This window comes from Euwallacea similis, chromosome 3, assembly GCF_039881205.1.
Source record: "Euwallacea similis isolate ESF13 chromosome 3, ESF131.1, whole genome shotgun sequence".
Classification (NCBI taxonomy): Eukaryota; Metazoa; Arthropoda; class Insecta; order Coleoptera; family Curculionidae; genus Euwallacea; species Euwallacea similis.
In genome coordinates, this window is record NC_089611.1 from 271,388 (window position 1) to 1,329,309 (window position 1,057,922).

Here is a 1,057,922-nt window from a genome sequence, read left to right on the forward strand (position 1 = left end):
TTAAGAACTTTCGAAAAACCCTTTTTCTTGATAAAAAAACCATAATCGTAAAAGGGGTAATTGCGCAGTTTAGAATTAAGATTTGAATTTTTTCTATGGAAAAGGGGGCGTTATAGTTGATGTTATTAATTCACATGGCAATACGATAACATTTATCAACTTACATTTATAACTGCATACGTTATATGGGTAGTAACTCGATCGAGTTGTTGCGTCTCTTTTTGCAGAGGGTAAATGGGCAAAATAAGGAGTGATATTTCCTTCAGTATTTTGTTCAAGGACAGCTAAAATTTGTGATTTTTTAAACGCTTTAAGTTCAAGTATATTTATAAAATTACGTGTAGGACCTCGTCATAGGTTATCACATTTATTCTATCTATTAAAATTTTCAACATTGCTTAACCTAAATCATAATCGATATTGGAAATATTAGAAATTTGTTAAACAATTTGACTATGATTAGGTTGCTCACTATATTATCATGGACTTGTAGCAAGTCATTAAATAAACAAATTTTACATAATAAAGGCATTTGGAGGTATTTTTAATTTAATAATATTCTTTGAAGCATGCCCCCTTTTATCGATCATAGCAATTAAGTAGGTAGCTGAACTACTTAATTACAGTCACATTAATAGCGTTTTCTATTGGCGAATTTAGTGCTGAAGTAGTGTATTGCCGTATTATTTTATGGGCATTCTGTAGACAGGTACAAGAATGCATTATTTTTGCTCTAGATTTCCTGATAGAAACCGCTATAAAATGAGTGAAAACAACATTAAAATAACCAATAAATGTAGAAAACAATTAAATAATGTTAAACTACAATTATAAACAGTGATACAAGAAGGATTGAAGTTTTGGAAATTATATAACAAGTAACATTATCTTTAAACATTATATTATGTTAACTTAACAGTTGGTTTTATACATCTTGTATTAACACTACATAATATGTATATACTTAAATATAAATTAATCAATATCTTAAATAAAGTGTTTGTAATAAGTTTCTCTAACTTAATTTCGAATTATCCCTGAAATGTTGCCAAACCAGCTTCTGCTTTGATGTGAACAACTTAACATCAAAAAGGAAGCAGGTGACTGCAAAATTTCAGGAGTGCACATAATAAAAATAGCGAAGAAAGGTCTTTTACTTCTGTGAGGGGACTTTAAGTTAACATTTTCATAAGAAGCGGGAAGCATTTCCTTTTCATTCCATAGGATTTCGCTTAATAATTAAATTGTTTTGCATAAAAAATTTGCCTTAAAGCCGAAATCATTTGATGCTCAAAACTACTTTAGACAATTTTCTTGGGAGCTCATTGAATAAAAATTCAACTTATCTGTTTAAACTCCTCAAAAGAATCATGTCTTTATAAGAAATATCAGCGGAATAGAAAAATTTGAAGACTCGTCTAGATAGGAAAGCATGGCATGCTCACGATTCACTATACATACTGCAGATATTTTCTATTTTACAGTAATGTTTTCTAAAGTGCCTGAGAATGTTTCTAATTTCAGTTTTGTGTCGTTGGTATACTTTAGGTTGTATTAAATAAATATGTGTATATCTGAATGTTTATTTCCTATTTGATTTTGTATGTAAAGTACTATGAAGTGTGTGGTTGGCAATTGAATGAGGAAAATAGAAACATTCTTAATCTAGGTGCAAATCGTGCAGACATGCTCTAAAACTTCAAAAATGACGAAAGATGGAAAATGATTGAATATTTTTGGTCACAAAATATTTAACCATAATAAAAACAATTTTTCTTTCGGTAATGATTTTTTTAGGTTTTAAAACTTCCAATTTTAACTTTGCTTTGTCGTCAAAGACTTTTTATAGTTTTATTTTGTGACCAACATGATTTTCAATATGAGTGAACGAAAACAATGGTGTTACTTTACCTTTTCAATAGTTTTTTTTTGAAAACCTTTGAAACGTTTGATAGCACCTTAAGGATAAGGGGATTTTGACTTAAATCTAAATTAGTATTTTGGACCTATTATGGAAGGTTTTACTATCACAAGATTTACGTGCTATTGATTGAAGTTTGTAATGAAAAATACAAATGTTTGTGATGTCTGGTAATATGAATGACACTTCTATTGACACTATTTATTTAATATTCAGTTGCCTAAAGGGTTATTATTAGTTAATTTAATAAAATAATGGGAAGTAGAACAATTCATAAATAGGTCCGCGAAAATATCATATGTAGGTAACGTTATTGCCAATAAAAGTTCCAATTTTCTCATAAAATCTGCTCTTAAGTAGTTGGATTATAGAAAATTATATTAAATATAATTTTTTCGATATTGGTAGGTAGTTCATGTTTCTCATACGCATCTCTATTAAAATTCAGGTTAAAAACATAACGTTTGGCAAGAAATTTCTTTTTCCATAAAATTTTGTAAAAATTATGTGTGCCACAATCGTTAATGTGCTCACTATATCCGATTAACATCACTATTAATTTATTTATTAAATATTCAAATGTTAATATCTTTTGTGGTAGGGCAGTAATTGTCACGATTCTGAGATATCATCTTTGTCTTCCAATTAAAATATTATCCATTTTTAATTAACATCAGTTTAAATTCTCTTAAAATAGCGTTTAGTAGGATAAAGTATTTAAGTGATTGATTTCTTCAGATAAAAACAAATTTAATATGTATTGTGACTTCTCCAAGTTTGTAAAATGTCATTGTTGAGCAAAAACTTAGTTAATCATCATTTCATAAAAACCTTTAGGTATAGTTAAGAAGAGAAAACAACAATGATATGAACTAATATTGTTTTTGGTTTCTAAGTGATATGCTACAAGGTTTATAAAGAATTGAAAATTGCACTTATTCTAAAGTCAATTTTATGTCTGTTAGGTTAACTTTCATTTGATTGCCAATGTTTATCACCAGGATAAGTCAAGTTGCATAATATATATTTAAATTTTCTTGGTTAAAACTGGGCCTTTGATTATGCAAACTGACTTTAGAATTTCTCAAATGAATCCGTAATGATCTGCAACAATTCCTTAGCTATACAGTGACACTTCTTTGTCCCTATATTTTCCTGTAACATTTCTTCGGTCTATAACACCTCTGGATTATGAAAAGGTAGTAAGTCCAAGTCCTTATGTTGGGTTTATTACCTTCCATACATCTTAAGGGTGTTTTCAGTTGTTGACAATTATTGTTTAGTTATAAGATTGATTTAACTTTCAGTATCATTTGTTTTTGATAATTCCGCTCGAGTTTATTGTCTTTTATACTAAAAACCAAACCAACTCAATGGTCAACAAGGAGTCAATGTTCTAGGGCAAACCAAGACTCAAGACTCAACAAGGGACAAAATTCATCTGGTCTAACTAATCATGCAGCAGAGCAGGCGCAGCACTACAGCGGTCACTACTGAGGCGAGTGTGTGGGAAAAGCCCCCTTGGGGCCTGGCGCGGTTGCACATGTCCTCCTCACAAAAGCACATGTGACCTGTCCCGCTACTTTCCATCATGCACACATGGTCCACCATGAAGAGATTGATCTGTAGTTGGGAGGTGCAAGTTCGACGTACAACTTCGTAAGCTGAAAGTTTCGATAGGGTAAGAGCTCTTTGGAAAGAAATTTCATGGTACTACTTACGAGATTTGGCATTTCGGACCATTTTTACGCAGCAACCGTTGCAAGTCATGAGTGGCGGTTGATCTCTGGGCAGGGCAGTATAATTGAACGGGTCTTTACAACGCATATCCGACCAGCTGTCGCATTCATAACAATATATCTGTCGGGCTGGAAAATGATAGGTTAGTTTGGGTTCTGTAGGTCGGATTGTTAACATGGGTCACGACATTCAAATTAGAGCATTGCCATACTTAGGTTTGACTAAAGAGTAGGTTAACTGCCATCTCATAGTTGATATTAAACTTAGGTGTAGAAAGTGTTTATAGATTACAATCTTTATCAGCTTTTCTATATAGGATATCGTTTAAAGGAGATAATCATAAAAAATTGTGAAGAATCGAAAAAACTTGGGACACCTTGTATTGGGTAAATGAAATCAAAACTTACAAACGTAACATTTTCAATTAATGAGCCCAGAATTACCAAACACAGACTACATCGATCAAGTTTTGTTTTAAGAAATCATTAATTCATTATTAAGTATTTTCTGACATTGGGCCAACCATGAAGAACAGAATTTTCCTTTGACATCATCTGAATTATGTGTTGGAAAAAGTGCCATGAATGATAACAAAAATAAAAAAGTAAAACATGATTTCTTGTTTATTTGCAAGAGACAGACAATGTTTCATGTTTCATTATTAAAATTTTAATACTCTGTATGTCGGTAACGAAGTATTTGCAGACATACATACTTATGCCTCCACTGACTTTCTTAATGTTAGTCATGCCTATTTACTCCTAAAATGAAGTCTACTTATTTTTTGAACGGCTAATATCTTATATTTTTTAGAGTTTTAAAATTTCACACAAAACCTACAATTTTTTAAGTTGCATTGGAGTCATAATGTTACTGAACCCACTGTTTGTCTGTCTAGAAATCTTAGTTCTGCTCTGCGTTCAGTTACTAGTTACAACACAACTTTCCTATTTTTAATCCACACCCAGACGTTTTTGTTTTATATGTATAAATGTTTTCTAAAAGAAAACGTCTGTATTTCTAGCCTACATTGTCTCGTTCTGTATAAAAATATTATCTTATTCGTAAGTTTAAAATTGTTTATAATAACTCACTTTATTGACACACTTATTCGTTATTGTGCATTCATATTTCGGGCATCCTATCTTATGTCCAACTTAAATTGCTTTCTCAAAAACAGACAAGAAATGAAAGAAATCTAGATGGTAAAATTGTGAAAAGTTAATTTAGCAAGTGATGAAACTTCAATGTCAGTGTGAATGAATCACGTTAATGCAAACTCATGTGGACAGCAAGGAAAGTTTTTTACTAACATAAACAATTTTAATAGAATTTAGTTTGTTTTACCCTTAATATCCATAGTTGAAATTATCAGAATTATACTAGGTTTGTGACCCATGAAATATGATCTTAATTTTTCATAAACCTGGGTTTTAAGGCAAACTATAAACAAACATGAAAAGAGTTTAAGGTATTTTCAACTAAAAATAAAAATCGATGGATTTCAGCGTTTTTCCCACGTTTTTCCCATAACACAATGCAAGGATTTGAAATTATTTTTTCAAACCTTTTTGGGTCCTCTATACTATACTATATATATATATATATATATATATATATATATATCCTATATCCTCTATATATGTATATTAATCTCAATAATATCAACCTGTCATTTTCACAATAAAATAAACAGAATTACAATTATTATTGCAGCATTTTGAAATTTCTTTTATAATATGTCGTGTTTTATTAGATTTGCCTAAGGCTTAATTACTGAAACTTGATATTTTTTATTTAAAACGTTTACATTTTAAAAGTAAAAATAGAGTGGCATATTTCCTAAGTAACTTTAGCAATGTCTCTTAATTTCATGCAGTGCAAAACATGTATTATTTTCTCACTAGGAAAGTGTGCAACTCGATAATTTTTTCATGACACCTTGGTCAGATTAAGGATATAGGTTTAATTACTACCATCGTCGATAAGTGTTGATTTTTTTAAGTTATTTTTAATAATTAATTTATTGATTTTGTACAAATAGAAGAATACGAAACTACAAGGTATCATGTTTCATCATATTGAGTTATTGCAAATTCAGGACTGTGCGAACATTTGCTCTAATAATGAATCGACCTATTTTAATTATTTTGTTAACAAACTACTGCTCATATTCGGATAATAAAAAATAAATCACGTGTTTAGAGAGGAGCACAGTTAGTTATTGCCCAAGTAATCTTGAAAAAGAATCGACTGAGTGAATTTTTCTAGAAGTAAATTTAATAGGACAATAATTGCATTTTCATTGTTCAGACGTTGTAATAGGCCCATTAATTGACACATCGTTAATACATATAATCTGGTGAATGGAAATTAAAAATTTCAATAAGTACATCTTCTCACTCTAACTTGCCAATAATAAAATAATTAGGTCAGTAGTATCGTCTGGTGCAAAAACATTTTGCTGATATTTGGTATATTCATAATCCTTAAACTATTTCACTTTTATGATAAATATGAATATTTTAAAATTTAAAAAAAAAACAGATTTTTAATAGTAGTGAAGTCTTCAATTTCAACTTCGATTTTTCAATGCCGCGTTGAGTTTGTTAACATTTTCTTGCTTTTAAATGTTATATTTTTGTTATTTTTATGCTTTCGAATAGAGAATCTGATAAAATATATCATTTGAGATATGGTGTAATTTGAAATTCTGATGTGGGGGGCATCTGATTTCTTCTGAAACATAATTTCAATTCTGAACAACATGGCTACTGATTGTCCATAAACATTTTTGATGCTGACACATAATATTTCGTTTTGAGAGCGGTCAAAACTTTTTTAAGTCTTACTTTCACGTCGCAAATATGTGCGATACATCAAGCAAATGATCGGTAAAACCACTGCATCCTAATAGGAAAAAGTATTGCAAGTAAAAAAATGTTTTATTCAATAATTTGGCCAAAAAATTCCTGAACAGTTTTCCCTTACAATCCTCTCTTTTCTGTAGATTTGGATTAAACCTAAATGTGCCTCTCCGTTCCCTGTTTGACTTCTTGTGAATTTTCTTCAAGTATCACGTAAAACCCCGTAAAACTATCGAATCTGAGCCACAATGTACTGTAAAAATAAACTTTACTTTTGCAGGGACTTATCATCCAGCCTTATAAGAATGACTACTTTAAGGCCTGAAATCAATTTGATGTGCTGAAAAGGCTTTCTTATAAAATTTTGACGATGGCAGTGATTAAATTGACAGTTATATTTATTTATATTTAATTTTGCAGTAGTTTTCTCCTTACCTATTCGTCACGTTGCTTAATTCCCCTAGAAAAGTGCTATATACTAAAATGATCTACTACACATCCACACAACAGAAGTACAATAAATTGTGAAATGTGTGAAATGCAAATTACTAAACTTACTCTGACATTCCGCTTTACAAACGGTAGTTATAGCTAGCAATATTATCACTGAAAAACAAAGCAAAAAATAAAATTAATGTGAAAGTAGGCGATTCGTTAAGATAGCAAATCAAATAAAATCTCTTTCCATCTTATGATGTTAATAAAATAATTATTAGAAATAATATATAGATCATCTATACATTTGATTTGCCATTTAAATGAAAGGTGTCATATACAGGATGTTTTTACAATTTCCGCTAGTCAAGAAAGTCACGAAAACACCCTGTATAGCGCCCTACAGGAGAATTTGTACAAAAATTTACAACTTTCAATAAAAAATACCCAGTAATATTTTTTGTTACGGGAGTAAATGGTAGGTAAAATCACCCTGTATGAAGAGCAACCAAAAATAAACGTAAATATGTGATTTAAAGCGACTAGATATCTATTTGGTGGCTCACAAAACTTTTTTAAGAAAACGAGTAAGTAGCATTCGCTTCGAAAGAAAATACATAGCAGAAAGTAGTAGAAAACGTGGACTTATTCATAGGATACTGATTGCTAATGGCCGGTTATTAATACTGTATTTCGGTCGGTCCAGGGCCTTTGAATGAAAAATACATATTAATACCCAACAAAAAACATTAACGAGGTATTCTTATATCGAAAATATCAATTGACTGTCAACAGACTGATTAAGATAACTTGAGAAATTACCTGTCTAAATTACTTGTATATTTTTCCTTCAAAATAAAAAATTGAAATTGTTTTTAAAAAAGTTTTGTTCTATTTCTATATCTAAATTTCATCTAAAGGTATTTTAGACAACTTCAGTAATAGTAAACATTGTATGAAAATGTTGACATGAAAGGCTCAAAATATTGTCGAAATATTTGGATAGCCTCATGTTTTCTTAAGTATAGAATAATGTATTAAAAAATCTAATTTCTATTGTAAACCACTACTGGAAAGTTTGTTGGGCTTCTAGCAAAAAAATTGCACAAAACTTGTTAGTTACTGCTTTACTCACGCGCACATTCCCATTGACTTTTTCCAAATTGTACAAAATATACTGTAATAAAATAGGGTTGGGGTTTGAGTTTAGGATTAAAAATTGAATTGTTTTTTACAACATTCAAGTGTGTTTCTGTTTTGGGTATTAAAATGTTTTCGGTTCTAGAGCAAGGTATATGTGACTAGAGTTTGTTCTTTAGTGAATTACATTACGATTGAACATATCTATCTTGTATAAATTTTTTGTAATTACGAAAGGGTATTTGTTTTGACCATTGTGTATTATGTATGCCCAGAAGTTAGAGTAAGGAAGTGATTGGGAAATACAAATTGGATTTATTTTACGAAAAATCTTATATCATAAAAAATGTTTTTGAATAATTCAATTTTTATTAATAACTTTTGTTCATTAATATTATGAACAAAATTTGGTTCGGTAAATCATAAGACAAAAATGAGCATGAAGGAGGTAAAAATTACAAAATGCATATTTAGAAGTAAATCTACTTTGCGGAAACTTCATTCATTGTAATAAAAAATAGGATAAAAAGAAAATTGAGGAGACAAATAAATATAACTACTTCGAGGGCTAAAAGGCCTACTGACATTGAAATTCATTTAAACTACAATTACTATCAATGGAATTACCGCAAAGCATATTTGCCTGCAAATTTCCATTTTGCAATTTTATTATTTCATATTCATTGTTGTACCTACTTCTGCATAAATGTTAAAAAATGCAAAGTTAAACAAGAAGCGCATTTTTTATTGTTCAGATTCTCAAGTCGTTCGTCAATGGCAACTAATGGACCCACGTTTGGTAGAGACAGAAATATTGCAGAGTAACGATTTTTAATAATGTATCCTACAAACCGGTCATTTCTATCTCATCTCTTTCACTTCTCTGTTCATTTATAATGTGAATATTTTCCCTTCAATACTGAAAAAAAAAACAAATAAATTAGAATTCCTTCTTGTATTAATAATATTATTTTTCTTGGCAATCGCTGTATCACCTAAATATTATGAAGGCTTTCAAGGATATACGAGTCACCTCAAATTTATAGTTCCACGTCCACCAATCAGAAGTGATTGGTTGATCAGCTGGATTACCGATCCATTTTACGCAATTTTGAAAACAAAAAGTGTCTATACATAGAAAATTTAGGGAATTACTTACTTCCATAAGAAACATGTCAAATTTTATACGGTTTATTTTCAACTTTTTTCATGGTTCACATTTGGCAACATTAAAAGTTTTGAATTTATTTAGAAATGTATCCTTGTTTTTCAAATGTGGCCAAAAACGAAACTGAGTTTCACTGGATACACCAACTATGATCATCAATCTGCAATTCTCCCACATTTTAGAATATATTTTTTACCATACTATGACAATTCAGGCACCTATATAGGTTGGCTCCTTAAACACATTCTTTTCGCAGTGCTAGATTCTTGCTTCGAACTTTAGGTACCTATTTTAAATTTCTTCCATTTAAAATAAGCAATGATGAACAAGGTCTTTTCGAAACAGGTTAGTATTGAACTTGATCCTCAGTAATATTTTTATATGCTGCAATCGGAATAAGGTATACAGAAGCGTCATTACAAATTACTTCGAAAAATGCGGTTCAGAACCTCACAGGACCAAACCACGAATGCCATTCGAGCAACTCCATATTCGAATGAGGTCGAAATGACGCATTTGTGTCGCAATTTTTAATATCCAAGCGATGATATTCTTGTGAATTTTGATGTCGTTCATATACGGAAATGTTTGATTCGAATTTCAATAATTCAGAGCTAGGTCACTAGGAGTTATATTTGCTACTGAAATTATATGATTGGTGGGGTCAGTACAATTTTAATACTCACTTACAAACTTTAAATCGTTTTGACGTTTTCTTGTCATAAATTAAAAAGAAATAAGCGTTTTTCTTTGTAGTTATTGGCTAGTCTATTGTTTAAAACGTTACTTTAAGTGATATGTTTACTTTGGTTTTGGGCTCCTGATGGCGCCCACACAAACATGTGGCATTTGATGAATCTCGAATAACCCGAACTAACCTGACTACTCGCTATTTTGGAATCGGAGAATGCTACACGTTTGCATCCACCTTTATATTAATAAGAATATTCCGTGTCAGTTCTGTGATCAGCAGCATGTCAGTATGTCGTTTTTGTATATCTTATTTTTTTGCTGCAATGATTTATGATGAAGGATGTACCAAATTTATGAACGAAAGACATCTACTGTAATATCTATTTGTAATTGTTATATGCCAATCTTTCCTGAAAAAAAATTGTAAATCTACCCAATGGAAATCAGGGTTGTGATGAACATCGTGTTAAGATTTCGGTTTCTATGTCCTAAAAGCGAATAATCTACTGTAACAGTATTTTCACTTGAATGTATAATTCGTTTTGAAATAATGTATGTTTTCAAAGTATCCATATTTTAATGCACTCTCCGATATCAATTCCAATACCAATTTGTATTGTTTGACAATTATATAACAATGTTGGCTTGTATTATTCAAGTATCAAGTAGGTGTCAAATAAAATTTTAGGTTCTTTTTTTTTGCCTGGCCTTTGGGATTTTTTTTTAAATTTCATCTACGACCGTGTGAACGACAGTATCTCATTGAGGCCCAATGGGCGTTTTTCATTAATTCGTGTTTAGTAAGCGTCAATTAATTTTTTTCAATATTTTGAAACCCGTCCAATTTTCTGTATTTAAGCTAAACAAATTTAATCCAATGTAAATTCCTGCAATAAAAAGCATAATATTCTTATAATTTGATATTATTTTCCAACCTGACTCTAACTTCTGTTTCTGTGTAAAATTGTTATTTTAGTGTAAATTTTTGTCCATCTACTTTATTCAATCCAAGCATAACACTACAAACCCTTACCTAATACGGCAAACAGTTCCCTATACATCATGGTGACACAGTTTGCGGACAATCACAGGCATTGAATTCCAGGTAGGTACTTTAGACAAATATCAAATTATTTCGAGCCGTTTGACTATATCACACGAGTAGTGCATTTTTTGTCGATTATTGAAAGTAATTTTTGGCGATATTCAGGAAAAATCGCGAAGATGTTCGGTGCATTTTCACGGGGTTGAAATTGGAAATGGGTCTGTATTGATTTTCTTTTGCCAGACAGGAGCACTGCAGTAGCCTTTCGGGGGTTATCGTCGTGTTACGTCGGTCATTTGACGATAACGATATTCCTGCCATGCAAAACCATTTTTGTTATTTTATGATGTCTACACGGAATAGTTTATTTGTAATGATGTAGTGAATTATTGGAGAATTTATCAGTTATTTTCTTTGTTTAAGGCATGAACTTTATCAAAAAAAAAAATCATAACTTTGCTAATCTCTTCGTTTTTGCCGGTTTTTAACAGTAATAGAATTAAATGTTGGTTGAACGCGTTTTGGCGTATTTTAGGTTTTTTTTTTTTATAAATTTTCTGGTGCGTGCAACTTGGAAGGGTTTTTTTGAAACTCAAAAAAAAAGGTAGGTACTGTAAGACACAACAATTATACTAAAATTCTGTCTTTTGATTATCGTTTTATGAGATCAAAAATATACTATGTCGGAAGTTTAAAATGGCTTTTTTATAAATTTTTTTTCAAAACATGGGTCTAAAGATTTACTCTCGATGAAAAAGTAACAGGGCGAATAGTGAACGGAGTAACCCGGGTATCCACAATTGTAGTTTCTTAAAGATCTTTGCTTCTTTAACTCATTGGAATAATTTATCTTCATTGAATGAGCATGAATATATCTATGGTATATCGTATATACATAGGTCTTTTTGCCTTGCTTTTAACTTGCTACTTTAGAAAAAAGCATTTATTGCTGCTGAACGTCGGAAAATAGTATGTAAAATCAAGAATACAAAGTCGATTTTATGGAATTTCCACAATTACGGCTCGTTTAATGTTATTTCTTGTACTTATTGCATATTTCATCCAGCTGTTAACAGTTCTTATTCAAGAATATTTACCAAAGTAACATTTTAGATAATGAATACACCCACCAGTCGACTGTTTGTAATTGCTTCTTAAAATGTACTTTCAAGCGAAATTGTCGCAATCAAGCTGCAACTACCACACATAACATAAAACAAACAATAACAACTTCTCATATCGTCAATGCGTCTCATTATTATGTTCCCATATGTCTCATTTTGCCCATTTTTCTCTTGTGTAACGACTGACCAGTGGCCTATAGATAAGATAGCGTTCCTCGAGTGGTACCAATTGTTGGTACCATAGAAAGTGACGGCCAACAGGTGATATCTGTTTCACTATTGTGCGCGAGCGGCTTCACATTTAATATAGGAACAGTGCTGGTGAATTGTGAAAAGCCGCTTTGTTCTTTGGTGGAGGTGTTGGGTACGATTTAATTTAGTGCAGGGCAGGGCTCTCAGTTTTGATAATAAATTTAGTTTTGTATTCATATTCAACCTTGAATGTATATTAGTATTAGCCAATTTATCCACAAAGAACTATTGAATCTATATAAAATGGTTTCTTATCTGTTGTTTAAATACGGCATTAAGGCACAAATATAGACGAATACGTCGATTTGAAGAGCTCTAATTTATATGTGGTTATGTTTTAAAGGATGAATGATCTATTGACCCAACTCGATTAGAACACACTAGATAATCTGTTTTATTTATTAGCAGCACAATTAAAGATTATTTCAGAGCTTTCCTAGTTTGTGCCTTTTAACACCGGTTTTTTATTATGTTATTTTTTCCTTCTAGTTTGTTTTTGTTCATTAACTTGGACTGGATCAACGGCGAGTTGTGTTAAATTCCATATACCTAAATCTTGGGTGATGTGATAGGCTGTCTAGGGGTTTGAGTGTAATCGATTAGGGGCACCATCTCTTTCAGTCAAAGTTGATATGATAGAAAAAGGGACCTATAGGACTCTCGGATGCCAACACAGCACATATAACGGAGTGTACGCTTCTGGAATAGAAATACAGAATGAATCAAATCATCGGGCACCCTAGAAAGGGATCCTATACCGCAGATGGAACTCTCTCAAGGCAAGATATGCACTTCTGGTGATTGAAGGGAGAAAGTTACTTGGGATACTTCTAAAAACATAGCAGCGGGAAAGAAATTCGCCTCTTCGACTTTTGTCGTCCCCAAACCTAAGAGAATTGTTCGTATGTAGCAATATATCTTCAGCAAAGAATGTGAATTTGTTTGAAAATCTTATGGAAGGTAGATTATTAAGATATGTCAGAAACAGCAAAGGGCCCAAACTGAGCCCTGCGGAATCCTCATGCTTAGGATAAATATCATTCACGGATTCTCCACCAAACCCTATCGTCTGACTGCGACTCACCAAATGCAATCTAAATCATTGCAGAGCTATACCCTTAAAGCCACAAATTATCAGCTTTCCTAGTAACATCTAATAACTCAGACAATCGAAAGCCTTGCATAATTCACAAAAGGCGACTGCAACAGAAAGGTTTTTCTCACCTTCCTAAGATATTCAACAAACTGAGTCAACGCAAGCAAGAGTGCAATGTGACGAAAGTTTAATGGGTCACCCCTACAGCCACTATTAGTACGGTTATAACTCGAGATGAATGAAACATAACTCATGCAACATTAGATTTTTAATAGTGCTACTTCGTATGTTGCTTCTAGACGTATGGTGGAACACGGAAAACTTTAGCTGTCCAGGTATGAAAGTGGGATGTAAAATAATCTCATAAATCTTTAATGTAAAGCCGGACTAAGGATAGTTAAGATACAGATTAAAATGGACTCAAAACATAGACTCACAACAATCCGATTAAAACTTGAGTCACCCTGTATTTCTCAAAAGTGAAGACGCGATTGATTAGGTTTAGGTGATATTCATGTTCATCTAAAATTTCAGGCTACACACATAGATCCGCGAATCCGATATTCAACAAGGCAGATTTTTCTATTAAACAAAATACAACAAAACATTACAAAATTATCAAATTAAATTTTCGTTAAGTTCTGTGGCACGAAAACGAAGCATTTTCGCATATAAATAAATTCAGTTAAATTACTCTATTTTCTCCTTCTTATTATACGAGTTGTTTTTACCCATATTTTTTAGGACACGCTGTATTTATTTTTGTTACTTCAAAACCATGATGTCGACACTTGTTCTATCATTCTGTGTTGAAGTGAAGTTGGATGCCAAATTTTGATCTTATCTTAAGGTTATAAAGGATATAAAACCATATACAGGACAGCAACACAAAGTATTCTTCCCTATATTCTCTGTGCATTTTAATATATTTTTTTCTCATCTCCTAGGCTTTGTGAGGAAAATGGAGAGCGGCGATAGATAGGGGAGAGAGTTAACTACTACCCAAAGCTCATCTCGATACAAAACGATATACAGGGCAAGAACGCAAATAACTCACCACTATCTCTATTGTTCACTGTCAATACTATTGCTAGCTTGGAAAACGTGTGTGTTGATAATTGCTTTTTTCAATTTGGGTATTATGCTCTTATTTGAATAAAAACATGGGTATTTCAGAATTACAAGTTAATTTCCTTCCTTTTACCAAACCTTATAGACATAAATTATGCATTAAAAACTGTCAGATTCCAAGTTTTACGGGTACAACTGATATTTTTCATTTTTGTAGATAATGACTTAATTTTTAATGGATTTCTTAACACTCAATAACGATCCTAGATGGGCTTAATACGTCTCTGATATGGTACTCAAACCATCACAAAACCATGGAATACCACTTACCAGCCGCAGTTAAGTCACATCAGCCAGCTACGTCGCGCAACGCCGTGTTACCACGAGTCAAAATAATATCGACCTGTTCAATATATGTAAGAAAATTTCGATCTTTGGCTGCTAATGCGTTTTTATTGGACTGATTATCTCTAGCTATTTTCAAATGGTTCAGAGTTTTTGCAAAATTATCGTCGGCTTAAGTAAGCAGCTGGAAAAGTACATTCCAGACAACGTTTCGTCGCTTTTGCGGTTGAGTGTCTTCGGGGTGTACGCAGTTTCACCAGTGCGCGTTTTTCCCGTGAAAAATTTTATAAACAATTTTCTTTTGAAGCAACTATAGAAATCAAAATCTTTTTTAAGAATTTAGCCGCAGAATTAAGAAGTCTTTGCTTGTTGTATTTGGAATTTTTAGCAATATTTGCACTTTTATGCGCTGTGACTTATTTGTATGTGATTTATTTTATTGAAGGGCCTAATTCGAATCATAGGGACGAACTTTGACTTACCATTGTATCAAGAAGTGTTCAGTGCTGATAGTAGTGTGATACTCATCATACTCAGGAATTTCTTTAGTGGAATATGTTCTAAAAGCGACATTTTCTCTTTGGAGTAATTTCTACTTGGTATTACAGACAGTCAGCGGAAGAAGGTATGTATGTTAGGTGTAATAAGAATGCCCCTGTTTCCTAATAGTAAGCACAAATTCACATTGTCTATATGGTTTCAGTAATTTTGAGTGTAAATAGTTGGATGTTTTCAATTAGTGTTAGAATATTTGAATATCTACCTATACTTGTGTTAGTTCCCGATTTTTAATAAAATTGTGCTACACTATTTTGCAATTATATATGCGCACAATATGGTGAAAAACAGATCATAGTAGTTAATAACAAAGAGAGAGAAAGTTTTTTTGTGTTTAAAAGATAATCAAAACTTAATATGGATGTTCTAATTAGAATGCAGGTTTTTAATTTCCTGTAGATGGTGTAAAACAAGGAAATATCATCTCTGATAGTAGTTTGTAGAGAGGTAATGGCCAGTATTGTCATAATAATTCTTGTCGTTGGCATAATTTCTTGTGAAGTGATCGTTTCCAAGGCTAAACAGCTTTCAAATTCTTATCAGAGCCTTATATAGCTACTGTGTTTTTTTCCTTTCCTGTATTTCTAATAAACTATCTGTTAGCGACTAACTACAGAAATTGTATTAGGATCTATTGTCAGGACTGGTAACAGAAAGTACATACAGTCTTCAACTAATTGAGAGTTATGGGAATTTGTAACAATACGTTTGTTTCATAGCAAGAAACTTCGTAAGGCTGACAGATTTATACAGGATTTTTCTAATGCTGAGCCACTTATTTTAATAGGCTATAGATCTAATGGTTTAAGATACTTCACTGAAAAAGGAAAACATTGCAAGGAGACGTAGGTCCAGAAGGCGTGCATTATGCGCAATCCTTTTAAACATACAAAAATATCGCTAAAAAAAAACTGTTTACCTTTATTTTACTGGCTTTCAAATTTTTTAGTAATTATTTGCTTCGCATATTATATACGGGACATGTCAAATGGTGGCATGCCTTCTCCAAAAGTTAATATTTTGGGAAATATAGAAACATTTGAAAGTTAAAATGTTATTAATTATTTTTCCATTATTCTGGAAATATCTAAGTTAGAAACCTTTGTGAAGTTATGTTTTTTATATAAGGTAGGTGTTTTTCGCGTTGCATGATTAAAATACATTGTTGATTAAATCGATTTTTTTCTAAATCGGATCGAGATACTGAAATGAAATAATATGTAATTATTAAGAAAGTTATGAAGGTTGAAGCTGTATGGGAATAGACTGAGATAAATCTAGGATTTGAACCGTGAGAACTGCCAATTTATCATTCTTATGCGAATGCAAATTCTTCCCATAGACACATGAAGTTAAAAATGTCTTACCAGATATTGGAAGTTCAAATAGTTTTAGCCATCGTTTTCGCTTAGACTTAAATGAGAATTACTAAACATTTTCCTTTCAAACGAGTAGTTTATTCAGTTTTAATACGAGTCACTTATCAAGGTTTTGCGTTAAATTTGAAAACAATTTCAGAAATTTTTATATCGTAACTTTACGGTTTTTTGAAACTATAATAAAAATAACACAACTTCGAATCACTTTTTTTATAACAGTTGTATTGCCGCAATGTACCTCTTTTTGTTCGTAACAAAACATTTTTATACAAGATACAAATGTTTTATGGGCTGATGTAATAGTATGCCGTGCAACGGTAGATTGAGTCCAAAGACTCAATTTGGGCATGACTATTAAAATCCAGTAATTCATGAATTGGTTATTTCAATTTTATGCGGTTTTCAGATAATAGTTTTGTTCCGATTTTGACGAGAGGTCATATCATTCCACGCTGCCATATCATTTATCGGTTTTAACACTGTTTTTAGTTAATTATGTAAACGCATTTTATAGTTATTCCAATAGAAAGTTCTCGGATGAATATCCTAATGGAAACTAAATCTTTATGCCTATAGAATATCTGCAGCGTGCATCTTGTGGTCTTAAAGGAAGTTTTGTATTGAAACTGAGTCAATGTGTGTAATATCTTGATATGTTTTGATTTTTGGATCATATCTTGTGTGTATAACGAGAAAAAGAGAAATTATTCATCAAAATATTGCTCTACAGCTTTTTTAAATTTATTATCTGATGAAATTATTGATAACTTGCAATTATAATTTTTGGAGTTTATTGTTATAAACGTGTAATTGGTCCCTACAATGAACAGTTTAAATAATATTTAAGAAAATCGAAATTCTAAACATTCGTTTTGTTGTAGATATGTTTAGAAGTATTACGAATTAAAGCAATTTATACTTTTATGTTGTAACCTCTGTTATGTAAGTTTGTCCTCTTGTTGAATATTAATGACACAATATCGATTTAGGCGATTTGCAAATAATTATATTAGGTTGTTCGGAAAGTAATTTCGTTTTTTCCCGACAGAGGATTTAATGGTATTTTTTTGCACTTAACCTCACACTTAAGCCATATAATTTTTATATGCTTTGAGAGCTCATATAACAAGGCTTGTGTGTGAAACATTTCAATTAATTCTACGCAGTAGTTTTTGGTTGGTGCCCTTTTAAATATGGAGAGCGATAAGCAGCATTTTCGACATATCCTACTGTTTTACTACAGAAAGGGTAAAAATGCTGTTCAAGCCAGAAAGAAATTGACCGATGTGTATGGAGAAGGTGTGTTGACAGTACGCCAGTGTCAGAACTGGTTCTCTAAATTTCGATCTGGCAATTTTGATGTCGAAGATGCACCACGTTCGGGAAGGCCGGTTGAAGCTGATAAAGACGCCATAAAGGCATTAGTTGATGCGAACCGTCGAATAACAACACGTGAGATCGGATTGAAGTTAAATTTATCGAATTCAACAGTTTATGACCACTTGAAAGGCCTGGGATTATCCTCGAAGCTCGATATATGGGTTCCCCATGTTCTCACAGAGAGAAATCTGTGTCGCCGCATTGACGTCTGCGATTCGCTTCTCAAACGTGACAAAAATGATCCGTTTTTGAAGCGCATCATTACTGGGGACGAAAAATGGGTTGTATACAACAACGTCAAACGCAAGAGGTCATGGAGCAAAAAAGATGAATCGACTCAAACCATTTCCAAAGCCGATATTCACCAAAAAAAGGTGATGCTGTCTGTTTGGTGGGATTTTAAAGGAATCGTTTTTTTTGAGCTTTTACCGGATAACACAACGATTAATTCGGAAGTCTACTGCCAGCAGCTGGACAAACTGAAGGATGCACTTCAACAGAAAAGACCCGAACTAATCAACAGAAAAGGTGTAGTGTTTCACCAAGACAACGCGAGACCTCACACAAGTTTGGTCACTCGCCAAAAGCTTTTACAGCTTGAATGGGACACAATGCCACACCCACCATATTCTCCAGACCTGGCACCATCGGATTATTATTTGTTCCGGTCACTCCAAAATTTTTTAGACGGTAAAACTTTCATCTCAAATGATGAGGTCAAAAACCACCTCGATCAGTTTTTTGCCAGCAAAGACAAAAAATTTTATGAGCGTGGAATTATGCTACTACCAGAAAGATGGCAAAAGGTGTTGGACCAGAACGGCCAATATATAATTTAATAAAGCATTTGTTTATTATACGAAAACTGTCATTCATTTTCACATAAAAAAACGAAATTACTTTCCGAACAACCTGATATTTCGATATACAATATGTATATTAATAAATACAAAAATACTCATTTCCAATAACGAAAATTTGTATTTGTGATCTGTTCGTAACTTTTAATGATATCCTAATAAATGCCACGAATAGATTAAGATCGTCTGCTACCTTTTCTCAGTTTCAACACACATTTTGCCTAATTGTATTTTTAAACATTTCTTTATCTTACACAGTGCGCAAAGTTGATTTTACGACATTATCATCAACACCAGTGGTTTTAAATATCATAAAATTTAAATTATTAATGAATGAAAACAGTTAGCATTTCTCATTTTAAGAATTGCTTGGATCTAAATAAGCTTTTTCGAATATTAAGTTGTTAGCAAAATATGCTATAGTTGTTTACCTAACACATTCGAAAAGTGGTATTACACGCTGTCGGTCAGCAACAGAGTGCAATAAAGACACTTTCGCATATTTTATCTACAATATTTTTCTTACGAACGCATGTGTTTTAACTTTTTTGTCTTCTCAAGCCCAGTTAATTATTATCGTGAAATAAAACCTTCACACGCACACGTGCGATAAAAATTTTTACCGCACTTGTTAAAAAGGGGTTTAAAACCTACTAGCTTTTATACCCTTTTTAAAATTAAAATAAAATTTCACATTTTGCTTTTTCGCTGACCTATTTACAATAAAATCTACTGAAAACATCTGTTAGATCTCACAAAATGTTTTAATAACCTGAAAGTAAAAGCTTTATTATTACATAGCAAAACCTAACCCGTTTTACCTGTTGAAATTTATTGATCCGCAGGTTGCAGATACACGTTTATATATAAATATTTAAATTTTTGTCTGGTTAATTTGCCATTTTAAGGATCCCCAATAACCGGTTTTTGATACATTTAGTTTGCTTATAAGTTAAACAGTAGATAAATTGTCGATTGCAACAAATTCCCAAAAGTTAATAACTGGGGAAAGGTTCTTTCTACCATCTTTCCAATTTAAATTGTTGCCGATAATTCCTGAAAATCCCATGTCATCATCATCGCAATATCCACAGTCCTTAGTATAGTGTGACATTGCAGAAATTCCAGCGATCTTTAGTCGATTAACTTATAGTTAGCAGTAACAAGAATGCCATTAAAAAGCTGGTTACCTTCACTCGAAAGGCAGTTTACCTGCAGCCCAAGTGATTTTTTCGGCCACGCCTTTTAATAATATTATGGTTTGTAATTCCGTATACACCTGCAATGAGTTGACTTTAAATTTGTCTTTGTTATGTTATTAATAAAACATTTAAAGCTGGTCACACCTCATGCTATATGCCTGATTCTATAACGTGTGCGAAGACAGGGAATACATCATAAGTTAAAAACAGATGTATTCATTGCAAATTTTGACTAGTACATCTCCAAAAGCAGTAGTACTAATCAATTATGTCATGACGCTAATATGTAAAATAATTTAGCTACTTGTTTTGTTATCTAAACCCCGAATCTGAAATCGATCAATAGAAAATCACGGCATATTACCCAACGCTACTCAAAAACTCGAGTTACGTAACATATTAACATAATTTTTACAAACGCCTTGGTTAGGAGATGCATAGATAGATAGTCTAAATGCCTATGTACTTGACCAGGTCATGAGTGATGTTTTAATATATTATTTGAGTGTATCATTAGAATCGCTAATTGTAAGTGAAATCCAATTAAATACAGAAATACAGTCGCTAAGGACTTGTAGGAGTGTTGTTGCGTTATATGAAAAGAGAGGAGTAAAGAACATGTCTACTTTAGATACGTTAGTTTTGTTAAAGTTCATTAAATATGTTAATGTAAGTCTAGGGTCAAAGAAGGAAAAAAGAGTTCAAATCTTTATTTTGTCTTTAACTACTATTAAATACGCGTTATTAACGCTTCAGACTTTTTGGATATAAATTCTTATTTTTACACTTAGTCATACCTAAGTATTTTTAATAAAGTATGATTTGCTAGGTAGAGTTTTACAAGTGACTCGTTTTTAGTTCTCTTGTAAGAGTAAAATTAAGTGTTTGCTAACCTTCTGGAATCTACGTACTTTCACGGATACTGGCTGTTCATTCTGAGGTGCAATTCGAATGATTTTGCATTCGCATGATGTTAAAGTGGCTAACATCTTCTGAAACCTACAATGGAAGTAATCAATTTGTGAGAAATCAATGCTTGTGTCTAAATCGAACGCCTTATATTTATCATAAGGAAATTATTGACAGCTGCACAATTCTCGATTCACCCAGAAATTCTATAAACATTACATATAGCATACCATATACATATATATTTTTCAAAGTATTGTATCTAAGAAGTGTGTTGCAAATTTGAAATTTCGTTTCGAAAATTATTTTTATGGTTATGTGGTGTACTGATTAGCTGAGTTTAATCTGAATGTTTGCATGATATTATGTACATATATGTCGGAATATCATTTGAGACGTTTTCCATGTTTAATCGAAGGTGTTTATTAATAGTAAAAGAATAGAAATACAGACTAACAAATTCTCTACTCCATGACCGCTCGTCTGCCCATCTATCTATTAACTGCCTGTTCTTTGTCCTTCTTGACTTAACTTTCCCAATTCTGATGAATCCTTAAGATCTGTGGGAAAAATACTTGCCAGTCCCTGTTTAATATTGCCCTAAATAATTGCACACATGACCATTTAGGTGCGTTGTGATATTACTGATCTCGTTCGACAGTGCCTTACTTTAAAGTGGCTCTGTCAACCTGCCTATTATCTTATTATCAGCTCTAATGTTACATTTACAAAACTTAAGGACTAATAAATCTCTGACATACATATGATTCTTTTAAAATATTCTTTAGTTGTGGAACTTAGTCGTGAAAATTTTACAGTAAAATGAAAAATGCTATATGGTATTCTGAAATACTAAAACATTTTAATTAATTTGTGGGGTCATTAAGCTGTTCATTATAACACGTACACTTACAAAATGGTTTATTAAATACAAAATTATGCCGTCTACGTGGGCGCGCATGAAACAGCAAGAGCTAGTAGAAAATCGACAAGCCTTAATGTAGTGAAATTTAGCAGGTTTTGTGAATTTACATGTTTGTTCTAGTAAATTCTGCAGAGTGGCCAATAAGAAACTAAAAGATGGCAGAAATTTGAGTTTTAACGAGTTAGCAGCAAATTTGTATATTTTTCAAAACTTGAGGTTTTTGTAAACTCTAAAATTTTGCGACTCCAGAATGTTTGATATTTTTTATATTAACAGTTAATTTATTCATAATATGGTCAAAAGTTCTACGTAAATTCGCTAGAATTGCAAGTATTTTTTCAAATAAAATGTTTGAACGTTTCAAATTTTGTTTTTAATTTTTAATGAACATAAAAGGTCGTAATGTATCAGGTAGTTAAATTTCATTTTTCTTATCATCTTTTTTCTTACGGAGTCCAATGCATATCATGTGAACTCAACATATGTCGAGAAATTTGCGTTAATAACATATAGTAATAAATAAAAATTGTCCTATTTGACAGTGTCAGGGGAGAGGTAGGTAATAGCTGTTTAATAAAATGTCATTTTTTAAAATTAAAAAATATACTAATTCACGCAACGCAACAAAATAGATGAATTTTTATCGTGTATAGACGTGGCCTATCATGTCATAAAATGTGCAACTATGTAAAAACTAAATGTGACTTATTCGAGCATTTTCATTAAAAAAGTATTTTGCAATTTTAATCCATGTATGCGGGATATTTGGCCTTTTTTATATTCAAGAACATCGCTTTTTTGCTTACCGTCTTGAAATATCATGTTCCGGTTTTTTTCCCATGTCCGTTCGAAGTTTATCTAAGTTCCTTATGTATCAAAATATGAGAAAACTATGTTCATATTTTTATTATTTTTATTGTCAGGAATTGAATTCAGAAATTTCATTTGTCATTATAATTATAATGTCGGGAAATATAATTAATAATTATTATTTTAGTATATACTGATATATATGAGGAAGGACATTCAATTCGTTTTCTAATCAAATTATCGCTTGCAGCGTGACTTAGTGTCGAAACACAGAAGCCACATTTAAACCGTATGGAAAAGAAACCGTTTATGTATCGAGGTTCTAGGTTACAAAATGTGGGTTACCGCAATAACATATGAGGAAGGAACCTAATAAACTTCGATGCTTTGTGCGCACAATTACATAAGTACCATAGGTATGTGACATTACAGACAATAGCAGTGTTGAAGCTCTGCCATGTAATACTCGATTTAATTTTAATTGCAAGTATGTCCCAAGAGGTGTTCATTATACAGTTACTTTTCGATATATCTATTCATGACATTCAATATAAATCTTTTGGTCAATTAACAAAAAAAAATGACATTTTAATGGCAGAAAACTGACAATACTTTTATTGCTTAGGCTTTAATAACCATCTATGTTAGTAAATGGTAAATGATGTTAGAATGGCTCATAGCAGTAAATCAGCAATTACAAACAAGTGCTTTACAATGAACTTTCATACAATTTCGCAATATTATTACGCACAGGTGGCGTTATGTGTTAGCATTTCCATGACAATCACGTATGTTTTATGTGTTGTTTCGGGATTTCAGAATATAAATAAAATTTGACAACATGTTATAACATACAGAAACTATCTGTTGCTGGTAGAACAACTTCTGAGTATCTCTATCTTTTTTATAACATCTTAACTATTTTGAAATAACTGGTTATTTGGATCTAGTCTACTAAATTGAACTATATTAATAAAACTTAATAGTACTCCGTAGGTTATTATTGTATTTTTTTTTTATTCGAAAAAATATTGAAAGAAAGTACAGTGAATTATAAAAAATATAAAATATCACACATGACGTTTGAAAAAATATGATATTAGTTTTTTTTGACAAGAAATTGACCTAAACATATTGTGGGCCGATTGTCAAATTACTGAATATTCAACCATTTCTTCCTGCTTTTCAATTTTTAAAATCGGTTAACAAATAACGATTTTACAGCTTTCTGTATATGAGAAGCGACTCTCAGTCTAGGACCATCAATCATATTTTTGATTTGGCAATCACGGACCAGAAGGTAAACGTTTGTTAAAATAAACAAGAATCTGTCATTGTACACTGTATTAACTGGATTTGATGCACAATAATTATTATTTATGCAATCAGTGTCTGTAAAGGCTCTTTCAATACGCCACTCATATGTTACGTATCTCTTTTTACCAAATTAAAAGTAGCTATTTAACATGAGTGAATATACAGGGACAGTCGAAACCAAATACTTCTTCGCATTTTGGGATGGCTTATTGTTTAACAAGCAATATGCAATCAATGTATTGTGACAGTGTATAATAATGGACTTCTAGAATATGGTAAAGGTAACGGAAGTATTCGAAAGGCAGGTTCATTGTACCTGCTTATGTCTGCAGTTTGAGGACACGTCGAGAATTGTAAATGACTTAAGGGGTGTTCGTGCATGACCATACATATGATGTTTGTGATGTGTATTTGCTTTTTTGTTGTAAACCTTTGAACTGTTTTGGTCATCAACGCGATTCATTGTAATACGAGATGGGAAAATCTCACTCTTTACTCATGAGCTCTTTGTTTTACCTCCAGTATTTTATTTTATTCTCTAATAACCGATAATTAAGGCATTGTGCACGTGGAAACAGTACGTTTTTTGAACGAAACTGGACGTAAGAAAATTCTAGTGATCGTTAAGTATGAAGATAAACGAAGAAGTTCTCCCTCAGTGATTTAACAACGTAATAGATAGGAAGGTTTTACAGAAAAAAATACACCAATGAACTAATCACTGCCATAATCAACAGCTTTTTAATCTAAAAAATAAGTAAAAAAATATATTATCGTCAGTTCACAATATACTTACCTCAAGAACTAAGAGAAAATGATTTTCATAAAAGAATTAAATTTTGCGAAATTATGTCGGATAAAATTCGTTAAGATGAAAATCTTGATAGGCAATCGAGTTTAAATTTCTGTTTTTGACGTTCAGTTTAAAAAAGCAAGTTAACAGAAATAATAATAATTTTTGTCAGTATTGGTGGGACATCCAAAAACATCAAAAAACAAACATTAGCCTTAGTACCATATACACGTTTGGTTCATACTTCTTACATGGTAATTTTGTCTCTAATTCTATATCTCGTCTCAGTAACATGTCAATCCCTATAATTTTCAATGAAACATTGTTGATTGCTGTTAAGTGCAATTTATCATCAAACAATAAAACATTGATTGTTAGATCGTCAGTTATACCTATTGTTATGGATTACGATGATAAAACTAATAATGCAAATGCAACGATTCCTTTCGTAAAATTCTTTCGGTGCCCCAGCATTGTTAAACCACTGCACCTAATTTATAAAGGAAATTCTATAGAAGGAAGTTTATCGTCGTATCTCTCTTAATTATAGACAATGTCAATTCTTAATTGTTAATTTATACAACAGATTTGTGCAAGAACAAACGTAGCTTTTAATTTGCCATTCTTGTTTCATTGCAGAATGAAACGACCTCCCGGACTGTGGATTCTTCTGTCGGCAGGTAAGTTTTTTCGATTTTTTTGTATTTAGACGAAGAACTAATATGTAATTAATCAATTTAGCTTATTGTTTAGTTACTAACTCCTCAATATTCTTCTACTAATGATTATATCCCATAAATTAAATCCTAAGTTCTTTCTTTAACTTGGAAAATAGGATTGGTGGGCTTTTGAATACGAGTTGATTCTTTTGTTTGCAATTTCATTCTTATGTATTTATGATTTAATTTGAGAGAGTATTTTGCGTGTGAAACGAAAAAACACTGTAATTCTTATGTATTGGTGGCTAAAATGTTCACGATACAGTTTTCGCTGATTGTGCTTGAAAAGCATGCAAGAAGCCAACCTTCACCTACTAACGAATGCAAACGTTAGGCACGTCAAACCAACATGTCTTTTAACAATAAATTAGAATTTTTAGCCGCCGTTTGATGAATAGAATAATATGTTTTTTCATCGTTTGTGTTGAGAAAAATTAAGTCGAAACTATGATGTGTTGCTGTTGAAAGCACTCTTGGGGTTTAATTAACTCGTTGGATGTTAACACGAGAATTGTGTGGCTGATACGTTTATTGCACGAAGACAGCGCAATAAAGATTTTGTTGGAAAGGTGCCTGTAATTTGCAGTTTTCTTTTGCATGTCGTGTCAGCTTTTTATTTCTCCTTCAGTTCATCTGCTGCAAGTGCGTGCAATAATTTATTTGAGGTATTCGCATTGTGTCTCGATCTCTCTCTTCTCACAGATTATTTTTGCATACTCATTTTGTATGCTTCATTATTTATCGCTGTATTTCTGTACCTGCTTCAGCTTATCTTACTCATAAGCGAAGCCTCTTTTAATAGGAGTCTATATCGATGCCAATTCTTTGTATTAGTCAGAACACAATTCAACTCCTGATGTCTTAAAAGAACGTTTCTCCGAACATTAGTATTATTATGTGAATTATATTATTGTATAGAACATTAGCATTATTATTGCAATTCTTTGAATTCCTCTTAGAAATATCTGTTAATTGCATTTTCCTGAAGTCTTTGTTTATGTATACATGTAAATGATGGAATTTCCATATACCGTAGGAGCCGTGATGTATTATGAGCATATAAGACATACTGGGAGATTTTTCGCTAGAGTTTTAAAAATTTCAACCAAGAATTAAGTCCCACTTTACACATCTGACACTAGATTTAAGAAATTATGTGTTAAAGTCTTCAAATTGTTCAACTAAAATAAATACTTACATGTATTTAAACACAGGGTTTGCTTACACTTACTGTTACATTTAAACAAACAACGTTTGAGCCAAACAATTTCTTTGTATATCTTACAAATAAGTTTGGGATTTTTACCGTTTATGCAAAAATAGCTACGATGATTATGAAGTAAGTAATAAAGTTATAAAACGGAAATTTGCAGGCAAATCTGCTTTGCGACCATTCTACTGGTTAGAATTAATTATTATAGCGAGATAGTGAACGAAATTCACTATCTATCTATAATCAGTATAAGAGGATACCAAATAAAGCTACACAATTAAAGGTATTTTTAGATGTATTGACTGTAAAATCACTTTCTGCATGTGCCTAAATGAATTTGCTACATCGATGTCTTTTTTCTAACTAAATTTTAACAATATTAATTTAAATTATATTTGAATCGCATTCAGAACGATCAAAGTTGTCATAGAAAAAGGTTAGAAAAAGCAGAACAGAAAATATTTTGAAAAGGAAACAAATAAAAACAAATTTTTCAAAGACTTTAAGTTTAAGAATGAGGCTAATTTTAGATGTCTTTCATCATTTTTTCTATTTTCTTCATAATTTATTATTTCTATTCTGTTCTAAACGTTTCCCTATTTCCTTCTTTAATAGTTCTGAAAAATGAATTAAAAAAAACAAAATTTTAATTTTATTATTCAAATATAGTGAGATAAGGGAACTGACGAAGCAGGTGCGTTCACGCACCCGTAGAATGATTTTACAATTACACTGTCCAAAAATAAGTAAGTTTTTATCGCTTTATTCTATATGTTAACTTTGATTTTTTTCTTAATATCATCAATTATCTAAATTTTCTCTATCTGTAATAATAAATTGTAACCAGTGAAATGTCCGCCAAGTAAATTTGTTTGCAAATTCCTATTTCGCAATTTTATTACTCGTTTCGTGTTCGTTGTACCTATTTTTGCGTAAGTAATCACAAACTTAAACTATTTCGCGGAAAATAAATCTTCTGTTGAATTTTTTTACGAATACTATTCGTCTTCAATACAGTTCATCTATATTCAAATATGATAAACAACTGCTACAATTATACGAAATAGGTCTGCATGAACATATATTATATCAGCAAATGTATAGAAGTTCTGCTTTTAGTTGAATAATGTGGTCGTAACTTAATGCCATTTGAGTAAATTGATGCCATTGAGTAAATGGACAAATTTTCAAATGCACATGAGGTGCATTGTTTTTCAAAACGCCTCTACTTAGAACCAAAAATGCGTAGGCTGTACTTACAGAACGTACTAATTGCATCCCTTTTAGTTTCCTGCCTTGATTTGTTGAAATCAAAAACTCGTTATTTAACTCAATGCACACGTTACTACAAAATAATTTCAGGTGTGTTATGGCTAAGTCTTCAAGATGTTTACGGCATAAGGGCGACTGCACTGATATTCTCCAAATCAACGACCTCTTCTACCACGGAAGCCACATCGAGCTCGTTAGCCGAAGAGAACAGTAACACAGAGGTAAGATAATAAAAACCGTGTCTCGCTTTAAATTGCCATGAATATCTTTCATTGTGATTATAATTGAAAAAAATGGTGAAAAAAAAGTGTCGTAACACCATAACAAACTTAATTGTCTTCCAGACCATGTGCCCGCACTTGCGGTTTCATTGAGCAAGCGAATTTTTACTTTTACTTAAAAGCAAAAGTGACAAAACAGTCGAATTGGCCATACATGCGATTAAAATATTAAGCAGCCGTAATCGGTTCACTTGAAAAAATAATAGAAAGTAGATACACTGCCGCTGCAACACATTCAGACCGAAACGGAATTCCTCCCATTACAACAAGTTTAATCGGCCGCCATTATTCAAATTTGAGACATTTGCGTTGTACGAGTTTAGAAGATAGTTAGGGGATTTTATAATCGCAATTATCTTTTAGATAAGTGTGCGATTAACTAATTTTGGTATTATTATTTTAATTTAGACTTTCGCCTTGCACAGTACCCTTTTGTTTTTAATGCGATTCAACTTATACGTAGGAGTGCAAACCGTTTTTCGATTCAAAACAATTTCGACGTCGATCTACAACATTCATTCACTATTTTTAGCAATTTTCTCACCATCACCATCCGTCGAGAGTCTGGAATATTATCATTAACAGAAGTTTTTATAAATTTATTCATAATATATTTTTTAGGTATCATACTTATTGTCATGATAATTATCTTGAGGTTAGTATGTAAAAAATGTGAATATTAACACATTTGCACATATGCAATTTCAGAGCTAGCAATTTTGTAGGTAAATCGTCAATAAGTCTGATTATGCAAACTGTTATTTTTAATATATTTATCGGAGAAATAATAATTAAAGCTAGCTAGCTCTGAATTTCAGATTTATTATTTTCCAAATATCATAGACCGCTGCATTTCTTTAATTCGTTTCACTTCATTTATGAAAATAAGGCTCTAAATAATTTCAAATACTGTATAATACTCGAAAACAAATTTTTAATAAAAAAATAAAAATCAAACAGAAACGGATTATTAATTCACAAAAAAAATCCTACCGCAAGTCTTATGGTAACGGGTTATGCTCTATTTACATGTGTACCAAATCATATTGATCAAATCGGTGCTAATAACAACGAAACACTTCTTAATATTATGCAGTTTGCTTGCGGTAGAAATTCGAATTTAACTTGTTTCTTTTCTGAGTCGCTAATTAAAACTATACTTATGCATGAGAAATGCAGGCTGGAAGTGCTTTAACTGGCAAATATGCAACATGAAACCTTATAGGGCCATAATAGAAATGCTATTCCCGCAGAAATGGAAAAAAGGAGATTAGTTCAGGTTTCTGAACATGAGATACACAAAAATTATACAGAGGTAGAATCGAAATATGACATACAATAATCATATGAAGGAACAACAGAAATGCTGCCTTTGCAGAAAACTAAGAAAGGGGAATAGAAAGGAAATAAATAAGGTCTCAAAAAAGAGCGAATAATTTTGTTTTTGCTCATTTTTTATTTCTTTTCTTCTTTGTTCGAAACAAGAAAAACAACTTCCAGAAGGAAGTTCCGTAAAGTTAAACTAACAAATCCGTTCATTACGAGCAAAGTTGTTCGATGAAATTCAGAATTCGATTCTAAATTTGGTTTCAATCGTCCTCGTTAACCCTATATTAAAAACCGTAGTATTTATTAACAGTGTGGGTTGTCATTGTATCCCTGAAATCGATGTGAAAGCAGACCATCCCAAAATTCAATAGTACATCTAATTACAAGAGGTGATTTACAATGGCTATTGACATTGATTCGTATCCTGCTGTAGTACTTAAGGTAATTACCTACTACAGTCGCAATATCTTGTCAAATCGGTAGTTTGCATGTTTTACAGTTTTACTAACGCAAGAACGGCTGTCTACATTATCTGCGTCTTTACAAAGCTATAAACAGGTCTTTGGTACACTATGTCATTTCTAGTTTTAAGAAGTCAATTTCAAGGTAGTTGCTAGTTCCCGCGTTGCGTAGGATCTTCTTCGAAGCGCTTTATTGAATTATTTAACCTCTTTAATAGCACGTGTTACGTAATGCAACCATACATTGTCGGTTTGATTATTCGTATCCAATAGGCGATGGCACTTTCTATTTTGCTACTCATTTTTTGCAAATTTTGCATATCTGATTTTAATCATGTCATAGAAAATATTGTTAAATATGAAATGACTGTGCGTTACACACATAATAATAATTAGGCTTTCTATTGTTTCTGAATAAGTAAAAGACAATTTCGCATTCATAGAGTCTGTGGAAGTGCCTTTGATATATTAATTTATGCGGTAATTACCAACCTCATTAAAACTAATAATCCATATTGCAAAAATCCTACCCGTAATTGAAATTCAAGCAACCGCTGAGGTGCACTCAAGGTTGAAAAACAAAAGTTACACCTATAAATTTTACAATAACTTATTTCAATCTCACTTTCTATTGAAATGTCATTTTCATTCCAGAACAACAGCCTATTATTTTCTGCCATTATGCACTTTGTTTTTTTTCTTAAACAAGTAATTAGGTTTGCCTTTAGTTTAGCATCGATTGAGTTTCTGCATTAGTTAGAAACAAGATCGTGTTGCACAATTAACTGATTAAGGATTCCTCTGATATTGAAATTGTTTTTAAGGTTGCATTATTGACATTTAAAATGTCAAACGTAACATTATTAACGGCACGAAATGTCAAACATCATAACTTGTTGCGGAAAATGTATATTGTTTTTTGATGTTCACGAAAGGAGAAATAGGATAAATTAACATATTATTATCGGCCTTTGTCGTAAACCATAAAATTGACAGCCTTGTTGGTGGTAATTAGTAAGTAAGTGAGGGTCAAGATGTTTTAATGATATGCTAATAGCTACAACTTTGGGAAAAGACCGAGGTTGTACATTTTGGGTTCATATTCCCAATTTTAATACTTATTTTGACTGTGTATATCTATAATATTTAACCTCGCTTTTATATGATTTTTTTAGGTAATAGTCTCAATACTCAATGCTGCATTTTTTTCAAGTTTAAGGAAGTAAAAATTATTACGAAATGTAAATGTTCAAGTAAATCTGTTTTTGTCCTTTTACTCTTAGGAATAGGCTCCCGAAATACATGTACGTTGTTTCTGGATACCCTGTATGTAGTGCGCAATTAAATGTATATATGTATATTATAAAAAAAAAACATATCGAAAATCAGAAATCATCAAGTGTCTCTTGATATTTTTTCGTGCCTGTATATGCTAATTTCTTTGACACCTAATCACATAATTTGGTTTGAATTTGGATATTAAAAAAGGAATAATCTTTTAATCATGATCATCTTATTGATCAGAAACGAAAAAAATTATTTCTATGTTTACATGAACAACCTACCTTTAGATGTGCTTTTCTAACAACTCCGAATCAGAAATATTGGGGCAACTTGCCTTGGAGAGGACTCTGTTCTAGGACATTCAACCTGTTTTGAATGGTTTAATATACTTTCCATTAATTTTAATACCAATTGAATTTTTTTTTCATTTCCAGATCGTGCATAATACCTCCGAAACCCTTCAAAGTGCTAACAAAACTGGAGCAGAAAGCTCTAATAGTTCGGAACCCGTTCTGACTGGGAATCCTCAACTGGACTACATCTATGACCCCAATTTACCCAAAGAATTGAATGGGTACAATCTCTCGGAATACCCTTTCTATGAAAGAGTAAGTGTAACATTGTCATTTGGATCAGACCTTTTTTTAACATATTATATTTTGTGAATTCTATGGGAATTTTAATATTGATATGTATAATGATGATATAGCTATATATATGTATATGTATACATATGTATATGATATAATGATTGTAATTGAGAGCAATAATTATTATGGAAGGTAAATCTACCCAAGATTTTTGAAATAATCATAAATTGTTGGCTTATTTATTGTCGTAGTTTCATCGTTAGATTTTGAATTTTGAATTTCAATAGTAAAAAAAATGATTAAATAGGAAATGATTGCATAGATCAGTATTTAACCGTTGCTATTACATTAAAAGTAAACCAATGTTTTCAAACTTTCATACTTGGTTTTATGCAACTTCCGGACTAAAGCATCCCATATCAAACTGATTTCATACTAAGTGCACCCATTCATCATGCAGATAAACTTCATTAATATAAATTTCGACTTAACATGCAATACGCGTTACACCGATGTTAAATCATCTTGAAGCATAACACCCATATCTCATTTGTCTTCTTGCTTATCATCTGTCCAGAGGTGTGTTACTCCGCTTTGTCACGAAATACTTTCAGTACTTATATGTAAATTGCTTAATCTTGTCCGTATTAATTTTCTGTTTGTCGTTCAGGTACCCGAGGAAATAGATTTTAAATGTGATGGACTACATGATGGATTTTATGCCAGTGTACCACACAAATGTCAAGTAAGTAGAAATCGTTTTAAGATCAAGTTTAATAGGTTCGATTTAGAACCAGATCATCCAAAAACTCTCTTAACTTCTTCAAATAATTTAGCTATAAAGACCAACAGATCTAATAACTGATAGTAATTTTATGTAGGAGATAGTATCTACGGAATACTAAAATTTACCCAATAGTCTGCTCATTTTAGATTAATTCTCTGGAAATTATCTTTCCGCAAAGTTATTCATGTGCTGTGAACTTTAACTGCATCCATTTCCATAGAAATATTGAAGTAAAACCTGGCATTAGCTTAATATTAAAATTAACAACACATTAATAATTTAACTATAAGTTGGTCAATCGAAAGGTTAAATCAAAAGCTAGATGCCTGAATTACGCTACCAATTATAACACATCAAAATCGTCGAGAAAATTTCACCTTTAATTTTTTAGTTTTATTTCATGTAGTTCAATTTGCTTTCTTTAATTACCCTATTAACATAATTAATTATTTGAAAATGTATTCACTACAAAAACAAATAAATGTTAATTTTTTTCTATTCCTTTTTTTCGAGTAAATCGTCCATTTCAACTGCACGCGAATCGATTCGATTATTAATTCAAGCAAGAATCCGAAGATATTTGATTTTATGGAAAACATTTACATAATAATATACGTATACACAATTCATATAATAAAAATATACAGGGGGAGTATGTCAAATTTCAGGGATAGAATCAATCCAAATACATTGGGACCGAATTATATTACTTTAGTGCACTCACTTAATCCTACTGCTTAAATAAACTATGTCTGTAATAATATATTACATACTAAGTTGGAAAGTATTTCCTTACTATCGAGAGATTTGATAATTTATCGAGAGGTGTAGTGTCGAGATTCGCTATAATTTCGAAAGAGTAAAAAAACTCTCTATTGTCTTTTGTATACTGTTTTATTTCTAACTGCAATATGTATTTAATTTGGATTAATTATATGATGATGTTCATTGATTTAACATGAATAAATAAACATCATGAATTTTATCAAACGTTTGTTATTTTTTTAAAAATGTATAGAGTTTATACTCCAAAAAAGTATTTTGGTATGAGGTGTACGGGCAGCAAACAAAAAAATAACCAAAAATTTTTGGGCAATGGATAGTATGTTAGAAACAATTCTAGAAATAATCAAAATAGGCTAGGAAATTGGAAAACTGGGAATGAGGGCGAGAAGTTAAGGTAGATAATATGATATTTCCATACCTGTAATGAGGTTAGTAATATCAACATTACATACGTATATGGTTGTAAATAAAACAAAATACCTGTCTATCTACCAAAGTAGCTTTTCAAGTTTTAACATTTACATACAAACTTATATAATTAACGATGATCTAAACACTCTATACGTTGGAATATAAAGGTTAAGGAATTACGCGTAAAGAAGACTCGGGCTGAAACTTGAAAAACAATCATTTCTTCGGCAACAATACGGAAGAAATATTGAAAGCCGTTTTAATTTTCTGCCATAATAATGTTATTGTCAAGCATCGCTAACCATATACGTACGATGAAATAATTGTATTTACCAATAACAGTAAACAAACACGAAACCATGGCTGGTAATGAATTTCAAAAAGTAACCACAAAATTTAACAGTAATTTCAGTGGTAAGTTTTTCTGCACCGAAATTTTATGGGCAATTTCAATATCACAATGTGGGTTTGTTATTAGTAAGACAATCTGAAATTGCAAATATTGAAACAATAAAAGAGTAGTAACTTATAAATTAAGTTCACATACAATATTTTTAAACGTGTCTATAAAACGAGTGTTGAGGATTCAGACTATGATAAAAAACATAATCGATTTTTGAAATTGACCTGATTCTTATCATTTTTAGGTGATTTAAGCCATTTTATTCAACTGGTTAAAGTGATAAGTTAAGCTTCATAAAAAAAATTTACCGTTGCATTGTTGGAAATATTTCTTAGTCATCTTGCTTTCCAGGCAAACCTCGATTTTACTTTATATGACTTTTACTCAATTAAAATTTTTAACGGTTTTTCAGATTTCCTGGAATAATAACAAAAAAAAAACATTATATGCATATAGAAAGTATCTTCAGTAATTATTTGGAGAACACCAGCGGATTTTTAATACTGTTTTTACTCCCATCGATAAAACAACAATATTATTGAATATTCCTCTAGAAACCGCAATTATTTCTCTATTTAATAATGAATTAATGGAGAAAACCGAGCGGGCAGGTATGTAGATATTCGCATGATATCTAAATCTATTAAATAGTGATATTCAAAAAGCCCCATATGACCAGGCTTCTCAGTAATTTCACTGATCAACTATTACATGCCTGAGTGAAAGTGAACAATATTATATCGGTAAGGTTACATTTTTTGTCGCGCCAATTAAATAAGTTTTATGTTATTGGTAGATGAGGAAATACCATACGTAATGCAACGCAATCACATGCGTGTTTGTTAATGCATGACGAGGAATTGATTTGTAAATGACATTGTCTTGAATGTTTTTTACACCTACACCCTTGTGGTTCAAATTTCCGGCTATTGAATTGGTAAATTTTATTCGGTGAATGATAATTTCAGCAAATCACCGGGTGTCTAAATCAAGTTTAAACAGAACATGAATAAATTATTTTTACAGGAAATTGAGACAAGTACATTTTCTTGTTAGTTGCATCTGTGTCCAAAATTTGCATAACTGATTTCAACTACTAATGCATTTTGTTGGTTTAATCCAATTATTGCATGCATTAATGCCACATTGCAACATTTTTTAGGAAGTATGTAGATGTATTTTTTTTAGGGTGTATCAATACCATTAATGTCTTTAAATCGCGATTTTCTAACTCTTGGTAATGTTACCAGCAAGATAATTTCCGTGGAAATGGAGAAATTGACAAATGCTCTATTCTATAGTATAATGGTAAATTCATGAACATATTGCAAGTGTGCCCACATTTGTGAAGTTTGTGATGTAACAAAGTTCATTGAAGAATAGTAGTCACAATTATAAGAATGGAATTAGGTTGTGACTTAATTAACACTATTAATGAAAAATAAATAAAATTATCCTTTGGAGATTTAATGTGCATTGCAGACGATTTTCATGTATTTTTTAAAGTTATTTAGCCGTAGCGAATGTTAAATTAGAATAATGGCGCGACTAAGTTAAACGAACTTCTTTTTCCCCATGATTGATTAAATAGTGAACTTAAACTTTACACATATATTTCCAACTGTGGCCAGTTTTCACTCGGGAATCACAATGGCCCCGAACAAATTGCCTTTTTTCCAAAAAGTTTAGCTTTGAGTACCAGCATACGTTACTATTTTTTCCCTACATAGATTAAATAATTGTGGTTTAAAGATTACTTATTTATAGGTTTATCACCACTGTCTTTCTGGAACAAGATACGACTTTTTATGTGCCAATTACACTGCCTTCGATCAAAAAATCTTCAATTGTCACTTTGTCTCAGAGGTGGACTGCCAAAATTCCAAACAGTTTTGGCATAGGTGGGTTAATAATTATTCTATTTTACAGTAACATCATGAAATAAATTTAACATAAGGACATAAGGACGTGTGAGGCACTTTGGAGCAAAGCACTTTTTTTTTCAATTTCAGTTACCGATGGATGTTGATTCATTTGTTTGTTAGCTGATGATATGAACTACCTAGTACTTTGTAAAACCAAATAAATACTTGTAGATTTGGTTGATTTTGTAGAAATTGATATCGATGCTTTCGTACAAAACCAAATAAATCTATTTTTTAATTAAAACCGATGAAGTAGAATAAACTACATGCACTGGATTTACTTGATTTTATTCTAAAGCTCCTCATTTATTCTCAGCAACAGTAGAGTATTAACTTCCTATGTTTCAAGTCCACTTTATGAAAACCATTTTTTATATATACTATATATATATATATATATACATATATAGAAATGACGCCCTTTATCAAGCGCCCTCAACAACTACAACTGCTCCAATTAATCTAAGAGCTGCCATTTACACTACTGCTCCTCCTGAGGTTGCAGATCCTATAACACTAGGTGCAAGAAGACCCACAGGTAATATTTTTTAACATTATTTTATCTAACAATAGTTAATTTAAAATATCTATATCAATTTTATTTTGATGAAAAGCTCCAAATTCTCCAACACATTTCCCAAATATGTTGTAAACTTACGAAAATTTAAAATAGCTTCATATATGTATTTCTTCATACTCCTTCATCTATTTGAACATTCTATATAATTTGTTTAAGTTATCATTATGTTTTTTAAAAAAATATGATTTCATGGTACAAATCAAATAAGGCTCAAACAAAACAACATAAAAGCAAAAATATTAATTTGAATTTTAATAAATTATTTGTTTACATTGGTTTATTACATGGTATTCGGTATGAATGAATTTCAATGCGGCGATTAAAATAATGACGTAATTGCCATATGCGACTATAAAGACTATACTTAGATTTTTCTGGCATTAGGAGTGAGCCTTCTCTACTTAAAATATTTATTTCGTTTAACAAGGTCTTCACTCAGAGTTTGTTCCCTTTGTAGCAAATCATTGATGCTGATAAGTGATAGCAAGGTCGTCCGCGTAAGCAAACTTTCTAAATACTTGGAATGTAAGGACAATTTTTATTAGTATAGTAATTAGGTGGTTGGTAAAATTTTGGCAACTCGGCATCATTGCCTAGTTTTAAAATGACATTAATTTAGGTGTTTTTAAACACAGGAGGTAATCAACTTATCTGTAGTATGCGGCTGTAAAAGTTAACAACCCTTGCCCCTATTTGTTTACCAATGTGAAGCAGAAATTTGGGGTACAATTTGTTAAACCCAGCGCCTTATTCACATTAAAAACTAAAAAGAGTTTCTACCTCGGGATCTGAGGAATACATTCTATTTTTAACGATGTACCAGCAATCTGGAACATTTCAACCGAATTCACATTTAATCCCTATATTAACTTAATTAACCAAATCTTTTGTTGCTAGTGTTAAATTAAAAGTTTTAAACTATAAGCAGGTGGTGGAGGCGGCGGTGCTCGTCGTCCTATCAGACCGGGAGGCCGAAGGAGGAGACCTTACTATGATGATGAGTACTACGATGATGAATATGACTTAGATGAGTACTACGACGAAAGACCTAGACCTCGAAGAAAAAGACCGAGACCTCGACCAAGGCCTGTTTATGATGAAGATTATGATGGTTACGATGGGGATAGGTAAGTGAGGGTCTTAAGTAAGTTTCACTTTTCTACGACACATATTAATTCAAAGTTTTCAGCATGGTAAAGGGAATCTTAAACTCTTTTTCGTACACTTTACTTTTAGAGTTTTAATTTCATTATACGCAGTCCCCAACATTCCTATTTCGTTACAGAAAAACCAATACATGTATACATATGTATATAATTTATTATATTTTTATGTTTCCATAACTAGTTATATTATTATTGAAATCTAATCAAGCGAATTTTAGACTAAATTTAAGATTCGAAGACTCTAGAATGGTTTAACAAATTTTCTTTCGTGATACAATATTGTGTAATTACTCATTCGTGTAGTAACTTACAGGACGTTCACAGTTTAGCAAACTTCCCAGGTGCATTAATTGAATTGGTGAGTTACAGAATCTCAGATTAGCTGCACTAAGAATAGATATCCTCATAATCTTTTGTATTAAAACATATAATACAACATAAAAAATCGACCATTTCTGGTCTTTTGGTTTCATTTTTATATATTACTGCAGATCACCAGCCCACATATTTTTTTGCCTACTTAGAGTGGAAAAAATATTTTATATAGACATTCACTCATTAAACTGCTGTAAAGCAGCGTAAACCTTAGAAGAACTTTGAAAGTTACCTGATCAATTAAAGAATTCATCAGTTAAAATAAATATTATATACTCATATGAATAGCAGTATACTACTATTATATCTTATCGATGTTTTAAATCAAGGTTATTTTCTTTGTAAATTTGACCTATTCCCCTTTATGGTGTTAAGAATGTTTGAAATGCACGATTCCCAGGACGATAAAAAAATTATTCGCGTTCGCCATTGTGTCCAGCATATGTAGGAAAGTACTGCGGTGGCATTTTTAAATACCGAATAGATATTTTAAGCTTATCCTGAATGTTGGTCAAGAACTAGAACAATAATTATTTCATCTTCATGATTTTTCTATTGTACTGAGTACGAAATTCTCATGGACTCCGACTATCAGAATTTTTATATCGTTCTCCTGTATTATTTTTTCAGTTTTGAGATAAGAACTAAGAGAAAATTATGCTCTTTCTACCACGATATAAAAATTCTGATACAATGATGCACTTGGAAATGATAATACTTGTCATTTCACATAGAGAGAATGTGTTAAATTTTAAATCATGAAATCATGAAATTAATTTAATATATGAATACCATATGACCTTATTATATTGTCGTAACGTTTATTTTCATTTATTCCGAAAATCAAACGCAATAGAAATGTGCGACACAGACCTTCATTGTCTAGTCTGAATGCGTTTCTTTTAATAGCCAATAATGTATTCATTATGTTCATTCTTTTAAGTTGGGGTTCATTTTTCATCTTCAGATACGAAATCAGACGGGTTAATGGAAGACGTCGGCCTTATTGGAGAAGAAACAAGGATAGAAGACAACCAGACGTGGAAGACGAAGAGATGGATGACAGACTCCTGGACGAAAACCCTGCCGAAAGTACTGTTTTTTATTTTTACAGTTTTGATGACTGACAATATTATTTTCTATTTTAGGTCGTAGACGTCCAAAACCTAACGAAGATCACCGTAAGCACTTACCTGATGAGGAATCTGAAGAACGTAGCCGTCCGGTACGGCCAAAATCTACAAGAAAATCAAACAGAAGACCAACTCAAGACGAGTACGAGGACGATGAAGAACCCCAATCGAATGATAATCATGCTTACGAACAACGTCCACGCAAAAAAACGAAGGATTCCAAAAACAATGAACCACCGACCAGTTTAGATGGAAGACCGATAATCAAACCTGCTACTGGAACCATTTATGATCGTCCTAGAGTTGCGCCAAGAATCAATCTTCCTGTGCCCAAAAATGCCGCTGATAAGTTCGCCTATAAAGCAATCGGAAGCGGGAAGGGTACTGTTGCCACTACCACCACCACGGAAACGCCTCTGGAAGAAGAATATGAGGATGAGGAATATGAAGAGCCAGTAAGGAAACCATTGAGATCAGACACGCGCAATTCTAAGCCGGAAAATAAGTGGGAGAAGTCCAAGAATGAAGAGTCACGCACTCAGTCTAGTGTTCATAGGCCTAGAACGAGGAGGCCTGAGCCGGAGAGTGAAGAGAGGGAAAGTAAACCGAAGTATAGCGGTTCGAGGAACAGATATCGGCTGAGCCCAAAGAAAAATCCCCCACTGAGTGAAGAGTATGAAGATGAGGAGTACGCAGACGAAATTAAGGAAATCGAGACGGCGAAGCCGAGTTTGAGAAGCGAGAAGAAATCGGTGGGAATTACCACGACGACTACTCCAAGTACTACCATCAGCACAACAATAACAACCACTGAAACAACAATTGCCAGGAAAGAACCTCTAATGAGAATAATTAAGAGGCCGTTCCTTCCGAGTCGAGGTGGAAACCCATACAATAGCAGAGGTCTTCAGCCTTTAGGACTCAAAGCTGTGGATAGACCCGCTTCTGAAAATGAATCCCAAGAAAGCCGAATTAAAGACGAAGAGCCAGAATATGTAGATGATAATCAGGGCAAAATAGAGGCTCCTAAAGATTCTGCCCCACCAAAACCGATGTTCAAACCTTCTCCTGTTATAATCAAAGTGCCTGTGCGCTCCAAATACGTCCCTCCCAATGTTCAAGGGTCAGAGTTAATCGAACCGGATTCCCCACGACAACAGATATACAAATCCAAGAATTTCCCTGCTTCTCAAACCAGTCCGCGCCCCAAAATCGTCGAAAAGAACCCTTTAGATTTGAACGAATATGACGTAACCTTGAATGAAGCCTTAAGTCCGACGTTACCGAATTTACCAGTTCGCGGATTCCCGACAGGTTTTAGCTCTGGAAGTGATTATGGGTACACAACTTATTCGAGACCCAGGTACGTCTTGGAGCCCGTTTCAAATCTTCCGAATCAGAATTACGTCTTTCCGAGTAAAAGGTCTCAGCAGCGGTTCGAAGCGGTGCCTCAACCGCAATATAGTACCATAAATAGGGAGTATAGGCAGCAACAGCAAAGCCAGACGCAGGCAATCCTGTCTGGTTATTAAAGGGTTGGGTACTCGATCGAATGAGCCATATTTTCAAATTGTTTTAGATTAGTTTTTAATAATTTAATTTTGGAGTGTCGTCGCTGATGGTTGTGTATGTAAAATATTTTGTAAATTTTAATTAAAAAAATGTAAAATATTTTTTATTTTTTCCCACTTCCACTGATTTACAACAGTTCCTGAATTTTACGAAGCCAAAAATGTAATAATGACACTTGTCGCAGTTTCATCACCAGTACATTCTGAAGGCTTTGAGTTATAGTAAAATTTCTCCTAACAAATCGAAATACCATATTTGCAGGTAATCTAAAAACAGAATAATATACAGGGCTTTCTATATGAAATGAAAATGTCCAGATGCAATTTATTTTCTTGAAATGGAGCGGAATATTTGCTAGATATAGGGCAATTAAATAAAAGATTTCAACCTTTTGAAAATGTTCTTTAATTTTTTTTATTGCCAAAAACTATGCCCTGAGATATTGCTAAAACCACTAAATGATATTGCATAGATAGTTAAAAAAAACTGTGGTTACTAAATGCAATGGATTGAAAATTAACAATTTTACATGATACTTTTCTTTACCTTGGATGACATTGAGATTTTTTTCAAGGCAAATATTTCTCTGTTTTTAGAAGAAACAGACTTTCAGAATTTTTTGTCAACGAAAATCGGTCAAGGCGTTCTCGAATATGACGGAAAAATATGCCGCTTCCACTATTTTATATGAGCTGTTTATTTCACAATAAATGCCACAATATTGCCACGTTCAAGTTGACGTTGAAAAATAATAAAATAGGTCATATTACCTTGACAAGAAGAAAGAAAAAATCTGTTTTTTTTTATCGAGATAAAAATAATGTTTTTATCTAGAATATATGTATATCAAAAACACTTATTCGGCAGTAAATTCGTATTATAAGCTGAAAATCTATCCTTTTTAAGGATAAGCGCATTCATGAATTAAAAAATTTAGTAAATGATTGCCTTAAGAAAAATAACATTTAATATTTCTAGAAAACTGAAACGTCTTAAAATTTCAATTTCACAGGCAATTTTTCTCAATTAAAATGTTGCTTAAGACATATTTTTACAGAATTCGAATTTTCTCTAATTTCTCTAAAACCACATGTAGTTAACAAACCCTTTTTCCTCATGATGTGACTAGGTAGGTATCATAGTAGCCTATCCTCATGTATTCAGCTTCGTAACTTGTATAGCCTCCGAGATTCCAGTCCATGGAACACTAATTTGAGATATGAATCATATTACATGTTGATAAACCACTATTAAAAGGATTAATTTTAGAGGTGGCATGAAAACTTTGCAATAAATCGAAATGGTGTTGCGGTGCATGCAAGTATACATATCTAATGTGCATTACGCACTACACTTGAAAAATGAGTGACTATCTCATTCAGATATTTCATATACGCAGTTATACTCGTATATTTTCCATAAAATATCTGGATTTATACCCGTTAGCCATTAGGCTTAATTTTGATTAGTTTAATTATTTTTTATATTACTTATTTACTCGTGCATGACTAGATGTATAGTAGTAGATACCTAGAAGGAAGAATTTATAGACCAACACTTACTGGACCTCACCTAGATATTGACGAGCAATTTTTTTGTCTTCGTGTTGTTATTTTCATTCGGTTGGATCACAAACATAACTTATATTAAATTATTATTTTTATATAAAATGTATGGCCTTAATATTTACGTTTTGAGCAAATTTCGGTTGGTATACAAATAATAGGCTTATACTCCGGCCGACAATCACATATCATCGGTAACAATAAGAAAACCAGTGAGTCATAAGGGAAACGTCCTTGGCTGACGCCATCTTCGTCTACTACTAACGATCGGCGCATCAGCTCGCATTCGTCGATTTTCGTGCAAGTTCGCCCTATTGCTTCATGTTATTGGCTTCAGCTCTCCTGTTCCCTTCGGTTATTTTTAGTTCTGACATCACAAATCGGTCGGTGGTTCTGAGAAAGGGTATCCCTATGGTGGTGACTCATCCCGAGAGTATTTCTCGTCTCGAACAAGTGTCCGTGACCTGTCAAATTTGGTAAATAAACGTGATTTTTGGAAAATAGCGGGTTTTCCAGCGCGTTCGCTCGTTTGATACGGTGACAGCTGTTTGTTGTTTGGCTTCCAAGGCCGTCTGATTGCTGTGATAGCGAGTTTATACTCTCAGCTCACTATGATAGTAAAACTAGAAATGAGCGATGGAATGTCAAATCATTCGGATTTTTCGAATGACAGCGAAAACTCACAGGAGTCTACTGCCGAATTTAGGATCGAAAGTGGGATTTTGATCACCCCTTCAACGGTAAGTCTTTTTGCTTCTTGGGAATCTGGACGGTTTCTGTGATTTTTGTCAGGTGCCATGTCCAATGAACAAAAGTTTATGAACAAACAAATAATTGTGCAATTCAATTGAACATAAAAATATAGTATACTACGCCACGAGCATAATATTCTATTCTTTTTCTATAACTACAACAATTTTAGAAAAATAAAAAGGTTTCAAAATTCGATAGTTGTCACGAAAATTACAGTCGAGCAGTTGTTGTTTGTTTTGCTTGGTTGCTGTGGATACTGGCACGAAGTTGTGGGAAATGAGCTTATTTCGTTACCGGCATGTATGCAACTGGTAGGAAATGGAAGTATATGGAACTCGAGTTTTTCGATACCATTTTTGATTTGGTAATCATGTCAAATTTCAACAGACGTAGGAAAATCAATTTTTGCGGGCGGTAAAGTGACTTTACTCCACGCATTTGCGAACAGAAATTGGTATTTTCCCGCACGTGTGTGGAACGCATCACGAAGTGATATGTGTCAATGTCAAAAATTTTTGCGGCAAAGTCAAGTCAGCCGTGGACATTGATATGCATGCGGTAAGACTCAGGATGAAATAAACTTAACAGCAAGAAAAATGGGGCACTAGTTAATGTGGAAAAAATATGTATTGAAAATCTAATTTTCACATATTGTTGACAATTAATAAAATTTGTTTTTCATTTTGATTTGAGGCTGTCAAAAAATAATTCTATAGTGTCTATTTCCTTTTTTCTTATAATTTGGCGATTATAATTTTTAGGTATTTTGCAGCAGTTTACTTTCAGACGCATTATGAGGCGATCTCATTTCTTTTGATAAACCTTCTTACTCTTTGTTTTTTGTTTTTGCTTGTATACATTAAGAAAAAAAGGAGAAATTTATTTTGCTATTTTGTTAAAATGTTCATATTTAAAAAAAATAAAATTTATTTTTTATAGCCATTTAAAAATTTTTATTTCGTATCATTTTTTAATTAAATATCATAAAAACATTCTATTTTGTTCAAAAAATTGAATTCTTTACAAGACATATTGGAAAAGAAAATTGTTGATGCGTCGGTTTTTTTGCTGTCGAGTTTAATTTATCGCATGTGTGCCTGTTATAATTTTACCTCATGTTGAGGTTTATTAATTAAACTTACAGACGACAACAAAGTTAAACACCTCGGTCAGCACACATACACACAGTACTTTTTCACCTACCGTGGTTAATTGGCCCTATCGCACGCAATTGCATGTAGAAACTAGTATCTTCCCGCAGTGGACAAAATGTTTTCCCACACTAGTAGTATATTTTTTGTAGGTATAAAACTTATTTTCCTTTCTCATTTCTTATATTAGGTAAACTATTTAGAACATACGGTTGTTTAAATTTTAAGGGAACAATAACGTGGAAGTAAATGCAGTTTTTTTCTTATGCGCAGGTTCAGTTACTTTCCCTTCCTTTGTGATTTTCATTTGAGCATCTCTTATTACCTTTTTTCTAAGATTCTTTTCCTTTTTTTTTGGTTTTGTCCTCAGTTTCTTCCATTTGGCTACCTGTAGATCGATGCATCTTAAATGGTATCAAAGTACCGAAAGTAAAAATAGTCCAAGAATGCAATAAGTTCGATTTTCCCTATGATGGTATAACAGTGAAGAAACAATTTGATTCAGGAATATCAACTATCAAAGTAGCCATATTATACGTAATACTAGTTTTTTTCAGTTAAAAATTATTTTAACATTAACTTGTAATCCATTTTAAAATTCAGAGAAAACTTTCAATCGAAATATATAAAAAATAGGGAGTTCTATTTACAATTCTGAAGTGGGTACCTGAAGTAGAAGAAGTTGAATTTAAAAAAAAATCAACTATGACGTTATTTAGTAATTCGAACAATATCATTTTACTTGGGTTTTAGTTCATCTTTCGTTGATAAATAACTGAGTTATAACTTCGACTGTTTTTTATGAAACAGCCGTTATATGAGAGACAGCTTTCAACCAAGAGCATTCATGAGGGATCCTTATATTATGGCCTAGTTAATTGATGAGATAGAATTGAGGAAGGCTCATACGTTTAAGTACATATACATATGTACCAGGTATACCGGTATGAAATGAGCGTCAGGATATAAATGTCTCGATATAGGGCATTTGTTGTAAACAAACCTTTTTTTTGTTTGCTTGGCTGGTATACAAACTGACAAACATATTTAGTACAAATCAAGTCCTTGAACAAATAACACTATATTATTTCATTGTGCCAAAAATGTCGAATTTTGTACCACAAAATGATGATTTGCGGAAAGCATTAATTTTTTGCTTTCATTTGAAGAAAAGTGCTGCAGAGTCGCATCGAATGCTTGTCGAGGCATATGGTGATTATGCTTTATCAGAAGCAACATGCAAAAGATGGTTTCAACGATTCAGAAATAACAATTTTGATATGCAAAACGTAGAACGTGGCAGACCACCAAAAAAGTTTGAAGACGCCGAACTGCAATCAATATTGGATGAAGATGACACTTTAAGTCAAAAGCAAATGGCAGAAATGTTAAATGTTGCACAACAAACAATTTCTGATCATTTAAAAGCTATGGGAAAAATCCAAAAATGTGGAAAATGGGTGTCGCATGAATTGAATGAAAGACAGATGGAGAACCGAAAAAACTCCAGTGAAATTTTGCTTCAAAGGCACGAAAGAAAATCAGTTTTGCATCGAATTATTACTGGAGATGAAAAATGGATTTATTTTCAAAATCTTAAACGGAAAAAATCATGGGTTGATCCGGGACAACCATCAACATCGACTGCAAAACCTGATCGATTCGGCAAGAAGGCAATGCTGTGTGTTTGGTGGGATCAGAAAGGTGTGGTGCACCACGAGCTTTTAAAACCTGGTGAAACTGTTAATACTGTTCGTTACCGACAACAATTGATTAATTTAAACAATGCGTTGATTGAAAAACGATCAGAATGGGTCAGAAGACACGGGAAGGTCATTTTGCTCCATGACAACGCACCTCCACACAAAGCAACACCGGTTCAGAATACCATCAAAACACTTGGCTGGGAGTTGTTACCCCATCCGCCGTATTCACCAGACTTGGCTCCTTCGGACTACCATTTGTTTTCATCGATGGGACACGCATTGGCTGAGCAGCACTTCGATTCCTACGAAAAAGTAGAAAATTGGGTGTCTAATTGGTTTGATGACAAAGAGGCACATTTCTATTGGCGTGGTATCCATAAATTGCCAGAAAGGTGGTCAAAATGTGTAGAAAACAATGGTCAATATTTTGAATAAATTTTATTTTTCTTTCCTTGTTAAAATTGGTGTTTTATTTTCACAAAATAGCGCTTATTTCATACCGGTAGATCTGGTACATAACAAGCACCCACCTATTTTTTCTGCTTTCTGCACGATATTTTATAAATTTCGGATCTAGTGTTTACATGAGTATTTATCCAGAATTAGGATTTAAACCTCAATCTAAACATAACAGCGTACGATAAATGTTCCAAGTATTTTGTACTATATTTAACTGATTTAACTTTCACTTGTCTCGTAATAGCGGTTATCTCTTATCATAAATGTCTATGGAATTTCAGATAATAGCAATTCTGTTCTAATAGTAAGGTAACCCGATCCTGGCTCATTAGAAATATGCGCAATATACCGGTCGGGACTTCTTATCCACATTTCTGACTGCTTTTGACTATGCGGAGTGGGGTTTCTAGCCTGTCTCAAAGAAACTATGCAGGAAGTCATTTTCTACACTTCACTCATAATTATTGTTCATTAAGTTGATATAAAAGATCAAGATAAGTCCAATCACCGGATTTACTATCGTTTCATTTAGGATATTTTGTAATTAAAAGTAAATACTTAGGTAAACAACTCAGTAAAACACAGTTAATCCAGTCATTTTACTTGATCATGATATATGTATATATGTATGCATATAATTCGGTTTGTGACTGTCAACGCATAAAGATTTTGTTAAGTTGGCTTCATTTAAGTCCAGTTTTCAAAGAGATCGTTTTCTTGACCATGTCGAGAATAATGGAAAAATGGAATTCAATTGGTCAAGACGTTGTTTATTAGGATTTAAGCCTCTATTTGGCATAATGTAGTATAAGTTATTGAAAAACTGGCATTTAATCGTTTTAGAATATTATTATTTTTGGAAAACTGATGCATTTTGCAAAAAATATTATACGTAGGTGCAAGTATTAAATTATACTTATCAAATAAATTATCCCTGATTATACTATTAAAAGTAATGAGTCATCAATAAATGTTTTCAGTTTCGATTCGATTGATACAATAAACCATGAAAGTAACGACTTAAACCAAAAAATGAAGATAATTTCCAGGATAATCGTTTATACGCTATTATCACGCGGGATCTCCATTTAAATGCAGACCGTTGTCTAATTTCAAGAATAATGTTGGAATATTTTACGTTTATAAATATGTTGCTTCTCCATAGCAACAGCAATAGTTTTTTTAGAGAAAATCTAATAAATAATGTATCGAAATATTGGGAGAAATATAAAAAGCAGCGCTCTGTCATCGAAGTCATTAGTTCTAGTTCCAGTTAAAGTTTCACAGTTACCTTTCTGAAAATAAAAATGTCCTTTTGTGTTGTATCAGGAAACGAAGAGTATTTTGTATCTCAATTTTACGACTACGACCCGGCAAAAATGTCGGTGGAAACAGAAATACTAAGAAAATTGAATTTATTTCTTAGTTTATTGATTGATGATTTGTAACTGTCGATAAGTTCCAAAAAGTCGTTAATAATTCGTCTTTGAGGAGTTTTTTCCCATTAGCAACAGCCCCTTTCAAATTATAAATGTGCTCACTTCAAGAGAAACATACCTTAATTAATATAAATTTCGATAATCCATCAACCTCGTCCTTATCTATATTATAATGAGCACAACATTTGCCAAATTCAATGTGTAGTTAATTAATATATCAGTCCACAACGTAGTATCTTTCTCCTGCTTGCCAATAAATAACAAAGTTTTTTAGAGGTATTTCCCTGAATCGTAATCTATAAATGACTTGAAGTAAAAAGAATTAAAATAACTTGTATTCAAATAAGTAATTATAATATATTATGTTAATACAATGTTGTATTTATTGAAGTGATAATGATATTACGCATAAGTATCAACGAAATTGAATCCTGCCTGATGGTTCCTCAGTATCAATTGAAGTTCGGCCAAATTTGGCTGGAAATAAATTTGTTTTTACCTAACTTAGAAGTAAAGTTAATTTTAATTATGAAAAATCACCAAGATTATCATTTCTTCGAGGTTTTAATTTAACTTTAATTTGATTAGATACTTATTGCAGTATCTCAGAGGTAATATATGAAAACCGAGACTTTCCGAATTGATAATAATTATTTCTTCTGGAAGGAGCAATAATAGGAGCACCAGATGTTTTTTAAACAAACTTTTCAGCCATGTGTATAAATATCTAATCGAGGAAATATAACGTTAGATTTTTTTGCTATTTTCATTAAGAAATTTTTCAGACTTTTATTTTTAAGCTCAGCTGCGCATAAGCTCTAGTGCGATATATATATTTTTTAGAGAATGTCAAAAATGTCTCGGAAACTCTGTGTATTGATAATTTCATGGATTGTAATGGCAAGCTAATAATAATGGTTATGATGATGACTGAAATGTCTATGTTGATGTTCATATTTTTACTGCATGACAGAAAACAGAACAACCTAATAGTGGTTTTATTTAAATATTTTTTATACACTTGTTTATTTATATAAACAGGTACTAAAAATGGTCAATATAAACCATATTCAAGCATTCGTTTTTGTGTTGTTGGGATTTTTTGGATATTTTTGTAGTATAAACATACTAACAATAAAACGGCAATGTTAGATTAAAATACCAGCTATTTCTATACAGTGTCCTTCGAAGAATTTATCTTATTTATTCCATATGCCTAGAGCCAGAAAGCAAGCAAATTTTCATCAATTTAACGAGATTGAGAGATAAGTTTGTTAAAATTTCGTCGTTTAGAGAATTTGGTACTAAATGAATAGAAATTTAAATGCTTAAATATTTTAATATTAATATTATAATAATATATTGTACATCATTAGGTCTAGGAATTATTTACAACAACATCTTCTACTTCATATCAGAATTCCTCTGAGTACATTTTTTAACAAAATAACGCATGACGCATATGTATGTAGTCCTAAAGTTGGCCTACTTTCAGCAAATCGAATTTAATTTTTGTACTTCAGCCATCCAGATCTCTAAATCTTACACTTAGCGAATATATCTGAGACATTATAGGCAGAAGATTGCAAAATTTATCCCATTCTTACAAACCTTAGTAACTCTTTGAAATGCAATACAAATAGCTTGGAACGAAATCCGTCAGGTGGACATCAATCACATCATTAGGTCGATGACTTTTCACGAGTCTATACTAGGAAGGAGGAAATTTTTATTTTTTAAAGAATTTTTCAGGCTTTGATGGCATGCTAAAAATAAAAATAAAATCATTGTTACTGATTGATTATCACTGATGGATGTTCTGTTCTGTTCTTTATGTTGGGCAGTATATTAAATACGTATATTTTTTAATCAGAGATCCATATACGCATTTTCGACTTTGTCGATTTCGACGTGAGATCTTCAATTTATTGGCAAAAAATCAAAAGTATGTTCTATTTATTTATCATTGAAATTGTACGAGCTCAAACCCAATTCGCTTTTTAACAATATCTTCTTGTGTGTGATCAACTAAATTTGAATCCAAATAATAAGAATTAATAAATTCCTTATCGATTGGTTAAAGATTAGCTACACATGATTGATTTTATTTATTTTTCTAAAGCCGTTTTTTCAGGAATTCTCAAAATTTTGAATCTTTGCAAGTTTTCTTACACATTGTATGTATGTTTGTACTATTAAAACCGTTTTCAATCAATTTTGCTAGGCTATGTAAATCTGATGGAAGTTAGTTGTAACTCTTGGTATCTATCCAATTTTTATTCATAAAGGGTTTAGTTTGGAAAAGTAACAACTACTTCCATGTTCACACTTGTTTGGCTTTTGTATACGCCTAAATATGATAAAACACACAAATGTGACTTCGAGTCCCACTATTAGAGAATTGCCAATTTTGAACGAAACTTGCTAAATGCTAAAGACAAGTCATGTTCTCGAAGTTTGTGAGCCTATGTTACGCATCGGTTTTTTGGACACACTGTATATGCAGGACAGATGTCCTTATTAAAATGGTCCCTTTCGATTCACTTTGAAGTATAATTTCTTAAATCATATGGTATAAAGTAAAAAAAATGGACAAACCTCTAAGGGATAGCTGTCGGTACTATTGAATTCTATTCGACATCTCTTGTGTCCCCTCCCCCATTCTTTTAATGTTAATACAGAAGAAGGAGCGGGTGTCTGATATGAAATCTAATTTATTGCCTTATTAATCCTATGTAGTATGCTAACCTACAAAGTATAATAAAGAAGTAAAGTAAACATTTTTTTAAAGTTATTGACGACATGATTCAGGATATCTAATCAAACACAGGGTGTTTCATAAAAAATCATAACTACAGTTAGTTATGGCTAAACCATACGGTGCAGCAGAATTGAGAAAAAAATTTCATGTTCACATGGTTCAACAGAACATTATCGTATCTACTGTCTGCTAATATTCGAAATTATTCATTGACAAGATTATTGTTTGCTTATAAATCTTGTATAAAGTTCTAAGCTGAGCAGATGACACAACATCTTTGTTTTTGAGCCATGTATATTTACTAGTGTTTGCGCAAAAAGATGATTCCTATGATTCCAAATGCACATAAATATTCGGGTCATTCATTTAAAACATAACTTCGATTTTAAAGTAAAGGTATCGGGATCCAGACCAGACGCCCGTAAAAGTGACGCCATTTCTGGCACCAGACCTGTCGTCGCGACGCACGGCGCCCATGAACATGATTTATGTTAAAGGGTTTGGATGCTAACTTATTACGGCAAATACTGTAGATAACCATCACTCTCAAACATTAATCTCTAGTTCGTGTCAGAATTTCGCCGACCTTTACAATGAAAATTATGTTTTTAACAGCTTTTACTTTGTATTAATTCATGTAGCAGCTGCTCCAATTAGACCTTATTTAAAAAGCACCAACGTGCCCATAGGGTCAATGGTCAGAACGGTATTTGAACCCAATCGTTTGAAGCCACCATGTGCCTTAATTCCGAATATGCGTTCCTACCACCAGTTCTATAATATGACTTAATATGGCGTTTGTTAAGCAATAATTGTAACGTTTCGTTTAGTATATTAAAGGCAATTTTCTTTTTATAATCTCATCTTCATCAAGAGACCAGTCACGGAAAATGGCAACATTGCCATTGAAACATTTCAATTTAACTCATTAGCATACCTACTTATTTATTTATTCCCCTATAAAATCTAATTTCGTCCTGTGTGGACTGCCCTTTGTGCGTCGAGCGTCGGTCGTGTGTGCATTTTCACCCTCGCTTTCTCCGGATGGCCGTAACCTCCCCTAAAGTTCATTACAGGGTTGGAGGAAATTGCAGCGACCTTGGTGCTGATCAAAAATCGATAACCCACCCTATATAATAACGTGAGAATTCAACAATGCCTATAGGATTTTCAGATTGTGATAGAATCGAATATTACATATCGGTAGAAGTGATTTTGTATCTATTAGACATAAACGATCTTTAATTTCAAACTAAAGGGCTATCCAATATTTGGTTTCTCTACCCTTGTAATAAAAACACATATATCCATATGTAAATAATCATTCATAAAATGAAAGGAAACGAAAAAAGATATTTGGAAATGCTTCAATAGATTGGTCGAAAGGAAAAGGAAGCGAGATTGTCTTGTAAAACAAAGAGGGTTTATAAATGATCCAGTTGTGATGATTATTTTTCCATATTGCCTGAATTTGTTACAGTCTTTCAGTTATTTTTGACGTGTCTGTGCGTTTGTGCAGCAATTTGTTAAGTGCCTTTTCTTAGTATTCTGTTCCATTTTTTGTATACATTATTTAGTTTTTTTCACTGCATTTGCCCTTAGTATGTGTCATTGTTTTGTCCATTAACGTCAAGACTTTCTACCGCTTCTTCAACCTGGTTTTCTCAGTCAGCTGTTCTGTACAATAAGTGCAGTATTGTCAGTATAATGCAATATGTATGGTGTTGGGTCTATATGTTTCTTGTCTTTTAAGTCACGGTTATACCTATGCATCGTGGCAGTATAGATTATAAAGGAAGGGTAAAAGCGGCGATCACTCAGGAAGCCTTTATTTCGGAGAAGAAGGGAAAGAGAGAGTGTCGTTAATTAGTACTTTCAGCTGTCTGTTCTTTCATAGGTTTTTGATAATATGAAGTAGGTATTTTGGCATTTAAAGTTTGCATGATTTGTAAAGGAGACCAGTGTGCCAGACGTTGTCAAATGCCTTATTGATATCTCTGAATAAACTTGCTGATTTTCTACCTTTTAAATGTGTTATTGATATGTTATTGATGAAAAAGAGAGTGGGTGTACTTCGATTTTAAGTCAAATTGATAGCATGGTATATGTTTTCCAATCAGTATCCGAAGGCTGTTTTTCATTAAATTTTCAAAAACTTTGCTTAGTACTCGGAGTAATGTAATAGATCTGTAGTTTTGTGTTTGTTTATTATTCAGTTCATTTTTTGAGATAGGTATTATTGTTTCCTTTTTTCATGCCTCTGGGATTGTGTTGTTTAAAATACAGTTATTGAGTTGATTTAGTATACGCTTGTGAGTGTCAGGAATTTAAGATCCTCAGAACTTAACGTTTTATTTTCCCGCTCCTACGTTTTTCTATGTCATCTAGTGCTTCATTGTATTTTCTGTTTGTAATTAACTTGTATGTGTAGTCTAACGAGTTGTTGTTAAAATAGTTGTCGTACCAGTCGTTCACCAAATTCCAGATCTGTGTCCGGTAAATGCGTCAGCTTTATCTTTGTGTAATGTTCCACCTTCGTTAATTATACCACTGGTATTTGTTTTTTTGTATCGTGATAGTTTTTTTTTGCCAGTATGATTTTCCTTTGTCTTAATCAATTTCTTGGCATGCTTCCAACTATTTGTCCTGTAGATGTTGGCGTATCAACGCCTTTATATTTCTGTTGGGGGTTAATTTTTATTTTATTTTAGTTTTTTAAATTTTTTTACTCGATGGAAAATTTATTATAAAATTCCATTTTGTGTACTCATTAGCATAAGAGTGACATTTCAATTACAGACAGACAGACATTAAAAATAAAGAGTAAAGTGATACTTTTACTACCTACGTTTTATTTTTTGTTTTATCTGCTGAAATAATTCATACAAAACGTGACGAAGAAATTCAAGTCTATTAAAAGAAAAAAAATGTGAACCCCTCTAAAATGTCTTTGCATAAATGTTGAGATGATGAAGACTAGAAATCTTTGAATTTCTTTTTATTTTTTTCCCTAGTTAATCTGTATTAAAACTACTTTTCTATTACAGTTTTTTATAAGCTTCAATATCCTATATAGTTCGTACATTACAATAAAGCTATAGAAAATGACTGCCTTATCTTCCTTCATAGTCTTACGCCTTGACTTTGATTTGGCTATGAATAACAATGCGGCGGTATTAAACAACTACTATCTAAAAGCTTTCAATACGGAATCTTACATCTTGGAACCCCACGAGTGGGCTAAATTATAGTTTTTTTAGCCATTTACTCCCCAACAAAATTTTGTGTTAGGATGTAAGAAACGTGAAATTATTTTTAAAGTCTTCTTTTTTCTCATTTTAACTTTTTCCCAACTCCATTTTTTATGATAAAAAAAGCCTTACCTCATGAATGTCTTATTTAATTGTAATTAGCAATGATTGAACAGCATAGCACTTCGTTACTTTTAAAAGTATACAGCACGTTACTAAAATACTTTCTCGAACTTTTACATCTGGTCTTATATCAAAAATAAGAAAACGAGTTCTAACAATCCTAAATGCTTTTTTTAGGAGATATAGGTTTAACACGTATTCTTATGGGGCAAAATACAAGGTGTTTCAATAGAGTGTAACCGGTCATCTATTTTATTATTCCTTATTAATGAATTTTTTTGAACAAATATTTCTACATATTTTTTGGTTTAGAAACAACTTTAAGTTTGGTTTAATATTTTAGTTTCACTCATTATGTGATCGAGAAACCTTATGCTCATTTTATTTAATGTGACACCCTGTATCTAGCTACTTCCGAACAAATAGTTTTTAATGATTTAATTATTTTTATCAAATTATTTATTTTCTTTTTATCCTGAAATGTTTTTAGGTATTGTGGGCGTTGACATAATTATTATTAAATTATGTTTCTTAGAAAATTAGACTGGAAAAACCTTTGCGCTTCAAACAAATATATGAAACGTACCCACTTATGGAACTAATGTCATACTTTATCTTCACGATGTATTTTCACAATCGGAAGTGATTAATTTTACAGGAAATACCGTGTTTTCCCAGACAGCTTGGCTTTTTGTTCATGTATGATTGTATTGTATTGGTATTGCCTTTTCTTGGTAGTAATAAAGTTATCATACTATGGTATATTTTTATTAACTAGATGTTTACCAATATGCTACATTTTCTACCAAACGCCATCAAATATTTATTTATTTATTTTATAATTGCCGGTTACGGACAAATTTTCCAGATTTTCAAAATATTCTGAAAAAGAGATAATTAATACAATACAAACTTATACCTTGACTTTTCAAGTAATTATCAATTACATGCAAGAGTTAGTTATCATTTTTTCCAAAAGTGTTATCAAAATAATAGTTTTTTCATTTATTTTACTGAAGACCCTTTTTATTCTAAAACCAAATGCACTTCTTTGTTTAGAAAAAAAGGATTTTACATAATTTTAATGTCCTAGCATTTGTTTTTGACATGAAATTTGCGATGATTCAGTTAGATATTTAGCCTCATGGATAGTAGATACTAATTAGGATTTTCCAGCTTTTGATAGTAATACATACAAATAATACTATAGTACTTAATAATTTATGGTGCAGTTGTAATATTTATCAACTTAAGTACGTAAATACATTATATGTATATGTATAAAAGATAATAATAGGTTTTCATAGAATTCTTCAAGGCTTTTTATATCTTCATAAAATGGTATTTTTCAATCAGGATAATTGTAAAAGAGTTCATCGAACAAGTGTGTAATTACTTCAGTTAAGACACCTGACCCATAACCACTTTGAAAAAGACACAAAAGGCAAATTTCCGCTATTTGCTTTTCAATTATTGCAATCGTCTCGTCTTTAGCTTGTAGTGGTGTCATGTCATAGTCCCTTAAATTCACTCACCCTTACTTCCTCCAAAAGCACAATATAAACATCATTTTATTGTTTATTTTTACGGTCATTCGCTTCCTAAAGTCAGGATTTTTTTGAAGATTTATCTAATTTATCAACATATTATATAATAAAACTTAAATTCCGCATTTCTCGAAAAACTTTAACAATAAATTGGTTTTCCCCCTGGTTGTTTCTAGAAAAAAAGAAAGTTTATTTCTGGGATTATTGTATGACAAATACAGTAATCAATATAGTTTTACAAACATAGTTTTAGTTAATTAAATATGGCAATACATGATCGCTATATGTTTTTTTTCAGTTTTTCTATGTTGTTGATACAAATGATCTAAGTTAAACGTACAGATCCATAGGATATCCAGGTACTATAACATTAATCTGATTGCTGACGGATGTGAAGAAGTGTTATAACTAACAAATTTATATTATCTTTTACAATAGCACACTTTGTCTCTTTCATCGCCTTTCGCGTCCTTAATATGTAATTGCCCCTCACATACATATTCTGAAGAGAAACCCCTCTCGTTGTTATTGCTGATAAAACTTGTACAACTGACATAAAATTGTAAAATATCGAAGCCAAAAATACCATTATTTCTCGAATTACATAATGAACCCCACACGATAAAAATTAATAATTCACCTTCCTTTTATCCCTAAAAAAACCTGCGAAATAGCGAATAACTTTCATTTTTGCGACCGACCACTTATCAACTGCAAATCCACGGAAGGAATTTCATATTGCGTTCACGAGGGCAAGGGGATATCGCACCCCTCAGTCAACGAGGGCAGAAATGCATTCTGTCAAATTGAATAAAAAATGGGTTAGGGAGGGTGTCTGGCTGTCGGCGGGGGTGGCGGTCACTCACTGGAACGATTCCCGGTTAAGTTGAGGGGAGGTTTTAGCACGATTCGTCTTTTTATGCGTCTGAAGTAGGATTTCGTGTAAATAGACATTTTGTAATTTGAATTTTATATTTGAAGGGTTGCTTTTTGCCGAATATACAGGGTGGTCCTCATCTAATAGGTCAAATTTTTCTCACTTATCTTTTTCGAGAAATATAACGATATGGTTAAATTTATCTTACAATTAGTACTAAAATTGACGGTTTTCGATATAGAAAGTGTTAAAGTTTCACTTATTTTTTCCAGTTTTTGTCAAAAGTCAAAAGTCGTGAATCAAGTTTATTGACGTAAGCGTTGATAGACACTAAGCTTATGTTGGTACAAATTACGGTATAATTGGAGCAACTGTTATAGAAATTCCGACATTAAAAAAATTACATTATCACATTATATATCAATTACATATCTCTCCGAATTACTTGAAAACTTCTCTTCGTCGAATCCATTCAAAATTTTAATTGAGCACTTAACCAGTATTTTGCCAATCTTCATAAAAATATATGCGTTCTCATACGATACACACTCATAAACCCTGAAATCCTTTCCACGAATCATCAAAATTTCCAAGTTAATTTCCTTCCGAAATTCTAATAATTTCCTCCTACGTTAAATTCTAGAATGTCAGTCGATTATCTTCGTTCAGCTTTTCCTAGTATTATAATGTTTTCTCTTTCTAGTGCACGTAGTATACCTTGGTTACTTAAAAATTTAACTTGTTTGCGTGCCTGGAGAGTTTTCTGGCTGACATTGAATAACGGAGCTTGATCATATTGTTAGCAGAATGACTAATCATAATACATGTTTAATACTCGGTTGTTAGCTATTATTGAATGATCAGAATTATGTGGATTTTGACCCATATTGCGTTTACCAAATAAGTAAAGTTTACATATTCAGCGCGTTTTATGTGGTCACGTGCACCGGGAGTACCCAGTTTTAAGCAAGATTGCAAATGTGCAGTTATTGGGTGTCATGTGCAATGAACATATTGAATGTTCTAAGCATAAACATAGGAACCATCATTTGATTGTTAATAGGTCACGATTTGCCTATGAATAATCATTATTTATATTAAAAATATTAGGAACCAACAATAATGAGTGAAATGTGATCTGAGATAAATCTCCGCAACCTCTTTCCTTACGGATTAAAATGATTAACTTATTTTTAAGTTAGTCAGGAGGATAATTTTCACCAAAAACTTAACTCCCTATATTGAGTCATTTAAATTAAATTGATCCAGTTGTTTAATAAAGTTTTTGTTTTACCTTTTTCGGTCATTACGTTCTTTAGATTTTTAACTAATTTTTAAAAGTTTTTAGTTAGTAATTATCCAAATGTTTTCTATGCACTTGTGCTCTAACTAAACTATGCTTAAACAGTTATTTATAGACTAATCGATCAAATTAAATCGTTAGTATTTCGGTTTGGAAACCTTGTAAAACAAGTATAGGACATGTTATACAAAATATTTAGAGTTTCACGAGGTATCCAAAAATGCGTTAATACAAATTCTGTGTATCTCTAAAGTTGGGTTCCCACTGCCAAATAGAACTTATAACGTAAAGTAAATATTAACACTAGGACTTAAAGACGAATCTCCCCAAAACTAAGTTTTGAAGACGGAAGGAAAAGATCTGCAAAGATTAGAAATCCATTTAAGGTACATCTAAAGCTGAGTTCCCACGGCGCTTAATTTGAGAAACTCTCAAGCTGACACGGATCAATCATAAGAGATTCGGATAGACCTTTTTTTGCAACGCTTCTAGTGGAACTTAAATGTAAAGCGACACAAACACTTCATGATCATCTTCTTCAAACTTATGTATTGAAGATGAGACAAGAAACTGTTGTAGTGTTAAAAACCAACATGCTTTTAATGCTGTGTTTTTTACGTAGCGGGGATAATTTTCTGCGGGATCGGTGCGTCTTACTCTCCTGACATTCTCTCATCATACCTCTACACACTAAAAATTCCAACTCTTAAGTATCTCTCCTAGGAAAACCTTTAATTTATCTAATTCATCATTTTTTCAAAGGTCAATGAAATCTTACATCAAGTATTAGCTATTTTAAACTACTGTGAATCTTCAGAATTGTATTATCCAAGTCAAATAAAAAATGTTGAATGGATGTATGTGTAGGTAGCAAATACGAAAACTCATATGCGCTTTTCAAAAAGATTAGAGCGTACGTTCTAATCACAAACTAAACATATTCATTATAAATTAACAATTTGTACGCGCAGTTCTTCCTGTTAGTTAAATGTATGTTACTTCATAATGTAAGCACTAAAAGAGCTTAGATGGCTCGTGTGTGATATTTTAAGACTTATTTTGTGTACTTACTAGATATTTTGTCTTTCAATATGTTATTATAGAAACGAAGAAGCTGAAATGTTTAAAAACTTGTCGAACTCAGAGATTAAGGAAAAGCGAAAAAAGTTCAAGTTTGTAAACTTTCTTCAATTTATAATGTTTTGCTACATTGACGTCGTGGCAGAGCAGTTGGTTTGAGTTCAGGTAGATGAAGGGTCTTTTATATTTTAGTATAATAAACCCGAGATAACGTTTATATTTCAAATTTTTCGAGTCAGGTTCCTCATTTTTTTTAACCGTCATACGTAGTTTTCTTACTCCTAGAGAAAATTAGTATGGTATCGCCTCGAAACGGACTAAAATCCCTCTTGCTTTTACGAATAATAGGTGATAATTAGTTTTTGATACTGTATCATAGCCCAGCACAACGACTTGAATTTTAGCCATGAGGGGTTAAGTCAAAATTTACAGGATAATCGTCATCGAGTAGTACAGATTCTCCTGAAAAGATAACTAAATCAAAGCTCCTTTCCACGTACAAAATTGACTTGAGAATAATACAAATTGTATTTTTACTCTGCTCTCACAGCAGAGCAAGGAATGATAGATAATAATTAAATTGCTAGAATATTTCGGAATTGTTTTAGAATATAGTAGCCAGAAACTTCTCTAGCCTAGACATCTCAGCGTATAGAGTTGAAGGAATATCGTCTTATGAGGAGGTGTAACATGGTTGATAGTCGACCTGATGACAGTATTGATTTATTATAGGTTTGTAACAATGAATGGTTAAGTATATACATAAGTACGCAAATATGTATGTTAGTAAAAGGTTAGGCGGAAAGAAATATACGTTTTAAATTTGGTGGGTTTTAATTAGTGACTAAATTTTGAGTCTTATCAGCTAAAGACAAAAATTGCGTTTACAAGTAAAAAAAATTGTCTTTATAACGTATTTCGCTCATGGTCCATCATCTATGTTATATCAGCGTGACATTTAAAAGATAAGACGATGGCTTGAGAAATGCCATCAAGCATAGTAATGATCTGTGAATTATTGAGGTGATTAAAGTAACGGTATAGAGGGACTGATGATTGCGGGTGTGTAAAAATTATAAAGCAATAGTATAGGAACAGAGGAAAATACGAGGGTAAAACGATTCAGGTTAGATGCTGTCTGTGAAAACAAATATTTTTGTTGGCAGTGTAACTCTCATTTTCTGCGACTCCTCTGCAGTGATCAAAATCATGACTTTACTATCAAACGAGCAAAAGCTCCATTTTATCTAATCTTTGTGCTAAAATTCCAAATCACTAAAATCTTGAAAAACCTGCTTCTTGGCGATATTCGCATAAACTCCCCGTACTACACAAACTCAGTTTGAGCGAAACGGTGAACGAAAAATTTTCGGAATACATTTCACATTATTTTATCCAGCGCGTTCGTCGGTCCCCCTTTCCGCGTCCAACACGCGCATTCGTGACGTCACTTTCCCCACGAGCGGAACAAGGACCCCCATACTCGCATAGTTAAGTACGAGAGAGATAAGACCAATCGAGCGTGGCCAACCTTGATTGTCTTAAACGGTGGTTTTAAAGCGTGTTGTTCGCGAACTCTTGCCACTAGTTAAGCATTTGTTTCATTCAATACACGCGCGATACAGGATACAGGTTTTCGAGTGGGTTCGTCTTATTGCCTAACTGACAGTTCGCGTTGACATTTGAAAAGTTGTGTTTTAGGACGCAGAATAGTTTTTGGCCGACTTGATGTCTCAGCTAGTGCCCTATTTCAATTTCGGTCTGGACGATAGTGATTTATTTGACGGTGCCATGTATTCCGAAAATTTTTTGGGAAAATCTGGAGGAAGAATGGTGAGTAAGAAGGAGCTTCCAGCCTTAAAGCCAAGCCCAGATTTTTTAAATAAAACTTTCCGAAGGTCTCAGCCTCTGGACCAGACACTTTGAGTTTTGCCCTCAAACTGATTTTAGAATATTAATTCAAATGAGATAAAGTTTATTTTTAGCGGTTTTCTTAATTGAAAAACGTTTATTGGTCCGTCGTCTATCTTACGCAATTGTTGTTAAAAAGCGATGATTCATGCCGTCGTATCGTGCAATAGTAAATAAATAATAATCCAACGGTACTTATTAAATTATTTTATGAACATGTTTTTCTTATGTATAATTTCTCTGTTTGCATTAAGAGCCCAGATTTTGTTAGTTCAATTTACATTAATTGGGAGATAACGCGTTGAGCGTTTGACGTCAGATTATTTTATTATTTATCAATGAATTGTGGTGCATGATAATGAAATTGTCAAACAATTTATTAAGTGAGGCCTTGATGAAACTTGATTATTTCCATTTTTTTTGCACAAAAAAGATGTTCCCGAGGTTTCATTAATGCGCCGTTGCCGTTGAAATCTCAAGGTAACAAGTGATTTTTCGGTTTCGTCAAAATGATTTATTGGTGACAATATGAAATTGTGAGAAAATTGTTTTCTCTATAGTTTAAATTTTTAGCTAATTTTACAAATACTGTGTAAAATCGTTGCAGAACAATTAGAAAATAATACGTCACAAGCCACTCTATTAATTCTATTAATTCTTTCTGGTGATTTAGGTTTAACGTTAGCAGTTCAATAATTTTGTTACCAAGTGAGTTAAGTGACAAGCCAATATCCAGTAAATCCTCTTGAACTAAGGCCTATTGATTCTTGCGCCGTCTGTTTTATTTTTAGTTAAGGTGAAATTTGGACTCATAATGGTCCTCAAAACCGTAAAATTTTATTAAAATAGGCAAACATGTAAAAATTTATAGAACACAAGTGTGTATTTTCATCCCATCTTTTCTCGAATTTGCATGGTGGTGTGTTGAAATATTTGTGTCGCCAGTTAACATACAGCCTTCAAAGTTTATCTGCGTAGTATAAAGAGTATATAAAAAAATGTTCGGTCAACAATGCTTTGAAACAATTTTTGTTTGTTCTACGCATATTATAGATAAATTTGGCCTTAAATTCGATTTTAACTGTGACATTTCACCTGTAAAATGAGTTGAACTACGACATACAAGTCAAGTTATCTTCTATAGCACTGTTCATCATGAAGGCCGTACGACCTTCCTCTGCTAGATTTAGTTCCCCTAGGTTCCCAGTCGAATTCCCATAAACTTTTGTTAACTTTTAGAATCATTCAGTTTTCCCAAACCTGCAGTGATTTATTTTGCGAAAATGATTTTCTTTTAAGTTTTACTAGACTTTAAAAAATGACTGGCTCTCGGTCTCTGTGATATTTCAGAAAATTTTCCTGATTTTTCAATGCCAAATCTTTCGATCTTCTGTCCATCAAGAGAATTTTGTTGTTCTTTCAGATTCTTACTGCAGTCATTTTTTGAGGGACCTTTTATGAATCCCTCAGGCCTGTTTTTTATAAACACGCGCCATCCTGGCAAATATGCGAGTGTTGAAAGAATTTTATAACCTTAGGTAAAGACAACCCTAAACCTTCGTTATTATCATGGCAGATTAACACTTGTATCAGGCTGAATGTAGAGTTAAAGAGAGTGAAAAAACGAACACACAACCAAACCAATTTCTTTTATTCTAAAAGTTTGGTATTTTTTGACAAAAATTTTAATCAGTCAATGCTGTTTCACATATCCCATAGTAATTCCGTAATATGGGGTTTATACAGCGCATAACTCATAACATAATGCATAGCAGAGAAAGTCGGTTTTATGGTTATATCTTGGCATTATGGTATAACAAATGACATAGAAAGTTTATATGTTTTCAACTTTCTATGCAATGTTTATATACCTCTACCCAGCATAATATCAATTCGAATTTATAAATTCAGTCATTGACAGTTGACGAATTAACATTGGTTATTCTTCTTTCCCAAAAACAAAAGTAAATTTCTAACTTGCAGAGTTAATAAATAGGTTAACATGGACATGTAAAATTAATTTTTCACTATGAAATTATGGACACATGAAACAGTTGTAAATGTTACTCTACATTCAGCCGTGTTGTTAGTAGGACTCTTTCCCCTTTCAAAAGCGAATTAATACTCTAACAAATATCTACTAATGCCTACTAATACGCATTAATATCTCCTAATACCTACTACTACCTACTAATACACTGACGAAAGTCATCAAGACTCGCGGAACCATTTACCCCGATAATTATTTCCTAAGGCTCCCTAAGTATATTCCATCTTAAAGTTCATTGAAAATATTCCATTTTCATCACCTATATCTTTACCTTCCCTTTGCGATTTTTCTCAAAAGTCGGTATTTTATATTTAATTGCAAAATGCCATATCCAAGCCAGTATCGTAAAAAAAATATAATTAAAGGGGTTGCGAACAATACCAAATTTTGGCGATTCAGGTGGAAATGCTAACCCCTATCTAATTGACCTGAAAGGTGCTATAACGAGACTAAATAGGGCATCACGAAAGAACAGGATATTTACTATTTTTATTTTTTTATTTTATGTTAAATTTTATATGTTAAACAATTTTAAATTAGTTAGTTTAGATTAGATCAGTAATTCAGGTTTCAATAATTAAAGAAATCATCAATTAAAATTCTTAAAACCTTAATGTAAATAGTAGATTTTCCTCATCTAATTTTTGACAAACAATTTTTTGACCTATTTTTTAGTATGTCACTAGATGTGTAGCGTGAAGATAGTTCGAAAATATCATACTGAAAGTTACGTTTAATGAGTGTTTTTCCAGTTATTTGTTTTTTTTGCCTTACTGAATTATACAGAGTGCCCGAAAGTGGAAAACAACAATGCAATGGTGCTGTAATTTAGCAATGGAATTTAGTAGTATCCTAGTTTGTTGATTTTGTATATACTTGACTGCCTATAGTAAAATCATGTTATCGAAAAACAGCATGTGCGAGTGCGATTGGCGGTGTTAATAATAATTAAATTGTTTAATTATTATTAATTACCGCTTGTATCATGCATGGATGTAAAAAGAATAGTGTTCTACTCCTCGAAAATGAGTTTCTCTAATTCGAGAACCTTACCTGTTTTCTCAATGACAGAAAATGCTCTTTTCGTCACTCGTTGAGCAATTTACAACTAGATCCTGAGAGAACCTCTTGGATTATAATTATTGAGTTTCTATGTAGTTTAAATTGAATCGAGAGACTAAAACTGGAAGGTCCTAAACTACGAATTCTTCGGAAATATTCCGATATGATGCGAGATCTAATCTTTCTAAAATTTACTCTAGATTTTAGGAGTAGAAAGTTGAATTCCTGAATTATGAAATCACAAAAAATCGAATGAAAAATATTTTTGAGGCCATTCGAGAAGTCTCTTAAAACGTCATTGTTAAGTTTTAGATTAAACTACGGTGTATAACATAAAGAATCCACAAAATTTTCCCCGTTAATTTCACAATCAATTCGGTGTAATTTAAGCAATGTAAAGACACAAAATTAGTTGATACATATTATATTGGATTACATATATCTTTTTCTCGATGAAGCCACATCAAGGAATTTAACTATAATTGAAATTCATATAGCATCATTAAAACATCAATACAGTTAAATATAAAGTCGGGCGTCAAATCGTGGTTAAACAAAAGCATCTGTGACCCCTCCGGCCATTGTATGCAAAATCGGGGATTGTTTGCTTTATGGTGTCTTTTCTTTGTTATTATATCCTCATATATGCGTATGAAGTTGTAATAATGCGATACACACCTATTTTCAACAAACAATTAATCTTAATTTTATAGGTACTTGTAAGCACCTCAAATAAGACTCTACTATAAAGTTTTTTAACCTCATCAGAAGTTTCGAGAATATAAATTTTGTGTTTTTTGCGCTCATTTAACTTTATAACAATTGCGGTATATTCAACATTAAATGCATTGTAATCCCCTTATTATTGTTTATTATCAAAAAAAGAAACTTAATTAAATGTATTAAGGTATAATTAAGCAACAAGTTACATGTGAATTGTTATTACTCGCAATGTCTACGTCGGTTTTGGCGCAATTACTGGGGATTTTATTCTTGTTTTAGCGTGGGCAGACCTACCAGATTAGCTCAATTAAAAAATTAAACGTTATTTATATTCCAGTGCACTCCAGATAAAACACATGCCACTAAATGAAGTCAATTTGGAGGCCAATAAGCCGGGCAGTTTATGGACTGTCCTACCGTAATAATTAAGAATGAGGAAAAATGTATTTGTGTCAGGTCGAAGCATGTTTGTCCATGGTTAGAGACATGTAGATAATTATGAAAGCTTGGTTAGTACACACGTGAGTGTGACTGCTATCAAAGAAGTTAGTGTGGAGTATCGCAGAAGTCAAATAAGACTCATTTTTATATTATCCTCATAGCTTGCAAAACCTTGATTACAGCCTTGTTGAAACCAAAGATTTTATTTACAGCTCCCTTAAAAAGTGAATTGAGCGACAACTATTATGGTTCTTAACTACTAGAAGACACTCTGAAACCTCTAAAACTGATGGTTAAACTTTTTGACGACTTTTTGTGCCTTGAATCCTATTTTTTTGTGTGATACCAAAACTTTACCTTTGAAGTTTCCTTCATCAACTGAAGAATTTTGATTTCTTCCTTTACCTTACTATTTTCCTTAAGATTTCTTTTAACCGTTGTTATAGCCAGCCTAATACTTAGTAGAGTAACCTAAAAAACCTTGGCAACAGTGGTAATTTAGCCGTAACATAAATTTTGGTGCAAAGAATGGAGATTATCTTATCAATCTTTCATCTCTGTATCTTAGGTCACTGTAATGAAGTAATTTAGTATGTTTTATTAAGCCAAATAATAATCGTCATTTAATCAAATCTAGACTATTATTGATTTGGTTGAAATTAGTAGTACGTATAATCCTTCAATCGGTATTATTTCTGTAGTCCTGTACCGTTGACCCCTGATCCCACAAGGTTTTTCTGTATGTTTTTAAATTGATTTCTTACTTCAAGACTAACAAATATTATATCGTTTTTACAGGTCTGTTGAACTGATAGCGAATTGTTGTGAATTGTTGAAATTTGTGCCTTCAAGGTTGAAATGTCTTTGTTGGGTATATGACTAAAAATAGATTTGGTCTAGTGCAAATCAATTTATTAAAGCAGCACACTGCATTAATTTAGATACAACGCAAAGTGTATCCATTCAAAGTTTTTCCTCAAATTTTTCTAGGCTTGCTTAGGAGACCAAACCATTCATTTGATCCGAATAGAAAAGAGAAATACCAATATTCGCGTAAAAATATCGATTGTCCCTGGTAGAAAAATGGATTTCCTAAATTAAAATTTTTAGTAACTAACTAAAGTCATGATTTAGAAGATCTAAATGTTTTCTAGATGTAACACAAACCTCTTCGAAAACCTTTCATATTGACCTTCTCAGAAAAAACTGCTAAGAAAAGAAAAGAAACTTCTTTCTGAAAATTTGAATTTCTCTGTGATGTTTTTAATTAGTTCAAGTTAATTATACAGAATAATCTGACTTATTCGGATTCTTGTGTATAATTTGGAATTATTCGTCCCAATGTCTACATTTTCTGGTTGGCTCGTTGAGAAATATTTACATCGAGAAAATGGAGCCAATGGATTTCAAGTTAGTTCAGGTTAGGCCCCATCAATCAACCCTTGAGAGTTGTTTCCCACATTTTAAAAGATATATTCGACATTTAAAGAGTGCAATTAGGTTCTTTTCTCGATTAGATTTCCTCGATATAAAAAATCCAATTGGCTTCAAAATTAGAATGGCTCTTAGGGCTTCAAAGGAAAAATCCAACAATTCGATTTCGTGCTAAGGTGCTGTTAATTTCAAATTGAGTTACTATGTTTTGATTTGAATGTTTTCAAATTAATGCTTAATTTACGCAACATCTTCCAAAATTTTTGAGTTGTTTACAATTACGTATCTTGGATATTCCAATAAAGTCATTTGAACTTGGTCTAAGAACCAGTGAAAAAAATGTCCAGGAAGCGAATTGCATTTTTCCTCTTCGTCTCTTTCACTACCCCTTTATTATTAAGAGAGGGAGACCATGGAGAGTATTGGAATAGTAATAATGCCTCATTAAGAATATAGTACTTCATATTGTCAATATATCACGCATTTTTTCTTGATGAACTCATTGATTCACAGATTTTTACTGTTTCATTGAATTTCATCTTACCACTGACCTTCAGATGTTGCTACCATAGTATAGCCGTTACTTCATTGATCACTTATTTAGAATCTTTAGAAAGACATGTTGTATAATCGACAAATTTAACAAAAAGAGTTAAGTAAACCGGATACCGGTAATTCCAAGTAGCACCTAGTAATATCTGCAGTCGAAAATTCTTGCAAAACCGAAATGGCAAAAATACGTGCCGAAATAGGTGAAAGACAGTGTCCGTATCTCGGCAACTACCGAATGATGTTGCGAAATATGAATTTTATCGGGTTCGATACACAGCTGCGTGACTAATTTTTTCAGCTATGCCTTTTCTGGGTTTTAACAACTGGGTGCAGTGTGCAATTGCGCGATAACATTAAAAATTGCTATTGTAATCGGCATAGGCGATAATAGACGTTGGATAATGCGGTTTTGTTAAACAATAGTTCAAACAAAGAAACTATGTATGTCTAGATAGAGCGGCTGGTCGTGAAGTTTTAATTGTCGCTGACGATGACGATTCATATCGGCGACCAACACTAAGAACTACTGTTCTTCGCTTTTACTTTTATTGTCTCACCAGGTGTATGGCTGTTCTACAGAAATTGTTAAACATTAAGGTCAAGGCTGTTATCATGTTATAACAGAATCTCATTTACTTCCTACTTGTGTTACCAGGGTTGGTCATTTATTGTGAAATTTGCAAAATAGACATTCTGGGTCACATGTACCTTAAATTTGAAATTTATTCATTTTTGATAAACAAAAACTTTGGAAAAAGTTGAGCAGTGCTGTTTGTAAGTGAGAAAACAGATTTTAGCCCTTGAACTATTTAGAAACTTATTCGATCTTCATAAGAATTGCACTACTTACTGGTAGAGAAAAATCACAGTTTGTAATTTGCAACAGAATGAGTATTGACGCGAGTACCGAAGCATTTTCTTTTGTTAGTGACTTAAAATTTTGAAACAATGCTAAACAGTTCCGTTTACAATTGGGAACACAGCTTCTAATACTAAGACTGACCAGAAACTTGTTTCAATCTGCATTATTTGTAGAGAAAAATATTAGCTTTCTATTGATAAATGTGGTACTGAAGTATTTAAATCATAATTCGTGGACAATGTTGAGTTGTCCCTTTTATAAGTGAAAACACAGATTTTAACCATCGAGCTCATGGAATTACTCAGAAATTTTCCTGATCTTCTCAAAAACTGCATTATTTAGTGGATTATTACCAGTATTTTATCATATTCTTTTTACATAGTTAATCTTTCTCATCGATCACGAAACCATGATCCAAAATTTCCTAATGATTAAACTTTCCACTGCTTCCCCGTATTTATCGGAATCCAAAGTCACTCATAGTTTGTGGTCTGTTTCTTCACTCTTTGGTTTCCTCTGCTGATTTTCTCTTGTATCCTAAGCAGGTATTTACATATGTCTCAATATAATATCAATTCTTTCAACTTCAGAATTCTTTATGATGCCATATTGAATGTTTAGACAAGATCTTTTTTTTATATCAATTTTTTTACGTCTATTACATGCGAAGTGTTCACAAATCATTCGCCATGAAAATTTTAGAGGTTTTTATCATAAGTTCTAAGTAGAAAAGGTAACAATAATCAAAATGTTAACTGTTAAATTGAAATAGTTCTTATGTAAAAGGTTTTATTGATATTCAGTCTTCTTGCCTCTGTTGCAAGGAGACTCAATATTAGTTCGTTTCAATGTTCTATGATGTTTGCATGAAGAGTAAATTCTTGAAATAATTTTTTATTAGTTTACCTGTTATTAATTTTTTCACCGTAGATTAGAAAATCTTGGCATTTCAATCTTGGGCTGTGAGAAAAAAATTCTTAAGCTAGCAAGCTTTAGATAATATATATTTTCTTCATCAAGACTTCGCAATTATAGTCATTACAATTTTAAGTATGGAAAAAATATTTTAAGTGATTCCCTACTAGTTTTTTCACTTGAAAACAGATCCTTGAAGGGCAATGGAAGCATTGGCCTTCTCACATCATTAGGAATTAAAATTAAGTCTTAAAAAAATGTTTATTGAAATTGTTTTAACGAGACGTAAATTAACAAGGCGTGCTGAAGTCTAAAGTATTCTTGTTTGTCTTTATCATATCTTGCTTATAATGGCCTTGTTCAAGAATTTTAATTATCTTCTTTTTGTGTATTTATTGAAAATATAATAATAATAACAGTACCAAAGTCATAAAGGTAGATAAGTACATTTTAGTCTCGATTCAATGTTTTCATTAGGGATCGTGTAATAATATATTGTACACCAAGGTTATGAAGTACATTATTATGACCCCAATGTCAAGTTTAAATCCCGAAGCACGCAAAACGAGGGGATCTAAGACGTGAGGGTTGTAACTATTTAACTTAAATATTTCACAACCGCGGTGTATATTCGATTTCTTTTACTACTAGATTTACCTAAATATTTTTTAATTACAGTAGACTTACTTAATTTGAAGTTGAGAAATTTGTATTAGATTTTTTTAATTAAAATGTTTCAACAAATAATAAAGACGGGATCGTATATTTTCGATAACTATTCTATCTATGTATATTTTTCTTTCCAGCTACCGAAATTAATATATCACTGTTTTGGCAACTGTATCAAGTAGATAATTTTCATACAAATGGAGAAATCGATCAATGCTCTGTTTCGAGAATTCATCATTTTTATAGAAACTACTCTGTTGGCAAAGTTACCAGGAGTTTGATATATTGATATTATATTAACCTTTAGTGTTTTTAACATCCAACTGCATAAGTTTTATTTGAGTTTAATACTATGAATATGTAGTTTTTTAGTATATTCTGAGCATCGATAGTTTCCTTAACAGGCACTTTTTCTAATTGTTCATTTTGAACCAGGAAAAAGGTGCATCATTTGAAAATTCCTACCATTGATAAACTTTTTATGTCTTCAAATGTTGTAACAACGACCACCACTGATGTCTTAATAACTTACTAACTACGAAATACACAAGAACATATTTTATCCAATTTGACATTTAATCACAATAACTTATAATTTATCTTAAACACACTTAAACCGATTATCATTCACCATTAATTATTATTCACTACGTTAGCCATAAATATTGTGTTTGCCTTTTTAGACATTTTCAGTACGTATTTTAAGTTTGATTTATTATTTGTATTTGTTTCCCTATTTGTTGAATACTGATTTTTTTTTTTAATTTCAGGTATGTATTCATTGGAACAATATTATGAGGATAGTCTCGGAAGTACCCGACCTAACATTTAAAGAAAAAAAATGGACAATATTACATTATGTCTTAACATAGTCTTTTCTAATATTGACACACTTTTCCCAGCAATGTTCTATGGCTTCTATAATCTGTTTTTAGTAAAAAACTTCGAATGTTTCAAAATAGACATCAACTTCAGATTCCATCTCTTTATTATTGGTAAATTTCTTTTCACTGAGCCATTTTTTTATGTTTGAAAATAGAAAATAATCTGAGAGAACTAAATCTGGCAAAGAGAGGGGATGAGGAAAAAGTTCGAAATCAAGTTGATTGATTTTAGCCATCGCAATGACGGAATTATGGACTAGTTTGTTGTTTTGATGAAACAAAACTTTCTTTTTCAATAATTGCGGTCGCTTTTTCCTAATTTCTTCGCTCAAATGCTGCAATAAAATTGTATAATATTCTCCGTTTATTGTTTTTCCTTTAGAGAGATAAGCAATAAAAATGAACCTACATGCATTCGAAAAAACTGACGCCATCAATTTTCCTGCAGATGGAACGATTTTCGCCTTCTTTAGAGTCGATTCTTCCCTTTTAGTCCATTGTTTTGACAGCTCTTTCGTCTCAGATGCTAAATGATAGGCCTACGTTTTATCCATGGTTATGAATCGACGCAAAACTCGGCTTTATTGTTACGAAACTTTACCAAATATTCCCTCGAAACATCCTTACGGCGTTGTTTTTCTTAAATTGTAAGTAATCGCAGCACCTATCTTACGCACAGCTTTCTCATATCCAATTGTTTGGTCAAAATGCAATGTACAGTACTTTTTGAAATTCCTATCATGTCTGCTAACTTTCACAATTTTAGCCGACGGTCTTCCAGTATAGTTTTGTGGATTTTCATCAAAATTTCTGAAGTGGTCACCTCATTGGGTCGACTTGGCTCATACGATCGCGTTTAAACTCTGCCATCCAATATTTTACAATTGTTAATGAAGGACCAGATTCCCCCAGAGTAGAATCTAATTTCTCTTTGATCTTGGATGAACAAGGACCTTTTAAATGAATGTAGTGAATTACGTATCCATGTCCAATTTTTTCCATGTTCATAAAATCTCTAAAAGCATTCACTAAAAACGGCTCCAAAATAAACGTAGACGTAAACTTTTTAAAGCTAGGTCTTTCTAATATAGGCAAATTATTAACAAAAAATCGCCATCTCTATATCAGATCAGGTACTTCTGGGATTATCCTCGTAAAGTGGCTACTATGGATTTGACTCCAATGCGATGACAATGTGGTATGTACACCTTATTATCATATACATAATTGTAAATAAAGAAAGTATACTTCTAAATACTGCAGTTGAACTCTTATATATCATAAATGTAGTATACTTCTGTTTTAAAATCTATTCTAACAAATTGTCACTTTTCTGAAAGACATGAAAATTTTGAAACGTTTCCTTCATAGAAAAAATCTGGGATTTACTACCTACCCAAGAGTAGCATTTAAAGTTAAATGATGACATTTAAGAACTGCAAGACGCAAACCTGTCAGAAAGAAACCTAAAAAGGGAATTATGTATAAAAAAGAAAAGAGATGTCACAACCAAAAATTACTTTCTGTGGCTTGAGTACTTGAGTATACTAAACGATGAAGTATCTGGGTATATCCAAATTGTATTGGTATGAATATGTGTTGTCCTGACATACGGGACTATCATGTGGGGCCTAGTGGCGAAAGAGGCACTTGTTACTGGAAACAGTTCAGAGAGAAGGAAAGCGAGAGACCTCTTAGAAATAATCACAGGAAATCGTATAGTTTTGAAATCATCCAAAAAACTCCTATCGCACAAAATAACAACATACAAAATGTCACATTTAAAACTTTTGATATTTTTTCCTCTTGAACTGGAAGTACTAAAAATTATTCAATGATTGACGTAATGCACTTATATGCCAAATATAACAATTTCAATCAATAACAAAAAGATAAATAAGGATGACTCACTTACCACAGACATCCGGTATATCCCTACAGGTCTTATCCGTGCAAATTCGTAAGTTTTCCAAAATGCTCCTCACAGATCATTTCCGTTCTGAGGTTACCAGTGTTCAGGACACATGTTTTAAGCTTTGTGAGTCCTAGAAACGACGTTATAGACGTAAAATTAGCATTCCATATAAAGCTATAGTTGAAAAGTTAACTAAATAGTTCACATTAGTGTCATTTCTAGTAATTTTTTTTTGAAAATAATTGTTTTGAATTAAGATCAATGCTTTATATATTGTCGATGTTTATATGTATGATGTTTTATAAATACTCCGGTCTCAGATTTATTTCTATACATATTATGAATTAAATATTATTACTATCGTTAGTTATATTGGAAAAGTATGTTAATATGTCATAGTCATGATGTAATTACAATAATCTATTATAACATATTAATAATAGTCAAAATTACTGGAATTAGATCAATTTTCTTGACAATATGGTGAATGATAAATTTACAGTTTTAGTGGGCATATCTCGCTTAAAATTGATAAGATGCTGTTATACCACGTAATTCTTGCAAAAGTAATTATTTTTAAGCGTCTATATATTTTGATATTTGTCTCTAATTAATATAATAAATGAGGGGATTTTCCCATATGGCGTTTCCTAATACTCATTATTAAATTGTGAGTGTCTAATGATTTTTTAAGTGCCGCTACGTGTTAATTCATTGTAATGTATTTATTAGCCAAATACCACCATGCTATGATAATGTAAATAATACTTTCATCAAATCGGTACAAGAACATGCTGTCTGCTTTCCTCAATGAATTAGTCTGTTAACAAATTGGCGTTATTTTAAAATTTTTAAAGCTTCAAAGTTGAGTTTTAATTACACGACAACGACAATGTTTTCATGGCACTCAAATTCAGCTCCTTTTTCGAATATTCATATTTGATGTGAATTGTGAGTTGATTTACATAATTTCTTCTTAAACCTATACTGGATAAAAAAAAAACTATAGTTTTCAGAAACAAAACCAACATTCTAACACGTTTTAAAAATGATAATCACATTTTCAAATTTTAGCGAAAGAACGATTTCTGTAAAGTCATGTTCTAACCAAACCAAAAACTTTTTTCTGTTCCTCTCACTACTAAGAATCGACTGAACCGACGCATTAAATTCGCATTAGACTTACAATTAGATAAACTCAGTGGGAATAGCCGCTGGTCTTTTTCAATGACGTCAAACACGACGAACGCAACCTTCAATATTTATTACGTCATTACTTTTACTTCGAAACCTATAATGCAGCGAATGTTTGCAATGTCTTGGAAATTGTTGTCGTAACGAGATTTCTTGTTGAAGATTATCGTGATATTTTGCATAATTTCTGCGAAAACCCCGCAACTTTTTTACCGTAAACTTTATATTTACAAACAAAATGTAGAAAAAACAGTTGAGTTAAATCTCTTAACCAAAAAAGATTTTTATTATTATGTTGAGTGGCAACCTTTACAAACTTTACAAAGACTACTAAGGTCCCTACTGTTAAATTTTGTTTTATTATTATATACACTCTTAATATCTTCTTGTATGTAGGTCGTTGGTTTATTCGCGAAGGTACCACCACAATTCCAATTTTGGTAATCGTGTTGGCAGCCGGTTCAATGGTTTCTCTGATATTGTGTATATAAAATAAATTGGGCTGTTTATCCTTTGCCGAATACTCTAACGGTACCCGGTTTTTAAATTATGCATACTTCTTAAGGTGGATATGCATAAATTTTAAATATTTGCCTTTTAATAATAAGGTTTAATTTTGAGTTATTTGTTACCTAATTATCGCTTATCTCCAGCAGGCAAACATTGAGGATTTGAGTTTCACCGGAAAAATGTGCCAAATTAAGTTTGAGCTATCTTTATTGCAACATTTATCACTTATCTTTGTTTATATTCGTCCGAATATTTTAAATTGTTTATAGGCACTAAGAAATTAATTTCCTGGTTGGAAGTATCAGCCTTGAACCTCTTAAATTTTCCTGATAATTGAGTGTCTATCGGGTTTTTAGCGAAATATTGCATTCTTAGAACCCTCGACCGGTGGAAAATAGGCCACACGCATCAGCCTAATTAGATATTTTAAGTTAACAGAAAAATTATTGATTAAACTATCAAAAGCACGGCCTTATGGGTACCATAATATCGTGTTCCTAAACAAAGTCAACGAATACATTAACCTGGGCCGGCCTACACTTGTCCGGCGAACATAACAAAGAAGTTCATATTTACATTGAAAGGATGGAACACCAATTATCTTACGGGAGCGATAAAATTCAGAGAGGTCATTAGTCGTAAACGAGGTAGTCATTTTAAGGAGTTTCTAAAGTGTACAAAAATGTGATAAACGATTTGAAGATTATTCCATAGGTGGTGGATTTTTTCTACTCAGAGTGGGTAATCTTGTTAGTTTACTTGAAAATACCAGAGAATTTATAAAAGTTTTAATTAAATTAAAAACAAGTGGATGTAAAATTTCTCCAATCTTTTCCTTGTTCATGCATTTTTAAGATCAACACTTGTTTTTGAATAACGCCAACATCTCCAAAATTCTCCTCCCAAACCATCATATTTACTCCATATCATTTTAAATCCCACGCTTCGTTCTGAATTTCTTCCTTTAACATGAGGAACGTCACCACAAAACGTATATTTAACATAAAAAGCTCACTCGGCCTCACAGCTTTGTAAAGTTCTTGTTTTCGCCGCTTCCCAGAGATGAGCGAGGAAGGGATAGGTAAAAACTAGATTTTTCAAGGACGTATTTGGGTGTTTAGCTAAGTGAGATTTCTATGATAAATATATAATCGGTAGTAATAGCTCCCTTTTTACATCTTTATGCCCTAAATTGAACACGATTGACTATTATAGTCGTAATCCTGCATTGCATACCACGCTGTACTTTCATACCTTATATTACAAGTGAAGAAAAAAAACTCTTTTAGATAAAAAAGAATGAATTATTAATTGTAGATTGATTGAACCCATTCGCCTTAGCCTAGCTTAGGGAAGCTAAAAGTTTTATTTTATTTCAAGGAAAAGTATTCTACATTTCGAAGTCGAACAAAATCATTATTTATTAAAATAATCATAAAGAAGATTTTATTCGAGATTAAAACGATTACAGGGAATATTCTACTTTGGGAAGATATTCCAAATTCGTCATAAGATAACGAAGTGTTCTTAAAAAATTTATAGTTTAAGGGAATCAAATGCCTGATTTAACAATTTCAAATCTTTAAGTGCTTTTAGTTTTGAATGTCATTTATTAATTATTATATCAATTAATATACATTATAATTACAATAATTAATATATGTATATTAATTGTTGTTTTGTCCTTTCAATTTTGTATTACAGTTGGAAGCTTGGAGAGAGCTTGCTAAATACATTTTCGGTCGTGTAACGTATAATATTTTTTTACGATCCACTTTAATTGATACTTTATTAGTTTTTTATATTTATGAAAAACAACCTTTTAGTTACTAATAAATTATTAGGTTTTAATTTGAATAAAAAACACATCTATTTATGTAACTGTTTTTTGACGAATAAGATTAGAAATGAATTTTTCTCTCTAAACTAATATACTAAATACCAAATGTTTAGTATAGCATTTTTAATTATTTTTCTATTAATACTGAATGTTAGATTTTTGCCCGCTCAGCACCTCTTTTTTTTAACCCGGCTTGTAGCGATCGCCCTTATGATTTCAAATTGCTAATATTTGATTTGACAAATCAAGAACTTCAACATATTTAAACATATGTGAACAATAGTGTAACATTTGAGAATAACAAAATAATAGGGATCGGAAAAATAATATTAGAGAAACCGGCAAAATATTACTTTCAGGCATAATACTTTCTGGGCATCCTTAAAATTGTTATTACTTCAGATTCTGAGTATGTAAGAGGAATGAATATCCTAAATTCGACTTTTAGTGTGGTAAACTCTAACATTTATTATAAATTTGTAAAAAAGTCCTGAATTAATTTTAAGATGTCAAATAGTCAAATTGTTAATCTCTCTTCTTAAACGCCTTAATTCGATGTGGGCCTTGCATGAATGCACTTTAGGCCTTAACAAAGACGTCTTTCTTCAACAAGCAAAACCAAAAATTACTTGTCGGTGCAAGTTGTAGCACCTACCAACTCGTTTGTTTTGGTACCCAAAAGTCGAGAACCCATGTACCAAGTACCTATCCAACGTGGTGTAATATTTCGCATAACCAATAAGGAGAGACCACATGTTTTCCGTCTCGCTCGTACAGTCTAATCGGTGGTACCTCGACTACACGATGAAGTACATTGTTGTCAAATCTTGCAAAAAGATTAAATACTACGTTTTGGTTTTAATCTCTTGGTTACTACGTGTGGACCGACATTGCTTTATTGTTCAGTTATCAGATCAACCCGTTGATTTATTATTCTCTAAGATATGTTGTTTCGTGTTCGCAGAACTGATGGTGGGTGGGTTTTGAAAGTTGATGTTCCTGATTTAAAGATTTTTTGCTGCTAAATCCGACAACGTTGGTTCTTTGTGGTACTGCTCCGTCTCATGACGTCAGCCCCCATCGGTCACATGACGAGTGTCGCGCGTTTTATCTGCGACTGCAGTGTGGAACAACAATTTCAACAATTTTCGATAAGTCAGTTTTATCCGTGCGTTATTCCCAATCAAGTAGTCCGCGCTCTTGTTACTTTTTTTGTGTGTGCAATCGTTTGTTTTTGTAATTTTACGCGCTGTCAGTTTGTCATTCGTTCCAGTTTGTGTTGTGCACGTGCGTTTACACCAGATGATTAGATTGGAATCATTATAAGCTACAGTACCAAAGGTCAGTTGTTTTTTGGTTTGTCATTTGTTATTAGGATAATTTCTTTGTCTTTTAACCGAAATGTGCACAATGGCATTGAGGATGCGCTTTTTGAAACCGTTTTATTCGGAGATATGCCGGGGCAGAACGTGGGTTTGTTGTTCGGCTGACGCAGTCTAATCGTAAAATCGTAAACGTTTGGCATATTTGGAAAATCCCAGTGGCAAAGTATATTTTTCTCATTATAATTTTATGTTTACGCTAAACGCTTTTTTGCACAAAAAGCTAATTAAATAAGTATAGACTGGTGCATGAACTTTGCATTAAGCATTCACCCAAAACTCGGCTCCAAGTATCGTTCGTTAAAATTTGGTATAACATCAAAGGTTTTCAGTTCTATTCTAGTTTTTACTGAATTGCCAAGATCCAAAACACTACCCGATTCAAAGACCAATATTACGCGCTTGTGGATTTATTGGTTATATGAACATGTACGAATTTAAAATGGGATTTTCATGTATGAACAAGTTTGAGCTAATGCAATTGATACCTATTTAAACCACATACTCCAGAACGGTTGCCAAGGTAACATGGATGGTTACGATTAGGAAATTTTGCTTCTAATTACCCTCGATATTACCCGATCCTGATTGGTTGTCGCACTTGCTTTTGTTGGTGATTGGCATTGATTTAAATAAATACCCCGTACCCCTATTGTACAATCGAATGCAATTGAAGTACCTCAAGTCACAACTATGTTTGGACTTACAAACTGGGGACTTTGAATTTCAGAACGTTGAATTGGTGAGAGCCCGACTGTAGCGTTATCCCCATATTTTCAGTGACCTTGTTCTTATCGAAAAATGAACTGCCATTAAGAAGGATATTGCTCTTTATCACTTCTCTGAATAGTATGTAAAAGTGTTTTTATAACCTGTTTTCAGGAACACTTAAATAGTTTGGGCGTATATGACATTAATGTCTCTAAGTAAGATATGAATAGGTTAAACCAATTTTGATCCTGGTGGGGCTAATAATAGAAGTATGTACCTCTTAATTTTTCATTAATTAACAAAGGACACTTTCCTGTTTTGTTTCGTTGTCGTATGTTGACATGTAACTGTTAATAATATTGGTGCACAAGGTTCTCCGTTACTAAATGATTAAGTAAAATCTTGTAGGAGGTAATAGTTATTTACTTAAGGAGTGCGGAAAGTGATTCTTTACCACACGCTGATTGCAGCTGACTAAACGACGTGAAGAGATTATGAGACTCTTTGCATGCAAACTTGCGGTAAAGACTTTTACTGCACACACGTCAATGGCCACGGCCTGATGCTGCCCACAAAGATTTTTAACATTAATACTCCGCTACGAATCGTTCGGCCACGTGCAATTAGTGTACGGTAAAATATCACTTTCCACACTTATTAGATAATTAACTACCACCAGACACATGAGATAAAGAGGTAAATAGGTTTTTTCGAAATTGTGAGACTAAATTACACTTCTCATTTGTGAGCCGAAATCTTATCACCGGTATATAAAATGAATAGGGCCTGTGCTGGCTTGACACTCTGAGTCAATTAGATATCGCGAGATATTTTATGATTTGGAACTAATACAATTGCTACAATTTTTGTTATTAATTTTCATGTAAAATATTCTACATTTTTTCCTCCGTTTCAGTGCCCTTATAAGGAAACATGTTAACAAAGCATGCCGTTTGTTTAATTCCAAGAAGCCGGTCGGTATTTGCAAAATTTCTCTGTAAACGATGTTATCTTATCAGGCGTGGTTTGGAAATTCCGTATAAAGCCAGAGGAAACGCAAACACACACCCTGAATTTAATTTTTTATGGTTTTAACCTAAATATTTTATAATTAGTGTTTCGCGTTTTGTACTAGTTTAAAATCTGAAACTTCTTATTTCTTATTTCCTATTCTTGCAGAATCCTTGCGGTCCTTACTCTTTACATATTTCCCACTTAACTCTAAAATGTGATCTTTTTCCTATAGGTACGTAACGAGGCAAGTACTAATAAAATTAATGAACTGATGGACTTTGATGTAAATAAAAGGTTTTTATGTATTTCTTTACATATTACTAATTTCAACCTGATGTGAGTATATCTACTATAATATCTCAGAACTGGTAAAATACAAAAGACAAACGAGAATTTTGTTCTTGACCTAATTTCTTTGATGGGATGCAATTCCATAAAAGAATTTTTTTCTTATCTATCTTTCTCTTAATAATATTAAATGTGAAGCCATCAATAAACCTTTATCTCATACTTATATTGTACATTATAGTCTTGAAATGAGAGACGTAAATTTAACCATTAAATTCGTTGGCTTTAGTATTTTTGTAATTTGGTTTTAGACAAGTTGTCTACGTTTTTAGTGGTTTTAAAAACGACACATCCTATATTTGAATGTATTTTGTATGAAGAATATACACATGAAGAATTAAGATATTTTATTATCACGAAATAGAATAATGTTAGTGGTGAGGTCGCACAAAGATCAGAGCTCATGTTGTATTGTGGTATGCTATATTATATGGTTCTATTCATAAAAGTCATAAAAAATAAAATAACAATATCCACATTCTGATTTTGCGAGATTTCACTTTTTTTAGAGGCATTTTAAATTGCTTTGGATGTTAAATCAATATTATTGGGATTAACTGGAATTAAATCCTAAACACAACTATGGGAAGAACAAATTAAAACTGTTTAATTATACCTGAAAAATAATAGTCAATTATTATTCGGAAAACGCCAAGTGTAATTCATAATAGTCAGCTATTCTTCAGAAACTGTTAAGTGTAATTCAGTGTAATCGACTGTAATTACTCGCAAACCGTCAATTTTCATTCAGTTATTAAATAATTGTAATTTAAATAAAAATGTTTACTTGTAATTCCGAGAGCGTGAAAGGTAATTTAGCACATTAAAATCCAATGCAGAAGTCAGTTAAAGCAATTCAGACTGAAACTTGTCAAAAGTGTAATTTGTAGGGGAGCGCGAAGAGTAGTAATTAAGTCATTATTTTAATACAGAAACTGTAAAATATATTTCTTTAATTTTGTTATAAAACAGGACTCCATATCGCCCTTGTCAAGTGATAATCTGTTATGTGAAGACCAATCGTTTTCATCACATCCCGCATGGTTTACAACATCGACAATGTTTGAATTATAGAAATAAATATAGGTTTTCCTTAAATAGAAAATTTTTGCAACAAATGCCTTAACCTCAATTGTTGCGTTTTTTTGAATTCTTTGAAAAACAATGAAACCTATGGAACAGGTTGTGACTTGGCAATCACGTTAAAGAAACTATGTTTGTTAAAACTATCTACATCAGCCAGAATAAAAATAACTTAATGGAAAGCGGTCGAATGAGAAAATTTATTTACCCAATCTGAATTACATTTAATAATACTTTTTAAATACTAAATTATATTTTCTGAATTACACTTCACTATTTTAAATTACAATTGACGCTTTCTGATTTACAATTCACTAACCTTAATTACAATTGATTCTGAATTATCAACAGTTAACTATTCCGAATTTCACGCCACTCATAATCTTTCCTGAATTACAACTGAATTACACTTTGCGCTTTCTAAATTACAGTTCGAAAAGGTGTAGATAATATGGAATAAAGTGGGAGAACGTAAAATTATGTGAGAGAATGCCACGGAATGCGAGTAAGTGCGAAACAACTTTAGTTTATATTGGAGAAATCTTAAAAATGTTAAGAAATGTGCCGAAAATGGCTCTTTTTGATGAGAAATATATTGCAATGGGGCGTACCAAATTTGTGTTGGCAGTTCACTCCTGCTTTTTATTACTTATTGAAGTATGCGCCTACCAAAAATACACATTCTGTCTTTGTCTGTTGATTTTTTTCTGTGATTATTTTGTATTAAATATGGCGTTCTAGGACTAAGCTAGCCTTAACAATGCAGATGTCTACCGAGTGGCCAATTTTGGAGAGTAGTATCTGATTAAAAATACTCCAGAGCGTTTTCGGCATACTGGTGAATCTGATGGGAAGCTCATCCATAGGCTGGATATAACCAGTTGCTCTTAAAGTCTTAATTCAGTCTCCGCAGATTCACTCCCGTCTAATGACGAAATATATTCGTTCTTCAGTGGCTGGACTCCTTTTCCCCACCAACGTCATAAATATTACGTTTTCAAACCACGTATGTACGTGATATAACCTTAAAAATAGAGGTACGCGGAAAACTAATGCTGACCGATCGTTCCATGGCCGCGACGGAAATCAACAAACGATTGTCAGTACCTAGCCCTTGAAATCTGAGGGCTTTTCATAGAAGATTTATATTAGCCAAGATACAATTTTAAACTCTAACGACAGTTACGTGATTTATTGCTGACCGTAGTATCTAGCTCGTCACAAAGACACTCTTAACAGGTTTAAAAATTTACAACAGACCTTTATCTTTTCTTTGCTACCAAGGGCTTAACGGATCTAGCCATTACTTCATTATTGCTTCTACCTCCTGACGAGGATCAAACACATAAAATTAGTCGTGGCATTTTTATCTGTGCTGATAATGTAATTTTATGGCCTAGCATCGTTCACTGAGGCCGAACATGTTTATAGGGTAACCGATGATAGACCAGAAATGTTAATAGATTAAGTACAACACAGCTCGAAGATATGGCGTTATTACCACCCGTTACCGAAGAACGACATTCCTGGCAGTTTTTGTCTTTTTTTATTTATTTACACCAATGATTGTTTCAAATCAGGCCAATAGTATTTCCCATAATTCCGATTTTGTATTTGCCTCAGTGAAGAAAAATACTCGTACCATGGCACTATGTATGTATGTACAAGTGGATATTTGCAGTTTAACGTAAATAAATAAACCTCATACAGTTTATAATATACAAAAACAGAAAATCCTTGAAACGTTTTAGCGCTCGTATGGGAATTTTCAATCGTTTCGCAACTCGTTCGCACGATAACTCTGAATTGGATGTTTTTACCATAACGAAGCTTTTCAGACCAACTGTGGAAATCTAAGGTCGTGTGCAGTCTTTGTTTTATAAATACGCAGAAAATTGTTCAACGATCGATTATGCTGCCACTTCATTGTTGAAATTCTTCCTCATTGTTGTCGTTCAATAAACATGCAGAAGCAGAAATATTCAATCAGAAGCTTTATCTTAGGCCAAACAATATCCGATTGTTTCCATCTGTCCATTAAGAAAGATTGAGCTTTCTGTTTTTTCAGATTCGTGTTGCAGGCATTTATTATTGTAATGTTTGTAACACTCCGAGGTAAAAAAAGTTGACCATCAGGTTTTATGCGCCCCCCCCCCCTCTCCTCCTCCTCTTCCCCTTCCAAAGATACTATACCTAAGACTTTATCACAAATATGGTTTCCATTCATTTCCGGCAAGATGCACTTAATAAATCTTCCTTACAACTAGTTATAATTTTGGTTTTCGCAAAACATCCGTGACTCATGTATTAAACGGATCAAAGATGTGTTTGACACACACTTTCGAACGGAAATGGCGAGTTGTAAAGCAATAAGTAATGGCGCCACCTTGGCAGTTCAATTGTCTACTGGACTACTCTGCATTTTACTTTAGTCTTCCAATATCGGGCTTCCCCTTTGTTTAATTTACATTAAGGATTTAAATATTTATACATGTACTTAGCAATAGTTATTTTATCAACCTTAACTAGTTTATGACACCTTTTTTTCATTTTATGATAACTTTATCTAGCTAATCAATTTTCGAGGTTGACTTTTGCCTGTAAACAGACATTTTTTTTCTGCAATGACACTAGATTTATAAAGCACAATCTGGCAACCTTGTTGGAATGCGGTAATTATTGTTTGGGAGCCACTTTTCGCTGAGATCGGAAATACCTCGCATACCAAGATTTGCCTGGTTAAAAGCACGCGTCCTAATTACTTTTATGGCTTAATGTTTATGGAACTTTGGAATATTCGTGGAAACTGTAAATTTTGTCCGAAAAATTAATTGAACTTAACGGTAAATTGGAATTAAATGTCATGGGAAACAGATTTGCAGATGCAGAGTGATGCGCTTTAGAAAGGATATTATTTGATTCCAGAGATGAACGAACACAATCAAGAGTATGATTTTCTCCATAGAGTCTATGCATAAAGTTCGATTTATAGATTGACATATCGTAAAGTTAACGTAACGTAAGAAGCTGCATGCTGTGTAATAAATTACGGACCGCTTACGTTACTTCGGTACATATTTAAACTTCTTACTATGTTTTAATCGGTTCACTTTTTACGTTACGTGAATCAATAAACCCAGCTTGAAAGATCGACAGTCACATAACCCATTGCCTCTCACTTGTCATTGCTTTGATTGAACAGGTTAACAGAGATGAAAACCTGTGATGTCATGGTCAATACTTATTTTGTAGGCGTTACCCTCATTTGATTAAATAACTGTAACCGATTTTAAAACAAAAATCTTTTAACTGTATTCAGCAGTGAATTTCCTAAGTAAATCGTTGATTCATTCTATTTATTTATTCACAGTTCGTATATATGCAGGTGTGTTATGCAAAGTTCTTGACTAGCATCTGTAGTGTGTTTATGCGTAAGCCGTCGAAAATGTATATGCTACATATGTGTGTTTACTATAAGCAGCAGGTCCCCTTTAGTAAATGGCGGCATTTTTGACATTAGAAGATGAAATTCAAAAACCTTTTTTTTTTATTGAGCATTAGAAGGCCCATATAGGTGAATTATAATCAATGAATAAATATCATGTTGTAAATAAAAATTTATTTTATCGGAGTTATATCTTTTTCACCTGCTTAAGAGTAGTGAGCAAATTTTCATTAAACATTAATTTGGAATTCAGTTCACGGCCGTTTTCTCAACTTTGCGCCATCTACAAATCTGGATACAATAGGTAGAACCATTTTCAACCGACTGTACCGTTTCTTGATCATTTAGTGAAATTTGCAGAAATATAACAAAAATTATGGGTTTGGTGATTTTTTTTTTAAGAAAAAGCTTTTAATCAATGAATTTTAACTTCGCTAAACAATTTAGGCGCGCATGTATGGAATATATGCTGAATTAAGATATTAAAGGAAGTGTCAAGATTAGTAATAATATTTTCATCCAAATGACTGAAATAATGTCTATGCCCCCAACTGTAATCTAACTGGGCTGAAGAAACCTTAAGTAGGTAAACTATATTTTTAAAGTAAGAAGACAGTAATCAGGCTTCGAAAAATATTTTTCGAGAAAGCTGTATTGTTTGTTAGATCTTACGAAATTTTCCACTTAAACCGACGACATGGGTATCATAAATCAATTAATCAGCAAATTTCAACTATGCCAAGTAAAAGCCTTTATCACATCGACAAGGATTTCGGTTTTTACGTCTACCAAACGGAAAATCGAAAAATGTTTTTGAAGATTCAGTAATCATTATTTGAAGCGATTTTGAAATTTCCTTAACATTGCTTACAACCTTCGCAGCCAATAATATATAATGTAAAACAAGGAATTTAATTGAAACTAAGATCGATATATTATTTTATCCGCGACTACTCCATAAGAGTAAAATGCATGTAAACAAGTACATATAATTTTTCAACTGAATTATCACTATGATTTGAGACCAAAAAAGAAGTAATCTTCGTGGATAATATTTCTCATCAAAAATCTTTAGGATAATGGTGCAATTAACTACCTGAACAGTAAATGCTAGCTGTAAATTAAGTGTACTTATTACTATACTATATCTCCTAATTAATGTTCTTATTTAGTGGCTAACAAAACCTTTATCGCCTTGGGCACCACTTTAACAAATCAAGTGTTACGACACAAAAACTTCCAAGAACCGTGCAAATAGATTTCAATTACCAGCCTCTAAACCAACTTCCTGCGACAAAAAAGGAAATAATTGTTATACCAAAGGTCGTGCAACAATACGTATTTTTCTCTCGATTTTTCTTATTAGTTTTTCAACATTTCGCAACAGCGAGAGCGTTGCTGCTTTGCGGCATTACCAAGAAATAATCGCGGTACCATCAATGAAACTTTTACTATATCAGGCGGTCATTCACAAAACCTGGTAACATTCCCTAGAGTATGAGTCAAAATTCTTCTCGGAATTGCTGTGTCGTATCTTGATCGTTGCAGAAAAATAATGGGTTCCGGGGAACCTCGTCTATCTGCGTGTGGTTCAGATGCTGCCAGTCGTAGACTTGTAGTTCTTCGTCCCTGGTTATTCTTGTAGAAAATGATGAGTCATCTGAAAAAATTAAGCTTTAAGCCAAGCCATCCCTTTAAAACTTTCGCATAGTAGTTGGTGACTATGGAGACTTATTAACACAGTAAAATAATCCGCATAGTAAAATTTATGGGGTTTTGCATTTTATTGCTATGTTTTAGATTAATTTAATAGAAAAACTTTGTCTATTTTGAACCACAAAAACTCAATAACCATAAATCTCTTTGCAAATCCCAAGCTGAAAATTATTGTCTTCCACGTCTATTTCTGTCCGAGAATACTGCGAACATTTCAGCTGGAGGCAGTTAAAAGGAGTCTGGCACCGGACCAGGAAAAATTACCTACCCGGACGTTGATTAATTGATTGAAAGCAAACAGTCCGTTACTCAAGTGATTTTCCTCATTAGGAGACTAATTTCTTTTGTGTGATGTATTAATATACCCCAGCGCTGGAGGAGGAGAAGGAGGAGGAGGGGGGGGGGGATGGTAAAGTAGATACAGTATTTCGGCACTGCGCAGAATTCTAGTATTTCTTGGTTTCATATACTGTTCGTCGCTTCGATTTTTTCCAGCATAAATGTTTTCTCTGCAGGTTAACCTGAATAAAACCGTTTTCTTATTCTAATTAGTATGGGATCTGGTCACTTCGTCAGGAGCCGACTGGTACCAACTCATGGTGAGTCATCTGACTCCACACATTATTAAGTATGCGTTAAATTATTGTCTACGCTTGGTACTATCGGATCGAAATGTTATTATCATGTATATCAAAAATGTTGGTAATTACATGTTAAATTGTAAGATTAGTTAGGTGTTTAAAAAGTTTGGATTTTTATTATCATATAGTTTTTCGATCAACTTTAAATGAAAGGCAAAAAATCAGCTTAGTACATAGTACTATTAATGGTTAATCAGAAATTTAGCAAGAATAACTTGCTTTTGAACTGTAAAAGGGGACGTTTTTGTGTTTAAGAGGACGACTCGTAACTCGAAGAATTTTTCTTTGTATTCTATTCGCAAATGACGTCTGACACACAAGTAGAGGTTCTTGGAGCGGTGGAATAGCACACTCCATCATGTTCAGAAGAGGTCTGGTTGCTTAAACTGCAGAAAAGCTTAGAAAGATTCATGCAGTAATAATAGCGGGAAAATATATACTACAAAAATAACAGAAAGACGTCAACTCCAAAGGGTTCTTTATAAATTGATAGTGAATTTAAGATAACAAAGTATGTGAGGTGTGTATCGCACAAGTACGCATTGGTGCTACCTACTCGTTTCAGGTACCCAGAACTGACATTGAATCCTTTTGTATCGACAGTATAAGCCCGTCCAAGAAGTATGAAGAATTCCTCGTCACTCACTTGGTACTAAACGACCAAATCCTTGGATTTACTTGTTTGCAAATTTGGTTGCTCGAGGTTACTTCGATGTTTGCTAAATTCTTCAGCTTAGAACTCGTATGTAAGTTTTAACCCAAAGGAGCGATGTATGTCGAACAATTTGCTGCTTTCTATTCATAGGCGATATATTATCACAAACTTCTGTCAATTTCAACTTGAAAAATTTACCTTCTTTACCCGAAGCTACTTGCCAGCCACAATATTGTCGTTGTATGAATTGAAATTGCGCATTAACATCTGTCGTAAATTTGATCAAAAGCGAAAATATTGTTCAATCTGGTTGCCTAACAATTGCCTAGTGAATGACCACTTTTGTGTGTCCACCTCGTAGGGTATCATTCTCCATTTGCACTTTTTCTTTTAAGTCGGATGAACTTCTTTGGTCTTCTTTGAATTTGTACATATGGCCGAGCTTGAATTACCCATACCTGGTTGTTATTTGTACTATACTTAATCGTACTCGTATGTTAGTTCTTTCTACATGATACGCGCGATAGACCAATTAGTCCCTGAGTTTCCATGGGCTTTGCATGCACGAATTTGATGAGTGCTACCAGAAGCCTGAACGCATGGAAGCAATTAAGTGGCGTGATCCAACAGGTCTCATCTCACTCGATGTGCTTGTAAATTGTATTTGACAATAAATTATATGTTTACTGCTATCATAACTTTTTTTATTATTTATAACCATTTACTACGAGCAGTCTATTTTTAAGATTTCCTAGTTTCATTTTGATTCTCATTCTTTCATCGTATCGTGATGGTTTTCTTTTGACGGCTAAGGCTAAATAAAATGGCTCAATGATTATCTAAAATTTCATATCCTGAAGTAAGGAAATTTAACTGTAAAACTGCGTCGTTATTGGTTCATACCCCATCAACTCGTCAACTCGACGTTAAACGATTATATTATCAACAATGATTTGTAAATACGAACTGCAACAATACTAAACCTAATCCTCTCAATTATAGTAATTTTAAATTCAAATGCAAATCTGCACCTACTCGGTCAGCAGCAACAGGCCTGACAGCGACGTACGTGTCTATTTTTGCCTACTCCTGTGGGCGACGCACCAAAATTCCCAGCAAAATTGGCAAAAGTCTTATTTCAGTTTTAATCTCGAACTTGCCGCGATTGGAACGTTCGTTCTGATCAAGGCAAAACGCCTTTTTTTTCGAACGAACGACGATTTTTATCGATTACTATATTGACCACTGTTCGGTTCTTCGCGCGAAGATCGAATCCCGTAATACGCTTGTTTTTTTCAACGAACGCCTTAATTTTCGAAAGCGTCCTTTTTTGACTCGCTAAAGGACCTTGACTTTGCTCACATCCAGAAGCCTCCATTTGCAAACCTTCAAAATCATTCGTTTCTTTTATAGCTTCTACCGCTTCTTAATTTCTATTGATACACTTTGGTCATATAGACTCGACTACTCTTTTTTTGCCCAAAAAGGTAGACATTTCTGTGCGTTTTATCACAGGTGACGTTACCGCGTTGGTATTGTTGATTGTTATCATCAACGCGTGGTGGTTATAAATATTTTTTAATAATAATTTTTATCACGTCGATTTTTCGGAACTTTTCGGGAAATCGCGCGTTCTCTGTTACCCATTCGGCTTCGCTCACTCGTCTGTTCTTATTTTCCGTATTGGATCCTCTTGGTACTGCTGAAGGAATGGATTTCTTAGACCAAAAAGATCTTACGCATTTCCTGGCCCAGGAGCTGTTATATCACCAGGTAAATTGGCTGAAGCTCAGAACTGACTTACGTCAGCAAATTTCAACCAGTAGCGGCGTCAGACACGTTATATTCATTAGTGTGATTTTGTTTACAAATCTTGCTTTTTACCTTGACGTATCATCGAGTGGATATTAATGGATCTAGATCCAAAATCTAGAGAGTGTTAAAAGGATTGATTTCCTAATAAAAGGACTATTAATTATCACAGACTTTTAGAACAACATGAGCGGATTCTGACGAAAACTAACACGATATACTTAGAGTCCTAATTTGTTAATACATTTTATATGACATTCAATAGTTCAATATTGACTAAAATTGTAAGGTGTAATGTGACTATTTTTAGCAAGTTATCACATATCTACCAAGGTGTGGATGCGATAAACGATTACCTTTTATTAAGACGGAGTTGTACGTAGAAGGTTTAAGATATTACGATATAGAAAACATTGTAGGTTAGTTCGGGTTTGCAAAGTGAAAATGCGTAAGCAAAATCTGGGCTGATTTCAGCTCATGCATGATATTCCATTCTTGGAAAAAATGGGTGCAAATAGTGTTTTCTAAGAGTAGAGTCATGAATAGAACTGGCAGTAGATTATGATTTTACTACATTCTGCATTTAACATAGTCACAGGTGAATCAATAGACAAAATTAACTCGTTAGACGTCTGTACAGATTTCTGTAGGGTATAATCCAGTTTACATGGAGTTTAGGAGTTTAAGCCTTATATATTTTCTTTTAATCAGCAATCTGAATTTAAAGTAGCCATAAAAACCTCTGGTATTTTTCCTTTCCATTAATTACACATATGTAAACACTGATAATTAATTAATTAATTTGAACACTGCTTAGCAACATTTTATTACTCTGGCATGAAGGAGAACATCCTGGTATAAGAATCTTCGAATTGTTGTGAAAAAGAGGACATAAGAAATTGATGTAAGGCCAGCAGAGAATCACTCTACCGAGAAGAGCAATACTAACTTTTCTGGCATATTCCTTTGCAAAGCGGATTTACTTACTTGATCATTTTATTATCTTCAAACCAAGACTGTTGAGACATTGAGAAATATCTTTACTACATAAGACTTTGTTAAAGGGTTTAAAAGATTTGAATTATTTCGAGGTTTAGACGCTCGTTTTTCAGAGTTCAGAATTGTTACTTTTTTATCTCAAACCGAAAAACGGGGAGATTTTTTGAAATTGAAAAACCGTGACATGTCCCAACGAATATTCTGAAAACTGAAACAGAAGACAAATGAATCCCTTTTCTTTAAAATTGTCTTTTGGTGAATCCCAAATATTTAATTAATTTTTAGTTAAATTTTATTGATTAAATTTTCAATCAATTCAGGATGGTGGGCCTAAATTCTCCTCATATATAATGAAAAACGAAAGAAAAGGTTAAAACACTTCAAGGAAATTGTGCAAACATGAGTACAAATGATGAACATTTTATTTTAAGTACCTAATGTAAGAGCGTTGGTACGATCCTCAGAGCTGAGACCTGAAAACGAGCCATTCTTAACTAGCAGATATCTAAACCTGATGTAGTTGCTCGATACCTTCTACTAGCCCCCCACCCAATAATCCATTTTCTCTAAAGTAGACTTTCGTAATCTCTCTAATACTTCTTGTATTGTACCGTATGATTATATTTCAAGGGTTAAAGATTACCTTCTAGTAAAACGTATTTGGGCAGCTTCTTCAAAATTAACGAAAGAATCACGTGAATTTTCTATTGAATAATTGTTTGAAACCTTTAGGTTATAGAATTTACTTAATGATTTTAGATTCGCTATTGATTTGTTGGATATTTTAAAGCCCTTAATTGAGTTGGAATTGTTTTTCTTTCTCATCTTAAGATCAGGGTTGGGGTAAAGGACTTCGAATCATGTCTGGAACTCTACTTTTAATTATAATTGTTTTATGCCATTCAAACGCATGATACTCCTATAATTTGTAAATACAGGGATTCCTTTCGACAAATAGGTATATGGCCTTAATTATTGATGAGCAACCTATTGTTGAAGATTTTCAGTCGCACGCAGACCACTACCTTACAGAAATCATTATTAGACTGTTTAACGCCTAAAATACTGTAGTGAACGTTTTTCAAAACTTGGACTCAATGAGTAATTCAACGCTAATTGGACAGATTATTGTCTAAAAAACAGTAAGGTATTAAAAGCAGTTTCTTAGGATTTGAAAGGAAAAATTACTCACCTTTCGTCCTTAAAAAATGTTTAAGAGGTGTCCAACAGCATTGATTTTTATATTGTTTTAAAGTCCCATTATAAAACGAGTAGTTTGGTCTGTTATTGTTTAAATTTGAAACATGTGTTCAAGGTTAATCTTTTAGAGACACGCAATAGTACTCGTATATGCTTCTTATTAGTTTCAATTTTAAGGCGTCATGCTTAATCTTAGAAAACAGAAAATCCGAGACATTGTTTTCTTTCAATTATCTTGAGTTTTTCCAGTTGATTTATTAAGCAGAATTTTTAATATTAGCATTTTGTACTTTGCAGAATAGAGGGAAGATTTTAAACTAAAACAAACGATAATTCAAAATCGTTTTCCTTCTCTGTTATTTGTGAGTTTCTCCGGTAAATTTTTTCAGACCTTTTGGTATTAATATTTGGTACGTTTTACGTAATTCAAAGCTCAACTTACATATCGTTAGGACACATATTTCAATTGATCAGCAAAAATTTTCTACCTGAAGGCACGTATCTTTCGTTTGACGCAGTTGGAGGCCTTAGACAAATCAAAGGTTACTTCTATAATCTACTCTAATGAATCCATTCTAATGCACCGAACGATAAACTGTCGTAGCAGATTTACGTCTCCAATTGAAATCTGGTGTAATAAAATTTGGCGGCACAGACTGAAACAACAAATTTTTCCGCCGTAGTTAAAAGTACTTATTTTAACATGTACCACTTGCTAAATTTAAAGAAAACAAATATAAAAGTTTACTGTATACTGTAAACGTTGTTTCGCCAGTCGACGCCCCCCAACACACCGGTTTCACTAGATCACCTTTATTTATAGATGTTGGTACAGTACACAAGGATTATTGTTATTTTTCTTACTCCATTAACCTACCTAATCTTGAGATGCTGTATTGTCTCCATTAAGGTTCGAGGTTACGCAAAGGACACACTACTGAATCAGTGGTTAGTTGCAAATCGAAAATAACCATTTTTCTAGGAAGGAAATGCAAAGTTTATGTGATGTAAACTGACCAATTATATCACACCCTATTAAGTCATAGTGCAATTTATGACGATTAGTTTGCAATTAACCGAAGAAAAGAGCTTCTTTTATTTGATCTCGATGTAGCTGATTGATTTGGACGTCGGTTTTGCAATTTAAATTCAAAGGAGTGGTGTAGAAAAAAGAGCAAAATGAAGCATCATTTATGAAATAAATTCTTGCTGCTATAGCGTATGTGGCAATGACGTTCCCTGTTTGTGTCCTCCTTTCTGCAACGAATATGATCGTTATGAATAAATTTTGGCCAAGGAGGAAATTCCCTGACGTGTAGTTGGCTAGAATTTTAATATAAGATAAACGTCTTTTCCAAGGAAATTCTCCTAACTGGCTCCTTCATTAGATACTGAAAAGTCAATTGCGTTTAACCAAACAAAATTTCCCAGACGGTGCTACTCCTATAATATACCAACATAAATAATATAATGCTGTGGTTTTAAGCACCTATGTCAACAAAACCACTGTTTCGGTCTGAAAAAATAATCATCAATTTCCTTGGCGTATTTTCCATTATTGAAGCACTAATAAGGTTCTTTATTTTTGCAGTTCATAGCCCTTGAAGGTTTAAATTCAGGAGTACCGACCCGAACCACGCCTACGCTTACCCCAACCACTCTCAGGAATATCGAGCAGACTTTTATCGAATTGCAATCCAAGCCAGAGACGCACGAAAACGAGGCCGGGTTCGTGCCTCCACTCGTACATTCAATCGGTAAGTTCGACCAAATTAGCAAAAAAAATCATTTATCATCATTTTTTTGCAGGAAATAACCAGTACGTTTCAGCATCCGACGCCACGGATCTCTACGTGAACCCCCCCTCCAAATCGCCTTCGATTTGGCAGAGCAGTCTTTCTCAGTCGAGCTCGGACTCAAATACAAGGTCTACACCTCCTTTATCCCAGAAAACGAATTTTAACAATACGCCTCAGGGAACCACAAGACGGAATATGGGTGGAAGGTAAGTCGGTAGAGGAGGACATAATGTGCAATAAGACCAATATTGATGACAAAAAAAATTTAAATACTTAAGAGTATATTGCTGATTCTGTGCACATCATAATTGAAAATGAACAACAAAATATAATGAATTTAACTTCAGGTTAGATGTAATTTTCAAAGAATACTTTATATCGGTTAGTAAAACTTGGAGAAAACGTAGTTGTCCCAATTTTTCTGCATCTTGCAGTATCTGGAAAATCTCAGTCATTATCGCTTCTCATAGAGATTATTTAGATTATTAGTGAAACCCTTCTTCTCATTATTTTTTTGGATGTCGCTGATCAGGTCTTGAGTTTCATCCTCGCAGTTTCTTTTCAATTATCAGCTATAGAGGAAGAAGTTTTTCTTGGATACACATATAATTACAAACAAAGATATTTCCATAACCTTCCTTCCATGTTTAATTGAACATGGAAATATATCTTTTGAAATATTTGTATAGAAAATTTAATTTCTTTTAAGACTGAATCCTGACATGATTTTTATTGTCAATACACATGAAAATAGTTTCTTTAGAACTAAAATTTACCAGGAAATTGACCAGAAAAAAGTTAAAAGTTGACGTCATGGTATAAAATTTAAAATATTAACTCAGAAAGTACCAGAAGTAGAGAAATTACTTATAAATTGCTCCATAGGCGTGCACTAATTGTGGGCATTCGACAATGTCAGGACAAAAGGGTGAGAAAAATATTCGGATATTAGGTAACTCTAGTTTAAGAAATTAGAAAAAATTCCATTCATAGAATATCCATTTCTCCACTAAGAATGTCCTAGCATGATTTTTGATTTGTCATTCAAATCAGGTAAACATCTTAACTTTAGAAACTAGAGTCCCTTTCATCCGCACTAAGAATACCTTTCATTAAAATATCATAAGCATGAAGGATTCTGACAACTTCAAGTATTTAAGAGGATCTCTTCCTTTATTTTCGCCATTTTGTTTCTAAAATAAAGGTGCCTCAATGTTCATTCTCCAGGTTTCCCGTGTTCAAGTGAGATTTCAAGTTTGGGTATATCAGTCGATAAAACTAAAATACAACTAAAAATTTCTTGCCATTTTTTCCATAGCTGTGTTCCCACGCCACTTCTCAGCTCAAGCCGCACCGGACGGAACTATAGGCGTACTGGGAAGTGCGCATCAATGTGGCAATTCTTACTTATCCTAAATTAAAGAAACGGTTCTGCATGCCTAAGTTATTATTGGATAGACGGATACAGTTATATAAGAAGCAATAGCTTTCCTCGTTAGATCGTAAACTCGGAAGTCAAATCCGTCGATATAATATTACAATCTACAGTATCTATAGAAAAAAAATCTTATTGCATTTTTGACATAAAATTTCAATATTACTACTTTACATGGTAAAAATATTATTTTTCAATGATACGTTTATACGTATGATCAATTTTCTTATTTGTTTTCATTCTCGTTTCTTGTAGAAAACCTATAAAAGATCATAGCATCTCCCCAGAAGAAGAGGAAAGAAGACGAATACGAAGAGAACGAAACAAAGCAGCAGCCGCAAGATGTAGAAAAAGAAGAGTGGATCACACTAACTGCCTAGTTAAGGTAAACTTCTTGTTTTCAATCATTTGGTTTATGCATATGATGTTAAATATCCATAAAAAAGGGTGGTATCCATGAAAGAGGAATGAAGTATATAGTTTCGTTTAGTATTCCGGTTTTATTTAACTTGAGTATTATTTTCATAACAGTTTCCACTGATTACACTCTTTAATGAGATTTTGTTTGGTCTATGTTTTCAACCAAAGTTTTAAAAAAATCCCACGAGTTTTCCATTTGAAAAGAATGCTAAATTGAAGTGTTAAGGCAATTGTTAACGCAGCTAAATATCTTACAATAAACAAACAATCAACCAAGTCACGTAGGCTGTAGGTTTTCATTAGAACATATTTTTTAAATAATTTGCATCCGGGTATCTCTTTTTGATCTCCTTTTGTCGGTTTCGTTGTTCCTCGTGTGATTTTTATATTGACAGGAAAGCGTTTATTGAAAAACATCTTTCAGGAGGTAGATGAACTTGAACAAAAACGACAGAAGCTCATCGAAGAACAGGTGCAATTGAAGCAAGTGAAGGAACATTTGGAGTATTTGCTGGAAGCTCATAAAAATTCTCCCGAATGTCGCAGACCTACGTCCAGTCCTCCGGACGTTAAACCATTCGACCATATGTACTACAATAAACCAACCGATGCCAGAGTCAAAACGGAGATAGCAGAACCTCTGGACCCTGATGATGTATTTCTGTTACCTTCCCCTAAAAAGGTAAATTACTAATTTGTTTTTATTTAGATTAATATATTTTTATTTATCTATGAATTGAAAATATGAACTATTTAACAAAAAATCTTTGTCAGGTTCTAGGTACAATATTTTTCCTACAAGCGTATGTGTTAACTTTGTTGTCTTCTGTAACTTCAATTAAGAGCGAATCCATTTGCATGTTTACAATACAAGAGTTCCACATGCAATTTGACACATACAGATATCAACGTACGATATTTTTACGCATACGTGCGGTAAAAATTGTATTGTATATATGTATGTATTAAAAATTCTAAAAACTGAATTGCTCCATGCTAATTTATCTTCAAAGTTTGCAATATGGCCACACTAACACCCAAGACATCGTATTTGGTGCTACTAGGAACACCTAAAGTCCATTATCTGCTAATATTGTCCATTAGTTACTGTGTTTTTCATTGTCACTCTCTATGTGGGTACAAACACAATAAACTTTCAGTGTTATTTACGTACTTAATTGGGGCACAAACAGGTTTAAATAAATTACTTGGGAATAAGCCATTTAACAATTTCGTAAATGCCATTGTATCCACATTCTTTGTAATTGCACTGAAATATTTCTTTCCTTTTTTGCCTTGTTCCTCGATATTATGAAAGTTCGTGTTTAATAATAATCGCTAGGTATAGTAAATTTCAATGATTAATGGACATTAAGAATAATACCAAAATTGTGTGAAAGTAATTTTTATGTGATGTATTTTTTTTATTACAGGCACCGATGCTTAGTCAAACAATCACCTTCAACCCCAAACCATCCAGACCCAACACTCTTAACGTAGCAGTGACCCAAGCGCCAACTACGAGAGTCAACGAAGTGGGGATCCCCATCACTACTCCTTCTCACGGTCTTATCTTCAACTTTGAGTCCCTTATGGGAGGAGGAACCGGTTTAACCCCTGTTAACACTCCTCTAATCCCCTCTTGCAGCTCGCAACAGCGCTACATACCAATCAGCGTTGCTGATATCACTTCACCGGATTCTCAAGTACCACCGAAACTTGTTAGTTTATAATAGAGGGGAAAGTTGTCAGAGGAGTGGGTATTCTTGAAGAATCTTACTTTTAGAGATTTTTGTCAAACATTTGGTTGATCTCATCCGATGAGGTCTCTTTGAAATTTTCTTAAGAATACTTTGCTCCTTTGTCCTATTTGATGCCAATTACAGTTGTTTGTTGTTGAGAATAATACTATAGCTCAGTTTTTTTGATACAGTATACCAGTTTTTTGACAAGTTTTGCTAAGCGTTTGTATTGTTAAGCTGCGTTTTCTAATGTACCTACGAGTTAAGTACTTTTCGCTGTGACAGATGATTGACGCATTATCCGCAGTAATAATCCTATGATGCTAAAGCAGTGCTTTTCCTATAGACATATCGGGTTCTGCCTTAGCATCACAGAATCATTTTATGTATAGCAAAGTGGCTGTGTTACTTAGCAATCGTAACCTTAAACAGAAAATAGACAATCAGTAATTTGGGCAGGATTATTGGAAATTCTTGTCAAAATTCTTCCCAAATCCCGGTCTTCTATCTGTCACCGGATCAAACCAAAAAACTTAACTAGTAAAAACAAACCATTCGAAGTGTCATTTTAGCGTTAACGTTTTAAAGTATTTATTACTATTTGATAATAATGATTATTAGTAGAGATAGTTTTGTATTTAATGCTATGAATAACAATTGAGAAACAAAGTAATTTACCGTAACTAGAACAATTGTTGGAGGCTCTACATTTGAAATCTATTATATATCGGCCTTTCAACCTTATCTAGTCCACTTCTTCGCGTCGATAAATGATTGTTGCAATAAAGTAATATTTCCGAGGCAGCGGCGTGGCATCCAAAAACTCTACGTATACTTCTTTACATTGTCACATTAAGCTTACGTCGGCTACGCCACTGTCCGACGGTATGTTAGTAAATAAGTGCTCAAATAAATAATCGCTATTTTTGCTACTGCTGCGCGTTCCCATATTTTTGTTTGCGAAACCGAGAAAATGCCTTTTTCGATAGCCATAAATGCATATTTTCACTCAAATTCTTAAAACGAATGGGAAGAACTTATTCCATCCAGTGTTTTTTATAACTTAGTTTGTAAGATTTAACAAGTAATGGAAATTTTCAGGAAAAAAATCTTTATGAACGAGTCGGTCAAGGTGAACTTGGTCAACTTTATTTTTAGAGTTTGGAAAATGCAATGTTGTTTATGTAAATTTAGGCGGCATTTTGCCATTCAAAACTTAATTGAAATTGTATTTTTTTGAAGAATTATTGGATAAACAACACGGTCGAATTTCTCAATTCTGTACATTTTCCACACTGTATTTTTGAAAGCGAATATGTGTTACTAAATATAAGGATATGATATATTTAATATATTTCAGAAAAAGTACTTTATATTGAAAATATAGCAATATTTTGAGGTTACAATATTTGTAATCCGACAGTTTTTATAGAGTTATTTGTAGATTCATCAAACTTTTGTATTTATTTTATGCAATGCTAATATTAAGAAGAAATAAATTTATCTTTTCTGAAACTAGGTTTTTTGCGTTTTATTTATGTCTTTGAAGGACTAAAATTACCAAATACTAAATGATACCTATCTAATAATATATTTTCTTCACGTTCCTGGTTAGGTATGTATATAGATATTCAGAACCTTTGAAAATGGTCTAACTTTAAGAAAGTGAAAGTTTTCTACTTAATAACTAGTAATGAGTAAATGAGTTTTATTTCAAAACTGTGTTTAGAATTGGGGCCAGTAACAATAGTAATATTAACTTCTTTATTTACGTTTTGTTAAATTCCTCTAATCGTAATAACTTGGAAGTAATGCGTTCCATAAATACGATATGTGAATGAATGTGAAAAAATGATATGTAAATACAACTACTATTGTTAAAAATAGTAATAGTAATTTACTGAAAGATTCATTATTTTACATTTGTCTCACATAGTTCTTGGATTTACAAGACGATAAAGTAGCAAATTGATTGCCACAGTGAAATTCATAATTGAGTCTAAAACACAGCTATGAATTAAACTTATGTAGTAAATATACATTTGCGTTGAGTAAAACACTAATTTGTTTTCTAATTGGTACCGTTGGACACAAAAAGAGATTGAATGAAAAAGGAACAAAGGCATAAAACAGGTTGTAAAGTATCAGTCATGTTTCCGTCAACTGTTTGATCATTACTTTTTTAGCAAATATACTGGGCATGACTACATTATAGTATCAGTTATCCCCAAAATTAGAATTGCTCTGTGTAAACTAGATTTTACGAACATCCAAATTTAATTACATTAGTATAACTGTAATAGGCTGATAAAGACCAATTTTGCTATTCATCTAAGTGGTATGTTTTAAAGACATTGATAATGAAGTAGCTGATAATTGCCTTTTAGCTGTAGCACGCCTGTGTGTGATGGCCCACGGTTTTAGCAGAACTTTGTAAAAGGTAAAAACCCATTTTGGTCGAATTGTCACGTTGAAGTGTACTTCGTTAATCGAGTTTCTTCTTATTTCTAAACCTGATTGACATGCATTATTACTTAACAGTGAAATAAATTACCTTGTAAGTTGTTCCACCATCTATTACAAATGAAAAGAAGAAGTTATTTGTTACATAAGGGGAAAAGTAGTAAATTTTCTGCCACAGAGATATTTATAGCCAAGTCTATATAGTAATTTCCAGCTATTTTAATTAGATTGCAGATATAAATAACATTAACAATAACAATCTTCCAGCTAAAATCAAAAGAAATGTTTTTGAGGTTATGATGACACAACGAAAATAGAAATATCTGAGAGACGGTTTCTGATATTATCATCTTGTCTCTCTCTAAGTCGAACAGCTGGGAAACCCCAGACAAGGACGAATATATGATCTGGTCAGACGGTTCCAAGGACCAATCCGGTTTTATCTATTTTGACGTCTTTGTTTGGCTTTCATAGCGATGTTTTCGTGCTCCATCTAACTTACGGTGACCTACTAACCCACCCATCTTCTGAGCTATCTCTTTATTAAATAGAACATCCCCTTTAACAGCGCTAAAACACTTGACAGAGGAATGTGTGGAATGCAAGTAAAACTAGATCATGGGGGCGTCGTGTTCCTTGACCTTCACCTGGCGCTTGCGGTTGAATGGCTTCAAGGTCGATCGAATCGATTCTTGGAATTTGTTCATGGTAGCGCCATTTTCTTTTATTAAAGGGACGCCAGCATTTATATATTATACTCTTAGTAATTGTTAGAAGTAAATGAGCAAAGATAATGATAATGAATTATATTTGATTCAGTGATTTTATATATGTATATGTATACAGGGTTATTCACGCTATACGGCGCGGAATATTGTGGCTAAAATACGAGGCTTTCAAAAAGTTTCACTTTTGGGCTATATGGGGATCTATTATGGCTACTTTTTAAAATTATTTTCATATTATACAGGGTGTCCCAAAAGCCCTAAAAATATCAAAGTTGTGTTTTTTTTAATGGAACCCTCTGTATATTATTGCATGTTTGGATTCTCTGATCAAAATAAGTGTTTGTTTTAATAAGGTTTACTATACCTAAAACTTAATGATTTTTAAATAATTAGAATTTTATCAAAATTTGACCTAATTTTCATGTTTTAAACACTTAAGAACTATTTAAGTTATGCAAGTGTAATTTACAATGTAGTGTAACAATAGATCATATTTTATATCCCAATCATGATATGTATATTTAATATATTATAATAATGTATATGTATATTTCTTAAAAATCATGACTTCTTTGTAATTTTTTGTTTAAATAGTTATTTGTTTTATAAGGCGAAAAAAGAAATTTAGAATAACTAAGTTAAAGACGAGTGTGAATTGTAAACCAAGGTAAGGAAATAAATTCACATTGTTGCTGAAGAAAATCCGGATTTTTTTAGCTAACTAGCTGCTTACTTCTTTATATTTACTGTGCCTATTTCTACTTAAACATTAAATATTTGAAACTTAAACTATTTCTCGCAAGAAATAAATACTTTATTCGTTTAAAATGCATGAATTGGAAAATTCATTAAGGATACTCGAATAAATCAACTATGTATTCAAATAATGAAAAATAGACTATTGGAATATTTCTGGATGGTCGAACCATTAGAATTATTCGAATAATTCGAATAAACGATTCGATAATGATGCATTCTACAAGAAGGTTTTTTTTTTGAGTTGGAAGACGTTATGTCAAGCAACATTTTAGATTTGGATCATTTTTCGTTGACTCTATAAGATGATATAATCACATATCGGAATACTAATAATTTGTCCATGTAATAGAATAGTTTTCTTCAGTGCATCTTCATCTTGAATAAATTTGACAATTTTTTTCACTTATCATCTTCGGATTCTACAGGAAAAAACTTCAGAAATGCCTATTTTGGTTTTTCATATGAAGAAGTCCATTCCAGGAGAAACTGCCTTGTCCAATCATCGTTGATTAACTCTGTACCTACCTATCACAGTTTGCCTCAGATATGGTAAATAAAAAACAAGTTTTACATTCTTGTTAAAAATATGATAAAACTATATTCAAGTGATAAAACAATAAAATTATAAAAGGCCATTTTCTAGAAGAAATAATTGTATTTCGTCAAAATTTATTTCCTACTTTTCTTTATTTAATTCGCATTTCTTATGAACTCTCTAGTGCTACCTACTAAAAGCAATAAGTTAATAATTCTCACTTTTTTATTAATGAAGATTCAAATTCCGTTTAGTATTAAATATTTCGTAAATTATTTACAATAGAAAAGTATTAAACACTGTTCTATATAGAAATTTTTGCACAGAATACGGTAACATTCTTAAAGAAATTGCAAATAGATTCTCATTGAAATTTTGTGAAACTTTGCCTATTTAACAAACTTTGTTTAATGTGTTCTTATTAATAAAAAAGTTGCTGCTCATAGAACGATAGAAATAATTGCGATTCTGCACGAATGCGAACAAAAACGTACATAAAATAGGTGTGGAAAAAAGTGCTGCATATATCTTAAAATTATAAGGGAATATACAGGGTAATTCCGAAAACGTATAATATGCTTAAATAGTTTGTTAATGGAATACTACTTTTGAATATATGTATGTATTTATAAGGCACAAATATGTTTACAAACCACTTCGTGCATTCCTGTATTAAACGTTTTGCTCTAATTCTAATGCTAAAAAAGTTATCGATCGATTTCATATGTTTGGCGCAAATTGTGTACGCAAACACGTTTTAATAGAAATTAGGCACATAAGGAGTATGTAGAACATTAAATACATCATTGCGTTGAAATCGTATTGCATCTGACTTTCCGACTCTTTATACGATTAAAAAAACAATTTAGCCACATGCAACTTTTTTACATCAATATATTTGATAACAACCTCGTATTTCTTCATAATTGCATATTTTATGTTAGTGTCTACGACTTTCTCCACAAACTTTTCAAGTTGCTTTCGATCGTATCTTTCAAAATTAATAGGGACTTCCATCAAATTGTATACCCGTTTGTAGGACATATGCAAGATCGACGCCACAAGGAAATGACTGTCCACTAGTGAGTAAGTTTCGAATAAGACTGCACATTCCAGGGCAAATTTGGCACAGTTGAGTAAACGCTGAAAATATATACATATCTGGTTTAAGTAAAACCCATCAAAAACACATAGGATGCAGAGTGCAAATATAATAACTGCATACATATAGAGGGTGTAACATATTATGGAACTATTTCAGGGGTGAGAGTACTCCGTAAAAAATAGAAAAGCGCTAATAGACCCATGGTCAAATACGCACCATTTTCGGTAAGAAGTGCCTATAGGGTATTTGAATAATTGTTAATTGAATTAAATTAGAAATTTGGACTTACCCTGAAAACACTGTTTTGATCTAATTGAAACCATTTGGAAATTACGATCAAAAAAATGTCAGAATTGTTATATTACAAAAGGCAATATTTCGAACACGATTGATATATGTAGAAGTTGCTACGTGAAATATTTTTCAAATTTCATGATGCATCGAAAAATGCCATAATATACAGGTTCTATCATTTAAAAATGTATTACCGAGGTACTGCATAGTTGAAATATTTTGAAAATAAGTTGAGAATATTTTTAGTCTATGTACTTGTACCTTGTATAAGTTTTAGGCTTTTAGACTTTTAAAATTCTTGTTAGGAAATGAGTTGTGAAGCGCACTAAAGTATTCAACACTATTCTAAAGTTGAGGTAAAAACAGAATAATTAAACTTGCAAAATATTCATTCAAATTAGTTAAGCCACTTCTGGAATATAAAATATTTAAAGTTACTTAAAAAATGTCTCCCGTTACTTGTGGACGTCAGTTTATTATAACCAATACGCTATAAACAGAATACCTACATTGTTTTCCTCCAAATTAAATGATTTCATGTAGAAGTATAGAATATCAAGCGGGTCGGACATATTTAGGCAGAATTTGGCGGCTTTCACAATATTTTTCTCCATAGATAATATTTCTTGTTTAGAATATTTGCTGTCACAAAGGGAAAAGATTTTAGACGCCTGTAACGAAAAAAAAATTGCCCACACGTCGAAACACATATTTCCACCAAAAGTGACACTACCTTAAGTTTTCCACTATCTGTTAGATATTTATCACAAATCCACAATGCCACAATGGCAGTCAGATTATAAACCCTGCATCTAAGTTTCAAGCTAACTATTGAATAATCAAAGAGCCTTACTGCCATAAAATATGTGCTTTCGTGCTTGATATTTATAAATTGCTGGAAAAAGGAAATTATACTTTACCACGGGTATGGTTTGTCATATTTAAATTTTACTTACTGTTACTTGGCTCAACCAATTTAGAGTGTTGGTGCGTTCCCTCTTATCAATATACATTTCTACCCATTCGTACTTCAGCATAAACGATTTTCTGTTTAGAAGACTATAGGAAATCATGTCCTATAATAAAAGGTGCTTTTTATAGTAAAGCAATGTAAAAGATGAAATTATGAAACTGATATCGCTTACCTCCCCATATACCGGACAGTACCAAAATGGGTTCGCAGTAGACGTTTCTGAAACGAAATTGAATTTCTTGACATTTTTTTCTGGGGAAAAAATAATTAATATTTTCACAAAAGCTCCATTTACGGGCAAAATCATTGACATCAACACGTGAAATTTATATGTAAAATACTCGCAATTAGCTGTAGAATCTAATTCTAAAATAAAATATAGGGAGTTTTTTGAAAAAACTCATTTCAAATTCAGATTTTCTTAAAACATTAGATATCGCCCAATCTCTAAGGGATCAATATACGAAATTTGCATTATACTCATTGCTAGACCATTTTTAATGTCTTATTCCTTTTAATAATATTTTGAGAATTTTCATAAATTCTTGTCTACTCTTCGAATTTCGTGGATTTTTTTTCTTACTAGGGACTTTTAAGTGTAGTGAAGAGTGAGTTCAAATTAGAAACGAGTGTTGTTCTTTTAGCACTCCGTAAGTTGGTCCAGCCATTGACAAAATTCTCTCTGATAGCAACACAAACTAAGAATGGAACAATACAAACTAAGGGACTTTGATGTTTGAATTAGCACACTAATTAATGATTAAGGGGACCAGTGACTAGTATCAGGAAACCACTTACTTTGGCTTTTTCTCCTCTTTAAAGTGTTCTTTACAGCTGGAACTTTACAAATGCCTATTTGTGTTCCATCAGTAGACCCTGAAATTGATATGCTCCTTTTAGGAAGAGCTGGCATTTCCAACGGACTATGCATTGGCTTGGTTTTGGTCTTTGGACAATTTCCCCTATCCAAATCTGCAAAAGAGATTCCAAACTTTACATCCAAAAATTAATTAATTAGCTGGGTACTCACTAGAAAAGAATTCAGCCCCATTTATAAATGGTACGTCCTTTTCTGCTACAATAGAAGTATCTCTTGTAACCCTAACGAAACCCTTTTCAATGCCGAAGTACAAATCTTCACCCGAAGAACTCGCATGGAAATTTAAATTGCTTGGCTCAGTAGCCATTAAATATTGATTTACTTTTTTTATTTCAACTCTTTTGGGAGAACCAAAAGGTTCCAAGAATAATTCCTCACGCATGGAAGGAGAAAGGGTATTGCAAGTTTCTTGACAGAGAGACAAAAATTGCAGGCTGGGCAAAGTTTTGGCTTCTATGGGGTCGAGGACCACTGCAAAAGCTTGTTCTTGAGATTTTTCGGAGTAGTCTGAGGAATAGCCTGAGGAGTTGTTTCTAGTCTTATCGTTGTTTATGTAACTTGCAGAACTTTGTTCATTATTAATTGGTATTTTAAAATTAATATTTGCGTCATAGACATAAGTGTTGATATCCGAAGATTTTCTTGCTTTGGTTGCAGGGAAATTGTGGATGACTGTTTTGGTTTCAGCATGTTTTGGAAACAGCTGAAACATGCAAAATATTATTTTATTTGGTAATAACAATGTATGCGCTGAGAACCAGAGCAGAGCATGCCATAAAACGTCTAAGACTATGCCAAACCCTTAATTCGATGCTCCAAATGTTGCTTCCTGAAGTAATCTCCAATATTGTTCAAATAGTTTCGGATAGTTGGCCCACTGTGCTTTTAAAAGCCAACATTTGAAGCATTAAATAAATATTTGACTAATTCTTGAGAATTGTATGATAGAATGACCCGTTTTAGATCTTAAATTGTGAATAGGAGTTATGTACTTACGAACACATCGTCTATTTCTTTGTCATTTCTGGACCTGCCAGAATTGGGCACAGAGAAAGTTGCTGTATTAGCTTCTTTAGTTAGAATGTGGGTTTTAGCTTGATAGCACGAAGTGGATTTAGATCGCGCCTGGAAAATATTATATTGTAATAAACGTTCTACTTATTAGATTATTCTGGCAGAATCCCATAATGTGCCATAAACCACCCTATACATTATTATTATTCTCGTTATTATTATTATTTGTTATTTTGATCATGTGCTCTTATGTAATGAAGCAGAAAAATGGAAATTACTGTTTGGCGGGCTACCACATGAAAATAATTTTTTCTGTATATAAAGTTTCAATTTTTTAATTCCATCATCAACTTTCTTTTAATGCGAACTTGCTCTTTTTTTACGTATTCTGACAGCTGTTGATAATTAATAAATAATCATAAATAACCAACATTTGGCAAGTTGCAGACCTTTCAATTCTGCCTTTAATAAATTACTCCATAGAATTCAAATTAGAATACCTTTAAGATGCGGGTAGCAAGTTTAGTTTCAGATGAATTGAGGTTGTCTATTCTAGTTGATTCAGCTGCAGGTGGTTGCATAGGAGGAAATGGAGAATGAACATTTAACATGCTTTTTAGGTTAAGGATAGGTTGTTTTTTCCGGGATAGTGATAAAATCTGAAACAAGGAGAGGATAAATAAAATACTAATAGAGATAATAATGAAACGAAAGAAAAAAGTACTAAATACATAAATTCAATTTTAGAATTTTGCATTAATTTTAATTAGATCCAAAGGATGGATTTCAAAACAGTAGATTATTTTTGAATTAACTCGAATAAAACTGCAAACTTACCGTGATTTTCTGCGGTAATTGTATGACAGGAAGTTTGGATGCAGGTTTTGAAATCTTCTGGTCGGATTCTGAATTCCGTTGTTTTGTCGAATAGGAGGATACTGAAGGAAAAACAAACCTAGTGGGGCCTGAAGAAAACTTTTTTGAGCTACGCGTAGATTCCTATAACCAAATTTTATGCTGTTTTAGCAGATACATACTGCCATATACAAAAAACAATGTTAACAACCATGCGCTCGGAGGAAAAATATTTTACGTAACATATGCAGAAGTGTCATTACCACACTCTACGTATGAACAGAACGACGTGTAGTGAGTGCGGTCAACTGCAATCAACGTGCGGTAAAGTCTCGCTTTCTGTACTTGTTTGGTAAATGCTTACTCTTACCGTAGATTTGGGTGTTAACTTTAGAACTGTCAATTGCGATGTTAGTTTCACAATCTTATGGCCGACTTCTGAGTTGTGAAGTATTCTGGACTGAGAGAATGATCGAGGAGAAACATATCTGCTGGGACCAGGGTACGATAGTTTCTTGCATAGCTTTGGATTCTGTGTATATAAAAATGTAGTACAGTGTCACATATTGCTAAACTCAATGCGCAGCGGAATGTTTTGTAAGGAGCGCATCGATCCGCATCGTGTTTTGTAAGACGCAAGAGCAATAATAACACTTTACGCACAACTTGAATTTTATGAATAGTTTGATTAAATGCTAAATAATCCCGAATCCACATAAGGAAGATTTCAGTGGCACCTAAAAATATCAGCGTCATGTGAAGGGAATCTACCAGAGACCAAAAAGATTTAACTCTATAGAAGAGTCTGTTTTTCAATAAATTTAAAGATCTGTAATGTATGAAAATAACTATTCTTACCGTAGGTTTAGGTGTTGACTTCAACTCCGTCGGTTGCGACGTTGGTTTGATGAACTTATGATTCAGTTCTGAGTTGTGAAGTGTTCTGGGCTGAGAGGATGACTGAGGAGAAACATATCTGCTGAGACCAGGGCACGATAGTTTTCTGCATAGCTTTGGATGCTGTATGTATCACAATGTAATGCAATTTTTAAAAATATATTGATATTTCGTGTAACAAAAAAAAATGGGAAGATATACTTAAAGTTAATTTATAAAGCTTTTGACTATGACCAAATTGATAGTTAAAATATTTTTTTCAAAAATGATATGTGCGTCACCCTATGGAAAAGTGAATATTATTTCGGATTGTAATTTGAGTTGTTAATATTGATTTCAATTTTCTTTGACTAGTTTCCTCAGTTTCTTGTTAAATGATAACAATTTAATTTTATTTATATCACGTAAAGCAAAACAAATCTATTAGCTGTTAAATCGTAATAACAAGTTGGCGAAAGTATCTTAATACTATTAGTAATTGGAAATTAACTTTTTTATCAGGATTATTTACCATTTGTTCTTTTCCTTTCTTATCATCCAGACCTTTGTGGTGTAGGGCTTCGCACTGTATATTAGCCAAAGGAGGACGATCAGACTTTCTAACATATTTTTGATTATCGATACCAGGGCACAAACAAACATGCTTCGTCCTAATTTCGTATTCACGTGACATTATTGCAGACAGTTAAAGTTTTCTGAATCGAATTAACATTGGTCAAACGAGGGAAATAATAGTTTTAACCAAGAAGTCTTTGAGTAATAAATTAAATTTCACTATACAACCTTGGCACCTATTGAATATTTTTCACACACTGAGAAGGAACAGGAACAGAAAAAGTATCTAGTACTGACCGATAAGCATTTTGTAATTTTTTTTGGAGGAGGCAAAAACAGCAATAGATTTAGGAGTGGTTAAATGGGTGAATATTATAGTTTCACGATTTTTCAGTTGTTTTGAAAAAAGCCGGAATTTTCAACCGTTAAAATTTTTTTTTTTTGCGAGTTATGGGAAGGGATAGGTAAAAACTAAAACCAATTTTCCATTGTAGTTTTTTATAAACTTCAACATGACAGTCTTGATTTCATTCAATTACATTTCTTTTGTCGAGAATGATCCTCAAATTTTTTTCTAAATACGATCCTGGCAGCTTTTTATCGATTTTAAGATAATTTTTTAATACAAATTCATTTATGTATCACGTTTAGCAATTTACACTATGTTTGGGGTTTTTATTACTTTTTTATTATTTTACGTGGGTGTCTAATTTACCTACATGCAGTTAACATAACTAAAACGAAATAGCTAAATTACGAAAATTGTTGAAATATATGCCAAACTTTAAGTAACATATAATTTCAAAAACTTTGAGAACTCAGCAATTGTTCTCTCAATATACTTGTGCATTTAGTTGTTATATTTCGAATGAATATATCTATATTTTCCCAATTTCTTACGTGTGCAATTATTTTCTTACTGTTTCCAATAAAGGTAGTAAGTGGTCGAGATGACTAAAAACCAGAAATAACGTTGTTTTCTTCAATCGAGTGAAATTTCAGATGTAAAGGCGAATCGACTGATTGATTACATTATCGACCTAAATGAGTAAAATCCTAAACCAATTCAATAAAAAAATATCGGCAATTGACGAGAAAACCAATAAAACAAACGTAATTTCTCGAAGGAATATAATTATATATTTATAGTTGACGAATAGTACGTAAAGATATTTAACGAAACTTGTATATGAGACAAAGTTTAATCGAAACGATTCATGGCCCTTAAATATTCCCAAATTTATTAACAATTAAAATTTGGAGAAGGTCCAGTCACTTTGAAGACGAATAACAATCTAACTTAAGTAAATTTATCTAAACTTAAATTATAGTATCACATAAGATTGAAGGGTTAACAAAATTTATATCTACCATTAAATAACAGATATAAAATTAACATTAATCTCACAATATAAGAATACTGTTGGCTCAATACGAAATGGTTTAAAGGTTTACACGAACGCATGGTTGACATTAAAGCGTAGAAAGCAACTTACTTAAAGCGAAATACAGGATGCCATATCAATCCATTAGGTAACTTCTTTCTGTCTACAAGTGTCTAGAAAGATGAAAATAATGGTAACAACCTCAATATCAATGCTAAATAAGTCATCATAATGTAGGTTTTATTTACAATAAAGGTCTGAGACATCCTGTACAGTGTCAAAAATATAGATATAGATGAGTCGGCGCTGTGTATCGATTAGAACTACTTACATACAATGAGATATGAAACAAAAAAATATGCATTTAAGTTACAGTGAACTTGGACGTTACACGTAAAGCTATAGGACTTTGATTTGGGGGCACTAACATTTGCAGACGGTCAGCTACTGACACATAAGTCGACGTGAGAAATTCTTTTCAGTGTCCCACTTAACACAGACACTTATATACAGGGCGCGGACGAAAATGTCTTAGAGTCTACACATCCTACCATATACACGGTTTTTATTTTACAATTAAAGCTTCAACAGCAATAGACTTCTCCACGTTCTTGTTTATAGTGGCAGTTCTAAATTGATATAATAAAACGTAGATAACTTTTTATAAATGCATTTTATGCTTTTAATGTTGGTTTTTGAAGCAGGCTTGAAACAACGAGAATTTTGACACTACTCAGCAGGTTTTTCATTAGTTTCAAAAGGTGTTTGTTAATGATTTTGTTTGGAAAATATCTATGGAGTCCGTGCCAAAATGCAGTTGTGTCAACCTTGCTCGGTAATAAATTAATATCTAGAACATAAGATGTAACATCGAGACATTCAATAATTTGTTCACTTCTTTGAAAATGTTGTCATAGTCGATTGTTCATTCAAAATTCTTGACTAAAAGAAGCTTACTCGGAATCGAATAAAGATTCATTAGTTTCCGTAGCGAAGATATTAGTATAGAAGTTCTTATGACTGAAAAATCAATGTTCCTCAAAAATGTTTCCTCAATAATCAAGGTTACTACCAATGCCATTATCTTTGAACATCTGATTCGATGATAACGGCTTCAAATGGCCTAAACAGTATCATCCAACGTTCGTCCTACACATAATTTTAATAATTTGTTTGAGACCGCCGTGAGTTTGCCATAATCCAATTAGAAATGATGGTCTAGCCTGAACTAACCTATAAAGGACATTTTTAATAACTTCCTTAATTGTTGAACAAGCAATGGTTGTTTTTGATTGCCATTATTACCGGTACGTGATCAATTAGTTCTTCTGAGCGATGTACAATAATACCTCGATTTGAAGGTTTCTAGGGAATTAACGGAACACGTTTTAAAGTAAGTCAGATCTTCTGGAACAATATAGGTATTAAATGGATTTTGCTAGAGATATATAGTTAACAGAAAATTTATAGGTTGTTAGGGAATCGATATTGACAACACCTTCGAAGCGACAATTTCAAAAGAATGACCACTGGCCCCATAGTAGGTTGGGAATACTTTCAGAAGAATTTATAAAATTGTCTAATGTTTTTCTTGTTCATCGGATTCGCCATAAGCTGTTTCGTTCTTTTTGAAACAGTGAATTATTGTCGATGAAACCAGTAGTCTTAAATGACACCAATAAGTTACAGCGAACAGATAATATATCAACTATATTATTAACAACAGACATTTTAGATAGTTTACCATATTTAGTCACAGTTACTAACTTAGTTGGCGATAATCATAACATTCGCTTAGAACTCTTCAAACTTATGATGTAAATTTACGCTATTTGGAAGTAACAATCACAAGTGAGACATAGGTATTCTTGAGGCAATTTTGGTAAGTCACACAGCTAAATTAAATATACTTGATAGGTAAGGACTAGCTAGTAGCTGCCAAACACCGGGGCTAAAAAAAGGCGCCGATGCCGATTCAGTGCGTGATATCCTCCTTCGATTTGGCCCTGCCATGCCGTGCCGTGCCGTGCCGAATAGACCGTTCCGACACGATTCAGTGAGTCTACTGTTTCAATACTAATAAGAGCTATAGGCGTAACGCCATTCAGCAAATGGAGGATTAAAAAAAATAATTGCCATGAACTTTAACAATTATAACAATTCGATCTTGGAACTGAACTGTCAATTGAGCAATTACTAAAATCTTTTGGCTCATTAATTAAAAAAGACGTATAATTTGGAAAGTTTGCGAAATATTAACTTCTTATGGCTTTTCAGTGAAAAGTGGTGAAACACTGACGGAAAAGAATTACGGATACGTGTTACTTTTCTCATTTACTTCATGTAATAGGTGTTTTGTTTTTTCCCTGTATAAGAGGGTAGTGTTACTTTTTAATTTGTAAAACTTAATTTGGGATATCGCAAGATGGAGAAATCCAGAAAAATATTTTGTAAGTTTATTCAAATGTCCCTATAAAGCCCCCAGAAAAACCAAGGAGCTTAATAAGCTAAGAGAGAACAAATATTGAAAACATTTCTGAAAGTACAAAATAAGGAATCAAACGACAAAAAGAGCTACAAAACAAATAAAAAGTAAATTGGCGTTTGGTCATACTTCAGGTTAAGATATTCCCGAAGATTTTGAAACTGGTTCAAATGAAAATGCAGAGTGCTTATTTTGTACGGAACTATTTTCATACACATAAATTTTGTTTCTGTTGAAATAATAAATACATTAATTTTTATTAAAGTTTTCTTATGTAGGCCACTAGCAGTATATAATGTTTCTATGCTGGATCTTTTTTCAATACCCATAAATAAAAAAATTACAGTAAAAAACAAAAAAAAGAACCCAAACGATAGAATTTGTTGTCACCAATGCATTCATGAATCAATAAAAGAAAGTGCAGTTTTGTACCTTCACTGGTTCCAGCGAGTGAACGAAGCCAGGTATGAGCTGGCAATCAAATTATTAAGTAATGCATTCAGACTTTCAACCAAGTGAACTTTCGATGTTTAATACGTTGGGTGGCTCCAGCGCTATTGGTTCCATTGGAATCTTAATGTCTAGTGATTTATTTTTTCGGTGATGTTCTCTTGAGGTGAGGTACTTTTTCTAAATTTGCAAACATGACGGAAACGGAAAACAACTAGGACCTATAAAAATTTAAATAATTGGCGAATTGACTGATATTTTCCATTAGTTGCAAGTTTTTCGGAAAATGGAAAAAAATCACTTTTCTCACTTTCGGTTTTACCTGAAATTCAATTGTGACATTTTGTATCGTTGCTGAAAATTCATAAGGAAGCACTAGATGAGAAAATTGCGCATTTCTTCAAAAACAAATTAAAATCAACCAAAATATTTTGAAGCTCCAAAAATTTCTTGCATTATAAAATTTCTCGACCTTGTATTAATACTTAATTGTTCCAAAGTTTTACTTTCATCGTCAGAAAATTATAACGTACCTATCATGATTGTTGCCAAAAAAATACCGCATCACACCTATTGTTAGTACTAAACTATCTTTAACTCAAAACAACGAAACCAATATCAATCGAATTCGCTTGACAAATCTCTATAAACATAGTTTATACAAAACCACGCTCACAGCGTAATACTTAAAAGTTTTCTACTTAACGATGTATAGCTATCATCTGAGGTCCTACAATTCGCTTAAGAGATAAATGTTAGATATAAAAACTAGTGATTCCAAGAGTACTCTATTTCTAACTTGATGTGTATTTATGTATATCTTTCTTTAGTATAGTAAATCGTTTACAAGGCGGTAAGTTATAAGCGTTAAGTTTTATAATAATAAGGTTTTAATAACGTTCTTAAATTATTCAATTGGTAAATAATACCTACTACTAATGCCTAGAAATTATAGCTATGCAACCACATTTTTCTTCGGTAAGAAGCAGAGATTTATAGGCACTCAACTAGTGAGTATTCACGATTCAAATAGTGGATCTCTCTTAATAAAATTTTAGAGATATAGGAAACTGTCCTTAAAGTTGAGTATTAATGCGATATAAATTCTATAACTTTGATATTTTCATTTTGTAAGTTTAAATGTGGTTTAGCCAAATTCTTAGAGGCTCAAATTACATTTTTGTGTTTTTCTTGACGCAAAAATCTTGAATTTTGGCATGTGCAATGCGACTCATTAGGAGACTTACAATTAAAAGGAAGACCTTTCTTAATTATATTATGGTATTAATTAATTACTGCGTAGGTACCTTTGGCGGGAATTAGTTCGAAAGCAAGATGGTCCCTAAGATTCGCCTAGATATTTTAAACGTTTTATTGAACTACAGTTTTTACAATATTTATTATTTTATTGTTTAATAGCAGCCATCCTCAGCATTTTGTTTATAAGATTTCTAATAGTGAAATTATCCATAAGAAAATTATAGTCTTATACTCCGAATTTGAACTTGTGGATTTGCGTCATAAATCGTGACGTTATCTTTAAATGCCAGTATGTCCTAAATAAGATCTGCCTTTAATTATAAATTTGCTTTAGGTTTCCCTTGGGGGTAGTTTGCATTTATGGTTAAACTTAAACTGGCGCTATCCCGTTTTCCGGTAAATAGGGCTACGATTTTAAAACTAAATTTCTTGCCATGAAAATCAATGTTTTTTTGTTATTACTACTAAATTTCATTCTCGAAATTTCTTTAGGGCATTTACTTTCAAAAGTTTTTCGCACTAACTAGAAAGGCTTGTTCCATATAATATACGTACCATACACTATGTGGAAAAAATTCCTACAGTGATTTTTTTACAAAAACACTTATGTACACAAATACTTTAAAGCATTAATATCGAAGAACGCCACATCAAGTTATAATTTGCAATTATGCAGATCTGATAATAATTATTCATATTTTTTCATCTTCTGCCCATGCTCCTAAAAGCGATGCAGTAACTATTTATATTAAGGTTCGTTGTTTAATTCTCGAAGGGAAGTCACCGTTCTTTGTTCTTAAAGTTTCAAAATTTTCTCCTGGAACTTTCGTTTGGTTTAGCTCCTTGCATAAAATAGCAAGAGCTCAGGGAGACATCTGGGAAACCTTCTATTTTTACTTTTAATCGAAAAATAATTTTGCTATGTAAATATAGAATTGAGTTTAACCGAAAACTCTCAGAATACTTAATCTTAGTAAATACATTTTGTTTCACTATTTTCCATAACGTGGTTTTCATTAAAGACTACTCGCCAAAATCTATTTGCTTCTGCTCTAGATAACCTGTTAATCTAATTTTTAACTAAATCAGACTCGTAATTTATTCAATTAATTGAAATTTGATTTGAACTAGAAATTGAATTTCATTCAATGGTAGGAGATATTGTGAGTAATTGTTATAGGTGGTTTTTTCAAATTGCCGCTAGTCGTTAGTAACCTGAATAGTCGGAAATGCCTTAGATTACATATTTTTTATTTTTATAAAATTAAAATGTTATTATTAAAAATACATATAATTAGAATTCTATATGATAATTAAAAAAATAAACAAAAGCAAGATAATATGTAAATAGGTGTAGATGCTACAATAAATATTTTTGGCATTGTTAAATTACAGGTATTTTTCCGATTTTGACATAGGTTTGGGACATTATTTTTGTGCTTCATCCAGTAAAGATATGTTAGTGAGAACAACAAACCTATGATTCAATCCCACAAGTTCAACACTCAGACTTTACCTATGAAGCTAGTTGAATACAGGACATCAGTAACATTTTTACCTACAATATTTCTATTTTTTTTTCTTAATTATTGTAAACATTACTGTCTCGATATGTAGTGAATCATTTTTATATCTGATTTTTTTAAATTTAAAGAGAAAAAATTGCGTTATCCTGTATTCCTTTTGACTTAACCTATAACGTCTATTATACTACCCGATGAACAGCATATATTTCTCATAAACTCATATAAGTATCAACAGTAAGTCCTTACATATATCGCAAGATTTAAGAGATTTCTTACAATAATAAATGATTATTTACACCGTTTAAAAATAATACTGACTGAGAATACTCACTATAATCAAATAATACCAGAAGAAGTTTAATAAAATGTGCAGGTACATGAGAAATTAGTGCAAATAGTTAAGAGTTCTTAATAACTTTCAGCGAAACTGTAAATTAGTTACATTAATATCACTTTGAAAATAGGAAGAAATTGCGGTAAAATTATATTAGATCTACCGCTTAAAAAAACGAAAAAACCCTTTCTTCTTCTCAGTCGCAGGCGCCATAAGCATAGGTACTTGGTTCTTGTGGGTGATGCGTATCTGAAATACGGTTAACCCAGATTACAAAAAAAAATTCAATTTCTATTGGTTCCTATTAATTTCATTGGGGCAATTCAGATCGAATCAAGATAATAGTTTTCGAAATATCCAGAATTTGTTTAAATTTCACGAAATAAAGTAACGTTATATTTGGTTAAAATTTGTACATCGCAAAAAGTTACAGAGAAATTCATGATAACGATTTTTCCTGTCAAATCATGAGTTTCTAAATAACAAAACTCTTTTTTACGTGTGGTAAACAGGCGTTGCTTCTTACCGTTGTTGGAGGTTGCATCCAGGGCTCCCCATCAATTTGCATTGGAAATGTCTTTTTGGTCTTTATAGTTACTGATGAGCATTGGGCGAGTCTTCGACCACTTGCAGTAATGCCCATTTTCACTTGACCCATGTGCAGACAATTGTCCAGACCTATAACTTCTATTAATCCATCTCCAATATCTGAAAAGATTTATACAAATCAGTAGTAGTATACAGTTTAGATAAATGTTATTCGAATTGAATTTTATTACGTTCAAGGATTTCAAACCAATATCCTATATGTTCAAGATAAGAATGTTCCAAGGAGTATTCAAAGCCATATGATGAGAGTATTCACGGTATTTCCGCGAAATTTTATGAGCGTCCAACTAGAAATGAAAAATAATGTTGGGCAACCCAACGATGGTGTTTGTTCTTATCTGTTTCATTAGACATGTGTGTGAAGAAAGTAGGAAGATGGGCACACATTATAGAACATATGTATGTCTGGAGGTGTACATACATGCGGCTGTAGTCTGACAAGAATGAGTAAAAAAAGAAAATGGACACTACAAGTAGCTCTGCAATTGTAGGAATGGAAGTTCAAGATTTTGGCCCCAGGATTATATATAATTCAGTTCCTTATTTGACTTACTCTTCTTACTTCATTCGTAGGTTCCAGGGGGTGCGCAAGGCAAGAGGTGAAGGATTGATTTGCTAATGGCGTATCCGAGCGGTTAGGCAAGTGACGTTTCTAAAATTGTATATTTTCAGTGATAATACCTACCTTGCACTGCCACACTTAAATCCACAGAATTGAAGCTGCTAGTGCTGATATCCTTTTCCCTTCCTTTTTTCCTACTCCTCCTGGAAACTGCCAAGTGTTCACCCCAGAGATTCGAACCTCCATGAGTATAAGGTATATTCAGGAATGTTATCCCCTGTAGTGGTAGGCCGTTTGCTAGATCTAATCCCACACCATCACACTGGAAACAAAATCAACATCTGAAATACCAGTTGATAATCTTTAAAAAAGAGCGCGTGTTTTTAGGAAAATTATCACAATTTCGTTCATTTTTAACGACTTACTTCAATTTCTATCGATTGTTGCAGGTTTTTGCACGACGCGAATAACGTCTCTGTGGTGGCAAATTCCACATACCACAATTTATTTTTCATCCTACTGTTAAATCTATCAGGGTTTTTACTTCTTTCATTGTGAAATTTGTTGCAAATTGCGGCGTCCTGTAACAAATATCCCAAAAATAATACCAATACATTGAGAAAAAATTAGTACTTACCACGCCTATGGAAAAATAATTATTTATAACATTATATGGTATTCTAGTGTCCACTACTTTAACGTTGTTTGGATCCAATTGAGAGGTATCATAGAGTTCTATTGACCATCTAAAAAGGGCCTTATTATATTATTCGCTAGAACTTTAAATATTTCTAGTACCTGTCCATCATTATTGTGGAAGCTCTTTCAACTTTGTGGAGTATCTTATGAACAGATTCTCCCTCGTACCCCCCGCCCCATCGAAGACAGCGCGCAAGATCGTTGCCAGTGCCTAAAGGAATCACTGCAACTGCGGGTTGGCACTCAAGTTCCACTTTATCTGAGGAGAAATGAAGTTGTGCAATCTTGTATTGATTGCATGCAGTAACAGTTACCCATGGATTCAAGCACCCAGCCGACGGTTCCATCACCACCACAACAGACAACTTTAAAATTTGGCACGTCTTTGAACATGTTCAAGCCCTGCATTGGTCCTCCTTGACTTGATCCTAAAATGAGGTTAATAATTAATGGATACTTATTTCTAGTGCTTTCAGTTTTAGTGCTATACAAGGCGTCCTTTTTAAGGTAGTAATATTATCTCCGAAATAGGTATCACTTCACGTTCGTTCTATAATATAACATTTGTCTAGTAGGAATTCCTCCGCCAATACCTGGAATAATCGAAACGTCATGCGGAATGAGACTTGTTAATTATTAAACTAAACTCAATCTCCGTGCCCAGCAGGAATTAACACATTCGGGAGAAACCATTTTCAAGTCCAGAAGTCACGCTAATGACCAAATTAATGGCCGTGTCTATTCTCATTAGTTCGATTTATCGAAGGGGTAATACAACAAATAAGCTCAACATTCAACGAAATTACATAAACTCGGAAAGCTAGAAAATTCCCAACCTTAATTATTCTAATACATGCGTATTTAAAACATACACATAGATAATAAATTTAATTTCAGATTTTAAAAAATTAAGAAAAACGATAACGATCTGAGTAAACATACGAGCAAGAGAGAATAATCTGAGATCGACAATATTCTGAATTGCTCTTTACATACGTCATTTTCTTTCGCAGTTCTAAATGCATCAGTGCATGTGTATATCATGTGAATGAAACTTACCTAAAATGTGGACCTGTCTCGGGTTCAAAATATACTGGAACTTCCTTAATATCTTATATCCTTGCCTTCCCCCCGACTTGGGATTAATGAACACTAAAAGGGGAACCGTGTTGGGAAGTGGAGTTATTTGAAATGACATCGCAGGCTGCTTATTTTGATTTGATGTTAAAGAACTCTGAAAACAAGCACGAAACACTCAATTAATCCGTTTGAACTTCTTTGTAAAATATCAATGAGTACATAATTACTTTGAAACTTTGTTCTAGAAACTCTGAAACAAAGTGTGCGTAACCTAATCGAATGAGCAAAGAAATGTATGTGTCCAATGCAGCCATACTAAAAGTATATGTACATGTGCATTCTTCGAAAATTCACGTTATTTATTCAATATTTGTACAGACTCATAAATAATAAAACCTTGATTTAAATATTCAGCAGCGCGACTCAAGGTAATGGAGAAAGGGCTCATTTCAACAAGTTTGTTTTAAAGTCGGATTAAAGTTTTAAAATTCGGGAGTAGTTATGGAATGAACTAACCATCAGTTCGCGAAGTTTAATTTTGCAGAGGATTATTACCTGATAAAATAAATGGGATTTTTGTTGTACGCACATAGACCGTTTGTTATAAAAGCTGAGTGATATTATAATACATAGTATTATAGTTTTTCATAGTTTAATTTCTAGAGATCTCTGCACAACGAAATAAAGCCGACTTTAAGGAAAACTTGGCCAATACTAATCTCCTTGCTGAGATACAAAACGACAAGCGCCCTGGAAACATCTTGCTGAAACCAGATAATATCTGAAAACTACCAACAGCATTCAGCGTAATTTACTCAAAACATTTGTAACGTTTCGACATATTCCTCGACATTTCGTTTACATTGAAATATGGGCCCAAGACTCCAGCTGAACACAGGACGTATCAAATAGTGACCTATTTGGCATACAGAAACGCTTTCTTTCGAATTGTGATTTCCGATCAATATGTGTTGTGATTTGAAAATTACGTGATTTTCGATTTTGTCACGAAAGTCAGATACTCCATTTCAGAAAATACTTGTCAAAATGTGCAAGGGACAAATCGATTATTTGCTACTTGAATGGCAGTTAACCAGGCTGAGAAGGGATACACTACCCAATTTTGAACTGCAAGATTTATTCAGGTTAGTTAGGGTCACTACTGGTACTGTAGTACGGATCACTACTGGTTAAGTCCCTCCTCAACCTTTTCAATAATCCTCTTTTTTGATAACATGCGATTTGGAACATGAGTTTATTGTTTCAATGCAGAAACAATTTTTTACTCGCAAGAAACTCGTTTATAGCTTGACTTGATTCAACCGTAAAGAAGAGTTATGGTAGTAAAATGGATAAAATAATCCCTTTTCAACTTCTCAGTTTACAAGAGAAAACAAACACTTGAAAACAGCATTTATGATGAACATACAACGCTAATAAGTTATTGAACCATGAAAAACGAAGCTGGAGAATTACAAAAGAACTTTAGATCTAGGTAGCATATGGTTAGAATCTCAATATGTGTGCGTGAAAGAATATTGGAACACAGATAAAAAAAGCGATATACAGGGTGTTTCAAAAGTACGGGCCGCTACTTAGAGGCGTATTCTATACATTAATATAAGATGAAAGTTCAAATACTTTTTTTTCTAAATCGTTGCATAAGAAGGTTATGATGATTTAAAAATGGTTCCAGTAAAGTATGCTGTATCGATTATGAGCATCGATGAATAAGTCGAGGTGGTCCGGTATTTTGACCAGCTAGATCACCGGACCTTAATTCTTTGGATTTTTACTTATGAGGTCATTTTTTGTGATTTTTTACCTTTCTAATTTTTCATTAATTTTGGTTATGTTATTAAAATAATACTCTTTCCTTTTCTCTCTTTTTCTAATTTTATTTTTTTATACTCGTTTTTAAAACCCAATTTTATAGCTACCTACCAAATTTCAACACTTTGTGACTTCCCGTTTACCAATTACGGTGAAAAAACCACTTTACCGGCACCAACTTTAAATCGTCATAACTTTCTTAGGAAACAATTTAGAAAAAAAAGTATTTGAACTTTTATCTTATACTAATGCATAAAATACGCCCCTGAAGTTGCGACCCGTACTTTTGAAACACCCTGTAGAGTCGTAGCTTTACAGAAGGAAGTATATTCAGCATTTCAAGTTGGATTGGGTGTAGAATGATGTTCATTCTATTTTCGCTGGGCGGGAAATATTAAAAAAGCTCCTTTGAGCTTAAATCAATATTCGCTTGAAAATCGAGCTCTTTTCATACGAAAATAGATAGGTCGTATAAGGACAAAATATAAGGATTTTATGGATGATTTGTAATCTATTTAAATCTATATCAAAGACCATAAGATATCTTCTCTTGATAGGTCATGACACTGCAATGCAAATTTTTACTGAATAGAAAAGATGTAATCTAGTACTACCTAACAACACATAAACACGAATAAACATGAGATGAAAACATCACCAGTACATACAATGCTTACGTTATCTCCTCCATATCTGGAACCTCTCTTTTGTACTGACCGTTGCCTGTCCAGCACTATAGGGCAAATGGCTGTTGGCGGTAAAATATGAACAGAATGTTCTCCTAGGGCACACTCAGCCTTTACTTGTGATACACACTTGTTGTGCAGCTGAAAAAAAAAAGTTAAATTCAATTAACCAAACTAAATAGTAAATTAATTAATATTTAGTTTCAAAATAGCAAACTTTCCTTGAAAAGGTCCCAAAGAGAGAATTTCAACAATGCTAGCAAGTAAAGGAGAAATCCCGATAAAGCTTTGTCGATCTCAAAGGGCACATTTTATAATCCTGTAGGGTGTAAAATCGCTTAGTTTTCAGTTCCAACCGGAAAATGCCAGGAATTAAAACGCCCTATCAAAGTCAGTTTCGCCGTTTGAACTTCTCTAGTGGTAATTCTCAATTCGTATTGGCAAAATTGGCTCTTTCAATATAAAATGGTCAGACAATAAAAGAAAATCTCTTTTGCATGTGGATGTTTCATAAAATACAGGGCCACACGGGAGGAATAACCAGCACCTAATTAAAATAAGTTTAGTAAGCGCATGTTGGTAAATTAATGTGCTTGGCGTGTTTAGCATGTGACTTTGATAACGTATATGCTAAATTACAGTACATTGTCCATTAACGTTGGTCGTTCAAGATAATGGGATGAAAGTAATTACTTGGAAAGTTCGATATTAATAGGATATTATATAATGGTTTTTTTTTTTAATTAGTTTTTGAGAGAGGGGAAATTGTTGTCTTAGACGAATAGCATATAAAAAAGGAATAAGTAATAAAAACTGGAATTCAGAAAGAACTGTTCAATATTGGATATCTGATATCTAGAAAACGCTTTGAGCTTTAAAGATAGATAGGAATCTACATATAACACGGATAAACCTCTTGGGGTCGTATATATAAAAAAATCAATGTCGGTTTTTTTATTTGAGTAGATAAATAAATATAAAACTACAAATTATAAAAATTTCCACTTTATTGATTCCCGTATAAAATTCATCATGTCCAGAAGACAGATTGAGCATCGAATAGGGACAATCATTAGGCAAATAAGCTTGTTGACTTGTCTAGCATAAAAATGTTAAGATTTTCTCAGTTGCAAAACTGGTTTCATTGTTTTCATCGGTGGCATTTTGAAATGAAAATCCAACCAACCAAATAAAAGTGGAATTTCCTCTTTTGCAACAAAATATTAATTGACATTATTCCTGACCAACCAGAGATAATACTCAGCTTTCAGCTTCTGATTAAAGCTTCATAACTTAGATGTGTCTGAGAACAAATACCCCAACATTTCCAGAACGAAAAGCGTCATTACGTGGCTGATATCATTTCTGTCCATTAGTCTGCGAAAGCCACCATTTTCAGCAATGCGGTGCTTTGTAACCGGATATAGCTGATGTTTCCAAGTATAATCTGATATAATGCCAACTTAGACAGAGAGAAACGATGAAATTTCATCAGCCCTAGCTAAAACTCGGCTGATTCCAGCCAATATCTGCGACTGTGTAATACGTTCGAGTAATCCTTCCGAAATCCTGGATGTAAAGAGTATAATGCAACTGGGAAAAACGGCTTTTAGTCTGGCGCATCCAGTTTAGCTGAAAATGTTTGTTCCTTACCAAAATAAGCAAAAGTTTACTTGGATATAGAATGCCTTAAATGGTCGAAATTTTAAGTTTTTTTTTTCTAAAAAAGTAGAGCTATATTCGCAGTCGCAAAACTGAATACAAACTGAATTAGATGTACAGAGTGACAAGCATCTCAGTGGACACAGGACAGGTGCACGTAGAAAACCACAAAACAGGTCAATTTTTTATGTGGAAATTTTTCTTTATGCTCCCCAAAAAATTCGGAAACATTCTATATTGCAGTAATTCCATTATATAGAATAACCAAATATTGCTAATGTATTTGTTTTATAGACACCTTTAGTTGGTCGAAACTTGAAGAGAGTGACAGCTCGAGAAGTAGTGACTTAAAGGTAGGTCATCTTTTGAACTCTCTTTTTAATGTCTTCTTTTGAATTTTTTGATTAATGGTGGGCCATAATTAAGTCTGTAGTATTCAAGTTTAGAAAATTTAACAAACATTACTCTTTATATGAAATTAATTCAGTAATAGGAAAAAATTACAGCTAAAGATGCTATTTAAAATGGTTTCCACTTTCTTTTACACATAAATACACCCTTCGCCGAAAATTAATTCTCTATTAATTCATTAAATTCATTATTTTATAATGGAGCTTGTGTTATTGATGTAGTTCCATAAATCTTCCTCAATTTCAATGAGCGTCGAATATACAAATTATTTTTAAAGTCCCCCAGAGAAAAAAATCCCATTTATTTAAGTCTGGTAATCGCGGCGGTCATCGCTAAGGGCAGTTGTTTCCACGACTTATCCATAGATTTAGAAATTGTTGGTTTAACAATTCCCACATATTCATATTGAAATGTGGAGGCGCACGATCGTGCATAAACCACATTTCACGACGTAATTTTAGCCGTAAATCTTCTCATAAAAACTCAAAAAAGTGTTTTGTAAAAAAAAGTAAATTAGTTCAAGTGGTTTGGTAAAATAACTGAACCAACCCAGTAACGCCCAACAATACCTGCCCACACATTCATTTTAAACTGTCTTTGGTTATGATGGATTATTGGAGCATTTAGGTTTTCATCCGAATATTTATGACTTTTGTGGAGATTTGCAACCTCTCTTCGTGTAAAACAAGCTTTAACTGTGAAAATAACGGTTATGTAAAATTCAATGTTATGATCTATGATGAAATTACAAAAAAATCGTCCTTGGCCATAATTCTTATAATAGGTTTAACGTTTTTTAAGCTTTTTCGAAATCATACTTCAGGTACTGGTTTGGGGTTCATTTTATACTCCACAAAATGTGTTTCGCATTTCGTGTGTTTCCTGTGTAAATGCAACCTGCAGCGTTGCTTCGACAAAGGGAACCCGTGTCTCAAGCTTTGAAAAAAACTTCTCAAGAAAAATCGATCTATTATGAGGCTTTCCACATGCACCTGTTTTGTCTTCATGGCATTATGAATCACCCTGTACATGCTAGAACTTCCTGCATTTATTTAAAAAGCAATTTATTTTGCCCTGACTCAAACAAGTACCTGGCATTCTCATCACACAAATTGAAATTGTAAGACTCGAATTGTTTACCCTGATATCTTCTAGTAGACATTGCAGTGGATTCTCCATGACAATAATTTATTAGATGTTGCATCGAATGGAGATCCTGAAATAAATCCGTACACAGAGCATTGTTTTCGAAATAATTAGAGTAATGTGTTTATTGGAGATATAGTAGAAAAAAACATGACAAAGAAGTGTAAAAGTAACGAAAAAGGGAAGGAAAAACAACCCTATTTACTTTTAAGCCAATCAATTGTTTATGTAAAATGCCGATTACCACTTACCCTCGCATATGTGTTTGAACGAGAAATTAAATTATTCATGTGCTTACTTAAAGTTGCATTGTGCGTGTATTTGCGGGAAATGAATGTTTACATATGAACATTGTTTACAGATTTGGGATTGCTTTTGGGTTTGCATGGTGAATTACGGTCTATGAGACAATAAATCGTAATAACGCACAAGGTAAAACCCGTAGCAATCTTCAACATAAATTAATTGCGGGGTTGGAAATTGAAATTTAATCTACTCAGGAGAGAGAGATTATGGAACCTGGAGAACAAAACGTTCGCAGATTACTAAAAACAAGATTAGAAAAGGAGACACGTTTTTGCAAATTTTTAGTTGAAAGAAGTGAAGGAGATACGCGGGAACATGACACATAGCGTTCTTATTTAAAATCGCTGTTATTTTAGACGTTAACAAATATGTGTACTTTTTATGCAAATTTCGGGAAATGTTCTATGGAATTCTATTCTCATTTAGCGAGAATTCTATGTATAGGGAACGCTCGAATGCCGTTAACGTTATTCGGTAAATAGTCCTGCGGTTTATAACATCAATAAAAATACGTTTTTTTTCCTCTCAAATTCAAGAGTGTAAATGAGAGTTTTAATCATTTTTTTGTTGATTGTTATAGTATTTTTTTGACAATTTATTTACAGTTTGTATCATGTATGGTCGAAGAAAAAGTTTAGTTTTACTAGTCGAAAATCGTTTTAATTCGAGAACATTACTCAGTTCGGCGTGATTTTGTTTGAGAAACTATTTTTTTATCGACAGAGAATGATATTTTTGTGATGCGTTGAATAAAATAAAATTTTTGCACTTCCGAAGCCTGGTTTCATATTTCTGACTATGTAAATTCTCAATATATGAGAATTTGAGCGGAAAATCCTCATGCAATTAAGGAGAAGCCTCTATATCTGGATAACGTATGAGTTTAAGCAGTAATGAGCGAACTACGAATTGTTAGTCTAATTTTTTTTTAAGTTTAGGGTGTCTCATCAAAATGGAAACCATCTTAAGTGTTTTATTTCTCATTTTAGAGAAAAACGTTAAATACAAGAATTGTAGGTAATAACGTAGATTTCTACAGGAGCTTAAAGGAAAAACATTTGATCAGCCTGCTTTTGATATATGGCACAAATTGCACTCTTTTTAAATAGGGCACTTGATGTATTATTATTTGAATAGGTGGGGGCTTTTCATCCTGATTTCAAAAGATATAGTTATACCATTGACTGGCAAGTCAATTGCTAACATATGAAACAGAGTAGTTCTGATACAAGTTGAGTCATGTTATTTCACAGTTCTCTCATCAGCAGTTAAATTTCCCAGTAGAATAAAGTTTTCTTGTGGAATATGAAACATGAATTTTCAGGTCTTTTGAATGTTGTACGTTGGTACGTACGTAATTGTGTAACATTACTAATATGTATTTTATTTTTGACGTATTTTAGAACGTATCTTCACGGCTGACGTCTGCAAAGCAAATTTTTATTACGACACCAATAAGGAATCTTATCTTATGTTTTTACGAGTGTGTTAGTACTAGCAGGACTCAAACGACGAAGTCGTTAGACGAAATACGAATTTTCGTATAGGAAAACTCATTTATTTGTTTTGAAACGAAGAAAATTGAACCTTATTGGCAAACAGGATAATAAAAGATCGCATCGAAGTTCCATTCGCAGTTTTAAATTAGTGTTTACTCACCGTAACCTGGCACCATCTACAATGTAGTCCAGTGACGCCAGCTTTGACCGGTTTCCGACATCGGCCGCATTTTCCATGGCAATTTCCTTCGACCCAGTGATGCAGCAACGTTTGCGAAGACTTTTTGCTCTTGACGTATGTTGCGATGCAACTGGCTGGCGCTCTGCTCACACAACGTTCATGGACGGTATATTTGCAGACTGAAAATACGAGAATCGGATATTATGTATGCTGTTGAAGGCTCTATGTTATCCAAAAATCGAAAATATATATTGAAATTGAGCAAGCTTACAAGAGAGAAAATAGAAATATAGGTTGTAGAAGTATTTCGTGTCAATTTGTATGCTACACACGAAGTTGATTTTTCTGGTATTTCTTGTTAGATAGTTTATTCACATTCCGAATAAGTAAGTATTATAATTGTGGCAGATAATTGTAAAATGCAGTTTGTGGTTGTAAAATAGACATGTTTAAAGAACATTAATGTAGGATTCTTAAGTCGAGGCACAATCGGAAGTCGTTGAGTTGTAAATAGTGATAGTGCTCTAATACTGTTAATTAGGTTAGGTTTTAATTTAAGATGAAAGAATTGTGAAGGGGCTGATGTTGCCCCTATAGGACGCCTATGTATGTCGCAACCTGGTTAGAAGTATTTTCGTCAATTTAGAGGGTTTCGCAATCATTATCTTCATGCAATTCTGCTATTTTATGATTAACGTCTAGCCACCCTTTGTCGGTACTTGTGGGAAAGGATAGCCGCCCTTTGTCGGCGTGGATGAGACGCGCGGCCGCGCTTTGTCGGCATTTCTGGAAATGTACCGACAAAGCGTTATCAGTACCATGGTAACGACTCAGGTGGTGTCATAAGTCAGCAATTGCTTTCTAGCCAGGGTACGACACTGTTTTAATTACCCTTAGTTTAGTATTTAAGAGCGCCCCGAACCTAGAGGGTCCTCTTTCTTTTCGAGTGGCTCACCAGAACTGTTATCCTACATTTGAATCCGTTTCTTATTCAATAAACCCTATGATTCAAAATAAAAACCCTAGACAACTATATAAAAAACCTACATTAATATAGAATTCTATTGCCGGTTTTGTCAAAAATACGTCACATTTACCAACAGTATTAGATGTAGATCATATATGTAGACCTACTGGTTGATACTGACTGCTGCACGTTCCTAGAAACTAAAAATATTTACGTATAGACCGGTAGTACATCTGCAAACATGGCCATACTATTAAAAATGCCAGAGGAGGTGCATGGGCATTACTTAAACCAAAAGTAAAGCCAGGTGTCGGAGCCATGTGGGAAACTCGTTCCACCAGATGTCTGGTATCGGGATAGGTACTGACTGATAATCAGTGCCCGTAGATAAATCAATCCAAGGGTCGTTTAGGAGTCACCATGAGAGACCACAGGTGAATTCCACACGTGGCCCTCAGACAACCTGGAGGTCTGTTACATTGACCAGGCACTTGCAGTGAATATTATAAACAGACACAAATTGCGAAAACTTTTTAAGGTTTTGGTTTTCTCAATTAGTGACAGAAAACAGAATCATCAGGTGTGAGAATTTGCTTATAAGTGTCTTCATGGGTACCCCCAAGGGGGGGGTGGCAGAGCCGGGAGTCTCGGCCGCTTCCAAACAAGGCCCTTGGAGGGTATTCACTTTTTTGAATACGGGTGTGACACATTCATTATCATAAGTATATTTACCAGTTATTTCATAAAATCGACACTCTCTCGGATTTTATCCAGTAGTTATAAAATAAAGGACTTATTGTTTTAAATTTTCTCGAAGCCTTTTATTTAACGAACCGTGCTCCTGAGTATGGACGGGTAGTTGTACTTCGGGGCACTGAACACCAGGCGAACCGAATTCCCCTTCTCTGAATAATCTCTTGAACGACTGTCTTCGTTTCACTGTCCCCTACTGACTTAGACTGCCAAACCCATGTGTTCTTAGTGTACACACATTCGCTTTATACAAAAAACAAATCTCATTGACACAATCGATGAGGGTGGAATAAAATGTTATACGAACCAAAATAAAGTTGATGCATTTACTGGACACCATCAGAGGACCTTCAGCGTATCGACAAACCCTAAATTTGATCCACGTAACTAGAATTTGGTTAACAACTCGAACAACAAACATTTTAACAATCCATTAGGCCAAAAATTCAACCCAAATCTAGACATGTAATACGATAAAATTATTGATAATTGACCTTCGGAATCACTCAGGAATGTCCGATAAATTGATGAAAACATCCCCGATAATATTAGTGGAATACGAGTATATCCCAGAAAATGTCGTTAAATGACTAAATATAGTGGCTAAAAATGTCAAATAAATTATTATTAACCATCTTGGTCAGAAGTGTTAGAGAATACAACGAATATTTATTATCAAATGGTTTACAACTGTCGGATTAATTAAAACGACCCTCGGTACATTTGTTAACGCTAATGAAAACCACAATAGGTAAATTCATAGTGGACATGTAAACTATTTATAAAAATAAAATAAAAATGGCCGGGATTCCTCTGCAAATGACCCACTTACATCCACTAGATCAATGTAGTTACTGGTAACGTTGCCTGGAAGGTAATTTCCATGGAAACCACGAAACTGACCCGTCTCCTGTATCTCAATCCGAACTCTGTCTTTATTTCAGCGTTTGCATGGATATTATCTCCTTAGTAATGTTGCCGGCACTTTGGTCTATTTGTCGTTGTAGAAATAAAAAAAGTCAGAGGAATCGATGACCGAAAATGTTGTTTAGATTAGTAGCTCGAGTAAAAATGTCAGAAAAATCATTAATTCGAGTAGTACATAATGTACAAAAGTTCATAGGTAACTGACTGTTTCAAAGCCAAGTATGTTAGAAAACTCTTTCTTCTTTTCGTTTTTTTAGATTGATTGTTCTAATCGATTGAAAATCCCCGAAAACGCTCGGGCTGTGGTAAATACCTAACTAATTGAAGCCAAAACTTCAGGTGACTTATTTATCATTGAGTTTATTTCCAGTCAATCAAAAATTTCGACGAATATATATATATATATACCATATATATTCCTCAATTAAACCACCAGCAACCGCCACCTTGTTATCTACTGTGACATTATGTAAACGAGTTTTGTCAAAACGATTTTATCTTTATTAAAGTTTCTTCTTCCATCGGGGTAGCATTATAAGTTTGCAGATTTTAGAAAAGCTTATTTCAAAATATCTGCAAATGGTGCGAAGCAAATCTTTCATATTTTACATGCAAGTTCCTTTAAAAGGACCTTCAAAAAAGTCTAATGTAATTTTGCCCTTGAACGAACAAGGAAAGTAATATTGGATGGTATTGAAATTTACATGGGTTTTCCTATCATCGGCCCGGCGATGCAACACCCAGTATAATATTATAATGAATTTCGGTACGAAAAAAAATGTATCCTCCTAAATGGGCAAATTGGATTTTATAAATCCATGGAATGTAATCACTTTTACAATTGTAAAATCGTAGTAACCTACATGAAAAATGCCCCCCTCAAATCTTTTACTCACATGTGCAACATAATCCTTTCTTGCCCAACCCCACTAGCATATTCAAACACAAGTTACAGTAAGCAGGTCTGCTGAAGTGTTTCAGTCTCCACAGATGCTTTCCGTCTTCTTTCACATTAGAATCTAATCCTAGTAGTACTAGTAATGGAATCGTTGTCAAACCTCCTCTTTTCCATTCTTCGAGGGAAACCAAGCCGTCTTTGTTGAAGTCTATTTCTATCATCATGTCTTGCAATATCTGAGAAAGAAATGATAGCAATAATTGTAAAATGAAATATGTGTAGAATTACGGGAGTTTAAAACATTACAAATCTTATGATATTTTTGATGTCAATTTCATAAGTCAAACTTACAGGTTTCAGTTCTGACACGTCCCATCCTAGGTACTCAGCCACGCTCATCATTTGATTTACAATGCAGTCAACCTCATTTTTGTCCAAATAGCCGTTTCCATCAGTGTCATACAGTCTAAACATAACTAAAAATTTGAAAAAAAATGATAAAATAAGAACTGATTACAAATATGACTATTTTAATTTACAAGTGTGGAAATATTCGGAATGAGAGAGCAAAAATTGGTCAGACGTAGGCAGGGAGGTAAGGAAGAAAGAAGGTGGGGAGAGAGGTAGGGACGGAGGCATAGGAGGAGAGAGGTTGGATTGTAGAAAAAGAGAAAAATAGAGAATCATTAGAAAACTTCTTCATCTACGAGTCGGTTGATATAAAATTCTCCTTCTCTAAATCTGGCAATTTTTTACTTACATTCAAGCTTATCTTCTGGTCGCCCAGCTTCTAGTAAGGAGAGGTAACATACAATGTCTTTTAGGGATACTTTCAAACTATTCACTAACATAGTGTTTTCAATGATGTGTCTTTCCTCTGAAACAAAAGCAAAATTCGAGGACTCAAGGAACTCAAATATTGATTCATCGTTAAAACTGTGCTTTATGAAATCTAAACAAATTGAGTTATAAATCCTGAACTCTCGTATGATCGTTTCTTACTACCTCATTAAACCAAAATATTTCGCGTTCCCTCGGGGTTATGATAAAACTTTTATTATCTCCCCCACATAAGAACCATTCCACTTTTGGGACATTGCGCCAGTGGAAATAATTTGGCATTATTTCAGAATTTCTTCTGGCATTTATGGTTCGTTGATAAGAGAATTTATCCCTTTAATATGCCGGGGCCGTGGCCGGAAATTTACGTCATATGGTGCAGATTTCGGGATTTTATTCCTATTACCAGGATGATAATCTTTATGAGGTTACTTCGTAAACGATCGCCAAATGAATGTCTTTGTGTTGGAAAGCAGAATTTGCTTCAAGATTAAACTAAGTTATTTCTTTAAGTGGACAATGCTGAGCATGTTCCTTTTTTATCATCAACTTCCAGTATACGGTCCATTTCCTTACCTTCGAATTTTCCATTATTGACCAACAAAGAGTTATTGGATTTTTTCGAAGAGTTTCGTGAGATCTGGCTGTGCGAAGGGCTGGAATCGGCACTCTTTTTGCCAACGGTTTCGTGACACGAATACGATGTGTGCGTTATTGTCAACATCGGGTGAACTGTTCCTGAAAGAAAAAAAGGTAAGAATGAAGCGAAATGTAATAAAGCGCTTTCGAGGATTTTTCAGGCTTTGTTTGGCTATAAAGTTTTGTTAGGGGTTTAGTGTATCAAAAACGAGGGGTTTTTATTGAATGCGGATGAATGGAGAACAAGGAACATTCCCAGTTTCTTGTGTTCCAAGAATTGCTTGAAAGGGTTTAAAATAATGCAACATTACAAAATGCAACATTATACATCATACATTATACATATAAAATTAATTATCTACTCGAAATTCTCTACGTAACTCGTGATTTACATATAATGCAATCCTGCCAACAATGAAGGATCTATGACTGAAGTCTAAACATAAAATAGGTGATAAGTACTACGTTATGTTGTCGACAAACATGAGTCGATTGAATTTTTTATAACTGCATATTCCTTACTCCATTTGATTCATCCACTGGGACTTTATCGCAAATAGTAAAGACATAGTAAAGACTTTCTTATAGGCTGCTCCTGAAATACTAATTTATAATATTGTGCTAGTTTCGTAAAAAAATAAATTCTAGCGACATACGTGGAGAGCTAGCATAGCACCTACAGTGACTCGCATTATATATTCGGACACTATGGTATTTGTGGAAATATTAAGTTTTTTGCTAACTTATTATTAAGTAACAGTATTTATTGCGTAATCATTAGTTACAACCATGTTTTTAGTATATGTAAATACATTTTTGATCTTTGAAATTAAATTATATACAAAGATACTATCGAACAAAGAAAACAAGGCATAATTTTACTGTCGCAAAAATATTCGGACACGGAATGCGGTGCGGTGCAATGCAGGTAAAAAATAATAGAAAAACACTGTATACAGACTTTTTTATGATCGTAAAAGATTAGAGATGCATCCAAGACTCAATTTTCTTGTTAGTTGTATGCAGTGCGTTGAAGGCAAACTTATAACTTACTAAAATTCATATTATGGGGCGAAAAGGCAAAAATATTTCTTTTGACGTACGACAATTAATTATTTTTCATCACGCTAAAGGCAGATCTTATCGAGAAATCGGTAATTTACTAAAAAGTGCTGAAAAATTAGGTATACGCGACAATTTTAAATTTTACCAGGACAACGATCCAAAACATAAGTCGCGTTTAGTCCAAGAGTATTTATTATATAATTGTCCTAAAGTATTAAATCCTCCTGCACAATCACCTGATCTCAACCCCATAGAAAATCTATGGGAATTTTTAGACCGCAAAGTCCATAGTAAGCCAATCAACTCCAAAAACGAGTTAAAACAACGATTAGTTGAAGAATGGCATCGCATACCTGAAGATTACATAAAAAAAATAATTGAAAACATGCCAAAACGGCTAGAACAAGTTATACAATATAAAGGCAATCATACGAAGTATTAATTTGTTTATATGTTTTTTGTTTATATTAATTTTCCTCACAAATATTATGTTCCTGGTATGTGTCCGAATATTTTTGCGACAGTAAAATTATGCCTTGTTTTCTTTGTTCGATAGTATCTTTGTATATAATTTAATTTCAAAGATCAAAAATGTATTTACATATACTAAAAACATGGTTGTAACTAATGATTACGCAATAAATACTGTTACTTAATAATAAGTTAGCAAAAAACTTAATATTTCCACAAATACCATAGTGTCCGAATATTAATGCGAGTCACTGTAGATAGCAGTGGGAAAGGTATTCCCACAAACCAGATGCATTCACCATAACTCTACATGTGCCCAGTCGACACTATGAGCTCATCCGATTTTCTAGGAACGAACGCTATGAGAGGAACTTATTTTCTCTCAAAGCAAACTCACTTTTAGATTCCAGTAATTTTTCATATTAATTTAAAATTATTCTTTCAGTAAGTTTTTAACCGCTCTCGTGTGTTTAAAAACAAACTAGACTAGACGTAATTGAACCTTTTGAAGATTAAATGTTTGTGCGCAAACCTAGTTAAACTAGTCTTCTAAGTTATTTTCACCGCACCACAACAACAAAAAAAACTATTAAAATTCTTTAACAATGTTCAGCTTTCTGTTCAAATGTTTAATGCAATAACTGAAGTTCTCTGAGATCATTTCCCCGAAATAGACACAACAAATTAACAAGTTTGCCAGAATAGAACCCACCTGTAACCAAACTCCCCACAAAGCTCTCCAGCTTTCCTGAATAATTTTAAGAAGCAAGACATTTTCGACGGTACCACGAGACAGAAGATTGACTTTTTACTGGACTAAACACCCAATTTACCGAATACTCGAACACGATATTGACACCTCAATCGCCATTTGTCTTCGCGAATGGAAGGCTCGTCAATTTATTTTTTGCCGATGAATTGAGCCAATACAAGGGGGGGAATTGTATGGTTTCATATGGTTTTATTCTAGTTTCCATTACCAGATGAAAAGAATTGTCCTGAATGCCATTCAGGAATATTGTTATTCCTCCAAGTAAGATTTGACAATATAAATTTCCCTCGAGCTTATAGGTTTCTTGTTTCTTCTGAAATAATCTCAAAATCCGTCGGAGACTATAGCACAAAATATCTGTGTTATCATTTTTTGTTGCTAAATAAAATACGTATATCTGGTACCTGATTTCCCTTTCATAGAGCAATCGCAATCCGATTTATGATGGCCCAAAAGACTTTCTCCCAATCCTTGTATCCTCTCCACGAATGACTTGGGCTTCTCGCAGGGGGTGCTTAGCTCGCTGATGGCGTTCACGTTGGGGCTGGATCCTGCAAGTAAAATATTTTGTGCATTAAATATTCATTATAATTGACAGTTTAAAGCTAAAAATCGATAAAATCCTGAAATTTAAATTAAAGCGCATTTTAGTGTCGGCTTTTGAAGCAATCATTTTTAATTACGTTCGATAATTAAAATTGAAACGCTGGCGTATCCAGACAATCTGAAACAATAAAATTGGCTATCGTTAACATTTTGACATATTATAATAAAATACACATTTTCAGTTTACTTTATTTCTATTTTACATGTCAATAGGCTTTATGGAAAATAAATAAATATTTGTCCAAAATGAGGTTTAATTCGCCGAATGATAATTTTAGTAAAATAGGGTACCATCGTATTGTCAATACGGCTTCGATTCGAAATTCAATACGATGCGGTTGGATTTCAATTTAAGTTTGGAATCTTCAATGTTTACGCAGAAGTAGGTATAACGAAGTTGAAGTAATAAAAATTCCTAATGAAAATTTGCAAGCAAATCGGCTTTGCGACCGTTTCATTGGTTGCAATTGAATGGAATCTTTAGCGTATATGCAAAAGTAGGTATAATGAATACGAGGTGGGCAATAAAATTACAAAATGGAAATTTTCAAGTAAATCTGCTCTGCGCTCATTCCATTTATCGCAACTAATTAATACAGGCAGATAGAGAATGAAATTGACCATAGATAGAAATAATATAAATACATAAAACTGGGTTTTGAACTGCGAGTCAAAGCCAACATATGGAAGAAATGGATAAAAAAATTCACTCATCTATAGCGATCAATTATGATCAATGAAATATCTGTAAAGCAGATTTGCGTGCAAATCTCCGTCGTGTGATTTTATTGCTTACTTCATAATCGTTGTATCTACGTAAACGGTAAAAATTCCCAACTTAACAAATTTCTCGCGGAAAATAAATCTTCCATTCAATCCTTTTCAATGTTACGTGGGCAAAAAGCAATCACTTACTTTCGAACGCACGAACATTTAAGAGGAATATTCAAGATTGCCTATAAGTCAATTTAGTGCATAATGGAGCACACAAAGTCGCATTTAAGGGACTTTAACTAAATATTTGCAAAAATTACAGGAGCAGAAATTATCCAGTCGATCGTTCGAAAATAACCGTGCAAAAAGTTAGATGGAGAGTTAGTATTACAAATTTACTGTTTAAACTGCCTATCTAATGTTTGGTGTAGGGAAAAAACCATAACTGGGATTACTACCTCGGTTTTTGCAAAATGCCTTAATTTTTTCAATTGACGTCGAATATTGCGTGTGTTTCTTATATTTTCTATATGCTGGCGCTCTTGTGTTTGACATCATTCTCTAGGGAGTATTCTACTCCCCACATAACAAAATTGGGCCTTAAGACGATGTTGGCCGTAGGGTAAATCTTGCAAAGCCTTATTGTGAGCGTGTAGGAATCCACCGTTTCGGTCTTTTTCCTACCGGTGTAGAAAATATTAATTATTTACGTTACTTTTAGGTAATCCTGTATGTGAGAGGAGAGGCAAAGAACAACGGGAGCTGGGAAGGCGGAATTTTGGGGGACTTATAAATAAAGAAAAAGAAGAAATAAAAAAATAAACAAGATTCGTTGACAGTCAATGGTTCTAGAAAGTTGTGGCTAAGAGAATGTTTTTTTATATTATAAAGACAATTCTGGGGTATACTTTACGCGGAATCCCATTTAACATGAGTTACATAACGATCTTGGAAAGAGTTATGCCTTGACAACCTCTATATAGAATATCCTAGAATTTCGCTTAAATATCTCAGAATGTATTGAAATAGTCAAAATGCAAGATATTTTTAAGCATACAAGGGGGCTCAAAATGTATGACGCACCAACCTTGCATTTTCTTAAACGGTACACTCCGATTATTTTTATTTCTTTATAATCTGTGGTGATTCAGTGCAATTCTTATCGAGCATGTCCTATCACATATCTTCAGTCACTTTAAGAAATACCTTTTGAAATTTGACATTTTCCATAATTGTATGCCTAATTGCCAAACGTTTCGAAATAAAGGGTAAACGGTTTTCATCATGCAAATCAAATTCATTCTATCATGATTTAACTCAAATTAAGCGAACTTTACAATGTAAAATTTTCCTGATAATGACAAGTTCGTTACTGCCCATTGTAAGCATAACAATCATTACTAGCTGTTACAACTTTACAGTTATACACCATTTCCTTTGCAGCTTCAATCTGAAACATTTCCGGGATGATCATCGCATTTGTTCTGATTTTCCAGACGTTTGGCTTGGCACATTATAGCAGGAAATTGAGCGGTATATTTTCGTTCCGAGTAATTGCAGGAATTAAGTACGATGTAGCTGAAAGGTGATTGCGCCGAAACTACGTTCAAGGCACTTAGATAGTAGTAACATGTTATTAGATTAGGTCATGAACTTGCCGTATAAATTTCAGCGACTTAGTTACAAGTAATAGATAATAGATACTTTCGTTAAACAATACATACATAATTGTGGCCTGGAACATGATACATAATATTTTCTAATCGATCGATTCCTATTAAATCTGTCACGTATTTTATTTCTAAGTATTTCGCAAATTAATAAAATAAATATTAAAATAAACGTCGAAATATCCTCCGCGTTACTAGGGCCTGAACCCAGCTCCAGTAACGATCTATTAAAGTTGCATGTATGCCATGTAATTTAAACTTGTCTATTAACTTACATCTTCAGCCCTTAGTGTAGATACATCTTGTTCTGACAACATAATTAAAGTTTGCTTAAGAGAAATGCACTTACATCCTGGCTTCAAATTACTGTTAATAGTGAACGTCACTATAACAGCCTGATGTAATATTCCTAGGTACATTAAAACCTAATATTGATTATTGAAAAAAGACCTGAATTAGGCAGCTTAGTATTTCAAGTTTAACTTAACCAAATGCCCGTAAAGCAATCAAATAGATTTCATTTCATTAGTTTAACGCCTCGTTTAACGTAAAGTTAGAAACGGGAACGTAGCAGGGCTTTAAGCTTGCAGCGTGCGAAACTAACGGTTTCAGCACTTAATTAAGGGAGCAAATACGTTTATTAGGCGAGAGAGAAATTTCGTTTTGTAAGACTTTTAAGTAAGACATAGGTGGCTATTTCGTTGAAAAGATGATATTGCAGAATTCGGTTTCTGAGGCTCAGCTATAAACCCTCATTTTGAACTTCATACGCGGCCAAAATTGAGATTTTGCCTGGAAATTGCCGTTTATGTCACCAGCTATGGTGACCTAAATGGCCATATCCATTCGTTTTAGGAGTGGGATTCTGCAAGATGAGCGAAGCGAGGTACCGCAACATGACACGAGTTATACAAAATAGCACGTCCTAATGAGATTCATACATGATTGCTTCTAATTTTGCCGTATGATGAACAAATTACAGGGAAATGCATATATTCTAACATATTCAAGCTGCGCTCTGGATCTACAGAATTGCAGCAACCATCATTGCGACTGGTCCCATTTGTTAATTATGAGTCTAATGAAGGCACCTGCATTAATTATGTAATTAGTTGCGAAGTGAAACACGTTTATTCACCGATTAGAAATAAAAATGAGTTAGAATTGAAATTCGAAAAAATGATTTATTATATTTTAAGGTTGCTAAGTGCAAGCCTTTCCCACCCGGTATATGCATATACGACTTAACACACTAGATTTAATAAAATAGCAATAAATTACTTGAACTAAGAGTAAATTAAATCAAGAGCTCAAAAACACAACTTTTTTGAATCATAACATCAAAGGTGATGTTTTATTGGACACTCATTTCCAAGCCTTCCAAATCTTCATTAACTCGGTAGGTAAACAATGAATTATATACGTACCATGAACCTAACTAGCCTGAACTAACCTGTTTCAGAAACAAGAAATGAAAACTTGACTCACAACGATTCAACAGACCAAATGATATCTGTTTTATTAGACAATTAGGATTCTTTGAAAATGGAGACGTTTGGTGCTGTTCAACCAATTGTTCACAATTTTAGGGCAACATTCAGCTTCGCTTCCCATTTACAACTTGGACTCGTGCGACTTATGAAGTTGCCTTATGAAACTCGTATCTTAATATACTATTTTGCCACCAGAAATGTGCTTTAATTCAAACATAAATAGCAGATTTATGTGAACTTGGAAAGTTCAATACATTTTTAGAAAAGAATAGGTGAAATGAAGTATCTCAAAGTGAAAGCCTTTTTAAGTCATCAGCAATGTCTCAACGGATTAAAGGCCCGTCACCATTTTCGCTCGTTAAACTTTGTCCTTTTATATATCCCCATTTTTCCTGCACAATCATCCCACAAACGCACAAAAACTGGAAAAATATGAGTCACAACCGAAAACTTTATTACTGGAAGAATGCTCTGAACTAAAGTGCCAAAGTCAGATATATTTCAGACTTCCTAGTAGCTACGTGATGTTATATACCTAATTTATTGTCGAAGTAAATGTCGCGAAACTCGAAATTGTAGACAGGCATTATGTTAGACTTAACCCGAATTACTTATCCTTACTATTGAGAGAAGTATTAGTTTAAATAAAACAATTAAAATTAATAACCTCTGTTATGGGATGTTATTGGAGCACAAGCAGTAGTAGAGCTGAGCACTGTCATTTCCTTGAAAGCTTTACCTTCCACTTTAACGCTCTTCTTGACGAAGGACAAGAACAGGTGTTTGCAAAGCTCCCTGGGGGTCTCGATCTCCAGGTACGTGTCCAGAAATTCACAGAAGCCTTGAAGATCGATGTCCTGAAACAAAATTAAATTTTCTACTAGACACTTTTACTGAGCTTCCAGCATAATTATTCAAAATTGATAATAAGCTGTAAAGGCAGCAAACAAATTACTCCCTATACGGGCAATCAGGATTAATTTAGGGTCAGTCTGTTCGTGGAATGTTATAAATAAGGTCGCCAGTATGGAATTGCTTATGCTAATCATGTTCTGGGAATCGCATTAATTTACGGGATAAATTCTGGGGATTTGTACGTGTGATACCCTCCCCCTCCCGCCCGGAGCCAGCCTTCCCTAATTAAATTAAAATAAGGTTATTTTGAAAACATAACTGAATACCGGTGCTATGGGATTTCCCCAAGGAGTTGAAAAGTAGTTTCCATCCAACAATACAACCAGAATTGATTTCAGAAATCTCCAAAGCACGAGTTTGTCGCACGTCGACTTGACTTCAATTCCAATTCTATTTGGAACGTAGCCAAAATTGGGTCCCTGTCCTCATTATCTTATGCATTCGCCCTACAGGCCCTACACTGCGACAATGGAATATTATCATGGAGCATACCTAAAGTACGTTTAGGGAATTGCATGCTCTATTGTCGATACGAATTGTCGCTTAAGGGTGGTTGGGCTAGGTGTTGTTCACTTTAGTTGTTAGGTAACTGTTGTTGAGATGTATGTATGAAAACTTCGGCAATTGCAAGCTTGAAAAGATTCGTTAAGAGATTAGAGACACTGAAGTTAAGGAATTTAAATAGGGCTAGTCAAGAACAAAATTATTTCCACCGAACTGAACCACTTAGAATGGAAATTGCAATACACGGAACGAAATTAGTTTCTGCCAAAAAAGAGCTGGAGTGTTGCTTCTAAGCGACGTTGAAATCTAAATAACACTAATCAATCAAGCTTTGTACAACAATTAATCAACCACTCATAAGATTAAAAAACAATTTCAAACCATCTCTGAAGAGATTATTTAGGGTTAACTAGGTTTCCATTCTTGATCCAAACTTGTTGAAATTATTTTAGCTAATGCGGGCGAAGTCTTAGCAACAGCATCAAATTCTAAATTAACTTTTCGACGTAGCAACGTTGACACCCTGATGTAGGAAGATTGTGTTAAAGTAAACTTTGGGCAATAGAAACTTGGTTAAAGTACACAACAACAGGATAAACTTTGAGTTTGCTGCTGCATATAACAAGAGAATATTACGTTTCTTTGTTATTTCGTTAATATAAGTTGCAGTGGTTCTAGGTGTATAGTTTGGTAATTCAAGGAAGAAAATAGAGGTAAGTTCGGAGAAACATTTTGAAATATGGTTTACAGCCAATTGATTAAAGCGGAAACGAAATCTGGAAGGAATTCCCACGCAAGCTGGCGTTTATTGCGTCTTTCTCCTGTCTTTATTTCGTCATTTGCATGGAGATTATCCTCCTCTTGGAGTTGACTAGAGTTAGATAGATTGACCTTTACAATAGTAAATCCTGACTGGAGAACAAAGGTTGCGTTAAGCAGAACATTTATTTAAATTTTTGGAACAAAACAAGGGAAATAGGGGAAAGGCGACGGTCAATCAACAAAGGTCAACACAATGTATACACCGTGAAAAAGTGGGTAGAATCGGGTCTCCATTCAGCAGTTCACACAAAATACAGAAGCGCTATTCACGCAAAGAGGTGGTGCTAGCAATATTCTTTGACGTAGGACGAACATTCGATAATGGGAGAAACAACATTTGCGATGCCCTTATGGAAAAAGGACAAAAGCAATAAAAAGACAATAGCGCTGACATGGCAGCAGTGGATCACACAACATCCTTAGGAGTTATTCTCGAGTGAAAGTAGTCCTGGTCAAATCATAATGGCCAGCTATGCAGTAAACTAAACAAGGTCTCTTTTCTTCTCCGTTATTTAAATTTTATTTTCAGTCAAAATGCTCTTCTTACACTCTATTATGTTACAATTCATTATAAACTGTTTTATCGGATTGTTTGCTGGGGCAATAGTCCCGAAATCAACCAGCTTTTAATATCGCAGAAAAACGTTATTGGGCAAATGACTGGCACTGATAAGCGAGACTCGTGCAAGCCCTTTTTCATGCGACTGAATTTGCTGACAGTAATTTCAGTGTACATATTAAAATGCTCCTTAAATATAAAACAAAATAATCATTAAATTTGAGACAGAGCATGAATGAGACAAAACATGCATAATTGCGAACCTAGACACACAAAAATTAGTTAAATCTGCAACAATGTAGATCGACTTCGGCCTTTAACGAACTAGAAGCTGTTTGCATGAAAACATATCACTTACATGTAACATAAAAAACCCTACGAAATATCAACACCTTTAAATGCAAATTAAAGAAGTTTCTTTCAGGCAAATTTATACCTGCACGGTGGGCGAGTTTTGTAACGCCCATCTGCCAGGTCAGGACAAAGAAATAAAGATTTATTTATTAAAGCTTGAGTAGGGTATCTTTGAGTAGGGTTCACACAGTTAATAAAACACAGTAGGTAGTTAATTATTGCTTATCCCTAAATTACCAGTACTTCACCCAAATCCAAGGGAAAGTGTTAAGGAATTACTTCCAACATAATACGACTCGTAAACTGGACTAATCTTTCATGTTAATTTCTTTGAACCTTAGAAGAAATGTTATCCGAGAATTTTTTAAATTTTAAATGAAGCTACTTTTCCGGCACTTATTCTGACTAATCTCAGATTAGAACATCGAAATTATTTCTCAAAAATTGTAATTGATTTCAGGAAAGAATGTTCAGAAGTTCTTACTACTTTCACGAAATTGTCACAGGGGAACGATTTCCAGAACTAATTCAAAAGGGACTAAACTAGAGTAATATGAACTAGTTTTGAATGTTAGATAATTTACATTTTATGGCAATGGAAACTGCCTTTCCGGTAAAATTTCCGAAACGATCTACTTTGACTTTCGAAGAATTTGAATTGGCCTTAGGAGAAGTATTCAGAATTTTAGACAAATGGACTTATCCATTCCTTCCTTTCTTGCTTTGGTGTGTACAGGTTAATTCGGCACCACTGTGCAGGGTTACATTTTGACAAGTAAATATATACATACCAAGTAAAGCCAGAAGGGGACTTATATCAATATTTGGACTAGAAAAAAGACGTTTTTCCCCAACAGAAATAATGAACAGTTGCTAAAGTCATTTTAGGAACAAAATTACAATTAGGAATGCTTTAATAAAGCAGGTGAAAAGTATAACTTTAACAACTTGATACCTGGAAAATGGTCGAATTAGAGCACGTAGTAATCTTATTTTAAAAAACAATAAACTGTAATTAAATGTACGAGAGCCCTCCAACATAGTAGCGAACGATCGCAAAATCACACATAACATAAGCTTTCCACCAAACTTTTTGCTGATATAAGAGCTTTAATTAAGTTGAGATCAATCACCAATTACGATTTGAAAAACGAATATTCTATTACGAGCTTCACAGGCAAAATGCAATGCAGCCGTAAAAGTCTAGTTGGAAATGCAAAATATGCATTCATATTTCCATCGATCATAATAAATCGTGACAATTTTTATAAATGGCCTATCATTCTAAATTGAATTATGAACAATAGCTGGAATGGAATTATCATGTTTCGGCAATAATTAAATTGCAATTTTTTATATTTCATGTCACTGAAAAAGTTATTACTTAATTATTTATTGAATTTGAAGGATTAGATTTTGATATTATGTTCATGTAATTTTTTAAAATTTATTTTGGAGAAAACTGAACGAAGGGACACGGGACAAGGAAGTGATTCTAGAGACTTTTATAGATACAAATTATTGAAAAAATAAATATATAAAAAATTCTGTTAATTTTTGCTACTTCCGTTTACTACTCCTTCTTAATCACCTCAAAAAATCAAATTTTCACCTATTCAGCCCTATTAAGTTTAGTTTGGAAACAATCCCAATTCTAGTCTTCTGTCAGTCCTTCAAGTTGTTTTTGTCTGCATTTCATGATTAAAAGTTCATATTACTTGTACAAGGTGTCTCTTTCTAAAGCTCAACCATGGGGATCTCGGTAACCATAAAAGATACGAGGGCGGTTAAATTGCGGCAAAATTGTGCTATTTAGAGTTCACGAATATCCGGTTTTAAAGTTAAAAAAATTCTATGACTTTCAGAGATATTCGGAAAAAACTGAATTTTTAAAACACTTTTTTACTTTTTCTTCAACCTATTTTGTGAGGTAATTCAAAATTCACACTTCATCAATGAAACTATATTTTTTTACCACGACGCCCTGCATAACCAATGCATCAATTCACGAATTCATAATCACACATTCAGTATATCATCATTTATGCATATCTCTTTGATCGCGCTCGAAAGCTTTACCACTGTCAATTTCCATTAAGTTCTATATCGTTATAACGGAGGCCATTATCACGGGCTTGCAGTAAATCTAGGATGACAGTAGGAAGCCTTACACAGCAATTGCTTTACATTCATATATTACTGCAATTAATTCAGAATTCAGTTGAATAGGTACATCTAAAGCGGGCTTGAAAATTTAGTCTTTGAACTAAAACCATTAAAAGAAAAACGATAAAAATCTAAACTAATACGTAACCACTCTTCTTTCAAATTCAATCCTTTAAAGCAAACACGGTCGCACATGTCCTGCAAACTTGTGGTCAACCACTGCAAACTCACAAACTAATTCAATCAGTTTTAGTTGGATTATTTTGTACAGTTTGCACACTTGTTCCTTCCTTTTCCCACTTCTGGTAGGAATATTCGGAAACGGAAATCCGATTATAGCGAAAACCTCGGAATTTTCGAACAGCAACGCCGCCCAGTGACTGGAAAACAACTATAATTAGGGTTTTCGGCCTCAACGTTAATGCTATCCAATTTGGAGGGTCCGACGTAATTAAACAGCCCAGATTCTCACGTTGTAAGGATAAATCAAGAATTTGTGGCTGGCTGATCATGATAATGAACGAACTTAGTTTCACAAGAAAATGAGGCTGAGAAAATTATAGTTTAATTAAAAATAATTTTTCTTTGGTTTGGGATGAAGAAGTGGATCAATTTGGAATGGATTCAAAAAAGGGGGAAGATCTGCTTTTGGGTCCTTGAATTTCTACTGGCGTTCATGATTTATAAGTAATTGGAAAGGGATCGGGATTTACTTTGTTCAGTTTGAACCGCTAGTACGACAATCCGGTGAGGGATCGTTAATCTGTTTGACCACAAAGCTGTACGATTTCGGGTAGAGCTGGGATAATTTTAATTTCTGTTACATGCTGGTTGTGGTCCGACAATGCTCTTGGTTGGAAACTACGCATAAAAATTATGTGCAAAATTTTGAACGAAACCTGAACTAACCCTGATGACGAATTGAGATTCGACTTACTTTTAGCTGATATAACATCTCTAACCTTCAGGGTGACTAACAAAGCCATGGAAGCGGCGTAACAGGGATCACACGTTGCTTAATTAATTATTCCTTGATTGCTGTATAATCCTCTTGATAAAGTTAGCAATACTACCATACGGTTATCTTGAAGAGCGTCTCTATAATAATTGAGAAGTACGAAATTTGTCTATTCCGCAGAGTACTAATCGCGAACATAGAAAATGCATCCAACTCCATTTCTAAAATTATCCATTTCTCAGTATTGCATAAGTCGTAAACAATGTCGAAGGTATGTCTCCACGTGCAAGCATTTCCACAAAATCCCCATTCATTTTAGAATGAATCTTTTTATTTATGCTCCTCAGCTCACAACAATTCCTGAAAATAGAATCGAATTTCGTATCCTCAAAATCCACTAAATAAGACTCGTAAAAATGGAAACCCATTTAAAATATTTACTGCCCTGGCCAAAGTAATCCCACCTCATTATGTTAAAGGCGATCTTTTGAGTTTTAAGCCAATACTTAAATGCAAATAATTTTTGCTTGCAGCTTGGTACACGATTTTCTTGGCTTGTAATGAATATTTGAGTGTCGGAAGATTGACACAAGATGGGTGAATAAGCTGACGGTGTTAACTTCACCATTGGGCCTAATGTAAAGCAAAATCTTTCAAGGTTTGGATGAAATATTAAGCGCTGCCCTGAACAATAGAGTTGAATTTCTAGAATTGAGTGATGAGGGAGGAACAGAAAAATAGTGATAACTGGATATGACAAAACTACTGAAGAGTGTGTAATGCCTAAATTCAATAAACGAAAACGAAGACTTGCTTGGTGGAGCAAAAGAAAATCAACTAAATAGGTGTTACATCCCTCTATCATGCATTCACTCGTGCATCTAATTCCTCGTCGGTAACACAAGGTACAAGTTCACCATCTTTCAAATGTATTTTCACCGTCCCTTTCTCTTAAAAATAATCTTGCCATATTCGTAAATAGCTGAAATATTCAAAACGTTTTGAGCGAAAGGTGAAATTTTTGTTAATTTTAATGAATAAATCAACCGCCTTTCACTTTAGAAATGTGTAAAGCAAGCCCGTGGAGATTGAAGCGGGAGTTTTAATTTGGTTGTTTACTGAATACCGGGGAATTTTTTTGGTTGTTTGTTGCAAGTTCTCATTGAAATTTAAAACGATTTTTTTGAAACCTAGGGGAATAATCTGGGTTCGAAATTTGTTTTTCGATATTAAATAATGGGCTGGATATGGAGTGCAGAAGAGTTGTCGATAACCTGACAATTGAATAGTGTAATTTGTAAAACTAATGGTGTCCTCATTTTACCCAGAAATTGCTAGTTTTTGTCTCATAAATCATGTTCAAGCAGTTGTGTAATAATGTGTTCTAGATCATATTGATCTTTTCACACTCTAGCGGATTAATTTCATCTTTGCATTCTTCCTTGCTATATCTCATGGACGACAGGGGTGAATTTTTTGTAATTTATTACTACTCCATTTCGGGTCTAAATCGAAATGCAATAATATTCAATAACAGAGAGTCTAGGTTTATAATTATTTTAAGTCATCTTTTTAAGTATATACCCAGTATATCTGTCCCCCTCCCTCACATTGTCATGATATATTTACGATTTAAATCCAGTTTTGATGAATAAGAATAAATCGTCTAATCGCAACTCGGAGTGTGTCGTGTTCTTTTATAAAAGCTTCAGCTCTAGATCTGCCTTTTTTACTTTCCAATAGAGCCTTTCCTAACTAAAATCGTAGCATGGCATCATACTCGTGAAAGGGAATGTGCTACAAATTATCGAGAGGTTAACAGCACGTAATATAAACGTTTGTCCAATGAGTTACCAACTAAACCATGATTTCTGATGTATCAAGATGCCGAGTCGATTGGAAGAAACTTCTACAAAGAATACGTAACAATCGTCTAATAAAAAATAGTAAATAGTAAACCAAAAAACTTTTTAAACTTATATAAATGGGCCTATAAAAAAGAATGTTAGGTGTATGTGTATTGATTATGTTCTATTAAATTATTTTATAATTATTATTAATTATCATTATTAAAAGATTTATTTATTCAATTTCTTCCAATATGATAAGCCACTGACTCACTAAAAGTCCTGCAAATGACGATAACACTAATTCCTAATTTTTACTTCGAAATCATAAAAGTTGTCGTATTAGAGACTTTGAAAGTTATAAAGCTGTGCAGAACCCCAGAACTCGTTATCGTTATCGTCATTTTAACTTTATTGAACGTTTACTTTCACTTTAACATTTTAATAACAATTATTAAATTTCAGGAAATAAATCTCGAGAGGTGAGGAAGTTTCACAAATTGGATTTTTCAAAACAAGCAATCGTAGCTAATTTGATTACCATAGCAGGAACAATCGGTCCAGCTTTCAATAGTAACTTGGAGCAGTTGATTAATGCAGAATAGTATGGATTTATTTACGAGGCATACTCTTTTATCGACGAACTGAACATTGATTCTATGGAATATTCCTAATTCGATACTCATTTCCAGTAAAGAGTTCAAGATTAAAATAATGTTGTTGTTGGGGATTTGTATTTATCTTTTTATTTGAAACCACAAACGGAGTCCCTGAAAGTCGACAAACATGCCGATCCCCGGCATCTTGCCTTATTTACAATTCGCAGAAATTCATCTCAGAGCTCATGCATTTATTTGCGTTGCCATATTGAAAATTTGGACAAATAGAGGATCTATCGAATTATATTTCGCTTTTCGAAATCTTTTTGGTTAAAGTACTTTGAATTTTCGTTTGTGAGATTCTCGGTGCGACATGTATGGAGTACCAAGTACCTACTAAAACCGATATAAGGAGAATCGCAGTAAAAAATATTTCTAGGGACGCTAAGGTGTTCTCTAGCTGTGTGTGTAGGTAATGCAGCTAAGAGACGCAAGGAGTAGAATATAGAGTCCATAAAAGTAAACTTCTGACTTAACCTAAATAAGCAGTTAGGGTCTCCAAACTCCATAGAACTTCACAAAGAAAAGTTCTTAAACAAGAGCAATGTACACTCATGTGATTCTCCATAAGAAATAGCCTTTGCAGAAGATCAGTTCAATCTCCATAACATTGGTGTTCCCTTTCAAAGTTCCAAAAAACAATTACCTATCAGGTTGATTGGAAAACTTTTTCAATATCACTATCTATCACAACTGAATAATCTTAATTGATCATTAATGCGGCAGAAAATTCGAACTGTTATGAGCATAGAAGTTTAATTAAAATTGATAAAACCCGCTGTTCCATCGGCAAATTGGCGCTGTTTACCGTCCTTAAAAAATCCTAATTGCTAAATTTCTCTTTTACCACTTCAGCTCCGCTTCCCTTTGAAGAACATTGTCGTTTTAATGCACTTTAAAAAGGCGATAAAGATAACGAGCTCGGGGGTTCTAGAAGGTTCGCTCTTTCAGGAAGTCACTAATGCCGATACAAGTTTTATAAAGATTACGATTAAGTACGGTTAGGTATTAGAGATTTCGCCATTGCTGGGACATTTTATGACTTCAGAAATATTCGGTTTTACATGGAAAGCTCGTAAAAGTTGCTCCAGCGCACTCGATTTTATTATCTTGACACTGCATTAAATTTGTAGATCTGCAGAGGCAGATCTTTGAACGAGAAGCTTGATTTATCATTTCTCCACGAGTTATAAGCTCCATACTACTTTTTCTCAGCCAACGTACTAGAACATTTATTCTTGGATTGATGTTAGTAATAGGTTTTTCCCTTCCTATTGGAAACGGTTTGAAAAAGTAGGAAGAATTTGGAAAAATATTTCTACCAAGAACTTTTCCATTCCGTTAATGGGTCGCTTTCAGCTGGTAGAGATGAAGAGAACACTATTCATATGTCAAGATATGAAATTGCAGCTTCCGTGTTTGAGTTATGAAGGGGTCAAATTTACTTTCTTGGAGATGAAGATCGCTGGTAATAAATGTTTGTTCAGGAGTTTTTGTTCTCTATCATGAGATCAAAATTGTATTTTCTATCGTCCAATTTCTTCAGAGCATTGGACAAAAGAACCAAAAAAGAAGTGTTGACCTCAATAACGCAGTAAAGTAGTTGGCTTGTAGAGAATGAAATGGTTCAAGATCTGTATATAATGTAGTTCAAATCTGCACCTTGACAAAGAGTAGGGATTAAAGCTCTCTAAGAGCAAAATGTTGTCATGTAGGGTATTAGAAAGAAGAAATCTCTCTTGTACTGCACTTCACTCATCTAAATAGTCAAAAGTTACGTGTAATTTATCAGTCCACACAAGACCAATTCAAAATCATGAACGATTACAAACAAGTTTAGGTACATACCAACTTTGTGAGGATTATGCCGCAATTGCGATTCGTATGTTCATAATATTAAATAATATACAAGGCATCACGAAGAAGATATCGTATTTCCAAGACTTTCGGAGAACAGACAGCTTAGAAAGTCATTAAAAGTAGGACTCTTTATAAAACTGGGCAACCGGTTTCCGCTTCCATTAATATAGAAGTGTCGTGTTCCCACGAGCGCGCCTGGGATTCCATTGAAGCCTCTCCAGCTTTTTAGAGTTTTGATGAAAACCCAAGATCAAATAATATGTGTCAAAAGTTATAACCAATTTGCTTCTTTGAATTGATGGAGTTTCCATCTATAGGAAGTTATGGCAGAATGAAACCGCATTGAATCTGAATTAATTTGAAAGTTAAAGTGGCACTGAACAGGCTCTTCCTTTGTATTACAATTATGAATATTAAAAACCCATTGACAGTCAATCGAATATGAGTTGGAATGACTGTTAATGCACCTCTAGACCTGATTCAAACCGATATTGTGACCAATTAATGGATTTTCAACCGGGAATAATCCTACAATTGACGATTTTAACAAAGTTCAATGGAGGAATTCAGGTCAAATGCATGAATTTCTACATCAATTTATGGCTTTTCGATTCATTTTGTCCCTGGCGTTTAATTCGGCACAAATTGAAACTTTGGAAACGACGCAACATTACCACTGTAATACTCAGCTCATTTAATATTCGCTGATTATTGAGTTAGCGAATGCCGCAACCGCTGCAGACGTTTGCATTTTGCATTATTACCAGATCTAAATTTTAAACGCTTTCCGCAGTGTAAGCTCTATTACGTTTGCGGGCGATTTTTAGTTGATTGCCCGAAAAAGCGCTATTGTGGTAGAACAGGGGCTCAAAGTATTAAATTGGTATTATAAACCTCCTAAAAGCTCATTTTAGATGGAGGTACTTAGAGTGCATTTCGGAGCTTATCCTGAATTATTAAATAGTCTAGCACATGCCAGGTTTCGCATAAAATCACAGAAGTATCTGGAAATAAAATCAAACGTTCCGTATAGATTTTATAGGGACGTATACCACTGACAGTTAATTTTCTTAAGCCTAAATTTAGTCTCCCTAAATGCGAGGGGTAAATCAGAGAAAATAATTTTGCTCTTGGCAAATTTATTGAAGACTTCAAAATTATCGTGCTGTAGAGCACAAAAAGGCTTTACTGTATTTATGGAAAAACAAGCAATCCCGAACCCAAGGGCATCGTCAGACTTGAGATCGCGAGGGTGTTTGTTGTGTGCACGTGTCGAGCAAGGGAATCCTTTGATCTGAATTAATGGTAATTGAACGGCAGCCCTTAAATAGGAGAACTTGAATGTTAATAATATGTTACGAAATTTTATATGATTTAACTGGGTAGGCGTCGTTCGGGCCCATTTACATAATGGTCGCCATTATGGTAGAACATACAAGTTATACCAGGTATAACACGCTTTTTCTCATCATCCTATATATTTCTCTATAATTTTTGAATGCAAAGAAGGGCACATAAAGAAGTATTTGGAAATTTATTGAACCCGTTACGTTTCCGCAAAAAGAATTGATATTTGGATTATTCAATACTTAGGACGGTTTTAACCAATTTGACTAAATTATTAGACACGTCTACTTGAACCGAATTCATATTTTACAACCACCACAGGATGTCCCAGGAAAACCCGGATAGAATGATATCACCATGTTTGTAATGACTAAATAAACCCATTTGACCAAAATACATTTAACTGCTCATTTTGAAACGGTTTATTGTATCTTTAAATTCCTCATTAAAAATTGTATTTATGATTATTAATATTTACCTTTTTGCCATGGGTAGTTTTTAAATTAGTGAAAATGAAAACTGTAATATTTGGTTTTTTCGGGCATTTACCAAAGTGGTTAGAGCTATTGAAATTTCGAGACGGAATTTTGTTAATCTCCCAATTGTACAACTTTTTCCTAATTTAATCAACCTTGTATCTCTTATCATATCTGAAATTCCCATACATCATCATTCTTATCTTGCATCTTTATCTACATACCAGACATCATTATCTTGGACATGTATAGGTAAATTCATATAAATCCGGTTCTTTTTACACGCACAAAACATAAATTTCTTATTTTCTCTATTTCTTTTTGCCCATATTTTTCTGCAACACCCTATATAAATATAAATAATTCATTAATTAAACGCTAATTTTATAACACCACAATTATTTGAATGAACAACACAAAAATTTTTATACAGGGTTTGGTCTCGTGGTATATTGATACTCACAGTTTGCTCCAGACAGCAGTGATCTGAAAAATAGGGTAACGCCATTGCAGTGTGGAACTTTGATTAAACATTTTCGTGAACATATAAATGGTTTAGTGATAGAAGATCAAGCAAATTTGTACAAAACCCCGGAAGGACTTGTTATATCTCAGATTCTATTGAATTTCACATATATGTTAGATGTTTTTGATAACGATTCTAATTAGTATCTTAGCCTCTCAATTTGACTTTAAATATCGAAGACATTTTCGTAAAATACCTACCTGTCCAGGTCTATTTTTTTCCTTAAGCAATAGAATTATATTTTTTGTGTCTGAGTTGTTTGGGTGGATAAAAATGCAAAGGAATTTCATACAAGGACGACGCAAACGTTTTATTAGAATTACACTATAGTCTATTTAGATGAAGGCAGATGAAATTTATCGGTCTTGATATAGCAACTTTAATATAAAGAAACTAAATTCAGAACAGATAAACGGTTTAAAAAGGCTTATTTATCGTGAACATATATCGCATTAGTATAAACCACTTCAAGAAGTTTAGAAGATACAGTACTATGGTAAGTGATTATTTTTCGATTTACATCACTTCTTCTTACTTAGGCTTACGTGAATCTGAAAAATTCACCATCTCCTGTATTTTATATAATATTGTGTAACAAATTTGTCACTTAATATTATTATGGCAGTCATAGAGTTCAAATAGCAATTGTGAATGAAAATAATGAGTGAATCAGAAATGGATAAATTTTTTATCCATTTTTGGATAACATAAACATATGGCAAATGGTTCAATTCTAAAAAGCTAGAATTGTTTAGACATTTGGATCAAACTTGGGATAAGTACTACTTGTAAAAGACCCAAAAGCTCATCTGCCTAGTGTCTCGTAAATCAACCATTATCCTACCAATTTTTCTCCCTTATTGAAAGGTTATCTGATAGGCACCCTCAAAAGCAATACTCTAAAAAAATTGGTTCTAAAACTTTTAAAATTGAGTTTTAAAACATTTTGTTATTTTTCTTGCACTTGCAATTTACATTTATAAGCTTAAAATGTATTGCAGCTATTTGCAATTTTAGCGACTTTTCAAGTAATTTTCACTGCTACATCATCACGTCATGGATTGTTTAACTTCAATATTCTATGTCGTCACTTGTCAAATTTTTAAAAAATGAATTTGTGGCTTTCTATTGATTTTCGCTTCCATGAGCATTATATTATATTATGGAAGAATTATGGAATGATAGATTTGGACGGCGCGCACCATTCAAATGCCTTTTGCGAGATATTTGCAACTTTTGCTACAGCGTTTTATTGCAAGAAGCCATGAAATTTCTACTTACAAGAATAGTGGCAGCAATAAATTGCAGACGAAAAATTGCAAACTGTAAAGCGGGCTTGATATTATGGGTTTTCTACTATTATTAATAAAGGCATATCTCAATTATTCGAATACCCGTAAAATTATCTTCTACCTAATTCACTGCCGAATGGCAAATACAAGAAAATTCATTGATTTCATTCTACATGCTTCGTTTGAATTTTCCTTTTTACAAAATTTCCTTTGGAACGGCAGCGTTTCAAGACACTGTATCCCAAAACAAAAAGGGTGTAATTGAAGATAGGTCATAGAGAGGATTCTACACAAAAGAAATTCAAATAGTTTTATTTACAAAAATGCCATTTTATACTCTTATTCGCCAATTTTTTGAAAAAACCTACGTAATCCTCACCATTTTTGAAAACTCTTCTATTTAGTTATAATGCCCCCAAAAGAATCTAGCAACTTTTCAGTTCTCTAAGTTCACTAGAAAGTGTTCAATTATTGATGTTAAAACTTATCAGGAAATACTCTTGACAGTACTTTTGTGACAAAATCTAATTCTTGCAGAGCGAAACAGATTACCCAGTCGGATACTTTGTAGCTGGTTCATCAGTTAACATCCAGGACCTTAAATGCCTACTATGCAACAAATACTTATCCGTGTTTCTAGTTTACATTTATAAATCCCCATATATCCCAGGAGGAAATGTGTGTGGAAGATGCAAATTACCCGAAACAGAAGTTTTAATGAGAAACGTTGGATTCGAGGCGGTTGCCAAGTGTCTTAGATTTCCCTGTAGTTTCGCTCCGAATTGCAAAGAAATGGTTTGCTGTGGAGTTGATATGTTCATACATGAACAGGAATGTCTTCATAGGTTGATAAAGTGCTTACTATGTAATTCTGTAAACGAAGACATTGTGTCACAAATCACTACGTATACTATCCCAGAGTACTTTCATATAGTATACGCGTATGACACTTATGCTGCTACAAATATTGCTAAACATTTTAAGCAGTATCACCTTGATGCTCTAATCAATACTAATAAGATGATCACTATTATGAAAAATAATACGCACTTACAGTTTGTTCTAAATTGTTATGGGTTACAATTTTGGGTGATAATCAATTAAACCAAGAAGGTTGCTTGCCCTGAAGTAAGCATAATCAAAATCACTGGGTCAGACAATAGTAAAAATTACATTTTTATGATATCCATGAGAGACACTGAGCATTTTTCGGAAATGCTATGTGGGAACTTACCAGTAACACGTTCAATCTCATTTGTCAAATTAGCTCCTCCTTTATATGGTACGCATCCCGTGAGCCCCAAATTTACGTGTGGAATTCATATCTACATCGAAACCTCAACTGAACTGTCCCCAGAAACAAAGTTAAACATACAAACTACAGAACAAAAGTAAAATACTTTGAATATCATTAATCTTTGCATTTTCCAATTTATTTGAAAACCATGGAAGAACGTATTTTTATGTGCGAATTAGTTCACTTTGTATGTGAAACATGTAAAATAACTAGAACCTGTTGCTCTTCGTATCTCCAAGGTTACCATGAAGGGACTAGAAATTACCAGTTAGAAGAAACTCTGAAAAACTTAAACGATTTTGACATTTAAACCTTTTCTATTTCTTCTAATTTTAGTTTCATTATGTACTATATATTATATGTATATGTGGGATTCTTAAGTCAAATAGATCTAACCCTTTTGTATATACGTATTTAAAAACTTCTATATTTTTACGATAAAGTCGAGGCACGATCAGGAAATCTTTGAATTGTATATAGTGATAGTGCTAATATTGTTAATTAGGTTAGGCCTGTTAGTTTAAGATGAAAGAGTTGTGAGGGGGCTGATGTGCCCCTATAGGGCGCCTATGTATGTCGCAACCTGGTTAGAAGTATTTTCGTCAATTTAGAGGGTTTCGCAATCGTTACCTTCATGCGATTCTGATATTTTATGATTAACGTCTAACCACCCTTTGTCGGTACTTGTGGGAAAGGATAGATGCCCTTTGTCAGCGTTGATGAGAAGTGCGGCCGCGCTTTGTCGGCATCTATGAGAATGTACCCACCAAGTGTTATTAGTACCACGGTAACGTCGCAGGTAGTGTCATAAATCGGTAATTGCTTTCTAGCCAGGGTACGACACTGTTTAATTACCCTTAGTTTTAGTATTTAAGAGCGCCCCGAATCTAGAGGGTCCTCTTTTTCTTTCGAGTGGCTCGTCAGAACTATTATCCACAAGCAGAATTCAAGGTGTATCCGTTAACATTAATAAATCCTATTATTAAAACCCTAGACAACGTTAGAAAACCCTACATATATATATACAATATACGATAGTATATTTAATATATATTTATCAGCATTTAATCTAATTTAAAATTTCTTTGTATATGTGCCAAATTTATATTTTGAAATAAATCTTCATAAAATGAAATAAAAAATGTTTATTTAATATAACCACTGCTTTCAAACAAAATAGCATGAATTTAACATTATCGTTTATTATCACGTACAAGTAGCCTTAACAGGTAGGTCAAGCAAAGCAGATACTGCTGCCTGTCGCTGGTTTTGTATACAGGGTGAGGTCTTTTCGATAAATTTATGGGGCCTAGAAAAGACAGTAATAGATAAATGAAATCTAAGTGTATGTTCTCGGACCAGGGTTCGAAGTGAAACTCTGTAGTGTAGTTGTTACACATTTTCTCATTAGTATACAGGACATTTTTGAAAAATCTACTATTTTGTCACGATACCTTACCTCGAATATTGTAGAAAATGGATTAAAAGTTCAAATGACAATATTTTAGACATTTATGTACATATATATCATTTTTACTTTACCGCACGTGTGAGGTTGTCAGCTCAACAACAGCTTCTCATACAGAATACCTAAAAATACTTCGATGCTCGGCTAGCCTCTAAACTTCTTGAATGGTTTATATAGCTAGTCATAAATCACCCACCTCGATAGCTTCTCGACCGGTCTCGTCGCGTTTAGCGTTTTTGCACACCTTCATACAGTAAGAAGACTTGCACTCTTCGTAACAATGATGTCGTCTTGGATTACTCTATCTACATATGTAACTTCTAGAAGTTACTGCTTGAACTAGCCACTGCTGAGGAGGATATTTTTTACAACGAAAACCACTTCGATGGAGCAACTTTGTTTAGATCACAATCAATGGGATTGATCAAATGTAATTACGCAATATGCAATTCAGTTGAAATGCCGGGGTTTTACAAAATGGAATCCTACAGGAAGGGGTCATCAAGTGAAAGTCATAACTTTGAACTTTCGTAATTAAAAGGTCCATACTACAGTATTACGAGTACACCTATATTGTTGTCTGTCATACTTAAATAAGCGGATAAGTGAATAATACACTATACATTATAATATAGCATCAGGGAGTATAAGAATAGCCGAATAAGAATGTCAATTTTTTAATTAAAATCAAGCCGAGCGGAAAATTAAGTTGCGAAACGGTTATTTCATCGAGGGCACCAGCCATACCCAATGAACTATAACTCTGCACCAAATCGACTCATTAACTTTTCAGTCAAGTCCATGAATTTCCTAGGGACCCATCAAACACACATCGCATGGGGGGTTTTCGTCTAATTGATGCTTATAAACTCTGAGATAATAGGACAGTTAACATTTAATATTAGCGAATGGTGATACGTGTTTCTTCATTAGTTTAAAAGAAATTCATTTGGTTGGCGAATGTTTTAGGCTGTGTAAAGCGATTACTTTAACCTTTTTAATGCCTCCTAATATATGATGTTCTATTGGAAGGTTCATTTTGTGGCAGTTCACAGAAATACGAATTTCTGGTTATTGATTCTGTCCAAAATGAAATTACTATCGCAAAAAAATCCAATGTGCACTTTGTGAGCCGAGAAGTGTAAACTGGATTTTAAAAATGAAACCCTCTCAGTCTCGAAGATTTAACTCAATTTTAAATTAAACTCTGTTACTTGGGCGTAGTGGAGAGGATTAAATTGCCGTCCTCATCGGTGTATCTATTACCCTAATTACGCCCGAGAGATTGAGGGAAAGCTAATGGAGTTTTCAATTTTTTTTAAAAGAATTCCTCGAAGCCTTTATAGCTAATTATTTTCAATGTTGTCTTAATTACTTTTCCTTCGTTGCGATCTGAATAAATGGACAAAATCGCAGAATCAAGCAAATAATAAAGTACCAGTACAAATACTGCAGAATATATGAGTGAGCTTAAACCTGCTGGCAAAAGGAACTCTATAAATTGTGAAACAAAATTGTGCAGTGAATCATGCCTAAGATGTGGCAGGAAGGATTTATGGGTTTGTAAAGGAATATGAGATTAGGCTTACTGAACTGGGCGCATTGTGTTTGCGCCATTGGCTTGAATGATGGCCGGAAGATTATTGGATATTAGGAAAGCACACAATAGAACATTTCAGGCCTTCGGTTCATCTCCCTAAGGCCACATGCCTCAAATCATTCGCGGATCATTACCAATATTGAGATTGTAGGACTACTTGAAGTCAACAATTGAATGTTACCATGTTTTAGAATTCAAACGATTTGCTTAACTATGCAAACAATCGTTTAACATTCAATAACTATGCCTTAAGCGATAATTAACAAACTTACTGCACCCAACGAGGTAATTTAGTTTAAATTTGAAATGAAGTGTAAATCTGTTCCCTTGGTGTATGCAAACAACCTGGACCTAAATTTATCCTACATCGTGCACCACTTATTTCAAAGTAAACCCCTTCTAAATGTTGTAGTGGAGAGTGCTTTAAATTTTAATTAAAATTCAGCCTGGTGGCTACTTTGGACTTATTCGACGAGTACAACGTTTATTTTTAAAATCTTGGTGGAAAATTGTACACAAGATATGGTGCAAAATACATTAAATACTTCCTATGAATTTGTTAAAAGGCAAATTTCCCATTCGAAATTGAAACGTCAACCAGCCCTCTTTTACCCAGAAAATGATGTCTAGGTATTATTTGAATACACCGCAATGTTTTGAAACGTTTATGGCTGTGGCAATAGCCAAACTCAATAAGGATAGAGGAAATGGCCTGGTCCAGATTAGTTATGCCACTAATGCTGTTTTATAACTGTTAACAGGTTTGGCCAGAACTTGCACATTTTCAGTTTTCACTACTTCATGCTGCAATTTCCGATACTGTTTCTAGTGCAAGGAGATAGCCCAGATATGTTTTCTTTGGTGCTGCCATGCCAAATGATCGATACATTTTAAACAACAGAGATATTCAGACCAAAATAGCGAGCAATGCAAGAGCAGAAATTTCGCAAATTCATTCGCAACATTTGGGAGCTTTCCACAATTTTTCTTTTCAACATAATGTCTGGATTTCTTATATCATGACCAGGACCAGTCTAATCTCGGCTTCGTCTTGTTTTGCTGATTGCTATACATAAATTCAAAAACACTTTGATTAAGTATTTCAATAAGCGTTGAAAATAAGACGATAGAATTTTTAACAACCACAAATTCTCAGAGTTTCAATTTAGTTCGTATCTTTTAACAGACGTTGCTAGTGGAACACGTGATTAACTATGTGCATGGTACAATAATTCAAATACTATCAGCTTTGATGAACTCCGCGATTCTTATCAAAGGAACTGATTATTGGAAAAGGACAGAGGAGATGGATCTAAAACATTCGATATGCGAAATTTCCATACCCAGTTAGCCAACCACTGTTGAATGAAATCAGCTTTATATTTTTCGCCACGTACTCTGAAAATAGCATTTAGCTCTCAAAACAGTTCACCTGATCACCCTGTACGTAAAGTAAGCCTGAATGGTCTCTCCTTCTACAGTTGTCCAATGGAGATATTTTCGACATTATTGAGCACCTATGGTTAAGTGGGCTGAACCGTACCTAATCAAACTGAGTGTGGTCATCGCAAGAGTATAGTTTTTTCCACAAAATAATAAAAATATTTTTATTAATTATATCAACTAATTCCCCTCTCGCATTTAACTTTTTCTCATTAATCCAGAACTTCCTATCATTACTTTATAAAGCGCAATTATGAAGTTAATTCCCTAGATAATGCAATCAAGCTCTTGAGCACTTGGCCACACACCGCACATACACTATATTTAATTTTCTGTTCAAAAGGGCTCGTTACTAACTCCAAAACTTTCTGAAGAGTTAATCGAGTCGACTAAAACTTTCTAAATGCATGAAGTATGCCGTTGATGCTTCTTAATTTCATTACATGTGGATCGCAGAGGAATTCCGGAAAGTGTTTTTTTTAGGGTTCAGAAAACGTTCCTTTTTGAGCTTCCAAGTTGCGTGATGGACGAAAGAAAGTGCAGCAGAAAATTACTTGATCTAGCGCTTAAATAGGAGTTTAAGTGCTAAAGAATTAGCTTTAGGATGAGCTGTTCAGTGAAACGGTGCATAATCTGTTTTGATGCGTCATTCATCGTTTTACTCATCCAAAACTTTTGATAAAATTGACACGTAATTTAGGCTTCATCACTCTTCACATATGTCATTTGGCTCCCTCCATCATGCAGAAATTTGTCCATACGTGGATCCTTAATTCGTAAGCAAAGACGTGGGAATGCAATCAATCATGATGTTAAACAATCTTTCCGCCTCCGGATCGTATTGGACGAGATCTTGAGAGATTAAATGTCCCTTCTGACGCAATTTAGGAGACTTTATCTCATTTGTTTCCAAGCGAAATTAATTTTCCAGTTCCGATGGAATTACTTGTGTAATCCTGATGTTTATTTTAACTTGACTGTTTGTTTGTGCTTTTGATTGTAGATGGTGAGTTATGTTGCCTCAGACAGCAGTTAAGAGACTGTATTAAAATATAAATCCCGATAAAATGCAACATACATGTCTTAATGAGGGATGCAATACATAAATATTTACCCCCCCCTGAAGCCGTCACTGAACTGGACATATCCCTTTTTAAGAGTAATTCTGAAAAAGTTAGAGATAATTTACGGCAATGCCGAAATGCAAGGTTAACACAACGTATAATCTTTTTTCTCTTCCATCAGGTAAAAATAGCAACAAAAGGGGCGTGGGATTAATGAGGTGATTATGCTACCCGGGTGCGTAGGAGCGGAAGAGCCAAACAAAAATAAGGGTAAAATAAAGATAAATGAGTTGTTTTGTGGAAATGCTGTGTTAGCTATTGAATAATATCTAATGGTAATTCATGCTGTGCATATACATAGCTGGAATCATTATCATTAAATTGAAAACACAATATGGCTTGGTTATTTATTGTGCGATAAATAATGTGCGCTTTGGCTCTTGTTGACGGTCCATGGATGTAGAAAGTTTACGTCAGGGTGCACAAATGCTCTATATCAAATTGCATTAGCGATTTAATAAAAATCGAGACGAAATGTGTTATGCGTGCGACAATGAAGATTTTAAATGTTACAATTCATTTTGAGAAAGGTAAATTTTAAATAACACTAAAATTTTATACTGCGCAGTAATTTAAATGTTGTAGGTCAAAGCTAACAACAAATTAATCTTAAATCGCAACCAAAGTTTTTACTTTCAAATAAATGAGACTAGATAAACTAGACAAATATTAGCTAAAAGCTTTGCAAAAGTTTCCTTTCGGTCATCTCGAATTACGTTAGAATTTCAAAGATTTCTTAAGGTAATTCCAAGTTAGTCGATTTGTGACACCCTTTGTTGCTCAGAAGATTCGAAAAAGTTACTTTAGATCACTTGCAATTTGTCAGGATTTACAAAAATTTACCTTTTCGTTATTCCGAAAAATTAATCAATTCAGAACATTTCATTTTAATTTATGCCACGTTTTTTAGCTGTTATGGCTCGTTATTCAGAAAATCAAAAAAAGTCATTTAAAGGTACATCGGTTTACTAGAGATTTGCAAAAATTTATCTAGTCCAGGAAATTTGGAAAATTCAAATATTTTCTGGTAGGTTAGTCCAGGTTAGGTCTAGTATAAATTGAGGTTTGCTTTGACGAATCAATGTTGAACGAATTAAGTGGCACCGCAAATGGCTCAAAATTTGAACAGCATTTACGTACTTCTTAACCGGTGCAGTGACCATAAACTAACTTGAAGTAGCAACTTACTATCTACCGGTGGATTTATATTCTCACAATTTATATCAATGCCTGAATTTTAATTCTCTAACTTTGAAATTCATATTTCCCTACCTAATATTCTCATCTTCCATTCTAATAGAATTCATATTTTCTCAACCGTAACCCGAAGTCTGGAAACCCGACGCCAAGGCCGAAATTTCACTTCGAAATTACATTTTCCCAGTGTCAGAAAGTCACTGTTTCTCCGTTTTTATAATTAAAATTAATGAGAAGAGTTTCATGAGGAATTGAACCAAGTTTCGCCCCCCTTAACTTGTTGATTAAAATTAAGGCATTTTCCTTTTGAAGTCGTGAAACTGCGTCAACTCCTTTCGACTTAATACTTTGCAATGTTACTTAAATAGATTCTTATTTATTTTAACAAAAACTGATAATTATACGGGGCGTGGAGTGGTTAACTTGTTTCTCTGGGAGCTGTTTTAAAGGTCGTTTCCGTTTCAAATAGCACTTTTTAAGCTATTTGAGATGGAGTTTTGGGTAAACATTATTATGGATTCAAAGGGGATTTAAACATGAGTTGTTTGTGATTTCTTTTTGAAATTGCATTAAATATAATTAGTATAACTGCGATGTATTTCTATCCATAGCTCTGATTTTAAATATCCTCAAGTACAAAAATCATAAGGGTAGAGATCTGCAGATTTAGGAGGCCCAACACTACATTATCATTCCAATCCTCGAATTTTCAAACATATTGTGAAGATATTGCCTAACATTTACAGCGAAATGGATATAGCAGCGATCGTGCATATATAAAGGGATTTGTCGAATATTTAAAGGCGTTTCATTCAATAAATTTAGGGATGCTCTGCGAAAAATTGAAATATTCAAGAGCGTTTAGGAGATAATGTAATTCAATAGATCCTAGTAAGTTGAATATTATGCATATTAAATTTTCCTCTGAGTAAGCCATTAGAAAATGCAAGGTTTATTTATTTCTTTAAAATCCATTATACTACATTATATAAAAAAATTGAACCAACACCTTTAAAAGCAAAATTAAATATAGCAGCAGGATAATGCTAGCGTTAAAATCAGTTGTAATAAATTAATTAAAAAAATTTGAAGCCAGTCGAATTTAGATTTCGAAAGGACGCTCTGCAATATAAAAGTTTCATCCTTACATTTCCAGCTCTTTCCAGTAATAGGTGCATCACCGAAATTTTTAAATTTGACTTTGTGCCTAAGGAAACTTCATCTGAAATGGATTTTCATTCGCACACCGTATCCAGTTGAAGTGTGTTCTTTTTCATTGCCATGTGTTTAGCGTAGGAGATCTTTTACTAATTCCTAGACATGATTCAGGTTCATTGAAACGAGACTGCGAGTCCCACCTGGCCAACTCATCAGTGTCGTTTTAACCTTTTGTTGGCTTACTTTCAATTCTAGTCCTGTAGATGTACTAATCATAAAGTATAATTGAGATAAACAAGGATAGAAATGAGATGAGTAGTTCTTAACTTTCGGGACGAAATCGTGCAAAAGAATCTTTAACCACCGAAAGAATAAAATTTTACATCCAGGTTTGGATTGGTTTTAGAATCGTACGGTTGAACAGACTTTCTAACACAACTGGAAAAATTAGCTGGCAGCTTATCAAATAATAATGTGCGTCTTCAATTAATTTGTGTGTAGATTTTTTCAATGTAGCCAGTTTTTAAATAAATTTTAAAGAAACTGTCAACTTCTTAATTATTTAAAGGAACAAAATACGGAATCATACTCTCTTCCTTAATTGTTCTATATAAATTCGCAATTTTATTCCCAACCAGCTCTTTCTTCAAACGCATTTCACTTTTTCCTTTTCAAAACAAGGGATAAGTAATGAAAGAAAACAATACTCTGTTTTCCTGTTTTACTTCCCCAAGAATGTTAAAAATTAAATAACCTTCTTGGTTTAATTTGCTTTGTTTCCACCTTTTTTTTGGGCTATTTACGGTTTCCCCATTTTTCCTACGAAACATTTTGTAAACTCTTCTAAAGTTTTGTTTTATTTTCTGGTGGACATCTACTTATTACCTTTTTTGGGGAAATAATTCATAAACCTCCAGGGCCTTCCTCAAATTACTTATCCTGGGAAAATCAAGCACAAGTGGTTTTAACTCCGAGCCTGCAACTTCTTGAAACCGTCTGATTTCCCAGAGAGCCTAAACTTGTAAAGTCCTCAACTTATTTAAAGCGGGAAAAGCCGGATGAAAGGCAAACTTTCAAGATAAAAGTTGCTGCTATGTTGCGTCTGAATTTATGTTCTTTCTGGATGAGAATATAAGAGCCAGTTAGATTATTAGTTTGAGTACAATGCTTCGTAAAAGAAAGGCACTGACAAAACATCAACCATTATGCTTAGCTGGTAGCCACTTTGAGGCTAGCGGCAGAAGGAAATCGATTCTGAAAGAGCAGTCTGAATAAAAATGAAGGGGACGAATTGCAATGTCGTCTAGGGTGCTTAAAACGGAATTAGGTACTTCACAGAATATAAAACAGAGTCCAATTAAACGAGGAAAGAATAACAAAGAAGAATACAATAACTGTTTCTTTCTTTCGGTGCTTTACCCAGAACAACAAAAGTCTGTACTCAGGGCAGTTGTACAGATCATTTATCTATGAGCAGTTGTTTGGATTTTCATTCCTTCGAGACAGGCGAAAAACACGGGGGAAGTTTTATTTCATAAGTTGTTGAGAACCGCAGATAAATCAAATCGCTTTCTTGTCAAATTCGCTGTTCAGCGCCACTATGTGCGGTCCGGATCGTATTTTAAGTGAAATAGTTTCCGAAATAAAAGTTTCCGAGTTTCTTTGAAGGCCAACTTTGTGCTTGACGGTTTGACTAAGTTGGTTAAATCAGCGAAATATTCGTAGACTTATGTTACTTATTTAGAAGTTTTTCTAGGTTGCGGCTGAGTGGGGTTCTATGGAAGCAATAAACAGCGGTAAAAACTAATTAAGTACAATATTTTTTAGGGTTTAATTGCAAAATGGTTCAATCGATCGTCGAGAATAGGTTTTGCGTCACAGAAACTTTCGTACTGTTGTTCAACTATTGATTTTGCAAGTTAAATAGTAGTAAGTGGAAGTTTAAAGAAAAAAATACTGTGCCTTGAACAGACATTTGACCTGAAACATTTGTGAATGTTCGAACGGCAGGAAAAAACACAAAGAACTTAACCATATCAACGGGAGAATAACTTCCACCTACGTGGGAACATGACTCACCCCTATTAACGGGGCTATAAATCGGATACATAGAATAGACCTTCCTTGGATTTCTCAATCTCACTATTATTTCGAGCGTGGATTCTCGTATTCATTAATTTTACTACCATAAATTTTAATTGAACTAATCCTCGAGAAAAATTCCGTTCTTGACGGACAAAGTTGGTTAGATCTTGGTTAATAGTGTTAGGACGTTACAGCAACCTTAACTATTACCGAAGATCCATAACCAATAATTCGAGGAAGTATTTTTATCCAGTCTCTGCATATCAATTCTGATTGGAATTCGGTTTGTAAATGGGTTTAACAATGTTGTTGCCAGATGTTCATCCGCCGACATACCAAATTTTAATTACAATTCTCTCTTTTCATTTAATTTTTGGATGCAGCAAGTTAGACTCGCAGTAATAGGTTTTGTTTCTAACTGGGAAATGATATATTATGTAAGTCGTAATGGCTGCAAACAATGAAATGCAGATGTTAAGACTAGATGTGAACTGTTGAAAAGCGGTTTCAATGTTTTAAAATACATATTTGTATTCAATTCTTCAGTATTGTAATATAAATAATTAATTAGGAGATTTACTAGAAAAACTATAGATAATGCAGATAAATATTAAGACAATTTTATTGTTTCATAAAGAGGCTGAAATTAGACAAAACTGGGATGGTCCAAGTGTAAGCAAGCGTTTAGACCACAAATTGGGTTCTTCAGGAGTTTTCAATTCTCGCCTGTATACAAAACGACTACTAAAATATCTCCACGAAACTATCAAAACTTCAAAGAAGCCGACTCCTTTCTGGGCGTCACTTGATTGAAAATATACAATATAAACGGTCGTTTGTAAGGACCTTCAACCGTGGCGATCTGTAAAATTTTCAAAGGTATTTAACAGTTCAACAAACTTTACATTGAAGATCAATAGTTGAGCAATGATGAAAATATTGGTCTATGGTTTCTTTGTCATCTTAATTGGAAGCGTTGGAAGCATATTTCATATGTGCAATTTTGACGACATTACACTACGGGAAATTGTATTATGTATTAAAATTTATTGTATTATCATAATATAACTTCAATGTTTAAATATCTAAGAAATAGTCTTAAAAATACGAAAAATACATAAAGTAAAATTTATATCACGCGACCTCCATCATATACTAAAGGATGGTTCCACTGGAGGGTGAATAATGAAATACCAGATTTTCGGTATAGAAGTAAATGAAATTCTAAACATAAATATTCCCATTTTCCAGTAAAGATTTCTCATACCTGAAATCACATTTTCTCATTTCCACTCATGATAAGATTTTACGGTAAGAGCCTTAAATTTTGAATATTACCTTGTGTTCCTCTTCTATTCGAAGGAATAAAAGGAAAATATATAACAGATTTAATGGTGTGTAAAGAATTGCATCTATATTGAAATATCAATCAGATGAGGGAGAGGAGTAGTGAAATTAAAAATGCAAGGCAGTCCTGACCATCTCTGAACGTCAACGTCGATTAATCAGTCGCTGTAATGCTGAATATCAATTTATTTTAATCGGTTTTGTAGGCTATTGTATAGATCTCTTTTTGCTCAACCTCATAAATTTCATTTCAAAAAATTTGTTGCAGCATTCTGATTAGACTTCCGCACTTAGTCCTCCTATCTCTGATATCTATTCCCTTCTATTGTAGAACAGTTCGGGAATAATCATTTTACAAAAGTTTTTTTTTTATAGCAACTTAGAACTTCGGTGTTACAAATTAGAAATTACATTTTATTCTAAATAAAACATGTTAAAAGCTTGCGTAAGTGAATTGACCCATTAGATTAAAATTTCAGTTAGGAAATTAAAAGGAAGTTCCCTACGTATTTTGTTATACCCTTGTCAAAACATGCAGTCTGCGTACGAAACTTCCTAGAACATTTATTTGGGGTTGTAATTCACTATTTTTATTTACCCCTGAATTTCAATTCAGCTTTCGATGTCTCGATCCTGAAAATTTGAAAGATTGTTCTTGTTTAATCTTATTGTAAAGCCGAAGTCTGCATGGGAAGCTTCGTGAAATATTTCTTATCAGTTTTTACTCGATATGTGAACAGTTCGTAAAGTTCGTTTGAATAAAACGTAAAGGTTTGAAGAAGCATTGCTTTACCTTATTCAGAGTCCGTATTGTATTATAGGAACGATATAACTCACTAGTGTTATTTTTCCTTGAATTTAATCCACTTTTCAATACTCAAAAGCTAAAAAATTTTAAGAAACTTGTGATTTTTTGCTTTAATCAAAGACTGTATTGTGAATAAGATGTTTTTAGATGGTTTCTATTACCTTCTTGTTATGCATTTTAATTCAGTTTGTAAAACCCGAATTGTCAAAATCTTCAAGAAAATTTTGATTTCACCTTATTTTAGCACTAGTTTCCTTACATTAGAGACCGTTATTCTACATAGGAACTTCGTATAAGGTCTTTCAGGGATGCACCAATTTCTTGTGAATTATTCTATTAGGTTGTTCGGAAAGTAATTTCGTTTTTTCCCGACAGAGGATTTAATGGTATTTTTTTGCACTTAACCTCACACTTAAGCCATATAATTTTTATATGCTTTGAGAGCTCATATAACAAGGCTTGTGTGTGAAACATTTCAATTAATTCTACGCAGTAGTTTTTGGTTGGTGCCCTTTTAAATATGGAGAGCGATAAGCAGCATTTTCGACATATCCTACTGTTTTACTACAGAAAGGGTAAAAATGCTGTTCAAGCCAGAAAGAAATTGACCGATGTGTATGGAGAAGGTGTGTTGACAGTACGCCAGTGTCAGAACTGGTTCTCTAAATTTCGATCTGGCAATTTTGATGTCGAAGATGCACCACGTTCGGGAAGGCCGGTTGAAGCTGATAAAGACGCCATAAAGGCATTAGTTGATGCGAACCGTCGAATAACAACACGTGAGATCGGATTGAAGTTAAATTTATCGAATTCAACAGTTTATGACCACTTGAAAGGTCTGGGATTATCCTCGAAGCTCGATATATGGGTTCCCCATGTTCTCACAGAGAGAAATCTGTGTCGCCGCATTGACGTCTGCGATTCGCTTCTCAAACGTGACAAAAATGATCCGTTTTTGAAGCGCATCATTACTGGGGACGAAAAATGGGTTGTATACAACAACGTCAAACGCAAGAGGTCATGGAGCAAAAAAGATGAATCGACTCAAACCATTTCCAAAGCCGATATTCACCAAAAAAAGGTGATGCTGTCTGTTTGGTGGGATTTTAAAGGAATCGTTTTTTTTGAGCTTTTACCGGATAACACAACGATTAATTCGGAAGTCTACTGCCAGCAGCTGGACAAACTGAAGGATGCACTTCAACAGAAAAGACCCGAACTAATCAACAGAAAAGGTGTAGTGTTTCACCAAGACAACGCGAGACCTCACACAAGTTTGGTCACTCGCCAAAAGCTTTTACAGCTTGAATGGGACACAATGCCACACCCACCATATTCTCCAGACCTGGCACCATCGGATTATTATTTGTTCCGGTCACTCCAAAATTTTTTAGACGGTAAAACTTTCATCTCAAATGATGAGGTCAAAAACCACCTCGATCAGTTTTTTGCCAGCAAAGACAAAAAATTTTATGAGCGTGGAATTATGCTACTACCAGAAAGATGGCAAAAGGTGTTGGACCAGAACGGCCAATATATAATTTAATAAAGCATTTGTTTATTATACGAAAACTGTCATTCATTTTCACATAAAAAAACGAAATTACTTTCCGAACAACCTGATAATTAACCTTTCAGCTCATATTGTCAACATCTAGAAGGACTAGTGTCTCTTTCTCCTAATATTAATATAATTTCAATAATTCAAATAAAAAAAGAGCTTCTCGCTTCATTTTATCCAGAGCTTAGACCATGCTAAGGAAGGTCAAAACTATATTTTTGCATTTACTCATTTCTCTGTTATATTTATTCCAATTTGCAGCATCTATATTCAATAGATGGGAAAGCAGATGCTTAATAAATATCCTATAGTCCATCTAACTGAAAGAAACTGAAATGCAATACGTACTCATAAATAAAAATGATATTCAACGTTTTTAATATGAGTATTTCAAGGCTTTTCTGCGTCACTCTATAAACCCCTTTCAAAGTGAGTAGGAGCTCTTATTTGCATACATGCATACATAAACTATCGGGTCCTTGTAAAGTTCATTACACACTCATTATTTCGAGAGCGAAGTTTATGGAGAAACCCTGTCAATTTTCACGTCATGAGCTTCCGGCATGGGCAGATATTAAGCTCAAAATTAATATATCATGCACGTAATGCATAGCTTTAATGACCGGTTCTTCAATGTCCGGTTAGGAAGCGACAGCTGTCAATTAACTAACTGCTACATAAAGTGTTTTTAGGACTGAAGTTAAGGTTCTTAGTGCGAGCTAGTTATTCGTTAAGCTTAAATTTAACTAATAACTGAAGCAAGGACCGCCACTAAATGAGGTAGTAATGTGAGTCTACGAAACAGCGCAATATGAGAGCATCGCGGAGGAGTTAACAACTACTAGATGTTTTCTGGAAAACACGAAAAAAATTTATATTTTAACGTCAAAATTCTTTGAAATTTGTTTAGCATCTGCTCTCGATATTTCCTTAAAATTTACAAAGCGATAATTAAAGAAATTCAAATTTCCTTACCCAATAACACACGTGTTTGAAGTAGTGCTCTGAAATTCCTTTTCGAAACCCAATCTTTTAGTGAAATCTCCCCTTGCCTCTGGCTCGGGAAAATTGTCGTAAAAATCTAATTTTCAAATAAGTTTTCGGAAATAATTCAGACACTAATGGTATTATACATAACAATTCAATGTTTTCAAAATCCAAAATTTCCTTAACTAAACTAATCCTAGACTAATTATTATTGTTGCTCATCTACCGATCCCTTCATCGGTACATAATCCTGCTTTAAGTTTGACATAACGTAGCTCCGTGATGGATTAATATGATTCATGCCCCCTAGGATATTCCTACTCCTTGCCCTGGGTCTTTGTTTTAAGCTACAAGCCATATAAGATTGATGTTCGGCGAAGCTTAATAACAAAGCCTCAACTCGCATACATTATTCATCGAGTTGATATCAAATAAATGCCGTGAGGCAATGTTGAGTGGAGCAATGGAATGTTGGAGGAAACCATTGAGTTTTCATTTCTGAAGAGATAAGTTTGGAAGTCGGAAAATCATGGTATATTAACGTCATAGATTTTTTTCTAAGCCTTCAAGCGCATTGAGTAAATGATATCAACTTGCGATAAGCATAATAATTATTTACGTGTAAAGGGCTGAAAGAAGGAGGTTATGCCCGAAGCCAAGGGTTGAGGTCATACGAACGAGGTCATTGCGAAATTTATTCGGTTAAGGGCATAATCCTTCTTTCGGAGAGTGATACATAACAGATTTTATGCACAAATGATATTTTTTAATCTTATGCATGCAGGCAAAATAATAGGATACTTAGTTATTTGATTAAAGGCACTTAAAAAATTAACAGACGTTATTTTTACTTTACAGTCCGTTGCCAAGAGTGATACAACAACGCCCACTGATCATAAACTAATTTGTTTTCGCCATGGAAACTAAGACGTAAACAGACAATTTCGATTTAATTGAGTGTAAAATCTTTTTTAACATCTTCACCCTGCGTTGCTGAGAAAATCAAAATTAATTCCATAGATCGTTAACGATACTCCTTCAGACTACCTAGAAATCCACTTGATGAAAGCAATATCAGTCGTTGAGATACGCACCAAAAGTGCTCTAAATAAGCAAATTTTCGTTTTCAAATTCAAGCTATTTCAAGTTACGCATTTCGCATCAGCAGGATACATACCTGAAACAAAAAAGTATCTATTAGTTATACAATACATACAATAGTCGCAACTAACATAGTCAAGGTTGTCGTTTTTTGAGTTTAAGCGTAGAGATTTTGATTATTCGGAGAGATCTGAGTTCGATTAAAACAAACCAAAGTTGCTCGATAAAATGAACTTTTGAAATTTGTGCAAATTGCCGCTAGCTACGAACAAGTTTCTCCCGATGACCTCAAATTTTTGAGGAAAAAAAACATCAGTTTTTTCTGGAACAACGGACTGAAAGAATGATAGATTTCCTTCTGAAAACCAATATGATTCAATTTTCTAGACCGCAATCCAATAAGTGTCACCAAACCTAAATCCAAAATTGAGGATGCCGACGGAAACCCACTAGGGGACGGTGCTGTGATAACACACTAGATTCGACGAAACTGGTCGATCAATGCAGTGAAGGCGTGTCATGTATATCATACCTGAGCAAGCAAACTACCCGAGAAGTTCAGGAATTATCCGGTAATCGAAAGATTTTTGAGCAAGTATGTAAGTGAGGCTTTGGTTGACTGGAATAGGAAAAGGTAATCGAGCTATAAGAGTAAAACTGTAGTAGAGCTAAAGAGGTTTAACACATTCTTAATAGCGAAGTAGTGAAGCAGTATATGTTAGAGTTATTATCACTGACTCTATATAAGTTCTAAAGGTCGAAAAGAATAAATGCATGAAGCTACCAAATTATTTTTTTTTAATAGCAACAGTGTTGGAAAATTATTATTTAAAACTTATGGTGTTTTTATGGTAAATAAGCTTGTCTAGTAAATTAAATTGGGTCTATTTCGGGCATACAAATTAGTAACCTATTTCATACTCAATCTGTGATAATAAATGAACATGTAATCAATGTACAGGACATAACTATTATGACTATATATACATTAATCGTTGAGTAATGAATCTGCAGGGCAGAGTAGCTAAAATCTAATAACTGACCATAAATAATAGATTTGGGAGTCTGATATAGAGAGAAATCAGACACAACTGAAAGAGATATGCATTACATCGTCTGTCAAGGATTCATTCTTTAAAACGCACATACCAGATTCTATTGCCTTACTGTATGTAAAGTATAGTCAGTAAGAATTTAGAATAAAATGCTCGCATTTTATTTCTCGGCTTAAGCAAGGTTTTCAAATTTTATCGAAAAACTTATTAGAAAGGCAAAGAGACTCGAATGCTTGAACAGGTAGTTTGGGTGTCAACACACGTCCAACAACATTGATTTTTGCACTGTGAAGAGAGAATTGAGCTAATAACTCCGCTCTTTCCAGGTAAAAAATAACTAAGAGTAGTTTTACTCCAAGTTCAATCGAGACAGGAAGCTTTATCATAACGGAATTCAAATGTAAACTGAAAAGAATTATGTGTTCTATCTTTACTAAAATTACGATTTTTTGCTATTTTTATTTATTACTTCCATTTTTTTAAGTTTTCAATTTCTCTATTCAATAGATTTTTATATCTATTACACAGAGATCTACTGCAATCTGGCAAAATAACCATTATAGATAGGCCGAATGAGTTTAAAGTTGATATCATTTTCTTTGCTATAATCTTCATTGCCACAGTCTTAAACCGTCTTTAAATAGCAGCAATTAAACTTAGATACGCAACAAAGCAAATTCTTCCGATGAACCTGCTAAAAACAAAATTATGAAAAAATAAACTGACCAGTCAAACATAAACGATCGTAAAGTCAACAGAAAATGGTTTTCAGAAATCAGTTTTCGTTTTTGAAAGTCTACAGCAAAATCTGATTTAAATTCCTTTAGGTTTACTTCTACGCACCTCAGTTTACAAAAGTTTATTTGTCGACTTTAAATGATTTTTTTTCTATGGATTATTCTTTGCTAATGGCAATATTTTAAATTTTAATCAAGGCACAATAAAATTGACTTATTTATATTGCCTGAGGCTAATCAATACAGTATGGTCAAGTGCATGTAACACAAAAATGATGGCCAGTCATAAGACATTAGATAACTTACCCTAGGATCAGATAACAGTTGCGTGACCCACCACTTTCCTCGTGACCAAAGTTTATGGCCAGTAAAAAGTTTTCCCTCGATTTGGATAAGAATCGTCCGGGACGTTAAGTGGAGGGGAAAATAAAATGCAAATCGAGGCAAATAAATATCTGAAACAATTTGCCGTTTAAAATGTCAGGGGTCAAATGGACCATTACATAAAACACTAAAGTTGTTTTAGTGTAGTAGTAGTGTTGTCAATCTAGACAGCATTAAAATGCTCATTGATGTAGCTCTTCTATTATAGTCTACACCATTTCATTCGATTATTACATAACCACCAGAGCCTGTTTTTCCTTCTTAATATTGTTTTTTGCAACTAGCATAAAAATTCGTGAAATTTATGTATTTGTTTATCAATCTGTCCCATTTTTGTGGAAAGTTAATCTTGCTAAAGCAGGAATTGAGAATAACGCAATGAATCGTGTTGAAACAAATTGAATGATTTCAATACTATATTAGTTTACATCCTACCAAAGAAGAATCAATGATCTCCTTAGTATACCTTCTATTTTCAAAAGCAGCAAGATCTATACTCTGATGAACTACCTCATTTCAATCATCCAGCGTGAATTATGATTTCATTATTCACGTTTATAACATCAATTTCTTACAATACACTCCATTGCCCATTCACTCCTTTGCGCCACTCGCTTCATTCGTCACGCAAACTTCTTCATCGAGGATGATAGCCCCCTTTATGTGCTCGTTTATTAACTGCATAATTAACATCAATCAATAATTCTTGAAGATATTAAGTTCTATCCACTATATATATATATATATATATATATATATATATATATATATATATATATATGTATATATTCTAGGGCCTATGAAGCTGCATACAGAGAACTACGATTTTTAAATCGTCAAGAAAGCAAAAAGAATTGAAAATCTACTTAGCTCAATAGAAACATCTATCAATTGCAATAAACAGAAAAAAATATGAAGAAAAATAACATTAATGACGGAAATTAGAGATAAGGGTCGCTTCCTGTTTAAATCTGCTGACAGATTTTGCGTTTTTCTAATATCTTATCTTAGAAATGACGTCTATAAAGAACTATTAACTTCAGCTCTAATCTCGCTTTTTCTAAACGCGTTTTTCTCACATTGATTAAACCACATAACCCGAGACCACGTCACGTGAAATCGCAATGACGTCACTGGAGCTTTTGTTTACCCCATGGCCTTTACGAATGGGCCCTACTGTTTGTCGAAAGATCATTAGCTGGAAGAGTCCGACGAATTCGGATGAACATCGAAGTGATGGATCGGAAAAAACTTTTAAGGGAGCTCTTTCTGGGAAATGATTTTTGCCAGTTTCTGGAATTATAGTCCATTGAAAATTAAAAAATCGGTATGGGTACTGAATAATAAAACAAATTGTACGGTATTCAGTCGAAAATATAGCTAATGAGTAGTGCGAAATGTGCGGTGCTTTTAATATGATTCACCGAAATAGAGTTGCAAAATGAAACTTTTATCAAAAATTAATTTTTTTAATTCTAAATTTACATGATTACATAAACTGTTATAAACATCATGGAAATAATCTCAAACAATTTCTACAGAAGATCGATAAAGCTAATATTATGAAAACTTAATTTTGTCAGCGTAAGCAAACAAACTTTGATTTGCGAATTATTAGTTTCATTGAATGTTTTGTCTGTTGAAGATTTAAAATTTAGATATTAGGCGAAGTTAGTTAGGTAAGGTGAAACTTCAATATTTAAACCGTTTGAAAATTACAAAGGAAATAGTCGGAAGACGTCTATAAAAACTGTTAAAGTCTATTATTGTGAGTGAAATTTAATGATGATTCTAATGAAACCTTTGTCAGGATTTTCAAATCTTCCATCGATACATTTAAGAATTTATTTTTTATAGATAAATGGCTAAAATGAGCGAAGAACACATACAAACTAATTACAGACAGAAAATACGATGCCGCATCACGTGTTTTTGGTACCAATAAGATGGTGCTCCGCCACATAACGCTAGGAGAGTGGCTGATTATTTGTGTGAAACATTTTCCGGAATTTCAAACAATGGAGATGTATGTTAGCCTGTACGTTTTCTAGATCTTTCTCTACGAGATTATTATTTATGACAAACTGTGAAAGATCGCATTTATAAATCCGCATCCACCGATAATAACGAGCTGCAAAGGAAAATCATAACTTCTTTAAGAATCAAAATAAAAAGAATAAACGCTTTAATATTCTTGCTGAATTTACGAAAACGCATAAAGCTGCGATTGAAAGTGGAAGACAGAACATTCTTTTCAGAGAACCTCTTATAGCTTACTTTATTTACGTACGATATCCTCATGGTTGAGCTCCAGAAACCCTGTTACTGAAAAAAAACTAACATAGAATTTAACTTGAAAAATCTCATTCGCTTAAAAACGAATCTAAATCAAAAATACTATTCTCATAACGCTAATCACTTTCTGGCATAAACTAAGAACGAATCTATAGGTAAGTAAACACGTACAAAAGACCGCCCGAGGTAAAGCAATATTAACTTTGAATGTACGTATCTGTATGTATATCTCGTAGGTACATAAGTGGAAACAGAGAGTCGTTAAGAGAACTCAATTGGAATTGAGCTAGTAAAAGGTAGCATTATACATTCGGTCTTGGTTTAGTTATTTCGTATGGATTAATGCAGGTTTCACTAGTAGTTGAAACTTTTAATGGGCAAAGTTGGTTTCAGGTAGTAATGTTGCATAGTGACAAAGGTTCACTTGAGTGAAAAAGGAATTAGTAGTAGAAATCCTACTCGTACCACCATTTAGTTACGTCGATTGAAGGTTAGCAATTTGCATTAATTTATCTCAAGAGAGAAACAAGGCGTAACTACAGTATCTGAGAAAATTAGGTCGTAGCAATTACAACTATTGGAAGAGATTACGGTTAACGGTCTAAATTGCCTATTTCTGCTAACTTTAATAGCAAAATGAACCAGAAGAATTTCCAAATATATTTATGTTTTGAAAAATGCTAACATTCTGCTTTTATTTCCAATCATACAAATCACGATCAAGTGTGAAACAAAATGTTGTGTGCCTTCGTAGCAACACCCTGTATAATATAACAAGCATGACTACAGCTCATATTACGTATATAAAATTTCATTATATAAAGTAACAATATATATCATAACATTTTACGAATATATGGAAACCTAATGGCTATTAACTCAATTGATTACCCTCTGAATTCGCCTTGTGACCGAACACACAACGTAACGAAATCTTACTTAACATTATTAACGATTTATGGCCTAAATCAGAAGTTCCTCGATCTAATTCTGTTAGTAAATAGATACCACAACAGTAGGCAACCGAACGTCGGTGCAGGATGCTCCACAATTAATTTGACCAGAGCTAACCAACATTCATATGCCATAGAGTAAAAAATATGATTTAGCTCTAGTCGAAAGTCAACCATAACGGAGATACAAAACGACAAATTTATCTGGAATTTTATGATCTCTATCCGGCAAGAACGCCGACCTAAATGGAAGGCTCTTTCCTGATCGTGAAAACTGAATTGCCCGAAAATGTTTCTGGATAATAATTATACATCAAACAAGGTTCCGGCTCTTTCAATTACTTTCACATTGTTTTCCAGCATATTTACCTTCTTGAACGTTTCTTTATTATGTCCATGACCCATATTCCAACCTAAACAATAATATTCAAACGCCGTATGGCGATTTCAATGACGTCGAGGCATTCAGATCTCGGCACGAGTGACGTCAATCGTTAGGTCAGAAATAGAATAAAAGTGTACAACGCTGGCAGGAAAATAGTCATCGATGGGATGGAAAGAAAGGCGTCCTTTATAATCCAGTAAAGACTGGTTTCGGCACTTTCTCTTGTCCCACTACTATCGACTAACTGAAACTAACCCGAATTAATCGAGCAACACAACAGAAGAACAATTATCGCTTTTAACCTAAAAGTTTTCTCGGCTTCTTTGGACCTCCTACGTAGCTTGGAATATGTCTTATTGACTGGACTAAGTTGTTTTTCTCGAGAATAATAGGTTTGCTTTATGGACGATTCGTGGGCGGATGAGAGATAAAAGGAAAACTTAGCGGAAACTTAGTTGGAAAGGATTATCAGATCCTATTGGTATTTGCGTCACTAATAGGAATTATTACGATATAGAGAAACCATTCAATTTAGCTTGCCTCCAAGAATATTGCGTCTTTTGCTTGATTGTGTGCAAGTAAAGCACCTAAGAATAATTGAGGATATTCCGTTTGATTAGAATCACATATTGAATTTGAATTACCGAGGAAATGCTTGACTATGAGACTATAAAAATATATAAAAATACAAAACGAAAAAGGTTCTCTGTCATATTCAAAGGAATGAAAATAATTTTGAGCATCGCACTGGAATAAATTTTCTTTCAGAAAGGGCAAATGCTACTATTTTTTATCATCAGCTTGCTTCATTGAATGCTTTATGAAAAATAATTTCGTATCAATTTGGACATAATGAAGTGACTAGGACTGGCACACAAATCCTCCACGAATAACTTATGAGAAGAAGTCATGAAGTTTTTGATTTATTATCATAACTTCAAAGAATAGCGCAGTTTAATAAATAATCTTCTCGGATGTCCCTTAAAATTATATATAATATTTGAACTCTTTTTCTAATAGGAAATTTTCGTTGTCAACGAAAGGTATATCTCTATGAAAATATCAGAATGGGTCTGTTGGAACCTTTGCAAAATAATAGTTAATGGAACCCACAAAACATAACAGGAGTAACCAACACTTATCCAAAACCTGTTTAACTCAGCAAATTTTTTACCACCAGTTTTTCTTCTCTATTTAATCTCAGACACCTTTCAAAATGATCCATTTAAAAAATGTTTTTAATCCATTTCGTTTAATTACAAATTATTTACGTATTTATGTGCAAAAAAATGCGTTTTTTTGCACAGTAATACAAAAGAGCGTGAATTTTCCCGTAAACGTGATACGAACAGTTACTTTACCCCCTGATTTCTAAACATCACTATTACAACTGTTCATCAGAGTATCTGAGGTCACAATCTGTGGTAAAAAAAAGATCGTTGCTAAGTCTTGCGTAAAGTATCGGTTTTGTCACTTGTTATAAAAATAACTATTCGGATTAGGAATTGGTTTACTGGAATATAAAATTGAATAACTATGTCCTAATTTCTTCGAAAAACTGTAAAAAATCAGAAATTTTCAAATTAAAGGATTCTCTCTTTTTTCAATCAAGAAACTATGTAAAACAGCCACTAGAATTGATGGATAACAAAACTTAATGTAGCGATATTTTATCCTAAAAATGCATAATATTTTCAAGTAGGAGAAGAGAGATCTTTATGCTTCATTCAGGAAACCTTTCGAAACAAATATTGGGAACTACCGCTTATTAAGATTGACTTCATGTACATAAAATATGAATAAGCACTTTACCTACCTTTGTTGTAAAACTGTTTTATCTTGACAAAAACATTGAATAATTTAAAAAAAACAATAACTAATTTACTACTAATTAACGGTTAGTAAATAAATACGTTATTACGTACAAAGGGTGGTTACAGAAATATTAATTATTTAGTCATTTAACTCTAACAAACCATACAATTTAACTCACCGAATTAATATTCAAGCGTTTAAATAACATTAATTTAATATGTCTAAATGGCATTAAAACGAACAAAGGTTTTTGTGAGGACTCAAACATTATTCACGTATACCATTGAAACCTTTTGTAATTTCATTACATGAATTCCATAATTTTACTTTGGGACATAAATTTGAATATCAACCCTTATTAAAACTGTATTTATCAAATTATTATATATAAGTTAATACGTGCAACTTGAAAATTTATTTGAATTAGACATTTTTGTTTGTTCCTCGACAACAGCTGAGATACCGCTTTAAAGGATATAGTTGCCCAGTTACTCGCCCATATTTTGACAATTTTAAAATATTCGTCTTAACTGGACGAAAAACTAGAACACTTCATATTCCGATATATAGAAGAAAAATTAATGAAAGCGAGACAAAAGAACTCGTAGGATAACAAACAAAACCCAGCGCTGTCGCTGCCTTTTAATTTAATGCGCTGTTCCTTTCTTTGCAGAGTCTGTTGAGGACGCCCTTCACATAAATTAAATCCAGGAATCTGGATTCCGGTTTATATTTATATACTGGTGACACGACATATGACCTCTATTTCAAAAGGCATCGGAAAAAAGTCAAGCGTGGAGAAAACTTGGGGTAAATCCTGTAGTAGAGAGAATGTTATGCATTTATCATCGATGTTTCGTTCGAGCGATCTGGGAAATCTGAGACGATTAGGAGATTATGTCTTTATTTGAAAACAGCAAGGAATCGATACTTTCCTTTAATTTTTAGTATCTTTTTTATACTCATAGATGAACCATGAGATCCTGAAATTCATTTTCAAATCACGAATTTTTTAGTGAATTCGTGACTTGTAAAACTGTTTCGGTTTCAGTTGACTTCAAAGAGAGATAATGCCTCAAAGTCTTTCTCGGCGTCGTGGTGATTGCAGTGCTCCTAGTCGTTTTGAATCCAAACAGGATTTACAGTGAGTTTAAGAGGAAATAACTTTTATAAATTTCCGTCAAGCTTTTTCAAAACACTACTTGATATCCACTTAAGCTTGTTTGCATACATCAAATCAAGAACTAATTTTTCATATAATTCGGAAATGAAGTGAAAAGCTTTCCATTTCCATTTTTGTTTATCCTTTATGGCATTGAGAACATTTTTTGTCCTTCAAGATTAGTATCCGTCAATAATTCTAGAAGAAACGGCTTTTCAGAATTTTTGTTGTTGTTAATGGATGTTTTTGGTGGTCAAGATAGTTTTGGTTATAGCGAAACTGTGGCAATATATCTGAAATTGAAAAAATCATTAAAAAAATTAATTCAGGTTCATTCGATTTTGATTAAATCTAGTTCCCTAGAAAAATGTGAAATATGGCATTATTTTTATTAGTTTTCGTACTAAAATGCTGTAATAATTTAATAAAATGTAAATGCAATATACTTATAATAAGACTGAAATTGCTTCTCTTTGGGCTTAATTAAAAACCCTTAAAGAAGAATCTAGGATGTATTAAAATGTTCAGCTGGAAATAACGAGAACATCCTCTTAATAAAATGTTACACGATCCTGAATCCATTTATCATTTTTATGCCTCAGGATATTTACCACAAGCGCCGTCGGAAAACTAATAATTTCCTAGTTTTTGACAGGAAATTTGTTGTAATTTTTCCCGGAGATATGAATTCTCGTAGCACCAAATAGCTTTACTGGAATGATGATCCACCATTTACACACAGTCAAGCGTACTCTTTTGAGCTAAATTCTTTATGCAAACATAAAATATGGAATTTTTATTGAAATTGCTTGCTTTGAACTCACTAAATGTTGGTAAAAAATTCAATTTTGCTCATAATCGACAAGTCAAAATAAACCAAATCTGTCACACACACTCCCTATCGCCATTAACGTCTAGCAGAATTTATTCAGGCCCAAGTCCCATTAACGTTATCCAGACCCCGAGGTGCCCTCAAAGGATTTTATATTTTTTAGACAAAGTTTCCCGAAGAAACGCCGCGGAGGTTTGGGCAAATAAAAGCTTTGAAAAAGCTCGGTCACTTTGAGGCAAAATGGCAAAATCTTTTCGGAAAGCTCTTTGATTTGCAGACTTTTATGCCGAAAATAATGGGTATCTACCATAAATTTGATTGTTTGTTTATTCTTCTTTCTTGTATACGGTTGTCGACTGCAGAACCATTTTGATGTACAGTACATTCCACGACACCAGCGGTACGCACGCACCATACAATATGATATGAACAAACAGCCAGGTTAGTTTCAAATAACTTTGATAGCAAACTTTAAGTAACCTGGCTGCTTATAAGTTAACCGGCAACATAGCAGAGGTCATGCAGTACGAGAGCTGATCTCAACTATGTTTACTTCGTTTTTTGTATACTACAAATGGAAAATGCGCGGAAACATACACTCCTTCATCTCGCTAGTGTCGCGAATATACGGTATATACAAGATTGTTTTCTCATCCTATTTAAAAGTTGTGTATTTATATGAGACTTGTACAGCCAAATTCAGATGCTGCAGGCGGCACTCTACTTTCATCCTCACAGAAGCTGATCAAATCTACTGCCCCTTCAGATGCTGCTTTAGCTACGTTGGGAAAATAACACGCGCTGATCACTTAATTTTTAGATTTAAAGATAGAGTCGATATTCCTATCTAAGTGCTTTTACTATGAAGAATATAGAGGCATTTCCGGAGAAACGACTAAAAGGACCTCTAAATCCGAAGAGGGGATCATATAGGTTCTCTTAAAAAATAACACATTTAATTAGTAGTCCGGTAAATACCGTTTTGACGAATGGCAGTGTTTCGACCGAACGGAACGTGATGCGAACAGGGGAAATGCATTTCGAGTGCGTAATAAAAGACACTTTTCATTATTAAACTCAGTAAAGGATAAAAAATAGTACTTATCGCTCTAATTGAGTTAGGAAGTTATCCTGATTCATATCGCTAATTTATAGTCATAAATGTATTTTTTATCCATAACAACAGTTTCAAGCAAATTTATGTTTACGACTATGAATTAGCGATTTGGAATTGAACAATCCCAGCTTCACTTCATGTTGATTTTTTGTTGATTGGTAAAACTCTGCAAGGAAATCTCACTACATCGGTTTATCGCGCAGCGTGTACTCGTACTTAGAGCAGAAATCACTTCTGTAAAAAAAAGATTCATTGAATGACCTTCTCAGATAAATAAAGAGGAATGTTGTTCATGTAATCTTACACCCTCTTTTCTTTTTGTCATACAAACCACTAGTACCTACACATTTTCTTGATTTACGTATCTTTCTTTGAAACGTTGAGGTAACGACCAGTCCTACACTTAAAAATATCTTCCGGTATTTGCTTGAATTTTGAAATTCTAAGGGGCAGATTTAAAAACGATGAGGGAATTCTAAGTCGCACTGCTAAAATATTGGATGGAGACGGCGGTCAGTCGTATTTCCTTTGAAGGGCATTTCGCTTCTGTTTGGGACCATACCAATTTTATGCCCCTTTGGGGTCAAAGGTTTTCAAATTTGTACGGCAATCAATTATTAATGGAGGACTCTCAAACGAAACCTCCTCAAAGTGGTGGGAATTTTTAAATGAGAAGCAAATAACTTCTCACTTGGTATCATTGATCTAATTAATAATGGCTGGTAATGGTCATTATGAAATTAACACCTAATTGACCATATGTTAGAAGTACCAAAAAAACATGTGGACACATTTCTAATAACACATTACAAATAACCATTTTAAAAAATGTTCTACAACATTCATGCCGAGTAATTAACCTTGACTAAGTTAAAAAACAAATTACAATAGATTAAGATTGATGAACTAATCTTTCATTACCTGTTGGTACGTCGTCGTTTCCACTTCGAAATTGAACATTTGTAAGTTGCAGAGGAAATGTTGTCTTGAAGGTGCGAGATTGCTTTGAAATGCGAAGTTAGAGACAAGAAGATGAATAGGAAAATAAGGGATGTATAATTTGATGTTAGAACGTGAATTGAACAATTATCTAAAGTAGGATTTGTAAATCATTGTTAGCTGAGCGAAAATCCACATTTCAGATCCATGTTCTTTTGTAAAATTGGCTAAAGTAAAATTACAGAAAATATATTCAATTATTATTGTATTGTTTTAAATTACAGTTTTGTGGCGTCATACTTGCCCTTAGTCAGAAAATGTGTGAAAATGAAAAGTTGTTCTACTTCAATTTTATTGACAAATGGACCTATATCATATAATACATTAATCACTCAAGTTCCAATACGACAGACTTTAACTTATTACATAAGTCCTTTTATTTGTCTGACAATATTACTATTGCCCTTGAAATATCAAATTCTGTAGAATATTTCCTTGATTTCGACAGAAAGGTGAAATGGCAACTGGACAATGGGTTGTCCATCGCAGCAGTAGACACTGATAGTGACCAAGTTGTTGCGGTTGGCATAAATTCCAATTATAACTTGAGCAAATAGTAAATACTGCATATTTACCATAATAAAAAAGGTTTGTGCTTTAAAATATTCCCCCGTATTTATGACACCTTGTATACATAATTGTAGTCAGTGGTATTTTTACGTAATTTCTCATCATTTCTGGAGTATAACTTGATTTCAGGTTAAAAGTTCACCGTCATTTTGTAGCATAAAAAACATTGGTCATGACTCCGTAACTTTTACATGTATCAACAAACAGAAGCTTGAGTATCTTCAAAGTGTATTATGAAAAGTGAACTTCTAACGTGTTCCTGCGTTTTAATTCAGACTTATTATTTATGAAGATATTCCGGTGTTTCCAGAATTGTTTGGCATTTCGTATATTTTTTTAATATTTGACAGACACTTTCTTATTAGATACAGAAAAGATATAACTTGTAGAAGAAACCTTCATGAACTTCTCTTCGTGCGATATATTGGAATCAAAGTTAAATGGTTTATTTCGTAGTTAATGTTGTCCCCGATAATTATATAATTTATTACGAGGAGTTTATATTAAAAGTAAAGGCTTAACAGACTACTAAAACAAAGGTATACATTGTTTCTATTAAATTCCTATGCGAAAAAACACAAAAATCAAAAGCAATAGTCAAACACTGGAAATTCATGTTGAAAACGGAGCGTTCTATAATTTAAACTGCAAATATCTCAAAAAGGGAGGCTCTCGGAGGCTCTTACAAAGTGTACCTTTTTTACATAAAACATGTTGTGGAATACAAATTTTATTAGAACAAAGGTTTGTACAAGTTCACAAAAAAAGTTACGCTCTTTTAAAGAGACTCGATGTAGCACTGACGACACTTTCTTCGATGTACATAAAAAATTCAAACGGAATTCAACTCGTTGCCCATAGAAACCTTCAAATACGAGACTTTGCTCAAATACAATCACTACAAAAGGAATAATGTTAAAACTAAGGTATCTTGTGTCAAATAATCGTATTTCGGCTTCAGGAATCAGCGGTAGAGTTTTGTATACACGATTTTAGCATGCCATGAATTTCTTGGAAAGACGAAAGTTGAAGAAGTAATTTTTTATGAGTTGAAAATTATTGATTAATTTCAAGGCAATAGCATGAGTACGATCTAGGATTCACATTTTTTTCTGATTCAGATTATATTGCGTATTTATTCGTTATGATCCAGATTGATTACATACTTGTGACACCTTTGTAGAATTTTTCACTCGAAGGCATTAACAGAAATATTATCATGATAAAGTTTCTATCAGTGTCAATTACTGTGATTACAATTGTGACTTAAAAAAGAAATACTAGATTTTTAGCCAAATAGGTGGTGAATATTTATAAAATTTGGATTACTTCGTACAGCACCATATTCTACTTTTGCCTTCATCGTGGTTCTAGAAAATTATTATTACATATTGCGAAATATTTTTTGTTTAAATATACATTTTAAATAACAAATGTCCTTCAATATTCAGAGCTGTGTAATTAGACCAGTTATTAAAAAAAAACGTAACATAGATAAAGTTACACAAATTTACTTTACACGTTGCCTGCAAAAAAGCGTACCTGTCTACTGCAATAGCGACATTTTAGTTTAAATTCCAAATTAGCATTAAAGGATACAATGGGAAGTCTCTCTGCACAAATTTTATTAAAACATGGACCTATGGCATACATGAGAGTCACAAAGAACCGAGGGAAAGAAGTGTTCAACTTGCTGCATCGATCCTTCTATCGCAACGAAGACATTAGTGTTGCCTTAGGAATATCAAATCACGAGGAATGTTTTCCAGAGTTTGACAAAATGGTGAAGTGGCAACTCAAACAGGGATTATCAATTGCAGCAGTAGACACCGACAGCGACAGAGTTGTTGCTGTTGCCATAAACTTTATTTATAATGTAAGCATCTGTGTATAATTACTGTCAATTTCAGGTAGAAATGTGAATCCAATAAGATAATTGCAGATCGTTTGAATACCGAAACCCATTAAATTTCGTAATTTTTTATACAGCACTCAAACATTGAAGACTTTTACAAAGCCCAAATTGAAGCCTCCAAACACCCAGTAAGTCGAAAAAATTTCCAATTTATAATGGACGTTAACAAATTCTTCAACATCTGGGAATTCTGCAAGGTTGACATGTGTTTTGAAAGTTGGCTAGATGTAGCGCCAGAATATCGAAAACGTGGCATTGCAAAGAAATTGAGCGAATTGACTATTGATTTTGCAAAAGCAATGAAAGCTGGAAACGACATAACGTTTCCTATTGATGATGAAGAATTAAAGAGACCGCCTGACCAACCTGAAATCATCTCTGTTATAAGCACATCAGGGGTTAGTGAAAAACTTGTCGGCAAACTTGGATTTAAATGTGCTGCTAAAGTAAATTTAAATGGATTTGTTTATGACGGAATCCCGTTGAGTGATAAGATTCAGAATGAGGACTATCTGGGCTATTACTATCTCAGATTGTAAAATGAAATGTTTCAGATAAAGTTTTTCGCAAACTGAAGGTATATGACACCAAAACCTCAGCTATCATACTTTAACAGATTTAAAAGCTTTTGGGAGTATTTACTATGTGTACTCAACAAAAATATCTATCTCCAAATACAAATATTAAATACTTACTGTACTTTTTCTCCCCTTTTTACACACATGGTCACAGAGCGTATTCAATGAAGGATACAAATTGATAGAGACGAGGTAATAACTTGCTGTAAGGCACTTCGCCTTGCTCGTGTATGAGGCGATTTTGGCCGGTGATTGTTTAAAATGTTCTTTCTTCGTTCCGTTCATGGGATTAAATAAGGATAAAATATACCTATTTCAGACCAATTGCATACTACCCATAAGCCAAAATCGCCTTTGTATTAAACCCTTCACTTACAGGTATTCAACCATATGTATATGTACATAAATAGCTCTTCCTCTGGATACCAGCGCATCTGTGTCAATAAAGGATATTGGATCACACACTGTAAACGGATCTAGAATTATTTGCAAGAGATTTGTCGATAAGTATTTGCAATACCACACACACATTCTCTACTACAGATTTGGATACGTTCCTATACTGGTATGTGCATCAATGAAAAGGAATTCCTTTATGAGTATTTACACGTGTCACGTAGCTAAAACAAGTGACTAAATCAATTTATGTAATTGTTTATACATTTTTTTAGTTTTAATATTATTAATATTATTAATAGTATTAATAGTTGCTGTTAACATATTTTGACAAACCCGAGCACATCCAATATATACACTCTATATTGTATCCATTTTACTTAGGAATGAATATTATAATATGAATAACTTATTATATTATGGTTTCTGAAAGAATAAAAAATAATTAAAAGGCCCTTAGTAGAGCAAGAGACAGAAGCAATTTTTAAATAAAATCATTGTTGCTATAAAGGACAGCTATCCTAATTTAATATTGTTTTAACATTAATTAAGATAGCTTAATGTAATTTAATGTTACTGGTAAGAGGATTTTTTTGCAATTTTGCGAGCAGGAAGTTTAAAATCAAATTTTCTTAATTACTTTGGACGTTTTTAGCAAATTCTTTTGCCGTTGGGTTTAACATTTTTTTAAGGCTGTTTCTGTAGATCTTATATATGTAGATTACGTTTTGGGATTTTACGTATGAATAATCAAATCAACTTATTTAGGATGGTTTTGTAGCGAAAATTGCAGAATTATACATATATGCATTTAAATTAATGTTTTGTTTTTTCAGTTTTCGAAAACTTTAGCTCACATAAATGTATTCATTCCTCAGGTAAAAAATACATTATGGTAATGTGTCGAATTCACTTAATTCGTACCAAATTTGCTTAATGGGACTAAAAATTTAAGAATAACGTAAATTTTATCCTATTTTCAGCAAAATTATTCCATATTCCGCTAACGAGCATAAACAAACTAGCCAAAATATCTAGAGGTCAAAATAATAGCAATAAACAAAAAGTGAGCGGATCTCGAATAATAAACTGATCAACAAAAAATTTGCCCAAATTAATTTAAAACGTCATTTCAATTAGCGTTTATCTTTTTAGATATTCCTTTTTGTACTCGGTTTACACACTACAACGTGTTATTTTTTAAATTGCGAAGGTTAATAATTTACTTAAGTTCAAATGTTTTAATCAGGCAAAGGCCCAAACGTAAAATTTAAATAAAACACTCGATGGTCTGATTAATGATATGAAGTAAGGTTTATATCTCTCGTTATGGAGAGCAAATGGGTTAATATCAAAGACTTTTTTGTATTTTAAACAATAAAAGAGCCAATCCTGTACAGGCAATCCTTTCTCAAATATAGAACGCATTGATGAAGACAGCGATTGGCAGTCAGTTTTCTTGAACGACATAAGAAGTGCCCTACACTCACTAATCCCGTAACTATAATTGGAAACATCTAATATGAACTAACTTGGACATTGACAGGCCATGAGTAGAGATACACTCGTTATATCTCGGAATTGGAATCATATAGGTTTAAAGAATATTGGAATAACATCGCAGAATTTTTTTTGACCGGATACTGAAAGGGTTGAAAAACCCTTAATGTCGCTGAAATTGTATTATGCACTAGTGGACATCTTTAAATTGTGTTTTGAAGATTTCATTGAAAACTCTCTTTACACTACTTATTTTTTTATCATCATGGAGAAAACAAGTTTTTGGAAATTTCCAGGATATGAACAATGTTCTTACGTTGATTAGCTACTAAAATATCCAATCTGTTTAGACTACGACATTCCTTCTATATATTTCTGGCCAATTTTCCGTGTTCCCTATATGTAGAATCGGTGGTTCTTCTGTGATTTGTCAGTAACTCTTGATCACTTGTAGGTCTAATTTTGCTCATGGAAGTAATTCTTCTGAAATGCAAAACATTGAACGTTATAAAGTAGTCACTAAAATTTACATACTGATGTGACTTGATAATTACAAAAATTGTTTAAGCTTTGGAATAGGCCATCATCGCTCAGTATGCTTGATGCTTCGGCAGAAAAATACAGTTTCAGTTTCATCCTACATTTCGGGAAATTCTTGGCATCATTAACAGTTCTAAAGTGCGTAATATTCTCGAAAAATTTAATTACAATGTATAAAAATTCATATTTTATCCATTTCAAATAGGAACGTTAGTGTATGGTCAATTTTCCGTAACCTTGAAAATGCTCTCAAGAAAAAGTTAAGGATATTGAAAATGAACATTCAAATTTAAACACTCATAAATTGTGTGGAAAGATCCTCGATGTGTCTTTCATAGTCTGAAAAGTTATTTTATGGTCTTTGCCAGGTAGCCTTCAAAAGTTGATTATGGTCTATAAAATATTCGTTACAAGGTGACACAAAAAGGGATACAAAAATGTAAAGAAATAATATTCCTTCGTTTCCTTTAAGATGATGAAATTGAGTTAGTATAGCAACTATTATCTCGTGTTAAAAAAAGTTTTAGTCTATTCGGTAAAAATTTTATTTCTATGTGGTCAATGTTTTTTTCTTATACTTAACATTTCATTTAAACATTCTAGGTTGGAAAGTTTGTAGAGGTCATAGAAATATTAATATTATATAGCGCGGCTCAAGAATTAAGGATTTATAATCCTATTTTCATCATAAAACTTTTTATCCAAATCGGTACTGCCAGTAGTCTGATTATAAGTTCCATAACTATATTGCTATTGTTATGTGTTCTTTATAGTTTTAGGTATAATTCGCGTACAATTTAAATTGCAAGTCAAAAATCTGTCTTATTACACTTATATCCTATACTATAATTTTTGAGTTGTCCTGTACAATAATAATGTTTCTATGATTCATATGAACAATTTTAATATAAAATTTATGTTTGTTTAAAAAAATACGATTAACAATTAATATTAAAAAATACTGTTTTTATCGTGTAGGTTAGACTTTTTCAATTCTAAATAAATTTTATTGCGCGCTAACAGGCTTAAAAAAAGTCGTAGTTTAATACAGAAACTAAAAAGGAATACAATTCTACCACTTTCTAGAGAACGAAGGGATTTCATTTTTTACATTTTTGTAAACTTTTTTTGAGTCACCGTATAGGGAATATTTTATCGAATTTTTATAGTTATCCGTGGACGACCCTTTTCAGAGTATAAAAGACACATGCACATTACATCCGTCATAAAAAATTTATGACTGTTTAAATTTGGAAGCTTATTTTCAACATTCTTATATTTCTTTTTTGCCAACATTTTACTCTTTCCATAATCAATCGGTGCAGTTCCCAGTGCAATAATTATGTGTAATAATATGTGCTATGCATTAGTCATTTTCACAGATTGGATCAAATAGACAGTTAAAATCCAGATTGTAATGTTATGCAAAATTGATTAGTTTCCCCAAGGATTCAGTAGGATTTATTCAGAACAAATTTGTATAACTATTAAGGTCAAAATATTCAGATGATAATTTTTTAGGAGATCTACCTAACATTTATGCCGCATATGACTCTAAAATTTAATTTCAATTTCCAGTTCAAAAAGCCCATTATTTAATCAATTTTAATCCCACGCCAGAACTACTTTCCAGAAAACATCAGGCGTGACTTTTGTTATTTTTCGTTTAATATCTGCTAGTGGCTGATATTAAAACTTTGTTGAAAATCAATTCTTGCAAATTATGCGAAATATTAGTAGCAAAAAAAGATCATCATCGCAGTATTTACAATCTCTGTTTCTACATTTATGCTGCTTATGTTTGACACATATAAATTTCGATTTATTACTAAACACAACCAACATGAGATCACTTACATCTGAACAGTCTACTTTCAATTATGTGGGATAGATATTGGATCAAAATTGACACATCCTATCTTTCTCGAGAAGTTTTCCAGAAACTGGAAAACTAATAACGATAGCTTGCCTGCTGCCTGGAATTATCGTCACTCAAGCTTTATATGTGATCCAGACTTCGTTTCTACAGGAACACCCGCAGACTTCTTGCAGAAATAAAACTTTGAAGGGCTCGGTCACTGCGGGTCTGATATACCAGTCCCTTTGGTAACAACATTTCAATCGTGAAAGTTAAGTGGGTGGTCGTTAAAAGCTACTCGATGGGGACTGAAAAAGGCTTTAATAGCAGCTTGCTTTGGCTGGAGAAAGTTACTGTTGGGTCTAAATCCCCGGAAAAGCGACACGAATTTCGAGGCAAAATATCATGTATTTCAAAGAATGTCGTATTCGTCTAAATCCTCAATATTTTTGAATACACGATGGTAATTCAAAAATAACAAAGCTACAGTAGAAATGGGAGAAACATAGATTTTTGCAAAAAATAACAAAATTTAGTTGTTCAGAGAATGAATGTTAAAATTCATACTGTTTTCATTCTCCTCTACCAACCCCAACAGTTTTCTAAAAGTTCTTCTAAAATTTGATGTTGCATTATTTTTAGGCTATGACGACTTTAAGAGTCAGTCAAATTATATTTTAAAATCTTTATTTCTTGTTTTTTGTTTGTTGCTAAATTTAATTCCAAATGTTACAAAAGAAAGGCGACTTTGTATGGTTCGGTAACCTCGGTATGACAATGATACTCATTAGCCTCAAACATTAGAAAAATGCTACTTATTTCATAATTTATTTAAAACCATAACGAATTTCATAAGCAATACTCTTGAACAACAATAATTAACTATAACTCCTTTTCGGGTTTTCGCATAAACTCCACGATAATAAGTGTTATTTATTTCTTATCAACCTGGCAATGTTGTCAATTACTATTTATCTCAATGACATCAAAATGCCATTTAATAACAACGCTTAACTAGATAATTCAAACAATTTCTCCTGGATTATAAAAATTCAGGTAAAAAAAATAATTCTATTGTATATGTTTATAATATTTTACCATCTCTCATCGCTACGTGCAGTGTTTATATATTATTTTAGAAAGTTATTACATCTTTTTACATGTACAACATTAGGTATTTTTTCGTATTTAGATCTGTAAATAAACAGCAACTGAAGTTTGTTGATTATTATATCAAGCCTATAATAAAAATGATATCATCGGTTTAATTAATTGAAAGCTAAACTGCATTCAAATAATATTGCATAAGGTTTAATGGGACCATAACGATATTTTTACGACAAATAAAACTCTAAATTGGTTGTTAAGACTTTTAACTTTAAGGTATTTCACTTCCCAGGTACACATTTTATTAAAGATTTTTTTAAGGCGGTTTACGAGATATGGCCTTATATACGGCATTTTTCATAGGCGATATAATAGGCATTTAAACTCCTTAGGCTCAGCAATAGCGGAATTCTCGTAATTTCCCAAAGTGGATTTCGTCCCAAAAAGGGCTTTAATGGCTCAATTTTCATAATATTTTCTGCTATAAGATCCATATTTAAATGTTCACGCCAGTTTAACCGCTTTGACGTAATATGCTAAAAGTTCAGATTCATGGGTAAATTATCTTTATCTCGTTATTGCAACCCTCAACGTGGCACGTCCTTGACTTGTTAGCTCGTTAAGTTCCTCTCGAAACGCAAAAAGATCCTTTAATGGGGTGGTTAGCATCCGTTCTGTCCTTATTTGAGGCAAAATTAAAAGATTCCTTGCATACATAAATAACGAAGTAAGAAGACTTCGTTAAAGATAACGCAGTTTTCTCCGCCGACAAATTTGTCTAAACTTTAAAGTGAAATAGTACCAATGAGTAATTGCAACACCTACTTGTGTGAAGTAATAAAAATAATCAACACTATTAAATTTATAATGTAACAAGTGCAACGTGCATTTATTTTTAGGTGCCAGATGTTTACAAAATAAAATATTAAACTCGCTAATGTTTGAGCAAATTATTACAAATTTTATGAAATGCTCATAATGTAGCCAGTAAAAATAGATGGAAATGGCTTTTTCGCAGTTAATAAACTTCCGATATTACCGCTATTATTAGGAACAGGATCCAGGAGCATAAGCCAATGTCGAAGATCTTACTGAAATTGTTTTTGTGGCAACCGAGTGAATGAAGACATATTACATAGGCACCTATTTTCCTCGTGGAAAAGTATGAAAAAACCAGACATATTGTCGTAATGCGTCATGTCTGTACGCTCTTCTAGGACTAACCAGTGACATAATAAGACATACGACATCTTTTAAGTCTTAAGACCCCTTTTGATGGATCACCTTGCCATTTATTCCTCAATCCTACAGAACATTTTTAAATCCCTTATCGATTTTTACCCCTTGCTCGATTTTCCAGTGAAAAATTGGATTAAACGAGGAAGAAACTTGAATCCAGAAAAGCTACGTGTTTGCAGTATTGATAGAATTGCGAATTTAATCCATCGTTTAAGCTACCGTACATCATTAAATAATACTGTCAAATGCAAGAGCAAAATGAATTTACAGTTTATACACTCGTGTTCATCTCAATTCATAAATTATGTAAATATTCGTAGAAGGAATTTAAAGAGTTTCTGTGCAATTGGGGATATTCAATTTCAGGTAGCTATATCGAAGTCTTACCCCATCTGGATTATGTTTGTAAGGGGGTCCAGCTCCGCAAAATTCCACCAGAACATCCTGAAGTTTCTTGGTGGCATCTGAAACAAAAAAAATCATTATACAATTATAAAGTTAAGCATAAGTGAAATAATTTTAATTAGCATGCTGAGACTAGAACCACAACTTAGAACCCAAAGTTATAGATATGGCAAGTCCCGCAGCCTCATCTTGCTTTTAGAGGCTTAATGGAACTGAACTTAACGAATAAACAAATTGATTTGCGTTGCATGTTCATATGAAAGTACTCTGACACTAGTCAAGTAAGATGATGAGTATTGAACTCAGATTCAGCTTATGTATGCCACCGGGATTCTTCTCGACATTCTTCATCGCACAAATACATCGCAGCTTGCTGATCAGCTTATTCCAGATATTTCAAACTACATATGCTCACCTTCCCAGATTGGATACGATGAAAAGCTTCTCAGCAGAAGCTTTCAGTCTGATAGAGAATCATTTAAAAGCAAAAAAAGAACTCTTATTGCAGGCTCATGGCTTTATCCCCAACCAACTGGAAAATACGCTGAGACGCATGAGCTCTTCCAGACAGCTGTTTAAAGTAGGAAAGCGCTGAACATGATAAGTTCGTTTATAACGTCATTGCAACCATAGTAAGTTGGTGACAATTAATTACACCAATTATAGTATAGCGTTATAAAAAGCGAAATTTGAATCAACTGCGTAAATGATCTGAATGGCTCTAACTTGGTTACCGACAACCCTAGTCGAAAAAACTATACCATTGTTCAACAAAGTGTCGCAGTTTGTAATGTATAAAATGTGTAATGTATAAAAACAAAAGAGGTAGTGATTCTGTTCACTCGTGCCTCCCTTACTGGAAAACCTAGATTCTCAGATGGTACTCAAGGAATTCGCTTCGTTCGGCCGATGCTTTATGATTGCTTTGTGTTATTTTCTCTCAACTTATAGAAAAATCGAGAAATTACAATTATTAATATGAAATAAATGCAAACAATTTACTAAGAAAGGTCAAAAGACAATTCTACAGTATCAGATTGTAAATTCTATTATTATAGAACAGTAACTGAATACGAAAATATTACCATCCGTTTCATTTCTATAGCTCGAAAACTAGAAACTATTGTCCGGAAAACTAAGAGTTAGGACATAGTCAGTCATTTAGAAGTCCATTAAACAAAACTCTCCGTAAATATTATAATTGGCTAATTTTCTAAAACGTGAAAACGCAAGAAACACACCACACAAATATGCGTTTCAGAACAAAGTATGGACTACGCTCTAACTTAACATTTAGTTTATAAATTTAATCATTTGATTGCCTTATAGAAATCTTATTCAAATAAACACATGATAAGTACTAAAAACACCTTCTATTTGCCAGAAAAATTTCGTTGCATGTTCCATAAATCCTGAATAAACCCCAAAACCGACTACACTACGAGTGATACCCTAAACACCGACAAACATAAGAGGGCTGAAATTGGCTGTAATGTCTTCAATGAAAAACTATAGAAATCTTCCATTTGAGCTCTTAGAACGATACAGAAAAGGTGGAGGAATAAAATTCAACGGTTTATACCGTGAACTTGCCTCCAGAACTTATATTTCGTTACAATGCGGGAAGTAACAGTAGAATACTCTTCCTTTTTCAGCTTTTCTCGAAGTTTTATTGAATATAAAGTTTAGGCACGGTGACATTACGTTCTTATTCATATTCTAACAAGAATTTCCAAAAATAGGATTTAAGTGGAGAAGAAAAATATTTCAAGAAGGTAACTCAATAAAAAGACCAAGGAAAATTAGTAATGAAGACAAGAGTAACTTGTCTTTATTATTCATTTTCTTAGTTCTAAGACCAGTACAGTGGCCAAACAAATAAATAACAATAAATACTAATAAAAAAATACCGAAATAATTTGTTCCTTAAAATGGTTTCAAAATTCAGACTACGAACACAAACTTTAAATATTTCATTGATGTTTAACATAAACGGTTTGCCATAGCCTTAACACTGAAACATTTAATATTTTGCTTGTTAAATAGGTCCCTAATGGCAAACTGCATACTCCATTACTCCCTTGTAGCCTACAGGGCTGTTATCTGTATAGTGTTTGTAAGCTTTTGTATGTGGTTAAAGCGGATAGTTGTTTGGGGGTATAGAATATTTTATCTATAGAGCTATAGAAAATTGATTTAGAGTACATACAATTTAATGGGCTCTTAACATTGCATTATCACATTTATAGCAAGGCGTAGTGATAGTGTGGTAAGAATTGAATTATGCGAAACGATTTTGGGTAATAGTAAATAACTTTGAAGCGTTTCTACGAAGCTTTTTATTGACAAATTTATGTTTTTCTCGTTTTGGTTCAATATAATTTACATACTTTAACACTTAAGGAAGACACAAAAGTCTCGTCTGTTTCTTTTCCTGCGGTAGATATATAAAATATAAGCTGTAGAAAAGTGGTAATTTTCCAATAGGGACAATGGATGACAATTAGAATTTGATAACGGTTAGTGTTTCGGTTGTTGCAGGGAAGTACATTTCGAAATTAGAATGCATGAACGCTGTTAGGTCATCTTCTAACATTCCCGCCCCCATTTATAAGTTCGAAATAAGCATATGTATGTATAACTTAAAATTTAGAAGTTTTTAAAAGTTTTCTGATTCTAGTAAGGACACGAAGTGACCAACATTGCAAAAGAACTTCTACCCTTTAATCAATTTGTCAAAATTCGCTCAGATAATATTCATAAATTTATTTTAGTTATTACATTTGATAAAGTAAAACCCTTCACCTACATAAGTAAGAAAAAGAACTTTACGAAAAAACCTACAATTTCGATAACTCCCATATTTATCTTACCTCCAAATGATACATCTATATTGAAAGACTACTTTCATAAAACTTTCGGAATATTTATGTAGGGCTCTTAAATAAATTCGAAGAATTTTAAACCCCATTTCCTCGTATCCGTCGTTTCCCCACGGGGTCTAGAAATATATTAGGGATACAAGCTAGGAAGTAAAGATCTCGAAAACCCAATATATTACCATATTCTCTTTCTTGTTTTTGGAAGGATTTCCCAAGGATTCTCTCTTATATTTACTTGCTGAATGTTATGTATATTGAGTTATACATTTTGCATGAGATTCAGCAAGTTTATTTGTTTGGAAAGGCATTCTAATTTATTAAGATTCGAGGTTTGAAAAGCTGTTGAGGGCTTTCTTGTCAAATTATGACAAATTCTGAATACAAAACAGGAAGTTCAGTAGAAATAAGTTGGGTGATTTTGCTCGTGATAATATCGTCTAGATTTATGAAGTGAAGCGATAATTTGATAGTTAAATGAAATAAGAAACTGTGATCGATGTAAATACTGGTAAAGGTTAACACCAAGATGAGGAGTAAAACTATTTACAAGCCCAACAAACTTTTCTCTTGTTTAAAATTAGAGAAAAAAAGCTAATAAAACTATTTATTTTGTATTGTAATTTTTTTATTACTGGGTCCTTGATACAAGTCTACGAATTGCTTTAAAATCATTCAAATTTCAATTATGACATCTTTTGAACTGTAATGCTCGTGAAACGGTTCACATTTTCTAATAAAAACGAAGTTTCATCTATATCTCAAAAACTCCTTTTTGTGCGCCGCAAGTATTCATCATGTCGCTTAAGAAATAGCTCTTTCTGCAACATTGACATTGATGATATATGTTATTGTTTGATTAAACAATGTCATATGTAAAAGGTTTATAAAGAAATTAAAAATTTTATAAAAAAGCGATGTTCCCATCACAGCAAAATAACTGTAACGAAAAAACTTCAAAGACATCCCGAGATATGGGCCAACAATTCACCCAAAAGGGGAAAAAAGTTCTAGTATCCTTTACATTTTCCAAATTCTTTTCAAATATTTTAAATGTTTCTCAGCTATAAAATCATAGCCTGTAAAATAACAAAGAACTGCATAAAAAATACCCCAAGCCAATGATCGATAGACCTGTGCTCCGCTTTAAATTAGATTTATAATTTTTGAATAAATTAATAACACAATTTACATATTTGCCAATAATAGCGCGTTCTCCCTTTGACTGAAAGTTCAACATCAGCAAATAAACGGTGAAGTTGTAGCTAGGTAAAATACGGCAAGCTTTTGACTGTCTAAGTTCATCTAGGACTCAGTTAGGCTTAAGCTATGCTTTCCTAGGAACGCAATGCCGTAAAATAACGGCTGTAATATAACGTCAATAATAATTTCCAATGTCAATAATAATTTCTAACGTCAATAATAATTTCCAACGTCAATCGTGGTCTTACCAATTGCTTCCTAGATAACTGCATGAATATAAATGTATGGGCAACGTTTTATAATGGCCGCTGTCTTATCATCTTAGTTTCTTACGAATTCCTAGCTTTATAACAAATTCGGGTATCCAAAAAAAATCATCATGTACGGCAATATGGTCGCCAAACGGTAATACATTACATCAATTTTTAGAATAAACCTTTTGGGGTGGTTAATGATGTTGCTCCGTATAAACAAAACGGATGTACCTGTTACCGTACTGTACCGCATTTAAGACTGCGACATACTATGTATCAACCAAAAATCCACCACACCAAAAAATTTATTTTGACAATGGACGTGTTCTTACACAACATGATAAGATAAGAACAATAAAAAAACAGCCATATTGCTATGTTGATGGGTGCGCCTTCGCGTGGGTGCAAGAATACGCAATTACAGGTGGTTTTTCTGAAGCGGTGTCTGTTATACGGCAGTGTATGTGTTTTGAACTGGCATCTTAGGTTGGAATGTGGTTCTCACTTCCGACAGCTAACAAATATTTGTAATTAAAAAATGTCACTTGACTAAAGGCTTAACACCTCGACTGTCTTTACGTCTTGCCTCGCACACACGCTGGAAGCAGCCAAAGCATCAACTTTATTTACCTTAACGTGCGATGAAGCGATAAGAGTGAACTCAAATTTTTTAGACAAAAGATATCCCTGATCTATAGAGGAACGTGATATTAATTCAGAGGGAGCCTCTGGGTCCATAAACGATATTATATTTTTCATCCCGGTATTATTTTACGAAGTGTCATCGCTGCCGCTGCATGCAAAACATGAAAAACAAACACATTCAGATACACACCCTTAATTGCCCTCTTTTAATTACTATTTGTTCGTGTCACGCTCAATATCGGGTTTCTGAAAATGCCTTTAATCAGCCCTACAGGTTTTAATGCTATGTAAAGTTAATCAACAAAATGCGGGTTGTAATCATAGACAATCAAACACTCTCAGTATTACGCAGAAAACATTGAAATAAGCTGGTACTTCTTCATTCTATCTCTATAAAAGTCGACTGATGAAATGAAGCTCATCATCAATGTATAAATATTTCCATATAGATTGATTTGTACCCAGTTTTTTAATTTCCTCCTATGAACATTTTTCTTGTATTTTGCAGAGTTCGATTTGATTACTTTTACAATATATCAGTCATCAACGACCTTCTTTATAACTCTTTCGACGGAAATTTGGTTTCATGTTATTTACTACTTATTTAAATTTCAATTGACTTTATTTGACACGGAACGATTGTCCCAAACACATTTTTAAAAAATATAAAGAAACTGAAGGACGGAAAGACCTTGATAAATAGCCCTTCGCCTGAAATGCAAATATTACTTTTTACAAGCTGTTTTGCCTCTGCGTTGTCACATTCAGGTTCCCTTTCGTCTTTGTTATTAATACAATACTCATGCCCGTTTCTTTTGGTTGAATTAAGGGTGTTAACGTATCATATAAAATGTATCGTCACATGCAAAACGTGCCATCCACACTCCACTCCCTTAATTGACTCTTGTTAATTACCTACTATTTGTTCCTGTCATGCGATATGTCGGTTTAGCCGAGCATTACGTTCCTATTCAAGTGCTGTTTGTGAACGAGTTATTTTCATTTTATTGACAATTGCCATGAAATGTTGTCCTTTTAGTATCAATTTTAGTTGCAATGAAAGCAAAAAAGAAAAATTACGGTCCAAATTGTGCTTTTTAATCTCTCTGCTTTCACTGTACCGTTGTCTCGGCAAACTATAACGTAACCTGAGTAACAGCCAGTCCAAAGGAAATACCGGGCCTTACCAATGTTCATTTTGAATCTACTAATTTTGAAAGGAGATTATTTCCAGTGTTTTAATGCATTGCAGTAAACCTGGATTTTCATTTGTCGCTGCTTTTATTTGTTCTCGGGAATTGTTTACAGCGACTGAATCATGGACTTAATTCCATTGTTCTATTAACGTTAAAACGATCTGTCATAGATTATTAAAAAAGGGGCGCAATGCTGTAAAGTTATTCCAAGTAAAGTGTCAACAAAGCCATTAAGGTAATAAGAGAGGCGACTGTCATCCTGTCATATGATTTTTAAAATCATGATAAATTAATCTCAAAAAGCCTTTCCATCCAGCATCCATTTCGTTATCATCGTTAAAAAATCTTCAGTGAAGCTGAAAAAGATTAATGCATTAAAAAGCCTCTAGCGCTATGTATAATAGAAACAGTTGGAAGCAACGACTCTGAAGCGAGGATTTTGATCTACCAACTGAAAAGTTCTGAACTTGAGACATTATTAAGTATAATGAAACCAATGGTAAATTTTAAAACATAAAAAATATGAAAATTATCACTCGAGCCCGCTCTAGAAAGTTGTTGTATGGGAGAAGGCTCTGAGACCGGAAAAGTTTCTCAAACATCTTCAATCATAAATATGTTAGAGGGAAGTTCAATATAATGTAGAAAAAGAAGAACGCCCAGATATTCTCATGATATACAACTTAAACCTTTTTTTCCGAAATGAACCTTTATCACAGGAAAAACTATAGAAAATAACGCAAAGTGACTAAGTTCGTGAAGTGCTTATAATTGCGAACACAACCATAGCACTTCCATGGGGGATACATAGATGTGAATTTTGTGCTTGAAGACAATTTGTTCCTTTATGAATTAAGTAAGGAATTGCTAAGCCTCGATCCTCGAGTACTTTGACATTTAAACTAAATATATTACAGTATAATAAACATGATGTTTAGGTTACTTTTATCATCAAAATATATGAAAAATATTGAAATATATACAGGGTGTAACATAAGTAGAGGTTTTCCTTTTAACACGACATAGACCTCAAAAAACTAAGCAATATTTTTATATAACATTTTTTCGAAATCTCAAAAAACACGAAATATGCGCAGATGAGTTTTAATAAATGTTTGTATAAAATCTAAATCCATTCCGGCATAAAATAGTAAATTCAATGTAAACGAAATAAAATGTCCCACAAAAAATGATCCGCTATTGTAAATACGCAAAAAACATTTAATGTTTACTGTTTTTATGCAATTTACCCATGCCGCTCAAAAATCAGTTGTGAAGTTTAGCTTCAGGTGTTATTTTTAATAACTATCACTATTGATACTCTTAAATTGACAATGGTCCATAATTACTCAAATCACGAATTGGTGGACATGTTGTTGACATTAGAGGAAAACCATCTCTTCTAACAGCATGCACAGAGTCGTGGATAAAGCGAGCGACAATTTGTGCAAATGAAACCACTGGAGAAAATTTCGAACACCTTTTGTAGCCAGTCCCGGAGTCAGTAGTAGCTAAAGACATGGTACTTATTAAAACTTTCATAGGCGCATATTTCGGTTCTTTTTGAGATTTCGAAAAAATGTTATATAAAAATATTGCTTAGTTTTTTTAGATCTACGTCGTGTTAAAAGGAAAACCCCTACTTATGTTACATCCTGTAAACAAGTAGGAAAATCATGTGGGAAAGTACGAGTATAGTATATCTACACTTTAGTCGAAGAAACTTTCAGAGCGACATAATAGTAATATATTTAAGTTTAAATTTATAATATCAGAATTTGCAAATTAGATGCTATATGCGGATAAATCGATAGAGATATTGACACAAGAAAAATGAATGCCGTACTTTATACCTTCGCTGAATTTAAATGGCTTAATTTGGCGCAAAATGGTTTACATTTTCCATTAAGTATTGAACGTTCTAGCTATTTCAATGAAAATATTGGATAAGTATCCATTTGAATGTAGGTGCAATATCGTAGGGCTATTCAGAAGGTTTGCATAGACTTAATATAAAAATTTCCTTCTAATAAAAAATATGCTCTGCAATATCATAATCCCTTCCGCATAGTTTGGTGGAATCCAATTAATGTATAATTCTTCTTATATTAAAGGCATAAACCATCCAAACCAATGCACCAAAAATCATTCAAAACAATAGAAATTTCAACAAACTAATCGCATTTAGGTCTGTTATTGCGTATGGCATAACAAACAACTTCTTTATACTAAATAAACACTGACCTAACTATCGAGTTATTCAGAGCATATAAGTTGTCTGGATAACGTCTAGTTAAAATTTCTTACAGCCACGTCATGGCATTTAAGCAGATGTATAATATTGATCATTTAATATTAGGCTTACCGGTTTCAATAATATAACACAAATAAATTATTCACGCGTAAATAAAAATCTCATGAATGGTTTAATCGAGTATTGGTGCAACTTTGCGTGCAATAATTGAAAATATCTTATCTATTTATATTCAATCATTCAATGAATTATTTTATTCTGGAACTTATAGATATATTAATTTATTAGGAACTTATAGACTATAATAGATTAAAGCATTAATTATTACCTGCACATGATATACTGAAATATTAAATAAAAAGTAGAAAAAGTCAGATAAACAAATGGATAGATTCGGAAGATTCATTTAGTAACTAGACAATAAAATTGACAATAAATATAATCACTTTTACTGCTATCTTCTGTATCTGCTTTTCATGTAGATTCTCTTTTTCAGTTAATGGTGAGTTGATAAGTGCATGGTCTTCCATTTTTGAGCTTTTGGTTATTTATTTTTCTCAGTCCTTGTCTTTACAATTGGCAATACATACATATACATATGTATATAGATGGTCGAAAAATTAGATCATTTTGATATGTGGAACTATAATTCCCAGTTAATAGACGTACGATTTCTATCATATAAAAGAGGTAGGCTTCTATTTGTGTTGAAACTAGTAAGACTGAAAGTATTCATTTCGAAAAACATATGCGAACAAATATTTGGGCATTTCGGTTTTTCGTTGTTTTACCTCTTGGTAACTCACCATTATATATTTTTCTTAGTTGTTGATCGTATTTTTAAATCCTTCCCTGATTTTTCAGAGTTTTCGTTACAGCTAAAATCGACTTTCGAAAACTTCCGATAAACATCAGTCCAGAAAAAAACACTAAAACTAGGTCATCATTATGACAAAAACAACTGACTGTTAGTGCCCATTTATGCAAAATCCAATTATATGGATATATCTGCAAATATTTGTCTATTTATATCACAATTGGCGACCACGCCCGTTTAATCTCCGGACGGATTTTATTTAGTTTGGCAGCTTAGCAATGAACTTCGGGCGTTAATCTTGAACGCTATTTATATCATGGCTCGGATAATAATTGTTGTTTAGACAGGACGTCGAATTTAGGATACCTAATTACACATTAATTGAGTTTCTCCAATTTTACTGTAATGAAAGTTTATTGCCGAGCTGTGATTGGCTTGAAAATGGTCTTGAATTTTTATTCAGGTGATGCCGAAGTAAAAACTGGCAAAAAGGAAAAATAACATTGAAGACTTCGATAAAATTGGTTAGAAAAGAGTCAAACGGGCAATCGATGTCATGATTTGCTTCAAAATTAAAGTCGGCTTCCCACGCGGCGTAGAGATTTTCGAAGCACGTTCCTGAACTTAAATTGACCAAATTTAGTTTGACGAGGTTCATGTATCATTGACGCATTTTTCTTGGTTCCAAAAGGGACCACGGGAAGAGAAATCGTTCATATGCGGTGGTATACAATTTGGTCGAGAAGAAAACGGATTCTAACGAGGAAATTTGTTACTTTTCGCTCTTCTTCAATGCAAACCCTTTCGTCAGAGACGTTCATTTACATCGGTGCACCCAATAACAATGAACATTTTACGCGTTAATAATTCTTATTCATTCGAACCACCCAAGAGAGCCGACGCCACCAGAATCGCTCATGTGTATGTGCAGGCGCTTCTCTCTCTGGGCGCCACTTGAAACTGGAATTCGCCACTCGCTGCGATTGTCGCGCGTGGCAGTGGTTCGTCTGGATAGCTTAATTCAAAATCAATGGATTGAAGTGAGAGAATTTACAGCGACCGAGTGGCACTACTCAGTGACGTCACCAAGTCATCCGTCTGTAGGAGCCGTTGCCGCCTTAAGTCGGCACTTCAATGGGGGCATTCAGGAAAAAGCATCAGACTGCAGTGGTTTATTGCAGCCGTTATATTTCGCTGAAGCACTCACTAAAAGAGGTAACGCGTATTACTGCCTGAATTTATCCAAGGGAGTGCAACTGCTGCAACAAAGCGCTGTAGTGTTGCTGTTGCATGAAAGCCTTCAATTGAGAGAATGGCATTATTTAAGGCCGTAAATATGGGAGAAAAATACACATCTGAAAAGTGCAACTCAAACATTTTATCCAGTCTACCTATTGCCTGACACCTTCTAGGGCACTGTTTCAAAGTTCGATAGATTCGTCCAAATATTTGATCAGTCCTCCGGCACGATTGAAAACAATTTTCCAAATCCCGGCATCCCGTCGAAACAGACTAATATATTGACGTTTCTATTTTTTCTCTCTCTTTCACCCTATACCGTTTTATTGCCGCCTCGGTGACAAGGAAACTCCACTTAGGGAGAAAATGTAAACCATCGACTGGAAGAATTTTTATAAAAATGCCCGGGAAATTCCAATGAGGAGAATATACATACATATATCCCGGCGGAAATTGTACAGCTTATATTAAACGAACAATTCGACAAAAGATGAACATCAAAGGATGATCCGTTCTTTTCGAAAACTTTCCATGGAAATCTAGTGGGCAGAGAAATGACTCGTTGGAAACGTTGGAAAAGTTTTACTCGCTATTCAGATTAGATGAACTTCTTCTGTGGTAATTTATGACTGACTTGGAACTTTAGTAGGGCTTTCGTATGTAAAGTACTCTACGTTAAAAAAATCGGAATTTAACATTTAGAAAGTTTGTCAATGAATACTTAGCAGGAAAGAGGAAAAAAGTATAGACAGCTCTTCATACAGCTGCATTATCTCACATTCTTAATTTTTAAAATCAGATGTGACTAATGTACTTACCATTCTTCCATAAAATGAAGCATAAAAAAATTATCGCTTTTTTGAAGACTATTGTGCAGAAAAAACGACCTACACTTATTTCGATTCCTCAACGATTGTCAGTGGGCGAAAAGCAGTTCTTCTCCTGCGTAAACCGCAGCGACAAATGGAATTCGTGGCCTGCTTAACCACATCAGCAATTGAAGTTCCTTCTTCGATGGTCCCGTCAGTAACTTCTGGGCGGGTGCTAAACTCCGTAAGTTATTTCATCAAGGATATCGAAATGCATGGTAATTGGGCATGGTAGGATTTGCAAATTGATTGATAAGAAATCAATACTACATATGTCGGAGCTTGCTTGACGACACTACATGGCCACTCATCAGACATTACGAGAAGTTACGAAAAATACTAATTGTCCAAATAGAGGTTCTGCGCAAATGATTTTTTGAGAATATTTTGCTTCAAGCATTATTTATAAAAAGTATAATTTGCATTTGGTAAAAATTAGTGACATACCAGGACCATCATTTAAAAATCAATGGATTGAAGTGAGAGAATTTACAGCGACCGAGTCTAAAATCCATACTTAATAGAACCTACAAGAAGAGAGAATTTTCATGTGGTTATCCACATTTAAAACGCTTTCAAAAATGAAAATTTTACTAAGCATTCACAGTGAGGGAAAACGAGGAAACTCTTTCCATTATTTCTACCTTGTTTGTGTTAGAAATCGAGTTATTAAAGGAACAAGAAGAAGCAGAAAGAGTTTTACATTTTTCTAGTTGCTCCAAAATATAAAATGTAATCAATCCTAATAGCCGCTTATTTGAGATGAACACAGCTTTGCTGAATGGGAAACATTTAGCATTTTTACCATTAAAATAGACTACCTCTTAACTACGAAAAGTAATAGCTACGTAAATAACTTCTTTACTCACATTCAGCCAAATCCTGCAGCTGCTGAAACTCCTGTGGAGAGAGTTTCTCCCACTGCAGAGATGACATTGCTTCCAGACTTGACTCCAGTTTGGAGGAGGATGAGTCTTAGGAATTAATCAGGTCGGATGCAACATCTGCAATGTCAAAAAATATTTTTCCTTTATAGATACATCTGATTTTAGAATTTAATATTTATATCTTCTTTTTGTTACAGAACTTGTAGCTTACCACATGACAATAATAGTTCTACAACAGAGGGAGCAATAATGAAATAGTTTTTCTTTGCCCTCTTCATAACGCTTATTAAGGGGTTCAAAATATACGGCGTGTATTGCAAAAACAAATCTCATATATTTTTTTATTAATTTTCAAAGCTTTCAAGCATCAGTAGCACATATTATGACATCACAAAAGCGATATTAAACAGAAGATGGTGATTAATTATTTAATTCAGATATCTCTGTATATTTGCTTAGGCCGAAAATTCCAACAAAGGATTTGGTAAGTCAATATAATAATTGGCAAAATAAACAGAAATATAATATGATTAGAGTGCTTTCTAATTTATGATATTTGCTCAAGCGGATAGCGGATAAAATGTAAGTAATGAAAATTCGATTGGCTATTACCAGGGACTGCTGGAAATATGGAGTGGCTTTTCCCTTTCACGATTACTAAAAACGGTTGATTACATTGTGATGTCGAGATTCAGTTATTTTACTGGAAAATGGTATTCGTTTGCGGTTGCAGTAGGCTAAAGGAATTTAATAAAATTCGCGTTGAAAGCGGTTAACAATTGTCAATTCAAGAAAATCAAGAAAACCAAATTTCAAGCGCCTGATTCTTGCATCGAATGATTCGTGTACAGCCAACTCGAATTTCAATAGATAGACATTATTTCGATTTGATCTAATGGCAAATACTTGCTGAACAATCTAAAAATATACGCCAAATCACGATCTTAGCTCTGAGACCTATCACAAATCATATAATATGTTATATTTCTTCTAACTTGGATAAATAAAGTGATAATTTTCTGAATTAAAAGGGTGATTAAATTCTATAATTTCAGCATAAACCAAAAAACCTAACACTTTTCAGCAAACCAAACTAACCATAAATGGAACTCATTCAAAAGCTGTTAAAATTTTGATTTTAAAATCAAACGGATTCTTTAGAGAATTCACCATGTATTATAATTAAAGTAGATCTCATTCATTTCTAATCTCTTTATTGCAGCTATTAATTTACTTTTCATCAAATCTTAATCTTATTTACATTTTATTTTTCGCACTTGGCCTCATGAGACAACTAATAGGATAATCAATTTTAAATTGATGACTACGATACAATCCGAGACTATGCAGGCTAATAAAATATACATATTTTATTTTTATTTAACAATATCTTCTTATGTTGAAATGAGTACAGAAATAAACATTATCGCATAAGTAGTTGCAGGTTTTTTTAATTAACAACATTTACATAGAAATTATTACCGGTTTAGCGTAGGCATCGCGAGTAAAGAAGCAAATATAAAAGGAGGCACTTAAAGACAATTTGGAAACAGTTGTACGGTTCCGAAAGCAATCTTCAGAGCTATTTAATATGAAATTCTCGCTATTCTTATTGGTTTTCTTCGCCGGATTAGCTGTAGTGTTATCGGCCCTCGCTTTAGCTCCAAAACTTCCAGGTAATATACCAACATTGAACAAAACAATACGTGAAATGACCCTACTAAATTTAGGTAATAAACTCAAGAAAATTATATTCGATAACAATAAGCTAAAAAACTGCTTAACATTTAATTAATTTCTCAAACATGCCAAAAAATTTAGCATAGACAATAAGTGTTAAACAGTATGTTGTAGCAGTTAAATTGGCGTCAACTCGAACTACGAGACTTCCTCCACTTGTTACCACTACAAGATAAATAACTCATGAAATGTCTATAGGAACTTAAAGTTCCTATAGACTTAAGTACTTAATCAGCAATGATTTCGAATATTACGTATTAACAGCAACGTCACAAATCATACTACACAAAACTCACATAGTTACACAGTAAACACCACTTTTTAAAGTAAACTTTTTGGTGTGGTTGGAGATGATTTCTCATACTGAAAGATAAGAAACTATACATATTTTAAACTTTAATACAGGGATATAGTATAACATCTATCATAACTACTTACCTTCGAACACCGGAATGAGCTTTCCCGAGTTCCATTTTTTCAAATGCATATTCATTTTCAAATCGTTCGATATTATATTTGATTTTATCGATCATAAGGACAGGAAGACCGAAGACAATAAAAATCAAAATTGCGGAATCGTTTAAGTCGAACGGAACATAGTTTTTGCTCTCCCCTCCTTACGCAACCGTCCCCACATTATCTGCGCCCTTTCGAAAGTGAGGGGAGTTTCTCGTAACTAATAACAAATCGAGAAATGATCACGTGTTTTAAACACTGATCGTCATAGACTTTACGAGATTTGAAAGGAAGTATTGTAGCACTCGAACGTACTGCTTATAATGATAACCGGAAAAGCTACATCCTGATTACTTTAACTAATACAATATTTGGTTAATTTATATTTGGAGAACCACAGTATCTGCCTTAATTATTTTGTATTCATTTTTCTGAACCTTGAAAAAAACAGTGTTAAACATTTTGTTAACCAAAATTTAAACAATTCTACAATTAGTGTAAAATGCAAATTAAATTTTTCCGAGTATAATGAAAAAAACACGTTAATTCAATTTAATTTCCGAAAAAAGGAAACAGGAATATTACTGATCCGCAGAAACTGGACCATTTTATCGATCGCCAGGACACAAAGACCGAAGACAATAAAAATAAAAGTTGTGGATGGCAGAATGGCAAACGTTAAAGCGCTAAGTCGAACGCAACACAAAATACTTTCCCCTCCCTGCGCAATAGTTTCCTACGTGGTCTGCGTTTTTTCGATAATGGGGGAAGGGGGTGTTTTTCGTTGGCCAATAATCAGTCGAGAAATTATCACGTGTTTTTAATACTGGTCGCGATAGGCTTGACGAAATTTGGAGGGAAATATTGCAGCATCGAACATATTGTTTATAGTGATCATCGTAACAGTTATATTTTGATTGTGTGTTAACTAATACAATATTTGGTTAATTTACATTTGCATTTGATGAAGACGCAAATGAAACTTTTTCAAGTGTCATGGAAAAAACACGTTGACTTAATTTTATTTCTAAAGAAGCAAAATCGATACATTACTAATCGGCGAAATTGAACCATTGAATAATGGACCGCAACACAACTTAAAAATCAAGTATATAAAGGCTTCGGAAAGCCATAAATGAACTACAAACATAGGAACCTTAACAAAAAAAAAACAACCTTGTGTGAGAGCTTCATGCAGGGATGGTATAAGTATGAACCACTTTAGTGTAGATATTTGTATTTAATTATTTTTGGGTTAGTTCCTATTTCCCTTGCCGCAGGAAATTTAGTTTTTTGAATTATCGTCAGGCTTAGCAATACATCCTTTTAGAGAAAGGTGTATTTACTTTAGAAAAGTAATTCATGATATGCCATTAGAATTCGGTATTTAATGTTATTACAAATGTAATTCGAAAGAAAAGATTCGTCACATTTCATCTATTATTAAATGAGAATTGGGTTTATCCAGTTTTTTATGTGAATTTTATATTTATGTAGATATAAGTGCTCTAAAAATATATGGATAAGAGAGGACTTTTCATGCAGAAAAGGTCATTTATCTCTCAAATTTGATATTTTGACAATACAATTCTGCCATCGTGTTGTTACTCTGAAGCAGTCACCCACGAAATATACAAGATATCTCCAATTCGTGGGAATGTGTGGGAAGCTTCTAAACCATACAAGATAGAGGATCGATTAAATAAATGAAATTGTGCCGAAGTTAATGTTCATTTAGAATCTGCTTTAAGATTGAAAACATTTCGAGTATTTTCAAAGATATCCACAAGAAAAAACAAATGTTTCGAACCTCTTTTTCTTTAGTATGCAAGGAATATTTCAAATAGAATCGAAAATTGACATCACTGGGAAATTAATGTTCCTGTTTAGCGTTAAAAAGAGGTTTACCCCCTTAATTTGAATAACTCAAAATAGCTCTAAAAGAGATTTCCAAGAAATTTTACTCACAAATGTATAGATGTAACTGTTTGTTTACATCTTAGTTTCTATGACGCACACAATTCCTTTACGACCAACGGGTGTTGTTTTATTTTTACGAACCATCGCTCAGGGCAACGGGCCGTAATGTTACAAAAGCGTCTGTCACTCTTGGCAACGGGCCGTAAAAACAACGTCTTTTAATTTTTTAACCCCTTTAATCAAATAACTAGGTATAATATTATTCTACTTCCATATAGAAGTTTAAGAAAATATCAATTGTACGTTAAAACCGGCCGAAAGAAAAATTACTACGCCCTTGACCCAATAAAGGCCCTCTGTTTCGCATCGAGTCTCAAACTTCAGCCGCGGGCGTAATCTTTTTCTTTCAGCTCTCTACACGTAAATAACTGTTAGGAATCAATTTCCAAGTTCGTAAACTAAGCCAGTTTCGGATATTTTCGTTGAAAATGATGATTTGAAAGCTTTTCAATTACTGATTGGAGTTTTTTATTTAGACCAAAATCCAGATTCATATTGTACAAGTTAGTTTCGGTTATTCTTTATATATTTTCATATACGAAAATTCTTTAATACTAGGAACTACATAACAACAGTCTTGATGTCAAAATAACGTTCGATAAATATGATTAACGCACACTGAATAAAACTGCTTGTGGATTGATCGCAAAATATTTGCATCTATCGATTTGTAAATGAAAGTACTTATATAAATACACACCTCGGTTAGAAAAACCTGTTGTTAGACCAATACACTGATGAATTGGCATTAGAAATGCTGAATTTAACAATTTTGATAACTTTGTTTTAATCGGGTTTTTCTGGAAATTATTAAAACACAAAACGTGGTGGCAAGTACAAGTTTATTATGGATTATATGGGTAGATCCCATATAACTTTGAAAATAGGACATTTTTCTCAAGATATCCACTATTGTAAATTATTATATGAAGATTGGGTCACAGACAAGTATGTTATGTGTGAATCTAAGACCTAGTTATTAAATACAATAAAAAAGTGGAATATTATCAATTGAAATCAATTACTGCGTTTCCTAATATATGCGATGCTCTTCAGCAGGTAATCCTTGGGCAAAAAATAAAGGTATTAATTCATATGAATTTACGTCCGAAACTGCCCCCTTCTAAGTTATCCCCCTCCAAAAGTTGGGATTGATAACTGCTTGAAAATTGTATATTAATGACTTTTGCATATTTGGACATGGCCATAGTAATAAATTTTGGAAATCTAGTCATCTAGAAATATTTCTTTTTCATTTTTTTTCTTGCATGCAAAAAGAGAAATCTACTGCTCCCTTTTTTAGAATTTTTTAAATAGGCGAAATTAATTTATTTTAAATGTCACATTTCAAATCGAAAAAAAATTATCTTGGCGGAACACTTAACCTAATCCTCAAAAACGTTTCGACGACTTGACGCTTTCCAGATCAAATTAATCAGGAACAGTAAATATCCTGAATGATACAGCGAGATATATTAAATCAGTGTAAATTCCAAGAGTCTAAATTGATTTTACTATCAGGTATTGAAACATGTGCAGTGGTGAGGACAGGCGAGTGCAGTGAGGAGGAAATACCGAGAAATATGGGCATAAGTGAAAAAATCATTAATCAGGAACAGTTTGTAGGTACAGAGTGGTTCATTTATCTTGAAGCGCCCCATTGTATCGGAAGGTATAAGGTATAGTCGATGATGTTGAAGTTAGTTCGAGTTCTATTTACAACTAGTTACGAAATGAAACCAATTTTTTTCAACTGTTTTGAATAAGAAAACTTTATTTTTGAAAATTAAAAAAAAAACTTACTTACATTTGAGATTATGAAATTCCACTAACCCCAACAATTACACTCGAGTATCAAAAAATATTCCACATTGAATCAGTGGACTCAGGACCCCGATACACACTGTTAGCGATTTCATGCTTGTTGGCACTCATCAGACAGTCGCAGACCAATACTCCTACCAAAGTTCAACTGCTCTATTTTCCTCAAATATTTCTTAGGGGAAATACTTGAAATTTAAGAAATTCCACATGATACCAGTTTATGTTGTAGATTTTCTTCCTTTAAACCCAATATTAAGGTAAACAATACACGTTTAAGACAATCCATTTTTTATTAAACCTACATAAATCATAGCCGAATATAATGTTCGACATGATGTGAATAAAAACAAGCCAATTTAAAAACTGAATTTGAATGAGTCTTTAATTGATAGTTTATTGTATATTAGGTATTGTTTCATATATCGAGTAAACCTTTCTCTTTTCCTGAAAAGCAAGCGTTTACTAGCTTAATCAATCTTAAAATAATATGTTTACCTTCTTTCAAGAAAAGACAAATTAAATGAAACTTCTATTACTCAGTGGCAGATTTCTTTTGGAAAACTAAAGCTAAGAAAACCATTGAAAAGACATCAGCTAGAATAATTGACAAAACAGGGCAATTTTCATGATTACGATTAATCTTTCACCAACAAGTGATGTATTCGGATACTATTTATGAATTATGAAAATGCTTTCGCTTGAGCACCTTAATACAAAAATGATCTCAAAGAAGATACAAGTTAATATGAGACATGAATGTATAAATGAAGAGTAATAAAAATGTTTACTACGCAAAGTAAAACTAGCCTATTTCATATACATACATGTGTATGTGCACTGTAAATCCTGATAAATGCTAACAATTCGTCCATATAGAATTATTCTGTCGTATGTACATTTAACCTGTATCAGAAACAATGAGGTCCAAATATTTAACTGTATTATTACGATTATTATTATTATTTAATGACTACGTAATTCCAAATTTTTTACATTAACAAAGAAAAAACTTATTACATACGATATTTTTTATGAAGCTTTAGTGTTAGACTCTTCAAGAAAAAAAGAAATATCAGTTTTCAAGATTTTGACACTTACGACAGTATAATTCTATATAGACGAATTGTTTCAAGGGGGACATGTTTGACTGCAATCCTCTATCCACCACTATGTCCGCACCACTATTCATGTTAAAAATTTAAATTTGAATGTGGAGTCGAGTAGCATCTTGTTTGAAACTTTATATGTATAATCTGCTATAATGTGATAGAATAGTATAAACAACCTTATTCGAAAACTCCAAGTCTAGCAATTCTTTGGTATTAAAACTTGTAATTTATCGCCTTCGAAATCGAATTAATTATTAATATTATTTTATTTCGTGGCAACAGGCCAATTCAACAAAAATTATGTTGTTGAACATTAGCATTCTTTCAAATCCAGTACAGAAATTAATATTATCTTACTCGTAATTTCTGTTGTTTCTAACTGACAAACTATTACACAGAAAGTATTCTTTTATTACATAGACAAAAAACAACCCCGGGTATTTTTTATTTCACTTGATTCTAATTATGATAATTACAATTCTCGCCAATAGAAATATCTTCAAGAAAAAAATATTTAATTATATCCTTTGATATTTAATTTACCTAATTAAAAAAATAGGAAAACCAGGTGACTGCTGGACTGAGCAAACAGGACCGTTAAGAAAGGGTCAGGAATATGACTTAAAAGGCCTCTGTCAACGAGCTACCTGCAGCTCGGATGGTGTAACAGTATTTGAATCGTAAGTATTTCTGCAACTCTAGATTTATCATCAATTTATTTGTGCGGTAATTCTCCTTCTATTATGTATACTATCAAATCGTCAATATAATAAAGAAATACCGAAATCCATAATTGTTTGTTAGAAAGGAATTAGACAAAAATATCCGAACTTTATCTATATAACACTTACGTTGCATAATTTTACAGACTACCACTTGTCTAAAAGATCATTCACAGAAATCAATTGCATAAATATTTAGCTAATTATTTGCAAAACCGATAATTTTACTAACTTGGCGTTATTTCAGATGTGGTATAGCAGCTGGACCCAACGGCCCTTTGACGAATTACGATTATGCCAAGCCCTATCCTAAATGTTGTCCTCATCTCTAATCAGGAGCCCTCATATGATTAATCTGTGATGCTCCAATACAATCAAGTTCCCTGAAAATGACCTACTAATTGTCTAATAATATAGTCATATGTAATATAACAAGTGCAATGAAAATTATCAATAAGTTTCAAAGCAATTCTTTTCTGATCCAGATTCTATAAACGCATACTGATCTAAAAAGATATAACATTTTTGGAGAAGAATTTCGAGAACCAAACACTAAGTATTTGTGCTGAGTTACCTTCACAGAATTTTTACTCACAAATATTGACAGAAAATTTATCGCGATAAAATTTCGTTCTTGGTTACAATTGTTACTTAAAAAGTCGATAAAAATATTTTTACTAATACAATCAAGAAACAATTTTTTTCTCTGCGTTTTTAGTGTTTCTCAGTGGTTTTATACGAGGTTAATTAATAATAATCGGCGAATGTAAGTGATAATAGCAATTGTAGTCAAAATACGGTTTTTTTTATGAAAAATATATTTGGCAAAGAGCAGCTTTATCTAGGGAAATAAAATTCAATTAAATAAATGATATCTCATATTTAGTGTCAAAACGCTTGATGCCAGTGAAAGAAACAACAATAAAGAACACTGATAAGGGAGAGAACTGAATACCGGGAGACGCCTATAAGTTTTAAAACGTGGAACGAACAGATGAAAATATAAATCACGTTACCAAACTTAAGAGTTTACAAAATTACTCACATCAACATTTACAGAAATAAAATAATGTTAACTTTAAAAAAGATCTGGTAGAAGTAAACTTAGTACTTTTCTAATAGATATATGGCAAAGAAAGAAGTTAACTAACAATGGCTACGTTTATAAACATATGTCAGAATATTTTCGACAAACCTTTACGAATAAAAAGAAATTCAATAAATATCTCTGAACTTGAGACATTGAAATGTAAAGAGGACCTAGGCGTTTTGTATTGTTTGAAAAATAAAGATAACATATATAAAATATCATATACATATAGAAAAAGCAAATAGTTGATTGAAATACTGCAAAAGGAAAATATATGCAAATAAAATGATAATAAAAGTAAAACAACTTGATCCATAATTAGAGTAATTGGTAGAAGGCTGATTAAACCCTAGACAAAAACTGAGGATTGTAAATATACTGCATCTAATAATTGACACTTAACGTAGTAAGTAAACTAAACTCTGTATGTCCTTATACACCATAACAGGAAATTGCAAATATGTTCAGTTTAATGTTTGGAAACTTATTTTTTATGCAAATTTCAATAGAGACATTAAATGTAGGATTGTTATGTATAGAAGAAGTATAGATCACAAATTTTGGTAGAAGAGGAGGTTAATAATTATGTTAAACATAAAATGTAGATAATCTTGCAGAGGAACATTTAGGAAAATTGAGATTATGGCGTCTGCTGCAATATATATTTTGGAGTGCATATTTTTCTTATTTAAAAATAGCCATATGTACATATGTTTGAGAAGCAAGCACCTCTAAGTCTATAGTCGACCAGAACTTTAAATTACAAATACCTGGCACATAAAACAACCGTGTATCAGAAAGGAGCCTATTATTAATGCATTAAATTATTTAACTCAATGCTATTAGATGTAAAATAATGTATAGAACTAGTGATGAACTAAATTTTTTAAATAAAAAACCTCTAACCCTAAGTAGTTTATTCCAATCATGAAGCTACACAAAAAAAATAATTTTACCACATGAATCCTTTCTCTACAACGTGCTTTATCACAAAAACACTCCATTTTTTAACCAACCCCCCTTTCCGAAATATATTCAAAGCAGAAATTCAATTGTTTTATATCCTCCCAATCGGTCAAAGCTGTTCTCCCTCTTTGTGGGCATGCACCAACCCCCGATTTGCTATCCAGAGTTTATTCATCCCCGCAGGCATAATTAATGGTTAAACATGCTGACGTATTTGGTTTGGGGTAATTTGAAGGGTCTGTTGGTTTATTTCGAACAAAATGGGGGTGTGCAAGGTATATTTTCATGTTGTACAGGAAAACGGCATTAATTTTAGGCTTCTGGAATGTTTATTTCAAAGTTAAATTTGTAGAGCGACTATTACAAACATTAACTTGCTCAAAAATGCTTAAAGTATGGGTAAATAGATATCGTCAGAGTCAACAGAAATGCCGATTTAATATTCACCAATGGAAGGCAGAAACAATAGTATAAAGCGATACAAAAATGGTTCTGTTAAATTTATTAATAAGAATTTTAAATAAGCAAGAAAGGGTTTTGGTTAATTTTCTTGTAAGTGTTTTCAATATTTGATATTGTGCGACCAAAGTTGAAGTTTTTTTAAGACACGCTCAGATATGATTGTCCGGTCAAACACTAGGTATACTGGTGAACGCAGGACGTTTACTTTTCGAAAGTTTGAATACAAAGTACTTGTGTAATGTACAAGGTGTTCAAAATGGTAGTACTAAACTAACGAAAGTTATAGGGGACATTACGGTGAACAATTTTTACACAAAAACCCCTAGTCAAAAATGAGTCGTTTTAGCTCCAGAGTCATTTTTGTTCAAAAATGTAATGTTAACTCATTAACACCAAAAAGCTTCGATACTTCATTCCTTTTTATTAAAAATAACGCAAAGAAAAATTACAATAAAGTTTCAAAATGACGATCCATAACGTGATTACATAAATTTATTCTTTGAATCACTGAATCGAATATCCGATGTAAGATGTGCGGATCTATGTCTCGCAGAAAATTTCGATAGATATTACCAGTTAGCTGAGATGAAAGCAGGAACGGGCTAATTAAAAAGTCGCCAACAATACCGGCTCATCGAGTTCAGGAATACTACTAATCAACTTGTATCAGGAGACAAAAATGTGTTTATTTTGTTTGTTTCAATTTTATTAATTTAAATTTGATATCGAAGTCTTTTGAACAAAAATAACTCTAGACCCAAAAAGGCTCATTTTCGACTAAGGGTTTCTATGTAAAAATTGTTCACCACAATGTCTCCTGTAACCTCCTCAATTTTGGCGCAATCTGTTTAGAACACCCTGTATAAAATAAAGAGCAATCAAAAACATTATGAATTGTACTGGTAAGCTATCTGTTTCAAATAGGCAACTCAATTTTTTTGCACATTCACTTATTTCATCAATTCAGATGATCACTGTCAATTTTTTTTAAATATCATAAGGTAGGTTTAATGATTGTTACACGATAAATTCAAACCTACACTGTAAAATACTGTTTTTTAATAACGTTTTATTCAAATCTATATAGGTCCCTAAAGGAGTCTAATGAGTTACGTTAGACGTTAGACAGGAGTATGAGTGTTGAGTTCAATGCTCATTTTTATAATCGAAGCAATCTTATATGAATAATACATCACTGTTTCATTAAATAATAAAATAATGACAACAACCGTCATTCTATGTGGGTTTGCTTTCACAAGTAGAATAATAAATATAGTAATACCAATATGTGGGTAAATTCAATGATGAACTAAACGATTTCTGATGTTTATCTGCGCGTCTACGTTTACTGGAGCGTGTGCGATCACTATTGTCAAAACTTACAATACTTTAGAATTTACATAACAGAAACATCATTCACTATAAAGTCACACGACGAGCCAGCAATAAATCCACAACATAATTAATTTAAATTACCGTGTCTGTTATCTTCAAATTATTGGCCCCCCTTAAACCATCTGCGAATTCTGGCGTCAGTACCACCTACATGTCATATACTGTTTTATGTCTTTAACCTCTTCCGAATTTTAAATTTTATATTATAGTCTGAAAAGAAATGTCTTTTTAAACACCGTATACGATTAATTTAAATTTTCGGAAAACTTCGGTTTGCCGTGTTCAAAAAGCGTACGGAGGCCGCAATCACCTGCCGATTCGCGGCGTCGTTGCACGAGCTACACTGCGGAACCGGCAACGGCGCGTGGCTGTCGCGCTTCGAAGGATGCTGCTGTCGCTATGGAAACGGCCGGGTGGGCGTACTGAGGCATCATCTTGGAATGGTTTCTAAAAATATTGCGTTCCACAGCTGCTGCTGCCCTCTGTCGTCAAGTTGCCGTTTATTAATCATCGATTGGACTTCAGATTCCTGCTGAAGCTAATACAATATGGAATGAAAGACGAGTGTATATGTAGAATGGAAAACTTTATTTTCTATTCTCTTCCTTCAGACAAAGATCTGTGCTCCAAATCCAGTCCACGATTTTTATGAAATCGACGTCGAGACAACAGGAAAGTCATCGCCATTTTGATTTCGTATATACAGGGTGTTTTATAAAACTCTGCATGATAGAACTCCTTATATAGTACACTTGTAGTTAAAAAAAATTTTTAACTTAACAGACTTTGACGTTGTCAAAGGTTTACATAAGTGCTACCCAAGTAGGATAATAAAGTACATAGGCATTCTCTATAAACGATGCAAAGAAATTGAGAGGAACTAATCTTCCTTCGTAAAATCAAATCTCTTATCATCTTTAGGAGAATTTCAAAGCCTTCAGTCATTGTCAGACCTCATCAGAACGGCTTACCAGTTGTTAGAAAGTTTGGAGACTGAAGTTCATAAGTAAATAACTTAATTATTGTCTAATGTTCAGTTTAGTAGTTGCATTAATTTTTCAGCTCGCAGGGTCTACCGCAGATCATGGAAGACACAGTGATGTATTCCAATGTAAAATTATGATTGGCTTTCGCTTTGTTAATACTTCTTTTTTACATTAATTATGTAATAGATATTAGAGGCAAAAGTAAAATGGAAGAGTTGGTAAAATCAGGTCAAAGTAATGTTTTTCCCATAATACAAGGTTGCTGAATATTGGGTAACAACCAAACATGTTTATAACCAATTTATAATCAACTCTTTTATCACTAAAATATTCGTAACGTAAGAGATTAAACTTCCGATGAATAAGAACAAACTTGTCTCTTGGGCAATTGTTATGTATTTAACTTAACGGAAATAAATTACAGTTATGGACTAAAGTAATTAAGTAATAGTACATTAGTACATATTTGTAACTACGACTACATATAAGTTAAACCCTTTCTTTTCAATGAGCTCGCATTTATGTAACAAATTGAAAGTAAAAAATACAAATAAAGTACTTTAATTTCACATCTTTACCTATTGAAATTACCGTGCTTTTGTTCATATTCCACCATATTCATATGAAACACAAATAATCATTTTCAAGTCAAATTAGCATGACCTCGACTTTACCCGCGTACTGTATGTAATAGTGTGCTAAAAGAATAAAAGAATCTCTTAACTAATTATAATAAAATGAGAATATTCCACGAACGTCTATCGAATCTTAAACGTAACTTTGTAATAATAAAAAAATGAAAGAATTGCATATAAGCTTAAGTATGAAGTCAAAAATGAAAACAAATAAAAAACATGAATGTTTACTAACAAGAACCCTTTAAATGAAAAATGGTAATGATCAAAAGTATAAACTGATTGCACTAAGAATTAAAATTATTCTGGAATGGAAGCTTCCTTTGGGAGAATGGAGACTTCTCCTAGCAGTTTCTTGATTTGATCAGGAGTGGGCTCAATGCTCTCCACAATAAATTCTGGTGTTGGGGGAAGCTATTCGGAAAGAAAAATATCGTATTCCAATTTTATTTTCAAATCATAAACACTAATCTCACATTAATAGGTTGCTGTTTTCTGTTAGATGTACCATTTCCTAATTTTGAATTGCTTAATTCAATGAGTTCTGATGGTTGAAAGTTATTAAAACGTTGACGTTCTGCAAGTCTAAAGTTTCTTTTTATCGCAGCAGATTCTGTATCAAGACGACGTATTATAGGACGACTTTCACAATACGCCTTTGGATTGTATGTTGGCACATTTACCTTCAAAATAAAAATATCTTCATAGTGATCTGACTAAAGTTTCCGTCAATTTTGTTATATCTTATAAAACAAGTTGATAGAATATTAAGAAAACTTACATCGTCCCAAGATGAATCAATGGGTACTGTTGAAGCCTCTTGCACGTTAGATTTGGATTGGCGAATTACTAACGATTCTTCGACACAAATGTCTAATTCTATTACTTTACGGCTTGGGCAGTAGTGATGATGGTACTGAGTAAATAGAATTGAATATTTTACACTACACACATAGATAAACTGCGCCTTTGTGGCTTTAGAACAAAATGAATAAATGTAACCTCGAGGGCTTTAAATGCTTGACAATACGGTCGAACCCCCTGATTTACCGAATAGCCATTATCCGAGCTGCCTTCGGGTTCGATTATACGAGGTGCATAAATCTCTATGTGAACCAGGTAATGTCATGTATGTAGAGGGTGTTCCTCATATTTAGACTGGTTTGGTTGAATTTATTAATAGAGACGGGAAAAATCTTTAAATGTAAAAGCTGTAGGACTACTACTAAATCGCCAGAAAAAGTTGTTGAAACAAGAGAACATTGTAATGCCAAAAAAAAAGTTAGTAAATTTCTAATGAAATACCCTATATACGTAGCTATATATTCACGAAAGTGCATGGGGACCTTCTAAACTATAAGAGATACAAAATTAGTTAAATTAAGTTAAATATGCGAAAATAAATACTTATTGAGAGTTTGCTTTCAAATTGAAAAAACGTTGAATAATCCCGGAGACATCCGTAAAAAATCGAACATTTCGAATCTCGTTTTCGTAAATATTGTGAAAACTGCTCATTGTAGAAAGATGAAATTACCACATTGTTAAAACACTTTTTCAAATATTTCATTAATATTTGTTTAGGTGTGATAGTAAATTGATAAAATACCGGTGCGATAAAATAAATAACACCTACTGGTAATTCAGGCTCTGGGATTCGGTGTGTTGAATTGAAATCACAAATTGCAAACTTGTCACTGCTCTGGTGACTTTTCCTGCATTTTACCAAATGCATATCCATTCGGCCCTTTCGAATATAATGTGAAGAATTGTAGGGGCACATGATTTGTTCCTCATTACTGAATCAATTATAAAATCATCAAATTAGTAGGAGAAATGTTATAAGTAACTTGAAGACTTACTCTCTCAAAACTTCCATATTGTTGGAGGTGGCTTATGACTTTGTTAGGGAACAAGTCTGAAATAGCAACATTTTGTAATTAAAACCATTACAGTTTACAACAAATAAAAACAAATTAGTCCCAGAGGAAAAACAAAAAAGTCAGGAAAATAAATATACCGAAAAGACAAGTATATAAGGGAAATATTAACCTGACATGGTGCTATCTAGAGGCACAATTTCTAATGTCCTTATAGACATGTGATATGCCACAGCATCTTTGAACAGAAGTATCAACCAAACTGATGGACTAACTTAAAAAAAGGACTGATTTTGTGTTATTTAAAGTTTTTATTAAGTTTGCTCTCTAATTTACTGGATATTTCATATTTCTAGTTTCTAGATGTATTTTCTTTAATGTGTCTTATTGTAAATTTATTTGGCCGTAACAGACTATCCATTACAAGTCCATGCATTACAGTCAAGGCAAATATGATTTAAATCAAAAGGATGTTTTTCAGTAGTAGGTAACTAATGTTACTTTTTTGAGGCAAAGGTTTGCAATGAAGGAAAGCAATGTATTGAAATGTTTATCTCCAAAACATATAAATAGGATCAAAGTAAATTTCTTTTTATTAGAATGGTATTTAAGTTTTAAGTCACATCTATGGGCCAGCCTAAAGCCCATTTGTATAAATAAAGGGGCTTCACCATATTTTTTATAATATCATACTTAACACAAGCGAACGCAGGCGAAGAACATGAACATTCTTCAAAATATGAATTAATACTGGTAAAATATTTAATTACTAAATAATTACATATTACAATTTATCTACGAAATGCATGTTTTGCCACTAATATGATGTTGTGGTGAATACTTACGTCTTACACTTTACCTGATTTCAGTTATAACCTGTATTGAATTTAGTATTAAAATTTGGTTTGTGTTACAAATATTTCAAAATATCACAATACAAACTCAAAAAACTGTTGCAAACAGCTTACCGATTTTCTAGTTAATTGACATACAAGTGACATTGATGTGGCAGTGACATGACTAATGACAATTAAGGAAAATGAATGGGAATTCGAAACATATGATTTTACGATATTTACTATTTCTTTCATATTTTACACTTACCATTATCGTTCTAGAGAGTTTTCCAGCTATAAATAGCCGTAATACGTTACCCCGGTTAACGTTATTTCTTAACTCCCACATACCAGATGTCAGTTAACGTCATTTTTGTACATTTTGTGCAAGAAAAACGTGATTGTTCTGGATTAATACAAAAAGAATCGATTTCCATGTTTCTAATAGTTAAATAGTCAGGTTTTTCGATATTTTTCTTGACATTGCGTGATCAAACTTTCCCTTATAATCCTAACGGTAGTGAAAAACGACGACCAACACAAATTTTCTTCTTTCTTCTCATTTCGAGACAAATTCCTAAATAGTAGACACAAACCTTATGACCTCTTACACATATGCGACAATAAATAGCATATAAGTGTAAGATGTATGGTGGCCTTCTATTCAAACAATGGAACTAATTTCAGTGCAATATCAGCTATTGTTTGCTACATCCAGTCCCTATAGATCGTTAAATGAAATGATTTTATTTTTCTCAATACAAAACTTCCTCCAGAAAGATCTAAATGTTCCCATAATGTTCCTGTTTTTCACCAAAAAATTCTCTTCAAATTCACTACTCCGACTACTCCTAATCAATCTTTGTAACATGGACACTCAAACATTACTTCCACGTTTCGAGCACTTCATGACCACTAGAAACAAATGTGTTTGTCCCTGATAATTAATGGTACCACATTTTATATAAGAGCATTTTATTCGTTTTTCCAAGGTTGCTACAAATGTATTTTCAATGCAATTAAAGTCCGGAGGCTAATTTTCCCTTACGGAGCTCCTATAATTGAAAGTAACAAACATTTTTCCCTTACAAGTAGGGAAATTTCCTTACAATTACTATTACTCAATGAAAGAAAGTTAAAGCTACTTATCGGTACTTGTAACCAGGGATGGCATTGCGATAGTATCCGGTGCACTTCAGAAAATCGGGTTGAGCGTTTATAAATACATGCATCTTTCGCTTTCACCGGAGGAATTTGCATAGCTGTCTTATGAATATCATCGCTCTGTTGTACATATGTATATTCGTTGTCTGGTACTGCCCTATTAACGAAATACTTCCAGAATGATGGCGAATCATTTCGAACATGTTCGTCGTCTGTGAATCTCTAGGAGTTTTCTCGTATGCTTATACCAGGATATCCCGTATATGGGTATTTTTATTATTTGAAGGTTTATATAGAGGGTTGGGGTTTTGTATTAAATGAGTGAATTTGGTATATGCCCCATGTGGTGTTGCCAAGTTGTGCAACTTTTCTCTAGATTTAAGGATATCCCAAGCTCGACAACTGACTATTGTAATAATATATTATATCCGGCCATTTAAATCTAAATACATAAAAGTAAAAGAGATAGTGGAAATCTAAAATCTTAGATACTAATGAATGAACGGAAGATATTCTATCAGATAAATGGGAATTGCCGCTTTTCCGATAGCAATGTTATATAAATTAGTACAGGAATAGAGAATATGGGAAACGCAAAAAGTACCTTTGTAATCTATTATATAAGTTTCAGGTAAGAAATCAGTAGGCCAGCCACCTCATTTCCTGTCTTCAGAATCGAAGGACACGTTTCGTCCGCATGGAATTTTGTCTGGCCATGAATTCTTTAAGCTGTCGCATGTCATGGGCAGTTGCCTAACCATACAGAAACATGCGCATGACAAGTGTAACATTTTAATGTCGAACGTGGTATAAGTAAGTAAAGAACTTTTCTTGTACGGTGAAGGCGATATCAACCGATTACAACGAGATTAATGAAATTGAGGATAAGTTCGAGCTGGTTAAAAGGCACGAGCAACTAAGACAGAATAAAAAACGGAAAGAACAAGAACGCAGAAGAGAGGCACGAAGATAGAAGCAAGTTATTAAAGTCAATTCCTCGCAATAGGTCAAAAGTGAAGTATTTCGGTTCGTTATGAAAATTTCGCAAAAGGTCAAGAGAGTCGTGTGGCGCATTTCTACTGCGCACCACGTGCTTGAAAATCAAAAAAGACTGATTTGCAGACGTAGATTGATCAACTCACACTCTACTTCAAACATTTTTATATTACTCGTTACTTCCATTTATCCGGATTTACAGAACCGATTTTGGTACGCATGCGTACGATCCAATATATTCGTTAGCCGAAGCCATTGAATGCTGTGTTGGTCATTGGTCTGATAGTCCGGTTTGTCTTCGACGTCACGTTGTTTTATTTTAACGGTTACATATTCCTAATCACGGCATTGCCAAACATTATAAAATAACATGATACATTCCTAGTATTTTCTTTTCAAATCTTGTCTTCTTCAAAATATCCACATTCAAAAAACTTCATTTTTCCCTGAAATTTTGTTTGATTTGGAGATCTGACAATGTCGGACTTTGGTAACATTCCGCCAATCTGCGCTTTCGGTTGTTCCCGGCAACTTCGGCTAACTTCGTCCCGAAACAGAGGATCGTCTAATACCGGCGCCATTTTGCAAAAACCGCAATTCACCATTCATTTCCTTCTGAAGTTGCTCTCTGCCTGGCTAAAGATCGTTTCCGCGCTAGAAATTAGAAAATCTCTGCATTTACAGTCATAAACGACTAAAAGAAAAGCGATAATTGTAGAGAATTGTTTGCTCACCAATTAGCAACATGAGTGGCGACAAGAAGGGCAGTGCTCCGGCCGCAAACTTCGAAAAATGTTCGGTCGTTTTGGTAGACGTTCTCGGCACCACAACTTCTATTAATTTTGCTAAGGTAAGATTATTCTCAAAACATTCTATTTTTACATTGGTGTACTAAATGCACAGCCGGTTAGCAACAACTGAGATTTTTTTGTTTGTTTCATTTCATTGCTGTTTGGGAAATTTACTGTTTATTGCAGATTTTGATTACTTATCGGCAACCGGCTAGAAGGCCAATGCCTGGTCTGTTTGGTGTTTTTGTTGCTAAGTGGTTTTAAAATGGCCACCATTATAACTTATGTTAATGCCATTTACTACAGTTCCTCTTTAAGTGAAATTCCAAGCAAATATTCTTCATTCTGTATAAGCGGCTAACCTGTATTCCTACTAAATGTGAGCTAAAAATAAACCCGGTTTGTCGTCCTTGAGCCAGGTAAAATCTTAGGGTGCATTCACTTTATTGATATTTTTTGTCTAGGGAACAGCTGGCTGAGTTGGAGGCCAGGAATAAAGTGAAAGACGACGGTACCCATTTTCCTAACAATAGACGATAGGTTTCACAATACCTCTTTTATTTTTCAACTGGATATCTTTTAAGTTTCAAGCTTCCCTGATCCATCAGATTAAATTTGTGCTTCTATTTATTTATATACTTACTTGGAAATACATTAAAGATCGGAATAACATACATAAATTGGAAAGGAAAAAAATAATTCAGATCTGTTGTTTGAAGCCTTCTCTAATGTTTATGGTGTAACAATAAAAATAGGTCTTCTACAAGGTGGGCCTTCCTACTGGACTTATTATTATTGACAAAAGGAAAGTAGATAAGTGAAATTTGATTGCACATTCCCAAGGCCCAAGAAAAAAATTATGGTATCGTTATTTTTGGCCAATTTTAGTAGTTTCTGATATACAGGGTATTTTCAAAAACCTGCTATTTCAACACCGCCGTATTTTGGCTATTCTGGAAGATAGAACAAAATTTCAAATAGCAATATTTTAAATATTTGTAGGTAGAATTCAGGCGTGATTAAAATTTGCTATTAATAATAACTTTTAAGTTTCAATATAAAGTTTAGTTTTTTCTCTTAATGAGATACTATACATACATATATATTATTAGATGCTTTGAACCGTCTTATGAATAGTTTTAAAAAGGCAAAAAATTACACTTTTTAAAAAATTTATTGGGGCTAAAATATATATACAAGAAAATGAGTGACACAATTATATGCTACATGACAAAACATTGAAAAATTTCTGAAAACTGAAACGCCACAAGAAATAAAGTACCTAAGATCACTCTAGTATTTTATTTATTCATAAAAAGTTTTTAAAGTGCAATAAAAGATTTATGTGTTTTCTTTCATGCAACAGGATTTGAATTTTTATTGTGAAGTAACCTTCAAAGTTATAATTTTTTAGAAATAAATCTCTACTTCACCTGATTTGAATGCTGTGATATTCAGTAACTTTTAACATTTGTTGAATAAATATACATATAGGTTTGAACTTGTACAATATGTATTTTTTGAGGTAATGCATAGCATTTAGCAAAACTATAAAAAAAAATTAATTTTATATTTTAAAAACTGAAAATCGGCTTTGGGAAAACATTAAAATATCTACTTAAAAACAACGTTTTTGCCCTTTTGAATATTCGCCCGTTGAACGTATTTCATCAATATTTACAGGTTGCTATTAAAATAAGTAGTTTTGAAATTTTAATTTGTTGTGGTTGTCCTATTGTTTGAGTAAGGAAAGAGTTGCTGCTTATCTTAAGTTGCATCTCACAGATATGAAATTGTTTCAAAACAGTAAATAATAAACAATTTCGAATGAATTATGCGGTTTCGGTAAATTAATGTCATTATTTTATAAAACAACCTCCATAACCACTATTGTTATGGTAAGTATTATAGTTTTGCGGTATATTCCACTCATTTTGTAAACACGCAAACAGGCGCGTGAAAAAAAATCAGGATATACCCGGCGCATCGGTCTGAGAAATCGTAGATTTAAAAATGTAGGTTTTTATTATACATATACATATTATAATGTTTATACTTCTTCCGTTCTAAGAATACGGAAATGTATAAAATCTCAATGTTTTTGATTGTTTTTATTTAGTAAAATAATATTTTATTAGATTTTTTTAAATAAAAATGTTTAAAGAAATAACAGTTTCAAAAAATTCTCATATAAAATTAAAACACATTTTGATATAAACTTAAACATGCTAAACTTTTAAAAAAATCACAAATTATCACAACGTTGACGTGTCGAAGCAGTCATTACATGTAACACTAATATGTTCCAGACACAAAAATGTGTAATATCGGCGGCAGTAAAACCGAGTTTTTTTACTTTTTTTTTGAGCTACATATAGCACATCTTCCTAACTGACCCCCTGCAGGAGCATTTGCTGGTCCTGGTATGGGACAGGTTCCAATAATTTCAAGTAACCTTGTCCTCAATGTTTTTGGAATATTTTACATTGTTAATCGCAGAAATAAGTATGGAAGAATAAGGTTCTTTCCAAAAGATTTTAAAAATATTTGTCTCATATCGTTTGAATTAGGATTATTCGAACAATATACCACAAATAAGTTTGTGCCGGCCAAATTCAAAATAGTATAAAAGATCACCATTATGCCATTTTTGCGTATTTCTTGCAACGTTATAGTTGGAGCACAATCTATCGACCACATCAACACCATCTTTCGTACGATTATAATCTAACATAATCTCTGGCTTTCCAGTATTTTCATCTATGTAGTCGTCGTGATGCAAGGGAGAAATAAGTAGTACTTTTTTTTCCTTTTTGGAATATAATAAACTATTATGCAATTTCTTGTGAATCCGAACGTGCTTCCTCCAACTGGGTGTATTGGATTGAAAAACTCTGGAGGAAGTTCTCTTTTATTTTTGCGAATTGTTCCAATGACATTTACCTTATAGTTTTTTAGTAAGGTTTCAACTAGAGGAACGCTTGTAAATAGATGATCTAAAGTAACATTTCTTCCAGAACCTTTTATAACATCGCACAATCTGAGTATTACAACATTTGGACTATTGCTAACTTTATATCTACCATCAGGTTATTGGTCAATATATACTTCAAGATTACTTGTGTAATACGTTTTTGCGTCCGGAAGCGCAAACATTTTTATACCATATCGGTTAGGTTTGGATGGTATATATTGTCTGAACATACATTTTCCTCTAAAGCCTTCTAATTTTTCGTCAATAGTGATGTATTCAGATAAGCGGTACCCTGCCTTGCACTTGCTCACGAAAAACTCAAAAAAGTTTCGAATGGGGGCTAATTTATCACTGATCTGCCTTTCTTGGCGGCTATCTTTTCTATCAAACCTCAAGCAACTCAACAAAAAAAGAACTTTTTTTATTGACATTGCTAGCCTGAATATTTTTATCCTTGAGCCATTGGACTGCCACAATTCTGCTTTTAGACGGTTTGCCTTCATAACACTAACATACAGAAGCAGTCCTAGAGATGCAAGCATTTCTGCTGAGCTTCTGGGCCTAACGTCTCTTTTTCTAACAAAATTATGAAAGATGGATTCTATATAACTATTGGTGTTTTAGACAAGTATGTTCAACGTTTCGTCGCATATGAAGTACCTAAATATATCCATCCGTGTTTTCAGTGAATGTGCGGCTAGTTTGTATACTGGAAATCGACGCACTATATTTTCTCTTCTAGTTCTGACGTTTCGAGGAGGTGGATGTTTTAGCCATTGAGTTTGCTTATCTTTGCCTAAATAATGTGACCTAGGAGAGCTTTCTGTTTCTATTTCATGATCAGAGGTATCTTGTTCTGTGTCACTTTCTTCGCTTCTATTCTCCACTAAGTCATCTTCGTGAATTGATATATCATCCTCATTAAATATCTCATTTTCATTGTCGAAAAGAACAGTCTCTAGCAAATACTGAACCCGTATTTGCTCCCTTTCGTAATCTCCCATGCTTAAGAAAACCACTTATTTTTATCCTTATAACAAGAAAGTCATAATGGCACATAGAAATTATTTTTTAAGCTATTATAATAGCATGAATATTTATTGTTAATAATTATTAGCAATAAACTTATTTTAGTTTTTACCCTGCTACACTTTTACATAAATTGGCACGTATTGTCTCACAGACCGAAACTATCTAAATTTGACGATACACTATTTATTACGCCCCACTGCCCGAAAAAAATTATTATTGAGTTGTTCTATAAAGATACAGTGGGGGAGGGAGCACTGAATCATCTAATAAGTTAGAAATATTATTCTGATTATTTCGTCGGCCTACCAAACCGCACGCGCCTATTTCCGGGTTGCTACTACGATACTTAAGCGTAGTTCATGGTCCTCTTATTATACACTTTGTATCTTAATATGCGAAAGAGAACCATGAAAAATAAAGCAAAAACTAAAAACTTCTCGTTTGTCTCCCATACATAAATAGGTATTAAATTCTATGGTGGCAACGAAACGTAATTTTTGTGGCCATTTAAGTAATTTCGATTTGGCAAAGGTAATAAAGTTTAATTACGATATTAAAATTAGTCAAAAAGCACTACTTAATAGCACTTCTTGCAATATTTGGGCCGAGATATATGTAAGAAAACAATGTGCTTTGGGTAGTTGTTAAGTAGCTGCTTTGTAAAAATATGCTCTCAAATTTATCCAGCGGCTATAAAGTGAAAAAGAAATTATGGACACTTTATGGGCCAGAATTTAAATGAACTTAATCGATAATGTTCGTACGTATTATTGCAGTTGTGGGCGTTCGAAGGATTCCTGTTATCACCAAACTCTATTTATCAACAAACTAATACAATTACTCTTCTCCAACTAATAGTACACTAAAAAGTTACTATTTCACTACTAAACAGTTTATCGTTTATTACAATCGCCTCGTATTTATAGCTGTAGTAGACTTAGACTAACTCAGTCTTATCAACGGTCTCATTATATAGCTTAACTTTCTGTGATTAGAAGATCGTACAATTTTTTTACAAACATGCAGATATTAACATAAACAAAAATACGAGAATACTGGACATATATAAAATGCAGCAATAAATCACTCGGTAGAGGAGCGCCTATGAACCCTTTTTTAGTGCCTGACGTTAGTCGTAACAATATTTTCCCAATTTTTTTACAGAAGTTTGAAGTTTTACACTTTAAAATAATCATGTTTTACTATGTGTTTTCGTGTCTTCGTGTCTTCTTGCATATTAACTCTTTCATTTACAATATACATATGTATGAAAGAAATGATCTTTGAATGTGTTTGCTTTTATATATTGTATTTCAGAGTTGTATGATACGTCATGTCTAGGAAATATACTAGAAATACCAGTAAACGCGTAGGAAATGACTAATTAGTTGTAGGCATTGTTTTCGGTTGTTGCTGCCAAAACACGAGTTTGATGAACCTTTCCAGTGTATTTTCTAACACGAATTAAAGGTTATAACTTGCTGGCAGGCAAAGATCTATCGAACCGTAAATATGTAAATAGCAATTTTTACATAGCTCATTTGTGGATGAGTTTAAAAATAACTTACGGGCATATGTTTTGTTAAGGTTAAGGAAACGAAACGTATGTTGTAAGTGGAAACATTTCAGCAGATTGCATTGTAAAAAATATAGATTTACTTGCCGCAAATAGCAGTATTAGATAACCCTACAATTGATAAAATGAAAGCCGCAATTTTGTTCACGTGTTTTCAAGTATATTTATTATATTGTTAACTAACATTTTGTTGATAATGTAATTCCCTATAAATCTCACAAAACAATTTGTTTTTCTCTTTGATAAAATCTATAATCTATGGTATTTGATAGGCAGTAAGTAAATACATGTTAAATCTAATATTTGTTCGCAGGAAACACTGTTTCCATTTGTGATCAAAAACGCGGAAGAGGTACTGAAAGTCAAATGGGAGGAAGAAGACGTTAAATCTGCAGTAAAGGAACTTAAAGAAGGAAACGAAGAAATAGATCTCGAAACCACTGCCAAGCTCGTAAAAGAGCTCACCGAAAATGAAAGTGATAACCCTGGTTTAAAAGCATTGCAGGGAATCATATCTGAAAAGGGTTATGAAAGTGGAGACTTAAAAGCTCAGTAAGTATGAAATTAGATATATATTTACCTGAACTTTATACTCCTCAAGAAATCTTGTTTTTTTTTTCAAACAGAAAAGAAAAAAAATTGTATTAATCGTTTTTACGTCTTGGCTATTTTAAAACTCTTTTCGCTTCTATTTCTAATATTTAATAATTTTCCATTTAAATTATTATGTTATTTTATTATTCACTTTCTCCCATTCAGTGTGTTTAGCGACGTTCCTGCTTCTTTTGAATCGTGGGCCAAATCTCGCAAAATTGCCATTTATTCCTCTGGAAGCGCCGATTCCCAAAAGCATGTTTTTGCTAAATCTACAGAAGGCGACTTATCCCGCCACATTTCAAATTATTTCGACCAATCAGTAGGGCCCAAAACAGAAAGCGGGAGCTATAAGAAGATCGTTGAAGAATTGGCCGTAAAACCAGAAGAGGTTTTGTTTATAAGTGATTTAATCGAAGGTAAGTTTATATAAGAAAGTGACTAACTGGCGGTTGCAAAAAAATATGAATATTCTACGGTTTTGTAATGTTCATTTCAGAAATAAAATCCATAATTTTGAAAAGCAATATATGAACTCTGACTAATTTCAATCAAAATATTAGAACCATGCATAGGATAAAATCATCAGCTATTTGTTAGATGGTTGTTGATAAATAGCAAGTAGGTCAAAGCAAACAATGTCCTACGTTTGTGAGTTATACATAGAGTATAAGGTCTCAACCTGGTTATACTGCTTGGTAAATAATTTATTTGTATTTGAATACCACCAGTTTCTGAAAATCGGATATTTTCTGTAACGAAAATGGCCAGATTTTTCAGGATTACCTAAGCATAACTAAAATTGGAAACATATAGCCTTATTGTTTCAATAAAAATATAATCATAATGTGTAACTTAAAAATACACCTGCTTTATTTTTCTCTTTTAGAGGTCAAGGCGGCTAAGACAGCAGGACTTTCCGTAGCTGTGATTACCAGAGAAGGCAACGCCAAGCTGCCGGAAGATTCTAAGGATTACCCAGTCATTTCCAGCTTTAAGGAAATCACATTCGAAAACCCTTCGAAAAGAAAGAACGTCGACGAGCCGGCGGTAACGGAGGTTTGTGTTAACGCTAAATCCAGTAGAAAGAGAATTCGCTCGTAAATAAATAGTTGGTGCATTTTGTAGCCTTGAGTCTTGGTAGCCTCTTGTAGTCTTCAATAGCTGTTATATAGATCTGCCTTTTTTAATGTTAAGGCGCTTGATCTTTTATTTGCCACTTTTTGCTTTCTTTTCAGATTTTTTTTGTAGTTGATGGTATTAGCTCAAAAGTTGGTGTTTACTTTGTTATATCCTTTGGCGTCGATGGCTATAAGTTTATAGTAACGATTGGTGATTCAGAAAACAAATTAAGGTGATTTAAATAGTGTGGTTAATAATATAAAATCTTATGATTTTATATTATAAAGGTGATTTTGTAGAGTGTGTGTAGCATGTTAATAGGTTCTATAGATTTTGTGGTGTGTTTTAGTACAAACTATTTTCGAACTGTTAAAGTCAGTTGAAAAAAAAATAAAATTATTTAAGGTCACCTATAGCATTTTTTCTTCAATCATTTCCTCTTCCTTCTCCTTAGTAGTATTTAGTGCATGCTCTGTTTAAGTTATGGTTTAAGCAGGTATTTAAATTTAAATGGTATCGGGGTAAAGAGTAGATTGAAAGGTAAAGTTAATTAAAACCCGTTTAAAATTAAGAAGTCTGAGCATGATTTATTATTTAGGAACCTCCGTCTAAAGTGGCTAAAATTGAATCCGAATCTAAGGAGGAATCTAAGAATGTAAACGAAAAGCCAAAAGTGAAGAGTTCTGAAATAGAAGATAAAGCTATGGATGTGGATGCTGATGCTGCTGAATATGCTGAAAAACCTAAAGAAGGTAATATTTGATCATAATATATTTCAGCAATGCTATTAATTAACATAAAAATTGGCGAAACAACAAAAGAATACCACAAATTGCTCAGACAAAAATATGGCCACTTCCAGAGTTGATTGCACAAAATAATGTATTTTTTTAAATCTATAATTCTGAAACAAAGACAAATCTTGGTGCATTTTAATCAAATTTGGTGCGTCAGTTTTATTAATAGCCAACAGGGTTGGTCATGTTCCAAAACAACACAATTTAGCAAAGTAATTTTCTTTCTGTTATAAAAAACCATTTATTATTTTATAGTGCGACAATTAATGAAAACGTTTTTTTACTACGATTCAAGAGATATCCTGTTAAAGATCCATTCGTGTTAGGCACTTACGGACGAAATATGTTTCGGTTACCTTAAGTTGTAACCTGAACTCCCCTACTCAATCCTAACTTCAGAATTTCCTTTTTTTTTTAAATTTCGCAATGATCTAAGTTTGCATCATCTTTTATACCCTGATACTTTTACGCAAAAAAAAATACAAAATGTTATCTGTTCAACTTTGTTGGAACTTACTCACGGTATTAAAAAAACTTGTTATTTTCAGATGTCACACCTGATAAACCTGTGGAAAACTCAACAACAACGGAGACCACTGAAAAGACTGAAACCGTAGAGAAGACTGAATTGACGCCAGTAGAAGATGTAACTATGAAGGATGTAGACGCTACCGAAGAGAAGACTTCCAAAATAGAAGTCTCAAAATCAGGAGACAAGACTGAAGAAGTAGTTGATAGTACTGAGAAGACTGAAATTGCCGAGATAACTGCCCAAGAAAATACTCAAAATCAAACTGAAGCAGTAGAAGAAATTGAAGATGAAAAGAAAGTATCTGAAAACGCTGAAGACACTAAAAAAGAAGAAAGCAAGGAAGTTAATGGTGATGTTCTTACTGGTGCCGATGTTTCAGGTGAATGTTGTTCAGTTCGAGAGATTTTAAAAATGTAAAAGACATATTAAAATGCATAAATAATTCTTTTCTACAACCTTCAAAATATGATAGATGAAATTACCTGACGAATTAATATGAATTAATATACGGTGCAAATTTAGGGGGATGTACATGAGTCAAAATAATAAAAAACAACTACGCTTTGTCAAAAAACTGTACTATTTCGTAAGTACTATTTCGCGCACTTGATATAAAAACAACTATTTATTACTTACTTATATTACTTATATACTAACTATTTATTTCCATATTTCTTGAAATTATATGTGCTATCATTCTAATAATTTCGGGTTAAAATTTCCTTTTTCAGTTAGATATTTATTTCACATTTGCATTTAACTCTTAAGTTTGAAATCTGCTTTCAATGTTTCTTAGGTTTATCTTTTTTTTTCAGAAAAACTTGAATTGACGGAGAAGAAAGTTGAGGAGCAAGTTTATAGTCCCAGCAAAGATGTCAAAGACCCTATCGAAGCAGAATCTAAGATCGAAGAAACTGAGAAAAAGACTGAAGCAACGGTTGAGTCAAGTGAAGTCAACTCATCATCTGAAGAGAAGGACCAGGTTGCTGAAAAACTGGATGTAAATACTTTTTTTACACCTACATTTCGTTAAAAGTGCTCTTGTTTTTGAATATGTTTCATTGATTGTTTTTTTGTGTAGGATAACAAACCAGTCGCAGATTCGTCGGTAGTAGTCAATATCACCGACGAAGTTCAAACTACTATTGACTCTAAGGAATCGTCTAAACCTGTGGATGATACTCTCTCAGAAGAGAAAGTCGACAGTACAGAACCTCCAACAGTTGAGTCGAATTCAGCCAAAGTAGATGAAGAAAAAGAGAATAAGAAGGATTTGGCAAATGGCTTGGAGAATGGCGATACAAAAACCACGACTAACGGAGACGTAACTGTGAGTGTTGAAAGACTAATACTTTTAAATGAAACATAGGTGATGTAGGATGTTGCATGTTAAATTTTAAAGTTTTTAAAACATTTTTGAAACCAAAACGGCTTTCTAAGTCTTGCAAAATAATAGATAGCTTAAAATACATTTCTCTTAAACTTGACAAAGTGCGATTTTGCTGAACATATGCGTCCTATCCACCTATATGTATATTTATTTGCGACTTATTAGCAAAACATTTTTATTAGATTAATCAATCCTGCATTTTACCTTTCACTTGAATTACTCTAGTGATATTGAATATCTGAATATCATAGGGGTGGTATATATTAAGTGTGACGGTGGTGTAATTGTCAGCACGTTTTATAAGAAATTTTCTTATTATGAAGGATTAAAGTTAACTTTTAACGCTAATAAATTGCACTAATAACCATTGTACAGTATAAGTTTTTCTAAGGTTAGTGAAAAAATCATGGAAACTAGCAGAATTACCAAGTAATAGGCGTTGTGTCATACTATTTCAAAATTTAATTTTAATACCAAAAAATTGCTATACATATAAAAAGTATATTATTCAGGCACGCCCACTATTGCTATTTTCGGCCAACTTGTTTCCGAGATGTTCTAAAATATGTAAAATATCAAATTAGTCAAAATTTCATATTCAAAATATTTTGAAAACTTTCAATCTTATCAAGCAAAGTGCAATGTAGTGATTTTTTTTACATGGGCGTTGAACATATGAACTCACTTTTATATATAGACCTGGACGATTAATCCCTATTAAGGTCAGGTCATTATAATTTCCGACCCCAAAATATTTGCCTTAATCTAGTTTGCTGGTTGCGATCCCCGCTAATTGGATTATTTTCTATTGTAGGAGGAAGTAAAAGTAAACGGAGACTCGAAAACCGAAGGTGAGGTTAAAGAAGATACGAAAGAGAAATCAAAGGAATCGGCAGGTGCCGAAGAAAATGTAGATGAAATTAAAGCGAAGAAAACCGAAGCAACCGCAGCTGCTACCGAAGCGCCAGCAGTGAGTGTTGAGGTGTAGGACCGTACGTTGTAGTTATTATTTGTTAAATCTACATACGTTTTTTTATGGATTTACACGAGTACCTACTCTCTTTCTGGAAGATGTGGCAGCAGACTCTGCATTATAACGTTTAATGTAATGATACTATTGAGGAGTAGCAGGAAAAAATTCATATACTACTCAATGTTATCATAAATTATCTATTTAATGTTGATCTTACAAGCGAAGAATCACAATTCGCAATTCTGTGTTTAATGTTCGGTTTCCAGTTTTTTAATTACGCTAGAATATTAGCCTTAAGTTCACATCCGGTGTTTTCTAATACATAACAGCCGTGTCGGCATATCACACTTATTAACGATCCGAAACTGTGCCCTAATGCTGGAAAACTCAAATACGCATACATTTCATTACTAGTCATTTAAACTGTCATTACTAATGAGTTTCGACATGCCCTAGTTTTTCTGCATTTTCATAGGTTTTCGGTCGCACTATATAAAAACATCATAAAAAAAATGTTCCTAGAAGACTACTGAGATTACCAGATTGGTTCCTTTAATATGCATTTCGTGTGCCAATTAAACGTTCTCTCTTAAAACAAAGACTGGCTACTTTGAAGACTGGCTTTTTGGATTAATTTTTTAAGATGAAATACATACTCTAAGGAAAGTTCCAGTATTATTGTGTCGTTTATATCTAATTTCATGTTTAGTTTTTACATTCCAATTGCTCGTGTTGTATTCCAATTTTAAATTCTGATTTTAATTAAGACTTGCAAATTGTTTAGTTAATTGTTTATTGTCGATTTTTGTGATATGGTAGTCCGAAATTTTCTCTTGGCAGCTTTTTTCCTGATATTGCACACATAAACCAATGTCTGATAAGTTATTTACTTCAGTTCAACAGTTGATTTGTTTATGATTTAGGTGTTGCTGGCATCAGTAACAACCTACTTACTTTTATCGGATACCTTAGCTGTAAGGGAAGGCCTAATTATTTGTGATCGCCTGCTATTTATTACCTTGTATACGTTTTTAGCGTCATAACTTAATACATTTTGTAGGAATTCTAAGTAATGATTTTGTTTTTATTTCGTTCTCCTCGATTCAAATTGAGCACAAATTAATATGGTTCTAATGTGAGTTTTCATTGTGTCATCTTATTTAAATTTAACAGATGTTAAATTTAAAAGTTTAGTACATAGATGCAGGTGTAGCCGTGGAAAGGATTGTAAGAAAAAAATAGGGAACCACAAGCGACAGGGAATCATCTCAGTCTATTATAGACATCTTGCACTCATCTCCGAAACTGGGGAAATTTTGAGTTTCTGTCATAGGTTCAGCTGATGCCGGCCTATAGTTCTCTTTTTTCCTTCCATCTTCCAGACTACACCTGCGTATACATGTCTTCGGACATGTACCGAAAATGCTCAGCAAGGTGTATGAGTATCTGCTTTCTATGTACATATACCGGATCAAGTCGACAAATAGTAATACGTGCCTCCTGGTTACTCCCACATCCTATTTCCATTTCTATTTGAATTTTTTCTATTCCTTTTGTGGATTTGCCAATAACTTTTCCTAGGTTGTTATTTAGGTTATTGTTCACTAGTATTTTCTTAATTACGACTTGAAAATGCGGCCTTCTTGTGGTTTACTAATGTCCTAAAATTTCGTTTTAAATAGTCAAACCGTTCTTAAGATATCTCCTTGTAACATTTCACGTACGCATTTTATTAGTGGTAAGGGGTATTTTTCAGAAAAAAATCTAGTTAATGCTTACTGATTTGCGTAATTTATGACCCCTAGCTGTCGTTTAAAATAGTTTAATGTTGTTTTATACCTCCATTCCCATTTTATTTGCATATTTTCAACTTTCGCAATCCGCTAATCAATTTAAATCAAGTGTTAATGTTCGCCCCGCCTTACAAGAGACAAACCTTAGGAATGTTATGATTGTTTTGTTGTCACACAATAAGTTGAGAATGCTGTAAAAATTAGAAAGTAGGTACTATTATTGTAACGTCTATTTCTATTTATTAGGATCGTAATTTTTTTAAATAGAACAAATTTTTCAGAGTTAAAGATTATCATATATGGTCGTTTACTCGCTTATTGTACGTTTCCTTATATTGCTACTGGGGAGACTAGCATTACTCAAGTCCTATATCGTTAAAAATTATAGGAAAAAATACGGTATTGGTAAATTTCACATGAAACATTCTATGAAGCGATTCCACAGTTGGAGCGAGATCTTTTCATTTATTTTCGTTATTTATAAATCGTGATTTTATCATTTAATCATGCACCTTGGGGTGACACATTGTATCTACTCGACGTCCCTTTGATTAAATAGTTTAACACAGATGAAGATCTCTTCATTTCATAAACAAAACGGCAGTTTTGTTTGTATATTTTCTTTTCGTAATTTCATTACAAGGGCCAGAAATTAAAATTCAGTTTGTTGTTTATTATACGATTTTATTGCATTGCAAAGCGGTAATTACAAACTAAGAAGAATAAATAATACATTTTGCTATCATATACAGAGAGTGGGTACAGATTTTTATGTTCAAACACTGACATAGAAGAAATATGACTTAAGGATACCTATGAGTCCGCTCTAAAATGCATTTATACGAAATACAATAATTAATAAATTATATACAAATTTTTTGGACATTTTTTTAAACAAATATTTACAAAAACTATTAAAAATAATAAATACAAAATTTTAGATATAACAGGCTTAATATTTTAGGAAATACCCTTCTGGACGTCTCAGAAAAATAGAAGCTGCATTCTCTGGGTCCTTTGCATAAATATCCCTAAAATATTAAGCGACCCAATTTGGAAGGAAATTATTTTCTAGAATGTCAATGTTTTCTTGAAAAAATCCATTTTCAAATCGAATTAATTTATCAATTATACTGTAAAGGAAATTCACAACCAATACAAAGATGCTAGGTTGAGGGAAAAAAATACAAGTAGTTTATAAGTACGTCTGTCAGCTACATACATATAAATGGCAAATGGTGGTAACAGTTAGAATGAACCAGTTTTACTTCTATTTTAAAATTCTAGAATAAGATTAAAAAAATCGAATGTGTTGTTTAAAATTGGCAAATTATAGACGGATTAAAAAAGGTATATCTCAATTCATTCTAAGCGATACGCCACAGAGAAGAAGTAGTGTTTCAAGTGATGTGTGAACTCGGTCTATTTAACTCTAAACTCCTAAAAAATGGCGGCGCACTCGTCATCACTTCATCTATTTCCAAGGAAATTAATACTTTTTATTATATAACACAATAAAAACTAGGATTTTTTCAGTCTTTAATAATATACAAATATACGCGTCAAGATTCACCTTATATATTTGTCCGAAAATGTTCAACACTTTTTCTTTAAATATTATGTATATTAGAAATAAATAACTGACCAGGAAAAATATAACATTTACAAGTTATCGTTATCTCTTTCTAAAATTATACAGGGGCTGATAAGTGGCGGTTATGCAACAACGGAATGACAACGTAGAGATACAGGTAGAGAGACAGAGATCAAAGATGTCCTGGCCCTGTATAATTTTAGAGTCACATAAATTGGTCACTATGCTTGGCGCATATTCAAAGGATTCCTACGACGTAACATCAAAAAAACTGTACAAATACGTAGGTATTAAATAAAAAAATGGAAAAATATTTCAAACGTTATATCATTTACATGTAAGTATTAATAGGCCCGGATAACTTTGCTGATTAGGAACTCGGTTTGCGAACAGAGCATCTGTGACGATTTTGAACTTCCGTGGCAATAGCACATAAGGAATTCTACAAGTTTGTGGTAAACAGATGGCGGCCTCGAGTAATATTATAAATGGCGATCGCTAAACGCTTAATTCGCAAACATGAAAGTGAACTTATAGATTTAATGGATTTATTAGAGAGCTTTAATATATTGAAAAGAAATCAATTTCGCATAAATTATATAATAATTGAATTATTACAGGGAGGCTCGACATTGCAGGGGTCAAGTTTAAATTCAATTCAAGCGCATTTAAGTCGCTTGAATAAAAATATCAGACATATTATATGTAAAAATAACGTAATACACAATTTTGCACTGATATATTTATATTTTTGCTTATAGAGAAACAAAGTGAGATACTTTAGAGAAAAGGAAACGGCAAGGAATTCTTCGTATCAAATTATGCAGCAGTTGGAATAAGCAATAAAAGCCATCATCATCCTAACGTTTGGACTCCACTTATCTACTGCTTACAGACATTTTTATGTCCAAGAATAATACTGGCGTAAGCACCGCTCAACATCATTTTGTAAGTCTTTAATAAAATTCCTCATATTCTGGTGGACGTACTAAACATTTTATTTTAGGACTAGATGACCTTATATAACCAAAAATTGACGAACACCATGACAAGAAAAAAAATATTAAAAGGCCGTAGGAATTCAAATGATAATTTAGAAAAGCCAAGAAAAATTTAATTCGAGTAATATCATCATAAACCACATCCATTTTATGGGTAAGTAGTTCCTATTGAAGGAACTATAAAATTTACGGCTCAACAAGTCTGAACAGTCAAATTTACAGAACCACCTCCAAGTTTGATCTGGATTTTGCATGGATGAAAAATTACTAGACCTAGAGCCCTATGGATGAATCTATGATCACGAGATCAGAAGAAAAATTGCGACGTCACAGTAACGGTGGTTGAACATTAAAACGATTATAAAAATTATTGCAGAGATATTTCCAATTCCCATCTAAAGTAATACTTTGCTTGGTTAGACACATAGACTCTTAAAGGATGAGAAGGACAGAGTTACTTACAGATTTAATTTCAATGATCATGTAGAAAAGAAATTGTTTACAATAGATTGATTCACATAGAAGCAATTGGTGGATGTTTACGTTCAGGGGTGGATAACTAGCGGGTAAAGAGAAAAGCCATTAAACGATGAGGAAATTAATAATTATGCATATTAAGTTCGAATTTGAAAAGCATAGAATCAGAAGAAGCTATTCTGGTTTCATTAGTGAATAATATTGAAAATCTAACATGACAATACCCAAAGCTATAGTTTTGCATTGTAAAAGTACAATTTTAACATTTATCATTTGAAGAAAGTTGAAATGTTGATATCTATCTAAATGTAAATTTTATGATAAATTACTAACATTTAATTAAAGGAGCAATTCTCTCATAAATTCATCTGATAATGTCTTCAACTAAATTAGACAAAGTTTATAGTTTGTCGAGAAAAACGCAAATTTTTTATGCATATTTTTAAAAAATGGCAGCTTCATTATTATAATTTTGGGACTCAAAAACTTGTTTCTAATTTAAAAAACCGAATCTCATCGGTTTGAGGTATCAGATTATGAGTCATTTTCTTTACATTTAAACAATTCAATAATATGTTACATAGATGTATGTATAGTTAGATACAATACATTGTTGAAGATTATTAATCACTTTTCTTTGTGGAAATTTAACATACAGCTGTTTCTATGACAAACGATTTTACAAGGAACGCCTACTAAAATTGTTCATATTCAATGCAGAATTCAGATCAAAGTGAACACGGACGCGATTTCTCAAATTTAAATTTGGAATCAAAGTGGATGATATAATGACAATTTAATAATTTATTTTCTCTCCTAGAATCAAAGAGAAGCAATTGAAAAAGTAATATCTCGGCATTATTGGAGTCAGAAGGCACAAAGTGTCTATACAAGTCGAAGAGATATTCAGTCATGTTTCTGGATATTTTTGTCAGAGATATTAATCAAAAAGAAAAATAAAGCGCTCTATCTACCAGCATTATATGTGAGAACATGAATATTTGACAAATAAATCTCTGAGGTCAGTGAATTCGGCCGTGAAAAGAAATCATTCAAATTTTCAATCAAAACCACGCTTTCCCAAAATATTCAGTGAAATATGGAAGGAACTACTACACGACCTTATTTTCTTAATTTCAATTTCTTATAACTGAAATTGCAAATAATCTGAAGTTATTATATGCCTTCCTGTTCATTTGCCCACTGCAATGTTTGAGCTACTACCCAACATCTTTCCCTGAATGAATAAAGAATAAAAAGAAATATGCATCAATAAAGTTTCAGCAAAGTGTTGTAAAATATACTCAGACAGAAAGACAGAATTTATACTCTTGTTTGTAACATTAGGTCGATTTCAATATTCGTTCCTACCTCATAAATATTTATACACAATATTATCAAGTCATAAGGGGTTTCATCAACATTTAGGTCACCAGGTTTTTAGGTCCTCTTTCATACATCAACGTATCGAATATGTATAATTTTTCGAATATTTTATAAACATAAAAAAATCGGAAAGGACGTTTTTGCCCATATATTGTACATCAACGCAGCAGCAAATTCCTGCTGCTTGTATATAAAGGTTGTGTCTCGGCAAAACGTCCACAATGGGCGCACATTCAAGTATAAATATATAGGGTCATTTTTTCTTAGTGCCTATATTTAGTGAACAATTATTTGTTTAGTATTGCGTAACATAATTCTTTCCTTCAGGGGTCACGTTTACACCATAATATAATAAATAATTACTTTTTTATATGGACGATACAATCTTTCCCCCTTTTCGCATTTCCAGAGTCACTTTTTTTATATACATTTCTAGTTGGACAAAGCCTGACAAGTAGTGAAGACTTAAGTCTACTTATATATACACTTCAAAAGATAACCAACAATTTTATTTGGTAACCAGAGAAGCCTCCAAACTAAAGAGGTTCAACTTCAGAGCCTCGCCATACTTTGTCCATACGACACACTACCATAGTTTACAATAACACGGAGGAGGGAAGGGGGGGGGGGGACATTGTGAACAAATTGTCCATCACAAGTGAGGGGGGACATTAACAACAAATGGAAATCACGACTAAAACATTCACTAGTGTCCGCGATATGGACATGTCTTTTATATCCGTTTTTGTTTAACTACATACACTAATATATCACCAAGGGCGATTCAAAAGGGATCGCTTATATAAATTCAAAAAATTCATCGCATTAAATGGATGATGTTTCCGAGGACCACGACGCACAGTAGAATAGTGCTCGAAACCACCACCGAAGCGTCTGATGTGCCGAACGTCAGCGTATCACTTTTCACCACCTCGTTTGGATGTTTGTCGTACGGTTTCGATTTCTTCGTCGTTGATACGGTACTTCTACTCGTCGTGGAGGGCGTTGTCGGCGGGGTGAGTCTCGGGGGTGTTACCGACCACCTAGAACAAATAATAATGTATTTATGGTCTTAAAAAATATAGAAAACATTCTGCGATATGATCAGAATTCTTATGCAAAATGAATTTGGATTTATTTTTAAGGTCAAACGGATTGTTTATAAGCACTGTTCACAAAAAGGCCACGTAAATTTGTGACAGTTCTGACGGCGCTGATTGACACAGATAGCGTGTTCGCAGATTAAAAAAATGTCTAACCGATGTGTTGTGCATACAAGTTGTTCGGGAATAGTGTGCGTATAATCTAGGAGGCAATTTCTTAAGTTAAAATACGAAAAAAGTTATTATGAAATGAGTTATGAGAGAGTTAAAATCATTTGAAGATGTTGCTCCATACATGGTATCTTCTAAATACATATCTAGGACGGGAGGTTATTTTTTACTACAAATTCACTGAGTTATTCATGACATTTCACCACCCATTATCATTATTCAACCCCTGGAGAGCCAGGCTCGACGACGACATTATATTAAGCCTTTTCCAAGTTTATGCCAAAGGTGGTTCAATTTATTGCTGTATGGTGGTTGCGAGGGAGAGATTATGGTTTTTGTGATAGTCATGAGTACAGCAAGACCAACTCTGTAATGAAATTATTTGATTGAATCACTATAAAGTCAAAAAGTCATAATAAATATTTAAAAAGATACCTTTCCTTTAACCGCTGCTAAGATTATCAAATGTTAGTTTCTTAGACGGCTATTTCATGACCGTTTAAATTCTAAGGTAGAACGTCTAGTTGCGAATTTATATTCGCGCTTCTAGGGAAAATGTTGGAAAACATAAGAAAATGTCACAAAATACGTGTGAATTTCAAAAACGTAAGAAAATTGGATAAATACATATTATTAAGTGTAGTAAGAGATATGATTGCTAAAACTTCAGTTTTAAGTTGCCATTTTAAGGAAAAACGATTTCAAAAGTTTGAGCTGCAGTAGCTCCTTCTAGAAAGTTAATACCTATGCTAGTCAGATTCATATAATTTCTTACTTGGAGATATTCTCCATTAAAGGAAGCAATGTATGTGGCTGTAAAAACATCACTTTTAAGGTCGTAATTTAGAGAAAACAATTTTGAAAATTTAAGATTTTAGATGCTAGAACTGAAAACGGATTTTCAGACTTTTTACTTCCAAGTATTTTTTATTAAGAAAAGTGTGGGTTGCAAAAAACGAGTAAATTCATTCCAAAGTGGTAATACCGCTTTAATTAGTTCGCAACAATCGTGGATTAAAACATTTTTCGTTCCTTCCTAGTTTTTCCCGCCAACTTTTTAAAATTCCAAAATGCAATCATGTTGCCTTTTGATTTGCCCTTTTTAACTTTCCGCCCCTGGCGACCTCACATTCGGACCGTACGGTTAAGCCGCCCCTAGTACACAGCATGACATGTGACATCAGATATCGTTTAGGTAATAAATTTGCGTCTTAATAGGATTTTCAAGCTTGTGTTGCAACAATTGCATGGCCACCCAACAGCCCGGAACGTAGCTGCCATAGACACTTTCCTTCGGTATTATTTGAAGACTAAAGTCAGTAAAAACAGCAATGATCTAAATGACGAGGGAAAATCCTGTTAATTGCGACAGAAAACGTTTCAAAAATGCATTAGAAACGTCGCTTTTATGCTTTGAATGAGCATTAAAAGACGCACCTTCTCCAATTTAAGCGAGATTGTAATCGACGTTTAGAAGAACTCGGTGATGATTCACTCTAGAAAATTAAAACATAAATGTAATTACCATGTTGGTCGAGGTGGTGGTTGTGTTGGTGGTTGAGTGGGCGTCTGTGCTGGAGGTCCCCAAACTTTGAACACAATTTTCATGTTGTGAGTGGTGCACCTTCCCCCTATTCTCCTATGGAGATCATCAGAGGTGGACGTGGATATGAAATAGTAATCGTGCCCTGAAAGAGAAATCGTCTTTTAATAGTGGAATGCTAATAAAAAAACCTTAAACTGTAACATCCTTGATAAAAGAATTTTTACTTCAATTTCACAGCAGTTAGTCAGTGAATGAGTGCAGTAAAAAGAGAATATCATTCATGATTTCTAGTAGACAATGTCGTCGTTGTGAAATGTCTTCAAGCACTGGCAATACCAGCGGGGACAAAACATAAATCTTACGTACAGCGCTAATCAAAAAATGCTGGAAATACATAAAACAAACAAAATTATGATTAACCGCCCTAATTTTAAACAAATTGAAATCCGACCGACGGTAAATAGCAATTAACATAATTTTACGCACGGCGGAGTGTCAACAGATCCGCAGTTTGTTCAGCTAATGCGAGAACAATTAAATTGTCACAGCTTTAAGCAGGATATATTGCATTATCCAGTCAGGAAAAAAAGCCGACTCTTATAAGACTTAATTAAATAGTCACGGAGTGGTTACGCCCCATTGAGGGTCTCAGTTATAACCACACTCGGTAAAACCACAACATTCAAAAGTACTGCATTAAGACTAAAGTATTGATCATCACCAAGTACATCTCTTTGCCTTGCATCACACATCGATCTAGTCGCAGGAAAATAAAGAAGAGGTTTTTCTGAACATTTTTACGTATACATCAGGAATCGTTGCGAAAAACGTGTCGGAAATGTGAAATATTATTGCACCTTGGCCCAAGAAGTGACCCAAATACTTACAAACTTTAAGCAACACATTTCATAAATAAGTTGTTTTCCGACCAAATTTATTACCTATAGTTTTGTCACTACTAGTGACACTTTAATTCAGCGAGACGTTTAAAAATATACTTGATAAGTTCATTAGGAACGTCTAGACGCTTTCGAGCTTATTTACAAATTAACCGAGATGTTTTGTTGTTCTCTACAACCACAATCAATTATATTTTCGTTCAATGTGTCTATCAACTCCGAAATAAAAGAAAAGTTTGATTTGACATTTTTTACAATCTGTTTCAGGCATTTCTCATATACACATGGGGATGATACGTGGACAACATATGCGGGATGATAATACATGTCGGCGCCATCATAAATTTAGCGAATACCCCTAAGTAGACAGGCAGACAAACTCTTTGTATTGGTAGGACCCTATGTAATCGATCGTGGTTCTGGTTTTCTCGCTATTCTGTTCACATTGTACATGTAACATTCATTATCATTCTTTATGGTATGACTTTCAGGAACCCCGTGAATAAGGGACACACTTGTTTTTAACACGCAAGGGAGGCAAAACGGGGCCAGCGGACCAAAAAAAATGAAAGTTCAGGAAGGGAGGACAGTAATTATCGAGAGTTGAGATTGAGAGGTCTGGCCCCGGATTGTCACGTCTCTCATCCTTTGATTCGATTAACATACGGTCTACCTTTTGTGAAAGGGATCATTGGCATAAGACATTTATCACCATATACGGTAGTCAGTAAATATTCGTGTAAATATAAATTAGTGTAATCTTAGTGACATTCGTTCTTAGTAATAAGTTAGTGGTATTAAGTGACTTTTTCTAGTGTTTAATTTGCGACTCATGGCTTCTGGAAGCAACTCGCCTTCGGATCTTCCGACATACGTATATTATTGCCCGCCTTCAGTAGTAATTTTTGTGTCTAATGCCCAACACAAACGAGTTACGTTTGTGACTATGAATTATTAGTGATAATCCCAGCAATATCAACCTGAATCAAAACCTCTAGTCATTCTCCCCTAACGATCCCACCTAACATCATAAGAAGAAAATGAGACATTCTAAATTTACCACAGTTGAAAGCAAGTTACAGCAGCCTATCATAACAGAGATCAATATTTTTAAGGCTTTTAAGCTCTCTTTGATGGAGGTTCAAACCTACGAAAGGAAATTGCTTAGTGCTTTCGGTAATTTATTATGTTGGGGAGGCCGTTAAATGACATCAAGACATTTCCTAAACCTGTTCCAAAAGCAGATGTATTAAGGCGAACGATAATGGAGTTTAATTTTGGAAAATTTTATTGCCGCTTAAGTAAGATTTACATTTAGCCAATAGCATTCTTAAAATTAGATTGGACCAAGTATGTCGGGTCAAGGAAAATGTATTTGACTTGTCCAGTAAATATAAATTAAGCTCTAAATATTAAGGGGTGTAGATGGATCTCAAAAAATCCGTAAGGGTTGTTTACGTTGGGGGTTGGCCCTAATTTAGAAACTCATGATTAAAACACACAGATTTACCTTATTCAATATTTAGTCTGTTTTTTGTCTCTTTCAGTTCTCATCCTCGAATTCGTTACGTTTTGTATGTACAGTTTCTATTGGTATAATCAAAAACGAATATTTGGAGAAGCAGAACTAGATATGAGAAAATCTGTTTGCTCCCTCCGCTCTTTGTATCGATTCATGTTAGATCGGTCAATCTCATTAGGATACGCATATTTACCTCATTTAATAGTTAATCCGTCTTTTACGGTTTCCCAGATGTTCTCCTGTACGAATTTGTAGATACAGAACTAGACATGAGAAGACCTATTCATCTGCCATCTCCGCTCTTTGTGTTCGTTTAGATTCGTTCAATGTATTATTTTCTTTTCCTAACTCTAAAACTGGGAGCACTAATCTGACAGGCTTGAAAATGAAATAATATCAAGCTATCTCATGAATAAAAATTTAGTATTAACCAAGTAAAGACAATAACATATCTAATTAAGGAAATTTCCCACATATGTATTTCCTGCGACAATTCAATAGAAACTGGTAAACTTCCATGTAGATATACATCTAATGGCAAAATTGTTTGCAGAATTCTCCACAACATCAAAATCCAGATCAGACTAGGTTCTATAGAGTTGGATCGCAATAGTTTCAAGATTGTGAAAATATGGTTATATATAGTGTGTTCCTTAAGTAAAACTCCAATTTTGCCCCAATAAGCTTTTTTTTAGATAGGTATTTTAAAGATCATGTGTTTCTATCTGCAACCATGAAAGTTGATCTTGAAAAGGTCAGAGGCATCACGAGAAGGATTTGAAAATATGCAAAAATACAAGAGGAACTAAAAGTGAAATTTTTTTTAAAACTTCAGCTACACCAGTGATTATATAAAAGTTTTGAAAAATTATAACTTTTTTTTAAAAAGTCAACCCTTACAATTTGATTTTCAAATGTTAGGGGTAGATCGAGAAGGGTTTGAAAGTGTGTGAAAAATCGAGAGAAACCACAATTGAAAGGGTCTTGCACCTTTGAGAACTTTGAAGAACTATGTGTTTCGAGTTGGTGTGAATTCAGAGCTTCAAGTTGGTGAATTTGGGAGTATCCCCGATTTCGACATCGACCTTTTTTCGATGTCAATTTTTGACTAATATATCTAATAAAGTAAAGGTTACACATCTGGATTTCCCTTGCTCAGTCCAATTCCAATTCTACTACTTCCTTTAATTTCATCAGAATCTCAAAAGATTATTAAGAAGAAGGAAAGCAAAGCACAAGTTCTCTTCAGTATTCAGTATGGACTATTGTTACTACATCGCGGGCATAACAAATAATGTAAATTTTAGTTTAGATTTAAAGATCCTTCTGATAAGGGTTTACCTCTATTAATAACTACAGCTGTCATCATCTCATGTGGGCATGCAAAAGGGAAAACATCCGATTGACACTCTTTAATGGATTTTTTTTGTGAAATGTTTATAAATTGTCTATAATGACTAAGTTAGAGCTATCAGACTACATTAGGGTCAATTCGGCAAAAAAAAAAGGAAAAAACATTCCATGGATAAATAAAATCATTGACGGTGTATCAAACACGAATTCTATTATCCTTTTTTGTTGTAGTCTATTCGTGGATTGTTTTACTTGTTCCAATGCCCATTTCAAAGAAATACTGGCGCCCTACTAAATAATTCATTCAAACTGCCAAATATTGATTCAGTAATATAAGTGTCTGTAGGTAGACGTAATGGGTTATCGTGAGCCAAAACGCACGAAGGTTGTTCTAACATAAAAAAAACAGTCCTAGACGTATAGTTTATTTACCTTAACCTTGAATTAATTTATTAAATAAAGGTGCTACCTGTAACAGTTAGAGACCCTTCAAATAGATTCCGAAATATTCATAAAAGAAGTAATTGGGGACTTATTAAATTAACTTCATATCTAGGAAATGTAAATTTCAATTAACTTATAAAGAAAACGTTCTCTAAAGCGCCTAATGGAACCTTTGTGGCACCGACTATTGAAACGATACCTATTATAACGTGCACGTAGTAAGTTCCTTTATCTGAAAGGAGAACCTCGAATCTCGTAACGGTTTAAACGCATTCCACCATTCAAAAATATTTTAACTGTTCTCCGTTATGGTTATGGCACAATTATTAATAACGTTTTCCATTTTTATCGCCCATTTTAATGGTTATGTTTTAATTTCGAAATTACCTTTGTGTTATTTCTGCACTCTGAGGTTGCAGGAATTGGCCGATCGCGGTTTTAATGTTTTTGTGACTTTGTTAGGGATGTGCAATTTCACAATTATTTGCAGTAATTTCCAATTGCTGCAGAGTCCAAGTAACGTGTTTCCATTAATAGCCATAATGGGAGTTTATGGGTTTTAAGAGATTATCGGATTTTTTCTCTGGTAATTCTAAATGTTAAAGCGAAATTTTGCAGTTTTTGCTGTTGTGTCACTGAAAAAAGAAGCTTCGACCTTTTGATTTTGTTAGCAAACATTCTGGCTCCACTTTTTGGTTTCGTGCTTGCTTCTATCGTTGTTCCCTTGTTTCATTTCATAATTTTGTTTATAATTTTCCTTATGATTTCCTCTACGTAACTACACAATATTAGGTTAATCTACTTTGATTTTTGTTGATTGATTTTGTTCATTGATTTGATGTTGAATGCTCAAAATTCCTCACATCTTCTATCATACTCATTGCACCAGTTATTCTGGGGTTATGCGATATTAAATACATAATTCGGCCTATGTCTGACGAATTGTCTTGCCCCCCACTCCGCAACAGAATGGCCTAACCGACATAATGTCTCCCTGAATTCCCTTGTATATCTCGCGATCGTGTTTGCTCAAATCTACCATCCTCTTGTTTTATTGAATCAAAATTCGAAATCCGATTTCCGCTTCTATAAACCAAACCGAGCGCAACATTCCTAATTCACGTCTGGTGACATCGGCTTTCCAACTGTCTCAAAACGGTTTTATGGATGTTTACACCGTAACCTCTCTCGTAAGTTTTGACAGGAAACAATCGGAATCAGGGAGATAGCAACGGTTCATTATGCCCGAACCTCGTAAAGACTAGATTAGTTTTAGAAATAAACAAAAGTCTCGGGGGATATAAATATACGGTTACACGACAGCGCGACATTCACGAGACTGCGTGATTTTTATTCTAGTGAGACGTCTGGAGAATAGGTTTTAATGCTCTTGGGCGATTTATTGCCTAAACGTCGGATAAATGGGTGAAATTTAGGAAATGGTTGTAAACTCGGTCAGAGAGATATAGTGGGATCAAGAATGGTTTAAAAACGACCGATGTCTTTATTTAGAGCTCATAAAATCGACATTAATAGTTGAAGTGTTGAATATCTTAATCCTCCTTCCCTCTCGAAGAACCTCAAGAAGTTGTCAACAGTTCAAGACACTGCCTTGCTCGAAGCATTTCGCTCGTATCAGAGAGTGCCAATTTATTATCTTCTCGTATTATAAGTTCCGTAGGACTACAGTCTTACAAAGTAATTGTAATTCAGGTTAAAATCATGCATGGCTCTCCAAGCCGACAAAAGTCTCTCTTTGCCCGCAGCTGAAAGCAAGAAACCTTGGTGAAAGCCCATGCGGGCTTCACCGAACCACATAAGCGCTATGTCTTTCCAGTTGCTGCCGATAGCTACAGCCGGTTAATCGATGCTGAATGGATAAATCTAGCACCAGCTGGAGCTAAGGCACGTAGTACAATACTTATTACTTTAATATTATTTTGTGGCTCCAGATACTGTAGTAACAGACAACGGGACACACTTCATTTGGATTTGCTAAATTTTGCCAGGACTGGATATTATTTATCTGCTATCGTTACCACTACGTCACAATCAGACCGATCAGTTGAACGAATAGTCCAATCCATTTAAAAAGTTGCTTCGGCATATAGTTACTCGCGCACTCCAAATCGTGGATATCCTCTAAAGTTTTCTTCAGACACATAGTTAAGAATACAACGAATTCATTCAGTTCTGTTCGCTCAGATGCTGCTTAATCGAATTAAGTCCAGACGGAGATTAAGGACCAGTTGGTAGTTAAAAATCAATGTGCAGGTAGTAGCCATACAGTAATGGGTATCAGGAAATAGATGGAGAAATTTAAGGACAAAAGTAGGGACACAGCAGTATTGCTTACAATAGACACAGGGCCAGCCTTAGCTAGTGTGACGTCCTGGGCCGAATTTTTACCACTAAAGGATGCTACTGGGTAGGTTCACAAAAATACGACAACTTACAGCCTTAAGATCATTTTTTATACGTCTACAATTTCCTTGTGAATAAACATATATTTTGCCATCATTAAATGGTTTTTTTGCAATAATCGCCATAAATCTTACATGCACAAATAGTGTATTCCGGAGATGAGCAATTTAATTACGAGAAAAGCTAGAAAAAGAAAGTTACATGCATAAAAACATATAGGTGGTAGTTAATTAAAATCCTGTTCATAGAGACCATTTCAGCTCGGTAAATTACTTGTCAGATAAAGCCGAACATGTCCGCATTTTATACTCTAACCGTCATGAAAGAAAAGGGCAATAAAATTACTTCGGCGATGTTCAAAGCTTATAAGTGCCAGTACGAGTAACTAATAAAATTTTGATGGTAAATATGAAAACCTTTGTGCTCACGTAATGCTTCGGGATGACATTAAGCTATAAGAACATAAGACATAAAAGCCATCGTTCCCTTTAAATTTCAAACATAAATATTCGTGAGGCGTACATTCAAAGAGCGGCAAACGTCGTTACAAATTTACTATAATAACAAAAATCGATGGTATGGCTTCAACGATCCCTTTGATGAATAATTTAAGGTTTGCTTTGTGACAGAATGGTCGGAAAATTGCTTTAAGAAGATTTAACTGTATCTTTTCCTTTCACGGTGATGATTGGGACGAATTTGCTTCGAGACTAATTTTAAATCCTTCTTTCATTATCTGCTTCTTCGACTAAAAGGTCTCTGGCCTAAGCAAATTCTTTTGATAGAACCGGCTGTTACTGAAAAAATTCGCGTCGGAGGATCGATTTTTGTGCCAACTCTACCTATAGAATCTCAACACTTGCTATTTTGCAGATTATTAATGCCTTCATGTGTCTTTTATACACTCAGTAAAACTTATAATTATTGTTGTCTATTTAATGCTATATTTATGTGTTGGGGAATTTTATAGCGCCGCTCAAGATACAAGTCCAATAACAATAAAACCACTCGATAGACATCGAAATAATATTAATGAAAAACATATTAAACTAGAGATTAGAGAAATAAAAAGAGAATTTTGTAGTGAAGCTCTTATTAATGGGCGTGGTATAACATGTTGGATGTAGTGTGAGGTCATCGGTCGAGGTTTGTTAACGGGAAGTTGAATGGTCTCTAAAGTCATTTGGCTAAGGCTATTTACTAGCGGAACGTATAACCGTGCCTAAAGCACATAAAAATGTGCCATAAAACTTGCACCAAATCCTCGCATGTTTCACTAAAATTTCGACCCGAATTAAAACGGCCTTTTCCCTAAGTTCTTTGTTTTTATTCAAATTACACGAAAATAGGGATTGGCCTTATTTATTCTTAAATAAGCCGGAATGGACGAGTTTAATACACAGTTGTAGATTTCAGAGGGTGTTTAGGAACTGGAATTCGAGGTTCATCTTCCTCTGTTTTATAACATGATTATTTCTTCAAATTATCTCTTAGCCTGTTCGGATTATTCAAAAGCAACTGAGCTTTTGTGTTCAGGCCAGTTAGAGGCATTTCGAATACTTTCGCTAGGACTCGTTCCGGATACTTCGAAATTACTAAACCTAAATCGCTATAACTCGAATGACGTAACTTTTTATTCACGTCACAAAATGTAACGATTGAGAATCGCCTTACGTAAAATGACAGGTCATATAAATTTAATATGCTAAAAAAGAATAAAGGTATATTTGAATGTCTAAAAATAACTATTTTTTGCACGGTTGCCACTTAATTTATTGACGTTTTGGTTTAATTTGGTATTTTAAATTATTTTGTTTTTTATTCATCAATTTTGATGGTAAAAATTTGATCTTTTTAGAACTAAAATAGTGCTTCCGGTTATTTATTATCGACGTTATTATTATTATATAATGGCCAAGTTCTTAAACAGTCGGTGTAAAGAGCTTGTAACATCCCTTATCAACTATTTTGAAAAAGAATTGGTAAATAATAGGCCCTTGTTACCATTCAATTCAATTAGAGAGGTAAATTGAATTTTAATATTTTAGAATTGAGTATTATAACTGAATATAATAGAATAAACTTTTGTTTTATTTAGCATGCTTCGAATGCATTGATGTGGCATCACTGCTGATATGAAGCCTGTGACGTGCACAAAAAGTTACGTGATTTTAACCATATGTAAATATATGGGTGCCTTTCTGGACTTCATGCTATTCTGACATGAATTCGTCTCGGTCAACATCAAGATAAACACGTGAACATTGTGGACGTGCAAAAGGGCCTTCGCCTATACCTAGGGTCTCAGCCCACGCACCCTGTTCTGGCCTTGCTGACTAGTGGTAAGTGCTCGGTTCTCTTGAAGAAGAGTGATTTTCTGCTAATCACACTCAAACCCTCAAACTTTTTAGAAGGTAATCCCATGGAAAGTACACTTCTATAGACGTTAAGATCTAGTGGTGTAGAACTAAATGGACACAGTCATATCAAAATTTGAAATAAATATATCTAAAATCGCGGAAGCTACTAGCAAAACTTGGAGTCATAAGTGAAAGTTTGATTTTTTGCATCTCATAAACTAACTGCTTGTCTGCAGGTGTATCTTATGTGCACAGGTGGTTAATTTTTGAGATACACAACACACACTATGGCTTAATAAAGTGTCTTGTTCCGTAGTTTGTCCTCAAAAACCATATCATATCTCTTCAATATCATATCTTGTATAAATTAGAAAACTACTTGTCGGTGCTTTGTTCCTTATTGAACTTTCACTTTTACTTACAAATAAAATATTAGCAGGATCAAAAGAATTCGATCCTGAAATTCACAGAGTCCAGATATGCTTCAAGTTTGTATTATTCCTTTCCTTAACCTTATTTTATCACTCTTAAAAGTAAACTATTATAGAGACAAAATAAAACGAAATTCATAAAGCGAAACAGTGGTGCTGTTAAAATTATTAAAGGTAGCTCTCATTCTCCTTCAGATCCTAGACGGGCAAACCAGACAATTTAACATTCACATGTCACATAGGTCCATTAGTATATTTGCGCTGTACATTAATATTAATGTGAAAGTCTCCGGCGCATAAAATAGCTAAACGTCTTATCTAAATAATTTCGTGTTAGAATTTAATGAATCATAAAAGACTTCGGCAAAGTGTAAATGTTGGAGCCATAAAAGTGGAATTTATCGCTCTCTGCTGTGTGCTCGCTATCATTATGGGGTAGTGGTTCGCGTTCGTTCTCTTAGTTAGGCAACTCCATGAGACTGTCTGTTTAGCTTAATGTTATTAATACTGCCAGTTTATCGCACTTTCGGAGGAACTATAAATTACAGGGTTTGCAAAATGATTCGAAAATAATTCTGAGAGTACTACACTGATAGGGGAATGGTTCAACTATGGCAATGACGCAGTTGACTAATAACACCAAGAATGTCCATGTGTGTTATCTCCGCCGTTTAATAGGGTGACTTATCAGAAGAAGTCATATTGGGAATTTAAAAATAATGGTTTCAATGTGGATAAGACTAATAGTGCATGCTAATAGGGCTGGCATAACTGTGTGACAGTGATCTCAGAACAATTATTGGAACAAGTCATTAACCAATATCATTTTTTTTTCTTGAAATACGAGGACTGAAATGTAGGAATCTTTTCCCGTTCCGCCGCTTTTAAGTAGTAATCACAAAATGGAGACAGAGATTGCAATTTCACAGTTACGGGCTCCTAAGTAGATGCATTGTGGGTACCAATTTCATGAATAAATGGCATATGGTTCGCTGCTGTGCAGATCGTTTGATTGAAGCATAGAAATATGTTTTTAACGATCTTGGCTAAGTCAGTCAGTTTCTCTTCGATTATGTAACTAGGAAACGGAGTAATTACAGTTACTAATTTATGAGTACCTCGTTGAAATTTTAAAAACAAAATAGTTACGTATGTATTCTAATGACTAGCAACAAAGTAATCTAAATTATCAATAAAAATATGTAAAAGTTGCTTAAGTAGTACTTACTAGAACCTTTTCTAAGCTCAATAAAGAACGTCATCACTCGCAACTTTTCAATAAACAGATTGGTTTATTTTAAACTTCTTTGAAGTTGAAAGAAAGAGAGTAAAAATTCTGTTGAAAGCAAATTTAGCACAGTTTGATTTTAAAATAAATAGCTGATACCTAGATGGTTAAAATAGGTAGCTAGATAACTGTCAATATCTCCTAAACTGCTTTAAGGATCTTGTGACTCGCGAGAAAAGGGAGGAGAATAACAGAAATAAGTTCTCAGGACTAATGTGCACCTACCGGTATTGAACTACACAGTTTTTCCGATGATTTTCCGAAACAAAAACATGATATCGAAGAAATTTCCCTAACTTCAACTGATGGATCTGTCTATTTATCTGTCTAATGAGTGCCAATAAGCACGAAATCGTTGATGACCTCGCCTGGGATTCTGTGTCCACTGAGGCAATGCAACCTCTTGTGATATCGTTGGGGTTGGTGGAATTTCTTTGATTTCATTTCAATAGCAGTGTTACTTTTCCTCGTAGCAGAAAGTAGAGAGATGTTTTTTAAAATGTGTCGAGTAAATTTAGCACTATTAAGAGCATATCACCTCATTGTAAGCGAAAGAAAGCAGGCGCTTAAATTCAACAACAAAGAACTGACATTCTCTTTTTGTAAAGTATTATACACGCAGGATTCTCGAATCGTGCTAATTTTTCCGCCTAAATGAAATTAAAAGAGTTAAAATACCTATTGAAAGGCTGTTATATCAATCTAATTGGTAACTGTAGCTCGAAGACAATTTCTATAGAAATTACTACTGATCAACATTCTGTTTTCATTTCAATATTTTTATGGTAATTATCCTCTCGGTAAAGCTACCAGGACTTTAATCTATCCATACTAAGAGCTAAAAAATGTAAGAAGAGATAACTTTACCAAGAGGATAATTGCCATAGAAACGATGAAATAAGGGCAGATCATTCATGAGTTTGTAACCTAGAAGATAATTTTTGCTGGTACCCCAAAACCGACTAATACTCTATTTTTGTGTTCTGAATATCGCCCCACTGGTAAAGTTACTACCATACTAATCTATTGGTCGTAAACGATTCAACCTTATACCAAACTAATGGGTTACTTAGCTGCTCTTGGCCAGCTTTTAATAACCTCCGCATAAAAATTGAATCCACTAAAAAAACCCGAAAAAATCCTCTGTTATTTATAGTTTGATAAACAAGGAACTTAAATCCTAGTAATTACCTGGCAAGAACTCTAATCCTCCAGGTTGCGGCGTGAACGGCCTGAATGTTATCGTAAAGTACATAAGCTTGTACGGTTTATCGCAAACCGCGATAATTCTGGGATTGGGGTTCGTTATCCTACACGTCTCATATTCATCTTTTGACACGTTGTAGATGATGTACTTCTCCATTTCGTCGTCCCTCGTGCCTGGAGTGTACACCGGACAGATCAGATTCACCTGCAAAAGAAAAAAAATACGTGACATCAAATAACTCAAAAACAGGTACATTGAATTTTGATTAAAATTACGGTTTTTTGCGAATATTTTTCCCTTTGAAACGTGTTAGTACCACTAGTACGAGTTGATAAATATGATTTAAATAATTAACATAACTAATACACCAAAAATATTTTATAACAAACGCCCATTTTTTCTACGCCGAATTATTGCCGGTAAGCGGACCAGACCGAGGAGTTGTACCTTGTAAAAACATGATTGATCGAGCCTTTTCGTATTTTTTTCGTGGGTACTGCCGTCAAAAAATAATTAATGGTGGCACTCGGATCTGTAATTTTCATGCATTAGATTATTCGGTTTGAATGTTAATAATGATTGTCGGAGACGGGAATTTTTTATTCAATTTGGTTTAGTGCTCGACCTAGCTCGATGTAGGTTGTGCCATTCAATAATTCGTTCTGTTATCTTAAATGGAATTGTGTTGATTTGATTAAGGTTAGGGTCATTTACTTATATACACATTAGGGTCAGGTATTTGGGTGATGCGAGATTTAAATCTACAGTAGGACAGGTCAGTTGCTTGAGCTAGCTGCTACTTCACCTTTCATTACCGATTTTGAGATATTTTTTTGGTTATATTTAAAAAAACTTAAGGGGAGAAAGCAGGTTGATGAGATAATTCAAACAAGAAATGAAACGCGTAGTTGTAATGAAAAATGTATGTAATAAAATTATCGTTCCACAAGCTCAGTAGCAATTTGTACAGTTTCTGCGTTAAGTGGAGTAACACGGCTCAAATGAGATTACCTTATGTGTTTATGCCTTCTTAGACCATATTCTCTAATTTGTGAAGGGGATGATGTTAAAGTGATATGTATTCTATGTTAAAGATGTTTGCGAAACCATGATGGTGGATTATCATGAAGGTATATTTTGCAGGCTTAATGCAATTCAATTGGTGCACCACGACCCGCGGAATCTTGAATGGGGAGCTTGTTAGGTTATTATTTTAACCATAGGATAAAAATAGCATAATAAGATATTGCCTATCTGATTATCCTGAAACCGTGAAGAAAAAAATTGTCTACTGCTACTGCTAACCAAAGTGAAAAGCCGAGAACTGATTGAAGAAATCTGCTTATACATAGATATTAATGACGTTAGGTAGTAAACACGTTTTTTGCTCCAATCTCCATTTCCTAATTTCCTGGCAAAACAGTTTTTCGCCGAATCATTTGGTTCCCATCATTTTACGCTTCAAACATAATCAATCCTAGGAATTTCTCATAACTCACTAGTTCATAGACTCTTTCAACAACTCTTAAATTACACACGTTTTCGAGCAATATTTCAAGAGACGCTGGATATACTCCATCTCTGCAATACAATTACTGTTTAGAAAACATTTTCGGCCATAAATATCAATCTCTGGTGACTTTGACTTCTGAACGAGCCAAAGCAACCAAGTTTCAAATTTGGTTGGCACATGATTTATTATGTTGCATCTACCGTAACTGTAAACGAATTTGGCCATTTAAAACCTATTCTGGCGAAGCATGTAAAGTTTAATAAAGAAGTGTGAACTAGGCAATCTGGCCATATAATTGGCATACCCATACTCTTGGGATTGCTGAGTATGTTTCACGTTTATGCGCGTTTTATGTAAGTGTAAATTAAATAGTCTGAAGTGATACTTAAACAGAGTCGGGGTATGTTAATTTACTCGACAAGAGAGAAGTTTCTTTTTTATTTCGATCCATCATGGGAAACTTAATACCTTGCAATCGAATAACTGTAATTTTATCTTCGGTGATGGCCTATAAATTCGCCAGCCTCAGTACTTTGGGCAGCAATCACGAACATTAATATTATTCGTTACAAACAATCCTCAGTGTGATCATTAATAATTTTTTTGTTATTTTGATTGAGAATAACCCCCTCGCACACAAGCAGGGGTTGTTGGAGCGATGGAGTTGCGCGTTATTCTCCGTCAAAACTGACTAAGAATAACATTCACCGTTGACTAAAGGCTTGAACAAAAGCCCTTGAAAGCGTTTCGGTCACAAGTCGATCGCCGACTTTATAAATATGTATTTTTTTTAGGTTCTGAAGATGATGACAGAATCGTCACCGAAGCGATAAGAAGGATTTTCATCCGAGCCATCTGTGAAGGGCGAATGTTATAGTCAGACAGTTTCAACTGAGTATCAGGTGCAATTCCATCATCTCAGCAACCCCCCTACTCGTGTGTGTTGTCAAATAAAATAAAAGAAAAAATTAACAATCCACTTCAAACGTGTAGAACATATTTACATTAATAATTTATCAAAGGAAGTCAAATCGGACCTAACATTTTCATCATGAATTTCTCGACTCTATCACTTAATACATTCGATTTGAATATTCTATTCGTGTTTACATGTCAGCGATATCAATAACTTCGCCCGCGTCGATAAATCATCCTGAGCAGTATCAAATTTCATATCAGGCTCTCGTGAAACAAATATAAATTTTTATTAATCGGCTTTTAATGTAAATAATGCGTAGCGCACACGATACATTAATTAAATGGTGACAATACCTGTAGGCCACACACAAAGACTAGTAGACGTCAGTGTATTTGGCGGTTCTATTACTATTCTATAGATGCCCCAACATTATTCTATGGCTTAGTTCGAGCTGCATATTGTTGGAAATCCGGTAGTGGACAATGGGTTGTCTATTTAGTATCTCGTATTGAATAAAATAGGTTTGTGTTCGACTGCAATAGGCACGTTTGATGTAGAATGGCGTATTCAAAGCGTTAAAGTGGCAGTGGCTGATAGTAGAAGATCAAATTATGAGCATTGAATTATAATTTTGTCAAACACATAGTATCAGGCTACAGCAGCTGTTCAACCAATGAGTGTATTAATGGTTCATTAATTTTTATATCCCATCTCTGTCTGCTGAATAAGCGCCAAGTAGGACAATATTCTGTTTGTTGATTTTGTAAATGTATATTTGGTTGCCTACAATGAAATCATGCATTAAATTGAAAAATAGAGTGTTGAAGAGGATCATTAATTATCGGATTTTGTATACGTTCAATAAACGGGTCAATAGTAAGTCAAGGTTAATTGATCTAAGGCAACGTTTTGGAGGCTGTGCTCAGCGACTGACCAGTTTATCTGACTGAGACTAATAAAACCCTTAATGCTTGTAATGCTGACAATGCTTCTGTGCCGCATAATTATAATATTTAAGGAAACATTTTTGAAGTTTTTTTTTATTCGGGTAACATTTGACGCAACCGGAACATTGAAGTTTATCTTCTAATGGCTTGAATTTCATACATTCGTGGTTAACTCTAAATTTTACCCATCTCTCTAGAACTGTACATAAATCCTTATAACAGCGTTTTTCACTAGATCAGAACAAAGCGAAAATGCCTGTAACCTTATATTTATTACCGCTGAGTTAACAAATGATACCTTCACACAGTCCTAGTGCGATCAGTAAAAAACGCTACAAAAGTACGTATCTACTAAAGCAACATAGGAAAACATTTATGTTTCTGCTCCACGTTTATTAAAATGTTTTTGCAGGTTTCAATATGTTTCTTCTTGTTCCTGCAATAAAAAGTAAAGGCTCCCTTGTGCCCCCAAAGTTGTAACTTATTGTTGTCGCTGTTGGAACGTTTAGGCACATCGTCACTACCGTTTAAGTTTCTTTGGTGAACAGATACCTATCATTAATAAAGCATTGAAATAAAGACATTTGTTGAAGGGTTGAGTTAATGATACGGCGAGTGCGAAAACCGACTTTGCACGAGAATGAATTGAAAAAGTCGGCAAACACAACGTCGAGGAGTTATATGGGACGCTAATTCTCTAGGATAACCTGAATTAAGAGGAAGAAAGTATTAGAAGAAGATAGAAGAACTACTATCCGAATACCAAGGATAATTTAAGACATTTCATCAACTTCTGACAGTGTTTGGATGCATTAAGCTGCAAGAGTTTTAGGGTTTGCGCTAAATGAAATTACATAACAGACACAAACAATGTCAACTGAAGTAATTAATTGCTGAAAAGAACAAATTTCTGTCCAAATATCCACTCACCTTAGGTTCAAGACCGTGAAATTATATATAACAATTTCGAATCTAGAAAGCTCGTTTCAGCAATTTGCAATTTAGTTAAAGAAAGTAGCTACTACTTGATTCTTCCACGCTACAGATACATTTCAGTTTTTTAACCGATAGCTTTTTCAATTTGTTCCCGTATTAGTCCCCTCGCGTACATATCATGTTGATTTCTAATTAAGATTCAAAACGCTCTACGTAGAAAAAAGTATCTCCTATCCGGCTATCATTTTCGTATTTACTGTTGCATGAACCGTTAAAAAAGCCTATAAATAGTGATTAAATTGAAAGAACAATTGAACTGACATCTGAATCTCCAACTGGATGGGTAGAAAAGGAAGAAATTGACGACGGAAAGAGGAGATTAAAAACGAAATTATATCCCATTGTATAGGGAACCGTTTTCATCGTTGGTGGCGGCCATTAAATATGTATAATGCATTAAAATGATTAGGTATCTCTGCTGCCAACTTGCGTCCACCAGCCGGAATCCACATGCATTATGAACAACCTGCTTCCTTCCTCTAACACAGCAATCAACTGTCAATTTTAATATAAAATCGGAAAGGGTGAGCGTCTAAATAAATTATAACACTCCGACACCGCAAAAATGGACTTTCATTGTACCGTCTATTAACTGAAAAGTGTTTTATAAAACCTCTAGAACTCCGGGGAGAGTACTCCTATTTTATTACGAAACAGTATCGCGTAACATACAAGAAAAATGCACTTACCTGATCGTATTCAAATTTTAAATTTTCCCTATTTACATCTATAATATTATCTGTGTTGTCGATCCTGAAAATGGGATTCGATGAGTTCCAGTGTATCGTGTAGAAGTGTGCACTGGAAGGCGCTGCCGTTGCTGAAACGATGACATGGAGGCCGGCTACTATGAACATCGTCCTGGAACAAAATAAAACGTTTTAAACATCGTTTTAATGACTACAAGTCAGTTTTAAACTATTTGGGAGTGTCCAGGAATTTAACTGTAAGTTAAATCAAGGCGTGCTCAGAGCTTTGATTCTGAAGAGCAGAAGAAAGCTCCTCAGTATTAACATAAAAAAATCTGACTTCGCAGATATCTTTGTCTCCCAAATTCAACACCATTCCCGATTCACGAATATACAGAGCGGCACATCTCTTAAATGACGTCAAAATAATGTACGTTTGTCAAAATTATATGTTATATTGTAATAGACATGTACATTTTACTATTTGAAACGAGTCTTTTTGGTATAAATTTGCTGCACCTATGTGTTATAATTTGCGAGCAAACCGAGAGTGCGAATTTTCCAATTTGAAACGTTCGAATTTTCCGAAACTTCCTTGGTGATATGCGCGATTCACATTTTTATCTGCTCTCCAGAAGAATTTAGCGTCAGCTGTCATTGTTAAAGCATATTCAGATTGTAGTTTTATCTGTTTAAATAGATTGCTTACCTGAGGACGCTGGTGAAACTAAGACCTTGGGGCCAGAACCCCATATTGAGTTCGGACGATGGGGCAGATTCCACAGTGCCACCTGGCGGTGGCCGCTTCACGTGCAGCGGGCCCGGCCAGCCCTTACCGATGGCCTGAAACAACAAAAAGCACTTTAGATTCAGTTTTCAACAAACTAATGGTGATTGTCTTCTGATAATTAATATGGTGCCTATTATCTCAAAATTTGGGCCAGCTAATTATGAAAAAATGTTATCACATTTAAGACCCCCTTTTCAAATTCCTGGAATCTCTCCCAACAAGATGATTTCAACTGAAATGGAGAAAATTGCTAGTGTTCTACTTTGATTTCGTGACTTTCCATGGAATCTTCCTGGCAAAGTTATCAGTGGTTTGAAAAACTAGGCTTAAAGTTTCTAGTCTAAGTTCGGTTAAAAAACTAAGGTCTGAGGCCTAATGCCAGATTTTTCGAACTCCTGGTAACTTTGCCAGCAAAATAATTCCTGTTTATTATCCAGCAGCGATGGCCAGGAAAGCACGGTAACTCCATCTGTTTCCACTTCGTATTTAACGAGGTGGTTCTGGTAAAGATATTATCGCCAATGCTGTTTTATACACCCGGAGATCCAACAATTAACTATGTTACTCATGTGCACCTTGGTATTTTAATTCTATTGCACACAACAATGTCAAGTTCACCTCAAAGCAAATAATCTAGCACGAGTAATAGTATGGAATCGGTGTATAATTGTGCTAAATAGTCTCTTAGTCATTTTTATGAGGGGAAATCCTTAAGTTATTGTATTTATGGGGAATAATTGTATAGTGGAAGATAATTGTGACGCTGCCTGTTACAAGAGAAATCTGTAAGGGGAAGAAGTATTTTGTCCACAACTCTATAAGAACGTATTAATCCCTGCTGTGCAACAAATGTTATCCAGAGTTCATTATCCACGCTCGATAACATTTGCTTCTTAGAATATATATTCCATTTGGTAATAAACACGAAATACCCCAAGCCCTCACAAATATATCTCCCTCCGGAAATAAAATTATGCATAATGGCCGACTGAGTATTTAGTGGGCCTTAAATGACAAGATTCAGTAGGTCCTTATCGTGGATCCACATGTGCGTAAAACGTTATTGACGGACCGCTCTAATGAGCGTAGCGTATTGGCAGACTTGACACCTATGGCGATTGAATTAAAGTTTTGTTTATTTGTGTGGTCTATTTATCACCCTTTATTCAGTAGGTCCTTTGTTAACCAACCATTTAAAATTCTTTGAATAGTACTGAATTAACATTCGCGTGCATTTACGCTACTCTTACGCCAAAAAGTTGACTCTAATTCATCTTTGCGGTGTATGCATCACGTAACGTTAATGGCTCAAAGAACTCGTTGATATGATGATGTGACTTCGATGTTTTGACGTAGCGATGCGATGGCGCACCAGTGACGATATTATTTTAGGAGATTTTCAATTAATTTGTGGGAAATACGGATGTTTATAGTTGCACAAAATATAGTATTACACTCGCACAACATTATAAGCTCTTATCAGAGAGAACTTCCCTATCGGGAATGATAGCCTACATTATAGGCTCGTCCAATAGTATGTAATATTATTATTGATCACGATAGTCTTATTTACTTTGATATTTGACGCACAAAGGGTAAGTTAGTCTGTATAATCTCAAATAATTTTTTTCAGTATATGACTACATTGCTGCTGAACGTTATGAGATATTTTTAAGGAGAAATCTTTCTGAGGGATATCTGGTCAGTAAGTTTGTTAAGTTAGTTTCATCGAACTAAAATTTTCTTTTCTTTTCTTGACTTTTGATATTTTGGCGTTTTTAATTTCAAAATAAAGTCAATGCGGGGTAAATACAGTGACATTTCAATACTAAAAGCTGAAACATTTATAATTGTATAATTTTTCTGTTTTTTCTTGCCGTACAATTGGCGCTTTTTTTTTTAACTGACATGTATATTAATGAATACTTAATAATCTCGACTTCTCCCGTTCCTCGCTACTCTCACGCGTTAAACTGTTTCAACTATTAATCGCCGTCATTAATACACCTGTTCATTAAATAACTATTAATATAGGCGCGTAAACGGAAGCGAGATATTTATCTTTTATTGATGTTTTCATTTTATGTATTCATTTCTGTACTCCCTAGTATTCCTAGATATCATCCAAGTATATTGCATACAAGTATATGCTATACTAAACTGTCACTTTAGTCTCATGATTTTTGAACTTTGAAAAGCGTTTGAAGTACTTTTCGGTGACGTAATCCTTTTATTTTCTGAGGCCAGAAAATATGACCTTTTGGAATTATCTACTTAAGCAAAAATGAAATTTTGCTACAACAATAAGTTGATATTGATATTTCTGTGTAACTTGATACCTATGGTTTTGCACATATGTGACTTAAATGATGACCATTTGTCAAATTTCACCATTTATTGTCGCCTGACGTGTTTCTAACATCAACATCATCACAACAAAGACGTTTATTATTATATTATTATTAGGATTATCCTGGAACAGAATCGGTAATTGTAAGTTTGATGTTCTCACTAGTAGTTTCCCGTCAATAGACAGGATAGAGTCAAGTTCACTGGAAGGCCATTTAAGGCTATCTGAGGCTAATTCAGGTCATACTGAATTGAAAAGATTTCACGCCTTAATGTTCATTGGTGACTGTATCATCATTGGACGGATCAGAGTTTAATACCAAAGACTAAATCCATGAGTAAGTCAAATACTTATAACCTGTAGCCCAGCCATCGTTGCTATTTACCACCGGTGACGCAGAATACTCGTAAAACCTCGCTGCCATCTGCCGTATTATTATTATTATTATTATTATTATTATTATTATTATTATTATTATATCAGGATAAAGTAGATAGCACAGCTTGATGTTCTCGCTCGTAATTTCCTTCCGATAGACAAGACAGGACATTAGCATCAACTAATTAGTGCATCTTCCGCTAAAGTGGGGGCCCAAAGACATTGATGTGCCTATTTCTGACTTGAATTTCAGCACAAACATATTTAAAATTTACGGATCCTTTATAGCTAGTAAAAATAGACATAATGGAACCAAATAATGTTCCTTCGTGTCAACTTAATAAATTTAGAGCCAAAACTGCACGTTTAGCCGCGGCATCAAAATAGAGTTATAAGCCAGCAAAATTAACAAAAATAAAGACGATTTAGTTGACCGGAGCTCGCGGTGGGACAACGCATGCCGAAAACAAAACCAGGAGAACTGGAAAAACAAAGTGCAATAATTCTCTATTTCGCCAGTGGTGGACCGTTTTGGAATAGGCCCCAGGAGGGCAAATAAACCATCCCCCCCTGGTTGATTAATCGGCGTTATTAAACGCAAGCAAAACTAAACCGAAAAATCTCATCTGTTTTAAAATGATCGTCCTATTACCTTAATAGGACCAATGTAAAAACTATTTACAAAGACACATTAGCCGCTGACGAAGATTAATCGGCGTTTGTTTTGTTCTCATTTCTGCTTTTTAAAGGCTTTAAAATTGAGAGCCGGAGGTCTGCACTTAACGCCGAATATTTATCTCTTTGGAAATTAAGAGCGGATAAATATGATTTATTCCGAACGATTCGCGTGCTATATTTTTAGCCGAGTGGTGCGCAGGGAGCGTTTTATAAAACGAGAACCGAAAGTGGGCTCCTATCCGGTGAAGAAATCGGCTATTCATCATGTTCCGAAGCCGTTTACCTTTTTTGGATTTTGTCATTGTTGCATCTATTATTTTAACTCGGTGCTAATGACGCTCGTTCACTATGTTTTGCTGCCATTACATAGTGTCTTGCGTCACTTAAGCGGACGCCTACGGTCTACATAGCGCACACATTGCTCGTTTTGTTCTACATCTTCGAACGAAGACATTCTTTCTCGCCATTTGAGCACGACTTTCTGGCAAAAACACCTAACTTACCAAGCAAATGCGAAATATATATATATATATATGTGGTGCACGTAATTTAGTTCAGGTGCTAATTGTTAGTACCTGTTTTACGTTATTAATAATTAGTTTATTTATAGGTGTATTATAATCTGGTTGTTGTCATAGGTAGGTCTGGCAAACCACCAATTATTATTATTTTTTAGAGTATTTTGTGAATAGTTACTTTTTGTCAAATTAGTTTATTTAAGTAGTTGTCAAGATTAAAATCAAAGAGTTCCTTACAACATTCGCGATCATCAACATCTTTTAACCACACAAGGACAATTGGTGACCCCGATTCCGAACTCAACGCATCAACCCTCTAGAACACAAGCTATCTCATCCAATCATGCCACGTTCTAGAACCATCCAGCCAGAAGCTAACGTCATCGAGCCCTCTATGGATCAAGAAGCTAGAATCTTCATTAAAGCTCCACCATTTAGTAGAACAGATCCAGAATTGTGGTTTTCTCAATTGGAATCACAATTTTTTATCAATGGAGTGACTTCAGACGACTTGAAATTCCACACTACTATCGGAATTATGGACACAGAAAGTTTGATTTGTGTTAGAGATCTAATTATTAAACCTCCCATGAACAACAAGTTCCAAACCCTTCGTCAAAAGGTATTGGATGCCCTCGTAGAATCACAAGAAAAAAAGTATAAGAAACTTTTTTCGCAACTTCAACTTGGAGACAAAAAGCCTTCCATACTTCTATCTGAAATGAACAGTTTGGGAGGCTCTTCACTTCAAGAAGAGATGTTGAAAACCCTTTGGATCCAGAGATTACCTCACAATATGCAGACCATTTTAACGGCATGTTCCTTGCCATTATCAGAAGTGGCGAATATAGCCGATAAAATTGCTGATATAAAGTTTTCCCAAGTTTCTCAAATCAAGTCAGAGGTATGCACAAGCAGTCCCAATGAAATCAACAAAAATACATCTTCAGAAGAATTCAAACACATCACTAAACGTTTGGATAAATTAGAGAGGCAAATCAGATCCCATTCGAAATTAAGATCTTCTAAATTTCGACGCAATTCACCCAGCAGAGATCGTCAAAATTCTTCATGGTGCTGGTACCATCAAAATTACCAAGAAAAAGCTCGCAAGTGTGTGTCTCCTTGTGACTACAAGAAGGAAAACTAACGATCGCGTCGTCGTGGGCAGCAGACGGCGCGGGTACAAAGGACTGCCAAGTGAAGATCTCCACGAAGACCAACGAAGATAGACAAAAAAACATTAATATAATTAATCACAGGTTAGTTATCAAAGACCCTTTAACTGGTATTCATTTCCTTATAGATACTGGTTCTGATGTTTCGTTGTTACCCAAATCTTTTCAAATACAACAAAATCAATCTCAATACACTTTATTTGCGGCCAACAACACATGTATTTCCACCTTCGGGACCAAGACTCTTACAGTTAGTTTAGGTCTCCGAAGAACGTTTACATGGAATTTTATTGTGGCACAAACAAATCATGCGATTATTGGAATTGATTTTCTTCACTATTTTAACATAATACTAGATTTGGGCAGTAAACGAATTATCGACAGCACAACTAATCTGACAAACAATGGTAAAATTTCTTGTCTTTCTACATCATCAGTTCATGCAATTCCTTCTTCATGCAAATATTTTGACATTTTGGTTCAATTTCCAGAAATTACAAAATTCTCATCTACTCCCTCATCACTAAAACATAGCATCTCTCACACTATTCTCACAGAAGGTTTTCCTATTTCTTCCAAACCTAGACGCCTTTCAGCAGAAAAGCTTAAATTGGCAAAACAAGAAATTCAACACCTCATTAACTTAGGTATTTGTCGTCCTTCAAATAGTCCTTGGGCCAGCCCTCTACATATGGTTCCCAAGAAAAACTCTTCCGATTGGCGACCGGTTGGAGACTATCGCAGACTCAATTCAATTACTGTGGTAGACAAATACCCAGTCCCCAATTTACATGACTTTTCTTATTTTCTCGAAGGAAAAACAATTTTTTCCACGATTGACCTCATCAGAGCTTATCATCAAATCCCAGTTGAAGAGGAATCCATTCCAAAAACAGCCATAATCACACCTTTTGGATTGTTCGAATTTACAAGGATGCAATTTGGATTGAAAAACGCAGCACAATCATTCCAACGCTTCATCAATGAAGTACTTGGAGATTTGGATTTTTGTTTTTCTTATATAGATGATATCCTAATTGCATCAACAAACGAAGCTCAGCACAAAGAGCATCTCAAAACAATTTTCGAACGTCTCCACCAATATGGGTTGACAATAAACCTAAACAAATGTGTTTTTGGCGAACATAAAGTTCAATTTCTCGGATACCAAGTTTCTGAAAAAGGTTCTTCTCCTCTTCCCGAAAAGGTATCCACCATTTCAAACTATCCTCTTCCTAAATCAATTTCAGATCTCAGACGTTTTCTAGGAATGCTCAATTTTTATCGTAAATGCTTACCTCACGCTGCACATCATCAAAGTGTTCTTCATGACTTACACAAAAACTGTAAGAAAAATGACAAAACACCAATCAAGTGGACTGACGAAACTGTGAATGCTTTCAATGAATGTAAACACGACTTAGCAAACGCTGCTACATTAAATCACCCCAGTTCATCAGCCCCACTTTCTTTAACAGTGGATGCATCAGATTTTGCTATGGGAGCAGTTGTAGAACAAATGGTAAATTCCTCATGGAAACCCTTAAGCTTCTTCTCCAAGAAATTTTCAAAAACTCAATGTAATTACAGTACTTACGATCGCGAATTACTTGCACTGTATTCAGCAATCAAATATTTTCGTCATTTTCTTGAAGGAAGACCTTTCACAATTTACACAGACCACAAACCACTCATTTATGCATTCATTCAAAAATCTGATAAAGCATCTCCTAAACAAATGAGACATTTAGATTTCATTTCACAATTCTCAACCAACATACTTCACATAAGTGGCAAAAACAACATTGTAGCAGATACTCTATCTAGAATTCAAACCATTTCTTTTCCGAATTCCATAGATTACGATGAAATAGCAAAAGCTCAAACAACAGACCCAGAATTTCAACACATTTTTAGAAATCCTCAACTTACATCACTTACCTTAAAACAATTTCAAGTTCCTAATACACAAAATTTGATTTACTGCGACGATAGTAACTCTAGAATTCGCCCATTCATACCGAAACATTTTCGACAAGCTATATTTAATAAATTTCATAATCTTTCTCATCCAGGTATTAAAGGTACAACAAAACTTATTTCATCCCGTTTTGTTTGGCCTTCAATGAATAAAAATATCCGAGAATGGACTCGTTGTTGTATTAACTGTCAAAAAGCCAAAATTCATAAACACACTGTTACCCCATTCAAACAAATTCAAATTCCGGATTCCAGATTCCATGATATTCACATTGATATAATAGGTCCTTTACCTCCCTCAAACGGTTTCACTTATTGTCTCACAATTATTGATAGATTTTCTTGTTGGGCAGAGGCTTATCCCATGACCAATATATCATCAGAAACCGTTGCCAATTGCTTTTATAGCAATTGGATTTGTCGTTTTGGCACCCCTATTAAAATTTTTACAGATCAAGGTCGTCAATTCGAAAGCTCTCTTTTCCAATCCTTAACCCAAATTTTAGGCTGTAAACGTGCCCGTTCTTCTCCTTACCATCCGAATACAAATGGCAAAGTAGAGAGATGGCATCGAACATTAAAAGCAGCTATCAAAGCTTATGCAACTGAACGCTGGACAGAAATCTTACCTACTATCTTACTCGGAATACGTTCTACCTTACGAGAAGAGATAGGAGTTTCTCCTGCTGAAATGTTGTACGGTACAACGTTAAGACTACCAGGTGAATTTTTTCAAGACAGCAATATCGTTGACCATCCTTCTTCTTTTATACAAACCCTCAAACAAAAAATGCAATCTCTTCAACCAGTTCCAACTACTCATCATTCTAACAGAAAAATTTTTATAACTCCTGAATTCAACACTTGTACACATGTTTTTCTTCGGAATGATACCATAAAGAGATCTCTTCAACCTCCGTATGAAGGTCCCTTTCTTGTTAAAAAACGTGAAGACAAATATTTTACAATTGTTGTCAGAGATAAGGAAGTGAATATTTCCATGGATAGGTTAAAACCTGCATTTTTAATCTCACAAGATCCAAAAATTAATAATCAATTCGATTCTCTTATCAACCAACCAATCATCCATCACCATACAAAGAAGAAAGATAAAACCGTACGTTTTGCTAAAGTATAAATTATTAATCATAATTAAATTATATTTTTATATTGTAACGATTAATACCCTTAACATTATACCTCCGTTATTGGGGGGGGAGTATTGTGGTGCACGTAATTTAGTTCAGGTGCTAATTGTTAGTACCTGTTTTACGTTATTAATAATTAGTTTATTTATAGGTGTATTATAATCTGGTTGTTGTCATAGGTAGGTCTGGCAAACCACCAATTATTATTATTTTTTAGAGTATTTTGTGAATAGTTACTTTTTGTCAAATTAGTTTATTTAAGTAGTTGTCAAGATTAAAATCAAAGAGTTCCTTACAACATTCGCGATCATCAACATCTTTTAACCACACAAGGACATATATATATATACAGGGTGTCCCAGATAAGGATGAACAGCATGGGGATCTTGGAAACGGTAATAGATACAAAATGGTTTAAATTGGGAAAAAGTTGGGCAATTTAAAGCAAATTAATAATCTGTTTTTATATCGACGAAATTCCGAATGGTTACGAAGATATCCGGAAAAAAACGAATTTGGCGGTTTTCGTTTTTTGCAAATAACTCTTATACGGTTATAGTTAGAGGAATAAAAGTTTTACATTATTAAAGCACTTTTTTGAGAACTGTTTAGCAGTGTTGCCAGTTTTCTTGTTACATCCTTACTTTCGGAGAAAAATGAGTAAACTTTTGATTTTCATATGGGCGTGATATCAATTATTTATATTTTCAAAATCGTCATAAAATTCCCTTTTCAGCCATGCATTACATTTAATATTTTTCTCAGAAACTCTATGAGTTATAGCCATTAAAGCATTTTTTGATAAGTAGGCCATGATTTTGACTTATAGTAATGGTGCACATTAAATAAATGAATGCTGTGGAAACGTCAACATTATTTAAAAGTATAAATATATTACTGGTATCACCCTAAAATTAAAAAAATAATTGTTTCAAATTATGTATTTAATAACAACAATGCGGCTAAACTTGGATCGAATCAAAATCTCAAATTATAACAAATGTTCAAATAAACCACCATTATTTTCCAGGCATAGGTATGCTCTTTTCACAGTCGAATCTAAAACTCTGTTTAACATTTCTGGGGTAATTGTATTGAATGCTTCTCTTACACATATTTGTAATTCTTCTTCGTTTTCAAAATTTTGAGTGTATACTTTGTTTTTTATGTAACCCCAGAGGAAAAAATCCAATGGTGTTATGTCCGGAGATCGCGCTGGCCACAAAATGTCATTGTGAGTTCCAATAGATCTTCTTGGAAACTGCTTAGTGAGATATTCCCTTACGACCCTCGCATTATGTGCTGGAGCCCCATCTTGCTGGAACCAACAGTCACGAATTTCCCCTAATCGTAAATTATCAAATGCATTTTCAAAATCATGTTGCAATATGTTGAGATACCGGTCTGAAGTGAGAGAGTTGTAATAGAAAACTGGTCCGATAATTCTATTTCCAAATATTCCACACCACATATTAAACCCAAAGCGATGTTGGTGTCTTGATGATTTTTTTAATCGTGGATTCTGTTGTGACCAATAATAAGTATTGTGTCGGTTAAAAATTCCATTGTTGGTTATCATGCTTTCATCTGTCCAAATTATTTTAGAAGGAAAATTTATATCATCTTCACATTTTCTTGTATACCACTCGCAAAAACTTCTACGCCTCACTTCATCACCTTGTACAAGAGCATGGCAAACTTTAAATTTATAAGGACGAAAATTGTTCTTTCTTAAAACACGATGGGCCGTTGACTTAGCAACACCAGTACGCATTTCAATATACCTACATGATGTTTCGGGAGTTTCTATAACAGATTGTAAAACAGCATTTTGTATATTTTCGGTCAACTTCTTTTTGCGAGCATTTACAGGTTGTTTAAACGAACCATATTCTTTCAAATTAGACATCAGTCTTCTAAATATGGATTTTCCGGGTTGCTTTCTTTCCGGGAACTGATTAAAATACATATCTTCAGCATCTACACAATTTCTGTGACAAAATATGTAACACGACAACATGTCAAATTTCTCTTCATTAGAAAAGCAATTTTGAGACATTATTATGCACACGTCAAACAAATTTAAGGTTTTACAACTTTTAAATAATGTTGACGTTTCCACAGCATTCATTTATTTAATGTGCACCATTACTATAAGTCAAAATCATGGCCTACTTATCAAAAAATGCTTTAATGGCTATAACTCATAGAGTTTCTGAGAAAAATATTAAATGTAATGCATGGCTGAAAAGGGAATTTTATGACGATTTTGAAAATATAAATAATTGATATCACGCCCATATGAAAATCAAAAGTTTACTCATTTTTCTCCGAAAGTAAGGATGTAACAAGAAAACTGGCAACACTGCTAAACAGTTCTCAAAAAAGTGCTTTAATAATGTAAAACTTTTATTCCTCTAACTATAACCGTATAAGAGTTATTTGCAAAAAACGAAAACCGCCAAATTCGTTTTTTTCCGGATATCTTCGTAACCATTCGGAATTTCGTCGATATAAAAACAGATTATTAATTTGCTTTAAATTGCCTAACTTTTTCCCAATTTAAACCATTTTGTATCTATTACCGTTTCCGAGATCCCCATGCTGTTCATCCTTATCTGGGACACCCTGTATATATACTATATGTAACTGAAACCATATTAACTTGAGAAAATTGCTCTAATTAGACCTTTATATTAAAACGCTGTTAGATGAAAATGTTTTCCCGTATTTTTTCCACCCGTGGAAGATACTAAACTAAACGTAGAGTATTTCAGAGTAACAGATCCTATAGCAATTTCAAAAAAGTAAGCGAAGCCCAGGACCGTAATAACGGTATAATGCGCAGATTAAAGCCAGGTAAAACATTTAAAGGGCCTATCAAGACAGCAATGAAGCTGCAAGAAGGGTAGTCTGCTGAACAATTTATTTCCCAGCATGAGGAGAAAGTGGCGTCTAAAACCTTCAACACTGAGATGGTCGATTAGAGTCTAAAATGCAATTTATTGCTGAATTTGCCGAAGTAATTTGATACTCTACTGTGATAATAGCTATTAAGAGCATTGGGGATCTTAGAAATTCCTAAGTCATCGGACCTATAATCAAAGAACGGAGGAGATACTGAACTAAACACAAAGCGGAGACAAACATTATTGCCTCATTGTGGGAGATATGCAAACGGTTGAGATAATGATAGAACCAATTCCAACTTGAAACCCATCACTGAGGTAAGCAGTTTAGGACTTTTCTGAGACCGATATCCAATATCACCTGATGCTACCTGTACTTGGTACTTCTGTCGTGAGTCGATTTGTTCTATCAGAAATGACTACAGATCTCCAGCGGTACATTCAGGTCAGTGAACTAGGAGTTACACAGGTTATTGTCGCCAGCGATCAAAAGTTAGGTCAGGTTATTAATTAAAGTTAGTTTTCTATAACTGTACACTAACTATCGGACCGTGAAAACAAAAAGAAAGTCATGAAAGTTCCGATAAGTTGAAATTTGTTTTAATTGGAGGGTTGTGTTGATTTCGTGAAGTTTCTTGAACAAATCTCAAGGTAAAAGTACGGCCAGGGAATTGTTTCAACTACGGTACACTGCAAACTTTAAGAAAATAACTCTTTATCAATGAAAGTCGGCATATTTTGGAAATTCCACTAATTGAAGAGTTGTGTCGATGTCTTGAAACCGGACCCTTCTGTGTGTGCCTTCCCTGAGAGACATAATATTTTGGTCAAACTACGAGCTAAAAATACATCCATAGATGGTTGTTACTATCGAATACTGAAAATATCAAGAAAAAAATAAATAAATTGCATTAATTGGAGAGTTGTGCTGATGTCTCATTGAGCGAATTAAAACTGGTGATTTTGCTTTATTAAAAGGCGGCGAAAATAACACTGCGGCAATTGATGGTATTTATGAAAGAGCAAAAAAGAGCTCCTCAAGTTAATTTTTCCGCTACAGCACGGGAAGAGGATGATGAGTCGGCTAGAACGAAACTAAATTTCCATAAAAATGTGTCTTTCTGGTGAGACACCCTATCGGGTAGTTGTAGATCATCCTCTGACAAAGAAAGATGGGGAAATGCAATAAAATAAGTACATGATTATTTTATTGGCAAAGATGATTTGTGGATCCTCCAGAAAATGCAAATCTAATGGACTGAAAGATGGTTTTCATGAAAATAGCATTACAAGTTTATTGAGAAAGCACTGTAGATGCACAATAGAGACCAACAACCGGTTGGCATCAATAACCTAAACTTCATTAATCTTAAGCTTCTTCTATTGGAACCCCTACAAAAACTTGGCACCTATATATGGAAACAAATCCATTCACCACACAATTTATAGAGGATGTCAGGTGATCTATTCTCACCTCGAATATGCGCGAAATAGGTGGAGCTTGGCTTCAAACAGGAAGTAACTAAAATGCTTAACAAATTGTTGGCATAAGAAAACTGCCATTCCTATGGCGCACCGCTTATGATGGCATTATTTCATTTCTCGGCCAATCTGACAAAGATTTATACTTCGATGTTTTTTTCACTGAAATAAGTATATAAAACTATTTAAGAGCCATATTTCATTGAACGTGTAATGTAACTCGGCATTACGGCACTTGACAAAACGTTAAAGGCATCACCGAGAGAAAGAAATATGGCGGTAATAAATTCTGAGGGACACAATGAAGATGGTGGCAGACGTTTCGTTTACTGCAAATACTTAATTTGAGTATGTGAGCAAATATGCCATTCAAGACCTTTTAGGACGTCATTAAAAATCAGCGGGACGCCAGAGGACAGCAGTATAGGCCTAAAAAGTTATATGTCTGGAGCGTCTCTATTTATGACGCAAGGTCTGTTATTAAGACATCAAGGTATGAACGCCCAGCGGTAAAAGCCTTGAAATATCGCCTCACGCAAAAAATCTCTTTAAGGAACACAGAGTAGTGGAGTTATCCATTTACCGGTACATTTAATCAGACCTATCAAATAAAACGCCACTTGTCTCCAGACATGCGGCACCATATTTCATTGGGAGTTGACAAATCGGGCAACTACGCCGAACCAAATGTATTTTCTCCAAATGACCCTGTAAACATGGAAGTTTTTCGAGAGGTTTCCTGCACTGCATCGCAAGAGAAATTGAGCGTGTCCAGGCAATCCAGGCAAAAAATGACTCAACTGACTTCAGAGTCAGAGCGGAAATCACTCTCTAGGATCCGGTTTTGAGGGCGGTCCTGCGGCGGTTTTTCATTCCGTACGAGTGAATGATCTATATTACAAAAACTATTAAGGGGAAGTGTTAATAATTTAGTTTCTGTTAGGAGGGACTAATGCTTTTCCCTGGTAATTTACGCAAGAATTATCCAGCCATGAGGGCTAGAGGGCAAGCTATGAAGTTTTTTGAGTAATTAAACCAATAATGGATTCTTTGGGAGATTGATTGTATTTTTATTGTAAGTTTGACCTACTTCTGTTGAAAGCATACAGAAAATTATCATCCTTAGTTGAAATATTATTGGTATTTTTTTTGCTTTGAACTAGTGCACGGTTTTCAGTCATTTTAAGATAACGCGCAAGACGGATGATTTCTACTTCATACTTCAGTCTTCTATAGTCTACAGGTCTTGATCCTGGCCTTAGACGTCTTCTATGTCCTTCCAAATCAACCTCTGTCTGGCTGTCTTGATTAATCCCTTTGTTCACGACGTTGGACCCTATCTCTCTTCATCTGCAATATTAACTTTGGAGTCGCTGATTTTCGTTGTGATAGGTCTGGTATCTGTCTACCTAATGTAACTCTCCTTCAGGTTTCATTTTTTGGGACAGGTCCAGTTAAGCTCTTAAATACAAAATGTGGTCTTTTTTGAAAAGGGTGAAAAAATTATGCTTTTCATACTAGAAAAAGATGAAACGGTGTATCCAATCACAAATGTGAAAACGGCAATGAATGTTTTGTTGGTCACACTCGCTACTACGCTCCGAATAAATTCTTGATAATTATGGATTAGAGGCACTGTATGTTTGCTATCGAGAAGTTGAGGTTTAACGATCAGTATTCTAATGGAGGGATTCTGACTGGCACGTTAATCGACACCATGAAGAGGATAACAGCTTTACAGGAAACCACTGATGCGAGGTGTTAATTAAACTAAATTCCACACATGCAATTGCATTTCGAAGGCTATTATACAAGTTAAAGAACCAAAAAATAGTCTTAATCTTAAGAACAAAATTATCAGCTAATTTAATTTTGGTAACATGAAACACATTTTTTTCTCACTGTGTATAATATATTTTTCGAAATAATCTGAAGTAAACTAAATCAAGAAAAAAAACACATTTTGTCTTAGCACTAATCTGAAAAAACATTTATTAATTTTGATATATCGCCAAATAAATTCAGTGTGATTAAATCGGATTGTGTAGTTCTGTAGTTAAATTCGAATGTCTGAAAATTTAAAGGTACTATTGAAACGCCCGAAATTTTTTTTATTGAGTTTCTCCTCACAACTCCGGAAAAAAAGAAGTTTGTTTTGAAAAAGAAAGGCATCGCAGGGAAAATTGTTAGAATTTGCACCGCTTTTCCACCCGACAAGTTAGAATTATTGGTTTGCTAAACCAAAACTAACCATTCTACTTTTACATTGAACAAATAAGCCCTAATACTTTTTTTTCTTATCGGAAATAGTTTACTTCGGCGAAAACAAGGCGTTTAGCATTTATTCCCTAAACAACGAGAAATTTTTGAAAACATTTTCGAAAACGAGTAATAGAAATGCAAAAGTTGTTTGAGGTTTCTTCATTGGAAACAGGGTTTTAGATAGTATAGACACGAACCAATATACCACTAAGGCCCCTATTCTACAGCAATTGGTAACAATCTTATCACAGCTATAACGTATTGTGAGCTGTATAAAACGAACTAGGAATTAATTCCTGGTCCGAACTAAGCGAGAAGCTCACCGAAAATGATGAGAATCGAGATGAAAACACATGATTCGTTTATTTGGTATAATTAGGGCAGTCTCCGGCTGAAGCGAGAAGCTTTGGAGTTTGTGAAATAAGAAAAGAGAAAATAAAGAGTGCAACCCACAATGCATCAATCTCGCAGTGAGTGTCTCATTAGTCCCTATAGAATAAGTGCTTGATGAACTGGCGCGCACTGGACGTCGTTTTCATTAGGGTTCTGAACTGCCCCCATCGTTCGCATAATCAGTTAAGATAACCCCAATGTTAGTAGGGGTGCAAGAGGAGTTTTCATGATCTGATTGTCGATGATGCCGATTTCCGAAAATTGTCCCAATACACATTCTTAGTAGTTTTCCCCCATTCAGTTATATCGCCAGGAATGCAAGCTTTATCTTTACATACGTATGTCCTGGAATTGTCAACCTGAATCTCAAATTTTTCAAATAGAACCCAGCCCACATTAATGAATTTTCGAACGTAGCACCGCGAAGGAACAGATTTTCAAAAACGTGTGCTTATACCTATTTCCAATGGTTTTTTAGTTGTCATTGAGAATGAAAATTTACAATTTGAGCAACATTAGTAAATAAATTTTGTTGAACTAAAATTTCATATGTATAGAGAAAAAATCAAGCAGAGTAAGGTCTGATGAGTTTTTTACCAATCTGCTGCTTTTCGCCTGCCAATCAAATACTGAATTTATTCCGTTAATCGATTTCATTTTGCAGCATGCCTTTAGTGAGGTTTATTTCTTATGACTGCACATAAACTCTACACTAGATCAGTTGTCCAGTTTAAATTACAAAGCCTTCAAAAACTTTCCGTATCTTTGTTCCTAATTTACGGCAATCGCGTCCTAGATTAACATCGAACTCCTTTATTTCTATCTCATCAAAAAAGCTCGTTAGCGCTAAACTCCCGGACAATTTTATACCGCACCGTACGCCAATTTGTCCCTCCGAAACTCTCTCGAAATAGCAGAAACTCGTTACACGTATGCAGTTCATAATTTACCGTAAAGACCTTTTTCCCGTAAAAAAGTGAACTCATCAATCTGGGCAGTGTCCAAAGAAGAGCTCCGAAATGAAATCCCGTACACTGACTGAATGAACGACATCTTTTTGTCCATCTTTTTTCCCTCAGGCCGTGTAACACTGGAGAAAAATTTAATGGTACGCGGTCCGGTTCATCAGAGGCGTGCGTATTAATTTACGTGTCATTGAGAGCCTGATGGATGGAGAATAGTTAATGCCTTCTTCAATGGATCTTCACTGAAAATGTAGGGCACTGAAATTGACGACATATTCAGAGTGGACTTCCATGTACTAACTAATTACCGGCGTTAATTATTGCCGAGAATTTAACCGGAACGTTGCGGTAATCTGCTGGTAAATACAAGCATTGTTCTTTGAAAGTTCACTTATATGAGGGCAAACCTCCGGAGTAATTATTGAAGTAACTTACTAGACAAAAGCTACTGATTTAATGTTAATTTTCGAGCCGAACCCATACACACACATGCATCGTTCGCCTACTTCTGACACCACCAGGGGGTCTGGAAGGATCACAAAGGGGCCGAGAGAGAAAATATACCGAGTGTCAAAAAGTTAATGTGCGTTTTGTTATTTAGACCGAGCAATAACGCAGCGGACCTAGAGATGGCAATTGCGATAACTTCTTGTATGTAGGAATTAAGGCTGGAGTTGGAATTAACTCTCTGCAGGGAGCCGTTTAAAATCCCACAAAACCCTAAATGCGTACTTACATTTGTAATTCCACAGCTGAGCGATTAATAAATAATAGAAATTAAACGGTTAAAAATGCAATAAGATATATTATGTCTCGTTGAATAAGCTTAACAAAGAATTTCCTAGTTGCACCATCAGCCTTAAGCCGGTACGGGAGTAGTTCTATAAGAGATAAGTACGGCTGCTTTTAAGACTTAAGGCGGAGTGGGCGGTTTTTATGCATTTCCATCGCTTGGGAACCAACGGTATGAGTAAGAGCTCAGCTATTAGGTGCGCTCATGCTCATAGGGAATATGATATTGCAATACGACGGGTGGAAAAAAATAGGTGACGTAGCATAATCATTAGAAATTGCTGTGGATAAAGGTGCGCCATGCATTTGCTTCATGTATGTACGCGGACAATGTAATACTTTCAGTCCTGTTATTATAGTTTTTTTAATTACTACGAGTAGCAATTAATCATTTTAGAAGAGGTTATTACCATGAATGGACATGGGTCAGTTGTAAAGCTGGGACGGGTTGACCTGTTGGAACAAAAACGGAATCTTTTGTTTTACTTGACAGGCTTACGGTTTGTTTTGGCCCTGCGAAAGGCAAGAAATAATATGGAAAAGTTTTCCTATTTTAGTTGGGTTTAAGAGGTCTAATGTCAGACTTTGATCTCGTTTCGTCATTCTCAAGGAGCTTTCAGGAAATGTCTGATAATTTAGGCTCAGTATCTGAATTTTTGCATAATATTTTTTGGCATTGGATTTTTTGGAAGAGAATGAAAGCTGGCGAAATGATCAGCGATGAGATCAAGTAATCAAAATCGACTTAAGGAGCTAAGCTTGAGAATAAGAAGGCGAGCGACAATAGTCAAGTTCATCACTCTATTTCATCAGTGATATTGGCACTATTATAATATGGACCATGAAAATGCCTTTTACTAGGCAAACGTTTACGAAAGTTTCATGGATGCTTTCATTGATGAGTAAAGTTGGATCAAATTCTATATCCAGTTCTTATATTAATGGCCATGGTTTAGGTCTTGCAAAACTGAACATGGTCTTATTTATTCAGTTAACTTTTAGTGTGTCCTGTAGCATTACACACAAATTTGTATGATAAACACGATAATACGTCCAGGATATACGGGGAATGAGGGTTTTATTTCATTCCATAATTCAAGGAGTAAAATAGATGACTGAAACAGGTAGAGAAACACTCAATTTCTCGATCCAAAGCATTTACGTACGTGAGTAAATTTCATGAATGTTTCAAATGTATATTTCAGAGGATCTGTCAGTTTAAAAAATAGTCGAAGATTCAGTATGGAGAAGGATAATGGCTGAGATGATGTAGAGTCTTTGGTAATATTTAACAGAATTTCAAACTACTGAGTCCAATCGTTCATACGTTAATGCGCAACAGTTTAAATTCATTCAATTAACACATCACCACCAAATCTGGTTGGTCACTGATCTTCCCAAGTGTCCGGGCCTTACCCAATAAGGTTGCTTATCTTGCTTCTTGCTAATTTTCTCTTCTTCGCTTGGTCATCTTTTACAACTCTTATCTCTGTGAATGTTTCACGGCTTTTAGAGGATCAGCATTTCTTACTTTGTTGGTCTCCAACGGCTTCAACTGCTGGCGCATCTTTTGATTGTTCCTGAATGTTAGCGGCTCTGATCAGGATTTGGTCTCGCTGTCTTATATGTGCCTCGAATTTAAAGTTCAGGTTAGTTTGGATTTAAAACCTTATAATGGTAGTAAAACGGATGGAAGAGGATATAAGGGAACCTCACTGATACGAGAAGGGTTGTGAGGTGGTCAAAAGAAGACCATTCAACAGCTCTTTGGAGATCAAAACATCGCGTTTAAAGTTTTGGTCTTTGATTACTGGATTTATGTTTCCTAAATCTTCAACTGAGCGAAACTGATTGAAAACCTACCGAAACAATTTTAGTAGGTTATCCTTTGGGTTTTGAGTTAGGTTTTCGTTAGAGTCATTTATCTGGACAATAGATATTAGTGGTATCTTGTGTTTGGATTTCTGGCTAGATATTATTATTATTTTTTTAAACTTGACTTAAATATCTTTTTATATATTCGCCTCCAGTTTTGAATAACTCTGAACGTAAAATTTTTCCGGGCTCTAACCGGTTCGGTTTCTAACAACCTTATAAAGTTGGCAAAATGAATGGAAGATGAGAAATGGTGCGCCGATGTCATGCTGGAAGAAGCAGGTGCGATTCTGGTAATAAAAAAATTTGTGTGGCCAAGAGAAAACCTCTATCCTCTGCCAACAACAAATACTTCTGGGTGGCCAAAACTAACGTCTTTACCTGCCCACCCGCTTTCTTACAAAAAAACTAAAAAGCGTGTTATTTTACTAGCATTCCCCTATAGTATATGGATAATTACAACTTTTCGTTAGTTTATCAAGTAATTTTCTCGCCATATCCACCAAACCAAAGATAAGAGAATTAACATATTCCGAATCGCTGATTTTAGTGTGCATCAAATGGGATTTAAATACCTTGTTGGCCGCCCCTGCAGACCATAAACCCTCAATAATAATCGAATAATGGAGGCCATCTTCGCCGGTGAGTGTCGGCGCGTGGGAGTCGCTCCTAAATACGAGACTCGTTTTCCATTTTGCCCGGTTCGTGTTTTATGTAGCCACATTCCTTGTGAGGTAATCCCGATACCATGTTACTTGTAAAGCGGGCCTTATTACAAAGAGATGATTGTAACTTATTATTGACAGGTGGAAATATAAAATCCCTCGTAAATTTGCGCTTATGCGCGGGACAAGAGATAAAAAGACGAAGACCATCGGTACAAGTCGAGAATTGGCCGGCGCGTTTGGATAATTTCCCTAAAGCACCGAGCTGTCATTGTCTCGAATGAAAAATACAACTTTTATGACCTGAATAAATTAACTCACTTAGCTCACCACACACTGGTCCATTCTACATTAATGTGATTAACAATAACTTGAAGACAACTGCTTCGTGATGGTCTCTTTCTTCTTGTCCAGCCACGAGCACAGTAAGCTGTCCCACATACTCACCCGGTCGTACGGGTATTTATGGAAAAGGCAAAAAACTCTCCTAATAGGGTATTTGGTTCCACTTTATTAAATCTCCTCGTTAAAGAAGAATTAAGCCTTTAGTTGGTAATAAGATCGACAAGAGGGATAAAAAGGACTGAGAATCGGTGGTTGGGCTCTGCTTCACTAGAACCCATTCAGCTGTGAACAATGGTTGTCCTTACACATGTTTTATCAGTTGCCCGGAATCACTCGACTGTTTTTAATAGGGGCCCAAAAATCTGATACACCTTTCGCTTCAGCTTTTCAATGGCCGGAACCCGAACGGGTCATTTTTCGCACCCGATTTTCGAGGGCATACGTGGGACGATGCAGCGGCGGTGAAGCGTTAGCCGATCACGCCTCCTGTTTCTATATATTCTGTATAAGGCTTTTGGCCGATTTTTTTTCTTTCTCAAGGTTAAATACCGGTTTGATCAAATGCCGGGAATGTAAATTATCTAAGGGGAAGACTCACTTTTTTGTAACATCACTTTACTCGATATAGTGCAACGTAGGGTGCTGCCCAAGTCAACTGAGGGTGTTTCACATATCCTCGACAAAATATTGATTCTTTTTTTGCGTTTGACAATATCTAAGAGTGAAACCGAATGTCTTTTCATACGTTAAGTCAAGTGAATTTTCTTTTCAATAAAACGTTCGCAATTTATCAATTACAAATAACACTAGTGGCTTAATTATACCCGAAAAATTATGTGGAAACACTGATTTTGTTAAACTTTCCTTGTGCTTATTTGACTAAAATTACCCGAGTCGAAGAATAATGCTTATTTTAGGGAAAATAAAATAAAATTGTATAAAGGCTGTTTCTTTAGAGCAACAGATAACACATATTTCGAGGATTATTTCCTGAATAAGTATTTACCAATAATCTAATAATGAGAAATTGGTGGATATCTCCTTTAATACCTTAAGAAATTTTCTTCACCGCACTGAATGGATATCTCATTGAACTGGCAGAAATTTCTATTAGAATAGGGGACAAGCAGAAATAATTTTTACTAATACAGTAATGTACATATTTTAGATTAAACTTACTTTGCAAGAACCGAAAACACATTTGAGATAAAAATTACTTTTCTAGTAGCACCATGTTTGTTCCACTGTTACAGAAAGTATGTTTATTTATTTTAACCCATAAAGTTACTTTACTATCACAATAAAGTAGTTTTTGGGTAATATAATCTAAGCTGTCTACATCAGGAATGTCTCCATATTAAATTTAAAAAGAGTTTTCTAGCTTCAGTTTCAGCTTTACTGAAAGGGACCTTACTGGAATAAAAAGAATTCTTGTATTTTAATGAGCGGGAGACTTGCAAGGAATAATTTGACTCAGAAGATATATCAAAAATACCTTCAAAATGTTTGCGTTAAATTTATAATGCTATACTGGCATAATAATACTGATCATATAAATTTCACTTTATATTTACAATGTAGAAACAGTAACTATTTGCCTAAACCTTTCATTTGGCAGCATCTGGGGTAAGTTGCACAGTTTGCAACTTTACTCCTTTCACCATCAAAGTCTGAATAAAACTGTGTAACGGCAAATTCGTCTTGTAATTTGTCGCGATCCTTTTCTTATTTTATTTAATGCAGTAGACCATCTTCCTATTATAAAGGAGGACTACGTAGTCTTGTAAAGTACGGCATTATTACAAATTGAATTCCCTGGCATACTTAATTGTCTTCAGGTAGTAATAATTATTTCCTATTATTTCAGCGATGAAAATAAGTTAAGTAGAAGAGTTGCAGATCAAAAATAACTTGGGCGCACTCTAGTTCACGAAAAATGGTTAAAATGCATTCTTCATGTACACAAATTTTTGGCACTTTACTCCTGAATGTCTTTGTTTGCTTTTGATCTCTATTACTTACTGATACTATCGAATCCGACTTCAACTTAATATCAACATGTGCTCCCATATGAAGTCCTCTTTTATTTTCACATTACTTCGATCTTTCATTCCTGGTTATTTTTGCATTTTAATCGTCATTAGACACCTAACGATTTTATCGAAAAGGACGAGAATTTTGTCACGAGCTGCAATGACTTCTGGACGATTTATTGCCGTGCGTACGAAACTCTCTAAACTAAGACTAAAGAGCCATGTAAAAGTAGGAGCATGGTGATTACCCCAAACTAGTAAGAGAAGAGCCGAGAGATAGGGAACTTGCAACAATATTTTTAAGTTCTCCGAAGCCGAAGGACTAGAAGGTCCTTGAAAATTCTTCGACGTTTCATTCGGTTCGAAGAACCAAAAATTCTGCTATGCTACGTTATTTATTAACGTTAATTGTGTTAATCAATATAGAGTATCTACCTGTGTGAGATCAAATATTGTTCCAATCTCCTTTTTCCAAGTTCGTTAACTTTTTTCGGCATCGCGGCCTTGAAAGTAAAATTTGATGCCGTTGCGATGAACCAAAAATAATACGTAATTTCACTCAAATAGTGGCGGATTAGTAGGTGTGTTTCTCCACTACTACCTTTAAAAGACATCATTATTGGGTATGTTGAATGACTGTGAAGTGCGTTTTCTCGCACTCTTTTCTAAAACAGTTGATGAATAACAAATTAATAATGACACCTATGTGGCTCGTTATTTACCTAGCGAACTAACCAAGAAATCAGTCACCATGTCGTCATTATCAGTGACTTCACCATTGTTGTTTTATTTATGGTTGCCATGGCACATCACCACTGACATTATGATTCAAGACGCCTTGCTGTTTTGTGTTTCGGATTTAATGTTTGCTTCTTTTTGGTAAGCTTAATGCAAATTTATCAAATCTAGTAGTGGGAAAAGTAGGATATAGACCGCCGTTGTGAAGTGCATACGACACTCACGATTTAGATCCCTCAGTGTGGAGCTCTTCGGGATTTAAACTTCGAGGAACTTAAACTAGATGATCGTAAAGAGAGTAACGTTGATCTCATAGTTGGCATGTAAGCCAAAAAAATCGCAAAAAAACATATGAAAGCACCCAGTAGTACAAACGACACGGGACACGGAGCATGAAACAAAAGCGTTAAAAACTAGTCTCTGTCTTTTTTTGTTAAAATAAGAAGGAAGACGTTCCTTATTGCAAGTAATTGTTCAATGGTTAACAATGTGTGAGAACTAGTTAGTAGTCCAACTGACCTTTGTGGAAGCCCTTGTCTTCCAATAACAATAGCGCAGAGTAAAATCGCATAACTTCTGTCATGTTTTCTACCTTGATTGATTCAATACTAAACGCTGCTCGTTCCTTCATTGAAACTGCCTGTAAATATAACCTGTCAACAGATTCAAAGAGTGAAACGTTCACAACAAAGCCTTGTTTGTACGAAATCACGCATTCTTATCGTAACTACATGGAATATTTAAATGAACACGGTCTTTTGCACTGCCTTCGCACAATAAGGGAGTAGGTCCGCAACTTCAATAATAATTTCTGCATATTATACTTCCTCATTATAAATTCCCGTCCGAGGTGTTAAATATTGAAATGTTATTTCTATGTTAATGAGTCTTAAGACCATTACTCACTAAACGTCGTCATTGAGCATTTCTTGGCCAATGAGCGGTCAGGACCGGATTAAGATCATACCGCTAATATTATTCTCAAACCATGTAGCATGTCGTAATTTTCTTGTCTTTACTACACATTCAAAGTACATTAATAATATAGTTGTAATTGAAGATATCATGTTATACCTAGTTATCTAGGGAAGTGATGAATGCTCACACTTTCACTGAAACAAGACATAATACAACATAACCAGCAATTTAGATTCATCTGCAATGTCTGCGATGTGCACGGCAACAGTTAGGGGCTGTGGCGCCAGCTAAATAAAGATTTCGAATAATAAAATACATGCGACTTAACTAGGATGGAAATATCTCAAAATACAATTCTTCACAGATGCAGCGACTTGATCTGAAAGAACTTTGTCGATTAAATGTGGATCTAGTTAAGACCTATCGCACCTTAAACCTAGTGGCGCTCTCTACATGCTTTATTCAAATTGTGACATTTGGTTCCTGCTGGCACTCGTAGATGACATTGACTCAGCAAGATGCCGCTGAGCCCGTCACTGAAGAGTGCAAATGACTAAAGTTGTACCTTTCGTTTTTAGGTGCGCTAAACCATGCATTTGCAAGTAACATTACTATTTCTCTGGAAGTGTAGGATTGTCATTGTTTTGTGTATTATTAATACTCACGCAGTCATTTGTCATAAATGCCGTTACGTCAGGAGGAATTAATATCGACCGAGAATCATTAAGGATTTCCTTGTATTGATCCATTGATATGGTTAGACTTCATAAATTAAGATTATATTTTGCGATAATGCATTGTTTATGTTGTTGTAGCGTGTTTACACTGCTTAGATAAGGATTATGAAATGTAAGCTCTCATATCTTATGCGTCAAGTGACGGGCTGATAATGTGCGAAAAATTGCATTTGAGAAATTGAGTTCATGTTACGTTCTCCTCTGAGGTATGACGCTTAATTTGCCCTTTACCTACCTGGAATATTTTACCACCTAAATAATAGGCGACATCTTCGTTCTTGGATTAGAGAAGGTGAGGGTACTCACCTGAAATTTAAAAAAAAAATGAAAATAGAAATGGGACAAATTTAATGAAGTTATGTATGTGCATTTTCTAGGAGTTCAAGTAAGTTTTTTTGATTCCGTCGATTTTTTCAGTAGAGTTAGTGATGCCAAATTGATGATGATACTGGGAGGGTTTTGCGAGCGTCTATCTTTATTTCAAAGAAATCATTGGAACTTTTTAATGGATATTAAAATTATTTAAACTTTCCGGACTTTCAGAAGAATTTTTGAACAAGCTTAAAGTTTCCAGAGAGGTTTGGTAGCGAAAATATTCCTCTCGTGGTTCCTAAAAAATTTGATAGTTATTTATTTAAGTTTCTTGGGTAATATCGGCATTCTCAAGACATAAGAATTTCTTGCAAATGCCGATCCACAAGAGGGAATTTCCTAGGTATTTCAGAGCTTTCTGAGACGTTTGGTATCTCGATGCTTCTTTGTTGAAATAATGTATACCTTTTTTTGGGGAGTACCTAGGTATTTATTAGTTTTTTTGAGTCGTCACTTAAATCCCAATACTCTTCTTTCGTTATCTGGAAGCTTTCTGGATAGTTCGCTTCAATTCTTTAAAGTGCGAATGTGAGAATCAGAAAACAATTATTTTTTCGCTACTACAAATTTTGAAAATTCATTCCGTGCAAATTTAAAAACGGTTTGAAATTTTTAGTCGCTTCAAGAAATTTGTTATGGTTAGCGAGTATTCTGAATACTTCGTTGTTCTTTTTTGTCTGTTGAAGCTTCTTGCCGACTTTTGTTACGAATTTGGTTGTTTTTGAATGTGGTTGGTGAGTTTGGTGTTTTAAAATGTGACAGCCGCACTGGCTTAGAAATAACAATAATTTTTTCAATGACTACGTTGAAAATGAGACAAAGACTTTCTGCGGTTTTTAAGGTGGAAATATATACTGCTTACGTCAGCAGCACAAATTGTCATTAACTAAAGAACGGAGTACAAAAAACGATATTGAAAGGAGCTTCACTTTGATGCTGTTTTTTTACTTCACAATAGCGCGGTAAAGCCGCCATTTGGACTGAGAAACAGAAATGAAAATTTCACAAATTTTGGCCACAAAGATCACTTACTCAACTAAATACCCTTCAACTATTTTACGGTTGAAGTACAATTTACTCAACTTAACGATTTTCATTCCTCTACATCATTCATAATTCATACATAACTTGTCATATTTTATGTTTTAAAATTAATATTGAATATTACGAACATCCGAATCACATCATGAATGTCTGGTGTATATGTTTAATATTTCCTTAATTGTCATTTTAAACTGTTATAAACTAGTTGGTCTGGGGAAAAACTTCTTATCGTCCATTAATAATTACAATGATTCGCTTGCAGTTTTAAATTATTTATAAAGGATTGGATTTCTAAGATTTCATAATTGAGTAGCAATTGACAAAATGGTCGCGATCCATTTCTACCTAAAATCACATTAAATAATCTCTTTCACGAATCAAATATTCGTGAGGTTGTAAGAGAAAATTGTCTGATATTTTAATAATAGATAAAAAATGATCCTACGGCATAATCGAGTGCATAACTTAATTAATAAATCTAATAGGTTTTTATTCAAATATGCGACAATACTGTTGATTGAAAGATTGCATTGTTATCATAATTATTTGTCAGAACTAATAACAATCATTGATATTACAGAATGTATTATTGTCTTAGCTAATTGACTAGGAAACCGAGTGCATATTATAATACAAATTGATACACAAATTGATGTCAATTTTTTTATACAAAGTGTGTGAGTCACCCTTTAGGGAAATTGAATAGACTCAACAAATGACTTTATTAAGTAAATAAAAAGAAACTAAATTAGAATAATTTTATATGAAAATAAAAGGAGATCCTAAGTAAATTGATCAAAGTAAAAAGATTCACTGGTTCTTTGATAAAGTTGTATTTTTAATAAGATATGTTCATTCCGTCGAATAAATCTAATTTCAGCCATATCTTAATAAGAAAACCGAGAACCTTTGTTTACATATCCTTGAAGGTTGTCGACTACACGACAGTGAAGTTTAATAACTTCGACATAGTTCTTTCACTAATAAATATATTAATTAGTAAATCTAATAGGTTCCTGTCCAAGTCCAATAAAAGTAATTATTGAAATTGAAAGTACACACTACGTTATAACTATGATTACTTTTCAGGTCTAATACGTACAAATTGCAGTGCAAACATGATAATATGCTTGAAGTAGTTTTTAGATTGGAATTGTTGATTAATTGCAAATTGTTCATAATTGAATTAAGGAAAAACGGCTTAGTAAATAATGATACAATAGAAAAAATTTTATAAATCGTAAGATTTCGAAATATCAAAGCCTTAATTTTTATAATTAAACGTTAATATCGAATAATTGTATAGTCAATACGTTCAGAACTTTTGAAGAAATGCTGAACATCATGCGCAGTTGACTGCCATAAATAAAAAAAAAATCCTGATCCTTACTTAAGCTTAACCGGAAAAGTAAAAATATCTAAAATTTCCACGGAGGTGAAAAGGTTCTCAAAAAAATACGTGTGGCATACGAATGTCATATCTTCCAACAGCACATCTAGTTATAGAAGAAGTTAACAGACCTCTCACACGCTTATACGAATCTTTTGAAAACCCCAAGTATTCTGGGGAATATTTCTGGTAAAAAATCTTTTAGAAAGCCACTGCCACAGCCATTTTTGGTCACTGATCCGCAGTCGTACAAAAAGTATAGCTTTAAATACGTGTGAAAATAACTTATAGCACTCGACCATGTTAGTCAGTCGCCTTCGACTCGCGTCACAAAAAATTGCGTTACTCGTGCGAAAAGGCACTATTTTCGGCAGTAGGTGCACAATATATTACTGTTGACAACATCCCAGAGGTAAAACTATTCACTTCTAAAAACTTTGCTACCCCTGCAGAAAGTAAGTTGTACTTTGATTTAATGCGACAATTAATTTTTATTATACATATATGTATATGTGTATATAATAACAAAGGGACACTAAAATTAAATAAAAACAAATGAAATAAGGTTGCATCGATGGTACTATAAATAGAATAATATGCGATTATTTAAAAGACTTAAATGATGATTAAGCCAATATTTATCATCTCCCTTGTTAATATTCTGCTGTATATATCGTAATTGCCGCAAAAACATTCACGATTTTTTTAGTAAAACTCAGAGGCTCAAGATGACATATAAACACATACATTTTCGAGTTTATAACATAAATATGTAGACAAACCGGATTATTAAAACTAATACACTATTTGAATAATTACAAGCTGCAAAACCATCCGCCATTCATTTGAATATCGAATCGCTTTCGCATCAGTTCATAATCCTTTAAGGCGACAAAAACTGCATAAATATAATTTTATTTTATGGCATTCAATGACAAGTTATTGGCACATCAACTAGTTATTTTACAGTATTCATTAAACTAAACAGTTTTATAAAAAAGTTATTTATAGATAATCGTTCCGCCAGCTTCTGCAGTTTATGAGAATTACATTCTAATCTAAATTATGTATATTTTTGTGTAGTTCGAGCTAATTAAGACATATAACTTCCTAACAAACGGCAGGTGCATGTCTAGAAACAATAAAATTACAACCAGAAAACATTATAAAAATTAAAAGAAAGCACTCGCCAAAGACGACTAGTATGAAACATCTCTTTAAAATTAATGAGGTAGAATGCTCTTTCTGCATGGGAGTTTTGGCATTAGTGCCCAATTTCTACCCATAATATAGCAATTTGGTTGGTTTCACAATAATAAGTGTTATTGTCTGTCCTCTATTGTCATTTTTGAACGCAGTGGATATGAATTTCCCAACATGATAGATGATATTATAAAGGGCTTTTCCTTTATTTTATTGCACAAAGATGGCAAAACTCTCTTATTATAGGTATCTCGCAACAAAAGAAAACATTTGTTCGAAAACAAATTGTTTTCCCAATTAGAGCCCCTACAAAAGTAGAAACAAAGTAATTTATAGGCCATATACACACCAATTTCTTTCGGCAAATTGAGCTCTCATCATTAAATAGATGGGCGGTCATGGAGGCTTGAACAAAATTAAGGCTTTGGTCAATCTTGAGAACTCATCAAAGATGATTAGATTAGAGAACATTTTGTATGGGACACCTACAAACTTCTTACTGGTATTTATACCAAAAAGGTTCAAATGGGCTCTATGATGAACTGTTATTGCGCCTACACTGGTTGTCGATGTTGTTGTTCGTGAGAACTTCTGTGAAGATTAAATAGATATTATTATCCAGATTGTCATTTGAATAAAAATGCCGTAAATGCTTCGACGGATAAAAAAATGCTTGATCATATATTACAATTAAAATGGACGAATTATGAAGAGGGGTTTTATGGAAAGGTGCAGTAGATTGTTGAGAACATTATGACGACAACGTGATTTATCGGCATTTTTGTCAAGTTTCAAAACCAACAATACTATTTTTTCAATTTAAAATTAACCTTAAAATTTTTGGGAACAAGATTAAACAGGTGATTAAGGGAGGGCCGAGTAGAAATTCTTTCAAATCGTTCCTTTTAGCCCTTATGTATTCTTGTTTTAAGAAGGTATTCATTAGTAAAAATGATTGCAACAGCATATGTATATAAATAAAGACTTGCGTCGTATAAAAGTGGCTAGTGCACGAGAAAAGGTGGCATAAGAAAGGGCAAGACTACTTAATACATATTATTTTTTCCATATATTTTTCTCAACAGTCCTCTTGGATCCTCTACTTACCAACATATACATGTTTTATCGAATCGAATACTTTAAATATTAGAAAAGTTGCGTACTAAAAAAATAAACGTGTTTTATAGCATTAGTACAGTAAAGTAAATTTATTATCTATCGCTCATTATTGGCTTCTACAATATTCAAAATTCAATTTATACGTAATCAACCATTAGGCAAAGTGGATTAGTTACATCACATCATCAATATTCAAACCAGACAGTGACTCGAACTATCAATCAGATGAGATTTAAAAGAACTCTATTTGGAAGGTTAAAGGGATCCATCGCTAGCAATAAGGTTCTATAGCGACCTTGATGAAAGTAAGTTTCTGCAAGAACAACGCAGATTTTCATTTGCTTTTTAAAATTAGAAAAGAATCTTGAAAATTTATACATTAACAAATCAAATGAATCATGAAGGCAATTGAGCTTTAGAAATATAGGCACCAACGACAAATAAAGAGACGAAAATATCAATATTTTTTTTGCATTACTAAGACATGGATGGCGTCACAGGCTTATTCACCATCTGCCAATTTTCCCTTGGATCTGACTAAGTGCCCCAAACTTTGGCATTCCACTTGATTAATGGCAGTAATGAACAAGAAAACCTTCGCCTTGTTATAGAATTCCATAAAATCCAAGGCCAAGATTGATGGGTAATTTTAAGGCAAATGTGTTTTGAATGGAGAAAGTCATGGAAGACTTAAAAAATCGAATGAGAAGTGAAAACAGTAAAACAAAAATTTGAAAGCTATATCAGTAATAGAAACTCTATGGAAACGTCTTCCTGAAATTGATCTACGAAAAAATTAAATATCTGCTCCTTCTCTATTCCATCATTTTTATCATTTTTAGATCTTAAAAGTAGTTGATCAACTTTTCGATTTTTGCTTGAAAGTTATGGAAAGAGTTCATTTGAACTTGACTTCTAAATAAGTTTTCAAAGCAACGAAATCTTATCCAGAATTTCTTCGGTACATAATGTGGCTCTTCATTTAATTTCCTAATAGCTTCTTTCAGAACCATTTTAATTGTTCATTCTTTCTTTCATTTTTGACTTTGACTCTTAAGCTTACTCAAAGTATGACACGTCTCATCCCAGTGTCTGGGAAATTCAAATTTAGACATCCGAGATTAATATAACTTTTTCTATGTATAGGAAAATATCTGATAATCAACATAATTATTTTTTTCTTCTGAATAATTTCTACCTCAAGGGTGGGTAAGTAGATGGTTATTCTAAAATATCATATTTCCAACATTCTTTTTCCCAACTTTTCAAAAGCTAATTCCATGGCAAAAATAATTCCATAAAAACGTTCTTATATTTATTGGCCTCGAGTAGGGATAAATACGATATTTCCGGGTGGGTAATATGAGACATTTTTAAAATTCCATCTTCCTAATCAAAATCCATTTCCGTCGTGACTCACACGGTGGCGTACAAAAAGGTCGAAAACGTATCTGGAAAATTATTATTATGGAAGGCGCAAACAAAGAATAGATTGAAAGATAGGGAATTCGCTAGTTCATGTTCTTTGTCGGGCTTGAATGGCACATCCTTGAATTTCTGACGCGATAAAAACGAACAGCTTGGATTTGAACCCCCGGAGCGGCATTCAAGTTTAATCATGTCTTTCTATTTTCGTTTTTATGGCGGTACTTATCGTAATGTGAACAAATATATGCTGCGCTTTCAAAGTGGAATTTATGAAGGGTCATGAGTTTTAATTAATAATGAGAAACTATACTGTGCATAAATCGGTACTATTATGTGTACCTACCAGTTAAGACTGACACTGGGTTATTAAAATCTCGGTATTAATTATAGTGTAATAGCTTTAGATAATATCCCATAGCCTAGAACCGAGTCTACATTCCGTTAGATTATGGCTTCCAAGAAAAACCGTACTCTGCCCCTGTTATCTACTGGACAGGGGCGGTCTACAACGATATACGACCAGATATACGACCAAAACCAAAAACATTTAAAATATCATTTTACAAATACCGATACCGTGACGTTTGCTCCACCTGGCGTATAATGAAGCTGGAGAATACGTGAATGATTTCGTACAAAAGGCGACCCTTCACAAGGCCCTCGAGGGCCTGAAGAATTATGCGGCTATAAAGACTGGAGTCTTATTGTTGGATGAGGAGTGCGGTGAAAAGGTATTTTTCCCTATTGCTTTGAAATGGGTCGAGAGTGTCTCGGTCTATGAATTGGCCATTTTGGGAAGAAGTTAATAGTCTAAGGTAAGGTACAACTGATCGATACACTCGAAACTTTATTGGGGTAATAATTCAAAATAGATGTAAGAGGGAAATGATTGTAAAGAATGTTCCATATCGTGACTTAAATAGAAACAAGGAAAAATAATTTTTAAAATTTGTTCATATGGTATAGAGCACGAGACACGTATGTAGTACTGTGGAGATTCAACTATTAACAAAGTTCCAACTGAGTATTTAATTTCGCCGCTCCTTCATATCTCAAAAGAATCCTTAGCTTTGATTGAAAGGCACAGAAAAATGAAAAATAGCTTTTTAATTTAGCCAGTGCTCGACATCAACCCATGGCAACTCACATAGTTTGAAAAACTTTGCAGGGGTCGTAGTTGGATAAACTTGGAAGATTAAATTGTAAACTTCAGGTTGACCACAAAAACTGTCCACATCCGAACGCAATTTGATCTACCAATTTTGTGAATAGACACAACAAACAACAATAACTTTTAAGTAAAAATACTATGTAATAACGATCAATATTCTACTTCATCGATATTAAAAAATGACTTTTATAGGTTGTGATGAACCACAAAATGTACTCTGCAAATCTAATGATTTTCAACTAATTCAGAAATGAACAAAAACCCAATATAAGTTTGGATGCAACCCAAACTATTGTTCAATGTAAAATATTAATAATAATGTCAACACCATAATATCAATATATTAGTAAATACTTATTTGTAGCTCGCCAATCAAAAATCCGTTGGCAACAAATAACGGTTCGAGGTCACAAATTTTCACATGAATAAAGCCATTATGTGACACTAATCCAGATTTATATGTACAAAATCATAGCCTTGCTTTACACAATGAAATTTAAATATTTTATATTTTATCACTTAATAAAAACGTCTTAAATTAAGCCATAATACTTTATATAGCCCATATGGTATGCAATAATAAACCATAACGTCGTGATCATGGTTATTATGGGTCTAGCTATGATATTTCACACCCATAAGCACTAGGCAGGTTTAGAATATTCTAAATTCCCACTACTTTCAATAGTGTTTAAAAATTAATATAAGAATAGTTAGCCACAATTTACTCTAATAAATATTACTCTTCTTTTTCAAATACTTTTAGATAATTTTTTGAAGAAACCGACATTATCTTCTTGCTTCTTTAATATATGTATATGAACAACTAGGAACTAAAACTTACTTGACCTTTCTGGTGATATTCAATTGTGAACATTGCAGACACTTACCTGAAAAAGAGAATATTATTAATAATGGAAATGAAACTGAAGAAAATTCAAACAACATAATTCAAATTAGAAATGATTAGATAGTGAGGTGAAAATATGGAAATTAACCATCTACACAAAGGAAATCCCGAGGAGCATCTGGAACACGGAAACTTGTTTCCCATGACATCTCCAGACACATATTATCAATTTATACAATGTGCAATAATACTTTTTCTAAAATTTTTATTGCATTACGGATATGTTAACGGAACTTTGCAAACTAATTTCGACAATAAAAAGACTCACAAATTTTCCGCGAGAAGACAACCCCAGGCAAAAGCTCTTCATTCAACTTCAGTTATTTTTAGGTCTAATGACTCTTTTGAAGTTAAAAACGTGTTTTCGGAGCCACAAAACTACAAGAACTGAGCGTTTTAGACTAAAATTACACCGACATCTCTTGTTTGCAAAGTCAACAACAAATAAGTCACTCACAGGTAATTTAGTGCTATTTTTGGTTATCAATGGAAGAGAGTTATGTATTTTTATGCCAATTAACATTAATAAGATTAAAATAAGTTTTGGAATACGGTTATTAAGATAAATTATGATAATGAAGAAAACGCGTTTCAAGCGTTAAATTATGGAAATTCTATAAATATTCTTGGGCAAATCTTGAAAACAAGATTCAAGAAAAAAATATTTTTAACTCTAGATTAAATTAAGATAAGTATTCTTAATTTTACAACTCCTTTAAAAGATCGTTTAAAGAACCGAGTTGGTTTCTTTAATAATTATTTTAGTAGTAAAAAGTTTTCATGTAGATTCAATCCAAGGAAAATCACTCTACATTGAATTCGTCACTGGTATATAACTACATGTTTCTTCAAAATTAGTCATATTTTTTATTGAAATCAATACCATTTTCTTCATTATTGTGGACTAACTGAGAATCATACTGAGTTTCATCGAGGGGACAAGAAACATTTGGAAACTTATTTTGTCATTAAACACTAATTCGCTTACTGACATTCAGTAAAAAAGCATTTCTAAAACACGATCTTATATCAGGAAAAATAACCCTCTTGATGTTACTCTTGAGGTTAATAACGGATCAAGTAATCAATGATCTAATTTCATAGTATTACTGAAATCTAATATTTTAAATCTGGCATTTTCTGCGTTTACGTAAAAGTAAGCACAATGAATTTGAAGTAAGTAATAAAATTACAAAAAGGAAATTTGCAAGCAAATCTGCGTTGCGGCCATTCAATTAATTGTAATACAAGATGGGACAGAAAAGAATTTACAAAAAATTACCTATCAGGCGCTATATCAAGAGTTTAATTGAACAGAATATTTATTTTCTGCGAGAAACAGTTTAAGTTTGAAATTTTTAGCGTTTACGCAGAAATAGGTACAATGAATATGAAGTAATAAAATTACAAAATGGAAATTTGCAGGTAAATCTGCTTTGCGGCCATTACATTGGATGCAATTGATTGGAATTTTTACCGTTTAGGCAGAAGTAGGTACAATGAATATGAAGTAAGTAATAAAATTACAAAATTGAAATTTGCAAGCAAATCTGCTTTGCGCCTATTCCATTGACCGCAACTAATTATTACAGGCAGACAGAGAATGAAATTGAGCATAAACAGTCACAAAATAAAACATATAGTTGAAGAAATTAAACAAAAAACGAGATTTTGTTTTGAAATGTGTGTTAGATATAGAATGGACATTACATTAAATGAATCAATAAATCCAGCACTTTCTGTAGGTGTAAAAGTGCCCCCGCTTTTGAATAAATTTGAAAGGAAACTGCTAATTTTGGAATATCTGTGGTATGTTTAATTTCACGAAGCGATATTTCGAGATTTTTCAGTAATCGATAACATTACATGCTCTTCTTGTTCCTCGTTACAGCGTTTATTGCGGTTTATTACCGGTTTTTAAAAAGATCCCTATTCCTTAATATTCCTTAAGAGTCGTCCAAAAACTTTACGGTTTCACCGTATTTTTTTGTGGTACACACTGTCATACGCGTTCTGTTACATTACAGCTATATTTTCAGTTTATCATTAAATTACTATATTAAATCCTGAGATGAAAAATTTTCTACTATTTTATAAGACCAAAAGAATCGAAATTCGCAAATTTTGCTTTTTTGAAAATAACTAATAAAAAAAATGTTTGATCTATTTTTATCATGAAACTGCCCCTTTTAATGCGCAAATTTTCTCCCATTTAACGAAGTTTTTGCCCCATGCGGGACCTCTTTATTTTGGATTCTGTTTCCACGTGGACAGCGTTCCCATGCAAAGAGCAATAGCTAGGTCCCCTCCACCCCTACAGGTATCTACGCAAATTTTTAAAACAAGTCGAATCCAGCACGTTTTATCATCTGCTTGCCAATAAGCACCAGTACAACAACAAATCATAATCTTTTTCCTTATCTTTCATACTTGGAAATTGACGGGCGGAATGCATGAACAAGATTTAAATCAGAACCAATGATTGCTGGCGAAACATCGGAATTTATTCTCCCCTTGTTGCTGGGAGTTATTATTAGTTGTGACTTTTGACTCCTTACAAATAAGATTGCGTGCGTGTACGCCATGCAACAAGCATCGATCCCGTTAGGCTTAAAGCTTTGCCGTGTGATTTCGTGATAGACGCGGACGCGTAGGCACTCCAGCAACACTTCCAGCTAATGCTCATTCTTTTCTTCTTTTCAGGTGTTAAGATACGGAAGTGGTGAGACTTACTCTGTTTGCCGTTCTTCTAATTTGTGTAATTAGCCATTTGATTCTTCTGGTTTGTGTTTGATTGGGCTAACTGTGCTGTCTACCAGATAAAACCACTTATCTTCGAAAAAAGCGGAAGAAACGCCGAGAAGCTAAGGAGCTATTATTAGGTGAGTGTACTTGAAGCAACGAGTACCGTCAGTAGCAGAGTTGAGAATAACGCCCCGCTTGACGGGACAAAGAGGTGTTATTTAATTTACAAACACGGGATCTTTAGTATGTATTTACCTATCTTCCTGGGTAAGACTGTTTTTTGTATTTTCAGCGGACTTTCAGTCATTTTGACTAAAGGAAAGCAAAAACTGAAAAATAAATGTATGAAGTGCGTTGAGACACATGACAACACACGAAAGATGCCCAAACGACCTGGACCTAAATCTTCGTAATTTCGAACCAACCTGACCTGAAGAGAAATAATGACTTCATCAAATTGAGGAAGAATTTCGATTTATCAAAAAATCCAATACGTACTTCAAGATTGAAGTTCTGAGTAACTTTGGATTATAAAAAGTTGACCTATTACATCGATCGGTGGTGTCCCAACATCTCAAAAATGTTTCATCTTTAAGTCACAGAGAGATCTAAAAAGTCAACATAGATAGAACAATTATTATTATTTGGCACATGATCATTATTACTGCAAGTTGTAAAATGTTTGAGAGTATTTTAGAGCCTCAATTAACCATGGAGTTCGTTATACATTCCCAAGTAAATTTAACAGCGGAATTCACCGAAAGGTTCAAAATATCTCAGACGCAGTTATAAACGTGCAAGTTATCTCGTTTAATATTGAACAGATATTAGTCATAGATGATAGAATCTAGATGTTGAGAATGATTCCAGTATTGACTGAATATCAGCTTAAATACATCCATCATTTTAGAAGGCAATATTGCTTTTAAAATGGTAATCGGAATGAAGGCAGAGGAGCCCCCAATTTCATAGCCATCGCTCATATCCCATCCGCCCGTCCTATCTTAGATAGAGAGCTTTGACTGAACAATAACATAGTTTATCAGACAATCAAAGCAACAGTGCAGCTGGCGTGACAAAGAAAACTCGGTAATCAAACCCAGGAAACTTTTTATTGGTCCGTTCACCAAAAGAAGGAAACTGGATCATGAAAAAACGATGGCTTTTGGGGACAACAATTTTTGTGCTCATCAGAAGTAAAGTAAGGAATTTATTCTCGATAAATCATTAATATGGAGCACCCACATGATTAACACAGTGTGAAAAACATTACTTCCTTCATGGACATGTAAAAACGTCTATGAGAAGTCTTGTGCGTTAGCTCTCCGATAACTTTTCTAAATTTATGTAATGATCATTAGGCCAATAATTACGCATAGAGCTATAGCTGGTTTCCAAAAAACCAAAGTACTATAGTGTGCAAAACTGCTGTGCCAAGAGACAGAAAGGCCTTTGTATAGCAGGGTTCATGAGAACCATGATGCCCACGATTGTTATGGAATGTCTTTTCTACCTTGCGTTCCTTTTAAAGCAAGATTCAAGGAAGGTGGCAAACAAATTGAAGCAAGTGGCAATATAAAACCCACAGTTATTCCGTATGGAGGCTAATCAGGACGAACTATCGGGACCCCGTGGGAAGACGGGTTTGTCCGTATTAAACGCAGGAGTTAGTCCAGGGCTATTTCCATAGAACTAAAGCATGGGTTGAGATTTTTTGGAGTTCAAGTGTCTTGAGATACGTGGGAACACGACCAAATCCTTGTCAACGCTACCGTAAACCTAGCGTGCAATTCAAAGTACGCACTACCGACGGTAGGTTTTCTCAAGTAGGTAGTAAGTAGCTTCGCTAAATAAGAAAGAGATGTAAATGTAGAAGTCAATGGGAATGTAACAAACGCCATACTTCTAGCAAGAAATGTAAACTAAAGGCGAACGTCGAATGTGTGACTGAACGCGTCGTGTATGTTTTGTTTACAATCTAGCATGGCAAAAGTTCTATTAAAGTACCTACGCATCCACCATACAATGTGAAATGTGTAAAAGTTGCAGTTAAAACTTTTATCGCTTGCCACATACATATGGGCTTGCCCGTATCAATGCAAGAGTGAATTCCGGGTCCATCTCAATAAAAGTGACGCGTGGGTTGAAATTCTTTAGGTTTTAAGTGTCCAGAGATACGTGGGAACATAACTAATTCTTATAAACGCTGCCGTAAACCCGATATGAAATTCAAAGTTTGCACTGATGGACAAATTCTACATCAGAAGCGGCTCGATAAGAAGAATTCAGTTACTACAAAAGCATATAATGCTTCGCCCAGTCAGAAATAGATGTAAATGTAGAAAGCAATGAGAATTTGTCTTCAAGAAAGAAATGAAAAGTTAAGTTGAGTGTCGAAGGAATGAACATGTATGACGTGTGTGTTTTGCTTACAGCCTTGCATGCTTAAAGTTGGGCGAGCTGGGATTCTAGAAGCTCCGGAAGAAGGTACCGAATATATCTCACTCCCAGGCGTTTCTGACGGGAGAATTGAGAAAGAGAGGTCAATCTTTTATATGGTTAGGCAGGCAATAACTAACGAATGCCATGGCAGTTATTAGAAGGCGTGGCTTGATCTTAAGCCATAATGTCCAGCAATTGCTAAACAAAGGTTTGATATATACGACAGAGCAGGCTCAGGCTAGAAACTTAAACAAGATGTCAGAGAAGTAAAACAGTTAAACATACCAGGAATCACACAGCAAGATGGAACGGGTGTCTTGTGGGGAAAGTACCTTAATAGGTCTCATGTCGCAGTAGAGGGCCTTTTACCCAATTCAATGCAAGACTACCCAAAACGAAGTGAATGAAAGCGCTTCAATAGGCATCATGTTGCAGTGGAAAGCCGGTTACCCAAGTGAATGCAAAAAGTACCAAAACGAATTGGAAGGGCTCCAGATGAGCGATCTTTCGCTCTGTATTTCAGGATTGGGCTTAGAGGAAAGAAAATTTACGTTTAGCATTAATGTACTTATTTTCGATAAAACTTTCATTCAGGTTTTCTGCTGTTATAAGAATAAAACTCAATGATTAACATTCTTAGAACAATCCGCCTCTTAACGGTAGAATCCGAGAACAACGCCCCTATACTCGTATACATGTTCAAGCCGTTGGCATCTAGGAGTCATATTTCGCTGGGCTATTTTATGACTTTTTTAATACGACATCAGACTGTGACTGTGTAACATTTCTATAAACCAGCTGAGCTGGCAAAACAGTAAATTTCGCCGTTAATGGAACGATGTAATGAAAACTAGACATTCAGTTCGAGTGACCTACTTCGTAACTCAATTTCCTGAAGGACTGACGACTTCGCTTTGCTTTAGAATCACTTCGGGCTCTCCCGCAATTTTTTCCGTTTCCTTAATCCCTTTCAGTGTTTAAAGAAGTGTGTGATGTCGAGGAATTGGTCCTTACAATGTTGCACGTTTCCGAGTGGGCCTTCTCAGGAAATTGGCTATTAAGTAGATCACCACCGTTACATTTCTTGAGGCTGTTCCAAAAGACGAAAAAAAAGGTATAATTATCTTTTCCAGGGCCCTGCCAAAAGAGCCCAAACTTATAATGAAGGGATTTCTGGCAATGTTTACATCTTGTTAAGGAAGTTTATTCCAAGTTTAATTATTAAGAGTCAGTTTACCTGGCCTTTTTGCTTTCAAACTGAAAACAATACGTCTTGTATAAATTTTAAGCCACGCACCATTATTCTAATCAACACTAAAACGGTTTTAACAATAAACCTTAACGACGTAACGGATGTCAAGGTAATCAGTTTATCAATACACTGGATTCCAATTTGAATATGACCAATCTAGTTTATCATTATTATCTCATTTATTCTATATTCTTATGCTTGACATGTAAATGCTCATAAAGATTGAACATGTCCCCCTTAGAGTAAATATTTATATGTACTTAGTGTTTGTGAAAAGAAATGTAGAAATACATATGTGTATTTGCAATTGGATTTATAATGGATTTTCACTCAATAAAGGTGATAAATTATTACAAAGCTCCGTGGAGGGATCAGGAGTTTCCTATGGAAAGTGCTAGGGACATGGGAAACAGGATCGATCGCATTATTTCTTTAGACGGTGCACACGAGACTCGACGCACAGTAAACACTCTGTACGTAGGGTACATAATGCATAACATATACACTCCATCCAGGCAAAAAAAAGCTGCGTCAATGCATCGCTTGAAAAGTGTCTTTCTCGCTAAAGAAATCCCGTTTTCCCTCTTTAGATCCCTCTCTATGGACGGCCTACTTTTCCTACGTGAAAAGGGAGAATTTCCCCGGGTTTGATTCTGGATTTTCCGCCCGCATCTCTGCAATCAGGACGCACTTAGGTGCACTTTCAGAGCAAACATGGCTTCGCTTGTTGCCAGGAGGGAGAAGTAATTGATTAAAAAACGGTGCGTGCAAAATAACGTTAAAGAGGAAAAGCTCGACGAGGAAATCAAGGTATCGATCCGGGGGAAACCAGACCGCGTTCTAGAAAATGCGAGGGTTAATGAATTTTCAAGTTTTGTGTCTTTTTATTAGGCTTCTGATTGCTTTAAATAAGAGAATTATTCTCAGAGGAGGGCTACAACGTGAAATACTCGATATTTGTGCATCTTAACTTTCGAATAAGGAAAATTCTTAGAAAGTCCATGGAGAAATTTAAATATCCTGGAGGTTTTTTCAAGATTTTTGCAGTGGATTTTAAAAAGCTTCTTTGAAGGAGTTTCAGCGCTGCAGAGGAATTTTTGTGAATCGAAACACCTGCATCTTTATGACGAGTAATATTTATGGGATATTTCGAAAAATGTATACACATCTTAATGCAATTGGATGCGTCTGAAAATTTCTCACAGTCGAAATGTTTAAGAATTCAAAAATTATGCTCGTGATAATTAAATAATTAAATAAACGAATAATCCAAGAAGGGCTTAAACTTGAGGCCGAATATTTACTTGTATATGTTGGTGGAGTTTTCACGATTCACATTCCGTGATTTATCCTATTAATCCTTGCATTACCTGAAATACTCTAAGAGAGTTGCATGTAGAGGTTAGTTCCGTAGAAAAGTTTGATAAGTAAATTATCTTTATGAGTAGCAAATTTTAAAAAAACTGCATAAAGTGTATACATGGGGCGTTCTACATACTTAGATGAAAAGATATAACTTTAGTATCCCGTGATTTATCGCGAAAATACTTTTCCAAAATTTTGAAATTATGACCTCATGAATCTTAAGACCTTCGACAGTATTTAATGTAAAAATAGTCATCCGCATATTTTATATTATTAGTTCAGGATAGCATCCGTCGCAACACCTGACGTCTAAGACTCGTTTAAGTAATTTTCTTTGAGTGTATATGAAATAAGAAAGGTGTTCCGTTTTGAAAATGACTCTTCTTTGTATACTATTAATCCTGACAACTACAGCCGAATTTCGCGAACAAATCGGTCTAAATATTTCTCTCCAAGTCCATGTCAGTCGCTCACTTAGCATTGATTGAACAAGTAAAGTTCTTAGTAAAACAAACGGTCGTCTGGAGCAGTATCTAGTATTTCATTACAACGAAGTTTTAACGGCTAATCCAATTTGCTTACTTCCGAAACTTACAAGTCCACGAACGAAGAAATGTTTACCTATGTGTCAACTCCGGTTACATTTCCGTGGAATATCCTCGTTTCACACAATTCTGCAAAGCCTCGCTTCGTCTAATTAAACAATCTTCGCAATACAACTCGGTTAAGTGTGTACTTTATTCTTGGAACGGCTCTTGATACAGTGATACAAAGAAAGAAATTACAAATGTTGCATTTTTTGTGCTATTTCCGTTTGTGGACGTACGTGGCTGAACAAATTGCTTTGCAGAATTGCAGACGCTTAGTAGTCCTAGTTGGGAATGGCAGGATGCGTAGATACAACCCTTTCTTGATAGCTATTTAATTGCGTCAATTTGTGGCTAATTGTGTTCTTTGAAAGTTGTTATTGAGAAACTTAGACGCTTCAAAGAACAGTAGATTAATCGTTAATTCAGATCCTGACAATTCTCTTTATTAGACTTGGCAGGAAAATGTAATTAGTTGGTCACGATTACTTTTAACATAACTCCTGCCTTTGTTGGCAAAAGCAATAATCAAAATTGCTGAATGTGCACAATGATGAGTCAATTTGTCCATAGTTGCCGTCGCTATGCCCTTGGTAAAAGAATCAATAAGAACACTTACACGCAATTCTAAAAATACTGTGAGGTCTAAATTTGATTTGTATTTCATGACTGTCGGGATCTCTTCCTCCTAAAGTTGTACTATCTAAGGTTTAAATATGTGCGAATTTTTACTGCGTTAATTCATTGTAAGTCAGGGATCATCTTCAACGAATATGTTCCAGGACTGGGTCGACAATGAAAGACGGTAAAGAGATGATAAAAAAAAAGAAGAGAAAAGGTAATAAACGGTAGTAGAAAAACGGAAACAAATAGTAAACTAAATATATGAGAGATGAATATATCCAAATGCTAGCAAGGGTTTCTTTGCTAATTTTTCTAGGTTCCGAAAATGGTGACATATTTGTTACCGAATGTTAACAACAGTGTTCGTCCGAATCCCTGGTAAAGGATGAATATTATTATCAGTTATACTGCGTCTATGAAATAACGAAATGGATCATCATGGCAGGTCCCACCAAAAAAAAACAGCAAAAAATGTCTCAACGCCTGATAAATCGTCCAGTGGTCGAAGACGTTGACAATGTTAAAATATCTTATTAAATCTAAATTTCAATGTGCCTTTCATATATATCTTCGTTAATGGAGGGCTCTAATTAATTTCGAACCACTGTTGTCGCTTGCATGTTTATCTCTGACCCATTTTTTGTGGGACCTGCCGTGATGACTCATTTCTTCATTTCATAGACGTAGTAGAGTTGCAACTGAGAATAGTGTGCAATTCCCCCGTTCCAACAACCTCTACTAATGTGTGCGGCGTTATTGCCAAAAAATAAAAGAAATAAAGAGCAATCCGTGCCAAATGTACACAACGTTTTTTCAAACATGGTCTTTTCCACTTACACTATTGCAACGAAGCTTACCGGATGATTGCCGGGGGCTGCTGCATGTTTTTGACAAATTCATTGGTCTTTTGTGAAAACCCATATCTCGAAAATGTTCTATTTTAATTCCCGACAAGACCAGACCTTTTTCAATATCCACAACTATAAAGCTGCCACATGCTTCTCTAACCAGATTGAACGCCCCAGCATCCATTTCACCCGAAACATTATGTCATATATTTGACGTTTTGGCGGCTGTAGCCGCTCAGCAGCAAAATTCTGTACTTCGCTTAACAGTGTCATATGTCCAATGTGTGACCCAAAGAACAAGATCTCTTACAATTCCCCTTGGATCCGCATTCCTTTGTCAGACGTCTCTGGAATTTTGTGTATTAACGACATATTTCAAAAGGAATGTTATACTATCGAGATCTTATCCTAGAGGCATGATCATCTTTTGGGAAACGCATTACCGCCAGGAATCTACGCGATTTACACATAATTCAGAAGAATACACGTATATTTAAATTCCGAACGCAACGAGGCACTTAATTGTGGCCAAAGCAAAAGGAAATGCACGTTTCACGTTTCCTGAGACGGTATCTCGCCATTGTTGTTTATTCCTTTGGTATTTATTTTAACTTCTAAACAATATAAATCGCCAGAGGGGCGGGACTAACTGCAATAAAGCGTTTTTACGCGCCAGGCTGCGCAACAGTGTGTGTATACCGCCTGCGGGCAATATATTGGGATTTTTGCTTTGCTCCAGCATCGAATTTGTAGGAAGTTGGTGTAATATCGACTGCCTGTGTGCGTCGATACTGCGCAAAAGGCCTAAAGTGGAAGAATCATCTAACAGTCTTGGTTGATAGTGAAGAGCTGGCCTCCTCGTGGCGTCCTAAACTGGTTTTGGGCATCCTGCGACCCTTGTCCGTCGATAATTAATTATCGCGGAGTCAAAAAAGCGTGTCTCTTGGACGAAACACGTCCTCTCTAAGTACCGCTAGAAATATGCTGTGCCGCTAGACGACTTAAGACCACCTCCATCAATCTTAATTAAACTTTCATAGAATTCGGTGGGTGTATATATCTACATGTAATACACGAATGTACGCCGGCTTTCAACATCTTAATTCCCGTCCAGACCGGAGGGAACTTCTTATTTATTTTATGTTGCCATAAATTGGCGATATTATTCCGGAGGAGCGCTTTTATTTATTTTAATTGCAAATTTAATGCCTGTTAAATCTCGATTCGTGTTTTTATTGGAGAAATCTTTTTGATTTGATACGAGACGGGCTGGCTTTGAATGCCGTGATTGCTCAGGATGAAATTAATGGCCTAGTTTTTATGCGTCTTGAAATGCCTACCTAATTCATTAGCATTTTGGGAGTGATTCCGGCTTATAGTGTCCTCGCAATTTAATATTAATTGATATGACATGATTAGCATATTGAAGGAGAGAGAAGATGTCTGTTCATCTCTGAATTCGGAATTGCTTGGGAGATTTCATTTACAATGCTGTTGCTTGTAGACCGTTAAGCTAGATGGAGGTCGAGAGTAGGAAAAGAGAAAAAATGATTAACTCTGTAAGTTTCCTAACTTTGCGTTCTCATTACCTTTTAAGATTTTAGAGAAAGATTCTCTTAGAGTTCTTCTCTATCAAAATATCAAATATTTAGTATCAGGGCACTCTGAATCAAACAAAATTATTAGGTACTCAAATACAAGATCTATTTAGAGCGAGCTTCCTAAGAGGTTTTTAACCAGTAGTAAAAGAAATCAATACTAAAACCAACCAGATGCTAGTCTTGCTCTTGAAAAATTAAGTAAGTCTTGGTCTTAAGGGTCAGCTAAATTTCGCTGCAAGCCTCTAGCTATTTTTGCATTTATCCAGTGAAGCATATTTCACCCAGAAACTCGGAACTACTTGTAACGTCTTAAAACATCACACAAGTTTATGCAAGCAAGTCTCGTTTTCTTGCAATGTTGCAAACTTAGTCATGGTCTTATCTTGCATTCATAGAGCTGGTCTTCAACTTGACTGCAAGGCCTAGACATTCGTGCCGACGGCAATTTATAATCTACTTGAAGTGTTAATGCTGCTTGATTGCCGTAACTTCACTTCTGTATAGTGCCGTTAGTCGCAACGAGCTCTCGGAAGTCATACAGGGTGTACTCAAAATGGCGCCGAAACACTTCGGTATACCATGAGGCCACACCTTAAACCCCACAAAAACTGATTAAAATAAAATTTCTAGGTTCTTAACATTTTTTTACCTTCTTCCTACTTGGCATTTCATTGAATTTAATTGAGTTGAAGGATTCCGGAGAACGTACTGACTAGCTTGGGCGCCAATTTAAATATATCGTGTAGAAGAAGCCGTAGAATTCTACATCACTTGAAATGAGTTCTTTGGATGTTTTCGAGACAACTTTTGCGTTTCTGGTGTAACTCGCTTCTAAGTTTTTATTTGGAATGGTTTTCAAAGCTTCTGTTGGAGGTCTATTCTGGGAGCAGACAAATTTCTCAGTAATCTATCCCAAGAGGTGATTACTCAGTTCCTAATCTACTGGAAGCTTTTTTATGAGAATGATTAATTATTTTCTATTTACCCCTACAATGCTCACTCGCTATGTGATTATATGCCCTCGGAACTAACCAGAACCTGCAAAATTATTATTTGAACATACGGTCTAGCAAGAACATTCATTTAGGTTCTATTTTGGAGTGAATTATTACGTACCCATTAATCAAAATGTATGGCATGAAGATAATGCCTGCCTCCGAGTTACATACAGATGAAGTAGTTTTATGAATAAAACTTAGAAAGAGAAATCAAAAAAGAGCAAGAAGTGAAAAATTAGTGCCAATACTTGTTCTAACATGGCATGATGTCTCTTTGACTCTAAACAAATTCAAATATAAATCAATTAGTCAATGAGTAGTCCATGAAAAATTATGTAAATCTGTAGATTTTTCATCTCTGTATAAGCAGTATGGCGTCTAGGAATTTGCTTTGGATATGCAAGAGATTCTTCTGATGTTTCTGAGTTGTCCCAATCTTCTCTTTCAAAATTTCTCTTCACTTTTTTATATGGTGTTAGACTTTCGGCAGCATGCATTAGCTCTCAGGAATCTCATCACCAATTTCAAATTACTCGTGAAAGTTTGTAGATACAGTTGAACATCACTCTCTTAGACACGAGTATCACAATGAAAGGGCCTCATGCATAGTTGAGAGCTCTAAACTGTCTACGGCTTTATTTAGGTCAGCAAATCATGATAAGTTAACCAAACAAAAGCCTCTGGCAGGTAGTAATCTCTATGCATACGTGATGGATAACCCGGAAACAACCAATATCAACCCAAGCATAAACAGTTCGAGATGGAATCACTGATGAAAGGGAAAAAGAAAAATTGTAGACGCTTTGTCTTAAGGACCAACACAATTGCGATATGAGCGAGAACCTAAGCGAATGGGGTTGAATCTTTGAACTACTAAGTTATTACTGAACACCGAAATAACGCGGAGTTTTCAGAAAGCTCAGCGATTCTTTCTAACCAAATCTATTCCTGATAGAAAGGTTACCTTTTCCTTGTAGTGCTGCCTAATTAAATTATACGATCCTTTCAGGGTTCATTATTCTCGTATCTGACGGTTTTAACATCTCTTTTTTCATAGCAATTTATTAATCATATATTGACTCGACTTTGATACTGACGTATTGTCCGTGGCCTTATTAAATGAAGCCCTCTAAATCGAATTTGGAATCATTGACAGATGGATTCTTACGATCCTTATGGGCGAGAAGGCCTGTTCAATTCTTCTTGGATTAATTACCTCTACAACATCGAACTATCTAGCATTATTGATGTTGCATAGCCGAACAATAAAGTTACATAGAAAAGATCACTTTACATTGGTGCATAAAAAGTATTGGTAATTATAGAAATGAAATCAATGAGTGACTGAGCGAAGAATGACAAAATAAATAGGAGGGTTTATAAAATATGCAAGAGGTTTGATATGGAGAAATCAAGGAAGCAACTGTGTTGGACCACACGTTGGATGGTAAAATCCAAATGGACTAGTCGATTTTGTGAATAATCAAATTAGTAATATATTTTAGGAATATCATAATCTATGCATTTTTCGGGGAATTGAGAAAGTCTATGCGAGATGATTCATACTACACGGAAAAAGCAAACAAATGTATTAATCATCAAATAAAACATATGATTAGAGATTGTGATGATATAAAATCGAAATAGTGAGAAGATCGAAATTCGTTAAAGCATTTTTGGTCACATGGAGTACATTAGAACCTATCTGATAGGGTTTTCATTTTTTTATACCTCCATAGAAAATCAGAGGCAATAAGACCAATTACTTAATCTGCCAGGAATGGAAATGTACGCAATTTTTATTGCATTATCTTGTAGAGGAAAGTGATGATATTAGCTCCAAATTATTGTTGCATATAAGGCTTATTTGGAGACTTAAAAACAAGAAAACAATTAAAAACACGCAACATTAGTACTTTTATTGCTTTTTGAAAACCTCGATTCAAATTTTATGAGAATAAACCTCAGATCGCCGTAATACCTTTAAATTACTTTTTTATTCCTTGGAAACAGATTTTCAGCATCTTTTATTTTGATTATTGACCCACAATCTTGTGAAAACGATTTTATAATCGTTTTTAAAACATTATAAAAGAAACTAGAGGTTTTGGCCAACACCACAGAGCAGACAAAAGGCCTCTTCAGGTTAAACTAGATTGACAACAATCGAGCTTGCGGTTCAAAGCCGCAGCTCAAAACGAGGATTTCACCAAAAACTAAATACAATTTACAGTTCTTTGCAAAGATGAAAAATGATAAATATGGCCTACTTATCAAATTCGAAGCTCAACAAAGATTACGCATCAAAATGGTTCTAAATTTGAAAAGTTAAACGAATCAACAAATCTTCACCTCGTTGCGGAGTAATTAAATTTTGGTTCTTACGGCTGTGACGAACGGTAAAGGTCAATAACCGAGTTTGGGCAGATTGTGGTCTACCTAGAGAATGGTAGTGTTTAGATAGGAATTGACTATTAATAAACCGAATTAAAAATTCACTTTGAGCCTATTGCGATGTCGTTAAAGTCAGTAGTTAGAGTTTGAATTTCAATTTGTATAAAGGGTGTTCACCACTTAATTAACTGTCAATATCGAAGAAATATCGCGAGAAAAAGTTTCCATAAGATTCAAAAACTTAAGAGTTTCAAGAAATGACAAGAGATTTACCATTTTCTGTCAGATTATGGAGGGGTTTCATACTAAATTAAGATCACTGAAGAATCTGAGAAAAGGAAGAGCACATTAATTAAAATCTTCCAAAAAGACTATTAACAAATCAACAATCATTATCTAACATTATACATATGCCATATGTTGTTCAAACAAAGTATGACAAGAAGAGTAATCTGGAAATGCAAACTGGCCGTAATATTTTGAATGGTTTAAATCGTATTATTTAATTAAACATGAAAGAAGAGTCGATCATTGCTCGTTTTCATCGATTCTATGAAAACTATTTTCTAGATATAATTACAGATATTTTGATTAACAGAATTTAAAAAAATCTGTAGACAAGAAATACTGCGTCACTTACAGATAACGCAGTATTCGTTGTCTATGAACACCACTCTTAATTACATTTCCCAATGAGAAAACGCACCGAGAGGAGAAAAAGATTTTCGTGACTTCTTCTTCGCTTTTATGGACCTCAGTAAGGCTTTCGACACTAATGCACGTATTGAAAACGCCCATAATTATAATAAATGAAAATGCGCGCTGTAAAATTTAAATTGAAAATGACCTCTCCTACAACTTTACGGTACCTTCCTAATAAGGAAATGATTATCTCAAATAGGAATACAGCTACAAATACATCTTAAAAATGTTATATCGGTTTATTTATTCAACGATGGAGGAAGTCACACTATACTCTATGTGGGCTGATGATAAGGTGGTAATATCTCATAAGACCGAGACTCTCGTCAATTTGATAATATAATTAACTAGAAAATATACATCTGGTAGATATTTTTGGTAGTGCACGAAGGGAGATATGCTTTAAATTATAATATCTAGTTAGAAAGTAGGTTAAATGGAGAGTTCTAAATAAGTTTGTTTGTGAGAAAATGTAAAAAGTGAAATGATGTAGCCGATATGAAAAAACCGTAATAACTTCTTTTAAATATGTAAAACTCCTCTTAAAGCATTTTTGATAGATAATCTTCCATCATGGCTTTATATAATTCAATACTACGGAGGAGCTAATGGAACCTTTCCTGCCAGTTCCATTTTCATGGTTTAACTTTTCTGGATTAGTCTCTAGTTGGGGTTAGTTCTAACTCGAATGAGCTTCTAAGATTGCAGCTACTAGATTTCCAACCATCCACAGTAATTTCTTAGACTGGTAATTGAATATTTGCATTGTTTACTGCATTGTGCCTTGAACAAAACATTAACAAAATTACTCGCAAGATTATCATTAACAGGCCATCTCACTACTTGGGTTTTCTTCCGGGAATAATTACTTCATTAAAACATTAACGAGCAAAAATATGAAATACCAGGATATGGTAAACACGTCAGAAAATAGTTGTGAGATAATTAATAAGTACTGGATCATAATATTGCAAATAGGATAATGTACGAATAAGACACTCCCATAAAACGCCCTCTTCAAATTCATATTACATATCAATTAAATTGACCAAGTGCATGCCATATTTAAATATAATAGAAGCTGACCTTAGGCACATTATACAATATAAGAATATAAAATATGATCCAATGCTCGACTCAGTCACACAATTACAGAATAAATGGATTACATATATAGGGCGGAACATTTAATTAACTGGCATAAATTCTTTATCAGCAAAGCAAATCGTTGATTATCGAATGAATGAAAAATTAGGGAATCTCTTCAAGAATTTTACTCTTCAATTTGGAGGCAAAAACCACCACCAATTTTTTTAATACAAATTTATCCATTATGGCAGCTCTAAAGATAAGACATTAAAGAATCCATGTAAATCATTGACCATGTACATTTGAGAATTACAGAAAAGTCTTAGCAATGTTGAAAATAATTTTCGTCTTTATCAATTGTTGTGATTTTAATCATTTCTGCGTTTACAATTGTTATGTTTAAAATACCTCGGTAAATACTTAAAAACGGTTAGGCTTGACAAAAATGAGGCATTTTAGAGGAACCTATGCAACGGCTCTAGTTAAATGTTTTACCCTACATACTATACACTTCTTTGTCGATTCACTACTTATGATTTATAGGTGATACCATGGGACTTCATTATTGTTCAGTTAAATGATGGGATGCGAGCAATTTTCTTAGAATAAGAGTGGATGTCAGAAGCTCGTGTTTCACTTGTGCAATATTTGAGTTCAGTTAACAGTTCTTATGTAAATTCTTGTGTTCTGTAGGTAAAATTATTCAATAAATTTTGCATTTCAATAAGAATAATTAATATCGCTCGATATATAACCACACGGCCCTATAGTATAACATGCCTCCGGCAGCTACTAGTTTAATTTTTGATCAGCTAATCCAATTAAGGGTCTTATGCCTCATCGATTTTTCCTACTAATTAACAGTTAACTCATTAGCCTGAAACTCGATAGGGTATGAGTAACAGGTACCAAATTGCCGCTAATATAACACGTTCGCATATTTTCAACACTATCCAACGTGCATTCTCCGTACAATACCCTCAATAACACGTAAAGCACACCATCAGCATCCGACGCAGACATAGTCAACACGAATAATAAAAGCACATTTAGGCTATTTCATTATTCGTTTGCACCTGGTTCTGTTCCTCTCGACAACTAAAAGAACCAAAAGAATGATGGTCAAGAACCGCGGAACGCCGGCCCGTTCAAGGCTTCTTCTTTCTTCTTTTGTTGTTGTCGAAGGTATGTTTCAAACGAGTTTCATGAAGGCACTCTCTAATATTTTATACGGTAGAGATGATGGCTCTGATTTTTTAAAACGTAACCTGGCCGCCGATGTTTCTCGGTATGTCCTTCGTTGGTCCCAGGTTCTTCGCTGGTTCGATCGGTGCCGTTGCTTTGTGCAAAATATATGGTACCATACGGCTAGCTGCTATCTTCGCCAAAGATCGAGTTTAGATAAGGATTTTGTTATTCTACGTTTATTTATGTAAAATGGACGGCTCTGTGGAGGTTTACTACATGCTGGCTACATATAGGGAGATAGAGAGAAATGAGTGTTGGGAACCTGTTTCACTTCTTTTGTTTCCGATGATAACGTTTCGATTCTCAGTGAAAAAGCTAGGAATTATTATTATGACTATCTTACCTTAATCTGCTGCATCATCACAAAATATACACACAGCGTCTACAAAGGCTCACTGACTAAGACCAAATAAGTATCTTAAACAGAAAACGAATTTCTAATACGATTAGATAAATGTTTTTTAACTGATAATAATAATTGTCACCTTCTGAGAATGAAGAAAAAATCGATATAAAATAACTGAGGGGCTTTATTGTTTAATTGATAAATTCTCAAATTGGGTGATAAATATTATTGTCATATATGGCTTTGTTCTATTTTGTTGTGATAAGATTATACACAAAACTCTATTTTAAAAATATCACTTTTTGCAAACAAGTGATTATACGTCGAAATGTTAAATTAAACTGTTTATATATGTATCTAAAACACATTAAGACGTTTCAGACTCTTTTGAAACTAAGTTATGTTCCGGCAACTTCCTGTTGGTAACTTCAAAGTGGACATTTTAACGTTAATGATGTTCCGTTCAAAGGCCTAGATGTGTTAATGGAAATGCGGACATTTTGAGGATGTTAACGAGAAACCCAAAATGGGCGAAAGTGATAGTTCCTCATTGCTCCCAAACTCTCTGGAATTTCAAAATTTGCCCTAAACATATTTCTATTTTCAATAAAGCACTTAAGCAAGTGCAATTTTCGGTATAACTTCAAGTGGACCACTAATTAATCACATGTTTAACCTTTGATTAGATTACAATTATTAGATCTAATATCGAGTTCGATATTATAGAGTAAACTAAGGTGTGTTAGATGACTAACTCCACATATTATCAAAATTTCAGACTCATCAGTTAGAGTTCTACACTTGATTGAAAATAGTTTGGAAAGTTTTGATGAACTGTGTTATAGCGACAGATATTTGGTTTAAATTTTGAATGGGAAAAGAGTTTAGCAGTTAAATAAATCGAGAACCTGCTTGGCCAAAAATATACTACTTTGAAGCTTTACTAATCACGTAAGAAATATGTATGTATGTACCTGTATATACGTCCTTTTGCTTCACCTATTTAATTATATTATTTTTATTTCGCATGTATTATAATAGCCGTTTTATGCACGCTGCAGCGTGCGATAGAATTTAAATATCAGAATTTCTAGTGCGTACTCATTTACTGAAGTGAAGACAAAGACATCAACAAATCCCTGAAAGGAGAAATCAATACTTTTGTATGCGTTAAAGGCATCTGAACAGCAACTCCAAGAAATGGAATTTTCCTGAGGATATGATGTTATTTTGAAATGGACCCCAATTCTAGCATTAAAGAAGGAGATACAATGATTTTTATCATTCGCATTGAGAGGAAACACTGCCTGGGACATTGAGACGTAGGTCTTTCATTTATCTTTCTTCAGAAGTCAATATTCATGCTAGAGCAACTTTCTCATATTATATGTCACAAAGGCCAGTCCCGTTGTCAATTATAGAAAATTAAAAAAATTCCCACATTCGGATGCTTATATAATTCCCCAGTAATATTTATGCATTTTGAACCATCACAATCAGTATTATAAGTTAATGCAAGAGAAAAACCAAAAGGTAGCACGCTACAGTGAGACCTAAACAAAGTTAATATGAATTCTTTTATGGAAGCGTAATGATACCAATGGATCCAATTGCTGCACTTTTGTCACGCAAATCAATTTACTTCAATTTATTAAATGAAAATCATATTCCGGTAAAACTCTGCAATAAGCAAAATACCTTTCATCACGTACCAGGAAATGGAGATCAGTGATACAATTTCGATAAATTTAAAATTATTTTGATGGCCTTCAGGTGCATGTACTGTTCATACCGTACTGATTTTGTGTCTTGCAAAATTATAGATGTAAATATTGTAAGTCATATGAAAAATCCGAAAGTAATAATTAAATATTTTTGACAACTGTTTTGTTCCTATCAACAACCCCATTTGTGCAACACATTGACAACTCATTTATAGGCCACATTGACAAACGAACATGGGATTTCTGTTGCAAAGCAATATATAAAATCAAAGAAACACTGGAACAACAATAGATAGTACTAAGACTGATCCTCTTCCACCATGATTATTAGCAATAAAAATCGACCTTCCCCGACCTCGATGATGCATCCAGTGGGTCAATTCTGGTGGATGGAGGAAAACACGAGGAAAAGACGGGCAGTCTTTTTGGTGGATAACCGTAATAGAATAAAGATAATGATTTCTTAATAGATGAGGATTGAAGAAGACGGAAGAGGAAGATAATCTGGGATATAATCTACATCTGCGAATTTTCCAAAGGGAACACGAGTTGAAGAAACAGAAAGTTAAGGGTCGCAATGCTAATAGCTCTGTCTTTCTAAAGTCGGTTACTTTTTGAATAAACAATGTAAATTACATTTTATGGTTATATCAAGATTGAAGAAGGCTTTAAGGCCTATTTGTGAAAATTTGGAAATAATCTGTGTTAAAATTGTTACTTTATCCATAACTCTATTTGAAAAGGCTGTTTAAGTAGAAATTGTTCCTTCTATCATGTGCTTTTGAAATAGATCAAGGTATCGGCTTTGAGCTAAAACATTTGAAAATTATCCTTTACCTAAGTGCCAAAGGAACGTGTTTCTTTCGGATACTTTGACCTTCTTCTGAAAATCATTAGCGATACCACACACATTTGTATTCATATCATTCTACAAAAATACACAATAAATGTTCCATTCTCATATCATTTTACAGCAATACACAGTAAATGTGATTATTTTTTAGTTATTTGCCAGTAAATTGCAAATAATCTTAGCAAATAATGACCCAAAGCAGAAAATTAGCAATTGCAGGCAAGTGCTATACATATAATAAACTTGGATACTGTTATGTAATGTTATTACGCACAGTTAGCAGCTGATTCACACTGATGTCTTCGCATTTCCACAATAAACACGTTTGTTGCCCTACAATTTCGGAATACAAACAAAAGAAGCGTCATCTCCGGAGATTGGCAGAATTGAAATTTCAATGAGTTTATGATGAAACAGCAGTAGGTTATAGAAAAAGCATTGTATACAACTCGAAAGAAAGTTATGTTTCTTCGCTATCCGAAATTACTGACCTCGCCTGCGGCTCGGTCGCAAACTTTTGTCTCGCTTGTAACGTGGTTCTTACTATTTTCGTAATATAATACACTATTATGCGTTTTAACGAACCATTCTTTAACTCGACCTGATTTCGAATAGCGCTGAACGTGAATTTGATCAAATAATTGTTTACAAAACATTCCTTTAGAAAATTTGAAAATTATGAGTCTCTTGTACCTATGCACTTCCATTCAATTACTTTTTCTAATGAAAAATTTAACGAACCTCCTTCAACGAACGATCTTCAAATTTGAGGTGACGCATCACGTTTTTAGAAAATCAGCAATTTTTTTCGGTTAAAATTACAGCGCAACCAAGTGTCTGATGTGTAATTCAATTAATCAAAGAGCTCTTATATCCCTCAAACTCGCAACAAACTACGCATTCATGGCACTTCTTAGCACAGAAACCCAGATACCACTGCACAATAAAGCATTATCTCATTTGTATCTCCTTCATGTTATTCCAGGTGCCATTCATATCATTTATGCAATCCAATTATTGCGATTTCGCTATGCAGATTAGACCTTATATTTATCACACCGTTATTGTCAATACATCAGTGTTGCAAGAAACTATAATTATTATAATCTTGATATTTAGTGTCATTGAGTTGCTTTAAATGCATTAAAACTTGCTAACTGGAGTGCGTTTATCATAGTCATTGTCTTCATTTGGCTATATTCGATAAAAGGGGTTAGTGAAGTGACAGATGTTAAGTTTTTTCAGTTTAAAGAATATGCAATTTACACTTGTAGGAGGTATTTTCAAATACTTTACAATCTGGAGTTCGTTCTAACTGTCGGGAACTGAAACTTAATCAAAGGGTTTCAATGGAAGTGAGCACTTTGATGGTACTTTGGATCACACCAATTCAGATAGCAAAATGGTTCTGAAACGTGTTCTATATGTTTGAAGAGGATTGTTCATTTTCTCTTTTTTTGATTTACATATGACGCCTCACACACAAGTAGTACACACATTTTCAATAAAAATTAACTAAGAATAACGTTCGTCCTTTACCAATCGCTTGGACGAAAGCTGTTCTTAATGTTTCGGCGAAGAACATAGGCAAAAATTATTAGAAAAACGAAAAAAATTACAGAATTAAAGCGTTACGTCTAGGAAGTAAAGAAGGAACAATCCGTCTCAAACATACAATATATTTACACCGTTATTATTAGTCTATACCTAAAATATTGCCTGTCACGAAGTTGTCAGCAAACTAAGGTGAAAGGCTAAAATTATATGTACTCTATATATCAAAGAAGTGACCCTACCCCCAGAAAGTGCAATTTTTATGTTACGAACCATGTATTTCAAACATGAAAATCGCATTTTTCACATGGTTTATGGACATTCCTACCTTCCATTAGTTTAAGTAATTTTCATATTTCTTGTGTTGCTTTTAGTTCAAATTACTGAACGCTTTCTGAAGACACTCTTCAGTTTCAGCATTAGTTAACCTACTCCTAACAAACTCTAAAAAACACTGAGAACCTCTATTAAGGATTGTTCTAATTCTTTTTAGGTTTCTTAAGGTATTGCCCTACGTAGTGCCTATTACCTTAAATGCCAATTATTTTAAAGATGTGTATTCGTTCACATTAACGATTTGCAACATTGTAAGTTTTCGGTCTTGGTTTAATGCAATAGATTTTCTTTTAACCTCAAAAAATGGATCTATCGAATTGTGTTCTTCAAGACATTGACTGAAATATGTTTCAGATGCGTATGTGGGAGTTACTACTGCTTTCAGCGAAATATTTTAGTATGGTGTTTTTCTTAGTTTCTGGAAGATATTTTAAGGATAAATGAGGCGAAATAACTATCATAGAAGTTTTAACCATATGTTAATTAAACAAACAACCCGTAAACCACGTTATGTATAGATAAATCGCGGTATTTACTGTAAAAAAAAGTAACTTCAGTTGATGTTAGTTTCAAAACATCTTAATTCATTTAAATGAAAAAATTATCTGTTCAATGATGACTAAATGAACTATGACCCACATTAACACAAAAATGTTGTATTTTTTATTGTATATCTTTAGTGCATAAACATGAAAATTTGCCCATCATGTACTGACTTAATGACTGTTGTTAATTTTTAAATACTGGTGATTTCAAACTTAAAATGCTGAATGCAAAAGTCCAGCAACACCACATAAACGAGAAAATATCAAGGGAAATCAGTTTTGAAACAAAGCGCTTGGCAACATGAAACTAAAAACTATAGAATATATGGAATAAAATGAAATGAACTAAAACGAGGCAAATTCTAGTTGATACTTCTTGAATCTCTAGTTTCACATATGGAAGACAAGAAGATGGCATTTTGACTGGCGCGAGGATGCTAATTCCCATAGAATACAAGTATGGAGAAGTGCGGGATGAACAGCAATTAATTAGGTTGATCGGAAATTTAAAGGTGAAGATCGAAAGATGAAATGGCAACAGTATTCCGAAATTAGGCGGCGAGAGAATGATTTTAACTCAGTTTTCAACGATTTATCTCCATGAAACGTTTTAATTGGCGGCAATAAGACTTCTCACACGCATCAATCCTACAACGCCACAAAAACAGGAAAATCATTCGGGCCAAATCACAGCTCAACTCAAACAAAACGCTTGGCAACATGTGGGGCTCAAATGGAAATAAATGCGAAAATCGATACAAACCCCAATCCCCATTCATGACTCCCAGTCTTGGAGCCAGAGGACTGCACCGCTATCCAACTGTATTTAAATTACCCCTCGAGGAACGAACAAACGGACAAATTCAATCAAGAGTTTCGTCCAATTTTGTTTGCCCTTTTTTCCAACATCTGGAGGACAAAGAATAATAACGAACTAAGAAAGGTGGATTATAATAAACGGTGGAACGTCGTCCACCATCATGAGAAACAATTTCCTGTTATCCCCTGAACTAATCGAAATAACATTCCACGACCGTACGGGAAAAAATGAAAATAATCATTGTCTGTTTTACAAGAACACAAAACTTGTTTAAAACGTACCTACAAGAACACAAAAGAACTCCGATCCTCGCCGGCCACATTCGCTTCTCTTGACCACTGGCCTCTAAAGCGGGCAGCGCGGACAAAGTCCTGTGTTAGTAATGGTTAGTAAAATGGCCTAACCGCGATTAATGTTAGTTTGTGGGGTGGTGCGATCTACTAACTCACCGGAGGAGATTGGATGTGGCGTTTGAAATATCCTTGTAAAGCCATTTTTTCGCGTTTGTAACAAAAGGGTTTCGTCACCCGCCACTAAACGAGAATATCACAGAAACATCACTAGTAAACATTGCACATTGAACTTCATAGGGATATCCTTGTTGCGTTAGTGAGCACTAAGAGGGTCCGATCTTCGTCAAGAAGAAGCATTCACTTTGTTCACTCCCGTCACGTCCGTGTAAAAATATACTTGTAAGTAATGCAATCAACGATATCACAGATAGTTTGGACTTGAAGAGAACTCTTTTACAAAGAGCAACACGAGAGCACGTATGTATCCTGTGTGTATGAAATAATCCCCTTTGCAACCTAACTACATGTTGTCGGGGTCCTCCGAGCGGGATATTTCCTACCCATTCTTCGGGCACCGGCCGAATCGTGAGCAACGATTTTTTGTTCGGAGTACAACACTCATGTTTCACGAAGCGGTTCGGAACTGTTCGGTTGTTCGGCACAAGAACTCCGCTTACCACTCGTTCCGTTCGAGAGCCCGAACGCGACTGACGACTTTTCAACTTTCAACGCTCGATCAGATAAATTCCCGAGCCAGGTATGGGTTTCGAACGGCTCTTGCTCCTCGCTTTGCCACTTTTACATGCCTAAATAATTTGTAAACATTCGTCTCTAACCTGAGTGCTTTTTGGCCATTTTTCGGTTCGTTTTGGACTCAAAAAATAAAAATGTCTTTGTTGGTTTTCCGCCCTTTTTCCTAGAAGCGCAATTTCGACTGTAAGTGTTGACACATTCCAGACGACTTTCGTTTTAAACCAGCATAGTTTGAAGCAAGGACAGGTTTTATCGTGGGTCTGGTTTTGCGGTTTAATATTTCACCGGTGAGCTATGAGAGAAAATGCAAGGGATCATTTTTTCCACATGACACGTAGTGCGAATATGATGGGCTGCCTTGAACTAATTTCGACCCAACGTATGAAATGTTAACTTTTCATAGTCAGGCAGAATGCAGAAATATAATGAGTAGATGCAAGCATGCCCGTTTTGCGTATGTATAATACTTAAGTATTCACATCATGCTTTATTGTTATCCATATAACCATACTTCAGAAACACACGAAATTTAACATCGTTCGAGTATGCAATTTACCAGGATGTGAGAGGGGTAAACGAATTAGTGCAGAAAAATATATAAAAATGGACGGATACTGCAGAAAACCCAATCGTCGTTGGACGTCCCTACGTCCAATACGTCCAATATATCCGACCAGCAAGGAACGTCCGAACGCACTGTTTAAACCAACGTCCAGACAATCTGCATAGACCAACGTCCGGCTCCCACGTCCGAGCGTGCGCCATGAACACAAAACTTCCACTGTTACGCTCGGCAGAATTGCTCAACCACTGAGGTGAATAATGTGCAAGCAAAATTTAAAAATATATACATAAAGACAACCCATTTTTCGTGACAAATTTCAGCACGAAATTCGGAAGAAATTGATAGGTGTGTAATACAAAATGGAAATTCGACAATCGCCAAACTCCAAGAAAAAATGTAACGGGAGAGATTTTCAGAAATAATTTACTTTTTCCTCTTGAAATTGTTGAGGAACATTGCGATTTCGAGAATCGCCGAAGTTTGAATTTTAGAAACCATCATATCCACCAAATCGAAATAGGTGAATTCCTTTTTCAAATTATATCAAAATAACATAATTGGCGAGTTTACGCTATCAATTAATTGTAAACGTATTGGAGAAATCAAATGAATAAAAAACTGCAAGAACAAACAAGCGTCCTTAACAAAGATTATTAGGGAGCTATTACTTTAATCTCTACTAAAGACCATAAAGATTGAGCTGCCTGGCCTTACCTGCCCGCAAAATGAGCCCTTGTAGCCAGTGAGATATTGTTAAAATATAAAGGCATCGCCAGCGTTTGAACTGATTCTAAACACGCTATCGCTATACCAGACTATAACGATTATCAAGAAGTAAATCAATCCATATTAAACTGAATTCAATTTTCAATGAAATAATCAAGAACGCACAAAAACTGTCGGTTATGCAACAAAACAAATATTAACAAATTCGTACCCAAACTGCAAAATAATCCATTTCTTCACCGACTTTTTCGCTGTGCAGCTATTCGGGACACACATTTATGTAGCTTAATATTTTTATTTTTAAATATGCCTAATACGTTCTAAACCTTTCCTAATTTGCTCAACTATCCAAATACCTAAAACTGACTGCATATTAAGCATATCCAGGGATATTATATTTTTAGAAAGGCCAAGAGTCCTAAACAAACAAAACCATGATATTTGAGGCATCACCCGAAGCTCTTCAAGACGTGACGAATCCTAAAAACCTCCGATGTTTAAGCTTGCGTAGGTTAAAGCAAAATTGCATAAATATTTGAAAAAGAACCACCCGGTGTGTGGCCTGTCACCACGAACCACTACCCTCGATGATGACAAGAACTACCTCGAAACAGGCACCGAAACAATGGGATATCTATTTGGAAACCGCAAATAAAGATTTGTGGTAAAGACTAAAGACCCTCATTAAACCCGAGCTCTATTAAAGGAGCCGGAGGAATGTGTCGTGCCTTCATAGAAAGGACCCCTAAACTAACACGAATAATTTTATTTTGTTAATGAGGCTTGTTAGGAAAGTGAAGTCTGATACCGAAAGAATTTTTTGTCATTTCGGCATATAAGACGAGTTCTGAGGATACTTACGGTATTTGAAGTTTCTTTAGATCTAGATTTATGAAGAAAGAAAGAAGGACAATGCGTTTTGGAAATTTGAAGTTGAATAAAATAATGCTGAAATCGATCCTGCACTTGCAGGTTCTAAACAAAACAATATTTTGGGTGCCAAAATTTGTGAATATAATAGTTTAATGTATAATCAAGCTGACGCACATTTTGATACGTATTTCTGGTTGAATATTACATTCCTTTGCCAAATTATTAAACTTTGCTTAACCTGCCCCCATTTTGGAACATCCATTCGAAAATTTTTATCTCAGTGTTACTGAAATTAATTTAACGCATGATTGAAATCGGCATTTCGTTTATTGGCACAATGCTATTGCCACAGCATCGGTGAAACGTATTAATTTGGTATAAAAGGTCATATTTAAAAATCAATCCTATGATAACTTTATAATTGAAGTTATTTCGTAAATATAATTTTTAAATATTTAATATATGTGTGGATGGTTAAAATGCCGGAATATTCATCACAAAATTGATGAAAAATGGCATGGCTTTATTTTCACGTCAATTCAGTACTGTAAAGTTGGTAAAAAATACCAAAATCAAATATCAAGAGTGATCTCTGAAAAGTCGTCGTTTCAGATGGTTCCTACCCGAGTACTGATTCTACGAATCAGTAGTTCAATCGATATGCTGGTTCTGAATATTTTCGATACTCTCATCTAGATCTCTAGATATCTTATTTCACAATATTTTTAATTTGCGCGTATTCGGTCTCTATGTCAAATAATTTCACCACCCTCTGGCACACATTTTCACGTTCTTTCGCGTTGTAATGATTATTGAGCCGATCTAAAATCCTAACGCCATCGAACGCCTTGCTGGTTAAATTTACACAAACCACAATTTCATGATGATTTATATTTGAACCAATAGAAAATATTTTATGACGATTTTATTATATTCCCAACCTCGTGTATTTGCCAGAAACGCGGTGTAATAATTGGAGAATGTGTAATTAAGCTGAACCCAGTCGGATATGTAAAACACGCATGTACATTCTAAATATACCTTTTGCCCAGTCATAATGCAATATTGATTAATGCGCGTAGATGAGAAACAAGATGCATAAAAAGAACCCCATGGGAAATAGATCACGTCAGTTCTGGTAATCAAATTGAGTGACCAATCAACTCTGATAGACACATGCATATAGTGGAAAAGTAACTTCCTGCAGTAAATTACTCTAATTCGTTGCATGTGGCCAAAACTCGGCCGAAAAAGTGCCAAAACGCACACATTCACTGAACTCATTTTTAACTCTGTCCAGGCATAGACATTAAATGAGACGTAAAAATCACGAAAGTGTAACTAATCTATATCATCACTGCTACTTAAATGAATGCTGCAACATTTCCACGATTTACGCAACACAGTGTAGGTAATTAATCGTAACAGCCAGAAGCGAATCGTTAAAACACATAAGTAGTACTTTTACTCTTTTGATAGGTACTCATATTTTCAATATAATAACGTATTATTTGCACACGATTTGGTTTGAAGCAATTATTGCATTATCACGCAGCAATCGACAAAGGCTTTATAGGGTTCTTTCATTAAACCAAGTCAAGAGAAAATTTATTGTGCCACATTTCCCTTTAACATTTTTGAATATTTGCCGTAATTGTTTTCTTCAAAACTTGCGGCATGCCTAAACATTTCTCAGGGATATCATTATAATATGGAAATCAATAATCAATACGGACTCAGTCTGTAGATTTCGTCAGCTGAAAAATCTGAATACAAAGTCTTACAGTGGAAACTGAAGATTTCAAGAGTCTAAGTTCAAACAAAGTTTCACAAATACCCTCGAGGAGGAGGCAAAAAGCAATTAAATTTCCCCGGAAACGATAAAAGTATCCCCTTACAAAGTAAGAGATCCGCAGTAATGTGCAGAAGCATGAAAAATGGCCCACATAGAGAGAAATATAAAAATTTAATAACTGCAATATAACACATTTTAGTGGCTGTAAGAATTTTGCTGAGACAACTTTACAAAGGGAGACCGTTAACAATGAAGAAATAAATGATCCTATATTTTTTATTGTGCTTTCTTGGAGCACGTATGTTGTTAGAGGAAAATGGGTACCAGATGCCGGAGAAATTGTCTGGAAATTTGCTGGAATCAAAGTTGAGATATGACCTCGTTGGAACAATTTATTCAAAAACGGGCTCAAAGGTCGAAGAAATGCTGTAATAAAACGAGCGATTCTGCTTATTAAGATATCGGGAAAACGGATATTGGTATGGAAAATTGGCGCATGGAGGAAATTGTAAAATTGATTAATTGAAGGAATTGTATTTATGAAAGATAAATCATCAAAACAACGAGCCGAGCTGATCCAGTAACGATGATTTAAGAATAGCAATAAATATCTTAGTAGCGGATCTAGGAAAAATAGTTGTATTTAACTAACTGAAAATGGAACCTCACATCTTAAAATGTGTTATATGGCTCTTAATCATGAAACCTGGGACACTCTGTACACGGGGAATTTTGGGAATATTTAACTGTTCATGTCTGGCGTTCAAAAGGGTGTAATTTTTCAAGACTTATCGTCTGAGCCTGACGTTTATGTGAAATGTTTTGCATTTTATTAACAATATTCGGAATAAATTCTAGACTTAATCAAGAGGAACTACTCAAGACTCTTGAGTATCTCTCCGGACAAATTTTTCGGGGAAAGATTAGAGTAGTACCTTCTAGAGTTGGGCGGAAGATTTTCCAAAATTTTCAAGAATTTTTAGATAAGATTCTTGAAATTCTTACAACCATATGCTGACCTTATGCAAATTTTGTTTCCTTTCTATTAATTTCTACAACAATCATAAATATTAGAATTCAAATCCTCACGGACACAATAACGAAAGAGAGTTTAAAATAAATGTGTGGGCTGACATTGGGTAATATTTGAGTTGGTCCATACATTTTACACAAACAGCTTGAACTTATTTGTTTTCCTTACAAAATACTCTTTCTGTGCTACTGGAAGATTTGCCTTTACAATTACGTCGCTAAATCTGATTTATGCTTCGCATTTCAGTATGGATGTTCAGGAATTTTTAAACCGACAGCTTTTAAAACGACGGATAGGTAGTGAAAATAACTGCCTTCAACACTGGCCACCGCGAATACCAGGTTTAAATAAATGTGACTTTTTCCTGTTTAACTTTAAAAGGTTTTCACACAATATGTATATTCGACGTGTGTGGAAAATGAGAAAGATATGTAGACAGTCGATTATTGAATAGAGTAGACTTTAAATTTTGGCGAAAACTCCTTTATGTGTAAGACAAAAAGGGGGCTATTTTGAACAGCACCTTTTGTGTTAATCTTTTACTATTATTTAACGAACTTCATAGAAATAGTAGTGTTTGTTAAATTTGGTATTGATCGGAATGAAAAAACTTATTTTAATTAAGCGACGTCGTTTTATTCTTTGTTCGCAAAAATATGAATACTGCCAGACTTAATTATTATAAAAGGTGTTCCTAAAAACTCGCATAACAAAACAAACCACACAATAAAACATAACACTCCCCTGTTTGTCCAACTCTGCCTAACTTTAAGCCAAGGGAACATTTTTATTAGTATTTTCTATTGTTAAGTTCAGTGTAGAATTATATTAGTGTTATGAATGCCCGACTGCTAGATTAAGATTATTTAAATAATTCACGTGTCATTTATTGTTATGTTTGTATTTAGATAATGTTTGTTGAGTTTCCCAAAGTTCAAGGAGTTACATTTGTCGTCGAATCCATGAAAAATTACAAAATATCTCGATGCTTATTTTTTAGTATTCAACTAAAAAAAAGAAACATGCATTATTTTTGCATTCGTTTTCTCAATAGACAAAGTCAAAAGATTCTTACATTTCTCTCGGTTTCGGCGGGAATTCGTCAATTTTACTAGCAAACTGTCAGCTTAACTGAAATGCTTTTAGGCGGAAAGTTTCAGAGTTTTCAAGCTATCCGAAATTGAACTAACAATGACATAGCGCAGAAAATTTTAAGGATCTAGTTATTAAAAGACTTTTCAGTAACTTCTAATAACTAAAGGGGGGATTCGCAAATCTTATTCCCTTTATTGACTTGAAAGGAACCTTTCCCTTTCTTCTAACTCTTCGATTTTCTAGGAGCGTAAGAGACTTTTCTTCGATAATAATCGATAGGGTTGAAAAAGCATTTACACATTTTATTGAACGTACTGTCGGTGAGAGAAACAAGGACTCTGGATATTTGGTTATCAAAATTGGTAAGCTGGTTTTACAGAGAAAGCTGTAGCGTAGATCAGAACCAAGGAGAAACAAGACTTACTTGTATTCTACGCTTTAATACTGTAAACTTAGTTCCTTTTCGAGCTGGACTAGGGTAAGTGCAAAAACAATCACCAATGATGCGTAAGTAGGTCAAAGCGTTTTTCCATTTTTCTAACAGAAGGCAATTGAAGAAAGAAGCGGGACGTCCTTGGTAATAATCAAAACTACAGAGGAGTTTCGTGCATACATATGTAATTTCCATTATTATTCAATGCATCCTGCTAGAGATGAAATCTTCATTTTTTATATCCATATCCTTTTTTTTCCTTTTCACATATTGAGAAGATACGCAAAAAAATATCAAAATCAAATATCCAAGGGTAACTTGTTACTCTCTCCATCTATTTAATAGGTACGCATGAAGTAATTCGCAGACGATAACAGCGAGGGACGCAAATCTCCTAATGAACTCGAAAAATTACTATTCGCATCATTGATTATAATACAGAACCAGAATAAATCAAATTGTAAAACTGTTGGTACTGCCACTTTAAAATAATTGTCCATTTTTTTCGAGAAATATATTGCAAAATCACTATTTTTAGCTCTGTTTAGTTTATCGTAAAGCCTCAACTATCTATTTACTCACAGTCCACCGATGAATGGTTTAACGCAAAAGGAGCATTCATTCATTCCACCAACACAAGTAGCAAGAAAAGGATAATAGGGATTTCGTATTAATTATTTAGAGAACGCATTGTGTTTAGAGGTAATTTGTAAGTTTCAGTCAGAAAAAAACCGCAATAATACGAATGAATGAATGCTAGGTGAGAACCGACTGTTTCTTCAGAGCACCTTGAATATAGCGTTGCGCAAATCTAATTTACTGGCTGTATTATTTCAGCATTAATAAAATTAAATTACAAGTTATGTGTATAAAACGAAATTGAATACCGGAGTAGCAGAGGATAATAAATGTGTCGAACACTGTGTCTTACATGATTACGGCTGATAGGTAGTTCTTGTAATGCAATGCCGCATTGTTGCATTCCTAGAAAATTGATTCAGTACATTACAAGCACATGTACCACCCAAGTTCATTATGTGCGTTCCCATAACTTTAGATAACCCAAAACTAATCTAAAGTTTAAGAAAATGAGCTGTCAGATGAAACAATAAGGGATCTAGTATATTAATAATAAATAAGTTTCCCTTCACACTATCATCAGAGTTATTATTCAATTTGAGATAATAGTGTGTGGTATCTGTAACATGTTTTTATAGCTATCGACATATATAATACGTAATAACAAAACTTTAATTAACAATTTACAAAACAATTTGTTGTCTTAAAGAGATTAGGTACAAGAAGCCGAGGTGTGAAATTGAAACGGACCCTTAGGAATGGTTGTCTTATCGATTTTTCCTTGGGAGCGTGCAACCAGGAAGCGAAATTTAAAATTCAAATCTTCACAAATTACAGTGAACGGTAACTACCCATAAATAGAGCATATCTTGCCAAGAAGTTTCAAATGGTATCGATTTCATTAGCGAACTGTAAATAATTGTTTCGTTATCTCATCTCTTCGAAGACGTTATGTTGCAGCTTAGACCTACTAATTTTCACGATACGTATCGTGTTAATATCGATATCCCGACAGGTCTAAATGGAATTGGTTTGATATCAGCGTGAAACGATCGATAAATTGAATATTGGTTTTTTTTGACGCCGTTATGTAACAATAACTTACTTTAATTTGACATTCTCCTTAATAGAAATTAGATTAGAAACAATGATGCTTGTGAAACAAATCCCCAGCATTAATAACATATTTTGAAATTTGTTAATAGCCCACATGCTTTATGTGTCATGCTTGTAAATTCTTCTGGGCGAATTTCATTCCCACGCCTAAAAATCAATTTAGATTAAAAAAAACCCTTAACATCATTGTTGCAGATAACAGGAATAGCAGTAACTGGCATCAATGGTGGTGTTGTTTCAAAATGCCAGCTCTGAATGGAGGAAACTGGTCAACATCCAGGCGGACACTAAAATGCTTTTAAAACATCGAATTTCGGTGGAGGATAATTGATTATGCCGATCAACGAATCGGAAAAATCAAATTCTCGTTTGGAGCGTCAAACCAAATATCGTTTGGTCAAATAATAACAGTTTTCTGCCTCGGCATCGGATTTTATTATTTTCAATGGGAAAGCCGTATTTTTGCCGTGATGCATCTGCTGTTTTTTTGATAAAGCGAATATATGTTTAATTGGTATAGATTTTATTACTAAAAGCTTTGTCACAAAGGCGATAAAGTTAAATTGGAAACTAAAAGGGAATGTAGAGGATTCATTCAACATTATTCCGCATCAAGTGCCGAAGGCCGAGAGCTAAGCGGCGGGTGAATAAAGGTTTCTAAAACATAATTGCCATGACAAATCTCCTCCATGAATACCCCTAAATGACAACACATATTAAGCTTCCTTTGAATTAATTTTCCATACATCTTCCCATGTTGAGTTGATGTTCCAAGCAGGTCAGACCTATTGCAGGTCCCAATCTATGTTATGCATTATCTGCTGTATGAGCCCGTCAGTTTTATTATTGCAGTAAATTGTAAGGTAAAGCGCAAATTGAGACGTATTCGACGCTTTTGAAGGGACCTGGCACGACCGTGCAGAGACGAACACGAACAACCTACTTATGAGTTTTAACTGCCTTTATTAGCTTCTTTTCCGCCATTGATGCTCGTATGACACTTGACAGCAATCGCACAAGAGAAGCTGTACTTCAACCACACACCTCACGGTCTGCACTACGCATGACTCGCGCTGTGTCACGTCGTGCCACCAATTTGCGCGGTTTCAATCATTTTCATTAGCTACAAAAAGCGTGCCGTGCTGGGCTGTGTGACACGTGTTAAACGCGTCTTAGTTTGCATCTTGTCTACATCACCTTTCACTTCTTGATGACGCTTGCTGTGGTGGAGTGAGAATTGAGGCCTGAATTGGCTTCTATCCGCAAAACTAGAATTTGGTGAACAACTGGTATAAAAACTATTTTGACAACCCGTTAGACCACACAGAGAAGCTAATTGTACATACAGAATTTGATGAAATACTAGTCTGTATCAAAAACACAATACCGGGAAAGGATAAAGTAAAATGTAGAAATCTGAAGGGCTTAATTCCAGAAATTCACGAGCACTGACTTACTGAAACAACATAATTCCAGAGGCCTGGAAAAGGGAATGATAATACCTATCCAAAAAATGGGCAATATATCAATTTGGGTTTAATCCGAAACCTCGACTATTCGTTCATTCTTAGATCCATAGGCACAAGATCAGCATGTTTATTTATAGACATTGACGAGGCATTTGACGGCCTGGAACAGTGGCTTACTTTGGAAATTATGCAAACTTCAAATGCTAAAATATTTACATTACAATATCGAAAACCTACTGGAAAGCAGACCACTAGAAGTAGGAATTGACGACAGTCGTTCTTTCCCTTTTTCCCTCGAACAGGGCCTCCCTCAGGGATCGCCGGTTTCGCCTTTCCTTTATAATGTATGCCGTCATGATATATACAACCATGGCTGAAGGGACAAAAACCATATAGACAAAACAACATACATATTGTAATACGCTGACGATACTGCACTTATGACAAAACAACTGAGAAAACGGTAGAAAGACTTTAGACACTCACGGCCAAAACAATGACATGGTTCTATAAATGGAAACTAAGACTAAAAACCGACATTTACTCTGATTCACTCAATCAAAGCAAAACCTCCAACATTAACAGCAGAGGGCTACGCAAATAAACCAAAAATCGACGTTAAGACTACGGTTACATACTGAGGGCAAATGCAACGGATAAAATAACAATAGAGACAAACAACAAAGCAGATTGTAGTAAGACTCATTACAAAGATAACTAATTACTATGCAAACGCACACACATGAGGAATAACTAAAAGACTGCAACAAATTCGGGCGAGATGGAAAGACAATCGTCACAACTGGACCATTCTCAACCCCCTTTGCATTACAAGGCAAACCAGACAATCCCGCTTCCTTCTCCGTGCAATCACACTATGGGAACATTTCCAAGTGTATTTTTTACATCTTTTTTCTTTGTGTTTTATGAATGATTCTTTATTTGTAGATGCGAATGTTTTCCTTATGTATCGTAAGCGAAATAAACGGCGGATTGGTGGAAGCAAAGAGAAATCGATTAAATTCCCTTTTGCTCCAATAATAATTTCGTTGAATATTATTACGAAAGCGATCGACAATTCTGTGAGTAAGACCTCATCAACCTACACCAGCTACGCCATAGATCTTTCCTCTCTTGTTGCAGGAGATAGGCAATAAAATAAACAATGGAGGTGTGTTATCCGGCAAGTATGCGCATTAGCGCGCAGCAAAAATGCCGAAAAGAAAGAATCCAGCGAGCGCATGGCTAGAACTTACTGATTAAATTGAGATACGCACCATAATGGCCTACAGGCCGTAAAGACCGTTTACTCGGAATTTAAGCGTTCCGATTCGAAAAATAATGGCCCATATGACTATTCAGTGCGAGTAGCTTTCGACGTTTATGTGACCATAAGAACTAATTCAGATCCGAACCGTCTGACTTTTGATGAGTTACTTTTTACGCTCCTCGAATTCATTGTGCTCAGTTAGATCAGCAATTAGATAGATTGAGTTGAAGATGGATTCCTCCTTATTGGTGTCCTTACAGAAATTTGTTTCGCACAACTCATCGGAATAACCACATTTCGAACCGCGTAAAAAGTAAAATGTGCACTAAAGATATTTAGCAGTAGTCGTTCAGTGACACGTACCGAATATGAAAACAGTTTAGCGGTGGAAAGAGCTGTTCGAAGTTAGAGAGTTACAACCTCGACACGATAAATCAAATGAAATCTATTGGCTCTCTGTTATTCGTGAAGACCATAATAGGCGTTCAAATAGCACACATAAAGGCCCCGAAATATATAAACGTGGGAACGTCAATATGTTACTATTAGAAAACCGATCCCCGACATTATCCCTGTGATTCAGTCGTAATATCACTCTCAACAGAAGACCAAAAGTTCTTTTAAAGTTTGAACTTTGTATATTTCCAATGTAAAATACCATAATTCTAGTATAACAAGATGGATTCGAACAGCCTTCAGAACATCGAAGTCAACATGTTTAAAGCTTTGTCCAGATTAACTCCCCGGCATTTAATACATTCGATGACCGCTGGTGAATTTAGTGCTTACCAAAGATCATATTCTTGGATTTTGTTCTTTTAAAAATTGACAAACTAGAGAAACCAGTCAGACGCTTCACACTCTATATTTAGCACCCGAAAAGGTAGGTCAATATAATGTGGGTACCCAGAATCACCTCTGCAATATCATTAAAGAAGATCAAAAACAGGGGAGACCCGAGCACTGAACCTTTTTTTTATAAATGACATCGATTTCTCCACGTCGAGTATTCCCGATCGGTAAAAAGTTACCATTAATCATACTATCCTACTGCTTATGATCCAACTACGAATGTGAAAGCTTGGAACTATCTTCGGAAAAATTATAAACCTAGTTTAGGAACCAAATTGAAATGAGACACATAATCAAAAGCCTTCTGCAAATCGCTGAAGATAACGCCCCTTTTCAAATCCCTCAATAATCTTACTGCGTACAAATTAATTAGCACGACTTGTATTCAAACCCCTTACGGAATTCAAATTACTCATTACAAAATAAATTATGTTTTTCAAGAAAAGTGCTACACACACATATGCAACAAGATAGGTAAAATGGATTTAAGTTTAGAATTTGTCTTATTGTTCCTGTCACCACCCTGGTGAACTACCCTTGCTATTGTCAGACGATTAGGAAATATGCAGTGTTCGATGATTTTGTTCATAAGTTTTGTCAGTGGCACGATTAAAATCTCCTTTCCGCATTTAATTGCGAAATCGTAGATCGACTCGCACGCCATAATAAATAATGACGCGAATTTCTATATGTTGAAATTGAAAAATTAGATCGTGCACATGACGGACAAAACGGGATTTTAGTGCATATTTGCCAACGACAGCATTTTGTGCCATACACATACAAGACATGCAAAAACTCCTGAAAATATGCCCCTACGGCAGGTAAGTGATTTTCGCCTGAAAATATTGCAGTAATTTATCAAACGTGAACGTCATGGTAATTTCTATTAGCCCTCAAATAAATAGTTGTGACCTATTTTTGCAATGATAATAACACGTTTTAGAGAAACACGAAATGCTATTAGTAAACTGCAAGACCCTTATTTTTCATTTCAAAAAATATAATATTAGAGAGAAATAAGAGTCTAAGCGAAGGAAGTACGTTGTCAATTTAATGAAAAGGCTGCTATTGTTGCTTCAAAATCATAGCGTTTTGTTGTGCTCGAGTTCAGTGAATCTAAAACTCAGGCAAAGTTGCTGGGAATTTGCAATTCGACAAATGTAACATGTATTTATAAAGTAGTGTCCTTTTTGGCAACAGAATTCGATTCTTTTGTGGCTTACCTGCTGCCAGCTCCTGAAAGCCATCATTAAAACCCCCACAATCCAAATTTAATGAGGATCCTTTTTCCTTTCGAGGAAAACATAAAATATTCGGAAGCCGAATTCGTCCTACGAGGATTTAATTAAAATCTACGGATTTACGAAATCCTTAAAACGTAATACAGTTATAATAAAGCGATTGGATGACGTGTATCCATTGTGCCGCGATGCCGGCGCGTTCAGAAATCCCCGTAACAATAATGGGACTGATACACCCGAAAATTTGAATTTCAATAAAAAGTTACCAGATGTCACGTCATTATTACAAAAGATGGGACCCCTCGGGCTCTCGTTTTTTGTCGAGAGGGACAATCATTTTTTCGAGTGGCTCTTCAATTTGAACGACTTAAGTTTTGCTCCAATTAGTTTTCGAAGTAGGTTTGGAACGAGTGTTTTAATTTGCTCAAGCCAGAAATGGTGCTCATCAAATGTTTCCCTGATTGAAGTTTCAAAGTTAAGGTTTCATCATATTTTAAATTAAAAACCAAGGCAACTCGGTATTCGGCCCCCACACAGGGATCACTTCATTCCGCTATCGAGTAGCGCCACTCGGTTAGCGATTTTATGCTCTGTACAGAGCGGTTCTTACAGAAAAGGATCAAGAAAATACGGGATGGCAAGGACCAGTTTAGCCGAGAAAAAAATTGATTCTGCGAGGAAATTTTACTTTTTATCCCTCCACAAGGTAGCCCCTTCAGTGGAGACGGTGACTTAAATCGATCTACCCAGTAACAAAGCATAGATTGACATTTGAACGATTCTATTCATTAACAATTTTATTTATTTGTTCCCCTCAGTACTGGTGCCTCTAAAATCGCTTTGCGACTGTTACACACAAAATGCATCCGCCCAAATCCAACCGTCTGTAAAGCCTTTAATCGGGGCAGCATCTTAAAACAACAATGCTTTAGACACGACAAAGTTGAAGTTGATCGACGCCATATTACGGTTTATGAGTAGAAATGAGGGGAAGTTTTAGAGTTCCAAGAACATTTGCTAATTAAACGAGAATTCGTGGACTTCCATTCTCTTTATTGAGCATTTTTTATCTCACTCAACATTTCGAGCAGTTCTATATTTGCCGATTATCAAGTGAAACTTGGGTTTGTCCCAAGACCTCTCGCTTATATACACTCGCTAGTCATGCTCCTATTGGTGGACGGAGGAGCTGTGCGCAGTCGACCAGTACCGGTTCGGCGTATCAGCGGTTGCCGACGTCCGAATCAGATTCAAGAATCTGGGGTTAATTTCTTGAATCTGGGAAGTAGAGCGTTCACTGGAAATCACGTCCAAATGGTTCATTGAACACTGCAACTGCATAGAATATCAACAAATACACGTCATTCCCCGAGAGTTTCCTACTTTTCATATTCAAGAATCTGCCCCCTGTATTGTTTTTCGGGAAGATGGCTGCTATAAACCAAAAAAGCACGAGAAACGTATCGCTTAATCTATATGCTGATAGAACTTGGTCAATTGACCTATTCGTTATTTCCTTAGCGTCCCATAACCAATTGTAAGATTAATCTCTTGTGGGCGATTCCATAGCGTCTACACACTCCGGAGAGAATCTAGAAATCGTGCTTCTGTTGGCAAAAGTTTTTAAATGTGATTCTGCCTTTTCTCCAACTTCACTAAACACACAAACACCCTTCACCGGGAAGACCCTTGTTTTGCCCTTCAAACAGTTTAACAATTTGGCCACCTCTTTACCTCTAGAGAATGTTATTCAATCTGTGTAGTTATCGGAACAAGTGGAGTTGAGCAATAGACCGCCACTAAAGAGCAGCTACTACACTTCAAACTATTCTTTCAGGATCATTTTTCGCCTTAAATGCGTAGATCGGAAAACATGGCGGTTGTGATATCCTCGTACTTCCCCTCTTAGGTTTCTTACCATAAACTATACAAATCAATTCTCCTTTAAAAAGCTATGGTTCCCTTTATAAAGTTAACCTCTTGCAGTCCCGGTAGGCGTTCTTTGACCATATTTTCCTGAGCTGTTTATTTATCTCCTGTAAAATGATATACAGCATGCCACCCAGTTGCTTTCTTGTGGCAAATGACAGGAATGTATCTCTTATTCTCGACACAAGTTATATCATTATTATTTACACCAACATTGTTACATCAATAGCAAAAGAGTGAATACTAGATCTTGGAAAAATGATTGACAATGTACAATATAAAAAATGATGCTATTGATAGTTAAGCTTATTAGGCAACATGTGGGCTGCTTCAAATAATACCACAAATCCTATTAATTCGATCCAGTATATTATTCAAGAAATACACAGTCGAACCGAGAAACATTCTTACCTGAACCATCGCCGGAACCGAAAAAGAAACTATTAATAAAAAGAACCAAAAGGTTCAGGTCACACCAGTCTGGGTGATGACTCAAAAGATATTTATCAATGTCAACGAGCCGATTTAAATGGACAACCTAAAAAATATATGTGAATCCCATTGTCATATTATAGATACATATCTATTTCAGGTCAGATCTATGGTTGACCATCTGGGTATAAATCTCCTTGGAATTTTTGGTAAATTATATGAAGAGTGGACAGTTCTAATTTAAGTTACCTGCAGAGGTCATGTCGTTCTTCAAGAAAACAAGAGCGGGTTATTTAAAAAAAAAAGAGATAAGTGAGATAATTATATTGTCCTCTGTATGCTATTCTCAGTAAAGAGTACTCCATGGCAAATGATAGGTAATATATTTAAATATGGCATATGTCTGGTGTGATAATAATGATGAATAAGCCTGTAATAATACCGTTTTTACTTATACATGCAAATTACTCTGAGAATGCGTAAGAGTAAAACGCGAATGCTTTTTTTAAATTCAGCAATCAGGAATTTAGACAGTTTTGGATACCTATTGAGAGTTGTTAAATTCATTGAATGGCCAAGGTATTTGCTGCACCGCAGGAATATTTTAGCTCACGAATTTCTTCCTGCATTTTATAGCGAGAAAGTTTATTGCCCACCTTCTAGGAAGCTTACATTAACGAGACCCTATGGCGTATAGACATAAAAAATAAATACCGTCGGGTAAGTATGTCTCCGTTCATCCCACAAGTGGTGACCAAACATGACGACGAACAAAAAGCTCTGTTAAAACGTGGTGATTTATACACGAATATACAGTTTTCTCCATTCACGAATTATTATGAACTGGGTTTAAAAATTTGATGAATAGTCTGCAGGAACAGTTATGGCCATGCACGTTCGTTAGTTCAGGTTTAATTATCGAGGTATGGTGTATGGAGTGCGTGAGGGAATAGTAGGGATCAACGGCAGTCATTCAGGTGGTTCCATTTTGAAATATAATATTAGAGCATTGGAGACTAAGGTCAAAAGCTCGTTAACGGTCTCCTGAATAAAATGGGAGTTCGACGGGAATTTTGACAAACATCTTATTGATAAATCTCCAAACTTTTAAACATTCTCAAGATTTCGAAGACGTATTTCTAAAGTTTGCATAAATCTCCTTGCGGATCGACTTATCGGAAGTTATCGCATGTGAGTTTGTAGCATTTACCGCAACTCATTTTAAGCAACAATAATCTAGATTGCTCTCAGTTGTTCAAATTCACGTAGAATTAATATGAAAACGTGAAATTGCTTTAGCATTTCTATCCAAACTATGCTCCTATAAGGTTGTCCTTAGAGTGGTTGCTTTATAAACACCCTGTGCACACGGAAAATTAACCTAGAAAGAATCATATAAGAATATTTCATGTTAATTAATTCCATCCAGTTTACGTATGTAAACCACACAAAAATTTCCTATGCATATACATCTTACATATTTTTTTGAATACGGGGCAAAAAGTGAAGATATATCTAGAACACACCAATTATTCTCATGAGGACTTCAAACCATGTTTTCTAAGAAATAAAACAAACAGTGGATTCTCATTGAAAAGGAAAAAGTAATCTTGCAAGATTACCTCTTGGAGGATACTTATCTTGAAGTGAAACGGGCTAGAGTAAAGGGTAAGCAAAAGTGTTGGATTTCCCCTGCTACTCAGCGTCATCTAAATGCTGAAAGTAACAGCCGCACCAGGCAATGATTTAGCTAAAAATTTGGTGCTGCACTTCAAATTTTAGCCCTATAAAATAAAGTATAATTTCCAACAAACCCACAAAGAGCAATTTTTCACAGATATGTATATGGAGGCTAAATACCCACCTGAACTGTCTGCATGTACGTAGGTATTATCTACGATTTGCATGGCAAATAAAAAATCGTACATGTACGCGGAAACCGCAAATTGGAAAATAACAGTCTCCGGTTCTGTAATGTGTCGTGGTATGAAAGGAAGGGTACCACCAACCGTGAGACCATCCTCCTGGTCTAGTCAGAATATAGACTTTTGCGTGACAAAAAAGGGCTTTTAGAAACGCAAATATGTATAACAATGCGACGATAAATATTGCTTTGTTCATCAAAAGAGGCCAGAATTCTAGTAAGTGCTGCCTATTTAATCATTTTAAGCATTTTAAAAAAATATTCAACGATAATATTGTTCACAACTGTTGCCTCTTAACGGCCCATGGTTAGTGGATAGAGGACAAAGAAACACGTTTTCTTTTGTTGAAGAATTGTTGCCATTTCGTCGATGTTCGACGATTTTATTAACTATCAAATCTAGCCTCTTTATGAATAAATTCAACTAAAAGTTGCATTTTCCCACAGACGCCACCGAAATTTGCTTTACCATTAACGCATTTCGGGCCCACCTAGTCATTATACAAATTTTCAAGGAGGGACAGCTGCCTCCATACCTGTTTCTTTAAAATTTTAAGTTACCGTATCCTCCTATATTCCCCGTTCTATTATTTTTGCCACCTCTGTTGACGCAACGTCATCTCTGGGACAAGTCAATATTTGATTTGCGCCTATTCGTGGCTGATTGGAAGTTGATTTGCAAAGGGATGTGGTGCCAAAAAAAACTGTTCGTCTCTGTATTTTTTCCGGGTTGTAATGCGTGACACGCCCAATAAACGCGTTTTTTTGTAATAGCTATTTACAATCAGGTGTCACGTTTCCTTCCGATATTTACATCATTTCAATTATAGAGATGGGGGAGCGAAGTACGTGATTTATTTAGTCGATGGGCTGTGCTGATGATGAATTTTGAGCAGATGATTTTGAAATGCTGTATTCCCATTAGCGAAACATCCGCTATGAGATTAGTAGATAGAGATCTTTGTTTTTTACTAAACTAGAGTCGTCCTACGTTTGAAATTGGCAATTGCCAGGTGTGAACAACTAGATGTGTCACTTTTGTCATAAACATTGCTTTACCTGAACTAACGTTACACGTAGCTACAAGGCGAATTACGGTTCCTAGAGATACCTTCGCTTAACTTAAGATTGATTCTGCAGAAAACGTGTGTGGTAACCTCTTCATTTCGTTTCATGGTTAGCGTAGTGTCTGATGCAAGTTTACATAAGATAAGAAACTTTCGAATCTCCAATAGACCATACACCAACGAAATTGGATTGATACGACTGGAGCTTCTGGAAGAGCTCCAGTTCTTCTTATCGAATCTGATTTTTGTCCAAAATTACAGCAATATCTCATGCAAGTACACCATGGAATAAGCCATATTCTTTATTCTGAAGTGATGTACTTATGGTATTCATTCTGAAGATGATCTGATCAAACTGTATCGATACAAAGCCATCATGGTAGATCTACGGAAGTTGCTTATACCGAGAAAAACTATGGACACATAAAACAGAAAATAATTCAAATAAGAGAAAATATATTGAATAAATTGGAATAAATAGTTCCCTTTAAAATGAAAATGATTAGGATGAAATGAATATATTTTAGAAAATACTGTGGAAACAAACTAATTTTACAAAAAGAAGAACCTGAACGGTGCAAGAAACTCTGCAGCTGAGAGAAGTATAAAGTTACATTAGTGAGAAGTTTATTAAGGCGGGCCTCATAACCGGACAAATCAAAGTTTAAGTTAATCAAAGTTTTAGCTTAGGGTGAACTTGGGGTTCACTATTACAAGCGCTGTCACAAAGCCCTTCAGAAAGTAACAGCGTCCAATACGAGTTAAAAGAGAAAGAGATAGAACTACGTTTGCAACCTGTATAACTTATTATTAGAAAATCAAAATTGCGTACTTATATTAAAACATGCTGTATAATGTTCTAATAACCTTCTGAACCAACTATCTACTGACTTTTTTTTTCTCAAACTTTTCTCCTAATTACCTCTCCAGCATCTTCCTATTTTTATCAAGAAGCTAATCGAGTTTACTAATCAATATTTGAAAAACTCTTATTTATGTCTCAGAATCCCGGCCGCGTAATCCAGACTTTTTCCGGAGAAAACTTCATTAACTGATAAGAAGGATTCTCTAATTAATTTGGAGGAACCGGCGGACCTCCCGCCCACCGAGTATCAAATTGAAATCCGTTCTGCATCCAAAGTGGCTCTTTGCCGCGGAAATCGAACTACTCCTACCAGTAAACGATTAGAGCTCACTTTTTGCTCGTAAATCAGACACGAGGGAATCTCAAAGTTTACAGAGGCGGGTCAATTTTGGAATAATAATTTCAGCTCTGTTCCTTTGTTCCTATTGTTGGTATCACCCTAGACCTGCTAACGACGTCCAACCATTCGAAGAGGGGGAGGAATAAGGAAGAGGAGATAGTTATGTGGTTGCTGGTGTGTGAGCAGCTCAAATGAGAGCTACTATCTATCATGGCGACTAATATCAATAATATCGGCAGTTTAGCTTGATGCCTCATGAGGAAATAATATCTCCTTCTGAGGACGTTACGATAAAGTGCTTTTATCGCATACAGTGGCAAGTTGAAAATAGCATATAATCGTATATAATACACAAAGTTGGGGAGTAGTTAAAAGTATTTCACAATTGTAGGGTATATACGATTTTTTCCATTACAAGATTCAACTTCATTTTGTAAAATTGCAATAAACATGAGTAAATTAACCATAAATTAAATCCGAAACACAAGAAGACCATGGGTCTCGATTTCTAACATCAATAGAGTTTAATTTCTTTTTAGAGTTTGGAAAAGGCGTGAAAACGTACTTTACACTCATACAATACGCTGAATAAGCCTTTTCAAGCTAGTAGTGGAAAAAAATTATCACATGTAGAACAAAGCGGCGTGTGTTAATGTCAGGCATGTCAACCATAAAGCGTGCGATAAGTGAGTTAAAATTTTTAGCGCATCTATGCGTGTAAAGATTTTACCGCACACTTATATTTAATTAAATTTATAGAAAACAACAAAATTAACACAAATGAGATCGTAGAAAGGAAAATCATTATATCTAACACGTGCAAAAATGTCTGTTAGCGTGCGGTAAGGTATCACTTTCCACACTAAAAACTATTCATGCATTCCCCGCTACTGATTAAGAGACACAAACATAACTCTGGAAAGTTCCAGCAAGAGCAAAAACTGCTGGCGGGACATAATCCCTTATCTCTTGGAAGGAAGACACATTCGTGGAAAAGTAAGTCCGGTCCAGAGATCTGGCAAAAACGCAGCTCGGATTGATTTTACTACCTTCCGGTGGTAATTATGTTGGCCTGATGCCCTCCCTGCATCGATTTTCGCTAAATCTTACTTTATTCGCCCGTTCCGGGAAATATGGTATTTAGCGCGCGCGGCGAATGCACAGATTAATAGTGGAATTCCCGGTATTTAATACTGGTCGCGGCACTGGAGACTGAAGAGGGGTGTTTTAAAAATTTAATGAAATAAGGAAAATATGTTGGCGTTCTTGGGAATGAGAAATATGTCTAGAACCTGTTTTGAGATAAACAGGAGGCCGGATCTTGGATTGAGGTCGACTTCAAGGATCCTGCCTTATTAATTCGTTTAAATGCCATATAGTGGAGTGAAGGAGTAAAATTTTGTTTGTTTTTTTATGTCAAATTTTCCGCCATTATTAAGTTATATAACTTTCCAACCCGCTTTTGACAGGGACCAGCCTCAGCAACTTGTTCGATCGTTCTGGAATCACAAGTAGTATACCCAGAAAGGATGTAATAAAGGCAAGTTTAATGGAACCAACATGTCTGGTATTTTGTATAATCATACATGTGTGTCCCAAAATGGTTTACATGTATGAAGACCTTGGTTACGATAAGAAATACAAAGTCAGTTAAATAGGCAACATTTTTCAAAATCTCATGGGAAGCTAATACCCGACTTAAAGTGAAAAAGTAAACCGCTGCATTTTTAAAGTGGCACTGTATTTTCTAAACCAAGCTAAAAGGAAGTTTGAAGATAAAATCTTATTAGGGTGCTTTTTTACGTAGAATTCGATGACCTATCAAAAATTATTTTCCGCGAGCGGTGTTTTCTTGCCAGTTTTCATATAAACGAAAACGTGGCTAATGCAAAGGTTCTATTTCAAGGTTTCTATGGAAATTAGCCTGCAGTTAAAGTTAGCAGCACATTAATAAGACAAAACTGGTAAGTTAAAAATTTGGGACACCCTGTACCGTAACGTGGAATTTAATATTTTCCATTAGAGAACTTTTTTTTAAAGAGGTTCTTAGGTACATTTACGTCGTGACCCTCATCTTACTTTAATTTACAAATATACCGTGTATCAAAAAACAGAAGTTCTCCGTAATTTTTTTTTAACCTTTGAGTTGTTAAGCAGCCGAAAAAAAAATTATGTTAAATGTTTTTGAAAATATTTTGATAGGCTTATAGAAAAAATGACGAAATCAATAGATTCCTTGTCTTGCACGCTTTTCGCATCTGACTCTTTTGGGATGTTTATAATTACTAGTTTAATGTAGCGAACGTTAGGAATGTTGTATAGCGTATGTGTTTTATGTATTTTAAGCGAAAAGAAAATGCAATAATTAAAACTTATGGGCAAGTACTAAAGCATTTTACGTCGAAACATCAGAGAAAATGAGTCAACAAGTTCTTTTCCGATTTTTCACTTTGCCCACAAAGAATTACTTGTCGAAGCTTTAATAAAAACTTATTAAAAAGTTTGCAAAGGCTAATACAATTTTTTCTTTGATGTCGGCTTTTTCTCCATTGATTTTATGTAACTTTCCTTTAATTAGCAATCAAACTGTTTCTCTTTGTTAAAAAAAAAAAAAACTTGAGAATGCTGATGTTCCGATTATGTATAAAAGTTCCGTCCAAACCTACGATTCCAAGCAGATATTCCTATTGCAGCACTCCAAAGATTTGTTATATCAAGAAAGTCCTAACGAAGCTGAACACTTAAGCCTAACAACCCAAAAAGCCGAGAATACTTCTTAGACGCAATAAGCACAAAAACTGAAAAACTTTTCCTTTCTTTCGTCTCCTTAATTATTAACACCGTCCTTTCTGTAAGAACCTTCGTGAAACTTGAATATAACTGAAACTTCCTGAACGCGGTTTTTACCTTCTTTTTTTCGGTCGAGCGACGGGCTAATTAAAAGATATGAAGTTGAACTTTTTCGACGGTGCGGGCGAAAATGAAGTTTGCATCCTGTTTTCTGCTTGCTGTCAATCAAGACGTCCCTTTTTGCTTCTTCTTTATTCTTGCACGATGAGTGTCGTTTTAAGTGAAGGGTACAAGAAGTCGTTATGAAGTGTTAACGGCATTGACGCGTCATCAATTAAGCAACCTTGCGGACCCAAATATAAGAAGGTGAAGAAAGATATTCCTCTGCATTAGCAACGAACAAAAGGATATTCACATAATATGTGAGTACCATATCGAGCGGAGCTGATATATTCATTAAAGTAATTCACAAAGAACGTATATACTAATTAAATTTCCATTTACTATAAGCACACAGCAATTATTTAAAGTGCTTGCTTAATTTTCTAAATTTGGCTCGCGAAACGAAGCAATTAAAACAGCATTTGATGATGCTCTTAGCTTTCAAAACCCCATAATTTATATTCGAACTGTGGTGACGAAAGCCCCAAAACTCTCAATAGAATGACCATGTCTTGGAAATGTGTCAATTGGTCAAATTAGTGTTGAGAGCAAATATTGTGGCAGTAACGTTTTCATTACATATGAAGTAAAAGTGTGCCGCCCTTGGGCGCTAAACAAGTTAACATGGACTTTATTAAGCCGTTCGTTTAAGAGGAATCAATAGAGGCTTTGTTCTTTTAGTTGGTTTTGATTGAAGGAAGTGAGTCAGTGGGAATGTTGGGGCTTCACTTTCGATAAATTTGCATATTCTTTTTAGGCTATTGTTTCAGAGACGAGTTTGGTAAGGTTGTTGGGAAATTGTAATATGGCACGTGAATTGGTTACTGAAACTTTGAAATCTAATTTCCTCTAAGCCGCACTTGAACCATTTTCATAGAAGGTTTTCGACCAAACCATCCATAAGAACAACATTGATATGAAAATATGTAAAATCAAATTAAATCGTGTTTTACGATCTTAAATCACAAGTTTAAGTTTGATAAAGCTATGAGGTAATTATACTAAAGTAATTACAACTTGTAACCAAAACAGTTTAACCCGACGATAAAGCTACTAAAAATTTGAGATTAATACAGAACGGGGAATGAAAAGCGCTCTGATAACCCAGATTAAAAACTTTCGAAAGAAAATCAGCCGTACTACGGTATGGCCTGGAAAGTAGAAGTAAGTTCAGTGGTTTCTAAAATAAACCCAGGCTAGGTTGATAATTCAATATTTATTTACTCATTCAAATGAGGGATTGGAGGCAGAGAAATAACGTAAGAGCCACTAGTTTCTTCCAGGATGTATGCTACTGTTACTCAAATGCTTCCAGAGTATCAGCGAAATAATTTCCAAAAAAGGCTGGGTCAAGATATTATTTCTTAAGAAGAGTGATCTACAAGGATCCTCAAATAAATAGCGTCAAGCTTTCTTCTATAAAATAAATGCAGGCCTGAAAAGGCTAGAAGAGCAAAAGCCGATAATGAAATTTTGTATCTCAGATGGTTCTCAACCAACATGTCAAAAAACGGTACCATATAGTTGGATTAAAATGGCCGCCAAAGCAAAGCCCTGGGATACACCTTTGAAATAGTTTTTTTGAAATTCATACATTGAGAAAATAAGCTTCTAAAATGGAGTTTAATATAGTGACCCATAAAGCAAGAATAGGAGTTATTACAGGACTGAGAAACTAATTACTTCTTAATCCTACACCCGCAAAGTAATATCCGGAACCATCGATGCTTAATACTCATACATCTCATTGAAATTTCAATTCTGATGAAATCCATGTAGCAATAACTGTGAAATTGGAAAATGTGGATAATCTAGCTAATCTAATTAGTACTAACTGGGAGATTTAAGTTTGGAATTTTTAGCGATTATGCTGAAGAAGGTACAAAGAATATGAAGTAAGTAATAAAATTACAAAATGGAAATTTTCAAGCAATTTGTAATTTTATTACTAGCTTCACATTCATTGTACCTACTTCTGCATAAATGTTAAAAATTCCAAACTTAAACTATTTCTTGCAGAAAATAAACCTTTTATTCAATTAACTGGAAAACGATTCTTGATATTTTTGTTCGTAGTTAAGTAGTTTCTGAAAAAAAGACGTGTAAATTATTATAATTCGGCTAATAGTATTATCCATGACGTGTGAATTTTCTTAGTGAAAATTATCAGCTATTGCTTCTTTAAATGTAGTTAGTTCAAAGAAAGGCGGCAAAAGAGATTCGCGAACTACTTGACCAATCTGTGCATTGCACGGTTGTAAATCTTTGGTGTATTGACGTGCTTCTTGCCAATTCATAACTTCCAGCAACTCTGCATTTTCCTTCCAGGGATCTGAAGAATGTTAAACTAGTCCGTTCAATGATCTATCACCAACAATTATGAATGCACCTTCTTCGACGCTTTAGGTTTGGCAAAACTTTGCTGAATTAAATCGGAACACATTATAGGAGATAACACCGAAAAAAATTTGATTGCAACTGATTCAGATCTGCCGAAATATGTATTTGGTCAGTGAAACACGATTTACTTTCATTTTAGGTAAAATTTCTATATCCTTGCAGGATGGTGCCTTATTTCACCCATTTTCATGGAATCCTTTTCTTTCTTTCTCATCATTTTCGTCATATGCATTGATATGACATCATTATCTTTAATTCAAATATACTGCCGAGTTAAATAAATTTCATGGAAATTGATCTTCACAAAACCTTCGACTACAATGCTTGAATATTTATTCCTTTTTTAGCAATCCCTAATAAATTTAACCCAAAAAAAAAATTCGGCTTCACAGTTTTTTGGGGCTACCATACAAAATATATCCCCATTTTCGGATCTAACCTAGTTTATTGTTTTTACTTATGAACTCAAGGGACCTTTCTTTATATCCCAATTGTATATTCATTAGATTATATAGCTCTACCTTCTTTTTTCCTTTTTTTTCCAACTTGTTTCCCTCACAAACACATAGATTTGCGGTGGCTCTTTAACAGCGAACATTTATAAATTACAGACAAAGAATATTAATTTCAGAAAAGTAAAGTTGTCAGGTTTAAATATACAATGAATACAATGCTGCACTTATTTAAACACTTCCTTGAAGTAGGCACAAATTGCCAACGTTAGTTCTACAAACAGCAGACACATTTAGAGCGCTCTCAAGAAAAGTTGGTAGGCAGGTAGTGTTAAGTAGTTTGTTCTTTTCGCTTACACCTCAGGCCCTAGAGAGGTATTAAATGTAAACAAACCTTGCATTCTTCATTCTTTAGTTATTTTAGACACTAGCTGGAGGAGGACATTATGAAACTACGTAATTATCAGGGCTCTTTGCGAGCCTTTATAATGAGAAACTAATGTTAGGAGGAAATTGCTTCGGAATAGATAAGGCTAAATTTGAGTATCAACTAAATTAAGTCGAAAAATGCCAGTTTCGCGAAAATAAAAGAAAGATTGTGGTTGTGCAGGATCGTCAAATATAACCTTACCCAGCAAGTTTCCGGGATAAAATATACAGTTGGTAATTAGTTTTCATTAGACTCTATATCTCCCGTCGTTAGCACGCCATCGTTTGCAGTCTGTCCTAATTTTAAGGGGAACTTTTCTGATTATCTTACCGTAGCATTAGGTGCTTAGAATTTTCTTCGGTCTATTCATACATAATAGTGACAAAAATCCTTTAAGGACGTTATTTTGATTTATTAATGAAAACCACTTTGAAAGCGCACTTGGCGAAGAATAATTTACTTCATATGTTCTGCTCTCAAGGTAGATATTTGTAAATTTATATTGGAAAATTCTAGATTGATTTGAAAGAAAGGAAAAGAAGATTTTTCAAATTGAATTCGAGATATTATGCTTAGAAGATCAAATTAACTCAAGGAGATTCTCATATAATTGTAGCTTGAATCAGCAATTAAACATATTACATTATAGAAAAATAGGGAATTAAGAAATGAAGTGAAATTGCTCGTCACATGGGAGACCCCGTCATATTTTCTGCTCTCTGAATTTTACAAAGAGCGCAAGTATCAGAAAAATAAATTTTGCTGATAGGTAAACTTTAGAGTACTGTAATCCGACGTAGGCACTCAACAACCCACAGAGTTTTTATGATCAAAGTCTTATTTTAGATCAGCTGTTCCAACTTTAGTACACATTTCGTTTAACAATGTTTTACTCCCAGTGGAATGTGGAATTTCTTCCCCTGTTTCTCTTTTTTTTCCAGCTATTGTCTCGAACATGTCTAATATTTCCTTTTTTTAGGGACCAACCAACATTCGTCAATGGTCCTAATCAACACTCTCCAAACCCCTTCTGAACTTTCTCGTTAGTGTACCACCTCTTAGTCCCTTTACCAACTACGTCGGTCATTGTTCCTTTCTACATATTATCCGTAGTTTTTGGTTTTTTAATTTTTTGGTGTACTTCAATTAACATCATTTCCTCTTCATTTTCCAAATCCCAAACCATATTCCCAGTTTCTTCATTACTCTTAACAGAATGGTCACAATAGATACCAAAATTACCACCCATTTCATTGAAAATATAATAAGTACTGTAAAAACAAAATATTATGATAACATTTTTTATGAATTTCTGCTCAAAAAGATATTATTATTGTTTTTAGAAACCGTACATAGTTACATAGCCAATCGACATTTTTATGGCACTCTACGACGTTGTTTACAGTATGGAAATTCTAATTCGCTTTTGCAACTCCATGAAAACTCGGAAAAGTCATTAGAGTTTGCATTAAAAGAGCCCCGTTAATGGCTGACGTTAGACGTAATTTTTAGTGTTTGCCTTCTAACTTTACGGCATAAAGCTTCATTTACAGCAAGTAAAGCTAGACAGTTTCGGAAGTTTTCGATGGTTGAATGAATGATAGGTCCTTAAAAATGTTCTGATTAAATGTAATATACGAAAATGAGGGATATTTTTCTAAGTTTGCAAGTCAGGAGAAATGACAAATGTAATGTTGGATGGCGAGGTTCCCTGAAGAGTACAATCCACGTAGTAGTATCGAAAATCTTGTCTCAGTAAATTAGCTAGCTCAACTATTCTTCATATCTAGCATGTAGAGCGTGAAGGGGTATGCAAGAGATTATCGGTTTATACATATGACATGTTATACAGAATAATAGTGAAATCAAGATACAGATCCATTCAGTGGAAAATGAACGCTCCTTTCTATTGAGTTACCCTATAATTATTTCAAAAACTGTAAATATCTATTTTGTATGTTGATACACGTAAAATTTAAAAATAGTGAATACATATATGTTGATGCAAAATGAGAGCCCGTAATAAATACTTTGCAATGTTAGAACATCAATTTGGTTACAATATTATAAGTCTGGGGGTTAATCTTAAGAAAGTTAATGGTCTGAAGACATTTGAAAAATTCCTGGTTTTTTAGGATGGTATTAAAACAGTTCAATATGAAAAAAAATTAAAATAAACATTTTGCAATGTTAGAAATTGAATTTGGTTGTTAAAATAAATACCAAAAGCGTCTCTAAAGGAGGATGGTTAATTGATAAAACACTCTAAATTTATCCCACGATTCGAAAACTAAAAAAAATCAAGATATTTCGAGGTGTTACTGAGAACGGTGATTTTGAGAGGAAATGTCGACAAACACTTGACGATATTGGAAAATTGATTAGGTTGCAATTTCAAACACCAGGAGCATCTTATGGCTGTTGATTATTTGACTAAAGCCACTCAAAAATTTTTCTCTTAACTCATGTCAATCTTAATCTGTTTTTAAAGCTGTGGATGATGGAAAGGGTCTTTAGAATTTAGTCTTTAGAATGATAACAAAAAGTTTGAGTCAAATAAACTTATTGAGTAAAGTTTTATTAGCACGTTAAATAGAATGAAGTGTATATTCTATTTCGAAATGCTCTAGGACAAATGGTTTCGGAGAAGTAGCCGGCGTCTTGTAATCTTAAGGCGTTCGGTATACGAATATTTCTCGAAGAAGGTTCTCATAAACAAGACATTTTATTAGTTTAAATAGCCAAAGCACCTCGCCCCATTAATTCAAAACACATTAGAAAATCGCACAAAAAGGAGCACGTTTGAGGACCATTAAAGTTTCGGAAATGACATAAGAAACACGGAACAGGAGGCTAAAAGCCAGAAGCATGTTTAAAGCATCGTAGATCATTTTTTAAGAACCACTTTATAAGCATTTTGTCGAGTTCGATTTATACTGTGTCGTTTGATGCTGCCTATCGGGGTTAAAATGCGTCCTTTTGTGAGCAGCCAGGCAGTCATTATGAGATCGATTCAGAGTGGATGTCTTTAGGACTTTATTTAGGTTAAAGGACGTTTGGAAGTGGCGTCGCCACGTCGATCGATCAAACTCTTCAAAAGTAAAGTGAACATGCACTATGCAGAATAGAAGCAACCAACGTAATGTACCTAGTGCCGTAAGGGCCTCGCTAATGCAATTCGTCGTAAGCATGTAATTTCCCCCAAACAAAAAGAGGAGATTATTGCCCTGACGGCCATTTCGAGCAATAATTCAAGTTTTGATTTATTTATCGCCTCTTAAAACATCAAACCCTTAATTAAGAATTGTATTTGGTAGTCAGCGCGGCTGTATAGTATTTTTGCTAAAGATGATTGCCTCGCAGATCTGGCTACAAAGGCTCGTTAAAAGGCGACGCAAATCATTTGGTTCTTGGTGACATTGTTAACGTGAAGGTTTCCTGGAAATTACGAAGGAACATGCAAATGTAATTTATTGGCAATCTCTGCTGTTATATGATGCGTTGTAGTTTCGGTAGTTTAGAAGACTTTATACATAGTTGCAGAATAATCATATGACATATACACGTCTGGAGACCCCATGAGGAGAATGGGAAGTTTTCATCTAGCGTAAGATTAAAATCGATGTATTTCCATATTAAACGAAAATTATTCGTCTCGACTAAAGACACGTTTTTACTTTGGTATGCTGTCTCAGTTATTTGGTAGTTTGAAGTAGGAATAAGGCTACAGGTTACTTATGTATTTCAAATAAGGAGCAAAATGTGTAAAAATCATAGTAATATGAAGCGTAATACGGAACTCGATTTAGATTTCATGTGATCCATTATTAAGCATCCTGAATAGCGCACATCTGAAGACCTAACGATTGCCTAAAGTTTTCGAACAATGCGAGATTGAGACAAGATTGCAATTAGCCTGGCTAGAAAAGCACTCCTCCTGCCCCATTCAATAAACATTTGTAAGCAATATTTTTTCTGTAACGCAGTAATTAGACTAACCTACTTAAATCCCAGAATACATGTTGCACCTCTATCAATTGAAGGGAAACAATACAGGGATTCTCTACCTGTTCATCGCATTCCAGTATCCTCATTGAATGTGAAATACAGGATACAACATTCATGTTGAGACCTGTTGTCCGAGGCAGCACCACTAAATTTTATACAGCAATAGTAGGTGCCGGGAGAACTGAGAAACACAGTATCCAGTTAATAATAAACTAAGAGTATATGAAAAATAATTTGGGAGCACCTGGTATTATACTACGGACACGTAAAAAATAAACTAAGGGCATGTAAAAAATGAACTACAAGCACATGATAAATAAACTACGGACACGTAGTAATAAAGTACGTGCACGTGAAAAATAATATGGAGGGTAGTCCGTTGCATTATGAGTATGATCAGTTTATCACGTCAGCTAACCGAATGCGTTTTCTGAATCAAACTGCCTTCCATCCATGTGAACAGATTGAACTTTGAATAAAATCATCAAATCTATGTACATTCCTAGATCTTTTTCCACAATTGGTCAAGTATATCGACGAAGGTAAAATCTGAGGTGAAACTGTCTGTGTTGGAATTTCCATATTGTTTCTCAAGGAGTTGCGGGGGAGTCAAGATATTTGGCGAAAGTCATGATCAACAGTTGAATTATTTTAACAACACTGCGGGAAAGTTGGTGCATACAAGGTGGACATACAAGTGCCTACAGAATTCAAATGCTGTGTTGTACGTTGTGTATTTTCTATTGTTACAATTCCAAACGCTACATAGTGTAAATTCCCGAAATTATTAGCATTTGTTAGCCAAACCATTTTCGAATTAGATAGGCACTGACTTGATAATTTGATTCCCGATAGCTCTTTCCACCGTATGTTCCAACCGTTAATTAACCCGTAAAACTGAAAGTTAAACCTCCAAACCGAGTAAATTCCACTGTTGAACCGAATCAACAATCTCGGAAGCAAAAAGTGCGTATTTTTAATTTTCCTTCGAAGCATGCAACATGCGGGCCTCATGTTTTCATTGTTCACTACACGCGGCGTTGTAATTACTGCGTAGGGATGTACAAATTGGGTTTCGTTCCGATTTAAACGGTGCAACTCTGCCCTTTGTTCCTGGAATAATAGAAAATATACGGACGCTTCCAGGTATATTATGTACAGGGTACGTCCCTGCATTATGTGCGCCCAGCGTAAATATTGTTTTAAGTGAATTAAATGAAGAGCCAGCCGATGTCGGAGTTTAACATTGTTCCCTGGCTATGGATTAAGCTTGCATAAAGACTTGAGGCGTGAAGGTACTTTTATGCCCATGAATTGGGCCAAAGAGCACAATTCCTGGACGCTTTCAAAAGAACTTTTCTTTTTAAATCGCACAATGCTGACTTTGGTTTAGAGTATCATAACTACCAAGTTTCGAATCTAAGCACCTAATTGGTTTAAAAGCCTCCCATTTCGATTAACATAACAATACACAACACAATTCAGTTGTAACTTCTCCGAAGCAGTTAAAAGTTGAGTTATAGTCATAATCGCAATCTTCGATGCCAGTGTTCGGATTTATCGAGAAATTAATAGAGCTGAAACTTGCCAAAACACATATTTCATTATGTAATTCTGGTACATCGTCCCATCGCCATGTTATGCAAATGGCCAAAGGGTTTCCTTCATTAGATATCTGACGGGTTGTTTTAAATATTGAAATTAATTAATGTTTTAATAACATGAACCCCAGATTCAGCTTGCCAAATATGGACCTATATGAACCGGAAAAGCTTCAAGAGGTAGTTTAAGGTACATAGCTTTTGAAATATATAATATGTTAGCTTTGTGAGTGATATTTTCCGTTTATACGTCTATAAAATAAAGCATATATTAATATGAAAATGATTATAAAGCGAGGATATTTCAGGTACTTGAAAAGTACAATTTAGCGTGCTTCAGTCTTCGAGTAGGATCCTAGAATATTTTGGAAATGAATTGCAATAGAGACTTAATCTGATAGTAGTTTTATAGCTTGTAATCCAGACAAGGGAGCACATTCAGCTCTTATTGTCAATACTTGACAGAAAAACTGTAGATGCTAAAGTTAAATTACAGAGGAAATATAATATGGCAATAAATACAATCTTTCTACATCAAGGAAATTGGTAAATTCAGCTCATAATTTTAGCACTTGAAGTGGGGACAAACGTGGTCACTAAGCATGAAAACGAAAGTTTTCAGATCTTCTAGTTGGAAATTATAAATGACAGAAAATCTAGAAAATTTAAGCATCGCTTTTAGTCCAAAGTAGTTCAGGTTCAGGATTCAGCTCATACTTTCATCACTTGAACAGTAGACAAGTTACGAAGACTGAAAAGATTCTTATAATCTGAACCTTATAATAAGCTCAATATTTACACACAAAGGAATGTAGCAAATTGCGCTGATAATGATTGAAAGCAAATCTTCCTATCGAAAACTACTCTTTGAAAATAAATAACATTTAGTAATTCTAAATATCATTTCTAGAACAAAAAAAGCAGATTGATCTCACTGTCCCCTTGAAACGGATTTTCAATAGTTAAATGGACACCTTCAACTATTCTTAATAATATTTTTTCCATTTCTACTTGAACGCTCATTCCATTCTTTCCGCATGTCCGGGCTCGGAATTGTCTTACTTTTATGCTCCACGCCTTGGGCAGAATTTTGTTACTGAAGAACCGAATAGACTACTGTTCAGGACTTTTTCAATTAAAAACTTAAGAACCTGCGTCGACCATTCAGCTTGCGCTCTACTAAACTTATGAAGAAACACAATATTTTCTTCTGGAAGATCAGACATCTCATGCCTTTTACTTTCCCTTAAGCCCCAGCTAAAACAAAAACATACAACTGTACTTCACTTCCCCACACCCAACGGAAACGCCCTCCCCCTTCGTCACCCCTTGGACCCACACTTGCATATGGGTGTATTGAATGTAATGCGTGCATGAGAAGGGATATAATGCGTAGTACGTGTAAGTGCAGGCCTCCTTGTTAACACCTTATAAAAGGATTTTTATTTTGAGAGGCGACAATGACGAGGGATTTTTAATTACTTGATATGTCTTAGGGTGTTCATCGAAGTGGGGGGTAGGCGTTGGTGCGTAGTTGAATTGAAAAGCTATTTCGCACTTTTGGTGTTTCAGCTGATGAATTCTCGTTTGCCTTCTGCCATAAGATGGAGCAAAGGGGTTGAATAATGATGCCCTTGTGTCACTCTTGTCAGCTACTGTTAATCATCAGTGGAACGTGTAGATAATTAACATATCTGCATTCATTTCCATGCTGCTGGATAAGTAAGAGAGAAGCGGGGAGACACGATCAGTTAATTCATGGCTAGCGATCCCTAGGTCGCCCGAAGAATGCTTCTATTTAATATAATATAATAAGATTTCGAAAGAATACGTAAAGCAAGTTTTTTAGGAAGCAGTGGGCGGACCTGGGGGTGCAGCAATACCGTGCATGTTTTCCTCAAGACCACCAATACAAATCTCCGCGTATCTTTCTTCCACGGTAGTGTTATTGGAGAATCAACCACGATTTAAATTCGATCCACCAGATGCAATTAATTGTAAGGAAATTTGACTGATTTCGATATGAAGTCTCGTGCAAATAAAACAAGAGTGGATGTGTAGACATCCGTAGCTCGAACGGATGTTGTTGATGTTCAGAATGACATTCCATGTCGTTTTGAAATTATAAACTAAATAAATTGGCCTCCCATCGTTTCCACATAATATTCTTCTTTAGAATAATGTGATACTAATCATAATTAACTGCTAATGGTTTCATATGATAAGAATAAAAAATGCGGTTTTATAGTGCAAATATTCCGGTCGCTCGTTCCTTTAAGCGGACACAGGCTTGCATATACAATAGGGACTCGAGAACATCACACACGAACCTACAAAGTATGGCCAGCATAATTATTTTGACAGGTATTCAACATTATTCTTAATTTATTTTACACGGTCAATTATAAGTTACACCGAGTTGGTTTTTTAACCCGCAGTGTTGGAAAATTAAATCAAGTTTTTTAGCCTTTTTTGGTCATTAGCTAGTCCGGTTCAAAATAGTTTTGCGGCAAAGAAGGATCGCACCTTGGAACGATTGCTCTTGTTAAAATTCCTGTACATGCGTTAGCACCAAGTCCGGAATTTGTAGAACACTCTGTATTTAATATTAGTCACTTTTTTTGTGCATAAATGGTCATTTCACACCACAAAGTGGATTCTTTCGCGCAGTCCGAGATTTAATCAGACTAACGGGCTCATTTTGTAAAGAAGTCCAGATGCCGACAGAGTTCAAGTTTGCACAGGTTATATTTTACATAATATATGACAAAGTATTTAATTCTTATTCAAATATCTTTTGTTTGAGCTCGATTTAGTTGCTAGAAAAACCAATTTGAGTTTGAATAGTCTCGAAACTGAAGGTTTTTCAATAGTTATGCATTATCAATCTTGAAAATGAAATTTACTTTTATCATTACTTACGTGTATGGAGAAGACGGGAAGAGATCTATGCAAGATGAAATACGATTCATACCTGAAAGAGGAGAAAATATCGAATTAGAATATAACCAACTTTCGTTAAAATCATGGATTATGATATGTAATGTATCAAAGAGCGTAGTAAAATTACGAATGATTGAGGTTTCCGACGTTTTCTAGATTAGGTATTTGAACAGTTTTCTTTAGAATTTAATCGTTTAGTTCAAGATAGATTCTTCTTCAATAGTCTTGATTTCTTTTTGTAGAGTCTAGATATGGGTAGTTCTTAGGTTAATCTGACCATTTATTCGGTTGTTCTAACCGTCTCTACGTTTGCCGATCTAATCCTGTATTCGTTCTCAATTAGTAGCTGCTGCTTTCAAAAGTAAATTTTCCCTGCTCTTTCTTTTCTAATCGCTTTCGCTCTTTCTCTTTCATATAGCAGTTTTTGTCTTTTTTCCTCCATTTCCAAATAGCGCCTTTCTTGCTGCTAATTCTCTAGTTGTTCCTCTTTATTCTCTCTATCGATATTGCTTTTATAAACTCAATTAGTTCCTTAATTTCAGCCATCTTGTTGTAGTCGGATGATCTTGTCTTCACCGTGCAAGAAAATTCCTTCACTCACTTATCCCAGTTCCGACACCAAAATGTAACACATCCCGTGGGTTCAGCGATAGTTTACGAACTTTGTAACACTCAACAAATTTCTCAGATTTACGGAAACATGCTCTAAATTTCTGGGAATGTTCTTATAAGCCTATACCGGGGAGCCTCCATAAATAGTCACTCAAGCTATTCACGTGCAATACGTAAAATTTAATACATGGTATTATATAGGTATCCTCGTTAATTGAAGACCTATAGGGTTAATACTATTAGGAGAATGAGTTCGGGATACCCCCTAGTACAGTGTTGCCAAGTTGTGCAAGTTGTCTCTAGATTTAGTAAAATTGTATGTGTACCACTAGCCTTCTCTAGATTTAAGGTAACTTCAAATTGATATTCCTACCTTCGTAACAATGTGTTATGCATTAGAAAGTCTTTTTAGGTAATAATTTTTATAACCTGTTATGAAAAAAAATCAGGTTCTTCCCCAAAAAGGCAATCTCTCTAACACAGATTTAAAAGAAAGGTATTAAATCCGTAAGGTATCAACATATGTAGTTATCTAATGTCGGTTCACTTTACCTATGATTTTCTCTTCTGAATTTGAATTTATTGAAACTATGAATATTAATTTCTGGCAAATTTGTGTTGTGAATTCTGTTAAGAAAATTGAATATTCAGAAAAGAAAAAATGTTGCAGAGAATATTATTAATTAAAATACTTTATTTACTACAGCCGTTTTTTCTGTTCTCTCGTATAAATAATCTCTAACTTTAGGCCCAAAGTCACTGCAAAAGGTGTTTGACATGTGTCGTGTCACTTAACACCAGGACCGTATTAAATGTCACCGGAGGTTACCACCCTACTTCCTGGCCACAATACACCATGCTCCACCCCTCAATAATGGTGGACTCGCACAATAAAAAAAACCCTTCCATTTCTTCTTTTTATATGGGTGTAAAAAGTGCGTGCCAGCCGTGTTTCAGAAAGTGACTTTGCGGGGCTTCTCTTTGGACCAAATTAGGGGGATATTATGTGAAGCAATATGGCTGCATCATGGGAATAAAATGGGAAAGGAAATTCGATATTAGTTCAATAGTGGCGCTTCGAAAAAGGTTAATTTTAGGTGTCAAAATCCCCTTTCGGAAAACTCGATTTCACCATGAATCTCTTTTAAACTCATTCAAAAAATGCAACCTTCAACAGTTGTTTTGTTTATGGTAATTCTCGTTAATTTGGAATTTGCCCTCGAAACCAATTTTCGCACCAAAGGTCAACAACCCTGCCGCTTTCCCCCTTCATAAAGTCGCCGTTTCCCCGATCTACGACACTGGATTACACCACCGCAAACCCGGATAATTGTCGTACACGTTAGACACTCGAAATCACATCCTTGGCTGCACTAGGGCCGCGTTGTCAAAGGGTTTCCACAGCCCCCCCTCGAGCCCCTCCAGCATTCACTCCCTCGGTTGTCCTTTATGACACCTCTTAACTCACTTTTTACACCCTCCGTCTCATTAAAATGCGAGGTTTTAATGCACCGCCTTGTCTCTATATACCTATGTGTATATGTATATGTACGCGTTTGTCCCTTCCCGAAAGAATGCGTGTATGTGATATGTGGAGTTTGATTCAGGTGCGTAGGTAGACGTATCATTTACTCCGCTCTTGAACTTAAATTCTTCCTGACGCATTTATTTAGGTTTAAAAATAGCAATAACGCGACATAGAAAGTAATTAATTAGTAAACTTTTGAAAAGAAGTCGTCAATATTTCCGTGTGCTCTGAGTTGATGAAATCAAGTTCATGACTGTTGATGATAAAATGCGCTCCTCTTAACAAATTCTCTCAAAAAATCCCATTTTCAGTTGCATATTCAATTTTACGAAAGGTAATAAACATGCTTTTTATCTAAGTGAGTGAGAGGGAGGCACGGAGGAAGAGAGAGATTTTGCGGTGTTCCATGACAAACAACTAGCCTGATTCAAATTAAAACTCGATTTTCCACTTTAGAGGGCGGATTCAGTCATCTGTCGAGTATCGCGCTATCGAAAACGCCCCTATTTGTATTCCAACTAAATTTACATATTTTATTACATTTTAATTGATCCACAGCCAGAGTTTTTAACTGTACTATCTTCTCAAATGTGCTCAAAATGTCATAAGGTCACTAAAATGCCCATTTTTCATTGCACCATACTTTTATCATCACATCGTCTAATAGACACAGGGACGGCGTCTATTACGAATTGGCATGATTATCAAATTTCTTTACAAACACATGCATCAATACTATGAGCTAGCATTTTACTTATTGTACGGTCGATCAAATAATTTGTCCATCTTTCGAGAATTTTAATAAACGAATTGAGTTGTTTTTGCACAATAAGTCTTTAGTATGAATGTGCTTGTAGCAATTATCCTCGTTTATAAGCTTCTGGTACAGCTTACATTTAACATATTTCGTAATAGACATAAAAACACAGTCACGTAATGGATGATAGTTTGGATGACTTTTGAACTTATCCTGCTTTTGCCGCTGGACAACTCAGAGAGTCGCTTGACTGTTGGAGTAGATCCCGCTTCACTGCTTATCTGAGATCACTTTTCATGTGGCTATCTCAAGTGTAGCGGACCTTGGTCAAGAGAGCTGTTATACATATAGTCTCCTAATGAAAAGAATGCGCTCCTCCCGCGGTCAGCCCTGTATATCCCGGTTCCCGATGATTGTGCATTAGTCATTTGTGATCCATTAGTGTATCAAACCTGATTTTGGTCCGATAGTGACTGAAGAAGTTCCGTTGTAAATTCCTCTCGCTTTGGAATGTTGGTTCCAAATGAATGTTTCAACTTTAGGCGGTCACTCGGGCCCTCCTCCACCGACAGCATGATTGGAATGTTCCGTCAAACAAGCTCAGCAAACCTCGAATAACCAGTTTCGCCGAGTATTTGGTTCGACTGTTTGCAGGCCTCAATCTTCCTATGGGAAGGCGCAGCCTTCCTCTTGTTTCAGCTTGGAAACTAGGGCAAGTCCAGTAAGGCGCCGCTCCCGGTTTGGTTTTGAACACACTGGTGACGGTTAGGAAACCACATTTGGTGGTTTCGCCAAGTTTAACGCATACCAGGCCACCAAACCACCGATTCGTAGGAGACCCTCGGTCTGATTACCGCAGCGAAACGCCAGTGTGGAACGTGGGGTTCTAGGCTCCATATCTTTCTTCTACTGTAGAAGAATAGCTCCATCTTATCAGGATTGACAGACAATCTCGTCTCAGTGCACCATTGTTCTATTATCCTTCGAGTAATTTGCATTCGGTCACAGGCATTGCCGAGCAACTTGCCCGGTAGCTTAACCATCTCGTCGTTAGCGGCATACTAGAATTATGAATGGAAGTTGTTTCTTTTATAGCTGTGTTAGTACCTACCTCGTCATTTTTCAGCTTTATCTAGGAAGTTCTATGCAGGTATCATTGTACAAAACCGTATATCTCTTTTGTTAGACCTTTAAGAAAATTCCGTTTCATACGTAAGTTCACACCTTATAACTTTCATATGCGACCTACATGGATAAAGATGCATATACAAGAATATCCAAGCTTCTTCATCTAATTTATAATCATCGCCAGCTTCCTCTTTTTAATTTAAAACTGGATGAATCCTCTCAGAATGTCCCTAATAAAAGTAAACTCCCGCTTGAATGTTGTGGCTTCTTGCACCGTCTAGCTAATTGAAAGATATGAAGGCGCGCTTTAATGAACTCGGGCGTCACTTCACATCCTGAAGAGAAATAACGAAAAATCCAGCCTTGCGAAGAGAACTCAATGACAATAATAGAAATTGCTCAGCAGAGATGAAATAATTAAGTAAGCACACCATTTTACTTCAATTTTCAGAGCGTTGGCTTCCTTCAAAATCGATTAGATCTGTTTAATTAAAATTTGAAAGGAGATAGGTACGTACCATCTAACACAAAGGAGGTTTAGGGTAATTTATTTTTAATATAATTTATTTATGTTCATTTTAAAAGCGTCAAGGTTTGTGATTATAAAAACGTATTAAAAGTTTTCGGCCAGTTCGGATCACAAATGCATTAGCAGTTAGTTAACTTTATCTGCAACAGGAGTATTAAAATCGACTCATCTTTCCATTATGGCGAGCAACCCAAATCCTCGTTTTAAAGTTTTAGATTTGCTTTTATTAATAAGACGCGTCATTCCCTTCACACGAGATAATATAATCGTTTAATTTAAAATAAGATTTAACTTTCAAGTTTTACACAAAGTCAATTAATCGATCACTTGTAGACCAAATTACCCGGCGAAATTTAAGAGAACAATTCGCAGGATATTTTGAAACTACGGCAGTTTTAAACATGTGATAGTTGTATGGTTCGTTTCGCAATAGTATCGGTGATTAATTAAAAAGCTGCTTTAACAGGAAGACCAATAACGTATCATGTTCCTTATACATATATTCTGGGAATAACGTGTGCAATAACACTTTCGTAAAGTTTCAATTATTTTTTTTATATCGGATTTCTTTCAGATTTCGGCCACTTTCTAAAACGGACGTTTAATATTATCAATTAGTGCGATCAAATCGACGCAACACAGGGGCCAGCCAGTGGAAAGTTGATCGTTTTTGATCTGTATCGATATGTTTCTTGCGATAACACCAGTCATTGTGTACTTCTGCTTTTTCACCTCTACAACTTTATTAGGTAATTATCTGAGATTTTATGCAACTTTCTCGAAAGAAATCATGTTCGGTGCCAGCGTGTTTCAAAATGACACTTCAGAGATGGTGAAATTCAATTCTGGTTTCTAAATATCTGTCTGATAAGTGTTAAGAACACGAAGTGGCTCCTGTGTTGTCTCATTATACTGCTTATCTGGACCGTTCTTCTATATTCTCTTGTCTCCTGCTTCTTCTTGGTGCTTCGCTTGTTTTTTGTTGAATTGACATTTCTGTTTTTATTAGCGATAAAAGCAAAAAGTCGTATATCGGTATTGCTGTATTGATTTTAATATGGTTCAAAAACTAAACTGAACTAATCTGGACTTTACACACGCAAGATAAGACTAAAATTTACATTGCAATTGATCAAAAATGTATATTAGTTTCTTAACGCATGAAAATTATTATGCGAATTCCATTCATGTGTCAAATTTGATATTTCAACAATGCAATACTGGTTTCTCATTGTTACGCCGAGCCAATCATTGGTGAATTAAAGAGCTAATTTACACTAGTGCAATTATCGCGCAAATTTCTCTGGCCGCAATGTTTAACAAACTGAAATATTTCAATCTTGCGGCAGCATTCTTCGAGGATGTGATTAATGAAGTGCTCTTCGTAAATGCAATTCGTACAACGAAAATGAATCCACATATACTTTTTAACAACTGTGCACTTATGTAACTTAAAGTGAGAAAGGTATATATGTACCCTGCGTGCGCTCCTACTCTGTTTCACCTTAATCTTCACTGGTACAAACTTCCCAAAGTTATCGATAATTTTCACCGGAGGTAATCTCATTCACTTATCATATTAATCTGAATATTAAAAAGTTTTCAAAAAAATCATTACAACACCAAGATTAGATGAAATCGAATATATCAAATCAAGAAAAAACTGTGAATGCAAGATCAAGACAGAATTTATAGTCTCGGTCCTATTTTGCTCATACCTTCGAACACGAAATTGTTCCCCATATAAAAATTTAGTTTAGATTAGTTCAGGTTAGTTTAAAATCTAGTTCTGTAAGTTGTAATTGAAAAATGCAGGAAATACACATCTACGGCACTGAACATATGTGCGTGCATACGCAGGGCTTAGAAACCCTACAAGCTGCATAAAGGGCCTGGTGACACGGAGAAAACGGCGCGGAAGGGCCCTTTACCCGACGTCGGCCCAGAGATCGATACGGCCCTATTTTTCCGCCTGCAGGATAAAACACCCGCAGGACTTCAACATTAGGATCAATGCATGTACGCTCTTAAGTTAATTACAATTTTGATATTAAGGCCTTAATTGTGCAATTTATTATCCTTGGGATTCCCTCCCTGTTGTCATGACTTAAACTTATATTGACAATGATATAACAAGAAATGCTTTATATATTCGCCTGAAGGGCAATGCTTATAACCGGATTTGAGCATGATTAAATAGTTGTCTTTAATAATTCAAATTGGTAGATTATCTGGTAATTATCCTAATAACTTACGGAAACTTTAGCCAGTCATTAATTCTCTCTCTGACAAAATTACTAGAGTGTTAATGATTTTTGGCTTGACTATAGTTCAAGCTGCATAGACGCATAAAAATATGCGTATAGTAGTAATTAATTATTAATCTCCTTCACACAGAGCGGAGCTTCATTACTCTTAACTGCGAACACAAAGCTATGTGTATTTCAAGTGATAGGTAGCTTATTCAGAAGAAAATGAACTATAATATGAGAAATGTGGCATGACACCGCGCTTCGTTACAACAAATCAGCCAATCCGATTAAAATTCGAGTATAAATCTCTTTTTCTAGACCATTTACAATCTACGATATGTGTAAGCCAGTGAATTGTATTTAATTTATGCAAAACAACCCGTATGAATTAGCGATGGTTCCAGTTTACATTTTCCATTCTTGTATATACAGATTTCAATTTGAATAAACGTATAATTCCTTAATTCCCTTCAGTTTGTGAGTTGATTTATTTAGTGAAGGATGGTGATTTTATCCCGCTTACTTGCTATGAGACTGGGGATTTTCAGAGACAACAGTAAGGAGTCGTTTAAAGTATATTTGAAAATTATGAAAAATCATGGCGTAGTAATATTTCTGACAACTTATTGCGATATTAATAAGTGTTGTCTGAAATTTTGTTAAATAAACGATCTGTTATAAGCCAAGGTTGAGAAATACGTTATTATGACTCGAACGTCAGGTTTAGATCCCGAAACACGAATAGCTGAGGGATCTAAGACGTGACGATCATAAATAGTTCACAATCTTGGTGTATATACGAGTTTTTACAGTAGCAGATTTCACTACATTTTATAAAGTTACGGTAACTCATTTATATTAAGTATGAATTAAATCCGAAGCACAACAAGACAACGTCTCTTAAATTATAACATCAACGGAGACATTTCATTAAGTCGATTAAGTTTTTATTTTAGTTTCACTGCGCTCATCAGCAAACCTGTGACGAACTATGTTCTGCCCAAGAAATTAATTCTACACACACACACACACACACAATATAGCTCAGATAATAGAACAATCGGTTTCAAGCATAAATCATGTTCCATTTCGAACGTCTAAACTTTATGTCGCACATTTAACTCTCCGTTAAAGATGTTGAATTTATATTATGCCCTACGTTGGCACGAAGAATAAACAACTATAACGCAGTAGCTAAACAAGGAAATGCGCAGGTGATACCATTAGAGCTGAAGTCAAGTTTTAGTCTCGTTATATTTCAAAGATTCAAGAATATGACTTCAAATAGGTTAAGAAGGACGCGGATGGAAGGACAAAAATGAGTGTAATGCAGGTACTGTGGATTCAAGTACGCGATCAAAAAATTAAATGAACGATTGACAGGCAGTAATGGCCTGACTGGTGGCTGAGTAGGATCGTGGGATCATAGGATGTTCTTTCACTACATTTGATTATATTGACCCTTAATAAGAAGAGTTTGTCGGTGTATCAAAGAAAGTTGATTTTTCATTCCCTTAATTTTTTATGTGTTAAAGCGTTTGTTTAATGTACTTTAAATCGTTCATTAATGATTAATTTTTTAAATGTTTTTTTGTTATTTTTTCTTGCTTTTGTACTTAACGTGTGTTCAACAGACAAAGATAGGTTATAAAATACGTTAAATTTCTGACATCGAATTTGAACTTTTAAAATAGGAAACTCTCATGTTTCCAGCAGTACTCTAGTGAATAAGGAGTTGCGCTTACACGTCATTATCACGCTTTTCTTTTAAACTAGAATTATGATTTAATTTATTTCCATATAAGTCCAAAATTACATTTTGTTCAAGCACCATGACCAACATGATGAACTTCAGAGGATCAATCAGGAATCCGATACCTCTTGGAGCAAGGAAACATTGCAATTCGTTGCTTGCCCCAATCTAACGAATAAAGACTAATACCTCTAAGCAAGAAATCGGGTTATCAGTGTTCTCGGATTTCGACTGTAATGGCGCCTATTTCGAGATCATTTCAATTTGCTGCCAGAAATGTTGTACTAATCACAGAGTGGTGAATTATCTTTAAGAGGACTATAATCTGCATCGATTTGCATGTAATCATTGCTGGACAGAATAACGACGTACGCAAACACCATATTCAAAATTATCAAAACTGTTTTAATGACTCGTCTATATAATTAAAATATGGTAATCAAATGTCGCATGGATGTAACTAGTTGCCTATTTTCCCAGCTCTCACATCTGTTGAAACTAGCTGCTCTCCCATTCAGCTTAGTTTCTATTCAGGAACGCGATTTTATGGGGGTCTGAGCGATAATCTGAACTGATCTGCATGTTTTAGGCGTTACAAACTGGTTTTGAGCATCCCCAGTAATGCTCATCGGATACTCGGCGTGGTTTGGACGTCCATAAAATTTTATTAGGCCCATTGGGAAAAACTTTTGCCGCTCTTGGAGTCCACTCGAAATTCCTCACTAGCTTACAAAGTCTAAAGTGCGTTACATTATGCCTCCTTTCACTTTGGCGGCGAAGTTTCTGAGCTCATCAGGAGATCCTTCGTTAAAAGATGGGTTACTCTTCCTTATGCATCTTTTATGTAAATCTATTGGTAAATAAGAAACGGGACTACGAAACCCGGACAAACATAATTACATTTTCGGGATTTCAATTTGCAGAGAGGTACATGGGAGCACGACTAACCCTCGTTGACAGGGCATAAATCGATCATGGCAATCAGAGTAGGAATTGATGGAAAGATGTCAAGGTCCTTCCGCGCCCAACGTGTACAGCTTTAGCGCTTTGAAGTAAGATTTGTTTTAGGGGTAACACTACGGAGAAAACTAAGTTCCGATTACTACATTACCAATGCCAGTGTCCGAAATTTCTTTTCTTCAAATGTGACTGATATTATTGGCTCTGAAACTGAAATCCACAAAAGCTAGAGATCGTAATAAAATGTGAAGAAGTCGTTTAGAGGAATATCTGCACGAAACAATAATGTCAAATTAAAATTGTTCAAATCGAATTTAACAAGGGTACTCTTGCATTTAAGGTAGGCACCTTTACATTGCTGAGGTGCTTTAAGCGCCTATTATGTATAAAATGCACGTGAGGACGTTATAAGTCTTTAATACTCGTACGGGCATTACGAATTTCTATTGTCCTTTCACGTGGAAACAAGGTGATATTTGCTATAATTCTTTGGTATTTCCTATAACTATATTTTTATGATTTATTAAATGCGCACTTGTAACTATTTAAATACTTACCAATACATTATCAAATAATATGCAATAATAATAAACAAAAGATAATCTATAAATATTACAATGCTTATTATGTATTATTATTGCAATATTGATAAATTACTGTTTGTATTAGTGTTTTAATAATTTATCAATGTATATAGTTTTTATTGACTATTCGATTTTTTACACCAGCATATAAAAACAAATTTAGTTTGTTAATTATAAACTTCCCCTTTTTTTATTCGTGTTTACAAAAATTCAATTTTCCAAGTATTTACAGCAATTTCCAATTTTTTGTGTCCAATTGTAATAAATATCAGTTGCAAGGGTAAAAAATAGTTCTTTTAACCCACTTCATTGACTAATTCGGCTTAAAAAGTTGCTTCACAACAGTTCTCACATATTTCAGTAAATAATTAACTGTATAATTTTGATATAACAGTGCGGATGTCCTTTGGACTGGATAAATGACATCATTATACTAAAGTCGCATCATGATTATGATCTTTAGGCGAGTAAATGAAGTACGAAAGTGAACATTTCGTTATGCTCTGCAAAATTTCGCTTTCGTAGATGGCAATTTCCTTTCTTACACTCTTCATACGATCCTGGAATATCTCTATCAATGATCTTCGTTTCTTCTCTATTTCTTCGGTGAATATTAGCATTAACTAAACGTACGTAGGCCTAGTTTTATTTATGGTTATAGTATAAAAAATGGTTATCGATTGGCGGCGAATACAGTTAGCCATCATAAAAATAGAATCACTTTTAGTGGTCTAGCCTTTTACATGTTACGGCTGTTTACTTCTCGATCTAGACAGCGATAGCGTCTATTAACAATGGTACCATATTTGTGGGGAACATCCATGAAAAATTGAACGCGAGATCAAGAATCATCTTTTATATAAATGCTCGAGTATAATACTGTCTAGATATGGTTGCGATAGTCATAATATCATAGAATTTAAACAAATTAAGAGGAAGTATTAATCAATGTTTGGTTGAGAATGTGGGTATTTCAATGATTTAACTAGTTCCGAACATCTCGGGGATATAAAGAGAGCATGAAATGTGACTGATGATATCTCGAATCTGAGAATTAGTTCGGCATTGTGCCTGCACAATCGCGCCCTTAAAGGAATTCCTTTACGGAGGGCCATATTTCATAGATTGTGCAGCCGAGATGCAAATTTTAACTCTGAGCATAAAGCGTAAACGCTTCACATATCTAATTTGGCAATAAAAATACAGCGACGCTATGAACGGCATTTTAAAATTTAAAATATCTCTCAAACTGAGCGTGAAACTCCGGATATGAAGAGATCTGAGAAGAACTGCAATAAATTCCCAACTTTATGATACAAACGATGAAACGCCAGGGAGGCATCTCCCCGCTTTTAAAACTTACTTTTTCTTTTTGCGGTTTGGTTTTTCTGCTACTTTTTAAACTTCACCGTTCTTCGCTTTCATATTCCCTGATCCAGTATTATGTCATATTTTATGCCCTACTAGTATCCAGGAATAAGTGGAATGACCCAGATAAGTTCAAAAACTAGTGCGGTCTTGTAAAACTCGTTGAAAACACTGAATAAATAAAGAACTGTTGTTTATTTTGTAGATACACTTTGCCACATGGGTCTCGAGGTGTGGATGGGAAAACATTCCTTAGCAATAAATACAAATTAGAATTGGGTGCTTTCCGTTAATTTATAGCTAAAACGGCACTTAAGCAAGCAATCTGTGAACTGAATATATAAACAGTTAGATTTTATTGTTTCATCAATCCGAAGACACGTTTATCAATTTTATAAACGCATTTGTTCACTTCATGTTGATTGTACTCCAGAACTTGCCTCAAGTCCTTTCCTCTGATGTTATTACTTGCTTTCTTCCTAAGCGGTAAGAAACAACTATCGCAGTAATTTGGAAATATCCATTTGAAGGTTGTTTGATTACAGAGCAAAACGGACAATCAATAATGATATGTGGCACCAGAATATTTCTCTTCTTTCAATGGGCCTTTTGTGTGTATTCGTCAGAGTGGTATTTTCCGCCGCAACTATTAGGTTTCTCAATCCTTTAGGTGTTACATCTAAATTAGTTTTATCGTCGTTTCCTTACTGAAAAATTTCCTGAAATTTCTTACCGCTGTTTTCGTTTGCTACGAGATTTACAAATTTCCAAACATTCTACTATACGAACCATCTAAACGTTGATTTCCGTCAGAATGTGCGAAAAACGTTGGCATGTTCTTTGGTGCCTTCGGGACTCTTTACACGCGTAGTGTTCCTTCTTAAGGAAGCCGCGGTCATCCTCCCCCTCTCTACTCAAAGTGGACATACCGGCCGCCCCGTGGAAAGTGTTTTTTTTAACTCATTAATTTATGCTTATTTATCAGCGTCTTCATTACTTTTAATTATCGATAATCCTAAGGTCTGCTTTCAACTCCTTAAAGAAAGTTTTAAAAGCTTAGCATTACCCACGCTATTAAAGTAACTAAATCCGGCAGCCCGTAAAATCAGCAGACGCATCCCAAAACCGTGTACATTATTCGTTGGTTATCGGCCCGTATGTTTGCCAACAATACCGACAGAGTGAAGTTAAATGTGGACGAAAGCCACAATTGAAATGCTATATGAGCTTTTCTATTAACTGGATGTCTATCGAAAGCCTCCGGTAATGAATTGAACTTTTGTTTTGTGGGTCTCTGGCTGAGCCATCTCCATAATGAGAATGGGCGGTCCCGAATCAGATCGTGACCGATTCGGTAATGGAATACGCGAGTTTTCAATGTTCGCATTGAATTATTTCAATATTTTAGTGATATTTAATGGAAAATTGTTTGAATGAGGCTGTGGTTGTTAGGATTTAATGAATGGCGATTCACAGTGCAGCGAAGTATTTAACGATGATGCGGACAACTTTTTTAATACTCCATGGGGCACAGTTTAGGGCACATTTTAAAGATTAAAAAACACTCGGTTTCTCCTCTACTAACTGGGTGAAACTTCTAACAGGGTACGACAGTTAGGCAGCCGGCATAGTTGCGAAAAGAAAATAAAGACGAAACAATACTTGGATGCTCCTCTACTGGATGAAACTTCATCAGTACTCTGACCACCGAAAGAATTTCAAAGAAACTGCATCCAGCAGAGATCAATGCATCATAAAAAGCTAATTAAAATCGAACAAGATAAGTACAAATTAGTATTGTTATCTGTTACCGATCGGACATATCGTCTGAAACACCATATATTATACGATGACTGGGTTGTTTCCTTTGTGCCTGTTTTATTATCAAGTTATTACCGAACGCGTATAAGAGATTTCTAATTAAGAGAGTGATAGATCCGGGTCGATTTATAAAGAGGGAAAAAGAAAGTGTTTAAAGAAAAAGTATTTTCGGAACATTAGCCGCTGATGGATTGGACGTACGGAGACGCTAACTAGTTAACTTGGTTGTTGTAAACGGTTTTTCGTCTAAGCTAATGTCATTAATAACTGTTAGGTTTGATGGATAAATGAAACAGATCCTCGGTTAATAACAACGAATTCTAATAGCAATAGAAACAATGATATTGTCATTATTAGCGGACAGGTTTCGAGATCTAATCCCCTGGAATTGCATTTACCATGCAGTACACCTGCCAAGATTTTAACGTTGATATCGCGAAAATGATGCTGTTGCATTTTAAAGATAATCATATGTAAGTTTGCACAGCAATCAATATAGTATACATACATTCCAACTATGGTTTCCTGTATACTTTGCTATAGATTCTAGCTTATATCTTTGATCTAAGAGTGAGTGAATGTTAAACAGTATATGCCAATATGTGTGGTTATCATACATATTTACACTGAATTAGTAGTTAATTAAATTTGTAAGTCAAATATAGTGTTGTATTGGAAGTAATAATCACAATATTAAATACATACGTAATGCAGGGTTATACAAAAAAACGATCCCCACCTTACAAAATATTAAAAAAATGTTGTGGTAGACATACTATTTTTTAACAGCATTTTGAACTTTATATTGGGTGGGGCTGGGGAGTTATGCAAGTCAAGTCTATGTATGAACTAGTATGGCGAGGTGAATGTTGATCCGAAGAAAGTTATTCTAGATTTTCAAAAACCTGAACACTTGGGAACACTATTCTTTCGTATTGACAAATAGTACATTTTACTGTAGTTGTCGCTATTGGGTTTATATTAACGTTAACGAAGGGGGTTAAATGGGTGAAATTTGATCCCACCATATCTTGAATGCAACTGCTTATAATTTTAGTACACAATCCACTCAACCAATTACTGTACGAGCACAGCCATATTAGACGAACGCACTCAAGAATAACTGAAAGACTGCAACAAATTCAAGCAAAACGGAAACACAATCATCGTAACTGGACAATTTTGAACCCTCTTTGCCTAACAAAACAAACAAGACAATCCCGTTTATTTTTTCCCTTCAACCAATCTATTGGCGCATTTCCAATTGTAATTTTTGTTTTCTTTTCTTTGTATTTTATGAATGATTATTTATGTATAAACGTAAGTGTTTCGTTCGATTAGCAATCAAGTTCGGTAAATACACTTTGGTACATTAGATTTAATGTTTCTCTTAAGGGACCGTGTGTGTTAACTTTATTACTCTCTATAAGTTTAATTAAGTAAACATTAACGTGAAGTAAGATCTTTACACGCATAGGTGCGGTAAAGTAAAAAACTGAAGTACGGCAAACTTTACCGCACGTTCATGGACAATAACAATTTAGATAACGAGCACGAAATGCTACCGCATATGACGTTTGTGCACGAGCTGCAAGCGATTGCAGTAAGTCATATTAGTTAAAAATAGTTATTCTATGCAGGTTATGTGGTATACTTTTTCTACGACTACAAAAATTTGTAAAAAATAAGAGGGATCTACTGTAGAACACTTCAAAACTCTATACAGCTATCAGCAAAATAGTCGACGGGCTATACATGTTTTGTTTGTTTCGCTGCGTTGTAGCTGATGCCGATACAAAGTCATGGGAAATAAGCTTGTTTTCTTATTGCTGCGCGCGCAACTCATAGAAAATGAGATTATAGCGTAATCAAGGGCCTTTTGATATCAAATTTGATTTGTTAATAACTGAATATCCTGAAAATGCTCTGCAAGCAGTTTCACATCTATGCTAGCGTTATTAGCTAGTGGAACTCTTTTCTTTTCGTCACGTGTAAAAGTCAAGGTCCCAAATAAACATTCTTTCAACGTCTTTTCTGAATTCTTATCAAAAATAATTAACTTTAAGCAATTCATTTGGTAGAAAGATTGATCTATCGGTCATCTATTACAACAAACAATTGCTTTCAACTAAAACCAAATGTTGTTCCCTAATATAAAAATTAATGGACCCATCTGTAAAGTCGGTTTAATACCGTTAGGCGGAATTCCTCTATCTAGACAGACAATAATGTCTTAATTTGAATAAATATCGTTAGGTACCTAGAAAAAACAGCATGTCCTGGCATATCAATGGTGAAATCAAGATCGTACCATAAAATCAATTATTGTAATTACAGCTTACAGCATTCATTAATTATGTTAATCGATTGTCAACTGCTATTGGTGGAGGTATTCGATTGGGAAAACATCCAAAGAATTAAAGAAAAATTATTCGTGACTACTATTAAAGGTACCAAATTAATTACTATTATTATCATCCTTAACAGGCTAGAAGTTTGTGATTTTACAAGATAGAATTGATTGATAGATATTTTCGGTATTTTATTAAGGTGTAAATTAGTACATTAAAAATATTTCTTATCAAACAACGTAAAAAAAGGGAATAAAACCGAAAAAGTTAAAGTAATTAAGCTAAAGTAACGTAAACAGTAGATATATGCGGCGTAATAATTTTAAAACAAACTTTGTAATATGTACATGTTTGGCAGACATAATTTTAACTAGGTTGGGCTAATAATTTTCAAATTTAAATATTTAGCCAATAAATGACTTTTGCTAGTTTTCGGCGCTCTACAGATATACGCCATTATTGCTTCAAATTCAATAATTAGTGCCGTGTTCGTCGGGTCTAATTTTATATTAAAACCGGCTATGTGGAAATAATTTGTGATACAAAAGTTAAATATAAAATTAATTGGCTCGGAATTTAATATGTTATATTAATAGTGCCTACCTTTATCCTCATTATTTATTAATGTATATGATGTAACTGATATGATTCGCGGTTCATAAAATTGGCCTTTTCGCATTTTTGAGTAATATTGCAGTCGTTTGTGCACTAGTCTCATAACAATTTACATGGTGTACTTAAAGTAAGTAAAAAAGATTGCACGTTCGAGATATTGAGTTATCAAAATTATTCGTTAAATTATTAATTGTGTATTTGTTAAATTTTATTTTATGCATTAAAAATTCTTAATGGTAAAATTTATTAAAAATCGGGTGGTGCCATGGAAATGAATTGTTTTGCCTCTGTATAAATAACGGATAATGACAGTAGCCGAATATGACATATGGATGAGGTTAGAAATGTAATAAATGTCACATTTTAATAGTAGGGTACTAAAGTTCTAACTTCACTACGTCAATCACCGACGGAGGAATGCACATGCTAACTCACTCACATTTGACATTTTAAAAATTTTAAACCTTACTCATATGCCAAATTCAGCTGCTAACAATATCCGTTAATTGCGGACGCAAAACAATAATTACTTGTTGGAACAGCATTTAAATATATATGTGCATTTATTCAACTAAGTTTTCTCGATGCCAATACCGTAACTTACGAAATATTTAGCACTTCTTCGATTGACTTCTTACTTTTTACGTTTTCTCCCGCTCAAGATAAGTTAATTTGGGTCTTAGGTATTTTTGTAATTATCAAAACTTTAATTGATACCCCCTTTTAGGCTAATGTTGTGTCTATTTCTTCGTTATTCTATGGATTCTCATTAGTTAATGTAGATCGATAGCAACAGAGGCACTCTCAAAAGATTCCTTCGTGGCATTATACAATATTTTTCAAAATAAAAATTATCAAAACACAATTTTTTCCCATTCAGCAACTTTGGTTACGCATATATTTGTATTAAAATGTCACGTACTTTGTTAAATATTGCCATCTCTTCATGCTTAAATAAAAATTTATGTTGGACTTAAATAATCTAACTATGTGAGTACTGTGAAAACTTTATACAGGGAACATAAACAAACACGAAATATAGAGAAATCTTGAAATACGAAAAAGATTTGGAAATTTGAAGCAAAAAATAAAAATTTTTGATAACTTTTGGATGTTGTTGTCAACTTTTCATAAACACGAGATATTTCTGAATTGTTAGAAAGTTGAGGAACTTTTCGAAGCGACTCACGTAAACTTCTCGAAAATGCAAACACTTCCAGAACCTTTTAACAGCTTTCAGCATTTTTTAAACACATTCTAGAAAGTTTACAGAAACTTTTGATGAATTTTGCAAACTTCTAGAAACTTTCAGAATCTTGCAGATTTTCCTTTTCCAATTGGGAGTTTCGAAACAGAAGAGTAGAGTTTCATTCACATCTCTCTAATTCCTTTCGAGAATATTTCTATATTCGTATTTATAACAGGTATGTAATGAACACTGATAAAAAAAAAGAGTCCTAAGCTTCTACTCTTAAACATTGTGCATTTCTCTATTAGATTAAAGTTTAACATCAAAAATTGACTTGACTTCAATTTTAAGCATATTACATTCACAACGAATTATTCGAATATGAAGAACCTGGATTTACTATTCGCTAGTTTTACATTGGAGTTGGTCAGTGTTCAGGGTTTTATTGCAAGCAAAAAATGGATTCAATTTGTTATAAAACAGTTTCTTAACTAATTCCTAATAGAGTGTTTTCTTCATCTTCATGAAATTTGATTTTCCGTGCCTTCTACTATTATGAGTGCAGATTACATTGTTAATCTACACTCACAACTAAACGTAATTTTTTTATCAATTTTGAATTGTCTTGATTACTTTGATTTCTATTGATTTATTGCCGTATTTACGCATGGTCTACAGTGGTGTTCATGTCCACGGATGCAACAGTCTTTTGTGGAAGATCTCAATTGGCCTTTCACTTTAGTAATTCTATTTTTTCTTCCTTCGTAGACTATGCAGCTATTCAAAAATCAATATAATTTTTACTTCTACCTGACCTATTCCCCTCAGCATACAAATCATGCATTCCAATTCAACCAACTAACCTCACTCACTCTTGAGACATTTTCCATAACAAATCAGGTGGCAAATCCGATCGTATTATCTGGAAATTCAAATTTCGTCGTATGCTTACATGGACCGAGGCTGGTCGAACAACTTCAAAGCGGGCTCCCGTCAACTCCCGTAACTTAAATATGAAAACTTTCCTCGTTTTTAAACGACCTTTTAGAAGTAAATAAGGCCGGGACTTCTTTGGTTCTAGGACTTATTAAAGGGAAGTTAGAGTGATAGAAACTTGCCTGTAAAACCGGGCCAACTTTCGATGTTTGTGTAGGTAAAGTTTTATTAAGTTTGATTACGTCGGAATTAACTGATATAGCGTTTACGTCAATATATCTATTTAAAGGGAAATTTGTTAGTTTGGTAGTTTCCCCTCTAAAGCGAGACGAAGTGTAAAATAATAACAGGGCTGAAAGCAAAATGCTAGAGAGTTGAAAAAGTTTGTCAACTCTGAGTAATACGAGCTAAAGAAGTAAAGTTTGGCATTGAAAACTGGCTCCCAGATGTACAGCCTTTTTCATCTCTTCATATACCGAAGTCTTTTGATCCATTACGAATAATTTTCTCGTAAGAAAGGTAGAGGAGGTAGTTACTAGAAAGCCCACGAAGTAGTATTCAGAAAGAAGTTTTTATCGGGGTCAATATGTAAGACGTTGCTACTTTATCGGAGTTATTCGGATTCTCTATGCATTCAATTAAAAAATCATATTCTTGAAATAAAAGTTTTCCATAGGTATTCACCTGCCTCGCTTCTGCTGCTGAAAGATTCAACTTTAATTGTTATTTTCGAGAAGTAGTAGAATCCAAACAAGTTTGCAAAGATATGTTCAAAAAAAATCTTCGAACAACTTTTGTTCAGAAAACCTTCGGAATCCTAGCGATTTCAAATATTCGGTTTTCCCCTGTACAATTTCTTTAATATTTCCTCCATTCTCGTTTTTCATACCTGATATTTGGGTGTTCTCATTTTCCACTATGGGTATTCACATTTTTCGCTATATTGAAACTGTTTGCACCAGTGATTAACGTGACAAAATTCTGAGCAAATAGCACTCTCATTCAATCTTTGACAAACTTAGAATTACAATTTTAACATGACATACTAAAAATTATTATTTCCCACTAATTTCGTGTTCATAATCGAAATCAGATAATTTTCTAATAAATTCCCCAGAAACGCAACTAAAATGAAGGGATAACATTTCCGACCGTATTTCGGTGTTGACCCAGCATGACATCTTTATATCAATCCACTTAAACAGATGTTCATAACTGGGTTATAGATCAGCCCTAACTAAATGGGATTCTGCATTTAATAAGGGAAACCAGCGGGGTGCAGCATAATTGCATTGTATTTTCACGACTTGTTAAAAGCCGTGAATAGTTCCTTTTTCACAGGAAATGAGGTTGGTGCGAATTAGTTGTTAGTAAAAGAATTCCTATTTTCTCATAGCGTTACCTTTACCTGTGGAGTGTTGCGGGTGATACATTGAGGAGTAAAAATCCATGGATACCTATTAACGGCCTCTCTGGAAATTGATCTAGATCGAATGGATTCTTACGAGCTAATTTTCAATCAATCGGATTGATCCCAGATGATATCTAGCTAATCCGAATGAATGAAATACATTTCATGGGGATTAATCTGATCCAGAGCATCGTTGCTGAAAAGGTCTAGTATGCTGTCATCAAGAAACTGGAAAATGTGAGGGACTCTAGAATTTTCTTTTCAGTGTTAGATGGACTTTTGGGTCCTCGAGATATCTATCCTTTATGTTTTTTTTATGCATTGCGTTGCTATGGAAATATCGTTACCAGTGGCGTGAATTTATGGAGTTTAGAGGAAAATTCGTTCTTATTGAAAAATATGAATAGTTTCAATACGTGTTACAAGAGAGTTAAAAAGGCATCTGAAGCCTAATGAGAAGGGGAGCAAAAGAACTTTTTCTCAATTGAATACTCCTAATATCTTTTTCAGCAAGCTTTCCATGTGAGCAAAGACATTTTGCGTGGTCGTTAAGAAAAATCTCTCCAGGAGGTTTGTAACTCAAACCTTTTCATGTTCGGCCTTTTTTGCAGCCTATTTCTGTCAAGCTTTTCCTGATTAGTTGATCGTGCTTTATACTTTCAACACTGATTCTTGCAGGTCAACGAAGGATCCTCTTTATTTCCAGGAATTTCCACGAAATCTTCTGCAGCCTAATGAGATAAACCCTCCTGGAGGTTTGAAATTCAAGCCTTTTCATGTTTAGTTAGTATTTATTTAAGGATCTTCCTCGTTAGTTTAGCGTCCTTTAGAGAAGGACTGAACCTTTTAAGAAAAATTAAAATATTGCATCTTTAAATTTTTCATTTGTTGCTGCGAAACAAAATGTTGCACGTGGTAGAGAGACCACATATGTATGTGTGCATGGCAAAATACGAAAGCAAGAGAACGCCTTGCTAACTTTCTTTATAATCTTAAGACCGCCTAAACCCGCTAAGCTAAGGAATTTTATCTGGAAAAGATCGCACCTCCCCGGAGCCAAAATAACGTAACTGTTAAAAAGGTCGGGTTGCATTATGCATAGTGTTGTACACAGGGCATGAATCTTTGTTCAGGATGCGCAAAATGTTCCTTAATGCCGCCATTTGCATGACAATTCGCGTTGCGTCGCGGGTGGAACTATATTAACTTCCTAGAGACGATGAATTTTAGTGGTAGGCTTTGTATTCAGTGGCGTACTTAACGCCCTCCCAAGAAATGCATATATCACCTCGACAATATGGTAATTTCGTCTTCGAGCTCCCCTGTAACTATCTCATAAGGGAACATCAATTTTAGAACAGTGAAAGCTACGTTTAGATTTTTCAGATAAATTGGTGGTAATAAAAGCTTCGTCCCCGCCACTGGCAAATAAGCGTTGCCAATTGTCCCTGTATCACCTTCGTCACCACGGGACGTCCGTCATAATCTCTCTATTCGCTCTGTTGGCCGTTAAATTAGCAAATTTATGGTAACGGTAATAGAGAGGCAAAACACAGGGATCAGGAAAGAGGTCGCCTTTACGCAATTTCACATATCTCCGAAGAAGGTCCGCGAGATACATGTAAATGTTAAACACTGCTGGGATAATGAAGACATGGAGAATAAAATAAGCGAAGTAAGTACCCAATTAGATACATTCCAATTTGAAGGAAGTGTAAGAATTTAGTCTAGTCATTGCAATCAATCAGTTCTAATTTGAAGCCATTGTCAGCCTATAAAACGCCTTCTGAGGGAAAAATGTGTGCGTGCTTAACAGGCCGATTACTTGCACCTTTAGTATTTCAATTAATGACATCGTTCGATTTCGAAATTATGCAAAAATGCTCAGAATTTTTTTGGGAACAACGAAAAAAGCTTTGCCCTAAATGGTATGCATGCAACTTGGCAAATTTAATTACAATCTACCACACCTAAGAGTAATAATATGGTATCTGGTATTCAATCTTTGGCGAACGTGTTGGAAAAAGTATATTGTTATAAATCACTTATTAGGTCGCCGAAACAGTGCTGGAACTAAATTTAAGAAGTTACTTTTAGACGTTGCGTGATTGGAATTTGAGAATATGTTGTGTTGCAAATAAAATGAAAAATACAATGTCTACCTAACAACAATTATTTATCTAAAGAGTGCGGAAAGTGGCACTTTCCCAAAATGAAGTTTCGTCAACGATCAAACGTGGTAAAGATACCTTGGCACGCGTTAAATACAATATTTTCCTTATGAGTGCATGCACATACGTCTATACTTAATGGTTGATTGTGAGTTCAATTAGATATTAGCGTGCGGTAAAATCTTTACACGCTCACGTGTGGTGAAAAGCTTTTTCGGAGCGCATGTCAATGGCCACGGTTAGGTAATGCTCACTAATATTCTTGATGCTGACACATGTAAGGAAATTGCTACTTACAGCTCTCACTTGTGTTAAGTAAAGCCACTTTACGGCACACTGGTATATAACAAAATAAAAGCACTTACTCGTCCTTTTTATTTTTTGAACTACTTTACTAGATAACTCTTTTTGTCTTATAGCAAATTAGGGAATCAAAACAGTGTGCACTAAGTGACCTAAAACTCGGCGTGGTATGCTCGGATAGACGGAGTTCTGAATACAGTGTGCCCAAGATGATGATGAGGAAGTTCAGCATGGGGATTTCGTAAAGAGTAATAGATGCAGGCTTGGTTAAATGAGATTAAGGACAAGGAAGCAAGGGAGTACTTTCATCAACCTCCCACTAATTAAAATAATATTTTTCTTAAAAGTAATGTGGAGACCTATTGGAATACTATCATTTACTGTGTATTGCTAACGTAGAACTGTTATTATGTTTGTGATATACCTGGACAGCACGTAATTGTACTACGGTTGGGATTTTAAAGACGTTAAAACGAGGCGTTATCAAAAATTAAAATGTTGAACATGGCCAATAAGAAAATTTGCTCATGGTCAACAACTCCCACAATTCCAATCTCTTGATCTATCCACACAAAGATTAACTGCAAATATTATACTTTCCATGACAAAGTACACCTTCTCGTTCAAAAACCCATTTTCCTCGGTTTAGCGAAACAATTTCTCTGGCCATCAAGCTCTACTTATTGTTGGATTTTCTGCTCCCTTTTTCTTTTTATTTTGTTTACTCAAATGTTTACCAGCCCTAAATATTTACTTTACTCTTTTTCATCTCATGTTCCCGGTATATATTTATGCCCTAAGTGTATGTACCTGCATAATTTCCTTGTGTAATATCGTGCCTTTGTTTCTAAGCAATGTGTACATACTGTTTTATGTAGATTCAGTGAGCAAATAGTAGCCGGGTCTTTTTGCGTAAACTATTAGAGCGGCTTGTGTTAATTGGAACACATGCATTTTAACATTTGTTCTTTACATTATTAAGACTGAAACCAAACAGCTTATTTCGAACTGAGATTGACAGTTCCGGAGTAATCGTTGATCACTTACTAATTCAAAAGAATAATATTGTTCTTCGAGGTTGTCCTCAGCTTTCTAAGTTGAGTGAACTATTTAAAAGGTAAAAATGGCATGGGACGAAACAAAGGCCTGTATTGAGCTTAACACGTGGTTTGCGAAATACAGTCACATAGTGCTGAAAAAATAAAAAAATGTCTAATAAAATTATTATGTTTACGGTGCAGTGGTAACACGAGAAATCTTTATTGCTGAACAACACGCGATTCTGTATAAATTCTTTGTGTGTGCCTTTAACAATTGAAAGGAAAAAAGTGAACGTTGAGAAGTAAATTTAGAAACTATTACGTTTTTAAGAGGTTTTCATACATTCATGGGTTTCGAATTGTGAACGGCGAATTCTATCTCTAATAGTCCATATCATAAATTTGCTAGTTTAAAGCAAAAATTTGACATTATATTTTAAGATTATGTATACATAGTAATTTTTTTACGATTTTTGGTATGTTGTATATTTTTTTCTGAATTCGTTTGTATAAAACCTCCATAGCACCTCAAAAACCCACAAATACTGATGGATTTTTGATTGTTGAATATCGAGTGTCTATCAATTGTCTATTCTGTCAAATAAATCACATGACAATACGTATTGGGCAATTATGAATGACAAGTGAACCACGCACTGCGCACATAAAACATAGCGAAGTTAAACGTTAACTTAAGAACAAGCTCTACATTAAGGCTAGTTTATAAATGAAATCCTTTACATTGTACATGTATGTATGTTTATACATTTGAACTTAAAAGTGAAAAAGCAAAAGCGAGCGCAGGCGTAGTTTGTTAATAGGCCTTTACATCCATAATTTCCCTTGCTTTGGAAATTTCTGCATTAAGGGGAGAGCTTGAGGCCAACTTTCAGCAACATGACAGTTATCTAGAGTTGACGTTGACAGTTCATAAATTATCCAACCTTTAGCGTCTAGTTAGTTTTGCAGAATTTATTTCGCTTCCTATTTAAGTATCCCTATTCTCGTGAAAGTAAAAATGACAAGCGTAATGCAACTCTATTTGTTGGTAAATACGATTTAATTTTAAATTTGCGACGTTTTGGAAATCGATGTAATTACTTTCCTTCCGCTAGCTATTTCTGCTAATTATGACCAATTTTGTTGTACTTTTTAAGGATAAAATTCTTTAAACGGAGAGTAGAATGGTTCCTGGGATTAACATCATAATTCTATATGAAAAATATCTTCTGTATCTGCACTCCGATTCGATTTCGATTGTCATTTAACAAGTTTAATTGTATTTTTATATGTTTAATGTTTTTATGGAATGTTGCCAAAAGTGAATTAATAAGGCAATTAAATTTGATAAAATAACAGTCGAAATCGAATCGAGATCTCAAAAATTCGGCTACTGTTTAGCAAGCAGATGCCGTTTTAATGCCATTGCAGGAAAATGTGGTACTCTCTACCTGCTGATGAGTAATTCAGTGTAGTGAATTTTGGATGCGGGCAATCTTGGACTAAAGGTGCGCACAATGTATTTTAATCATACCATATAGAGGACGTCGGTGAGAGGTTCTGAAATATGGAGTTTCAATAGTTTCTTGGTGTTTTTCCTTCGCCAAGGGTCTTTGTATAGTTCTGATTTCTTTCCGATTCTTGCACTTTTTCGCCCCAGAATTTGCCCTAATCTTCCTTTTGAAACGCTATTCCCCTTATCAAAATATTATGTTTTGGATGTGAAAAAATACAGCTACTACGCTTGTCAGTTTTTAATATTTGGATATGTGTTTGGTAATGGGATATATTTGGTAATTTTAAGGACCAGAGCTCCATATTTTGGAGATTCAGTGTAGATTTTAAAAGGAGTTTTTCAAACAGAAGAGGAAAAATTGTGATTTTTAAGGCAATCTATGCAAGATTTTTCGACGTGATGGATAAATCTTTTAATCTTCTTCAATGGAATTTGGCGATTTTAACATACTATTGCTACTCATATCCAAACCAGATTTGTTCCCATTGGGAGTTATTTCATGGCTATTTCAATACTAGAATTGCATAGTCTGCATACCTCCGGCCTCATAGTTTCTTAACCGCCACATTTCCTTCGCAAGTCAGACGTTCGCGAACCCGAAGATTATCCAAACACCTCTTCTTGCATGCGGAAGAACCTCACAATTGGTCTGTGCTCTGGCCTTTTAGCAAATTCTTGTCGAATGTTCTTAGTTATTATTATTATTAACGTCATTACTTTTCTTTCTCAGCGTGGACTTCGGCAAGGGCTCACCCACCACGAAAGCTTTCAAAACTAACAATAATTTACATCTTAAACAGATTTACTGTTTTGACAGTATAATAAGCCTTACATAAGAAATCCATCAAGTTCGACGGTCGAAGGCAACCCTATATGTGTGCGTGCACGTTAATACCCGCGTCAACGCGAGTGTGTAAAAAACACGGTTTCGTACGAGGTTGGAAATTTGTAACCGGATACCACAACTGGTAGCAAAGCAAGGGATTAATGTCACTTAAGCTTCTGTATTAGAACATACCTATTTAAATATTCCCCCTTTGTATATATTCAATATACCAGCACGAACTTCAAACATGTATCATCGATTAAAAAGGGTGTCTTCCTTAAATAGGGCCGAATTATTAATGTGCTGTCAAGTTTAACTGCAAATAATTTTCATAGAAACCGTGAAACCGTGAGCCGGAGCACTGGTTAAATTCTTCACTTCTATAACTATCTTGATGTTAAAGTTAACAGCACATTAATAATTTGGTCCTAATAGTGATAAATTAACCCTCGCAATACATGAGGCAATTGAAATAATAACATCTTGTTTATCGTGTTTGAAACACGCCTTAAAAATGAATGTTACATAGACTGGTTGGTGTATTGCTAGAACAAACAAATCCCACAACGAACCGGAACAAATTATACTAGAAGATGATGACAAATAGACTATAATTTTCCTAACCACTAGAGTAAACGGAGCACACAGTGGAACACATAGTAAGGAGCCGCCAAAGAAATAATGAAACCATTTAGCGATAATAATAATTATTGTATTAATATTTATTGTGCCCGGAACCTGGAAGGTAATCAGACGGTAGCACTTTGATCACGCAATGTTTGCAGTCGGCAAATGTTATATATTAGTATACGATAGGAAGATTATGACATTTGAACATGCCAGGTTTTATATGACCTTTAACTAATAATTCAAAAACCTAAGAATTCATCAAACAGTAGTTATTTATGTTACTAGTTAGGAAATGCGGAGCTTTCTGCAACGAGAGGGATTTTGCGGGACGAGCGAATCGAGGTCCCGCAATATGACACGAGTTAAATTTTCGTTTTTTCATTTCTCGCATGCCAAAAGCGGAATCCATTCGATTGGTGGAGTACACGAATGACTCCTTCTGCAAGAGGAACAATATTTATTTTATTGACCTCAGATGCTCCGTTGGATCAAGAGATATCACAGTTACTGTCAGGTAATCAATGCGGGACTGTCAGTGTGACTTTCCCTGATCATTTGGAATTTTCCTGAAAGGCGGAGGTTTTTGAATTCTCTGCCCTAAGCCCGCTACCCATCTTGTAATTGAAAGTGTTGTCTGCTTTGAGGTTAAAAAGGGGCACAGCAATAGAAAACTTAATTATAATCATAAAAATGTTAAAAATTCTGGAAAACCACGAAGAGAAGGAGACTTTTCCGAGTCATTCTCTCTACTTCCACACTGACGGCTTTATTATAAGTTTAGTCGCAAAACCCTCCCTTAAGGCAATATCCTTAACCCAATTCCTCAAACTCAATTTTATATTAACTAACTAAATTCCAATTTTCAGAGGTCATCCAGCACCATAACTTCGAAAACTCGCCCACGAGCGGGCGTTCCCTTCTGTCGCGTCCGAACATCTTAAGCGGGCTAACCCAGAACTCTGCGGGCTATAACTAACCCGAAATTTATTCGGGACATGCACGAAATATAAGCCAAGCCCGATCGATGTCGCTGCTCCTCGAAATGAACCATTAGTTCTCTAGTGTGCTTCTTTAATGGCTTTATGGCCCCACTCGGGCCCCTTTTTCTTTCCCTGGCTTAATCCGAAACCGCTGATTTTTCCAGCTGCATCTGCAACTAATAGCTGCTCTTATTTATTTAAATAGTATGCCCCGGCCTTGCCGTACACTGCTTGGATTTGGCATAGGGCCCTTCTAGCCTTAATTCGCTTATTAGGGTGGGTTTTAGCGGTTGAAGTGCCAGATGAATTGAGGTTGGAAAAATTGCTTTTTCACAGACGATGTGCCATTGATAGCTGGTGCTGGGGGACTTACGGTTAATGACGGCGACTTACCTGAAACAAACGAAATTATAATTATTAAATTACGGAATTACACATTTCCACAATAAGCTGCTGGAAAATTAAATTTAGGGGATGCAGAGTAGAATAAATGGACTGCAAAATTATTTAGTCCAGTTTTACGCTGAAATAGTCGGGCAGAAAACGATCAGCGTCACAAAACAACTCAACGGCATCCAATTTAAATGCAATCATTACATTGCCGTTGACACGATCGTTACTTTTCACAGACCTCGCACAAATCCCCTTTTAGCATACCGCGATTATTATTTTATCCCATCGGGCTTGTCTCGGTGCCAAAAGCGGAATCCCTCAAAAGAAACCATAATTTGAACTGGAGCATATACGCAAATCGTATGCAATAAATAAGGCCTTAAAATCTTAATTCCGGAATTAATCCGAGCTTAAAATGTAAACCTCCTCCAAACTCAGGCTGTACCTTTTAATTCCCGTGCGTTCCAACATTAACAAAGGCAGTTTTACATTTTAGATTTAAGTACACTTTGAATGTCAGAAACTGTTGGAATGTTAGAAAACAACGAGAGCTTCAAGCAACGATATTTTTTGTGTGGTGAGTGCTGACAACAGTGTGTCAAAACCAAATATCAAGGAGGCAGTTAGGTGGGCTCACTGAGGGCAAAAATCTAAAATTATGGTAAACTCCCAGAAAATATTTAATCGTCTGGCGTAAGGCGAAGGTGTAATAACGTTGCTAAACTTAAAATAGAGAAAATGAAGTGGACAACTGTGGATAGATTAGAGACAGTTGAGTTGACTCGCTGAGCGTCCAAATAGAAACTCGAGGGAAACTAATGATGTGATGTGAGGCCGAGAAATCGGAAATGATAAATATGTGAACGAGAGAAAATCGAAGGTGAAGAAACTCAAAGAATGGGGCGGAATATGTAATGTATTCGTTGTAGAATCGTTATAAAATCAGAAATATTTCAACGGCTGTAAGAGAGGCCCGGGAAGCAGCAGAAATAGCTTATATTCTCAATACAAATTTTGCCAAAACCTTTATGTTTCGTCACAAAAAAAACGCCCAAATTGGGCACGAGTGCCTTCAGCTCCGCCATATTTCGATTACGAGTTGCAGGAAGCATTAGCACAAACTGAAGGATTTCCGTGCTTTTCAAAAAATGCTTAATTGTCGGTTTTGTCTTTCGTCGCAAAACAAGCAAAGCCGAAGCAAGGAAATATTCATTTATTCATCGACTGTCCTTATTGGAAATCCGGCAATTCATTAAAACAAAATAGAAGTAAAGAGAGTTAACGGCCTGCAAGTACAACAGTTAAGGTATACACCGTCTTCGTTCAGCTTAACAATTAAAACTTCGAGCGGACAAACCGAACCGAAAAGGAACGCGAAAAAATAAAAACATTGACATTTGAAACGGCAACGAATATATTTCTCGGGGCCCAATTATCTCGTTGTCATCCGCAATAATTAAGGGGACAATCCGAAGACTTAAACGAACAACTCTCTTTAAGCGACTCATATTTTATCCGCCATTTATTACGGGCCATGTCTTAAGCGACTTTCTGACAGAACAATATGTGTGCCGCTTCTAGAGCACTCGGAGATATAAATACGCTGCATTTCATTCTCATTTTTTAACTTAGTTTGTGCAAATGGTGAAACGGGGTGCAATCTTAATGGAATGATATAATAATGGCGAGAGAATTCAAAAACAACACCTTCGACTTGAAACATCATTTGATACACGATCAATCAAATTTAATAATTAAATTAGGTATTTAAAGCTTGATTGTACAAGGAAAGCCCAAGTTATGCTCAAACTTTAGTTTACTTGAATCGTCTCATAAGAATAATTTTGCTGTCACAAGTCAAATTAATTTGCCAGCAAAACATTCATTACGGCTTCAGTAATTCCGGGGAATATCCCCCATGGAATGCTAAAATTGGTAGTTAAAACGGAGGCGCTTCTGACCCTCTGTTGGAGAGGATTTTTTTATGTTGTGTAAAGAGAATTGTCGTGGCTTCACCCAGTGGGGTTCACCATTCTGGCGAACTGGAAAGAAGCTTGAAAAAAGGAGATTTACGAGATCGCCAGTATTTCTCCATATCGTCTCGATATCTTCTTAGTATCTCAGCTAAAACCTAATCATAGGGCCTTGAACCCTGTGATTAGGCTTTCGCTAGGTGGACCGCGGGCCGTAGGCCTTTTGGTGCGCTCCTAATGGGTGGGCCATGGGCCTTCAAGTATGGGATAAACGATTATCCATTGGGTAGGGTTCCCTAGATGCAAGCTATATCCAATAATATCTTAACCATTTCTGAAGAATTCATGCGAAGCAACGTGGCTTCAAAGTAAAGTCCGCGTCGAGAGAGCAATTGCGGACCTGCATAGTTAGGATGCTCTAAGGTCATTATAAACATTTCCTGGGAAAGACACTCCTATCATATTACAGTACCGAAGAGGAATGAATCTTCAAGAAGCAAAACTCAAGATGCGATAAATGGAATGTTTTTATGCTTCTTTAAACCTCCAACAAGAACTTCAGCCGGTGCAATTGAATAGGTGTCCGTATGAGGGACGAAACTAATGTGCGTATTTTGCATTAATTATCGAAATCTTAATAGTAGTCAGTAATGTATGCATAATCTCACTAATGAATACGGCTGCAAGTAGTAGTTCTCGCATTTCCTTTGGTACTATATGTGTTTCCTTGAAAGGTTTTAGATGATTAGCTCTTAATTGTGGAAGCAATCACTGTTTTGGTTTCACGAAAAGTTTTGATCCATGATGAAGGTCGAATAGAAAATGCCCCTGGGTGGATGGGTTTGAGAATCTGCAAGTTCCACCTTCGTTGGGAGAAATGAAGTTCTAGAGATATGCAAAGCAAATAAAGATACGCAAGACCAAAAACAGATTCTCAGGAAGTCCAATCAAAAATCCAAATTAGGCGGATTATGACGACTTTATTTCAGAGCAATGCAATGTGGACTGTCTCAAATACAAAATGCCTAACGACTTTGGTGCATTTCCAAACGAATGTCGCAATTATTTGTTGTTTTGGGTAACCCAGAATAATCTTAGTAAAAGTTTCGAAATTGTCACTCACTGTTTTTCTTTCAGTCTTCATGTTTCGAGTCAGACTAGTTCAAAATGTGCTTAATTGCTCAAAACTGAATCAGATGATATAAAATTCAAAATAACTCGATTGTAGGAGGAGAAGAAGGATTAGAAGACAATTTGTGTTCAGTATAGCAACTAAACCAGATTTCGATCCCTCAAAGAAATTCTGGCATCATGTACTAGATGTTAATAGAAATTTAATTATTTCGCATTCATTTATCAGAGTGTGTATTATAGTGTTGTATTATTCTATATTTTATTCAAATCTCGACGTATTTTCAACTATTATTTCAAAAATGCATAAATAAATTCACAAACTCATAGGTAGATTCGGTAAAACAATTTTTCAATAATATCATTTTCCTGGTAACAGAAAATTACATTGAAAGTGATAGCGAGAAATTAAATCATTAACTTTTAAATAAATTAATAGAAAAGAATAGGAGGATAATAATAAGTTGTTATTGTCAATGTATTCAGCTATGAAGAAGGAAAAGTAGAACGTCCCCATTAAAAATGTAAACTAATAATAGCTTCAGGTAAGGGGCATAAAATTATACTATACACGCCTTGAAAATAAGCACCAACAAAAATATAATGTAAGTTAAAAACATCATCTTTTAATAAAGTAAATATTACTTCAGTGTTTAGTCCATCCGCCTAATATACCAGAGCTGGTTTAATGGGAGATGTGTAGGACTTTTGTGTTCCCTCTTATATCTTTCACTTCCAAAAAATAAACTACAAAAAGCTTTCTAAAGTTGTTTAATCAATAAGCAGTAGACTCGTATGTAAAATTCATATAGTCGAGCATAAAAGCCTTGACCGGATGTTAAAAATCTGACAGAAAAATCTATACCGGGGCAGGTTGGGAGACAGGCTACGACGAAGCACCCTTTCTATCAATTATTTAAGCTTCCGCTTTATTGAAAGTGACTTGGTTAAATAATAATGAGTTTATTTTAGACGAAAGCCTTACCTGTCCATCTGTGTAACAATAATTTATTCGGAAAAGACAATGGCAATCAGATATTAGAAATTAACGTATTCGTTTTAGACATTGGTAAAAAATTAAGAAACTAAAGTTGGACCTTAGTATGGTGGAAGAAGTCTCAGTACTTACATGAGGTTCAAAAATTATCACCTACAAGCTCACTGTTGTAGATCTAAGTGTGCTTGGTAACATTACCATTTTAAACAGTAAAACAGATCCTAATATAAGATTTAAAATGGTACACTCTGCTGTTGCAGGTAAATTTAAGTGTTCTTGATAATCTGTGGCTTTTGCCAAATATGTGCATTATAATATTGTTCAAGAGTTGTGTATGAGGGGGCCATTGCAAACTCATATAGAACATATGCTAACGAGTCTTTCAGATAAACGAATTCAGTACTCTCTGTGTTCCCCGTACTCGCTTCTACTGAATAGATCCTTCTCTGTCACCCATTTAGGGAACCATTTTCCACCCATCTTAGTAATCCTGCTAATTACGAGTTTTTCCACATGACCCTTCGCTCTATTTCTATACAGCGGTTAAAATACTGAATATACGCCTGACTGATTCGCATCAAAAGCAGGTCCTGTATTCTATGATTCGTTTATTCTCGCTTTCCTTTAGGTTCAATTTATCTAAGTCGCTGGTACATGGGTCACGGTATTAAAGATAGAGTAGTTTATTAAAACCATCTAAGATTTTTTTGATGGTGCGGAGGGCTTAGTGTTGTGGTGGTGACTCTGGTTAAAGTTAATCACTGCTTGATCCTAATTGGATATGAAACGGACTAAGTGAACATTTATCTTGAGAATTGCTGTAATAGATTTTAACTTAAAAACCCATAACGTTAGTCATGTTTACTTTTCGACATTTGGTGACTTTAGGACAAGATAATCGTTTCTGCTTCCAATCAACGTAAAAGCATTTGGTTTAATGGTCTTCAACGCTATTTTGCATTCAGATTTAAATAATTGGTAGCATAATACTAACTGTATCAATACTTTTATTTGGAGCGAAATATTGAGTGTTTCGCTAATAAAGTCGTCAGAAGAGTGAACCAAATTTACCTTATTTTAAGAAGAGTTCTTCTCGGTCAGGCTTATTTGTGAATTTCTCTTTTTGGTTCTGTGATTAATTTATGAAAATTACAGGACCTTACGCTTCTAAATTTGGATCCATGATTTTGTGCTACATTATAAAAAAGTTGGATAAGACAATAAGGAATTAATTCCTTTGTTATTATTTTGACTCTTCAAACATCATTTGGGGGGATTCAATTTAATATCGATTAATATTATCTTCATGGTCGTTTGAAAAGTATAAAGAATACGGTCCTGGTCGCCGCTAATGGAACCCTGCTAAACCGCATCGTGAACCGTTCTCCTGCATGTGTCGTGCCCAACACCTCTGGAGCACCCATGGGGCGGCCCAACAAAGGGCCAGTCGTGGTTTTTATGGCCTCTTGTAATTAAAGAAAAGTGTGAAACAATATGGCTGCCGGCATGCCACCGATGCTCGGCCATGTTCCATATTGCCTTTTGATATGCATATATGTAGGTGAGATGCTTCGGAATTATGGTCGATGGACACGCCACATTTCTTCTGTCTTTCCGTTAAATGATGAAAAGAAACTGAATAAAAGATATTCACGTTACATTGTATCTTTAATTGCAATATTATTAAATTATGATTTGCAATGTGATATACCCTATGTGCATATGGTCAACGATCAGATAAGGCGGTTAATGAGTTTATCGAACAAAGAGGCTTGCCATATTTTAACAAGCTGCTTGTCGTGCAAAGACTTTTTTTAATTTATGGCCTTTTGATCGTTAATTTGTTGGTCGCCGATACAAATCGCCTGTAAATCCGGTCGGTGAAAGATCGTATTGTGCAGCTTACACCTTGAAATAATAGAAAAAATCATGACAGACACCCAGTTCAACGAAACAACTCGGTGAAAAGGGATTGTAATACCCTCACAGCTAAAACTGAAACCGGGACCCTTTCAAGCCCTCTTCTATTATTACTATTTTTATTAAACTTCTACCCACAGAAACCCTGAAACAATGAAGAAGTTTGGGAGTTTCGCCCGTTTCGTTTTTTCATAAGCGGTGCGATGAACGGATTAGATTTCAATGTAGTCTTTTTCAGTTCCCCTGTTGAGTTGTTGTCGGTATGAGAAAAAAAATGGGCTTTCTATTGGTTCTTATATAATTAATTATTGAACTCTTTCATGATATGTAATGGCGCCTTTTTATCAATACAGTAACATTTGCAGCAGGTTAAGGACGATGAAACTTTATATCCATATTTCAACGAGAAATGTCTTTTTCAAAGACAATATTTTATGAAGAGCGACAGTCAAATGTAAATACACGCAAATCCATCCATCTCGCATGCGATACTCTTCAGATAAACAAATTCGGCTATCAGAATTAAAATAATTTCAATAGCCAAAGCAGATCACCGCACGCATGTATGTAGTGATCCGTTTTTCGTTGAACTTGCTATCAATTCCACTATATTGAACCTTTATGTAGATTAATATTTCGAGCAATTTTGATGCGTGATTGCACTCTATGCTCTGTTAAATACACATATGTATACATGTGTGTAAAAATTTTGATCATATTCGATTTAGCTCTCAACGACGATTTTTTCATCAGTACATCGATCTGAGCTAAAGAGCCAGAATTTCCTAATATATAATTTCTTCATAAATATTAATCTCTGACGCAATAGACGCATAAATATTTTCGAGCTCCCAAAAATGTAGCCCCTGGATATACATTTAGTTAGACATTTCTGGACGGAGAAAAACCTCAATTTTATATATTTTAATTGTTTAATTTTTACAATTGAAATATCGTAAATTGATCAAAATACTTATGTTCTGAAGATTTAATGCTGTGCTACTAAATCACCGTGTATAAGGCAAAATCCATTCCCTCTTTAATCTCTTCAATGTGTTGATAAGTCGAATTTTATAGTATTTTCCAATGTACTTATATAAGGATAGCTTAAATCTTCTGTTTCTAAAGCAAGATATGGGGTTTGGATCTTTAACGAGTTTTCAGCAAACCCACTTCAAACGAACTTAATAGTACAATGTTAACTTCTCAATTTACGTACATATACATATATACAGGCTCTAACATTAGTAGAGATTTTCTTTTTAACACGACATAGACCTCAAAAAATCTAAGCGATATTTTTATATAAATTTTTTTCAAAATCTCAAAAAAAACGAAATATGCACTGATGAGTTTTAATAAATTTTTGTATAAAATCTAAATCCATTCCTGCATAAAATAGTAAATTCAATGTAAAGGGAATAAAACGTTCCATAAAAAATGATCTGCTATTGTAAAAACGCAAAAAACATTTAATGTTTACTGTTTTTATGCAATTTGCCGATGCCGTTTAAAAATCAGTCGTGAAGCTTAGCTCCAGGTGTTATTTTGATAAACTATCACTATTGATACTCTTAAATTGACAATTGTCCATAATAATTCGAATAACGAATTGGTGGACATATTGTTGATATTAAAGGGAAACCATCTCTTCTATCAGCATGCACAGAGTCGTGGATAAAAGGAGCGACAATTTGTGCAAATGAAACCACTGGAGAGAATTTCGAACACCTTTTGTAGCCAGTCCCGGAGTCAGTAGTAGCTAAAGACATGGCACTTATTAAAACTTTCATAGGTGCATATTTCGGTTCTTTTTGAGATTTCGAAAAAATGTTGTATAAAAATATTGTTTAGTTTTTTGAGGTCTATGTTGTGTTAAAAGGAAAACCCATACTTATGGTACACCTTGTATAAAATACATTTATAGTATATACATATACTCGTTCCGTTAATCCTCCGAATTTCTGTCAGTTGATTCGATTCTCATACCCATCTTTTTCATCAGTAACATTAAATCTAGTCCTTCACTCCAACTGCAACATTCCTCAATTTCATTAAAACTGATTGTCCACTAGTTCGACGTTCTACTGACGTTACAACGTTTCGGACGTTCAGTTCAATCCCTGCTTCAGCTTAAAGACAAGAATTTTCGTTCTTTAAAAGATATATAGAAACTTTCTGGATGACATAAAGCCCTATAGTAACAAGAGGGGCAACACATATATAGGGGTATATCGAAGAAGCAGAAAAAAATCTTTTTAAGTATAACTAGCTATTTTCGCAATTTTTGCATTAAGTAAATCCTTTCGTATTAGAGCGCGTTCATTCAGTGTACCTCTTCTTTTCTGGTAATAATTTCACAACAATGCGTTTTTTATTCTTGAGGGTGTATGAATATTGAAAATTCAAATGACTTTCATAACACTCATTTTCACCGGTTTCCATATTCTCCAAGCCGTACGCAGCAAATTAGCAAAATTTGCGCAGTATTAATTGCAGTCCTTCGACATTTAGCCGGATTTTTCATATGCCTGTTCAAAAACATTTTATGTGTTTCATGTGTTCATGTGTTCCGGCATCAAGTAGAGATTGATGCACATAGAGATGTGACTAATAATTGTATCACTATGGCAGAATCATTTTTTGAACAACTCTAATTATTACACGACTTTTAAAATTCAGCTTTTAAGCTGCACTTCTCTTGTTAAGGCAAGATGAAAACTTTATCATTGCACGAACGATCCAAACATAGTAGTAGAACGAACTTATGGTAACGGTACGACAATATGGAAATAAACCGGGGACATTCAAATGTAAATTAGAAAATATATTCAATGTCCAACCTATATCTTGATCAATCAACTTCCTTCAATGGTGCCCATGGCCAGTAGCCATCAAACGATCCCATAGGCTTTTATACAGTTTCTGTGAAACGTATTATGTTAATACAGCAGCAACAGCAGGCGTGCCCTGAGGTTACAGAAACTTTTAAAAACCGCACGTCAGTTTCACCTTGGCTGATATTCAACAATCCGAAATTGCATTTAACTCCCATAAATCGTCATTATCACTGGGAATCAAAAAGTCACAACAAATTCAGCGGGAGCGTTTCTTGCTCGTTGCTGCTTTTTATGATAATTTCCCATGCAAATTCCCTTTATATTTACGCGCGTTCCGTGACTCGGAATGCCATTAGGGCCTCGGCCTTGTTGCTATTGCTCTAAAAATCTAACGTATTCTGACGTCGCAGTTTTCTTTCCTTATGTAACCTTTAACACCACACAGGGCCGTCTTTCGATTCCTTTATTCTCTCATACTCTAGTTGAAACACCAGAACCAATTCCCCTATATTGACTCCGATCTTGAGGAGGTTCGCTATTGGCGTGACCAACTTTTTAAACTTTTTGACCCTTGTGAATTAGAGGGTTTCTGTGAGAATCCATTCGTGTTTTTTCATGTGATGAAGATTCGTGTGAATTTTCACATAATTCATGCTACTTTAATGCGTACTTCAGTAACTACCTTAATAAAACCTGCCCATATTCCTTATCAGTGAATTCAAAACCCATTAAACCTCCGTGAAACCCACTTAAGTGCCACTATGATAACAAATATATGACATTTCCGTGTACATTTTATAAGTATATACTGTTTCTTTTTAATTCACATCGTAAATTATTATACTCCACATTTCCAACCTCACTAAGCATCCAACTCTTCACTTCTTCAACTTAAAGTCTATCGATGGCTATTTATATGGATTTTCAAAGTACTTGTGAAGTTTGAACTATTCAGGAATACACTTTGTAGGGTAAAATCATTAGATTCATTAGTGGTGGCGAGTTTGCTCGGAAGTTAATGTTCATGGAGATGAGATAATGGAGGTTAGAGGTGTATTTCCAAACAATGCTCACTTTGCCACTACATATTGTTTTTCTTCTAAGACTTGCCAAGTGTGTGACCTAAGGAGTTATTCATAAACCCGTTAATATGAGAGACAAATCAAAGCCAACTATTGAAGCAAGTTGTTCCAAGAAAATTAGGATTCGCACCTTGAATGTTCCAGAAAAAAAGTTAAGAAATTGGTTAAATTATGGATAGATCTCGAAATTGATAAACGTGTGCTGCGATTCACACTGTTTGAAAGAAGGACAACAATGTTGTAACGATTTCCTTTATCTACTTTGAGATCGTCTCCTGTTGAATTAAAATTTGAATGGAATAAATAAATACGTTTAAAACGATGAAATTTGATTTTTGTTCATGCTAAAAACCCATAAAATATATCGGTAAAATGACTACTTTGGTTTATTTGTTAGAAAATTGAAATTATTCTGTTTGTCTAATCCATACTTCTATTTGTATTGACGTATATACAAATATCTGAACAGTACTATAGAGTTTTTTGTTTTTTTTTGCCAAACTTTCACAGTTGAAAAATTTAACCTAAGCAGAGACCTAATAGGGTAGAAAATCGATTCACATTTCGATCATTTTTCCTAATTAAACATACACTCCGTTTATTCTTTTAAATTTAATAAGTTGTTGCTGTAATAAATTCTCTCCACGCTTATAATAGTTTTGGTCATTTATAACTCCGATTTAATTTAATAATTTATTAATATTTTGTTAACACTGCGTGCGACCATATAACAAACGTACTGTTACCATCAATATAATATCTATTGCTTGATAAATAATCCAAGTCTGACCTACTAAACCTGTGCATTATAAATGAGCAGAGCTATTAACGATTTTAATTATGTATAATTAGTTTCAACTAAGATAATACATCGTTCCTATTTTTAATCCATTTAATAATTCAATTCCCCGAGGTTTTCACGAGATAAATGTCTTTCAAAATCAATTCACTCTGATGAATTCGCTCGCTTCGTTAAAAAATGCTTTTACATTTTATAAAAAGACTTGAAGGAAATCTTTTCTATCACATTATAACTTTCTGAGTCTTTAACTCCAAATCCCCGGGACCGTCCTAGATAGATAATACAATAAAGTTTTCCCAAGGATTTATATTTCCAAGAGAGGAGCTGTGTACCTACCCTAGTTTTCACCGAAATCGCCAAGAATCTATATTTATTAGGTTTCCTTTCATCCAAAAATTATAGGTTGGCGATATATTATTTTTCGGGAAGTTTAGTCGCAAATAAGAGCAGATATCAATTCTTTAAAACAAATAGAAGAACAATTGATTTGTTCCATTAGTAAAGTAAAGGATTTAGCGTTCAGTTTTTAAAGTTTTTAAATTTCAACCATTCCTTTTTGGGGTGGATGATGAAGATGGATTTAAAATGTATTCTTCCTGGAGTCTAGTAGGCTTCAAAATTTACAAGCAACATTTTATCTTTCAATGTTTTTTATAGTTTTCTAGACAGCTTGAAAAACTTATACGTTTTAAGTTTTGTAAATGAAAATTTGTCAAATATTTACAAAGAGATTCAAACTTTTTCCTCTAACTTTTCCCTTTTCCTTTTATATTGATTCCACTTCCAGTTTTTCAGTTGCATCTTTTTACGTCTGCCAAATTTGATTTCTAAATTTTTGGTGATTTATGTTCCTACAAAGCATACATTTTGTTGTTTTCTGAAAATGATGGAATTACTCGTAATTGCCAAGATTAACATAGTTACAAGTGGCCGATTTCGGGAATTTTGGTTTTCAGAAAACAAACGGGCCATCTCAAAATGGCATTAATTGGTTGATTAAATCGAATGTATGTTATTACGTCAACGTTTATGATCAGTCCAATAAAATATACACAATTATATAAATCCGACGGTTTAATTTAGCAGTCACGGATTCGCTTTGCTCGAAACCCGCCATGATTTATGTATATGAGTGGTTTTACGAAAACTGCTGCGAGCATATAATTTGTAAATCAATATTTTAATAAATTATCCATGCGAAGGAACAAACTCGAGGAAAAAGTCTTGTACTTGACATGCTTTTGCGTTTAACATCATTATTTTGAAAGCAATGCGTAAGATTAATGTACCAAGTAGACTGTTAGTAATTTCCGATGAATCAGGCAGGCGGTTTACAATCCCTAAGAGTCTGGAATTGCTCCTACAATTGAGTGTCAAAAGTTTTATAATACCTCTAAGTACCGATACAAAATTAACAAAACTTTACGAAGTATTAAATGAGTTCCCTTTTACTGACCAACAAAACCATTTAACACGTCTTTGTGTGTGAAGCGAAAAAGATTCCAACCCCAACTCCCAAAAGCACTTCACACATGGCACGGTTTGTTCTTATTATTTTCGCACCTCGGTCATTCAATATACCGGCGAGGAACGGTCCTAAAAAAAAGACAAAATATACGGGAGTTTGCATTGGGGCCGACCATTTCACAAGAATGCATTCTGGCTGTGCATTGGAAGTGCATAATTGAAAGTGGCGGGGGAACAATAATGGAAAAATGAGTAAGGTTATAGGGAACAGAGCCCAGAGGCGTATCCTAAATTTTAAATTCGAATTTGGCATTATTACCGTCCCAAGTTTAATTAAAAACTGGTAATCTGCACCACTTACAAAATTAGCATGCAGATTTATGTAAAATTGATACTAAAACTAATAAAGTATTATTAATTAAATATAATGAAATCGTTTTCGAGTAATTACTGCAATACAATAATAATAAACATTATTGAAATAATAGTTCACAGCCACGTTTTTCCAGCGTTTTTATTAAAGTTGAGGTCGAGTAACCTTTTAATTCGAGTGAAGGTTGTATTTGACATTGAGATGTTGGCTCAGACTATAAGATAATGCGCCAGACAAAGAAAAACTTATGACTTATTTAGAAAATAATTGTACCACACAGACGCTTGTTTTTGTTTTAAGTGAGAGGTCATGGCCTTTAAAAGGTGCAATAGATGCCAAAAATTATGAAAAAAAATCATATTTGTACTTAATGCCTTTATTTTACCAATATCTAGTTAAACAAGGGAGGGAAAAAATAAAAGGTATTGTAAATTTTTCACTACTTCCGAACGTCTCTGGAACCGCTCAGAGTTTTCTAATACTCAAAAGTGCATTTTGATGAGCGCTTCATTACTTACTCAACTTTGCCACAATCGTTTCAATGGTGAGCCTCGAATTTAGACCATCTTGTACATTGTACGTCTCTCTATTTCAGTTTTCTAATTATTATTTCATTACAAACAGTTCACATTAACTCTGTGACTCCCACGTCCAGCATACTGGACACCGCGAAGCTAGCCCTAGCAATCACGTCCAATTAACTATGTTCAAAATTTTATTACTTGCAGCACAATACCACCCTTTATATTTCAAATATAGCAGAGTAAGTTCCTTGAGTGTTTTAAGTGAATCATAATATATTCATTTAGTAAAGAGTCCCAAATTCACAGTCAGAAACTTTAGCTGACGTAAACCAGACTTCTGGGGAAAACAACTGTGGGTGTAATAAGATTTAACTCAGGAATTTTTTACAAAACGCCGTATTAAAACCTTTTAAATCAACCCCAAACGGCAATTTTAAATGGTACCAACATTAAATCTTACGGAAGTTTTGTTTGTTTATCCCGAGAGCCTGGCACACACCCTAGAATATTAGGGGTGGTGACGTATTTACTAAATGAGCTTACCAGAGCTAACGGAAGAGAAAAACCGGAGTGCGTGCTATTTGTCTAAGTCATCCCATGATTTATCCCAAAACCAAGTTTACCGCCTAAAATCGATAGCAGAAGGATCGTTAATCGACTCCCAAGGATGAACATATGATACAATGAGAAGGCTCTTCGTCCTTATTCTTTTCTTATCTAAACAATTGCTGGTTGACCATACAAGAAAAAAAGAGTCTTGATGCAAATTTGAAGAATGCGAGATAAGTAATGAATGTTAAACTGACAACGTAGCAATAATTACAGACTTACATTCAATCCCTCATATTACCCATAACGCAGGAAGATCATAAAATAATGCCTTCATATCATGGGGAAGAGAAAAAGGAATGAATGGCATATTTCACCTTTTCCTCCCATAACAACCAAAGGCGTCCTTACGTTAGGGAAAAGAACATTTATGCATAAGAGAGCAAAAGAAGAAGTGCGGAAACATAACCTGATAAAATTAATTCCTCAGACATTAATCCCTGAATTCAGAAAAATGGCCCCAACGACTATACTGACTTCTTCCGAATTTACGTCTCTACGTCAGGCTCCAAATAAGAAAATCCAGCTCTCCAGAAAAATCAATTATTGTGACTCCATTTCTAATACTGTATTTCGTAAGCCTATTTTGCATGATTGTATTTTGTATTTTGAAGGCAACATAAATCTTTTGAGCCAACGAACGAGGTTGCGGCGTCTGGTTCTGGCACAGGAAATGATGTTCGCGGAAACGCAACGGAAACTGTAATTTCCAGATCAATCTCGTAAACGTCAATCTGGCTCTGGATAATGTGAAATACATTTTAAGGGAAGAAGTCTAAAGCTTATTTACACCATAAAAAAGATCCGAAAAGGGCTCAAAGGTTCACAACAGCGAAATTAGAAGCTAATGTGTATGTTTAGTTATCTTATCTCTTGAAATCGGTTTTAATACATAATTACACTGTTGATCATTGATCGATTATTGTCCATAAAACAGTTTATAATTAACTTTTTGTCTGAGGAGCACCTGATCCGGCTCCAGAAAATTATACGGGTATGACGTTGACGACTTTATTGCTCAGTTAGTAAATTATATTAAACAATATAATTAATGACGCATTATGATAATTAATACAATAGCTTTAAATTAAAATAATTTGAAACATACACTAGATAATTTGGGCAGCTTCTATTTAATTGGCGGCGTTCGGGTATTATTTCTGGTTAATACAATTTTCGATCATAATTCAATACTTTTTAATTTGCGGTTACTATTGTCAACGAATGCAAAAGTAAAATAAATATTCCGAAAATTACTACGAATTCCAGGTAGGTAATAATTTATTCCGGTCTGTGCACGTTCCAATAAAAACGAGATATTCCAGACGTTATTTCCAGAACTGATTTGTTTTATACTTCGAAGTCACTACTTTGCCAATGAACTTTTCATGGTTGTATTTGGAGTAAATGCCAAGGAATTTACCTAAGAATGAATTAAATACATTTACGCTACACGAGTGGTGAAATTATTGACACTTAAATGATTACTACAAGCATAATGGTCAGTCAGATGGGGGTAGAAAAGAGCAAATAAACAGAGAGGATACATAATCACCTATTCCAATGTGTCAAGTTTGCCAAGTGCTCATGTGATGTTTTTATTTAAGCTCTTCTGCTCTAAGCCTGTTCAGGATGTTTGAAGGGCGTCTTCAACTTAATATTGAATTATGATGATCTGCATATTTTCTAGTATCGGAAAGAACATTCTATTTCTCTCATTAAGCAAATAATGAAACACTTTTATCTCACAAATGTGACGTGTCCACCATATATTTGGGCTGCGATGGGGCCTTACGCTCTATCCACGGCTGGTTCTTTAAAAAAGGGTAAATTCGTTATCATTGTGTCTTAGGTGATGTAATGAGTTGAGTTGCTGACATGAAACTCGGAAAATTTGAATCGGCACGAGGAAAACTAATTGTATGGTCGAAGCATTACTATCAAATGGAACCGAAACAATTTTAAAACAAGTACCACCAACTAGAATACATGCACCTAGTCTGCTTCTAGGTGACTGCCGATTTCTTTCGAAAACACCAGTGTTTCTTTAACACAATTGTATTTTGGAAATGAAGCGATTTCGCACATAGGTTTATAGGAACTTTTTTCTGGTTTTGACCCAAGGGATGTCCCCTTAAAGTATATTTGAGAAACAACCTGTAAAATAGTGCATTATCTCATCAATTTCAATGAAACTTTTCTTAAAGCCCATTACCCGGAACAACGTTAATTTCGCCGTAGCAATTAATTCTCGGCGTTACAACCTCCTTTCCCTACCCGGAATCTCCATATTCCCACATCCCCACATCCTTATATTATCAAGCCATTTAGTAAATATTATTCCGCTTCTCCCTTTAAGGCTGACTCTAAACCGAATTAATCTCGATAACTGCTTAGGATGTATCGACCTAGTTATCCGTTTTAGTGAAAATGCAATCTAAATAGTAATTAGTTTTGATTTCTCTCGTACCACCGAGAGTAGTAATCAATTTACACTATCAAATCACCTTTTACGAAACTGCTGATTTTATAACTTAATAATAAACTCCTTTTTAGCGGAGAGCAATTTCCAAATGCCTCGAGTAGGTACACATACGCGATTCCTTATTTGAGTAAAGCTTGGGCATATTGCATTAGCTGAAAAGTTCACAAGATCAACATGAAAAGTCGGCACTATACGGGTTAATCGAATGAGGTTGAACACCATGTAAAAGCTTTTATTATGCTAGGGTATGAAGGCACAATTAGAAACCATAAGATAATAAAAGCGTATATAAGAATATAGGTAAACGCGGCTTAATTTAAATTTTTACCGACGCCTTCCCCTATTGTCGGTTTTGTTACACAGGGGGCATTCTATTGCAAAACCCACTGTGAATAATTACTTCTGGTAATTCAAGTGTTCAAAGCATAAAGCCTCTGATCCTGACACAGTCGATGGTCAGTAGACACCATTTGAAGGGAATAGATACCTACGTCAGTTTCAGTTAGTCCATACAGTATTACAACTGATGATTAAATATGGTGTAAAGTGACGGTGGATATAATTGGATATGGGTTTAGAGAGAGATGGGTGAAAAAACACGATTTTCACATCGGATGCAGGTAAAGTGCCTTCTACAAGCATGGGGCGGTACTAATGCCGAGAGAGGTGTCTGTCTTAGTGGTACCTTGAACACTTGGAAACGTAATTATACTCTGTGGGGGAAGTACTGCTGCAATTTCCTAATAAGCTTGCACTAATGCACCTACTGAGCAAGGTAATTTGTTTCTAAATTCCTCATGAACTTATTACAGGGTAATTACATTCGTAATGAGAGTTACACCGTTAGTAACAACAATGAATATTATTGCTAATTATCTCTAACACTTCCAAGACAAACATTAATTTGGTTTTCAAAGCAGTAGTCAACAAAAAACAATCCAAAGACAATTAAAAATTCCAGTAAAATTTTTCAAAATTTGTCACTATAAAACCGGAACGGTTTGATCAATATTTCGAAAATCTAAATCGAGAAAAGACCTAATCGTTGTCGACATAATGATATTACGATTAACGCAGCAATACTTACTGAATCTATGTGTGCTTCTTCAGTAGAGACTGAATATTCCCTTCTTTTGAGTCACCCTGTATGTATATCATACACTGAAAATAGTCATTTTGTGTGTTGATATTCGTGAAACTTAAAAATACCGTTAAAAAGGTTTTTCACCAAAAAATAAAAAAGCTATGATATAAAATTTCGATTTTTGTAATGTAACATCCTTTATAAGACCTTATAACACATTGAGCTATTTTTTAGAATAAAAGATCAATCAAATTTTGGTCCTTTGGGGGTTTTGCAATTTTCCGAAATAACAGAAAATAAACTAGATTTTCTTGCTCTTTCGCAAGTTTCAATGTGATTTCAAATTTTTGAGATCACAGAAAGGAAACTGCTGTTCATTTTTCGTAATAAAAAAAAACAACCGAACTTTTACTCTAAATGATTACACGCAGTAATCAAAATTCTTGTGCTAAATAGCACATTTCCCTTATGTACTTATTTGTACTTTAGCAGAGGCCGGCACATTAAGCTACTCTCCAGGTAAGGTTTTTGTGGTGGAAAGAGTATAATAGTGTCGAGCGGCTGCAAAACGGAGTAATCAGCAGAACAGTGCCGGCGACGCGACGGCTTCGGACTGCGACTCGGGGTGATTGGCAGGACAGCGCAGGCAATGCTGCGGCTCAAGTATCGGTACTGCTGCATTCCAGTTGTGAGGTGGCTGCACTACGGCAGCACTCGGACGAAGGCTTAAATTGCAGGTAGCGGTAATGGCTACAGAGCAACAGCACTGGTAAATTCTAGGACCTGGCAAATTCTAGTGTCTATTGGAGAACGACTGAATCGCTGTAATCAGCTCGAACTGGCAAACATCGTTAACGATGAACCTTCCCGTATTGATTGATTGTTTGACTGGAAGATATTAGGTGAAATTTTTGCCAACCAATCAAGTTTTTTCCTAGACATTTCTAGGACATCTAACGAGTCCAAGAAAAGCTGTTTCCCATTTTCCCTGTTCATAACTTGGTTTAGGACAGCATTAACAATAGGAAGGTTCATAGGACTGATATAGAACGCTCCCCGTAGAACCTTTCATAAGAACGCCAAATTAAAACCAAATTTTTGTAGCTACCCACCTACAATAATAATTCTCATCCCAAGACAAATAATCCGTTCTCATAAATCCACATTTTCATTTGGTCCATTGTCTAAATCCAAGCTTAGTGCTAATGGCCCTTAACCCAAAACAACTACATTCAGTCTGCTATAAAATTATTAATTCTAGCAAAACCCTTTTTCCGTAGCAATTGAATGCATTATCCCATTCAAAATATAAAATGCCTGACATTCATTTGACGGGGATTATCGTTCAGCCATAGAACAATAAGGGTGGCCGAAGCGTTGAAAAAGTGTACTATTTATGTTTTGACGAGGTTTTAATGCAAATTGTAAATAATGGAAAATGTACGGAGGGCCCTAATGGAGAGGCAGATTTAATTGTGCTGAGCGGGTAAAAACTGCACAAGTTTCGTGGGTGGTAATTCGTAAAAAAAATAACTAGTTGAAATAGCGATTTTCAACATCATATAAATAATATGCGATTAATAATTTGTTTTAAAAGCTCTTTCGAAGTATGCGGGAATATCTAATACATTACACAGTTTATCCACGTACTCGACACATAAGCAGAAGCCCATACCAATTTTCCTACTTGAAACTAATTTTCTGATAACAATGTTAAAGCCGAGGCAGAACTCCAGTAAATTTTAATAGCTGAACCCATTCAATGCAGCTCAAATCCTGTTCATGATGAAAATGTATGTGGAGGACAAGATTATTTCAGAATTGACTAGAGAGGTATGTGTCGAGGATTGTTGTTGGAAGGACCATGCTTGAAGAGGCGATTATCAACTCTTTGTGATAGACTTTAGGGCATAATACTTGTCCTATCCATACTTCTCCTGACTTGAGTTTAAGATGCATTAATCAGCAAACACGTTTATTGCCAAAAACATCCCAAGTTGTATGTAATGCATATAAAATATTATCTTGTATACGCAACTAAAACACTGCGGTGTGAACACGTCGTTTAGTAGTACTTTTTTTCACCCCAAAAGCTGCCGCCCTTCACCCGCATCTACTATCTAATCAACAGAACAGCAAATTTCATTATATTTCAATTTCACAGATTATCCGAACAAAAACCAGTACCTTATTGGTAATTTTAAGATGAGACCCTTTAATCCAGTTTAAAAAGTAATCCAAATAGAGTAGAAGAAACGGTGTCGCTTCGAAACTTCAAAGAGGCAAAGGCGAGAGAGAGAGGAGAAGGTTCATAGGGGGGTCTGGGGAGTTTTCATTGTTCGGAAGCTCGCACGGTGTCATTTCTCGCGCCGCGGGGGGCTTATTTCCCGACTTATTTCCCCGGGAACTTTTTTCCCGGTAAAAGCGTTATTAATATTCAAAGGAACAATAAAACTGCGCCGGTTTGTTTTGATTATTATGCAAGTTATTATTCTCTCGGACGTAAAAGGAGTTATGACTGGCGGGCAGCGCCCAGTCGTAAACCTTTAATTTGTTTTTTTGTTGAACTTACGTAACCGAATTTGTTTTACTTGAAAAAACGAGAGTAGAGATGAATTTGGGTTTTATTGCTTATGACTTAGAAACTCTGATTACACCTAGCTACCATACCTGGTTCATTACCGCATTAAAATGCAACAAGGTCAAGGATATTGGTGAATGAAATTTGTAAACCAAGAGAATTTTCCATTGCATATAACTTAGGTATAGCGGGTGATAACTTAAAAAAACCTCGCAGTATGTGTTGAACCGCAAACTCTTAGGACATTCGTTGAAGCCACACGTGTTTTGCTCACAAGGAGTTCAGCAATTTGACCCTGAGAATTCCGGACATAGTCCACCTCACTCCGACTTTTAAAAAAGATGCTGGAATATGAAACAAAAGTATGCTTTTTGCAAAACTCACAAAAATCGGCACTTTTCAATACTAAATTTTTGAAGGGAAATTTTACTGTTTTTTATCCTCCTAAGTTTTTTGATGGAAAGTTAATTTTGCAATGGCCAGAAAATAAACGGGGTTTAGCAATATCACATTTAGTCTTGTCTTAAAAAGTTCCAAGAAGCTTCTCCCAATGTGGCAGTCAATTACGAAGAGTTTCAAAAACTTTTAAAAGGAACGTAAACTTGTTTCGTGAAACAGGAAGCATTTTACGTAAATAGGGGAAGTGGACAGGCAACTATCCTCATAGAAGAGGTTGTTCAAGTTGAACAAGACATAAGTAAAGAAAACCAAACGACGCCTATTAGGCACCTACCTCAACAATTTCAAGTTTCGTTTGGAACAGGTCATAAACTTCAGGAGAAAGGCTTACGGCTTCATGCTTATTGCGTCCAATCTGTTCAGGAATTGTTGCCACTAGCTTATAATAAGTGAGTACAGTTCTGCCAATAACATCTCAATCATATCTCTAACAACAATGAAGAACTGAAAAAACTTTTTTCACTGACGGAGTCTGGTTTCATATTTCCGGCTATGCAAATTCTCAGATTATGAGAATTTGGACAGCGGAAAATCCCCATGTAATTAAGGAGAAGCCTACATCCGGAGAAAGTAGAAATATGGGCAGAAATAAGCAAACAAAGAATTGTCGGTCCATTTTTAAAAAATAGATTTAGTAGATATCTACTAGTTCATGAGATTCTTTATTAAATAATAAGGCAGTTTTCTCTGGCGACTGGTATGCGTTTGATACCCAAAATCAGTATGTTTTGCCCTTATTGAAACTCATGAATGGAATGACGAAAAACATACCATTTGGAGGTATCAGACGCCTACTAATCGTGAATCTAAAATCATCGTTGACCAAGATAAAATATTATTTCTGGAGGATAATTACAATCTTATGAGCTAATTTTTACATATCTTCACCATTAACATATAAAATCCGTCAATGACAATAGAAAAACTATTGATGAGATAAATAATGAAGTTACACGGGCGTTCTTTCAACATTTCAACGCCTACTTGAGGTTTTTTTATGATCAACCATTAGTAGTAGATAAATTGAAAGGAAAATCGCTGGTTGAAGACAGTAAAAGCACCTTATTCTTTTATGGAAGAACAGTCGACGTTTCGACTATTTATTTAAAACTCCACAGTACTACAAGTAAAAAAATACCATCTAAGGCATAAAGGAAGATATAGGTACTTAAATCATTACATTCAAATGCGTTTTTTCTCTTTTTTAGGGTTGGAGCTACACTGGCCAAATATGTATAATTTTCAAATGCATTATTAATCTAAACAATACCAACCACTGCAGCGTGAGAGACTCCCACATACCCTCTCTTCTACCTCTTTTAATTGAATAATAAAATTTTTCAAAATTAATAAGATATATTTGACTGCTCTGAAATTTTCTGGTGAAGTAGTACCACTGTCAAATTTGCACGAATAAAAATTAAGTTGTATTTAGCTTAAGTCGCATGATCGTAAAGTTCTCGAAAATTATATATAATAAATTATAGACTGATGTTCGTTGCACGAATTGTATTTAAGAATCACATCGTCGAAGAATGCGACTGCAATAATGAAATAATTCAGTTTGTTACAACAATGCGAGGAAAACCAGGTCAACTATAGCGATTATTGCACTAGTGCAAATTACCGCTATAACTCGCCCATGAGTGGTGCAGCGCAGCACTCAGAAGTCAGTATTGATCTTTTGATAGCTGATAGCAGCATTCACCTTTTCTCGGACGGCACTGACTTCTCCTTGTGGAGGCGAGAGGATACAGCGCAACTATAGACTTGGCAATGGCCGTAGAGGAGGCCATTGTCTTCCTGGGAGAGGCCAGTGTTTGTTGATAATTAGGCACTTAAATATAAGCATCGCTGCAATATCAGATGTCTCATAATTTCTACATAGACCTTCTAAGACTTCTAATTCTAGAAATTTGTAATGCACATTTGTTAAGTACCAAGGCGATTGAAAATATTAAGAAAAGAATTTTTTGAAATCTATTCAAAGCGGGAAGTGATTTTTAAGTGTCTGTTGCCTAGTCCATATTGGAATTTAAGAACTTTTAAAAAGGACGGCTCAATAATTTATTTGAACTAAAGAAGTCGCAGGCTGCATATCAACTCATCATTCCATGGAGTTATGTCCGAATCTAGCATATGTTTGTAACTTGTCATTTTTATTTTAATTTAAGCAACTGAACATGCATAAGTAGTGACCTATTGCTCTGAATTAAAGTCATTGAGAACTAGGATAAATTTATTGGTTAAATGCGTTTCATAGACTATACAAAGCGGGACAATCCAATTTGAATTATCATTCCCTCTTCCTTTATATGCATATCTCACTTTCATCTTCACAATAAGAAACATCATCATTACAGACTGCTTCTTGAAATACTGTCTCGTCAACTTCCCAAACAGTATTAATAGATAAGCCGTGTAATTCAGAAGTTCAACCGCCATCAATAATTACAATCTCAGATAGTGGTCGACGCGACGGCTCAAGCAATATATATTATAACGGCCGAGGCAATAATATTGCGAATATGTTAATTGGCAATAATTAATACGGATAATTATGTATATCAGGAGCGGATATACGGAAGGCTTGAGACTGCCGACGTAATGTATAGCACGAACTCCATTTACTATCAATTATCCATATTTTACGTCAATTTATGGCTTGTATATGGGAGGAATCATATTTATATTAGTCGGACGGATTAAACGAAATTGATTTTCATTTGCACATAGACTTGCATTTAATTTAAATGGTGTTTGGTAACGAGCATCATTTCCGATGGGATTCTTCTCATTAATGGTGATTAAGGATATTGCGAAATCGGTTTAAATGAGACATTTCGAACACATTTTTTATGAAATAGGTAATGAGTTTTCAAACAATGACAATACGAATCCCTAAACACCCACTATAATTGAATACTAATTTATTCAAATTAACGTAGCACATCTGCTTTGTGGTGGGCACCAGATAAATAAAGGACAAAGAAAAATGTCACCTTAATAGTGGAGGAAACAGCTGTTTTAAATTAATTTAACAGATTATTATCACTTGCACTATGAGCACAGCACGATTCGTGATAAGCCCCCTCAGATATATGAATTCTTTGACATACGCATCCTCTACTTTGAATATAATTAGACCCGAACCAGCTATATCGCCTTTAGGACCCAATACCATGGTTCCAGCTTAGCATACTATGAGCTTTTCAAGCCCACAAATTATAATAGAAGATTGATTAGCACGTATTTCCTTTCGTCTTTGCTAAGATGTATTAAATCTAAACCATAAAACAGCGGCAACCTCAGACTTCATATGATTAAAGACTTCTGGTTTATGGGCAACCGAGTGTGGCCAGTTTATCACCTATTAGAGCTCTAATTGTTTTATAGCATTAATACTTTACTACCCATAAATTAGTTCTTAATTGCGCGATGCCATTAATATATCATTTTGACCGAATTTCTGTGTTCAATATGGGGCTGTTGCACGCATTTTTATACGTGTGCAAGAAACTTTTGGGTAATATAGAAAGTTGAGTCTAGATTTCCCCTGCCCTAGTGTCTGTTTCCAATTTTTGTTCGAAGATTAACTGTGCCCATTTTTTACGCATAATTAAAAACTGTCTCACACCTAAAATAACAACAGGCATTTTCGAAATCGCTCCCATGTGTGCGTTTATGAGTTTATTTTTGGCATTTTCTCTTCAAGTAATAACAGATTTAGTTTTTCTTATTTCGTCCAAAAATATATTCTGCCAACTAATGGAAAATAAACACAATGCGAGATTATCGTGTTTAAAATTGGGTACCTAACAATAAACACGTAATTTAAATGAAACATTTTTAGAAAGTCATGATCTTTTTAACTATTCTACGTTTTATACTATCGCTAGATGAGTAAATCAATGAAGGTGTGCCTGGCTAGTATCAGATAATCGGAACTCATCCCTAAAATGTGGGAAACTTCAAGTTAGTTTAAGTTAGTTCTCACATTTCCTATCTCAGTAACTTTTTTCCAAAAACATTTTACATTAAGCATACCATACCTATAATTAATCAAGTAGATAATCCGGATTCATATAAAGTCTGTTCCAACAAAGAAAAAAGCAATTCCGGACCGTCAGAGACAGTCATAAATTTGCGCTGAATAAAATTCAGGATTCTTTGCACATATTTCTGATTGTTTCTACCGATCCAGAATTGATTTTATTTCCTATTGGGAAAGAACTGTCATGTTTTAGTATCCATAATTGTGGTCGTTCATGTTCACCTTGTAAATAGCAATTATCCAAATTTCCAATCTCATTTTAACAATTTACAAGTCAATTAATCTCGGTCACTCTTCATTACATTCTCAGAACTTCAGTTACAACCACCTTTGGATTGACCAACTCAAAAAAATTGATCACTCGGCCAACTCAACCGCGATACTTAGATCTAGTCAGATCAAAGAATTTTCTGCGATTATATATAAGTGTTCGGTGGTTCTTGGTTCCAGTTGAACAGAACAACAAAGTAAGGTATGTTACGTGGGCCCTTAGTCTCCTAGAATTTAGAAGAAAACCGATAGGACGAGGGCAATGAAAACCAATGGAAGCAGTCCGATATTTCATTACAAACCAATGCTAAATGCCTGATTTGAATCCTAATGATAAATAAAAAACCAAATGATTTAATCGCATTGTTACAAAAACAGAAAACAAAGTTATACCCTTAGGGCTAAAGGCTGAGCGGTGCTCTGGTGTTTACCTCATTTACATTTCGATTAACCCGATGATTTGACTAATTACCTTCGGTAATTATCGCAGTGAGGCGCTGTTGCAATTAAAAGAAAAGCCATTCAGAATTTGTATAGTCACAATTTGGTCCTTTTATTCTCGGTTGATATCACTCTCCTGACGGACGTACGAAGGTTCATTTTAAATTGGTTTTTCGGCGAAGCTTTTTTTATTCTACGTAAGGAATACATGTGGATAATAATTGTATTATTAGCCAGTTCTCATTTATAAAGGAATGAATTTACTGCTGTCTCGCTCATCAACATAATCAGATATGTTAATCTTTAAGCGTCTTTTCGAATCGCGTACCGGTTATGTGTTATATTTTGAATGACTCGCCTTCAAAAAATATTTAAATATAGCACTTTTTTTTTTTTAAGCGAAATTAATCTCTTACAGGAAAACGTCCGAAAACTTTATATCTTTCAGTTAAAATTCTTACAATGAATCGCTCAACGTATAGAGACAAAAAACATATTTAAATGTAATAAGCCAACATCAGCCAACGACGTGTGCTTTATTGTTCGGTTTCAAGTTCTGTGTAGGTCCAGTAAGTGTGTCATAAACGTGCATTTTTATTTTATTTGACAAATCTCTAAATCCCATTATTGGCGTTCTTGGCGGGTTTTTTTCTCATACAGTGGGCACAAAACAATAAAATTTTACAACTCCCATATAAAAAATAAACGATTTTAATAAGGCTTTATCGAGGCATGAGATGGTGCTAAGTGTTGGGGCTTTAAAGAAATTATTGTTAGTGTTGCGTTCCTAAATATTTAAACGGAGCATTAAACAAAATAAGGATTTAGGGAAAAATTGCATTGCTGAAACAAGTACCTCTGCATCGAGAATAGGCAGTTTAAGACAGATAAAGATCTTGAAACTTGTCATATCAGAATAAAGAAATCGTTGATTAAACCTCAGAAAACATAAAATATTCATAAATATAACCCTGATTCATCCTACTTGTATTGAATCTTGTTAAAAAAAATTATCACTAGGAAACTTAGAACTAGACTTCTGTCAATATATATAACTAAACGCTCTAGTTTCGCATAATAGCATGAACAATTTAGCTGCCTAGAATTGTAATTTATACCAAAATTTCTACTCTAAAATTAACGCTTCCCTGCACATAATTTAATCTTCGAACGTAGTGTTTTGCGTTGGATGACTGCACACTCATATTAAAAAGAATATTCGTTTAAATTCTTTTAAAACCTTTTATGATTTTTATGAGCATATTTTTTATTAGTTTCCAGTGACGCAATTTTTACGACAATATATGCCACGATATATGACACAGCTTAACGTCTACTTTAGAGGGAACTGGACCCATAAAATCCCGTCAATTTCTCTTGTTATGATTGCTGAAGCGGCTTGAAGTATGCGTTATAGCTAGTAGCGATCAAAATAATATTAAGAGTTTATTAAATAATATAAAATTTATTGAATCTTCTATGCAAATAGCATTAGAAATTCCACAATGATTTGTCGAGTTCATAATATATGTCCTTGAGTCGAATAATGTTAAAAATTTCTTATATCCATCTACATATCATTGACAATTTTATCAGCAACATGACTGTTAGAATTATTTTTAGCTGTTAAAGTCAAATTACGTTATTATAAATCTGTGAGAAATAGGTAGATAGTGCAGTATACGGGCTGGAACACTTTGTATATCCTTCTGACTGTTTCTGCCAGTTAGAAATTGGTTCTCTATCCTGCTGAAACCAAGCTATCATGAATATACCGACAACTGTATCAGCACCATAATTCTCAGCAGGACCACTAGACCAATGCACTGATAGCTTTACTTGGAAGTTATTTCTTTGGAAATCACTAACATAACCTATATGACTATATCTTTTTTCCAAAGTTTCCAAGGATTATCCTCTTGGTAATGTTGTCAGAACTTTGATCTGTTGGCTCAAAATCTTAAAATCTGTTAGTCAGTTTGCGTTATCATCAATCTATGATGAAAAGTAGAATAATGCTTTGAATATTTTGCTTTCAGCCTTCTGATATGTATTTTAATCTTAATCTGAATACTAAACCATTTACAATTGTGGTATTTTGTTATTTCATTAATTTATTTTTCTCCTTTTAATTAAAAAAACGTGTCATGTCACCTGTCACCAATTACCATTTCTGAAATGATTTCTCCATTCTATTTGTAGCTGCATTTTACTACAATCCCAAGTGGCTCCAAATAAATCTATTCAATTCAAGTCACTTGAGAAAGTAGCTTGATTTGACTTCAGTGAGCCGCTTCAAATAGCGCCTTGACACCTCTATATCGCCGTTTTTCAAGCGGTTTATGTTCACGTGCCTCGTCTAAGTCTGCGATATACACTCTTGGTCAGTTTTAGGATTTAGCGATCAGAAATAGGTTATTATATATTAATAAAGTATTATATATTTGTTCCCATTAATTATTTAGTGGCACCTCAAAATATACGTGTTTCCACATACAAGAACACTGGTAGTAGTGCACTGTCGTTAATGATTCATATATACCCAAACCTTACTTTAGCAGGCACTGTGAACGTTCTCCTCTTCGGATTAAATACATATTATGACTACTAGTATATCTAATCTGCATATTATAACTGTTTCTTCCAGTCAACACTATGTTCAATTTGCGATCCTGAATAAGTAAGTAGCAGGTTTGTAGGTATACGTAATCTAAATATTAGAAACTGGTAAGGTCTAAATGCATGAAAAAATAAACAGTTGTACTAGCTACGTAACTCTACAAATTAATCTTAAAGTCAATTGAAGTCAGGTTACGTTTTCGTCAATCTGACACCACATCTGCAACATTTTCCTTTTAACTGAAACCGAGATTTAAACTGTTATACCAAATATGCGCCATACACATCGTTTACTTGTGTTCCTTTAGATCTTAACTTTAGATCACTCACGAAGAGTGCGTGGAAACAGAGCTCAACCTGATTCATGAATTGAATAGAAGATTCATTTCCCGCAAGAAATAGTTTAAATTTGGAATTTTTAGCGTTCAACTGATTCATGAAGTGAAAAATCGGCCTATAATTTATTTAAAAAATTCAAGGGTTGTATTCGAAGCTGAATTTGCGGAAATTCGAAAATTGCTTTAAGGTGTGAAATAGACCTTTCTTCATTAAGAGTAAATATGCTTCTGGCCTAATACACGTTCAAGCATGAGTTTTCTAAATAGGTTTTAATTTTTGAAGCTGTAGTTGAATCACTTATAGGTAATTCTTAAGAAAGAACACGATATTAAAATATGTTTTTTTTTCACGTCAAAGTACATGAGGGTCAGAATTAGCTGAACCAAGCTTAAATCAGATCGGTCCTACTGGGCCTTAACAAGACAAATGGAGTTCCAACCCTTCAAGCCTCTATTCATTTTCTTGCTGCTAATTACAGATCTATTAACAATGAGGCACCCAACATGTAATCACGGTTTTCTTGTCAACGGAAGCGTATAAAAGTCCATTGCCTCCCTTCAGTCTTTCGTATTCCAATCCAAGTAGCGGCTTTCAATTTCACATGTTTGATTGCTGACCAGCTTACCTTGTTTATCCCCCTCTCTTCTGTTTGCGGTCTAACCGTTTGTTTGTTTGTTTAGTGGTCACCCCCTTTGACTGGACGCCATGTTTGCTATTTGGTCATGTAACTTTATCAGAAACCACAGATAAAATATATCAATATACCTGCTCGTTAAGCTTGAGAATGTGATTAGTAGTTCGTGGAATGCAAATATTGGTATTGTTTCCCACTTAGTCTGAATTATCAGTAATTAAGTGGGATTTCTAAGCTACTTTACTAAGCAATTGGCAGTCGAGATTTGCTTAACCCTTAAAGCTTTTAGAGCAATTAGCGAGAAAGCACTACATGCATGGGTCCAGGTTATGCTGTCGAATTAAACAGAGACCTGTACATTATTGAATTGTTTTTTGGGCATAGCGTGTATATAGGTAGTAATAAATGCACATACTGTGGCATATGTTGCGGGGTTCAATAAACAAAGGGTGGAAGGGGGGACTTTATTGGCGAACGTATGTATGGTAGGCACTCGCATTTGCTCCTATTTAGTTATGCAAAGCAGACCCCCATTACAAATAAATAATGAATATAACTCCGTGAAAAAAGATTGACAGCGAGATATTTCTACTGGAGAACTTAAATTGAAATATAGGACCCTCTCATTACAAACCATAATATTTTAAACACAGTTTATATTAAAGATGGGGGCCGCTTGAGTGCCTTCGCCTGCGGCTGTCATCAGAAATTAATTCGAAACGGTGGCACTGAAAAAAGCCCTAAACCTGCGATTAATGGGACATAAATGCGGGCATTAAATATTAATATCGATAGGTAAGGATCTAATCCATTTCTTATGTTGATGTAGATAAATGTTTTCATTTTTATTGCAGTTGTAGAGTCTTATAATGCAATTTAATACAGCATTAGTCTTGCGAAGACGTAATATGTTTTATATGACGACTCAGAAAGTTGTTGGGTAAGTATTACCCATCATGACAACTGTCCTCATTCCTACTCAATTTATAGGGGACCCCTATTATCATAATTTCCACGCATCGTGGGTCCTCCCTAATCGACCTAAGAGGATTATGACCTCGAACATACTTTCCATTATACATAAATTTTTTAGGGCTCTTAATCCTAGATAAGGGATGTTTTAGAAACTCAGATTTAGGACTGGTTTATACAGATGTGATCAGGCAGGGTCTATATATTGCGGGGTAATAATTACCCTTTTTAAAGCATTGTGGATTATCCTGTAATTGGTTTTGATGATCAATGAGAGGGTATATGTAGTTAAGATATAAATGTCACGTATGCTGTGCATGTCAATAGGACCACAAGAGATCCTCCTTTTCGGTAGCTAAGATCTAATTGTTGATCGGCACGTAATTCATGATAGATAGCAAGTTTACACTCCAGCTAAGCGATTTTTTATGATTCTTTAATAACTACCGTGCGCTGGAAATTATTTATTTTATCGTGGAGCCGACATAAACATTATTAAGCAACGGGGAGCGCACTGCTGAGAGTCAGTTATAAACTAACTTTATGTCTTTTTAACAGGATATTTCTGCAGAGCAAGCTGCAGAACATTTTAGCGCTGTTTCCTTCCTTTCTTGGCGCGATTCGCTTACCAGCAGCATCTGCTATGAAATTTCTTTTAGCACCGTTTTGCTTAATGGCGGTTGAGAAATTTGTTAACACGGATGGCTATTTTGGAATGGTTACGGCTTAATATTATTGTTAACATCAACTTTAACAACTCTCTTCAGCGGTATAATACAGCTTGGAATCGCGCTGTGGAACCTTGGTCTATACTGACGAGCTACATTGCCTTTTGGGTCCCTCAATAATATGATTTATTCTCCCCAGTTCTTATCTGGAGAGTTTTTATTATTTGACACATCCAAAAGGCTTGTTTAATATACCCGCATTTGCGTTACAATCGGTAATGACTCACCTTAACAGGCTTAAGCTTACAATTGCTAGCAAAATGAAAAAATCGAAGAAAATACTGGGTTCGATCAAATGTGCAAAGAGGAGGATGGACAAACTATATTAGATTCATTCAATATCGATATAATTGAATAATAACCATCAAGTAATTACAACCATAAACCAAACAAGGATGCAAATATGATCGTTCTATGCCAAAGCAAAGAAATTACAGCTACCTGCCGTAAACCCATCTCATATATTCAGACCGGCAGAAAAACTAGGAATAACTCAATACAGAAACCATTACCTGAACTATCGATACTCTAGAGATGTGGTGTGATTATTCCATAATATGCAATCAAAATTATTACTAATTTACTAGCAAAAGTCAAACCGTAACTTCATGGGAATCAAACTATGGTAATGTTGCTATTGCTCATGAATTTTAAGAATTCAGTGGATTTGCCCATGAGATAACGCTTCTTTAATAATCCAGCACTCAACGCAGCAATTGCAACATAAGTGGGAATGTAATTGGTTTGAATCTGTTTGCAGTTTTTTTTAAGAAGGGGATCATAACGTAGAAAGAAGAATTCAATCCATGACTGGTAGTTGAGCAACTTACTGCCCTATTGTTTGTAGGTCCACAAGCCCTGGTTAAGTATAAGCATGGCTTAAATTGACAATATTGCATACAAACTATGACATGAGTGTCAAAACAGAAATTTTATGTAATTATATATAATTTGTATAGTCAAGTTTGAGCTGGGTTATGGAGCTATGAATAATTTAGTGGTTGGTCCATTGGCGTAAATTCGTTAAACTTTATTGCACTACATCCAGCAATTAATTGCTCAACGAAAATAGCGTGCAATTCGGAAAACAAATATAACTGGAAATAATGTGAAGAAGAGTCCGACATGGAGAATGAACAGTCGGCAGACACACGTGGGAGCATTCGCTAGCCCCTACCAGCCCTGCGGGGTTAACCCTCAGATTTGCTTGAACGGAAGAGTTGAGATTTGATCCGTGGACCCGTCGCATCTTTGGGGAGCTAAAGGTTAAATAGGCTGCAGGCACGTGGAATCACAACCGAGCTTGATCACAGGGTCTTAAAATGGGCTCGAACAATTAAAGTACTTTAAGTATAATGTGAACGACAAAGAAACAAAATTTATTGAAATTTTTATTTTAAGTCTCGCAGACTAAATAAATTAAGTCGAGAAATGTTAAGACAGTATAATAGCCTCTTAGATCAGTATAGTACCGAATATGTTACTTTCAGAAAGTACAAAAATCCCTACAGAAGGTTTCTGAATTATCATTATCTTTTTCGATCATCTTAAGTGGTCGTTTTCATCAGTATTTCGAGAAAAGTATATATGTGTCTTAACATCCTTAAGTAAAACCATTTATTAATACAGGGTGTAACATAAGTAGGGATTTTCCTTTTAACAGGACATGGACCTCAAAAAACTAAACAATATTTTTATATAACATTTTTTCGAAATCTCCAAAAGAACCAAAATATGAATGCGCCTATGAAAGTTTTAATAAGTACCATATCTTTAGGTACTACTCACTCCGGGACTGGCTACAAAAGGTGTTGGAAATTGTTTCCAGTGTTTTCATTTGTACAAATTGTCGCACTCTGTGCATGCTGATAAAAGAGATGGTTTTCCTCTAATATCAACAACATATCCACGAATTCGTGATTCGAGTAATTATGGGTCATTGTCAATTTAAGAGTATCAATAGAGATAGTTTATTGAAATAACACCTGGAGCTAAGCTTCACGGCCGATTTTTAAGCGGCATGAGTAAATTGCATAAAAACAGTAAACATTAGATGTTTTTTGCGTTTTTACAATAGCAGATTATTTTTTATGGGGCATTTTATTTCCTTTACATTGAATTTACTATTTTATGCAGGAATGGATTTAGATTTTATACAAAAATTTATTAAAACTCATTTCCGCATATTTAATTTTTTTGAGATTTCGAAAAAATGTTATGTAAAAATTTTGCTTTGTTTTTTGAAGTCTATGTCGTGTTAAAAGGAAAACCCCTACTTATGTTACACCCTGCATATAGAATATAATCTAGTTTCGTTCGTATTAGTATGACGGAGTGAGCACTTCAGCATCGCTCACAGTATTTCTGGATAGTCTTTTATTATACCAATAGGGGCCATCTTCACAAGAGAGGAAGATAGCTGATAGAGCACAAGCAACACTGTCCTGCTTACTTAGATTGCTTAGAGCGCTTCAGCTGAACCACAGCTGATACTTCAATGATCCTTGAAGGGATGTTTTACATATTTTACAAACTCACAATCTATACGCTTTAGTTCTGTTAATTTTCGTTTTTATAGTTGTTTTTCCTAGGTTTTGAAGACGGCGACCGACATGCCGCCGAAACGTTAACAAGTGTTTTGATTTAAATCCCCCTGCAATGCCAATGCTCCAACCACTCCCCCACTAATTAGATACCCATTAATCCGTATTAAATAATCTGAATCTGTTTATATATCCCCGACATTACTCCTTTTTCCCGGATTATCTAAATAATTATCCTAAAGGCAAGTCGTATTCGTGATACAAATTGCGCCTGGTAGCAAACCAACATATCATTAAAGAGCAAAAATATTCAGCGCGTGTTTAACATTGAAACAAACTGGATAATCATTTAGAGCGATGAAAGTAACCATCCACCGTACTTTAGCTTTCAGATAAGAAGCCCAACATAAATGTTTAACGTGCCGCAAGAGATCTGAGACTAAAGTATTTTATATGTTCTCTAGAGAGGCGATATTTATTCCTTTGCCGAAAATTTCCACATTTCTCGTAAACATATACATATACGTTGCGGCTAACAACGTCACCCGTCAACATAACTTGTCGGAGAACAATGTGGTATTTTTCGCATTTTGTAAAAGTATCTGTTCCAGCGAGCAGCTTTCAAGAACCCGATACTTCTGCATAAGATATGTAAAAAGAATCCGCTCGTCAGTGAGTACAATGCTTTATTAAAATCAATAATGATACCAGATATTCTCGAGCGACCCAATGATGGCGGAAGAACCGACGCAATGCTGGTTGGGACAAAAATTAATACAGTGTCGTCTCGAAAGACCTCAACATCGTGCTTTTCATCTTCGAAAAGTCTTTGATAAAGCATTCTGCTCGTAGGGGACAATTCTCTGGATTTGCAATGAAAAATGCCCGTGAGCAACAAATCGACATTGCCCTTTGAGGGACGAAAATCCACAGAAGAATAACGAGGGACGACACTGCCCAGCAAGAGAACATAAAATACAGGATAACAATATCACAAATAGTCGTACCCCGGCTGGTATGACATACGAATATGTGTCCAAGTCGTTGTTCGTCCGTCTTATTATACGCAAAGATCGAAGGCAAGATCAGCTTGAAACCAGTTCTCATACACATATTCCCGATACGTAAATACCACTAAATATTCTTCGAGGACTTGTTTTGAAAAAGAAAAATCTGTTTAAATGGGGCCTATATTTTCCTATCTGTTATCCTACAGAATCTATTTTACAAACATATATTTTTCATGTCAAAGCCTGGCAACGACCTCCCAATCGATGGAGTTTATAATGGCCAGTCAGGCTAGACGGTAAAATACCGTTGAATGGATGTGAGCTGGCCGTCTCGGTGATAGATGAGTATAATTTTGTCAATGCACTTGATTGCTGCACTCCCAAAGGGACGGTCAACGAATCATTAACCTTCGGGGTCGGGGCAGTAACAAATCTTCTTCCAAAAAATATAAATTAAAGCGTTCGATATAAAGTTAAGAAGGCAAAAAATGTACTCCACGGTCGTTCAATTCATACCAGCGGAACGTATTGGAACGTCTATTGGTGAGCGATACTCCCTTCAAACAGTTTCCTGAATGTGCCCAATACGTTCATAACATTGACACTTCAATTTGATTTATATCCCAATTAATCCGGGGATGTCGGGTGAGAATTTCATGGAAAAACACATTTAGTCCTTATTGAGGTAAATTACGATTTTCAGTTCTTTAGCACATATCTGAATGATGCGAATTTAAGCTGAAGATGGAGACATACCTATCTCCTTGAAACTACTAGAAATTCACGTAGCTTTATTACCAAAATTCCAATTCAAAGGCAGGTTTACATTGTTTCAGAATTTTCTAAATTGTTCAATTTGATGTATAAAACATACCGGCGCGTCGTTAAACTGCACAATAAATAGGGTTAATAAACTCACTCTCGTTTTGCTTCAAGTATCTTAAAATTTCTTAGTGCCCTGGTTCACTGTTGCAATCTCCGGTTTTAAACTAGAAAAATACTTTGTATCCCAAAATTAAAAAAATATGTTAATTAAATATCATAAACTAAATAAGTCTCAACTAAATTTCTACAAGAAGATACTAGTACTTTGACCGCAATCAAATCAAATAGTCCTTTGCCATAAACTTCGAGAGTCTGAGATCACCGCTAAATAATTTAATAAACTCTTCTTTTTTATTTCACAGGTCCAAGGCCGTACAGATACAAGTAGAGCCAATTTAGCGTAGCTGCCACAAAACCTGGAGAAAACATCCCACAGACATAATGATGATATTATTTTACAAGGAAAATAAAAGAGTCTCGGTGCGGGAAATTTAATACGGAACCAAAATACGACGTCGGAGAAGGAAAGTCGGCTCATAACGGCCCATTTTACGTAAAACACCAGCGGCTTAAAGTAATGAACAAATAAAGGTCCTGATTAATAGAGAGGCATAACTGAGGAAAATTCCGCGGTTTTCCTCAAGATTCTGCTCTGCCAAATCGTTGAAATATCACGGATGTTCCAGAATCCTGTTTAAAGAGCTTTTGTTAAACTGCAACTTTTTGATTTTCGAAACTAGGGCCCAATGTCATGTAATTTTTAAATAACAAAGACCATTCTTGTAGTAGGCGACTTTCTCTATTTTGTTGGAGCTTTTTCCTTGTTTCGTGAATTACACCGCATATTAGCAACAAAGTTTAACAACAGCTCTAGTTCCGTAACAGCCAATAAATTTTCAGGTATAATGGATTTTGTAAAACGATAATGAAACATTGTACACTTCGCTGAAACTGAGGGAAAAGAATCCCGCTTGGGGACGGGACATAATAGCGACATAAAATTAGACAATACATTATTAAAATCAATAAAGATAAAAAGAGAGCTCCAGGAAAAGGATATTACAGAACGGTTTTTGCTGACGAAAATGATATTAAAATACCAGCGTAAAAAGGTTCAGTAAAGAAAAATTGCGCTGGGGCAAAAAATGGATTTTTAGATGGTAGATTAGAACTTTGTGATTTAAAACCAGCTTTGCAGGGGATGTGTTACAAAAGATTGTTTTTTTAGCCAAAGGGGGATGTAAAAGCTCCCTATGTTTTTACCAACCAGTTGATACAAGGTGTGTAACTTGGTGGATGAGAAGCAAACATTAACTTCATGATTGCGTACTTCCTATTTTGGCTCCCAAACAACTTTAATTGTATGGATAAGAAGATTTATATCGCATAGTTAAAAAGGTAAAATGAAAGGGTGAGAAAATGCTACTGGTTACCAAGCTTTTCCGAGAAGAAAAAAGTAAACAGTTTTTTGGATCAAAACACTGCTCAAGTAAAAAAATACCCATTTTTAATAGTAGATATGTAGTAGATGTGTAGTAGTAGATATGAGTGACGGGATATGGTTAAGGGAATTAAATTTTGGAGAACAAAAGATTACAGGGTCAAAAAGTCTACGAAGTGGAAATTTTTTCAAGTTATCATCACTTTAGGAGACACTTGAAATTTAGGCGTTTAGAGGAATTATCAGACTGTGAGAGTTGAAGCTGAATTTCGAGAAGATACGTGGAAACACGACCCATCCATACTAAGCACGACAAAAGGGATTTAGCACATTGACGATAAATTTGAAAGTTGGGAACGTTTCCAATTGGATGAAGGATTCGTTCGCCTACACTAGCGTTACCCTATGGCAGCATACCAGAAATGCCACAGCTGATGACATATGATACCTTCAAACTAAATAAAATTAAGAAAATATTTGTCTCCATCCAAGGTAGTGTAATTACACTAAAGTTGTTAGAATCACTAAATCTCTACCATCCATATGCTACTCAACATTGATTTATTTACTATCACGTTTTTTTAATGCGCGTTCTAATTCACAGAGGAGCACCGATTAAGCAACAGTTTTTCTCTGCTTTCTTTTCAGTATAATACTTTATATATCGCGAATGTAAATCCTATCTTTCGACCTAATTTCTGGCTCTGGCGTATTTTCTGATTTACCTCTTTTAATAATGTTATGAATGTTTTACAGTTAAATCGCACTTTCCATTTTTCCATATCCACTCTTTTTTAAATTTTTGAACAAGAGGTCTGTTTGCCTCTCTCGGAATATCGATCTAACGTCCACATAGAACTTCATAATATATGTATGCACCATTCATTTCCACAATTTTCCGCACACGAAAATAACAAATCTTCAACGAAAAGAATTAGTAATAGTCTGCACTTTTCAAGTTTCGTAGTGATCTGAGAAGTGACTCAATATTGTAAAGAATTTCCTTAACAAAAATGAAATAAAAAAATAATTGAACCGTTAAAATTTAGAGGTCTTTAAACCGGCGCGGATATAAACTAGCACGGTATAGTTAATAAACACTTAAAATGGTGTTACAAATCTATAAATTCCTCGACTTTTACGATACGATACAATTGGGAATTTAAACTAGGAATGATTTATTTTACTACGCCTTAAAATATTTGCATAAAAGAATATTCAAACATTTATAATTAACATTAAAAAGATTTTTTCAGGCACCGCACATGGTCTAAACATTCAGGTCGCTTGGCGTAACAAATTGCGCTAATTCTGATCTAAAGAAAATAGGAAAAAAGGGTTGACTGTTATTGATGTTAACATGGAATGACAAATTGCTTATCACACTCGTGTTACATGAATATGTGTTCAGCAACTGTTTTAAGGTGTGGCAGAAGACGAATTCCTGCGTTTATTAAACATCTAGTGTGCATGTGCATATATCGAAAAGGACTAAATTTGTAAAATGTATTAATTTTAAATAAAACGACATGGCTACCTAAAGTTTCCAACAAATTCCCTAGGCATGTAACACGTTAGTGTAAATGAACGTTAACATCCGATCATTTATAATCCAAACATTAAATGGTTCGGTTTCAGATATTAATCAGGCTGGCTATTTGTTGTAACACTTGTGATTGTGCAGATATGCACAAAATTTACGACCCAACAATTAAATTACACCTTGTTGACGTGAATATTTATATTGTTTTGTTGTTCGAGGCACAGAGTTTACTTTTCTCTCCACTATATGATCATTTTGTGAAAGTCAGAAATGTAAAATAGAATATTGAAATTCCTGGTTATTTGCTTTGTGAAAAAAAAAAGCGAAATGTACTTACCTAAGACCGGTTAGAAATTGTGGCTTTGAAAATCTGAACATACCTGAAAATAACAATTCTATTATAGTTACATGTACCGGTTATGGTTTTCTTTCAAATGGTATACTAAAATCAATTTTCCTATTCTGAAAGAACAAAAATTATTTTGTGCTTTTTTAGAGTGGTCCCCCCGCATACCTCTTAGGAGATAGCACGGTGCATTTCTAACTTGCCCAGGCTAGGCTCACAGAACGGAAAGTGATTTCTTTCCGTTCAGCAATCGGCAAATAAAATTTAGGGTTAATCATGAATCTGTGCAACTTGAAGCAATAAAAAAATAACCTTGAAACATCAGCATGTGTCGAACGTTACAAGTCCCAAAATGATACTTTACCGCACGTTGATTGCAGTTCGATGAGTAATCGGGTGAACGTTCAGGTGCGCGATGAAAAGCTCAAAGAATTTAGAAACATTTTACTCACACAATGATCACAGGGAATCAGATCGAAACGACAAGAATTATATCCGTGTTCTATGAAAAGCTCTGCTGAAACATGGCACTGCTTATGCCTCGACATAGGCAAGACGTTTAAATTCCTGACACCCTTGCCATGGACATCACGTTGAAAAACGAGGTCGTAAAAAATTTCTCTTAGTAGCATCAATAAGGAAAATAACTGTTACCGTAATTTAAATGAAACACAATTTCAAAATTTCAGTTCCATCTAACCCAAACTGTATTTTACTAACTTCTAACACATTGAAAGTTCCCTCTCATATCACGTATTTCAATCGAATTTATTCGCTGTTACATGACCATTTCCAAGCTAAACCACAAAAGATGAAAATTTATCCTCTTCCTCCGAGGAAAATTAACCCGTAACTTTCCCAAAACTGGCTGCGACCCATCAATCCCTCCGAAATTTCAGACATAGTCAGCGGAATATTACAGGAACTGCTGAATGTCCGCCCTTCGCTCAACTTGTATTAGACAAAAGGACAAATACAGGGTGCCGCCTGGGAATTTCATTTAGTTATTATATTTGCCGAATCAATATTCGGTTAGCCGACGTGTATACACATACCTACCGATCTCTGATATTCGGCTATACATTTCACATAACTTCAGGTTTTCAGGGGGTAGAAAACTCGGCTTCCGAGTATGGGGGAAGTTTATAACTACTCCAGAAGGAATTTGCTCAGGTATTGGCTTCCAGGGGATTAGACTCTAAGATGGATATCCTTAATAATGAGGGTTTTCAACATTACTAAACTATAATATAGTCGTTGTTAATGCCGTTAATGCCGGGAAGTCGGGACACTGTGGGCTGGTGTAATCGAAGAAAGTCTGATAGAAAATATACGAAATTAAGTGAAGACTATTAAGTGATTTGACGACAATAAAGGTAATATGGGGTGAAGCGTACTGTTAGTATTGTTGAATCACGAAAGTAGTAATTAAATAATTAAGTGGATAATTAATAGTGGTAAAATGTATGCAAATATCGGGGGATGAAGAACGAACATGACTTAGCCATATGTAAAACACAAAATACACGACGAACTACTAGAAAACGAAGCAAGATATCGATTTGATATTTTTGGTAAATTAAATAGTACATTGAAATGTTCCATGATTCTTCAACTTTTACTTGAAAGATTACGACTTTCAAAAAACCCTCATTTCTAGCGACACATTTTATATATTTCCATAAGAAGAAATCCAAATCGTAACTATACGTATGGAGTGCACTTAAAAAGTCCGATTTGGTGGATGATATACTAATAAAAGTTGACCTGGAAACATTTCATAGAAAAAATTAAATATGAAACCCCGGGGTGTTATGAATTCAATATAATTATTGTTTCTCCTTCCCTAAAGTCAGCTCGTCATAAAGATTAATGCTTCAATACTGGCCTGCTGAGGGTAGACCATACAGGGTGTCCCTTTCTGAAGCTCAACGATGAGGATCTTGGTAACCATAAAAGATACCAGGTCGGTAATATTGGGGCAAAGGTTTCTTCTTCGATAACCATCATCAACTTTTTTTTTTTGTTCTTATCTGTATCTTACCATAATTTGGTAGATAATTTGGCTCATTGCAACAATTTCTGTTTTTTCGAAATAACCGCAAATTAAAAATAATTTTTGTAGATCTGTTTGCACCATGAAATTACTCACTCAAATGAGCAGTTTTTCTCTCGTTTAAGCAAGTCTGTATCTATTACCGTTTGCGAGATGCCCACGCTGGACAGCCTGATCTTCGACGCACTGTATATCACTGTGCGCATTTAATGTACAAATAGCTATTCACCTTGGTCACCCTGTATTTCACGTATTATTATAAAAAATGCAACGGGTTAGTTCTTAAAATTTATGCACGAGAAACTTGCACTTGTGTTCCATTAATAATAGGACACCCTATATAAACATGGAATTCCTACCGATTAATTTAATCCAGCCAACCATTACAACCCCACTCAAACAACAGGTTCTTGATGAACCTCCCGGATTGACCACAGACCATCATTATTTATTTCCCTTATCGGTCTTATTTTGACAGACGCATCTCGCCATTTTACAATGCATTAAAATTGCGTACACAAGAACAGTCACGATTAAATCTAGAATTATTATTGTGTATGTATGAAACATGCACGCCATGAAAGAAAAAAGACTGCATACTATGACCGATTGCACCCGATCGACCGGTCCCTTTCTTGATAATTCTCATACCCCCCGATGTATTTACCATTGAAACATATTAGTGTGAGGCCCGGGCAACAACTTTAATAACTCTGGGCATTTCCTACAACAAAAGACATGTGGTCAAAGGCACGCCAACGGGGACGGACAATCACATTCGGACAAATGTTGTGTGTAAAACCAAAAAGTTTCGAACAAAACGCGAACCGAGATGTACGATATGGCGGCTCGTCTTCTTGTTCGTATACATATAATACATGGATCCTTTATAAACTTTTTACAAATTGACATGACACTACGAAGAATGGGATACAAATACAGGTAAATCGTTAAGAGCCATGTTGCCAGAGAGCATACAATCCATACATAAATATTCAACAGAAACGCAGCTAAAAGGTACTATGCAGCTCACCGTTAGAAAATGTATCAAACATCAATGAGTTAAACACTTATATCCTCGCCACATCGCAACAATTTGTAGAAACCGTTAATGGCAAGTCCGTAAAAGGAGTAGAGCGTTCAAATAGAAATGGAAAGGGGATCTAGGGCAACTCGCCGACACGCGTGTCTACACATTGGCTTCATCAGGCAAGTGTGCATACAAGGTAGACGATGATCATCGGGATGTCCACTGCAACTTCGCCATGGAGACCTGTTGTGATTTACTTCCCCCAGCCAGGAATATTAAAAATGATCCTGGCTCCCTGATGAAACCAATAAGTAGAAACACGTGTTGCTGGGTTGCCCAACATCCCCTTGCCATCCTTCGACTTCTGCGCTCTATTCCTTTTTCGGATTTGCCAATCACATTTCCTATATTCATGTTGTGCATATTCTAATTTATGTTGTGGATATGCTTTCGTCTCCGAAATCGGGGAAATCTTGTGCGTTTCCAGAATAGATTGATGTGACACGTCCGTATAATTCTCACTTTCCTTCCTTCCAAGCTACACCTGCATATGCGTATATCTTGGAACATGCGCAGCATGATGCGTGAGTAGGCACGTGCCTGATGAAGGTAATAATCCGAAACATTTGTCGTCGGGTTGTTTCCCATCCTCTTTCCAGCTCTACTTGAATGGTCTATTCCGTCTATGGACTTGGTTTAAACTCTTCCATTAATTTAATAATGTTTAATAAACATCTTGGCAACGTTGCCTGATCCTCAAGCCTCCCGAACAATAATATATCATCGTTATTCTTTTGTTCAGTTCAAATGATATTGATGATTTTATTAACTGTAAATGGACTCATTTTTTTCTTCGCCTTTTAATTCGCTGCTATTCTTCTGCGTCCGGCGATTATTGCAGCACACCTCCGATTTCGCTTTGTCGATGATCTACAGGGCGATGAAAGAATGCTGCTTTGTTGGAGCCATTGAAGAAGCACTAATTCGCAGATTTACCGTGCGACAAAGGATTAGTAAATGAGGTTTATTGGATGAGTTTTGTTACGCATGGTTTGAGGAACTAATGGCGATTTATTTAACACTATAAAATGGAAGTTACGAAGAAGAGGGAATGATCAATAACGAGGCATATGCTACCGATAAAGATACAAAACCAGTATTATAAACATGCAGCTGCACACCCTAATTAGAGCTCAAAGCAAATTGGAAGATTCGCTCTAAAATCAATACAAGCCGAAATTAATCTCCTACATAACTTCAGATGTTTCCATGATTGTAATAACCGCACTAAAGTAAATAGTCTACCAAAATTAATATGTACGACACTAAGAGAAGGAAACATGATTTATTGAACAGCTGAGTACGCAGGTTCTTTAATTAAAGGGTATTAATGGGCATTGAATTTAATACTAGACTTCCATATTACAGATGTGTCTATAATATTATGAGATGAGTTACGATTCCTATAAACTTTGATGCTTGCAATCGATTAAAAGTACAAGCAAAATTTGGTTAGAATAGAAGCTTATTTCCATTTTTATACTTTCATAATATTTGGAACCACAATATTTATTGTACGAGTTTAGAACTATACAGTTATTTGAGATTCGAAAGATATTTAATTAAAATGGATATTAGATTTCTTACTAAAGTTGTACCCAATTATTTCATTGGGAAGATTCAGATGTATCGAACCGTTTATCGGGAACGGCAGTGAAATTACTTTCTCGATAAGAGTCATTTATATGAATTTCCAGATAGTGATTGAGAAACTGGGCTAACAACCTCTTACAGTTCAATTTTTATGTAATATAAATGCAATCTATTTTAACGCTGATTGACTTGAACTAACCTAATTTTCTGGAAGGAAGGGTTTAAAGGGCATTAATTTTCAATGACATCAGGTGTTGTTGACATTAGGCCATAATGGTTAGTGCAGGTTGCGTCATACAAGGTTAATCCATGTTAAAGAATTTTAGAGGAAAAGACTTTACACGCGTGAAACTTGACAATTGTCTTACCTTACCTGTTCATATTATTTTTCCCCAAATTGCGACACACAACGGTTTCAAAATATTCTTTCGGTGCACCATGTTGTTATTTACATTTAACATGCCTTAAAATAGACATAATGCATAGTTTTTAACGGACAGTAGCTGCTAAGACCATTTTTCAACCTTGAGAATCTACTCTCCCAAATATGCATATCTATTAGATGATTTATTGCTAAAGTACACAAGTAAGTTATTTACGTATCGGCCGAGTATTGCTCAACAATTTTCATTACACTATCGCAGTCGTTTTATAATTCAAAGTTCTACTAGAACATATAACCCATTCTATCTAACTACTTCGGTGAATGATGTGTTTATGCAGAAATTTAATAATCAAGCATGTTAGAAACGCAAAGAAGTGACAGTACGATGTTCGCTAAATAACATGGGGAATTTGGAAATTCCAGAGGAAATTCTATACAAGGTATACTCTAAGTGAAACTGAATAACATAGTATAGCAGTAGATCATCTGATAAATATGCATATTTGGGAGGGTGTTTTTAATCTAATTCGCCTTGCCTGCCAGCGTCCGTTCAGGATTCTTAAAGGCCGCCGGTCGCTAAGAACAGTACATCACGTCTATTTTGAAGTATACATGTTAAATGTAAATGTAAAATAAGGATTTAATCTATTCAGCAGGATAGTTGTTAGGCCAAAAAATCTGAATAAGACATCTGTTAAAGAGTGATTAGGTTCAGGACGGGCCCACATCTAGTAAGGGACTACCAGGGAGTATAGAGTGAACCATAATAGACCTCAAGTCGCAGTGGGAGACTGTCATCAGTTTACCCAATTCGTTACAATACAATACAACGGAAACAACCATAATGAACTTAGAAACGTATGTGGGGATAACTAATATACAAAACATCCAACAATCGAAGGTAATTTGAATGCCAAATCCCCTATAATAGAATCCAATACAATCAATCAGAGAGGACTAGTGCTAGCGGAATGGGTGGCTTCACTAAACTTGATCGTCCTTAATACAGGAGATTTACCAACTTTTATTGAAGCAGCCAGTCAATCTATGATTAATTTCATGATGGCTACACCGAAAATAAATAAATCAATGAAGCAGTGAAAAGTGGAGGGCGAAGAAAATCTGAACGTCCATCAAAACTTAATTTTTATCCGCATTGAGTAAATAGAAGTCGGATTGCGCGAAAAAAATGAATGTGGTTTAAAGAAGTGATTTTTATTTTTCTAAATGCTTAAGTTACACTATTTCAATTTTTTTACTGTTCTGACCCTCAACAACTTTTTCTAAGAAATTTTATCAGTAGTTTTTCGGTACACTACAGCAGGCGTAGCCCATGAAACTCGAATCTCACACGATAAGATAATGATGTTTATTTTATTGAATTAGAGAGTGCTTGTTACTTTTCACACGCTCATTAACCTCGAACAACGAGTTGCAAGTTAAGGAATAAGCAAGACTTGTCAGGTTTTGCATGTTCATTGATCTAAAACTATTGATATCGTTAAGCTTCAAAGATTTAACTAATAGTATTATACCTTGCTGAAGGGAATTTGCGTAATCAATTAACAATGAAATCCAAGAACTAAGAATAAGAACTAGTTTGTTTCTTAGCTACATGGTTCGACATTAGTAACATTTAAACTCCAGACTACGAAATTCGTTCGACAAATGAAATTGAAATCTAAAAACGCCCCCTTTTAATAACTATTTGCGACCTCCATAAAGCTTCAACAGGTTTTTATCAACGGCCGTACGGTTTTTGGATTGGGCGATAAATCAAATATGATCCATGAAGACGCCACCTATTTCGTGACGCCGTTCATGAACTGCTTGCTGCCTTTTTATAGTAAAGGCTGAGGCAAAGAAGAAATTAATTCTGAATTGAATATCTGACAAGACGAAAATGCTTTTCTGTATAAAATTCAAGAAAGGATACCAATTTTAAAACCATTCCAGAATTACCTATGGCGACATTTTTTAGACTAGACTAGACCAAAGAAAAATTTTCAGACGACGTTCTGCGATATCTACGAAAGGGAAACGAAACTAAACAGCATTCCAGAGGGAAGTTCACCAAATTGTTCTTAACAGCTGATCTGCCGACAGGTTTGAAGGTCTAATCCTGAAGGCAAGTTATTCTTTTTAACAAGAAGCAAGATCCATAGCAAATTAAGTAGTTAAAAGCCAGTCAATTTCTAAACTGAATTAGAAGTAATGTAGGATTTAGAATTAGGTGTAGCAATTTTATTTTCCACTCACTAGTTGAAGAATGAACAAAAACCATATTGTTAAGGTGTGGTAAAAAAGTTACATTTCTTTAAAAAAAGGGCTAAATATCCCATATATAAGATTTTGCTCAACGGTTGCCATTGCAGAAGAAATAATTTAAAAAAAACTTAGAAACCCTGTCTTGAAAACCATCAAATTTTGCGCTGAAGCAAGTTGCATTGAATTGCAATATATCGATCTCAGGAATTAGGGGCAAAATTTTTGTTCAGGCCATTTATAGACACCCTGTATTCAATTGAGTAAAAGAGTCGACGGCGAAATGGCTATAGCCCAGACAAGATATTCTTAACTGATTAACGACAGCTCTTCTCTAACTTCACAATTCAATTACTATATGTATAGTGGATACTTCTTGAAGTAACGTCGAGGACTCATCAACAAAGCAATCGGTGAGAAAAATTTTGACAAAAATTCATATTAACTAACTGAGAAAATGAAAAGATCGGGCCAATTTTTACGCGGCAAGATGTCATACGTAAAAGTTGGTGAGAGCCTCAGAACGACCTTTATCAACGGTAGATTTTTTCATCTCCCATAAGATTAGTGATTGAAGATACGTGGCAACACGACTTAATTGTATAAATTGTGAAGAAAATCACAGGTGAAATCCTGATTTCAATAACACCGGAAAGTCTGTTACGACAATAGAGTGGGAAAGGTCATTGACTAAATTCTCTCAATTTCGAAAAGGGTGTAACCGAAGAGTTAGACACTTGTATAATCATTTTAATTGTATAGGTACGTTAATTTTGAGAGAGGTTCAATTTTCAAAGGAAATGTTTAGAGTTTTCTTTGAGCCCAACAGAGCAGGAATATTCAGCGGTATACATCCCCCCTTTGGAGATTCCAGTTAGAGTTATTGAAGCGATTTAGTTTTAACTCAGACTCGTTTATATAATATAGTTCTTAATTATTCATCCCACATTCTGACGATACTTTCCGCGCTTTATGTTGTAATAGAACTTATGTAAAACAGAGATGAACCTGACTCAGTAAAGTATTCAGGCATCAAAAGCGACATCAATGCAAAAGTGTTTTGGTTTACATGTGGTCCACTTTATAATCTTAAGTAATTTGAAAGTGTCGACTCCCCGTTGAACATCATTGAATCTCCAATATACCGATTTCTCTCACACATACAACCTCTCTGGTTAAGAAATAGCTATTTATGTAACCAGTTAGGAAATGCGTAGTAAACCGAAAAGTCGTAATAAGCTTAGTCGTAGATATACCAAGAGCCAAAACATGACCAATTTCCATGAGCCCATATGAGACCTATAAATAATACTAGGAATATAAAAAAGTCGGACCCTTTCGTACGAAAATTGCCAATTTTATATGCTGCATGATGCTGTTTTATTTTCAGCCTGCTCAAGTCGATAACAAATCGCATTTAGCATTCTGATTTCTGGAGATACTTCGACGTGACTTTCATACAAATATGTTCTCTAGGTTTGCGGCAGATTTTTCAATATTTCTCTTATTTCTTGGAAATCATACTTCACACACCAGTAGGGGTTGATGGAGCGGTCGAATATTTACCCTTTACCAAGTGCTCGATCGAACTCTTTTGCCGCAATGTCAAAAAATGAACACCTCCACAAAATGATAAAGAAAACATTATCAACCTTCCTGGACAGAATCAAGAGGAGATTAATCTACCAATTCTATTGAGGAACGCCTCTCTTTACGCGGCTAGGACTACGTGTAGAGAACAGAAAACTCAAAAGAAGGGAGAAAATTCGTGCATGGACATAAAGACATCATCGTGCTCGCTAAAATCTAGTCAATTTTGGAGATTTTTTTTTTGTTACGATCAGGTTACTGGTCAGATTGTAATGATAGTATGCATGGTTCAAATGACGTAACTTTTTATTCACGTCACAAAATGTAACGATTGAGAATCGTCTTACGCAAAATGACAGGTCATATAAATTTAATATGCTAAAAAAGAATAAAGATATATTTGAATGTCTATACATGGCTCTATTTTTTTGCATGGTTGCCGCTTAATTTGTTGACGTTTTGGTTGTATTTAAAAATGTTTTAAAAACTTTTTTATTCATTTGCATGATAATTATTTGCTCTGGATCTAATAATACTGTTAAATATTGCTAAATAGTGATAACGTTGCACCAATACCTGAGAAATTCCTGCTACCTATTAACTTTGAAAATATGTGGCATCACTGCTGAAATGAAGCCTGTGACGTGCACAAAAAGATACGTGATTTCAACCATATATATATATATATATATATATATACTAGCTGTTTCTTGTCAGGTTAATCTAAGAGGTAAAGAGGATATGAGAAATTCGTGCAGGAGAAGGAAAAATTAAATAACATTACACCTTAGAACAGTGTGAAATTCCATTATTCCAATAACCCCTACAGGTACGTGGGCGTTATTCCTATTAAATAAAAGAAAAAATTACTGTCTTGATCTTCAATGCCTTAGCCAGTTCAAATCATTCATAACCTGATTTATTGCGCTTTTTTGAAAACATAAAATCCTTCCTTGCGACTTACCCTCCCTCCCCTTCAAGAGATGTAACGACTCTAAAATATCCAACGATAGAGAAAAGTACAAAGGGTGTATTAGTTGAACTGGTAACCTTCGCTTATTCTTCATCTCTAATGCGTCCCCCCTTGGTGTGGAACTTGTCATCGGGCATTGTGACATCCCTTGAATAATGACCGACATAAGAAATCTCAATCTCATAGGGTAACCCACATGGGGATTTTCAGCTTCAGCTGCACTCTTTCAACCCATTAACCACAGGAGTAAAAGTTTAAGCCTCCGCAAAATAGATGCACACATCATATTTCAGATGTACTTTGCGTAATGGCTCATGCGAAAGCTCCCCCCAGCATTATTCCTTCGTCAGCGGCTGTCAAGCGCTAATCGAACCCTAATCCGCTTTCCGATTAATTTCGGGAACGGATCGTGCCGCCATGTTTTCCTTTTTTGGTTTCGAAGCCAACGAAATAACAACGTTATGATAAACTTCATGCGGCTGCTGATGGCGGCACCAGGAATAATCTAATAGCTATATTAATTATTACTTAAGCCGATGTTACCGAATAAGTTACCGGAGTTTTATAAATGAATTTAATTTTCCGGTGAAGAAACGGTGTTTTGTGTGGAGGGGTCTTGGGTACCGGTGAGGGTGATTTAATTTAGTAAAAGAGGGTTGTAAATGGCACGAGACCAACTAGGTTTTCAGAGATCTCTAATAGTTTCCAAACTGTTGAGCCTTCTCAGATTACTTCACTATTTTTCTTCACCTTGCAGGTTTTCGCCCTTATCTTTGTTCCGCTACTTTGTAAATTATTATCTGGCAGAGACGCACGAAATTATCGATATAATTCTTCTATGTAGCAGAGTTATCCTACTTCTTTCTGGGATTTTTCGAGCGCCTACTTTTATTGAAGTCTCCACAATATGTTAAGTCACCAAGTTTCCTTGAAGACTTGAACGGTCTCTCAGAAAAGTCTTCAGAAAACTGATAGCTTCACTTACGAGAAATTATGCTTCATATGCGTGACTCAAGTAACTTTCCATTTCTTCGTGTGACATATTGGCAATAACGATTTGGTGTAATTCTAAGTTATTTCTGACCAACGCTAAGTCCTTTTCTCAGATGGTGGCAGAATTCCTCGGCGATTCTACAAAACACGATAACTGGAAGGTCACATTTCGCAGCCATAAAAAAACTATTATGAGTAAACCACGTGCGAATATCACTTATATGTCTGATAATATGAGGCGAATGGGAACAGTATAGTCTCACAAGTAATTGGGTCTGATTTTATAAATTTTGTTATTAACAATTGCATCCTAGAACTGTAGACTTTGCAGAGCTCCACAAAAAAGATTTAGGTAACGCTTAGATTCACCTGACTGACGTTACTTGTCAGCGAAGAAAAAGCTGTTATCGTTGTTTAGTTTCGTAACTATAGGTTTAACACCTAGCTGTTGCGTTTAAGGTTTAATTAATAGCAAATCCATCACCATTATCCATAAAAAGTTCCACTAAAAAACGGCAAAGTTCCAAGAACCATTTGTAATTCCCTTGTCGCAAGTATGCTATTGTTAAACGAATATGAAGCAAAAAATGCGCCATTTGCTTTTAGTCGGGAACATGGATCAATATGAAAGAGCATTCCTCGGCAGGCATCCGACGCAAGAATTTTTCATGGGAAAATTGCTAAACTTATTATATTTGTAAGTATTATTGTACTTGTGTGGCTGATGCCCTTTTTTCCACTTCCAAGTAACGACGACTGAACCATTCGTTTACTGCAGGATATTAAATCAGATGGTCATAGAGATGCGTTCTTGATATCGATATTACTGGTTGTGTATTAATATTCAAATATATTGATCTATATTGTGATTCCGTGAATATTTAAAGCCCAGTATGTAAAGCAATATGTGGCTGTGATTTTAATTTATTCGTGAAAATTAGGGCATTTGCTTACTGGAAATTAGCTACATTGGATATACGTACATATCTACAAAATTTTAAGTACTAGAGGTTAAAATTAGAAATTTTCATTGCCATTTCAGGAAAAACCCCCTACAGAGATCCTTATTTCTGCTATATTTTAGCTGATATTTCGCTTCGATCATACGTATAATGCAACTTTTGCCTGGAACACTAGCGCATTTCTTAACGAAACACTTGTGAAGGTTTTTGTTATATCGAAGATTAATAATACGTGACATGTCCTCAGGTGTAAGGAGTAAAAGTGACATCTTTGTTACCCAAGCCGCTTTCGACCGACTGAATGGCCTGTCTACGATTCATTTGTTGTTCAAAGGAATGGGAATGTTGTCTTCGTGTAATCATTAAATCTTCAAAAAAAGATTCATGCCCCAGAGGAAAAGGAATTACAGATCCGAGTTATATTTTTGACAGACGTAAATCGTGAGTCGAACTGCCAACAAAGCAAAAGAATTTGATTTTTGATTCACGTCGCGTCCCGATCCGAAATCACGAGTCGAAGGAAAGCGGCTCTAATCTTTTACTGAATCGAAAATACTTAATTATGTGTAAGTTAAAATAATAGAGTGTAGGTAGGAAATATCTCAAAAACGGATTAGCTTAATTAAATGTATGCATCCTGCTTGAAACTTTGAGAGCTGAAACATGCTATGGAGAAATATTATTTAATTTCTCCTTCTCATAAACGTATCTCTCTTACATCCTCTTTACCTTTGAGGTGAACCTGATAAGAAATAGCTTTATATACAATCGGGACAATGTGACTGCATACCAGAAATTAACTTAGCAAAAGAAATATCTCCGAAGTTGGGATACTCATGCATTTCATTTTTCCTTTTTATTAAGCCTTCAGCTTCATGTCTCCACATTCATCCAACGGTTATAGCTTCACTCTAATTTCCACTGCCAACTGCCATGTTGTGTGTGTGTGTGTGTATATGCGAATGCTTCAAGCGCTTCTCAATACTTGTTTGCCAGCCTCAAGTTTTATGGCATATCCTACAGCTTTGTGCAAAGACTTACAACAGCTTACAGCCTGGTAGATTGAGAGTATAGACACAAAGCTCCTTATATTAATAACTTTATGCAAGGTAATTGATAATCAATAGCGAATTGGGTTGCTTAGCGGTCTTACCCCTCCGGAAGGCACATTGAAAAACACCAAAGGGAAATTATAATTAATAAAGTCATTTTGCTACCGTCTCAATCAGAGCTCTCCTTGCTCTGCAAAACGTTTAACGCGGTTTTCATAATCTTAAATTCAGAGGAGCTCTATTACTATCGTGTTGTCTTCTTATAGAGCAAGTTTCGAAAACTCTCCAATGCGGTTCAATCCACCGGAAACATCCCAAAGTCGTCGCTTCAATCGACTACGTTTCCACGTTATCCGATTAACTTGCCAGCCCCGTCAACCGTCACCTGATGGCAGTAATTAAAACCTTCAAGATTTGCTGCAGCAGGAGAGATGATTGAAATTATTTTTCACCACACCGAGGAACTTGTTTCCACTTTATCCGCATTCACAAACGGTGCTAAACCTGCAAGTTGAACCGTATGAAAATCACGTTTTCATCCATAATTGCAAATCTATAACTGCGCAAGTTTTAATTTGTTTCTAATTAAGTTGTCAGAATATTAAAGCGAAATTAAATAGTGGTTGCCCATTTTCACATACGTGGGACTCATTCTAATGAAATTTCAAATTCAAAAACAAAGCAGCTCTTCTCTTTCATAATAAAGAGAAATGGCTGAATTTTACGACAATTTTCGAGATATTTCGTCACAGATAATTAACGCTATTTACGATTTGAGCAGAAAGGGAATTCCGGAGAAGTGGAATACTTAAAACATAATAAAGCCTCCAAATTCCTCTTCGGTATAATAATCTAATTTAATTTAATGGCGATTCCATTCTCTAATTTTTCTTTATAGCGCCAGTTCCGGAGACAAAAGAAAAATCGCATCCATTGTTTTATCCACCATGGAAAGTTATTTTCGATTCGATTCACAAAAGGTCGTAAAGTTGGACCCGTTCTATTAATGCACTTAGGAGCCTGATTGTTTGCTGAAAAGTTTGTTTATGGCACTTGTTAGAACCGACGACGGAACATTTCCAACTGAACTAGATTCATATCTATTGATTTCCTCCTGGAACTGACGGACTGCCTTATTTATGTTTTTCCCTTTATCTGGCTTATATGTTTCTCTATTTCGTATTCATAACTACGGGCAATATTTCGGTTTACGAGTTTCGTGTCATAAAATCTCTCTTCTCTGACTTCAAGGATTTTCCTTGATGTTATGTTTAGACATTAAAACGTTCCCGACAGCTTCTCTAGAAAATAATAAAGACTTATCTTTGGATACCTATTGTATAAATAACTACAATCCTAGCTAGTTGAGATGATCATGCAAAATATTTTTAAGGAAACCAACTTTCTAAGCAGATGGTTATCTCTTGCCTAGCGATCTCCAGAGGTTTTCAAAAAGCCACTGAAGGTTCTGGGAATGACACCCCCCAAAGAAAGATGGCTTATCTTATATCCACTACATGCCTTGATCACCCGAGATATGCCTCAGATCTCTATTAAAACCTAGTAATGACTTTAGTAAGTATTAGGAGTGCCGAGGAAGTTTGAACCTTGACCGGAACATTTAAATTGTGGAGCCTGAGGTGGATCGCCCGGGAGTACGTGGAAACACGGCTCAATTGTTCTAACGGGATCGAATTACGGAGCCGAAATTCAAGTTTTGGTATAGAGGATAAACCTCTAAATGTCGGAAATAAGGAGGAACTGCTGACCAGGGACATTTCCTGCAGTGCATAACAGTTTTAATGTGGTTAAAATATCATAATCGCACTCCATGTGTTGAAGTATTTCTAGCATTTGTTGAGTAATCTAGAAATCTTAAGTTGGTATTCGAAATATAAACCTCTACATAAATAGTTCACATAGATTTGAATAAGTATTGCTGGAACATGTCGACGATACACCGTCGTCACGTCATTTTAGGTTAAAAAATCGTAGATGTAACTCGATGTTTTGCGAAACAGTTCTTATGATAATTGGACTTACATTACCTTTCTTTCTGTACTTCTCACCTCCTGCCGCTCACGTTAATCTCTTGACTTGATTTCGAATTAAATCAGGAGCCGCTCTGATTCTCAGCGAAGAACTTTGTATCGTTGTGGGGCTAGTTGATCTAGAGAGCTATTACATATTACAACGACCTTAATGTAGAAATGGAAAATAAATTTTCGATTTTATTCATTACATCATTTGTAATTTTCAGTAAAAACCACCAAACTACCTTCACGTCAACAACTACCTATTAGGCGAAGCAAAAATGACGTCCCTGACGAATCGACGGCATCGGGAAAACTAATTTTCCTAATATGCGTTTTTCACGCGGCCTTACTCTACCGGATGCCCGAAAAATGATTAATTCGCGTTTTCCACGAAACTTCGTGGGTTAAAAAGAAAGCGGAAGAAAGCGCCGTTAAACTGCCGTGCGGCCCCTTTTCAAATAAATTCGTACTTATTTGGGAAACAATGGCGCCAAAATCACCATAAATTTACGATAATTGAAAAAAATAATGGTGGCTGTCTTATGCCCAAAGTCGCGTTAAAATATTGTTGGCGATAAAGATCATTGCGGCAATTGGAAGTTGGCAGTTATTATGACAAATCAAAGAAATTGAGCTATGACTTTTATAGCTCTTACAGGAGATAATTTTAGGCAAAATTGACGAAAAATGAAAGAGGCTTGAAGGTCTGCTGCGATATAGGATTGTAGTGATGAAAAGAGGTCAGTGTAAATATCGTCCTTGGGAAAACATCCTTGAAATATAAGCTGAATAGGTCACTTCAAAGGACTAATTAATCTTTCGAAAATTTTATGAAAAGCGAAGTGGAAACTTCCTCATAAAAGCTATCGAACCTTGTCAGTTTTCTTGTAGACATAAAGAGCCAATTTTATGGAATTTTGTATTAAGTAAGACTTCCGGCCAAGTCTCGTTTCACATAAAACTTCACACCTACTCCTATGACGCGAAGAACGTTTGATTGAAAATTCTCATGCTTCTAGAATTTTGAAAAAACTTTCACTTCATGTTTCATATTTAGGTTTGAAATCCGAATTATGTACCAGATCTCCTATCGAAAGAACCAACTTCCAATTTACCCATTTTCCGCATCAAAGTCTTATTTGCTAGAAGTCTGCTAAAGTAATTTTGTGTTTTCCAGTGCCAATATTTTCACTTATAGACCACTATTTTGTAGGTATTATGTAGCGAGGAAATTGCACTCCACGTTACATATTCTCTCGACGTTTATGTCAGCTAATATATTTCTTGCTAATGGATTTTTACTATAAAACTGAGTCCAGAGGTTGGTGAATAAAAGGGAAACTCAAAAAATTATATTGAAACTGTTACCCTTGTGTCCTCACAGTGGCACGTACATATGTTTTCGTGGGCTGTTACATTTTGCAATACCATCTACTTACTATACCTACCTATTTCACTGCACGTATTCAGCTTGCTTAAGGAGAATTTATTCATCAACTGGCAAATTATAAACTCCAATATTCAGATTTACGTGTTTCTCAATCTCTAAAAACTGAAGTTTTCTGCTGCAGGAAAATTCTTCTATTTTAATTTTATACAAATTTATGTAATACGTTTCAAGAAACTCTTTCAAATTAAGGTTAAACTTTCAGGTTCATTGTTTCACTAGGGCGTGTCGCGTTCTTCTTCCTCTTCCCCATTATTGTCTTTATTAACTCACATTAAGATGTGGATTTGTCGAGGCGGCATTTTTTGTACAAAGTCGTTTTCAGGGCAGGCTATGGTAATCTTCCGTCGACTGTGTGGAGAGGTTTCTTTACACAGCACCCATTGTTTTTGAATAATCTCACACTCTGTACGCCCAACTTGTTAGGCACGATACAAGGACAGATTAGATGTATCCAGTGAAATCTCGATGTCAGACTACCCTCACATCTTATAGGAGATAGAGGCTACACGCATAAAAATGAACATTTAGCAAGACCCCCAAGAACCATTAAATGAGACCTCTTCCAAAGGAACTAAGCTGAAGTCTCTCGAGCGTACCCAAAAGCCAGGTGAACGAGGGATTTCTTCCGTCTCAGAAGGAAGAAGATGAGGATGGTGGCTGGCCTCCTGACTGGCCACTGTTACTTTCGGCGGAAAGAACTGGAGGAACATAATCTTACCGGCATTGCTAAGAACCTTGAGTGCAACGGATACCTTGAAAACGACAAGATATCTTGATACGTGCTGGCGGAATGTTCACATTATCGTATCAAAGTTGAAATCACCATTGGATAAAAATTATTTAACTAGAAGTTGTATAAAACAATCAAACTAAATATAGAAATCTGCTATTCTTTTCAAAAGAGAAACTCATATTTTATAATTTTTATAAAAAGCAAAGTGGAAGCTTTGGACATCGAACCGGGTCAGTTTCCTTTTAGATATAAAAGGATATTTTCTGTCTAATTTTATAGAATTTTCTATTACTCAACTTCATTTATTTGAGCCAGTTCGACAACCCTGCTATTGTCCGAAAATAACGTGAAAATCATGGTCAATATCTGTTATATAATACAGAGGGCAATAAGTCAAAATTCTATGGACAGGGCCGATGAAAAACGTCGTGAACGAATTTCTTGGGCCCTCACAGGTGAACTACTTTACCGCGCTACTGAGTAGTATCGCCTATTTTTCCGAAAAATAATCAAACCTATTTTTTGCAAGTCTCCATTTTGTAATTTTATCGAATATTTCATATTCATTGTACCTATTTCTACATGAACGCTAAAAATTCCAATCTCAAATTCAGAGTGTTCACAGAAATCTAAAAAGATATCTTCGATATCCTATCAATTTCGCTCGAAAATGACCCTGAGGTGGGCCACAAAGGCTTAAAGAAGCAAACAGGAAAAAGACGTTCAGAGATTGAGATCAGAAATCTGGAGAAAATTCCCCATAAAAAACATTTTTATGATGCCTTATTCCCATTTTTGCGTGGTGAATAGTACTTGAATTATTCAGTATAAACGAAAATTGAAATATTTGGGTTTTCCGGATATCCGTATATAGTTCTGATTACTTTAATCGGCACCATATACATATTGAAGCAGAATTTTGTGGATATCTAAATTGCGCAACTTTTTCCTAATTAACCAATTACGTATCAGTTCCTATTTATTAGATTTCCATATTGAACATCAATATCTTTGTCGTGCTATCTATGCGAGTCCTCTATAGAAAGAATGCTGTTACTAACGGGGCATCTAATTTTTTCTCATGCTATAAATATAACCATTATATAGCTGTGCATAAGAGATGAATTCCAAAGGTTAAGAATTAACTACTCATGAAAATACACCACAAAATTAAATTTTTAGGTTCAACTCGTAACCTCCTCGAAAAAGGGGCAATAAAAACGGGAATAATAATCCTAAATGACATTTAAACACAGGCAGCGTGTCTGGAAATCGTTGCTGCAGGTGGGCAGGTCAGACGTTCTCGTCCGGTCAATTTGTGACGCGAAATGGAAATGGAAATGCCAACCGCGCCCACTTTTATATGCCCAGCAGACCTGCAGGCTGTTTTTCCACTTTCCAGGGCGCCACGGCGACCTTTTTCCTTTTTTCGTAGGGGTGACGTGTCCGAAATAACTGAGGAAATAGTTTGCATTTGCTGAAAAGAATTTTTTCGAGCTTGGAAAGGCATATCTGCTTCGCTGCTCACGCTTTATGTTTGTCGCTTTCCTCGATACTAATCCACTACATTAGCATCGCACAATATAAATTTTGTTGTTGACTACATAGCCCTATGACGTAACGACTAATAACTTCCTGGGAGAATTATCTAAATGTGCCACATTCAGCTATTGCCCAGGAATTTGATATTGTTAGGTCCTATAAATGGTCTAAACTGGCCAGATAAGCACGGTAAATCTCTCGCTTTTTCACTGTCCACGAAACAATCCGAAGAATGACCATAATGTTACGCATATCCCTTGTTAGAACGTAAAATATTATAATGTGCTTGCGTTTGTCAAAAGATATGATCTAGGCTAGAGAAGGACAAAGAAGAAGGCCCAGCACTTATGTTTGTGTACACGACTCTAAAGAAAACGGTGAAATCTTGGCCACCGTGTGTGAGAACCTATTTATCTTTTAAGGTTATTTAGTGTCAGAGACTTGAACATTTTGCGATTTAAACTTTATTTCCTAGGTCAGAAAACACTGCAATGAAGGCCGATATTTACCTTGATCGACAGTGGCAAATTAATAACTTTTATTAAACTCGACCAAAAAAGGGTCTTTTGACGCGATAAAACCTTTTGCCCTTGTCATATGCAGAAGCCTGAGTTAGGTCGGGCATTGTGCCTTGATTTTTGCGTCCCTGGAGAGAATGTTATTAATTTATCATAAAAGGTCTCGAATGAAGGAAGCTATCAGAAAACAGGAAGGTTGTGCATGAGCACTTTTGTTAAGGGAAAGTAAAAAAAAACTGTCCAGGCAACTTTCCCAATTAATTTTACATCGTCCCATTTTCACAATATATATTCTTAACACAGTGACATACTGAATCTTGAGTAGATTCGATCTGTCCTCAGGCGATAATTAAGCGGGATGGTAATTATTGAAAAACTTTCATTAAGTATCCATGGTGTCCATTTAATTCACATTTCCTCGCAGTCTTGTATAGATGGCATATGAGGCTAATAAGCGTAAATTTTCAAAACGCGCTGTACACAGGGAGGTTCAAAAAAGTTTTATTCCTAAATGATATTAGTTTTTAATGGGACACTCTCAGTATTATTACTTCTTTGTGTTACATGGGCGATTCTGCCTGATACCTATGTTAAACACTTTTTGAGATAATGACGCCTGGAATTTTGTAATTTCCACAGAGACAGAGTTTCAAAACTGCGCTTCTAATTTGCAAATTAACCTTTTTTTGAGAGATATTTTAAAAAACAGGAAAGTTCAAACTTTTTCTTTTTCTTTGATAATTTGAAAATTATAGCGCCAAAGCATTCAGGGGTAAACATCTTACAAGATTGATGATGTGCCTCTGTTGTGCTCTCCCAGAGGGGACAACGGGAGTTTGCTTCAGCGCAGCAAATTTTTTTTCAAGAAGTCTGAAATAAAAACTTTTAAAAATTCAATGTTTTTTATACGATGTCTCTAAGATAAGGATATCTAAGCATAAGAAAGTATAAAAAAAGGAAATCTAAATTTGAAATACTGTCGACTTTGGATTGAACAATAATCATGCTACTTTTTCCGATCGAACAATGCCCAATTTTGATGGTTTGAAAGTTATTATTTTAACTATTTCTTTTATTTTTTGAGAGCTTCACTTCAGTGTTCCGCACATTTTAAATATTCACTCCTCACACATTTTTATATTCGTTTTTTGCGCTTTTTCCACGGTTTTGAAGAGGGTGACAGATTTGTCACCGAAACGTTTACAAGGGTGTTCGTCCAAGCCTTTAGTAAAGGGTAAATATTATTCTCAGTTAGTTTCAACTGAGGACTGTGTGCAATTATATCGCTTCAACGGCCACTACTGGCGCGTTAAGCTTTATTCCTAAAAAATAAAAGAAAGAATCAACAATCCTTAAACGTATTTATCACTTTGACACTAAGAGCGCTGCATAACTTCTCTTTTCAATCGATATGCTCGATTATTACACCACCTGACTTATTTACTTAATTGACTATTTGATGTAAAAGCACAATGCTGCTCAGTAACATTACACTACTTCAGTCACATCTAACTTCCATCTACATGCACCAAGTTTCGACTCATTCATGCAACATCAAATACAAGGGTAATTAGGTCATGTTCACACCAACGCGCTGGTTATTAATATGTGAAAATATTTTCACGCGACAAAAAGTTACTAAAATATTTTCCGGAGAGTGAGAGCGTGCGTGCGTATCAATTTTAATTGGTTTTTGTACGTCCTAATTAATTATATGACGGGGTTAAAAAGTGTTGATAACGTCACCGCATCATTACGGCGATGACTGATCAAAAAGAACGACGCGGGATTAGGGCTGTCTTGTCAAGGGTCGTGATTGAAAAATTGCCGAATTATGCGCTCCGGGGTATTGTTTAGGGTCGTAATTAATTTATTGTTGAATTTAGCAGGGTCGCATCCCAGATTAATTTCTACAAACCATTTATTTCGCCGACTCCTTGCGGAATGCTTAACCCTCTGAAGCCCAGGACTTTCATTACAAGATATTAATTACGTTTATTCGTGCAGCCCTACTGCGAACTATAAGACAATACCTACGCTATAAAGGATGTTTATTGAACTTGTGGCATAATGTTGTTTAAGATTTTTCGCGGGTCTCGGGCAGGCAATCAATAATACCAACAACAAAAAATGACCCCAATAAAATTATAGGCAAACAAGCATCTTCCGAAACGCATCGGAGGAAAATTAATCATTCGGATTCGGGCCCAACGATGTGTCAGCCAAGTGATTGAGGAGCGACTTAGTTTGAATGACAAGAGATTCGAAGGCGACTCAGAGAGTAGGCACACCGGATTAAGAAGGCGACATCATAATATCCGTTTAATAAGGATGTCGTTATTAAGAAATTGAGGTATTACAGGGATTTGTTCTAATGCGAATACCTCGTTTTCTGCTGTTCATGACGGAAATTGACGAGCTCACAAATCCCAGTTATCACTGTTGTTTCGCAATACATTTTTTCTCAATCTCGTAAGCGGATGATTTTATAAAATGAAAGGGACAAAAAAGAGTATTTTCCCATCGCTCCTAATGCGAGTATCTACAGTAAATATTATTCTCCACTCTTACTATCCTCCCCTAATTTCTGGGAGCGTAGCGAGCCCGAACCTATAATGGATATTCACACTGGGTTAAATAATTTCCTTACATGACAATTAATTGAAATATCAATTTGCGTTCAAGTTGCTTGGATTCAAGTTGAGCTAATTTTCAAGTGACAATAGGACAATAGTTCGGGGAAATTTTCCTCGCTCTATTCTCCTCAAGAATTATTCACACACCCACTCACCCTAAAGCAGTAGTAGTCGGTTTCCTAACACGAATAGAGCAATATGATAGACATTTCATAATGTGGAATGCTCTGACACCACAATATGTAAAGGCTGAAAGTTGAAGATCCTATAGTAATGGCCGCAAACCAGTTACGTCTTGACGTCCTTGACAACTTGATTGCCCCTACCCCTTCCCTCGCGCATCTGCTGGAACGCGTGAAAACAGCTACTTCAGGGTGTTATCGCATGATAAAAGTGAGCCAAATAAGTGATGGAATTAGGAATATTCGACCTCTTCGGTGTTATTCTTCAATCTGGTTATATTGAAATACCATGACTGAGAAAATTTTCTACGAATGTACATGTAGTATGTTCGGAGTTGGTACCCATATACTGGATCCGCTGCAAAGGCCTAGAGGAACAAAATGAGGGGAACCCGAAAATATAATCAATGCGACTATTTTCGAGTAAATACAGCAAGCATTGCGAAAAAAAATTAAGTATTTCGAAATTTTGAAATTCCTCGATCTTCTGAATTAAACCCAGTATGACACTAACACATATAGTCCATATTGCTTCCGCAACGCCTTATTGCCTCGAAGAATACTGGAGCTTAATAGGATATCTGGGTGGTTAGAAGACAAGTGAATGGTCCGCAATAACCTTGTGAACAGACCCTGTCACATCAATCTTCCAGTTATGTACATATATTAGCCCTCCCCGGTTCAATTGAAGATTACTGGAAGATATTTTTGTTTGTTTTTTCGAAACGTGGTAAATAAGGGGGAAATTCCCAACAGCTTTTTTAATTGTTCTAAATCTGGATGCGCTTCCAACACGTTTCTAATCCAAGGATCGTACACAGCTACTTTGGCCTATAAAATAGCTAGGTACATTATGATAGACTATCTAGACGTCTATGATACTTAGATTCTGTCTGGATTCCTTAGTCGAGAATTAGATTCAGAGGAAAAAGGCAAAGACTGTGCGGTTAACAATGTATCCAAAAATAACGCAAGCAGCGTCGTTACTATAACAGAAAATCTTCCTTTTAGCTCCTTATTTTTAATACTCCAAAACAATAGTTATTTTGCATCTCGCATTCTCTCCGGAAAGTACATCCCAGTTTTAAGGAGACACAACATTCTTATATTGTTATAAATCACCCCAGAACAACATTACCTCGAGAAAGCGTAACGAAGTTGGAAGTTTCATGCAGACAACTTTTCTGCGTCGGTAAGTTGGAGATTGAAAAATAAGGCTCATTTACCTTAACTGCACGTCGGTTGATTTACTGGTTTTGTTTGTGTAGATATCAAAAATCTGTATTTTCTTCTAATGCCGAATTATTGTCTTGCATGACATTTTTGCAAAGGTCTAGAGATAAATCACTTCCCGACGTTCTAGAGTAGTTCATGCGATAACCAGTAATAAGTTAATTATAATGACTGGTTTGTAGTTTGTGTGATAAATGACTAATCCTTTTCCACTCCTGGGTATTGCGGTTGCAAAGTTTCAATTCCGGTTAGAGCGGCATTTCAGATTATATACGAGCAATTCTGACAGTAAATTGAACACGTATTAAACCATCCAATATATTAACGAGCAGTCAGAATGATAATAATCGATACCTTGGTGTGGCTGCCTCATATTTACTCAATATATTATTCAAAAAGCCGACTGATAGGCAAATCCTAAACTAAATCCCCGAAATGCGTTCTTAAACGTCAATAAAGCACATCAGCGAAGGTGCAAACATAAATTCAGTATGCACCATTACCAGACAATGCCATTAACCCTGCAGACTGTGTACGGGTATAACTGCTATCAGCACGTGAGGAATAATCGACTTGTGCAGCTCATCCATCCAATTTGTGTCATTTCCATAAGCCCTAATCCTTCATTGTCACCTCTTTTATTATTTATTTGACAAATAAGAACAAATTTACTTAATGTACCTAACCAAATAAACCGACCGCAAACATAAAGAGCGTGAGGATAACACCGGCAAATAACAGAAGTGTGCTTTTACCTTCGGCTGTTATCGACGGGGCTTTTTCTTGGGATAACTTTCTTATGTTTGGCTTGTAAAAGATTAGATATGGTAAAAATAAGGTGCTAAATGAGTGGAAAGACCAACTTTGACGACTTTGGCCTTATTTGGTGCTGACATAACAGATCAATGAGTCAGTGTGGTCCAAATTGGTGATGAACGCATTGGGATCTTAAAAACCGTAAGAGATGCAGAGACGGTTAAATTGGGGAAGTTTTAGAAACGCTCACATCCTGTTTGAACATTCTTTATCCTTTATCGTTTTCCAGTGAAATGGGAGCTATCGATTTAAAATTCTGTTCACTAGTTCTTAAACCAAGCCGAAAGTTATTTTGGAAATTAAGCCTTATTAGGACAGTTTTGCTTAAAATGTGAATTCCGAGTGATCTACGATGCATTCTTATGGACGCCGTGTTGTTTTTTCTCATTTTCGGAAAAAAACGCGAAAAAATCACTTCATCGATGTGGGTGCTTGTTGGCCCCATTATTATTATCGCATTTTGAAAGTGCATTTTATAGATCTTCAAATGGAGTAGATTTTTTTAAAGCTCTTTTCTTTTGTTCTATTTTTTCAATTTTCCTCAAAACTTCTATAGGGATTTTAAACAGGAACTCGGAAATGTCGAAAGTAAACTAACTCGAAATAACCTGCAGTTTTTAAATCAGAATAGTCAATAGATTTCTAGATCTTCAAGAAGAAATTCCGAACAGCCGAAGTTGGAAAAAGCTTGATATCAAGTCAGTCATTACTATGAAAAAGCTACGTTAAGTGAAAGGTTTATTTAGCAAGAATGTAATTCCATTTTGAAGTAGTCGACCATTTCATAAAAATATCCGACTACTTAGATTAAAGCTTAATGTAAGAAGTATAAGCTTTCCTGTTTTCAAATCGTATAATACCCAAAGAAGTCTTGAAGCATCGTATTAAACGAGTCTATTATCTATTAGGAAAAAGGTTTTTTTTTTGTTAAAAAGCAACCAAGGATTCTCTGCCTTTTAAAATCCTGTAATGAAAATTTCCCTTAAAAACTCCCAAATCTGAACATAGCTTCCTTAAGTACAAACAACCAACCAACTTCCTCACTAACGTGCTGCACAATTCCACCCTTAATGACAACGAAAATCCGTGAACACAGCACGCCAACGTCTAATTTGTTTCCTCCACTTATATCCGAGAAACGGTTAAATTTTAAGTCGGGTAAATGGACACTGCTAACTATCCGCTATTCCTGCTTGAATAATTAAAGGGAAGGATAATTATAAAGTCCGATCAGACCTTCGTGATTGGTCCACTACATTATTAAACGGGCAGAGTGTAAGTAATAAGTGAATCTGGAAGACTTCCAAATAGAAACTGGGAATGGGATTGCCTTGTTTGTCGCTTTAAATATGCATGAGGGTTAATTGTAGAGTCGAGGTGTTACCTCTTTTTTCAAAGGTTTTCATAGCTACTGTGCATACCTTAAGTTAAATTCCATCTGGCTTGTCCATGGGAAAATTATCCTTAGAGTAACCTGTAAATGAAAGTAATGATTAAAGATGACTATCGATACGTAAAGCTCTTAATCTATTTTTAAGTGCTAAAATGAGAAAATTTTCACAAAAGTTCCTCGGCATTGGCTAAATCCGAACGCTTGCTTGATAAATTAGTTTTCAGGGTAAGAAAAGCGAGAAGAGAGATATAACTTGGAGATAATATTCTAAAATAAACCCCGCCGGTTAAAATCTGGTGTTTCGCAATCTGGAGCAAAATAGGTCGACGTAATAATGTTTCAGGGAAATGAAAATTAGTTGCCTTTCTTAACGAGGCACAATTTAAAGGCAAAAAACAAAATCTTAACGATGATGGAAGGCTCTATTAGTGCTAAAATGCCCTTAGCTGCACAGACCCTTTGTAGTTATATTCCTCGGACAACCACTTCATCAATTACGATTGCCCAAGAATCAAATAAATTCCAACACGATTTTAAAATTCAATTCGACTTTTCAGGGAATTTTTATTTTTTTTATGGCCTGATTGTTGGTCAGACCTGTCTCCTTGTGATTTTTGATACTTTCTAAACGAGCCGCCGTGAATCTGAATTAAACATAAGGGACAAGCCGAAACACCGGTCGATTGATCTAACTGTCGAAAACCGGTGATTGACGGTGGATTTTTGAATTTTGGAATTTTCTGTAGACCCCTCAAATTATTATCAGGCCATCAAGCCGGTTGTTCTTGGAAAATTTGCGGATGTTAACAAGTCGTTTGTGTCCGCGTCAACGTTAAAACCATCAAAAATGCTCGGGTAATTAAAAGGGAAAATTTTATCAATTTGGAAAGAGCAGAAACTTTCTGAGGAAGGATATTATTTAGCTGATTTATAATTTATTAAGCGTTTCTTAGATTGTCGTCAGTGTAGGTGGTTCTGAATAATTCATTTTACTAGATTTTCCACTCTACTATTAGAGAAAACTTGGTTCTACTTATATAATATTATAACAGCAGGTAAATAAGACGTAGAAAAATGATTAAACTGGAATGGTTGGAGTGAATTGAATAGCCAATTCAAGGCCGTTTTCAAAACAATTTTGAGTTTTTCCATTTCTGAATTAATTTTTAAAAACGAAAACATTTTGGTTTTCGAAAAAGTACCATAATTTTCCGAATTCAAGAAATTTTTCAAATCTGTATAAACATTGTAAGGGCGACTTGTTGCGAACTATCCACTTGTGAATTCAATTTGCAATTACGACGTTTCGATTGAGATATGAACGTTAACTTTTTTCCTTATGGTATGTTGTTTTCTTCTTAAGAATTACAATCTTTCCGTTGCAAATTATTTAATGGAACTTTATCTTGGAAAGTCACAATTAAACCACGGCCTAAGTGTTTCCAAATCGACAAACGAAAAAAACAAGTTGATGTTGATATATGGGAACCGAACCATAGAACTTGAAAATTAGCTAAAAATAGCGACCATCATGCTAGAAATTTTCCTAATAATTTTTTTACATATTTGAAAAATGTTTTGATGTCGGAAAGATGTAAATTAAATTTTTATGCACGGTACAGATTAAACATATTTATTCAAAATGGAGAAAGATTAGTGAATAACCATTAGTTCGGTCTCGATGTATACATACGCCCATGTGTATAACTGTGACATAATTATATTTCGTTTAATGTTTCTGCAGTTTCTGTCATAACTTAACCGCAGGAGCGCTAAGGTTAAGGCTAATAAAATTATCCTTAACCTAGAAGGGGAGATGCGCTGCTTCTGCGGTTAAGTTATGAAATATAACCGTGATTATTCATGTTAACTCTAGAACAGTGGCGCCGGATCTTTAAGTTTTGGCTGTGGAGCCCTACAACTCTAACACGTTGTAGAACATGGAGGAATTTCGGAAAACAGTTACTTGGTATTCGATATGTATTTTAGTGTAAATGCTTATCACAAATATATATTATTTTAAATTCTCTGAAGTTCGCAGATTTTACTTCCATAGCCGGTTTAAGAAAAATTAAATATCTTTCCTGATAACCGTTACGTGGGAATCACTGTGTATATTCATGTGACTACTTTTATAACTTTATAACGATAGTATACAGTGAAGGCCAAAAGTCCTGCATAAATTCATTTAAAATTCAGGGATTAGTTTTTTGGGAAAACGCTCGGACTCGGCGATTTTTATGGTAAATTCATGTATACAGGTTAGCCCAAAAATCAGGTACGACCATCAACTTAGTTTTTTCAAATGGAAACACCTACATTTTATTTCATATTTAGATTTTACGTAAAATTCTACGTATAAAAAATATTAAACAACCCTTTCCGTCTATTTCAGCTGTTGACAGAACGGTTCCTGTGTTTAAACCGACCCTTTCTCACAAAGACAATTAAATCAAATACCTCGCCAAAATCAATTCTATAGTTTACTCGACATGCTTTACTTTTGTTGGAATGTGGATTAAAACAACAAATTAATTTTTGCCGAAATTACATCCGTTTGTCTTTTGGCGGTCAAATGCAAACAAATCTAGACGATTTTGTGCACAAATACGCAAAACTAACGTACCTATTTAACTTCACTTCCCAAAAGACTGTGGCCATATTTACAGTGTAATAAGCACATCCTTTGCTATGAGGAACAAATGAATGGAGTAATATTTGACCAAGATAAAAATATTTGGTTTCGTAATTTTAAAGAATTTGCAATGATTCATCGATGAGCACACTATAAGGGGCTAGTTTTTAATGAGAATAGTTCATGGTTAAATTTCGCTCCCGCTGACCTTGTTCGATTATTAACAAACTTGACAAATTTATGCATTATGCAGGAGTATTGAAACCGCCCTATCAAGAGCAGGAATATAATTATTGAAATCATTAATAAATTTTATTCTAATCAGACGTCTGGCGGGCTGGTAATATGCAGTACAAAGTGAAGCCGGGCTTCATTATTTATTTTATTAACGATAAACCGGTTAAAGGAATATTATGGGAAATGGCTATAAATTACATGTCAATTAATTACTTATATTCATTGGGAATAATGCCAGGTGGAGTGTTACAATTGAAAAATTTTCTCAATGATTTGCAAATTGCTTTCCGAGAGAATTTAAAATCCACGCAACAGTATTTAACAAATATCGTGTCCTGACAAATGATATTGCCTTACAAATTTGAAATACCCCCAAGTTTAAAAACACAATCAGTCTATACAGTTATCGCATACACATAAAAGTCTCATTAGAAGACTATTGATTAGTCTTCGGACATTTGATTTTTGCCCTGCCATTGCTCAACGTCAAAAACGAAAGAACACTGGAATATTGCAAAAATTTATTGGATTCTGCACACTTTAAAGAGGATAAAATGTCTTTTCCTCAACTTTCCCACACTAATATCCGTTCGAGCGAGTACGGGAAAATCCACCTAAGAAAAAGTTACAAATGTTTAACCATCTAGAAAAATTGTTTCCAGGGAATAATATTAATGGTCTTCCGAACAAAACAATCTATAAACGCCGAACAAAACCTTCTTTAAAGAGCTGCAACCAGTTCCGGCCACACGAGCATTAAACACGAGAAAACCAAACAATTCGTGAAAAATCGTTGCATTTTTCCCATTCGGCATAATGCTAAACACATAAAGCAGCTTTCCTTAGGTATAATAGCCCAAGAAAGCTTTTCAGTGGAGATTTGTTTGTTTTCCTTTGAAGATGGATTTTCCGGTCTTATTAAATTCAGTGCATGCTTTTACTCGGATCATACGTCAAAACGTAGAGAATATTGTTTGTGTATCTATCAAAGGAACGGTTTTTCCTCGAGGTATTCGAAGGATATTATTTGCTTTCTTAAATTGGCTCGAGATGCCTTCGTTATTTTATTTCCAAGTCATCCTTTCAACAAAGTTTGCGAAAAAGATGAGAAGTAAGTGGCGTTGAAAGGTTTCAGAAAATTGCTACTTTCAAAAGGTCAATTTCTGCAGTAAGTTGGGTCTTTAGTACGAATGTCGCACAACTAGCTTTGCAGTTGGCGTGCTTTAAGATGTCCTTATAGATGGGACAGTCGCGGGCTGGATGAATTATATATCTTAGGTAGAAATGCTATCAAATATCGCAACCAAGACTACCATCGCAGAAAAACAAAGAGTTTCTCACGGTGTGGTGCAAAAGTACTACCGCGCACCACCCTGAAATGCAATACCCATGCAATCTCCTAGCCATAATAATTGTTAGCATAGTGGCTGGCCAAGTGGCAATTTGTCAAATTATCAGTCAAGATAAAACGAGAAACATCAAAACGGAAACAGTATAGTTTCGTGTAATATGCCTCGTAACGCTAGCATCTATCATATCTAGAATTACATTAGAATACGCGCTCCGACGTTATTTATTGTTTGTCCCCGTTTACCTTCCTTCTTCCAAGAACAGGAATATGGAACTTGATATCATGAAGGCAGAAGTTATATAATAGCTCCGAATGTACCCAATTAGGAAATGCATAATTTGTAACTATTATTCCGTAACTAGTGACAAAATACACTCGTAAAGTCACCGGATTCCATAACAAAAACTGTGATTTTTCTAATATAGACAAATAAAGTGACTGTTTTCTTATAATCAAAACCGGTGACTAAACTTACCTTCATTTCAAAACTCAGTTAACAAATGGGACCGGTAACGATAATAGTTGCTGCAGTTTCATAGATACAGGGCGCAGCTTGAGTATGTTCAAATGTATGTAAGTTTCATGTCATTTCATCACGCCATTTTTTTTTAACTCGTATAATATTGTGAGATTCCGTTCCGTTGGGCTTGCATCTCACTAGTTGCACAAAATTATGCATTTTCTAACTAGGTGCAGAAATAGCTATTGACTGAGTCATTTCACAAGATTTCTGGTTAAAAAAAATTCTGCATAATCTTACTAAATATTTACTTTCTATTTTCCAGTCCAAAACATAATCCGCATATAAAATGCTTTTCTACATTAATTTTCGAAAATGTACCTATACCTGAATTGTATGGAACTGGAATACTCAAAGTAACAGACACACTCATTTTCCTCTACGCTACAAAATTGTCAATATCAGTCCATTTAGTGGCAGTCCTAATTTGATTTGAATCATGAAATAAAATCGTTAGAAGCCAAATTAATGTCCTTTCCGCTAAAATTGAGAGTTTCATTATCGTGGACAAGTGTGACGTCCGATTGATATCCGGATTTAAAATTATTCTGTGCGATGGAATTTCTAGCGAAAATTGTGTGTTCTCTTACTGGACTCTCTCACTGATCATTAGGTATTTCAAATTGCCTAAGGCGACGCATTTCCTGATGGCTGATTGATTCAGTTCCAAAATCACCGAGATATATGATAGTGAAAACAGATAAACAGTACGGTAAACGAAAAGGATATGTCTTCTCTAATAGAAGCATAACTAAATTATTTCGAGAGCTTCGTTTATGAAAGTCTTAAAAATGTTTTGTTTTGCTCCTGGATTTATTGTTTTCATAATATCCTTTGTTTAAATCCAACATTGAACGTCTCCTTTTGTTAAAGATGTGTTGTTAGTCATCAAATTATCGCAATCCCTGCCTGTCCCTACCTTAATGCTTCAATGTCTCTATAATTATATGTAGAATTGGCCATCTTCTGGTTCATCTTCGGTAGGTTTTCTTCAGATTCCAAGGATCCAGAATGAAAATATTATAAGACGGGAAAAAACCAACAGGCTCAAAATGTGAGGTCGAGTGGTATTTCACACAACAAGTCCATGAATCAAATCCTGCAAGCAGTTGATAGTGACAGTTAAAAACCAAGAAACATTTAAGGAACGAGATACAAGTTGTAAATATACATGACGACGAAATTTAAACATTTTTTATCCACTTGTATTATCTCAAATTTATCTGGTGGCAAGGTATGATTGATAACGTTTATATAACATTTATGTAGGTGAGTGGAATTATTATCACCTTAAGACCAGTCTACTAGTCTAGTCAACCTTAAGATTCTATAGAAACAAAAATTCTAAACCATTCGAGGCTCTAATTGAACGTTATGTAACACATTTGTTTTCGTCTTACAAAATATCGCTTTCTTGGACGCACATCGTCTTGCACTACTTTCCATTTTTGTTTTATCCTTGTTCCAAAATACAGGTTTTATCTCATTGTCTTCCTTCTCGACCTTGATGTTCTATTTGGTCCGCTCTATCGCCATGCTTCTTCAGTATCTATATCTATATTTTTGCCAAGATATATGCTCCGGAATCTTATTTTTTACCTCCTCGCAAACAGAAATATATATTTATAGCCAGTTTACACATTCATTCGTGCAAAATAACACTTGAACTTCTTTCCTGCACTAGGGTGAGAAACTGTAATTTTTCGCACGCAAGTGCGCCCCGCCGTTTACTGTGCGCGAAGAGAAAAAAATACATAGTGAAATTTTATTGCGATTTTCAACATTTCGTTCATACGACAATCAAATACGAAAATAAAATATTTCACAACCACGAACGGAATACGTTTACGAAACACCAATCACGGAATCAATTGTATTTTCCAGACTTGTGTTAATACTTTCTTCGTTACTTGAATAATTCAAATAAGGAGCATGCTATAACGTCTTGAAAATTGTATTACAATGCCCGGATATTCGATTTGTTCTCTACCCTTACCCTTCCCAAATAAGTCAGTGACGATTCTTGGTATTTTAATTCCCTTCCAAGATTAAACATCTCCGCTTTTGTGGAAAATTCGCTTTCCCAAATCATTGCAGGGTAAAAATAAGTCAGTATCCATAAAGAGTTGTCGTCCAAAGAAGTTTTTGCGCTCAAGTTTAGGTGTATAGAATGTGCGTATAGTAGGAGGTTACCACTTCGCCTTACGATCTGAACATGGATCCGAAGAGCAGTTTTACTATGGGAAAAATAATCTGATCCATTTCAATCGTATATTATGTTTAACGAAAATATATACCATGTCGTTACATATTATAACGAACTCGGAACTGGTAAAATCGTGTTCTATTATGATCTATTTTAGTCTCTGAGCTTCCAAAATGGTGCCTTAGCAACAATATTTCACTGTGATAGAAGGCGATGATAAATGGATATTTATCAGGCATTCAATTTGTGTTAGTCGCTGGCAATCAACGACGAAACAGACAGAAAAATGTTGGGTTTTATAAGTTCTGCAAAATCGAAACGATTTAGAACCCAAAGCTTCAAAAATGAAACAGCTGAATTGGAATGAAATCGATATAAGACAAAATTCATGATTTTTTGAACAATTATGTCGTAAGGAAGAGACATGCCTTTTTCCTTCCATAAATCAAAAGCTCATTCATTGCAAATGAGCATTAGCCCAGGAAACCAAGAACTAACGAAATGTAAAACGAGGCAGTTATATTATAAACCAGCATCCTTGCATCATAAGGAAGCATCAATTAGTCTTAGAAAAGAAGAGGATGATGGTTTTCGTGGATATCTAACCTCAGAATTTAGTTGGCTAATCATATAGAAAATTATATCGCTAGTTCGATGCTAGAAAACATGAATTGAAAAATTGGGAAAACATGGAGTTCATACTGTCGATGTTGCTTTTAAGACTACGCATCTAATATTTAGTGGCTTTGCTAATTTAAATTAATTTCAATAAAACTAACTAAAAGTTACTGTTTTTTAAGTGAAGACGTTATTTAATAAACGGATTCAGTGAAAAGAAAAGTAGTTAACTTTCCTTGAAACTTGCCAAAGTTCGAGCAAAAAGTGCTAACTTAGTAACGTTGTTACCACTTATGCGCGCTTGCATGGTTTCCGGTTTCACTGCCTTCCCACACTTACATATTTCTTGCAGTTTTGCCTTTTGTGAATCACGTGCCATTGTTCAACATATAGTTTCACCTCGGGAGATTTTTGCAAGACATTTCAGAAATTATCAGGTCAACATGTAAAAAAAAATATAAGGCGTCAATCCCACATCACTTAATTTAGCAGACAACGCTTCTAGTCGCCTGTAAAAATCCACTTAACAAGCCAGATTTATATTCCCCGGAAAAATTTCATCGCTGCATATCCTGCATACAAATCGGCAAAATCAGAAGTGACAAGTTTGTTGAAGTGAAAAAAATTAAGATTGCAACACGTAAAAGGATCATTCGTCTGTAAAGTGCAGGACTTGTAAACAAGTGACCTTCCTAAAAACAACGCGGGAATGTGGGCTTGATTCCGTCTGACCCAGGTATTAAGACAAAGAGGGACTTTATGCCGAAAGTAATCCGATCTGTACTTTTAAAACATCGATTTGTAAACAATGTCTGCCAGGTAATCCGAGAACGGATATGCTGTGCTTCTGTCCTCGTGTGTTAAGGCGAAAGGGCAGAAAAACGGTAGTGTTAAACGTTGTATGCGGTGCATTGTTTGGTTTTGCTTCTGGGCAAAGTGATGGTGGAAACTACATATAAAAAGAGGCTTTTAAAAGTAATGGATCTATATCAACTTTCCCGGTCATTTTTTGGCTGTCGCATGCAACGCACGGCTGCAATAAAAAGAAGGAAGACATGGTCCAAAAGTTCGTTTACCTTCCTTATCACTTCCTAAATAATTCTTCTGTACCGCAATTAGCCCGAGCTACGGTTTACGACTTGTCTTCGTTACCAGTGACAGGCGCGCGTTTTTCTCGTCAATTTTTTCTACCTTGTTAAAATAAGATTGTTTTGAAAAACTGGCCTCAGCGAATTTTTTCATCGGTCTCCAGACATTTTTTAAATATTTTAAATTATTACTGGGCCACAATTGTATTTTATCTTTTCCGTAAAAGAATGCTGACTCGTTTCGGACCGCGAGCTTTAGCGGTCTTGGATGGCTGGAATATGTCAAGAATATGCTGAAATCGTATACAGGGACGGAGCGCAATTTCACACACACATACTTTATCGTATTTCCGCAAAGGTCACTGTCAGGGTCTGAATTTTTGGAGCTCCCAAGAAATTTATATTGTATCGATGGACCTACGAAGATTGAAAGTTTTGTTCGTATTGTCTCTTCTCTGAACAAATTTAATAATGTGATCACTGAACCACATATTATTTGTACTTGATGTCAGAGAAAAAGCATCATCACTTGTGGCTTAACAGTATAATGTAGACGAGTTGCTCCAACAACCTCTACTTATATGTGAGGCGATACTACGAAACAAAATAAAAGGAAAAGGTATGATGTCCCAGATCGCTCTCAAAATTGCTAGTTTTCATTCTACAAGATATTTAAGATTTTTCCTATGAGAGTGCGTAAAATGGCTTTATTGCGGGCATTTTCAAACTCAAAATAGAACTTTCTCGCATAAAATGCTTTTTGTAGATGTTGCCTATGTTTATGTATGACATTGACGCACGCACCCGTAGGAAAAATAATGTACCTGATTCATTCGAAAGTGTCTTTGTGAGGAGGAGGATATGAAATTGCCCACAAGAAGCTTTTTAAATACGACAAATTTATCTACACAACGCGAATTTAAGAATAAACATTGAAGAACACATTGTGTTCTGTCCCTACGAAACATTGAAACTTTTTCCATTGAGTAGGTGGCTTCTTGCAATGGATTAAGAAAAGATTAAACATTTCTATTTCAGATGGACAAGAAGGGAAAATTTTATGATCACAATAACATCCATTCATTTTGGTTACCAAGAAAATCAGGATTGTGCTGGTTCCGAAATAAAAATTCAGAGTCATTATTTCACAAATTTCGAAATATACTATATTCCAAGACCAGAATAAATTTTAAAAAACGTTAATAAACGCTTTTAAAATTTTCATTTCATTTGCTTTTTTGTTTAAAAGCGGAGACTTTGTCCAAGCAGTGTTATTTCAGACGCAGAAAAGATAATCAAGACGCATAATGGAAATGACAAGGATAATGAGGACAAATTAAATTCTTGACTATTTCGGAGTCGACGAATTCAGTAAGCCTTCCTTTTAAAAATACCCATTTCCCAATGTAGCCAACATTTTCATCCCGATAATACTTACAAATTCAATTTAGCATTAGCAGAACGAGATGGAGGGAAATTTGCGGAACTACGACCGTGCAAACGTGGAGTGCTCAACAAGGCCAAATTGGAATTATATTCTACTTCAGAACTGTGATGAGATGGTCTGGTTATAGTGCTGTTCTATTAAGAGGGTGTTAGAAATTCGAATTCTTTACGTAAGGAGTTCGTATCAGCGGAAACAGTATAAAAAGTGATAAGAATTGAAAAAAAAAGAACTATTTAGAGTGGATTGGATAAGAACCACAACCAGTAACACATGAGCAAATAGCTACGTATTACGCACGTGTGATGGAGAAGTATAAAAACTCTACGTTTCGTGATTCAATGTTTTCACAAAAATGGCTAGTCAAGTAATGACAAAGTGAAATCTTCAATGGCAAGGTCTAGTGCGTATATGAAAAAACCTCTAGTTGTTTTCGAATCAGAAAAGCTATAATTAAAAAGAAGATCTGAAAACGAGATTGGAAGTTTCAATTAAAATGAAGAAAGTTGTGTAGAGGATCGAGTTGAATATGGTAAAGTCAAGTTTACCAAGTGGAATAAATTGCCGTCACCAAAAACCAACGTTATTAGGTAAAATACAATTACTGAATTTACTCATTTATCGGAAATTTTGGCAGATTGCTTGACATCCAATTTTATCGGATACCATCGTCCTTCCATAACGAAGATTGCGTAACCGAAAAAATACTATTTTCAAAAGTTTAATTGCCTTATAAATAGGTCACAATATTTGGTGAAAACCTAACAATAATCAAGCGTCGTATGTGCATGTATTAGGCAACCTTTTCAAGAACCGCCAGTTTTTTTTTTTGAATCTAGATAGTAAAATTTATTAATTATTACCTTGAAGCAGATTCCTGTAATAAACTAACTCAAATGGTTACTTCCCTATTTTTACCTATCTACTCCATTTTACCTAACTCTCCCCTATTATATAGTTTTGTTTAGTTTTATATTTATTTTTATGAAATAGGAATAAAACGTATAGCTAAGAATAAATTAAACCCATTTTCTATTAAAATGAGACTGATATCCCCCACATCTGCCTGTTAGTGTCACATGGAGCTAACACGCGACTACTTGTGGTATTTTAGCCATGCGGCTACCTAATAGTATAATAAATTAAGAGAAGAGTAAAAGCATGTTATGAACGAGACGAAAGTTTCAAACTGGACATGTTCAAATAACAAAAATTATATCAAAAATTTCTAAATTACATCAGATTTACCAAATTACGTTTCGTTATCTAGAGTACGAAAAAAGTTATAGGATATGTCCCGTTTATGTGTCTACCCATATACAGGGTGTTTGGTAACTCGATACATTCTTTTAAGGGAGTGATAGATCGTGAGATAAGGGTTAAATTTAACCCAACTTACTTTAGTACCAAAATCGATAGTAACAAAGATACAGGTGTTAAAGTTGAGAAAATAAATCATATTTTTTTTAATATCTTGCGATTTCTTCCAGATAATTTTGTAAAATTGTGTATCCGGGGTTTGTTGGGATGAAAAAAAGGTATACTTTATTGAAGTCGCTAAAAACAATGATTTCCGAGAAAAACGCACCTAAAGCTAATGATGTAAAAATAATTTCAGCATTATCCTTGTTATTATCGACTTTAAGGTAAATTTAAGGGTTAAATTTAGTTCTTACCTTATGATCTATCACTTTCTTAAAGGAATGTATCGAGTTACCAAACAACTTGCATGTCTTCGGCCGAAGTATGGTCATATGTTGGTCGAAGAGATTTTTTACAGTTTTTTCTTTCTTCTGATACCGAACAACTTAAATATCTGCCATCGCAATAGTTGCCCAAGTTCACCCTTGTTCGTGGTTAGCAATTTGGTTAAATAACCCAATTCTAAGGTGAAATAAATCAATTCGAAGGATTTCGATAAACACACTGAGGGGCTATCAATTCATATTTGCAAATCGGAGATCAGTCTAACAAAAGGGCCACTAGAAAATAATGCTGACATAATCGAAGAAACCTTGTTTACTCATAAAACCGTCCACATAATGGACAATTATTTAGCTATCTAATACGAAAATCATTCGATATGTCCGTCGGTCCGTTGCGAGGTAGATCATCGGTCAACAACGAGACCCAACCACGAAAAGAAATAAATGATTGTTTTCATGATTCATTGTAAAAGCACATTTCGTGAACACGGGATACGGGGATCAGATTTCACGATGGAAGCAACGTTTCTGCCTTGCCAAACATATGTGTTTTCGTACCCGACCTGATACGCGATACTCCCCAAAAAAATACCGGGAATAAAAAACGGCGTCTGAAATCTCGGCCCATTTTTTACACGCCATTTCTTTACGGCCGGTTACCTTGGCAATCTGTCATTATTTAAGTGTGTGAGGGCCTTTTAACCTTTGCTCGATCCCCGATCTTGAGCAGAGGAATACATGCTCCTCTTACAAAGCACACGTGATTCATGATCAGTTGAATTTATGGACAAGCCGATGACGAGGGAAAATGGCCCAGTGAAGAAGTCAAGTTGGGAGAATCGCTCTGTAGAGTAAACTTACACTTCAATGTAAAAATCATCATCGAAGAGGTGCGGTAACAAGTGTAGGTGTTCTTAATTTCAGACAGGAAGATATCGTGTTGCGAACACGCCTGGGCACTAACTCATTTCTATATCTTCCTTTGCTCCCAGGAGGCCTGGCAAGGTCTAACGTCATATATAATGATATACAATGTTCCTGAAATTTACTGTTTGTGCTTCAGTGGAGATTTCCAATGACTTTTCACACAAAAACCCAAAGAGGATTAATATAATTCCACAACAGTTTCCACTTCAAACTTCTTGCGAGCACGATTCATATGGAATTCACTTTCCAAACGTTATTAACGCGAATAAATATATAGAAAATGAACAGATATTTTCTCCACTTTACTTTATCGTAAAAAAATTCCAATCAAATCCCCACATGTAGGTAACGAACGCATGCTTTTCGTTAGTACAGTTTTAAGCTTTGAGCCCCGCTGCGCTTGTTCCCCCGGGACTCGGAGGAAAAGAGAAAGAGAAGCCCTCCCAACAATACGGACCTATGGCACAGACAGAAGGGACGATTCGATAATACGAAGTCACTGGAAATATTATAGTCGCAATAATTAAATCCTCCAATCGGAAATTACATGCTATGGCCGTGGAGGAAGTGAATAAAAAGAGAACACGACGATGGTGGTAGGTACATCGTACAATGTACGAGGGAAATAATGTTCTATTCTCAATAGTTATAAATTAGTCACGATAATTAACAGTATTAGGATGAAATAGTTATTTGGCTAATAAGTGCAGAAAGTGATACTTTACCTCACGCTAACCACAAGCTATTGCGGTTGATTGAAACGAAGTTCGAGCAGCAATCCAATGTGCTAAAGACGGTTTCGCACGTGCTAGATACAATATTTTTCCTCTCCAAACAAGCCTTATTAAGATAAGTTCGCGTTAATGGGAAATTACGTGATAATGGAGATAACTAAGAAGTAGAACATTTTGACCGATGAAAAACAAAGAAAAAGTCTCTCTTCTGGCTATGGTATTGCTGATAACATTAATTAATCTAATAATAGTTCAGATACGCCTTTTGTTGTGTACCGACCTGTATCCTTTGCTAATATTAAATCAGGTTTGTACACGCAATCTCAATACTGGCATTTATGCCAGTACCAATATTAGTACCTACTGTAAAAAGTTCAAATAACTATATTAAAATAAGTACACATTACAGGAATATACTACAGGAAACTACGCCCTACTGAAACTAAGTTTGAATCATCCTTCGGGCAATTAAAATAATTTACAAAAATTAGGACTGTCGTTCATTTTAGTTTTATTAATATAGGTCAAATTCTTCTTGTGACTATGAGCTTGAAAATCTTACTTTTAGCTCGGAATCTCAGCTGGTGAAAAGGTTATTAAAGTTTTAGCAGGGTTTTGAAATTTTCCTTCCACTTAATCTGATTAACCTCAAAAATATTTTTCCCTGAAAACCAAAAAATTCGAATGTCAATCGTTTGACTAGCAACAAGGGCAGTCAGCGATAATACATTACATAACAAATGAAGAAAGTTATTCTTACCACACAAGCGTAAAATATTACGCACGAACCGCAAACGAATACCCAACTGTGCTAACAGACATTCTAGTGAATTGTAGAGACAATTTTTCCCATGATCAAAGAAATAGAAAACCAAAAAAATATATATGCGAATGGGAATTGAATCCGGTATCATCATATCAGGATGTAGAACGTTCTAGGGGAAAAGACGTCAAAGTGACATGAATTTGTTAATCTTGTATATTGCCAGTGTTATTGTGATAAGCGATTTTTAAGTGATTTCCTAAGGAACCTTTTAATTGTCAGACTACAGAATCAGACACCACAATTTCGATATGGAAGATGATACTGACAAGCAATTTAATTTTTTTTTAATTAATAAATTTCATATTTACTTTTAGATGTAGGTATGCTATGGAACTTGCTGCTTTATTATTGGTCGCGAGCGTTAAGATTCTCACACGTTATGATTGTCTAATGCACAGTTGAAAAATATTGTTCATTTTCTAACCCTCATTTAGTGCGGGTTGTGGATAATTTACAATTATTTACTTAACGAAATACTAAATTAAACATATAAAAATATCTTGAATCTTAAACTCGGACGTGATTTGACCATGGCAAGAAGACCCATTTAATTTGGCTTGCAGTAACTATGTCGTCAGAACGGAGTGTTTAATTTAATTTAATGTTTTTTTTTTTGTTTTCAACCTACTAAAGGCATGATTCTATTTCTTGCATTTAATTCAGCAAATTAAATCTTCTCAACCCTGCCAAGTTGCAATGAAAACATTCCGTTTCGAAGAAAAGCGTCCAGAATAATTTGAATAAACCCGCCTCCCGGTCAACGTACTTTGAATTTTTCGCAAACCGGTTTGAATGAAAATCTAAAGCGAACTCCATTATTTTAAACAAGTTTCCAATTTGGCACGATTAAAATGTAAAAAGGTTCTATAATTGGGGCCAATAAAAAATGCGCCGGAACTATTTAACAAAAAGAGACAGACTAAAATCGGGTACCGATCGTGCCGGGATAAAAGATTAAAAACGGGTCGAAATGCAATTTTTAATAATAAAGACTCTATTAGAGATGACAATGTCCGGTTTTGTTCCGAGGACGTGTACGCGTAATTGGATATAAGCGGTTTCTAGAGGGAGGGAAATTTTCAAACTGGACCTTGAGTATGGAATATCATCCAATATTTAGAGGATGATTTGTCTAGCAGTGAGTGGCTTTCTATGCTAATTGAAAATTAATAATGAATTTCAAATATTAGAGACGTACTAGAAAAAATACTTTAATTGCGAATAAGCATATTATTTTAGAATAGAGCTTGTAAGATACTTATGACCACTATTCTGTAAACTGTCATCTTGTTCGTTCTATCATTTAGAGAATTTTTTTTAAATTTCTTTCATTAATCGGATTTCCCATTGTGTCCTAGTTTTAACCAAAATAATCACTTAGAAAATACATCCTAAAACAACAAAAATATATATCATAAAAAATCTGTCTTTCCCACGACTCATTCAAAAATGATGTCCATTACTTATTGTTGATTCATCAAAATATAGGATTCAAAAGCTAGGCCTCATATTTTGTCACTCAGCAAATGAACCTGTAAATTTAAAAATTGATAACACCACTCCTAAAAATCTGGTTTAATTTTAATCCTTCCCACATATTTTCGAGCTTGAAAAGCCCCAAAAGCTGTGAAATTTAGGCTGACTAGACAATAAATCCTCGTGGAATTTTGTGCTCTGTGGTTCAATGTTTAATAAACCCAATAGAGACAAATTTCATAGCCCTACAGTGCTATTGATTTCAGTTTTGTCCCATTTGTTAGGGCTAGCCGAGAGAAGAATTCGAAACTATTGTGAAGTGTAAAACGGGAGCAGATGCTGCATTTTCAAAGAATTCGTGACAAATGCAAACGAGGAATAGCACACAAAATAACTCCCAGCGCTAATGCCCCAAATGCATCTCTCCTAAATACAGTAATTCGGAATGGGCATACTGGAAAGCATGAATGAGAGAAAATATGGCCCAACTATAATCTCTATTATTTTAAAGAGCGCAAAACACAAGGAATGCCGGAATCTTGAGAGAAGAGAAAAATTAGTAACGCCTCATGTAATTTGTCCCATTTATTCTCTCGGGCTCGAAAATGCTTTAATATTGGGGCAATTTTCAGATAAATAGGACGTTTATCTTGGGAAATTATTGCCTGCACTGTTTACAATTATTACTCTCCAAACCGTTTTTTGGTATTGGAAATGAAAAATGGAAGAACGTCCTATTAAGTACCTGCCCCTTAAAGCGGTTGCTAGCACGAAAGTTTCGCCACTAGATTATGTGGTAGTTTTCACATACTAAGGGTAAAAGGTAAGTTGCAAGAAGAACTTTAATGGAAACCAAGAGAAATAAATAAGTTAATGCAAACTTCCTATAACACCTCTCACCACAACTAACACCTTAAAGTTATAGAAGAAGGGAGCTCCGACAAGCCGAATGAAGAAATATGCCTTTGTTACTCAGTTCGTTGAGCATTAGCCTAAAAAATTGTGGACTATTTCTATAACTTTAGCGATTGTCTTCTATGTTAATTAAACAATTCACACATCATTTCATAATTTGGATATAAAATTGCATGTTGAAATTTAATTTAGCGAACAACACATTAAAAAAAGAAATTCCTGTACGTCCTAATAACTTCTACCACAATTAACACTTCAAAGTTATAGAAGAAGGGGCTGTTGTAGCTCAGTTCGTGTTGTTGGCAAAGCGATAGTTTGGAAAACACGAATCACTTTCCGTTATGTCACTAAACAATTTACAGATAAATAAATGGAAAAATTTTAACTTCTATCAAATCCTAGACAACATTCTGCCTTTGATATTTTTAAGCGAATCAACTTTTAATTGATGAAATAAAAATGCCAAAAAAAGGTGACACGAGAATTCATTATGCTGCACATTCAAGAAAATGCAGCTCGTTAAATAAAATCAAAGTATCTAGCAGAATATAATACCATACAAAATTTTTAGTGCTGAAAATAGAAAATACTCGTGAAAAACAATTTTCGTTTTTCCTGATAAAAAGGGCAATAATAGCACCGCGCTGAAATTTCATTTCGTCTGGTCACAGACAGGTTAGTATTAATAATTAAATAATTTATTACTAATGAATTATGAAGTGTCACGAAAATTGATTTATTTAAATATGGAAATAAATACTGGTTTAATTAAAAACGAAACGTGTTTTTGCTCTTAGCCGTGACATTGTACAAAATATTTTACTCCATAATGATATATTGCACGATAGAGGAAAAAAACCTATTGATTATTACAATTGAACGCAGTGTTGCGAATTTCAAAGAGCGATCTCTTAAAAAGGGTCACCACTAATCAGCTAATTGGTAAACAAAGTCACACATCCTTACACTCAATTAACATAAACAATGAAGACGATTATAATTGTTGATTTATATTAACGAGATAAACGCAAATGTATGCTAATTTAGAGCCCCGTGTTAATGAATTGCTTTATGCCTGATTCGAAACCAGTTAGCGTCCATAGCATATGCAAGAGGTTTCCGATAACGAGGGCCTCGGCCACTGGGCCTAAATTTAAAGATATTAGGCCGCGTTTCCATCATTTTGATACTTCATTAGCTGCCTCCTTTTGACGCCTTCGAAAATCTCTTTAAAACCGTTCAGTTTAAGTTGGAACGCGCTCAGAGTCGCTCGACTTAACGTAATTGGAAATGAAGCAATTTTGGGACAGGGCTATTTTTTTAACTTAACGAAATTGTGTTGAAAAAGGTTTAATGAACGTTTTCGCATTAACGAACGGTTTGATAGTTATTTTAGAGTACTAAAAATACCCTCGAAATTCAGTTTAAAGCTGTTTATTGTTTTGCAGTAGTCTCTTGTATACAAAATCCATGTATCCAAAGCTCTCGCAAATTCAACCCACAGTAACGGGGAAAATACAGGTCCAATTCGGAGAACTTCCTCCACGCCAAAAAAATCACTGGTAATTCTTTTGATGATTTTTTGAAGACATTTTATGCCAATGTTAGTGTGCAACTATCGCCTGCAATCGATACAGTACATGCCTAATTTGGCATGGATATAATAGTTCAGTAATTAACTAATGAACCGGTCATTAAGTGCGTCTAAACCAATTAGAATTATAGAACAACGGTATTATTTCAATTGAAAAGCAAATTAGTAAATTGAACGAATTAGCGAAATGATTAGCAAACAAGTGCGTGTTTAATTTTCCAATGAACTATTTCCGCTCAGCTATCTTTTGCAAAAAAGCAGTAATGAAATCAAAATGGGTGCACAACAAGATAAGATTTATGCCAACATTTTATGGTTTAATAATTTTTTTTTTCATTTATGAATAAATTTCTAAATGAAAACTCAAAACCTAAAAAGTTTTTGTACGAACCTAAATTACTGTTCTAAAGTTAACGATTTAACAATGGTTGTGAAAATAAGACTTTTGTGATATTCAAGTGCTGTAATTTTCGGCACACGGCAAAGTCAGCAAAACAGTTAAACTGATTCCATCTAAACTTGAACAAAAAAAAAATAGGTCTTCGACTCACTAGAAACATTGACAGACTTCACTAACACCCCTGTAGTTGTGTGGTTAGTTGACGTGAGGTCAGATTTGACGATGCCCAATAAATGTTTGAGGTAAGTTTGTGTAGGTTGTAAGGTAGGAAAGTCCTGAAACTGCATCATAAGGTGGTCCTAAGTTTTGGGGCAAGGGCAATTAGAACTGGAATAGAGGGATCATGTAACAGGAGAGGTGACGTTCATAGCGTTAGGAAGTGATGCCGGCAAAAAATCGCCCTGTAGATTCTCAGAACCATTTGGTATGTCTAATAAGGTCGACCCTAAAAAGCAATCGATGTTCCAAATTTGAGGTAAATATCTCACAAAACGAAGGATCTAAGTATTTAAGAAACAACCAGGACATTGTAAAAACTTTAACACCTTCACTGGAAAGAAACATATTCCGACCTATACTTATGTGAACTTTTTACCCTAAACAAACTTAGGGTTTGTCTACTTTTATCTACTATGTAAGTTTTTCCATAGACTCTGATAACAGCAGTTCTAAAAATCAGACAAAAAAAATGCTATTTGTACATTTCGAAATCATTCAACGGTTAGATCTTAAAAAAAAAATGAGGCCGCTCGAGAAACTTTTACGCCACACAATTCCAAAATTCTTTTTAACCAACATCTCGATAATGCCATTTACAAAATTGCTTCGTGAAATGCAGAAAAATTACGATCAGGTGCAAGAAGAACCTCCAAAACAATCTGAGGAACTACGCCAAATCGGCAGAGGCGACAAGTAAAAATTAAAATAATAACAACTTGAACGTTGAAATATCAGTTTCGATGCAAAAATGCACACAATTTACCGACAAACCGAAAAATCTATTTGTAAACTGTCTGACTGTCAGCGATTACAGATTACTATTTTCTGTAATCTCTTTTAAAAATAACATTTGGAGATATGAAATTCGCTGAGAGAGATGCGGCGAATAAGTTCGGGATGAGGTAGCAAATGTCTGCTCGCCAGCCAATATATTCCATTAACGTAATATTTTAAGGGTTCTGTCAGTTCGGAAATGATGGTATTACGTTTCTCTCTTTTTCAATGTAGATAAATGAGGAAATCTGGAGTTTGAACTAAGAAATGAAAACATTTCTTCAGCGTATTTTGATTTATACGAAATTATTAATGTTTTATATTTGCAGAAATAACCACCAAGCTGATCGTCATGCTTCACACAAGATTGGTCCTTCGAGATCGTGAAAGAAGGATTTAGCACCTATCGACCTATGGCCATTCAAAGGATACGTTTACATAATTTTACTTAAAACATATGCCTTTCCAATAACTTGGAATAAAATCTCATGTTTTATATCCCAGTTTATTACGAAATTATATGGAAAGGAATGGTCGTCTCTAAACGCAAATTCAAGATTTTAAGAATATTGGCTCACGAAGGGGTTTAAGTGGATTGCCCAGTCTCCATTCAGGTATCTATATTATATGGAGATAAGGTTGGTGCTTTACCTTTTAACGAGATAGCTTCGAGTATTTGAGAAAATCTTTCGCTAAAAAAAGTGTTCAATATGCATGAAATTGTAGATTATGTTTGTTGATTTTATGTGTAAAGTCTGATCTTTTAAAAAGGCTTAGTACAACTAATTCCTAGAGGTTTGCAGGTAGACTTTTGATTGCACGAAAATAAAAGTAGATTGTAGTTGATTATGTGTACGCCCTATGGCAAAAGATGTCATTTTTTGCCATTAATGTTCTTCACATTACAGAAATAGAGATAAATCTCCTTCCAATACTAGTTGAATTTGTAAAAATTGTCACTTTTCCGTTTGCGGTTGTCTTCGACTAGACCCACTTATTAAGTACCTCGAAAACATGTTTTGGTAGAGGTGTGAAAAACAAATCGCCGGCTGTGTCTTAAATTTCATGCTGCATTAGACCCAGTTCTACCGACGAAGACAACAAAACAAACAACCTGACAGAATACCAATCAGATTTTTCTATGTGGGTATCGTATTATTTTAACAAGCAATATATTGCATGAGTTACGCCTTTTAGAACTACATTTCAAATCCCGAAAAAACAATGAAAACTTAAACTGTAAAATTGATAAAAGTGATTTTGCAACATCTACCTGCAACACCGTCTACCTTAAGGTTTTTTTTATTATTCTCGCCCTCATTTTAGTAACCACATGTTTTTAGTTATTCTGTAGAAAAAGTCTAAGACGGTCTCCAAATCGTATATCTTTTTTTGCAAATTCATCCGTCTTGAATGCCAAAGACAGGCACAATTCACGATCCCTTTTTGCATTCTAACGTAAAAAGCACCGAAAGGGACATATCTTTTATTGTTCCAGTCGAAAAATCATTCAAATGCTATTAAAATACATTGCTTGATAAGAGAAATCGCCATGTAGACTATCAATAATAAAATAAAACTACGAATACAGGAATAATTATTAGATTTTGAATTTAATTAGACTCAGGAAACTGTATTTGTCAGAATTTTCACGCCAAAAGACTGACATTGCCGTGAAATCCAAAGGAATTTGTTAAAGATTTTCTCATGTCCTCTTTAACCTGAAATAGCCTGAACTGAACTGACCTAATAAAGTAAGTAAAAACTTCCGGAATTCATTTCTAAGGGAATACATGATTAAAGTAACATTTTTTATTACAAACAAAAACCACAAAAAAATGTTATTAAACTTAAGGTGTGAAAATACGCGATGATTAAGTGTGAATGACGGGTGTATCATACACGCTCTATAGCATTTGTTAGATTTTAGGGACTAATAAGCCTTATTTGGTAATTACAAATACATGTAATATTCTAATAGAACCGTGGGCAAAAGAATATTAGGGTTTAATAATAAGGTCATACAGCTTCATTCCATTATCATCGGAGGAGGGAACTTCAATTGATACAGAGGAACCCAACGAGTTAAATTTTTGTATCTCGTTAATTGAAATTCATCACATCGTGGTTAAATACAAGGCCAGTAGACCTTCTATTTAACCACAGCAAGCGTTATCTGATCAGTCCTGTTGTCGGAAAACTTCTATTAGTTGCCTGGCAAGGATTTGTAGGTAGTTAAAATCTTCTATGGTTTAAAATACCAAATTTTGTCCTCACGCAAATTTGCGAAATCGACATAAAAACTTTCATTCTTTAAATTTTCGTATTCTTCATTCTTGTGTGTCTGGAAAATGAACTGAAGCGTAAACTTCTCAGGATATTCATAATCAAAATCATGAAAACCACATATTATGCATATTATTAGACTTCTCGAATGTTGATCTTATCTCCAAGAAAGCAATTAATATATTTTGAAATGTATTTCACTTGACTTTATCATCTACTTTAATTTGACTTGATATTGAGGAGTAAAATCTGTGGGCTATTTCTGGATTCATCATGGCAAGTCCATCAAATACGTCAGAAGGAAAAGAATTTAGTTCGAACAGGTGCGTATTCTCTGAGTTCTTTGAATAAACAAGAATCCCGTTCTAAGTCGCAATGCTGTAGATTTCGTCAGCTACTGAGGATTGTTCAACTCCGCCAAATTCACTCAAAATCTGCATTTAGGTGCTCACATTATACACATTCAACAATACATGCAGTTTAGTAAAGTGGTAAATTATATGGTCACATTTAAACTCTTGACCTCCGCGGCTGTCGAAGTGTTCGTGGAATGCAGCCCCATAAAGAACCAGGTATATTACATCACCCTGTAAATTTTCCTCGGAGACGACGTGGTGCAACATTTTAACGTAGTAACTTACACCGTACTAAATGTCGTATTACGATGATTTAGTAGAGTTAGGGCGGGTACACACCGGTCCGTATGGGAATCGGTCTGACCACAATAGAAGACGAGTCAGCTGAAATATTTAGGACGTCACTGCGGTGAAGATTTCCATGCTGCAGTGTTGTATTGGAGTTTTATCTAAGATATAATAGTATGCAGCTGGTGTATGGGCGTAGGTTACAATACGTTAAGGTAGGAAGACAACTACAAGATAAAATAATGTCGGTGGCAATATGTAAATTCAGATTTCTACCAACTTCGTGTCGTGTTATGTATTGCGAATGATATTTTTGTTTTGCCTGGAAGGGAATAAATAACAGGGACAAAAGGTTATTTGAATAGGTCAGTACTCTATGAAATATTGGTATAGCTGAACTTGAAAGTTTACAAAGATAAAGAACTACCTACACGGACCAAAGGAATAGTAATATACCATATGTGTGACGTAAAAGTGCAGAAAACTTCACCAGGCGGTAATCCGAGCAAATCAGAAATACATATATCAAAATGAACGAGTTTACCTAGGGACGATCTTTTGATTAGTAGAGCAAATATTTTCTATCACCATCTTTGTTGGAAACATAAAACAACAAAGATAATGAATGAAAAAGAACGTTTACAACTTCAATAAAAATATAAAGACGCTGATACACCAATATGCATAGGACAGAGTTGCTAGCACGCTAGGAAATCTAACAAGACCAAGGAAAATCGTACTGGCAAAAAATAAAAAACTGTAACGTTGGTACAATCAGTGAAGGTGGAACAGAACGTTACTCGGACAAAGATAAAGCTGAGGCATTTACCGGACACTTTCAGAAGTCCTTCAGCATTTCAACCAACCCTCAATTTGATAAACTTAACTGGAATTTGGTGAGCGACTGATACGATAAACATTTTAACAACTCATTAGACTACATATACAAGATGACTTCTTAACAAAATACGATGAAATATTAGCTCATATCAAAAATACAGCATTGCAAAAAGACAAAAAAATTATTTAGAGTTTAACTGCCAAAACTCACGAGCACACACTAAATCAGATGAACTAACTGTATTATAAACAACACAATTCCAGAGCCATATCAAAAAAGATTAGTAATACCTATTTCAAGAAATGGAGTAGACAGACAATACAGAAACACAAAACTACAGATCTATTGCATTGCTCCTGATCCTAAGTAAATAAAAAAAATTACACTAAAAACGGAAAATTACTCCATACGTTCGAAATATAAAAACGTAAGTTCGTAAACGGCCACAATATTTTCAATTGCTAACATATAAAGATAAAAAGACCAATACAAACACTGCAACAAAAATATATATGCCCATCTGCTGACCATTGTTAGATTACGGACCCATACTGAGGATAAATGCAATGGAAAAACTAAACAATATATACAAACAACAGAACAGATTGCAGTAAGATTGATTACAAACACAACCAATTACTATACAAATACACACACATGACAAGAATAACTGAGAGACTGCAACAAAATCAGGCAAAATGGAAAGACAATGATCGGAACTATACCATTATGAACCCTCTTTCCTTACAAAACAAACAAAACAATTCCGCTTTTTTCCCTCTCCAACCATTCTGTTGCAACATTTAAAAATGTAAATATTTTCTTTCAATTTCTATCATAATATTAATTAATATACGACAAGTTAGTTAGAGGATACTGGATGACACCGCACACATCTTGGCGACGGCGATGAGATGACAAATCAAGATATATGCAACTTTTATCTCATAAGGTAAATAAGGATAAGATACATCGAATGTTGCAGTTGATATATTATATGTTGATGAATATAATATTGAGCATTGTCAATAAAATAAATCTTAACACACCTGCAGTCAAGAACCTACTCTATGGCATGCTTCATCATGTTGTTCCCGCCTTGAGGAAATTTTTCGTCGCTAATGAACTGAGCGGTATAAGTTCACGTCTGGTTAAGTTGGTCGTGTTCCCACATATCTTCCGGATGTTACCCTACTTACGCCTCAAAAAATCTATCCGGTCTTAGGAAATCGCCTTTTTTGAGTATTGCAAGGACTCGCTCTTACTTCGTGTTTCCACATGTACCTTCTGGCCGTTCACTTCCCGATCCCGAGTCCTATTACTCGCAAAATTTCTCCTCGAGCTCAATATCTGTTTCCAGTCGATAAATTTTCCTTAGTTGCAACTTTTGGCCATTTCAGTTCGCTACCTCTATTAGTGACAATGAACATTCTCGATAATAGAGCATTTTCAATTTGCGGCAGGTATCTATTATATGTATTTGCAACACGTATAAAGATCAAAATTCCGTCCTTTGTGACAATAAGAAGCCTAACATTAAAGGGAGATAATTATTCGCTATTCAGATATACCGATATTATTTATACTTTCATCAATGTGAAATGCTTTTTACATTTGAATGTCAGGTTCGAAATGAGTTGGTAGAGGCACTCCATTGCATACGAAAAAGCCAATATTTTTTAAACGACATACAAGTTATCGTCTCTTTCAGTAACGTGACAAGGAGGTGCAAAGGTACTAAGGCACTGTAAGTGACCGAACTATGCTTATTAAGCTATTTTGACGTCATTTCCAAAAAATATTTCACTCTCCAAATTCAAGAAGCTAGCCCCAAGTGGTTTCGAACATTGCAATGAAGATCTACAAAACCATTCAGATGCTTACTATTATTGCAGTTATTGCTTTCATGACAGAAGTGCCGAAACTTTTTACTAAATACCTTTCACACGAAACGCTACTTTACCATACATGAGATCAAGTGGAGAATAAACTCAGAAACTAGATATCTACGAAAAAAGTATTAATAAAAATGTGGCTGCTGACTATTGACTAGTTGATCAGCAAAGCAACCAAATGCACGGATCTGATGATGTAGCGGTAGGTTGGAATCTCTTCAAAGAACTGGAGCGATCCGAGAACTGGAAGAACCGTTCGATTCCGTAGAACCAAAACAAAAGTGGTGCACCCATTAAAACACGAAGGGCTTGACCATAGAAAAAAGCCAAAACAGGATTTTAAGACCCTGTTGGCATACCAGCTAACCGGAGTATCTCATAGTGAAAGGTCATTACTTTGTATATGTAATTTTCAGATCAAATAGAGTAAAAACTTTTTAAAAAATTTAGCCTTAATATAAACTTTTTCATCACACAAAGGGCTAAATTGTTATCATTCAAATATTTACAGTTTCAAGTCCAAATTGTTATGTATTATGAAAATGGGTAAATTTAGTTGTCAAGCAGTAAATCAAAGTTGATTCCTCTGGTTACGCTGATTTTAATGTATTTAATTAATTACTGTTAATATTTAATTAATTAAAATTACATCTCTGTATTATGAAAACGGTTGGTTTAAGGCAAAAATTTATGGAAATGTTTACTCTAGTTGGTCTGCAGATACGTACACGAACATGTTAATGTTAATTTTTTTATACACACGTTAAAATAAGATGTTGTATAAACTAACTTAACCTACATGTTGTGAGTTCCAAAAGTACATAACTACATAAGGTGCATTTAAAATGTAGCCCAAACTGTTCAGCACATTGTTGAAAATCCTTCTGTGAGTTAAAAAAAAAAAATAATAATTTTTACTTTTTTCGCTGTAAAGAACCAATATTGAAAATACAACTATTTTAATTTGCCGTGGTTTTTTCAAGCAGCAGCACATCGAGAAATCTTTACATCATTCCTAATCATCAAATAGCACGTTAATTTTAAAATACCGCAGAAATAAATTCATTTGAATTATTAGATATGAAGGTGAAAACAATGTTAAAAAACTATTGTGGGGTTTAGAGGATGGTCTCCATGGCGCTGAAGAGCTTGGGCGCCATTTTGAAAGCACCCTGTATACATATGTCAAATGACCCCTCCTTCGCTAATTTGCGTATCATTTCGGATAAAAATTCCCGCTCTGGACCTTTTGGTAGGTGACGCTATTTCCGAAATTGAATTTTATTTATTCGACCGTGTTCATGTGCCGTAACAGTACGTCGACGACGGGCGAGTCGTTAATCATTGCCGGCCTTGACGGGGCGAATCTTTTTCAACAAAAACCCGGCGATTTTATGAAAAGTGCCGTATATCGTGGCGCGATGCATTCATGCCGTTTTTTGGTCAAGCGTTGGATGTGTGTTTTGGGCCTTGATAAAGGGATTTTTCGCCTCTGAAGGGCAAAAACCTTTAGGATTATCCGTTTTATTATATAGCGAAAATGCTCCTGGCGGGTTATTCTTTATGCGCTCGCCGACTGAATTCAAATTTGCCTAATGAGCCGTCAAATTTAGATTGTAGTGCATTTTGTTTTCTATTTCATACCATATGTCATCGTCAAGAGCACTATACGAAATTACGTTTAAGATTTGATAGATATTGTTCCAGTAAATGATCACTTAGCAAATCATTAGATTTTAGACACCTCTACACAAATTCCTGTTGAAACATCATTTCTCTCTATCAGACTATACTTGACTTCGTTGAAAAGACACTAATTTGTTTGTATAGTTGCGAAAATGATGTCATTATTTTTTTACTGGACGTTTTATACAGGGTGTTGGAGAAGTAACTTTCGTAAATTTAACCAATGAATAAGAATAAAAATGTTCCTTGCAAGAGGGGTCGTAAATTCCCGGAAAACAAAAAAACATCTTTTGAGAACTGACAACATCGAGTCTTTTTTATTTCACTAAGATGCCTACCTAAATAGCCGCAACACTAGGTATGCGTTCTTACGTGTTTTTTTTTTTTGGGGTCTGATAGGTTTTACAGTACATAATCCACAAAATGCACTAAATTTATAAAATGTAAACACGTGATTCTTATTTTATTATTTTGAAAAGCCATTTACTTTTAAATTATTGTTATCACCTTTAATTAGCATAATATGCTGCGTTACACATTTGACACCACTCACATCACAATTAAAAATACAAATTTATTATTGTTTTTGCCATATTAAATGTCCGATTCGATTAACGATTAAATGTCGAATTCGAAACGTCCACCAGTTGAATCCCTGCATGTTCTACTCCGGGTATTCCTCTTGCTGAACCCTCTTCAACAAGGTTTAAAATTTGTTCTTCAACTTCAGAATCGACTTCTCATTGTCGTCCTCGTCCTTGATATATAGGAATAACGCTAGCTGTATCCAGAAACCTTTGGGACCCTTGCACAAATGTTTGTTAAACTGGAAGTTTTCTTTCTGAATAAGGATACGCCTAGCTTCTTCGGAATTTTGCAACGCCTCTTCATAAATTAAAAGCGTATCATGATATTCGCGTAAAAAATACATTTTCACGTAGATACTGTTAATAAATCGGAATAAATTCACGTACTAATGAAAAATCAGGTTTCATCAGCTATAAGGCATTAAGGAATTGCAAAAAATTATCACAGAATAAACTCTTTTCCCTCTGAAGAAACCTAACAAAATTTCATTAACTCGAGGTTTGCGAACAAGAAGAAACCTTAAGCAGGAGAAGTTACTAACTGGAAGAAGTTCTATTAAATAGTCAATATTTTTCCAAAACATCAAAAAGAAAATCTGGCATATAACGAAATTACATTAAAAAATATTAACTGGCCTGATTAAAATACATAAAAATTTCGAGAAGAGTGTCAACGTTCGGGAAAAGTGCCAACATATAGGGAAATCCAATCTGAACAAACTGAAACTAATGGGTTTAACACAAACTAAAAGGGGGAGGGGGCTTTTCGCTCCCCGGCCAGTGGGTACTTTTCCTCCGTAAAACACTCCGTAGTTTTTATGAAGGAGAATATTCAATCTCATTTAAGAGTTAGAAGTTCCTCTTGGAACAGAAAGACGGTCTGAAAGCAAACCTTGCAAGACGTGCCCATCTCGAAGTGATATGAGGATTTCTCTCCTGCACCGCAATGTTTGCAGAGTAAGGCCTTCTTTCATCCCCAGGGAATCCCTCTGGCCAACTCAGCAGCCCGACGGGTCAACGACCGACCTGACCATTTTTTACGTATCCTGCCAACCGTTGATAAGAACTAAAAAGCAATCATATGTCATACTATGCGATTTGCGACATCTATACTATTTTATTTCTTTACCTTAATCAAGCCTAAAAATTACAGGGGAACAATTTTCTTCAAGTCTTCCTTAAAATACCATCGAAAAACACAAAAATGTCATTTGAAAGAAATGAGGGTCAAATGACGAAACCTTTCCCAAGTGTTTTCTACCATTTTATACATCTTTGTCAAGCATGAAAATCATCTAAAACCATTTCGTAAAAATCTCTCTTAATATTGCGAATATATTTGCTCAAATATGCTCAAAATGATTTGCAAAAATAAATGCTCAGAAGAACATAAAAATAAATGAGTGATTTTTAGGATTTTCTGGAAGTTATCGGAACTTTAGCTGTGAAAAGGTAAAATACTTCTTGCATAAAGCCATAACTTTCCTTTCATTTTAGCGACTCCGTGTTTCTCGAAATCCCTTCGAGATCCCCTTGTGCAAGGTTCATTTAAGCGTCCAATCGATTGTTGACTAGGTATTAATTAATTTTATCGAAATCCTCCGAGAACCAAAACATTCTAGCCATTGTTTTATACGGAGTCTCAAATCTAGAACACAGATTCACTCATTCTATAAAGTTTAACGCATTACATCCTGTCACCAAACCTCCAATTCAAAATTAAATATCTCCACCGTTTCAGTTCGAAACTGTATTACTCTTGGGTCATTAAACTCCCAATTTTCTCAAATATATATATTTTTTTTAATGGCTCATTAGTCGCTCAAATCTGCATGCAGAGTCTACAGGTGTCTCCGAAATTTTAACGAAACAAGGTGTAAAGTAAACGAGTTCCTTAACGCCTTTCTGGCGTCGTAAAAATTAGTTAATGGACCTTCAATGTGATGAACAGTCCAATTTATGTTTTAGATTTGGCGTGTTGGCGTAGGCGGTTGACAGATTTTCGGGATGTTCATGCTGAAGAGGATAATCTGTTCCATGTTGCGTGGAATTAATTAATGGTGACAAATCGAGTTTATGAACGATTGAAAAGAAGTTTTGGATTGGAGGTACTATAGCGAATCGGGGCAATTCTCACAGATGTTCACCTGAATAATGTTTTCATTACGTGAAACATTGCTGAGTCTCTGCACAAAATTAAATTCCGGAAATATCACAAATGTACACATAAAGTGGAATTAGAAGAGACTAATTGCGGAAAGAATTCAATATAACTTAATTTGAAATGTCAGTAGTTCTCGCCGGGATTATTTTCCTGTTTAGGGTGGATGGGCAAGTCACCACTGAAATGTTTTAATGAATATGTTGGTAATGAAACAATCAACTATATTACAATGAAAAGCCAACACATGTCGACATGAACGATTTAATAACAAATTATTTTATTATGAATTAAACTTAATTCAGATTATGAATAGGACTAGGAAAGCAGGTATCCTGTTACTGCTAATGGTGAATAATTATGATCTAGTAAACTATACTGTCCTGCATTAATGGCGATTGAGACATTTTGTGATTTGTATGATTTGCATATCATAGTCATATTTTATGTATAGCGATTGGTTCAGGCAGCATCATCAGTATGCTCATTATCCAAGAAGGGATTATGGTATTATCCTTGGGCCAAGGCCCAGCAATTCAAAGCCTGGAATCTTATAAATAATTAGGATGACACCCTCTAGTTTTATGAGCGCCACATTTGTTTGAATAGAAAGTGTTGGTTACAAAATTTGGAAAAGCTCAATTTCAAAATCAGGAATTTCTCAAAATACTAGAAATACGGTTATACCACATTGAAGTACCCAGGCACCAGAGGAGTCTCAAGAATCATTTCAAAAGCAACAAGTTTCGTTACAGACTTAATTGCTCAGAAATGGACCATTATGCTACATGTAATGAGGACGACATAAGGCAGGAAGAAGCAGATACTAAATTTTACAAGATCAGTTTGAATAGTACAGAAAAACACTGAACGTATTAACAGACAGAGAAGCATTCAAAACCAGAACTCCTAACAATAGCAACTTCATATCTATAAAATTGTAAGCTCTATGCGACAATTATAGATTACACAAAGATAAAAATGTACAGTACACATCACCGAACATTTATTTTTGAAAATATAACAGTTTCCAATCACACAGTGGGCTTAGTTAAGGGGTGGTGGCAAAACGTCCCGAAATAAGCTAATCGTTCAATGAAGAGAAGTTCCGAAAGGAGTTGCTAATCAATGGTGGAAAGCAAAACTTAAAGTACGAATATTCCCATTCCAGAACCATCCTGTAATTGACATTTTCAATTTCATTGGAACTATTACACGTATTAATGTGTATACAACCTATATAAAAATGTTAAAGCGATTTTGATTGAACTTTGCCTCCCATCATAACAAGAATGAAAACATTTCACACACGTTCGGCCTTATTATCACTTCTTAATTGTCCTTTTTTATACCTAATAAATCGAAAATCGCTTATAAAATATAATAAAAATAAACCAGTATTAATACTCCCGGAGAGATTTTTTTCTTATGAAGTCGAGATAACTTCAGCGATAAATTGATTTAAAAGGAATCTGCCGATAATAAGGCTCATGAGACGGCGAGATGGGAAGATGATAGGCGGACGGTTGTACGGATGTAATTCCGGCGAAATTACGTCTCGGTTCAGTTTCGTTGCGGAGTCGTTCCTAATTAAAGTTGCCGTAACAACGAATATGACGCACCCGAATAATTCCGTCAATTAGGGCTGTTCCGCCATCCCCGCTAGGAGGGTGATATTTGATACGGGTCGACGGTGTAGGGCGAGACTAAAATATCCATAAGCTGTAAGGCGGTTTTATGGAAAAAATCATTCACTTCGTGTTACAAAATTTCAGCTGGCGGGAAAAAATACATTAATCGAAAAAAATAACTTTGAAAACTTCTCGCCCTACGAGTATCTTCAAGCGATGCAAGAAAACAAAATTTTAATACTTTCGAAATGTTAGGAAAACTGGTGAAAAAGAGTGGGCAACATCAGCCATATCACGAAATACAACAGGAAACCACTAGAGACACCCTGATGGAACACATTTTTTAACACCCCTATAGATCAGAATAACTAGAAATCTACCTACTACCCCCAAAATCGGATCTCGACAAAATCAGACATTTGTTGAAGGATCTTTACTGAACAAGATATAAACGTCAAACATTTTTTTTTAAAGCCTGAGACAGTTGCCCCTACCCTATTTCATTCAGCAATATCTGCTTATCGGCAAGCATCATCGCGATTCTATATTAACCTACTGACCTGAACAGTTCACCCCAACTCATTCGTGTTTCGCTGCCTCAAGGACTCTCATCTTCCCAGGGCTCTACTCCTCTGGACATTTCCATTTCGTCATGGTACAAACTAAATATCAGACGAAGTCTTCACCTCTTTATTCTACAAGACTGAGGTAGTGCATTATTTGGTTCTTTATGGTTTATGATCATTTTATCTCAACACGCTATAGAGTTTTTTGTTTTGTTGCTTGAATTTTTTATCCGGAAATGGAGTTGATATTTGGGAGTTTGATATTCCAGAAATAATTCGGTTTTAGCAAACTTTCGGTTGTTGAACATGATAGACAGTACAAATTTATTTTTGATATATATATATTTAGTTAAAAATCCAAAAAGAAAATGTGACAGGGGGCCTGAATTATATCTGAAAGATAACATTAGGTTATGTTGTTTCTCCTAATAACTTGTTAGGCTCTTTAGTTACCCCCCACCGTAGTAAAAGTACTAGATAGCATGAAGCCAGTAACGACCTGATCTGAGGCCTTATTGTCTGCTACAAAGTAAAACGTTTGTCAGCATGGGAGTTCAATCTCATCAAGATAATTTAAATTTTATAAGTTTGCACGAACCTACAAAATGTTCAAAAAAGGATAGATATACTGTTTCGTTATAAAGCAACCAAAATGCAGCCCTTAGATCTCCTGGAAAACCAAAAAACATTACCTCAATGTTTTGACCGTAATTACAGTATTTTTAAAAATTTCTCACAATTTAGAGCTTTTGCTAGAACTGTATATTCAACTTCAGATTGTTCGTATTGTTTTTCCATTAATTAGCATTCAAATATGCAACGCTGTGCCTAATTAGAATCCGATAGTCGAAATGCAATTCAATTCTACCTGCTCAAAGAACTTCAAAAAACGTTTTCCTAAGTTTCCTGTTAACATTCAATGCCATGATCCTCGGAACCTCTTGGAAAACCCTTTAAATAATTCAATTCTATTATTTTGTTCATAAAGCGTCAATATTGCGATTAATAACGAAGGATAATATCCGTGACACGTGACCTTCTTCGTGTACCTTTTCCAATATCATCATATGTTCTCGTTAAAGAATGTCAATAACATTTTCATGGGCATTACGTATAACCTTTCCAGTTGTTTGAGTAATACTGCTTAAAAGAACAGTTGTTCTTGGTGCTGTATGGTGTGAGTTTGGGGCATGGAACTTGATCAGTCCTTCGTCCAGGAGTTACTACGAGCAGAGCAAAAGCTCTACCTTGTCGTAAATGGGCGGAGTTTACTCCAAAGAAAACCAAATAAAAGAATAAACTCTAGGTAACATGACTTAACGAATAGAGGAAATTGGACGTATTATTTGAGATATGGTGATCATCAAAACAGAAGGGTCGCTCCTGGCCTGCACGTATTTTTTTTTATTATAAACTGCAACATTTCAAGCAAAACATTATATCAATTATCAGTTATCCTGGACAATTCATGCTTAAAAACAACCTGACCGTTTTACACGCCTTATTCAAACTTGATAACTCTATTCGAAACGAACGTCGTACCCTCTTTTTCTCTCCCTATTAACTTCCCTAAATGTTTTATTTCGCTTTGCGGTTTAAAAGTTAAGTAAATTAAAAAATCGTGGGGTCGAGATTCCATCAGTTTATTGTTTTTTAGTAGTCGAAAACAGGGAACAGACCGAGGCTCCTTTGTCAGACGAGTTTCGGTAAATGTGTTTCTTTGTCTCTCTTTTAATGAAATCAAGAATACTCTTAGTGCCAACAATGCGAACGTATGTAATTGGAAATGAATTTATTTTTTACTTAGAACCAACTCGTTTAAGGCAGTTTAGTAAAACTGTGAAATGTCTCTTTTGCTTCAAAATTTTAAGAGATTTGAAGTTAAATACACAGCTGGCAAATGGAACGTTCTTTATATAAACTATTCAAGGGTAAAGCTGCAAATCTTTACAGCAGTAATATTTCTTGTTTTATCAGATCATTGCCGCTTGTTATAAGTCGAAGACATTATCAAGATATTTCAAAACAGCATTATCAATCAAATCGAGGAAAAAATATTTCCTTCGTGTTTAGTCCCATTTACAGCTCACTTTGCGAATTTCAAAATCTTGGCTCAATAAATTTCTACCAGCCCAGCTGGGGCAGACGGTCATAAATTTCTCGTTCCAACAAATGATGTGTTAAGACTTAATAAGCAGGTTGTTTATTAATAATTTCTAAATTCTCCTTACAGGCAAGCTGCCTTGACTGGTGACTAAAATATGTCTCTATCATTTTTTCTAACTTGCGTGCGTGCATATATGGGTTTGGCGTTTAATTTTCACTGTCTCTCCAGGTGCCGCCTACAGCATGCTACATGGCTAGGTACGTGTTGAAATAAATATTGGAATGCATGCAGATGTGTTATATGACTAGTTCATGCTGACATGTCGCTAAATTTTGCAAGAAATTCGTAAAACTGCAAAGAAAAGTGGTTATGAATAAATCTCCTTTCGCGTTCAAAAAGCATCAAGAAGAGCAACGAAACTGGAGGATCTTTGTACTTTTCAAATCCCCCATTCCCATCTGTGACATCAATCTCAGTCTTATTTTTTAGTTCATCAGCATTTCTGTTCAAATAGCGCTATTATTTGTGGTGTTATTGCAGGCCTCCCTGGAAGTATTTGTTTTCTTTAGACGTGCCTGTGTCTGGTATATTTAAATCGAGTCAGTCTTTTAGATTCTGACAGGAAACTATAAAGGGTTTTCGACGAACGGAACTCTGAAACTGTCAAGGGAGATCGTTTTCCAAGCATTTTACTGCTAGAATATCAAATACGCCTCGATTCAACGTTGGGTAATTGTTTTAGCACCGGACCTATTAGAAAAACATCGTTATTGATTGATTGACGATTATTTAGATTTATTAGTGTTGAGTGCGGAGAAAAGTCGATGCTTTGGATTAAATAAGTGCGTAGTTTGCGTTACCAATATGCCGCATTTTGTCTTAATTTTGAACATTTTAAACTTAAGACGCGCCATCATCTGTCTATCTTGTTTAGATCGAAGAAAGCGACAGCAATTGATACATGTTTCCCTTTCAGTTAGGATAATCATGACTAAATACTAAAAATTTCGACGATTCATCAATTTGCGATTAAAGACCTTTTCGTGACATTAAACGGATTTTTCTTACGTTCGTGGTCAACAGTATCTAATGTCAAAAAATATGTTAATCAATCATCTCAATCAACTGAACCCTCTTGCTCAGGCCTTTGTCATCATATGCCTTTCCAAGTACATTCCGTGCATTTTGGCTATATTAGATAGCATGATACATGACACAGACCTTGTCCCAACCATAAGACTTATGCAGTGTCCAAGATAAGGCTGTCCAGTATGGGAATCTCGTAACTTATAATGGATACAAACTTTCACTGAACTGGTGAATCCAAAAATGTAAAAAAATAAGGTGTTCAATTTAAAACTCTAAAATTCCACCCGGTATAAAAATGTTTAATCGCTTGCGCCATAAATCGCTAATTAATGCAGAAAAACTTACACAAATTAAACTAATAAAAATATATCTGATATTACCGTCACGTTCCCTACGTTATCACGATACATGATGACTCGCCTATAGGTATGTATGTTGCTTATTTCCACTGGAATTTCAATTAATTGCCTATATCCGAACGAAATATAAAATATACTTCTCCAGGGCAATGCAGAAGGGAGAATACTGCCATAAAATCGAATATTGGAAAATTAATAAAATTCGCTATACCACCTACCTTAATGAAAAATGGAGGCGACGAGTTAAATCCAATTTGTCAACTATTTACAAGCCGGGATCCGATAATTCAATGCAATTTATACGTTTTTTTAACCGAAGGCCTTAGGAGATTCTGATATTTACAGGAAACGCTTCTGAAGTGGATAGTAATTCTTCAGTTCTTACATACTTTCTGAGAAAATTTTTCCTGATATTTATGTTTGCTCTTCCCACCTTACTTTTAATGAATGTTTTGTCTATAGAAAGTAAAAATTAAATATTTGTTTAAAATCAACGTAAGAAGGTGGCCTTGTTAAATTAAAGAGAAGTGTTAAAAAGTACATAGAGTTTCTCTCGAAAGATGCACATATGTATAATGAAGTGGCAAGGTAGACGAACCTGGGGTGAACACGTTCTGCCAATTTATTATGCTACTTAAAGCACCGTTAATTGTCATATGCACATAATTCATAGAAGCTTTTATTATGCAGAAATTTAGCAAACAATTGCTAAAATAGTCCGCGATAGGTAACACCTTTTGAGGCTGGTGTGTGTGTGCTCACATAAGTAAAGAGTTAAGAGGTTGCAAACATCGAGGAAGTGGCTGTGTCCGTATCCTCATCAGCACCACTAGCGAATTTGCCATTTGTCTGTTTGCTTAGCAAAGTGGCTCCTCGTCGCCACTCCATCAGTTCAGTCGATCCACTTGGAATTGCCACTAATTGAGAAATTTGCCAAGAGGAGGGAAACGTCTCGCCTTTTGATGTTAGACACTCCCGAATTAAAGGGTGTTTACCCAAAGGCGATTTGCTCTTTTTGTATTGACAACGAACGAATTTACAAGGAAATGCACTTTTCTCATAAGCGAATAGGGAAGGATAATACCTAATGATAATGGAAGAATCGTTTTTTCCTATTAACCATTGAAAAGAATAAACTTATTTTAACTTTCGATCAAAATGTCACTCAAGACACTGGAGAGTCCTACAAGCCGTACACATAATTAAAACAAGGCAAAAACCGCCAACAAAAATACGCAATGCTAATTGCACCAAGTAATCCTAATTGCCGCAACCATTATAAGCCGTAAAACCATTTCACGCAAGAGATGGCATACTTAGCTGACTGGCTACTGCCCTTGTAATTATAATAATTACAGCATGTAGGTAAATGTAGACTTGACACTTTTTATAATTTAAATATGCGAGATTAAAATTCTAGGCGAGGAGGCAAGGTCGAGGATAGCAGACGCATGAAGTAAGAAGATGCGGCATATGCTGTATGGCGAAGTATCGTCCCGTGTCACGAATTTTAACTCGGATGCTCTAACTTTGTTTGAAACTGTCTAGAATGTTATTATGATATATTATCATACATATTCATCACTTTTACAAATCGTACCCTTTTGACACTGCGATTCAAGAATATGAACGAAGAATTAGTAAGTGTGAACGATCACTTCCGATTGAAAAAATCAGGAAAGTTATAACAAAATAGAACAGGTTGCTAGGAACGTTTTTCCATTAGATGCCGGCAAGTATGCAGATATCCTTCCGTATACAGGATTATTGAGATTTTGCTGCTTATAGTTTGATTCTCGAAAACTGTAAAAAGATACGAAGTTGGCTGAAGTGGGAAAAGCAGGAAAACTGTTTAAACTTTATTGATTTAAGTTAAAGTTAAGTTTAATCTGTAACCCATACAAAATACAGTTTACAAGATTTCCGCATCACGTATGACAGTTCGATATGGAATTTGGAATGTAAAAAACATGACGGTGCCTATAATATTCCATTCGAGTTGCAAACCTGAGAATGTCACTCGTAGATTATAAATCACATCTGCTCCTGTTCACAGTACCCCTGTTTAGATTCATGACTCCAACCAGAATCAGATTATGGAGTTTAATCTTTTAATGCGTAGTTCTTCCGTATTATAAAAAAAAATGTTCAATTTGCCGTATCCGGTTCTCCATTGATGATATTTATGATTGTACTTCACTCCGTGGAAGATCTTGGTGTTAGTGATGCATAGTCGGACTTATAATAAATCACTATAAAAATGGGAAGTGTAGTTCGGACTAGAAACCCATAGTACTTCTTAATGTAGGTTTTAAGCTGTTGAAGAGGTTTATTTCCAAAAGCATATCGTTCCGGATCAATAAATACGTTTCAGGTGAAGAGACGGCCTTTATGGTAAAAACATAGTAAAGCATCGTACCTCGCCGGGCACCTCGACGTTCACCTCGCCGTTCTCCTCGCCAAAAATGTGGACGTCGCCGTTTATCGTTGTTAATTTGTCTAGTTCCTTCCGAACAGAGAGATAGTAAAAATGCCTGATTCACATAGTGATAGTGACTCACCAAATACTTTAATATGGTGGCTATTATTAATTATGGTTTGTTTATGTTAAGTTTGGTCTGGTCCCTCGGGCAGCACCATACATTTCGTATCTCTACCCTCAACGGACATTTTGTCTTTCCACCGCGAAGAACATATGGGGTGCTGCTCAATAAACGCAATTTGCACTGTTGCCGTATGTGGGGAGCGGACGGTTGAGAGAACCAATCACAGAGCAAGTTTCAAGCACCTCGCCGCTAAAATATTTTGTTCCTCATTTTATGGCGATGTGAGGGGCGAGGTGCCACTTTTGTAAATAACTTCAGTTTGTTTGCGCTCGTATGGTTCTATTATTTTGATTCACTATCGCCGCACAGTGAGGTGAACGCCGAGGTACCCAGCGAGGTGCGATGCTTCACTATGTTTTTACCCTTAGACCGAACTAAGGTTGCTGGGATCTAGGAGAATTCTCTCCCTCATAACCCACACTGAAAACGGAAAGAACCACCTAAAATCTACAATGGAGTACGTTGATTTATCTTCGGTTTACGAAACTATGCAGACTTCTGGAAGGTTCTCAAAATATCTTCCCGCGCTTCAAATTAGTTAAACTATAAACAAGGACAAATCGAAGTACATGTGAAGGAGTAAGTGAGACGTGAATTCAGAACCAGCAATAAACTTCTTCAGAGTTCTGTTACGATCTCTAAAAGGTTGATTTACGCTAACGATCGCACTCGGCTATCGGTTTACCAATTTTGCTACTGCTGAAGGCAAGTTGACATCAAATCTGCAAAAGCTAAACGACTACTTAATTTTGCTGAGAGTCAAATAACACACCAAACAGTATAAGAACTTAGTATAAGGGGGCCAGTATCCGGAAAGGTTCCCCAGTTTTCCAGAATGCTTATTTCTGAGAAATTGCTCTACGTGAAAATTGACGATTTATGAAACTAGTATTGGAATGAAGTTTTGTTCACTCAATTTTTTGCTAAGACACTAATATCACGACTACTTAACTAAGACATAAAATTCATCTTGCAGAAAAAACCAAAATGAACTAATTCGACTTTCAAAAGCATTCTAAAAAACGATTCCCATGCTCTCTATTAAACCAAGTTCCAATTGGTCACGTACGCGACATTAGGACACGGAGACCCGCGATGAAGGGGCCAAATTACAAGCCTGGTCCGGCCCCGTTACTTCACCACAATTTCCATCCTCGTCGACACTCCGGAATATACAAGGTGTTAGCGAATGAATGCCTCAAATTGGCATCCATCGCCCGTATGTCCGTCACCTGACCATGGTCCCCTGAATTGATGGCTCGTAAAAACTGCGAAGTACTGGGTAATTTGCCGGTACTTAGTTGGTATTGCACATTTTTGTTAACGAGCAATACACCCGACAGCATCAAAAATTAGTTATAACGCCATATGAGGGTAATTTTTATAATAGCTTATAACGATTATTACTATATCGACTGGAGTGGGTGATAATTCGCAGCCAGACTCCGAAGAATGCGCCCAGATTGCTTGTCGAACATTTTCGAAGAATCCCTTATAGCTCAACGTGTCTGGCGTTCCAAAACCGAAACTGCAATAATAATAATAATTAAAAATAATATAAACTTTTTAGGTTTAATATTTTATCCATGGCTAAAAACAGCGAGCGCATTCCTAACATTTCCTGTTCCTTCGTCCGACACGGCCGGAATTCTTTCTTGCGACTGGGGCCATTGAGATCTGTACCTACTGGCGGTGCAAGGACAAGATTTGGCCCGTTCTGATCGGCAACGGTTGGTACCAGCGATGGTGGTACTGCGTCGGTCCATGACCTCGACCCGACTGTCGATGATACATATTCTTTCACCTTGAAGAAGGTGTATCGACAAAAACGGGAATAGACACACTTCGTGATGGCGTTAGCAGACCGGTTAATAGGTCCCACGTTTATAGGTCATGATGTTTCAGATTCAAGCAGAAGACAAGTGCCAACTATACCAATTTTTGATATTCCAAAAATTACCCTACTTAGGTACTTAAATTCCATTCAACTTCCACAGTTGTGGTGTACAGGGACCACAACTTGCACGTCAAAATGTATGTTTGTCTCCGTTAATATTTACAGCAATAAACTTTGATGAGATTGATGTTTGATAGCTAGCAGCAAATCTCAGAATATGTTCTTACAGTGCCTGCCTGTAAGGTACTATCAATACTCTTAGATATATATCTTTTCTTCTTTCCAACGTATAAGTTCCACTTCAAAGAACGGGGAAATTCAACATGTGTCATCATGAGCATGTAAAAATGAATATAAGTTTGTATCCCTTTTGTCTTGAAACACCTACAGAAGAACTCCACATAAAACCATCGATAGTGCTAATAGAAGACGCCAGCACTACAATTCCGATTAACTAATGGGATGCAGCTCTAGATATCAAAGGGCGTTAATGACAAATCCACCAACGCAGCGGATTTGATCTAGCTTGAACCAATGGATAGCCAAGAGGTTTTATACGTGGTACGAGAACCACACGGGGTAATCGATCCTTCTGCTTTGGCAATGACAATAAAAGTTTAAGTACGAAATAAAAGATTGGGGGGTCATGTAGAGATCTATTTGATGAGGTCTGTGGAAATCAGTAGTAAAGACAGGATTACAAATTAAATGGTCTAGATAATGAGACAGCTGCATATTCTCAGTGCACAACAAAATGGTAATAGGTAAAAGAAAATCACCTGGCGCCATGCTGTAATAATAATGATTAAAGTTTACTCATATGATTGTATTTGGTAGAAGCACAAAAATGGATTATGGTGCGCGAGGATGTATGACTTATGAGAAAGTTAAAAGAAAAAAAGTCGTATAAAAAAGTGATGTTTCATGTGAAGAAAGAAGAGAAGATTTCATATGGAAAAGTGCAAGGCAAAATAGGGAACAAGCGTCGTATGTATAGTTTATGGAGACATGAATATCATAGGAAGAACTAAAATCGCTGTAGTTCGATGACGGCGTAAACCACCGCCACAACTGCTATACATATAGCAGAAAACCTAAATTTCGTATCAACATTTCTACTAGGTTTATTACCACACCTCAAATATTAAACTGCTCATTGACTAGTGTCCACCTACACAAGAAACGTTAGAGGTTAGTCGATACTAAAAAAATGATAAAATTAGCATTCCAGTATAAGCATTCAGAGAATCATTCCGCAGGAGAAATGAAACGCTTTAATGTTTCGAAAACTTCATCTTTTTCAGATCTAAAAATACATGTGTAGGTACCTAAGGATTAACGATCAAAGACTGATAAGTCTCGAATCGCAATCCTAAAAAAGCACATACTCATATAGGAATTTGCGTTGAATTGTCTCAAACTAATCGAAACTAAAACATTCCAGTTTTTGCATGGCGCACACGAATAGTTACGTGTCGTATGCCACAACAACAAGAACGTCAACATGTCGATCACATATTTGTCACAACAGCAACCAGTGCGCACCTAAGAAAGAGGTTTCTCGTTAAGACTTTTTTTGGACAGCTCAAAAAGCAAAGACAAAGCCCGACCACTCCATTAATTAAATCTTTTAAAACAGATGTTGTAAAGCGGATGCCGATAATGCCTCCATGTCTGATGTTCTCTCTAATATTGTTCGGCATAGCTGTCGGATGTGAACACCATTTCGATGGGGTCGTTCCTTGCGAAATTATTACATATATTCTGTTGTGTGGCTTTTTATCGTTGCACGTTTCATTGGTGTGGAGTCTCAGATATGATAAGGATCAATTTAACAATACGAAAATTAATACCTGGCGAAATTGATGAAATACGTTGGGCTTCAGGCTATACTGAATATTTGTTTTTTGATTTGAGATTTCAGTGCAGCTTTCGTGTGATTGGTGTGAGTGCCTGAGCTTGCTGCAAACCAGCATGTAGCCAACTTTTATCCTATTTAGCCTATCTTCGACCACGGTCTTGTCTCTGGTTTAACGATACAAGAGGCCTAAGAAACGTTTTCCTGCTTTTACCTCCGCGTGCCATTTGTAACCGCCTGAACACGTTTTCCCAACACCCAATTAAACAGCGCTCTATCAGAGAAAAAGCGTATGTCACGTATAAGTTGTAGAATCAATAAAATCGACAGATTACACGCATTAAAACTTATTAAAAACAGGCAATTACCGACGACCAGATACAACATCCTGTATAAGGGGAGATTTGCATAATGAGCCATCGGATCGAATTCTTGGGATATTATCGAAATATTCGAATGTTTGTCTTGTGGGACGAGCATCCTTTCTTTGGCTCGGTTTGGGTTTGATTCGGCGGTTCTCAAGCAGTTTAAAATTAATTTTGCATGCACGAAATTTGATTGATGTGTGTTGCAAATACCCAGGTTTGGGTTTCGGGGTATTATAATGGTCCCAGACTAACCACTTGAAAATAAAACAACACGCGGTATCTGCCGGATCTGATGGTAAAGTGAGAATGATTAAACGGTTTTGCCTGTTGCAATTCGGGTCTAATATTGTTCGCAACGGAACACTGGCACAAAGGTTTGAGGTATAACACACACAGTGATATTATTAAATGTGACATAAAACATTTGGATGTTTTATGCAAAAATAAAGGCAACTTGAAAGCTTTTGAACAGACAAAAGAAGATTTATGAGAGTTATACCTATGGCCAGTAAACCGACTTAAAACACAGAAGACGTATGCACCAACTCTTCTGTACACAGAAAAATCTCTTTTTGAAGACATCTTCGAAACGTTCTAAAGTCGGCGAAGCCACCCATGTAGGTAAATAAAGACTTTGATCAGCTTCGACTGCAACTTTTGTTGTTAGCTTTATGCGGAAGTCTATAACACGTGCGATACCCTTCTTTTTGAGGAAAGAGGGAATCTTGAATGGTGTCGAAAAAAAAATTGAAACTTGTGCCGTCAGTTTTTGAGCGTCGCAGTTATAGACGTGGCAAGACCATATACAGGGTGACTCGCGTAGCACGTTCATTAAAATATCTGAGAGCTTATATGTATGTTTCATTTGGTTTTCGAAAAAGTGTCAGTATCCCCTTTACTTTTTCCGGTTTACCTCTGCACAAGTATTTCGTACGACCTTTTTACCATAATATAGACTTATGGTGATAAAACAAGATATTATAAATATCACCATCCACCCCATTAGCAGAAGATATTAACTCGAAGTAACCTGATCTAATCGAATTCTTATCACACAGTTTTCAATTAAATAAGTATTCAATTCGTTGTGTTTTCAATTACTTCGTATGGAAAAGTATGATAGTTCGCCACGAGATTAAAAGGCTTAGCCTTTTGATGTATGTATAACATTCTTAATATTCTATTCAGAATATAAGCAATAATTACAATAACCACACTACAAATTAAAAACCACTAAAGCATATCGTGTCTCTTGATTCAGGTTAACACTGTACAAACAAAAGACATCAACTATAAAATGTTGTATAACGGCCATTTTTATGACTTAATTTATATAAGTGAACTTTTATGGAACATCAGCCGAACCTACAACACCAAGTAAATACGCCCTCTGCCTCGCATCTTCATTTTATTAAATCTCCATTAACAAATTAAATAGCTCTAATGTCAATATAAAACCTGCACGCTACTGACCCCCAAAGGGTACTTCATTCAGTATTCATGAATGCATCTAAAGGCCTATAAAAAGTGGCGTCGGAAAAAGGCTCCGTTGATGGTGAACTGACCCGGTGCACAACTTTTTGGATAGTTTAGGAATTCATTAAAAGTGTTGAAATGGAAATCAGTTTAACGTGAACTCTTTGAGTAAATAGATAATTTGTACAGTTTTTTTTCTAGTTGAAAGCTCTAGCTCATACATTTTTAACAAAATTTACAACGAGAGTTTTTCTCGAAGGACCACCCTCTGACCAATATTTACGACAAAAAATTGTCTCCCCCAGAAAATCTCATAAAATCTCCTTGAATATCCCCAAATTTCCTCAGATCTTCTTAGACCCTTTCAGATCTCCTTAGATTTTTTCAAATTTCTTTAGATCTCCTTAGAATATCCTCCGATTTCTTGAGATATTCTCGTATTTTACTTGTTCAGCTCTTAACTTTTAATTTTGATTAAGTATATGGGGCGACGACAAAAAGTACATTCCCTGTCACTTTTTTTGTTAATTTGTTATTAATAGAAGAAAACTTTACAATTTTTTGTGGTTAATTCTGATTTAACTGGAACTGACCCTAATTTTTTTTTATCAAACCACCTAGCCAATTTTTTGGCAATTTTGGATCTCGCATATCATTTTATGTACCTCATAACCATTGAGATTTCTTAACACACGACATTAATTGACATTTACTTAATTTAAGAATGATATGATTTGCACTTGTGTAGCATTTATGTTTTAAGCGATTTTTAAACTTTTAGTGTAAAAACTTTAATAAATGTTTGTTTCCCATGAGTTAATGAGACCCCACCTTACTTGCATTAAAAAACTATTTTGAAGAAAAATTTTAATTTTTAGAATTTATGTCGAAATGACGAACGAAAAACTAAAAACTATTCAAATTTAGGAGCATTCCCAAAATTATAATCCAAGAGATAAGTAATTTATGAAAATAACTGCTTCTTAATTTTTAATTTTTAAACTGAATAAAATATACTTAAGTAGTTAATTCTAATAAAAGAATCCCGAAAGAACCTTGTTGTTGATAAAATGATCTGCTGAATCTAAAAATAAAGAAAATACAGAGTGTCTTAGATAAATGTGAAAAGTTAGTCGCACCAATATTACCTATCAGAAAAGTTGCAATGTTGTCTCCTCAATTATGTTCTAAATGTTAATGAAAATTATGGCCTTTCCAATGAGGTACTGTACATGGATCAGGAAATGATTGTTCTGACCGTTGGAGATGTTCAGCAAAGAAAGAAAATTATTTAGCAACTACGTATGGTGATTTAATTTTAACTTACATCCCTTCACGGCTCGATAGAAAATCACAAAATGAGGTTACTTCATAAAAAACGTTATTTAAAAAACTCGCATTAACTTCTAGATTTTTTTTCGTTTCGTCACTGAAGCTCTTCCAGTTTTTAAAAAATTTAGTCGATATTTTGATACACGTTTCCAATAAGACTCCACATGAGAATCTCAAATTAGAAGGTTTTTGATTTCATATGTTTTTTGATTTTAACAATTTAATTAAATAAACTTAACTTTCTCTGCTGCTGAGAGTAACAGTTTACAAGCAAACTCCTGAACGTGCCAACTATTTCTACCTTCATATAAACACAATCGAAGTACAAGTTTCGCAACTTGAAGTAGCCTCATTTATCAAATAAGAATTACTTTTTCAAGTTGCATTACCACACGTTTCGGCACTTACACTCAGTGACATGAAAATTGTAACACCAAGAAGGGATGGAAATCTTTTTATTTGAGGCACGTTTAGCTAATAAAAAATAATAACTTATCAAAATTTCATACCATGGATCAAGCGGAAGTGTCACATCTGCCACTTTTTTGAAATTATTTGTGCTATTGTTGTCAAGTCTACTCCATTCGCATTTGGGTTAACATAATTCTGCACGATCCAATGGATCAATGCCACGAAGAGTGACAAACTGTGAGATCAATAGAGGGTCTCGGCATATTATTATTTAAAGATTGTGTTGAGATGCAAATCCGCTCTCTCGGGAGCAATATATCTGGTTCTAGGACTTAGGTGGCGTACTAAAGCAAATTCAGATATGGGAGGTGCAGTCTATGGCAGAAATGAGGAATACACACAGAACCAGGAAAAATATAAAATTCAAAATACAGTACGTATTAGTTTTTTGTGAAATGGAATTTAATTGAGTACCCATCCCACTTACTTATCTCATTTACTTTTTACTTTCAACGCGATAGGACATGGAGTATCAACTGTTTCTCCACCCATCTCCGCTTTGCAAATAATCAAAAAATGGATTACACGTGCGCAATTTCTTAAGTGAAAAATATGTTCAAATTTCTTGCACTGAATTGCATTTCAATCAAAACCAACTGCCACGTATAAATCATTACAGTTTATTTTTTTGTGTTTGTGAAAGAATACAATTTCATTTTAGCCGAGCGATAGCAGTGCATCGAATCAACCGGTTTCATTGTATTCGTGACAGTGTTAACATTACCACTTTGTTCGCGTCAATTGTCAGATTAATAGATCCAATTTCACAATCATTTTAATAACCGTCGCATAAAACGCATTATTTCCCAAACAGAATTATTTCCACGGTTCAAAGTGGATAATGCAGCACGCAACCGACATATTATAATAATAATAATAAAGGGTGGGGTGAATAACCACAATTCCTACCCCAGCCTGCAGCGTTCGAAAATGACATTTTTTATTCTGATTTTTTCTTAACAAAAACGAAAATGATGTAATGGAAATAAGTTATGGTGGATCAAATGAGCACAGAGAGCAAAAAATGCGTTCTTTCAAACTGCTGATTATCAAGGTTTTTGTATATTTCTGGTTATTACTGAAGAAGTATGGAATTTTGCTAACTCTGGTGTTCACACGAGGTTAGAGACCTTTTCAGAAGCACCATGTACTGGATTACATGCAGACAATATAGAACAAAATATAATGTTTCTGGTTGTATTCAACATTACTGGACAATGTCGAACTAAGCATTTTTATTAATTATTGCTCCAACATAGGAATTATTTTCTCACATTGTTTTGCAAGTAACTATTGAATTACATACCTCCACAGAAAGAAACAAGTTACGTATTACATGTATTTAAAAGTAATTCGTACTTTTAAGGTTCCGGAAATTAATTTTTGCGATGCAAGATAATGATCATGTCATATTCAGTCTAGGACAGCTTAAATCCCAACGTTGCTATTAACCGAAATTTTAATCATTGACTAATAAAATACGGTTGTTAAAGCAATGAAAGTTGAAAAATAACTCGCCATAAGTGTGATCAAGCCAAGCTGAGTATGGGTACATTTGGAAAACGACGATAAACACATTTTAACATATGTAGATATACGTTATGTTTCATACAAATTGCTAAGAATTTAACGCAGGATCGGGAAATGAAATATCTATCTCTAAATAAAATATATAATTAAAGGAGAAAAATGAATCTAACTTCTTATGCCACAGGAAATCAATATTAGGCAACTCGACTCTCTAAAAACTCGTTAAAAACACTCTGCACGAAACATTGGCTGAAGATCGATTAAAATATCGATAACAATGCCCATCCCTAAGATCACAAATAATATTTTTAGAACGGTTGTGTCCGCAATGTCTTACGCAGCGGTTCCTTTGATCTTTTACTACGTGGTACAGCACGGCACAAACCATTTGGTTACACGGTTGTGGTGCACTGTGCCATGTGACATCCATGCACACTTTTTGCTTTTGAGCCACGTGTTTTTTGACGACAGTTTCGAATTAGTTTTGTTTGAATTTTCGAAATGTTTAATAAGTTTACTTCGAGTTTGTCAGCGACGAGATTAATCGCATTGTGCTCACTTCAAGTACGGTCTGTAGTATATAAATACATTAGTTTAACAGTGAAACGATGTGGTAATCGTAATAACAACATGTAGGAAATTGAGTTACTTTTACTAAGTCATTGAAAGAAAATAAAACCATAAATTCAATGTACCACAAGCGAATCCTAAACGTATACTGAACTTATCTACCTCCGCACAAGCAGTTCTTTCCGAAACATGTTTCCTTCGATTTTCCATTACTCTCCTTGATTCTCCGTCCCTGGACACTAGGAAATCCCCTCAGTGGCGTTTGTGCAAAAGCCTTTTTACGTTGGCGAGAATGAATTTGCATGTAAAGCCTTTTAGCTAGGGATTTTCCCCCAGAAATGCAGTTTTCCTGATACACATAATATTCTTTTTTCTAGGATTTTGTACCCGTTTTTACCCAAGTTAAGCCGGTTGATGCTTCTCTATGTGCTGGTTAGTATATGTCTGTATTTCACTTAGGACTATAAGTTGAAATTTTTAAAGACACAAGGAAGTTCTCATATAAAAGCATTTGCTGAAAGAATAGCTCTAAACCTTTGGCGTATACTAAAATATATTAAAAATGTCTTTGGATTTTTAGAAATTCATTTGTACGTGGAGAAGATGAATTTTGCTTCATTGCTGGATTCTCTGGGAAGTAATTACTTACTTGTACGTCTTTATTAGAAATCGTTGCATTGAAACATAAATATGAGGCATAGAATTCCATAACTCTGCAATCTAAATTTGCATTGATTTCAATGAGGATAATTTTAATAGATAGAGGAAGACAAGTATAAATTTGCGCAAGAAATTACAAATTATCTTAAATTTACCAAACATTATCAAGATATTTGTCTTCCATCTCCCTCAACGCTTAGTACTGTATTTTAATCCTGCCCACTAGTATCGTTTCAAAGATTACCTTCTGCCTGCTGTTTCGTATTAACCGAAATATTGTTTGCAGCTCCCCAGGACTGCTCTACTTTCGGCATTGAAACCATTACTGCCAATGAAAGAGCAAAAATACCTTCCTCTAACTGTTAAAGTAGTAAAATGATAATGAAAGAACTAGTTGTTCGTCTTACAATTAAATCGTTCCGCTATTGTCGCATTCTAAGTTAATTTTGTTTACGTAAAATCGGTAATTAGGAAGAACGGCTATAGCCGTTGGACCAGAAACAATAAATTAGGTCAGTTTTTGTCAAAAAATATCAAAGAATTTACGGCACATTGTTTAATCACGAAATGTCCTTTTTTTTTTTTTAAGGTAGATTTAAAGATTTCTTACCGTTACGAGCATTTTCAGGATGCGAAGAGGACTTTCCATATTTCAAGAACCGTTTGGCACGAGGTGAACTTACCTGAAATACAAAAATAATAATATTAGCCCTCTCGATAAAGTTGCCAGGACTTTGATCTATTGCCCTTAATGCTTTTGTCGGTTGGTTACAGCCCTTTCGCATCAATTGATGTCTCCAATCATATCAATCTCATACTATCTTTGAGCCAATCAAATTTTAACCTTTGTATTTAAACTTTTGCAAGCTGTTGTGATGATCTATTTTTCTGGATTTTTTTAATATTTCATGAACCCAAAAGGCTTGTGTAGTTCATTCCCAAAAGCTTCGCGTATCACACAAAACTTCCAGTTTTAAGCTTTGATGCGAAATAAGGATTTCAGATAGATTTGTCTTTATTAAATATGGATTTCTTGTGAAGACAATAATTATATTTCGAGTTTTCGCATACAGGATATTTGAAATGTTCTTACCATTTAAGTACTTTACTCTTCACAATTGTTCCGAATATAATTGTTCAACCTAAGAAGTTAATTCCATTAACACTATTTTTTTCTAAAACTGTTCAGATTGCTATCAAATGCGTTCTCAGGAGAGACTTTTTTTCGATGGAAGGCCGTATAGAGCACGTAAAGCCCGCATGAAAGACCAATCTTCAGTGGGCAAATCAAAAGAAAAATGCCCATTGGGAGTGACTTTCATCTTGCAATTCAAAAGGGAAGAGATGCGGGATATCCCTTTGATTTTTAGCTCGAAAAATCCGAACCAGTAATGTGTGCATTAAAAGACACTCAAATTAGATTACATTAATAGATATTACTAAATGACTTTTCAGAAAAATCTTAAAAATTGTGATGTAAAAATTTTGCTAAAGTCATTGAATTTTTTAAAGCTTTTTCGTCAAAGCTTAGAAATGCATAAAATTTCATCAATGCTTTTATGATTGTGATACATCATGCAGGAAATTTTAGGCTCTCTCCGAATATGTAAACATAGCAAATCTTACATTGAAAATAGTGAAGATGGGGTCATTTCCGATTAAACTGGAAGTAGTATGACGAAAAAATCAAGTTTTTATTTTTAAAAATGTGTAAAAACAGGGGAGAGGGTCATTCTGCAGGAAAACCAAGTATAATTTTTAGTATAATTCAATGAACCTTTCCAATAGATTATCTATGATAATCGACACATTTTGACATGTCAAAAAGATTTTAAAATCCATAGAGTAATATTTCTTCCGGGGTCAAATCCGCGAGGCACTTGCAAAAGTATCTACGAAGGCACATAATTCTCCCAGAACTGCGTAGGTATAGCTTTCTCATAAGGATTTCTAGATACATAATAAATTGTAAAAATTCTGTGTTAAATAGTAGAAAACACTATTTCTAGCATAATTTGATATGTATCTGGAAACTGATGTGGGAAGACTACACTTACGCACTTTCTGAACGTACCAAGTTCGTGCATTCCTAGATACTTTTAATACTCACATAGACACTTACAAAATGGCAATAGGAAAATGGAACAGGTTCAGAATAAACTTTTAAGATACATGCATTATAAAGACACTAAGGCATACACTATTAATATACCGAGTTCGGAACTGAGAATCAGATATAAGTTTAATAGTCTGGACAAACGGCGTGAATTTCACTGCCTTATTATTTTTATATAAACTTGTGAATAAATACATTAATAATTCTGCGCTTCTGTCGGAGATACAGTTTTATGTGCCACAGCGAATATCCTCCACCTGTGTAAAGCTATTCGAACCAATATTTTTGTCCACATTCTAATGTGTCCCAATTCTAATGAACTTGCAGAAATTTAAATCTTAACTAATTAAATATTAATGTAACCCATTGAGGATGACTAAGGTCATATAACCGCAAGATGATGTATTTTCTAGAATTAATAAATTTCCAATTATACACTCATCGGCGAAAGACTTGCACCTCCCCAATATTTATATTTTCATGCATGTAAATAATCCGTTAGGTAGAGATAGTGATTCAGTACAGATGGCTATGAACACAAAAATCAAGGAAGCAAATAAACAAAAAAAACTACTTCAAAAAATGGTTCATTATTTAAAATATTGAAATAATATGGAAGTGCAAGACTTTTGCCGATGAGTATAGTTTTGTTTACATTTGGCATTAAAATAAAACTAAAACTTGCATCAGATAATTGTTTGATTAATGCCAAGTAAATGTATTTACTTGATGTTACCTAAGGAGATTATTTATGGATTTAGACGTTCAGAATAAGTATTCGTTTTTTCATTGATTAGAAGATTTAATTTCTACAAAAAATAGTTTAAGTTTCGAATTTACGCAGAGTAGGTACAATGAATATGAATTAATAAAATTACAACATGAAAATTTGCTTGCAAATGCAATCGCTTGGAAGTTTGTTCGCAGGAAAAAGTGAAACTTTGGACTGCTTAGCGTTTACGTAGAAGTAGGAACAATGAATATGAAGGAAGTAATAAAATTATAACTTCAATGTTTCTGAATATAATTTTGCTCGTTACAATGGAAACAGACCACTGCACATTGAAAAGTATTTCTCCCCCATCTCAATCAGTTCATCCATTTAAATGTACAAAACTTCGCCCTAATATAATAATACACTTAAACCCTTCGCAAGTTTTAGGGAACGTCTCTCCCAGGAGGAAACTAAATTACACGTAAATGCTTGACCATACAATATATCTATCAAAATTGATTGAGATCTGTTCTGCTGCGATCACAGGCTGATATAAATTAGACGTCTTTGTATTCTTCTATTTGAAAGAATGTCCCTTCTGAGTGTTTTTACCAACTGAAGAAAATCAGGATCAGTTTATATATGTATAATAGGTCTTAAAAAACTTTCAATTAATTGAATTGAATAGATTTATTTTTACTAAACTTGGCACGGTAAAAACTCTAACGCGTGTCTATCTTCGCCGACCTGCTGTTGACCTTCTGAAAAGGATTTTGCTGAAGTTCCTTAATAATAAGAATTTTGTGTTTTATGTTTGACTCGATATAAACGATACTTGCCTATTCCAATAATCTAATGTGAAAAATTTGGTCATTATTAGTAGTTTTTCAAGCGATTTACAAACAAAATTAAATAGTAACCAAAGCGTTATACGTTATTAGGTCAAAAATTGCACAATTATTCGAATATTAATTAATTCCGCCGTAACATTCATAGAATCAACTTTTACTCACATCAACCCAAGCAGTATGTCTTTCACCGACCACCCAAAAACTTATCCTCCCATGCGATCAATAAGCGTCAATCAATTTGCCGGACGCAGAGGTACAAAAACCTACTACTTTTTACTCGAAATACGTTACAAAATCGGACAAGTTTTATGACTGTTATTAATCTAAATACCGAGCAAGGTGGTTAGCCGGTTCAACTTTTTCTAACATCCTTGGTCTACATGTATTAATATCACAAAATCAAAATAATCGTGAAAGAAAAAGTGGCCGGACTACCGTTCGGAATTAATTTGAATTCGATCAAATATTTGAACAATATAATCCGATTCTTATCGTTTTCTTGCTTAACGCCGGTCTAGATTTTTTATGGCCTATTATCATGCCGACACTATCAAATAATAAAGTTGTTTCTAGGTTTTCTTACACAATGAGACGACGAACTTAAAAGTTATGTAAATTTTTATTGTCAAAAGATAAACGTTTAACAAGTCTTGTCTAGTGCGACTTTGAGTGGAAAACATAAAGAGGCATACATATGAATGAGGGGGGTAATTGAAAAATTCTGGAAAGAAATTTACGAAAACAGGAAAAATAAAATGCAAGTGTAAATGTAAAAAACATTGATTTCCTACAAAATTATGAAATAACATTACTACAAGTGCAAAAATCAATGCCGTAGTATTTGCCTGGAATAATATAATGAAGTAAAGAAGATCAATAGAGTATTTAAGACCCTCTCCTGAATCTAGACTGGATGGATCTACGTGACTATTCTGGTCTATCAAGTTTCACCCTTCATCCATTCCCCATATGTCACGTTTTCATATCTTCTTTAATCCTTAAGATCGGGTTGATTTGACGTTTCAAACCCAGAAGTATGTTGAATTTTTATTTATAGTATAGAAAAATACCTACTTTTTCTCTCGGGATTTTTATCAAATTCACTCATTCTTCCCAAATTCCCCATAGTCTATAACACATTTTCGATGGTCTTTTTCAAGATTTAAGCTCGAACGATTTGACGCTTCAAACCCATAACTATCTTGAATTGAGAGTTTAAGAAAGAGTTTTCTTTCTGCAGCAAATAAAAATTCCTACTTTTTCTCTGTGGAACTTTATCTAACTCTCTCTTCCTTAATTTTTTCCCCAGATACTGCCACATTTTCATCTCTTCTCGATACCCTAAACCCCGTTGATTTGAAGGGCAAACCTATAAGTATGTAAAATTCAAACTTTAAAAGACCTAGCTTACTTTTGCTTTCAATTTTCCTCTTACATTATGTGACCTGTTTATCTCTGCTTTAATGAGCATTAAGCTCAGATTTGATGTTTCAGACCCATAATAAATTTTCAATTAAGAAACTATGAGATATTTCTCCATGTACAACTCAGCTAGTATTCTTCCGTTTCAAGTCCTCATCGGTGACTTCCATTCCGCATCTTTTGTGCTACAGTTCCTCTTCAATAGGATTTTATTTCCAATATTCCGTATCACCGTATTTGCTAGTTAGTTAATTGAGAATCTTTAATTCGCTATACGTAGACAGAAGCTGCAATTTCTGGGTCTAAGACCTATTATTCATTTATGAAAGACGTTCCTTAAATTATAATCGACGCTTTCCAAATTATACATATATTAGTAGTAATAGTAGTTGGAAGTAACGTAGATCCAGATGTTAATATGTTGTGGATAAAAGAGAACAGGAAAAAATATATGGGCACGAGCTGTGAACCTGGTAAAAATAACTTACTTGAATATCATAATCATTATCCCTATGACTGACCTCTCAGTTTCCGTTAAGCATATTGTACATGGTTTTAGCAACCTCAGCAAAAGTAATAACCAACGCCAACGGTAATGGACAATGAACAACACAATAATTAATTATTGTTCAATTTTCAGTTGACTCAAAAATCGTTATATTCAGTTATTTTGAGAAAAAAAAACACCAAAAGTATACAAATGATTGTTACATGAAGTTTCTTGTTCTTTATTTTTGTACCTGCCTTATGAGTATTGATTCTATTCATTATGTAATACATTACAATAAATCATCATTAGATTCAATATATGTATCTATATATGAAGCTCGGATTTAATAACAACAATTTGGCGCCATTGTGTTTATTTAAAAAACCTAACATTACAACTGGAAAGAAAGTTCTTATAAAAAATTCATTCAGAACCAAAACATGGACGTCCTAATCTACTATTTAAAAAAAATGGTATTTTTATATGAATTCCAACCACTTACTGCAACAACAAAACAACAGTCATTGAAAGCGGTTTTTTAAGGAAAATCAGAAAACTGAACAACCGTTAAACTAGCAAAGTGAAATGATCATGAAATATGTCACTTAAACAAGAAATCAGTATCGATTTATTTATTTAATAACGAAGAACTCCTGACTTCCAGCGGCCTTTCGATTCCTTTTAAATCCATGTCAAAACAATCTAAATGTGTTTGTATTCCTTCGAGATATGTTTTGACATGGCATTATTGGGCTACTTTGAGAATCTTAGATTGATTACACATCTTGACTGGAAGCTATTAACTCAATTAGCTCGCTTTTAAAGGATTTACCAAACAATGAATTACGGAGTTTATTTACTAGCTCCCATATGCCCTATTCAACTTGAACATGTCTTTCATTCATAGGCATTCGTTTCATTTAGGCAAACTACGCAGCTTTATGCAGCTTTTTTCCATTTTGCCAAAAGTTTTAAATTTTAATTTATTAACTTCACATGTCTAAAAGGCTGTAGCCTGCAATCTAGAATCCAACATGCTCTGGTCTACAATAATTAATGTTTCGAGAAACTTTTTTCGATATATTTTCCCGAACAAGGGAATATACCAGTTTCCGGGTAAACTTTTTGACAAATAATTTCTCGCAACCGAACGGAACGACACAAAGTGTATAGAGAAACCAGAAAAATATAGTTAGTTCCTTTAATTAAAATTAATTAATACGGGACGTTGTAACTTTATACCTTTTGTAGGAACTCGGGGATTGGAGAGAAAAATAAGGGAGAGAAGAGGAAAGTCCGATTTGGCGGTCACTCGAGTGGACATGAAATAATAAGTATATGGGGAGGGCAAAGAGATGGACTGTAGTTCGCAACCAGATGGTTGGTGTAAAGATTGCTGGAAAAACGTTCCCTTAAATTTGATGGTCTTAAATTTCATTTTGTGAATACCCTCGAAAGCCATCGGAATTTTTCAAATTTTAAAACGGCATATTCCTAAACTCCAAATTGCACAACTTTGCCCCAATTTGTCTGACCTCGCATCTTTTATGATTGGGTACGTTAAAATGTTAAAAAAATTAAAATATTCAAAAAGTGACATTCCATGAGGCCAGTTTTCGTTGCACCTATTTCGATAGTTATTATATGTATGCCTTACTTCGAGGACAAAATGAAGTTCGAATTGGAACTAAATTGAACCATTACGACCCGCCAAATGACAAAAACGTTTTTACGTTTATATTAAAGACAAATTAAGAATAAATTAACAGTTCCCAATATCAACTTACTTTTAGTCGATATCTGTGAACAGCGCAAATCACTTATTGACAACGATGTGTGGCCCGATTCTAAGTAAAACGAAATATGTATAAGGAATGTCATCACTTAGGAATTATCTAAAACGTGCTGGTACGATAATTTCGGTATCTCAAGTTTAAAATGCAAAGCAGTCCTTTTAAGACAGAAGAGACAAGTGAAAACAAAAAGAGTGTTAAAAGGCAATAAAAACAAAATAATGGCATTTTAAGAAGGTGCGATGAAAGTACAGTTATTTCTGTCAAGAGATATAAACCTTTTAGTTGGGTAAACTTATATACTCTTCAAGTTAGACGAAGATGCGGTCATTAAGGCGGGTTTACACCATTTGACATCTTGTTTCTATTAACTTAAACAAGCCGTTTAGATATGTGTTAGATTTGCATATTCCAACACTATTATGTCGTTACTATCTTTTTGTGAAAGAAGCATGGTCGTGCAAGTCTACATTTTAATCGCTTACCTTAACGCAAGCATGAAGTAGACGTTCAGACTCGCCTTAAGCCACAAAGAAGAGTGAGAGTGTATCAGGTAATAAAGTAAATCTAGGAAAAGGAGTCATTTGAGTAACTTAACTAAGGTGTGTGCTCGAGTGTGTGTTAAAATGTAAATTAGAAATATAACACTTTCCTCCTATTTGTTTGTTTGCTTTAACTACATTTTCATGAATTTTTAGGTTTTAGCCATATATTATCAGTCTCCTACGAAGATAAAGTGTCTGTGGGACATTAAACCGATATGTCCGATGAGCATTAGACATATTCGAAGTGGTTTATGGCAAATAAAATGTTCGAGGACCTAAAATTAAGTTCGGGGCGCATCCTTAGTGCCAATAAAATGTTTAATTACAGCCATACACAGGGGCCATTTGGAAGTTTTCATTAGTGGTCAACAGGAATGGAAAAGGTTCTAGTTTAATGTTTGGCAATAAACCACTCCATTGTTTGAGTTAAATAAGTACTATATTGAATCCTTCGGATACTAATTCACTTCAACTTCCGAAATGTGTATAAGAGATGTGAAATTTATTTATAATTTGCTTTATTGATAAAACTTTAACCTCTGTGTTGCACAAAGCTAACAATTTCTTGTGAGCACGGCAATATCGTTCTTTTCCAGGTTTTCGGGCTCCTGGAAAAACTGCCTCAAAAATAGGTTGGTGCAAGTGCTCATCAAAAATCCAACAGACCAACATGCTTTTCCCCATTGTCTTTACTCTAATAACATGAAAAATGAAAAGCTTCCTAAAGCCATAATATTTACGTGCAATATTTCATCGTATAGGCATAAGTTGAAAATTTATAATAGACATAGACAAGTCACTTTTATTTGTACAGTATGTTTTCTATTATCTTAGCAAACAACTAGAGATACCTGGAAATTTATGGACGATAAAGGTCGTTTTAGATTATACGATTTCTTTGCAGTGGATTGTCCAATTTTTAAGATATATGTATGTCCAACGGGAATTTTGACACATTTCATAAATTATTTAATATCTTGAACAGAAACCGAGTTTTATATCAAAAAATGGGCAATTTAAAACGAGGTTTGGAGAAAAATATCAGCATTTTGCCACACAATCCCAAACACCATTAGTCAAAAACCTAGACAAAGCTTGAACAATGCTCCAAAATTTTAAACCCTGAAATGCGCTTAATGAAACTTTAATGTAAATTACTTGAACAGAGTCTAAATTAAAAACGAATATTCATTATTCATTATATTCGTATTCAGTTTAGTTTATGCGTCCATAAAACGTGGCAAACTTTTAAAAACCGATTACTCAAATCAAATCCAAACAAATTTCGAGTGAGTTCATAAACACGATAAATCCCAAGTTTAAAAGTAGAGGAATATAAAGTTTTACATTTGGCTCCGATTCCCAAAGAGTTTGAGTTGAAGGGCGGACGGTAAATAATGGGGTGCAATTGGAAGTTTGATTCCATTCTTCAGCGGATAATAAGAATTGAACAAGTGGGTGCTATAAGGGATGGAATAATATCTGACTATTTACACTTAAAATTACAGTGAAAAAAGATAATGACAGAATTATGAAAATGCGAAATATTCGGGGAAGACATCGAGGAAGCTAGATAATCTGAGAATTTAACGTTTGGATGATATATTGTAGAGTCATGCACACATGTGTAGTTCAATTTGAAGAACATTTTAGACGTTGATACAGAAGGCTTATTTCATAACAATTGCAAAAGGTGATAAATATATTTTCAAACGCCCGACGCGAAGCATTGCATATTCAATAATATATATCACACCTTAACAATTTGATTGTTACTGATTAAAAATTTCATTTTTTTCCTTCCTGATACACTTTAATTTCTTTTCAACAATTTTCACCTTTTGTGCATTTTTTCATCCCGTTCTTTTAAACATCTACATTCTTAAATATTTATTGACATTTTCTTGTTTTATAACAATTTATCACTTATATACATTAATGGAACAATCTGTCCATTAGTGTTTTTTTAGAATCCGCAAGTTTAGAATATTTTTTGCGTTCAACCCCATCTCTTATGAACGAAAAAATTGACGAAATTCATACATTTCCCGATATTTTTCGTACTTTCGCATAATTGGTAAAGTATATACTATTCCTGTAAATTTTGTATATTTGTATACATTTTTAGGACATTTTATTAATTTGCATAACAATTAACATAGCATTTCCGTCAGCAGTTTACTCCCACCGGTACTGTGACTTTTTCGCATGGAAATACGTGCGATAAAGCAATTTTTCTCGCCCACTCCAAAAAACTGACCATTTCTGCAATTTTATTACAATTTAATGTTACCCCATTATTTTTTCTAGTTTATTAGATGGCAAGAACAAGCATTTCTCGGCGATCCCTTACGTAAAATCTCCATCGTCATCTTAAAATCTGCAATCGAAACAATTAAGTAGAAAATTGCCGAAATTCACGAAATACATGTTTGTAACAACTTAGAACGCGCTTTGCGGATATATAAGGGCGATAAAAATCTATTAATTCCTTAAGCGGCCGTTTATCGCCCGCAAAACAATCGTAAAAATTGGGGTGCACGAGGTCGTAAAAAACCCTAGAGGGACGGCAAAGAAACAATTTCGGGGGCGCTTTGCTTGTCGTTCACACGTAAATTATGCTTCCGAGAATTTGGATACAATGCGTTCCTGTATTTTTTAAATCCAATAATGAATAATACAAAAATAAAAATTGCTATAACAAATCGTCAAGGTGCCATTATGGAGAAGTTTAGCACTTGGATTTCATTCAAATAAAATCATAATATGGTACCTACTTGCTGCTTTCTTGGATTCCACGAGAGCGATCAATCCAGTTTTTTATCTAACAAGAAGGGCTGAATTCAATGATATAGGAACGTAGTAGCACTAAAGGCAGGCGTTTTTTCCTTTAAGGGAGGAAGTCATAAATTTCGACCGTATGCAACAGCGGCACAAATGTAATGTTGTTAGACACGATTTGAAGTGGCTTTTTGAGGTGTACTGTACACGAAGCGCCCTAAAAGGGCCTTTTGAGCCGCCGAGGACCGCACTAAAATCAGTTAGTTGAATTGATGCACTTCACTTGTCACAGTGTCCGCAATTTAACCTGATTTAGTTAAGTTCAACGTCCAAGATATGTTGCAATAGTTAACTTTGTTTGGGGGAAATGTCCGACATATGATGGTCACACGTTATTTGTGATATGAATGAAATTGGTTCTCTTTTGACACTCACTTTATCTTTAGAAATGCTAAAAAGCTGGTCTCGATAAGAACTTCATAATCGCTAGTTTTTGGAGCCTTTTAATATAAATTAATTTAGACGCAGTTAAGATCGGTAGATCGAAACCAAATAAACGGAACGCAAAGCACCGCCTTAACTCAAACAAGGAGGAGAGACATTAATCCACAACCTTGCAACGAGACTGAGAATTATTGACGAGTATATGGCCCCAAAACAGAAGGCAGGAATAATGGTATTACTTGAAGGGATGCAAAAAGGGCGAGGAAGAAAATTCAATTTCAAAATATTTGAGAGTTGACTAATAAATATATCGTGGTACTATTCAGGGTAGGAAATATCTTTTAATAATTTAAAACAATCCCTCCCTTACGGTCAAATTGGTGCTGTCAACTTTAACTGCAGGCTTATTTCCATAGAAGCGCTGAAATAGAGCCTAGGTATTGGTCAGATTTTTGGTTTCTATGGAAACTGGCATTATGTTTCAGAGGACTTTAGCAATTTGACCCTAAAGTCCTTAACTTTCGGAGAACATAACTAACGCCAACTACTTAATGAGTCTTATCTTCAACTCTATCATCCAGTGAAATATTTTCCCACAAACTAATGGCTACCCAGCAAACCCGCCGACCTTATGGGATATGTTAAACTAATCCCTAGCAGTTTACGCTACCGATAATCATCGACCGAGGCCTTAAACGGCCCCGAATGCAGTTAACAAGAAATTTTATTACAAACAACTGTCAAATAAGCCACGGGGTGCATGAAGTCACATAAAAATCTTGGATTATTTTCGGTTGCTTCCACAATGGGAACATATTCGAATAAGGGACCTTATACTTGCTAAGCTAGTCCTTCTATGTCTTGCTAAACTGTATGTGAAGTAACTTGCAGTCAAGACTAACCATCAGTTGATGTGACTGTCATTTACAGAGGTGTTTCATACAGTCACCGTATATTCAACAGTTGGTGGAGCTTAATTCCATTTGAAAAACACTTCTTCTACCAGTTAGTTGTTAAGTGACAACTATCGCTTCCCAACTGGACATTGAAGAACCGGTCCTGAGACAAAGGTTCTAAATTGACGAAATAAAAAACATTCCAACCTATCATCGTCCGGATCGTTTCATAAAGAGGTCTACATAAATTCATTAGGAGCTGCATTGTGTCCCCAGAGTACGTGGTAATAAAATAATAAAATTTATTAAACGGGTCTTTTATAATTGAGAAAGGCCCAAATGGCTTGGGTGTGTTCGCCACTGATAAGAGAATGACTTGGTCCGATAATGCACTCATATTGTCGGCTCGCACTGGTCCACTTATGGTTCTTTATGGTCTTTTAAAGCGGCTTTGTATTTTTATTTGGGTCGAGTGACCATTTGGAAAACATTCTTTTAATCTTTCCGATATATCCTGTTTTATGTTCATTTTTATTCGACTTGTTTTGTAAACTAAAACGCGTGAATATAGAGGCTTATTTTATTAAATTCGCACACCCCTGCATGCTTTTCCAAAAGTCTTTTTCCCGTACGGGCAAGTCTATTTCCCGTTTTTCCCTAAATCCGTTTAGTATGCCCGAAGAACTACGAAATAAAATTTAGCATCAACTTTATCAAGCCGAAAACCGAGGAACTAAAACGGTGGCCTGGCGTATGAGTTTCTGGAAAAGTGAACATCAAAGAGAGGCGCCTCCAGAAAGGAAAGATCCGTGTTTAGATACACATACGTTGAAAATGGAGCGTAGAACTGTGATTAAACTTTACGTAAGATACATCAGAGGTACAGTTTCAATACTACGTATTTATTTAGGTACTTTCATTACAGTGCTCTAGTTATACGAGTTACGAGCATGGGATATTGAATAAGTTGTGAAGGTGTTTTAGTGATGGAATGGTAGATAGATATTTTGTGTTCTGGTAATCTAATATTAGGAAATATTCTTCTTCTCATTTGGAAGTTTTTAGTGTTATCCATCAGTTAATGGCAAAGTGAAAAACTCAAGTGTGCCTTCAATGAAGAACTCGCCCAAAAATTCCTCCAGAAGGCTGAACATTTTAAATTAGACCTAGATTAATTAGGAGCTTGTGGCATTGTCCAAAAGCGCACAAATAAACAAGTAATATTTCTTTAACGCATAAAATAAATTTAGAAAATTGTTAAATGCATGAAACCAAAGTATCTGCGTCGCATGTATGTCTCTACTTGGAGAATTGGATTTTTATGATGAACATTTAGTATTAATTTTCAGAGATATTAATGAGAACCTGAACTAACCTGAACTAACCTGAGATGAGTTTAGCATTTTGTGTGATTCCTTTCCACGCAAAAGTCAATGGAACCATTTACAATGACCATTCCACCTATGGTTCAAATAACGTAACTTTTTATGCACGGCACAGACTTCATATCGGCAGGGATGTCACATATTTTCAAAGTTAATATGTAACAGAAATTTATCAAGTATTGGTGCAGCGTTATCAGTATTTAACAATATTTAACAGTATTGTTAGATCCAGAGCAAATAATTATGATACAAATGAATAAAAAAGTTTTAAAACATTTTTTAAATACAACCAAAACGTCAACAAATTAAGCGGCAACCATGCAAAAAAATAGAGCTATGTATAGACATTCAAATATATCTTTATTCTTTTTTAGTATATTAAATTTACATGACTTGTCATTTTATGTAAGTCGATTCTCAATCGATACATTTTGTGACCTATTTTACAATTAGTATGTTTGCGTTCAGAATCATTATTAATATAAATATTCGGATAAGTAAAGAGTAGTATTAAATGGAATTTATTTTATTCAATAAACTTAAAATTCTCAAATTAAATATAACTACCGAAACGTAACAATCTATTATTTCTTCCTAAGAGCAAACAGATCGAAGTAATAGTAATTTTACCTGCAAAATTATTTCCATGGAAGTCGAAAAATTAACCGACGGTATTCCCTTCATTAACCACTATTATGAAAATTATCATTCACTAATTGCAATTATTATGGCCATGTTAAAAGTCCTTTCCCGTTGATTCCAGACATTCAGTACAAAACTCTTAAAGATACCTTTAAGTTGTACTTTTGCAATGTAAAACGTATTATTATTCACTTACAGATAATATATTTGCACTACATGGCAGGTAAGCGAGAACAAGGCAGAGCATAATAATTTATTTAAAACGAATTATCTCGAGTTCCGTTAATTCTCGATCGCAAAATTTAATTTTCTTCGAACCTCTGCTGATGTTTGATTGCAGATCACTGACAAAAATGGCTACTTAATAATTGAAACCCTGATTTATTAACGCTGTTGTGCCAACTCAGAGCCAAAACGTCCGTGAAACAGAGTTTAATCTCCTAAAAGAATCAAGACCACCTGAAATACCCCGAATAAATTATCGATTCAAATATACGTCACTAAAATATCTGGCTAGTTATTGCAGTGAAATGGAAAAAAAAAAACAAAGAAATTCGGCAACTTTCCCAAACAAAACTTGAAACGTAAAAAAAAAAAAAGTCCAATTTGGTCCTTTTGTCAAACGCTTTTATTGGACAGGGCCCCATAATCCTCTTCAGAATTATTCGACTTTATATGATCTGAAAATAGCCTATATAGAAAGAACGACCCTCTCACGAAGTTTTTGGATGAAATCGAAAGACAAGGAAGCTCTTTCCCTTTGAAGGCTTATCTCCTTACATAAGCACGCGTACATGCATAAAAAATATGCGTAGATCATTAAAAACTGAGGAGCTTCCTCTAGTGCGTCCTTGATATTTCATCTGTTCGCGAAATAACCTATTAAACCATAAACCGAGACCCTTCTGGCATCCGTCAATCCACTTCATTATCGATCTCCATAATTTCCATCGTGGAGACCGCCCTTTATTAGAACTACGTCGAAAGCAAAAAGGGCTCCATCAGTTTATCACTTGTCAGTTACAGTCAGCACATGGTCCGATTCGTCGGGATTGCGGGAGGTCGAGAAGAGGTGGATGGAGATTTATTTATTTCCTTTTGTTTTCTGCTATAAATACAATGGTGTATACACGTGGATGGAAAAACCCTATATGTATGTTTGTTTGTAGTGAAGGAAATTAGAGGGTTACTAAGTGAAAAAACGACAGTTCCGCTGTAGGGCAAAATTAACCTAATAGCTGTATTGATTGCATTGTTTTTAAAATTGTTGTCGTTTAGAGCTCCTCTAATGTGCCTATCAAATCACACAACTGACATTCGCCCCTATGATGGAGCACAAATGTTACCTAAACAGGCCTGTTGTAGGTAATCTTACCAGAATTTCCATGTATATCTAAAACATGACCATTAAATCAACATGAGCGTCCCGTGATAGGGGAGAGTTTCTACTGAGTGAATAATTTTACGCCCTTATTTAAACCTGGAGTAATTAAAGCACGTTGAAGGCTAATTTTCTTTTAAGGAAACATTGGAATTCTAACATATTTCTTTTATTAAATTGTTAACAATTTATATAGGGCAAAATGTTAGAATTCCAATGCCTGGTTTACATAGGTATGTTTTCCGTACTACGAAAAATGGAACGAGATAACAGATAACTATGTTTTTTCGTCCATTAACTTATAATAAAATGTGTTCGCAAAAAAGGCCTCTACTTAGGCTTGAAAATGCAACTGCGTGTCTGGCATTAATTCAAGTCGCCCACCGAAGATATTTTAGTTCAGCAATGAACACGCACATTTATCTCAATTTGACCAAATTCGCATCTATTACCGTTTTTAAAATCTCCATATCTACCTATTTAAATATGACTTCGGGGCTACCTGTATGAAAGGCAAATAGCAAATAAACCCTAAATTAAAAAAGGGTTTTATCATGAATGAAGTTACCTTTATTATGAACAAAGGTAGTTGTTTTTTTACTCTTTTATCAGTAAATTGGAAATATCAATAGAATGACTTATCGTAGAAAATTAGCAATTACAGGCAAGTACTATGTAACGAACCTTGATTTTGATACTGTTAGGTAATATTATTATGCACAGCAAGCAGTTGATTCGCGGTAATGTCTTAGTATTTCTATGGCAATCACGTGTGTTGATTCAGGATTTCGGAATACAAACAAAATGAACGTCATCCCCAGACATTTATGATGAAGCAGCAGTAGGAGAAAAAGCGTTGTATAAAACTCGAAAGTAAAGCATGTTACTTCCGAAATTACTGACCCTTTCTAGCAGCTCGATCGTAAGCTTTCGTCTTTCTTGTAACATACATATGTACGTTTTACTATCTAGTTACGTAATATACTATTTCCAAACGAAACTTTCAGCAGAGCTCTAAACTGAACATACCTGAAATCAATGAATATCAAACTAAATGCCTTTCGAAGGCAATGATTTAAAATAAATTCCATCTTTTCTCGTTGCTCTAACTCCCACCATACATTTGTTGATAGAATTTAATTAATTATTATGTTTCAGCAAAATTGATAAAACAATTTTTTCCGAATTTTGACAAAAAATGTTTGCTCGTTTTCTTAATCAAAACTAGTGACTAAATGGATTTGATTTAATAACTGGTTATATAATGAAAGCAAGTAGCTTCATTTATTAACTAAGTTGACAAATGGGATTTGGACCAGCACTCATCATTACAATTGTTGCTTACAAATATAGATATATGAGCTTGAGGAAGTTAAACATTCTATTTTTTTCTTATATTTCTTACTCATACTGCACAATTACGAAATGTTATTTTTGCGAAACCTGGCTTTGCTCGTCTTGCAGAATCCCACTCGTTACACAAAACTATCTTTCTGAACAGGTTACATAACCAGTTAATATGTCTATTAAAAATAAAAATTATGCATATGCGAAATATTTCCATATTCATCTCTACGTGGAACTCTATTGTTTTGTTTCATATTTCCATGCCCGGCTTCGCTACATGGATATATACCATTTAATTAAAAAATATCTGCATTGAATAAACCTAAACTAAAAATCTATATTTATGGACAATAAAATATGAAACTTTCCAACCTACTAGTGTTTTTTACTACCATCCTTAACTAGATTAACAATTTTTCCATTATAATTTTTAAACATAATGGCTCTCGCCTAACTAAAAATACCAAAACGTCACTCTATCACAGACCCATTAGCATAACCATTACGCTTATTTATTTAAATTTTATTACAATTTTAAATTCACAAAGCCGTCATGAAATTAATTTTTATATCCAAGTTCAGTGGCACGTGTGTAATGCGCTCTGCAACTCCCGCTTTTAATACGATTACGAAGAATAATGCCGTTTTCATGCTTGGAAACTTGCCACTTGGAAATTTTATATTGCGAATCGCTGACGTTTTCCTCTTCTACAAATAAATATGTATGTAAGGTCAAACTATACGTTTAAAATGTAAATGAAACGATACAGCGTTGGTGAGATTTATCATTCGTTGAGGGCAGACGTTAAAAAATAAATCAACTGTGGTAATAGTGAAAATCAAATAATGTAAATTTAGGCAATTATTTGGGTGGCGTAATAACAACAATAATTCCAGTAACATAAAGGCATTGCTCAAACAAAGCAAACATGTTTACATGGAATTCTCATAAAATGCATCGCAAAACCGGCAAACGCACTAATTAACAGACTTGTATACATATGAAAACATGCCGTGTATAAAAATTCAAAATTAAAACAATCCACTGTTGTGGAGGAGAGATTGTATATTCCTTTTCAACAAAAATGGCAACTTAACTCCATGAATAAACGAAAACAATGCTTCCAGAAGGACATATCTAACCAGGTTTTGTTAGAAGCTTCTAGTAAAAAATTTAACTTAATATATTTTTATTATGTCGAAAGCTTTAGAACCTATTAAAATTGTCTGTTTCTGCCTTATTATTGCTTCGCATTAAGCATCAATGTATATCTCGAAAGAAGAAATGTAAAACGTAGTGAAGGTGATTAAATATTAAGATCAGACATTAAGTTACCATTTGAGAAAAACAATACCGAAAACCGTTCTTTCAGTTTCAGTTCAGTTTTGAGAGTTCTCCATGTCTCACAAAATTGAGATACGAAAGAGAATAATTTATAATCGATTTGAACGACTAAATAAACGCGTGATTTGTACATCATGCCCTATCCTCAACGTCTCCTTAGAATTCGAGGAACAGAGATCAGGATTGGTTGGTTCCAAGCTAGAGCTATGTAATCAAATGTAGAAAAATCATCTCATGATGAGATCTATTTATGATAAGCGACAATGACGTAAAACATGTAATAGTGAATCTTGTAAAAAATGCATTGCCTACAGATTGAAGGTCCTGCTATTGACTGTCTAGTTTAAAGTCCAGAAGGATTGCGCCAACCTAAAGCAATAATGATAATTGTTTTCAGCGGTCTCTCACTTAAGGAAGAGGAGTCACGAAAGCATAGAAATCAATATTGTGAAGATATCAACGTATTTGTCTGAATAATATGTGTTGAAAGCTCAATCCTATTGCGTCCTAAAATAATCTAAACTGTCGTTCTAATCACACTTCCTTCATATGGTATATTATTCTTTCATAAGCCCCCTCCGTTGCCGAAAATAAAACTTCCTCCGGTCAAGGAATTTTCTGTTCATATATCCTTGGGTGCGAAGTACGAAACACAAGTAAGGAGAAAGATACGCTTTACGTGAAGAATTTTAAGGTTGTTCCATTAAACTTTTGCAGTGGCCAAGAGATAAGCGGTCAGAATTTCCCAAAACGACTCAACGCGTCCGCAATAAAGAATTGAAACGTCGAAAACGGAGTGACACCGGTGACACCGTCCGTAATTTCTCCCGGAGTACACCGGAATCTGCAATGAAATCAGGAGCAACGGGAGCATTGTCTACTTGTCCCGATTTTCGTGGCCTGCATCTCAACACAGACGTCGCGACGCTCTGTTTATCTGTATTTCGGATGGCCTAAAATGGTTTACGTGCTGCCGCAGAGACTTTATTTCTCTTTTTGTCTGAGAAATCGTTTCCAGACAGGTGAGTTTTATAGCGACGGGAAAAAAGGAAAAACTATATCCTGGAGTAAAACATGATTTGGCCCTGACGAATTCAATTTCGATCAAAAACGCTGGGTCTGGAAATATCTTTGAGGATAAACGGTGTCGCGTTAGCCATTTTTTGCGAAGCACCTACTGCATGAGACGTACGAAGGTAAAAAATTGCGCTCTGTGTATCGTATTTATGAGATGGAGAGGGTTTTCCCAGAACCAGGCAAAAAAATTCTTCGTACAAGCCACGGGCCATATCTAAGAAGCAACAAATAAGCAAGAAGACTATGCGTCCCCGCGCTGACTTCGTTTTTATGTAGATGGCACGTTAAACAACAGGATTCGGGGAGTTCAGTCACCCTTAGAGCGATCTCTAAAAGCTACGGCGCCTAGGAAGGGCGAAAAGGAATGCCAAAGACTGTGAGCTCAAACTGCGATTTTTACTAACAAAATATTTCAATTCCTAGCAACCCTCAGAGAAACCCTTGCGACGAAAGTTCTGAAGGATAAAAAGCACTCTTCCGGATGATGGACGCCGAAAACATAGGACAATTATTTATATCGAAACACAGGGTGTTTTTTTAACATGAGCCAAAGGCAAAATTACCTAACGGGTGTAGTCATGATTTATGAAGGTCGTTTAAGTGTTTTACAACTGACATTACGTGTGCTGGAGTTGTGACAGGAACGTTCAGTAAAAATGCAAACCGCTTCATTGTTTTCTTTTGTATTCCTCAAGATCGAGTAGCAGGGAAGTTTGTAATATAGTGTCAATGGAGCGTTTCTGACACAACCCGATAGGTAATGTCAGCTGAAAAACACTGTTGTTTTTGTCAAAACTCATTAAAAAAAAAAACAACACAATGCATTACATTAAAATTTCCAAGCTCAGGAAGAGACACAGGAAATAAGGATTAACCACAAAACAAGCATTGTATAAAAATACAGGGTGTCAACTCTAACATTTAGCAGTAAGAGTATTAAATGTAATAATAATTTAGTATCATATGACGAATATTTGCGAGCTACAAATTACGTTGACTGTAATTTAACCTCGAATTATTTTATCAAGCTGGTAAGCCTGAAAATAGGGAGAAAGAAAGAAATCCATTAAAAATTTAATATGCTAGACATCCTTAAGAGACGGTTACTAATAAAAACTCAAAAAAGTAGTAGTTCGTGTACTTTTAACCAATAAAATAATGTAATTAAAGCTCTAAAACTAAGAGCCTTATATTTCTGGACACAATGGTGAAAAGAGAGACTCTCGTCTCTTCCGTTTTACCTTGCCAGAGGATGGTTACTACTTTATATTATTAAATCCCTGTTCTAATTCGTGGTAACTTTGCAAGCAAAAAAATGTTCATAAAAATGACAGAATATTACACCTAAAAATGACAAAACAATATAGTGAAGAATATTGGAAATTTCACTATTTCCATAGAAACTAACTTCCTAGTACAATTACCAGGAATTTGAAAAAGCAGGCCTAGTGCTTAAGTGAAATTTTAGGGGAAATAGTGGAGAGTTGTCCGACACGATTATATTTAACTATACTCAAGTCTGTAATGAAAATGTATCATGTATAGATGGCAAATAAATAAATATAACAAAATTACATAACTGAGAGTAGTGTAATAAATTTTCACAAATTTTTCAAAATTTATATTTTTATGCCCCCTTAGGAAATAAAAAAATATTCTCTTTAGCTGCAGCATATGGATATGTGTGATATATGGAAATTTGTAACTCTATAATATCTCTAGACGTTTTTGTAACTATTTTGGTACCTAATAATGAAGCGGCTATGTTCTAAATTTAGTTAACTTCCGGGTACTTTCTGAATTACGCTGTCGTGTAAAACACAATGTGAAAAATAAAACTGCTCCTAATCAATGTCCAACGGTCAGGGGTTATGTGCAATGATAATTAATCACATCCTTTTCTATATTTCCGGCATAAGTTTAGTTTTTTCTCTACACTGACTGCCCTTAAAAACTTTCCCCAACTTCTTCTCGCCCTCCGATGTTTCTCCTTTGTCTATAATATACGAACATATCCAAGAGTTAAGGCTTTTAACAAGCTGCATTCAGAAACTTTTTGAAAACCGATCTGCACGGTAGAAAATTGGAAGATATAGTTAAGGATGGACTTTCAGAGCCTAATGACTGGTACGTAATAAGAGCATCAAGTTGCACTTTCAAAATAATGTAGGATAGAAAATTTGTGCTAACAAAGGATAGTCAGTTATCTTTATACCCATATTGTAGCAGCCCAAAAAGGGTAGTTTGTAGAAGTGCATGAGTACAAAATGCATTCATGTTAATTTGCCTAACGCTTTAAATTTAAATTCAATTAAAGTTTAAATCTCGGATGTGATCGGATTGAGATTCTTCATTTTTTGTCCGCATTTCCATATTAACTGCAGGTGGAATTTCAAATGAATAAAATATGCAAGTTAGTCTTAGACCTTCGCCCAACTGGATCTATTTAAATTTGCGTATTAATTTTAGCATTGAATAATTTAAAGCTACAATATAGAGAGTGCTATGCAATCCTTATCATATCTCCACATGTTTTGATCCAAAATAATCTTTTGTTGTTAAAATTACATGCGTGTAGGAAGTAATATATTTTTTTTAGGAATTACGGAAACTGATCTCTTTAGACAAACATAATTTATCGCGAAATTTAATCTCTGTGCATAACAGTTAAATTGGCATAATATATGCTGGAGTTCAAGCACTGATAAACGGGAAATTAGTTAACTACAACCTGATAAACCTATAGCATAATTCAATCACGACTTAATTAACGGCCTAGTCATGTGCATGGCTCCCATTGGGCATGTCAAACGCGTTTTTCTCACCTACATTCACATTCAACCCATATTTCCGATTCTCCAATTTCCTACGCTTTGTCGGTTGAAATGGATCTATTAGTATAACAGGCCGCATACAAATTGCATTTGGCAATTAGCCTTCAATCCATATATCTCTCAGAGTACCACATCAGACACCTAAAGTGTTGCCCATTACTGGTGCCTGTCTGAAAGTTACTCCTTGATAAGGTCCTTTAATGTGACCTTCTGATGTACGGGATGGTCAAGATTCTATGTTTATGTAGGGCATGGTCCTCCAGTCGAGTTGTCTCCAAAAAAAAAGACATTGAGAGTACTCTATTCGTTTTTCTTTATCTTCTATAGGTATATAAATCCTTTATAAACACGTAATTTTACTCATCCTGTACTTCTTGTGAGTCATCAGAAGCTCGGTTTTTCTCTTATTTATTATGGAATCCAAAGAAAGATTTTTCCATATTAATATTATCGGAAATGGTTATTCGTTCCTACCAGACAAATTTTACTTTTAAAAAAGAACCGTCGCCGCAAATATACTTACATCTTAAGAACTGAAGTGGACCACCCTGGTTTACAAGTTATTAGTATGCAGGTAGACTTAATAGGGCTTTTAAACACATTTTAACACTGAGGAGGAATATGCCCTTAACTTAATGGTTTCTCGTTTCACAAGTTCTGTACAGGAACGGTCTTTCACCTCAATAATCTAATGACATTTTTTATATACTGCAAGTAAGATGATCGCCAAGGTTTCGAGAAATTGAAGATGTTTTAAATTGGAAGTAGAGACAAACAGTCGGTATGGCCACATAAAAGTTGTCGTCTAGAGAATTGTATTATTATTAAACCAATTGAAACCGTAAAATTTTCCATTCCGTGTGATTTAGCGGGGAGTTTTAAAATTCCACTTCACTAAAGAGAAATTGTGCAATTTTCGATGAAGATTTGCTTAAACTCAATTCAAAAAAATTAAATTAAAAAAATTGTTTTTTTTTCTCATTTTCAATACGTAATTTTTCCCACATGAGGATACGAATGAAAAACAGACAATTAAAACCTTTCTCCATATTGGCATAATTTCAATTAATGATTCATAACTCACTTAATGACTTTTAGGATTGATGCTTTGTGTCCGCTGGCGAAAAGAAGTTGTTACAACGCCCAAGGACAATAAGAAAAGCATTCAAACCCATTCAAATAAAGATCAAATCCTAAATTTCCTTTCTCAATTCCTTTATAGTGATTCGATGTTTCAGTCGCCTCTTGGATACTTACCAAACGATATAACGAGATAATAACAAAATGATAAAACATACTCCTGTTACATTAATTTTTAGGGTGGCACAAGTCCCTAAATATTACGTAATTGACGCAAACTTGACCGATGTCTATTTCCTTATGCTGAGAAATAGTTCTTGCAACCCCTAGAGATCACAATCCCTATGGAATTTTAATGCAGCATTTCCTGATAAATGGCTTGATCGGTATAGAGTCCTGTTAAAGTCAGTTGCATTTCGTGAGTTATCCTTGAGATCATTCGGGATTCCCTACACGATGACAGATATATACTCATGATTTTATCTTATTTACGCAGTCAAATAAGTCAAAATAAATCTCTTTTACGGATATTTAACGGTTAGAATATGCTTTAAGAAAATTTTGCCATTGAAATGATGTCACACGATCTCCTATTTTCTTATTATACTTTTTTAATTACGTTGACCTTCCGCCACTTCTTTTCTATTGCACTAAGTGATAATTTTTTTACAACAGAATCTATTTATGAGGACTTTTTAAAAAATACATGATATATGATGCATACCCCCTCACCCCTGCTATTTGTATAATAAAGTATAACACGGTAGGATAATGTATGCATCACTTTTCATGCCACATTCCTTCTATTCCATTAAATTAATACATATCTTCAGGGGGTTTCCAAAACTGCAAAAGTTTATAACGATGTTAATAAGTTTTGTCCGTAAAATAGACGGGAAAATTAATTCTGGGAGTTATAACTGAACGTGACCGGTTTAGGGAACATATACAAATCAGGGTAAAATAATACATGCAAGGTTAACAGTTGCAGGTTATCACGTCATATGTTCATGAGTATCTTCTCGTAAACCTTGTATGAAACTTGTACCTTTGATTTCGGGACATAATTGGGAACCGTTCTTGGATCCCAGAGGGGAATTTATTAGGCCTATTATTCGTATGTAAAAGGACATTCTTTTCATTCTCCAAATTAATAAGCCCGTGAACTAAAGAAAGGCATTATACTTAAGCTTCGCAACAGTAGGGCCCCACAGCACACGCCTCATTACACTAGACTTGATAGTCGAGGTCCATAATGCTTACACTTCGTTTCTAACTATTTGGTAATGGTCAACCCCTCAGTATACGTTTCGTCACATTGGATTCGACAATATTCGTTATCGAGCGCCTACATTATTCAAGCTCAGCAATAGTTGAGTTCCACAGAACTCATAATTCGGTAATAGTTGGACCTCACCTTAAGCTCGGCAATAATTGATCCCCACTACACTAAACATTGACCCTCACCACGCAACATATATAACTTAACCACAGGTGAGCCTCACAGTACGCTTAATGGTAATAGTTGGTTTCCACCTTATGCATAAACACCAAACCAAGTGTCAAACTTACAATAGCAGCCAGGCAAATACTGTTAATTCCTAGAGAAATACGTCCCTGTTTGAATCGCTCTTCTTAACCAAAAATAATACCTTCCCCTCTACTGCCTAGTAGTGCGTTTTAGTTAGTGTGGGTATAATTAATTCCCGTATTTCTGTAATCGACCCCTTTTTTGTTTAATTAACACATTCTTCAAATGTATGCTTTTCTTTGGGCCAGTAAAGGTTTACCCCAAAGATGTTATTTGTGACCCCTTTATCACACAAAACCTGCTGGGGGTGGCATCCGAGACTTTAATACTACTTTAAAGGGTGACCTTTCAAGTAACCCCAAACAAACGGCTGCAGGACGGATCAAATTAAATAAAAGCTGCCAGTTGTGCGTCTGTAACTTAATGCATAAATATTGGTATTATCGTGAACAAATTTCGTATGTGTCACCAGTTCCAGTTTTCGTTTAAACATTGTGAAATGCCACGATAAAACGAGATCGAAAACACCGCACAGAACCCTGTATCTTGTATCGTTTTCGAGATCTCGATAATATCCTCGAACTTGAAACTCTCTACACTTCTTTCGAAAGCACTATGAATATGAATTTGACTCAGTGCCTGCCACTTCACTGTGTGAGCTTTACTCTATCTTATCCGTACCATCAATCTACTCTGTCTCGTGGTATTTGAAAGGGGTTGTAACCACCGAAGGAAATCTATCATTAACTAGGAAACGTATCAAACTGGTAAGGGCGGCGGAAATTTTAAGACTCATGTCCGATCGATCTTGTATTAGACCTAAAATAAAACTCTGAAAGCAATATTATTTCTTTCTTTCCTCCCTGTTAGTGCATTGTATTACGTAATCGATATACGCTAGAAACGGCTGAATAGAATTAGTATTGCAGTCGAGTCCTTATTGCCCATAACAAGGAGAACACAAATCGAGCCATAAAACAGAATCAAACAATGCTCAGTTGACGCGACTCAATCAACTATAATCTTGATTGTAGATATATTATTTTTGTTCGGAGCAACACTCGAAGCTGTTATCTCGCTCACACACCCCCGACCCTTTCCCATTAAGATATAGCCATTAAAGTTTCATATTCATCCCCAGACAGGCTTAAACATTAAAGTAGACTTAGGATCCAGTCACGCAGACTATTAATTTGTCCGCGGTATTTCAATCAGGCCTTATCTTTCCAACAACAAACTTTCCATTGGAAAACTATAAGTTAACAAAACAAAACCCGTGAAGGGTGTCGGCGCAACTTGTCAATAAGGGTGGTATTTTTTTAGAAAACATCCTGACATTTACCTAATGGATTTCTCGAGGTACGTAAAACCCTTCCGATCCCATCAAAGTGCTGTTCGTAACCTTTTCCTCGGGGATAGACAATGGCGTTGTTGCAGGTGAAACAATAGAGAGAAGAGAAAAACTGTACCTTAGGGTATAAAAAGCTAAAGTGCGTTGCACAGGATTGTCAATATGGCTTAATAAATTATTTAAGATGAGTGGGTAGGTATTTGAACAAGTGAGAAGGAGCATGTATACAAATTTAAAGAAATGTCCCTAACATGTCTATGCAAATGTGAAAAATGAACGGAATGCAAGAAAACGGAAAATTTTGAGAGAGAGAGAGAGAGAGGAACTTTTTTGAAGGAATTTCAGAGAAAAGGGAAAAATAAAAAAATTCAAGGAATCTGTATGCCGGAGGTCCAAGCGAACCCTGGATATAGGAGACTAACATGGAAAATTGTTTTTTTATTTTGCACCTGCACGGTTATCCAATTGAAGAACTTTTACATGAAGGTCATAGTACTCACGACCGGTCATCATTCTGTATTTTTTTCAATTTCCTAATTAGAGCCGTTTTAGCCTCCAAATATCAAAAATTTGAATGTCCCGTGTAACCGTTCAAGGCCACGATTGATCAGAATTAAACAAACACAAAGTCGCCGGCAAGATAAGACCTTATGTCAAATGACAATTTATTTTTTTTATTTAACATTTTATTTAAATGCAACAAAGAAAAAGTGAAAACAAATAAATTAAACAACTACCTACATATTAAAGTTCAACCACACAAGCAAGTGAACAAAAGCAAAAAACTTTAACATGATTTGCAAAAACATTTACGGCAATTGCTCAAAGAGGCCAGCTTCTGCAGCTATGCAATATGCCAACCGGTCTTGACCAATGGTGGCCTCGAACAGTTACGCGGGACATTCAAATTTTTGAAATTTGGAGGCGTTTTGAGCTAAAATGAATTTTTCGCAATTTGGAGTTCAAAATATGTCTCAAAATTTGAAAGATTCCTATGACATTCAGAGACATTGGAAAAAACTGAAATTTTGGAAAAACATTTGTATTGTTTACTTTTGCGTGCGTGTTACTTCGGAAACACATCCACAGAAGCCTCCAGAAAGGGAACAACGAGTTCGAAATTATTTTCTATTCCTGCATAGAAATTTAGCCGAATTTAGTGCACTTTCTAAGCCTAAAGGATAGCCTTCAGGTGAGATTCTTGAACCTCGGAAGCAGAAATGTCTCAGAGAATGATGTCATTGCAATGCGGTTACGGCCAACGCACAAGAGCACAATCCACAGTGCTAAAATTCCTTACTTTGGTGTTGTCTCTTTCTCTCCCTTCTGCTATAATATATATTGTTCACTTAAGTTAAGTGATTTTCCAATTAACTCTCTTCTGAGTCCATCCTTAATATTTTTAACTAGTAAAACTTTATTGGAGGTGGTCGAATCTCCTTTGAGACTCGAATTACAAAGTTATATAGCTTTAGAGGTCATTTGTGCATAAGTTACTCTACGTCCCGGGATTTGATATATCAGACAGCGTCTGATGGAAAATACACACAAGAGGCCGAATCGACCTTTGACCGCCCGTTTGACAGTAATTAGCAGAAGCGAGCAGGTTTTGCTATTTATGGGATCTCAAATCGCCCCGTCGGAAATAGTGGAAGGCCTGACGCGAAATTTAATAAGCGAGGAATCGCGGAAGAGCGTCTAATTAAATTTCTGATAAGGTTTCGTATTTTTACTAATCGTTTCGCTGTTGCGATGTGGCGGCCTTAAACGAAGAAAAATCTCGTAATAATACCTACACAGCATGATCAAGACATTCATTCTCATTAAAACGATTCATGCTCATTAAAACGATAAAAACAAATTTTAAAACTAAAAATGTTCTGTGAACAAAGATGGACACACTATTGGTACACTAGAGGCCATCGACTTTGGAAACAAAATATATCCTGAAATCCAACGAAATTCGTCTATATCTAATAAAACAGGTTTCACGAAAGTAGCACTACTAAAGAAATCGCAAAACGAAATGAACACCGGATAGCAAAGTTAACATGATTTCGATAAAAATGTTTCTTTCCATGGTTGAAAGGCTTACTTTTGATTCTTTGATACTTTTGATTGATCGAATATCTACTACTTACAATGTTTTACAATTACTTTCTAGTGGGTAAGTTTTGAAGTTTCCAGATCTAGATTTGATGATTCCACGCGTTGTTTGAAAGGAAACCATTTTCCGCTTAACTGTATATCTTCAGGAAAATATAAAATCCGGGAATTTGAGTATGAAATTTGGTTATTCCAACGGAATGAGGCGAAGCTGCTGCTGCCTCCGGCACGCTTTTTCCCAATTGATTTCCTTATTTATCGCGTTATAAGCTGCTCGTCGCCAGCATATTCGATTCTGTTTGTAATATCTAACTTCGGGGCCCTTCGTAACATACAACCGGGCCATTATTTGCCATTTTGCGAACACTTATATTTCTCGGAATATTTTTCTCCTGTCATTTCGTCTACGGTGAAATATTTTCTAGCTCTCTGGGAACGCACGTATTTCACAATGAAATTTCAACATTGTTTGGTCTTTATATAGTTCTGTTTCATATCAGCACATTTTATTTTCTAAGCGCTTCATTAAAAATGATGATACTCTGTTTCTTTTCAGAAATTTGTGAATACATTCTTCTGAACAAAAAAAAAGTCCCCATTCCGAAACCATCTCTTCAACCACAACTTTAACTTTGGGAAACCCACAACTTATGTAGCTGCGCAACATGTTGGCCATTATATCTGGGTAATTATTTAAGCTTTTCGTAAATAAATACACAACATCGCCCAGTTCCCCGCCGTAATTTTCGGTCTGTGTATACCTAACTGTCATTCTGTCCGTCTGTTAGTAAATTCATCCTGTTTTATGGTGTATACACGATAGGGAAGTTTAAGTTTATTTTATTATACCTTAAGTCAAATTATGTAATATGTCTGAGGTATACACTTCATTAATTTTATCATCGTTACATCAACTTTCTGGATAATTTACATTCATGTAGTGGTGTCACGATTTTCGATTGTTAGACGATATACTGTAATATGTTGCTATCACATTACATCATGTAAAAAATCACATTTTAATTCATTTGAAGAGTGACTACTCAGCAGAAATCACGACTATTGCCTCTACTACCTTTCAATATTCTGTGCTACAGTTGCCAACAAATTCAGTACGATAAGCAATTACTTCCAACATCAATCACTGTGAATGGCCAGACAAATTTACCGATTCGACTCCTATTGGCATAATTATAAACAATTATTTAAAATGCATGTCTTCTGAGAGGAGTCTATTTGAATGATTTTACAATAAGATCTTCCGCTAAGTGTTATAGAAATCTCATGGAGAAAAGAAATTACAATCATATCAATTCCCACTTTATTGCGGCCGGCATAACATTTTATAAATATCCGACAAAAATGAACCCTCTAGCCCTATAGCGACAAGGCTTCAACCGTTTATCGCATTTTCACTTTTGACAGGTATTATGTGTCACTCATCTGGCATTATGTGACCAGCAATACAGCACTGACATTATCGCTCCGCCCCGGCACTATTGTGATTTCTCCTATATTTTGAATGGTTGAAGGGGGTGCGACTGCCTCATGATTTTATTACTAGATCATCCTGACATTAATTTCCCCATTTTTATTCAGTTTCGTATTTATGCCTCTGGCTGGCATTTAAATAATTTGAAGACGGTGCCTGCTTGTAATATGCCTGCTTAGGCACGTATAAAATGGGACTATCTTGGCGTTGCAGCAGGAGCATTTTGCTGTAAACATATTCCAGAAGCTTATAGCTAAGTTACGCTATTAACAACAAAAGTTTTCAAATTAAATAGAAAGCCATATCTTTGAAAAAACAGCTTTACTGAAATTAACGAACTTTATAGCGCATAAATATGAATATTTCTACTTATTTTAATGGAAAATTGTGATTAGTCTTTCCATTGTTCTGCAAACAATATTATATTTTTATGTAAATATATTGGCCAAAACGCATAAACGACAAATGCGTAATAAAGGGCGGAAAATAATGGCGACATAAATTACTGTGGCTTCCATTTTTATTGTTGGAAAGATTAAGGAATTACTTTTGGGAAGAAAACAGGTGCTTAATGTATTACAAATTGATGAGGTATTTCTAAATTTTTCATAAAATGACAATTTTTATTGGTAACAATGGAAATGTAGTTTTCCATGGTTCCAAAAATTGTCACATGACACATTTTTAATATGAAACCCCCACGTTTCATTCATAACGAGGAAGATAATTGTGTAGGAAGTCCTTATGAAGTACAGGTGGAACCGGTATTGGAATCAGTAAAACTCATGAAGTAATGAAGTGAAATAGATCAAACAGATAAAGGGCATGCTTTATAAAAGTAAAAGTTAAACTTAAGGCCGATATATGTTTCAAAAAATGCGGTATTGCCATTTGAAAAAATACTAATTGATGTATGTTTCTCCATGTAAACAATCAGCTTCTATAGTAAGTATAACATAAACTTTAATAATCATCATCGTACATTGCAACATATAAAAACACAAGAAAACAGCTGGAGTTCTAACGACTTAAACGGGTAAGCCAAAAGGAAAAAAACGTTTACATAACATATAAAATAAATATAGCATATTTTGTTTAATATTACGTGAAGAATGAACTTTACTGACGTTGGATGGGAAAGCTGTCGACACAGCCGAACCTTGTCAACATTCCTGTTTGATACAAGAGAAATTCACAGTTTACTTTATTGGGGGTTGTTAAAACGACTTAAAAAAATCTATGTTTTTCTTACCGCCAGAGATATAACAACCTTCTCTGGTGGTCTTCAAAAGCTCTGATATTAAAGTAGGTGGTGTAGATACTAAAATAATTAAAGTGGAAATACATTGCACCCACCATTAAGCTCCCCATTTTAGACGAAATTCTCCCTATCTCATTGCACGGCATTTTACCTTCAACCCGGATTGGAAAATTGGGAAACGAATTAGCAGGTCGAAAAAAGACAAAAACCCGTCGAAAATAAAGAGACAAAAGCGTAAAAGGTAATTGAACTTTGGCTGAAATAGTGAAATAGATAATTGCATGAAAGGGGTTAAAGAGAGAGATTGTTTTTTAGTGACAATAAAAAGTGGGTAAATTTATTGAAAATATGAGACAAAGTGGCAGTTTCGTCAGAATCTAGAAACGTTGTTTCAGTCGTAAACTAAGTTTGGCTAAATAGGGTTGCCGAAATAACTATTGAGATCAAATTTTACAGTAGTTTTGAAAGCCATTTTGCAAAAATTGTAAGCTTGTTGCGATATTGACGGATAATTTTGCGGTACATTGAGATAATGTTCAAAGAATTTTTCGAAGATATACAGGGTATCCCTTAATTGGTGTAAGGGATTTTACCTATATATTCTAAGTGAAGAGTATGGTAAAAAGTTCATAAGAACATACATACGTTCATACGCGCTTCATTAATGAGATACAAGGTGTTTATGGAGATCCTGGGAATAGCCTATTAACAACTTTTATACAATATAAATTTGAGACACCCTCTATAGAATTTTTTGAGACACCTTGTACAAAAGTTCTGATAAAGATTTATAATTTAGTTAGTAGTAGTGAGTTGGTAGTTACTAAATACGATTATTTAGGGCTCAAATTTGAGGAACTTCCATGCATTTTAAGTAGTATCAAATTATCTGTCAAGCTGTAAAAACGTTTTGATTTTTGTAAAATGTATAGTAAATACTATAGCGTGGTCCTTAGCAAATTCATTAATTATTAAAATTTATTTATCAAATTCAAATAAGATTTAAGACTTACGAGACTTAAGACGTACGTAATATCATAAAAATATTTTCCATTTTCTTTGGTTTTTAACATTAACTTCCCCATTGGGCCTAACTACCTGATTGTTTCGCATCAATATATGTATGTATTTCATACAGCAAATTTGAGCCACCATTTTAGCTGAAATTTAAGGAAATCTGAGAATATTGCTGCCAGCACACATCAAAGGCTCTTCTTTGATGTGTCTAACAATTTCAATTACTACTCGTATTTCGAACTAAATTAGGTTCTCGTATAAAACTCCGAGTTGGGAAATTATTTGTTTATTGCGTTATTGAATTTGCCGGCAAACTACAGGAAGAACTATAATATGCAATAAAGCCAGGCATACACATTGGCGGAAGATGATGGTATATTAACTTTAATGCTCTCTTGCTTGCCTTATCCTTCTGGTTTGTTGCCTAGCTACGTGCTACGTGCCGAGATCTAAGTAGTATTTATTGATAGTTAGGTGGCTGATAATCGGTTTGACCTATCTGCGGAATTTTATGGAATTTGGTTGGGTTTGGATAACCTCAGATGGTTGCCTCTATTATGTGAAGGAATGGTACATTACAGCAAAGTGGTGTTCAGAATGAGAAAAGGACCCGTCACACGATTAGCTGTCAGGAGTTATGTGTATGTTAATAAAGCAGCGGAGAGTTGAGAGTATTTCAGAAAGTTGACGATTAAAGTATTTTAAAAATGTGATTATAAATCTGCAAACTCTGTTAAATGATAAACTCTCACCATGATTTGGTTCCATTAACTATTATTGAACATCGTTTTCTCTTTAAAAATGAACAACAATTAGAACGAAACACTTCACATTACATATCAATGTCTTATATTAATGAAATGTTAACATCTTGGTTAATGTAACAGTAAAAGTCAAATGTACTGACTGATTTGTTTTCAGTATTGAGCTAAAAACTACCCTCTCCTATAAAACATAAATTTAAATTATTGCCCAGTTAAAATTACCATTACAGCACCCAGATGGTGTTAATTAAACTTCAACTTCCATAAATTTTATTACAGAAACTTTGTTAATATTCATTGGGAATTAGAGTTATCACCGAGACATGAGTAGGAATGGGAAATTATTAGATTTTTATTTAAATGAGGTGTTAATTTCGTTTTTCGAATTTTATGAGCAGAGCCGTGGAACACTCCTCCAAAACTGATGGTGGTCAAGTGATCAATATTCTAAAGGTAAGTATTTTGTTACCATAAGACATAAAACTCATCAAAAATGGTATAAAAACTGCAAAGAATTATATTAATTATCGCTACTTAACTGGGGTTAATTTTTAAATAGATACCTAAATTCTAGTTTCTGACCTTAACTCTCAATGATGATTTTGTAGGAATTCATTCAAATACTCTCAATTTCTGCCATGAGTGAATAGCTAAGATTTAAATTCCCCAAAAAGCAGGATACATTTCAAATGCAAAACATTTCTATGGAAATTTTACTAGAAAAAATAAAGGCAATAAACTAAATCTTCAAGAATTATCTCGTTGACCATAAATTTAGTCTTGTCAGTCTGTTAATAAAACAATCTTGACCACTATCACTTAATAATTAACCAATATTCAGCTTGTTGACTAAAGTTAAAATAGAGGTGAGTCATATAACATCAGAGGAAAAATAAGGGATCTGCGGGATATAAAGTTTTTATTCCGGCCGGCCATTTTAGTCCCACCTGTTGCCATGACAACCCACTCGCTCATTTATAGCGCATAATATTGCGATTTTACTCGGCGTTGACCGTCACAATACTTGATTGTGCCATCCCATATTATTTACGTTTTAATAGATCTTTTCCTTGGCAATGGACAATTGCTGTGGTAAAGAACGTATAATATTATATACTTTCATTTTAAGGCCATTATTCTCTAGAGAAATTTGCACCCCTCGCATGCGGCTCTCACTTAAGTCATGATAACTATCAAAAAAGCTCATATAATCATATACTGTTACTTTCCATACTACCACTTTCTACAATTTAAATAATTGTTACTTTCTTTTGGCTGCTGTGGTTTTTGATGAAGATTTAAAAAATGCAATTTGTGTTCGTAAACCCTTGCTTGAACTTTGCCAGCGGCGATTTAATACTGCAGACATAGACATAACCACTGATCAAAACCGACAACCTCAATTTCTTTTACTTAAAGCTGAGCTAGAAGACCTTAGAATTTTCCATATGAAATATGTTGCTGTCACCAGAACATTACGTGACAGACTCGTCTAATGGCAATGGCCCCATTCTACAGAGCCAACGATTGTGCCACTGTTCGAATTTCTGCTGAATTACCCGCTACCCTTCAAATATGCACATTTAAATGAGAACTGACGTTATTTTTTGTCCGAATTTTAACTAGTTGTGCAACTGCTGAACAACCACCGAGCAGGACCAATATGTTTTAAATGGAATACTTTTTTAATAATAGAGAATTACGCGCAGTGCTCCTGCAAGGCTTATGATCCAAAAATATACCTCGCATGAATAGCTTTTGACGGAGCAGTCCATTTTAGACTTTGAGGAAAATCCCACTTCCACGATTATGTGCCTTAATTTATTTACCAACATATTCGCCAATTTTCAGCCAAAAACTATAGCTACAGATAAAACCATTTGCTCTCGAGGTTTGCCACTAATAACCAGTTAATACAAAACCCGTGCAAAGTTTTGGTTTTAATCTAACACAGACCTTTTTGTAGGAAGTCAGGGCAAAGTCTGAGCTTTATAATTTTCCCTTAGCACTACACTAAATGTACGATATAACGTCAGGGTACACTTTGTTCGTCTAAAGTTAATTATTAAATTTACAACAAAAGCCGATGCCAGTGTCACTCAGAGTGTGCGAAATTTAATTTTAAAGCGATTAAATCTATTTCAGTAGTTTTGCAGCAAGAGTCGAGGTCCAGATTAAATGTATTTATTCCAAACTGAGACTTGTCAAACATTACAAATTTAGGAATATGTAAAACAAGACCACATAAATGTAATTCGATGTAATTTGGTGTCTTCTGGGATCTCCGTGTAGTCAATTAAAACAAACGTTCTTCCCATCTTGATAGATGCGTGACAAGCCATCTAAAACGGAATTATCATAAAAAGCGAAGACACCTCCAGGATACATTTTATTTGAAAACCTTGGCATATTAACATATTTTTCAGATTTAGGCTTCGAGACCTGAAATTATGAAGAGGAACCCGGGAGAAATCGCGGAATTCGCGAAACAATCGGAAAATTAGCAATAATAATTGGGGGGGTTTATTCAAATATTCCCCGAATTGTAGCCTAAATAATTGATATAATATGCTGCGATCGAATTGGAAGGCATTAAATTTGCACACTACTGACTGAATATTAAGGATCGTTGATGTGTCTTGAGATTGATCCATCAAGAACTAAACTGTAGTGTTCCACAGTTGATGTAAGTAAATAAGTTAACAATCTTTAACGTGAAAAAACTGTATATGCCGAAAAGTATGTCGATGATAATTTTAAAAAACTACAAGGCGTTTCAAATTCGATGATTTTGCGGAAGATTTCAGTTATTATTCAAGCTAACGACATATGGTTTTCACAATCTCATTTTCAATATTTACAAAATGAAAGTTGACAGTGATTAAACAGTCGTCGCCATGTTGATTTCATATATACAGAGTGTCTTTTAAAACTCTGCAGTTTGAGAGCTCTTATAAATTTAATTTATCCAACAAGATACCAAGAAAGTTAACATTAAACAGTACCGAATAGTAGCAAGTCTGTTTAATATTAACAGTTAGAGCCAGGTTGGAGCTAGATTGCTGTTGGGAAGACGTCGGTAAAATTAGCAGACTGTGAAACACTGAGTCATTGTAACGAAGACAAGACGTGCGAATCAAAATCTGAATTGGCTTTGACGATCCGTTTGGATATGATGAATGAGGAAACAGACGACGAGGCAGGGGAGTCAGATGAGTCGAAAACGATTATTGCATTAAACTCCAAAGAGATACCACATCTCGAAAACTGAGCCAAGCAGGATTGAGTATAGTGATGGAGATATCTGCCAGGAGCTTTTAATTGAAATATGATACTGAGGATTGGTGGGTGCAAACGCGAAACTAATTCATCCTCAATCAAACGACATAGCCTAAAGATCTAGGTAAAGACAATAAGAGCTGCATTATTGAAACTACATGGACTATAGTTGTCACAGAGCTTGAAACATAACCAGGTTAAAAAAGTTTGATATTTGCTAATAAAATTCTAAAAACGTGAGCAGTTAAAATCATGTTAAAAGATTGTGCACAGCTTACAAATAGGGCTGCTCTGCTCAAAATTGCCTTTACAGGCATTTGGATGTTCGTCTTTTTGAAAATATTTTTAACTTGTAAAAATGGCTCGTCTTAGAGGCTGTCCAGTGTTTGATAATTCAAGATGTAGTCAACACGAAAGTATTTTTGATCAGATTATTATTTAGCCCTGCAGCATACATTTGATAATGTAAAATATAATTTATAGAGGTGCGAGATTAAACCATTGTGAGACTTAATTTGGTAAGTCATAAGCCACCAATCAAAATTTGTTAATAAATCAGAATTAAATGAGTTCAAAATAGCTACTTAGAAAAATTAGAATAATATAGAGTTGAGTGTTAAAAGTATAGATCAGATAATTTCACCGAAACAAGGACGTACGAAAATTAAGCAAGAAGCTACCAACCCTTCAGAAGACATGGCTAGATATTAATTTATCAAGTTAAATGAGATAGCTTAGAATTTAGAAGGGACACCTATCAGTGCCACTAATCTTCTGTGCCAAACAGTACGCCAACACCCGGGCTTTCGGTGTCATTTTCTGGAATGACGTGGCTAAACAGAAGGAGGAATGAAAATTATGAGAAAACCAGGAAGAAGACTTTCCCTTCCTTCCCAATTTTCCCCGATCAGAGAATTGACAAAGATAGTCAAAAGGATAAATTTTTACCAAAACTTGTTTTGTCGGGTTTACGCTTTCAGATTTCTTTTTCGGTACTTCCGAAATTATGAGTAGAGCCAAATTAAATTCAAGAACTTGTCAACCCAAGACAATAAAAATTTCAAATAGTCCTTGGTTAGACTAACTCGTTCTCCATTAACAAGGTTATAATATCGACAGGGCCTCGCAGGTGGAGTTCTATTATTTAGCCATCAAGTAGCATCGTTCGGTATGGTGCCTTGATGACAGCTATAATTAAATATGAATTCATGCGAACATCGTAAGAAACCCATAATTACATTGCTCATCAACTACTAAGGCTATTAATTCTAATAGGGCCAGAAAAGAATTAACGTTTATTAACTTATTATAAGTTAGATTTTGCACGTAATTACCTGCATAATTAAAAATATTAAAGAAAAAAGAAAAGAAAGGGGGAAGGCAAAAATAGAAAAATCTGGGAATGTATTATGTATACATATTCCAGTATATTGTTTGCTCAAATTTTCACCTAAAAAATTCGTTTATTCAGAAGTTATTCTGCCGTAGCATCCTGATTATTCAAATTGTATTCAAATTATTCATGAAGTTTTCTATTTTCTAAAAAGTAATTTAAAAAATAGTTTTGAAATATTTAATTTAAAAATTAAATTAACTCGAAAAATCCATTGAAAAATAAACGAATGTCATAGCGAAAAATTGCCAATCTAATAAAAGAACAGCAAATTAAGAGACAGGATATAATATCATAACAGGGCCGTTAAACGAAATTATTATAATTATATTCTTTTCATATAGAGTAAAAGAAAAATTCCGAAATTATAATAAGCAGTTTTTCGAACTCGACCGACAATCAACGAGATCTTTATAAATTAATAATTACGGTATGAGCAGGTAGAGCCAGTTGTCGTTGCTCCGAATAGAGACATATGGCAGCAGCTGGTCCTGCTGTGCAATGCAGCAAAACAGGACCGGATTTTTGCGAATCCGAACGTACTTCGATTAGACTAATTAAAAAAAAATTGTCAACGAAAATCGCACCACTTCATCGATTGGCACGGTATCGTGTCGGTTCCATGACGAAGATGGAAATAATGGGTTTTCATTGAGTAAAATGAGAGAAACTGGGTTTATTCCTTTTTTTGTTTTAAAAAGCAAGTTAAAAGCCTTGATAAGTATAAATGGCAGAACAGAATTAAAATTTTAAAAGGTTAAAGACCACTCCCAGACAAAGACTTATTCAAGATTAATTAATTTCTTATTCGATGGACCACTTTTTGAAGTCATGAAATCATGTTCCATCGAGCAGAACCCTATAAAAATTATCCCAGTTTCAGGGCGAACCAATGGAAAACCCTTAATTGTTTCTCGCCAATTTGGTGTGGTTTTTAGGGGAACGAGACGTGATTTTCGGCAGTCTGCCCACGATTGATTGGAAAATTGCTTTTTGGCTAGTTTGTGTCAATCTCAGGAGATTTCCCATTAGGATTGGTCGGTTTTTCGGTGAGTCAAGTCATCGAAGAGACGCTTGTTTAATTATTTAACTGTTTTTGGGTAGCAATACATTGGCACGCATATATCATTACGCGACAGGTAATTGCTATCGATTGAACTATTCTTAAACAGTTGTGCAAAACGCTGTGTTGCAGGTAGATCGGAAATATCAACTGCATATCTTATCTAACTTTCGAAGTCTTCTAACTCGATTTTTCAAGCGAAATCTCCTCCGTAATATTTTGCCAGATAATTCAACTATGCTATCAATCTCTCTTATCTTCCCAGCTACTTATGTATTATCTAGAATTGCACTGCTCTCTGGGGCAATAACTAACCGAAGCGCATAGTTTTGGCTTTCGGAAACGAACGCTTCCAATTGAAATTACAAAATACGTTATACGAGAAAATTATAGTTTAATTAATTTCTGTCAAGCATCGCTTGAAACTTTTGTAATAATTCGTAGTTGTACTCCCAAGCAGCTGGTATGTCTGCTATGCTGCCGTTTGTTGTAGCTCAATTCAAACAGGCGTGAAAAATATCGGAGTCGCCGGTACGCCCCTTTGTCTATTTCGAAGACAAGTTAATTTTGGTTGTCTATCATCGACCCCCTTTACTTCCCACAAACAATACCAATCCCGAATCTTATGTTTACTTACCGTTCAGATGCTAATATTTATCACAATAGGTGATGCTTTTTTAAACTTTGGCAGTGCCAGAGGTGTCGGGGAAATAAAAGTTTGTTGCAGTATTAACGGGAAGAATGTGAAATGAACTTCGTTAGATCGAAAAGTTGGTTGGATTTGCTTTTTCATTTCATTTAAAATTCCTCCACTACGTCTATTCGTAACATCGATCTTACCTAATGATGCACTTGTACGTACATACATACATATAGCATCGTAGTGGTAAGATTAATTTTTTACTGGTATTCAGCAAACAGCGACTAGTCGTTGGTTTTTTCAAGTGGACTTACCTGAAACAAAGAAATTAAATTATTAATTGAAATACTAAATTGCAGATATAGTATTATCGCGTCGAGAGATAAGTCATTATCATCAGCGCCCACTTTTCCCCAATCCTCAATACTTGTTATTTTCACTAGCACAGATCTAATAGTTGGATCAGCAATGAGGTTAGTTCAGGTTAGAAATGAAGGGCAACAAATTCAATTGTTTTTGGTTCTTTCCTGCAACTTTTTTGAAAAGGAAAAATTTTGAATCAATTCCGTCAATGACATCTACGAAAAGTACCCTGTTTTGTGGAACCCTAAGGATTATATTGTAACAAAATAAAGAGCGGAATGCCTGGTGTAATAATAAATCTGTTGTATACATTTGTCACAACTTAAACAACGCCTTTTAAAAATGGTGTAGGAGTGCTAAACAAGAAATAGCAGAAAATGAGAACAGAGTGAATACTCCAAACCCGCTGAATATATCGAATTCATGTTTGAGTTGTCCCTTCTATTTGTTCCTCAACGCTCGTTTGTTCGTTCGTGCCAAAATGTTCAAATGTGAACCCACCTCCTTAACACCGCCATATTCAGACCTGAAATTTAATATCCAAAATGGAACTCTAATAAATTAAAGAATGTTTTTTTTCCGGTCATAGGTCCGCTGCACATCAAATGAGATAAATTGCACTTCGGGAATTTACTAAGCATTTTAGCAATTGCTGACTTCAATAATAAGATAAATGTTTTTTTTTTAATCGGCAATTGAGATATAATTCGCTTTTTCTTACGTACGCGGATCAAGCAGCTTATCAGATATCCCTAATTGTCCCCTATAATAAACATTAGGAAAAAGATCATTTTAAGGATCTACCTACTTAATAGCATTTACGTTCTATAATGTTTCTCTACTCGTATAGCAGAACAATCTAGTTATTACCACCATTTTGTGATTGAAAGTAAGTAATTGATTTCTCTTTTCATTTGCTAACACAAGGTCACTGTTGGATAGTTTAAGATATATCCATAGATTTCTGCCTTATTCAAACTCTTCGGTAATTGAATATAGAAATGCATTAATGGTATTGTTCACAAAAACCAGGTAACTTTTTGTAGAATACCTCATGAAACTCTAGCAACCTTACGGTAAGAGCTCAAGAATCTGCTCCCAAACTATTCCACCCAGTGTGAATTTAACAGATTTCAAATAATTAAGAAACATTGAAAATGAATTATAGACGCATAATTTTTCAATACCGTACACACCTTCATAAACACATTTATTCGGAATGTCTTTCGTATGCGGGCTGTCCATAGACCTCCTGCCTTATCTATCATTCGCCATTATGTATCACTCACACTCGCAACTGCCGCAAGAGTCTTTATTATGTCGTAAATAGGTATTAGCAATTGAGAATTTATATCAAGTACCCTGAAGAACTTACCAGAGAGCCGATAAGTAATGCGTTTAAATTTCAAGGCGAGGTCAAGATTTTATTGCATTACATTTCCTGGTTTTTTTCCTTCGGCGGATAAATTGGAAATATGAACTGCCGCCTTATGCCTTATGCCAACAATATGTATAGAATTAACCTATGGCGTAATGGCTGCCTATTGATTAAATTACGTCCATTATCCATTCAACAAGCGAATACAGCATACCCACCAAGAGATAGAAAGCTGTAGTCGTATTATGATCGTGAATGCCAGGGGCTCAACCGCACCCTCACGATTTTTGCGTTTTGGGGGCTAAACTTTGAAAACAATTATTGTCGAATCTGATTTAATATTACGAAGGATAAGTTTACTGAAAGCTACCGAAAGGGTGTGTTTAACAATATATTTTTCTGGAGATTGCGCGTTAACACGTTCGTAAAATGTATACAGAGTCACTCATTAATGACCTCCGTTAATGCACGATTTGTCATTAACGAATCATTTTTAAAATTTAATCAGTGGACGTCAACGAGTAAACAGAAAGGCTTTTGATTCCGGAAGTTCAAATAAAGGGTGAACCCTTTAAGATTTGGAATTTGAATTGACTATAAAAAAAAAACGAAAAAATATTTTTTCAAAATTATGAGTTTATTAGGAAGATTGAACCTTTCGATTTAAGAATGAAACATAACATCATTCAAATGACTGCCACGGCTGGCCTTACAGTACCCCATCCGATCAACTCAATTTTTAAGTACATTTTCGATTGTTTGGACTTCAATCTCATGAATGGCGACTTCAATCTTATGAATGGCAACTTTGATTTCGTGTTTCAAGGCCTCAATCGTCTCTGGATGGCTAGCGTAACACTTAGCCTTAACGAATCCCCACAAAAAATAGTCCAACGGAATTAAATCACGGTTCTGAGGCGGCCAATTGACATCAGTATTTCGACTGATTATTCGATTTTCAAAAACGGTGCACAAAAGAACGATGGTTATGTTTGGCAAGTGGCGCCGTCCTGTTGAAACCAAATGTCGTCCATGTTATGTTCTTCAATTTTTGGAACCAAGAATTCATTTAGCATGACACGGTAACGCTCGCCATTGACCGTAACAGCGGCTCCTTGCTCATTTTCAAAGAAAAATGACCCTACGATGCCGTCAGACCAAAAATCGCACGAAACAGTCACTCGTTGTGGATGCATCTGCTTCTCCGTAGTAACGTGTTGATTCTCTGATCCCCAAATGCCACAATTGTACTTATTGACATAGCCTCCGAGGTAGAAATGTACTCCATTGGAAAAGATGATCTTTCGGTAAAAATGCTCATCTTCGACCAAGCGACCTTCAGCCCATTGAACGAACCAAAAACACATCGGATGGTCATAAGACTTCAGTTCTTGGACTAATTGAACAATGTAGGCTTTCATACCGAGGTCTTATCCAAAATTCTCCTCAAAGAAGTACGAGAAGTGTTCAGTTCTTGAGAACGATGACGAGTTGATGTTGATGAATGTTCAAGCACACTTTGGGCAATAGCAGCAATGCTTTCGACTGTGCGCACTGGACAAGAACACGAACGGGTTGTTTTGTCCAATAACGATCCAGTTTCACGAACTCGCTTCACAAATTGATCCACAAACTGCGTTGAAGGCGCTTCTTTTTTGCCAAATTTTTTCCCTAAATTTCTTACAGTTTGGGTAGAAGACTCACCACTTAGGAAGCAAGTTTTCAATATTTCCTAATTTTGTTCAAGCGTAAAGCGTCCCATTTCGTAAACGTCAAATACAAAACTAATTTTCTGTCAACTCATGAATGTCATTATACCTTTCACAATCAAAATGACCCAAAATCTAAAATTCCAAACTTTAGATGGCCCACCCTTTATTATCAAAATATCTGAAGAATTGAATGAGCTACAAGAAAATCGGAAAACATTTTTACACCTTAGTGGCATGCTTAGCTAGCTGCTAGTGCTTAGTAGTCTCATTGATATATTTCTTTTCTTCGTCTTTGAGAAATTTGTGTACACCCGGTGTATAACGAAATAATCTTTACAAATCCCTCTCTATGTCATATTATTCTACGTATTGTTATATGTAGCGGATGATTGACAAGGCGACTTCGGTAAATTCCGATTTCTTGGTTCTCGTCTTATCGTCAACATTCTTTGCTTTATCGCAACACATAATCAATCAATTCATTATTATCAAATCCAATCCCACAAGCATATAATACACCTATAGTATACCTTTAATAATATTATCAGATACAGTTACCTTACAATCAGATCCCCAGATAACTTCCTGATTACCTTTATCATAATAAAATCTTAATTGTCCGCTTTTTATAAAACGATCAGAGATGATCAGTGGTTGCGGGAAGAGGTTTTTTATTTATAATGTCAAATGTTTCACCCCAGTGCTTATTATGAACTGCGGTAGGCCGAATTCTATAATGAAGCATATTGTAATAACCATGTTCTGATATTCCCAATAATTGCTGGCCTCGTTACAACCACTCTCTATTGTACTAATTTAATATATCATTTCAGTCGTAAGAAATTTTTCAAAACCTTTGAAAACAAAACGATAAATAATGCCGGCGTGTCAAGCACGTAAATGCTTATAAATTAACGGGTAATGTATGTTTGGCTCTGACTGCACTATTTTACATACATACCCGCTTGACATATTGGATCTACGGTAATCAGGGTGTAAATGTATATAGCTGATACCGTATTTTCCTGTAATAAATCCGACATAGTCGAGAAGTTGCTAATGAAAATGCGCCTTGAGCGCCTCTGAATACTTCGGACCTCAATTTATTGGTGCCTCTAGGCCTTGACTTTTATTGTTGGGATATTTACTGCAAATTTCTACTGGTTATTAGCTAAAATAGCAATGAAGTAGCATTAATATACATCCACGAAAGCTGCATGCAGATGGTGAAATAATAAAAGAGTATGAAGGTCTTCTATTGGTCAAAAACCAAATTGCCCTAACAGATAGGTCGCTTCTACCGAAGAGAATGAGAGATGTTTAATCAAATTGCCTTTTATTATACGGTTTCTATTGTATTACTTCACCTATATTAGAAAAATTATAGGGTTACCATAGTAATTTGGATTAAGCAGACCTTGGCCATTTTAATATAGATTGCTATTTCGTGTGTATAGGTCTACTTCTTAGATGAAGGATGTCCTGAAATTCAATATGTAGATGAAATCAGTGATTTCATTAGAGCGCTAGGTGACAAATTGGTTTTTGGCTAACTAAGAGTTTGGAGGGTAAAGCTTTGCTACTACTTATAGTGACTACTCTGAATGAATTAATAAAATGCATTTCTGGTTACATCTCCCTTATCGGGGGACAGCAAATTTTAGATACCTAGCCCTTTTCTCAGACTTTTGGATTTTTAGATATTGTTAGAGGGTCTGAACGGTTAATCACAATTACTTAAGTACAGAAATAATAACTGAGAATTGTTTTAGTATTATTTATTCACGCGACCACCCACGATCTTGTCACTGTCCCAACAATACCAAATGAATCTTTCAATATTTGACCTGAAAGTAACCAGACCGTGATCGAACAGTGACTTGATCGATAATATATATAGATCGTCCTTTTCTGAACTCAGGATCTGAAGATTGTAGAAGACAGCTTTTAAACCTGACTTACGTATTTAATAATTGAGGATGATTGCGGTACAATTAAATGAGCACTTTAGCTTGCCATTCTGTTATGTTTTCTGATATGTTAATGGCAACTCCTAATGTTGAAGTAGTTATTCTATAGATGCCCTTCTTTTTTATGGCAACATTTCTTTGCTTTGACATTTTTATTGCTATTTATATCGAGCTATTAAACAGTTAATTAAAAGCTGTTCAAATTTAACTAAGCGACACCCGTCGGGTGTCCTCCTAAGGCATAGAATTAATTAAATAGAACTATAGCTAGCATCATAATTCAGAGTGTCATAGCCACATGCACTTATATAAAGAATAAAGACTAACAACTCAGCCAAGTAGAGCTTAACAGAATAACAATTATTGTTTGTCTTTACAATTAGGAAGATATTAGAGCCAGACCGTAAGTGATATTAATAGTTATTTAACCAATAGGTGTATTAATTAAACGATTTAACGCGTGAGCGAAGCGAGTTAATAGATACACACACAAGAGATACAATACACGAGTTAGCTACAATATTTTCAGCGAACAGCAAGCATTAGCCATGGTTCTTGTGGAAGGTTTCATTTCAGATTTAATGTAAACAGACTAATTCATGATTTCAATTTGAAAGAGAAGTTGATGGAGTATTTTACTGGGAGTATGGGAATTGCCTTTTTTAAAAATTCAAACTTAATTATAGCGACAGGATCATGCCATAAGGTCTTTGTGCTTAATAGTAGCAATAGCAAAAATGACAAAATCTAATGTTTTATAGCTGAAATCTCCCTGTTGCGTGTACGTTATATAGGACAACAATATCCTCTTTGTTGATTTTGGGTATAATTGGCTGGCTATACTAAGATATTAAAACAAAAAAATTATAAAATTGAGTGTTAAAATTCACGCATGCGCACCAATCCCAACGATATGTGTTCCCTACGAGTACTGACATGCAAGAGTGGTCGAAATACGCTCAAATTACAAAGCAGTGGTTGAAAATAACAGCGAAACATTTAAGTACCATCGAGCATTAAGGGGTCAAAAGCCAAGTAGGTGGCATAATTTTAAAAATGGCAGCTTCAAGCTGAAGTTCAACTAATATTTCCTCATTAAATTTTTGTTACCGCTATTACAAGACCGTTTAGCAGATGAAACACTAATTACTAGAGATCCTTATTAAGTATTTACAATATCATTGCAACGTACTGAACATTATTGTATACTTGGTGACTGATGGTGTAGGCGTATTAGTTATTGTCAGCTGCAAACGTTTCAGTTGTAACATATTTGAGCAATAGTTTACCTTTCCTACAACATTAATACGTCCAATCCGCAAAAAATGGGCACGATTTATACCGTGTCTTTGTTGGCAGCGACAGAATTTGCATAATTTGCTTTATAACGAATTGATCACAATCATGCAATTAATACCTCTCATTCATTTGTTAAGTTGGCTTTATGATACCGTATGGGAATACCTTTTTTCGACTATTGAACTGTCTACAGAAAAGAATGGACAGTCATTTGTAATTATTCGATTGGATTTACGATAAGATTGGACATAGATTGAAAACATTTCTGATTTAATTGTGACATTATAACCGAGACATCAAAGGCAAGGAAACTGAAAATTAGTGGTGTGAAATAAAATCGTTTCACGGAGTTTATAACAAATTATAGCAATGAATGGATTAGCTTAATGATATTGAGGCCGCTATGCAAATCCGGCGGACCGTATTTACGCAACAATTCTCTACGCATATTAAACAACAATTAAAGATGCGTACAATTTCCACCCAGTAATCCAAAATTATACGTTTAGTATGCAAAAGAGCTTAATGCTTCTGTAAACATTATTCCTCCTTTTATTTCCGAAATAAAAAACTTAAACCTCAGAATTACTGCAATTAAATTCGGGAATACATTAGCGGACCGCAATCGCCAGACTTTATTGCACATGTAAACAGAAGGTTGGGAACCCTGTAACCATTGTAACACAGGTAGTACAAGCGACAGGGCCGGACTCAAACTTGAGACCTGCCGCCGGAAATTGTTGAAGTGCAAAGTGTAGGTGTATCACAGGCAGTTACAAGAAATCAGTCCTTAAAGTGTCAAACATTAATGTAACCAGTTAACTTCTTGGCTAGGAACATAAAGGCAGTAAACCAGTGATGTAAGACTATGACGCATACTAGAAAGGCGTGTTTAAAAAACTATAAGGTAGTGGTTGTCGGGAAAAATAAAGCATTGTGCTCCCGCCCATGCGAGTCACGCCAGGGAGTCAGATGATGTTAGTATTAAATCCATCAGACAAATCAGTCAATTGATGTTGAATTGAAAGATCCCATTATGCAAACTTGGCAAACTAGAAGTTAAGACACTCTATTGATCATGGACGTAATATAGGCATTAAGCAATAAATGTGAATATTTAGAATGACCAATGGCCACAAAACTTTACGGAACATCCTCCATTACCTTATGATATAAAGATAGAAAAAAAATGTTTTCCAAACTAGAATCAAAAAGCAGAATGAACAATTAGAAATATCCTTGTTGGAGAATCTTGATTTAGCCTTGTGATGGAGCACAATAAATTCATATTTTAATAATTGTCTTTTGTCTCCTGGAAAAATTGTATTAGCAATTACAACATTGTTCTGCCGCAGCCTTCAACAACGTAGACTAAGGAAAAAACCCTCGATTTAAGGCAGCTCATCGATATGTGTTATTAATACTTAACATCAGTATTCTTGATCTTTCCTTAAACCTTTCCGAGCACCCTTCTTTGAAGCTAGTATACGATTGCTACCGATACCGAACCTTTAGAGGTCAAGATCGCACTGTAGATAATTAGGAGTTATCCTATCATGGGTCAAAGTATATGGTCCCTTCTACAAGTTGTTCAATGATGAATCATCAGTAAAAGTAGCATCTCCTAATGTGACAATTTCTGAGCATGATGCGGTTTCTTTATATTCCTCAGAGGTACAGAGGGTGCCGATATATTCTTGCCGCTCTTCCTAATGTTCGGCGGTTAACATAGTAAAATCTATTATTTAGCGCTTCGGATGTATCATCGACTACAATGAATTGGTGTTCTCATGTTCCTGTTCCTATTTAGGATTAACGCCAGTGTTATGTTGATATTTGATGGTGATCTGCGATTTGCTCTTTCTGAGCTCATTCATCCTGCTTCCATTTTCAAGCAACTGTAGGCGGTAAATTTGATTTGAATACGTAGAATTTGGAAAAGTATTACAGGATACCATGTAATGGCAACAAATAAAGCAATACCAACCCCACCTGGCCCAACCAAAGTACCTCCCAACAGAGTATGACCCAAAACGGAGCACTTTTATATTATCTCAACAATCAAAAATTCCCGGTATTCTTCAATAACGGATAAGTCGACAGTGCATCGCAAATAAAGTCCCCAGTTTATATCTCAGGTATGAATACGGTCATCCTCCTCTCCGCCCAGATCTAACTACTGCAGATCCCATAAAAGCAATAACGACTGGACGGTAAGTATGAATTATCGGAAGGTGGAAAGGTTTTTCGCGTCTTGCTCGCAAATTAACAATTTCTGTTTATTAAAAAAAAAAGAACAAGTTAGTGGACTAAGCTGTCATTATTTATGCCGCAATTATGTTAATGAAACTTTAATTCTTCTCTGGGACAGCACTAGGCCTGTCCTGGCGCATATCAATGCTAATATACAATATAATATGTGTAAAATGTATATTTAATGGAAAGTTAGGTATTAGAGTGCGAGCTTCATATTTGCGAAATAAAGATTTTTCTGGTGAGTAACAATGTAAAACAATGCACTGAAGCTCGAATATCTATTGATATCATTACCATTCGAGATTTAAAATTGCAAAAATTAGGAGAATATTATGGGATCTTCATTGAACGAGATTTCGAAGATTAAACTGAATGATCCTAAAACTTAACGACATATGAAAATTCTTCCAAGAATAATAGCACATATGTATAGGTCTTCTAGTGCAAAAATCGATGTATGTCCTAAAGTACGTAATTTCATTGCCAACACTCACGTTCAAAATACAAAAAGTTTTCAACGAGAAATTCGTCGAAGGTAAGTAAACAATAATTATGTGGATGAACTGTAACCAGTACTTGGACCTCAGGGTAACCTACCCGTTAACGTTTAGTAAGTTCCCATTTTACTGATGATTTCTTTACCATAAAGTGTTATTTTAAGAACACAGACTAGTGTGACTATATTCCACGCTTATTATTAGTGTTTTTCGATATGCCAAAGCAGTTAAACAGCCGGGGTAAGAAGCTTGTTACTTCCTTAATAGAGTATTTTGAACAGGAAAAGAGCAACAATGGCCCTTTGTTGCTATTGAATGCCATCAGAGAAATATGTTTATCGTTTTTATTAAATTTTCGCAGATTGTATATTAATTTTGTGACTTGTAGCGAGTGGCTGCAACATAAGAAATACTGAATTAATTATATAATCAGCAACACCACTGAATTGCAGCGTTATGACGTGCATCGGTTTTTGTACTGGATGACCCATACATATCATCTCCTCAGCTGGCTTTGCAGCATCCAATAATAATTCAGAAACCCTCACAATTGCTCACATATATGATTTTCCAGAGATTCATTTTGAAAATTCAAGACTCAAAACTTGGAGAAAATTCTTAGTGAAGAGAGGGTGTGAAGTATTGCTTGGAAGTTGATCATATGAGGGCGATAAAAACTCAATTGCCGATAAAATCCGAAATGGGCGATAAAAATGGAATATGATAGTTGTTAGTGATAATGCTGCAATTTTGCAAAAGAAATTAGTCTAAATTTACGAGCTAAGACTAATTCGGCACAATATTAAAAAAGTAATATTATTTTGAGTATTTACGTATTTACGTTAATTAGTATCAAATTGTTTCCTATTTCTATATAATCTTCAAAAAGCAATTATTATCAAAAATTAATTATTTTCTTCGCCAAAGACGTCTCTGCCGATAAGCGTAACATTTTTCTTAAGGCTAAACTGAAAAACGACTCATGAGTACCAAATGCATTTAAATTTTTTCTACCTACATGGAACAGTTATCGAAAAGTTCGACTATGTGCTCTTTGAATGGTTGTTGATATTGAACTGAATGCTTTGAATTTAACCATAAATTCTTATATCATATGCATAGAACTCAATAAGATTTAAAGATTTATGTTTCTTGACAAATCGATGAAGACCATTTGTTCCGCAACATAATTCACTATACACGGTAGCTTGGCTTAGATCGAGCTTTCATGATGTAAGATGTATAGATGTATCCCGTTGATTAATATCCTAGGGCTATGTTATTAATATACCTTTAACTTGCTCTATTTAATAATAATTAATTATTACGATGCATATCTAAGTACATAAGTTCTAGTGTTAAGACAATAATGTTTCTGACATCTGCAAATGTTGTATAGGCAAACATTAGCACAGTTGGCTTTGAGTCTTGTATTGAACATTGCTAATAACAAAATGAGGGTAAAACGTTAAATACCGAAATTGTAAATATTATAATATGCAGGGTATTTCATAAGAATTTAAGATTATTTTAAGTAAATTTGGAAGAAAACATATTACAACATTTTCTGAAAGTGCAATTTTAGTGAAATATAATAACTTAAAGGCTATTATAGACTATATAGCACTGAATGATCTTGCCACCCACGAGGGACCTAGATCAGAATATCCATTTCAAGCCAGTTTTAATCCCGATTATCAATAATTAGTCGTATTCTCACGTGCCCCTTAAAGTTAATTGTTGAGCACCAGAAAATCCGACTGGTCAAAACTAACATTATTCGACTCTTCTTAGCATTTACGTCAATGCCTTAATCACTTATGATCACCTATTGTAAAAACAATATCGATAATTGGTAAATATAATTTAGTACTTGTACAACCTGAGGCGTTAAGGTGTGGCAAAAATAAAATAGCGGAAAAGTGTAGTGCGGATGAATATAAATGTAGGAAAAATGATTAGCATGTCTGTAAAAGAAACAGAACTGCAGAAGACAGACGCTGCTTTAAACCGATTTTAAAAAGTTACATTTCATTGATGAAAAATATCGATGTACTCAACCAAAGACGATACACGTCCAAGAACGTTACACAAAACATAATGTTATGGAAACCCCTAACTGACACTTTATCACTTTATTAACCCTCGAGAATTTCAAAAAAGTAAGTGGTAGTTCGGATCAAACACCTTGCTTTAATTCCCAAAACGACCGCTTCACAGCCTGTTCCGATTTCCGCTAATTTACAAAACCTCCGCTGCCGCGCCACTTCGAACCCTTAAGGGAACGTAAAAATACACCGCCGTTTTAACCAAAAGGGCCCAGCCAGACTTGGCACAGAGTCAAAAAGCAATTTGAGGCTTTCAAATCCATAAAATCGGTAAATAGATTTACTTCTCTTTGGAGATTTGGATAAAACAGCGGCGCATTGTTCCAGTTTTGTTGTTTGCGTTTCCATCTCTGCATAAAGCTGTTTTTTTCTTCGATTGCTGTTGAGGTTTAGAATCGTATTTTTGTGGATATATGCGTGTTAGTTGTGTTATAGTACTTTATATTTTTGTAAGTCAGTTGTAGGTTTTAACAGAGACTATTTTAGAATTTAGATGGTCTGGTCAGATTGGTTGGTTGATGGTCCGTCTGGTTGTAACCTTCCATGGGAAAAAGCCCCTGATAATATAAATCCGACATCACCTGGAAGATGTGACTTTGGAGGGATATTATATATTGTTGCTACCTGCAGTCTCCAATATCTAAACATGAAGGGTTTAGCCCAAGGCAAGAAATTTTGACTATTGGAAGACTCACCTCACTACAAAGCGTTCGTCGATTTTAAAAACTTGCTTGTTGAAAAAATAGAGTTACCAATCCTGAAATAATTAAGCTTCACATCTACAGCTTTATCCAATACATCGATTTCTCCCCTTTTTTAAGTCTCATTTGTGTCACGCTCTTATATACTTAGTTCGTTTTAGCTTTTTAGTGTGCTTTCTTTTATTTTCTAGAAAACTATTAGAAGATATTTCTTGCGCCATAACAACTGCAATAAGCAGTAACGGCCAAGATGTTTCAGTGGCCACGACTAAAACTTTATTGACTCAGTTTTATAAGGCGGGTTTTTACTTTATAAGCCGCCAACTGACAGTGGTCGCTGCACCGCTCTTCAAATAAAACAAGCGTTAATAAGGAAAATGGCATTTTAATGTCCCTCTGGGATTTATTCGACCCTTATCTCGGATTTTTATTACGCCTTTAAAATGTTATTGTTCGCCAATGGTTTCTGGGAAAATTGCATGTCAATAATTTTTTAAATTCTGTGGATTGCATGTTCATATTTTGATCCCTAATACAGATAAGGACCACATAGCACTGAACGTATAACAGCAACGCCCATGGTAAATGTTCTTCTATTGTAAGTGGCGACTTTTTGGAATCTGGAAAAACTAAGAGTCCTTATGCCTAATAACGATAACGATTCTGGATACTCAATAGGCAGTGAGTTTTTAGAATTTCATTTGGCTTATCAAATTTTATATTCTTCAATTTTGACATTTTTTTCTTTCTATTCCATCATTTTTTTTAACATCAGGACAAAAAAATTTTCACTGACGATATCCAATTGGCCCCATGAGTTCTTTGATGTTTAATCCGAAACTCCAAAAAAGTTTCAACAGTGTACTAATTACACCTCGGATTATACTCTAAAAATTAAGCTTTCATATAAAAAACATGGTGCTGGAGACGTCCTTTGAAATTTCCAAATTTACCAATCCCGAACTTCCGTCTTCCTCTGGATAAAAATATTCATCGCTCGTCAAATAGACGTAGGCACCTTGTCATCATTACATACTTGACGAGAATGAAAATTCGTCTCCTTCAGTACAGATTTCTTCAATGTACTCGTGTATTCATTCTCGTATGTGACAGTAAAGTTCCTTATTTAAGGTAGAATTTACTCGCTCTTCCAGACATGTAAGCTTTGTAACACAATCTGATCGCTTAGATCGTCGAAAAGTAAGTTAGTTGAAGTTAGTCCAGGTCTTAAATTCGCAACTGCTTCTCACTTACAAGCTTTTAACAATGTGGAATATCATTTTTCAAAGTTCTACCAACAGACTCCAATGCGGAAAAGCAAGAAGAAACTACAAGTAGACATCGAATTGTCGAGAGATGCAATGGATCTCAATGTGTGAAGCAACAAGTAACAAAAGTATTTTTTATCATAACAGGCAGCCATACAATAGTGAAATCTACCAAACAAACGAAGACTTTAGAGCAAAATATTCTCGATTCGATAATAGGACTGGACGTATTGCAGTGAATCTCCGAATTCCACAAAAGTCCAAGAAATCCAGTATGACGAATCTCCATCTGGAATCACTTGGGCGGTCATACGGTTAACACCAGTATGTCACCTTTGCAAAAAAAAACAGAAAAGTTGAAATTGTTTTCTGTGAATTGGATTGGATGGAATTTCACTATGTTAAGTATATTGCTTAAGAGCGTTTTATAGATTATATTCTATAGGTGACCCCAAAAAAGATGGAAGACTACTCATACCGAATAACACACATTTTTTGCTAAAAATCTTTTCTCTCCTGTTGAGAAAAAACATCGATTTGGACGTTTTTAAGGATTTATAAACTGTTCCATCAGATACCTCCGGGAATATTTCAAAAAAAGGACGTTTTACATACTCCCTTTCTTGGATTGAATCTATTTAGATCTTAGATCTAGATTCCATTTAATTTACAAACTTCAGTGCGATCTGATCTCGTATCTCAAATTCCACCTGACAATGTTTAATTTTCTAACTCCCTGAAAGTAATCTAAAAGTCGGAGCGATTTATACAAACCGAATTTTCTCTGGCCTGGAAAAACGTAGTTTCTGACATTGGAAGCGCAATATCTTACCCCAATTAGGACCGTTCGGTTTCTGGAATAGTTTTGTTTACTTACCTTCTTCGAAAGGGGGTTAAAGTTTATGGCCACCTTGCTAGATACTCGTATACTTGGCATGATTGCAATATTCGGTTGATGTGGGCGTCGTCCGTTAGTCGTTAGTTGGTCCTTTAACATGTGTCTCAAAAACAGGCATGTGACGATTTTAAAAAAATCGAACATGAAAAGTTGTCATAAGCTCAATCGATTAAGCTAATTCAATGAATCATCCAAGGTCAAATTAATTTTACAGCTATACTGTTCTTATGGAATGATCCAAGTACCAATTTTAATGCCGGATTCAAGAAACCAGCAAATCTCGATTCGATTTCCATTGTCATTTATGTTTAATTTATTTAATTTCAAGAATGAATTATTGTTCCTGGAAGAGGAAATTTCTATGGCCGTACCCGGGATCTTTCCAATTCTAAAAATATCTGAAATTGACCTACATAGTCTGAATTGTGCAGAGAAGTATATGCCTCGGTATGTGCATAGAGATATTGATAAATTAAGTGATTACTTTTTTCAGGAAGTAGCACTAAAAATACCTAAGTAGCTTCCCATTAAATGTTCCTATTGGGGGATGTATAGTCGTTCATTAATTAAAACATTCCCCAAGAAAAGCCCCTGAGGCCCTCGCTGAGGCATTGAGAAAATAAAGTTGGATTTAAAAAAAAAGTTAACGTAAGATATCTGCACAACATGATTGGGGTGCTGCACTTAACAACAGGGCGTGGAAATTTCCTCCTTGGCATTTCTGACAACATTTTCATTTTGGATACAATTTAAATTTGACATTGAAAAAGTTCCCCATTAATGTGTGTATGTAAAACTTCTGTATACCAAGGAGAAATAGAAACCTGGATGAAAACACTAGGAAGTTATACATATAATATACGGAAAACAAAGTGATGAATTTTTTTCAACCAAGGTCTGTTTTCTTTTCAATGTAGTTATTTACTGTATTAAAATATTTTTATTTGGCAAAAATCTGTGCAATCTTATGTAAAAGCTTTGGATCTCAACAAACTATAGTAATTTTATATCTATTCTAAGCTATAAAGCAAGCAGACAAATTTGGAAAGGGACAACTTTCAGAAATACAGACACACTAAGTAGAGAGAGAAGGTACTATTTGGAAAGAGTGGTAAGTCGTAAAGCTCTACTCATGTTAGAGCGCGAGAGAGAGTTAACCTCAGTTGTAATTAAGCGAGCATAGCAGATTTTGGCTCTGCTTTTAGATTAAAATGGTTTCAGCCAAGGTTCTAACGTAAAGAATTAACCGAATTCGAACCGAGACATGAATATTACATAGTTCGGGTTATGAACAGGGATATGACGAGATTGAAACAATATGTAATTGATTGAGGGCCGTTTGATTGACCATCAGTATTATGTTCTAGTAGATTTTAATTTGTAAAATTTCATTTTAAGTACTTGTCATCAAAGTTTTAAAAAGTAAGTAGGTATAGGTACGCCATAGAAGTACCTATACCAAGACCTTTACTTATCCTTTTAGTAGTGGCGTTACTGCCCTCTGAGAGATAGGGGGGTAAAACTGAGGACAGGGTGACAGATCGATGAGTACCCTGGTACCTTTATCAATTGGCATTCTACCCATATAGTTATCATGAAGTTATTGAGACTTGAGAACTGTTTAAAGAGTGGTGGATTAGTCTTGAAAACTGGCACCACTAAATCCATGAATCATATTTTCAAGTAAAAAATTTTATGAGTAGTTCAGAAATATTTTGGAATATTAGTCCAATCAGAAAATAAGAGAGAAAACAGGAGTAATTTCATAAACTGTTAGACAATGCAGGATTACTGGATAATGAAAATTGTTTTGCCATTGCTTACAGTGAATCTGTTTCTTAAGTTAGATGTCAATATTTTTGTGCAACATCAACAGAGATAGACTTATGTTTTATTTCAAGATAATATATTTTTTAAGGTTACTGCAATAAATCTCAAGGAATATTTTTCCAAACAAAGAGTTCACAGAACTAAACTTTAAAAAAAAAGTGCAACTACTACATGGTTAATATGTTGTAGCAATCAAATACTGCCATAAGGCAATTGGAAATTTCCGTAAGGCAATATCCTCTGTAATATCTCTCTAACCTCAAACCTCAAACTGCTGTATTATTTGAGTGTGTTGTGTCCCTGGATTTTAATATTGACAAATGGTCGTTTAATTTATTGACTTTATGCATATTAAATCTCTTTAGTATGTACCTGAGTAAGTACCTATCTATTAGAAAATATCAATTTAGTTTATAACTCAATCTCAATGAAAATACTGTATATTAGATATGCTGAGAGGTAGGTACATATCTCAATAACTTTTGGCCTCACTATACTAATAAAGGTCACTTTTCATAGTGATGATAACATATGTCCAAAGTAATCATATTAAGCCAATCAAGACACCAATGGTAGACTTGGTTTGTACTTATATATGTAGGTACTTAAATACTTATATTAACTATGCTACGAAATTCTATTGTTTTTTTAAACATTTTTTAATACAATGCATTTGCTGATTACTTTACTAAAGACATGCCAGGAACAGTCACAGGAGGATAACCGAGACAAAAATATTGATATCTCGATTTGAACTGAGGATACTTAGGCTTGGCCAGGGGCATTCCTAAGCTATGTGTTCTTGATTTTTATTATTCCTAAGTATTTTTTTTTCTTAAGAGTTTTTATCAAATGGGGAGAGGGAGGAGTGTTCTTATAAAAATAAGTACCAATAAAATATTAAGCTGCTGCAACAGTTTAGATACTACAGACTAAATAGAAAGTTGATTATAAGGAAGAACTAAATGACTATGTGGTCAGCAAAAGTTGAAGGTAGCCAAGGGTAGTGGGTAGTGGCTAGTTACGAAAACACATATAAAGAGTAAGTCTCAGTAAATCCTTAGGTAAGTAAATAGTTAAAAATCAAACAATTATATCTTGTAGAATATGCTATGAGTTATGATAAGGATAAGGTAAGCTGGTAACAATGATGAATGAAGTATGTATTTAAGGACTTACTTGGAAAGCTGCCTACTATATTTACACACCATAATACCTATTGATAATGACTAAATTAAATATTGAATTTGCAAATAGGCACAAATTTATTTTATGTATTAAAGTATATGTACATAAAGAGGCAACTGCAAGTGTCAAAAAAATAAACAAACCCCAGGTGTCAAAAATCAAAATAAACAATTGAAAACGGGCGACTTTTCAATTTCAACTAGATTTTTCTTAATTTTCTGACTGGTCAAGCCAAAATGAAATGGTCATTTCGGCAAGCCTAACCATTTACTTAGCGCTAAGGCAATAAATCAATACTGTATTCGTTAAATATATTAAAAAATTATAATACAAAGGTAATCAGAGCAATTACCTTATATTCATTGTTGAGGTTGTGTTCGGTGTTTATCCGGAAAAAGTTACTGTATCTGAACAAATATCACTCACACCACAGCTGTCACGGTACACAAAAATTTCCCGAGGGTTTCAACACCGACTTTAGTGAGAAAACACGAGAAAAAACGGTTCAAAATCGGGGAAAATACACCACGAAATTCAGTACATAGGCCAAGATTTCATTGCCATTTTGTCACTGAATTGCGGGGTTGCCAAATGGGGTTGTACAGATTTCCCCAAGGGCTTTCAATATAGGGATTTTTATTAGGAACAAATTATTATTATGTGCTGTCAATTTTGACTGCAAACTGCAGGGCACAGCACTCATATTGTTTATTTCTACAGAAATTAGCTTCAGAATAGAGTTAGCAACAGGACGTTAGCATAGGTCATGGGTCACGAAGTCTGCAGGTAAATATCTGCATCCTTATTTGATTTTTTTTTGTGTAATATATAATGGGTAAAATATTTTCTGAGGTTTTGGTCCATAAAATCCTTTAGGAAAATTTGCTCGTACGCCACTGATGATTTTTAACATTTCTCTTAAATTTTCCAATCTGTTATTTAAATTTTACCTCTCTTGATTTTTTGTCGAATTCTGTTCAGTTTCCTCAAAAATTGATTAACTTACCTCAGAGTTTCTTTATTTTGTGCTAGAGAATACATACCTCAAATAGTGCCATGCAATTCTAAAACACCCTGTATAATATAATCTTTTTATGTACTTATTTTTAATATTTATTAAGGCAAGAACAATTCATTTTGTTGTATATGTGGAAATGGACAAATTGAGCTGTGATTTCATTGTTTGTATGGAAGCTGCCTTAGTGGCAAAATTACTTGTAGCCGGAAAGAGCAGAGTTAAAATATTTTAATAATTAAGTAAGAAAAATATGGCGCCATATTGAAATTTTCGAAACGCGTCTTTTGCGACCATTTTGAACCCAAACATCAACTTGGATATCATAAGACATTTTATGTCCTTCGCGAATGCGCAAAAATATATCTGGAACCATACATGTTGAAATGGTGAAGTTAAGATCATTTCCGGCTAAACTGGAACACAGTTTTAGCTATACAACGATGTACATCACATTATTTGAAAGTGCTCAGAAAATTGGATTTCTTAAATAAAAAGCATTGGATCGAAATAGTTGCAACTTCATCAGCTTGTTAAATTTACAATGTTAAATTACCAACACTGATTTTCGGTTCAGACAAGCATATAACATTATAAACTGCAACACATAATTTAAAAACACGTTTGCTTTAACGACGTTTTTATTTTATTTTATAAAGTAAAAAATGTCTACATTCCGTATATTTATTTCAAGTATAGTTTTTAGCATTTTCCCTTGAAGTAAGTATATATTTGCATTGGCATTCTTACCTTAGCGAAGTAGGCTAATTTTTTCCCTGCGTGAACGATACTGCCCGATTTTTAAGCTTCTGGTAATTTTTCTAGCGAGATCAATTTCGTAGAAATGATGAAATTGACCCCGGTGCTACTAGGATTTCGCAGTTTTTATGGAAATTATCTAGTTGGCAAAGTTATCAGTAGTTTGAGGCAGTAAAGTTAAAGAAGGTTGGTAAGGATCCTAATGAAACCATTGCTTTTTTAAAGAAATTCAGTATAAAATTGTCTACCCTAAAAATTAATGTAGAATTCAAAATAGGGGTGAAAATTGTGCAGGATGTGTCAAAAGAACTGGAACAGTCAAATATCTGTCAAATCAATCAACACAAAAAAATTAAATTGTTTCTGGTGGTTCCTTTGCACGACCTCCATTTAAAAATCAAAATTGCAACGTTGTCAAATTTACAGATTATTCAGTATATTTACCATCTTTTTTGAATCAAGAATGAGATCGTAATTTTTATGCCATCCTAATACCAGAATTCAGATTCCTATTTTCCCAGAATAATAATTTTTTTAATTAAATTGATTATGAAGATTTGATAACGGTTCAGAATTCACCTAAAATAGCCGAAATGGTCATATAAGTGCCAATTCAATTAATGAAAGAAAACTAAATTTTATATCTGGGCGTTTCTCGTCATGATCCATGATTAAAAATCGAATTTGCAACGTTTTTAGATCAATTAAAAATTTGTAAATGTATTTTGAACTTGGCCAACTTAATCAAATGTTTAAAAAGTGAAAGATGCAGGCAATAATTCTGCAGCCATCCAGCATATTACAATCTTCGGATACTTCGGGAAGGCAAGCCAGAAGGACAACAATTTGGGATTCAAGTAAAGTTTATGGTTCCGCACGAAAACGCAGTGTTTTGAATGACTAACGATGCCAGCGCGACTCAGTTGAAAGCTATAATTGGTACTCTATCGAGGCCTCTATAGAACAGAGATGTATACAAGATGAGACTTCACCAAATAGTACAGCTTCATCCAAGTTGGATGTCTAGTTTTAATCAAAATATTGTTCAAATCTTCACGCATGGAATATGTACTTTTTTAGATATCCATATGGATATACTTTTCTATAAAACCCAATCTACTAAAAGCATAATACATCCAATGGACATGTAAAGAGGATATGTATGATACATATACAAGGTGTCAGTTTACTCTTAAAAAGTCCAATCCCCTATTGGATTTTAGATACTCTTTAGTCTCTTACGTCTTTTTTATATTGGTCATTCTTTTCGACTTATTTACAAGAGGATTTACGAGAGATCTAGGAAGGCACCGAGGTTTATATTTTATGGGGTAAATCAAAAGTCGATGCTTTCTAGTTTAATTTCCTTTAGAGGATTTCCAGATGTATTTCCAAGACGTTTCTCAACTATAACAAAATAAAATTTAATTTTTTCTAAGATTCATTCAGCACCTCTTCAAATCAGCAACTTCCCAATTATATACTCCCTGTACGTAATTGGAAAGCTCTGCCATTCACAAGAATTGAATGCACAAGAGTTTTAAAATTTGTTATAAATAATTCAGCAATAAGTGACGAATTTTTTTGGTAATCTTATCGCTTATCTTGGAAAAATAGTCTTCGAATTCTACTTCTAAAAGCACTTTGGACGCTTCGTTGATGAACTATGGGGTAAGTGAAAAATGTAGAGCTGCACATTTCTGCAAACTATGAGAGATAAATCAGTTTTTAAAGTTGTACGAGTTTCTCATAATACCACGAAAATTCCAAATACTCAACAAGATAATATAATGTCAGATGAAGATTATAAATAATTAATAATAAAAAAGAAAAAAAAAGATGGCCTTTTAATGACACAAGATAAGTTGCAGTGTCACTTTATATATCTCGGTTGTAAAACTACACTTTTCCTTCCTAGGCATTAAAGTTGTTTCAATTCAATTTCTACAAATGTGATAGATAAGCAGCAGTAAAAGTTTTTATTAATGCGGCAGTAAAAGCTTCTCACAGTCTAGAGAACGTAAAAGTTGACAGCAACGCATATGAGAAATAAATATGTAAAAACCAAATAACCGCAGACGTTAATAGATACGCATTCGAAAAAACTACTTAAAGCTTGGGAAAGGGAATGTATAGTTTCCTTTTTTGTAACATTTGTTACAAAAACAGGAATGAAATTGACCAAAATTTAGAAAACTGTAAAAACACCAAATCAGGGAATCTCCTGATTTGATTATACTTTCTTCAATATCTACTCTACTAAGAGGCAAAATTATTGGATAGAGCCTTTCAATTCCTATAGTTATATTTTCAGGATATCGTGGCAATCTCGCATTTATTCCTGAAATTCTTGTGATTTAAGCAGTAGCGACATCTGATATCGAACATTTAATATTTAAAGTCCACTTAAAGATTTCTGTCGTATTTAAGAGCAGTTGGGTAAAGATACGAGAGTGCACCACTTACGTTGATAATACAACTACCTTTACTACCTACATCGCGACCGTGAAGTACATAGTTATGACCTAAAAATCCAGTTAAAATACTGGAGAGCGCACAGTGTTGAGGGATTTGAACGTGATGATCATAAGAATATATTTTACAACTGCGGTAATACTATATTATACGCCATAGCTGTGAAATACATTATTAAGACCTGAACCTGCAACAATGGAAAGAGATTTGGCTTTGAAATGTGAGCCAATGTGAACACATAAGTAATAATGTAAATGGATAAAAAACTTGTTCATTTATGGGCAGATTGGCTGCCACATCATCTCTAGGTACGCAATGGCGTTTGCTTCATTAGTGTCCTTTCTCTAACTACATTTGAACAATAAAATTTCAAATCATATTTAACTTTTACTCATCTTTCAAAAATATCATAGTTGCATAGAAAATCGGCTCCGAATTGGACTCGCTCATGCATTTATAAGATTTTACAATGAACCGAGCGTAGTTTCGCCGTATGATACGGAATTAAAATAACTGTGATAAGATAGAAACTACATATTTACACACTCCTCATGATCAATGGTTTACGTTAATGAACTTGGAATGCAAAAACGGTGGATCAAAACATCAACATTGGCGTTATTCATCATAAATTCTAGGCATATCAAAAATTGGGCGCTTTACACTGATAATTCTTTAATAACCGTACAAGCACTCATCTGCATGTGCTGTTAAATTTTGAACTCAATAAATAATCGGATGTAGAATAGGGAATATTTTTATATCAGACCTTAAATATAGCATTTTATTTTTCGATGTATTGTACACATAAAACACTTGCTGTTATATTGTATTTAATTTAAAAAATTACGGGTACTTATGTATAACTTTTCAGTAGAAATTTCGAAAAACTTCAAATAAATATTTAAATTTGGAAATAAAACAATAACATATGGTAAACATTTTATTAATTGCACGATTAGGACAAAGGTGGTGTACAATGCGAATAAGAATAACTAAAAGTCAACGAAGATACCAAAACGAATAACAAAGAAAGTCCCTTGATTCGATGGCCATAGAATAAGGATGACCTTTTTCATAAAATTCAAAATGTTCTACTCATACATCGAAAATTTTTGTTTGCTTCAGTTACACTTGTGAGATTCAACCACGCAAATCTTTAGAGCTAAGCAACGAGAGGTCATTTTGAACAATTAAATCCTAACTTTCTGTAATACATTATTTATTAACTATTTTTATCGAGCCACGGGACACTTTATAGGAAAGTACATATCTAAAAACCTATGTGGTACTTTCTCTTGAAAACTTAATAATATACATATCTTAAAAATAACTCAACGATAAACGCATTTAAATATTTTAATAGTCACATTACTAAATGCCTACTACTATGAGCATATTTTGACTTCAGAATGAAGATATTTTTCATAGTCCAAGTTATGAGGCACATTAGACAGTTGAAAAACATCACATGTCGTAGGAATGTGTAATTTGGTTAGGTTATAGCCTAATTGTCTTTAAAATAAAGTAAAATGCTTATTTTTTAAGCTGTCAAGTAACAAAATATAATAATATATAATATAAATGTATCTTCTTAATTCAAACAGAAAATGAGGTAGCTGGCAAACACCCATTAATGCAGACTAAGAAACCCTCCATTGTCTAATGGGCAGTCTTGCGTTAATGATTCAGGTGTTTGACAGATAGAGAAAAAGTAAGATGTTTTCCGGCTTATTGCGAAAAATTCAATTACTCACCGATACAATATATCACAGCACAGTGTGATGTGAATACTTTATTTGCACAACACGAGATAAAGCAGGTATTATATTTAAATATTTATGATGCGTAGGGAGAAAAACATATTTGCTCCCAAGAGAAGAAAATACGGAAATATTTTTCTCCCTCGCGAACAAAAATGTTTTCTTCCTTCAAATGAGAGAGAAAAAATACTTAGAAAGAGATACTACTTCATTTCAATGAAGGTCAGTCTTAACAAACATTTCAAGAAAAGTTCCATTTAGAACAAAAGTTTTATATGAAGGTGAGCTATTTGACGATATACGTATATTGTTTCTGAAAATATCGCAATTTTTATAACGAAAATTTTTATCATGAAATATAATAAAAGTACAAATAATAAAACCGGTATTTGAATTCCAAATTAATATAACCACTCAGTTAAAAATAAGAATCTACAACCACCATATTTATACTGGAAGCTGCTAAACTATAATGCGCAATTACCAGAATCCAGAAACGTATGAAAGTGAATGGCAAACTAAATATGTCAATGTCAGTGTGACACAATACAAAACTGAAATTCCTCAAAACTAACTTAGGTGCTGATAACAAAATGAAATTCTTTTCCTATGTAGACATTTATATCAAACCTTCACTCCTTAAAGTGCTGTAAATATCAGGAATTTCAATCATACAACTCAAATCTTCAGAGCAGCAACTAATGACATTGATATTGTAAAAATTTGCATCTATCACAAGCTGCTGTAATCTTCTGTGTACTTTCGGATCGTCTGGTATTCCTGGATAAAATAATGACAATAAGTCATAATATACCACTGTGATTTAGAAAACTATAAGAATTTTGATATTAACGAAACTCAATGATTCGTGAGATATCCAAATAAAAAACCAAAATTTTTTAAATTGGTTTTTTTGGCTTCAGTTCAGTAGGTATTTAAAAAATAATAACTCTTAGTTATTGATACTTTCATTCATCTTTAAAATAGTATAATAGTCTGTTTCTAAAGACGGCACAAAGAACGAAACTTGTAGATTGATGTCAGATACAAATTTACGAAGCGAAAAAAAATACGAAATCGAAATGAAGTAAAAAATAATTACAATGTGTATCACTATAAATGTTCCTACCGTGAAACGTAGCGTTACATCCCATAATAGGAACATTTTTGAGCCACTTAGGTAGCTGTCGAATATGGGAAACATCAACCTCCTCTGTATTTCCGTAGTCAACAAACATTACTTCCCGCTTGTCACCTTTTTTTTCAGTTACAATGGCTCGGTACCAAACGTCTAAAAATAAAAGAGCAACAAAAATAATGAGTTTCAGAAGAGAGAAATTGAGTATGCACTAGCTTAGTGCATGTGAATATTTTTAGTTAATTTTATCGTTCATTTTAGTTAAATTTTTATCTTCCAGTTATTTTTTGAGCTAATGGGTAACATTCCCTACCTTCATACGTCGCAAGACACATGTGAAATTCCTCTACGTCATATGGAGTATTATCGTTAGGTTCAATGACACCAAGTGTCTCTATATGTTTAAGTGCCTCATCATCTACAGGCATAATTGTCACTCCTGAGCCTGTGCAGCAATAGCAACAGTAAGTATTTGTGCCTTTTTTTATATCAACATAGGACATATCGTCGAATTTAATGCTGATACCTAAAATATTTAATAGTGCAAACTGTAAGTCATCGAGTTTGTATAGAACTGTAATAATTTAACAATGATTAATTTTGGCTTACTAAAAAGGCATTTGGAAAATACTTACAACCTGCTGAAACATCATTATTTTCTTTAACTGCCAACTTTGCTATGGGTATTGGACTCTCCTGCTCCGGCAATGGTAAGCCTACCCCATTTTCCTTTTTTCTTTCTGATATTTTCTCTTTCAACAATATTGACTGACCCGTTTCGACTGGAACGAGTAGGTCTATCTCATCTTTAGCTTGAACCTAAACACAAAAACCTCCTTATCACATACAAACACTTTTAAAATTGAGAACATTTTTTTAACAAAATCCAAATTTGAACTGTTTCTTGCAAAAAATAAATATTTTATTTAACTAGAATTTCTACCGTTAAAAGTTTCTTCTTCTGTTGAATTAGAGTGGCCAACACGTCTTCTCCTTCCTTAGTGATGTTACTTAAACTGGGATAATCAAACTCAATTGTTCCTCTTGGAATGCTGGCCAACTGGCTATCTATATTTCTCAAAGATTTGATGGGTAAACTGTCCCCTAGTTAGAAAATTCATAAAATATTATACAAAACCATTAAAAAAATCGCTTACTATAATAGTAATCAAGAAATTCAACTTCTGCTTCATTATCCATTATTGTCCTGATAACAGCTCGATGTAAACCACTTATAAAATCGTTACCACAAAGAACCAATTGACCAACTTTAGGGCTCGTTATTGCTAAAAACACTAATGTTACAACTCTTCTGGGCATTATTAAAAATACTCACGTTTTTTCTCCAGCTGTGGGATATGCTCGTATATTCTTTTACAGACAGCCCCACACTCCTTGTTTCTTAATATGAGTTTGCCGTCGGATATATTCACGATTATTACACTTTCGCTAGGATGAAGTTTAACGCTGAAAGGGGGCGGCAACTAAATTTAGAGAAATTCGAAAATTAGATAGGAAGTCTTAAAATTTGCACACAGATAAATTTCGAAGGTTGATATTAAGAAGTACTTATATGTAATGTGTGTTAATATTTTCATGTAACAAGGTAACACATGTACTGGCTTGAATAAGAGTATGTAGTTAGTCCAGTACAGATTTTTAAGCACAAAACGCTACCTCAGTAAAACATTCTTCAGGTTCAAAAGTTAGCATCGATTCAGAACTGGAAATTTTTGTGGGTACTGCAACTGGAGTGCTGCTTACTTTGGGTTGCAGTTCTTCTTTATGGGTTTCTGCCAAATTGCAGCCCTCTACGTTTTCCGAAATCTCGACCAGGTGTGTATTATCTTCATACTAAAATTATTTATGTAAATACATTCCAAATCTCAGACCAATTATTATTTGTCTCATTACAAATTAAATGGCTATTAGATTTTAAATAAGGTGATGTCTTTCTATGCATGTTACCTGTCTTTTAAGTATCAATTGAGATTTTTTAAATTTAATATATAAAAAAAACAAGAAAGCCTGAGGCAACCCAGACTATCAAGATTTTAACGGCTGGACATAATACAATTTGGAACTATTCTCCGGATACACGAGCCGTGGTCCCATGAAATTACTTCCTGACGTAGCAGACTCCAGTTATCACTTTAGTCGACATCGAGGCACACGGAAGATCACTTCTTCTGTTACTTCATCGTCTTTCGCAGTTGTGGCGAACCATGAGGAAGTAATTCCATGGGACCATGCCTTAGATATCTGTAAATTTCCATTTGTTACCTAACTGAGTTAAACTAACAATGAATTGTCAAACACAAAAACATATACAGTATGCAGAATTTCTGGTACATATTTTGTGTGATCCATTATTGTTTTTTTTTAATTTTAGAACAGACCTTAAGATTTCCTTCACTTTACAGATTAACAATTGAAATTCAAATAAATAAGTCTGGTTACAAGTACTTGCTTATATTTACAAGTAGATACATAGCGACAATATTTTATCATGCCCAAAATAAAAAAACTAGTGAAAAACATGCACATACACATTAGGTTTCGGTTGCTATTAAATGGGAAAAAACTCATCGTGAATTCACCCTTAAAATAAGGGGAAAAGCATTAATAAATAATTAAAAACAAACGATGATATCTAGATTCGTGAATATCTGATAGTGTTATTTAGAAAGGAAAAACATAAACAAGCTTATTGAAACATATAAAAATAAAACCATTCATAACAAATCTTTAATATGATACGAGGGAAGCATTCTAAAGCCTATAATCCTCAATTTTTGAATTTTTATTCAATATATTTTCGGAACGACTCATGTTCTGTTCATTTACTAAATAACTCGCTATTTGATTTGAGATTAATACTTGTCTAGGTAAGGGAACTTTGAAACATTGACAACGGTAGAAGGCAAGATTTAATCATAAGATTTGCGTAAAATCAATACACAAAATTATAAAATAATTAATTATTTGAAGGCCAGCAACATTACTTACATGTTTCATAATAAGGACCCCGACTTCATCATCAATTTTCAATTGAACATTTTGATAACTCTGATCTACTGCAAAACGGATAGCTTGGGCCGGGACTTTCTTCCATTTTTCCGGGAGTTCTTTTATTGGTGTCAAAATATCTTCCCTATTGCCGTAATCCAAGAGTTCAGCGAAAATTGCGCCGCTCGGTCTGATTTGGAGTACCACGGCTCTATACCTAATAGTTCATTTAACTAGTTAGGAAATGCATAATTTTATTTAATCAAATTACAAATATGAAAAACTCGAATTTATAAATTAATCTAAAATTACTTAACGATTAAATGATTTGTAGAGAAGTACTGAAATATGTTTGCGGAAAATGCTAACCGGACGCTAACACACAGAAATTTCTTCTAGCAAACAGAATCAATACAAAAATAGTTTGCTGTAATTTAATACAGCAAACATCTTGCACAAACTCTAGTCTTGTTAATCAAACATGAAGTATTAACAATAACCATAAATAAATATGGCCCAGGCTTATGAGACAAGCCAAATATTACCAATGTATGGAAACAAGTGAGTAATGTTTTTCCGATCGTAAATAAAAATTCCAAACGGCTCATTGAAACTAGCGGATACTTACCAAATGTCTTCATATAAAGCCATACATAGCATGTTTCTGTAAGGCATAATAAGATCTGGCTGGCCCTCAAACGACTGGTTCAAATCAAGCAATATTTCTTCAATTAATGCATCTTTCTCCAGCAGTTGTCCATTGAAAACGCCGGTTTTCTCTGGTTTCATATAAGAAACCTTTACCTAGATATAAGAGAAAAAAATTAAAAGCCTAATAAATTCTCGCAGCTGAGATTTTAGTATGAAATAAAATAAATACCACAACTTGTGAAACATTGCCGTATAAAGCACGTTTAGCATTAATTACTGTGAGAGGGAAAGTAGTGATACACAGTAATTAATAATATTAGAAATATATTAAGTAATGATAGTCAGGACTTTTTGTTTATAATCACGACATTTTTATTTAAGTATTTTTCTCTACCCCTAATTGGAGTGTGACTTCATTATACATATAGAACCAAAATGGTTGCTTTTGCTACTATCACTTCGAAAAAAAACGAATTCAATCAAAATTTTACAAAATTGAATAAATGTTTGCATATTATTCTACACCAAAAACTTAAAACTTTTACCTTGTGAGACGACCCCTGATCTAATATTAATCTCTCGACATTAAGAGGAGGCATTCGAAAACTGCCAGCATTAGAAGCATCATCTAATCGAGATCGTACTGCAGGCTTTGATAACTTCCCAACGATAGCTTCGACTTCAGGTTTCGGTAACGAATCTTGATGTTCTTTCGGTTTGGATGAGGTAGCAGCTGCAGCTGCAGAAGGCGTTTCTAGATTAACAATTGAAAATGATAAGTATTTTTTGGACAACATACAGTGTTGATACACTGTTATAGTTATTGCAAAATCAATGGATTTACGTGAGAAGCCTTTTACAGCGATCCAGCTGCTGAATAAAAAATGCCATTTTAGCATATTGATTGCATGGAAAAGATTGGTTTTAAAAGACACGCTCCGCAATGATTTTTAGCGAAAGTTTATGCGATGGGTTCATTCATATTACAACTAATTTTTTTGTCGACCAAATAACTATCCACGTTCAAATTGCCAAAATTTTACTACGTATGGAAAAAACACAGTTTAATTTTACAAAAATATTGATGTATAATTAAATATTCTGGGACTTCATTAAAAGATAAATTATTGTTGCGACCTTTCTCACCTCTCCAGTTTTTAGCCATTTCATCCTTAGCTGGTGACTTGGGTTTAATATCATTATTCAGCAAGTTTTCAAAAGATTTAGGTTTCCTCATACGTGTGTTCGCCTGGTGATATGCAAAAGTTAGTAGTGATAGGTTTTTAAATAAACAATCTGTACATATAATTGCTTCGATGTCTTTCTGACCACGAAATAAACGTAAAAAATCTATAAGGTATAATAACAGATGAGAAAACTTACCAATTGACCAGGCTGATTGTTTTGAATCCAACCTTGTCCTAGCGAATCACATTCGGCTTGATAGCCTGGCCGTGGTTCTTGAGTATATCGGCTAAAAATTGACTGGGAATTATTTGGGATACGTAGCCGCCTAAATCGAATGTAAAAGGAGACAAAGACAAATAGGGACGGCTGGCCAAATAATATATAGGAAAGCGCTTTTCGATGAATTTGTGGGGTCTACGCAAAACCGTAATAGATAGATGAAATTTGATCGCATATTTTCCGATCCGATTTCTAAGTAAAACTTTGTGATATAATTATGGTATAACTAACTTGATTCGTCTTGTTTCTTCAGAAACTGTTAAAGATAAATACATCAAATCTCATATAATTGGAATTAGCAACAAGAGGTCAACCGAATGAAGTAGTAATATACGAAATAAGGCCCCCTATAAAAAGAAATATACAAGTTCAAATAACAATTAAAAAATTGCTATAGACAGAAAAATTTAGGATGTACTATTGACTTTTAACTCAAAATCTCTAAAATATTGCTATTTGACCTTTTTATCTATCTATTAATTTCGCCTAAACTTCATAAATCGACACACGGGTTATTTTAAAATCCATTCACATCCTTTTTGATAATGCCAAAAAGAGGAAGAAATGTCAAAATTCCAGGGATTGCTCTATTAATTAATATTAATATTTTTACCTTTCAGTACTGCATTGGGCTTGAGCAATATGACTCTCACTCTGATCATTTCCTAAATTTGGCTGCGGCATATCAGTTTTAACGGTTATTGAGAAGTTTTTATTGTGTGTGTTTTGAACTGTTCGACTGCTCTTAAAACTGCTTTCTTCTTGCCTATTTTGCAGCCTTTTCCTTACCCTATGAGGGAGAAGCCAACTTAAATATATATTTTTTAAACATTTATATGCAGTAGTGGTGATATTGAATGTTCAGAATCATTTAGGCGTCCGAATGAAAACGTTTAAAGACAACTTTCCTATATAGGAATTAAACGGAACAAGTAGGTGCAAATGTGGTGCAAAGTAAAACAGCGATGACAAATCGAATTACTGTTAGAATTGTTCTTATTCCAAGATTCGATTGAGCTCAAAAAGATCTTTTCAAAAACATTCCAAAATCATTTTAAGTATCACAGTCAGATCACAACTTTCCTATTTAGAAATCGTATAAAAACAAATAAAAGTATAGGGTACAGAACGGTGATTTGATTGAAACTGTTAAAACGTTACCGGACATTCCATATATTTATCATCTGTAGAAAAACCATGTTAAACTTTTTAATAAAAAAAATATATGAAGGAGAAACTCTTGTTAATTGCTGGACCCAATTAAATTCAAATACTACGAAAATGGGGATTTTGATTAAACACTCAATAAACATATAACGTATGACCTACTTTCATTTATCTATACCTACCTTTCTATAACGCCTAACATTTCATCTTCGTTAAATGTCTTCTTAAAATTAAGAATGTACTTAATCCCCTGATCAACCAAGTAGTTTTCCAAAGCCTGCATTTCCAACCTAAAGCACAAAAGATTTATTTATAGTGAATATATTATACCATGACTCTATATATTCTATCCGTTTACTGTCTATTTAACAATATACTGAACTAAGCTGAAATAAAGGCCAAGTTTTTTACAACCAAGTTTATAGGCTTCAGTAAAGAGTCTGAAGTTTAAATTCTAGGACTGACCAATCAGAATTGAAAATTCCTTGGTTTTAACAGGAATGATAAATGCACAAAGGGTTCATTTAAACCAGATCTGATCGTGAGTGATGAGATGATCATGTGATAAGGATTCATATTTGTATCAGCAGGAAGCACCCCCTTATATGTTCATTAATATTTAGAAAAATAACATGAAATGACTGTCCTGGCGGAAAATGCTAAGCTCAATTTACAATTAGAAATGTCCAATGACATGTTAAAAAAAGGAAAAATAACAATTATTATCAGAAACAAATAATAGATTAAATTTATTTAAATCGTTTTATTCACTATTTATATATGCTTATTCATGGTGACAGACTAAAAAGAGAAGAAACTAATTCCCTCACAGGCGATGAATTATCTAATCTATTATTAACAACACTTAATTAAAGAGGGCAATATTTTCGACCTTGCAGCATTTGATTCTAGACATTCAATATCGACGCAATGAATTTAACTGCTTCTATAGTTTACGTAATCTTTACATTGGCACTTATGCCTCGTGCAAAGGGTGCAAATATTTTAGGGGTATTTCCTATGAGTGGAAAAAGTCTTAACATTTTGTACAATAAACTAATGAAAGGTTTAGCCGATGCCGGTCACGACGTAACCGTAATCAGTGCACACAGCAACAAACTGCCCATACTGAATGGTACCTACAGCGAAGTGTTGCTTACAGGATTCATTGAGGATTATAATAGTATGTAGAAAAAGTTTCATTATTCTATTTTTCATAATATTTTAAGTTTCATTATTAACAAACTTTCTTTCAGAAATGTTAGACTCATTCCTTACAAATGAAGAACTAGGAAAACATTCATTTTCATTATGGGAATCTTTGACATATAACGACTTTTTCTCAATAATTTCCAATAAAACTTTCCATCACCCAAACGTGAGGGCACTAATTGAATCCAACAAAACGTTCGATTTGGTTATAATGGAGCATATATGGAGTGAATCTATTCTAGCATTTCCTGCTTATTATAATTGCCCATCCGTGATATTTTCCAGCATGGGTGGGATCAATCCTTGGGTAAACGAGATGGTCGGCAATTACCTGCCGATATCTTATATTCCTCATTACTGGATGGTTGGAGATTACTCTGGAGGAATGAGTTTATATCAAAGACTTAAAAACTTGGTCATTTATTTATTTGACGCTATCGTAATTCATTATTTCGAAATTCCTTCTCAAGACCAATTAGTAAAGCTTGAATTTCCCAAGAAAGGCATACCAAACATTGCAGAAATGTATCACACACCTTCGCTAGTTCTATTAGGAACTCATTCGAGTCTTCGACAACCCGCTCCTTTAGTACCCAATATGATTGAAATTGGAGGATTTCACATAGATCCTCCGAAGAAACTCCCGAAGGATATTCAGGAATTTTTGGACAATGCTAAGCACGGTGGAATTTATTTCAGTATGGGTTCCCACATTAAAAGCGCGGATTTTAGTGCTGAAGTGAAGAAGATGTTCTTGAATGTCTTTAGTAAACTTGATTTAAAAGTATTGTGGAAATTTGAAGATGAACTACCAGAAAAACCTCCAAATGTGCTTATAAAGAAATGGGTGCCACAAACTGATGTACTAGGTAAGCTTTTATTCATTTTAAACCTGTATGTAATATAAAAGTTCAAATTCCATCCTTTTAACGGAAACCTCAGTAATCTTAATATACATATACTCAAAATTGAATACACGAATCTAGCCTACCTTCCCTCTATTGCAGCTCATCCAAATCTCAAACTCTTCATAACCCACGCAGGACATGGGAGCACCCTGGAAACCATCGACAGAGGAAAACCAGCATTAATGCTACCAGTTATCGTCGACCAATTTAATAACGCATACCATTCAGTGGCTAAAGGCTTTGCCTTGCAGCTTCCCTACGGTGACGCGAATTTCACAGAAGAAGTTTTACTGTCGACGATAAAGGAGATGACAACCAATCCCATTTATATGGAGAATGCAAAGACAATTTCGAGAATATATCACGATCGGCCAATGAAACCCTTAGAAACTGCTATTTATTGGATTGAATACGTCATAAGAAATAAGGGTGCAGACCATTTGAAAGTTGCAAGTATAAAACTGCCTTGGTATAAGCTTTATATGGTGGATGTTTTTTTGTTTGTGAGCGTTACTGTTATTGTGTTGTTTTGTGCTATCGCTCATGTAGTTAGGTATATTATTAGTTTATGTAAATTAAAAGGAAATGTTAAAGTGAAACAACATTAGAAATTATGTTTTTAAATTGTTTTATGAATAGTAATATCGCCGGGTGTAAACTGAGTCAGATAATTTCATCGGCAACTTATAGTTGTACTAGTCCAAATATGGATGGTGTTAATAACCTTGTTTTTATAGTGTTTCTGCATGTAGACACACGTTAAATGATGTTTAGAGGCAAAGTATGTTATTGCACATTTCTATAAAGCTAACTTAAATTACTGTTTTTATTCAACCAATATCATAATGGAGGTGCTCCATCAGTTTATATTGTATTAAATTGACATTGCTTTACTTATTAATTATGCAATGCTTAGTAATTAAAGTGAATCGAATTGAGTTTTTTTTTAAATTTATATTGAAAAAATTATTATGAAAATAGAGTAGCTTCTCCAATTCAATGTAAAACAAAACAATAAATGAATGGGTACTTACTCTTTGGGTACACTAATACTTTCATAGGTTGCCTTCGGGTAAATATTAAATCCACAACTTGTAGCATCATCCAAGCTTATGAATAGCTTTCCATCCTCACCTTGTAGGACATCCACTGGTTTGCCGTGAATGTCCACGTAACCGCTCACATAGTAGCAATCTTCAATTTCGTCCAGATTGTTGCCACTTGAATGGCTTAGGGCATCATGACTATGGAAACTATTTTCGTAAGTGAGACTATTTGAGTGGTGCGATGGGCAACTTTGCCTGCAAACATAAGAAAACAGTGTAATGAAGTTGGTCTCTATTGTCTATAACAATTTGCTTACTGTCATTTTGTACCGTAAAGAGCTTAAAAAATAAATACACTTTTTGTGCAGATCTAAAAACAGGGCGTCTTATTATCGAAAGCAAATTTATCACGATCCTCATGGAAGCTGTTATACAATGTATTGAAGGAAAATTGGTGTTGAAAGATGAGAGCTAAAAGACTAGTGCCTGAGTTAAACCTTTAAATTAAAAAGTTACTTATTTTCACTCTATAAGATGTGCAAGCAACAAATTAATCCTCGATCTCTCTTCTAAGTTAGCCGTTTGGTGGAAATGTAAGCAGTACTACTCTTTGTTAATATGAAAATTGGAAATTCGGAATTATTTCGAAATTATAAGTATGTTTCCTGTAATATACTGTTTTAGAGGTAATGACGTTCAAAAGATAATTTCAGCGTAACTGTAACCGTTCCAAAGTAACAATTTTCGAACGCATCGCTCTATGCCTTTTATTATGATGTCTAAAAACTGACTAAATTTATTATCTAATTTTGAAAAATAAAGTACCAGTTTCCGTAATTTAACCGGTAACTAAACGAGTTTCAATTCGCAATTAGTTGTAGGATGAAAGCAGGTACATGCAGACGTTCGTTGCACAACGTAGTTGAGACCAGTAACAACGACCGGCTCGGTTCGCTCGTTCTGCAAAATCGCACTTAATACACAAACCTATGCATCTTTTAACTATCTAGTTGGATAAACAGCCATTACTGGATTAGTATCGTTATGTCCTTCATTCAGTAATTTGTTTTGACTAACACAAACCATTCTGCTCATATATCCAATATCCAATCCAAATTAAAACAACATCATTGTTGGCAGATATCAAATTGTGCATATTTACTATTCGCCTTAACTCAAAATAAAATTCATTAACTTACCCGCTTTCCGAAACGTTTCCATTGAGATTTTCAGGAGTATTTTTATTTGTCTTTTCTGTGCTAAATAAAGTGACCTCCCAACTATGGCAACCGTATAACTTGGCACAAGCTTCTTTAGCAGCTCTAGAAAGCAATACATTTGAAGCTCCCCATAGTCAAGTTGCGTATTATTTTAAGAGTCGGAATTTACAGTGATGGCTAAATGTATTTTGAAAATTCGGCTGGCGTCTTTCGTTTTTAAAATTTTTATAAATACTGCAAAATTTCAATTGGAAACTTGTCAGTTTTATGAAAACTATTAATTTGACAGACATTAAACTTTGAGATTATTGATTAATTAGAATACTTTTTAGTAACCATTAAATATGACAATACCGCCTAATGAATCACTAAAACATAAATAAATGATCATCAAACAACTATTGAGAAAAACCATCAAACCTATCTATCGACTAAAATGCGATATGATAACGAAAAATATTGAAGACAAAATAGGCTCACTTCAAAGACTTAACTCCAATAAGACAGACCCAGCAGCCAAAAAAACTCTTCTGTATGGTGTGGTCCAATCAGTCATGCTATGTCTCACCTACGGGGAGCGACATAATTCTCGTAAAGAACTACAGATGAATGTTGCAATCTGTACAATGAACACTTTTGCATGTCATATGTGGATACAGGACAATGTCACCATAGGACCACGTATGGAGCCATATCTCGCATTGGACGGATAAATGAGTACAAACAGCATAGTCAATATCATGATTGAGAGATGGAAGAATCGTGAGGACTTTGTAGTGGGCGAAGAAAGGGAAAGTGCGCAATTGATCAGTACACCCTATGGAAATCTACTACCTTTCCAGTTTTAACCGTTTTTTCTTACGAATTCGGCCTACAGCAACGTACGCTTTGGCCAATACTCAGAACATGGAATGCACCCGAAATTATAAAATATAAAAATAAAAAGAGTTGCGTTGAAGATCAGGAGCTCCGGGAAATTAACGGCATTAGGCACTGTAAATTTCAGTTCCAAACGTATCTGTGAAACCTTGAACTCTACAAGTTCAGTGATTTCTTCAAAAAGGGCAAATGAAAAGCTCATCGACGCACACAAATGTCCATATCAAAGATAATCTCTATCTTTACTAATTGAGTAAATCTCTTGATTGGCTGTTATTTGATGACCTATACAGGTACTTCTTGAATAGTTAAGATTATGTGAAAGAATTTTAATTTTTCATATTTCTGTGCTCACTCCGAAGTTCTATTGTGGCGCATTTCAGTTGTAATTATTAAGGTAATTACTTGTATTGAAATAAACTATCTATCTGTCCATCCATCCATCCATCAATCCATATCTATCTATCTATCTATTTACCTATCTTGACGCTGTTTTACAGGAAGCAATTAATCAACTCAGATTTATAAATTCTGCCGTTCGTGCTGCTTGTAATTTGTTGTTTATAATTCCTGCTGTTCGGTAAATAAATATACGAAATCGCACGCATCTATTTACAAACTTTTGCTATTGCATTACTTGCTTTGCTTCCATGTTACAATACAAAAGCAAATGACTACAAACATTTTTCAAACGACCAATGGTCTGGCATAAAAAATAATCCAAATGTAAATGACAGAATTCTGCCAAATCAATATCTTGCAAAAATTGCATGGACATTTTAAATAGTCATTTACGTATGTTTTTCCAAATATTTCAAAAACGAAAGGCGCTCGCATAGTTTCGAAGAGATATTAACAACGGGAGTGCAGCTTTAAAACTTTCTTAATTTAACCAAATTTCTAATTTCCATACTAAATAAGATCCCAATTTTGACCATCAAATTTGAATCACACTGTATTTGCAGTTCCTCCTCAATTTTATTTCTAAATTGAAGACATACTTACATTGGATTGTTCAGGTAAACCTTGGCAAAAACATGACGTGAATTTATGTAGATTTTGTTGATTTTTCCGAATTTAGAAAATTCTGCTTTCAATAAGCCCTAGAGATTAAATATGTATTAGTGAAGAGGGCGCAAGAAATATCATCTCAACGACATTTACAAGTGGAAAGCTACAATAGTTTTCATCCTTTTTAGTGAATTTGCCCAATATAATTTCCAAAGAAATAATTTGACATTTTATTGTAACTTAAAACCAAAATGCCAATTTCTTATGTGAGATGATTTTGATTATCAAGCATTTTACGCAATTAAGTCCATACAGTTCCACGAATACAATTATCAACTAGAGTACATAGTATGTACCTGAGAAACATAATTCCCGTAAAATCAAGTGGGAATTACGTTCTCTGATATCATATTGTTAGAAATCAAAGCAACTGTGAGGCATGCCAGGATTTAAGGTGCAGTAATTAGTAAATCAGGATTTGGAAGGACATCCATATTTTGCTCTAATAAGGCAACCTACCAAGTATCTAGGCTTCCATGAATTGTTAGCAGTTATGACATGAATGAGGAAAACAATTATTCAAAGCTCTATTCAAGCATCTTACCATCTACTGATTATATGGAAATGAGTTTATTAGACACGTTTTTTAACTCACATCAAAATGGCTTAAAAGTTACATGTTCTTAAAAACCTCCTTCAACACATACAGAGTGATGTATCGTAAATAAATTCTTAAACATTCCAAGAGAAAACTTTGAATTCTTCAATAGATAGCACAAACATCCCGTATCTAGTATTATTTTCGAATTCCCTATAAATATTCTCGTATTTTGTTTAGTACGTCCCAATACTCATTCTCCATGGTTAGCGATTTACTTAAGCAGTACCTATGTTTAATAACAATTAAGCTACTGCAATTATGTAAAAAAGCAAAGCAATGTATAAAGGTTTAACCATTGAATAAAAGCTCGTCCAACTGTCTTTTGCAGATATCAGGATGATACAAACATTAAAATAAGAGTTATACACGGTACATCATAAATTTAGTACATCTAGGTAACTTTAAGGTGTTCTATTTACAAGTAAGCAGAACTCCTTTCCACTGCTACACCAACTTTTTACGAGAATCCTGAATAACCACTATGCATATCTTTGGCTGTAAAATTTTGTCATGAGACTTAGTAAACAGTTTAAAGTTAAAGTAAGATAATACTAACAATTTGTTTTTTCAACGAAATTCATATTTCTTAATTTTATATTTGGAAATAGCTCATTTTCTTGCGTAAATTTTGTATTAAATTTTAACCCCCTTTTACAACCTTTGCTCAATTTTTAAATCTTTGTTTTAATTTGCATAAAAATCAGACAAAGTCAGTCTCATTCTCTGCCATTTTTGCTAAATAAAATTTTTAGCTACGTAATCTTATTCAACAACGACGTATAACAACTAAATGAAATTATAATACTAAAAGTTCAAATGTTGAATGCGACTCCCATTGTTCTCAATGCACCACTGATAAGATCTTTGCAAGCTTGCTATGCTAGTCTGAATAATGTGATCGTCATGGTTCAAGTGGGTAATTTCTACTACAATTTTGCCCACGATTCCCTGAATGTTTTCATTCTTTTCATGATAAGAAAGTATTTCTAATTTCTACTCTAATGAATATTATTTCATATTTTGCAAAAATAGGCAGCAAGTAATTAAAATCGTCTTTGATAAAAGTGCCAGATTGAGACCAATTACTTGAACAATAACTGTTAGCGAAGCAATTTCAAGGTGATTTATTTCCACATAAATTAAAACATGTATTTAAAAATTGGGAAAAAACAATATCAAGGATTAAAAATTTGTATCGGAACTTATGTAGAAAAACGACCTTTTCCCAAATATAAAACAGAAACTGATATTTCAGTAAAAAAAAAATTATGATCCCCATTATTCCCTTGTTTTAGCTTCTATGATTTTTTAAGGCTAGAAATATGAAATATGGCTATTATAGTTTTTTATAGATAGTTTTTCTATGCTTGAAAGTAGGCTCTGTTCGCTCGTAAGTGGAATGCTGTTTATGCCAAAAATTAATATTTGTTTGTTATATAATAATAATCTCAAAATGCTTCATTGTGATGACACGGAAGTACAAGGTTCATATTCTTTGGAAAGGTTTTATTTCATAGCTCCTTTAATCCTTGAGATATTAACTAAGTTCTGTATCGTAGGAACAAACTAGTTTTGAAACATGCTAAATAGTAAACAAGTAGATATTATTATTTTACTTAGACTATGTTATTGAAGTTATGTTATTGCAGTTCAGAATACCTTGTATATCTCATATTTTTAATTTAATGCAACTGAAATGTATACCATGCTCTACAACATGTGTTAAATATGGAAAACTAATTTAACTATCCACCTAAAGTGATGATGCTGATTAAATACATCTTACTCTTTCGAGGGTCTCCAAAGGGCCAACAACCTGGCATACAGAATTCCTGAAAAAATATAGCTCTTCTGGAATTGATAATTTCCCATGGTCATGAGATGAGGATTAAGTATCTTCACTACTTAGCTGACTAAATGCAATTTGAAAACATATACTCAATATCTCAATGTTCATATAAAAAAGGAAAATATGCCAAAGTACATCAACTTTATTTTAAGTACAAACATTTTTTGGGTAGGTTTTCAAATACATCTAGAACGTCTATAAAAGTTTTTGAAATCTTTAAATCAGAATAATTTAAACATAGAGACATGCAAAACTAGGTAATATCAGTGTTACAGGGTAGCAAAATAAAAAATTAATTTATCATCAATTATATCTAGTTTTTATATTAAACCACTCAATTTCATGAACATATGCTTCAGGGGGTTTTTCAGTTTGAGGAATTCACATTTACCAACGAGTTTTTCATTCATTAGAGATGACGTCACACTGTTTATGATACTTTTTTAATTCATTTTTACTTTTTCATCTGCAATCAATTTATACTATAATATATGGTTTTAATCTCAAACTGCAATTAATTATAATTATGGTTTGTATAATGGGACATCCTATATATTATAAGATAATTTCAGCAGTCTCATCAATATCTAAGGGACAGATTGTTGAGACATTAGCGTACACACTCAAGGTATTTCAAAATTTATATGGAAAAGCCCATATTTATTATATATTATTATATATAATAAATATATATATTATTATATATTATATATGTACACTTGTGTTTATTTTCATTTAAATTTAATTAGTAATTTTTTATTGCATTATCAATTTTGTTAACATAATAAATATACCACTTTTCTGACAAAAAGTCAACATTAAATAACAAACCAATATATTTAGAAAAAATGAACATGAGGGCAGGAGCAATAACACTGACATGGGGACAGCAGAGTCCACAAACAATGCAAGTTTATAAATCTCACTTTATGCATACTCATAATATCCTCGATATAAAATTTGGCACCTTCTACTCAAGTTGTTCCTCAAATATTTGACTATCCCTGTGCTTTCAAAAAATACCATACACAATTTATGGGCGCACGTAAGAATTTTGTTACACGAAAATTTGAAATAGCACTGCAATCAGCATTACAAATTTGGGTATTGAGTTGTTTAGTAAAAGGACTAGGAAGGGTTAAGCGAGATTGTTTTTTGCCTTACTGATGGAAGATATCAATATATGGAAGAAGCTCAGTTAAACAGGAATTAATTTTACTAGTCAAACAGTCTCGCGTCAGTCTTTCTAGAAAAACCCTTGTTAAAGGTCTACCATGGACCATTTTTTTTTAGAAAAATAATAAAAGTAATAAGTTAAGCGAAGACAGGTTTATCTAAATATGTACTAATGGTAAATACCTTTTATCCATTGGGGCCTAGAGCTGTATACTGAAAACACTGAGGTAGATATTAAGCGTAATTGCTGTTATTTCAGTGCAAATATTTTGAAATACAATAAAAATCACAAACACGTGTAGTTGCAGGAAGGAGGAGGTAAAAAAGAAAGTTGAAGAGTTGTCACTTGTCAGTCGCGGCTATCACAGTCGGCTATGCATGTGACAACTCAGCCTGTACTCCCGAACCAACGCTAGAGATGGGAGCACACTGAAATTGTATGACTACTCCTGAGTGGATGCGCCAAACATGACAAAAGAACTTTTGCTCAAGTGCGCCTAATAAATTAACATATTACTATTAAAGTAAAGCAGGAATGAGCCTTGTGCATGTCCCCCTTAAAAAGAAATAGCGACTTCTGTTCCAAGAAGTGTTCTGTCATGGTGGTTGCCTATCCATTGGTGTCTTTCTCGCTGGTCAGGCTCCGTCTCTCGTTTCGTTTTTATCTGTATTTGAAGCTTTTTTCGGCAGCGGCGTAAGAAGTTCGAAGTACTCTGATTTTGTATCGCCCAAAAGTAATAAATAAATATTGTCAGGTCTTCAACTATGAACGCAGAAATTCATGCTTGAAGAGCTGAATTTCCTCTTTGGTTCTGGAGAGCCGCAGTCTCTCTGTAAAGACTGCTGGGCCCCCTTCCGAACTTGAACGGCGAGCGACTTTCCAGTATAGGCCTGAACGGGGCAGTCCGGCCAAAAGGGGGCCCCGACTATCCATAACTGAAAGAAAAATACTGGCCATCGAGGTTGGAAAGTGAAACCCCATAGCTCCAAGTCGGGCAGTGGGGCGCGATCGTGCAAGTCAAGTCTCCGGCTATCTAAATTTGAATGATGAATCCGAGTTGTCCAAGTCTGAACATTTCGTAAGGCCATAAAAACGTTAATCCGTTGTCAATCACTCGTCTCCCTGCTGGTTTGGCAATCTTCAATTCGTGTACCCCTGTGCTGTCTTAGGAAAGACGTATTTTAAGGTGCTCTATGGTAAGTACCTATTTGCTTCCACTTAAGGTTTTTTTACAACTGCTTTTGTATCCTTATCCGTCCTGATACTTACCATCTGTAGGAACAGTTGGAATACATCTCTCAAGCCATCATTACAGTTTTTCGAAAACATCGCTGTGACGATCTTGTAAAGGAAGCCACGAGTAGGTTTGTCGATTTCATGATTTCTTAAAAATAATATTTAAACGTCAGTCGATCACGTTCCTTTTGAAGAATTTAGATCAACTGTGACAATTTTAAAAGTTAAATGTAACATTTTAAAAATAAACTAATTACGATTGCCGAGACGACATCCTGACATTTCAGTCGGACCACTTAGAAGCGATGAAAGAATTTTACACTTAAAATTCTAATCGTTCCTTACATGTAAGCCCACCTTTAATCCTCAACAACATCATAGTTTATTGCATTGGACAAATGTTACGGGTCGCTTATAATTTTGGACTTTAGGTAATAATGAAAATAATCGTTTGGTGGCTATTTAAACATCAGAAGGGCAAATTTTAAAAATAGGTCAGGCATTGGCAACGAATTGGAGTTTCTTTCAACTGCTTACGACACGCTTCATTTTTGGAATTCTTTTTTCTTGCATAACTTTTTATTAATCCAGTCACGGTATTTTTCTTCCAAAGTCCCTATACCATGATGACTAAACCAACACCTGATTTGAAGCAAAATGTCGCAGGGCTAAAAGACATAACAACAAGAGCCAACAATTAGCCAAACATCAAACAGGAGTAAAAATAGGACCTGAGTCGTCCGCCCCACCTTTTTTATCTACAATTTTTAGGTCAGTTGTGATCGAACTGCAGGCCTCACCTCTTAGGGATATATTTTTTTGACCATTCTAGTGGACTTAGTGCTTAAGTAGTTTTTCTTTCTGCGAGTTAACGACAAAATTCTACCAAAATGCCTATCAATGTTATGATCCAGTTATGTAACATTACACGACAAAGCAGATTGTTTCAAAGGAATTTCTATCTTCCACTGCTCAAGCCCCTGTCACCCAAAGATGCCCTGCGAATACATATTATAACAGGCAAGAATATTCTTAATCCAACGTTCCCCAATTTTCTAAATTCATTTACAATTCCGTCTTACAGGTAAAGATGTTCTGGCGAGAGCACTTGAGCACTGGATACCAGTTTTCGAAGAATATGCCGCTCGCGTGCAACGAAGAAGACATATGCCTAAGGGCGTGGGCAAAAAACGACAACGCAAAAAGGACTCGATGAAGTATCTCAGTCCTTTTTTCGACGAGAGAATGGAGAATCATGGAAAACTCGAAAACACGATTGTTCGAAAGTCGAAAGGTCGCGGGCAATGCTACACCTACTATATCCCCGAAAAGAAGTGCACCTTGGTACTGACCCATCAGTGGGAACGTGCCATTAGAGACAAGGATATTGTAGACATAGTCATAGCCCAAAGACATGAGAAAATAATTGTTAAAATGAGGAATGGCACGAAAGTGGTAATGCCCTTGTGTCCCTACGACGGCAAGGCCCCTTTTTACCGCGGAGAAGGTTGGACGAGAAAAGAAGTTGAGGAACATCACCATCATGGCAGAGAAACATTTTCTATTGCGCAACTGTTCGAAGCAAAAGAGGCAGGTATCGAAGAATGGGAATTAGAAATGATGCGAATGGCAAATAAGAGGAAGAAGAAGGTGAAGGGTGAAGACAGTCGGGATTGGAAAACTATGTTAGCTGCCACGACATCGAATATGGATTGGGATGCCTTTGAGGAAGAATCTAAACAAATCGTCGACGAAGCTAACGAACCCATTGATGATGAACCAATTGCCATGGTACTAGACGACATTGAAAAGACATGTGATGTCAATGAAAAGCTAAAGGCCGCAGGAGATGAAATTCTTGCATTATTGCCAGTTATGCCTGAAATCCCTGAAATTCTCAAAGTTATTCAGGATCAAAGTGAAATTACTGAAATTGCAAATGTCTCGGGGGCTAGGGTAAGCTTGTCCGCAGGCACTGACCGATTCGTTCCAGGTCAAATGGTGACGTCAGAGGACGGTGAATTATTCGTGCCCGGACAAACTGTCGTAAACGAGTCAGGTGAGAGGGAATATACACCTGGATTTACCGTATTATTAGATGACGAGCCGACTCTAATTCCCGGTTTGGTAATGGGCAACGATCCCGAAAAAAGCATGTTCTTGCCAGGGGAATCTGTGATTACAGAGTCTGGCGAATTGCAGTTCGCCGCGACTGACGACGATATCATTCCGCATCCGCCGACTCCGCCCCCAGAGGAGAAGGAGGTGGATGAAGTTGAGTTGGAAGAGGATCAAAATAGTGAAGAAGAGGAGATCGAACAGAGACCGCCCCCTAAACCAAAAAGGAAGGAGCTCACTTACGAAGTGCCCAAGCGCGAGTTCAATCCGGAAAGTATGGGTCCCAAACATCGCGTGCGTGGTCCTAAAAAGTTACCCCCAGTTGTATCTGCAATCCCTGAACAGCAGGCTGATAATGTTCGCCGTAAGACCATAATTGAGACGAAAATTTTCGACCTTCAAACCCCGACCTTCGAGAAGGATTTTTTGGAGCAAGAGAAAGAGCGTGTGGAAGCCTTCAAGGAGAAAACGGGCAAAGAGGAAGCGAAAGTTGATAAACAGAGACGAGAAATTAAATTAAAGGCCAAGAAGTTGATGGATAGCAAACCACCAACGCCAAAGTACGAGCCTCTCGAGCCGGTGACGAAGAGCGAGAAATTGCGCGAATACGAGAAAAATATCAAGAAGGGAAAATTCTTCGATGTGGATTACAAGAAATTCCTGACCAAGGAGCACCACGGTCAGTTCTATTGGTTGGACACATACCAATATAGAAATACCTTCGACACGGTGGGGATCAGACGTCATCGCGTATGGAAATCCGTCTATTAGTAGTGTTACCCAATTTGGACAGACAGTCGATCGGATTTAGATATCGGTTATCGGGCCGGGCACAGATTCAAGATTACTGACATTCTTCAGTTACGGCGCCGCACCGGTTTTTTTTTCTAGTTCATTGTCGTTCATTTGCTGCTCAACTCGATGAACGCGAATTCTATCCGATCAAGTAGTCCGACTTAGATTTATGTGTTTAAATGTCGCTGTTTAATCGATAGTAGTTACAAATAGAAGCAGACACAGAGCACAATGCCCATCAACGTTAAAATTTCTTTATGCAAAATTACTCGGGCTAGTAAGCTCTTTCAACGGAATTACTATTTACCACTTTTGAAACCTCTATCGCCCAAAGATGCTTTAAGGAGAAAAATCATAACCGGAGAAAATGTCTTGGGAGCAAGGATCGAGCATTATATTCCGGTCCTTAAACCACACGATGAGAAACTGGCTGAGAAGAAAAAAAGAGGCAAAGGAGTTCCCGTGATCAAAAAGAAAATCAAGCGGCATGAAGGTCAACGCTATGTGGAGCCGTTTATGGATGAAAACATGGATGGCCATGTGATGCTACAAGGAATTCTTCACCGCAAACCCAAAGGCCGTGGCCAAAAATACGTGTACGAAATTGCTGACAAGGAATGCAACCTTGTAATCCCTTATCAAATGGAAAAGGCTATTAAAGATAAGGATATTATTGACATAACAATTGCACAACGAAGTGAGAAAATTGTTCTTAAATTAGCTAATGGCATGAAGGTAACTGTTCCTGTAGCACCCCTCAATGATAATACCAATCTCTATCGAGGCTCAGGTTGGACTAAAGAGGTAACCGAACAGGAACATCACCATGGCAAAGAAACATTTTCAATCGCTAAACTATTTGAAGCCAAAGAGTCTGGAGTTGAGGAATGGGAGCTGGAAATGATGCGCTTGGCAAACAAGCGCAAGAAGAAGGTAAAGGGAGAAGATAACAAGGACTGGAAAGCTATGCTGAATGGCTGCTTGGAAAACATGGATTGGGATAAATTTGAGGAAGACACCAAGCAGATTGTGGAGGAACAAGAGGAGACTGTCGAAGAAGAGGATATCCCTATGGAAGTTGATGATATGGAGAAGACCAGACATGTCAATGAAAAGCTGAAAGCTGGTGGTGACGCAGTCTTAGAACAATTACCTACAATGTTAGAAATTCCAAAGGTAATAAAAAATCTCGAGTTAGGTGAAATGGAAGAAATGCTCAATGTCTCTGGTGCCAGAGTACAAATACCAGAGGGTCGGTCTTGTTTTGTTCCTGGACAAATCGTTAAAACCGACGAAAACGAGATATTTGTCCCAGGTCAAACTGTTGATTCCGAAGATGGTACTGAAGAATACACTCCAGGTATCACGGTTCTTTTAGACGGAGAACCAACTCTTATCCCCGGCCTCGTGATGGGGGAAGAGGAGAGCCAACCAATGTTTTTGCCCGGAGAGTCAACTATCACCGGAGAAGGTCAACTAAAGTTCGAGGTCACAGAGGAGGACCTTCCACCGGCTCGACGTCGTAGAGAGTTGACACCCAGCCCCCCTCCACCACCCAAACCGAAACCGCGCGTTATTAAAGATGAAGATATAGTCATTAAACGTCGCACCTTTGACGAACCTGAACCAGTGATCAAGGAACGAGTTAAGAGGCGACCCCCAATTGAAATGAAGCCTAGAGACCCGACTCCTCCTAGAGATGTGTTCAGGCCTCAAAGGCAACCTGTCGATGATCCGCTGATATACCTTGAAGAACAACGGAGACTCAGAGAGGAGGAGGAGAGAAAGAGAATGAAGGAACGCAACGAAGAAAAGATGTTGAAGGAAGAGTTCAAAGTTACAAAGCTTCGCATGGACATCAAGAAAATGTGCAAAGATATAAAGATTGAGAAGCCTGGAAAGTATGAGCCATTGGAGCCTGTGAAAAAGAGTGCTAAGCTGGAAGAGCTTGAATTGAGTATTAAAAAGGGGACTTTCTTTGATGATGACAAAACTAAGGAAATTTTGGAGAAAGCCAAGAGCCAGACTCGACTGCTTAAGTACCAGAAAGTGCTCCCGGGATATGGGAATGACTTTGACTTCAGAAGGCATTAAAGTATTTATTGGTTTCATTTTGTTATTGACGTTTTAATGGAATCCTATTTTTATTGGTATGTTTGCTTAATAATTTGGAATATGTTTGTCGTCAGGAAATAAGATACATCTGTTATTAGCTTTTATATAAGTATATAATATACAAGGCACATCATCACTACTTTTGTTTCAGACTGCCATCCCATGTATAGTTCCGTGTAATTTTCATTGTTTCATTCCTTCATTAGCGATTTATTTAAATAAAAAATATAAATATTTAATTGGAATTTTTTTCCATATTAATCCCCGCAACAGTTTACTTTTAATATTAAAATCCGTTTTCGCGCTTAAGACCTTATGATAGCTGGGTAAAATAGATCACACCAATAATTTATCTGAAAGATGATTTCCATAAATACTAAAGAACTGCCATCCTCATATTTCATCGTTTTGATTCCGGCGCGTTGCGACGCTCCCGACGGCGTTTTGAGCGAAGCTAACGGATTGAGGTGTCTGTCGTTAGGATTTACCTACAAATTCCTAGAATCCACTTCTTTTTTTTTGGAGAAATTGAATTAAGTGTGTCGTCAAATATTCAATTGGCAAATACCGATTACGACAGAGCAGATTTAGTGTTCAGCGACGTATTTAAGTCTACGCATAACAACATTGAACTGACCTTTCCGAGGGAATACTAAGATTCACTGTATGCCAATGACTCAATGATAAATAAATATTAAGGGCAAAATTGAGTGAGAGAACGTTACGAAAATATCACAATAGAGATAGTGGTTGAGCATTACTCTGCTATGTATGACTCTCATGTTTTCCAACGTTTGGAGCCGAAAAATCTATCATCAGTGATTTTTTCCAATAAAAGGTCTTTAATACTACACTGTCTACTCGGCCAGGCTTCTTTTGATTAAAATTTGGCATATTTCACTATAAAAAAGAACTATGGCCATCCGGGTCAGGATTTTATTGCTAAAATGAGTATCAGGTTTTTAAAAAGCTATCAGCCGCACTGATATATTTTCATGAGTCATGTCATTTCTTCTTTTTGTCTCCTTAATTCTTTTAGAAGAACTACTCGCTACTCGTTTCGTTCGGCATTTTTGTGTTATGGTATATAGGAATTGAATTTACTCGGCAATAATCGGCTAAAAAATTTAATCATATTTTGCGGCATGCGGCATATTTTTCATCTCTGACATGGACATGAAAAGTTCTGCGGCACTAAATGTGTTAGTTTTGATTCACAACAAATAAAAATTCCCTCGCTCTTCTTATCTCTGCTCCTATCTTGTAATCTCAGTTCAAAAAGAGTTACCAAAAATGTCCAATTATGTTTTTTACTTTTTCCTACTTCTAGCTTTATTTTGAATCCTAGCGGAGCTGCTTTTCTAGGAAAACAATTATAATTTCAACAAAAACAGAAGGGGATTCCAGGAATTTGTAGGTAAATCTTGACGCCAGAAACCTCGAGCGCCAGTTTCGCTCAAAACGCCGTCGGGAGCGTCACAACGCGCCGAAATCCGTCTTACACAACGGACTCGACACCTATCGAACTACGAAATTTTGCTTCTGCTCGACAATAGTGCCGTTCTAGTGCTCCGCTCGTCGTGTACATTGTTGCTATTTATGCCGTTGTTTGAAAATATCAGTTATGACATATTTAACAATAATTTACAATTTAAAACAAACAAATTAAATAGTGGGTAAAACCACTACAACACCGCAAAAAGCACAAAGAATTTTAAAAAATCGACAAAATGGTGAATTACGTGCTTTCGTTTTGTAAAATCACTGGAGCTAGTAAAATCTTTACTAGAAACTTCTACCTGCCTCTGTTAAAACCAATCACCCCCAAAGATGCTTTGCGCACTCTCAGAATCACAGGTAAATGGCTGTTAGGCACTAAATATCAACACTACATACCAGTCATGCGCAATCACAGAGAAAAACGGTCAAAAAAGTCCAAAAACTATGGCACTAAAGAGCATAAGAAAATGAACGATTTCACTTACATGTGCCCCAACTTCGATCCAGAAAACGAAAGTCAGAAGCGATTGCAAAAAATTTTAGATAGCAAGCAAAGCAAGGGAGGTATGTATGTTTATACAGTAGAAGACAAGAAGTACAATATAGTGTTTGAATCAGCCTTTGAGTTGGCCTTAAGAGATGGGGATATAATTGACGTATTGGTCTCTCAAAAGAATGATAAAATCTTGGTTAAAACCAAAGATTGCAAGAAAGTTCCAATTGAAATTCAGTACTATGAGCAAAATGAAGACGATAAGCTGTATTGTGGAGAAGGAGCAACATCTGCGCAGGAAGAGAAGTTTCACCACCACGGTAAATACACTATGAGCTTAGCAAAGCTCTTCGAAGACAAAGAAATGCAAGAAGAAAAATGGGAAGAAGAGCTAAAGAGAATAATGAAGAAGCGCAAGAAACAGAAATGGGAAGGCACTAAGGCATTTAAAGAAATGATGAAGCAGATAATGCGCAAATTCGATTGGAAGAAGTTTGAAGAAGACGCGAAACAGGTCATTGACGACATCGAAGCTCCAATCACGGAGAATCCAATTCCCATGGAAATCGCCGATTTAGAGGCAACGAAGCATGTAAATGAAACATTAGCTCAAGATGAAGATTTGCTGAATACGCTGCCATCCCTTAAAGACATCCCTGACATTATTCAGAACTTGGGATCAGCAACCCTAACAGAAATTGAAGCAGATGCTAGTGACTCTAATGAGAAACGAATAGTTTCTGGGGCTAAAGTAACTTTATCTTCTGGCAAAGAATGCTTTGTTAGCGGGCAAATGGTCCATACTGAAGAAGGAGATGTATTTGTGCCAGGACAAACTGTACAAAACGAATTCGGAGATGAGTATGTGCCTGGAATTACTATTAACATTGATAACAAACCAACATTAGTCAATGGGCTTATAATGGGTGACGAGGAGAAAGATCCTCTTTTCTTGCCCACTCAATCGACCATAACCGCTGGAGGCCAACTAACGTTTGCCACTTCAGTTGAAGAGAGACCAGATCCGGAACCTGAGGAACAAAGACTGAAGAGGCGCAGAAAGCTCTTGAGAATTATCAGTGTCGTGCCTGAAGAGGAGAATAATGAGGATGAATGTTTGAAAGAAGTTATCGAAGATATCATGAAAGAAAGCGGGGTGAGTGACTTTGAGAATATCGAGATTGTGGTGGAGAATGCCAATAAGAGTCTCTTAGATGGTGAAGAGTCGGACGTTTCCACTGATGAAACCTCCACATCAGATGAATTGAATAATTCTGAATTCGAAGAACTTGATATAGAAGCCATTCGTTTAAAGCACGAGCAGCAAAGAAAGGAGCTAGAAAAGCTCAAACTTATCCTCCTGGACGATGGTATGAACGACTTGGTAAACTCGCTAGAAGAGAAGAAACGACTGCTCAAGCTGAAGCTCGATGAACTACGAAAGCTTAGTCTTATGTCGGAAAATAATTTACTTTCGTACGTTAATGATAGCGATGCATACGAAGCCGCAACGAAAATAACAGACGAAAAAGAGAGTATAAATAAACTAGCAGAAATTCTTATCGCCCTCACTAGAAGGTCAGCAGCATTTAGAGACAGAAATAGCATTAGACCTGAAAATATTAATTTGGATGTTAACTTGAAGCCCAGCGAAACTGACCTAAAGTTCAATAACTCCTCGACCAAGCTAAAGATCCTGTTCAAAACTGCCTTGGTGGCTGCTAATGATGTGTACAAAAACAGGCCAAAAGACCAGATCTTGGCCCTTCACTCTGTGGTAGACATAATTGAAGACAGTCTTAGAAAAGATCCTGCCTTAATGCATGAATTGATTAGGCTCATGGACACCTCAGTTGATCGCTTGGAAATTTGTGATGCAGTCTTGAAGCAGTTAACGCAAGACATTTCTCATACAAAGGTTGCCAGCTTAAAAAATCTCACAGCAACTGACCTAAATTTGCAAGACTGCCTCAAATACCTTGACAGAATTATCGAAGACGGTACTGTAATGAACGTCTCTTTTACTAAACTGGCGAAATTGTGTCCAGAGATAGTCAAAGACCTGAGTGACAACGTTAAAATAAGACTAAAGCAGGCAAATACTGAAGAGAAAGCTTTGGAGGTTCTGCAGGACAGCATTGTTGCCACTGTCAGAGCTCTAATGGGCAGCAACTTCGAAGAACTCCTTAACAAAAAGGAAGCCACAGTCTTGGAATTCATGGAAGAGGCCTTGAGCTTTGCCAAAGCTCTGGAACAAGAGGAGGTGGTGGAGAACTTGTCCAAACCCAAAACCGCTCTCAATAACTTGAATGACTCTTCAATAGAAATGCTTAAGCGCATGACTATTATAAGACAATTAGCTGAGAAAGATTACTCGTTGAAAACAGCCATCAGCAGGATAAAAAAGAACCCCGAGTGTGCCAAGTCCGACCCGCGCATACGGCAGCTGATTCGCGAAAGCGCCATTATCATCTCTGAAATGAATCCAGTAAGAAATGCCAGGGACATTCCTTACGATTTAATGAAAAAAGGAAATCTCCTGGCGATAGAAGACTTTCTCATGCGCAGAATGAGGCTGGACGTCCCGGTGTTGGTAACCAGAGGAAATCTCCAGGCGGTAATTCCCAAAGAGGCGGCTCGAGGAGTTTTAGCAGGACGAGTGCCCTACATCTTAATAGACGAGTCGGGAGTGACAAACTTTAAGCCAATGCACATGTTGTCCTCAATAAACGTAAATAAAAATCGAGAACGCAGGATTGAAGACTATCTTAGTGGAGTGCGGGAGAGGTCCAAGTCGATAGACTTGGACAAAAGCGACGCAAGGACCTATTTCCAGGCGAAAAATAACGTAAGGAAGTTGAGGAAAATGTTTAGTAACACTAGAAAAGCTGCATGATCATGTGTTGTAATTAAAAACTTCATGTTGTGTGTGTTAAACTGGGGAAAGGGATGAGGAGGTGGGGTCGGGGTGTGGTTTTGGATCGAGAGGCCTGTTGGTTTGTTGAGATAAATAAACAGTAAGTAACATGGCATTTCTTTTCACAATATAGAGCCTCGCGGTGGTATACATTTGATAGTTTTGTAACGTAATATTGGATGTAAATTAATGCTTCTCTTCCCACATTTGTAGATTATCGCATATTATGTAGGGAACATCCTGATCTACAATTGCTTTAATTAAAGCTTGGTGTATACAATTCCTCTGTTTGAATGTTATATATAACAAGGGCGATTTTAAAGTTTCATCTCTGAGGATGATCAAAATTTAATAAAAACGTTGCGTCTGCATTTTACCACCTCTGAAGCAGTTTAATTTATCTTAAGTCCTGTTTTATTTTTGTACTAAAAAACTAAATTTCCCTGCTCGTATTTTAAGTATTATTTACGAAAATGAGAGAGTTTACCCTCCAAGTTATAGTTTTTCACATGCACACTTTACATACTGAACCTATATAGCTTTTCAGGTAATTCATGAGGCAATGTGCTAATCTTGAACAGCAATAATATATTGTGTATCTCCTGCAAAACAGTAGAATAACAGGTTAATAGTGACACGTAAATGGTTAATTATTTACCTAGCGAGCTAATAGACCCCAATGTCGTCATCATCCTTATTGTGGTTCTATTCATGGACGCCATAAATCAATGTCCAATGAATCGTTGCTATGATTCAAGATGCGTTGTCTGTTTGCGTTTCGAATTTAATTTATGCTTAATTAGATAAGTTTATAGCAATTCTATCAAACCTAGTAGTTGAAAAAATCGCATATCCACCGCGGTTATGAATGACCCTCACGTCTTAAATCCCTCAGCTTTGTTATTTAAGCTTGACGTTCGGGTCATTATGATGCACTTTACAACCTTGGTGTGTAATATACTAATATTTACACTTCATTGCAGGTTAGGGAAAATCATATTAATAGACTTAGATAAATATGCACATAAATACTTCCAAAATATGAACGCATACATATGCACATTTAAAAAAAATATATGAAGGTCTCAATTAAAAACATGATTCCAAAATTAATCTAAATTATAAATACATATTACAGTTGAATGTAAAATAGTACACACAAACCACGGTAGAAAATTTCCTTATTATCTCTAGATTACAGTTAACGTCGACACTGTGCATCTGAGTAGACTATGACATCTCTGGACAGTAATGTAATATTTTTCGCCTTTATAGGTAATATACTATTACCGCATATGTGCGATAAAATGTTACATTTACCAACATCAACCTGTCAAACTTTGTCATTTTGACACCATTCGAATGATATACTTCCATTAAAAGTTTGAGAGTCAAACGTGGTCAGAATATCCGGTCAATATGTTTTTTGGCAGAGAATTAATCCTTCCCAATTCTTTATTTAGCCTGCCTACCTACCAAATGGTGATGCTCCAATAATTTTGTAATTTTTTTTACATTACCATGCATGTTATTCAGTAATCGACCTCAAATCAAAATTCTCAGCTGATGCGAAATCTTGAAGAAGCGAACTTTTAGAACCGTTTGAGGACATGTATCGGAAGTGCAAGAATTTGATTTTTTTTCTTTTTTTTTTAAATGGAATATTGCCACATCGATGCTTCGAGACACAGTCACTATACATATTGTTATCCCCTATTTACCAGTAATACCCAATAGGTACTTACAATGAAGTGCGTTTCCATATATGTATGCAATGTGAGAAACAGAAACGCGAGCAATAAACATGATAAAGTAGGAAAGGTTCTATTAGAAACAAGTTGTTTTGCACTTAAACCATCACCCGTTTATATCTAAATATCGCGCTTAAATGACATATACGAAAATAGAAACTAGACACTTGCGACTGAAATAGTTACCTTACTTTTACTATTTTTATGACTCGAGATAGTCGAGTGTTACAGTTACTCGCATGGGATACAGAAACATGAAAGTGGATTCCAAAATAATCATAATTAATCCAAAGACCACTTCAATTTAGTACTGTTTTTGTCAATTCCAATATGACAGTTTTTCTTAATTTTCCTAATAATTAATAAAGGTCACTTAAGCACTTATGCTGTAGGTACATGCTGTTAGACTCTGTACATGCTCTTAGAAGAAATCTTTTTCCTCGAATTATTTCTGAAGCGTTTTCTATTTCTTCACGTATCCCTGCTATTGTGTTAATTTCATTGGCAAACACTAAACTTTTCATATAACCCCACAGATAAAAATCACATGGATTTAGATCTGGTGACCTCTCAAGCCATCTTATTGAGATTTATTCACTTGTCAAAAAATTGTTAATCCAAAAAATCTACTTTTTTTTCATACATTTTAATTGAATTAAGGGAATCTCGGCCTCTCCTCCAAGACTATACCCCATGACAGCTGAGAACCCGGAATTCCATGAGCTAATCTTCATTGATCCAGCGATAAAAAAAATCAGCTTAATTTTGTAAATAAACGATAAAAGTACATTCGCCTTCATTGGCTTATCGCCTACATCCAGAAGCCCATTAATCAGCAAACAAAAAATAAGCTAGAAGACGCATGTCGTAACCAGCTGGATGCCCACGCGTTCACTTTCTGGATGTATTTTTGGAAATGTTACGGCAAAGGTGAGTCAAGGGTTGCGGTTTTTGTTTTTGTGTTAAAATTTTGATGTGGCTGGTTAAGTACGCTGAAATTAAGTGTCTGCTGGTGTGTTTTTCTATGTTGTTTTGGTTTTCTCCTGTATTTCAGAAAAAGAAAACTTCAGGTGCGTCATGGAAGCCAAAAATTACTGTAGTTGCATGATTAGTTCCGGAAAGCATTTCTGTGATTTGTACAAGGTTTCGTAGATGCCTCATTAACTAACACAGGTTATTTGAATAGCAGAAACATTATTTACAACCAAAGCTCTACTTGTAAATTATCCTCTACTTACCTCCATACTACAATTACCATATCTATATTTACTAAAAATTTCATTCCTACCACTCGCTATTTTAATTAGTTTATCTTATCTTTTCTTCATGATTGCCGCGAAAAATCTTTAATAAAGGTCAACTGAAATATTTCGAAACTTCTAAAATATTCCAGTAAATTCTCGATTTCGTCTTAGTCATTGCAGTTAGGGTCAGCCTTGTGATACTTGGATTGTTTATTAGAAATTCTTCTAGTCCATAGTTATATCAACAAAACAGGAATAAAAGATCCCGCTTAAAGTAGATTTCCCATCCACAGAAAGCAAAGAAATTTTTCACACACCGATTGTTAATTAAAAAATAAATCACTTGGTGTATTTCTGCATCTATCTTTGCAGTGTCATTCAAGAGCGATATACACATATTAATCCGAGTAACTTTCATGACTCATCGTCCTAATTAGGCATCGATCCAAAGAATGTGTTTATGTTCCAGTAGAAATGATCCTTATACTACGTGCTTTGGAATCGTGGAATCCGAAAATACGTTTAATCTAATGCATGATTCGTCCATACAGAAACGCACCTACGTATGAAAACAGGTATTCTAAATACCTGTTAAAATCATTTTTAAACTGGATATAAACCACTCGAGTTAGCCCTACTGCAGCTTATATAATTTGAAGGAGAGAAAAAAGTTCAATTCCGGTTTTACCAAAAGAGTCCGCAAGTTAGTGCTAATCGCATGAATCAAATCAGAAACCACATATATTAACAAGAATTTATGATAATAATAACAGATTCGGAAATTCGGCACTCTTACCCACTAATTATATATAGGTACCTTAATAATATTCAAGGTGTTCCGTTACAAAAATCGACATTTTACATCATAGCTCTTCGATTATATTAAGTCATATTTTGAACAGTATTTGAGAATTTAGGGAATGACTCAGACGAAGTCGATATTTATTCAAACTTGAAACACCCTATTACACCTTTTTACTGCCACTTCAAATTACTATAAATGCACCTAATTGTTTTATTGTCAAGTTCGTACTCATCTTGTATCCCGTTTAGCTGTGAAATAATTATGGTTTATGGTGGTGACAATGATGAAAGCGATGATAATGATGGTGATGATGATCATGATGAAGATGAATATGATGATGATAATGAAGATGATGATGATTATGTTTTGACTTCAAAAATTCAACATATACAAAAACACAAAAACATCAATCTCAGATTCAGGTGGGCTGTCCTAATAACTAAAATGGTTTTTATTTAAAAACGGTGCTTTTAACTCTGTTACGTATTTAATAACAAATTTGTTCCTATGAACATTCGTCTTGAAATGGCTAGAGACTCGAATTTGATCAAAATGAGATAAATGTGCGTCATTTAATGCCGAGTTATAATAATTTTAAAAATTGGCGCATTGCTGTGTACCCTGGAGATATACTGAAAAAAGGTATCTCGATTTTTATTTTCCGTAATTGTATGTACCTGGAATTATACTATAATTTTTACATCAAATTTAGACAGGAATAGTTTGAAACCACAAAGATATGTTAAAACGCAGTTTACAGCGATTTGAAGCGGCACACTTGAATAATGTCAGGCGCCCCCTAAAGATTCATATTTCAACAAAAAGACCCCACGCAGTATTTTTAAAATGCCCTGTATGTCTTTCTGGCGTTGTTTTGTACAAAACTAAGTTAAAATTTTTAGCGAGTTTGGTGTGACAAAATTGAACTAATACTGAATAAGTAAAGAAGTTGGAATTTCCTAAATGTCCTTTACGGAAGTGCCGTCAACTCTATCTTCAAATTGTAATTAATCCATGCAATCTTTCCTCTAATTAACATCTATTTCTATTCAAATACAAGATAAAAGGGTCAAAAAAGTGCATTCACCTCACAACCTTTTACAAAGTAATAAACAATAGGTAACCGTCTATAATATTCCCTGACAAGTCACAAGATAGACCGATATTTGTGCTACATTTTCTTGGCTAGCAATCTATAATACGAGTTCCAAAGAATGTTGCTACGTAAATCATTATTTACGTGGCATAGAACATGATTCTCAAATTAATTAATATTTTAGCGTCCCTTTGAGCGATCTTATGATATTTTCACCACAATATTCGCAAAATTTATTGATAGACATTATACAGGATGTTTATAAGTGTCGTGTACATACGGAGGGGGGTAATTTTTTTAGCTTATCCATGACCAAAAATTCATATAAAAGTAGGCCTGCAAACGCTGATTAAAAAAAACACCCGATTAATGCCTGTCCACTTTGGTCGTTACCTGATATTTTGTCTCTTGGCGTTCGTCCTTAATGTATCAATCAAATGGTACCTTCCTGCATGACTTTCATCCAGTTTATTGTTACATTCTGCTGATTTGCTTAATGAATTCGACAGAAATTAAATTCCATATTTCCAAAACCTACCTGCTACTTCCTTTTACGATATATCGAAAATCTGGCCTTAGATCGTCCCATTTCACTTCCTATCCATTGCCAGCTTCAAATTGCCAAATATGGAGCTATGAAATTCCAAACCTATTTTTACAGAGGTCCGTCTCTGATATAATTAAATTCGAGAGCTACCACCCTGTCCCAAATAGCAAGCTGTTTAGTTCAAAAAGTTCAGTTATTTTAGTTCGGTTGTTAGATTGAGTGCTTGATTGCTCTGCATTCGAGGTGAGGCTATTTTAATTAACCTATGTATACATTAGTGAGTTAAAATTCATAGCAAGAATCACGCCCAACTATCATACTGCAACTGCACGCTTGCAATGTATCATGTTACAATAAGAACGGTTACGTAAGAGTTAGAATAGCAGGATTTTCTGGTTAGACGCTGCTAACTGCAGTAAGTAGTCTTTGCTGCCATTCTCCCTGAAACGGTCCAATAATTAATTTTGTGTGTGCTGAAACTGTAAAAAAATATAAAATTGAATAAAATGTTATAAAATGTATTTTCAAAATATGGTACAGACCATGGAAATGAGCAAAGTCACTGAAGCCCACGAGCAAATTCAAAATTACTTGAAATTCTGTCGTTAAACTTATAATACTCTAGTGAAGAGCGGACGGTATATTCTTTAAAAATTTCGATAAACAATACCCCCTATTAAGAAATGTCAAAATGCCCTTTGATATAAATTGAAAACCTTACTGAATGAGTATATACATAAGTACATAAGTTATAACCATCTACTGCCAATCAGTTGTGCAAAATATTCTTACGCTCACCGACTAGACCAAAAAAACCCTTAAACCGCCATCTTCTCAATTATAATTTTTAACTTGAAAACTGGTTTTTCGAAAAATCTGAAAAAAGATCACACATACATAGAAAACCCTTTTTCCTTCTTATTTGAACCTAAAAACGATTTTTAAAATTTCAAAATGGAATAACTTTTTTTCAGAACGGGCTGCAGGTTCAGTTTTTTTCTTCTAATGGTGGGCATTTTTATGGAAAATCTAAGTGTATGTAAAATGTGTCACTCATTAGGCTGCGCCATATTAAAAAAATGCAAAAAACTCAATTTTTTGGCATTTTTTCCAATACCGAATCAAGTATTTCGGCAAAAAATGCGGTAAATAAATACAATTGAATTATAAAAATTGCATCAAATGCTCAAAAAAGCCGATGATTATCGACTATTGCAACAAATCTAGAGATTTACTGCGCTGTGAATGAGAAATCGGCAGTAAGAATATAGTTACATGGATGACCTGATCTTATTCTTGTCAGATCTTTACCGAAGATTAAATAGGTATCACTTTAGATGCAGTGGTTTCTTGGAAGTCTTCAAGCAGTCTCACCAGACTACTCGGGCAGCATACTAATGCTGTGTGACTGTGTGGTGCAGGGGAAACTCACGCACTTCCAGGACTGCTTTCCATTTATGAGATCTTCAGCCCTTATAGCCAAACTGGTTAATTTATTTCTTCATCAAATTTGAAGTCTCGTGCTCTATATAAGTTTCCCGTTCCCATTTAGCAGTTCTCTGAATAGCTGCATTTCAAGCTATTACCTTCCGATGTTAGTGCTAGTGACACCAATATCAAGTAAAAGTGAATAAAAAAATATCTAGATGTACATCTGGGTAGATTTGAGCTAATTTTCGAACGCCATCATCAGCTCTTTCTTTTATATAAGGATCCGCTACTTTCCTAAGCGACCTGCAAAGTTAAGATTAATTTCGCTTCTGCTGATTCTCATTAGGTTACAAAGTGAGCCTTTACGACTTAAAGGCTGATACTTACTTCCTGCAGGAATCAATCATTCCCGTACCATTGATTTTTTTGGACTTTAGCGATATTATTGTGCAGACAGTTCCTTGTTACCTGGTATTCAGTTTAATGTTTTGCTTTGTTAAAGCAATTGCCTCCAATAAAGGTACCAAAATGAAGGTTGCAAAGTTTAGGGTCGCTAAATCAATGTACTGGCAACTTTATCTAGAGGATTATTTGCCTGGAAACCACGCAACTGACCAATACCTTTCCTGATTTCAACACTTCCATGGATGTTATTCTCTTTAGAAAGTTGCCAAAACTTTGATCTATTATATACTCTTGACTAAGGAAATCGATTGATACCAGTTTCGACTAAGACATTTTCTTCATTTTCTTAAATATCGATCAAGACGTAATCAATTTCCCAATCCACCTATCACAACAATGGTTCCAGAATTACATTCCAAGCACTACTGCAACACACGCACAGCAGTGTTTTTAATGCCAACAACATTTAATAGTATCCATTAAATTCATTATAGAATGACAATGCAAGAATCACTAATCCCCGTTGGGCCTCCTAAAAAGAGAAAGTCTCCTAGACCCCGTCCTGTGCAAACCGAAGAACCTCAGCCAAGCACCTCCACCAGTACCCCACATAACACGAAATCCAAAACTAAAGAAAATAAGGAACAGCAGGGAAGTTCTACAGAAGAAAAACGAATTCCGATGTTAGTTCGAGGGTAATTAATAAATGTTTATGTGTTATGTGTAAGTGAAGCCACCTCCTCCAGTGTTTAGTCTAATACCCGTTAATGGAAACCTTTATTGCACTACAGTCTTATGTCCTCAGCAAAGAAGTCCAAGAACAGTAAATATATTTTATAGAATTGGAGTGCATCAAGTAATACCAAAAGAAGCAACCCGCGATGTCCTCACTGGTAAAGTACCCTTTTACCTGGTGGACGATAGAGATGGAGTAACTTTGTTTCCCGCCAAGCATGCTCTGGCAGCTTTGAAACTAGACCAAGAGAAAGTGGAACAATTGGAAGATTATACATGTCTCGGGGGCCATCAGAGGATTTTCAAAGAACGTCCCAAAAAAAGAGAGGGCATGGGGTATCGCAGAAGATATATTTCCCCTGAACTGCTTACTAGAGGAATTTATGTAAGTTCGATGTATGCTCTGGATGTTGTTTTGTTTCTTTGCGGAAGAGTAAAAATGATCGTATACAGGGTGTTTCCCGAACGTACGAAATTTAAGGTGATGTTCCTTGGGTTAAAATAAGAAAAATATCCTTATTAACGTACATATGTTCGTAATCGTTGCGTTTCCAAAATACAGGGTTAAAAAGAGAGCCCTGGTGCCTTCGAAAGAGTTGGGTAGTCAAGAGACAGAAAAGTTATATTTCTAGTTGCGTCATTAGAAATAATTTTGAAAATTACAAAAAATCTCTGGACGTTACTATGCTTAAGGAAAATTGTAGCAGGTCAGCCTCGAGAACATCCTGAAATTTCTGGATAAACTCATGAAAGGCACATCATAACATTGTTATTAAACTGCGAAAATTTTACTTTAATTGTTCTGAGAACGTTTCAAAAAATAATAAAAATCGTTTTTTTCTAAACTTCAACGCCCTGTATTTCGGAAATAAGGCGTTTTCAGACGTATATTTATACGAATTTTTTTCCCATTTTCACTCAAGAATAGCTCCTTAAATTTGTGCCGCATGTTTAACAAACACTCTGTATAGATGCTCGAACATTTTTTAGTGGGTGGATATTTCCATACGAATTAAAGCTTTAATGCTCACCCTCAACTCCAGTAAAAGCAACCTTCTAGAAACTAGGAAAAAACACTGAAAAAATAAATACAAGAAGGATAGTGAGATTACGAACTCATTCTTTGAAAGTCCAATTAAAAGGTCTCAAATTATATTTTTCCATGTAAATACATAATAAAAATTTATTTTTGTTAACTTTATCTTTTTTTTTTTGTTAAGTCATTACCTCCCATTCTTCATCTTCCATTTTGAGTTCGTAGTCTTAACGACCACACATATATCACACTAAACAGCACTCTTTCGCAACTTACCATATTGGTGAGCATCTAAACCATATTTATTACATATCGTCGAAAACCTATCATGATGTTAATATTTGTAATAAAGACTTGTTAAACGAACATCGTTTAACTGTAATACGAGTTTAAAAATACAGGCAATTCGGTGGATCATTTTCGGAAATCTGCGGCAAGATTATCTTCGTTGTCCGTTTAATTAGTACGTATATGTTTTTACCTGAGCTCTTGAAAGAAACTAAATGAAAAATGCATTATGTTTCCTTAGCCTTAAAGGTTCCGTTTCAGTTTCAGGCATTATGCCTCTTCAGCTATTTAATGAGTGTGGCAGGTGGTAAGGGACAGTCACAGTTGGTTGACGGTGTAAAGCAATAGGCCAAGTTTTTGGAGACCTTTACCGACTTTAGGGTTTAAATATTGAAAATAATATACAAGTATGCACAGTAGCTTAATAATTCTCCTACGAACGTGAGAAAGAGTGATTTCATCAAACTCGATTTTGCGAGTTAAAAGCAGCATTTTGTACACACAAATTAGCAACATGAAAGTTTACGAAAAACAATAAGACGAACCGTGTTTTGGGCGTTTTGCCGCAAACTACTTATGCTTGAAAGTAATCGGATACGCTATGTGACATCACAACACTTAAGGAATCGTTCGGCAGCTTCTTTACTTTTGACACATTTATTTTCAATTTACTTAGAAACTAAAAGCCTTTTCAGGATTTTAACTCTTAGAGCGGAGTTGTGGAACTTCCGAACTTCCACTTCTATCATAAATAAAAGAGTACACTTGTCTATTATCGGTCTTGAATTAATGTGTCAGTGATGCATTCGTTTTATGAGTTTCTTAAAAATCAACTGCTTTAAAAAAAACCTGTTGCAGCCAAGTTACTACAATCGTGCCTGCTACTCTATCTTAAGGACAAAAATACTTAAATACTCTTATTCAAGCATGAAATGATCGATTGCATTGCTCTTATGGAACATATAATAATCATATCCACGTAAACGAGAAATAATATTGCAAAAGTTTATATTCTTGAAATCCAGACAAAGCAGTTTATGCTAATTTTTTCGATATTTTTTACAGGTTTTTCAAGCCCCGAAAAAAATGCCTCAAATTTCAGTTTTTATGTAAGATCAATATTAACCGAGAAATCCGTTGAGGAAAACGTAAACGACTACTCTATACATTAAAGGAAAATGGCGAAGGCAAATAAATAGTCCCATTTCCAAATTTCTGGTCGCGTCGCTGTTACGGAAGACGAAAATGAATATTCTGTAAGGATTCTCTGCAAATCTTTTCGTTTCTATTTAGGCCTAGTCTTCAAATATGTTCTGCTTCAATTTGAACTCAATCGAAATTATTTTCACCGTTTTCCACGGAACTTAAAACATATTTAAACCCGAGTATTGACTTCGCACTGATGTCATCACCGAAACCCAACCAAACGCCTAGCGCTCTTCTAAAACATGCACAATTTTCTGAACCAACTCGCGCCTGTAACTTTTCAAGCCTTACCACTCAGCCAATCCGGACAGGTGAACCACGGTCGTACCATTCTTGTATGGTCGTTGGTACTCGGTACTCCGCCACCACTTCTTCAGCACCGACCAGCGACACGCGAACGTTTGTGCCACTTCTTTGTTCCGCGACCATGTTTGATTGTTCATGGTGAACATTTTTGTTTGTTTTTGCCGGTTACGGTGTTTTTATCCGGCGGTTAAGTGCTCTTTACCTTTTTGTGCCGTTCTTAATCTCGTAAAGAACAGAATTTGATAAAGTTTGCGGTGCAGTTTTGGGATTTCTTGAATGCGGTTTGGAGTTAATTGTGTCTTGCTCGTATTTCCACAAGTAAGTCGTTACTACTCGTTTGGTTGGTTCTGCAGTAGTACCCGCGGGTAATTATAGAACAATGCAAGCAGATAAGATGAGAGATTTGCTATAATTAAGAATATTTTAAGGCCTCAGCTGGTGGAGCTTAAATGTGTGAAAAGAAATTAAGGATCTGCGGCTATTCAAAAAGACGGGCGAAATTTGAAATTATGCTCAAAGTGTTTGCCCGCTAAAGCTAATTATTGGCATTTGGATACATTTTTTGGCAAGGAAATAGAAAAGGTGTCTCATCCAGGGTCGGTGTCACTTCGAGATAAATAACTGCTTTGGAGATGTTCTCGCCGGTTAGTCATTAAAGTATTTTAATAAAAACCCTGTCGACTGGTCATCATCTTTTCGAACTGCGCAAATTTTAAAAAGTTTTAGTTCACCAAAAATCAGGTTTTGGTCGACGCTGTAAGTTGAAATATGAACAAATTGAATTCGTGTATCTAACCGCCAGATACATAACGTACGCTGGATCACACACATCACGGCGCTAGATTCTAGCGCCGCTCACTTTACAGCCGCAAAATCATACTTCTAACGAATCCGCAATACTCACTCTAAAGATTTATTTATTCTTTACAGACCGTTTTTAACTTACCTGCTTGGTGAACTCAAATGTTAAAAGAGCCAAATTAACATCGTATATCTTCGAAAGAGGACATTAACGCTTCCAAATTTAATGCTGTAATTTTTTATCATTCATGTCACATGGTCGAAAAGATGCAGCTTGAGCAGGAGAAGAAGCACGTGTTATCAAATGAGAAAGAAAGTGTACATGCAGCAACTGGCAGATGCTCTAAGTCATGGGGTCCATTTCTTATCTTTGATGATAATTTCATGTGGCCAATAAAGAATGCAAATTAACTTTTTAAGTAACATCCATAAAGGCAAAAATTAGTTCGCCAGGAGCTGTAAAAGGAATTTCAAAGCTTAATAATTGATAAATGTATTGTATGATTCTTTCGTCGTCTCTCAATTAAAAAGCGGCAACGCCATATGGTGACCGAGCCATCTGAATATGTAAGTAAACAGAGACTAGATTTTGCTTTCTAGCGTTTGAATACTTAAAATGATTATATCTCTGCTATTTGGGAATTATTCTTGTGTGAACGTTATTAACGAAATTTTCTCGCCACAAGCAATTGAACACTTAAGCCATTTTACCAAGAGTCGTGTAATTTGCCACGAGCATTACTTTAAAAATAAGACTATTTTTACTTGCAAATTAACATTGGCCGATCCTTCTTCAAGCAATACTGTTTGTATTGTAAAGTCATAACACCTCTACCTATACGCACTTTGGACAACATTCTTTACCAGCAGAACCAACCTGCGACTTAACTGATATTGCCTGAGAGTTCTGGTTTTAGCTTGATTCTTTTGGGCAATAAACCAATATTTTATTTCTCAATTAGTTTGAACCTGCTGTCCAATAATCCGCTTTTATGATTTTGACTGCTGAGCTCTTCTTTACACTCAGGTTTTTTATGATTGCTTCAATCTTCCCAGGCTCAGCGCCTAAAGCTTTTCCGACATTAGTGCGGACATATTTAAGTGAGAGTGGATAAGATGTTATTTCCTCTAAGTATCACTCTCTGCACTTTTTGGGAAAATAACTATTTCAATCTTGTTTGGTTTCTAAGAAATTGGCGGTAACTTGAGTCTTTAAAAAATCGACCAGATTTTTTTAAAATTGTATTGTGGAAGTTACTTTCGTTTGTGGTTCAAAAGTTCCTCACAATATTTTTCCACTTTAGTTTTTGAAAAATATCATCATATTTTTTAAATAAAAATTTCAATCCGGAACTGTATCTATAGTAAGTTCCAGAATTAGTTACGTCATAATACATAGTTCAGGGTCGGATTTTGAATTTTTGAATGTCCGTGAAAGCCTGCTAAAGGTATTTTCTGAAAAAAATGTGATAGTGTCTTATGTCAAGTTGAGATTTATTATGGAATACAGAGTTATTCAAATTCGTTGCTCACCACTGGGATCTCGAAAACCGTAAGTGGTATTACTCTGTTAAATTGGTGCAAGCTTGTGCATTTTTTGCCCAATGAAGCTCCATTGAAAAATTTAGAAAATTCTAAATTACTTCAGGAAATGTTCGAAAAAATCCGACATTCGCTGAAATAGTTAAACATTTTTTTTAACGTTATATGAAGAGATTTAATAAGATTATATGATTTAAGACATTCACTACATTAAAGAACTCAAGGAGATAATAATACTGGCTGCACTTTTCATCAAAAAGAATTTATTATTCATCGTTAAAACTTGCTCAAATACATTAGTCGCCTTTCTTGGTGTATGTAACCCCTCATTTGCGAAACTAAAGCGAATTTCAGAAAGTCTACAAAATAAATAATGAGTCAATTCAAATATCTTTTTTGATCCCAATATTTGATATATTTGGTCCACTGTATCGATATTTGGCCGCATACTTTCAGAAATGGCACCACAGTAGGTACTCTTATAACTTTTGTATTTTTGTATTGGCTGCAACTCAACAACGACAAGAAAGAAACTCTAAAATTTCACAACATGTGTATACCATGAAATGTCCTTGCTGGATCGGCCTCGCTTCTTGGTAAGTCGTTACGGCAACGCGATTATAGTAGTAGATGGGTCGACAAGCTATCTCCAAAATTATCATATATATGATTTGTATCACATCTCACTCTTTCTTCGGGGAATCATTAACATCTGTGTTCAAAATAATGGGAGACCCATTTTGAGGAGGAGGTGTGGAAACACCGACTATAAGAAAAATATGACTTCTACTCGAGAAAAATTACGTTAAAATACGCAAACCGTGGCATTTCCTCCATAAACTCATTTGATAAATACCTCATTACTTACATTCTGCGGTGTGGGTCAACAACGCTATGTCAAAACACATAACATCGCATAAATTTTAGTATTCTTGACACTTAAAGGTGCGGTTTGAGCTTTAGCTATAGAGGATCAGAACAGAAAATTCGAATTATAGAAGCCCCGTTATTCAATTTCTCTTCATTCATTACAATTTCGAAAAACCATCAATAATTTTCTTGTAATAATCGACTCTTGTTTATATCGATTCTGAGGGTTGATATTTTCTGACAAATTGAAGACATGAAGGATTGAAAACATGAGGGATTGGAAACATGAAGAATTGGAAACATGAGGGATTGAAGATATGAGAGTCATAAGTATATGACAACCGCAGTGTATATGATTGTCTTCTCTACTAGATCTATCAAATTTACCATATATTTAACTAAATTGAACATACATTAAATCTCAATCAGTGCATCTGGAACAGCAACGTCAACGGTAAGGTTTTATTTGACATTTATTTCCACTACGACCATAAATAAACCAACAACGGGGATGATAATGACATCAGCGCCAATTAAGTCGCTAGGCAAATAATGAGCCATATGCGTGTCATTATTAACCTGTTACTCAACTGTTAAAAAAAGCGGGACGTACTTTACTGTCAGTTGACACACCCAATAACGGCGTCTTTTAGTACAAGTAGTGAAAAAATATTGTTGTACGATTATAATATGTTAAAGTATATAATGAAGGCTTTAAAGCGCACGGGATATGTTGCGAAACACGAGGCGCAGCCCAGAGTAAGGCTTAAAGGCTCATACGTCAATGTTATAAAATATTTTGCAAGTGCATTTGTATTACAGCTAATTGTCGAGCTCATACGTATCAAAAAGGGTTATGAACTCGTCGAAGCGTTTGGTCGTGCAAGAACTGAAGTCCCTAATGTCGATTTCCGAGTAACCGCACATGCCTCATAAAGACAGTTTTATGCACCCGTAGCGTGCTATAATCGTCAATTATGATGCATGCCTAATACGGAGAAAAAATAACATCAGCTGTTACTAACCTGCCTTAATGTCACCGTCTTCGTCGAATAAATTAGAGCCGTTTTGTTTATTAAGAATTTCAACTGGTTTCTGTTAGGAAAAGAACTCGAAAAACATCAACAACTGATGTGGCCAGCGAAATGTCTCGTCTCCTCGATGATTGTAATTATTCGATTAGTTCTCAGGCGAGTTGGTAAAGTATGTACGTGTGTGTACTTTGGGCCCGATAAGGACAGCCAATTGACTTAAATGCTTAACGGAATCTTTAATAAACATTGTGAGCTCACGTATACGGAAGATTGATTTAGAAACTGCTTATATTACGGTTTTAACTGGATGGCGTATCGTAAAAAAGAAGAATCGGGCCTACTCGAGGAAGAATGCGAAGCTGAATGCCTTAAAAAAAATCTTTTAAAAAAATGCTTAAGATTAGACCTTAATCACTGCAGTATTTGTCCGTTGGAAGTCCAGCAGGATCTAAAACGTCGAATTTTTCTATTGATTTCATGCGAGAATTTCTTGCATGACCGCTAGAAAACCAGCACAGTCTAAGGGACCTCGAATAACAATGAAACGTGGAACTTCAGCTCTATGCCCATTAATTATAGAATTGCACTCTTGATTGCATTCCCATCGATAAACTTATTCTGAAAATATATTTATTCAGCTTTAATAGCTCCAAATAAATTGCCAGTGAAAAGCACAACACTCCGCCACATGAATGTTTTATAATCACGATTGCACAGAATTTATTTTATTAAGGTTCTCAGGCTGTTGATGAAGTGCATGTGTGTATTAAAATTTGGGTTAAGTTATCTTTTCAGTTTTGAAAGTAAACGTGCTTCTTTCATTTTGGCGTATTCCGGGTCATCAGAACGTTCTCAATATGGTTTATTAATCTTGTTGAAAAATTATAAAAATGTTGATACTCGGGAAGATATATTGCCGCTTAAGGTAGGAGTGGCAGAATGTGACATGATAAATACGGGAAAACAGTTCAGGCCAGTAAATGCTTTTCTAAGATCTAAGTGCGTAATTATGAACGAAGTTGGTCAAATGAAAAAATATGATCAACCTCCCGCCAAGAGTAATTGTGGAGTTCATGAACTAGGAGTGGGTCAATGATGAAACTATGATCATCAGTGACGATGAAAATGATAAGGCATAAATCTTCATAGCTAAATTCATGAGTAATCACTCTATAGGAGAATGCTAGAGTTAGTAAGATCAACAATTTTCAGAATATTACTGGAATTATGTATCATGATACCATGCGTTTACTTCTTTGTTATATCCAGGAAAATTTTCCAATTTGAATTTCCTATGGTAAGATTTTCAAATAGGAGTGAAAAAACGTAATCTAATGGTTTCCTCTCTGCCTTCATCTATTGTCATATGCGCGTTATATACTCATCCACTCGTTAATTCATTCACAGCTCTTCGGCCTCTCTTTAAAGTGTTTAACGCTTTTTTTTATTTACCTACCCAAGTAAAATATAATCTATAGCGTTCAACATTTTATTTCTGAATTTCGGATACCTTTCTCCTCCCTGTCCTTCCTTTATAAGTTCAAAGTTATTAATTAGACAAATTTAACAGTTTGTTAACGACTTTCTTAAGTTTCGTTGAGCAACTACATCTAAATTGCAGTTCCTAAAATGTGCGTATGAATTTACTTTTCCTGAATGTGAAATTGAACAATGCAATGGTGGCCAAATCAACAGCATAATTCTAATCTTTACCCCAAATTTAACGTTTTGAAACGGCCTGTGTGACTTTCTGTTTTAAGTAAGCCCATCAGAAATAATTCATATGGGTTAAGTCAGGAGATCTATCAGGCCAAAAGATATTGGAATGTCCGTGAATTACTTTTTCACCAAAAATATTTTGTGCGGATTCTCAATAAACTAAAGTACTGTAGCACGAGGCACCGTTTCCTTGAAGTCAAATTTGCCGACGTTCTTGTACGGGTAATTCGTCCAAAAAATCATTGAATTGAATTTATAAGTTATAAAAATTAAAAATCAAGATCTGCGTTCATGGATTGTCGAAAAAACATGGTTCAATGTTTTTTAGGTACCGCATCATACTTTCGATTTAAATGAATGTTGGTCAAAAGTATTTATTATAAAGTTAAAATTATATTCAGACCATCAGCGACAATTTTGCGACGAAACAGGTTCATTTGCAGTAAATTGCTTCATCGGAAAAAATTATACGTTTTATTAAAAAACAATTCTCTTCTAACTCCCATTTATATTTAGATTGATATTTAATTCAAGCGTTTACTGTTTATTGTGTATTCCAAAAAATGTAGCGATTTATAAAAAAGTAAATTTTTTAAGTTTTCACTAGTACATTTTTAAGTAAAATTCTCGAGTAATCAAGTATCAAGTAATCTAACATTACTTTAACCACTTTTCTGTAGATATTGTGTATTAGATTGTTTTTGATACACTCACCGAAAATGTAAATATAAGAATATGCTGGACTCTTAGTTCAAATTAGAAAATATTGTGAGTGGCATTAATATTAAGCATTCCATAGTTGCAATGAGCACTATTATTTGGCTGTTGATTTGGCTCTATCACCGCTCTCAATTTATTCTCTAAAGCTAATAAATCAGACGTAACAACTTTTACTTGTTTACTTCTTGTATAACTAAAAGTAGTCCTTTTACTATTTTCTCCTGGCAATAATTCAGCCGGATTCCAGGCCCGAAGCGGCCTTCATTTCTCAGTAACTCAGTTATTCAATGGGTACCCACATGTGAACCTCGTGTAAACCGTAGAAAACAAATTAAGTGCTTCTAATGATTGAGAAGCTCGACCTCACGTTTCCTTGATAATTTACATACCAATCCGGTCCCGTTATCAAATCAATGATTAATAGTATTAACTCGGGATTGCGTAAAAAAATTCGCACCTTCCTTACTTTTCTATTTTCGTCTTCGGCAGGTATGGGATGAACAGTAAAATTGAATTTTACAAGAAAGAACGGTTCGTTTTACTAGGATCTACTGATTTCAAACAGCATGCGTTGTACTGGTGTGGTGTACTACAGAATGTGAGTAATTTCGACAGAAAAATACTCTAAACCATTGTTAAATGGCTAAAGCAAAGACTTCCTCCATTACCCAATAGAATGAGCAACAGAACTTGCAGTTCTTCCCGGCTAGTCATAAATTCCGTACACCTATTCAAAATGTGGGAAAAATGCAGATTGCTTATAGGGAATTTCTCATGCCATTATCGACCATGTTATACAAAAGATAAGTAACGCTATTAAAGTCTATTGCCTCGATAAATTAGTATGATTTTATCTTGGATTATTCATCCATTGTAATGGAGTGACTTGGATAATAACAGTATCAGGAATATTCCTGTTTCAAAAAATCGATTCGAGTTGAAGCGAAGAGACCCTTGTAGGGATTTGTTGTAAGTAGCAAGTGTAAGGAATAATGTGTATATTTTTGTTAACATAAAAAACCTGCGAGTTATAAGAAAGTAAATATATTAATTAACGAAATTGATTCTTACTGAATATAGCGTCTAGGGCAGCTCTTATAAATACCTTCAATTTGCCGCAATTAGCTATGCATAACCGATCAATAATAATTGAGTTGGCAAGTACTATAATTGGTTTCTCTTTTAATGATTATTACTAAAATTAAATAACACAGGAAGTAAATGTTTCACTAAAATAGTAGTGAAATTGTTAGAGTGCTTAATGAGAAACTTAATGATGACTCGAGTATTTGCATCATGGTTAAGAGTTATGGAGAGATCTTACTGCTCCAAATCCAAAAATGTGTACCTATTTGGTTCAAAAACCACTCGAATTCTAGACGATGAAGTACCCTCTAGTATCACTTATGATAAAATATAATACTGGAACTCGTTAGCTATTGAGGTCTATTCTTGAAATGCCATTTAAGCAATTCTGCATTCGGATGAAATCAAAATACATGTTTTGTTGAGTTCTTACTCTCTAATGGAGTTCTTGTCAGTTTTGCACCGTTCGAATAGGGAATTGTCTCATTCAAATTTCAAAAATTTACTATGATGCTCTATTAATAAGTATCATTAAAAAATCTTCAATAGAATCGTATTGTGGTCACAATGCGTAACACTAGTCTCTCCGAAAACGCCATTAGAGTTAGAGCTTTTTGGAATACGAAGTGAAACTCCAAAAAAATTGAGCGTTGCCTGTATTTTTAAAACTTTTTGACCCTTTCTACCGTGAATTTAGAATCAAGAAATTAGGTTGTTCGTACATACATTTTTGGATTTTTTTTTACGTTTTTCACACTAAGTTAAAACTTCCAGAATTTGCATTATAGGTAAAAATATGTAAATTATTGAGCTTTTAAACCCAAAGTTTGCATACAGCTGAACTTCCTTCTTGGGCGAGCATTTCAGAACTGTTAGCTTTCACTTTTGTAAATTTTGGTCTGAATGAAAAGTGATGTCGGTTCGGACGGCTTACATTTTAAAAATGGTCAGCAGTATTCACGGAGACTCTCCTGAAGACTTGGCTTCAAAAATTCAGAAGCAGAAAGAAACCGTGGTTTCAATGGGGGATGGAATCTCAAGGGTTGAGATCAGAGGCTCACATCCGTTGATGTTGTGCCAGAGGACGAGATGACTGAACTACTTCCGGAAAGTGCTGCTTATGTTTAAAAAAATGTCACGATTCAAGCATGTTTTTTTCAATTTGAGTACAGCGCATATTATCATTTCAGTGGCTGGGGCTCTTCATGCGGACTCAAAAAATATGAAGAATGAATTGCGAATTCATACAATTTCTATTTTAAGCTAGCTAAGAGGTGGCCAACCTGTATCTTAGACATAGAAGCTCTACTAAACATTTTTATTCATTCTGTGAAGATCGAAGACTAATATTCGATAAATAGGTGTTTCGTACACTTAATTAGGCTTAATTAACAGGTCAACGATGAGTTTAATTGTAGAATCCGTTGTGTGGTTCACCGCAATGCGGCCCAGAAGCTCGTAGAGGCCTCGTAGAGCCACTCGACAACCCACAGTGGGAGATCATCAGTTATTTACATATGTAATAAGTATGTAATGTAACATTTTATAAAGCGAATCAGTTTAATGCCGAGTGAGCCTGCGAGCGGGGCGACAAAAAATAGATGAGTCAAATAAAATCTCATTACGTACGCATTACATACAACGTTTTATATTCGGTTTCATGTTAATGAGCTAATAATTTAAGTTTAAAGTCAAAATTAAAATACCTCGATCACCTGTTAAAAGAAATTTATGTCCGTCAGCCAATATTGTCAGTTTCCTAATAAACTCGCATGTTACGTGCTTTATTTTACTAGGATTATAAATTCACGTGGTTTATTGTACGAGGACTATAATAAACCAGCTTGTGGCCGCCAAGAAGTATCGTAAAGAGGCCTTTATAATGAAATCGGACATGAAATAATAAAATAGGTTACCACTCTGAATCGCAATAACAGTTAAGGGTACTTACCGGGAACTCCTTCAGTCTCTCGCCTGGTTCTTAGATAACCCTTGCCATCCTGGAAATCACCACTTTATTAACTGGAGGGGTGTTTGCCTATCCCATGTGTGATGGGAATGAAAAATACCTGAAATACTTTTACCTAGGTTTTCCTCAGCTCTACTGTTACTGGCCTAAAGTCTACCACTCAGGAGAAAGGTCGATAAACCAGATTGAATACACAAACCAAATAACAGTAATATTCAACGTTAGCGCTGCCCTAAAATATACAGTGCCACTCCAAATTGACCCCCTTTAAACTTTTTGACAAATTAACATTTTCTTAACCTTCAAAACTAGCATAAAATAGGGCAAAAAATCCTATTTTTTGCCTTTTGCTTATGTCGCCAGTAAAGCAAAAAGACCTGTTTTTTTTTAGCCGAAGCATTGATCAAATGAAAAGTGTTCCAAAACTACATTTAATGGTTTAAAGCGATTTAAAACCTATCGATTAGTTTTTGAGAAAAAACTATAAATACAAGTTTTTTTAATTTATAGCTTTTTTTGAAAAACGAATCGATAAGTTTTAAATCGCTTTAAACCATTAAATGTAGTTTTGAAACACCTTTAGTTTCAGGTGTCATTTGACCCATGTTTCAATTTTTTTTTAATCGGTCCTTTTTCTCCTACTGACGTCATAGACAAAACTTAGAGTAAAAAATAAAAGTTAAAAATTAATATTTTTTTAGCATCAATTTAGAGCAGCCCTATATGTGCATACATGTGTAATTGATCTATATAATTGGTAAAATTGGGGCTTTATGATTAGGAAAAATATTTTTCCTATAAACAATCTATTAACGTTATTATATTTTGCAACTTCAATTAGACATTAGCGTGCAATAGAAACTCTCACAGGCACACGTGCGGTAAAATGTTTTGCCACACGTCAATGTCAAATATTCACAAACCGTTTTGACACTGACACAGGCCACTTTACCCACGTGCGGTGATATTTAGGCGATCGCACGAGCTACAGGCGAACGCAGTAAATCATATGAATAAGAAATGGTCACGATGGTTTCTCTTTATTCTGTTTGGAAATAAAGCCTCACCCGCAAATATGGACTGTTGAAGCAGTCACCTTTTACTACGAGCTCGGAAGAAAATCTTTGTTAACTTTTTGATGGCAAATCTGTGAACGTGTTCAGAAATTAGGAAAAAATTGCCATGAAAACGAAAACAGAACTAAAGCCTGTGAATGGATACGATACGTGAAAATTCCCTCTCTCGTTTAATTTTCAAACAGAAAAATAAAGTAAAGTTGTTTTTCGAAGTAGGCGCAACTGTCCCACATAAAACATTGCTCAAAGTAAAAACTAAATGGGGGCATAAATACTTCTTGGCCTACGCCATGAAAATTTTAATTGATCGAACACGATACCAACAACTTGTTTCGAATTTCTCTGCCTACGGACTAATTGGAAATGGTATTAATCTCATATTTTATTATGTATGGGATCGGTCTAAGGCGGCCCTCATGACAACACAAAAACCAAAGTGCAATCAGTTGCTAACAAATTAGCCTCATATCTTAGAGTTAAAAGGATTCCACGAGATATTGCACTTCTTACAAACATCGCTTGAGCAGCTTTCTGTAAGCTTAAGCTAGCCATTTCTGCTTATTAATATAACATAAACCGTTAGTGAAATGTGGAATGCCTCTGTATATAAATAGTTTTCAAAACTGCAATATCTGCTGTCTGTTTCAAAATATCATCATTTTCTTTCACTCAAAGGAAATAGAAGTCAATTTGAGTGTTAATCGTCTCTAGGTAATGGCGCGTGTGCGTAACTAACACAAGCTATTAGCTATTAATTCACTATTACATTTAAATACAACTTTTGCTTGCCACATGCAAAACGGTAAAATAATAATGTGAATTCCTCACAGACACGGAGTGAAGAAAGCAAATGGGCGATATCGTTGATGTTTCCTAATAGGAAACGTCTTCCTGCTAATTGTTTTCTTGCAAACGATTAACATTCTTCATGTCTTTGCATCGACACATTTTGTGAGAATAAGGAATTACACTAGGTGCGCACACGATAAATTATTCCCAACATACAGATGCGTTTAATTACTTTCCCAAATATCCGAATAGTGTTGGGAAATACTGGGATTGTTTGCACTTAGCTTTGACTGCCCATTAAAAATTTGTAATATCGGCAGGAACAGGCCTAGTAATTATCGAGAAGATACTGCTCATGCAAGAACTGAACTTTGTGATTGCCTCCAAGAAGGCTCCTGCAGTCTCAGAAGAGTGAATTCAGTTTCAAACATTAGAACGTTGCTGACAAAGTTGCAATGCCACCCAAGCACGTCTCTAAATTTCTTTCCAGAATCACTGAAATCTTACCTTCAAGTAAGAACGATTTTATATAATTATTACTTAACAACCCATCAAATACAAGGGGACTCTGAACATGGTGCCACAAATTCAACTACGCATTCTAGGTCCTAAAAGATAACGAAAACTTCATATAAACATATATCGAAAGGTACATCGTTTTTGACGTACGGGGTGTGAAAGATTGGTTCCTGAGGAAGGTTTTTTCTTAGTACTTTCGAAAAATTTCGAGATAAATAAATAAAATTTTTTACTTTACCATAACTTTTTGTACTATTTTTGAGTCTCGACGAAGAAATTGCCGCATTTTTCTATGGGCGGATAATACAGGGGCTAGTGCTTAAAAAGTACCTAACTTTTTGAACTTAACTTTATTGACGATTTTATAGGAAAAATATTAAACTTCAAGATTTTTACACAAAAGAGGTACTGCTGTTAAAAGGTGAAAACTAATAGTTTTCGAGAAAATTGAGATTTATCAAACCGGTGGATACTATGTTATATTAAATAAACATCAGAGTTAAAACCTTTTTATATTCATTTTATTTTATTTTCACTCATAATTATCATTTTCATCACCACACTTTATTAATAAGTGCTATCATATATGGAAATGTCAAAAATATTTTTTGTTTCAAGGTCAACTTGGTTTTTTCTGAAATTTAATGATAAAATCTTCAGCTTAGAAATATTCTGTTATTCTTACAAGAGAGTGTTTTTATTTTTTGAATTTTATTAGAATTTATTGCTTTCTTTGGAAATCACAGATATCTTTAAATTTTTTGTGGGTTTTTTTAGTTGTTTTCGAGGCAATTTTTGTCAATTTTGAGTAATTATAACCAATTTTAAGATGCTGTCCATTTAGTCCTTAGAGCCTTTACCAGTTAGTTCAGCTTTATTTAATACTTTTGCAACTCTCGATGAATCGTCTTTGAGAACCATTGTCTTCCTTTTCTAGAATTATACAGAGTATTTCAGAACGTATCGGTCAAACTTTAACCATGTATACACTTCTACATGAGAAGTCCATTTATTAAAAAAAAATCTAGTGAAAGTTCTGCAGGTAACCAGATAAACGATAATGAAAGTTTATTTATCGTATTAGAGTCATTAATCCATTTGACTGCATAAAAGATAACACTTTACGTGTAAATTGACAAAAAAAAAGTACCTGGCTTCGCAGTACACCAAGGCAATATCCATTAGTTTTTCATTGGTGTCCATATATGCCATTTTTATTAACAAACAATTTAGGAAAATTAACCTTTACAGAAAGAACATAGTCTTGTTCAAATGACCACAAATTGACCGTTTTCCCAACAGGTCACAAACTATAATAATAAAACGTTAGGTATTGCCGTTCTCTTATCAGCATGGGACAGCATAAACGTTTTTTGTACTTTTTTTGTCCATTTGCACGTAAAGTGTTAACTTTAATACAATGAAATGGATGAATGAGCCTAATCAATAAATAAACTTTTATTACTGTCTATCTCGTTACCTGTAGAACTTTCATTACATTTTTTTTAGACAAATGGACTTTTTGTGTAACAGTACATATGTCGGATAAGTTGTGAAACACCCTGTATATGCAGCTACTAGCTAATTGCACTAAATTACGTAACGTGTACAGCTCAATTGGGCATATATTTCGTTGCTCACTTAATGTATGGCGGTGTCAGTAATTTAGATCTTGAGACAACTAGTGTTTCCTGTTTTCTTCCACATGTGCATGCCCCTGCTAATTGACACGATGCATAAATTAATAAGCGAATGGAAAGAATATTTACTTATTTTGTGATTACCATTTTTCTTATGGCGATATGTATTATGACATAAAATGAAAAGTCTGTATCGTGACCATCGAATGTGCTGAGGGCTCTGCTGCTGAGACATGCAATCAGCAGCAAATAAATATCGTTAGTACAGACTTGGCACTGCTTGGCAAGCCTCAGGATACGTCAATACAGTTAACTGAAATAACTCTCGGTAATGCCGATATCCTGCGGATTCAACAATACTCAATTCATATGCATCTTCATGCATTTAGTTTCTTTGAGATTACACTTCATTTCTCAAACATGCTGCAATCATAAACACCTGCTGCGCTCTCTTATTTCTTTATAATATATTACTTTTTTGAATTACTTGCATAACATGCTAATACTCGCTGGTATGACTTAATGTCGCATAAATATCCAGCATGTTCTGTTAGTCTGAGTTTAATTTATAAGTGACCGCAGCATGGATAATTATAATTCATAAATTAACTTAGGACAGATTTAATTGCCGTGACGCTATGAAAAGTTCATAAATAGAATTAGCTATGTCGAATTATGTAATTATCTTGAATATCTTGTGAGTGTGCTCGGTGTTAATGAGATGAGTTTTTGATTAGTTATTTAATAAAGAATGCAAATCCTTTGCTGGGATTACTCCATCATTATGTAAAGCACAGTTAGTTAACCTTAAGTGGTGTATTGTGCCCTACAAACCGGTAAATTTAAAGTGGTAACGTGGTTCTTAGTCTATCTCGGTAAATTTTTACGTTTTAATAAAAGTAGCTGCAAGTATATTTCCCATATTAACAGTTAGATTTTGCTTTCAAGACCAGATTCCTCTGTGTGCCGCAGTGTATTTGCCCATTCGTCAAGACATTCCTTCAGATCGACTTTATAGTTCGACATGATATTTGGAATTTAATGCTATTTGAAGATGTGAGTAGTTAAAAGCCAAATATTGATGTGAAAAGCTTGGTAATCAAATGCCGAAACTTAAGAAATTTTAGCATTGTTTAATAATTACTTGGTGAAGATGTCTTTCGAAGGATCGCCAACGTTGTGCAAGTCAAATATAGTGTATTGAATATAAGGGATAATATATGTCCACAGGATGTAACATATGATCATGGATATATTTCGGGCAGAGCATTCTGCAAAAGTAATGAAAAAGCTCCGATAAACCTATGATCAGAAACGCACCATTTTCGATATACAGGGTAGCAAGGATTCAAATTTTTGATAATTTTGTTTTCGTTTATATTTATTTTTATTTTAAAGAATTTGATTAAACGTTACGAATTGCTTCAGATCTACAATAACTGAGCCGAATGAGTATTTTTTCCTTATTTCCTTTATATTCTTAATCTTCATCAATAGATATTTTTGTAAATTTTACGAAAACGATGAAACATGCGAAAATATTGCAAAATACCAAAAAGCTAAAGAATTAAAGAAGGAATTTATATTTGGTATCAGAATTAATATATGGCGTTCCAAACAAAGATAGAAAGCTTAAAATAGTACATGTCCCAAAAAAACATAGCACCTTGTACATGGCTATCGATGATTTTGACTGGGCTGTGCAGAGCTTTAAAGAAAATAGGTGTACAAAATTGCAAAAAATTAACTCAAGGCATACATGAGACAAAAACGCAAAATATGAGAAAAAATATGAAATTTTGCTACCTTGTATATGAAAAATATTTCTTAGCTCGTGTTCAAAAGTTCATAACTCAAATTTTTCTAATAAAATACTCGATATATTATATTAGGTATAAATTCTACAATCTATTACAAATACTTTAAGCAAAAATGTGTTACGTTTCTAATAGAAAACAGGCGAGAAATCTCAGGATTTATGAAGCTTTACATTTTTATCTGGTTCTGAAGGCTACCTCGTGTGTGCTTAAGTAACGCAAGAGGTGCGCATGAAAGTTGTACCGCAAACTATTTCATTCGATACCCTACGTTAACTTTACGTTATTAAATTTGAGAATTAAAAAAGTAGTTCTGCGAAAAACAGCTTAAGTGTGGAATTTTTAATGTTTACGCGAAGTAGACACAATGAATATGAAATAAATAATAAAATTACAAAATGGAAAATTGCAAACAAGTCTGCTCTGCGATCATTCGATTGGTTGCAATAAATTATTACAACTAGATACAGAACGAAATTGTAAAAGAGAATTTCGTTCTGTACCTGTCTGTAATAACCACTTGCAATAATTTTAGTCAATTAGGCAAAATATGTCTTCATTCATAGCTATGATACATTTTAAACCTCCAAAACACCAAAAAGGAGAAAGTAACTGTGACATCTGTTCATCAAATGGAATATAAGAACAGGACAGTAGCACGAGAATTGCTGAGGCCATCATTTTAACTACTTCGCGATTTCTAATTTGTAAATCAACAACTTCGCTTTTAGATTCCCCACTTTTTTTTAATTATAGCTATAATAATATGAATGTGAATGAAAGTGAAAATATTATGTGTAAATCCAGATTCATATATGTATAACGAGGAAATTGTTGAGCATAAGTTGTTATTACTGACATTAACACGTGAGCAGGTGACGGGTACGCTTATGCACAGCGTTTACGGCTTTGTTCTAAAACTGAAAAATTTCAATATGCGCTATGGTTAAATTAACGGTTTTTTATCTAGTTTACGTTTACGTGCGCGGTTTACACGTAATTTACTTAAAACCTTTAGTGTTTATTATATTGCCATAGCAGGACTTTCTTGGTCAACAAGCGACCCTTTTGATAGCAATCTCCTTAAAAAGCTTTTTGAGCTTTCCTTTCAGACTTTAACAGAAGTTAGTCTCTTGTAGACAAATGTTATTAATTAAAGTTTTTTTGTTATCTCAACCTTTCCAGAGTAAAAACTATGAAGGACTAACATTACGTAGTCCATCACACCGACTTTCTCATTGAGTAAGCCTATTTTAAGCATTACATAAATGTTTGAAAAAAACATGTGAAACAACGAACTCGACTTTGTAGTAACATTTGTAATACACATCCTGACCCAAGCCTATTAATAAACACTGAAACATCAATTGTAGCTTAGTTTTCCGGTTATTTTGGTTCCTTAATACGAAAACGTGGGAGAAAATTTTAAATATCAATTAAAAATAACTCATAAATAATTTTCCCGGTAACCTAGAACTTTGTGTTCTACGAAGGCTGCTTCAGCCATGATGAACATAACTAAGTTTCTTACGTAAATATCAGATGTTATAATAGAATTTTGATTTATTAAGTTTCCAAACATCATATTTATAATTTATTATAATATCCGCAATTTATTAAAATTCTTTAACTACTATTCTACTGACTTAACTTATACAGAGTGTTTCACAACTTATCGGACAAATCGTCAACAAAATTCTAATGAAAGTTCTATAAGGAAAAAGATAAACAATAATAAAAGTTTATTTATTCTGCTCTACAGAAACTGTTCCCATTGGCTTGAAAGCAAGCTCGAGCCCGTCTAATTCAATTGAGGCACACTAGTTCGAATGGTTTCTCTTGCCTGCTGCTCCCCGCGACGCCAATTACTTATCCTCCGCTGTAATCCAGCCTCGCAATTCGTCAATATTCTGAACTTCCACGCGGTAAATCTCGTTTTTTAAATGTTCCCATAAAAATAAATCTAAAGGATTTAGACCTGGAGAGTGCAGAGGCCAAGGTACTGGTTGATCTAACATATCCCGTATACTTGGTTCGAAGAATTTCGGACGTCTGAACGAAAATGTGGAGGTGCCCCATCGTGCACAAACCACATATATACGTGCTCGGACAGAGAACACTTTATTATTCAAATTGCCACAAATTGACCATTTTTCAAATAAGTCACAAGCAATAATGATGAAGCATTTGGCATTGTCGCGCTCTTATCAGCATGAAAAAGCATAAACATTTTTTTGTCAATTTGCAAGTAAAGTGTTACCTTTAATATAATCAAATGAATGCAATATTAATAATTTAATGTAATAAATAAATTCTTGTTATTGTTCATCTTGTTTCCTGTAGGACTTTAACTAGATTTTTTGCCATATGGACGTGTCATTTAACGATGCATATGTGGTTAAAGTTTGTCCGACAAGTTATGAAACACCCTATATGTATTTTAACAGCTATTCGTTTCATCTTGGTCTCTTGCGCAGCAAAGTCGTAATAGCGACGCATTCCTTTATAACAAATTGAATCCTTCAGATACGTAACTAAAGGTATTTAAAGCGTCATTCAATCTCACGCAAATCTTCTCAAACCTGCACTTTCTGACGCTTAACCTTAAACGCTTGCAGGAAGTGGGACGTTCTTGCACTAATTGTCCATCATTACCTCGAGTAAGTTCAAGAAGATTTCAAGCAGATAAGGCACCTTTCATAATGCGCCTTGATATCGGGTTAAGGCAAACTGCAGTTAAAGGAACTATTAAATTATAAATAGGACTTAAATGGGTTAATATGGTTATATCTAAAGCTATATGAAGGTGTTGCAATTGAATCCGATATATTGAAGGCCGAATCGAAATTTAATCGAAGAGTTTGTTGCTGTTTATTTGAACGATCCATCATGGTGTGATGTTTATGCCAGTTAGCCTTAATCTTGCAGATTGGCTTGAAAACCGGATATCGGTTAGTTCATAGTTATGTTATGGTTGTAAAACTAACACGAGGCGAAGCAGTTAACTTTTTGGATTTATAGATATAAGTTTTGTACTTACCACGATACAAAAGTGATAAGAACACTGCAGCATCACTTGCAAAGCTCAAAGTCTCCATAGCGATCACTGAGAGTTAAAAATTTTTAGTGGAAACTTGCCGAGTGTGCCATTCTCAAAGTTTCTATATTCAGCCATATTCAGTCGTGTCACCTGGATCACACCATCCTTCCTTCTCAATACTTTTAACTTGTAGTAAAAATTGTATTAAACAAATCACCCTAACATTACTTTCTTCCTTCAACAGGCTTCGGTCAAGTATCGGTTCAGCGTGCTTGCTTAGAAAATCGAAACGGTGCCTTCTGCGGTTTCAGCAAAGGGACTTTTTTTACATCAAAAGGCCTAGGAACTCGATGAAGTCTTGTTCTTGAAACTAAAATACATACTTCTAAATACTAAAAAAAAATTAATTCGGACACACAAGGTACTGTAGGGTGGTCAATTTATCTCGAGATCTTTAAATTCTTAACAACGACGCATATTTGAATCAAAAGTTCAATTTAGGGTTATTCAGAGTTAAAATAGCGATAAAAGAGCAATTTTCATTTTTTACTTAAACAGGGTTTTCAATTTTTTTTTAAACGGCAATGCATCGTTTTTATTACAAATTCATACTCGTTTAACAGAGCAAAATAACTTTAACTTGAAACATTTTTTATGCATGCACAAGTTAAACAATTTTGAGAATTACCAAAAAAACTTAAACATTTATTCAATAATAATTATTTTTTATTTTAAATGTTGATAAAAAGTGAATCGAAGTTTTTTTTATTTTTTGAATTGTTATTATAAGTTTTTATGATTTTAAGGCAGTTTTTTTTAAGATCACAATTTATACGAGGTTTTAATTTGGTAACTATTATTATCTTATTGCAAATATGAAACGTCTTTGGTATGGTATATTACATAGTATTATTGTACGGTGAATGCAGTAGAAATGTTGCAGACGCTGGTGCATTGTAGGTTGAACGTTTTTCTGATAGAAACGCTATATCACATGGGTCCTTTTATTGTATTGTAAAGGAGTTCAAAGAAAGTGGAAATGTATAGCTAAAAAAGTTACGACGACGTACCATTACTGGTATACATACTGAAGTTGCAGTATTAGCGGCAGTTGCTGTAGATTGTCGTATTTCCACCCAGAAACTTTCTCCAGACTTTAGAATTTCTAAAAACAGTATTTTAACAATATTGAAGTAACATAAATTTCACCCACATCACATTTCTTTATATCAAGAATTTCATGACGAAGATTTTCAAAATCGAACGATAATGGGTCATGTAATAAAATTGAATTTAATCAAAATTTTTTTCTAAATGTCTTATTTTTCGACAAATCCAGTTTTACAAATCATGGACAGGTGAATCGTTATAATATGCATTATTGGAATGTTGAAAATCCACTCTGGTTGAGAGAAGTAGAAAATCAGCGTCCTTGGTCGATAAATGTGTGCTGTGGAATTATCGGAGATAAATTGATTGGCCCATATTTTATTGAGAGAATATTGGATGGGCGAAAATATCGAGAATTTCTAGATCAACATCTGCTAGTGCTACTTGAAGGCGTGACACTTGAAGAAAGGCCAAACATGTGATATTAACGTGATGGCTATCCTGCCTATAATGCAAAATTTCCCGTGAAGCATTAGATCAGAATTTTGCTGATCGATGGATTGGTAAAGGTGGTCCTGTCACATGGCCTGCTAGGCCACCCGATCTAACGCCCCTTGACTTTTTTTATGGAGTTACCTCAAAAAAAAACAACGTTTATCAAGAAATTCTAATTACACCGGAAAATATGAGAGAATGCATTGCAAATTCTTGTAGTGCTGTCAGTAAAGGAACTCTTGGAGAATAGTGAACCCTTCAGAAAGCGAATTGACAAGTGTATTGACGTTGGGGGTAATTATTTTGAACACTTTTTGTAATTAACGTTTTGTCATTATTCATTTCATTTTATTGATAAAGTAAAAAACATGAAAATTGCCCATTTGGTCCCCTTTAACACTGGACAACCCTAAATTGAACATTTGATTCAAAAATGCGCCGTTGTTGAGAATTTAGAGTGTCTCAAGATAAATTGAATATCCTGTATACAGCCTATGCAGATTAAGGAACGATCTGTTTATGTAAGCACACGTTATTTCCTGGCCCCTTGAAACATGACCCTATAAAAATAAGCACAACTATGAGATATTTAAACCGCTCAACTTTCATTGTTACCATGATAATTCTTTGAAAGTTTCAGCAAAAATACTTTTTTTAAATTACGAACTTTAACTTCTTACTTTGAGAGCGAATGATTTGGTAACGAAGGACGGTAGGAACTTTTCTAAAATGAAATACTAGCATTATTGCAGCCTTCCCTGTAACCCTTAAAATTTATGGCACGCCCTTTCCGCACGCCCTGTATATGGTAGTACGCACAAATTAAAAAGGAAGCCTTGAATGGTTTCTTCTTCCGAACGCTCATTTCTTATTGTAATGTATGTGAATCTCAACGACTAACATCGATAAAAAGATATATAACTAATGGTTCTCCGGCCAATTGAAAATACAAGAGAGCATGCATGTACGGTAGGGACAAGCATAATATTATTTTACATTTCCGAATGTGTAAATACTTTTTATATTTGCAGTATCTCAGCCCCATACGTAATTTTCCCCGTAGTTAGGTCAGTGTCCGAGACAGAAGGACAAGGTCAGTCACAGTCATCACTATGAGATCTTGATTTGGACAATCTACACGGAACAATATTTAATATTTGATTTGGCCAAGACATTCACGTATATTTTTATTACGCTTGCATGCAAGGTATCTTCAACGTCTTTATGGTTCATGTGTATGTTACTCGGCAAGTCTTCGACTTTTTAAAACAAATATTCGAATTGATCAACTTTCAAATATTAATATTTTTATGGGCTCGCAAGATCACACTAAAAACGGGGTTTTAAGTTTCGGGCGATTCTTAAAATAAGCGTTAAAAAACAAGAAAATTGATTTCAGAAGTTGCTACTACTAAATCAAGATGTAGAATTCCCTCATGTTATGCATCTATCACAGTCGCAACAATTTGCACTATTTTTACAACAAATGCTCAGTTACCCACTAAAACGTGCTTTTATTAAACTTATTAACACGCAGCTACACCAACTGTAGGTACTAAAACGTGCTTCACCTACCATATCAAATCTGTTTGCTTTCATTTATAGTTTTAACGATGAGCGATTAAAACTTTATCTTTATGTGATTTAAAATTTTTTGGAAAAATTGAGAAATATAGTTTAAAATTAGATTTCGTTGTTTCAGAGTCCTGATGGGCAGTACGTGGGAACTGCCAGAGGCAGAGCCATGAGCTCCGGTGCCCTTTTTGGGCACCGAGTCTGACATGCGGGAGGAGGAGCTAGAGGTCGCCCTTAAGGTGAGTTATTGAATCGTTACTTTAACTAGTTTTTTGTATTTCGATAATGCACTTCCCATTTAAATGTTGCACGTCCGGTAATTGAAAAACTGGGCATAACTTCATGTTCATACATTAATTATACTTACGCCAAAAATCTTTAGAATAAAGCGATTTTATTTAAATCGTTTGAGCGTGCTCCCGGAAAAATATACAAATGTCAGCTAGCTTGATTTTTTAAATGAGGATCACTCAGTTGTTGTTTTACGTTCGAACGATGTGAATAATTCAAGTCGAATTTCATGTAACATTTTCCCAAAATAAACGTACTGGTATAATGAACAAGGGGAATGAACTCTGCGATACATTGATTTAGTTTTCTTTTGCGGATCTGCAGTAGACGGTCATTAAGTTCCTTTTGCAGATTAGATACACTACTTCATGCTGAATAAATCTTAATATATGAAGGGATACATCGCAGTATCAGTTTTATCCTTTTTTTTCTTAAAGAACTCCCAAAAAAAAAATGAAAAGGGTTCAAATCTGTTGACCTTGACGCCATTCTACTGTGCCACGTATCCCGATCCTCTATCTGTGGAACTAGACTATTTAGTAATATCCTAATATTAGTTCCATAATATTTCATTCATACATTTTGTACAAAATCATAATTCAAATATCGTGTTTACGTACCACAAGAATTAATTTATGCACGTAACAGGTTACAAATTATCATCCCGGAGGTTACCAATGCCAAGTGGCACTCAAGAATTACATATGTGTGAGCCTCTGAGGCATATTTACATATTTCTTTTATAAACTCAAAAATTTTGTAAAAGTGGGTGTAATATATGAATAATTCATATAAAAATAATAATCGTTTCATGGTGCTTAAAGCACTCACACACCAAATTCAAGAGCTTCTTCAGTTGTATTACCTTGAAATGATTATTATTTTTGTATGGATTACTCATACATTACACGGCGTTTTACAATATTTCTGAGTTTATGGAGTCAACGTGTTAATATACTTCAAAGATTTCTTCTCATCACCGTTGAAATGCAATCGTGCATCTGAGTTGCATCTTAGTGATCGAAAGTGCTTAAGTCTGGTCAATGTTGTTTTTCAAGGACTTTTGTTGTGGTCGCTGAAGCATGAAGTTATGCTTATTTTGTTTCCCGAATCCCAGTAATTCAATCAGCATTATCGCGTCCTTTACCGTGATTACAATTTTTATTTAATAATTTGTTGGTAAGGGTGGCCACCGCGAAACCCCGACTTAAAACCATTAGATTTTTTTTTGGACAAAGAGGGGGACTAAAATTATTGGTATACAAATCTATTTATATACAATTTTATAACAACAAAGAGAAGCTATGAAATGGTAAATTAAAAAAAGGTACTATCTTCAGAAAAAGTAGCTTGAGCAATAATTTACAGATAAATAACGTCATATGCATCAATTTATTAAAACTTCAAAAAAGCTCCCTTCCTTCATAAAAAAAATTCCATCTCTCCACTTTTTCGATACCTTTCCCTGTTGAAAGTATGATCCTCTGAATTTCATATTCTACTTTCTAGAAAAAGTTACTAGAACTTTATGTAAAAACCGCCGACTAATTATTTGATTGCGATTAACTTAAACCGAGAAACTTACAAGAATCCTCTGAATATTTAATGCTAACGGTTTCTCAATAAAACATGCTGTCACGGCAGTTATTAGGGCAATTTGCATACCGCCTCTGAGAATATGTCAGATTCTTTAAAAATTTTAATTAAATGCTGTTTAGTTCTTAAGCGAGTTAAGGCTCTGCCTATGATCTCTGCTACAATTAATAATCAGTTTCATGCAGCTATATGTAAATAATGAGATCTGGTTATTTAATCTGAAATGAGGAGTCAACACTTACTAGTTCTTGTTTAATTGAAGGTGGTGATCGTGGGCAATGGCGGAGTAGGCAAGTCTAGCATGATTCAGCGATACTGCAAGGGAACCTTCACCAAAGACTATAAAAAGACAATTGGAGTGGACTTTTTAGAAAGGCAAATTGAGTAAGTACATATATTTTGTAAGAAGTTATAGTTTTGTTAGTTAATAATAATTTTTACTGCTTAAATATGAAACATTATATCATACGTGAAATTTTACCGCTGAAGTGTCATTTTATTTCAGTTTCAAAGACACTTGAAATCGAAATAATTTTTTTGGCACGGGGAGTTAATTCAATAACTGAACCTAACTGGAACTTGCATTTGTGTGTCACTTCACATTTTTTAGCGAGCTCATAAAACGATTCGTTCTAAATTTCAACGACGTTATGTCCCATTTGAACAACATAAGAGAGCAATTTACAAAGAAAATGGACAAGCGTATGTATTCCTTGGCCGCATGCCTGTTCTTTAATTATTCACTTTAATTTACTTCCTTGACTTGTGGCCGTTTACAAGATGACCTACTTGTGTGTTTAGACCTTTGATCAGTTTTAAAAATAAGCAGCCAGAATACCCTGGAATATTATTCTTAGATACGAGAAAGTTTATAGGGACGGGAAAATCTTCGCGGTTTGGTCCACTCTTTGTACCTAGCTACAATTTGAATTCATAATCAGGGATTCTAACGTTGCAGAAAATGCGAAGGAATCTTTACCAGCTTTACACAGACTTCAAGTCAATATAGAAAAAATAGGATATTTTCTGGATCCAGTGGATCAGAAGTTAGGTCTTGTCTGAACGGATAAAATTTTTGAAGACTCGAGTTCAATATCTTAAGAGTACGTGGGAACACGGTCTTAGCGATGATATTGGACCTAGAAAAGCCATCTGCAATATATGATCCTATGAATATCCCTACACGTGTTCGCATTTATTGAGAATATCCAAAAAAAAGTACAGTAATCGCAATTGGCAGAAATTTGCTTTGGGATCAAAAAAACTAAGTATTGCGAATACAAAACTGCCGTAAGCCAGTGGGTTTTTGCGACTTGTGAGTAAAGCTAACCTCTGCGTCTCGTTGAAAACCAAAGGTGTATTAGTAATATTAAATGGCCATCAAAAGAAGGAAAAATTACAAATAGGAAGAAGCTAAATTATTTTAGAAAATTCTTGGAGAAAACATAATTTCTATATGCCACTGAATGCATTGAAATATAATAAGAGTTATCAATATTTTAAATCGATGTAACAATACTATTATAATATCGTACAATTGTATGTAGATACTTATTAAGTTGATTTCAAATCATCTGCAATTCGCGCGTTTACCACAGTGCCTGTGCTGTGGTTTCGTGCCTCGTCCGTGCCAAGTGATGAAATAGCATTAGAAAATTGATTTGTGGTGAAATTGATCAATAAACAATCAACCTATTATTTCTTATTTTTTATGAAAAATGTAGTGAAAACCCCGCATCATATGAAACATTACAACTAGCTAGCTTCGCTTTTATGGTGTCACGTAAGTTTTACTTATTAACGTACAGAACATCATGAAATTAATGTACATAATTTAAGCAGAGTATGAGGCAAATCGAAGAAATTAAAAAAATAGATCTGCGAACTCTTTCATTTCCGAGATATAGGGAAACAAAATTTGCAATTTTTTAAATTTTTTTTCTCTACAGCTTCCAGGATTTACAAGACATTTAGCTTAAATTTGGAATGTACATAAGGTAACTTTTTACGGCCTACTTCGTTAGATATGCGAACTGATTGCGAGAGTCGAGAGGGGCCTATGCCCCCTATTCCCCAGCCAAACATTTTGATGGCGCGCCACTAATCGTTTCTTACACGTTTTTCCCATCTGTCAACAGAGCTACAAACCTGCTAGCTTAAACGAAAACATTTACTCAAATATCTCACATAAAACCCCCAATATCAAGGTACGGTTAATGGACGTGTAAAAACCCACGAAGAGGCAGATGCCAGAAACACATATTATTTACTGAAACTTTCGTAGCTTTCTAATAATGAGCATACTACATCCCTTTTTCATGTTTCACTGACATGGAAACTTATTTTTTAGAGTAGACAGTGAAGATGTCCGACTTATGTTATGGGACACCGCAGGACAAGAGGAATTTGATGCCATTACCAAAGCGTATTACAGAGGAGCTCAAGCCTGTGTTTTAGCTTTTTCTACCACTGACAGGGATTCGTTTGAAGCCGCTCATTCTTGGAAGCTCAAAGTAAGTCCATAAATCTGAATTATTAACCGCTTTGCCATTTAGCATTTCCTAGTCTCGGTAGTAAAGTATTAATCTTAGCTCTCAGCCTTCAACAAATCCGCACCTGCAGAATTTATTGTTACTATTAATTAGTTAGTTAAATGCTCATTAAGGTGAACCCAACCGTGCATATGGTGGAAGTGCGTCTCTGGAATTAAAGATGGCTCGAAACCTGTTGCCTGTTATTAATAAAAATTAGAGCTCATTGACGTTAAATAAAAATATCCATTAAAAATTATAATAATATAAAGGCCCCTAGACGTCGAGTCAAGAGTTTTTCTTGCGTGGTATGGTAACTTATGGTAATTCCCCATTGTTAGCTCACAATTAACTGATTCGCTCTCAGAGAGCATTACACGTAACGGGCAATGTTCCGGAACATGGTCGCATGTGTCCGTATACATTCAGCAGAGGAATGGCTCGGTTGACGTTTACGTTGGTTTTATGGCAAACTTTTATGGTTGTTTATGATTAGGAAAAATGCCAGAAATTATGTACAGACGGAATAAAACTCAACAGATTCCCTGCTGTTGGAGATGTCTTTATGTCGGATAAGAGAGGCTAATGGAGAAATATTGTTATGTTATTTTTGATTCATTTCAATTAAGATGATAATGCGTTTTCAGGGGATTTCCAGAAACACAGATTTATCTCGAAACTAGAAATTGTAGTAAAAGATACTGGTGACGACGTTCAGCACTCTCAAGTAGTAATTGCTTCATAGCAAAGAACTCTAAATTATTTTTTATTTTGTCAGTGGCGTCAATGATGTAATTTGAATGGATTTTGTAACACTTTCTTAGATATTACTTGAAAATAAGAAATGATAAAGTATACCTGTGAAATTTAGTTCAACCCCAACATAATTTTATGAAAAACGCAAAATCCCTTCGAGACAACCCTGCGCGGAAAAGTTAGACGCGACGAAGTCAACCTGCTAGCTAGATACCAAGGACTTTTGATTATACAAGGTGTTCGGAAATTAGCGGATTAAAAAGAAATGATGGATTATATGGTCGAAAATAAGAAAAAATGCTTATAAATATATGCACAAAAATACCTTCCAGAGGAACTATGATTTTGCTGTAGCTTTTTGGACACCATTTTACTATCACCAATATCACCTATTACTTTAAAAATTTTTTAAAATATTTCCATTTTTTGAATACACAGTTTAGCCCGCCGAATTTTCATTAATAATAAGAAAATATGATACTTTGCCTTAAATTAACAAAGCATCAGAGAAATACACAAGGATATCGTTCTGCTTTACAACTCCCACAAAAATTCTTAAATGATATAGCACCACACTAGTAAATATTAATAGTCTCACGCTACAAATTTTATAATTTTTAATTTAGGGACTGACTTTTTATAAGACCACTTTTTAATTATTGTAATTTCCAACCACATCTTGAAAAGTTACTGACCCCTTTATTTGATGGCTGCCACCGTTACTTCATCTTCAGGGTTTTATGGTTCGATAATAACAGGTAGTATAAGTTTTACGTTTCGGATAATTAAGATAAAATTAAGTGCCATACGATAAGTAACATAAAGATGTTTCGACCTAAAATGGCTCGGCATTTACCATATAAAATAGGTAGTACTGACTTGGTACAATCGTCGTATTACGTGCCTATTTTATATGGCCTATGCCATCACTGTCACATTCGTTTTACAGGGAAAACCAATCTTAAGTACCTCTGTTGCAACTTTTCTTGTCTTTAAACAGTATTTATACCTTTCTCATTTTGCATTCGTTTGCACAAGAAAACTCTTAGACCAAAGAACCAAGCTTTTAAATGAAATTAAACTGAACTAATTTAAAATTAAAACGCCAAAGAACAGGATTGTATCAAAAGGCACTTTGCGAGAGTCAAAGCAGGTTGGTGCAGGTTAGAATCTTGCACCTACGGCAGATAATTACGCATTGTTTATTCGGAAATAGTTGGTAGTATATACATCAAAACCCATATTCTGCTTAAGTCGTAATTTGTAAGAAATATCTAGTAATTTTAACACGGTCATAAATTAGGTAAACAGTACCAGGAAAAATAGATCACGTTTTTGGATGCAATTTTCGTAATTTGTCATTTAAAATAGTTCGTAGTTAGGAAAATAAAATTGATGATGGCGACATGGCTTTGAAACGTCGGATAGACATTTTACCAACTCTATTTTGTAAGTAAGGGAAAATGTTAATAGCAAATTGACCTTATTTTAAGGATATCCTCTTAAATAAGACCGGTAAAAAAGTAAATACCGATTTTGCAAAGTTTCGGCTCTTTCTGAATACCTGAAGGTACTTTGGATATTTAACAAAACTTTTCCTTGAATCTGCGTGTCACTATCTACCTACTAACATAATTTCCTTGCCTATGATAACCAAATTCAAGGAAAATTAATAGGTAAAGCAACTAAAATGTGATTATTTACAAGTTTTATATCACCTTTTTCCGATATTAGCAAAGTATGTCTGAAGCGGCTCAAGTAGATTATCGTATGCGAAGTGGCAGAAGTCATAATCATCTGTAACAGAATAAACACATTGAAAACGATGAAGTACGTGATTTTTAGTGTAAAACAAGTGATGAATGAAATTCTCTTTGTTAAAACTAGCAAAGAAAATAATAATATATAATATAAAAAGTGTAGCAATAACCAAATACGACGCCAATTATGCTCATAAAATACTTTATCTACCACGTCAATTTTGTGAAATATTTAAATTGTTGAAATTGGTCAATTTCAAATTATAAAGTAATTTGCGGTAAAATAACTTTATCGCACGCTATGACTGTTCCTTATCATACTACTTACTACACTCGAATCACTGCGGTAAGTTCTACTTACCGTAAGGCTATAAGTATTCATGTAGGTATTTTTATTGTCGCAATATAGTCGATATAGCACTTCACAAATTGCACAATTCACTCTTTACTTTTAAACCCATTTATTTGAAATTTAACAATTATTTATCATGTCTTCTTGTGTTTCAGGTTGAAAACGAATGTGGCGAAATCCCTACCGTCATAGTTCAAAATAAAATTGATCTCCTAGATCAAAGTGTGGTGAATCCGTAAGTTTATGTCGTTATTTAATTACCATACATTGTTGTAATATGTTCAGTTTCTCCTGCCCTGGTGAATGTTTGAGAATATTACCGAATTTCATGGAAAACATTTAATTTTCGGAGTGTTCACAAACATTTTTAGTCATATAATTTTTCTAAAGTTACGATTTGCTAGAAAAGCGGTGTAAAATTGTCAAAAATTGTATATCAAGGTTGGTAGTCCTAGATACAGCTTGTATGGATTTTAATGTCATGTAATAAAAATAATTTTTGCACATTTTAGAAAAATAATTAAAACCCAAAACAAAGGAGATTTGTGGACTTTTTAACTTTTAATTTGCAAATTAAATAAAAAACACTTTTAATAAAAAATTCCATATTAATAAATAACCGAAAATAAAAAAATTACAAAACTTTTTTGTCCGAGATATAGAGATTTGTTGAACACAACAATGTTAAGAAATAAGGAGTCCAATTTAAAAATTACGGCTACTTTTGAGCAAAATGGAAGCAAACATTCAGAATTGCCTACAAAAGTTGTCTTAAGTTGTAAAAATTGTAATGTGATAAAAATGGTAAAAATTTAAAGAATGCATTTTAAATCGCAAAAATTTAAACTTTTCGCAATAACAAAAAAAGAAAATGTATTCACACCATGGTTAACGTGCACAGGTATTTAAACAATTTCCGAGTTCATTATTTTGTTACTAACCAGGAACTCAATCAAATGCTCTAGCCAAACATCACTTTCAACAATTGAAGTAATTACTGGCTACTTTAATTAGAAGATAATTTCTAGTGAAACCTGGAAATTTGAATTAGTTCCTCCTTTTATATAAGTTTCCTGCTTTAAAGTAGTTTTAAGTATCATCATGTTCCTTGGACTTACTATGATTACCTACTCTCCAATATAATTAAAATATACACTGACTTTAAGTTTCGTACAGACCTAAACATTTCATCATAAAAAAAGAAATGAACCATACAGAAAATTTGGACGGGGCAAAAACCCGCAAGATTTGCAAACCTGTTTGTAAATGTTCGGTTCTTTATAGTTCGTTGTGCGGCATGTTCGTCATTACAAAGTTTGAGAACATAAAGAGATTTAAATTTTTACAGTGAAGAAGCTGAACTCTTGGCCCGAGCCCTCGGCTGTCGCTTAGTTCGCACTTCCGTCAAAGAAGACGTGAACGTCTCAGCTGTGTTCCGCCACCTTGCTCAACGTTGTCTTGCTGAACTCAGGGATCCTCGGGAAGACGACTGCACCCTACCCGGAGACTACTTCTCTATCCGCCAGCCCGCGATGCACCACAACGCCCTCACAATAAGTAAGTTGGGTAAGGAAACATCGCAATACAACCTTTGAAACTATAAGTAATGTTTTCTTTTAGGTGCCTTTAGCCCTAGTCATACTTCCAAAAACCACAACGGAACCATCGTCTTAAAACCCCATAAACACAAAAAAAAGAAAAATGTTATTAAGAACGCATGTAGAATTCTGTAGCGCCAACCCTCAAGTTTCTCTTATACAATAATCTCCTTTCCCTTTTAATCAATTTTTTTAAAATTCAATTTATTATATACAGCTCAAATACCTTTTTTTCTATCGTCGATAAAAATTAAAAAGACAACGATATATGTCGAATTTCGTGAAGTCGAAAGTTATTTTTTACTCAAAAAATGGCTGTATTAGTTTTATCTCGAATACTCACTGATAGGACATACTTACTAGAACTTTATTATTGTATATTTTGTAAAAATTTGCCATATTTAGGCCAAATGGTGAAGTGCTAATGTGTGTAGAACCTAACATGTATAGTTTGATACATTTTAACTGGTACGTGTACGTACTTTGTAAGAATTTACTCCTCACTAATGAAAACTACCTTATTGCTACTTCAATTTGTAATATACACTACTAGAGAATAAACGTTGTAAAATGAAAGTATACTGCTTCAAACCTTTACTCTGTGTACCTAACTCTATGAGAATATTAGGAAGGAATGTCCGAAACCTTATACTTCCCCATGAAATAAACGTTAATTTGAAGACAGAGAACCATCATCCATTATTTCGAAAACAAATAAAATTTCACACCGTGTAGACTTTCAACGGTCAGTTATTTTATATTCTAAAATGTTTTCCGGATTTCAAAGCCGTAGCCCAAAGAAATTTGTTCCTCCACATCTGCCCTGGGCATTATTCAATGCAACGAGACAATATAATCTACCATGCTTCTCAACGATGACTAAGCAAATGACTGGATTGTCCATTGTATTTATACTGCATACATGTGCACGCGCTTATGCATATGCAATGGTAAAAATGGTCCCTCAACACACACAACGTATGACATAGTACACGCTACCAATCTGGATTGGGGATCATAACTTCTTCCTTCCTAGTGAAGTTGGTTGACTTAGGGTGTCCGGTTAGCCTAAGGTAGTACTGTTGAGATTAGGGCCAGATTTTCACCTCGTAGAAAAAGATCTGGTGACCTTTTGAAAGTACGTGCTTTGCCACTGCTAACTTTTCGGTTTGTCCCAATCTGCAACTCCTTTTATGTTCCGAAACCACAGTGTTTATACTCCGTTTTGTATTCGAGACGATTTGAAAACAGTTTTAACGTTGTATTTTTCCAGTATCCTGCCTATCCTATCTCAAAGCCTGCATATACATATATCGTAGGCAAGTCGAAATCCCTTTTTTTTCCTCAGTTTCTTTTTCTCGTCGATGACTTACCCTATTTCTTGGATGAATTTTTCCAGTAAACTCTTACCTAGTATATCCGTTCCAACCAAAGGCTCTTTCGAAGTGTTTAACTTCCAGCTCAGATGAATAACAAATTCTTTTGGCACAATCCCACCTTCTTTCGCTGTGAATTTTCGTATTTTAATAGCGAGAATTTCTATGTGAACCCAAATTGTAAGCAAAAGTCGATCGATGCACATTAAAACAGATTTATACAAAAGCGTGAAACAATTTGAATCATGCCATCAAGTACAAGAAATTTAAGAAAAGCAATTTAGCGGTACTATTCACTACAAACCCTGAACAAATCGCACATAATCAAATATTGTGAGAGATTTTTAGCTTCCTTAAGAAAGAGCACCTTATAAAGACAAAATCTGCCCTAGAATTGACTGAATATTTTGATACACCTTGTATATCCCTGTCAATACTAACAAAGTATGGGAGATATTGGTATTCAAAAGTATCTATGAATAATGCTCCGTGAAAATTCAAAAAACTTTGAAAAGAGGGAGGTTTTTCAATAATCTTTATCATCATGTTTTGGAAAAAATAGGTATCTATGGAGGATATAGGTTATTAGAAAAAAACTAAATACAAAATAAAAACGCCACTTAACCCAGTGGTTTATATGTAACAAAAATATATTCTCGCGAGAAGTATAGATACATTACGTTGACATTACATACATATACAAACCTTATAAGCATTGTGTTTTACCCAGTCTTTATGTGGATGGAGTTTTAAGTTTTAAAAACAGATAATACATAGTTTCCAGATTCTGAATACCTCTTTGGCATATTAACAAGACTTGGAGTATGAAATGAAACCCTTAATAGGTCGGTTGTTCCTGAAGGAATATTCCTTCAGTCAATTCTTGTTGAATTAAAGTATATCAAGAAGACCACATTTAAAATTTTCATCAGATCCCCTTCAGAGTAGTTAGTATTTAGCTTTTCTACTGCTATGGTTTTAAGATTGGATAAGGAATTCCTAACATTTATTTAGAAAACATCCCTACATATTTACTTAAAAAACTTATTTCAATTACTAAAAGGAAGTTTCCAAAAATATTTTAGAGTTAGGAAAAAGATAATAATTACTGTCTACCCCCTTATCACTTACAACCATAGTGGACTTCCTACAACGCAATTTACTACCTATTCGAAGAAAAACCAAAAAACATCAGCTGCCATCACTAGCATTGGAATTAGAATTCTCTTCAATGTTAAACACGTTAGAAAACTGCTTAAAAGCCAACTTAGGAACGTCATAGTCCGAAAACGACGTACTGGCAGAACAATCCTCCTCCAAGTTTATGTTTGACTGACGCAAAGATGGAGAATATTTTAACTCATTTGACCATTTCTGAGAACCCTCTAACTTGCGCAAGAGATCTTTTAACTCCATGATATTCTTTAGTACATAATCTGGCTTGGGGTCATCATCAGTCAGCCTATAATGTCTGTTTAAAGGGATCCACACGGTGCCAGCCAAACCTGCCTGTAATCCACCTTCTATATCAGTTTCGAGTTTATCTCCCACCATTAAGCAATTCTTTGGGTTGACATTGAGAACTTCACAGGCTTGGAAAAAAATGTTCTTGTCGGGTTTCTCGTAAGACAAATCCCCTGTAACACAGAAACAGTGCATCCGGTTATTTACATGTTCACATTTCACCATGTAGAAAATAAGTAAAATGGTGAGACTTACCACTACCATTTTATAACAGATACAAAGCTAAAATGGGTGAAATATGTTAGTGTTAACAATTTGCAATAGAAAATTAGAACAAGTTACTCATACCTGAAACCAGGATTAAATCGAAACAACTCTTTAGTTGCAGTTTGTTGATTTTTTCCCATTGACAAGCAGAGGTACCGTTAGTAATCAGCGCAATGCGAAACTTTTTCCTTAGGCTCTTCAGTAGATATGTTATTTCTTGGGACATTGCCAGGTGTTGATAACGCTGAGTAAGCCAATTTTGATATATCAAATCTGAAACGATTAAAATAAACACTAATTTGGTTTTATAATTTTAAGTTGCAGCAACACTAGTAGTTTTTCTTTAACAGCTTGAGTTTTATCTGTTGAATTCATTTCCACTACTAGTACTTCCCCTAGGAGGAAGCCGTCCAGTATCAAGACGTAATATCAAAACAGACTTACCTACTGGGTGTTTCACCCAAAGAATTATTCAGGTTATTTAATGTAAGGTAATATAAGTTCCAACACTGAAAATTTTGAAGTGCAAATATTTGTCAAATTCAAAAAAATGCACCTGGTTGTATGAGTGTCAAAATCTACCTCGATTTGTTTCCCCATCATATCAATGGTGTCAAAAATCATAATGTTTTAATATTTAAGATAAAACTTTTATTTTCAAAATCCTCAATAAACCATTTTCAATGCAAAACTCGGACTTTAGTCCCGTTTCCAATAATCAATGATAATAAAAGTCGTTACTTTAACTGGAGATGAACGAATGATCGATGTGGAGCCATCGGACAAGATTCTGGGTGAGTACCTATTTGCGCACTATGAACTTAAATGCTTTACTTTTTGCTTTTAAGTCTTAAAAGAGAAGCTTGAAGAAAAGGAAGGCATTCCTCCTCAACAACAGAGGTTGGTTTTTCAAGGGAAACAGTTAAAAGACGACAAGACAATAAGCAGCTACAAACTCAAAGCTGGAACAGTTCTACACTTGGTTGTTGCCTTGAGAGGTGGAGAAGATAATAATTTCACTTTCTTGGATTAACGCTTAGAAACAAATCACACTAAAATGTAAAAAATCACACAAAAAATAAAGAAAATATAAAAACATTCAGTTATTGATATGTGTGTACATATGTATCACTGTTATTCTGAGAATTTTCTCTTCTTCGTCTTTGTTTAGAGTCAAAGCTGAGCAAGCTGATTTGACTGTAAATAAAACCTTAGCGAGTATTTCCTGAAAAATTCTATGAAAAATTAGGAAAATTAAACCGAAATTATTCACAGGCTCATGTTCACCAAAATAAGGTCAAGGACAACAGCCCCTGAACTAACGACTAATCTTTCTTAGGTTCTGCTAGCTCAAATAAGTCTTCCCATAAACACCAATTTTTAACACTATTTGAAAAAGTTATTAAAGTAAGAGTAAAAATTTTAAAAATGTTTTCTGTACCATTTGATTTTTGATATATATTTCAAAGTTTTACCAATATACAGAGTGTTCCTTAAACATACGTCGAATACTCCTTGGGTCATAACAAGAAAAAAGGTTCCTATAAATATATGACTAGATAAATATATGACAGAACGCTGCGTTTCCAAATACAGGATGTTTAAAAACAACCCTGGTATTTTCAAAAGAATTCGGCAGTCATTAAGAAGATCGGATTCATGGATACCAGTTGGTCATCGTTATTTTCAACAAAATTATTTACAGAGTAAAGTTGCCAGTAATTTAATCTATGCATATAGGCCAACTTTTTCGAACTATTGGCAACTTTACCAACAAAGGTAATTTTCATTGAATAGAGAGTTTATGCAATATTCTACTCTAAGATCATTGTTTTTAAATTTATCTTGCTAGCAAAGCCTTAAGGCCTAGCCCTAAGGTTCAGTTTTTCAAATTCGTGGTAAGTTTGCCAACAAGATCGTTTTGATGGAAATTGTAAAACTAATCAATGATCTGAACTGATTTCGTTGTTTCTATCGACATTGTTTTTCTGGCAAAGTTGAAATGAGTTTGGCACACCGACAAGATGAACAAACTGTTCTGATATCGATAACGAAAAAGTATCGATAATATCAGTGAAAACAGTATGTCGTCGGAGCAACAAGAACAAATTCCTTTAATAAGGATTTAATCCAACTGAACAGTTAACAGCTGGCACCAATAAAAAGTTAGGTTGGGTTTCTTTCTAACTACTGTACTTTAAAAACTAATTTAAGAGTAATAAGAAACTCTATTTGACAAAAAAGGTCAATATGTGCATTGATTGAACATTGAACCATGTTACGAGCTGAACGTCCCTGAATAATTTCTCTGTAAATTAACTTCAAACTGCCACAAAATGGGAAAAACTTCTAAAGATAAAAGAGACATTTATTACCGAAAAGCCAAGGAGCAAGGTTGGAGAGCAAGAAGCGCATTCAAATTATTGCAAATCGATGAAAAATTTGGTGTATTAAAGGGGGTCACTAGAGCAGTTGATCTCTGTGCAGCTCCTGGAAGCTGGTCACAGGTGTTATCACGAAAACTGTACTTAAACGAGGAAATCTGTATTAAGGAACCAACATACTTGTTTTCCACTGAAGCTGTGGCTGCAGAACAAAAAAGTAAAGATGCAAAACACAGTGAACCTCGAAAGAAAAATGAAGATGTAAAGATAGTTGCTGTTGATCTCCAGGTAGGTGTTCATCTCGATTTGTTTGATAAGCAATACAATAGCAATAAAAAATTTATATTATCAACATAAGGAAATATCATATACCTACTAATATTTCCATGGATATTTCCCAATGAGTAGATTGTTGAAGTATTTTAGTGCATATGCTGGAGGTATTAAGGTATTGTTTTTTTTTAGCCCATGTCTCCTCTGCCTGGGGTAATTCAAATCCAAGGTGACATTACAAAGTTTTCAACTGCGCAAGAAATTATGTCCCATTTTGAAGGAGAAAAAGCAGATATAGTGATTTGTGATGGTGCTCCAGATGTTACAGGCCTGCATTGCATGGACATTTATATTCAAGCCCAGCTTCTTTTAGGTATCTACTTATATATTATACACTATAAGTTGCTTTAATGTACAATTTTTTTAATGTTTAGGTGCTCTTCACATAACTTGCAATGTCTTAAAACAAGGAGGCACCTTTGTGGCAAAAATATTTAGAGGTAAAGATAATGATTTACTGACAAATCAGCTGTTGACCCTGTTTGAGGAAGTTCATGTCGCAAAGCCTAAAAGTTCCAGGAATTCAAGTATAGAAGCATTTGTAGTATGTCAAAAATACAGTCCACCAGAAGGCTTTGATCCTACTCTAATGACTCCCTATTTAGAAGTTTCTAATAAGGATTTTAGTTCTTTAGAGGGTAAGTAGTAAACTTTGAATCTGCTTCACATTTTGTTCTTTCAAAAGTTAAGATACTGCGTGATATGTAAAGTACACTTTTTTTTGAAATCATAAAAAAACCACAAATTTAATATTTATACAGTTCCACTTCCAGTTCCCTCTAATAATTCTGCTCTTAACCTTACATATCCAAATACTTCTTTTGTTCCATGCAGTTTTGGCTGTGTTTATTCTGGGCTTCTGGTTGAGAAAAACAATCCTTTTATGAGTAGGGTATACCACAATCGAATTTTGATTCTATTGTAGACAATTCTCCTCTACCTCTTTTGATTTACCCTATTTCAGGAATTAACCGAGTTATAATCCCTTTCATTGTATGTGGAGATGTCAGTGCATATGACTCGGACACGACATATCCTTTACAACTAGAGGGTGAAGCCCCTTATAAATACACACCCCCTGTTCAGCCTCCTATAGCCCCGCCTTATAGCTTTAAACCAGACTCGTCGAAATCCGAAATTGATCACTTTTTAAAGAAAATTGATAAGGCTGTTAAAAAAGTACGACTAGGTGAAGTTGCAAATGTTAGTGATGAAGAAGAAAAGATAAGTAATGCCGATGATAATCTGCCCGAGATGGCAATTTCTCAAGGTAAGATTAATGTTAAGTGTCGAGAAACGCTGTGTTAATTAATGAAACATACTTATAAATCAAATACTAACAATAGACAGTTGAGCAGTATTTTCTATTCAGATCGCGATCCTGTAGGACATACAATTACAAACCAAGACATCAAAACTAAACAAATATTCGACAACGGACCGTATTTTGACTTGATTACTAAAGTGGATAAAGTTAGAAAACAGCAACCAGAACTTGACGCTGAGGCGTCAGCCGAACTTAAAAATTGCGACCTTAAATTGCTACCGGAATTCGAATTGTTATGTGATGAACAAGCAGATCCAGACGTTGTCCAGGCATTGTTGCAACACATTCAATTAGGAAGTGTCGAAAACAGTTGTGTTACGTGCTTTTGTTCTGATTAATAGAAAGTATTAAAATATTTGTGTTTCATTTATTTAAATTTCCCTTTATCGAAATAATATTAAACTAGCAAAGTCGTACTTACCTGCATCTTCTTGGTATTTTTCACCTAAAGCTTGTGACCACAAATGGGTCCTCCATTCGTCCAAACTCATAAGCTTGTTTTCTGGACATCTTCTAAAATTGCTTAGGAAATTCGCAGCCATTGACGTTGCCTCTTCGTTACTGAGGCTGTATTTTAGTTTGAGATCTTTGGCAATCTGAAATAAATTGTTTTGCGTGCGGTAAAATTTTTTACAACGCATTCTTGAACTTATTCTTCAATACTCAAATTTAATAAATATTAATTCTTTTATCAAAATAAATGAATATCAAAAAATATATTATCGCATTTTTTAGTTACATAAACTTCCTTTAAGAGGTATTTCTCAAAGAAAAGATAAAAGAGTTTGTTCTTAGACAAATAAATATCTACACTAAAAAAAATGGCGCCTATATTATGAAAGGATACTCTATTTAACCCCAACCCCAAATCGGGTAAAAGTAGATACTTCCCTTAAGTTTCTATTCAATTCTTTAATCTATTTTGCACCAAGGAACGTCAGTCATACGCCACGTGAATCAATTAGAAATTTGCGTTCCTCATATAGAACTATTAAAATTCTTTTCCAACCAATAAACCAAACAATGATATATCTCCCATTTTTCAAATGAAAATAGCAAGCCTTTATCCCATCTAAAGATGAAAATAAATGTATGAGTGAGCATTATTTTTGTAGCGCAACTTCAGTGCATTTTTTAATTTGTTAGGTTGAGCTATAAATAACTCGATAAATAATGAACTAGGTAAATCTTTTAATAGAGAATTTATGTTTTCCAATAAAAGAGATATACTGATTTATTGTGATCGCATAGTGTAAAGACCATAGTGTTATTTTCGAAAATGTATACATAATCCTCTATAAATAACATTATTTAAGTTGCCACATCTTGGAAACATTTCAAACTTCAATGTGAAAAAAGTATACCTATGTGGGAGTGTTTTATATATAAATCAGTTGCTTACTGTGTTGTAGTTGTAAATAACTTTGAAACAACTTTAAAAAAAAAAAAACATTTATTTTGTGTATAAAAAATTGGGTAATATTAGCTAGCACGAGATGAAAACAACAAACCAACAATTTCTTATATTACTTATTTGAATAGTTTTTATATTTATTATAAAATTTTTATATATTGATGTTCTTGTAGAGATTTCTGAATCAACATATTTAAAAACAAACAACGCACAAATAAATAAAAAACTAAAATGCATCCATTCAACGAAATACAAGCTTGAGCACTTGAAATTAGTAATATAAAAAAAGTGTTATTTTAATTAATCACCAAATAGCTTTTTGCCTAATTCCATAAGTCTGTGGTTACGACACACCCTCAAGGCTTCAGCCTTCTTGAGCACTTCTACAACACTCTCATTGGCATCCACCAAGTGACAAAGGAAGTCTTCAAAGGCTGATTTTACATTGGCCGGCAAAGTCCCGATTTTGACTTTCTTCAACAATTGAATAATCCCTTCTGCCCATCCAGATTCTATGATAAAATCGCTGATCCAGGGAATTTGGGAGATTATTCCTGCCAAAGTTTGCATACCCAGGAACCACAATTCCATAATTTCCAGCCAATGTTCCTTATATGACATTGCCACCACTAATTCATTTGGATCATTAGATTCATCAATGATGTAGGCATCCCAGAGAAATCGAATTGTGGCTTGAACAAAACGACAAATTGAGAAATCGTTTTTCTTTACTTTGTTGGAAAGTTGTTTCAGTAGAAGAAGACCTAAGACTGAGAGATTGCCATGCAACACCAGATTTTCAGGGATGTCTTTCAGCTCTGGCAAATTTTCAAAGGTAAACTTCAGTAAGTTGTTAAAAAGAGGACTGCTCTCTACATATTTTGCTTCAAGGACGGTCAAGTTCATCAAAACATTACATATGCTCACCATGGCTAAACGAGCATCTTTCATATCCTCAAGAATTTCAGGTGTTAGTTCTGGCTTTGGCTGACTTAGGGCTTTCAATCTTTCTGCCCTTGGTACTGGTGGCCTTTTGTAATTTACAATGGTCCAATAAAACTCTAAGGCCTCTACCAGAATAGCATCACCTCCTGTTTTCAGTATTATTGCTCTGGATTCATCTTCTACTGCCAAATGACAAAGAGCAGGCAAGAGGATCCTTAATAGATCTACTTGTCCTAATGGTTCATTTTCTACTGATTGACCTGCCTTCTCTGCAATTCTACGTGCTTTGAAGGTATGGAAACTGTCAAATGCCATCTCCAACATAAATGGCAGCAGTTTGTAGACTTGATCGCGCATTGCAGTAGTCTCTTGTGCCAGCCAAGCAGCTAAAACTCTTACAGTGGCACAAACAAAGAGTTTATCTTCGCCAGTCGGTTTGGCTTTGTTCTGAGTTATGCCTAGCAGAAGATTTATCACAGCTGTAAAAGCTCCTTTTAGAGCAGAATACATGGTTTGTCGCTCTTTCTGATCAATATCCACAGTATCTTGAGCGATAAAATTCAAAGACAATTCCAATATAACATAACAAGCAATTATTAATTGTTGATTTGCTTGAGTGCCTTTAAGGGACTTCCCATCAAGCTGCATCCTAACTTCAATAGCTGCTAATTGAATCAACAAAAGAAATATTTGTTTACTTTTGACTTCATCATTAAAAATCCACTCAACTCCAAGCAAATCTAGCATGCTGGAAGTTAAAATGAGAGCTGGATTTCTTTGGGCAGGACCTACTTTGCTCTGCAAGATGTCTGTTAATCCTTTGTAAATACTCTGAGGCCAAGTTTCACTTGCAGCACTTTCAGCAACAATTTTTCTTGGACAGTTGAAAATAATTGCATTAAGGCTCTCTGCTAATTCAAACTTTCTTTTATCTTGGTCAGTTTCAAAATCTAGAGCTATTTTGTTAACTAAGGCATGGAATGCTTTGGGGTCTTTTGGATCCCAAGAGTGTGCTCCTTTCTTGGCAACAAGAAGTCCCATGATGTTCAAGGCCTCGTCTGATTGGAAACTTGCACTCGAGTAAATTTGGCTAAGGATATCAATAGCTCCAGCATCTGTAAGGGCTTTCTGACCAGGGCCATACAGAGCAATGCCCTTGAGACAATTGTAGGCTTCTCCAATGGACATCAGGTTGTCGTCATTCTCACTGTCAGCAGACTTCACTATGTTAAGGAACACAGGAATCAGGTCCAGCATTTCTTTTTTAACTGCTAACTGCTCTTCTGAACAAAATACTGTGAGAATATTCAGGGCAAGTGACCTGTAGATTGAAGGTGGGCAATCAACAGGAACATTATCAGTGGTCAGCAATCGGCGCAGGAAATCAAACCCAATGGCCTCAAAGATAGCAACTTTAGCAGCAGGCGTGGCGTGTTTTCCCTTGCATATTTTGGTTACCATAAACAGTGCAGCAAACTTTTCATTGTCACTGGGAGCATTCTTCAACAGATTACAGCACTTTTGCACAGCTTCAGATACCTCCCCTGCCATGGTAGCGATTGAAATTTATTCGCGTTTACTGGAACTATTTGCCGGTGTTCTTTACTTTGGGAACATCGAAAAGGCACTGAAACTCTCCACGTTCTAATGTTGAAGTTATATTTAGAATCAACTACTTTTAGAGTTTCTATATTCGGCAATTTATGTGCGGCATATCGCCTTACGTATTTTTAGATATTAGTCGTTGACTTCACTGCGTGGTAACGTTGGAGAAAAGCCCGCTTTCTTAAGATTTTTTGTTTTAAACATTAAGTCCGCTTAAAATTATATAAACAAATATCTGTCTTGCTAAATTTATTTCAAATTTCAGATTGTTTTGAGGTTAGATTTGTTTGTTTTGTATAGGAACGGGTACCAATATCGATATATGACAATGTTATAGTAAAAAATGTCAATTTTGTATATTATGTATTCCATAATAAGCGCTTTGCAGTCATTTTAACGTATGAATAGTTAAACTTAAGGCGAGATATCTGTCCTTATGCAGAGTATCCAAAAATTTTAAATTTCCATAATATTTTTTTCTAGTTTTGATCGTTTTATTGTTAGAATCATTTTACGAAAGAAAGTCTATTTAAATACAAATCTGGAAACACTTTTCTCAAAATATGTGCTTACTGGATGTTAAAACTAAATTTTTACAGATTATACCACAGAACTGTTTCAATTTTTGAGACATTATGTTGAAATATTCTGTATCATTTAAAATTTTTGTGGTTCGCCACTGACAGCTCAGTTCCAAATTCTATGTTCAATTTAGAGAGTTTTCTCTATTTTGCTTCTTTTCTCATCTTTAATTGTTTTCAAACTACTTCGGAAAATGCAGCAATTCACAATTTTTTTCTATTTACGTTTTTCATATAATTTCAAATATGGACAAATTATTTCTGTGTTATTTCTACAATATATGTATATATCGGTTCAAAAAATAATACAGACAGAAGGAAATTAAAGAAACAAAAAAGTTTATATATTGAACATGGAATTTGAATATCAGGAACTTAGATGTCAGTGGCGTACCATAAAAAACAGCAACGATTTTTAAAAATCTAATTATTCACGTTCTAAACGCACTATGAATGCAAAACTTCAAAGGTAACTCATATTTTTCATATTAAAATATTCATAACCCTCAACAAATCTGATTGTCACTTTAACTAATTTTTTTAACTATTATTAACATAAGTTAAAATCAACAAGATCTACAGCAGCTTGACCGCAACGAAAATCCAACTGAAAACCGACGTGTAAGTGTTTATTTGCACACGCAGATTAAGCTAATTTGCAGGTCGTTCGCCAGTGGTGACTGACGTAAGTGATTTTAGAAGACGGCAGTCTTTCTTAGTTTATGCACGCGAATGATTCATCTTGTACACAAGTCAAAGTTTACATGTACAATTTTAATTTATTGACGCGCCAGTTATTGGCACCACTAAATCCATGCACGTGTAGATTCACCATTTTATCAAGATAATAATAAATAACACTAAGACAATTAAAAAATTCTCTAATGGTGAGTTATATTTTAATCCCATATGCGTGTACAACGTATGTCTACAACAATTTTCACACTATTCAATATAACTACTAAATCTGTAAAAATATATAAACTGCAGGTAACAGATACGTATTGGATAGTAACATGAGAATGATTTCAGAATTCTCTGAGGAACGAAAATGTGCAATAAAAATAATAATGCAGTTTCGATTACATTAACATTAATTCCCCTGATTAAAATAATTATGGCTTTTATTATGCCTTTATTATTGTTAGATCAAATGTATAAAGATTATGTGATATTTATGATCGCAGTGACAACCGCATGGCATAGGAAAACGAACGAAATACACAAAAAAAGTAATTGTCTATGTTTATTGACATATTCTACGCAGTGCACAACATCCTTTGGTGCCTACTTTACCTATTAATCGCATGAAAACCATTTAATAATGATTTAATTTAATAACTTAATATAAGAAACCTCTGTTGAACTTATTTATTAATACTGAAATACGTATATCAAGTCAGCAAAATCAAAATCCAGCAGAATTGAAGATTTGGGCTTCTTTGTCCATCATCACAAACGATTGCCCGCGAACCATCCACATAAATACCAACGTGCAACGTATGACCACATACATGTGCGTTCTCACTTCAAACAGCTGATCGGACAGAGAGGGATTTTCCCCACTTTTCCATTAAAACGTATTAGGTAACGTAAAAATTAAAATCAAGGTTTTATCCTTCAAGCTTAGATTTTAGAAATGAAAATTTGCTTGTCAACAAGGAAACCAGACTTTTACAAATAAGACCTAAAATTAGTTTACCTTCTCGCATACTTTGGCATCTGCTTCACGGGTTTCAATCAAGGTGTTATCTAAATCGAACAGGATGCACTTAATAAGGAATATCTCTTTGTTTTTATCCATTGAAATATCTCGCGTAGTATTATTTTTAGGCGGAAATAAACAGTGTAGAACAAAAAATTAAGACCTTCAAGTTTCTTAACGAAAACATTTAATGGGCACAAATTATTAAGTAAAATTTATCTAGTTGTTCCCCGACTATGGTCCACGGTCCACTTTCGCTCCTGTTTCTATAACACCTGTTCACAAAGTTTTAATATTCTAAATTATAAATTTAATTTTTCGCTCGCTTTGGAGATTTGACTGAAATTTCTACCTTTTTAGGTTCTCAACACATTAAAGATTTCCCGTCCGAATGAAAGTGTCGGAACTAAATTAAAACCAGATTTGTAGATCTGTAACGGTGGTTATGTTTATAGCTGGAAAGTTTTCGTTTTATTTCGTTCGCGTAGATAATTGCTTGGACGATATTGAATTCCAGCGCAGGCCCGAAAATATTTAATTTACATACAAATATTATCGCCGTGACTCGCAACTTCGAAAATAAAACCGTATCTCGACGTACGTACGTGTCGTTGATTACAGGAAGCTAAGCGCGTATTCTAATTATTACACAGAATAAACGTTACTATACAGGGTCCTGCAATACTTCGTCAGCAATCGATATAGCTCTTAAACAACCGGTAATAGGAATTTCGTTCGAGTGTAGACGACATAAACTGTACACAAGGTCCTATTTTAGATTTTAGAAGAACATTTTTACGTATAGCACAGTGTGGTAGTCATTCAATTTCTTAAAATTCGCCGATGTTTAGTAAATGGGTACGTGGGACGTTACTTACCACGATATCTTCTATCACAACAATAATGGCCACTGACGGGGTCCCAGCTTGGGCAGTAATGCTTTTCTTCTTTGATACATTCTTGCCAGCCTGCAACTACGTTAACCAGAAAGTAAATTTTTTCTTGTTAAAAAATAATCTCCCACTCAATCAATAAATAAGATTCGAAATGTAGTTTAGAATGAAATCAGCCAACTTACAGGGGACAGGAATATGGAAGCAAATGGTAGGAGCCATTTTGAACAATTGTTATAATTATTAGTGTGCCTTCCGCGATTTACATCTAAAGGGTGATCGTTAAACAAAATTTGAAGTAGGCGTTGAAATATCAGAAGTATGTCTTGGATAAATTCATCTATCAGTTTCTCATCTAAATGCTTGATGGTAAACAACAAAAAATAGCTTAATCCACGCCCTACGTGTTAAGACCTGCGTCTTATAAAATCTAGATCAACGTGGCAACATCGCCATCCACCCGTTGAGCGTTATTTTTATTATGTTTTTGTTTATGTTTAAGTTTAAAAAGTAAAGCAGACCCCTTTCCAAGACACTTATCACCATTCATTTCGAAAATGGCTGGTTACTTGCTTTGTCTCGTTGTTGTTCGTTTCGATCGATGTTGCTTTTACACGTACACTATTTTTTAATATCCACAAACATCACCTACAGTTAAAAGGGTTGTTGGTTATTTATTTACATAAAAGTCTTTGCGACTGCGAACTCAAGATTGTCCGAATGGGAATATCCAGTCCACGCATAATTTGGCGGCCATTTACTGCAGTTCTTTTTTAATTATCACCAGTCATTATCTTGCCCTACGATCGTTTTAATAATATAGTAGATGAGCATAATTAATGAAATTAAATTATATCGAAACCTATACCAAGTCAGTACTTTTGCAAATTTACTAATTAAATCTACATAATCTGAGGATAAACTGAGATTCTGAAAGCACCATTTTCTGCCAGATGACTATGACAGAAATGACATGACAACAGTTTTGCTGTTTGGTCCCTTAAGTGGTAAATAAGGGATGTTTACAAGAGCAAAGGGGTGAAAATCCGATGGGGCGTAAAAATTTGCTTCCGTCTTCCCTTATTTACCATGAGTTTAAAAAATACAGCTACACCTTAGTTACGAGCAACCAAAAATTTCTTTTGATTGAAACGCCTTAAACAAATAAAACGTCCTGAAAGGTAGGTAATGTTAATCATTTATTCTTTTAATTACCGATTGTTAAATCGATATGGTTATAGGATAGCTAGGTGTAAGCTCGGTTAAACAATTGGAAAGGCGCCAAATTTAAAATCGATGTGAAAAGAGATGAATTTTGAAGGGGCAAACAATGGTTTTGAGTACAGAGTGGTCTCAAGTGGAAGTTATAGATCTCGTTAATGATGGTTCTGGACTAGGTAATGTATTAATGTTGGAATTATATGACATAACAAGACCAACTTAAGTTTCCAATTGTAAAGGCCTCAATAAATACATTTCCTTTAATTTTTATAATTTACTAAACTACAGTCAGCTTTAAGATCTATTTATAAAATAACTTTTGTTCTCATTAGTCATTTACTGGTGATTTATTTTCTTCTTTCAACACTATGATTTTATATATTGCCTTGCTCCATTATCTCAACAGCAAGGGAACAATGTAACCACAGATTTAAAACAACCTTTATGGTGTATCAGTTTGTGAGACCTTTGATTTTTACTTAAAAATTTTACTTCATGGATAACATTGTTAAAGACAAACAAAATACATGGAAACCTTAATGGGTGATACCAAATAATAAGTACTTAGATGCTGTTATTTCCTTAACAGGATTTGGAATTGTTGGAGGAAGAAGCACAGGTGTTGTGATTAAGTCCATTCTCCCTGGTGGTATTGCTGATAAAGATAGCCGCCTGCAAAGTGGAGATCACATTTTGCAAATTGGTGAAGTTAATCTTAGGGGTTTCTCAGCAGAGCAAGTTGCTTCAGTTTTACGCCAAGCTGGACCTCAAGTAAGTGCTCAATTATTTATTAGTGCCTGCAATTGAAATGTTGAACATTTCAATTCAATAAATAAAACAAAATTTATAATTATTGGATATAAAGTAACACTATGGCAAGATGCTACTTCTAGCTCACACATTCATGTGGAAATGCTACTTGGCTACACCCTCTTAAAGAAATTTTTTAATTGAAATTTTAATTAAGTTGCTTGTAGTGTGGCCAGGTCTCTCAGCTTTATCCAGAGAGGAATGCTTGAAATTGAAATGAGGTTGATTGAAATGTACTTTTTAAACTCAAAGCAGCTTTTGGTAAATTAAAGTGTTAGCTATTAAAAATTTGAAATATGAATCTCTCATTGAGCGTTCTTGGAGCCATGAGTTGAAAACACATAAATTAAATATTTCAGGTTAGAATGGTGGTGGCCAGACCAGTCGAACCAACAACAGTAGACTTTGAAACATATCGCTATAACGCACCAATTGTCCCAACAAGGATTTTGACAGATCCTGAGGAACTTGACAGACAGTTGCTTCAGAACAGTTATTCAGCTCTGCTTAACATTAAAAAAGAGTCAACGCCAACAGAGGATAAGAGCAAAATCAGCATCTGCACAAAGTCGGACATTATTTCCGAGACCCTCGAGAATAACTTGGGGGTTATAGAAAACGGCTTTAATGATAACGAGGAAATAGAGATTTTGAGGAAAGTTAAAAGTGTAGATATATGCGAGATTGTTAAATACAATAACAATAATAATAACTATAATAGGTAAGATGAAAAAGAAAGATTAAATTTTGCTTTGTATACAGACAGCTCCAAATTCCATATACTACAAATTCTATACTTAAGTAATTTCAACAAAATGTTGAATTGGAATAGATAAAACTGATTTTTTTTAAATAATGGCACTTGGTATTTTAAGACACCAGTATGTGGGTTTTTTTTAAAATTTTTTAAATTGTTTTTGTAGTAACATAAGTACCCCAAAACGTGATTCTTCAGTTGAAAGTGAGAGTCCTGTTAGTACTAGTCATATAATTGTTACCCCAGTTGATTTGGAGTATGAGATTCCTGAAACAGAACGATATTCTGTCATTCTTACCAAAAATGACACTGGATTAGGAATTACTGTTGCGGGTTAGTTAAACCATACATTTAAATGATCGTAGATTTATTAGTGGCGACTTTTAGGTTACGTTTGTGAACGGGAGGATCTGAATGGCATTTTCATAAAAAAACTTACTGAAGGTTCAGAGGCTTTTAAATGCGAATTAATTGATGTAAACGATAGAATAATTGAGGTCGATGGCATATCACTGGTGGATTTAACCAATCATGAGGCCGTGAAGGTACTAAAGGAGACAGGGAATGTGGTTCAATTAACTTTTGAAAGGTTTTAACCCTACACATAACCAATATTACTTTTCATTTAATTTTGTTTTAAAATTTTAGATATTTAAGGGGACCAAAATTCGAGCAGTTGCAAGAAGCATTAGCCAGTCACGAGAGAAGGGAAAGGAGCCCTCCATCACCCTCTGTGAAAACGCTTACTTGGATTCCTGTTGACAATACTGAGGTTCGGAACCATGACTTCATGAAGTTTTCATTTGTTAAATGATTGTTTATATTTTTCAGGAAATCTCCGCTATAGAACCTGAATGTGACTCAGTGGATTCTGTTTACAGTGAAGTGCTTTATGAGCAAACAACTGAAGCAAGGGAGATCTTCATTGAAGAAAATTTTGAAGCTAACCTTGAGGATGATCTGGTTACTTCAATAAAATTAAAATGGGAGGGACTTTTAGGAAAAGATGCTAATATTGTGGTGGCAAATTTGACAAAGTTGAAAGGTAAATTCAGGTTAATACCAATCAATTAACTGGATAATTTTTGTTTCTGAAGTAGTTTTTCATTTTTTGAATTAATTTCCTAATTAATTGCTGTGGGAATCTAAATTCTGTTTCGTCGCAACTGAAAAGCTCCTTTGCAGGAAAATAATAATGTTATTTTGTTTAGTAACTGATATATGTAATCAAAAATTCTATGTGAATCAAGATTAACTCCTCAATGACTCTGATCAAAGCTAAGTTTTAAGACAATTTTATTTTATTCATTTTGAATTGGAGAATTTCTTAATAATTAAATTAATTATAAATTAATTAAAAAATTAAAGGAACATATGTTTATAGGTTTAGGCATTAGTTTAGAAGGTACCGTTGACGTGGAATGTGGTGTGGAGTTACGACCAAGACACTACATTAGGTAAATATATAATACATGTTTAAATCTATTGTTAGGTATTGCTAGTTCCTCGTACAGTATGCTTCAAAGTTAATGCTCAGTGGGATTGCTTTTCTAATGAAGTTGGAAAGTTTTAGATAATCATCCCTTCATTCAAATTTCTTAATGTTAATCTAGGTTATAAAAATTTAACGTTTTAGATCGATTCTCCCTGAAGGCCCAGTAGGCCAAAATGGCAAACTAAGTCCAGGTGATGAAATCCTCGAGGTCAATGGTCAAAAATTAGTGGGCATTCCTCATGTTGATGTCGTTAAAATACTTAGAGAACTTCCGAGTACTGTAAGACTTGTTTGTTCAAGAAAGCAATTTGAAAATAGGTGCAAATAACGTTTTCTGAAAATTTGATAAGTAGTTTTAAAAACATGTTTTAATTTTAGGGTAATAAATACATCGCAAGACCGGGAAGCGTTTGAACAAAGAAACATATTGGGTGGTAGTTTAAAAAATTTACTCCCGCAACCGGATCAACGTTTAGTTAAAGCGTTGAGTGATACGAGTTTGCACACTTCAAGCACAGTTACTGGTAAAATAATATTAATTTCCTTTGATATATGGAATTGATATGTTTTCTTTGTCTTTAGTTACCGACGAATCGAATAATCTGAAAAAAGAAAAGTCTCGCTCACTAGAAATGACCAACGTTGCAATGTGGAGTCAAGACGTAGAGTATGTAGAATTGTTAAAAGGGGATAAAGGGCTTGGTTTCTCCATATTGGATTATCAGGATCCAGTAGATCCTAAGTCTACAGTTATAGTTGTCAGGAGTTTGGTGCCCAATGGACCAGCAGAAGTAAATGGGAGAATTACTCCTGGTAAGTTTTTGTTTTTCATTTCTAATTTTTTTAATAATTGAATTACATTGCAACATACAATAAGTTCAGTATTATATGTTAATAATTATATTTAATCAAGTATTAAATAGTGTTTGCCAATTTGAAAAATAATTATATGCAAAATACTATTACGGAAACGACTTTCTTCAGTCTAGTATTTTCGTCCATTTATTTTTCAGGCGATCGGCTCATAAGCGTAAACGACCAACTAATTAAAAACTTTACCCTGGACCAAGCAGTTCAGGCACTGAAAGGAACAGTGTCGGGGATTGTCAAACTTGGAATATCAAAGCCATTGCCTTGTTCAAGACAAAGCGCATCCGTGAGTAACACGTAGCTTTTTTAAGGCTCTATTTATTATTACACACTATAAAGAAACTTCGCCGTAAATTGAGTGAATTGTAATTACAATTTTGTAGAATTGATTAGTGGTATAGCCACTTTTGTTAATTGATTAATTGATGTTTTTCTGTCCATTTTGGGAGGAGTAATTTTTGTTTACACAGGTAGCCTAACAGTTGTTTTTGAAAGTATATTAAGTGAAAGTAAAGTTTGCCACTGTAATGAATTAATAGACGGAGAGGTTAAGGTAGGTATCAAATTACCTTACTCTAAAGGAGTGTTCCAGATGATCAGTTCAATCAAAATGTAATTTTAAAATTTATAGTTTCCTTACATTACAAATATTTGTGTGTAGAATTAGAATGAGAACCAAAAATTTAATCAAGCTATAGGTTTTTACTGTAAAAAGAGGAATTGTAACTAGTTCACGGAATTGCATCTTATTCACCATAAGAAGTATTGCAAAAACATTCATTCGATTTTGACGTATTTGCTAAAGCAGATATAAGGATGTTACAGCATATTTTAAAGGATTTACTATAGATTATTTTTGTGTGTAGTCTTGTTTTCAATTATTCCATTTGTTAATATTCTTGACATTTCACATGTCGTAACTTGAACAAAGAATGGGACGAATACATTCCCAACTTATGCTACAAAGTTATTCGTGGTGGTTGAACATGATGTGTGTAGAGAATCCTACTTTAATTTGAAATAATTTTTGTGACTATATAGTATAGTAGATTCTTAAATCTCTCTTTCAATTAATTCTGCCCATCGATTAATTGCATTTAAATCCTCAGTTGGATCTTTTAAACGTGAGTAAATATTATTGCAAGATTCTAAACAAAACTTATTTAAAACTGCAATAAAACTTGTGTGTTCAAAAAACAAGCCTGGGATTTTAGAAAGGATTTAGCAGTCGCTTCAAAAGAAGATTAGATGGATATGATAGGTAAGTTCGTTCAAAGATGCGTAAGTGTTTGAAATTTAATTTTAATCTCAAAAAGGAAATCATATTCGAAAAAAATATCAAGGATAAGAAAAATTGTGTTTTTAGTTGTAATCGACATAATTTTATTGCATAATTGAATTAGGTAAAAATCTACTGGGCGTTACAATGTTTTTGTAAAATTCCGAGAAACTAGCCTCGTGGGCACTCCCCTGAAATTCCTGCATCGACTATGATACTATGAAAGCGAAAAAATGTAATTAAATCGACATAAGCATTTAACAAAAAATAGCGATAATTAAAAAAGGGGTAAAAAATCCGTCATAACATAGTATTACAAGAAAATGAAAAAATGTACTATTAATGTTTCCATATATTTTTATTATTTACATTAATACCCTTGCCAAATTGTCAAGAAAAAGGAAAAGAAATTCTTAATACTTTCATGAAAGAAATTTATATCATATTATTTATAAGAATGTAAAAAAACTTGGTGGCAAGTCTGCAAAAAGAAACAAACGTTAAGTAAATAAGAAAAGAACGATGTTGGGCGATCCCATAAAATATGCATATACAATACTGACAGAGTACAACTTCGAAACAAAACACAGAGTTAGAAAAAGAATGGCATATGTTTATAGGTTGAATAGGAAGAATTTAGCAAAAAGAAAATAATGAAAGAAATTTATATAAAGAAAATCCGATTTTTATTATAATTTCCGAAGAAAGAGAATTTTCCATGTTAGAAAATGACGAGCTATTAGAGGATCTGATGGCTATTTTCTTGAAATACTTTGTCGGTCGCAAAATCTGAAATCTAACTATGCTAGTCAATAGTTAAATAGTTCATCCACCATGAATCATTATGTAGAATTTGTAAGAGCACGTTAGCTTCCTTAGATTAAAACTTCTATAGTTTTAATTTGAATCTAATTTACAAAAAAAACCCGAGTTTCTTTACTTTTTATCTTGTCTGTTTTTTATTTATTAATCTGTGATATTATTTATACTAGGTGTTGTTTTTATTAACTCTGTGATACTCATTATATTGTTAATTTTTCTTTTCGGAAGTTTTAAGTTTGGATTGATATTAAAAGAAATAAACGTTATTGTTTAAATAAAAAATGCGAAATGCAAAACCAACGTATTTGCATCAAAAGGACCTTCAAATTTCCAGATACTCACTCTTACTAGATTAATTCGCTTTTAGGGATAGTTCAAAAGGATGGCAATTTTTAGTTTTGTCATTAAAATTGCTATTGATCTCATAAAATACTCAAACTAAAAATATTGTTAGCACAATCACTGCTGCCTTTTAGATTTACTTAGTGATAAAAATGTATACTTAATAAATGCTTGAAAGGCTTAGGTAAACGCTTTCAAGCCACATACGTTGTAAAGTAGAAGTAAATACTTCATATATGTATAGGTCGTCTAGTGCAAAAACCGATGTACGATATAACGCTGAAGTTTAGCGGTGTTACCGGTTGTATGATTAATTCGTTATTTTTTATGCTGCAACTACTCGCTATAAATGTCAAAATTGATATGCAAACTATGAAATTTAATAAAAATGATAAACATACTTGTCTGACGGCATTCACTGGCAACAAAGGGCCGTTGTTCCTTTCCCGTTGAAAATACTCTATTAAGAAAGCAACGAGCTTCTTACACCGGCTATTTAATTGCTTTGGCATATCGAAAAACACTAATAATAAGCATGGAGTATATTTACATTACCTTATGTTCTTAAAAGAACAGTTTATGGTAAAGAAGTCACCAGTAAAGCGGGAACTTTGATAGAATACGGCGAAAAATTGGATGATTTTAAATAAACACAGCCGTCACAACAAAATGAAATGGCGGAATGGGGAAGGCGTAATTTGCAACCGAACTACACGATAATTTTGGCGACACCGCATTCTGTTGCCAACATTGTTAATAAAAATTTTATTATTTACGTTTCTGTTAGGTTTAAATATGTTACTAACCGTTAACGAGCAGATCACCTTTAGATCCAAGTACTACTTGTAGTTCATCCAGATAATTATTATGTACCTACCGTAGACGAATTCCACGTTAATAACTTTTCGTATTTTGAACGTCAGTGTTGGTAATGAAATTACATGGTTTATGACGTGCATCGGTTCTTGTACTGGACGATCTACAGGTAGGTATACATTTAGGTTTAAAGGGGCACAATATTCGTAATTCCATGGGTGCTCCATTTAACTTAAGACATTCAATTATCTGGAAAAAGAAAAAAGTTTCCAATCAATGTTGCAATTTGCGGAATTAAATTTTAGAGAAAATAAAGGCGAAGTTTACAACAGATTCGGCAGTGTATTTACCCTTGTATATTTTTGCTTTTCTGTATAAGTACAGATATTTAGCAACGGACATAGTACTATACTGGCATTTAATGCGCATTATCCTAAGAAGAATTGCTCACATGTTCACAAGTTATTAACTCTGTCTAAAAATTAAAATCAATTAATTTTAAGCGGGTTACTACAAGTTTGAAACTTTTTTCTTTAAAATTAATAATTCACCGGCTGTTTGTCTTAAGTTAATCGACCACCTTTACTTAGTCATGTTGAATTGATATATGGCAGGATAAAATATGTAGCCAATAAAAGTTTTGCACTGCCATAATACGTTGATTCCATTTAAATAACTAAAGTTGTTAGGGTGTAGGGACGAATATGATGTAAATCTCTTGATAAAATTATCAAAAACTTACGTTTGATAAAAAGGCAAATCGATGATGGTTATGGTCAGTTCCTTTAATTCTATTATTGTTATATTGGTGATAAAATTAGCAACGCAACTCTAATTTGACCCTAAACAATTCCGCATTTTCCAGACAGTTTCATAACAGCATCAATCATTCTGCTGGCTCCTTAAATTACTCGGATATTGCGGTTATTTGGATCATTGATTGGGCTGTATTTGTGAACTATTTCTAATACCTAAATCACGTAGCTCTAATTTAGTAAAAATGTAACAAAGTAAGCAGAGGCCTTAGAATTTCTTTCACTTCTTCTTAGACGTTAAAACACATCGTGAAATCTTTTACAAACGTAGTATTGAGTGGTTGTGTATTTATCATAAGAACATGTGTATCTGCACCTTAGACCTTTTTGGTAGAATTTTGCTAGCTTTGCATAAATAAAGCGAAATTCAATTTAACAATTTTAATTATTAGGGTTTAGATCCCTTACGTTAAATAGATGTTGCCGGACAATTTTACAGCTTCCAAAATAGCCTCATTAGGTTTCTTGCAATAAGGTACCATCGGATTTAATTTCCGATAGTTTCTCGAAGATTATATACGTAAAAATTACAAATCATGCAGTAAGTAATGTTTGGTGTTATAATTTGCTGTGATCATATAATGTTCCTTTTTGTTACATTCGTCGAGTTATTGTGTTGGAAATATTATGTGTTTTTGAATAGATTTTTGTCACTTAAAGATGATTTTAATTCCTATAAACCTATGCCATTATCTATCTTCTCCTCGTAACGTTGTTTTAACCTATATATAGCAATGAAATTCAAGCATTGGGATCTTAGAAGTCTTAATTCCCGATTCCTGTTTTTTCTGGTCCAGTTAAAGCTTCACGTATATAGTAAGAGTCTTTGAGAAGTGAACTATGTATTTGACATAGAACTGCATTAAGTGAGCTATCGAAAGATCCTTTAGTATTTCTAGTTTTAAGAGGAAATGCCATCGCTAATCGAATGCCGTGCCAGGACACTATCCAATATCTGGAATTAAAACTGTATAAAGAGCTGACCTGGGACCTGTATGGAAGGGCTGTCGCTGCCAAGGCCAGCTATGGCCTCACTATACCCCTTTCTTAACAGGAGAAGCCACATGTCAGTCGATGGGATACTGGGACACACACAGAGAGAGAAATACTTAAATATCTCGGGAAAGGATTACCGGATTTTATAAATTATTCGCATTTTAAATACCAAGTAGGATTTGATATTTTAGTTAGAAAAAACATAAATTTTCAGTCATACCCTGAAAATTTCATTATTTAAAACGAGCCCTCTAAACCACCAAAAAGTGTCCGGTCTAAAAAATCCTACTGTGTGTGCCATTTGCAATTTAAAGATTGATTTTTATTGCTGCTTAAACCGCAAATACTAAAAAATCGTTCGGTAGTTAATTTAATGCAGTTATATGCATAATACATAGTCTGAAAAAGGCATTTGAATTGGTTGGTAAACAAAAAAGTTAATAGGGAGAGACCACCCGGTATATTTTAACAACTTGATTTCATTTCTGTAAGTTTTGGAGTAAATCTTAAAACACACGAATAATTTTTTCCTGTTTTCTAAATGTATTAAATCAACATTCCGTACAAAATACGATAGCTTTCATTATTACATTAAGTAAATAAAAATAAATACCTAAAATACTTAAAAAATGGTTGGAACGGTATTTATTTTCGGTATAGATATAAGTTTGTGCAACAGCACGCGGTTATTAGTTTATGTTCCCTGCAACTGTTGGCGTGCAAGAAACTACAGTCGGCGAATTGGCACTGGTATGGAAGTTTATCTGCAACAAATGTAACTAATTTTCATTTTACATTATTTCAGTATTAGTACAGTAAGTAAAGTTTAAGCTACGGTTTCCTAGGAAAGCGATGCCGCAATATAACGGCCGCTATAAAACGTTGCAGGTGCATAAGCACGCTCATGATTGAATCGGGAAGTATTATTAACGCAATATTGCCGTAGTGTTTTAAGCTTAAAATTTTAAAACTAGGATGACACTTACCGTACGGATTATTCGGATTATGACAACAGCAGGAATCGTGAAAGAGTTTCTCGCTGCAATAGCCGTAAACGGAGGAATCACAGACTGGACATCGTCTCTTCAGAGCGCTATTGCCATCAAATGAACTACCTCCTAATGAACTGCCTTCAAAAGTATTTCCGAATGGGGTGTAAGCTGAACTATAAGGCTGGCGTATTCCTAGGGCATTGGATAATCCCAAAAAGGTATTATAAGGAGACTGGAGTGGGTTACCGCCGAAGGGCGAGGGATCAATGGCATTATTGTAAATGGCTATTTGAAGAAATTACAAGTTATTTGAAAAAAAATATATATATATGTATATGCTTTAAGATAAACAGGGTGTTGGGGAATAACGGCCACAAAACTTTACGAGTAGCAAGATTTGTATTGCCAAATCTAGTCTTAACTGGCGGGTCCAAAATTCATTGGCATCGACCACACGAATCAAAGTTGGACAGACCTGGACAATTAAAATATCCAAGTGTGTGTAAATGTATATTAAGGAAATCTTAAAATTTTGTTATGTTATTTGTTAATTTATTTGTTATTATACATTTCTTACACAAGCAGTTTATATTTATTATGTAGGTACTCGATAAAGCATCTATATACTTTTATAGCTCTAAACATTTTCATGTTCTAATAAATATATTGATCCGCAAAAAGGTCGTAGTTCCTTAAATTAATGTAATATCGTACCTTACCACCCCTAAAATTTTGTCGGTTTTATTGGACAACACCCTGTAATGTAGATATAACAATATTTCAAAATTACCTAATTTAAGTTACGTATGATAGTGGTACTTACTAGTAGCTTCAGCCATGTAACAACAAACCACAACAACAATATATTGATAAATGTAATTAATATTTACAGCCATAATTTTTACTATAATGCACTGCACATCAGCTCTTTTCAATTTGAAAGATTGTAACAAATGGCTTATGCGAACTGAAGAAGTCGCCATTTAAGGCGTTCGAGAATTTGCATCTCATCTAACTGTATCTTCGTACGTTGAACGCCCATTTTCATTTATTTCTTTTGGTTTTTGGTCTCAATTTCACGCGGTCCATCGCATTTTAATCTACTGGAAACTTTATTACAAAGTTATTTAAATTGAATAACGGGATAGATTTAATTGGTTTTCGGTAACTTAAAAGGATCTTGAAACGATGATATAACAAATTAGGGACTTTTCGCCGACGTTCTAGGAACAGAAGCTTGTTTGCGATAGAAATTATTTAAAATGTTACTATTAGTAGTTTTTTTGGATATCTTTATTATTCATTTTAAAGGTGTTTATGATTTTTACCAACTTGTGTGGTTATTTAGTGGAAACTCAACGCTCTCTTCCTCGTTTTTGTGCTCCTCTGTACATAATGGATATAATTAAGATAGCCATACGTCTCTTGAAAACCGTTGAAAATCCTGTAATATCCCCCCGAAATGTGTGCTTGTAATTAAGGGCCAAATTGTTAAAGTGTTGTTAACTTTAACATCGAGGTAGTTAAATATTCATTTACTGTTTAACATCTTTATGAGAGTAGATTACAGTTAAAATAGTCGCTTGACATATTATATTAATTAATAACTTGGTCTTTAAGTCTCTTAAAATGCCCAATATCTTCTATCCATTTCTACTTCTTCACTTCCCATTATAATATTATGAACATATTTTTGCTCAGGTCCTTAATACCCACTGACCCCACTTTTAAACTGGAGGTATTTACATTATATTTATAATAGCTTAACGCTGCTACACTCTTAACACCATTAAGATTATATTCAATCTCTTCTTCAAAATGATACTATGAAATGTATGCCACTCTAAAACCAATAAAACTTATCTAAAAACAACAGTTAGGATACTAAAGATCCTTTGTTTATTTTCCTTTTGGAACGTGGTGTTAAATACACCAATAGTTGCTTAGCACAGAAAATGAATAGACAAATGTTCCTAAGTTTCGCCATTCTTTTAAGTCTTCTTCTTGGAGTTTATTCCTCCAATTTATCCAGACGTCCTAGAACTGTAAGAGGTAAGACCATGAGGATTGCTGTATAAAACCCCAAATTTACAGAATTTTGATAATAAAGACATGCTTTATATTTGTCATTATAATGTTGCCCAATTTTAGCTACTTTACGCACTATTGGCTTAGGTCCCTGGTGTGTGGGTTGCCCTGACCATTTTTGCGACGATGATCTGAATATTATACAAGGATATTGTTGTGGATGTGCTGGAATTTTTGGTAAGTTGAGAATTTATTGATAATAAAAAATGTTTAATTAATATTTTGATAATGAACTGTTTGATTGCTAGTAAAAAATATTAAGCCTTCATTCATATTTTTATTGTAGATAATCTACCAATCACATGCCTTTCATCCCTAAAGTGCCCATTGAATATCTATCAGTTATGCTCCCGTTATGAGTACATGATGTACTGTTGCTGCTAAATGTGGGTTTTTAATAACAGCGAAACATCGATTATTCATATAAGAATTTCCTAATAAATACGGCCCAGTTTTGGTTAAATGCGGCACTAATGAATTATGCAGATGAAACTGCATTTCCAGAAAATGCCCCCTTTCTATTACGTTAAAATAAAATAGTATAAATGTTTAAATCTACTAAAGGTACCTATGTGTATGCATAATAAAACTTAAAGTATCGTTCATTTATGCAATATGTTTTGAAGGCGTCTTAGCAAGCCATTCAATTTATTTCACAGTACTTTCCGTTGATGTCCCCAAATGATTAATTCGAAACCGGTGACTCGCCAACACTGGAGGTAGTAAGATTGTCAACTAATCTGCACTCTACGCAAACACAATCTGTTCATCTGTTTCTCAAGATATTTTCCGTAACTATAAAACACCCTATACATAGGGTGAATCCAGTCATTATCAGTTACTAATGTCAATTGTAGATTGATGATGATTACAGATTAAGGGTGACGATAGAAAAAGCCACATGTTACGTAATCATTTATGCACCTATACAAACAGCAATTTTACTTTAAAGCTTTTATTGTCAAGAAATAAATATTAATAATTCAACATGAAATATAATGCCTCTTACTAGCTACCTGCTTTAATATATAAGACTAAAATCCTTAATACTTTTTATCAATAGCTCAAAAAATATGTGAAAGCATATCAAGCAGCATTATTTTTGCAAATATTGAAATGCTAAAATCAGACATTTATTCATTAGAAAGCCATATAAATATTGTATACTGCCACTTTATTAGCTAGGTAGGTATCTATGTATGTTACAAAACAGCAAGATCTAAACCAAGTGGACTGCAATATTTTTGTTGTTTGTGGAAATAAACCACTTGGTTTTATATAAAAATGTGACTTTTGTGCTTTTTAGATACATATACAAATTATATTTATACTATAATAATTATACTTACAACACTTAAGGCCAGTAATACTAAGGCGAACATTCTGCTTAGACTTATCACGGATTGAGTACCACTATATCCATATTTTTCCTTCCCTGTAAATAATTTTAAAAATTAGTTCGAAGATTGCGAAAAATTTACTCACATTTTTGTAACAAATATTTATCACAGCAGCAAATCCTTAAGCGGGTGTAGCGACTGCAATCCACGGCAACCGTGGAACACAGTTGAGTTCCAAGGTAACATGTGTGCGGTATGTATGGAAAAATTTCTGAAAATGGGGCATAATAAATTCTTTAAATTTCCAACCTTAAACCTACCCAACACCCTTCCGTCCCCTTTACAAATTTTGCAGAAGAGTTGGACGCCAATTTCAATGTAAAAATCACATACTAATTTCTTGTATTGTTTCGCCCTACCAGAAGTTTTTAAGGTTTTGAATTTTAAATTTGATACGAAAATTCTCGTAGTACTTTTACTTTGGTCAGGAATTTAGAATCTCACAAGCGACTGCTCGACTTCTAGAGATATTTTTAATTTTGCCTAGTTATGCAGTATGGACATAACTTATTTCACATACAGCAGAATGAATCACAATGGTTGACCGGTTATGACATAACCGCCAGTGAATTGATAAAGATTTAGTTGGTACTATAAAATTACGGTATCAACCAATTGGACGTGGTTTGCCTGAGTAACTATCATTAATTATTTGCAGGACCTGTCTTCGAATCACCTTTAATGTATTCTTACCGTGAATTAGGCGGAATATCAAGAATGGACTGGTAGGTATACCTGGTGTTAGTCACATAGCTTCACACACGATATATTTAATTTACGTATACAGCATGTATCTTTTGTATTTTGACTGGTGTGGAAAATCTGGTAATATATTTGATTCCTTATAAAATGGTGTTTTATAATATGTTAGTATGAGAAAAATTTGTAGCCAAATTACCTAGTTGAATAGAAGATTTATTTTCTGTGAGAGACGGTTTAAGTTTAAAATTTATATCATTTACGCAGAAGTGGGTAGAATGAACATGAAGGAAGTAATAAAATTGCAATTACGTAATATTAATTAACTCTATAAACATTTCAGAAATATTGTCGTGGCATGGCAATAAAATATGCATGAATGCGCCGTCCATGAATGCATATCACGACAACATGTCATATGAAATTAATTAAAGCATTTTATTTTGATCTAATTCTTCTTTTAACCGGTCGACTTTTATGATCAAGAATGATTATACGCTCAATATGCCGATGATTAAGTCACATCAATTGTGTGACAAAGATCGATGAAAGGAAAAAATTATCTAAATATAAAATTGAAAGAACATGATCCTCGATTGGGATTTTCAGTACTAACCCTGGTTTAAATTTAGAAAAGGTGATCTTCGACCTGCTTATTCCAGGATTTCTAATAAGATTACTTTCAAAATATGTTTTCTTATTTGGAAATATGCAAATGTTAAAAATAAGTCATTTCTTCGCTCGATGAAAAAATCTTTTAATTTTATACTTTCGTAATTTATTAAGTATTTCGTTCACTTATTAAGTAGTTATTCGCATTAATAATGCATTTTAAAACGGGGATTCCCCCAAACAATTCGCCATTTCAGCGTTATTATATCTAATAAGTGACGAGATTATTTAGACATGCAGCTGATGCAATTTCCAGTAGTTAAAACATATTTTTACCCGTATCACTACATGTGCTAATAGTTTTAAAAACAAGCCTAAAATGACAATTAAGGAATTAACCTTAATTAACTGTGATCATCAGTAATTAAGCTCTGTCACGAACGCTTTATTGTTCTTTTTACGCGGCTTTTACACGGTTTAGCGAAACTTACTGATATAGTATTATAACACTAACGTGGTTTTTAAGTGAAAAAAATGTAAATAACCTCAACGTAAATAATAATATTATGAGTCACAAAGCTATATTGAATAGAAGGTCTATTTGTTGTGGAAATAGTTTAAGTTTGGAATTTTTTGTGTTTACTTAAAAGTAGGTAACAAAATTGCAAACTGGTAATTTAAAGGCAAATCTCCTTTGTGGCCATTCCCTTGACTGCAATTGATTACTATACAGTGATACAAAAAAGTCTCCGTACAGTTACTTGTCATAAGAATACATAGAGGTTTAAAATCAAGAAAAACACTTTATTAGCAAAATATGGAACAATTTAACAAAAGGAATATTTCTTGGTCCATCGACAATGATTTCCGCTCTAAACGTTCCCACAAATGCTCAATCGGATTTAGATCCAGCGATTGAGGTGGATGATTTAAAGTGCTCTTAACGTTGTATAACAGCCATTCTTTTGCTAAAAGACCTTTCAATGTCCAACTTTTTCGCACTAACCTTGAGATTTGTTTTTAAAATACTCACATACACTTTGCAGTCCATTATCTCATCTACAAAACATAGATTTCCCACCCCTGCTGCCGACATGCAACCCCAAACCACATAATGCTTCCGCTCCGTGTTCGACCGTTGCAGATAAGTTTTTAATTTGAAGCTCAGTATTGGGTTCTCTCCACACTTTTTCTTTGCCATCCTACTCATGAATATTATACTTACTCCCATCGCTGAAAATGATGTTCCAGAAGTCCTGGTGCTTATTTAAATGCTCTTTAACATATTTCAATCGCTTTATTCGCTTTCGAAATAAACGGTTTTTTGCGGGTGAGTCTGGCTTTAGAACCATTGCGGCTTATCACATTCAGAACTGTTCCGTCACTGCAGTTTAGATTTAAGTATTTTTTAAAATTTTTATTGATTTTTCAATTATTTTTAGATTTTCCTTAATCTAACGTATGATATACTGTTCCTTTTGCGCTTTCACAGTCTTTGGGCATCCAGTTCTTGGTCTTGTTTTTATCGTACCATGTTTTCCACAGCGTTCGATTGTGTATTGCACTGTTGACTTAATTCTCTTCACCATATTTCCTACTTTAGCCATTGAATGGCTGTCACAATACAATTGGATGATTAATTGCCTCAAATCGCCATCAATTTCAATGTAGGTAGATAGAGAATGAACTGAGCATTTGATTTTTAAATGTGAAAGTGTTTGCTTTCACTGGCTCACTTTTCAAAAAAATTAATTTCCTCAATTATCTGCTTTGTTTGGTGAGTGTGATTCATGCTCAATTTGAATCTCCATCCATCTGTAATAATCAATTGCAACCAATTGAATAGCCGCAAAGGAGATTTGCTTGAAAATTTCCATTTTGTAATTTTATTAGTTACTTTGTATTTACCATATCTTCTGCAAAAACCCAAAAAAGTCCAAATATAAACAAAATTCTACGCTGAATTCAATTTTTTGAGATTCGGCGAAATTTAGTAGATGAGCACTTAAGACCTTGCTTACCATGGTACCTTCTATCACAACAACAATGATCACTGATGAGGTCCGAGCTTGTGCAGTAATGCTTTTCTTCTTTGGTACATTCTTGACAGCCTGCAGGTACGTTAACTGGAAGATAATAACGTTTGACATAATGCGATTTTTCATCAAGAATGTTGTATTTAAACAGCTACGCCAATAAAAGAATTTAATGGCAAATAATCCTGAAAGCAATTTAACCTCTTAATGGACTTAATCAAGCTCTCTATTCTGGATGCAAATATTTATACACACGAGGTGAAGCCTCTGTTTAAAATTAGTCGGTTCAATGAGGATTTCAAGAAGGTATTTCAAGTACCTCATTAAAAAAGTTATTATTGGTCTAGTCGTTCATGTGAAACATCTATTGATAAGTTGATGTAAGAGGCGTAGAAGGAGTGGGCCCTCAAAAATGTTTTTATTGTGTTATTTAGGTATTAGGTCAGCTGTAATAGAAATGCGTAGTAGCAATGCCGAAAAAACCTTCAGCTGACCAAAGCTTATTATATTCATATAATAGAAATTCTATATTGCAAAATTACATGACTAATACAAGCGTTTTTACCTTCATACGTACTCTTTTTTCCGAAAAAACTAAATTGCGTTATGCTTATTTAACTCACATAAAACTCAATTTTAGACATTATTACTACAAAGACCGATTGGTAGTAATCTAAATCGCCACATAATGGCTTTTTATTGTCTATTTGCGATGAAGCTAATGAAGTGTAGAATGAATTCAATTTTTTAGCAGAAAAACACGACAATCGCTTTGACCTTGTGACAATTTTCATTTATTTACTGTAAATTGAACTACTGGAATGGCAAATTATGTTGTGAAATGAAACATTATTACCTATTTTCGAACATTTGTGCGTGTAGTGTTCGCCACTATTTTATAGACTGTAAAAATCTTGGCCGGATATGTTAAGTATAACGAAGATACATTTAGCAGAATTTTGTTGGAATTTTCCATAATTTCGAATAAAAACGTTCGCAAATGAGGAAATTGAAATCCAATCAAACCTAAATTCTGTCCAAGTCTGAATCCCCCGAAACTTTGACAAAAGGCTCAGAAACGAATCATTTAAATAAGCTTGAACCAACCTGAAACTTTTCAACCAAAAAACGTTTAATTTTTTTTTTCAATTCTAAGATAAAATTCTTAACACAGGAAACTCATGGTCTAGACGAGGGCAATAATGTACATATTTGTTTATTAAATTTTAATATCACTGTAAAATATAATATGTCCCAACTTACTTGAATTTAAATCGGTACATAAAGCAACGTTCCGAGCTTGGGTGGCTGATATTTCATGTTCTATAATGTATTCCTCATACTTGATTCGCTTCACATCATCCATGTCTTTATCAATAGCAGGATTTGCCACGGTGATAATAGCAACGCAGGAAAGTAGGAAAATGATTAAGTTGAAGTAGGAAATTGACGTCATTTTTCATCTTGGGGATTGTTGAGAACGACTGAACCTGGGGGAAAAATGTAATTAAAAAATGGGTATTAAGCGAAAAATATGAAATGAAATAAAAATGAAATTGTAACATTGTACCTATTTTATATCGTAAAAATGGTAATCCACGCCTCCTTAATATGAATAAGTTGGGAAGTCAATCAAGCTTAAATGTGGTCGTAAACTGATTTTGTTTAAAAGGAGGTACTGAAAGGAAGCAGTAACCCTCTTAAGGTCAGCTTAGGCTCCTTCAAATAAAAAGTATAATGCCAGAAATGTAAATCCAAAATTAACTTAAGGTCAAAAGAAAAAACTAATGAATTACGTTATTGATTAGAAAAACATCCTTCAAACAAGAGTTGTTAACAGCAAAGGCGAATTATGGTATTAAATTATGCAAACATGATAGGTGAAGTTTCCATATAAAATCCTTGACAAACAGTTTTTTATAAAAATTCTTTACTTTTTGAGAGCTAGTTAACTTAAAATATCTAATTGACAAATACGTGATAATTACATCTACCTTCAGATTTAGCTCTAATTGCCACAGGGGCCACACGTTTTCTCTCTTTATCGCGTTTAAGTAAGACTACCATTTTTAATAAAAATTGTGAAATGGGTGCAAAGTTGATTGAAAAACAGCGAAAATACATGTTATACAGCACATTTTTCTAATAAATTACCTAAAATTTTCCATGTATGAGTTATAATCAGAGGACAATTATAACACATGGAGCAAATGCTACGTAGTTGGGAGAATTTTTATAATTTTTTTTCACAGAAAATAATTAAAAAAAAGGCCAAGACTACTTTTATGATTATTTAACAATGAAATACCTAATTTTTAGTGTAGAATATTTGGTGAATGACTTTCTCAGAATTAAATTCCATAAAAATTTAATCAGTAACGGAAATCATATTTGCCACATGGTAAGGAGTGTACTATAACGTCCTATCATCTTCCACCTTTCGAAGTCCATGTACAATTTCGTCATTCATGTATCTATTGACATTAAACAAACATTTCAAAGAGAAATTTCATACAAATAACTTTACAATCAGTTATTCAGGTAATTAGTGCATAAGTTAAATATTAACATGCAAAGGATTTCATGGAAGTGAGGAAATATTTTTCTATTTAATAATAAATGCGTAAACACTTTAAGAAAAAATAAAAGGAAAGATAAAGACATTTATGAAATTTCAACATATTTTGGAAAATATCGACAGCACTGTCCAGTTGGAAACATTTTTTATTAAAAGCTTAAAATTCCGGAAATTTGCTTTAATTTAACCGGCCTGGCCGCTGCGCCTTTTTTTAAACACTACGTTTCTTTTCTCTTACACTCGGTTAACCAGAAAGTCGATGACTGAAGGTTTAGGTCACGCAACTAGCAGCTAAAAAAAGAACAATCTATCTAAAACACACATAACAAATGTTCATATTTTTTAATTTTTCATTTGAATGAAGTGATAATTTTACATCGCAAAGATTTAATGGAGCACGGGTATAGGCCCGTAAAAATTTTATTAAGACACGATGATGATTGTTAATTTCTATCGACAGAATCTCAAAATCGAATTGAAATGAGGAAACTATGAATAGATTCTCGAAGTTTAAGAACAGAAAATTCGAGTCATAAAAAGCCGATCAATATGTTATTTTGCTATTCCTGATTTCTGGATTTCAGTAAAATTATTCCTTATGTAAGGAAAAGTTCGTCCCGTGTCCGCATAAGAAATCTTAAATTTGAGCAAAGCCGGAAACAAACTGAAGGGCAACCCAACGACAAATGTTTCTACTTCTTGGCTTCATCAGGCATGTGCATGCGCAAAATAGTTACACACACATCATGCAGCGCATCCAAACACACTTGCGCGCGTATGCCCTCCCTAGTAATGCTTCGTTTACAAAATACAGGGTGTTAAACTTTTTTTAAAAAATCGCATATTTTGGAATTTCTCGGACACCGTTTAAGATATTATAATGAAATTTTTGCGTGATTATCTCCCATCCAAACCGATTCTAATCAAGCAAAAAATTTGACTTTGACGTAAACAGTGACGTATGCACCGACGTTCGCCTATATACTTTTGATTAAAAAAATGTTACATCGCTGCCTTTTTTAAAATGAAAATAAAAAAGATTGTTTACTTTGATTAGAAAGTTTTTGTTTGATTCTTAAAGTACATAGTCTAGCATGAGCAACCCTGTATTTCAACGCCTACTGGAAGTTTTTTTAATGATCACCCTTTATATAGCCATTCTCTTTTTGATAATATCCCAAGCTCATTTTATTCACCCCCTGCACAAAACGTAAATTTGATGAATCATTTAGAATTATTCAGGAAACGATTCTAATGGCATCTGCTACTACTGCATAATGCCTCATTTTGATCATCAATAGCGAAGCAAATAACAAAGACTCTAAAGATCGAATTGATTTCTTATTTGTAACGAGTATCAAACTGCATAAGATGGTCAATTAAAAAAAGCAAAAACAATGCAAAAATGCGCTACTCACAACGCTGATTAGAAGAAAGTCATTCAACTTGAACCTCGATTAGCACTGCATGTGCCCACTGACCCTCATCGTTAAACGAATCGACCTTTTTCAGTGTTAATTGAAAGGAGATAATAATTTACATGACCAACAACCACGTTTATCATTGAAAGAACTTTACTAAAGAATAGATAAAAAAATGGTGGGAAATGCGTTACTGGAAATTCATATATCCTTTAAGCCACGACATGGTTGCGATTATTGATGAAGTCCCAAAATGTTGAATCAATAGATATAAGTGGTTTTGTTCAAATGCAGGGTTGTTAGGGTGAACAACCCCTAAATTTGATGCATAAAAAACTGAAAGGGCTAAAGTACGTGAACCGACTATACCTATATGCATGCCCTTTTGTGAGCTTTGAATGGAGTGGAACTAAAGTAGAAAACAGGTTGGCCGTAAAAAGGAAATTCAATGCACTTCGAAAAAGGGGACGACATGTTCATAAGTAAATCGAATATAACACGTACTTACATGAGCAACTGCCTCACATTTTACTTTTAGACACATACCTTCCCATGATTAATAAATAAAGACTCTTCACACTTAAAACGTTATCAGAAAACAAACTGTTATCAGCAAATAAAACACCCCGTTTTCAAGATAAGTAAAGATGCTTTTGTTAAATGTTTATTATTGAAAAAGAATAATGTGAGCAAAAAATGAATTAACTGCCAATCGATAAGAGCTAGGCAAATAATAGCCGGATAATTGGTTTAAGGTAAATGGTTGTTTAGGTGTAGATGCGATTTCATGGTGGTATTGAACCGTGTCTAAGTGAAACCGCAATAAGGTTGATTATGATTCATTGAGGAAATCTTTTGTATTGAATATTTAGCTAATTAGCATTGAAGTTTAGAGGGTAGAGTTAATTGTTATTACCCTAAGTAGTTTGAAGAACAAAGTATAAAGGGCGCAAGGGATCACTTTAACACATATTATTTTAATAGTTTTATAGCAATTTTCCATGATTATTACGAAAATTGCAGTGCATATTGGCCTTTACACTTTAACTTCATTAATATGGTTTTTAATTTAACTTTCATTAAATCTAATTAACTTTTCTTAGCTTAAACTCGCATTACGTGATTAAATTTCGTTCACGAAGAAGCAGCATCTAGCATCGATTTTGATGAACCACGTTTCATGCAATTCAAATGTGTTTAGAAGCGGGTATATTGCTCCTAGGAGAATGGATTTTAACATTTTTAGATGAGAATCTATTAGCATTGCATTACTTTACAGCTCCTTATGGATCATTCTAGTGTGTCAAAAAGATCGCATTTTAAGTCAACTTTGAGACCATTTCCTTCTAATGTTTAGGCTTTTTTGCTTCACTCCGATATTCACGAAAAAAGGAGTTATGGGCTCCTGAACAAAATTAATATTTTTTTTTAATTTAAATTAGTTTTTTTTTAAAATTTAGGCAAGGAATCGAAGCGAATAAAAAGTGAATTGTATTGCGATATTTTTGTTGGATTTTGTGGATAAAAATGAAAAACCACGGATTTCTTGTTTCAAAATTCGTCTATTTTCCTTTCAAGCAGTCCGAAAGTTAATTGGTCTTTTCAACTCTGAATTTAGACTAGACGAGACTAAAAAAATGTATCTTTCCTGCTCCATACACGCGCCGAACCTGTGTATTTACAAAACTTAGAATGACGAAGTGTATATTAATGTTTGTTTATTCATCAATCTTGAGGAAGTGATACTCCATAAATATTGCTTTATAAAAGGGTATTATCCAACAATTTTTAAGCGCTATCCATAGAGGTTTCCATAATTTAAGAAAAAACAGTGCATGCTTGTTCCACCCTATTTGCAACGATAATGCGTTTAGCAAAAAGAATGTGATGCTATTTTTAAGCAATGGACCTACAATAATTAATAAAATATTCTAATCTAAAAATCTCACAACCTACTTGCGATATCAAAGAACTCTCCAGGATTTGTGCCCTTTTTACACGGTTTTCCTCAAATCCTCTTGAAGCACTACACGTATGAGTAATTCTTTGAATTTCTTTTCGCTTTATAGAACCCCCATGTTAATTATGCAGCTTAAGCAATTACATTCACAATCAACCCCCAAGGTTTATTATGAAATTAAATTTATCACTTTTCGCTCCACTATGCCGGCCAAAGTGCTCAGAGGCGGACTGGACAGTTGAAATCTTCCACAATAACCGGAGAGATATTCAGTGATTTAGTTCGTTTAGTTTAGATATTCGGTGAACTAGTTGCCCACACATATTTCATAAATACATAGTGCTAAAAAGGGTTTCTGTAATTTGAAAAAACGTGGATTTGAAGCTAGAAAAAGCACACCACCAGCACGGGTCGTACACCATCAGTTTTCAATCATTAGAACCAACTTGAAAAATAATCAGGGTAGTACTGAAGACAGTCAAAAAATCGAAACATCTAGTGGAAAATCGTCGAGAAATCGAGAGAATAACAAAAAGCAGATAAAAAAAATCCGGCCGGAATTTTGAAATTTTGTGAGAGCCCCCGGGAGCAATGTACACCGTGGATATTCGTAAAAATTGAACTTCACAATTATTAACTTCATGCGGGAAAATAAGGGCACATCAAAAGGGGTCAAAAAAGCGAAAATGCTAACAATACGGAAAAAGTTGCTATTTTTACTACTTAAAATTCCTAGTAAAAAATGCGGCACGCCACTGATTACCGCGGGCAATAATAGCTGTTCGACGGCCCTGCGTTGGGAAATCCTAGCGATAGGGGAATAACGAAATTTTTCTTAAAGTCAAACTTACCAAACTTTGAACAGCTAAGGGCGTCCAAAGAAACCAAGCGCGCCACTGACTTTCGAGAATATCAAAAATTAATAATTTTTGATAGTTTGTGTGTTGATTTAAAAATATCAGGGCCGTACTAACGTACAATTCAAAATCGCCAAAATGCGATTTGGAAAATTGTCGCTGTACATTTCGACAATTTGCGGAAATTCCCCATATTGCACTTGCCAATGAAAAGCGTTGGTACTAACCGTAAAACAACAAAACTGCTCAAAAACTCACGTCCCGCTCACATATTCCCCACAAAATCATACGCAGATTTCATCGTCAAACTGATTCCGCAAACTTTAATTCTACGACGCTATGGGCGTCTGGACGCCGCCGAATCGAGCGCGCATTCGTCGCGTCTCCAATAGAAACAATCGGAAATCGACCACTTGGACAATCGATGTTCGGTCGGTGTACGCACTCACAACGGGTCACAATGCAATGGAAGTGATACAAGTTCAATGTGATCATGCGAAGTGGGCAAAGTTACTTTGCTGCCTACTTTACCGCTTTAGCAAGTGCGCGTTAATGCGTGACTCACGATAACGTATGTGAGGCAAGGGCGGAAAAGCTGTAGAACTTTTCTTGGGTTACACTACTTTCTGGGAAACTAGGCCGCGAAACTTAGCTAGTTCTAAGTAGTGCGGTTTATTGCGTGTTTTATAAAACGTGACGAAAGCTCTGACACTGGAAGTTATAAAAAATCATTACGTTAGGCGGATTGGGTTGATAAGTCGCCGAAAAAATTTTGAAGACTTCGACACTTGAGGTGTTGACGCCTATGCCGGGAGTGAACCTAAGAGAGTGTACCGGTAACGTCTGCATCTCATAACTGCCTAATGGCTATGTGATCGTGAGAGAGCGCAATGGGTGATTTACACATATTAGATTTAATAATCAGAACTACAACTTATAATGGGGTCCATTTCTGAGGCTCAACCATGAGGATCCTATTAACCGCATGACACACGAGTTCGGTTAAATTGGGGCAGAGTTGCGCAGTTTGGGATCAGAAATGTTCTATTTCAAAATTTAAAAAATTCCGAAAGCTTTCCGACTCATTCGAAAGAAACTGAAATTTTGGAAAAATGTTTCTACTTTTTCCTCACTTCGACGCTTTATCAATGCAACGTTTGCCTCCCGTACAACGTGACGATGTCACAGTTAAAATCCGACATTTCAATTTTCGGCAACCATAATTAACTTAGTTTTTTCTTGCAGGTGCCATTTTGGATTTTCATATTTTTGAATTTAGATTTTTTTCCTGATTTCGATTACGTATTTGGCTTATGTGCATGTGGAGGTATCCGGAGATTTTTAAAAATACTGGGAAAAAATCGAATTTTAGGGGTTTTATAGTTTCTAGATTTTTTTTTTGGAAGTGAAGTGAAAACAATTTTTTTTTTTTGCTTATTTATTTTTAAAAGTAGCATCAATTGATGCATATAAATACATGTGTATACGGCAACAAAAATCCAGGTCCGCATTTAAAAAAAAATTTGTTGGTATCGATATCTTGAACGCCGTTTTTCATATTGAAATAGTAACAACATATTGTAGAAGAGAAAAAAACTAAAAACAATTTTATTCAATTTATAAAAATGCTTTATTTGTAACCGTTGAAAGTATAGAATTGACGAATTAACACTCACAAATTGACTTCTCCCTGGACTTAATTACTTATGTAGCTTCCAGTAATATTCATCTACTTCCTTTACATTTCGGCAGCGATAGTGTGTCTGCAACGAATTTTTTAATATTTCTTTACTTACTTAATTTTTACTTCTTCCAAAACCAACCAGTGTTGAAGCGAAAGTGCACATTGAAAGGGTGTAATGTTTGGAATGGACCCTTTGCGGTGTAAACACTTATTAAGTGCCTAATATACCAGATGTTACCATGCCCTGCAATTTGAAAAGGGTCGCTGACCCACTGTAGTTCATTTTGTGCGCTATTGCCCACGCAAGTACTATCTGTCTATATGGAATTCCATTAGCAAATTAAAATAACAATAACTTTTTGGGGGCTCCACATTGCTTCCAGTTATTTATAGAAATCGCGTTGAATAATTTTGCATTTGTTATCGCAGCCGCACCATTTGAAAACAACAATGGATAAAAGTGGAAAGTGTACATGAAATTTCAATGAATATTGTACAAAAAGACTAAACATGCCTGGTTTACATAGGTGCGAGGCCACAAATCGAAAGAATAGCGCGCATAAGCATCTCCCAAATTTACGTTCCACTCGCTTCAATTCGGTCCAAGTCGCTTGAAAAAGAGAACTGAATTGGAATGTTGAACCCGATGGAAAATTCGATTCCATGCTTGCATATCGATGCTTTTCGAAAAAGACTTTTCTCTGTCCAATTGCAGAATTGGATCGGATCTCCCAATGTACGAGTAATCAACAGACCACCAACAGTATGTAACTGAACTTTCTTGAAATGACAACAACTCGCATTGTCTATTCTACAAGAGTTTGCACCTGCGATTAGTGATTGTCATTCGTTGAATTAAACGGCACTCCTACGCCACAGTTTTGCTAAACGTGGTCGTATAGGAAATGATTCGTTGTTTCGGACAAGGTCAATGATTTGTGCCTATTGCAGGTATCTTTTTACAGCGAGTAAAATACCTTGGGTTCATAAACAATGATAAAAAATCTATTTATGTTTGTACAAAACAAATGTGGTATTTGCTAATGGAATTTTACCTTCCAAGCGAGGCTCTGAACACGCAACATTTTATTAAAGCTATTACTTGTCTTAAAAGTATATTGGATTGGTGGTGATTATGTGATAGAGCTGGTGTTAGGTTTTTGGAGCACAATTTGCATCTTTGATTAGGCTGCGAGCGCGGACAATTCAACTCTCTTTGAATTTCTGGGTATTCTTCTTTCAATTTAGCGCTAAGAGTAGCGATAAGTTCCTAAGGCTATCTGCGACGATCTGTGCGCAAATCTGTAGAGTCAAATATGAGTCTGGAGTGTCGTTAATATTTTAAAACGCTGGCTCGAATTTTTATTCAGGAAAGGACGCAAAGTAACTAATTTTCTTTTTTTAACAGAGCATTCTGTTTTTATTTATTGACATCACTAAAACCCAATGAGGTAATTCTAGTGATATAAAGGTTAATGATATCTATCAACATGTTTACAAGATAGGATACAATTCCCTAAAATAAAATAAAACAAATATACCATTAAAAATATATATAGTATTTTTATTGTTTAATTTTCCCCATAACTTTCCGATCTTTTACTTTTAACTTTTTAGCTCTCTTTTGTATATGCTTCTCTAGCCTGTTTGTCTTCTTCAATTCTTCATATTTCTCCACTAAACTCTCTATTCTTTTAACAGCTGCAACCAAACATAAAATAATTAGCAATTTATAAGGTTAAGAATCAAATTGAATTTGAATTTCCTCCCTTATTAAATCGATTCAGAAACACTAATTGAGCACAATTTAAATCATGCCAACAATACAACAATCCCCTTTTTAATTCAACACATGTAAATAGTCCTAAGTCATTCAGAAATTGGTGAGCTGACAGCTAATAAGTATCTCCTCTTTAACTTACATTTCTTCTTATACACGGGCTTCTCGCCTCGTTTAATTCTCTCTCTAATTTCCTGTTTTTCTAATTGCTCCTTCTGCCTGGCTTTATTGGTTTTTTCTTCTTCCCGTGTCTGGTTTTCCTAAAATACCAAAGAAATTTACATAATGTATTTTCAAAATCACGCAAATTGCTCACAAGTCTCTGAATAAGCAATTTTATTGTTTTTCTTCTTTCAGGATCTGAACTTTCAGAAAATTCTTTCTGCAATTCAGTTTTCTCATTCTGTCTCATTTCAGTGACAAATTTATAGTTTTCTTTGAACTTCCTTTTATCAAATTCCCCAATAGAAGGGTCAAATCTGGGATCCCTGGGCGCATTCTTTTTTATTTTCGAAATTGAAGAAGTATCTACAGGAATAAGACAAACAGCTGCTTAAATGTTTTGTTTTTTAAATGCTAAACCTGTACACACATTTTTTGGAAATCAACAAAGTTCCTCTGGATTATCAGAAGTCATAGAAAGAGAAAATATTAAAATAGCAACACTCATTACCTTTTGATAAAATAGCACTAATCTGTTTAGGTCTCATTTTTGAACTAATTTCTCTAGGTTTATTTTTATTTCCTCTTTTCACAATGAGCTGGATGTTAGATTTTTTTGGCTGTTCAGTTCCATAAATTGTTGCATTGTATACTTTTGAACCCACTTTTTCCTTCAATTTTAAGAGTTCCTCGAAACTCAATGTAGAAAGGTTTTCACGGATTTTTTTCTGTAGAGAGAGAAATGTGACTTAAATTTTTAAATATACGAAATTTGACATATTTAAAAATTGTTCTTCAATTTAGTCAATATCTTCTATATATATTATAAGTACAAGAAACTGAATAACTTAAAACAAACTTAATAACCAGACTCAAAATGCCGTTTTGGAGGTTATGAAATGATACAAGAAAGATTGAGGAATCCTTCTGAACAACTCATAACATAGAGTTGAACTTGAAACAAGTCTTTCACTGCCACAGAAATGTTCTTGAATTGTTCCAAAACAGTTTCCTGGTGAGTTGAAACAAGCCTCATATTAAGAAACTTTAGTTCTAATTGGTCATTTTGATACTAATTTTTATATGTTTTTTCTAGTACCCTTTCCATTTCTTCATTTTCCTCTTCTTCTAGAGCACTGTCCTCGCCCTCAGAAAAGTATTCTTTATTTACTGTTACATGAGCCATTTTCGACACTTTCAATTTCCTTCTCTTTTGTGTTACTCTATATTTTTAGATTTTTCTCTATAGCAAATAAACTGCACGCACCCTCCAATATACAAAAACAAACAGTGGTATACATGTATTGCGAGTATTGAAAAATGCCAATATATGTAGAGTAGAAAAGAAAAAAATTCTGGTAACTGGAAGAAGAAATAAAGTAAAATGTGAACTAGAACTAAATGCAAACTGTAAATAAACGAGAAGATAACCTCAAATAAATACGTTCTCTGAAATTGAAACGAGTAAGTTCCGAAACAACACACCCAGTGTAACCGAGTTATTAAGAATTTTCGCAGACTGAATGTACAGGATCATGAGGATCTTAGGAAACCATAATCATGAGAGTCAGTTACTTACATTGCTAATTAATACCTATCCAATTTTGATATTTTTACAAATTCTAATTAATTTCAGAACAACGTACATACACACACACGGTATCATTTAGAGTGCTCTGAAGTTGGCCAAACTCTCGAATCATTAAAATTGTGAAATAATCATAACAGCAGTTTTTGACGCTCAGAGATGCAGATGACAGCTGCTACAGCTGATTAGAATACTTAAGTTCAAAAATTAGCAATGGTTGATTTTAAATGCGGATTCTTTATTCGTCCAATTTTTGTATTGGTACTTTCGGACGTGACTAGTAATTACGAATTGAAAGTAAAAGCATTAGAGAAAACAATTGTGAAATCGTGATATGCATATTACGTGAAATCTATATTTACTGAACATCAAAACATCTTTATGTAATCGACCATCAAACTTGTCTGAAGAGGATAACGAATCATTTTTATATGAAAATTTAAAGTAAGATTCAAAAAAAGAATATGTCAAAGTTTTTCCGCATATGTGGTGAAGTGTGTGCAACACATCCTTGGGAAGTTATAGTGGCTGTGATTGCTCTTACATCATGTTTTTTAACAGTGGACAGACAGGTAATCCCGGTACCAACTAAGCCGACTCATTGCGTCGGTTGCCTAGAAGAACAGTTCCATGCAGCTGACATGGTTGTCATGACTCTCATCCGTTGTCTTGCGATTCTTTACAGCTATCACCAATTCAGAAATTTACAAACCATTGGCTCAAAGTACATTCTTGGCATTGCCGTGCTCTTTATGGTATTTTCAAGTTTTGTTTTCACATCGACGCTTCTCAACTTCTTACACATAGATCTCGTTGATCTCAAAGATGCACTCTTCTTTTTTTTATTGTTGATTGATTTATCTAAGGCAGCAACTTTAGCACAGTTTGCTCTAACTGCCTCAAGCACTGAAGATATAAGCAAACAAATAGCTAGAGGAGTCTCAATTTTGGGCCCAACTTTAACCTTAGACACTCTAGTTGAGACCTTAGTGATAGGGGTAGGCACTTTGTCAGGAGTGCGGAGATTGGAGATGCTCTCATATTTTGCATGTTTATCTGCTATAGTAAACTATGTGATATTTATGACCTTCTACCCAGCATGCTTAAGTCTGATGCTTGAATTAGCTAAGATATCAAATTTTTATGGTGAGAAGCAACAGCTAGTTAGAAAAAAGCTTCTTGAAGAAAATGACAAATCAAACCCAGCATTACAACGTGTAAAATTGATAATGTCATTTGGACTTTTAGCTGTGCACTTACACAGCCGTTGGTTGATCAACGAAGATGAATTCAAAACCTCAAAAAAAGGTTTTGAAAATAAGGCCAATTGCTCTGAAGATACTTCTTTATATGGCTTAATCATGAAGCAGTTTGTACTTGGAGCTGACCACATAGTCATCCTCATTTTACTAGTAACCCTGATGATTAAGTTTATTTTCTTTGAGCCTAAAGAACACTTAAAAGACCAATTAGAGCAAGATCTTTTGTTGGAAATCAAGAAGGACATTCAGAGCAAACGACATATCAGAACAACTTCAATCAATGCAGAATCACAAACTGAGGATGTTCAACGGGAAATCCTTGAATATGAAGAAGATGTTAACGATAAAGATACTGATGTATCTCGAAGTGTTCAAAATTGTCTTGAAATTTACAGAACAGAAGGTGGAGCTGCACATTTATCAGATAAAGAAATAATAATGTTAGTAGATACCAAGCATATCCCAGCATATAATCTGGAAAAAGCAGTACAAAACCCTGAAAGAGGTGTAAAAGTTAGGAGAAAGATAATTGCTAACCAATTAAAACTTCCTTTTGTCTTCCTTAACATGCCTTATAAAAATTATGACTATAGCAAGGTGATGGATTCCTGCTGTGAAAATGTTTTAGGATATGTTCCAGTGCCATTGGGAGTTGCAGGACCTCTACTTTTAGATGATAAGTTTTATTATATCCCAATGGCTACAACAGAAGGATGCCTAGTTGCAAGTACAAATAGAGGTAAGTTCAAGATGCATCTTCAGCTAATAAATTGTGGTAAAGAAACTCTCAAAATCAGATTCGTTTTGGGATTTTGCTCCAATCCTAGTATCGTTATAGTATAAGTTAAAATATTTTCTATACTATCTTTTGCTAAAAATTTAGCAAATGTAGATGTTTTGAACTCAGTATTAAATGAGATATGTTATGTGATACATCAGTATTGTTCTACCCTACTTGAGACTACTATATATAGACTTTCAAATTGCAAATCAATATTTCAATTCTTTTAGAACTTAGTAGGATGATAAGATTAACGTTTAATACATAATGTACCTATGTACAGGGTGTCTCAAATTTCGTGGCTTTATGGGATATCTCATTTGTTATGGAAATTAGACATTTTGTTTTTGCAGCTTTGCACTTAGAATTTATAAAGCAAAAGTTGACAGTGTCAGAGAAGCTGGGACCGTCTTGGTTTCATAAATATAGGGTGTTAAAAAATCTCACCATTTTGGGAGCTCTCTGTATTTCATTTATTCAACAAAATATTAAAAAAGTAAAACAGATCTAACGGTTTTAGCCATAAAACCTAGTGATATAGTTCATCTTTTACATGTTCACTTGGTTGAGGCACAATTAGCTAGAGTTATGCACTTTTTAGTGGAATTTCCTACATGTAATTACATATTTAGATATAGAGCATTGGTAAGACATTTTTATAAGGAATCTAAATATGTTGCAAAGATTTTTCCTGACATCTTTTTTTACGGAAAAAAAAATTTCCCTTCATAATATTTCCTTAAATTTTTTGAGCACAAAAATTGTAACATTAAATTACATGTTTTAGACAGACATCATTTGTTAAAAACAGACTTATATAACCTCATACACACCATATATAAAAATCATCTATTTTCAAATGTTTGAATTCTGATAACAATTTCTAGAAAACATCCTGTATTTCAAAAATTAGATAAAAATCTTGGTGGAAAACAAACTAAAGCCCTTTGGTTTTTACCCTATTTATTAATATTATTAATATTATCATTATATTACAATTACACAGTACATATCATAATATACTATATGCCACACAACACAAATTATTTAAAGCACTACACAGGGGGTTTAACTTCAGACCCCCTACGAGATCCCTATGTCTTCTTCCAAGAATAATACATTTCAAGTGGCTTATTCTCTTTCCAATATTTATCATTTACCTGTCCTAGAGTTTGATTCCCATTTAGTTGCACATATTGCCCAGTGCTTGGAGAAATATAAATGCAAAAGTTTAGTAAACTGTGGCTTGCCGACAGTTGTGAATCTAAATCCAAAGTTAACCTCATTGCAAGGTATTTGTGTAGATGGTCAACTGTTGCATTTGCAGTAGTTTTAATGTACCTGATGGAATTTTCCTTTAAAGCTTTCACTAAAGGGTTATCTCCAGACATTTCTGTTGGGTGTGGTTTAAAAACCAATTCAATTTCATTGAGTGTATGTGGTTCAGAAGGTCCTTCCCCATCTGTATCAGTCTGTTCTGTTTGGGCAGTAGAATCACTCTCTTCACTTCTTTCAGAAGTCATAGCACTCTTTGGACGCCTTTTAATTGAACTCACACTGGAGGAAACTGGACTTGGGGGGTCACATGGTGTGCTGCGTCCAGATGGTGCAGGGCTGCTGGGAGCTGCAGTTTGTAAATTGACAGCTGATGTATTTGTTGCAGGAATTGTTGGATTTTCACTTGCAGGTGGTGTAGGATTATCTCCCTGCTGTTCACTTGTCACTGTTTCATTCGGTTTTCGGCCTCGTGGAGCCCTGTTTTGCGATTGTAATTTAATACCTTCATTAATAGACTGCACAAATGCTTCTCGGGAATGAACTTTATTTAGTTTTGCCAGCACTTTTTCTTGGTGAGCCTCATATTCATCTCGGCTTGGGTATATTTTTGAAATGAGTAGATCAAAATTGGGATCGGCACGTAAAGACCTTTTCGAAACTAGCTTCTTCCGGCAAGTAGGGCATTCCTTGTTTCCTGAACGTAGTGCTGTTATTATGCATTCTGAGCAAAACCTGTGAAGGCATTCTTTTGTTGTCATCGTTTTCTTTAGCATATCCAGACAAATTGGACACATTAATTCGCTGTGAAGACTTCGAGGAGACACTGCGATTTCGGTATTGTCGGTGATTACTTCCTGAGGGGTTCTGTGCAGTTCGTACAGTGATAATTCCCATGTTTTGTTTAAACCAATTTGTTCTGATGTCGTCATTTTAAAATGTTTATTGAGAAATTGGGCAAAGTATAGTATTTATTTTGGTCCTTTTTGCACAACAAATATATTCCAGAAAAACTGAAAAATGGCCATAAAATTTTCTTAAATAATAAACCGATTTTTGACAGTAATGAGAGTTTGAACGTGGGTAGATGAGACTACTGACGTTTATGCGGCGATGGACGTAACGTTATGTGGACTGTTCTCGTACGCTACTTTACAAGAGCGTAATATTTATCTTCGCGCTTAATTAACTTAAAAATTTTTAACATTCCATTAAATTTACTTTCCTGCATTATTCGTATTAAAATCAGAAATATTCTTTATAATTTCTTCTTTTTTAGGCTGTCGAGCAATAGAGAAAACCGGCGTGAAATCGAGAATAGTTGCTGATGGAATGACGAGGGGACCAGTAGTACGTTTTCCATCGGTTACGAAAGCCAGTGAAGTAATTGTTTGGCTCAAAACTCCCGAACACTTCGCCAAAGTCAAAGATCAATTTGACTCAACGAGTAGGTTTGCGAGATTGTCCAAATTGACCACTCATATAGCCGGGCGATATTTATTTATTCGGTTTATTGCCGAGACAGGAGATGCCATGGGAATGAACATGATCTCCAAAGGTACGGAATAAATTCACATATAACATAAAATTCATAATAACATTCTTCTCCATTATTTTTACACACACCAAATAGCTAAAGTTTCACGATTCCTCTAAATACGTGTGTTACCGTTTATTTTAGGGTCCGAAAAAGCATTGATATACATTCAATCTATATTCAAAGAAATGGAAATAATAAGTTTAAGTGGTAATGTGTGCTCCGACAAGAAGCCAACTGCAATTAATTGGATTGAAGGCAGGGGAAAATCTGTAGTGTGCGAGGCCATTATACCTGCAAATGTTGTGCAGACGATGTTGAAAACTAACACCCATTCGCTCGTAGATTTAAACATATCGAAAAATATGGTGGGATCTGCAGTAGCGGGCTCAATTGGTAAGTAATTTTGTTGGCTTTCCATAGAAGCCTTTCTTTGAGCAGAGGAGGCACAGGTAATCTTGAACCAATAAGTCATCTCTTTTTGCTAAATTTTATAAGTAAATTTTGCTTTAAAAATTGACGGAATAGCTATTTGATGGACCGAAACGGTTCCCCGTTATTTAGAATAAATATCGTCCCGTAAAAGGTCTTGGTGTTTTCTTCTAGCCAATTATACGTAAATAAAATAGCTGAAAAGAATATTTTTAAAGGAGTGTCCGCTTAGTTAACTTGGCGACTTTTTAATAAAAAGGTCGGTACGAATATTGATCGTACCGCCCCGAAAGGGACTGATCAGGGAGAAAAGCGATGGTGTAGAGTATAATGAACACTCAAAAACACTAGGCTCATTTTACGTTCCTGCGGATCAAGATTGACCGTATTCACATGGGCCGCCGGACATTAAATTTTAATCTTATAATTAAACTGTTCTGCTCTATTTTCCCTCACACAATTGTCTTTCAAGGGGGATTTAATGCGCATGCTGCCAACGTCGTAACAGCTATCTATATAGCGACTGGTCAAGATGCCGCACAAAACGTAGCTAGTAGCAATTGCATTACAATAATGGAACCATGTGGAGAAAAGGGCGAAGATTTATTAATCTCTTGTACCATGCCCAGTGTTGAAATTGGCACCGTTGGAGGAGGTTAGTAGGCAATATGTAGAGACATTTACAAATAAGTTTATTTTTCAAACTCGTTAGGCCACTATACAGGGTGTCCCAGATAAGGATGAACAGCATGGGGATCTTGGAAACGGTAATAGATACAAAATGGTTTAAATTGGGAAAAAGTTGGGCAATTTAAAGCAAATTAATAATCTGTTTTTATATCGACGAAATTCCGAATGGTTACGAAGATATCCGGAAAAAAACGAATTTGGCGGTTTTCGTTTTTTGCAAATAACTCTTATACGGTTATAGTTAGAGGAATAAAAGTTTTACATTATTAAAGCACTTTTTGAGAACTGTTTAGCAGTGTTGCCAGTTTTCTTGTTACATCCTTACTTTCGGAGAAAAATGAGTAAACTTTTGATTTTCATATGGGCGTGATATCAATTATTTATATTTTCAAAATCGTCATAAAATTCCCTTTTCAGCCATGCATTACATTTAATATTTTTCTCAGAAACTCTATGAGTTATAGCCATTAAAGCATTTTTTGATAAGTAGGCCATGATTTTGACTTATAGTAATGGTGCACATTAAATAAATGAATGCTGTGGAAACGTCAACATTTGATTCGATCCAAGTTTAGCCGCATTGTTGTTATTAAATACATAATTTGAAACAATTATTTTTTTAATTTTAGGGTGATACCAGTAATATATTTATACTTTTAAATAATGTTGACGTTTCCACAGCATTCATTTATTTAATGTGCACCATTACTATAAGTCAAAATCATAGCCTACTTATCAAAAAATGCTTTAATGGCTATAACTCATAGAGTTTCTGAGAAAAATATTAAATGTAATGCATGGCTGAAAAGGGAATTTTATGACGATTTTGAAAATATAAATAATTGATATCACGCCCATATGAAAATCAAAAGTTTACTCATTTTTCTCCGAAAGTAAGGATGTAACAAGAAAACTGGCAACACTGCTAAACAGTTCTCAAAAAAGTGCTTTAATAATGTAAAACTTTTATTCCTCTAACTATAACCGTATAAGAGTTATTTGCAAAAAACGAAAACCGCCAAATTCGTTTTTTTCCGGATATCTTCGTAACCATTCGGAATTTCGTCGATATAAAAACAGATTATTAATTTGCTTTAAATTGCCTAACTTTTTCCCAATTTAAACCATTTTGTATCTATTACCGTTTCCGAGATCCCCATGCTGTTCATCCTTATCTGGGACACCCTGTATATGGCTACTGGCACTGTGTTATTCAAAGTTAGAATAACAGCTGTGAAATTACAATAATGCAGACATATGTATTTCCTCAGGCACTATTCTTCCGGCTCAAACAGCATGCCTTGAAATGTTAGGGGTGAAAGGACCACATATAGAAAATCCAGGTGATAATGCGAAACAACTAGCGAGAATTATTTGTGGTGCTGTTTTAGCAGGGGAATTGTCGTTAATGGCAGCCCTGGCAAGTGGACATTTAGTGAAGAGTCATTTACGGTAAGGTCCTATTTTGTCACTAATGAAATGTTCTTATCAAATCGATTTCAACTAGGTATAACCGTTCCTACTCGGAAAAAGATCCAAGCTCAACCAAATTAGGCGATAGAAGCATGTCTTGTCAAACTTAAAGAGATTTTTAAAGATAATTTAATTTTCTGTAATAGAAAATTCCCGCATCTATTTAATATGTATTCAGATATGTGATTTCTAAAAGTAATGAATTGAATACGAATTTAAAATTGCTCAAGGATTTATTTATTTCAAAATTACCCAATTAACTCAATGTATTTGTGACTTTGTCCATTACGAGTACAAGTGTTTCTAATAATCTATGAAAATAGTTAGTTTTAGTTTTAATTTTTTTTGTACAAAGCAGTTTTATTTATGCCTTCTACGGTTAGGAAAAACTAACGAAATCGGTTATAAGTGTTATTTTTCCTATATAAAGTGTCTTACTTATATTTGCTGACTATTGTTACCTTCGAAATGGTGAAAATGGCAAAAATGATTAAATGAGACAGTCGTTTAAGCGATTTTACAACTGTCACTGCTTAGGAGATGGTAATAATCAGCAAACCTAAATAAGACACACTGAATGCACAAGGTATTGTAGAACTCATATTTTTGCCGTTTTTGTTTTCTAATTTTATTTATATTTATAATTTACACAAATAGAACCAAAGTTCTCACATAATCTGTATAAATACTTAGAAATCATGATTATCATTATTACTAAAAATTTTTCAAATTTATGTTAAACTTTGGATCTTTTATGTATATTGAAAAAGCTTTAAATCCTTGTAGTTGAATAGAACAAGATGACATGATTATTAAACAATTGCTTTTAAGTACTGTCGTTGAGATTTTATTTTAAAACCTGTAATATTGAATTTTGAATTTAAACCGAAAGTGTACAACTGGGCCTAATGATCGCGATACTAATTACTAATTATTTGGGCACGTCAAAGAATTCGTGCATTTACGCCCCTTCTTTAACGATTGAAATTTGGGACTGTTCTGGTTTTATCCTGTCTGTCGAGTCTATTCAACCTTCGGCAAATAAACCGAGTCGTTCAAAATCATTCTAATCGGTTCATCGGACACATTCTGAACCGCGTTTGCTCGACAACGATTAGAAATCCGTCCCTGGATATGATTCGCTAATGCTGATTTAGCAACATTAATCGATCACATTAAGAAGGAATGACAGATGTCAGCATCAGCTGATTTAACGAATAATGAAGTGGTTCTGGCCGAATGTTCTACAGTTTCATTTCCATGTTTTCGTTTTCATGAAAAACTCAAAGTTCGGAATCAAAAGTTCAAAGTTTAGTCATTTGGCTTGATAATAAAGGTACCCATTTCATTATTCTGAGTTGCTGATTTCGATGTAATAGTGAAGTCGTACGTAATCGATATTGAAATAACAATGGGAAACAGGGCTTCTTTATTGTTGAGGGAGGAAGAAATTGCACAGATTCAACAAGAAACAGGGTGTAAGTATTTTTTAAAAAGGTTTGGCTTTAACAATGTTATATACCATCGCACATGAATATACATTTCAAGCCATGTAAGGTATAGCCAAAATGGAACCATGTTTATTGAAATACTACCCTGCTTTAACATAAATATCTCAGTTTATATTTAATTTTATTTCGCTCTTCTATTGCAGTCACCCCAAATCAGATAGAACGTCTCTATTCTCGTTTCACTGCATTAGATAGAAACGACTGTGGAACTCTTTCAAGAGATGATTTCCTGAGAATTCCAGAATTAGCCATCAATCCCCTGGGAGAAAGGATAGTATACGCATTTTTCCAAGGAGATGAATGTACAGATAGGGTGAATTTCCGGCAGTTTATGCAAGTTCTAGCTCATTTCAGACCTGTTAAGAAAAATAAGGAAAACAGACTGAATTCTCGGGAAGAGAAATTAAAATGTAAGCATAGACTAAAATGAGTTTGGTCACAAAAGATAAATTTAATTCCTTAGCTCAAAAGCTTAAATTTAATATAATTTCAGTTGCTTTTAAACTTTACGATCTGGATAATGACAATTTGATCTCCAAAGACGAGCTTTTGGCCATTCTTCACATGATGGTTGGAGCTAATATCAGTGAAGAGCAGCTGACAAGTATCGCAGAACGCACTATTTTGGAGGCTGATGAGGACGGAGATCAAATGATATCTTTCAATGAATTCTGTAAAGCATTACACAGGACTGATGTTGAGCAAAAAATGAGTATTAGGTTTCTCAATTAAATGTAGTATTAGGACAAGTTGTTGTAAGTTGTTATACAGTAAATTCCAGTACAGTTAGTATTACAGTTCTAATTTTCCTTCTATAAGATTTTTTTAAATATTTTATATGTATGTTAAGTAAATCAATAGTATGGTTTTTGTTAAATCATTCACTAGTCACATGTTAGAAATGCAAAAATAGATACCTATTTAAAGCATCTAATTTTATAGTTATTTCTAATTTTTTCCTTTCTTTAATCCTCATTTTACTTATGTAAAACTTAGGCCAGGAGGAATAAATATTATGTAAATAAATTATAAAAGATTTGATGTAGTGCCTATTAATTTTTCTTTTAAAAGCTAAGTTAAAAGACACTAAGTAATGCTACCAAATAGAAAATATACTTTTAATAGTATTAAGATTCTAACTGGAACACATTAAAAAATGAATATAAACTTCATTTTATGAAGCCAATCTCCCCAGCATGCTGAACATATAGGGTGTTCCAGAAATGACGACAACGCTTGACCAAAAATATGGCGCTTTGCCGCTACAGAGTACCAAAATTCTCAAATTAATACAGTTTTTTCGAAATAAGTGCTAAACGCTTTTATCGATTTTCAATAATCTTAGAACTAAGAGTTATTACATAAATTGGCGTGTTTTGATGTGAGTGGGATCTTTTTTTAATCTGTAGAAATGTTAAACATGGCGTGTGGTTCGTAAATAAAAGTTTGTATTTTTGTTATCCCCTGTAAGAATGACTAATTCTTTCTCTGGCATAAACTGACTATTTTTAAACTTTTTTATCTCTTGTAAAATTTCCAGCATACCCGTCAGCACCACTCACTTTCACTCACAAAATGACAATTAAACGCCGCTCACTTTTACTCACTAAGGCATGGATATACTAACGATGTACCTCACGAGTCTTTAGAACAAAAGAAAACCCTATTATCCCGATTATTAGTAGAACGCGCATTACGAACGTCTTATCCACCGCCGCGCTAACATTTGACTGAATCATCTACGAAGTGATAACAGTACAACCTGCCTATTGTAAAGGTACAGCTGATCGGCCTTAGAAATGAAACATGCGATGTTTCCAGATTTAATAAAACAGGGAAAAAGCTGCGAATTCAAAGCAGCAGTTTCTTTATGCAAACATCCTCGACGAAAGAAAACAATTCATTTCCTATTGCAAAGAAAACTTGATTGAAAAGAGAAGTCCGATATTTTTCGAGAACAATACTAATAGAATTACATACTGTATTAAATATGTCATGTTTATATACATATGTATATAGAGGAACAATAAGGGCAAATGAGACAGATATGACTTAATATTTAATAACTGCTTTTATAAAAATCGTACATATTAAGAAAAGCCACAAAAATAAAATCATGTATAATATTAATCAATATAAACTATGTGCATTTGCAATGGTTTTATAATATCCTCTTAAATTAAATAAATAACAAATATAACACGTTTCCAACCAAATAATATGTCAAAACAATAGGGCATTCCAAGACTTTCGTAGTCCAGGCCTATACCTGAGATTAATAACTCGAATTTTCTTTAATTTTAAAACAGCCTTGGAATTACTATTTGTTTACACAGAATGGTAGGAAAGGTCTATAACCACAATTTTAAAACCCAAATATTTAATTAAACGTTGCATTGAAAATATGTTTTTCCTTTTTAAATCATATTAAACGTGGCAATCTTGTACTGAATTATAATCATGGAGGTCCTATGATAGTTATTCTGTTTAGGCTGTAGAAGACACTGCAAGCTTCTTCAAGTGGTCCATGAAAACTTGGAGGGAAACATCGTCTGTTAATACTGGGGCCCCAGTATCCTATAAATGTAACTTTGTTGGAGCCAAATTTACATGCATACATAAGGTAAATAATATGTTAATGAAGCATGAAACCGTTATCTGTTAGCATATTTTTGCTAACTTAGTGATAAATAAAATATACTCCTTGTGAACCACCACCATTACTACCAAGAACAGTATGGAGAAAACTAAAATTCCCGCAAAACAAAAACCATTAAAACAGATATAAAATTACCCCATTCTGGCTTGTCATGATGGGCTAAAAGTACGAACAGAATACATGAAACAAAAACAAAATCAGTCAATTACTAAAACACATATCATGCAAAATAAAATTTATAGGTAATGAAAAACGATCAAAGTAATTTTACTTGTAAAATAAGATACACTTACCCCTCCATACGAATACATGTTGTTATGCGTCTGACTTGGATTTACTTTGGACAACAAGAACCGTGCCTGGGATCCGCCCTGCTCCGTATCAATGTATCGGGGCATCGGGAAGCGTGTTTGTAAAATTTCCTGGGCGTCATCTACGGGAGCTTGCAATAGTTGGCGGAAATTCTCATATTCGGGCATGTCTTGGTATTTGAGATTCCGCCATTGGGCGATAGTCTAGTAAAAATTCAAAAATCGTAAAATCTATAGACAAATGCATGAAATAAACGCACTTCTCCATGGAAAATTAAAATTTGGAAAAAAGTGTCCATAAGTAATATTCTATCTGGCTGAATGGAACTTGTATCTAAAAGCACTGGTTCTGGAGGTCCATTAAAACTGTAGCTATACAATATTGGTTGGATCATAATGAGTGATTGAGTCAAATCTTCTCTCATTAACATATGTCTGTAATATTCAGGAATTAATTCATAATTTAAAAAATATAGTGTTACTAAAATTTGTAGACAAATTTGGAAAAGTGTTTTATAAGTAATATTATATTATTGTATCCAAGAAAAATGCGATTAAGCCTTTAAAAGTTGTTATTTGTAAGTGAAAATTGATAAGAACAAACGTTCTATATATGTCCAACAAAATAATTCTCAAACGTTTTGTGATATATCTCCCTTAATTTGACGAACTCTATATCACCTTTCCAATGTTTGAACAAATATTTAAGTAACACCCTGTATCCATGCCGTTGGTTTAAATACCTATAGAACGATGTTTCATCTGGAGAATTGTTAAACACCTGTATGAACTGCGACCTTCGAAGGTGATACATAAATTGTGGATATAAGCTAAAGTTTTCTCCCAGACGGAAGGAGGCAGGATCATCTTTGTTGTACTCTCCAAATTTCTGACACTGTAACAAAATTGTATTTATTTGTAACCTTTCTTGCTTATTATTATTAACCATGAAAATTAATAATAATATAGGTGGAATAGAAGTGGAAAGAAGTTGGAGGTCTGGAAGCGAACAAACAAGCAAACCTTCCAAACCAATATATGATACTTTTATGCAAAATCAAGTAAGAAAATAAAACCGCCAATTTACCAGTCGAATAAGCATTCTATCCACCCATCTTAATACATCTGGACTTTCATCAGTTTCCGCTCTATAGACGGCCATTCTCGCCATTACAACAGCGGCACATTCTTGGTCGAAACCTGCACTGATATGGTGAATATTAGCGGTAGCGTCTGCCCAATTCCGTGCTACTGTAGTCACTCTTATTCTTCTTTGTCCATTGGCATGCTAAATATCAAGATTATATTTTAGACGAATTTTATATAATAATCAAATATGTATTTGCTTCTCATTTACTTGATATTGCGTTATAAATTGAATGCAACCTCGTCCGCCTTGTGGAATTGGAGCGGAATGTTGATTAACTACTTCAAAAAACAGTCCTACAGTAGTACTGGGGTTGAAGGTACACATTTTCCATTGAACTGTATTTCCCATGCCGATTTCTGTATCAGCTACTAACGGACTTTTAACGTTTAGTGAGACACACGGGCCTATTGCTCCTTGAACTAACACAACAAAGTAAATAATAACGTAACGCGTTAAGTTTACTCAGTTAAGCACAAACCTTTCAATTCCTTAGAACATTTGACTTCCAGACTTCCATTGAAGGCCATTTTAAGGCTACCATTTTCATCCTTAGAAAACACCCTTTGGAAAGTTTGCTTAAATAGGGAGGAGTTGAATGAGTCACCCATTACCATATGCCCTCTACAAACCATAAAAAGATAAATGTAATATTACATCGGTTGGAAAGGATGGTGAATATACCCAGTTGAATTGCAACACTGTTTCATTTCCATAAGACCCGTCTGGTCCAACGCGCACGAGTAAATATCGACGCAGTGGCCATTGGTGGCTGCTCTCATTGCTAAACTGTCATAATGTTTTATGGCTTTCTTCATATATTTAGCATTATCTTTTTGTATGTCATGATGGGATCTAAATTTAAAATGAAAATAAAAGTCTCTTGGTTTATTGATACAAGTAATGGATACATACCTAATTGGTAGTTTAAGATCATCATTTAGAACTTGACCTGGCCCTTGAGAGCAAGGTCCTCCTACAAACAACATAACTCTAGCACCAGTGTTAGCATAAGTGCATTCTAACAGTCCTATAGCTATAGATAATGCCATCCCCGTGGACCTTAGGAACCGCTTGCCTTGGGGAACTGGCCATGGATCCCTTTGAAGTTCACCTATTAAATCTGTAAGGTTCATTTCGCAGTTTACCACCTAAAACAGCCTCTTCAATTTCATTCCCATTTTTCTTACGATGTTTAAATACATACGGGTTGAATAAACCTACTGGCAGGTGGAACAGGTGCTTGCATTGGCGCTCCGGGCTGACCCGGTCTCATGTTAGGGTTCTGCGCAACCTGAGGATTAGGAGCTATTCTTCCAATTCCTAACATATCTTGAATCTGTTTGGCAGTTAAATCCTTGGTGCCTCGGAATACATAAGATTTGCTCATGCCTTCTGTTCCTATTAATATGAGTATGACAATAAAAACAGTTCTTTTAAAATTTAATTACAATAAAGAAAATTGATAAGAGTCAGTAAAAAGTAATGTAAGCAAGAGAATATATTTTGATATGAAAATTATTTAGTTTAACCAGTGATCAGTGTAAAGAAAAAAATTATACTCTTTAGTGTTTTATAAAACTACTAGCTACTTTATAATCAGTTTGAAAATGTATAGATTCATTCAAAGGGTGGGATATACTAAAAGTAAAATCCCTTTCTTGCTAAGTAATAAAAGTGCTCTTTTCTTCCCTCAAATTAGGGAGGAAAAACTTGTTTTCTATGAAGCTCATATAAATAATCACTTACCCAATTCATGAACTTGAACCATTTTCCCAAAAGTAATTAACCCAATCAATGCACTAGGAGGTAGCAAACTAAGAGACATTTGCAAGGAGTCTTTTAAGGCTCCTAACTCCTCTTCATCCATACAAGTATCAACGACATACAGGTAGATTGGAGGCATTGTTTGAGCTCTAGTTATGGTATATTCAATAGTAGAAAACATTGGCATCAGCTCCGCAGGCTGATGCTGTTCAGATATAGCTGCATATTGTGGAGGAAACTAAAAATGTAAAAAAATTGTTGTTCAGATGTGTAATACTTGTGATTAATTTTAATAAATTATTGATGTTAGTATGGGTATTGGTTTTAAGTCACTATTACATTAGATATTTTATTGAGTAAGATGAATTCATAACTTTTCTTGCTGATGGAAATGTAGGTATAGAATATGTAACCAAATATTGGTTGAGTGCCAAAAAACTGGAAAGGTCACTTATATATACAGGTTAGTTGCCTGTTCCACAAGATACTACTCTATTAGTAGGAAAACCGCCATCTTTGGGACTAAATGCATGGATATAAAAAATGTAATTGTAAGTTCTGGTTCCATTACAAATATATAGACTAAAGTGCACTATTGTGCATTATTAAGGGTGTATTTCTTAAGAATTGTTACAATTTTGAAGATTTAAATGTTTTTAAATTAATAACAATATTCCAGACTTTTTTGACATTCTGTATATATCATATACAAATATCAATAGCCAATCATGTCATCAGATATGAAATAAATTAACAATCACTTTTAAAAGTAGATTTTCATTACCAAAGAGTTATTTCATGTTCACACCCTATTTGTCACTATTTCTGACTTTGGCTTCATATTGACTGTGGAATTAACAAATCATATCCACCAATTACTAATAAGTACTGATGTAATACAACTTACAGGATTCCTCTGAAAACAAAAATTGCAAACCCACAATTTAGCTCGGTAATCAACTTGGCAAAGAGGGTTTAAAATAGCTCTACAATTGTTTCTGGTGCAGAGCACTGGGTCATATTGTATAGGAGGTAAATCGGGCCTTTCTTTAATGGGTTGATACAAGCAAGCTAAAGGGACCACCAGCCTTGTAGCTTCAATGCGACTGTAGGGCCACACATTCCAAGTAAGTCGAATTCCATCTCGGTCTTCATTTTGTTGGATATATTCCTCGTAAGTAGTCATCTAGACAAGTAGAAGTTTTGAAATCCGGACCAAACTAATTGGTGAAATTATAGATAGATAGGTAGGTCAAATTTAAATTTCAACATGAAAGTCCGACGTCTTTTTAGCTCAAATAACTGAATATTTACAATATGTATTGGTCATTCCCTCTTACGCTTACCTTGCTAGATGACTAGAATTATTCTTTAATTCACAAATAAAACGTATTCATTACACAACGTAAAATTAAATTTTTGGAAAACATACAGCAAACCTCCACATATTTTAATCCACGTCATACACATTTGACTGTTGACATTTTACATACTTCTTTCTTGATATGTGTCTTCTGCCCTCAAAACGGCGATTTGCCAGCTCACGCAAGTTGCTTCACACTCTTTCAAGCTGCCGTTGAAGCTGTAAAGTATCGCTTTATAAAAGTAGTGGCTTATTAGTGCCTTATGTTTTATTCCTTAATTATAACATAATATTGAAAAATTACCAATGGTACTTCAAGATCAACTACAAAAAAAAGGAAAGCGCATGCGTCAAATTTTCTAAAATAAGGAAGATGTCACATGATACCTAATAACAATACTTTACTTTGGCTATCAAAAACTGTACGTCAATGAATAAAACTAGCAATTTCTTTAAATACATCTATATCATGGTATTACTATTCTCAAATGAAAGTGAAATTTATCCTTATTGCAAATACATACTGTCTCTTCAAGAATCAGCAATTCAATTACGAAAAACTACTAGCGAACCAATCAGGCGTTACCAACGCGGGATTCTCGATGCCTATTGGTCCTGTGACTTATACGTTAAATCGGGACAACGAAACTTCCAGCAAAGGCAATGACTACGCTACTGAAATTTCTCGGATTATACAGAGCGTCGGGTCTACCAGGAAGTGCCACCATCGACTTGGACACGGCGCTTTTTATCTTCACTCACACATTTATTGGCAGAAAGCAAAATATACAGGGAGTTCGACGTAACTAGACTTGACAGAAGAATGAAACTACGTAAGTAGCAATATATTTTAACGGATTTGTTTGTTAAATGAAATTTGCATTACTCAAAACAATCGGTCCGGCTTAGTACGCTTAAGGTGCCAAATGCGTCACTTAGGGATCAGGATTATTTAAATAAATTAACCGAATTTCTTAACCATCAATTTGCTGTTAAAAAATCTTTTTTAACAACACAGATCGATGACTTAGCTAAAGCTTAGGCCGCATTAATATTTTTTTATTTCATTTTTGTCCTCAATGCTGCAGGGATGGACAGCGTTCCATTACTCCCAGCATAGAAACAAACCATTGTAAGACAATTTACAAGTTATTAAAAGGGCTCCAAAAGAAATCCTGCGGGTTATAATTCCCAACCACTCTCACTCTACACGCCCCCATCAATTCCTGCAGTTCCTGCTGCAAATCTCCCAAGGTTATCAGCTTCCATGATTTCAACTCTGATTCGTCTCCGCCTAACCGCCCATGTAGGTAATCTGCATCACCTACAAAAGGGACACGGCTCTCAACCTCAAATATCCTTCTACAGTTTGTCATATAAGTGCTAGAAAAGCCCCACGTGAACCTCTTGAGCTTCAAATTTTTGACCCCTTCGAAAATTCTCCCATTGAAACGACCCATGAGGAACCTGCTGCAGCCTGGAGAGATTGTCAATTCCTCCAAATTAGTGCAGAGTTTTAAGCCCTTTTCAAAGCCTTCTTTAATATTAAATTCGATCAGGTGAAGGCGTCTTAGGTTAAGTAATTCTGTTAGGCCGCTGAAAATATCTGCGGGGTCCCATTTAGGGCAACCGCAGTACTCAAAGCAAAGCTCCCTTAAATTGGGAAAAGACTTGACGAAATCTACGATGCTGCTCGGCAATTCTGTGCAATGGCCCAGCCCTAGAGATTGTAGCTGAGGGTAACTGTCTAAGTTCATGGATGAGGGAAGATCTTCAAAATCTATATGGGTTACTCCCAGCAACCATAATCTTTCCAAATTACCAAGGGTGGCAAACATTTCTTTTAGATGCTGCACTTCTCTATAGCAATAAATCGTTAACTGCTTTAAACGGGGCATTTTAGACACAAAGCTTAAATCCAGTTTCAGCGCACTTGGACACACAATAAGGGAAACTTTGAGTACTTCTATGTTAGGATTACCGTCAGCTATAGTTTCCACTGATTTAGAAGTGCAGTCGGAAAGTTCCAGTTTTTTTAAATGCGTTAAAGTCTCGAAACCACTAGTAGTGCAATCGCCCACATACTCACAATCAACAAGTTTTAGATGGTCGGTTTTAAAGCCTTGCAGAAATTGAGTCATTTTGTCCAATTTTAGTTTATAGTTCCGCAGTATTACTGCGCACCAATACGTGGAGTCGTTGATGATGCGCAGCCATAATTTACAGACTTGTACGCAGTGCAATACATCAGGCACTGTTAAGAAAGGTAGTATAAAGGGGAGGGTGTTGTAGACGAGCCACTCGTTTTTAGACAGATGTTCGCCTAGAGAATCCATAGAGGCGTGGGCAAATTGGATAAACTAGAAATAAAATGTGAAAGCAAAAAAATATAATTAAAAAGATGTTTCAACAAAAAAAAAACAAATTATAGATAATGTCAAGTTCAGTTACACGAAAACATGCAGTGCGCAGTAAAAATGGAGCAAATTTATTTAAAATTCAGGCTGTGTTTTTTGAGAAAAAACTCGTACAGATGTGTCTTTATTTTTGAAAGGAAATAGAGGCATATAGAATTACATTCTTTTAGTAATTGCAAATTTTTAAATAAGGTTAAAAAGATGGAGAAAATGCTACGTCACATCCAATTAATTTTTTTTTAATTCGCACTAAAAAATTTAGGCCCCTTCGTTCGAGGGTTTTTTTACAACATTTGAAGTTTATTTTAATCAATATTTGTTGCACAGTTTTGCCATGTCCTGTATAATGTTCGTTGTAAGTATTTTGATATGCGTATAAGTTCATGTTTGACTTACCTTTAGAGCACTACATGCTGACGGTGAATGGCAACTGGTATATATGTTAGCAAATGCACATATTTTTTAAACACTCATGGTATTGAAATCAAGTATGATAAGATCTATGAGAAATACATTATCTCTTATTACAGCATATTTATGGGCTACTTTACCATTTTAATAATCTTCTGTAAAAGGTTTAATGAAGCATTAGCACCTAACATACTTGCGAATTATGTTTAAATATGAGCTGTAGGCTAAAATCCATAATTTTTCTCAGAATTTTAGGTTCACCTAATCGCTTATTCCTAGGTGACAAACAGCTGCCACGAGTTCTAAAAATATCACGACTCTGTAGAAAATTACAATCGTTGCCGTTGCAATGATACTAGGTAATATTGGTCCTGTTCGTTTATCAAATCCATCGATTTGATTACTTTTGTCCTCCTTTAAAAGTGCGCGTCAGAAAAAGACATTCGGATATGTATTCAAAAATCAAAAGACCTAATTTTAGTGAAAGTATATGCCATGCTACGGTTTTGCTACGAATGTCAATGTCAAAACAATAAAATTGTTTTATCTTTGATGGCAGCACAGGAGCGGCTCAGCGGCAATTTTACATCTGCCGGCATATACTTAGAATGAATGTTTGAAAGCGTTACAAGTGGATACCTCGGGAAAGTATTAGTGCTTAAAATGAAATTTTGGGGTATTAATATGTTTCAAGGGAGGCACTTCATGGCGTTAATTAATATTTAATGACAAATAGTTTCAAAAGGGAAAGGAATGACATTGGCATGCGAAATGGAATGATATATTTTTTTATTAGTTTTTACAATAAATGAAAAATATACCCAGTAATAGATGAGATTTTAATTAAATAATTATTTTCAATTTCATTTAAAAAACAAGTTGCAACATATTTAGAGATAAAAGGAAGCTTTTTTGAAAAAATCTGAAAGGAAATTACGTATTAATTTAAATTTTCCGCTTGCGCAGAAATGGGTATAACCAATATGAAATAAGAAAAAAAATTACAAAATAGATTTGCAATCGAATCGGTTTTGAGGTCATTCCAATGGCTGCCATTGATTACTACAGAAACATAATCAAATATAGCATAAAATGGCCATAAGGTAAAGCAAAATTTGAAGAAATTAAGCAGAAAACGAAACCAAATTTCATATTTTATTGCAATTCTACAGAAAACGAGAATTGGATAATCTAAAATATTCTTAATTTCCTTGAGAATTTTACAGACGGATTTGGAACCCCCATCTTTTAGTAAATTCCAGATTTATATCTGAGAAACTTTAGGGATTATAAGGAAAAATAAAATAGACGCACATACCCTGATTATTTGCCACTTTTTTTGACCTGTTAAAACTTCCTGTCAAAACTTTTGACAGTCATTTTGGGACACCCCGTATAAAGATAAAGTGACTTGCACTCTTTCAATCTGTTTGGTTTGGGGTGGATTATTCGATGGTGGTGTATAGCCAAATAAAAAAAAAATTGAATTGAATAGAGCAAAGAAAAACACGAATATTTTACGAATTTTATGTACATTAAAAAATAAACGCTTTAAATTTTATTATATAAGAAAATATTATTCTAAGATAACGAGTTACTAGAAAACTTTTGAAAATAATAGCTATAAAACATCTTTCTTTCATGCTCTTCTCTGTAATGTTCCCGACGATTTGAATATTAATACACAGGACTGTTAATTACTAGCACGTCGCACTTCACCAATAGGGCTTGTAATTCCTCTTGCAAGTCACACCCAGTAATTAGTCTGAATGAGGGGAACGCCTGTTCGGGTTGTTTCAAATCGTCATTCAGGGAATCTGCGTCTCCAATAAAAGGTACAATAAAGTCAGGTTCGAAGTCTGCCTGTACAAACTCTGCCATCTCATCAGCTATTAGCTCATTACAATGCCACACATATTGGTCCGAGAATATCCAGACGAAGCTTTTTAGATTTAACTCTCTGACCCCGTGTAATATCCTCCCATTATCGCGACCCACGTACTTTTCGCGCAAGAGGGGCGCTATTCTAAAATCTTCTAAGTGCGTGCAGAGTTTCAGTGCGTTTTCAAAACCATCCTCAATATAGATTTCCAATAGGTGTAGGTAATATAAGTTAGTCAGAAATCTAAGGTCACTGATGGTTTTTACTAGATTGAATCTAGGAAATTCACAAATTAAAAAACTAAAATATTTTAAAGGGCGAGGTTGGTCCAGATGAAGCATGATAACGCTTCGCAAATTGCAGCACTGGTTCAAACAAAAAGTCTGAGTGTCGCTGTCTGAGATGCACGCTGGAGGCGGCTCTATGCAGCTATAACCTCTCTGAATTGAATAAAGCGTCGTCATTACTAATGGTTGGAGTGCTTTTATGTCCGGGACACAGCGCGATCTGCTGGGTTGCGGTTCTCTGGTAAATCCTGTTGAGGATCTCCTCACGGACACATTCAGTCGCTTGGATCTTGGTAGTATATCAACGCAAACTTGAAATGCTTCCCACTCACAAAGATCCAATAGGTGTTCGGTTCGTTTCATACATTTTGATTCAAACAAATTCCTCGAGCGGTTGTCTGTGAGATTAGGAAAATCGCAATCCCTCATCCTTAGATGTTTTGTTCCAAAGCTATAAAGAAACGTAACCATTTTGTCAAGATTCAAACTGTAACGGCTTAACGCAATTGAGTTCCAGACTGTAGATTCTTTGATGACTTGCTGCCATAACTTACAGACTTGTGAGCAGTGAAGTGCATCGGGTACTTCCAAGTAGGGTAATATGAATGGCAGGGTGTTGTGGACGAGCCATTCATCTTTAGAAAGACGTTCGCCTGAGGTAATGATGCGCTTCCACAATTTACAGACTTTTCTACAGTTAAGTACATCTGATGCATCCAATAAGGGTAAGATTAATGGCAGGGTATTTTGGACGAGCCATTCATCTGCAGACAGTCGCTCGCCTAAGGTATCCGTAGTGATGGGCTTGAAGGATAAGCTGAAAGAAAAGCGGAAATGAGAATAATGAAACAAAAAATACGTGCTAAAAAGTTCTTATATTTCTATCAGATAATCATGTTCTTAAATTTTAAAAAGTTTTTGCAAATTATAGTTTCAGTTTGGAGTAAAATATTCGTAAAAGAGACAGAGTTATTGTAATAAATTATATAATTAAGATTTGTAGTACAGGATGTCCCAAATTTGACTTTCAGTAAGGGAACTGAAATATTGCAGTGGCTCCTGATAATTTCAGGTTTACTGTTACTCTATTTTTACCTTTTCCTTCGATCAGATAATGATAGTAAAATTTATTTAATGATTTTACAGAATATTTGGATTTATTTTGAGAATAATCGCTGTATCTGTGAAACGAAGATGGTGATGATTTTGTGGTGATTGCCAATTCTATTTTCATAAAAATCAAACGCAAAACCGTGCATTGAGTGCGAACAGTTTTAAGCTTTTAAAATAATTTTTTTTCACTTTTGATATATATGAGGCGATTTTTATATGTCTGTTGAGGTCATTCGGAACAACTACTCTGTCTTTATGTTAATAGTTATTTAACCAACGGGTGTATTAATGAAGGTTTTAATAACCACCCGGTACATAATGATAATGGATTTTCGCTAAAAATTCAAGTACAAAACAAAATTCGAAATAAATTACCAAAATCGTGCGATGGGTTTATAAGTTATGTATTTTGGTTTTGTTCAGGAATTTATCATACAAACAAATTCGGAGATGCTAAATATGAAAAGTAAAGAGTATATTGTAATTATTGAGCAGTTCTCTACGTCAGAGGTAAGACATTTAAAATTATCGTTAATTGTTATTGTAGAGTATAGGAAAGTCTAAATAATAGTACCTGAAATATTGATGCCTCTGAAACCCTAAATTTATTACACGACCCTCCTCTATAATCCTCTATTTGACCACTACGCGACTATTTATCCTCAAAGAGTTTATACCGCATAGGTCCTTGGACCAAAAGACGCCACGAATAACTTCTTCACAATGTAAATATTCAGGATGAAATTTTTTGACCTTGACTTTGGTTCGTTGTGAATAAGATGGTCAAATTACCCCTAAAGATGTTTCAAACTTTGGGTAAAATTTGCTTGACCTTGGATTAAAAAAGTCCTTCAAAACATGTGCTGTGATGCGAGTACGCATATAGCCAAAATTTAGTTGCCATTCAATTTGGTCTTCCACGTAGTGTACATATACTAACCAGACTTTAGGAATGTGCAATTATTTTATTAAAAATATCACCATTCACTCTGTATAATTTCAACATGGTGTCATAAATAGAGCGGTTTTTTCAACATTCATTAAATAAGACATTTAAATTGTTTTCCTTTTAAATGATTTAGTGCGTACTTTATTAAATGGTACTGTGTTTATTACCTTTAGAGATTTAACTTTGACATGTTTAGCATATTTGTGTCAAAGAGAGGTGAATCAAATAAAAATAGTGATTCCAAAGCCAACGAGATGCGATTAATTTGTGAATAGGTTATACATGCCTTTACCTGCCATGCCCCGAGGCGTGAAATCGGTCATTATGTTACAGTATATTAAGGTACCATTTTAAGAGATAATACAATGGTGCACGAACTCAAGTTTACCAAACGAGGAGCGGAGCAACGAGTTTGGCAATGGATGAGTGTGGCAATGGCGGCGACATGACATGAATCATGTATATTATATTATTTTTTTCTGTTCAGGGTGAAATATTAATTGAAGGCACTGCGGAAAAACAGTTCGCGCGTCTGGGTGACATTTTTTGAAATTTATTAATTAAATTGTATACACAATAAAAAGAAAACTATACCAGGGCGATAATATAGCTCATAATCAAACTACTAGTAGTACGGTAAAATAGCGCTAACCATAACGAAAAGGTAAATAACAAGTCCTATTACCTTAAAATTTTACTTATTGTTTTCCTGTTCTTCCTTCGCCTAAACCAGAATGAGTTCTTGAAAGATTCTGCCATTATGGACACTTGTACTTGATATCACGAGTCTGCAAATTCTTCTTTTCTATCCCTTGTTCTCACTGCTTGCCCGTACACTGATGCGGTCCTCCCACCCTCAGCTACCCTTATATATACAGTTCTACAGGTAGATTATTTGTGAGGGCTTTTCAGTTATAGTAACGACCATGTTGCCATGTAATCGAAATTTCTTGTTAAATTTAGGACTTTTCTGATTACTTACATGTTTTTCCTTTCTATCACAATTTTTTAGTTATTTACATAAGTGTCTATAAATGCATAAGTCATTTTTCCATAACAAGTACTGCGTGTTACTATACTTTAATGTGGTTCTATTTGGAACCAAATAGCTTAAATATCTGATATTTAAATAAATTCAGGGGGCTGATTTAATTGCCCTAAAAGCATTTGAATTTAAAAAAATAAAGTTTCCCTCAACATCTGAGAAACCGCAAACTTGGCAATGTTGCACGTTGATATTTGACCGTTCCGAAAATATTGAAAAAATCTTTGTTTGTTTAGGTGACTCATTCACTTCACTTGAAAGTTAGAAATTTTGAAAATTCCTAATAAAATTGATCATTTACTGATATCACACATGGTACATTAACTCGTTTTAGTACGTGCCACTGTTGTCAATGTTGCCACGAACTGGAAAAAATCCCTGTAACTAATAACATTACTTTATGGCCTTACAGAATGCTGATAATACGTATAATTAAATTTTTATTTCGTTTTTTTTTTAAATATTATTTTCGTAAAATTTTCTGATTAAAAAGAGTAGATAATCAGTTATTTACTATTTCCAAGTAATTCAATGATGAGCACGCACGGTCTTAAGTAAACAAAGTATGCATTGTATGCATTGACCACGCCATATGCCGGGATGAACACTGTAGTAGTCCCTATGCGACACAATAATGCACATTAGACCGGGGGCCCGATGCTCTCGCGATCCCATCTTTGGTGAGGAGCATTGAAGGTGTCAAGGGTAGATAGGGTTGGGATGGTATAAGCAGAAAAGACGCCGTACACTATGGGATTTGGTACAAGGCAGGCCCTCCGATTTACAAAACGGAAGGCAAAAAGCACCGTTAGTGGCCAAATTGGCCGGAAGGTCTCGGCTGATCTCTCGATCTCACGAAAACTATGGACTTTTCTAAATATTAGCTGGGGAATTTGTTTTTTGTTTTTTTTTAATAAGAAGTAGGAATGTATATGGGCGAGCAGTGCGTACAGGTCAGAAGTTAGTTTGGAAAACACTAGTCTCTCATTTTCCCTTTATGAGAGAACAAGTGCAAAGGATATAGGAAGTACCCGTTTTTGCCAGTTTTCAAAATGTTTGAAAGCACGGAAAAATATCCTATTTTTAAAATTTTTGATTTCTTAGATATGGGGTCAGGTTAGTACCTATTTTTGCGCTTTTGAAATTGTTGTAAAATTTTACTTGCTACAAATTTAAGGTGGCAATTTAATGGAGTGTTAAAAGACAAAAAAAACTTAAATAGAGGAAACTGGCTCCGTTGTTTATCCTTAAAGCCCAGTTACATTTTTATATTATTTTATTTTGGGCTTCCGTTCACTACGACTGATGTTTTACGTTTTATGGTACGTAGAATTTTTTTTAATGATTGTTTGTATATTATTTTAGATAAATACTATCAGTTAAAACTCTTTGTCTATATACGTACAATAAAAATACAATATACTTTGATTCCTTTACTTTTAGTGTAACCTCTGATTAAAAAAATAAAATTACTCCTTGACACCCTGCATCTCCATGAGAAACATGTGCGGAAGTATCCTCACATCCATGTTAAATTTTCCTGTTAAAATCCTTTACATTGATTTTGGCACACTGCATAAAAATAAAGTGAAATGAACTTTCCCACTTTAATTAGTTTAGGCGTAGGACATTCAGTGGGGATGTTTTCCAAATTTTAAGGAAATCAAAAATTTAACACACAAAAAACACGAATATTTTATGAATTTATTATATATTACAAAATATTGTTATAAGGCTAATACTACATTAAAAATTACATAACATGATACATAAGGGTTAAGTATTAAGAAGCACCTTGGCAAAAGAACTGTCCGTGATGTGATGTGTGCCACGATCTCAAACATTAACCCAGACGGTTTATAGTTATCTGCACAGTGCCCTGCACCATTAACGCTTGTAGTTCATTCTGCAAATCAGACCATTCAACCAGCGTGAATGAAGGTAACCAATGCTCGGGCCCAAGCAAATCGTCATGTAAGAAATCTGGATCTCCTATAAACGGTATAAGAAAGTCAGGTCTCAAGTGGGGGTGGGCATAGTCTGACATCTCCTCAGTTAGTAGTTTATAACACTGAGCCGCATAATCTTTCGAAAATATCCAAATGAAGTTTCGTAGATTTAACCTTTTGACCCCTTCGAATATCCTGCCGTTGTCGCGAGCCACGTACCACTTGCGGAATAAAGGCGATACTCTCAGAACCTTTAAATTGGTGCAGAGTTTCAAAGAGTGTTCAAAGCCCTCTGCAATATGGATATCCAATAGGTGTAGGCCATGTAAGTTGGGCAAGAATCTAAGATCACCGATCGTTTTCATTAGACTGAATTTAGGGCATTCACATATTAAAAAACTCAAATAGTTTAAGGGGTGAGATTTTTCCATGTGGTACTCTATGAAGCTTCGCAAAGTTGAGGATTCACCTGTCTCTGATGTAGGTGCAAAAGTCGGCTTTTTACGATAATGATCTCTTTGTAATGTAAAAATCTTTGTCAATACTAATGATTTGAGTGTTCCTAACTTTGATAGACAGGTCAATTTGTGAGGTCGCAGCTCTTTGAAAAGTGAGGATGCGGATTCCCATATATATACATCCAAGTCTGAACATCCTGGACTCACTTGAACAGAAACCCGCAATGCTTCCCACTCCTTAGGATCAAATAAGGCTTCTGTTTGTTTCATGAATTTCGCTGGCGGTGGATTCTTCGAACAATTATAATTGGCAATTTCACATTCAGTAATTCTTAGATGTTTTGTTCCAACATCTTGAAGAAACGAAACCATTCTATCCAAATTCAAGGAGTAGCGGCTTAATGTAACGGACCTCCAGATAGTAGATTCGTTGACGGCTTCCTGCCAAAGTTTACAGACTTGTGCACAGCGAAGTACATCTGGTATGTCCAGGTAGGGCAATATGAACGGCAGGGTATTCTGGACGAGCCAGTTATCTTCAGATAGACGCCTACCTAAGGTATCCCTAGTGGTATGTGCAGAGCATGATCTAGAATAAAAGAGGAAATTAAAATATCGAAGCCAAAAAGATATATTAAACAAATTGTTTCAAGCCTATCGAATGTTCCTAAATTTTAAAAGGTTTCAGTTTGATGTAAAATGGTGGTAAAAAATAGAGAATTACTGTTATAAATTAATGATATTTGCCGTAGAGGGTATTCCAAATTCAATTCTGAATATACATAGGTACCTCGAAAAAGCAAAATGATTAGGTAGGTATTTTAAGTAGGTAAGGTAAGGTAAGTAAGGTAGGTAAATTAACATGTTTTGCATATCTTCTTAACACTTGCACAATGGAGATTACTAACAAGAGACGCTTAATTCGTTAACAGTGAAAAACGGCAAAGAATAAGAGCGTCAATTGTTATGAAATGAAAATTAATTAAATGAAATAGAAACAAAAATGGCAAGAAATTAGAGCGTCAATTACTGAAAATTGAAACGTGTGAAAAATAAAATGTGTATCTTATAGTGATTTTTTAGTGAGGTCGGAAAGTTACACGATAGAAAAAACATAACCATGACCCTGCGACAAGCCCATAATCAAACTGCTAACAGTACGGTAAAGTAGTAATAACTGTTTTGACTTAAAAAAGTGTAAATAAGAGAAACCATCTTACCCTAAAAGTTTATTTTCCGTCTTCCTTTTCCTTGTTTGTTCAAGACATAGTGCATTAATCATAGATTCCGCCATGACAAATAATTGTGCTTTTTTTCTTTAAAATTATCACTATCACTTATCTCTTACTATCTTCTTTTTCAACCACTTGTTCTCACTGACTGTCCGTTGACTTATGCCGGCCGCTCACCCTTAACTACCCTTATATATGCAGTTCTACAGGTACTTCAATAAAATAATAACGGCAATGTTGCCGTTTTATTTTTGTTCCTTGGGGTAACTTTTTCTATTAGGTAAATTACATCAATGTGGTGCATCTAATATATAATAATCATAACATCTAAATAATAATAATCATAAATACGAATGAGAAAATAATTAGCACGTTCTAAAGAGAAAAACAGCACATTCCTAACAAAATTTATCTTTTGCTGATGTCTTGTCAATGCCTTTTTTATACACAGGAAAAACATCTTCATTCTATGGCAAGTTGGGATTTTTAATAACTCGAAATAGTGTATATGAACCTCATGAATTTAATATCTGATATTTACATGTTTAAGTAATCATAAAAAAGTGAATTGATGTGCTAAAAACAAAATCGCCGAAAAAAAATCAGTTAAATTATCTACACTATCTAACGAATTGTAAACTTGCTAAATCGTGTTATCATTCATTGGGACTTATGAAAAACCTCCTTGCCAAAAATTTGGAAAATTTTTCCTTAATCCGTTTCTGAAATATTTGACTGTTCTGGAATTTTTGATTTTAAATTACGTGTTTCAATAGTTCAAAACTCAAGGTAAATAAAGTTATAATATTTTAATATTAAAGTATTTGTAGGAAGCTGAATTGATTGCGCTAAGCATTAAGTGATTATTGCATTTAGAAAAATAAAATTACCCATAATATCTGAGCAATGGTAAACCTGGCAAAATTACCGTTCATATTTAATCTTGCCAAGATTTTTGATATATAGTTTTTGTTTGACTGCATAAGAAGAGAAAGAGCACGTTTTGAAAAAGAGAATTAGTATATTCCTAATTAAATTTGTCATTTTTTGAATTTTTGACAACATTCACTTGTCAAATTTGACCACTCTAAATATCTTTTATTTATACAGAGAAAAAGCATCTTTCTTCCACGGTGAGTCGAAAGTTTTTTGTAACTTGGACTAACGCATATGTACCTCATATCGCATTCAGTAGATTCATTATTTGCCAATATTTTTTTGTTTAAAAATATTATTTTCCTAAAATTTTCTGATTAAAAAGAGTAAATGAAACTCTAAAATAAAAAATATACATATACTAAGAATTCAATTATGAAAGCCTTGGTGTAAAGGCACATTGGCAATGTAGGCTTTCCCATTTATAAGCCGGAAGGTGAGTTAGTTATCATACCTTCCGATGAACTATACCGTGTATGGAGCTCTTAAGGGCACGTTACACTGTGCTATGACAAGGGCTTGAAAAAAGAAAGAAAGCACGTGATAGAACTTTACGCTTGTTTGCCTAAGAAGGAACGTCTTTCTACGGGCTGTTATTTTGGGTGTCCGTATAAATATAGTGCACGGGAAGATTTCCTTTTTTTAATAAATTCAAGTAAACTCTTCTTCGCTTTTCATGAACACACCAATCCAAAAACCTACTTTTTTCCAGTTTCAAAAATGTAAATACCGATATCTCGGAAACGCGTGCGGCAATTGCCTTAATAAGTGGCTCAAATTTTAATCGCCTCGACGCGCTCTCTGATTCTATATAAATGGAGATGTAACGTGTTTTTTGGTTTCTGAGGTAAAGAGTCAAAGTTAATGCCTATTTGTGCAATTTTAAAATTGCTGTAAAATTAAGGTCCCTAAAAAGTCTTTTTCAAGGATTTCAATTTAGGTATTCAGGGTTAATATAGATCTTATGTATGTTCTGTCTTTAAACTGAAAAAAGCCACATCAAAAACTTTAAACCCCCTTTGAAGTTCCAGAGTGCCTTGATTCCTGGATTTTTAGTGTAATTTATGGCCGAAATATGGGTTCGAATGCCGTAACGCAGAACTTCGGTTCTTACCTTCTTTGACCTACCTAACAAAGAATATAAGAACTTTTATTATGTTTGCAAATAATCCTAAGATGATGCCTTCTCGGTAGTCATAAAGTCATTTGAATGAAGGAAACAAGGATTAAGTGCTTGGCCCAAATTAAAGGTTAAATCTTTTTTCATAATTCCTTTTAAATGTACCCCAAAATGTACCTATCAATATACCGAATAATGAAACAACAGAAAGAAGTCTTTGTATATGCAGGTAATTAGATTGATGTCAATATTAGAGTTTAATGGGATTATTATATGTGGCAGGTAGTTTTTGCCTTATAATCTCGACCTCGGTTTTGTACAAAGTGCAAGATCAATGCCGACTCTGTGAAAGGAAAATGAATGTGGATCTTGCAAATAGCGGAGAAACATGATTTGATTTGAAAGGGAAGGTATTGACTATCATTTGTACCATTTATCCTGAATTGTAACTGAGAGAGCTGAAATGACTTAAATGAATTTGATTTTCTTGAAACATAATATTTCGTAAAGCCGTTAATACGTTTTAATTGAGTTAGTCATACCGCAAGACTAAGAGGATCTTGTCGAATTGATAAATTAAGATCATGCCTATTTTTGCATCACTAAGCTTGTGAATGCAAGTGCAGGGTAATATAGGTCTTGATTTCGCTACAGCTTTAAATAAACTTTGTTTTTTCAAATTATAATAATGACTGCTCTATTTTTGGCAAGTATGCTCATGAAAATATTTCCGAATATAATTTATTTATAATATAATTTAATTTAAAAAAACTTGATTATCTCAAAAACTGTGAGCGCTATGAGGAAAAAATTGAATCTTGACATCCCGTTCGTTAGTGAGAGGCATTGGCGACCTACAGTATCGAACAAAATTAAATCGACTTTAGTAATTTTACTCTGAAAGTGAGAAGTAAACTAAAAATTGAAAGACATACATATGGATATTAGAACATATATACAGGGTGTCCCATAAGTAATAGGACAAAGAGGAACGGCAGATTCCTGACATCAAAATATTAAGATCCAGCGCAATTGTTTTATTCCGAAAGTTAATATTAACAGAGATACAGGGTGTTAAAATTTAAATTTTATTTTTGATTTTTTTTCGTATCTTCAACATTTTTTGATTTATGGTACTGAAATTTGGTATACGGGGGTTTTTGGACTTGGGAAACTGGTTAGAACTGTCGGTTTCATTGTCGCTAACAGGGGGCGCCACTTTAAAACGTCTTGGTTAGTTAAAACGGCTCTAATTTTTTTCTACGTAGCTCCAGTAGCCCCATTAATTAAAATTATTATTCTGTTTAAAATTCTAAACAAAAAAGGTATACTTATTAGAAATCTGAAAATTTGACCGTTTTCGAGATATTCCCTACATTAATACCTCATAAATGTTCGTATTCTTGTATGTATTCTTGGATAGATCCGAAAACTGGCGAAGTCAAACGAAGTAAATTTACATGGGCGCCATTTTTAAACTGAATACCTGTTTGTCAGTGACAAAGTAGTAGGTTGTCAAAATCGCTATTAATTTTTTCTTCAAAATTTACTGAAATTGAAGTTTTTCTGTTAGTTGTAACGTATTGCACATTATGCCGAGACATAATCTATTTTCAACTGCAGGGATGCGAGATATGGTGTGTTGTTACGCTCAAACAAACTTCAATGGACGAAAAATTATTAGTCTTTAAATTATCTGGGTATTAATTAAGTCGTAGCGCACATACCATTATTACATTATGAACGTTATTAAAGTGCCAAATATCTTGAAAACGGTCAAATTTTAAGATTTCTAATAAGTATATCTTTTTTTTTAGAATTTTAAACAGAATAATAATTTTAATTAATGGGGCTACTGGAGCTACGTAGAAAAAAATTAGAGCCGTTTTAACTAGCCAAGACGTTTTAAAGTGGCGCCCCCTATTAGCGACAATGAAACCGACAGTCCTAACCAGTTTCTCAAGTCCAAAAACCCCCGTATACCAAATTTTAGTACCATAAGTCAAAAAATATTAAAGATATGAAAAAAAATCAAAAATAAACTTTAAACTTTAACACCCCGTATCTCTGTTAATATGAACTTTCGGAATACAACAATTACGCTGGATCTTAATATTTTGATGTTAGGGATCTGCCGTTTCTCTTTGTCCCATTACTTTTGGGACACCCTGTATATTTGGTGTATTATGTTTTGTTTTTAATTACTGAAATGTTCTTATAGAAGATTTATCAGATTTGGCTGATGAGGAAGGCGACAAAATTAAATTGTTTAGGGTAATTTTAGTATGCAAAGGTGCTCCATTAAGGTATTACATTTCAAATTTTATAATATTTATTGTGCAAAATAACCTCTATATTTGCCATTGACTTCAAAAACAAATTATTGAGGCTCGTGAAAACAAACGATCACAGAAGTTGATATGTGAGCAGTTTAATTTATCAAAGCAAGTGGTACCCTTTACAATAAAACATTTCCATCGTCGGGAAAAACTCGTAAAAGAGAGATTGAATGGTGATGGAAAAATTGTAAATTCGTTGATGCGACCGAATTTACTAGAATTTAAGCCAAAAAGATATCGTGATGATGGAGAATTAGGGAAGTTGGATGAAATATTAATAAATTAGCGACAAATTCGTGGCAATTGCATTTTTTTCGTTCTTTGAATTTCGCTTTTCGTTAATGTATTTCAATAGATTTCGACCATTTATAGTTTTTTTCATCACATTACTATTTTCAATTATTTTTAGATTAATATATCTACAAATGTTAATATTTACTGATAGTCAATTAAATTTTATTCGATACTACATGTCCGCAATTTCAGGGTACCTTCTATATAGATAAAGTAACTTGCACTTTTCCAGTCTATTTGGTTTGAGGATGAGATATTCAGTGGGGGTGTTTTCCACATTTTTTTATAGACAGAAAACAAAGAAAAAAACGAATACTTTACGAATTTTATGTACGTACATCAAAAAATAAATTTCACGAGTTACATTCTATTAAAAATATTATTATAAGACTGATACAACATTAAATATTACATAAGAGTTAATTACTGGGAAGCACCTTTAAAAATTAAATAGCGATGAAAATTCTTCCTTTCACGCTTTTCAATATTAATAGATAGGATTTATAATTATCTGCACCCTGCACCCCACCATCAGCGCTTGTAACTCATCTTGCAAGTCGGACCATTCAACCAGTCTGAATGAAGGTAACAGTTTCTCTGATCCGTGCAATTCGTCATGCAGGAAATCTGCGTCTCCTATAAGGGGTATAAGAAAGTCAGGGTCCATGTATGCTTGTGCTATTTCTGACATCTCCTCAGTTACTAATTTATCACATTGAAAAGTATAATCGTCCGAAAATATCCAGACCAGGTTTGTTAGATTTAACCTTTTGACTCCTTCAAATATCCTGCCGTTATCGCGGGCCGCGTATCTCCTGCGGAATAAGGGCGATAATCGCAAAGATTTTAAATCGGGGCAGAGGTTCAGGGCGTTTTCAAAACCCTCCATAATAGGGATTTCCAATAGGTGTAGGCCTCGGAGGTTGGACAAAAATCTAAGATCGCTGATCGTTTTCATAAGATTAAATTTAGGGAATTCATAAATTAAAAAACTCAAATACTTTAAAGGGTGAATGTTGTTCATATGCGATTGTATGAAGTCTCGCAAAGTTGAGCATTGAGTTGACTCTGGGGTGGATGAGGGAATCGGCTGTTTACGCTTATAATCTCTTTTTAAAGCGAAAATCTTCGTCAATACTAGGGATTTGAGTGTTCGCAACTCTGCTAGGCAGGTCAATCTGTGAGGTCGCAGTTCTTTGAAAAGTGATGCTGTAGATCCCCATAGGTATATATCCAGTTTCGTAGATCCTGGATTCCTTTGAACGGAAACCTGCAATGCTTCCGACTCGTCTGGACTCAGTGAGTGGTCTGTCCTCAAGCAATTATGTTTGACATCAGAAATTTGACATTCCGCAATTCTTAAATTTTTTGTCCCAACATCTCGAAGAAACGAAATCATTTTATCCAAATTCAAGTTATAGCGGCTTAATGAAACTGACCTCCAGAACGTAGATTCGTTGATGACTTGATGCCACAACTTACAGACTTGCATGCAACGCAGTACGTCCGGTACTTTCAAGTAGGGTAAAATGAATGGTAGGGTGTTGTGAATGAGCCATTCATCTTTAGAAAGCCGTTCGCCTGAGGTAATGATGCTCTTCCATGATTTACAGACTTTTCCACAGTTGGTTACGTCTGACGCGTCTAGTAAGGGTAATATGAATGGTAGGGTATTCTGGATGAACCAGTGATCTTCAGACAGCCGCTTGCCCAAGGTGCCCCTTGTGGTATACGCAGGGGATGAGCTAAAAGAGAAAAGAAAATAAAAACATTGAAACAAAAAAGATGTGTTAAAATTTTGTTTAAATTCCTATCAGATAAATTATTATATATATATTCCTAAATTTTAAAAAGTAGGTACAAATTATGGTTTTTAGTTTTGTGTAAAATGGTTATAAAAACAGAGTTATTGTCACAGATTACTGACATTTACCGTACAGGGTGTCCCAAATTCAACTCTCAAAATAAATACCTCGAAAAATAAAATTAATATTTCCAATTTAAATGATTTAGTTTTCCACTACAACCATAAACTTTTTTTTAACGAGCTTGACTAAATTTTTACGTATTCTACTAATTCTAACTCAATTAACCGGGTCTGTTATTTGAAAAATTAGCACATTTTTACTATTTCCTGTAACAAGATTATGATCTTAAACTCTATTCCGTTGATTCCGATGAAAAAAAGACAACTTCATAACAATCATGTAATGTTTTTTAATATTACATGATTACATTGCATAACATTGACTGATTCAACATGTGGTACTGTAGGTAATTATTTAGAAGTGAAATTACATATTACCCTATGGCTTGTGCGAGTGTGGTGGGTGATGTTAATAATAATCAAATCGTTTGTTAATTGGACAATGATGCCTGACTCCGGAAAAAATATCATCCTGTATTTAAAAACTGTAGGAGCTGCAAGGAAAAGAAATAACTGAAATTGAACTTTAACACTCTGTATATCTTAAAGCTTTGAGAAATTGGAATCCAATTTGCTACCTACCCTTAAATTTCTTTATGGTCAAAGGATCTGTAGTTACCGCATTGCCCTCCTTTTCGGGATACCTTGTATGCCAGGCGTTCCATTTTTAATGGTACATAATTCCTCCGCAGATTTCTTATGCCAAAATAATAAGAAATAACCTAAATTGCCAATATCTAAAAGTGAATAATAACCGAGATAGGGGGACAAATTCAAAACAATCTTTCGATTTTTTAAGAACCAAAAATGTATGTGTAATTTTTTTATAAATTGATTAAATGCATTCAGATCATTCGTAAATTATGATTTTGGCAAAGATTACAAGTATTGTAATAATTAAATATCTCGAAAAGGAATAATCGAAACGACATCTATGAAATACGCCTTTTTTACGTAGAGATTTTTGCGCATAAATAATCCGATGATGATTGTGAATATACAGTGTGAGCAAAAAACGCTACGTTAAATAACTTTTGCTTTTAAATAACAACTTTCTCCACGCACGTATTACAACTTAACATGAGAGCATTAAATTCTGCAAGGTCTAACTCTGCCGGTGGTCAATTTTCGCAAAATAAAACAGTTTTTAGGCAAACAATTAATTTATTTTACTATGTTAACGTAACAAGTTTTGGAAGAGGCCACTATATACCTATATAAGGTTAAAATAATATCAGCAAGTGAAGAAAATATACAAAAGCTTTCAACCCAATACAAGCCTGAAATATCCGATATCCGCCGCATTTGGTGTGCTGAATATTCGGCTATTAGGCAAAATCTCAATTCAGTAGATCACTAAAAATAAGCGTAAACATTTTTCTTCGTTATTCTAAAGCTTCACTGTTAAATTTAACTACCCTTTTCTGACCTGCGACCTGTAGGAAAAAGCACGAATGCACGTGTTATATTCGGAGAAGAGTTACATGAGCTAAATGCCACCTATTTGTGACACCTTGAAAGAATATTTTACTAGTAGAATTTAGTAGAAATTCCATCAGGGATAATACAACACATTAAGTGCAACATTAAGTTCCATTTGCATCCGTGCAACATTGCACGGATGCAAATTATATTTGTTTGCAACAACACCGCCGGGGCAACGGAGAAATTATAGCAATAATTGCACTAATGCAAATTGCTGTTCTAATTCGCCAGCGATTGATTCGGTGTATCAAAGCTGCCAGATGCATGAATGAAGCGAGACATGAATGAAATTCCAGACATTTTGTGGAGAACTGCTGCTGAATGAAATTTCTTATTCATTTTCGGTTCAGGTTATGGAAAAAGCAGCCCGGAATGAGTGGGATGATATTAAGAACTTTTGATCCGACAAAGGCGCAACAAATAAGTCCAACTCTACAGGTTTTTTGGAGAGCATCTTTCGAAGTTCAATCTTACAACGCTGATATTTTCTAAGTCTAATTAAAGTATTTGCACCTCACTTAGTACTTTAGTCCTACCGAAAACAATTAAACTCGAAATAGAGTATGTCTATCTGCATCTGCACCGTCACCTCGCAGTTCACCATCAACTTCTGCAACTCCTCTTTCAGATCAGGAAACGTTATCAATCTCCACGCTGGCAGCTTGTGTTCTGGATCGAAAAAATTCTCATGGAGGCAATTTGCGTCCCCTACAAAAGGCACAGTTTGCCAACTCTCGAGCTTATAACGGAACGTTACAAAAAACTGTTTTCGAAATTCCTGCAAATACGAGTGGGCAAAAAACCAGACCAAATTTTTTAGCTCCAAGTGCTTGACACCTTCAAATATCCTGCCGTTGATGCGACCCATGGAGGATTTGTTCAAGAGGGGTGAGATTATCAGGTCGTTTAAGTTGGTGCAGAGCTTCAGCACCGTTTCAAAGCCCTCTGGAACTTCAATTTCACTTAATTGTAAACACGTCAGGTTGGGTAGCTTTCTAACGCTGTTAACCGTTTCCGTAATATTTTTCTTGGGAAATTCATAGTATTCAAAGCGCAATTCCTTTAAATCGGGAAAGTCTTTCAGAAACTGAACGATGATGCTTTCCAGCTCCGTGCACTTACTCCGAGTTTTCGGAGTGTAGCTGGATCGAGGAAGAGCCAATTCTTCAGGACGATAGAATTTTTGACGAATGTGCCACACTATCGACAGCACTTTAAAGTTATCAAGTTCGCTTATTAATCCCGGTAGAGACTGTATGATTCTGCGCTCATCGGATATGTGATAACTATGGTAACATGACGACAGAGTAATCTTGAGTTCCGAGGTTTCAGCAAACCAGCCGAGGTAAACCTTACGTGGTACGATCTCGTGTGGGAATCGTGGGTAGTTACATATACACAGCTCTTGAAAGACAGATTTTAGTCTTGCTTCTTCTGAGCCTTCTAAAGAGGTTTCAATAGACGGCACCACAAATTCGCATCCAATAAACCTTAGATATTCCGGTTTAACACCTTGAAGGAATGAAATCATTTGTTCAATTCTCAGTTTGTGCTTTTGGGAAAATGTAAGCGATCGCCATATGGGATGATGTGAGTCAATTATGTCGCGCCACAGCTTGCAGACTTGTCTGCAACGGAGTACGTCTGGTACTCCCAAAAAGTTTATAACAAATAGCAGAGTGTTTTGAATTAACCATTCATCTGTAGATAGACGGTTGTCCGAGGTGATACCCGCATCAGTTGATGCAAAAGAGCTAGAAGAAAAATTGGAAATTAAAAAAAAGCTGAAATAGGCGAGTTTTCATAAAATGCCATCAGAATCAGACAAATGATTACAGAGATTTATGTATAAACTATTCAAGCTTTCTTCATTTTCGCCAGCATGCTATGTTTGAATCCGTGGATTTTTTAGCATTAATTTAAACTTTCAAGTTTTTGAATATATTTCTAAACTTCTATTAGGGTCACCACTGGTTCAATCAGAAGCATGCACCTACAGCCTACAGTTACTAAGTTACAAGATGAATAGACGTGTAACCACCACCTCAACCGAGTTATTAGATTTTTACACGGTATTTTTTAGTTTTGTAGTAGGTATTTGAGACTGTGAAACACTAAAGAAATGCTGCAGCCAAAAACAAATGAGACCGAAGTTCACTTTAGCCGTAGTATTATCGTCTTTTTCAATGACCACCGTAGTTGAGGTCAAAACATCATTGAAGCTTTAGTTCGAAGTCTAGTAATTTTCAAATATTTGTTAGAATTTTTTGGACGAATGTTTGGTAATTTTTGACTAAGAAGTTTGTTCCGTCTAGAATTCGCAGAACAATGGTACTATCCCCACAACAATTGAGGTCATAAAAGACCACGTCTATCATCACCGTCACTGCAATTCACCATTATCTTCAACTCCGTGTTCAGAAAACGAAACGTTATCAATCTTTATGTCGACGCTCGCAAATAAGAACATCCTATCTCGATTTTTAGCAAAAATGAGTTTAGATCACATGTCTAAATAAAAATAGCATTTTTGAATTTTTTTGAAAAATATTAATGTTTTGAGAAAAGTATTTTTATCGCATCAAATCCGCATGGAAAATGTTCTCAAATAATATCGTAACAACAGTTACAATTTCACTACACAGAATGCCAAGAAGATATTATCATCGCACCTAGAGTTACAAGAAAACAACAAATAATATTTTTTAGAAAAAACACCGCATATCTACATAGGGTAATGTTAGGAGCAGAACACATTATGTTTTAGATCGAAAACGTTCTCATGCAAGCAATCTGGATCTCCTATAAAAGATGCAGTTTCCCAATTCATGAGACTAAAATGTTGCAAAAAATTCCTGCAAATAAAATTTCGAAAAACACTACATGAAACCCTTTAGCTCTAAGTTTTCAACATCCGCAAGTCATCGCATAGAAAAATGTTAATAACAAACTACCTTACCTTAAAAGCTTAGTTTTCGTCTTCCTTTTCCTTCTTCGGTTACACCGTATTGCCTTAATCATAGATTCTGCCATCATGAACACTAGTACTTTTTTCCTTTAAAACTGTCACTGTTTACCACGCGTCTCGTACCTTCTTTTCTACTTCTCGTTGTAACTGCTTGCTCTTCAGTTATGCCGTCCTCCCACCCTTAGCTACCCTTATATATGCAGTTCTGCAGGTAGAGACTTTATGATACCCGATTCTATGATAATAATGGCTATGTTGCCATTTTATTACTGTTTATTGGGGTAATTTTTTGTAAAGTAAATGTCTAAGAAGAGAATTAGCATATTCCCGGCAAAATTCTTCATTTCCTAAATTACTGCTCACATTAATTTGTCAAAATTTGGCACTTTCAATATCTTTTTTTAATCACGGGAAAAACATCTTTATTCTATGGCAAACCGAGATTTTTAATAACTTAAAATAGCGTATATGCAGCCCATATATTACCTAGTGCCTTGCCATAGTATTACTTTTTCAAAAGTATCACTTTCCTAAAAATAATTCACGCGGTTAAAAAAAGTACACGAAGCTCCAAAATTGTAAAATAATTATTGATGATTCAATGATGCTGGCTCGTTATGCATTGATGAACTTCGTGATCCTATGCGTGGTAAGGAATATTGATGATAACAAAGGTAGTTAAGAGCAAGAAGGAGGGCATAAGCATAAAGGAGATCATACATCATGAGTTTACTAAAACGGAGCCCTGCTAGTAAATAAAATTGCGATTTACCAACCGGAAAGCAAGTTAATGGGAATATGGGCCAAAAATTTTACTCTTAAAATTTCGCCGGCGAACTTTGTTGTTGTTTTTTTTTAGAACTCGAAATGTGTGTCCGTACAGGCCGAGAGTTAGTTTGGAAAGGGCAGTCGAAAAGTTTCGTGGTAAAATCCGTCTTTGTAAATAAATAAAAAAAAAAGAATTTGTAGTTTTTAATATTTGGCCTAAATGAAAATTCGTCTTGCTTTTCGGTAAACCATGTCGTGTACGATGCCCTTAAGGGCACGCTACGCTCTACTGTGTTGTGACAACAAGGGCTTAAAAAAAATAAGAAGGCACGTGATAGGACTCTGCGCTTGTTTGCCCAGTAAACAACATCTTTCCACGGGCCACCATTTTCCGTGTACGGCACGTGTACATACAGGCCGTGGAAAGTGTTTCTGAATTTGGAGTTCAAGTGTGGCGGTAATTGAGACGGTAAATGGTCTCCTTAGGTTGGAATGCGCTCAGGAGGGCTGTCGGTAAGCGACAAATGCTACAGATTTGCAGTCTCAGATTAAGCCAGGACTATAACTAGTCCGTGGAGTGTCGGATTAAAAAAATTAAGTGTAAAAAAAAAAGGAAATAATCATTCTCATGCACGATAAACCGGAAAGGATTCACGTGGTAGATAGTGAAAAGTAAATAGTGACAACTGAAATTAAGTATCCATGGCACAATCTATAATTAACTCAATCTGCTGTGGAAGGGATGATAGAAAGATGAAACACCAATTTTTAAGGTGAGAGGGTTTGTTAATTACTTTAATGACAGATTCAAGTTATTTATTAAAAATATAATTATGCCAATGGGTTAAGCAACTTTTTGCGGGTCATGTACGTATTGTTCCCACGCCCATGAACCACATACAAAATAAAAATAAAAAAAGTTTACCCGACCGGGGCTTGAACCCGCCTCATCGATACGAAAATCCGACACTTTACAACGTTTACAACTTTACTCTTCAGTCATCTACAAATTAGGAACATAAATTGCTACGATGCGACGCCTGGTGGACAAAATGTTAACATAGAAAAACGAGTAATTTTGACATTGAATTTGACAAAAAAATGGCCATTTTAGATTATGATTTATTACTCGTCCTTTTCAGTCGGTATTACTAGAATGTGCGTTACTACACAGTGGTTGCTACGGTGTTACTGTCATGATGTGAAAATGAAAATGCAAATATTATAATTTTCTATTGGCAGTTCATATGCAAATTCATGTGTTCTGTTGTAAGCTTGGTGCAATAAATTATCGACTCGAGGCGTTTGAGATTTTAGTTCATTTTGCATTATAATTTTTTAAGGTTTAAATCCCTTAAACTAAAGTGGAACCTCTCTAGTAATGCAAAACTTCCGCAGGCAATACATGCGCTGACACCCGCAATTTGTACGATGTTTTTCAGGGGCACATTTTAAATCATGACTGTCAAACCCTCGACAGAAATGCTGAAGCCAAAAATTTTTCAATTTCATCAAAAACATAACATGTTTCGTGGAAAAATAGATTGTTTATAACCATCATAGCTTGAAGATAAAACTCACATAACGACCAATCTTACCTAAAAACTGCTGTAACGAGTTCTAAAAATAAATGTAAACATTCTAAACGCATTTAAATGCGGAAATTTACTATGAGGATTCGCTTAAACGACACTTTATTGAGGAATAACGAACGTTTGGAAGGGGTTTAGTACTAAGATTGGCGCCTTAGAGACTTAATCCTCGGTATTAATCACCATCGTTAATTTGCATAAGAAGGCATATATGTATCTAAGATTAAATTTGTTGGTTTTAAATAAAAGGCATCGATAAATAAATGTTTAAATTGTTTTTCTTTCTGAATGCTTTTATCGTTATCTCGATAAAATGGTGACTATATTCTGATGGATGTAGTCGCACCAATAGTCTCTGATGTGCTAGTGAGTTAAAGCGGTACGTGTAAACGTCCACTTGTGCTTGAAACTTCGCATATATAGACCGAAAGTCCGTCGCCTTTTGAAACTACTTGCATCAGTGGTGACTGGTATGAGTAAATAGTCACCAAATATACATATATTTTTGCTTAAATTTGTGCATGTTTCAAGCACTTGCACGTCGACTCTCCAGCTTTTAAGATGAGATAATTGTTTCGGTGGAGCTACCGTATTTTTAAATAATTGTAGGGTTGTTGATAACTGCTAAAAAGTAGTCAGCAGGATTGACAATCAAATTTCTCGATGGCGATGAATCATTTCCTTGCTAATGGAATGTGGATTTTATGAAAATTAAGATGATTGAGAAAATACTTATCAAAAACTTTCCGAATTTGTGGATATTGAGGGGTTCTCATTGATGACGTCTCTTTGTCTCTATCTTGGCTGCTTTCTTTTTCACTAAAAATTTAGCAGCTATTTCGCATTCGAGTCGTCATATAGCCTACTATGCGGTCAAGTTAAAAATAAAACTCGCGTGCCAAAAATTCCTATTGCTCTATTGCTCTTACCGTCTAGTGTAATGCAGTCTTGATTTAAATCACTAACGTTAGATTGTGATGTATCTATCGCCCCCTTTTGTATAGGAACTCACCTCATAATGAGTCGATTTTACTATACAAAACTTTTCTGCATCTGGATACAGATACGTATGTAACAGGACATAATAATATTGTTTTTCTATCTCTTTAAAGTTTCGTATTTTATTTATTGACACTGCAAGGTAAAGTCCTTCGAAAATAAATTTGTATGTTTTACATATTTTTTTAATGCGAACTTTTTGTAACGTGTTACACCCTAATGGGCGATAACGCACGTAATAACCGTAATTTTGCAAAAGCACCTGTTTTGGCATTTTTGCCCTACAAGTTTTTTTTATCCATAGTTTTTCAAAATGTGAATGTGCAAAATATGTGGAATACTGAACATTCCTCGCCTCAACTGCTGAAGAGCGGCATTTTTTTCAAAGTTACCTACCACTGAAGTAAAGATAATTTTAACAAAAATAATATCTCAAAATAGGGGATTTGTACGAGAAATGCTTCTTCCCAGATATTCTAACATTAAAAAAATTTTTTTTACATTTTGTTTAACATAAGCCACTAACTTTTTTCCATGATTCCGATTATGCCATGCATACCCACGTAACAACAATTTCCTCACAAATATAATTCACTCGTAAATAAGTATGCATACGCCTTCTCAACTTTTAGCAAAATACACGGTGTTTAATTTGTGTTTTAGATAAAACTTGAGGAAAACGGCGTAAACAACAATTTCGATTTGGTTATACTTAATTATTGAATAGGCCTAATCTTTCGTCTTATCAGTGCACAGAAGAGTTCACATAAAACAATATTAAGTATCACACCGAACCAGTTGCTGGCTGATTTAAACACACAAAATAATTAATTGTTGATCCTCTATTATTGTTGGAAGACCGACGTTATTGTAATGGTAAGTGTGTAGTTTAAGTATTTTTAGAATAAGGACATCGATAGGGCAACAACAGAGCAGAAACTGCAAGTCTGAAAATCATCAGCATGTGAAACCACGTCAATAGTTTGTATTTTCAAATAATCACTGCCCACTTCCTCTCACTATTTTCCTTCACTATTTTCTTTAACTTATTTAGTAGTCGCCGATATTTTTTCATGGCTAGTCCTCCATACTTTTGTTAGAGAAGACTTGATACTTCATTTCATTGTGCCACAAAGGGTTTGATAAGTGTCACTTACAGTAGAACAATAACAGTTTTGTCGTGAACTCGAGAAAAGATAATAATCTATAGATTACCCTTACAGTTGACCTTTCTGCGCTATTTTCACCAAGTTGCAGAACTTCGAGCTTGAATACACTTGCATTCCCGTCTCAAGCAAATCTGCTATATTTTCAATGAAGACGGATATGTTTCTATATCTGTAGTTAGTGACATCGTTGGTAACATAATCAGGCATGTAAATGTTAATTTTACCATAGGTCTGCTGAGAAAACATGCGATATTATTTCCTGTTGAATTTTGAATACTTTATCAAATATTGTTTTTCTATAATGCTTTTTCCACGACTAACTTGAAAAGACACCATTATTGAGCATGAAAAGACGTTTTCTCGCCTTCTTTATACAAACAGTTCGATAAGAAGTAAGTAATCACACGCATATGGCTTATTACTGACCTAGTGAGCTAATCGACCGCAATGTCGTCATCGCCCCATTGCCGTTTTACCTATATGCAAAAATGAATGTTAAACATCCCCATTAATGTTATGATTTAAGACACCCTGTCTTTTTGTCATTGGGATTTAATTTATGCTTATTTTCGATAAGTTAATGGTAATTTCGTAAAATCTAGTTAAATTTAGTAATGAGAAAATTATATATTATATATGCGATTTTCCACGAACCAACACTCGTCCTTTTCCCACTCATCGTTCCTCTTCAACTACCAGCAAAAAATTCCGTGTTTTGCAAGTGCCTGGTCTAGATGGTGGTCCACCTCTCCCCACTTACGCCTCATCCAAGCCTTCAGATCTGAAATGAATACCTTGATCTTGCCTTGGTACTCTGTCCATCTCTCTGCCCATGTCTCCATTAGTCTTCCTCTGGCTTTCTACTTCCGTTTACTGTCGTTTCCATACATGTTTATCACAGAGTTTCCCCTCATACAGATTCTCGACACACCAGTGGTCATATTTTGTTGGGAAGGAAAAAGTACTTTACCTACCTTGATTGCAAATTACTTCAAATATAATTTAGTACGATAATAACGTATACTCAGATCTGTATCAATATTTTCAGGCTAGTTTCACGTTTAGAGGCCTTATGGCACCAGTCTTCACAGCCTTCAATTCAGACTGGTAAGTTTAATAAACAAAACGTTCATCTTTGTCCGGGCTAAAATATAGAGAGTGGTCACTTAATGTGGTCCATTATAATGCATTTTACCCATAGGTGTCTAGAAAGATATACATGATGACGCAAAAAATTGAAGTCGTGGGGTATATTAGCAAATAATAATTAGAACCAAGATCGTTAACATTTTCCGATTTCAATAAATAAAAATTTAACTGAAAATTGCCCTACAATTTTCGATTTTAAATTCTTCTGCGAACTAAAGTAATGTTCAATGTTATGAAAAAAACGCTAAAGTTCACTGATACGTTTATGACCCATTGGCGCGTGTGTTAGATTGGGTGTTAGATCAGGATTTCATACTCTTCCTCTGTTCACTAGATTTGAAAAAATCAATGGTGATAGATCCATTAAATAAATAAATATAATTATAATACAATATTTGTAGGTCGGTTAATGTATCCATTATACCAGAGTATGCCAAATTTTTAGCTGATAGGGGGGTCCCAGCAGTTTTAGGTAAGTAAGTACCATTATTACTTTACAAGAAAATTTCAAAACTTGGCGGTCTCTAAACCTTATGTATTTCCTTGATCTGCAGATTCTCCTCCTCTGGTACTCTCCTTCACCTCGTTTCTGCATAATAATTGAAAAAAAAATCTACGCTTGCCCTTGAATCCTTTTGCTCCCGAAAAGCTGTCAAGGGTTTTGTGAATTTTCATTCAAACCAAAACAGAAATTGTTTGTCTTTTTTGTAGTTCATGGTTCAACTGGTGAAGGCACATCCCTCTCAGTGCCAGAACGCAAACTCTTAGCCGAAGCCTGGGTGGCTGCTGGCAAACTCACAAAACAACACATTATGATTCAAGTAGGAGGTTGTCCCCTACCCGACGTCAAAGAGTTGGCGGCTCACGCTGATAGCATTGGAGCTGACTCAATCCTCACACTCCCTGAACTTTACTTGAAGCCCACCACTCCTCAGGATTTGATCGAATATTTGCAGCAAATCTCTAGAGTTGCCCCCAGTACTCCTCTCCTTTATTACCACATACCAATGTGGAGCAACGTTAACAGTATGTAACGTTATAAATAAATTTACTGGGTATACATAATCGACTTTAGTCAACATGGAGCAGTTTCTGAACCTATCAGTAGGGAAAATCCCGACTTTCCATGGGATTAAATATACCTCAAATGATTTATCTGAAGGCTACAATGCACTTAAAGCTGCGGATGGAAGATATGCAGTCTTCTTGGGAGCTGATACTGTGAGACACTATCATAATCACAATGAACTTGTTGAGTTAATTCGAGAATTTTTAGTTGATAGAGCCTGCGGCTGCCATCGGATTCGACTCCATTATTGCAACATCCTTGAATTTCATCCCAGGACATTTTGTTCAAATACTGAAAGGAATAAAGGAAAACAGGGTATTGGATGCCAGAGCTATTCAGGAGAAACTTACAGCCGCCTGCAAAGTTATTACGAAAAACGGTACTTGGATTCCAGCAATGAAAGTGGCCATGAATTTTATAAGTCCTATTAATGTGGGATTAGCCAGAGCTCCCTTGAGGAACTTAAAGCCGGAACATGTAATTGAACTGCAGGCTGATTTGCCTGAGCATACTGTTTTATAGAATAAACAATCAAAAAACTTTTTTATCATGGAAGAAACGTTATTCAGATAAGGTAATAATTAAGGAAAAAGGATTGAACTAAATCTAGAATTTTTCCTATAGAATATTGTTTTTATTAATAAAATTGTTTATTAGCTGATTTAGCTTCATCGACTCCTGCCAAAATACGCCAGTTGCCATCCATATATAGTAGTATGTCATTCGTAGCCGTCAAAATCTGTCACATTAGAGCATTCTAATGGCGGATTTGGACTCCCTGCTGGGTTCTATCACAGATGACGCATAATCTGAAAATGATTTCCCACCGAAGTCTACATCACTCTCTCCTGTGCCATATTAATTAGCAGGCAAAGTTACTTGGGTTGGCTTGATAACAAGTGAATTGTGAAAATTTGAAAGATAAACGCCTAAGTTCATTAATGTCCCCCCATTCTTTAAATAAAGATTATAATGCGTCTTTACTTGCCATGTCACATGAGGCGAAACCGACTATTAAGAGCTACTACACAGATAACTATTGCAACTCTACTGAAATGACAATTTTTATGAAAACCTTTCTGTCCTTAACGTTTTAAATAATAATGTGCAGTAGTCTCTTCGTCTTGATAAAGTTACCCCGGCTTTGATTTATTGGCTGTAAAGGTAAATAGCAAACCCCTTCACCTGAAAATTGTATGTTTAGTGTCGGACACCTTTCTTCCTTACCAAATTGGTTTAAGAAACTTCTGGCATGGATACTTTGAGACTTGTGACGGATCTATATGTAGGTGTTGGAAATTAAATGTCCTTTTATTCTTTTAGCTATCCTTGGCTATCATCCAGGCACCTTCTTTCTGGTTCTGCTTACGGACAGCCCTTTAAATATTATCTCTTATGGATGGACAGATTTTTAGCAACAAAATCCTTATATTTCCCTAGGCAAGAGTTATTTTGTTTTTTTTACAAATAACGGAAAATATTCTTTAATCTTGTTTGATTTATTTCTCAAAAAATACTTTTCCATTCAAAAAAATATAACCGAAAAGCTTTTATTTTTGGTTAATGCACGTATTGCATTTAATTCAAAATGCCTCGGTTTCTCCCAAATAGTCCCTTAAATTTCCCAGATCTGCCGAAATTTTCTTAAATCCGGCAACCCTGTTTCTCAGTACCTTGGCTTGGCCTTGTCCCTTTTTGCTTCTTGCTCTGCTCGATGTTCTTGCTCATATTAACAGCGCCTGCGCATTCTTCTATCAAAAACACAACACAGCTGATGAACTGAACGAGAAGAAGCACATGGCAGATGCAGCATGGGAAATTTGCGGGAGGCAATTGTCGATGTAAGAACCGCTTTAAATTAATAATTGATTATGTTTAAAATTTAACGTTCTAAAGAAATCATAGGTGGAAGTTAGACGAAAAACGACTCTATGGAAAGATCCTAGTCAAGATTATCACTATACAGGGTGTCCGAGGTTTTACAATAAAAAGTTCAGGAAGAGTTAGTTCAGGTTAGCTGCGTTACTTTGAACTTAACTTTATAACTTTACCTCTAACCTAAGTCTAAATTCTTTGTTTCAAAGTTACAGAGTGATAAAAATATATGTTTTAAAGCTTTTTGTTTCTTTTTAAATTTTTTTTATAGTGTCCCGAATTACATGTTTCATCCGGTGATGAAGCTGATTTCTCTATATTTCCTTTAATATAATTATTTGTTTTCAGTATCCATATGTCCGCCACTGGTGAACTTGGTCACTCGATATTATTTATTGCTGTGACACTTCATGAAAGCATTCTGTCTATCAAATTCTGTTGGGATGTCTTGACAGATTGGAATTAAAATAAAAACATTTTTTTAAACTTTATTAAGACAAAAAAAAAGAGAAAATCCGTTGCATTTCCGTTAAAGTAAAGTTGACCGAGGGGATTCAGTTTCTGCTCGCCGAGGAGGTAAAATCTCTTTCGACGCCATCATTTTCGTGTCTATACTCAGTACATGTAATAGTGGAAGTGCGTTTGGGGATTTAAATTTCAAGAAAGGGGTCTACAGCCATCGGCACAAGGACGGTAAGTAGTCTCTTTGGTTTGGAGTTCTCCTTACGGGGCGGATATTTGGAACTGCGTCTTAGCAGCTGTATGGAAGGTTTTCGGATCTGAAGCGGCGGTGTGCATGGAAAATTGGATTTTTAACCCCAAGAAGTTCATTATTAAAAAATTAGGAGAGAGCAAGTCTCCGATCCTAAATTACCTAAAAAATGACTGACTGACTGACTGAGTACTCTCGTTGTTAAGGCCTTTAAATAGGCAAGCAAAGTCGATCCACTTTTTGTCGTATTTTAATGCAAGAAGTCATCCCTTGATTTTTTTAAATTTAATTAACTCTTATTTAATTATTTATGCTTTGTACACACGAATGAGCATCCGTTGACTTCAGCAATCGGCTCCCCAAACCCAGGGCGCACCCAAAACAAAGAAAGAGTGGGGGAAAGCGTTTGTCAACCAGATTCATGAAACGCCACTGACGTCAGCTGTTTTCTGGTTTTGTTGACCGTCCGATTCACACGAGTGTCTCCACTCAGCTGTTCAGTGTTTTGGTCAAATTCAGAGAATTGGAAAATGTCCGAACAACCAGAAGCGGCCAGTTCAAGTGTCGAGCAACCTATCGAAATGCCCGAAACCGAGGAGAAAAAGGAGGAATTCGGGGAGCCCGAGGCGAAAAAACGCAAAATTTTCAAGCCTGGCAGTGACGGGAAGAAACACAAACTCGAAGAGAGACTGGGCGGAATTCTTTGCTGCGCAGTTTGCCTGGACCTTCCCAGGGCCGCAGTTTATCAGGTAAGTCTGCCATTAGGTCTAATCATTGCGGGATTTCGTGCCAATGTTCAATTTTCCTGTTACATAATGTGGTACTCTAAATAGGACCCATTTTTCTTTGTTCTGTGCTATGCAGCGCCCCCGGGCGCTGCGAGCTGTGTATTGATTTTTACTTGCAGCTAAAAATACGACGCAGAAAGAGGTAACAATCCGGGTGTCACCCGAATATTTTGTCAGCTTTTTTAGTAACACAAAAACCATATTTTACATGTAAATAAACATTAAAAATAACGTTTTGAAAGCTGCGCACGAAGTACATAAACACTGCAGGCATGGTAAATTTTCCTAAAAAAACCTGGCTGGAGCCTCAAGGCCTTTGTTCTCTTCAAAAGTTATTACACAGCATTAATACTCAGTCATTTATTTAACATGGTACCTACCACACTGTAGTTTTTGTTTTTATATGGATTCAGCCATGCGTAGAGTGGAGCTACAGCTGCGCTGGTCACACGGACAAAGGCATGTGCTTATTGCGCATTTAGATTTTATCCCCTTTATTGCCTGCATTGGGTTCTAAACTGAGGATGATAATCTGAAAAAGTGTAGATTTTGTAATATTAATTGCTGCTGTTACAATCTAGGACAAGGTGAAACGCGTAATTACTGGGAAATCTTGATACCTGTCATGACAGTATGTACGTTCTTGTCTACTTAGTAAAGAAAGCGTAACAGCCTATCCATGGTTAAAGGCTCATCAGTTTGCTGGAGGAAAAGTTTATACACCTATGTGTTATATCAACATAAAAGAATTGATTTGAAGAATTGATTCCCATGAAACTTGACGCTGGACCAAACTGCTCATTCAGTAGGTCAACCGAAAAGCTGCTTTTAAAAGTCAACTATGTGAAGATTGCCTGTTGGGCAGTTGGTTCACACTGGACTTACAAAGCATATTTTAGGATATTATATAAGTGATTTGGTCTTGTGTACAGAATTTCATGGAATGAACCCTCTCCTTATCATTTTCAATTTTGCAAACAATTTGTTTAGTGATTTTCTCAAGACATGCAGCTGTGTACACCAAGTTATGTCTCTGCACACACAGAGTTTACTGTTATCAAGTCTTACTTGACCCTTAGCAGTCTTTATAATATTTCTAAATTTCTAAAGGTTTGAATATATTTGTAAGTCTTGAGTCCCACTTTGTGTTATATGGAATGAGACTGAACTGCAAAAAAAACTACCTTTTTATAGTAATATTTAGATCTGTTTGAAACCAAATAGGTTGATATAATTAATACCCCATAGATACCTATCAAGGTACTTATATCCGTTTTGATGAGGTCATAGAAAAGTAAGAAGAAAATTTGGTTAATTTTCTGAAATCAAGTCTGAAATTGTCTGGAAAATATCCCATAGATTTAAAGCAGGAAAACATAAGACCGAATTATTTCAATAAATGTTTTATGCATTTTTATAGAACGCCCTATAGGCTATTAGATACATTCTTTTAAGTGTCTAATCCAATGGCATTAGCTATGTACATTCTTCGAAATTCGAATCTGGATGCTCAATGCAATAAATTCATGGTAGTCAGAATTACAGAAGAAAAGCCCACTACTCTCATCAATTCTATCTCCCACAGGCCCCTCCCTTGAGAAACATGCAAAAATGAGACTAATCATGCGTCGAAGTGGATGACGCTGTGGTCTGTTCTTAGTTGATTTCAGCACAAGCGTTTCTTTTACTCAATTTGTTTTTTGATATCATGGAAATCTCACCAGAACTCCCAACAACATATAGGACTTATCAACAGTAGAATTATTGTCCACTTTCCTCTAAAATATCTTCAAAGTGGCACTTCTTCTTTGAATCAGAAAATGTAATAAACACGTTTTCTAAAATGCTGTATTTATTATACGGGTATTCTATTTAAAATAAGATCGTATATTTTTGTGCCTCGTTTAAGTGTGTGCAGTAATGTTATCTCCGAAACGGCTGCAGTTTCAAGGTCGTTTATATTAGGAGAAAAAATGGCCTTATGTATAGGAGTATAGGCGATTTAGGAATTATTCCGTTCTCAAAATAATTGGGAAAATATAAAAGTAGTGGACCAAGCTAGAGTGTACCCCTTTGTAGAGTGTAAATTATTGTGAAACTTATTGATTTCTATAAGAAATAGTTTGCTAATTAGGGATTATTCTAATTCAACTGATCAACGGACCTCATAATTGCAGCCACCTAGAGGTAGCAATAGTGCACACTTCTAAAAGAACACTTTAAAAAGGAACCCTGTATGTCACTGGTTTTAAATTCTCCACAAAATTAAAAAAAAAATTTTTTGGATTTTCGACCTTTTTTGGGGCGTTCTAATATTGACGTTTGAGATTTAAGTTACATTGAAACGAACTATCAGTAACTTGCATCAGTGGAATCTCGCTTCCTTCGTCTTTCGAATCTCACTCGGTACACTAAACTATTCAATTTCTATCTGGTCATATAAATAGTTGCCATGCTATGGTGGAATAGTGCTTAATTTTTCGTTTAATTTGCAACATTGCATTTTGCATTTCAAGTGCTCTGCAAAAGTTGAGAAAATCAGGGATGATACTGGACTTGTTCCACTAAGCAGCTGTCTTCAAACGGTTCAGGACCCCTTTTAGGCACAACTATTGCCAATTTCGAGTTAAAATTTGCAATGTGAGATGTCCAGAGACTACTTATGTACTTGCCATATGTTCTTCTAAAGGAAATTTGATGGTCTTTTCAAACAGGTGTATTTACCGGCTGTTTTGGCCTCATTTTATAAAGAATACCGTGTGTCCATTATATGTATAAAAATATTTGGAACTTTTTGGTTAAAATTTGATGCTTGATCCATACACTGCGTAACACACGTAACATAATGCAAAAGATTGCACAAGAAGTTTTAAAAAATGTTTAATTTTATATGTAGTGCACTTGTATGCTTTGTGTTTCGATGAAATTCCCCTAGGATAGGTTGGTTCAGGTTAGCAAAATGATAATACAAGGTTGCCAATGGAAAATGTACTAGAAGCCATGGGTATCTGTAAATGATAAAATAGAAAAAACCCTGAAACTCCTCAAGTTTTTTTATGAAGACTTTTTTTGCTTTTGACGTCAAAGTTGCAACTCAAACTTGACTTTTAAGGGGTGTGGGGTAGAAAAACCCTAAATCTTATTTAATGGCAATGGGGTTCAACTGAGAAATTTTTGATTTCCTATCTATAGAAGTTGACTTTTTTAACATTTGTTGCACTCATACACGGAGCGTTGAAATTGCATTAATTCGTTAAAAAGAACGCAAAAATAAAATCGATTTTACTCACAAACGAAAACATTTCAGTGAAGTTAACTGATCTAACGTTAACTCATTTAAAGTGCTGTGAAGGTCAGTTTAGATCAATTCGTAAGGAATGTAATGTGAAGTACCAGGGTCTGGTTGTTTTACGAAAGATAAGTAGCTGAGAATGTTAGAAAGGAATCTAATGCTTGCCTACCCTGTTCTGGAGTCGTTGAGGTTAGTTCAGGATTGATACTAAAATATGGAGCATGTAAGGGGAGGGAAAAGGGGATGATTGCATCTGCATCATGCACATGATAGAATAGAATAGAAAAGATGGAATAACAGGCATGATACCAGATGCGTCCTTATTCACTGAGGCAATTTAAAACAAAATAAATTATTTTACTGCAACATACCAACACAGTATCAATTAAATGAGTAATCCTATGCCCCACGCAACTTAAATTGACTGCAGTACAGTTGCCGCCTATTTCACGAATTTGCTTTATAATATACAATTGCTTCAAAGCTTTGAGAAATTGTGACAACAGATAAATAAGGTCCTATTCTTTTTTTGAAATCGGGGTCATACTGCTCTCAAATTACAGTTGTCCTAAATTCGTAGAGAGGACACCCAATTTCGAAAATAGACTAGTCGCTCCCACATTTTCTCATCGATTCGAGCGATTCGATGATCATCCTTGTAGGTACTTAATTTGTAGTTGTCGTAGGGCTAGAATACATATTAATTTCCAAATGAAATGAGGCTAGCGATAATACTTGTTTAGATGTTTGTTTGTTAATAATTACATTTTTTGACGTGGGTACCTTATCAATTGTGATTTATATACTTTTTTAATCTTTATTGATAATAATAATTGCCTAGCTGTTTAAAGTAGTTTTAAGGTTCAATATGAAGGAGTCGATCTCAGTAATTAGGCTTTGTTTTCTCTGTACTTGGAAAGAAAATATTTGGAAAACTGATCAATCATACGTAATTTAATAAACGCTTTCAATTTATTTTCGTAGTGGTATTATTCACAATAGATATAGTTTTCAACCCTATCCTAATATCCCTCTGGAGTTGTAAATAAAAGCAATAAACGAACGCATACTAGATACGTTACTAGTAAAAGGTAGGTGGTTAAAACGTTAATGCCGCAATATTAAAACTGTTAAAACTGAAGAATTTTATTATTGTAATTTGGTATTTCAATTTGTGCAAGAGTAAGTATATTTTTACTCAAAATGGTCACTACAACTGGTATAAAAATTTTAGGATGTGAGGAGGAAGGGTAAGTCATTGACTACAATTTATTACAAACATATCTGGATATTATTAAACGTTTCTGACATCATAGTACAGTTGGCATTTAAACGACCTCCACTCCCTGCCAAATCGTGTTGTGGGCCAAGGTTAATAATAATTCAGTGTATTGCGCTTAAAAAAAAAAAAAATTACAAACTGGATTGTTGAACCTGAGGTTATCACAGTGTAAACACATATTCGGCGTTTTCGTTGTATAACAATAACAATAATAATTGGATAGATGCTGCAAACTTATTTTTTTTGCGTAGCAGCCATAGCATAATTGAGGTCGTAGAGCGCCATAATAAGTCAATCGAAAGTTGGGCTAGAGGTATGGTGCACTAAAAAGGTTAAATTAAATGTCTGGAACGTGGTAAGTGGCTGAGGCTCTGACTTAAAGAGATTAAGGACATTTTCTGGTTGCTACACACTTGAATCAACACAAAATTGTTTTAAAAATGAATTTATCAATTTTTTCTTTTTCAGGTGAAATAATCTTCCTCTGTTTCCACAAAAGGAAACTCTGGAAAATTATTGAGGACTGCTACATTCAACTTTACCATCATCAACCTACTTTCTCAAATCAATATGTTGCATATTTTAGTTTTTACCGAACGTCCCTACCTAGAAATCTAATAAGTTTTTTTCTCGCTCGCCTCCCCTAGTGCACCAATGGGCACCTCATGTGTGCCGGCTGTTTCACGCACGTGCTGGCCGATGCCAGACTGCGTGACGAGATGGCCACCTGTCCGAGTTGCCGCGTCGAGATCTCGAAAACGTCGGCGACTCGCAACTTGGCCGTCGAGAATGCGGTGAGCGAGTTGCCGAGCGAGTGCCAGTTCTGCGGCAAGCAGTACTCCAGGAACTCGCTGGAAAGGCACGAGGAGCAAGAGTGCGAAGAGAGGCACGGTTTGCTTAGCTCAGTCGCAGGCATTTGGTGCTCATTTTGGATTGAATTGGTTGCAGAATCTCGGTGTGCAAATTCAGCCGCATTGGGTGTCCCTGGAGAGGTCCGGAGCACGAGCGACAGGAGCACGAGAACCAGTGCGCCCATCCCCATCGATCAGGGGCCGAGGTCATGGTTTCGCTGCTGGCCATGGATCAGGACTCGGCGAAGGAGAAAAAGCTGTACGAGAATATATTCGATCTGTTGGGCTATGAAAAGATTACCTTCACCGGTGACTGTCCACTGGAAAACTCGAATAAAGAGTGATGTAGCAATTTCTTGCAGAGGTCCAATTGAAACCGTACCGCACTGACGAGTTCGTTCACCGGTTGTTCTACGAATCTCCAAGGTTTTCAGCTTTCAATCATCAATGGGTTGTCAAGGCGAGGATAAATAATTGCCAGAAAGACCCCACTCAAAGCTCAGAGCGTGATATGACTTACCAGGTGAGTTTCAGAGACGTCTGAATGTATTTTTCTAATTTAACAAATTCTGGCATTTTACAAGTATTCGCGCATTTCTGCGTGTCTAAATTCAGAGCACAAGAAAACTCCAAATTCATCAAAATTTCTCAAAATCGCTCATTTACCACATAGGGTAGTACTCTGTTCTGAAAAGATAGTTGATTTTTAGTATAGAGTTACAGGGTAAATCGTGCGGCACATACTTTTGAAGGTAATTTATACGTTGTTCTCACGTTGTCAATACGAGCGACCTAATAATAACAAAAAAGTTGTAGTGACGTTTGGACCACGTCACCTCCCTCTGTCGAGAGACAGAGTCTAGGAGGTGTGAGCGTTCAGCTAACGGAGCTAGATAGTGATAGTTGTTGGTTTATTTTCAGTTAATCATGAAGTCAAAATCCCCCACCCCGGTCAGCCTGAACTACATCGTTTTAAGAGGACCAGTGAGCGACATTAAGGTCAAACCCCGGATCTACGATTTCGACTTCACGGAGCAAAATAACGAGAGCCCTTACGTGACCTTAGCTTTACCCGACACCGCAGAGTGCAATCGACTCTTAGCCGCAAAAACGATAAATTTCAGGTAAAATTTTAGCAAATTGTGACACGACCAACCGGCTCGACCTGAGTGTACTTATGATGACACGCATAAATTTTGATCACATTTAACTCAACGTTGTGCACACAACTCGAGCCGAATCGACATCCCAAGGTATTTCTCAATGCATTCCCCTTTTCTTTTGCAGGTTAATAATGTTTTTAGCGTCTAAGTAATCGCAGTCATCTCGCTGTTGCCTATCGTACACAGAAATTCGGGACGTTCTGAATAAAATTTTCATGCTATATTATTATGATTAAATCCCACGGTTTTTCTTTTTAAACGTAAGTGAATATTTTTAATTGAGGATCTCAGATTTGCGTATAGGACTATTGTCGCCCTCTATTATGATTGAGGTGATTTTTAAATCGGGGATTTCCCCCTTATCAGCAAATGAAGTTACAAAGTTGACAAAAACAAGCGTTTGAAGAGATTGAAATGAATTGACGTTGGTGGGGGAGTTTTTAGCAGTGCGAGTAGAATTGTTATTTGAGTTGTGTGTTCAGTTGTAAGGAAGAAAGCTCTTTTAAGTTTTTTCGGATAACGCACCGTTTTCGAGGGAAAGTAAAACCGTTTTTCTTCGATTGACAAAGAAGTGGCCTCTGAATAACCCAAAACAGGCCGTGTCACTTTTAATGCGTACGTTGTGCACCAACACTTTTTCCATAGCTAAACGTTAAGAGAAATATTGTTGTTTTTTAATCTTGTTTGCTGGTGAAAGGAAATTCCCAACTTAAAAATTATCGTGTATAGTTTGCGCCTTTTGTACAGCGTTAATCGCGATTCCTTTCATGTATTTAGGTATAAATACCGTGGTTGTGACGTTATTCGATGATTCAAAAGTAAGTTTTGGTAATTGATCAAGTTAGCACCTAGCTATCAGACTTCTATTGATTGGTTGCAAGTGAACGGTCTAAGAGTTAAAAATTGCGATAAATGTATTCAGCTTCAAGAAAGACAAACGGAAACCTTACTCCTTATAGTTAGCAAACATGCTTTGTATGTTTTTGACCCGTACCAAAACAATTTCGGTAATTTTAGACTTTTACTGCTCGCTCCCGCTGCACGTGCGGCTACACGGAAAACGACAGAATAATTCTTTTACCTATTTAAAGTTTCGAGGGCGCACTTTACTTTTAAGGTGTTAACAGATTTTATAATAAAATATGCATATATATCGATATCTTATCATTTGTTGTCCGAAAGTATTTATTTAAACATAGCTTATATTTTTACTTTTTGTTAATGAATTATTATTTTAAGATTTTGGTAATTAGTGAATATGGTGGCCATATTTACCGGGGAATTATCATATTTTTAGTTTTTTACCGTTTATTTAATTACACGCCGAGGATGGTTTCTAACTTAGTGTCGTCATATAACGGGGTTGGATTTACTTTAGATATAATTAAAGATATCTATATTTAAATTCAGTGTGCTGTTTCATTTCCTGTTCTCTTTGCATTCCTGGAGCCAGACATGTTAATAGCAAAAAAGCAGATTACCAGAGGCGTATAAGGTTTAAATTGGAAACATTTTGTAGGCAACAAAAATATGTAACTCGTATTTGTACTTTTTTCTGGTATTAATAAACTCATTGAAATTAGCACACTATGAAAATTAACGGTGCAGTTATATTACAATAATTTATAATTAATCACAATAAAATTTAAATAAAGTTTACTTGTGCCATTACATCCAAAGTCCTGGTTCTAAGACATATTGAGCAGTGGTTGCTGGACTTGTTTCTCGTGCTTATCATTGGTTCCTTAGTAGATGTTCAAGGGAGGCGATTTTGTATTGCAACAGTGAAGTCTCTTGTATGTTTCTTGACACCAGGGAATTAATTTCACCTCTGAAATTTATGTAGCTTAATATTAACCATACAACACCACAATTGACACAAACATTAATCTTGGACACCACTTTATATTTTTTCCAGTAAACCTACTTCAATCTTTCGCACTCCTTTCGAAAAAATTCCTTTTCTTGAATGATATATTGATAGTCTAATACGCTCAAGTGGACCATACCATCGTTGGCATCTTTGCACACAAATCTCGCTGCCTCATAATGATTATTTATGTGTTTCACTCTTCTATTGTCGTCGATATTTAGATTTGTTACTTTGATTGGCTCGGTTTTGCGTTCATTAGGTTTTTGAGTCACCAACTTTCCTTGGGATATGTAAAATGGAGATTTGGTCAACGACGTGAAAACCGGTGGGTGCTAAAACATTAATTAATATGAATTTTTACTATTTATTTTTCCATATAAGGCTAAATTATCTGAAATATTTGCTAGAAAGTAGAACTGGCCCAGGCGAATTTCCATGCAAATTAAAGGTATATTTGTTGGTTGTATATAGGTACTTACATCTGGCAAAGATGGAACTATAATCAGATCATTAAAGTACTGCAAATTACTAACCCTCTCATAAAACCTCTTCAAAGCCCCAAACTGTTTGCTGAATCGCGCTCTATGACCTGTTAAAACATTATGTGTTAAGGTGATGTGCATTTTGAGCAGCATTTTTACGCAGTAATCGTAGAGTTTCAAAGCATCTACAAATCAAGATTCACTTAAAACTCAAAAATCGCATTTACGGCTTCTCATACCTTCAATGCAAACCATAAGGGGGAACAATTTACATTGTCCGGCACTTGTCATGGAGTTTGAGTTAGACGCATTTAATGAACCGAAAACTGAAACCAAATTAGTACTCTGAAGCTTTAAAATGCCATTTCCGGGTGATCCGGGACAGCTCAAGTCATTTACGCAAGATACTTACCTGCCTCTTGCAAAGCAAGAATATGATCTATATAATCGAACATATCAATTGTTAAATTGAAACTGAAAAAATCAAATGCATGAGCATTTAAATAAAAATCATTAAGCCGTCTGTATCACTTACTAATTATTGTCCACATTTTCTCCTCCGATGCTTACAAATTCCTCCGGCGAAAGCCCCAAATGTCCAGGGAATTTGGTGTTGATCTCGTGGAATTCAAGCTTGTAGATCAGTAAAGAGATGTACAGTGCTATGATTTTTCCGTAATCATCCGGAAAATGCATCGACAGAGTGCCTATTTGACTCAAGTCCTAAAAAATGCCTTATAGGAATTTCCTGACATGCAAGTTGCCCAAAAAAACTAAAGAAATATACATTTTGTATATTTCTTTGTGTTATATTTGTATTTTCTTTGTATATTTGTTTTGGTGGGTAGGTATTTCTTGAACTCGCCTTTCTATGGGGTTGACTGTTGAGAAGGCTTAACGGATGCCCTTCTCTTAAGATTTTATGTAAGACATAACAAAATTTCCAGGCTACAATGTGATTATCTGTAATTGACAGTCTGAAACGAAAAAAATAATATACAGGGGGTTCCAAAAAGGTTGTGCAAAACTTAAGGAGATTGTGGGAGATATACCTGCAAGCAGAATTCCAAAAGATTTCCGCATTTTGCGCATGGAAGGTGCCAATAATTAGGATCCTCACGTGTTTTGTTTTGATGGGTGCTTCTATATCATTGACTGCTTTCTCTAAACTTTCAACCTGAGATAAGGATTATTTATAAAAATATTTATTTGTGAAGAATAACTTAGCAGTGTTCATTTTGATTAGTCTTCTAAATTACTTACATATTTGCTATAATCTTTGTTAGTATAGTCCTTGATCATCTCAATAATCCTAAAATTGCTTAAAAGATCTGGAAAATACCTATCGTGTTATGAACGTTTATGATGAAGCAAAGCAATTTTAGGTTTCTAGCTCTAGCTAGATGGATCAATTGTAAAAAAATTGACATATGTTCAACGTAGCTGCAGAACGCTAAGATTAGCGAAAATTAACTATTCGAGCTTTTGAATTTATGTGGTGAACTCAAATAATTAACAAAAAAATAAGTTAGATTAATTAAAGTCACTATCTGGGTACTTTTGAAGCCTTAAATTTATCGTTTTAAGATTTGAAAATTAATTTATCTTATCAATTATTTAATTATTTTATGATAACGATCCAACCAATATTACCTACTACTTATTTATTTCCATTGAGGCCATGGTAGGAATTTCAGTAGCACTCCAGTGTGATGTTTTAGTTTCAACTGCGTATACAGGAACGAGCACTAGTGTCAACGAACTTGACAAACTGTTTACCTTCAAACTCAGTATTTGGATAGACTCTGTCTATGGAAGTTTCCTCGTATTACGAATGATCAAAAAATTGTTGATTACAGAAGGGCAACTTAGCGACAAAACCGTTTAGTGGACCACTTTGTACAAAGTTATTAGGTGGGCAAAAAATCGGACACCCTGTATTCTAATAAAAGGGAAAGTAGGTACATATTTATATGAACTAATAACACACAGATTTTCTCTTTTACTTATTATTTTTATTTTATATTACATCAACTATACAACATTCGTTTATCACGTACTACATACAAGATTTCTTCTCTTATTTCTTAACATTTACTAATCATTACGCATAATCTAGCTTATTTCACAACAATGGAAATAGGAGGTGTGTACCTCCATACATGTCCGGTACTCACAAGAGTAGCAGTACCAACTGGGTTACTACTATCTGGAGTGTAACATTGAATATCTAGTTTATATAATCCAGGACTGAAGAAAACGACATTGCATCGATGACTGGCTATGTCTTTCGGTTCCAAAATCGATAACAATTTTCTACAATAAAAAGTTTGTGCTTATTTTTTATCACAATACAATAGATGCAGGCTAGTTTTTTGTTGTTGACTAATTTAACATATCCAAATACATCTTACTTGGATGCCCCTGAAATGGCTAATCTAGTGTCCATCCTATAGTTCAAAGTGCCATTATTGTAATCCTGGTAAAACTGTACTGAAAGAGTCAGTTCTTTGAGGGATGTTTCTAGGCTATTAGCAATAGACATGTGCAATTCCATACAATCGCCAGCATCGCAGAACAAATCTTCATGGGTGTTGAACATATCGCCGTTTATTTTCACCTCTGAAATGCACGTTTTATTTTACACTCTCGTGGATGCAATTGGAAATTTTCAAAATGAAGAGTTATAATTCGAGAAATAAAATGTAAAATAACGAAATTGAAAATACAACAAAAACTGCAACATTTTTTGACCGGAAACTCTAACTTACCCCATTCCAGCGGCGACATTCTGACAATATCCAGCATTCTGCTATTTAAAGTTATGCCTTTAAGTAAGGCAACTCCTACTGAATCCGTGGCATTCAACAACCATTTCAATTTAACTTGTTCGGAAATATGTTGCGAGCAAATTTTGCTGATATCTGCCACGTTTTTAGACTGGTCTGACTCCCCATAGAAATCTATAGTTCCAATTTTTTCTTTGTACTTTCAGTCATTACCTATTTTTTACCTACCTGAAAGTTTCGACAATGGGCACCGCGCTACAGGCACCGGAACCCTGCAACTTTCCTGTCCCTCAATGAGCATGTGTTTAGCTTCTGCGTACTCGAGCTCCATCTCCTGGGACGTGAGATTGGCGACATCCAATACAAGATAAAACTGCGTGCTCCTGAATTATTAAATTGAAAATTCTACACAAGAAATGTGGGAACATACTAACTTTTCAGCTGGTAAAACGTCCCAATTAGTTACGTGAAGAGAAGGTATAAGTTCGACCATAAAAAATACGGTGCTGCTTCTGCAATGCTGGGATTCTAAACCTGGACCTCCGCTGTATCTACATTTAGAAGTTATATTGTGTAACTTTTCAAAGCAAATGTGGAGTTAAGGCTACGTTTATCGAGTTGTCGTTGAAATTAGAGAAACAAAGACGATTTTTACAATGTTGTGCTCGATTTTTGTAAAGATATCAGTTAGAGAGGCCGCAAAAGAGCACCTCAAAAATTCAAAAATTTTGCTCTAGGATGGGAAGTATCGTGGGCAGGGATGGCTACGGACCACTTTTCAACTTCAACAAAATGTGATATCAACAATTGTTTCACACCTCACTTCCTACTAGTAATCTTAAATTTATCGGAAAATGATACACCGATAGGCTTAACCAAGGAGAGCATCTTTACAGTTCAGTCGGTAGATTTCAAGACTTCGAAAGCAAGTAGCTATTGGGTCAAAATCAGCCTGGGTATAAGCTTGCAAAAACCGAGTTATAATTTACATATCTTTCAGGTTTCTGAGATAGGAGATAGCTTTAATATTTATTTCCGCCATTTTAGACTACCCGTTACAGAACATTTAATTTTGTAACAGTGCGATGGAGAAATTCTAGTCTAGCGTCTAGAATCAATTCAAAATTTAACCTACGCATAAAACTGTTTCTTTACCTAATTTTTAATTGAGCCTCTAAAGCCGATGACGTCGGAGGTTGTTGGAAAAGTGATGTCAAACCGCCAGCCAAACTGGACTGGCCCGAATTTGAGGATCGAATGCTAAAATTGAAAATGTTTCTCTTTTATAAGGTCCTCTAACTCAGTAACATATTAATATACCAACTGGTATAATCAAATTATAAAGATATCACCAGTTTAGGTGAAAATATAGAGATTGTGTAAATGAGAGTAGGACCGCACAAATTTTAATATGCTTCCGACAAAGACCACCAAAATGGGTGGAATTAATTGGGAAGGCGTCTCCACTTCGATGTTTAGATTGGCATCGATTTCGCTGCTTTCGCGGAAATTCCTTGGTCTTTGTCGGAGGCATGTAAAACCTTCCGCAGTCTTTTCATACTTACACAATGCCTGTTTCCACTTGAACTGGTGATATCGCTACAATTCCCATATTTAATGATAAAAACCTTGAACTCTAATACAGACCATTCACGATGTGTTTGGGCTGACCCTATCGACAACAAGATCGTAAATGAAATGGATTTTTCTCTGTGATAATAGATGGATACCTTAATATAATCATACCTAGAATTAAGTCTGGAAAAATTGGAGTTTCCAGGAAGTGACGTAGATATACTGCTGAACATTCCACTATTTAAATCGGTAGGAATACTTGGAGATACAGCCGAGTTTGGTGCTAAGAAATTGGCAGATGCATAAATTCTAGAAATAATGGACATTTTGTGTTACATTTTGGCTTCTGATAAACCAAAATTCAAGACTAAAATTGATAAATAATTATTTAAAAGTTTTGTGGATGTAAAAAAAGTGCAACACAAATTTATCAACAAAGCATTTTTTACGGAGAAGCTTTTTATTCACGATAAATTATTGAAACCCTTAAACAATTCCTGTTAAGTAAATATTTCTGGAATACTTCGGGATTTTTCTTTTTTTCCAAGGAATGTAGATTCAAGGAAAATTTAAATCCTTAGAAATTCCTATTAAGGACTGATAGATATTTCTGGTAGTCAGGTGAGGCGTCCGATATTTTCGGAATTGACTAGTTATTTTCTAGAGTTTTTAATCATTTTTTTTTAAATTACGAATACAAAACTTACTTAACATTAAAAGACGCGCTTTGCTCAGGCATCAACGGCAACATGAAATTAACCTCCTCCTGATCAACCTGAAAGATTTCATTCTGCAAGGCAGAATCTAAGATACTGCTCATTGTAACTTCCAACATTTCAACGGGTATTTGACTCATGTTAGTCAAAGTTATAGTGCATTGTGCACTTTCACCGTGGAACAAACTTAAACTGGCTGATATGACTATACTATCATCGTGGAAGTTTGAGAAAGAAGCGCTCTGAGGCAAGGAAGTGGAAACCTAGAATGTAAATCGTTCAGGTATGGAGCTGTTAAGGAAAATAGTGTGAACTCACCTGCAAAATAGGAAGGCTTGGGATGACGTCAATTTTGAAATACGGGGGGAAAATGTGGCTTATGTACTTGAGTCTGCAATTTGATTTTATCCCCAAAGCGTGCGTGCTATACCCTAAATCATTATAATCTTGAAACACTTTAAAGTACAGGGGGATTTAGAGCTATTGGATCAGACTTCTAGGAATTGCTCAGTGCACCAATAGAAGACATTCGAGTATAATGAGCCATGTCCGGAAGGAAATGTCTTCCTAAGCGCTACGGCCTTATAGTACTTTAAGACAGTTATGTACATAAATGTGTTTGCGAGACGTTTTCGAACATGGGTTCTCACACTCCAATGTCTTCTATTGCTACATTGTATAATCCCTTGCAGTTCGATCTCATCGTTATGAATCGCCCTGTATATACGATATAAACGGACAAGTACCAGTAATTTCCAATTCTCCACTCTCCCTAGCCCATCCACTTAGAGTTAATGAAGTCACCATATCAGGAGCCAAAACTATTGTCTCAGGTACAGATTCAAAAACCACCCCCCCAGTCAACAGCCGCATATTTGATACTTTGAGCTCAAATGGCAAGGGATTGACCAATTTTACAGCAATTTCACAAGCTTCATTTTCCACCCACAAGAAATCTTCAATAATTAAATTTAACCTTAATCAATCATCAATTAAACCAAACTAACCCATCTTTGAATCTGTTTTGTCTTTATTCCGATCCAAACTCCCAAAGTGAATGGGTGTAAACAAAAATGGTCCAGTATCTTCTTTCTCAGTTTCAATCAACCTGGGTCTCAAATAAGGCTTCAAATCTTTTAAAATGAAAGAAGTGCAAAGAGGAATGTCTGTCAGATTAGCAGGAGGAACCACTATTCCGGACTCGAGTACCAAAGGAACTGGCGAGCCCTCACATTGCACAGACAAACTCTGTAATTGAATGGCTAGTTCTTTCTGTTCCTGAGGGTTTAAATGAGGCCACATGGTTTGTAAGAGGAAAGTCATATGGCGAGTAGCCAGAGCTGAATAGCTAGCACGTTTGGCCGCCACTATGAGGTCCTATAATTGTTTATTATTAATTAGCAGTGTATTGATGGCGTGAGTTAACCTGTAGAATTTGGATCTGAAGCGTGGGCCAACCTTGGTCTGCTTGCAGCATTTCAATTGGGTCTAAAATGAGTTTATGGCCTGGAAGGCTTTGGAGCATTAGAGAGTAACATTTGTTCCAGTTAGGGTTTGGATTTTGAGGAGAAACGTAGCTGTGAATAATGAGCAGAAAAATTATAGATTTATAAATATATTAAAGGATATTTAAGGCAAAGGAAAACATTTTGATGTTAAACTTAGCTTATTCCTGCCTTAACTTTTCAATATCAATCTAATTATATATATCTTACCGAGTTGCTGCGAGCCTCAAACAAAAAGCAGCCTTCCTATTAAAACCAATTTGAGTATACAAATTAGCCAAAGTCTCAAATCTCTGTATCTTCTCCTGCTCAGATAAAGCCAAATTAATAAAAACAACATTCTGCAGGAAACTAGCAGCCTGTAGAGCATGGTTTTGCTCCACTGCTATTCTTGCAGCCTTGAAGCTGGCTTCAGTTTCAACTATTCCTGCATTCTGATATTTACTATAATGAATAATTGCTTCTCTATATTTTTTTGAAATATCATCTGCAGTCAGCAAATTTGGCAAAGTTTTTTTAATTACTGTAGTGCTAGGTGTCACCCCAGGAACAGTCTCTGATGGTGTCTTCTTAGGAGATCCTTCAGGAAGACTTCCAATACGGTGAAAGCCTTCATTCCTTTGCAAGTTGGGGTATAAAACTAAGGCTGAAGCTGCACAAAGTCCTTCATATGCAGCTCCCCACCAAAGCCAATCATTGACACTTTTCAAAACTTCAGAGGCATTTGTGTAGTATTGCAAACTTTCAGTTACTAAACCAGCCTGCAGACACAAATCTCCTAAATGTTTAGTCATGCGACCAGTGCATCTTTTTTTATTTTGCCGAGACTCCATGTCTAGGCCAACAAAATCCTTCTTTTCAAATGGAGCATAGAGTAAAGAGACTCTTTCAAGTTTCTCTCTTGATCTTTCAAGCCTCTTAGACTCCAACACCCAAAACAAAGAATTAATAAACTCAGAAATTTGGTTTTCTAGATCTACACAAGGGGATGTTTCATCATAAAACAAAGCTCTGGTTTTGAAGTTGCTGGGAGTTGTGAATTTTTCTATGTTTGATTCTTGTTTAATAGGGCTGCTCTCTGAGCTGCTGGAAACATCAACTGGGGACTCACACTCTTTTGTGGGTCCAAACAATATGCTTCTTGAATCATATAGAGTAGCATTGTACTTCACTTTCAAGCTTTCATGCACGCGACAAACCTCATTCAGTTCAGTTTGAGAATCGTACTTCCCTAATGACACAAGCCCTAACAGTCTTCTGTGGGTCTGAAAATCTCCCCAATCATTATTCTCCACAGGATATTCCTTGACATATCGCAAATAAATGGTTCTTACTTGCCCTGAGGAGTCAGTAATTTTCACCTCATTGAGCTTCACGATGCGGTCATAGAATTTTGTGAATACTTTTGGTTTTAGTTGTGAACCTATATGTTTGACAAGTATTAGAAGAGCAGCATGATCATGAGAAATTTGTTCATAGTCTGGGTGAGACATATTCGGTTCGGTGGTGTTAGTAGAGAGAATGTAGCTTACAGAAGACCGCATTTGTAAATGGGGGTCAAGTTGGAACAGGATTCATTTATAAGTCTTCAATGGTTTTATGGGAAGTTCATTCATTTTTTAAACTTCATAACGTAACAAATCAGGAACTATAAATTATATTATAAATCTAAATATATAAAGACACACTGATTTTTAACTGTTATTACAAATTTGATTAAAACTTTAAAAAAATTCCAATAATCAAAATACAATAACACAAAACAGTATCACATATATAAGGTTAACATGTCATGACGTCACAGGGAGTCACATAACATTGACAGAAATCATCTGAGTTGTTACAATGAATTAGTCGGTGAAAGGGATGCAAGAGAGAGATCAAATATATAAAACTGCCTTACGTAGAAAAGAACGAGAAACAGGTATCATGTCCAATCTACTCCCTATCCCACCATTTTTCTAACACACAGGCTGTATAACACTTTCTTTTGTTGAATAAAAAAACCATAAACTAACCTCACAAAATACTAATTAGTAAATAATAATAGAAGCCGGTAAACAAGAAACATATATATATATAAGTAAAATTAATGTGTATTAGTCTTAATTAGTGTGTTAAAAGCAACTTATTATGGCAGAAGAAATTCCACTTCAGACCAAAATATCAACGACTTTCCGCCACGTAAATATTCAAATGATATCGGGATGTTTCAAGATTAAATAGGCCCTTTCAGGCACAAAGGTGTTAAAAGTGAGGCAAAAAGTTAATAGTATTTGCCTCGCTTTTAAGCCCATAGCAACAAAACTGAGCCACTTCTAAAGAATAGTATTGCCATATTGGGACAGGAGTGTTTTAATTTTTTTTATGTTTCCTACAATTTAAATATTCATTTCTCATTTCATTTTGTTTTACCATTTTATTTTCCCTTTTTCTACTTATTTTTCTAAGGTAGTAAAAACAGTGACAGATTCGTCACTGAAATATTAAGGAGTTAGCCCTTAGTAAATGACAAATGTTATTCTCAGATAGTTTTAACTGAGAGTAGTGTATAATTCCATCCTTACTGGTTTATGAAGTGTTATCTCTAATAATTTAAAAAATGAACAATCCTCCTAGATAGATAGATATTTACAAATCAAGCTAGTTTAACAGCGATATTTTTCTTATAAGAAAACAAACACCAGTTCTCATACAATCTCCTGGGGATGTCATGATTTCATGTATTTTGGGTCATACCAAGTGATTTTTGAATTTTTTTAATGATATTATAGCGATTCGTTCTTGAATTGTGGTTCTTTGTATAATGAGTAACAAATTTTCTCAAAATTACATTTCTTATTCTTTTTGCATAAATGCATAAGTACTTACTTCCAGGATGTAATTAAAGAACTTCTACGATCAAAATTCACAAATCCAAAAAGCAAAATCTCAGTTGATGCAATTCACATAATAACTGAATTGGCCAGAACTATGGTTATTGAGGCAGCAGCTCGAGCATGCTATCAAGCCCAATTAGAAGAGAAAACTGTTGTTACTTTAGACAATGTGGAATCTATTTTAGTACAAATGGTAAGCAAATGTGTATAGTGAAAAAGGTTATTTTAAATTTTGCTTTTCCAGTTATTATTTAATAAGTAGCTGAAAAAGAACCTAATTTGAAAATTATGACTTAGAAAATTTTCACAATGCATAAAACTTCCATTTGGTAAATTTGTTTTTTTTCCTATGTTTTAGATGTTGGATTTTCCATAGGTCAGCTATATATGTGAGGTTGCTATCAAAAGGAAATTAAAGATCAAAACAAAATCTAACTTTGAACTTTAATAATAATTATTATATATCTGAATAATTATCACAATTCACATAATCCCCTTAAAACAAATCCATGTGCAGAATATTGTAATAATCATTAATAAATTGGAACTTAATATTAACTAGTTCAGTAACTCCTTGCCGAAAAATAATTTTTCTTTTTCAACTGTAACAGATGCATACATTTCCCTATCATTCCCGCTTTCGCATTCTCTTAATTTCCTCTTCTCAACATTTTCTTATACTTTTGTGTATTTCCATCAAAAATGTTAAGCTTTTATTGACGAAATATACGATGATCACCCCAAAGGTAGTAGAAGAAAATGCTTCCAGAAGTCCTTCTTTTTTGCAATTCTGATAAATATAAAACTATGATTTTACCTTACCGCGTATTTATTGCACTGAAAGATTTGCAATTATTCTACTCTTCCCTATGGGAAACTCGTCCAAGCAAGGATATGTTGAGAGTGGTCTAGAAATATCGCATTTAACACTTTATGTTATTTACTAGAGGCACACTTACTGGTTGTTTTTATTCCCTTTCATAATCTTTATGGGTTTTTTTACGCTTTTTCGTATTTAATGCCTCATCAGCGCATTTTTTCATCATGGTTTTAAAAACAGCATAATCTTTAACAAAAGAATCTCCCATAAACAAATAAATTTTGCTTCGCTCTGGGGGTGCCTTAAATGTGTAAATGTATAAAATACCTTCTTGTTTTATTAAATCACCTCAGAACGAAATTTTTGGCAAAAATTTAGAAATATTAAGTTTTTGTAATATTTTATGTGGATCACAAGCCATAAAGCCAACTTTTTATATTATGTGTTATGTGCTAAAGAAGCCCAAAGAAAATTAACTTAAAAAGCTCTTTTCAAATAAAAATTGAGTCCGTGGGAGAAAACTTATTTGCGACGCCATATTTGCCATTTTGAAAGGCAGAAAAGTACAGTTTTAGCTTTAAAAATCGTGCTCAGTAGTCTTTTGATTTTTTAAAATTTTTCAGCGCCATTTCTATTTTCCGTTTGTTCACAGAATACATGAGGCGTGAAGTTGGATACGTCCGGTACTTACCAAACATCCCTTGTTGAATGGTAGCAGAAGAATGTCCAAAGGTGAGTTTCACCTTTTGAGTGATATCTGCTTGCTGCTGCTGAAATTGCTAAAATTAAAAGCTATTTAATTTTTTTTGCTAATATTACCTCTCCTAACGGTTCATCCATTACGTTTGCTTGTGTACTTTGGCTTTTTTAAAAATGAAAATTCACGAAACAATTTATCGGTTAACGAAATCAACGCAATTATTTGAACAAGAAGATGTAGAAAAATCTAACGGATATAACAAGTTGCAGAGTTCTTAAATGTTAAAACTCAACTCGCATAGGCGTACTACAGCTAAAAGGTTATTGGCTAAATTACTGTCTACCTTGTTAAAACGTTATAAATTTAAATAGCTTTGATAAACAGCAAGATTGATTTGTCAGCCTGATATTGCAGTTATGCTGATTTAATGAAACATAGTCATACTCAAATTCTAATATTCATAAAGAAAAGTGGTGGAATTTCCATTACACAAGACAACCCCTATCTGAAGTTAATGGGCACTAAAATTTAGCCACGTCAAGTGTCTTACAAAAAATGGTGACACACATGGGCGTACGATAAGGGTAATCAAAGAGAAGAGAAAATAACAATTTCGACATTTGGATGAAAAATCTGTTTTATGAAGTAGTAAAAAAGTGGGAAGCCATGGGAATCGGTAACGAAGTGGAGAAGCGGTGTACCACTTGGTTTTAAGTATAGCAACAAGTAATTTGTTTTTGCAAGAACCAAAATTTATCAGTGATTGACTGATTTTGATTCATAAATAAATACTAAATAAGACAGCAAAATGAAGCTAACGTGAATGCTTTGCTTGAAAATACAAGGTTCTGTGTGGATCTGAAGAATGGTATTCATTTACTACTTGGCCTGCATAATTGGGATAATAACACAGATATACCCTGGTGTCTACAACTCTAGCAAAAAGTTTTTAATACACTGTCAACATCGTCGGGCTCCTCAATTTTCTGTAAATTTTTATTTGATTTCCGCTTAGATCAAAACTCAGCTTTATTTTTCCTAATAATTTCATATCTGTAGAATTTTATTGACACCGCCACTTGATTTAGTATTATGAGCCGCTAGAGGGCCCTTCTTTTAATGCTTTTCGTTACATATGTATGCATTAACGATTGTCGTGAAATTTCCTTCTCGTTACGTGTTATGTATATTAGATGTAAATTTGCGGTTTGCTATGTGACACATAGTATGTAGTGGTATCGAGCCGAATTACCTACATGACCACTCGATTTACGCCAAACGATATTTCTCGTGTCCATTTACGTCATTTGAATCTGACTTAAATGCTGGCGGTTGGCCGAAAATCTCAATTCTAGAGGAATGTCGACAATCATTTGATTTTACACCAATGAGGTTGACCTTAACGTGATATATTAGTTGGGTTCTGTAAGCTGAACGACACGTGCAAATACCCCTCAAATAGAATTAAACAAATTACTTACTACCCTTTAAAGAAATCTCTAATGTTCTTTCTTTTGAATTCAAGTTAGTTTGTCACCTTCAGATAGCAAAAACACACAAGATATCAAATTTAATGGTCAACTTCAAATTAATACCTAAACAATTTATTAATTATCAATGTGCTTAGTCTTAAAAGAAATCCATGTCATTATCGCACGTTATTTCAAGAAAATCATCATCATAAGTCTTCAATATATCCTTCTCCTCCACATTAGAATTGAGGCTTTTATTCACTGAAACAGGTTCAGCTGGTAGTGATTGAGATTCCATACCGTCCCCACTTTCATGGTGATCAGTTTCAGGGCTCGGAGGTGGATTTGTGCAGTTATCTTCATCTGCATTAGTATTCTTTAGGGTTCTGATTGGGTTTTCTTTGGCGAGTTGTTCGGCTCGTGTCAACAGGTCTGGCAGTATTTTATCGCGATCTGAAAAGTTTTAGAATGCTAAAAAGTTGAAGTTACAGAAGAATTTGAAAAAGACCTGCTTTTGTGCTGGCTTTTAATTGTCTTAGTTTCTGTTTCTTTTCCTCTTGTATCATTTTTTTATGTAACTGTTTATCTTCTGCAAATATGTTGCGCCTTTGTTCAGGAGTTATGTAATAGTCCGTTCTAACCAGATAAAAAAATACACCTCCAGGCGTTCTTCTCCTTGTTTGATTCTTGAAATGAAACACTATATGACCATAAATTAATTAAAGTACTATTGGCTATGAGAATGATATTCTCAATTGTCAACTTACCTTTATAGGCATTCCACCCTCTCTCTCTATATCCTGAGTTTCTTTAAAGAACCCTATAGTTCTCTCTTTTCCCATTGCTTGCACCACTTTTACTACAAAATATTTTAACTGCAATAAATTCTTGACTAATGATATGGAAAAACTTACATATTAGATCATCCCGTTTCTCATTTAATTTGTCTGCTATATCTTTAACTATATCATTAGTATCATTCACTTCATCTACTGAAAGATCGGGGATTTCTCTGGGTACTCCCTTGCAGTTGTTTTCTTGATTAGGAGATTTCCTCCTAAGTCTATAAATTTATTTATGTTCTAAACTTCTAAAGCACTTCAACTATAATCACCTACTTGAAATCTTTATTTTTCATATCATCTCTACTCCGTTTGGTACCCTGTCCATTTTCTAACTCATCATAGTACTTTCTAGCCAAAGAGAAGTCATAATTTTCACTTTGGCGAGACCTATCCTTAAGGCTAACATCACAGCTAACCATTGTTTCAGCTGAAAAATAATAAGGGAGGTACACATTAAGAAATGATTAGCTATTTATTTAGAAAACTCAACAACAGTGACAAATTTCAAAATGCAAGTAATGGAAAAGTTTCTAAATTATACAAGGAATTAAAATGTGACAACATGATTATAAGAGGTGCACCAAAAAGTTTGGGAGGGAGACATAAAAAGATATCAGAAGAGATGATATCACATCATACATTTTCACAACAATCTGTAGACTATATAATCTTGTAAATTGTAAAGATTAATATGTCTACAAAATTTCAACTTAATATCTTAAAACCTGAAGGCACTATGAAATAAAAGCTTTAAAAAGTACACCACAGTTCCTTACCTGAGCTGTGGAAAGAATTAATAATGCAACATTGCATCCACTACTCCTTGTGTCATATTTTCTATACTAATATATATATTATATTAATACCTGTATTGCTAAAAAATGATACAATATGATATCTACAAAATGCTTTTGCCGCCAAAATGACATCATGATTAAGAACTTATTTACTAGCCTTCAGCACTTGTTTGCTGCAACATTAACATAACTTAAAAAAGGGATTATTTTCATTTTTGAGGCTATTGGATGCAAAAATTTTAATGTCTCCTCTTGAAAAATATAATTTTCTAAATTGTGTTATTGTTGCAGCACAAATAAGTGATGTAAGTGTATAGGTGCTCAAGTAGCAACTAGTAACAAAACATCTACTTACCAAGCACATCCTCTTGAGCTCTGGTACTCCAAATATCATACTTCTTAAGTATATCTGATCTTTGCTTCTGAAGCTTCGGAATTGGTTTGATTCTCTTTGGTCTCTTGTTTTTTCGAGCCCCTGCATCTGAGTCACTATCTTCACTCTCTGATGACTGCACATCTTCCTCACTTTCACTGTAGGCAGTGCTTACCTCATGGAATCGCTTTTGAGGAGCATCCAACGCATAAGTTTCGGGTCTTTTTAGGGGCACATAAGTTTCTAGGGTCTCTCCATCAACATCATCTTCAATCTGAATGTGTGTAAATTTTAAGTGAATGTTTATAATTGTTCCCTAGTATTTTACCTCGCCTTCTTCCAATTGGTTTTCGTCCTGTTCCATTGCAGTTTTGGTTTTCTTAACGGAAATGAACTGGTTTACTCATAAAATGCGTTTTCTTGTTTCTAAATTCTAAAACTTGGAAACAAAGTTTGATTTTTTTTATCCTCTTTCCGCAGATGAAAAATGACGTGTACAGCTCAATATTCTGTCAAAAGGAACAATTCCTTGTGACTCAAATCACTCCGTAAGTGCAGTTTGGGACTAGGAACGTTATTCTATTCTTGATTTCGCGATTGTAATTTTCTTTGTAGTTGACTTTTAGCAACATTTGTTAAAGACATTTCGAGATCTGTGCAGATAACAAAAATCTGGAAATATCTTTATCGAATTCCTACTTAAAAACAATTAAATTTGATAAAATGACATCGTATCAGTATTTTAAGTAACGGGGTATTAATAAGCATGTAGACTATGAGCAATACAATCAGAAAAAAACAATTTTAGAGATTCTTCGTTGATTTTTGTCATCCTCTTTCAAATCAAAGAGAATGTCTTCTTTTACTTATCAACTTTTAATCTTGTTTCTACCCAGTAATTGCTCTACTTACTCCTTAGCATATCTTTTTCAATAAATTACATTTGGCAACGTTGAATTGCAGAGTTATATTACGACATCACCATGGAAACATTTGATTTGTTTATGTATTAAGTTATTTGACGTTCTGACGTTCTTTACGAACTTTTTATACTTAAGATATCAAAATATTTTACGTTTTTGCTTAAAATTTAAACGTAAATAAGCTAATTTTTATATTTATTTCATAAGTTTTTAATATTTCTAGTTTATTAAATAAATATTAGAAGTTGTTTTCAGTAAGTTATTATTTAACATTAAAGACAGAGGTAACTTCAGAATGCAGACGTGTTTTCCCTACAAAACTTATTACTGCCCATTAGTTCTCTAGTTGCACCCCATGCAGTATGCTTCGGATCATGGACGATGGTCCTCCCAAAGAGAGAGGCCGTCATCGAAACAAAGTGGAAGAAGGCATCATAAAACGCCGAGAGCGCGAATTTCGACATCAACAAATGTGGGAAGGTGCTCAAAATTATTATAAACGTTGGGACAAAGTGAATACCAAATTTGATGAATGGACGTCCCCCAGGTATTACCAGGATAACAATAAAATGCTCTTAGGTAAGTACCAGAGCAATACTTGATATTCATCATTATAGTACCATTATAAACAGATTTAAAAAATAAGAAGGACAAAGAGGAGTTGCTGCAAAAAAGACGTGATAAGCTTAGGAAATTGATTGATGAAGAAGAGAGCAGCTACCAGGTGGAGATAATGGTCAAGCAAAATTTGGATATAAGAGAAAAGCCTGCCAAATTAAAAACTGATGTTGCTATTTCCACTGATGTGTTGAAAGATGTTAATATTGAACTAAAGTTGAAAAACGAAGAGAAAAAGAGGAGAGAAGCAGAGCTGAAACTTTACCATCAGTGGAGAATAAATAATCCTCTTATCAGGCAATTTGAGAGCAAATATCGATTCAAAGACCTCAAACTGTCCTGGCTTGATCAACAGGTTGAGAAACGCATGGAAAAAGAGAATGAAGAAAAGGAAAACAAGCGTCTTATTAAAGAACAGGAAGAAAGAGTGAAAAGGGAACATGAGAAGGAATTACTAATGAAAAGAGAGGCAGAAGAAAAACGGATGAGACTCAAGGAACAGCTGGACAAGCAAATTGAAGAACTTAAAGAGAAACAAAAAATTAGTGAGGATATTCGAAGAAAAGAATTTCTTGAAGTTGAATACAAAAAACAATTAGAGGAACTTGTAGAAACTGCCAGGGAAGAAGAGAAAAGAAGATTGACTAAGGAGACTGCCCTTTATAATATTAAATATCATAAACAGAAACTAAAGCAAAAAGCCCTGGACGTTCAAGAAGCTTTAGCAAAAGACAAAGAGTTAATTCTCAACCTGAAGAAACTGCAGCTAGAAGACCTGCTTAAAGACCTAAAGCAAAAAGAGGAAATTAAAAAAGGCGTCAATGAGTTCTTTGAGATTATCAAGCAGCAAGAAGGCTTGGAAAAGCAGCGGCAAAAACATTTAGAATTTTTATTTGATTCTGAAGCCAGGGCTGCTTATGACAGACAATTGGCAATGTGGAGAAATGAAGAAAGAGCCAGAAAGCAGCTGCTTAAAGACGTCTTGGATTTTGTGAGCAAACAAGTTGAAGAGAACATACAACGGCAGCGTGAAGCACAGAAACAAATTTTGAATGAACGGAAAGAAATGTTGAAGAAAGTTGATGATTACAACAGGGAACTTGAGGTTTTAAAAGAATGGGAAGAAAAGAAAAAGGTGCAGCGCAGAAAAATTATTGAGGAGGACATTAAATTGAAAAATGCTAGAATGAAAGAGGAGGAGAGCGGGAGGTTGAAAGAAATTGAAGAGGAACTTCAAAGAGTGCAAAAGGAAGAAGAGAGATTACAGAAAGAGATTATTGATATACAGAAGAAGCGAGGACCTTATAAGCCTCAGAGTCGGAGGGTGTTTTATTGATGCTTTGAGATTTTAATGTTTTTCCAATCAAAAAATTAAATGAACAAATACTTTAATTATAATTGTTAAATGTTTTCGACTTGGGAAATCTAATTGTGTTAATCTATATACTCTGCAAGAGAACAATACAATGGAAAAGCCATTAGCTTTCGAAAAAGTACAAAACGCGTGTTCTACATCATAATGAGATGCCATCAATGCTGAAAATCTGTTATTCAATATTTCTCTTCAAACGATCGTGCTGATATATGCGCGTAGTGGAACATACTGTTGGAATTATTGAGATCAAAATGTGCTGAAGGGTTATTTCACGGAAGACACGCGATTTTTAAATTCCGTTTGTATAAGCTTATGGTTAACTTGCAAAATTATTTGTTTTTTTAGAGCAATTCCTCCACGAATGTTCAAGATATATCACGACTTTTTGAAATTATTTCAACGATCCAGCGGAATTATAGAAGTTTAAAACGCCTTAATAATGATAAGATATACTATTCAACAACACATTTTTCATAAATTTTTTATAATTCGCAAACTATATTAATTTCGTTTTTGACGCGATGCCATGCTTGGCTTTTAAGCTTTACTGGGGCAGGAACCTATAAATCACTACAGCAAATTGCAAAGAATCATAATTATTTGCTGTAAAAATATTACAAAATAATATAGTTTTTTCAAGAATTTAATGCTGTTCACAATTTAATTTAATAAAAAATATATTTCTAAGACGTTTTTTTAGGAAAAACATACACCTTGCGACCACGAGGTCGGAAAGCTGATTGTTCATGATTTACAGTGTCTTTAGTAAATTTTACATTTTTATTCTCAACCATAGCAGTTTTTTCATAATCAAGATTTTCTTTATTTCCTTTCCTAAGTGTAATCCTAGAGAATCTTTGAGTAAAAGAATTCTCTTCTATATTATCCATTTTTACATCAATTGTCTTTGGTTCTGTGAAAATTTCTTCAGTCATATTTCTTGATTTAATTGGTTTTAAGGAGCCTCTAAGAGGGGGCTCACAGTCTTGGGCTTTACTAGATAAATAATCATCAGTATTAGGTCCATCACATTCTATTTCCTCAAATGTAATTTTCAGCTGCTTCATTGCTAGTTGCTGTTTTCTGATATTGACTTGAGTTTGGGCCAGTGATGAAGAAAACATATGTTCAGTTAAACGCCAATCAGAAAATTTACTTTCTAAGAATTTTACATCGTCTTTCAATTCATTTATAGTTTTTTCAAACAACTTGCGGGTTTGTTCTGTAGGAACATCCTCAATTTGTAAGTCCAATTTTCTTCTTTGATATGCAACAATCCCTTTTAGAAGTTCTAGGCGAGACATGTAGCACTGTTCTGAGTCAAGTCTAACTTCCTGTACTTGCTGCATCATGGTAGTCTCTAAATCTCGCAAAGAAGCTACTTGGGATTGCATGTGTGATATTAATTTCTTTTCCTTACTGTTCTCTACCTCTAGCTCTAAATAGTCATGTTTCATGGCATTCAGAGTTTCTTGCAAGTGCACTCTTTCATCATTCACTTCTGAAAATAGTGAGCCTTTTATGCATTCTTCTTTAAGGAGGGATTTTGGGCGCGTCTCAAGGGCCATGTTGATTTCCAAAAGTTCTTCTTCTAAGGCATCAATTTGTGCAGTTTTTTCATGAAACTCTGATTTTTTTGACTTAAACAATTCTTGCATATCTGCTTCTTTCTGCTGAAGTTGCAATAGTTTTTTCTGGTCTCTATCGCACGCTAGTTGTAAACTGTCAATTTCTTTTAGAAGTTTGTTGTAGCTTTCACTAAGCAAAAGATATTCACTATATCTGTTGTCCTCGTGTTCCCTTTGATTCTGGTATTTTGCAACTTCCTCAGACTCTAGTTGTTCCAGTTCATTTTCGAAAGCAGAAAGACATTGGGCTTTGGCTAATATTTGAGATTTTAAATTGTCTATTTCTAGTTGATGATTTGATTCTTCATTGTTGAGAGCCTGTGTCAAGTCGGCCAATTGTACCTGTTGATGAGCTCGGTCGCAATCCTCCTGGTACTCCAATATTTCATCTTCGGCCTCCAGTTGGCTGATAGACTCTTCCCTTAATTTCAGTTTTCTGGTTACCTCTTCTAATTGTGTTTTAATCGACTCGTATTCTAAATCGGAAATTTCCGACTTTGAATTCATCTTGATTGGAGGTAATACTATAACAGTTTTATCGGCAAACTGTCCAGAATCTTGGAAATAACTGATAATTATTATATAGAAATAACTGATATGTTATTGTTTCTCGTTATGAAATTCAAAATAACTAACATTCAAAAAAACTAACTGTCGTTGACATTGACTTACCAACGAACTTTGTAGTATTACTTGAATAACTAGGAACGTGGAGTACTCTGTTAGTCCTAATAACTGACTAAAACAAAAGTGCTATTTAAGAAATGTCATCAGTGTTTTTTGTCATTTGTCATAGTGTTTGTATTTATGTTCAGGTATGTTTATATTTATAATTTATTTAATGCTATTATGGTGATATCATAGATTAATTTTAGAGCTAAATTAATTTGAAATAAAGCAAGATACTGAGTTTTAAAAACATTCTGGAATCACACCCATAATAAGTAATTAGCTTAAGATTTATTTGCTATTTTATTACAAAGAATGCGTTGAACATTTGCGTTTTACCTCCTTGGGGCTGAAAGCATGTTAAATAATGGTGAGCTTATCAAGAAGCTTCAATACTAATTCTGGAGTAAGTATGGGAAAAGTTTCCATAACAGAAATATATATACTGTGGAGTGAGTAAGTCTGAAAAGTGGTTAAATGATTTGCCCTAAAGAAAACATGGTCATAGAGATTAAAGTAGTGGAAACAGAGTGGTTTAAAGAAACATTAATTTATTACCTGGAATATACAAAAAACAATACTGTATATCCATTGTATATTCTTTCAGGGAGCAACCTTTTTCAGTGAGTCAGTCAACATGGCTGACCAGGAGCAACTACTCCCAGTTTTAGATTCTTTTGGAAGTTTCAAACCAATCAATACAACACCTCTCTTTGGCTTTCATTTACTAATGACATTCATTCTCGATATTCTCATTATTGTATATGCCGCAACACATTCAGATCCTGCTGGCAAATGCAGAGAATACTATTTGATAATGTATCTACATGTGGTGCTGTGGTTTCTTACATTGGTATGTTTATGTCAGCTGTGTAAAGCCAATTTAATAAAGTTAGAAAAGAGTGAAAAGCCTATATTCTAAAATTAAACCTTAAGAAAATTGAACAAATGTATTTGGTATATCAACAGTCTGTAGTTAGTCTATTATCTATTTCAAAAATCTATAACTTCTGGTGAAACAAGCGTGACTTCAAACAAAGCATGTTTGCAAGCAATCAGTTAATAGAATTCTGAAAGAGTTATTTGTCCATCTTATTCATTGACATATTGCAGGGTCCTCATGAAAAGCTAAAATAGCAATTATCTATCTCCTTGAATAACAACAATCTCCTTTAGCAACAAAAATCTAGGCGAGTTTACCAAGATAATTATTTCCATACAAATGATGAAGTAAGAGCCAATAATTGGTTAATTTTCTAGATTCCATGGAAAGCATGTTTCATAATGATTTAATTATAGGATAGAGCAGAACAGTATTAAAATTGTTACCCATGATTTGAATTGAAATTAATAAAATTCTAAATAAATCCTATTTATTCAAAAAAATCCTCTTCACTATCTTTTAACTTTGAATAATCTATGATAAATCATATTGCAATAAGAGAGATACAATTTCAGCTACTGCACCTGATAACTAAACACATACACCATAATGTAAGATTGATGGGTTATTTGGAATTTTACAAAAGCATTGAGTGCCATGGTAGTTTACCGCTTATTGTGGTGAGTTTGTGGACAGGGGCTCTTCTCTTCGTTCAAACTTTGATGCAGCACTTTTATCCCGACAATTTTGTTGAGAAATGCTTAAATGGAGGCACTTTTTCGCCAAAGACTTACATTTGCTTCTTGATTAATCTTGAATTTTGTGTACTCGCAGGGGTTAATATTACTTACATTGGTAAGTTGGTTCTCCTTTCGATATTGTGAGTTAAAAAATTAAAAACAAATCAATCCCAATTTTTTCATAGTGAAGGTAATTATTTTCAACAAGAAACAAGCCCCACCAGATGTCATAAAAAGTGAATGGCTTTCATCGGGAAATCCGGACACATTTACCCAGAATGAGGTTGGATACAGGGAAATTGGGAGCAAAGTTTATGAGTTTTTGGAGAAACAGGTAGGATTATTTTTATAATAATGTGAGGGTCAGCAAGGTAAAATGTCTTTGCACTGTATTTTAGGCTGACTTGATTCGATATCTCAAAGAACACAATGCAAAACTTGCAGAGAAAGTTATGCTGTTGAATTCTCAACTGAAAAACGAGAATCCTGGGCCTAGTGCTGGGTCAATTAATACCCCATAATGCGCGATTTATTGGTAAATTGAGAATATATTTTTCTTTGTTATATATGTAATTACGTACTTTCATAATGTTACATGATTGTTGAGTAATTTTTCTAACTTTTTAAAATCGTTACTTTCAACAGTAAATTTTATAGAGAACTATACTTTTATTTCAAAACCTTTTAATTACCGGGAAAATCGTGGTTGCATTTGATACAAACTCGAAAAACTAGACTTTAGCAGATTTGCTAATTATTATTCAAAGTTTGACGGTTAAGCCTTTAGGATTAACCATCGCGTCTCACCTGTGTGGAATTATAGTAGTTCCGTCGACCTGATGAAGCCAGCCACTCTATTGGGAATGAAGATCTTAATTTGATTGGGTAATTGGATCGATTGTCTTAGCTACTCAACATATTCTTTACCAACAATTCAGTAGAGAAGTAATTTCACACGATAAATAAAGATTTTTTGAATTCCGTTCAATTTTGTTCAAGGCGAAAAGTTAATATCATTGGAGTGTGATATTTTTCTTCAGATTAAAATATTGGTCGAATTTGACCGGAAGCATTGTCAAGTTTTCTTTATCCCCCCTCACGCACATTGATGTATTACACGTATATGTATGTATACTTGAATACCTTCATCATCAATAAACGTTAAGAGCTGGCCGTATTTCATTGTCCACCTTTTTTTATCAATATCCTTGACTTTTAGGTAGATAAGTCTTAAAGTTCTTTATCCTTAATTTATAATTTTGCGAGATTTCTTGATTCTTTTCTTACGTTTAAATCTTAGAATCCAACAAAGGCTCAAAACGGATTAACCAACTTAAGTGAAAAATAACTTGTCCAAAAATTTGGAAATTTTCTTGAAAATTTGTAAATAAGGGAAGGTAGCAATGTTTTGAATTTTTTCAAAATCTGATTTTCGGCATCTCGGGAATTTGCAAAACAATCCTTTGAAGCCCATTTCTGTGATTTTGAATGTGATTAAAAAATGAAGGTACCCCAAATTTCATTTGCAAGGCTCTAGGACTTACTTCAACTTATAACATGTAATTGTTAATTTGAATCAAGTAGTTTTAATCAATATACAAAATATAATAAAAAAATATATCTTCTCGTTTTGGTTTAATGAAATATTAAATAACAAACATATAAAAATATAATATTAAAAATTATTATTTAGCAATATAAAATATTTGTCCAACGTGATAAACTCATCATGACCATAACTTTGAAAGAAAAATAAATGTATATTTAAATTACAAGGTGATTTGTACACAATCTTCAGTTTTTTTATGGCCACGCTCGTATTATAATATTTTATTAGACGATTTTTCAAATAAATCTCTCTGTATAACATACAAGGTGTTTCGAAATTAATGTAAAATTTGTAGCAGGGTCAAAAAGTAAGATAATGTAAAAAGTTTCAAATTTAATCTCATTTTTTCTCATTACGCTTATTTAACTTAACCAATAATTCAACTCATAGTGCCTAATTTCGGAGCATCCCGTATAACCACGCGACGTATATTTATCATAGAAAATTTACTTGCCTACGCTTGAATGCGTTCTTGATAACTCAACAACTCCTAACTTTTGCTTCACGTATTCGCTGAAAGTAGCGAAAGAAGCAACTCTATTTACTTCAGTATGCTGGAGAGCTAAAATAAGCGATTTTTCGGCTTTTATCGCCGTTGCCCTCAAGTTGAGATCAAAGTTCAGAGACCAATTGAACCTTCTATGATATATATAGGTTCGATAGTATAACCTATTGATTTTTTTATTTTCTGGAATTTATGGACTCATCTAGCACTTCTAACACCATGTGCTGTCAAGAATGCATTTTCCTTTAAACCACATATAATGCAGCTGATTTTCCGCCGAATATTTTTCATCTACTGGTTTTGTCGCTTCCTCCCTTGTCTAAATAAAATACATGTATATTAGAAAAAAAATTTTCAGGGCAAGAATAATTTACCTCTACTGGGGGAAAAACTCTCTTGCAATCTCCTCTATGCAAATGTTCCTTAAAAGCTTCAATTAAATACCTTCTAGTTTCAATAGACAAACATGGTTTGCATAGCTGACACTCTGGGGAAACGCAGCTACTTCTACACAATTGACTGTCGCATTTTTCTGGATAAGTGGCAAGATGTTTGTCGGAGACTATCATTGTTTCTTCCTCTTTAGACCTGTGAAAATTCAATTGAAATTCAGCCTAACAAAACCTCATATCAAGTGCAATAATCACCTCATTTCCAAAGAATTCTTCTGGACCCTCTCCCCAACCCCTACAAGCCCTAAAACATTGTACAATAACTGCTGGTACAGTAATCTATTTGGTGGGAAATGAGCTGAGGACAAATTGGGACTCATATTGGCCTCCAGAAGGTAAATCTTAAAATCTTCATCGACCACGAAGTCGAAGCGCATCATTTCGAAAAAGTTCCTCTTATGCTTATACCTGAAGCTGCTAAGTTAGTCTTAAAGGTCTTTTAAGGGATTTTAAAGAACCTTTTGAGAACATCAGCTATGAGTGATTCCTTGGCCAGCATCACTGTTCGTATTGAGTCTTCAATTTGGGACCAAATAACGCTAGGATCTTTGCCTTGTCTGCGTAGGTGCGCGTTTAAACTCTCCCTCATGCCAAAACCTAATTTGTTGTAGTAGTAGTCCAAGGCTGGAATTTCCCATATGGGCAAATAGTCGTCGCCCACTACGTATTTGTCCAAGTTGGTTGGGTCAAATGGGTAGTATTTCGTTGGACAGAACCTTTGTTTTTTTTTTATAACTTAAGTAGGGCGCATTGAATTTAACAGGTAGTTTACCTCAGCAAGGCCTCTCCATTGTAGATATAAACTCTGAGAGGATCAATAGAAGTAACAATAGTGTAAATTCCAATATCAAACTTATGTCCACTGACTAGCAGAGGCTTGTCCACGAATTCCTGCACAAAAGTACCACTTTTCTCCATATCTATATTGGAGAGTTTTTCGATTTTTATGTTCCGATGATCGTTATTTTTCTGGACGAACGTCCGGTTTGAGTGTGTCCTAGAATATTCCAGAAGTTGCTCTTTGTGTTCCGGCAGCTTAAATGCCGGCGGTATGTAATCCAGGCCGCTGGTAGCTAAATCTACTTTGTTGGTGATATACCCACATCCGGGTAAATGGTTGATTTTTTGGTGGGGTTTCAGCTGGCGTAGTTCTGATTGAAGGACCCGGAAGGGATAGTCGTGGGCCCATAGCAAATCCCAGTCACCATCTTTAAAGGAAAAAAACTCGTAGAGGGAACTTTATTTCGTATTCGATGTTTGTGTCGATTCATTCGTGAGTTGATGTATATTTCAAGCTAATTTTATATGTGTATCATTTTCGCCAGTTTATTTAGAATCCTGAATGTTTTTTAAAGAGTCTTTCTGGAAATATCTAACGAAGCTTTTCAACTTTGTCCTAATATATCAATTTCTAAAGAATTAAGCATTTTTTGTATATATCTATGCTTTACGACCTTTTTAAGGACCTTCATATTACCATTTGAGCCCTCCTTTAACGTATATCCCATCCTCTCCAAAACTGTGTACACTTCCTTCAAATGTCCTCCCTGGGAGTTTTTGCCATATGTCCAAAATGTTTTCGTCCTAGTCGGTGGGGTGTTTCCATCAAACTTTGCGGTCTTATTGAAGCACTGTCTGCATTCATCTGCAGCTATAAGGAAGATGGTCAGCATGGATACCCCTCCGAAAAGGATGGAGAGGCCCCAGTAGGTGGTGAAGAGTTGCTCAATTAACGGGATTAATTCCACTTTGTTCTTAAGTTTCACCTAAAGTAGTCATATTTTATCGATTTTTTTGGTGAAATATTCAGTGAGTGTGACATGTTTGAATATCAAAATAGGTAGATAACTATATATTTACATATATCAAAATGTGTGAGTTTGGTGGTTGATCAGATGATGTTGTGTAGGTCCATATGAAACAACGTTCGAGTACACAGTGAATTTATTTCTTTGACATTATTCTTTTCTATATTTTATATTTCTTTTTCCAATTCTCCTTAAAATTCACAAGATTGTGGTAGAAACTGTCCTGCTTCAGTAATTAATATAATAAATGTGCTGATATGCGGACTTACTGCTTTTCAATGTGCTAACAAATGTCCATGTTCTTGAATCACTCTATACAGGGTGTTTCAGAATTGCACGGCACCATTTGAGGTATACATTTTCTGGTACAAAATAAAGAAAAAAGTTAATATAAGCAAGTGTCCGATCTCGGTCGGTAGCGAAGTTACAGGGTGTTAAAAACTAAGAGAAAATTAGGTTCTTATTTTATTGTGCTTGATCTACTGCAGATATAGCTTTCAAATTTTATATGCGTATTAGGTAATAGATGCTGCTTAGTACGAGAGTAGATTGCCTCCAACTGTTATACAGGGTAGTGTATTTTCTGAGGTTTTGGTTCACAAAATCCTGTAGAAAAAATTGCTTGCATGCCACTGGGGAATTTTAATATTTTTCTTAAGTTCTTCAATTTATTACCTAAATTTTATCTCTCCATTTTTGGTTGAAATCTGCCCAGTTTCCTCATAAATCAATTAATTTATAAATTCAATCAAATCTACGCGCCCCAGGGTTTCTTTATTTTGTAGTAGAGAATGCATATCTTAAATAGTGCAGTGCGATTCTAAAACACCCTGTATATTAAAAATAATTCGTTCTTTGTTTTTTTAAGTGACGTAAACTTTCCTGTTCCAAATGAAAAGCAACAGGCATGATTGTATATAACGAAAACGCATTTTTTCGTAAGTCAAATATCCGTTATCCTTCATTGTATCACTTTTTTGTAGGCTAAATAATTGAACATATGAAGGTAATTAGTGAAAACAATTAACCTCATTTTAAAGCATTTAGAAACGAGTCGAAGACTTATGATGTTGTTTATATTGTTAACGAATTCTGTTATAAAAATTATAACTAACTCTAGTAGTTTTTAAGATGTCAGAGGAACTACGATATTGAAATATTTGCCACCACTGCATCCGGCATATTCAAATCAAATAATGTCGCTAAGTAACAGTTATGATATTTCGAAGATAAACAATACATTTTAAGAGCGAATACCTATGTAAGTTACACATTTTAAATTTTGTCTCTCTTTTTACCATTCTGAGCATAAGCCTTATGTACATAGCTTATAATGTCAACCTTACGACTACGGACATACGAAAATAACCAATTAATAACCAATAATGAATACAAAATCCTAGAAATTTAGGAATCGAAAGTATTGTTATTATTAATCGAATTGATCACGGAATAATAAGTTTTTCATGAGCATGGAAGTAACAGTGTTGCATGGTAATTATTAAGTTTCACCAACGTTTTTATTTAATCTCAAATATACTTACGTACCTTTTTTTGATTTCATTATTTACAGGATAGCTCATCACCGTTAGGGTAAGGAAAACTATTGTAAGTAGTTATCCAAGTGGAAAAAGTTCTGCGTTAAAAATGGACTGGCATATTGACCGGGAATTTCCTCTAAAACTTTTTTGCACCTGTTTCCAAGAGTGCTAATATCCAGTACATACGACGGGACATTCCATAAGAAAGGTAAGAACTTATCCTAGTAACGTCATACTTTCTACGCATGAATCACCCTGTATACCCATTTAATTCTCATTTAGTTAAGAAAATTTCTCTGAACTTAATTGAAACACGCAAATAACCGTTGAACCAAAATACCTATACTTGGCGAATGTAACTTGTTGCAACCATTAGAAACCTTGACATTCATCTTATCATGACCTAGCAATGTCTTCTTTTATGAACTACTTCCCTGCTGCGTCGCCGAAACACCATTAAAATCTCACTTACCTTGTCTGATTCCTTTTTTTCCTCCTCACAATTCTCTTCACAGGACTGGGTTTTGTCGTCGTCTTTGTCACGCATTTTTTTCGGACTTAGACTGAAATATCCGATGCCCACCGACATGGGTTTAAGTGGTACTGCTCACAAACCAAAATAGGCGGAATCCGCGGATGGGATTCTTGTCGGAATTGTTTATAACGGTACGACGCTCTGTACCAGCGGTACTGTGAGCGTATATAAATGCGCGCTCGAATATTCGCATATGAAAGCTTCACCAACGAAACTTTGATGGTTTCGGTTCTTGTTATTTTTGTTCGACAATGCTTCGTTATAGTACTTATGGCGCAATTCTTATTAATGAATCTTGCCGCTGCATCGGGCTTTTTTTGCTAAAATCAGATTTTAAAGGGATAGTTTATAATTTCGATTTTCTTTTATTTACCCGAAAGGGTCAATAGTTTCTTGACGAAAGTCGCTTTTATTAAGGCATAAGAAAAGCGTTGGTTTAAACAAAAAGCTAATACAATCCCTTACATATATTTCTAAGCATAATTTTTTATATCTTTTAAACGTTAATCCCAAATTACTATTGCTTGCGGGGTAGGGCTCTTTTGGTGAGTTCATGTTCTAGCCTCATCGCGACTCCCCCATTTCATCAAGAATATCTTGACGTGGTACCATCTATATGTACATAAGGTACGCATGCTTTCGCAATAGGTATTCGTAATTTTTTTCCGTCGGCGCCATCTAGACGTGATTAGCTAAACTGAGCGTTGTGCGACAGAACTAACCTGTCCCTGCTTAGTCTCTTGTTTTACGCGTGGATTGTAGGTGGCATGGTTGCATAATACTTGACCAGACATCACCCTGTATGGTACCTTTTTTTATTTAAATTAGAGAATATTTTGAGGCTCAATATTATACAAATGTTCAAGTTTTTTTCTGTTTTCAAGTTGTGCGTCTTTACATTAGAGTAAAAATTAGCATTATGCGGTTGATTTGACAAGCAGATTATTTGGAATGATAGAGTAACATATTCAAAAAGTTTCGTCATATTCCTCCTCTTGAAATTATTCCTGTATCGTCGGCATAGCCAAAAACACTGCAGCCCTGTGATAGGTCCACTTTCAGCATTTCGTCATAGGCTGTGATCCATCACATTGGCTAGAATGCAAACGCCTGTAGGACTCCATAAGTAATACGCAGTGGGTGTCACCTACGTATGTCTCCAGAAACGGTAAAAAGGCCCCACATTTGAAGCTATTAAGATGGTTGCTCGTCAAAAACGCCTCTTCAAAAAATCAGAGTGCGTCAAGAAGTGCAAAATAAATTGCATCATATATGTATACTTTGATTTTGCATCTTTTAGCTAAAAGCAGTTGCTTCCACGAATGGTCAAGTGACTTAAAACATATAGGCTTTTTCGTTTATTTTTAAATTTCATGTTAATGAATCTTGATTGAAACGCTATATAAAAGACCCGGTGATTAAGAACCTTTCAGGCCCTTTCTCTGTATCCTCTTTTCATTTGTAGTAATAATACACAAAAGTCCTGTTAACCCGTCAGATATCTACAATGAGTCTTTCACATTAGTCACCCAAGCAGATCCGTCTGCAAAACGGAATTGAAAGTGATCCGTTTTGCAGACGAACCTAATGATCATTACCACCCATGCGACAAATCCCACTGATAATGCCGGGTTAAGTCATTAGGAGATTAGGGCATTAATAGCAACTTTATATACGCAAACGAGATTTCTATAATGGATAAACATCTGCTGACTAAAATTCCACAAATACTAATTATCATGAAATGAATACCTGAGGATATACAGAGCCTTCATAAATGTTTGACCACCACGTGACTTTCAAGGTTAAATTTTATTTTTCTTAAGTTGTCGTTATGAGCTTTGGTGACGTAACTGGTTTTTTTTGAAAGTTGAGGTTGGCTGTAATGGTGATATGTAAAAGCTTCATGCGTATAATTTAAGGTTATGTGACAGTTTGTTACTAACACGTTTTCTGTGATTTTCGATTTTCTCCTTGCAATTTTCGCCTACCTATCGAAAAAAGCTTTTTTAGAAGCTAAAATAGTGTATTGTTCAGTTCGAGTTGAAACCAAAAATGGTTTTCATACAAAATATCCAATAATAATAAGTAATAACATAACCCTCAGGACTCAATTTTATAAACAAAAATCGTCAGCCGATTTTAGTTAGTGAATTTATTTTCAGAAACTAATCAATGTTGCCAATCAATGTATATTGGTTGTCTACATTTTTGGTCATGTGGTGGTCAAACATTTATGAAGGCTCTGTATCTTAATATCATAAATCTTAAAGTAATAGCAACTTTGTAAGGAAACATCCTTGGCGATAGAAAACAAGAGAAGGAAGACAAACAAGAACCAGGGGAATTAATTAATTAGTAATCCACAATATGTAAATGCGCCATTATTGAGGTCTAAATTACGTCATACTTGTAAATCTCAGACTGCGCATTATTTATTTCTATTAAGTGTTATTATTCTAATTCATCTATGGCCATGAATCACAACTTCGTTCACGGCCCATCGAGTAAAAATACACCGAGGAATTTTTTATTCAAGGTTCCAGAGGTGGTGCTAATTAATTAGTTAATAAGCGTGCATTAGAGGTAAATTGTTATAATAATATTTTCAGACGGTATTGGAAATTAGAATTGAAGGAGAGAATTGTAAATGTTACCTCGTTGACTTGTAAATATTACCCGCCACAAATAATCTAAGAATATGCAAAAATGCAAAACCGGTGAAACGATCCACACATGAATGCTTTGCACCCTTCTGGGCGAGGTTCTTCACGTTTTGAGGTATGAATATTACAACTGGGTATTTGATTGTTCCTCCCAATCCTAAAAGGCCGAATTTCAACAATGAATGGTGCCTCCTCATATCCCTGTCACTAAAAATTGATAGAAATTCTCGTTTGTCAGTCATATTCGTCATTTTTTCTTCACCTCAAAATTTTGCGTGTGTTGTCTTATTCATTCCTAGTGGTCGTCCGATCGTTCTATTATCTAAAATTTGTGATTTACTGTGGGTAAGTGTTTGAATTACATAGGCTAAGCTGCATTTGGGGCTTTTCGTGCCCTTAGGGATGTGAGAGGGTCGTTGGTGGATCAACGGGAGAGCCTCAGAGGCCTGCAGGTCCTCTAGACGTTTGTTTTGTTGTAAGTGGCCTATTATCGCAGAAGCCTGTTAAGCTTCGGATTTGGGGCGCCAAATTTCTGAAGGCAACACATTTTTTTTGGGGCTACAAGTACTACGTATTACGGCGTAGGAGGGGTCGGAGGGTGGTTTACTCGGTCAGGTTCCTGGCATCAAAATGCGATAATACACTACGGCCATTGGTGGTTCTCAAAATATCTATGTATATACCTAGTGTATATAAGGGAAGGTGTAAAATGAGGGTAAGGCACTCTGCAAGAGTGTTTTTTAATTTGTTTTATAGGAAAATATGTTTCAAAATAATTCAAATTAAATTTGAAATTGCTTTAAATTGTCAATGCGAAATATTTGAAAAACTATCAGTCTGATTAAAAAAGTTTCTTAATTAATTTTTTTATTGGTATATCTCTTTAATATGCAGGGTGTCTCGTTAAAGATGCTAAGCAATTACATTTCGAAAGGTATAAATGAAAGAAGTTCGAAACGAAAATTTTATTTGACAACTATGACTAAAAAAACGTTTCAGACCATTTTTTGCGATTTCAGTATTGAACATTTTTCCTCTGAACACCCGTTCTGTTCAGAATATATAAAAAGAACTGATTTTTTCTATTACCTCTCATTAAAAAAGTGTATTTCCACCCAGTGCCGTTCTGAAATTACAGGGTCGTAAAAATACTAGGAAAGTGTACCTAACTCATCTATGTAAGACTACATAAAATAAAATCAGCCTTAGTGTCCTCTAAGTCTTTGCTCGTGCCATAAAAAGATATCGTAGGTCGCACCGATAAAAATTTAAAATTTTGATTCATTTTTACTTTAGAATGTCCATTTATATTGCAAAAATAATCAGGGCCGTATTATATAAAAAGGTAATGATCATTTTTGACGAGCGAAACGTCATAGAGCGAAATGAAGAGTGTCCGGGCGAAGTTGATATAAAAACTAGAATAGAAAAGCGGTTTTAGTTTTTATCCATCTTGTACCATAACTTGGAAAAAAAATGAAAAACAAATTCGAAAATTTTGGCTTTTGCGAAATAAATGAAACGTCAAAAATAATTTTGTAGGTCTGTTTGCGTCGTGAAACTACTTCGCGCGCAACTTTTACCAATTTAGTAAAATCTGTATTTACTACCGTTCGCGAAATCGCCATGCCGGACGTCCTTACTTCGGACACACCGTACACAAGGTATACTGGTATCTTTTCCTATCGGGACACGATTTCGACGCCTAACTCCAACGTTACAATCCCGAAAAGCTGTTTACTCCTTCGGTCGCAGAAATTGAGTGGGGTTCTCGATGACAGGGCAAGTATCAATGAACGACCTCGGCAACGTATCGGTGTGTTAAGGAATTGGGGCAAAAGTGCCATGGCACGGTGTTAAATCAGGAAGCGCGCAATATAGCAGGAACAATGAAGTGGTTGTCCTTTTTTTTCGGTCGGCGCAGCGAATCAAGGAAAGTGGGGATCTCTGCGCTATCTAATCAGCGACAGGCAGGAACACCGGTCCCTCGTTTGCTGCTCGGGCCATGCACAAGGCAAATTCGTAAACTTCGATCAAATTCAGTCTCAGTCGTGTCGGGCTCGAATCGAGCGAACGTCGCACGAGAGAAAATTGCGCCACAGAGTCGGTTCGCGAGTGAGTCCAAGGGAAAAACTATAGTCCGCGGTGTGCGCAATATCCTTGCGGCAGTGCGAGTGTGTGTGTATTTCCCCATTATTCCCGCTCTGCGCTGATGGACTAATAAGATGGCCGCCGACTCGGGTATGGATACGTGCCCTTCGCCGGAGATCGCGGATTCCAGGAAGAGGCCCTTGGACGGGGACACGGAAAACGGGGATTCGAAACGGTCGCACTTTAGTTCAGGTAACCTTGCACCCCATTATGGCTAGCGATTAGAGATTTAGTTTAGTCCGCAGGGTCATAGTTTAGTTGTTGCTTGCGAATTGTTACTTTTTTGCGTCGCCGACGTCGCGGTGCGCTAGTGGCGCGCTTTTATTTCTTGCATGGCGCGAGGAGGAGAGGACAAATCAATCGGGTCCGGCTGGTCGACTCCTGGTGCTGGCGGCGGCAACGGGCGGCAACTCGGCGGCTCCATTCAACGCGCCACGGCGGACATGTAGTCAGCCTGCCTGCCTGCTGCTCGATCAGCTGCTCGCTCCGTAGTCTGTTTTGCTGCTGCTGGTTGGTAATCTCCTGTCTATTGCGAACGCGAAAACACGACGACTTTTATCGCTGCCGTCGTCCGTGACAACGACACGACGCGGACGCATATGTTTGCCGAAATTTTGTCCCGTCCCGAGAACGGTTCCTGCCACTAAATGATCCACGATTCGTTTTTTCTCCGGAACTTGATGAACTCCCTGCCCACCGGTGAGTTGTCGCTTTGGTGGAAGTCCCCCACGGGGGTTGATGGTCCTTCAAAATTCATCTTCATCATCAGCTTTCCTCATCCCTAGCACAATTATTTCCGTCTGCCACATCATACATTCCACCAGTGACTACGTAATCGCGTCGCATCATCCTTTTTCCTGTTATACATAACCTAGAATCACCAGCGACGATCATATGTTCAATGCACCGCCTTGAAAGTAAACGTAGCAATTCAACGATTTCTGCATCTGCCTGTCGCGAATAATTATTCCAATTAATTTTTTTTTTCGTTCAGTCATTCCATTTGCACCTTTATCTTATCTTTATCGCTTTGAATGTCTGGAGCTGCTTTGTCGTTACGTCAAATGAACGTTATAATGGTTGCAATTTTTTTTATCACCGATGCATGTCGTGGCAAGGTCACATAACTCGCGTCGCGATAATGGCATTCGACTCATTATTTGTACCTACTTCCAATATAACACTTTATGATCGGTTACTTTTGTCCGCCGTTTGTCCCATATGGGACACTTTTTTAACCATCCGATGTCACGGTGAAAGGAGATTTTTAATAACCATATGCAAATTTTTATCGCCCATCCCAAGCGATCGTTTTGCGAGAGCCCACGTTTCTCCCAGCTTATCTTAGGTTACCTCTCGAATTTTCTTGCCAGGTTAAAGCTAGATTTATAGTTTCTTTAATGTAAGCCGTAAAACGTATCGTTAAGGCCCTGCATTGCAAATTATATGGTTGTCAGAATTAGAAGACCTCATTTCTTACTTTAACTTCTGGAAATATGTTTTATAAGTTTGAGTTGGGTTTTTCACTTTTTCTTTTATGTTACTTCTTAACGTCACGTCTCGCGTTAACCAAACCATAAATCCGTCTTCATGTGCGAAATAGAAAAAGGCTCCCGGAAAGCAAAATCATATGAGGGTCATCAGTTAATTGAGAATCATAGATCTGTCCTTTAACTTCAACACATAGGGTAGATTCTGGTTATAACGAACCCGGTTGTAGAGAACTTTCGCTTATAACAAACTAAATTTGAAGCAACGAAAATTTTCCCATAAGACCAACGTAAGTTTTCACCGGTTATAACGAACCCGTTTCTAATGAACTTCTGGATAAAGTGAATTTGAAATTGCCCCCAAAAATATAAACATTTCTCGCTTGTAAGGAACTTTTTAACAGCATCAATAACACAATTGGCGCTGTATTGATACCTAGCGAAGAAAATTAGAACTTCATTTGTATTGTCTTTGTATTGTTCATTAAAGATAGCAACAAGCACGATTCGGTAATTCCTTAATATATGCATTATATCTCCTTCTTCGCATTCAACATTTCAGCCTATATTTCTTATTATACGAGTTGCATGTCGTCAGTGCGGAAGTGTTGCAAATGAAGAAAGAAAAACGTAAAAGCATATCTTTAAAAGAGAAATATGAAATCATACAAAAAAATAAAAAACGGTATGAAACAAAGTGATATTTGTAACAATATGGAGCCTTCAAAATCGACCGTTGGTTCTATTTGGAAACAGCGTGATGTGATTACCTTGTCCATCAACAAAATGGATTCTAACGTCAAAAAAATTTAAAAATCTAGTCATGAGGAAATGGATAAAGGTCTTTTATTGCGGTTTGATCAAAAAAGACAGGAAAATGTGACTATAACGGGCCGTGTTCTTCAGGAAAAAGCTAATAACATGGGCCGGCAAATCGAAACTGATGATTTTTCGTGTTCCAAAAGTTGGATAGAGCGATTTAAAAAACATCATGGTATTACTGTTAGTAAAATTGTTGGAGAATCTGCTTCAGTTAACACGAATGAAGTTAATGAATGGTGGAATTGATGTTCAACAAGGCTATGAATCCGAGAATATTTTTAATGCCGATGAAGCCGGCCTCCTTTTCAAATTAATCCCTGATAAAACCTTGAGGTTTGTGGGTGAATCGTGTTCTGGTGGAAAATTTTCGGAAGATTGAATTACCATTCTAGGAGCCGCAAATATGTCTGGAACGGAAAAAAGGAAATTATTGATTATTGGTAAATCTGCTAGACCTAGATGTTTTAAAAACAAACAATTACCCGTGAAATATATGTTCAACAGTAAGGCTTGGATGACGTCGGAAATTTTTACTAATAAACTTCAAGAATGAGATAACGACCTAAGCCGAAAAAACAGAAAAAGTATACTACTGGTTGATAACTGCCCAGTCCACTCTAAGATAGATCTCAAATTCATAAAATTGGTTTTTATGCTGCCCAATACAAGTTCAAAATTTCAGCCAATGGACCCAGGGTGTTATTCATTCATTGAACAGTTATGGAAATATTCTCTTGATGAAACTAATTGAAGCAATGGATGATGGTAGAAAGTTTTCAGTCAATCTTCTGGATGCTGTGAATTTTATTCACGTGGCTTGGCCGCAAGTTAATGCTAAAACCATATCCATTTGTCTTAAGCATGAGGGATTTTGTAAAAACGAAAATGAGTTTGACACAGATGATCTTCCACTTTCTAAATGGTTAGAGAAACACGCAGACGATTTTGATTGTGTTCTCAGTGGTGAGGTATAACAGTTACTAGAAAGTGAAAAGTTTTTAAATTTCAGTTTTGAAGAATATACCAGAATTGATAACATATTAGCCAGAGAAATTTTAACTGATGAACAAACTATGGAATCACTTTCTGCAGAGCACATTCTAAGTGACGTAAAAGAAACCGGTAACGAATCCCATGAAGACTCTACCAATTCTGTTCCTTCTCTTCATGAAATGGTCCAAAAAATGTCAGAAATGATTATTTTTCTAGAGTCGCATGCTATTCTAGAAAAAATTGGAATAATTTTTGCAATGTTGAAAATTATATAAACAAAGTGTATTTTTCAAGTAAGCATGTGCAAACAAAAATTACAGATTTATTAAGTAAAGATTAATGTTTATGAGGCAACTTTAATTAAAGAGTACAAGATTCAGATTTGTAACTTTTTTTATTTACTGGTTGCAACAAAGTTCGCTTATAACGAACCCATTTTGTTGCATTTTTTAGATTCGTTATAACCGAAATCTACTATATTTTAATATTTTTTATCCGATTTTCATATGATTGGAGTCAATTCAACGGCTGGTAACACTCTAAATACCATTTTACTCAGTAGTAGTTCACTGACACATTAGACAGTATGTACTAAAGCCCCCTATGTATTCTAAAATGAAAAATGTATCATATGAATTTAGTAAATTCCAAATTTAGTCAAAAACTGAATAAACATATGTATAAAACTCGCAACCTAAACTTGTTTATTTGCTCTATGAACTTAGGTGACTTGCTAACGTTTATGACCTAATTGCTGTTCCAGCGAATAAACGACATTTCAGTCAATCTGGTATATTTCTAAACGTGTGATGCTGGTAGGAATCGCGACATACGTATCCCTTAAGCGAAAGAACAAAGAACGTGAAGTTGTTTAATGATTCTCAGCGAAGGGGTATCGAGTGAAAATTTTATGTTCTGTTCGGCTTCTCTGTCGTTCGCGGTTAGGGCGGTAAAAGTGCGGATTTAGTAAGCGAACGAATCTTGAACTCCGAACAACAAAGCTCGCAGTTCTTTCTGCTGCAGTTTGTTGCTAATTTTTTTAAAGGGAACTTGAAACCAATTAGTTCCATTTTTCAATTTTGCTGATCGCTCGATAGGTGCTGTGTCTTGTCCATGTCTATTACCTAAAATTATCACTGCCTAATAAAGCTTACCCACATGCTTCCAAGCATATTGCTTTATAATATTATTGTGGTCGAAACTATTAAGAGGATGTCACAATAACTCCTTTGTTGTACAAGCTCCAATTAAAGTTAAACACTTTTCATCTATTCATTCAATATTTTACCGCTTCGCGAACACTATGATACCACGTAGTGTCAATATTGCGGCCACATTATTGAATAATAACTTCTTTGACTATGTATTGGATTTCTCAGTTATCACTTTTATCAGTTTTTTTCATGATGATAGAAATTACGTTTCAATTAATTTCTTCTAAGATTTGTGCTCGCATCTCTGTTGTTTATCGACAAACCTAAAGCAGGTAGATTTCTGATGATTTCTCAATGGCTAAAATTTCGGAAAATTTATTTCATAACGCAAAAGACGCAGCAAAATTCATCGAAAAATACCGCGTATCAACATATAGAACTATTAATTGTATTTATTTGTTAAATGAGTACTTTCGTGCAGTTTGCAGTTAATAGTAGTTTTCCGCGTTACGCTTATTATTATTAAATCAAATAATCATTATAGCGAGACTGAAAGTACACACATTAACAATGAAGCAAAGCAACATTATTCAAATTATTATTATTTTCAATCTTAACGCATTCGGTGTCTATTATTCACTGGAACATAACCTACGTTAATATGGGATATTATGCAGTTCCCAAAAATAATGGAGTGTCGTAATAATAAATAACATAAATAAAAATGCATAAAAAATTAAGCTAATTCAGGCTATTGGACTCGGTTCTAGACCCATCTCTAGTGGTATTTTCTTAAATTACGTATTAAATTACGTATCGATTTCCAGCATTTTCTCATGAAATCGAAGAAATATTGATTATATCTGTTATAAGTGTCAAAGACAGCTGTCATTGGTGGGTCGTGCTAATGTTTCCGCACAATATAGCGTCTCTAAAGATAAATAGTCTGTGGTCTGAGAAAATGAATTTTGAGGCGGTAAGAATAGAAAATAATGAAAATTTCAGTAAAGAGTTTCTGATTTGAGACAAAAATGTTTCGGGTCTTTACCAAAGAAATCACTTCTTCGTCCGGTGCAAAATCCAGCCAATTTAGCTATACAGCTAGTGTATAGCTACAGTTCAAAAAAGGAAAGTTAGCATTTTTTGTGATTTTCCTTTGTGCAATTACTGGACATTCGCACAGATCGTAGTCCGTGATCTTCTTGTCAAAACGCAGCCGGTATTCCCATTTCTTCGAGCTGCCCATTCTGTGCAAGTGGGCCATGAGTAGGCCTGGCCCCTATATAAATCGCCATGACAATTCTAACTTGTTACGTACTGAATCACACAGGAAAGACAATGACAACAGGAACCTCTCAGATATGCCATACCTGGTAAGTTGTCCCATCTCGTGAGCTTCGCTTTCGCTAAGCAGTGGGATGTTCCCCATACTGATCAAAGTGCCACGAAAAGTTAATCTGTCGCCGCCTACCCCTCTTCCTAGTCAAGTTATCTGCCACTTCGTCCAATGTTCGAGACCATCATTGAGCATGAGCCGATATGCTCTTCTGAAGCATTCCGAGCCCTGAGAGAGTTCCAGTACGTTTAGGAATTAAAAATATGCAAGGAAATTAATCGCCGCTTGGCCGGAGCAGATTTTAATTGGGCTTTTTCGCTGGCCTCTCAAGATGATCTATTTTCTATTATGCAGATGATCGCTCCTGTTATGCAGAAGCATTCGTGCATCTGCAGATAGCAGTTTTGCTATTATGGCATTTTGATTACTGATGACAGTCACGTAAATTCCGAGTTTGCCGAGGGGCCAACCCGGTAAACTCGTTTTTGTACGTCTGTAAGAAAAGAAATGTTTTTCGCACTATGTTGACCACGTGGGAATTCCATTTTGGTGATTTATCAAATATTTTTCGGATATTTCACTTTTGTTGACAACGGAATTGTTACTTCAATGAAGGATGGGTTTTTGAAAAAGTCCAATTTCCTCCCTTTGGTGAACGGATATAACTGTTTTCCTGGATCAATTCCAGGAAAGCAGTGCAAATTGCCAGTTTTCCTTTGTGAACCAGCTATATTCTACATTCAATACGTCCTACATGGTTCTGAAGATGTACTTGTTTGGTGGAGTCCCTATACGCTGAAACTAGTGTACACTGTTATTCACTGAAAAATATGCAAATATTCAGAATATTCTCGGCTTTTAGACTCTGTGCATTCAAATTAGGCCAAGACCTTCCATCAATTTAATCACTTCAGTTAAGATTCTTGCAACGAATTTACATGGAAAAAGGTATTGAAAAAAACAAATTTTAAAAATTTATCAAACGTTAAATTGTATGAAAAGCGTAGCGTTTCTGAGTAGGTGCGTTTTTTTAAAAATTTCTTCAGTAAAAGTCTTCCGTTTCAACGCGCTTAATTTTCTTTAATTTCATGTCGTTTTAATCGCCGACGTTTTTCCTTAAATGTCTGTCCTCGCTTCTGTCTTTTGTGTAACTTTCAACTTTCAGAGATTCCTTTTTTTAAGTGCACTCTTTGAGTCTTTCCATCCGTTTTGCATTATTTTTTTCGTTTTCCCATTTTTCTATTGCAGTTGTCTATCAGCTTTGCACAAAATGTGTATTTATTGCTTAGCTTCCTCGCATACTTAAGGCTGAAATTCTTTTAGCTCTTTCATCATTCTTAGAAGCTTTTTGTTTATGTGATTTCTTCCGTATTAATATTTTTATTTAATAAATTTAGTTTTTTGTTTGTTTTCTGTAGCTTCCAATTTTATGTCATTTCTCTTCTCAAAGTGTCTCGGTTGACTTTATGATGCATATCAAAATTTTTCATTGGAAACTTGAATGTAATGGAAGTTAAAATCAAAAAGTAAGATCTCAGCCTTAACTGGTACTTGGCAGTTCAGAAGAGAAAAAGATAGTAGTGTTCATCAAAGAGATGGAATTTCATATTGTTTTTTGATATTTTAGTGTATACATTTTAGATAATTGAAATTTCTTCATTGCAAACCAGTGCACAATAATGCGTAAAGGTCTCAAAATTCTCAATAGTAGATCACGCCTAATTTTGCTGATTCGAGATCAAGGGCCAGAGAGCCAGTACCAATTTGGCGCATTTATTTACCCATATCCAATACCACTTGGACATATTGTTGTTATCTCTGAGGCCTGCATTACTTTTTGCATAGTTTCGAATCTGAGGCTAAATCCCATTCTAAATTAATTTAAAGTCTAAAGCTCTTTGTAATGGACAACAAATTTGAAACATAATGGAAACTACTATTACCCTCTCAGACGATAGTTTAATGTATTATTGGGTTTCATCAAAGTTGATAAGGGTTTGATTATGTTTTAATAAATTTGCCTCTCCATCAATTTTACAAAATTTCCATTATTTCTTCCTATAACATTTACTTTGGCATCATTGATAAAACTCGTTTACCGAACCCAAGAGTTATCCTTATCACTAAGGCATTTGGGAATGATTTCAAACCAAATCTATTTGACTTACTAAACTTTGGTTAGAAAATTCTGCTTTATTACAAATAAATGTGGCAATTAATCGCTCGACCCGTATTTATTATAGATATGAAGCAAGTCACGAAGTATTTACTGCAGAAAATATGAAATTGTCCGATTGCACGGCGACGGTTTTATAACAACATTTTGAGTGTTGTAAGATAATGAGTTTTTGATTATTCACGCATCTCAAAGTTATTTTCGTTTTAGACCCAATTTTGCAAGAAATAGATAACCTTATCTAGAGCTTATCTATACTGAACAAATGTACTAGTTTTACCGCAATCCCCGGATAAAATATAATATACCAAATACTTTTTAATACCCAGGGATGCTCAGATTTCGCAAATTTTTCGTTGAATTTAATGCCGGAAGCAGCAAATAGGGATGAAAAAGGGAGGGTCGCCCGGCGAAAATCGCAGTCAAAACGGGTTTCGGGATGTTTTCTTTCGTTTAGGGTTTAGGGCCCTGTCCTTCACTCTTTAAGGCAGACCCGGGTGTGATATTTTATTAGCTCTTTTAAAACATACGAAGTTTTAGGTGAACAGAAAAAAAACAAGCAAATAGTATTATTATCAAATAGTATTTGGTTATAAACAACACCTTGACATTTTTTCCTCCTATTGGCCCAAACTAGGTACCTCACCACTACGTATTATTTAACATAAATATATGGTATTTTTAGAAGGTATAGTTGATGACATCATCTCTAAAAGTGGTTCCCTCCACGTCTTACGTGCCGTAATACTGTTGTGCATGTGTTGGTGCTATGAATGGTTCGATCTGTTCAGGTTCTCGCCAGTCTAAACGAAAGGATAGATGCGAGAAAGGGAATTTTTTGGCAAGGCCAAAGCTCGTAAAGTTTGAACAGCTTTCATGTTCGTTTACTTTAATCTTGACTTTTGATATTAAGATACATATAAGTATAAGCATTATGGCATTTTTATGCACGTATAAAGCACCCACTTAGATGTATACGATAAGTAGTTATTAAATTTTCGTTTGTTCAATTGTTGAAATTAAATTGAAAGAGAGATCACCTGATTTCTTTTATGTTGAAGTTGAATGTTACGGTTTCTTGATACCTTCATTGGTTTTCACAAGAGTATCCTGGTTTCTTTGAGTCGATACTTTTTATCTGTTCTTAGAGGTTCTTTCAGGTTTTACAGTGCCAAAATAGAGTCTGATAGACCTTTAGTCTTCACTACTCAATCTTCGTTCTCTTTTCCAAATAGGTATTACATTTTTCTAATCAACAATCCTACAAATCTAATCATGTTTTATTTCATAAAAATTTGCAACTACGGGAACCTTGGGCTTTTATTCATTTAATCCTGGTGCTTAAAAAGACGTACAATATTAGCAATTTCCGAGAGAATTTACTTAATTATAAAGTCATTAATTGCGATGTTAATTTTCTAATTTAAAATATCGACTTTTGATCCTCATGAAGTAAGTATAAGAACTTGCTCTACGTATTTTGTTTAGGAAAGACGTGTCAAAGAGTTTAACTTCAAAGGGCTGTTTATGCGATTTATTTTTGACTCAAAACTTCGAAGTTCCGGCAATTTTATGTAAAAAGTAATTTCCATGGAAATTTAGAAATTAACCACTTACCCTGTCTTTATTTCAACGTTGTTATTTTAAATTATTTTTCCGGTAATGTTACCAGGTTTTAAACACATGCTCAAATGATAAAATGGAGTTCAGTTCAAACTAAATCGAAGGAAACTAGCTCAAATCTATAAAATGACATCAAGACTGAAATTTGCAAAAACTAAATGACAAAAATAAACGATTCACAAAATTAAGAAACTTCAAAATTGATGCAATTTTGATCCGCCTACCGGACGTAATTTATTAATAAAGATGACAAAATCGTGTTTTTCTATAACTCTCATAGAAAAAATAAAGTTGAAGCGAATATTTGATAAACGAAACGTCAAATCTAACAGATAAAGTTGTTACGGGGAAGAGGAAAAAAAGAGCCATAAGGAAGTGAGTTGTTAATTTTTGAAAATAATGAGTTATATATAGAGCCGCAAAAAATAATACGATATTTTTCATTTTTCTGGATACTTCTGGAAGCAGTCGCAACTTTTTATATTCCTTTTTAATTAACTATTCAGAATTAAATGCACCAGTTTAAGGAAGACTATCTCACGTGATTACAGAGATAAGGACGGTAATGCCTCGAATCGGAAACACTCTGTGTAAAGGCATTTTTTTCTGATCTTTCGAAGACGTTTTCAAAGCTCTAGGAGAACCTTTACCATCTATCAAATTATCTACCAAAAACCGGAGCCAAAAAGATATTTCGTTACATAGATTAAATTAAAATCGTCACGAATACCTACATATAACCCATATTACGTGCGACATTACAATCAACTACTTCTATTCAGTCACTTCCTGTTTAATAGTATGGGACTGGAAAGATTTTATCTCTCGCTCTATCGTTCGGGAAATTTACGGCGTATAACTATGTAGAAAAGGGGCGAATTATAATGTACTAACAAGTTTATTAGGGCTGGCATGAGACATGCCAATAAACTAGTTTGTTTGGGAACGAGTGGTGTTTTAATGGCAAGTCATTATTTTCGCTCTGTTAATAAACGTTAGAGAACTTGTGGTGAGAATGTAAACTTGACACCTGAACTTTGTGCCCTCAAGACGAAAGACGACATCATCTATCCTTAAGCAAACTTTGACGAAAGCAAAGTAAGTCTATAATGGCAGTGGATTTACTTAACGGTCCTCTATTCTAAAATCTAAATAAATAGCGTACATCTAGGTCTAGGTCGTTGGAGTTTTCAATTCCACGGCCGATGGAGCCCTGCAGGCTGGTCCAATAATTTTGTGCGGCAACACACACTTTTGCTGTTGATAGATCGTTGCCATTGTCGCGATTCTTTACGTTTGACTATTAAATACTCATTAGATTCGAAAATTGGCAGAAAAACACTTACATTACTGTCATGAAAACGTTATTTAATTTGCGACGTCACAAGGTTGTGTAACTCTTGAAACATACAGCGCAGTAGGCATTTGCTTTAAATTATCTCATAAATTGAAGGTTGTATCTCGTTACATCCCACGAAGTGGCTTGTAAAAATTAACCTCGTTTACATCCGTAAAAGTATATCGAATGTTGCGGCTAAACAATTTCGTTTACAACCAAGTTTGATATGGGAATTTTATAAGACGCGAACTTGTCTGACCTATTTTAAGAATCGAATACTTCGAACTCGAATATTTTCGATAATCGAATGCACTTTTCGTTTTTGTATTCGAATAGAATAGGTCATCCATAATTTTCTTGCCTATTTCATTCCATCTGTAAGTGAAAAAATCTCTTTGGCGATTTGTACTAGAATTTTTATCAAAACATTTTATTCAAAACGTTTCGTCTATGAAATTCTTTTTTTGTGGCAGCCTATACATCACTGCTTTTAATATGATGGAATCGAGAATGGATTGTGGAAATGCTCATACAGGACAGGTGCCTGTTAAAAAATCAGTGGTATATTGCAAATATTTTCAGTGTTAGTTCAGGTTAACATATAAAAGCTGGCTTTTGTGGAATAATTAGTAAATTTAATTTTTAGTAACATTTTTAGGATAGTCCGTATGTCTATCGTTTTTGTCTGATAAAATCTACAATTTTACAAGAAATTACATGCTTATAAGAGTAACGAAATTTGGTAAAAAGTGATTAGCGTGAGGACTTGAAATATTCTGGATTTTAGAAATATTAAGAAAACCACTTCTGTAAAATAATTTAAAAAAATCACTTTTAATAACGTACTTGGGACAGTCCTTACTTCACAACTTTTCGCGTGAAGAAATTGAAGATTTTTCAAAAAATTTTAAAAAATACTGCGCTCTAGACTAGATTTTCATTGATGTACTGCAAATATTTTAGATGCAAGAATTAAAAAATAATAATTTTGCGAAATAATTAGTACATTTTATTTTAATAACATTCTTAGTGCATCTTGTACGAACATTCCGCCATTTTTCCGGAAATTATTTACATATAATATGACTATAAAAAATCATATGCATTCATACGTTCAAGAGAGTGGCAAAAATTCACCTCTGCCAGTAATTTTTTGGCAAGTTGTTAGCATTTCTAGGTATCCCACCGTTTTTCATGGTATCAAATCCTTTTATTAATTTGAAGTAAACACGCTTGGCTCGACTTTTCAAAATTTTAAAACTGATGCTAATACGGAATCGTAAATACCACGTTTTTAACTTGAATCAAATTCGCTTTGGGCAAAGTTTTTTGGGTGAATGTGTGGAGATCTTTCTCATGAAACGATAAAACTGGTTTTGTTTAATGGACTCTTCTTTGTACCGATCTTTGGCCCATTAAAATTTGTATAATCATTAATATGTTCTCTCTTCAAGCGCATCTTTATGGAATCGGCAAGTGGGACGACTTGTTGCACAAGATTCTATGTTAAAGGAGATTGATGCGCAGTTTGTGAATGGTAATTTTGTTTAGGCAGGTGGTAATTGTGATAATATTAAAATATTATGTTAAACTGGTATAATGCAACATCTGGGAATATTTTTGGAAGCTATTTTGTGATTATTTTGACCACGAGATTGTAAATTTGTGTTTTATTTAAAAGTGACTTGAAATCTTCCACAAGAAAATTATTTTCTTCAACAATTTCGAAACCAGTGGACATTCTCTTCACTTCTTGTAGCATAATGTTTTCTGCCTTGAATAATAAGAGTTCTTCTACAGTTTGTGTTCTCTGAGGTCAGCAATTATTAACCGAAAAATCGTTTTATATATTCTGATCACTAGTTTCAAAAATTGAGCAAATTGTAATTTAACGGAACTTACGAAACTGTTTAAGTTACACGGATGGAATAATACAAAAATCCAACTTTTCAACAATTTCCAGGTGTATTTCGAGTTCGTTTCATGGGAGAAATCCTTCATAATTCCAAAACTTTAAGTAAACTTTGTTCGTCTCAAAGTTTTCAGTAGAAGAGAACGCTCATTATTAAATTTCTCCTACAATCATAGCTGGTTTAATTATTGGTAGAGGAATTAACTCTCTTCAGCTTACTGACTTTAAGAATGTTTGTGGTTTAGGCAGAACTGGTTTTGCAACTTTGTAGCATATGATTTGGCCACTTCGATTATGTTGAGATGATCGGATTGCACAATTGGTGAACGAGCATACTACTAATATAATCGAGAGAATATATTCGCTTTTAAAACCAAACGCCACATATTCTAATTACTTAATTTCAACTTCATTAGCGCAACAATAGTCATAGTCAAAGACTATCATTATTTATCATATTAATGCATAAAGTAGCCTATGCAATCGCTCATGATCGGATACAGTCGGACCTTACCACCTATACAACTGACGTCATGGTGCACGTGTAGTCGACGGTGGCGCCCCCGATGCATGCGGCACGGCGTCAGCGCAACCTAGACCCACTAACACACATAATTCCTGTGCTATTCCTGGATAGCCGGATTAGTGACTCTAGCTGGCGTTTTGTTTCCAGGGATGGCGCATTTGGGACCAGATAATCGACGATAAATTTGTTTGGCGTCAAAGTGGGACTTTGTCGGATCGTTGGGATTTGTCCGGGATTTATCCCAGGACACTTGAGAGTAATTTCGAAAGTTTCAGTTGTCACTTGTCACTGGATTGATGTAAGTAGGAGGCGGGTGAAGCAATATCGGCGAGTAAAATTAATGATTATCAGGGTACTGCGCAACGTTAACTAACTGAAGTGGAAATGATAATAATCTCAAATTTTTTCGACAGCTTTATGAAATTTAATATTAGAATTATTGCTTTCTTGGCTCCGCATCTCCACCAGGCCATTATACGTCGCATTCAGTCATATCTCGTAGAAGGCGTAATATCAGTAGTGGGCTGCGCCTCCTCGGTTTCAGAACTGCCAGTGTCACAGATACCAAGAAATTTTATTGGTTGAAAAAAGTTTATACATACGCCATTGAGGACGTAGCGTTAATGGTAAACCTTCTAGTTGAGGAGGCGTGGAAGAGATTACAGGAGTGTCTTACCCTATCCTCCCACAAACAAAAACTGGCAGAATTATCCCTCAAACACATAAGCCAATAAATTCCACGAGCGCTTACCAACCCAGCAACCGCCATTATAAGCGAAGCAAAAAAACAGGCAGTTCCACACACAACGATCGAAATATAACACTCATTTCCACAAAATCCAGTATTCATGTACGTGTATGCAAAACATCCTGCCCCATCCAAAATGTAAATAAGGGCACGCAACGCACGCCATATTTACCGCCACTTTAGCCACGGCCTGTCAACGTATCCAGGTCGAGGAGGAAACTCGCAACGTCTACTTCCAGATAAAATATTTCCGAATCTGGAACGGGTAAAGGCTCTTTACTAAAGAGATAGCGGCTGCGAGCACAATAAGTATATTGTTACTGGGAAATTCATCTTCTGGAACAATGTTCCAGGACTGGAAAGGGACGCGAATGAGACGGGGTGTGTTCGGAATCGAGGGGTTGTTGTACAATATTCATAAGTGATGAAAACGGTTTTGAATTTCACGGAAAAGGACTGGTGCTGTAATCGAATTCGCTGGGTTAGACTCTGGGTTTGTCTATGTTTAAAGTTGAAATTTAGGCTGTAGGACAATATTAAAATCATGAGAATAGCTGGTCTTTGAAGGTTGTTACCATTAAATTAAATTAAAAGTTGGATTCCTGCTTTGGGGCAGGAGGGAAGGGGAGGTCATGTAATACATATTATATTTGTGATTAACTTGTATGGGGTTTAGTTTTTGGTGCTGTTACTATTTTTATCTGTGAATCATTCTGTATATCATTCGATTTTTGAGTATGTTATTGGTTGGGGTTCATTGAGAGCACATTGATGGGAATGCTTTTTAGACTGAGTTTTCCAGTTTTGATTGCCTAACTTTTCAAGATCTTCTTTTGTTCTGTCTTAGGTCTCTGGAGTTTTCCAGATTCAAAGAAGGCTCTTTTCTGATTTGAGACGCCTTTCAATCAAACACCTGACTCTAAATTGATGAGTGAAATAGATAATATTCTTTTAGAACCTTGATGTTTGAAGTAGCTTTGAATGAGTCTTCAAAGGCTTTTTTGCATTTTCGTTCGGCGTTTTCGAAGGCTAAAAGTCTTGAAAACAACATTCGATGCTTAGAGCTGACTAAAATGATAGTGTCCTCAAATAAAAGTAACATTCTTCTGCAATTGCAAGGGCTAAAGAGGCTTGGAAAAAATTTCCAGGAATTCAATAACTCCATTTTTTTATGTACTTTTAGACGAACTTAAACTTGTCTTTCATCCACTGTTTCCTCACTCTTCAATGTTTTTACACATAGTTTGTTTCTTGAAATTTTCCACCTGATGGTTAACTGGAGCCTGTTTTCCAGGACGTTCCACCTTTTCTTTCCTGATGAGAAACTTCTCTATTAATTATTTGTGCTTCCAGCATCAGTATCGCAGGCCAGATATTCTTATAGCTGCCTAGTAAACACCTAATTATTTATTTACTTGTTGCTATCACTACAGTAATGGTCTTAAAGTTCACCGTGATATTTAACTAAAGCAATGCCGGTTGGGTTATGGTTTTTCAATAAATTGGTTTAGATTGCCAAAGTTATACTCTCACCTTTGGAATGCCTTAAGCAATCTATTTACGAGTAGTTATAGACAGGTATTATAGATATCGTACAAACGTAGTTTATTAAGTTAGTAGGAAAATTTAGACTTGCATTATTAATTACGTCTGTATCTGATGGTCGTTTTGAAACGATTTCGTCATTTCTATCTTCAAGAACTTTTGTCCATCTAAGAATCATTAATTTTAATTGATATCCGTTTTCTTTTTTCCAGATGGGGGGTCAGATGAGGGTATTGGAATGACTGGTAAGTTACATTAGTTAAGGTGTCCCAAATAATGTGAATTCCATGAGGATTGTGGAAACCCGCTCTCAGAATTTCTTCACGCCTTCGAGATTTCGAGCAACTTTCGCCATTGAACTCAGTTTATTTGGGATATTCTTGTTTTATTTTTTACTTGGTTTTGAACGAATGTTTTTTTCACCAAATTGGGCATATCATTATGTATTCAAATGACGTCAAAGAAGCGAGAATCCATGTGGTATTACATTATCTTTCAATGTGCGTCATTGTAAACGTTTCAGCTCTAATTGAATATTATTGCCTTAGTATCAAAAGTTTGGTCAGCTACCCAACCATATTTTGCTAACCAATATGTATATATACATATTACATATGTACATACATAACCAACCTAATATGTTTTTATTTTTAAGTCGGAACGCTTGATTTTTCGACCTTTTAGGAAACGCTTCTGAATTTTCATGAAAATTTCCGTATTAATTACAAAATTGAAAACGAAAATATTAAGGCCTGCAATTAACTCCTAATTTTTCAAAAAAAATTACATAATGCGACACCTCACTTTCACGAATTCAGGAATTTAGAACCGGGAGTTTATTTTTTAACAAAATCGAAAATTAAAACAGTTTAACTTCCATTTTCATGAAAAAAGTGTAGCTCATATCACAAGGTACGCTACTGCGTTGCACCTTTGTAAACGCAGAATGATTCTTTTACGATTTGAGATGCGCCGTTTTAATTATAAAAGGGGCGTTAAATCACAAGACACGTCACTTGCTTCATGACTGAAACAATTTGGCGTTTACCGGTTTAACTATAAACAGTCAGAGGCGTAGAGGAAGGGGTTTAAAAGTATTTACATCCAATTTGATTATAAAGGGCTTTTTGCGACCACATATTGATTCATTATGGAGGTATTTTAATTTTCATTTAAAACTATAATTATTAACAAATTAACACGAAATCGGATATACAATGTCGCACGTAATGCAAAATACTATGTATGTTATGTAATAAACTAATTCATCTGAGGAAGCGTACTCATTACTAGTGCTGGAAATCCTTTCCGATACAGTGATAACTATCGATAGTCCTCAGTATGCCAAATGACAATACATGGTTTCTTATATGTATCAGCTTTTTCATAGCGTTGTGTAGGAGCAAGTAGTATGCTTATTCATATCTCGTCACATGTAATAATTTGACTATGCTTTTAGGTACATGTAAAAACATTTTTACGTCTTGTGGCAAACAAATCTTGGACGTGTTTCAATTACCCATAACTAGGGATGTGTCAGACTATCGAAAAGTCGGTCATTGTCAATAACTCAATAAGTATCGAACTAATGATAATTGATATTTATTGATAGGTAATTAATAATCGAATATAGTTGAGCAACTTTCAATATCAGTCGGTCGTACTTGTTACGTAATTAACTATTCCATTGTAATTTGACTTGTTTTGTTTTAATTATAAAAATATATCTAGGGGGCAGGAGGTTTAAAAGTGACTCGATGGAAAACTAAAGCAGGCACACCATTCCAACTTTCACATTATGCGACAATTAATTAAAAAAGTAAAGCATCCGCCCTCTATCTTAATTGATAGTATATATATTCATACGTTACGTAAGTTTATACTTACAGATACATATATGTATATACTTAGATAAACATCTTCATGTAAATCTAAAAGCCAGTGACATAGTAAGATAAGACTAACTAAGTGATTAAATAATTGAAAATTATTAACTAACCTTTTTTTAGGTAAGTATTAAAGATTGATCTTTACAAACCTCAGAAATCAAAGGTATGTCTTCGATAACTTCGTATGTTATCAATTGTCAACGTTAGATGTTTCACGGTATATAGTAACTGGCTTAATTAACGCCTTACGTTGATAATTAACCGCCCACTGCGAGGGTTTTTTTAAGGATCATCCGTTATATGTTTCTAATGATAGAATATCAGCATTTACATTTGGAAACACATATATAACTTCCAAAGTAGAGTGATTCTTTATACTTTAATACATTTACCGTTTTCTTCGTTAATGAGGTAACTCAATCGATCTAAATGATTGTAATTAGTCAATTTGCTTAATTATCAACAATTATTTAATTAATTGTCATGACATGCAGTAACTGAATCATCGATTCTTGAGTAATACGTATTGCTGGGAATTTTGGTGTCAGTAGCTCTAATTAGTATTCGATAAGAATGGTTAACTAATAGTACGTGATTGAATTATATCTGTAGATTAAATTTTTGGTAGCCCTGTATATTCAAAATCTAAATTTATGATTCAAATTTGGTATACCCTGTAAGTACTGTACGCCTTTTAGACGATTTTGTTTCATTGACAATTCTTTCCTTTGAAAATGAAAATGACAGTTACCTCATGCTATAATCTTATCCCAAACTTACTTGATGGAGCTTAGATCTGGCGACCATGGAGGCCGTTGCCAAATTCCGGATATTTCTAGAGAATTTTGAACTGTCTCCTTCTGGCAATGTGGCATTGGCATCTAAAAAACTTAAATTTTGTATATTGTTAGGACCAAGTACTATTATGACTAGCTGCCTGACGTAGTAAGGATATTGTTAGAAAAACTAAAATTAATCCGGAATGAGCGCGCGAACCAGCGGGTCTCGCCAAACCTAGAGAAGTAATTTCCTGAAATTTTCCTCCTTGCAGGACGCATTGAGGATCACTGTATTATTAATTCATATTGGCTAATAAAGTTATCTTGCTGGATGCTACACCTGTTTTCAATTAGCACTACATCGATACCCTGTCATGTAGGTATACATATATATAATTGTTCTTGACCATATCTGTGTCACTGTAATAATAACAGTAAATTGCTAATGCGTATTAAAATTTACTGGTCAACATCTGGACAAAGAAACATTATTGGGTGCATATTTTTTGCTTCTGCAATCCTTAAAGTACCGAACGCGTACGCAACGAACAATCAGATATGGTATTGCGTCTTCAGCAATCCGTGACATTATGTGCGCATTTTATTGACACAAGAACCGTCTGAGTACCCAATTACAGTCATTATTAATTAGTATTTATTGAGGAAAATTCGTGGGTATAGTCAGTAGTAGAAGAGTATCTTTAGGCTCTGGAATTACAGAACCAGAAATAACGGTACATGCAACAGGTTTCATTGATGTGAGTGGTTCCTTTCAAAATATATAAAAACTGTGTCAGTGGTACTTAACGGTACCTCGCCAGTCTGAGCCTAAAGCTCCATCTTTAGGTTATGCAATGGCCGAAACGGCATTTATAAGGTAATTACGAATAAGTTAAAATATAAAGTATTGGGGAATATTTTGCAATGTGGAATGTAAAATTGTTAGATACCGGTTTACAACTCAATATTACCGGTTTCCTTGTCACTGTTTTGCTTTATCACTGTTAAAATGTTGTTATGTAAGCAGACGAAAAGAGTTAAAAACTTCCAAGGACTTTTCATGCAAAAATAGCACAATTGCAGTCGCAAAACGAGAGTAAATTCAATGTCGGAACCGGAAAACCGGAACGAAAATCCGGTCGATACAGTTTTCTGCCAAGTTGCCGAAACAGTTGAGCGGTGGCCCACATTCGGTCCTGAAGATGCACTTAAAAACGCGACGACTGGTGCCAGCCAGACCCGATAAACTTGTGTGAAAATCCAATTTCGACAAGTTACTAATAGTTTTCTAGTCTGGATAATTGACTTCCTCAAACAAAAAAAGAGAAAGAGGGTCTGGAAATTTGTCCAAAAATATCCGCAACTCATAACGTTTAAGTGAAGTGAGATACAAAATATAGAGCTTAGTGAGGAAACCTCGAGAGGTGCATGGAAAATAAAATATTCTCAAATTTTGTTAAGAGAATGACGTTTAGGTGCTCCCTATTACCCGGAAATGAAGAATTCCCAAATTGGAGAATATTATCTGGTCTAATAAATTCTGAAGACCTGAGGAAGAGAAAGCTGGTAACATATCTGACATAATACAATGGAAGAATACAGAAACCTCCATAGAAATTGAACAAAAAGCGAGCTCTTTATCCTTTCGGAATGTATGAAAAAAATGAAGCTTACTGTTTTTTAATATTTTTACATTGAACCGTGATAATATTTCATTATAAGCTAGTCAGAGTGAAAACTGTATCATCACATTCATCTTGATATTGGTGTGAGAAGTGCAACTTCTTCAAGCTCAAATGACACTCAAAATGATGAGAATGATGATGATCTGGATCAGGCAAGATACCATTAGTCTGAAAGGCAAAGGTATCTTCACTTCTGTTTAAAAGACTGTTTTTTAAAGTATGTTAAAATCGAGTGTTTCTACATTGATACTATTGCTTTAAACGAGGCTCTATTTTTTACTTCAGACCATCAATATGGAACCAAATCTTTTGAAAATCGAAAGACATTATTTGAAAGGTACAAATAAGTGTAAAAACGGTGGTTGGTAAATTTCCTTTTTTTCCAGGTAACGATAAGAATGTGAGGAATGCCATTAGCGATTATTTTCGGCAAATATCCAGAAGGTCACCAATTTTTATGAATCTTAAACAACCTGATGTTACTTCCTTCGAGAAAAGTCTTCATACACTTACTGGGGATATACATCTTCAATGCCAACTTTTCGATGCTGCGTTTCTATTTAGAACGAATCTTTGGTATTCTGAATAGGATTTGCCTATTTGTCAGGTTCTTTACTATATATTTCAAAATCTCCTCGATTGATTGCAAATAAATGCAGGAAACCATTACAAAAATATCAAATTCCAGCCGACAAGCCATGCAATGTCTAAATATAAAGCCAAGTGGCAATTTTGCGACCGGATTTCGCAAAACGAAAATATCTTTATTGCGACAACCAAGAGAGACGTGTGCCTGCGTATTCGGTTTCCAATTTGGTCGCGGTATTAGTCTTCATTACGATACAGTTATGCATGTAAAAGGATGTTTTTTGGCCTTAAACGCCTATTCTTAGCCATCGTATTTCAACTCATTAACTTGTGCACTTTTTAAGGTTCAAAAAAAACTTCATAGAAATAATATTTACGCCCAAAACCATCTGACAATATTAATCTTCGAAGCAACTTTTAAAGCACCAGCGGCGTTTCAGTTCTCCGCGCACAGCTTTGACTTTGTCCTCTGCGCGTTTCGACTAATTGCTGCGCCTTCAAGGTTGCGTTGAAAATGGCGTATTGACAGAGTGACCTAGAAACACTGTTACGTCGTCACAACGTCGCGTAATGACTTTTAATTCATCATCAACACTTGCCAGCGATGCGATGGCATGGAACAAGAGCTTCAAACCAGTGTGTATAATTTGTGCTGATACAGTCGATTAACGATTGTTTTGATTTTTGCGATAATAATTGATTGATTCGATTTTGATGGTTTACGATGGAGTGGCGGGACTACAGGATCGATTTTAATTTGTTCTAATTTATGCCAGAAGAACAGGGTTGGCATGAGCCGAGTTGTGTCCGTCCGAACACGGAAGCGACGCTGAAAATCACTTGGTACAGTTGTGAAGAGGTCAATGTTTAAAGTTTTTTTCAGATAACTAGAGAGGTGATGGGATATTTAGGGGAAATTTGGACAGCAGATTTGGCCTAAGATAGTAGTGCGCTTTTTAGGTCATCGTTTCACTCCATAATCATTTTTCTTTGTATTGTATCACTTTCAATTGTATTGCTTGAACCTTCTTGATGAATAATTTACTTCCTCATCAATTTGAAGTCCTGCACTTTACCACACACCTCTTTGTGTATGTGTTTCTTTCTTCTTCCATTATTTTAAAAAAGTACCTCAGCAGCCCAAATATACGTGTTTTTATATTCTTCTACGTTAGTTCAACTCCTTAAAGCTCCATCCTAATTCCATATTCCAGAATGGATATCATGTGGAAATTGAACGATCGCCGGTCTCATTGCTATAAAGGAGTTTACACGTAGCGTTGGTCGTGCCTTCCCAAATTCATCACCAAAAGACTCTTGCTCCTTCTTACTTCTAGCGAATTAACATTTTCTGATCCGAATCAGTATACCGCGTTTCTCTGTTCTGAATTCTGTGCCTTCGAACGCTTTTTCTACATTCCATGAAATTATTTGGTACCACGGGAACAAAGAAATACTTCTAAATAAGAGCATGAGTTTACATTTTAAGTGTATGTGGAAAACTAATAGAGTTATTACTTATTTGAAATGCTGATTCAGCGTGTAATGGTGCCTTAACCTCCTTGGAGCTGTGCCAGAAAACACTTTCTGAATCGATTTGGAAGATTGAAGATGTTTCACGTTTGTCGATTTGAAAGGAATTAGAGGAAAATATAGGGAGGAAGACGGATGTACTTGGGTTGAAATTTTGGGGCCAAGACACGCGTCAGTGATTACCAAATAGGCAGAGAGAAATATAGTCCCATTTGAGGCCACAAAAAGCACATGCACAAGTAGAGTTTATTTCCATCGTTTGTAACTTTTTGGTTATAAAATATAAAAGGTGTTTAATTCATTAAATAAATATTAATTGGAATTTGTCTATTTATGGATTACAAGCGGCGGTTAGTTTATCTCCCGGTTCTCTGACCGGCGCTGAAGATCTTTCAGAGATTTTATTACACGGATGTCATCACAATACAAACAGATATTTTTCTTAGATTTCATTCACATCACCTGTCTACACAACTGGGTTTCAGTACATATAGCAAGAACTGATAAGAAAATATAAAAATAATAGGATTTCCTCGCTCTCGTGTTTTCTATAGGGACGATTCTTTCAGGCTGGCTTTTCTCTCCACAATTTATTATTACATATTCGAATATGCTATTTAGCATCACGTGTTTGTCATGTCTTGCCAACAAATAATATATGCTGAATGGTCAAAAAAAGCGAAATCAATAGCGAAATATTATGCAAGCAAATTTCCGGTCCCAACATAAACGACACGATGTGGGCGTGGCATAACCTAACATTCCTTGTAGGCCCTGTAGAGATACTGTGATTGTGCCTTTATCATTGAATTAGATGAACTTATGGATGATGCAGTTGGCAAATGGGCAGTAATCCATGATTGCGAAATCGAAGGAAGTAATGCGACCATGACCTCTTACGTCTCATATGATATGCAGATTGCGCCGATGCATGACGCATGCCTGACAACAATAACGTCTATAGGGACACTAATACATGTCAGGCTTCCTGTTAAAACTTGTCTCGCGTTTAGTGGAATGCCAGCATAAATCCACTTGTTCTGAATTATTGGCCCTTTCAAATTTTTCTCCAGAGTGTAGAAGTGGGACCAACCGCTTCATGGTTATTTATAAAAATTCAGAAGGTACATATCAGGTCAATCTATAAATTCAGACATTTCTAATGCCCAATTACATAATATGTAGACTAGCAAAGCCATTAACCCCGAAGAAAATAAGGTCAGACTGCTCATCAATCTTGAACAACATAAGGCGAAATTAATACCACCCCATGTTGTACAAGACTCGATGATGTAATAGAAAATTCCCTTTTAGCATGATAGCATGGCAAATTACGTCCCGGGATTAGAAGCAAAGCCTGAGGGCATTAGAGGGACTAATGTTTACGGCAATTAGGGAAAATAGTGATGACGTACAATGTGGATGTCTCGACACTTGGCTGTCACTAGATCTTAAAGGATCAATAATTGAATATTTTCAATATTTAATCGTAAGTGTAAAATCTATAGTCTACACTATGATTAATCGCAAACGAGTCTTGAAAGCGAGTGGCCTACAACCTGCAGATTCGTTCCATTTAACCATTTTACTTTCTATAGCCTTGATCTTGAAACCTACCATGAAACTGGGCCTAGAACTAGCAGACTGGTTTGCTCCTATTTGGTCTTGTCTTCGTTATGTCACGTCATGCTACGGGTTTTGCTTTCGTTGCAATTAATTTATTGTTGTTGTTAAACAAGAGTGCGATCTAGACCACCTGCGAGAAGGTTGAGAATTCATTGAATGTATGGAGGTACTTTTACGTTCGAATTCTAACAAATCGACTTTTATAATCGAAAACATTGTGTACAAGTTGATATTCAAATACTGAAAGTCATGAGAATTTTTCCTAGTAAAACGTTTCTACGACGATCTCTCTTAACCGAGCTCTCAACTTAACAGTTCTGTAATCTCAAACCTAAGTGCCTTTGAAACTATGCAAGAAGTTAGAATTTTATTTACTTTTCTGTGCAGCTTCTCAAAGACGACTTTTTATCGGATGAGGAGGGCCCGAATGACCGACTAAGACTGAGATAATGGGTTGGGCTGAATATTTCAAAGAGAGAGGATTTTACGATGGAATTTCTTCATTCGCTAATGACAACAATCAGGTTTGGTACATTGGCGGATCACGAATCATCTAGGACCTGGAGATACAGCATTGGTCGCAGAAAGGGTGAATTCTTTCCCTTAGGAGACTATATAACGGCCTTCCAAGTCGAGGAAAATCAGGATGATTTCAAAGCTCATCTAGGAATGTAGACATGCTCCTTAGCAATTGGCAGTCACTAATAGAGTCACCCTAATTTAAATCCCAAGTCAATGGATCGTCGAGGAAAACAAATGGACGGATGAGTTAACTAGACGGGCTTCCTGATCACGTTCCGTCGGACCTGAACTATCAAGCTGCTCGAGAGTTATGAAGAATTAGTCAGTGCCATAAAGTGCTGAAAAGCAGTGGCGGCTTCTCCATAAGCTTAATTGGACAACGACCTCCCAAACTTATTAAATAAATTTAGTTGAAACAACGTTCTGCATGTTTTACGTATCTTTTAGTTCGTAGATGTCATAAAAGATAAATAAATATACTAATGTTTCTTAATTCATGTTAAATACTTCCCTTATAATCCTTATTTAACGGCTGCATTAAGCACGTAGCACAGGATCGCTGGTTGCCTGCATTGACCTCACATGTTTTAATGAAGCACTGAGTGTTTTTGTACCACGATAAATGCTTTCCAATTGCAGCTAATAGCTGGAATCCCCGGTCAATAGCCGCTTAGTTGTGACTTCTGCGATCATTACGATCGGATGCAGCGATCTAGTTTCGATCGGATGTCGCGTTTTAGTAGTGATCCCCTCTTCGAATCTCCCAAACTTTACTTGATAGTCCTAGCTCGTGTCCCGTTCTTTATGATCTCTAGGCACAGTCCGGTGGATGACGACAACTTTTCTGTGTGATTTTACTCAGTATGCCTTTCTGGGTGGTTGGTGCGACAACTCTAGTTACGAAAAGATACTTTGCAGAGAATGAAAGCATGTTCTTCATTTGGAATTAAGATGTTTCTTTTGGTTGCTATGTAAACTGTACTTTAACAAACGGAACCAGTGTGCCTTTAAATTTTTCCCGATTTAAAAAAAAAAAAATTTATACACATTGTTTCGTTGGCAGCCGCTTGGAACACGCAAAAAATTGATTTATTAAAATAAACGTTCACGTGACCATAATAGCTCTTTAAGGGCTAATGGTATGCCAAGCGCATTCTGATGAATTTTTTACCTTTAATTTCATTATGGATCACATAGTAGCCTAAATAAAATTGAAGCAGTGAAAGTAAATTCGAATTAACTGAAAATTCCTTTTTCCCATTTTTTGTCGTTCCTTACTGCGGATTTCAAAAAGCCGTTCTTTGACTTTTGTTCCTTGATAAAAAAAGATTCTACATAAAGCTTCTGAGGTGTTTGACTAGCAAGTTTTCCTTTAATCCGTGATGAAATCAAAATGTTCTTTGTCATTCTTCCGGGATTTAGAACTTGAAGGGTCCTCTGAAGTCAGTGGACCAGAGGCGCTCAGTTGGTTCAAAGTTGGTTTTGTGGACCTAGTCCTGAATTCAACATCTTCTGCTTTTCAAATCAAGTTCTGGTTAGAAACATGTGATTGAGTTGGAATTAAAAAAAATATTTGATGGTTTGTCTTGATTGCAAGATAGCTTTTCTCGTGTTCATCATTTTCTAAGACAAATAACATCCCGAATTGCGAGGTCTCAACCATAATCAATGTATTTCTTTTCGTTTTGTTAATTTTACTTACCACTATTTAAGTCTCCGTCGTATGCTACTAACATTCTACGCGTAGTTCAAAAGCAGGATGTGTCCATGTGCATGTGACTGTTTCAACGAAGAATTTCTTTTGTTTGGAATTAGCCAAGTAGAGATTTACTGCTGGTTGAATATATAAAGGCTAAACGAACTAGCCGATTTAGAGCAGCATGGCTAATCGGCTTTTGTTTTACAATAAATAACACCAGTTCGATGTCGAAAAATTCCCATGCCGAAATACATACATGCATAGATTTTTGGACGTATCGATAAAAATGCATGGAAGTGCAGGAAACCTAAATTTTTATAAAACAAACATTTTAAAAGATAAATTCATGCGCAAGAAATATTTATAGAACTGACTGTGCATAATTTTCGGAAGTCAAAACGCAGTAGCAAAGTTCTATAATCGAAATCGATATTGTGTTATGTTCACTCCCACTGTATTTTTATTACACATGTTGTGCCATTAAATTGTCAAGAACTCATCTAGAAATGTATGGTGTTAGTGACTGGTTTATAGCAGTGACTTTAAACACTGTGTATAGAAATCTGGCTGTATAAAGGAGAATCGGTAACTATAGAAGAATCCAGGCTTGCGGCCTAGTTTTGAAATCCATATGTTTACGCCCACTGACATCATGTTCTAACCATTAAATCTGCCTGCTAAATAGGTCTTGCGGGGATATAAAAAGCTCCCAAATATGGGTCAACCGCATTTAATTGATTGCCTAAGTATCAAATGCAAAGCATAGCAAATTGTATCATAACAGCACAATCGATACTTGCTTGGCCTCCGAGCGCACCTGATTTATTTCCAGTTGACTTTAATGGCGTGCCATCGTTTCAGTGTCGACCGTGTGGGTGTTTTGTGTTACATTGAATGCAAGCAAAATACAATTTCCCAACTATGCGTAATGCAAGGTGTATCTTTTCCTTATACTGATTTGATGATGTCATGGTTTTGCTCATAAATTTCTGCCAAAACAATCGCGCAAATAACGAATACTTACCTCAAAATAATTACTTCGATTAGGCGTCGAATTAACCATTGTTTTTTCTGGGAAATTGTGAATGATTAAGGGCCAGTGGGTCATAACGTTAACGTACGACCACCAGAACGTGTACACCTTGACATTTTTAACTGTCTACCAGTTTTCATTAGATTAGTAAGTAATTGTTTTGAGATATCGTGTGTCGTTCTAAAATCGTAAACCGTTCTCTTGCAACTTTAACATCAATATGGAAACCATAGCCAAATAATAGCATAAGGGAAATGCCCATAGCGTAAAAGTAACTCATTGCATTCCCGCGAAGTCACGACTTCGTAGTAGTATTCAATTTCACGACCTTGCATTGTTATTTCACTTAATCACGGATTGCAATGAAAGTGGTCTTCATTGGCTTCCACAAGCGTATAAATTTCTTGGAGAACTTCAGTGAACTCTGATGTATTTTCTAGTTGAAACAAAGAGCTTGTGAGCATCAATAATTATGGTTGTAACGAGTTCATAAAACATTTCGACATGTTCACATTCTAAAAATTCCCAAGTGGGAAGCGGTACATACCTACATATGTTTTGCTGTTTTTCGAACTTTGTTCACCGAAATCTGTGGACTACATTACCTAAAAAATTTTTTTAGGTGCTTTTAATGATCACACTCTATAAGCATGTACGAATAGGGTTTAGGGATCTCTATCTTTCTGAGCTAAGAGGTTACTTTGATACCTATTTTTGGTTCTAATACCTTAAAATTCTAAGTTACTTGGTTATAATTCATAATAATTTAATAATACGTTTTTTGATTGTGGCCCACTCGTTTAAAGGTGTGTCCTTAATTTCATTCAAACCTACATAACATTGATATTTGATACAAAATGTTAAAGTTAAAGTGATTTTTATGACGAATTTTCTCACCCATGGGTTTATAAATAGTGTCTAATGTCTTCATTGCTACCATGACTCGTTAGAAATCATTAAAACCAGGTGATTCACTACTTATATTAGTAATTTTTTTAATGACATACACATTTAGTATCGGTTTTCAAAGTACTGTTATACTGCAGGCGAAGTACCATCAGTCAAAGTGTCTGTGTCAGTACCTGTGTTTCATATAGGAGACCTTCATCTGCCAGTTAGCTGTTAACTGACAGCTGGATATTTGAAGACCCGGGCCTTAGTTAATTAAAAAAATCCGCGTATTTCATAGTTAATCCTGATTTTTCTTCCTTGCGAGAGCTTTTAGGAAATAAGCACCATAAAATAATTGAACATTTTATGACATAATTTCCAAACAGTGGTTTTCCAATTTTTAGAATTTAAGTTAGTCCAGCTAATTTGTGAATTAAATTTTCTTGTTTTCTTTTTCAGGGGGGGATGGGACGTACCATTTCAAAGTGCTCGTGCCAAGCGTGGCCGCCGGGGCAATCATCGGCAAGGGCGGTGAGACCATTGCCCAACTCCAAAAGGAAACAGGGGCACGAGTTAAAATGTCTAAGTCACACGATTTTTATCCAGGTAAGGTCCAAATACGCAAGTGAGCTTCTACAATCTATCACAAGAATATGAACAATATCGCTCAATTTTTGTTTTTATCAATTTGTAAGAAGTATATTAGATAAACAGCATCACTGAAAATATACAGAGACAAAAGCTCGGCACTAGGCGTATAGTATATATAAAATAGGTAAAATATGATAATAAAATGGCTCTCCGGCGAAAAGTCTTAAACAGAAGTTCAAAGACAGTTTCAGAGCCATTTGGAAAATCGACCTGGTCCATCTGAAACTAGGTTAAAATAAGTTTTTTATCGAGAGAACTACAAGTTAATTTCCCTTGATTTTCCTACCCACTTAGTTGAGTGATGCCTAATGTATAATTAACTAGGATATTTTGAAGTCAAGCTAAACTCCACTAATAGCTGATAACGAGAACAGTGAATAAGTGGGTGTGTCTTCAAAACCACACCTTTGTCATAGGGCTGTTTACTACTATGAGGCGTTGCTTGTCTCTGACTGATAGGATCTCATCTAGATGGCGTACCGAATTATAAACAGTGTGTTAAAAAGGATCCAAGTATGACAATGGACATTGATTTGTTGATACTTGACTCTCTTGTTCGATTTGGCTACTTTTTTATTTTTTGTGAAATGGAAATTCAATTTGCTAATCTTCTTTCTTTATGCTCAAAAAATCTGAAGTTAGGGGACTGGGCTCCTTTTTCGGGACATCATGTATTGCAGTAGGGTCAATCGCCACGAAAAGGGGCGTGCGTAAAGGAGCATATGACTCCGATTGGCAGACAGGCGTAATTGCTGCCTAATCCTCAATTAATAGTAACTAAAGGAATAATTCAAAACTTTAACGAATTATTTCCTCAGTTTGAGCTTACCCTTTTATTCATTTAACAACTAGGCATCCGCGAATATAACGGAAAATTTGAAACGTTATGTTTAAATTTGGAAATGTTATGGGGGGTGTGGCATAGTTGTTATTGGCAGATATCCTCATAGAGGACGTAGTATATCTACGGGGAGGGCGTGAGTGGGAATCACAGGCATATAATTGCCCGAATCAAATCTTCATACTAACAATTTCGGATATTATAGAGCGGAAGATTTAAAACTGGTTATTTTGCAATTTCACGATTATAAAATAAAAGCTACTTATACTTCTATGTAACGACATCAAAGTAAATAGGTCCTCAGTAGTATTATCATTATCATAGTACCAGAGTCAGAGATAAAATCGACTGAGGTCTATTTTCGAATAAAGCAAGTACCGGTAGATATTACATTACGAAGGTTGCAATCAGCGACATAAATCGAGCACTAACACAATGCCAAATATTATTTATATCGATGTGTAATGATAAATTGTATAATTTGAAGTGGGAATATTTCTTATTATTACACTTAGAATTTACCTATATAGATAGTATCTATCATCATTTAGGACGGTTTGAAGGCAATCTCCGGAATGTAATCTCAGAAGTATATAGTTCATATTTGTTTATGGCAAGAACTCAGCACATTAAAACAATTCTAAACGCACAGTTTGGAAATAAACATTGACTGGCATAGAACCAAATCATACGACCTTGTAACATGTAACACCCAAGCTGCCCTTTGAAATCTCTGCTGCCAAAAAGTTTATTTTCATTGATTTTCAGATGCAGGTTGTTGAAAATGCGTTTACATAATCCAGAAAGAGAAAAACGTGGGAGACTAATTTTTCTTGGCTTATAACCAGTAGAAATTACATGTATGTAATAAGTCGCATATAATGGAACCTTCCATGTTTACTTGGCTAAGAATCGACAGATTTTGTTTTAAATATGTGGCTCACGTGAGGTTTAAAAGGTGCTGTGAGATCATTTGTCAAACAGTGAAGCCCAACAGCTTGATCAGTATTTACAGGAATTCACGTTTTGCTGTATTCCCATGACAAAAGTAACAGCATAATCTCACTTTATTAAACTCAGTAATTAAATTGAAAAATTATCAAGAAACACAAAATGAAAAATTCATTTGCCATTAGTTTTGGTGTTCTGGGTTTGATGAATTCATTGGCAGAATGATTTCGGTTTAAGTTTGATCTACCAAACTGACCCTCCGAAGTTCAATAGACAAAATTTAAAAATTTAGTTTCAAAAAACTAATATTTTGGAAAGTACTTTGCTTACAAATGACTTTTTCAATTATTAGCTCATTAAGTTTTGCCTTTTTGTTGATGTCCTAATGAAGTAATCATCGTACTATCAAATAAATGACCTGAAAGAAATTCTCTTTGGAAGGCAAAGGGCATAACGGCAGGGAACTGTATTGTCCTCTCCTCCGTGAAACTGTGTGTAAAATGCTTGAAAACAGAAAAAGTTTCCTGGGAGAGGCACAACGTTCTTTACGTGGCACCAGAAGAATCTACATATCTGGCAAACGTGGAGACATTTTTGATATCATGTGATCATGGGAACTGAGATTTTAGTAGTTTGTCCTTTTACTCAAACTGGAACAAATGATAAAAATTTTGATTTTGATATTCCTAATATACATTATTATCGTTACATAAAGTATAAGTATTCTATTTGCGTTTATTATTCTAAGTTCAATATTTGCTCATCTCCAAACGATAATAGCTGCCCTTGAAACGTGATTTCCTTACAACAATTTGTTGATTTAAGTCAACGAAATAAAATCTAAAAACTATGTATGAAAGGAAAATTATCATTTTCCTTTTTTTACAGGTATTGATAATAATATTTGATATAAAGGCTGCCATGATGACGTTACAAAATTTTATATTACCCTTATCAAATGATAAAAAAATCCCGAACCAGTTTGTTCATTCATTGGTCCTACTCCCCATTCTCTCATAAATCAAACAGATATGTCTTTAAAACCCAATTTATAACAAAACTAACCTACATTCTTTTTTTATAAAATAACTATGTGTTGATGCCAACTCTTATTTTGGCCTCCGCACCAGCCAGACCCGCGTCCCCTCGACTTCCTTATTTTCCTCCTTTCCGGTTATATGACCTCACCGACTGCACTTCGCAAGAAATTACCATCTAATACCATAATGGTATATTTAAAATAGCAGAGAAAATAATACACTCTCAGTTTCGTTACGCACTAAATGATTTGTAACTGTAACAATAATGAAAAGTGAAACTGCTTAGGTTTTTTGCTCTCGACATAAGAATGTGAATAAAATTATTGTGTTTTTGGAGATTTTTAGTGTTGCAATTTAGAGTAAGTTGGTTCTCATTTTAGATTTGGCAACACAAAATATTGTTGAAATATTGAATAATATATTTTCAAGTTTTTGAAATATGTTTGCGTAGTCATAGAAAATTTATTTATGCCGAGATTGACTGACTATACATTTTGATGAATATTGGGCCTCCATCTATCTATTGGATTTATTAATATTTATACTTGTATAGTTAAAGCTGCTGTTCCTTCATTACTCAAACTCATTTAGGTCTGGAAAACTTGCGGGCCAATATAAAAAATTTTCGCGCAACGAAGGGTACTAAATGCCTGAATACCGCTTATCGGTTCCTTATTTGGTGTTACGATAGAAAACACTTCAAGTATTTGGTCTATTATTACTGTTGTCAGAATTATCTGAAAAGCAAATTTAATATGTTACATATATCTCTGAGTCTAAAATTGTATTATTAAATTCCAAATGGGTCTTTATCATTACCCACGACTTAACAATGTGATATTTTGTGTATGTTCTTGTTATCATGTTTTTTCTTGTTTGATGGGATAGTAAGCAATATTTGCATTGCAAGTTGCGTTACACAATATGAAGGCTTGTCTTATTTACATTTTGATATTAGAATACATTTTTACTAATACATAATATTGTTGCAGTTATTTATGCAGATGTAATTTTTTTCTAGGAACGACGGAACGGGTGTGTCTGATAACTGGCAGCGTGGATGCCATTTTGATTGTGTTAGATTTTATAATGGAGAAAATTAGAGAAAAACCCGACCTAACGAAACCGGTGATAGAGGCTGGTGATAGTAGCAAATTAACTCAAGAACGTGATAAGCAAGTAAGTCTCATTGTGCAAACGGGTAACTACACATGTTCTTGTGGTTACTCAATATGTCATCGACTGGATACGTTCAAATTTTTATTAATATAATTCTGTGAATTTATAAAAGAAACTATACAAAATCAAGGAAATAATAGTGTCCTCGGACTCATCTAAAATTGAGCGATAAAGTTCTTCGGACTTTTATCATCTGAAAACAGTCCTAGTTCAAAGTTTCCAGGCGTCTAGTTTCCTCTAAGACGTCGAACAATTTGAATACGACTAGCAATGAAGTTGTTCCAGTCGGGAAACTTCACTTTGTGTTCGACCGAGTTCGAAAAGTTGCATATTATAGTAAAAAGTTAAACTTATTTACTTAGGGCTCTTATTCATGCAGTTGCCTGGAATTAATTAGAAATGTTTAATCATTATTTATTTAATATAGTTTTCGCTCGTAATAAAAACTCTCGAACATCGTCCCCTTAGTGAAGTTTTCCACTCTCGTGCGCTCCTGTTTTTTAGTAAAATAACTGGCGAGAGCCTTAAGTTAATCAGCAGATTAAAATTAATTCAAGTAAACAATTCGTTTTCGTACAATCTTCATTTTGATAGTAATTAGTTCTTGAAATCCGGTCCTTTAGTTCAGTTTTTAGACCCTCCATAAGTTAGTCCACATCTCGCCTTCACACGCCCCAGTCATTCAGTAGAATAACTAGAAGGTTTTAACAATTGATCGGTAGATTATAATGCGTTCAAGTGCAGGAATTCATTTGCGTGCCGGCCTCACTTAAGGAGTAATAAACACTGGAACATTTTCCCCTTAGTTGAGTTTTTAGATCCGGTAAAGAAGTTAATATTCAAGAAATGAACTTCAGTACAATAACTGAAAAGTTTCTGAAATTAAGCAGAGGATTATAATAGATCCAAGGGTAACAATTCATTGGCGTGCAATTCTCGCTTTCAAAGGAACAAGTTCTCGAAAATTGTTCCTTAAGTTTAGATTTTAAGCCCCTGACGAGTTAATTCGCTTTCGTTGTTCGCACGCGTTTGATTCTCAGTAGAACAATAAGAATATCTGTACAGTTAAATTAGGGATTATAATGAGTATAAATGCTTAAATCCATGGGCGTGCAATCCTCTCTTTGGCAGTAATAATTTATTGCATTTCCTTAAATTCTTATCACTTTAAACGTAGATTTTCTTTATACAGTGCACTGCATTTATTCAGTATTGCTTAAATCTTCATTCGTCAATTGAGTAATAGTTTTGACTAAAAATATGTAAATAGAAATATCTCTCATGTTTTGAAATTGTTTTCTTCTTATCAAGCGAGTTTCTTTGTAAAGGACGTATTTCCACCAGTTTCCCAGAAATACGGTTTCACATGCCAATACATATCTTTATTTTAAAAAGCTCAACTAAAAAGGGAAATTTCTGTTCCAAATATGCCCAAATTCATCTAAAGTTTCTATATTATTTTGATAGAATGCCAATAATAGGACAGGAAATAGCACACTATAATGTCTGCTAAAAGCGGTGCTATTTGTGTGGTTATATAAATAAGAATTTTTTCTAAAAGTCAATTAAGCGGTAAAGTGGCTGTGATTTACTTTTATCTTTACCGAACGTGTGCGGTAAAAAGTTTTACGGCACGTAAATAAAAGTGGCGTGTGTCAAAACTTTCTGTGCGTACTTGACGTTGACATGCGTGGGGTAGAACTTTCAATCGAACTTACAGAAGACCCGAAAGTTAACACATACGGTCGAAGGAAAACTATTGTACTTAACTTGTGAGGGAAGTGACTTTCCTGCCTCCAACTACTTCTCTGAGCTTCAGGAAGCCCAAGTTGACCGAGACAGCTTTTTGCAGGAAAGCACCATTTTCCGCGCTCATTAGGTAAATAATTTCTTCTCATATAAATGTTATTTTCAGGTGAAAATCCTAGTACCAAACAGCACAGCTGGAATGATAATCGGCAAAGCGGGTAATTACATTAAGCAAATCAAGGAAAGCAGTGGGTCGTATGTGCAAATCTCACAAAAAGCCAAAGACGTCAGCCTTCAGGAGAGATGTATCACGGTAATTGGTAAGTTGGAGCGATTTTTTATTACTGCGCATCCTCATGAAGTCACTTTCACACTCACGTTTAACCATAGATTCGAAATACGGAATCGATAGTATGCATTTAATTATTGCAGGAATTATTCAGGCATGTTGTTGACGTTGGGGAAATTATCGGTGAAGGATAGATCAATCATCGATTCAGAGATGATGTATCAATCAATTTAATATTGTGTTTTCTATTTAGAAGAGATTCCGATTATTGGTATTGGTAGTATGTGTGAATTTAGCAGCACTAATCTTTTGGGAATTTTCACTCGTCTTTGAGATATTATTTATTTCAATCCTGATTTTACTGGCCTCTGAAGAGTGTAAAGGGTACGGAGGAAAAGTAAGGATTAAGGGATACTTTCCGTAAATTAGCAAATCTAGATAAATTTAAAGAGAAACTCAGGTTCAAGTTAGGGGGTCAAGTGCGAATTAAATACAGAAACGTTTGAAAATTAGCTTTTTCGAGCTATCCTGTATTGGCAGAGTTACTCACATAAGGACCGTAAGCAAAAATAAGTAGAGAATCAGTTTCAGCGATTTTTCTAATTTAGTTAGTACTGTATATTTTCCAACGTCTGAACAGAATAATATTTGCCAGATTTATATTTTGTTCTACATCCTCCTCTATTGCAGTTAACTAAATTACCTAAAACCACTTAATTTTGATTAAATAACTAGTCTTATTTGCTATTACAACATCCAAAGGAAGTAGAACATTCCACATGCAACGCGTTGACATTGAAAGTTGTAATTAAGCAGATCGATGCGGATTTGATTTTCGCCAAGGGTACATTTTCCAGGCTCAGTTTAACGATGACATTGTATAACTGACCCAATAAATGTTCCAGAAAACAATGGCGAGTTGATTGGATACATTCCAAAATTAGAGTCTGGATGTTCGGGATTGCGGGCAAAATGGTTTTTGATATAAATCCGGAATCCGCTTTTTTCTGTTCAATTAACTGAAACTTACTGAAAATCTCGACTTATCCTGAAAAGATATTTGGGTGTTGAAGAACGATGACTCGGGCTCGTCAAAATAATAATGAAACAAGATATGAAGTAAAATCAGAACTTGGAGTATTCATGTCAAAAGAAGTTCCTATGATTACCTGATGTATTAGAAAACGTAAAATCTTGGTGGTAGGTATTTTTAAGTAAACGTTTATGTATATGGTGCTTATTAGCTAAGTTTATTTCGGAAGCTTCAAAATTCCTACGTTGCGTTTACAAGAAAGGACCCATTATTTAACAAAGCCAAAACAGTCTTATTATTTCATCACAAGCCTTAAATAAGTCTTTCATCTGCATTGTTGAGGGTTTTTTCTCAATCAGTAAGTTTGGTGGTCGACGATATGAAACCAGGCAATCTTATAATAATATTACTTGTCTGTAGGCAACACGCTATATGCCCTGAGATGGAAAAATGTAGCCTACCACCGTATCAGATTATTGACGAAGTTTATCACGAAAGTTTGAATTTCTATAAGGTGCTTATAAGGACAGCGTTTGCCCAAAATTAAAGTAATCGTACTATTGCATCGCAAGCATTAAAGTTTTTTGTTCATTGTTAAGTTTATTTTGAAGTTAGCAAGCTTGATCTTCTGCGATGTAAACGTATGCAGTAAACTGTTACCTGTCTATAGGCAACCCATCACACGGCACACCACGGGGGAAAGTTATGAAGGGGCTTACGACTACAAATATTAAAGTGGTTATTTTGCATTAAGTTTTTTTAAGTCAATGAAGGTTATTCGTCAACGATGTAAACCTAGACAATATTTATAAAAATAGCACGTAGGCAACCCAATATACGGACTTGCTTGAAGGAAAGTGTGTATATACTGCGGTATACATACATACATACAATTTAAAATAAGCTTACATTAAATCTTAAACAAAAAAAATACCACATTATGAATTATGATGAAACATTAACGGTGACGTTCCATTGGACATTAATTTCCACGACAATCATAAATAAAACGGCAATGAGATGATTCAGCACATTCAATAGTGGTGTCTTTTGAAGTTAATAGTGGAAAAAATCTCCTATACTATTGCTATATTTTTTTGTTCTTCGCTGGGAACCATATTATATTCTTTTATTCCATAAAATTTCTTGACGTCACGGTAATAAAGAAAAATTTCCATGCAATATTCTCATTGGCTGTAGTCCTAGTTTTTTTTTCGACTTCGATATTTTACACCTAACTGCAAAGATACTTTCAAAATTAATGTTTCTAATGGGGTATTTGCCCGCAAGCGTATGTGACACCTTGGTGGATAGAAGAGTTAATATTTTATATATTTTATTTACATAAAATTACATAAAACACCCGGACAAATTGCATACAAACTCCATAACAATACTTTCCATTATCATAATAAGATTTTCATGGAAATTGACCCAGTTTTCAAGGCAATGGATATTTTGATAGTATAAGAAAATTTTACAAGGAACAATTTTTATAAATTTAGTAATGTGGCAATGCACGTGCAATCATCGTCAAATAAGCCATTTCCTTTATTATTACATAACAAAAATTGGCAGTCATTCACACTGAATTTACTAATGTTGGGCTCAGCGGTCCAGAAGTGCTGGATGTAGCAAACAATTGCTGGCTTTCGGAACGTAAGGTCGCCATGTATTAGTGTCTTTATGTACGTTATATTGTCACCAGAGATGCGTTATATGGCGTAGGAAATAAAGGATGTAAGATGTTATGGTGATATAACTTCCTTCATTGACATGGATTGGTGCTTAATTTGCCAAAAAATGCGAGCAAAACTGTAAAAAAAACAATGTTACATCCATTTCTAGGTCGTTGGTTTGGCTGCTAGTTAATAGGTAACCATTAGGTAGTAAAAACTGGTATTAGACCTTGCCCCAATAACCACTGTAATTAAGTTTGTGTTCGAACTAAATTCATTTATTCGTTACGTTGTCGATTTTTTCTCCTCATTACATATTTTTTAAACATAAACCAAACCAACCGCAAGCACGAACATTGAATGAATTAATCGATCTCTTATAGTCTGATTTTGAACACCATATAACTATTTTAAATTGCTGTTTGTCTCATTTTATGATGAGTATTCTTGCATCTTGAGGAAGCGACCAATCGTTAAAATTTATAGATGGTCTCTCGTCAATGTTTGTAATGACTGTTTAATCGAAAGGCTCTATTACAGCAGCAATTACACATCAAATGACTTGTAATCATTGCTGGTTGTTTTTACGTCCTTAATTTTTTTTCAGTTCTCCAGTCGTTTCGTGGATTTACCGGATCGTTTGTATTGCAATTAAATGATTAAAGAATCCTGGTCGCAAGGTCTGCATCATCTACTGACATTGACCAAAGACGATCGATACCAAAGACCTTCAATTTTATCTACCATTTGTGATTACTCTTCAACTTGATAAATTCAGTTCTATTCTCTGAGTTATATATTCATTTAACATATTTTTTAATAATTTTCTTTTAATTCTTATTTTTAAACTGGATATTTCGCCTATTATCACACTTTTCCCAGGGCGAATATGTGGTAATCCTAACTAGGTTAGTCAATATGACAATAAATTATGACGAAATCTGTCTTGGTTTTTAACTGGGTTTTTAACCTACAAACATTCATAAACCTATAGCCAGCATTAACATACTATAGCATACATCGCAGTGTGTCACAAGTTCATCAGGTCATACGTGTGTGCTTTGCATATTGTTTGCTTTTATTTAGTTTGGTCTGTATGTGGTAGATTTCATGTTGCGCTAATAGGTTGACAAGACTTGTTACTACGTATTAACACTCAGAATTTTGCAGTGATTCGTTATTTCATAAAATGAAAATGTTACTGAACAAACCACAGCAAAATTTTAATTCTCTTGTTTATTAATTGTCGATATTTCCGAAATGTTGGAAATATATCAAAACATTTCAATGCGCTTTCTACAGTATTATGTAAGAGTGTCAAATACCCTCTATTTATATATAAAATGGAGATAGAATGATTTTCTTATTTCTACAGACCTTGTGGGTTCCACCAGGATTTTATGTTTTTTTCCTCTTGTTATATGTCTTTTTTCATTTTTTTTAAGGTGAAAAAGACCAAAACAAACAGGCCTGCATGATGATCCTTAGCAAGGTGGTGGAAGATCCGCAGAGTGGCACCTGCCTCAACGTGTCCTATGCTGACGTCAGCGGCCCCGTTGCCAATTACAACCCCACAGGGTCGCCATTTGCACAGCAGACGGCCGCAGCAGCTTTCGGTGCATCAACCGCTAGTCTCAACAACACATTAAGCGCAGCCGCCGTTCAACAGGGGCTGGTTTTGAACGGCGCAGGGGCCGCTGGGCTGAGTCTTAGCCTCAATTTGACTGCGCCTGGGCAGAGTATTGGCACGGTGACTGCGCAGCTTTTGGATCACGTAAAGGTAGGAATAATAATACTATTGACTGATAATTTTTGAACGTTTGTAAATTAGTATTTCTATTCAGTCTTTCTTCGATATAAAAAAAAATCTCACTTTCAATTAATCCCCCAATAGAGCATCGTTACGAAACTAATTTCCGACTAACAAACATCATTTGGTTGGTTTTATGATTGTTGTGAATGCCCAAGAAAACGCACGCTTTCGGAACCCGTTAATTTTGACTTTGAATGAGCGAATTACGCAAATAACTGTGTAGCTTCTAAAACTCTGGTATTTTAAGTCCGAAAAAGTAACACTAATTCGGTTTTTATTTAACTATAAAAGAGTGGTAATTAAGAGTGTAATAATTTTTTGTGCCAGCAGTTTGGTTGAGAGATCGGTGCAACGTTGTTCTAATAATCACAAAGTAATTATGAGTTCCTAACGATTAGATAGTACAATGATTAAGTACTATGTTAGCTGTTCTGCAAAAAATAACTTTTTTTCTTACGATCGTTAGTATAGTGCATTTTTACCGTTTCAAAAATTATGCGAAAAGACCGATTTCCGTATAATTTAATTTCCTACGGGTTGCGCGGGCAATGATAAGGAAATAAACCTATTTCCTACGACTCTGTACCATTATCCACAGCGACGGAAAGCGAAGAAATATCAACAGCCGTTTTGTTGACGCCTGCATCGAATTTCGAAGTTTGAAGTAGTGAATTTCTGTAATAGTCTAGAATCCTCATATCCGTTTTCTTTATCCCTACTGCTATTAAAGTGGTTGCATCAATTAAATTAAGAAGTTATTAATTCATCGAAGTTGTTATATGGAGTTTTTCTCGCACTAGTAACGTAACGAGGTCATTTTCGACTTAATAAAGTTGATGTGTCGCTAGTGATATAGTAAATGTGATTTACACGTAATTAACGCAATAATAATGCACACATTATGAAGCAAAGTAATTATTGTGTTTCATAATAAAATGAGGCTTCGTTGAGTAAATAGGTTAATATTCTCATCTTTGTTTTGATTATAAAACAGGACGTTTGTCACGTTTAGCCGTAATTTAAAAGAATTAGATTTATGCACTTGTGTGTAGGCTTTAAGGCGAATAATTTCGTACTGCTTTATTAGACGCCCATACTTATTTTTGTCCGCGTGGAAGAAACATTATTTATCTTCATTTAAGTGTATCTTATTTTTATTACACTGCTGGCATCATATCGAATGAGGACAGGATAGTGAATTTTAAGTAGGCTAAATTGCAGTTTTAAGGCACTTCCATATGGAGAACTTAAGTGTTTTCTCGTAGTTAAAACCTGTAAATAAAATTCAAAATGTGGGTATTATCTTTATGTTCATGCGACAGTTACTTTCTTTTCTAGATTCAACTAAGAAGTGCCGGCTTGACCGAACCCCACATAGCCGAAATAACCGCCGCCTTGACCGTTCTGGCTAAATATGGAATCCTGGGCGTGGGTCTAGGTATAGGAAGTGCCCATACTGGGGCATTGCCTGTATCCAGCTACCTGAGTATTATGGAGCAAACTGGAGCGAACGCCGCCACTACCGGCGTCTTCGGCGCTGTTGGTCAGATCAGTTTGGGAGAATGCCTTGGTAAGTACCTTAAACCCTGGAGGACAGTTAGTAGATAAGGTCAACTAAAGAGAAAACACATGGGTAGATACATGGGAGCATACAATGGGAGAACACTGAGAGTGTTCTAAACTCTCATGTATCTATGTGTAAATTTGGCGAAGTAAGCTCTGAGATGCTATATCATACCGTAATGCCCATCATGTTATGTGTTGGTAACATTTTTCACAAAAAAAGTATAAAAAATACTAAAAATTTTATTCAAACCATTATTAACTCTGGTTTTGATGTTTTAAAAAGGAATTCAGGGCGAACATATTCCGAGACCTTTGCAAAGGTTTCGAAATGTCCTCCACATGTTGTCAAAGTCATTAAAAGTCATTGAAAGTCAAAAGTTATTTAATTAGGCAAGTAAACTTGATAAAGTGACAATCGAAGTCGAATCGAGATTTAAAAAATCTGGCGACTGGATGGTTACAATATATATAAATAACAGTGAAATGGCAAGAAATGTGCTAGATTTTTACAGGTAAAATTTTATCTTGTTATGCGATTACCTCGTCAAAATTCGCTTCAAATTAACACCGAATTCTCGTTATTTTTTACTTTGTTTCTCTTAGTAAAACGGCTCTTATATCTTTTTCTTTTTCGGATATTATCCAGAAAATTTATTAGTTTTAATTCTTGAACATAATTCCGTTTTATGTTCTATAGTGCACCAGTTCTATCTAATTAAATTCGTTGGTTTCATTATGCAGATCTACCGGTTTGTTAGTTACATGCAAAAATCACTATTTTCGGCCACTTTGTAGGGCAATGCAGACAAACAATAGGCGGCAACGTTAAACTCCCTTTATAATTGTAAAGGAGTTGAAAATGAAGCCAGGAAATGCAGTCTTTTACATTATAAAGCCCGTTCGATATTTAATTTTATTAGGCAAAAACATTATATTTTCAGTGACGTTTTCTTCAATCTGTTAATTCTTGCGTTAATGCATTCGTCGCATATAAGACTAGCTAAGAAAATTACGGCTCAAGGTGCCGTCATTTTCTTAGATTTCGCCACCATGAATTAGTGTCTTATTTGCAAAACATGTCTTCAAACGTAAAAAACAATGATAGGTCCACTTCTTCAAGGTCGTTGAGTTTTATTAGTTTTATTTTACTGGAAATGGACTAAAGCTACTATAATTGTGCTTCTATCAAAACTTTGTATATTCGAATTTAAAATAGCGGCGAGTAACACTAGTATCCCCTCCTTAGGCTTATTTATAAAAGAAAAAATGTTAATTATCCAGCATGAACACCATTGTTGTTATAGACCAATTTTCGTTGACAGTTAGATAAGGGCTCTCCCCCATTGGTTATATTAAATTTGAATTGTGAGAGCGAAAGCTGTCTGCATTTTTTGATTTGATGATAGCAATCAGGCACCGGACTGCTTTACCCTAATTGGTTATTTCAAATCAGTAAGGTGCATTTTAGACCAATCAGTTCATTGGTAACTTAAAAAAACTCATGGTTTTTTTTGTCAACCTTTAATGAACGACAACTTCAAATGTTACTTTACTTCACAACTACCTATTTTCATTTGTATTTTACCCATCAGACGTTGCAGTTATTTTTGGAGTTTCTAAGCACCAATAACCTATATATATATATATATATATATATATATATAATCGATGAAGAAAGAGTGATATGTGTGAGGTTAATATCGAGTCCTTAAATGTAGGTGCAAACTCGCCAACCCCGCGGTCTAGCCTGGAAAGGTACGATTCGACCTTCGATTATCCCTTCCGCCATCAGACTTCCGCCGCGACTGCGCCAATTACCCTGAACAACAACAGCTTCGGTCTAGGTACTAACCCACAAGTGGCGGTTCTGAGCAAGAGCCCCACTCCTGCTGAGGTGAAGGGCCATACCGAAAGCAAGAACGTGGAGATTCCCGAGGTTATTGTCGGTGCCATTTTGGGTAAGTTGATGAGCAGTTTTGGGTTTTTGGAAATCATAACATTGGCATTGACAAATTTGCGACATTAGCGCGATTCACCTCATTTTTAAAAAGAAACAGAAATCACCAGAATGTCAAGTTTTGCGCATGCGAACAACGCCAGGAGTGGCACCCATTTATTTTTGAAGAGCTATTTTCTTTTCTAGGTCCGGGAGGACGATCCCTGGTCGAAATCCAGCAAATCAGCGGCGCCAACATTCAGATTTCGAAGAAGGGAATCTTTGCACCCGGCACCCGAAACCGCATCGTTACAATAACGGGCAGCCAACATTCCATAACGACTGCGCAGTACCTGATCGAGCAACGTATTTCGGAAGAGGAGCTGAAGAGGGCCCGAAATAACGGCATCGGCACTCTTACGATGCAGTGATAACCATTTCGTTATTATTCCTCCATCTTGTTTGCGCGCCACTGGATTTTCTAAAATTGGACGAGCCGTTTTCGGTGGAACATTCGAGAATGTTCGACGGTTGGGGTACTCGAAAGAGGCTCGCATGGGCCGCGCGCGTTGATTTTTTGTTTGCGATTTTGTTTTTGTTTTTGTGACGTGATTTATTTGTCTGTTGAAATTCTAAAATGTTGTTATGATACTATATTATCACATGACCCTGTAATTGAGGCTGTTGATAAATTTTACATGAAGTTGGTAGATTTTAATTCGTAAATTTCCGGTTGCAACTTTTCGTTTACAAAAACGTGTCTCATCTGTTGTTCTTTGTAGTTTCTCCGGTCTTTGTTCTTTGTCTCTGTTTTGAAGCCTAAAAGTGATGGCGGATGCGAGGTGACTCGAAAATTGGATGGAAAGAGACGCGTAGTCACTTCTGCGAAGCCAAGAAAAGATGTAAATATTTTTCCATTATTATATTAGAAAGAACTATTGATTGTTACCTGAAAAACCTTTATGTTAACTGTTGAAACGTTGATCTGATTTTTAGGAGATCGAAGAGATATAAAATAGAAATAGATGAATATTTAATTAAAACAAAAATTGTGATGATCATCAATTAGCATCACCTCATTGATGTTTGCCTATACACAGTGGGCCAAATAAATCTACATATTTAACCCACTGCGTCCCTACATTTTTCATTATAACGTTGCACACATTACATGTGGTCACTTAGATTTCATACAATTTATTTTTGTTATGTACATTTTATTCAATTTCATCGCGTCTTTACCACGAACGTTTTATTTAAACTTGTGTAGATAGGGTTTAAAATTATTCAATTAATGCTATATTGGGCGGATCTGATTGATAAATATTAGGAAAATCAGATTCGATAGTAATTGTTGTAATAAAGGTTTTCTGAGGCCGAAAGGGGAGGAATCTATACCAAATTATGGTTGGTAGGATATATGAGAAAGAGTTTAAACCATGTCGAAATTAAGCTGTGCCTCAAAATGTTAAAAAATAAATTTGAAGAAATCGGAGGTTTGGCCGGTTGAGTGAAAATGAACTGCGCTAAGATCCTGCAAGGAAAATGTTAAGAATTTTTTAATAACAGGTAAATTCCCCAAATATTCTCAATAAATTAGGCAAGCTGAACTAAAATCCTACGGCAGAAGATATTAAAAGATAATTAACTAGATCTTCTAAATATACAAAATACTTTAGTACACGCACTTCGCGTATATTTCAACATAAACCTAAACATACAGATAATACACGTATGGATTACAATCAATGTAGCAAAGAAAACTTTACGAATTTTCACGTCTAAAATTTCTCTAAATTTTTGAAAATTTTATCTGACTAATGCCTTAAACATATTATTTCCCTGCGAGCGCTCTGCAGCTATATATTCAAGATCAATATCGCTACTTCAATGTTTCTCTCTTAAAAAAATTAAATTGTATATCAATACACTTTGGTAGGGAAAGAAATTCTGAGCAATGAATATTTTTACAACGCACTGATTATTCTTCGTAATTGTGTTGCATTATTGTTCATCAATATCACTCTGAACACTCAGAAAAATCTTGCCACGTTACTAGATATTCGATTACCTATTCGGTTGTGGATAATGTAAGGAATTACTGGTAGTAGACATAAATGTAAATTATGTATAGAATGTGAGTGAACGTCCGGCGTGAAACAATCCTGTGACACAGGACATGCCGATGACTTTGTGAGTTCAAGTTAATATCTATTTGGCCCACCTAGAATACCCTAAGTTCTTAACTGTTAACTGTACTGGGATTTACCTTTCTATTCTGATACACGATCTAAAGTTACTTTTCCAACAGAATATTTAAATTGCTTAAACTTCTCTCTATCAAACACCACAAAAAGCCACCATAATTCGGTATAGATTGTACTTATACGGCCACAAAGGACCCAAAGTAAAATATATACTTCCACATAAAATAACCTTCTCTTGATTGTAGGTAGTCACAGTACGTTCCAAAATAAGTACCTGTATTTGAAACTCAGGCATAACAGATCCTATTTACTTGAAAAGAAGCTCTAATATAATTACTATATTATAAAAGATATGAATAATAGAATGGATTATAATATAGCAAATCGTAAACAAAAACTGTTGTGTTTGGAAAATGAGTATTTTTAAGTCTCAAAAAAAAGGAAAAGCTTATTAATACGAGCCTTTGGGTGTCTTTCTTGGACGTCTCCGAAAGAGCATATTGTAACAAAAAAAAAACTGTAAATAATGCGAAACTTATATTCGAGAAAACCCAATTATTGCTGTTATTTCTTATATAGAATCTTAATATATTAAAGAGAAACATATTGAAAGAAAACAAATAAATGTAATTCGATTATTATTATTATTATTATTATTATACTATTGTTATCGCATGTTGTTGTTGATGTTAATGTTTGGACAGTCTTTTCATCTTATTCATACTGTCATCTTTCAGTTTGTTAACATGCGCTAGTGATAAGATTTTATTTTATATCACTGAGCCGGCTTTATTGGAGGGTTTCCTCCGATAAATAGTGGAGAGTCTAGTCAAGTGTATACTTTGAGGAAATATTGAGCTTTTGCTAAGTTTTACAGATTACTAACAAAGCCGGTTTCACTTACTGGATTAAGTTTTAGGTTAAATTAGGTTAACGTATAAACCATAGAGGAGAATCTTCTCGCATTCCTGTAAATATGGCTTATGGATACTTTCGCTTAAATTGGTGTATTTCCCTGTTGCTTTTGTTCATTCTTAGCAGGAAGGTTACATGCTGGTCATTTACGAGATGTAATTTTCCGATACTGTCAATTTCAAAATGTTCTATATTTTTGATACATACATTTAGTTGTACTTTTCTCATAACAATTACACGCAAAGACGATGATAATAATAATTCGGGGCAAGTGGTGCAATATTATTGAAAAGAATTGATTACCATTATATTCAGGTAAAAAAGTTCAGTTCTTTGTAAACTCTTTTGTTCCATTTTTATGTGGGTAGCATTGCTGGTTTTCTGCGGTGTATACCAGTGTGTTTTCATTCGTTTTGGCCATAGTTTCATTGCACAGTTTATCTCAGACAAACGTAAGTTCGTGTTGTAATTTGTAGCGTAGTCAAAAATGTGCAAGGAAAAATGCCTGTAGCGTAACAAAAGTCCTAAATTCTGATCCTAAGATATAGAATATTAGTAAATTAATGAATGAGAGGAGACAGGAAAGTGCCTTTACCACGGAATTTCAGTAGTTCCGTTGATTTGAGCCGGCGAGAGAGATTGGGGTGTGTAACCCCTTGATCTCGTTAGGAAGTAGGATTGGCTGTTCTTTGGACAGTACTTGTACTATCTGTCATGTTTGAAAGCTCTATATTTCGCTTACACGTGTCTACATGTCTTCAAAGCATCTCTTGCAATCGAGGCCCTCGACAGTGCTCATCAGACGATGATGTCACCGGACGTGGCAGTGGTCAATGAACAGACCAACCGCATTCCCCAAATTCTTTCTTTTAAAGCATTTGATCCGTCTATATGTTCCTTAGACCTCTATGTGTTCCTCCTAGACTGCCGCATGTCGTAGGCAGTTTTGTCTAGCTCTGTAGAAACATCTACTCAATCATGAACCTCAGTGATCGGAAAGCCACGCTTCATGAGATGTCCAGACCCGTCGGGCACAGTTCCTGAGCCCAGTCTGGCCAAACGATCCGCTTTTTCGTCGCTTGGAACACTTATGTGTCCCGGAACTCAAAGACGAGTTTGGACTGTATCCTGATCGATAATGGAAGTCCTATTGTCGGAGCATATGTTGACTTTGATATTTCTGGGCGCGTCAGATATTTTCTCGATGATGCTCAGACTCGATGTGTTCTAGATCTCTAGAAGCTGTTAAAATTGCTTAAATGCATAGATAGACGCAGATATTCAGGATTAGGTCTGTTTAGCTTGTTGCTTAGTCGGTTAGTGGTTGATTATTGATCAACAATCCGTAAAATCTTCTCTAGATTCAGAATTTCAAAAATTCCTGACGTTGTTTCGAATGAGTTCTGAGGTATTTTTAATAGCCCTGAGCACCCACTTTGATTCATCGTTTCGTTCAACGAGTATTCGATAAATCTGTGAAAATCTTTCCATAATCTGTTGGAGTGATCATAAAGTTTCTAATTTGACCAGAGAAACTTCGCAACTTCGGCGATGTTTCCTTATTCAATTGGCACGGTGCCAGTGTCAGTTCACCTCCTTCTTCTATCGAAGTAGTAAATGCGAATTTAAACTTAAGTGGTTCCATGTCTTTGTGTTTAGTCTCAACAAGCCAAAGAAGTTGCCGTTCATACGTATTATGCAGTTGGATGACTTTCAGCTCACGCCATCATTTAGCTGTTTTCCAAAATATCAATAGAACCAACATTTCATTCGAATATGCCAGTCTCGTCTGGCGCACTTCTGCGCATGCCTGCGATATGCCAACAAGGCATATCGCAGCGGGAGATTTGAAGGCCCCCCGGACACACAAGTTTTTTTGTATTTTTTTTCTTTTTGGCATCTTACTTTTATTTTTCAGTCATAACATCCTTATTGCTTAAAACGCCTATGGTAGGTGCCTACTGCTTCTAAAACTCCAGTGTTTTCCCTATCTGCGAGTTTCTGTCCGCTTGGTCCGCACGGATGGATTGCCGGCAAAGGAACTATGTCCAAAACACACACATCGTCATAAAAACAACATAAAAGTTGTTACTGTGATACACATTATTTATATTAATAATGCAACAACATTATTGCAAACCATCATCATCCAGCATTACTAATACCAGAAATAATCGAAATGTTGCATTATTAGTTAAACGAAAACATCATCAAAAAGCATAAATAATAATCGGACTTTAAGTTACGATGTATAATTAAACTTGCCTTACTTACATAAGTACACATTATATACTTTTTGTCCTGTAATGGTATTACAAAGCTTAATTTTCGTAATTAACCATTACTTATTGTCAGTAATAGAGGATAATTTTGTTGGTGTAAATACTTTATTTTTGTAATTATTATTATTATTAAGTAATTTTCTCATCCTAATTTCGTTGGTTCGATGTGTCGTCCATCGATATTTCTGAATATATAAATCAGCTGTTGTAACTAATCATAAAGGCCTATATTATGTAAAAAGAGAACGGGAGGACTGTTATATACTTACAAAGGAGTTGGGAAAAACGTAAGTTTTCTATGATGATAATGAAAAGACTCTTATATTATGGTTATTAAACGTTAATGTATTATTGTTAAATAGAATTTCTCGGACACCCCGTAAAAGCATCAACCCTGTAGAAAACCCTCTCTCATCTACACCGGACAAGCATACAAGGACAATATATGAGGCGAGGAAAAGTGGCCCTACAGGGTGTCCTGATAAAAACTTTACCTCTATCGTTCCAATCTCTAAAAGTAGTCGAAGTTACCATTTATGGCATTTTTACATCTTAACAGTTACAACAATCATAGTGTTTAAAGTTGGCCAAAATGTTTCCCCCTAAGGCAGTACCAATTTGGAACCGACTATAGAAATAGAAACACTTTGTTATTATTGCACCTAAGAATGGCGTCATGGTTTTTTGTTTTCATTTTTGTTATAAATAATAAATAGATCTTGTTAGCAGACGTAATAATATAATATATTTGCTAGCCCCGAAGGGTTATAGACAATAGCCCTTCGGGGTTAATTACACTATACAGTTATATGGAATAAATAATAGATTCAGTGATATTAGTTATTGGAAACATGGTTGGGTTACCAAGAGATGGAATCTTGGTGAAACGGGTCATAGGTTTTATTTGAAGTTGGTGTATGGACATGCACTTTGTTGCTACAGACTGTACGATGTTTTTGGGTCGCCCGAATGGTGGTTTCAGTTCGAGCCTGGCCCAGTGTGTTGAAGTTTTAAATATTATAATGTACTGTTTGTAGCTTCTGTTTTAAACTAGATTAGTAACACTGCATTGTCAAACACATTATTATTCAATAAACTCCATAGTGCCATACATCGTATTTTTCATGATTTCCTCACACGCTTTCTCTTTCATTTCTTACCACCATGACCATTTGGCATTTTGTTGCTCGGCCATTTCATGATGCATGATTACTACTTAAATAGCAATATAAGGTTTTAGCAACAAAATGACATGTATCCACCGCAGTTTTTCCTCAGTCTCATCATGAGGGAATCATGTTCTGTTCGTTTAGTTTCACACAGCAAACAACAGACTCAGTAAATTAAAAATCAGTTTGTTTCTTTGTGTCCGTCCGATGTTCTAGTCAGTATTGATTCGATTTTTTTGTATAAATTTGTTAATGTCTGTGATATGGCTGGTGATTAATAAAAAGTGTTAAGTTTTAGTAGATGAGGCTTTTTCAAATTATTCTACCTGGCAATACACAAACCAACAAAAACGGACTATGCAAAAGTTGAGGTATTTCGAAAAAAACTATTTTTATTAAAAATTTACTGATTAAAATATTTAAAAATAAAAACAAGAAAATAATAATGAAATTCAGTACGTTAAAATTAAAATTAATTAAATACTTTCGGTTTTTTGTTTCATAAATTGAAAAATTTCTAAGAGGAGTTCAAAATTTAAAAATTTGCTTACGTACGTATGGCGACGAACAAAAATACTGGCACAGCACGATTTCTAATATAAAATAACTCATTTTTACAGACTTAAAAATAATGACAGAAATGAAAATTAAGTATTTAATGCTACAGGTTTTCTGACAAAAAAAATATCTATGGAAAAGAACATAATTTACAGAAGTCGAAATAAAGTACAGAAAATCCGCGGACAAAAATATTAGCGCAGCTAATTGCTGAACATGAACTTATTATAATTAGTATTTTGGTGAAAGGCCTTTTCTTTCAATAACTTCCCTTAACCATTTCGACTTGAATGAACTACTTGACTTCTGAGTAAAATCTTCAATCCATTCTTTCTGCGAAATTTCCTGAAGTTCCAGTTCGTCAGAAATATTATATTCCTTTTTTCCAGTTCAGTCCAAAGGTTGTCAATGGAATTAAGTCCTGGCGATCGGGGAGGAGTATTTAAAGAATGAGAATCATTACAAGGAATCCAATGCTTTACGACAGGAGTCGCATGTTTCAGATCATTGTCCTGTTGGAAATAGAATCCGGGTCCTAATTGGAGTTTTTTAGCGTTCTACTTTTGACCGTTTTTGAGAATATTAAAATAAACAGTTTTGTCCACTACACTGCCAGTAATTGTAAGATTTCCAACCCCACTGGAAGCCATATATCCTAACATTAAAACGCTACTACCCCTACGTTTGACAGTTTTATGAAACTTTTCCATTCGAGTTCTCTCTTAAATCTTTTCTAAACGCACACCTTATCGTCAGTCTGAAAAATGTTGAATTTAATTTAATCGAAAAATAACACTTTATCGAAAGAATCATTATTCCGATCGTTATGTTCCTTGGCGAAATTTAAACGTTCCTGAGTTACTCTACGAACATAAGACTTTCTTCTGACCACTCTAGCTTTGTACCCAGCTCGATCAAGGATTCTGCGTATTGCTTTAGAGCTAATATCTTTATTATCTTTTACCTTAGTGTCGCAGCAATTTCTGAGGCACTCCTTTGAGGAGTGAAGTTTATTTTTCTTACTAAGTTTCTCTCTTTCCTAGCAGACGGTTTTCTAGGTCGCCCAATTCGTGGTTTACTTAGGAAGTTATCATTATTTTCAAACCTATTTATTACACTTCGTACTGTAAAACGGCTCTTCTTCACTATATTGGCAATAATGGCTGAATAGGACTGATGGAACAACAATGAGTTTAGGATTTTTATGCAAAAATCTTTCAGTCCATTGTCCCCTATAACTTCCTTAAATCTGGCGCAACCTTTTTGGGACACCCTGTAGATATTCCAGGTTATTAAGAATCTCGACAGCAACTACTCCTCGAATACTTTCAAAGCCGGTTTTGTTTTATTTTGTAGTAGTTTCATTATCTCATTCCTTCCAGGCGGATGACGTTGTCTTAAGAAAATACCATTCTCTTCTTTCCCCTTTGGATTCGCAAATTAAACTGCACGTGCAAACTTCAGATCTCTTTCTTTTCAAATCAGACCAGTCGTAAATAGATTTTTTTCCATTAAACATGCTACCAAACAAGTTCTGTTTTCGATACTTTTTGTTCAGATTTAACGGCAGATTTAGCAGAATTCTGCGAGAATAGATAGTCAAAACATAAGTGTAGACGAGTCGTTATTCGCATTTAAAATGAAATCGTAAAATTTGACTATAAATATTACTAAATCATAAGCCCAATGAATCTTCAATTTCAATGAATCGTGGTCCCAATGAATCTTTAATTTAAACAAAAAAACAAACATCAATCTCTAGAAAATGCTGATGAATCCCTACTTGTAATCCCCCATATCAAATTTACGTCCCTAGACAGTAACAATAAATATCCGGCCCTTTTGATCATACCCAGTCGACCCCTTGAAAGACTGACCAGTGGAATGTCCAGTTTGAAGGCGGTTTTTTATATGAAGCTTCTATCCAAGTATAGAATGGGGTCGTGAATGTCTTTAGTTCATCTTTCGCACGACTAGGGGTTCTATGAAAATGGGGTTGATTTTGCGAAAAAACTTGCGCAGAAAGGGTTCAAATTCAATATAGTCCGTGCAGATTTTTTTTTGTAGGAATAATGCCCTTTATTGCTTTATCATCCGACTGGAAGTGGAATTAGTTCAATGTGGGTAAAAATAGGATCCAAATGTATAAAAGGAAATTGGCTTTGGCCTTGCAGTTGGCAGATTTACGGATTAGGCTTGTGTTCGGTACGCCCTTGTTTATCGCCTAACGCATTCACTAATTTGACGCGTTAATGGAAAAACTTAAAGCCGGAAGTTGATAAGATTTAATTAAGAAATTCCCATTCGTTTCGCTCGAAGAAATTTAGAAAATTTGATTGAACGCAATTTAAATTTTATAATAAAAAATTACTCTTTACATAGACTCAGGTTTAGTACGCCACTGCATGCCGTCTAATGCATTTGCCAATTTAACTCATTATTAACGAACCTTCAAGCCCGAAGTGGACAAAATTTCATTAAGAAATTCCTACTACTTTCGCTCTAAGAAATATATTGAGATTTGATTGAACATAACTTAAATTTTCTAGCAAAAGCTTACTCTCTCGCTTGAAATCTGATACACCACTGTATACGATCTAATATATTCGCCAATTTTACATGTTATTGAGGAGCTTCAAAGTTGAAAGTTAATAAAATTTCATTAAGAAATTCCTATTGCTTTCGCTCTAAAAAACATTTAAAATTTGACTGAACGCAACCTAAATTTTGTAGTCAAAATGTTCTCTTTAGATTTGGGTTTGGTACGTTACTGTACATCATTAAATGTGGGCAATTAAAAATGGATAGAAAGCTTTTTTCCCTTTTTAAAACGAATTGGGTACTTTGTTTCTTGACTTAAGAATCTTGAGATTTTGGCCACTTCTCCATAAATGATGCAATTTCCGGTGCTTTTCTTGTTTACTGCGATATATTATCTTCAATAGCACTTTAAATCAGCCGAGAATTTTAAAATTTGGAGAGCTAAAACCTCATTAATTAAAGTGTTTATGATTGATTTCTGAGTGTCGAACACTTTCCGGAGATTTTATCCCAAAATAATTATGAATATTTCAGGATGGTTGACGTTATTAATAATTGGAACCGGAAAACCACGAACTATTGAAATAAACTCATTAAAGTAATCAGAGAAATAGATTGTGGATCATTATTTACGAATTATAATTTTCCAATGAATTAATAATTTTCAAATAATCTTCCTTAAAGAATATTTCCATCCAAACGGACGCGAACGGTTACATTAAACCAATTTTTTTGCACATCCTAATATCTTCCCCTCTTCCCTAGAAAGAACGCGAAATAAACAAGCATCAAAGGGTTGTCCCGGCCCTTTGAAATTCGCTAAACCAGATTGGTTTTGATATAAGGAATAAAACCGATAAAAAAGCACCTCGCACTTACTCCTTTGAAAACTCGTTTGCAAATGCGAAAGTGGAAACCTGTCGTCCGCTTTGCATAATCGCAATCCACGTGTTTGAATCAAAATACGCGACGACCAGTTTATAGTGAGATCAGTCTTTCAAGACGTCGCCAGTGGCCCGCTGATGGTACAGATCTGAAGTCTAGTGATTGGAAAAGTACCTAGTTTAATAGAGACGTGTAATAGTATTTTGTAGTGATCAGTGGTGAGGGAATGGCGACACCTCATGGAAAGGTAAGGAATTAATGTTAACTTGATGGCGTAGGAAAATTGTTGGGAATTAGGTCCAAGTCTAGAACCAACTCAAATCAAATAGTTATCTTCTTCCTGTTTTAGATTCCTTTTATTCTACTTTTGTCTAGTGTTACCTTAGAAATTTTGCGGAGTATGATGGGTATTTTTAAAATCTCATTAGAATCCGAATTTTCATATTAATTTTGACCTTAGCCAGCTTCAGTTAAATATACCGAGTGATAATTCTATTCGAGAAGTTGACTATCGTTTTTCAGATTTCTCAGGTAAACTCCAGATCTAAAACCATCATTCTACCAGTTGAAGTTTTTTTTGCATTCTCATATCCCTTTCCTTCTAGTTTGTTTTAATTAAATCTAGAAGACATGGAGATTTCGATGGTTCAACTTTTCCGGTTTAAGAGATCCATGCCGAAGAAGGAAAAGACGTTTTCCTGCCCCGAGTAGCTATTTTTGCAAATATGAAACTTCTGTTCTAGAAACCTCATTGGTAAACCTGTGTTTGTCTCGAACCAGTTCTAACCCGTCTCCAAACCCTTTAAAAACCATCAGTAAATTGTTAATGAGTGCCCGCATACATGTATCGGTGCAACTAACACAGTAAACGACTTCTGTTAAGTTCTATGTACATTCATAAATTGGCATATATTATCTTGTTATTGTTAAAATTCGTTCCACCGTCTAATTATAACTTGAATAACATGTAGATTATAAATAATTTATGTCAGTAAACAAATATTTCTCCATTTGCGCAATCATGGTGTTTGTTGATAAGTGGTTTTCTCATATTCCTCACCGACTTCTTCTTCACGCATCTTCTTTCTTCGCCCTTTCATAATTTGCCTTTCTCTATTTTTCACTGTTTACTCAAAGCTTCTTCTTTCTCTTTCAGACAATTCTCTACTCCTACTGGAGAAGTTCATGCTCCTGGCGTGTCAGAATTGGTACCCGATTTCCACCATAAGTATTTTACGGAATCAAAACGAATTACATTACAATTTTTAGCATTGAACCTCAAAGAAATCCCTTATGAAATCAAACCAGTTTCCCTGATCAAAGGAGGGGGAGAGCATCATTCCAATGACTTCAGGGAATTGAACCCTATGGAACAGGTTCCGGCCCTCTATATTGATGGCGTCACTTTAATCGAATCACTCAGTATTATGCAGTATTTGGAGGAAACGAGGCCACATAGGGCTTTGTTGCCTGCTGAGTTTGTTAAGAGAGCGAAGGTAAAGGATCTCTTGTAAAGTAAGGATCTAGTAGATTCTACGAGGAAATGTGAAGTTTTTTGGATTTCATTACATTTTTACGTGTAACATAACACTATAGAATCAACGTAGGATGTTTCTATCCATTAAGCGAAATTCCCTCTCTTTACCTAATGGAAAACACTGAAACTGATTTAGAATAGATGAAGAGATGTGATGGGATGATCCAGATGAGAATCTGATGATAATAGATGAAGACGACTCAGAAAATGTTTAAAAATCATTTTACCACCTTGACATCTTACTTGAACACTTCTGGTATAAACTTGTGGAAACTTTTGATATCCATTAATAGAAAACTTGAATGCATTCTCTAGAGATCATGTGTCTCGCTCCTCCAAAACGCCGCTTAAACATTATTTTCCCTCTTTGTGTTCTCCTCCTGCAGACGTTTTAATTTCTTTCAGGTCCGAGAAATATGCGAAGTAATCGTGTCCGGAATTCAACCCCTCCAAAACTTGGCCGTCCTGATCCACGTAGGGGAAGAGAAAAAGGACGAATGGGCCAAGCACTGGATAAACCGAGGATTTAGGGCGGTCGAGAAACTTTTAGGTGAGAAACCATATTTTATGCCCTTTCGACGATTTGAGGACGCTCTTAGCTGCTACTTTTCCCCTCGAGGCAGTTCGCTTAAAAAGAATCGATATCTTTTAGGTGCAAGTGCTGGCAAATATTGTGTGGGCGACGAATTAACCCTGGCAGACTGTTGCCTTATCCCTCAAGTTTTCAACGCAAGGAGATTCCACGTGGATCTAAGGCCATTTCCAATTATCTTGAGAATCGATAGAGAATTAGAGAGGCATCCCGCTTTTCTAGCTGCGCATCCAAGCAACCAACCGGATTGTCCACCAGAGGCCCATAAATAAGCTTTTCTTTGAATATGTAAATACCTACTTATAGTTTGTGTGATTAATGTCAATTCGGTTTTCTTCACATGTATTAATAAAAGTTTTTTACCAAAACGAAACAGAAATTAATTTAAAATAAAAATAAAACAAAACAATTAATAAAACAATTGAAAAAAATTAAAATAAGGAAAAGAAAGTTAAAAAACGTCGCGAAAAAGATGATTATTGGCTAATTTCTTCGGGAATAACACGCAAAATTCTAATTCAAAACTTTATTTTAGAACAACATTATTTGTCTTAGGTTTACAATGTTAGGACCATTTTTAACATCACTGACAACAATTAACGACAAAGGACAAGAGACAGGTAACGACCACAAGTGGTGGTGCTAAGAATAGATACGAGTAAGATTATAATTATGGTTTAAGTTAAATACAATTAAAACCAAAACCGGATAAAGGAAAGTTGCCCTTTTTGCTTGTGCCAAAAAGTTTCACAATTTTTTTTTCTCTCTTCTTTTGGGACTAAAATGGGAAGTTTTATGAACATCCCTATTTAAATCTGAGTTTCTCTGTTCCTAAAGAATCTATTAGATACAAAGCTATAGTTCTTCTAACCACTACATATTAGAAAATCTATCTGCCTTTGAATTTGTTAAGAAACATTTGGTCTTGATTATTACTTTGGTCTTTTAAAACTTTTGATGCAATTTTGATGAGTTTTTTTGGGCTAAAAACTAGCGATGAGTGCTTGCTACTGCCTAAGAGAATCTACAGTGAAGAAGAGTTTATATTATATTTATACATTAATTTTTCATGGTTTTCACCGCTATATCTATGATTTCCGACGTTTAATTTATCATAAAACGCTGCGAAATCTTGAGTTAAAGTGGAAGTAACAGGAAATGGGGCATATTAAGATCACAAGATGAACGTGAAACGGTAGGTAAGTTTTGCAGTGAAGGACATTTTAAAAAGTTTAAGGGGATTTCCAACCCACTGTATGTTTTATTAGGAATTTTTTATGGTTTTATATTCTTGGGAGAGTAGCTCAGCTACATTCTCTACTGAATTTTAATATGTTCGCTTTATTGTGACACACAATTTGGTACGGATAGGGTGTGTTCCCACGCACCCACCTCCTGACCCTTTCTTGAGAGCCCCGGGCCTGCTCTCTTAATAATATAATTCCGGTTATTTTAATAATTTCCCGGTACTGAAGCTTTTGAAACCTTCTCGGCCGGACGAAGGATGAAATCAATTAATCTATGAGATTATTCGAACTTTCTCGATACGTAGGGAATTATAATATAAATCCTGATTTTTAGCGACTTATTATGACACCTGAGATTTGTGTCAATGGGCTACGTTCTTACATACCTTCCAGCGCCGCAACATCAGGACTCGCAAACTTATAACAATATCCAAAAAGTTACTGTTTTCGGGAGAGTGAAATAAAATCCAACACGAACAAAAAGTGATTATAATCACCTACACCATATTTCCTTTTTTTCTAACCAAACGGTTCATTTGCGGGCATGTGTTCATCAAAGAGAAAAAGTTTGTATTGATGTCCCCCACCACCCCTTGCAGTTTGTTGGTATATTTTTGGGACGCCCTGTATTTTGCATCAAATATTCTTATCTGTAATCTGGTTGATAAAGCAGACTGACGTCATCACACAAATAATACGCAGTGTTGCCAAACCTGACATAGTTTTGGAGGGTCCCAGATTAAACTGAATTTTAATAGTAATAGGATTGTACGCGAACATTATGCAATAAGTAACGTAAAGCTACTTGGAATTTACTTTAGCACTTTTTGCTTAAAATGGTTTAAAACGATAATAACATATTTTTAATTTGATTCTTAACAATCTGACAGAAAATCACTTTTGCTGATGTCGCTATCTTCATTCACACTGATAATTAAAGATAAGAGTTCGTGTCAGTCCAGAATGTACTTACCACTGATTAATAGTTTCGTCAGTATACACGACTGCTTTTTCCAGATTTCAGGAGTCATTGCTGCAAGTGCTTCGTGCCACATTAAGACAATTGATTTTCACATTACCGTCTCGACAAACATGTTGATTATAGTAATTTTTCACAACACCTCGTATTTTATTAATAAAATATTAAAAATTCAATGGTACGGTGGAAGTCTCAAGCCAATTTTGACAGTTCGAAATTCCCGAAAATATGTGCCAACGTCACTTCAGGGTGGCCCGAAAACGGGGTAACCAGGCGCGCAAGTCGCATTGCAACAAACAGAGATGAAGCTATATTTGTTGGTTGGCAACAATTCATTCTTGTTTGTGACGTCACTCTACCTTTTACAATAAATGGGCTATATCAACATTGGTTTTTGTGGGTTATTTGGCGGGTTTTCTCAATTTTTGACTTTTTCCCAATTTTTGCGAAGTAATTTGGTTGCATGCGAGAATCTACCCAATTTCGGCTTTTATTGAGATACAAAACTGACGATTATGTGATGTCAGCTTGCCAATTCTGGGGACAGAATTATCTACTACCTACTCATCTACTATTCTACTTCCAACATTTTTCATATAACAATACTTAATTTAAGCCGCTAACTCTAAGTAAATGTAGTAATTTTAATTGTCTAAAAACCTAAAAACTACTTTTTTAATTTACATTTTTTTGTACACAAATATGGGTATTTAATAAATAATTTTCACAATACAAAATAAGTTTCACATTTTCGTCATCAATCTTTTTAATACCTATTTTAAATCCTATTTTGTATATAATCAACTTAATCAAATTTTATTTTTGTTCAATATTTACAGTCCTGCTTTTAAATTACATCTACATACATTACTGGTATAATAGCGAAATTATTAATCTCCTGATAGCTTTACCAAGAACGTAATTCAACTTGAAACATAATTGAACCGAATATTTCAAAATTAAAATTAAGAGCAAAATAGGAAATCGGTAGAATGGTTTGTTGAAAAACGACCCATTTGCTCCTTTTTTTAATTTACTTCCTGCTAATTATACCGTCAGTCATAGCTGAGCGAGGAAGTCAGGACAATTATCTTCCCTCATGATAAAGTTGATAGTAAAATTGGGGAAAGAGGGTTTCAGGTGATTTGATTTATTATCGCTTGTGTCTACCATAGGAAAGTTACTTTAGCCCTTTTGCCGTGGCATTTATCAGTCAGGAAGAAACCCTTTCTGGGGTGTAGTTCGCATTGAAAGTTTATTTGTTGAAGAATACAAGTGTCTTTCAATTAATTAAATTCAAGAATCTAGATCAAAATTTTTAGAATTTAATCCACCTATGGTATCCGCGTTGTTTCTGAAAACTTGATTTTAAAGACTTTAAAAATTAAATAACTGCTGGTTTTAACTGGTGTGAATAACAGTTTTCAACTTTTAAAACCACTTTTACTATGTTTTTTGGTAACTAATTTGCAGATTTAATAGAAAAATCTTGGGGTTTGACTATCACTGACCAATTTTTGTATCTCGAAATTTTTATAAAAATGTATTTACACAATGATTTTTTAGCTTTTTTGCCTTGTTCAAACTTTGTCCTGTTTCTCGTAAAATTATCTTCTTTTTTCAGTTTTTTTAATGTCTGTCCAGTAAAACCCTGTTTTTAGGAAAATAATTTTTGATTGAACAGAATAATTCGAGGATATTTTAATGTTACTGAAGACAGTGGCGTATCTTGCGTGAAGAAGTTATAAATATATTTATGGTCATCACTTCTTTCTGTCATGCGCGCCGCGTAATTTTGGAAAATGAATTTGAAATTTATTGATCTAACAGAAAAATCTTTGTATTTTTCTTTTTACCCAGTAGCCCTACTGGTGAAGTAAGTCGTCTCTGTAAGTCGTTTTAAGCGGATTATTTTTCCATGTTTTTTCAGATTTCTACCTTTTTTAAAACTTCTTCGGTACGCACCTGTTTTTATGCAAATAAATTTGCTTTTCAGTACATCAAACAAATCCATTCAGACAGTGCTGGCTAAAAAAGGAAATAAAATTAGAATGGAAATTCTGAAGAGTTAGGCCACCAATTAGGTCGTGAAAGGTCAGGAGAGGTAATCGGAGTCTTTAGGGAAAAATTGCCGATAGTCTCTTTTGAAGCTCTAACTTAATAGAAAAATTATTAATTAATAGGTAGGAAGTATAAAAAAAAGGTCTGCTAAGTTTGAAAAACGCCAAAATGTTTTTAAGAAATTTCGTCAGGATACATGTAGTTGTTCTTCAAATCTAATGAAAAATCAGATTAAACTTCATTAAGTTACATACTGTTAACCCTTGAGGAAGCTAACATTATTAATTTCCTAGTTGCTCTCTTCTACTAGTCGAATAACAAAATGTTTATAATCAACATTATATTACATATTTACAGGAGTACTCACCGATACTAATTTAAAATTTCTCATTAATTTCTCACTCCTAAATTTCTATAAACACAAATATGACCGTGACTAAACACTATCTGATAAAGCACCCAAGTACTTAAAACCCGTCTATAATTCCGTAGGCCTCCAAAGTGGAGAGTACCAAGTAAATGACCCATAGAGAGAACAACACTAAAGAAGTGAAGTACTTCAGACACACAGGTCCTCCAAGTTCCCCTCCCACAATCTTCGATCTTCGTACGAATAAAATGAGAATCGCCACTGCTGCTTCTGTGCAGAATATTGTCACCGAAAAAGCCAAGCTAAAATATAATAACACGTTAAGGCTGTTTATTTAATGAGTGCGGAAAGTGATACTTTTCTCACGTAGATTGCAGTTGAACAAGTGAGGTGCAATATTAATTCTGCAGGAACATGTGCATTAAATTTATGTCGTTTTCCGTAGCTTCAATTTAAGACCCCAACTTTACCACCCACGTACGTTAGAAAGAGCTCACGCATGTCAGTTGTCTGATTGCTATTTAACATATTTAATACTGACAGGTGTCATTTTGTCACAAATGGGATTTTACCAGTTGACCTAATGACACAAAGCCGACTTCGCTGGGCAATCGGGTGCGGTAAAAACGTTTTCGAACATGTTAGAAATGATATTTTTCTTACGAGCACATGTGTGTTAAAATTATGTTGTAATCTGTAATTTCAAATTAATCTCTGAGCTTGATCGCACATATACGTTAAGAAATTTTACTGTACGCATGCCGACGTTAACTGTCTAATCGCCCGCAAACATTTTTGCACGTCAGATGTTAATAACGCCCAAGAAAATTTTTTCTTGGCCGTTGTTAGCGCCGGACAATGTAAGAAACTGCTTAAGGCCCAATAAATCAAAGTCCTGGCAACTTTATCAAGAAAATAATTTTTATGGAGGGTAAAATAGTCACCGTATGTTCCGTTTTTACTTCGACTTTTCTATGAGAATTACTCTACCAACAGCATAGTTTATTACCAGTAAGTCCAGTTCGCAAGTCCTTTACCGAATGCTCGTATTAAAAAACAACTTAAAACGAAATGCTTCTTATCTCTCTTTTATGCGATCTTTCCCAACAAACACGGAGAAGTGTTAAATATGTTCAGCCCTGTTTCGGACGTTTCCTTTTGATCCCTTTTAAGAAACGCCCTCTCTTACTGAAAAAGTTTTCCTTTAACCACCGCGGGAAAATCTTGATTTATGTCAGGCACCGGGTCATTGAGGTCAGTTATGACCTTTCAGACATCCATGTAATCGGTCTGGCAGGAAAAATGCTCCTCCGAGGAACGAGCACGAGACGTATATTGTCCGTGTTCTTGAAGTTTCAGGATTGAAAGTCGCTTTTATGTTTTATTGCTTAGACATCAAGTTTGTTCGTGATATTTTCAAGATATTGAAATATGTTTGAAAGATTCACAGAGAGTTTTTGTTAAAACTGAAGCATGGATTTTTGGATTTGCTTAACGCAAACTTAACCTAACGCAACGTTAAAAGAAGTACGTTGTTCATGAACCGTTTCACCTGCCTGAACCTGTTCAAGTTTCTTGCGTTACGTTAGTGTTACGTTACGGCAATGTATAATTCGGATATTAAAATTAAAGTTTCAAACGAGATTTTTTTTTTAGACAAAATTTTTACGATCTATTCAACACTAAAGATTGTGCGAAAAGGAGTTTTGATGCATGGCGATTAGAAGTTAATTACCATGCATCAAAACCTTTTGTCAATCGGGAACGACGTAGACTTTCTGGAATATTTATTACTTTATTATCATTATTATTCTTTTTTTTCTTCTTTTTCTTCTTTTTCTTTTTTTTTTTCTTCTTCTCCTTTTTATTATCATATTTATTATTATTATTACTACCAAGAATACAATTTACTTACTTTCCAGGATCCACATTGAAATAGTTCCCATTTACGCCGTGGTAGATAGCGGCAATAGACCAGGCGACGCCGATGCCCAGGAAGACGTTGACGGCGTTGCTGCCCGTGACGTTGCCCACGCTGGCATCTGCGTGCTTGTCGTTGATGGCCGCCACTTTACTCGCAAAAGTATCTGGAAAAAGAAGAACATTATAAGTAATTAGCCATTAAATATTTGGTCAAGTTTGGCGTCTAGGTTTAGCCCAGACAGTAGAAAGACAGGCCCTTAATACAGGGGTCAAGTTTTGAATCTGGGTAGAGGAGAGAACAACTCTCAGAGGCGACCTAAGACTCTCCAAATTGTAGCACTTTTCCCTAGCAAATTCTCCAACAACAACAACAATAAGACAATGACTATTTGTAAATGCGGGCCTCGAAAATTAAGGTAGAAGTGAGATATAGTTAAGGGGGCGAATCAGCATGCCATATAATTTCCAGAAGAACGAAATTTGGAAACTGTTTTTCAGGTTACCAGGACTGCTGCCTAAAAAAATTGTTGCATTAAATTCTGGAAAATAAGACTTTTCAAATGAGGTGTTACTTGCCCTATTAACATTTTAGGGGTTGTAATCGCAACGCAAAAAGGTGAAACAATTTGAAAGTAAATTTTGTCGCAAAAGTTGTCCCCCTTAAAAATAAAATGGACATGTCTTAGCGTTTATACAAAAAAAAATTCCTGGGCACAAACTCATCTGTTTCGTTTTCAATAAGCCACCGGGTACCTGTAACTGAAACATATCGTTTCTAATCTCATCCCTTAATATCCGGCCCACGTACCACTCTATTTGATCTAAATACCAGTTAATTAATTAATGTCTGCGCTTATTGTGAAAATCGGCGTCGCAACTTAAAATTCTCGGAGGTTACTCGCCTGCGCCTCGTACGGTAAGAGTTACTTTCCCGCTTGCTGTGGAAATAACCGATTGAACGTGTTAACATGGTCAGAAACCTCGTTAATTACACAGATCTAACGGTCGTAATTTTAAATACTATTATAGTTATTGCAGATTTCAGCGAAAACCTCATCGGTGTAGCTGATTTTCCTTCCACCGACCGAAATGAAACTACTACGAGTCTCAGGTGGGTTAATTTACTTATCGAACCGCTACTGAAAATTTCCAGCTTTTTGATATTTTTCTTATAACTTTTCAGATTGAATGTTTCGCAACTGAAACAACTTCTGAAGTGAACAACCCCTTGAACGATGCTCCGTCATATACTCGTATAATCCCTGAGGTCTGCTCGTGTTTGATCAACAACTAACTAGCTGAATGGAAATGGGGTGTAAATGCCCGCAAATACCCATCTATAACGATTTATAGGAGTTAGAACTAGTGAATCATCATAGCTATTAAGCGAGACTAATGTGTAATTGCTAAAATCAATTTGAAACTCACTGCCATGTGTATTTGCGTTAATGTGCCAGGTGTAAATGATACTGTAATAGGAGTTAAGGTTAAATGGCCAAAGGTTTTAATTAGGGGATAATTAATAAAACTGGCCAATTTAATTATTGCTTCAGAAGTATTGGAGAGGCGCGTTCCAGTTAAGAAAAACTTCGCGTTTGCGAGTAGCTGACCGGTAGCTAGTCTGCCTAGATTTGCCTAGTCCTCGCCCAGGAGAAAAGCCCTCTTAAACATCCAAAGCTCAACCATTTAGCCTAATCTCAAACGGACTGTGTAGCAAGAAACAATATTCTCTCTAGAGGATATGTGGTGAACAACATGGTAAATGGGTGCTGTTCTATTTACCTACACTAAACTATGCAAATGTTCCTTCTTTCAGGAAACGCTACAGGGAATATTTAGCTGGGTAAATGCTGTCACAGGGATTTCGGATACTTTGCGGGGCTTTGTACGTGAAGTTTACAAAAGTTGCTGTTTCACACTCGAAGCCCTGATTATTGTAACTGCCATAAGGGCCTGATGAGTTTAGTGCCGGAGTTGTTGAATTTGAGCGCGTTTTAGGGATGTTTGTTGGGAATTAGCCGGCATTAGCAAAGTTTCCTTTGAGAACGTAGTGGAGCATTATCCCCAGGAAAGTAACATTCAAGGCGTTTACTTCTTCGTAACAAATTCAGATTTGTCCATTTCGTGGCGGCATCAATGGTGAACTTAAATCCAAAACACTCCCGGAGATTGCACTTCCTTCCTTCTTTAGGGCAAGTAAAAGTGCCCCCTTGCCCAAAGGCTAATTGAATAAGTTTTAATTATTTACCATTAAAGTGATTAATTTCCCTCCTTTTCTTCCTTTGAGTCCTCCAACGAAATGATTATAATAGTCAATTTCCCCAAAACTCAAAATTCCCTCGTAAGCCCCTCTATCCGTCTTTTATAGCCAAACTTTCCTCTTTCGGACCGGAAATCAACTTTCGGACTTTCGCTCATCCAGACATTTCCAAAGCAATTCCCGAGGCCCAATAACCTTCTTTAATATTCGACAGTAATTTCCGATGACGATAACGATATCTCAATTGCCAATATTGGCGTAAAAATGGGCTGATAATTAAATTTTTCGCTATCTTTATTGACCGAAAGCCCGACCTTTCGGCACCTGAAGCAAAACGAAAGATAAACCCATTTCCCTGGAAAGCCTTTGGTAACCCCGGAGACTTTCCAGATTATTTTCCATTGGCGGTGTTTTCGCTATGTAAACTTTTTCAGTTGGCCAGATTGAGACGTAAAAGACTGGCTCTTTTGCGGTTTGTCAAACATTCTTCGGGGATTTTCCCGAATTCTTTTTCGGGCACGAAAGGGGCCCTTCTTTGATGCGAAAAAAGTTACCATCGAAACTTATTTGCTTTGCAAGTTCAAAACGTAAAATAAGCCATAAAACTTTCCACTCCTTAATGTTAGAGAAATGACATTGAGGAAGGCATTACCATCTAATTGAATCGTAAAAATGAAGTACTAGTACCATTAAGTATGCATGTAATAGTCATTTTTTGTTCCCATTTCGTCCGGTTATGACTTTGATAAAAGCAATTTTACGCCCTCATAAACGTTTTTTTTTCGGGAAGCCGATCATTTTCAGACGGTTCTAACCGCAAAGCGAGTACAGCCTCAAAGGAGATCACCGTCAATATCCTCTTCCTATCCAACTTTCCCAATTATAAAAGTTTCGCGCAAAAATTCGTGTAACAGATGCCGACTTTTAATTCCCTAAATTGCGTGCTCCGAAAATTTTCTACGGTAAAATAGCAATTGACGTTGCGTAAATGGATAAAGATGGATTAGGGCAGGTTGCAAAATTATAATCGGGATTTTTTTGTAGCATAGTGTCACAATTTATTAAATTACGAAGAAATTTAGGCGATGATTCTGGTCACTTAGAAAAAAAACAACATTTTTTAAGCTTCAGAAGCTAAAAAACTCCCACAAGCCAATCAGGAATAAGCACGCCCTTCTTTCGCTGCATTCTGATCGACCTAATTCCCTCTTTCCCGTTGCAGCTCTCATGTAAGTGGTCGTCAAAAAATGTACACGCCTTCAAGTGATCAGAAGATTTTAATTAACCTTCTGAACAACCTAATTAAACCCACCCTCTTTCACACTGTAACTCCTTCCAGCGAATGCAGTGATTGGCACACAACAAAGTTACCAACCCACCCCTCCAATGAAAGTTTAGGATCTTTCAAGTCAAAGTTCTAGATTGTTTACTGACGAGTTGCATTTACTTACCGGGGATGCTAGTTCCTAAAGCAACAAAAACAATGGCAGTGACTGTATCTCTAATTCCTAAAGTAGCTCCGAAATGCGACGCCACGTCTCCTATAACTGCGGTTACTACGCCTATGCAGAATATGGATACGACGAAGCAGAGGTAGCCTTTGAAAATATCTAAAAAGAGAACAAAATTAAGAATTTCACAAAAAAAGCTACACGTGGCTTTTGTCGATCCGTTGGTTCAGAGTTTATCGCCAAGCCTGTAGGATTTATATTCCAGCTTCGTGTGATGGAACTATATTTAACTATTGATAATATCTATTAAAGGGATATTTCAGGTCCATTCACATTAAAGAATCTCATGTTCCGATATAGTTTAATTTCCTAATAATGCATTTATATGCATTTTTTCGACCTGTGAGGGCAAGATTCAATCGTCAAGGCTATCAGATCTTAATTGTCTGATCCCAGTCTGCATATGTCGGGTCTGTAGGTGACACAGGCCCCCAGCCTGTGCAATGTAGGAAAATTGCATGTAGTAGACAATAGTTTGACCTGTTGATTTATCAAAACGTTGTTAAGAAACCTTATTTCTACCCAGAGATATGAGGTTCGAAATTATGACAAAATGAAAAAAGTATCTATAGAGATATTTCTTGAGCTACTGTTTAGTCAGAAATCCGCTGAAACATGCCAATTCTGGTCAAAGGTATAATTTTTGAGAAAGCGGCTGTCTAGACAATACTTGAGAAAACATGAACACTCAACTTAAAGCTATAGTGTTAAACTGGACAAGGCGAAATTAGAGAATACGATTTCGACAATTCGATTTGAATTTTAATTTGTAGTATGAGGTATGGTTTTGTTAGAATTGGACGTCATGGAACATAATTTGAACTATGGATGTGCTAAGTCCTTGTTTCCATTTAACGATAAAAACTACCACACGACCTGAAAATGCACACTTCCAATTCGACCCAAAAAATACCAATTCCCACATTCGCTAATAATATTCGCACACGCAACCCTAATGGAGCTTATATTTCCATCAATTTCCTCTTTGCAAAAACGATCATATAAAAAGAATGCCCACATAGTGTCAATATTGACCCCAATCAAATGCCGGCTTTAGGGATGCTTTTTATGTTTAAAAACAACGGGGGTGTCATCCATATGCGCATTCGCTAGATGGGAATTTTCATCTAAAAGAACACGGTATGAATAATTTTTATGAGTATTTAAAATAGGCAAATTTGCTCCCCTTGTGAAAGCTTGCCTAAAGCACGAAAATCGAGTTTTTCGCGGTTAAAAACGCTTCAGACCAGAAAGAGGCCCTTGTTCTTCCAGAAAGTTGCTGTTAGTTGCGAGGCAGTAGTTTACGTTTTTGAAAGTTAAGCGAATGTTTTTAAGTTTTTTAGGATGGATTAGAATAAGCTTTAATCACTCGCACAACAGAACCGACAGAGTTTTAATTCTCTTTTCAATCTGGATGAGCATTTGTAGTAGCAATGGAGGAAACTCCTGGATCATTATTCAGTGGGACTATTACCGAGGAGAACAAGCGTTTGCTGTAAAAAAGCTGGAGCTTTAATTAAGCTTGTTTGAAGGAAAATAATTATCACCCTCCGCCCTTTATTAGCAAAAGAGATTTATTATTTCCCTAAGAGTGTTTGCTCATTTATTACCGGAAAAGCTTACCAGTTGGAGGAACAAAAGCGAACATTATCTTCCAAAAAATGGTGAGGAAGTGCATGAAATAGTCCAATTTCGAGGGAGCTTTCTGGTCGTCCTCATCGCTGGAGCTCACGGTTAGAGCCTCTACGAACTGCTCTTTCCAGGACGAAGTGCCTATCAGCAAGGAGGCATTGGCTCGTTGTACTAACTTGTCTACGGTATTCTGCAAGACGACAGGTTAAGTTACTTATAAGCTCGAATGAATAGTGACAATAAAGTTGACGAACACACACATATACACCACACCTGCGGGGGATTTTTCTTTCATTTTTCTCGGTAGTAAATCCCTAGTAAGCTAAAAGCAGAGACAGATGGGGGTGCTATTTCTCAAGGAACAATGTGGGATTTCTCCGATCACGTTCGCAAACTTGTGTCGCAAAATTGAATTTCTCACCCTGTTAGGTTAGATACAAGTTCATAACTTTTATGTAATCTTGTTCCAGGGATAAGTCCTACAGGACGAATCTCCAAGAGAAACTGATAGCCGAAATTACCACAATTAAACGTCCATCTTCGTATCATTGACCGACCCCAACAAACTAATACCAAAGTTTAGATCGAAGTTGGAGTTCTGGTGTTAGTTTCTCATTAAATTAGCAATCTTTAATCATATTAGAAGGACTTTAAGTTTAGAATTCTTCTCAATTTAGCGGTAATTTTTGAAAGAAGGGCCCTTAATAACTATTAATTAATCACCTTCCTTCTAAAGCTCTTCTCATTATTTAAGCTTCAATAGCACCAGATAGCGAGTGCTTAATATAAATTATTACCCTCCATTTTACCTTATATTGCGGAAAGGGAAATTCTATTATTTATCTCGGTTTTGAAATTCAAATGGGTCGGATGTGCAGAGTCTGTACCAGACAAGTTTACCCAATAAAACCCAGGCAATGGGATTTTTATTTTTATTCATCGACGTTGTTTATTTGCCTATTCGTGAATGATGACGTATGGGTTTGAAAATTGATATGGAGAGAATGCGGAAAATTCATAACTTAGATGGTACTCTGTTTTGAACATTTTTAAATTAATAAGAAGAAGCAAATTGCAATTTTTTAGTTGCACAACACGTTTTACTTTTCTGAGACAACAAAAATGTTCGGGAACCCTCGAAATATGCAGAAGTCAATGACAACTTCGGCTCTCCTTCAGCTAAATGATCCAGCTTATGCTCATCACAATTCAAAAATTAATCAGGGGAAAGTGACGTTCTCGTTCCTTGCGATTTAGATTCTAAAAACTCAACGAAATTCTTAAACGAACATAAAACACCCTGTATTTTTGCGTCCATTTTCTCCCATTTCTCAACTAAAAAGTTTACTATATCCAGTGTATTTTTAAAAACTTGCCACCTAAAGATAAAAATGCTGGGGCACAGCGACCTTAGAACGAAAGGGAAAGACGTAAAATGAAAAAGTTCTCACTCCCGATCGCCAATATCGCAGTGGTGGCAGCCCCTTCGTTTCTTTAAATAGAGAACTTGAATCAAGTGTCGCATCATTTTAAAGGTTTTCAACCGTTTCAAAATTTCATTTTTTTTTTAATTAATTATTTTTATAATTCTTAATTTTTCAAAACATGTTCGAAATGCATTCCATTGTTCCCCATGCAATAATGCAAATGGTCTTCAATCTCTCGTCGCACTTCTTCAAACATCTGTTGTGGAATGCTATGATAAGCTTCTACAATTCTTCCACGTGTTACTTGATAATCCTATACAGAAGTCGCGTAAACGACGCTATTAAGGTATCTCCAAAGGAAGAAGTCGAGAAGTGTAAGATCGGGAGATCTAGCTGGCCACTCGATGGTACCTCTTCTGTCAATTCATTTATCAGGAAAATTGTTGTCAAGAATCTGTCGAACTGATAAAACGTAATGTGGATAGGTACCAACCTATTGAAAATGTAATAAATTCCCATCCAATATTGGGTGTCCATTTTTGTTCGCTTTTCCTTTGATAATTTCACAGAATAACCCATTTTTTCCAATTATTTTTTGCGACATTAAACTATGTCAAGACGCAATTAATGGATTCGCTTTTAGCACAGAATTCTGCGGTTTAACGTTGGTATAAATAATGGCCTGTTCTAGATCCTGTTTTGTAGCAAAGAGTTTCTAGAAACCGCAGTTTAGGCTCGGTTAATCCGAAAAGAATTATCCGATGTATTTGTGGATTTAAATATAAATTCAGCCTGCCGCTGGCTACGCTGCAGCAGCCGTTTTTTGCAATATCAGGACAGGGAGATCAGTAACTTCCAGCAGCTGGGTCTATTAAACAGTTGCGCCACGATTCCATGCGTTGCTGGTCAGTAAACTATGCAGCAAAGTTGCAGGAAATAGACCAACATGGCCATTTGTTAAGACAGAAAGCTTAGTTCGTCTCCCACGTGGTATTATATTGTCTAGCGGAAATAAGTTGAAATTAAATTGCGATGGGGAGTCGAAGTGGTTGTGTCGGCAAAGTGAATTTTAGAGGTATAAGTTTAGAATTGCTGAAGTTTCAACTGTAAATGTGTATCGGATCAAAAAGTGATTGGGTCGGTTTATTCGGATCACGGTGAAGTTCAGGAAGTACTAAATTTTTCAGGGAGGATGGAACGAGCCACCTTTATTAATAGTCAACTAAGAATAAAAATAAGGGTTTTCCTGGTGCGAAACAGAAAATTTATCTGGAATATTCTTTCCGAAATTCGATAAAACGTATCAGCAACTATTGCAATTTTCCTTCGAAACTTGACAATATCAAATTATTTTTCTTTTCAGAGGAAAATTGATCATTTGTTTGGTAAGGAAAAAGTGGCATAACGTCGTTAGGTCGGACACCAGAGTTTATTTTTATTATCCCTTTAAATCAACTAAATGTTTGCTCCGACACTAACTGATATGTGAGTCTAGTTTTGGTGATTTTTCAAAATTTTTTTTTGTGGAAAATGACGCATTTATCAAATCCCGCTTTTTCCGTTTTGAGCGGAATTTGATGTGTCTCATAGAATTTTAGACTAATCTAGGCCGAGAGTTTTCAAATACGAGTACATTCAGAAATTCTCGGTAGGATTTATCACTAAAGTGAAACTTGTTTGTGGGAAGGGGTTACATTTATAATACATATTTTCTTTCTAAACTTACCCTCAAGAGTTCCCAAACTAGACCCTCATAAATTTTTGAAAATCTCTGCTCGTTTCGACGAAACTTTAGCCTTCTACCGCCCATCAAAGGCAGAATTTGATATAACTCTTTTGATCCTGAAATAGTCTCCATACTTTATTGAATAATTCGGAGGAATTCGGTCAATTATTGGCAATTTCTGTGTTTTTTTATCACTTTCTTCAGAAGTTGTTTCTTGGTTAAAAATGATGAAATTGTCATTGGCACAAATAAATGGAAACAAATTTCCTCAAAAGCGTCTTTACCCGTATGCTGTAAATTTGGTGAGACTCCGGGTTTAAGGCTAATTAACGAACGGACAAGAGTTTATTTACGAGATTAAAAAAAAAATTTATTATAACCGAGGATAGAGGTATCATTCATGCGGGGGGTACCATTCTTGCAACAGCTCCTAAGTACGCTGCCCAGCGAGTATCTATCTCACTGAAGCCAACAAAAATGGGACACCCTGTACATTGCTCAAATTCCACATCTCTAGAAAGAAAATTTATACCATAACAAAGATAAAAATCATAACATTTATCCTTCATTTTCCCTTCCAGCAAATGCACACTCGTATAAACGAGAAACAGTGTAGGATTAAGTAACGGTCCCAAACCTTGGCTGTTGGCTTCGGAGCTGGAGAACAGAATTTTTCACTTAGCAGGTCAAAACAAACATATCGGAGATAAAATATATCGACGCCTTGGTTTTTGCAAATCTGTTCCAAAGACACCTAAATCAGATTTCCTCCGTATGAATTCTCTCTTAACTTCTCTTTTAAAAATCTGGCTTTACCTTATATTCCATTAGGTCGTAAATTTGCATGCAAAACGCTTGCTTGGGACACTTCCGATAGGGAAGATAAATTGAATTGAAAGAAGCCGATTCACCGAGTTTGCCTATAGAATAGCCTGATAAGAAGCTCAGAGATTTAAAATCTGCTCGAATACGCTTTATCGAAGGATTAAGGTTGTTACCAAATCTTTACCATCATGGCAGATGGTGAGTTACTAGGAAAGGATATATACATAAGAGTTGAAAGCAATGGCAATGGAGATTTCCAGTTTACCTGAATTTAGCAGATGTATTAATTTTTTCCGCGTATTACTCAGTGTCGGAACAGATAATTTTTATCAGAGAATAATCTGAGAAAATGTACCTCAGCAACGTGAACGGAAGTTTGTATCTATACAATAATCAGTCTCGAGATAGGCTCTTTTTAAAAACAATGATGTTTTTTAAGCTTTTTAGAAAGTCTCTCATTAGCCGCCTGTACTTAGTCATAGTTGGACCGACCTGATACACCTCTGTTTTCTAGCCAATCAAATCACACATTATCTGGAATTTTGCCAACACCTCCACTGAAAGTCTCGCACAATCATCAATGCTGGCGCAAATTCTTTCTATACTTAATAATTTTTTTTTACTTTAAAAAATTAGATTTAAAACGATACTGACAATTATCTTGCAGTAATTATTTGTTCCGATCGTCTGCTCCTCCGATTTATGACCCAAATTATTTAAATTTAGCAGACACGTGTTTAACCCAGTATTTGGTGCCAGGATAGATTATTTTCAACGCAATAAAATATTGAAAATTGATTTTCAGGAAACGTTGAATATTTGCCTGCAGTCGTTAGTTATCTCGAAATGGCACGCCTCTGGTTAGCGATTAATAATCAAATTACTGATTGTTCTGAACAATTAGTTGCACCCTATACTTAGTTTTTCGCACAGGAGTCAGTTTCGAAACAACTTAAATTCAAATGAAATAATTTTCCAAAAAAGATTTTTAATTTTTTATAATAATGTGTTTTGATTCGCCTCCGCATTACCCATCAAATCGACGAATTCTCGAACATAGCAGGTATCCATGCACGTAGTCCCACACAATAATCAGGGTCGGAACAGGTTTCCTTACGTGCAGCAATTTTTAACTTGCTGATTCTGCCTGATGCGCCTTTTGAAAATTATTAACCCGTGACAATTTACTGATCCGTCTCTGGCGCCCAATCAGAGGCGTACTAAGCGTAAAAGCCTAAACATTCTCCCTGAACGTTAAAACAATACATCTTGCAAATATCCCACGACACCCCATTAGGAAATATGCTTCCCAAACCTTTTAGCCTGGATTATTTGATCTCAAATGGAATTCCTCGCTGTTGATGGGGTGTTCGTTTCCCTTTTTATGTCTCGCGCGAGTTTTACGTGGACGTCGGTGGAGAGTAAAAGCGACAAGTGCTTACCTTAAACTCTTTACTCTCCTTTATCCTAATTTGTGCTCTAGTTATCTCTCCAAGACGGGGTTTGCCCATTATGGCTATTTGCTCTCGTTCGGTGCGCTCTTCTGGACGCTTCTTTTCAGCTTCGGTTGCCAGAGTTGCTATTTCATCTAGAATGTAATAGAGAATCAATATTTAAACACTTTTTGTAGCATTGGGGTACTAAAATCGCTACTATATGCAGTTTTTTGAAAGCCGACCATAACTTTTTCACTTCAAAATGAGTGCTCGGGGGTGAGTTATGTGGCTTGTACTGCATTCTCCTATAGAGTATTTTGCTTCAATTCCAGACATCTGAATTGAAGGGTAAGTAAATGTTTAATAAATGTATGCAGGTAAATTTCAAACTTAACTTTTAAGGCTCAAGAAATTTTATGGCTATATACTGGGCGTTCCCGAATATCGTGTACATACGGAAGGGGGTAATTCTTTAGATTATTTCATGACTAAAAATTCATATAAATAGAGGCCCGCAAATGCCCGGTTACGTATTTACAGGTTGCTCAAATTTCAGAAATTTTTCAATTTTTTTCTTTAAAGCTCCTGCAGTTTTTGAGATATTTAGCTACAATTTGGAATATAGTTTACGCTGTAGGACTTACATCATTAAGTTTATCACGTGGTTTTGATAATCTTCAGGGTGATATTGTTTCAGGGGTCATGCCCGTTTTCTTCCCTTCAACTTTTTCGCGGTGCATAGCTGGTAGATTCTAAAATACAAAATGACCGTTGTTTATATACTTTTTGATTTCTTTCAGTTTTTTCGTATCTGCGTCGGTTATCGCGAAAAAAAATAATAAACGATTTTCTGTAGTTCGCCAGATGAAATTGAAATTTATTATGGGTACGAAATTATTTATTATAGGTAACCCTCTATTTTTAAGAATTTTGAAAGTTTATGTGGAACTGCCTATTAAAAATGAAAGCCGGGACGACCCCAAATAATAATGATAATAAAGTTAACAGGGACAGCAACTGTTGAAAGCGACCTCCTCCAACCCTAACACATGCCGTCCTTTTTCTCATTGATGCCCGTACTTTTTTGAACACTGCCAGAGTATTTTTTACGGTTTTTAATGCATCTAATATTCGATTTCTTAACTCATCAACATTATTCATTTTTTATTTTTTTTATTTGAACACCCTGTAGATAGGTAACGAGTTTGCCGACCTATGTTTATATGAACTTTAGGTCATGAAATAACCTAATGAATTACCCTTTTCCGTATGTACATTATATTTAGGAACACTCTGTGTATACACGCTCTAAATCAGTTACCCCTACTAAAACAATGCATGATCCCTTATTTCCCAATGTATTGTTACGCTAAGGTCTCTACTTTGCATAATACCCAGTTTCAACGTCGTTCTATTGGCATAGAGAATACTATTTACCATTACAGCTCTATTTTCTTGGAGATATTTTATGTGTGCATTAGTCAATACTCGAAGGCTGGCTAACTTTGCAATTTTATGGGAAAAGAAGTGTATTTTCTTAGGAAATGTATTCCATGGAAATGTTCTTTTCAGACTCAGAAAAATTTCCTTGAGTTCATGTTCTATTTAAATTTTTAGGTTTCAGAATAATTTCAAAATTTCTCATTAAATTGGGATGATTCGTATTTTCTTCAGATTACTTCAAAGTTAAATTTCGTCCTTCTCTGTAAAAAATCAAAATTCTAGTGAAATTTTAAGGTCGCAATGTGAAATTTTAAATCAGCATTGGCCCAAATTTCTTTCTTCTACTGTAAAAATCCAAATTCTATAGTAATTTTTAGATTTAGGAGTTCTCCCCTGGTTTCTCATTAACCTTTGTAGACAGATGTGGCAAACAAATGTACCCCACATTTGCTCCTTAATATTTCTTTAGTTTTTTGAATATTATCAGGCGTCCTCGAAGCTAATCCTCTATACAATTCTAAGCTTCTTTAAAGAAACTAGAACTTTTTAAATTGAAATGCAAATTGCTTCAAAGGGATATTCCAAAACTCATATTCACAGGAAACATAGAAAAAGGAGAATACTGGCAACAGATTTGAATTTGCCTGACGCCTGAGGTCAATCAAATAAAAAATCTTGTTTTTGTCGATTTGTACGTATGTAAGTTGTCAATTTGCAGGCTGCTTCGAAGGCATATTGCACGACTCATATTCCTAGAAAATGCAGAGAAATATAGGTTCTTTCGTGTAAAAACTATACCATTGAGGTATTGGCGAGGATCAGAATCCTGAAGAACTGAGATAGAAAATCATGGTTATGGATTTGGACATGTTCAGTTGTGAAAGTTGGAAATTGCTGAAGTCGCAGAACTCCACTTTAAAAAGAACATAGACAAGGGCACGCCCTTCAATATAAATATTATACCAAAGAGACAGTGGTAATGCACCAGAAGTTATATGACCCCATTTAGAAACTCCTGCTTTACCGATTGAGACATCTTTCAGATGCAAATCTGCAGATTGCTTTAAAGGGATGTTGGAAAATCTGTATTTTTAGAAAATGTAGAAAAAAGTATGCTCTTCCGTATAACAATTATACCAGGGAAATACTGGTAATGGATTATAAGTTACATGACCCCACTTAGAAACTCCTGTGTTTGCCAATTTGGACATATTTAAGTTAAAGATTTTCAGATGACTTCCCAGGATGATAGAAAACTAAAAAGCGTTTACAAGAAGTAGAAAAAAGTAGACTCTTTTAATGCTTCAAGTGGAGATAAAAAAATAAAGGGAAACATGACTCTGCCCCAGAAAATTGAATTTAAAAAAATATTGAAGTACACTACAGTTTCCCACAAGCAAGCTGAAAAACCACGTGCACAATGGTCCCCCTAAGCCACTCCTTACTCTTCTAACTCAATCCCATCCAAAGGTTTTAACGTCACACATTCGAATTCGTCCGCAGTTTCCAGGAGAGAAGTATTTGTGTTTTTCTCGTTTGTAATCACCCCCATTCTTGGTTGCAAACCATCCAAAAGGAGCGTTACCAGATTTCCTTTTTTGTTCATTTTCAAGTTAAATTTAATGTGACAAATTAAATTGCCATGTTTCCAACAGTCATTAAAGATCTAACAGGGTCATTTTCTTTTCAAAGTCGGTAAGTTTTTGAACTGAAAGAAGACAGGATAACAGTAAAACAGGTTTTAGCATAAAGAGAGCTGTGCCTGAAGTGAGCACTAGAAATAATTAAAAGATATCTGAAAACAGATAGAGAAACTGCCATTAGAGCAAGGGTTAGTTACAATAATTGCATGTTCGCAAGTAATCGGATTATATACTTAGAGGGGCTTAAAGTAAATCGCACTGTCGACCTACATAACGTATTGCCAATGGCTGGAGCTTAGGTGCACAAGTTAGTAGTGAAGTGGATATTAGAAATTCTGAGGTCTCAGTCTCATCGTTCATTAGCATTAAAAACTCACAAATTTCTATGTTCACTAATCCTGAACTGACTCACAAATGAACTAGGCTAGAAAATTTATTAACACCTTTCATGAGCACGGATAAACCAACTTTAAAACACCGGAGACTTAAATTGGATTAAATCCTACGCAACTTTCACCGGAAAGGAAATTCTGAACTTTCCCCATAAACTTTTACCATATTTTGCTATCCTTTTTAACTGCTTGTGGTATAAAGTATAAACTACTCTAAGAAGCACACATTGAAGCCATTAGGGCACAAACTTGTTATTAAGGAGGAGCGCAGAAACAACGCTATTTTGCATGCAAAAAAAGTGATTTTTAAAGCAAATCTATCCTCTCCTTAGTTATTGAAAAGAAATACGGAAAAAGCGATATACGTATTAAAAAGTACTTACTTAGCATGCAAACACGACGTAGATAGTGCGAAGAAGAAGAGGAAGAAGATATGAAAAAAGAATTAAGGTGAGCAGATTGAGCAATATTGCTAGCCATAATCTAATTGCCTTACCACCGGACATCTGAGGTTCGCCTAATTGGACGTAAAAGAGCACATCTTTTTCGTAGCTGTCTTCTTCAATTATGGTGAGTTCGATAACTTTTCTGAAAAAAAGAGGGAAAAAATTACAAGAAGCCTTCGTAACACTGGCATAGAATTCATATTTAATCTGATCGTCTGCGCCGGTGATTTATGGCATGTAGAAACCCATGTTTTCGCTTTGCATGAATTGCCTTGATTTATGAACTTTCCCAATTGCACAGTGTCGTAAATTTGGGGAAAGTTTACATTGTAAGGATAAACAAAAGTTTTTTGATCGTTTTCAAGTTTATTGGTGGCAATTTTCAGATTAGTTCAATGGAACATGGGATGCCCTTGGGTCCTAACCCCGTTCAAGAGGATGGAACTATCGCACTCGAGGGAATATCATCTGTTGTGAATATAAGTATTATTTGATTAGGTCTAGGACTTCAGTAGCTCGATAAGTTTGCCGAGAAATTACTTAAGAAACGCCAACAACAAGGTTTCCGGGGTAATTTAGATTCACTTTTGAGCTCCGTTATTTGCCAAGGCTTGGAATATTGAGAAAACGTCTAAGCACAAAATTATGAGATTGAATACTGCCAAGGAACTTCTAAGAAAGGCTTAGAATTTAAGCAGGGTCGATATCGTAGAATATGAATTGTTATGTAAATCATTATAAATTTAATTAATGGCGAAAGTTTGGGCTAATCGAAAACGTTTGCCTTTAATCCACTAATATTTATAATAGTTGAGGAGTTAGAAGCGAAAAAGAAAAAACAGCAATTCCTAAGATTGAGAATCAGTCTTGACATTATTCGGAGTAAACTGAAATCTTGCGAAGGAAATGAGGAATTTTAGCATTTTAAAGAGTCATTCTTAGGGTGCATGAGAGCGTTCAAAAAATTTTAATCATTTGATTCAACCTTGTGGTACTTCAAAGCACCAAAAATATTGGAAACTTCTGAGAAATTTTGAATTTTATTCAACTCAGTAATATTAGAGAGAAGCGAAGAATATCAGCATTTTGTAAGTAATTCTTGAGTTCCTTATCACCAGTAAGAAACGTTGGGAATTTTAACTTTATGATAGTCTCGGTTTAGGTTTTTCTGAGTATTCGAAAATGTAGGAAAGGAACAGGATACATCAGAATTAAAACAGTCACTTTTAAATTTGAAAAAATATCTAAGAAACTTCGGGCTTTCGGACCATCAGAAAATCAGTGACGTAATTCCTTTCCGTAAGCAGGAATTACTTTCGAAAAAGTTTAATCAGTCCCTGAGATGCCACTGTGCTTTTATAATGAACTTCTTAAATGTGAAGGGATTTAGAGGGAACTTGGGAAGTTGGAAATATGAAAAATCACTGGCGTAACTCTTTTTCAAGTAAAAGGATTAATTTTTAAAATACTGCAGGTAAAATTTGATTTTTTTTTAAATTCAAATTTATGCTTGTTGCTTCAGATGCTACTTTTTTAACGATTTTTGCTAACTTGAAGGGAAATAAAACAAACTTGTGACTTACAAAGTTTGGAAAAATAAGACGCGGAAATGTTTTCCAAAAGCAAAAAGGGAATTTTTTTTCATTTTTAGAGACGATTTTATTCTACTTTTAGTTTTCAAGTTTGTGCCTGATTCGCCATTTAACTTTCACAATATATTTCTTAAGTTTGAGGGAATGTAAAAAAATTTTAAGGCCTTCGAAATGTCAAAAATTGTTGGCGTGACTATTTTCCAAAAACAGGGACAAGTTTTACAAATGTTCTACGTTGCTGAGCAATCATAATGATGTTTTTATTCGAAAGGATGTAGAAGATTGGAGAGAGGATTTACACTTTTTATTTAAATGAGATTTAAGGAATAAATGAAAATTCGCTTTAAACAGACACTTCGCCTGTCAATATTGTTCATTTGTAAACTAAGCTTAATGGATGCTGAACTGGGAAACAGCGTAACAATTTTAGATTAGCGAAAAAGTACTCGAACTGCAAGGAAATTGATCACCTCGTGCTTAAAGAAAAATTCTTCAGACTGACATGAAAGTTATGTAAGGTCGAAACAGTAACTGTGCTTTATATTGAAGCCGAGTACTTGAAGCACGTCCAATTATCAGGGTTAACGAGAACTAACCCGACAGCGATACACCATCGCACTTGACCACAAAGCGGGAAATGTTGAATTCCTGTTGGCATGAATTTTCAAACAATAATTTACAGATCCAGTCCCATATATACCTGATTTATTACGTTTCATTTTAACTTCAACACTCAGCGTGATTTTCAGGAGAAAATATTCAAAACATATTTCATTCGCAATCAAACTCCGAGGAGAATTACAAATGCAAATGAATCGAACGGATTTGAGAGACAAGTTTCAATTTAGAACTTGAAACCCCTCGAGACAAGCATCCAACTTGAAGGTATCGAAAATACCGTTGTTTGGAGGCAAAAAGAGCGTTGTTGCGGTGAGAGGTCCGCGTTAACTTTACAGATGGATTTTTGTTGGGCAAATGAAAAAATTACCCTCGAACAACAAAGGGAAATATCAAAAATGGCAGTTGAGAAGCGGCAAGAGCTGATAAGCAATCACGAAGGGAAGTCAATAGAGTTCATTTCTGAACAGATTTTTAAGATTTAGTAACTGTCGCGTTAGTATGACTCAGCTCAATAAATTCTATACGATATTTGCGCCGAGCGCTCTTTCTATACATTTCAACCGTTTTTCACATTGAATTTTATATCGAGCAGCTTTATAACACATTAAACTTTCCCTCCTGATAATAATTAAATTATGACCCATTTCTCTCCAATTAGAGCATTGGTTCCGGCATAAACCACAGTTCTAGCACTACATTACTTAACTGTTGACACGTCATCACGGCCTTCAGGTCCCTTAATGCTTCGTGACATTAAAGCTCATTAAACGCGATGGAAGATAATATTATACTGCTCTAAGGAATTTGCTATTATTTTGTGGCAATGGGGTATAAATTGCTATTTCTGAACATAAACCATTTAAGTTATTTCTCCTCTTCTCTGCTTCTTATTTACATAGCTATTAGGTGTGTTAGTAATCCCTCTTCACCTTAAAATACTTAAGTTAACTCTAATCCTGCATCGAAACAATAACTTTAACCATAGATAAAGGCACTATACAACTTACTAGGTCAGGAAGCGGCTTAAGGGCAAATTTACTGGCTAAGGTAAATTTGTTAAATGCTATCTTTATGATGATTAATCCTAGAAGCAGATTAGGAAATAATGAGGAGGAGCGAGAACGGAATTTGTGTTTAGCCTGATTAATGTCCTTTCGAAATTGAGGTATTTTGGATAAAGGAATTTTTAATATTGCTCCTGTCGCTGAAATGTTTAATTTGGCACTGCGAGCTTTAAATGAAAATTCTCGCAATCCGATACCAGACAGTTTTATTTATCAAATGGGTCACTTACGAGCTGGCAACGATATAAATTACAATTTATCTGGTAACCGAAACAAAATGTCAGATTTAACGGGTGAATTGTCATGGCATAACGATAACGAAATCACACAATACGGGATGTGATCATAATCTATGTATATCTCGATGAAAATTACGAGATCCATATTTTTGGATTGCGTGACTTCAAGCTCAAAACAATTCGCATGTTTAAAATACAATCACAACGCTACCCCGCCACAAACCAATTTAATTGCTCCGAAAAGAGTTGTGCGTGGCTATGTTAATTTTTGGGCCCAATATACGTCACACGTAGGCAAATATTTCATATTTTATAAGTACAATTTATGATTCAGCGCCCTGAAATGTTTTTATGAATATTGACGAATGGTGGCAAGTCATGAAGGGTGAAAGTTTTCGAATAGCAATTATTATTGGTTTTCTTCCTTAATGGTGTTTAACCGTAATTGCACATCTTCAACACTGCCGATTGCTGTTATTCAAGTGGGTTCTATTTCCAGCGATTACTGGGACAAATTTAAGCTTAAGTGAAATAGAATCATGCAGGGAACTGCTTCATTATGCGGACTGATACAGGCCGGGAGTTTTCAAACGATAATTTATCTTTAGTGTTGCTCGTGAGTAACTTCACATCTTCAACACTTTGTTGTTGTTCAAGTGGTTTTTATTTTTAGAGCCTAGAAAGTTTTAATTATGCGTAATTAAATACTATAAAGAGTTGCTCCTTTATACGAACTGATGTGAGCAAGGAGTTCTTTAATAATAATTTCTCATTAATTTTACTTGCGAGTAACTTCACATCTTAAATACTCTGTTGTTATTCAAGCGGTTTCAGTTTCTAGGGATTAGACAGCTTTAAATGTGCGTAATTACACACTAAGGAATTGCCTCATTATGCGCACCGATGCAGGCAAGGAGTTTTCTAATCATAACTCCTCTTCAATATTCCTCATGAGTAATTTCATATCTTGACCACACTGTTGTTCAAGTAGTTTCTGTTTCTACGGATTAGACAGCTTTAAATATACGTAATTACACACTCTAAGAAATTGCTTAATTGTACGCACCGATGCAGGCGAGAAGTTTTCTAATAATAATTTCTCATCAATATTACTTATGAGTAATTTCACATTTTGAACATTCTGTTATCATTCAAGTGGTTGCTGTTTCTAGGGATTAGGTAGTTTTAAATATGTGTAATTAAACACTGTAAAGAATTGCGTTATTATACAAACACGTGCAAGCAACGTGGGTTGAGCTAAGTATCAAACGGAGTAACTCTCTCCATTAACACTCATTCACTGTCTTTACCAGATTCTCACCCTAAACTCAAAAAGACGGATTACACATATGATTAATTATTCTCTAGCATATGTGGCAAACTCACATCGTTACCCTCGTTCGAACTAACTCCAATAATCGAGTCTTTTGCCCGTAAATCTCCATATCCCCGAGGTGCGAATTTTTTTTTGCTAGTTTGGCACTAGAAACTGGATGAGCTCTTAGAAGAAGAAGAAGGAATAAAAACACGACCGACAAAAACGGTTTCCTGAAATTTGGCCGGGACTAAAATGACATTTGCATGTTTTTATGGGAAACAGAGCGTAAACGCGATAGCTAAGGCGATTATTTTATGGAAATGGAAAAAAGAGCCTTTTTGCCTTGAAAGAGTGAAAAATGGACTAGTTGTTTCAAATCTAACACTCTCCGTAAGTTCACAAGCCCAGCTTATGTCTAAGCGTAGGATTAAGTCGGTATGCTAATCCGCAAATTTAAACCGTGTTTAAACTGAAGCTCGGCTCATGGACTGACAGAGGATAGAGAAGTTGGGTAGAAAAATTAAAGACACTTTCGTTCTATGGTTTTTTGAATTCGTGTGAAAGGGCATAAAAAAATATCCAGGTAATTCAATTTGAGACCTGCAAAAGTGAACTATAGAAATTGAAATTCTCAATAACAATTGCCAAAAATCGTTGGCGTAGACACTTGCCGAGTTGCTTAATAACGATAGAAAAATTAAATAACCTTCATTTAAGTATCTGCGCAACCGTACAAACTATCCATAAATTCATTATTCACGACCTGACCCTACAAAACCCTGACATCATCCTCCAATGTACCAAACCCCGTCATCGCACAAATTCATCTGAAATCAACCGAATTCAAATGCAGGGAGCAGAAACATGCAGGTCTGCTAAAGACATATCCAAAATATATTCTTCCCCATGCTAATCGATTTCAACTCCAAAAGTTTTAATTTTATCTGTTTCACTCATGTATTCCAGTGGAGTGCCTGCAATAAAGTAAAGCTATTGAACAGTGTAATAAGACTTGTGATGAATTCTAGGGTAACAAGAGCTTGAGGGCTCGACGTGACGAGAGCGGTAAGATTGAATTTGTGCGGGTTTTGATGTGAAGGTATTTGGATTTGGGGTACTTTACGGGAAAAGAAAAAAATTGGGATTAAATTATTGCAGGGTTCAAGTGGTTTTCTGCACCCTTCGCCACCGGCTTTAATATTTAACAGATCTTTGATTTTTTTTGGGTTTAATTTAGTGGCGAGCTACGCCCAGGGACCCAAGACCCACATAAATTTGCTTTGTACCGAGGTCCACCACTGACTGCAAAACATCTGTATAACTAAAAAACTTGCCTTTTAATCAAGTATAAACAGAGGTGCTCCGGTCGAATAGCCACTCCAGAAATAAGCTATTTCTGCGTTAGTGAGGCCCTTTTTTCACTTCTATCCCATTTTTACAGCTAATTTTAGTAAGATTTACAATCGCACTTACCACGAGACATTGTTCCATGTTCAAATTTCAATTTCCAAATTGCCTCTCCCTTGGTAATACCCACAAATTACCGTTTCCTCCCCTGTAATCTAAGCTTTTCTGGAAATGAATTGCAACCTCCATCAACCCTCACATTATTCTTAGCAGCAGCGCAATGGTTTTGACGCAATTACTCCACTTTCCTATTTATTTTTGTTCAAATTAAATTCATAATTTCCAACAGGACGTCGATATTATTGAAAACGTAATTTCAGCAATTTGGTGAAATATGGCTGCTGGTTTCACTCCCGAAAATTAACTTCAATTTCAATTAAAACTTTTATTCTCAAATTCGCGATCGTTAGCAAGATTAGAACGGTCTTAATGAAGGCAAATATGAAACTTTCGCGCACTATCCTGGAACAGGATTTTTCTGACGAATAGCACTGAAACTGTCGGTTAGCAGTTTCCCGGATTTAATTTACTGAAAGTTCTTGGCGAAAAGTTGGAGCAAGCTCGAATTAATGTCTGACTATTTACCTAGGTGAAAATTATGCTAATTTTGTTTAAGGAATTAAAACGGCATGCAGTGTTCACGGAATAAGCGCCCTGAACGTTGGTAAGTCAAGGAGAACACTTCAAAAATGTTTGATTTATTTTCCCAATTGCTAAAAGCAATACAATCCGAATGGAAACGAATTTCCCAAATCGGGATTTCCTATAGACGACAAAAGGTGCACACCCATTCCTCAATCCATTTCATTTATTTCAACAAATCAAATAGCTGAGGCTTTTCCTCAAATTAGAAAAATGCTTAAGGCAGTAAAACTTCAGAGGAATACTATTATTTGCTTTCTCCCACTTTCCGCATCTCTCACTGTAGCAGCACTTCTAGCTGAAACCTCTCTGTATAGAATTTTTCTAATTTCAAATGTCTCTTAAAGCAAGTCCATTGTTTTGCCTCCCTTAGAAACTTTCATGAAATTAAGCCTTTTTCGTCTCGCTACATTAACTTCATAATAGCTAAGGTTGGATTAACCCGATTTTCAACCACCGACTTCAAGAGGCTTGTTTACATTATACCTCTGCCTGACCTATTATTTCGGAGATATTTAAAACGACAAGGGCGATAGGGTTCGCATTAAAGCCCTTCATTATTAGGTTACGTTTGGAGGGTGTACAGGGACAGGTCCCCGAGAAGGGGATTTTGAATTGATTGAAATTATGTTAATTTGCTTGTTGGAGTGTTGGATTTAGTTGAATTTTTGAGTTCTGAGCAGGGTTCCAGACTAGGTGGGGGGAAATTACAAGGCGATTTTCTGGATTTTTACGCAGCGAATATGCAGTTTTTAAACAAAAAATGTGCAGTGGTCGTAAATTTAGAGTGTATCCTGTGAACTGAGGGAAATAGTCAAATACTCCGTCTCTCCTTCTCGTTAATATTTGACATATTTTCCAATATGGGCCCTTAATAGATTAAAGATTCAACTGAAATCCGTACAAAAATGGAAATTAATGATGTATTGTTGCGAGTGTAAATCCAGCCAAAAGAAATAAGGAGGGATATCTAAACGGGTATTTTTAATAAAAGAGTTATGCTTTGGATCGAAGAAGTTGAGCATAACTTCCTAGCTTTCATAAAAGCCATTGAAAGCATAAAATACAGAAATTTATTGCCAGTTCTACGATACGGGTTTCTATTGAAAAATATGGAAAAAGAATAAATTGGTATATAAAGAAAATTTTGATCTTTATTTCAATTCTTATTCACGAAGAAGAGAACGGAGGTATTTAAATCGTCAGAAACTAAATTTCATGGACGTACTTGAGGACTACACACAATTTTAATGCTAATGTGCCTCATTGTTCGGACACGTATAACGGACAATGGTTTAAAATATGAATAAGTACTAGGTTTGAGGCTCTATATAAGTATTTATGCAATGGGGAACGAAGCAATAAAGAAGAGAAAGAGATAATTGAAAAGAAGCAATTTAGTTAGATGAAACCCTACTTCAGTTTGTCGATGTTTTTTTGGCAGGCCCGACAAAGCTAATAAGTTTCCTCATCAATCTATTTGAGGCCGCATTTGTAACATAAATAGTTCTAAATTGGGTTTGAACCTCCACAACTCCTTTAGAACATACTTAACACATTATTATGCTCGCACATCGTGCAAAATACCAGTCTCGCTTTTGCATCAGGGCTTAAGGTATTAAATGCCAAAAAAAGGGAAATTGATTTCCATAGAAACAATTAAAGAAAGGCATATCATTGGCCAGTTGTTTTTAAAAATTTTTGGTTTTCGTGGAAGTTATCTTTTAGGTAAAGTTGCCAGAGCTTTGATTTTGATTGGCTTTGAGCGTGAATATTGCGTCCAATCAGATATGTAATCGTCTCAGTTCGTTCCATACAATTAAGTATAATTACTTCCCTCTGGTTTCAAACTTGTGACTTGGCATTAATTTGAATCCTCGCTCAAATGAAGCTCGTGACATTAGGTAATACAACGGAATAATCAGCTTACCACAGTATTATCCATATTTAGTAATTAGAGCACTGTATTAGGCCATAAGGAGATCGAAACTTCAAAACATCTCTAGAAATTCGTACTACTGCTGAAGAAATGAACGGACTAAAAGGTGTTTCGGTTGATTCACAGAGAATTTTTACTTTTATTTAATAAAGATTTATTTTTATTTGATTTGTTAATTGGAATTTACTTAAAAATATACCCTCCCCAGTAGCTGATTTGTCCAGATTTCCACTCATCTCCAAAAGTAATGGCAATCACAAAAACATTAAAAAGTCCCGAAAATGAACCCTTTTTCATTAATTTCTGTCGACCAAAAATCTTGTAAACGACTTTCTAAAACTTATTCAAAATTTCAAAATCGCACCAAACTTTTGGCCCTCTTTTGTTAGAATATAAGTGAAACCTTATATCTAAAGTTTCCTTGTTCATTTCAAGATATATTCTAAAATGCTAGAAATCCTCTACTCAGCTTACACTCAATGACTTCGTGTATATCACGAAAGTAACGATCCAATCGTATGATCGGATTTTTATTTCCCGAGTATGTGATAAGTTTGAACTGAGTTTCGCTTGATAACGAGCAAGGATATCACTGCTCGAAACGTTGTGGAGAAATTCAATGAAGACAATGAAAGTCCTAGGAATTATCATTTAATTATAGGAATCCTTTGTACGCCAGTGAGTGTTGATAAGGAGACAATGTAAAGCCCGAATTCTGAAACCCGAAAAACCTATCTTGGTTTGTGAAAAACCGGACTGCCGGATTTAATATTCAGGTTTTGAGCGGAAATTAATGTGGTAGAAATCTAAGCAATTTTTAACGAGTCTAAATTTTTAAAAACGCTAGTTTAGCCGCCACGTTCTCCAGATTTGAAATAATTTGATTTTTCATTTCGTAACTAATATAACAGTGACTATAACAGTGCCTTTGTTTTAAGACGTTTTTCATTGAATATCAGCATTCTTGCGGAAAATATGTGCATCCTTCATTGACTGTATTGGCTAATCAGTTATGAAACTAATTTGGATCATTAAATCTAGGCAAACTTCCAAGAACACTATATCAACATGAACCATATACCAATCCGACACTGAACAAAACTTTAACCCCTGCTAGCCTTTATCAGGCAATAACCTACATACACCCTTTCGGTAGCGAACTCATTCTGCCACTGTCAGGTTTCATTAACCAATCCTTTTCCCCAGGCTTGCTCGCAACTAATTTTCGACCTTAAAGATTTAACAAGATTTCGCCCGCGAGTGCAATAAAGGTTGTTTATAAGTTAAAATTTTCTTGTTAACCAAAAATGTCCTTTAAAATGGACTAACATTGGATATTCTAATTAAATCCGTTTTGTACGATCTATCTTGTATGGGAACGCTACGGGAGTGCGTTATAGAAATTAGTTAGATACAAAATATGTTATTGGGTAATCCATCCACAGATGATGTTGCTTACGAAAAAATAATCATGGGGGGTCTCCAAAGATGTCGCCCACGTAAAAACTCTTAGTGCATATGTTGATACAAAATATATCTAGTTGTCCATTGTCGTTGTTTTCGAGTCCATTACATTATCTCACACTGTCAGGATAGAAACAACATACAGAATTTCAACTTTCGCACAAAAAACTCCATTTATTAGTCTGTAAAGGTCCAGTATTTGCTTTCAAAGCAGAAATTTATTCGGGGCGATATCTGTTGGTTTTAGGAAACAATGAAAATTCGATGTTTTGTTGCCAGCACGTTCCCGTTTCCGCCAATTTATACATACCTAAGAAAATTAATTACTCATACAAATAGATTCTGTTTGTTCTGAATGCGATCGATGATCGAAATTAAGTATTTGCTTGTGGCGGCGCCATTCGATCCAACGAACCGTGGCGAATATAATGGAATTTGGAACAATGTCTTTATGTTCTTGGCTAATGGCTAAACAATAATCGGGTTTCTTATCGGGAATTTGAGATTACAGTAACTGACAGCTAAAAAATTGGCAAAAACTTATTGAATCGTAAGAATCATGACATGATGTCCTATGAGCTTAATGACACCAAATTTGCTTTGAATTTTCAAAGCCTATCTAAGACTTTCCTTAAGAACTTTCTAAATTAGAATGTTCCTTTTCGTGTATGTAATTCTCCCTCATACAATTTTCATGCAATGTCTATGAAGTTTAGGAGTCTTCGACATGAAGGAGTTAGCTCTGGTCATTTCAAAATACCTACTCATAAATATCAAAATTCTTTCTGGGTAGTTCAGATTTAGAAAAAATAGAAAAAGATCTATTAAGATTAATCCCTGGAATCCCGCCGGGAATTTCCCAATATGCAATCAATTAATGAATCTCAAATGTGCTAGAGATGTCTCTTTTAGTCAATCTGGATCACCTAGGTACTTACAAATCCTGAAAAGGTATTTTTATTAAATACATGGTGAGTCTTAACGTTCATGGAAATCTACCACGGTATTAATTTCAGTCGTAAGCATCATACTTTTCATATAACTCCACAGATAGAAATCACATGAACTTAAGTCTGATGATCGCGCAGGCAATGTTTTTGATCTATTGCGACCTATCCATCTGTTAGAAAAAATGTTATTTAAAAAGTCCCTACTTTTTTAAACTTTTTTCATATGCGCATATTTCGATTGTTTTTCAAATTTAAAAAAAAAACGTTATATAATGTTTTTGATTAATTTTTTAAAATGTGTTAAAAGAAAACCCTCTACTTAAGATTCCTCCTGTATAAAAGAAGTAACGTACTAACGCAATGTACCCCGGACTTATTCCTAAATATTTTTGAATTATCAACTGCTTTGTATATCACCGAATTTGAACTGGAATCAGTTCGAAATATTCGGAACTCAGATAGATTTAGATATATAAGTGGCAGCAACAGCAGCCTTTATAATCATGCCTATGAAATACAGAGTGTCCCAAAGAGGCCATCCGCTTCTCACAGTTTCTTCGAGCATAAAACAAATTGAAAGTAGCAAATTGGATTCCTATTTCTCAAAGGCTTGAAATATTAAAGTTGATGTTTTTTCGTCTTCTTAGCTCCTACAGTTTTGGAGATATTAAGTTGAAATTTGGAGTATGTGCAACTCATTAGAATCTATACTAATATATAATAATAATCTATAATCTGTATATGACACATTGCAACATTTTAAAAACCGTCGTTAAAATCTGCAGGAAAAAATTTTCTACGAGGTCTTTGAAGCTGCCATTTTTAACGTGCTTCTTAAAGAAATTCAATAATTAAAGAGATTCAAAAATTTATGTATGACATTAAAATTTATTCTCATAACTTTATGTTAGTTTGCTGATTATACCCTTTTAACGTACCATAGCACCAGTCACGAATATTTCAAATTCATTTATGCTAATTCTAAATCACAACGGATTTACGTGTGAAAGGACCATTTCTGTTTCAAATAATCCCTGCAAACTGACTGTATTATTGTCCACATATATCGGATATGGACATTTTCATGAGGACGGTTTTTGGGTCTGAAGAAAAGGCATTTTGAAATAATTCCAGATGGATGAAGCTCAGTGAGATTTTCGATGTTAGAAAATATTGCTTTAGGTAAGCCTTTAAACTGGCCACAATCAAATCAACTGAGGTTAAATATCGAAAACTCCATTTTATGAGCTTCCATGGCAAATAGTCCCGTTCCAACCCTTTCGATTGCCATCGCCTCGCGCTCTAAGGTTTAATATAACGGACCGAAATTTGCTCGTTTCCAGAAGTAATCCAGAATACGACATTGGACAAGAACTCGAGTTATTTCTTCAGCTAAAATGGCTTAATTCGAATTTTTTGCCTGTTCCGGATTAAATTGAGTGCTACAGATTTGGGCGTGGTATTTGGAGCCCTAGTCAAAAGGTCTAAGCCAAATCCCTTTTCAATAGAACAAATGGCTGGAGCATCTCCTGGCATCAAAAAGATAAATTTTCTGGTAATGAAAATCGAGGGCATTACTTTATTAAAATCACGAAACGGCTATTAGTATTCACTCGAAGGCTTTCAATGAAAATTAGATCCTTTCAGTCATTTTCAATATAGAGCCTGGCATTTATTGACATAAAGAGGCATCCACAAGGAAATCTTTATTATCTTTATAGTTGATCTTTATAGTTGCTGAAATCGAATACATAATCATGGACCTGTGACCTTCATGGGCTCCACATCCATTGGAAATATCGGAAATGACATTTCATGAGATTCGCGGTACTAAAGGCCCATAAATTTATCAGGATCGGTTCTATTTCAGCCGCCCTCACGCAACTTGGGAGAATCTCATTGCAAATTGTCATTTATCAGGGATTTATTGCTTACTTTTACCGGTTTATTTAACATCAAAAAAACTGTTTTGCAACTCTAAAACAAAAAAGACATTTAAAGTTTTTCCTCATTGTATATTTTATTTCACTGTGCGAAATCCTTAATTGTAATAGCCTCATGATTCCACCTTAATTGCCGGTTTAATGGCAACAGTTTTCCATTTAAATAATTCCTAAGGCTTATAAAAGAGGGTGAAATCCGCTTAAAGCCTTTTTGAATTGGGTCGAACAGCTTAGGAATTATGCAAAAAAGCTCTAGAGGTTAAAAATGGAAAATTAACCCCTAGGTTGTTTAGTTTTTTCTCATTGAATTTGAGGAAAAACGGCTGAAAGTCCGTTTCAGGTTAATAATAAATGTTATTTTTTATTCAGGTTATCTTAAGCTACTCGAGGAAGTTTTTATTCCATCAGAATTTCTTGCTGCATTATATTTTTATGTAGATATTCCAAATACAGAAAACCTCGTAAAATTTTACCGTACCACCTTTAGATTAGCCTAAAACGATGTAATCAATAATCATGGCATCATCGTGCACTTCTTTTTTAATACTGATTTTTTATAGGGAATTTTAGAAGCTATTTTTATTCAAAAACGTGTCATCGTGTATTACAAGTTATTGTTGAATTATGTTTTTACTCTTTTATAAAAAAATAGTTTTAACTCGCAACAAATAAACAAACAACGATAAAGTGAATTATTCTTGACAAAACAGTGAGGCACATATTTAATGAAAAGAAGAACTTTTACTGAAATGCTCTAAATTAATATTACTTTCTTGGATTACATACAAGTCTCTCAAAAATCATTTGAACATTCTGGTTTAAGAGGTACTGAATTGTATATAAACATAGAGAAAGTTCTCCGCAAGATCTTATTTTTCCCAATTTCGATATTACTCTTATATTAAAGTGTTTTCAAACTTCAGTAAAGGCCTCTATTGAAAAATCAATTGTGTAATTCGGAGATTTTTTAATTTAGCAAACATTTTGATGGATTTTGGCATGGTATTTGAGAGCTTTCAATCATTTGTGGAGAAGTCAGTGGCGTATTTCAGTTTTTGGCCTAAAACTTCGTAAACTTCTTGTTTTTTTTTAACTAAACATAAAGTTCTTCAGTCCAAACCTGATTTTTTCACCTAAACATTTTCTGCAACCCAGGAAACGCTTTACCAATTTTTTTGGTGTAGAATTTAGGAGTTGAATATACTCAAAATTTTAAAAAGCTTCTTCCGCAGTAGCAAAATCATTTTTTTATATAAGCAATCTTTTAATCCCAGAAAAAATCGTTACAAAAATTACTGTGTTTATATCAGTGGTGCATCTCAGTCTTTAAAATGTAGAAAATATACTTTATTTTTAAGATTCCAAGTGCAGGTTCATAATATAAGCCTGAATGTATCCATTTTAGATCATATTTTGAAAAACCTTTATAAAAAATTTCTGTACACAACTATTGAGATAATTCAATTTTTAAGAGAAACCGTATGCTCAAAATTTAGAATTTTCTTGATTAATTTGTTTAGGCTTCCCATGAAGTAAACTTTTTTTTTTGTTTAAACCTTCTTTTGATACCAAGAAAAACTGAGATATGCCACTTATAATCAGTGGCTAATCATTGATTTCCAAAATTTGGAAAATTTTTTGATTTATTTTAGCCCCGAAGAGAAATTCCTCAGTATGGCCCTAAATTTTCACCTAATAGATAGTTAATTGCCTGGTCCGTTATTCAATTTCATTTTGTGATATGTGTGTGTATTTAGATAATTTAGTTAATTAGGTTCAATTATAAATAGGTAATCATTTGCATAAAATTATGTTATTAAAATTAAATGATTTGTAATGCAGGTATATATCAACTATTCTTTCGACAAAGAATACAAATCGTAATTCAACCATAGCTTGTGATACTCCATTAAATTCAGAATAATTATTAAAAATTTGAATTAAAAAAAAATGACATTGAAAATGGATGTTCAAAGGCGAAACAAAGATAGATGCAATTTGATAATAATGATTTAAATATTCACGTTTGTAAAAGCAACTTAAAGAAATTGCATCCCATATTTCTAGAAATTGAACAACTCTTTTCCAATTAGCCAAATCTCTCCTGCCATTGCCGAGATTCCCACTATCCCTTACATTGGACACTGTTTTATCGCCTTCAATATCAGGGCAAAACAAGCTATCTCATACAACGATCACGTCCCACCTGTACCTCACATATCAATCCTTAAACTGTTCCTGCCAAGATGAAATACAGCTCAGACCTTTCAGGGCCTTTTCAGCCCTAAATTTAGATCACGATTCGTAACATCCATTTTCAATGCACTTTAAAATTTCACTACGTGCAGCCCAAATGTGAAATATTCATTTGGCCTCAAGTATATGTGCGATTTGCCATATAAAATATGGCCAATTTATTTGGCTCAGAGTTATGCCCAAAGGTTACCTACTTGGTAGTCCATCTGAGGAAGAAGTTGGAAGTGTTCCTGAAATTTGTCAAATCTTATCCTCTTCATTGCAGATAAGGGCGCATGCAAACGTAGATAACTTGCAAATTTCCATTAAATGAAAAATTGAATGCGGGGCTGTTTTAACGTTCCTCTAACCGAACTAGCAAGTAAATTTCTTCCGGAATATAAATATTTTTGATGAGAGTAATCAAAAATTGAAACATACAATATTTACTGCTACTCAAATGGACCGATGTCTAAAGTGCATTTTGGTAATGGTCGGCTTCGAAGTATTCGGCGGTATGAGCTGACAAATTATGGCTGGGTAATACCTAAAGCAAATTGAGCAATTTAGAAGGATGTCTCGAGGGAAAAGGCAGGGATCAGATGTTGTTAAGTAAAATATCACCTCAGCCCTGAAATTGCCCTATTTTCCATTGAATTTTGAATCTACAAGTTTCACCATTGGTTTTTAACACTTTACATAAAGAGGCTTAAAGTCATTTATCACAGTTATGTTTCTCAGAGTGTTAACAGTGTAGTATATCATGATTTTTATAATTGTTTGAGGAATTTGCAATAACAGATCTTTGTTACTGTCCTAAAACAAATTTACCTCCTGGCTGGATGTCTAGTATTTAAAATAATAATATACACAAAATTTTAATTTAATTTTTGCTCAGATTGGATGAAAAAATACCGAGAATCAGAGGCATACGTACCATATTGGGTCATCACAAAACACGATAAAAATTATTTTTTCATAAAGTATTTAAAAACGTGCTTTTTGGGCGATGTGCGAAATAATTTCTTTTACTTTTAATTTGGTAAACGGGTTAGTCCCAAAAACTAGGGGCGTTTTGCCATAAGCAAAATTATTGACGGTTGGCTAACGTATCTGAGCATCAGTTTTCAGTGTATCTGAGCTCCGGAAACTTTTAATATTTCAATCACACAGTGAGTATTCATTGAGATTCATTATCACATACTTATTTTATAAAAAATCCATTCTTTCATAGTTACCTCATATGGAAACGATGAACCACTGATCATTGGCTGATTAACCATTTTCAGCGAGTTTAAATCTACAGAACTCGATTTTGAAACGAAAAGGATCGTCGAACACCTTCTTTTTGTTCGTTACCTTCTCTCTCCAATTTTATTTGCCCTAATCAATCACTTAAACTTAAACCCGCATTCAAACAATTTCATCCACATGTGCTTTGTAGAACAATTCCCTTTAATTCTCACGTGGCTTAGAACGTTTTCCACGTAAACTACTCTAGCAGTCGCTGAATTGGAATTCCTCAATCCTATGATTAAATTGTATCCAATCCATGCACGAACGAGGTGCAATCAGGAGCATTCCAAGTCGAACTCACCATTGATTTGACAGACAATTAAACCAATTCGTTTAGGAATTCAACCGTGAAAGTTTAATTTTCATCACTTATTAATGCCCCTAGTATTTAAATATCCATAGTATTAAATAAGCGGAACCATCCGTCCTATGAAAATCATGGAAAAGCTATTAGTGTTCACTTAAGGTCCTAAAGAGAATTAGAACCTCTTTGTCAATTCCAATATTGAGACGCAGGACTTCTTAGTCATAATTATTAAAACTTGGATTCCTGAGGAGCGCTGCCAAAAAGAAAATTCTCAGAAGCTTAAATTTCAGTTGCTTAGTTAATGAGGTGTCTTTTCTTAATTAAAATTACTTACTAGATATAATTGGACTCGAAATTTAATAGCAAAGTTGGGAATGTAAGAAGCGCTGTTTTAATTATAGACTGATCTGGGGCGGGAGTTTTGCAACAAATGCATAAAATAATGTTGCGGCACCCATCCGCTTAAGGTAAATTACTTTTGGCAGGCAGTCACTTACGAGTATCAAATTAATGACTTTCTAAATCCAATTTTGCTGTCCTGTCGGCCTGCGCCCATAAATCTCTATTAGTTGGCTTTATGAATACGGAATTAACCACGAAAACCATCAGTATTATAATAACCCATTCCCGATTTCTTATTTGAGCCTGGGCAATGGAAAAAGGAGGAATTAAGCTCGTTTGGTAACGACCCTGTTAGAGTCCCAGAACAAAAACCCAATTTAAAAATATAGATCTTAATCCTTTTATGTAATCAAAAGCCAGCAGCTAAGTGAAAATTGGAAGTAGGATTTAACACAGACGTTAACTTCGAAATGGATGCACTTAATAATCTTGATTTAATCTGTGGCTTTATCAAGAGAAGATATTTATTGGACAGGTTAAAGGGGTAAATTTATTCTGTTGCTGATAAGGCAGAATCTGCGTCTCTATAAGAATGAAACTACAGTCTTATTAGAATTAACTGTAATAAATTTAAATATTTTTGGTATTTGCAGTAATCTTGGCCACTCCAAGTTTCTCTAGTAACCTGACCGCAACTTGAGTAACCCGAATGCCCTTTGAAGTGACCAATACGGCGGAGTATTGAAAACATACTTAAAAACAAACTAAAATATTTTCGAAACTTCTAATAAAAACTTTTAATATTCAAAACTCTTTAACCACGATAACAATCTAATTCAGGATGTTTCAATAGGAGTCTTATACTCAAGACAGAGTTTTGGAGATTGGAAGCCAATAGACTGACAAACCCTCATAGAAGTGCGATTTTTTTTAATCTCAATGCAGAATCAGCGTTTTAAAACATACTTTCAACAAAAAAAATCTATTAATATTGAAAACTATCTGGCCACGCCAATGATTTAATAGAAACTGTTAAAATGTGATTTTCCCACCCAACACAGTGGCGTTTTGATGGCACTCAAAAGCAATCTCTGAACTAAATTGGAATAACGCCTTAAAATAATTTCGACTATTTCAAAAGTAGTTTGAACAATATTCAAAGAGTTCTGTTATTAAAAACTCTTTAGTCTCGCTAATAATAAAATGATATTGCGCAGGGTGTTCGATAATTAGTTTTCTAGCCACGTTAGAATATTCGAGATAAATTTAGAGACAAACCCCCAGCAAAATTCAGATAGATTTGAAATCTCATAATATAATATAATATAATATATAGAGGAATTTTCAAAAAATTACATTACCGAGAACTCTCAAGCTACGTTAATGACTTCATGCATGAAATCAAAATACCAGGGGAGATTTAAAATCAAAATGTCGGAAAAATTACAATATTTCGTCTGTTGTTGATTTTAATATTACCTAAGCTATTTGCAAAAAAATTGCATTTTTGAAAAATTTCAAGCGATGCTACTGGTTTGTATATGACGTTCAAATATAGTTTAACGTCAATACCGTGGCAGATTGAGGGTAGATTTAGAAACAAACCCTCAATAAAACTGAGATATATTTTAGATATCAAAATGAACATTGGAATTTTTAAAATATGGCATTATTGAAAACTTTACGATAATGACTCAACCGGGAGAATGCAAATATAGCTTCGTTCCTCGACATAATGGCGTGTCAGGATGGATTTAAAAACAAGCCATCAGCAACGTTAAAATATCCTATATTTAATTCCAAAATAAATTTTACAATTCTAAAAAAATTGATTAGTTTTGAAAACTTCCTAGCAACGCTACTGATTTTATATAGGGTATCCAAATATGAGTTTTTTCCTCACCATAACAGCATTGTGGAGATGACCTAAAAAGCTGTCAGTAATTTGTAAATACTCTTTTTTGTGCAATTTCTCATAATCCTCTGTTATTGTTTTATATGTATGTTTGTTTATTTTCTTAATACTTTCAGTATTTTTAACTGCATTTCTCCGCTTAGTTACTTTACTGGCAGATCTTTTTTCTAGGCATTAATTACTCTTTTTTAATGTTATTTCCCGCTCTTCGTGAAGTTAATTGCACTTTTTAATTGCTTTACGCCTTTATTATCCATATTAAAACTAAAGAAATCTGAATAACTAAATAGTAAATTTAACACGCTTAAGAATCTATTAAGAAATTTCAAAATGGGGATTATCAGTATCCTCAACCTTTGCATTAATTATTCAAAAGGGCTCTTTTTAACGGCTAAATAATGCTGAGTTGAGATTAATAACTTTCTTGAAAGTTTTTGTTTGCTGCACAGAAATTTTCCCCAAACTTTTTACATATATCAACCAACTTTGTATGTAATGAGATTTTCCCATAAAGTTTTGTAACTTTGGACGTAACATTTTTAGGTTTTAAAAGGCCCTTAAAGGGACATTCTTACGTGGTATCTATACATGCTTTATGGCTGCTATCAAATATGACATAAAGTTCTGTTGTTATTATATTTGCTCTTGGAAGTTGGAAATGGAGCATTATCTCTCTTATTCGCTTGTAATATCCCTTTTCTTTGCTATTTTTGTAAACTTCCGCTAAAGAAATCTTTCTCGGAAATAATTGCATAATCTTTATGAAAGTTTGCATAAAAGAATGTAATTTCTCGACCATTTCAACTCTTTCCTAAATATTAGTGCTTAGACCATGGCAATTTCATAGGAAATCTAATTTTCTTCGAATGAGAAAAGTTCAGTTAGGTTATGCTCACCGAGGCCTTATTTCCATATTTGAATGCATCGAGGAAAGTTGATACAAAAATTTGAATTAAACTTTAGTTTTTTAAAGATTAAATCTCACCTAAGCAAAAACGATGTAATTTAGTGGTCAGGTAGGGTTAAGACTATTTCATAATTAGGTGAAACGATGCACAACCAAAATTAAAATTCGAAGAGTTGACCTAAGTGAAACCTCAACTAAATTCGAAGCAAACTACGCTCTGCCTTATAAAAAAAAGGCTATAAACGTAGGAACTGTAATTAAAAGTCACGAATCCCTGAATGTCCCTCTAGGACTCTTTTGGAAAAATCCACGTGCGAACTTGAAAATTGAGTACAAAAGAGAATTATTCGGTTAAATGACATTTTCAGTTTTCAGTAGAGAAAAATAACATTTTGTTAGACAAAAAAAATTAAAAAAATTACGCCACAAATACATCATTTTAATTATGCTCTGCCTCTTAACAAATACGTCATAGCCATATCAGCCTTGGATCGGAAGAGATAGACCTCCGCACGTCCCCCTGGAAAATCTCAAGATTATAATATAAAAAAATCACTATATTTCAAAGAAGCCACATATAGATGTCTGATAAAAAATAAGCCGCAACCATATCAGTCGTGGATCAGGAGTTAAAAACTTCCAAGTATCTCTTCACCGGTCGTTAAATCAACACACATTCTCCTGGCATTTTTAAGATCGCAAAATTGAAATTTTAACTAAATCTAGAGAAAGGTACACTCGGGCTGATAAAAAAATACGCCACAAATATGCCGGGTGTCCAGGTGAACTCTGGACACAGGAGATTAACATGGGAAATCAGTTTTTATTTTTTTGCGCCTGCACGGATTATCCAATTGAAAAACTTTTACATGGAGGTCATAGTATCCAAGGCCGGCCATCATTCCGTAATTTTTCCAATCACAGCCATTTTGGCTCAAAGCGGTTTTAATTAATTTTAATTTTGATTCTCTCTAGAGGGTAAGATAAAATATATAAGTTATGTCTTTGTTTTATCATCATAGATTAATAAGAAACTTGTTTACTTACTCTGGGGGCATTAAAGCAGATCACATAATTATCTTTAAGCTATCCATCGATTTTTCACTGAATTAACTCATAAATAAGTTAAACATTGCTGAGAAATTAACAAAAAGAGAAAATTCATTTGACATGGGGTTTTTACTCTTATGTTGTTGGCAACTTTGTGTTTGTTTAATTCTGACTTTGACTCTGACCAATCGTGGCCAATCGAACGGTTACGCGGGACATTTAAATTTTTTTAATTTGGAGGCATTTTGAGCCAAAAGAGAAGATTGAAAAAATTGCGGAATAATGGTCAGTCTTGAGTACTATGACCTTCATGTAAAAATGTTTCAATTGGATATCCACACAGGCGCAAGAAAATAAAAACCGATTTCCCGTGTTAATCTCCTGTTCAGGGTTCGCCTGAACATCCGGTATAAGGCTTGGATCAAGAGCTACAGATTTCTGGATCTCCTTCCAAGAGTCTCAACATGAAGGATCTCGAAAATTCGAAGGTTGCTAACTGGAAGTTACTTCAATGAAATTTACAAAATGTAGAAAAAACAACTCTGTGCCTTAGACAAAGCATACGCCACAGACGTATCAACCGAGAGCCAGAAATGAGCTTCAGAACATCTGATTTTTTTTGTGAATAGATTTGAAAATTTACACTAAAAATAGGGAAAATGCGGCAGTGAAATTTACGAGAAAATATAATAAAAACTCCTTTTTCCGATGTATAAAGTATGCTTTAAAAAGTCAAATTAGAAACGTGGAAAAATTGTGGGCAGCTAATCGGAAGATATGAGCTAAGAACAGTTCTAACGAATTTTATAGGAAGTCGACAAGAACTAATTTAAAAGTTTTAAGCCGTAAAAGTAGGAAAATTGCTAAAATGAAATTTAGATGGAATGTAAAGAAAAGCGCACCCAATAATATGAAAATGGCCAATAGACGTATCAGCATCAGGCAGACACGGACCTCTAAATGTTTTCTCACTTAAAAAGGTAAAATAAATACTCATGAAAATTTAAAGGTGATGCAGTAAGAAAATTGAAATGACGTCAATAGTAAATATATAGAAAAAATCGCACTTTGTTTGATTTTTTCGCCATAGATGCGTCGGTGGTTGGTCCAAATTTGTAGAATTTCTTTAAAGGAAAGCGGCAGGGACAAAATTACTGAAAATAAAAAATTAAAACTATCCTTCAATTATAATTGAAAAACAAAATGCGTGACACATTTTAATTTTAAGACATCTACATGGCAACCACAAAGAAAAATCCAAATTTCCGAGTTTTTCGAACTCGTTATACGCATTAACCTGTACAACTCTGAAACAAAACTCGACCATTGTCTCATATTTGATGACAATAAACAAACAAATTGTGAGAATTCATCCAAAGGGATCATTAATCCTCCAAAAACTAAAAAAGGATTGAAAAGCCCAAAACAATAGGGTCTCGTATGACCATATAGCATCACAAAAGAAAGAGGGTTAAAAGGGGCGCAGCTAATTAATTATTAATTTTGTGAATAGAACACCAAGAACTATTTACATGCGGTGAATCTCCCGATGGACATAAAATGATTCTTACTCTTGACGCTTCTACAGTATTGACCCGATTAGTCCATACACCTCATCCGAATTGATGTCTCCTTATGTGAAATAGTCCTAAACACTACAAGTTAGTTCGGGTTAGTTTCGGTTATTTGGATGATTTACTTTGAATTTGTAAGCCCATACTAAACCCTGCTTGTTACAACTATAATTTTGTTACAATTTCAAATTTAGAGCAAATTGTCAGGGATTTGAACTTTAGTAAAAGGGCAGTCTGCCTTGGAAAGATTGCTGAATGGTTTGGCCTCTCTTCGTGGCAAAATCAGTATTTCCTGATCATTGAAAATATGTTCGTAAATTCCGGAAATTGAAGAAGAATATTTAGAGTGTTAGATTATCGAAAATCAGCGGCGTAGCTGATTCGAATGAACTGTATTAAAATTGTTTAAAAATTGAAATTAATTGGGTGAGTTTTCCCTAAAGTCTTTAAGCCCTTTTAAGCGCTATTTGTTACAATCATAGTTTCTGGGAAATTTTACATTTCAAAGAAATGAGCACATTTAACTTCTGTCGAAAAGTCTCTTCAAAGAAACTGTAAAAATTTTCATAAGTAGAATCTGGGGCAATTTTTCAGGTGTTAATCCCTTTGCAAGGAATACGACTCAGTACGACCCTGACCTGGAAACTCGTTTTCAAATTTGTGTTTGAAGGAGAATATTAAGAGTCATACCATATCTACAGTGGCGTAGCTTCTCCCAAGGAATTATATCAAATATGTATAAAAATATAGTGTTACCTGAGTAGATTCTCCTGGGGTTTTAAGCCCGTTTTAAACTCTTCTTGTTACGATTGCCCTGATGTCTGGAGACTTGAATATAAAGTACGAACTATGATAAAGAATACTGAAAGTGTCAAATTTTCTAAAGTCAATGACGTAGCATAAAATTTGTTTAAAATATAGTGCTACTCAGGTAATTTCCCCTGGGGTTTTGAATCCCTTTTTAAACCCTTCTAGTTCCGATTAGGATTTTATCAGCAGTTTGGTCCTGATGTCTGGAAATTGACGTATAAATTACAGACAGCGATGAGGAATATTGGAAATTTTAAATTGTCTAATGCAAAAGGCGTAGCATCTTCCAAGGAATTATATTAAATTTGTTTAAAAGCAGGATGTTACTTGGATGAAGTTTTAAACCCTTTGTTATGAAAATATCAAACTTTAAAGAAATTCCCAGGGATTCCAATTCCACTCAGTGGCGGGGATTGGCAAAAATCAATCGAAATTGGCTTAAGCACCCTTAGACCTTCGCGAACAGATACGTGAGATGAAAACTGCTCGACTTATGAATTGTTTTTAAGGAGCCCCTTTTTCCAGTAAACAAATAAAAGTCCGAGGAAGGTTTTTTCTTTTAGGGGTTTATACTTACAATCCCCTAGTCGTTCAGATCTTGTACAATCTCGGGGCTTTTCCGATGCTAAGCTGGCAAGATATCATTGCTTCGGAAAAATGTGGCGTCGTAAAGGAGCTTCCTTCCATAACAAGTGGCCTAGAAAAATTTCCTAAGCGTGTATACGTTCTACCAACTCTTTCAGATAGTCTAAGGGCTTAGCGACACAATTGGGAATTTTACGGAGCAATTCGCCACACTATTTCCATCTAGTTTTGTATTCCTTTATAGCCACAAAGTCAATTCAATTTTCCATGTGATGACATCATCAAAAATACAAAGGTCTTGTTTCCATTAAACCGCACAGTTGCCACTCACCGGTGTTTTCGTCTCGAAAAAAGAGAAAAACAGCATTAAAAAAGCCCCGTTTCTCCGCATTTTCACGTGACTCCAATCCGGGCTCATACGCTTCTTTTTCCGGTGGGATAAATATGACAATTTAAATAACAATAGCAGAGATTTACAGAAGATATAACTTTAATATTTGTATAGGTTGTTCTGCGCATTGTGGCTTAAAAGATTTGAGAGTAAAGCATAAGGATTGAAGCATAATAAAGAATCCTGATGTATGTATTTCCCTTTGGAGGGCGGATTTTGCTTATCCATGGAAATATGCTTCATAATTCCTTTTAAATTAGCAATGAGAATTGAAAATATTATGAGAGATGGGAATGGGTGTTTAGGCACTTTCACGCTGAAATATGGCCTTTTCCGAACAAGAAGGGAGTTGTAACGTGAAACAAGGTTTTATGTTGCATTTGCCGACGGTCATAAAGGAACAAGTTTACGAGATAGAACTCCCACCCTATAAAGTAAAGCATTCTCAATATGTCGCGTTTTAGAGCGCAAATATAACAGTTTTTGCCTCTTTTAAACCTAAAAAAAACTCAATTGGATTGTCGTCTCGATGGTGGCAGGGCTCAGATCAGAATATTTAACCAAAAAAAATTTTTATTTTCGGTATCATTTTATTACATTTTTTCGTATCTAAACCAGCTTTCGCTGCTTCGATCATATCCTCTTCTTTTGCAATTTCGCTGTTGAATAGGTTTCTTTTTTGTTCTTATTTATATTTTATTCGTTTAGTTGAATAGTTCAAATTGCCTGCAAATTTCCATTCTGTAATTTGTTTATTTACTCCCTTATTATTTACTTATTATTACCTTATTATATACCCCCCTTATTACATTTTTACTCTTTCGCGAAGGTATATTTGTGCCTCTCAATCTTACTAGCTCTGCTACTTCTCTCAATTTTTCCCGTTTTTACTATTCTAAAAAGTGCCTATTTATTTTTTAATCACGTCGCATTCTTACCCATTATCAACTATCATATCTTTATCACTTTTCCTCTCTCTCCTATATATTCCCTCTCCTAACTAGGCTAGAATTATTTGCTCTTTTTTTTTAAATTACAAATTTGCCCCTTTCCAAGAGTATTTCATTTCTCTCACTCCCTCGTGCATTGTTTCCTTAATCGGTGTTATTAACAATATTTCCTCCTCTACTTGCACACAATGTTTTCGTTATCTCAGGGGCTACTTCCACTAAATTTTTTATCAGTCTAAATAATTTGGAATTTAGTCTTCTTTTATGTTAAATGTATTATAAATAGATCTAGGATACTGTTTTAAGGACATTGACTGATTCATAACATTCAAAAATGTGGTTGTTCTAGAACTTACACCGACTAAATATTGCCTAATTGACATAAATTTCTTTTAACAGGTGATTAAAGTATTTAGGAGATTGCTGTTTGAGTTAAAAGTTAAATTAATAAAAGTTAAATTGTTAGGAAATTAGCATGGAATCGTCCATAAAACGCTGTACATAATTTCGCCGTAATGTAGGGTTTTATTCGATTCACCCATTAAGGGGTTCGCTCGCAAGCAGACTCAACCACAAACTAATTTATCTCCAAAAACCTTACATTTCGTGCTTTTCACATAAATAACTATTCTCACTCTTTTATCATTTTAAAAATGAATTTTCTTTGTTATCTTTGTATCAGTTTCTTGTGCCCAAATGGTTTTGCGGCTTTTTAAAGACCCAAAAACGTGTAGGTAATATTCATTTTGCCGCACTGAAAAGTGCATAGTGCAAATAGAATTTTTTCTCTTTGAATAATTTTTCATCCGCATGATACATTTTCACGAAAATACCATTTTAACAAGTCTTTTAACTATTTTTTGTTTGTTTATTTACTTCCACGGCCATTTGCAATTCAAATACAATTATATGTATTTCCAGGCAGTTTGATATTCCCCTTTCCCCTATAGGCTATGCCGGGCTTAACGAAACTACGGCTTGCATGCCAATAAGAAAGCCTTATTGATTAGGTGAAGCCTCTGTAATTAGGTAGGTATTTTGCCTCAATATTCATACCGATGATTATTTTTTTACTTAGCTTACCATGTGGTAGTTTTACAGGGGGAACAAAATTACAAAACTTCTTAGGGTCAGAGACATGTTTGCTTAACACAAATTGTTAGTTCAGGTTAGTTCAGGTTAGTGCGGGCCAATTCAGCTATGATGTAGCAGTTAAGACAAATAAGCTTCAATTTCATGACAAAAACCTCTGGGCAATTTATCAAACAGACGGAATCCGGAAAGCAAATTCCACCAACGGTCTATTCTCCAGCAAACCAAAACACTATTTGAGGTTTCTACTTGATTAGTAGAAAGTTTATTCTGAAGACTTAACAGTTTTTGTGGTGACAGGTTAATGGATCTTCCCTTTTCCATTAGTTACAAATTCATGGTTAAATTGGTTGTATAAGAGTTATATAATCTGTCGAGGAAATTTCTCTGTTTAGTAAGCATAAAAATCGTGACGAAAAAGTACGGCTGTACAAGGAATTGGTTTAGGTGCAAACATATCTCAGTTCAGAGGATTCAATTCACATTGTATTTTCATTTTCCGTGTGGTAAAAAGAAAGTATTTTCACTCCATTTTCCCGACATCTGTGGCATGTTCAAAGGATGTTTGTTTAATTCGCAAATACGCACCACTAAATATCCTCCTGATGCCTTATATCAAGCTTGGCCCTCTGATCTATACTGTTAAATGTCTCTACCAGCGAACAGCCCTCATATGACCTATAAATTCTGTTAGAGGTAGCATAAAACACCTGCCGTCCAATGAATTTATCAAAAGTTAATGGCATTTGTGCCTCAGTCCAAAATAAAGAAATTTTGTGCAACATTGGAGGGTTTGCAGATATGATGCATATTGCAACATGTCCATATATAATTAGGTATTTTGTACGTTCAAATATGGAAAGAGTCAGAGTTTTGGTGAAAGTAGCAGCGTAATATTAATAAGGAGAAGAAGAATATTAATAAAAATAATAAGAGTACTAATAATAATTAATAGTAATAATAATAATGTTTTCAACATATTAAGAGCTGGATTTTCGATCCAAATTACCTCGAACATTTACACATATTTAATCACTTTTCGGCACTTCGTCGAGAATTTGCCAGTCGCTTCGTCTTCATTGTTTCCTTAAGGAAATAGACGCGGACGATTTTATAATTCCGCAGTTTCAGCTTATTTTTGACAATGTAGCGGACGCTTTCTCTCCAAGACCTCCTTTGCCAGTTTGGGCATTGAACGTTCGGGATTTGGCATTCGGTGGTACCCTTCGTAGCGATAGTTGGACAACCGTCCCGTCTTTTTGTACCGTTTTATCACCTGGTAGATCGCTCATTTCTTAGAGAAAAATCGTGCGAACAATGTTGACTGTCTTCATTTCCTTCTTGCGTAGTTCGACCACAGTGATATGTTAATTTTCGTGAGGCATGACGCTAGAATGACTGAAAAAAGACATAACTAGAACACTTCATAGACTAAAATTACATGTATAACTCAATAAGACTTGACAATATCCACGCTAAAAACTTCTCAGAACAAAAGTGCGGGAACTTCTGTGTCACCCTGTAATATGCCAGAGCTTTACTTCGAAAACATTATTAAAGCATGTTTTTGCTTGTATAAAGCCAATACGGCTTCGTCTTTGTTCTATTTGTCCTTCATGACGAATTGTATTTAATTACTCAGTAAATTTCAATATATTTCCACATGCAAATGTAATAAAGCATATTTTATTGTATGGCCGACCTACATTTGCCCTGGAAGGTGAATCTGAACTAGCAATGAATTTATTAGCTTATACAAATAAGTTTAAGACTAAATCGACTCCCGAAGGGGGTGAATTTCCATCACACTTGTAGTGACCGTGACGGTCTAAAATTCCTGCCGTTATAATTAATGTTATTATGACCACATATTGATGATGATAACGTTAATTGCCCTTTGTTTGAGGTTTTTCAACCACTTGTTTGGACGGCAGCCCTGAACTGATTGAAGGCGACATGAGTTATTTAATCGCTGATCGATGACCTCTATTCATTCAATGCACGATTGGATGGTCATTAGGTGGATAAAACGACCATGACAGTCGATATTTTTTGTTGTTTATGGGGCTTTTATGAATGATTTAATCCCACCCGAGTATACTATAAACGTGATATTAGATCATGTGAAACGGCAAGAAATCGACCGTTGTCTCAGCAAACTTCCAGGGAAACGGAAGTCAGACATATGGTGAAATAACTTAAGAATTTCTAATTAGGGGAAATTGAAGGTATCCGAAAAAATCCCCATCTTCATATCTTTATAGTCGATCCGGCACCACTGTCCTTCGAAACTTCAACGCGTTCCTGTCAAAGTCGACGACGATCGTCTTAAAAACAAACAAGACACGCGTGGTTGCCGTTTAAGTCTGGAATTATAGTGAAACTCTTATCAAAACACTAATAGGGAAAAAATGTCACATTGTGACGACGTCTGACGTGAAACTGCAACGTTACAAATTCAACCTGCATACGGAAACCGATGCAATTGCCAAATACAAGTTTCATCTTGATTAGTTAATGATATATTCCAGCTTCATAAAAATGAGTACTTCAACCTCATAGTATTTTTCCTACAGTGGGTATAAAATGGAAACAACAATAATAATAATAATGATGATCACGTCGCAAAGAATCATGTCTTAAGATTACCTGCAAACGTTGCCAATTCCAGATTTCTGACTCTGCCCGAGGTAAACAAGACTGCCGACAGAAATACTGCTGACACTAGATTGCATTGACATTTATTCGAAGCATCCTGTCTAAACTTGATCTCGATTTCAAGAAACAAATGCTATGTGCCACGTTGCCGTTTCCAGATTTTCAAAACTGCCGAATTTTCTACATTTTCAACCTTATTTTCTCAATACATTTCCGTTTAAATTTTATTGCCTTCAAAGCAAATCCTAACCGCGACGTTGCCGTTTTCAAAGGTTTAAATTTCACAGAATTTAGGGACTTTTTGGGGGCTTATTTTTAAAATTCAAGCTCATTTTCTGGCTGGTTGGTTTTCGGGCTAAATTGTCAACGAGGGCTGATTTTAACGGCAATATCTCAGGCACCAACATCGGGAAATTGTCAAAACCGAGATTTAATTTTTTTTCATATGGAAATTTTGTTCTTGGCAATGCGAAAGAGAAAAATTGGATTACAAGGGATGAAAAGGATGAAAGAACGAGACGAGTTTTATTAAGGAATATTATTCGCGGTTCGCTATATGCAGAAGAAGATGATAGAGGCATGATAATAAGGTATTACGTAACATCCCCGTTGCCAGGTAATGACAAAATTCCCCAGCACGAAGTTAAATATTTCGGCTCTCTAATCAGTAATGATGAGTTCTCTCTGCGTATTATCCTTTTCCAATTTGTTGTTTTATAACGGCTGTTTATCTTGATTAGAACTCGCACGGGGACAGCAAAATCATGAGCACGTGACAACATTGTTAACTCAATTTCGAACTTTCGTTATTTTCGATCTCCATTATTTATAATGAATGTTGAAACAATTTGCACTGAACCGCATGAGATAGTTTTAGAACTTTTGCGAATAACGAAGACTTCATTAAACAGGGTTATTTTCAACAACCCGGACCAGAAATTGCTGGATGCTTTGCTTTCCTTTGTGCTAGGAGATCATTTAAATTTCATATCTAGCCAACTGTGAGATTTTACACAAGAGAAAGAGAAAATAAAAAGTAGGTCTTAGCTTGATCATATGCCGCAAAATGACGTTAAAATTCATTTTTGATAAAGGAGCCGAGTGACGTTCGTGTTGCTTTATTTACTTTTACCGACATACGTTCTTTTCTTCAACAAACTTGACTACTGACTGAATATGAAATTTAAATGAACTCTCTGTACATAAATTTAATGGTATCTAGGCATTGTAGGTTTGTTATAGTGGGATTTGAATATTTCCTGCAAATAGATCGTCGGTCGTCAACCCCAAAGCCGACAAATTAATCGGTTTTATAGGAGCTGGACATGCATCAAGGAACATTCATCAAGGGAATATTGTGCATTTCTGTGCAGCTTCAGCTTTTATGTCACCTCAATAATTGAGGGATTCCGGGCTAATTTAGCGTACTTGAGTTAATAGTGATCGATTTCTAATCTGCGGAATATTTAACATCTATTACTGAAGTCTCACAAGTGACTAATATCATTTCTAATTAAATGTCCACGAGTAATCAGACAAGATTTATTAATTACTCAGGAGAGAGTTCCGATTGCAGTAAACCACCCCATGTAAAGTCGTTAAAAACGTATTAGTTCAGGATAATTCATGTTGATTGCTTCTAAAAAACTTTACGCCCACAAGATGGATTTTCTCTTCTTCTGCACTAAATTTTTATTCCGCTGGAGTCAGTCGAATTGTGAAAGAGGGACATGATCGGAATCGCTGTTTTGGTCCCATCAAAGTTGTGCTTTTCATAATTTCACTTATTCCATTCGCTCCTCAACATGATTCACAATAAACATGTTATTAGAGCCTCCTCGATTTACTTCAACGATAACAGCAACGATTAATTTGCTCCGCAACTCACGAGCTTCTATTGACCTTAGATATTGATTGAACACCCTACGTAACAGGTTTAAAATGTAAACACATTTTCTAATTAAGAAGCTGCTGATACGTTAACTGCAGCACTGAAAATTTTAATTTAAATGAATTTCCTCATATTTTACACATAAAATGTGATGTATAAGTCGAAGCGTCACCTCCAGAATCCAGGTCTTTCCAGGTACGTACTTTCAGGTTTTCTCTATTATCGCTTTTTATCTTTCAAAGGAAAAAGCGTTAATCCCTAAATGTTGTGTATCATTCCTATCGTCACATTATAGAATTTATGCTGCATCTGACAACAGTGTTTACCCAGATCCAGTGATGAACAGGGGGGCTGAGCATTTCTGATAATGTCTGACGGTTGTCTTTGAAAACAAATGCTAAACGCGACGTTGTCACTTCGTGTCTAATAAACTAATGATTATCCCGTGCTCTTATATTGATAATTGTTTTAATTCCATGATAAAAAACGTTATTTAATAAATTTTATTCAGCCAGGAATTTTCGATCTGACCCCTGTGAGCGTCGTTTTGACGTGATTTATGAAGGTTTTTTCACATCGGCTTGCCTCCTGGAGAAATAACTGTGACATTTACAAAATTTAATAAATTGCTGTATTTAGGTATACCTCCTGTGTGCTTCTACCACGTCATCTAATTAGACCACAAAAACGGTGCAATTAGGACTATTAATTAAAGCAGCGTTGAAAGTCATTTAGTCGAAAAAACACTTATTTTTAAAAAGTCAAAAATAAATTATAATACAAAGCATGAGCATGCATTGTAGTACAATCTTGATAATTAACAGAAAAGCCTTGAAACTTTTCAATACAGTTAACAATAAATAAACATGAACAATAAATAATGGCCTAACGACCCTTAGGTCCTTAGAACTAGAAATATAAATAGTTTTTAGCGCACCTTTGAATTTCACAGATAAGCATCTCAGCCCTTACTCTGCAAGTGATAATTAAGCTTTTAATTAGCAACACTTTCGTGTTTGTCGAGAGCTTTATTGCATGCACAAGCCTAATCAAGCTCTCACATTCGACACAGCGGCGTGAAAGTGGAAATACTCACTCAGATTCGTTGTTTTCAAAAATGAGCTCCCCTCTCTGAGCCTCGTACTCCTTGCCGTTTTTAGCAGTCCCATCTTCAGTATGAAAGGGCAGAATCACCCTCCCTCGAGCCCCCGAACACCTGACCACTTTCAGTTCGTAAGTTCCAACACTTTCCACCAGTTCGTGGTTCTGCGCCTCGAATTTGAACAGTCCCCCGTGATCGTCATCCAGGATAATCACCGTAGCCAGTATGGGAAACCCCAAGCTGCCTCCAGGCTGAGTGGAGCAAAGCCTCACGTAAAAGTGTTCATCTGGCTCAAACACGTCATCATCGATGACTTCCAGGGTGATGCTTTTCTCCTGTTCTCCGGGATTAAACTGCAGAGATCCTTTAGCTTTAACGTAATCGCTTCCAGCTTGAGCAGTGCCATCTTCAGTAGTGTAATCGACCGATAAAGGAGCGTCCAAGTTTCCAGATCTCACCACCCGGACCTCAAACTGGCCGCAACTTTCTAGAACTGTGTATTTGGAGGGGTCGAAGCACACTCTTGAGCCGCTTTGAGTAAACTCGTTGAGGCCGCTTTCGCGCTGCAACTCCGCCTTGACTTCACTCAAGTCGCTTTGAGCCCTCTCAGAGATGCGCCTCATGAGATCACCGCTGCCCATCAATTTCCTGGTGGCCTGGATGCGGTAAAACGCCCGGGACTTGGGACCTTTGTTCAGAAGCATCTCATGGGCCATCTTCTCCAGAACATCAATGTCAGTGTGAGGATTTTGATGCCTCAGCTCCTTAAGCGTAGTGATATACTCTTGTTTTATATCCTCATGGACATCATCCAGTACTAGAAGCTCTGAATGGCCCAATTCCAAGTTATCAGCGCCTTCGGCCTGCACTATAACCCCGCGCTTGTTCATTCTATATTCCTTCTTTATGTACTTGTGTATGTTTCTGTCGGCAGCATAGGCGGTTATAACAGTGCAGGGGAAGAAGAGAAATGTCACCAAACCCTCCCATACCTGGACGACTCCCGGCGAGAACACGCTGAGGATCATGTAGAGCCATACATAGGCAAAGATGGACCAAGTTGCTGTGACGAAGAACACCCCCAGATGCTTAATCTTCCTGACTTCCCCATTGGGGATGACAGACACACACAGGGCAATTATAACAAACAAATTATAGGCGGCAGAGCCAACTATAGTGCCGGGCCCTAATTCTCCGGCCGTGAACCCCCGGGCATAAATCTCTATTACAGATAAAAGGATCTCCGGGGCGCTTGATCCCAAGGCCATAAGAGTCAAGTTAGCAACGGTTTCGTTCCACACCCGGACTACGACAATTTGCTTTTCCCCGTTGGGTTTCCGGACAGACACCTCTCTCTCCAAAGAGGTGATAACTTCAATAGCAGCCATGAACCGGTCGGAAACAATAGAGACCCCGATGAAGAGAAAAGCCATGAAGAAGAAGTAAAGTAGACCACGACCGATCTTATCGACGAGGGGGACATTTTCCAAGGGCTGCCAACAGGGCAGGACCAGCCCGTCAGTACAGGTGATCGTCGATACGTTGTGAGAGTCCCACATCGCTCACGACGTGTTGGGGACCGATCGGAAAGTAGGGCGCCGCATAACACGGTTTCGGACGGGCGTCGCGACGGAACTATGGAGGCGTCGCGACGCTCCGAACAGAGAAGGCAGCGACCAAACCCCCTTTTGATGAGGAGACGCGCAACTCTGTGTAATAAGGCGTATCTGGATGGTATTAAACTCTGGCTGCAGGGTTTGATGAACAGTTGCGGCAATGGGTGGAAGATGCTTTTAATTACAAGAGAAATTTTGTGTGAAAAATTTAAATAACTGGATTAGATCTCAGTTATCGTCGAGGCAATTAAGCTTTTTAAAAAATTGGAAGGATTCAAAGGATTGAATAAATTACACTGGCGCACGCCATGCAATTCAGGAACGTAGGTAGACGGAAGATGATTAATCGCGGAAAGTAATCGTGCTCACCTCGAATTTTTTACGCTCATGAATCATTTACTTTTAAATTCATTTTAACCGAAAATGTATTTATTAACAATTTCATGGAAATATTCTGCTCTAGAAAATGTACTGTAACCGTGATACTCTATTTCTCATCAATTATGTCTTTGGTCTTATTATCTGTAGGGCTGAATTTAAAATTCCCTATATTTGTTTTATGATTTATTATTTTTTCCTCGCCTTAAGCGTACAAAATATTTTCTTTAAGACCCTCTGCAACAAAATATCAAAATAGTTGGAAGCCATATACGGAGCGTTATGTTTTTGGGGTCATGCACTATTTTATGAATTATGTCTTTTTTGGATCACCCTGTATAAATTTTGATACCAAATTCAAATTCATTCTTCAATTCTTTAGCTTTTTGGTCTCTAATAGCATTTCCGTATCTACCACCGTTTTCGTAGAATTTGCAAAAATATCTACCGATGCAAATTAAGAACCTGAAGGAAGTAAGCAAAAAAATCATCCGACTCAGTTATCAACTGATGAAGCAATTCGCAACATTTAATCAAATTTCTAAAAATAAATATAAATCTACAAAAAAACAAAATTATAAAAACTGTTGAAAATGTGCCACCCTGTATATCAAAAACGGAGCACTTTTGACCATGAATTTATTAGCTTTTTTTTATTATTTTACAGACTTATTTTAGAGACTATTGCCCCCTGAAATACCTCCATGATGATCTTTTACACCTTATATATATATTTTTATTATTTGTCAGTGGCGCACCACAAAAAAGTTTAATGATGGAAAAAGAAGGCCTAATCCCAAAACATGATGTACCCTTATAGATCGTAATAACGTTTTTTTTTGTCTAGACGTGAACTTTTCAAACAGTAGCGTTAAGGAATTGCCTGTCAGGATATTTTACTCATCATTTCCGAACACCTGGTATAAACACGCGTATTATCGACTATTAACGGGAAGTTTAACTCCTCGTTTTGCATTATTTCACAAGGGATTTCATTTTAACGGGTTTATACCCGGAACTCGCATTAATGAGTCATCTCTACTGTCTAAGTACACGACCGTTTTACAAGGGATCTTTAATTCGTTGGTTTTGCGGAGTAGCTGAGTTATTATTGAAATTAAAGACATGCAGTTTTCGCAATCCCGGGCTCGAGAAAGATAGAATCCAGTGGCTTAGGTCGTTTTTCCTACAGCATATGGTGAAGCCACAATTAGCTATACTTATAATTTTTAATGGGACGCCCTGTATGAAGTGTGAAGAAGAAAAACGAAAAATGTCACGTTGTCAATCTTGTGAGAAAATTTACTAGAGAAGATCTAAAACGATAAATGATGATAAAAATTGTTTTATTCATTTTAAAATTAGGAAATTAAAACGTTTGTTGGCCGTCGGGGTTTTGTGTCGTCAATGCCATGCCGTATTGCGGAATTACCGGAGTGTCGAAAAATTCCTGGTTAAAAATGCACTGAAACAATTTTTGTTAAATAATTGCGTGTGGTAGCTAAACTGGGCCTTAATGGGTTTGGAATTTGACACATTTCACGTCTAAGTAATGAATTAAGTTACCAGATCATATTTACAAATCTTTCCACGTCACCTTTGACTAAAAATTTTTTGATACTCCCTGTACTTCCTTATTAAAGCAAAGCGGACTGGATGTGCACAAGTGAACGCGATTTAGCTGACTGTCGCCAAATCGTCAAGATCCTTAACGGTTATGACGATTATGCATATGGTGCGTTAAAAAATTACAATCTTATTGTATTTTCTTTACAATTTTTAAATCTTGACAACTAACAAAAAGAAATAATGAAGAGGTGCAAAATGTTTCGAAAAAATTTGGATCATTTTTTGGAAAATCAGATTTTTAATGTGAAACGGGTGGAGAATACAATTCTCAATAAACAAAAATCGTGCATTGCTTGCTATTTTCACAAGTTCGAAAACTGCTGAATATACGGAGAAAATGCAGGAAACATGATATATTATAAAGGAAACAGGTAATTCAATTTTCAGGAACTGAAAGCAACGACTTTTATGGCTAAAGAAAAAAGGAAGAAAAACATTTTGGAGCGAAAAAAGGGTCTAACATCAGAAAATGAATCGTCCTGTAGATGTTAACAACCATTACTATTTGAAAACAACTGCACATTTAAATTAAGTTTCATCTTCGTTATCTTATTTAGAATAAATCTTAAAATAAATAGATATCTATTTAAATATATTTTAATTGAAAATAAAGAGTCCCCTCCAAAAATACTTGCACGCCATTTACGGACACCCTGTATATCTTCAGCTGGATGAGCACTTTTGGGTTATTCTTGAGTAACGCATTTAAAAAACTCGTTGCTTAACGATGTAGTGGTAACTCGAAACAAATATTACAAGGTAGAAGTATACGAATCAGAATAACCTCAATGTTACAAACAAATCGACACCGATACTGCTACAAGTTAGATCCTTTGTTCGAGCTGGTAGCCGTCAGATGCATCGACATCAGCTGGAACCTGCCAATAGTGTCAATGACTTGTCAAATTTACGCATAAATGTAATGTAAACAAATTATTCAAAGGAGAAATTCCAGCAGCTTTTAAAGTGTTCGGGGCATTTAAACCTTAATATTAAGTCCATAAAAGATATAATAAAGTTCAATGATGTCTTGTCATCATTGCAATACGAAGTTTAATTTCTTTCATAAAGAGGTGAGTCTGGACGCACCAAAGTTTTTTTAATCCGCTTTATATTACTGCTCTCAGTACTGTTAATTAATCCTTTTAAATTACTCATGTTTGGATATGCAGACGGTTTTGCCAATAGTTTAGGGCCCCACAGACTGCAAACTAAATAGTAACCAATAGTTTAGTCAGACTGGGATGTATTTTCATATGGTTTATGAACATATATTTGTGTATTGATTTAGAAGAATGTGCAGAATGTACATGTATGTCAGTTAATGTCGCCGCTTTCTCAGACAATTATAACTTCCTATAAATCTACCTTTAAGCAACCAATTAAAAGTCTATAGTCTATGGTGGCTCATTGCTTGTAATTTAACTGAATCCAAAATTGTAACATCAAAACATACAACTTGTATAAGAGGTTTAGATTCAAGTTGTGACTTGTTAAAATGAAAGTACCTTTGATTTATTACACAATTTTCACTTTTTTTTAGTTGGGTTGCGCAAATTGTGGTCTTTCTCTGTGCAGCAAATGCCTACAACAAAAGTGCAAAATCCCTTCAAAAGGCGAAGCAGAATTTAAAGTTTGCAGGGTATGCTTTCCCAAACTTAACAAACAGTCACAAGGGGAAACTTTTGCTCCACCTGACCGATTTTTAAAGTAAGCATCTATAAGTGCCAAAAAGTCTAGGTAACTTAACAAGAGGATGCTGTCCATAAAAATGTTTAAATAATGGCACATCATCACAATTTCTTTCGATCAGGCAAATTGCTTATTGTCCAGAATCCTTTGTTCTTTTTATTTTATCTGATCTCCCTTATAAGAGACACATTTTATACAGGAGGTTGGAAAACTTGGAAAATCCATCAGCTGCTCCTATCACAGTTTACCGAGAAAACCCAAAAGTAACTGCCCTGAAGGCAGGTTTGTCACCAGATGACCAAGCAATAGTAGACAGATTGGAAAAACTAAAGGAAAAGCAGTCTCTACCACCTTCAGACAGTGACTTAAAAGAGAGGTTGGCAAATCTAAAAGGTGTGCCTTATAGGGATTCATTAGAAAACAAACAATCCGTGAGCATTTCCATTAAATCACTGGAAGACAAGAAATTAGTGTTTTTGTTCATAGTTGTTTACTCTGGACCTGAGGTCTGATCAAGAAAAAGCAGATTCATTAATGGAACAATATTCAAACCAACAAGGTATAGATGCTTCATATCAGTCTCATGATGATATAGGACAAAGGCTGGCCGTTCTTAAAGGCGAGGACTATAAAAAAAATGAAGTAAGCAGTGACGAAGAACTAGACTCTGAAGCAGAGGTGGATCAAATTACAAAAAAGGTGCTTTTCACTGAGATTCGTTATTTTTTTAATTTGGAATTATAAACTGGATTATTTCAGATAATGTCACAAGTGTCACTCGAAGAAAGATGTCCGCTTGGTTCTTCCAAAAAACCTACCTCATCAAGTGATGATGATGACGACGATATTCGTTCATCTTCACCAGAACTCCCCTGGTGTGTCTTGTGCAACAAAGACGCGACTCATAAGTGTAACGATTGTGGCGGCGACCTTTATTGCAGCTCTTGCAATATTGAAGTACATAAAGATTGGGGCGATACTGATCATAGAGTCGTTCCATATAAGCAGAAGTAAGATGGGAGTATTTGTTTATTGATTGTATGGGTAAAAGAGTAACATAGTATGTAGTGTTTTTTTAAAGGATGAAATCTTGAGTTTAAATATTTACCATATTTAGGTGTCTTTATGTTGATTTATCATATTCTAAAAGTATTATTTCCTATTGTCTTAGTATTTTGTATTATTTATACGGTTTATACAGTATTTGACTAGAATTTTATAAATTCACTTTTGCAGTAACATTTATGACCGTTAAAACAAGAAATTCTAAGGCCACTGTGAGTCCAATTATTATTCCTTAGATTTGTTGGAGCAACTAAACTGCTAAAACTTTGAAACCCATAGCGAAAATTTATAGGCTATATTTTAAGCTATATATCTTCAGGAATAAAAGATATACCCATTTCTATGCGATGTGCAACATACATATTGCTAGGATTTACTGTATGATGTAAGACCCGCACCATCCATTCGGAAACAGACCAGTTTTGTTAACCAACGTATCAACCACATACATTAGAAAAGAAATACAAAGCCATGCCACAAGGGTCAACGCTAATTACATGTGGAAAGGGCAATAAAAATGGGGCATTGGTTTTTAAGTATCGCTACAATCTGATGGCGGACGATGTTAATAGTATGAAGATGGATTTCATGACTGATAAAAGAAATAAGATTGATAAGGTCACTTGTGGGCAAAAAGTTTTACATTTGCTATATGTGCAGTATTTCTGATCATATAGTGTGTCACGGATTCGTTTCTCTATATTGGGATCTAATAAATTTTTGTTAAAACAGTTGATAATTAAATTTTATTTATTTAATTTAATTAAAGGCTTTAAATAAAGAAATAAAACATTACAAATTCGTCTTTTCCTAATTATAAGGCACATTTCGTCTTTAAGTACGAGTCCCCTCCAACCTGCAACAAAATGTCATGTTTACTTTACTACTACTGATTATGTTATGCTAATACTCGCCAATTTCGCTTCTTCGTCTGTAGTGAAGGCCATACGCTTCAAAAAACTCTTAACTGCAGCGCTAGTCACCTTTCTGTGCAGGATTTTGATGACTTCAAGTTACCCTATAAGCACAACAATAGATATAACACTTGAAATCAATCAGTCAACATTAAAAATAAAGGCATTTCGGTCGAGTTTTAAACGCAAAAAAAACCGCTTTTCTTGATTGATCTTAATCTATGCATTAAAAACTCTCGTTGCTGCTGCACCTATGAATAAATCGCAATATGTCGCATGTAGGAAGTTCTCTATACGAATTACTGAAGGTTTTTCCTTGGGTTTTTAGTAACTACGCATATGCCTTTATTTTAATGTTTCCTTTGTGGACAGTTGATGACCTAATAAACGTTGTGGGCAATCATGAAGACGACAAACATACCTTTTGAGTTTTCGATGAGTCGCTGTCTAATGTTTTCTTTAAAGCAATTGAACGCATAATCCGCAAAGCCGTTGATTATAATGCCGTCGGGGACGCAGATGTTTAGTCTTCTCTGTGTATGGTATCGCAACCATAGGGAACGACGAAGGTTATGTTTGTCGTAGGTAATTTTCGCTTTGAATCCTCTTTCTTGGAGTTATCTTGTTAGTACCATTCCTTTGAACGTTCCGCTTTGGCGCATTTAGACGCATCAACCTAACGCACTGCCGAACGTGGTATAATACTTTGTTTAATTGCCTCTAAGGTGAGACTTTATCCAGTGTTTTACTTTATTTCGAAGTTAGTATTAATGAGGATCGAAGATAATGGTTAAATCGAAGACTTTTCATTACTTTTTATAATCATTTTCAAAGCCCTTTGAATTTCTTGAACCTTATCAACGCCAATCAAATTATTCCAGACATGGCTCATTCATAAAAGCAACTGCTATACAACGTATTCTAAGTAAAGTGAATTCAATGATGATAATAGCCTGAAATCTAGAAGGGTTAGAAAAATTGTAAGAACGCCATTTAATTCATTTTAAAACGTTGCCTGAAAGAGCACAGAAATACTCATCCCGTTTTTAATTAAGTTGCCTTGTATCTTTTACGATTTCCATAATCTCCATGAAATTCACTTTATTTAGGACACTGCATGTTGTACCACTATGAACATTTTACGCTCATTACCGAATGCCATATTAAACATTTATCAGTTCGATAACATTTTGAAATCACTTCCAAAATGCTGTCAAAATGATTTATAGCTAATATGACCATTGAAAGAAATGTCATTGCCAGAATACTTTGGTACTCTAAATGATGGGAAATTCAGATATTCGCATTAGTATGGTAATATGGCTGCTGAAACCTACCTGCGTATCTACTCTGACAAGTTACAAAACATCTTAACAAAGCAAACACAATAAAAAATGTGAGACATGTTGTATTTGGTGCGCATTAACCAGAATATAGTTAAAAGGCCATTGTGGAATGTGATCGTTCAGGTTAGTGCAGGTCTCCACTCCAATGTTGTTTAAATGGCACGTACTTGATTCAATTGGGAAATTCAACTACCTACGAGGACGCTGCGATACCTAATTAAACTGAAGAAAGCGAGTAACAAAACGTAACCTCATATGGCAATTTAACAGGCACTAGATTTCGCACTTTTTGGAGTACCCAATATGAGCGCTAGAAACAGTCTTTATCTGAGTATGCACTGACAGTGATATTCATCCATGTGACTATTTTGGATTGTGACAGGACAAAAACCACTAGTTAACATTAATCTTCCCACCAAAATAGATTCCCGATTCGACCAAATAGGGATCTGATATGCATCAGATAAACCTAATTACGGATGTCCTGGATACATGGGAAAAATCGGTGTAAAGTAGGATGGATGGCTCCCTCTTATGAACTTGAAATATTCATAAAACATATTGCTGATTGAAAAGTGGCGCATCCGCATTTCACGTTCAGGGAAAACAGAATGTGTTTTTTTACTTTCAGTTTCTATTTCCTTTTAAAAGGTAATTTTATAGTAGACACAATTTATGCAAAAAATAATGCTTTCACAAATCGTAAGACATACTACACTGAAGTATCGAAATCAGTCTCTAATAAACTGTCCTAATCCTACTTAGAAAATTAAAAGAGGAACAAAATTAAGTGTAACAACCCTCAAAATCAGTGTGAATTGTGTATTTGTCATTTCATTCGCAATTTACATATCAATTTGGCGGCTTTTGTTTGCGACTCTATTAAACATTACTCGCAATTACGTATATTTGCAAAAAAACTAACGGGAACTTTATGAATTTCGAGCAAGCGCTTTATTTAGTATCGTCTCGCGCCGCCTCGACCGCCTGCGCCACCGCCGCCGCCTCCGTAGCTACAATGTAAAAAGGATACGTATCATTAAGCGAACAGAATAGTGAGCCTCTGATGCTAGATTCTTCAGGTCTTCCATGCGTCTTTGACGAGGAATTGTTTATTGCGAAAGGTACAGCAATTCATGTATAGAAGTGTACGTAGAAGACACATCTGCGCAATTCGAAAAGCACCTACCTGATGGAGCGGGATATTGTTACTTCATTGGTTAACGAGATATTCTGCCTTTTATTAGAACCGTTACGTGTTTTTTTTTCACTATTTTGGTCACGGTAACTCTGGCTTTTCTATGAAAAACGCAAAGTGAAGTCGTACAGAAGAATGCGCTTTTTTCAATACCAACTTAGAACTGCCTGAAGGAAAAATCCGCAAAACGTACTCTTACATATGTTAAAAATTCTCTCACGCTTCGTTGAGGCCGCAATTGCAGTAACTATGAATTGGACGATTTATTTGATCGGATTTAAAGCGCTAAGACGGCCGATTATTTCTCATCAACGACCGCATAAGAAAACTCAGAAAATTGCATCGCAGGCTCACTTTTATTCATTAAGATTAAATAACAATAAAGCTCACTGCTTAGTTTTCTTGCCCATTTAAATATAATGTTCAGATGATAAAAATTAGAGACAGAAAGTTATGTTAATTTGGAAGAATAAAGTTACTTGGAGTTTTTTCCACAAAAATTACTATTTTCAAGTAAAGAATTGATAATTACTGTACGCTAGGATTTCTAAAAGCAAAAAAGGAATCTAAAACTTCTCATAAATTCCATAAGAAATCTTTTTAAAACATTGCTATTAATCAAATTTCCGCATTTCCAATTCGGGACACTACACAACTTCGATAATAAGCAAAATCCTAAGGGTAAACTTCAAATTTCAGATACATTGCATTTTCGTACATCAAATAAATTAATTTAACGAAGATTCCAATCAATGAGCGTTAATGTTATTGAATTGTCTACTCTTCCTTTTAAAACTACCAATTACCAGATACAAACGATATAATTCATTTACCTTCTTTGAGCCGGAAGTGGAGGATAGGCAGACTCGTAACCGCCGCCGCCACCACCTCGAGGAGCAGCGTTTCCGTATCCATCATCGTAACCTCCGGTAGCGCCACCACCACCGCCATAACCACCAGTTGCACCACCTCCGTAGCCACTAAAAATACCAAAATAATTAAAGACAAATATATCTATACAGCTATGGAGTGTACAGAGTTTGACAGAGTGGTTCAGTTGCTTTGATTAACCATTGTTATCTTCTAAACCGTTAGTGTTAGAAGATCGGTTTGATAAAATAAAAGTTACTAAATTTTATATCAAAACTAAAATTTCAACAATGATGATATCAAACGTCATTGATATAATTATTTATAAAATATCGAGCAAAAATAAAAATTTGTTAAAACAGCTTTTTTTGAAAATAATTTTGTTTTTTTTTCAGGCTTCACATTGAGATTAAGACATTTTTTTCTCTATTTAGTTTCTAGTTTTCTTTTTCTTACCTATCTCCATAACCTCCAGCAGCTTGTCCCGAACTGTAACCACCGCCATAACCGCCAGCAGCAGTACCACCACCGTAATTACCTCCTCCACCAGCAGCTGTACCACCGTATCCGCCACCTCCAGCACCGCCACCGTAACTGCTCGCGCCACCACCTCCATAACCTCCTGAACCATATCCGTTAGATCCGCCGCCTCCTCCATATCTGTCGTAACCGCCACCAACAGCAGCATTATCTCCGCCCCTAAAACAAAGAACATGAATGTATTTCAATTTTAAAATTATTTAAAATTAGTGAATAAGAACTACCCGAATAATCGAAAAAATAATATCATTCACCATATATGACAAACTATGCTTTGTAATATTTTTTCTTATTAGTTAGAATTTTTAATTGAAAAATCTTAAATTTCAATTATTGTTACTTGAAGGCACCCAAAGATGTCCATTAACTACCCTACCATTTTTTAATGACCCAATTTAATCCCCACGTCCAAAAATTGCTTCATATAATTAGACACTACTCAGGTACAAGTCCCTGATATTGGAGATATTCTGTGAAAAGAAAAGCCGTGAGAGAAATCTCGTCTTTTTCCTACACATTCCTTTTAAGGTATTCTGAATTGAGTGAGTTATCATACATTCCTCCTTAGATTAACACTTAACCAACAAGATTCAATAAACGTTTTGTACACTGTCTCAATCATTTTTCTATTTAAAATTTCTTTAAGCAGATAAAAACTCCAAGTGAAACCATTATTTCAGGTATCTATTAATAGTTATTCTTAAATATTTAGGTCGAGCAACATCTTCAATAATATGATTACTCCGATTCAATACTCTGTAAGTCCGGCGTACCCGCCTCTTAACTTAATTTTGCCACCAATTTTCATTTTTTTCTCCATCATTAAACAACATCACTGTCTCCCCTGCATATGAAATCAGTAATTGACCTTCTAGACTAATTGTTAGTTGTCTCAGTATTACTAATACCTTTAATCATTGCCCCTATTTTTGTTTTAAAACTTGACAATATCACAGAAAAAGATTCCAAGTGTAAGCAATGAGCTGGGCTGTAACTAAGGGATATTGGGACTTATTTACCTTATTGTGGATGAAAGGAAAAGATGGAAGATTAGGAAAATAACATGCTTACATTGCTTTAGGTGCAGCATCCCGCCGACTGTAAAGGTCACCTCCATCAGGACCTCTACTTGGTGGCCCACCCCTAAATATACATCATTTCCATATAATTCTTTATTTCAGTCATAATACAAATAGAGTTAAAACTATATAAAATACATACAATACTTAAATACTTAGAAAATAGGTTCAATGTTAGTTCATTTTAATTGTATCTATATAAATTGATGTAACACAACACATGATGACTGCTTGGGGAAAGATCCTTTGTAGCATTTTAAAACATTTTTTACTGCTATTTTATTTTTGAATTAATTTCTCTACCTTGAGAGTAATGCTTTACTATCCTATTTGAGAGTCCCTATTCTAGATGTTCCCCTTGATGTGGATATTTAACTGTTTATTTCACATGGACCACTGGTATTGTTAATCCACATTGCCACAATATCTCTCAATTTCTCATTGTGTACCAAATTGATTTTCATCAAGTCTTCTTCTATGACAGAGACCAATCCTAAATTGATGTTTTTCTTGTGTTTTTCCATTATCTTAATTCAGAACCAGTATGGTTCAGATTTCAAATTTTGTATGTACACATTTTTCTATATAATAAACGTTTTTTTGCGTTTTCTTCATGGCCTTAGTATAGAGTGAGTGTTTTACTATTTTAGGATAAGCAAATTCAGTAAATAAAGTCTGTATCTGTTAGACCATTTTCTCTTTCAGTTTGGATATATTTTTTCATTTGCTTTCATCTCCTTATCTTCACCAATTTCTTAATCCATTTCCATTTTCATTCCCTAGTCCATTTTTTCTGCCACAGATTTCTCAAACAATTTTTCAATCATTTTATTCATTATCCTTCTCTTAATTTCTACCTTTCATTTCGATAAGTTGTATATTCTTGTTCTTTAATTTACAGTGATACACCAAACCTTTATGACCTTTGTCATATATTTTTTTTCAATTATAATATTAAATTAATCTCATAGAAAATTGAGTTATACCTATATTGCTTAACTTAAATAAATGTCAGACTAGTTCCCAACAACCCCAAAGTACTGTTCGCAAGGTATGTATCAGGAGAAAATTCTCCCAAATTTAGATCCTTTTCAATGGGCAATAAACCAGAGATTTTACAACCGTAAAGAAATTTTTCATCATTGCAACAATAAATTCATAAGATTAACTTACCTCTCATCATATCCCCTGGCAACATCACCATATCCTCCTCTATCATCATAACGACCTGCTGATTGGGCACCTCCGTAAGCACCGTAACCTCTATCTTGAGGTGGATATCTGCCTCCACCTCTTCTGTCATCAAATCCTCCTGGTGGTCCTCTACCACGACCTCCAAATCCTCCACGACCCATGCCACCTCCTCTTCCACCACCTCTCCCACCAAATCCACCTCCTGCCCCACGGCCACCTCGGAAATCACGCCCACCCCCACCTCTGGAGTAGGGGCCCCCTCTATCACGTCCTCCACCCATGCCTCTCATCATGGGTCCTCCAGGGCCTCGCCGTGGAGGTTTCACACGTCCTTTTTCCACAGAAATTCTGGAACCCATGAAATCTGAGCCGTTCAGCTCAGAGATGGCTTTATTGGCCAAATCGCGGTCTTCCAAATGCAAGAAGCCGCATTTGTTTGAAATATCACATTCGGCTATAGAGCCATAAGGCTCAAAAAGCTTTCTGAGGTCATCGACTGTGGCACCTGCCGGAAGGCTGCCCACAAATACCTTGGTGGTGTTTTCAGAGCGGCCACGTTGCTATTGAAGAATTATGTGTGGGATCAGTTTATTAATTGGAAATAATAAATTGTAAATTAGAGAAAATGAGATACTTCAGTGCATAAAGTGTTTTCTGTAAGTGATGGATGGGGTGATGTGTTTCGAGAGACAATAGTAGAGAAGTCTGGGGTGTTTATAGCTGGTAGGTAGTAAGATATACTAACGAATAGTGAATTGAATAATATCTTACCATTTTTACACTAAAATATTAGATATATTCAATAAAAACCGTAAAAAACGAGGACCCTGTACAAATCCGCGAATGCAAACGAAACGCCAAAAATCGAGAGGAAGCAAAAGAATAAAATTGGCGTCACGATACAAGGCGCATGCGCTTGCTAACTACAGGAGTGATTGAATTTTGACAAATAATTGATTTTTTAAACGGACAACCAGAGTAACCGGAATGTTATTTGATGTAGATAATGTAAATAATATGTTTTTGTTAAGATACGAGTTATCTCAAAATAAGTTGGTTGAAAAATCCTTCAAAATACAGGGTGTCAAAAAAAAGTAACCTTGGTGTTTTTGCGAGAGAACAACTGAAGTGGGGAGTAAAAAATACAGTTTTCAGGTACGAATGCTCAAGTTTGGTTGTTTTTACGCTTTAAATAGTAATTGCTGATGAAGTTATGAAAATAATACCAAAACTAGGGAACGTTGCTTGATAACGCATACAGCTTACTGCCACACTTTCATAACCTCAAAAAAATTGAAAAATTTAAATTTGTTTATATTGAAAACTTAATTTTGTGTTTTCTGGTCTATTTATATAGGAATATTTTTAAAAATCTTTAAGCTAAAATTATCTGCGTCCAGGTGCAAAACATTGTAAATAACCGTTTGCAATTTAACAGTCCCTGAGACCGTTATTTTAATTGCAAGTCTATTTCCGTCTCAGTTGAGGTCCAAATTTCAAAATAATAATGAATAACGTTTCCGCTGGAAGTAACATTACTCAATTAAGTGTTACTGATCCCTTAGATCTGAGGGAAATTATATTGAACACCCAGGAACCTTTACGAGTGAAGGACCAAATAAAATGTGATTTAATATCTTGGAACCTCGACAAATGGAATGAAGAACTGGGAAATGAGCAATTGCAGTTTCGGTGTGGTAAAAATTTATATACAAAGGTTTGTTGAAAGATCTAAAATTTCTAGTTTCCTTATTTTCAATTTTAAAATATGAATTACCTACATGGGAAGATTTCAACCTAAACATTTTTAATTTTAACAAACCAAATTTTTTCTCAGTAATTTATGTAATACCCTGTCCCTGTATACAATATGTTTAAAACACTAGGATCCCCAATGGGAGTCCACCTGCTTAACAAAACAGGCCACATTCGCAGATTTCTTAAAACACATTCAAATGAGAAATCCCACCAGATGGTGGTACTTTGATTATAAATATCTCTGTCAATGGTTCACTGAAAAGACATCTTTAATGGGTGTAAGTCTAATTGACAATAAAGCTGATTCTGGTTTAAAACCATGGATCATATTTTTAGAAAATTGATTGGTCTTCCTTAGGCTTTCCTGAGCTAAGCTCCAATGATACAACTATCTGGATAGGGTCGAAAGGTGCTCATACACCTTGTCATGTAGACACTTATGGATGTAACATTATATTACAAATATATGGAAGGTCAGTTCTAGATACAAATTTGAATGAATAAAAGTTTAATTTATGGTTATTTAGGAAACAATGGTTTTTATTTGCCCCCGAGCAAAATCTAAAACCCACAAGAATTCCTTTTGAGGAATCAAGTATTTATTCCAAACTAAACTTTTTTAGTCCTAATGAAGAAAAGTTCAAAGGTATATTATTATCAGAGCTATAAACACTGTAAATTCAATAAACATTAACAGTCAATTCCAGGAATTAGTCATTGCCATAAAGTTGTTCTTAGTCCTGGGGAAGTGCTGATAGTGCCCAATAAATGGTGGCATTACGTGGAAAATTTGGATACTGCTATATCCATAAATGCATGGATTCCCTTGGTATTTTTTTATAGTTATAATAGAAAAACATAGCTATTTCTATTGTGTTGCAGCCTCAAGATGAATATGAGAGAATTAAAGAAGGCGTGGCCGCAATATTTACAGGAAAAATGGTGCAAAACAATACCGCCCTTCAAAAGATAATTTTAAATCCCAATATGGCAACTGTATGCATTCTGATAATGCTGCATTTCTGAGCTAAAACTGTTAACATTTTCAGGAAATGATTCGTTCCGAAGATGCACTAAAAATAATAGCTTTATCTACTGAAAAATACAAACCCAAAAACAAGTTCAGTAGAACTGAAGTTGAAAAGATAAAGTTGAAGATGGAGACCAAAGATGTAGATTCGCTAATGTTTAAGTATTGCAATATTATAAAAATTCCGGTTTTAACTGAGGAAGAATTTAGGACGTCCTTGGCTGAACAAGCCGCCAGATTCAAGCATGTAAGGCCTAGGGATCAACAGAAAACTAATGACACAGAAAATAAAAATTTGATTGATTTCTTGGAGGTTGTGACCGATGATGAGGTGTTAGATTTAATAGCCCGAAAGCTTGTTGAAAAAATTTAAATTTAAGTCTTGTTGAATAATTTTAATAAAGTTTTTTCGCATGGTTTGAAATTTTACTGCACTCACTAATCATATAAATTGCAAAGCAATTGAGAAATTAATTAGATAATATCAAAACAAGAGTTGATCTTGCAAATCTCTCTCTCTCTCTCATTTTACAGAAAACCACTACATCTTGAAAACAGTTTTAAAGTGTTGCCATTCTTGGAAGAGTTCCTTTAATACTCAATGAAGAGATTTTAACGCTAAGGATTCTCTATTTATAAAGTTAGCAACGCTTGTTTCTTTCTCCCACTAGCTTCTAGCAGATTACTATATTATTGGACACTAGCAGAAGATAGTATACTCCTTTATTTTTTAGGAAAATGAAAATTTCTCAAAAATATATTTTCACTGAAGATAACTTTTTAATTTCAACCTTAAAAATATGAAATGCTATTTGTAAAAAACTGCTTTTATTTCATATAATCAGTATTTACAGTGCCTATAAAAGAACATGTGCATTACTATGAATAATTAAGCAAACTAACAAAAACACCTTATGTAGTTTATTGCACTGGGTCAGATACTAATACTTGAGTAGTCAGTTACGAAAGTAGGCACCAATTGTATTAGGTATTTAGCGTATGGTAAAAAAACTTAAAATTATTCTAAGCGCATTTACACCTTAAAATTCAAGTAGTTTGTGCATGTAACTTATTGGAAAACCGAGAGAAAAACTAAATAGTAATATTATTGAACATTTAGACTTTTGATTCAACTTTCAGTATTCAACGGTTAGATGAGATACATTTTCTCAGAAAAGACAATTGGTTGGTTTCTCATAAAAGTTTTCTACATACTTTCTTCAATGAACAACTTAGGCTTATCTATTTCTCCTAAATAAAATAACATTTGGTTACTGATTAAAAATCCTGTGATATCAATGGTATTGTTTCTTGCGAATCATGAACATTTTTTCATCTCAGTTTCCCGTCATTTTCATGGATATATTATCGCTAGGCACGTTTAATTTACCATTTTAATTTTTATATTAAATTCTACTTTATACACATAAGTAAAAAAAAAGTTAAGTATATTGAAAATCAACATCTAAATTTAAATTATCTAAACGTTTTGCGAATGGTATACGGTGTACTTGAGTATCTTTCATAGTTCGAAAGGTCATGTTATGGTTTCCGATAAGTAGTCATAAAAAATTGAATAAGATCTGGAGAATATTTCTTACAAGGTGAGTCTGTCAAACGGAAACAAGTAAATTCCTCCGTTTTCTGGAAAGTGGTAGAATTGAAATAGTATTAGTGCTACAGTAGGCTACAATTCTTTTAAACTTGCGATAAAATCGATTCTATGTTAATAGACACAAAAAAAGAAAGCCTCGGTTTAATAGAATAATACAAAAATAAAAAACTAATACAATTCCACTAGTTTTTAGTACTACCTAGTAGGGAACCTTCTTTTTATTATAATTAAGTTTTTATAGAAATTACATTTTCCACAAAAATTATGACTCTTTAAAATGGGATGCAGATTTTCAATATCCCTAAATTTTTTCATTGTATATAATTTGTGCATTGTCTAATTATATCTATAGGTCAATATACGTAAAACTAGGAACTAATTTTTGCTACCAAGAACCAAGAAAACGTGGAAAAAAATGTTTTATATGTTAAACTTATTAATTTAAATAAATTAACAATATGAAATAAATTAGAGAAAGGACTTGAGGCATAAAGAATTCGATATAAAAAGCTTTGACATTTCTTGGACAAGTATAGCTTAAAATAAAAATTTTTATATCGAATACTTCGTGTTATTAGTCATAAACGTCGTTCGAGTGAGGATCAAATTCCCAACTATTTTATTACAAATTATTTAGGAATTTGACCCCTAAAAACGAAGCTATTATCACATAATCACAATGTTTCCTGGCAGAGCCAGTAAAAATAAAAAATAAAGTTTCAGGTTGGACGAAATCTTCTTACCTAATAAGTTATCACAAACCTGCTTGCGTACGAAACATCAGGCGAAATTGCCTTAAAAATACAAAATTTTGAGAAAGCAGGTTTTAAACTTAAATTTCGTGAATGTTAAACTTGTAAAAATCTCAGTAAAAATTAAAAAAATCACATATATTCGCAATTTCTTCATTAAAAAAAGTCAACAAAAACAGATAAAAACAAAAAGACAAAATAAATAAAATCTTACTTGCCCAGAGAGTAATAACTAATCTCACTTAGAGGCGTTTTAAATATAAAACGCCTTCATTTCCATAGGACACAGATCTACGTCTTCTGCAATATCTAGCTGTCGTTCCGTTTTCAGAAAGGATAAAGTCGCTTTGTACAGGGTATTACTTCGTTTATTCGGGAACAACTGGCGCAGATTTACCTGAAAAAGTATATAAAAATTTACTTTAAATTTCATAATGAAAAAGTATAGGAAATGCAGCCGCTGGAAAATTCTATTTCGTGGGCTTAGAAACTGTTTTTAGCATTCTATTCACTGATTTAAGTTGATTTCAAACTTTATTCTATTTCTAAAAATATTAGTATTTCGACTTACCTTGCCTTCGCTCAACGGAAACTGTTTCACCAACACTTTATCAAGAAAACAGGTGTCCAAATACTGCCTTCCAAGCACCAACCCTGTATGATACGTTGCTTTAATGAATACGTTGGTTTTAAAGGTCGGAATGGAAATATCCACCCCTAAATTAAACTCTGGAGCATAGACTTCCGCCTTGTTTTCCTCTTCATCCTGTGTTTTAATCAGTTTTATGAGAGGATTTAAAAGAGTTTCCGAAGAAACGCCAGTTGAAACTGTAGGAAAACCTGCGGGATGATCATGGACGGTGCCCTGGAATGATCTATTTTTAGGTTCTGCGATGTCTTGAAAACAAGAAAAAATTTCATAACATTATCATGAAAGACATTCAATTTTAATTAAATCCGAGCCCATAATCCTTCGCTGATGTAATAACTGCATATATCAGAACGCGCACTCTTCTATTGCTAATAAATATTAAAATTACGTGATAATTGTTGAGTTCAAATTTTACAATTTCAAAAATTTTACTACCGTGGTATTTTGTCCATCTTCAAGCTTCAGCGTCTTAGAAACCTTGACGAACAATTTCCTTCCAATTTTAAATCCAAAAACTCACCTGACAATCCGCGTTTCTCTTCTCGACCAATATTCGAAAGACGTGTTTAGTGGGATGATTATCGAGAACTCCCTGCCCCATCCCGAGATTATCATCCTGATTCAGTCTCCTGTCTAACATAACTTCGAGTTTACCGCTGCTTAATGAACTGCAACCCAAGGGGGAACTTGTCACTAGCGACAAACGTGTATTCTTATCTTCTATGTAAGCTTTGGTGGGTATCGGGTAATAGTTAGCTTGAAGAGGAAGTTTCTTGAAGCGCTGCCGTTTGACAGTCTGTACAAAGAAAATTCAAGTGTTTTCTCCTATTAAAGGTGGGGATTATCTACCTGAAAGCCATTAGCGTCAGTGAAAAATACATCTTTGTTGTCAATGTTGGTGGCTAGTCTCATGACCAATTCAAAATTGTGAGTTTTCTGTATATCGACGACATTTTGAACTTCGAGACCTAGACCGTCTGCCCCTAGAAAAGCATTTTCATTTATACATTCAGCAACTCATACACATATACATTCAGCAACTCGACAGAATAAGACAAAAAATCATGTTTTGATAAATAAGAAATTGAGTGTATTGAAGTGTAACAGCTCTAAAAAAATGCGAGAACCGTGCCTTATTCAAGGTAATATCTCCTAAAACTTCTGTATTTACACTATTTAGCTGGGCCCAATAATATTGGTTAGATTGATTTAAATAGCCATGTACTTTGTCAAAAAAAGTCACATTAAATTGGTCTCCTAAAACTTCAATTATGTCCCCGTTTAACCAATTTCATAACTCTGTTGGTTACCGAGATTCCTTCACTAATCATCGAAAAAACTGGCCCTGTATATAAACAATATCAATATCGATTAAACCCAAATGATAACACCATAAATAATTAACCGGAAACTCTACTTCAACGAAAATTGTAAGTATGAAAATATGAGGCTATTACAGAAGCAAAATATTTCCTGATAAACTAGGAATGTAGAGCTTCGCCGTTAAGACCATACATTGAAGCCCCTTGAATATGTAAACATAACTTATCACGGGTAAATAATCCACACGATGTTCATTTGGCAACAGTCAGTAGGATTTACTTGTAAAGGATTGCAGTAGTGACGGGCATTATTGAATTAACTAATAAAGAATAAAGTAATGAGAAAAGAGGAGACTAATACTTCAAAGATTTGTGGAAATTGGATAATACTGTTTTTGCAGGTAATATCGAATTATTTATAATATGTTTAAGATTAATATATGATATTTTGATGAATTAGTATTGTAATATGCACCAGAGGATGGGTTTAATCTTATCTTAAACACATAATCTGATAGAATAATTCAGTCGGTTGTCTACATCAACAGATGTTTCTATTTGCTGCTTAACTTGATGGTTAAGAATAAAATCGAAAAAGAAGAGGTATCGTATTGAATTCGCAGCTGATACTGTTTTTTCATGTTTGAAGTTGAAAAATATATACAGGGTATGAGATAAATTTCTCAATCAATAACCTAGAGGTTAGGTACGGCGTATTTCACTATAAATTAATGACCTTCACAAACCCACTAAAACCAATTAATTTTTTTTCTATGCATAGAAAAAAATATGACTAAGCATGTAGGTAAAACCGTTTAAAAGCTTCGTTTTGATATCTACAAATGTTATGCTAACGTCCACACATCTTGCTAGACGCTGAATAGGATATTTGGCCTATTGATTACGTAATCGAGTTTTTTTTTTTCAATAACTAATCGGCTCTCTAAAAAGAGGCCAGAACTGATTCAGTTTGCTTTGTAAACAGATATTTTACGTTTTTGCCATTAGATCTCTTTATTTGATCGTTAGTTTTAATTTTTCAATTCAAAACCTTACACCTAACGTAACTTCTATATGTATATAGTAAATTTCTGTATATTGCAAAATACCACCTATTTTAAACCTTACCTGGAGTATTATATAAAACCGCCTTATGTAATACATATGGAAGCTGGACTGTAACGGAAGATAGAACCGGTCCTTCAACCACGTTAACTATCGTGTTTTCGATTTTTAGCTCAACTGCTTCACCATCTGGTAAAAACAAGTAGCCACCGCTCCTGTCCCCTGGTCTATTGGCCACTCCATATCTAGCACCGCGAAAAAGGTAAGTTTTCGATTCCTTTTAGTTATTGATACTGAATTGTGAAAGATAAATACGGCATATTTATTTGAAATTAGGATGCAGTAGAGCTCCTCTTTAATATAAGTTATCTAGATAACATCAATTTTAACATTTTACCAAATAGCTTTATTTATTTATTAGATAAATAGATAGTCTTTAAATTCAGTTTCGACGTCTAACGTCTAAGTTCATAATGACTTTTACTTTGTGAAGAATTAGTAATTTTACACCAAACACTCGAAACTTTAAGGAAACTCTCACAAATTTGACCATATTTGTAGTCTTTTAACGGCATAAAATCTTTAAGTTCTCCATGATAAATTAATAATAAATTGGTCAAATACATATCACTTACTTGCCAAAATCCAAATGCACAGGGACAGTACTAGTACCGCTCTTGATCGCCTTTAAAAGTCCGAATTTATTGAATGAGGCCACAACTCTCGCGTTCTGCAAAGTGAATTCTCCTGCTGTTTCTGATACCTCCGCCTTGAACCCTTTCGGAGATGTTACTTCGCCGTACTGATTGTAGATCTTGATGTTGGCAAACACAGTTTCACTATTGAGAACAATAAATTTAAATTTTAAACATTAAGTCACTGAATGTTAAATCACGAGAACTTCACGTAAAATTGCAAAAATCATCTATATTTTAAACAACCTTTTAACATATTACGTATTGAAAACTAACACATAAATGCATTAAACTATTTTCTTACCTCGGTTTGTTCTCTTCATAAACCGTAGTAATCGTGTAACTAACACTCCCAAAAGCAGGAATATTCGCAATAAAGGACAATTCGTATTTGCTCTGCGACATCGCAGATCCATACTCAAATATCGGAGACACTTGACAAGTAATCCTTTTACCGCGAAAATCGAAAACCTGCCAAAAACAAATTAAAAGAACTATTTTTATAGAGAAACTTGCTCTTGCCTCGACAAATTGGGTGTTAATATTAAAAGTAACCACTTCATGCCTGGCGAACGCCAAAGAGTTGTAAATGACGATTTTTTTGGAGGGCAGATCAGGAAGGCCGATGGTAATTTGCAATTTTTCCGGTAAGCTATTATGGGCATGCCAGACGTCTTCGAAATTATAATAAGTTACGTCTTGCTCATACGGTTCTTTTGATCCTGAACCCTCCAGGAGTATGTTAGTACAGAGTTGTATTACCCGCTGGCAGTTGTGGATGGCTTGAAGCATCCTTATTACAAAAAAGATATAAATTTAAGGCTAAACATCACAGAGATTTGGATGATAAATTTACGAACTTTCAAAACTAACCTTTTTCCATAATCCACGACGACGTGGTCCTTAGCAGTTCCGGTAATACCGTCATGATGTTGAAAAAGGGCTAAGGCTTGTCTAGCGCTGACTAAAAGGTGTTCTAATCCGTTCGTTTTATCTATAATCCAATCGGCTCCAGGTTTGGCGCTATGATATGTCAGCGCATGGATGGTTTCTGCTGCCCTGAACAATTTTTTTCCAGTTGAAATAAACTACTGAAGGAAAAGACCGGCACTACAAAAATTTCCTCACCGAATATAACTAAGCAAAACCCGATCCATTCGTTTGTAAAACGGTCTCGATGTGTAATATCCGCTCCAATAATGGTCATCTCTGTCGGAGTAAGTAAAAAAGTCGCCGGACAAACTGGGAAACTCATTCATTCTTTTTTCGCGCCTCACTGCCCTGAAATAATCTGTAAGGGTTCCGAATTGTGCCTAGAAAAACAATATTTCAACACCGCAAATCTATTTAGTTGCAGAAAAACTAACTTGAACGTGCAAATTTAAGTTCTTGTTCATGTAATCAAACAATTTCTGATAGTTGTTATATTGCACATCCCACTCTGTGGGGTGGTCGTATCTAAAATCATCTCCCAGGGGAGCTAAGACCACGTTGGTTTTATATAGTTTCGACTTTTTCCTGTATTGGTCTAGCAGCAATTCCGCCCTAAAATGAGTGAAAGATTTTACAACTGAATAATCTAAAAACATTAAATGTATCATTTTGATATTTTCTTTCGCCAGATCATTCATAACCATTTTTTTAAATAATTATTGTTACAATGTTGCTTTTGTAAATCCTTATACCTGGCAGCCACATTTTCATCCGTAATTGGCACCGGTGGTACCTTCCACGGACAATGCAGTCCGTGATGCGGCAACCTCTTAAAATCAAACTGGCAACATATCTTTGGATCTGGTCCGCAAGTGTGAGGTACATCGTACCCGTAAAATGGCATCATGTGACAGAACATATCACTACTACCCGTATCATCTAGAACATAAAAAACCTCCATAAATCTCCAAAAACCTAATATGATTCACACTATTAACCATACAAAAGATAGACAATGCCCATAACATTAGGTTTGGTAGTTAGTATTTTGAATAAACGCACATGCCTTTATGTGCCAACAACTCTATATCATATTAACTGTCCGTAGGAGGGTCAGTTTCATGCTAATAACAGACAGACTGTATCCTGTCAAAACAAAAGCAATATAATCACGTTAAACGTGATTATTTAAAAATGTACCCTATTCCTTTCAATACTCATAATATACAACTAAATAGCTACATAAACTACAAAGGGTTTGATTACTTGTCAACCAGTTCTGATCTTTCCACCACCAACCAAGACAATTTATCAGTCAAAACAGATGTAAGGGCAGCAATATTCCCGGTTTAGTTAAAGTTTATTTGACCCCTGAAGCTTCGATGCTCACGTAATTATTTAAGCTTACGACAACCCAACCAACGAAAATGTGACTCTGATATATTAGTAAATATTGATTCTTTGATTTGATTGGTTGAGATACGTTTTAAAAATTAGTTATCTAATATCACTTAGTATGGTTAATCTGACGTTCACACACCCCAAAGTTGTCTCCACCTAAACTCCAATTGTTTATTGCGGGCAAACTCTTTTTTGATAGAATAATGCACCCTCTGTATAAGCATGTTCTGCAAGCCAATGTTTTTTAATATTGTGGGCTGCGTGAGACCTAAACCGAAAGGGTCGATGGACCAGTGGCTCACAGGGGTGTAGTTAAGGTGCTGTTTGAGCCATTGGTGGCCCTCGGAGAGTTGGTGAATAATGGAGATGTAATGGGAGTTGGCTTCGTCATTCATCACCCAGCCGCCCGTCACAATTTCAAGTTGGTTGTTTCTGAGCAACCTGAAATAGTTATTAAAACGTTAAATCGCGCAATAATACAATCATTTTCTAAGGTTAAATTATTATGAATGCGTGTATAGGGTGTCCGATTTTCGTCGTTTTCTGTTGATAGATTCCCTGTACATTTTTTTTTCTTGGAAAGCTGGTGTTATTAGTACCCTAGGCATTTGTAATCTGCCTTACTATTAAGATAAACCCCAGTTAAAAGTATTAAATATCAATTTTCGTTTCTTAGGAAGTCATAAATAAATAAAATTGATAAAATACTAATGTCGTAAATCCACTAATTTCCTGCTAAAAGTCTTGTCTTCCCAGTTCATGCCGGAGACACAAATTACAGGAATATCTCCTATGCAAGAGCCAAATTATTGAAATTATGTTAACTAAGGCCATGACCATAGTTTTCTTAAAATAAGTCAACAAACCAATAACAAGCTTATCCGTCTATTATATTTTTTTCAAAATAAAAAGAACTTTGTTTCTCCGTCAAACTGCAATAATTTGGCACTAACAGCGAGTAAATAACAAAATCCCAAAGAATAAAACTCACTTTCTAACAATTTCTCTACTCTCCTCATCCAAATCCTCCCACCACATCGAGAAGTACGATATTTCCGCCCAAATGAACTTCCTCCTAGGATCTTCAGGTAGCTTTTGCAACATATTATTCAAAATATGTTTGGTCTGCGTGGTATAATACTCGTCCAAAGTCCTGATCCATCCGGGATCGTTGTGTGAATGCGGTACCACGAACACTTTCAGTTTGTTTTGTTTGTTCCAGTCTTTTTCATCTACCTCTATTCGCCAACCCTGTTTCCACACCCCTCCATCCGGGTTGTCAAAAGTTAAAATCTTGTACACATCCAACATCTGAATGTCCGTCTTTGGTTTGTAATTTATTTGGAATGGACACGTAGAACTTAAAATTCATTTCATATGAAGACTGCTACATGGATTTGTATAAATGACAGACCTATAGATTATTTCTGAGACATCTCTAACTGGCTCCTCAAGCGGGGAAGCTATAGGCCTCCTTTGGGCTGAATTTGTACTTGAACTAAGCATATTTTGCATCGCAACTTTAATTTCGGCGACGGCATTGTGGTGTTTGCTGAGGTCGTCCTCAAGTTGCTTTATTCGGTCCTCAAAATGCAACCACTGATTCTGAAAATTCGCGCAATTATGAGCTCAATTAATATACAGGGTGTTTCAGAATTATATGGCACTATTTGAGGTGTGTATTCTCTAATATAAAATAAAGGAAAAAGTTTATCTAAGCATGTGTCCGACTATTGGTAGCGGAGTCAAAAGATAATTTATTTTCCGAGGTCTTGGTCCATAAAATCCTTTAGAAAAACTTCCTTGTACGCCACTGGTGAATTTTAATATTTTTATAAAGTTTTTCAATCTATTACCTAAATTGTATCCCTCTTGATTTTTGATCGAATTGAGGTCAGTTTCGCCATAAATTAATTAATTTATAAATTCCATCAAAACTACAGACCAATTTTTTTCTTAACTTTTAACACCCTGTAACTTCGCTACCGATCGAGATCGGACTCATATGAACTTTTTTTAAATTTTGTATTAGACAATACGCATCTTAAATAGTGCCGTTCAATACTAAAACACCCTAGATAGGATACCTTCCATCTTTCTTTTTGCGCGTAATCGAATGGAAACTAGTCTTCAGAGTGCTATAGTTGAATACACATAAAAATTGCAAGTCTCAAATAATTTTAACTATTGTTAAATATTAATTTTAGTATTTAAGACTTTTTTTTTCTATAACTACCAGGGCACTGCATTGTTATCGGCTCAAATACCTTATCGAAAAATCCTTGATTTTGATATATTTTCATTTCAAACTAGTCGCGCTCGCAATGATAAGAAAATAAGCTTATTGCAATCGGTACAAATAGTAATTTTAATAATGATAAAACCTATTGATGAGGGTAACTACGTATTCACTTAATGCTGTTTGAGTATGTAATTCATCTTTATTGGATAATAGCACTTTCCTTGGTATTATTTCACGTTTGTGTTTAATCTAAACTCTTTATTGTTCTACAGTTATAAAAATCAATCATCAAGTTAAGAAAATATCAACATTTTTGATATCTGATGTAGATTATCCGATAACTAAATCTTTAAAACAACAAAAGCTAAAAGCAAAATTTTACTTAAAAAATTTGACAGAATTTGTTTGATGGTTTTAAAATAGTGATTAGTAACCTCCATCTAAAACTATATACAGTGTATACATTATGAGTATGTTTTATAAATTAACTGGGAAAAATGTGATACAGAAGAAAACAATTTTTTTGTTTTGTGAAAAAAATAGAAATCTGCAACTTTTATTTCACTTTTTTCTCTATATTATTATAACAGATAGAAGGACACCAAAAAAGCCCCTTTGTAACTTAACTTTAACATGACAGAATTAAATTTTATTTCAAGACATTCTGCTCCAATGCTGTTTTCAGTAAATGGCAGATCATTGCTGAATATGTGATACATCTATGTCACCTTTGAAACATAAAGTTAAAAACACTCTTCTTAGGGAATAATCTGAAGAAGGCGCAAGTTAACTGCTACATTAATCGTGTTGTGCGCGTTTTTATATATATTTCCCTGACTCATCTGGTTTTACATGATCATAAGTGGTTTTTCAATATTTTTATTTTGTTTTTCTCCTTTTGATTATTCACTTTTAGTGAACCTATATTATTCACAGTAAAGATTGTTCTAAGATTGATTTGTTTGACTAGATATAAATATTGTTAATTTCCTTTTTGGTGTTTTCTTGTGTAAATTTTTAAATCAATTATAGATATTATATCACATTTTTTTAAAACTAGTAATGATGCTAAAAGCCCTGTTGTGTACTGAAAAAATATAGATTTATTATTATTATTATTATTGTAGAAGCTAGTGTTTTTGAAGTGGCACCACTCAAAAAATAATCTGTTTCATCATGCTGATTTTATCAACTGCTCAATGGAAATGCTTAAAAAGGTGCTATTCATACAATGTTGCTCAAAGGTAAAGTGTTTGACACTGAAGAAAATAAGAAAAAAAAAGGAACTGACAATAAAACAACTTTCTTTTGTGAAGCATTGTAATGTGCTTGTATAATGTTTTCTTATTATATATTGTGACATATGTATATAATTGGGTCTCTCTTTGATTGGGTTTTGTATTAGCAAAATTACTATAGAATTTGATAGATGTGTGTTGCCCTACTATTTTATTAACATTTAATAGACATAAAAAATGTAATAGTAGATATTCTTTTAGCTATCTAGAGAAAAAGCTATTTGATGATCAAAACAAGACTAAGGAGTAATTAAGCTAAAGCCATTTTTTCTCAAGAAAGTAGTGCTGCAATTAATTTTTATCTGTATATTTTACACTCAATTCTTTACTTGTGCCTGCCAACACATTTGCTTCCTCTATTCCTCCCAACATTCATGTTAGAAAAAAATACTGAACAATTATTGTACTTACATCTTTGTAGTCCTCTTTAATGCCTCCCTTGCTTATTGACAGGGTTAAATCTCTTGTGGAATAAATAGTAAAAATTATGAGTAAAAGTATAAAGGAACCAAAAAAAATCACTGCTTTCTTTAATCTCATTTTGGCAAACATTGATACATACACTGTTAGGTCTGAAAACTCAAAGTGAAGTGTAACAGATCAAATTGAAGCGGAATACAAAACAGCTTAAAGGAGCATTATATTTCAACTATTGCAAGTGATTATTTATTATCAGTAATCATAAAATTAGTAAAACGTCCTCTACATGTATTGTTTTAATAAGTGTGTAATCTTTCAAAATCAAGACGATTTGAGATAATTTGCTTGCAGTTTATTTTGTTGTTTATTTTTCTTCTAATTAGAATTTTCACATTTAGGGTGCTCACACTAATTTTTTAGTTTATTCCATAACTTTCTTATATTTCTTAATTTAATTTTATTATTATTTTGATTTGCGACGACGTTTAAACGTCAATTTTTGAAGTATGTAAGGAAAGGGACTTTCGCTGTTTCACCGCTCTATTTGCGTTACAAAACAATAAAATAGAATAGTGCAACAAAATATTGTTACATTTGATTCAGTCTGTGCGGATTTCACATTATATAGGTTGATTCTGAATTCAAGAGGCAAAAACATAAGGAATACAGTATCCTCTCAAAAGGAAGTGCAAAAAAAAATTATATAAATGTGGGTCGAAAATTCTATAAAGTTATAGAGTTTTAAAAATTTAGATTTGTTTGTTTCTCTATAGATCATATATTCCTACGGTGTCTTGAAAGAGAAAGAAAGAGAAAGAGAGAGATTCGTCTCAAGCTAATTCCAACGAGTTCAAAGTCTCGCATATAAATAATCGAGTTTAGCCCGCAATACGACGCCGAATCCAATTTCACGAATAGAAATTGGACTTCTAAGCTGTGTTCCAAATACAGCTCGATGTTCGGTGCTGGCACCGAAACCTAATCCAATGTAGATATTAGAAATCCGGTTTTAAGCCTTAAGCACGCAGTTTTGAAGGATCTATGACCTGAGGATGAATGATTGAATTATGATGTTTCTCCGTGTATACTATCTGAATAATGCCTTGACACTAAGAATGTGCCTTTTCTTTCAGTGTACCGGACAACGTATATAGGAAATACTTATTTCTTGGGAATATGTGTCATACGTCAGTGCGAACCAAAAGTGAGGTTATGGTTCGTTGACACTTCCCAGTTCATTTCCTCATTTTCTCGAAGGCGTTGGTTGTTTTGTGATTCTTGGTTCAATTTTCCAAGCTCGAGTTTTATTTTTTTGTATATAACTTTTTAAGGTAAGTTCTTTTAGTCGATTCTACGTTTTATAATAATTTAAAACATCATTATTTTATTTCCAGATCATGGGTGTACAGGTGCAAACTCTTTCTCCTGGAGACGGTGAGTTTGGTTCTTTGGCACGCGGCACATCAACATGCTTTAAAATCAAATACAGAAGTTAATCCTTATTTCTATCAATTTTACCCAAAAATCCTCTACTCTGACCTTGAATTCAACTATTGAAAATCTTTTTCCACAACATTGAATGTCCGCAGTAAAATTTCCTAAAGGCAGTTTAAAAATCAATAAACATTCAGCTTTAGCGCTGCCGGACCTCGACCTTGAAATAATCGCTAGGGAAAAACTTATTTTTCAAAGTATTAATTGCTAAACAAATATTGCCCTAAGGTTAATGTTTCGTTGTAAATTGAAATTCCTTAGATAGATTAATTCAAATTATATCAGGTTCCACCTTTCCCAAAAATGGGCAGACTGTAGTGGTCCATTACACTGGTACCTTGGAAAATGGAACCAAGTTCGATTCGTCTCGTGATCGAGGAGTGCCTTTCAAGTTTCATATTGGCAAAGGAGAGGTCATCAAAGGATGGGATGAGGGAGTTGCTCAGGTCAGTATATTATGAAATATCCCTTTTTTTTAAATACAGGGTGATCCTTTATCTCTATTATACAGATAATAGAGATAAATAACAGCATTTTTTAAACACATGATAAAAATTTGATATTTATAATAAATTAATAAAATAAAAATGAATAAATTGAATACCTGAAATTCTTCATATATTATTAAATGTGAAAAATTATATTTTTTAGCATAATTCAATTTTTTTTTTGTGTCGGAAATTAAGTGAATCTGGTCTTATGTTCATATAAACTTCTTTGTTTATTTTGATCTAAAGAATAACCCCTTAAATTTATGTCATGTATTTTGAGAAACACCTTCTATGCCTATGTTATTTATGACATTCATTTTCATGATGATAACCTATCCTTGCGCTCTTATTATGGCCCTTTACATACCTACATTTTGGGCTGTAACAAGCTGACAAGCGGCTCTTTCTGATAAAATGTTCAATAAATGTTCAATACATTTATAAGTAAAGCTTTGGACTTAAAAATGATTAAAATTTCAGTTAAGTGTGGGGCAGCGAGCAAAGCTCATTTGTTCCCCAGACTATGCTTATGGTTCAAGAGGTCATCCCGGCATCATCCCACCAAATGCCACCTTGATTTTTGATGTGGAACTACTTGAAATCCAGTAAATGACATTTAAATTAATTTTTGTATTTAAGTTTGAAGATGTTCAACACTAAAACAATTAAATAGGTTTGTGGATTGATTTTTTCTATTTGTCATGTTACAAGGTTTAGAGCAATGTAACTATTATAACTTATTAAATTAATTTGACAATATGCAGTGTTAGGCTTTATTTTTGTGAAGAAGTAGATTTGGTCTGAAATAAAGTTGAGTGAATAGATTGTGGTTTGTTTGTGTTCACAAAAATAATTATAGTCATTAATGTTAAACAAATGGGTCATATTATTGATGTTTATAGAAACTAACTTCAAATTAACAACCCATTAACGATGTTGTAAGTAAGGTAAAAACGCGTCAAGGAACGTGAAAAACTGGTTATTGATTTTTAATAAACGGATTTCTATACACTAGTAGATGATTTAGCTTTGATGAGGCATAGGCTTAATGAAGTCAAAATTATTCAAGACTACAATCGTATTTTAAGATGCACAAGGGCTAATACGACACATATTTGGACCGGTACTTTTCATTGTACCAACCCAAATTTGCGAAATATGGAGCAAACCGAGAACGGATATGTATGATGTGAGTACTGGTGTAGTCGTAATAAAAAGTGGCAAAGAATTGTGTATAAAATTTCTGCCCACTTTACTTTTTCATTTAGCAGACCTAAGTCTTTTTTTCATTAAATTTTTTTGGATCCAAAACATTTATATTTGTTGCACTCTTATTTGTACAGTATGACTCGTTATATTGCATATCTAAGGGCAACTGAATTTTCAAACTTGAAGGTAATAAAAAATAGAACGACCAACGCTAATATATCTATATATATTGAATTAACTATTTTTGTCAAAATTCAATTTCCAAGATAAACTTTGAAAAATCCTCCAACCACTTTACACAAAATAAGACTTACATAACTATGAACCATTTAACAATAAAAATAAATATTTAGTACATCTACCTAAGAACGAGTTAAAAAAAAACACCAAACCTAGGTGTTAGAATATCACAAGGAATTGCTTTGAAACTATTGGTAAATGCGTTAATGAGGAGTCGCAACTATTCACAAAATAGTTTAAGAGTGAATTTAAATTAGTGTTATAACATCTCATAGAAGTATTGTTATATCTATAAACTTATTTAATATTATTGTTTTCTATGAATTTATATCACCTAATAATAAAAGAGTTCTGGAAAGTTTTGTTCGTAAGTCGGCAGTTTCTTGGACTCCTCCGAGGGAGTGCTTCTTTCGCTCTCGCTCAATGATTTGAAAATTTCATTTAGCTTATTTTGCAGTATGTCATGCTAAAACACTTTAAACTACACACAAATCAGATTTGTCTGTTGATATTTACCTTAGGCTGCGTTCGTCTAACTAATTCCGAAAACGTTGCAGTTCTAAAAGTATGACTTATCTGCTTCCTCCTCTCCGCCTCCGCTTCCTTTCGAATTTCCGGGGGTTCCGTCAGGACTTTCTTCATACTTTCAAAGGTCAAATCTTCTTCTGGCAATTTCTGCCCAAGGAAAATCGAAAACTGTAAACAAAACATGACTCAATGAGGAATAATACCTACCCTACTAACTCCTGGGGAACTAGCAGCACTGTCCACCTCGTGCACTGAAGGAATTTCCATAATACTGCCCCGTGCCCCAGTTTCCATCCAGCTGTGTCGTTGACTTCCCGCTAACACACCTTATAAAATTGATATGATCCAAATGCACTGATAAATAATGAGAATTTAGGGTTAAATACCTGGCCCTCCTGCACCATAAGGCGAAGTCTGAGTTAAACGTGATGCGTCTATTCCGGAGCTTTTTAGGTAATCGCAGACTGCCATCTAAAATAATAATAATCATATGAGCAAAATATGGTCCAATTTTGTTTTCTGTGATGTTATTTTAGACAGAATTGGTATGTTTTATCATTTTTTTCATGATAAAATTTGCACACGCGAAAAGTCTTATTATTTTCGTTGGAGTGGGAAGATGAAATATCACATTCATTTACCTGATCCACCAATAAATGCGGCATCTTATTTATTGACTCGCAATTGGCCGGATAATGTGACAACATTTCTGGCAAACAATGAGGAGCCTCTTCTCTCCTTGCTTCAATTATTCGATTACCGTAATCAAACAATTGCTGGATATTGACAACGTCGGCTATCAGCACCAGCAAACTCACTACTAGCGTGTGCAAGTTGAATTTTTGAGCATTGGTGAGCGATGTTGATGTTAGAGCTAAATTTTGGATACTAAAAAAAAACAAAAATATATAATGAAAAAATACTTAACAATAGCTCTTATAAAAAGTCTGGTGGTCGCTTATAATCAAATAATTTGAATAGGTGTTTGAGAAAAGAATCTATTTTTACAAAATAAGTCAGAATTCTTACCCAAGTAACAATTGCAATAAATCAATTGCAGTCTCAGTACTAGCCAATTCCACACAAAGTAGAGCTAAAGTGATGTAAACAGCTTCAATATTGTCAGAGGTATTTGAATCCATTTGAAGGCTTGTGTACAACGCGTCATAAATTATCGGTCCATGTTTGTTGATGAAGATCAAGTCCGGCCGGGAAGACTTTTCGATATTCAGGTCCAAATCAATTACATTTAGGCTGGAAATACTTTCAATGTTTCAAAGAACTTCTTGGAAAATTCTTTTAGCACTTACGTGGGTTTGTTCAGTTTGTCTAAGTTGCAGTGCCTATCCATGAGGGTGTGGAATATTTTCTGAACCAAAAGCCTCATTTCTGGATCAGGGGCCAGAGACATTCGCAGCAGTGGTTCCAAAAAGGAGACAGGGAAGGTTGTGTTCAAGTGAATTGTCTGGTATTTTGTACCAACCTAATAAAAGGAATAAATTCAGTAAACATTTTTTAACCTTAAATTTGATAAATTAAAGAGCTTAAAACTTGAATGTTTAATCAACTCAAAAAACAACAAAAACTTTGGAATAATTTGAAATAACCACACAGAATACCAATTTTCACAGCATATACATTTACCTTCAGTAAACTCTTAAGCAAAATGCTTTGCAACATGTTATCTGCAGGCGTCTGGGCATCTACCAAGGGGAATGGAATCTTGCTCATAATAAACATCATGATTTCAATCTTCTGATAATCAGGCAAGTGATTAGCAAATTCTCCTAAAGCATTGATCAAAGCCTCTTGGTACTGTTTCTCTTCCATTTGGCTAGTCTCATTCTTTACAGAGTCTCTCAAATGATTTAATAAAGAATTAATTATTTCCAAGACTGAAGGACCTGAAAGAAATATTATGAATTAGATTTTTAAATATACTAAAATTAGTTTATTTACCGACACTCTCTCCTGCAGCAATGGCAATTATTTTAGATAAAACTTCAGCTATACTAGTCCTAATGGTAGGACTAGACTTTGCATTATCATCTAAATGTGCCATAAGAGTTTCCACAACAGTGTATGAATATTGAGCCTAAAATATATCACTAAAACTTTAAAAAATTTTACAATATGTTGTTTTATACCTGAATGGAAAACATAATTATTCTAAAAGTGTGTATGGCAAATTCATTAGGAACCCACAATTTGTGATTGTCAAAATGCCTGAAATTGACCACTTTAATGTAAAAAAAGAGCTGCACAGTTGTGATTTATTATTACTTTAATACAGGCTTTAAAACTGCTTTGATATGCCCAAATGAAGCCCTGCCTACAAGCTCCCTTAAACAAGTTTCAGCTAACATTGGGGGGTTCATACTTTCCTCAGGATTTGAGTCTCCATTTGGGGTTTCCTTATGAAAACTTGACTCCTATTAAAAAAAATTATAAACCTTTTTCAAGACATTAAAGCTGAAATAATTCTCACTTGCATATTGAACAACAAACTGGGAACAATTTTGTCCATGTGGACAGGTTCCCATATGTTCTCCACTAAATCATCTGAGACAGTCTTTCGAACAACTGCCTGCAGTCCTTTAATACCAGCAGTTCTGATTTTGTCCCTCACTTCTTTGCTATCACCACTGTGACACATTACTGAAAATTTACTTACAAAGAAATCATATCTCCTGTGATAGGATGGAGTATCTTCTTCAATGTTTGCAAATTTAACAAACTAAAAATATGGAAACATGCTAAATTGTTTTTGGTTGGATTATATACTACTTAGTGCTTACAGACTGTGTGGCTAAAATCTGTAAATCAGGTTCTGTGGATTCAAGCAGTTTTTGCACCATTTTGAGGAAGCTCTCAACAAATAGGTTCAAGGTGGGTGCATGGCAAGCCAGCAAGAGTTGATCCATGGCTTCCATTGCAATAATAACAAACCCATACTTCCTCCTATAAATATCTCTAGCAGCTCTTTGATACAAGTACTCTCCGATTCTATCCAGTTTTTCTGGAGAGCTGAGTGAGTAGAAAGTGAGTTTTTCCATATTACTCTTAACCAACCCATCTTGAGGATAAACTGGGAAGATACTGTCAACTAAACGTTTGTACCGGGGTCTAAATGCACTGCAACAGCCACAGCAACCTAAAAGACAGTTCATGAATCGATTTAGACACATAGTAATCAGGGATAATGTTTAATTGGTACTAGGAGTATTGTAAAATTGATAGTGGTTCTAAATGTTGGAAGTAAACTGCTATTTAACATTATTAGAGATAAAGAAGGTTATCAGTAAGTGGTGCTACATTACCGGTACACATGCTGAATTAATATGCGTAATCCGTTAATCGTAAAAATTGTTAATTAAAATTTAGTTTTAATTATTTTATTTAAAATGCTTAAAAATGAAGAATAAAAGTTTCTAATTGACGTTCATAACGTCAGATCACAGCTGATTTTGCCATTTGACAGAAAATAATTAGGTGCTTTTCTTCAACAGATTACTGCTCGGATATTAGTACCAGAAGTCTATAGAACTGTTAGAGTACACTCTATTAATTTTCACATTTTTAAATTTCAGAGTTAATATTACCTCAAATTAACATTCCAACAATTATATATCTGTTGGGAAAGGTTAAGTGTAAAAGACTAGAATAGCATAATAATTCTTTTGCATGCATCCTATTTAAATTAAACTGGCAAGAAATGATTATATTTGAGTTTTAAGTTTATTAAAACAAAAAATAGAAGAATTCACATTCAAAACAAAAAAAAACGCTTTGCTCTAGGAGACAAACAAGATCATTCCTCTTTCGTTTTCGACCACGTGTTTGGAATATTTCCAAATGTAAACAGAGTGAAAATGATTTAAATTTGCATAGACTTAAGTATCTTTTATCCAAAGACTAAATTTTTCAATCATTTTCTTGAAAATGGTGAACGACAAATTACTACAATCACATTCAATACATGCACTTTTGTAAGTGGTGCCACCCATCGATTGGAAAGTGAAGCATTCAATAATAGAACCGGGCACACGCACCCCAATCCCATCTATCGGAATGCGCTTCTAATTAATTCCCTTGTAAGTTTTCCCAGTATTTTACGTGTGTTCTCGGGATTAATTTAATGGAAATTTTATAATTAAATGAGGGGAGGACAATAAGTTCCATTAGTGAGTTTCTCTTCCAGGTGAATATCTTTTAAGGGCACTAAAACTTCTTGAAATTTCAGTAAGTAGAAGGACTTACTAACTTGTTTCGTGGGTGACTGATGAAACCAAGGAGAAAATAAGTAGGACCACGAGTTTATGAGTAACATTTTAAAAAATGTCACTCACTCACGCTTTCCCTGCAATTAGTATAATATTAAAGTCTAAATGTATCGTTTGGTGTTCGTAAAAAGAGTTATCAGATGAAGATAGAGATATAGGCTGGTCACAGTATGAACGTACAAGGCGCCTCAAAAAAGTGCATTAGAATTAAACTTTTATATTTTAAATGGAATCCCCTGTATATTTTGACATTTTTTAATGCCTTATCATGAATTTCAAAACTATTTCGATCGGAAGCAAAAACTGCCATATAAAGAGCACCATATTCCAAATTCTCAATATTTCGCAAAATAGATCGAATTCAGAACAGGATCTTATATGAAATAATATTAGAGTTTGATGAAAAATCGAAAAATGTGAAAATATACAGAGGGTTCCATTGAAAATGAAAAATGTGAATCTTAGATCACTTATTTGAGCCACTGTGTACTGTATGTGTAATAAAATTATTTGCAGCCCGCTCCTCTGCCTCCATCATGTAACTTATGTATTTAATCCGTTCTTCTATCTCTACGATGTTTTGAGGTAATCGTTACCCCATATTATAAGATGTCGGATACCGACTGCTAAAAAAGATGCTGGCACGCTTTAGAAGTTTGCTTGTGATCAGTCGTATTTTATTGAATGATAGAAAGATACTTACATCCAGGATCTGTGAAGTTCTGATAAAAAGTATCAAACATTTCGGCCACTTCACTGGGATCAAAACAACACTTCATAAACGACATGGTCTTTACCGTTTCCTCGCAGCAGTATCTTCGCCGTTGAAGAATCAAGCTTGGTACAGTTGACACCGCAACACACTTCTTAAATCACTTTTAGATTATTTCAGAATACGTAGGTACCAATGTAGTCACAACTAACTTGCTGCAGCAAAAAACTAGGTATCTTTACACTGAATAAAATACTACCTACTTATGTACTATCTTGGTACATTTATTGTAGCAAAAACAATTAATTATACTGTATTAGCCTTAATGATGTCGGTTTAATGATGGGTCATCAGACACGTTATTACTTCATACAAAGTACATAGAAAATTTATAACACGGCTCTGTTGCCGCTTAAGTGGGATACCTAATTAGTTATCCACTAATAGTGATTCCTTCTATACGACTCCAAAAAAGCACAATTCCTTTATCAAAACACATTAAATTATTATTGTCAAATTTTCCTGTAAGGTGCATGCACCGCGAGGTGCATCTCTCAAGGGCAACCCGTACACTACTAACCAGTATTAAAGGGCGTCGAATGGCTTATTCAGGCACGTGGTGAGAGGGTTTTCTCCTTTTTTCAGAAACTCGGCGCATCCTGCCTTTTGTTCCATTTTCCGAATGGGGGACAAGGATGTAGACGGTTTTAGCACTTTCCTAAATGTGGGGTAGTGTGCTTGTGGGGCTTCAGCGAAGGCTTGCGCAATAAAGGCGGCCTTAGTAAGGGGTTGAGGGTTGTGTGATGTAAGGCTATCGATAAATTTTTAAGCATTTTTTACAGTGCTTGCGCCCATTGGATAGTATTAGTGTAAGCCTAATACTAATAAATTTATTTCCACTTATGAACGAAAATGCTGCTTTAGGCAGTAGTTATCTATGTAGGTGTTTGGATTGCTAGTTCGGACTGCTGCGGGTTCTTATCGACCTCTTCCAGTCATTGAAAACTAATGGCCATGATATGCAAGCATGCATTTTATGTAACGACTAATACAAATGTTGCAGGGCAAGTGAACGTGCTCATTTTGTGAAAAACGTTAATTTAATCATTTATTTTAAAAAAATATTTAAAGCGAAAATCGCGATAATTCTAGATCTCCAGACGCCTTTTACGAGAAGCGCATTCCATTTCCATGGAAACGCCCCTCTAAACAGAAACCAAGACGATACTTCAAATTGTTAGGACTTGCGACGTATTGTTATATCATGGATTATAGTTATGTTATTTATTAGTTTAAATATTCAAAGTGAGTTTAAGAAACTGATGTTACGTCCATGGACAACCTCAGCCATTGGGTAATACCGTTGGAATTCCCAGTGCTTAACACCCATCTTCGGCTGAGGGAAGTTATTTTATGATTGGGATTTCCAGCACTATTCTTTGTCGGACTAAAATTGCGAATCTAAATTAAAGGTACCGCCAAACGAATATAATGGCTGGGCTCCAATAAAAGCCCAGCGACCATGCCTCTAAGTGCTACGCTTTAACGCGACAAGGTAGCTTAGAAGCCGCTAATGGGGCTTTATCGGGAGTACGTCTATGGGTGTTATACCTCCGTATCAGTACTTAAGGAGGGTGCGAAACTGAAGAGGCTCTCTTTTCTCGCTACTTCATCACGGACTCGTGCGCGCTAGATTTTTCGCGTCAACATTCTTTAAATAACGTATCTCTCGATATTGTATAGTTGTTAATGTTACCAATAAACCTTTGTTAAGTTAAGAAAGTTTAGTTTCTCTTATACGCGAAAACAGTGTCTCTGAGACTGTGAACTCAGGGTGGTCCTTCATAATCGATCAATCCAGTCCACGATCTACGTAGTTCACGGTTATCGTATCGAAAGGGGTAAATCGACCCAACCACGTACACGCGCCTAATTTGGACCAAACACAAATATAATTTACTTCTTCAATGACCTTTTTACCTTAGGATAACATCCGACAGATGTCGCTCTTCGTGTGGCACTATTTATTTTTAATGTTGTATTGGCCACCCTATATATTTGTTTATTGTGTTATTATGTATGTGGGATTTATCTTTTATTCGGTTGTCTAGGGTTTATGTATAATTGGGATAGGGTACAATACGAAGCTTAAATGGTAACTTAATTAGTAAAAACTCGCGTCACTTAGTTCGTCGTTCACTCCGGATATCAAAGAGAGCGATTCTCCTTGTCACAAATCTTAAATATTAAACCTGGGGGTAATAAACCAGTGTCGTACCTCGAGTAGAGGCCAGCGACCGTTACAACATCTGGCTGCTGCGAGCCAGCACCACGAACCATCCTTTGTTTGAGCCCTTAGCAACCATCCTCCGGCCCTTCTTCCTTGGTTCAAACAAAGAGATGTTCGCTTTTTGGGTTTTTTCCGTGACACAGATTCTAGGAGGTTACTGGGAGAACCCAGCAACAGCCGAGAATCACTCGAACTCAGGTACGATACGCATGGGCGTAACATCGAGGTACCTCACTTTTTAATCCCCCTCGGTTCCTCAACCCTAATTTAACTAATACTATCTAACAAATATTCGGACTTTCCCGTTGGTGTCTCGATTTGGTCAGACAGTAATAATTACATTTAGAAGAGTTAGAGCGATCTGACGAGCGGATCCTACATGTATAACTACTCAGCTATTACACTGCAAGATAATTTTCGTTCATAACATGTCTGAAGAGTCATGTCAATAGGCTGATGATGAAATTAATTTTCCATTTTCCATATGGACCATATACATAGATTATGAATTCTAGCTCCAAGAAGGACTCATCGTTATAACATGCCATTACACTAACGTCGACTTGACGACGTCTTTAAGACGTGAACATACAGACGTCAGTTTGATATGAGATTTCGTCATAGTCATCAGGATATGTCAACATTATAGCGAATAACAAAATTTATATTAGTTGTTAAGGGATTAATTATAATAATATTCGATTCCTGATTTACGTAAAACCCTAATTTTTTCAGAGATTTAGTTTTTTAATGTAATTAGAACGGTTCATAAAGAGTAAAAACAATGAGATCCGCCAGTAGCGGCTTGGTCCGATTGTACCGTATGGAGCTTTCCCTGTAGAGGCGCAGGGAGGATCTTCAGTGACACCTTTTCTTCATAATCTAATTTTCTTGTTCTATTTTTTCTAATGTTGAATTATTGTATTGGATGGAGTTCAGAAATTTCATTTCCGATGTGTGTGTCAGTGCCGTCAGTGCATCAAACTAAATGCGGTGTGCCTTTAAAAATGGTTGTTTTTGTATAGGCGATGTAACACACTCAAAGACACTCATGCGAGGTCTATAATTCCTGAACTATATGAAAAAAATAAAAAATTTAGTGTTCCATATTCCAGTCTGACTAATCTCTCTCAAAACTTCCTGCTTCTTAGCAGCTCAATGTGCGCTATACTTCGAGTAAGGAAATAGAACAAAAATTGGGAAAATCTATATTTTGATATTTCCGACAGTGGAGAGTGCAGTTCAGGAATTATATCCCCGGTGTAGGTGCGCTCTCTGTGCGTCGCACTAAGTGATGGGGTAATTCGGAATGTTGCTGCGATTTTTATGAAATAAGAAATTTGCGAGAATGTGGTGCAACTGTTCAACTCCCTGGATGTCTCTATGACCTCTCTAGAGTTAATCACACACACCTGCATCGTACTTAAATATCTTCACTCGTGCAAGCACGAAGCAGATACGTTTTTGCGATATTAAGAAAGAAAGTGTTCCTTCACGCAACGGGATTTATAGGGAACCACCATGGAGGGGTCCCCATTGTATAAAAGCCGCAAACCGGTGCCAATTATTCGCCCAAGGGCCCGGCCTGCAGCGGCATCGTCGCGCGTCTTTCCGGGCGCCGTTTGGCATGCTGTCAGATGCGCGCGCGCCAACCTCTGCACTGGCGCAGCCTGCGCTCCTCCATCGACCGTCGTCCAGTCCGCGCCCGGCATCGCTGCGGCCATGACGAAGCAGCTGTTCGCGCCATGACCCCCCGCGTGTCGGTGCTCCTGCTGTGCTGCGTGCCGCCACTGCTGCTGCTCGCAGCCGCTCAAGACGAACCCCCCGATGACGACGACCAAATTGGCTCTTTCACCAAAAATGTCACTATCAACAAGACGATCGCCCAATACGTCACGTCGCCCCTGCCCCCGTTCAACGAATCGCACAAGAAAGGGGACCCCCTGTTTCCCGAGGACATCTTCACCGAAGATCAGCTCAAGTCAGGGGCGATCTTCTTGCATATCATAGGGGTCATTTACATGTTCGTGGCACTGGCCTTAGTTTGCGACGAGTTCTTCGTGCCCGCTCTGGATGTAATCATCGAGAAGCTGGAGATTCAGGACGACGTGGCCGGTGCCACCTTCATGGCAGCTGGGGGCTCAGCTCCGGAACTGTTCACCAGTGTGATCGGGGTCTTCGTGTCGTTCGACGACGTCGGTATTGGCACCATCGTCGGATCCGCCGTTTTCAACATCCTCTTCGTAATCGGGATGTGCGCAATCTTCTCCAGAACTGTGCTTACCCTCACCTGGTGGCCCCTTTTCAGAGACTGCTTCTTCTACTCGATCAGCCTGATTGCACTCATCGTGTTCTTCAGGGATAACCTGATCCAGTGGTACGAGGCCCTGGTGCTCTTTAGCTTGTATGTCGCGTACGTTAGTTTCATGAAGTGGAACCAGCCCATGGAGCGGTTCGTCAAAAAGCTGGTCTACAAAAACAAAGTCACACGGGTGAGGTCGACTGATCAACTTATGCCTACTGTAAGTTCCTCTCTATCTCTCCCCTATATCTGTTAGTTCTCTATCACCCCCTATACGAGCTTTCGAAATGTGCTTTTGATACATACACATTATTATACAATCCCGTTTTAGCTTCCCCATTTTAATAACTAATTCCTCTTTACTGTCTCTTCGTAACGGCTTTTCTGCCCTTTTCCGTCACAATCAACGTAACAATGGGATTAAAAATATTATTAAAAGGGACGTCACAATAGGGAAAAATGAGTTCGCGAAAGCTTTAGGAATTTCTTATTCTCATGAATATGAAAAATTCCGAGCCGAAGCACGAATAAACGGGACGTTTACAGGATAATATGAAAATCCTCTGCATTTTTTTTAATGCAATATGGAGCGATTCTTGCCCGGGTAACTTTCATTTACGTTCTGAATTGTTTAATATTTTGGTAAAGTGCGATAATGCAAATGGGGACTTTAATGCAATATTCGTTACTGTGAGTAGACGCCGAAGTCTTATCAAGGGCATACACTTGACCTGTTGGATCTCCGTACCTGCATGAAAGTCTGTCCCCCTTGAACTTTCAAGAAATTTCATTCATGTCATCATTTTAGAAGGCCAAGATTTCCACCCCCTTCCAAATTCAACTTTCTAATTGATCGGTACCACGATGACTTCTAAAAACCGTCTTGCTGAGGAAATCTCCTTCAACACTCCGAATTCTTGTATTTAATTTGGACAGTTAATTACAGATCTTGAGTGTGGTTGACTGGGCCATTAAAAGGCTTTCTAAGTGTCTTCCTCATAGTTCAGAACTGTTCTCGCTTCCTAATTTATTCCAAAGAACGTTCCCGAAGGGTTCCGAAAGTACTGAAGTTTCTGAAGAGCTGTAAAAGAATTATTTAACCGATTAAACACACTTTCTGAAAAATATTGCCTCAAATATCGGAGAAGAAAGTCGGAAAAAGGGAGGTTCCTGTACACGACGTGTAAGTCAACAGCTGATCATTCCTGGAATCTTAGACATTTTCCCAAGAGAAGAGTCAGTTTTATTAAAGCACTCGTTGATCTCATGGATCATTTGCAAGCAGAATCTTTAATAAGCTGAAAATAGATCTTCAGAAATTCAGTTCTCTTGGATGTTCCTAAAAATGTTCAATTAAGTTTCTGAACATTTTTTCTACATTAACTGTTGAATTTTTCACGTTTAAAGACGAATCCCGTAGTGATTTATATCCTCCAGCTCTGGTCAATTCAAGTGAGGTTCAATTTTCGTAAAATTGAAAAATCTACAAATAGAAATTTCCGTCACTTTTTAAATGGGGGGAATCGCTCTTAAAGACATATTGAATCATTTGAATCTCGGCATTTCCTGAGTTTACCTAGCGGTATAGATACCTCAGGTTTTCCTAATGTGTACAGAAGTCAAAAGGGGAAACTGAACTTCTGTTTTGGATCAAATTCATAAGATTTTAGAAATTATTCTCAGAGAGAAGAAGAGAAATCAGTTTTTCGAAGGTAACTCGTCTACCTAAAATTTCTTAGAAAAAGTTATATTAGACTAGGGAACTCATGGAACTTTCCATGATTACATGCATATGATCGGAGCTTCAGGAGGCACATTTTGACCCCCCCCCACAGCCTTGAAATTTCTAGCTGGCACTGGAAATCGTGTATTAAACTGAATAGGGGCCACCTCAAATTTGAAGCGAATGCCTGAATATCTCTCGGAGCTACAGAGAAAATACTGAGAGCCCTTTGCAACACTTTTGACCTCTTCCTGGTTTTGAATATAGAGCCTGCTTCTCTGGAGAACTTTTGGCAACGTCTTGTATATTTCGCATCTCGGAATTATTTTAAACAAATCTTCCCGAGTACTGTTGATCTAAAATTGATTTCTGAACTAAAGGGTGAAAATTTTCTGACTTGAATTTTTTTGATCCTCTGCTTTGTGAGCGTCGAGCTTGTTTATTCGATAGGAGATTAATGTTCCAGATTGTTCTCGTAAATTTAAACCTGTCGGTCTTAACGTCTCTATATCATTCGCATGCCATCCTTGTTTTGACTGATAGCTTTAACAACCTGCCCTCCTTGTTAACCATGGCTGGAATTTTCCCCGTAAGGCCAAAATTCAAATATCCAGAAACTTTGCGTCACTCAAGTAATTTTTAAATCGTGTTATAACCTGCTGTTCCACATTTTTTTCCTCTCCAGAAAAAAACACATAAGGCCGCGTAGGGACAAGAAACTTTAATTAATCCCTTTAATGACGAACAGTGGGCCAACAACACGCAGGCCAAAAAAATCCGTCCATTATCGTGACTTTTCAGATTTCCTCTCGAGTTCCATGTTTTTGCGGTCCTCGGAAACGTCTATTGGTGTTTGAAAGATGATTTTGGCCACATTGATTTTGCGTTATCAGAGAATTCGAAGAGAATGGAGTGCCGATCTCGACAGAAAATGGATTACCCCGGGTGCATAAGATAAGATTGAGGGAAATTCCTTAAGGAAAGTATAGAGGTCTAGATTTTCGTGGATATATTTCGTACAAATTGGATTTGTCCGATGCGAGATTTCTCGAGGATTGTTGCTTGATTAATGGCGAGAGACGTGTTGGTAAATTTTCAAATTTGTCCCCTATTTGTTACAGAAATCCTGGCATTCACTCATCTAATAGTTCTTCTGTTTGTTATCGAACTCTTATCCTTCGTCTGCCGACAAATGCTCCCACTCTGGAAATAGTGCCCATCTGGCCCTTTCCCTATCCCAGCAAATTAGCATTAAGGGATTTACACAGTGGATGCCGTAATCCCTTAGGGCTTAGTAAATAATGTTCCACACATTTGATGCGGACTGTACGCACGCAAGGATGGCGAGTTTCTGAGTGAAAAATTTCTTCATCTTTAGGATCAAATTGCCGAAAATATGTTTAAATTTCTTCAAGTTTGTTTAAATATTTTCCCATAAGTTTCAATAAGTGTTCTGTACACTCTTGCCAGGTTTTCGGAAAACACCTTACTCAACAATACAGATGCTTCGAATACAATTCTACGAGCCCTTAATATTTATTTGTTCAAGACGGAAAAGTGGCACATTTCCTGCCGTCGACCCTTTCATGCATGAAGGAAGCTAAAGCAATAAATTTGCATTTTTACCGAGTAAATCGCATCATCTACTCTCCAATCGACGCGAATAGATCCTTAAGGTCATCTCTTCCACTACTGCTGCATTTAATCCAATTTAACCTCTCCTCGTCTAGATGAACGTTTTATGAAAATGCGAAACTACTTAAAAATTTTAATTTAGTGCAATAAATTCCATAAAACAAAGGACAGGCTAAAGGAATGGCATCCTGGCTGGCACCGGGATGCGCATATAAATCGGCGGCAAAATTCCCCCTGGATCTGTGACAAAAGGCGATATGTGATGCCAGTAAATCCAGACCGCACGGAGTCCGGATTAAAGTTTTAACATATTGATACGGGCGTGCGTCCAAAAAGTTAATTGGAGATAAATCGGGATCGCGTTGAAGTTATGTAAAGTGGGGTAAACTGGAAGTTTGGGGGGAATGCCTGGGAGAAAAATTTTGGGGATTTATAACGTGTTTTTTTCTAAGAATTATTGATTTTCTTCTTGAGAACCTTGTTTATATTATATATTTCTACAGTTAGTTTGTGTATATTGATGTCGATCGAAACTCATTATCAAACCAGGCTTAATTGTTTGTTTTAAGGAAAAATTTCAGGAACTTCTAAGAGACATTTTAGGAATTAGTTGATCATTTGGTTTTTCAGTGTATTTCGAGAAATCCTTCTAAATCTGGATTTCTATCACACATTTCAGGCTTAAACTCCAGAATTCAAGAATTCTACATCAACGCGATAACTTCAATCACTTTCTGAATTGCCCTTCAATTTTGCTCATTAATGCCACTGCAATTACAAATTGTGTCATATCCCCTTATTTTCATCAAGCACAGAATTTATAGAGTCCCTTCGACAATAGAATTATTTCAAAATTTCAAAATGTTTTCTTAGTGTTTATTGAAAATCAGAATCTTGGAGATTTCTTGAACTATTACTCCTAAGCATTAGCTTGTTCTAGTTGTGAATAATATTCTCTCCATTAAGACATTTTTCAATGTCCTTGTTAAAGTTCAGCATTTTGATTTGCCAAACTAGAGGTTTGGTCAGCTTCAAGTAGATTCTTGATAACAAAACTGATTGAAATCGTGTGAGCGCTCTTTATTAGGAGGCGCCATCTGTCGCATTTTTATGTATTGATGGAGTGAAATATATAGTAGCTCTCGCTACTAGAAGGTGCCATGAAAGTCAAGTACAAGCACACAAATGGTCTATTCTAAATAGTCAATTACCCTGTGTAAACTTATAACTAATTCGTATTATTCAGGCCACTTTTATAATGTCTAATTTACCTTAATTTCTATAAATGCATTCTAGACGTAGGAGTTATTGTTACGATGGAACTGCACACTATTCTGAATTAAAACTGATAATATCATTCGCCCTTTACTAGGAGCTCGGACGAACACCCTTATTCATCATTCCTTAGCGATTGATTCGAGGATTTGTTTTCATTTCTGTGAGTTTGTGTTCTGTTAGCTTTCTCTGAGAATAGTCTACAATTCCGTCGCACCAACAACCCCCACTTGTGTGTAAGGGGTTATTCCCAAGCAAAATAAAAGGAAAAATTAATTTCTGCTGTTACTTTGTTGATTCTCAGAGTATAAAAGTGGCTTATTGACCCAAACCCAATGTACACAATATCCTAAAATACGACTTGTTTTCCTCATTATTTGGAATCACTGTGCTGCTCTGTAAATTCTCTGTATGTACTAAATGTATGCTTCATTGTTTCCAGCACCAAGCCGCCGCTCAAGCTCTGGTGAGTGAGAATTAAAGCTTCCTTTTTTTCTCAGTTCTCACCCCCTCTTTCTTTATACTCTTCGCTTCCCGTTGCATGTTCTACCAACCCAAAAATTGGCTAATTTGTGACGTAGCAAGAGAGCCTATTTTCGGAGCTGTAAAGGTTTAAAATCCATTTAGATTAATTTGTTTTTAACGTGACTTTGGCTATTTGTCGTGGAGTCATGGGGAACGTGTAGGTAGTTATTTAAAGAGTTTTATTAAGCTTTGTTTCCAGGGATAAGTATTCGGGAGGATTAATGGAATTTGCAATGAGATACGAAAATGTAAAAAAGTATCTTTTAAAAGGAATAATCTCGACGAAATGGTGAATGTACTATTTTGGAAAGTTGTCAATGTCAATAAAGAGTGATTTATTAAATTTTTTATTGGAACTGCAACTAAATCACTGATTTTTTTACGTAAAAATATTGATAATAAGTGAAATATAATGTGTCAAATTTTAAAGTAATTTCTCAAGAACGAGTGTAAAAATGTTAATATTTTTGCATAATGAATATGTGGCTGATTTATGGGCCTGCCAGTAATTATAGGGTACCACGAGTAAATATTGTGTTATAATATATTAAAAAAGTATATATATTTTTCTATTTAACTTTTAATTTGAATTTTTGATTGTTTGCATGATATACGCATGAGTTGTGGCATGATGGCAATTTTCAGAATGTTATCAATAGCTCTTTATCTCTACCAATAAGGAAATGCATAGTTTTATATCACATGTGGGATTTTTGTCCAATATGAAAGGAGTTGCATAAAATAATATTTTATAACAAGTTTCGTACATGAGTTTTAGCATACAACGATCCTTTTTTGGTGCACGCTCTGATATAAAGATAGAAAGCATAATATATGCGTCGGCTGTATCCACGCAGAGAAAGAGAGAGAGTGAGAGACAGAGAAAGAGAGATACAGAGAAAGAGAGAGAGAGGGAGGAGAGAGAGAGGAGAGAGAGAGAGAGAGAAACACAATAGAATAAATTTGGGGTTGGCTTTCAGTGTTTTTGGCTAATCCTTATTAAGAGTTTTTAAAAGATAATTTAGGGATATTTTATAATAAAATAGAGTTAGCACTTCTGTTCTTTATGTAAAATTTAGAAATTTTGTAGATTATTTTTGAGATTCGAAAAATTTTCACATTCAAATTCTTAATTTATAGCTGAATGCATTTGAATACTTAGAAAAATCGATTCTATTTTTTTTGCATTTTAATACTTCTTTTATTAAAAGAAATTTTCAGAAGGGTTTATTTATCGAAATCTAGCGCATCGCAATTTTTAACTTGCCGTGCAGCTTGCCCCGAAAGTCCATAATTAAGCTTGCCTTGATGTGAATGGGACATAGAGTAAAAAGACACAGGTTAAGCAAAGACATGAAAGTGGAAAACGTAAAATTCGATTAAAATGGAGAAGTATAACATTATTAGCTTGAAGAAAACAGTTTGAAAAGAATATCTGTTTGCCAAAGCACATGTTCAACTAATAGGAATCCATACCAATAACTTTACAAAGAACTCTCGAAGGACCAAAATGTTGTAATAAAACATCGGGCAAATAGGTTTTTTTACCTTCGAGAGGGAGAAAATTCTTGTTAATAATAGAATGAAAATGATTTATATTATCCAGCGATTCTCGAATCCTTCCCTTGACACTAAATCTCCTAAGTTTTGCCAAAAGCGCCTGATAACACGCACAATTTTAAAACAAAAGATATGAAATCACACACATTAGACATCTCTCTAAAGCAGAAAGCAACAGTAATTAATTATCGCTTTGCGCGAATGTTTATTCATTAATAACAAGAAGAACGTGTTGATAATACTTCTCTGCGTTAGCAGGAAATTGAGTGAATTTGGCAAAAAGGGTTCCAAGGATGCGCAGTCACTTCGAAGCTATTAGGGAAGCAAATATTCCTGCAACATTTTCCACAATCAAAACTTCGGTTTTTATAGAGATTTTAAAGCTTCCTGCTGCCGCATTTTAGTTCAAAGTTCAAGGCACATGCATGGCATAAATTTGCGTGTATTGCACTTGTGCGAAGGCACTACATGTTTGCAAATAAACCCACTTCTCTTTGATTGTTGTTCCAAAAGATTAAGCAGGCAGATACGTTTATGAAGTAAACTTCTCGTACAAAGCTGCTAATATGCATAAATTACTTTAAATTTCAAATGGCAAGAATAGGAATATCGACGTTGCTCGATTTTTTCTTTAAACTGGTCTTAATCTAGATAAACGCAAAAGGGTCCAGACAAAAGCCATTTCCACTTGAAAATACCACAGCAATTAATCAGGGCAATCTGGTATCATGCAGCTCGACTATCGCTCGTACATCACTGAAACCACGATACAAAAATAGGACTGGCAAGGTAAATAAAAGCCCACGTGCCTTTAAATTAAAAAGGAGGTCAGCCCTAGGTTCAAAGCCGACATTCACAAATGAAGCATACTTCAATGGGACATGCATAAAGCGATTGCTAGCAAAGCAAAATGAGGCTGAGACGTGGCTTTTGAATTTTACTAGCACCCATGATGATGGTTCTAAATTATTCACTGAAATCAGTCAGTGTTTTCAGATTTCTTCAAATTCCCTTCTCCGAATTTGCTATATTGAATTCTACGCCAAAATTTTAAAATTGCCATTCTACATCGCTACATACAAGGAATCAATAATACCTGCAGGATCAGCATCTCAGGACACCTTCACATCACGATGCACCCCATTATTGAACCCCCAATGAAGATCAAGGAATACCTTTTTTCACTCGCGTGAAGGGAATTTTTCAGTACCCATTTAAGTGTAGAATCTGGTACTTTTCTGCACTAGTGTGAAATTTGTTTTTCAGTCTGTATATTGTTTAGGAAATTGCAGTCGTTTCCACAACTATATTCTTACTATATCCTGGGCCGTAATTTGGCCATAAATTCTCCAAAGCAGCCAGATTACTTGTAAAGTTATTTACAAATGAAGCAACTTATCTGAAGCTAGTTACTTAATTTAAGGTATTGATTATCATTCTTAGAGTTTAACAGTGAAAAGTATCGTTCATTATACGCCCAAAATGTATTTTGACATACTTACGTGACTTTACTTTACACTGCGTTACAAAACTTCACGCGCGCCTGAGAAAATGCCACTTTACAGCCTCGCAATGAAGTAAACAATGGCAATGTTGCTGTCCCATGTATCAATATCTCAATTTGTATGAAGTTTCCTCTATTAGTTTATTCTGCAGATTATACTTTAACCCATCATTTCCTCTTGTCTCATGTGTCTATTTTTTATCTTTACCAGTATGGACTGGGTCGCACCCAATGACTTTGGTTGCAAGTTATTAACTTAAATGAATGAATATTTCTATTAATTCATGTTCTAGGACTTGTCATCTTGTGTAAATCATAGAAATTTATTTAATAAATATTTTTGATAAAAGTTGCAAAATTCACGCCCCAAATCACTCTAGATAAGAAAGCAATGTAGCTGCGATTTTAATTAATTTAAATATCGCCACACTGTTAGTGCAAATATTTTTTACAGAGATTTCCGGAATTTTTGGATTAAATTGTCTCAAAATGATATTACATTAATTATCTCTACGAGCTCCATAAGCCTGCATAAATGAAATTGTCGTACATAGTACAGTGCCTTTAATTTAGCGATTTTAAGAGTTTACTAAAAATTGCAGTTTGGAGCTTAAATAAGCTATCTAGGGTATATTTTAGGATCCAAATTAGTTGATTTAGACGAACAGCAGCTCCTCGGAAATTTGGAAATTTATCTTAAAACCAAGAATAGTTAAAAAAATTAAGGTAACTAACTTGACCTAGTTTAGATTTCACCATTCCATATTTAATTATCAATATCCAGAGAGTTTATGCACTAATTATAATCGGAGTTCACCTATTTGCTTGAGTTGGGGAACACTGTGATACCTAATCCATATGTTAGAAATTACCTATAAAATCTCTGGTTTCAAAATCTAAGAAAATGAAGTAATGAGAAAACTGACTTTTATGGAGACGTTGATATAAGAAAATTTGAGATGAGCATGACAAGAAGACTGATCCTGATTGCTAACATAAAAGCAAGAAGAAAATGAAAACTTTGTCAAGCTACTTATATATATTTTTATAAGATGCAATGAAATAGTATCACTTTTCACAATGTGACGAGAGAGGTGGAAACTTTTCATCAACGGAGCAGATTTTATCTTATTCCATAATTTCAGATTGATTTGGCCTGGTCAGCTTTTCATATACGTGTCCTGCGAAATAAATGTTTCCTTGCAATTTGAGACCCAGATACCCCGAAATACACCAGCCTTCATTAAGGCAGCAAAATTCAATACTTCAAACCTTGAAAGCGACCGGGAATGGTATAAAACCCGGTGTTATTACTTTTTGTTTCTAAAAATAACACCCTCTTTTCAGGATTTATATGAAATATTCCCCTCTACAAAACAACGACTATGAAGTTAATAATAGGTCTGGCCTGTACACACCTGTCCTAATCAAATCTATTCAATTCCTACATTTCAGCAACATTGCCATTATGATAAGCAACTCTATAATAACGCTCATCAACGCTTATAAATTATTCAAAAACTCGCATCCTTGAGGCGAATAAATAACAATAATAATCGATACCAAGTGCATTTGCAAAGATATCGGTCAAGGACTGTCGTAATAGATATCTACAAGTCGAGGTCTAGCAATGAACTTTCAGGATGCACATTATCGTCATCAAGTTTAAAATGGTCGACATGCAAAGGTTTCTGATTTTATTTATTGATGATTCTGGTAAATATTTGAGCCTATTATAGCGACAACTGAAAGACAGTCACGTTTTTAGGAAGGATCATAATTGTATCTATTTTCGATGTCAGTAATGCCAGAGGAAGAATTTGTCTTTTCTGGAGAGAGGAGAAATTTTCCATTTAGAGCGATTTAGCAGAAGAGTTCTAAATTTATTGAAAAATTTACAGTGCTCAGTGGCGTATCTAGGTTACAGTTTATAGACGTGGCTGATTTTGTTAGATTTTGGATCCTGCTGTTTATGTTCTTCTTGGTACTGAACTGATATTATTCAGACGTTTTCCAAATTTTTCCGGTTATAGACGACTGTCCGGAGTATGAAATTTACGATCCTTAGCGGCATATATACTTTCTAGAGGTTTCTAGGAATTATGAGAAAATTTCAACTTCGTCAAATTTCCCTCCTGTACGACTTTGCCAATTCCTGAATTAAATCACCAAAAGCAAGGATTATGAAAGAACCAATAAAGGGCAAAATTTCTTGAAAGTAACTAACGAAAATCACCTGCACCAATGACTCTTTCATTTGCAAGAGGACGTATTAGAAATCGCTTTCGTATACAAAGAGATGAGAGGCATGAATTTTCTAATATTTCTTATTTTAAAATTTATCCCAAATTTGCTGCCAGTAACCGGATTATTTCCTTGTGGCCTGCACTGGATCTGGACAAAATCTAACGTATTCATTCACTCGGGTCAAAGTCCAGCTCAGAGGGATTGAGGGTCAGAGTTTTCTGACTTTCCGGCTATTAAAACCTTTCAAAAAGGAGAAAAAATATCTTTTTAGTGACATACTACGTATTACACGCTCTGAGTTTGCCAGCTACTTCACTTTTCAGCAGAGTGGCAACAAAGTGACCTCTTAAGAGATTGGTGTAAGCTCTCCGAAGTAGGGTCGTATAACTTTAATCGTTAAGGCTTTCTAGTTTGCTAAGAAAGAAGGTAAACATCCAAATACAATTTGATTAAAACTTTTGAGCATTCAGAAGTTTCGCTTTAGCACGTAGTGAAACCCTAATACTTGGTTTAATAGGTGTTACACTGGAAGTGTGTTTGGCCGAAAAAAGCATGTGTTATGAAGGCATTAACGTCCCGAAGCCTGTTTAAGCAGATTATTTTAAAAAAAGCAAAACTCGGTGTTTCCCGAAATTCCCAAATCAGTTATTGCAAGCCCGAGAAAGGTTAAAGGTCAGGAACATTTAATATAATCCTTATCGATCCCCGAGTCATTGGGAAGCAAGAAATTCGGAGTTCAGAGTTTTGCCTGTTCAGTGCAATGAATATTCTGGAGCGTTTTAGTTAATTTTTGACAATGAATTTGATAATTTTTTAATTTGATTTTGTTTTTTTTTCAGTCCGCTTCGGTCAGTGTCATAGTAGACAATGAGAAGGTCAGTGGAGTATTTAGTTTACTGTTGCCTCACCTTTGTTGTTGGTGTTTCTCCTACCTTCCTATACAATCTTCGTCACCTCAAAATGCCCTTTGTGCACTTTTTAGAAGCCATATCAGCAAATAAAGCTTTTAAGGTGACGAAGTCACTGAAAACTTCTATTGTAACTGAACTTTCTGGGTGTACTTAGTATATTACCAGTCCTTTTAGTTGATGGACGATTAGAAGGGCTTTTGCACAGAAACACTTAAAACTTAGAAATTTAGTGTAAATATGAAATTTATTGAACACTAGATTAGTGTTGGATTTAGTGTATAGATAGATATCTTCAATTTGCCAGTAACTATTATTGATTATAGTATAGGGGACCAATAAAATAGGGTTTTGCGTTATAACTAGATTCTCTTGTTTCTTAATCGAAATTTTATTAGAAGAAAGCCTTTCGTCTAGCCTTTCCAAATGTCTGATTAAAAAAGACATTTAACTCACTTGAGTTCACTCCGGTCAAAGTTTGAAATAGAAAAAAGTTTTCACTCGGATCTCGTCATTCAGGGGAATGCTAGTGGCTCTATAATTTGACCTGTACTAAGGTAGTTGATGAAAACGCAAGTAATCTCTGAAACAGTATCGAAACTAACCTGAACTAACTTGATATCATTCGAGTTCAATTTGATTTTCAGCTTAATCTCGAAATGAATTATCATTAGGTGGTAAAAGTGCTCATAGCTGAATAGTTTCCCTCGTAACAAAGAGCTCTGTCCGAAATATGGATTTGACAATGATTTGGTGGCAAAAACTAACGTTAACTTTCCTGAATTCTTGAAACAAACTTTTAAATGGAGCTCTTTATTCAGGTCAATTTATGTAGCTGAATCTCAACAAGGAGTTTCTTGAAATATAAATTAACTTTAACTTGGTGTCAAAAGTGAGGTCAATTTACTCGAACTCGCTTGAGTTTATTTCAGTTCAGTCCATTTTAGTTCAAATTACCCATGAATGATAATCGGTGAATCAGTGAATGGATGCCCTTAGAATCGTGTGCTTGAATTTGAAGTCAACAAAGCTCTATGCTCTTGAAAACTGAGTTCATGTTAGAGCGATTGATTTTTTAGGGCAGTAAGTGAATTTGCATCACTCCTATTCAAAATGAAGCGTGTTTAATAACTTAAACTAACGTGAACTTCAAATCAAGTTCCAATCCAAATTGAGACTACAAGCATCTCTAAAGTTATGTATACGTTAGTGCATTTTAAATTTAATATTGAAATGATAGTGAAGCGCACCTGTAGCTGAGTGATTTTTTTAATAAGCGGCTTTGGTGATGTTTCATTTCTCCGACCATCCTAAACTGATTGAAACTTACATCAGATCTTTTGAAATTCGAGTTTTCATATCATTGCAGAGAAGTGAGGGAGTATGTGTAGCTGAGTGTTATTTTTTAATTAGATAGAAATTTTGTTCAAACTTCATTTGAGGATAACTCAAACTAACCTGAAATAACGACAATTGCTTTGAACTTTAGCAGAAACTAGAAAAGGACTTTTGAGTTTTCATTTAATTTCAGAGGAGTTTGTGTAGTTGAGTGACGCTATGTTGAATTGGCTCGATTTAACTAGGACATCCGGAGGGAAACTCAAATAAACTGAAAACTGACCTGATAGATGAACTTCATTTGGTTAAGCTGAGTCTAGGAAAGTACTAAACCTTTTGCTTTGTTCGAGAACAATGAGGATTTTTCTCTAGACCGAGAATGACTGCGAGTATAACTGAGCATTTTACATGAATATAATAAACTAAATTCAAATTTTAATTGTCTTGGCCACATGGATAACTTAAACCAACCACACAACAATTATAGTTATCGGTCAGTGATAGATAAGTGCATGTAGTTGAGTGGTTATTCTTAATTTGACTTGAAATAACCAAAATCTATGTAAGCTCATTTGATCCTGTATTTGGACCTGAATAGGACTTTAAAACACTCTATTTATCCCTGAGGGGACAGAAGCAACTAAGACCTATACAAAAAAGGGCTTTTTGAAAATTTTTGCTTTATTCAAAAGGTTTGAATATTTTCTTCAAGATCTTTAGCATAGCTGAGTTACATATTTTTTAAATAAATTGTTTTTTCAAATATGATTAATTCTATAACTTCTCCATGTGCAAAAAGCATCGAAACGAACTCCACATAATCCCCTAAGTCGCTGACTGTTATTACCACTGAAAGATAAAACTTTCTGTCTGTTGTTCCACTTAAGTTCATTTAATCCCATTCAACAACCCCTAAGCAATTGTTACCTTTTTATTGTTTTAACGCGTAATTTAAGCCGAAGCTGAATTATTCAGTTTCGAGACGGGAGAGTAAAAGAAAACACCTTTTAACTTTCTAAATAATCGATGAAGAAAACACTGAGAGCAGACGTAATTACGCTTGGTGTTTCATGAGTTTGTATTCAATTACTGGATAATCAGTTTCCGACCTAGTGATGATGGATACTGAATAAAACATTAGAAAGAGTGAAAGATAGATTTTGGAGTTTTAAATTGGTTTTACTGTTTATTTACAATAATTTGTTGATACCATATTTTAATATACATCGATGCATCCACGTTCAAATCAGCTTTGTTGCCCAATGAAATGCCACTCCTGTACGCTACTGCCTCTTGCCTGGTCTTAATTGGAGATTTCACTCTTTATTTACAACTCATTAGTAGAAGATTTCTATGGATATTTACAAAAGGTTCCTTTCTTTTTCCGTTTTTATCGTCTTATGAATTGACACTCCACTACGCCATTGTTTTTTAACCAATCAACTTATAAATTTGATTGTTTTGGCTACACGTTGATGATTATTTAGTCTCAAATTCATAGATGTAAAATTTTTATTTAGACTTTACAGTTTCTCGAAATTTCAACCCCTTTTAACCATTTTCGAACGTATTCTACAGTGAACCGGAAGATGCAGTTTCATTTTTTGTTTATTAGAACCAATTACGTTCGAAAATAAATCTATGAAGAAGTCTTATTAAAACTAATAATAATTTATCCTAAAAATATACTAATTTCGGATATTGCACTTGCATATAGATCGATGAGGGCAAGGAGTTTTTTAACATGACGTACTGTTCGTTCTCCATTTCCTTCAGGTTTCAATAATAAATCAGTTTCATGAGACGTTAATCGTTTGAATCTAGTGGCTGTATATAGTTAACATTAAAACAACTAAAACAATAATAGAGTAATCAATGGTACGTCATGTAAAATAAATTCGAATGGTCCAAAAAGCCGTTGCAGAGCAATTATTTTAGAATTGCATTGTTCCAATCTGGTTTATTCGATTTGTCCTGTAAATTGCTGTTTATTAAAAGCACTAAAAGGCGATTAATGTTTTCAATGAAACAGTGATTTTCATTCAATATTATGAAGTATCAACTTCAAAAGAACTGGTGATATGCATGGGTCTCTTGTGAATGTTAGAGTTTGTAGGAATACGTAGAGATTTATTGAAACGAAGGTAGAACCAATAGGCAAGTAAACAAATAATCCTCTGAATTTGCCTAATTTTTAATTGAAAAAGTGCAAATTTAAGGGTTTAGGGATAATTACTGTGGCAGTTGCATCGATTAAACCTTCCAGCTAACTTAGCAGGAAGGTAATTTAACTGCTGTTAGAAGTTTAGCCAGCAGTGTTCTCCAGTAAAACTAATTATACTTAGACATGCACAGACCCGCTGGCTGAACTTTGACTGGCTTAACTTTTTCCCTGAAAGACTTTAAACGATAGTGGTGGTGTCTTTGAATGGCGGCTTTTTGGGGTTCACGAAGGGGCCGCTCACGCCATAGGCAGATTTGCCCATTTGCGTTATGGTGATAGATTTTTTCGGAAATATGCAAATATGCATATATTCATTTCTAATGATCGTTATGGAAAAACTGGTAATGGACAAATATCCAAAATAATCGAAAAATTTTGCTAGCCCAATTGCGTACGTCTTTGGTTTTGATTCAACTGATTTGGCAATTTCCCTGGACTTAATAAGCACCTATTACATCTATATTTTTAAATAATAATCAATCTCGGAACAGAATCTTTTTAAACATACGGAATTTTGAAAATTTCTACTTTTATAAACTTATACAAGATTTATCTGTGATGTGTTGGTAACCCTATTTGACGGGTCTCTAATTTCGAAGTAAGTTTAATTAGCAGAAAATCAATGTCGTAACAGATTCTTTCGAACCGTTTATTGTATTTTTGGTTTATTTCCTCATTTTCACAGAATCGAATTTTAAGATCATAAAATATTCGTTAAGTACATACTCTTACACAAAAATATTAAATAGGTCAAATATGCACATTCCTAGTATAAGATTTTGATATAATAAATGTAAACAAAGTGAAGAATTTGCTCTAATTACTGCAAAATAAAACACGTGTCTTTATTTTGTTTTTTTTCTCTCTTTTACACATTAACATTAAAATGAAAGATATTTCAAGGAGGAAATAGCGAATGTAATCAATGTAGAGAAATTGACAACTCTAAGTATTTGAAATGAATCCAATGTTCCAAGTATTGAATCAAATCAATTTAACCGAATCTCCATTTCCGAATCTCGCCCTTTACTGTTCCTTCTTCAAAGGAATTTGCCTCGAGTTTCATATATATCAAAACGAACATTCCTAGTTCGAAATTTGGAATCTAATAAACATAAACAAAACAAACGATATTCTCTATTTGAACTGGAAATTTAATTGAGACTCCATTTTGTCCTCAACTTCCATGACGCCTCGTTTTCGGTAAAAGTCGGTCGTGTCAGACGATCCCCTTAAAGCAGTTTCGACTTCGTCGTAAGGAATCACGGTCGTTCGTCCATAATCGAGTGACGTAAGAGCAGGCACAGGTTTATTCTTCTCCTGCGAATAATTTACAGCAAATTGAGGACTTCACACTCGGAAAAACACCTAAAGAGGGGAGCGAAAACCCTTTTCGATCGTTTACTCTTATATTTAGAAGTAAAAAAAATCATTTATCAACTGAAATTAAAGATGGCGCTAGACGGCATTTGACAAGATAGGGTTGACATATGACAAATTCACAAATATCTGTCAAACTAACACGGGGATCATTTTGAAGCTTAAAATACATTTTTATTTTATTTCCAGTTTTTTGTGTCAAAAAAAGGAAATAGGATTCTTAAAATAGAGTCCAATATGTGCTGATGCTGGCCATATATCACAATATATGAACAGGCGATTTACTGCTAAGAAGAGGTGCTTTGGCCGGAAATGTGGCATTTTGGACCGAGTCCAGTACATGCAATTACGCGAGAAGGTTCTTCACCGCATTCAATGGCCGTGATAAAACGGTTTCTTTCGTTACTTTCAAATTTCCAGAACTATGGAGAGATTTTAGCTTTAGTAACTATCCCTCTTGTCCTTGTATTTTGATATAGTATAAAATAAGATTCTTCAAGAAAAGGGAAAGTTGGTTGATTTAAGTAATCTCTCTTTAAAGATCACTGTTGCGGTTGTTTTTAGTCATTTTGGGTTATGACTAGTTTCTTCGGTTGGTTTAGATTTCTCAGTGCCCCCATCGGTACCGGAATATCTTAGTGAAAGATGCAGCAGGAATTAAGTACAAATGAACTTAAAGAAATGGCGATAGCCTTCTGATCGCCGGTAAGTACCTCCAGCGACTTCCGGAAATTCCGATATACCATGGTATTTTCGGCGTCGTAATATATATGTTTTGTAACGATGACAAATTACAAAATCGGGAATAAATCTGTAAAAATTTCAGAAAAGTCGCGGTTTGGAGTTATTGAATTTTGAATGCAATAAGAGTTTGCCATCGGGTAAAAAATACACAGGGTGTCAAAAGTACGAGATTCGCAATTTTTTCATAAATCTTCTCCTACTTCCTTAAAAAATTAAAAAGTCTGAGCTAATTCAAGCAAGTTCAACTATCCACTAAACAGCAAAGATGTCCTTCTACGTTGCTTCGGATTGCTTAAAACTTCTGATTAATTTTCTTGAAGTTCCTCAAATATCAATGGAAATTCTCTTTTCTTTTCATTAGATTATTCATACCTCAGATATTCATAATTTGATCCTGGAAATAATACGGATTGCTCTATATTTGAAAAATGTTTTCCCAGAGAGAGTTTCTTCTTTCTTCTACACCCTGAGCTATCTAAAAATTCCAAAATTATTCAAGATTCTGAAATACTCTGGAATACTTCTGGATATTTCAATTCAATTCATTTCAATTCAATTCCTTCTCCTCTTATACAGAGGCAAAGGAAAATTCTCTGGGGGACTCAATGGAATTCTGCATTGATTAAAACATTTTTTAACTTTTAAATGTGGATGAAAACTGATTTGTGGAATTCAGAATGAAAATACGTGAAGATGAATTGTTCTTCTAGATAATGACTAATCAATGTGATATTTGTATAGAGAATTATCTTTTTTGAAAGGATCCTCGTATGCTACTGTGTTTTTGCATATTGAGCTACAAAATTTATGTCACACCTGAGGGGTTGTTCATACTGAAATTCATTAGCGTAGAATGGGTAGATTTTTTAAAATTCATTTTACTTGAAATCCCAATAGAGCTTCTACTACGTGACCTCATATTCACCTACGTTACTGCTTCTTGGTATCTTAAATTAGCAATTTCAGTAATTATATATCGTATTTAGGGAATCGCTCTAACTGAAATTCATAGACACAAGTTCCACTTTTATCCGCCTGAATTTTCCAAAATTGTTGTTACTCGAGGGGGATTTCCCGTACGCTACTGTGTCTCGATATATCAATTAACTCAGGAGTTGCCCGAGTGGAAATTCTGTGCCGTAGTATGACAATTCTGGTATAGTTTGCCAAAGGCAAAAACTTCTGGCTTTTGTGCCATTATTTCTATACTTTCGTGTGGTCATTGTCTTACATTTCCCCCCTCCATTCTTGTCTTCCCGCCTTGGCAGTATATATTTTTTATTGCTTCGCTTGTTCGAAAATTTTTCTGCGGATTAACTTGTTACATTTTTCACTAAACACACAAGCCAGAAAAACACTCAACAACGACAGACAGAAACCATTACGACGTCTGAACATTTTTTAATCCGCCTCGAGCAAATATCGCTTTGTCTCACTTTGCTTCAGCACGAAATAAAAACTTTGAGCCAGCCAGACATTGCCGAAGTTGCCTCGAATGTGGTTTCGAGGGCGAAACAAAGTAGTCTTTGCTGTGTGTAGCAGGTTGTAAATGGCTTTGCTTTTGGGGCCATCGCACACAGTGGCGTAAAGACAGATTTTCTTTTCCAATTCGGCATTAGAAAAATCTTTTTCATCGTCGCCTTTATTCGCTTCAGCGAGAATGATAATGTTGTATGAAAGCTGTTAGAACATTCAGTGGCACGTCCAAATGTCGCATGGGAGGACGTAATTGAAATAACTTGTAACTAGCAGAACCTTCTCAACAGGCACAATTATCATTTGTGCCTGCTGGAAACGTTCTGCAGCTTACATAAATCAATCTAAAACTATACGATAAAGTTGTATTGACGTATCAATGAAAAGGCATACTTGGCCCTTAGGAAATAAGCCCCTCTGAACAGATTTCGAGCACATATATTGCCTATAACATGACGTGTAATTTTGAATCGCTGCGGGGTTCAAAAGGACTGACAGCACTCTATCTAAGCGTTTCAGAGCTCTCGTTAGAGTCAATCACTTATTTGTTATGGATAAATATTTACTTAAATTTTGTGTTAAAATCAAATTATATGTATTTTTGGCGCGGTATTTTCGAGTTGGCTGCACACAATACCCGTTACAATTAATGATCCCGAAGCAGAGGCACAAAGCCATTTTTCGACAATGAAATATAGACCTTCGTTTTGTCCGACTTTGTGACTGCAGCGGGAATGATTCATTAATATATTATTCAAGAGCGATGCAAATTCAATGGCTGTTTTATGTAACATGAATAGGCTTTGTGCAAATAAAGAGATTGAACCGCAAGGTTACACCGAGACGGATATTTAATCAGGGAAGTGGTACTTTTTTTTAGAAATATCGGTGAGGGTATGTTGAAAAGGATACCCTCACCTGGAAAAGGCGACTCAGTCTGGCCAGTTTGAAAACGGCAAAAGTTGGAAATAACCCTGAACTGCTTGCTAGACGTAAGAGCGCCTATAATTGGAGCAGCCGCGGGTGTAAAAAGTGGAAAAAATGTCAGTTGAGACATGGAAAGCGCCTAATATCTCGACAGACGCCATCCCTCATTATTAACTAGACAAGAATCCGGCGGACAGGTGAGGAAACATGGAAACAACACCCTTCACCCTAATTATTCCAAAAGTTGACTCAACGACGTCCCTGGTAGAAATTGAAGGTTAAACTACAAAAACTGCCACTATTAACTTTTCCAAAAATAAAATTTAATTAGACAATTCATCAATACATAAAGGGTCATGGACGTTCTTTTCACCCTGGTTGCTTCAAAACCTAAGCACATTCCGTAAGTATTTTTTATTCGAAACGGACGCACGTGCACCGACAGACCAAAAAGTGTCAGTCACGATATTAAAAACTCCTAATAGTTTGACAGTTCCCAAAGTTAATAATTAGTTTGGCAAGTCCCTACTACATGCACAAAAAGACATGAATGTTCCCTTCACACTAGTTGTGCCGAAAACTAACTCCCCTACGTTCTTAGCTCAAATGAAATTGAAACTACGAAAACTTACCCCAAAAACTGAGCACTTAAAATAAGCGCTTTTCGTTTGAAATGAAGGCCTGGAACCTACCTGGAACGACTGGCAGAGAAGTCCAGATATTGTGACTAGATTATGACTTTAATACTTTGACAAACTTTATGATTAATTAGGTAAGTCCTCACTAGATGGATAAGGAGACATGGATGTTACTTTCACTCTAATTACTCCGGAAACTGGCTCAACTATGTTCTTAGTTGCAATTTTGCATCTAAACTTCTGAGTTACTCCTTATAATATTATTGACTTATCAAAATATAAAGACTGTTTTCGGGATTGTGCAGATGAAAAAAAAATGCAGTTAACAAAGACACTTTTAGAGCTGCCCTATATTCTTTATTTCACTTGCGCCACTGCTCATACTGACAGCTGAGATTCTGATAGCTCGACTTACATCACCGTATTCCAAATGTCATATAGTGAGAGTTCTTAGTGCTCTAATTACCCCAAATAGACTTACTAAGAGTTTCAAAAAGTTTTTCAAACTATATGAAAGATTAGCTTTAAAATTATTTGAAACTCATTACTCTAGCTAGTCTCCATTGTGGCAGCAGATTCTTTGATATGATGCAGCCTTTTTCGATGGCGCCATAGATTTAGGGCCTTTTAAAACATTCCCATTGGAGCCGTTATAGTTCCGTTTGCTCTAATTACTCCCGAATTGCCTTAAATTGAACATTCCATAGTGCTTGCAGAAAACACTCAAGCAGCTCAGAAATTCCCCCTTTCCGCGTTGGGCTGACCTAAATTTAACGGCTGCCGGAGAAGCATTTTTCATACGGAACATCCATTTTTCTTGCCGCCCCAATTCATCTCACCCTCTAATCACCCCCCGCAAAGTATAATATTCCCATCAAAACCTTCCGAAGGGGAATCAATTACGCAAGCACTTATTTACAAATCCATAAAACCGTTCCCAGATTATCGTTCCAGATATTTAAGTCCTCTCTTGACGTAGATAATGGCGTTTTTATTGTTAATCAATGCCACTAAAATCGCTGAGAAAATAATCTCCGTGAGCTGCGACCGATTAAATTTTAGCATTAACCTTTCGGCATTTGAACGAACTATGCAAATGACTTTAAAGTTTCAACATTAATCATTTTTGTGTTGGTTTAGGCCCAGGCATTTTAGCTTAAGGGTTAATTTGTCTCGAAGTTGAGGAAGGCCTGAGGTTTTACCGGATTAAAAAACTCCCGGCCTAAATTAGTCTATAGAATATTGACTGAAAGACAAAACCTTAGTGCCGTGCTGATTAACTTCCAAGCAAAAATTGTCGATTTTTATTCTTGTTACATACAATTAACATTTTCTCTCTGAGCTACTAACTTTCTGGAACTAAGAACATCTTCAAAGTACCCCAAAAACGAATTTACTATCGTAACAAATGCGTTCGAGCTGTGTAGACCGAATCGATAGCATGAAACACAGGCTGCTCCCTGATTTTTGCCCGAACTTTTCACGCCGCAATCAGGCCGACATTGTCCTTGTCTCTTTCATCTTTTAAGGGCGCATTTAGCCCTAAACTCTTCACCCCTCACGTGACATAATAATGTGAATGATGTCGCTTATAAATCCTAGCTTAGATGATTTATTTAGGAGGCCCTCCTATGAGAGATGATGATTATGGCCTCTCTTGACGTATATATATTCTAATTTTTATTGAGATTGAGGATGAGACGGTGAGGGTTGCTGGATGATTTTGGAGGAGTTCACCGATTTTCTATTTCAAACGATGCTGCATAAATTGTATCAGAGTGCTCTCTTACCAACCTGATGCAGTTTCTATTTCCACGAAATCGTATAAAAGCTCATTCATTTTTGATCGTCGGAATAAGGAAACAATTAAAACTGGAAATAGCTGAAGAAATAACCTTCCTCTGTTCCCGCATTTTCGTTATATTCCCGTCTGCAAAGAACAGCAATCTTGTTCTAAAAACTAATACAGAACGGAAACTGAAATAATTTTCTTGTAAGTAGTTTATTTTTGAAAATTTATAGACCCCAAACAGATATTTCCGATCACTCTCCCATGGAAAATGTCAATTTCCATGTTTCCTACGACCCCATCCAAATGGGCTACAACTCCATTAATTTTTGATTTCCGGATAAGGCATCAACTAAAGCTGAGCTCAGCTGGGGAGATAAAGTTTCTTTTGTGCCCGGATTTCGCTTGTAATGTTAGAAATTCTGGATATTATAGTTTCAACAAAAAGATTTCTTTGCCAAAGCACACATTATGTTTCTTTAAATCTTGTTATTATAAACTTAATTTTTCAAGCTATTGTTTCCCCCTGAGGACGACCTTGTTTAATTAAAATTATTGCCTTTGAAGTTTCTGCTTGAATTATTTGTATCAGAGACCTGTTTCATTATTCACAGAATTTAGAGCATTATTGAGAGGGAATTTCCTGGAAATTTACTTCAACTTCTGACTTTTTTTCATTCGTCTCTCATAATAAAGCATTGGCGTAGCTATCGTTATTAATGATGAATCTAACAGGTTCAGATTGCCTTAACATAAACAGCTCACATATCCTCTTAAATCAAACAAGCGACGTGTTCTATTACAGTCTATCTACCTAGGAAAATCCTAAATCATGCAATGTTTGCAAATTCGATTCGAGTCGAGGAAGGAATATCCTTGAATATTTTAAGCACAACTAGGCCCAAGTTTAAAACCTTTTGAATATTAAAACTTCGGTTCACTTAAATTGGCTTATGCACTGACTGACAAACATTACAAGTATCATCGTCTTTTTAAATAGCTTTATATAATAATGGCAATTCGCTCTCTTTTAGCACGGAACTGTGGCGACATCTAGCGAGACCAGCGTGGGTACGCAGCCGGGAGGCAGCGTGACGTCACGAACGGCCTCAGAGACGCTGCAAGTGCCGCCCTCTACTTCCGGCCACCACACCGGAGCGAAGTTCCGACACGGCCTCCTCCAGCTCATGATCCACACCATTGATCCCCTTCACGATGGTCAGTATGCAGGTAGCTCTAATATTTTTCTCTCTATGAGTGTGGTAAAGTTGGATTCGTAGAAGTGGTTTATGTGGTGCTCTATGTTAGATGTGAAGACACTGAAATATTTAGCTTCTTGCCCTTGATGAAAAGTCGAAGGGAGATATAGGATATGCGTTACTGCAGACCCAGTAGAATCACGTGTGTGAGTAATGGCTTGTGAGGATGAATTCTCGACAGGTTGTAAACTCAAAAATCTTGAGGTGGTAGTTCAACGTTCCGGGGAAACTCATCATAAAACAGCGCTCCCATGGTGGTACTTGAAACCTTTTTAGTATTAAACATTCAAGGCCGAGTGGCTAATAGTTCGCCTACAACAATCGGGTCTCGAATATTCCAGGCCTTTCTAGAACAATTGAGCCAACCATCAAGCTCCAATTGAATGAAAAAAATTTCTGTTGTCTATACTTTCAAAGTATATGCAACCTGATTGACCCCATGATCGTCTTTTGTGATTTTCGTGTCCAACACGAATAAATGGTGTCGTTGCTCTCCATCACATTGAGAGTCAAAAATTTCCACACCTGAGAATTATAACTACCTATGAGGGCATTGCAAAACGTAAACAAGAAATGAGAACATCATCACCTCAAATGGCTTTATGCGACGAAAAATGTAATTGAGTAACCTTTTGCCCACTAAAAGTCACACCAGTTCCCTCGTTTTTTCCCTGTTTTATCCATAATGATGATTTTGTATACAGGGTGGTTCGATAAGTACTTTTTCTGAAACACAAGTTTGTGCTTAGTTTAGGTTAGTTAGACAGTTAACTGCAGCTTAAATAGTTAGAATTACTCTAAATTTGGCTATCAGTTAATTTAATTTAATTTATGTGAAGCTCTAATATTTCAAAATTTTACATATTAGCTAATTAATTCATTAGTTTAGTATCTGTTAGTACCGGCTGGCTCGATTTAAAATTATTCAGTTTTAAGTTAAAACTGAAATTTCATTAGTTCAGGGTAATTAATGAATTAATTGATTACTGCCAGTTACAAGTTATCACATGTTTGGTAGCTAATTTAATTACCGATTTTTAATGCACTGTTAAACAGTTACCTTAAGGGCGATGCCCTAACTGTTTGGTGTTTAAGCTTAAGCTGCTTGGCGTTTTGGCCTAAAGTCTTTTTTAAATTGTTTTAAGGGATTTGTATCTATTGACCTTAAAGATCAATAAATATAAGGCAATTTTTCTTGAAAAGTATATTCCATGGAATCAACAAAGAGACTAATAATGTACTTTTTTCCGTTCCCGCAATGGAAACTCTCTTCCTAGTAATGGTATCTTTATCTTGATTTTTCGTACTGATGTTAACTGACTTTCTTGCATCTTTTAGGGCCAGATTATGATTTTCTAGGTAATTTTAGCAGGAACTCGACATGCCACAGAAAAATTAACTTTCAATTTCTGTGTTAAATATAAGATCATTTCCGAGGATTTTATCTGTCCTAGTTTCATAATTTCTGTCGAAGTTATCTATTTGGCACAGTTGATAATTTGGTCCTAAGTAGAAGATATTTAGTCCTATATTGCATCTTGTTTTAGACCATTTTGGTAGTTATACCCTCTTCAGTTTGTATTTTGCGCATGCTCAATTAAGATTTTCATAGTTACTGGTACTGCATCTTTTTAATAGTCAAACGTAGCTTGTGCAATTAATAATTATATGAACGCAGCTGGGAACTCTAGAAGAAACCTTTCTGTGCAAAATCCTTTTGAATCGCACCGAAAAACGATACGTCGAGAATTTATGTATCACAGAACACCGTATCGAACAACAAAACACAATAGCGTTTCATCAAAAGCAAAGGAATAAAATCCTCATAAGTACGGAAAATAAATTACGATTATGTTACGAAAATCTGTCCAGACATGCAACAAAGAAGTGGTGCAAACAGGAGCGCGTGTCGATTCTTTGATGTTGCGGTGAAATACCGGCAATCGAGGGGACTCCTTGATGTTACGATGTTGCCACATGGTGACACACTGTTAAACAGTGCCGTCCGTGCTTGTTACGGGACGGTGTTGGGAGGCGGTGCCCTGTTACGTGGGTGTACGCGTCTGGAGAAAAACCATCTGTGGCCCACCTAATTAATTGATTGATGGATACCTTTTCTTCCTTTGGGCCTAGTGCACCATTAGGCGCTCCTCGACTCGGCAGGTACTTATCGACGACCGGTCCGCACGCTCGTAGCACATGGTCCACTAGCAATGGTTTCCTGCGAGAGCCAGCCGTGCCAAATCGGCACTGGCGTCGGATTTGTCCTATATTTTTCGCGTTTCCAGTAAGTGCCACACGCATGTGAATGGCACCAGCACTGCCAAGTGGCGGATGATTGTCCGCTTCTCTTCCCAATTTCGGACGAGTGTAACCGGTGGGTTTATACCACGTAACTTACTCAGTTTATTAACATTTTCGGGAAACTGATGATCGGTTTCGATTTGCGGAGGAGGAAGCGGTTTGATAGGATGGGACCGAAAGCACTGTTCAGTGAAACGATCTTATCTACTCTAATTTTTCTATTAAAGGTCAAGGAAGACTGTGAAGGTCTGGTAAAGCCCTGTTCGGATGTTTTGATCCCTTTGGCGAATCTTGCAATCTCCCCTTGTCAGAGGTTCCGGGACGGTGGCATTTGCAGATTGCGATGGAGACGACCTGTTAGAGCCTGTGCCGGCAGAATTCCATAATATCAACAGCAAGTACAGAAAAAGTTCTACCAGCTTCATCTGCCGCATCTTTAATGTCGCATCTCGAATAGATCTTCGTGCGAGTTGGTGATGCGGGCAGGTGACACGGCAGATGGCGTTGATAGAACTTTCTCCTGCAGGCCCAACATACTTGCCCTTGAAATTACTGAATTTTTTTTTTAGAAATGATAGAGACAAAGGTATGAAGGGTGTAAACGTATTTAGAATTTAATCGGGTAATTAAATACACGATGCCAAACTTGAAAAAAAAGTTTTGGTACTTAAAGCTTAACCAGACTTCCTGAAAACACAGAGTTCCTGATAACGTATTCCGCGGTTGTACCAAGGCAAGAGACGTACTATTTCTAAAAATTTATTTTTGCTTGTTTATCATTAGTTTTTAGCAGTTATCAGAACACAAAACTCTCACTCAATCTCATTCATCTCATTGCGCAATGTGCGAGGCAATTAGATGCGATGACGTCTTGATAGAACTTGAAGGAATTTTTGGGGGTTCGAGTTCTGTTCGAGCTTTCAAAATCGACCTGGATGATCCCAAATTTGTTCCTTAAATTCGACATTCGTCAGTGTCGTATCGTCGAATGAAAAACTAAAATTTAAACTCACTCGTAGCCATCTATCCATTCAAAGTTATCAATCAAGCTCCATTGCAGGTATCCAAAGACGTTTATGCCATCTAAATAAATAGCTCTTAGGATACTGCATAAGTGACCCTAAAAGAAGTTGATTAAAAAAATTATTTCATCTGGCATAACTAACTCGGGCAAATACATACTTCAACGTATGTTATCCTCTTAGAATCGTCGAGATCGCCTACTTCATTATCGTCAGCCCACCCATTCTCCGTAATCAACATGGGTGGATTGTCGTAGTTTTTAGCCAACCAATTGAGCATTTCTCTTATCCCGCTAGGAACATCGTACAACCACGTAGCTGAGGGTGAGTTGGGGTGACCTGGTATGAAACTAGAGTTGATCCCTCTATCGATGCCATAACTGACCAGAGAGGTTTCTATTGCTTCCAAATTCTCTATGGGAAAGGCGTAGTATGTGGTGTAACTGATAAAAGTAATGCCTTGATTTACAAGCAAAGCAGGATGTAGAATTATTTCATACTAATTTACGCCCAAGAAATCGTAAGTCCCTTTGATTAGCTCGACTTCCTCTTCAGTGAATTCTGGCAATCTTGAGGTGTTGAATCCTTGAGCTATGCTTAAATTCCCTATACGGTCTATGAGGAGTTGAGGCCAGTTCCCTTTGAATATTGGATGTGCGAAAAGGCCTAACTGAAAATAAAGTTGGCCCATTTACGGCCAAATTGCTGATAAGTTTGTTTCCACCTTTAGTGAAGAGTTAGATGATCCTCTTACCCCAAACTGTGCTGCGGCCTCAACAGCGTCAATATCGTCTTGGTTGGTGCTATTCAAGGCCTGGTACCAGTAATTAACCAAGACAATTCCAACTTTACCTAAAACTCTTCAATTTGACGCATTAATGTTTCGAATACATATACAATTAAGATTACCATTTTGAGTCGGCTTAAAACGCTCATTATAAGTCCTCCAAGATTTGGCGTGAGCCAGCAGTTGCGTATAAGCACAGATGTAGGTAAAAGTCCCAGATTGTGCTAAACCAGGTGCGTAGGTTCCAGCACCATAACCAAAATAGCACTGCGTTAGTGGTTCGTTCACTGTTACCCAATAATTCACGTATTCGCCAAAGAGTGTGAAGCATAAAGTTGCGTAATCCATAAAGAAGTTTGACATTTCAGGATTGAGCCAGCCACCCATTTCGTGGAGGGGCAACGGGAGGTCCCAATGGTAAATGGTCACTAGTGGCTCAATGTTGTTCGCCTTTAGTTCCTGTGGTACAAAAGCAATTAAGAATTATTCCTTTGGTATAGTAAAATTTGAATATACTTTAAAAATATCTCATATGGGCTTATAAAGGATGGCCGACAGGAACCTGACGGTTTTAAAATGAGCCGTACACAGTTATTTTTTACAAAAAAATTTATTATAATTCTTAAAATTGTTTATTATTACATGCCATTTGATTACATGTGAAAAATTATGTTGAGTAAGTGGTGTCCCTACGCCTGAATACAGGTTTCCAATCTTCGCACGAAATCGTTTATATTATTATTGCCATATGATAAATACTTTCTTACGTCCCGAATTTCAAGAACCGAATTTGGAAAATGTTTTTTCCAACAGGATGGCGCCGCCCCATACACTGCTCGTGTGTCTATGCAATTGGTTCAAAGCATGTTCCCAGAAAGGTTGATTTCACGTTCCGGTGACATTCCATGGCCCCCAAGATCACCGGACTCAAGCGCATGTGACTATTTTTTTGTGGGGGATATTTGAAAGCACGTATTTACTCTCATCAACCCTGTACATTGCCAGAACTAAAGGAGGCCATTAGAAAAGAAGTAGTTTAAATCAATGCTGGAATGATGGCTCGGGTAATGGCCGATTTCGTGCGAAGATTGGAAACCTGTATTCAGGCGGAGGAACACCACCTACCCGACATAAGTTTTCACACGTGATCAAATGGCATGCAATAATAAACCATTTTATGAATTATAATTAAATTTTTTGTTAAAAATAACTATATACGACTCATTTCAACACCTCACGTTCCCGTCGGTCACCCTTTATATACATATATTAGTCAATTGTTCTTATATAGTACAGTTTGAAAACATTGAAATATACAGGGTCTTCACTTTGAACAAGTCCTTCTCCAAATGCATTTTTAAGTAGAATTTCGAGCCTTTAAAGGACGCAGAATTTCTCTTCCTCTTCACAACTGTAAACCCTTGAATTACCTATTATTGTTAATACAAAAACTTGCCAACCTGCAGAAGGCTCAAATAATAATCCACGCCCTCTTGGTTGACATTATTGACAGTCCCATCAGGCAGGATCCTAGACCAAGACAAAGACAACCTGTAAATTTGGGCCCCCATCTCAGAGAGCAGTTCCACATCTTCCTGGTATTTATTATAAGAATCGGCGGCCACGTCCCCATTGGTTCCATCTGAAATTTTTTCTGGATGAGTATGAGTGAACCAGTCCCATACATTCTCCCCTTTTCCGCTCAAATTCCAAGCCCCCTCTATTTGGTAAGCTGAAGTTGCACTACCCCAGAGGAAACCCTCCGGGAAGCATTTTTTGCAGTTCGCTGAGACCCTTAAAGTAAGTTCAAATAAATCCTAATGATATTACGTAGAATAATTACTACTCACCAAGCTACTAATATAGGCAAAATTACTAAGGATGTTTTCATTTTGATGCTAGTTATTATTGATGAGCTGTTGTTAGGTAACTCTAGAGTTAAATTAGTCAAAATAACAATGAATCAAACTATCGTTATTATAATTACCTTGTCTTGCACTGAGTAATGTTGCTAAGCCAACTAAATGTATCTAGCAATATGTTTAAGTGCTGTTTAAGATTAATAACCATCCATAAAGCAATTATGCCGAACCATAAAAATACTAACGATATACGAGTTTATTTTTAAATTCGCTCATTATAATATGCACGTATCGCTAAAGCCAATATTGGATTTGCCTTAAGGAACAAGAGAGAAAACTTATATAAGCTGTTTCTGATAATGTCACGATTGTGTTTGATGACGAGTTAGCTCAATTAAAAACATTGTCAATATCAACAACAGCACTAAACCCCTTGCTAATAGGTGATTTCCACTACATATTTATAGGGGAGCTTTAAATTTAATCTATATCTGTGAAGCATTATTTAATTTCTTTTTAGTAAAGCTTAATTATTGTTTAAAGATTTATGTAGTTTTCAATGCCAATATTCCTTTATTACTTTTCACCTGTTAGCATATCAACAGAATCTAGAGATAACGAGGAAAAATCACAACAAATTTTTTATTTCCGTACGAAAACCAAAAATCCTTATATGTAATGTTCCTAACATGTCTCATAAGTTAATTAAAGTTATTAGGTTTTACAAAAATAAAAAATAAACTAATCCTTGAAAGTGAACGTAAACTATTGCAAAAACGAAAATCTTGAAATTTCAAATTTCACCATAAACTCAATAAATAATGAGTTGCTCACGTGTGTTAAAAGCCGGCATTTCGCGTGGGACCCGTCGCTGAATCAAATCCCAGACGTGCCCGATGGGGTTTAAGTCTGGAGACTGCGCTGGCCAGGGCAAAACATCAATAGATTCTTCAGTCAATAAATTCTGAACTACGCTTGCGATATCCGGGCGAGTATTACCTTGCAAAAGCATGAAACTTGGTCCAACGGCTCTTCATAGGGAATCACTACAAGCTGAAGAAGCCTATCACGATGGTCAACGGTATTTAAAAAGTGGGAACGAGATCAGTTGGCAACTCCACTCAAACCACAACTGTTCCTCCACGATGGCTGTATACCTCTTGAGCAAGTTGCAGACGTTCTACTAATCCAAGTTCGCGCCATATCCTAGTTCGCCTTGAATCTGGACGAAGACCAAACCGAGATTCATCGGAAAACAGAATTGTGCTCCATTGTTCATTCGTCCAATTCAAATGTTCGTCACACCACACGACTCTTGCTTCTCGATTTCCAGGTAATAAAGGAGGAACTCTGATTGAGCGTCTAGCATGAAGATTGGGGTCAGGCAAGCCTGTTCTGATTGTCTGAGCACTCACATTATGTGCCAGTTATAATTCAGGTCTCAACTGGGATGCTGTTTGAAGTCTGCTTCTTCAGGCTTGAACGGTTATAAAACGGTCTTGAATCGCGGTGGTTAGTCTTGCCCGACCCACGTGCCTCTCACGTACATTATTTGTTTCACGAAACTGATTTCAAAGTCTACTAATCAGACTTTGAAATCTTTGCAAATGAAAAGTAACATGTTGTTAGATTGCGCCACCCTCAAACATCCTAACGGCCCTGTATATTTCTTGTTCTATTAAATGTCGTCTTGCCATGATGCATTGAACTAACTCCCAACTGAGAAACATGTAAAAACTCGATATTTCTTTAAAAAAAAACAATAACCAATAAATTTGAAATTTAAGTAACTTAAAATCCAAATGTAAAGGTAACATTTACTGCCTCATTTCCAGGGATGGGATTTTACGCAAATCATAAATACATTTTTCAACTTATACAATCTATTAGAATTCAGTACAATTTATGGTCTTCGTTTGCACCACTTGTTTGAACCACTCATAGGAAGCTTTCGGGATTCTCGTTAAGTTGTTTTTAAAATCCACAGATAAAATTCCAAATTTTTCCCTAAAACCCATCGAGATTTCAATATTTTCATTGAAAATCTCCTGAGAACACTTACGTGTACCCAGAAGCCCACTCGAAATTGTCCATCAAAGACCACTGGGTATATCCAATAATATTGCGATTATCTTCGTTGATTGCTTTCCAAACTACACACATGTGACCCTGAGAACCAAAAACAACCAAGCTAAACCACGAGTGAGGAAAGTGAGACTCACATTTAAATACTGAATCCTATCCTTGTCATTCGTCTCTCCATGATCAGCCCAACCGTTTTCGGTTATAAAAATCTCCGGGTTGCCATATTGATCCCCAATCCAGTTTATGTATTCTCGGAAACCCCATGGGACATCAAATAACCAGCTGGCAGCAGAGGGGGGCCACAAAGGGTGGATATTTAGGCTCACCCCCACGTCTAGGCCGAAACTAGTGATATGGGGTTGGTCGGTTACTTCGTAGAGGTGGTTAATTAAGTAGGTTGAATAGCTAATTAAAGAAGCGTTGTGCGGTGATTTGCTTATTAGAGAAGGATGTTAACCATACTAATTTAACCCGAAATAATCAGCAGTGCCCTTAATGTACTCGATTTGCTCGTCTGTGAATTTCGGGAGTCTTGATCTTGCAAAACCAGCTAGTTCGCTTCTTGTATCAATGATATCAATGGTTTCTTGAGGCCAGTTGCCTATGAATATTGGATGGGCGTACATTCCCATCTAAAAATGAGATCTTCAGTGGTTTTGGTGCCTTTGAAAGTGCTATCTACCATAAACTGCATGGTTCTCTCCGCAGCTTTTACATCGGCCTCAGACTCGCTATTTGGAGACATCCAATAAGACACCCAAACCATGGACACCTTTCCCTGCTGGGTCTCAAAAAACTCGTCGTGGTAAATGTGATAGGCCCTGGCATGTGCCAGAAGATGCACATAGATGCAGTAGTAAGTTGCTATGCCGGAAAGCTGATATCCAGGAGCAAAATCTCCATAAGTGTATCCGTTGAGGCACGAGGTTTGAGGTTCATTTAAGGTGACCCAGTACCTTTGGAATGGGTATTGAATCAAAGGTATTGAAGGAGATTAACAGCGAACCTGACGTAATCCCCGAAAAGGTTATAGCAAAGCCTGGAATATTCTGCAAAATAATCTACTAGAAGGGGATTTGACCATCCTCCCATTTCATTGAAGACTTGAGGGAGGTCCCAATGGTAGAGGGTCACTACTGGTTCAATTCCAAGAGCATTAAGAGCCTAGAGTTACCAATAAAAGTATCTTGTTTGGCATTTGCCGAAAATATACCTTTAAGATGTTGAGGTAAAACTCCACCCCCTCCCAATTAATCTGGTGGATATACCCAGTCGGCAAGATTCTGGGCCAAGAAATCGAGAACCTGTAAAACTGCACTCCGAGGTCTTCAAGGAAGGAAATATCCTCTTGGTATCGGTTATATGAGTCACAAGCCACATCTCCATTACTTCCATCGCTGATCCTCTCTGGATATGTGTGAGTGTACCAATCCCACATGGATTCTCCCTTTCCGCTCAAATTCCATGCCCCCTCAGTTTGGTATGCCGAAGTTGCCACTCCAAATATGAACTCGTCAGGAAATGTTTCTGACTGTACTGTTGTTGCTACTATACTGGAAATACTTGGTCTTTAAGCTGGCGAAGATTTAAAAAATGTTTTTACCTTAGAGCCGCAAAAGTGAAGTATCCGAGAATCATTTTTCAATTTACGGTTAAAAGAGTGTAATTGTAATAAACGCCAAGGAAGGATTTTAATCTAAATGGTACACGATTTGATAAAGAATTTAATTTATGGTGCATTCAAATCTTGGGATTATCTAGGGTAATAAAATAGGATTATGGTTTATAACGCGATTTGGGTCTTACACTCACCTGCTCATCACTATATTTTGCTTCCTTTCTATCCTTCTATTATGATGCTATTTACAACGAAAATTACATGGATGAAGAAAAAGTTGACTTATTCTTGGTGACGCTGCCTTTCAGAAAGTTTCATGGTAGATTTCAATGCATACAAGTAGAAAATCGCTAACAAGCAGATATCTCATGGATAGGGACTTTTCTGAAATGGAGTTTCTGTCTATTAACGACTTCTTACTGCATTGAAATCTACGTAAAAATATTTAAGTAGAAATACTGTCGGCATTCAAACGATATTTCTTTCATCGATTTAAAAAATGTCTTCTTCCCTTGATATGCCACTAATATCCGGATTTAGAGCAAAATTTCAAAGTTTTTTCCCGCGCTTTAAAGAATAAAAACACGATGCAATCACGGACGCAAAGAGGCTTTGAAACTGCAGTTTTGTGATGTTATATGTATTGTATTGTCGTTTCTCCCCAAAAACACACGATTTCAACTTTAAAAACCTTTATATTTTTTTTCACGTTACATCTAACCGATAACTACCTCGAATGATGAAACAAAGCTACTAAGACGAAGCTGTTTGATACGAAAATCATAATAAAAATACAGTTTTTATAGGAACCATCTACGGTTCACTGACCCTCCTTAGGACTGGCCATCCTGCTCAGTTACAGAGAGAAAAATATTCTTCTATAATACATCTTGGTTATCGGCAATGTGAATCATAGCAACGTTTATTCACGAAGAATTCAAAGATCATTTACGCCGCATTATCCATATATGATTTCTTCTGCGCTTGAACGGATTTCGTCTGTGCTTAGGTGGGCTTCGCCGGACTTCGTCTGAGCTTAGGTGGACTTCGCCTGGGCTTGGCGGGATTTCGTCTGGGCTTGGGCGGATTTCATCTTGTCCTGGGCGAATTTCGCAGTATTCTTCGGGGCCCAATGAGAAAAAAATACACTTGAGGCGTCTAAATCCAATATTCGTTAACAATATGTTTTGCCCACTTTCTAATATTTAGCAGAATTAAGGAAAATATTCTACCAAAATAACACAACTGTTAAGAGCTTTAGAGGAGTAATAACCAGGATAATTACAAACACAACTCATCTCGTCCAAATCTCCCCAAGAAGTCGCAATACTCGTTTAATATAGAGACATCACCTCATCGTTATAAATCACTTGAAGCCGAAAAGTTCCTCGTTTCAGTCCGAGACAATGTTCACACAACTCCGCTTAAGCATGAATATTACATGCAATAATATATAGTTAATTAGTTGGAGATTTATGGCACTAGAACAAGTTTAGCAGAAAATGCCAGTTGAGCATTCCTGGATCTCTGCCAAAGATGAGCCGACTAAAATATTTCGCTGACATTTGATTCTATACTGTGGGCCATTAAAAATTCCCTAGACAAATTTAGAGCTTTTATGGGAGAATTTCATGACTGAGAAGCGAGGGTAAAGGTACGTTTTAGGTCAAGTTACCAACATTGCTTTCGGGTAGTTTTGTATCGTGAAGAAAACAACGTTCAACCCTTAATTAAAATTCTATGGGTGGACAAGCAATCTCTCAATAAAAGAGAGGAAATGTCATTAACGAATGGAGTTTTCCTGGACAGAGGGTCTCCCCAAAGGTCGGAGATTTTGCAAACCTTAACTGACCTTAAGCACAAGAAATCGTGCATATTTTATTCTAATTATTCTAATGAATTATACAACTCAGTAGGAAATATCATCCCCACTGAAAGCAGGCTGAAAAATAATGGATGCATTTAAGAGCCAAATTGTTAATGTGCTGCCAACTTTAACTACAATCTAATCTCCAGAGTAGCGCTGAAACAGAGCCTGAGTATTGGTCAGAGTGTTGATATATATGATAACTAGCTTCACGTTAAAGTTAACAGCGGATTAATAATTCGGTCCTTAATAGCCGCCCTATATTAGGAATATTCTCCGCAAGTTGACAACATCGCTGTGGGCGCGGTTTACACAGAGTACTCTCCTTATTGGCCCTGTTTACAGATAGTTAACGGATATTTTGCGAATGTAAGTTATTTTCAGAAGTATTCCAATTCTGGGGAAACTGTAATTAATTCCTACTTGCAGCGTAAACACTATTCAGCAATCTTTTAACATAGCATGCGTAACCCCGGGAGCACTCGGCATGCAACTCAAACCACGGAGGTCATCACCTCGATCAAATTCCCGTTTCTTTTGCAGGCAAAGTGGACGAAAAGGCCACGCAACTGCACGCCATCGCATCGCTGAAAGTGTTGTTGGACGCCACCAAGCCGCAAAACGGCGCCGCCACCTCGTCGGCGGCAAACTACGTGGCAACCGCGACCGCCGTCATTGACAAGCAAGAGACCACGCTGGCGCCCTCTAGTTTATCGTCGGACATGCCCAATGGCGTGCCGTCAAACGCACTGACGGATGTCAATATGGACGCGGTAAGTGTCATGAGTCATTCGTCTATTGGCCGGGTTGTCATACCTAAGTTTCCTTGTTTTAAATGCGCTGAAAAAGATTATTCTTTTCTTGTGCGCATGTAATTTGCACCAGACTCAGATAGGAAAAAGCATGAAAAGAATGACAAATTGCCTCTGGAAGTAATAAAGGCTCCTCTGTATGTAAATCCAGGAGTTTGTGGCGGTATGATTAGTTTTTATGGGAGCTTTTCGTGACTGCTAATAAAGCTTTTCATGCTTTTTCTTAACTCGGGGCGGATTTAAATGCTATTAAAGTAATTGTTCGAGAAGGTCTCCGTAGATCAAGGCTCAGTTCCATTGTGTTATGCGTTTTTGTTCAGTATTAGAACGTGAGTTACGTGACTTTCGAACGTCAGCTTTGAAAATGTTAAATCTCCAGTACATATTTTACATACACTGTAATCAATGCGAGAATTGCCTGGATGGAGATCTAGGAAACGGCAAGTGATACAACTTTAGTTGGCAAGGACTAATAAACTTGCACCCAGAAACATGGGATAGTTGGAGGAGATTGTTCGTGTTAACCAGAAAACCAAAATTACGTCATTTTTATGCAAACATGCACGAGAACCGATCTAAAAAATTTCAGACAACCCGAATCGCTATTTTATGTTAACTTTAAACTCGTATTTTTAGGTTTCTTCTCTGAAGCGATTCGGGGAGACCATGTTAAGTAGAAACGCATAAATCGGAACTTCCTCCCTAGTCATTTCATCCTAATTCAAAACGTGAATTCTCAAGGTTTTTCTACAAAAAAAACGTGAAAAGTTTATGTACCAGCTGAAAATATATATTCACTTTAAATCTGTACTTTCAAGTGGATTCTCTTCTCGGAAACAGAGAATTATTGATACCAGGAAACATGAAATTTTTAACTACCTCCCTCGATATCAATTCGATCCCTTTGATATCAATTCGAAATGCACAAATTTGACTCATGCGATGACTGTTGTGGAGAATTCGTCTTATCTCGAAAAATGAAATTTCAAGTTTCTGCGAAAATTCATGTTAACCAAGAATGCAGTATTTCAAATTTTTGGCCATGCCCCGATGTGGACCCCACACTTTATATTAACTTGAAATTTTCTCGTTATGACCCGATACAGAAGATTTACGACAATCAGAAAGGAGGAAGTTCAAATTCTCCCTCCAAGATTTCATGTTAACGCGAAAGATGAAGTTTAAGACTTTTGCGATGTTTTCGAATTGGGAAATTAAAAATTATCAATAAAGCAAACATGATTATCACGAGTTATGAATCGTTAATTTAACGTTTCTGAGTGCCATTTTTGAATCTTTCAATCGCAAGATTGTTTGCCCATTTATAAAAACTGGAATTGGCATTCTCTTGCCATTTCCGAGATTCCCATACTGGGCCACAATATTTTAAACTATGTATACATTTTGTCCATAACAAATTACTGCGCACATTTTTTTTTAAATTTGAAACAAGCTTAGACCGTGGAACAAAACAATTGTAAGTCTTTGGTGTTAAATGTTGATTGTTCATGTTTTTACACCCTAATTGGCTCTGTTTGGCTTCTCACCCCTATCTTGAATGTTTTACCTGTTTAAATCATATGGGTGCATGGGTAGACAAATTAATCATTTTGGTAGTTTTTGTAATACCTAATTGGCTCATTCACCTCGATCATTGTTTTCATATCGATGTCCCACTTGTGGTCTGCATTAATTCAAAATTTAAATCGTTTGAAAACTCTTGTCCTTAATCGCCTTATGAGTTGTTGGTGTTAAAAAACTGCATGATGGATTTTTTTTTGAAAAAATACCCATAACCCTGACAAAATTACAGACTCAAAATTCAAAGAAACACCAAGGCAGATTTACAATTTGTAGGCGTTATTAGATTAAGTTTGTAAATTTAAAAGCTACAATACTCTTTTAGTTGTAAGAATTGCGACATACATATTTCCTTTGTAACAAATTTCTTTTTATTTACCTACCTAACACACACCGAGACCACACTTCTTCTTCTTCTTCTTCTCCTTCTTCACCGATATGGTAAAAATAAAGGTAACTCCCATTAGATGACTTTAGATCGAAGGCTTTAATATGGGCTAGCAATCATGCTTATTCTAGTGCAGAAACCATAATTTTCGCAAGAATCATGTACCACTTTGGGAGTTTTCGTTATTACCTCCAGTGTAAATATCATTGCAATTATTGTTGTATTCTTAAGTTAATGAAATGCAATATTACGAAAGTTTGGTGTGTCTCATTGTGAATGGTATCAAAGAGGAAATTGCCTCTTGTGTATATATGACAAATGCATCTAAACTCCCATTGTGAAGATCCCAATAGGAGCTTTTATTTCAGTCTAAAACTTTTTTGATTGCATTCATTTTCGATTAAGGGAGGGAAATGAGAATGTTTCGATTAAGAGTTTTAAGAACACTCTGCTGAAACTTTCTTGACCTCCAAACCACGTAAAATGACCAATAATGTGGCCAAAACTGCGTCATCCTCGTTCATGCAGATACGAAATTTGCGCCACAGTGCACATTTAGATAACGGTCCCTCTGTCACACAGTCGAGAAGACTAAAGCCCTTTGGGCAAATAAATTCAGGCTGTTTGACCAGCAAAAGCTTCCTCGAATAAATATTTTCCGACTGACTAAATATGGCATCTACAGGGTTTGAGGTTCCAAAAATTTTGGGAAATTGGCCCATAAATTTGGAAATTATGAAGGTAATTTCGTTTTTTTTTTCATTGTTGGAAGGAATTGAAGAAATAGAGCTTACAGTATTGAGGTGAGGGCAGAATTTACATTACTCTTTTTTTAAACCTGGGAACTGCACATTTGTGAAAGTCACATCCTTGACCAGAAATCCTAGAAATTGATCCATAATTTTGGAAGGTTTGCCGGCTATTTTACTTTTTATTGAGTTGATGGGAGAGACTGGAAGAAACAGTGCAGAAGCCACTGAGGTGGACCCAGAACTTCAAACTCAATCATTGCGTTATTAAAATTGGAGAATCTAGAAATTCTTCCATACAGAGCATTCTAGTGAGGAGGTATGTTATACTGATGGATGTAGCAAGATGAGGCACAACTGGCACTTCGAAGTAAAAAGCTACTAGATAATTTTGTTACGCCACTGAGATGGGGGAAAATTTAAATGCAGTCATTGTTTTATTAATGCTACCGAGAAAACTAGCATATTTCCCAAAGAAAATCTTCCAGTGACGGAGTATTTTTTTTAATTAAAATACAAGCAGTAGAAATTCAACTTTGTGCTACAAAAATAGCTTTGTGGACGTCACTGAAGTGGGAGCAAAATTTTAACTCATTTATTGTTTGATAAAAACTGGATTCAACAAAATTCCCCTAAAAGCAGTGTTCCCGTGGCAGCGTCTGTTTTTCAGGAAGATGTACTAGGCTAAAATGTAATTAGAATTTTGAAGTTTAATAACCGGATAATAACTTTGTGGGTGCCCCTGGTGTAGAGGAATTATTTACTCACATACATTGCTTTAATAAAATCGGTAAAATTTAAAGTTTGACTAAACAGACTCTTGAGGATACACGTTTGCAGTTAAAATACAATTGAATTTTCAACGTTCAACAACTAATAAGGAAACTTTGTGGACATCCCCGAAGTGCGTTCGGCAGTAAAGTCTACCAAATTCTTCAAACATCGTTTCTGCCACTGAAGTACTTACACAAAAGGATTTTGCTGGAATTTAAAATTGAATCTAATAAAATATCCAGGGGAGGAGTGTGACACTCGATGAGTCTATATATTTTATGTGTAAAGTAAATTGTGATAAAATAGAGAGCCAAGGTCGTGTGGGTGCGCTACTGACGTTGGGACAGAATTAAAATCTATATAAAAAAAATATATTGAAGGCTCAAAAATCCATATTTTCCTGAGGGAATTTTCCAGCTGTGAAATTTCACCATTTTAGGATTCAGTTACGACACGTGGAATAAATTAATCCTTGCCATGAAACGCATAAGTGAAGCTTCATTTTGGGAAAGAGAGCAGCAGCGGTAGTCAAAGAAAGCAGCTTCACTATCGCGTTCATCACTAACCATGCATTTTCTTTAAAAAAATTTATCCCTCCCCTTAAAGATAATCCGTCCGATTATTTGAAGGGCACAATACACCAACGCACTCAAATCCCTTTGCCCTACGTGACATGTCCTGTCTGGGAGGAGACAGTTTCTGTTCTAAATTCGCCCCAGCTTTAGCTTATTGTGTCCCATTTCTGTCAGTCATTTCCTGAAGGGGTTTATGGATCGCGTCATCCCCTTCTTAATATTTTGGGCAGGAAATTAATTATTCATTTTACGCTTTCAGTACAAGGACGAAAACCATTTTTTATTTTAAAGAGAGACTACGAATGTCCTGATAAGTTTATCAGGAATTAAATTCCCTTTTCAGTTTCAATACCTGTTAAGATGCACTTCGCTAAATTAACCACAGCTATTTAGGGTAACTGGGGTGGGAAAATTGGGGTAACTAAGTTGCGGATCTTTGGGGTAATTACAACTTAATTAGGCTTTACTTTGTATACAATAGCACATCATAAATACACCTGTTAGCAGAAGCTGTATACAGTTACACGCTTTTCAATGCAGACAGTGTTGTTTTGAAAAAATTTCATCAGACTCTTTCGAAGATATTGTATGTTGACCACGATTTTTACTTTCGCGATCTAACAATGAAAATATCTTTGAATGAGCTTGTAACAGAGTTTTCGGATGGACTATTCTACCTTGTGAGGAGGACATGCACGTGTTAGACAATGATGCAGCTATTTTTCCAATTTTTGAGTAGATTAGTCTATTCGAAATGGTCATAACACATACCATATGAACATACTCCAATCATAACTTTGGTTCTAGGTATTTATAGTGTCGTCTGTATATATTCACTTTACTCCAGCATGTCGGTTCCTATAGTCACTAAGTCAGTGTAAATATTTTAAAAATTTATAATAATCGTTTTGCAGTATTTTTGGGTCTCATCTAGGTAAAGGCCACACCGGAGGTGGGGAATATGCAGATGATTTCGGATTTTCGAAAACTGCACCGAGAAGTCAATTAAAACAAAAACGCCTGAGACGAGCGACTGGTGTAGAGAAAATTCTAACATTTTGGACTCATTTGCCACCCTGTATATAATGCTACACTCTGGATTTTCTTAATTTAAAATATATTGCCACGTTGATGTTTAAGCAGGGACGAGCTAAGAGGAGAAACTACAGAGATGGGGACATTAATACAAAAGGGGAATATTGAGAGAGAGAACAATGACACACGTATATTTCAGGAATCATCGTAAATCTCAGAGGAGCTCTTTTTCGAATTACCTTTTCCTTTGTGGCTCTATCTTTTATCTAAGTTGTAGTATGCCACTGTTCCCTCTATAAATAAGTTCCAAATTTGTGATAAACGAGAGAAAAAATTGAATTAAAATACATTGGCGTAGAATGCCTTTTCTTGAAGTTGAAAATTATTTAAAATATTCTTCCTTGATTCAGGGCTTAAGATACTCTAATGTTCCCTGTCTGTTCAAGTTTATAACTGTTGATGATTTTGAGAAGAAATTGAAGAAACCCTCGATCCAGTTCCCAAATACGTCACTGCGTCCTCTCAAATCAATTTAGAAATTTTCCATAATGTATGGAAGGAGCTGAACCAAAATTCGTCTTTGCTTGAGACTGAGAATTTCTAAAAAAAACTCCTTTCTCCGAAACCTTATTTCCTTATCTTTGCTAATTTTGATTCTTTTAGCACGCCGCTGCTCCTCGTTTATATCGATTTGATAATTTTGCCGATACAGCAACAAAATTTTAGTCAAATTGAATGAACGACAGTAACGGCGTAAAGAATTGTTTATAAAAATCGAGAATTTTTTTAAACCTTTGTCTCGGCGTCTATTCCTCTATTCCTGGTAGTTTTAGTACAGAACCTCCTACGCCACTGTTTCCAGCAGTTGAAAATTTTTTATGTTTTTGAAAATAGCTGGACTTAAATCGAGCATGATAATAGTGGCGTACAAGCTCCTACCAATTTTCGTTGTTTTACTTGATTTATATTTCGGTGTAACACTGTTTTCAGTATATTCAAGTGGATTTCAGATCTAGAAAAGGAACCTGATTTAGAGGAAGAGCCTGAGATTAATAAAGAGCATAAGAGAGAGTGAGGTAAGATAGATATTGAGAGAGAGAAAGAATATCGAGTCGAGACGAATAAAATCGAATGAAATATGGAGGAAGGAAAACCTAATATCGAAAAAGGAAGAAACATGTTGAGAACAATGTAATTAAAAAATGTCGGAATTCGAGATGTTTTAATAACTTAAATTCCACTCTTTGCTGCCACCCTAAATTGACGTATAATACTTGATCGAAAGTGAGGAAAAAAGAAGGGAGAGTCCCATCTCATTACTAAAAAGCCTCTTTCGTATATTTTCTGAGGAGAAATCAATCATGGAACAACGGGTTTTCCCATAAATATCCGGCTGGAATAATTTTGGTTAGAAACTCAATATACATCTCTTCAGGTTCACTTTACTAGCCATCCATTTTAGCACCTCCTGTGTGGCCCAATACAATTAGCCCCCTTTCCATAGCTCTCAGAAATCATCACCGATAACCCAAACTGTATCTGCCGATAGCTGTGGATTTACCTATGCTACCTTGTTGTAAGATCCAATAACTGTTCTTTCTCCTTCTAGAGACGAATGTCCGCGGTCCGTTCGCGCAGTTCTCGTAAATCGCTCAGCTCACAAGCAGTGGTGTGTCTGCAGGTGGGGGACGGTGCCGCTGGCGACAACGAAGATCCCCAAGCCGAAGCCATGGACATGAGCTGGCCCCAAGGGACGCGCAAGCGTATCACCTACGTGCTACTAGCACCCATTGTCTTCCCGCTCTGGTTGACCTTACCCGATACCAGAGCACCTAGAGGTATCCGAGGTGTTTTAAGCAAACATTTGAAATCAAAAGGTTTTTTGCAGGTAAAAAGTTCTTCCCGCTGACGTTCTTGGGCAGCATCTTGTGGATAGCGGCCTACTCGTACCTGATGGTCTGGTGGGCGAATAGGGCCGGTCAGACCTTCGGAATTCCCCCCGAGGTGATGGGGCTCACCTTTTTGGCCGCCGGTACTTCCATCCCCGACTTGATCACCAGTGTCATCGTGGCTAGGAAGGGCTTCGGCGATATGGCTGTCTCTTCCTCGGTCGGCAGCAATATTTTCGACGTTACCGTCGGGTAAGTTATTTATCACCATACGACATTGAAAATGAACATGTCTTAGGTCGTAAACCATTCGAAAAAAATACTTTTCCTATAAGGGTGCAAGAAAATACACTGGGCACAGAAAAAATCCATTTTCCGGCTCCCCATAAGATTTAGGGGCTGTTATTGAAAACTATCGTTCGCTAAATGTCCCGAAATACAACTTCCAGTGCTTGAAAGACCTGTTTTCAGGCGAGTTGTGGAAACAATAATGGCAAGTCCATGATCTTCTTCCCAGAATATGCTACACAACTTGAGCATGTACAGGTATCACCAGTTCGAGTTGGAACATAGAGATTGGGTAAGTGGGAGAAAAACTGCATAAGATTTAATATTTTTCCGACAAAGATCAACGAAGTGAATTGAGAAACTAGCGGCTGAAGTGGGCGGAGCCAGTATAGTGTTACCAGATCTCTCACCGATTCAGAATTTTTAATAATATATAATAAGTTCTAGTAATGGATTAATCGCCGATAAAAAATGTTTTCGTTTATTTACATTGCTACTTTTTTACTCTGATATTATTAAAAATTTCTATCGTCACGACGGCAGCGAGATCAATATTAATCTAAACATCGAAGTGAAGACTTCGGCCGGTCTGACTCCTCCCACTTCAACCGCTAGTCCCTTGACCCATTACGTTGATTGTTGTTGGAGGCATATTAAACCTTATGGGTTACTTCGCCTACTTACGCAATTCCTATGTTCCTACCTGAACTGGTGATACCTGTATAGTTTATAAATTCTCGTGCACATGTAGCCATTTGCCTTTTTTTGAAGTTGTAGGTTTCAACAATATATTTTTTTCAAAAGTGTAAATAATTAAGAAAATGCGTTCTCTGGACAGTATACATTCAGATGAAGCGTGCAAGGTACGTGCATGCCCGTGTTAGAATATTGGAACAATGTTAGGTTGCTAATAGACGAATTGGGTAAAAAATCTTCATGGACACGGAGTTTAAATCTAAACTAGTCATTGGGGTACGTAAGGCCCATTTGCGAAATGGAACAAGAGCTTTGTTATAAATTAGAAATGCAGGCTAGTGGACACTAAATCCGTTGCGAAATGGAGCACCTTTATTAGGCTTAACTGCCAGTATGAATTTTGGAGGATGAACCTTCAGAGCTCGTTTGTCATGCCAGATAAGCGTAATGGACATAAATGCAACTTTTGTTTGCCAACGTGGATCAAGTGGCGGTTTGTAAATATTATCCATCAATGTGGTATCCGGGATTTCAAGTTACATTTTCTTGCTAGATTTATTGGCGGAAATCGGTGGAAGGGAAAGAGAAAAATTGACTTTGTTGCGCTAAATCGAAAAAACATCAACTAATAGCCATTGACCTAATTAACCTCTGATAGTCGAGGTGCTTGGCAAAATAAAAGGAGAATTAGCAAACAAACGAATTCCGTGTCTAAGATTTATCGAGGGTGGTTTCGTTTGGTGTGATTCGTATCAGCGGCCTACTTTCGGTCGTGGTAATTGCTTCATTTTTTAACAGTCCCTCGATGTCCTTGGTCGGTACTAAATTACGTCTTAACTAAACCTCACCCCCAGCTTGAGAGTGACTTTCTCCGACCACACACATGAGCTGCCTACATTCACAGAATTTAAATTGAAACCTAACTAGAAGGAAAAGTGATCATTTTCGTCACATTTCCGGTAAAATGCTACTTCCTTCTTGTTTTATCTATCCTCGCTTCAACAAGTTCAGACCGTTCGCTGTTTTAAAAAAGATCGTTATAAATAGACCTGAACGATGTCGATAGTTTATTTGAATAATTAAGCTAATTTTAACTCTTGCGTCTGAGAACTGGACAGATTGATTCGCCTTCCAATGGAAATAATTCTAGAATTGGAGAAAAGTTATGCCGAAATTCAGTACAGAAAAGAGAATTGACCTTTGGAAATTCGTACCATTTTCAAACCTTTTGTAAATCCAGAATTTTGAAATTAATTCCTTCTGGAGTGAGTTCCAACCTTTTGTTGCTATCCGAAGATTTGGACAAACCAGGATAATTTCGATATATCAATTTAATAATCGAAGAAATAATTTTAGCTCCTGCTTCGCTCCTTTACATCTGTCTATCTGATTCAATATTGAAGATCCAGTTGAGACCGAGAAAAGTAGTTTATTAAACCTGCAACTCGGGCAAGTGTAAATGAACGTGCCCTGTGTACTCCAGGGAAGCCCTCCTGCCGTATGAGTTTGGGAGGGCTCTATCCCGTTCGTATCCCCGAAAGGGAGGTTACTAAAAGAGTTTGGACCTTTCCCGGAGCATTTAGAGCTGCTGGACTTCGTGTAAAGTCCCACGGGTTGACACCACTTGAGGTAGAGACTAATCTCTCCGCATTACAGTACGCCCTTAGAGGACGGCAGTATTAAGTGGAGAGCCACCGTTCACCCCACTAGCCTGATAATCTTTATAAAGACGATTGCTCATCTCATCTACGGCATGTTTTGGATCGTTGAAGAACCAGCCACCATTTCGGACGAACTGAGAGCTGGCTAACCGGCCTCAGCCTTCCTAGCGCTTTTACCTTCCCATTACTATTGTCGGATCCAGAAGACTTCGCTCTTGATTAGAAGGGTTACCGGGACTCTAAGCTTTCCAAGTGCTCTAAACCTCTATTATTGACACCAGATGGTAAATTTTGATTAATTACCCAACACCCCAAATACCTAAAGAAATATCAACTCATAAATAACTAAAACCTAATTGAAACTGTTCGTGAGTAGAGCATCGCCAACATTTCATATCCTGCGAGTGTAAATTTCCATTTCGGGTGAACATTAATATATTCGAATGCTCGATAACTAATGGCAGCTCTCAGTGTTCGTACATAGAACACAAAATAAAAATGTAAAACGACTTTAAACCGCTTAAGCTTAAAATGTAAGATTAATGGAGCCCTAATCTGGGGATTTAATTAAATTCGTCTCCTTTGTGGTTATAAAGCCTCTGGCGAGGAATAAATTTCTTAATTTTGTGCCTAATTAACAACGGCTTTTACTTTTCGTGCTTGTTCTGTTTGAAAGCGTAAAGTTATACTAAACCTATTCATTCACTGTCTTCTGTTTCAGGTTACCAGTGCCTTGGTTGCTATTCGGCATCATCTATCGCGAACCCGTCGAAGTCAATTCAACGGGAATGGTCTGTTCCATTACCATCCTCTTCATGATGCTCATTTTTGTGATCATATCCATTGCTATGTTCAGGTGGAAAATGAACAAGGTACGTTCATCCTTCGTTAAAACTAATACAAACATTGACATCTTCGGTTTTAGGGTCTAGGCTTCACCATGTTTCTTCTTTACTTCGTGTTTGTGGCGGTGTCGCTGATGTTCGAGTACAAGCACATCATGTGTCCCGTGTAAAGCCATCAGGAGCTTTGAATACGACTTATCATGAAAGACTTAGTAGACTATTAGAACTTAACTGTCGGGCTTATAAATCGCCACTTAAATTAATTTTAATATGGGAGTTTTGTGGCGATTTTCAAGACCGCTTAGAATCAAAATGGACTTTTATTACTGTATTAATTTTTCAAAATTCGTTTCCATTTATCTCGGGTTCATTCACTTTGAACATATCAACATTATAAGCATAGAATTCTTACTTGAAGTGGCGATTTATTAATTTCCCAGGCACTTGTTATCAAATGTGTCACAAACACAAAAAGTTTTAAAATGCCACAAGTTTTATGTAAACATTCGGAACCCGAGAACATTAAATACGTCGGTGTTCAAGTTATCAGCACAAAGTTACTTCCATTAAAAGTTGCGGTAAGTTTGATTAGCGTTTGCAAATCTGATTAGTCGAATCTTATTCCTAACTCGCGGTTAAATTGGTTCTGCTCTACTCTGTGAATTTGGAATTGTAATTTCTCCTATTTCGAATAGGTCCGTAGCTAGAGCGGGATCTCGCTGAGATAAATAAGTACAACAGAATACGTCCGTGATCAAAGTGTGGATATATCCAAAACTAAGTTATTCTGGTGGTTTGGATTAGGATTACATAAGTGAATAGAAGTTTTAGAGTTCCCCTCGTAGCCTCGTAGCTGCTGTCAGTACTCTATATTGAGACATTCTTTTGTTTTATGTCTCACTCATGAGCAACAACGTCAGATATGGCATTCTTTGTTGTCATCGCACGCTTAGAGCGCAGCCCACAACCAACGATACGTTATACTGGGGAAAATTGATAATTCAATTCGATTCATTCATATTTAAACATTTTCGTGGTTCTTCAGTTGAGTCTCTTCCGAGTTGTTTTCAAACTAATCAGCATTGCAAATTGTCTAAAAAAAGTACTTTAAAGATACAAGTTCATTCTAGTAATGTAGAGAAAAATCCCCGACCAGATAGCAATAAATAAGCCATTAATTTCATTCAATAAGGGGAACCTCGATTCTTTCCTGTAGAAGAATCGCAGACAAAACGAAATAGACGACGAGCGTTTCTTTTTTACTTTAATACTCGGTAGATTTGTAATAGTGGAGTGTAGACTTTTTTAATAAATACCAAAGTAGGGCGCAGTTTACTTAACATATGTAAAAAGAGCAACGGAAGCATGTAATTTGTAATTTGTCGTGGAAATCTAAACTTTAATCGCTCAACTTTCATCAGGAATGTAGATTTTATCTGAAATCGGCTGGATTTGCAATCTTGAGCTGAATCGCAATGTGTTTGATGTGATTTAAAAGCACAGTATTAATGTAACTTATAAGATTGTTTGTTGAACGCTGTATTACTAACTTACGATTGATCTTCTAGAGATAGTTGGAGAATTTTAGCGATACTCTTAGATAATAGATGCTTTAGAACCCGAGTAAGCTCCGAGTTAATGCACACAATTAAACAAATAATGTAAAATCGCAATTTACCAAGCGATGAACACTACGAGTGATGTAACAAAGTATATTGCCCTTAACTAACTTTCAAATATATTTCCATGAAATTAAATATACTCTATTGCGTTAATTACAATTTGGATAATTTATTTACTGCTTAATACCATCAATTTTGGAATTTGATAACAATAAGATTAGAGCGATCAATCAAAGCAAACCATCTTAATTCAATTTACAGAACGATGAAGGATGGAAGTTTTCTAACAAAATTTTCTCAACTTATTTTAGTTTACGTGTTATGAAAAACTTTATTTTTGTGAATTAATTGGCATTTTGAACTCAGTTCCTACTTAACTATACAGCTCTGCTTCTCTATCATAGAAATTGTAATTTGAAGTAGACATTTGCGCAAACTCACATATCAAATAAAGGGGAAAAAAAGCAAAATGCAGAAATTAAGGATATTTAACTGTGATCTGCCAGCTGTCGTGAAGCGCAAAACTTTATCTTTCATTGTTGCAGAGGTATAACTCTATTTCTTTGCCATAGAGGGCTACTGTAGTTTGTAACAATGTATGTGATTTCGTCATAAATTCGTCTCACAAACAGGAAATAAACTTAAAAATTTAATTTTGGAGGTTAAGTACACTTGATAGTGATGATAAAATTTATATTTTACATTTACCTACCACAAAAGACTATATATTTATGAATTCATTTACCATATTCAAATATCATTTTATGCAGTTTTGAAAATTTCATCCTTATGTCAATTTGTAGAACGATGGAAGCTAGAAATTTTCAAACAAAGTTTATCATAACGTCTTAACTAATTTGCCATGAAAAAAATATACTTTTTTTCTAATCTTAATATGTAAAGCGACACTTGAAAACTTTCTGAAGATTTAAACGATTTACTTTTCGCAGCTGATAATGAAAAGTTACATCGCTAGATGGGAAAAACTTTACTTTTCCTAACTGGTTGGGGACTTAAACATATTTTTATATTGTATGATCCTCCTACGCGCACGTGGAGGTCCAAAATAGAATAAATCTTTAACGAAACGCATGAAAACATAACTATTTTCAAATGTCGTTTCCTAAAATATAAATTCTGCGAATTTAATATTAACAGTACTAAATAATATTTTCTTCAATCTTACAAATCGGTAAGGGACAAAAATTCTCTAAAAGTACCTTGACATTCATTGTCATTGTGACATCCTATTTCCCACATCCTATTAGTACCTTCAGTATTGCAATTTTATAACAAACTTGTAGATCAAAACATCACTTCATTCTGTACAGCGATAAAGGCTAAGAGTTTTTTTAACAAAACGATACTAAAAGCCAGTAGTCAGTAGCCAGTTAGGAAATGCATCATTTTATGTAATGAGTGCGATTTTTCGGGACAAGCAAAGCAATATCATAGAAATAGCACAAACTAGAATTTCCCAATGAGTCCCATACAAGATTTTTCTAGCTTTGCTGTATGTTAAAGAAATAAGCAGAATAAGACAGGAATTTGAGCATATTCAAACTGTGAATGACCATAACTGAGCGAAAAATGAAGTATAGTATATTTTGTCATTATGTAACTAGTTGAGAAATGAAACTCGTTTATTAAAAATTGTTAATTTTTGTTATCACGATTATAAATAATAATTTTTAAGGACTTTTTTATTTTTAATTTTTTAATATTATATTTAAATTATTTTTGATTCATAAAAGTCACTTCCCAACGAATATTTTTAATTTTGAAAATTCAATGTCAACAATATCACAAATGCAATGTTGCTTCTATTTATATCGTGATGAAGGCTGGGAGTTTTCTAACAAAAATTCTAAACCCTTTTTATGTGCATTTGAAAGGTTCCTTGTTTTCCAATATTTTTTCTTACTAAATTATGAAAGCGAATTGTATTGTCGTATTTTCGAGGCACAATCTAGGTTAACTACACAAAGCGATTGGGCTAAGGTTTTCAAACAAAAGCATTTATTCAGTTCAAAGCAATATAAACGCTCAAATCACGCTGAAGTTCAGCAATTAAACTTTAGATTAGCCGTAAAAAATAAACTTCCCGATAAAGTTGCGAATGCAGATACTTAGCTTTAGTACTAACCTTACGATTAAGTAGTGAAGGAAATCTAGTTGAAATATACATACATATCTAGTGTAGATAGCATTAACCATAGTGTTATTGATAAGTAAACAATTCCACCTGTAGAAAACCACAATGTACATAAATACGTAGTTAAAGATGTTTGATGGCACTTATAGGTCTTACCGATCTTCGCTGAAAGTGCCTATTGTTACTTTGTTTTTACACTATAATGTGATAAGGTTATTACGACGCGTATTGCTGATATAGTTAATTATTGCTGGTTTCACTGATATGCACTTTTAGCCCCGTTTACATCGATGCTGCCTTTGTAGAAGCGGTTAGAATGCAGTATTAGAGTGAAATTGCGCAGTTTTAGTGGGAAAATGCACTTAGTTGTAATAGAGACTTTCCTCTTAGATTTCACCTTCGTATTATATACGACTTACTCATAAATTTATTCGGAAGGCGGCGGAAATTGAGCAGCGAGGTTTTTGGTGTTGTCATTATACTAATGGAAATCAAAAATTTGAGGGAGTTCCACAAAAGCTTTGATAGTACAAAATCATGTCCAAACGAATGTCCACAGGTTTTAAGATACCTTTATCATATATTTTACTTGAAAATAGTTATATTATGGGATGGGTATGGGGACAGAAAAATCGCACATGATGGTCCTAACATTGAATTAAGAAGTTTGTTCAAAATAATCATTTCACAAGCGTCCAAAAAAATAGTATATCTGGAAAGAGATTTGCTATCTGCTAGTTCAATAATCATATTGGTGTAAACGTGGAAAGGGAAGGTATCCAGAATTTGATATTCAATACTAGAAAAACTTCTCGTGAGCAGTATTTAAGGCTCACGAATTCTGGTTCATTTTGGAAACGTGAAATTTCACCTGTGGAATTTCTATATGCGAAACTAAAATCTGAAGCTACGTCTCTACAAGGAAGTAAAAAATTTCATTTATAGTTAAATCTGCGTGAATTCCATAGAACTATAATATGGAAAACGTTCTAGAGAAATAGATTCCAGAATTTTATTTTAAAAACAAAAAAAGGTGGCTCAGTCTAAGAATTTTTCTGGAAATTGAAATTGTGAATAATACATTTAAAAAAAAAAACGCGATTTTATTTTATTAATGGAAAGAACAATTAAATCTGAAATTTATAGGTCTAAATATCTAAATCGAAAATTCTATTTAAATATTTAGAGAGAAGCAATAATTGAATTGGGAATGTTCCAGATTTTAGACCTCTGAGCTGGATATATTAAAATATTTAAATAGAATAAGGAATTTGCCATTCCATATCAAATAAAAGAAAATATATGGAAGTTTCAAATATAGAGAATTTCAATATCTGAGCTAGAAAACCCGGATCCTTTAGAAGCTCCTATGGATATTAAGCATTTTGTAAATCGTCTAAAAATTTCTGGATGATCTAGAGACGAAATGAAAGAGAGACATATGAAAACCAGAAATGCTATACACACCTTCATATACCTAAAGATGTGAATGCCAGACAACTTGGATTGACACGAATTTTGCATTCATGAACCAGCTCAATCTTTAAAGCGGGAAACTTCGCAATCTGTCATTGGATATTCGATACCGAAATAGGGATATTAAAATCTTATGCCGATGTCAGAATCTTGTCAGAGTTGTCAAAATAGTGTCAGAGTTGTCAGAACCGTGTCAGAATTGATCAACCAATCGTTATTTGTCACATGGACACGCATTAATATCTATTATTCAGTAGTTCTGTGCGTATTTTCAATGTCCTCATACTCTTATTTATATGTATCTAAGCAAATCCCTTGAGTTTCTATTTCAAAATATTTTCATTTGTTCTTTGGTAATTTGCTCATATCAATACTTACACAACTGCTTGGAGTCACATGGAAAAAACAGAAAATACGATATAGCAAATAAACCAACCAAAACACTAAAAGATAACACTCATTTGGTGAAACTTGGTAGGAATTTTGCACCTCAAATTTCTTAAAATTGCAATGAAAGTCATTGAAGAACGTTACCTAGAAAATTTAAAAGTAAACATGACAGCGCTTTAGCTCCAAACCCCTGTTGTCAGATATCTAAGTGTTGATTAACATCGCCCTATTGAAGTTTCTTTCTTTCGTTCCTTATTATTTCTGTTGATACATGAGCAAGCAACCAACCTAGAATTATTGTTTTTTTGTTGCAATTAATACACTCTATAATATGGGAAGAGAGAGTTTAACAATCACTTTTGCTCACATTGAGCCTTGTAAATTATGTAAAAAATTCGCCGCGTACTTAGAAAATTACGTTGAAATTGTTTTCTATTAGAGAAGAGTTGTCTGTTATGAAAATTAATAAATACAGATATAGTCTATGCGAAGTCACTTGCACCAGCGTTAGAATTGTAGTACGATCAGTTTTCTACACCATGCATGGAAATAAATTAGAAAAACATATATTGACCACTCCCGGTATGTGTGCGATGTGACACATCATGCACTCGATAACTCTGATTGGTCGCTGCAGACCGCTGCCGAATTTTGATTGGCCAAAATCGTGAACTCAATTTTTCCGTGTGTGTTGGCAAAAAGTAGCTATTTTGTAGTGGGCTGTGGTCGCATGAGTTTGGACCAGACGCAGTGCAGTAGTCGGTATAATCGATCTGCTTATTTGTTGTTAGTATTAGTTACGTTTTATTAATTTTGATTTATGTGTAATTATTATGAATGATTAAATGTGTTAAATTGTGTTCTTTGTTTACTAAATAAATTTCTTAAATATAATTTACACACGCCCACATTTGACAAAGTACACTGCTACGGAGAATGAGATTTAGTTTTTGCGCTGGTCCAAGTGGCTTCATATCGACTGTACTTATTGGGATATGAGCTTTCGCTATGAAGTCAAAATGAGGCTGCAATATTATGATATGATTTGTGGAAAGTAGTGGTTTACCGGAGGAAAACCTTTTGTGGCGATACTAAAGCTTTTATAAATTAGAAAGGTTTGTATGCCAATAAGTAAATAAATTAACGTAAGAAATCTGTATTAAGATACCTACTTTAATGTGCACCAAAATATTAAGTGATAAACCGTAAGTAAACTAATATTAAAGTATTGTAACTGAAACTAGTCCAGTAGAATAGGCATTATACCTAATACTATTGAGAAAAATCTTTTTCTGCTTGGGATACCTTTACATATTATAACGTGTAATCTTCTCTAATAATCTTTGAATGTACAGAAAACCTCACCAGAATTTTTCTCCCCCCAAAAACTTTTTAATTCGTTCATATTTGCTATAATGTGAATACACTCCCAGCGGTGCAGGTTCGATGCTCCTTGTATGTGCAATCAGGGATAATATGATAAAGGCGACGAAAATTATCGAGAATTTTTTATGAGTTTACACGTATGCAAATTAAGTGAAAAAAGGACACGACTGCACTTAGCGAGCGAGTGCCCTTTTGAGCTTAATTCGTATGAGCGTAAAATTGTCCAAAACGCGTAGGTTGATTTTGGTTGCACAAATTGTGTCTAAAAAGTCAATCACGTTCTCCGCAAGATCGAAATATTTCAGTTTGTTTCGACATCGCTAGGGAAATTATCGCGATAATTACACTAGTGCAAATTACCTCTGTAATTGGCCGGTGACCGGTTTAGTGTAACAATGAAAAAAAATGAATGAAATTTTCATCATAATTAAAATGTAATTTCCATGGCCTAAACAAAATATACAAGCAGGCCCGCTCTTAAATAGGCAGAAAGCACGCAGTCTGTCATAGTTTCAGGGCTGCGGGATTCTGCATTAACATTGGGGCCACCCTGTATACTTCTGTAATACTTCTTCGTGTAAGTTACGTTTCTGGGGGGAGGCACTAAATCATGTAAAGATTGATTATACATTGAGGTAAATGATACTTCTGTCAAAGAATAATCATTCAAAGTTAACTTATTTGAACTCTTGAGGAAAATTTCAGTGGTTTTATTCGTCGTATTTCATTACCTTAAAAAAATGATACCGACTTGTTCCTACCTTTAGTTGTCTCTTTTGAAGTAATCAGTTATTCTTATAAAAAACATATCTTTAGGCATATCTTTTATCTAATTTTTTTCGTTAAAATGCAGTAATTTTAGTTGCCTTAGACACGAAATATCTCTAGAACATAATCAATGGCTTTACACTGAGCTTTCAGTTTTTAATTGTTTCATACACGTAAAGCTATTAGAAACATTTCCTGACCATAGTTGTTAAGGTTTTATAATTTAATTGTACTAATTAACTAATCTAATTAATATGTAAATGAAATAAATTATAACATTGTTAATGATGTATCCCTATAGATTGTTATTGCTAGAAAATTTTTATTATAATATATCATAAAAATGTATTTACAGCCATTATTTCATTAATGGTACGTTACTTTTGCCGACAATATACTGATTAAATTAGATTATTTTCGTTTGATTTCATTGGTCAGCTGAAAAAGAGTGCAGATCCCGATAAGACAGTTTTGAGGCCGTTTTGAGCATCGTCAAATTTATGTGATGCTAATTGTTCGAGTCTAAATCATTTAGTTGAATTTTCAAAATATTGGTAAAATAGGGGTCGTTTGTGGAACTCAACCATGGGAATCTCAGTAACCGCAAAAGATAGGAAGTCGGTTGAATTAATTAATAAATTGAGTTCAAATTTTTATCCCAACTTAATCGACCATTTTATTTTTAATGGTTACCCAGATGCCCATGATTTAGTTCCAAAAATGGACACTCTGTATATACTATTTACCTTTATTTAAGACAATTATAACGAGCTTGTTAACCAGTATATATTTTATATACTGGTATACAAAGCTTCAATATCACGAACAAATGTGGAAATACTAACATATTTCTATTTCTTTTTGGTCAGCATCCAAGAAGTAGTATGGCAATAATCTCGTATCGCTCTGAATTGCCAATGGATTTGGCCATTAATTACCAACCATTAACCCTACAAAATAATAGTAACAAACCAACACAAGAAAACGTGTTGATTTTCATTAAGTTCTGAATTAAAACCATTTTTAAAGAGTTACAGCGTTAAACTCTTTAATCTACGAAGAAATTCACAATTCGGGCTATAAATTTGGTAATAAGCATGGGGCGACGAAAAGCGGGTTTTAGGAAAAACCATTTTTTCAGTCACCAAAAGAGACACCAAGTAATATTTCCCGTTTTCATGTAATTTAAGCACTAATACTTAACCGAAAGAGCATTTTTCATTTTAGAAAGATAACGCGGTGCCACCCCAACAAAAAGATGAGAGGAAACCTTATAATGACATTATTCGAGAGAATGAGAAATTCATAGAGTACTATAGGGTAGGTAAGAAGGAACAAATGAAGAGTACAGGAGAGAAAAGAGAAAGGAACATTTTTATTTTTTCTAAGAATATTGGTTTCATATATTTTTTGTAATACTGCAAGTGATTTTGTAAAATGCAAATTAAAACAACCTGAATGTATAGAAGTATATTGAAACAATTCCATGTACCAATTGTTTGTAAAAATGTGTCTCCTGCAAATTTCTAAAACCAGTGGTTTAGCATTTGAATTTGGGCCCTAACTTAGGATAAAAGTGTTAATAGGTTTTTTTTGTTTTTAGAAACAGGGTGTATGTAAACCTGAGGAATTCGATCAATTTATTGCTACATTGAAAACAGATCTGCCATCAACTTTCCGTATTACTGGCTCCAAGGCAGTGTCAAAGAAAATGTTAGGAGTAGTAGAAGGGGAATTGATAAAGGAGTGTGTACAACAAAGTGGTGATGAGAAACCACCCAACATGTTTCCTTTACCTTGGTAAGTATGCAAAAAAATTTTATTTTGTAGCAAAGGAAGTACTAGTTCTGTGGCACTCATAACCAGACAAATGATGATTGCCTTCCTGATTGATTAAATCTTTAAATAGGTACCCTGACAAATTAGCTTGGCAACTTGAACTCACAAGAAAAGATATTCGCTCCAATGAAGCATACTATAAACTTCACAATTTCCTTATTTCGGAAACTGAACATGGTACCATCTCCAGGCAGGAAACTGTGAGCATGATTCCGCCACTTGTCTTAGATGTTCAACCACACCACAAAGTAACAACCATAATCTAAAACCTTGAAACTGAAATACACAGTGGAGAGAATTGTAGATTTTGGACATGTGTGCAGCTCCAGGCTCAAAAACTGCCCAACTGTTGGAGCTTTTACACCAAAATGAAGAACCAATACCTACAGGCTATGTTTTAGCCAATGATGTAGACAATAAAAGGTGCTATATGTTGGTGCATCAAGCCAAGAGACTTAATTCACCTTGTGTGGCTGTGATTAACCATGATAGCGCCATGTTGCCTAATATGTTTGAAACATTGCCAGATGGAGGTACTCAGCAAGTAGGTATCTACGTCAAAGTTATCACTATTAAGATATTAAAACAGTGGCAATTGCTTTTCTATTTACTTTACATCACATTACATTACATCTATCTTCAGTTTGTTTCAACCATATACATGTGTCAGTTTAAATTCTTTGAATTATTCAATAGATTTTTTCTAACCACATGTTTTCATGCATGTAGGTCCAATTTGACAGAATCCTTTGCGACGTCCCTTGCTCAGGTGATGGTACTTTAAGGAAAAATCCAGACATCTGGATGAAATGGACGCCAGCTAATGCCTTAAACCTCCATGGGTACATAAACTCAACTAACGTGGTTCTACAAGCAAATTGAGTTTTTTTTTAGAATTCAGTATCGGATACTGAGAAGGGCTGCAGAATTACTGACAATGGAAGGGAGGATAGTGTATTCCACCTGCTCACTTAATCCTGTTGAAAATGAGGCTGTAATCCATAGAATGTTAGTAGAGGCCAATGGTGCTTTGGAGTTGGTTGATGTCTCCAGGTCTTTGCCCGGATTAAAATACACTCCTGGTAAATAACTAAATTCATATTAGGGTTAGGAGCCTTTGAAGCTCATAATAGCCTATAAAGCCATCCATAGATTCTTGAAAGTGTCATATAGTTTATATACAGTGGATGTTTATGCAAGGGGGATTCTTCTAAATTTTACATTATTTTTGGAATAAAAATTCACCATTTTTTTGCTATTTTTTAGACATATGTAACGGTTTTTTTACTACTTTGGGTTTAACAGGGGATGACCTCAACTTCACTATTGTAAATATCAGGTTTCATATATTTGTATATATTCGAAAAAAGCATAGAATTTTGTGAAGAATTAATAAAATTTCAACCTCAGGCATGACAAGTTGGCAGGTTTCAAGCAGAAACCTCGAATTCTACAAAACATTTGACGAAGTCGATGAAAAATGGACCACCACCATAAGGCCCCAGATGTATCCCCCTAAAGAGGAAGATAAAAGCAAGTACCACCTTGAAAGATGGTATAATTAAAGTAACATTTAATTATAAATAAACTCATTTACTTTATATATTAGCATAAGAATCCTTCCTCACCAACAGAACACCGGTGCGTTTTTTGTGGCTGTTTTACAGAAAGTTGGTGCATTTACTTCGAAGGAAAAGAAAACAGAGGGGGAGAATTTAGAGACTCAAAATGTTGAGTCAAATAAACGAGAATTCGACGAAAGGTACTCTATTTGTGTGGAATGTTTTTTAGAGAGCTTAATAGTGCCTTCATTCTAGTTACGAAAAGAGACTTTTTAGAGAATGAAGGCGAATTCTTCATATAGAGATAAAACATTTAATTTTGTTCAATGTGTAAAACGTAAAAAATGTAAATTTACGGTATGCTTTTTTAAAATTTTACACTGTTTATTGGGAGCACATTCGAAAATGTAAATAATTAATTTATTAAATTAAAAGTTCACGTCACCATAACTATATATATTCTGCCTTGAAGATAAACATTTGACTCTCATCAAATTCTCTTTAGGTTGCCACAGAATCAAAGAAAACGGCGCCGTAAAGATATCTACCGTGAAGACCCTTATGTGTTTTTTAAAGAAGACGAACCTATCTGGACCGATATTAAAGAGTTTTACCATATCTCTGACAAATTCGATGCACAATGCCTTTTAACTCGCTGCCATGAAGGCAAAAAAAAGAACATTTACCTCACTTCTGCTGGTATTAAGGACTTAGTAGTCACCAACCAGTCCACCATAAAATTCATCAACACCGGGGTAAAAGCTTTTGTTAGATGCGACAATAAAAACATGAAGTGTGCATTTAGGTGAGGCTTATTATGAAAGTCTACCAGAAAAACCTTTGAACTCGATTTTAGAATTGCCAATGACGGCCTTGAAAGTATTTATCCATACATTGGAACATGTCGTAAAGTCAACATTCCTAATGAGGATCTCATAGTCTTGTTGACAAATAATAATCCACAAAAGTCGCCCCAGATTTCCGAACTATCACAGTCGATCCAGGACCAAGTGGAACATTTAAGTATGTTTCATTCACATTTTTTTTTTTTATGGATTCCGATTAATGTTTTTATGTTTAGGTGCAGGGAGTTGTGTATTGATTTACACAGAAAAAGCTGAAAATAGTAAAGATGCTCCAATGCAGATTCACATTAGCGGGTGGCGGGGTACCACTTCGTTGAGGTGTTATACTACCCAACATAGTACTGTGCACTTGTTGAGGTTATTGGGTGGGGATATTTCCAAGTATGGTGAGTGTCCTTTCAATTTTCTTTTAGGTTGAGAGATGCTGTCTTTTTTATAGTGGAAACTCGTATATTAAGTAAATTCAGTTGAATGAAATTAGTAGTTTATGAAGGAATCATATACGATGATATATGCAGTTCTTTTTATTAGATATCAGCAAATTCAAAAAGAAAATTGAAGACGATGAAGAAATACCTGAATCTGGAGGTACCTTGAATCCAGCTAAAGACAAGAATGAGCAAAATGAGTAATAATCGTTGTGAGGTAAGTAAAATTGTTTGTTTAATAAACAATAATTGTAACATAATGTCTAACAATTATCTATTGATAGAGCCGCAGATGATTAAACAATGCATATGCGAGTATTTTAATTAATTTCTCTCGAGTAACTTCCTTCTATTTTTCAATGAAACACACAAAAAATTAAAGACATAGCAACAAAGACAGTAAGTAATAATTGTTTTTTTGACTTTCCATAATTGCACTAAACCCCTTTCCCAATATTCACAGCCATGTTTGACTACTTATACGTACAGTATCAAAAATGTTTTAATTCAAGACGCCAACAAACGCGAAAGTATCGATGGCAAAATTGTGCTACTGTGGAATTAAGACGAGAAGTAACAGGGACGGACTAAGATTACGTATCAATTAAACTATTGTGCTTAGAGAACAAAATTTGTGCCGTCATTCTATCTAAATCTAATTGTTTTTAATCAAAATTGTGTTTGAAAAAATCAAAACTTGTAATTCCTTGGCCTATAGGTCGATATTAGTTGATTAATTAGGTTTTAAAGTTGAATTGTGACTTGTTTGGAATTGACACTTTTAACTCTAGCATTTTTCGCACATAAATTCGTTCCCATGAAGTGGTTTTTCCAACAAAGTTCGTTAGTTTCCAAGTTTTTGTGGCAGAGAGGGCATCTGGTGTATCCTTCAGGCAAATCTAATACATACAATTTCTCTGTAAGAATTTTTTCAAATACATGCTAATTAAAACCATTTAAAAAGGTTTTCATAATAATGAGAAATTCTCAGATGCCTTACGTCATACTTACCACTACACTCAGTCAAATGCACCTGATTCTTTTCCTTATTCACAGCTTCCGTACACTGCGAGCATTGCTTGAACGTTTCGTGCTTCTCGCATTCCATCATCAAGTGTTCCGTCAGCGTCGCCACTTCGACCACCTGGTTGCAGTGCTTGCACCGCACTAACATCGGACACTGTCTCCAGTAGTGCGAATTCATCGAATTACTCGTCAGCAGGATTACCTTCTCAGGTTGGCCGCAGAATATGCAATGCCTGAAATATATTTCTTACACATTAGCCGAGTTGGCAGTTTTATTCAAGTACCCTATAACATACAGTGATAAGTAATAATATAGAAAAGTTGTTTCTTTGGGGAAAATAAAATAAAACAAATAAATGTTTACGAATTGCTATTATGTTTTTTTATCTACTGATTACTGATGATTTGCGTCACAGCTTGCTGTTACAACTAATCACCAATCACGGACGTGAAGAGGGCTATGGCAGCTAATGTTTAATTATCATAAAAGTAACCTATAAATTATTAACAAGTGGCTTTACTAACATCTACTGACATACCTCTCAGAATCGGTTTTCTGTGAATTATTGCTGGGACTGGACACCCCACTGGCCGAACTCGAGCTCTGCCGATCTTGGTCCTGTTTATGGTTTCCATTGGTTTGAACAATGTTACCGCCACTCTGGCTTTTGGATAAGGCATAATTGGACCTTGTTCTATTGTCGTTGACAACGAAGCTGTTTGCCATTCGCTCTATGTTTCCAGAGCTAACGCACTTGCTTATTTCGTTACTGGCTTTCGTGTCTTTTTGCGGCTCTGGGCTGAAGCATTCACCGTTGGACATTCCTGAGCATTGCTGGATCAGCCGGTTTCGTTCCAGAAGCTCGCGTTTACGCTGGAAAGCACATTCTTTCTTTGCTCAAAATTGTAATTAACAACGTGTTTAAACTTGTCTGCGTCGACAGAAACAGATTTTTTAAAGCAGCGAACCAAACATTAAATTAGTGTACTACCTGCAAATCTATGTTATCAAACTCGTGAAACAGTTGTCTGTAAAGCAGATTTCGTCGGGTTATATCGTCATCAGGAGGCAGCTGTTTCCGTACCATTCTAGGATTGACCTTGTAAACGAGTACCAAAATCCTTTCCGAGACTTTCCGTACTGCCTCTGCTGGATGGTGAAGACCACTGGATCCGAATTCTGACAGTGTTCTGCATGTTAATCCGCTGAAAATCATGTAAAATGATCGCTTTTTAAGTTAAAATTTTTCAAAATAGCTGCAGAAAAAAAACGTTTTAGTAAAAAATCATAAAGGGCCTTTACAGGTTGTCTACGATTTCTCACGTTCTTGTTTGATCACCTGTTGAAAAACTCATTCCTGAATTAAATTCACCTGAAAATGTTCCTGCTGTTTAATGGGCAAATTTACTTTAATTTGAACCATCGCAATGTGGACTATAGAGTGAACTCTGGAGATGAAATCGATAGGTTTGAATATGGATGGAGATCGATACATTTCTAGATTTATCTCAGAGTAGAATACTCCTATGTGGAATGTAAGATTTCTTTTGTTTTGAGCGTTGGAGTATGAGGAATTTGATTGAATACATTAAGAAGAATTGGGATTGATTTCAAAATGCGGGAAATTCGAAAAAATTCTAGATTTATCTGGAAGCGTTACTGCTGCGCAGAGACTGGAAATGAAGGAGATGGATTTCAAGATGGCAAACATTCGATGAATTTCTAGATTTACGTGGGAGTATTTCCACTACTTAAAGGACGAAATTTCCTGTAATGTAACTTGGAATTTGGAGGGAATTAACCGAGAAGAACTGGGTTAATTTGAAGATGGCAGAAATTCTAGGCATCTTCCATCTGAACACTGGGCTTTCAACTCAAGCCAGGGGAAACCTCCTTGCCTTAAAGGTAAGTAGCTCCAATTGTAACACTTCAAGAGTTGCATTTAAGCTTTGCCAGCTTATTTGGACTATAAATCATAACGGGCCGATACAAACTGTTTACCTCGCAATACAGGAATACAATAGTATGTGCGCTCCTATTTTAACACTGTGGTCATCTACTACTTAAGCTGATAGATATTTGAGCAAAAAATTTCAGGTGATTTCAAATCCAATCAAAACGAACTCTACAAACAGGCGTCTATGCAAATTTACCTCTGTTTCTCAGTGGAAATCCCATGATTCAAAATGAGTTGTTCGACCATTTCCGCCCTACTGAGCGCTAATCTAGGATGAGTGCTGCTACTAACCGGCCTACTCAAATGCACCGGAATAATATGAAGGTCTCTAAAAGAATGAATAGGCTAAACACCAATTCTAGTCCAACTACAATTTTGCTACTTTTGGGCCTGGTTTATACCTTACAGCTTTAACATCGGCCATGGTTAGTATGGTGTGCACAGCCATGTGGTGGATCCTAGCGCTGGTGTCTCCGGACTTAGTTAACAGCTCTGGCAGCAGCTTGTCTACGCTTCTGGAAACTTCTGCTGGCAGTACTCTATAGGGAGAAAGACTAACGGTTTATGTATTAGTACTTGAACATGTATGTACCTTCCAGGGACAAACTGCACGAAAAACAACCTAATGACCTCATTAGCCAGGTTGTAAACAGTAAACACTTTATCCCTTAAAGCCCTATGTAGCAGGAACACCGAAGCTCTGGCAGTTTTGTTTGGGGTGTGCATCTTAGTGTTGTCGTACGAGAGTAGCTCCTCCTTCAAGCATTGCAAGCCTTCTTCTTTATCCGAGTAATGCTTAGAGTAGAATTTCTCTACTAGATCGGTCCCAAAGACCAGAATAGGGAGACTAGCTTGTTTTTTTTCTCGTTCGGTCAGCTTTGAGGTGGTCTTAGAGTCTTGGTCAATCTGGCATTCGCGGAGGAATTCGTTGGTTTGAGAGCTGCAGAATTGGCGCCCAATAGAATATAATTACAAAATGAAATCCACATACTGTCTTAAGGCAGGCAGAGGTTTATCTTCATACATCTCATAAGTAGACTTCACAATAGCGCCAGCGGATTTGTTTCGCCTTCTAAGAGATCCCCGGCTCAAAATGGGGCTCCCTGTGCAGGGTGATCCGGTTTTAGGGCTTTGGTATCTCGACATGTGCAGCGGGGACATTTGATTAGGAGAGCTTGATCTTCTGTCGTTTCTGATATTCATCGTTGGAGACAGGAGATTTTTGTTCTCCAAATTTGTGTCGATGCATTCATCGTTCTTCGAACAAGGCTATTGAAATCAAGGAATATATTTCTTCTCTACGATGATATTTAACGATGAAAACAGGCTTGAATGGTTAAATTTTGTCGTAAAATTGATTCGTAGGCCCATGTACCTATTTATGGAATTTTTTATGCCTTTCTCATCATTTGACCCATGAAATGACCGTCATCAATAAATTATGTTTGATAAATAAGCCTTTTTATTAAGCCTGACGCAGATCCTCTCACTCACCCCATTAGCTTCTAGCAAGTCTTCCACTCCAAGTTGCTGGAAAATTTCATTCCTAAACTGTTCCAGTTGCATCTTTTTGTGGTTGGCCTTCTCGTAGTCTTCCAGTTCAATGGCATGTCGTTTTTCCAGTTCGTATTTACCCATTTTCTCTCCTGCTGTTCGCAGTGTCAGCATGGCATGTTTGAGTTTTCTTGCATATTCAAATCTCTCATCTAGAAGTGCGTTTCAACTTAGGCTGTGAATCGACTTTAGATCACTTTAATGGGTTGAAAACTCCCTGTAAATCCTCGATGGATCCCCAGCCTACGTGAAGTGAATCACATGATTTTGGACTCCCTGTCCAAAATCATGCCGAGTAAAGGTTTTCTTCATAATTTTTTTAAAATAATTAGAGAGGAGAAAAATGCAAGAAAGAAGCGAAAAGTAGATGAGTAGAACGAAGGAGGGAAGTTCCTTCCATTGAAGATTCATCGCTTAGATAGGTGTTTATCCTTCCTTAGGTGATTCGATAAGGTACTTAATAGGAGGGTGGGGAACCAGTTGCTGAGTCATAATATAACATACATTCCTAAAACCTGCTGTATATTAAGGTTTGTATTACCACGATGCATAAAAAACAAGTTTTGGTTCATTTTTTGATTACGATATTTTTTGATTGCTGAAAAATAGGCACATGAGAGCTGAGATTTTCGAAATTAACTCTCTAAAATCAGGACCGTACTAGATGAATTTCAATAGAGATAGAACTAATCGAAAACCATTCTGAATTTAGACGACCTTTAAGATTTAAATAGTCTCGGGATTAGATCTAGGTGTTGTAAACCTCAGCTTGCCACCTGAGTTCACTTACTTATAACAGCCAAATACTTCTTCATCTCCATTTCCCTTACAATTTTCGCCACATCGGGAGCAACGTACATTTCAAAAGCCAAATCATCGTAAGGTGAAAAGTACTCCGGGTTATTAATGATCTCGTTTAGTTTCGCCATCTGTCCATCCACTTCTTCGTTGGAGATGTGCTGCTGATGGTCCAAGTCATTGCCAATTACATTAAATGCGATCACACTAACCTATAATGAGGACTTATCACTTGTAGTATGTAATTCCAGTTTATAGAGATACCTGATTGAAAACATTAAGAGGAATAATGTGGTTTTTGAACAAACTCAACTTAACAAACGAAGCTTCCATCTTAGGCACATTCGCAGATTTAAGCTCTCTGCTCTTGAATTCTGTAGATTCATTGCTGGTCAACGTTACATATCCTATGTATTCCCAACTAACATCGCCTATATCACTAATGGTGTTGCTCTCCTCATTGCTGCAATAAAACTCCACTCTTGAGGCTATAAATAACCTCGAATTAATAAAATTGTGTAGTGGCCGTCAATTTGTTATCTTTAAAATTAATAATGGATTCAATTGACCTAAATGTTTCCCTATGAAACGTACGTATCATGTATTGATGAGCCAGAATTTGGATTTTATCTAAGACGCATCTTTTTTCTAGTTGCAGCACTATCTCTTGAGGGTAACCGCAGTTCTTTTCCGACCTCCATCCTCGCACAGTTGGACCGTGGCTGTTTAGTTCTGTAAGTCGATATTTTGAATCCTCACCTAGAAATTGCACGAACCAATATCAAAATATCTTCTCGCAAGCTTTATAGAATAGACCACAGCACCGACACTTACTGGAAGCACTTGCAGATGAAAATCCAATTTTCTTAGGCATTTACACGTTAAGCTTGGTTAATAGTTTGCTTCTAACTAAGAGTTTTTTTATGGAAAAGTCTTTGGTTTCCCTTTTTGGTGCAGTCACATGGCGTTGGGTAAACTGAAGGGGGAATCCGACTGACGCTGAATCCCTATTGATTTTCCGACATTGTTCGATTTTGCGTGAAAGTGTGGGAAAATCAATGGAAAGCGGCACCAAGGGCGCAGTTCCGTTTTACTTGATGGTGAATGAATATGTGTGTCAAGACAGATATCAGATTTTCAGTTTTTAACTGAACCTGTTGGGAATTCGAAAAAATCTCTTTTGCAGGATCGAAAAAAAATTGTGGCGTCGCCACTGAACCCTGCAACTCATTATTTTTTCCACAAGTGTTTAATTTGCGGGTCAAAGTTCATAGGCGTAGGTGTCTGCGTTCGTCAAACTCCGAAATTTTATGAACCATCAAAATCCGAAAAAATTGGTCTGGGATGACCAGAGAGTATTTGGAGCCGCCACTCGAATCCTACTCAACAATTCACTCTTTTTCAAATGCCTCCATAGCTGTTCAAACGACACGTTGAAATTCATTAATTTAGCTGTCTGTTTTTGTCAAGTTCCGAATTTTTAAACGTTCCTGTTGAGCTAAATTACATCTAACTGATATTACCAAAAAATTTTCAAAACTTAGAGCCCCCACTGTTGGTCAGGCTCAGATAAAAAAAATGTTGGTCATGCCACTGAAAAACTGATAAATAATTCGCCTTTTCCACAATATTCCTATAGGTGACTATGCAGTCAAATTTCAGTGACGTGCGCGCCTTTTTTTCAAGCAAGTGATTTTCAGTATTGTTAACCATTCAAAATTTGAAAAAATCTGTCGAACGAAGACGAATGTCCCCGACAGTAAAACGCGTGTTTAATTCCTCATTTGCTTCATTAACTTCTATACCTCTTCGAGAATAGACATTCTGATCGGCATGGTAAATTTACACTTAATTTCTAAGCAGTAATGGATAATCTCATTATTTCTGATATACGTAAGTTAATACATGACTATTTCCTGCCCATGATAACATTAAACCCCATTAATCCAGCCCTACCCCAAATGAAACCATCTAACAGCCATTTTATTCAGTACTTGCACACGCGACAAAATTTATTGTTCTTCGCCTGCGTGCATAATTAGGTATTACATTACCATCTACCATCACTACCACTACTTCCTACGGCGTTTTTATGGCGTGGTTTCGTCGTCTGACGACCAGTTTTGTTTATTTTGTATAACTCTTATGTGCCATGATGGGAGTCTGTTAATTCGACCTGCACCACTCCTTTTTTCGGCGATGTACCTTCACCATCCTGGGTACTCGTGGTTCCGTGCATATGAGTGACCGAAACTGGGTTATCACCAAGTTTTCAATTCCTAATACCGCTCATGGTAAGTAACTATTTATTTTTCTCACATGTATGTGCAGGCGATTATTAGAGAAGGAGCGTGGTATTGGGCATGGAAGGATACCGACAAAGACAAAGAGAGTTAACCTAGATTTGTTTGTTATTTAATATTTAATACCAACATGCGCGATGGTGCATTGCAGTAAAGTAATCGTCTGTTAAGGTTCGATGTTGTAATAGGCGCACTTGTATGGTGTGTGTGGGTCGTGGTACCTTATACGAGGGAGGAAGCAATGTATGACATGTGCTGCAAGATTTACCCAAACTGGGGTCGATCATCGATCATGTTCACCTTTAATATAGATATTTCTGTCTAATGACGGTGTATTGACAATAACGTTATGTGGGTTTCATGAAAAAAAAAATGTAGAAAAATAAAGATAATCATATCAAAAACTCCCTTTTGGAAATCGTGGAAAACCTCCTCCTGGTCTTAATCCTGGTATTTTAAAAACCAAGAGGGATGGGTATAGGGTCGCCTATAGGAAAATTAATCCTAATGAGTCGCAAATTAAAGAATCGCATAATGTGCAGGATGTTCTGTTCAAAAAGAAGAGTTTTAGCCCCTCAAATATAGGGGGAATGATTTTCCGAAATTTCTAATTCCATCCAAAAGTTAAAATTACTTGAAAATTCATGAAGATAGCTGTGGGAATAAGTATGTACACATATATGATATAACCTGTGATATACGTGGTTATATGAAAAAATAGAGTTTTAGGGTCTCAGCCACAGCGACAATAAATTTTCAAAATATAGAAATTTTGGATCCGTACAGACTCGCATTACTCAAAAACTGACAAAAATACTTATAGCGAAGTGTATTACAGAACTTGTTCACTTTAACTGGTGAGTTCATATTATTCAATAATTATACTGGGTGTCCCATGGAAATAAATCCAGAATTTCAAACGAATCGCGTCAAAAGCTGAATTAAAAGCACGGGAAACGTAGTCCGATGAACTCAATAAGAGATCTGTGATAATCCGCATGTTTGATTTGGTAAAATGTGTGTTTGTGAAAAGAATATACTTAAATAAATTTGCTTTTTTTTTGGCGGGAAATTGAAAGGGATAAAAGTTTATTCCTGAAAATTTTAGAGACAAAAGGTTGGTGAGAAAAATAAAAAATGGGCAGTGAAAGCGAAGTCTCCATTAAATCTGATGTAAAAACCAATTTAAGAAGCAGTCCTTCGGAAGTTTTTAGTTCCTTGGAGAGTTCTTTTGTAAGAGCTCTTCGAGAGTTTATCTTGACTTAAAACTCACTTCAACAGCTCGTGTCCAAACCGGTCTTCATGCAGTGCTAGTTTTACGAAAAAAATTTTATGTTAAAAATGGCTGAATTAGTGGTGATTCTGACCATCGACATTGCCTTGGAAAAAGTCCATGATTTTCTGCGTAATGGACCTTGGGGCAGCGAGCTCAAGAACAACGTACAAAGCAATTTATTTCACTGTTATAAATAATGCCCCTCAAACAAATTTACAACAATGAAGAACCCGGTCAACGAAGTACTAGAACTAAGGGCTAACACACATAGGCGTTCTATGGCTAAGAGGCAGTCATCGGCTAATTTATTATCTCTTTAAAGCGTGACACTTAGATGAATAGCGAGATTGATCTTTTATTGGTGTGTAGCAAGTATACCGATTTAGCAAAACGGGGTTGTCCCTTAAATTGTAGTTCTTACAAAGAAAAGGAGTGAAAGCTTTATTATACAGGGTCGCAGGTTTTGAGAATAATGGATACTGAAATCTGGCCATGCCGGGTATATTGCCAAAAAATGGCGACGTACATAGGCGTAACATAAGGGTACGTTATGTGTGGCATAAGAGGAAGTTTTTGGGGTAGTAAAATATACATTTTATCGGATTTAACTGAATAAATTTTGGAATACTCGAGCAAACAGAAAGAGCCAGGAAACTGGTATAAGCATTTCAGCACGCAGATACTCGAATTTACTTACTTTTCCTCACGTACTTACTCAATTTTCGAAAGCTGTGACTGTTTTTGCGTTCGAGGCTTTCCGCTTCGCTGACTGCAATTTTAATTTAGAGTTTTTGCAACCGGTACTTTATTTCAATTTTTTTTTAACTTTATTTTAACAAAAATCGAATTTCATTGCGAACAAAAATGGCAATACAATCTAAAGTTTATTCTTTCCACACCAAGAACATTTTCTTAAGACAGTGGACAAACACTAGGCCTCGATTCTCGAGGCAGTAATCGAAGATCTGCATCCGCAGCGAGTTTACGATTTTCTTATCAGAGGCGTTGAGACAGAAACTTGAGCTGGCACCTGTGGGTGCGGGTGGTTTGAAATTATTTAGTCTATAGATGAAAAGGAATGAATTATTTGCAAAAGTTTAGCTAACGTTTTTGTGATTTTCACGTGATAAAGCGTAAAAGTGACGGTTCATGTCCGCAAACGGGATCGTAAAATTGAACTTTACGCCCAGACGTACAAAGAGGGATTTCGCACCATTTTCTCAAACTCGATTGATTGACATCGATTTTCTCATTGTGTGCTGGTCCTTACTCAAAAATTGTTCTCTAAAACCCCAGTTTTTATGGGGCGTAAATGCATGTTTTGGAAATTTCAAATAATCTTCATAGGGTCTAATAAGCCATTAGCGTGTAATGATGCTAAGAAACTCGATAACTTTCCAAAATTACTCCTTTTTTTGAATTTTTTTTGTTCTTGACTGAATTGAGTTTAAAATGCAAACTCCAGCATCTAGATTGCTTAAATGCAAAAAGTTCATATTACGGAGAACTTCTGCAGCTCTCAGTAAACTGACTCTATGGTGTAATAGAGCTTGGGAGAGCCAACTCAGGAACTAGTTACGAAGTAATCTATTTGAGTGTTAAATAATGAACTTCAATCAGATTAACAGAAGTGAAAAACTCGGACAACAAAGTACCGGTCAACGCGATAATTCCACCAAGAGAGAGAGAGAGAGAGAGAGAGAGAGAGAGCTGCAAAAGTACCTAAGTACTAAAACTGAGGAATAACACGCATAGGCGTATTATGTCCAAGAAGAAGTCATCGGCTAATTTATTATCTCTTCAAAGCGTGACAATTAGATGAATAGCGAGATTGATCTTTCACTGCAGTGTTGCAGTTGTGCTGATTTAACGAAACGTGGTTGCACTTAAACTTCAGTTCTTGCAAAGAAAAGGGGCTGAAGTTTTATTATACCCAGCAACGCGTTTTTGAGAATAATGGGTACTAAAACCTGGCCGTGCTGGGTATTTTTGCAGAAACTGGTGATGGACATAGGCGTGACATAAGAGTACATTACACTAGAAGCCAGTGGCGTATCATAAGGTTCAACGGTTTTTCATGTTTCGCGTCTCGTATATTTTTTGACTGATTGATTTCAAATGCAAGATTTTCAAATACACAGGACTTTATTTTACAGACAGTGGTGGGTCTCGGGGTGGGCATAGCTGAGCCTCCGGGCACAACAATGAACCGTCCAGCTATATGTGTACTGAAAATGAGAGAAATCTGGATATTTAGACATACTGTGGGAATGAGAATATTAAGGTTTCGCATTAAATTTATTGCGTCCATTAATGAATATTATCTAAACATCTCCGGTCTCCAAATAATCCCAAATACCTACCACACATCCATCTGCTTACATTGAGGCTGTACATAAACTTTCGTCTGGCAATGTGACCCTGCTCGACTTCATAAACTTAACTGCCAGTAGTCTGTGGACATTTGTTTATCGTTGTTAATGTTGCACGTTTCTGTTTCAGGTTCCATCAGCCATCTAAAAGCAACTAGAGGCAGAGGCACTGACAGTCTATAAATAATAGATGCGATCATCTGTTTACATTAAAACCTTTCAGCAATTGGTCGCAAGGATTGGCCATTTCTATTTTTAATTGATTTTTATTGTTTTGGTGGTAAACTGCTGGACGGGTGAGTCGTCCATTTTAAAACGATTGGGGATTCCTGTGAGAGAGCCATTGGGGCAGTTCAGCGTGCGTGCAGTTTAACAATTCTAGTGCGACAAATGCACAAATTCTCTCCTGCATGATCACATAACGCGTTATTTCGGCTAAAAACTGTGGCGCAAGCATTCTAGCTCGGAAGGCGCACGTTTGACTACACAATGTCAATAAGCTGATAAGAAAATCTTAATCCCGTCACCTTTTATCGCACACCATTGCTGAAAGCCAAATCCACACAGTGTATTTATAACCGCGTAATGTGGTCCACCATCATGCCAATAAGCATCAGTTAATTCAGTGTGCCTTCGATTCGATTAATGGACAAAATGTGCGGGTCTTTGATCGTGCGGATCGGGGCCTTTGTCCATCTCTTGCTGGTCGTCCATTGCGTTAACGTGACCTACATCCTGAGGATAGATGGCACCCACTTGCAGCCCAGCTGCATCGCTGAAGGCCTGGAAAGGTACCAGGCTTTGGGATGGGTATATCCAGTGACCGCGGCTGGAAATGCTCCACCGAATGCCAGTAAGTAATCCAACCGTTCACGCGTGAGTCATCATCATCAGTCCATATGCGTATAGAGTCGTTTCGATTTTAATTCACGGATGAAATAATAATGATTATGGTAAACACGGTGATGGGTTCAAGGACGCATGCTTGCTTAACTCTTTAATCAACAATAGCTTGTTAGTCGAGGGTTCTAAAGGAGAGAAAGTAGCACCATTGCCATAGGCCTACTGCTAGCTTTATAAGTACCTACTCAGCAGGTCGGTGACGTGTTTATGCCCCCAGCTTTCGAATGATTTATAAACGGGCTGTGTAAATCATTGTTTCTCGATTCACTAATAGTGGATGCTTGAAAATAAGGTTCCACATGTGAAATAACAAGATAACGTGAAAGCGATGCAGCTGGAGCGAATTCCGAGAAGTTTCTTTAGTTGAATGATTCGGGAATTACGACAGTTCATAAGAATTCACATTAATTTGCATGTTGTGAATCTTGCATCGATAGAGGTTGCTGGAGCGGTGGAGTTGCACACCGCTCTCTATTAAAACTACCTGGGAATTCGCCCTTCACTAAGGGCTCGAACTAACATTCTTATTAACGTTTTGGTGAGAAGTCTATCATAATCTTCAGAACCTACGGAAACAAAGTAGAAATCCAAAATAAACTGATCAACTGAAGCGTATAAGAGGTGAAATTGTTTGAATTCAGATTTTACTGGGTTTTCTGATGAGGATTCTAAAGTGCCCGGAAAGCTATGCTCGGAAGCTCCTGAGCCTCAAGTTTTATATGCTTTTCACAGCCATCTTCACTGCTTGTTTCAGCTTTGAGACCCGAGACAGTCTGATCTGATATACATCGCAAGGGGGGGGGGGCTAAACTAATAGAACTCACAAGAAAATTTCGGAAAATATTTTATCACAGCCGAACTCCAAATAATAATAGTTAATATGTATAGAATATACAACCACACCTAATAAGCAGTGAAATATTCACGTTTAACATGATTTCTTACTTGCATAGCAGCAAATTTAAATAATTTCAATTAAGAAATATGGTTCTAATGTTACAGCACGAAATCTCGTTTAATTAGCAACTATTCAAAAAACTGCTGTAGATTGATGCTTTTACCCCTTTGGATGGCTGCTTTCATCATTGCACTGCAAATAACTGCACCTTTTTTGCGTTATTCATTCAGATTTAAATAGGGATGAACAGTTATTTAAAATGAGTCGATTCTCAATTTTGCGATAAATCTAAGCCATCAGAGAAGTCTATATGATTTCCTCATTCTCTCCACCGTTCATATGAATAGATAAATTTAGTTTTATGTATGTATCAGTTTTGTTCTAGTCGATAGTGTAATGGCACAGCCGTGTTAAATTCGAGTTATTTTCAGCTGTAAAGTATATTCCATCCATCGACAACGACTACAACTGCAAGTTCTCCAAAAATGACAAGTGCAACGTTAAATGGGCAGGCCGGGATTGGCAAATTGATGAAACATCATCAAGGACAAGGGAATTCATCGACGACAACAGATGGGAAGGTATGAAGTTACAATTTCTACTTTAACGTCATTAACTCTCATTTGGTCGCAGTCAAACAGATAGTTTTCGATTCTGGTAACGATGTTGTCATTTGGAACCTCACATGCAGTAGGACATGTCAAAAGCGAAAGACACCGAACATGTAACGCTCTATTTTGATTGATTCAAAATGAATTTTCAGATTATATTTCGTACAGTTTTTAGCTATTTTTCTTTGCGGGTGAAAAAAATTCGATGAAGATTCTGCCTTTTCCCTGAAAATCCCCAAAACAGGAGCAAAAGTCGCTAGAAATAGCGGAACTTCTTTAGAACTCGAAATTTACAAAGAAAATAAACTCTAATCGTTCTTATGAAACCTATTAAAATGTCTTATTTATGGGGATTTATCAAAGAATTTTGATAATTTCTAATTAGATATATTCTAACTATGGGATTCTCGCACGTTTTTTCATTTAATAGAAAAGTTTTGAAATAAAATTTGAAGGATGAAATTAGCACGAATAGAGCATTACAAATCCGTAAAAACGCGTAAAATTTCGTTAAAATTAAAAACATGTCCAAGAACCTCTATATTTAAGAAACGAGGCATAAACTCCTAAAAATAAAAAAAAAAACTTGGAAGTTTACGAGGAATAAAAACTTAACAATAATTCTCAGGGATTTGTTGGGGAATTTTGATAACTCCATTTTTATAGTTTCAAATTTCCTGTTTTTCCTTCTTTTGAAGATGAATTTTTTAGTCAAATTTGAATTAGCATAAGCAGAAAAAGTAGGAAAATAAATCGCAACAAAATGTGATTTCTGTAATTTACAAGCATTTTCCTCTTACCCTTTCGACTCGACAAACGTAACCACCAACAGCCAACCCTATTTCCCTTGATATTATCTTTGACAATTTTTACCTAAAATTTGCAGACTTCCCCACTGTCCTGATCTCCAATGCCACTACCGACTTCCAAAATAGATTCTACTTGGAAAGTTCCACCAAAGTAGGATTCTCCATTAGAGCTCTTGGACATGTTGAACTTTTCCTTTGCACCGGATGGAACCCTGCCAATTATCCCTGCTACTACTTCCACATCGATAAGCAGGAAATTTACTTCACCAAGATTGCCATGTTGACCCCCCAAATTAATTACAAAGAATCTCAATTGGAATATTCTCAAGTAAGTTCCCATTAACGATTAGGAATTAAGCTTACTAGTTTTGTATGAACCTGCAGGTGGCTTCGAATGTGATTTCTTTCGATGAATGGCGAAGCTTTGAAATTTCAGTAAGTGATACTGGAAGTGTTACTTTGATGGATAAAAGTAACTCTGATCGAACTTTGATCAATCATACCGACACTGAGCCTCTTAAACCTTCTTACGTGTTGATGCGCAGCCAAGAGCTGAGCTTCTGGAAAATTGCAGAGAGTGAGTAGTTTTGAATATAAATCAAGACGAAAATCTAAACAGTTTTTTTTGTTAATTTTGCGATAATATAAAAAATCTCTTTTGAAAATCGCAAAGATCTAGGAATATTTTACTCGCAAAAATAGCAACTTTTTCTGGGGAAAAATGTCGTAAAACTCAAATGAGATATACCACAATGTATCACTCTGATCATAATTTTCTTCACACTAGGGCAGTAAGTAAAGCTTCTTTTTTTTACGTCCACTTTGAACCACTTTTATTAGAGGGCTCCTTTCAACAACTGTAGAATGTGTTCTTGACAATTAAATGAAACACTCAAACTACTTTGAAAAACAATGAGTTTCCACACTTATCAAAAATTTCCAAAAATGTTTTGAGAGTTTCAAGGAATTCCAAATCTGCGAAAATCTACTGAAAATTGATTAAAATCTGATGATAATCATACAACTTTTCATTTTTTGTTTTTTTTTTTATTATGTGTTTGTTTATATTTTTTTAACGGTTAAGTGATATTTCAGCTTCAGGACTCGACTGATAGGTATTTAGTCATATTTTTTTTCAGACTTTTTTATGTACACCGATACAGCACAGATTTCGCGAATGGGACCACAAATACAAACCACTTACAAGGATTTGTGTATTTCCATGTTTGTGGCCACTTGTAGCTATTGCCAAATGACGTTCTTCTATATGAATGGTACGACCCAGCAGGAACTGAAGTACGTGGGATCCACGGTAAGTTGCCCTTGTTTTTTTCCCTTATTTTTGTGCGTTATTACAGTGGAAAATCTCGAAAATCGTGCAATGAAGAAACACTTTAAACTATGGGAAAATTGTACTTTTATGATATTTTAAATGAGAAATTTTTTTTTTAAGTTTTGGTTTCATGCAGCTCTATAATTTTTTTTAAGTGATGAATTCTTTATTATTAACTTTAAAAAAGAGAAAAAACTATATATTTTGTTTTGATTCCAGAATGATAAGTGGATAGAAATAAAATTGAAACAGGAAAATATAAAACTGTCCAAATTCAATCTTTTTGTCAAAACCGAGTTCCTGAACAAGCCAAAAGGGACCGATAAGGGATTTTGGGCGTATGACAGCGTTAGAGTTTGTAACGAAAACGGTGAGTTTACATTAAACTGAACCTTCGGAGCTTCTGCTTTTTTGCAATTTTTGTCACTTTAAGTATGTAATCTTTAGTGATTTTTGATTGGAATTAATCTTAGGGAGGAATCTTCGCTAGGTACTGAAAAAACAATAATTTCCTTTTTTTCGGGGGGTTGTTAACTTTAAAAAAGTTTTAAAACGATTTTAAAATTTCCAGGTAAAGAAGTGTTGGACATTCATATTCTTTTATATAACTGTTTTTTGATTTTGGGACCGTTATTTTTTATTTTTTGGAATTTTAGAAATTAAATTCTAAGGTCTTCCTAAAGATCAAAGCGTTAATTGGCACGTAACAACGTGAATTAAGTTTCTTTATTATGCAATTGGTGTTAAAAATTGTTTTATTGCACTAAAGAACTAATATACAACGATCAAACTTACAATATAACTGTTCACAGAAAATTGTGAGGAAGAATGATGTGATTTCAATGGTTAAGGGCGGTTTTTTCTTGTTTCTTTTCACTGAGTCGGAATGGGCTCCAGTGGTCTATGGCGCCAGACGTCTTTGCACAGAATAATACATATAAGAGATAAGATGGGATGAAAAGCAGGTAACCATAAAACAACGCAGATGGCCCCCATATGGTACACATGGCTACAAAATTCGTCTTAATCGAAATTCTTGATGTACAGGGTGTAACATATCATCATGGAGATATTTTAGGGGGCGATAGTATTCTACAAAGCAATTAGAAAGTGCTAATAGACTCATGGTCAAAAACACACCATTTTCGATATATAGAGTGGCAAAGTTTTACATTTTTTCTCATATTTCGCGTTTTTTTCACTTATGTCTTTTGTGAAATATTTAATCAAATCTCTTAAAATAAAAAATAAATGTAAGCAAAAACAAAATTATAAAAACTGTTAAAAATTTTAAAAAATGTCCTGTATATCGAAAATGGTGCATTTTTGACCATGGGTCTATTAGAATTTTTTTATTATTTTGCAGTTTTATCATCCCCTGAAATATCTCCATGATAATATGTTACACCCTATATAGGGACGGTTAATTATGGATCCTGGACACTGGTCAGATCTTTGTTTTCTTTAAACTTAACATCACGTTGATATTTTTAGGGTTCCTCCTAGTAAGACCTTTGCACTTCCCCCATCTGCCATCTGGGACATCTGCCAGTATCACATTAATTTTAATCGCTTTCTACGACTAACAGCCCTCCTAGAAAAAATCGATGACATCTGTGAGTCATTGTTATTATGCACCCCTAGTGTAAGTCCTCTAAGGCCCCAGGAGACTTCTTGATCTCATAAAAAAGAGAAAGTTCCATTAAATCTTTTCCGTCTTCTTGCTTTATCCCTTCTCAAATATCAGCTATTTATTGCCTTAATACATAGGCTTCGTTTATATTCAGTTTTTATTGTAAGGTGTCATTATGATTTGGCCACACATTTTGGGTTCCTATTCCCTTCCATATGATCTATGTAACTTGACTCTACTGAAGACATTTTCTGGTGTAAAGTGGCGATTATAAATATTCTTGCAACTGCATTAAGATATGGGGAAGCTTAAAAGCCATGGGAGGTCATTGTCCATTGAATCTACACCTTTTAATCTCTAGATTTTGAAAATGATGATGGAAGGTTTGTTTGGATGGATGGAAGGTCACTCAGGAAGTACCTGAATTTTAACCTGCTTGAATTTGAGTTTAATTTGAATCAACTCTGCTTAAAACAAGTTTTGCCTTGTAATATGTCTCAATGCATGTATTATACAGTCCTATTGAGAGATAGGTTGGACGGCGGTTATTAAAAATTTCGCTCAGGACGGCCTTGGTATGAAGTAAGCAGGTACGTATTTATTCTGATTTGCGATAAAGCATTCAAATACGTCGTCTAAAAGTAGTTCTCTCAGTCCCAGTGTGCCTCGTCGTCCAAAAAAGTTATATTTGGATATTCCTGTACCTCCTTGCGTGATTTATCACATATGAACATTTTTAATTTCATTTCTGATTTGTAGCAGTCTTTAAATCTAATGCTGAGAGCTTTGATATTGGAAACTTTCCTGCACTTACATATTGACTCTTGCAGTTAGAAAAATGCATTACTGCAAAATAGGACATTTACTTTATTATTACTAGTAACATATTTGAACATACACATTTTAAAGAGCATCTGACTGTTAAAATACTTAACATCTAGAGAATTACACGGAAAGTGGTAGAAAAATACATTTAGTGTAAGTGCTTAAAAATAATTGCAATTTTATTTACAAATATCTACATATGGACAAAAGATATATACAATACACACATACAAAAATAAGTCATTCTTCCTAACATGCATACACCACACTTGCTTTTTCTCTATCACAAAAGCCATTCCCTCCTAATCAAATAATTACCCCTGCTCCTCTGAAGAAAAACGTTTATAATATGAATACAAACTCATTGCACCTTACAAAAAGCACAATTAAATAATTGATTCACCAACCTGCTAATCTACACCCGCTTTCCTGCTGTTTCCGGATCGCTTCTCCGTCCTGCAGCAATCCGTCAATAACCTCCTGAAGAAACATACATAAGTATATATAATAAAAATTAGCAAAATTACATACAAAAATAAATCACTCGCTTTCGAGCTGATTGATGTCCGTAATCTGCTTCTTCTCTCCATCCAGGGCCACAAAAATCTTCCCTCTCCTCGTCCAGCAGTTCTTCACTCCCACCAAGGCCCTCACCTTCCTGAAGAGCACCAATCTCTCATAAATGAGATTCTCAAACACGAGCATCCCCGTCCCCTTGAGCAACCTCTTGGAGTTGAAGACATCATTTCTGATCCACCGATTAACAAATGCCACCACCAGAGGTCTGCTGCGATTCTCCTGAGGAGGCCCCATGCGATAACAGAAATCTATATCACCTGGGGTTATGTGGATGCCCATATTTCTCTTGACCATGTCACAGAACTCATTCTGAGCCCGATAGAGCGTGTCTCGGTTCTCCTTCATACCGTGGACCACTAGGTTGTTGAGCAACAACTCCTGCTTAAGATCTGAGAGCTTGTTGTCAGTGTTGAGTATCTCAGTTCGCACTTCAGAAATCTCCTTGAGGGCTCGGTGTTCGAAAGAGGTAATTCTTCTAACGCAGTCCTCCAAGTTGGCGGGAGGTGTGGCGGTTTCTTCATTGCCCAATAGTTCACTTTTGAGTTCTGCGAGGCCGCTCTGCAAGCTCAGCTCTAGCTGCTGGACTCTAGTTAATAGATTCTTATTTTCTTCGGAAAGGCTCTCGGCTTTAGCGCTGGAGGCGAGATGTTTCAAGTTTAGCTTAGTCATATTGTTAACACCTTAGAAAATCGTAAGTAAATAAATACGTTTTCCCGGAAAACTGAAATGCTGCTTTGAGTGTATAAATAAAACTGTGTGGGCAGATGGGTATAGAGTGCTTTTAAAAGGGCAAAAGCGCCACCTGAAGGCTTCAATCGAAAAGTGTATTGATCGCATCTTTAAGGTTTTCTATTGGTGTTGCCATGACAACGCTAGGGTGGTGAGAATGGGGGTTTTGGGCAAATATTTGGCTTTTGTTCCTTAAGGGCCTATAGAAAAAATCCCCCAGTGGCGGAACGTTATTAACTATCCAAAGAGGCAAAAGTTTTTTTGGTTTTCGCTATAAATTCTAATAATTATTTCCTGATTTTTTTTTCATTTTATTTTTATATTTTTGCAGAAGTAAAAGTGACCTACTTGCAGCTCAACCAAACCTTTGAAGAGGACGACAGTAGCGTCGATCAAATTTCCTGCCAATTGATCAGAAAACCGAGTTTCCGGCCGCAGTCCTTCCAGTACGACAAAATCGAAGGTACCGGCTGGTTAATGCTTTTCAGTGTGCAGGATTGTTTTATGCATAATGGTAGACCACCTCTTTTCAGACCTCCCCTTGAAGGAGAAAACTGCGAATGAGACGAGCATCACGTTGAAGTGGGTTGACGAGGATTTGGACCATTATTTGACGTATTTCGTTTTTTATCAGGTGAGTTCTGTATTGGCTCGGTTTAGCAGCATTTGTGCTCCGAATTTCAAGCTGCGGAATCCCTGTTTCCTCTGTCGAAATCAACTGACGAAAAACTGTTTCAAATTTCGGAAAAAATCTCTGTAAAATGAGAATGGGACATATTATACCTACATACAAAAATCCTACAATTATTCACCTTTAATTGGTTTTTACTAGCGCTTCTTGTAAAAATGTTATTTTCCCTTGACTGACCTTTTTCGGGCTGCTTATTTAGAAGGGGAACACAGTAACGAACTCCATAGGTGGCGCGTTTCCTTGGTGTCCAATCATATTGAAGCTGTATTATCGGTTTTATTTGAGAAACAATCAGTGATTTAGTTCTCTCCCTTGAAACTTCTAAATCAATGACGGGCAGAAGAAATCTTTTATAAATCTCACGATATTTGACCAATTTAAAGTATCAGCAAAAACGGTACCCAGGAATAACGTCAAAATGGCTTATGTTTGTCGCCAATTTACTACAATAAAATTGCTTCAACATTGTAATTTCACGCTATTCCACAAGAAAGTTCTATTCGACTTAACACAGGAGCATGAAAATTCCTTAGGAAGGAGAGACCTTAAAATTACCTCCCCGAAACAATCTTGCGACCGCGCCGTAATCAAGTACACGTCATTTTGACGTCATTTAATATGTTTACAACGTCACAGTGATGCCAGTTCTAGAAATATCAATGAATTTGGCAGTATTTTGGTACTTTTTGGTGTTCTGGTCGGAAGCTACATGCACTTCATATGTGTCGATCTCCAATATAAAATGTAGTGGAAAACAAGGTTCCCCTACGCCACTGTTTCATTTTCAATTATGACGTAAACTTTAGTATGTATTCGTCCTTGTCATGAAATTAGTCACACCAAAATTCATTGCTGCAGAAAGTCTATTTTAATTGCTGCAATTTTCTAAAATTCCTTTTTCTAAGATATCTGTTAAATATGTCTTCACATGGGGTTCCTTTATGTCACTAGTTCTTATCCAATAAGTTGTTTTGAATGTGCAATTACAAGAGGCTCCTCTACGCCAATGTTATGTATGTTTTATATATTGTTGAGGATTATATGGGGCATATCAATTTTAAACCTCACCATCGGGACCTCGGAAACTAGAGAAGATACGAAGAAGTTTAAATGGAGGCTAAATTATGTAAAAAAACTATTTTTCTATCGAAAATTCAATGCGGCACCCACGGGAAAAAATAAAGTTGATGATGGTAGCCGAAAGACAAAACGTCGGATAGCAAATCTCAAAATATCATCGTATAGCTGAGAAAAAATGTTAATGAAAATGTATATGTGGTTTTGGGCTTCCTTGTCAAATAACGCAAAAAAATAAATAAAAACGAAATCTCCAATTTTTCGTTTTTTTCGGTTATTTTCAGAAATACTTGAAAAATTCAAATTTTTAAAACGATATTTGGCCAAGCGCTAAATTACGTAATTTTATCCTCCATTAAAATTCTTCGTATCTTCTCTAGTTTCCTAGATCCCAATGGTGAAGGTCGAATTTGAAATGCTCTGTACATCCCAAAATTGGTTAATTTTGAAGTGTCTTTTAAGAATAATTCTATAGGGACAGCACATAAGCTATTGCTTCCTTAGCCAATCTCATTGCAAATTTTACTGTTCAAACACGATATTTTAACAATTATTGACACTGAAATTCATGATGCAGATTGGTCATTTTGAATGTTAAAATTTTTCATAATTGCCATCATTTCACGAAATCAACTTCATGAAATGCAGGGCTCCTATGCCACTGTTTGTTTATCAATCTAATGACAAATTGTATTCTATGTTTGCACCACATTTTGAGGATTATACACACCAAAATTTATTGATGCAGACGATCCTTTTGAGCTTGTGGCGACTTTTCGAGATTAGTACCCCCTTTTAAATTGTGCTCTTACTAACTCTTAGGACATCAATAGCCTCCCTATGCCACCATTCTTAACCAATGTAGTGTAATGTTTAATTAGTGGTGTAGATTTAATTTAATAATTTTTTCAGGGTAATGATCTTTGTGCCAGTGATATAGGCACGTCCCCTAGACTGAAATCGGGAGGATTCTTGATCACAAAACACAACGAAATCACCATTACCCAGTTGGTTCCCAACACTCTGTACAACATTACCATATCGTCAGTCCTGCATGAAAAGGATAAAGTTATTACTATCTACACCTTGGAAACAGGTACAAAAAAGTTTCCTTTGAAGGGAAAATTGTGAAAACTACTTATTGAAAAGATTGAGTAAATTCACCAAAGTATCTGTATCGAATGATCAAATAACTACTCTCAAATTGCAGATGAACCTACTCTAGAGGAACTCCCCATCCAAATGCACATTCAGTCCTTGGAGAGAGCTGTGAACATCTCCTGGGCTAAGCCGGCTTGTAATGCTCAATTCGGAAGGCTTGTTTACAATGTAATAGTGTTCAATGAGCAGCTAGGTTTTCAGAAAGTTCTGGAATTGCAAGACAAGAACTCCTATTACATTGAGGGGCTGCGGGCTTATACCAAACACAATTTAACTATCACCACGGCGAGGAATGGAAGGAATCTTCTTAAAGGAGTTCATACCAAGAATTTAACGTATGAATTCAGCACATTGCCCGGAGGTAAGTTACGAGATGAAATAAATTGACGAGATAGTTCCAGTGAAATATAGTCAGTTTTCTTAAAGACAAGTCAATAATCTTTCGTAAGAGAATTTTTCATCTCACTGACTCTTGTGAATTTAAAGACTTCCGAGTAAAAGTTTCCATCTTTCCATAATTTTTTCTCAGCTGCTCCTCCAGTTCGCAACTTGGAGCTCTACGCCATTGGCCCCAACAACGCCTATTTACGCTACGACCTCCCCTCTAATCCCGGAGGCATACCTGTTGAGGTTGAAGTCACCAGATGTAATGTCCTCTCAAGAGCCAAATGCAAATCGGCTTTCTCTAGTATCGCACGGTGCGAGCTGTGGCCCAAGAAAATGTGCGTGAAGGTGGATTATTTGATGCCCAACCAGAACTTCACGTTCAAAGTCAGCGTTAAAAATGCTAATACTAATATTTCGGGGAAGGACACGGAAATTCGAGGAGAGAGCGTTGAAAGAGTACCAGCCCCTCCCGAAAATGTTACCTATCAAGTGGTGGATTGCCAGGAGAGTACCGATTATTGCCATTTGAATATTAGCTGGGTTCATCCATATTATCCCAATGCTACGATTAGCGCCTTCAACATCATTTTGAACAGTACATATTTTAATTCGTCTTACTCGGAAGAAGACCAAACCATACACGAGGTGTACAAGATAGTGAATAATACATATTTTCCTAGATATTCATATCAGGTAAGTTATTTTTTCCACAATCGATCTCACACATTTCACGCGCACAAAACAAATTACCTCCTGTTCCTTCTTGCAATTCTCTTTAAATCAACAACTTCGACAAACCCAATACCTATTCAGCTCATGCTTTACCATCCCCAACAGGTGAAATACGTTCCCTACAGCCACGAATACACCCTATACCTGCAATCCTGGAACAGCAAATACAAAAGTAACTTTGCTACCACTATAGTCAAGACTGCGGACCTAGGGGACCACATCGATCAAAGCCCGAAACTGCTAGGAAATGGGGACAAAGGCATAGTCTTCAAACTACCACATGTAGATCGAAGATTGGAGTCTTATAACATAACCGTTGCTGTGCAGGACTTCAACCGGAGCGTGCCAGTCTTGGCTGATTCTATTAAAAACCGAAAATTGGCAGATAATGTATGTAACCCCTTCGGGGTGACTTGGGTTTCGCAGATTTTAAAGGTAAAACCCAATGAAACGAAGATTATAACAGTGACCGGGCTAGATGAGAAGAGGACTATTAAACCAGAAACCAAATACTGCATCATATTTATTATAACTAACAAATATCGAGGCGAGGAACATGACGTAGTTTACTACGAAAGACTAACCACTCCTGCTGGACCTAAGCCCCCTGAACATGACAACAAAGCCGGCTCTTTTAGCCATCTGTACTGGTTGGCACTGTTGCTTCTATTGGTTCCCATTGGTTTTTTCTTCGTCTTGTAAGTATTTATGCTATTTTTTAAATGAAAATCACTACAATTAATTCTACCAGGTGTATAAAACGGAGAGCTAACAGAAATAGAGCGCGATGCCAAAACATGGAAAACGTCTACGAATCTCTGCCGTTCGAGGAACAGAATAGGAATTACGCCAACAATCGCACCTACGATCAGTTGATCCACAAATAAGTGTACTTATATGCTATTTAACCAGTGTCTGCCGTTATCTGTGATAAAAGAAACCTTAAATTGCGTTAGGACTTATGAGTAACCACATTTTGAACTTTGCGTGACCTCAGAGGTGTTACCATAATAATTTAAACGAAAAAATTATACATATATTTTATGTACAGGGTCATTGGTTATATTTTCACCACTCACCTAGAGGTTTTCCTTTTAATCTGAGAAGAAAAAGTTAAATACAAAAGTTGTAGATAATCATATGTAGTTTATTTCTATATATATATATATATATATATATATATATATATATATATATATATATATATATATATATATATATATATATATATATATATATACATTATACAGGATGTTCGAGAAATGCGTGGCAAGCCAAACTTATATTTGTTTTAATGGAACACCCTGTATATTATTGCATTTTTGATTGTATGCCAAATTCTCTAGGTGGGTGGTGAAAATATAACCAATGACCCTGTACCTAACTGGCAAACAGTGCCCAAGATGTTTTTGATATAACCAACGTTTAAATCTTCGATGTTTGCTAATTTATATCGTTTGATAACCGATTTATACATTGGAAAACTTAATTAAGCTCTACCAAAAATAAGAAAATGAATATGCTTAATGTGTCTTAGTACTTACCTTTAGTAGCTACAAGCGTTTTTTCTACTTAATATTAAAATAGTAATAAATCTAAAATAATGCTTTTTATTTTATTATATTAACCACTACACTGTAAATGTTCGTAGGTAAGTAAAATGGTCTTTCGATTTATTGCAAAAAAATATCAGCTTTTTACAAAACTACCCATTGCTCAAAAGCAGGCGTATGAAAACTGCAATTCTATAAAAAATCTTATAATAACATTTGGCTTTACAATAGTTCCCATTGAATATAGAAAATAAACCCTATGAAATATAATTAATATAATTTATATACATTTCAGTACGCAGCATTTAATTCTTAAAACAATAATAATAGGTTTCATATAATAATTTTTACTGTTAATGATTAACATGAAGTTGCACAATATCAAAATGACAGATGAGAACTTTTTTTTTTGATGAACCTCAAAATATGTTAAACTACCTTTCTTCGTAAGCAGCAATATACCAGTAGACTGTCAAAATGACTGATAGAGCGCATACTCACGAACAGAATGTCATTATTAGTAGTGACATGTTTTCGGTGTACGTATTGAATGATCTGTCAAAATCAAAATGGCAACTAAAAGCAATGTGTCACTGTCGGTGCATTGCTCCCCCAACCCAATACACGGGACATTACTGCAAATGGTTCTAATGAACTAAAACGGTTTGACTGCAGGAATATCTATTAGATATTAATAATATATTGCATTTTATTTTATTGTTAGATGTAATATGATTTAATACGTTAACAAAATCAAATAATTATTAAAGAGTGTCAAATAAGATCCCTAGAATCATGTATTAAATTATTTTACCATTCCACAATCTGCACTGTATGCAGAAATGTGGTTAACAAATTATATCAAATTAATTTTAAAATTCCAGAGGTCTAGTCCGTTTGCTTTAGTCAGGAATAACCCATAATGATCCCTATGTAATTGATATATTCCAGAATCTGCACCAATCAGACGCAATGGAAGTCACCCTTCTATTAAAATTGCAATTGCTTCAGTAACTCAACCCTTAATTAGAAGCTCACCGCTCAAAATAAAAAACTTAAATTTCCGCTAAAAAAAGGTAATAAACTTACATTTTAGAGGCACTAACAACACCCATTGCACTGCATTATACTCCGCTTCATCCTACAAACAGCAATATGAGCTTTAAAAATGTCCCTCGAATGGGTCACTTTCAAATGGTCATGCATGTTCACCTTAGTGCGTTTCTTGGTGTCGCACAAAGGACACAAATAGTCACTTCCCGCACTACCAGCGTGGCACAGTAAATGCTTCAAAATGAGAGTTTTACTAGTCCGGTATGTGCAAAGCGGACAAATGATTCCTTTCTTAGCCGAGTGAAGGCTGTAATGAGCTTTAAGGAGTCTTTGTTCGAGGAACTTTGTGGGGCAATACTGACAACGGAGAATTGTGTTGCTGGGAGATGACGGTGATTCCAAGGGTGTCGAGGTGTGGTTGCTGGGGGATGGGTGTGCTTCCAAGCGCGCAGAGGTGTTATTATTGTCTTCAGATGTATGGTTGGTATTTATCGTTTCAACAGTAGTCATTTCTGTGGTGTTTTGGACCGGAAGCGAAGCAGGTTGAGCATCAGGTATTTCACTCGCTGACGGTTGTTCCGTAGGATTTGTAGAAATGGTGCTGATAGAAAATATATCACATGAAGGTAAGAAGAATTAGTGATCCATGTTGTCAAACTATTGATGATTATTACATATCTGAAACGCCAATGTAATAATCAAAAATTACCAAATTCAGTGATATACAACATTTATTGCAAGATTGTAAATTTTCAAACACTTAAAAAAACCCTCAACTTACTTTAAATTTCCATACTTCTGGAACATCACTGACCTTAATTAAATTTACACAAATGTCAAACCAATTGTGGAATTTGTAAAGAGCAAAACTCATTTATATATATCTTTTTTATGCCAAAAATGAAATTAACCTAAAACCCCAAATACCACAACTTACCTTTCATTTCCACAGGAAGTCTGGTTGATCTCAACATCCCTCACCTCCCTATCATTCAAAACTTCAGCGTCACCCTTCAAAATATCCCCATTCTCACTGACAACAATCTCCCCTATAACATCATTGCCCCCACAGTCTTCTTGCACTATCTCATACGTAGCACCAATATCGTCCACATCAAGAACAACTTCTGAAGAGTTTTCAACCTCAATCTGATTCTGCGCTTGAATATCTTGATCACCATTAATGCAAACTAGATAAACACATTCTCCATTTTCTAAGAGAACTTCCTGGCAATGAATCTCTTCTAGAGCTTCTAGATTTGCTGATGAGAGATCTGCTATGTCTAGAGTATTTACGGATGATTCTGGATAATTATTGGTTGATGAAGGCACATTTATTTGGTTAGAGAATTCTTCTGTGTTTGATGAAAGTTGAGAGGAAATTTCTGAATTTGACGACCCGTTTTTTGATGTGTAATTGAGGGTAAATTCTTCAGTTAGTTTGTTATGGTTTTCTGGTGGATTTGAAGTTTTATGGACTTCTATTTTTTCGCTACTTAAATAACCAGTTTCCTCCTCAGCTTTATCAGAAATATCCTTAGTGAATCCTTGTGAACTCTGCATATCTTGAAGTATTAAAACATTGTGACAAGGTCCGGTACAACTGGCTTGTTCTTCCTCAATATTGGAGTAATTTTTCCTTTCAATTTTATCTTTACTTTTCTCTTTCTTGTCACAGATTTTAGTCACAGTTCCTTTACCTATTATTTCAGTGCTTGGAGCACTTAAAGATATCTCCTCCTTAACAATTTTCGTTGAAAAGTCTGTCTCTTTCTTTTTTACCTTTTGGTTATTTTTGAAAATATCATTTTCGGTGTTCAAACCATTTTGAAGCCCTTCTACAGGTAGTAGATTTATTTTTGATCCATTTGATGGCGGAGTGTTCTCTTCAGCTTTCAAATTTAGTCTGTTGAGGTATTTTGCAGCTTCATTTAAGGTCACCATATCATTACTCTGTTTCTGCATATTTGAATTATTCAGGTTCAGTTCCATTCCTTGTGAAACTAAAGAATCTTTTGAATGACAAATTTCTTGAGGTGGTAAAATAAGACTACTTTCTCCAGTTTCATAAATTACCCTACCACCAACTGGTTCAGTTTCTGTATTATCTCGATCATCAGCTTCCAAAATAGAATCTTCATCTTTCTTGCAATTTTCTGCAATATTAAAGTTACTTTCCACAAGTTGATTATTGCCTGTTAACTGCGGCTCTAATTGCGTATTAAGGTAATTAACAATTTCCATATTTGATGCTTCAACTTTTCCGTAATTTTCCGAACGATTAAAATCACTGTTCGTCAGCGTTTCATCGCTCTCTAACGGCGGCTTTATTTGCCCATTAAAATGATCAATATCCATATTTAATTCATCAATTTTATTGCAATTTTCTGCATGATTAAAGTCACTTTTCTCTAGCGTTTTATCGCCGTTCACCTGCGATTTTAATTGCGTATCAGAATTATCAACTTCCATATTTGATTCGGCAACTTCTTCGCAATTTTCAGCATGATTAAAGTCACTTTCCTCTCGCTTATCATCGCCCTTGAACTGCTGTTTTAGTTGCATGTTAGAAAGCTCCAACGTCCGTAAAATCTCCGTCACAACAGCATTTTTAATTACGTCTTTGTCAGTGTTACTCGTTGTTATTGTTACAGTAAAACTTGGAAGACCAAGTTGGTTATGTCTATTTGCTAGATTTTTGTTGAATTTAACAAGATCCTTCTGACTTTCCGATGGAGAATTTAGTTGCACACAATCAAAGTTGTCTTTATTACATTCTTTTGATGGAGTTCCTGTAATGGAATTTATTTGAGGAACGTCTATTTCAGGTTGAACAGCTAAATGCGTGAAACCATGTTCACCCAAAGTAGCGTAAAATTCATTTTTAAAAATAACAGCTTTGACTGAGTCTTTGCTATCATCGCCTTCGTCTGTAGAGCTTCGAAAAAACGGCTGTAAATTAGTGCTGACCGATCTGAAATTGAAACAATAATATCGTCTTTACGTTAATTTAATATTTTCTCAATCATATTTGGAACTCCAATACTCACTTCGGATTATTATAAATTGAATAATTCGCATTATTCCTGAGATCTGGACCTTCATGTGCATTATTTAAAATCTCACTAATGCCATCTTTGTAAACAACGGCGAGCATTTCATCAGAGTCTTTTTCATCATCAACTTCCATTGTTTCATTAAGAATTTTATTGTTATTATTAATGCTTTGATCAACTGATATGTCAAGTATTCGTTCCTCGGAGAGTATTGGAAGTCGGGAAAAATTACTGAGCAGTCGTTTAGGGATTGCTTCGATTGAAACTGTTTCAATCTCTTCAAAATACGGCCTTAAACAATTATTTAGAAATTCATCAGTAATTCATTTAGGTCACTAGACTTTGGGAAGCAGAATATACGCGGAAACGACGTCAAAAACAGTTACAATAAACACTCGATACTATGAACATCGGATAACGGAAACCTCCGGATAACGCGAATCATCTTTCTATCACATTAACCACCGTATAACGTGAACAAATGATTTTCGTTACCGGGGGAACTACTTCTGAGGATTCCCTGGCAGTCGTGCTCAATACGGGGTTGCCCGACCCCAGGTCGTGCCCGATATTTCCCCAGTTTTACTTTGTAGTTTCATTTTTTGCATTGCAATATTTGCCTGTTGCTTTTGAATGGTTGTCGAAAGGTTTAGTGAATACGTGTTGTTATATGTAATGTCGCTAAAAAAACTAAAGTGTTTAACTCTCCACGAAAAATCTCTTGTAATTCAGGAGCTAAGTAAAGGTGCAAGTGTTTCAAATTTATCCAGAAAATACAATATAGCTAAATCTACGATTTGCAAAATAAAGCAAAGAAAAGAAACCATTTTAAGAGTAATAACAGATACATATGTTGGATCAAGTAAAAGAAAAACACTTGAAGGGTCTGGATTACCACAAATGGAAAAACAGCTATACAAATGGTTTCTAAATCAACGAAATAAAAATTTTGTTGTAAGCGGAGAAATGATAAAGCAAAAAGCCAAATCCATACATTCTGAAATAAAGGAAACTAATAAGGAATTTACGGCTAGTGAGGGATGGCTACAGAGGTTTAAAAAAAGATTTGGAATTCGGTTTTTAAAAATTTCCGGGGAAAAACTTTCTTCCCAACCGGAACTTATTGACCCTTTCAAAAAGCAGTTAAAAAATAAAATGCAAAAACTTGGAATTACATTAGATCAACTTTATAATGCTGACGAAACGGGCTTATACTGGAAACTTCTACCGGACAAAACATTTGTTTCATCTGCAGAAAAAACAGCGCCGGGACGAAAGACTGAAAAACAACGAATAACATTACTAGTTTGCACAAATGCTACTGGAAGACATAAAGTAAAACCATTAGTTATCGGTAAGGCTGCCGATCCAAGGTCATTTAAAAACTTTACTTGCCCTCTTGATTATGAACACTCCAAGACAGCGTGGATGACTGCTGTGTGTGGATTTTTAAAAAATGGTTCCATCATTCCTTTGTACCTCAGGTAAATTTTGTTGTGTATTTTTCTTGAAATCGTAGCATAAATTTACGTATTCCTTTACAGGTTACACGTTTTTTGTCAAATAAAGGGCTCCCGATAAAAGCCTTACTTCTGCTAGATAACGCGCCATCTCATTCAAACGAAGAAGAATTAAAGAGCGAAGATGGACAGACAGTAACAATGTTTCTTCCACCTAACGTTACGCCGCTTATCCAACCTATGGATCAAAATGTTATTAGGCTTACAAAATTATATTACAGGAATAGCCTTCTTGCCGATGTTATAGCAAGTAATTCAAACATAACTGATACATTGAAAAACTTGACTATTAAGGAAGCTGTTGTCAATTTAACGGCTGCATGGAATCGACTCGATTCACAAGTTATTGCAAAATGTTGGAGAAATATTTTAGGGAACACTGAAATGTCCGAGGATGACGATGATGAATTACCTCTTTCTGTTTTAAAACGTCGATGGGACGATGATAAGGCAGGCTTAATCTCCAAATCCTGTGATCTTCTAAATACACTAGCACCACAAGTAGGGGATTTATCTTTACAATTTAAATCTGTTATTACATATGTAATTTATGTATATTTGTAGGCCACATTCAAGGAAACTGATGTATTGGAATGGAATGATGCTGACAAAGAATGTGAAAACAACCAAGAAGAATGTGAAGTTCATGTAGTCAAGAATTTTCAAGAAATGTCAAGTAAAGTGTCACTGGACAGCGCTATAACTGCATTAAATACTGCAATCCAGTGGGCAGAATATAGTGGTGTGGATTTCACAGACCTCATAGTTTTAAAAAGACTAAGAAAAACAGCCCTTGCGCAAAAAATTACAAATCCTAAGAAGCAAACTAAAATTTCAGACTTTTTTGTCACCCAATAATCTGTTTTCCACTCTATTTAGATTAACCCCCGATTACATAAATAAATCGCTAACGTGAACGTGCGTTGTTTTATTTTGTTCACGGTATCGAGTGTCTACTGTATTTAATTCCTAAGGCGAAAAAGAAACAAATTTACTACCATAGCGATATCTCATTTTCAGCTCAGCTATACATTTGTTTTGCGATTATTTCTTTGATTGCAACTGATGATGAGATGAAAATATGTATAGAGAAATGAAAAATTCAAAGTTGTACTACTGCTGTCAAAAATTGAAGGTTATTCTTCTTGGTACACATTTTCAGCCAACAAGATGAATGCACAAAGGTAGTTGATTGTAAAAACTATTGCTATCTGACATTATTACTGCAAATCACGCGAAAGATTAACAAATTATGATATTTACACAACTGTCAAAAGCTAAACCCCACTACGTTCAATACCTGGTATTAAGCCAATGTTGTGGCTCAAATAATTCAGCTGCATCATTTCATTAATAAAGTTTGAAAACTTACTTAATATGATCTTTTGTATTATCAATCATATGCATTACTGCTAGGTCATTTGCTCCATTATTGTATGTTTGATCACCTCTTTTGGAAGGAAATTGATCAATTCTTCGGTCCAAAACAACTTTAAGTCTGTCTATATTAATACTATGAGAATCCTTGAGGTGCTTTATTAAATCAGCTTCTTCCCTGATTCTATTACAACATATGCAACATCTCAACTTAGGTTTTTTCCTTAAATGAACTAATTCATGTGATTTTATCTATATAAAAAAAATCATTTAAACATTGGATTTAAGAGAAAAATTACCCTTAACATACCCCTAAAATGACTCCTTTATATGTACAAAATGGGCATTTATTGCCTGAACGCATCATGTGCTGCACAATGTGTATTGTGAAGCAAATGCGCCTCTCTTTGCTGCCCCTAAATGGGCATTTTGGACATTGAAAAAATTTTTTTCTACAACACATAAACTCCAAATCACACCTATTAACACCACAAAAACTCACTTGGATTTACTGTTATACATAATACAATTTCTGATATATTTCTTCAGCTTAGTTTTCCAATCTTTACTCTTAGAGGCCTTTCTTCGCAGCTTCACTTCAGTGGCCTTCTTGTGCTGCTTTAAGTGCAAACTAAGAGCCCGGCGGCTATCACATTTTAGGAAGCAGTACTGGCATTTAAAAGAAGAGTTACTGCCTTTAGTAGAAGTTTGTTGCCTTGGAATAAAAGCAAATTAATTATTTGTTAGTTCTTGATAGTGCAAAAATATTACCGGCAATTTTGGAGTTCAATATGTTGAAATAAGTGCCAAGTTAGAGTTGTCTGGCTATTGCAACAAAAAGAGCAGTAACTACACTTTAAATGTCCTTTAAATTTATGGAATATTTGATGGTATATCCGGTGCTGCTTCAAAGAATGGTAATTATCTGTCTTAAAAGGGCATTCTGCAGCTTTGCAACTGAACCTTTTAGAACCACTTTCACTAGTATTTGAAAGCTCAAATGGACTTCTGAACATATTTTATAATTTAGGCACAAAATAAAACATTATCAATCTCAACACCTACCTTTCAAGTTCTGATAATTCAGGGAGATCTGGATCTCTTTTGATCTCAAAACCATTTGGTAAGCTTCCAGATATGATATCTGTGTTTCCATTATTTAAATGGCTATGAAATGCAAACATATGGTTATTTTTGAAATCTTAATTGGTCGATATTTTAGTTATGCATGGTCTATGGTTATGGTAAGTGAGAAATTGTATTATAATAATGCAATAGACAATAACCATAAGTTAGGAGAAGAGAAACGTGACCAATAATTCAAAGAAAGATTACTTCTTTAAATGCTAACACCTTTAGTTTAAGAGTGAATAGTGGTATGCTTTTAAATGCATAAATTCTTGGAAATAAGGCAACAACTTTAAATTCTGTTTACACTTACCTGGTAAAATGATTTGGGTTTGGAAAAGAGCAGGAATCAGATACATGCTCCCCATCTTCAGTTTTAACATGAGGAATTAAAGCACCTGTGGTATCAAAGTTAGGGTTACCTGGTTCACTTAAAATTTCGGTTTTGATCGTATCCAGTAAAATTCCTGATTGTGGCACTTGCCCTGGTACTGGTTCCATTTTAAAGAAGTGTACACAGTCAAATGCTACATTTCAGTGGTAGAAAAGTAAAGCAATTTTTACAGAGTTTCAACTATAAGCTGTCGACAACAATTTGTATATGTATAGTTTATTTTTATCTTAATTTTAAAGTTTTTAATAAGATTTTCATATTATTTTTCACTGAATTTTATAATAAAGTAAAATAAACAAGAGATGCAAAAAAACATGTCAAATGAATGACGAAAGTTTCTGTCAATGTCAATTTAACTCAACTTAAAGCGTTTTCGTTTTACTCAGAATTAGGAACAATGATATTAATTTTAAATAAAGCCAAGACCAGCCACATATGTTTCAGCGGCACAAAGAACATGTTTCTATATATTCAGACTTTTCAGAAAAATTAGTCGAAAAATAAAAATGAATCAATAATTCGATATTTATGCACATTGTTGACAATATTGATGTCCTTACTACCTGTGAATTGACTTCCTTAAAACCTATAGCAGCAAGTTAATCACAGTACTGCACTAAATTTGAATACATTGCATTATGAACATAACCAATTCAATCAAATTTGTGATGTAGAAAAAAGCTTTGATGCAACAAGTGCAGGATAGAACAAAAAATTCAGCAAGAAAGAACAAACCTATTACAGGTTGTGTCATTTGGCTTTCTTTGTCTATCTTATGCTATTAAACACAGATGTAATAAAGTGTCTCCCAAAACAATCCGATAAAGAGAGAAAATAACCTAAAAATGTTATTTAAAACAGCAACGGCTATAAATGTAATTTAAATTATTAATTAATGCAAACAATAAATAACTTTGTGAATAACTTTCAAATTCCACCTTTTTCAATTTAGAAATGCTGAAAAATGGACAAAACACCCAGATGTTTCCTTACTAATTTAAGTACCAAAAAGACTTTGGAACTACCTCATTTAGCTTCAGTAATCATTGGCCGCAATAGACAAACTAACATCAAAGATTTAAGCGTGTCTAGAGAACAAATACTTTGTACTTCCAATGTGGAGGAATATAAGGTTATTTTAAAATCTGTCGGAAAACTTAGATCAGGCTGCAATGGGCTTGCACTCACTAAAAATCGTATTTATACTATTGGTCATAAAGATGTGATCGAGCTGCGCTTAGGTGACCATAGATTTGAGGTAAATTTTGAACCTGCACCAACTGTAGTATTCACAACAAAAGAGGCCACTTCAAGTTCAAATACACCTCCTCCAAAAAAGCCAAAAGCTGATTATACTAACGATGATAACACTATTAGACAAAACCAACCATCCAACACAATGGGCATTTGGGAAGAAATTGGCAATAAAGAACTTCTAATCTTCACCACAAATGACTGTGAAGCAAGAAATAAAATTGCAAGTTTTGATATTGATGGAACAATTATAAGAACCAAGTCAGGAGCTAGGTTCCCAAAAGATCCAGATGACTGGACTTTGCATTATGGAAATATTAAAAGTCAACTTTCCAAGTTGAACAAACAAGGGTATAAACTTGTGTTTTTTACGAACCAAAGTGGAGTTGGCAGTGACCACTCAAGAATCAAAGATTTCAAAAGAAAAATTGAGAATATTTTAAAGAGTCTTGGTTTACCCATACAAGTGTTTATTGCACTCAGTAAGGGGAATTATCGAAAACCCAGAATAGGGATGTGGAACATTTTGGTCCAAAGAAAAAATGAAGGGGTTGAAATTGACTTTGAGAAATCCTTTTTTGTGGGGGATGCTGCTGGAAGGGAAAAAAATTGGGCTCCAAAAAAGGGAAAAGATCATTCCACTGCTGATAGATTATTTGCATTGAACATAGGTAAGATATCTTTATCTATCATAATAACATTCATAGATTCAAGTGAGATTAAATATACCAGATTGTTGTATGTATTGCTGTTTTTAAAAACACATATCCAAAAAATTTTACGTACAAATTTCACTTAATTCTCTAGATAGCAATAAATCTTCATTCCCTAATATTTTTTTCAGGAATCAAGTTCTACACTCCAGAAGAATACTTTTTGCAACAGAAACCAGCCAAATACAAAATGCCTGAATTTGACCCCAGACTCGACACCTCTCATTTAACATATCCAGATTTAACTTACGATAAATTAAATGTAATTCTAATGGTAGGTGGTCAAGGATCTGGCAAAACCTTCTTTGTAAAAGAGATGCTTTTGCCTAAAGGATATGTTCATGTCAGCAGAGATCTATTGGGTTCATGGAAAAAATGTGTTCAAGTAATGGAGGAGAATCTAAAAAAAAACAAAAATGTTGTAATAGATAATACCAATGGAGACAAGGAATCTCGACAAAGATTTATTCAGGCAGCCAAGAAGTTTAACGCGGACGTTCGATGCTTTATCATGGACACTAGTTTAGCTCAAATGAGGCATAATAACAAATTTAGGGAATTAACAGATAATACTCACACTATCGTTAGTGATATCGTAATTTTTAGTTATAGGAAAAACTACCAAGAGCCTGAAAATGAGGAGGGATATGCTCAAATTTTAAAAATTCCTTTTATATCAAAATTCACTGATAAGGATTTGGAGAAGGTTTATAAGACTTTTTTGCTTGAATGATGGGAATAAATATTGGTTTATAGTTCTTGTTTAACATAACAGGGTGTCTCTGAAATTACTGTTCAACGCTATATTAAAAATCAAGCGTTCTAGGCAAACTTATCTATATCCAACGTTGCCAAAGTTTTCAATTAAATACCGTTTTTTCGAAATAATTGCTAAATAGTTTCAACCATTTTTCCCTAATTTTGGAACTAAGAGCTACTACATAAATCGGCGTATTTTGACATGAGTGGGATATTTTTTAATGGGTGGAAAATATTGAAAATAGCGTGTGAATCATAAATAAAAGTTTGAATTTTTGTTACCCCCTGTACGAATGACTTTAATTTATTTCCTGCCATAAGCTAATTTCAACTGTTTTTTAAGGCTTCACGTATGAGTTTTCGCGGTTCAAAATTTGAAAAGTGGGAAACTTACAAGATATCGACACGCGGTTTGTAGTATTTTAAAAAGCTCATCGAGACAATTAATTTGAGTTATTTTTTAAGGCAATTGGTCCACGTCTGCCTAAGTTGTCGCAGTTTAAATTCCGAAAGGTGGCAAAAAATGGATACCTTCCTCCCTTCCCCTTTTAACATTTTTCGAAATTTTTGATGGGCCGTTTATTAGTTCAATGAACTCATATGGGTTCTACATTGACCGTAGGTACCTCAGTTAGGGTCACAGAGCCTTGTAAAGGCGCTCATTTCGAATCGTCACTTTTGGCACCAAAAAAATCGCAAAAATTAAAGACCAAAGTGATGCTGTATCTCGGAAACAAAAAAAGATTGTGCCAAACAATTTTCGATTCAAACTAACTCGATAGTTTATTTCGTATTTCGAATATCTTGTTTGTCGTGTCACCACTGAGCTAAATCATTTAAAAATCATTAACGGTACCAAAACGTATAAAAAACTTTACAATGTCTTTTGTAAAGGTACGAGTAATAGAACAAACAATCACAACGATGCGATGATCTCCAAACATTCCAATAACATTACAGCCTTTTTGCAAGCCTACAGCTCATCGGTCTAAACGAAATAATTTACAGCGTGTACATATTTGAGGCAGGACGAAAAGCATATGGATTGATCACCAACATAAAAATAAAATTAAGTGAGATCAAATTAGGTACATACAATGATCAAAAACCAATCACTTATCACAAAAAAACCTTCTGGAATTATGATCCGTTTGGAATCCTGTTAACAAAAACTATCATTCGCCATTCATTAAGACTTCAGTTATTTATTTTCAATGCAGTACGAACTGCAATGCCCGGTCTCATATTCGCCTATGGCTTTTTTTCTTTTCAGTCCCTGCAATTTTTACTTCGATTCATTTGAGCTCTTTCCAGGCGTTTTAATGTTACTCAACAATCGTACAGCTTCGCAGATCCGAACGCAAACAAGATCATATTCCCGGCATTGTCAAATAAAATCGAATTTTAAATGTGTGATTTTTACCAGTTTTCAACCAAGCACAATTCCATACGAACACTCGATACTTTTCTATTTAATTAATCTTCAAGTCCACGCAAATTTTTCTGATTTTTTTGCACACTTTCAGTCAAAATTTGGATATTATCGCGAGCGACATGGGAAAAGACAAGAAGACGCCATTAATACTGGCAACGTAAGTGTTATTCTTTTGTTTCCAAAACCTTCTTAATTCAAAGTGTCACTTTCGGATGACGTAATATCGTAAAACTGCGTGTCGATTTGTTTGTGATGAAAAATCGATATCAAAATGAGCGACTTTTCCGAAAATAAAAATAATGTGGAAGGGGGTCTCCTCAGCATTGGAAATTTAGGATTCGGCAACAAAAATTCACCAAAATCAGGTGTTTCTTTTATAATTTCGAGTTCAATTATACATATTGTTTTATATGGAGGGATTAACACGCCTCAAAAAAAGAATAAAATCAGCGAGGTATCCTACGAGTTTTTAGAAAAATTTCCCTATTAGGAATACCGTCAAAGAATTAATAAAGGAACGAAAATGCACAAAAAACTATACAACCTACTTTTGGCAAAAATACGAGTCATAGGTCGAATAATAACAATACGATGACTTCCAAACACTTTGTTTCATGAAATATATTTATAGTGAGTTAAAATATTTCTGGTTTTAAATAGAAATTCATCGAAAAAGAAGTCAAGGGCTTTTTCAAAAATTAGAATTTCATACGTCACGTTCATTACTAATATACATATGTATACATATACATATGAATATATTTATAATTAAGAAAAAGCCAAACCATCAGTGTTAACTTATTGTTTCGGTGTGTTAAATTTTAGGAAACCGAAAAAATATCTTCAAAACAATTTCCAATTAGTTTCGACTTGAAAGAGAGGCGCACGCAGGCGAACCCTGAAACTCAAAAGAAATCAAATTTAATTTGTGAAAAAAATTCAATATTAATGCCTGGAAAAATGTCATTGAAACAGAGTCGGGAATTAATTTCCACCCGAAGCAGAGGCGCACGCAGGCGAACCCTGAAACTCAAAAGAAATCAAATTTAATTTGTGAAAAAAATTCAATATTAATGCCTGGAAAAATGTCATTGAAACAGAGTCGGGAATTGATTTCCACCCGAAGCAGAGGCGCACGCAGGCGAACCCTGAAACTCAAAAGAAATCAAATTTAATTTGTGAAAAAAATTCAATATTAATGCCTGGAAAAATGTCATTGAAACAGAGTCGGGAATTAATTTCCACCCGAAGCAGAGGCGCACGCAGGCGAACCCTGAAACTCAAAAGAAATCAAATTTAATTTGTGAAAAAAATTCAATATTAATGCCTGGAAAAATGTCATTGAAACAGAGTCGGGAATTAATTTCCACCCGAAGCAGAGGCGCACGCAGGCGAACCCTGAAACTCAAAAGAAATCAAATTTAATTTGTGAAAAAAATTCAATATTAATGCCTGGAAAAATGTCATTGAAACAGAGTCGGGAATTAATTTCCACCCGAAGCAGAGGCGCACGCAGGCGAACCCTGAAACTCAAAAGAAATCAAATTTAATTTGTGAAAAAAATTCAATATTAATGCCTGGAAAAATGTCATTGAAACAGAGTCGGGAATTGATTTCCACCCGAAGCAGAGGCGCACGCAGGCGAACCCTGAAACTCAAAAGAAATCAAATTTAATTTGTGAAAAAAATTCAATATTAATGCCTGGAAAAATGTCATTGAAACAGAGTCGGGAATTAATTTCCACCCGAAGCAGAGGCGCACGCAGGCGAACCCTGAAACTCAAAAGAAATCAAATTTAATTTGTGAAAAAAATTCAATATTAATGCCTGGAAAAATGTCATTGAAACAGAGTCGGGAATTAATTTCCACCCGAAGCAGAGGCGCACGCAGGCGAACCCTGAAACTCAAAAGAAATCAAATTTAATTTGTGAAAAAAATTCAATATTAATGCCTGGAAAAATGTCATTGAAACAGAGTCGGGAATTAATTTCCACCCGAAGCAGAGGCGCACGCAGGCGAACCCTGAAACTCAAAAGAAATCAAATTTAATTTGTGAAAAAAATTCAATATTAATGCCTGGAAAAATGTCATTGAAACAGAGTCGGGAATTAATTTCCACCCGAAGCAGAGGCGCACGCAGGCGAACCCTGAAACTCAAAAGAAATCAAATTTAATTTGTGAAAAAAATTCAATATTAATGCCTGGAAAAATGTCATTGAAACAGAGTCGGGAATTAATTTCCACCCGAAGCAGAGGCGCACGCAGGCGAACCCTGAAACTCAAAAGAAATCAAATTTAATTTGTGAAAAAAATTCAATATTAATGCCTGGAAAAATGTCATTGAAACAGAGTCGGGAATTAATTTCCACCCGAAGCAGAGGCGTACGCAGGCGAACCCTGAAACTGAAAAGAAATCAAATTTAATTTGTGAAAAAAATTCAATATTAATGCCTGGAAAAATGTCATTGAAACAGAGTCGGGAATTGATTTCCACCCGAAGCAGAGGCGCACGCAGGCGAACCCTGAAACTCAAAAGAAATCAAATTTAATTTGTGGAAAAAATTCAATATTAATGCCTGGAAAAATGTCATTGAAACAGAGTCGGGAATTGATTTCCACCCGAAGCAGAGGCGCACGCAGGCGAACCCTGAAACTCAAAAGAAATCAAATTTAATTTGTGAAAAAAATTCAATATTAATGCCTGGAAAAATGTCATTGAAACAGAGTCGGGAATTGATTTCCACCCGAAGCAGAGGCGCACGCAGGCGAACCCTGAAACTCAAAAGAAATCAAATTTAATTTGTGAAAAAAATTCAATATTAATGCCTGGAAAAATGTCATTGAAACAGAGTCGGGAATTAATTTCCACCCGAAGCAGAGGCGCACGCAGGCGAACCCTGAAACTCAAAAGAAATCAAATTTAATTTGTGAAAAAAATTCAATATTAATGCCTGGAAAAATGTCATTGAAACAGAGTCGGGAATTAATTTCCACCCGAAGCAGAGGCGCACGCAGGCGAACCCTGAAACTCAAAAGAAATCAAATTTAATTTGTGAAAAAAATTCAATATTAATGCCTGGAAAAATGTCATTGAAACAGAGTCGGGAATTAATTTCCACCCGAAGCAGAGGCGCACGCAGGCGAACCCTGAAACTCAAAAGAAATCAAATTTAATTTGTGAAAAAAATTCAATATTAATGCCTGGAAAAATGTCATTGAAACAGAGTCGGGAATTAATTTCCACCCGAAGCAGAGGCGCACGCAGGCGAACCCTGAAACTCAAAAGAAATCAAATTTAATTTGTGAAAAAAATTCAATATTAATGCCTGGAAAAATGTCATTGAAACAGAGTCGGGAATTAATTTCCACCCGAAGCAGAGGCGCACGCAGGCGAACCCTGAAACTCAAAAGAAATCAAATTTAATTTGTGAAAAAAATTCAATATTAATGCCTGGAAAAATGTCATTGAAACAGAGTCGGGAATTAATTTCCACCCGAAGCAGAGGCGTACGCAGGCGAACCCTGAAACTGAAAAGAAATCAAATTTAATTTGTGAAAAAAATTCAATATTAATGCCTGGAAAAATGTCATTGAAACAGAGTCGGGAATTGATTTCCACCCGAAGCAGAGGCGCACGCAGGCGAACCCTGAAACTCAAAAGAAATCAAATTTAATTTGTGAAAAAAATTCAATATTAATGCCTGGAAAAATGTCATTGAAACAGAGTCGGGAATTGATTTCCACCCGAAGCAGAGGCGCACGCAGGCGAACCCTGAAACTCAAAAGAAATCAAATTTAATTTGTGAAAAAAATTCAATATTAATGCCTGGAAAAATGTCATTGAAACAGAGTCGGGAATTAATTTCCACCCGAAGCAGAGGCGCACGCAGGCGAACCCTGAAACTCAAAAGAAATCAAATTTAATTTGTGAAAAAAATTCAATATTAATGCCTGGAAAAATGTCATTGAAACAGAGTCGGGAATTGATTTCCACCCGAAGCAGAGGCGCACGCAGGCGAACCCTGAAACTCAAAAGAAATCAAATTTAATTTGTGAAAAAAATTCAATATTAATGCCTGGAAAAATGTCATTGAAACAGAGTCGGGAATTAATTTCCACCCGAAGCAGAGGCGCACGCAGGCGAACCCTGAAACTCAAAAGAAATCAAATTTAATTTGTGAAAAAAATTCAATATTAATGCCTGGAAAAATGTCATTGAAACAGAGTCGGGAATTAATTTCCACCCGAAGCAGAGGCGCACGCAGGCGAACCCTGAAACTCAAAAGAAATCAAATTTAATTTGTGAAAAAAATTCAATATTAATGCCTGGAAAAATGTCATTGAAACAGAGTCGGGAATTAATTTCCACCCGAAGCAGAGGCGCACGCAGGCGAACCCTGAAACTCAAAAGAAATCAAATTTAATTTGTGAAAAAAATTCAATATTAATGCCTGGAAAAATGTCATTGAAACAGAGTCGGGAATTAATTTCCACCCGAAGCAGAGGCGCACGCAGGCGAACCCTGAAACTCAAAAGAAATCAAATTTAATTTGTGAAAAAAATTCAATATTAATGCCTGGAAAAATGTCATTGAAACAGAGTCGGGAATTAATTTCCACCCGAAGCAGAGGCGCACGCAGGCGAACCCTGAAACTCAAAAGAAATCAAATTTAATTTGTGAAAAAAATTCAATATTAATGCCTGGAAAAATGTCATTGAAACAGAGTCGGGAATTAATTTCCACCCGAAGCAGAGGCGTACGCAGGCGAACCCTGAAACTGAAAAGAAATCAAATTTAATTTGTGAAAAAAATTCAATATTAATGCCTGGAAAAATGTCATTGAAACAGAGTCGGGAATTGATTTCCACCCGAAGCAGAGGCGCACGCAGGCGAACCCTGAAACTCAAAAGAAATCAAATTTAATTTGTGGAAAAAATTCAATATTAATGCCTGGAAAAATGTCATTGAAACAGAGTCGGGAATTGATTTCCACCCGAAGCAGAGGCGCACGCAGGCGAACCCTGAAACTCAAAAGAAATCAAATTTAATTTGTGAAAAAAATTCAATATTAATGCCTGGAAAAATGTCATTGAAACAGAGTCGGGAATTAATTTCCACCCGAAGCAGAGGCGCACGCAGGCGAACCCTGAAACTCAAAAGAAATCAAATTTAATTTGTGAAAAAAATTCAATATTAATGCCTGGAAAAATGTCATTGAAACAGAGTCGGGAATTGATTTCCACCCGAAGCAGAGGCGCACGCAGGCGAACCCTGAAACTCAAAAGAAATCAAATTTAATTTGTGAAAAAAATTCAATATTAATGCCTGGAAAAATGTCATTGAAACAGAGTCGGGAATTAATTTCCACCCGAAGCAGAGGCGTACGCAGGCGAACCCTGAAACTGAAAAGAAATCAAATTTAATTTGTGAAAAAAATTCAATATTAATGCCTGGAAAAATGTCATTGAAACAGAGTCGGGAATTGATTTCCACCCGAAGCAGAGGCGCACGCAGGCGAACCCTGAAACTCAAAAGAAATCAAATTTAATTTGTGGAAAAAATTCAATATTAATGCCTGGAAAAATGTCATTGAAACAGAGTCGGGAATTGATTTCCACCCGAAGCAGAGGCGCACGCAGGCGAACCCTGAAACTCAAAAGAAATCAAATTTAATTTGTGAAAAAAATTCAATATTAATGCCTGGAAAAATGTCATTGAAACAGAGTCGGGAATTAATTTCCACCCGAAGCAGAGGCGCACGCAGGCGAACCCTGAAACTCAAAAGAAATCAAATTTAATTTGTGAAAAAAATTCAATATTAATGCCTGGAAAAATGTCATTGAAACAGAGTCGGGAATTGATTTCCACCCGAAGCAGAGGCGCACGCAGGCGAACCCTGAAACTCAAAAGAAATCAAATTTAATTTGTGAAAAAAATTCAATATTAATGCCTGGAAAAATGTCATTGAAACAGAGTCGGGAATTGATTTCCACCCGAAGCAGAGGCGCACGCAGGCGAACCCTGAAACTCAAAAGAAATCAAATTTAATTTGTGAAAAAAATTCAATATTAATGCCTGGAAAAATGTCATTGAAACAGAGTCGGGAATTAATTTCCACCCGAAGCAGAGGCGCACGCAGGCGAACCCTGAAACTCAAAAGAAATCAAATTTAATTTGTGAAAAAAATTCAATATTAATGCCTGGAAAAATGTCATTGAAACAGAGTCGGGAATTAATTTCCACCCGAAGCAGAGGCGCACGCAGGCGAACCCTGAAACTCAAAAGAAATCAAATTTAATTTGTGAAAAAAATTCAATATTAATGCCTGGAAAAATGTCATTGAAACAGAGTCGGGAATTAATTTCCACCCGAAGCAGAGGCGCACGCAGGCGAACCCTGAAACTCAAAAGAAATCAAATTTAATTTGTGAAAAAAATTCAATATTAATGCCTGGAAAAATGTCATTGAAACAGAGTCGGGAATTAATTTCCACCCGAAGCAGAGGCGCACGCAGGCGAACCCTGAAACTCAAAAGAAATCAAATTTAATTTGTGAAAAAAATTCAATATTAATGCCTGGAAAAATGTCATTGAAACAGAGTCGGGAATTAATTTCCACCCGAAGCAGAGGCGCACGCAGGCGAACCCTGAAACTCAAAAGAAATCAAATTTAATTTGTGAAAAAAATTCAATATTAATGCCTGGAAAAATGTCATTGAAACAGAGTCGGGAATTAATTTCCACCCGAAGCAGAGGCGCACGCAGGCGAACCCTGAAACTCAAAAGAAATCAAATTTAATTTGTGAAAAAAATTCAATATTAATGCCTGGAAAAATGTCATTGAAACAGAGTCGGGAATTGATTTCCACCCGAAGCAGAGGCGCACGCAGGCGAACCCTGAAACTCAAAAGAAATCAAATTTAATTTGTGAAAAAAATTCAATATTAATGCCTGGAAAAATGTCATTGAAACAGAGTCGGGAATTAATTTCCACCCGAAGCAGAGGCGCACGCAGGCGAACCCTGAAACTCAAAAGAAATCAAATTTAATTTGTGAAAAAAATTCAATATTAATGCCTGGAAAAATGTCATTGAAACAGAGTCGGGAATTAATTTCCACCCGAAGCAGAGGCGCACGCAGGCGAACCCTGAAACTGAAAAGAAATCAAATTTAATTTGTGAAAAAAATTCAATATTAATGCCTGGAAAAATGTCATTGAAACAGAGTCGGGAATTGATTTCCACCCGAAGCAGAGGCGTACGCAGGCGAACCCTGAAACTGAAAAGAAATCAAATTTAATTTGTGAAAAAAATTCAATATTAATGCCTGGAAAAATGTCATTGAAACAGAGTCGGGAATTGATTTCCACCCGAAGCAGAGGCGCACGCAGGCGAACCCTGAAACTCAAAAGAAATCAAATTTAATTTGTGGAAAAAATTCAATATTAATGCCTGGAAAAATGTCATTGAAACAGAGTCGGGAATTAATTTCCACCCGAAGCAGAGGCGCACGCAGGCGAACCCTGAAACTCAAAAGAAATCAAATTTAATTTGTGAAAAAAATTCAATATTAATGCCTGGAAAAATGTCATTGAAACAGAGTCGGGAATTGATTTCCACCCGAAGCAGAGGCGCACGCAGGCGAACCCTGAAACTCAAAAGAAATCAAATTTAATTTGTGAAAAAAATTCAATATTAATGCCTGGAAAAATGTCATTGAAACAGAGTCGGGAATTAATTTCCACCCGAAGCAGAGGCGCACGCAGGCGAACCCTGAAACTCAAAAGAAATCAAATTTAATTTGTGAAAAAAATTCAATATTAATGCCTGGAAAAATGTCATTGAAACAGAGTCGGGAATTAATTTCCACCCGAAGCAGAGGCGCACGCAGGCGAACCCTGAAACTCAAAAGAAATCAAATTTAATTTGTGAAAAAAATTCAATATTAATGCCTGGAAAAATGTCATTGAAACAGAGTCGGGAATTAATTTCCACCCGAAGCAGAGGCGCACGCAGGCGAACCCTGAAACTCAAAAGAAATCAAATTTAATTTGTGAAAAAAATTCAATATTAATGCCTGGAAAAATGTCATTGAAACAGAGTCGGGAATTAATTTCCACCCGAAGCAGAGGCGCACGCAGGCGAACCCTGAAACTCAAAAGAAATCAAATTTAATTTGTGAAAAAAATTCAATATTAATGCCTGGAAAAATGTCATTGAAACAGAGTCGGGAATTAATTTCCACCCGAAGCAGAGGCGCACGCAGGCGAACCCTGAAACTCAAAAGAAATCAAATTTAATTTGTGAAAAAAATTCAATATTAATGCCTGGAAAAATGTCATTGAAACAGAGTCGGGAATTGATTTCCACCCGAAGCAGAGGCGCACGCAGGCGAACCCTGAAACTCAAAAGAAATCAAATTTAATTTGTGAAAAAAATTCAATATTAATGCCTGGAAAAATGTCATTGAAACAGAGTCGGGAATTAATTTCCACCCGAAGCAGAGGCGCACGCAGGCGAACCCTGAAACTCAAAAGAAATCAAATTTAATTTGTGAAAAAAATTCAATATTAATGCCTGGAAAAATGTCATTGAAACAGAGTCGGGAATTAATTTCCACCCGAAGCAGAGGCGCACGCAGGCGAACCCTGAAACTCAAAAGAAATCAAATTTAATTTGTGAAAAAAATTCAATATTAATGCCTGGAAAAATGTCATTGAAACAGAGTCGGGAATTAATTTCCACCCGAAGCAGAGGCGCACGCAGGCGAACCCTGAAACTCAAAAGAAATCAAATTTAATTTGTGAAAAAAATTCAATATTAATGCCTGGAAAAATGTCATTGAAACAGAGTCGGGAATTAATTTCCACCCGAAGCAGAGGCGCACGCAGGCGAACCCTGAAACTCAAAAGAAATCAAATTTAATTTGTGAAAAAAATTCAATATTAATGCCTGGAAAAATGTCATTGAAACAGAGTCGGGAATTGATTTCCACCCGAAGCAGAGGCGCACGCAGGCGAACCCTGAAACTCAAAAGAAATCAAATTTAATTTGTGAAAAAAATTCAATATTAATGCCTGGAAAAATGTCATTGAAACAGAGTCGGGAATTAATTTCCACCCGAAGCAGAGGCGCACGCAGGCGAACCCTGAAACTCAAAAGAAATCAAATTTAATTTGTGAAAAAAATTCAATATTAATGCCTGGAAAAATGTCATTGAAACAGAGTCGGGAATTGATTTCCACCCGAAGCAGAGGCGCACGCAGGCGAACCCTGAAACTCAAAAGAAATCAAATTTAATTTGTGAAAAAAATTCAATATTAATGCCTGGAAAAATGTCATTGAAACAGAGTCGGGAATTAATTTCCACCCGAAGCAGAGGCGCACGCAGGCGAACCCTGAAACTCAAAAGAAATCAAATTTAATTTGTGAAAAAAATTCAATATTAATGCCTGGAAAAATGTCATTGAAACAGAGTCGGGAATTAATTTCCACCCGAAGCAGAGGCGCACGCAGGCGAACCCTGAAACTCAAAAGAAATCAAATTTAATTTGTGAAAAAAATTCAATATTAATGCCTGGAAAAATGTCATTGAAACAGAGTCGGGAATTAATTTCCACCCGAAGCAGAGGCGCACGCAGGCGAACCCTGAAACTCAAAAGAAATCAAATTTAATTTGTGAAAAAAATTCAATATTAATGCCTGGAAAAATGTCATTGAAACAGAGTCGGGAATTAATTTCCACCCGAAGCAGAGGCGCACGCAGGCGAACCCTGAAACTCAAAAGAAATCAAATTTAATTTGTGAAAAAAATTCAATATTAATGCCTGGAAAAATGTCATTGAAACAGAGTCGGGAATTAATTTCCACCCGAAGCAGAGGCGCACGCAGGCGAACCCTGAAACTCAAAAGAAATCAAATTTAATTTGTGAAAAAAATTCAATATTAATGCCTGGAAAAATGTCATTGAAACAGAGTCGGGAATTAATTTCCACCCGAAGCAGAGGCGTACGCAGGCGAACCCTGAAACTGAAAAGAAATCAAATTTAATTTGTGAAAAAAATTCAATATTAATGCCTGGAAAAATGTCATTGAAACAGAGTCGGGAATTGATTTCCACCCGAAGCAGAGGCGCACGCAGGCGAACCCTGAAACTCAAAAGAAATCAAATTTAATTTGTGAAAAAAATCCAATATTAATGCCTGGAAAAATGTCATTGAAACAGAGTCGGGAATTAATTTCCACCCGAAGCAGAGGCGTACGCAGGCGAACCCTGAAACTCAAAAAGAACGGTATTAATTCCTGAAAAATATTTTAAAAATCTTCGAAAAAACTCAAGTTGCGATTTTATTCTTCGGCCACATCCATAGGTGGTTCTAAATACCTTAAAAAGAAGCTAAAATTGCATACAGTTTGACTTTCAACTAAAATTCTTATTACTTCATTCTCATTGAGCTAAAAAATCTTAACTGTGAACCACAAGAAACAAGAATCAGAACGCACCTCAAAGCATCATAAGTATGAGCCAGAATCATGTCTGCAACATGCACATTCACTCACTGAACTGTAGATATATTAACTGTACACCTCATTAGTCTTTACACCAAAAGAAAACCCGATTATCCCGATTATTAGTGCAGCGCGCATCATGAACGTCTTATCCATCGCCGCGCTAACATTCGACTGAATCATTTACGAAGCAATATTGGTACGAAAACATACAAAAAATTTACAACCTGCCTTTTGTTAAGGTACAGCTCATCGGCCTTAGGAACGATAATCGATAGAAAATAATATGCGACGTTTCCAGATTTAATAAAATGAAAGAAAAGTTGCGAATTTAAGGCAGCAGTTTCCTATGCAAAAATCCCCGAGGGAATAAAAACATATCCTATCCTTGCCATTCTAAAAAATCTGTGATTTTTTGAGAACAATACAAATTTTATAATTTCATGCCCTATTAAATACGTCATGTTCATAGTCGATATACATTTATAACAAAGATAAAGCCACTATCAACAGTAGCATTTTTTAGCTAAGTCTGTTAAAAACTTAATCACTTCGAAGGTTGAATAGTATAGGGGAGCTCACAAATTTAATTCTCTTATTAACGAACAATAGTGTACACATGTCTTGCGATCCTGAAGAGACAACTTTTCCTTCATCATATTGTCCAGAATTCGCAAATTTCATTAGTAAGTGACTTTTGTAGGAAACTAATTAAATGGTATAACCAAAACAAATTTTGTAAAGTGGTTTGCGTAGGGTTGTGGGGCGCATCGAGACGATATATTTAAGATATTTTTCAAGACAATGGCCCCACGCGTTTCCTAAATATCGGCGTGCCAATTTGGAAAAATAGTAAAAAAGTATACCTCTCCTCTTGTAAATTAAAGATAAATCTTATTATTAACCTATATGATTATAATTTTTCTCTGTTTGTGGTTTAATAGGATTGTTTACAAACAGGATAAATAAAATACTCAATTTATTATAGTATTTTTTATTTTCATAAGACACCTTTTTTCTAACATGTTTTGTTTATCATTTATTAGATTCTTGATTGTTGCCTAATAATTGTGATTTAATGAGCAATAGCCATAAGCATCATGTAGCGATCCTGCAGCGAAATGTTTTTTCGCTAAATTGTCCAGAATTTGTAATTTTATTAATAAAATGTTTCTGACTTATACATATAGAAAACTACATATTTTAATATTTGCAATAAACATATAAACATAATTCCACCTCTCAATTGACCTCCTAAAGGCTTTCTTACCATTTATTTTTATATTGAGAATTATTGGAAACCCGATTAGGAACGGGTTTCCTTGGTACCTTCTACTTCCGTAGATATTCTATCAATCACCTGGGATGGCACTATATTATTTTCATCTCAATTTTTCGCGTTAGTTTGTAATTATCATTATTTGGATTAAAACTACCCGTTTCCCTAAGTTGCCTTTAAATACTCGCGAAAGTTTGATGGTTCGAAATTTTGCGATTTAGATGTTTATTGTGATAGGCTCTGACAGTCATAGGTGCATTTCCCTCACAGAATCCATATATGAAAAGCATGTCAACCTTCTCAGCGTAGAACAATGTTCCATTTTAAGACTAAAAATTATTCAGTTTATAATAAATTTAACTCCGATCGACAACAATCATAATAAACATTATCGGTATGTCAGGTGTACGGAATATTTATTTTATTGTTGCGTAAGAAACGCAAAACACATTTTTTTTAACAATGTTTTCACAACAATGATGAATTGCAAGGTATCGTAAATAAGTTTTTTGTAGAGAAACTGTTTGCTTGGCGAAAATTTTACGAGAGGTAAAAAAGTTTCAAAATAAAGTCAGCTTGTGACAGAAAAAAATTTAAGTAATTTGTACAGGAGGTAACAAAAAATTACAACTTTTATTTACGATACTCGCGCCATTTTTAATATTTCCACGCATTAAAAAAAGAGCCCGCTCACATCAAAATACGCCAATTTATGTAGTAACTCTTAGTTCCAAGATTACCGAAAATCGATAAAAGTGTTTAACAATTATTTCGAAAAAACGATATTAATGAGAAATCTTTGGTACCCTGTAGTGCCAAAACGCCTCATTTTTGGTTCAGGAATTTTTGTTTAACCGTCGTACAGTCATTTCAGAGACATCCTGCATATAGATGCCTTGATAATATTATTTTATTATATTTTTCACAATTCGTCCTGCGTTTTGGTGCTAGTACAATCCAAAATGCGCCAGAAACTGTTCCCGTTAAACACAATTTATCTTTCCATCTTCCAGAAAATTAATTAAATATTCTGTGGGAATATTCATAGAATATTTTCTTGTTGAGGATATAGAATGTATGTGTATATGCCTCTATAACTCTGAAGGGTATAATAAATGGTGGAAACCTGCAGTCTTTATTTAAGTGATGATAAATAGCCAAAATCTCCGGTACTATGATTCAACAAAAAGCGAAATCAATCCCACAAAACCATTATATTAAAAACTTATGCCTTCTTCACGGCTGCACCTTGCAAGAATTTATATATCACAGAAAAGTCTTTTTTGCCTAACCCGTAAGTAATCATCGTTCTAAACAGTTGATGCGACATGGCAGTTAGAGGAATCGGGGCGCTGATGGTCAGGGCTGCATCCCCGGCCAGACCTAACACACGAATCTTCCTGAAACTGTTTTTCAAATCCACTACTATTTACAGACCTAAATCTTTGGCAATAAGTTCCACAGAGAATCCCCCCTCATAATCTTTAGCAGCAGGTACATTCTCCATAACTCCAGGGACGGGGTTATAGGTGTCTGAAGACCAGGATCGCCCAGTTGAAATGTTAACTACATCAGTGAGGAGCTTGGGATCTAGGCCTAGTTTAATGCCTAAGTTCATAGCTTCGGCAGTTCCAATCATTGTGACACCTTATAAGATATCGCTCAATATAAATATAAGAATTTTATAGTCAAAATTCTAAAATCAGAGCTTTTGTAAACGCAGTAATGTTTGGAATCTTTATAATTAAACTTTAAAGCTGTTGTGAAGATCTATAGAGTGGTTTAATTTCTGAGGTCCATCCCCCTTTTTCCACCCCAAATTTTTTATAATACGCCACTGGTCGCTCAGTTTCCGAAAATCTAATTTCTTGTTCAATTTAGAAATTTTTGGTCTTTTGCATTTTTTTAAATCTGTAACTATTTCGGAAACCTACCTGAAAAACGTATGGAAACAATATATGTATATAAGTAGTTTGAAAACAGTCAGAAGATAAGGAAAAATGCAAGAGACCAAAAAGTCTCCGAATTGAGCACGAAATTCGAATTTTAAGGGTTTAAAAGGGGCTGAAGTCTACCCACCTAAGATTAAGTTGTTGCAGAGTTTAGTGATTTGGCCAGCCCCAGGACCCCCACAAAACAGCACTTTAGCTCCCATGTTAAGTAACAGTGGCTCCACCTCCTTGCAGTCATTTTCGTTACCCCCCACCATGAAGCATAAAGTCCCCGCTTGCGCCCCTACAACGCCTCCTGATACAGGGGCGTCAAGAAAACGCACATTTGCAGCTTTAGCTGCTGCATACAATTCCCTAGCCACTTGAGGTCCCACAGTCGAAGAATCCAGTAGCAAAGAATTTTTAGCAATTTTCTTTAACACCCCCTTTTCCCCTATTATCGAATCTTTAACTATTTGCCCGTTGGGCAACATTGTGATGATCACATTTGCCCCATCAACAGCTTCTTCTGCTGACGAGCAGGCAGTTGCCCCTGAAATATTAAAATTGCGCAGACTGCATTATTGAATTCCTATTAGTGTTAAAAACCTTTTATGCTGCTGATCGCAGAAGGAACTACGTCGTATATCCTGGGTGTCTTCCCGTGCTTGATTAGATTGTTGACCATGCGATGGCCCATTTGACCCAGACCGATGAAGGCTACATTGCTGTTGTGTCTACCTGCGAAATTTGCCCTTAGAGATTTCGTGACGTCAACAGATTTGGACGGTCAGATGAGGCAGTAACGCGTTGCTAACGGTAAATTTATATGAAAGAGGTGAAGGTGAATTAATAAAAGGCACAAAGTGATATCAGTGATGAGCACCTTATTATGACATTTTTCTTATCAACCCGGTGCAAACAGAGGAATGATTAAATTGAATAAATAATATATTTGTTACATAATTACTTTCGCTTAAAAGGACTTTTGGGTGCCAAAATCTGTGTACTTACTGTGATTAACATTCTTCTCCACTCTCACCAGCACCTTCAAACTATTTTTGAACATAATTATTCTTCAAATATCCTCGAAATGAGCCTTTTAATCTCGCCAAACACCACTAGCAAACCATCACGTACGAAATCCGAATGATACCGTATAAATGTGGCAATTTACACAAACAAGTAGGTTCACTACGTTAGAATATTTTGAATTTCATTTATCAACCGGTTTGACCTTAAATCGCTGTTGTTTCCAATTGTTGGTATCTGATTCGCGTGTAGCTGTTACACCATCAGCAGTGAAATCGTCCGGTCGCTATGGTCGCGGGTCATCTTACGATTTTACCTGAGATTTTTGAGAAGGCATAGGAGCCCTCTGATTGACTGTCTTTGAATAGGGCTCCCTGTGTGTCTCAAGGGAGAACACGTAAATCAAGAAAAAGTTTTAACTACTCGCATATGCTAGTAATAGCGTAAGTGGTATGGAGGACACGGGAACTGTTACCCGAACTAATCCGTTCCCCCTTCAGTGGCTTTAAATTAGGCCGTGTTATTAACGATAAAATAATGTAAACATTAATTGCTCACTGATTAAGACGGGTATTTAGTCGGTTCGATTGATTTGCTTAATAGCACGTTCGCCCCTGCACAAATCAATAATTTTAACTAATATTCATGCTTTTTTAATGTTTGCACCATATTACTTTTCATTCCGTTATTTATGCGTTTTCGTTCGGGTTACTTTTATATCACAAGAATCAAAAACTGGCAGTAACTTTCTTATTCAACCTATGCGGTCGTATTTATCTTGCACGCGAAGTATAATTTCCACACATCACCCTTGCTTACTGAATAAACACGAAAATATTTCCCAAAAAGGTGCTATTCACAGTTAGATACCAAATCCCAAAACAATCGCTGCTCCTTAACTTCGCCATTGTCCCAGCGACACCATAACTTAAGCAGTGTGTATTTAGGAGCTGAGCAAATAAGAACATCGTTATCTGCAACACTCAAACAATCCGCACAGTATTAAGCGCGCAAATAATTTTCCAAGGTTCTCAAACAGCAGTCATATAGTATTAGCAGAGACCTAGGCATCTTGTGCTTACTCTGGGATTTTAGGGATTTCGATTTTTCGGTCAATCACAAACTTGAAAAAATCCCATCCGACTTGAAGTTTTTTGGGCACTCACTCAAGGTCTCTGGCAACAGCGAAGTCGAACAGCAGTAAAGAGTAATAAAAAATATACATGCTATATCTTATTTTAACTTATAAAAAATCTCGATGCGCTATGTAGAAGGCAAATGTTCCTCCCTTGTGCAAATAACGGATAGTGCAGCAATCATATTCCGGCAATTCTGCATTTTACAAAGCTAGGAATAATTCTTGATTTGTAAAGCGAACTAAAAGACATCTCGGCTCTTAGAAACCGTTCTGCAACTTTTATATACTCTATTACCGTTTCTGAGATCCCCATGCTGTTCATTCTTATCTGAGACAGACTGTATATAGTATTTATACCCTCAAAAAGAACCCAAAAAGAAAAAGTAATTAAATTATTTAATTGCAGTCTAATATTTTTTAAGACATGCAGAAACCTTTTCTCATCTCACAATGAATCACTCACCCAGAATCATCCCCATAATCTTATAAAACTTATTATAGCTTATTTCATTTCGGCTCTTAGGTATGCTCGTACATATCGCTTATCACCCTTTCATACTAACCGGATATATACAGGGTATAACATATCATCATGGAAATATTTCAGGGAGCGGTAGTACTCTGCAAAATTTTAAAAAATGCTAATAGACCCGTGGTCAAAAAGGCATCATTTTTACACAGGGTACACAGGGTGGCAAAATTTAATTTTTTTTTCATATTTTTTCTTTTTCTCACGTATACTTTGAAGACATTTTTTTAAATTTCGCACACCTATTTATTTTCTTTAAGACTTTCTACAACAAAATGTCAAAATCGTCGGAAACCAGGTAGAGGGTGTTGCTTTTTTAGATGTGAACTATTTTATATTCAGTATCTTGTTTTTGGAACATCCTGTATCAATTTTGATACCGAATTTAAAATCCTTCTACAATTTTTTTGCTTTTTCGTCTCTTGCAATATTTTCATATCATTTACCGTTTTCGTAGAATCTGCAAAAATATTTATCGATGCAAATCATGGGTCTATTAGCATGTTTTATTATTTAACCACCCATGGTTAAAAACAGTTCACACCACTGATATTTTACGGTTCTAAAAATTCAGCAACCTTGCATGCAATACGCATTGACATTTGCAGAGAAACAGAGGCGTATCATGCGTGAGTTTCTAATGGAATTAAACCTACATATCAGTGAAGAAGAAATTGACTTTTCAACATATTTCAACATCATTTGATTCAAAACAGTCCTACTGACATTTAGTGACTGACAAAACCTTAAATCTTAAAAGTTGCTCTATTTTGTGTGTAATTATTCACTGCTAAATTTTTTGAAAAAAAACTATAGCGTTCATAGCTCTAAACTCTAAAGGTTTTCACCACGAATTTGCTAGTTAACTAGCAAATGTCAAGTTTCATTACGGATATTGCTCAGCGATTGACTTTTTGTTGACTGAGGCAGATGGTCTACTCTTTTTTACTTTTTGAGAATGACGCCTCATACACTACTCTACTAATTGAGAATTCATCTTTTGTTAAGGGATCGGACGAATGCCCTTGTTAACGTTTTGGTGACAAGTTGCTCACTGTTGTCAGAAACTAGGAAAAAAGAGTAAAAAATACGTAAATTAATGGTAACGGCATGATAGATACATGTTTAAATTACGTGAAACAATCCAAAATTCCGTTTCTCAATCGCTGAGAGATAACAGTTTTTTTCATATGAATCGTGTCAAAGAAGATGATTTGAGGTAAGTGATTGGTGTATAATCATTGTATCTAATTAAACCGGTCTTTTTTATATAATTTAATTTTTTGTGTTAATGATCTATGTGTCAGTTGTTATTGCTTAGTCTCTTTTTCCTCCGATATTGACCTCTTGTCTAAGCATAGGGTGTGTGTTATCAACGTTTCTTGAACAAGAGGCTACACATCAGTTTTTGATAAGTAAAACATGTGCACTATCTTTTATGATCATGGTAATCAATAAAATATGCAGTAAGTCAATCAGTGATTGACGCTTAATAAAATTTTACATTAATATGCGAAATTTCTAATCTGTCAAGTTCAGCCACTGTCAACGAATTACACAGGTGAAAAAACATCTGCTTTCCATGGCGAACCGAGATTTTTTATGATTGGGAACAAAACAAGTGCTGAAATGCACAATCTCTGTTGTTTTTTGTCCGTCCTGTATGTTCAGCCCCACTTTAAAGGTGCTAATGATAAGGAGTGACGTCACAAGCTTGCTATACTTATGAGTGCGTCTCGACGTGTCATATGAATGTGTATCCCGTCCGCCTAGCAGACAGGTGTAAATTAGTTCAAATTCAGTTTAGGTGCACTCTTCATGGTGGAAAAGGGGAGTCACCATCAGGGTTTAATTTCCACGTACCCAGGTAGGTGCCACTGTTGTTTTCTATAATACATGTATCGATTTACACCATTCTATGAATTCTTTTATCGGCGAATTTTATTATGGAGAAATGTGTGTGCGTCTCTGATGTTGCGTTCAAAAGTCACGCGTACGCAGACCAGGGCATTTCTTTAATGATCCAAAGACGCGTTTTACATTAAAAAAAAACTCCCATTATAATGTGCAACGTTTCGAAGGTCGTCAAATAATAAAACTTATGGCAAAAAGTTATCAGTAGGTGCCTATCGTAAAAACAGCGCCATTATCTCAATTACTGCCATTTGCTGTAAGCTACTTTTAAAACCAAGATTTAATACGCTGATGAGATAAATCTGAATTGGAACAATAAGGGATTAGTCAGGTGTGTTAATTGCAGAAGATGATGTTAAAGCTTATTAGTTGTCACATGCAAAATGGTGTGATTAGTATATATGTGCCTTGGCGGAGTTTATTGACATTGAAAGTAAATCTGAGTACCTGTTTGGAATACTTTAGATTGTGAATTTTGAAAATGATCTCTAATCGATAAAGTTCGCAACTATTGCTTGGAAAGATATTACATTAAAAAAATTGAGGGATTATTTTCGATTTATACATGTCGATAAGAACATTCTTTTAATTGAGAGATTAAGGGACGTGCAAAATCACACCATTTTCAGATGTGGTTCAGGAAGTATCATAGAAAGCCATTAGTGTTTCAGAATAATCGATTGAATTTTAATTGATTATTGATCATCCCTGAATCGCATGAGTTCTCATATGTATGTTATAGGTGCGCTACCCGATACTATAATTTTATACATTATCAAATTAAAGTATATATATATTTTTTGAGCCATATTACACTGGTATGCCTCCTCGATAAATGACTTTCGCGATCTCATTCAGAAAAGTTAGTATTGGTGGACAGACACGGAATTTGGGCATCCACACCTGTGCGACTATATGGCCGGCAAAAGCTACCTGCGTCTGTTACACAAGAGCCCACAAAAGTTGACCATATTGCTGTGCTAAGTGGGTACTGGTGCGGATGCCTGAATTCGCCATCTATCAACCGAAACCATCAGAATCACATGCGGAAGGAAAGGTCTTCATAATCCCTTAACCTGGTTAAAGACACCATGTACACAAATGGTTCAAACAGTAAATCTCACAGAAACCAAGAGACCTTTCAAGCATCTAGAGGAGTTCTAAAAACATCCAGCATATTTAACAGCCATCAGGTCAGAATGTTTTTCATAAATGTTAAACTTTCAGTTCCCTGCTTGAAACCAGCACTGTAGGGATTACTGGATTTTGATAACCGCTCTACAAATTTAAATATCAATCTACTTTTGTCATGAAATTGGTCAATGTGCTTTTATTTTGGCGTTTCCACTGATTCCTGCCAATGGTTAAAAGTTACCGGAACTCTGAACCATTGGCCTTTAATTGCAAAAGTGTTTCACATAACTAACCGTATTTTGTTCAACTGTTGGCTAAGCTTTTTAGTCTGGAAAACACATCATGTATCAGGTAGTTGTTAACTGAAAACTGTCGTTTCCTAACTGGCTATTGAAGAATCAGTGCTTAGTAATAGGTACATTTTTGTCTCAGCCCTAATGTCGCTATTTTCAATTAGAAAGTCGACTTTAAATTTTATTGTAAATTTAAAGCACACAAATCTATAAAAAATACTCCAAAAAATGTATAAAATCTCAAATAGTGATGATTTTGGCAATTGCTATTAAAAAATAGTCTAAAATAATCAAATTGCAAAATATCAAATGAGCGAAGACGAACGTCAATTGTTATTAATCAAAGATGTCTTACTGTCTTTGCTTCAATTGTCTTTTAAATTTGACGCTATTTTGTTTTTTGAAAAAATTCCTTCTTCCCCGCTATTTTAAATCCGAACATGAAATTGTGATAAGTCAATGATAAAGAAATTTTGCGGTCAATCCCAATACGCAAAAATGTTATGTATGCAATTTAAATGAATTGAAAAGCTTGGGTCATTTCCGATTACACCGAAAGTTGCAAAACGTTTAAGAAGAAATAAAATTATTAGACATACTGAATGTTACCCAGTACAAAATGTAAAAAAACTTTTGTGATAAGTTACTTTTAAGAGCTGATTTAAATGGAGTCATGAGCAATGCTTATAGGACGTCGCATTCTATTGCATTTTTCGACCTGAATTAATAGGAAACGTCCAAACATTACTTTTTAAGAATCCTGTTTCAAAGTAGGATACAGGTTTCAAAAACTATCAACAACAAGTATAGTTAATTGGTTCTGGGAACGCGCAGCTATTAGTAGTATTTCAGAGATATACCTAATCTATTGGCTGTAATATATCATCATAGTGATATTTCAGGAGACGATAGTACTCTGCAAAATAATAAAAAAATGCTAATAGACCCATAGTCAAAATCGCACCCTTTTCGGTATGCAAGGTAGCAAAGTCTCACATTTTTTAAAGAACATTTTCAACAGTTTTTATGTATTTTTTTTCTTGTAGACTTATATATTTATTTTAAGAAATCTGTTTAAATATTACATATTGCTTCAGATAGTTAATAACTGAGCAAATTCTGCGAAAACCATAAAAGATGCGAAAGTACTGAAGAAAGCGAAAAGCTAAATAATTGAACAAGAAATTTAAATTTGGTATCAAAATACATACAGGGTGCTCCAAAAAAAGATACAAAGCATAAAATACTACATTACCCAAGAAAAAAGAACACCTTGTATATGGCTCTCAGCGATTTTGCCATTTTATTGTAGAGGAACTTAAAAAAATAGGTGTATGAAATTCGAAAAATTTAACTCAAGACATACACGAGAAAAATGCAAAATATGAGAAAAAATTTGAAAATGGTGCGGTTTTTCACCATCAGTCTATTAGTATTTTTTAATTATTTTACAGAGTAATATCGCCCCTTGAAATATCTCCATGATGATACATTAAACCCTATGTATATGCAAACGACACTTATACTTACTAGAATCCCAAGTATCTTCCTGTGAGCATTAATCCATGTTTGCAAGAAATGTATTCATATCAGCTTAAGTAAATTCTTGGCAATCTATAGACAATATTAAGGCCATAAAACTCATAGTTGCGAATACTGCGTGATATCTCTAGGACAATAAACTTTGATACAGGAAAACGACAGTATTTTTCTGGGAACTCATGGAAAACAAACAATGTGTACATGGAATCGACATGTGAATCATGAATAATTGTATTAATCGATCGAATCGTAATCAGGCAAATATGTCCTAATACTTTCGGATAACATAAAAAAACGTTAATGAAGGGATGACTGCTGCTATTGGAATTTTATAACTAATTCGTTGGTACTTAGAGGATTATGAAACTGCCAGACAACGGATTGAATATGAAACATAAATTATAATAATATAAAAAAAGCAAAAATAATATTATGGTTTAGTCATAAAATTATGTTCATCTGAGGAGTGCGATGAGAAAATGGATAATGTTAGCAGTACTTCAATAAAATTGCTATATTTCCGTATAAAGAGCATTCGCAAGAGTTTCTAGGCTGTTTCTAAGAAGTGCTGATTATAAGCTGGAATGAATATTATAAGCACGTGAAACCTGTCTACGTGACCTAATCACATAATTACAAAACTTGAGTTTATTTCCCCAAGTTCACCTAAATCCACATGCAAACAAAATAACGGCCTATTTTTATACCCAAGGGATAAACATGGAGTTAAGTTCGCTTATCGAAGTGGAATTACAAATAATGATAAAGGTGTACTGTGAGTCGTATCAAGTATATGTACCTATGTATGTGCGTGTGTAAAAGCAAGTACTTACAGCTAACATAGCAAAGAGTACCTTGAGCATGTGTGTTTTCATGAAACGCAACGTATCCACCTGTTTATTGTTAAGTTAACACACTTGTGATAGGTACAAGGTAAAGTTTGCCCCTGCCCGTTTATGATAGCACTTGGTTGTAAATAGAACACTTTTTTAAAATCAATGGAAACCACTTTGCATGTTCATTTGCCAAAAATAATCAGTACCGCCCTCCCCCCTTTAAATCTGAACCGTGGGAGTACTAAATAAACATGCCTCTCCACAAATAATTATAATGGATGGATCCAATATTGGGGCCAAAAAGGAAACTGCAAACATAAATGAGATTCATTCAGTATTTTAATGAAATAAGTGTCATCAAAATCAAATACTTGGATAAGAGCTAAACTCATTTAATTCCCTGAACGGCTATCTTATCAAGTAAATCAATGGATGGACATGTGTCCCAATATAAATTTATCCAGTAAAACAAAAACAAAAAAATATAGTTAAGACAAATATTAGGTGACTGAGAGCGATTCTCCGTAGATGATAGATACTTAAAAATTTTCAGTTAGTTGCCTCATGAGCGCTTACATAAGATATAGATAAAGATGTATGATCTTTAACAAGTTTGACTATGGTGGTACCATTTAAAACATGGCGCAATATTTACCATCAGAGATAGTTCTGTTTGATATCAAATCCCGGAGCGTCACTTAGAATTTATATCCCTTTAAAAACAATGGCGCAATAAAGTAATTAAGCGATTATAGAGGTGTTAGAAATTTTTTGATAAGAGCTGTTTCCCATTCTAACTAGTTGCCACGACATACTTTGGTAACATACGATTAATATAGTCTAGAATTCATTCTTGGACTCAAGGTCCGCTTTAAATGTATCAATATTTGAACTAAAAATTTCTTTTTATCACCTTCTTGCTTAAAACGTTTGCTTTGCTAGTTAACACCCACAAGCTGCTTCTTCGCTCGAAGATTTACTGCATCTACTCTACCTTAAATTCAGTCTGGGTTAGACTAGATCTGAATAAGACTAATTTTATTAAAAAAACATTTATATGATTTTTTTTCTTTTGTAGGTCTACCATGATGGCTTGAGGAACAATTTAGGAAGGTGTGACATCAAGAAGATACCAGCAGGAAATTTGAAAATAAAGAGAGCTATCCGTCGACAGTCTATATTTTTACACTGTCATGGAGTTGCTCTCTTTATGGCCAAATTTAAACTCGACGTTGGACATTCTTACTTCTTAATATTTTTTGAAACCTCCAACTTCCGTTTGGAACTGACTTTAAATCAATGGCGCCACATCACACAAATTCTCGAAATGAAAATACGATATTGTTACGGTAGGATTCATTTACCTAATCCAGCCGAAGTACATGTAAAGTGTGATTGACTAGTTAGCATCAAACGATAAATCAAATGAATTGGTAAGCTCTGTAACAACTAAAATCAGGTTAAAATAAGTCCTTCAGTTTCCGAGATGCAGGGTCAGTTGTTTACCGGTTAAGATAAACTTGTCTAATATGTATATTTTAATATATACATTTCACGGTCTTAAAATTCTTAAATGATATATGTATATAGGATGAACTTTTTATCTGCTCCAAAGAGGTATCTTGAAGACGGCTTAAAATATTTTCATTAAAATTTGGTTTAAGTATATGTCGAAATGGTATTAGGAACATTCTCTATAGTTAATAAATGTTGATTTATTAACAAAATATAGGAAGACAAACTAACTAATTTCCTACTACTCGACCGCCCCTCTACCCTTATATGTTGTTGGCTCTACCCTCTATATGTTGACTAACTATCTTGTCTCCTTCCCTTCCATTTTCAGTTCTACAAAGGTACTCAAGTTCAAAAAAGAATTGTCTAATACTTGGCTATTTAGTAGCGGCGGTGGTAATACTTCGTCCCAAAATAGCTCCGTTAGTTTGCTTGCCATTATTTTATTAACTTTAATACCATAATACTAAAAACTTATAAACTTCTAAATCTCCAATATATAACAGGGAGATTTAGGGATGCCCAAGGGGGACATAAGTTTATTATAATTTTTTAAAACTCTAAAATATTAACATACATGAAAGCATACATATGTATTAATACTTTTTCTGTAAAAAGCGACCCAACCTAAACTAATTTGGAGCAGCAAATTTTATTAATGTTAGCTGAGGCCTTACAGAAATTCATTCATGAAGCATCCAAAAGGAATCTCTCAAAGATACGCGGTAGTTCTCAAAAGCCGCAGTACCACGTATTTCACATTAGTTTAGCCTTAGAAATGTCGGTATATTTTTGGTGGATACTTCTGTGCGGTCGAAGTGTAATGAAAGCTTATTTTTGCCAGTTCCGTTGCTTTTCTTTGATACTCGCAACGGAATTTAACAGCAGAAGTAAGAAACCTACGTTTTTATTCACCAAGAAGAAAAAACGCTAAGACAACTTTTTCTTTCTCTTTTTCGTCCGTATTTCTTTGTTTACAAAAAAAATTAATTATGCATTATATGAATAAATATGTCGCAGAATTCATACATGGGCAGCCGCGCCCTTCTTTGAATAACACTAAAGATAATATGGAGGTTTATTTCTGTAGAATGGAAAGAGGGTTTTAAAATAGGAAGGAAAAACTTAAATATACAAACAACTGCCACAGGAAATGGTCTTAAATAGATAATATTCCAAGAATAAAAGGAAACCAATCTCACAATTTTTGCAGATTTAGATTTTGAGCTAGCACTAGAAGCTTGGGAAGACATACTAAGCATGGCTGATCCATCACAAATCACGTCAAGCCTGATCTGCATACTAATGCCCTTACAGCTTTTAAATTCCTTTCAGCTCTGAGCAATAATTGGTATTTAATTATTATGTTTTGGATCTCATGGCAGTTTCAGACGAGGGAGAAAAATAAATTTCAACTTACCAGAAAATTACAAATATAACCACTATTACACTTGCTTATTAATTAACTTATTTTATTTTAATTACAAATAAGCAAAAAAGATGTTATAAAAGTTTCAAATACGAAACTCTAATTAAAATTTGAATTTATAAAAATTTAAAAAAAACATTAAAATTTATGGCTATATTAACGACATTTTCAAAGTAATTCAGGTTTCAAAGTAGTTGTTTCTTTATTTATCCCAATGTAATAAAAGGACGTAGTGCAACCCACCTAGACCAAACGTAACTGTCAAAAGAACACATGACAAATCTGTATAATATTGGCGCCAAAAGAAATTATGAATGTTTTGTTTACTTTTTAAATATACTTTTTTTACTTATTAAATAATTTAGAAAAAACCCTAATTAAATTATTTCTATTTTACTTGTTATCATAACAACAATTATTAATAAAACATGGACATAAAAAACACTATCGCAATACTTTGTAAGCTCCTAAACACCCTTTACAAGACTACCCTAAAACCTGAGCATTTTCGACAGGCAAAATTTGGGAAAACTGAAGAAAATGTGGTAAGAAGTGTTCAAATAATATCCAGAGCAATGGCCCACAATACGGTGTTTCAGGTACCTGTTTTACTAGACTCATTATGCAAGATCTTAAATGTAAACCACTTTCGGGATGTCTACAATAAGCTCAATACTCTGAATTACAACAGGCTTGTTTTGCATACTGAATGTTTTGGTAGCAGTCGAGAATTGTTGATCGCTCTCGGTTTTCTCATAGCCTCTTCGTTAGAAAAAGATTTAATTGCTAAAATGAAAATGAATCAGTACCCAAATATTGATATTCCCTTATTCAAACCTCCAATTATCAATTGGAAAACTCTCGGAGAATTTGAGTTAAAAAATTACAAAACCTGGTTATGTGGAAAAATTTCTTCCAATAATAAGTTGACTGAACAATATACTGAACACACTTCCATGATTCAAGAAAAAGTATGTTGTAATATAAGCATTAAAAGTGTTATTTAAAATATTTGTTTTTACAGTACAATAAAAACCTTAACATAAAATCCCATGGCAAACTGACTCTTTATGAAATCTTGGCTTTAAAAAACGATAAGATTGGGCAACAATTCCTCATGGAAACTGAATCCTTATTGACACTTACAAGTATTTATAAGGAATGGCATAAAAATGAAAATCAGTTTTGGAAGTGGATGGTTTGTATTTTCAATGAAAACTGTTATATACAAATAATACATTTTTTTAATCCATTTTTACAGTTAACTGTTATGGAAGAATCCAAAAAATCTCCAGTTAAATAAATAAAAGCTTTATAATTTATTTATCTTTTAATTGAACTCATATTTGTCCAAATATATCCAGTGTCAGGAGTCCTAGTTACAGTCCTGTAAGGGCTACTTTTAGACTTATAGTAATCTGAAGGGGCATGCATGATAAAATTCATATAGTCCAAACTTCTTGGAAAGTCTTCTTCAGGTCCTGAAAATTATAACTATAATTTCCCTTACAAATAAAACAAACAATACCTAGTTACCAATAATGTAAGTTGCAGGATCAAATTCCACATTTGGAGGTGGACTTTCTACTGTAGGAAGTAACCACTGAAGAACGGCACTTTTATTGCAATATTGGTCAGTCATAAGGCCAATTATTTGAGCATAATAGCAGTCATCATTTTCATCTGATACAGACATTATATCCCCTATTTGAATGTAACTCCCCTTCAAATTATAGTTATTATAATATGTTTTAACTGGGTTTTAAGCGAACCTTATAAAAAACAAATTCGCTAGTAACAGTAGTTGCTACTGAGGCTGGAGACTTCATTGGTACCTTCTTAAACAGACCCCTACGGCCCCGACCTTTTGGGACAGTTGCTTGTTTTGGAGTTGCATTTGGATTGTGTCTGGTTTTATATGATCGAGAAGATCTAGTTTTCTTTTTTTGAGGTTTTTCTTCCTCTTCATCCTTTGGATCAGAGAAATTTTATATTTAAAATTTAACTCCTAAACCGACGGATATTACCTTCACTTCTGTGTCCTCAATATTGTCTTTTTTAGCTTCAGTTACACAATTGAGGCAGATTACACCAAGGTTTTCAGCATTGGTCCAAAAAGAGGACTCCGTAGCCTGGCATTTTAAGCAGACAACTGGGTTTTTATAAGGCATTTTGATTTTTAACAAGAAACGTTTATGACTGAGGAATGTTGCTTATGAATTTCACATTTTCAATTAATAATATTCTTGATTTTTCTATTTTTCTGAGTAGAAGTGTCATAAATAATGAATCTGTGCACGGAATGTTTTGATTTTGAAATGAAAACAAACTTTGGGGTTAGGTTTTAACGTCGCAAGAGCAAGTTACTCAAAATGTCCAATAGTTAGAACTTCAACTCATCTAATTACACTCTCAAAACTAGAAAAGCTCTATCTCTGTCAAACTTATCAGCTGACTTGTGGCATTTCTTTGTTTATTTTTTATTTAAATAAAAAATACTTGAACGATTTTATAATTTGCTGTAAATAGTGATTTTAAGCATAAAAATGTCCAAATTCCCGGACAAAAGACTCCGTTTCTCTGTCGAGCAAGACATGCAACTCTTGGCTGAAGTCCTCAAACAAAACCCCTTTGAAGACACAGATCGATGGGGAGAAATACATGAGAATTTCGTCCAGGAATGCAATGTTCCTTTCTCCTTAAGGACCTGCAAAGACCATGTAAATCATCTATTGAATCTCCATCTGAAGAGGGTTTTGAAGGTGTAAGTATCACCTAGGGTAGTCATGGGAAATAGATCAATTATACATTAGTAGTTAATTCTTTATTTAAAAAATGTTTCAAAATACCTCAAGTGTGTACACCAAATTTACTTGTCCCTTTGCCCTTGGTGCAGGTTGTATTTCATTAAGTGGTCTATTCATATCTCGCACATTTGACATACACCCTTGCTTGCCATTCATTGTCCAGGATGACTAGCATAGTGAGAGAGAATTACACAGATTCATTTTTATTATTAAAATAGCCTTCTTGGAGGTGTGAGAAAATTGCACAATTGAAATTAAAGCCTTCTAATCTCCATCTCCAAAGCCTCTTCTTATTACATCTTCTTGAATATCACTCTACACTTAACTTTACACACTTTGATTCAAATTTTTAGGCGCCCAAGAGAAACTCCAGATGATTTCGAGCAAAAGAAAAAATGCTTGGATCAAATTTTGAATATGCGTAAAGGTATCTGTTCTGATTACAATGCTCAAAAAACCCCAAGACCTTCAGTCACCACTTCCCAAAGTAAGGTTTCATACAAACACCATAAATTGTTTTAAAACAGTATTCATTACAGTAATTTGTGGATCAATGGAAAGCGGCAATGATTGTAGATTTATAAAATCAGAAGATAGTGATGGTATGAGTACTATATCTTATTTTAACTAATATTTCTGACAAATCATGTTTAGATGACTTCTATTGGGATGAGGAAAACGAACGCGATAAAAGAGAAAAGGAAAGAGAGGCAAATGACTTAGATGGTAAATTAAGCAAACAAGAGTTGGCTTTAAAAGAGCGCGAGTTGACTTTGAGGGAACAAAAACTAAAACTAGAAGAAGAGAGGTTGGAGCTGGATATGATGGAACGAAATGAAAGAGCTCAAATGGAGAAAGCTGAGAGGGAGGCTTATAGGAATGTTGCAGTTCAGAATCAGGCAATTGTTTCTGCACTTATGGACAGGTTTAATGGGGGGAATGGAGGGAATAACTTGTATATTTTGTAGTTGAAAAAGTCATAGAGAATGTTATGAACAAATTAAATATTATTTACTAGGCTTAGGTATATTTTTTGATACAATAAGTATGTATAAAACCCGAAATAACAATACCATAGAGATTGTTTCTTTAAAGTTTTTTTAATTATAAATATTATAGAAATTATAATCTGCTGTCTTCTTTCATCCTACTATTACGGTTTCTTATTTGGTTTTCTTATATGGTGATAGTTTGGCAACATTTTCATTAAAGTCTCCATTTGCAATGCCTGAGGCTGAAACAAAATCTATGCAAGTTTAAGAAACAAAAAAACGAGAAGAAAAACAAACTAATTGCTTTTGCGAAATCAAAACCGGTCAAGAGTGTTTTGTTGAAAAATAAGATGGCGCAGGATTTTTATTACCTAACTGCAAGCGCTTACAATAAACCAATTTCTAATTAATGCTATTTAAGAGGGAGAATCAAATTAACATATCACATTGTTAATTCTATTAATTTTTGTACTTTGTTATTGTTTTTATATAAATACAAGAGTCGGCATCTACCGGAAATAGAACCCAGCTCCCGTCACACAATAGGCGGCAGCCCAGACTACTACATAACCATCGTGGATAAGTACTAAAATTAACAATTCAAGATTCAGTTCAGAAATAACGGGGAGCTACGCCACTGCTAGCCACGTTCCGTTATAGCTAAATTACCGGAATATCAACGGCAAAGCTGCCGGGCAAGAAAGTATTTTTACAGCTGCGTTCGAATATTGAAACTCCTACGAATATGTATCACAAGCGTTTACAAGATTCCTGTAGTTTATTGCTTCATTTTTTATTTTAAGAATGATTTGTGCCTTAAAAACTTGAAATGTAATATATGTATATTTACTAAAAATACAAAAATCATTTAAATTATTGAGGACAATAGGTATACCGTGATAATAAATTGAAAAATTTAACCTCCCATGAGGATGTTGCGAAACATAAACGAACCAAAGAAAGCGAGTAACCAATTCTATCCTCAAAGGTATTCGACATTTGCGAACGCAGTCATCCGCCCTAACAATCGAAGCGAGGTCACCAGTCTCGAATCGATACGACAAAAACGAAACGACAGTGTTTGTCGGGACGCTACGCTGTCGGTACGTCAAACGTTAATAATTACACTGCAAAACGGTGCCGTTTTAGGGAAACAATCCAAAAATGAACCGGGAAAAAATGTGGCGCAAACCCAGAGAAAGGCTCAGATACACCAACGAGCACAGTTTGATGCTCCTCAAAGAGGTGCTCGATCGGAACCCGTTCGAGGATCCTTACAGATGGAGTACCGTGCACGAGAATTTCGTAAGGATGACGGCCCGGCCGCACACTTTGCGTTCCGTTAGGGAGCACGTGGACTACCTTTTAAAACTCTACGTCAAAGGAGATTTGGAAAAGTAAGTTTTAGCGCAAAACGTTATATAAAGTTGAGAAAAAATAAGGGGGATGGGAGATTATGCACTGAAACTGCGTTTGTTTATATGACTGTGAATTTAATGGTGGCAGTGGCGGAGGCAAAATTTGAAATCTATTGCGTATACGCATTTTATGGTTTTATTCTGCAACGAACTTGTGCGGCTGGCAAATGTAAGGACAACCTTATTAATACGATGACTTGGAATAGCTCTTTCATGATTACGTTAAAAATATGTCAAAATAAGATTAACGTGGGTAAAAAGAAGTGGCTTAAAAATTCTCTACTAACTGGTTTAAACTAAATAAAATCAACATTTGATATGTTAATCACAAAAATATTTGTATTTTAGTAAAGCGAGATACAAAGGAAGTGACGATGAACACACGGAGAAACTACAACTCTTACAAGAAGTCCTGGCTCTAAAAGAGAAATATTTCGACGTAATTCAAGAGAAAAAGCCGGTTCGAGAATTGCGCAGTAAAAGACCAAGGTCGGAAACTTGTAAGTTACAATTTAAAATTTATAACAAATTTACCCTTAAACTCCTTAATATTTAAGCGTCCAACGAGGACAATGACGAGTCAACTGACATGTTTTTAGACGAAGAGCTTAATGATCTACCACAAGCTGCTGGTAGCATTTCGTCTGCCACACAAGACGGAGGTAAAAATATTCAAATAATCATTACAACAAATTTAATATTTATATATTTTAGGTTTGGCGAATATAGCAACCCTCCAATTTTTCAAAGACAAACACACCACTGAAGTAGAGGTGCGCAGGGCTGAAATTGACCTACAAGAAAAGAAACTCTTGCTTGCAGAACGGGAATTTAAGTTACAGAAAGAGAAATTTGAGTTAGAAAAACAGGAAAGACAGCGCAGGCTAGATTTGGAGCTGCAGGAAAGGTCAATGCACATGAAGGTTCTAGAACAGCAACAGAAACTAATAAGGATGTTTTTCGAGCAACATAAGTGAGAGTTTCTTGATCTCAGTTTGGGAATTGTTTTTCCCATTTTTACAGATGAAGTGGAACTGAATAGAAGATTATTCTCTGTGAGAAATAGTTTCGGTTTGGAATTTTTAGCAATTATGCAGAAATAAGTGTCACAAATATGAAGTAAATTATAAAATGGAAATTTTCAAGCAAATCTACTTCGCAGCCATTCTGTTTGTGAGAATTGATTATTACATATAGATAGAGAATGAAGTTGAGCATTAATAGTCATAAAATAAAACAGATAATTGAAGACATTAGACAAAAAATTAGATTTGGTATTGAAATTTCACTCAAAATCAATATGTGAAATGTATGGAGAAAAAACTTGTCAATTTTTGAATAAAGGGACTCTAAAATCAATTTCTACAGGTGTGTAATTACGCCTATTTAAAGTGCAGTTCTGCACTATTTAGTTATTGTTTTGGTTGACAGATTAATTTAACATTTCTTTCAGTATCGATACTATTATACTAAATATATATATTTTAGATTTCCATAATAATAATAAATATTTTTTGGTACATAATTTTTGCACTTACCACTGGCTTATCCAGTCCTTCCCTCATTTGACAGTTTCCTCCAAAAATAGAGATATTTTCTTTCAAAATTTGCTCATCAGTTATTCGACAACCTGCTCCGATGGTGCACCCATCTGAGACAGTAACTTTGTTGCCAACAAAGCATTTGGTCTCAAAAACGTTATTATTGCCTATCTTGGGAGATTCCACTGTGCAGTCCACTTCAAAGACATTGTGGGAACCAATTATTAATACTGGGGTATTTTCTTGATCTTGTTGATCAAATGGTAATCTATGAAAACAAAAAATTATGGTAAAATTAGGAAAGTTAAAGCATAAAAATAAATAATTTTTTTCTTTCTGAATAATTCTTGACCTAATAGATCACATGCACAAAACCATGAGTGGAAATTTATACACTTCAGACACTATTCTTTTAGTTGCAGAAATAATCTTATATTGATTATGAACTGAACTAATGAACATACCTGTGAATTATCTTTGCCTGTTCCTCAATTAAGCAGTTCTCACCGATGATAATAGGACCAGCTTCGGCTAGTATGGTGACACTTGGGTGAACGATGGTACCAGCACCAATTGTGATATCACCCCTTAGTTTCGACTCCTCGCAAACAAGGGCCCCAGGGAAGATCTTAATGCTAGAAAACAAACGTATAATGTAAAAGGATTTTCCAAGCTTGATAGACATTGATTACTTGTTTCTGGACATTTTTTTGAAACGTAAATTAATACTGCTTTTTTAAATGTAGAATGTCATATATTTGAAAATAATTTAAGCCTTACAGAAGAGAAATTAAAAGCTCTTTTCGAACAATTATTTTGTTTTGAATTATTTAGTATTTTGATTTTAGGTTAAGTCATAATCACTGTCACCCCACTATCAATGTCATTTATTACTCTGTCACGCTTCAAGGGCCCGTCATAAGTATACTTTTCTACACCAAGAGCACTCCGCTTAATCCGTAAGGCCTGCGAACAGGTGACGTCTCATGTAATTATTCTTAATTGTCTACAGTTTACTCTACACAGATGTGAAATTTGAAATACTTTTAAAATGCAGACAAACAAAAATGCTTAAATTAGAACTATATAACACACACACCCTGTACAATATTTAACAATATGAAGCGAAAGATCAGATAGGTGGCGTAGTGAAGTTAGATAAGTTAAATTAACCCTCCGCCCTCCGCCATCATCTTGATGAAGTTCAAAGATCAGTGTAATCAGCAAGGAAACAAGACGCCGTGGCCTTAACAATATTGTGTGCGATAAACTGTATTGAACATCCTGAAAACCCATTTCAAGGCTATCAGTTCGCATCAGATCGGGTCAGAGGAAAGTTTAGAGGTACGCTTCTACTTTTATACAATCTACTAAGACTAAATGAAACTTATGAGAACTAATATGGTGGTTCCCCGAGACTTGGGTTTGCGCAACTTATCTTGCATCTGATTTTCCTAGAGGGAAAAACCTCTTGAAAGCAAATAAAATTGATCGTGGTTCTATCTTAAATAATTTGAGCTCATTAAGCATATGGTATCTCATTACACATATCTTCATCACACCTATTTCAGTCCATTCCAAGTTTTCTAAATTTTAATACATATAAACTTATTCCAAAAATGTAGTACTAACAATTAATATCCCCTACTCATGTCAGATAGGGAGAGAGAAGTCCTGCCTTTGCTAAACGTGGATTTTGTTCCACTGTTTGTGTCTCTCGGGCATAAAAGAGAGGAATTGTCGGGCCGTCACATTTGCATAATTCGACATAGAAATTTACTCCCTGACTAATTTATGACACTCGGGGGTGAGTTTATAATGGGCCTGGATAAACGCCGCGGCGACGTTAAGTTAAACGTATCGTAAATGCCTTTGACTTCGTTAAATTAAAATCTGAATTGGGTTTTCGAGGGAGAATACTTATTCAATTAGCATCAATGAGGGACTGGAAAAGTCATTGTTGCTGAGAAATGAGTTTGGTGAATGATCTTTTTAAAGAGTTTTCAGCTCGTTCTTATCCAGTTCTTCATGCGAGGATCAAAGTTAAGGTAAAGCTGAAGGGAAGTTGTTGTACATGATAAGAAGCGATTTCGGCCACAGATTGATAGGCATCTGATACCTCAAATTGATATGTTCTTTCCTTCTTTCGTTCATGGTGTGAATTAAGGGTAAAGCATATTCATTTAAACTACCAAACCCATATGTATGCACCTCAGGGTATCATCCGTCATTATCTCAAGAATGGGGGAAGATCTTGTAAATATTATGTAAAACCTCTGATATGCTCTTTTTATGTTTTATATTATATAATTATGTATTAGGTGTACAACTTTGCTTCCGCCGTTTTTGAATAGATGTATGTAGCGGTAAGTAATGATCGAAATAAATAACCCCATGTGGGCATGCAGGAGCCTTGGGCACCTGTTAACATAACCTCATAAAAATATTAGTCTATTTGTGTCTTCATCATAAAGTTATTCGCAATTGAAAATGTCAGTGTACGAGCCAAATTCTCGTCATTTGCGGGAGGTTTTACTTTTCTGCTTCAATATGAAGAAATCTGCTGCTGAGGCTCATCGAATGCTCTCAGATACTTATGGGGAAGCCACTATTAGTGAAAGGACATGTCGTGAGTGGTTTCAGCGCTTCAAGAACGGTGATTTTCACGTCGAAGACCAACATAGCGGTGGAAGAAAGAAGGTTTTCCAAGATGCGAACTTGGAAGCATTACTTGACGAAGACTCGTGTCAAAGTCAACAAGAATTGGCACAATCATTGGGAGTGACTCAACAAACAATCTCAAAACGCCTCAAAGACATGGGAATGATTCAGAAGCAAGGATATTGGGTGCCGTACGAGTTGAAACCAAGAGATATTGACAGGCGTCTGTTCGCTTGTGAACAGTTGCTTGCAAGGCAAAGACGGAAGGGATTTCTGCATCGTATTGTGACTGGGGACGAGAAATGGGTTCATTACGATAATCCCAAACGCAAAAAGACTTGGGGATATCCCGGCCATGCTTCCACGTCGACGGCCAAACCGTCTATTCATGGTTCCAAAATCATGCTCTGTATTTGGTGGGATCAACTCGGCGTAATATATTATGAGCTGTTACAACCAACTGAAACAATCACAGGTGCTCTTTATCGAACCCAATTAATGCGTTTGAGCCGAGCATTGAAAAAGAAACGGCTGCAATACAACGAGAGACATGATAAAGTGATTTTGCAGCACGATAATGCTCGACCCCATGTTGCGCAAGTGGTCAAGAAATACTTGGAAACATTGAAATGGGAAGTCCTACCCCACCCGCCATATTCTCCTGACCTAGCTCCTTCTGATTATCACTTGTTTCGATCCATGGCACATGGGCTAGCTGACCAACACTTCCGGTCTTATGAAGAAGTAAGAAATTGGATAGAATCGTGGATCGCTTCAAAAGATGTCCAATTTTTTCAACACGGGATTCGTATGCTGCCCGAAAGATGGGAGAAAGTAGTGGCCAGCGATGGACAATACTTTGGATCCTAAAGGTATAATTAGTTTTTTACAATAAAATCGCGAAATTCGGAAAAAAAACGGCGGAAGCAAAGTTGTACACCTAATACTATCAGAGATGTAGCAAAGAGAATATACGCTCTGCAATTTAAAAAAGATTTCATCATACTCATAATTGATTCATTCAACATGTGGCTCTAATAGCTCATCATCGATAAATATAAGTCCTAGTGTTGTTCATTCTATTACCATTCCCATACAAACGAAACCGAATAACTGGGTTCATAATATTTTCGTTCACGTTTCTCATTGTCAAGCACATAAATCGCTGCAAAAGGCCCCAATAAAACAATCAAAACCGACACGTCTCGTAACACTCCTGGCAAAAGAGTTATTTGTCGCCGAGAGGACTCGGACCCAACGGAAGCGGTTCTTTAGACAGATTTCGGCCTCGTTAACATTCAAATGGGGTCCCACCTACCGACATGGGAATTACATTCACATATCTGAGCTTGTAATTGAAATGAACCGAAGGGGCCCGCCTTTGAGAATTGCCGCCTCCGATGACTGAAATCGTAATTAACTCGTTAGTAACCACTGATTAATATCGGCGGATATTCAGATGCTTCTTGGATATTAATCGATAAATTGTTGGGAGTTCTGTCCTTATTGGCCGACGGCGATTTGCAAAAATGGCGAATCGAACGGTCGGATCTCGGCCATGGTTAATTTTAATAATTGGCAATTTTCATTTAACCATACCAAGTAGCTAAGAAGGTATGTCTGTTTCGTAAGAGCGGACTTGCAAAACCCATCTATGTAAATGCAAAGGGGTGTTGAAAAATAAAGGTCATTTAGTGCTATTAAAAAAATTCAGGTTATTCAAAATCCAAGAATATCGGTCATTAGAGGTCATATCTGCTCAATTTGGTCACTATGCGCTTACGAATTTGATTGCAGAACTTGATGAGTAGATTTTTGAAACAAAATTTTTCTGGTCATTTTCGTGGAGTATTTTTTTACGCAGAATCAAGAACTTGTTTCCTGATTAGATGCTTATTCAATTTAATCTTTAGGGGCCTGTTCCAACAGAAGGTCAAACTGATTCTAAGTCGTCAGAAATGTGCGCGTCAGCATACCGGGCGGAACTCTGCAGAAATTTCTGACACTCTCTCTCACGATCCAGAATTGGTTTCCTACCCCATTTGAAACGAAGCCCTTGATTGGCCTCTTATGATCTTAAAGTATAGAGTGCTTTGAGCAAATTTTGTTCACTGCTTGCATGCCATTGCCCGAGCAAGAGACTTCTTGTTCTACCAATATCCAGAGAAATTATATATTATTCTAGTCGGTTCACTTTGGGCCAGGTTTGAGGTGACATAGTCCCTTGTGCAAAATTTCTGAATTTTTTTTCCGGGAACAACAAATTTACACCGAAATACGTCTGAAGGATGTTGGCCGGTACTTTGCGGTCTGTTTTAATAGCGTCACAATTCATTCCTTTTGACATACGCAAAACTGGTCTCTGAATGCCAATTACTCAATCGATTACTTAATAATGCATCCGTGCAAGCTTTTACGTGCAAAATTTGGGTAGCTTTTCACTGATAGACAGGCTGCATTTTAATCGTGTAAAACGGCATTAATATGACTAACTAGGGGAGACAGTTTCAGTTTACTTGGCACTGGCGGATGTGCTTTTATAGGTAACTTTGTCTCCGTAGGCGGGCCATAATAATGTATCTAAACGACAATAACAAGTTTTCATCTTAACAGTGGAATGTGTTCATTGTAACATTTCCTTCTTGAGAGCTTTCTGAGTTTTTCTCATAAAAATCAGTCAAAAATATTAACTTCCTTCTAACAGTAATATTCCCTGAGGGAAATACACATCTGTGGTTACAAAGAAACGGCAAGCGGGCATCATTGAAGGCCTGATGATGTGCTTTAGTGGCGGTCACAGTGGTGGCAATGACAAAACTTGGCTGGCCAACTATTGACTTTATACGTAGTTCATTTTTAAATTTAAATGGTTGCTCTAGGAAAAGTTGAGATAATTCAGGAGAGCTTTAAGAGAAATTTTCAGTGATTTTGGTCTTTTAAATTAGCCTGTGTGCAATTAGGCAGGGGCGATGCAAGATATGGCCACTCTAAAAATAAGAACAGCCGAGACTCAGCAGGCAAGCTTTAGTAGTAGACATCGTCACCATCGCGGTTTGCCTTGATTGTGGTTTTTGGGTTCGGCATTTAGTTGAAGATGGTTACTTCCCACCAACGGCTGAAAAATATCAGGAGGTATTTATATACACATAGGTATAATTTTTGATTCCTTTCTATTTGTCCTTGAAAACGTCAGTTCCGTTGTTTAAATGGCGATTCAAGATGGCGGATGTATACAACACCTCTGAGCCATTAGGGGCCACATTTCCGTCCTCCAAAGAACATAAAGCCTTTTCTCTAAAATCTGCTTTATGTTACATTTTTCTGACGTTGATTGATTCCTTACTCTAATCGTGTTACAACAACAAAAATAATTAAGAAATCGTTATGAGCGCCTGTTCATTGAATGTTCGTCGCAATTACGCATTCATTGAACGCCACGGGATCAGCTTTTATTCCATTAAAATATCTGTTAATCAAATAAGCCATGAATAGTCAATGAGGCAATGACTTTATCGCTGATCGCGGTGGCTTTGGAAACAATCGATACCTGATGACTTTGCAAAGTCAACCACGATTTTTAATTTCGAAAAGAAAGCCAAAGCTCGGACTAGACAAGGAGGGCGCGATCTGATATACGAATAACTAGTAACGATTAATCCGATTATTCTGATGTCTAGCTTCCTTGCCTCATGGTGACGTCAGCAAGGTTGTTGTTTCTTGCACCTTACGTTACTCGCAGTTACTCAGTATTATGCTTTGAACCCGATCCAACTCATTATCATCATCAGCGACATATGCAGCACCCACAGCGACAGAGATAAGAATCCACCATCTGAGTCCCTTTCGAAAAAACCGAACCGCTCGTGGTTAATAGATATACATAGAAAATAAGGAAGATGCAGAGACGGAGATAACCGAATTGTTGGGGGCCGAGTAGGCGCGAGGCCCCCCTCGAGCTCCGTTAATTGCCAAAGGACCACGCCCAGGGTGCGCCGCGTGCCCGCATCTCATTACACTTGTTGACAAATGAAAGTCGCGATTACCGATCGGCCGACGATAGCCGGCCTCACTATAAATACCGAGACCGAAATAACGTGACTAATGAATCTTAATGGGATTAGATGCCGCATTCGAGATGATATACAGGGTGTTTCTTAAATACGATCCGTAACTTCAGGGCATAATTTTTTATGGTATTTAAAGAAAAAAAAAGTTCCTATAAACATGTGACCGAAAACACTTAGACTCCGAGATACAGGGTGTTGAAATTTTATAAGAATATATTATTGTTTGAAATAAATTTGGAACAATCAATGCTAGATTCTTAAAATTTTATAATTATTGTACGTTGGTAAAGAGTTGCATTTTTAGTATAAAGTCGATTTTTATTTGCCGCCAGTGGCGTAATCGTTATAAAACGTTTTCTTTATAAAATATAGAACCCAAATGGATGTTTTAACATATTTTTGGACTCTCCTAGCATTTTACAACAAAAAAGGTCTCTTGATTTTTTGGCCAATACTAATCTATTTTTAGCTTTGACGGTTCCAAATTTATTTCCAATAATAATATACAGGGTGTTAAAAAAAGATACGGCAATATTTAAGGGGGTGATTGCCTAGGTCATTTTATTAAAAAAATCCTATAAACATAGTTCCGCAAACGCTTCGTTACCGATCTACAGGGTGTTATTCTTTCATTAAAAAAACAGTAAAAATTAGATTTTTTCAAAACCGCTTGAGGTATTATAATAAAATTTTAGGTGTGTCAATTGCTGTGGGAGACGCATACTTTTCAATACAAAAAGATTTTTTAGTCTTACCAGTGGCGCGCGTTTTGGCACGTCACAGGCTATTTTTAAAGAAAAAAATAGGACTCCGTTGATTTCTCTAAAAATTAAAAATATTTTTGAATTCCTTGTTCAATTGTGAAGAAAAAAGCTCTCTTGACATTTTATCATACGACGTCCAGTTTTTGAATTAAAAAAAACATTTTAGTACATGTTCCTTTATCATAGAATTTTTTCAACACCCTATATCTTGAAATGTAACCGTTTCTGGTGACGTGTTTATAGGAACTTTTTTTTCTTTAAATACCATAAGAAATTGTGTCCTGAAGATACGGACCGCACTTAGAAAACACCCTGTATATCTATGGGGAGAGGTCAGTGGTGAAAGAAGATCTTGGATTCACATAGAATAACAAACGCTCGATTCGCTCCTGAATTTGATCTTGGGAAAGCTAAATCCAATGGGTATTTCCCCTAATATCATCAATCTGCTTGTATCTAACTTTTTCAGGTTTAACTTGCTTGTAGCCGTTGTATGAATCTTACAATTAGCCTAGCTTTTTAGATAGCTTCCCTCAAATTACCCATTCGCACACGTATTTATACTTTTGCTCTTTGTTCTATCCTTTGCTACTGCTCACGATGCTTTGCCGCTTCCTCATGATCATTATCTTCATCATACGATGCGCCTCACTTTTCCCTCTCCTCAAATGCACATCTTAATCTACTTCGCCTGATTCTTTGCTAATTGTTATAATCAAGACTCCTCTGCCCTTTGTTAATAATATGCCTCCCCCCCCTCTCATAAATAATGATATATCACATTCTTATTTCTTATCGTTCAGTTAGCTAGATATTCGTTAAGTGGGCAATAAATAATTGATAATCGGTTTTTGTGCCCTACCACACAGTAGACATCTTCATATTCCTCCTTTCGAGCCGAAGGAGAAGTCTCTCCCGCATAGTATTTAGTTCGTCCACCGGACATACATTTGTCATAAAAAGTTCACTGAACTTAATCTAGTTAGATGAAAGAGTCGCCAATGGAACCCGAAAAAGCCAGGGCTATTGCCAATTGCGTCGCTTATTTTGGTTTAGTCTTATGTAATAAGATGTTGGCTAGAGTTTATTGTATGGAAATAAAGTTGCTGCTTTTGCTATGCGAGGCAAGAGGTAGGGGCAGTCAAGTTATCAAAAATGTATTTGAGCACTTAGCCAAAGTGACTTTCTATAATAAATACATCTTTGGTACGCATGCCGCAGACAACATATCGCTACCAGCATGTAAGAACATGCGTTTAATCGATGGTGGGAAAGGTATGTGGAGATGGAGTGCTTCATGTTGGATCTCTCTTTCCCCCAATGTACGATGTGTGGAGGCCACTAAACGAGGCTTCCCTGATTTGCAAGACTGCTGGAGGGCATTGCCGGTGAAGTTGAGAGGGGGCTACTCCAATGGAAATTAGTGGGGCAGATAGGGAATTTCAGCCTTCCTCATAATCTTAAGTAAATAAACGGAAGTTTCGGCTGTAGTTAGAGAGGCCATCTTAAACCGCTATTTAAAATGGCTGCTTTTAAGAACTAGAAAATTCTGAAAATTTTTTCTAAAGCTTGTCAGACTGTCGCAATTGTTTTTCATGAGAATTGAAAATTTCTCCCTCTAATCTCTCACTGCTCCTCAATCATCTTTTATCTCTCAAATACCCTAAATAAAACTTTTAAAAGATGACCAGCGGCCAGATAAGGGCGTGCCTGGGCCAGAGGTAAAGAATTACATGTGTTTTTGTCACATAATAGATAGAGCGTCTCCCTCGAGAGGCGGACTTGCCATTTGTCATCAACTTTCTGTCAGCTCTGTCTCTATGAATTACTGCTCCTTATTTTGCTCTATGATGTACTTAAGGTCGCTCCGGTTCGGACATTACCATTATTTATGACCGTAATTTATCGTCCGACTTACCAGACGAGATTTTTCTCTCATTACCGAGTGTATAGAGAAAAATAAAGTCGGATGATTTACGGACTTTTAAGTACCATTACGTTGGGTCATGAAGTAATCGATATTTTTCGTTTTTCGGGGAAACCGCAATTATTACTGTTGGGCCTTTAAGGAAACCGCAACAGATGTTGCCGGTGTACACAATATGGTGCATGCCTGAGGTTCTGAGAAGGTCAAAAGCGTTAATTTCAAATTTTGGCCATAGAAATTATTGATTCAAATTGAGCTTGTCGTTTAGGTTGTTTGTGGTTAACCGAAAAGGGGTGTATGTTTCCTTATTAATAAATAACTTATTTAGAGGCAACATCGAACAAATTAGGCCTAAAACGAAGACGTAATTCTAATATTTTCCATTTAACTCTACATGGCCTGTAATGCATACCAAGTTATCACTACCAAAGAGGCCGACTCTCATACAGAACGTAATTTAATCGAACAATAGATGTTCCATTCTATTTGTCGGGTTTAGTTTACATTGTTATTCTACGTCAGTCAAATGTTTAAGTGGGTAACTAAAAATTCATATTTTCGTCTCCTTTGTGTCTTATATGAGTTATGAATAATATTGCTATGTCGATGATGGAACAGGTGCACCTGTGCACAACACCGATCCAAAGACGTGAAAGCATTTCTCTGATTAGTAGGTAATTATTATTACTGTTGGAATTGGAACATATAAGATATTACGTCTTCTGGGTATCAGGAAATTACCGAACATTACAGAAATTTGGAAGCGGGATTGTCGTGTTTGTCTTGCAAGGCCAAAATGTTTCAGAATGATTATTAGCCCATTTATTGGATTTTTAATTGCTTTTCTTCGTTTTTAGGATCCTAAACTTTTAGTCTCAAATTCTGTAGAGTTTAGTCATTTTATGGTATCCAGAAGACATAGTTTCCTACATATTTTAGTTCCAACAGGAACTCTGTTATCTTCTTCATACAAGCTTAGATAGGTAAACTATTTAGAACATGCGGTGATTTTAATTCGCACATGAAAAATAACATGGAAATTAAAGCAATTTTTTAATCCACTTTTTCTATTTATATTCATTTGAATGTGAAAAAATTAAAAAGTGTTTCTGTTTATTCGCGTTAGTACAAAAAATATTGTTCCCAACTCGAGCAAAAAGTGTCTTTCCCGCCCTCGACTGTTTGCCCGAACGATGCGAAGCGGAGGAACTGCAACTGCGTGAGGGAAACGTTTTTCCCGCACTTGTTAGGAAAATAACTATTTCAGACATCGTTATCGGACGTATCAGACAGCGATTTTATTTTTTTTTAATTAGTAGCGTAATTTTCCTTCGCTTGCTTGGTTGATGGAATATATTATTTCTCTGAAGTTCTTCCTCTTGATTGAAATGCTGAGAACAACACTGATTTGTGAGAAATCAACATATAAGTTTGAGCAATTATAAGAGAGCTTGTGATAATTTCTACAATCTAGGTATATGCACTGAATTCACGCACCGTCTGTCCACTTGATAGCTTCTTTGATCATTACTTCCCGAGTTAGAATCTACACTTACTGCATCGGGCCCCCCTCAGGAAGATTGGTCTTGCCAGTTTCTTCAGTGAAGTGAATGATTCAAGGTTCAAGATCGCATTCCGATCGGAAATTCATGTTTCGTTTTTTTATTGTTCCTATCTGATTTTCTTTTTCGTAGTTTAGCAATCCCCTCTCACTTCCTCACCTCATCACCCGCAGAACTTTCTCCAGCTAGCCCTTTTGCTGCATCTCAGTTCCCTCTTAGATCCTGTGCGAGTCCCAGTATGGCCATCCCTGTCCCTCCGTGCCCCTTCTTTGATTGTGCGGTGGAAGGCCCTCTGGATTCCGCCCTAAGGCGTTCCAGCGTGCCATGTCACCACGCAATTTAGAGGCTAGAGCCGATGTTATAGCTCCGAGAGCTTTCACTTTATTTCAAAATTTGAGTCGAGACGCTTTCTAAGTTATTTTTGCCAATATTTTAACCTGTATCAATGTCCCTTTAGTTTCTAAGCGGGCAGTGCCGTACTCTCAGAGGTTTAGAATACGGGATTAACGTGTTTTTTCATTTATACATTGATCCAGAATGCAGTTTTCTTGATCGATTCTCCCTATATATGTTCTGATTTTTCTCTGCTTTTGCATTCGTGCAATTTTCCGATAAAGTTGTAAATGTCATAGTGTTAAGTCTACAGAAAGAAAAGTTTAGGAACATTTTCAGTTGAATTGAAAAAACTTTAACAGGTGTTCACATACAACAAACATAAAGTCATCCAAATTCGACTCCTTCAGGTTTATTACATGGGCAATTACACGCTCTAGCGGTACTTTACAGTGCCTTTTGTAAGTCTGACGTGTTTGTTTCGTAATTCTTGAATAGCGTTCGACCCTCAATGAAATTTGACGCACGGATTAAGTGGGGTCACAATATCGCTATGTTCCATAAGAAAGGAAAATTTCTTTGTTTTGGTTGAATTGTTCATATTCAGTTTTTTAAACTGAAAAAGAGTTTTAAATGTTATTGAAATGCAAATGGATTATTGTTTCGTTACTTTACAAATCCCTAAGTATGGCGAGTATCAAATGAATGGGATAAAAGCGGCAAGTCACCACTATCTATTAAAATTTGGTGTTCGCTCAGCAGGCCACATTCACCTTTTAAACCCCTTAAATCATATATAAACCATTTCGAGGTCGGAATGGAATTGAGCATACTTGCTTATGTATATCTTTACCGTTAGAGATTTGACATTGTTAGCGTATCTTCATGTAAAATGGACGTGGATAAATGAAAAATGGAGATTTTAAGGTTAATAAGAGACATATTTGTGGCCATGATATACGGGATGTCCCAGAAACAATGATACAAATGAGTATTAGATACTAGAGGGTAGAAAAATAGAGTGATTCACCTATGCTTGCCTTACACAAAAGTTGCTTGTTTTCATTCTACACAATGTCAAAGGATTTTTTGTAAATTGGGAATAAATCTCACAGTTTTTAATTTACAGGCCGGAATGGCTTTTAGGGCGGTTTTGGAGACAATAAATTCATTTAAAATAGCTGTTCCAAGCTAGCTTATAGGTAGCGGCCTACTTAAGCACAAAAAATCCATCTAACTCTTTAGCAGTGCTAAAAACTTGAATATTTTTACAAATACTGATACTCTCAATTATTTTACATTGTAAGATATTCGGTAAAAGATCTCGTATCACTAGTGGTTTCCGAGATATTTTTAATTATGTGGTTTCGCGCATTTGCCTTTCATTAATATTATTTTCTTGAAGCTTCCCACTAGCCAGGTAAGATAAAAACAATAAAGCTTTTGTGACCTTGAACAAGGTTTGGTAATTGTTTCTGATTGTATCTCTTAAATGTTATCCCATAGCTCCTCTCAGCTGTTAGATACGGATTTGTATACTAATAATTTCAATATAATAACAAAAAAAAGAAATCTAATAAGTGTAAGTCCGGACTTCGTGGTGGCCGCAGATGTTAGCTACCCCGACCAATCCATTGGTATGAAAAATGCATATTTAAGAAGTTCTTTACATGTATGAAGTAATAACCAAAAACGTCATCTTGCATAAACCATGAGACATTATCTCAACACTAGAAAAACATTCTACAAAACTAGCGGTCAATCGTTTCTCAAGAACTAAAGTACCGTTTCCCATTCTGGTTTACCAAAAGTTCAAATGGTCCGAAAAATGATGCTCTCTCATTCAATGAAGATTTTTTTGTGTTGTAATAATGGCTGTTTCTGGTATAAAATAAATCTCTTCATTATAAATGTTGCCCCGTCGGTAAATAATATTTTTATTAATAATAAAATTTTGCTCTTAGAGCAACAAATTGTAAAAATCAATTCTAAGTCAAAAATCTTTTTACAGCAAGTTTTAAACAGGCATAAAATACTATTAAAACAGCTTCGCTTTCCATAGAAATCTAAAAATTGATGATTTGTCCACCCCCGTCGTGGAAGTTAGGTCGATTTTTTTGCTTTGGTAAGGTAACTGAACTAACTTGAAACAGAGATTTTAGATGAATTTATCATACCTAAAAATCCCCTATTAGCAATTTCTAGCCGCTAAACTCAATAAGTTTGAGATTTATTCTCAATTTACACAATAAAAATATACTTAAACATCCTGTAGAACGAAATATACTTTTTTAAATTCATATTTAGCTGAATCACTTTATTATTTTATCCACTACCACATACTTATTTGCACCAATATTTCTGAGACACCCTGTATATGTATACATAGTAACTTTCGTTATCTTTGTTTTTGTTGAGAGGCTGCTCCGGTCATATATAAACTTCTTTTAGTTCTTGCGTCGATTAGGATGATCGAGCTGAACTAACGAGTGAGAATTAAGGTGGGAAATTGCCAAAAAGGAGCAGCTGCCGATCAACCCACCTGGCACCCCTACGACACACATTGGGGTGACAAATCCGTCCACGCCCACTTGATTCTTTACGCCGTGACTTTTCAAGCCGCGTCGGATTTATCTAAAGCCCTTGCCAGATCCCGAAATCGCAACCGGTCATTAGAATAACAACCATAATTTGACGACAAATGTTTTGTATGCCCGAGGATTAGTTCGAGAGCGTTTATTTGCACATGGTCGTGAACCCTTAGGGAAAACACAAAACGATTTGGTTTTGTTTTCCTTGAGAGATCCTGTATATAAAGTCATGTTTTAACCAGAGTTGATATATTGCAAAGGATGGTTGAGATAGAGAAACCTATCCATTGAGCAGAAACTTGAGAAAGGGAAAGAGGTAAAGGGATTTACATGACGAATTGTAGAGAATTTTACGATATTTACTAAAGGTCAATATTGGGGAAATTTTCACATAAAGGATTAACGAACCTGGCATAAGGACATTTCCATTTCCTCAAAAGAAGACAACAAGGTGACACAACCCTCTTTGCCCCAGCTTTATTTTACTTGCCTTAAGATCAGTACCGGCCTTACTGGGGCGCAAGATTGGGCCACGGCCTAGAGACGCGAACTTTCCTGGTCCTGGTTTTTCTTGGGGGTTGTGGGAGGACGATTAAAAATTTCGTCCAGGATGTAACACTTGTTAAAGTCGGCCCTGCTCGTGATCAGAATATAATTGATTCTACATCGATTTATGATATTTGTTTTAAACCAACTCAGTTTAACATTTCTTCTCAAATCTGTGTAATTGAACTTTTATCACGTTGCCTAATATCTATTCCTTGCACTCGAGCCAGAGAATATCCGTGATATTTCCTAGTCTCCTCAAATCGACCTGGAATTTCGTACCTCGAAATCCCATGTCTTTGACCTGTTTTCCTGACCTTTGATCTATTTTCTCTTTACTCTCTATTCGAAGTTTTTGATTGTCCTTCTCTAGATCGGAATTAGTGGAAGAATTGCTTTCAGCCGTTAAATTTGACATTTCTGCAATAATAAGTTCTCATTGTTATACTGAACCAATTACTAGCGAATTATATTGGTAATTTGCACTAGTTCAATTTTCGCGATAATTTCCCTAGTCGGCCTAAAAACGTTGTAATAAACTGAAATATTTCCATCTTGCGGTCGTCTCCTCTGAAGATGTGGTTAATGGAATTCTTTTCTTAAAACCAATTGGTGCATCAGAAATAAATTGATAACTTTTGACAACTTTACACTGACTGCAGTTTCTCGGCTTACTTTACATTCGTGCAAACTTCCCAAAAAATTATCAATAATTTTCGCTGCTTTTATGTTAACCTTGAGCATTACAATCATCTCTCTGACTTCTTACTGGTATCACTGCTCCAGTTGATTACATCAAATGGTTACCTTAATTCTGCAGGTACCTTGCACGAGTGCGAATTTGTAGAAAATTATGGATATATATTTTTTCCAATTATTATATTACATATAATTTTTTATGTTTTCTTACTGGCTGAAATCAGTAACGTGGCTCGACTTATATAATCTTTATACAGAAAAGATCAACTTTTTCCTGTTTAAAGTTCCTTCAGCATGACCGTTTAAGAGTTTTTTTAAAAACCTGCACAAAAATTGTTCAAAAAAATAAGTCAAAAGATAAAAATTAGAGCTTGTATGTCCAGATGTCATTTTGTTGGTCTTTAAAATGCACTATTTTTTTCCGATTAAATAAATCTGTATCTCGTATCCTTTCCGAGATCCCTGGTGTGGTATCTATCTCTTTTCAGCCTATTTTTGAAACCCCACATTTTCCAAAATTTAGCTATTGAATAACTGAACCAGGTTTCTCTCAGTTCTTTGTCACTTGCTAAAACATCTCTATCTTTTTCCTCCCCTCCCTCCCTCCCACCCTGCCTTCCTCAAACAAATCTCATCCTGTAGATTAAACTCATTTTACCCGGTAATTACAACCGAAAAGCGGTAATTTAATTAGTGGTAAACGATACGGTCCTCTGCTCTCTGTAGGCGATTTTTCGGGGTCCGCAAATTACAAGAGCGCTCCAAATTGGGACGTCGTAAAAACGGGGCAGCGACGGCAGCAGTGTCGCAATTTGCCAGCGCCACGCCCAGCTACACGGGGCCCCCGGCAGGGTCGTTAACGGACGGGTCCTGCTAAGAGTTGCTTTGAGTCAGCAACTTCAGTAGCGGTACATATTTTCATTTTTCCAATTTCCACTGATGGCTATAAGCTCTATTTTGAATACAGCTACCGTCTGATCACAATATAAACCAATCAGTTTAATAGTACGATTTAGAGATACAGTATTAAGTGTGGCCTAATAGTCAGAGGGATTGATTGTTTTGCTTATGTGGTGTTCGCCACGTCTCTGAAGAATATGGAGTATTTGCCGAAATAAAAGACTTGAACCTGACTAAGCACTTTGGTCCTTTGAAATTGAGTCAACCCTCAGAGACCACAACTATTATCATAAAGCTACACGAGCAGCGCTGAGGGTCTTGTGGTTTCTCGATTTATTGTGTTGACCGTTTAGAGACGGTTTAGTTCTTTTATTGTGTAAAGGGTATTTTTATTTTATATATAATATATATTATATACCACCACCATATATATATTATTAACCACAAGACCCTCAGCGCTACATATATATATATATATATATATATATATATATTCCTTAGTATTTGCATCACAGCTGTAGCTTTCTTCTTGTCTCCCGTGAAGTGTTCAGTAGCCCTTTCTCTTCCTACATACTTCCCATTTGTAGACTCTTTCCTTCTTTGCTGAACTCTACACAGCTAAATAGAGTATGTGTTAGTGTAGCTGTGATTCCGTAAAATCATCAAGAATTGTCTTGTATCTTTCCTATTCTTTTGAGGTATGTTCCAACCGCCTCCAGTTAGTTCTTGACAAGTTCCATATATCCCTTCTTACATTCTTATCATCTCATATCTTTAACATCTGTAATGAGTGAACCTGTCCATATTACTGCCATCTTGACAACGATTCTCTCTTCTCTTGCTGTTTGCTCATTTTAGTACTTTATCTGGAATAATATTTATTGAAGTAATAAATCTATTGAGGGAAGTCCCGAGCGATAGCCTCCACAGTTCTGGACGATGAGGCTTTATATGCTGCAATTACCATTATAGCAGGTCTTATATCAACCTTTTCCAGCTGTTCTTTGTGATTTAAATTTACAGTCAGAAATCCACATCGGTGCTACGTATGTGTAAAGACTCGCTTTTGCGACGCTCATTATCAGCCTTCTTTTTGACGCTTTGGCCTACTCATTCTAGACATTATTTCAGGGAGAAAAAGTTCATGGTCTTATGTATCTTCTCATCAATTTTTGAAATATGTGACTTTAAGGAGAAGTCCTTCATTGCGTACCCATCTAGATATTTTGCCTTCTACTTGGATTATACACTTGATTTAATAACGTTAATTTGAAAATTAAGCACAAGTCTCTCAAACTGAATAGTCGAAATGAGGTATACCTACACCACTGACTTTTAGCAAGTTGAAAAATCAGTATATTTCGCTTTCAAACTTGAGATTTTTTCAGATGCAGCGGCGTACTAAGTATCATTTGGACAAAAATTAAGAGTTAAGAAAATGGTGACTCAGAAAATTAATTATATTACTCGTAGTTACGCCCCTGGTTTTTAGGGAACAAAAGGGTCGGGTTGTCGCTGAGAAGTTGATATGAAAAATTATGAGATAAACGAAAATAGCTTCGCTCATTCTTTCGCAAAGCATAAGAGCTTCTACGCCTCGTTACCTTCACTTTAGGAATAAAAATATCCCATATAGAATACCTTGTATATTTTCAAATTCACCTCAAAAATAAACTTACAGAATAACATCAAAACGGAAACCCGGCTTCTTAGCCATTTTATAAAACGTCACGTTTATCGTGTTTAGCAGCTCCACTAAGTCATCCGCATAAAACAACACCCTGTATGCAAAAAGATACTATAAGTGCGGTCGCATTTCGTCAAAATAAGTTTCCGGCGTAAACACAGCAAGTTCGGGATACAATAGGCCCATTAGTCCGGCAATAACGTTGGCAAATTGTCCGGTGGGAGGTCCCACCATCCATCATCCGTTTTGTCCCACGGCCGGGTCCGATCTATTTCCATTATTTTGGGTCTCGTGCTACCCCACAGGGGTCCACAATATAAGCCTCTAACAGCAGTTTTTTCAGATTATTTTTATTGGTTTTATGCGGTTCCGACTTACGTGTACGGTTTCCCAAAGGGGAGTTAAATTGATATTGGGCCATTCATGAAAAAGATCAGATCGAATTAAATTCAATTTCTTCAAAAACTGAGGCACGCAACGTTAAAAATGTAGCAAAAAGTAGGTATTGTTGAAATTTAGCTGAGTTACACCTGTCAGGTGTTACCCTAAGTTGTTTAGGATTCTTTAAGGACAACTTTCGGGAACTAGAAATCATATGTGCATATGTGGTATTGATGGCGCTAATTTGAGATTGAGTTTAAAAATAAGTTAATCTTTGAACATAATTAACTTTTTGAAGAAAAAAATCAAATTGCAGCGCATTGTTAGAGCTGCGGTTGTTGTCCATACCACTGCAGCAAATAAATCTCCCTTACAGTGTTGAACCATCCAGTGCGAAGATACCGATTCGAGGGAACTTAAAACGACTTTTTGTACTTTAATAACTTTATTAACAAACATTTATTGCTATCATATTTCATTATGGTACATTTTACAAACGTCTTCACTTTAAGTGTGATTAGCCTCGGAAAACATTTCTTATTATAATGACCGCAAACAATCAATAAGATCTTATACCGACTATAATGACTATTGCACAAAACATCCTATTTACAAAAC

At 34.8% G+C, this 1,057,922-nt stretch overlaps 61 protein-coding genes and 2 long non-coding RNA genes across 111 annotated transcripts; 31 read left to right on the forward strand and 32 right to left on the reverse strand.

The window, feature by feature from the left end:
• Window positions 1–884: 884 nt before the first annotated feature.
• Window positions 885–11,245, reverse strand: LOC136419678 (UPAR/Ly6 domain-containing protein qvr-like). Of its 4 annotated transcripts, XM_066406203.1 has the most exons (5): window positions 10,998–11,245; window positions 8,099–8,140; window positions 7,087–7,134; window positions 3,643–3,789; window positions 885–3,585 (listed from the first exon to the last, which is right to left on the reverse strand). In XM_066406203.1, exons 1-5 carry the CDS (start codon window positions 11,026–11,028, stop codon window positions 3,368–3,370), a joined length of 486 nt encoding a protein of 161 aa, XP_066262300.1. In that variant the 5' UTR covers window positions 11,029–11,245; the 3' UTR covers window positions 885–3,367. The 4 variants fall into 4 exon arrangements, with proteins under 4 accessions (XP_066262300.1, XP_066262301.1, XP_066262302.1 ...); XM_066406204.1 differs by lacking the exon at window positions 8,099–8,140; XM_066406205.1 differs by lacking the exon at window positions 7,087–7,134.
• A 148-nt stretch (window positions 11,246–11,393) lies between these two features.
• Window positions 11,394–14,641, forward strand: LOC136419935 (uncharacterized). 2 transcript variants are annotated; one of them, XR_010753139.1, is made up of 3 exons: window positions 11,394–11,613; window positions 14,226–14,373; window positions 14,429–14,641. It is a non-coding gene; the product is annotated as an uncharacterized lncRNA (long non-coding RNA). The 2 variants fall into 2 exon arrangements; XR_010753138.1 differs by lacking the exon at window positions 11,394–11,613 and adding an exon at window positions 12,188–13,816.
• A 254-nt stretch (window positions 14,642–14,895) lies between these two features.
• Window positions 14,896–41,580, forward strand: LOC136419611 (uncharacterized). 3 transcript variants are annotated; one of them, XM_066406082.1, is made up of 11 exons: window positions 14,950–14,968; window positions 15,362–15,522; window positions 25,670–25,710; window positions 28,325–28,455; window positions 32,024–32,197; window positions 32,850–32,924; window positions 36,334–36,467; window positions 36,902–37,029; window positions 37,997–38,198; window positions 39,580–39,704; window positions 39,761–41,580. In XM_066406082.1, exons 3-11 carry the CDS (start codon window positions 25,671–25,673, stop codon window positions 41,275–41,277), a joined length of 2,526 nt encoding a protein of 841 aa, XP_066262179.1. In that variant the 5' UTR covers window positions 14,950–14,968; window positions 15,362–15,522; window position 25,670; the 3' UTR covers window positions 41,278–41,580. The 3 variants fall into 3 exon arrangements, with proteins under 3 accessions (XP_066262178.1, XP_066262180.1, XP_066262179.1); XM_066406081.1 differs by having other exon boundaries at window positions 14,896–15,522; XM_066406083.1 differs by having other exon boundaries at window positions 14,896–15,522; window positions 38,000–38,198.
• Window positions 41,581–43,474: 1,894 nt separating this feature from the next.
• kay (transcription factor kayak) lies at window positions 43,475–98,214 on the forward strand. 3 transcript variants are annotated; one of them, XM_066406180.1, is made up of 6 exons: window positions 43,475–43,622; window positions 92,892–93,057; window positions 93,110–93,305; window positions 94,790–94,919; window positions 95,379–95,636; window positions 96,388–98,214. In XM_066406180.1, exons 1-6 carry the CDS (start codon window positions 43,494–43,496, stop codon window positions 96,685–96,687), a joined length of 1,179 nt encoding a protein of 392 aa, XP_066262277.1. In that variant the 5' UTR covers window positions 43,475–43,493; the 3' UTR covers window positions 96,688–98,214. The 3 variants fall into 3 exon arrangements, with proteins under 3 accessions (XP_066262277.1, XP_066262279.1, XP_066262280.1); XM_066406182.1 differs by lacking the exon at window positions 43,475–43,622 and adding an exon at window positions 60,899–61,165; XM_066406183.1 differs by lacking the exon at window positions 43,475–43,622 and adding an exon at window positions 88,424–89,062.
• Window positions 98,215–101,236: 3,022 nt separating this feature from the next.
• LOC136419980 (G2/mitotic-specific cyclin-A-like) lies at window positions 101,237–108,016 on the reverse strand. Of its 2 annotated transcripts, XM_066406592.1 has the most exons (12): window positions 107,711–108,016; window positions 107,161–107,322; window positions 106,285–106,446; window positions 105,948–106,106; window positions 105,430–105,558; window positions 104,584–105,136; window positions 104,352–104,525; window positions 103,726–103,772; window positions 103,537–103,656; window positions 103,314–103,475; window positions 103,090–103,251; window positions 101,238–102,324 (listed from the first exon to the last, which is right to left on the reverse strand). In XM_066406592.1, exons 1-12 carry the CDS (start codon window positions 107,870–107,872, stop codon window positions 102,034–102,036), a joined length of 2,283 nt encoding a protein of 760 aa, XP_066262689.1. In that variant the 5' UTR covers window positions 107,873–108,016; the 3' UTR covers window positions 101,238–102,033. The 2 variants fall into 2 exon arrangements, with proteins under 2 accessions (XP_066262690.1, XP_066262689.1); XM_066406593.1 differs by lacking the exon at window positions 105,948–106,106 and having other exon boundaries at window positions 101,237–102,324.
• A 7,099-nt stretch (window positions 108,017–115,115) lies between these two features.
• Dgk (diacyl glycerol kinase 1) lies at window positions 115,116–215,316 on the reverse strand. Of its 3 annotated transcripts, none has more exons than XM_066406158.1 (19): window positions 215,055–215,316; window positions 203,212–203,346; window positions 190,969–191,045; window positions 138,351–138,540; window positions 133,605–133,751; window positions 130,830–130,991; window positions 130,174–130,290; window positions 129,765–129,889; window positions 129,412–129,649; window positions 125,848–126,047; window positions 120,655–120,804; window positions 118,124–118,298; window positions 117,379–117,492; window positions 117,164–117,323; window positions 117,003–117,111; window positions 116,791–116,946; window positions 116,489–116,687; window positions 115,721–115,902; window positions 115,116–115,443 (listed from the first exon to the last, which is right to left on the reverse strand). In XM_066406158.1, the coding sequence occupies exons 2-19, from the start codon at window positions 203,276–203,278 to the stop codon at window positions 115,354–115,356; spliced, it is 2,658 nt and encodes an 885-aa protein (XP_066262255.1). In that variant the 5' UTR covers window positions 203,279–203,346; window positions 215,055–215,316; the 3' UTR covers window positions 115,116–115,353. The 3 variants fall into 3 exon arrangements, with proteins under 3 accessions (XP_066262255.1, XP_066262254.1, XP_066262256.1); XM_066406157.1 differs by having other exon boundaries at window positions 120,646–120,804; XM_066406159.1 differs by lacking the exon at window positions 130,830–130,991 and having other exon boundaries at window positions 120,646–120,804.
• Window positions 182,989–185,065, forward strand: LOC136419927 (uncharacterized). Its single transcript, XM_066406535.1, has 2 exons — window positions 182,989–183,324; window positions 183,438–185,065. Exons 1-2 carry the CDS (start codon window positions 183,049–183,051, stop codon window positions 183,900–183,902), a joined length of 741 nt encoding a protein of 246 aa, XP_066262632.1. The 5' UTR covers window positions 182,989–183,048; the 3' UTR covers window positions 183,903–185,065.
• A 1,441-nt stretch (window positions 215,317–216,757) lies between the features above and the next one.
• Window positions 216,758–219,380, reverse strand: LOC136420171 (gametocyte-specific factor 1 homolog). The gene is made up of 6 exons (XM_066406992.1): window positions 219,320–219,380; window positions 218,457–218,512; window positions 218,231–218,393; window positions 217,376–217,510; window positions 217,071–217,277; window positions 216,758–217,008 (listed from the first exon to the last, which is right to left on the reverse strand). The coding sequence occupies exons 2-6, from the start codon at window positions 218,471–218,473 to the stop codon at window positions 216,895–216,897; spliced, it is 636 nt and encodes a 211-aa protein (XP_066263089.1). The 5' UTR covers window positions 218,474–218,512; window positions 219,320–219,380; the 3' UTR covers window positions 216,758–216,894.
• Window positions 219,381–222,013: 2,633 nt separating this feature from the next.
• Window positions 222,014–234,324, forward strand: LOC136420170 (enolase-phosphatase E1-like). Of its 2 annotated transcripts, none has more exons than XM_066406989.1 (9): window positions 222,014–222,320; window positions 228,157–228,395; window positions 228,603–228,856; window positions 229,327–229,496; window positions 230,158–230,311; window positions 230,905–231,267; window positions 231,704–231,888; window positions 231,970–232,218; window positions 233,093–234,324. In XM_066406989.1, the coding sequence occupies exons 1-9, from the start codon at window positions 222,216–222,218 to the stop codon at window positions 233,264–233,266; spliced, it is 1,893 nt and encodes a 630-aa protein (XP_066263086.1). In that variant the 5' UTR covers window positions 222,014–222,215; the 3' UTR covers window positions 233,267–234,324. The 2 variants fall into 2 exon arrangements, with proteins under 2 accessions (XP_066263086.1, XP_066263087.1); XM_066406990.1 differs by having other exon boundaries at window positions 231,970–232,212.
• Window positions 234,325–235,707: 1,383 nt separating this feature from the next.
• On the reverse strand, window positions 235,708–549,197 carry LOC136419671 (ephrin-A5-like). Of its 5 annotated transcripts, XM_066406192.1 has the most exons (7): window positions 548,992–549,197; window positions 443,869–443,921; window positions 260,024–260,157; window positions 259,315–259,486; window positions 254,235–254,454; window positions 242,302–242,464; window positions 235,708–240,545 (listed from the first exon to the last, which is right to left on the reverse strand). In XM_066406192.1, the coding sequence occupies exons 3-7, from the start codon at window positions 260,065–260,067 to the stop codon at window positions 240,320–240,322; spliced, it is 825 nt and encodes a 274-aa protein (XP_066262289.1). In that variant the 5' UTR covers window positions 260,068–260,157; window positions 443,869–443,921; window positions 548,992–549,197; the 3' UTR covers window positions 235,708–240,319. The 5 variants fall into 5 exon arrangements, with proteins under 5 accessions (XP_066262289.1, XP_066262291.1, XP_066262287.1 ...); XM_066406194.1 differs by lacking the exon at window positions 443,869–443,921; XM_066406190.1 differs by lacking the exons at window positions 443,869–443,921; window positions 548,992–549,197 and adding an exon at window positions 317,608–318,173.
• On the forward strand, window positions 312,076–313,713 carry LOC136419683 (uncharacterized). Of its 2 annotated transcripts, none has more exons than XR_010753128.1 (3): window positions 312,076–312,288; window positions 312,421–312,648; window positions 313,266–313,713. It is a non-coding gene; the product is annotated as an uncharacterized lncRNA (long non-coding RNA). The 2 variants fall into 2 exon arrangements; XR_010753127.1 differs by having other exon boundaries at window positions 312,076–312,277.
• LOC136419660 (UDP-glucosyltransferase 2-like) lies at window positions 518,739–564,826 on the forward strand. 2 transcript variants are annotated; one of them, XM_066406174.1, is made up of 4 exons: window positions 518,739–518,745; window positions 563,077–563,266; window positions 563,340–564,164; window positions 564,303–564,826. In XM_066406174.1, the coding sequence occupies exons 2-4, from the start codon at window positions 563,104–563,106 to the stop codon at window positions 564,809–564,811; spliced, it is 1,497 nt and encodes a 498-aa protein (XP_066262271.1). In that variant the 5' UTR covers window positions 518,739–518,745; window positions 563,077–563,103; the 3' UTR covers window positions 564,812–564,826. The 2 variants fall into 2 exon arrangements, with proteins under 2 accessions (XP_066262271.1, XP_066262270.1); XM_066406173.1 differs by lacking the exon at window positions 518,739–518,745 and having other exon boundaries at window positions 562,999–563,266.
• LOC136419650 (tudor domain-containing protein 1-like) lies at window positions 553,846–572,415 on the reverse strand. Of its 4 annotated transcripts, none has more exons than XM_066406154.1 (20): window positions 572,229–572,415; window positions 570,807–570,852; window positions 568,354–568,451; window positions 566,449–566,571; window positions 565,238–565,504; window positions 562,266–562,373; window positions 561,530–561,706; window positions 560,833–560,923; window positions 560,596–560,698; window positions 559,995–560,188; window positions 559,427–559,602; window positions 558,799–559,015; window positions 557,467–557,643; window positions 557,126–557,273; window positions 556,947–557,075; window positions 556,733–556,893; window positions 556,425–556,608; window positions 556,103–556,315; window positions 555,781–555,942; window positions 553,846–555,431 (listed from the first exon to the last, which is right to left on the reverse strand). In XM_066406154.1, the coding sequence occupies exons 1-20, from the start codon at window positions 572,237–572,239 to the stop codon at window positions 555,271–555,273; spliced, it is 2,946 nt and encodes a 981-aa protein (XP_066262251.1). In that variant the 5' UTR covers window positions 572,240–572,415; the 3' UTR covers window positions 553,846–555,270. The 4 variants fall into 4 exon arrangements, with proteins under 4 accessions (XP_066262251.1, XP_066262250.1, XP_066262249.1 ...); XM_066406153.1 differs by having other exon boundaries at window positions 556,428–556,608; window positions 559,995–560,203; XM_066406152.1 differs by having other exon boundaries at window positions 559,995–560,203.
• Window positions 572,416–574,074: 1,659 nt separating this feature from the next.
• Window positions 574,075–578,549, forward strand: LOC136419637 (titin-like). Its single transcript, XM_066406129.1, has 4 exons — window positions 574,075–574,302; window positions 574,367–576,170; window positions 576,262–576,277; window positions 576,409–578,549. The coding sequence occupies exons 1-4, from the start codon at window positions 574,173–574,175 to the stop codon at window positions 578,287–578,289; spliced, it is 3,831 nt and encodes a 1,276-aa protein (XP_066262226.1). The 5' UTR covers window positions 574,075–574,172; the 3' UTR covers window positions 578,290–578,549.
• A 1,202-nt stretch (window positions 578,550–579,751) lies between these two features.
• Window positions 579,752–625,305, forward strand: Rab23 (RAS oncogene family member Rab23). 8 transcript variants are annotated; one of them, XM_066406145.1, is made up of 7 exons: window positions 583,012–583,151; window positions 616,000–616,111; window positions 618,022–618,143; window positions 620,110–620,272; window positions 623,314–623,393; window positions 624,507–624,715; window positions 624,779–625,305. In XM_066406145.1, exons 2-7 carry the CDS (start codon window positions 616,079–616,081, stop codon window positions 624,889–624,891), a joined length of 720 nt encoding a protein of 239 aa, XP_066262242.1. In that variant the 5' UTR covers window positions 583,012–583,151; window positions 616,000–616,078; the 3' UTR covers window positions 624,892–625,305. The 8 variants fall into 8 exon arrangements, with proteins under 8 accessions (XP_066262238.1, XP_066262239.1, XP_066262242.1 ...); XM_066406146.1 differs by lacking the exon at window positions 583,012–583,151 and adding an exon at window positions 585,715–585,901; XM_066406148.1 differs by lacking the exon at window positions 583,012–583,151 and adding an exon at window positions 588,804–588,906.
• Window positions 625,306–626,792: 1,487 nt separating this feature from the next.
• Window positions 626,793–638,833, reverse strand: LOC136419674 (N-acylneuraminate-9-phosphatase). 2 transcript variants are annotated; one of them, XM_066406197.1, is made up of 4 exons: window positions 638,155–638,828; window positions 632,329–632,503; window positions 627,945–628,136; window positions 626,799–627,769 (listed from the first exon to the last, which is right to left on the reverse strand). In XM_066406197.1, exons 1-4 carry the CDS (start codon window positions 638,254–638,256, stop codon window positions 627,324–627,326), a joined length of 915 nt encoding a protein of 304 aa, XP_066262294.1. In that variant the 5' UTR covers window positions 638,257–638,828; the 3' UTR covers window positions 626,799–627,323. The 2 variants fall into 2 exon arrangements, with proteins under 2 accessions (XP_066262295.1, XP_066262294.1); XM_066406198.1 differs by lacking the exon at window positions 627,945–628,136 and having other exon boundaries at window positions 626,793–627,769; window positions 638,155–638,833.
• On the forward strand, window positions 628,446–628,945 carry LOC136419681 (NEDD8-like). Its single transcript, XM_066406209.1, has 2 exons — window positions 628,446–628,657; window positions 628,712–628,945. Exons 1-2 carry the CDS (start codon window positions 628,585–628,587, stop codon window positions 628,894–628,896), a joined length of 258 nt encoding a protein of 85 aa, XP_066262306.1. The 5' UTR covers window positions 628,446–628,584; the 3' UTR covers window positions 628,897–628,945.
• LOC136419665 (tRNA (cytidine(32)/guanosine(34)-2'-O)-methyltransferase-like) lies at window positions 630,061–632,262 on the forward strand. Its single transcript, XM_066406178.1, has 5 exons — window positions 630,061–630,535; window positions 630,713–630,893; window positions 630,955–631,218; window positions 631,545–631,850; window positions 631,953–632,262. Exons 1-5 carry the CDS (start codon window positions 630,200–630,202, stop codon window positions 632,243–632,245), a joined length of 1,380 nt encoding a protein of 459 aa, XP_066262275.1. The 5' UTR covers window positions 630,061–630,199; the 3' UTR covers window positions 632,246–632,262.
• On the reverse strand, window positions 633,342–636,143 carry Neurochondrin (neurochondrin). Its single transcript, XM_066406164.1, has one exon. It carries the CDS (start codon window positions 635,815–635,817, stop codon window positions 633,622–633,624), a length of 2,196 nt encoding a protein of 731 aa, XP_066262261.1. The 5' UTR covers window positions 635,818–636,143; the 3' UTR covers window positions 633,342–633,621.
• Window positions 638,834–640,048: 1,215 nt separating the features above from the next.
• On the forward strand, window positions 640,049–648,936 carry LOC136419655 (patj homolog). The gene is made up of 13 exons (XM_066406165.1): window positions 640,049–640,231; window positions 640,292–640,447; window positions 640,861–641,042; window positions 641,441–641,802; window positions 642,005–642,171; window positions 642,226–642,427; window positions 642,487–642,610; window positions 642,670–642,883; window positions 643,223–643,295; window positions 643,475–643,651; window positions 643,712–643,857; window positions 643,916–644,146; window positions 644,347–648,936. The coding sequence occupies exons 2-13, from the start codon at window positions 640,381–640,383 to the stop codon at window positions 644,502–644,504; spliced, it is 2,103 nt and encodes a 700-aa protein (XP_066262262.1). The 5' UTR covers window positions 640,049–640,231; window positions 640,292–640,380; the 3' UTR covers window positions 644,505–648,936.
• An 861-nt stretch (window positions 648,937–649,797) lies between these two features.
• On the reverse strand, window positions 649,798–664,489 carry LOC136419676 (uncharacterized). Of its 2 annotated transcripts, XM_066406200.1 has the most exons (5): window positions 664,144–664,489; window positions 658,364–658,590; window positions 657,086–657,190; window positions 650,260–650,550; window positions 649,812–650,037 (listed from the first exon to the last, which is right to left on the reverse strand). In XM_066406200.1, the coding sequence occupies exons 2-5, from the start codon at window positions 658,554–658,556 to the stop codon at window positions 649,919–649,921; spliced, it is 708 nt and encodes a 235-aa protein (XP_066262297.1). In that variant the 5' UTR covers window positions 658,557–658,590; window positions 664,144–664,489; the 3' UTR covers window positions 649,812–649,918. The 2 variants fall into 2 exon arrangements, with proteins under 2 accessions (XP_066262298.1, XP_066262297.1); XM_066406201.1 differs by lacking the exons at window positions 657,086–657,190; window positions 658,364–658,590; window positions 664,144–664,489 and adding an exon at window positions 651,089–651,460 and having other exon boundaries at window positions 649,798–650,037.
• A 2,663-nt stretch (window positions 664,490–667,152) lies between these two features.
• LOC136419786 (ribosomal RNA processing protein 36 homolog) lies at window positions 667,153–668,890 on the reverse strand. Its single transcript, XM_066406327.1, has 5 exons — window positions 668,642–668,890; window positions 668,054–668,270; window positions 667,697–667,908; window positions 667,523–667,640; window positions 667,153–667,301 (listed from the first exon to the last, which is right to left on the reverse strand). The coding sequence occupies exons 1-5, from the start codon at window positions 668,726–668,728 to the stop codon at window positions 667,165–667,167; spliced, it is 771 nt and encodes a 256-aa protein (XP_066262424.1). The 5' UTR covers window positions 668,729–668,890; the 3' UTR covers window positions 667,153–667,164.
• Window positions 668,891–669,382: 492 nt separating this feature from the next.
• Window positions 669,383–677,308, forward strand: LOC136419753 (3-hydroxy-3-methylglutaryl-coenzyme A reductase-like). Its single transcript, XM_066406284.1, has 6 exons — window positions 669,383–671,131; window positions 673,728–674,006; window positions 674,130–674,381; window positions 674,890–675,072; window positions 676,379–676,559; window positions 676,615–677,308. The coding sequence occupies exons 1-6, from the start codon at window positions 669,595–669,597 to the stop codon at window positions 676,688–676,690; spliced, it is 2,508 nt and encodes an 835-aa protein (XP_066262381.1). The 5' UTR covers window positions 669,383–669,594; the 3' UTR covers window positions 676,691–677,308.
• Window positions 672,120–673,514, reverse strand: Sce (E3 ubiquitin-protein ligase Sce). The gene has a single exon (XM_066406554.1). It carries the CDS (start codon window positions 673,378–673,380, stop codon window positions 672,268–672,270), a length of 1,113 nt encoding a protein of 370 aa, XP_066262651.1. The 5' UTR covers window positions 673,381–673,514; the 3' UTR covers window positions 672,120–672,267.
• A 521-nt stretch (window positions 677,309–677,829) lies between the features above and the next one.
• On the forward strand, window positions 677,830–678,985 carry elm (calcineurin like EF-hand protein 1 elm). Its single transcript, XM_066406257.1, has 3 exons — window positions 677,830–678,058; window positions 678,235–678,501; window positions 678,585–678,985. Exons 1-3 carry the CDS (start codon window positions 677,992–677,994, stop codon window positions 678,821–678,823), a joined length of 573 nt encoding a protein of 190 aa, XP_066262354.1. The 5' UTR covers window positions 677,830–677,991; the 3' UTR covers window positions 678,824–678,985.
• Window positions 678,986–680,132: 1,147 nt separating this feature from the next.
• Sec23 (transport protein Sec23) lies at window positions 680,133–685,503 on the reverse strand. 2 transcript variants are annotated; one of them, XM_066406162.1, is made up of 14 exons: window positions 685,322–685,503; window positions 684,883–685,161; window positions 683,958–684,213; window positions 683,416–683,609; window positions 683,124–683,359; window positions 682,893–683,063; window positions 682,690–682,832; window positions 682,419–682,630; window positions 682,149–682,349; window positions 681,805–681,956; window positions 681,322–681,496; window positions 681,044–681,265; window positions 680,886–680,909; window positions 680,133–680,668 (listed from the first exon to the last, which is right to left on the reverse strand). In XM_066406162.1, the coding sequence occupies exons 2-14, from the start codon at window positions 685,159–685,161 to the stop codon at window positions 680,579–680,581; spliced, it is 2,355 nt and encodes a 784-aa protein (XP_066262259.1). In that variant the 5' UTR covers window positions 685,322–685,503; the 3' UTR covers window positions 680,133–680,578. The 2 variants fall into 2 exon arrangements, with proteins under 2 accessions (XP_066262259.1, XP_066262260.1); XM_066406163.1 differs by lacking the exon at window positions 680,886–680,909 and having other exon boundaries at window positions 685,322–685,502.
• Window positions 685,504–685,762: 259 nt separating this feature from the next.
• On the reverse strand, window positions 685,763–698,262 carry LOC136419638 (uncharacterized). The gene is made up of 3 exons (XM_066406130.1): window positions 698,258–698,262; window positions 695,316–696,438; window positions 685,763–687,698 (listed from the first exon to the last, which is right to left on the reverse strand). Exons 1-3 carry the CDS (start codon window positions 698,260–698,262, stop codon window positions 686,481–686,483), a joined length of 2,346 nt encoding a protein of 781 aa, XP_066262227.1. The 3' UTR covers window positions 685,763–686,480.
• Window positions 689,828–693,170, reverse strand: LOC136419663 (uncharacterized). The gene is made up of 2 exons (XM_066406177.1): window positions 693,083–693,170; window positions 689,828–691,152 (listed from the first exon to the last, which is right to left on the reverse strand). The coding sequence occupies exons 1-2, from the start codon at window positions 693,154–693,156 to the stop codon at window positions 689,844–689,846; spliced, it is 1,383 nt and encodes a 460-aa protein (XP_066262274.1). The 5' UTR covers window positions 693,157–693,170; the 3' UTR covers window positions 689,828–689,843.
• A 3,868-nt stretch (window positions 698,263–702,130) lies between the features above and the next one.
• On the reverse strand, window positions 702,131–709,950 carry LOC136419913 (uncharacterized). Of its 4 annotated transcripts, none has more exons than XM_066406511.1 (3): window positions 708,927–709,019; window positions 708,142–708,355; window positions 702,131–703,515 (listed from the first exon to the last, which is right to left on the reverse strand). In XM_066406511.1, exons 2-3 carry the CDS (start codon window positions 708,216–708,218, stop codon window positions 702,258–702,260), a joined length of 1,335 nt encoding a protein of 444 aa, XP_066262608.1. In that variant the 5' UTR covers window positions 708,219–708,355; window positions 708,927–709,019; the 3' UTR covers window positions 702,131–702,257. The 4 variants fall into 4 exon arrangements, with proteins under 4 accessions (XP_066262608.1, XP_066262609.1, XP_066262610.1 ...); XM_066406512.1 differs by having other exon boundaries at window positions 708,142–708,454; window positions 708,927–709,006; XM_066406513.1 differs by lacking the exons at window positions 708,142–708,355; window positions 708,927–709,019 and adding an exon at window positions 709,844–709,944.
• Window positions 709,951–712,158: 2,208 nt separating this feature from the next.
• On the forward strand, window positions 712,159–715,555 carry LOC136419915 (N-acetylneuraminate lyase-like). The gene is made up of 6 exons (XM_066406515.1): window positions 712,159–712,385; window positions 713,727–713,785; window positions 714,229–714,299; window positions 714,539–714,853; window positions 714,903–715,048; window positions 715,104–715,555. Exons 1-6 carry the CDS (start codon window positions 712,383–712,385, stop codon window positions 715,416–715,418), a joined length of 909 nt encoding a protein of 302 aa, XP_066262612.1. The 5' UTR covers window positions 712,159–712,382; the 3' UTR covers window positions 715,419–715,555.
• A 2,343-nt stretch (window positions 715,556–717,898) lies between these two features.
• Window positions 717,899–726,264, forward strand: LOC136419682 (zinc finger TRAF-type-containing protein 1 homolog). Its single transcript, XM_066406210.1, has 6 exons — window positions 717,899–718,232; window positions 723,493–723,731; window positions 723,794–724,005; window positions 724,059–724,219; window positions 724,618–724,820; window positions 724,984–726,264. Exons 1-6 carry the CDS (start codon window positions 718,014–718,016, stop codon window positions 725,009–725,011), a joined length of 1,062 nt encoding a protein of 353 aa, XP_066262307.1. The 5' UTR covers window positions 717,899–718,013; the 3' UTR covers window positions 725,012–726,264.
• Window positions 726,265–726,432: 168 nt separating this feature from the next.
• Window positions 726,433–728,718, reverse strand: LOC136419965 (huntingtin-interacting protein 1-like). Of its 2 annotated transcripts, none has more exons than XM_066406576.1 (9): window positions 728,478–728,718; window positions 728,267–728,391; window positions 728,080–728,191; window positions 727,750–727,937; window positions 727,627–727,688; window positions 727,454–727,540; window positions 727,212–727,399; window positions 726,787–727,064; window positions 726,433–726,690 (listed from the first exon to the last, which is right to left on the reverse strand). In XM_066406576.1, the coding sequence occupies exons 1-9, from the start codon at window positions 728,514–728,516 to the stop codon at window positions 726,594–726,596; spliced, it is 1,176 nt and encodes a 391-aa protein (XP_066262673.1). In that variant the 5' UTR covers window positions 728,517–728,718; the 3' UTR covers window positions 726,433–726,593. The 2 variants fall into 2 exon arrangements, with proteins under 2 accessions (XP_066262673.1, XP_066262672.1); XM_066406575.1 differs by having other exon boundaries at window positions 726,433–726,705.
• Window positions 728,719–729,266: 548 nt separating this feature from the next.
• brun (trafficking protein particle complex subunit brun) lies at window positions 729,267–735,497 on the reverse strand. The gene is made up of 13 exons (XM_066406139.1): window positions 734,010–735,497; window positions 733,721–733,871; window positions 733,302–733,671; window positions 733,041–733,250; window positions 732,613–732,725; window positions 732,286–732,557; window positions 731,750–731,887; window positions 731,159–731,263; window positions 730,438–730,554; window positions 730,232–730,386; window positions 729,986–730,177; window positions 729,629–729,836; window positions 729,267–729,530 (listed from the first exon to the last, which is right to left on the reverse strand). The coding sequence occupies exons 1-13, from the start codon at window positions 735,341–735,343 to the stop codon at window positions 729,335–729,337; spliced, it is 3,561 nt and encodes a 1,186-aa protein (XP_066262236.1). The 5' UTR covers window positions 735,344–735,497; the 3' UTR covers window positions 729,267–729,334.
• Window positions 735,498–735,848: 351 nt separating this feature from the next.
• On the forward strand, window positions 735,849–737,174 carry LOC136419918 (centromere protein X-like). The gene is made up of 3 exons (XM_066406519.1): window positions 735,849–735,983; window positions 736,677–736,871; window positions 737,037–737,174. Exons 1-3 carry the CDS (start codon window positions 735,933–735,935, stop codon window positions 737,052–737,054), a joined length of 264 nt encoding a protein of 87 aa, XP_066262616.1. The 5' UTR covers window positions 735,849–735,932; the 3' UTR covers window positions 737,055–737,174.
• Window positions 737,175–739,753: 2,579 nt separating this feature from the next.
• Window positions 739,754–742,229, reverse strand: Phax (phosphorylated adaptor for RNA export). Its single transcript, XM_066406624.1, has 7 exons — window positions 742,014–742,229; window positions 741,668–741,959; window positions 740,789–740,942; window positions 740,585–740,733; window positions 740,438–740,529; window positions 740,179–740,356; window positions 739,754–740,123 (listed from the first exon to the last, which is right to left on the reverse strand). Exons 1-7 carry the CDS (start codon window positions 742,047–742,049, stop codon window positions 739,828–739,830), a joined length of 1,197 nt encoding a protein of 398 aa, XP_066262721.1. The 5' UTR covers window positions 742,050–742,229; the 3' UTR covers window positions 739,754–739,827.
• Window positions 742,230–742,726: 497 nt separating this feature from the next.
• Window positions 742,727–745,193, forward strand: LOC136419661 (trichoplein keratin filament-binding protein-like). Its single transcript, XM_066406175.1, has 3 exons — window positions 742,727–742,892; window positions 742,947–743,187; window positions 743,241–745,193. Exons 2-3 carry the CDS (start codon window positions 742,971–742,973, stop codon window positions 744,560–744,562), a joined length of 1,539 nt encoding a protein of 512 aa, XP_066262272.1. The 5' UTR covers window positions 742,727–742,892; window positions 742,947–742,970; the 3' UTR covers window positions 744,563–745,193.
• Window positions 745,194–745,228: 35 nt separating this feature from the next.
• On the reverse strand, window positions 745,229–746,771 carry LOC136419662 (protein Spindly-like). Its single transcript, XM_066406176.1, has one exon. The coding sequence runs from the start codon at window positions 746,734–746,736 to the stop codon at window positions 745,285–745,287; it is 1,452 nt and encodes a 483-aa protein (XP_066262273.1). The 5' UTR covers window positions 746,737–746,771; the 3' UTR covers window positions 745,229–745,284.
• A 293-nt stretch (window positions 746,772–747,064) lies between these two features.
• On the forward strand, window positions 747,065–749,185 carry LOC136419675 (transmembrane protein 192). The gene is made up of 5 exons (XM_066406199.1): window positions 747,065–747,304; window positions 747,506–747,751; window positions 748,357–748,636; window positions 748,707–748,855; window positions 748,920–749,185. The coding sequence occupies exons 1-5, from the start codon at window positions 747,266–747,268 to the stop codon at window positions 749,040–749,042; spliced, it is 837 nt and encodes a 278-aa protein (XP_066262296.1). The 5' UTR covers window positions 747,065–747,265; the 3' UTR covers window positions 749,043–749,185.
• Window positions 749,186–750,727: 1,542 nt separating this feature from the next.
• TTLL15 (tubulin tyrosine ligase-like 15) lies at window positions 750,728–755,105 on the reverse strand. Its single transcript, XM_066406574.1, has 7 exons — window positions 754,909–755,105; window positions 752,565–752,853; window positions 751,860–752,295; window positions 751,546–751,803; window positions 751,283–751,495; window positions 751,010–751,223; window positions 750,728–750,954 (listed from the first exon to the last, which is right to left on the reverse strand). Exons 1-7 carry the CDS (start codon window positions 755,023–755,025, stop codon window positions 750,847–750,849), a joined length of 1,635 nt encoding a protein of 544 aa, XP_066262671.1. The 5' UTR covers window positions 755,026–755,105; the 3' UTR covers window positions 750,728–750,846.
• A 2,782-nt stretch (window positions 755,106–757,887) lies between these two features.
• pasilla (RNA-binding protein Nova-1-like protein passilla) lies at window positions 757,888–809,297 on the forward strand. 3 transcript variants are annotated; one of them, XM_066406171.1, is made up of 10 exons: window positions 759,413–759,980; window positions 760,027–760,487; window positions 775,665–775,697; window positions 788,157–788,303; window positions 792,202–792,359; window positions 794,275–794,428; window positions 798,555–798,889; window positions 800,261–800,492; window positions 802,207–802,446; window positions 802,632–809,297. In XM_066406171.1, the coding sequence occupies exons 2-10, from the start codon at window positions 760,436–760,438 to the stop codon at window positions 802,853–802,855; spliced, it is 1,575 nt and encodes a 524-aa protein (XP_066262268.1). In that variant the 5' UTR covers window positions 759,413–759,980; window positions 760,027–760,435; the 3' UTR covers window positions 802,856–809,297. The 3 variants fall into 3 exon arrangements, with proteins under 3 accessions (XP_066262269.1, XP_066262268.1, XP_066262267.1); XM_066406172.1 differs by lacking the exons at window positions 759,413–759,980; window positions 760,027–760,487 and adding an exon at window positions 757,888–757,982; XM_066406170.1 differs by lacking the exon at window positions 760,027–760,487 and having other exon boundaries at window positions 759,414–759,980.
• Window positions 801,225–815,432, forward strand: LOC136419677 (probable maleylacetoacetate isomerase 2). Its single transcript, XM_066406202.1, has 6 exons — window positions 801,225–801,237; window positions 813,136–813,228; window positions 814,138–814,189; window positions 814,251–814,477; window positions 814,924–815,068; window positions 815,171–815,432. The coding sequence occupies exons 2-6, from the start codon at window positions 813,208–813,210 to the stop codon at window positions 815,380–815,382; spliced, it is 657 nt and encodes a 218-aa protein (XP_066262299.1). The 5' UTR covers window positions 801,225–801,237; window positions 813,136–813,207; the 3' UTR covers window positions 815,383–815,432.
• A 4,353-nt stretch (window positions 815,433–819,785) lies between these two features.
• Calx (sodium/calcium exchanger 3) lies at window positions 819,786–870,336 on the reverse strand. 2 transcript variants are annotated; one of them, XM_066406161.1, is made up of 7 exons: window positions 868,710–870,336; window positions 836,482–836,573; window positions 832,514–832,650; window positions 827,085–827,283; window positions 825,402–825,560; window positions 821,683–821,854; window positions 819,786–820,069 (listed from the first exon to the last, which is right to left on the reverse strand). In XM_066406161.1, the coding sequence occupies exons 1-7, from the start codon at window positions 870,272–870,274 to the stop codon at window positions 819,865–819,867; spliced, it is 2,529 nt and encodes an 842-aa protein (XP_066262258.1). In that variant the 5' UTR covers window positions 870,275–870,336; the 3' UTR covers window positions 819,786–819,864. The 2 variants fall into 2 exon arrangements, with proteins under 2 accessions (XP_066262258.1, XP_066262257.1); XM_066406160.1 differs by having other exon boundaries at window positions 832,514–832,659.
• Window positions 870,337–873,254: 2,918 nt separating this feature from the next.
• LOC136419673 (abscission/NoCut checkpoint regulator) lies at window positions 873,255–875,300 on the forward strand. Its single transcript, XM_066406196.1, has 5 exons — window positions 873,255–873,411; window positions 873,882–874,048; window positions 874,230–874,461; window positions 874,517–874,729; window positions 874,790–875,300. Exons 1-5 carry the CDS (start codon window positions 873,361–873,363, stop codon window positions 875,042–875,044), a joined length of 918 nt encoding a protein of 305 aa, XP_066262293.1. The 5' UTR covers window positions 873,255–873,360; the 3' UTR covers window positions 875,045–875,300.
• A 694-nt stretch (window positions 875,301–875,994) lies between these two features.
• Window positions 875,995–883,153, reverse strand: LOC136419668 (uncharacterized). Of its 3 annotated transcripts, none has more exons than XM_066406185.1 (6): window positions 883,008–883,153; window positions 882,216–882,796; window positions 881,035–881,106; window positions 879,880–880,122; window positions 879,387–879,533; window positions 875,995–876,113 (listed from the first exon to the last, which is right to left on the reverse strand). In XM_066406185.1, the coding sequence occupies exons 1-6, from the start codon at window positions 883,008–883,010 to the stop codon at window positions 876,104–876,106; spliced, it is 1,056 nt and encodes a 351-aa protein (XP_066262282.1). In that variant the 5' UTR covers window positions 883,011–883,153; the 3' UTR covers window positions 875,995–876,103. The 3 variants fall into 3 exon arrangements, with proteins under 3 accessions (XP_066262282.1, XP_066262281.1, XP_066262283.1); XM_066406184.1 differs by lacking the exon at window positions 875,995–876,113 and adding an exon at window positions 878,163–878,368; XM_066406186.1 differs by lacking the exons at window positions 875,995–876,113; window positions 881,035–881,106 and adding an exon at window positions 878,163–878,368.
• A 341-nt stretch (window positions 883,154–883,494) lies between these two features.
• HSPBAP1 (HSPB1 associated protein 1) lies at window positions 883,495–885,448 on the forward strand. The gene is made up of 7 exons (XM_066406607.1): window positions 883,495–883,953; window positions 884,123–884,272; window positions 884,331–884,467; window positions 884,522–884,640; window positions 884,702–884,823; window positions 884,877–884,990; window positions 885,044–885,448. Exons 1-7 carry the CDS (start codon window positions 883,744–883,746, stop codon window positions 885,395–885,397), a joined length of 1,206 nt encoding a protein of 401 aa, XP_066262704.1. The 5' UTR covers window positions 883,495–883,743; the 3' UTR covers window positions 885,398–885,448.
• Window positions 885,449–885,840: 392 nt separating this feature from the next.
• On the reverse strand, window positions 885,841–897,652 carry alpha-Man-IIa (alpha-mannosidase 2). The gene is made up of 16 exons (XM_066406140.1): window positions 897,411–897,652; window positions 894,874–895,064; window positions 894,451–894,819; window positions 893,599–893,900; window positions 892,811–892,997; window positions 892,493–892,670; window positions 892,254–892,438; window positions 891,999–892,184; window positions 891,648–891,918; window positions 891,430–891,596; window positions 891,066–891,269; window positions 890,494–890,675; window positions 888,893–889,026; window positions 888,564–888,839; window positions 887,963–888,256; window positions 885,841–887,788 (listed from the first exon to the last, which is right to left on the reverse strand). The coding sequence occupies exons 1-16, from the start codon at window positions 897,549–897,551 to the stop codon at window positions 887,645–887,647; spliced, it is 3,411 nt and encodes a 1,136-aa protein (XP_066262237.1). The 5' UTR covers window positions 897,552–897,652; the 3' UTR covers window positions 885,841–887,644.
• Window positions 897,653–898,592: 940 nt separating this feature from the next.
• Window positions 898,593–900,229, forward strand: Fkbp12 (peptidyl-prolyl cis-trans isomerase Fkbp12). The gene is made up of 4 exons (XM_066406207.1): window positions 898,593–898,750; window positions 898,814–898,853; window positions 899,199–899,359; window positions 899,885–900,229. Exons 2-4 carry the CDS (start codon window positions 898,817–898,819, stop codon window positions 900,011–900,013), a joined length of 327 nt encoding a protein of 108 aa, XP_066262304.1. The 5' UTR covers window positions 898,593–898,750; window positions 898,814–898,816; the 3' UTR covers window positions 900,014–900,229.
• Window positions 900,230–901,175: 946 nt separating this feature from the next.
• stmA (Protein EFR3 homolog stmA) lies at window positions 901,176–906,478 on the reverse strand. 2 transcript variants are annotated; one of them, XM_066406453.1, is made up of 14 exons: window positions 906,368–906,478; window positions 904,180–904,535; window positions 903,870–904,118; window positions 903,665–903,813; window positions 903,529–903,607; window positions 903,341–903,476; window positions 903,026–903,285; window positions 902,692–902,864; window positions 902,411–902,635; window positions 902,023–902,269; window positions 901,768–901,852; window positions 901,589–901,707; window positions 901,370–901,528; window positions 901,176–901,319 (listed from the first exon to the last, which is right to left on the reverse strand). In XM_066406453.1, exons 1-14 carry the CDS (start codon window positions 906,450–906,452, stop codon window positions 901,188–901,190), a joined length of 2,454 nt encoding a protein of 817 aa, XP_066262550.1. In that variant the 5' UTR covers window positions 906,453–906,478; the 3' UTR covers window positions 901,176–901,187. The 2 variants fall into 2 exon arrangements, with proteins under 2 accessions (XP_066262550.1, XP_066262551.1); XM_066406454.1 differs by lacking the exon at window positions 906,368–906,478 and adding an exon at window positions 904,702–904,801.
• Window positions 906,479–910,238: 3,760 nt separating this feature from the next.
• On the forward strand, window positions 910,239–957,693 carry LOC136419657 (sodium/potassium/calcium exchanger Nckx30C-like). Of its 2 annotated transcripts, XM_066406166.1 has the most exons (9): window positions 910,239–911,188; window positions 916,044–916,067; window positions 922,277–922,312; window positions 933,896–934,079; window positions 946,209–946,438; window positions 953,189–953,417; window positions 953,468–953,720; window positions 956,835–956,985; window positions 957,039–957,693. In XM_066406166.1, the coding sequence occupies exons 1-9, from the start codon at window positions 910,304–910,306 to the stop codon at window positions 957,126–957,128; spliced, it is 2,082 nt and encodes a 693-aa protein (XP_066262263.1). In that variant the 5' UTR covers window positions 910,239–910,303; the 3' UTR covers window positions 957,129–957,693. The 2 variants fall into 2 exon arrangements, with proteins under 2 accessions (XP_066262263.1, XP_066262264.1); XM_066406167.1 differs by lacking the exon at window positions 922,277–922,312 and having other exon boundaries at window positions 933,896–934,091.
• LOC136419989 (myrosinase 1-like) lies at window positions 937,164–940,293 on the reverse strand. 2 transcript variants are annotated; one of them, XM_066406603.1, is made up of 9 exons: window positions 940,221–940,293; window positions 940,084–940,165; window positions 939,694–940,027; window positions 938,356–938,692; window positions 938,201–938,298; window positions 937,947–938,116; window positions 937,607–937,889; window positions 937,438–937,544; window positions 937,164–937,377 (listed from the first exon to the last, which is right to left on the reverse strand). In XM_066406603.1, exons 2-9 carry the CDS (start codon window positions 940,122–940,124, stop codon window positions 937,251–937,253), a joined length of 1,497 nt encoding a protein of 498 aa, XP_066262700.1. In that variant the 5' UTR covers window positions 940,125–940,165; window positions 940,221–940,293; the 3' UTR covers window positions 937,164–937,250. The 2 variants fall into 2 exon arrangements, with proteins under 2 accessions (XP_066262700.1, XP_066262699.1); XM_066406602.1 differs by lacking the exon at window positions 940,221–940,293 and having other exon boundaries at window positions 940,084–940,214.
• LOC136419729 (myrosinase 1-like) lies at window positions 941,961–943,882 on the reverse strand. The gene is made up of 8 exons (XM_066406258.1): window positions 943,784–943,882; window positions 943,394–943,733; window positions 943,187–943,344; window positions 942,863–943,136; window positions 942,643–942,812; window positions 942,318–942,585; window positions 942,158–942,264; window positions 941,961–942,102 (listed from the first exon to the last, which is right to left on the reverse strand). Exons 1-8 carry the CDS (start codon window positions 943,816–943,818, stop codon window positions 941,982–941,984), a joined length of 1,473 nt encoding a protein of 490 aa, XP_066262355.1. The 5' UTR covers window positions 943,819–943,882; the 3' UTR covers window positions 941,961–941,981.
• An 8,037-nt stretch (window positions 957,694–965,730) lies between the features above and the next one.
• On the forward strand, window positions 965,731–970,223 carry Nsun2 (tRNA (cytosine(34)-C(5))-methyltransferase Nsun2). 2 transcript variants are annotated; one of them, XM_066406096.1, is made up of 13 exons: window positions 965,731–965,915; window positions 965,983–966,075; window positions 966,359–966,555; window positions 966,665–966,842; window positions 966,899–967,138; window positions 967,324–967,436; window positions 967,489–967,676; window positions 968,005–968,149; window positions 968,204–968,356; window positions 968,662–968,961; window positions 969,013–969,179; window positions 969,238–969,408; window positions 969,554–970,223. In XM_066406096.1, exons 1-13 carry the CDS (start codon window positions 965,853–965,855, stop codon window positions 969,652–969,654), a joined length of 2,109 nt encoding a protein of 702 aa, XP_066262193.1. In that variant the 5' UTR covers window positions 965,731–965,852; the 3' UTR covers window positions 969,655–970,223. The 2 variants fall into 2 exon arrangements, with proteins under 2 accessions (XP_066262193.1, XP_066262194.1); XM_066406097.1 differs by having other exon boundaries at window positions 965,743–965,915; window positions 965,968–966,075.
• On the reverse strand, window positions 970,195–975,919 carry LOC136419617 (centrosomal protein of 104 kDa). Of its 3 annotated transcripts, none has more exons than XM_066406094.1 (13): window positions 975,621–975,919; window positions 975,356–975,545; window positions 975,051–975,249; window positions 974,779–974,998; window positions 973,929–974,140; window positions 973,426–973,703; window positions 973,027–973,374; window positions 972,836–972,973; window positions 972,631–972,762; window positions 971,469–971,682; window positions 971,016–971,350; window positions 970,462–970,709; window positions 970,195–970,349 (listed from the first exon to the last, which is right to left on the reverse strand). In XM_066406094.1, exons 1-13 carry the CDS (start codon window positions 975,658–975,660, stop codon window positions 970,195–970,197), a joined length of 2,709 nt encoding a protein of 902 aa, XP_066262191.1. In that variant the 5' UTR covers window positions 975,661–975,919. The 3 variants fall into 3 exon arrangements, with proteins under 3 accessions (XP_066262191.1, XP_066262190.1, XP_066262192.1); XM_066406093.1 differs by having other exon boundaries at window positions 975,051–975,274; window positions 975,381–975,545; window positions 975,621–975,918; XM_066406095.1 differs by lacking the exon at window positions 975,621–975,919 and having other exon boundaries at window positions 975,381–975,467.
• Window positions 975,920–976,726: 807 nt separating this feature from the next.
• On the forward strand, window positions 976,727–994,222 carry LOC136419649 (uncharacterized). 2 transcript variants are annotated; one of them, XM_066406151.1, is made up of 14 exons: window positions 976,727–977,080; window positions 980,868–981,590; window positions 982,970–983,119; window positions 984,036–984,286; window positions 984,343–984,535; window positions 985,098–985,270; window positions 985,511–985,661; window positions 989,389–989,520; window positions 989,591–989,691; window positions 991,738–991,921; window positions 992,036–992,347; window positions 992,516–993,066; window positions 993,211–993,803; window positions 993,857–994,222. In XM_066406151.1, exons 2-14 carry the CDS (start codon window positions 981,383–981,385, stop codon window positions 993,990–993,992), a joined length of 3,135 nt encoding a protein of 1,044 aa, XP_066262248.1. In that variant the 5' UTR covers window positions 976,727–977,080; window positions 980,868–981,382; the 3' UTR covers window positions 993,993–994,222. The 2 variants fall into 2 exon arrangements, with proteins under 2 accessions (XP_066262248.1, XP_066262247.1); XM_066406150.1 differs by having other exon boundaries at window positions 976,728–977,080; window positions 989,576–989,691; window positions 993,857–994,221.
• On the reverse strand, window positions 987,808–989,240 carry LOC136419760 (uncharacterized). The gene is made up of 2 exons (XM_066406294.1): window positions 988,281–989,240; window positions 987,808–988,229 (listed from the first exon to the last, which is right to left on the reverse strand). Exon 1 carries the CDS (start codon window positions 988,995–988,997, stop codon window positions 988,290–988,292), a length of 708 nt encoding a protein of 235 aa, XP_066262391.1. The 5' UTR covers window positions 988,998–989,240; the 3' UTR covers window positions 987,808–988,229; window positions 988,281–988,289.
• A 528-nt stretch (window positions 994,223–994,750) lies between the features above and the next one.
• On the reverse strand, window positions 994,751–1,003,506 carry LOC136419645 (uncharacterized). 2 transcript variants are annotated; one of them, XM_066406136.1, is made up of 9 exons: window positions 1,003,106–1,003,506; window positions 1,002,730–1,002,831; window positions 1,002,436–1,002,672; window positions 1,002,167–1,002,379; window positions 1,001,975–1,002,116; window positions 1,001,660–1,001,916; window positions 998,762–999,058; window positions 996,649–998,685; window positions 994,751–996,312 (listed from the first exon to the last, which is right to left on the reverse strand). In XM_066406136.1, the coding sequence occupies exons 1-9, from the start codon at window positions 1,003,291–1,003,293 to the stop codon at window positions 995,760–995,762; spliced, it is 4,026 nt and encodes a 1,341-aa protein (XP_066262233.1). In that variant the 5' UTR covers window positions 1,003,294–1,003,506; the 3' UTR covers window positions 994,751–995,759. The 2 variants fall into 2 exon arrangements, with proteins under 2 accessions (XP_066262233.1, XP_066262235.1); XM_066406138.1 differs by lacking the exon at window positions 998,762–999,058.
• Window positions 1,003,507–1,004,056: 550 nt separating this feature from the next.
• Window positions 1,004,057–1,006,033, forward strand: PNKP (Polynucleotide kinase 3'-phosphatase). Its single transcript, XM_066406224.1, has 2 exons — window positions 1,004,057–1,005,111; window positions 1,005,285–1,006,033. Exons 1-2 carry the CDS (start codon window positions 1,004,151–1,004,153, stop codon window positions 1,005,884–1,005,886), a joined length of 1,563 nt encoding a protein of 520 aa, XP_066262321.1. The 5' UTR covers window positions 1,004,057–1,004,150; the 3' UTR covers window positions 1,005,887–1,006,033.
• A 14,297-nt stretch (window positions 1,006,034–1,020,330) lies between these two features.
• On the reverse strand, window positions 1,020,331–1,022,501 carry LOC136419902 (3-hydroxyisobutyrate dehydrogenase, mitochondrial). Its single transcript, XM_066406498.1, has 5 exons — window positions 1,022,081–1,022,501; window positions 1,021,676–1,021,807; window positions 1,021,215–1,021,619; window positions 1,020,573–1,020,782; window positions 1,020,331–1,020,518 (listed from the first exon to the last, which is right to left on the reverse strand). The coding sequence occupies exons 1-5, from the start codon at window positions 1,022,133–1,022,135 to the stop codon at window positions 1,020,361–1,020,363; spliced, it is 960 nt and encodes a 319-aa protein (XP_066262595.1). The 5' UTR covers window positions 1,022,136–1,022,501; the 3' UTR covers window positions 1,020,331–1,020,360.
• A 10,283-nt stretch (window positions 1,022,502–1,032,784) lies between these two features.
• Window positions 1,032,785–1,033,731, forward strand: LOC136419704 (tubulin epsilon and delta complex protein 1-like). The gene is made up of 3 exons (XM_066406233.1): window positions 1,032,785–1,032,973; window positions 1,033,028–1,033,399; window positions 1,033,453–1,033,731. The coding sequence occupies exons 1-3, from the start codon at window positions 1,032,857–1,032,859 to the stop codon at window positions 1,033,729–1,033,731; spliced, it is 768 nt and encodes a 255-aa protein (XP_066262330.1). The 5' UTR covers window positions 1,032,785–1,032,856.
• LOC136419708 (GATA zinc finger domain-containing protein 1) lies at window positions 1,033,612–1,034,691 on the reverse strand. The gene is made up of 4 exons (XM_066406236.1): window positions 1,034,456–1,034,691; window positions 1,034,201–1,034,398; window positions 1,033,965–1,034,151; window positions 1,033,612–1,033,909 (listed from the first exon to the last, which is right to left on the reverse strand). Exons 1-4 carry the CDS (start codon window positions 1,034,597–1,034,599, stop codon window positions 1,033,752–1,033,754), a joined length of 687 nt encoding a protein of 228 aa, XP_066262333.1. The 5' UTR covers window positions 1,034,600–1,034,691; the 3' UTR covers window positions 1,033,612–1,033,751.
• A 235-nt stretch (window positions 1,034,692–1,034,926) lies between these two features.
• Window positions 1,034,927–1,036,363, forward strand: LOC136419707 (uncharacterized). The gene is made up of 4 exons (XM_066406235.1): window positions 1,034,927–1,035,192; window positions 1,035,589–1,035,722; window positions 1,035,775–1,035,837; window positions 1,035,890–1,036,363. The coding sequence occupies exons 1-4, from the start codon at window positions 1,034,975–1,034,977 to the stop codon at window positions 1,036,201–1,036,203; spliced, it is 729 nt and encodes a 242-aa protein (XP_066262332.1). The 5' UTR covers window positions 1,034,927–1,034,974; the 3' UTR covers window positions 1,036,204–1,036,363.
• DCTN6-p27 (dynactin subunit 6) lies at window positions 1,036,245–1,040,019 on the reverse strand. The gene is made up of 4 exons (XM_066406237.1): window positions 1,039,879–1,040,019; window positions 1,039,651–1,039,821; window positions 1,039,184–1,039,454; window positions 1,036,245–1,036,469 (listed from the first exon to the last, which is right to left on the reverse strand). The coding sequence occupies exons 1-4, from the start codon at window positions 1,039,890–1,039,892 to the stop codon at window positions 1,036,389–1,036,391; spliced, it is 537 nt and encodes a 178-aa protein (XP_066262334.1). The 5' UTR covers window positions 1,039,893–1,040,019; the 3' UTR covers window positions 1,036,245–1,036,388.
• Window positions 1,037,279–1,039,020, forward strand: LOC136419705 (transcriptional regulator ATRX homolog). Its single transcript, XM_066406234.1, has 4 exons — window positions 1,037,279–1,037,624; window positions 1,037,994–1,038,145; window positions 1,038,203–1,038,307; window positions 1,038,360–1,039,020. Exons 1-4 carry the CDS (start codon window positions 1,037,392–1,037,394, stop codon window positions 1,038,620–1,038,622), a joined length of 753 nt encoding a protein of 250 aa, XP_066262331.1. The 5' UTR covers window positions 1,037,279–1,037,391; the 3' UTR covers window positions 1,038,623–1,039,020.
• Window positions 1,040,020–1,057,922: the final 17,903 nt, after the last annotated feature.

What these genes read in the sequence shown, in the direction of transcription:
- Fkbp12 (XM_066406207.1), top strand. Translation starts at nt 898,817, where the DNA reads ATGGGTGTACAGGTGCAAACTCTTTCTCCTGGAGACG. An exon ending in AACTCTTTCTCCTGGAGACG is followed by an intron (nt 898,854 to 899,198) that starts GTGAGTTTGGTT and finishes AAATTATATCAG; the next exon opens with GTTCCACCTTTCCCAAAAAT. An exon ending in GGGATGAGGGAGTTGCTCAG is followed by an intron (nt 899,360 to 899,884) that starts GTCAGTATATTA and finishes TTAAAATTTCAG; the next exon opens with TTAAGTGTGGGGCAGCGAGC.
- LOC136419673 (XM_066406196.1), top strand. Translation starts at nt 873,361, where the DNA reads ATGATGTCTTGTCATCATTGCAATACGAAGTTTAATTTCTTTCATAAA. An exon ending in TTAATTTCTTTCATAAAGAG is followed by an intron (nt 873,412 to 873,881) that starts GTGAGTCTGGAC and finishes ACTTTTTTTTAG; the next exon opens with TTGGGTTGCGCAAATTGTGG. An exon ending in CATTAGAAAACAAACAATCC is followed by an intron (nt 874,462 to 874,516) that starts GTGAGCATTTCC and finishes TTTTGTTCATAG; the next exon opens with TTGTTTACTCTGGACCTGAG.
- LOC136419913 (XM_066406511.1), bottom strand. Translation starts at nt 708,218, where the DNA reads ATGATGGCAGAATCTATGATTAAGGCAATACGGTGTAACCGAAGAAGG. An exon ending in ACGAAAACTAAGCTTTTAAG is followed by an intron (nt 703,516 to 708,141) that starts GTAAGGTAGTTT and finishes TTTCTCTTTTAG; the next exon opens with CTCATCCCCTGCGTATACCA.
- HSPBAP1 (XM_066406607.1), top strand. Translation starts at nt 883,744, where the DNA reads ATGAATAACGTTTCCGCTGGAAGTAACATTACTCAATTAAGTGTTACT. An exon ending in TAATGAAGAAAAGTTCAAAG is followed by an intron (nt 884,641 to 884,701) that starts GTATATTATTAT and finishes AGTCAATTCCAG; the next exon opens with GAATTAGTCATTGCCATAAA. An exon ending in TAAATGCATGGATTCCCTTG is followed by an intron (nt 884,824 to 884,876) that starts GTATTTTTTTAT and finishes ATTGTGTTGCAG; the next exon opens with CCTCAAGATGAATATGAGAG.
- LOC136419918 (XM_066406519.1), top strand. Translation starts at nt 735,933, where the DNA reads ATGGCAGAAGAAATTCCACTTCAGACCAAAATATCAACGACTTTCCGC. An exon ending in TATCAACGACTTTCCGCCAC is followed by an intron (nt 735,984 to 736,676) that starts GTAAATATTCAA and finishes ACTTACTTCCAG; the next exon opens with GATGTAATTAAAGAACTTCT.
- Nsun2 (XM_066406096.1), top strand. Translation starts at nt 965,853, where the DNA reads ATGGGGCGACGAAAAGCGGGTTTTAGGAAAAACCATTTTTTCAGTCAC. An exon ending in AACATGTTTCCTTTACCTTG is followed by an intron (nt 966,556 to 966,664) that starts GTAAGTATGCAA and finishes ATCTTTAAATAG; the next exon opens with GTACCCTGACAAATTAGCTT. An exon ending in CAGATGGAGGTACTCAGCAA is followed by an intron (nt 967,139 to 967,323) that starts GTAGGTATCTAC and finishes TCATGCATGTAG; the next exon opens with GTCCAATTTGACAGAATCCT.
- Sec23 (XM_066406162.1), bottom strand. Translation starts at nt 685,161, where the DNA reads ATGACTACTTACGAGGAATATATCCAACAAAATGAAGACCGAGATGGA. An exon ending in CCAGTAGGTTTATTCAACCC is followed by an intron (nt 683,360 to 683,415) that starts GTATGTATTTAA and finishes AGGCTGTTTTAG; the next exon opens with GTGGTAAACTGCGAAATGAA. An exon ending in CAGTGTTGCAATTCAACTGG is followed by an intron (nt 682,833 to 682,892) that starts GTATATTCACCA and finishes TATGGTTTGTAG; the next exon opens with AGGGCATATGGTAATGGGTG.
- LOC136419660 (XM_066406173.1), top strand. Translation starts at nt 563,014, where the DNA reads ATGAATTTAACTGCTTCTATAGTTTACGTAATCTTTACATTGGCACTT. An exon ending in ATTCATTGAGGATTATAATA is followed by an intron (nt 563,267 to 563,339) that starts GTATGTAGAAAA and finishes ACTTTCTTTCAG; the next exon opens with AAATGTTAGACTCATTCCTT. An exon ending in GCCACAAACTGATGTACTAG is followed by an intron (nt 564,165 to 564,302) that starts GTAAGCTTTTAT and finishes CCTCTATTGCAG; the next exon opens with CTCATCCAAATCTCAAACTC.
- Calx (XM_066406160.1), bottom strand. Translation starts at nt 870,274, where the DNA reads ATGTGGGACTCTCACAACGTATCGACGATCACCTGTACTGACGGGCTG. An exon ending in CGAACCTCAGATGTCCGGTG is followed by an intron (nt 832,660 to 836,481) that starts GTAAGGCAATTA and finishes ATTACATTCTAG; the next exon opens with ATGAAATAGCAACTCTGGCA. An exon ending in TTTAGGAACTAGCATCCCCG is followed by an intron (nt 821,855 to 825,401) that starts GTAAGTAAATGC and finishes TTCTTTTTCCAG; the next exon opens with ATACTTTTGCGAGTAAAGTG.
- LOC136419682 (XM_066406210.1), top strand. Translation starts at nt 718,014, where the DNA reads ATGTCCGAACAACCAGAAGCGGCCAGTTCAAGTGTCGAGCAACCTATC. An exon ending in GAGCAAGAGTGCGAAGAGAG is followed by an intron (nt 723,732 to 723,793) that starts GCACGGTTTGCT and finishes AATTGGTTGCAG; the next exon opens with AATCTCGGTGTGCAAATTCA. An exon ending in TGAAAAGATTACCTTCACCG is followed by an intron (nt 724,006 to 724,058) that starts GTGACTGTCCAC and finishes AATTTCTTGCAG; the next exon opens with AGGTCCAATTGAAACCGTAC.
- LOC136419649 (XM_066406150.1), top strand. Translation starts at nt 981,383, where the DNA reads ATGGACAAAATGTGCGGGTCTTTGATCGTGCGGATCGGGGCCTTTGTC. An exon ending in CGACGACAACAGATGGGAAG is followed by an intron (nt 983,120 to 984,035) that starts GTATGAAGTTAC and finishes TAAAATTTGCAG; the next exon opens with ACTTCCCCACTGTCCTGATC. An exon ending in CTCAATTGGAATATTCTCAA is followed by an intron (nt 984,287 to 984,342) that starts GTAAGTTCCCAT and finishes ATGAACCTGCAG; the next exon opens with GTGGCTTCGAATGTGATTTC.
- LOC136419786 (XM_066406327.1), bottom strand. Translation starts at nt 668,728, where the DNA reads ATGGCTCATGTAACAGTAAATAAAGAATACTTTTCTGAGGGCGAGGAC. An exon ending in AAAATGAAGAAATGGAAAGG is followed by an intron (nt 668,271 to 668,641) that starts GTACTAGAAAAA and finishes CTCTCTCTACAG; the next exon opens with AAAAAAATCCGTGAAAACCT. An exon ending in GCCCGTGTATAAGAAGAAAT is followed by an intron (nt 667,302 to 667,522) that starts GTAAGTTAAAGA and finishes GTTTGGTTGCAG; the next exon opens with CTGTTAAAAGAATAGAGAGT.
- LOC136419638 (XM_066406130.1), bottom strand. An exon ending in CGTTAATGGTGCAGGGCACT is followed by an intron (nt 687,699 to 695,315) that starts GTGCAGATAACT and finishes TTTTATTTCTAG; the next exon opens with TTTATCCAATTTGCCCACGC.
- LOC136419675 (XM_066406199.1), top strand. Translation starts at nt 747,266, where the DNA reads ATGGTGAGCTTATCAAGAAGCTTCAATACTAATTCTGGA. An exon ending in GGTTAATATTACTTACATTG is followed by an intron (nt 748,637 to 748,706) that starts GTAAGTTGGTTC and finishes ATTTTTTCATAG; the next exon opens with TGAAGGTAATTATTTTCAAC. An exon ending in ATGAGTTTTTGGAGAAACAG is followed by an intron (nt 748,856 to 748,919) that starts GTAGGATTATTT and finishes ACTGTATTTTAG; the next exon opens with GCTGACTTGATTCGATATCT.
- LOC136419980 (XM_066406592.1), bottom strand. Translation starts at nt 107,872, where the DNA reads ATGTCACGTGAATACGAAATTAGGACGAAGCATGTTTGTTTGTGCCCT. An exon ending in AGTCAACACCTAAACCTACG is followed by an intron (nt 106,447 to 107,160) that starts GTAAGAATAGTT and finishes ATTTGGTTATAG; the next exon opens with GAATCTACGCGTAGCTCAAA. An exon ending in TTGCTACCCGCATCTTAAAG is followed by an intron (nt 105,559 to 105,947) that starts GTATTCTAATTT and finishes AATATTTTCCAG; the next exon opens with GCGCGATCTAAATCCACTTC.
- LOC136419663 (XM_066406177.1), bottom strand. Translation starts at nt 693,156, where the DNA reads ATGGCAGAATCTTTCAAGAACTCATTCTGGTTTAGGCGAAGGAAGAAC. An exon ending in ACAATAAGTAAAATTTTAAG is followed by an intron (nt 691,153 to 693,082) that starts GTAATAGGACTT and finishes CTTTTCTTTCAG; the next exon opens with CTTATCCTTCAAGCCCATCA.
- LOC136419927 (XM_066406535.1), top strand. Translation starts at nt 183,049, where the DNA reads ATGGGAAGTCTCTCTGCACAAATTTTATTAAAACATGGACCTATGGCA. An exon ending in CCATAAACTTTATTTATAAT is followed by an intron (nt 183,325 to 183,437) that starts GTAAGCATCTGT and finishes TTTTTTATACAG; the next exon opens with CACTCAAACATTGAAGACTT.
- LOC136419708 (XM_066406236.1), bottom strand. Translation starts at nt 1,034,599, where the DNA reads ATGCCTTATAAAAACCCAGTTGTCTGCTTAAAATGCCAGGCTACGGAG. An exon ending in TTGAGGACACAGAAGTGAAG is followed by an intron (nt 1,034,399 to 1,034,455) that starts GTAATATCCGTC and finishes TCTGATCCAAAG; the next exon opens with GATGAAGAGGAAGAAAAACC. An exon ending in TCCTGCAACTTACATTATTG is followed by an intron (nt 1,033,910 to 1,033,964) that starts GTAACTAGGTAT and finishes TATAATTTTCAG; the next exon opens with GACCTGAAGAAGACTTTCCA.
- PNKP (XM_066406224.1), top strand. Translation starts at nt 1,004,151, where the DNA reads ATGGACAAAACACCCAGATGTTTCCTTACTAATTTAAGTACCAAAAAG. An exon ending in ATTATTTGCATTGAACATAG is followed by an intron (nt 1,005,112 to 1,005,284) that starts GTAAGATATCTT and finishes TATTTTTTTCAG; the next exon opens with GAATCAAGTTCTACACTCCA.
- TTLL15 (XM_066406574.1), bottom strand. Translation starts at nt 755,025, where the DNA reads ATGTCGGTGGGCATCGGATATTTCAGTCTAAGTCCGAAAAAAATGCGT. An exon ending in GTTAAAGGAGGGCTCAAATG is followed by an intron (nt 752,296 to 752,564) that starts GTAATATGAAGG and finishes TTTCCTTTAAAG; the next exon opens with ATGGTGACTGGGATTTGCTA. An exon ending in GAGTTTTTCCCCCAGTAGAG is followed by an intron (nt 750,955 to 751,009) that starts GTAAATTATTCT and finishes TATTTTATTTAG; the next exon opens with ACAAGGGAGGAAGCGACAAA.
- elm (XM_066406257.1), top strand. Translation starts at nt 677,992, where the DNA reads ATGGGAAACAGGGCTTCTTTATTGTTGAGGGAGGAAGAAATTGCACAG. An exon ending in GATTCAACAAGAAACAGGGT is followed by an intron (nt 678,059 to 678,234) that starts GTAAGTATTTTT and finishes CTTCTATTGCAG; the next exon opens with TCACCCCAAATCAGATAGAA. An exon ending in TCGGGAAGAGAAATTAAAAT is followed by an intron (nt 678,502 to 678,584) that starts GTAAGCATAGAC and finishes ATATAATTTCAG; the next exon opens with TTGCTTTTAAACTTTACGAT.
- LOC136419705 (XM_066406234.1), top strand. Translation starts at nt 1,037,392, where the DNA reads ATGAACCGGGAAAAAATGTGGCGCAAACCCAGAGAAAGGCTCAGATAC. An exon ending in AAGACCAAGGTCGGAAACTT is followed by an intron (nt 1,038,146 to 1,038,202) that starts GTAAGTTACAAT and finishes TTAATATTTAAG; the next exon opens with CGTCCAACGAGGACAATGAC. An exon ending in GTCTGCCACACAAGACGGAG is followed by an intron (nt 1,038,308 to 1,038,359) that starts GTAAAAATATTC and finishes TATATATTTTAG; the next exon opens with GTTTGGCGAATATAGCAACC.
- LOC136419677 (XM_066406202.1), top strand. Translation starts at nt 813,208, where the DNA reads ATGGCGACACCTCATGGAAAG. An exon ending in TGGCGACACCTCATGGAAAG is followed by an intron (nt 813,229 to 814,137) that starts GTAAGGAATTAA and finishes TTTCTCTTTCAG; the next exon opens with ACAATTCTCTACTCCTACTG. An exon ending in GGCGGTCGAGAAACTTTTAG is followed by an intron (nt 815,069 to 815,170) that starts GTGAGAAACCAT and finishes GATATCTTTTAG; the next exon opens with GTGCAAGTGCTGGCAAATAT.
- pasilla (XM_066406170.1), top strand. Translation starts at nt 759,863, where the DNA reads ATGGCCGCCGACTCGGGTATGGATACGTGCCCTTCGCCGGAGATCGCG. An exon ending in CAGTTTGGGAGAATGCCTTG is followed by an intron (nt 800,493 to 802,206) that starts GTAAGTACCTTA and finishes CCTTAAATGTAG; the next exon opens with GTGCAAACTCGCCAACCCCG. An exon ending in TATTGTCGGTGCCATTTTGG is followed by an intron (nt 802,447 to 802,631) that starts GTAAGTTGATGA and finishes TTTCTTTTCTAG; the next exon opens with GTCCGGGAGGACGATCCCTG.
- LOC136419611 (XM_066406081.1), top strand. Translation starts at nt 25,671, where the DNA reads ATGAAACGACCTCCCGGACTGTGGATTCTTCTGTCGGCAG. An exon ending in GTGGATTCTTCTGTCGGCAG is followed by an intron (nt 25,711 to 28,324) that starts GTAAGTTTTTTC and finishes AAATAATTTCAG; the next exon opens with GTGTGTTATGGCTAAGTCTT. An exon ending in AAGAGAACAGTAACACAGAG is followed by an intron (nt 28,456 to 32,023) that starts GTAAGATAATAA and finishes TTTCATTTCCAG; the next exon opens with ATCGTGCATAATACCTCCGA.
- LOC136419681 (XM_066406209.1), top strand. Translation starts at nt 628,585, where the DNA reads ATGATAATAAAAGTCGTTACTTTAACTGGAGATGAACGAATGATCGAT. An exon ending in GCCATCGGACAAGATTCTGG is followed by an intron (nt 628,658 to 628,711) that starts GTGAGTACCTAT and finishes TTTGCTTTTAAG; the next exon opens with TCTTAAAAGAGAAGCTTGAA.
- LOC136419671 (XM_066406190.1), bottom strand. Translation starts at nt 317,652, where the DNA reads ATGGCTTTACAAGGATATTTCAAACGCCACATCCAATCTCCTCCG. An exon ending in AGTTTCACCAGCGTCCTCAG is followed by an intron (nt 259,487 to 260,023) that starts GTAAGCAATCTA and finishes ATTTTGTTCCAG; the next exon opens with GACGATGTTCATAGTAGCCG. An exon ending in AGGATTAGAGTTCTTGCCAG is followed by an intron (nt 242,465 to 254,234) that starts GTAATTACTAGG and finishes TTTCTCTTTCAG; the next exon opens with GGCACGATTACTATTTCATA.
- LOC136419650 (XM_066406152.1), bottom strand. An exon ending in ATTTCTTGATTACTATTATA is followed by an intron (nt 556,894 to 556,946) that starts GTAAGCGATTTT and finishes TTTTCTAACTAG; the next exon opens with GGGACAGTTTACCCATCAAA. An exon ending in GTGTCTTGCGACGTATGAAG is followed by an intron (nt 555,943 to 556,102) that starts GTAGGGAATGTT and finishes TTTTATTTTTAG; the next exon opens with ACGTTTGGTACCGAGCCATT.
- LOC136419674 (XM_066406197.1), bottom strand. Translation starts at nt 638,256, where the DNA reads ATGGATAAAAACAAAGAGATATTCCTTATTAAGTGCATCCTGTTCGAT. An exon ending in AAAATACCAAGAAGATGCAG is followed by an intron (nt 628,137 to 632,328) that starts GTAAGTACGACT and finishes TAATCGTTTCAG; the next exon opens with ATTTGATATATCAAAATTGG. An exon ending in CGATTTAATCCTGGTTTCAG is followed by an intron (nt 627,770 to 627,944) that starts GTATGAGTAACT and finishes TCTGTGTTACAG; the next exon opens with GGGATTTGTCTTACGAGAAA.
- stmA (XM_066406453.1), bottom strand. Translation starts at nt 906,452, where the DNA reads ATGTCGTTTATGAAGTGTTGTTTTGATCCCAGTGAAGTGGCCGAAATG. An exon ending in GTTTGTTGTTCAATATGCAA is followed by an intron (nt 903,814 to 903,869) that starts GTGAGAATTATT and finishes TTTTTTTAATAG; the next exon opens with GAGTCAAGTTTTCATAAGGA. An exon ending in TGCTGCAGGAGAGAGTGTCG is followed by an intron (nt 903,286 to 903,340) that starts GTAAATAAACTA and finishes TATTTCTTTCAG; the next exon opens with GTCCTTCAGTCTTGGAAATA.
- brun (XM_066406139.1), bottom strand. Translation starts at nt 735,343, where the DNA reads ATGCGGTCTTCTGTAAGCTACATTCTCTCTACTAACACCACCGAACCG. An exon ending in AGCGCGTCTTTTAATGTTAA is followed by an intron (nt 731,888 to 732,285) that starts GTAAGTTTTGTA and finishes CATTATTTCTAG; the next exon opens with AATTTATGCATCTGCCAATT. An exon ending in GACGTTTTACCAGCTGAAAA is followed by an intron (nt 730,387 to 730,437) that starts GTTAGTATGTTC and finishes TTAATAATTCAG; the next exon opens with GAGCACGCAGTTTTATCTTG.
- LOC136419668 (XM_066406184.1), bottom strand. An exon ending in GCTGGAGGTTATGGAGATAG is followed by an intron (nt 879,534 to 879,879) that starts GTAAGAAAAAGA and finishes TGGTATTTTTAG; the next exon opens with TGGCTACGGAGGTGGTGCAA. An exon ending in CCACTTCCGGCTCAAAGAAG is followed by an intron (nt 878,369 to 879,386) that starts GTAAATGAATTA and finishes TTTACATTGTAG; the next exon opens with CTACGGAGGCGGCGGCGGTG.
- LOC136419665 (XM_066406178.1), top strand. Translation starts at nt 630,200, where the DNA reads ATGGGAAAAACTTCTAAAGATAAAAGAGACATTTATTACCGAAAAGCC. An exon ending in GGATTTTAGTTCTTTAGAGG is followed by an intron (nt 631,219 to 631,544) that starts GTAAGTAGTAAA and finishes ACCCTATTTCAG; the next exon opens with GAATTAACCGAGTTATAATC. An exon ending in CGAGATGGCAATTTCTCAAG is followed by an intron (nt 631,851 to 631,952) that starts GTAAGATTAATG and finishes TTTTCTATTCAG; the next exon opens with ATCGCGATCCTGTAGGACAT.
- Rab23 (XM_066406141.1), top strand. Translation starts at nt 580,041, where the DNA reads ATGGTGAATTACGTGCTTTCGTTTTGTAAAATCACTGGAGCTAGTAAA. An exon ending in ATTTCCAGGCGAAAAATAAC is followed by an intron (nt 583,152 to 615,999) that starts GTAAGGAAGTTG and finishes TCGTTGTTTCAG; the next exon opens with AGTCCTGATGGGCAGTACGT.
- LOC136419678 (XM_066406203.1), bottom strand. Translation starts at nt 11,028, where the DNA reads ATGATGTATAGGGAACTGTTTGCCGTATTAG. An exon ending in AAGTCAATGGGAATGTGCGC is followed by an intron (nt 7,135 to 8,098) that starts GTGAGTAAAGCA and finishes TTTGTTTTTCAG; the next exon opens with TGATAATATTGCTAGCTATA. An exon ending in GGTCCGAAATGCCAAATCTC is followed by an intron (nt 3,586 to 3,642) that starts GTAAGTAGTACC and finishes CGAAACTTTCAG; the next exon opens with CTTACGAAGTTGTACGTCGA.
- LOC136419676 (XM_066406200.1), bottom strand. Translation starts at nt 658,556, where the DNA reads ATGACGTCAATTTCCTACTTCAACTTAATCATTTTCCTACTTTCCTGC. An exon ending in ATGTACCGATTTAAATTCAA is followed by an intron (nt 657,191 to 658,363) that starts GTAAGTTGGGAC and finishes ATTATCTTCCAG; the next exon opens with TTAACGTACCTGCAGGCTGT. An exon ending in TAATCCGAATAATCCGTACG is followed by an intron (nt 650,038 to 650,259) that starts GTAAGTGTCATC and finishes CATTTGTTGCAG; the next exon opens with ATAAACTTCCATACCAGTGC.
- LOC136419662 (XM_066406176.1), bottom strand. Translation starts at nt 746,736, where the DNA reads ATGAATTCAAAGTCGGAAATTTCCGATTTAGAATACGAGTCGATTAAA.
- Neurochondrin (XM_066406164.1), bottom strand. Translation starts at nt 635,817, where the DNA reads ATGGCAGGGGAGGTATCTGAAGCTGTGCAAAAGTGCTGTAATCTGTTG.
- LOC136419661 (XM_066406175.1), top strand. Translation starts at nt 742,971, where the DNA reads ATGCTTCGGATCATGGACGATGGTCCTCCCAAAGAGAGAGGCCGTCAT. An exon ending in TAACAATAAAATGCTCTTAG is followed by an intron (nt 743,188 to 743,240) that starts GTAAGTACCAGA and finishes CATTATAAACAG; the next exon opens with ATTTAAAAAATAAGAAGGAC.
- LOC136419657 (XM_066406166.1), top strand. Translation starts at nt 910,304, where the DNA reads ATGCGCGCGCGCCAACCTCTGCACTGGCGCAGCCTGCGCTCCTCCATC. An exon ending in CTGATCAACTTATGCCTACT is followed by an intron (nt 911,189 to 916,043) that starts GTAAGTTCCTCT and finishes CATTGTTTCCAG; the next exon opens with CACCAAGCCGCCGCTCAAGC. An exon ending in CGATACCAGAGCACCTAGAG is followed by an intron (nt 953,418 to 953,467) that starts GTATCCGAGGTG and finishes GGTTTTTTGCAG; the next exon opens with GTAAAAAGTTCTTCCCGCTG.
- LOC136420170 (XM_066406989.1), top strand. Translation starts at nt 222,216, where the DNA reads ATGAGTGGCGACAAGAAGGGCAGTGCTCCGGCCGCAAACTTCGAAAAA. An exon ending in ACGAGCCGGCGGTAACGGAG is followed by an intron (nt 229,497 to 230,157) that starts GTTTGTGTTAAC and finishes TTTATTATTTAG; the next exon opens with GAACCTCCGTCTAAAGTGGC. An exon ending in TGCTGAAAAACCTAAAGAAG is followed by an intron (nt 230,312 to 230,904) that starts GTAATATTTGAT and finishes TGTTATTTTCAG; the next exon opens with ATGTCACACCTGATAAACCT.
- LOC136419704 (XM_066406233.1), top strand. Translation starts at nt 1,032,857, where the DNA reads ATGGACATAAAAAACACTATCGCAATACTTTGTAAGCTCCTAAACACC. An exon ending in GGAAAACTGAAGAAAATGTG is followed by an intron (nt 1,032,974 to 1,033,027) that starts GTAAGAAGTGTT and finishes ACGGTGTTTCAG; the next exon opens with GTACCTGTTTTACTAGACTC. An exon ending in CTTCCATGATTCAAGAAAAA is followed by an intron (nt 1,033,400 to 1,033,452) that starts GTATGTTGTAAT and finishes TTGTTTTTACAG; the next exon opens with TACAATAAAAACCTTAACAT.
- LOC136420171 (XM_066406992.1), bottom strand. An exon ending in TTGATTCATCTTGGGACGAT is followed by an intron (nt 217,278 to 217,375) that starts GTAAGTTTTCTT and finishes TTTATTTTGAAG; the next exon opens with GTAAATGTGCCAACATACAA. An exon ending in GAAAACAGCAACCTATTAAT is followed by an intron (nt 217,009 to 217,070) that starts GTGAGATTAGTG and finishes CTTTCCGAATAG; the next exon opens with CTTCCCCCAACACCAGAATT.
- LOC136419989 (XM_066406603.1), bottom strand. Translation starts at nt 940,124, where the DNA reads ATGAAAACATCCTTAGTAATTTTGCCTATATTAGTAGCTTG. An exon ending in ATTATTTGAGCCTTCTGCAG is followed by an intron (nt 938,693 to 939,693) that starts GTTGGCAAGTTT and finishes TTTGTACCACAG; the next exon opens with GAACTAAAGGCGAACAACAT. An exon ending in AGAGGATAACATACGTTGAA is followed by an intron (nt 937,545 to 937,606) that starts GTATGTATTTGC and finishes AACTTCTTTTAG; the next exon opens with GGTCACTTATGCAGTATCCT.
- Phax (XM_066406624.1), bottom strand. Translation starts at nt 742,049, where the DNA reads ATGGAACAGGACGAAAACCAATTGGAAGAAGGCGAG. An exon ending in ATGAAAAATAAAGATTTCAA is followed by an intron (nt 740,734 to 740,788) that starts GTAGGTGATTAT and finishes ATAAATTTATAG; the next exon opens with ACTTAGGAGGAAATCTCCTA. An exon ending in GAAACGGGATGATCTAATAT is followed by an intron (nt 740,530 to 740,584) that starts GTAAGTTTTTCC and finishes AATATTTTGTAG; the next exon opens with TAAAAGTGGTGCAAGCAATG.
- Dgk (XM_066406157.1), bottom strand. Translation starts at nt 203,278, where the DNA reads ATGTCATCTCTGCAGTGGGAGAAACTCTCTCCACAGGAGTTTCAGCAG. An exon ending in AATAACATCCCATAACAGAG is followed by an intron (nt 133,752 to 138,350) that starts GTTATTAATTTT and finishes TTTTACTTGCAG; the next exon opens with GATCCAGCCCCAACGTGAAC. An exon ending in GTAGATGGTGCCAGGTTACG is followed by an intron (nt 120,805 to 125,847) that starts GTGAGTAAACAC and finishes TTTTTTTTTCAG; the next exon opens with CTGCACAACAAGTGTGTATC.
- LOC136419645 (XM_066406136.1), bottom strand. Translation starts at nt 1,003,293, where the DNA reads ATGGAACCAGTACCAGGGCAAGTGCCACAATCAGGAATTTTACTGGAT. An exon ending in AACCCAAATCATTTTACCAG is followed by an intron (nt 1,002,832 to 1,003,105) that starts GTAAGTGTAAAC and finishes TGCATTTCATAG; the next exon opens with CCATTTAAATAATGGAAACA. An exon ending in ACTTCCTGTGGAAATGAAAG is followed by an intron (nt 996,313 to 996,648) that starts GTAAGTTGTGGT and finishes ATTTTCTATCAG; the next exon opens with CACCATTTCTACAAATCCTA.
- kay (XM_066406180.1), top strand. Translation starts at nt 43,494, where the DNA reads ATGATAGTAAAACTAGAAATGAGCGATGGAATGTCAAATCATTCGGAT. An exon ending in TCCACTCGTACATTCAATCG is followed by an intron (nt 93,058 to 93,109) that starts GTAAGTTCGACC and finishes ATTTTTTTGCAG; the next exon opens with GAAATAACCAGTACGTTTCA. An exon ending in ACACTAACTGCCTAGTTAAG is followed by an intron (nt 94,920 to 95,378) that starts GTAAACTTCTTG and finishes AACATCTTTCAG; the next exon opens with GAGGTAGATGAACTTGAACA.
- LOC136419617 (XM_066406094.1), bottom strand. Translation starts at nt 975,660, where the DNA reads ATGCCTAAGAAAATTGGATTTTCATCTGCAAGTGCTTCCA. An exon ending in CTCTTAATGTTTTCAATCAG is followed by an intron (nt 974,999 to 975,050) that starts GTATCTCTATAA and finishes TCCTCATTATAG; the next exon opens with GTTAGTGTGATCGCATTTAA. An exon ending in CAGAAAACCGATTCTGAGAG is followed by an intron (nt 970,710 to 971,015) that starts GTATGTCAGTAG and finishes AATATATTTCAG; the next exon opens with GCATTGCATATTCTGCGGCC.
- LOC136419707 (XM_066406235.1), top strand. Translation starts at nt 1,034,975, where the DNA reads ATGTCCAAATTCCCGGACAAAAGACTCCGTTTCTCTGTCGAGCAAGAC. An exon ending in CTGAAGAGGGTTTTGAAGGT is followed by an intron (nt 1,035,193 to 1,035,588) that starts GTAAGTATCACC and finishes TCAAATTTTTAG; the next exon opens with GCGCCCAAGAGAAACTCCAG. An exon ending in AAAATCAGAAGATAGTGATG is followed by an intron (nt 1,035,838 to 1,035,889) that starts GTATGAGTACTA and finishes AATCATGTTTAG; the next exon opens with ATGACTTCTATTGGGATGAG.
- DCTN6-p27 (XM_066406237.1), bottom strand. An exon ending in CAGGCAAAGATAATTCACAG is followed by an intron (nt 1,039,455 to 1,039,650) that starts GTATGTTCATTA and finishes TTGTTTTCATAG; the next exon opens with ATTACCATTTGATCAACAAG. An exon ending in AAGGACTGGATAAGCCAGTG is followed by an intron (nt 1,036,470 to 1,039,183) that starts GTAAGTGCAAAA and finishes ATTTTGTTTCAG; the next exon opens with CCTCAGGCATTGCAAATGGA.
- LOC136419965 (XM_066406575.1), bottom strand. Translation starts at nt 728,516, where the DNA reads ATGATCAAGGACTATACTAACAAAGATTATAGCAAATAT. An exon ending in TCTTGCTTTGCAAGAGGCAG is followed by an intron (nt 727,541 to 727,626) that starts GTAAGTATCTTG and finishes ATTTGGTTTCAG; the next exon opens with TTTTCGGTTCATTAAATGCG. An exon ending in CCTTATGGTTTGCATTGAAG is followed by an intron (nt 727,400 to 727,453) that starts GTATGAGAAGCC and finishes CTTGATTTGTAG; the next exon opens with ATGCTTTGAAACTCTACGAT.
- Sce (XM_066406554.1), bottom strand. Translation starts at nt 673,380, where the DNA reads ATGACGACATCAGAACAAATTGGTTTAAACAAAACATGGGAATTATCA.
- LOC136419760 (XM_066406294.1), bottom strand. Translation starts at nt 988,997, where the DNA reads ATGACTAAGCTAAACTTGAAACATCTCGCCTCCAGCGCTAAAGCCGAG.
- LOC136419915 (XM_066406515.1), top strand. An exon ending in GGGGGTCCCAGCAGTTTTAG is followed by an intron (nt 714,300 to 714,538) that starts GTAAGTAAGTAC and finishes TCTTTTTTGTAG; the next exon opens with TTCATGGTTCAACTGGTGAA. An exon ending in AATGTGGAGCAACGTTAACA is followed by an intron (nt 714,854 to 714,902) that starts GTATGTAACGTT and finishes AATCGACTTTAG; the next exon opens with TCAACATGGAGCAGTTTCTG.
- LOC136419637 (XM_066406129.1), top strand. Translation starts at nt 574,173, where the DNA reads ATGCCTATCAATGTTATGATCCAGTTATGTAACATTACACGACAAAGC. An exon ending in GCGAATACATATTATAACAG is followed by an intron (nt 574,303 to 574,366) that starts GCAAGAATATTC and finishes TCCGTCTTACAG; the next exon opens with GTAAAGATGTTCTGGCGAGA.
- LOC136419753 (XM_066406284.1), top strand. Translation starts at nt 669,595, where the DNA reads ATGTCAAAGTTTTTCCGCATATGTGGTGAAGTGTGTGCAACACATCCT. An exon ending in AATGAACATGATCTCCAAAG is followed by an intron (nt 674,007 to 674,129) that starts GTACGGAATAAA and finishes CGTTTATTTTAG; the next exon opens with GGTCCGAAAAAGCATTGATA. An exon ending in TGCAGTAGCGGGCTCAATTG is followed by an intron (nt 674,382 to 674,889) that starts GTAAGTAATTTT and finishes TTGTCTTTCAAG; the next exon opens with GGGGATTTAATGCGCATGCT.
- LOC136419902 (XM_066406498.1), bottom strand. Translation starts at nt 1,022,135, where the DNA reads ATGTTCAAAAATAGTTTGAAGGTGCTGGTGAGAGTGGAGAAGAATGTT. An exon ending in CTGCAACAACTTAATCTTAG is followed by an intron (nt 1,020,783 to 1,021,214) that starts GTGGGTAGACTT and finishes ATATCTTATAAG; the next exon opens with GTGTCACAATGATTGGAACT. An exon ending in ACTTATTGCCAAAGATTTAG is followed by an intron (nt 1,020,519 to 1,020,572) that starts GTCTGTAAATAG and finishes TTCGTGTGTTAG; the next exon opens with GTCTGGCCGGGGATGCAGCC.
- LOC136419655 (XM_066406165.1), top strand. Translation starts at nt 640,381, where the DNA reads ATGGTTTTGAGTACAGAGTGGTCTCAAGTGGAAGTTATAGATCTCGTT. An exon ending in ATTAGGAATTACTGTTGCGG is followed by an intron (nt 642,172 to 642,225) that starts GTTAGTTAAACC and finishes GGCGACTTTTAG; the next exon opens with GTTACGTTTGTGAACGGGAG. An exon ending in CACTTCAAGCACAGTTACTG is followed by an intron (nt 643,858 to 643,915) that starts GTAAAATAATAT and finishes CTTTGTCTTTAG; the next exon opens with TTACCGACGAATCGAATAAT.
- LOC136419729 (XM_066406258.1), bottom strand. Translation starts at nt 943,818, where the DNA reads ATGATTCTCGGATACTTCACTTTTGCGGCTCTAAG. An exon ending in TTTACCTCAACATCTTAAAG is followed by an intron (nt 943,345 to 943,393) that starts GTATATTTTCGG and finishes TGGTAACTCTAG; the next exon opens with GCTCTTAATGCTCTTGGAAT. An exon ending in ATAGGATTCAGTATTTAAAT is followed by an intron (nt 942,265 to 942,317) that starts GTGAGTCTCACT and finishes TTTGGTTCTCAG; the next exon opens with GGTCACATGTGTGTAGTTTG.
- alpha-Man-IIa (XM_066406140.1), bottom strand. Translation starts at nt 897,551, where the DNA reads ATGTTTGCCAAAATGAGATTAAAGAAAGCAGTGATTTTTTTTGGTTCC. An exon ending in TTAAAGAGGACTACAAAGAT is followed by an intron (nt 895,065 to 897,410) that starts GTAAGTACAATA and finishes GCGAATTTTCAG; the next exon opens with AATCAGTGGTTGCATTTTGA. An exon ending in GTGCATTTGGATTTTGGCAA is followed by an intron (nt 890,676 to 891,065) that starts GTAAGTGATATG and finishes TCGCGGTGCTAG; the next exon opens with ATATGGAGTGGCCAATAGAC.